The 1,153,433-nt window shown below is 28.2% G+C and overlaps 31 protein-coding genes, 8 long non-coding RNA genes and 11 pseudogenes across 53 annotated transcripts in view; 25 read left to right on the plus strand and 25 right to left on the minus strand.

Moving 5' to 3' along the window:
* LOC107162213 (chitinase-like protein 4) overlaps nucleotides 1-12,607 on the minus strand; it is a 15,061-nt gene extending 2,454 nt beyond the window's left edge. Inside the window, exons 1-3 of the mRNA XM_015509011.2 lie at nucleotides 11,866-12,607; nucleotides 2,227-2,419; nucleotides 993-1,128 (exon numbers count right to left, since the gene is read on the minus strand). Coding sequence (XP_015364497.2) covers nucleotides 993-1,128; nucleotides 2,227-2,271 — 181 coding nt within the window. The 5' untranslated portion in view covers nucleotides 2,272-2,419; nucleotides 11,866-12,607. The remainder of the gene's footprint in view (nucleotides 1-992; nucleotides 1,129-2,226; nucleotides 2,420-11,865) is intronic.
* An 11,384-nt stretch (nucleotides 12,608-23,991) lies between these two features.
* On the minus strand, nucleotides 23,992-46,073 carry LOC107162215 (CCR4-NOT transcription complex subunit 1-like). Its single transcript, XM_015509013.2, has 43 exons — nucleotides 45,931-46,073; nucleotides 45,398-45,849; nucleotides 42,931-43,146; nucleotides 42,692-42,866; nucleotides 42,526-42,630; nucleotides 42,014-42,174; nucleotides 41,646-41,942; nucleotides 41,401-41,586; nucleotides 41,208-41,335; nucleotides 39,151-39,391; nucleotides 38,839-38,949; nucleotides 38,595-38,753; nucleotides 38,380-38,495; nucleotides 37,763-38,028; nucleotides 37,477-37,692; nucleotides 37,236-37,414; nucleotides 37,039-37,163; nucleotides 36,776-36,968; nucleotides 35,484-35,696; nucleotides 35,270-35,413; nucleotides 35,006-35,185; nucleotides 34,674-34,901; nucleotides 32,442-32,576; nucleotides 32,215-32,371; nucleotides 31,375-31,631; nucleotides 30,482-30,622; nucleotides 30,261-30,416; nucleotides 30,051-30,191; nucleotides 29,751-29,966; nucleotides 29,479-29,676; nucleotides 28,676-28,827; nucleotides 28,339-28,614; nucleotides 28,145-28,250; nucleotides 27,615-27,743; nucleotides 27,314-27,550; nucleotides 27,088-27,234; nucleotides 26,899-27,033; nucleotides 26,553-26,786; nucleotides 26,332-26,487; nucleotides 26,008-26,260; nucleotides 25,577-25,709; nucleotides 25,167-25,301; nucleotides 23,992-25,074 (listed from the first exon to the last, which is right to left on the minus strand). Exons 2-43 carry the CDS (start codon nucleotides 45,497-45,499, stop codon nucleotides 24,990-24,992), a joined length of 7,320 nt encoding a protein of 2,439 aa, XP_015364499.2. The 5' UTR covers nucleotides 45,500-45,849; nucleotides 45,931-46,073; the 3' UTR covers nucleotides 23,992-24,989.
* Nucleotides 46,074-46,201: 128 nt separating this feature from the next.
* On the plus strand, nucleotides 46,202-47,613 carry LOC107162216 (TOX high mobility group box family member 4-A-like). The gene is made up of 4 exons (XM_015509014.2): nucleotides 46,202-46,456; nucleotides 46,520-46,749; nucleotides 47,114-47,249; nucleotides 47,312-47,613. The coding sequence occupies exons 2-4, from the start codon at nucleotides 46,665-46,667 to the stop codon at nucleotides 47,430-47,432; spliced, it is 342 nt and encodes a 113-aa protein (XP_015364500.1). The 5' UTR covers nucleotides 46,202-46,456; nucleotides 46,520-46,664; the 3' UTR covers nucleotides 47,433-47,613.
* A 926-nt stretch (nucleotides 47,614-48,539) lies between these two features.
* On the minus strand, nucleotides 48,540-54,709 carry LOC107162203 (uncharacterized). 3 transcript variants are annotated; one of them, XM_015508991.2, is made up of 4 exons: nucleotides 54,159-54,709; nucleotides 53,429-53,531; nucleotides 51,418-52,668; nucleotides 48,540-50,214 (listed from the first exon to the last, which is right to left on the minus strand). In XM_015508991.2, exons 3-4 carry the CDS (start codon nucleotides 52,522-52,524, stop codon nucleotides 49,438-49,440), a joined length of 1,884 nt encoding a protein of 627 aa, XP_015364477.1. In that variant the 5' UTR covers nucleotides 52,525-52,668; nucleotides 53,429-53,531; nucleotides 54,159-54,709; the 3' UTR covers nucleotides 48,540-49,437. The 3 variants fall into 3 exon arrangements, with proteins under 3 accessions (XP_015364477.1, XP_015364478.1, XP_015364479.1); XM_015508992.2 differs by lacking the exon at nucleotides 53,429-53,531; XM_015508993.2 differs by lacking the exons at nucleotides 53,429-53,531; nucleotides 54,159-54,709 and adding an exon at nucleotides 53,282-53,394.
* Nucleotides 54,710-56,166: 1,457 nt separating this feature from the next.
* On the minus strand, nucleotides 56,167-57,494 carry LOC149060903 (uncharacterized; annotated as a pseudogene).
* An 830-nt stretch (nucleotides 57,495-58,324) lies between these two features.
* Nucleotides 58,325-66,547, minus strand: LOC107162222 (E3 ubiquitin-protein ligase COP1-like). 2 transcript variants are annotated; one of them, XM_015509028.2, is made up of 11 exons: nucleotides 65,837-66,547; nucleotides 65,144-65,259; nucleotides 60,675-60,838; nucleotides 60,443-60,611; nucleotides 60,243-60,345; nucleotides 59,679-59,859; nucleotides 59,464-59,610; nucleotides 59,128-59,319; nucleotides 58,879-59,028; nucleotides 58,653-58,729; nucleotides 58,325-58,571 (listed from the first exon to the last, which is right to left on the minus strand). In XM_015509028.2, the coding sequence occupies exons 1-11, from the start codon at nucleotides 65,945-65,947 to the stop codon at nucleotides 58,419-58,421; spliced, it is 1,563 nt and encodes a 520-aa protein (XP_015364514.1). In that variant the 5' UTR covers nucleotides 65,948-66,547; the 3' UTR covers nucleotides 58,325-58,418. The 2 variants fall into 2 exon arrangements, with proteins under 2 accessions (XP_015364514.1, XP_015364513.1); XM_015509027.2 differs by lacking the exons at nucleotides 58,325-58,571; nucleotides 58,653-58,729; nucleotides 58,879-59,028; ... (5 more) ...; nucleotides 60,675-60,838; nucleotides 65,837-66,547 and adding an exon at nucleotides 60,934-63,283.
* Nucleotides 66,548-86,088: 19,541 nt separating this feature from the next.
* Nucleotides 86,089-514,872, minus strand: LOC107162210 (uncharacterized). Its single transcript, XM_089217794.1, has 7 exons — nucleotides 514,712-514,872; nucleotides 434,680-434,714; nucleotides 238,747-238,807; nucleotides 123,499-123,551; nucleotides 121,517-121,610; nucleotides 94,453-95,021; nucleotides 86,089-87,125 (listed from the first exon to the last, which is right to left on the minus strand). Exons 1-7 carry the CDS (start codon nucleotides 514,818-514,820, stop codon nucleotides 87,093-87,095), a joined length of 954 nt encoding a protein of 317 aa, XP_089073920.1. The 5' UTR covers nucleotides 514,821-514,872; the 3' UTR covers nucleotides 86,089-87,092.
* On the plus strand, nucleotides 99,201-101,039 carry LOC149060904 (uncharacterized). The gene is made up of 2 exons (XR_016189542.1): nucleotides 99,201-99,899; nucleotides 100,752-101,039. It is a non-coding gene; the product is annotated as an uncharacterized LOC149060904 (long non-coding RNA).
* Nucleotides 130,826-131,572, minus strand: LOC149060905 (uncharacterized). The gene is made up of 2 exons (XR_016189872.1): nucleotides 131,469-131,572; nucleotides 130,826-131,133 (listed from the first exon to the last, which is right to left on the minus strand). It is a non-coding gene; the product is annotated as an uncharacterized LOC149060905 (long non-coding RNA).
* LOC149060906 (uncharacterized) lies at nucleotides 134,914-136,044 on the plus strand (annotated as a pseudogene).
* LOC149060907 (uncharacterized) lies at nucleotides 316,166-340,067 on the plus strand. Its single transcript, XR_016189905.1, has 5 exons — nucleotides 316,166-316,330; nucleotides 331,160-331,311; nucleotides 331,370-331,779; nucleotides 338,061-338,271; nucleotides 338,354-340,067. It is a non-coding gene; the product is annotated as an uncharacterized LOC149060907 (long non-coding RNA).
* On the plus strand, nucleotides 395,295-414,816 carry LOC107168442 (uncharacterized). The gene is made up of 4 exons (XM_089217056.1): nucleotides 395,295-395,513; nucleotides 404,447-404,550; nucleotides 405,656-406,124; nucleotides 414,422-414,816. The coding sequence occupies exons 1-4, from the start codon at nucleotides 395,472-395,474 to the stop codon at nucleotides 414,620-414,622; spliced, it is 816 nt and encodes a 271-aa protein (XP_089073182.1). The 5' UTR covers nucleotides 395,295-395,471; the 3' UTR covers nucleotides 414,623-414,816.
* LOC149060908 (uncharacterized) lies at nucleotides 497,569-504,496 on the plus strand. Its single transcript, XR_016191905.1, has 3 exons — nucleotides 497,569-497,650; nucleotides 498,446-498,464; nucleotides 504,481-504,496. It is a non-coding gene; the product is annotated as an uncharacterized LOC149060908 (long non-coding RNA).
* Nucleotides 514,873-528,135: 13,263 nt separating the features above from the next.
* Nucleotides 528,136-536,897, plus strand: LOC107168445 (NAD(P)H oxidoreductase RTN4IP1, mitochondrial-like). The gene is made up of 10 exons (XM_015517856.2): nucleotides 528,136-528,347; nucleotides 528,453-528,583; nucleotides 528,653-528,899; nucleotides 530,128-530,273; nucleotides 530,347-530,505; nucleotides 531,526-531,827; nucleotides 533,731-533,919; nucleotides 533,994-534,159; nucleotides 534,234-534,424; nucleotides 534,497-536,897. The coding sequence occupies exons 2-10, from the start codon at nucleotides 528,536-528,538 to the stop codon at nucleotides 534,546-534,548; spliced, it is 1,500 nt and encodes a 499-aa protein (XP_015373342.1). The 5' UTR covers nucleotides 528,136-528,347; nucleotides 528,453-528,535; the 3' UTR covers nucleotides 534,549-536,897.
* A 6,661-nt stretch (nucleotides 536,898-543,558) lies between these two features.
* Nucleotides 543,559-573,981, plus strand: LOC107168443 (anoctamin-7-like). Of its 2 annotated transcripts, none has more exons than XM_015517852.2 (13): nucleotides 543,559-543,972; nucleotides 547,663-547,854; nucleotides 548,149-548,301; nucleotides 549,630-549,866; nucleotides 556,473-556,690; nucleotides 556,803-556,987; nucleotides 561,506-562,278; nucleotides 562,660-562,880; nucleotides 562,956-563,134; nucleotides 564,893-565,161; nucleotides 565,396-565,507; nucleotides 565,585-565,745; nucleotides 573,527-573,981. In XM_015517852.2, the coding sequence occupies exons 1-13, from the start codon at nucleotides 543,625-543,627 to the stop codon at nucleotides 573,881-573,883; spliced, it is 3,405 nt and encodes a 1,134-aa protein (XP_015373338.2). In that variant the 5' UTR covers nucleotides 543,559-543,624; the 3' UTR covers nucleotides 573,884-573,981. The 2 variants fall into 2 exon arrangements, with proteins under 2 accessions (XP_015373338.2, XP_089073761.1); XM_089217635.1 differs by lacking the exon at nucleotides 573,527-573,981 and adding an exon at nucleotides 566,635-567,090.
* On the plus strand, nucleotides 554,618-555,927 carry LOC149060909 (uncharacterized; annotated as a pseudogene).
* On the minus strand, nucleotides 567,217-567,866 carry LOC149060910 (uncharacterized; annotated as a pseudogene).
* An 11,431-nt stretch (nucleotides 573,982-585,412) lies between the features above and the next one.
* Nucleotides 585,413-593,971, minus strand: LOC107168444 (uncharacterized). Of its 2 annotated transcripts, none has more exons than XM_015517853.2 (13): nucleotides 593,822-593,971; nucleotides 591,346-591,475; nucleotides 590,966-591,072; nucleotides 590,499-590,766; nucleotides 590,255-590,420; nucleotides 589,798-589,869; nucleotides 589,532-589,695; nucleotides 589,367-589,474; nucleotides 587,305-587,757; nucleotides 587,128-587,243; nucleotides 586,852-586,992; nucleotides 586,277-586,484; nucleotides 585,413-585,725 (listed from the first exon to the last, which is right to left on the minus strand). In XM_015517853.2, exons 1-13 carry the CDS (start codon nucleotides 593,857-593,859, stop codon nucleotides 585,588-585,590), a joined length of 2,109 nt encoding a protein of 702 aa, XP_015373339.1. In that variant the 5' UTR covers nucleotides 593,860-593,971; the 3' UTR covers nucleotides 585,413-585,587. The 2 variants fall into 2 exon arrangements, with proteins under 2 accessions (XP_015373339.1, XP_015373341.1); XM_015517855.2 differs by lacking the exon at nucleotides 593,822-593,971 and adding an exon at nucleotides 593,025-593,390.
* A 750-nt stretch (nucleotides 593,972-594,721) lies between these two features.
* On the minus strand, nucleotides 594,722-597,478 carry LOC149060911 (uncharacterized). The gene is made up of 3 exons (XM_089219982.1): nucleotides 596,685-597,478; nucleotides 595,975-596,219; nucleotides 594,722-595,911 (listed from the first exon to the last, which is right to left on the minus strand). The coding sequence occupies exons 1-3, from the start codon at nucleotides 597,476-597,478 to the stop codon at nucleotides 594,839-594,841; spliced, it is 2,112 nt and encodes a 703-aa protein (XP_089076108.1). The 3' UTR covers nucleotides 594,722-594,838.
* Nucleotides 597,479-597,820: 342 nt separating this feature from the next.
* Nucleotides 597,821-601,165, plus strand: LOC149060912 (uncharacterized). Its single transcript, XM_089220181.1, has 7 exons — nucleotides 597,821-598,061; nucleotides 598,739-598,933; nucleotides 599,062-599,232; nucleotides 599,358-599,456; nucleotides 599,620-599,834; nucleotides 599,903-600,065; nucleotides 600,572-601,165. The coding sequence occupies exons 1-7, from the start codon at nucleotides 597,821-597,823 to the stop codon at nucleotides 600,664-600,666; spliced, it is 1,179 nt and encodes a 392-aa protein (XP_089076307.1). The 3' UTR covers nucleotides 600,667-601,165.
* A 1,186-nt stretch (nucleotides 601,166-602,351) lies between these two features.
* Nucleotides 602,352-605,696, minus strand: LOC149060913 (uncharacterized). The gene is made up of 7 exons (XM_089220126.1): nucleotides 605,456-605,696; nucleotides 604,584-604,778; nucleotides 604,285-604,455; nucleotides 604,061-604,159; nucleotides 603,683-603,897; nucleotides 603,452-603,614; nucleotides 602,352-602,945 (listed from the first exon to the last, which is right to left on the minus strand). The coding sequence occupies exons 1-7, from the start codon at nucleotides 605,694-605,696 to the stop codon at nucleotides 602,851-602,853; spliced, it is 1,179 nt and encodes a 392-aa protein (XP_089076252.1). The 3' UTR covers nucleotides 602,352-602,850.
* A 342-nt stretch (nucleotides 605,697-606,038) lies between these two features.
* On the plus strand, nucleotides 606,039-608,795 carry LOC149060914 (uncharacterized). The gene is made up of 3 exons (XM_089220049.1): nucleotides 606,039-606,832; nucleotides 607,298-607,542; nucleotides 607,606-608,795. Exons 1-3 carry the CDS (start codon nucleotides 606,039-606,041, stop codon nucleotides 608,676-608,678), a joined length of 2,112 nt encoding a protein of 703 aa, XP_089076175.1. The 3' UTR covers nucleotides 608,679-608,795.
* Nucleotides 608,796-615,146: 6,351 nt separating this feature from the next.
* On the minus strand, nucleotides 615,147-626,435 carry LOC107168446 (ribosomal RNA processing protein 1 homolog). Its single transcript, XM_015517857.2, has 7 exons — nucleotides 626,093-626,435; nucleotides 624,567-624,655; nucleotides 621,947-622,255; nucleotides 621,697-621,879; nucleotides 616,390-617,814; nucleotides 616,180-616,321; nucleotides 615,147-615,671 (listed from the first exon to the last, which is right to left on the minus strand). The coding sequence occupies exons 1-6, from the start codon at nucleotides 626,244-626,246 to the stop codon at nucleotides 616,211-616,213; spliced, it is 2,271 nt and encodes a 756-aa protein (XP_015373343.2). The 5' UTR covers nucleotides 626,247-626,435; the 3' UTR covers nucleotides 615,147-615,671; nucleotides 616,180-616,210.
* On the minus strand, nucleotides 622,829-624,253 carry LOC149060915 (uncharacterized). 3 transcript variants are annotated; one of them, XR_016189512.1, is made up of 3 exons: nucleotides 623,697-624,253; nucleotides 623,455-623,594; nucleotides 622,829-623,197 (listed from the first exon to the last, which is right to left on the minus strand). It is a non-coding gene; the product is annotated as an uncharacterized LOC149060915 (long non-coding RNA). The 3 variants fall into 3 exon arrangements; XR_016189511.1 differs by having other exon boundaries at nucleotides 622,829-623,237; XR_016189510.1 differs by having other exon boundaries at nucleotides 622,829-623,275.
* A 6,133-nt stretch (nucleotides 626,436-632,568) lies between the features above and the next one.
* Nucleotides 632,569-633,904, minus strand: LOC149060916 (uncharacterized). The gene is made up of 5 exons (XM_089216619.1): nucleotides 633,749-633,904; nucleotides 633,381-633,530; nucleotides 633,066-633,316; nucleotides 632,821-632,980; nucleotides 632,569-632,728 (listed from the first exon to the last, which is right to left on the minus strand). Exons 2-5 carry the CDS (start codon nucleotides 633,520-633,522, stop codon nucleotides 632,601-632,603), a joined length of 681 nt encoding a protein of 226 aa, XP_089072745.1. The 5' UTR covers nucleotides 633,523-633,530; nucleotides 633,749-633,904; the 3' UTR covers nucleotides 632,569-632,600.
* A 159-nt stretch (nucleotides 633,905-634,063) lies between these two features.
* LOC149060917 (uncharacterized) lies at nucleotides 634,064-634,991 on the minus strand. The gene is made up of 4 exons (XR_016190253.1): nucleotides 634,747-634,991; nucleotides 634,370-634,589; nucleotides 634,247-634,303; nucleotides 634,064-634,167 (listed from the first exon to the last, which is right to left on the minus strand). It is a non-coding gene; the product is annotated as an uncharacterized LOC149060917 (long non-coding RNA).
* A 189-nt stretch (nucleotides 634,992-635,180) lies between these two features.
* On the minus strand, nucleotides 635,181-637,302 carry LOC149060918 (uncharacterized). The gene is made up of 2 exons (XM_089230775.1): nucleotides 637,069-637,302; nucleotides 635,181-636,995 (listed from the first exon to the last, which is right to left on the minus strand). Exons 1-2 carry the CDS (start codon nucleotides 637,300-637,302, stop codon nucleotides 635,181-635,183), a joined length of 2,049 nt encoding a protein of 682 aa, XP_089086901.1.
* A 3,336-nt stretch (nucleotides 637,303-640,638) lies between these two features.
* On the plus strand, nucleotides 640,639-644,433 carry LOC149060919 (uncharacterized; annotated as a pseudogene). The gene is made up of 9 exons (XR_016192466.1): nucleotides 640,639-640,645; nucleotides 642,264-642,435; nucleotides 642,517-642,726; nucleotides 642,818-643,196; nucleotides 643,265-643,474; nucleotides 643,634-643,714; nucleotides 643,799-644,080; nucleotides 644,182-644,225; nucleotides 644,293-644,433. The product of XR_016192466.1 is annotated as an uncharacterized LOC149060919 (transcript).
* On the plus strand, nucleotides 644,306-645,328 carry LOC149060920 (uncharacterized). The gene is made up of 4 exons (XM_089217887.1): nucleotides 644,306-644,455; nucleotides 644,519-644,695; nucleotides 644,874-645,047; nucleotides 645,228-645,328. The coding sequence occupies exons 2-4, from the start codon at nucleotides 644,587-644,589 to the stop codon at nucleotides 645,311-645,313; spliced, it is 369 nt and encodes a 122-aa protein (XP_089074013.1). The 5' UTR covers nucleotides 644,306-644,455; nucleotides 644,519-644,586; the 3' UTR covers nucleotides 645,314-645,328.
* Nucleotides 644,977-646,372, minus strand: LOC149060921 (uncharacterized). The gene is made up of 3 exons (XR_016189902.1): nucleotides 646,036-646,372; nucleotides 645,215-645,455; nucleotides 644,977-645,103 (listed from the first exon to the last, which is right to left on the minus strand). It is a non-coding gene; the product is annotated as an uncharacterized LOC149060921 (long non-coding RNA).
* A 619-nt stretch (nucleotides 646,373-646,991) lies between these two features.
* On the plus strand, nucleotides 646,992-674,540 carry LOC107161305 (ATP-dependent DNA helicase Q5-like). 2 transcript variants are annotated; one of them, XM_089215866.1, is made up of 12 exons: nucleotides 646,992-647,147; nucleotides 647,225-647,405; nucleotides 669,055-669,182; nucleotides 669,286-669,410; nucleotides 669,495-669,659; nucleotides 669,726-669,905; nucleotides 669,988-670,176; nucleotides 670,232-670,343; nucleotides 670,414-670,786; nucleotides 671,054-671,173; nucleotides 671,250-671,442; nucleotides 673,913-674,540. In XM_089215866.1, exons 3-12 carry the CDS (start codon nucleotides 669,074-669,076, stop codon nucleotides 674,015-674,017), a joined length of 1,671 nt encoding a protein of 556 aa, XP_089071992.1. In that variant the 5' UTR covers nucleotides 646,992-647,147; nucleotides 647,225-647,405; nucleotides 669,055-669,073; the 3' UTR covers nucleotides 674,018-674,540. The 2 variants fall into 2 exon arrangements, with proteins under 2 accessions (XP_089071992.1, XP_089071993.1); XM_089215867.1 differs by lacking the exons at nucleotides 646,992-647,147; nucleotides 647,225-647,405 and adding an exon at nucleotides 668,725-668,801.
* Nucleotides 658,705-662,684, minus strand: LOC149060922 (uncharacterized; annotated as a pseudogene).
* Nucleotides 674,541-677,012: 2,472 nt separating the features above from the next.
* LOC149060923 (uncharacterized) lies at nucleotides 677,013-679,120 on the plus strand (annotated as a pseudogene).
* Nucleotides 679,121-690,759: 11,639 nt separating this feature from the next.
* LOC107161309 (uncharacterized) lies at nucleotides 690,760-711,966 on the plus strand. Of its 2 annotated transcripts, none has more exons than XM_015507666.2 (13): nucleotides 690,760-691,188; nucleotides 700,607-700,736; nucleotides 701,208-701,326; nucleotides 705,080-705,218; nucleotides 705,858-706,309; nucleotides 707,080-707,218; nucleotides 707,284-707,444; nucleotides 709,082-709,220; nucleotides 709,376-710,097; nucleotides 710,273-710,420; nucleotides 710,555-710,709; nucleotides 710,777-710,963; nucleotides 711,082-711,966. In XM_015507666.2, the coding sequence occupies exons 1-13, from the start codon at nucleotides 691,098-691,100 to the stop codon at nucleotides 711,578-711,580; spliced, it is 3,081 nt and encodes a 1,026-aa protein (XP_015363152.1). In that variant the 5' UTR covers nucleotides 690,760-691,097; the 3' UTR covers nucleotides 711,581-711,966. The 2 variants fall into 2 exon arrangements, with proteins under 2 accessions (XP_015363152.1, XP_089073779.1); XM_089217653.1 differs by lacking the exon at nucleotides 690,760-691,188 and adding an exon at nucleotides 700,086-700,163.
* A 9,666-nt stretch (nucleotides 711,967-721,632) lies between these two features.
* On the minus strand, nucleotides 721,633-766,779 carry LOC107161311 (uncharacterized). The gene is made up of 7 exons (XM_015507671.2): nucleotides 766,072-766,779; nucleotides 735,662-735,823; nucleotides 731,214-733,931; nucleotides 728,182-728,371; nucleotides 726,354-726,619; nucleotides 723,124-723,278; nucleotides 721,633-721,962 (listed from the first exon to the last, which is right to left on the minus strand). The coding sequence occupies exons 2-7, from the start codon at nucleotides 735,807-735,809 to the stop codon at nucleotides 721,798-721,800; spliced, it is 3,642 nt and encodes a 1,213-aa protein (XP_015363157.2). The 5' UTR covers nucleotides 735,810-735,823; nucleotides 766,072-766,779; the 3' UTR covers nucleotides 721,633-721,797.
* Nucleotides 766,780-780,682: 13,903 nt separating this feature from the next.
* On the plus strand, nucleotides 780,683-798,544 carry Clbn (Nuclear export mediator factor NEMF homolog Clbn). Its single transcript, XM_089216218.1, has 17 exons — nucleotides 780,683-780,967; nucleotides 781,648-781,819; nucleotides 782,493-782,695; nucleotides 782,786-782,934; nucleotides 783,044-783,204; nucleotides 787,843-788,046; nucleotides 788,689-788,978; nucleotides 789,063-789,152; nucleotides 789,220-789,416; nucleotides 790,673-790,853; nucleotides 792,500-792,697; nucleotides 792,758-792,867; nucleotides 792,972-793,164; nucleotides 794,092-794,213; nucleotides 795,468-795,595; nucleotides 797,762-798,105; nucleotides 798,165-798,544. The coding sequence occupies exons 1-17, from the start codon at nucleotides 780,912-780,914 to the stop codon at nucleotides 798,364-798,366; spliced, it is 3,000 nt and encodes a 999-aa protein (XP_089072344.1). The 5' UTR covers nucleotides 780,683-780,911; the 3' UTR covers nucleotides 798,367-798,544.
* A 4,799-nt stretch (nucleotides 798,545-803,343) lies between these two features.
* LOC107161302 (uncharacterized) lies at nucleotides 803,344-804,009 on the minus strand. Its single transcript, XM_015507659.2, has one exon. It carries the CDS (start codon nucleotides 804,007-804,009, stop codon nucleotides 803,344-803,346), a length of 666 nt encoding a protein of 221 aa, XP_015363145.2.
* A 1,520-nt stretch (nucleotides 804,010-805,529) lies between these two features.
* On the plus strand, nucleotides 805,530-806,788 carry LOC149060924 (SCAN domain-containing protein 3-like; annotated as a pseudogene).
* Nucleotides 806,789-809,725: 2,937 nt separating this feature from the next.
* Nucleotides 809,726-814,461, minus strand: LOC107161310 (actin-like protein 6A). Of its 5 annotated transcripts, XR_016189878.1 has the most exons (7): nucleotides 813,613-813,919; nucleotides 811,983-812,374; nucleotides 811,653-811,904; nucleotides 810,836-811,012; nucleotides 810,547-810,773; nucleotides 810,286-810,399; nucleotides 809,729-810,134 (listed from the first exon to the last, which is right to left on the minus strand). XR_016189878.1 is itself a non-coding variant. In XM_015507669.2 (6 exons), exons 1-5 carry the CDS (start codon nucleotides 813,836-813,838, stop codon nucleotides 810,552-810,554), a joined length of 1,269 nt encoding a protein of 422 aa, XP_015363155.1. In that variant the 5' UTR covers nucleotides 813,839-813,919; the 3' UTR covers nucleotides 809,726-810,399; nucleotides 810,547-810,551. The 5 variants fall into 5 exon arrangements, 4 of the variants coding, with proteins under 4 accessions (XP_015363155.1, XP_089073944.1, XP_089073945.1 ...); XM_015507669.2 differs by having other exon boundaries at nucleotides 809,726-810,399; XM_089217818.1 differs by lacking the exon at nucleotides 810,286-810,399 and having other exon boundaries at nucleotides 809,732-810,134.
* Nucleotides 814,462-816,765: 2,304 nt separating this feature from the next.
* Nucleotides 816,766-818,021, minus strand: LOC107161301 (protein lifeguard 1-like). Its single transcript, XM_015507658.2, has 2 exons — nucleotides 817,680-818,021; nucleotides 816,766-817,605 (listed from the first exon to the last, which is right to left on the minus strand). The coding sequence occupies exons 1-2, from the start codon at nucleotides 817,745-817,747 to the stop codon at nucleotides 816,975-816,977; spliced, it is 699 nt and encodes a 232-aa protein (XP_015363144.2). The 5' UTR covers nucleotides 817,748-818,021; the 3' UTR covers nucleotides 816,766-816,974.
* A 16,747-nt stretch (nucleotides 818,022-834,768) lies between these two features.
* Nucleotides 834,769-845,444, minus strand: LOC149060925 (uncharacterized). Its single transcript, XM_089216305.1, has 3 exons — nucleotides 844,537-845,444; nucleotides 836,190-836,351; nucleotides 834,769-835,192 (listed from the first exon to the last, which is right to left on the minus strand). The coding sequence occupies exons 1-3, from the start codon at nucleotides 845,341-845,343 to the stop codon at nucleotides 835,037-835,039; spliced, it is 1,125 nt and encodes a 374-aa protein (XP_089072431.1). The 5' UTR covers nucleotides 845,344-845,444; the 3' UTR covers nucleotides 834,769-835,036.
* On the plus strand, nucleotides 838,565-839,034 carry LOC149060926 (uncharacterized). Its single transcript, XM_089216304.1, has 2 exons — nucleotides 838,565-838,772; nucleotides 838,910-839,034. The coding sequence occupies exons 1-2, from the start codon at nucleotides 838,565-838,567 to the stop codon at nucleotides 839,032-839,034; spliced, it is 333 nt and encodes a 110-aa protein (XP_089072430.1).
* Nucleotides 840,658-841,940, plus strand: LOC149060927 (E3 SUMO-protein ligase ZBED1-like). The gene is made up of 3 exons (XM_089216303.1): nucleotides 840,658-840,949; nucleotides 841,032-841,286; nucleotides 841,579-841,940. Exons 1-3 carry the CDS (start codon nucleotides 840,658-840,660, stop codon nucleotides 841,938-841,940), a joined length of 909 nt encoding a protein of 302 aa, XP_089072429.1.
* Nucleotides 845,445-858,909: 13,465 nt separating the features above from the next.
* LOC107161299 (protein ROP-like) lies at nucleotides 858,910-869,735 on the plus strand. Its single transcript, XM_089230777.1, has 7 exons — nucleotides 858,910-858,937; nucleotides 864,871-865,023; nucleotides 866,468-866,655; nucleotides 868,553-868,923; nucleotides 869,005-869,100; nucleotides 869,167-869,465; nucleotides 869,728-869,735. The coding sequence occupies exons 1-7, from the start codon at nucleotides 858,910-858,912 to the stop codon at nucleotides 869,733-869,735; spliced, it is 1,143 nt and encodes a 380-aa protein (XP_089086903.1).
* Nucleotides 869,736-869,737: 2 nt separating this feature from the next.
* Nucleotides 869,738-870,815, plus strand: LOC149060928 (uncharacterized). Its single transcript, XR_016189387.1, has 3 exons — nucleotides 869,738-869,918; nucleotides 870,511-870,662; nucleotides 870,735-870,815. It is a non-coding gene; the product is annotated as an uncharacterized LOC149060928 (long non-coding RNA).
* Nucleotides 870,816-874,494: 3,679 nt separating this feature from the next.
* LOC149060929 (uncharacterized) lies at nucleotides 874,495-875,371 on the plus strand (annotated as a pseudogene).
* A 32,923-nt stretch (nucleotides 875,372-908,294) lies between these two features.
* Nucleotides 908,295-908,723, plus strand: LOC149060930 (uncharacterized; annotated as a pseudogene).
* Nucleotides 908,724-916,212: 7,489 nt separating this feature from the next.
* On the plus strand, nucleotides 916,213-916,716 carry LOC149060931 (uncharacterized). Its single transcript, XM_089230778.1, has one exon. It carries the CDS (start codon nucleotides 916,213-916,215, stop codon nucleotides 916,714-916,716), a length of 504 nt encoding a protein of 167 aa, XP_089086904.1.
* A 4,969-nt stretch (nucleotides 916,717-921,685) lies between these two features.
* Nucleotides 921,686-1,034,186, minus strand: LOC107161306 (uncharacterized). The gene is made up of 5 exons (XM_015507663.2): nucleotides 1,033,161-1,034,186; nucleotides 1,014,863-1,015,050; nucleotides 949,040-949,232; nucleotides 945,070-945,433; nucleotides 921,686-922,393 (listed from the first exon to the last, which is right to left on the minus strand). Exons 1-5 carry the CDS (start codon nucleotides 1,033,627-1,033,629, stop codon nucleotides 922,375-922,377), a joined length of 1,233 nt encoding a protein of 410 aa, XP_015363149.1. The 5' UTR covers nucleotides 1,033,630-1,034,186; the 3' UTR covers nucleotides 921,686-922,374.
* A 96,908-nt stretch (nucleotides 1,034,187-1,131,094) lies between these two features.
* On the minus strand, nucleotides 1,131,095-1,139,521 carry LOC149060932 (uncharacterized; annotated as a pseudogene).
* Nucleotides 1,139,522-1,153,433: the final 13,912 nt, after the last annotated feature.

Here is a 1,153,433-nt window from a genome sequence, read left to right on the forward strand (position 1 = left end):
ATTTTATATAGAAATTCTGCTTATTCTGGTAAATAAATATTAAATAAAATAAAATAACTTCCTATAAATAAAGACGTAGATTATAAAATATTATTATAAATATTAATTTTAAGTACCTAAAAGAAGAAAAATGTCTGTTAAGAACTCAAAGTATTAAATAACTTCTAAAATTCCCAGTTTTATCTCTAATTTTATTTTATTTTTTAATATCAATAGAACTTATTGGTGTTAATTTTGTTTTATAACTGTACATTTGAAAATTAAATGTATCCAACATAGGGTTGGGTTTTAGTTATTTTGATTTTGCTATCTTCTTAAATATGTAATTGAAAGAATAAGCTGATTCCAAGGCAAAAAAAAAAAATGTAGAATCACTATAATTAACAATTTTTTGACATAGAACTCTTGATTCCAAGTTCACATATTAATACTACATATAATTCTAAGGACTTTGGCTAGTATTAACTAATATTATTAAATAGCATTCCAATATATAGGTATATGACTTTTAAATAGTAAAATACATTTTATTTTTAAACAATTATAAACTTGATGAACGGATTGATAAAAATATTGTATAAAATGAACGAATGAACCAATATCTCATATAGGTAACCAATAATCAATATTAATTCAAATGTTAACTATAAAACGATGAATTGTCTTTGTGTTGTTTAGACTAATTATTGTTGTATACCTAAAACAATAGTCCGGAAAATAACATATTGTCATCAAAGGTGGCGAACACAAATTAATGGTACCAAATTAGATTCGTATTATAAACGGGTTTTAAGCGACATAATTTATTATTACAACTATTTTTATTTGTATTTTTTTTTTCAGTATATCATCTAACATCTAAAATGTATACCACATAACATATATTAAAATCGTCTAATCTTAATCAAACATTCTAGCCCGATCTGTGACCATGATATAATATTAATATGGTTGGTTAAATTGTTAACTGTTTAGGTATAGTTTCTACTTACGTTGCTGGGTTGGGACGACCTGAGAAGAATTTTGTTTTATTGAATTCAACGGAAATGGTGCGGCCATGGTCTCCGATTTGGCCACTTCTGGACGGCTGGCGAGGGCGGCACATATGCAAACGGCAATCACGAATACCTTGTAATAGAAAAAAAATTTTAATTTGTTATAACAATAATAATGATTATATAATAATATAGTGTTTTTCAAACAAATTTGAATTACTAATCGACAAAAATATTAAATAAAACAAATGCGCGTCGATTAGATGGTAGGAAATTATTTTTTTTCTCATTTCTATTTCGATTGTCCAGATTGTTGAGTAACGTGGTACTATATTGTACCAACGACTATTCCTTCAGACATTATACTGAACAATAATTATTTTTTAATTGAAAACAATCAAGCATATTTAATGATGATTTTTTCTCAGACAAAACAATATTTTTGATTTGATGTTTCTGGTTGAATGTGGTTATTCAAATGTTGATATAATTTAATTAAAAATTAAACCTTACCTAATACCTAACCTTCCAAACTAATGAATAAAGAAATTATGGATTCCTAATTCATTAAACTCCATTTTTGAATAATTTAATATGACAACAACCAACTGTTTAAAATCTAAAATACAGTTCCCACAGTTCTTATGGAATTTCATAACCATGGATTATGCCATAGAGCTCCGTAATATTTAGATGATTAACGATTTTTATAAAGAGGTCATAACCTCGTGGTTTATAAAAATCCCCCAATCTTGATAAATTCATTATTTTATCATCGTCCGTTTATACGTAACATTGTTTTAACATGCATGTCGATTCATTGCCCTCGTAGTGTGGGCTGATGTATTACCAATGATACGTAAAAAGTGCCTATTGAACATCCTGGTGTGCGCATTTAAGTCTTATAAAATACCTGTTATAGTTAACTCGTTTATGTATTCGTATGGGTAGGAAAAAATATCTAAATATATACCTTATGTTAAATTAAAAAAATTGTGTCATTATATTTTCCTACTGTACAATGTGTAAATTATGCTCATTCGCACGTGGTCTTCGTTATTACCAAAAACCTTGGAGTTATTGATAGTATAAAAGTATTTTTAAAGAAAAAAAATAGATAAATTTTAATTTTTAAATAATTTTTAATTGAAATGACTTGTGACTTATACACTTAATAAGTATAATAATAATGATAAATCTAGTTTATACTGTTTATTGGATAGGTACTCACTGTCATGGCGGTTCTTGATGACGATCGACCGGCGTAATTCTTCATGTGGTGTTCAACTGGTGACCGAGTCGTCGAGTCGTGGCAGAGGTATGACACCGTATGAATTGTCGATTGTCATCTTGGCCACGGTATTCTGTGGCTTGGGAGGGGGATGGTAGCATACGTGTCATAGTGAATGGCAAACAAGCCAATCCTGCCAACATGATATAACTTTTTCGTAATACGGTTAAACAAGGGTCATGGTCAGGGGGGTGTAACTCCCATACGACGGAACTGGTACACTCTGATGACAGTCTGTGAGATAAACTCTGGGAGCGCTAGTGATGGCGTTCAGTCAAGCGCATTGCCAACATACCAAAAAACCTAAGACTCCCAGACGTAGGTATTACTGATAATAGTAAACATAACCTCAAATTAAAATATTCTAGAGGCTTTTGAATTTTTTTAACGGTGACAAATTTATCACTTTGCGTTCGTCGTTTGTGCTGTGTGCTAAAAATATCAGGTCTGGTTGTTCTTTGAACTTATTGAAATATCGCGTGTATTGTTTGTATTCTGTGCATTGATTTATTATTTGTTTGTATAAATTAATAATAAATATTTGTTTTAATTAAAATGCCTTCTACTGTGTGTGATGTTATAAATTGTAACTCCACGTACACTGATAAAGTAACACGACGGCATCGTTTAATTTTAATTTAACGTTTGGGTTACAGAGGTCTGGAAACAATAAGTTATTGAACAAGACTGTTGATGATGTTTATAAATCTTATGTCATGTGTGACAAAAATTTTGAACCATGTTATAAAAGTTTGGGATTACATAGGCTGAATAAAAATGCTATGCCAATATTAAATTTACCAGGTAAAGACACTTTTTTTTTATTTTTTATTTTATATATATTATTATATCATTTAATAACTTAAAATATACTTGTTTTTTTTCATAGAAATTATATATGTTGTTAGTGGGTCACATAATATATTGTAAACAACATCTATTCTGTATGAAATCAACTACTTGTAAATTAACCAATCTTTGATTTCAATTTTAATTGGTTGATTTGTATTAGTTAATTTAGAAAATTTGATATCCAAATATAAGATCTTCGTACGCTGATGTCAATAATTGGTTTGTTTTTGATCTCAAATATAAATATTGTATGATGTAGTTTTTCGTTTGCTAAGTTAAATTGTAGTCTCAGAAATACGTATTATGTACTAGCAACCTAAATTGTGATGTTTATGATGAGTATCTGTTTTTTGTTAAATAAAGAAGCATGTCTAAAAAAATTGCTTGAAACTGTAGTTATTGTATGTGTTTATTAATGTATTAATGGATGTTTGATTTATAAATTGCTTGTTCATTTCACTTTACTTATTAATATTACGTTTCAACTTTCAGGTATGATTGAGATGTTCAACGTCGACAATGAGAGTGACTCAGCAAATGCAGTATGTACAGAGGCGCAAATCTAGGGGTGCAGGGGGGCAACTGCCCCCTTAATTTGGTAGGTAGGTGGTCAATTGATTGATACTCGATGGTCAATTTTCAGACATTACAATACAATAAGCATACATCAATACACTTATATTATATTAAATTTTTATTTGATACATTTTAATATTATTATTTACTTATTACTTGAATACTTTTGTTTTGCCCCCCATAATTTGAATAGTTTGCGCCTCTAGTATGTATGATGAATGTATCTACAGTTTCTTCTGTCATGGACATCATCAGTGTAAAAGAAAGTAACTATAACCTTTTTTTGTATATTTGTTAAGAATTGAAATTGAGTTTATATAACTGCAATCAAGTATAACATAATGTCTTGATTATTTATTTGGGGAGACAAATTATTTTTTTCTTTCAAAAACTTGTTCTATTCATACAAAGTAATAGTAGGTATAGTGAAATTGAACATAATATAATTTCAAATTTTAAATCTTGTTAATATTCTACTGAAAGTAATAATATGATATTTTGTGATAAAAAGTCATTTGTTTCCCAATTAATGTTACAATTCCTACTTTCTTAAATGTTAATACTGGTAGAAGCAGACAGTTAATTATATATTCTAATAAAACATTATTAATTATTAACTTTTTATCATTTTCAAGGTGTGGACCAAAATGAAAGTACTCCTTTGCTGCCAAGGATATTGTTTAACATGAAAAAAACCGTTAAAGCTTATTAAAAGACATTAACATTCAATGAAGAGCACAGTTGACACTTCGCAAAGCTCTTTTATACAATTCTGTGAGAGTGTACAAACGTCAAAATTTAATACTAAAGAAACAATATTCAGATGATAAACAGAGAATTAAAATTGCCGATACATACATAAACTCAAATGCAAACTCTTTAAATGGACTAAATCCGTTTACACAGAATTTTATTGAATCCCAAATGCGGATACAACCCCAGAAGATAAAGCACTTGTGTGCATGGTTCGAGGTATCAGAAAAAAATTTAAACAGTCAGTCGCATTTTACCTCACTACCAGCAACACGAATGGTCCAAAGTTTGCCAACATTATCAAAGAAGTGATAGAAGCTTTACAATCAACTGGTATTACCGTCATATTTACTGTATGTGACTAAGCACCTACTAATGTGGCTGCGTAAATAGATTACGTCAAGAAACAAACACTAAATATACGAAGAAAGAAAAAGAAAACCGTCTTTTTGGTTTTGAAATAAATGATAAGGAAATCATTCCTCTATTTGATGTTCCAAATCTTTTGAAAGGTCTTAGAAACAACCTTATAACAAAAGATCTAAATTTTGTTTACGACAACAGCCAAAAAACAGGCTTCTTGGAAGCACATAACTCAGTTTTATGAGTTTGATAAAGATCAGAGCACAGAAGGAGATCGTTTAGTACCCAAACTTACTGATACTCATGTATATGAAGAAAAAATTAAGAAAATGAAAGTGTCACATGCTGCGCAGGTATTTAGTCAACGAGTCGGTGCAATAATGAAGAGGATTGCTGTTGTGCAAACCGAGTGAGTTAATAACAAAATATTACAAAATCTTAACAGACCTTTTTTTTGTTAATTTTATTGTACATCTAAATTGCTTTTATTTTTTACAGGTATTGATCGTGAAGCTACAGACACTGGTCAGTTGTGCTTATTTGTTGACAACCTGTTTGGTAGTGCAAATGGAAATGTCATAAAACCAACACCTGGCAAGGATCTTCGTAGCGCAGTCACATTGACCTCTCCTCACTGGTATTTTGGATAAAAGCTTTAGACGTTCTACGAAGTATGAAATATGAAGCAACAAAAAAATTCCATCAATTGCCAACTGGATAACTACCATTCAAGGACTTCAGCTAATTTGTAAGCGACATCTAAAGGCAGGTTTCAAATACATTCTTCTAAAAATTTCAATCAAGACCCCATAGAAATTTTTTTTGGATCAATTAGAAGTCACGGATTAAGAAACATCAACCCAACAGCTGCAAATTTTATTTCTTCATTTAAATCTCTAGTGATCAATAATTTTACTCTACTCATTCTGTTGGTGCAAATTGTGAAGTCGATGATAGTGATGGCATTTTGGACAACTTGAAAGCTTTTTTATTCAATGAAATCCCCTTAAATGAAGAAAATGAAGATAAAGAAAATTTCTCTGCTCAAAATGATGCTTTGACTACATTCTCTACATTAGAACAAACTGGAAGTTTAATTAACTCTGGCAGTAGAGCATACGTCAGCGGCTGGATTATAAAAAAAATTTAAAAAAATTGTACAGTTAGCATTTCAAAATTCTCAACATCGAAAATCCTAAAGGAGAATTTCATTATTCAAGCTCGCCAATACATAGATTGTAATTTATTATATCCTGACCAAGATACCATAGATTTATATAGTTTCATTATACAGCTTTTTAATTAAAATTTTCATAAATTTGTATTTAAAAATAATGGTTTTAATGAGTTTCTCTCATTAATTTCAAAATGTGCTCCTATTGAAAATTTTAAATGTTCAAATCATGATTTAAGTAATATGTTCCTTATAACTGCTTGTAAACTTTTAACCTACAGTTATATTAATAACATCAATAGAATTTTAAGCAAAGGAGAAAAATCAAATACATTGGATCCAATTAAACAATCTGCTAGTTTGTATAGTATAGTTGTATAGATCAAAGTATTATTCTAATCAAAGCGTCTTTCGATGTGCCCCTGAAAAATGTAAATCTGTCATTTTCACTCGATGTAGATATTTAAACAATTTTAGCACATGTATTAATAATTAAGTCATCCCCTTTGTACCTTGCATTACCTATTTAGGCATCACTCTCGACCCCAAATTGCCCTGGGTACCACATATTTTATCACTCACGGCTTTTGTTTTTCGGTGGTCCAACTTCCTTGGATCTGTAACAAGTAGTTGGTGGGGTTCTCACCCTTCAAATCTATTATCTATATATATGTTTATTATAAGCTCCAAACTCGATTATGGATGCTTTCTTTTTGGGCCAGCTTCTATTTTTAATTGGAAAAAAAAATTAATGAACTCCAAACCTCATGCCATAGAACTAAGCTACATATTTTGTGAGTGTCATAGGCATAAATTTAATCCAATAAAGTTAATTATTAATTAAAATATTAATAAAATTAATAACTAAAATGAAATACAATTGTGTCACTATCTTTCCCCCAAAAAATTTACTAAAGGTTGTTTTTTGTAACGTTGTTAATTGTTATTGGTTTTAATTTAAGGCTGTGAATTATTCATAACTATTTATTATTGCTTTCGCATTATTCATTTCGCGTTTTTGCAATATTCATAAAAAATTATTGTGATTCATTAGGTTAAAACAATTGACACTATTTAAATTCCCAAAAGAAAACCAATTATCGGCTTCTATACTTGAGAAGTAAAGAGATTGTGTTCTATCAGAGAAAATGATACAAATTCCAATTGGGAAACCAACAATTCACTACAGTCTTCAGGGTGATGTAAAGAAATGTTTGAATTTAGATACGACGCTTCAATCAAATATGAGGATGATTCCCATGGTTTTTATTGACAGTATGACTACAATTTGTAAGTTTTTCCTGGCAGTGAAATGGCCTCTTAAAGCACCCGGTTTTTGCTGTTCTGGAGGAAAAAACGAAATCGCTTATCCATAAGAAGTATTGAAAATACTTAGTTTAATTAACAATAACACACATAAACACTTTAAAGTTTTTCTTGACAATATACGGAAGTATAATTCAGCCTTTTAAATTACGTCTTATGGTGTAACTGAAATAAGACACGAAAATGTCATGCCTACATTTAAAATTCAATGTCAGGTATATCGTGCAGTTGGTTCACTATTACTAAGCATGAAGGAAGAATTTTTAAAATATATTGAAACATTACTACCGAATTCAGCTGACTTCAAAGTGATTATTAGAGCCGATCGAAAACCATCAAATGAACACAGAAGCTATTTCAATGATATACAGTCAGATGAAATGGAAATACTAATTGTTGGCCAATAATTTACTGAAAAAGACATTATACTTCGGTCTAAATATTGTACTCTTCAGAAAAAATATTTATATTTGACTTTTCCTTAACCTGACATTTTATTTTACAATAGGTACATAAAAGATAAAAGAATTAAAATTGTTGATCTATAAATAAACAGGTTTATGATAAAAATAAATGGGTATAATGTGTATGTAAGGACAATAATTATTGTCAATAAACATTACACTGCTAATTTTTTAATCCTTCATAAAAATATCTAAAATTATAATTGAAGGCGTGGGTGCAACAACCAGATATCTCCATCTAATAAAAATGTTCTAAACCAAAGTTCGACATCTCCGGTTTCTTTATGGAAACGAGGCTCAATTTTGGAGAGGGAATGAAGGGTAAGCGTTGGCGCATAAGACAGATGATCGGTGAGTTAAGATAGTAGTTTGAGGAAGAGAAAGGTATATGAAATGGAACAGATGATCGTGTACGGCGGGAGCGGATATTAAATGAGACATGGGATAGTGATTCAGGACTGTCAATTTTAGATGAAAGAAGATTGAAGAGAAATGTCAAGTTAGCTGAATGACGACGATCGGCGAGGCTTTCTAAGGAAAAGAAGCGTTGGATTGGCGTGTAATCGTGAGGTGGACAGACTATCTTTAGTTTGTAAGTAGCTTGGCGGAGGAATTTTCTTTGAACCCTTTCCATCATGCTACGTGTGGAAGCGGTGGACGGGTCCCAGAGGACGGAACCATACTCAAGGATGAGACGGACTAGGGAGCAGAAAAGAGTTTTTAGAGGGGAGAGCAAGTGGAAGTCTGAAGAGACACGGTTTATGAAACCTAGCAGTTTAAGAGCTTTACAACATATTATCTGAATATGCATATTAGGGCACAGGTTCCGTGTGAGAGTAAATCCTAAATGCTTTACATAATTATTACAGGTTGTTAAGGCGGTATTGTTTATGGAGTAAATATGCTCGATTACAGCATTAATACGACAAAAAGTTATTACTGAACATTTAGCTATATTAAGAGCTAGCCCCAAAGATTCACCCCACGCAACTAATCGCTGAAGGTCGTTTTTAAGAAGGCGACAGTCAGAGATGGATTTTATACGGAAAAAGATTTTCATATCATCAGCAAAGATAAGAAGTTTGGCATGCTGGAGGACGGAGTCAGCTGAGCTTACGGATAGGGCAAACAGAAGTGGAGAAAGAACAGCACCTTGTGAAACACCTGAGGAGGGGGTAAAGTGGTCCGAAGAGGTGGAATCAACAGTTACCTATTGGATCCTATTTGTAATGTATGAGAGAAACCAGGAAAGTAGTGGTTCGCCGATTCCTATAGAGTCTAGAGTCGACATAAGATGATTATGAATTATGATCAACACAATCGAAAGCCTTGGAGAAATCTGTGTAGATTACATCTACTTGGCAGTTATTGCGAAAAGAATCATATATATATGAATGTAGACTAAGGTTACAAGTAATAGTTGATCTACCAGGACGGAAGCCATGCTGCTCATCAATTAGGATATGATTCAAGGGAGAACGAATCGAATTAAGAACAAGCATTTCAAATATTTTGGATAAATGAGGGAGGATAGTTATGGGACGATAGTTCGAAACATCAGTTGAATCACCAGACTTAAGTATGGGTCTAATAGAGCCAAGTTTAAGTGCAGACGGAAAAATACCCAAGTCGATAGAACGCCTAAACAATAACCATAACGGTTCTGCAAGAACAGATCGAAGTCTGTATAAGAAATCACCCTGGATACCATCAGGACCAACAGACTTAATATTGCGATGGGAACATAAGCATTTGTAGACGTCACTGATCGAAAAATAGGCATTAGACGGGAGCGGAAAGAGGCAGATAGGATGTAATGTTTGGGATGGAGTCGGTGAAGGCTGGGTGAACACGGAGGAAAAATATGCAGCAAAAAGGTTAGCAGTATCGGAAAGAGATGTACTTTGTTTACCATGTAGTGAAACACATGAAGGTATAGGTTGAGAAGAGCGGTTTTTTCTAATAAAACTCCAAAAGTATTGTGGTTTGTGTAATAGGGAGGACTCGGTACGTGAGACAAAATTGTAGTAGCATTGTTTGGAGATGAATTTAAATTTAGCGCGAAGAAGTGAAAAATACTTGTAATCTGATAATAGCTGGGATGACTTAAATTTGGCGTGAGCGCGAGACTTAGCAAACACTAGTTCTTTGAACTCCTTAGTGTACCAAGACGGGAAAGTAGAGGGGCGAAAAGAGATTTTAGGAACAAAAGTTAAAATTGAATAATGGAGGGCATCAAGGAAGACAGACATGAAATCATCAGGGGAGTATGACAGAAATGTACTTTTCCATTTGAAATGGTTAAAGAAATTAGTGATCTGCATATAATCAGCCTTACTAAAGTTAAAAAAGGATTTGAGGGAAACAGATTGAGGAGCATAAATGGGGAGATTTATAGAGAGTGAGAGAGGTGGATGGTACGTGTCGGCAGGCACGGCATGCAGGGTCAAGAGCATGTTTAACAGTTATGGAGTTAAGGTAAGAGAATATGAGATCGAGAAGAGAGTGGTAAGAATTTAATATGTAGTTATGTTGGAAGAATCCGCGAATGGCGAGTTTTTCAGAAATGGCAGTATATTCAGAGATTGTTTGCGATAGGAAACATACGCCATGCGCATCATTTGACTATGAAATAAATGGAAGATTATAATCACCAGTGAGGATAAAACTATGGTTTAGGTAGTTTTGAATAATAAAATCAATTGTATTTAGATGAGTAGTATAAAGCTCAATGGGCGACGAAGGTGGTATATAAAAACTGCAAATTATAATATTTAAGGAGTTATAAGAGAAGCGGACAAATAGTTGCTCAACATTGTTATAAGGTATAATAAGGGGGAAGAATCTATGTCTTCACTAACAGCTACTAACACACCACCACCGCGGTTACAGGAGCTGGTTTGTGGAGACCTGTCGCATCTATAAATATTGTAATTATCGAGACCAAGCTCAGAAGAGTAAAAACTATTAGAGAGCCAAGTTTCCGTAAGAGCAATAAAGAAATAGTTAAAACATGAAGTATTACAATTAAAATTTACAAGTTTAGTACGAAGGCCGTGACAATTCTGGTAGAATCCATTGATGTTGCATGTAAAGGGGGTGTTGGCGTTGTTTATTGTTGAGGACGATGTTGAACTCGGATGTCGTTTTTGAACGGGAAATTATGCACGGAGAACCGTTTTTGAACGTGATGGTTAGGTTATTTTCACCTGCAGCAACTCGACGATCTAACTCAAGGTGACAGGTACGAAGTTGTTGACGTTCAAGAAAAATTTTGTCAGACGTTAGAACAGCAGAAGCAGCTTCACAGGAGCCAAAAATAACTTTTAGAGGCCGAGTTGAAGTTGAGATTGGTTTACCAAGTCGGAACGATTTGAAATCAGTGTTTGAATCGGTAGAGAGTTTAGAAAATATATCGCGTGCCGAGACCTTATCGGCGTTGATTTTAGTAGGGAGATCACTCGACGTGGATTCAGGTAGACCATACATAATGACATTGAGTTTGCATCGATCCCGCTCGGTAAATTCTTGTAAGACATCTGAAATTTGGGTGGATGGGACGGTTGATAGATTTGAAGTCTTTGACTCTGGAGGTAGAACAAGGATTTAAGGAGGTCAACTTTAGTACGGAGCTCAGAAATTTCGAGCGAGAGCGAATCAAATCGCGAAGTGAGATTATTGATATTCGTTTTAAGGTCTGAACCTAAGGATTTATGGCCAGCCAACAATTTATCTTGAGATGATTGGATATGTTCAATAGCTTTTAAGATGTCATTGTTCGAAGTGCATTTCTTAGAAGTAGTGGAAGTTGTAGAACCCGAACGGGTAGTAGGTGGTGAAGGCCTAGACATAGTTTGAAGTGGACAAGTAGAAGTAGAAAAAGAACGAAGTTTATGTTGAGGGACAACTGGCGTGCACTACGACACGCTGTATAAGAGAAGTTTCTGCGCACACAGTGTATACGATGAGAGTGAACGGGTCGTATCTCGAATCGGCAAAAGTAATTACCGGGCGGCGCGATAATGCAGTCCGTGTGTTCGTCGAGCAGATAATAATATAAATAAAACTTACGTATTTACGGCGGCCAAGTATAAGTATGGGGAAACCACAGTAATTGTCCTTGTGAGGAGAGTTTTGGGCGAACTGACACAAAAATGACACCAATCAAAGGACGCACTTATAACAAAACAGTTAAAACAAAGTACGCAAAAAACTGGCTACTATAAACAGAAATATGTGATGAAAGAAGCACAGTTTTAATGCAAAGTTATGAATGTAAATATGTTATAAAAATTAAAACTGTTTTTAACCGCAAAAAGTGTTTTACATTTTTTGCGATAGTTTGACATACGACATATGGTGCAAAATATATTATTTAGCCGATGACGTCTTAAGAGGACATCGCACCTGCATGTGTTGTCTCCGTCTTATACACGTACGACATAGGAAATGTTCGTTCGCTAGTTTCAATAAGGTATTGTCAATTTTAATATTAGAGTGAATCCACCTATTATCAAACTTTTAGGTACCTAGCAACATTATCTGTGTTCTCTCGTGGGTTTTTTACAATATTTTAATTTTTAAGTGAGTTATGGGTATGTAAATTATGAATATTTTAAAATGTTCATACTCACTTAAAAATTAAAATATCGTAAAAAACCAACGAGAGAACACAGATAATGTTGCTACCTAAAAGTTTGATACTAGGTGGATTCACTCTAATATCAAAACTGATAATACCCTATTGAAATTAGCAAACGATAATTTGCTCGGTCGTACGTGTGTAAGACGGAGACAACACATGCGGGTTAGACGTCCTCTTAAATGGAATGAACGTAAAACGATAATAATTATTTTATAAAAGTTTGATAGATATCTCATTACACGTTATTATAATATCAGTTTAAAAATATTAAAAATCATCAACATCGACAAGATTTATTTTATAGTTAAAAATATTTCAAGGGTCAAGGATCAACATAAGTAGTTCAATGGTTCAATCCTTCAAGGCTTCAATCTATAATCAAATAATCTAAATAATATATTATATGATACATAAATAATACATTTTTTTATATATATTGTTATTGAAAGTTCAAATTTGGAAGAATTTACTTATAAAGCTTAGAACAACGATTTCAGTTATTTTGTGTTGTAATAAAAAAAAAAATTATTCGATAAAGTATATTTTATACAAAATAGGTTCAACATACTCAAATGCAATGTTTTTTACCAAAATATATTTAGCAATTTAACCTAATGTAATACTTTAATGTTGAATAGATAATAATATTAATAATAAAGTGAATCACTCTAATCAAATTAATATTATAAAATACGCATACTTTCAACTTTGTATAGTATTATAGGAATTGTATTTCGTAGATATTCAATGACTAGGTATATATAATTTAATTAATTTTTAATTTGAGATAATAACTTATGACTTATGAGGAACTTTGAATTAAAATATCAAGCTTTATGACAGTTGACTGGCAAATCACAAGCGAATATTTTACAATCATAAATCGAAAAAACCAATAGAAAATAAAACAAGTGTAGGTATACCTAATACCACAGAATTTTCTAAAATATTTTGAAATAATATCATGTTTAGTTAAATCATGCCGGTTATTTTAAATATTTGATAAAAATTCTAAGTAGGTAGGTACTTATAACAACTATCTACAGTTATTCATTTTTGAATCATAACAAAATAAATTGTGATGACAAATGGTAGATATTACTGTTTTCCCAATTATTTTGGTAAGTTCTGAGAATTTTACATTTGACTAGGTATCTATAACGACTATAAGTATTTAATATACCAACTTGTACTAATTTTCTACCATAATAATTGAGAATAGCACAGAATTCCAAATATATAATAATATATAGTTATATTAATTATTATATTACCACATATATACGTCATATAATACAGTTTTGGTAGAATTATGATATTATTAATAGGTATATAAATGTATATTGATGGCTATCTACGTTTTTTGTTATTTAATTGTTTATTTAATTCATATTATTATTCAATATAATAAGATAATATTTAATCGACTAAAATTATACCAATAACGAAGGTCAACACCATTTGGGCGACAGATATAACTATACCTATAACTACCGGGTATAATTTTTTAGGCGTTGAAATACTCTGTATTCTCTACTTACGTCATACAAAACGTATTGACGCACTAAAAACCACTATACCTACCTATAAATAATCGTTTTTAAGTTGTTGAACCGACTCCTATACTATTACGCCAACTGCCAACAGCTGTAAATTTACATCATAAACGTCAAAAGCGATTGGAACTTGTTTTTAATCTTTTTATGCATATTAGGTGTATGTATACAATATACATATATATATATACCTATTGTTGTATTGTCGTGGAATTGTAGGGTACTTGAATGTTGAATGCACTATTTTTGAATTTCATTAGGGATCATAATAATATAGGTAGATAACTATTTACAATATTCTACAGATTTCAATGGGAGATTACTATCTCACCCAAAACATCAGTTTCTCAAGGCTTGAAACTGAAATTTTTTCCAAATTCCGATTTCGGTTTCGAATAACGGTATTTATTTTTTGAAGTTTCGATTTCGGTTTTAGTTTTGGATATCGGTATTGATATTTTTCGTTTTCGTGCTCAGTTTCGATTTCGATATCGATTTTTAACGGTTTTAATCGGTATTCATTACCGGTTTCAAGCCTTGCATTTTATACCTCTCAACAATAACATTAGCAGAAATCCTAGTTTGACATTAAAAAGTCCATTAGTTCCACTAATTCACTATTAATAAGTTAACCTAAGTAAATAAATAAAATATGTTTAATTTTCAACAGTACAAAGTGACCTAGGAGTAGTAGGTATTTAGAGTAACATCCGATTAATTGTTTTTTTCTCATCATTAGTCAAGAAATTACACCAAAATGGCATAATAATATACCAAATGCTAAATATATTTTGTAGTTCCAAATTTTTAAGTTGAATTATATATATATATATATACTATATAAGTGTATGTGTGTGTGTGTGTGTGTGTATAGAAATAGAACAAAATATCTAATTTTTAAAAATTCAAATTTAATACATTACACTGAAATACTCAATGACGATAGTAACTCGACGCAGGTTACAGCTGATTTTTTCTTTTAGAGCATATCATGATTATGTATTTTCAAAAGAAAATATATTAATATAGGTAAAATAAGTAAAAATACATATAATGTATACTCCATAATATACCAACCCAATTACGAGGATTTGAATGTTATATAAAAGGCTTTGGCCAAGATTTCGGATTTTCCACTGGAGCCTTAATTTTTATTTTTCACATTTCTGTATTTACCATTAATTCTAATGCAGATAGTAAGTAAGAACTTACTCGGGTACTCAAGTAAAGTTTTACTAATTAGTACATATTTCTTATCTTGGATCAGTGAATAATACAATGGTGAGCGGATAGGACTTACCTATTAAAAAAATTGTTCGAGTATGTTATTTTATTACCTACTCTATTTAATTTCATTCCACTACCTCTCTACCATTCGACCATCTAATCTCTTATTACGAATTATTGTCATTATTAGACATTAGTGATTTTTGCAACTGTTCCACAATGATGATGGACGATGGTATATTATGAAATACAAAAAATAAATAGCGTCAGCAAAAAATTGTACATGTATAATATTATACACTGAGTATATTATTTATAATTTACGATAATCTATGCTATTATTAATACCTATGATTAATAAAGGCTTATTCCTTATGTTTCCAGATGGCCGTTATTAATAATCTTATAGCCTTGGATCACCATTCAAACAAACCGAGGAATGGTCGATTGAATCTTCCAGTCATCATTCCATTAAAAATTATTATTATTTTATAGTAGTTACTTTACATCTACATTCTACTTGTTGCTTAAATTCAAGTCCTAAATAGGTACGCAATTTCATTAATAATAAAAAAATTCTACCTATATAATATGTATAATATATATACACTATATTTATGCGTAATATAGCGTCAACAATTATGTGATACAATTATATGTTGCTACGACACATTTACCTAATGCAATTTAAATACCCGTAGGTATCTTTCATACTTAAGAGGACGTCACACCCGCATGTGTTGTCTCCGTCGTACAAGTGCGTAGAATAGCAAATTTTACGCTCAGCAGATCACGTTTATCTCCGTTAATTTAAAATTTAGAGTGAATTGACCTATTATAAAAATTAAAGGCAAGATTATTACCGAGGGCATCTCATAGGGTTTTTATTATATTTTAATTTTAAACCGAGTTATGAGTATTTTTAGATATAAAATCAATTTACGATTTTAAAATAGTCATAACTCAGTTTAAAATTAAAATATAATAAAAAGCCTATGAGATGCCCTCGGTAATAATCTTGCCTTTAATTTTTATAATAGGTCAATTCACTCTAAATTTTAAATTAACGGAGATAAACGTGATCTGCTGAGCGTAAAATTTGCTATGCTATACGCACTTGTACGACGGAGCAACACATGCGGGTGTGGCGTCCTCTTAAACATAATTAACGGTCAAATATTTTAACGATGAGTTATAATCAGAGCTAGGATTTGTATGCAACAGCATGTTTTTTTTGCTACTTCTGATTATTGATTTTGTCAGTAATGTCCACGAATCACCTCATGATGAGATAAATGGTGGTGTTTTTATTTTACATGTTTTTTGGATAAAATGCATATTAATGCATATTATATTGAATAAAATGAATATTATTGTATATTTCGATTATAAGAATGCGAAAAATGCATGTTTCATAGTATATTTCGTAATTTATAATTATAATTTAATATCAATATTTCATATTTAATTCTAGCTCTGATGATTAAAGTATAAAACTTGGTTTTTTTGTCAAACACAAATTTTATTTTTACAAATACAATCCTATGGTGTACCACAGGTAGTATACTAGTATGCGATTAAAGATTGAATAGTTTGACGGAGAAAGATAAACACAATTAATAAAAGTATGTCGGTCAACATAAAATCTAAGATAGAAATTAAAATGCATATTTTTTGCATATTTTGCCAAATAATAATGCATATTTTACAATTTTTTATTGCATACAAATCCTAGCCCTGGTTATAATAAATATAATAATAGGTCATAATCAATGTATAATATGTATTGTCAATAATCATTCAAAGCAGCTCTCAGATTATATTGAAGACATTATTATGTACCTACATAATTTTTTTTTGACAGACTAAAACATTTGTTTTTTTATTTATTTTTTCTGTTAATGTATACGTTTTATTGAAAACAAGATACTTTGAACTCAAAGAATGATTTCCGGCTTTGAATTGGATCAAGTATTATTGGTACTTATAGCCTGTGACAATAATTGTTACATCATAATACCTACTTATATTATATTAACATAATATGTACAAATTGTACAATGGATACCTATATATTATATATAGGTACTATATTATATTTATATTACATACATAACATTAATATTATGCTGAGTATATATTAAGCCCCTCCTATTTTGTCACACATACAGTCAAATTCGTTTATTACGATGCTGTAGGTATATAACGATATTCCGAGTAAAACGATTCCAAGCAATGTATTTGGTTGGTTTTATATTATATACCTACATTATACAAGTTACTTTTTATAATCCGGATATAACGAAGTTTGGTTATAACGATCAGATTTTCTAGAACCTTTAAAGATCATTATAAGCGAATTCGACTGTATTTTATTGTAATAAGGCTACTAGGCTACGGCCAAATATGAATATGCAAGAGAACGGCTGTTTCCGTGATTACTATTATCACGCGCACATGAACTCCGAGAAAGTCCCACATTTTTGTAAACCTTCTCGTAAGTAACAATAAACTCTCATGTGTTATAATTATTATTTAGTTCAATCTGTATTTATTTGTAATATTAAAATCCTGAATACCCTTCATGCTCCCGAGCAACGGTTAAAATATATTCAAAAGAAACTAACTTCTTCCCTGAAAAATGAAAATCATATATTTAACTGTTCATCCCTGACTACTTTACAAGCCTATAGGAAGTCACAAGAAAATGTTTTATGTATTTTTAAAAATAAACAGGAAAAACATATGAAAAACCGAACATTTACGCAGTGCTGCAAGTTTTTGACAAATCAAAATAGTTTTTCACAAAACGAATAACCGTAGATTCCTGAAATTGACATCAAATATATATACCATATATTATATGTATGTACATTAGCATATTTAGTGTTTTTAATATTTTTAATTTGTACAGGTAAATTATTTACATATTTATTAAAATATGAAATTGTCAAATCTATAATATATTTACTAACATTTAATTAGATGATTTATAACATAATTAAATATATTAAAAATATGTTTAAGTCACAATTTATTTTAATAAGCGTTTAAACTTTAAACTCTTACAACATTCACCAAAATTTCACGAATATGTAAATTATCTTGTACTTCAAATTCATAAGAATTTTAATTTTTACGTTCAAGGCTTAAAAGATCACACAAGATTCCTTTTTCACAAAAATGGTTTTTTAAAAATAATTGTATTAATATAGCTTTCCCATAACTTCACTCTAGAAGTCTTAAAGTACCTATATGCGTAATTTTATTTTGTTTCAAATGTTAATTGTATAGAAAAAATTACAAGGAGCAGTGGCGTAACTATAGCAGCAAATGTTTGGGGTAGCGAACACTTTTATATGCTTCACCCTCTCATAATGGGTGAGTACCTACCACTTATTCGCATAACTTGCTCCTAAATTATTTTAAAATAATAATTATACTTACAGTTTTATAACATGAAAATTCACAAATAACACATTTTTTCCTGATAACGATTTAAAGATAAATAAATAGTAAATACACACTGGCGTGGATTTTTTTTATTAAATTATATAAATAATTTTGGGGTAGCAAAATGATAATCTTGCGATCCCATAAAAATGTTTGAGGTCACGACCGTTATCCCTCGCTACCCTATAGTTACGCCACTGAGTTAAGGAGCAATAATTGTAATAACCGATAGTTAGTTTTATTTCAGAAGTTTCTGTACAATAATGGGTTGGCTCAGAAACACATTTTGAAATTCCGTACCCCATGCAAGAAAAAATAGCGCTCCCTTCCAAGCTAAATTTCTTTTGCAATAGAAGTATTTGTAAAAAAAAAAAAAAAAAACATGATAGTGAAACCAATGCATTTGTCGCTATACTCATAATCTGAAAGATATACATATTACTATCAATACTATCTTAGGTTGTAGTACCTATAGGTGGTACATAAAAAATACATATTTTAATGAATCACATAATTTATTGTAGTAGGTTTATTTATCATTATTAAAAAAATAAAACACGATGTAATAGGTCAAGTAACAAAATTTAAAAAAAAGGCACTCATCTGTAGTTCTTGATCTCAAATAAGATTTTATATTGTAATCCGACCGAGATATCATTAAAATTTTAATTAAATAACGCATTTAACTATGTCAGAAATAAATCTAGTTTACTATTTATACTTGCATGATGGTTTGTAAAAAGTATTACTCAAATTTAGGATTAATTTATTAGGCATAACACTCATAATTGATCGGGTGGTGTACAGTGTACTATACAATTTTTATGTAGAATATGCCCAAAAGTCTTTAAAATATGCAAACATTTTTTCAAATGTGGGGCCTATGATCTTTATTTGTATCTTGGTTTGCTATAAAATAGAGGCCCAGAATAAAACATGCAAATCCTATAATCCTATTTCTATATGACATCACATAGGTATATTAGCAGCACCATTCTCGTACAGTCGGTTAAAACCAGGTGGTGACTTGAGGGTAGTAGATCCTTCTCGTGACCTCTTTTCAATGTTTCATGTAATATGATAATCATAAATTATGTTTTTAATAATTAAATAAAGCATGTTAAAAAATCCTTGTGACAATATCATTTGACCACCACTATTCTTGCATCATTGTTTTCAATTAGGTATGAATATTTTGTTCCGACAAGTTGTTATAATTTAAAATAACAATAATTACCAGAGGTGTAAATAGGTAATAACTAATAAGTAATGATAAATAAATAAATAAAGATATAATGCTTACGTTTATACGGTAGTGACAGGCAGGGGTTAAAGTGGGGGAGGGGGGCGCAGGAGGACTCAGTTCCCTTACCTCTGATGGCGGTTAAAAAGCGTCCCCTTTAACAAATTAGGATTTTATACATTAGACATTATACCTAAAATTATAAATGGAACGCTTAAAACTTTATGGAGACATTAGTCCCCTCTGGAATTTTTCCCCACTTTAACCTCTACTGACAGGAACAACACTTCACAAAAGACGGCCTTCTCCTCGAAATCGTTCACATTCTTTACTACGGTCCCAGAGAGTCGGAGTCTTGTGTGTTACTCGCATGGCTATAAGTAGTGCATCGCTTTGACAATTATGCTGATCTATGTCTTTATAAATGACGAGTCACTGCTTATTTGTGCTAGGTAGTTGTGATGTCCCCATTCACGGTTGTTTATTAAATATCGTACATTTATAGATGTAATAATAGGTATTACAACAAAGTAACTAATTTAAACTTTAAATAATGAAAAAATCATGCCCACTATACCTAAAGTAATCAAATAATAAAAAATATTCAAGCTAATAGTCAATTATTATGAAAGTCAATTTATAAATAACAGTTTCATTTTTTTCCTTAAATAAATACTTTAAATTAAAAAAACTAAAAAGCGGGTAAGTTGTGGATGTCGCTCTGCTGTATAGTAGCTAGGTTACAAGTGGGTTACTGTAATGGATGGAATTAAATTTGAATCCAATGATATTATTATATCATTGTATACGAAAAACGATTCTGAACGAAGACAGTTTATCTGTCTAGGATATATTATAAATTATTAAAAATTTTCAAATCTTAGATTTTAAAAGAAAATTTTTTATGAATTTCTAGTTTAAAATAATTTGTGAATTTTCGTGATTTTTACTTATGTTGTCAAAATTCAAACTTTGAACGCTTGTAAAAAAAAATTGTGCCAATATATTTCTTTTATTTTTCACCTGCTATTGTAAAAATATGTTAGGAGCCTTATATTAAATTTTCAAATCTTAGATATAAAAAGAAATTTTTTTATGAATTTCTAGCATAAAATAATTTACGAATTTTCATGATTTTTACGTATGTTGTCAAAATTCAAAATTTGAAAGCTCGTAAATAAAAATGGTGACTATATTTTTATTTTATTTTTCACCTGCTATTGTAAAAATGTGTTAGAAGCCTTAAAATGAGTTTTATATAAAAAAAATTTTTTGTAAATACATATTATTATTTTGATACGTACTATGTATAATTTAGATTTGACTGATTTGGAACTATGTGTGTAGTACGAAAATTTGAATACTTTAGGGACTGGTGGCATATACGCATATATAGTCCTATAAGTTAATACTTATTTTTATTTATTACTGCTATAACCAAAAGAACCGGTAAGAATCATGTAAAGAAAATGCCAATCTCAATAACTGGTAAAATTTTCATGTGTCTACGACATATACTTTTTGAATAATAACAAATATTTAAAATCGTTTCAGGATAAATCGTTATCGTTACGCTATTTCGTAAAAATTTAAAATTCAAACGCACTTAAAATTTTTCCTATAATGATGCTTCGAGTTTTCTCTATAGCTACTTGAAGGAAAACTTATGGAGAACTTAGTGTTGTATTTTTAATCCTTAGTTATAAACGCAAAAAATTTTATGATTTTTCAACTTCAAAATTACTTGCAAATTTTCGCGTTTTCGACAGATTTCGTAAAATTTTGAACTATAGAAGCTTATTAAAAAAAATTGTGACTTACGATTTTTAATTTTTTTTAGCTACAATAAGAAAAACTCATAAGGAACCTTGTATTAAATTTTCAAGTTTTTGGTCGTCCAACATTTTTTTACCGACACTTCAAAAAAAAATTCTCAAAAAAAGTGTAAATTTCAGTGGTCTATAAATAACTCAAAAAAGTCAAAAATTTTTGAAAATTAAACTGTATATAGAGAACACTAACATAAACATTTAGTGAAAATTTCAAGTATTTAAAGTGATTATTTTTTGAATTACAACCATATAAAAAAATCGATTTGGTCGAAAACTGATTTTGCGTAAAAATTCCCGTTTTTCTGTCATATTTTTTTTTGTTTTTCTCGATTTTTTTGAAAACTGTTGGAAAATGTTTACTTTTGACCTCTATAATGCACCAAGGATCTTCAATTTTACATCGGAAACCACCCCCAAAGTTTGAAATCGAAGCATTATTTCGACTAGTTATGCTGTACACAGACACAAAAAAAAAAAACAAAAAAAACACACATCATTGTAAAATCAATACATTCATCACTTCGTTCAGAATCTAAAAGGATAAGTAGATTCACTATGTCTGTAAAGTAGCTTACAAGTGAGTTACTGTAACGGATGGTATTAAATTTGAATTCAATGATAAAATATCTTTGTATACGAAAAACGATTCTGAGCGAAGACGGTTTGTCAATCTAGGATATTTAATAGCTTAAAGCTTATATTTTATATTTTTATATTGCTATTTTTTCAAAAAAAAAATTTGGTACTTATAAAATAAATTCCAAATTAATCAAATCACATTCATTATACACATGGCTCACTCAGTCATTTGTAGTAGGTATATACAATTTAAAGTACCCACGAATATTATTTTTAAATTACAACAAATAACTAAAAATAACGGAAAATTTCAAATATCTATAAAAACTTGAAAATAGTTGAAATATTTTGAAAATATTATCAAGTATAGGAATTGATAAAATAAATATTTGGTGTAAATTTAAAGTTTCTACAGTTATTCGTTTTTGAATAACAACAAAATAAGAATATCGGTACAAAAGAAATATCTGATGTTATAATTTAAATGTTCATAACAATTTTATTTGGCTTTCCGGTAAAATTTTTATTTGATAAAAGTAGACAAACTCATGAAGAATCTTGTATTGAATTTTCAAACCTTTGATCAAGCCTAAGAAAGATAAATTTTTATGAATTTCTAACTCAAAATAAATTGCAACTTTTCGTGATTTTTATGTATTTCGTCAAAATTCGAACTTTAAATGCTTATTAAAAAAATTGTGTCTATGTCTTTTTAATATTTTAAAACTGTCGTTGACACTCGTTTTAACAATAAATTAGGAGCCTTGTATTGAATATTGAAGCTTTTTTACCAAACAAATAAAATTTTACTGTCATTTATAATAAAAAAAAACTAAACAGATCGAAAATTTCATGTATCTATAAATAATTTAAAAAGATTTGAAAATGTTATAAAAATAAAAAATATAAAAAATGACAGTATAAACATTCAGTGAAAATTTCATGTATCTATAATAATTTGTTTTAGAGTTACAACCAATATCAAAATTCGATTTTATCAAAAATTGATTTTGCATAAAAATTCCCATTTTTCCTTAATTATTTGTTTTTCTCGGTGTTTTTGAAAACTACCGGGAAGGTCAACATTTTAGCTCCCCAATGCATCAATTAGATTCATTTTCCAATCAGAAAAGCTACTGAAGTTGAAAAACTAAGCATTATTTTGACAATTTATCGTGTACACACAAAAAAAAAACACACACACATAAGACATAACATTGTGAAATTAATACATTCATCGCTCCACTTAGAAAAAAAAAATTAAAACAAACATAATTTTAATTGCAATTAAAAAATTAATACAAATGCCGAACTTTGGGCTAGAAAATAGGCAAATAAAATCTTTTATGGATTTGAATGCACATTAGTATAATTTTGTCAGGCTTTTTAGTCTATATTACAAAATAAATGTGCTGTTACCAACTGGAAATCATTTTAAAGCTTAAAAAATATCATATTATTAGGTATCAAAGTTGGCTGAATTGTTCTAGAGCTCATAAGAATACCACCAAACAAGAGCAGACCAACCAGAAGCGGTGACTTGGTCAATGATACCGTATTACATTGTAATATCGTAGAATAAATGTAGTGATGATTTACACAAAATCAAACTGTTGAATTACTATGTGTTTTGAACAATTATAAAATGTGGTTTTAACAATATGGTTGTAATAAATATATTTTATTATTATTTATTTTTTATTCACATCAATCAATCAATCATAATATTAAGAGTGTAGGACACAGAGTAAAATTGTTCTACTAATAAATTTAAATCAATCATAATTTTACATGACTAATGAATATAGTATATCTTACTTTAATTAACATGTCACAATAATGAATAAAGATAAAAAAAAAAGGAAAAAACAATCTAATAAATGACATTTAGGTATAAAATTATTTCATTTAATACTAGTAATAATAAAAAAAGTAAATTTATATGGTAATTCTATTTTATCAACACAAATTATTAAATTTATTAAAGTGATTTAAAAACAAATATTACCCACAATTTAACTAGTGAATATAAATATTTTTAGGTTGGGTATATCAAATTAATACTTGTTGTAGAAGAGAAGTATTTCAAACCAATTAAACAAAAACTTAAGATCATATAAAACTAAACAAAAACAATTTTGTATCAAATATTAATCATTTTCATTATTAAAATTATAATTATTTTAAAACCAGTTAAATATGAATCTATGTATGAATTTGAATAAAATAGTATATACGTTTAGAAATTCTATAAATATTATTTAACATTAAAATGTTGACTAATATTTATCTGAAGAAAATTATACTAGAAATGGGTTTAATATTTGTTTTTATTACAACTTACAATAATTTTAATAAATGTATGAAAATTATTATTGTAATAATCAGTTGTCAATGATTATATTTTAATTAAATTAAAAATAGTCTATGATTGGTACTTTCTTAATATAAACCTTAAAAGTAGGGAAATTGAATTTAGTGACAATTATCATGCAGTATTAAGTATAATCAATAATTAAATCAAATTAATTTATGAACCTTACAATAAAATAAAATTATTTTTCTTTAAACACTGATAATCTCAATTTAGTTCAGAGTTATCTTTTAAAACTAACATTAAACTTATCCTAAATATTCCACATTATAGATTTGATTTATGTTCATATGTTTGGTAAGTGTTCATCATCCATTGCAATAGTAGGTTGTTTGGGAACCATACATGATCGAGCCACAGATTCAAAAAGTCTACAAAATTAAGTAGGTATTATGATAAAAGTTAAACATTAATAAATTAAGATAAACAATTGTGATATTCAATATTTTTTGTAATAACTTACTTCTCAATTTCAGGTGCACAGTGCACAAATTCATGAGTCCAAAACTTGTAGGCTGGATTTTTAATCAACTCGATGAATGTTATTAATAAACCCCATGGATGTGGTCGGTTTACAATTAATCTCTCCAAAAGTACTCTAAAAATCGGTATTAAAATATTTAACGACACATAAGCATAAGTGATAGTTAACAATTGTACATATAATTCATAAATTAATTGTTGGTAAAGTATAAATAGAAGATATGTAGTAAACAAACTAAAACTAAAAAATGTTTTGAGAATATTATATTTTTCAATATTTTGAATAACATACACAAAATCGTGATAAAATGGTTATTAAAACAAATAAAATATCTAAATATAATAAAATAATGTGTCACAAAAAAAACTATAGAACTATATAATACTAACCTTGTTATTTGTTCTTGAATAACTTCACTATTGGCTTCAGCAAATAGGTATAAAAGAGTACAACTGAAGTAGTGGGTATGGCTATTTGGGTAACGCAATTGATTAGCAATCGCATTCAAAAACAAGTAACGACCTAAATTAAAAACATTTAGAACAGTAATTATTTGAATAACACTTAAAGTCCAGATTTAGAGTAGATGACAATTTTAACATTTAAAAATCAGAAAATATTCTTTATATTTAAATTTATGTCAAATAGAATAATTATGTTTCTAAAATAAGAAATCAATATAAGTACATGAGTTTTAAGTAACAAGATGTTATTTAAGTGATTTTTTTAAAGTTCAAACAATAAGTAATTCTCATATAATGATTTTAATCAACCACTAGGCTATAAACTATTAATAGATATGTCAACAAAGTAGATTTACCTTCTGTATCAAGATCAACAGATAAGTTTTGAAATATATCCATATGAGCGGAATGAGTAATTGTTGAAGTATTTGGTACTAAGCCTTTGCTGCGTATTTGTTGTATTGCTTGAGTTCCGACATACAAAACAATAGCATTTAGAAGAGAAAGATTATAGCGCATACCCGGTTCACAGCAACTTTGTTGCATAGTAGTCCGGATTTCCGATAAAAATGTTACAGGTGATCGAGTTTTCAAATACAAGTCCAAATCCTATATATAAATTAAACAATTAAAATTAAAATTGATTATTTGCTCCTTTTTAATCACATTAATTCAATCACTTTTTTAAAGCTAATAGGCTGAATAAAACTCTGAAAGTCTGGACTAATTTTTGGTGCCACAGATATTTCTTGAAGAACATCAACTTTTAAATTTGGTGTAAATGGGTCTGGAAGACGCATGTTCCGTGGAAAAGCTGATAATATTAAGTTTCTCATCTACAAAAATAATTAATGTCACCATAATATAAAATTATTAACATCTATAATGTATTATAACTTACTTGAATGCAATTAGGGGGTATTACATCACAAAACCCATAATGATATTCGCACAAGAATTCTGGAAAGTCATGCAACAAAATGAGAAGCACTCTCAAAGTTCCTTTGTACAACAGATGAACAGGTTTGGCAAGTTCAGCGTTACGTAAAAATGGTGCTAGATATTTGAAAAGGTCAACCAATAGTTGAGCGTAGAAATTCCAGCCTTGAAGATCGTTGGTTTGCTCGTAAGAACGCTAGTAATAGTTTAATATAAATCTTAAATATATATGCAGTAATACACAAAAATAAAACAGTTGTTCATTTATCATTCTTATTTTTTTATTTTAAAATGTATTTAATATTTACTTTTTGTTGAGAATTTAATCCTAAAAGACGACCAATAAATATACGATGTGAAATGAGCTCCAGCCATGCATATGTGAAACCTGGTACTTTTCTCGGTCGTAGAAGATGAAAAGTATGGCAAAAAACAGCAAGAATCTAATAATAAACATAATTATTAACTTGTTTTGCTTAGAAATCTTTAAGACTTACTGGGTAGTTGATTGATTCAAGTACTGGATCAGGAGCATTCAAATCTAGAAATAGAGTAATCAAAATTCTATGGTATGGTAATTGATGAAAATCAGTTGCTTGAACATCATGATCTTGGAGTAAGACACCAACAACAATTCCTAAAACCTGTAAATTGGTTTAAGTAGTAAATTAAAATAATGAAGCAATTTTAAAAATAAATAGAAAATAGAAACAATTTTCATACCTTATTCAAAAGGTTAGTTTTTGTAGTAACAGCGTTCGCATCACCTGAATGTTTTATTAATAGTACTATAAGCTTAACGTAAGCATCAATAGTATGGAAAAGTTTAGCTCTTATAGTAGAAGGAGATTGTGTTTGATCAGGTATCTGTCTATAACATAGCTCTACCATCATTTGGGTACTGAGGCGGAAAAAGCGAGTTATTATGTCATCAGATTTTAAAATTCCTTGAACATTCATCTACGAACATCATACAATTAAATTAATAACAAAAATTAAATAATTTATTTTAAAATTAACAAACTTGTTGAATATAACTGCTAAATGTTTTGCTAGGATCTCTATTAGGAGCTGCATTGTAAATTGTCAACCATTCTTTAAGTAGAAATTCAGTTTTTTCTAATAAACCCGGTGGATCATCATAGTCTCTACCCTAAAATGTATATTCATAATGTTAGTTCACCAAAGTAACTATAAATAATTAGAAACTGCAGCAATAGGTTAAAAAACAAAAAAAAACAAAAACAAAAAAATTGCTTGGAAAATATCAAATTTTAAAATTTGATTGGTTAAAACTATTATTGGTGTTAGTTAAAAATCAAATTAGATTAATACTAAAAAAAGCCTAGAGAAAAAAGTTGAAATGCTTGAAAAGATATTGTCTTAAAGAGAAAATTTATTTGAAAAAGTGTTAATAATAAATTAGTAAACTTAAAACTAAATTTAGGTAATTTTTAATAAATACATTCATCATTTTGTATTTTTATAAGTTATCTATAATATTATTGCTGATTAATTATTTTAATGTACTTTTATTTGTCATTAATAACTCACTTGTAACAAGCTATGCGATGTATTAGTAGATGTACTGCCTACCAATTGGTTTACAAGACTGTTATCAGTTTGTGATGGTCTAATCATTTCTAAAAGAACTGTTAACCTAAAACATAAATTAAAAAATAAAAACAGTCAAAACATATAACTAAAATTAGAAATTAAATATGAAATAACAAAATATGAATGTATACCCATCTGGAATAGGGCGTCCAGTAAGCACTATAGTATTTAAAGCTTCAATTGTAGCTTGAAAATGGCTTTCATTAATTGGTGAATTAGATCTATTATCTATTAAATAGTGTTGTAAAAATTGCTTTACATATACTATTGATACATAATTGGTTCCATTCTCCATTGACATAGCTAAATGCATATCATATATGCCAATATTCAACATTCCAGCTCGAATAAATACATCAATTGCTTCAATATTGAAACGTATTTCTTCCCTTGACTCTACAACAGCTCTAAAAAAAACATTGACCAATTATTATACATTCATAACTTGAAGGACTTAAATTATAATACTTGGTTAGCATTTTATTAGTCCATTGCATATTGTAAGCGCGTGGATCTTGGAAAGCTCTAATTATATTAAGATGCACATCACGGAATCTAATACTCATATCCAAATCTTGATTAGCGGGTGGACAAAGTCCTTCGAGGAAACTTTCAACAACCTAATGAAAAATATTAAGTACTATTAATATCAAAAATAGATAACTACATATTATTAGGTTATATAACTAAAAATATAAAATATAAAAAGTGCAAATTTTTATTTAGGCTAGGTTTTCAAAATTTTTTCAGTCATTTACAATGTTAGTAAAACTGGTAGTTTAGTAATTATAAAGTAATATTTATGCAATTTGAGGTAGTAATTAACCAGTTATATTCAACTGTATACATTTTTATAAAATAAAACAGATTAGTGAACGAATATCAATAAAACAAATTTTATTTAAAATCTAAAATAAATAAAATTACCTATAATTACAATATAATAATCAACTATATTAACCAATCAATCATTTTTTTACAACGTCAAATAATGTATTTATTATTAAATATTGATGGGTTAAAATAATAAAATCTTGTTAAAACTGTAATAATTCTAATTGTTCTCCATCTCTAGAGAATGATATTTTAAAGAAATCATCAATTTTTTTTATTTATTTTGGTAGAAACAAAATTTATTAACAGCTGTATAAAAAATAATTATGACTGTACAAAAAGTTCAATTTTTTTATTAACTTAGTTATAAAAGTTTATATTAAAGAAAAAACTCTATGTACGATATATCTGTACAATGTATAATATTTATACTTTACTTTGTGAATAATATTTGTTGCATTAACAATATCACGTGACCTTCTTAAAGAGATCATGGCCTCTAATACACTATGAAGATTAGCTGGTTGTGTTGTATTGGTCATGAGTCTTTGATTGTTCATATACAACTGTAGAAGTACTTCAATTTCATTAATAATTTTTTCATAAACAACAGTCATTTCATCAAGCTGAATTGTCTAATTAAAATAAAATAACAATTGTTGAAACTAAACAATCAAATTAAAATTGTATGTTTTGATAAAAAAGTTACAGTTTTTGGCATAAATAATGATACAGATTCTCGATCAAGTGGTAAGAATCCAGGAATGTTCCTAGCGAAATCTTCATATATTCCAATCATTTGAGGTAATGGCAATCCTATTTTATTACGAAGAGAATCTGGTAAATACTCGGCTTGGCCACTCATTACCATTGGATCACAATAACGGCGACCTTCCATTCTAGAAACGTTACGTCTTTCAAATTCCTAGATAAAAATATGAAAAAAAAAAAATTATAATTGTTATTTAAAACGTCATCATAATTTGAAATATATATAATCCACACTAACTATTTTCAAGTATTTATCAATTTCAATTACTGCCTTTTCCGTGGCAGTTTTCTGTACAAAAGCACAAGCTAACTCTAAATTATCATTAGCGCACATCGTACAAGCCTGATCAATCATTTCTTTTTGATTTGGGGTTGGTGTCTAAATTAAAGCAGAAAAAAAAAATTAAAGATTTCAAAAATTGTTTTACTCATCAACTGTTATGTATACCATTAAGACACTTAGAAAATGTTGTTTCAAATTCGATGTAAGTAATTGCACAATTTGTTCTCTACAGGTTATCATTGCTAAGCCAGAAGTTAAATTTCGAACCATACAATGGGCTGCTTTTCGTAAATGAGATTCATCAGGGTCCATACCAAAATCCTAAAAATTAATTTTTAATAAGTCGATTATAATATAATAAATAAATAATCAATAAGTCTATATACTTTTTTGACAATATTTTCTGTTGTAGTGGCTGCAACTTTTACAGATCTATCAACAACAGGGTTTAGCCAATCTTGAATTGAACGTTCAATTACAGCTTGCACATAATTCTTCAGTGCTGGATGACTAACAAATAATGGAATCTAAACAATACAATTTTTATACAGAATGTTTCATAACTTTTAATTAGTTCATGGTTAAGGTTAGCTAACAAATATATTAAATTTATTAATTAACCAAATGTTTAATAAGTCTACATCATGAAACTGAAAACACATTTATTTCAATAATAATTGTTTAAAAATGATTTTGTTATACAACAGTCATTAATCGTCAAAGTGAAGATATTTAAAGATAAATATAATTTTTAAAGAATTAAGCACAATTCAAGGTATAGTTATTATATTATGATATAACTCAGTGTTTCTTAAACTTTGCATGAAGCCTGGGGTTCCATAAAATTTGAAAGCTTTTTTTTATAAATTTTCGACAAAATTACTTTGAAAAATTTAACTTAAGATTAGTAGAAGGTAGAGGGAAAAAAACGTTTGTTTATTAAATAGTATGCGTTACAGTCTATACTTTTATGTCTACTGTTTGTCTGTTATTTTAAATATTTTTTAAATTAAACACAGTATACACTATACACATTATAATAACTTTTGTAGCAAATAATCCTAACATAAAATATAGCGTTAAAACTATTGACACAAATAAGGGGATTAAATTATTAAACTGTAATAACTTATTGTTGAAAGCTAAATAAAAAAAGTTACTAAGTTACAAATAAAAGTAAGGGTTTACCATAAAATTAAATGTAAAAAAGGGTTCTAATAATAAAAAAGTTCAAGAAACTCTGACATTTACATGACGTAATTTTAAAGGTAATACTAACTTGAGAATTTATGACAATCATAGACATTATTTGTGCTGAATTGGCAGCATTGAATGTCACATAGTTATATTTAGGTTCAAAAGAAGGTAAAGTTGGAGACATTTCTGTTAAACCACTAATACCAATACAACCATTTGATGATAAAGTTGTAACACCACCTGCTGACACAACATGACCAACTAGTTCATCATTAAACCGGGTATTAGAATTCATTGATGAAATTGTTGAAATAATATTATGTTGTTGAGAAGAAATTGCTGAAAAAAAAAATCAATAGAATAAAATATGATTATTTTTAAACAACTAAAAAATGATATAACTTCTAGATAATTATCAGTTTTATAAAGCAATTAGTTGTTTGATGTTATTATTCAGAAAATATAATAATACCCAAATATAATTTAATTACAACAGATTGATTTTCGGATATAATTAAATTAAGATTCTTATATTCTTAATGGTTGAAAAGGTGAAAACAAACATTGCATTTTAGAGTATCATTCTTTTATAACACTAATATTCAAATTCTGAAGATTAAAAATTATGTGCTTAAAGATAATTCAAAATATCTTATTTAAATAATACGAGTATTGCACAAATTAGAAAGTTAAGATATAATTACAATCAAACTTAAAAGTAGCGAAATTGCTATTTTTTGGAATTATGTTGACATCTTAATCATAAAGTAAATTATGAATATCTTATTTGACATAAGTCATTTATAAGTCTACAAATAATTAAACTTAGCTATAATTATTTATTAGGTTTTAATTGAAACATAAATATTATTCATATTAAAACACTAATAGTTTTAAATTAATTTGCATAAACTTAAATTACTTTGATAAATAGGTGTATGCTGATGAGAAGTTGAAACTACTTTAGGCAGATCTATAACACATGTAATTTGTGGTTTTGAAATTTCTTCATCAGAAAGCTGTTGTACTAACTTTTTGGCTATTTCAGGATTTTTAAGTACATATCCTGGTTTTAAGTCCTAGAATATTTATTAATTATTACACATATACAAACATGCATTTAATATTATGCTAAGTTTATGACATTACTTGAATATCAATGTTTAATGCTTTACATAAAACTTCAACTTCAAATTTTAATGTTAATTTTAATTCAGGTTCTTGATGAAGTTCAGCTAAACAGTTCATTACAGACATTGTCCATGGATTTCTTGGTTTAAATACCTAAATAACAAACAATTATGTTAATTATAAAATTAGATAAAATACTTAATAATACTTCATAAACTATACAGTGTGTCATAAAAGGGTGGCAGGAACATTAAAATATAATCTATATAATAACAATGAATCTTGATCTTGGAGCCAAAGGCATACATTCCTTTCTAACACATAACGTTAATATAATTTTTTCTGTCGCTTTTATAAACGGCTGATTTAATTTAATTTTCCGTTTTGTGAGCAGCAACAGCGGTTTAATAATTTGTTTATTTATTCTCATTTTGAAAATATAAAACATGAAATTCAACATTTATATAGATCAGATTTGGGAGCATTATTAATAAATCGTGTCAAATCTGCGAATATGCTGATTATATTTTAATAATAACAAGAAGTGAAAGATGAGAGAAGCCAATTCTAATATCGAAAGCAAGAAATGTTTTATGGAATTAAAAATTTGCATAGGTAGAACTAAATATATGTAACTATCAGCAGTGGAAACAACGGCGAAGAATACAAAACATTATAATTAGGGCTCGGATTTAAATGCCCTAAAAATATAAAAAAATGCCCTTTCAAAAAATGCATTTATGACCTAAAAACTCTAAAAAATGCCCTAAAAATATCAAAAAATGACGTTTCAAAAAATGCATTATTTATTAAATAAATTCAAATTAATTTTCGTTTATACAAATATAAAATGCGAATTAAAAATATACGTAAAATAATATGTAACATGTAAAATACACCTGCAGTAAGTACCTTCGACGTAATACGCAACACGACTGAAAGCGTCCGACAATCGGCCACGCGCACCACCGATATAATATTATCGCTCGATAAGAAAATAATCCGATAAAAGTTTAGTTGTGTGCAATAATATCGGCTAATTGGATGGTATGACATAAAGGTTGTAAAAACCGGAAAACCTGATGTTAAATTAGTTCAAATAGTTCAAAATGAAAATAATTTTTATTACGTAGTACTATATTACTATGTAGTACTTATATTTTAATGAGGTCAATTTTTTTAGTCATAATACGACAAATAGTTAAAAAAATGTACTAAAAAATTAAAAAATGTATTAAAAACGTCAATAAATGCCCTAAAAATGATGAAATCCGCTAAAAATGCAAAAAAAAGTAAAAAAATTATTGTGGTTAGATTGCGAAGTACTTGAAACATATTTGTAGCTTGGAAAGCATCGCGTAAGATATCCCCCAAAAAAGATGCAAATGCATTGAAATCCGAGCCCTAATTATAATTATTGATAATAACTTTGAAGCCGATAAGAGATTTGTGTATCTTAATTCTGCTCTCAACAGCAGTATTAACTAATAACACCCGAAGAAATAAACAGAAGAATATTATGGATAACAGTAGTAGAAACTTTGCCAATAACTCACTCTTTAGATCAAAGCTGTTATCAAAAACCACAAAGATGAAGTTATATAAAAAATTTTTAAGGCCAGGCTACGTAACTGAAACTTGGACAACGAATAGCAACAAATTAAAAATATTTGAAAGAAAAGTGGTATGAAAATTATATGTGTTTGAAGTTGGAGGATAAGAAATAACAATGAATTAGAACAAAACATAATATAGTAAAATTCATCAAAGCAGGAAGAATAATGTTAGGTTAGGTTTGGTTAGGCTATGCACAAAGAATGGACAAGGAAAGAATATTTAAGCAAATAATGCATGCAGAATGTAAGGAAAAAAATGGCAAGGACCACCAAGAAGTAGATGGTTGTACGATACAAAGAAGAATGTGCAACAGCTGGTTATACAGAATTGGAGACATACAACTTAAGATCAGAACAGGTGGAGAATTGTTTTAGAAGCTAAGGGTTATCATGGCCTGTAGTGTTCAAGAGTAGTAATAGTTGCATATACATCAGATTTTATATAGATTCTATATCTATGGTTTAAATATCAAAATATATGATCATAATATAATTTATACTATTTAGTATATTTGATATAATATAATAGAATAGAATCAAAATTTGAAGCATACAAAACACTTTTTTTAATGTAGGCTAAAAAAATATTGAGAAAAATGTCAATATAATAAATAAGTGTAAATTTAATACATACTTTACTTTTAGCACATGACTCAAGGACTTTAGCAATAAATGGAACTGTAAAAAGTAATTCCTGATGCCCTTTATTGTAAGCTTCCACCAGTAACATTTTTAGATTAATATCATCAAGTATAATTGGTTTATTTTTGGCCAATGTAATCATACCAAGCCAGTGACCTAAATTTTTTAATAAAGATCTGTCTGAAAAGTTGTCCATTCCTTTGTCACTTTTTAATAATATCTAAAAGATAAGAAAAAAATATTGAATTACAAATTATTAGTAATATATAATTAAATTATACAAAATGTTAATTACATATTATCAAATAAGCCATATATACTAACTCTAATATTTCTAAAAGTTTCCATATTTATCAAAGTGTTTAATTTTTCATTATTTAAGCAGTCCAAAAAATTGGAGTATAGTGAATGGAAGTTAAATTCAATGCTGACTCGCTTCATAACTAAATACTGAGATAGCCATTGTAAATAATCATTGTTGATAATTTCTCTTATTTCATCGCACTGTAATATGTACAAAAATGTTATTTTTTAACGTAGGAATTATACTATATACTTTTAAAATACATGTAAAAGCTTAAATTTTACCTTAGTTTGAAGATTGATTTGGCTTAAATTGTTAAAAATGAAAGCTATTTTATCTTGAAGATTTTCTGGTGGTACAATTAATTTATCATCTTTTTCTGTTGCAACCAGTAAGGTATCAATATTTGTAGTGTTAGCAATTGAAGGCTGCAAATATAATTGAAAATAAAATAAACTGTAGAGTGACATTGTGTAATTATTTATTAAATATACTTACTCTAGACGTTAATAGGGCATTTGTGGTTATAAGTTTAGACGAAGTAGATGCCATAGAAGTAGTAGTCGTTGTAGTAGTAGTAATGCTTTGAGCTTTAAATATATTGTGTAAGCTGGGTATAAACGGCGGAATTGTATTGCTATTAATTCCAACCAAATCAGGGATTCGAGAAGTGGCTGGTGGCTCTTGTGAATTTTTTCCATATTCCACAAACTACAATAATAAAATAATATAAATGTTTAATTTTCTAAATGTAATATATGGTAATATAGTTTAATTTTTTTTATACAACTAAAATCGATATTGTGGTATGTTGTATTAGCTACTGACTATAGTTAAATCATTTATTATACATATATAATTTTTTTATAAAATTGTAATAGTGAAATATGATACTCAGCTCAGTTTCATAAAACTATTGAATGAGTTGATGATACTCAAATCGGTTGTGGTAAGAACAAAGATAATTTTTATCCATTATCAAGCTCTGAATAATTTGCCAACTAACAACATTTCTCTTTACACATACACAATAATAATTTAAACTTTAAACTTTAAAGTATTATAAATAACATATCGAACAATTTTTTTTTTTATGTAAATAAATATAAACTAGTTAAGTAACTTCTTTGCGAGCGTACTGAATTCCCAGTTTTTAAATGTACTTTAAACAATAAAATTATGCTTCAAATACAAATTTAAAAGAAATTAGGTAATCTAGTAAGTATGTAATAATGTAAAGAAACTTAATATATATTTAGTATTTAAATTTGTAAATAAATGGCAAGACATATATACAATTTGTAAAAATATTATACCTTATTCTTTTGTAAATAATAATGAAAAACCCAGTTACATTATTCATGTTATCAGCTTAAGTATTTAAATTTTTGATAAGACTAGTTAAAATTAAATTTTGAACATAAAATATTGCAAAACTACATAATTTTAATTAAATTATAGTAATAATATTAATATTAGGTACAGTTAATAATATCTATCTCCTTCTTAACTTGATTAACATGTGTCATTTAATAATATTATTAATCAACCTTTACATATTGTTTAGTGTAATTGATTTTTTTTTTTTTATCACTGATAATAACATTTTAAATTGTTTATTTGTTTATTATTTTTATTAAATAGAAAATATTAAATAAATAAATAATAATTATTAAATAAAATATGTTTTTATAGACATTGATTAAAAATATTGTATCATTAATAATATGACACACTTAAATATATTAAAATATATGATATTGCATTATTGAAATAATATAGTAACAAACCTCAATAAGATGTTGGGGAAATTGATGAAAGTGAGGAATAGCAGTTATATGGGAACAATATTGATGAAAATCTTTTAAGCGGTTTTTAAAACGATCCAACGCAGTTATCCCAAAGTTATACATTTTTGTATTCGGGCTCTTCTTAAGTGCATCCAAAATAAAACGAAGGGCAAGTCCCAAAGCTTTATAATTTCTTAAAAATGAAATAAAAAACATTTAGTTAATTTATTGATATAAATAGAAAAAAATATATAATCACTTACGAAACAAGACTGTGCTCAATAATGCCGCCGAATAAATGTGCTGTTGTTATAAGCTCTTTTTCAGGATATGCTGGGAAAAATCTGTACTCCTCAAATAAATTTCGAAGCATGCAACAAAATACTTCCTAAAATGTTAAAATCTTTAATTTTATACATAAAATTAAATTTATACAGAAATAAAATGGAAGAATAATAACCCTTTCACGTTTCACGGGTGATTCTTGGAATCTTTTTAGTGTTTCAAGTACTTCATCTATAGATAAAGAGTTGTGTGGTGCTAAGTTGTAAATACGCTGAAAATAACTATTTGCTTCATCCTCGATATCTTTAGGAACAGAAACTGGCATATTACCATCCATAAATAAGCTGTTATCGACTAAAAATAAAATGTAAAGGTAAAAAGTAATATTTTAATACAATTAAGCTGATATTAAATACTTGTATGGTTGGACTTTCCAATCACTGATGGTAAAACTTGTTGTGGTGGTAAACGACCTAACATATTGGATGAACCAGATAATTGACTTGATATATTTGGACCTGGAGCATTTATAGATGAAGGTGTCATAATGGAAAAACCTCCTAGTCCAGAAACATTACCAACAAGACTTCGAGAAGGTGACCCAGGAGTTTGAACTAGTTGTCCCAGAGATCCTGAATGTGTGTATTAAAATATTTTAAAATAGTGAAATATTTTTATTTTATAAAAATAATATATAATAACCTGGTAATGTGAATGTAGAAGTATTTTGAGCAGCAGGATTTAATCCCAGGCTGGCTAAACTAGTAGCAAGTCCAGTAATCTGATCAACCATAACTTGAAGAGCTGGCCCTTCTATTTGTCCAATTGGTCTTTGATGAGTAGGACGAAAAATAGGAGTGAGTGGAGCAGCTGTGTTAACACGAATAGTAGGTGCTTTTGGCATATACATACTGGTATAATTTGAAACCATTTGTATAATTGTTTCTGTAAGTTCTTGAGAAACTGTTCTGTAATTAAAACAAAAAAAAGTTTAAGTAGATAGTTAAAATACAATACAACATTGAAAGTCTAAAAAAAAAATTAAATATCGTATACATATAAAATACAGTTTATATTTTTTAATTAACTTATTAACAACATAATAGGTACATTTATAAATAACAAAAATAAATATGTGTATGATAAACTTAAGTACTTAAAAAATATAATACAAATTAATATCATTGAGTATCTTCCTAATTCTTTTTCAACCCTCCAGTTCCTTTAATATACATAATACATATAAAATGTTAACTTATATCTAGATTACATCCAAGACTAAAAAACTAAGGAACTAAGGAAATTGTAATTTAACTTACCCAGAAATGTTACGTAAACAGTTTAAAATTATAAGAAGAGTTTCTGGCGACAAGGGAGTATATTTTGATGCATTTTCTTCTTTAGCTGATGATCCACATAATTGAGGATATCGTTTCTAATAATGAAATAATTGATATAAAATAATGTGGTTTTAAATAATAAATGATGATTACTTAATATTTCCAAAAATTAAACTATTATATGAAAAACATACCTGTATAAACTTTACACAGGCTGATACAAATCCTTCACCTTGTTCATGAATTTTATCAGTCAGCCATTTATCTAATTTCAAATACTCTCGTCGAGATGCCAAACAGGCTAGATCTATAATAAATGGATATTGCTGAACACTCAACAATAACGACAATGCCTGAAATTATATATATAAAAAAAAAAATTAGTAAATAATTAATGTTAATAAATTATTATAAACTATAAATAATTGTTGTTTTCACTTTTAAATCTTGAGCGATATCTAATATTCGAGATAGTTTAACACTATCATAATCACTTCGCATATACCAGTCACTCATCGCCTGCGCTAAAGTATGTTTAAGTCCAACATTCTAAAAAAAAAAAAAACATAATATATTACTAATTAATAAGTAAAAAAGTATTTATGTCTTCTAATATTATGTTAAGAAATTGTCTACAGGAACTTTGAGGTCTAAAAAAAGTTATCCACTTGATTTTAAAATGAGATATAAAAATAAATCTGTGTATCTCCAATTATTAAATTAATAATTCAGTATTATTATGACAAATACCTGATGGTTCCATGCGTGATGTAAAATTATAGCAGAATTACTGTGGTTTCCTAAAAATATTGGCATCAGACTACTGATTATTTCATGTCTAACAATATTTAATGGGCCATTGGACTCTATCAAGGCAAGTGCTAAGATATCAGGACATTTTTGAGCAGGAAACTTCAAACATTCTTGTACTTCATAATAAAGACCTCGTTCAGCCAAATACAGCAATAAATCAACAAGATCAATTGATCGCCTAAACATTAAAAAAATAAAAATAAAATAGAAAAACAATAAGATAGGTACGTTAAACATTATTTCATATTAAACTAAATTGAATAATTATACTATCAAATCATTACTAAGTCATTTCATCATCAAACAAAATCTATATACTATAGGTATTATTTTAAATATACGAAAGGCAAAACAAATTCTACAGCAAGGCACTGAGGTAGATAAAGTAGTTTTGCACTACCTTAACCTAATGCTAAGTTGGTTTGTGAGGGGGGAAATATACGTACTGTGCGCTACCTATTGATGATAAACTAAGATATATTATCTTAGTTCGTGATATTGATGATGACTTTAGGTATACTCTTTTTAGAATGAGAACGCACTCGAACGGCGAACTAATTCTAGTCCTAGTTTCGCAATTCGCTTGGTGGAGAAACAGATCATTACCGTTGACACATTACGCAATGCCGTATGCGCGAGTGCAGTGCATTCTTATTCTGAAAAGAGTATAGACTAGCCCTCCTCATACTTTCACCATGTTAAGATAGGTAGCACATTTAAGTTACTCTAATACGATACAATATAAACTTAATATACATTTACATTAAACGGACTGTATCACTGCACAACGTTCGTATGCGACTATCAATATATATGGTATATGATGAAATGGTCACGGTATAGGTGAATATGGTACCACTGTCACCCCCACCTATTAAACGGTGTCCGAGATTATATTGTTATTTTTGAGGCAGATATTTCAAATTTAACGTAAATACGCTGCAGTTTACACTTATTCAAGATTACCTATATAATAAGTGAGCTGGTATAAGGGAAAAGTATAATTTAAATAGGTAAGTCAGAAATTTCGTAATACGCATGTCCGTGACGTAAGCATTTTGCTAAATGGATGGATGGTGGAGTGGGGTGGATTAGGTGGCAGCGGCGGCAATTGCAGTTGTGGCAGCGGTGGACCAATAAGAAACGGCGAAATGCTTTCTACACTTTATAAATGGTGGAAGGGGATGAATGTGGGATTTATTTTAAAACCGGTTTATTGCTGACATACCTATTTAATTTATTATGTGATTACAAAAGTAATGGTTAATAAAATTATAACCTCAAATAAGTATAATATGCATCGCTTATGAGTAAAATTTGAACTAAAACTACCTTAGAAGTTAGTAATCAAACCACTGACAAGGGCGAGTCGGATCTTATTTTATAAGACGGCGGGACGGTCTATGTAGAATGTGTACACTATAAATATCCCAAGTATTCAGTTCAATGCATATAAATCACAGATTTTATACATTATATAGTTTAGTTAATATAGAAGTCTGCGATAGAAATAAACAAGGTTAGGTTAGGGTTTTGGGTTAAATAAATTACAGTGAACCTACCATATTACAGTCTAATGGGCAACAAAATAAATTTGGTTAAATAGAATATATTTGATGTTAATTTGGTTTGGTCACAAAAATATTACCAGAATGAAAATAAAAATTTTTAAGTCTGAATTAAAATTTAAGCTGAATCGATCTCTAAAGGTCAATCCATACTAAATTTTAAACTAACAGAGCTAAACGTGATCTGATGAGCATAAAAATTGCTATATTAAGCACTTGTAAGACGGAGACAATATATTCGGGTGCAACATTCTCTTAACAGAACATTTGTTAGTATGAAGCTCATTTCATCTTATATAGAAATTTCACTGTATTTTAGTTAAAACTTAGCGCACAGGTGAAAAAACATAAATCACAATTTTAACTAAGTGACATTAATCACATGTATTCAAGCGTGTAGTAATTAATATATTTTAAATTATGTACCAAGTATTGATATCCTTGTTATCTGCTTCTGGAATAGTTTTTAATGACTCTATAGATACTGATCTATAAGGATAGTCGGCAAAACAAAACACATCAGAACATCTTAGTATATGTTGAATTAGAGACATCTAAAAAAAAAGTATGATTCATTTATACATTTATAAAAATTAATTTTATCAGAAGTCAAAGTAACCTGTGCATCAGAATTTTTCCAGCGTCGATAAATCATATTTATAGGAAAGTTTTCTATAAGGTATCCTGGAGAATTCAAACCAAGTCTTAAAGCCAAAAACAGAAGGACTAAACCTTGTCTATCCTTGACAAAAAACTGTTCATGATCAAGTTCTTTTATTAAGTCCATCCAAGATAACGATGGGTTCTAAAATTAAATATTGAACAGTGTTAAAATAATTCATATAATAATATAACAAACATTACCAATTCTTTGATTGTATTAACAAACACTTCAATATTCCATGTAATGGAATTAGAAGATATTTTGTCTGTGTCATGGTCAGAGTCGTCTTCTGTCCAATATGGTAAAGGTAATTGAGAATCTAGCCCTGTATGTGTACGTATCATCATTGATATAACTTTAGCAACAGACTCAGGACCAAAAGTTATTGATGGAACACACCCATTAGTTACAGATAACAAGTTTCGTCGACATTCCTCCAATGATGAACAAACAGAATACCCCATTTCCATTATTAAATTGGGCAATGATGGATTTTCCTATTTAAATAACATATATACATAATTATGAAAATCCTAAGTAACTATGATACAAAAAAAAATGTTGTTACCATTATTTTAGGCATAGTAGATGTATCTGAATTAATTTTATCCATTGGGTGGTCTGGCTTATCAGAATATATTAATGGTGCTAATAATACTGGAGCAACCTCAAGTGGAAAATCACGACGTAGATTAAGTAATAAAACTTTTTTTACTTCTTTACTTATTCCTGATACAAGAAAAGTATAATTAAGAGTTAATTTTATTTTATTATAAACAAATAATTAACCATTCATTTTAATTAAAAAAAAAAATCATAATAAAGCAATATTATTTATAAAATAATTTGATTGATCAACCAACTTGATTATATTATAAATATAAATTCGTAACTTTAATTTGCTGTTTTTTTTCTTACTAATTTAAAATTAAATTTAGTATAATAAGATAATAAAACAATACAATTAGTACTTGATTCTGTACTTCTGTCAAAATTTAAATGTTGAATAATAGTATAAAATTTTTATTTTATATAGGTACATTTGAATACATTGAATTTAAACCAATTTTATTTACACACCAAATAATTGATCGTCAACATTAAACACGTGACTCAAAATCAGATGTAGAACTTCAGGACTAGAGTCGTGCAATCCACCTTCAACGACTTGATTGGAATTAATATCTAAATTAAAAAAAAAATGTATGTTATAATTTATTTACATTAATTAACTGTAATGGTGTACCTGAATTGATATAGTTTTTAATAAGAAGTGGTAACTTCTGTTTAACAAATTGTAAAGCGTAAGTAGAGTAATTTGTCGATTCTAAACAAACAAGCCCAAATACGACTTCTTGAACAGGACTTAGGTGCAATATTCTGCTAAGCTGTGTAAATTGTTGTATTGATGGTTTTTGTGCCTATTAATTAAATAATATTAATAACATTATCAAAATATTAATTAAATAATAGTATATTAAATACCTTATGAGAAAAAAGTGGATTGTCAAGGGCAAAACACAATATTGAAGTTAGTGAAGGCTTATTCAAGAGAGTTGTACACTGGTGTGCAAGTAATTGAGCTTGATAATAATCCTTATGAGAAGTATTTCTTGGTCCTTCAGTGTCTTTTAAATCAATGTGAGAAAACAGGCAACGTAATAGATGTCGGTCAGCTTCAAATCCTTGTAATTGAATAACCTTTAGAGAAAATAAAGCAATTAAAATACTTATTTCAACAAATAATATAAAACTATAAAATACAAAAAAACAAGATAAAAATCACTTTTAGTATCTAATATCACTTTATTCCAATTATTAAAATATACTTTAGTCTATAATTTGGATCGTTAAAGATTAGGCACAATTTAATTGGATTTTAATTATTGCACATTTGAAATAGAATTTTTATTACTATATAAATATACTTTACAAAATCTTGATTAGGTTAAAATATAAAATAATTTAATATCATACTTAATATGAATTTAGCAGACCTAATAATAATTTAAATATTGTTTTTTATTGCCACACATTAAACTTATTTCTTAGAAGTCATAAAAAAAAACTCTAATAAAAGTAAATAATCATACATTTTTTTAAACTTCATAACTAACATGGCACTATGGCAGTGCCAACAATTCTTATCAAGCTTTTAAAAATGTTTTTAGTTACTAGGTACGTTTTTATATTATATTATTAAAAAGGATCTACAAAGATACTTGTATTTTTACAGGCGAACAAAATAAGCCAACTAACAATAGAAGAGTATACTTGGATTTCAATGTGATTTACCAAACATATTCATACTAACTGAATAATTAAATAACTATGCTATGTAACTTCAACCTAAAATATTTTTCAACTTTAAAAGGACAAAAGAAACATAAAATAATAAATTTTAATACTAATTCTTTTAAATATTTTTAGAGCATAATTATAAAAGTACATAACATGTATATTTAGTTGTTGAAACTATTATTTTTGTGAATTATAGGTATTTTTTTCTTGTTTAATTAAAATATACATATAATCACAGTATAATTCACACTAAAGTATCGGCAAATATATATATAATTATATTTTATGTTCAAACATGTAATCAGCATAAATTTAATTGATAGATAACACACAATTAATTATTTAATTATCTATGTTCAAGTTGTATAGTATCTAATATTATTATTTATGCTGCTAGTGTTAATCAAAAGAATATATAAAATATTTGTTAATAACAAGAATACAATATAAAATATAGTCAAGGTACAAAGGAATTACTCTTTTGCTGTTTTGAAATTAAACATTGTAAATTAAAATGCAAAGAAAATGCAAAAAAAGTTTAAATAGGTAACTACAATAGAGTGTATAACATTTATAATTCAAATAACATCAAAACTTAAAATGTTCCTGTTCCTTGATGTGTTCATAAGTTACATTTAAGGTATATCACTTTAAAATGCATAATATGTCACACTCACATTCAATACTATTCTCCTTGAGATTTGATATATATATATTTTTTTAAATACCCTTTAAAAAGTATTTTCTGAAACTAAACCTTCAATTTTTATGCGATATGAAATGTTAAAATATAAAATAGGTACAATACATTTTCAAACCACTAAAAAATCATTAAAAAAATATCATTAAGAGGACGCCACACTCGCATGTGTTGTCCCCGTCTAACAAGTATGTAACATAGCAAATTTAACACTTAGCAGTTCTAATTTAGCTCTGTTAGTTTAAAATTTAGAGTGAATTGACCTCTTACAAAAATTAAAGGTAACATTAATAACAAGGTTATCACAGAATTTTTTTATTATCTTTTAATTTTAAAGCGATTTGTAAGTATTTTAAGATATATAAACAATTTACAATTTTAAAACACTCATAACTCGTTTTAAAATTAAAATATAATAAAAATCTTCAGTGATAACCTAGAAAATAATGTTAGGAACCTTTAATTTTCTTAAAAGGTCAGTTCATTCTAAATTTAAATTAACCGAGCTTCATTGGAACTGCTTGACGTAAAATTTGGTATGTTATGCACAAGGTTATGCACTTGTAAGACAGAGTCAAGCATACGGGTGTGGCGTCTTCTTAATGTTGCATCTGCCGACGTCGAGAATTAGTATAAAAAAATAAGACTGAAAATGCTACTAAAAACCTAACAGACAAAAATACGATATTTTTTAAAACCATTAAAATGGTATCACAAATGTAGCAGATGCCGACGGAGAGAAATAGAGTAGTTATGGAAAAAATGGCGAACTAAAATGCCAGCGAAAACCCAACCCACGAAGTGGAAGTGCATATGGAACGGAATACCTAAAAGTACTGCGGGAGGTATGGACACGACTAACGAAAATTTTATCGACAAAAAATGGCGTATCAGGTTGGAACCCCCCTGGCCCTTAAACCGTTGACACGCGGTAGCATACGTTATACTCACGTCGAATATCTCTTGTACGCTCGGCTTGTAGTTCTTCTTCGACAGATTACTGACGAGATAACTGATTTGAGCCAACGTATATGACAGTGAATCCAGGTTCATAGTTCCATGAATACCGACTAGAAAGCTTATATTTCTAAGCTTTCTTCGTCGACGGAACGGTTGTTCGTAGTGTAGACCACTGGCTGGTGCACGGGAGAGCCTCGTAAATGCGCTACGGGATTGTCGGGGAGGTGCGACGGCGGAGAATGACGACCAAAATTACCAATCGGCCGGCGGTTATTACATTTCGATACAGCGACAGCGACTGACGGTCTGACAACTGCGCGGCGTTAATGGAGGAGCTGAGCGCATTGCGCCTGCCCGAGCAATATTGTAATAATGCGATAATATTTTAGAAAAATAATTCACAAAACGTTTCAATACTAGGCATCGCACATCATGCTCAGACACTACAACAGAATACAACAATATTATTATAATTTATTATATAATAATATTATATCGTTATCAGTGTAATTCTTTACACACACCAGAGACCAGACGCAGACGGTTACAAATGTTACAATATTGTTGTAGTCAAAGCGGTGTTTCGTGTTTGGCGGGGATAATCTCTGGCTGGTATGATGATGGGTGGGTATGAGGTGGATCGGTAGAGAACTCCGCGTTCTTCTTATCTGGTGAAGACCCCGTCGACGACCGCAGCAGTTCATGACAAGCACATTTCCAACTTGTTTAGTTGTTTACTTGTCCTACCGGCGGTGGCGATAATAATATATTTTGTTTGTATGATATTTTAGTGTTTACTCCATATGAAAAAAAAAACTCTATAAAAAAAAAATAAAAAAAATAGTTTGTTGTATATGTCTTGTTTACGACTATGCTCCGTGATAAGTGATAACGACTAACGTCCCTCAAACTTCGTAGCATTATTGATTTATTGAGGCCCGCAAGAATTTAATTATCTACCGTACATCAAGTATTAATGTTTAATTATTATGGAAATAAAATGCCAATGGTGTCATTATTCATTACTGCCTTTATAGCTTATTCACAAATGTAAGTACTGAGTACAACATAATATCAAATTTACTATATTGTTAACATAATATTATTTTCCAGGTTTCTATAGCCTTTGCTCAATAGTCTATTGATAATATTTCCAAATTATATCATTGAAGTTGTAATTTTTCTATTTATCCTCAAGCCCCGGACACTGAATCATTTATACTACGGTTTTTTTGTGATTATTATCAAAAGACGTGTCATGTCTACCACAGAGAATTCAGAGGTCAACACAAATGATGTCCCAGTGACTACTAGTACAAGTAACACGACAGTAACAACCGTAGGTAAGAGTGCCAGTTATAATTACTACTACATCAGTGTAATAGTTGTTTATGTATTATATGAATTTAAAATATTTTATTCTTAATTATCTATTTACTAAATATCTAAATGATAAATTAAATTTTAAATTCTAACCCCTATATTATTTTTTAGTGTTTTAATTATTTTAATTTCAAGAATTGAAATTTGAATTATTTACAACATTTTCTAAATTGAAAAAAATATGATAGTAATAAATATAAACTGTATAACTATAATTATATAACATATCCATAAGTTATGCAATATATATTTTGCAAAAAAAAAATATTCATTATCATTCATAAAAAATCGTATCATTTCATTCTCTTATTGTATATATATTAGGAGTCATCAGTACTACTACTCCTGATCTTAAATCACAAGATGTGTGCATAGCAGAAGGATGTAATAATGCAGCTGTTCAACATCCAGAATGGGACAATGAATATTGCAGTGTTAGTTGTACATATAAGCATTGCAAGTATGTATATATAATTTTATAACACTAATAATAATTTAAATTAACAGTAACATATTTTATAGAGCCACATTTTTAGATTGGCTTGCGAATAATAGATACGCCAAATTAAAAGCAAAGCAGGCGGATCCGGATCAAGTTAACTCAGCTGCAACACCTAATGAAGAACAATCGACAACTACATAAAATGAAGCCGTGTGTTTTCATTAATATGTCTTTTTGTAAATAAAACAATTATTTATACTACTTCACATTATTATTGATTAAAATTCTTTTATTGTGAACATTATTTGTTTTATAAAGTTAATATGCATATTTTTCCTACATTAATTTAAAAATAAAATATTTATATAAGTCTCAGTTTCAATTTTTTTTGTTTATTATTATATTTGTATCGATAATTACTGATTATAGTTAGGCAATTGACAAAATAAAAATTATCTTAATACTTAGGAAATAAGCTTTAATTTATATTTTTTTAAAACCTTACAAAAGGTGTTTATTCAGTATTTAAGTCTTTACATAAATTATAGGAATTTCCTAAGTTTTTCTGTACATTACACAATAACAGCCATTTTCTTAAAAAAGATTTCGGTTTCTAATACAATTTTAATAATGTTTATCATTTAGCTATAATTTAAAATATAAAATGTGTTGATATGGAATTTTTTAAATGTATTATTAACAGACAAAGGTTATAGTGATATAACTAATATGTAAGTAGTTAAAAATGTTATTTTCATCAATAAATGCACACATTAAATACTACTATAATATTTTCAAAATACTCTAAATAGAATTAGCAATAACTAACAAAATATAATGCATATTTAGAAAAATAAACTTATATTTTTTAAACATCTACTTAATAGACTTTTCTCTGCTATCATTGTATTATCTAAAAGGCTATAATTATTGGATAATTAAGATTATAGATCAAACAAAACGATTTAAATGTATTTCATACATGAAAAGTAATATTATTTGTACCAAATAGTAAATAAAATGTAGAAAAGAGAAACTTGTAAATTCTAGTGGCTGTTACGTAACTACAAAAATATTTTCAACAAGCGACAAATGAAAGTATTGCTAGAAAATAAATTTAATCATTTTTATCATTTAGTTTAATTAAAATGGAAATTAATTTTTATTACACCGAACAAATTATGGATCTTTAAATAATAAGTATTGAATGACATTTTTGATATAATATAAAAAAGACATGTAACATAGTGTTGTTTTAATATTTTTATAATTTAAATAATAAAATAGATAGTAAATAAATAATAAGAATTGTTGGGTGTACTATATGTTATAGTTTTTATTGTCAGATCAGATTTATCAATACTTAAATATACAATAATGATGCAATAATCATATCTCATTTTTTGTTATAAGGTTATATAATAGTATTTAAAAATAAACTATTTTTTTTAAATTATAATTTATGGAATTTACATTATTGAAAAAAAATTGTTTAAAACGGTTAATGTCAATTTTAAAACATTATAATGATATATTTATGAAATTTAATATTTTTTTGTACAATTCTTAAATGAATACAATAATATCAATGCTAAAAAGGAAACTATACAAGCAAGTATTTGTCATTGTCATAAAAACATAAGATATAATTATTTAAGAATGTATCAACCTATTATCAAAGTTTAAAGAAAGAACCTTATTTGTGTTTGTACATTAGAATTTAAGATATTTTAATTTTCAGAAAAGTAATAAAAAATATACATATAAGGCTTAATATAAAAAGGATAAGAACTCACTAAATATCATACATAGATATTGTTCATACCTTTAAATTAAATAATTATTAAATTTTATACTTAGCAACTCGAAATTGGTTCGGCTAAACACCAATTGCCACATTGTATATTTGTTGGATGGAGACAACCAAGAGAGTGAGGCTTATAGGCTTAAATTAAAATTATTTTCTATATACATTTTGATAACTTTATGGGAAACGACATGAGATTATGGTGTAAAAAAATTATCAACTAACTAATTAAGATTCTGTAAAAACACACTTTTGGATATTTCTGTACATATTTAAAAATAGCTTTATTTAGCTACAACCTCCTTAAAAACAAAACATCAAGGGTGTGCCTCCGAAGACAACTTAAGTAGATGCGGAGTCCTTTTAAGACATTTAAATTAACTATTTTTCTGGCTCACTTCAGAGATTATCTGAATAGTTTTCTCGATCAATTGCATTATTGATATCTGGATTATTATTGGATTCATCATTGAAATTTCCTTTAAATTCATCAATAATTTTTTGGAACGAAGCTTGATCAAATCCAATAGATTTAACACAATTGGGAATAGTTTTATTTAAAGTTGAGGTAGATTGGATTTTTGATTTATCAATATTGATGTTTTTAGTTGCACCAAACATATTAACAGTCTTTGATACATCAAATTGTTTTTCATTTTTTAGAAGAATATTTTTTGTTTTATTCTTTTGTTTAGATAAACTATCAGTGCTTAAAAATGGTTTTGTATTCATATATGAATTTGATTTAGAGTTTGAAGATATAGATACCATATGAGAACATTTCAAGAGATCGTTAAATTGTACATCAGTGTTCAAAGATTTTGTAGAGTACATTTTTCTATCATGAATGTCAGCTGTATTAGTTTTAATATTTTCAGATTTTATTGTAACTGTATCTATATTATTAATATGCTTTGATTCAGCACTTATAGATGTTTTTTCTTCAGTGAATAGATTCTTCCCTAAAGCACTTATTTTACTCGTTGATTGCTCTTCAACAAAGAATTCTTGAGTATCATATTTGTTTTTAACAGTAGAAGTTGATAATTCACGTTTTACAAACTGATTAATTAGTAATTTATAGTGTTCATATTCCTTAAGTAACCTTTTTCGCCTACTAAATACATCATTTTCATAATTTTTGATCAATTCCATCATATCAACTTTCAGGCCTATCTGAAACAAACCAGAAACTTAAAAATTAGTGATACATAATTTTTTATTCAAGCAATTAGTTAAGTTTATATAATTATTCATAAAAATCAATAATTAGAAAGAATGCATTCACGTAAAATAAGCGACTATCTATTATTTTGTTATTGACAATAAGTCATATTATGCTAGAGACTAAATACTATATTTTTAAAATTGATCAGTAACACATTACTTATAACAAATATTTTATAATTCATAAGCTTTAATGTTTTGGATATGATGTCGATATAATATTACGCTTTTTTAAAAATAAATAATAATATTATTTACAAATAATTTACTCTTATTTCAATTTGATGAACTTGTAATAATTCATTTTGAAAACCATAAACTATAATTTGAACTAGTTCACATATAATGTTTGGAACTTGAACTAAATTTTGTTGATTTTTAAATAGATCCTTTCTGTCACTAATAAAATTATTTATTTAATTTAAATAACAAGTAATGAATATTAAAATATGTAATAAAAATATAAATTTATAATAGTAGTTATTTTGAAAATAACAAAATTATTAATTATACTTTTAATATAAACTGCCATAATCAAAAAATAACAAATTTACTAGAAAAATCACTAAAAGGGAATAATATAATATTAAAATTGCAATAAATTAATTGTAATGCTATTACTGATTAAATATTGATTATGTTATCAATAAGGCATCAAAAATCTATAACTTAAGAGGACATTTCACCCGCATGTGTTTCCGCATGTTGTCTCCGTCTTACAAGTGTGTAACATTGCAAAAACTGTTTTGTGCGGGAAAGGACCGATAAAGATACAGTTATAACTAAGAAACTAAATTTACACTACATAAAAAGGAGAATTTTGACTGTGCAATATCGTTTTTATTTTTTTGATATCACTTATACAAAAAAAATTCTTATTGTTTTATAATACATTAATTTTGTGTTTTTTAAGCATGAATAACATTTTTTGTAGTTCTGATATCGAAAAAATAAAAACAATATTGCACAAACAAAATTCTCCTCTTTATGTGGTGAAAATTTCGTTTCTTAGTTATAACTGTATCTTTCTCGGTTCTTTCCTGCGTGAAACAGTTTTTGCAATGTTACGCACTTGTAAGACAGTGACAACACATGCGGGTGAAACGTCCTCTTAATAGATTAAGTCTGATTAAACAATGTAATTCAATTCACCTCTTGAAGTCTATTCTGAATTGGATCAATACTGATCATAGTTGAGCTTTTGGATTGAATATCAAAATTGTTTTTCATAATATCAGCTAATCTTTTTATATCATCAATAGATTGGTCATTTAAAACAAATAAAGTGTCTTTTGAAGTAAAATCGAATTCGGTATGAGAGTGCTCTGCTACTTGATTGACTATAATTTTATTTCGGTCCATATGTTGATTATCATTATAATTTAATCCAGAATCTTCAGATAATGATCCGCATTTTTCAGTGATTTGTTGCCCTTTTTTCATTTTAGGAATTGACATTAACTCCATACATTTATTTAATACCGTTAAGTCAGAAGGTGTTTTTGAAATTTGTTCAGCAAAGAGTTGCATTTTTTTAAGATGTAATCGAAGTTCAATATTGTACATTATATCAGGGTTACTAATTATTCTGTTACCTATAAAACATTCAGAATTCTTATAAACTCTATCATTATCTTCAAATTTAATATTATCTAACACATATTGTAAAAGATCACATTCTAATGTATCGTTAATAAGATTACTATTTTCTAATGACAATGTTTCAAAATCCTCAATATCTTCTTTTGTTTCAGGCAAACAAGAAAAATGAGAAATATTAGGGCTAGATAAGCTAGTTGAATAAAGTGAACAATAAAAATTATCCGTATAAAGTGAATCAGAAAAACCATTTGAAATTATATTGTTTTCGTCATAGCTTAAATCAAAATCCTCAGTATGTTTAAAATCAAATTCAAAATGGTGTTCAGCTTCAAATCTATGATCAAAAACATTGTTTGATTCTGGTATAATTTCAATTTCACTAGTATTTTCATATGATGGATCACTTTTTAATAGTTGTGATTGCATTACATCTCCAGTGCTTACATATTCATTATTTGCATTGCTATTATGTACATTAATTTCCCATGGTTCATCTTTAGTATCATACCATTTTTCTGTTAATTCGTTTAAGCAAACAGGTGACTCTTGTTTTTCTTCTTTACATTTATTATCTTTTATATACTGATGTTTCATTTCAACATCAACTTGATCATCTAATGCATTTTCGTAAGCTTCCACTATAGAATTTTGTTCCATTTTAGTAAAATATTATTCTTATGATTCTAAAGTGTAGTATTAAATTTGAACTGATCCTTTTACAAATTGATTATCCATGATTATAAAATATGACCACTCAACAATTTTCATTCTATGTGGAATTCCATTTCACAAAGTATCATCCTAAAAAACACAAATATAATAACAATTTAGAAGTTATAATAATAAAAATAAAATTCCTTTTTCAAATATTAAAATCAAGAAAATAAAAATTTATATTTTATAACACATTTATACAAGGCCAGCTCAATTAAAAATAGTGCAATAGGCAAAATCAAATTTTCTGCTTCTAAAATAATAATATTATTACTGTTTAGAAATCGCCGTCCCCCAACTCAAGTGTTGCCCTAGAAATGAGCCTATGTCGCTAACCCTTTGGGCCAGGCTGCATACATACATAATTGTTAAATTTATTAACTCTAGAATAATTGACCCCTGTACCACAAGTTATTTATGTCACATTAACTATTAAGCCAAAATATGGTGCATTTAAAATCAGCAAATCTTGACTTTTTGACCAAAACAGTAAAAATTTTAAACTTCAAATGGCTTTAACTTGCAAATAAATGATTTGTCTACATGAAAAATTACATTATAAGTGGAAAAAAAATTTTAAATTTAGAGTGCTCAATAAATTAGAAATAAAGTGTAAATTTAATTTTTTTTTAATTTTGGAAATCATTGATTCTTTAAATAATAAATTTCAAAAAAATATTAGGATTCAGTGGTCACTAACCTTGTTCTTAACTTTAAAGGAGAGTATTCAGAAGTAGACTTCCAAAAATACAATAGAATTTTCAGATTACTGATAAGAACTAAAATAATTTAGGTATTTCATACATTAAATTTGACCTTAAGTTTTAATATGTATATAAATCAGTACTTGGAAAATTCTCTCAAAAAGGAATGAGTTTTTGTTCATGTTCATCTTATTAAAAACGAATTGCATCGGGTCTAAAGAATGAAATTAGTTCCTTTCCTCATTCCTAAAAAAAAAAAAAAACACTTAATTCCTCAATTCTTTAAAAATTATATTAAAATGTAGGTATTGTGTAGTAATAAATTATTAAATAAGACAAAGGTTATTGTTTTATTTTTAAAATGTTTGATTTGTTTATTGCATACAAGTTAAGAGCGATAAAATTGTCGTGAATGACTCAACATTTTATTAACATTGTCAATATAAATTGTTATCTTATATAGCTTATAATATTGACTAAATTTCTAAAAAAAATAACCAAAACTTTGGCCATAATATTTATTTAAATTGGCTAAGGTGTTAAAGAACAAATGAATAAAAGAGGCACAAATTTAAAATATGTATGTTCCATCACATGGAAAAATAACTATTCCTGTTAAGTTCTAGGAAATTTATTGTAATCATTGAAATAAGTTTTGAGTTCCTCTAAAGAGATGATGAAACTCTAATGTAATTAACATTAATTAATCTTGATTAATTTTGACACCCGAGAACATTTTAAGAGTTTTAATACCATAAAATATTTAAATTAATTCATTCATTATAGCTACATTAATAATTTATACTTCAATACAACTTTATTGTATTTCTTTAAATAATAGATAAATAGATATATATGGAATAGCTATATTACCTTCATAATTTTCAAATTACATTTTAGGTCTTAAATTCTTAATGGTGTTCTGTAACTTGAGTCAATGAAATCAGCATATTAATTGTATAATATCGCCTTTAGGTTTATTGCAACTGGCAGATATTAATACACTTGTAATTCAAATCAAACAGAAAATTGAAAAATAATATAAAATTGGTCAACTGCCAGTCGTCATGTTGTATTTATCAAAGACAACAATCAGCACATCAACTATTAATTTTATTACTTAAAGACAACATTTGTTCTTTTTAATAATTGATACTGAAGCATAAACAAGATAATATTTAAATATTTAATTTATAGGTAATCACTAATCATGTACGATGTACCAACTCCTCAATCGAGATTCGAGAGTTGAGACATCTAAACATTCTAAATGATCTACACTGCAGCAGTTATAATTATTGTTTTCGGCACCAAACCGCAAAATGTAAGCAATTAAAAAACCGACGTAGCCATGTAGGTATCATTCGTATAAGCAATAAGCATTCGTATAAGCAATAAGCATTCGTATAATCGTATTCGTAATTGTTTATCATCTCTCCCTATCACTAGAAGATAAACACCATATTTACGTCGACTACCAGTAGACCACGGCTGAGATAGTCGATAGATAATATATAAATTAATATATTTATATTATATTATTTATCTTAGTGTCCTAGACTTATGGCTTATACCCTTAGATCAAATATGATCTTAGTAATTTAGTATGATTTTTGTCGTGGATAATACGGTTGTGGACCCTTCCAATCTATGATTAAGAAATTTAAGAGCCTTTATTTTACAGTATTTATTAATGCGAGCATTAAAGATATTATTGAAAGCAGATTATTTAAATAATGCTGTGTAGCGACTAGTGGTATAGTCGGTATAGATACGCGTTAGAACCTTAAAAACAAATGTAGTTACTTCCCAAGTGATTATAATATTGATGATTTTTTTTTTTTTTAACGTTAGACGTTAGTAACTAATTTTATGCTCAACGTGTTGAATCCAAATTTACTTATCTTACTTAGGTACTTTTTATTTTATTGTAAATAAGCCACGCTTAACCTACAATTAAGTTTACGTAACATAAAAAATTAAAAAGTAAATAAGATAGGTAGGTAAATTCTGATTTCACTAACACGCCGAGCATAAAAATACTAACAATTTTAAATAAAAAAAAAAACAATAATTGTAAATTTTTAGTATTTTAAATTCAATAATCGAATGATTATAACTAGGGAACAGATTTAGATGGTCTAAAAAACAAAAACAAAAAATAATTTAATGCACTCGTTACATAATTTTTTTGAAAAATACACTAAAAAATGCTGTTAAAATTGTTATGAATATTGAAAAAATTTGTTTAATTATATAAATTCTTATGATTCATAACTAACAAATTAAGTTTGAGCGATATGAATTCATACGGGAATTTAAGATCAATTTAAATACTCTGCACAAATGGATGTGTTATAATGGCACATTGATCAAAAATTATTGTAATAAATATATATAATTAAATAATCTTTACTACAGATTACAAAAGTGACATTTTTGTGTAATAAGTAAATAAAAATATCATAATTTAAATTCATAGGTACAAGGCATTAATACCTATTTAGTTTTTTGTAGGTACCTACAAAGTACAAAGTCATAATTTGTAATCATATTATATCATAATAAATAATGTATTAATAATATTCTATTCTTTGATAATATTGATATTTTAACATTATTGTCAGTGGCAGGGTGAGGTAAAATTTATATGTGAGTGAAGTAGCCTTAAAGAGGCCCTTTTTTAGTAGACATTATTTAAGTAACAATAGTTATTTAATAAATATTAAGATTTAGAATTTTTTAAAACAATAAACTCTAATTATTAACCTTTTTTTTGCAAATGTAGTTTTAATATAATTTTATTTACACATAATTATAAAACTAAATACATATTTTATTAAATTAATAATACTATAAGAAGTTTCAATTTTTTTTTTATCTACAAGAAATGAACTGTTCGGCTTTTTGCTTTACTAAATGTTTTCAGTATATCTTCATTTAATTCATCACAATTTTCGTTTCTATGGACAAAACTGCTAATGCTGAGAGTCTGTTCTGTGTCATCCTATTTTGTAAGTAATTTTTAATTATTTTAAGCTTCGAAAAGCTTCTCTCTGCTGAAGCTGTACTGACAGGAATAGTGAGCATAATTCTAGGTATTATATAAATATTTGGATATATTTCTTGTAAATTATTTTCTATTATGTATTTGATGAGTTGTTTTGCATCCTTAATAAAGTCTGGTAGACTTGAAATTATTAGTTGTAATTCGTCGTATATAAATCAAATGATTGAATGTTGCTCTTTTCACCCTCTTGAAGAACTGTACCTAAATCACAACAATGCTTATAGAGGTCTTCTTTGGTGATGGATCTTAAAATATCCATGTTTAAAATCAAAGTTTATTTAAGTTTTAGTTTATTCATTCAATGATTTAAATCTCCATTTAATGTCATCTAATATGATGAATGTTTATGATTTTTTATTAAGAATAAAATAATTTCATAGATACAATAATTTTTCTATAGATACTTCTCCCATATTTCTCTATGGTTAATTACAAAGTCCTTTAGTACGCAAGGCCGTGGGAATGGCCTACATCGCCCACGTTTAGCGCCACCACTGATTATTGTAGGCATGCAACACACATTATTTACATAATTTTATGCCTAATAGTTCATAATATACAATTTGAAAAATAGGTATTTTCGATATTACAATATGAAAAGAAATTTAAAACCTAAAATGAAACACCAATTTTTCTTTTTATAATTTGTTAATTTGCCTTAAGGAAGGGCCCTGACACTGATATGACTAAATTATAAATTTTGAATGCATAATAGATGAAACTGACTACTGAGTAAATATTATTCATTAAATTAAATTAATTTATATTTTTTTCAAACTTGTGTATATTGTATAACTATTAAATTGATGAAATAGACATAATTTCGTGACAAATATTGCAATTTATTTGAACATTTAATTGTCTGAATAGAAATATACTAACTAAAAATTGCAACAAATTGCTCAAACTTAATAAATTGTAAGTTACGGTCAATATTTGTTATCAATAGTAATTAATAATTAACTCATATGAGTTAATATTGGAACCAAAGTTGTTTAAAATGTTAAATACTCTGAATAAATGGACATAGTAATGGCCAATTGATCAACAATTATTGAAATTAATATGATTAATTACCTAATTTTATATTGCCTATGATAAATATGGTAAGTGTAAAATATCATTAGTTGTATACCCATATTTGTTTTCAAGAAAATATGAAATAAATATTTTTTAAATATTTTAAGTGAATATACTCGTTTATGTGGATGTATAATTCTGGCAGTTACTATTCATGTTATATTAGGTGGGGGCTATAGCCATACAAACATTCTAGCCCTATTTGCACCACTGGATATTAAATATTTATAAGTATAACTATATCATATTATATGTAAGTTTATGTAGTTAGTGTTGGCAGTTCTAGTTAACTTTTGCCTCCTATGCCAGTAGACCACTAATAAGAGGTTGCATTTATCAGGGCATCTTGAACTTTTTTAATTTCAGAAATTATAAATATTAATTTTTAAATCTTTACACAACGTAATAGTTGGATTTCAGAACATTTTTAAGTTAAAGGATTTATATCATAAGAGTGCAGTCCAACTACAACAAACATTTTAACATTTTTTTTAAATCTAGTGTCTAATATTAAATTTATCTTGACATACTTAATGGAAAAATATTCTTATGTTCAATTGCTAATTGCTAGAATGATAACATATATTTTTTGAAAAATTGTTAAAGTTAATTGCATTCAGCTTATTGTAAATAAAATCAGCAATTTAATTTAATTTTTAAATGAATACAATTCTAAATAAAATAAAATTTAAATTACCTAATACAGAATATTAGGTATATTAATTGCGCTATAACAGTGATATCTTTTTGATAATCTATGAAATTTCCCAATTTTTAAGTATTGGTTGAAATTGATAGAATAATTGACTCATAATCAACGAACCAAAGCCAGGTTAGTTGTTTAGTATAAATTATGTTACATTTATATAAGTAATAAACAATTATATAATACATTTATTAATTAGTTTTATTGGAAATAATTAAAAATTACTAATACTACAATGATGTTTATAGCAATAACTTCAAAAAGAGTGTATGTAAGGTTAGGTTTTTTCAGATAAATTTGAAATTAATTGTACTAATGCTCTAGTTGGTTTGCCAGACATGCCTCTGGATATGTACAAACTATCTTCTCCATTGGATTTCATTACACCAGCAATATCCATGTGAATCCAATCGCCTGGTGGAGCAAATTCCTAAAATATATTCATATTATACATATAAATAATGTTTGTATTTTATGTATATTAGGTTTTTTTTAACATTCTATGATATACCTTTAAGAATGCTGCAGCTGTACAGGCTCCACCACCTTTCCCTTTCCCAATGTTGTCCAAATCAAAACCAGAATAACCTGAAGAAACATAAATAAAATAAGCACATAATCAATCAAAGGCTAATTAGTTTCTGATAATGAATTAAATGTTTTGATACAATCAACTAACAGTTATATCATGTCTATTAGAGAACCTTTTTTCATTTGTTTTATTTGTATGGAAGTACCTTTTATTAATGAAGAATAATAGTTCCACAAGGGAAATCGCCACATTCTGTCACCAGTGTAGTAGCCAGCTGACTCTAAGGCAGTCCACGATATGTTGGATGAACTGAATACTCCAGTAGCAGCTTCCCCAATGGCTACGACCATCGCTCCTATTTGACACCATAGGTATATTCACATATTTTATAAATACATAACATGATATAATAATTTTATACTACATGTAATTTAAAACAAATATATTTATTTACCTGTCAGAGTAGCAAGATCTATAGTGATTTTTGGCTTAAATGTGGCAGCATAACAGAGAGCATCTGCAAGTATTAGTCTACCTTCAGCATCTGTGTTGTCTACTTGTATAGATTTACCATTCATGGCAAAAATAACATCTCCTGGCTTTAGCGCGCTATTGCTGGGCATATTTTCACACAATGGAGTCAGACCTAAAAATTTAAACGCATAGTATTTTGAACTCTTTCACAACATCCAAAACCGATATAATATATTACATCCATAAACTATGTAAAATTAATTCAGTTTTTATAAATTAATAGTTCTTACTTCCAAATTTTGTGTTTTTTACTTACCAATCACATTAATTGGTAGTTTTAGTTGGGCGATTGCAAAGATAGCAGATACTACATTTGCAGCACCCATCATATCAGCTCGCATTTCACCCATAGCTGCTGATGGTTTGATTGAAATTCCTCCACTGTCAAATGTCACTCCCTTGCCTGTCAAACATAAGACAAATGTTTGATATTATTTGTTTTTTACTAATTCAGTATTTATAATAGCATACCAACTAAAACTACAGGTTTGTCGTTTTTGGGACCACCTAAATAATTGATTTCCAAAAATGATAAAGGTTGTATACTGCCTTTGGAAACATTTAACAAGCCTCCCATTTTTTTTTCTTCAGCCCAACATTTGTCCCGTACTATTACATTAACACCAAGTTTTCCAAGTACGTCTTGCACTTCCTAAGAAAAATTATGGCAAACTTTTTACAAATTAAATAACTATCAAATAAATAAAATGAAGCTTTACAAATAAATACTAAAATATCACAAAGGAAAAATGATTTAGGGACAATATTTATGCGCACATTTGTTTTACACTTGTTTTTTCTTATGACAGTCATAAGATAACTCATAATATGACTTATAAGTTATAATTGTATAAAACTAATATATCATAGAAAGCATTTATTATTTTTTGCAGTAACTACAGTTTTTTGAATAATTGTTTGAACAGTATAGAACAATAATTATAGAACCATTAATAAGTTATAAGACAAATACACAAACATTGTTACTCTTAGAAGATTAAAGATTTAAGTAAAATAATAAAATGTATACATTACGTTAGAGAACATAGTTGGAGTCATATGATTAGAAGCAGATTCAGTAAGTTTCCTTGACCAATTTTGAGCATTTGATTTAATTATTCCCCGACACCACTCATCACTACACAGTTATATAAAATGAAAATCCTGATATAATTTTTTAACTAAAATTTAATAACTTGAAAATATTTATTTTTTTATACCATAAATATACAAACCTTGATGTATCTTCAAATAATGATATTTTTGGAATTTCATCTTTTTTGTTCTTATACTCTTGAAATTTCCAAGTTCCAAGTGTAGAACCTTCGGCAGCACTTTCTGAATCACCCATAGCAGACACAAATATATCTTGGATACCACAATCTACTAGACTGCGACAACCATCTAAAATATAATTTTTACTGTACACAAAAGATTAAAACTAACAAATAAATGTCTTCGCATTACTAGCTGTTGCGATGCGAATATTTTCTTTTTTAGCATCAATGCCATCCCCATTTTCTTTATCGTCTAATTCTTCTTTACCAATTCCAACCACGGCAATTGTTCCATACTTAAGATTAGTATTAAAAAATAATCGAGATTTTCCTTTTTTGATAAACCCCTTTCCTCTAAAAAAAAATATTATATTACTATATTACTATATTACTATATTACTTAACTTTATTATTTCAAATGTAGAAGAAATAAGAAAATAATCAACAAATTTTTAAAAATTACTATAATCATATATAAATATATTTTTAGTAAATTTGCATTCACATTCAACTGTTCATCTACATAAAATATTTTCAACACAATTATAATCAACTAATAGTAATAATAATAATAAAAATAAAAATGCATCTATCATAAATACTATGTAGGAAAATGGACACTTGGCTTATGGAAGCACACAAATTCAGATACTTATTATAGGTATTTCTAAATTTATCAATACAGCATAATAATATACAAACATACACTTAATCAGTGGTTTACATATAATTAAACACAAAATATCACACTATTTCAAAATATATTGCATACAAATGAGATAAATAGATGATCTTACATAAAAATAAATAATAACATAATCTTATTTAAAAATATACAGTTTAATGGTGATATTGAAACAAATAATAGAATTATTTAAGTTCAAGCACTTTAATGATTCCTTGACTATTAGCAGCCATGAGTATATTGGATGTTTGACGCCAGCAAACGGCTGAAACAAATTCATTAACATCATCATCTCTCCGTCTTTCTTTATCTTCTTCAGATGTACTCAAAATTGCATTATTTGCTTCAAATTTAAATGTAAACAATTTTCTTTGTAGTCCCTTGTAATAGATATAAAGAGAATTATTTTCAGATCCACAAGCTATGTAATCACCATCGGTGGCCAAGCCAACAAAGTTTTTTTCATTAACATGACCAATAAAAGAACGAACACAACCTTCGTGGGCTTCATTAACATTCCATAGTTTTAACTGACTATCAGTAGACGCAGAGACCATTTCCTTGCCATTTAAAAATTTGACATATGACACGGCTTTTTTGTGACCTTTAAATATAGCTAAAGCACGTTTAGCATGCCGTAGATCATAATAATGAACACAATGATCAGCAGAGCCAAACGCAAGGTATGAAGCACCAATTGGATTGAACTTAACACAACATACATTGGCTTTTGCTTCAAGACATGCAACAGACCGTTCTTGATTAAGTGTCCAAAGTTTAACACGGGCATCATCTGATCCAGAAGCCATTAGACCTGCATCGGCCTTGTTGAAATCAACACTCCAACATCGTTTTTCATGTTCACGGAATATCCTGGTGCGTTGACCTGTACCTGCGTCCCACACACATACAGCTCCTTCATAATCACTACTGGCAACAGTATTTTTTCTGTAAGAGTTCCAACTGACACAAGATATCTTTGAAGCAGATATCATTTCTACACAAGGATAATGAATGTCAACACTGTCACGTAACACACAATCATATTCAAAAACTTTAATGCGTTTTGTTACACCAGCTATAGCAAAATATTCATCATCTTTATCAAATTCAATACTTGATACTATAGTTGAATTATTGAATATATCAGTGCCATAATTCAGTGTAGCTATGGGTTTGAGGGCATTAAACTTGGAAAATTTCACTAAATTTTCTCGAAACTCATCTAATCCTTTTTCATTATCTTTTTCTTTAACATTTCCATCTTCTTCTGTTGAGTGTTTGTTACCAAATACTAATTCTTTTGCTCTCAATGAAAAATAACAATCAACAAAATCATCAAAATGTGAACACATACGTCTGCGTTGAATATTACCTGGGATGCAATTATTAACGCTGCTTATTGGAGTAGTGTTCTCAAATTTTTCATTGATATTATTATGTTCTATATCAGTAGCAACAGGTTTCTTGGCTTCCCATTCTTTTAAAATTTTTTTTACATAAGCTACATCTTTTTTCACTAACTCTACTTGCCTTCCAATCCGACGCATTTGTGATTCTTTATCACATAATAATCTTTCAAGGAATTCATAAAGTAAACGATTTTGAGCCAAAGCTGACTCAGCTTCAAGTTTACGCTTACGTCGAGTTAAAAGTTCCAACATTGCATCAACATCAGATAATGTTAATTTCTTAGATTCAGCATTGACAAATCCTCGTAATCCAGCAATTAAACCTAGTTTACTAGAGTTTTCTAATTTACGTGCAGGATTTATAAGTTTATACTTAGTTACCAATTTATCAAGTGCTAGATTTGGAAATATATCACAGATGCCTCCTGATAACACATTACCACATTTTGGGCACGAAGAATTTATTTCTAGACTCCTAGAAACACAACTATAGCAAAATGAATGCCCACACTTAGTGATATGTGCTTCATGGATAATATCATAGCATACAGGACAAGAATAATCGGATGAAGAGTTTGATAATGAAATGTCAGTGGAATCCAAATGTTGACGTTTGATAGCACGTGATCCGGAGTTCTCTTCCTCCGTCATTTCAGACATGGTTTTTTATTTTTATTTTAATACATTTTAGTATGTCGCAAACTGAAACAATAAGAAATAATATGTTTTATTATATATAAGTATATCACACAGGCATAAATTCAAAATGTTATATAAGATTTACAAGTAAACCACTTTAATTAATAAAATAATATTTAACATTAACAATAAAAGTAACAAGTTTTTAATACTAATTAAATGAAAAATATAAAAGAAAATAAGAAAGAAAAATACCTACCAAAGTTTTATTTAATACGAATCTGTAAATATGACTTCAAAAAAAAAAAAAATAAATAAATAAAAAAAAAAAATAGCAGATAAATAGTGAAAAGTAATTAGTAAGTAAAGTATTTATAAAATAGTAAAAGCTAATCCGGGAGGTTAGGCTATCCTTAATATGACACATTAATAATTACATAATCATCTCTTATCATTTCAGTTTACGAAAAGCAAACATAAATCAAATTGTTAAATAAACATATACATTTACATCAGTTAAAATAATAATTTAAGTTTGTATGGAGGTATCTAAATTATTTATGTAACACAACACTTACACAAATATGGAAAGACAAAAAATTTAAAGGTATACTAAATTGCTCTGTATTCACTATTAAGTCAAGTAAAAACTTTTTTAACCCAAATAAATAATAAGGTTTATTTATATTTAACAGTTGTATAAATCTATACAAGCATATTTCATTATTCTCAAATACTATTAATACTAATAAAATAGTTTTTTGATATAAAATATTAAGAAGTATTTATTATAATTATGATTTATAAATATTTTTTTAATTAGGCTAAATTCTCAAGGTTATTCAACAAAATATAAGCTATATTTTTGTGGTTATTACTGATGATCACCAGTAGGTGCTGTTGTATTTATATTAAAAATATTTTATTAATTCAAAAATACATATAATTAAAAAAAATTATAAATCAGCCGAAATGTATCTAATTGTATTTTATATATTTCTATTTTATCTATATTTATATGGTTTCTATATATTTGTACGATTGTTAAAATCAAAGTCAATCAGCTTACTTTGTCAGGAACATTATAATTTTTAGCTATGCCACTAAATAGCTATTGAAAATACAAAAAATGTACTAGGTACACTGAGTTGACTTAAGAAGACACTATATACATATTATGTATTTTTTCTGTCTTACACATGCATTACACTAAATACATTTATGCGGTCTGAGTAGGACTCGTTCAACTTAGATTCTGGAGTAAAAATATCTATTACAAAATAGAATTGTGATAATATTTTTAAGAAGGCAAGTTCATCATTTCATTTAGAAATAGCGAAAATTTTAATATTTTTAAATTACCTCCAACTTTTCAAAATTTAAATATTAAAAAAAAAAAAGTACACTATCTTGCCCTTAGAAATACTATCACAATTCAATTTTGTTATAGGTTACTCTAGAATCAAGATTAAGAGTCCTACTAAGACTGCGTAAACACGTTTAGACTATCATAATATGTGTGTAAGACTGAGAAAACACATATGGATATAACATCCTCCTAAAGCTTATAATTTATAAGTAGGTATGATGAATTTGTTAATTTAAAGGATAAGTTTGGTATAATGGTAATTTGTGTTTAATATAAGTAGATGGTATCTACATATAATTATTTTACAGTGTTAACTAAAAACGATGATAAGAATTTACTCGAGAATTTAGAAGTGTAATATAGCGTGATGAAATAATGTTAACATAGGTCATAATTTAAAGATATTAAAAAATAATAGTAACACAAATAGCATGAAATAATATAAATATGTAATAAGATAAAACACAGAAAAATATATATTAAATATTAATTTACTTTCCCCAACATTAAATTTATTCAAATAACTTTTATATGAAACCTATATAAGTACTTACATTTTTAATGCTTTCAAAATGGCGCCACCACTTTCTTGATTTATCTGGTCAGCTGCTGGTGTAAGTTTCACGTTATTTCCTGAATCGTCAATGTATACACCAACGACAAGTCCTCTCTGCAAAATTAAATAGTTAAAGTTTTTGAATATTTGTCGAATTTCAGAAAGAAAACATTTTGTCTTTCATAATTGCATGCATGAGTTAGTAGGTATAATACATAAATATTTAGGGTTTAGGGATCTATCTATATACTTATGGTTTTTTTTTAGTATGTTGAATCGTAGAAGATTTAAATTAAAGTTAAACGGGTTTGAATGATTTGAAAATATAATATCATTGAAATGTTTTAATATATTGTTGGTAAAATTGTAAGACAAAAACCGGATATCAGGCAATTTAAAATGTCATAAGTAAAAATAATCAGTGGCATACCAAAAAACCTGGTGTATCTAGGGTAAAAAGAAACAGAACCATAGAATCCCTCTTTAACACATTAAATTATTATAAAAATATTCATTATTAAATAGTGATTCTAGAAGCCAATAATGTTTATAAGGATTGCAGGAAGACGATGACGTACAACGTACAAAAAAAAACTATTTTCAACCCCAACGGCAATGATATAAGTATAAACAAAAAAACGCTAATGAACTACGTAACGGTTGAATCCTAACACTCAACTGTCGACCTCACCTTGGCGCTATTGGCGTTGTCACTGTAATCTCTAAGTTTGAAGACCGCCGGTGATCGACGGTTGACGAAGGCGGTGTAGCGTGAGAGCGAAGAGGATGCACGTAAGTACATGGTTGTTAATACGATGCCGGAATACTCGAACGGCGCATTCGGAAGGGCCGGATGCTGCTGGAACAAAGTCAGATGAGAGCTGGAACTGATATGCAACGGCGAATGAGACAGGCACACAGGTCAGATCTGAGTGAGCGGTGAGCTTGTAAGCGGGTGTGATGAGGAACGGTGAAACGAGGAATAACGTGACCGGCGACCGCGACGAAATTAATAATAAAAACCTATCGGCAACCGACAGAACGACGATAACCGCCACGGATGAAGATAGATACTATCTCTGTCTCTTTCCACTCGGCTCTTGCACAGGGAGATGTCCGTAGATGCGGATCGATCGATTGGGAAACTGTGATCCGTCTATCGGTACCTCTGTGGTCGGGCCGTCAGCGTGCCTATCTGCAACGATACTGTGTTGAATGTTCGTGGATGTTATGGTCATGAATTTATGTTAATGTTAATATATTATTTTTGTGTATTCCGTAGTCGGTAAAGCATAAAACGGAGAATGAGAATAAAGGTAAAAGACAGCCCGTGGTTCAGCCTGAGAACTGAGCTGATTGGTTAGACAGATCGAGGGAGTGAGTGAGAACAGAGAGAGACGAGAGAGTGAAAAAAATCGACGATCGTGATAACCGATAACCATAGCTGATTAGCCAACCATATTTAAGGTATCTATCATCTTTGCTATCACGGACTAAGATATATAGGTATATTATGTTAGTCCGAGGTCTCTATGGTGATAACTATGATAATAATGATTATACAACAACAACAACAGCAGCTACGACGATAGTGATGATAACAATTTATCGGCGGTGATGCTGTAAAGCGTCTGATCTACAGACTACAGTCTTTACTGTTTAGGGCTCGGGCACACAGAACGCGGTCTGTCTTTACGTCTTTTGGTCTTTGGTGTGTACTGACCTCAGACTTACTGACTACAATTACTGAGGTCGTGGCCCACCGAAGTGCGACCTTCGATGACGTGCTGAACCAAGGCACTTAATGGGTATATCAAATTATTAATAGACAATAGTATACAGTGACTTAAGACTTTCATCGATAATGTCGTAGGCACAAAAAGTCGACAACTTTAACGTCGCCTCAGCTCCGTCCCTAGAGCATTGCGACGCGTGTTTGGGAGGGTACGATGATCGGGCCGCAACCAGACGACGAAAACTCAACACCTAAATAATACTATACCTATTGGCTACTATTTACGATTGCCTAAGGCCACGCGTACATTGGAGAGCGTTGAGCGTCAACGGCGCGCCGCGTCACAAATCAAACATGTTCGAATTTTGACGCTCGACGCACAGCGCTCTCCAATGTACGCGTGGCCTTAGGCAATAGATTCAAAGACATATTATAATTTATAATAGGCAATGAAAAGAAAGAAAAAGGCGCAACCACGTAACAGTTCACACCGTGTAGCAATGTAATTGTTTTATATGAATACGTCCCTTTTTCATAATAATGTAATTTATTTATCATATATCTAAATACATTATAAATAGTTGAATACAAATATACACATAATAAAATTAATTTTACAATTTTACATTTAATGTAATGAACAAGAATATTGTTTTTAGGCCCGCTCAAATAAGTGGCGTCTAATTACAATATTTGTTCGAATTAAGCGTGGCCTAGGTAGGCGCGCTTGGGGGGACTTGTTTTATTTACGGGTTGTCCTGAAAAGGACAGTTTTGGTTTCTCCGAGTTTGGCTCGTCTTATGATTCGCTCGATGTACCCGCCTGGTGTAGAACTCTGGCGATTTTCCGGGTCGCCGGATTATTATCTCTATACCACGAATCTATGTGTGGCGCATCGAAGTTCAGGTCTACACCATTCTCCGACGTCGGACATAACGAGAGGTTACCACTTGATTAGCTCCGTGAACAGAGATAAATAATTGGCAGTCCGCAACACCCAGGAGTCGTCGTGTGGTATGAACGATTTGTGGCAAAAGCTCGGTGTGAGTTTTGCACGGGTTCGTACCGGTCGTCGATTACAGCTCTTGTTGCCGGAGCTCCGTTGTCGTCGTCTGACCGTGCGATCAAGCTTGTGGCGATTCTCGATATGAGTTGCGCACGGGATCGTATCGGTCGTCTATAAGCTGGTCGCGCCGCGCCGGCGTCCGTCGTCGTTGTTTGACATTGTGACGATGCGTGGCGTGAATTGCGCACGGGATCACGTCTGACGTCGGTCAATGGTCGCGACTCTTGAACGTCAGGAAAGTCGTCGTCTTTCGTCCGTACGATCAAAATGCGGCTATGCTCATTAAGTCATTAAGAGTCGCGCACGGGATCGTATCGGTCGTTCTTCGCTGGTAGTCACTCTTGGTGTTTCTTCTGATCTTCAATCTTCGATGTTTGTTGGTATAAGGTTGAAGAAGAAATGTTCATTAACTGTTGTCACTGCCGAATCTTACCAGTATAATTACTAGTATCCGTACCGACTAGTAAACACCTCGATTATTCGGTAGATCGTTGTGTTTTGTCTTGTGACGAATTTGGTCATATCTCCGATGTTTTTTGATATACAATCATGAGGAAAGTATTGTTGCCTTTGTCTAGACTCCCCTATCCGTTGATGTATGTATGATGGCTATATGATGTAAGGCAAGACTTGGATTTAACCCTTAAGTTCAATATGTGGAGTTTTGCGCTCATTCTGCGTTATGATTGGTTGTCGTAGCTATGTGTTAATTGTTGGCTCTGTTAAGAGCCTTTTTCCAAAATATTAATAAGTGTAGTTGTACCGTTTCAACCGCAACAATATCGTCATTTTTAAGGGGTCTAGGCATAGGTAATTTGCATGGCGACTATTGTTTACTGTTTGTACAGTTGGTTGATGTACAAAACAAATTAAAGTTATCATTTATCACAATCATAGCTAACCGACGGTTGAGTTTATTAAGATAACATCATACTAATTTTAAAATGTCAACTTTTAGCATCTACTGAATTTGTCAATACTTGGTTTTTGGTTAGGTAGTGGTTAAAACAGCGTTTCCCAACCTTTTTCCCTCGCGGCACACTAATTCCAACCCATATTTAGCCGCGGCACACTTGTCACTGAATTATTTATGTATACACATCTTTTTATACTAGACTTTCATCATATTAATTATTAATACCAAAGTAGTTGTATATCAGTATAATATTTCTATCAAACATTTTAAAATGGTAGGACAGAAAAAAATATTATTACAATTATCCTAGATATTTAATTTATTGAAATGGAAAAACAAGATACATTACAATTTTTATAAAAAACCTAATCTTAGTGAGAAATTTGGGACTGTTTTCTCTTCATTATTAGGTTCCTTCGTGGTCGAATGGTTGATAAGCACACCCTCATGTCGTCTCCCAAGTTCTTCAGTTGTGATCGATTTTTAGTTTTGATGGCATTCATTGAAGAGTATGCTGCTTCACAAATATAGGATAGTATCGAATTCATAGCTTTTCTTGAAATCTTGGGATACTCATGCAATAGATTTATCCAAAAAGATGAGACGTCTACATTTATTTTGATTTTTTTTAACTTAGACTCTCTCGCAATATCTTCAACTAATTTAGAGTACTGTAGCTTAAGACCACGGTCATTTTTAATATAATTCAATTCACTTCTTCATCAGTGGTAAACAATGCAGTCTCGTATGCTGAGTCAATGAAAGGATTTCTCACCCAGTCCATCGATGAGACATCCAAAGACGGAAAATACTTTTTTATATTTTCATAAAGCAAATGTAGACTTTTTAAAATTAAGTTTGTAAGATCTGAATTAACGTGACAGTTCTTGACAAGATCGAACATAACCCAATTTGTCTGTATTTCAATTTTTGAAATCCATAGTAACAATATCTGTTGAAAAGAACTGATCTTATCTGTAGATGTTAAAATGTTCTCTTTCTTTCCTTGCATGCTCTTGTTTAAGTAATTCAGTTTTTCAAATATATCTGCTAGAAAGGCTACTTTGCACACCAGGAATCATCACTAAGAAAATCAGCATATTTTGATTCTTCACAAGTAAAAAACAATAATAACTCTTCTCTAAGTTCATAAAATCTTCGTAGGATACGTCCACGAGATAGCCATCTTACTTCAGTGTGAAACAAAAGCTGGGTGTACTCACTATTTATAGCAATCTTTATTTTAAAAGTTAACTTTTAATGAAGTTTACCATTTTGACAATAGTTTGCAATACTTAATTGAGCTCAGGCATCAAAGATTTAGCAACGAGAGCTTCTCTGTCAGTGAGTGAAAATAATATCCAGGTTTTCTTTCTTAAATAATGCGAAAAAACCTGTTAAATGACCAATCATTAAAGGGCACCCATCTGTACAAACACTCAAACTAAACTTCCATGATATATTGGCAGTGGTATAATAATTGTTAACCAAATTAAAAATGTCTTGTCCTCTTGTAGTTTCAGGAAGGTCTTTACAAAATAAAAATTGTGCTATCAACTCATTATCATTACCTGAGGTTTTCCGGTTACATCTGAAGACTCATCTAATTGAAGGGCAAACAATTCAGCTGCTTTAAGTTTTTCATTCACGTGGAATCCAACATCTTAAACATGTCTTCAATACGCCTTTGGACAGTGTTATTAGATAGCGGAATTTTTCTAACTTCTTTTTCAAAATCTTCACCAAACAAAATTTTAACGATTTTACAGCATGCTGGTAAAATGATTGACTCGGCTGTTGTGTGAGATTTCATTTTTTTTGGTATCAGTTCCGCGACAGCATAGCTAGCTTCCTGTGCCTTACCTGATACAGTTGAGTGTTTTATAAACTTTGAAGCCTTTTTTTTTTTTTTTTTACATGTAAATCGACGCATGGGGTGGTACCAACCTTCCGGTTATTTCACCCCCATGTGCCATCGTTTATTTATCAAATAATTACATCGGCAAAAACATTGGCCACGTACAAGGACAGTCCCATTGCTTGTGGTCTTACAGTAATGTTACAACTGGTGAGAGGCTCTATCCTCTCTAATTCCGCCTTCGGCGCACAATATAAGTCTTAGTTAGTAGCTTAATTTCCTTACTGGCCTTGCCTTCTTCTTTCTTCTGTTTCCTTTTTCTTCATAATTTCCTGGATCAGGGTAGACACCGTATTCCAATTTTCTCTTGAAATGAGCATCGTAGGGATCAGGTTTCTAGGATTCAGTTCGATTCCCATCGTGATTTCTGCGTGCCTCCTTCTGGTGTGCTATGCGGCACAGTAGAATACTGTGTGTGCTGCGTCGTCTACAGGGTCCCCGCAGAACCAGCACTCTGAGCTATCCAGCTTTCTGAACCTCTTTAGGTCCGCGGCAAAACATCCATGGCCGCTCAGGACTTGGGTCAGGTGGAAGTTGGTCTCTCCGTGTCGGCGACTTATCCAGGGGCTGATTTCCGGGATGAGGACATGCGTCCATCTGCCTTTCTCGCTGGTGTCCCATCTCCTCTGCCAGGTTTCCAGGAGATTTTCGGCTGGTAGCGCGAGGTCCGGGTTTCTTCTCCGGTCATACATCATTTTCCTCTCTCTGGCGAGAAGATCCAGGGGAGCAATCCCAGTGATGACCCCGATTGCGTCTCTTGAGGTCGTGCAGTAAGCTGACGCTACCCTCAGGCAGATGCGCCTCTGCACCTTGTGTAGAGCTTCCCACCCTGCCGCACTCATGTCGTCCGCCCATACCGGCGAGCCATATAATAATATTGAGTGGGCCACATTACTCAGCAGTTTTCGTTTGGTTGGCCTTGCTGCACTTATGTTCGGCATTATGCGTGAGAGCCTTTGAACTAATCTGCCAGCTTTTGCTGCAACCGTCTTGGCGTGCTCCGTAAACCTCCATCCGCTATCGATAAGCACGCCCAGGTATTTGATGCACTTAGTGGAGGTTACCACGTGCTCATTTATCCTGATGCTGATGTCGTTGTTTGATCTGGTTTTCGTGATTACCATTGCCTCGCATTTTTGCTCGGCTAACGCTAGACCTGTTTTCGCCAGCCAGTCGTTCACTATCTGCGCTGACGTGGAGAGGAGTCGTTCAAGTTCTATGGAGTCCCTTGCTCCGGCGACTATGGCGACGTCGTCGGCGAAGGCCAGGTATTCGACTCCGGGTGGCAGGCGCGTTTGCAGGAGACCGTCGTATAATATGTTCCACAGTGTCGGTTCAATCACTGACCCTTGTGGCACTCCACACGTGACATCAATGCTCAGGCCCGGTGTTTCTTGGTCGATGCTCAAGGTGCGATCGTCAAGGTAGCTGTCTATGATGTGCCTTAGGTATACCGGTACGTCCTTCTCGTGCAGGGCTTTCGAAATCGCTGACCATGGGGCGGAATTAAAGGCGTCACTGATATCTAGTGTGAGTATGCCTATCTTTTTGTTCGGCGTGATCGTTTCTTGCAAGGTGTTCAGGGCATCAATAGTGGAGCGCCCCTTCCTAAAACCAAATTGTCGGTCATGCAGGCCATCGCTATTGTCCAGAAAGCTCCTTAATCTGTTATCCAAAACCTTTTCCAAGAGCTTGCCGAGGTAGTCTAGGAGGCATAGTGGTCTATAGGATGACGGCTGGTCTAGCGGCTTGTAGCCTTTTCGGATGAGGACTAATCTGGCGTTCTTCCAGGTCTTGGGGAAGACTCCACTCGCTAGGCAGGTGTTATAGACCTTGGTGAGCGCGCCTGGGTTCAGTGCCACTATGGTCTTGACGACTTCGTTCGTGATCCCATCTGGCCCAGGGGCGATTTTTGTTTTAAGTCCTCTGGCAGCAGTCTTCAGTTCGGACTCTTGAATTGTCCAGTCAAGGCGGTTCGCCGGGTCCAGGGGCCAATCGATTTTTTCTCTTTTGGGGTGTTGTGGGAAGAGCCCGTCTACTATGTGCCGTAGCCTGCCCGGAGTGTTCAGTTCCGGTATTGGGGGTGGCCTGATCAGTTTGTCCGTCACCAGCTTGTACGGGAGTCCCCACGTATCATTCTGTACAAGGTCACACAGTTTCCTCCACGCCGACTCCTTCGCTCTTTTTATCGCTTGCGCTAGGTCTCTTTTTGCCGTCTTACATCTTGATTCTTCGTCTGTGCTTGCTGCGGAGCCGTGTCTCTTCCTTTTCCTCTAGAATACTCTCCGTAGATGGTTTGCTGTCTGTCGTAGTGTGCTTATTTCTGCACTCCACCAGTGCACCGACTTTCTGGCCTTTTGTCCGCTTCGAGGGGTCGTGCAGCATGCTTTGATAGAGTCCGTCAGGGTGAGTGCGCTTTGATTTGCATCTAGGCCGCTGAGCGTTGTTATCAGTCGGTCGGATGCGAGGAGTGTTTCTAGTTTTTTGTAGTCCATTTTCAACCCTCTCTGTGTTTGGGTGCTTGGGGGTCCAAGAACGATCTCGAACAGTATGTAGTAGTGGTCACATAGGGATTCCTTGTCAAGGACTTCCCACCTTGTCATTTTGCTAGCCGTTTTGGGAATCGCTAGGGTCAGGTCGATGATGGATCCTTTGTTATGCATGCTAGATTTACCCTTGTTGCATATGACTATTCCCGTGGCGTTGATCATGTCCACGAGGGCTTCGCCTCTCTTGTCATTTTTCGGACATCCCCAGTCAACATGTTTGGCGTTAAAGTCGCCCGCAAGGAGGACCTCGCCTGGCTCGCTCCTTATCATGTTTCCGAGTCTGCTTATGAAGTCTGTAAATTCCTGGTACGTGGAGTTGGGTGACCAGTAGCACGAGAACAGTCTCAGCCCATGGACGGACACCCACCTGAAGCCTGACTCTCCTGTACCCTCGTTGTTCAATCTCGTTTTGTTTGCGTTTACTATGGCTGCCTTTCCTGTTGTGTCGGCGTGCCAGTTTGGTCCTTCTTCCCTGTGAAGCCTTTGAAACTTTGAAGCCTGTCTGTTTTGATCTGAGGCTAACCTTTTGAAAAAATCTAGAGGCTTTTCAGATGCAAAACCATGTTTTGTAAGCAGGTACCTTTTCAGCTTATTTGGTACCATACTTTCATTAGATAATTTTTCACTACACATGAGGCATTGAGGTATAAGCATTTCTCTACCACTCGACGTGAAACCAAATGATAAATAGCTTTCGTGATATTGTCGAATAATATTTTAATGATCGTACGTTAGCATTTTTACTCGCACTCACCTCAACATTAGGAGGATTGAAACTCGGACTAGGTAAATATGTTTACCTACCGCAACAATTAGGATTTGTATGCCCTATGGTAAAAGATAATAATTTTTCAAATCAATTCAGTTAGGGCTGTAAACTTAAGTGGCGCCCTAAATGTATTTTATAATGCCCATTTGGTAGGGTTCGCGCAGATCGTCCCACTAAAGGTGTTCGCCTTAGATGTATAGGTGATAGATGTACCTAAAAGCTTCAATAAGGTATTTTCATAATATCATGTTATAAGTAATTGGACCATTACTGTAATACTGTAATTTATTAAACTATTTGAATTTGAATTTAGCAATATATAAAACCATTAAATCTAATTATAATAAAACATAATATTATAATTTATAATGAAAATTATGTCATCACATTTTGATAGCTGCAAAAAGGGGCGAAATGTAGGCAATATTTTATACGGACACAAAAATATTTTCCTGCGAAGGGCGAAACTGCCTTACCTCTATGAAATCGAGTCAAGCAGCCGGAACATGCAGTTGGTTATGGGTGATGATAACACGGAAAAGGGGAGGGTACGTCGAGGATTAATAAACGCAGTCCAAAAGATGACAAATATTCTATATGGAGTATACTCAAAGATTGACGTAGAATTCATATTTAATAAAATATTAGAGCTAAATCACAGCGGAAAACAGAGCATAACCTTTATTCCGGAAAGGACAAGGATCACGCAAGCAGAACCAGATCGTCAGACAAAGAACCTCCTACAACACCAGACAATTTCGAGGAAAACCTTCAATATCTAAAAAACCAGAAGAAAGGAATCATACAGACAATCAACAAGCTGGAATTCATGATGAAGCTGTTAGAAGAGGCATTTCTTTTTGATGTTCTACTTAATCAGTATTCATACGAAACTCTAAACCTAATGTCTATAGTTAATTCAGCAATAAATGGTAGAATTCACACAAGATTGTTCTCATCGGAGCAGTTTCTCTTAGAGCTGAGGGAAATAAAAATGGACTTACCAGGGGGGACAACTTTCCTATTAGAAATAAAAGCAGAATCGCTCACTCAACTTATCCAAATCTAAGACATCGAAATTTTTCATAAGGAACATTATTTAGTATTTTCATTAGGTATACCCTTAATATCCGTAAGAGATACACCATGTACCAACCTAAATCTATATACCTATATCCTATATATTCGTAGGGCTGTTATCCTGTGGAACAATGTTCTGAAGATAGAATTAAACACAAACATGGTATATGGAATGAACGTGTCCCAATTCATTTTATCCTTGTCCACGAAATGCCACAGATATTCCCTTAAAGTCCTATGACTTCTTTCTAGCGCTCCATTATCTTGCGGATGATAGGGGGATGTATTGCATTTTTTTATTTTCAAAAGTTTGCACGTCTCAGCTAAGACCTTACTTAAAAACTCTTTGCCTTGATCACTAACTAACATGCTTGGTATTCCATGGAGACATACACAAGAAGTCACAAAGTGGTACGCCACAGTGTTGGCTTCATGATTTTCCATCGGACTGGCCATGGAGAATTTCGTGAGATCACACTGCATTGTTAAGATGTAGGCATTATGGCTATCTGTCCTGGGTAAGGGTCCAACCACATCGATAAATACCTTCTCAAAAGGTTCTGTGGCCGTGGCACTTATAACCATTGGTTGCTTGACATTCTTGTCGCATGTCTTGTGTATCTCACATTATGAGCACTTTGAAACGTATTCCTTGACGTCATTTGCTAACCTCTCCCAGTTAAATTGTGCTTGAATACGCTTTAAGGTTTGGTTTATACCACGGTGTCCTCCTAGTAAACTGGAATGATGTTTTGCAATAATTTCTTGTTTTTCCGCGTGTTTCAACTCTGATAGAGAATAGATATGAATTTTGATAGCGGTTTCCTAAAATACAAACCGGATCATTGTTCGTACTGCCGACCAATCCAGTTGGTCTAATCCGCTACCGATACGAGGCATAGCTAGCTTGTCAATATTGAGCTAAGTACACACAAGTTTGAGGTTCTGTAATCTTCCAACGATGTTTTTTGCCAGTATTTTGGCTTCGTTACCATATACAGGATGTATCTATTTTCTTGTCGTATGTACAACACTTCATGCATTTTGGGATGTTGAATTTTTAGAATATCCACTTTGCCAATTTTTCTACGAAACATTTTCACGTCCAATTGGTGAGACTGTAGTGTGATGGTGCATCGAATAATCTCTGGTTTCCTCTTTTACCATATTGTTGACTATAGATTTGCATTTTATTAGTTCCAAATAGGAATTAAAACTCACTCGGGTGGCTGGAGTATATGTTCTGTTCAGCATAACTCGTCCCATCCAGCTGGATGCACCTGCATTTGTGTTTGCGACACCTGGTTTGTAGATCACTTTATACTGATACTCTGATAATTTAATTCTCCATCGCATGAGCCTGGAACCAGGGTCCTTAACATTAAATAGCCATGTGAGTGGCTGATCATCTGTGTAAATCTTGAACTTTCTGCCCAGTAGATACGGCCTAAAATGTTTGACTGACCACACGATTCCACAGCAGTTCCTTTTCCGTGGTACTGTAATTTTGTTCCGCATTCTTTAGCATACACAATGGGGATATCTTGTCTTATTTCCGGTCCTTGTGAACACACGCTCCCAATTGCATACCCACTTGCATAGGTCGTCAGAATAAATGGTTCTCCGAAGTTAGGATACTGAAGTATCCACAGTCCATTCGAAAGGTTGTCCCTTCTTTAATAGAGTTGTTAACGGCTTGGCTATTTTGCTATATTTTTCTATGAACCTTCTATAATACCCAGAGAGTTTTAGAAACTGTTTTATTGCAGTTGGGTTTCTTAGTACTGGATGTTCTCTTACACAGCTGATTTTCGCTGGATCTGGTTTTGCACCGATATCCGTTATCAGATGGCCAAGGTAAACTACCTCACGCCTGAAGAACTGACATTTACTTGGTTGCAGTTGGAGGTTATATTTCCGAAGACGTAGAAATACTTCATCCAACCTGCTCTCATGCTCTGTAAGGTCCGCAGCATAGATGATTAGGTCATCTAGGTATACGAACGCCATGATGCCGTTTAGCCCTGTTAATGTAGTGTTCATTAAACGTTGGAGCGTACTAGGTGCTCCGCTTAATCCAAAGGGCATTCTGATGAATTTGAAGTGACCTTTGTTGGTTGAGAATCCCGTCTTCTCCCGGTGCTGTGGTCGAATCAAAACTTGATGGTACCCGTTGGCGAGGTCCAACGTAGTGTAGTATCTGGAGCGTCCTAACTGATATAAGATCTCGTCAATTCGAGGAATTGGAAAGGCGTCCCCGACGGTTAGTTGGTTGAGACGACGGAAGTCCACGCAAAACGGAAATTACATGATGACACGACTGCGTTGACCATCTACACGGATGCTCAAATCAGGTTGCCCTCCACACAGCTGCAGAGCAACTTCAACCTTTCTTTTATTAAATTTAGATTTATTTTTTAATGTATAGAACAAAAATGATTGGCATAGTATATTTTTGTTGGTATTATTGTACTAAATATTTGGAGATACATACTAAATGAGTACCTATCTAATAAGTAACTATTATACCAAAAATATCTGTTTTGAAACAAAAGTTATAGTTTGCTAATTTGCTTATAAATGTTATGATTATATCATATATTCTATTATACGATTCACTATGCATATTATGGTAGTTTTTTAATCATAAATCTAAAGAAATGTTTCAACTAGGCTAAATATCACTGCGAGAATCAAAATTAAAAATCGGCGTTTAAACGACGTCTACCGCAAGATCTTATACCAGACCAAAGCGAAAACGAAGATTAACCATAATTTACCACCACAAATATTATAACTTTAAAATGTATACATTTATCACAATATTTTAAACTAATTATTAGTTTAAAATATTGTGATAAATTATGGTTGATATTCGTCTTCGCTTTAGTCTGGTATAAGATCTTGCGGTAGACGTGGTTTTAAATAATAATTATAAATTAAATAATTAAAATAATAATTAGTAATGAAATCTTGTCATTTTTAATTTGTAAACTGACATGTAATAATATGTGATATGCTGAGAAATTTTAATTTTAATAAATAAAAAAAAATATCATTATTTTTTAATTGAAAAACTTTTTAAAACTGCCATGCTACGTTACTTTCGTGATCGTGAGTTTTGATATTTCCATTTGTCGTGGGTTCGACACCGTCTCATTGTATAGCTGCACTATGATTCTAATATGTGCTAATAAATAGCATCACTTAACACGTGCATACATTACACAGTTGGTGTTAAATAATAATATATTAATATGATTATCGTTTGCCCTTACTTTCTACAGACTTTAGGACGCTACACCCGCATATGTTTTATCTGTCTTACAAATGTAAAACATTGGAAAAACTGTTTTGCGCGGGAAAGAACCTCTCAAGCTCTAACCAATAGCTAAGTTTCCAAATTTTCACACTCTAGAGATTTAATGTGCAACGTTGTTTTTATGTTTGTGATACCAGAACTAAAAAAAAGTAATTCGATTTTGAAATACTGAAAAACAAATTAATTCTTAAACAATAAGAACTTTATTCATACTTGTGATATCAAAAAATTAAAAACAATGTTGCGCAGTAAATACTCTTTATAGTGTGAAAATTTGGTTGCTTAGCTTGGGTTACAGCTTAAGTGGTTCTTTCCCGCGCAAAACAGTTTTCCCAATGTTTTACATTTGTAAGACGGAAACGTCACATGTGAGTGTAGTGTCTTCTTAATTGTATTATTATAGCTTGGCCGAGTGTTTGAAAACTGTCATTTGTCATAACAAAACATTTCTATGTAATATATTATACTTCACTCGCTTATCTTCATTTAGGGTCTAGATGATTAAATGAAATGTCCTATGCAAAATAATACAATCTCGCGCGCGCGTACACACACACATCCATATTATGTATATTGCTGTATTTAATTGGTTATTAGCCAATTACCCTACGGCGTATATCAAATACAAGTTTTCGTGAAACTTCTGTCGTAACGCAGAATACGTAAAATACTATAGTATGAAAAGCACTTTATATCTATGTTGATTATAATATATCATACTATATATATATATGTATGTTTGTGTAACATTAAACACCTATGACCCGCATAATTCGCACATCGTCTAGGTCGTGGTATGAAGTTTGAGTATTGTTTTTGCGATATCAAGTCAAAATTAGTAAACGCAGACTTTATGGGGGCGTAAGAGATATCGCTTTATTATTATTATTATTAATGTAATAGTTATTAATAACAACTTCTAAAATCATAGTAATTACGGACGCCCAACCATCCATTAAAGCGGTATTTTTTTTTATACTAATACAGTAATACATACAATAATATATAAATTATACTTACATTTACATAACAATATAACATATGCCTTATGTATGATGTATATGCAGTAGTTGTGGGAATGTAATGGTAAATCATTATAGTATCTATTTGTCATAGGCATGCTCAAATTTGTTCGGAGAAACGTTGAACTATCAACTAGTATTATAAGCCCAAAAATAGAGCTTGGTATGATTAAAAAAAATGCAATAAATTAAATTCCATTTTAGATTCTGAACGAAGTGATGAATGTATTGATTTTACAATGATGTGTGTGTGTGTGTTTTTTTTTTTGTGACTGTGTACAGCATAACTAGTCGAAATAATGCTTCGATTTCAAACTTTGGGGGTGGTTTCCGATGTAAAAGTGAATATCCTTGGTGCATTATAGGGGTAAAAAGTTAACATTTTAATAGTATATTTAAACATAATTTAACTTGATACCTATGCATTGTAATAATCTGATTTAGTGATGCATCACTCCGATACAACGCTTTTGAAGATTTCATTGTCCTCATTTTAGATTTCGTAGTTTATATAGTCGAATGAAAGGGCAAGGTTTTCGCATCCCGACTAAAATATTATATTTATGGTAACATTTTCCAAAAACCGTTCACAAATGCTTGTTAAGTTAAACATTCTCTGACTTCAGTTTATGATGGATATTTTTCGAATAGTTTTTGAAACATGTGATGGGTTGTACTTGCAGAATCTAATATAGTTAGACCATCTGATGTTTTATTAAGTTGTGTATACTCTGAAATAATTGGATCTAAAATATATGCTCTTTTCTTATACGTTTGTGAAATTATGCTCTAATTGCATTAATAATCAATTTAATAAGTATATCTGTATCATTGATATTAAGCAATTCAGTATATATGTCACTATCAACATATGAACTACATATTATTTGGAATATGCTATCAAAGGCGCATGTATTTGTTATCAACTTCAATACTTTTAAGATCTGAAATACTTCCATATTTCAGAAGTCCAATTACTTTACTTTTAGTAGGGCTGGTGACGTTAGACTGTTAGAGTATAATATAGTAGGGTCCTTGTCCAGGTACGTGCCTTTTCTCTTTTTCTCACCAATTTGATACTCCAATCCTTTTCAATTCTCAAGTGAAGTAGGATCATCATACGATTTGTATATTGAGTTTTTTTTTTTTTAGTGAATAGTTTAAAAATATTGGTTTTTTTTTCATTTTGCACGGTTTAATTTTTAACTTCAAATTCAAAGATTGGTTGATATTTGTTTTTTCATCCAAAATGTTAGTTATTGACGATCTCATGTTGCTGTTGGTTTCTTCATCATTTGATGCCTTTTTTTGTATAGTTGTATCCACTAAAATCTTCATAGAGACAAGGTTCGAAAATCAAATAGTGCACTTATATTAAAAAATGTTTTTCGAATTCACATCAGTTTGATTTTCCAAAATACATAGAACGTATTTAAAGTACAACCTGTATTACAATTATATCTTTAGTGTTAGGCTGTAAGTCCAATTTTTGAGTCACAAATAATTTTTTTATTTCCTAAAATTACGCAAACTTAAAAAAAATTAAAAATTTTCTAATTCACAAGTGTATGGGTTTTTCTGACAAACCAAATAGTTTACGATTAAAGACAATAGAGATAACAATGATTAGGTGGACAGTTGTTATCAGATTCACATGACAAAGAATTTTTTTTACAAAGGAAAGTAGATGGGATTACATTTCAGCCCTCAACTTTCAAAGTTGGACAACTTTGGAAGGGGTTGAGCACAAACGACGGGATTAAAAGCACAAACCAGCACAAACGAAGCACACACGAATGGAGTTAATTTTGTTCCGAAATTCCGAAATGGGGGTGCTAAGCATGTTCCCACCCCCTCGGCTTTTTGTAAGTTGAATAACTTTGGAAGGAGTTGAGCACAAACGACGGGATTAAAAGTAAAATCCAGCACAAACGAAAAACAAACGAATGGAGTTAATTTTTTTTCGAAATTCCAAAGTGGGTAGGCCGGGGACATGGAGCTGCAAGATCATATGTTGAAGCGGGCTCTAATAATAATCCTACATTAGATATCGTCACAACAGTGTTATCTCAATTTATTACCAATTTAAATTCCGTAATTAGTCCACAAATATCCCTGTTTACTGATGTATTGCAAAAACGTTTCACTACATAGTTCTAACATCTATTTTTGTTTGTCACATTACTCAATGGTTATCTTCATTTAGCTTATTATATCAAATATTATATCAATTTAACAGGAATAAATTATACTTTTAAAAGGAATAGCCCATAATTTTCAACTCCAACTTTAAATAAATTAAAATGTATAATTATTAATATAATTATTATTTTTATTATTTTTATTATTATTTATTTATTTATTATAATTTTAAATTTAATAACCTGTGAGAAACTTTAAATGTACAAAACTCGGAAATATACCTAATATTATAATAAAATAACTAAAAAACTAAAAATGTTCGTTTGACGATCAATTATCCTGGCGACCAATTGTATTCACGACCAATTCGCCCGTGATCATTTTACCGGCGACCAATTCAGCGGATACCCAATTTAATTTTTTTCACTGCCCTAATTGGCTTCTTTATGTATGACTATGGCACTATGCAAATGTCGATTATTATTCTTACCTATTTTATTCTATGTTTAAATACTGCCATATACATTAATTATGTAATTTTAATATTGTAATTGTCTAACTATGATAGTTTTTACTAAAAGTTCTAAATAAAAAATAAAAAAATGTAGGAAACCCGTTGTTTGTTGAGTGTTGAGTGTACATCGTCATCTTTACTGTAATAGACGCGTTGAATTTGTAATCAATGATAAATCATTGCATACGGAAAACCGTTCTAAGCGGAGAGTGTCAGAGACTGTCTTTTAGACTATAATATTATTTATTGAATACCTATGTCCTATATATTTAAACAATAAATTTATTTATAAGTTGAAAAGTTGAATTATGCTTTGCTGAAACATTAGGTACACTATAATATCTTAAATTTATTTTATTATTAATTATTATCTTATCTTATAAAAAAAACTCGTATGGTGCTATTGTCCGGGTGACTAACCTAACCTACACCGGAGGCCTGATTGGCAGAATTTCTAATGGGGTACCCATAGGTTTCTGCCATACCCCGGATCTTATCTTATTATAATATTATATGATTGTTATTTGCTTTATGTGTCGATGTATCACAGAATGGCGTGCATTTAGGTCCATAGCAGTATTTGTAGGAAAAACTTCAAATTAATTTAATTTTTTTGGAAATATCATTGTGATTAGTGAAATATTACTATGTGATAAATAAATAAAAATAAAAGTTTCAAGTCACCATGAATGGCATTTGTCGAATTACAAAAATATTTCTAAAATTGTTATTTTTGTTTAAAATTAATTAATATATTAAGTTCAAAATAAAATAATATAAAAAAAATGTGTATTTTTGAATGGGTATGCTTCAGCAGAAATTACCTATTTGTTAGGAATATTTTACTAAAATTTTAAGCTTTATTGACTATTAAAATTGAAAATGTATTACATACAATTCTTATGAAATTCATCAAAGTACTTAATTATATTATAAATAATTTATTTTGAATTTAAGCATAAAATATTATTTTATCAGAAACAAAAAAAAATGAATAAAAATAATTACCTACTTTGTCGTAGGTAAGTAGTAAAATTGCGTTTGTAATAAGTATAAAGGAATAAAACTTTTACATTTACATTTATGTTGGTTATTGGCACTCATTAAATTTTGTTTTTAATATAATTTTTTTCTTATTTTTTTTAATATTTTATTAGCTGACCCCACGCACTTCATTGGTCGTTAAAATTCCAATTATATAAGATTAAACTTTGTTGAATTCGTAATTTGATATTTGGTGTAACGGTGTTTAAAACTTGAAAATATTTTATTATTTCTATTATAATTTGTAACCAATAATTTATTTACTAATACTGTAAAAAACTTAGTTTAATTTATACTTAACTCCCCCCCTCCGCCATTTTATAACTCTGGAAACACCACTAGATGACACTGACCATCTTGTCTGGTGTTGGCTTTGACAAAAGGAGTGCCCTTAAGATCCAATTGTGAGTATGTGAGGACTATATTATTAGTTAGGTATTAATTGTGCATCCCGCATATGCGAGGTGTGAGGTGTGTACGACCATTTCTAATTCTATTTTTTACCAAGTTTGTCGTTTTTACTTAATCCAACCTACAGTGGATCGGTTACAATGTATCCGGTAGTTTTTGATATTGATTTTTCACGGGAAAAATGATGAATTAATACAAAATTTGACGACTTATTTGTGTATCTCGGTTTTGCTGTAACTCGGTTCAGATTTTCTAGCTCTTGGTTGGATTCCGAACGAGGTTGTAGCTACCCTCTAAAGTTTTCAGATAACTTTAAGCATATTCTTATAATTTTCGTCAAAATCAGTTGAGTGCTTTTGGAGTCAATGTGCAACAAACATATTATGGAAGAAATATTTAACAACTAGGTAAACTCATATTAATTGTTTTATGGTAATTAAACAAATTATCATGTTGATCGAATAAACAATTAAAGGCCATAAACATGAAAATTTGATACCCTTACCTCATCAACCAAAGTAATCAATCGCAACTAATTTCTACTATAACAATTTAAAATTATAACTTTTAACCAACGTCAACTATTTATAAATAAAAAATTTAAATTTACATCATGAATCTCAAAATCCTTGTTATACACCTCTTTAAAATGCAAATTTCAGAAAAGCCTTTCTTATGATCAAAATGATTAGAGAAACCACTATTAAAAATTTAAAGTTTATACCTTTTGTATTTTTGAGATATAGTGATAGTTGAGTGAGTATAAGTGGTATTTTACTGATATATTTTATAGCGCCAGGATGTAATATGCCAGAAATCTCCAAAAGAATGTGAACAACCATCTTTAAAGTTTCATGGCGATAGGATGAATAGTGTAGAAATGCATAAAAGAAAAACAATCTATAAATTTACTTATGTATATAATATATATATATATATAAATTGTATTTTACTATGCAGCCATTGCCTTTAATGAATGAAGCAAGATTTCATATTTCCAGTTCATATAACAAGGATTTGTCACCTGTTAAAAATGTCAAATTTGTGTGATTTATTATTTGTGCAATACTTTATTTGATATTTGGTGTACTGATGTACAAAACTTAAAAAATATCATCGATAATCTCGAATGTTTTCTTAGTGTACATTTACATGGTGGTAAGAAGGTTCAATTACATTATATTATAACCATGACCATATTATTATTTAGTTTATTCTTTGTATGTCTAGATGGAGCCACTCTCTATTTTCCCCATCCAGATTTCTTACTTTTCAAATTATTTTCCTCACATTTTCTTTCATATAAACTCTGCCCTGACATTACGAACACAACGAATTAAAATTTAGCTAAATCGATAAAATTAATTGAGCTTATCTGTTACAAAGAAAGTAGTTTCACGTTTATATAGTTGAAAAACCGTTTTCGTCCTGTTGGCTAATTCCCCTCTCCCTGCTACACTACACACAAAACCATTGCCATTAATTCTCCGAATTCATTTGTCGGAACTAGTCAATTTTTAATAAATTATAATAGAAGTGGAGAACTTTGCGATAGACAAGCCAATTGTGGTATGACTGGTATGCGTATTATCAATTATCCCTATTTATTTAGTTATGAGTTACATATTATATTTTTATCATTTATAAAACGAATGAATATAATATTATTTGATATTTTATGTTTAGGCCATCGGTTATATATTTAATAATTAGATGACTAATTGTAATTTGGGAAAGTTGTGGACTAATATATAAAAATAATTATTTTGTTGAATTTTGTTCTCGATTAAATCATTAAAGTATATATTAAGTAGGTAATATACACACATTTATTTAAAGCTGTAAGACCTTAGCAGAGGATTAAACTTACCAACTAATCGAACATAATATATTAGGTATACGACACACACATGACCTACCTTCCTGTCATGTGGCTTACCGTGATTTACCGTATTGCTGGAAAACAAAAAACCACCCATATTGGACTGATCATATAATTGCAGGTTAACTATGTCTGGAACTAGTAAAGAAGTAATATTTTGTAATAAAAACATTTGAATAGTCTTAAAATCATTCATGGTAATATTGTGAAAATATTCTGCCCACGTGAAAGATGATTTTCTAAATATTAAGCGTAGTGTTATCAAATTATTAGAAACACCATGTTGTTAGAACGCACATATTATAACATTTTGACTATTTAAAAAAAATAATGACAAGCATAGATAAAAATATAGAATGTACCTATATCTTGAATAAATAATTGAAACCTTCAAAACATTGAATCTAGCTGAACGATGCGTGGAGCTTTAAAATAATTTTATAATACAAATAAATAAATAATAATCATAGGGTACTTAAGGAGTAATAATGTTATACAATTATAAATTCATACAATATATCATTATATTTTTATTTTTATAACTTAAATTGGTTGTTAGCAACAAATAGACCCGTTTCATAATTAAGTATAAAACATAGATGAAACCTAATGGTATAACTATAACCTATACAATTGATTAAATAGTGTATATATTATATAATTTACCAGATGTGGATTCATTGAATTAAATAAAATATTTTCACAGCACCTATGAAATATTTAGGTGGTGTCATCTAACTCATTTATTATGATATACTCTGCATTAGTTGAACAAACTGAGACGGAAATCTGTTTAGTCGACTACAATGTTACACGAGAATGGGTTAACAAATGAAACAAGATGAGAATCATTTTTTTTTTCATTCATTTATTTATACACATATACAGCATAAATAAATAATATAATAATAATATTAATAATAATAATAATAATATATGATAAACGGATTCGAAAAATGGAACAAAATGAAATTCGACATTTGAATCTATATCGTACACGCGTAAACGTATTATCTAATATATTATTATATCAGACATCATAATATTATCTAATGCTTAAGTAGGTAATTACGGAATATAGAAATTAATTTCAGCGTATAATAATATAATATATTAGTATATAATATTAAGTATTGTTATACTTAACTGTAGTTCAATAATTATAAATAAAATGTTATTATTATTATTAATAATATTTCACACAGGAAAATGTATTGTTCGTATGTGTATAATACAGCACACGATAATTACAACTTATGATATTTAATTTTATTATAATATATTAATTAAAAATTAATACGTGACAGTGTTAATTTTGGTCGTATCATCGAAAAATTAAAACGTATTAAAATATGAACGAGAGAAATATATTTAACCAGACGAGTTTATAACATAATGTTGTAGGTATTATAATAATATTTTATTATTTGATTGAAACAACAAAATCTTCTTTTGTGTGACTGTGTGAGTGTGTGTGTGTGTGTGTGTTTGTGTGTATTACTATGCGGAAAATAATATTATTTCGGGCGATCGTTAGCTGCCGTTTGCAATTCGTCATCCACTGTCTTTTGATGGATCTATTTTTCGGTTCTTGGTTTTTTCTGCCTCGCCTGTAATCACACAACGAAACGTTTTAATCAGACAAGTCAATTCCATATTATAGGTTTTTAAACATTATGGATGTCATTACTAATAAAATATAAATAATAACATAATGGAAAGGTTCAACGTGTGATGTGTATTTCATTTATAGTTACGACATAAAAATTCACGCGCATGATGGAAATGAACACATTGTTGGACCAGTGGTGGATTTAACGATCGTTTAGTCAGCTATCGACAAATTCCGCCAATGGTTCCGCTTCTAATATTATGACATAGGTATACTGGGGCCTATCAAACTTATATGGTTAATTTTTTTTTTAATTTTAGCACAAAAAAAAATGAATACATTTTATATTGCAAACTGTAAGTATGTCAGTAATACATTTTGTATGAGGCCTCTCTAGAGGATTTGTTGATTTTATATCCTAACCATTAAATCCACCACTAGATTGAATAGTTATCATGTTTAAAAGTTCCGTAACCATCATGATATCATATTTGTAACTTGTAATCAGTTATACATATTACTATACATTTTGGAATAACTTTAAAATGTAGCTGGTTACAGTGTTTACTGTATAACTTTTAATAAAGTATATTATATAATTAGCTATAGCAAAAAATACATTTAATTGTAAATCAGTTAATTAGTTAATTATTTTACGATGTCAACAAACCTTAGGTAGTAATTTTAAAATATTTAAATACATTTTATGGTATAATAAGCACTGATAAGTAAATATTTATACTAAAAGTTAGGTATAATGTAAAGGGTTTTTAATATTGTTGCATAATAGTTTCTGTGTGTGTAAGTGTGTTATCCATATTTCGAGTCAGCATAATAACTATTAAGTCTGTGCTATGTTTCGATACTTATATATGTACTTTATTTATGTACCTAATATAATCTAATCAAATATTCTAGATATCACATTTTGTAATAATGTTTTGTAACTATTATTTTAATATGTTCCATTATTAATACTTTGATATTTTAACTTATAATTTACATGATAGGTTTTTTTCAAGAATCACTAAAATAAATATATTACACCCGGGCCATTCTTTTCTTGAAGAAATAAATATAAAAAATTAAAAAATTTGTAATATCAGATGTAACACTTATTTGCTGTAATTGTAACTTGTATAACTCATTACGTACACATTTTCAATGTATCTATTTTGCAACTAAATTCATAAGAATTTTAGTGTACCTAACTAGTTACCAGTTTCAACTAATCGAGCAACTTGCTCATCTCTGACAACATAACATGGTTGGCGTCCGTATTAAGTGTAAGCATAGGCAGAAGAACTTGATGAAGTCAATAGGAACACAGACACTAGAGCAGTGTGTATACTGTATAGAATTTGCAGGCATTGTACATGTACTTACCAGTAAAAATCAGAAACTAAAAAGAATAAATAAACAAGGCGTAGCCTAGAGGAAACATCCTTGTAACTTCCTTACATCCTTATATTGACTCTAAGACATAAAATACCGTATAATATTAGGACTAAGTAGGTGATTGCGGAGTGCGATTATACTTTGTATGCTACGTACTTAATGCATAATATACATATTTCATTTTATATACGTACATAAATACATTATTACATATATAAATAAACGGATGTATATATGTGTGTTTGTGCACTTGTATTTCACGTATATGCAGTAGAAATGTGCCTACAGGCTACAGTTATTGGTTTTTGAAATAAGTCGGTCATCTGGCCGATTTTTTTGAACGGCTGTGCCATCTCATTAGATGACTGAACAAATAAATACTTTAATCACGCGAAAACAAACAAGCAGACACACACACACGCTAAATAAACACATACCTACATATATGTTTAAATATACAGGGTGTGTGAAATATTATTTGCATACTTTAAAGTTATTACAAAACATAATTGAAAAAAATATTCATATATTTTTAACTAGTATTTATTTTCAATATTTTTAAAAAGCTTTGCTTTAATTTTTGAGTGACAACATACATAATGATATTTGATTTCATATTCTAAAAGAGAATATTTTATTTTTATACTATGTATTAAAATTATAATAAAATAACAGTATAAAAATAACATTTCGAATGAGTAGGTAATAGATAATAGTACATATTAAACTCGCATAATATATGACTAACCCCTGTGACGTACTACTCTAGTAGACATGTAGACTGTGTTTACCTATGTCTAAGTCTATGTGTATCTATAAATATAAGGTGTTACTTATTAACCTAGAAATTGTACCTAATAAAAACAATTGTTGGAAAAATATTCTGCTGAGGAATATGTAATTTGAAGTGTGCATCGTCAGCTCAACTAAACAAATGAGTTTAAAAAAGATAACAATAAAAACAGTAAAAATATTATTTTTTAAGTGTAACTATGAAAAAAATTTTATTGGAAATGTTAATGATTTTCGAAATAACCATTAAAAAAAAAAAAAATGACTTTCTTGTAGTGAGTATTTGTGCTAATGCGGATTAAGGGGATTTCAGGGAAGGGTGGCGTGGTGGTGAGTAGAGGATATAATATTTTGTTAACGTTGAGCTGCAACTTTTTATGGAATTATTAAGATGCTCCTTGGTGAAAGGTCGTTCTGTTAGTTTTTTTGTTGTTGTTTTTAATCATTTCTTAATCGCATCAAAAGTTTTAAGCTCATTAATGACAAAATCGCTAAGAAGGCCGTGATATACCACTGGCCGAAGAATTGTTCATTATCCCTTTTCTCAGGATTTCTTGTAAACAAGGGGTTAAAGTTGTTGTTAACAATTTTACTTTTTGTGGATCGGACGGAGCTGAGCAAGTGGAATAGTTTGACGTAGACAAAGTGCGTTCATACTTTGCGTTCGCTAACTGGAATGAAACTTATTTTGAACAAAAATATAATTCAAAACACAAACAAATACTTTTGACAGACGCCTTTTAAGTATACAGCGAGAAATATCCTTCTGGCTTTAAAGATTTCACAGACAGAATTTAATTCCATTGTATAACGCTATATTAATATGATATTGTAGGTCTGTACTGTCTGTCTACTGTAGGCCTAGGTATTTTACTGTAGTTCTGAAATTATCAAATAGTAGTTTTAAACTTCCAAAATTATAGGTATACAAATGTATGATTGGTATTCTGAAAAGAATGTAGATATATTCTCAATATATAATAAAGATTATATTTTTTATTATTAATAATATTAATAATAATATATTATATTATATCAAAAATATATTGGTATCAGAATATTAGATAAATATCAGTTTGGATCGAAAATGTATGATTAATAAAATTATTTTTTCACGTTGGGCATGCAAATAATTTCCAATACTGAAATAATTTTTTAGGTTCTACAATTTTTGAATTTATAGGAAGACCACTAAAATTCTCGATGAATAGATACATCAAAAAATAATTAATGTTAACAATTGAAGTGGTTGCTACATTTTTACATTATAATGCACATACTCGTACGTAACATATAAATGGATAATGTAACTGTAGTACAGATTTTTAGTGTACTCTAAACGAGGGAACTTAAATACTTGCATAAAAATTTTTTTTTTAAATAATGTTAATTTATAAGTAGGTATTTTCAGTAGCACGATATCACAGTTAAAATTGAACGACTCTACGCTAACATATCGATGTCTTAAACACTGTATTCACTATAGTACCACCTAGCTAAATTACGTTTATATACCTACTTTTGTTTCTTTTCTAGGCCAATGATCTATATTGTTGAGGCCTTTATTTATAATAAAAAAAAAAAAAAAAATATCGATGTTTTTCAATAATAAAATTGTGGACTGCACATTCTTCGTATTAAATAGTAAATACATTGCTTACTTTTAAATACGACAATAATTATTACACGTCTTACCTTTATTCGAATGGTTCTGTTCAAACATTTATTTTTGAATACTAGTATATCTACTATATAGGTATAGGCACTAACCTACTAAAAGTGTGCGTATGTAGAGTCACATGAACGGTGATTTTAAAATAAATTATGTAGAATAATTTATGACGTGTCCTGCAGCAGTATAATAATAACAATAATATATATGTATCCGTGTACCTAAATAAATAATTTAAAATCCATCTATCGTCGGAGAATACGCATAACAATGTACCGTCATACATTATTTAACGTTGCGAAACTCGAACGAATTCGATAAAACGTGTTGAAAATGTCCGATTTCAAATTAATCGAAAGTGTGTCAAAATCGGACAACTTTCCGTCATGTTATTACTTAATAGCTAAATATTTTATTATTTTAATAATATAATACTAATAGCTAAGCAGCATTTCCCGCCTAGTCACTACAACTGGCGGACGGTGGTCCGAATCTGGACTGCGGAGGGTAGAAACACTAGAAACCTTGACCGTCAACATAATATCCTTCAATTATCATATTAAGTCTTCATATTAATACCATAAAAATATAGAGATTCAGCAAAGATTTTTTCTTCGAGCCTCATTTAATTATTATTTTGATGTTCCGGACTTCAATAGAAATTACTTGCCGACCCTTGGCCTAATCCTAATGCTAAAAAATTACACAGAAAAGTGGTATGCATATTTTTATTCTCGTCCACCAGAATATTTATAATTAACTTATATCAGCTACCTAATGAATATTTAATCGGAACTCGTCGGAACTCAGAAAAGCAGCTTAAATAATCTAATAGGTTTCAGCCTTAGCATATACTTCACAAAATTAAAAAATCTATCTACCTAGTACTTACAAACTGATGATTTTACCGTCATAGACTGTGTCAGTATTTTTTTGAAAACGTTATAATATCGTGGTAATAATGTTTAAAATCAAAGAGTGTTTATTTTATGATATTTACTTTTTTTCACAAATTTAATTTATTTTTACAATATCAAGACTTTATTATAATGTTTTTCAAAAATTATTTTGTTAAGGATATATTGTTTTAAGTTTTTACGATTAATTTTCATACACTTAAAATATTTATATAAATAACTTATTTCCAATTATATGTTTTAAAATTAACAGTAGATAGTTATTTTATTGTTGAATGGCCATATTATGCTGTTTATTTAAAAAGTTGAGCGTACGATTAATATTTTTGTCTCATATTATGAAAAAAATAGTTTAAGTATTCGTCGTAGCCATAAATATAAATACATTTTTTTTCGAAGAGAGCGCAATAATGTAGAATACCATTAAGGTAATAAATATAATTTGAGATATGTAGTGCTTTAAATTGTTTACGACATTTATAAAAAGTAAAACCATTTTTTATTTGGAATCAATAACTTCACAATATCGATACTATGATACACTGATAATCTTTCACAAGACTGGTTGAAACTGGTCACAACATTTTTACATGAACATTTGTAATTTAGCACTATTTGAGCTATTTATAGATTATTAAAATTTAGAATTTTTTTTAGTTTTATCTCTAGAAACGTAAATAAAAAATTTCTGTTGGATTAAAAAGTTTTGAAATTGAACTCAAGTTTCTCTGTAGGTTATTATAATATAGCAGATGTATGATTTTTTACAAGCATTTAAAGTTAAAATTATAAAGAAATTCATCAAAATTTTCATTTTTTTTGCTTATTGACAATTTATGACATGCTCAATTTTATAGCTAAAGTTTTAAAAATTAAAAAGAGGTTTCACATAAGTAGGTTAGTAGGTAGGTATATCGTAACCAAAAAATCTATAAAATATGTTAGCACATGTTTTTTTGTTAGAGACATTTGAGTTAAAACTATAAAATTAGTTGCTTTGTTATAGAAAAATACTTTTACCCACACTGTTTTACGTGGCAAGGAGGGATTGACTAAAAATGATAAGAAATAATATTCACTATTACAACAACTAAATTCTTTAATATAATAAATACAATGTTTTTGGCAAAAATTAAATTAACCTATCGTATATTTACTAGATTAATATTAGATAGGTAGTAGTAAAATAAATTACTTTAAGATAAATATAACATGGAAAACATGTAATGAAATTGTACACTAATTATTGATATTGATAGACTATCTCCTCACCGAATTCTTATGTGATTGAATTCAAATTTAACATAATATCCACGACAGTGATTCACTCTACACTAATTGAACAGAATCCACTTGTCGACTTATTTTTAAACTGTTTTAAAACATATAATGAAGAAAATAGTGATCTTGAAAATCGAAAAAACTTAATCGCATAAAAAATAATTTTGGAAAAAAAAATTGAATCATATTTCCACCGAGACATTAAGGATTGTATGACATTAAAGGATTTTTGGGCCTCACTGGAATTCCAGTGTATATTTAGATAATAAAGATATGGATAGGCCACGACCGTCGACCATGTTCAATATATTTGAGGCCACGTTCTCGGAGGTGAAGGCAATTAAGACTCTTTTATCATACTTTTTATATTGATAGGTAGTTGAAACTCCACCGGTATGTTTTTCATAGCAGCATCAAGTCAATTTCTTCAATTTTTATTTTTTTTTTCAATAAAGTAATAAATATATTTTAATAATAAATTCCAAATTAAAATAACAAATTGTATAACAAATAAATATAAATGGAATTTTTAAGGTCATTTTTGGTTAACTTTTAGAGCATATTTGTATGGTTTTGAATACATTTAAATCCGGGCCCTAATTATAATATATCTATTGTATTTAAATACAATAATTAAAAAAAAATATATATATAAAAATCAAATTGAACTAATAGAAAAATATATAATTATTAACATTACGTATGTAATACGTACCTACATAATTTATGTACAGATTTATTATTTATATATAGTATATTAAGATACTTATATCTTTTATTATACAATATTAAAATAAATAATATAATAATAATTGAATATCTAATAGAGCTTTTGTAAGGAGATGTATATTTGGATTTTTATATGGAATTTGCGTGCTTTCAGTTCAAAAATACGTATCGGTGGAATTTATATGTTATAAATCCAACCCTAAAATCGACTACCTGTAAATCGGTGGAGTTTACAATTGCCCTCTAAAACAAATGTATATAAATATATATAATTATTATAAATAATTTATGATAAGACAGTCTTTCTCTCTTTTTTATTAATATAGCCATAGTCTATTCATTCTTTAACATCTATGATTTGGCCTCAATTGTACCCCTTAATTACCACTGATAAGATAGTTATGTGATATCGAAATCTTTATTATCTATGAATGTATACAACTATTTTAAATAATACTATAGGTATTACAGTTTATAGAATGTTTTGATCATGTACTAATCTACAGATCTTCAATCTAAGATAAAATGTTGCTCACCGAGTCGTAGATGACGACGCGTGGCGGACGATCGCTCTCGATGACGGCCACGTACGTTCCGTTGACACGACCATCGTTCGGTCTGCCGTCCAACCGCTTGAACTCATACCGGGACATGTGGCCAGACACCGTTCTAAGCAATGGCGGCCGCGAAGGCTGCAGTGGTGGCTCGGCGGTTGGTGCTTCGATCTCTTCGATTTCGTCGTCGGTTTGGTCATTGTAATCGTAATCGTTGCTGTCGTCGTCACCGTCGTAGTCCTCGCCCCCGGCGCCTATTCCCCGGGCCTTTGCCGCCGCTTTGATGTCTTGGACCCTTTTCAAGATCCAATCGGATGATGGCCACAACGTCTTCGTTGTGGTCGGCGGTGGGGGTGGTTGGTGTTTTGGACCACGTTCGTTGCCCAAGTCCGCCACTGTCGTTGTGATCTTCGCCGGTGCCGGTGATGGAGTGGTGATTTGCGGCATCGGTATCGACGTGGACGCGGTACTGACGGCGGCAGCTCCGACGTGGTTACCTCCGTCGGCCCTCACCGCAGTCACCGTGCCCGTCTCTTCCCGTCCTAACATACCTGTGGAATTGTACAATTAGGCATATTGTTTTAATTGTTGCATATGAATTGATTCCAAAAAATACTTTTTAGAACAAATTTAGTGTCAATTTTTGTATTTTAGATAAATTTAAAAATTAAAAATATAATGCTAAAAACTGTCTAACGAGACACAACTTTAATTCTGCACATATTTTATCCACACGACATCCAGTCATCGATATAGGTTCTACGCAATGGCAGGGTGTCGCGTGTGAATCATTGTATATTAATCTATGGTGGAGATGATGTACAGAAGATTATGTGACATGTTCTCTCAAGGACCAGAGTACTAGACCGAGTCCACGTGTTAACAGAGTCCCGCAAAAGTTTGAAAAAAAATAACAATTTCCTTCCCATTTTTACGAGCTCGGTTTGTAAGAAAATTTCTATAAGTATATCGTTTTAAAAATGTTTTTGTTTTTTGGTGGTTTGCAAATATTTGATAAATATAATATATATTATTGAGTTATATATACTAGTTTTTTATATGTATTATGTTGAAAACAATTAATTATTTTAATGCCTTATATCGGCAAAAAGTAGCGATAAATTGTTTAAGATTCAACCCTGAACATTTGTTTTGTTTCTAATAGGTAGCTGCATTTTACAACCAATTTTTTTTACTTTAGTAATTTAATTCGGTTAGGATGTTAGATAACTTAGTATTTAAAAGTGTTGGTATTCTTATATAGGAATTAACAATGTAACAATAACAATATAATTCAATATGCCTATAGGTACGGACTACGGACTCAATTAAAATATTTTCCGTTTTTCAATTTTGGACTCAATATTTCACATTTTTTGATTTTTTATCACCTAATAATAATATAATAATAATATTTGATTTCAAAATGATTGCGTGCACGTATATGCATTATATGACGGCAGAATTGATTGCATGTTAACATGAACATTGTTTTTGTATAATTTATTTTATTTTTTCATTTATACTTGGGTAATTGGGTATAACATATTGATACATTATTAGGGGGTAATAAATGGCACGGCACAGACGTGTGTGTGTGTGTGTTTTTAAGACTTCTCGGTTGCTTTGAAGATGTTATTACCTCTATTTTTAACTACAAAATGATTTACGAATTTTCGTGATTTTGACAAAATTTGATTATTACGTATATGATTTAATAATTTTATTAAGGTAGCGAAATTGGCAACACCCGAAATATCAGCAAGAAGTATTCATGAAATCACCTACCCAATGGAAATCAGGGAACTAGTAAAGAAAAAAACGAAAAGCAAGGAAAAAATGGCATCGTACGAGAGATCCATTCGACAAAACTATCTGGAACAGCACTTGCAGACTTTTACATGATAAAATAAAAGAAGTCAAAACGAAACGTTTAAATCTTACTTGAGTAATCTTTCCACAACTAAAGACATTGATTATTCGTTGTGGAAGGCTACAAAACAAATGAAAAAGCCCAGAGCCTATGTACCACCAATCCGCAAAGAAGACGGATCATGGGCATGCTGTGACCAAGACAAAGCTGAAACGTATGCACGTCATCTGGAACGGGCATTCCAGCCGAACAATATAGCTTCTGAACTCGATTTAGAACAGTGCCGACCATTGGACGAAATACGTGAAACGATTAAGTTATTCACTCCATTCGAAATTGCAAACGAAATCGATACGAATATCAATCTAAAAAAAGAACCTGGGTACGACCAAATAAACCCTAATGCTGAAAGAATTGCCCAAAAAGGCTATGATTAATTTAACACACATATAAAATACCATCCTGAGTACAGAATACGTTCCTAAACAACGGAAACGAGCACAATCATGCTACTTAAACCAGGGAAACCCCCCAGAACACGTAACTTCATAAAGACGGATATCGCTTCTTCCGAGCTTATCAAAATTATTTGAAAAACTGCTTTTAAAGCGATTAAAATCAATAATAGAAACAAGACGGCTTATTCCTGAACACCAGTTCGGATTTCGGAATAAACACTCAACTATTGAACAGGTTCATCGTGTCACAAATGTCATAAACAAAACATTAGAGGAAAAAAAATATTGTTGTGGAGTATTCCTTGATGTTGCGCAAGCTTTCAATAAAGTTTGGCACACAGGATACATATTAAGCTACGTGAACAGCTGCCACACACTTGGTGCGCACTCATTGAATCCTATCTGACTGAACGTCGGTTCAGAGTATTACACGGTGAAGCATTAACTGACTGGAAGAACATATCAGCTGGAGTACCACAAGGTAGTGTCCTCAGACCTCTTTTGTATTTACTTTACACAGCTGACATTCCAACTACCAACTACTCAATGACAGTTATGTTTACCGATGATACAGAAATACTGACAAATTATGAAGACCAGCAGACTGCGACTGATCAACTTCAACGAACACGTCTTAACAATGTCATCGATTGGACTAAGCGTTGGAAAATCAAAATTAACAGTGACAAATCGGTACACGTAAATTATACTTTGCGTAAAAGTGTATACTACCCAGTATGGTTGGACCAACAGATTATCCCACAGAACGATTCTGCAAAATACCTAGGAATGCACCTTGACTCACGATTAAATTGGAAATATTGTTATGTTCATCAGAAAAAACTACAAATTAAACTGAAATTGAGGAAACTTTATTGGCTGATCAGTATAGACTCCGAATTAGATCTCACATGCAAACGTCTTTTGTATGTAGCGATAATTAAACCAATGTGGATCTATGGAATACAGCTGTGGAGCTGTGTCAGTAAGTCCAATATTGAGGTTATCCAACGTTGCCAAAACATTGCTCTCCGTACTATTGTCGCAGCATACTGGTACGATAGAAATGACATTATTCACCGAGATTTAGATATATAATTCTTATTGCATATTCAAACAAATTTAAAATGATGTTTTTTTGTTATTTTATGTTAAGTCCTTTAAGAAAACATGTCATTCATAACTTATATAATTTAGTTTAAATGTCAAAATGCGCAAGAAAAACTTAAAAATATAAAATTAAAAATTAAAACAATGTGTCGACAATAAATGTCGTAACTCAAAGTTGTCAAATATTTCCGTTGGGAAATATATATAATGATAACAAGTAAACTTAGTATATATCGTTAGATTTTAGCTGCGAAGGTTCGACTTTAAAACTCGCGTGTCATAATATAATTTATATCTGTCAACAGTACTATAAAATCGCGTTGATGGGTCTTAAGACACTAAATAATATTAGAATATTAGAATTTCATAAAAAATAATGTTAATGTTTAATAAAATCTGTTTTTTGTATTTTTTAACTGCATCATAGCTTTTAAAAATGATTGATCCTTTCAAATTACCTATAAAATTGTCCTTAATTTAATTTTTATCTTATTTTTTTTAGAATTATATTTAGTTATAACCAAATATATATTTTTATATTATTAACATCTAAGTTATAACGTTAAATCGTAAGAGTAAAATGTATCTAGTCACAGATTTCTTAATTAGGATTATCTAATTATTTACTCTTTAAGCTATGACGATGTTTAAGGTGAAAGACTGACTAGACAAAGAGCACTAAGATTCATATATTTCGATGAATTTTAAATGTTATATCACCTATATATTTTGACTATTATAATAGTATTCAAAATATAAAATCATTTTTTTCATAGTAAAAATAATATTATATTAATATTAAATAGTTTATAACGGACATGAAATAATATTTATCGTAATAATATTATTATGAGCGCAATATAATATTTTCCATTGATGAGACAAAAAATAACAAATCAATTATAACAAACATGGCTTAAATGTTACTTTTAATCTCTACGTCCGATTATAATTATTTTTACTGTAGATAAAATTTTATTGTGCCATCACTATATCAGTGGTTTGTGCTAACTGCTAATTATTAGCTTACACACATATATACGCGCATACACACACACGCATACACATACATACACTCACCAGTGCGTTGTCATTACAATGTAATCTGTATACAATATTATGTATGTTAGTATAACATTACCGTCATCGCTGTCTCCGGCGGGATAATGTTGTCTTTCCAATAATTATTATTGTTTAAAGATCGAGGACCAATATAATAATAATAATAATATTAATAATAATATAACACTATCAATTCATCGAAATAATACACTCGCGCATGTTGTTGACTAACGAATATCATATAACAGCGGTTCTCAAACTATTTTCAATTTGTTTCTCGGAGCCTTTGCTATAAAAAAAACCCCACAGAGCCCCGAATCCTAAATATCACAAACGCTAGTTTTGAACCAGGACTGGTTTGATTTTTAATTTGTTTTCTTTGTGTAATGCATACGTATTAAAAATATATGATTTAATTAGTATAGCTTAGAAACATGATTATTATGTGAAGTGTGTAGGAGTACCACAATTTGGCAAGCACCGTAAATTAAAACATTATAAGTATTGGGAACAACTTAGTTATATAAGACGAACAGTAGAGGATCATTAGCGTTGGTATACATATGAACCAAAAGTGATGAAACTTTCGTTGTACCTATCCATCGCGTATACGTCTCAATCGCATCATCGGAGCTTTAGCAGAAGGTAGTTCGTTCAATTTCGGTTAGCAACGATTCCAACTGGACTATAATATTATACAATTTACCGGACTCATTCAATATTGTCAATATATTCTAACTCGCGTTCACCATGCCGTGCAGTCTTCGAACAATCATTGTTCGTGTGAATTTCAAGTACAACAATCAGATCTGCGCCACCGTGTACGTAACAATATTCGTGTACAGGTTTTCGTTGTGAACACATGAGTCCGTACAAAACACATCAGACGTATAATTTAATCATACCACACCTACCTCTCACACCTGGTAAGAACTTCAAAATTTTTTAGAATTTAAAAATCAAATAGTAATTACTATAGCTATGGCAATTTTACGCAATAAAATATATTATTTATGCATATGTACAATATTTATACATTTTAGAACAATGTAAAATAATATAATGTGTTAGGTATATATTTATCGTATTGACGGTATTATATCTATTGTCATATTTATGCTGTGAGATTTACATAATATGTTTAGTTGATTCGTAAATAATTTTTTTGTTATACATTTGGATAACATAGTTGATTACAGTTTTATAGGAAAAAAGTTATTTTATCGTACCTACAAGATATTTATTATTTTAATTGTTTTAATTTTATTAATTTTTAATAATTTTTTTACTTGCATAATTATAATAATTAATACGGTGATTAAATCAACTTAAATTTGAACAATTCAATATTCATACACGTTTTAATTCACCATTTTTTTCTTTTTTTGTACATTATAATGAAATGTGTCAATTGTAAGTATTATATATATTATAAATTAATGAAATTTAGACTTGCGTTGCTATAATTATTTTTTAATAAAAGCTAAATTAAAAAAAAAAAATTTAGACTTAATTAACATTGCATTTAAATTCTATAAACCCGTTGGTGGTTGCCTAAATTTTTATTTGAATAATTGATAAACTCTATAATAATATACGGATCGTATTAAAATAATTGCAGAAACGTTTTTACTCTGTAAACATGACTAAAACAGTTAAACATATTATATCTCGTTCGATATTATATTTATGTGATTATGTCTGCATTTAAAAGTTAAAAAAAAATTCTATACTATGTAATTGGTTGAAAATTAAGTATAAATTATTTTATTTAATAGGACAGCCAAATACAAATTATCGTCGTATTATAATAGCATCATAAAAAAAAAAAAAAAAAAATAGTCGCCGAAAACAAGATGGCGTTTAAGTCGTTATACGAACAAACGGGACGGCGGGCGATGAACGCAATCGGCGGCATAAAGAAACCGCACGAGAGAATAATCTTAATCATGTAAAACATATTGATTATTGTAGTGTATGCTATAATATTATAATATATGACGAAATAATAATACTTTATATTACACAAAATGTTAATGAGTTAATAATAACAATTAATAATAAATTATGTGTATGCTTGTTTTTTTTCTCTCCCACCACCCTCGAAAATCTGCGACAAAGAAACAGAGAGACGTTTACAGATGATAATACTACGACGCGATGACGATGCGAAATTAATGACGCTTGTCGAATCCGGATTTCTTTTGATTCACTCAAATTTATAAAATGTATACCCATTATGTTGTTTTTTTTTCATTTTTTCACCATCAGTGATGAGTGAACTAAAATTTAACCCCGCACCCGATCTGATCAAAAATTAAAAGTTTTAATATAGCTGATTGGGAACAAAATGTCAAATATTTCTTTAAATTTAATATCTTTGATTTTATGTTTACTTTTTAACTAGAGAAATAATCTTGAAGCGTACTAATTTTCAACTATAATATCTCATAAACCATAATTATAAGAAAACGGTAGTAAGTGATGATGTCTTAGTTACAATAACCGGTAAACATTTGTAGATATGTTTAATTTATAATCATATTTTTCATGTTATCAATTGAAAAATAAAGTTTTATAATATTTTTTTTCAGAACTTAAATTGATATTTACTGCAATAAAAATATATTGTATAAATTATATGATGTGATGACTTAATCATGTAAAAAAATTAGACACCTTATAACAATACTTTAAATTGATTTAATTGTTTTGTTTTACAATAGTAATTAAAATTGTTTTGAAGCTTTTCATAAAATTAATAATATCTTAACTGGAATGTCAATAAATATTTCGGTATTAACACTGTATTATTTAAAAAAATTAGATAAATTTTTATTTGAACAAAATTATATGGAAAATATTTTTATTTTTTATAATTATTATTATTCTTATTATTACATTTTTTTTTTTTTTTTGGTGACTCCAGTCAGACTTAACAAGACTTAAGTTGGAACTATGTTGGAATATCGTTTGATGATAGACATGGTTGTTGTGGTTTTTCGTATTGGAAAAAAATTTATTTGCATACTTGAAACTGCTTTATTCTTTATATTAATACTATTCTTTTGTAATTAAATTAATCATAAAATATAAAACAAAATATATTTGGTGTACCTATAACTTTATATATTTTTCATAAATCAATAACATGATATTTCTGGTAGAATATTAGTGTTAACTGATAGATGGTAAGAAAAAATACACCACACACTCATTAATTATACTAACGTTATCATGAACATATTAAATCACATTTTGTTAAATCTTAAGCTCCATTTCAAATTTTTAGTTTAATTGTGAAGTTTTTTTTGTACGTATTGTAACATCTAATAATTTATTGTCTATACTTCTCTGTATCATCATATTGTCACGTATTTCGAAATTAAAAAGTCAAGAAAAACAAGCAGCTTGAAGTACGTGGCTCAAGTCTAAGTTTAGGTCGGAAATGCAACAACTCTGAGTGGCTTAACACATACAGCACGGAAGCGTGTCGAAACTCTTTACAGTTCAATAACGCACGTAAAGAGACGTCACTGGCGGTTGCAGCCTACTGGCCTAACGCGTTTGCCTAACTAACATGTTTAAAAAAACTTATAATGTACCTATGACATATTAATGCCTGATATGCACATAAATATGACGAAAAAAATTGAAAATTGTTCACTGTGAAAAATGTTCAAGTTTCTATAATTGTTGGAATACAAATTGCAACTTGCGAAATATAACATTATACAAATAAGTAATACAAAACAAAAAGAGCGTAATTACAAAATTCTTGTTTATGCTTAAATAAACGTAATGTTTGCTTAACATTATATTATTATAATAGGGTTATTCATATATAACTAATACAATCGTCAACCAATGCACCGTTAAATAACATAAATAGTAAATAAAATTTAAAAGAACCTCGATAAACGTTATAATATAACGTTGTTCACTAAAAATTAATGTAGGTTATTATTATTATCATGCTTTTGAGTGATTCTCGTTGTCATTTTTACCATAGGTAGGAATATTTTTAAATTTTTCTGGTAAACTATTGTGCTTATATTTATTAGAAACAACGTTCATGTTGTACCACATGTGTCCAATTGCTAATTTATTATAATGTAATGTGTGGGTTTAGGGTGTTGTTTGTAGGTTTACAAACTTATTTCACTCTTTTCAGTTACTCTATTTTCATTTTGCTATTTCGAACGGATGTCATTAATATTCATCTATTTTGTTATGTATACATTTATTCAGTGGCGTCATTTCAGGTTTTGAAAGGGGGGGGGGGCAAAAATTCTGACCGGCCCATAGGCCATAATTTAAACAAAAAACCACTGGCTAACAATTACATTTTTATCTCAGTACAAACAGTCTTCTTACATCTTACACAATTATATACATACTAGTTAGTTATCTGTGATAACTGTGGTTACTTTAGGCATAAATAACACATTTTTTTTGAAAGATAACAATGACTAATTAATACATAGGTATATAAAATATAATATGTAGAGGGATACCCTATATTACCTATTAGTATTTAGCATTGAGTAATTAATATATGCTCAATGCTATTAGCTACTATATGATGACATATTCTAAGGGGAATTTTACCCCAATTTATGTCTTATATTTGCACCAAATATGAGTTAATGGTATTAACAAAAAATAAAATAAAACATATAATACTTTATTGTATATTTATCATTAATAAAAGTTTTTTAAAAGTTGCTTAAATGCTAGGCAGTGACAGGATATCTTCTTGTTTTCATAGATCCAAACATATCAACAGCTTGATTTAAATTTATCAGTGAAGCTGTTCTTTCTCCACAGCTATCACTAATAAATCACTCAGCCGTTCATCACCCTTGTCAATCTTAAATGCGTTTTAACAAGCTTAAGCGAAGAAAAGAAACATTCATTTGAGGCAGTTGAAACGGGTAAAGTTAAGAGGATAGTTATGATTTTTAAAGTTTCTGGAAAAGCATTAGGAATTTTGTTTAAAATTTTGGAAATAGAAAAAATATCGTTGTTACTTTGGTTTGTATTAGAATTTTGTATATGAGCTTTGAGCTTTAGCAGATTGAAATTCAGATTCAAGCATGAGGCTATTAATGTTATAATGTTGATAGTGTTTAAGGAAAGTTTTTAAAAAAGAAATGTTTTGTGAACAATTATGAGCAACTTGTTCCAGTTTTATTTTCTTCCTCTCCCTAGCCTTGGCTGCACCACCAAGAGATTTCTTCATTTTCAGTTAAAATCTTATTAGGTAGTGAAAATTAATGTGGAAATGTATAAATTATAAAATTGAAAGGAACGTCAAGCGTGAAGCGTGAATGGCTAGTCGAACAGTGAACCAATAAACAATAAACAAGGAAGGTTCTTATTATTCTGTTAAATACCAACTTTGATAGTTTGATAACATAAGGCCCATGTAATAATTATTTTCATTTCTATTTTTAAACTTGTAACAATGAGTTATCAACAAGTCAGGACCGGCCGAACACAAGGTTAGGTCCCTCCACAGCTATTGATCATAATAAAATACATACGATAACATTATTATCTATACTCTATAGCCGTGGGTCCCGCCTCCCGCATTTTAAATTAATCAGAAATTTGGATTTTTATGTTTAATTATATTATATACTTATTACTTATTACTTATTAGTTATTCCGTTATTCAATAACGACGATAACATTTTAATTTATTATTTCACAATAATATTAATAAGTAAATATTTTATACGAGTAGCGGCCTACAGGGAAGGCGGGAAACCCGGTATCCCACTCGTCCAGTCCACCACTCCACATACAGAATACAGATGTCAGATACCTTATAATTATTTACGTGTTAGTAGGAGCCACGAATCATGGTTATATTCTATTTAGCAATGACATGAATGTTATGAATCATTTTTGCGGGCTTGTGGCCCAAAACTAGCACCATATACCCGGCCCGGGCCGGCCAAGTCGACCGGCCCGATAGTAGCCCGCTAATGACAAGGGGGTGGGGGCAAATGCCCACCTTGCCCCCCCCCCAAATGACGCCACTGAATTTATTATTAAAACAATAATATTGTATAACACAGTGGCGCTGAACTCAGATTTTTTTCGTGAAGTGAAATCTAGAATTGTTTACCAACCCACCCACCCACTTTTTCCAGCCATCTTTTACGATGTAAAAATAATTTCAATTGTATATAGAACTCAGATATAACTTTGTCAATCCATTAACCACTACTCCCTACAGAACTCATCTATACCCACCCACCCATTTTAAGTAATATGAGTTCGGTGCCACTGGTACATAACATATATATCATGGATGAAATATTTAGAGGACGTGAAAAACGCAATTATAACAATACAATAAAAATACATATATACTTATTATTTACTACACCAATGCTGATGGCAGTCAAAATATGAAATCAAACGACGAAATTCTACAGCAAAAACCGCCATTTAAAAATTTATAAGATTTAATAGATTTTTATTTGAAGTTTATATAATATGTAGACAAACTAAATCGATTTTATGTTTGTTATGCTATGTGTATAATATAATGTTATGTAAATCATACTTGATTATAAATCTTGTTATATTATGTAGAATACTTGAATATGGAAATCAAATCTTTGTAGGATCCTATAAATCCTAACCAAATAATATACCGCAAAAATGAAGATATTTAATACGACTTATGATGTGAAATTTTTTTCTCGATTTGTATAAGTAACAAAAGATACTCAACTTTTTCAACACATCTTCACTGGTGCACGAGAATGCATTATTCTAAATTATTAAAATGTATACACGTTAGTAATAATTATTGCACAAATGAATGATAAGAAATATTACGTGATAGTCAAAAATGGATTGTTTTTCAATAAAAAATGCAATTTTTATCGAATAACATAATATTAGTAATACAAATTACTATTGATATTAATGTTTAGTAATCTATTTTAAGTTTAATCATTTTTTGCAAGACTAAAACTTATATACAATATGAAAATAAAAATATAAATATTGTGAAAATTATAGGTATTAGATAAAAAATAAGGAAATATACATTTTTCTTAAGTCACTTTGAACAAGATTGCCTTAAATTAGATTTATGATGGTAGAAAATGATTTTTTCCTTACTTTGTAAAGTACTAAGTATATAAAAATTAAATGTTCCAACTAAAAAAAAATTTTAATTTTATAGTCACTACATTAATAGATACTCCAAAGTTCAAACGGTTGTATATTATATTATGAGATTATTGAGAGTGAATTTTTTCATACTTTTATTACTTCGTTTATATTTTGGTTACTTATTGTGTTTTGCTCACTACTATTACATCATACATTCATATATGTTTACGTTTATTATTTAATCCTTATAATTTTTCTAGCAGTTATAAATGTAAATTACTAGAATATGAATATTTAATATATATTGATAGCTATTAAATACCATATAAAGTTGTAAGTAGTTATTACTATTGCAGCCTAATAAACAGCGCCATATTCATAAACGTTTATTAAATTTATGTCAACACATCTGTAGACGACAAATAGAAAACTATTTGATATAGTTCTGAACTGGTTATTGTGTATATTTCTGAATTTTTTTATTTATTAAATCACTTATCATAAATTAGAAAATCTATGAATATGTACGTTTTATTATTGCTATGTATATCTTTATATATAAACCTACCTATGCGGCTATGACGTATTTTTCATTTCTGTTTTGAGTATCGATGTTGTAATTTTGAAACTAAATACATGATTTTTTTGTATCTAGGTATTACATGTATAAGCCAATAATGGATGAAAAACACATAATAGGTGTGAGTACACATCTCAAAAGTAATCTCTTAGCCCGCTTAGGAAATTAATAATCAAATCAAAAACTACAATCTTTAATCTTCTTTCCATGGTTATTTTTAAACTGGACACTTGCATTAGTGAAGGATATAGTACTATTAAATAATAACACTTATAAAACATGACTAGTAGATTGAATTAAAAAAATTACATTGATTGTCATACCAAAAAATTTTCCAAGATTTATTTAAATGAATTCGTATTTAGATTGTTTCACATTTTAATATATACCATTGCAGATGCATCGGATTTATTTCGTTAATTTCTAATGTTAATTTGAATGTTTTTATTGCTAAAATTTTACATACAAATAGTTGTAACACAAACAGTGGCGGATTTAAGGGGGGGCCGGAAGGCATCGGCCCCCCCCCCCCCATTGACATAAGTTAGGTTTTATTATTTTTTATTATTAATTTTTATAATTTTATCTTTTATATTGTTTCGCTCAAACACATTATATTATAATTTAAGAAATATTATCATTAAATATTTATATTATCATTATAATATAAGACATTTTCCCAAACATATTACTATTACTTTTATTGTGCCCCTTATTAAGGCGATATAATATTGTGTTACACAAACATGTAGTTACCAAGTAACTATTGAAGTAATTACATTTTATTAAATTCTTTATATAAATAAACTTATATCAAAACATTGTAAATGACGCTATTTTTAATTAAAATATTTTTCAATTTCAAGTCAAGTCAGTGGTACCTTTTATGTATAGTACTTGATAGCAGACTGAGTGTGCATGGTCGGTATAGCACTAACTAGTTCATCAAAATAGTAATAATCGAACAAACATAACGATTTAATTTAAAACTCTTTTCATATTTAGATCGATTTAAAAAAAAATCCAATTTACACGAGTGTTCAGTGAACAATGTCCACAAACGTAAAAATAAATAAATGTTAAATAGAATTCAATCGTTTATTTAAAACGAAGACCGTTGCAATAAAGAGTTTAAACAATATAATATATATGTATATAACGATTTTGTTTCAATAAACGTTATTGAATTTTGTACATTATATTGACGGCAAAGTTAAACCAACTAACATTTATATTGCACGCTCTCACATTGGATACAAATATTATGAAATTAATGTACGAACGAAACTAAACCACCTACCTATACAGAGTGTAACAAAAAGACCTGACCAAAAAAAAAAATTATACTAATTAAACGTATGAAAAAAATTGTTAATATTATATGATAAGTAAATAATTTAAGAAATATACTATGTCAGCGAATTCTCAAAAATCATATTTAAATAAAAGTTATTACGTTCCAAATTGATTTAACCAAAATAATATTAAATTTAAAAAAAATACTAAAAAATTAACTATTTGACTTAGATAAATCTTTTAACCATAAAAATTGTTCTTATAATTAGATTCACAAATAATAGGCTATTTTGAATTTATCCGAAATTTTTTTAATTAGAAAATTATTTTTACTTTCAGTGCTAAAAAATAAAAATAAATTATCATTCATGTAAGCCTTTAATTCTTAAAAAGTTATTCTTTGTTAATGTATTAAATTAATTTCAAATTAATAATAATTTTAAAAATATTTTTATAAATCTTTGTTCAAGTTTCTTTAATAGAACTCTTTAACAAACGGGTATAATATTAGATTTATAAATAATTATTATAATTGCCGCCAAAATTACTCCAGAAAAATTTATTTCATATAGTCATAATTTATAAAATGCTTGAATTTTATTGGTACATTAAATACCTTTATAATTATTTTTAATTATATTTATTATTAAATATTTTTAATAAACAATGCATCTATTCGAAAAACCTAACAATACAATATAATACCTAACAAATAATATTTGAAATAGCTTTTATAGGTGCATTTATTATATATTATTTTATATTATTATTATAATTTATTATATATTACTTATATTATTACTCTGTGGTGTAGTTACAGTACACAATAATGTTGTTTTCACGTATTACTATCATGTTTCTTGAGTTATAAATTATCATTATGTTTTTCTATATTATCACTATTTAAGCAATATCATAATCAAAATAACAGTTAAATATATGTGTTTGGGTTTTAACAAATTTTTTATAGACTTAAATTAAAAAAAAAAAAAGTACTATTATAATATTAACTTTCATAATGCACCAGGCAAATAAAAATAACCAAACAATATAAAATTATAGTAGAGATATATACCTAGATCAATTCAAGCGATAAGTTTATAAGTTTTTCAGATATAATTATACGATGCATTAAATATAGGTTTAAAATCATCATAATAACATACAACTAACACCTTACAATATGAAAACGGATTATGAGTTATACAAATAATGTGATGGATGTATAGTTTATTATTTCAACAACAAAACGCAACGTTATTAAATTCATATACCATATAAAAATGTTCTTTCATGATATTGAAAAATATTACTTATTTAATAGAATGTGTAGATATATTTTATAAGTTTTCAACTGTGTAATATCTAAATATAGTGTATCATTTTTTGAATTTCTGTTAATGTATTTAAATGAAAATAATATATCCTAGTATCGTTTAAGGTCTCGCGAATGTCGTGAACTTTAAAACACTCGTTCGTACATCAATAAAAAAATTACCTCTACACGGTCAGATACTCAATATCACATAATAATATAATATTATACAGCTATGTGTACATCCAATGTTCGGTATCGGCCAGATAAATGGTTTCAGTCTGTTTATAAAGTGTGTATATATATATATTATATATATAAAAAAATATAGAAAGCACAAAAAGCCAACGATTTAGATAAGTCAAATGCTCTGAATGTTGTACACCATAGTGAGCATACAAACACGTTTCGCTCCGCAGGCTAATGCTATTTTAAATACGAATACCAGCATATTTGGTATTTGGTATTGTTACGACATATAGGAATATACTTCATACGTTATACTTTGAGAAAAATTATTTTCATTCATCTCTACACCCACTTTGTTGGCCCTCTCAAGTAAATCGAAAATACACCACTTCCGTTTTTTGTTTTTTTTTTTATTGGACTCTACACTTTAAACAAAGAGAATACAAATCGAAGTATTACAGAAGATTGGCCCAGTAATTAATCGTTTATCTTGAACCTATAACTTCCAATGAGAAGTTGGTACTAATCAATATAATATTATGACACGATGAATTTAAAACAGTTCATTGCGTGCATTTCGTAAATGTGAAATTTGGGTGATGAAATTATTTTATTAAAAAAATATTGAATAAGCAATAAATTATATAAGTAGTATATGTAATATTAATTGTATAATAATATTTCGTTCGGGAAAAAATTATCAAACATAAAATAAGGCGTTATATTGGTGAATCTCGGTTTTAGTGTATCTATACCTTAGTTCACGGACTAATCAGCATCATTGTACTTCGCTTTGTTACTAATTCTAACGATACGAATTAGATATAGCTTTGGTATATTTTCAAACCTGGTACAAATTAATCTCTAAACTTTTCTGATATCTCTAAAAGCAATCTTTGAAACTTTAATCAAAATCGTTCTAGTAGATTCTAAGTCCAGAAGATGCATTTGTTGTGCATTGAATAACAAACAATAGATTTCCTAAATATTATTTCATTTTATTTAAGAAAAATTTCATAGTAACAACACATGACAGTTTTGCTAGTTTTTATCAATTATTATTTTTATGTCGGTGACGATCAATGGCAACCTCGAATAAATAAACGAAAAAATAACTAATAATTGTAATTTCTGTGAGCAAATAACATTAACCAATAACTCACTTTTCATTATACAAATTAATAAAAATGATTTTTATACCATTTATATCCTACACTGCAGCGATAAGAAATAATAAAATGTATAATAACTATAATAGTAAATAATGATAATACCCATTACATTTCTTATAATAATATAATATTATTGATATTGATATCTATATAAAAAAGTTATATTAACGTAGTAGTATATTTTTATCGCTAAAATTTCTACACGAGAACCTATTATATGGACAACATCGTATTTACATTAAAGTATGTGCCGAAACGTACCTAATAAATCAGTCGAATTGTCAACTACTTTTTAATTGTAAATATGTCAAAATTTATATTTTAGTTTTAATTTCAAATGAAAAATAAAAAAATTATAGCAAATAGCCTTAGCATATGCATTCTGTAAATCTCTTAAATAATTATAAAAATTATCATCAACGTCAAAATGTACTATTCTTTTCGTAATACTCAATGTAAAATTAATTAATTTTACAGCAATGTCAAAAAATATATCATAAAATGAACCGGATATAGTTTGACACAATAGGATATATGACAATGACAGTATTCAAATTAAACATAATATCCATTACAGTGACCACCCATTTTATAGCAGAGTGGTACCTAACTCTTTGCATACCTTTAAAAAAAATAATGGGATTTTCTTTTTGTTGAAAATATTAATATATTTATTGTTTCTTGAAAACTTTGAACTTCAATTATTTATAAAATATAATATGAAAAATCCGATTTTTGCTTAATCTACCTGTAATTTTTTTTTTTTAAAGTTTCAAATATGTGGATTCTTACAAATCTGGTCATTTTTACTAAATATTAAATCACAAAAAAACAGCGTACGCAATTCGACTCATAGATGATGAATTTTCACACGAAATTCGGAAACACCGAATATATATAATCATAATATTTACAGCGACCATCCGATACGGCCAAAATATAATGCATGTCGTTAAATTCGTCGTGGCTGAGTACGACTATAATAATGTTATATGACGTGTCGAGTGGTATTTTTCCATCCATTCTCTGACCGTGCCACCCAACCACCGTTGTGATCGTCTAACCCACACGGGTACATTAAAGCCTACACTCAGTTTACCACTCTCCGAAGTGATAAACGTGGCTGTCCTTTTTTTTTTTTTATTGGTCCACCCCTTGGCATAATAGCAGCGGGGGGAGGGAATTGGTAAGCTCTGGAAAACTCTACCACTAGAAGTTTATTCATATATAATATATATGTATATGACCACCCCGATACTTTACTGCACACATATGCCGCAATATACTATAATTGCTCGGCTGCCTACCCATTTTGTAGACGGTGGTTTTACGAGCTCGACTTCACACGCGCGTGGTGGTCACAAAAACGGCTCCAAACACGATAACGACCGCATTAAAAGTCGTTTCGGCAGCTCAGCGCGATGAAGAGTCCGGATGAAATCGCCGAACCGTGTTTTACCGCCTTTTAAGATTTTTTTCCTACGTGACTTTTTACCGCAATATATATATATAATATATATGTTATATTATTTACTCGGATGACATAATAAAGAAACGTGACATCTAAAGGCCTGTAAGATTACTGTAACACTGCGCACAGAAAAGCGATCTCATAATAATATTATTATATGACAGAAGCACACCGACACGCGACAGCTCAGCAGGACACATCAGACACCCATCGCTGTGGTTATTAATAATTGTGTAGTGTTTACTAGTTGGTGGGCTTTGTTTTGGTGACCATTCAGGTGAACTGCCGAGGCTACAAAATTTTTGAGAATATTCAAAATTACTATAACCGACAGTCTTTCCAGTAAATGAAAATCATTTCGATAACATTAACAGCAGTATATACTATATATAGCTAGAGATAGTAATAATAATTTGAATTCAATAAGTAATAACCTGCATTTGCAATTTTAACATTATACCTATATAATTTATATCTGGACCCAAACTTGATTCAAACTTACTTCTAATTTATCTTAAGCTCAGTTAGCACAAAAAGAAAAAAAATTAATACGTCTATTGCAATAGATAATCAACCAAATTACTTGGACGTCATAACAATGCTCTAATTTTCCAATAACTGACGTCATTTTGTAATGATCTTAAATCATACTCGGATTACTCTCATGATAGTAATAAGACAAATTCATAGAGGGAAGTGGAAACTAAACTAATTAATGCTTCCTTTTTGTTTACAATATTACTATGGAATGAAGACGAATTACAACAGCTAAAGTAGTAATGACATTTTTTACCTCATCAATAAATATCGACAAACTAGATCACTCATATTATTTCTACCAAAAATAACTAATATCAACTTCGAATTCCGATTTTTACAATAAAAATAAAATACTCACTTTTTACATTGAAATGCAAAATACAAAAATCTTACTTACATAATACTACCTAAAAATACCAAACTAAAAATAAATCTTTTATATATAACAATCTCATTAGGATATTTTCTTCCAGACCAATAAATAACCAAACAAAAACAACAGACATAAATTACAAACGTTTATTCAAACTCTTGGTAATCTCTTTATAATAGGTGTGGTAACTATAATTTAATACCTATACCAAGAATACTAAATTGGATATGCATTTAATAAGATGCATTATAATAGTTAACACAAGGGTCAGATTATTATTTCATAGTTCGATTCTAAAAATCAAGTTTTCTTTAATATATCTGCCCATCTTATACCAAATACATTTAATATTTGCACTCCGACATAGTACAGCTTTGCAGCCCGTTTAGTATAAAAATATAATTTACATAATACCTATATCTTGTACTGAATAAGAGGAACCAGTAACCAACAAGCATGATCTGTCTTTTCACGATTTAAACGTGAATAGGGCCGATTAAAAGTAAAAGTGCTATGATTTTATTTATACTCCCAGGTGAACCAACTTGGTCGGTCTACTCGTCTAAACAGATACACCAACATACTAGATTTTTATTATATTATTAATACTAACATTAAAACATCAGTAACATCTATTATATATAATATAGTAACCTGTATAGAGTATAGACTAAGTCAAAGTAATTAATAAAGATTATGTAAAAACTTAAATCAACTATTAAGTGACCAGTTCTTCGGTCTTCCATACTATTAATTTAAGCATTTCCTTGGTGAATGACATCACTGTGTAGTGTGTACAATGTGTAAAATCACATCAAGCAAAAACTAAAACAATAAAACTCTCATCATCATGTACTTCATATTATTTTAAAATTAAACATAACAATCAACTATAAAATACTTAGACCAGAGCACAGGGAGGATCTTATATTGTTATTCTGTATAACTAATTTAGAGGTAGTTATAGCATTGGCGCTCCAGTGATTTCGAGTAAAATCAGTATGCTAACTATTATCGACAAGTTTGTTATTTTATGGGTGTACTACGATTCATTAAACTATAATTTGTAATGTAAAATTATCTTATCATTTTGATACGACTTATGTAATTATTACATGATAAATAATCCAAAAATAAAATATTATGAGCCATAAACGAAGGTGGGGAGGGGGTTTCTTTTGAGTGTCATAGTTTGCTTGGCGATGACTTCAAATTCTTTTTGAATCATTAACGCTAGAGCATTTTTCGGTTAATTTCAAAATACCACGTGTGTTTTTATTGGTTTTTGGTATCAACTTCACGACGTATAACAACTAACAATTTAACTAACAATTTATTATCAAAATGAAACAACAGTTGTAATAGGTGCCTAAAGTATTATCCCCAAAACGTATTGGAGAAGGGAGACATATTATATAGTTGTATGCCTCTAATTGACATCATGACTCAGGAGAATACATATTTTGGTATACCTACATAATTATATGTATCTTTTTCGTAATTTTATGATTTTACTGAACCTGAAATCTTTAAACCTGTCGACGGTATCAACGCGGATCGTGTTTATAATATTATATGAAAATAAATGGTTTTGTGCATTTTTTTTTTTGGTGTACAGTGAATTTTATTCGTTAGCTTGTTTCTTTTATCTGTTCACCGAAGACCATAACATTTTTTCCATTACCATAGTATTTTCGTATAGATATTGAAGAAATCTCCTTTTAAGGCTTCGAGATTTAGTCACAAAATGCTCATAGTCCGATAAATTACGAAAATTCCCCGTCTGAATACTATTCAAAAACTATTATAATACTTATTTGCATGCATAAAAAATTAATATTTTCTTAAAATAAAAATATCTTTAAATATTTCGTTTTTTTCACAATTTGTAGGCTGATTTTAGTTAAACATTTTATAATTATAAAGATTCGAATATATATCTCATTATTGGAATGGCAATGTAATGAAAATATTTTATTGACTGTTTCAATTAGTTTATTGTATGTACATATATATTTTAAAATAAATCGTACTTTTAATGATGTAATTTATTATACCTATACAAGTAAAGCGTATAATGTGTAATTAGGCATAAATAACGGGTTCTTTACCATTTATTTTCTTGATGATCCAGACGTTAAATACTTAATTCTATTTAATTATAAAGTTATAATAATTTTATATTCTGTTAATAATAATTTTGCATTCTTATACCGTTGTATCTAGAGAATATCGTTTTCGAAAATCCTAACAATTTTTGTCAGACAAAAATATCAGAAATACAAGATCATTTTCTTATGAATGTCGCAAAACACTTATTTATCATAATAATGTACTTACCTTTGTACTCGTACAAAAGCATTCTATGTTATTGTGTATCATAAATTATTATTATTTGGTACTATTGTTATTAATTTACTAACTAGAGTAATAAACGTGAATTTTAAATATTCTGAGTTCCAATGTATATTACCTTAAATATTTAATGAAATATAAGATTTTTAAAATATAAGCGATTGTTATTATCTCGGAAATACTTTTAATCCGAATTTCGGAGATGCAATTATTCAGTTAATTACGTAATAAAATATATACATATATACATATATACTCGTATATATATATATATTAATAGGTACTAAACCTTAGAAAAAGAATTTAAATCAAATTAATTGTGCATTTGTATAGTGTATTATTTTTATTATTGACGTTTCGAAAGCAGTACATTTGTTGTGCTTTTAAGAATAAGTCGAGGGGAGGGGAGAAGAAGTGGAGTCACTTGTCATTGAATAGGTAAATATAGTTTGTGTATTAAATTTGATAAATCATAGCATACGAAAAATAATGTTTTGGGAATATGGTAGGCTGAATTAATTTTATCCGTCAAAAATTCAACATAGTGAATCATAAGCATTTATTTTATTGGTTAAGTATCAACTACATAGGTTATTAGCTTTAATAATAGTATTATATTTTTATATTTTTTATATTATTATATATTATTGTATAATTCAATCTTTTAAACATAAAATTATGTTTTGATAGTTTGAAAATGAACCAATTGCTTTGTACAGGTTGCCAGGGATGTCAAATTCTTTACTAGCTTCATTGAAGTTTGGGCAGTGGACAATAATGTGTTTGATGGAGTAGTTTTCATAAGGATTTATTATATTGTAAATTGGTATATTATTATTTATTGATAGTTATAATCATAATAAATTGTAATTTATATTATATTTTATAATAATACTACGCACAGGTACCTATACATTTATAACACACATTATTGATATTAACTTTTGAGTTATCTGAAAAGTAAAAAGTCCCAACGATTTTTTTTGATTTTAAACAAAATAACTGACATTTTAGATTCTGAGCGGAGCGATGAATGTATTGATTTTATCATGATGTGAGTTTTTTTTTTTTGTGTCTGTCATCACGTTTTGGGGCAGTACCTCGTTCGATCAGATCAGAAAGTGAATCTAGTTGGTACTTTGGGGGGTCAAAAGTAAAAAATTCTTAATACTTTTCTAAATAATTGAGAAAAACAAACTAAAAATTAAGGGAAAAACGGGAAATTTTACGCACACTCATTTTTCGACAAAATCGATTTTGGAACAAATGACCATAGATACACGAAATTTTCACAGAATGTTTATAGAAGTATATTCTATCCACGATGCAATTTTCAAAAATTTTCGGCTTAAGTTGAACTATTTATAGGCATTTGAAATTATAATGTTTTAAAATACGAATAAAATATAATGCATTTACTGGTAAATGGTTTGGGCTTATACACTATCACTTATCAACAAGTGATAAAATTGGTTAAGTTAATAGCGAAGTGGATACATTTTTCATTAAAACTATTCAATGTTCTTCTTTTTTTTGCGGGGCGGATGGGGTTTAGTGGGTGAAAAATATGATAATTTTTTTATTAGGTATATCTAAAACAATATGAGTATTTTAATGACAATTTACTAATTACACAAACGCTTACAGACAAATAATATTTAAGTTCGAGTATAATACTTTTAATAAAACTTGTGCTGTAATATTGGATGAATTAGATTATCAGAGTTAAAAGTTATGGTCTTAGTGGAGTTAAAACGATATATTTGTCCCTCTATAAAATGTCAGGGGAAATTGTCTTCCCCCTTGCCACGCTCTTAATTACGCCTGTCGTGTTTAAGTCTAATAGTATAATTAAAAATAAAACGTATGATTTAAAATAACGTAACATTGCATAGTGGTAAACCACGCTAATTTACCAAACTAAAAAAAATTGTGTACAAATATAAATGTAATAAATGTTATGTAAATTTAATCTAATTTTTACTTAAATAATATATTGCCATTTAATAAACAGGCAGTTGATGCTTTCAAAGTTAATAACAATAAAAAAAACTTATGAGGAGTTTCGTATTAAATTTTTAAATCTTAGATATAAAAATAATTTTTTTATGAATTTCTAAGTCAAAATAATTTTCAAAAATTCTAATATAATATATTATATTAAGTAAAAATGTCATGCATCTACAGTAATTTTTTTTACAGTAACATTAAAAATCGAAATCTATTTTATTGTAAACCAATTTCACGAAAAAATCCTGTTTTCCCGCTACTTTTTAACACTATTGAGAATTTAAAATGTAGACTACCCGAATGCACCATTTAGATCCACTTTTCTGCCAGAAAAGATGCTGAAGTTGAAACATTATTTCAACTCTCGGAACTCAACGTGTACACAGACACAAAAGTAAAAAAAAAAAAAGAACACACACATCATTGTAAAATCAATATATTCATTGATCCGCTCAGGATCTAAAATATTTATTATTTAAACTCGATAGACCAACCTTTATAAATAATCTGTAACGACATTACATTAACTTACTATAAAGTAGTATTATACCACACTATACTACTGTATTATGTGGTATTATACAGTAGTAATATGGGATTAGCGATGAATACATCATATACGTGATGATACTTTGAAAATAATTTTTAATAGATACGTAAGTAATACATCATAATATTATGTCTACTTAATTTTCGAGTTTTTTTTCAAATATTTTGAATATATACGACGTATAGTTAATAAAATAAATTTCGATTATCCACTGAATCTACAACAAAAGTCTACAGATAATACTGTTGTATGTATTGTATAAAATTGTTTTAAACTCTAAACAATGGATTCAAACGTTATTAAAATAATGACGACATAGTCATTTACGACGGTGAGCAACTTAATGAATGTCTTGAACTAAATCATTGGTTTAGAACATGCAGATTTAACTATTTGTTTGTCAAGTGTTTATTAGGAAGTTATTCTCTTGTTTAACTTTGTCTTATAATTAATATGGAACAAATAAGAAGCGATTCGTTTTATACAATGCTCTAAGCACTTAAAGGCCAAAATAAATATTAACAAGATATCATCATTAAATATATAATTTCTATATTAAGTTTTGATATATTTTAATTTTTGAATGCACTCATGATGTACTTATATAAAAATCTGATAAGTTACTAGGATCAAAATCTTATTATCAAACTGCCACCAACACAATACACATAAGACGTTAAAGTTTACCCAGAAGTTTATTTTTATCAATAATACAATTGAAAATGTATGTATTATATATTAGTTATAATGTGATTAATTAATGATAAAAGAAATTTGTATTTATAATTCATCACCCATGACCTATATTATTATAATACATTAATACCATATTATATTCCTAATTGTACCAACTTATAATATTATGTATTTTTATAATCACATAATATTGTTAATTGTTATGCATGAAGTGGTATCAATTTAAAATGCTAACAAAAACGTTGAAAAACTTTTATAGCATAGAAATCGATGGTTATTTTAAATGTCTAAGCCATCTTTGGCTCCAGGAAATGCAGTTTTTTATATACTTTTTTCGATCATTGATGAATTTAAAACAGTACGAAATGAGTTAAGAAAAATATTATAAATATAGTTTTACTGTTTTCACAAGTTAAAATAGTTGGTATTTTTTCCAGTGTAGTAATATAATACTTCTATATTTAATTATACGTTCTAGTAAATTCCTCTCTGCAAAAAACATATAATATTATAGCAAATGTTTGTTCAGTAATCAGAATTTTGTAAATTAAGTTGTTTTTGCAATATCTATCCTAATATATTATAAAAGTTATCATCATATAAGTAGGTACTGTACCAAAGAATCCTATTAAATAATATATTTTTTTATTCAATATAACGAAAAACCGTCATTTGCATGCTCGAAAGTTGTAATACTTGTATAGCCGTATGTCAAACACAGCCTTTTCATTGTTCAAAATATAAGATTATACAATACGTTTTTATACGACTAATGGTATATTATATTGATTAGTTTGTAGTTTGTATACTTAATATATTTTTGCTTAAATAGGTAATATTTTTACTAACTAATAATAAAATATGACATGAATATTGTGCTGTTAAAATATAAAAATTTGAACTAATAATATTTGCATATTATATACCTAGCTTAGAAATTTATAATTCGATATATTCATATCTATTTCTTGAACAAAATACGGCTACGCAAGCCTATATTATCGTAATATTCAAGCTTAATAGTTGGTATTTTGAAATGAGTGATGTGATAGTGCGTTTAAGACAAGTGGGCTTCTAATTTATACAATAGTTATAATATCCGGCCGATGTCATCCAACTTTTGACTTTCCTATATTTAATTACTAATACTTAGATATAATTAATTTATAATTTTCAAGAGGTCGTAGCCTTTACTCAGGTAACTCTCACTATAATATTTTAATATTTACATATAACTATATCAAGTGACAAGTACCTACTTAATATTTTTTTATTAGTTTCGTAATTTAATTATTATATATATTTATTTTATTCTAAACAGAAGCTGATGTATAGTTGTGTAGATATTATTTTGTCTCTAATATATTATTATATTCTATTGGATTTAATCTTTAAATTATATCAATTAATTTTCAAAGGCATATTATAATTAATAATTCGGGAAATAATTTAATTTAGTAAAAAGTATAAAATCATGAAAATACATAAAATTATATTTAATATTACATTAGATCAAGTAAATTTCATGATTCTTCTACCGAATTCCAAGCCACACGAATATTTTGTAGAATTTTATTTCCAAAAAGTAAAAAAGTACCCGAGAAAAAAAATATACTGCTGGAAAACATATAATTTTCGTTTCAAATCTAGAAACCTGGGACGTAACACTTTTTTTTAACGATCTTATTTATGAAATATTATAAAACCGTTGAACAAGTCACGTGTTGTGTATTGAATACTTTCCACTGCAATCCTCCTAAGTGCTTTTATGTGAATAGACGTTAAGATGGACGAAGCTGCTGATGAAATAAGGGGGAAATCTGTGTTTTTCATTTTGAGATTATTCAAAAGCCAGTACATTATAATGAAGGGTTAGGGTTGTTCTCATTTTTATCCGTGGAATATACGTTAATTGATGTGGTATAAAATAAAAAACAAAACCCATTTGTTGAATTTTAGTCATCGTTTTAAAATATGCATTCATATTATGTTTGAACTGCGCTGGATTGAATTAAAGTCAGTCATAACTCATATACAGTATTCTCTTTTATATACAATCACTATTTGTCTTTAATAATTAATCATCATTTTCGTAAAATAGTAAAATATGCTGTATATTTTTATTTATATTAATAGATGACGATAAACAAATAGATTTATTTAACATTAAACGGCATCATACATATAAACAAGGTTTCAACAACGAATTTCTATAGATCAACCATAAATAGTTTAGTTTTTTTTTTTAAACCTTTCGAATTAACAATGTTTTTAATTACCATCTTCCAGAATAAAATAGGAATCAAACAATTTTCCTGGCACGATTCCTGTCAGAACTTATTAGGTAACTATAATTAAATAAAATATATAGAAATTTAATAAATGCTTAAGTTAATTTATTCATTTTCAATAATTAATTGATTTCCATCGAAGAAAAATATGCAATCTAAACATATAGGTTTTAAACTATTGTTCATAAATAAAATCCTTATATAATATTATCCAAAGTATCTAATATATTTTTATTTTCTTACAGATTTGAACTGAACATGTTACGGAAATGTATTATAATATCTTCTGTAATATAACCCTATTACATTTTGTTCATTCATTTAAATAAATATTTAATAACATAATTTAACTGACTTGAGTTTCAAAACTAACTAGGTAAATTACCATAATATTTTATAATATAAACATACAAAAAAATCAAAAGCTGTTAATAAACAATCGAGTGATAAATTATTAGCACATATGTATTATTTTTGTTATCCAAATAACTTTTTATACGATAACCATGCAATAGAATAGATATTTATATTACATAAAATATAGATAATTGATTATATTTACTTAAAACACGACGAATTTTATTCCATTCCGCTGGATTGTCTGCCACGCGAACCAAAAATTCCAAAAGATCATCATCCACCATGGGTGCGGGTAACTGTGAACAAAATAAAATAACAAATTTGTTACAGGAAAATTTACCACCGTAAACAATTTTTAAACCTATGATTAAGTATTTTATAAAAAGGTTGATAATTTTCATATAAATAATTCATCTTATTTAAGTAGACTAAAATGTACCTATAATAATAATAAAAATATAATAAAATATAATTCTACAAGGAACTTAAAGATTATTTTTTTATATTTATTGATCGAATGGCGGGGTTTTATTTAAGTAATCATACGAATAGAATTTTTGTACAATAAATTGAAATATGAAATCTTATAAATACCGTTGTCATATCCACTGATTCAATTTCTATTGATATACTAATTTTTTTTACGGAATTTAAAGTAGTTATATATAATGCTTATTGTACAGTAAAGTGGACTATAATATTTGTATTTTTAATAATTTTTGTGCTGTATATTAATTTTCAAATCTGATTATCTGACTTATAATAAGAAATGATTTTCTCAATTTTTGGTGAAACAATAATATGATTTTGGTTTTAATTCTGATTTTAAATTACATTTATTGTTTTAAATATGTAATTATAAAATTGAAAAGGGTTATGCCTACATTTGAACTTGATAATCACATATGTGTACATAAAAAATACAATGAAAATGTAATGTTTTTTATCTGGTCAAACGAAAATATGTGCTATAACAAATATATTATTGAAAGAATAAAATCTATCGATCATATATTTAATACAATCTTAATAGTAAAATTGAAGCAATGAATATGAAAATTTATGCATTATTTTCATGTTATGTGATATTTTATGATTAATAATTATAATTTGCCATATTTATATGTTATCACACGCATCTCAGTGAATTTTAATCAAACATTAAAATATTAAATCAATTTTATCAGTTTATCAGATTAGTATCAATAAAATGTATGTGGTTTTATAGAAATTATTATATATAATAATAATTATGTTTATGCATGTTTATAGCAAGTTTAGTTGACAATATTTATTATGTGTAATACTGTAATCCCAGTGAGATGAATTCCGATTAAAAATGTTTAAAAGGAAAACGAGAGTAGTAAAAAAAACATAAATTATAATTTTTATAATAGTAAAAATAAAATAAAAATAAATAACCGCTTAAAATAAACAGTTGTTTTAAATCACGTATCATAAATATGTCAACCAGGTAAAATAGTCCCAAGAGCCCAAAAAATATGAAGAGGGTATTATTTATATATCCTCCCTATTATCTCGACTGAAGAGTTATCGTGCTGGTTTGGCTATATTATTTGCACAGATGTCTAAATAAATAGTTTCTCAGTACTTAAAAAAAAAATCAGTTTTAGCTAAAAGTTTACCAACGGTATATTACACTATTTTTTGGTTGTGAAAAGAAAAATGTTGTTTTTTACAACCATATATATAACATAGCATTATACGTTTGTCCATAAAGTTATATGAAACCGAAACAATCTTGACAAACAAAATTGTTTAATATTTTTTCCATATTTTAATATTATTTTATTTTTATAGTAATATTGAAGCTACCATGAAACAAAGAGGCAGAGAAATATTCGTACGAGTAATACCCATTTTTCTCCACCAGACTACAATTCAATTAATAATTTTTAATCATCATCTATGTAATATTGTATAGGACAATGCACATAATAGTTCTCTGTTATATTCGTATTGTTTCTTAACAAAACGTAATGGTATTAAAATGATGAATATGCCTATAATTTTTTTTTCAACATTTTAAAAATAATATTGTCTTGTTAGAGCCTTAACTTATATGTTCAGCAACAATTATTGTTGGATATTTAAAATATAAAATATTAACGTATTATACCCTACTTAGGATATAATATTATAAAATGTTATGCTTTTACTCACTTTTTTATAAGACTTTGTGGATTGCTGTTGTTCGGACTTCAATTCATTGGAATCTGAAATAAAAACAGTCACGGCTTCAGTATATAAATATCATTTAGGTACTGAAATAATTTACACTTTACTTATTAATACAAAACTATTATAATTTAATAATATTACTATAATATCTCAGATATTATCGCATCTGAAGCAATTAAAATATTCACTGTAAATGCGAAAATGTCACACGAATACCTTGAAACGTGAACTATATACAATAAGACTTAAAAGTGTACAAAACATTTGTTAATGAAATTTTCAAAATTATCAACCATTCATAATGTTTACACTAAAAGATTTTCATTAAAATTAAACAGTCGCCGTCAGCCATATTCAAGAATTTACATACTATTAAAATACATTTAAAGTTGTCAGTTCTCGGAGAACCAAAACACGTTTAATGGCAATATTATGTTATATATTTTGATTGAGTGAAAATTGAAAATCTCATTTTCTGCCCGGGGAAATATATGGTTAATCAAATTAGTTTTGTGGGCGCAATGGTCAACTGGTTGGTTGGTCACTATATTCATTTACATGAAAAAACTTTTCAGTCAAACTTAATTGACAATAAACGATATAATATGACACTTTGATACGTTTTATCAGTGGTTTTAAATTGTGGTCTGCATACTGCTAATGGTACGCAAAATACCGTATAGTCATATAGTATATTATGGTCTACAAACAACAATTGATATTTTTACTAATACTTGGAATATATCTATTATTGTTTTATTTTTTTTTTAAATAGGAACTAAATATGCTGTGAAATGTACCTAAATTATTATTAGTACAGGTATATTATTAATTAATAAATATACACCTATGTATTGCAATTTTGAATTTGTAATTCAATTTGTATTCATTATTTTTACATGCTCAATCTATAATGCACATGAATGGTACGCAAAAATATAAGTTTGAAAATCTCTGCGTTATATTATGTATTATTGCCATGTTATTATTATTCTCCGCAGAACTGATTTCAGTTAATAATAATTAATCACGACGCGTTTTTATTCGAATTTGTGATGCATCGAATAATGCGTTTGTCGGACAGTGCACCTACCGTATATGTCACATTTTAATATGTACTAATGTATTATACCACTATATTATGTAGGTTAAATAAATTTCAATTAGCGAGGATAGACAAATATTATACGAATGAAGTGGTAAACTAATTCAGTGGTGGCACGCATGAATTTGTAGGCGCAGAGCTCAAAACTTAGTGGAGTGTTTGAGTAGGCGTAGGTGGTTAAAAAGTTGAAAATCCATAGTAAAATGTTTGTTATTAATAATTCATGGACAATGTGCATATTATTCAATATCAGTATATTTTTACTTATTTCGAGTCTGGTTGAGTGTCAAAAAAAAAAAAAAATTGCTGTGCCTCAAAAGATTTTAGTTTACACCTCCACTAGTTCTGGTCGATATGGCATTTGATATTATTTCTATTGGGAAACTACTAAAACTACTTGATATTCTTGCGAATGACTTTATATCATGGAAATATACGAACACGAATGACAAATATAATTTGTATCATAATATTATTGTATGTTATCATCAAACTATTTTTTCAGCAAAGATTTTTTTCACATTTAATTTTAATTTTCTACTTTTAATACTATTTAATAACCAATATTGATTAGTTAAAGACATTTTGATAGATAGTTCAAAAAATCAAAAATAATGACAAATTTAAATTATTTTATTTTATTTGTAATTTATCTTGCTTCTTGTTTAATATCATTTCTATTTCCTTTAATCTCTAAAAACTTTATCCAATATATCCATTCTTAGTTTTATTGATTTACATACCGGTTATCGGAAAGTTGAACATAAAAAATGTTTTTTATGTGTATCATTATAGATGATTTTATCCAATTAACTGTCAAGACTAGTAACATAAATAATTTTAAATTTATGTTTTGATCGGACGTCTCTAAAAATGTTGGCGAATTCAACACCTTTGTGCATTACACTCCCTCTTAGGATGGCCTTGTAACCGTTAAAACTTTGCGTGGGTTTTCAAATACATCAATGAGCCATATATCGACTGGCAAAGAACGAAAATGACTAAGCTACCCTATTCCAAACATACAAACTCTATTACGGTTCTATCAGAAAGACTTGCTACTGCGGTTTATATGGTTTTTGGTGTGTCTTTCTTTTCTTTTGTTTTACATAGATGGATGAATTTTAAGTGACAACATAATATCATTGTTTAAACTACTCTCTGGACGATTCAAGTCGGTAATATCTAATAGATGGTACGCTTTATTTAAAGAGTTTTTTTAGTTTTTCTTAACACTACAAAGTTGCAGTTACAGTTTTAAGACTCAACTCATCGTTGACGCAAACATAATAATAATAATGTCAGTTAGAAATTTAGTTTATCACTATCGTCTGCAGTGTTAAATCCAAATGACAACGATTTAAGTGCTTATAAAAATAGTCATGGAATTTATATTTTCAAACAATACAGTGAAGATCAACGAGAATATCATGAACGCGATAATAAAGTAGCTATAAAGTTATCGTTTTCCCTGTAGTGTATGTAATATATCAGTTGGATTTTTTTTATTTCAAGTCTTGATAACAAGCTTTAATATAATGTAAAAATATTGCTAATTTATCATCGTAATATTATACCCGACGACGTTCATCTCGTTCACATTAAATCGCCTAGAAAAATAAGAGAATCCATCGCCTATATTATATTAGATAGTAATATATGACTTGCATTTGGCCTACAATCGATTGTATAATATTATTGTATATTGACGACCGCGAATTTTACTTCAGTGTTTTAAAATATTCTTATATATAGTTATATACAACGTATTATAGGTACGGACGTCAATCCATATTATGTATACACGTCGATACATGAATATTCAGTGCTTAATATAATTGATTACATATAATAATAATAATTTTATTTGAGTGTATTACGATTGCGTGTCTTATCATACGAATAGCGTGTATATGGACAATATTTTAAAATGCCATAAACTGACATAGAATAATACACACAACATTATACGAATTTCCGTATACTGTATTATTATTATTCTATGCATATTCGACTCTATCGTTTATATTGTTTTCCGTTACCGACGTATTATGTGATATAAAATATATATGAGCGAGTCGCATGCGTATTGCGTTTGGACGGTGGCGGTGGGGCATGTATATATCTACACACACGCAGAAAGGGTTTTTATTCAATGTCTTTTTTGAATCTACGATGAGCCTGCAGTAAGGAATATTATACTCTCAGAGCTATAAATCTATCGCATATTCGCAGATACCGATGCCGTATTATATATCAATAGGACATTCACCCTCAATATTCCAGAGTTATTTAGTGACTTTCTGAGTACACATACATCCTCGCTACTATACAATTTTTATTTTCTCCTCAACCAGAATTTCCGTCTCTCGCTTCTATCAAAATACTATATATACCTGTATATATTATATAGTGCATTAAGTTGTGTGTACACTCAGAATCGTAAAAATAATATTACGACTCACTTCTATATATATAGCGTACAAGCTTATCCTGACATTGGGTAGCTCATTTGAAAGTAAACAAAATCTTTTTTTTTTTCAAAATATGTTACAATATTTTTGATAATTTACATTTTTTAAGAGTAGGCACTAGGTATGAAGTCATTAAAAACAAAAATATATTTTTTTCATCCAAACGTCTTAAATTTCATTTTACACTAAATTCATTAATGTTCACAACTATAGTGAAGTATTTTTTAGTGCATTTATTATTTAAGTGTACACTCATATATGGTATAATACTACGAAATGATGGTAGGTATATTTATTGATTACTTCGATCATCGTAACCTCAAAATACGAAAACTGCTCTTCAAAGTTCCATTATTCTAGCCTGATAAGTGTTCAAATTAAGATAGTACTGTAAATAAATCAATGTGAAAGATTTCCAATTAAAAAATTAACTGAAGAATGAAATTTTTTTAACAATTAAATGTATACAGAAATTATGTAAATTATTCATTCTATTGTTACTTTTATTTGGTTATACATAATTACAGAGTTTAAAAATTTTAAATATCATAAAAAGTATGAATATGATATTCAATTAATCCTTTATTAAAACTTACGAACCTAATATTTTATGACCAATGTATTCTTAACAGATTGGACTGGATAACGGGAAAAGTGAAAAGCGATTTTTCAATAATTTTTTATTGTATTTTAAAATGAAATATTGACAGGCATTTTGCGTATTGATATCATCTTAAATCTTAATGATTGCGATATGATGTTATATTTTCTTCGGTAAAGGTACATTATTATACCAAAATGTGCGTAGGCTCGTATACACTCGAAAATATTGGAGACGTATTTCAAATCTCATTATTTACATATTAAGTCGATATTTTCCGTTGAGATTCTTTTACAACCAAGTATCAAAATGTCAAAATGACTTACACTTATACATGTTATATAATATACAATGTTTCAGTGAGTATTATTCGGCTTTTTTCGTTCTCGACAATTTAACGTTTGTATTTTTATGAACCGATGTTTACCGTTAGTTGTACTTGTGTGAAAAAAATAAAATAAAAAATAGTGCTGGTTATGTATGTACTTCCATAAGCATTGACTTATATTCACACCTCGTATGCGCATTGTACGCCTTTGCATCGCCCGCAATACGTGTTCCATATATAATACAATATATAAATAATAATCATTCAAATAACCACTTTAAAAAGCTGTATTCATGTACACATAAACGTACATAGTTCTACACATAAAACAGAAATTTGACTTAACGATAAACCATTTATCAGCCTTTGTTGTAGCTGTTGTTTTCAAAATGTATTCATATTTTATAGTGTAACTTCAGACGATTCTTTTTGATCATGCCATCGATTCATTACATTGACATGGAGACAATATTAATTCGATTAACTGCGATACATAGCTGTGCACATGCGGTAGACGATACGTTTAACGGTAAACACTTTTCAGAAGAAAAGTATTAACGTATTGGAAAATATTGTTATTACAATATTATGTAACACTGACTGCATCCCTGACGAACTGCAAAGTCAAACTCATATCGGTTTATTCGTAAAATGTTTTAATTTAAATGAGGTGATGTGACAATTTATTAGTATAATATCGAATTCTATCAAATAGAAACACAACATTTAACAATTTAAGCCAGAAAATGTAGAACTATATGTTATCATAATTATTATTAATATTTGACATATATTATAATCACCTTTATATACATCTTTACGCATAATATTATTATTCTACAACATTAATTAACTGTCTAAATAACATAACACAAATTAACGAGATTTAAGAATACATATTTGAAATTGTGTTATGTTCAACTTATTTTTTGACGTTACCATTTTTGTTTTGAAATCGGTTATATTATGGTGTTTTATGTTTAAATGTTTAAACACAAGATTTAATTTTAACATAGCTATTTTTCGATTATAGTAAAACGAAATCGATGGTTTATTATTTAAATAAGACGTCATGGATTAGCTGCTTGCTTAAGATTTATATCAGTAAGGCACTAACATAATGTCTGACAATATTTCCAACGAGTAGCCAATCAGTTATAACTTTCAACTTATGAGTATTAAATGTGTGATGAGCGGACTTGTTTAACACCCAGCAAAATGTATTTATATATTTGATATTATGATAAACTCGTATATTAAGTGTATATTGTACAGTGTACATGATTAGTACAACTTGATTTATTTTATAAGTTTTATAGCTAACGAATAACAACATTGCTCTTCAATATTAAATATTTAATTTTTCTCGATCTCCAGTAAACTTTCGTTAAAGCGTTTTTCAATAATTAATCCAAACAAAGTATCTATTTATATTTTTGTCGAAAATGTTTGTCTAATGTGTTCATAATACCATGGTATGATCCAAAAGTTTTTTTTTATTTGTTTGTTGATAATTTGTTCAAACACAAAATATAATTATTTTTTGACTTTAATATTAGAATGTGTTAACTATTTATCGCTGAAGTAAAATTTTAAAATTTGTGTTTTGTACATAAAATCATTATGTTTTCAATCACAGTTGGAAATAACTTCAACTAAAATTAACGTTGTAATTTTTAAAAGTAAACATTAGATGCATCTAAATCAATATTCAATACATAGTATTCATGAATACTATGTATTGAATAGATACCTAAAGTCCTAAAACCATTTTATAAAACACTTATATTTTAGAAAATATAAAATAGTTATCATTTTATATTTTATATTCTTAGTGGAATGATAAACAATGATGTGCGTATTTTTTTATTTTTTTGAGCAGGAACATGACAAGAAAAAAAATGATTCAATTTTAAATTTAATTTATTGTTTTTGATAGGAAATTGCATCTAGTTAGTACTTTTAAAAAGTAAAAGTTGAAAATACGCAGTACTGTTTAAAATAATATGGAAAACAATACACAATTAATAAAAAGCAGGAACTCAATAAACTAAATAGTAGGTATTTTTTTGAAATAACTTAAAAAATATTAACCGTAGATAATTTAAATACTCGATATAGTATGCTTATATAATCATTTTTTACATATGGTGTGATTTAAAAATAATTGTGTTTTTTTATAGATATATGATATTTGAAATAATATTACATTTTTTCATATAACATCGATAAAATTTTTGACTGAAACGAAAAGTTTGAAAGTGTATCCAATATTCATTTTAAATTATTATAATAGGAATTTAAAAATAATAATGATTTTCTCATAGAATTTTATGTATATCTAGATATAATATTCATAAAAATCACGAAACTCGCAAATTATTGTGCAGTCAAAAACTATAATTAAATGTTTAATTGTTATTAAAATTTTCAAAAATGATTTCTAATAAATAGTTGTTATTTATCAAAAAATCAAACCAATTTATGAACATGCATTTTGTTTGATATTTTGAGTTCAAATTCAGACGAAGTGAAATTGGTATTTAAACAAAAAACAACAATTTTACTTAGGTATTTTGATGTACCTATTTGAAAAATTAATGGGTACTTGATAACTTTTAAAATGTATTATTATATTTTTTACATAATTTAATTTACAAACTAAATGTTTTCGGTAAAATTGAAATCAAATTGTATTATTAATAGTAAAATGATTTACCTTAATAATAATATAATATCATAAATTATACTGATTAATATAAACTGACAGACAGTCTTCGATTAGAATTGTTGTCATACTTGTATACAATGGACTAATGGCACTATTCTTTTCAGTTATATTAATCTCTTCTTTACTTTCATTGTCATGTTCTTTTTTTTTTATTGTCAACTTCGCCCATACTTAGATCTTCAATATTTTTATTTCCACTATTTTCTTCACTGTCATCAGTATCATTATCATTAATAACATTTTCTTGACTATTTTGTTGACAAAATTTCAGTAAACTACCTTTTTGTTTAACTAAATCTTTCTCCCGTGCTAGTCTTTTCTTTAAATATTGTGAACCTGATAATCGTTTACGCTTTTTTATGTCATCGGCCATAATATCTGAATAAATAATTAATTAATTAATATTATTTTATTTTTTAATTATTTAACATAAATTCCATACAACAACGGACAAGAAAAACTAATTATATAACAGTATTACATAGTTAATTAACCACTAGTTAACAAAAAGTCTATTATTTGGTCTTTTTGCATTTTTAAAATAATTACAAATACAATAAATATCAGATAGAAGATGTTATGATATTATGATTGAACTGTCGGGCGGCAGTTTCACTATAACGGTGACCGTATACTATTGAATCATTTACGCGCTATAGGTACCAATAATGATTAACAGTAAATTAAAAATATATTATATTTATATTACTTACCTATTGTGTAATGAAGTCTTGATAGATGTATATGTCTTGATTTATAAAAAAATTATATTGTTGAGCTCAATAGAGAATGTACCTACACTACACTATACAGTGAGAGTGAATGACACACAACAGTCACCAATTGCAAAAACGTTAATAGAATTATTATCGATTAAATTGTAATGGCACAACATGCTTTGAGACGTTATCGCAATTCAGGGAAAAATTATCTATATTATTTTTATTGAATATTGTTTTGGAGTTTTATCGATCTACACAATATGTTTGTATATTGTACTTTGAAATTTGTTAAAATCTAAAATAAACGTGAAAAATAAGATATTAAATTTTTTCTTATAATATGCCGCCTCTATATAGTTATAAATTTTGCCGCCGTAGGCTTGTGCCTACATCGCCTACGCCTATAACCGGCCCTGACAATGGTCAATGATTTTACATTATTAAATTAAAATTTAGCACATTACAATTAACCTGCTTAACCTGCTGCTCATACTTGTTCACCCTTTTTAGATTTCTAGTATCATAGTATGAGTAGTATGACAGTTTGGACAGATTATAAATGACTACTTAAAAACTATGTAGAAAGTCTTATAATTTATTTAAGCTAATTTCTGTTTTATAAACTACTAAATAGACAATCATCAATGCAAACTGAACAAAAATAAATCAGAATGGTGTGTGTTTTAAGTTTTTTTTGTGCCTATCTCTCAAAAAAAGTAAAGGCTCATTACACTATTTACACAAAACTAGTTACCTACTGTAATTGTTTTTGTAGTTAAATGATGGTTTGAGATCATGGCTCATGAGAATGATATTAAACTAAAATGATTTGAAATTTTTTTCTTTCATCTATTTTCGCTTTACCTGTTGTTCCAGCTTGTTAAAAAGAAAATATTAATTAATATATCATATTTTAATTATTTTGATGTCATACACAAAAACATTATTTTTTGTGTTTGATACTTTTATACGTATATTGTACGTATATATCACACGTGCAATAAAATTCCTAAAACGCTTAAATTAAATTTAAGTTAAATTGCCTATATTATACCATGAACCTATAGTTCACACATATCATTGTATGTTAGTATTGACTCAAAAGTTAATAACAATGATTATCATTGAATGATATATGATATAAATACATACTACTAACAGTATTATCCGGTTTCACATAGGTTAAAATTAATCTATCTATCTATTGTTTTCCATTTTGATTTAGATAGTTGAAATATTATACTACGTTCATAATATGATGGCGTTAAAACGGCTTAAAATTAGATAGGTTTTAAATTCTTAAACTACATAGTGAGAATGTTTTAACACCGTCATATAAACGTAGTATATATGTTACAGTTAAAGTGTTGAATCAGTTATTTTATGAAATAACTAGGTAATTTAAAAAATACTTAAAACGTGTAAGTAATGTATATAATTTATACTTAACTAGTTATTTTATACATCAGCGGTTCTCAAACTTTTTTGTTCACGGAGACCTTATATTTCTAAAAAAAATTACGGAGCCCCAAAAATCAGAAATGTCTATATGAGACAACAAAAATTCATAAAAAATGATGTCAATTGTAAATGATTTGCTTTTTATTTTATTTTCTGTAAAATACGAATATATACAAATTATTTAATTAATATTAATAATTTAAATTCAATTAATACAGATATTCTCGGGGAGCCACGGAGCTCCTAGACTACTCTCGGATCACAGTTTGCGAACCGCTGTTATATATTACCTGGCATCACATAGTTAATGTTAATGTGTCAAATTGTATTCAAAATATCATGTACAATATCGTTATTTTACTGTACATCATACTAATGATAACGTTATATTAGTGGGGCAACTGCGTAGTCTCTAGGAACTGATTAGGGTTTTTGAAGTATACTTGTATTGAAAACTGTGATAAAAAGCGGTGTCTTTGCAGAAGAAAAAAAAATACTATGCAACTCTAAATGTTACAATTGCATGTACAAATAACTAATTAGTAATTAATTTAATTTAAAATAAATTAAATCTTATAATATATTTTAAATTTTAATGTATCTTATATATTTTAACGTATATCTAACTAAAATTGTATAGAATAACTTGATTTTCTATGAAAAAACTAATTAGAGTGTAATTTTCATGTATGATTTCATACTTTAACTAATATTAGTAGGTAATTTCATACTCAAATTTACTGATGATATAATAAAATATTTAATGTTATCGGAAAAAAATTAATTAAATTTACCGTTTTACTAAAATAGTAAAATAAACGACTATCGTATCATATAAATTGATTATCATAAAATATACACGTTTAGATACCTCTTAAACGGATAAATATCAATAGATCGAAAAATTTTGATTGAAAAAAATTGCTCGCAAACGGCAATTGATCGAAGAACAATTGTTTGCAAAATATAAATTGTTTTCCCAATAACGAGATTACCCGAATAAGTAATATAATCATCATAGACCTTTTAATAATAAATAGACCGGCCCACATCATGTTTCCACCGAGACACATCGATAATAATTTTATGAGGCTAGGTAAATCGAGTCTGAGATAAGTTTGGTACATTTTGAAAGCGGTAAATTGAGTCCCGGAAAAAATAAGGCTGTAGATAATTTAATTTGAGTCCCAGGGAAAAACGATTTATATGCATTTAAAATTTAAAAATGTGCAATATAACATTTTTATTTGTGAATTGTGGACATTCATTGACTGCATGTATATGATTTTGAAAATAGCAACATGCATTTTAATTGCATTTTTATTAATTATATAATAATTTTTATGCAATAAAAATGCATGTTGCTATATTCAAAATCATATACATGCAGTCAATGAATGTCTACAAATCACAAATAAAGATTTTATAGTGCATATTTTTAAATTTTAAATGCATATAAATCGTTTTTCCCTGTGACTCAAATTAATTACTACCTTATTTTTTCTGGGACTCTATTTACCTACTACCTATTTTTCCCCAAGACTCAATTTACCGAGTTAGGGTCATTTGGGACTCAATTTACCAACCCCGAATCGGTAGGTTATATAGTACGTATCGTACGTATCGTATTATATCGTACGTTAACTTGGTGCACTTTGTACTTAGATATAAAAATAATATTGGATTCAACCGCTATAGTAATTTTATGACGTACGTCGACGTGGTGCATAGTAAATTCGAGACAATTATCGTTTCAATATTATAGTGTACCTACTTTAAATAATTTTGACACGTTTTATGTTTCGCCATCATAAGTTTGGTGTATGTAAACAGTGAAAAAAATAAAAGAATGTTAGAATATAAAGGGTTTTTACATACACAAGGAAAAATGTATAATGAAAAAGTGTATAGGAAATGCCCCGCAAATTAAAAACTGAAATGCAAAGGTCGAGTTCATGTCGTTAACGAAAATATCATGAAGTTCATCAAACATAATAATCATGTACCGAATGCAGCGAAAATTGAGGTTAAGAAGGTTGTATCGCATTTAAAGGAGATTTCTTCCCAAACTACACTTAGTTCTCATGCTGTTATTAGAGAAATGTCATCGCAGGTATTATGCAATTTTACAACAATATTAATAGTATATCAGGTATACCTAATATAAATATAAAATAATAATTTTTAAATTAATTAAACATTTTTTTTTTTTATAATTAGTTACCAAGTGCTCTAGTTGCAAATATACCAAGTATACAAACGTTAAAAATAACAATTCAACGTCTTCGTCAAAGAGAAGAAGCTTCTTCACCTAATCCAAATAATTTTTATTTTACTATTCCTGAGCAGTATCGAAATACAAGTGACCGTGAGTTATTTTTACATTATGACAGTGGCACAAATCTGCCACGTATTTTGATTTATACAACCCAAAAAAATTTGGGTGATAAAACGTTTTCGGAGCTCCACCGATTTTTACACAATTATATACAATTCATGGTATATGGTATTAAAATGTGGTTTCCAGTGTTTATGTATTGCTATCTGATAAAAAAGAAGATACCTATTGTGAAATGTTTGATGCTTTAAAGTCATTAAAAGCAAATTTAAATCCCAAAACTATAATGATTGATTATGAAAAAGTTACTATTAATACAATTAAAACAGAATTTCCTAGTACTAGAGTAAATGGGTATTTTTGTCATTTGTCCCAGTGTATGTGACGTCATGTTCAGGAATTTGGCTTGCAAAAAAAAATACAGCAAAGACCCTGAATTTGCATTGCAATTAAGAATGTTACCAGCTTTAGTATTTGTACCTAAGGATGATGTAATAAGTTCATTATAGTGTTTTAATTGAAAGTGATTATTATACAGAAAATGAAGAAATATTAGAACAATTTTTAGACTATTTCAAAAATACCTGTTTAGGCAAATTAGATAGACGAAGAATACGAAAACAACCAAAAATTGAAAATGAAATGTGGGACTATTATTTAAGAATAGAATAAGATATAGAAACAACAAATAATTCCGTTAAAAGTTGGCATAACTGTTTTACGTCAAACTTAAGTGGAAAACATTCATCAATATGGTGTTTTATATAGCATAAATCGACTCAAAACTGAGAAATATATATCTGCCATAGAACTTCAGAAAAAAAAAACCAAGATAGAGCTAAGAGAATAAAAAAAAATTTGTACCGATTATGATGATCTATTAATTTTAGATTATCTACGTAGAATAGTCTATAATTTTTAACTGGAAATTTAATTTTCAATTTTACGTATTTTTTATCAATTTTAATTGACTTTATTTTTTAAATGTACATATTACAATGTTACATTTTTTAATAACATAACCTTTTTTATTTATAGTAATTAATTATTTATAAAAAATAAGATATCAATAATATAATATAATAATATAATTTTTAGTTTTGCGAGCTATTATTTCTCTTCAATCAATTGTTGTCTATGAGCAATTGTATTTCGATCAAAAGTTTCCGAGCAATTGCCTTGCCATCAATTGTTTTCGATAAATTGACGTGATACCCTATTATACATTTTGACAGACCGTCTCTGCTCAGAATCGTATCGACTTGCTTAAATTACATTTGAATATCGATGGATTTTATGATATAATTTTGTATAAAATAATTTCTTGTTATAGATAGTCACTTTTGGCTTGGAAATTACCTTTAAACTGTGTATATTGTATTCGTGTTGAATAACATTATAAGTATTTCTTATTTGGAACAAGCGAACGTGGTTGAGGTAGGTATCAAGGGTAATACCGTGTCAAATACCGTCGGAAAAAAAGATCATAGGTAGGTACTGATAATGGAATAGAATAGAATTGGATTAGTGGTTTGCTGCAGTTCAAAGAGAAAGCTCCCTGCTGTAATGCTGTATGATCCCAACCTAAACTACATACAAGATCTTCTAAAGTCGGCTTTTTCTCTACAATTTTCATACTGCCGGTTGCCAACGCAGCGCATTACTTTTCACTGGCTATATATATATATATATATATACTAATGGAACACCATTAAAACAACCGGGTGAAGTATGGTATGAAATATGTGCTCCGGGCTCGGGATTATGACCCGCGTGAACAAAAGAAAACCGTTAAAAATATCTCCGAAAAACCAACTATATACAAAACATACCTACCTATTAATCGTATACCTATTGATAACGATAAACCTAGTCCGTATAATATCTGTACAAAAAAAAATTCTGTTTTCTGAATATTCCGTTTTATATGTGCCTATATAAATACATTCGGTGCGCATACAAAATAAAAATCAATCGGACACGACACGTCTCCAAATATAATGCTATAATTTACTATCAAAGTCTAGAACTAAATGTTCACGTTTTGTAGGTATACCATGTGCTTATATGTTATTATTTTTATATATTATTGATTTATTTCGGGTTTGGTGGTTAGGTTAGGTTCAAAAATTGTACTTTTAACTTTGATATGTAGAAATAAAGGATGATGAGTTCTTTAGTATGTTAGTAGTATTTTGTTATTATATTATTTATTATGTTTGATTGTTTTAGTTTTAGTTTCGTTTTTTTTATTTTGTGTGTGTACACCAGCCCCTTTTATAAAATACCACAAATTTACTAGTTTCAGTTGACTTAAATCGAGATTCTATAATGTTACGTTTACGTTTTACTTTTAAACATTTAAATATCAATCACCATAATGTAACTGTTTTGAGATTGGTGTCTGAACGAAATTGTAGAGTCTAAAAATACGGTCTAATAAAAAACAGTCAAAATCACTTTTCTGAAACTGATTATGTGCAGTTAGTTTCATCAGACTTCAATAATTTTAAAGTGTATTCATTTTTATTCATCATTCAAATATAGGGTGTTATCTTCTTGAAATATAGAACAGCAGTAGATATTATATATTTTTTATAAACCATTATGAATACAAATTATAGGTGTAGTTTTCTTTTGATTTCAACATGTAAATAAAGACATTTAATATTGATAGATTATAGTAAAACATCAAAACAACGAATATCTAAAATTAGCAATTAGCAAATATTACTTATTTATGCATATATTGTTCTTGATGGGAATTGGAATGTTATTATAATATTTGTTCAAATTGGTGAAAGTAGAAAAATTTAAATAATACTTTCTATATTTTATGACTTGAATTAGAGTACCTAAGTTGAATACTGAATAAGTTAAAATCAAAATTTTAGTTCTGAATTATTTTCTTCATACTATTTTTAAAAGTGGTTTAATTTTTCATTCAGAATGAATTGAGGATAAAAAACAACAAATTTTGCTGTTAATTTTATCAGAATTCAGTTATTCTGTATTCCTACAGTTACTATTATTGTAATGCTTTTATACTCATACCGATTTATCATTATTTTAAGATACATGTTTGCGCCAAGCAAGTAGTGCATGTGTGTGTTTGTATCATTTGTGGCAACGTTGCGACCTACTGCTGCCAGTGCAGTGCGGTTTGTCTTATTAGATTGTTGTTTGCGTCCAGCCGTGTAGTTTTCGTTATCTCGTATCAGTGTGTGTATTATGATTAACCGTTTTTGTGTTATTTCTGGTTCAAATCATTATTGTTTCGTACTTCATACCTTTATATTTTTCGCAGTGACATATTGTTCATATTTTTTCTTCTTTCTTTTCTTTTGCCGTCTCTCGAGCTGTACGGTGTTCCAGCCAGAGGCGTGAGACGTTCGTATCGCTATTCGCTATCCAAGCGCAAATATTTTGGTGACCTGCCATTTTTTGTTCAACATTCAGCCTTTATACGTTTTCATTGTCATTCATCTGTATTGTGTCGTGAGTCTCTTCTGTAAGTATCGTTCATATTCACTACATTTTGCAGTTCTAATATTATTTCCCCATTCAGGGTGGTCAGAGGCATACTTACAGAAGCACGTGTTCCTCGTTTTGTTTTGTGAATGTCATACAGTGAGTTATTCGTCTGAGCTGTCGGCCCCCGTTAGTCGTACGTTCTCGGGATTGCCACACACTTTAATATTATATTGCATTTTTTTTATTGTACAAGCGTGTGCATCCCGGGACGGTAGCGTTTAGTTCGAAGCCGCTAACGGACGGCAGCTCACAGGTAAACGGCTGACGAGCCGCATTATTATTACTGGTACCATTATATTTACTTATATCTATTATAGTGAACCGGCTTCGACCAATTTTGTATATTTTGTATTGGGCTAGCCTGGGCCTATTTTATATTATTGCCAGCCATTCAAGGCAAATTTATTATTATTATTGTATTTACTATCAGCCAATTTTATCATTTGTATTTATTGTATTGAGCCAACAGGCTCACGACTTTTCTTATTATATTATCTATTGCATTGTTGAGTCAACAGGGCTATTTATATTATACAGTTGTATGGCCAGACAACCAAGGCATTATAATTATTATATATTCATTGTCCGCTGATTTGGGCCAATTTTATTATTCGTATTTATTGTATTGAGCCAACAGGCTCACAACATATTATATTATTATATATATTATTGTTAAAATAAACCAATTTACCATATTACATTGTGGGCTATCTATCTATTTATTAACTTATTTACTTTTATGGTCGTGAAGGCACCCTTAACTACACATTTATTTATTTTTTGTTTGTGGTTAAGAGCTGAGTGCGACAATACAAACTATTACTAATACGGTATTATATTGAATATTTTACGTTACATATAGGTATATTTGTTTGGCTATTCAATTTTATTTTGATTTCGATAAGTAAATACAGACGGTTATAACTTACCTATTGATTTGCCTACTGAATTATATATAATACCTTGGGTTAATGTAAGGGTTGTTATTATATTTGTTTAATTGGTTCTAACCGTCTAAATATAATAATACTGTTCTACTGACTCGAGTTATAATAAATCATTTTAATAGACAGCGATATTATTGTATATTTTTATATCACTATAACACAATTAAATCATATAGCCATGAATCAGTTTCAGTTTTATTTTTCGAAGATCATAGTATTACACACACAACGCAATACAAATGATAACATTTTTAAGTCTTATTAAAAATACTCTCAAAAATTTTAATATAGGTATTGACCGTTGTAGGTAAACAAATATTCAATGTACCTATCTTGCAGATAGTTCACCATATAAAACATATAGCTTTAGCTATACACATGATTAACACTTATTCCGTTCTCGCATTGTTATACCATGTGGCACGAATACAAAGTTAAAATTCAAAACATGTACCAAAACGATTTCAATCGTACGTCGTTATAAACACGCATTTTCAAGGAGACCGATTTTCGTTTCTTGTCACTTGTAAAATTTATGACAATGATAAAAAAAAATGTGCATATACATATGTATATATAATGTATATAGATATATACACAAATGGCATATTTTTTAACCTCACCAAAATGCCGTATCTTGATTTAAAAAATAAAAACAACACAGTTGCACTATTCGCTTACGTAAGCCAAAGTGCAGTGTACTGTTAGGTGTTGGATGGTACAAGCTGGGAATTCCCGATAAATTATATTTATATAAACGATTATGGAATGTGACACATTCGAGACGCGAGCAAGGAGAACAAAAATCACCTACGTTAAAAAATAACTAAATATATTCTAAATGATTGTATATATTATTATGTCTCGTCACGTAAATAATTTCTATTCTATAACTGAATTAAAACAATTGGTTGATTGAGTCCGTAGGAATCATCCCATCTCTAAAGCAAGATTTTGCGATCTTCAGTACACACGTCAAAATTTGTGACACGCGCAAGTTAATTATTTACCCAAATCAATTTATTATATCTATGTTATAAATATTTTTTTGCATTTTCGAAACTCATATTATTTAGTTTTAATAGTACAATCACAAGAATGTCAATATATAATTTTTATTTGTATAACACATAATAAAAATATATTAGTAAATTCGTAGGTAATACCTATTATAATAACCACTTCAATCTGAAATTCAAAAAAAAAAAATACCAATGGTAACAATATGGTGTATTTGGCATGAAACTTTATTTTTGTGTTTGAAACAGAAAACAAAATGATGTTATCGTTATAATTTCAATGAAGCACGAAAAATAGATTCTGATTTTTTTAATTTTAAGTTCTAAACAGAGGAATGAATGTATAATTGTATTCTACAATGGAGTGTGTTTTTTCTTCTTATTATTTTTTTTGTATGCTATTAATTTTTAGAGTGGTAAAGTAGACAAAGTTTAAAATATTAATAATATCAATTTTTATGGTGGTTTACGTAGAAAACTCGACCTAGCTAGTATTTTTATTTTATTTATTATTATTATTATTATTATTTTTTTTTGTGGGAGGAGGAGAAGTTTTAATTCAAAAAAGACTACACCTTAGTATTCCTTTTAGTTACTCAAAAATATTTAAAATACATCTTAAGCACGAATTTCTGTGTTATATGCGTTTAAAGTTCAGAGTTTTAAAAAAATTCACGAAAAATTTATAATTATTGTGTAGTTGAAATTATATGAAATATTCATTTTGTATAGCTAATGATTGAAAATTTAAAACAAGATTTCTCATATGTAGTTCATACTGTAACCAAAAAGTTGAAAAAACAATATTTGATGTTAAAATTTAGACGGAATTTTAGATATTTAAACAAAAAATAATTATTTTAGTTATTTTGTTGTATTATTCAAAAATGTTATTCGTCGGAACTTGTAACTTATGTGGAACATATACCATTATATTTCATATATACAATAACATGATGATTAATATTTTTTGACAATTAATTCAATCTTTCATAATAGGTATAATATTATAGTATAGATTTATAAATGTATCGTAAAGCATGTTAAGAAAGCTCATTCCTTCAATGAGCTAATTTCCCGGGTTTCTAAACACAATGAACTAAAATTCTATATTTTACAATTTAAAAATAATTATTTGGTAGCATTTATATTTTGGTGCAAATATTTTTAAATTGGCTAGAATGAATTAACTTTGAATAGGAGTGCGGTTTTATAATTTTTATATAATTAATCATAACAATTGTACTGGTAACTGACGGATGGACGAGCACAACAAGGATATAAAAGGTGTCCTAACTTATGTTTAGAAATTTAATCTAGTATTCTTTGTCATTCACTCTGAATTGTGGGCGTCATGCGTTTGGGCGAATTTTTAAAAATTGCAAATATGTTTGGGCAATTTTGCATAATGCATTTGGGCGAGTGATTTCAAAACATTGTAATGCGTTTGGGCGACCATTTTTTGCTATTTATTTTGAATACCCTGGGATGCTGTATTTTATCTGCAATCCATTTTACCTCTTATTTTGACAGACTTAGGACTGTCACGGGTATGATTAAAAATGGATTGTTTATTTATGTGTGCGTGCGTGTAATTAAAAATTGAAATGATTTAGGTTTTTTAAAAATGAAGTTAAAATATATTTGTTTTTTGTTTTATCTTATAATCATTACAATTTTATCTTTTATATTGTGTCGCACCGTCCGCACTGCACGTCAATCACTTGTTTAATAATATTGAATCCTCAGTACTACGTCGAACCACGACCTTAGCTCACTAATTATGTCTAATCTAAAGATAAATGATAAACAAAATACGAAAAATGATAATCCCGATTACAAAATTCAGGAATAAAAAAAATATATTGTCCCACACAAACACATTATAAGAAACTCGGTTAACTCGCCAAAACACATTATTTTTATTATACAGGTAAAAAGGTAATTCGCCCAAACGCAAACCGCCCTGAATTGTTTTTCGTATGCAATGATTTATAATTTAGTTCAAATTTAACACATAAATTACAGTGAGTAATTCAATGACGAAGTATACCTGACACTTATTGAACACAGCTGTAGAGTGGTTACCTATTTTTCCTTTTTTTTTAAATATTTATTTTCTTATTTTTAATGAGAAAAATAACTAATTATTGGGATTTCTACATGACGTGTTTTAGTGCTCTACATCGTTACATTTGTTTCAACCAGTACATATTATAGAAGTAATTTAATTAAAATAATAATATGTTTTTTCGGCTTATAGCTTTTGATAATAGTGATTTAAACAGTCTGTTATAACCCAGAAAACAGACATTATTTATGCAAGACTAATTGAATCTCATAATTAATTTATAACTTATTCTTTGGTTGGACATAATTTGTTTGTTATTTTAATAAGATTCTTCGACCAAAAATATTATGTTTATAATGTTTTAAAAATATTGTCTTAAGGTCTGAAACATTTATAGTCTAGAAATAGTCACCAAAAAAATATTCGTGTGAAATATAAAATGTGGTATCTTAATTAAAAAAAAAAAAAACGTAATAAGTCTGAAACATTAACTTTTTTAGTACTAGATATTCCACAAAATGTTGGTTAACTACACGCTCATTTAAATTAATAATGCATACAACTATTTAATAAAATTATATAGTAATAGACTATAGTTGTAGAATTTAGAATATTGACAAAATATAAACTTTTTAATAAATATAAAACAATTTTTTTTTCAAAAATGTACTTTTGTAATAAATAAAACTCCAGACCAGGAGTCAATATAGAAAACATTTTGTGGGCGTATACAATTGATATTTATATTTTATTTGTCTTAGATTCTATGGTCGTGGGCGCTTTGTTCTATTTCTAATTGATTAGTTACTATTCAATTTTATTATATAATTCTCTAGTCGTTTAATCATCTAGTTTTTGGTTAAATAAATATTTTTTTTTTAGAAACTGTGGTCAATTAATTTCCTTAATTTAAAAAAAAAAAATCATTAAGAGGACGCCACACCCGCATGTGCTGTCTTTCAAGTGCGTAATATGGCAAATTTTATGCTCAGCAGTTCCAATTTAGCTCCGTTAGTTTACAACTTTGACCTCTTATAAGAATTAAAGGTAACATTATTATCTAGGTTTTCACAGAGGATTTTTATTATATTTCAATTTTGAAGCAACTTATGAGTATTTTTAAAACTGTGAATTGCTTGTATATCTTAAAATACTCATAACTCGCTTCAAAATTGAAATATAATAAAAAGCCTCTGTGAGAACCTAGATAATAATGTGACCTTTAATTCTTATAAGAGGTTAATTTACTCTAAGTTTTAAACTAACGGAGCTAAATTGGAACTGCTGAGCATAAAATTTGCCATGTTACGCACTTGAAAGACGAAGACAACACATGCGGGTGTGGCGTCCTCTTAACCTTGCCGTATGGAAATATGAAACTCGTCCAAAATCATACTCAACAATTAATTACTTGTATAAAAAAAAACATATTACAACTTAAATATAGGTAATATAATGTATCCTAGACTGACAAATCATCTCCGTTCAGAATCGTTTTTCGTATAAAATGATACCTGTCATTGCATTCAAATTTAACACATCCAAGTGACCTACTCTTCATCTATACTATACAGCAGAGCTATACCCACTTTGCCAATATCCTCAATAAATAAGATTCAAGACATATAACAATTGAAAATAAAATTAATGATAAGTACACATAAAATCAACTATTTTCACATACTATAATAATATATTATTTTCAATAAATGTTTACTTTATTTAAACGCTCAATCTTAAAAATATAACATGAATATATAATTATTATATATCACCAAAATGTTGAAAAAGACATTCTAAAATATCATCATTGATATCAAAATTAACATATCTATAAAAAGTAACAAATTATTATGAATTGTTTTAAATTTAAACAATTCGTAGTTAATATTATTATTTTATTATAACCCTCAGCATGACAGCATAGAGGCCATGAGGAGAAACATTTTTTTTTTACAGAAATTACAAATATGATATAATAATTAAAGAGTTATATAGCAACAAATATATAAAGGTAATATTATAAGCTTAAACTTTAGATAGCATTATTTTGATTGTTAAATTAGTTTGTCCAATCCTGCTTCCCGAAGAAAAACAAATATGGTTTATGTTGTAAAATTAGGTCCTAGTATGTCGAATATGTCGTTGGATAGTTGATTGCGGTTAATTGCTTCGAGATATGTATCACTTTCAGTTTTATTGTGAGTTTGCTCCACAAATCAGAGAGAGGGAGATTCTTCTCGGATCATTAGTTGACTATGTGTTGTTCTGGTGTTTTTCTGGTTTTTAGTTTTGCTCACGTATTTTTTCAAGCTTGTATTGGTATAAGTTTCATTATTCTTATGGTATCTTGTAAAGAGGTGAGTGGAGAGATGTATAAGAAAGTTGAAGAGGCTATGTTCTTAGCTTGAATTTCGGCTTTTTTGATGTCTCTAACCTAACCTGTCTTTAATTGATGAATGACTAGGTACCTATATTAATTTTACCACGTTTCCATAGGAATGATAGGTGGAGATAACGAGTTGGATTTTATTTGCAATGCCATCAAGGTTAAGTGTATTTGCTATGATAGAAATTGTTCTGAAAGAATCACTTAAAATAATAAAATTGTGTTTATATTTTTCAAGTACTTGATACTATTTAATATAATAGATATAAAATATTATGTACTATTATTTTATAAAAAAATATTATTTATAAAATCAAATACTTTAATGTTGAATTAAATTCCTACAAATAAGTAAGTATAATGAATAAGTGAGCAAAATACATAATTTACTATTTGTGGTTATAATATAATATAATTTAGAATTTTAATTTATATTTATATGTATTATTAATTATATCTCTTGACACATTTTTTTTTTAATAATACTAATTACATTATAGGTATTATTTAGAAAGATTCCCATTTTTCTATCGAGTTTAAATATAATATCATATTCAAAATGCCAAACATATTATAAACATTTTCTAAATGTGATTATCCTTTAAATTCTTTCCTTGCCACTGTTTCACCAAATTTAATTTGCTGACAATGTTTACGCCTATAAGAATAATTGTTTAAGAAAATACCCAAATATTTCTATTACATAGTTTCTCCAAGTCTACAAAACGTATAAAGTAATCTGAAAGTTTTGGACTGGGTAAACGAGACGCAGTCAAATAATCATGCTCTGCACAAAAATAAGTAATATTCTTATTACAATACATTCTGATAACTATTTAAAAACTATATTTAATTATTTATGAATATCAGTTGATGGTCAGAATAATAATTTGTATTTTTTTAACATCTAAAATAGAATATTATGTTTAATTCATTGATATAATTATAATAATCGCACAGCTTCAATTTGAAAGTAATCATTTCATAATATGATTTAACTGCACTTTGATCATATTTGCCAAAGTTCTGTGTAATCGGATATTATACAGGCAACATTAAATATTAATATTATACAGCAATAATTAGTCGGTGGAAGTTAAATGAGTTATGAGTATATTGATTGAATTAGTGTTGAAAGTATCATTTGATTATATATCGTTATAATTTGTAAGTATAATAATACAGGATGATTCACCAATGTTGCTTATTCCTATTTTTCCTCTATCGATGAATTAATCCAAATTTTGAGTTTTATAGTTTTTTAGTAGAAAAATTAGGTACTAATATATTTGCGTCCACTTAATTTTTTTCAAAATCTAACCATACTTCTTACATAATTAAGCAGTGCCTTGAACTCCTGTCTCAGTGCCAAATCAACCTTTTTTACTGTAAATAATTGTGAAGTGGATAATTTATTTTAAAACTTGTTGGATCTATCTATATAAAAATTCAAATAATTAGTTTCTGAATTATTTAAATGAGTACCTATACCAGGATATATTACTGTATTATTCCTTGACAATAGTATTATAAAATTATTAAGTTGAACGATGTAACATCATTATATAGTTTAGTACTCAGAAATTTTTATCAAGTATCAATTTATGATGGATTAATATTGAGTATTATAATGTTTAAATCACCGAAACTAACATATATTACTTACCAATTATCATAAGTACATGAAGTTAAACAACTCAGAAACTACTCGTTCAAATTTAGTGATTTGGATACGTTTTATATTCACAGAGCAGGACAAATGCAGCCTTTGACGATGAATAATATTAAACTCTTATGAATAAAGTTTACATGTTTCCTACACTATAGTTTGTTCTATAACCATTCTATCATTCATTAACCATGGAGCCGCAAAGTACTCTGTCGGGATCTCTTTAGAGTTTACACGAATTTAATAACTGCTTTCCAAATAAGTTGAATAGTTTATCTAGTAATTTAACAATATGATTAATTAAAACTATTTTGTTAATCGAAAATGCTGTTATTAAGTTCAATGTTTATAAATAGATACATTTATGTTTGATATAATATAGCTCAACGACAAAATTTGTCCATATTTTATGGACATTTTAGCATAGAAAATATACGTATTATAATCAAACAGTCACAAAAATTAACGAGCACTATCCTAACCAAACCTACCGATTATGAATGAATAAGGTACTTATAACAGAAATATAGTTAAGTTTGAATCAAGATTTAGTTTGAGTAACCAAGACCTAAAATATTAATTAAAAATAAATTGAACGACAAAGATAAATATTTTATTTTACATATTGTTTTTGGCATCTATCATGGAATCTGAACAATAATCCAAATTAATATAATAAATAAAGTGAAAATATGTGATTAGGAGACACTTTATTTGAGAAAAAACTTAAAATATAATTTTATTATTTGCTGTATTACTACCTATAAGTGATTATAAGTACTAACATTTTTCAGGACTATTTGTGTAACTGCAGTATGAATAGTAAAATTCTTCGAATTAAAAATTAAACAAGTACCTATATCTGTATACGTCTGCTCGGTGTCAGAATAATACTTCCAAAGCTCAGTATTTATTGTTCATTATTTACTATATGGATTATTAGTAACTATATAATTTTATGCGTAGCATCGTCGTTATTGAAATATCACGTGCAAATTGAGTATTTATATTTATTATAATAGGAACTTATACTTCATTAACCCACACATACACATATACGTGTACAATTACAACAATATTATATTACCATCTCGTTTTGTTCCATATTGATTTAAAAATTATAATATAATACGTGCGAAAACCCTTGCAAATATGCATTTCCAATGTGTGTACACAGTTATGCACCAGTTGAATTTTGTGATTTATTTCATTACACAACTGCATTGACAATTATAAAAAAAATATATATATATATGCGTAGATAGTTATTTTAATTTTTTCCGGATGATGACTGTGAGCCAAGTAGCGATCGAGTGATTAAAAATCGTTACTTGGCTGATCGAGTGAATAAAAATGCCCAATACTGTATAGAATAATGCCTACACGCAAATAGTCAATTTTAAGTGTGTTTCAATTTTGTGTAGGTATTCGTTTACATACTTATAATATCATGTAGACATTTAGGTACGTATACTCAAGGCAGGCCATTAACGAGTTAGTAATTTAAAAGCTTAGTTAATTTTAACTGATTAGTTTGAAAACTCTATCAACTTTTTAACTTTTTATAATATATTAACATCAAGAAGAACCTACGAGAGCTTGATAGTATTTTTACCTTTAAGTTTGATTGAAAGTCGATTCACTCAAATTTTAAAACTAAAAACTCAAAATTTAGTCTATTGAACGCACATACATAAATGTAATTTGTTTCGCATGGGCCAGAGAAAAAAAACAAATAGTAGTATGACATCTTCATAAATATTATACATTGTACGACTCACTAATTGTATTAAATTATTATTCTAGTAGTTATCAATTGTTTTAATAATCCAAAAAAAGTAACTTTTTTTTTACTTGAAGGAATCTACAATATACACATTTTCTTAGTATAATAAGTAGGTTTGATAGGTGACAAGTAAAAATAATATGAGTAATGAGATTAGGGAAGATACCCAGTGGTAACATTCTATAAGTGACAGGAATAACAATGAAAAGAGAGAGGGTGAAAAAAATGACAATAATAAATAAATAGATAATTAATTTGAGGATTGGAGGTGTTACCTGATAGTGACCTCCAGCACTTATTTAGCTCGTTTACTAAAGTAGATCTCTACACCATTTTGAGTCTATGGTGCGGGTTACCAGGAAGAGTTTTAGTTGATAATTTCGAGATTAGTGGATTTGTATGTTGTTGAAATTTGTTGTGGAGTCTGGTGTAATATGGTTTGGATATTTGGTTGAGATTTTGGATTTTGAGATCTATGTGGAGATTATTGTTGGTTAAATACCAGGGTGCAGATGTAATTAGTCGAAGGCATATTGACTGGAAGGTTTGGATTGTACGGGTGTTTGAGGGTTTACCAGCACCCCATAATTGAACGCCATAGGTCCATAGTGGCCCGAGTAATGATTTATAAATTAGCAGTTTGTTGTTATATTCATTTTGGATTTCAGTAAGGGTCTAATGAGTTGGAGTCGGGTATTTAGGGCTTTTCGTTTGGCTTTTAGGTGAGGATTCCAGATATGTTTACTGTCAATGATGAGTCCAAGATATTTGACTTCTGAGTAGGATGGGATTGGGATGTTATTCAACTTGACTATGGGGCAAAATCCTTTTTAGATTCTGAGCGGAGCGATGAATGTATTGAATTTACCATGATGTGTGTTTTTTTTTTTTTTTTTTTTTTTTTTTTGTGTCTGTCATCACGTTTTGGGGCAGTAAAAATGCTTCGATTTTTGACTTCAGTACCTCGTTCGATCAGAAAGTGAATCTAGTTGGTACTTTGGGGGGTCAAAAGTAAAAAATTCTTAATACTTTTCTAAATAATTGAGAAAAACAAACTAAAAATTAAGGGAAAAACGGGAAATTTTACGCACACTCATTTTTCGACAAAATCGATTTTGGTTTTTGATGTAACTTTAAAACAAATGACCATAGATACATGAAATTTTCACCTAATGTTTATATAACTATATAAGTATATTCTATCCACCATGCAATTTTCAAAAAATTTCTACTTAAGTTGAACTATTCATAGACATTTCAAATTTTCGATCATTATTAGTTTTTTTTAAATTAATATCGATAAAAATTTATTTGTTGGGTAGAAAAGCTTGAAAATTTAATACAAGGCTCTTAACATATTGTTACAATAGCAGTTGAAAAATAAAAGAAATACATAGTCACAATTTTTTTTTATAAGCATTCAAAGTTTGAATTTTGACAAAATACGTAAAAATCACGAAAATTCACAAATTATTTTAAGCTAGAAATTCATAAAAAATTTTCTTTTTAAATCTAAGATTTAAAAATTTAATACAAGATTCCTTACAAGTTTTTCAATCTTTACCACAAATAAAAATTCCACCTGAAATTCAAATTAAATTTTTATGAGCATTTGAAATTGAAATTTTTACAACATTGGATTTTCACTTTTAGCGATTTCCTTATTTTGGTGTAACTCTAAAACAAATTACCACAGATACTTGAAATTTTGACTGAATGTTTATATAGGCGTGTTATATATTTGATAAAATTTTCAAAATATTTAGATTTGTTTTGAGCTGTTAATAGACATTTTAATTTTTCAACTTTATTAGTTTTTTTTTCTATAAATATCGATAAAAATTTATTTGTTCGGTAGAAAAGCTTGAAAATTTATTACAAGGCTTCTAACACATTGTAACAATAGAAGTTAAAAAATATTAAAAATTCGTAGGCACAATTTTTTTTTATAAGCATTTAAAGTTCAAATTTTGACTAAATACGTAAAAATTACGGCAATGTTCAAATTATCATAGATAGAAATTCATAAAAGTTTTTCTTTTTAATTCTAAGATTTGAAAATTTAATACAAGGCTTCTAACATATTTCTACAATAGAAGTTGAAAAATAAAAGAAATACATAGTCACAATTTTTTTTTATAAGCATTCAAAGTTTGAATTTTTACAACATATTATGTAAAAATCACGAAAATTCGTAAATTATTTTATGCTAGAAATTCATAAAAAATTTTCCTTTTATATCTAAGATTTAAAAATTTAATACAAGGCTCATTATATATTTTTACAATAGCAATTGAAAAATAAAAGAAATATATAGTCACAATTTTTTTTTTATAAGCATTTAAAGTTCAAATTTTGACTAAATACATAAAAATTACGGCAATATTCAAATTATCTTAGATAGAAATTCATAAAAGTCTTCCTTTTTAATTCTAAGATTTGAAAATTTAATACAAGGCTTCTAACATATTTTTACAAAAGAAGTTGAAAAATAAAAGAAATACATAGTCACAATTTTTTTTTATAAGCATTCAAAGTTTGAATTTTTACAACATATTATGTAAAAATCACGAAAATTCGTAAATTATTTTATGCTAGAAATTCATAAAAAATTTTCCTTTTATATCTAAGATTTAAAAATTTAATACAAGGCTCATTATATATTTTTACAATAGCAATTGAAAAATAAAAGAAATATATAGTCACAATTTTTTTTATAAGCATTTAATGTTCAAATTTTGACTAAATACATAAAAATTACGGCAATATTCAAATTATCTTAGATAGAAATTCATAAAAGTCTTCCTTTTTAATTCTAAGATTTGAAAATTTAATACAAGGCTTCTAACATATTTTTACAAAAGAAGTTGAAAAATAAAAGAAATACATAGTCACAATTTTTTTTTATAAGCATTCAAAGTTTGAATTTTGACAAAATACGTAAAAATCACGAAAATTCACAAATTATTTTAAGCTAGAAATTCATAAAAAATTTTCTTTTTAAATCTAAGATTTAAAAATTTAATACAAGATTCCTTACAAGTTTTTCAATCTTTACCACAAATAAAAATTCCACCTGAAATTCAAATTAAATTTTTATGAGCATTTGAAATTGAAATTTTTACAACATTGGATTTTCACTTTTAGCGATTTCCTTATTTTGGTGTAACTCTAAAACAAATTACCACAGATACTTGAAATTTTGACTGAATGTTTATATAGGCGTGTTATATATTTGATAAAATTTTCAAAATATTTAGATTTGTTTTGAGCTGTTAATAGACATTTTAATTTTTCAACTTTATTAGTTTTTTTTTCTATAAATATCGATAAAAATTTATTTGTTCGGTAGAAAAGCTTGAAAATTTATTACAAGGCTTCTAACACATTGTAACAATAGAAGTTAAAAAATATTAAAAATTCGTAGGCACAATTTTTTTTTATAAGCATTTAAAGTTCAAATTTTGACTAAATACGTAAAAATTACGGCAATGTTCAAATTATCATAGATAGAAATTCATAAAAGTTTTTCTTTTTAATTCTAAGATTTGAAAATTTAATACAAGGCTTCTAACATATTTCTACAATAGAAGTTGAAAAATAAAAGAAATACATAGTCACAATTTTTTTTTATAAGCATTCAAAGTTTGAATTTTTACAACATATTATGTAAAAATCACGAAAATTCGTAAATTATTTTATGCTAGAAATTCATAAAAAATTTTCCTTTTATATCTAAGATTTAAAAATTTAATACAAGGCTCATTATATATTTTTACAATAGCAATTGAAAAATAAAAGAAATATATAGTCACAATTTTTTTTTTATAAGCATTTAAAGTTCAAATTTTGACTAAATACATAAAAATTACGGCAATATTCAAATTATCTTAGATAGAAATTCATAAAAGTCTTCCTTTTTAATTCTAAGATTTGAAAATTTAATACAAGGCTTCTAACATATTTTTACAAAAGAAGTTGAAAAATAAAAGAAATACATAGTCACAATTTTTTTTTATAAGCATTCAAAGTTTGAATTTTTACAACATATTATGTAAAAATCACGAAAATTCGTAAATTATTTTATGCTAGAAATTCATAAAAAATTTTCCTTTTATATCTAAGATTTAAAAATTTAATACAAGGCTCATTATATATTTTTACAATAGCAATTGAAAAATAAAAGAAATATATAGTCACAATTTTTTTTATAAGCATTTAATGTTCAAATTTTGACTAAATACATAAAAATTACGGCAATATTCAAATTATCTTAGATAGAAATTCATAAAAGTCTTCCTTTTTAATTCTAAGATTTGAAAATTTAATACAAGGCTTCTAACATATTTTTACAAAAGAAGTTGAAAAATAAAAGAAATACATAGTCACAATTTTTTTTTATAAGCATTCAAAGTTTGAATTTTGACAAAATACGTAAAAATCACGAAAATTCACAAATTATTTTAAGCTAGAAATTCATAAAAAATTTTCTTTTTAAATCTAAGATTTAAAAATTTAATACAAGATTCCTTACAAGTTTTTCAATCTTTACCACAAATAAAAATTCCACCTGAAATTCAAATTAAATTTTTATGAGCATTTGAAATTGAAATTTTTACAACATTGGATTTTCACTTTTAGCGATTTCCTTATTTTGGTGTAACTCTAAAACAAATTACCACAGATACTTGAAATTTTGACTGAATGTTTATATAGGCGTGTTATATATTTGATAAAATTTTCAAAATATTTAGATTTGTTTTGAGCTGTTAATAGACATTTTAATTTTTCAACTTTATTAGTTTTTTTTTCTATAAATATCGATAAAAATTTATTTGTTCGGTAGAAAAGCTTGAAAATTTATTACAAGGCTTCTAACACATTGTAACAATAGAAGTTAAAAAATATTAAAAATTCGTAGGCACAATTTTTTTTTATAAGCATTTAAAGTTCAAATTTTGACTAAATACGTAAAAATTACGGCAATGTTCAAATTATCATAGATAGAAATTCATAAAAGTTTTTCTTTTTAATTCTAAGATTTGAAAATTTAATACAAGGCTTCTAACATATTTCTACAATAGAAGTTGAAAAATAAAAGAAATACATAGTCACAATTTTTTTTTATAAGCATTCAAAGTTTGAATTTTTACAACATATTATGTAAAAATCACGAAAATTCGTAAATTATTTTATGCTAGAAATTCATAAAAAATTTTCCTTTTATATCTAAGATTTAAAAATTTAATACAAGGCTCATTATATATTTTTACAATAGCAATTGAAAAATAAAAGAAATATATAGTCACAATTTTTTTTTTATAAGCATTTAAAGTTCAAATTTTGACTAAATACATAAAAATTACGGCAATATTCAAATTATCTTAGATAGAAATTCATAAAAGTCTTCCTTTTTAATTCTAAGATTTGAAAATTTAATACAAGGCTTCTAACATATTTTTACAAAAGAAGTTGAAAAATAAAAGAAATACATAGTCACAATTTTTTTTTATAAGCATTCAAAGTTTGAATTTTTACAACATATTATGTAAAAATCACGAAAATTCGTAAATTATTTTATGCTAGAAATTCATAAAAAATTTTCCTTTTATATCTAAGATTTAAAAATTTAATACAAGGCTCATTATATATTTTTACAATAGCAATTGAAAAATAAAAGAAATATATAGTCACAATTTTTTTTATAAGCATTTAATGTTCAAATTTTGACTAAATACATAAAAATTACGGCAATATTCAAATTATCTTAGATAGAAATTCATAAAAGTCTTCCTTTTTAATTCTAAGATTTGAAAATTTAATACAAGGCTTCTAACATATTTTTACAAAAGAAGTTGAAAAATAAAAGAAATACATAGTCACAATTTTTTTTTATAAGCATTCAAAGTTTGAATTTTGACAAAATACGTAAAAATCACGAAAATTCACAAATTATTTTAAGCTAGAAATTCATAAAAAATTTTCTTTTTAAATCTAAGATTTAAAAATTTAATACAAGATTCCTTACAAGTTTTTCAATCTTTACCACAAATAAAAATTCCACCTGAAATTCAAATTAAATTTTTATGAGCATTTGAAATTGAAATTTTTACAACATTGGATTTTCACTTTTAGCGATTTCCTTATTTTGGTGTAACTCTAAAACAAATTACCACAGATACTTGAAATTTTGACTGAATGTTTATATAGGCGTGTTATATATTTGATAAAATTTTCAAAATATTTAGATTTGTTTTGAGCTGTTAATAGACATTTTAATTTTTCAACTTTATTAGTTTTTTTTTCTATAAATATCGATAAAAATTTATTTGTTCGGTAGAAAAGCTTGAAAATTTATTACAAGGCTTCTAACACATTGTAACAATAGAAGTTAAAAAATATTAAAAATTCGTAGGCACAATTTTTTTTTATAAGCATTTAAAGTTCAAATTTTGACTAAATACGTAAAAATTACGGCAATGTTCAAATTATCATAGATAGAAATTCATAAAAGTTTTTCTTTTTAATTCTAAGATTTGAAAATTTAATACAAGGCTTCTAACATATTTCTACAATAGAAGTTGAAAAATAAAAGAAATACATAGTCACAATTTTTTTTTATAAGCATTCAAAGTTTGAATTTTTACAACATATTATGTAAAAATCACGAAAATTCGTAAATTATTTTATGCTAGAAATTCATAAAAAATTTTCCTTTTATATCTAAGATTTAAAAATTTAATACAAGGCTCATTATATATTTTTACAATAGCAATTGAAAAATAAAAGAAATATATAGTCACAATTTTTTTTTTATAAGCATTTAAAGTTCAAATTTTGACTAAATACATAAAAATTACGGCAATATTCAAATTATCTTAGATAGAAATTCATAAAAGTCTTCCTTTTTAATTCTAAGATTTGAAAATTTAATACAAGGCTTCTAACATATTTTTACAAAAGAAGTTGAAAAATAAAAGAAATACATAGTCACAATTTTTTTTTATAAGCATTCAAAGTTTGAATTTTTACAACATATTATGTAAAAATCACGAAAATTCGTAAATTATTTTATGCTAGAAATTCATAAAAAATTTTCCTTTTATATCTAAGATTTAAAAATTTAATACAAGGCTCATTATATATTTTTACAATAGCAATTGAAAAATAAAAGAAATATATAGTCACAATTTTTTTTATAAGCATTTAATGTTCAAATTTTGACTAAATACATAAAAATTACGGCAATATTCAAATTATCTTAGATAGAAATTCATAAAAGTCTTCCTTTTTAATTCTAAGATTTGAAAATTTAATACAAGGCTTCTAACATATTTTTACAAAAGAAGTTGAAAAATAAAAGAAATACATAGTCACAATTTTTTTTTATAAGCATTCAAAGTTTGAATTTTGACAAAATACGTAAAAATCACGAAAATTCACAAATTATTTTAAGCTAGAAATTCATAAAAAATTTTCTTTTTAAATCTAAGATTTAAAAATTTAATACAAGATTCCTTACAAGTTTTTCAATCTTTACCACAAATAAAAATTCCACCTGAAATTCAAATTAAATTTTTATGAGCATTTGAAATTGAAATTTTTACAACATTGGATTTTCACTTTTAGCGATTTCCTTATTTTGGTGTAACTCTAAAACAAATTACCACAGATACTTGAAATTTTGACTGAATGTTTATATAGGCGTGTTATATATTTGATAAAATTTTCAAAATATTTAGATTTGTTTTGAGCTGTTAATAGACATTTTAATTTTTCAACTTTATTAGTTTTTTTTTCTATAAATATCGATAAAAATTTATTTGTTCGGTAGAAAAGCTTGAAAATTTATTACAAGGCTTCTAACACATTGTAACAATAGAAGTTAAAAAATATTAAAAATTCGTAGGCACAATTTTTTTTTATAAGCATTTAAAGTTCAAATTTTGACTAAATACGTAAAAATTACGGCAATGTTCAAATTATCATAGATAGAAATTCATAAAAGTTTTTCTTTTTAATTCTAAGATTTGAAAATTTAATACAAGGCTTCTAACATATTTCTACAATAGAAGTTGAAAAATAAAAGAAATACATAGTCACAATTTTTTTTTATAAGCATTCAAAGTTTGAATTTTTACAACATATTATGTAAAAATCACGAAAATTCGTAAATTATTTTATGCTAGAAATTCATAAAAAATTTTCCTTTTATATCTAAGATTTAAAAATTTAATACAAGGCTCATTATATATTTTTACAATAGCAATTGAAAAATAAAAGAAATATATAGTCACAATTTTTTTTATAAGCATTTAATGTTCAAATTTTGACTAAATACATAAAAATTACGGCAATATTCAAATTATCTTAGATAGAAATTCATAAAAGTCTTCCTTTTTAATTCTAAGATTTGAAAATTTAATACAAGGCTTCTAACATATTTTTACAAAAGAAGTTGAAAAATAAAAGAAATACATAGTCACAATTTTTTTTTATAAGCATTCAAAGTTTGAATTTTTACAACATATTATGTAAAAATCACGAAAATTCGTAAATTATTTTATGCTAGAAATTCATAAAAAATTTTCCTTTTATATCTAAGATTTAAAAATTTAATACAAGGCTCATTATATATTTTTACAATAGCAATTGAAAAATAAAAGAAATATATAGTCACAATTTTTTTTATAAGCATTTAATGTTCAAATTTTGACTAAATACATAAAAATTACGGCAATATTCAAATTATCTTAGATAGAAATTCATAAAAGTCTTCCTTTTTAATTCTAAGATTTGAAAATTTAATACAAGGCTTCTAACATATTTTTACAAAAGAAGTTGAAAAATAAAAGAAATACATAGTCACAATTTTTTTTTATAAGCATTCAAAGTTTGAATTTTTACAACATATTATGTAAAAATCACGAAAATTCGTAAATTATTTTATGCTAGAAATTCATAAAAAATTTTCCTTTTATATCTAAGATTTAAAAATTTAATACAAGGCTCATTATATATTTTTACAATAGCAATTGAAAAATAAAAGAAATATATAGTCACAATTTTTTTTATAAGCATTTAATGTTCAAATTTTGACTAAATACATAAAAATTACGGCAATATTCAAATTATCTTAGATAGAAATTCATAAAAGTCTTCCTTTTTAATTCTAAGATTTGAAAATTTAATACAAGGCTTCTAACATATTTTTACAAAAGAAGTTGAAAAATAAAAGAAATACATAGTCACAATTTTTTTTTATAAGCATTCAAAGTTTGAATTTTTCCAACATATTATCTAAAAATCTCGAAAGTTCGTAAATTATTTTATGCTAGAAATTCATAAAAAATTTTCCTTTTATATCTAAGATTTAAAAATTTAATACAAGGCTCATTATATATTTTTACAATAGCAATTGAAAAATAAAAGAAATATGTAGTCACAATTTTTTTTTATAAGCATTTAAAGTTCAAATTTTGACTAAATACGTAAAAATCACGAAAATTCGCAAATTATTTCAAACTAGAAATTCATAAAAATTTTTCTTTTTAAAACTAAGATTTGAAAATTTTTAATAATCTATAATATATCCTAGACAGATAAACCGTCTTCGCTCAGAATCGTTTTTCGTATACAATGATATAATATCATTGGATTCAAATTTAATTCCATCCATTACAGTAACCCACTTGTAACCAACTGTACAGCAGAGCGACATACACGACTTACCCGCTTTTTTAGTGTGAATGTAATGAAGGAGGACTTGGATTCATTGATTTTGATTTTCCGTCTTTTTGTCCAGAGGTCGATTATATTGAGGTGCCTTTGTACATATTAGAAACAATTTTTGGGTTTTCATTGGAGGCCACGATTGCCGTATCATCCACGCAGGAACCGAGTTCAGTGAAGGAAGTTTTAGAGATGTCGTGCGTAGAGATATTGTAGAAAAAAGGAGCAATATCGCTGCCTTGGGGAACTCCAGCTAATATGTTAAAGTAGTTTGAGTGGAAAAAAAGTAACTTAACTTATTGATGAAAGTTAAATTTATGTAGAGGAGTAGTATTGTTCACACTGAGCCTCTTTTGCTGTCGGATTTAACAGGAGAAAAAAAGTTAAATTAATGTTGTTTTTTCGCTTAATTGACGCATTTTGTGTTCATGCTCATATTAATAATATTCATACATTTCAGCAATTATACATAATATTACCCACAAAAATCATAATTTAATTCGTTGAGTGATCACTGATCACTATACTTAGATCATCTTATGTTTCACAATTAACAAATTTAATTTCATTGACATAGTAATAAGTGTATAATAAAGCAAATGCAATTTGGGTTATCACTAATCGTCGTACCAATAATAAAACATCGAAAACAAAAACCTAAATTGCCACAAAGTGGTGCACCACCGCAGTTTCGATTAAGTACTATGATTAGCACAATGGTTCTAAAGACATTTTGTCAATGAACAAAAACGAAGACCTTTTAGAGGGTGAAAAATAATGAGATAAAAAATAATACTACACGAAGATACATTGTCTGAAAATAACTGTAAAATATAATTAAAAAGTAAATAATGACGAGAATTAAGCAGAGCTTAAAATTCTGCTTGCACAAAATCACATCGGACGGTGTGATTAAAACGAAATTAACATTAAAAATATGCTAAACTGTGGCGCTTTATGCTAAATACCGACATGATGAATTGTTGCAATGGTTTTAAAATTACACATAAATCAAGGATGTGACATTAAGAAAATGACTCGATAGTTACAATTTAGGACTGATAAAATAAATATGGACTAGAAAAAAAATCGAGTAATTCGATCATTGAATTTGTTTCTTTTCTCTAATCTATTGCATTAATTATAATTTAACTGTTAATTAAATTTTTGATGATTATAGTGGTTTTACACTATTGCTCAATATTTTGCATGATTCAAAATTTTTTAAGAACAAAAAAAAAAGACTGAATATATATGCTCTTATAACATAGCAGAGTCATCTCACTTTTCTTGTCTAATAGACAATTAAAATATTATGCAATGATAATAATCATCATTAATCACACTTGAAAATCACGACAATTTGAACCAAATTTGGTTGTGAGTAAATAATTTAAAACTAAAGTACAACAATATTATTAATATATTGCTATGTATATAATATTATTATTTACTAGGAAAGTTATAAAGAAGTTGATCAATTTCAAAATAAAATATTTATATTATATAAATTGCTGTTATAAAATTTTTCATAGACTATATTTGAAAAATTTTTTTAGTAATTGATTAATAACTATAAAATTCAAAAAAAAAAAAATTCATAAAAGTACAAATACATTTCCATGCATCAAAATAATTATAATTAAAATAAGATCTGCTTTAGAAAAAAATAAATACTATCCCTAAAATATAAAACGTTTTGTTCAATAGACATAAACATGAACCTATATGGCTGTAATACCTAGTCACATTGATCTAAAAAATTTTAAGGTATTAAAAATAAATTATCGAGGTAAGTAAATATAGGTAATATTTTAAGGGTTTAATAGTTTTACGTTATTCAAAATTCCAAAAAAAATGTGTATTTTTGGAACAATAAATTAATTTTACCTGATAATTACACGTCATATATTGCAATAGGTATATATTTACAAGTCATTAATATTGTTACTAAAAATATCGAGTATTAAATTGAGTCCTATATTAAATGGTTTTTTAGATTTTGAGTGGAGCAAGGAATGTATTGATTTTACCATGATATGTGTGTGTTTTTTTGTCTGTCATCACGTTTTGGGGCTGTAAAAAGTGCTTCAATTTTCTACTTCAGTACTTTGTTCAATCATAAAGTGAATATAGTTGGAATTGGGGGGAGGGGTAAAAATTTAAAAATTCCCAATATTTTTCTAAATTTTCTTAACAATTGAGACAAATAAACTAAAATTTAAGGAAAAAACGAGAATTTTTAAGCGCAATCAATTTTCGACAAATAGATTTTGGTTTTTGATGTAACTTTAAAAAAAATTACCATAAATACATGAATTTTTTATCAAATGTTGATATAAATATATTCTATCCACCATGCAATTTTCAAAAAAATTCGACTTAGTTGAATTTTTTATAGGCATATTAAATTTTCGATCATTATTAGTTTTTTTTAAATTATTAATATCGATGAAAATGTATTTGTAGGGTAGAAAAGTTTGAAAATTTAATACAAAGGTCCTAAAATATTGTTATAATAACAGCTTAAAAATAAAATAAATTCATATTCACAATTTTTTTTTATAAACATTCAAAGTTTGAATTTCGACAATTTTGTATTTACGTATTTACGTAAAAATCACAAAAATTTGCAAATAATTTTAAGCTAGAAAATCATAAATTTTCTTTTTAAATCTAAGATATGAAAATTTAATACGATATTCCTAACAAGTTCGTTAATTTTTATCACAAAAAAAAAAAAAAAATGTCCACCAGAAATTCAAATTAAATTTTTATGAGCGTTTGAAATTTAAATTTTTACAACATTGGATTTTTACTGGATTTCACATTTAGTTATTTTCTTATTTTAGTGTAACTCTAAAACAAATTACCGCAGATACTTGAAATTTTCACTGAATGCTATGTTTGTATAGGTATTTTCTATATTTGATAAAACTTTGAAAATATTTTGATTTATTTTGAGATGTTTGGAAGCTGACATTTTAATTTTTCAACTTTTTTAGTTTTTTTTTTCTTTAAATATCGATAAAAATTTATTTGTTGGGTTGAAAAGCTTGAAAATTTAATTCAAGACACCTAATATATTGTTACAATAGCAGTTGAAAAATATAAAAATACATAGACATGATAATTTTTATAAGCATTTAAAGTTCAGATTTTGACTAAATACGTAAAAATTACGACAATGTTCAAATTATCTTATATAGAAATTCATAAAAGTTTTCTTTTTAAATCTAAGATTTGAAAATTTAATACAAGGCTCCTAACAAATTTGTCAATCTTTATCACAAATAAAAAGTTCACCGGAAATTCAAATTAAATTTGTATGAGCATTTGAAATTTAAATTTTTACAACATTGGATTTTTACTGGATTTCACATTTAGTAATTTTCTTATTTTGGTGTAACTCTAAAAGTCTAAAACAAATGACCACAGATACTTGAAATTTTCACTGAATGTTTATATAGGCATTTTCTATATTTGATAACATTTTCAAAATATTTAGATTTGTTTTGAGCTGTTTACTGACATTTTAATTTTTCAACTTTTTTAGTAATTTTTTTTCTATAAATATTGATAAAAATTTATTTGTTTGGTAGAAAAGCTTGAAAATGTAATACAAGGTTTCTAACACATTTAACAATAGCAGTTGAAAAATAAAATAAATTCATAGTCACAATTTTTTTTTTACAAGGATTCAAAGTTTGAATTTTGACAACATACGTAAAAATCATGAGAATTCATAAATTATTTTATGCTAGAAATTCATAAAAAATGTTCCTTTTAGATCTAAGATTTGAAAATTTCTAATAATCTATAATATACCCTATACAGATAAACAGTCTACGTTCAGAATCGTTCTTCGTATACAATGATATAATATCATTGGATTCAAATTTAATTCCATCCATTACAGTAACCCGCTTGTAACCTACTGTACAGCAGAGTAACATCCACGACTTACCCGCTTTTTTTTCTATTGAACATATAAACATCAGCTACTGAGCCAAAATAGTTATTAATTTATAATAGTTAATATATTATGTATAGTGTTATTAAATATTACCATTTACATTAAACATTAAATTACAAATTAGGTCAAGAGAATTTGGTAGTATCTACCTCGACTACATCTGTTCAATCGAAATTTAGTCTTACAATACTAGTTTAATAGGACTTTTTCATTTTGCTGAACTGATACTTTTCAATGGAATTTATGATCTCAAAAAGGACCTTAAAATTAAGATAATTTTTAAAAATCTCATGAAAAAATTGCTGTAAATTTGTTTTTATTTTGGAACATCACATTTTAAATTCCAAAAATAAAATAGTTCTTAAAGGGCATAATCTAGAAGCTTCAATAATTTTTTGAAATTTAAATTAAACTTATTTAAAAAGTATGTTTAATTTACTAGAGTATTAACTAGATTTATAGTTATGCAAAAATTAATATATTAATTTTTTTGCAATTTATTGACATGTTCATGCATGTGCTAGAGTTGCATCCGACAGTGGTAATGTGACAACGATTCTCGGAAATACATACTAATGTTCACTTACTACTCACAAATATACATGTCATAATGGATCACAAATAAATAATACTCATTAAAACATGATATGCTCCAACCCACTTAATAATACTTTGGCAGACTCTTTTCAAGCAAATATTTTAAAAATACTTTCCATTTTTACCCAAGAATATAATACCACTTTTTGATCACATTTTTGTAATACACACTTTAAAAAAACATTTATTTTATTATTGCCATAAGAACATTTGGGAAACTAAAGGTGTTATTAATATCTACAATGGTTCACCATACGCATTATATTCCATTATTATTTTGTTTAGGTACTCATATAGATAATTCGGTCAAGACTTATGAATTCGCGTTTACTAAAATTATTGAAAATTTTAACATTTTATTTAATTTTTCGTTTTATTCAGAAAAGGTTACTGTTGATTTTTAACTAGGAATTCATAAACCTGTAGAAAATGTCTGACTTAATACAAAAATAATTCGATACCGATTTCGTTTAACCCAGTAATAGTGAAAAAATGTTGAAAAGATCGGATAACTTTTTTCTATAGAGACGAATCTTCAGAAATTGATAAGTGGATGTATACTGTAGTATACATTTGGTTTGATATTTATATCCAGATGAAGTAGCAAATCGTTTTGTTGAAGATCTACTATCTGACTGTCCAGTAAATTATTAACAAATTACTAAGACTATTTAAACTGATATATTTATCTCAGAAAATTGCTTATTCTCACCGAGTATTTGAGTAGGTACCACAAATTATTTATCTTTTACTATTAACACATATTCTTAATAAATTCATTTTTCAAATTCAAACGGGTATTTTTTAACGAATTTATTGTAATAGTAATACTTAGTAGTAAAGTATAGTAGTAGTATGTAAATAATGACATATTATATTATTATAAAAAATATTTTAATGTACATTTAACATTTAACACATTAATCATTAATGCACAAAATACATAATGCATTTTTGAAGAGTTACCTTGTGCAGGTACTGACTAATGCTAAATGGGTTCACAAAACTAATTTACAATTATAATTATTAAAGTATGTGGTTCAAAAAGCGTGTATTACAAAAATGTGGTTAAAAGTGATTTAATATTCTTGGGCAAAAATCAAAAGGTAATTTTTGAGCATTCGGGATCATTTCCAATACTTTCACCGATAGTACTTTTAAACTATTGACGTTTTCATTTAAACACTCCTTCGAAGAACTTCAATGTTTTTATTATTAACTTGTTTGTTAATCATCATACTGATATAAATATACCTACTTAAAACACGGGTGAGTAGAGGATCTACCAATTTTAGAGGGTTATCCAACTTCTATTTATGAATCTAGAATGCCCTTTAAATTATACCGATTATACTTAGTATCTAACTATATAAATGTGAAATAAAAATATTTGTACGGACTGAACTCTGGAACTACGTATTAGATCTTCTTGATTTTTTTTTTAAACAAAAAAGTACATTATGGAGCAGATTTTTAGCATAAATTTAGTCCAATAAAGTTGCGGGGGTAAAAGGATGACCATACTAAAAGTACAATAGTGTAGCCATATTTCCACCAAAAAAAAACTATGAATTAATTATTTTTGTATATTTCAAGGTTGTTACTAGTTTCAAATCTTAGTTAGATTATTTATTATTTAAAAATATTTATTATTGTTTTTGCGTTATTCATTTCGCGATTACAAGTTTTCATAAATTTGTAAATCCACAGTAATTTGTCACGAGAAGTTTTAAACATGAATAACCAGGTATTAAACAATGAATTAAACACAAATTTTGAATCATATAGAATTGGTATTTTTAACGGGCAACGAAATGCACGAGGATCAGCTAGTAGTATTATAATAAAATGTCAAAAATATTGGTACCTACGTGTCTGAAACGAATTTCCGAGTGTTAATTTGTTTAACGTTTTTCATAAACCTTCAGTAGTACGTTAAACCTATATGTATATAAATATTATATTATAATACATATTACTCAGTTTTTCACATTCACTCGGACACTCCACCGTCGATTTTTAATATTTATAGTAAAATATTATGTACAGTTGTATTTTTCCCAAGGGGTGGCTATAATATGTCCAAACTTTATTCCATATTGTATATTGTACGGTTTTTGATAAATAGAAAATAAACATCCCTATTCCTATACAATATACATACATGCACTTGCTTATACCTACATCAAGAATTCTTCGAAACAAGACGGTATGAACAGTGTTAAGTGTGCGTGACGTATAATGTGCGATTTACTTGGGAGGTTATTGAAACATATTTATTGTTTCACTGCGATATCCGATAGACATTATTTAGTTGAAAGAAACTAAAACTTACTTTAAATACTATATTACTTCAGTTCATCGGAGAATATTCGGAAATGATTTTAAAACGCTTCTTATAAGATTCATCGGTTAAAGTAAAAATAACATCTAAAATTAATTTGGTCACGTGGTCAACTACTTCAATTAATTAGACATATTTAACTAAATTTTAAAAAAGGTTTTGTTGTGAATTTAAATTTAATGTAAATTAAGTGTCAGTTTTATATACCTCATCTAATTAAATACAAATAAGGAACTAAGTAATATAAAGTTTAATAATTATTTTCAAGAGAGCAAAAGCTAAACTTCAGACGATACATAAAACGCAATAGTTGGTAACTATTTACTGAGTAGGTATATTATGTACCTCCAATATGGAAAATCAACTTTCTAGTGTGTCTGAAAGAGAGCACTTTTAGTTATTCCCTTGCTGATTGGTCATTTGCAAAGTACACACCGTATGTATTTAACCATAATATTGGTTTACACTTGTTCACTAATTCACTATAATATAGTGTTTTTGAGCACAATAAACAAACAAATTGTTTTATCTGAAATAAGCACTTACAGTAGTTACTAACAGTAAACAGTTTCAACTATTCATTGAAATGAAAAAACTAAGTATTAATATTAATAAAAATATTTAATAAAGTATTTAAATTTGGGCAATTTACTATATTATAATATTAACTATCTTCAATAAAATAAACCTCATTTAATTTTCGTCCAAGGTATCTATTATGGTTTTTGGCAGTAATTTGTGAGATTGCTATAATTTATTCTCACTTACAATCACAAACTTTCGAGGTCATTATAATAATTTTACATGCACCTTAAGTTAAACATTGTCAATATACCATGTCAGGTAAATCAAGTTTAATGAGTTTTACAATTTCAATTAGATGCTTTGAAGAGTAAAAAAGTAGCTATCTAAGGATTAAGAAATCCCCTTTTTCACGAGGCAAAATCAACAAGCTAGGATAAAACACAGGAGTTTTCAAATTACTTAAAACTTCTTTTGAAATTTTTGCATAAAACTCCTATCAATGTTGATAAAAGTTAAGCTTCTTTTATTCATTTAATAGAGAACATTTTAGTAGAAAAATGTCAGTATTTTTTTTTAATTTTCCTTTAGTAACTGAACATAATACACGCTTCTTGTGATTAGTTTATTTTATTATAATGTAGGTAGGTATTTAAATATCTTATATAGTATAATGGGTATTATAAATTATGTGATAGGTCAAACATCTACAATTTAAATAAATAAGTACCTATAGGATATAGATATACTACGGGTACCTATTATGTACCGAATACTAAGTGAATTGTGCACATATTATAGTATTTGTTATTGTAATTTTTTTAAATTGGTTGCATAAAAAAGGTAAATCAATAAAATATCATTTATTTTATTTTATTACACAAATATTGTATTTATTTATATCATTTGTTATTCATTGCATGTAAGAATACTTAAAATAAAAAAATTATCTACAAGTATCTACTAAAAATATACAATTTATTTTATATTATTTAACTACTATTTAAAATTATGTTCATAAACAACTGTGACACTATTTGATGTATTAAAAAAGAAACGATGAAAAATATTATACAATTTGAAAATGTAGTAAAGTCGTTTAAATATTATAAACGTTTTACATATCTATACTTGTATTTAAGTATTTATTTATACTATTTTAATATTTTAGAATTGTGCATTTCCAATTTCAATTAGGCATACCAAATCATATTAACTGTCAAAATACAATATTTTGAAAAAAATAATTTAATATTTTATGATAATATACCTTATTTTTAGAAAATATATTGATAGATATGACAAATGTTAATTTAACAATATTTTTCATCAAAACAGTAAACAATTTTATTAAAATACAAATTTGTACGTATTTATTTATCGATAAACCAGTTAATTAGCAATTTAATTATTTACCTATAAGTTAGCAGTATTAGAAATTAAAACATAAGCCGCAAGTGCTGATAAAAAATCCTAAAATGTTGTTTCATTTGCACGATTGTATAAAAGAAAGGGTTTTAAATACTAAACTTGAACTATAAATTATTGCTATATAGTAATTTGAGTCAACAATTAACATGATTTTCACAAAATCACTGTGATAAAATTATAAAATTATCAATTAAAAAGTAGTTATTCGATTTCGCAATAATAATTAGTTAGTTTATATACTAATAATTAGTTAACAGCAGTAAGAACAAGTTCCCTTCTCCGCCATTATACCATTGCGGTAAGTGGAATTTATGTTTTTTTTGCCAAAAACATAAATTTCATGAACAATCTTATTTTAACCCACATTTTCGTTTTTCCAAGGCAAAAGGAAAATGGCAGGAAATGGCAAAAGTAGTAATAATAATAATACTGGGTATAATAACATTATAAAAACACCACGCACCGCTAACGCGACGCCACTTAAAAATAATAAAAAATAATATAATAATATTTAGCGTGTGACCTTTCATATGCTGCTATTTTTCACCGACGAAAACAATCCTACCAAGCCTCCAAGTCTGCAACTCTCCAATTTATTACTTATTCGAAAACAAGGTATACGTCCGTTCGCGCTTATTTATCGTTATAATTATAATCCATTATGGATGATAGTATTGCGGTAGTCCCGTATACAAAGGGACCAGTCGAGGTGAAAATGCGAAAGCACGTTATTACAAAATATGTGCAACTGAATAAAATGTATTATTTTACCGATACTACCTACAGTTATACATATTGTTATGCGAGGTGAGATGCCACGGTGACTATTGGTTATGAAATATTATATTTCTACCACTGCAGATATTAAATTATTTTCCACACGGCTGTGTGTATTTAGAAATGAGTGCATTGTGATGAGCATAAATATAACGTGATCTATCGCTTTGTAATATCAAATAATATAGCGATATAGATACACCACCGACCACCAACGTGTAAAACGAAATCTGTTAACGATCGTGTTTTTCTGATGGAATTCAAAAATACAATTATACACTTTTGTATAAACATTTTATATAAAAATAAAATAATAATAATCATAATATTATTAGCGCCGTCTGCGTCTGCTGCAGGGCCGTATCTAGGAAAAAAAGTCAAATATATTGAAAATTACACGGGATGTGTTTTACATAGGTATTTAATTTTTTTGCGTGAATTAAAATGTTTAAAAATTATAAACATCTTTTTCAAGTCATCTAAAATATTTAAAAATCACAAATACAATGTAAAGTGTATATTATATTATAAAAAGAAGTTTGAATAATAAATGTATTATATTATATAGTTATTCGATATTTCGATAATATTATTAGTATCTAAAAGAAATTTAACATCTAAGATATACATAATATCGTATACCTATGTTTTATCTGATACTTATTTGTGTTTTAAGAAGTAATATAAAGGCAATCCATAAGACATGTACATTTGGGCTATGTCTATGCGTGAGTAGTTAGTTAAAATTAGTGTGTACTTCCGGGAATCAATAAATCGAAAATAAACTTCTTTAAAAGCTTAGATATTTTGTCAAAAACTGTATACATATATTAAAAATTAAAATCGGACACTCCGATTACCGAAGTATGTATAATTTACCACCGCTTATTAATCTAAAACCTATAAAAAATACGTATTTTTCGACGTCAATGAACCGAATCTGGATAAATGTATCGTGTAGCAATACCTCGAAATGAATTTAATTTCTATTTCAGTTTGAACAATTTTATTTGACCATCAAACGAATAAACTACCTCTATATTATGCGATACTAAATGAAGACACGAGAATCTACCTTTCCTTTTTGTCGAGGGAGTATTCGTGTATTTTCGAGTGCTCTTTTAGAATAATATTAATGTATGTTGACCCTAAAAAAACAAATCCCTGGCACCGTGACGGAAAATCGCGATGTTTACAATTCCGACTCGGAAAATTGCAAACCCCAGTTTGTACGCATGATGTTTATGCATAATAGAATAATAGATACCTATATTTTTGAAGCGAAATATAAGTCTTTGAAAATAACGCATTCTCTATGAATTTCAGAAGTTCAAAGAACAATAGAATTAGAAGAAGTTTAGGTACGCAATGTAGGTACGTGATGGTCAAACGTTATGCGAAAACCGTCGATTATTGTAGGTATGATATAAAAAATACATGTGGAGATGACTTAATGAACCTGTATCACGGATATTAACCATTAACAAAATGTTATATACATTAGGATAGGTTAGGCCCCCTCCCCCCCCCCGGATCGAGTTTAATAGTACAATATTATACTCTGACCATCCGCCAGTTGACGAAACGACCAGTGCAGTGATGTTATACGTAAACCGTAGGCCGAAACGTGACTCAATGTTTAAATTGAATACCATGAGATATAGAAGCTGACGTACAGTTTCCACCTAGAAATTGTTGTTCACATGCAATGATTAATCATTGAATTCAAAATTTAACGCATCATAATAAATACGGTAGAGGTACAGTTAGTAGAGTGATTTCCTATGTTCTGTTCCTCTAAAACCACTACAGAATGACATTTGTCTGTTTTATACATTTAATATTCAGGGTTTAGTATCGTGCATGACGTCCTTTTAATGTTTACCAACTAAAATTGCGTGATTTTGTAAGCTTTATTCACATAATTCTATGTGTAAAAGTAGGTACGCATGCAGAGGGGAACCTACGTTTTGATGTAGTGTTTCATAAAATGGATTCCACTAATCTTTCTTAAAATTATAAAAATATATCTATATCATAATATTATTTTGTTATTACTCGTGTAATTTTTGATAAATTTTCAATTGGGAAAGTTGTTTGAATTTTAATCTTTTTGAGATTTTTATCACACAAAAAAAAAAAAAAATGCAAACGAATTTTATAATAATATTAATCATATACCAAATATAAAAATATGTACCTATCGTAGTCGGACATAACTGCAAAAATGTTTAGACGTCAAACTAAGTGAAATGGTCTACACTAGTTGTAGTGATTTTATTCACTGATTTCTGTGTCACTCCGTTCGTTCGCGTATATATCATGCAAAGTTTCTCACGTGTATATTCATTCGTGCATTATAACACTAGGTACGGCAGACAATATTATTGTTCGAAATTTGGCTTTTTTTTCAAAACCGTTTGCTATTTACACACACGTGAACAGAATAATACAGACGTAAAGTATTAAAGGAAAATCAAAAACTTCCGTCGGTTTCTCGATTACGCCGCAACCCATCACCGAAAACGAGAAAACTCGCAATCCTCAGGGACCGTTTAGACGATAACGCGATCGCTTTTCTTTGAACGGCCACGAGATGCGTTTTTAATCGTTCGCTCGGGACCCGCGCCGAACTGTCTTGAATCTATAGTGGTCGTTCGTTGATTGGTGTTACTATATATTATTATTATTTATTTATTAATATTTAATACGCAAACGCATAACGACAAAGGTACGAGCCAGACTGAATCGGCGATTCATGATTTCTTAACAACTTCGTACGGTGGTGGTGGCGTCTGAATATGTAAAAATGGATATGGTGGTTTTTATTTTACCTTAATAATTGTCTTACAGTATTGTCTTAAAGTGCAGCGTGTCAGTACAAACGATGTACAATAAATTTTGTTTATTAATATTTTAATTTGGAATTGCGGCTATCGCTGCATAACAATATTATATTATATTATTTTACGGACATTATATTTTAGTCCATGTATCATTATTATAATCGAAGTCCCCGGTGGCCGAATCCACGTATTATTAAAATATGATAATAACGGACAATTGCCTGTGGTGTTATTGTTATAGGTATGTTTTATTATTTGTTAACGTGTCGTTATTATTATCATGTCACACTTTCCACAATTTAAGGGACTATGAATGCGTATATATTTCACTCTGATAATATTATGTCCATTAAACTTCAAATTTGTATTCGTACGGAGAAATTGCGGTCGGTTATGTGTGTACATAATATGATTCATGGTGTGTCGATACTTTAGACTCCTAACACGGTTCGCTCTTTCGGGATCGGCCCGTCGATTGGTTTTCAAATATCGAAACTTTACAGGGGATGCTGGTTTTGGCGAGAGCTTTCTCTGGACCCTCCCCTCGCCATCACACGATGTTTTATTTTTTTATTTTTGACGGCTGTGGGAATATCGCTATTATTATGGTGCAACTGCAGTACCTATCTAATCGAAAAATAGTCCCTCGGGAAATTATTGAAGTATTCCATACACCCGTGTAGATATTGGCTTGGGAATTTCCTCGAGTAATCCTATAAAACGGTGTGCATTTTATACGAATGATGAAGTCCGTCGTCCGATTTATACCCAACCTTGGGTTAAATAGCGATATTTATAATACCTATTAGTGGTTAAACTCTCGCACAAATGACTATATATATATAATTCATTCAATCGGAAACTCATTCTAGTCGTTACCTATATTAAACTGGGTGCAACAACGGTATACGATTAGTTCATTTTAGTTATTGCTACGAACATTGAAAGCAGTATTCTTTTGTTTTACATTAACACATAATTAATTATTCGTTAACTTATCTACATATTATTTTTATTGTTACTAAGCTTTCATTTAATATTTAGTCGACCAATATTAAATATGTTTGGTAATATGGATGTAAAGTAATGATTGTCATGTTGTAAAAAGACGCATAAGAGTGTATATTAAATCATTCGTGTTACAATTCTCACTAAATTAATAGTTAAAGAAAATTGGCGGATAATGGGTATTATTTATTTTTCATTGCTACCCCTAAAAAAATTTAGTTGAACCTCACTGTAGCAGAAATATATTAATGTAATTTATCAGTTAAAATTATGAAATTCATTAAATTTTTTTTATTATATCGGTTTATATTTTGTTTTGATAAATTTAGTATGGTAAACTATTTTTGAAGCCCTAAAATAATTGAAATTTTCGTTATCGCTATAATAGAAACCGCGTGTAGAGAATTGTAAAATGATACGGCACGTTATATCTATATACAGCTGAATGGTAATACATTTGCATTATACTTTTAATGTAAATTGGTATTTTTTTTTAATTATTCGTCATTCGTTGAAAACATATTTTATGAAAGCTCTTACTCAAAGCGACGACTGCGAGCAGTGTAATAACATTGCACCAACGCGTTGTACCGCTTTAACCATATACCTTATATTAAACTACCATCGCGATAAAAACAACTATGGCTTAACTATTATGTTGTATATTATATAAGGTACCTATTTGCTAAACCACGAGAAAACCTATTAAAAACGAACAATTCATTTTAAGTATGTCGACCGGTATAACGATGAGTAAAAACAGTTGTTGTTTACTGCACCACCAAATAAACACGCGAACACATTAGACATAGGTACATACGCAGTTTTGTGGCGTTCGTCCTATATTATTACACCACATATTTCCACAAAAGATGAAAATACTTGAATAAAACGTGCGAATTTTTGAAATCTATGTACAACACGAGGACATTAATCAAAACATCAATAAGTGTCTGGATGCCGTGTAGATGACGTGTATTGATGTTTTCCCAGAAAAGTATAACGCGTAATAATATTTAAATAATCGAATGAAAATCGTCGGTTACGTATAGGTATTTTTTACTTTGATATTCGTTATGGTTCAGTGGACCTATTGCAGGATTCATAAAATCTTGTCGTGCTCTGAAAGTTTTTTATAATGCATTTATCTACATATTTATTATATAGTTGTTAAACATATACATATATCAGAATAAAACAGAACATAAGCACCAGGTGTAGGTATCTACAGTTTTACATTTTATTATTGTTTTTATTATTATTACTACAATATTTTTATCGGTTAAAATAAAAAATATGTAACTAGAGTGTCAAATCCATCAACTTGCAAAAAAAAACTTTCGTGGTTTCCTACGGAAATGACGTTATTATTTGTTGCGTAAAAATTACACAGTTTTTCTTTTAATTTGGTACATATACTTATGTGATAAATATTTTATTTCATTTTTAAATTATATATATAATATGTATCACATCATATTTATCAAGCTTTGTAAATAAATATAGTAAATATATTCTATTCGAATTAGATACACTCGTGAAAAAAAAGATTGGATAAAAATTATGTATAAATATTTGTTATTTAAATCGGCACTATTTAACAGCTCATAAAATTAGTTTATATTTTATTAATAATGTTAACTACAATGTTCGTATTTTTTCTTTTTTAACGACTGTGGGTGTCTTAACATCAAATATTTGAATTTCAAGTCGTAAATATATTAATATAAAATCAAATTATGCAAATCATAAGTAAGTAAACAGTTTAAAATATTAAAGAACTATTTGTTTTCATGAAATTATCGACCATTTATTTAGCTCTAGACGGAGTTTTATAACATCCATTTACACTAATGGGCCACAATGTTTAAATATATGATGAATGAAACAATGTCCAACGTTAATTATTATAAATATATATACTGTATATTTAGTGGCATATTAATTTGATGTACAACAAGCGTATAATAACACGTAGGTAGGTAATATAAAATAAAACGCCATAACGTTTCGACCGGGCATCGATATCATAATATTACCTTTATTACTATACATGTATATTACCTATTTAATATTTATATTGTAATTATACAGTATATTATAGCTACGAGTATCCGTGAATCAATATTAGTTTTAATATCGTATAAATTCGTAATAATTAATGACAGAAAATACATTTTTCACTACGTGAAGACAGCATAGAACCGTGTTTATAACTATTACTGTTGTGAATCGAGGTTTCAATGTCATCCGTTGATATTATATTACATCGCGTTGGAAAATCATAATAAAAAGTGTCGTTGATCAAAAACGATCGCTCATGTTCTACTGTCGTAAAGTAGGCATGTAATGCCTAATGTATAATAATGGATACGAAATAAGCGTTTTTGGCCTGTTTTTTCAATAATATTGCAATATCCTATAAAAGAACGAGGAGAACTTACTTAGAAGATTATTATTCACATATAAAATGACGTGCTTAATTAGTAATGATTTCAGAGTTATTGTCTGGAGTGGGGAGGAGTAGACAATCATTTATAGTATAATATAATATACTTATCATATACGTTTTTAAATTCACCATATTAGTAACAAATCCTTCATTTATTGTTAATTATCATTTTAAGACGGTGTAATAAATATATAATTATTGTTTATTCTTCAGTTATTAAAAATAAATAAATAAATAAGTTATGTATGTATACCACCATAGTTTTAAATTACTCTTGTTTTTATAGATATTTATATTTTAATTATAAAAATTCAAGTACAATAAATACAAAATTGGAGTTTTATTTATTTTTTCCCTTACCTTTTTTAATGTATTTAACTACTTATATTATTAAATTATTGGTAAATATTTACTCTCACTATAATATTGAGTTAAATATGTGTGTGGGGTGGGCCTAGATAATTTTTCTCTCCCCTTCTCACCATCCGTCTCTGTCTTTAAATTACATTATTTATCTATTAGTATAGTATTATTGTTGTTCAGACAAAGAACTTTTGAAAACAGTCAGAAACGGTCGGTTTGTGGGCAAGGTGAAGAACTTATCATATATACATATACCAATAAGTGAGTCACGGCTGGCCGGTGAAACGGTACTGGTGGTGGAGTGGGGTTGGATAAAAATGCGGGAAGAGATGTAAGCGGTAAAAAGAATGAAACGGGGTCCGGGAAGAGATCGAAAAAAGGGCTTTTGGGAATTAAGAAGCTCTGCTGGTCTTTTGAAACATTAAAGTTTTAATGGACTCACCCGCCGCCATCGCTGTTTGTATATATATATATATATATATATATATATATACAATATTGTTCCGTACGCGCATCGGGACCTACACTCATTCCACTACTTTTCCATGTCTTTTATTACATAATATATATAGGTTCCTTGAGTGTTGTCCAATATGATAGTGTCTGTGTAAGGTGTTATATTACGGCCAAGTGTATATATATATATATAAACCTACTTACATAAATATTATAGAGTTACATAACATAGGTATAGGGGTGTGCAGTATCTTAGATGCTACATTGGTATGTTTTTTTTTTAAATTTGTTTAAATCTAACGTATGTACTTATACAGATACTTTTATTAGGAATTTCTATCATCTCTGTAAAGATACAAATACATATAATATATGTATAAATATTATATTCATATATATATAATGTATTAGCTAAACGCAAGTATACTCTATTCTGATTTATCCAGAAATTCAGATGTCTGTGTAGTAATGTGTTTAAAGCTCGAATAAATAAATGGAGAGCGTGATATTGGAGTGATGATCGAACGACTTCTTGTCTGGTGGTCCTAACCTAACCTAACCTTGGTGGTCTGTACAGCCGATGTTAGACACACGTTGAGGCCAAATACTACTGAGTTTGGTAAGCCTCAATAGAAACATAATCCGATATTTCTATATGTATATGTAAATTGTACACTGTATAGTGTATATGTAGGTACTTTCATCAGTAGCTCACAGAGAAATAATTAAAATTAGTAGTTTAACAAAGACATTAATTACTCAACGATCTAGATAATCTCATTTGTTTATGAAAATAGAGCTAATAAAACATTATTATAATTATTTTGTTTATAATAATATCACTTTACTCAACAGTATATTTGAGTTTAACATTTTGTTAGTTTATTACTATTTGTTTAGACGCATATGATACAGATTCAAATTGATTGTCGTTTTCGTGTGCTGTATTGCTAATTGAAACAGTATATTAACTTGGTAATTTAAGGACAAATCGTACCTAATCAATATTATGCTTGAAATAAGATGCTTAAATTCGCGAATCAGCAATTTTGTATAATTCAGTATATTAATTATTTTAAATTCGATAAATAATATTTTGATAGTGTTATAAATTATAATGTATTACCTTTTACCTATATATAATATATATCATAATTAGGGCTAGGATTTATATGCATTTGCATATTTTTTTCCTTAAGTCCAAATTGATTGGTTGTCAGATTTGTCTGCGATTTGGCTTATTCTCGTTTAAATAAGACCAATTTTTTTTTGCATATTTTGGACATAATGCATATAATTGCTATTCATAGATTTTTTTAGAATTTGATATTTTTTAACTAACATTTTTTAATTTTTATAAGTTATTGTTAATTTTAAATTACTTCACGAAACCGAAAGTTTTTGGTTTATCCGTTGAATTTTCGTAAATATATAGCATAAATACTACCTATTTTATCTTAGGTCGGAGAATATCCGTTCGTTACCTTATCGTTGGTCAAACGACTGGTAGAATTACTTCCACATATTTATATAGTGAGACAGCACAGAATAATTGTATTAGTACGTCGTGTGTTGCGTAAATTTGTGCGGACATTTATACTGAATAATTTGAATGGTTTTAATAACAATTAACAGTGTCCAGTATGCTGAAAGTTCAAAGTGAAAGTGCTAAGTTACGTCTAATTAAACTAATATTTAATGTAATAATATGAGCTAATAATAAATTATGAATTTTATTATAATAGATAATAATAAAAATTTATTTTTGCATATTTTTTCCTATTTTTTGCATATTTTGGTAAATAAAATGCATATTTTGCAATTTTTTTATTGTATATAAAATATAAATCCTAGCCCTAATTCATAATAATTGTAGGTATGCAACATGAGGCTTTATTTTATATAATAATAATTTTCATTTATTCATTTTAATTACTAATTGTCATGTATATTTATGTAATATATGATATGTCTAGTTAAATATTCAATTTACTTATATTTATATAATATAACAGTAAATAATAGAACCTTCATCTTATTATTGTAATCGAGAATAATAATAATACTAATAAATTGTGCATAATTTAATTTTATTGTATTATTTTTGGTAATGTAGAAAGTAAAGTGGTTAAGCTCCCAAGGATTCATCTACATATATTTATATAATGAATTGTTCCAAATGTAATATTTTACTACCATATTGTGAACACGCTATACATTTTTGTCTCACTTTAACGAAATTTATCGATTTTAATTTAATTTGTTAAATTTGAAGTGTGTGTGATCGTTTATTTTTTAACAGTCACTGCACAAAATATTTGGGTTTCCTTGCAAGATATAGTATATAAACAGAATTTAGAGTAGACAGGCGGTTTTGAAAAGGGGGAAAATATATGGACGATAAATTACACTCGACGTAGACTTCAGCGGAAACATTATAGACTAATGTCTAACGGTTACGATTAGATTGAATGCAGCAAAAATCCGGCTTTAAAAGCATATACATACTCGTTCCTTTTCCGAAAACAATTACGGAAATAAAACAAATATATATATATATTCAAAAACATCCCCAACTCTAGCAATAAAACCGTCGTTGGATATTATACTCATTTGTGGAAGTGTTCACATAATATATTATATTATGGTATATAAAAACAAAATATATATTTTTGTTGTAATACATTACACGTCATATAGAAAGTGTTTTAATTGTTTTGAAATTTATCCTCTTTGGATGAAATATTTAAATATATGCTAGTTGAATTTCATTGTATCATTTGTTGGCTTATGACCGCAGGTTGTCCTACTAGGTAGGTACTCAAAAACCATGCCAACTTGTGTATTGAGGTACTGTACGATTGTATTTAAAACGTAGACCCATCGAGGATTAAAAAGAGTATTAAGACTATTATGCAGTAAAGTTAAAGTTACATGACAATGTGTTATGAATTAGAAGATATATACTTACATTTTATTACCACCGTTTTTTGCAATTAAAAAAATATAGGTTTTTCATTGGTATGATTTTTCAAAATATCTTAAGAAAAATACCTTTGATCATAATAAATTTATTTTAATAATATTTTATATATAAAAAAGATTTTATATTGATTTAAATCGAATTTGTTCAAAAATTATATTCAAATCAAAATCAAAAAAAATTACGCAAAACGTGCAATCACCATCTCTTCATTTATTTGAATGTATTGATTATTTAAAGAAGATTTATGTCTTTATAAAACTTTTCACTCAAACGTTACACAGGCCATGAACAATGAGTACGATTGTAGATCAAACGTTTGTTGTTTATATTTCCATAAAATGTATATTAGACAAAACGTTTCATGAAAAGCCTTAGAAAAGTCTGATATTGTAAATCCTATACATGGACAATGGAAATTAATATTATATATCTTGAATATTGATGTTAGGTATACAGGGTGTAACAGAAAGATATGACAGATTTACATGTAAATCTTACACAAATCTGTCATATCTTTCTGTTACACCCTGTATATTAGTATACTAAATACTATATATAAGTATCTTTTGGATACAATCAGTTTACTTAATAGAGTGTTCTTAAAATTTACGCATGCAATATTAACAATTACAATTTATTGAGCTCTGGGTTATACAACGTGCTGCTGGTGTCAATAAGACACTTATTTGATCAGTGCACGTCTGAAATGTATACATGAGATTATGTACATGTTTGATGTTTATTACATTTCTGAATTTTGTTGGAGTACAAATGGAAACGTGTGTCGATACGAGGACAGTATTAACATTTAGATACTTATTCCACATTGAAAATATTAAATGTACCTACCAAGTTTTACGCGTCTTCCTCCCCGCCTGTATATTTTATTATATTATATTATATTAAATCATTACTATTATTATAGTGATATAGACGTTATAGTATTCGCTTACGACGTTTTTTTTTACAAACGAGCGATAGCAAAAGTCTTTACGCATAAGTACCTATAATATACTCGTAAATATAATAATTTTATAACGTAAAAAAACCAAATTTTTTATAGTATCTGTGCGTAAGAGATAAACGTATTATGTGCGTCGTAAAATTTATGTAGATATTATTTAAAACTACTAGAAAGAAAAATAAAACACCGGAACGTCATATTCGTTTATAGGACTCGATATCCCATGATTATCCCGTCAGTAACTAATCTGTATGTAATAGGCTGTCTGGCTGTATAGTTTTCTAGACATGTTTTAAGTACTTTTACCTCTATTTTTATACATACTTTTAGAAAAATATGACTTCCCTTATACTTATGACATTCTCATGTTTTCAAAAACAAGCAAAATAAATAACCTAAGACTTAGTTAGTAATTCCGCATAGGCAAACTTCATGGTGGATACCTACAGAAAATTAATCCAACAATATGTAAATTATCCATCCTGTCACCTTTATCAACCCATTTAATCATTAATCAGCTTTCAGTTTCCAATGGTTTATTTAAATAAAAACAACTGTATATTAGTTAGTTTGGGGCTCAACTGTACATCAGTTGAGCCCCAAATTTACAGTTTTACTGTATATTTCCAAAATTAAGAAAACATTATAGTTAATCTAAAAGTAAATTAGCCGTCACGTGGCTATATTATATTCTAATAAGGATTTTGTAATAGAAATATTTCACTTGCAGTTTTTAAATATTAATATAGTTTCTAATATTTATTATTTCATAGTAATAATTTACATGAAGTATAAATTAAAAATAATAGGTGCATATCTTAATATAGATGATTAGTGTTTATTAGAAATTAGTAATTACTATTTAGTGATAATACCTACCTATATTTCAAACATTTATGATAAATGATTTTGATATGATAGCTGTAGTTCAAGAATTACCAAGTGTTAATAACTGTATGCACTCTTGTACATAACTCATAAATTATCAATTACAGCCTACATGGCATCTATACGTCACGCTTTTAGGTAACAAATTATGACGTTATGTATGTTGATGATTTCTATAAATACCTACTCGAAGAGTTGAATATTGAGTATGCACTATTTACAAATGTGCCCTTTGTTTGTAACTAACTATAATATGGAAATATCATTTACAATAAACAATAACTTCTAATATTACTGCATAGTATATTATATGTATATTAGAAATCATTTAAAAATATTATTAAGTAACAAATATTAAGTTACAATACTGTAATACATCAATCATATATGTCATATAATTAATATTCTTCAAACCTTTTTTTTACTCTCTAAATATAATCTTAGATATTATTAAAACAATATTTTTTAATATTTGATTTATTTTTATTTTTACCTAAATAACATGACAATTCTTAACCAATTATTATGTTTAAAAACTGTGCGAGACTTCCTCAAGAGTTTTTGATACCGCAGTAGTGTAATCATTTTAAAGCTTAGCCATGGGATGTAAATAATTTAATGCACCAACAATATTGGTTAGGTCAGGTTTTTTACATAATATATGATTTGTGGATGTTGAAAACGGTTCGATGAGTATTCACAGGCATGACCAAATACAGTGTTCATGGAAGTGGTAGGATTGAAGAGTGTATCCGTGCGGGGTAGTTGACATAGATCGACGTCCCAAGGTTAATACGATGATGATGTATATTGACACCAAACATAGATTGTTCGGGACTTTGCAGCAAGATTCATGAAATCGGAATCGGAACAAAAATCTCTGATCCAATACACTCCAGATTCCGTCCATTTTTTACTTGCCGTCTTGCAAATAACTCAGACGTAGATAGCCAGACGCTGTGAATGTTATACGCAGTATAGTGACAAAATATATGTAGTTACTGACGTATTTCCTCTCTTAATAATTATTATTGTCATTATTATGATTGCAATTATTATAACTTCCATTAGATGTATAATAATCTATCACATATTATATCGTATTATTATTCTGAGTAACGTAGTCACCTAAAGTCTAAATGATCTCCACTCATCCACGTCCACGCAGTCCTAATCTGCAGGCAGTCGCTGCAATTATTATAAGGCAGCGTACCACGAAATGAACGGACCGGAAATATTAATACAGACAGAAATTATCAGCATTCAAAACTATTTGTCATGTTAATATTATTCTCGTTGTGCACTCGACACACGCGTGTGAAATATCATCAAATTTGACGTATCTCGACATAACTATTTTACCAATATAGATGATTTATTATTAATAATAAAGTTTAAATCACATCTCCTTCCGATTACGATCCATTGCCACACGTATAGGGATATTAAGACTTTACTGACGCAACAATCGCAGGTTCTTTATAGAATAGGTACCTAATAATATATATTTTACATGTCTGTACATTTTACATACTTACATAAAACATACCTATAGTTATTAATGTTGTATCAAAATGTCATTTGAATCGCCATTTCTATTGTACCAATATTTGTTGTTAAAAGGTAGGTATAATACACGAAAATTAATTCTTCAAAGACCAATAAGGTATGTGCCATCGAACAATATTAAACGTATAGGTAATGTCCATTCTGGTGACGTTACAACAGAAATTTATTACTTTTACGTAGCTGGCTTTTCTTCAGGGCTTATAATAAAAATATATGATAATATATTATTATATTGTATAGATATTTTTTTTACAACATTCCATTATCAATATCAGAATATTATACTTTTTTTTCCTATATAATGCATCATTAATCATTACTATTGATATTTAACATATCCTTGGAAAGAATATTTGTTGAAACATTATTATCATAAATTAAATAATAATTGATGTTTGTTTTCATATTCATTTCAATTTGCCATAAATTACTCGGTTTTTTTTCATCACAAACATAGTATTACCTCTACTCATTTAGAAATAACGTCATTGAAAACAATCAGTAATAGAATTCATGGTAAATGCTATAAAACAAGTGGGAAACTAAGGTGAAATAATTTTATGAAAATGTATTTAAGATACTGTCTGTCCCTGTACCTATTGTTATGTATGTGTGTAATATTTATGTGAGTAGGTTTATATATATAATATATGGGTATTTAAAGATTACATAATTAACTTAATTTGTATTTGATAATTTTTCATTTATTAACAAGGCTTGAAATGAAAATTAAATTTTTAGATTTTGATTTCAATTTAGCATATTGATAGAGATTTTTTTCTGATTTCAATTTAAAATAACATATCATAGATTTCATAACATTATGATTTTTGTGTTGTTGCACAATGAAAATTGATTTGTTTTCTCAATTATTAGGTTTCAAGCGTAGTTTTCGTATTTAAAATATCACTTAGGTATTTATTTTTATGTTTTTTACAATATTAATATTTTAATTTACGATCGCTTTAGCAGAATTTTCATCCCATACACCTCATTATACGCAGATAACAAATGTGAAACAGCACCCACTAAACCTACTGAAATAACACCTAAGATAACGGAATGTTTAAGTTACAAGTTATAATACTTAGAACCTATCCAATAACAATTTTATGGACTTTTAGTTGACGATTAATATAGTAACTTTTTTTTTTATTAATGTGATTTTTTAATGTGTGTTTATTAATTTTTGTACATAAATAATTTTCAAAACGTTTATTATTTTGATATTAATTTTTGATTTTTTAATTTTAATTTTGATTTTTATTAACAAAAAACTTTAATTTTAATATAATTTGATTTTATAGAAGATTTTTAATCCATGTTTATTATGTTTACTGTCTAGACCCTTGGGTTTTGTTAAGGTATTTGAAGTTTCCAAACTAATAATTTCCTTTAGATTAAGTCTTTTGTAATAAATATTTTGCGAAATATCAATTTCAGAGCTTTTCATTGGATTTATAACTATGCTATAAATATATTTAAAATTGTTTAAAATATAAAAAATATGTATATATTTATAGATAAGAACTTTGAATAAAATTTTACTACACACCAACAATAACTATTACAATTAAACAGTGATTAGTAAAAATTTAAACAAAATAAAATTTCATAACTGTAAAATGTTAATAATTGTTATCATCCTTTGTAATATTAGATTATGTAATAAAACTAATATAATATCGACAATATTATTCGAAATGATTTGGGCAATTGGTATAGAAAATGGTTTATAAGTGATTACCTGATATTACACCTCCGCCCTTAGTCCAAAGTATCATTGAAAAAGTTTTATTTAAGTTTCAAAAATATAAAAGTACCTGCAAGAAAGATATAATGTAATCGAAAATTCATTTAGTCCTCGATAACGTCACACGCAGGTTAATTGCTGGAATTACCTATATTTTATAAATGATAATTTGACCTTTCTACATGATGTATGAAATCGTAACTTAAGTTTTTATATTATGATTAATTTAAAATATAAATAATGACTATAAAACCATTTATAAAACTGTTTTGTTAATATTATTATTATTATAATTATTATTTATTTATGAACTATATATCATCAGACTCATTTAAATGAATAAAAATTAATACGATAAAATTCACAGTAAGTTACTGAGGTTATAGACTGTTTCTGGCCGGTTAAGATAAAGTTGATAACTTTGAATTTTGATTGTTCATTAAATTTATTTAAATATAACTTTTAACTAGCATTATTTTCGTTATATACATAAATTTACATTTTATATAGCCAGCATCATATTTTGTAGAAGTCATGATATAAAAAAAAAAAATTGAATTAATTAATTAATGAAGGTCCCAATAAGTACTAGCATCGTAAGTCATAAGTCATAATATTGATTAATACAAGAAAATTAAAAATTTAAGCTTGTCAGCTGGTTTTGTTAAACGTTCGAGGTGCAATTTATTATGAATAATAGTGAAAATAATAAGCTAAAATTGGTAATTATAATTTTAATTGTACATTATTAATATCTTCTAATGATATACAAAATGTAAGTTTTCTAATTATAATAAAATTTCCGTTTTAAAGTTGATGTTTGCATATTAAAATACGCATACTCATCTTATTATGAAATATATTTTATTACACACATATTCATCTCATTTGTATTTCAAGATTTTTATTTCATACATAAAAAAAAAAAATATTATTTTATGCTTATAAATATTGTTTATTTTTTGTATTATGAATATAGAATTGGTATTCTATAAATAATTTACAAATAATTATTTTACTTCGTTTTCACTTATGTGCAAAATTTAAATTGAAAAATGTTGTAAACAAATATGCTTGATTATATCCTTTATTTGATTATTAATTATGAAGTATAAAAATAATTTAACGAATTAATTAGTTACCGAGTGCAATACAAATGTTTTATTACTAAAATTGTTTGACAAGATTATGAACAAAAAAGTTTGTTTCCCGTTAAAAACGATAAAATTTATATAAGTATATAAAAAACGAAGAGATCTGTAGTCGAAAAAATGAATAATTTGAATTCATTATTCAATTAAAAAAATTTTTTTACCTAAATCTGTAGTGTTTGGAAAACAGTTAATAATTTTATTTTAATCTGCAATAAATATTAAATATTGACAAAACACACACACACACAAAATACTATAATTTATTTAAAACTTTTACGATTCGTAAAAATAACTTACTAAAATTTAAAAATGTGAAATTAAAATATAATGTATACCTATATTGTCCTATAAAATATAATGGTTCAACTAGGTACCAAGGAATATGATGTTAATCTATCTATTCTTGTCGACGGAAAAAATATTTGACGCATAATGTGTATAATAATAGTATATTAAATGTCAAATATAATTTCAAAATAATATTTAAAATGGGACAATTGTCAACAAAGTTGATCAACTATCTTACCATCAAACATCAATTAGATATTTTGAAATTTAAATCAACACCAATGTGAACAGTATTTTATTAATATTTTTGTAACAATAAAATAACAATTCACTAGGAAAAGAATGATTACTGTCATCATCAGTTATTTAAACTTTGTTTTTTGTTTCAACATTTTTTTATTAGGTTGTAATATATTACAAACCTGAAGAACACGCTTTATACTAGTAATAATAATAGATAGATCTAGTATAGTTTATCTGTACTATTCATTCTATTATCTATACCAGCCTTGGATAAAATTCAGGTTTATTAAACATAGGGGGATGCTGATTCCCACACCCGGAGTTGTGGGAGGAAGAAGGAGGAGTGGCCAACAGAGGGAGGTCGAGAGGAAGTCGTGCCTGAGGAAGCCAAGGGACCAGGGGCCAGGGACGAGGCGGTCGCAGGAGTCGACGGCTGAGCGGCGGGAGCGCCTGCCCACGGCGACGCCGGTTCCTGATCTGACGCCATGATGGAGCTAAGGTACGTGCAGACGAACCTTAACCACTGTCGGGCAGTGCAGGATCTGCTGGGGGAGTTTGCGAGAATGGAGGACATTGTAGGTGCATATATATATGTATATGTATATATGTATACATGTATATATGTATACATGTATATATGTATATGTGCAAGTATATTATCAAACATTTTAAAGTAATAAGTACCAATTTTAATTATGAGTTGGTAACTAAAACGAAGATACGTAACATGGTTGTAATAAACGTATTTAACGTTTATTATAACGATATGAAGGAGTATTTTTTGGACTCAACTAATATACAAGACCAACATTTCTATAACAAGATTCTTACTTCTAGGCTAACTTAATTAAAACAAATAATAATGCTCCTTCAATGTATACCCTAAAGCAGCATGGTACGACACAAAGAATTTTTTCCAGATGGAAACGGAATCGTAAAAATCGGAACGGCTGAAACAACTCTGACCCATTGAACTTTGGTTAGGTGTAGTAAACGACAACCGTCTTCCGAATCATTGACTTGTGGAAATCAAGCGTATTGTGCAACAAGTAGTACTGTAACTAGCATTTGTATTGTCTTGTTATCTGGTATAACATAATATTATGTAATAAATTTCTGAAGTTTGTTTCTTCTCAAATAACTATTTTTTTTTTTAAATTATTTTAATTGATCATAATTACATCGGTTACTGGGTCATTAGTTATTAGCGTACATTCAAATCACATATAGTTTACAGTAAGGTGTATGCTTAAATTTAGTTTGTATAATGTAATTTACTTTAAGACGTTGATAATATTTCTAATAACTGTTTGTTCAAAAATCATTGCAATATTATTACTATAAATTATAACATATATTTTAATCGTACTTTATAAATAATGTATATAACATAAATTCATGGTAAAGTATTTTAATATGTGTACAGCGCCGACTAAAAAGTTTTCACTTACGTATGGGATAATTCTATAATTAAATAATTTGTTTAACACTTAGTTGTTTTTCATATGATAATATGGTTACTAAACTTTTCTGTTTATGATAGATAGATTTATTGTATTACTTTTTAAGCTTTGAACACATAACTTTTTAGAGTATAGTTTGCTCAATATAATAAAACAAATTTCATTAAATTATTTAAAATTATAAAATTATACCCAGCAATGAACTTCTAGTTCATAATCTATTAATTTTTTCTGAAGGATCAGTTGCGTAATACGAATAACCCAATTTACACTTCGCAGTCGTAACCACTAACTGCTGGTAGGTAATCTGGTAACCCGGGACTGTAACGTTGACCCTTTATAATTTGTGGCAGTGCGACAGGCCAATAAGAAATTATTTTTTTATAAGAATAGATGTAATAGATAATAATAATACAATTTAGGTATAAAATAATAGATCTATTATACTTATTTATAGGTTAATAGTTCCTTCCTCATTTTTCTAATCGTAGGCAGAATCGCAGAACTATGGTAGTTCTCAGTATGGAAAATGATATTTTTCATAGTATTACAATGTTTTATTGTGTATTATTAAGTCGTAACTATATCAATGACTGTGCCTACATTTTTTTTATAAAAATGCTTGGTATTATTTGGTTCGGCCTATTTCCTTTCCGCCGATTATGTACTGAATACCGGTCCATATACTAACTAGGTGTCCATCCAGACGAAGCAAACGTTTAAAATAATTTATCAAAATTATTACTTTTAACAATACAATTGACTTTGCTTTGGGGGATGGATATGCCGTTACTATACCAGGCTTGCGCCTCTACTAAAGGGTGGAAGATTGAATATGATTAGGTTTATTGGTTAGTCCATGTAAATGGGTAGGGTTTGGGTTGTTTTTTGGTAGTAGAAGGAGTGTGAATTTTGCCTAGAAGTCGAATGCGCTCATGATCTGAGAAGGAGCTTTTTTAGAACATTGATTTGGACTGGTACTGTATAGAGGTTAGGATCGATTTGAAGTTTGTAGGTTTAAGAAGAATCGAGTTTTTGACGATAGTATACCCATTATTGTACGTATACCGATATTTTTGACGGATTCAATACGCCTCCAATGTGAAGGACCGATAAAAGGTGCCCAAGAGCGGAATAAATACAATAAAATAAATCAATACAATTGATACGGTACAAAAACACATATAACAAAACGGCTGTTCTCACAGCCAACATTTGACTGGCTGGAAAACCAACTGTTCGCGGACCCAATAAAATTTCCAAATACAACCAAAAATCACACAGTTGGCATTAGGTGGCCACGAGGACGACGTGACGATCGCTCGTAAAGAAAGTGGAACTATCTATCTTAAAAAAAAAAATTGAAATATTTGAAATAACTATTACAAAAAATACCCACAAATCTTCCCACAATAGAACATATGCAAATGTAACATCAAACCAAGAACCACCAAAATCTGAAAGCAATCAGCCAGACACAGGTACCTTACTATCTAAATTATCAGTGACTTCCAAGCTCTTATAAATCCATTCCTCTCTCTTCTTACAACAGTTCTTGCCAAGATTGCAGCACAAAATGACAAATAATACTCCAACTTCAAAATCTTTACTAGTTTTCTTTTGAAATGCCAATGGTATTCATAATCATATAGCCGATCTTTCACTTACACTACATGATAAACGCATTGGCATAGCACTCATATCCGAAGCACAACTTACTAACCGAACAAAAATACATATTCCTGATTACACAATATTCAGATCGAACCACCCGGATGGCACCGAATTCTCTTTCACAACGTCTCTCAACTAAGGGACTAACTAAGGGAACCCCACATACAATCCTTCACTATACAAATTACATAAGATCATTCTACTATCTATATCTCTGCAGTATACTGCCCCCCTAACCAAATAATCCCACCAATATTATTTGAGCAATTCTTCAACATCCTCGGAAACCAATTTATTGTAGGAGGTGACCTTAATGCATACATACTCAATGGGGATGTCATTCAAATTCAGTCAGAGGTAATTCTCTAAGACAGGTTTGCATCTTCAAAAACTACTCAATCAAAACCCCACATATTGGCCAACTTCACCACGAAAACGACCAAATATCCTTGATATATTTGTCTCTAAAATATCGAACAGATTTAACACTAACATAGACAATCTATCAAATCCCCACTCAGACCACTCACCGGTACTTCTAACCCTCGATACCGCTCCATTAAAAAGACAAATAAATACACCACTAATCAATGGAATAATAAACTGGGAAAAATTCCAATCGACACTAGCTAACGATATTAACTTAAACGTTAGCTTAAAATCCTCAAATGAACTTGAGGAATTAATTCAACATCTAACATCATCAATACAAAACGCAGCATGGTCCTTGTGTAAACCAAAAAATCATAATAACAATCAAAAGAATTTCTTACTGCCAGCCTATTTAAGATCTCTTATTGTTCAAAAACGTCGAGCTAGAACAACTTGTCAGAGAACAAAGTATACCTCCGATCAAATTAACTATAATAACTCAAGTACTCTACTTAAAAGGCAAATGGCCAAGCAACGCTCTGAACGCTACTAAACAAACCAGTCTCCTCTATGAAAAAAAAATATATAAAATACAATATATTATATGTTCCCATCATATTATTTATAAATAATAAAAAATTTCATGAAACTTGTATAACATTTGCAGTTGTTTTATAAAATTGTAATTTTCATTTATCATAGCCCATAGGTACACAATAATAAATTAATTTAAATCTTATTATTGAATAAGTGATGATTTAAAAGTTTCAAATAGATGATTCAAAATTTCAAATTTGACGAAGATTTTCAAGAAAAATATCGTCTGAGTTAAATTATTGATAAATTTTTAAACCTAGGTATTCTGGTTCCAGTTCCAAGTCAATTTTTAATCTTCATAATTTCAGAGAAAGACGTTTCGAATTTCTGGATCTAATTGGAATTTTTAATGATGCATTTACATTACTAATGAAGAACAATATTGAAAACAGTTTATACAAATTAAAACAAAGCGCAACATCCAAATGATTAACTTAAAAACGTCTAAAGCGAATACTGAATTTCTATTTGACAAACAGTTTTTTACTACAAGAATCTTCAACTCAACGACTTAATTTATTTTTTCATATTTATTATAGTTTAAAACTACATTTTTGAAAACATTAAATAACTAAATGGAAAATCTCACAATCCTATATTAATTTTCACCGTTAGATGGTTCCTATGTCAGTGTTGATTTATAAGTTAATACAAATAATATAATATAATAATACTGTTATAACCAAACACACCAACCTTAATATAAAACTTATAATGTATAAATCCCTCATCAAACCCATTTGGACCTATGGTCTCCAACTCTGGGGAAATGCAAAAAAATCAAATACAAATCGTATTCAGGCTTTTCAAAATATTGCACTAAGAAAATTAACGAACCCCCTCTTATGATTCTGATCATACCCTTCACTAGGACTTGAAAATTAAATCTGTAAAAGAAGAAGCAGTCACTTACTATAAAAGATTCCATAATCGGCTTGCATCTCATCCCAATCCTTTAATCAAAGCTCTATCAGCAAATACTATTCCGGGAAATCCTCCAAGGCGTTTAAAACGCAACTGGTGTAGAGATATGTTAACTTAATATTTTATATATATAAAAAAAAACAAATTAATAAATTCAAATACATATACATAAATTAATGTATAATCTCAATATTTAAGTGTCATCACTGGGTGGCTGCTTTTATCAAGCCTTTTCATGTATTATATTATTACCTCAGCTAATACTTTTTTGTACCCATGAGGTACAGATTGTGTATATAATAATAAAGAATAAAAAAAAAAACTTAATTATGTATTCATTTATTATTGAATACAAATTAACACAATTAATTACAGTAACTACCTACTCAATGATAAGGTAAATTCAATACCTATCATACTGGAGAGCGAATTCTCCAGTTGTTATAATAAAGTTTCTAATACACATAAAAAAATTCCGTTTGCTTCCAATACCCACGCGCGTGATACTAATGATTTGATATTTTTTTATATTGCTGATTTTACATTGAACTTGTGTCTTGATGGTAAAGTCGTGCGGATCATGTAAGTGATAATTTTAGATAATAATATATATAAATTGAATGGAAGCCGTTCACTGTGATAAACTGTTAATTTAATATTGTAATTATTTAAATGAAAATAATTCTTATTATATTATAAATTAATTACTAAAAATAAAATGGAACCTGTGGAACAATATATAAAAGTATACAAACGTGCATTTTTATACATAAATATTCTTAGTACAGTTGAGTTAGATCAGTGATTTAAATGAATAAACAGTATATTGCCACAAAACCTACTGGTAAAAAAGAGAATAAAAACGACATTCTATATCAGCTTTTGATACTTTTCTTTCTTACGCACGCGCATTTGTTTGTACCTACTGTTGATATTCCATCCAAAACAACCTTTGGTGGGGAAAACCCCTTTTTTCATACATCTCCATACTGACTCAATTTTTTATTCTGTTGGGTGTTTCTTTCTATACATTTTTTTTTTAAATATTACATAATATCGTACAACTACAATGGCGATGAAGATCTAAAATATTACATTTATAGCAGACTATATTGTGTTTTAATGCATTTCCGCTTACTGCAATAGGTAAAAACTAGATAATAATATCTATTACATAAATTGTACATAAATTCAAGTATCGGTTATATCCCCGTTGACCGTAGGTAACTTTTTAAAAATTATGTTTTACAAATAAAATTTTGTCCAACTATTATGTACAGTGAGAGACACATCACAATAATTATTTAATTCATACTTAATGTGTTAACCTTTAAATACTCAAATTACAAATAAAGTGATTAAAATAATATGTGTTTTCGCATATATATATATATATATAAATCCTATACAAATATTCAATGTTGAATTCAATTTCAATAATTGTATTGCTTGTTGGATTATTTATTTCCAAAAATTGAGTTAACAGAGAGTTATATTTAGGGATGTGGTGGGATATTGACGTGTCGTCTCGCATTATATTTAGTGTATGCATAATATATTTTAATTTAACATAAAAATTAGCACCTATCTATATAATCATATTTTTCACAACTATACTGTAACGCACAAAATCATGTTATGTTTTAATTATTCGTCAGAAAAGAAAATTATGTGACCTATAATTTGTACTCAATGCTAATTACGTGAATCGATCGCCTTTTGATTATAATGTCATGCGTTTCCAGTATTTTTAATTATTGGTTGAACAAGATTTTTTTTATATTATTAAGTTTAATATAATTGGAAGTATCGAGTCTCAAGTCTAAATTCTGTTTTTTATCAGTACTATAATAAGAGTGCTTTCTTATAATAATTATTGTTGGCCAAATAAAAAAATTAAAATACAACTATGTTACAGGTACGATTATAACTGTTGAATGTGCGAGATGTAATAGGCTTTTACTATTCGCACACATAGAATTTTAGTAACAGCTAATGTTTGTCCACAATATATGAGTATTGTCTACACATGTACAATACAAGAGCACTGTGAAACATGAAGTTAAAATATAAAAATAAAAAAGTAATAACTAAGTATTTTTTTAAAACTTCGTTTCAATTCCCTTTAAATGCATCAGACCGGTATCTATAGACGATCTTTATTGAATAATTTATCTGTACCTGATAAATGATCGTTTATCACAGTTTCATGAATGTTCGGTTTCAATGTACAATAAATCACTGAACCAAAATGTACATTGTGACAGCACATAAAACCATTGAATTTCCTACGTCGAAAGCGAAATTTCAAAATAGACAACGAAATTAATTCAATTGTCGCCTACCATATCCGTCGTATCCACCTAGTCGTAGTGTATCAACTGTGTATCAGATATGTCATATATTATATTGATAATAGTATGTAGTATATAGTTTTATAATCGGCCGTAATTACTACATTGAAAAATAATGAAAACTGTCCACGGTACTTATACTGTATCGGTCATCACCGATGTGTACGACCAATAATCATTATAATTGGCATTAACACTATATATGTTGGATTGTTATATATAAATAAATAATACACGAATATGGATGTAACCAAACGTACAATACGGTCGGGTAGAAATCGTAAAACCTATAAAACATTACTTTTAACGTCGTGCGAGTCAACAAGATAAGTGTGTTTTATGGTAGTCGCGAACATACACTACACACTCACACAAAACACGTATATTATATATGTGTGATTGTGTATAACTGTTGCTCGCGTGCCTCGGGCAGCCACTCGGATATGTACTTATATATATGTATATAAGCTCTGTATACTACCAATAGTATCAAAAACAGTAATTTCTCGTAATTCAGCTACCACTGAAAAAGAGGTTGTAAATCAAGTCCTGTGCTCTATATCTAAACGTTAACTGTGTAATGTGTATAAATATATGTATTATATATTTTAGTTTCCGCTTTAACTAAAGAGATAATAATAGTAATAATAATAATAACAATAATAATAGCAATAATATTATTTAAACACCCTGGAATATTAATTGCATTAAATCATATTATGGGATTCTTAACGCTGTTCTATTAAAGGCAGCACAATAAAAATAATATTATAATAGCAACTGTCATTTTTTTTTTTTTTTTTTAACTTAAAAACAACAAGAGCAAAGGTTATTAGTTTTTGTTTAATACCCAATGAGTGATTTCAAGAACTAAATTTATACAATTAATATGGTGTTAATTATGTGTGATTTCCACTAATATTAATATTATAGTTATCGTTAGCAGGTTTAAATTGTATTATATGGGTCAATTTTGTTTAGGAAAGCTAACATATTGTCGATGTTTTCGACGCCTGGTCCAATGCTTCATTCATGTTGGTTGGAATGTTGAATTTTCTGAGTTCGTCGGAATATTGATAGCACTTTGTTATTTCATGTTTTACTGTTAGGGTAACCCCACAGGCTGTGCATATGTCCTCTTTAGTCATAAGGGATTTGTGATTAAACCTTGTTTGGCCTATTCGGAGCAACTGTTATTGTAGTTATAAGTAGTGATATTTATAAAAATATATGTGTAAATAAAATAATAAAATAATAATGTAATGATTAAAGGATAACAAGTAAAATAAAGCATAATTTAAGGACAAAAAGTACAGTATTGCAAGATTTCGAATAAGTCTTTCTTAAAGAAATAAAAAAAAAAATCCAAAACTACATAGGTTTGGAAATTTATTTTAAAAACATTTCAAGTTAAAATGTTTAGTTTAATTTTAATCTATATGACTATACCACATTACCACCTTCATACAATTAATCGTTATTGACTTATAAGTTTATAACAACTAGTTATATTCCTTGAAATAGTTTTATAATAATATAATACAAAATGCATATGATTTATTTTTGACTAATTATTTCAACTTACATAATTACAAATCGAAAACAAAATTAGTAACAATACACTGTAGCATACCACATACTGAGTATAATATATTAAAATAGAACTTAGAAAATATATAGACTGCAAAATTTTTTCACAAAGAATCAGTTTTCAAATAAAATATTTTATCATTGAATTCAAATTTAGCATAATATTCCAAATATGTAGTCATATACTTAATGAAGAGTTAAATTTGAAACCTATAGAATATTAATTTGCATGTTTTTTTTTTCATAAAATTCTGAAGCTATTATTAACCATTCATGTTTCAAACTGTATATTTTATTTTAATGATGTTGAAAGAAATAGGATATTTTTTAAATACTGCTGAGTATTAAATTATAGTTAAATAATAAAATATGAGTGTGCTTTACAGATTGATTTTATAGGTACTTATGAAACTTTAATTTTATTTCAGATAATGATTTTTATTCCAGTCACATTTTATAGGATATTCATCTCAAAAACTAGTTCTATATTATAATTAATGTAGCTTTAGTGATTTCTACAGCAGTGTCAGCGCCAAAGGCGGGCCCGGGTGGGCCATGGTCCGCCTAGAAACTCCTGGCCCATCCGTTGGCCAGTCTAAAAATTTTGATTAAATGTAATAGTTGAAATTATAATTTTTAAATATTGTTATGTAAAAAGAACATATACCTGTAATTTCGTGGTTTGGTTTTCCTAAATCACACACAGCTATATATGGATATAATATAGATTTTTCACGTTTTATATTTGGTGTGGTTGTTCGCGGAAACAGCTTGGACGGGATTACGACAATATTATTGTATAAATCTAATTTTAGATAATTCTGAGATATGTCTGTTAGAAGGATATAGTAAATATGAAGTTGCATCTAAAATTAACTATGGTATTATTTCCATATCGTATTATATAATTTTATATTTTACATATGTTTAAATAACTGTAATTATTCTTTACTATTTTATTTTTGTTTTAACTTTCAGTAATTTTTCTAAATTCAATTTCAGATTGTTAAAAGTTACCTCTCTACTTAATCAAGCTTCGACTTAAAAGTTAAAGAAGTAGATAATTGTATTTATATATTATATAAACGCAATAAATATACATAAAAACAACTATTTTATAAATATTCTAAAACTGTTTCTCAAAATATTTCCAACCTAAACATATAACTTAAGTTATTAATATTCATGAATATAAAAATATTTAATATAACCTAAATTAAAAAAAAAATAATACAAAATTGTAGACAGTTAATTTGTGATAGCTGAATTATATTTTCTATAAAATATTATAATCCTCGGAATGATGGAACAGAAACATAGTTTTTTATGTACCAACACATATCTATGTAATACGCAATGGAAACCTAGATCTGTCACGAATCACGTTCAAATAATGTTAGTTTTTAAATTTTTAATAAAGAAAATGATACTTGTTTATTTTATGATGATGATTTTTTTCAATTAGAAGACGGATTTTACATCCATCAAGTGGTCTGACGTGGCCCTATCTATAAATCAAAAATAGAAAAAGTTTCTGTCTAAACTCTAAAGCATTACGCCACATTATATACAATACTACAATACATTAAGAATTTTTGGTATAGTAGAGACTTATTGATTTTTATTTCGGTGATTTTTTCGAACAGCAAATAATGGACAATGTACACAATTTTCATTTTCTTGTCGAATATAGAAAAAAAATAAATACATTTTTAGTATGCACTTAGTAGACTATTGGTACTAAATAGTTATGAATGCTATTATGTACAAAAGGGTTCTTCCATGACTATAAATTTATAAACCAATAGTCACTAAATTTGAAAGAAAAAATCAATTATATGAAATGCAGCATACACATATCATACTTTTGTCCGATAATATGTTAATAAATATATCGATATAATTCACGATATGGATATATTATGTACATATATTATATTCATATTCACTAAATTGTTTGGTTTTCCAATCTTTGATTCACATTTTCCACTATTTCCGATAAACATCTATAGAAAACATTTTTGCCTAAAAGATACTGACTACCGTTTATGACTTAGATACAAATTACTTGTATAATATAATATAAAATGTTTAAAATTCTTAAATTATTATGATTTTAAAAACAATTTTATACATAATACTTAATAATAACGGTATATATTATGATAATATATTGTTATAAATTATGATTTATTCATGTTATACAGATATCTTCTCTTCAACCAACAATTTAAATTCAAAACATTCAAAATATTGTTGATAGCCAGAACACATTTTTTTAAATAATAATACTTCTATTTTTTTTACAAACCACATGTATAAACTATCTTCTTCTGGGAAAAAAATGAACAATAAAAAAATAAAAACCTTTTGCGACTCGATTATAGTGCATCGAGAATCGAAATACCTATACTCATTTCACAGGAAATCCAGCATGGAAGTTTTTTTTAACTCACTTTTTGAGCAAATTTGATCTACATGGAGAATCCACCTGTGTTGAATGAAATATGGTTATCACTATATTTTTAAGCTACAGGCCAGTGGAAGTTCTATAAAATATGCAAAAAAAAATCATTTTAATGTTTGTGAGCAAACTAAATCTATGTGTAAATCATTTTAAAACAACTTTTAAAGATTTAAAAATAAAACTCAAGGAATATCATTCTCATAGTGGCACAGTCTGAAAGAATATTTTCGCAAAATTTGATGTAAATTATTTAAGTAGTTTATTAGTCTAAAAGATTTTAAACATTTATTTCAATTTAATATTAATAATAAATTTATTTTTATATTAAGCATTGAAAAGTTATAATTTAACAAAATTATAACTTTTCATAAAATCTTCATAAATATTGAATATTTTTAAACCTGCAGTAAATCGCTTACAAGTTACAATATTGTCAATCTAATCGTAGAGTTCAACCTTCGTGTGGTGAAAACTGTTATTTTAATTTTATAAAGCAGAAATGTTATTAATTCCTGAGGTTTTTATTACATATTTTAATAGGTTATTACTTATTGTAATATCTCATCTTATAGTCTTCTACAGTAACTTTTTTTTTTAGTGATGCGTGTGGCAGTTAAAATAATTATTTTGTGAGGAGAGCTGATTAACTTTCACCAGCTTGACAACTATGATATCTGTGCACCTATAGTTTCAACGATATTTACGTAGGTTATATACAATTTAAATAATTAAAACGTCTATTACTGTTCAATACTGCAATCAGCTGTTGCCTGTCGCATGTCAAGTGAATTATTGATAATGTAAACTTAAATAGGTATAATTCGACCGAATTTCTGTTTAATGAAAGAAAACGCGTTTGTTTGATTCACAATGTATATATTGAAAATCTAGGAAATCAAAAATTATTTGGATTCATAAATAAAAATAAAAATTATCAGTTGGTAGGTATTCATAAATGACGAATTTATTAATGACATATTTTATTATAGTTTAAAAAAAATATTTGTGTCTGGTATAGCATTTTTAAAACTTTGCAAATTACTGCATACTCGTATTTGTTTATATATTTTGATAAAATTAAAAAAAAAGATTGCATAATGAATTGGATATTTAAAAAAATAATATTTCATAAAGTAAAAATTTGAGAAAAAAATTGATTTTTAGGCATTAATACTTGAATAAATTGAAATAAATAATGAAAATATTCTTATTAAGTAGATAATTAATTATAAAATTATAAGCTAATAATACTAGTTTTCAAATATGAATTGTGAAATTGTTTTCCATAGTACTAAATTTTTTTTCATGTATATTAGTTAATTGTCCTTCACGATTTTGACTGCACATTAGTCATTAGGGATAGGTATGTTTTATTTTTGATTTTCACTCATGTTTTAAATAAAAAGTCAGTTAATAAATTAAATTTTCAAATTGTATGAGTTCAATATAAAATTGATGATTAACAATAATTCGTTAAAGCTATAATAGTATGTTACAATGGATTGATTACGGTAAAAAAAAAGCAAACACTATTTTGAAAAATAAACTTTCTGACATTTTTACTCATTGTCATGGGCTGGGTTTTTAAAATATCAAAACCAGAAAACTACGAATACATGCTGGGCAAATAAACGGATCTTCGCCCGATAACGCTCCCTACTGTGTATAGAAAGTTTGACGATCGACTTCCTTTTAATTTTTAAAATTTTTCTTAAAGGAAAATCACTAATCCCCCTCCAAGAAATCAGAGCGCACGCCAATGAGAATATTCTCTATTTCAGTTAGAAAAATGTGTCACTAAAATCGTCGTGACTAACTTATTTATATTATGATTGCATGTTATAAGTTAGATATATAATATTATTAATATGCTATAACAGTACAATACACCACAGATGCATTATGGTACCTATCCATATGTATTAAGTAAATTAATTTTGGTAACTTAAATATAACTAAAACTTACTAGATGAATAGCACTAGGTTTGAAATTAAAAACAAAAAGTGTAATCTTTATTAATTGTTATCACATATAATGCACTATATTTTATGTAACAAATCATTCTCAGATTCTAACTGAGTAAACTTATTTAAACTATATTATCATTAATCTTATCATTTATTTTTTGCATAATAGTTATGTCAAAGGCAAATGGCCGTACATTTTGAAATCCTGTGTAATGACAATGTGATCATGTCAATTATATTGATTATAATCTATCTGACTAATGGCATTTTAATTTGATGAACAATAATTAGTACGATTTCGAATTACCAAAAAAAAATTACACTAAAAACAGACAAAAAATAAAAATAAAACGATTAAATTTAGTGAGATTTAAAACGCGTTAAACTCGTTAATGTTTCCGTTCTTATAGCGATTACTAAACTCTTTGTATTAATAACTACCAAAGAGGAAACGCGCTTTTAATTCAAACGTATTGTAGATTACTAATAATGATAATATTTTGTCGTGGGCGTATAGCGTTATTGTTGTAAACGAGGACTAATTGATTTTTGTAAACTAGCAAATCAACGAGATAATCATTACTAACTATATAAAACGTCGGTCATTAAGTGATTAAAATGAATTAGACCTAACCTAACCGTGGTTTTATTAATTTTAAATCCGTCTACTTATATCCGATCCACTTGAATAATACATCCTAAATCTTATTCCGTTTAGAGATCATTCACCCGTTAGTAATCCCCGTATAAACGAAATTAAACCTTTATAATTGTCTCTGCAGACGAAGAGGATGCATCATCGCAGTATTTTTCAATTGTGGCACGTTAAATGCCGTCCATTTCATTTCAAGCACATATCACGCCGTGAGCATCGATTTAGTGTATTGATAATCACTAATCAGAATTTCGTGCGTTCCTATACCTACGTCAGAGCAATTTATTTTAATTCTTTGAGGAACACATACAACAATATTATGATAATGTAAAAATTGTATACGTGCATGTATATATACCTATACTATATAGGTACTGTTTGAAATGAATATATGTATTTTCAAGTCCAGCTTTGTCACGAACGGTTCTATTGTTTTTACCGTGCGTGACTAATAGCTACTACCTATATGTAATTATATGCGTAGATATAATATAAAATATACATATTATGATATACCCAATAATCATATATTTTTATTATGTTATAGTCAAACTATATCAGTATAAAATACACTGTATAGCATTTATGCGAGGCGATTCTTGTGTCACAAGACAATAATAATATTTTAGAAGCTTATAGTTATTATTTTATTACATTTTAAAATCAATAACATTAATAGTGTTAATCGTCTAGACTCTAGAGGATTGTGATAAAATAGTAATCAATCCTTATGGTCTTAAACATTAATAATAATAAAAAATAAGACGACAAATTATAGGTATCTCACTGCAGTACAGTATTATTGTCAATTGGTTCACACTTGGATGTGTTAAACTTGAATTCAATGATTCATCATTTTATATGAAAAAGCGTAAATAATCTATTCATAGTATTTATCATTACATGTTTTTTGATATTTCATTTAAAATCTGTAACTTAATTTATTATTATTATAATGGTATCTAGTTTGATTTTTTCCAAGAATGTTGCATTTATTATATCAATTAATATTTAATCATTCGAATAATATATAATATGCTTCCATGATGTTATTATATTATATATTATTGTTATTCAAGTTTAATTAATATACCATCGGTTCCTATTAGAAAATATTCTATAATGTAAAAATCGAAGAATTATTTTAGTTTGCCCGAAAGGTGATGATAGATAAAAAAAATACAAATTAATGAAAAATTAACACATTCATCGTTCAGAATCTAAAACCGAGACCTCACTTTTTAGCTAGTGCATAGCAAGTGTACTTCGTCATTGGGTTTATTCTGTAGTGAGGTAAACTTTAAATGTGAATTTATAATAGTGCCTTTACGAAAAATGAAATCAACGTCTGTTTCTAAAAATAGTTTGTTTTCGATTATATATTTATTAAAATTTTATGTGAACTCTGTAAGTAGAATTCATTTTTTCCAAAAATATCAGCATACTGTTGAATTACATTTATCAACTTACGATTTAATAATAGCTTTAAATTTATCTAAATATTTGGAAACATTGTATTGTATATTTTACAAAAATTTAATTCATATAATCGCAAAAACAGTTAAATTTCTACGATAAATATTTTTTAAATACCATAAAATAACTAAAAGCCAGGAGAAAAATCATTATTTTTCATTTTCATCAGAATTTGTACTTTTCAACTCTTATAAACGAAAAAAATATGACATTTTATTTCTGATGTTTTAAATTTAAACTAGAAAAAACTTTTGTAATAGATTTTAAAGTTTTTTGACTGACAACCAAAAATTACATGAAATTACATAGAAAAAAATTTAACAGTCAAAAGACAATATTTTAAAAACTTCCTTACACGTGTTTATAAAATGCTAATATAAAAATGTGGTCACGTCTCCTAGTCTCTATATTTATTCCTTTCTGATATGTATAACAAATAAAAAAAAAATTATAGAATTATACCGAATATTGGTATATTATTTAAATATTCCTATTTTCTCATGGATTTTCCCAATTAAAAAAATAATTTAAATAAATTGGCCGATATCCAAAAAGAGGCTAAAAAAGTAACGAATAATGTGCACAAAAAAATATGAACTATTATACACAATATTATAACTGGTTGATAACTGTTTAGTTTTGCAATTAACAACCAACTCAAGGATTAATAATTGTTGAGACTGTTGAGAGGAAAGATTAATTCATTTTTAACACCACATAATTGTCATTGAAAAATATTAACCTGGAAAAAATTGGACAGCATAATTTACTTTTTGATCGACCCTCATTATTTTTTCATGATCTAAAATAGTAAAAAAAAATTAATTTTAAAGACTAGTTGAAATTGGCATTAAAAAAAAAAAAATACTCCTTAAAATACAGAAACATGTATCATGGCAGAAACTTAAAAAAAAACCATGCGCACAAAGGCTTAAGACGAGAGGTCAGGTTACTCTTTTAGTTTAAAATGGTTACAAATTAAAATTACACTACAACTGTGTATCTAGATACACGATACTTTGAAATTTTTTAAATTATTACGAGTTACAGTAACTGTAGCTATTTCATTTTTTATGTTACACTAGTTACATAATATTATTGCTCTTGTTAATTTCTAAACTGAAAAAAGGAACAATGCAAAATATTATTTGTATTTTGAGCCCATTTAAGTATCCACTTCCCAATTAAAGTCCCAATACAAATTGTAACTGGACACATTTTAAAGGCGTTTGAAAATCAAGTAACCAATTACAGATTACCTATTACATGGTACTTAGTAGGTAACCTATACGCTTTGCCATATTGTGTATCCAATTACTGCAACCAACTTTAGATACACCTTGTATATAATGTACTGTTTGTTGTCAATATGTATCTGATTGCGTTTCACGCGTAATAAGGCCAGGTGGTGTTACACTATATTAAGTTCAGTCATGGTGGAAATAACAACTCGTGAATAATAATATAATCAATGTGCAATATGTGTGTACCTACACGTCGTCAGGGTGTTACACGATATTATTACATTAATGCGCATTATAATGATATCGCTGATCGCGTGTCTGCCGACCATCGTCACCCATACCAAGTATCTGTACTTATATACCTATATTAGATAATATAATTATATACACCTATCGACTGTAATTTTTTGATTAAATTATTTATGTGAGAAGTGTCACGTAAAATACGTGAATTACACCCAAACTGTCGCAAACTCGCTTTTATTGCGCGAGTAACAGCCTACCCGCTGCCTAAGTTATGCTTTTGTTTAATGGTGGGATATTATAGTGTTTTATATAATAATTACATTGTCATGGGAGTAAATGCCCACAAAATCTCTTAGAGTGATCTGTACTTCTTGCAATATACCTAGGCATTTGATTAGCTTTAACAATCAATAAAATAATAAATTTGTAATTTTTTTTTTTCATGATTATAAATCGTAATATTACAAAATCAAATTTTTAAGTATTAACGACAAAATATGTTTGCTAGTTTCTACAGCTTTTAAATTAAAATTACGTTCGATGATACACCAACAACATTGTAAAATTTCAGCTCATTTAAGCATAAAAAAATACTTATATAGTACTAAATTTTTTTTTTTAAAAGAGAGCACTCTGACGATTTAAAAAAAATGTATTTACGATAAGACATTGCTAGTCTATAAGGCAATCTGCATCTGTGAATAGTTAGTGATATTAATTGTTGGCTATTTTAACATGATAATATAGTATATATAGTAACAATAATAATAGTAAAAATAGTAATAATTAAGGTTAGTTAGACATATTATATACAATAATAATAGTGTAGATGAATAATATAATACAATTACATTAAAGTTTATAGTAATTTACTTAATACCTAGTTATTAAGAATAAGATCATATGGAAGGCCACGTTTTAGACTTCTTTGTGATGGTGAACGGATGTGTGGATTGAAGTGAGATGAGCCTGTTGATTTGTGGAGTGAACTATGAAAATTTGTAGCAAAGGCACTTATATGATCTCAAATTTTAGTAATCCGGAGGTCTTTGTGCATTCGTTATTATTCTTAATATTTTGTTTTGGAAAATTTAGATTTTTCTTAAGTGTGTAGCTGAATAGTTACCACAGATAGGACAAGCGTAGTTAATTAGTGAGCATAATAATTGCTTTTAAATTAATATTCAATATTTTTTATGTATAGCTAATTTTTGTTTAGAATAGGATATAACATTGAAAGATGCTGGTATGCTTGTTGTAGTTTAGTTGCTATATGATGCCTCCAGGTTAGCCTCTTGTCTAATATGACACCAAGGTACTTGACAGAAGGCTTTCAAGGTATGGAATCGTTGTGAAATCTTAGAGGTAGTGGAGTGGAATAGTGACTAAAGTGACGTAAGCTCTAATGATCAAAATAATAGAATTAACGTAAGAAAATGTGTAAAAATAATTTTTATTTGTATATGAAACACATAGCAATGACGGTATTATAGGTATAATATTTTGCCGATCGGTGATCACATACATCCACGAAGTAGTATAATATTGAATATAGTATGTGTGTTACAAGTGACCGATACGCACGTGTGTTACAGTCAGACATGCCAAGGAGGCACAAAAAAAATATTGGTAATAACATCGTGACTATGAACAATATACCTATTCCAAAGAAAAACTCCATTAAAATATTAGGCATACTGTTCGATTCTAGAAACATGTGGATACCTCATTTCAAGACTTTTAAAAAAGACTCTCTCATAAGAATGAATATTCTTAAATATCTGACATACAAATCATGGGGAAGTCACTCTTCTAGTCTATAACAAATATATAAAGCACTCATTCTATCTAAACTCAAATATGATTCTTTCCTATTTATAGATGCTAAGACATCAGTACCTAAAATGATCGATACTGTGCACAACACAAGACTAAGGTTTGTCACCGGAGCCTTTCGGTCCAGCCTTATTATCAGCGTGCTTAATCAGCCGACGTAGCCCCAATCAACATCAGGAAAATTCATAGCTCCCAAAATAGCTCAAGGTGTCGAAACAGACTACAGACGCCCTAAAGACACCCCATTCCCCCATATGAATGTTATAGAAAACGAAATTATACAGACGCCTCCTTGGCTATTAAAAAACTACATAAACAGTGAATTAAGTAAATTTTCGTAGACAGACACCTTATCCATAACTAACAATCAACAACTTAATTCAATCATCTCCGATTTCCACAATTATACAAAAATATTCACTGACAGCTCTAAAATTGAAAATGGTGCCGGAGCATCGGAAGTATTTCAAGATCACGTTACCATGCTGAGACTACCTAATTTCAGCTAGTTCCATACACACAAGTGAGTCAGTGGCAATTTCCTTTGCCTTCAATCTCATAAAAACAAAACGTATACACAAATCAATAATCCTAAGTTACTCACTAAGTACATTGAGGAATATAATCAACTTAACGACCTTACAAAATCTGGCTATTCAATCACCTTGATTTTGATCCTTAGCCACAACAAAGTCTCGGAAAATGAAAGAGCTGACGAAAAAATTCGTCAAGCAATTACCTCTTCTGATGCTATTAGACTAAATAGTTTCACCCTCCACTACGCTAAATGTAAAAATAATGTCAAACAATATATGGCTAAGGGCATCGAAACAAGCAAGCATCTCAAAACTAAACAAAATCAAAAATACCATCCACATGTGGTTCTCTCCACCGTACTTCTCAAGAAAGATGGAAACCACGATAAATAGAATCCGTATAGGACATAAGTTACTAAGTAACACACCAGTACTTGATAAAGCAAGAATACCCACCCACACATGGATGAAGCGCATGGAAATTTAGAATATGGTCGTAGAAAAATTTAGTAATTTAGTGATTTAAATTGAAACCTTAACTCGTTGTAATTCTTGTTATTTAAAATCAATGGTTAAAAGGTTAAAATCACTCAAAAATCTGGTATTGATAATACATCTTGTAACTTGAAAAAATGCAAGTTGTCCATATATAATTGCAGATTCGCACAATAGAATTGTGATTTTTCCCTTTCTCGTAATAGTTGCTCCATCACAACTGTAAGTAGTTCCTCATATATAATATATTTATAAACAACCGTAATCCTCGTTTTATTTTAATGTACTCAATAATTATAACAATATTAAAGTAGTAAAATACCACCCTCGGTGGTTCATGGGTTCAAAGGTTCAAACCGAGACTAAAACGATTGTATTGTGGTATCACGCAAACCGTGATGTGAGAGCGTATGACGTTAAAATTTTTAGATTACTATACCTACGTCATATTAATAAAGGCCATATAGGAACGTATAAATATTCATGTACATTATATAGACGCTCATAGTGCGATTTAATTTTCTGGTTCGGATATTATTCTATTATAGTGCGACTGTTTTCGTCGTCGTTGTGTTATTATAATATTAATATTTAATAATGCCCACGTTGTCAATCATATAATAATAATAACAATGATAATAATAATGACGATGATCGTCATAATCATTAATAATAGGTGTTACACATGAATTTGTTTTCGTCATATCCCTCTGTGAAATATACTTTAGAAACGCGTTGTAATCTGGTTAAACGCGTATGTGTACAGCTATCATAATATGCGTTATAACTTATAATAACATTAAAGTTCATGCGTCGTCCTAAATTGGCTTATACGAATATGACGGGAGATCCACCGTACCTATATAGAAAGAACGATGGAAAAAAATGTTTAGCCTCCGAGGGAGCGATGGCTGCACAGCTTACCATAAAGCATTGTCGTGAACCACGCTTTCAGCGACCGTGAAATATTCAACAGACGAAATTTATGTATCTTACGGACTTTGATTTACTCCCTCGCTCGGAGAGCTTATACTGGGATTATGTGCTGTGGTGCACAAACGTTTTAATCATATACGCGTAGGCCGAAAATGGCTGTTAATGGTAAAAAGTGAGCAAAAATTTATCAACAAAATGTAATACCACGGGGTTTGTTTAAATCATTATTATAGACGCTTTTATATACATTTAATATTATTATAATACGCGCATTGTGCACTGTATTTTTAGCGTTTATGTGCGTATTATCCCCGACTTTGTATTCGCTTCGTCAAATACTGTTGCGGGTTTTGATTAAAACAAACAATATTTATGAGGCTAAAATGAAATATCGTATGTATTACCTTATGTCACCGAAATTAAGAAGTTAAGGCGTGATTCCAATATATATCTATAAATATAGAAAAATATCAAAATATTGGTAAGTCTAGGTGCGTCATATCTAGTGTCGTTATATTTTTAAAGTTAAATTTGACTTTATGGGATGATAATTCCGTTTTATCTGGGTTTTAATTTCGTTTAGAATTCATTAGTAATTACTATTTCACAATATTTTAACGTTCCTTTTTACGAGCAAAACCGTTAAAATTGTTTTAATCGGACAAAAACGAGTAAACGTATATTTACAAAGCTATAATATTGTGCGTATTATAATTCCAAAGCTGCAGTGTTTTACAACGGATAAAAATCCAATTGAAGAAATAATTAATAACCTATAATTATTCCATACGCCTATCATATAATAATATAGACAAATGCAGTACCTACATATTATTATTATTATTATGTTTAACTTAATCACATTGCTCGACGACATTTAGGTGCCTCATTAATTCAAAACACTAAAACATCGTTACAACGAAAATTGTATGTTCGTATTCATCGCGAGAGAATATTATATATTTATATATAACTTTATAATATTATTATATATTATCTTTATGTGTATAGTATATTCTATATATGATGACTAATATCGTTAGATAAATAATATGCATTATTTTCAAAATATTATGTTTGTGTGTAAGCCATTTATTATACCCTTGGGGTTGTTCTCGTTATTGGTATAAACACGTATATGAACGCACTGACGCTGACATTTGTTTCTTGTAATTCGATTACCTACCTACCTGTATAAAACTATGCACTTAAGTCGTCTCTTTAAGACTCTAAAAACAATTACAAAGACTAGTGTGCGAATAAGAGAAAGGGAGATAAAGAAGAAAGATAGAATTAAACGTACTTCCCCATAATAATATGAGTATATTAAAATAATAATTGAAATATATAATATTAATGGATAAAATCACAAAAAATGCTTTAATCGCAATTAAAATAGTATCTAATGGTAATGTTCATTGCTACTACTACTATTATTATTATTATTGTTTAATTGAAATTTACCGATATTTAGATTACGCTCGTGTTATTAATACTAATCGCTCATGAGCTGCATAAAAATGTATATTATATTTATACATACACACGTTTTTGGAATTATTGGATTTCTGTTTCAACACTCAAGGCAATCCTCAATATAAAACCATTAAATATATTATAATATGACGATGAAAACGTTTGAAATGTTTGTTATGTGAATTTTAATAGTATACAAAGACTGCAAATTGTAATTGGTTAGTTCAATGAATTCTAACGGCCCACCATTCATTATTCTCGTAATATATTATAAGCATGATACTGGTGTAGTAAAGCTCTGAATCACACCATGAAAATTGATTGGAAAATACGTTATATTTCCCAAGAGTGGCTTGTCGACTTCTAGTTAATTTTATTGTTGTTAGCCGGTGAGGCGTACGACGTATATTAGAGAGTAAACGCAAAGTCAATAGAAAAAAATTTAAATATTTTTACTAATCAGTAAATAGAACCATGGCAGATAAAACCCCCTAATGTCTTACTCCTCTGTAATTTATATTAAACGATTGTTTTCATCTTACAATATTTCTATGTTACGTTTTACCTATTCGTTGTGATTCTACTAAGGATGGTTTCAAAAGAGCGTCTAAGAGTTCTTAATACTCACGTTGATCTACAAAATAATAAATTATCAAAAAAATTAAAAAATTATAGTGATTCATAAGATCATAAAGTAAATAATTTCTAATGGATTATACCACGAGGCACGATAATTAAGATAAAATTAAGATACTCAGATTAGATTATTTTTCTACGGTACATTTTTTGTTTAGCTGAGGAATAAATTAATGGCATTAGCTTTAGTATTAGAGGGAATTTATGTGTTATTACTTATTAAAGTACCTAATGTAACTTTTAACTGTTAAACAACAATCTTTGTGTTTTTTTAAATACTAAAATTTTTTTTTGAAATCTTTAATGATAAGATTTTAAATTGTAATATTTTACATAAAAATGTAAGTACCCAAAAATTAACTTAAAATTGAAATTCCTCAAAAATACCGACATATTAACATGAACAATATTTTTATCTTTACGTTTATAATAGATCAATGCACTCTTAGATTTAAGTTAATGATAGCTGGCAGGTTCGTTCTGCTGAACGAAAATGTGCTATGTTATGCACGATTCAGATAGAGATAACATAATAATATAGGCTATTAAATATTAATGAACTGGTATCCAATAATAAAAATATAAATGATTAACAGATTACCGTAATAAATTAGTGTATTGCAAAAGATGTGGTTATACAGTTAATTGAGTTTTTAGTGGTGTTGAAAACATTTTTTTTTTATAAATTTGAAAAATTAAATCTCATTAGAATTAATGTATTACTGATTTGTGTTTCATAGACCAAGTATCCATAGCCCCACCCCTTCATATACTTACACTCATGGGACATATACTGTATGAATTAAATTATATTCATATGTAGACATTATGTTATACGACCTATACTTATTTATATCGTACATGTATAATACTCACCTAATTTAACTATTAAGCGTTACCTACAACTGCTGTATTGATTACTTACGGTGCAACTATGTTATATTGTAGTAAAGTTACAGCATTTTAGTAGCATAAGTCATCGACGACTTATTATGATATATGTATACATCCTGTATATTATATACTTATACTGTACTGAAATCGGAAATCGGGTAACCAATTTTATTGGGAATGGTATAACGTTTAAAAATACAATAAAACAATTTCTCTAGTTTCGCTCCCAAAATCCAACTCCAACTCATCCCAGGATTTCCACCAAACGCATTTTAGCATACCTATGTTATTACCGTAGCGTTTTGTGCAGCACTTAGGCTACCTATATGTATGTATTATAAATCGTATTACGACTATTATTACTATCATTACGTCTCTCATTCCGCGCATTTGTAAAGTGCATATTGCATATATATATTATATATATATATAGGCAGTCATAAAGCGCTATCTATGTACACATAATATTACATACCTATACCTATATGTTGTTATTTTATTATTATTATTACTATTATATGGAGCACGCGTACCAGAGCCTCATCGCTGCACCCGTAAAACGGTCGAGTACGAGTAGGTATACCATAATAGCTATGACACGTCCCGTGAAAACTCGTGCACGGCTTTCTAAAATATGTATAATATTCGAGTTGTATACAATATGTGCGTACACATAATATAATACTATGAATATAGCAAGCTCGTATTATGTAGTACAATTCCAAAACCGTCAGTCAGCCGTATGCTCGGGGCTACACAACGTGTTATCATTGTAATTATTGTCGTGTCGTAATAATACTCCCGTATTTATATTTTATAATACGACGTATTTTTATTTTTGTTCTTTTTATCTCCTATAATATTTTACACCGTTGGCTACATTGTTTGTTTTGTTTCTATTTTTCACATAATATTTGAAAACATTTACATGTATAAGTGCGTAAACAATATTTGAATGTTCTTGTGGCTTGAATAAACAATATCGGTAGATTTAACGTTTCTATACTATTATAAACCTACCTACTATGAATAGAACCCGACCCTTATATGCTCGTCTGTCCGAGATCCTTCCGTCCGCCTTTATAGTTTGTCACTGTGCTTTGAATATGATTTATGGTATTTTATTTTTGAAATCTCTAATAATTAATGCGATCATCAGAAAGCTAGATAAATTAATAGTAGAATCTAAGAAAACAAATAAAATTACAGATAATCGTATTTTTATAATATTCTGTTAAATTGTATTTAAATAAAACTACGATAATCATTGGAAGAAAATTTATTTAAATGTTGAATTTTATAATCATCAGAAATAAGCTATTTTAAAATTCTACAGTTTATATAATAAAATGAATTAACTGATTTTATATAATATTGTGATATTTGTGTTATTTGTGTAACTTAAGTTATTGTGTTTTTAGATTATACCTAGTCTATATGCTATATTTGTTCAGCCATATTTCAGCAGCATAATAAAATGTACGTATATATTAAAATTTATGTATGTAATGTATAAACTATTGGCATAAGTATAATATAATTTAATTGATATGTTTTTCTGTTTTATATAAAGGTGTATTTTCTGATCTTGTGCTATCTATGTAACTATACGATGGCTAGTATTTTGGCGGCTCGAGTCCAGAGTAATGCAATTCTTGTTTTTTTTTTTTTTATTATTAAGTTTAGTTTGGTTTTTAGTTGTCTCAATGGGATGTTATTTTTTTTTTTTTTCATAAATTTGTTTTGTTTTTCAAGTCATCGTAATACATTATTTTGTTTTGAAATGAAATGTTTGACAAGGCAGTCTTTATTAAAACGTATATAGATGATATATTTTACGGTCTACAAATTTTAATTATGTGTTCGCGTCATCCATACATTAACTCAAACCTGTCTATCTCAGGACTTATTGGTAAACTATAAATAATACCATTATTATATTATACGGGTAAAGTCGCCTTCCTATTTCGCTTGAAAATCTACAAAAGCTGACGACCTGACGTATATAATATTATTACCAGAACGGAATAAACATATAAGTGATGTACGTATTATTATATTCCCTTATTCCGAAATATTTAAAATAAGTGTATGCCACATGTGGTTATCGATTAAATATAATTATTATATACAGTCATTTATGACGAGCCGAGTATGTTAGTAATTTCAGTGGATTTAATATTTCAATTTAACATTACGTAGTTTGTGATTATCGATGTATAAATAAATAAATAAACTAACGATAATCACAAATGAATGTTAAATTTAAATATTAAATCCACTGAAATTACTAACATACTCGGCTCTTCGTGAATGGCTGTGTAGGTATTGTAAATATTGTACTTAAAAATATCGTATTTTTTTTATAAAAGATCTTATAGTAAATTATTGAAAATTGTTTTACATAAAGTTAAAAATTTACCATTGAATTACCAATCTTTAATTCATAAACAAGATAATTGATTTATACGTCCATTATGTGGATGTAGTAAGTATTAATATAAAACATATGGTGTAATTGTTCATGAAACAATTCAAAATTAATTTTATAGGTACCTACCCAGCTAAATATGTTCATCGTTGTGTTTCGAACTTATTCACATTTAGTAAAATAAATAATTTCAAAAGTTAAAATCAACACATTCGATTTGACCAGTTTATTATTATAACAGTTTTTATGAAAACAAAACTGCATTTGTTTTAAAAACACAAATCAATAATTTCAACTCTTATCTTAATTGTGTCTATACATTTTATGTAAAACCCTATTAAAATAAAAAATAATAATTATAATGAACACCCATGATAAAAGAATAAAATAAAGTATTTTAATCAATTACATAATAGCTATATAGGTTTTTAATATACACATTATAAATTCAAAAGTCCCCCTCACATGGTTAAACATTTTAGAACTTTAAAGTCTTTATTGACTAATAAATAATGTTATAAATAATAATATAATGTTGTATCAAAAATATGATTGATAAATAGTATTATACAGTTGTTTATAGCATGGTATGTATTATATGGAGTCCAAAAGTTTTATTACTTCACTTAAAAGATAAAACTTGAAGTTTTTTTTCAAAAGTTAAGTTTAAGTACCTTTCATATTTTGATGGATTAAAATCTGGTTCATTATAATCGCATTATATTTGCTTATGATTAAAATATTAGGCACAATTTTTCGGTCAGAAGATTATATCGTTGGATATTAGCCATTTCCCTTATCATCATCGCTGATCTGACGAGTATTGTATAAAAGATATATTATACCATTAATATAATATATATATAATATATAATATGCATATTAAATATTTATATAATATATTGTTAATTTATTATATATAATTAATCATTTATATAAAAAAATAAATAGATTCAACTTTAAATTAAATAATGTTTTAATGCAGTTTTTCCAGGTCTAATGTATTTTAAATTTTTAAAGTTTTACCAGTTAAGTTTGATAAGTTAATTTACAAAATCTAACTTCAAAGCTTTTTAATGACATTGTTCAAATCGTTAAACCAATTTAAAAATAAACCCTCTTTTTGAAGAGAAATTATAACCATTTTATTTTTAATACTGTTTAGTGGCGAATTTACGATTTTTTTTATCAGTAGGTTAAGGGGGTCTAATTATAAGGAATATTTTTATGAGCCCTTTTTAAGCGATAGTGATAAAATAAATTGATAATTACTACTATTATAAATTCGCAACACTGATTATACACCCAAGAAGAATATATGTACGTACCAAAAATAGATTGAAAATATTGTGGAAAATAATTAATAACAAATTCTAAACTTATTTGAAGTCATAATATTATAACATCATACTACTTACAATATATTTTTTAATTTTTTTTTATTTCTGTAAGTACTATATAATATCATGCCTCTAAAGATACAACTTATTCTTAAAAAAAATTCACAACATTTTAGTATTTATTTATTTACCAGGTATCTATTATATAGTAATATTTGACATCGTGGTGACTGGTAAAAGAAACCCTCTACCTCACCTTACATATGGAATGGTATCTCACGCTGACAATGATCATAATAAATAATAACGTGACAATGTTCATTGTAATAAATAAATTTACTATTGATTATTTAATCAATATTCTAAGTTAATTATCGAAAACAAATGGCTGTTTTGGAGGTTCAATTGATATAACCAATGCGCTGTTATCATTGTTTAATGTTTCCATATAATTTAATGTTATATCACATGATTGACCATCGGCATGTATTGTTTTACACTGACTAATGTTGATACTAATGACCGATATTATAATATAGCCTATTAAAAATCTGTTGATTTTGAGCTATTTTGTACAACAAAATGGATAAATCATTATAATTATTTATCAATTTTGTTAATAAGGTGATGAAACGCATTGTAAGTTTTACTTACTGGAATCGTTTGCTAAAATTCAAAGACCTACTTTAACTTTTTTTTCTAATGTCCACATTTGGTTACTTTTGAATTTTATATATATTATTCATAAATTATTATAAAATATCATTTTTTATTGGTAGTTACCATCGAAATAAAATCAATATAAATGCTGTCATCGTATTCTGTTTCGAATAAATAGTTATAATTAAAATTGTATGTTAATTTTTTTTTATTTTTTATTCGGTTCTCATAGATAAGGTGATATTTATATGTTAAAATACATGTATCAACTTATAGAAATATAATTTATTTATTATTATTATTAGTAAACACTTTTTGTAGCAGTAGAACTGCACAAAATGTATCATTCTTATACAGTTCAAACACAAATGCATAATGATAATTTTACTATTTTAATTTCACGTATATTATGGTATATTACTCCTATAATTTAGTTGATTTGAATTTATTTAATTTTTCTTTATTTTATATGACAAATGTCGATCAGATTTAAAGATATATAGGCGAGTACATATTTTTAATAATATTAACTAACATAATTTGAAACTTATCACCATAATTTTACGAAGTGTGTGTATTATTTTTAGTAATGATGAACCTTAAACTCAAAACTTTATATTAGATACAATATCTATACAAATATTATTTTAAAATACAAACATAAATAACACATTCTGAAATGAAATAATACAATTTATTGGTGTTAAGACGTGAATCTATGAATATTTATTAACACCTATTTGAGGTTATAGAAAAGATTCAATTTTCCTGCCACTATTTTTAATTTCCTATTACTTGCAAGTGAAATATATATATATATATATATATATATATATATATATATATATATATATATATATATATATATATAATATGTTACATAGAATGTCCGGAATTGTACATTTCACAGTACACATTGTGATATGAAATAAAATACGTGAATCTATAATATGATGTATAATTTCATCTCGTATAGACGTATGAGTTGTTTTTCTCACATTATGTGGAATCCAGACCCATATACAGAGGGGGATTGTGGGGTTCAAACCTCGCCCCTCCTCGAAATTTTTAAAGTAGTAATATATTTATAATATTTTATCTCAATCTTGTCGGAAGATGGACTTAAAATATTTTTAATCCCCCTCAAAAATTGATCCTGGATACGTGCTTGGTGGAATCTAACATATTAGTAAAGGTATAATGCAATAAAAATGGTAAGGTTTATCTAAACGACTTTACGATAAGTACTGACGTTGAGTCGTTCAGAAACATAATTTAAACAAATTTTAATACGGACTAGTGCGTTGTAATCGGAACTGCTGCAATATTTCAATTTATATTAGTGTGTTATAGTATTATACAATCGGACAAAATGAGTGAAGTTGAAAATAATATTAATTTAAAAAAAAATTTTTGACGAAAAAATTAAAAATATTAACTTAAGTGTAAATTCAATGGCCATAGTTAATGAAGAAAATTACAAAAAAAATAATAATAAATGAGGTACTTGAAGCTAAAAATAGGAAAAATAAGACTTTATTAGACTACAGACGTTTGAATCGCTACAATATTATAAAAGTATGTGGAGTTAATAAATTGATTTTTCCATTACCATAGATCAGAAAATAATGATTATTAATAAAAAATGATTTACATAATGAGGAAATATATGATGTTCTTGAAAAGTCACATAAAGAAACAGGGCATGGTGGACTTCATAAAATGACTTATCATTTAAAAAATGGTTACGTTAATACATTAATACGTTAATCATTGTTTCGTATATCACATTCTATTGTTCAATTATATTTAAACAATTGTGTAACATGTTTAAAAAAAAGAGGAGTAGTTGTTAAATCTATGGTATTTAATTAAGTCAATGCACGTGGACATGTCGATTTAATCGATATGCAGTCATGCCATGATGGTGGGTACAAATTTATATTAAATTACCAGGACCATTTACCAAAATTTATAACGTTGCATGCTCTTAAAACGAAAACTGCAGCTGAAGTAACATATCATTTAATTGATATATTTTGTACTTTTGGAGCACCTTCAATTCTTCAGCCAGACAGCGGTCGTGAATTCGTCAATGGTATAATTGATGAATTAAAAAATATGTGACCACAACTTAAGATTGTACATGGGAAACCTCGCCACTCTCAAAGTCAAGGAATTGTTGAAAGGGGAAACAGAGATGTGCAAGATATTTTAAGGACGTGGATGTCGGACAATAAATCCAATAAATGGAGTGAAGGTCTTCGATTTTGCCAGTTTCAAAAAAATAGTAGCAATCATTTTGGTAAAACAATCACCATTTGAGGTATTATTCGGCAGAAAAGCACAACTTGGCCTCTCTTCTAGTGCCCTACCTGAGAATATACTAAAAACATTAAATTCTGAGAATGATTTAGAGCAAGCAATTTCTTCATTAGAGCTAATTAATTATGAATTAACCGAAACAGATGTAAGTGAAGATAATATTTTAGAGCAGGTATCAACTGCAAGTGAAGATAATATTTTAGAACAGAACTGAACTGCAAGTAAATCGGTATTAGAATAAATTACAATTGTGCAAGGTAAAATATATAAAAAATAAAAAACTAGCTATAAGTTCATTACATCACCAAGCAAAACGAATGAAAACTGATAGTATCTTGAAGTATCTAGTCGTTTCAATCGGTACAAATATAATGTTACCTGTACCAGATGTAGATAGAAGTAAAGGAGATTCGAGAAATATCATACGTAATACATTATATTATATTTATAAAAATGTATAATATACCTGAAACCGAAACCGTTAAAACTTAAAACGGTTTCTGTCCCTGATAATCATATTAGTGAGTAATGTTCTTTTATTTTATTAGGTATTATAATGGAAGTAACGACGGACGACTTGTATAAAATCGGTACTAAAAATGGCATTACTGCACAACTATTTAATTGTAACCAATTTTCATCTTTTAATGGGGTAAATATGCTCGTATTAAATATAAATTATATACCAACTGATATAATTTCTCTAAGAGCGGCAAATACAAAAGAATCAATGTTTGAAGGGCAAGGTTTTTCAAAATGTTTTTTTACACGTAAATTCTATAATAAAAAATATTGTATTATAATTGATTTTAGTAATACCTATTTAGTTTTATAATAATATTTTTTTAATACGATTTGTAATTTTTATATGTTTTTAAATTTTGTGATTTGTTCGATGATTGTAGTATACTAATACGTAAAGTCCCTGTGAATCTATTTTTATATGATATACTAATATGTAATATTAGTTAAGAAAAAAATTTTAAAAGATACCACTTATTAAATTGTAATTTATATAAATTTATATTAAAATATCCAGTATTTCTATTTATTTGTTAATAATAATTAAGACTTAAAAATTAGCAGTAATCTTGTGATTTGAACAATGATGGTACATTTTGCAATTTGCACAGTGATTATTGTACACATCGCGAATTGTATAATGAAACTTGTACAATCTAGTTACTTTGTACAGCAACATTGTACAATTCGCAATGTGTACAAAAATCCTTGTACAAATTGCGAAATGTACAATTCCGGACATTGTATGTAACATATATGAATTATATTAAATGATGTACAGCTGTCAATAATTATTGGAAATCGATTTTATGCACAGAATGAAGCTAAATTGAATGTATGACACAATGAATTTAATTTGATTTTTAATTTTTCTTTTAATTTAGTACAAAATTACCATATGTATATATATATCTTAATATAGTTTGATACAATTTAACATATTTTGTATTACCATTATAAACATTTTTTTTCAAATCATATTTAAACTTTTTCTATCTATGAATTGCTAAAACATTACTTTGTTATTTTTGTTATACTTAAAGGTTGTTTGATAATATTAGAACAATATATTTAATTTATCATTGCATATTTAAAAAAAATTAAAACTAATACACACATAAGCGTTTTGACGTGAAATAGACACATTTGTGTGTATAGCTAAAAAAAAATTATTTAGAACCTCCGATTAAACAGTGTCTAATGTCCATAATTCTTTTTGTATTTTTGGAACTTAAAAAACATTACATGTGTTACAAAATAAAATTTTACAATTAAAGTTATACTATAAATTTTTCATGATTGATGTTAAACTAACACAATTCTTGTTTAAAATAGGTAAAACTTAAATGCTAAAAAAAATTTATTTCAATTTTTCATACCACTTAAACTTTAAATATTATGACATATTAACGTACTTCATCTACAATGCCGTATGATTAAATTATTTCTCTATGAAAATGTATCAAAATAATATGATAAAAAACGTCTTCATATATTATGATGCCAACTAAAATTATAATATTATTTCTCTACTCACTCACTGCTTAAACTTGAAGCCTTTCGTTGCAATGGATTACCTTACCTTATGGAAATGAGTTGTTTAACATTCACTATATATTTCACGCTTAATGTAATACTTTAACAACAATTAAGAAATATGATGACCACATTGCTGAAATGTTTTATTTTTTACTATTTGTAGTGATAATGCTTCCGATGAAGACTGTAAACAAGCAGTCGTAGTGAGATACCCACAACAGTCTATACATATATATAGAAGTATGTTTCACTTGCACGTAAATATATTACTATAAAATAGTCGTTTCGTTTCGTACGATAAAACCATGCACCGGCCTCTTTCGTCGCACTGTCGATCTTAGGGGTAATCTGGGAGAAAGAGTGGGTAGAGATGGAACTAACTAGTGTTTTCCCGATGCATGCAAATGTGCTGTACACGCACGCATACATTACTTCTCCCGGTGTATACTTTCGAACACTCTGCTCGTCACCTCTCACCCTATCTCGCCCATCATCCCTTTTCTCTCTTCTCTCCACTGTCTTTCACAATCTCTCTCTCTCTCTATGTATGTATATATTACACGCGTGTGTGTGCGGTCCTGCCGCCGCATTAACCGCTCCCCCGATTCGTATTCTGCTCGTATTACGGATTAATTTATTATTATGTCGGGTCTCGTTCGGAGTTTACCGTATATTACTACCGCCACTGCGTTCACTACACCGCAAAGAGATATTTGCTAACACTGTAACACGAGTGTTGTTCGCCCGTTGATCCAACCATTTTTCCGTTTCTGATTTTATGCACCACCACAGACCGCGACTGACACGTTTGGCCAGTCACCCGCGTGTTGTGTCCAATTAATGTATTATGAAAGATCGCTTCCGATCGTACCACTTTGCATTTTGCAGACTGTTAGTCAGTGCTATGATATTGTGAATACCACATAGTTCATTCGATGGGGTTGGAGGGGCTGAAAAGGAAGGGGGTAATCGGACGGCGGTATCAGTCGGTCAAGTGCGTGCCTTTAGACCATACGTATTTTTTTTCTTGTATTTTTTAGTCTACAAATAAATATCGAAATCAGTTTTTTTTTTCATCGTAACTTTTGTAGTAACTATTCCTAGAGAAAACATCAATCTCTTTTTCACATGACTTACATTTTCTCACTGAAGCCGACGTAAATGTTAAAACGCTATACAAATGTTTGAGCTCGTTATTATTGTTGTTCGACAACAACGTTAATCGCTAAAGCGATGAAGGATTTCGACGATTTTAATTATTCATACCATTCCGTATTAAAAACAATAACAACGGTTAAAATACTTGAATTATAAAAGAATTCCGATTAAATTAACGTGGAAAACAGCAACAAGAAGCATAAAAGCTGCTGTAAATTGAAAATTTATAAGTTTGTTTTAACTTTTTTTCAACAATAGCACGTTCAACAAAAGACGTGGATATTATTATTAACTTGATGAGACAAGACCACGGGAACAAAACGTAGCAACAACAGAAACAGATTCAACAGGGATAGGGATATAATAAAATAATTATTTAAAAAAAAAAAAAAGCCTTATATGTGAAATTACAACTACAATCAAACACATTTTTACCGAATGCAGAGACACAAAAGAGGCAAGACAAAAATTCAACGTACCGGAACACCTTCATGGCGCGCACTGGGCCCTGACGAAGAATCTATCCAAAATATAATTTTATTTTTGAAAGATATTGATTTGTACAATTTAATTTAAATATCATTATTTGTAAAAACAAGCCAATGGTCGCGTTACCGAGGCTTTTTCCTTAATAATAATAAAAAAAAATTCAATAGTTTCAGATAGTTTAAATAGATACATTTTCACATATATTTACTAGTGGTTTTAAGTACTCTAAATTTCGACGGTTTTCAGTCTTATAAGCAGAAAGTTGGTACACACAAAATTGCAAAATAGTTGCTCATAATTTTAAATATAATTATTTAATTTTATGTTGGTACATAGGTATTGTTTAAGTTTAAATTATTATTTTTTAAATAAATATTGAGGCACATGTAATAATATCTTTATTGATGTTATTAATTATGACAAAAAAGCAATTTGCATATTCCTAAATAAAACAACATTTTTATTGTACGATTATATAAAGGAGAAGAAAAATCTAATAAACTTATCTCATATTAACAATAATTATAATGATTAAACATATTAGCTGGTGATACGATAAAACTAATTGAATTGTGTTTGTTAACTTGTCATTTATTATTTTTAAATATTAAATTTTATTCAGTATTTACAAAAATAATAAATTTATTAATGTTTGATGAATAAAATTACAACAACGTACAAACAATTTAAACTTAATAGCTTATATGTACGTAATATTTTTCAAAGTAGATATGATTTTGAATTTGGTTTGTAAACTAGAAAAAATGATGTTAATTGTTTTTTTTTCGAAAAAAAAATATTATTTTATACTTATTTATACAAAAGTATCTATTATTTGTGTTTCGTAAATTCGAAGCTCTATATTAAAATATATGATGTGCAATTGGAAACGTTTGTATTTTCCCATTTTACCACTGGATCCCATCAGCATTTCGGCAACGCATAACAATTTATAATTAAAATTAATGACTTTGGTTCTTATTTAACGTAAATGAATAAAATTACTGACGATATTGCTAGTGTATGATGAAATTTATTCCCTAATGATATAAATTCTTCTAAGTGTATGAATAAGTGAATACCGCTATAACCATTATTGATACTCAGATCACGGTTGTGCCATGTGAGGGTACTACAGAAACGGTTTAAAATTGTCTGAAATTCTGCATCGTCATTTATGAAGAATAATGGTAAACACAGAATTTCACCATGGAATTCCACATTTCATTATCTAGGAGTTTTTTGGGACAGAGTTGTTACTGAAGTTATTTTTCACAATTTATCCCACGGGTTCTGACGGTTTAAAATAATACAATATCCTTATTTTCACTATATATAAGGAAATCACACATGTACGCACAGATTATATATATATATATATATAAGTACATTTACATGGAATTAATATTAACGACTATCGTACGATGTTCCGTCGTATGTAAAGATATAATCTGTACTAGAAAAAAAAACCTAAAAGAACCAAACTATACATGGGTATATACATACCTTTCTGATTTTGTAGTCTATATAATATAGACACATGTACATTTTATCCTTATATGTATGTATAATATTGCACATAATATGTTAGTCATAAAATAATATTTATTGGATCCACTGGCAATATAATATATTAGTGCCATAACGTAAACATGATAACCCTTAAAAGCACAGTATCCTTCCAAAGGGATATCACATTCATAATATTATACTTGTATGAGTGTGGATGGGTGTGTATGTGGATAGGTGTGTGAGAGAGAAAATGAGAGATAAACGGGCACGTGGATAGGCGCATGCAGTACGATTAAAGTGCATCGAATGTGCGATCAGCAATGTTAATAAATTTTTCCCGTAGCAAAGCTTGTGAACTATATTATGTAGACATTCGCAGATTATAATATAACTGTAATCGCACGTGTATAATATAAACGTATATGGACGTCATATAGACGTTTTGGTTGTGGATGTTGACAGTGGGCAAGTGAGTTAAGCTCTTAGATTACTCAATAAATATGTATTAGCATGCGTGTGCATGGGCACGTGCATTCATGGGCATTTATGTGGGTGGGAAGGACAAATATCATTCTACGGTTTGTTTTTAAATTTCATCAGATTCATGTTTTGACGTTTTACATCACCCCTAACAATAGCGATGCTTTATTATCGTTAATAAGCCACATCACAATACAATTATCCTAAATTTTTTAATATTTGTTGATCTTCGTTTTGCTTCGACTTACAATCATAATTATTAAATGAAAACAATGTATACCTATGTTATATCGATAGCAATAACATACCTATATAATTTTATATACCTAGTTAAATTTATATTTCCTATGATTTACAATGTTATATATACGATATACCTGTAGTAGGCCAAAAAAATTTCACAGTGATAGGTATCTAATGACATAAATTGAAAATTCATGTTGCATATCATGTCATTTTTAATATATAAATGATGGTGAAAGTATATTGTTGTTCATATATTTTAACGAAACCATAGAACCAAATTACAACTTCCTAAAATTGTATACGGTGAATCATTGAATTAGAATATTTTTTAATGTAAACAAATTAATCTCATATTAAAAAAAGCGGATAAGTATATGTCGTTCTGCTGTAAAGTAGTTTACAAATGGGTTACTGTAATGGATGGTATTAAATTTGAATTCAATGATATAATAACAATGTATACGAAAAACGATTCTGAGTGGAGACAGTTTTTCAGTCTAGGTTATTTTATAGTTTTATACTATATTAATTATATTTCTATTATTTCAAAAAATAAAAAATAAATAGAATAAAAAACGTAGCTATCTATAAAATAAATTCCAAATAAATTAATTATGCACATGACTCACTTAGTAATTCATAGTATTTTATAATTTGTGTTTTCAGTAGACAATTTTTATTTAATAAAAGTAGAAAAACTCATGAAGAAATTTGAATTGAAGTTTCAAATGCTAGATTTAAAAAGATAAATTTTTATGAATATCTAACAAAAAATAAATAGCAAATTTTCGTGATTTTCACGTGTTTTATCAAAATTGGAACTTTAAATGCTTGTTAAAAAAATTGGGTCCATATAATTCTAATTTTTTTAACACTTACTGTCATTTTAACAGTATATTAAATTTTGAAGCTTTTTTACCAAAGTTAAACAATTTTACTGTAATTTATAAAATAAAGGACTAAAAATATCGAAAATTTCAAATGTTTTAAAATAACTTAAAAAGATTTATAATATTTTTTCAATCATAGAAAATTCCAGTAAACAAATTCAGTGAAAATTGTATGTACCTATCTATGGTGATTTGTTAGTTACAAATATATCAAAATTCAATTTTCTCAAAAATCGATTTGTTGTAAAAATACTAGTTTTTCCTTTATTTGTTTTCTGTTTTCTCGGTGATTTTGAAAAGTACTGGAAATTTCAAAATTTTACCTTCTCAATGCACCAACTAGATTCACATTCTAACCAGGAAAGCTACTGAAGTTGAAAATTGAAGCATTATTTCAAAAAAATAAAAAAAACACACACATAATTTTAAATTCAATACATTCATCGCTCCGTTCAGAATCTAAAACAAAATAACTAGTTTAACAATAATTTTAAATTAATATAAATTGATAACCATTGTGGTCGATAGTCAGATAGTAATAATAATAAATGCAAAGATGTGTGATACGAATTAATATATTAGTATAAATGATAAACAAATAAAATTATATTAAAATATATAACATATTATCTAGTAAAAACTTATATTGTATTTATATAATATAGAGCAAACTTTTTGATGGTAAACATTCCGCATGATTTAAAAATTACCTTTCCAAAACATTTAAGATAATACCATCACGATTATTTTATATTTCCCATTTCATCTGATCGATACAGAAATAGAAAAAAATTTAGAAAATCGAAATTTTTTTTAATAATAAGTGTTGAATGTTAAAAAATGTCCTGTACCTATATTTACATACATGTGTGAATACAATCTAAACAGTAAGAAACTCTCTGAAACCACAAACATTTGCACAACAATTAATGTAATATATTAAATGAGGTGCTACAATGTGTTATGTAATTTATTTCAGTCAGTTGAAAGTTAACTTAACCACGAATATTATATGGGTCCATTGATTGGACCTTTTGAATAGTAATGACGGATTCGTCGACACTCCTATGAACTTAATAGACATTTATACTGAACTTTGCTCTAAGAAAATATTACACAATAGTCAATAATAATCTTTTATGTAACTGTTTTGTTCATAAACTATGCCGTTTTATAAATAACCTATAAACCATAACACATAAAGCAAACCATTGTTTTTTGTAACCAATCTATTGTGCATGTGACAGCGTTTACCTAAAAAAATATGAATTTGGTAATAAAATAAATTTTTAAATAGTTATTATGTAATACTTGCTTTACCGATTGTATTACGAAAATATTAAACCACTTATTAAATCTAAGGCAAATGAGAACTATCTTCCTTAAATTTATTTATATTGTATTTTTTTCTATATATCATAATAGGTCTATATCATAACATAAGTAATTGATGAGGTATCAAAAATTCGTCTAAAATAAATTTACGTTAACTAATTTACATATTATAGAATTTGTTATGTGTAAAACTATCAATAAAACTACATGAATTGTTTATATAACTTGAAATATCAAGTACGTATTCGATATTTAGTTATTAGGTTTGATAATATTTCAAATTGTGTTTTATACAAAATAAACTGACAAAATATATTATAACTTAGTGTGAAAGATAAGAAATATACAGCATAGTTTTTTTTATACGTTTAATTTTTCCTTACATTTAAATTCGGATGACAATGATCAACAATGGATTAAATGAACTTATATTTATTTATAGCTAAATAATTGGTCATATTTGATTCAATTGTTAAAACGTAAAAAAACTTCAAAACTCAATTACACAATCGGAGTTATATATTATTTTACCCTTAAACGTTTAATAGAACAATTGTTTTCGTGACACATGGATAACTGAATGAGTAAATAACAGATAAACAGAAGGAAAAAGTTTGACAAAAAATGCAGATTTTGCAATTTTTTAAATAAAACAATAAACATAAAAATAAATGTTTAAAATCAAGTAAAATCCAAAATTGTGAACACAACATTTTTTCAGAACTAAAATGTTTGATATTTTTATAATCACTGGGTTATTGTTAAAAACAGTTAAAATAGAGTTTTAGAATATTTCACAAAATACAATCGTATAAGTTGTAAGAACACGTAGGTAAATATTAATATTTTTAATCTCACCGTTCACTAATAGTCGAAAAACGTAGAGCAAGAGCGCGTTATCAATCCACACGACTACCCTCGTATAAAAGTGTATAATATAATAAATTAGCAAATTCATTAAAAAAATATTTGACTAAAAATAAATCCGACATGTGCAAACATAAACTGACCACACACTCCTATTTAGATGGAAGCCTATGGCGTGAAACCAAAAAATTACTTCAATACAAATGCCCCTCTGCGCACAGTACTAATAACATATATATATAACACTATTCTCAGACTGTCTTATTTTTCGATGTTATGGAAATTCTCTAAAATAGTTCTTTTTCCTAATCCTGACAAACCACTTGATATTCCAACCTCATTCAGACCAATAAGTCTCTTGCCATTTCTCTCAAAAATCTTAGAAAGATTTATTTTAAAACGCTTAATACCGCATATTATCACTAACAATATGCTTCCAAATACTCAGTTCGGGTTCCGAAACTCCCATAGCACAATACATCAAGTGCATCGAGTTGTTGATGTTATTTCTACATCCCTGGAAAATAAGCTATATTGCTCCTGTGTTTTTCTAGATGTAGTACAAGCGTTTGACCGAATGTGGCATAAAGGTTTGCAATTTAAACTTAAAAAATGTCTTCCCTCTTCATTATACTTATTAAATACATATTATTTGACTGATAGACACTTTCAAGTCCAATACAAATCATCGATTTCAGAAATCGCACCAATTAAAGCGGGTGTACTTTCCCCTTTTCTCTTCAACGTCTACGTAGCTGACCTACCCACCACGCAACAAACTATTGTAGCCGATTATACCGACGACAAAGTAGTTTTAACCATCAATAAGAATCCTCTAACTGCCTCATCGAACTTACAAGTACATCTAAATCACTTATCCGAGAGTTTTCAAAAATGGCGATTCAAAATCAATCAAAATAAATCCATACACACAACGTTAACACTCAAACAAGGGATATGTCCAAACGCAACCCTTAACAACGTACAAATTCCCACTTCCAATACTGTAAAATATCTAGGATCGATCCTTGATAAAAGACTGACATGGAATAAACACCTACAAACCAAACGATTAACTTTAAATAATCGCATGCGCATTCCCAGACCTCTCTTAATTAGAAATAAGTACTCCACCCTTAACACCAAACTATTAATCTATAAAGCTCTACTTAAACCAATCTGGACGTATGGACTCCAACTGTGGGGTGCTGCAAAAAAAAAAAAATCCAACACTAATCGAATCCAAACATTCCAAAATATATCAATCCGACGACTATCTAATGCCCCGCTTTATATCTCTAACCAAACTCTTCATAACAATCTTCATATGAGAACAATTGAAGAGGTAGCACACATTTTTTACACACGTTTTCACAAACGACTTCAAACCCATTCAAACCCTCTCATACAGTGGCGTATTTTGGGTGATTTCTCGGCGGGGATGTCAACATTTATTGAACCTCAAAAACAAAATTTTTACTATTATTTACTAATGTAAAAAGACATTGAATTAATTTTTTAACAAATTAATATGTTAGGAATTGACAAGAAGTTTTACATTTGATAAAAATAGTATACTATAAAATAAGTGACAACACTAATGTCCATATTAGGACTTTTATTTAAATGTCGGGGGGTGTCAAGACATGGAGGACACCCCCCCAAAATACGCCACTGCTCTCATAAAAGATCTTTTCATCCTTACACTCCCAGGAAATCATAACCGCAGATTAAAAAGGAAATGGTGTCGTATATTATAAATTATTAAAAAATTTCAAATCTTAGATTTAAAAAGAAACATTTTTTATGAATTTATAGGATAAAATAATTTATGAATTTTCGTGATATTTACGTATGTTGTCAAAATTAAAATGTGAATGCTTGTAAAAAAAATTGTGGCTATATATTTTTAATATTTTTCAACTGCTGTTGTTACAATGTGTTAAGAGCCTTGTATTTAATTTTCAAATGTTGGATTTAAAAAGAAAAACTTTTATGAATTTCTATCTAAGATAATTTGAACATTGCCGTAATTTTTATGTATTTAGTCAGAATCTGAACTTTAAATGCTTATAAAAAAGAATTTGTGAATATGTATTCTTATAATATTTTAATCACTATAAGAATAACTTATGATGAACTTTGTATTAAATTTTCGAGTATTTTGATTGGTCCAAAAAAATGTTGTCGACACTTCAAAAAAAAATTTCAGAAAAATTGAAAAATGCATTTGTTTAAAAATATCTCAAAAAAGTCAAAATATTTTGAAAATTAAATCATGTAAAGAAAATACCAATCTTAATAACTGGTAAAACTTTCATGTATCTATGACTTATATTTTTTGAATAATAATAAATATTTAAAATCATTTGAGGATTAATCGTTATCGTTACGCTATTTCGTAAAAATTAAAAATTTAAACGCACTTAAAATTTTTCTATAATGATGCTTTGAGTTTTATCTATAGCTACTTGAAGGAAAACTTAGTGTTGTATTTTTAATTCTTAGTCATAAAACCAAAAAAATTTTTATGATTTTCAACTTCAAAATTACTTGCTAATTTTCACGTTTTTCACGTTATAAGGAACCTTGTATTAAATTTTCAAATTTTTTTGGTCATCCAACATTTTTTTACCGAACTCCAAAAGAAATTCTCAAAAAAATCGAAAATTTCAGTGGTCTATAAATAACTCAAAAAAGTCAACATTTTTTGAAAATTAAACTGTATATAGATAACACTAACATAAACATTTGGTGAAAATTTCAAGTATTTATAGTGATTAGTTTTTGAATTCTAACCATATAAAAAAATCGATTTGGTCGAAAACTGGTTTTGCGTAAAAATTCCCGTTTTCTGTTATTTTTTTTTTGTTTTTCTCGATTTTTTTGAAAACTGTTTACTTTTGACTTCTATAATGCACCAAGGATATTCACTTTTACATCGGAAACCACCCCCAAAGTTTAACATTGAAGCATTATTTCGACTAGATATGCTGTACACAGACACACAAAAAAAAAACACACATCATTGTAAAATCAATACATTCATTACTTTGTTCAGAATCTAAAAATTAATTAATCAATAACCAAGAGTCACTAATGTGTGGCTGTTTAATCACACCTTTCATGTCTTATTTTTTTTCTGTTTTATTTTGTTTTGTTTATTATGCCCTCATCAAATAAGCTTACTGTGCTAATGATGTACAGATTGTTTATATCTAATAAAATTAAAATTAAAAAATTAAAATCTCACCGTTTTTACATTTAGAAAAAAACTGGAATAAAGTCTATTTATAGAACCTATTCTGAAAAGAGGTTAATAATTGAAAATTTTAGGCAACTACTATCAATAAAATCATAAAAGAAAATGTACGTACTCGCATAAATGTTTTTAAAATAATAACAATATGTAATAACATACACCATTTATATAGTTTAAAATTACTGAAATTGGAATATTTAGCTTATAGACGTAAATCCAATAATATGATTAGTAATAATTTTAAAGCTGAAAGGATTATACACGAGTAGGTACTATGGAAATTAAAAATAATCTAAAATAACATAGAGTCAAATTTAATGGCGCTGTTAATGATTTTTTTAATCTTCGAAGAGTAGTGTGATTTTAATTTTTCATTATAATTTTTTTAAAATTAATTATTGAATTTTATCAAAATTTTGAATTGTAAATTTTACACAAGTTGACAACACCGGCGTTTCGAAACAAATCACAAATTATTACTATAACATAAGTAAAACACGATTAAACATGTTATGTAAAATATTTTAGGTAAATATTGGCACTTTTTAAGTAATAATTACTTAATATCATATTCTAAGTTAATGGCACAATAATACAATATACTTAATACTTAATAATGATTAATTGATAACTATAATATCTTTAAGAAGAAAATATGAAACACGGCGCAATGCATAGGCAAAATAGGTACATAACTTTGTATATAAGTGTTTTTAAGTATACCAAATTTCTAAATAAGTATATCCATAATACATATAATCAATATGTCAAAGTTATTAGTCTATTTTAAGAACAATTATCAATTGTAGTCAAACACCAGAAAACTCAAAACGGGTAATCCTATGAGTATTATTGTTCACATAGACCCTCCTATACTATTAGTTAAATAAGAAAATAAGGATCTAATGAAGAAATCTAAAATTCATGAATATTGGCGTATTTAATATTTCCTGATAGCAACTCTATTAGAAACATTGATTGCTGGATAACCAATAAAACAAATTCTAGTTAATACATTTTTATATCATTTTATCTGTTGTATTTTGGCTATATACAGAGTGTCCAGCGACGATTTACTCATTTGCGATATCTTACAAAATAATGAATATATCAAGATTCTGTTTTTTTATTAGACTCACAGAGATAAGAACTAAATTTATTTCATTTTTAAACTTATTTAAATGTTTTGGTAAAATAATTTAAAAAAAAATTGTATTTAATTATTTCCATAAATATAATTATCTCATTTTAAGCTGAAGAGATTGAATATCCGTTATTATAAATGAATAACTAGTTCTTTTAACTGGTTTTAAAAAGTATCATACAAATATTATTAAAAAATATTTAATAAGTAAATCACTCTTAACGTTTATTTTGATGTGATTTTACTAGTTTAATTGCCATGAGATTTATAAAAACTGTAAATTTTATACGTATCTACAATATAACTTATTTTTATTAATTTTTGTATATTATATTATATATATATATATATATATATATATATATATATATATATATATATATATATATATATATATATATTTAATGTTTTTCAAGACATTTATTTACATTTATTACTGAATATATACAAGTAAGTGTTATTATAAGACAAATAATTTCGTGTTAAGGTCACAAATTCTTTATTTTTTTTTTTTTTTTTTATGGGACTCTTATCATTTCTATATTTCCAGAAAAGTCCGGCAGAAGAATAAACAATCGAAAGATCAATGAAATGGCTAGATTTCTTTTGTTTTCTTTTAGATGTGCACGTTTTCGAAAATTGAAAAGTCCAATCGTATAAAACACGCTCTGAGTGTAAATCGTTATTGACTTGGATAACACGCTGCAATGCTCTGCTAAACCCTGATAAGTAGTATTTGCAATTTCTAAAAGTCTAACTGTTGTTATGCTGCTTTTTTCCCATAAATGAACTATAATTGTGTTATATTATATTATATTATATTAATTGTGTACACAATAATGTAATTTTGTATGTAATATGTATATATATATATATATACATACATACAACATACATATAGAAATTGTATTCGAGATGATTTAATAGCAATAGTCTTTCTAGGTGCCTACGTTGATCCCGTCTAGTTCATAACGTGACGTTTGTCTAGTAAAATATAATTTTTTAAAGTACTGTATAAGTCAAGATATAGACAGTCACTTTAAAAAGTATAAAAAATATGTTATGTCTATTAGAAAAAAAACTATATTTTAAGTACTAATTCAGATGTATACTTACCAAATTTTTGAAACATAAATCATAAAAAAAATAGTGTATATCGATTAATGAAGTCAACGAATGAATTAAGTTATTGCCTATCGGGAATAGAATAATAAATAATCATAAAAAAAATATAAAGGATAAATACTTATATTTTAACAAAATGTATGAATAATTTCAATATTGAATTAACCATAGAATATTAACGCGCATAAAGTATGCAACAAACACTTTAATAGATGCAGATATCATTAAACCGTTATAAAATAATATTATCATTGATATTCTAAATTAGAAAATTCCAATTTATTTATTGCTATTATATTTGTCTCCCTCCCAAAAAAAATTGAATAAGGAGATATGGTTGGAAAATTGTATTTTCTATGTTAAATTATAATTTATACATTATTATAATTGTTTTAATATTTTTGTCTTTTATGTTAAATCTGTTTCTTAATATTATTTGTATCATTCCAATGAGATAAAAAAAAAAAATAACAATAAAACAACTGACTCGCCTTCATCATCGTTGTTATTAATAAATCTCTCCTGTAAATATATCGCAATATCGCTTGAATTTTGGTTTAGACTCGTTGTATTAATATAACTTCTACAATATTTTATAATACACATAATATATAATATACTATAATATAATATTGTATACCCATGTGCAAATAATAAATAACCCAACACTACGTTGTTTATCTGAGCCCATAAACAAAACTAACACTCATCGTGTTTAGTATGATGTATATTATTATTATTATTATTATAATAGGTAATAATAATATATATTCTTTATAACACATACAGTTAATTAATACAGTCGGGTGATTTAGAAACCTATGATACTACATGTAGCTGACAGACGGTGGATTTGACATTTCATGCGAAGAGTTTCACGCAATGTATGGTCGAATGAGGACAAGTGTGAAAACCATTACACCACAGCTTCTATCACTGCTATGTCAGTATGATAATATATTATTACAGTATAAAAATTGTGATAGACCTATTTTACAATATGTAACTAATTCAGTGTATATCAATTTAACGAATTTGTTCAGAACTCGCTGAGTTCAGTTAATTTAGAAAAAATGCAAGTAGAATCAAGACAAATTTAACTTATATACCTAATATATAATTTTTTATAATTTTGTAAAACTAAAAATCAATGGATAAAACATCAGTTGAGTGCAATTCTCTTCATCAAAGATGCAATTTCACTTTCTTATCGGTAAGCAAAATATAGTTCACGTACACAAATAGATGAACAGTATAATACCACCATAATTCAAACTACTAATCGAAGAGTAACCCACTATATGTATATTATACAATATGATTCACTAAGAATTCGCATCCCTTTTATCTTTGAGAATGCAGTTTTAAAATTATTTTTAAGAATTCTTAAGTAGACTTAAAGAAAATATATATTTTCAAATTCTAGAGGTTTTTAATACTACTTAAGCAGTGTTCTTTAGAGATAAAACTTATGGTTTTCAGTTTTCAAATGAGGATCCACCTAGTCAACTGTTATTCAGTTATTGGTTTTTCTGTAAAATTTAACTAATTAAAATTACAAAACCAAAATTAGTACGAGTAGTTTTTAAGTTATTTAACTTTGTGTTCTAAGGATAAAAGGCCTAAGGTTATAAGATATCTATATCGAAAGTATGGTGATTTATGATGTGAAAATGTTAGTCACCATTAATCATTTAATAATTTTTAAAAATAGCATAAGTATAATAAATATTACTCATAATATTACGTATGTTTTTATATTTTTTAAAACCATTTTTAATGACTATTATCCTTAGTACAAATATTTTAATAATTAAGAAACTACTCATTCGAATTTTGAATCAATTACTTACATACAAAATTCAAAACAATATTGCCAACTAAATAGTTTACGTTAATTAAAGGGGGGGGGGGATGAGTTCTCATTTGAAAAACAAATGTTTTCATTAACAATCCTTATTAGTCCTTATGAAGTACAAAAAAAAATCAAGAATATTTGTTATTAAAAGAAAAAATGGTGGCGAGTATTTTTGGTGAATTATCTTATATATGAAATTGCTATTAATAAGTTGAAGTGCTTAATATATTTTTGGAAATAACTACACAAACACTTTACAAGTTAATGACTGTTAATTATTAGTTGAATGTTCATTTTTTTTTTTTTTGTACGTTCTTAAATATTAACTAAAAAACTCTCTCATATAATTTACAAAACACCTAATTTAACATTCAATATTTAGATAATTAATACCTTAAATATAATAAAGTCGTTATTAATACCAGATTTCAATACCCAATTTAATTTTTGAAAATCTGAATTCATTATTTCGAGTGCGAAACTCTATTTTATAAGAACATTAATATTATGTCGATATTTATGTATACAATTAATTTAAATTTAATAATAATATATATAAACTATTGATTATATATCATTATTATACGTAGGGTAGGTACAACATTTTCGTATAATTAGATTAAATGTCAGTAATCTAATTATTCTTTTACCATTACTAAATTATATGTATATGTCATTCATTAAATATTAAATTCAACATCATCCTATAATTAATTAGGAGATAGATTTAAATTGTGAAAATTATTTGTTATAAATGAAACATTGGACATTTTCATAATAAATTGATACTACGTATTTTGTGTTAACAAAAATTATCAATAATTACTATATACGATTATGATCTATGAAATATAAAATTATAAATAAAAAGTACGACAAAATTTGTTTTCAAACTAAAATAACTAAAAATACTATTCATATCAATAACATACCAGTTTATGCTTTAAATATATCTAGAAATGGACGAAGATAAATTCAGATATTTATAAAAATTCAAACGCACTATAAATAATATATTTTAGAAAAAATTACACTATTTTCATAAATTCATAGTCTAATGGTTATTCATAATATGTTATGTATATGAATAACGTAGTATCATGATGCATATATATATATATATATAAATAATCGTCCGAAATATTATTGGAATCCAACTTAACTTTATATTAAAAATCAGTGTATTCGATTATTTCTTGAATAAAATGAGGCCATGTCCGTGGAACTCTGACTTCTACTACATAATTTTTTAATTATATTTTAAAATATCATAGACATGAATTATGGGTAAGTACTTATAAAAGCAACTTTTATAAGCAAAATCATTTTTAATGTTCTAAAATAATGATCTACAACAATAGAATTTTGTTTAATATTGTAGAAATTTAGTTTTCCAACGATATTACTCTCGATTAAAGATAATGCGTACAACATAAACTATATGATATTATGTTCTTAAGTAGGTACCTTATGGAATGCTTGTAATGTTCAATAAAAACTACTAATATTACAAAACACCAATCATTTTTCTCTATTCCTAACATCTCATCACCTTTTGTCATATGTAATATTAGTCTAGATACTTTGAATATTTTAGTTCATTATTTATTGTCATTATATAACCTTGTATGGAACCACTAAAAATTGATGTATTAACTTAACCAATGTCTTACGACGCGTCTAATTATCAAATAAAATATTTTTAACGATTTATCATGAAATATTCCTGAAATTCTGAATATTATGCTATTAATTGGCCAAATAAAAAATTAATCAATGCACTTCCGATAAATTTGAATACATATCCACTTCATAATATCTATTCTGACCCGAAATTTTGATAACATTTTTCGACTAACATACTGTGATTCCGTATTAATTGCTTAAATATTTGGGTATCCCTTTGATTGAAATCAAGTTTTTGATTAGTATTTTTTCATATTAGTATTTCCTATTGATAAGCTCATCACTTTTCGTCTTTAACAGTATTTGTATGGAGTTTATACTAAACTTTTGTTTTATTTTTATTCGTAGGAAACAATAAAACTGCACAAAAATAAATATAAAACGAAAATATCAGTAATATTATTTTATGTTTTTCCGTAAGCTTTCGATCATTTTTTGGACTACACACTTGTATATATTTAGAGCTATAATATTTGAAAACCATGTAAATATTTTATAAAGAAAAATGAAAGGTGTTTTTTTTTAATTTTGATACTAAAATTCTAAACTCCGTTATTTTTCACCCATGTTTTCGTTATTTAATACTATTCAATTAACTTACTAAATGTTTTTTTCAATAATGATTTAATTATTCAATTTATTATTTTCCATTCACAAATTTATAATTCACATTGTAATTTATTGTTTTGTGTTATTTTGTACTGAGCATGAAAGTTTACATATAATCATTATTTTTTACCTGAAATTCTTACAAATTCTATTAGAATTACAAAGCAAAACTATTTCGTAGTATTTACAATACACGTACTAAATTTTTGTTTTAAACATTGCTCGAGTATAGAATTGTGAACTAGGCATATAATAATTCTTCGTGTACTGTGTATTTATGAGTGACAATATCTACATTGTCCAACCATTTTGGATATTCAAGTAATTTCTTATTTCCCACATTCCCTGTAACACAATGTTATATGTAAACAGAATTTAATTAAAATTCTGAAGAACCTAATATTACGTTGTAAGAAAAGTTCAAGTTTTCATGTTTTTGAATAATATATTCATATTAACGTTACAAACAGATATAAATCACTGTCAAACTTTTGGTCTAGTTTATGACTTTTGTTGTTATATAATAATATAGTTTATATTAAATTTATGAAATAAATGATTCGTATATGGTTATACACAATTATATATTACTATTTGCATATTATATTATGAGCATGTGTGTGAATAATATTTATATGAAATATTTTTTACAAATGTTTTTTTTTCTATTTAAATAAGACTCTGTACCTGAGAACAGCTAGACAGTTGGCAAACAATTACTTCCTTTTATTATAATAATAATATATATATATTATATTATTATGATACTATAATAATCAGTATATAATAAGTATAAGACGAGCTAAAAATTAATCTATTGAATTATGAAATACAAAAAGACAATGTAATATTATGTACCTATGTATAATGTATAATTATGTAATACACTACTGGCGTACCCACAAACACCTCATGGACAAAACAGACCCAGAACCATGCATCACCTGCGGATCCAATATCTCCATCAAACATCTACTTTTAGAATGCCGCCAATTTACCGAAGAAAGAACTAAACACAACATTCCAAGTAGCATCGCCGTATGTCTCAACAATGAACCTCAAAATATCAACAGTACACTAAGTTTTATAAGAGACACCAATTTATACAAAACCATTTAACGTTTATTCTTTGTATTTTGCTTCTTTCGCTTCTAATTCATATTGTTTTGTTACATTTTATATATTTACAATTATTTACCTATAATGTATTAATTAATGTGTAATCATCATTCGCGGCCAATGACCTATGTTGTCGAGGCCTTGTTCTTTATAATAATAAAAAAAAATTATGTAATGTTGCATCTTTTATTAATTTAAAAAAGTTCAGTAAATGTATTACTATAATATTTTTTACTCAATAAATGTATTTTCCATTTCGTGGCATAAAACTTTTGTACCTATGTTTTATTATAATATAATTAATAAAGTAATAAATATGAAAAGCTACAGTTATTAAAGCAAATTATTATATTTTCCAAAGTAAACAGATGTTTTTACATTTGTAAATATATTCAGATATACTTAAATGTGTAGATTTTACATTAAATTATAAACATAATCCATGAAAACTGCTCATACAACAATAACCGTCTATAATTTAGACAAGTACTGAAGAAAAATAAATATGATTTTTGATGAAACTTTTATAGTATAATCAGCTGGCCTGTTTCAGACACTTAGATCTCTGTCGACGAAATGGCAATAAAATTTCGATTATTTTATAATCTTCTCAGTAGCACACACCCGATTTAGTATATTATATATATTAATCATAGTATAAGTACAGAGAAGAGAATTATTTTACAGAAATATATTTTTACAAAGGAAAAAAGGGGGTAAGTGGATGTCGCTCTGCTGTACATTAGGGGGTGAGGTGGACCTCTGACTAGGGTAGGTTAAATTTGAATGCAATGATAGGTATCATTGTATACGAAAAAAGATTCTGAACGGAGATGATTTGTCAGTCTAGGATAATATATTATATTTAAATATTGTCATATATTCTATTTTGAAACAAATATTTTATTTTTCAATCAGGACGCATATTGGATAAGGCATGGTTAATCAATTTTTCCAAAAATATTGCATGTAGATATCATAATTCATAATACATTATACTATCATAAATATACATATACCTGGTTTGAGGGTAAATCGTTATCGTTAAGCTATTTCGTACAAATTTAAAATTCAAACGCACTTAAAATTTTTCCTATAATGATGCTTCGAGTTTTATCTATAGCTACTTGAAGGAAAACTTAGTGTCGTATTTTTAATCCTTAGTTATAAACACAAACATTTTTATGATTTTTCAACTTCAAAATAATTTGCAAATATTCATGGTTTTGACGAATTTTTTTCAATATTTGAACTTCAAATGCTAATAAAAAAAAATTATGCATATGTATTCTTATAATTTTTTAATCACTATAAGAATAACTTATGAGGAACTTTGTATTACATTTTCAAGTATATTGATATGGCCAAAAAAATTTTATTGACACTTCAAGAAAAATGTTTAGAAAAATTTAAAATTTCAGTTGTCTATAAATATCTCAAAAAAAACCTAAACTTGTATTAAATTTTCAAGTTTTTTTGGTCATCCAACATTTTTTTACCGAACTTCAAAAAAAAAAAATCGAAAATTTCAGTGGTCTATAAATAGCTCAAAAAAGTCAAAAAATTTTGAAAATTAAACTGTATATAGATAACACTAACATAAACATTTGGTGAAAATTTCAAGTATTTACAGTGATTAGTTTTTGAATAAATTACAAGCATATAAAAAAATCGATTTTTTTGAAAACTGTTGGAAAATGTCAACTTTTGATCTCTATATACACCTAGGATATTCACTTTTACATCGGAAACCACCCCCAAAGTTTCAAATTGAAGCATTATTTCGACTAGTTATGTTGTACACAGACACAAAAAAAAAAAAAACACACACACATCATTGTAAAATCAATACATTCATCACTTCGTTCAGAATCTAAAAATATTTTATTTGTTTATGGTTGTTTTTATTTGGAGGGAAGACTGTTTCCCTGAAAATATCTTCCAAGTTGCTAACTGTAATTTCATGTTAAATACTAATATTCATACATACATCAAATAATAGATGTCTACATTATAGATGATTGTGTTCCAGATTAGGGAACGTTTAATATCTAAGTTTATAAAATTTTATCACACAGATATTATAATACAAAATATTATCTAAAAGTTGTGCAATGCGCTCACAAAAATAAGTCATTACCGAACGCAATATAATATTTATTATACTATTATCATTGTGTTATGTATAACAATGAATTACTGTAGCCTGTAGAATCTGTAGATATTTCAGAAAATAATGAAAGAGAATAGAGGTAAAATATGATACAATAATATATTTGATATTGAATTATAGTATTCTTTGCATGATTTGTGCTGTACCGTATTTAAAAAATACTTAGTGGAATAGTGCCAAAAAAAAAAAGATTAAGATAACTCGACAAACTATGTTATAATATTATTGCATAAACGCAAAATAAATTAAGCTGAGTATGGTGTTTATTTTTTTTTCACAAGGCTTTATAGTAAACAGCATATTTCCAAAAACATCAGCACCGTTTGAAAACGATATCATGTTTTGTTCATGGTGAAGGTATGGTACCCTTTCTGAAACCATCTATAACGACAGTTAATTCGCTTAACCCACTTGAATGGCAGCATGGCACGTTTGTCTTATCAGCCGTTTTCGACTTGATTGCTCTGATGTTGCTTGTACCGCGTCCAAATCACCGTTTCATATTGCCAACAGCTTAATGGCATGTTAAAATGAAGGGAGCTCGCCTTTTCCACCCCAACCAGACGCATTACAAAACAAAATGTCCTTCTACTTAACACCACCTGAGTTCTCATGTTTCATCTCTCTCTTTCAGATTAACACGTAGGTAAGTTATTTGATTACCTAAATTTCAATAGGCTGTTTAACAAAGTGATGATATCAGTGCATGAAAATTATTTATAAAATATCAGATATGTAAAAATGAGAAGACGTAAATCAATGCAACACGTATCCAGGTGATTTTTAATGGGTTATTGTGTATCATACAGTTTCTCGACCAGAGGTTGATTATTTGTCTACTGAAATTAATGACCGTAATAAAGTTTTTAAGGGAAATATCTGGCATGTCAGGTATGGTATAGGTGTACTAATTATTAAAACGTTATCACCGTTTTTGTTACGTACCGGGTTCCACTATATAATATCAATTCCTTCCATGAAATAACGATTTATTACAATCTATTTCTTATTATTAAATCTATAATGTATTCAAAAATAATGTGTAGGCCACAATATTTATATTGTCTGTATCTATTACTACGTAATATGTAACTTACCCTCTTTCACATGATTTACGTTGGTTCGATTTTCGTGTGACATGTCAGTCTGCAATTCGTTCTGAAAAATAATAATAATAATATTTTAGTCATTTTAAAATTTTAAATACAAAATTTAAAATTTAAATCATTATTAATATGAATATTAGATCCTTAGTGAAACGATGGAATATAAATAACATTAATATATGAAAAATGAATAGCCAACCTCAAAGGTTTCTAAGAAACCCGTAATACCACGGAATAGTCAACAACGATTTTTACAAGATGAGTTTTATAGTAGGTACCTATGATAAAAATAAAAATAAATTGAACCCAATAAAAATAATAATATGAAAAACGTTGTTGGTAATTATTAGTTTTTAACAATAGCTTATTTTTGTATGATGTGTTTGTAACTTTTAATATTATAAAAACATATCCCATAATTACTTGATTAAAATAATATATATCAACAAGTATAAAGTTAATGAAATATGCCTTAAAAGAAAAAAAACCCTCAAAATAATATGGATTTATGAGCAAAAATAAATACAAATTAATTTTATCTTAACGTATTTGTTTATTTCTTTGCTACTTTTTTGATTGGTAAAACAAATATTCAAAGGTGTACTTATACTTACAACTACAGTAGAAATAAATCATAAAATATTATTTTTAAGTATACATTTTTAGAGTTTGAATAATTATTGTCAGATAGAATGTATATTCTATAGGTACTTAAATATCATTCAAACATATAACAGGTTTTCCTTTCCGGAACAGATTTCCAACAGTATATTCATATGTATGTGTTATTGTTGATCTTTCGATGAATATGTTGTATTAAAGAAAATAGTTTGAGTTATCGACGGTTCAAAGTGATAACACAGTTGGATTTAGAGTTATATTTTGGAATCCCATCAACTCAGCCAGATTTTATCGAAACTTTTCGTCTCACTGGGATTGAACGATAAATTATTTTTGTAACATTTTTATTTTATTTTTTTTATTTACACACAAACACAGAAATAAAATATTGGTTACCCTTTGGCAGACATTTAGGAAAAAAAATAAAATGAAAAAGTAGTCATAGACAAATTTCCAATCGATTTACTTTGAAGTTTTTCTTGAGACATCTTTTTCAGTAGAGAAAATATGTTAACAAATGGTTATGATATCAGTAAATTCCATAGAGGTTTATTGTCATATTATAAGTGTCTATCTCTATATGCTTTAATAGCTGAAATTAAATGTCCACACTATTTTGTCCACATATAAAAAATCTTTTGTTGTATGAAATTAAATTATGCTGTTATTAAAACAATCAACAATAACGTTATTAAAGGAATTAATAATATTTAATCAACGTATGTCATTAATTGAGTTATGAACTTTTTTTTTAATGAAGTTTAATAGGATAAAAAATAATAATTTGTGACTTGCAATAATTAGGTACGATATCTTATAAAATTATAACTCATTAACCAAATTCATAGAGTTTAGTTGACTAAGTAGTTTCCTATAAAACTCAATAGTCAAAACGCAGAATTAATATTATTTCATCCTCTCTTTAAAAATATGATAATATAAATAAATAATTAATTATTTACAGAACTAATTTGTTTTAAATCAAATATTGAGAATCTAGCCAATTTCATTTTAAACACTATTTTTGTTAATGAGATTGTATTATATACGCTACCTAAATGCATTATCATATTATGTATTAATAAAATAAAATACATTTTACATAAACTATAAATTACGCAATAATTATATCTGAAAATGTTCTAAAACTGAACAGTGAGAAAATAAATCTATACTTTATACTAAAATTATTGTTCAAATATTTGTCTAAATACAAAATATATATTTTTAAATAATAATACAATAACATTTTTACTAAATGTCACGTAAGTCGCTCAACTTAAAAAAAAAAGCTCATCATAACTAAAAATACCTGCTTAGTTATGTTATGTGAAATAAGTTAAATTATTTTTTTTTTTTATTGAAATTTGTTGGTTTACAATTTATTTCAACATTTACAGCAGTACGTTTAGTTTTAAATATAGTACACAACAGCTGAACTTAAAGTTTTCTACAATTTCTTTACACAAAAATAATTTGATTTTAATGATGACATGTCTTATGTAGTATATCAAACACATTCAACACATTTAAACATAATATACCTACGTAATATAGTGATTCTTGTAGTGCGGCAATTAAATAATAAACATCATTAACTGAATACTGTTATTCATAAGATATTCAGACAATAATGCTCATAAACGTTTATTAATTTATTTCGTAATTGAGTTGTAAGTAGATAAAACGATATAGATAGGTAGGTATATGTACGTCTAAAATGTTACAAGAATATAATAATATAATATGCAATTCTTGATGACAGACTAAATAATCAGTGACATGTCTTCGATACCATGGGTATAAAAGCTTAAATAATTATTAATCCACAAATAGTAAACGCAATATTTTAATTCGAAACAAACGATCAATATCTTAACCATATCCTATTTATCACAGCAATTATTGAGAGTCCATGGTCATTGGTCACGCCGCGCGCCGTGTCTTCTAATGTGTTAGTGACTCATTGTACAAATAATATCTGCGAATCTTGGAAGTTCATAATATCTTATCTTCGTATTTAAATATCGACCATTACATTGTACAGGACTACTATAGACTTTTTTTTACTAATTTTCACTACTGCAGCATCGGTTGCGTATTATATTTGTAAACTCATTGAAATTGTACAACAGTTGGGCGTAAATGCATTACAATTTAAAATATCCAAGTTTAATTTAAAAACATGGTTTTATACAATATATTTAAATGTTGTATAAGAACGATAGTAGGTACACTAATAATATTCTTGAATGTTACGCTCAAATTATTTGGATATCTACCCTTTGAATAAAATTCAATATTAGGTAAGTAATTAAAATATTTTATAAAAATATAATAAATTTAAATATTAAAATAGTAGAAAAACAAAATAAATAACGATACATTTGTAAGTTAGAAATTTAGAACATTTTAAACTAATACAAATATGAATTTGTTCATTTAAAAATAAAAATAAAAATGAAAAACAATATTGTTTTATGAAGAATGGGAAGAAATAGGTATTTTAAAAATATTTTAAATTTCAAATGATTAAATATTTAAAAATAGAAAGAAAAAAAAATTTTTTTCCGTAAAAATTATTTTTTAACAGTTAGGTAGGTACTTATGTAAAGTAATGCATACTATTATTATAATGAATTGGGTATATAATAAAAATGTATTTTAGTCCATTTTGAATTAAAAAGATTATAAACATACTTACATGGAACCATTTACTTACAATTCGATAGTAATTCAATTTAAACATTAGTTCACTATTTAAGTCCTGAATTTATATAATTCTTATAATATACCTATTATTATGCACAATTTATGGATATTACAGATGAACAGACTATGTTATTTAGTGGTTAGTACATCAAAATAATAATATGTACATTTATTTTTTTGCATTGTACCTAACATTTAAATTAAATTATTTAACATGAGTAGAGTAAATTTAATAATTTCGCAGTGTAATTATTGTTTTCAATACAACCGAACAAATTATTTGACGATAAAATTGAAATGTTTAACATTCCATAATAACGTAGTGTCTGGTCACAATAAATTACACATTGGTTTCAAATAATACATGGTGCTATTTTTCAAGCATTTGATGTAATTTTGTAAAATCACGAAAACACGCAAATTATGTTGAGGTTAAAAATTATAATATATAGATAGGCACTAATAAATCGTTTTATTATTATCTTATTCTATTGAATTCTATTATTCTATTATTTATTAGTTTAAATAATTTATGTCTAAAGCTTACTAAGATACAAGGTTTCTCATGAAAAGTTTTTACTTATGCCCAAATCTTTAAAAAATATGAATGTATTATTTTTTAAAGACCTACATTTTGATGAAATTGGATATTTAATTATATAATAATATTTTTCACTATTTTATTTGAATTAAAACATATTAAATAATTATAATAAATAAATATATATATTTATTATATTTAATTGTATTATAACATAAATAAATTAATGTTCAAATTAATATCATTAATTTTCATATCATATTACAAATGGTAAAATAAATTACTTTAATGGCATTATAAATACATAATAAGTATATTAAGTAATATTTTACTACGACGAAAGTCCAATCTTTGCTCAAAACAGATTTTAATATAAAACGATTTATCATTGAATTCAAATTTTAATATTTATCACACTATAGTGACCTACTCAATGTCCTCGACATTCAATTGACTGATACAAATGTACAAAATAGGAGCAACCTACTGACGCAATTTTTTTAATTTATATTGAATGTATTAAATAAATAAATAAATTAGCATATATATTTATTCATAATTATTTAAATCTACTCAATATCTCACATCAGGTACTCAGAAAAATATTATTGGTAAGTACCTACTATTCGTAAATATTATAAACTGGATTATTAAAAATAATAATATATTTTTGATTTTTAAAAGATTTATTCTGTTTTAGTTTTTTAAAATAGATATAACCACATATTAATTTGATTTTTACATTTTAACATTATTTAGGTGACAGAAGTAATAGAATGCAAGTTATTACGTAGGGAACTAAGAATTGAGTTATAGTGGATCTTTCATAAGTAATATGGCCTTTTTGATAAATAATTTATCAAATCTTATACTTAACAGACTAGTAAACTTGGCACTATCTTATATGTTGTTATTTCATGTAACTCAATTTATCTTACTTCTCAATTCTATTAACAATAGAAACCAGAAGTAAAATATGTAGTGCACATAAATAAATCTATATATGTACTTATATGAAACTTAAGATTCATTAGGAAAGTCACTTACGTTTATCAGTTGGACCATCAAACGAAAAATTAAAAATATTTTAGACAAATTGTCATTTTTATAAGAATTTCATTTATTGTTTCACAAAATATACTGCTGTATGAAGTAAACCAAGAATGACCTAGATTATAGAGATCACCCAAACAATGAATAGTTCAAGATTATTATTAATATTTATCACCAAATAATTTAAGTCACATATGGAAAAATGACACATATGCATAGGTAACACTTATAATTATAATTCTTAAAAATTCAGAAATACCAATCTATGGATAAAATCAGTAGATAATAAGTACATAAAACATAATATGTATATAGGTAAAACTACAAAATATGCAGGTTAGTACACATCTAAGACCAAAACTGAAAATGAAAAAAAAAATAACTGTAACTAACTTTAATTTTTGAAGGAATGAACAAAGTTAAGCTGCACAAAAATTAAATTATAAATAGGGTCTTCGTTGACTTCACACACAATCCAATCGGCGCTCATAAATCTTTTTGTTCGTAAATCCATTGGAATTATTAAATTTAGTGAAGTCGTTTTGAATTTAATGTATTCAGCCTAGTGTCATAATAAATCTTTATATCCTTGAAACACTGATATGAGATTTTTCCATGAAATGATTAAATTTTAAGCTTTCCGATAGTTTATAGGAATTTAATGATACTTTGTGTCTCAAAGTATTGAGAGTAATTAATTATCTAAAAGAATTAAGAATATTTAAAAATTATAGTTCATTTGCATTATTTCCAGTGTTATTATTTTTATGTAAAACAACATAATATTATACTGTTATATAATTTTTATTTAGTTGTACCTACTAATTGGTTGTCATTAATTAATTTATTTTATTTTATTGTTTCTTAACATATAATTACACTAGCGTGGATACATGATTGGTGTCTTGTTGAAAATTATTATTATTTGTATATGGAACTTCAGGCAGTGTGAAGTTGATTTTTTTTATTAAATAAAACATGGTATTAAATGCGTTTTAATAGACTTTATTTGGTTAACCAAGGGATGTTGTGATACCTACTATCGATATGAGTACAGTATCGATATTTTCTTTCGATACCAGTACTTTTTGGTATCGATACTTTAATTGGATCAAACCTAATAATTCTAATGGACATTCATAGATCAGACTTAGTTAGTAATCGGAATACTTTTTTTAAGTATGCAATACGGTTTTTAGAATACTTTTTACGAGTATTAAACATATTAAATTTATTATACATCAGAATTTCCATATAATTAGTAATAGACTAATGGGTTCCTGTATGCCTAATATATATAAACATATACTCCTTCCCTTCCGAAAATAGATCCTAGTTAAGCCACTGAATTTTATTCTAATTTATTCAATTAAGACAGTCACTTAGGTATGTACTATCGAGATTATTATAATGAACACTTATAAACACAGCTGTATTGAAAAAAAAAAATTAGGTATTAAAATTAAATGTGACTGAAATGTGCGTTTGATAATAATCAAAGGTACCCTTTTTTATTTATTTGGTATCGATATTTACTCATATCGATAGTTTCTTTCGATTTGATACTAAGTAAAAGCATTGATAGTTTTTTTCGAGAGAAGTTCACACATCCCTAGATATACCATTTACAATTTTTAACGAATAATGATAGCCATGTATTGAAATAGCCCGCTTGGAAAAGTGACGTCTATGGTTGCCCTAAAAAATTTCCATGATCCTGGTATCGTCACTCGTCGGAACTCTGTCTTTGGTTCTCACCTTAATTTTCCCGGTGGAAAATGGATGAACGCGTCGCTAGGAATTCTGCGTCACTGGGCGGTAATAATCTAGGATCTCGTGCCAGCTAATTCTTGTCGGTGTTAATGGTCTGCAACGTTATTTAGCTGCTTGTAATTGGTCGGATCGGCGGATGTATCTCATGACGGCTGTATAATATGCTTGTCAAAAGTATCAATGGTCTCGTTCCAAGATGACCAAGATCATCCTGAAAAGGATGTTTTGGGCGGCTACGGCGGTTATTTGGCACGTTGGTGCGGGTTTCTGAGAGTATCCATAGCTAGTATCATCTCGGCCGACGAGGCACTTGATCACTCGTCGGGTTGCTTTTGCGGGTGGCAGCGATCGTCGGCTTTTGCTTGTCTGAATTCTTAGTTGTTCCTGGGTTTTTTAGGTGACTTGAAAACTGATATTGAGGTTGTGGAGGTCAGTGATAGAATGAATCTGGTTAGCGAGTGTACTTGTATTTATACGCACTGCCCGATCCTTGAGTGTTTTGCATTGGCCCAGACAGTTTTGTTTTAACGAGTGATCGCCACGCGATCTACACGGTCACCTGATGCAATACGTGTATTTTTTGGCTGACTTAGGTCGATCTATTGTGACCCTGAATATCACCCCATTTATGTGGCTACCCGGTGACATCCGTGTTACTTAAGCTTTCCTAATGATCGGTTTTCCAGCAAGTTAAATGTTAGTTATGAGAATAGCCGTTTTAGTAGCGTATGTTTTTGTACTGTATCAATAACAGTATTAATATTATTAGATGCTATACCAATTCGCTATGATGTTTTCATATTACAAACGTACAACGCTGAAAAGTTTTGTACAGCCGAACGAATCAACTTTTTGCTTTTAGCTTCAATAGTGGATTGACATGACCCCATTGCATGTTAGTTTTTTAAATATTTTAGCTTTTGAGCGTGTTATGAACAATTGTAATGGTTATGTTTTAAAAATTAAATACATTGAATACTATTACACGTACTAGACATTTATGTCTGTATGTATTTATTTATCATGTATAAAATTAATCCATAAAAGCTTATAAATCCCAAAAGTAAATAGAATAATTGAAAAATTATTTTTTAAACTAAAATTTGATTATTATAGTTAGGGATACCACATAAATATTAATGGGTTTGGAAATAAATGCGGATTATAGACTAAAATTATATAAAACAGGTAGAAATTGTTTAAGTGATTTGGCTGGCAGACTGATTTATTTGATATTTTTCCGCTTTAAATTTTCATTTTTCATTTGAAATAAACTAAATCATACCAGTAGAATAATATGGTGGAGGGGAAGACTGAAAGTAGAAAACTAGTTTCTAGTTAAGATGTATAGAAAATATATAAATTACTTCATGTTATAAAATATGCACTTTATTTTTCATTAAAAAAATCCTTATTAATTATCCATATAAATTAGTTAATGTTTTTTATTTATTAAAATATCTGAATACGCAACTATTTTAATTTTGTTCATATTTTTAAACCTATTTGTAAAATGTCTATAGATTATTCAAGACATTATTGAATTGCTTTAATTTAGATTGTTTTTTTTTTTTTATTTCATAGTCGAAAAATATTCCTCTGACTTTCATTGTTGAGTATGATATATGAAATAATAAAAAAAAAAATTAGTTACTTTTTACTTAATCAAGAACCAGTAAGGTTAGGATTTAAACGTAATCATTGAATAATCGGTAATTTATCTTCAAATTAAAAAAATAAATGTTATATCTAAGGTTTTGACACTTTACAGATGTCATCTAAAAGTAATTAGGTATCTAATTTCAAGTTCATCGAACAATTTCCAATGAAAATGTAAAGAAATATTTTTTATTAAAAAAAAGATCGTTTTTTAAGCATCTAAGCACCGTTCCACATAATATTATACTCTAAATGTGCTGTACTCGGGATAATCATAGCCAAACCATGGATTTTTGTTTATTTTTATTCTAGACTATATTACATAATTGCTCTTCAGTATTTTGGTTGTTATTCGTCTGTTATCACTTTTATTGCTTTTCACATAACAATAAAACTAACAACAATACAGACAAACGCCACTCTGTGGTTATTTCATGAGGCATGTGTTGGCCGCTAACAAAAACACCATCAATATACCACTTCAATAAAATTACATTAGATTTGAGTCAAAAGTTAGGTCTGAACATTATGCTTACACAAGACATTACGTATTTTTGGGATTTTCAGAAACTTGCGATAAAATTATTTATGTACGTCGATGAAATGTTAAAACATGAAAACGCGCTGTATTTTTTTTATCATTTAAAATAATTTAACATTAAATTCAAATTAAATACTTGACTACTTAAGGCACACTTTTATCTACAACAGCAGAGAAATTTCTCTAATTTCCGTAATTTTATATTTGCGAAAAACATTAACTCAATAGTATCTATCAATTCATTTAATAGTGTAACACTATTGTGTTTTTTTGAACGTTTATAACAATGTGTAATAGAATCATACCAAAATCGATGTTTACAATCATTTGTTAGCACCGTATTTTGACAATGTTATTTTTTTTCATTACTTGAATTCAATGGATAACGAAATATTGTATTGAATGATCATGAACAAGTAATGAGATTTTAATGTTATTTAATTTATTTATATAGAAGACAAAATGAGAAGTTCTATGGGTTCCTTTGTAAAATTGGAATAACCAAAATGTACGTTAGAAATTACAATATTCAGGTTCCCTATAATTATCTGTTTTTTTTAAAAAAAGTTCGCATTATCATTTATACATAAGTTTAGTAAATTTACATGATTTTATTCGGCTTATAACAATACGTCAATATTAAAACCTTATCCTCACCATATTTGATGAACCTAAGCTTCTTTCTGACACTCTGGTTGTCAGTTAATAGTTTTTGAAGCATCATACTATAAGTAGTAAAGCGTGTACCGAGTATTTTAAAAATTATAAGAAGTACAAGCCACAGAACTTTACGTTAGTACATTCGTACTTATTTGGTATCGATAGTTTCATTCCAAATAACTGAAATTCCACAGTGTTTATTTATGTTTACAAATATGGCATGATATTATCACTATCTTATTACCTTCTAATAATAATGCTCGTTTATTTTATAGCAGTAAGGACTACTGAAATATGCGTTATATTATACCTTTAAATAAAAATGATTTATTTTTATACATTTTTATGAAAAACACAAAAATATTCAAATTTAATAAAAAAAAAAACAGCTAAAAGTCTGAAATGTTTAGAATATTCATATATATGCAAAATATTTAGTGTACTTTGCTATTTTTCCCTGTACTTATAATATTTAGCCACTTATATCAAATGATATACTCTTATTAATCTTTGGATGATTAATATTTAAATTTTTAAATGAAAGTTATAGTAATAAATAAATAAATAAAAAAGCACTTACTCAAACGAATTCATTGATTACAAATAGGTACAAAGTATTTTTTTTTTACATGATATTTTATCAAAAAACTGTATTTGTTGAATATTATCCTGAAATATATTATAATATTATGAGTATAGGATTATGCTGAATTGCTGAATAGAACTTTGATAGAAAATGGCAATAATATAATTTTTGGTTTTTATAAAATACTTCATAGCAAATATACATATTTTCTCGTTTAACAGGGATAATTTTTTTTTTATTATTTATTATTTTGAGTATAATGAAATAAATATGATATATTATATATTATAAGTGCACTTTGTTTCTGTTCCTTTCATTAAACGTTTCAAAAGACATATTTTCTTAGAACTGGCAATCATTATATTATTATTACTTGTAACTATTAAATTGTTGACAATCTTTTATAGCATCATATATATTTGTAAATTTAATATCTGTATTATTTTTCGTTAAGTATAATAGGTACCTACCTAATTTGTTTTTTTATATGTTAATTTATGCGTCTCGGTCGAACAGCTTGGGTTAACAATTTTCGCATTGTTATTTTCCCAACTCGTAACGCACAAAAACTTTTTAAACGCGTTAAATTAACAATTCTATCTGCTTATACACTGCATTGTACGATCACCAATGAAGTATATTTTAGTATCATTTCCAAAATGTCAATCATAATATTATACGTAAACACCAACTGTTGAAATATTTAACGAATTTCTACATGTTACATTATAATAATGTGCTTATTATGATATAATATATAGTAAACACGTCATGTGACTCGTGGCTTAACTATTTTACTAATATAATAATTAGTATTATTCCATTTTCTAATTTTTATATTTCTTTGTATTATACAAAGAGCCTAGAGTAGCTCTCCAATCTCTTATAGCTGGTTATTCACACATTGAATGTGAGAAAATGTGAAACTATCGCTTATGAGACAAATCATTTGAAATTGGTCTGTGAATAACCATATATACTTTCAAAAAGTTTATTATAAATTATAACGCTCACAAAATTGGTTATTAGACTCAAATTTCTTAAAAAAATAATGATAGAAAATTTAAACATTTTGAAATAAAATACCAGCTATAAGTTCTCTATGTTATCGTAGTATCCATCTCTTTGAATTATTTATAAACAATTTAAAATTTTGTTTTTACGTATAAATGTTGATAAGATAATGTAATATGTCATGCTAAAATTTTGAATATTTAATTCCAAGGGCACATATTATGTTTTCATTAATAGAATTTTGAACTAAAAAAAAGTTGAATGTGAATCTAAAATAATTGTTGGGATATTTATAATTTATACAAGTTAGAAGTTATACAACATCAAATCCCAAATATTTTAAAATTATTTTGTAATCCAAAATATTATATAAAATCTTCAATTTTCGTAGTTATACTTGATAGTTTCATACAAGATCAATTATAGTTTATAAATAGTTTCAAAATCAAAAAGATAACATTTGAAAATTGAATATGTAAACGAAGAATAATGGTTTTAGTTATTTTGTTGTAGGTAATTCAAAACTATTTATGGTACTTAGCTTAAAACTTTGACGTATATTATAGCATTTTACTACATACATTAGCATTTTCAAAATATTTGCACGGTTTGCACGGTTTGCACGGTTTGCACGATTTTAAACTATTGTCTACTTATGCCGAAAACTTGTTCTCATCGTTGAATGATATGTCAATATTTAGGTACTAAAAAGTTAATAGCAATATTTCTAATATAAGTTATATAAGTAAGACTATAAATCATAAAAATGAATTATTTAATTAACGCGATTTAACCAAAAATATATAATTTAACCTACCGTATTACTAAAAATAATACCTAGTTAATATAGTAAAATGTATTACTATATTATGAATAATAAAATCCAAAAAATATTAAAGGTACTAAAAACAGTAGTTTTTAACTTCACCGAGAATCACCAAATAGGTAAAAAAACATACGATTAATTATTGATGGCAGAATTTTGTAAAATATTTCATTAAAATTTAAATCATATAATTAAATATTATATTAAACCTTAATCTATAATTTTAAATTATATGTTATGAGATTAAAAAATGGTATCAGACAAAATCATGATCAAACAAATGGTACTTTTTACAAAAGAAATATTAGTTTTAGCTAATCGCTTAAAGGCATTAAAAAAAAAAAAAATAATAAACATACAATAGTGGTTTTTTTCTTTTATAAAATAAACTTATGTGTTTCTGTGAAACACTTGGTGTGGTTATTGAATCTAATAAATATCATACTGCCTAAAATAGTTTAATCTCCCTGCATTTTAGTGATGTCAACAATACTCAACAATGAGATAAAATTTAATATACATATATAACTTACAACTTACAATATTATACAAGAGATGGAGTTCCCTGTTTTTACCCCATAAAGATTTTGTAAAATTGTTATTTAAGATCAACTTTGTTATATCGCTACTTTGAAGTGAAGAGTTAATAACTAGATTTTTAAGATTAGTGACACCAATTATAAACAACAATTTATTTTTATAATTATTATCATTATATTATGCATGCATGTTTTGTACGATTTATTTAAAACATGATTATAATTACAAACAATTGGTATTTGAATTATTTTTAATAATTTTTAATTGATAATATAAAATTGTTATAAAAAATATACACTATATACAGTTTATATTATGTTTAGTGACTTATACCTAAAATTATAATTATTATAACACGTAATGTATATAATGTGAATACATTTTATTACAGCAATATCTTATCTTCGTTGTGTCATTATTGACTATATTTCTATATAGTATATCTACTTCTAAACTGTATTCAACTATTTCTTCAATATTCAAGAAAAAAAACTGTACAGAATAGTATACTGTACCTTTTTCGGATTTTAAAGGCTTAAGCATATCTATAATACCAATCGTAATTTCATAATAATTTTTTAGATTTATAGATATTATATGAACGATATTTTGAATTCTATTTATATTACCAATTTTATCTTATATCATTTTGTCTCATATTTCGTATTATCCGATATCATATGTGTAAAAATACATTACCTATGTAGTTACCTATATTCACGTAAAATTATGTCATCGTGAATTAAATGATATCCAAGGTACTAATATAAAACCATAATATTATATAGTAATATCCATAATTAATGATTAGCCTCAAATATTGAAACGATGTTTATAAATTCTGAAAAATACCAATCAACTGTAATACATTTTTTTTCTTAAACCCTCAGTTTAAAATGCTCCTTACCAGGGGTCTTTAGAATTTACAAGATATAGGTCTTAAATATTTTCCAAGTAAAAATTACTAAGCTAAAGATAAATTTCTGTGCAACTTAAAAATGTTCACTCATTCATTTTCAAAATAACTGGTGAAATAGATTATTATCCATCTTTGATAAAACCAGGAACAGCCTTTTATTTGGTAAATACATAATACTATAATTCCAAGAAGCATCATGATCAGTACATAAAACAAAAACATTTGTGTGTGGGTTTGTGAGCTAGAGAGAGAAAGGGGAATGTAATAACTAATAATTTCACTAGTTTTTGGATAAGTGGAAGAAAAATAAAAAAATTACAGGAAAAAAAGAATATTTAAGTTGAAATTTTGTCACGATTTGAAGTGAGTAACTAAAATTAAAGTAAGTGACGAATCAAAGTTTCATAAATTTCTAAAAGCAGCTATTTAGCTAATACGTAGAGACTGCAGTATTTGATGTATTATTGTACCCGCGATAATATAATAATACGTACTATTTATTAATATAATTATAAAAACGGATAAGTCATAATTCAGTGCCTGAGAGAAGATTAACGTCTGATAGAATATTATAGTCAAGACGAATAAAATTTGTAGGATTTAGGTCGCATCTCGTACTGTTTCACGGCAGAGCATAGGAAATGAATAATGATTTTATATAATATAGAAAACGTACATTTATTTAATTTATATTCAGTTGTAGTTAAAATTAAATATTACATACCACCTAATCTATTAAACTAAAATGTAAATAAGTTTGTTTAAAACGATTTTCATATATATATATATATATATATGTATATTAATTAGTTATTAAGCCAATTATTATTATGTTTTTATTTTATTAATTATAGTTGCTGGTATTAGCTTGGCTTGTGCTAGTATACAGATATATTATATTGTTGAATACCCGGCTTCTCCCGTGTTTTAAATCGTTAAATTGATCAGCTGTTTGAGTGTTGGTATTACCTACATTATGTTTTATAAAATCCCACCAAGGAGTAACGTTTTCCATTTTTAACCCCATATTACATTTTTTAATCTCTTTAGAATCTAAAGTTTAGATGTTGAATTTAGGAAAATGTGTTACGGAGTACATGTTACTGGCAAAGTATACAATTTTAGAATTGTATACAACACACGGACATTGTCTGGACAGTATAAAAAATTCCAATCGTGATGTATAGAGGGCAATATAGACAACAGATGATATAATTTAATGAATATGATAAATCTTAAAGAATAGTTAAAATGAAGCCAATTCATTATCTAAAGATTTTTATCTATAGCTGGTTCGTTTGTTTTTATCTGCATTTTTACAATGGGTCCATCTTGCAATGCCACAATCGGCCTTTCACATATTCTCGAAAATTAACTATTTAGTAACCACGAACAGTTTGTATAGTGCAGGTTAATTGATTCAGTTGCATAACTACGTATTCGAATATAGGAAAGTTTAATTATGATTTAAATAATTTATTAATAGCGGCATGACTACACATTAATACACAAATACTGGTGAAAACCCGTTTGCGTGTGATATTTGTGGCATGAACTTCTCTACAAGTAGCAATTTAACAGCACACAAAAAGACGGAAAAGCTCACTGATAAGATTGATTGAATGATGTTTCACATTAAAATGGGGTAAGCCATTTTAACAAATTTGTATGGTAGTACTGTTAACATAATTCATCTAATGAATAAATAAATACTACATTTCGTTAAATTTTCAATGATTTAAAAAAAAAAAAAAAAAAACAAAGCGGTTTTCAATTTCAAATATTAACATTCTATATTTTGAACCTCAAAAATATTGTCGATTAAAAAACATTTGAAAGCCTATAACACCAAAGACTGAATCTAATATAAATGAGTTAATTTATTATAGTTTCAAGAATTACCATTTTAGAATTACATTCAGTGTTCTTCTGATTTTTTAAAATCAGTTGTCTTTTTAAGTCAATTTTTACATGTTTTATTTCTGTAATCATTTGTAATACATTTTTAATGGCTGGTAATACTAGTTTAAATAATGTAGGTTCACAACTCAAAATGATACTAACCACTTAGAGATGATTCTAAAACAAATAATAATTAGAATGTAATAAAAATAGTAATAAATAACAATAATTATACATGATTATATTATTATGACTAATTATCTTTGATATTTTGTAATTTGTTTAAAAATAATTCATTAGTAACCTTGTATTAAATTTTCAAATTATTTGACAATCCAAAACGCTTTATAAAAAAAAAAAACTCCCATCATGGTAAATCCGTTACCTATATTATATAGATTATATTTTTGCGATTAATGATGGCTATGGGTAATAAACAATACGTGTTAAATGCACTTAATACGTACTCGCTAGCCAATCAACGCCATTAACAGTAGTAAATCATAATGCTATAAACATTTATGGCAATTTGATTGTGGTCGTTTTAACGTACGTCTGTAGTAGTTAGGTATGGGCGGTTTGCGTTTGGGTGAATTGCCTTTTTACCTGTATAATAAAAGTAATGTGTTTGGGCGAGTTAACCGAGTTTCTTATAATGTGTTTGGGCGAGACAATATATTTTTTTTATTCCTGAATTTCGTGAATTATCGGGATTATTGTTTTTCGTATTTTGTTTATCATTTATCTTTAGATTGCACATAATTAGTGAGCGAAAGTCGTGGTTCAACGTAGTACTAAGGATTCAATATTATTAAACAAGTGATTGACGTGCAGTGCGGACGGTGCAGTGACACAATATTAAAGATAAAATTGTAATGATTATAAGATAAAACAAAAAACAAATATATTTTTTCAATTTTAATTATATTTTAACTTCATTTATAAAAAATCTAAACCATTTCAATTTTAATTTTACGCGCACACACATAAATAAACAATCATTTTTTTATCATACCCGTGGAATTCATGGACAGTCCCAAGTCTGTCAAAATAAGAGGTAAAATGGATTGATAAAATACAGCATCCCAGGGTATTCAAAATAAATAATAAAAAATGGTCGCCCAAACGCATTATGCTAAATTGCCCAAACACATTGCAATTTTTAAGGATTCGCCCAAACGCGTGACGCCCGTTAGGTATATTGTTAGGTGTACCATGACGTCCAAGCACAGTCGGACTGGTGAGTAATAGTTTAGAATATAGGTACTACTCACTATTTGCTCACCGGTTATTTTATAAGTGTTACACTATTGAGTTAAGCCATATGGTCATTCATTTTTAAAATATCTTAATATTACTCTTGTATGTCGGCACGGTAAACAACCACGGTTGTTTCGATGGTAACCGGGCCTCACGAAGATAATATTCGTGATTTGGTTGCTGAATTTGCGTGACATTGCAAGATATATCAAACAAATATCTTAGATACTCTACATCACCTTTGAAGATAGATGTCATAAATTTCCACTGAACAAATTTGGAAAAAAATGTGTCGCTAGTTTTTGGCAGCCGTAAAGATTATATTATTATGATAATATTTTCCTGATTGTTTTTATTTATCCGAAGAATTTAATGAAAAAAATAAAATATCATACATTTTTTTTACCATCATTACAGTAGGTTAAACTTTAATCATAAACAAAAAACCTAGTTAAGATTATTTCTTAGCATGCTGATGAACATTACAGTTATCGTACTCAGCTCAAATTATTTTACTTTTAATACAATGTTTTTAAATATTAATTAAATAATATGAATTTTTAGATAAATACCTATTAATAACCAATTTTGGAATTTAAAAAATTTATTTTTACTCTTAAATATTGATAATAAATGTAAGAGAACATTATATAGTTTTTAATTTGTTTTAGATATCCGACATTTCTTCTCATCGGAGCAACATTCGTGTAATTAATAACATTATTATAAGGATTGTTTAACAATCGTTGTTAGTATATTGGTAGTAATTATGAATATCTGCATGTTGAATACACAACAGAATATCAAAAGCAATATATGATAATGTGTGAAGCTTTTTACAAGGATAGCGTGCTGTTATGCATTGACTGTCCTCAGAACAGTAATACCTATGTATTTCTCTCACTCTTATGATATAACTCAAGGTATTCCTCCTTAATATTTTTGACACGACCACACCTCACAGCCCTCGTGCCAAATTTCCCGTCTTTTTCTATATGTCTTTGATTATACCTTTAATATATGTACACATGGTGGCAGCAAATACCTATATGTATAGTATATCCACCATAAAAGAATCTATCTGTCCTCTTCCTCCATGACTCATAGATATTAGTATTTTATCATCAAGACAGACTATATCATGGCATTTTTTTATTACTTCACTGTGACAAAAATGAATGGACGAACGGATGGATGTCACGTGATCTAATGTGTTCTCATTGTATTGCGCAAAGATGTATCAACTTCAAATTATTAAAATAGTAGCACGGCGTCTTAGATATGCAATTTTGATACACTACTGTCGTGGGTTATTTGTTCTATCATTCGATAGAATGAACATTTTGTTAATGAAGTTCATTATTATTATTAAAAAAAAGTAAAAATATTACAATCGTTTTGAATGGAATGTTTAATTTATTGTTGATGAGATATTTGAGTATACCTACCACTATCGCAAATGCGTTTTTTTGTATATCATAGTTTTTAAATAAAATTTGTAAAGCTCTAACAATTTGTACGATACATACGTAATAGAAATTCTTCACTCACCCATTTTCTCACATTTCATCATCATACCACCTGTTAGAATATACCATATAGCGAATTATAAAATGTCGTTTTTATAAAATAATATAATATATTTATGTGTGATGAGGCAACCTGATTAGAGCAGCCGTACAGCGGCGACGGCGATGTGATCGTCAAGTATTACCCGCACTCGAACTATAATGGCGTATGGTAATTGTCGTGCGATATTAGTGGACTGTAAGGCGGAAAGGTGATATAAAAATAGAAAAGGAAAATATTTAAACATATGACAGTATTAGTTACGATTTATTGTAACGGTCGGTAAAAAATAATTCTAATAGTCTATGCACTTAAACCTAGTGTTAGTAAATACCTATATGTGCACGTTCACAATACGAACGGCAAAATAAATATGTAGGAATAAAATAGCAATACAAACAAATAATAATTCAAACTTAGCGAATAAATAAATACGGTAAGGTAGGTAAACAACAAAATATATAGTACGTGTGTACGACCTGATAGCGGCGAGACTGATAGCGGCGGGACTGATAGCGGCGAGTGTTGACAACCAATTGGTGCTACAGTTGTCCCGGTACGATAATGAGCAGCCTGATGAAGGTGGTTGACTGGGCGGCGACGACACACCACAACATCGACTTGGACCAAAAATGTTACAGCCGACGGACGGCCAGACTCAACACGTGAGGAACGCGGTGGATCGCACTGCGCACACAGCGGGCGGGCGGGCGATAACGGCGGAATACTGCGGTTTTGGCACGGGCGGCCAGAACACGCGATTTGTGTGTGCAACGAGTGGCATGACACGGAGCAACAAAACAGTACAGAGCCACAGACGGCTGGATCGCTCGGAAAGCCAAGATGGCGTTATTGACGACGACGGCGCGCCGGTTCGCAATAGTCACATAAACTCCGGCCTACGGAATGAAAGACGGCTCAGGAACAGCGACTCGCGACTCGTGACTATTATAATACGACTTAAAGGCCCGGCCGCGGGCCAGCGTGCGGCGGGGTAACGACCGTCGGCGGCACGCCAATACTGGTTCCCTCGACGGAGATATCGGAACGGTCGCGTGGTGAGTGTGGTATCGAAGATAATGTAGGGTGAAGTCCAAGACCGGCATCTCGTACCGAACAAACTGTATAAAATATACGTGATTCAAAAACTGAAAAAGGAGTTGGTATTGCAATTGTACACCCCGATACAACTATCAGATATAGATTACCAAATGAATGTTCTATCTTTTCTGCTGAGACAATAGCCGTCCTCAAAACCATAGAATACATACAAAAACAAAACAAAATGCTAACAAATAATCTGATACTCACTGATTCATTGAGCACACTACGAAGCTTAGAAAATACTACAAACCCATCTGACATTGCTAAGAACATACAAGAAAAAACCAACGAACTAAAGCTTAGGGGAACAAATATCACTTTCATTTGGGTACCAGGACACACAAATATTAGGGGGAACGAGACGGCAGACCAAGCAGCAAAGGAAGCGGCACAACCTAACAACCAGAATATACAGTTCCTGGACATAGTAACATATGACGACATCAAAACCCAAATTAAAAACAATACACTAATAAAATGGCAAACGCACTGGTCAAAACAACGGACCAAACTCAATGAAATAAAAAACACAATCCTAAGTTGGAAAAATCAATATCTCAGCAGAAGAGAAAAAATTATTATAAATCGTTTCCGAATAGGCCACACAAGGATGACACATAAACACCTCTTGGCCAAAGAAGAACCCCCTCAATGTGCAGCCTGCAGGGTTACACTGACTGTGAAACATATAATAACAGAGTGTTATCAATATTTAGAAGTTATGGAGAAATACAGCATTCCACCCAACTTGTATGGAGCTCTGGGACCGAGCAACGAGATCACATCGAACATGATAGCCTTTCTCAAAGGATCGGATTTATACAACAAAATTTAAACGTATTGATAAAAAAAAAAAAAAAAAAAAAAATTGTAACATTAACTTAAATAGTAACTTATGTAGTTAGCATCATATAAACATTGTAATACCCTTAACATTGTATCTTAACAAAAACTAATAACCTTTGTTGTTGATGTTTTTTTAGTTCAGTAAAAAAAAAAAAAATATACGTGATAAAATGTATTGCGAAAAATTCGGTCGATGTAGGTAAATGTTGGGTACAGTTATACCACGAGAATTCAGAAATTTCTTTCAGACTTGTTGAAATTATATTATGCAAATGCTTTTCAATAACACTTGATGGTGGTAAAAATACTCCGGTAATGTATTTCAATCGTATCGCGGAAAATTCAATGTGCATTTCATAGGACATGGATGCCTATTAAAATACTTAAAAGGAATATATTTGACAATATCGTTTGCGTTATTACTATATTAGATTGTACACTAAGCAGTTACCAACATTTATATCATAACATTTATATTTATATTTTCCACATAAAGGTACTTATTGCATTTCACCATTTGCATTCAAATCGGTAAATTTGTTCCCATCTTAACGAACACGTATTTTTAATATAATAAATTATAAGTTTAAGTAATCTTGCCATTTTTTGTATACATTTTGGGTTTACATGATTTTAAAACACAAATCTTGTTCTGGTCTGTTTATTCAAAATCTTTTTTGTTTAGTCTTGGGAAAAGTGATGAATATGGACAAGTCCATATGTATCACATATGGTCGGCTGGAAGCAAATCATTCAACTGGAATATATTTGAAGGTGAAATTAAGGCCTAATTTTGGTATTATGGAAAAAATGTATTTTTTGTTAACTAAATAATCAGAAGCCACAAGAATGGCTGTTGTTAAATACATAATAAAATATTTTCTGTTACATTAAAATTATCGGAGACGAATATTCGCAATCACAATTATCAAATTTGTTTCATGGATACAATATGCAGCCGAATAGTATGAACATCGAATAGTAGTGAAATCTGAAATATTATACTTTCTGTAGTTTATTGATTTGTAGTGAAATTGATTAATTGGTAACATTGAGTTACCTCAACTAGTTTTTGATGTGAGATAGAAGATAGAAGATCAATGAAATTTCCTGGAATGTGTTTAAATGTATTATTTGATACATATCATAATTTTTCGATAGCTACTAAAAAGTTTAGCTACTAAGATTTTGTTGAACAATAATTGATCTAAACCTATCTCTAAATCTATTTTATATTAGTAATTGGATGAATTTTGCAATAATATTGTTGTTCACGAAAATCAACTGATACTTTACGATGAATAAAATAAATATTTTGAACTGAAATACATTGAATGATTCATAGTGTTATTTTCGGTAGAAAGCTAGAAAAAAAATACGAGACGAGTGGAACATTTTTTATCAACTTATTTAAACGAGTTTAAGATGTGTGACCTGCAACATATAAACCATCATACTTAAAATAAGATATCATATAATTTATACTTGATTGTTAAACAATATTAAATCAAGCCGAATATTGTGTATGAAACACTTTTTATTTTACATTATTTTAGTCTTTTATTCAATGAAAATATTTGATTGACTTCTATTAAGAAATATAAATATCTAAAATGTCCATTATAATAATATACATGGCGATATTTTTTTTTTTTTTTTGAATGGCCTATCCCTTTGAATACTTAAGGTAAATTTCAACTTGATTTTATGAATAATTAAAGAATTATTCAACCAATTTTTTACAGTATTTTAAAATTTGTACGTTACACATAGATATGTATTATACATACCAAAACACTATACATACATATTATTATTTTATAACACATTAAAGTTTAAATACCTATGATAAAGAAAAATACAAGTAGATACCATAAACGGGGTACAGAGTAGGTGTACATGTAACTATATTAATATTAAATATTATTTAATTATCAAGCAGTTTTATTAAGTGAACCTTCCATGTGCAAGTGTTGTATTCGTGTTATAAACGTGTTATAAACGTAAAATATATTCATTTAGAAAATTTACGTATTTCAGAACACATTTCAGTCTGCATTTAATATTCTTTTGAAATTGAATTAACCTATTATATAAAACTAGATTTATTTAATAAATCTAAGATTTGAAAATTCAATTCAAGATTCCTTATAAGTTTGTCTTCCTTTATATAAAAAAAAAAAAATGTCCACCAGAAAGTCAAATATTTTGATAAGTAATAATAATCGATAGGTAATATATCCTAGACAGATAAACTGTCTCCGCTCAGAATCGTTTTTCGTATACAATAATATGATATCATTGGATTCAAATTTAATTCCACCAATTACAGTAACCCACTTGTGACCTACTGTACAGCAGAGCGATATCCACTTTCACGTTTTTTTAAATTATAACCTCCAAATACACCCATATTAGATCCACTCAGAATCTAAAATAAGAACAGTAACGAAAAAATTGGGTAAGTGTATTAATTGAATCACCCTGTAACCATTATTTGTGTATTATAGTAACATATAAGACATATAATATTGTCATTACACCTGCATTATGCAAAAGATTTAATATATTAAAGAACACTTTTAAATACAAAAAATTCTATAAGTAAACGATTACTTTAAATATATGTGGTATAGAATACCTAGGATTATAATAGTACCTATACTAACTTATACTTATGGAATAAGTAGCTAACGTTTTGAATATAACATCAAACTGTGAGAGACAAAATTGTGTATACTTTTTTATTTTTTGTTTGATATTCATACATAATATATTTGACAAAATATACTCAGATTTTTCAAACGTACATAATGTAAATTACATCGTCATATATGGCAAAAACGTGTAACCGGATTCATGTATAAAGCTCGAATGAAAAATAAAAAAACAGAAAATGTCAAAAAAATGCTCTTATTAATAATGGCCAAACTAAAAAAAAATTATGTATATATATACATATATAATAACATTACTGAAATGAAAAGTTATAATTTCATAAATTTATAATTAATTATGTCTTGATATAGTTCAACTGGACATTTTTTTTTCGAACTCAGCGTTATGCATAAAAATTTAGTTACAAGAATCTGAGTAACGTTAGTCCCTGAAAATGTAATATATAATATAACTAATAGTGTGGATTAATTATGTATTTGTATTGGATTATAACCTACGAAGGAATTTGAATTATTAAAAATATCAAGTAATATCGGTCAATCAAATATGTTTATGAAATTAACTCGACAACCGATACTACCGAAAACTTTTTTTTGTCGATTAAAAAAAATTATTCACTTTCCTAGACGAATTAACCACCAGCAGTAAATATTAATGACGATACCAATAAACTATGTATGGGTTGGATGTGACATTTTACACGGAATAGTGTACAGCGCAACGATATAAAGAAATATAAAAATGAATACATGGTCTACAATTGAATAAACTTTTCTAACTAAGTATAAACCAGATAAACGAGATATCAATAACTACGGTTATTTCTATGTAAAAGGTAGTTTTTAAATAATTTAATAATAAAAACATATTACAATTATTTGGAGTATAAGTATAGTAGGTGTAACGATGTAATTTAATTATATTTATGAAGTTTTTATCCCCGTTCTTTGTATAATATTATATAAGATGTTATATAGTACATAGATATATAATAGTGACGTTATTATACAAATCATCACAACAACAGTAGGGAATTCGACGACTCCTTATAAAAATTATTTAAAATAAAGTATTGAAAATGTAGTGATATATATTAAACACCTTTTTTCAAACTGGATAAAAGAAATACAAAATCCCATAACCTATATACTCATATTTTCTAGAAACCTGTCAATAACTTTACAAAAAGTTGTAAACTGATTCCGAATACATGCTTACCATGCATATTATACTATTAAATTTTAGTAACAATTAATAGTTACCTGTCTAATATAATATAACTTTCACAAAAAAATTGTATTAGCCTGATTTTTAATTAAGTTAATTTTTCAACACCATACAAAATTTGTAATATAACATTTTGATTATTATCATAAATTAATTCAATTTATAAAACACAATTTCGATACTTTTATTTTCATATATTGTGCTATTATTTCATTCAGTGGTGACGGATTTATTCAACATTGATTTTTTTTATTGTGATGTAAGTTAGCTGTAAAATAATAAATTGCACTGATTAAATTTTACAAATTAAATATATTTCTGATAAATTATGTGATTGATATATTTATAAATTTATAAAATAATCTTTACAAAATATTTTGAAAATTTTTTTTTTTAATTAAAAATTATATTACCGAATCATGTTTGTAAAATTATGTAAGAACTTGAATATTGTCTGAATTCATGGACTTAGTTATTTGGAGTATGAAAAAAAAATACGCGATTGAGGCACTTCTCCGACAAATTAATTTTTTTATGAGAAAACCAATAATAATCTTGTATTTTTTTTCCAATGATATTATTTTTATGATGTTTTATATTGATAACTTTGAACAATTTTTATTTTAGTTAGCTAGTTTTTAAACTTTTGTTAAGACTAGTGATTTGACCACCATACATTTTCAACACTATGATTCTGTTTAGTATTTTTATTTCATAGGATTGATCCAAATACTATCAGTATACTTTCTGTATACATATACATAAAAATATTTTAATCTACTATAATATGGGGTTTCCCAATATTTGGCTATAATATAAAGAATTGAAATGCCAGTGTCATAAAATCAACCGAACAATTTTGTTTTAGATTTGGTTCTATTCAGTTTTAAAATATTATATTAATCTAAAACACTAATGAGATAAAATTTAATTACATTTTTTAAAGGGAAAGTAAATGTTTTCGATACTATCCACTCAATATTTTGATTTAAAAGTTACACATATTCAGCCAGTATTTTGGACAATATTTAAGCCTCCCATACATATTCTACATAATACATAATAGACTATGACAAAAAAAAAACTATTGTAGTTAACATGATAAGATCCTTAGGTATATAATATACATTTTTTTATAATTAGGCATAATTTAATCGATTAGAAAAAGGAAAGTTCTCAATAATTTACATATAAACATATGTTTTTCCTTTAAGCCTCTGTTATGATAATTGTTGATGGACATTATAAATATATAAATCAATACTATTCCTGAATAATATTATTATGTACTCTAATACATATAATTACAAGCTATGAAGTTAATAATTGGTAAAAAAAAAATGATTTTATTTTAACCTTAATCTGATTAATATCAAATATGATAAGCTCAAAATATTTTAATGTATTCAAATTTAAGAATTTTATTACAATTTTAATCTCATAAAAATTGGAAAAAATCAAAGTAATTTTAATAAGGTATATAATGAACTAAGATTTTATAAAACGTGCTGATGAATTTTAATAATTATTTTTAAAGAAACTACTATAAAACAAACATAATTTAATACCATTAGTCCGATTTATATAGCGCCGATAACTTTTAAAATAAAAACAAATTTTATAGCAAATTTACATTCAATTTATCAATTTCACTCAACTAACAGTGAAAAGTATTTTAATTACTAAGGTATTATATACAATCAATTTTAAATACCAGACACTGCAGTGAATGATATCCACGAGAGAGATTGAATATTATTAAAATGGCGATTAAGTTATATATAATATAAATAATTATATTAATTATAGTTATACATAATTAAATTATCCAGTGGATATCCTATTTTCTAACTCTCAATATATCGGCGATGACAAAAGTGTTAACCTTGTTTAGATATAAGTATAATTTATAATGTAATAATAATGATAAGTTAAATTTTCTTCGTCATTTGATATTGAGTTTAATGTTCAAAAAAAAATGAACACATTTTTAATTTATTAATTTATTACTACCTATTCCTCTTACATTTTTACCTGAATTATGGTCTAGTGACACTGCAGTATTTTTGTCAAAGTGTCCGAATGGTTTTACTGTTATAGTTTTTATGTTAGTGTATAAACAATCGTTATAGATCAACTGAGCTATAATACTCGATTTTACTACATTCACCGTATAGTACAATATAATCGATTTAAAACATCTGCTTAGATGGTAACGTAAAAACCGTGGTAGTAAACCCGCTGGAACTATACGGTGAAAGTACCACACTGTAACAGGCCCTTTAGAATACGGTTTAATACATTAATTGAATAAACATAATTTTCAATTTTCACTTTTCTCGTTTACACACAACGCTTTTAGTTAAAGCATATAATAACTACTATAATATAATTAATAAGCCTGATAGACTATATCATTTATTTATTGGTATCTTGTAAATAATAGTCGACAGTTTAAATTTAAATATTAATCTAACTAACAGGATGTAGTTAAGTCAATAATTTCTGTATATATGTAATATATATTGATATCAATGTAAGAATTTCCTTCAGGATTTTATTATATAACCATAAAGTGTATTGACAATTAAACAATGCTAGGTATATTAATTATTGATATCAGACATATTAAGCACATGCAACTGTTACGTATCAAAAAAAACTCTAAGGTCACATAATTATATTACAGATAAACTAGAGTCGTATGCAAATGATTTTACGTAGAAATGTTTACATTTATTTTTTATTATGTTTCTATTAATTTTAGATTCAGAGCGGAGCGATGAATGTATTGACTTTACCATGATTTTGTGTTTTTATTTTTTATTTTTTTGTGTCTCATTACGTTTTGGGGCATTAAAAATGCTTCGATTTTCGACTTCAGTATTTATTGATCTAATTAATTGTTAATTTTATGTAAATAAATAAATAGAACTCAAAATATTAAGACTTTTTCAGTATTGTTTATGTAAAAAAAAAAAATTTGATGTAGTATTTACATGTAAGTGGCGACAAAACTCAAGTTTGTCTAGGTGAGTTTAAGCGCTTGAGCCGGGCCTGTAATTGAACTATTTATAGGCATATGAAATTTTCGATCTTTCTCAGTTTTTAAAAAAAAATTAATATTGATAAAAATTAATTTGTTGGATAAAAAAGCTCGAAAATTTGATACAAAGCTGTTAAATTAGCTGTTTAAAAATAAAAAAATTTAACGAAAAACGTAAAATCATGAAAATTCGCAAATTATTTTAAGTTAGAAATTCATAAAATTTTTTTTTTTTAAATCTAAGGTCTGAAAATTTAATACAAAATTCCATATAATTTTATCAATCTTTATCACCAAAAATATGTCCACCATAAATTTAAATTTAATTTTTATGAACGTTTGAAATTTAAATTATTACAACATTGGATTTTCACTAGATTTCTCATTTAGCGATTTTCTTATTTTGGTGTAGGTAACTCTAAAACAAATAATTACAGATACTTTAAATATTCACTGAATGTTTAAATAGGCATTTTCTATATTTTATAAAATTTTCAAAAAACTTCGATTTGTTGTGAGCTGTTTACTGAAATTTTAATTTTTTACCTTTTTATTTAATTTTTTTTTATATGTACCTATCGTAATTTTTTGATCTTCAGACATTTTTGAATTATGTATTATACGATCATGACACACATGATGATTTTATTATTTGCATTTCTGTATAAGTAATTTTAAGAACATCACACACTAAACCTTAATTATTAGTAAAAAAAAACTTTACATTTTTAATCCATTTCACTGACTTTTTATACAATAGGCATTAAAGCCGTTCCCTATTATCCTTTATGGTCATTATTTAGGCATTATATTATGAGCTTTGCAATTTTTCATCCACACAGAAGATCAATCACCCAGGTGTTCATTGCTAGGGATTTAGGGATAAAACTTACGTCATGAATTGTGGATCTGCTTCGATTTTAATCCATATACCTAATTAAACTTTTTGAACTGCTGTAATTGAAGAATTCCCAGTTATACATTAACGGTATATTAATCAATAAGTGGTACTAATTTAGACCTGATCGATTCTTTCTCCTGAACCTAATTATTTTTAGTATTTTTTTTTCTTGGGGTTATAGAAAATCACTCTCAATATAGTTGATTTTTACTAATTTTATCATAACATTTGATAATTCCAACCACATTAGATATAAACATATAACAACACAAATTTTCACTCTAAGCCTGTGTATGAGCTTATCTTATCTTGGTTTAAATATTACTTATCTGATAAAATATAGTGGCTGAATGTGCTTGGATTTTGAACTGTAACTTTTAGTATATTGTTTGCTGTTCTATAAAGAAGGTTCTTATATCCTCTTGCACATCACGTTATTTGTAAATAATAAAAAAAAAGCTGTAATTAATTTTAAATTGTCAATGAATTTATTACGAATAGAACCATTTTATTAAACGCATAATGTGTCTGAAAGTCAACTTATAAAATTTTTCAGTAAATAAAATATATTGGTCAAGTACCAAGTTGAGAATTAAGTAGAATATTGATATCCTTTAATATTGGATAAGTAGTTTTTGAATAGTTTGGAAGAAGTCGTAATGAGACTTGTAGGTCTATATGAAGAAGGAGAATCAAGATATTTTTGTGGTTTTACTATGAGTATTATGGTAGAGTATTTCCACAGTATGGCAAAATATGATAAATGAAGTATAGTATCGTAAATTTACTTAGGATAATTATGGTTCTTCTTGGAAGGCATTTGACTACCTCCGCTGTAATTAGGTCAAAGCCGGAAGATTTTTAGCTAAGTTTTTTTACGTTGAATTCTACTTAGGTAGTGTAAAAAACTCAAGGTGGATGTTACAATATTAGAAGAAGAGATTTTAGATGGTTTTCAACTTGCTTGATTTAGCTCAGAAAAATAATATTATTGCACGGCTGATAAGTGTTAGATGCGTGGTTGGCAAATATGTCTGCTGGGATTTATTCAGATACCTCCCAACTTCCATCAGCGTTGTGTTATGTAGGAGAAGGATTGTGGAATTAAATTTATTAGATATAGTTGTGAATGGATGACAGTTTAATATACGAAACATTATATTTATTATGTACTTTCATAGTCAAGGAATTAATTTAAATGGGCTCCGTTACATGCATGTTGGAGGCTAGCTTAATTGAACTACACGAACTTAACACATATTTTTATTAATTAAGTTTATGTAAACACCTATAATAATGTAAAAAATCCATTAGAATATTTATCAATATTTCATTTACCTACCGTTATAGCGGCTAACCGGAGTATTTTTCTAATGGTTGTGCTAGGTATACCCAATATAACCCGATCCAGGGTCTCCAGGACGTCGGACATTGGTTTTTGAAACTAAATTATGTACCCAGGTATTCTGACTTTATTGCATTAAGTATAGGCGCATATTATAATATTATTATTATGTACACATCTGGCCGATTGAACACAATTTTACATAATCAGCGGGGTGAACCGAGAAAACGCCATTTCTCTCGCTGGGAATATTCACATTGGGTTTACACGCAGTACCGAGTATTATGTATTATCATTCAGTGTAGGTGCTGGGGGTGTGACCTTTTAATCTACAAAAGGTATACAGTTTTGGGATGCGATTTTATCGTATATGCGTATTACGATGGTTTAATTCCGTAATGGTCTCATTTTGCAGTGGTATGCCCATATATGCACCTATGCATATAATATACATAGTTTTTATTTAAATATATCTATACTGACTGTCTATTATGCAGGGTCCATTATAATAATATTATCACGGAGGCATTCAAATTATTTTCCTTAAACTGGTGCAACTAAAATACATTAATGTCGATTGACAGCTGTTGTTAATAATATTTTGAACTCAAATAATTTCCTGTATAATTTGTTTCGGCGATTGTAAACTGCGCCCAAAATACAGGTAAACACAAAATCACACATGTAAACTGCGCCCGAGTTTTTATCAAGAGTGCGCCACGGTAAAATAATTAATTCGTTACAGCCATATATAATATGAATAATTAAAAATAAAATATAATTTTAAAAAGCAAAATAAATACAAATATTACAAATAATAACGTCATATTGTTATAAGATATTAGGAATTTAAAAAAATATAATTTTAAAAATTAAAATAATTCTAAATATTACAAACAATAACATATGGTGGATACATATTCATCAATTGGAATTTGACTACTATTTAGTTTAATGTATATTTCTATTTGAATTTCTTTTAATTTTTCTATGTTCGGCCATCGTGACTTTACTGATTAAAATGAATACGATAGGTACTAACAGAACTTATGCCGGAAGTAGTGATAACCATCAATTATCGTATTACTGCAATGTAGATATTCAATAACGTGTTGCTATTTCTTGACGAAAATAAAATGTCTGTGATATACTTGAAAAAGTACATAGAAAAACATAGAAGCTTTAATAAGTCGGGCGCAGTTTACACTATACCTTTTTAACATAGATAAAATTGCGCGCGCAGTTTACACTATACCTTTTCAACATAGATAAAAATTCGGGCGCAGTTTACAAAAAAAAGGTAATTTGGGTGCAGTTTACGTATGCCCATTTGTTTTCTCGTTTAATTAGATTACAATATAATGGACAAAGATAGTATCTACGTGTTTGTCATTGCTCATGATTAGAAGGTGTGATAGATAGTTTTGTGCTTAAGTCCGTTTTGCATACAATGAAAAAAAAATTCTTATCTCATACGTTATTAAAATTGTTTTATTTTTAGAAGTTTTCTAAGAACTGTACAGTGAATCATTGATGTCTTCGTATTAAATAATCATCAAACTAATAATTTATATTAGTGGGTTATAATTTTTGATTTAAATATTTTAAATTAACGTAAACGTAATATGGTTCTAAAATTTGTTAAACTGTAAATCGAGTTTTGCGCATGGGATTTTTAAGCCCGCAAAAGTATAACACGTGTAACATGCGTGCATCTTATACATTGGCATTCATAGCAATACACGATACGAATATCTAATTTATTTTCATCCGTTATTTTGTCGTTCCATTATTTTATAAAGTTTGTTATTTGACCATTATATAGTAAGTATAGTATGTATTATAAAATGACGGCTATTAGTTAGAAATTTCATAACGAACTCGACGTGATTATTGTATAAAACATCAAGTTATTATTTGGAAGTGTTATTTAATTTATTTAATCAGATAATTTCAACAAACTTTAATAGTTTAAGTTAATGTAATTTAAAAGTTTTCCTATTATTTATTCCTCTATTATCAGTTTATATAAATCATATTATATAAATATTATGAATATGTATATAATCCATCAGTCTATAGTTTGAAAAATGTTTTTGTTTGTTTATGTCATTTATTATTCATAAAAAAAAAAAAAAATGAAGTTTTTTCCATTAATAACAATTCCATCAATACCTAACTTAACTTTAAGCTCGATATTTTTCTTTTGTTAAACAGAATCAGTGAAAAGTTAGTAAAAGTTGTCCCAAGCAAGTGTTTATGTCAGAAATTTTTCATTTTTTACATCTCGCAAAATTAAAATAAAATACTCCTTTTTTATAACTGTAATTATTATTGTCATTGAAGAGCGATTTTCGAAATAATTGCGATTATTTTTGTAATTATATTTTAATAAAATATTATATATTTAACATCGTTAATTTTAGCCATAGGCAAAAACCTTGTATTTATATATATATGTATATATAATATACAATACTTAAATATAGTAAGTCCCATAGACGTAATCTTTTTTTTTTGGTGGGGGAAGAGGAGGAATCTCCCCCCTCAGATATTTTACTGAGGAAGATAAATAGTGTCTTTATACCCCCCCCCCCCCGTCATAAGCTTAAATTAAATTAATTAAAAATATATATATATTATCGCATAATGTATCTTATATTAATCATGGTTAAATACATTTTATTTAAAGCTTATTTAGCCATAATATTAATATTATTTTTCAGTATAATTAAAGACAAATCACAAATCAGTATGACCACTTATGGTCACTATGACCATTGAAAGGGATAGAGAAGTTGTTTTTGATCAAGTAATAGATGAATTTGACACGAAGATGCATCAATTCGTGGTCAACGACTTGTGCTAAAATAAAATATTAATATTAAAACATAAAATGTTTACTATTACAAATTTAATAAATTTTAATAAGACGGTAATCTGTTTTGTATACTTTTTTTTTTTTGTAAATACGTACGTATAAGTTTTTGACCTGTATTTATATACTTTTTGTTTTTATATTTAAATATTGTCTATTAATAACTAATAAATATAATACATGTGATTTTTTTTTGAGAGGGATAAGCCACTTTTTTCATACCTACCTTATACATTTTTAGTTTTACCACTGACTGTCAATGTCCCCTCTCCAAGATTTTACCCCAGATTACGCCTATGGTAAAGCCCTACGATACGTTACTTTGTATTGTACAATTCAACGATGTGCATCTACTGTGTTTATATATTTATATCAATATTCCTATAGGGAGGACTTTTAAATTTTGAATAATATACAAATTATACGTTATATGTGAATATAATTACTAAAACTTGTGGGGGGGATTTGTGTAATGAGGCTACATGATATTATGTAGTTCTGCCCAAGTCCAATTTCTTTTTTCATAGATTTAAGCTTTTCTCTTCATTTAAATAAGCGAGAGACGCTAGAAGTCACACCCTTCTGGTGGATTTAAACTTTTTAACGATAGATTCGGATTTTGTTTTATCGTATTGTTAGTGAAGAACCTAATGGTTAATTTCCACATGGAACGGTTATCTTCGACGACTATTGAGACAGTAACAATATTATATTATTATTATAAAACTTGTTTAGCTATAGAACACACCAATTATACGCATTCCCCGCGTTACCAAGCTATCGAAACCGCTTTCTATATGATATACTATTACGTAGGGCGCAGAAGAACCGATTTTTGTCGCATTCTCTTGCCAAACTATGTATATGTTACGGGCAAAGTAAAAAGTCGGGCATTGTGCACAATGACCGATTTTCGAGGGCAAAGTTGGAATAAGTTAACGTTGCACGGGTATTGTATACAGTGCCCAATTAGATTTGGGCACAGTAGATTAAATATTGAATATTATATAAAAAATTAAAAACAAAGATATTAAAAATAAATAAAGTTGCACAGCTTTACTATTTATTATTAAATTGCAATTATTATTTATTTGCTTTATTTATTACCACATACACCACTATTATGACACTTTGAGTTGCAAAGACGACCAGATCTTTTACATTTACACCGGTTGGTCTTACACGATGCATTGCAAGTACATCTATCGTACCCTTGGCCACCCAAATTAGAAGATTTTCTTGCCACTTCTCTTAATGAAATTTGTATACGTCATCAGCCTGGATAAACACCTGTTTACATATTGTGAATTGGTTCCGACTGTAGAGTTGATGTAGTCTGCCCTCGTTTGTTCCAATTTACGAATAACATATATAATTATAGTTTTGTAGTGATATTATTACGTATAAATGCAATTTGATATAAAAGTGTGCAGCGCACTGTATAATTCACTTAGCCCACTTGAATCTTGGCAGGGTACACTTTGCTCGGGCAATCTAGTACAATGTCCGGTCAATGTATAACAAATTTGAGTATTAAAATGATCATTCTTACATTGGCCAAAATGTTCGGGCATTGTATAACAATACCCAGATTTCCTACTTTGCCCGTAATATATACATGTCTACATTGTCATTGACTTGTTAAACATATTATACTTCCAAATTTATTTTAAGTGAAATTAATTATTTATACAATTCATTATTTACTTGGAAAATGAATAATTAAAGTCGATGGCGATCAAGAACGATTAAAGCATTCGCCTTTTTTTATCTGATGTTGTGTCTTAAACTGAAGTCAGTATACGCCAATAAGCATACGCGATGACTATTATAATGTTACGATAATATTATGATTCATAAATTATAATGTATTAAATATCAAACGTTCAAAATAATTTTAGGAATGACGTAGTACAAAATATATAATTTGATGTAAACATGAATTTTAAAATTTTTATGACTTATGATACACAATACACAATACTGTACATTGGCAGTATTGGCACTAAAATGTTATGCCATAAAGCAATTATTTCTGGGATAAATATTTCGTTTTTAACTGTTGTATTTATTGTTTTTTTTAGTATTATAAATTAGGACCTCACACTAAACTCTCCTAACCATAAAAATCTTGAGTATCTGAACATTGAATCGTACACCCTTCTTTGATTGGTTGATAATCATGGTAAATTAAATCAAAACAAAATGAAACCAAGCAATGGAAAATAATATTGTTCTGAATTTGCCAATCGAAAAACCCTGAAATTAGATGTCAGGAAAATCTTTATTATTTTAATTTTTTTTTTCTCGTACACGTATAATGAAAACGTCTTTTACAATACCAAATAATTACAACGCAATGCAATAAAAAGTCACTAAGAGCAAATTGAATTACGATAACGTTAATGTAATAATATTTAACCGGGCTCATATTATGTATTCTGGCCTTTGTTTCACTACGAAAGATTTCATATGAGAACAAAAATGATCACGTTATCAAGTCGGAGTGTGAACTTTGTACCTAGTTAATATACTGTAGAAGCATGCTTGTATATATCAGTAGATTGGAGTAATAAATATAACTTTATTTACTTGCAGTCAGCATACCATGACTATATATAGACTTAAGTATATAGTTCAATACTAACTGCTGGGGTGTGCTAACCGTAACGATATTTAAGTTCTGAAATAAGCGATTCTGTTGGTTCAAGGCCATACAGCAACCGCCAACCCATGATCTCCAAGCTCGATCTGTATAGGTACCTTTATATTATTATGTTATGATTCAAAATTTATTAAGCCATACAATACCTACAGTTTCGGTATTCCAGTAACGTATGAAACCGGAAATGGTCTTCGTTTGACCAGCCACGCGCGTTTTAAATTTTAAATTATATTAGTTCAAAACTTTTTATGAGGTGGTAGTTCACTGATTTGTGAAATCATAGTCCTGTCTATTTACTATTTATATATACATGTATTATTATTTGAATTTTTTTGTATTCACTGACAATGTTCACACTCTTTTATTTTTTCATGATTCATTAATATAATAACTATTACATTGTAACTTGTAAGACTAATAATTTTGTTGATAACTATTATTAATCTGTAACGAATTTCTAACAAGAAGTTTTAGATAGTAAATAAATAATACTAGTCGTCATTAATGATTCTATATAATTTAGCATGTTATACATTTTAGTCTAGTTAGATTATAGTAAGTAATCATAATTGTATTATACTTTGACAAATTTGCAAATTATAAAATTATCATAAACTACCTACTCGTTCGAACTGTTATTATTAACACCTTCTCTTCATCAGCATTTTCGTAAAAATAATTTTCTAATTATAATTTACATTTTAAAGAGGCATATTTAAATTTGTAAAAAAAATGTTTTTATCTCAACAGGACGCGTCTGAAATGGTGATGAAAATAAAAAATAGTGGAGAACATGGTCTGTATATCACACTGAATGTAAAAAAAAAATAATGTGATGTACACGTAAATATTAATACATTATTATAATCCCGTATTGGTATAGACAAATCTGTTGTATTACAAACGGCACATTTTGCTTACATAAACAAAATATTTGTTTTTAGGGATGAAACTTTTTTTTTTTTTTCCTATTAATTGTTTATGGCATCAACTACATGGTTATTAGCCGGCGTTACATATTAAATTTACATTAATTACTTACATACTTGTTTAATTTCTACTTATTACCTATATTTAAAGATTTACATTTTAATCTAGGTTGGGATGTAACTTATACATACGTGAATTATAATTAAGTGGTTAATACTATTGTTGTAAGAAATTATTTAATTCTTGAAGGAATATAAAAAACAAAAAAGCTATAATTATATTTGTTCCATTATTATCATAATTTTTAGAATGACTACAGCGTGATATATCTAGATAAGCCAAACATCTACAATCTGCCAGCGTTGATTTAAATGTGTAAACTGTGATGTATGTGCTTCAAACTATTTTATTATCAACTCTGTAAATTCGTATATTATATATTATAGTGCATACAACCATTATACAGAATGCTTTCACATTCTTGAGCGTTTTCAATTAAACTTTACAACTATTTGTAATTTATTAGATGAAAAGGTTTTTTTACAAAAAAAAAAAAAAATGTGTTCTCAATGATCTGTACATAATTACCTACTATTTTAAAACAATGGGTTTGTATAATTAATTAAATTTTAACTGTGTCATTCATCTCCTTCTGGTGCAACTCGATAATACAACAAATATAACGATAGATATATGTAAATTTCACCGAATGTTTATATATTATAAGTAGTATCTATACATCAAAAAATTCAAACTAATCTGTATATTTATTTAACTATTTACAGATGTAATACAATTTTATTTTTATTAGTTTTTTTTAAAAATTATTTCAGATAACAAAATGTAACAAAGTCAAAAAAACTTGATGCTTTAATAAAAGGTTTCTCATAAATATTTAGCAGAAATAAGAAAAATAAGTTAGACGTAAACCAAAAATATTTTTTATAAGCGTTTAGATTTTTGATAAAATTCAACAAAATCATGACCATAAATTTTCTTACATATTTAAAAAAAAAACAAAAAAAGCGGGCAAGTGGATGTCACTCTGCTGTACATTAGGTGGTGGGGTAGACCTCTGACTAGGGTAGGTGAGATTTGAATGCAATGATAGGTATCATTGTACACGAAAAACGATTCTGAAAGGAGATGATTTGTCAGTCTAGGATATATTATAGATAATTAAAAATTTCAGTTGTCTATTAATATCTCAAAAAAAGTCAAAATATTTTTAAAATTAAATCATGAAAAGAAAATACCAATCAAAATAACTGATAAAATTTTCAAGTATCTACGACTTATACTTTTTCGTAAAAATTTGAACTATAAACGCTTATAAAAAAAATTGTGCCTATGTATTCTTATAATTTTTTAATCACTATAATTATAATTTGCGAATTTTCGTGATTTTTACGTATGTTGTCAAAATTTAAATTTAAATTCTTGTAAAAAAAAATTGTGATTATGTATTTCTTTTATTTTTCAACTGCTATTGTAAAAATATATTACGAGCATTGTATTAAATTTTCAAATCTTAGATTTAAAAAGAAAAACTTTTATGAATTTCTATCTAAGGTAATTTGAAATTTGCCGTAATTCTTACGTATGAAGTCAATATTTGAACTTCAAATGCTAATAAAAAAAAATTTTGCTATTGTATTTTTACAATTATTTGATTACTATAAGAATAAATTATGAGGAACTTTGTATTAAATTTTCAAGTATTTTGATAGGGCCAAAAAAAATTTCTCGACACTTCAAAAAAAAATGTCTGAAAAATTTAAAATTTAAGTTGTCTATAAATATCTCAAAAAAATTCAAAATATTTTGAAAATTAAATCATGTAAAGAAAATTCCAATCTCAATAACTGGTAAAATTTTCATGTGTCTACGACATATACTTTTTGAATAATAACAAATATTTAAAATCGTTTCTGGATAAATCGTTATCGTAACGCTATTTCGTAAAAATTTAAAATTCAAACGCACCTCAAATTATTCCTATAATGACGCTTCGAGATTTCTCTATAGCTACTTGAAGAAAAACTTATGGAAAACTTAGTGTTGTATTCTTAATCCTTAGTTATAAACACAAAAAATGTTATGATTTTTCAGCTTCAAAATTACTTGCAAATTTTCGCATTTTCGACATATTTCGTAAAAATTTGAACTATAAACGCTTATAAAAAAAAATTGTGACTAACGATTTTTTAATTTTTTTTAGCTACAATAAGAACAACTTATAAGGAACCTTGTATTAAATTTTCTAATTTTTTTGGTCGTCCAACATTTTTTTACCGACAATTAAAAAAAAAATTCTCAAAAAATTTTAAATTTCAGTGGTCTATAAATAACTTCAAAAAAAGTCAAAAATTTTTGAAAATTAAACTGTATATAGATAACACTAACATAAACATTTGGTGAAAATTTCAAGTATTTGCAGTGATTAGTTTTTGAATTACATTGCAACCATATAAAAATATATATTTGGTTGAAAACTGGTTTTGCGTAAAAATTCCCGTTTTTCTGTCATTTTTTTTGTTTTTCTCGATTTTTTGGAAAACTGTTGGAAAATGTTTACTTTTGACCTCTATAATGTACCAAAGATATTCACTTTTACGTCGGAAACCACCCCCAAAGTTTGAAATTGAAGCATTATTTCGACTAGTAATGCTGTACACAGACACAAAATCAAACATAAAAGAAAAAAAAACACATCATTGTAAAATCAATACATTCATCACTTCGTTCAGAATCTAAAATGTGGAAAGTCAATTAAATTTTTTATGAGCGTCTTAAGTTATGCATTGGATGAATAACCGTAAATTAACAAAATGTCATGGAATGATTTTCTTCATCAGATGTTTATTTTAATATTTTCCATACGTAGTAAATTACAAATTATTCTAGCACGTTTTGAGTTATTTATATCTTTTTGAAATTTTCAACTTTAAAAAAAAAAAATTTTAATTCAGTTTTTTTTTCGTGTCAAAACGCTTGACAATTTTATTCCACAACTTAGTAATAACAGCGGCTGAAATATATATATTTATTTTTTATTAATATTAAATGATCAAATTTCGATGTTTAAAATCTAGGCAATTTTTTATTTTATTTTTTAGTTACAAAATTAAAAATAATATTAAATCTTTAAAGCAGTTTTTATTTTTTTGAATTAAACAAGGATTCAAGTCATGTGTACTTGAAACTTTTAGAGTTTATTTTTATTATATTTAAACACACAATGACATTTTTATATACAATTTTTTCAACAAGAATAAAATTAACCTACTCTTTTACCTACTAATGCTTCATGAACCATAACATTAATAATAATAAAATAACTTAGATCATAATAACATAATCAAAAGATATAATTATAATATTGTACACAATTTATTTGTAATACAATATTTTTATATCATTGAATTCAAATTTAAAACATCTAGTACAGTGATTCCCAAACTTTTTTTCCATCGTGATATATTATTATTAATAGTTATAATAACTCACAGCATACTTGGCATTTTGAATAAGTATTATCTAAGTATAAATTTAATCATTTTATAATGTTTTTTCAATAAAAAAAGTTCAAGTTATCACGGCACACCCTTTAGGAAACACTGCTCTAGATATTATTATTATTCTTTAATTTTACATATTACTGTATCTTCTCCATGATTAATGATATGTCAGATCGTAGTTAAAACTTATTAGGTATGTTTACAATATGTTTACAATATGTTTTTAATGTCTTATGCAGCCTTTAAACAATCAAACATGTTTCACTCTGTTCTTATTAATATGATTAATTATTTAATAATTCATGAGCAATATCATGTATAATGTATTAATAGGGTTTTTTTTCTTTTATTTTTTATTCTTTTAGTTACGTCCAATTATTTAAGCTAGCTGTACTTCATTTTATTTCACGAAAAGCACGTGCACGTGTTCTTGTCGCAACAAGTACTTTCAGACTATGCTTCATGATTCTGATTTTACTCGTAACGTCCCGAATTATGAGTGTTCGATAATATAAAATTGATATCGTTATTTTAACCACATACAGGTATTGTGCGGCGCAAAAGATCCAGAGCTGATTTTAGATGTTTCGAAGAAATATCGTCAAATTAGTAATCGTCTCGATTACGCACACATACATTATATCCCAGTGCACAACTCAGTTAGTATTATACATACCTAATATTAACAAGTAATATTATTTTCCGATAAAGTTTATAGACATTTCGTATCGCGTTTTCGGTGCCGTCTAGTTAAACAGTTTCATGTTCGTATGTGGTTTTTATCGTACCTATTTTACTTCAGCTTCATTCTATAATATTATTGATTAACTTTTTTTTATTTTAAATTAGCCACAACAACATAGATTATTAGCTTAAAATAAGGAGAAAAACAAAATACTTGTCTTATATTCTAGTACATAATTTTTAAAAAGTTATATAAATTAGTTAATTTTAAGTATTTTATTATTTTTTAAATGTTGTCTTGATCTGGGTCAAGTGCTTCATGGAGGTTTCTGAAAATTTGGAGACGGGAACGGATTTCGGTGTAGATTTGGCAGTAGCAGTTGATGTGTTTGACCGTAAGAATCCATCCACATATAATATTAGGTATATATTACCATATTAGGTATATATTACCATATTAGGTATATATTACCATATTATAAATATACCTATGTGGCTATGCACATAATATTATTATTCGTTACGAACTCGGTCAATTCAATTTATTCTAATTCATTTATTTTTGATTTTTTTAATTTTTATATATTAAAAGTTGTTGTTTAGTTTAAATTCCCAATCACAGAGATCGCCAATGAAAGAAGTAATATATACTATATGTATTATACAGGTGTATATATACAAAATAATAATGCTTAGGTATATCTAATAAATTACTCGAGCAGTCGTTTTTTTCTACAACACAATGATCTAGCATGCAGTAACGTACGGTTAGGTTAGGTTAAAATGTCATCTTTCGTATGTGGTTAAGTTTGATCGGAAGTTTCGCAAATTGTTTTTCTTTTTGTCGATTAGTTTGACTTGACAACAGAACAAACTTTTCCCGTATCTGTAGAACGTCAAAATAAGATGTATAGGTACACATGTACACAGTAGTACTTGCTTCTATTGTGTTTTTTTTTTTTTTACACCATAATAATTATTTAATATTCACCCAAAATATTAATGTTTTCTCAGCATTAAGACACAAATATCATAGGTTTTTTTTATATCTTTAGCTTATACTTTAGAAATTTACAGAATTATGTCGTATGTACATAGAACAATATCATATTGTATAACAATATAACATTATAAATTAAATATAATATAATACAGTCATAACATCTTTTTTTTTATAAATTTACAAATGTGTGTAATTATTTAATATTTTAACGATCAATTTCAATTTTTTTTTTCAATTTAATAAAATTTAAAATTATAATAGATCATGATAAATAAAATAAATATAATTTTATACCAGCCATAATAAAATTTATATTTGAATTAATGTTTAATTTGATAATTTGATAATTTAATTAATATTATAACTATTTAAATCATGCAGAAATATTCATACGTTACACACAGTATCTGTAAGTACCAACTTACTTATTTTAATTTATTTTATCCGTACCATCAATAATTTATCAATAATAATTAACTTAGACAAAAATTTTAATTTATTGGTTATAATCATTGGTCATCCTCTGTCAGTTTTGTGTTTATGGCGTATTTATACCCATACGATATACAGGTATAAATATGTACCTATACATAATATATTATTACACTGACACTGTTAATTAAAAATCGTTTATTTTCTTAGATTAGTTATAGTTCCCATTTATTTAACAATCTGTTTCACTCTTATTGAGTATTGTATACCAACCACCGCAGTCATATTATATCACTAGATTTTTCATTTCGTTCATATATAATTCAAATGGATTAATATATTAAAAATACTGTCATAAAAATAACCATTAATGTTAATCAATTTTAAATCACTGTAATATTAGTTAAAATATTATTCAAAAAATAAGTATCTACGTATTGTTTAAAATAGATATATAATATAAAAAAATCTAACATAGTCAACCTTTTTTCATACTTGTATAGCAGTGAATCATAGGAAATATTTTAGACGATTTTACTTGAGGTTAACCGAAACAAATGATGACCTATCTCCGGTGCAGCTAAATCTGAACGGCTCCGTATGATATTTTTGCAACAAGGAAGTAGTAAAAACCATTTGTGGCCATCTGACATCACATCAAAGAACACAAACAATTATCTTTTGATGGTATCCGTTTAACCATATAACGTATTTTTTCTCTAATAAACAGTGTATCATAGATTTAGTTATTTATGATAGTATTGCTGATTCCATATCTTATAATGTTCAGTCATTTAAATCGTAATTTTCTTCAAACTTTATTTTGTTGATTTTCTTATGAATGTTACATGTTATGTAGATATAGTAGTTAGTAGATATAACCATTGTTGCTTCGTGGCAATAGGTATATTTCACATAATTAAATAAATAAGTATGTTCACATTGGCGGATATCCATCGAAAAATTTGGGGGGGGGGCTACGATTTTTCTTATGAACCAAAGCCGTGGGGTTAAGTTAGGTTAGAATAGTGGAAGTAATGCGAAAGCAGTTCCTGCTACGGTCTTCGATACCACGAAAAAAAAAAGGTTAGGTTAGGTTAGGTCTCAACATTTTTAACTGAAATGTACAATATATATTTAAAAAAATGTTTCTTAATATTTTTTACTGAACTGTACAATATTTTTATAATATGGCAACCATTTTATAGGGGGTCTTGCGGCTATAAGGGGGCTAGGCCCCCCAAGCCCCCCAAAGCCCCCCGGCTATCCGCCAATGCTTGTTCACAACTTTTGATACGAAAACCACTCTTGCGTTATCAATCGCATAGTCCTTCACTTCTGTTATGTTCTAATTACGTTACTGACCATTGAAACGTAAATAACTACGAGCAATTTATTGTTTTATGTGAAGAATAGTGGGGATGTACGCTAACTGAAAGAAAATTATTTATTTTTTTTTGTATTTTTATTTTCAGTCGTAATTTTTCAACTAAATAAATAATAGGTTCGTAAAATGGGTACCATTTGATGTAGAAGAAACGTAAAAAAACATCTACAGGGTAGTGAAGAAGATCTGATAAATAAAGTTTCAGATAAATGGTCAATAGACCAATATGTAGTTCTATAAGCATATGACTGTGGATCGGCTTAAAAAGAAAGATGTCAAAATCAAATGTTGCGAAAAATATTATATATTTTTTTAAACTGTTTATGTATTGGATTTTAAAAGTTATTTAATAAGACATAAGCCGACTTTTCTTTTTAATTTAGATAATTTATGTATGTCTAACTAAATAATAATAGATAATCGTTTAATATATTTAGACAGTTTTTACTTATATTACAATGTAAATTAAATCATTATTTATTATAATAACATAATTTATGACACCTTTAATAGTCATGTAGCTGTAGTTAATCTCTAAGATAGTTTGTTGAAATTCATTCAAAAAAAGTTAGTATCAACTTGAGTGGTCCATAATTTCTATAAACTTAGAGGTTTGAATTCCTTCTTTTACATTTAATTTCTACACTAAGTTAGTGTTTCAGTAAATTACATATGTATGAATACGATTGGTTTATTTTAAAAAGCAAGTATCTCAAGGTTTTTATAGATATATTTTGTAGTTTTTAATAAAGTATAATTGGGAATTTCGAATGTATAGTAATTTAGGTAATGTCATTTTAGAACCTTTATACATTTTAAAATTATATGGGTGTCTAGTAGACACTGTCTATTGTTGGTATAACATATTTGCATAATGCATTATAATTTATTTTATGCTCTTTAATCCTCACTGATATTTTAATACAATCTTGGGAGTTTTTTTTACATAAAACTATTCATTTTAATTTTTCTAAATTTTCTAGAGAATAATTTTTTAAACAATCAATATTTAATTTAATTTAAATTATAATTATATTAAATTTAGATAGAAGGTGTAAAGAAAAACGTAGGTACAATATAACGAAAATAAAATTTTATCTTTTATATTTTAATTTAATATATGAGTGTACAATGTACATGTTGAGAATAAAGATGATTAAATTGGATTTTAAAACCTCAGTTTATGTTAGGTTAGGTAAAACCAGAAGCGTCCACAGCGGGTGGTCAATTTGGGATTCTAACCAACCCCAAATTGACTTTCTTAATTTTTAAACTTATTTTTTTTATAAAAAAAAAAAAATGTATTTTATAAAATTAAAACCACCCGCTAAACTAATTCTTGGCACGTCCCTGGGTAAACCCTTAATGGTTCTAAAACTTCTAATATCTTTAAACAGTTGTTGATTTATATAATATTCATGAAACCAGGGATTAAAATGAAATTTAATTGTTTTCAAAAAATTCGATAATTGTTCTATTATTCAGATTTATGGATACCCACATATTAATTTAATTGTGTACAATCGTATACAGCATGGTTATTTAATATTTTTCGAGTTAAATTCTTGCATTTTCCACTCCCTAAAGAGATTAAATATAGCTTTCCTTACTAAAGACAAGATTTTAATGTAAAATAGTATATTTCTGATAGTTCTCTTAATTTATTGATTACCTATAAGATTATCGATCTACCATTTCCTAGTTATGCATTTAAACATTAAACCGTCTGATTTATAATATTAATCAGCATGCTTATGTGGTGACGCTAGAGGTTTGGTTAATTATCTAAAGCTTAAACTATTAAAGTAATAAGATCATCAGTAGAAAAAAGTAATCCGGCTTAATTATAATGAGTCAATTGTTGTTTAAATTGTAGAATACAACTATGTTTAAAAAATATAATATGTCGGAACATAATTTCAAAATAACATAAAATGTAAGGCGTTATCCATTGTGAATAAAAAGTCAAAATAGTCTAATATTATCTTATTATACTTGTACTTAATTTATTTATTTTTTACATACATTTACCAATGCTTGTTATTTAATATAACATGTACTTATTGTACTTATGTATTACACTTATGTTAATACTATTTTTGTCACGACATTCTGCTAATTAAAAATAAACACTTTGTTCGTTCATTAAATCATTTATGATAGTATTATATTTGCTCTTGTCTTAGGATTTTTTTTTACCAAATACTAATTTAAATACTTATTCTGATATTAATTATTTTAGCAGAATAAAAATGATAGTCTCTACATTTTTTAAGTTAATTATGTATAAAAGATTTTGGCTGACGATTATTTTCTATGTACCAGCCTCATTTTATATAATAACAGGCGTATGAATATTAGTTAAAATAGGGTAAATAATTCTACCATCAACCAAAAATGTATGATTTCTTACTTATCCTTGCAATGCAATTATAATCATAGTATGTATAAATTGTAAAACTGAAGACAGTTAGTATTATAATTTATAAGTTATGATAATTATTTTTTTCATAAATAATTCAGTTATAATTTATTACTATGTTTAATCGTACATGTAGCTATATATTGTATTGTTTAAAAAAAATAATTGATTTTTGGACATAATTAAAGCATATGTTCCAAAATACAGATTAATATTAAGATTAATTAACAGCAATTCAATCAAGTTAATATCAATAGTGCAAAATATAACTTTAAATCCCGTAAAATATTTAAAATTAATTTACATTAAAATAAACTACATAATTCTTATTGTTATTAATAACTACCTCTTATACTCTTATACGTGAAAATTAAAATGTTTTAAGATTGACAAAAAATACATCATTATTATTTTTTAACCATTATTATCATACTTGCTAAAAATTGAATAATCTATATTGCTATATAGCAATGTTTTCTGATCTTTGGATTGAGATATTGTTTATTTGTAATAAATTTATAATAATGTAATTTTACTTGATTTAAACTAACTTTGTAAACACATTCTGAATGAAAATTGAAAGATTATAACTCATTATCCCATCACTATCGTAAAGGCAAGCGTATAAAATATGAATTTCTAGTAGCGACCTAATGAGCAAGTCTGAGTATGTTATTATAATCTTTCAACCTTCATATAGATTCAAAACAATTCTTAGTTGATGATGTTCGATACGATATGAAGTTGGATTAGGTTACCTAAGGTGTATGTGCATGCGTTGTTTTTAATAATTTAAGTATTTAATTAAATTGTCTTATAGTAGCTAATTATTTTTACTAATAAATTAAGCCATATTATATTTCCCGTTCAGAACTAAATTAATTAATTTTTAATAATGTAATTTTCACGACTTAGTAATTAATTATTTTGGTTAAAATTGTATAAATTATTTGTATAAACGAGTATAATCTACGATTTGAAACTTAAAAATAAAAATATACAAAAAACATAAACGTATACATTGTACGTAAGTACTTTTAAATTGTCATTAAATTCTTTCCGATAATACTCCCTTCTCCATATAATGTTGAAACCAAAACCAATCGTTAACCTAATGAAATTAAATTTTTTTTCACGTGTTAATCGCACCTACTTAACACCTCGGCTCGTGTATTTATCCTGAACGTTCGTTCAGAAACGAATGTATAAGAACACACATTGTATATACTATCTATAATATAATATGAATGTTATAATGTTATATTATGCATATGTTTTAGAGTCTGTGTTTTGTTTTATAAACTATAGCATATTAAAGTTAATATACATTTTCGCAGATTCAAATGCCAACAACGGCAACATAATGTACTTAACTATCATAGTCATCGTTCATTAGCTTATTATTATCGTTTATATAAAAATAAATTATTGTTGTTGCCTTTATTATTTATTGTCATTTTTATTACATGGTTAGTCAAAACGTATTATTCCAAAAAAAAAATACTGGTGTCTATCAAATCCTATTTTATGAATAATGATTAAACTTATAATATTACCTAAACCAATCATAACTACCATAAAATATCATTATAAAACACATAGTTTACGCGTACACCTAACTAACTAAATTATATTGAGTATCGTATAATATATTATTATTACGACCGAATATTGTCAATATAATATTTCAGTAGGGAAATATTTTGACTTAACAATACGGTCGAATCTCAAACGGCTCCCGTATATCGTTTGCTTATTTCCAAGCGGCTTCCGTCGAAAAATATGTACAAACAGCTATAATTATAAGCTCTACAATAATTATTGAACATATGCACGGCTGTCTTCCAAAACAGCCTACATATAATAACTGACTATATAAAAAAATGTGCCTAACAAAGTTACAGATAATTTTTTTTTAAACATTTTTTTGCAATTTTTTGCATATTTTTGTATTCTTGTAACGTTTAAAATTTAAAATTTAAAATTTAATATTATATTATAATCTTATTTCATATAATTTTAATATCTGACTTAAGTGTATACTAAGTCATTTTTAACCACACTTAGGAGCCGTTTAGGAATTTACCTGTTCGTTAGACCTTTTTCGACGTTAGCCGTTTGGAAATTTACCTTTTTGTAAAACGAGAGCCGTTCAGAGAAACGTAAGCTGAATCGACTACCACCAACAATACATGGGGGTCAAAATTATCATAAATTTATTCCGTTTATTCATCAGCTGCTATGAGCAGCTGTATAATTTTAAATTTTTAAACAAATATTAACACCAAATACCAATAGTTTTTTTTTTTTTATTATTATTAATTAAAGGCTTCAAATACAAAGGTTTATTAGCCTACAATGGTTTACATGTTTAATTTATAAATATAATGAAGATTTGACCAATAGTTTATACATTTCTTTTAATATAGTTTGCCTGGAATTATTAAAATCATAATAGATACACAATACACATATAGATACTATAGCTATATAATTATAAATACTTGAAGAATAATAAGAAAAAAAACATAAAGCAACAATAAAATATAGCGTAATGCAAATAAGACAGAGGAACTACTTGCACCGTTCCGCGTTAAACCAGAAAATGAAATATAATAATAATATTCAGAAATGGAAATATGAAGGAAAAGGCTTAACATTTAATAGCCAATAACAAAAAGGCTTTTTATTGTTAAATTTGTAATAAATATATTATTAGTAATATAAGTCAATACAATTTGAAAATAAAAACTATAAATTCTATAATTATTTATTACTTATTTTTTTATAACAATTTATATTCCTATATATTTTTATATCTCTATATAAATCACTGTATTACCATAAAATGTATAACTAATATACGGAGTCTTAGAATTAAAATAATTTAACAGATACATAGTAAACATACATGGCTGCAATATCATTCTGATATTACTAAAACGACAAAATATATTCGTTTTTTGTAGTGAAATTCTCCCTAAGCTTGGGTGAAATTAACATAATTTAGATATTAAACACACACTCTAACTTATACTAATGAGTGACGGAGATCAATAAATATTATATTATACGAAGACAATATATTATATCAAGAAAGTTCTAAAAACTCTTCTTTGCTATTTTCAGATCGAATAAATTGTTATTAGTGCTAGAAGAAAATTACCGAGTTTACCGAATCAATTTAAAATTAGTAATAACATTGAAGCCTGCTCACCAGCATGTTAAAATTAAATATTTCATTATAGCAGTTACTTATAGTCAACTGTTAGATCCTTCGATGAGAATATAAAATTTAACTTTGAATATGAAAGTTAATGGAACAATCAAAATCTGAAGTTTCTCGTTAGCAGGCGTCGTAAACTTCTCCAAACACTAATACTCCTCAGCGTTTAATAAACGACACTGATGAATTGTAGGTATATTATTATATATAAGCGGTCACGAGATTTTGGTTCAAGTTTGTAATAATGTACGGACATAGCCGCAAGTTCAGATTAGTAACATATCAAATGCAGCGTATTCAACCAAAATGTTTATATAGAATGTTCGGTATTATGTGGTACGTATAATAACTGTACTGTAATATACCTAAAATATTGCCATTACATGTATAGCCCGTGCGCATTATATGTGTCCGCGCTCCGTTATTTAATGAAAACTGCACGGCAAATTGTATGGCTACATAATAAAGTACCTGTTCCGGGACCTTTATTGAATTTAAAACATGTCACCCGGAACGCAGGATATTTCTTTTTTTTTTTACGTAGCGCAAAAGAATCTGAAAACATGAAACCAAATTTTATTTTTTTTCCTTTCGATTATGGTAATACAATTTAATAATCGTGGAATATAATATATTTTATATATGCACAGTCGAACGGAATGATTAATAAATACAATTTTATAAATGACTGTGTTGTAATATACACACCAAATTGCAGAGTTCCTTGCACGGTCGCTTTATGTTTGAAACTCAATATAGGTATCGTTTGAGAAATCCAATACAGTTGCCGAAATAGAGGAACCGCAGGTTGTATATACAGTATATTATGTAGCATGTGGTATACGTTTATTATAGATCGTATGTAAGTAAAGAGGTTTTAAACGCAGGCTATCACATTTCGATGATTGTAATATTGTTTGGTACCAATGGTTAGGTACCTATCAAATATGTGGTTACAATGTCGATATAATATTTCGGGTGTGCGGTTTTGTGTGTTATTAATTATTGTTATACGTTCAAACGAATAACACCATCTAAATCAAAAATATTGCATATCGGAAACCAATATTAACAGTTAATAAATCAATTGGATAATATAATATTGTTTTGTGTATAGGTACATTTTAAAGTATAAATTATATGATCACTTGGCTTCTTTAAATTGTATAATGAATGATCATATAATTAAAATTGTGAGCAGAAACGTTTAAATAACATAATACTAATACAGTGTAGCTGGTATGTATCTTGTAACCATATTCCAGAGGACAGGACAGTAAAATAAACATTCATATGCGTATATTATAGTATAATTAGTATTTTAAGTATACAAAATTTCTGAAATTTATTTTAGTTAATTGAATCATAAAATAGACAAATATAAGTAGTTAAAATATTGAAGTGAGCTTAAGATTTTTCATCTATCTTCAGCCCAACAAATAATAATTTTAACAGTCGAAAGGTTGTAAGAATCATAGTTTATAGTTTTAACTATTTACATATTCACGTATTAAAACACTAAATACTCACAACAGTGACGTCATATGCGTATTAAATATTGAAATACTTAACTAAAACTATAATGGAATAAACTACCATTACCTTGTAATATTCTTCAATTTCTATGACATAAGTGCATATATAGATGTACACATAATATCAAAGACGTGTGTTTAATTATACATATTATGTTCTGTATTATTACAAGAATTCCATAATTTATAACTATTTTAGATTTACAGAGAAGGATATCAAACATTTTTTTACAACTTATACATTATATATAACTGTTTAACGATACCTACTTCATAAATCACTTTTATATATTAAGTATTACCTATAATGTTCTATTCAATAACATTTTTTTACACATTATTATTAAAATTAAAATTTTAAAACGCTAATAACTTATGAAGCCAAAGTTATGTTATTGCTCTATATAAAAAAAAGTATATTTAAAAATATGTAAGCCTATTAAATAGAAATAAATTTGAATGGTGCAATTGAACATAATAGGTATACAGTGCAACTTCCATTTATCGAAGTCACATTGGAAACAAAAAAAATTGCAGAATAGAGGAATTCGTTAAATAAAATTACATATTTGTAACAATTAATGCCATTATTCTCAAAATATTTTTTTTTAACAGAACGTTACGTTTAATAGGAATTTGTGGTGTGGAAGTTTTACTGTATTAGATATTATATTGATTTAAAGCCTGTGACATCCAGCACGGAAGCATACGTAGATACCACAAATGTTACGTCTATAATAGGACCTCAAGTAATTATAACTTGTTTAAATCCTCTAAAATGGAAGTATTGTTAGAACTTATTTTGAACTATTGTCTAAAAATAAAAATGAGTAAAACCCAGGCACTGAAGCACCTGTCACGACGCGTTATAAATGGTATTCCGGAAGTCTTTAGTTATTGCCAAAAACTTATGGTCATTGATGACACTTTTTATTGTAGTGAATTGAATTTATTATTGATTGTTTGCATCATTAATTGTTGTGAAAATATCAAAAATTGAGTTGATACTTATTTTTTATTACTTATGTATTCCTTTATATGCGATATTTTTTTTTTCATTGAATATTTTAATACGTAGAATTATGACTTATTCAAAAATTCATAATCTTATATTTTATAATATTAATCAGGGTTACTCAAATTTCTTCTCAAAATGATGTAGTTAATCTAAGTACATTTTTCATAACGAAATATTTCTTTTTGAAAATATTTCCTGTAATAGTCTCTTAAATTTTTAAGCTTTCATAAACATGTTTTGATTGATTTAAGTTATCTTCCTTTATTAAATCTTCTAATATACAATAAATGGTATTCCCACAAGTGAAAACTTAACACAAAATTAAAAAAAAAAATATTTAAAAATATTAAAAAAAATTTCAACTTATGGCAATATCTTGAACTTAATAGAAAAAAGAAACCATTATCAACAGACTCTGAATTAGACACTCACCTAACGTATAACGCACAGCTACTTGACAAATCATGAAGAACCTCAATTATGTGACATAATATTATGCAGTGTTCTATTAACGGTCAACTACATCATCACCAAATATCGAAAATTACTACATTTCCGAACCATCTCACGTCTCTGAACAAATCTACTAAGCTCTAGAACCGAACCCACAATATGCACAGAATATCATTAAATTTCTTGAAAAATCTAAATAGTACAACTTAATTAGAAAAAAAATTTAATTGCACGGATGTACATAATATACTAATGACCAAGTTATAGATTTCTCTTTAGATCAATAAAAAAATCTCTTCATTCATCTATTTCTGATTTTCTTTTGAAGTATAATATTGTTGTCTGGGATCCTATTACTGTTACTGATACGTGTTGAATATTAGATTTGAACTAGTTAAGAACATATGAGATGATTGCCAAGTAATCAATAACACTCACCAGTATCAAAGACATTATACAAATGTTTCGAATTTTCGATGTTATAATAGGTACCTACTACATTTTCGAAAGCAAAAAAAAAACAATATTTGTGTCACTGTTGAAAAAGTCTCGCATGATTTTTTGCCAATTTAAGAATTAACAATAGAAAGTAGTCAAGCGAAAAAGATCCAATAATAATTGGTTTTGGACAAAAATAACAATGGCAGTCATCTATAATCACACGGTGCGCATAGTACACTTTTGAGTGACGCAGTTGGAGTTTTCTGTCGAAAATTTAGCAGAGTGGCGTAATATAATAAACACAGGACCATGCAAGAATTTTACATTTTCTAACTTAAAATTACTACGACTATTTTAATATACACATGTAATATATACACACTGGGAGTTATGTAAATTACATCTGACCCAGGGTTCCCCCTCCAACAACTGACCGTGCGACATGGGTAGCCAAATGAGTAGGATTTTTTAGTAATTTATTGAACGCCGTATTGTGTTTGGGGTGGACAAGAGATTGTTCATTAATAACTTCAATATATATATATAATATATATTATATACCAAACTAATTTGATTACCATAATTTGCAGTGGTTTAATAAAAACGGCTCACAAGTTGATAAAAAAAAAAATTCAACGGTCCGCAAGTCGACGTGGAAAAGTAATCGAATTTTATACGGATTGTTTCGTTGTCACCATAAAATATTATCTCAATTTCCCGCATTGATGCAATTACGTACATGCTATTTTAGTTTAGTTTTAGTTCATAGTCTGTAGCCACGCGTTATTAAACATCAATATAACTTGTACGCATTCACTGTTTTAGCGTAGCTATCCGATATCGGAGTCCAAAGTTTATTTTTATTGCTCGCGCCGTAAAATAAACTATTTATTCGTTCACGTATTAAAAAATAATAATAAACGAAAAAGCGTTCATACAAACAAACAAATAAATAAAACATAATAATTCAAATCGTTTTCAAAGAATCAATCTGAGTTCCTTGCAGTATTTATATGCATTTACGTTTTCGAAATAGGTACTTATGTATACATTATAAACTGTTTTTACGCTCTTCTGCTGAAATGGAAATATCAAAAACAAAATCATCCTTGAGAGAAAACTGAAATACGAACTACGAACTAAATTATAATCGGTATAATATAGGTCAGATTTCTCGACGAATAAGAAGTGTTGCGTCTTTTTTCCCGTCTACTCGCACGTATCCCTTTATCCATGATTTACCAATCAAAGTAATGATTGGTAATCTTCCATAGATAATGGCTTAGAGACTTGTTAAACCAATAAAAAAAATTCAATATAAATATAGAAAGCGTCACTAGTGGTTTCTTCCGCCATCCATGCACAAATCAGTTCCAATAGTTTATATTTATTCGGTAAATTGCATTAAATAATTATTGTTATTCTTAGTACTCTTATTTTGTAGCCAAAGATACAGCTTATTGTGGGTATAAAATAAAGGAAAAAATATTTTCCTCCTGTTGAAACTTTGATATCACATATTAATCATATTATTATTTAAAATATAGAGTTTTATATTAATATCAATTCCGTTCGTGTAATGTCTGTCACAGATTTTATTCGTGTATAATCATTATACTATCAAAATATTAAGCAACCTTGAACCTAATAAATAATAATTATATAGATTTTTTTATTTAGTGTTATACTTAAGCCTAGCAATTAACTGTTTTTATAGATTCTCATTAGGTAAGTTACTGTGGGTAAAGGTACAGTTTGTTTTTGGACATGTGTATGCATGTGTGGCAAGGATTTGTTACTGAAAACTTACAGATGATCACCTACCCAAGAACTAGTGGCACCGGTCAGTGCTTAATATCAGATCGGATTTAGCGATTGATTTCAACAACCTCCATGCCACGAATTTGACTATTATTGTGAGTATTAGCAACGGATAGTACGTAGAAGTAGACGAGATTTGATAGCCAATGAATTGTTTAGACAAGCATTATAAGTAGGCTAATATAACGACTATTTTCGCTTTCTATAAATTGTTCTGGTCAAAACAACCCTATATAGTTTTCATTCGCATTCTCGGTTTCCTTCCACACATTTCGATATTATTTTGAATATTTAATGTTCCAACCCTCTAGTGAAATATAATTTTTGTCCTCGTGGTTGGTTCATGATTGACGACTCAACCGTCCGCTGTTATATAATATTCATTTTAAAATCCGATCGAGGCATTTTACGAACTTCAGTCTGTATACTCTTTTTGCAATTGATAATTATATTTTGCCGACTGCCCATCTTAAGATTTCTCCTACACAATGGTTAGGTAATATTATAATGATCTGGCCAATATAATATATACTCTGAATGGGAAATTACGTAGACTAAGACGCATTATGGTTTGACAATTTTTGTAAAATCCATACTAGTTTCGACTATACATAATAGATCGACTATGAACTATATTATTATAGTTGCTAGATAATGTATAGAGCTAAAAAAAAAGGCCGAAACTATGATAATTTTAATAATATTAAATATTTGCAGTATAACATAAATATTACACACGTTTTTATTTGTTTAGTACATAGGTACCTATTGAAATAAAAAATAATGAAACACATGAATAATAGTATTACGTATTTTCTTCCTATTTAGGTATCCTATTGGTGGATATTCCTATCAGAAAGTTAGGAATTTCCCAGTGGGCCCCTTCCGTATTTTGGCAATGGGGCCCTTTTTTATTTGTTGTCGCAATGACTCCTTAAAGTCCATTTTTCATGTAGGAGCCCTTTTTAAAATGTTTGTGTTGATCAAAAATGATCTATAAACTCATGAGTCATGACGTTATATTTATATAATCATCATATTATTGTAACCAACTATTACTGTACGTACTATACTGTCCAGTCAATATGACGAATAATATATATAATAATTGAACAAAGTTCCCTTTGATTAAAGTCACATTTTCTACTCAAAAACGTTACAGAAATATGATTAAATAACCATTTTCATAAGAGATGATGGGGAAGATTCTCAGTCATATAGTTTTTGTAGCTAAGACACTTTTAAACGAATTTCAGTGACTTCAGAGTGAGAAATGATACCAATGGTATAATTGCCATGTTTTTCATATGGATATCGGAATGAATAAATATAAAAGAATATAATAAAATCTAATATGCAAATTAGTTAGTGGGAGCTGGTAGCTCTGTACACTTGCTGGGCATGTGGCCAGAAAAATAATACTAATTACTCGCAGTTATCCCGCTTATAATAATATGTGAACGAACAAATAATGTAATACGTATGCAAAGATTAACACTGAAACATGTTCATAATAAAGTGATCATATAGATGTGGTTCTGAAAGAAATTTAATAAATACCTATTAAATTTTCTATTTTTATAATTTCATAAACCAGTATAGTTGTTTTTAGTTGATACATTATGACGACAGGGGACAATGACAAAAGAACCACAGTCTACTATTATCACTTTCATAACTTCTAATTACCAAGTAATTAAAAACATTATGTTATTATTAATTAAAATGATGTTAATTATTATGATTATGATTTATTATGAAAATCTGTCCTAGGATTGTGTTAAGACTTACGTAATATAACTATGTAATACATTACCGTTTTAAAGCGAAACCACGGGTCAGGTGAATTGCAGCAGTTATCGTATTGGGTTGGATTTATCTATAGGATCGCGTAACCATATTATTTGCTCCCGTGAGACTTAACTTTATCCATAAAATTTAAATATATAATAGTTACCCATTAAAACTGAAAGACAGAATACGGAAATTTGAGTATCCTGGTGGAAAGAAACTCGAGTGAAAATCAAGACCTTGAAATATATTATACAGTGTTGACTTTTGCTATAGCCAAAGATTCCAAAAAATATAACTTTTGCTAGCAAAAAAGACGTTTTTTTTTATTACTAATCGAATAAAATATTCAAAAAACAAATTTGGATGAAAACGATTCCCCTTGACTACAATCAAAATATAAAACTCATCATTAAATTAACTTCGTATGTTATTTTATTAACAAGAGTAATAGACTCAAAGGCTGTCACCTAATTTTTTTTTTTGGTAGGGGGGAGGGGTTATTGGTAAGTTTCTGTCATGCTCATGTGGCAAAAAGGGATGATGGTGGTCTTTTTCTCTATAAAGTTACTTGCCCAAATAAAAATACCACACGTGAAATCCATCACCTGTTATTTTATTTACCTTACAAAACAATGCTAAATCTTTAGATCAGAAGTCCCAAGGTTGAAATGTTTTAAAAAGAAAAAAAAAACTATAAAATAATGATTCATAATTTTATTGGGTTGTAACTGTTAAAAAACGTATACATTATAAGTGTACAACTGTTGCAAGATCAAAACAAAATATATTTGAATAAATATGAGTTGGAATATAATGCGAAATGGTGTAATTTTTTAATGTCGTAAACAAATAATATGAATGTTCTTAGAATGCATAAATGCATTTATATCTGAAAATAGTGCTCCAACGAATTATCCTTATGTGTACCTATTATGTTTTCCTATTCCTGCGATACAGCTGTTCTTTCCATCGTACAATAAAAGGGTGTTGGTTTTCTTAGTTCAAAAAATTTATTTAGTCAAAGTCCCTGATAATCGTTGTATTGACTGGTATTATTTAATATTATTTTCTTTTCTAATACATTTTTAAAGATATGTGATAATATAGGTACTATTATGAATCATTTAATACGTTTCTATTATGGCGTTAAAACGCTCGCACTATGTAGTTTAAGAATTTAAAACCATTTTAAAGCCATCGTATAAACGTAGCAACCGTGTATTACAATAGGTTTACCTTATAACACATCCTTATATAATTGAATAGTTATTATTTTCATAATAATGTTTTATCCAAAATGATATTATAGGCATTTAATTCTAGAATATTCTTTAAAATATATAATATTATTACATTATAATCTATAAAAAGCATAATTCCGTGATATATTAACTTGTCCATTTTTTTTTTATTAATATTAAAAATCAAAAATCTCTGATAACACAGAAAATTATTTTATTTTTACAAGTGCTAAAAGGATGAACCAATTTTCTACGATATTATAAATAATAATAGAAATACCGGAAAGGTGTATGGGGGGGAGGCCGGTACCCCTCTGTAGACGCCTATGTACAGGTCATGAATTATTACACTTTTTAATATATTTTTCATTTATTTCTATAACAACCTGTCGCACTGGATATAATACTATCATCATCTTATCGATAATTCACCAACAAAATATGGCGGACTTGACAAATTAATAGGTGAAGAGGTGGATGGTATATTATATAATATCTACAATATTATATTATTTTATAGTGGCTTATTCCTAACCTAAATACGTATAATGAAACAAAACAACAGACAGTTTGGACTCGCAATAGTGTTATAAATACACTTTTTTTTTTTTAAACAACAAAATTAATTGTATTTATAGATCGTATATTATTTCAGGTTACAAGCGTTATATAATTTCCAGAAAGTGGTAGTGTTCATCTATAGATCGGACGACACTCGATGGATTATAGGTGAATAATAATGTTGGTATATCCTGAACGTAATTATATTTTATTTTCGCATACACTCGACCGGAAGTATCTGAAATTGTGTCGTGTCTCAATGGTGAGTGTGGGATTAGGGGTGACATATGAGTGGGTGATTGACAAGACGTATCTGCGATGTGTATAATATTGATAATAATAAGTAATAATAATATAATACGCTGTTTGCCAAGTATAGTGAACGTTAAGATAAATAAAACGAATGACGTAATCACTGTGTTTGTTATGGATTTATATTTTTATTTCGTTGTCGGTGTGAAACCTGGCTTGAATTCGTATGTCGCACGCACGGTCGATTTATATATTACTATGGTTCGCGTGCTGGCAAAGGAAAGGTAGAATAATATAATAATGGTAAAAATGGAAATACGCTGAATCGGTCGGAAACACAAGACGCGCACACGTCAAACGCCACAACCCGGGTTTTTCGGTATGAAAACGAAATTTAATGACTCGTTCTCCGAAACAATTTCCGACGTAATATTTTTGTTATTTGTATTCTCCCACATCGTGAAAAATACAATACTTACATATTATTATATAGGTAGGTGCATTTTTTTTTTACTGCTCATCTTAGACATTGTAAGTGGACGATAGTATAGTGGTAATACCTATGCAATGGTGCAAGTGAAGTGGGTAAGTTCTCACAACCTATATCCTATGTTCCATCATCATTTTGAATTTTGTTATACATTTTTATCATCGTTTTGTTCCTCTTTGTGCACACGGGCATGGTAAAGTATGTTTGAATGTGAAAAAAGTTGAAAAAAAAAAACGAAATTAGAAAATTACAAATTGTATCCAAAACGAATAAACAAGGAGAAGATTTTAATGATTCAAATAATAATCAAAAAGTCAAGTTATATAAACAAAACTTATAGATCCGGCTAAATTCCTAATCAATTTCACACAAAAAAAAAAAAAAAAAACCCGAAAGAAAATAATCAAAACTCGTATACAATAAAACATACTCACTAACAGTGGTGGCCAAACTTCTTTTACCACGGACCATAAAACAATTTTACTTTAAATTCATCAGAATTTTAGGTATAGGTATACATATAATGACATATTCAACGACGTTTTTATTGTACTCACTAATTTTAATGGCTTTATTTAATACTTAACTTCTTAATTTCTACAAATGAAAAAATTATATCGGTTATACACTTCCAAAAATTATTTTTAAATTAATTAATTTAACATATTAATTTAATCTATACTAGTTTTATACTAAATTATAATAACAAATGAAAAATAAATATAAATTATACAAAATAGCGTTTTATATTTTTACGGCGTGTAGTATAGTTTCGCGGCGGACCAGATTTGGCCCACGGGCCGTAGTTTGGCCACCACTACTCTATGGTTTGAAGGTTTGAACTATTGACCAAATGCATTAGACTTCACAAAATGCAATATATTCCTAAAATCAGTGTTAGCATCATTCAGCTTCAAGCTTTGTTGAATATTTTTAAATTGTAATAATTTACGTAGATATACTAATAAATTGCTTAAAAATGTTATATAGTAAAATGTACGCAGACAATTGTTTTACTTTCAACTTTTAAGTTTCATAATAGTTCAAATTTACTTAAATATTGATGTTGAACGTTTCAATAAGACGTATAATATAATACAACACATGAGGGTACTCACTTCATGAATACTTTAGGTTTGTGAGATTGTTTGGCTGTGAGTTAAAACTTATCCCTCTGCGGTGGTTGTTTAGGTGTGATGGTTTTGAGCTGAATTTTCATGTGTTCACTTATTTTTAAATATTTCAAACAATAAAAATAATGTCCCTTAATTAACGCTCATTATTTATATTTATTGTAGAAACCATTTACGATCTTTTGGATCATTTATTATGATTATTAAAAAAACAAATTAAAATTTCAATCAGAGGATGGAGAAGTTGAGAGCATATGTCCTTCATTATTTGGATCCCAGATACTCCTAAATGGTGCTCATAATATAATATATATATTATAAATTAGTGTGTGAACCACCAATATGCACACATTTATGATGTTTTATAATGTAGAATAATAATATATTATGATAATATTATCGTGAATCGAGGAATGGTGGTGGAGAAGGATCAATGGGTTGGTCGAATAAATTACGCGTATGATATTATCATGTGCGCTTACGGCTAATATATATATATAACAATATTATTATTATACCTATAACGACGTATGACATATATACATATTATTATGATATACTATTGCGCGAACGTTATTTCGTCTGTCTACGCCCACCAAACGCGTATAATTTACCACCCCTTGTCACCGAAAAATCGGACTCCGATCATAATCACGTTAAAATAACAATAATAATAATAATATAATATATTATTATTATTATTATTATCAACATCACATTCGCTGCAAGTATAATATATTATCGTAATAAAAATAATAATAAAATATTACCGTGTGATGCGCGTATACGTATGCCAGTCCCACGGGGTGTATTGTTTTACCGTTTTACCGACATGAAATCCCTCCGCGCGAATAAAAAACGAAATAAAATAATATTATTGTGTGACTGTGTGTGCTTTATCCACCCCCACGACGACGCGATAGTGAGATTATTATTATTCGCCAATGATATATTTTCCATTTTCTATTTCCATTTCCAGTGGATCGGCTACTATATATTATTATTAACATTATTATATAAACGATTACCTATATTGTGCGATTTTCACATATAACCATAACCATAACAATAATAATAAAATAAGTTAAGTCGATTATGGATTGTCATCGCCGCACGACATAAGTATAAGATGAGCGCATCAATTCTCAGTCATCATTTTCAACTCAGTTCGAAATATAAATACTCAATATTGGTAGGTATTTAGTTTATTATTGTTTTATTGATTTTTTTTTTTAGGTTAAATTAATTTATACAATTTGGTTTTGTTTAAGAATTTCAAAAATTGTGTTGAGGTATTTGTGTCAGATCCGAGTACTGAAAATAGGCCAATAAGATGTTGGGTATGTCGAGGTTGCCTAGGTCGTCCATGCATTCTATAATTATGTGATTGATTTATAGTTCAGTTTCATAAAGTTGAGATTATTTTTGTCAACATAAAAATGTATATCGCGGTATGGACTCGGACGGTCCAGAGTTAATAAAAATATTATTATTTTAACGTACATCGTCCTTCTCGTACAGCAGTATTCGTCATAGTAATAGGTAATATTATATAATAATAACTGTAATAAAAAAACGTTCTGATGAGCACATTTTATTATAAAACTCGAATTAGATAAATTAGTGTGATTTTATACCTCACCAATCATCGGGAATGCAAACAAAAATAAAATATAACATGAGGTACCTATACGATAATATTTTATAACATTATAACCGATATACGAGTTTTATTATTATATTTATTTTATAAGAAAATTATATGGTCAATTGATATATCGCGAAATAAGTACCTACCTAATATATATATATTTTTTTTTATCGAGTTTGCTATCTATATAATATTTTACCAATAATTTCTCCGGATCTTTTTATGCCATGTCCTCTCGGGCTGTTCATTAATAATAATAATAATAATATTCAATATTACGCAGCCATGGTTGTTTGTCTAAACAAGGCTGCTGTCATCTAGTACACCCACCAGCTTTTCCGGCTAAATGAGCGTACTTAACGAGCCCACATAAAACAACATAAAATATTAATTCATTGAGCCCGCCGGAAGTCCTCCGTGATTACGAGGGTCCTATTTTTGAAAGATATATTTTTTTCGGTATATTATTATCATTTATTTACGCCCCGCAGTAATTATACAATAATTTCCGGGTATAGTATGACGTAGAGCGTACAGAAAGTATATATTTATACAATGCAGTATACATATTGCGTGTATAATAGATAGCGTTTAAAATTAAATCGGGGTGACATCATCATCATCATCATCATCATCGTCGTCGTAGTAGTCATCGTTCGTCGACAACAACCACCTATATATAGGTACACCATAAACTTTCAAGAAAATAATTTATTTAACGCACGGAGACGCCGCCGCTAGCTACAACAAACTGTCAGCAGTATAATATTGCGTTTATATTATATTATTAATATTTAAAGTTTCACGGTACTCCTAAAACGAATATTATTGCAATTTAATCAGGCGTACACAAGGCCATATTTATGGTGAAAGGGTCAACAATAGTGGTTGTGGAAATTTTTTGGGAGGGTGGAACATGGGGTTGGGGTTAAAAATCGTGTCTTCCCTTTGTGTTCGATCTTCGTAAAATTTATTACACATTAATTAATATTATTAATAATATATTATAACTTCCGCAGTGAAAATACGTTTGAAGTTTAATGATATATTATTAAATAATGGTGAATTGAGAAACGACGAAAGAAAAGTTGGAAAAGTTTATTGCAATGAACATAATATATTACAATTATATACTATGATATTGGAATTTTATGTAATTATTAAGCGGTACGGTTCAATTTAATATGGAATGAAGCATGTATATCTATTGTGTCAGTTCAATATTTGTAGGATTTTCTTATATACCTACATTTTACAATATAGTATCAAATTTGAAAGTTTCATTATCAATTGAATTTACCAGTAAGTAAATTGTTTTCATTTTAAAGAAAGCCCAAAACCAAATCATAGTTATAATGATTTTAAAGTTATAGTGTCAATCGGTGTTTGGTATTATTATATATAAAATATCTATTTATATATAGGTACTGATGAATATCACACATAAAATTATATTTCATATGCATGACCACAGTGAGTCAATATTTTTATATCATCATAAATGCCATAGATTCAAGGAAAAAATAAAATTTGAATGCCAATTTTTTAAAAATATAATATAAAAAAAAATAATCAGAGAAAAATATTAAAGTCATTCTAATTTCTAACTTTAAATATTAAAATAGAGTGGTTATAAATAAGCAAAATTCTACCATACAATTATGCGTATCACCAAGGCTTGTGTGAATTTGGCACATGTAATCAGCGATGAGCACCAGTAAACACCATAATGGTGCTAAACTAATGTTGCATATTAATTTAATTTGATTTGCCGGTGGTGAACATTTTAACTCATCGTCAAAAACTGTTCATTTATAATCAAAAAATGATCATTTTTATGCAAAAATTTAAAAAAAAAACTACCCTTATATTAAACGGGACACCTATATTGAGTATAAATATAATTTGAAAATTGCATCATTTTTCTCTCTGTATAATTATATTATACTAAATCTTTGGTACTATCTAAACACATACCTAATTATAATTATAAATTTAATGGGTATAACACGATCGCGAACGTTTTACCTTTTTTATAACACAATAAATTGCGAACGAATGTTGCCTATCGATGGATTTGATTTTTAGCCGAAAACCGAAGATTGCAAACGTTTTTTAGGCTACGTTGACAATTTTATATTTCAAAATATATATATATATATTATAATTTATATGTATATAAATAATACAATGTGACGTTATAACTACGTTACAAACTAAAATAAAATTATACAAAATAATAGGTAATTTTTAAAACGGCGATTGATTAAAAAAAATTCGATATAAATTAATACTAATAATAGGTACTGTTCAATAATATTTAAAAGTAACAAGCAAATAAATATACAAATAAATTTAAAAAAATTTAAATCGTTTTTCTGTATTTTTTTGTTTTATTAAAATTTTTTCCTTGGTAGGAATTTTCAGTTTTTTGTAAATATAATATAAGATTCTTATGGATTTTATAATCATTTAAATTTCTTAATGTTGATTTAATTCTAGATTTATCTTTTTTGGTCAGGATTATGTACTTTGTTTTTAATAGAATTTATTATTGGCAAAGTTTGTGCCTGTGTTTGTTTTAAAACTGAAAAAATTGCGTGTATTGGAGGGCGGGGGTTATAAAACTGACTTAAAATAATATATAATATAAAATCTATTTTATAATATAAATATAATTTACTAACAATGAATCTGGCAACGCTGAAAAAAGAAAAAAAACGGAAAAAGGCAGGTAAAAACGATTGCAATCGTGATACGGGAAAAAGTCCGTTCGCAATCGTATATCACCCAAATTTAATATTATAATTTATGACGTCTTTGGATAAAAGTACATTTTTTTATTGTTCTTTATTATTTTTATCATTAGACGTTTCGTCAATTTTTCCCTTTTTTCATCGCAGATACTTTCTATAACAAATGTGTTTATCTTAGGAAAACGTAAGCTGTTTATGTAATTTTTTCGTGGTATAGGTAATGCCGATGCATAAAATTACATGAATGTCACTACCATATCATATTATCTAGAATTATATAAACGATGAAACGTCGATAAAAACGTAGTTACGTTATACTATCTGTAATGAATGGAAGAAACTTTACGGTTTGAAAATTATAATAATTTGTCGGATACAGTTGAATTGTGTACATAATATGAATAATTTTAATTTATATTATTGTCTACACTACAAAACTTATTTACATGCATCGATCGAGCTATATTTGATGGCGTCTTGATAATATTAGTATTTAAACTTGCTCTTCGAGTTTATATTTATTCTATAAATTATAATATTCTTTGGAATAATAATGAGTGGTAAAAATATTTCAACGATACATAGTTGGTATTGAAAACAATTGTTATTGTTATATATATCATACAGTTTGCGTATATTTTCATTCGAATTTTAAGAGTGTTTTTTACATTTTATCGGTTTAATTGGAAATGTAGGTAGTCACTATTTTTATAAGATATTAAAAAATAATCTATTCGTTCAATAATGATTCAATCAAGTTTTAAAAATGTAGTTTGTCTATAGAGGAATTATTTGCATTTCATGATTTAACCCAATAAACTAAAACGACAAATGTAAAAATAAACCCAGTGAGGTGTTGAATACATTTAATGATGAGTTAATAATAACATTAATAACATATTATGATCAAATTGATTAAACCAGTTCTTACCATTGAATCAAGAGAGTATGAAAATAAATATAAAACTGAAATATTATTAAATTTCATCTATTTTAAACCGTTTAAATTATTCGGGTTTCATTATATTTATGTATTATGTGAATACATGGACGGCGGACAGTGTTCGTTTAAACGTGACGTAATACGGTAAAGCACACAATCATTTATTTTTCCCATAAAATTTGGGGTGCAAACAAATTTGAGGGTTATCATTATGTTCTTACTAAGGGTGCTAAAAAAAAAATATAACTTAAACATAAAATAAAACCACAATCGTGTGTGCGTGTAATTAATCTCTCTTTGTTCCACCACCCGTCCTGCATGTATCGCTATACGTTGTGAAGGTAGACCTTTTTTATCCTTAAATTTATCATTTTTTCATTACAAAATACTATTATCGTATCTTTTTGTTTCCAACAACAATATTATTAAGGATATAATGAGTAACGTTAAGATTTTTCAAAAATAAAAAATCGATTGTTTAGTAGATATTTGTTTGCGTAACAATTTCAATTATCCTTTAATTTGTTTTTTTTTTTATCTTGGTCGTTTGAAAAGAACTTAATTTTTTTTTTACTTTTAATATTCAAATTAATAGATGCGAATTTATACGGTAAACAACTCCCCAAGATCAAAGATTTACTCAATTTTTGCGGTCCCAATTAAAAGGGACACAAAAAAACCAAACATTATTGTAAAATCAATGACTATTTACATCGCTCAGTATCTAAAATACATAACATTATTTTGCATGCAGTAATTATTTTAATTGATCGTATTCGCGTACACCGTGAGCACGAACTAGAAATGAAACACATATTTACATTAGTTGCGGGCCATACAATATAATAACGGTGTTAACACAGTGCCGTTGTAAGGCTGGTAAGGTGTCTTGGTCGTCTTCGATCCAACAACTCTCTCGTCCACACAGGGGTAGGCCAGTCAGCTGGGGACGATCGCGACACCGATAACGACAATAATGTCGTTACCTATACGTAGGCATACTATTTACACCAACGCAAAGACTGTTAAACCCTCTGCGGACGTTATCCAGCACCGAAATCTGCACACGGGGGAAAACCTGGAGGTATATACGCACATGGCCACTGGCTAGTGAGGTCAGTGAATAATATTCTGCTGAAGTGCAATATCATTCCTGCAAATTCAATCCTCCATTTTCACCCAACCAGTAAATAATAACGATAGGCTTATAATTAAGACCACCAGCCGTTTATTTCACCCGTTGATCATCGCGTGGTAATAGTAGGTGCCTAAACTTGCAGACCGTAATCGAGTGAAAATACTTTGAAAATGTTATCCTTCATGTAAAATGGTTCAACGATAATCATTTAGTATTGTGAACTACCTTTTTTGTTTATTTATTTCTGAATTTTACAAATTAAATCAATTTTGTTAAAAACTTGTTTTGTGTGATAATTCTGGTTCTCGTATCACTTCACTCTGTTTTATGAAAAACTAAGTATATGAAAAAATCGATTTTTTATTTACTAGGTTACTAACCTAACCTAACGAAATCGTAGATACTTAAAGTTTTCACCTGATTTTTTTCATGTAAAGGCCCCTTCTTACGATTATCTGGTAGGTCAAAAATATTAAATATTCATCCAATTGTATATTATGTATTGTGTACGTTACTTATTGCATGTTTTGTAAACGTTTCTTACATATGTATTATAGTGGTACACTTAGGGTATGAAATACTAGAAATTATTCTACGATTACATCATTGTGGCATTTTATTATGACTTACGATGTTTTGTCGATATTTTTCATAATAGGTAATAGCTAGAACACACTGCAGCCAAGCGAGCTTGTAATACATTTTTGTACTTTAGTTTTTAGATTTATTTAACTTTTTTCTACTACTGAGTCCACAAAATATCACAATACAGTTTGTATTATATTATGCTTAGGTTAGGTCCATGGCAAAACTAAAATACATTAGATTGTTTTATATTATATATACTTAATAGGTCACCCATTTAATATAATAATATATTACAAATGTTTTTATTTTATTCTTAGATTCAAATATTTATAATAAAATAGAGTCAAATTAATTTATCTAAGCGACACTGTAAGTGTTAAGTCTTAACATGATTAATATTTTTAACAAATCTTCAAATTTCGATGAAATAAATCACAGTCACATACGTGCAATGATGATTTTTGTATGGGCAGGAGGCCTACACATTTTTCTACTTTCCTTGTACACAAGTAATTGCTTACCAACCATTTTTAATCGTAATTTTTGATCATTTCTTATCACAACATAATCAGCATAGAATATATGCTATATATAGTAATAATGTTATAGTCGTATTGATAACTAAACATGTATCAATTTTAAATTTAATCACTTTTTACTCATTTGCCAAAAACTTTTTTTTGGAAAAAGTGTTTAATTTATTGAGAACAAGTACAAATAAAATATAATTTAAGTTATTAAATAATAATTTAATTGGAGTGCACGTACGTAATAATCACAACGGAAACATCGAATGAACCAAACTGTCCAAACGAGCTTTTATAATTCAGACCGTCAACAGTCATATAGATTTATATTGTTGTCGATCGAAGGCAACGGCTAACGTTTTACCGAAGTCATTAGTACCTACATGGGTATAGAGTGCACTAGTGTACCAAGATCTCGTTTATAACAATAAACCAACAAAAAAACGCAAAGTCAAAAAAACTCTCAAGATAAATGCTATAAAATGTGTGATATAAAGTAGAATCCAAATTAAGTTTACTTGGCTGGAAACAAATTTATTTATTTTAATGTGGTCTATGCATTATTAATTACATCTATTTTATCTATGCTGAATGATATTACTTTAGTACTTGGCTATACATTTTAAGAATGAATCTTTCAGCAAAGTAAACTAAATTTGGATTAATATTAAAGTTAAAATAATTTATACAATAAATAAATGTAAATTACCAATTTTTATTAAATATGGATTAATTATTCATTATATTTGTACGTTTTACAGATTAGACCATTTACTTAGATTCTACCTTGTATAATACATTTTATAGCATTTATCTTTGAGTTTTTTTTCACTTAATGTCTTTTTATATGGAGTTAACGGAGTGTTTTTTTTTTTTTTTTTTTTTTTTTTGGGGGAGGGGGGTTATCATATTTTTTTACAAATTATCATGTTTATTATACTGTATTCGTCTGGGGTAATTGTTTACCTCATGCGCTCTACGACGGATTAAATTAGTTTTTTTTACATGGAGTTGACTCAGTGTTTTTGTTGATATACAAATACTATTATTAGTTTTTATAAACTATATTTAAAGACTAAATAATTTTAAATTAATAATGCATATTAAAATAAAAATAATAATTCGATGACGATGGTCGGATAATACGGCCGTCGTCTATATGTTCTTGATAAGACTACCTATGTGAACTATAGATTAGTGTGTTTTACGTGTTAAGTGGTGGAGAAAGCGTATTGGGAGAATTACCGTCCCGTACGCGACCATTGCAAGAATCCCTGTCACTCGGCCCATCACCATGACTCGAACATACTGGCATACGGCGGAAAAAGTAATATAAAATGCAGTGGCGGATTTGAGGGGGGGGGGCGACGTGGCGATTACACCTCCCTAGGGATTTTTTTTTTACTTGAATTATAGCACCGTATGATTAAATGAAAATGAAATTCATAAGTCATAACTATAACTTTAAACTTAAAAATAAATGATACCAAAATTTTAACATACATTAAATGGGAATGTTTAGGTTTCTGTTATTATATACTGTCGTATCCGTATTGCCTTCTTTTTTTACTTAGCTCGAGATCACTATCATGCCACTGAATAAAATTTTTAACAAAATAATTGAATTGTGATTACCTCAAACCTTATCATAAGCCCTACTACAATTATTGGTGATATTTAAATATCTAAACATAATAATAAATTTTGAAAAAAAACATTTGTCATTGTCTTATGTATTATTATACCTATAATAATATTATTTGTGACAATACAATATGCTTTAATAATGTATAATCTAATATAAAATAATGTTTCTTTATTTTTTAGGCGATGGACTTCAGCTTTAACCCTCCATCTCTCGACTACTGGGTTTGCCACTGTATTTAGGTTATGTCACTACACATATAGTATATTATACAGTATTGTATAGTATTGTACCCATAAAGGAATAAAATAATATTAAATTACGTTAGAGAAAATTTATACTCAATTATAGTATGTGTTCATCGTGTACTTCGAGTTGTGAGACTTTTGTGACACGTTTCGTGCGTGATAAAAAAAAAATGTTTAAATCTGAAGAAAACTCAACCTTTACCTGTAAATAAATATAATTAAAGCGTTTTACTCTGCCATCACGACTCATATCGCGTGTGTCGAAAACGATTCGCTTATTGGATCTTTTCCGTTAATTTACTACCACTATTTTTTTATTTTTATTTTTTGGTTTTTCCGTTAATTCTAAAACTGTATCTCATGTTGTTGCCTTATCTCATCGCTTTGAAAAAACGCACGGAGGGATAGCGCATTTGGAGGTTAGTCGATGACTGGATTTGCGTAGGTAACCATGAATTTGCTTACTCTAGCTAGCGAATGCGATACAAAGAATAATGCAGTGAGTTTTTTACAAACTCGTAGCATTTTGCATAATCCGAGATTATGTAAAAAAAAAAAAAATTAAATGGTTTTGTAACTCACTAAGAAACAAGATTGTTGGAATTGTTCAAAACATGAGTGTCGACAATACACGCCATTGCGTGCGGATAATTTTCTGGCTGGTTTCCGTCTCGACTACAAAACAATAGTGATGTTTATTTATTGTTGGAGTAAGGAATATACTCCAATCAAGTTTTATGAGGACGAACTAAACATGAACCACAATGCAACAGTGGATTGGAACATAATGTACATGCGTGAAGTCTGTGAATATACTTTTACAAAACAATAGTGCTAAAATAGTTGGTGTTACCTAATACAACTGTTGAGATGGATTAAAGCTGTTTCAGTAAACGTAAATATAACAGAAGAAGGTTGTTACCAAATCAATAGGTTTAAGGTGGTATTTGTAAGGAAACCAAAGAAACTTTTCTAGTTCCTGTTCACGACACATCTGCACGAACATTGTTGCCAATTATTATTGAAGATGTTGCTGCAAGCACGACAATAATTACTGATGAGTGGTACTTTTACCATAGGCTTGATCTAACTTTTCAACACATATCCATAAATCATTCCATTAGTTTTGTAGATCCTAATACTTTGACTCACACTAATCTTTTGAGGGTTCTTGGGGTAAAATAAAAAAAACAGTGGGGTATCTACTGACCAATGATGAACATCTACTTGGTCGAGAAAATGTGGCGTAAGCGTTACGGTCCCAATTATTATTTATCTGAAACAATACTACAACATATGGCACACTTAATGCCCCCAGATAAAAATAATATTATAATAATACATAATAATCTAGAACAAAAAAATGTGAAAGTGAATTAACGGAAGAGGTCTCGCTTATTTTTTGTTATCAGATTGGCATGTTTGGTTTTTCATTTTACTCACCAATAAGTTTTGGATTAGAAAAAGAACTTACAGCTTAAAAGTTCCCATTAATCCCATTAATTTCTTTTATCGATTATAATCGATGTGATGAAACAAATATATTTTTTGTTAAGAAATACTGACCTCAAGTTCGGATAATCTTTTATTAGCTGTTATTCCATCGAAAATTAAAAAAAAAAAAAACTCAATCGTAAATATCATATAGTTGTATTTAAGCCGTTAAATATATTTATTAGTTTTACACTTCAAACAACTTCATACCAATAAAATCGTATAATATGAATATAATATTATTGTTATGTTTTAAGTTGCTGTACAGAAATTCGTTACTGACGTACTGCAAAATAATGCATTATGGGGGGGGGGAGAGGTATGTCTACCTTATAGGTAGAGAATAGGCAGAACACAACATCGTATTTTATGATATTATATAATATTGTTTTGATGTGTGCACTCGGTTATCGGCGATGGGTGACCTGCATTTGAGAACTACGAACACGATGATAATATGATAGCAACACTGTTTCATTGTGTTTCTGGCTCTTCGGTTGATGGTTGTCCGACCGCCACTGTTATATGTGAGCACTCCGCCCACGCGATATGGCTATGGTTTATCTCTGTTTTCACATGATTAGATTAGTAGACACTATTACTTGTAGAATTCGTAGTATATTTATATAGTGTGGCAGTGGTGATTGTAGTAATGGTAGTGACTCCACACTGTGCACACACTGATCACGTTTATACGTGTGTGTGTGTTTGTAAAAGCATAATACATTATGCCACCACCTGTGCTGTGCGGAATAAGCCTAACAAACATACGTCTCGTGTGCACCGGCTACCGGGTTTACATAATATGTCACCACTGATATGCTGCAGGGGTGGTTCTGAATGCATGTGGTCACGTGGTAATAATGACGGTGTTTAGACCATCTGTATAATATTATAACTGTATACCTAGCAACAACGAAAACAATTATATAATATGTCCACGTGATCATAGTTTATAGCTTATTTATTTTATCAGACAGTTTTTGTTCTTTCAACCACTGTGGTGGCAGTGGTATATTAATGTAATATGTATGCAATTTGCGTTTGTGTGTATAGTGTTACTGTACGGTTTGTTTTTACCTAATCAACAATTTAGAGATACAACTGTGCGATAGAATTGTTTTCTCAAGGTTTATATAATCAGGCCGTTTAGAATATAAAACATATTTACTATCCCCTTATTTTTATAGTTTAAATTCAAGTAAAATCTATCTAATAATTCTTATTTACAATACGCATTATTAAGCACACAATAGATGATAAGTATTGGTTTAATTATGGAAACAACTAATACGATATAACTAAATAACTAATAACTATTATTAATATTTAACATAGCTTTAGCTATATTTTTTTTTAGAAACGAGTTGACTAAAATACTTGACTATTGTAAGTTTATAGGTTTACTTAATTATTACATTCCAAAATTTCATTGAGTGTATGAAATATATATTAATATATTTTGATAGTTTCAAGTTGCAAAGTATTTCTTAATTACAACAAAATTACTAGGTAAGTTACAAATTACAATATTTATTCTTAGTTAAATAATTTAATTTCATCCAAATTTGATATTAAATGTTGAAAAAAAAAAAAAAAAAACTATATGTTTGCAAATCTAAATCATAAAATAAAACTGGCTGCCTATGAGAAACCTTGTTTGAAATATTCAATTCTTAACTATACAAATTAAAAAAAATATTCATTTTTAAATACAAAAGTTATCAAATTTTCGTAATTTGGTTGAATTTTGTTGAAATTTGAACTTTTATGTTTATAAAAAAAACTTGTATCTATGATATCACTAAACAACGTATTAGAGAATCTTTTATGAAATTTTCAAAGTTATTACTCAGCTAATTTTTTTTATTAACATAATATAACAATAAATAAAAAATTGAAAATGTCTATAAAAAGAGTTAAAATATTTTGAAAATGTTATCTTGTTAAATTGATAAAATAAAAATGTTCAAAAATTAGTTTCATGTAAAGATTCCAGTTTTTCTTAGTTTTTAAATCATCTAAATTAGGAACTGTATTATTTTGAAATCGAAATTCAAAGAATTTTTACCACCCAAAAAGGTAACGTCAGACATAATAAAAAATACACTTCATCGTAAAATCAATAGAAGTCCTGCTCAGAATCTAAAATATTAAAATAATTTTTAAAATATTATTGACAGTTTAAAATAAAGTATAAATTATTTAATTCATATAATACTAATTTTAATGCGGATAAAATCTTGATGGGTACCACTACACTCTACAGTAAACAACGAAATTCATCGTTTCCGATTATCAAATGATTTGCATATTATAGTAGATCAGTCGCAGTCACCTTGAATTTTAATACGAGGATCGACCCACTGAAAATATTCCTGGGTGTCCCGTTATTCCGATGACCATCAACCATCGAAATTTTAACTAAATATATAATATCATTAAAATCGTTTTGACTGTGTTAGCATAAAACGGTTATCTGGTATTGGTTAAGGGTTGATAGTAGATTTAAAACAAATTATATATCTGTGCAATTTTCTAATAATATTTTGCTTTTTGATGGAATCAATGTACTATAGTCTATAATACTATACTGTATTGTGACGCAAAGGCATGCAGTTATCATCGAAATTCAATAGGAATAATTATTATTTATTGATTTTATTACCTATCCACTCTCTATACGATACAAACAAACCTAACGATAAACGTCAAAGCATTTCAACCGATTGGTTTCAACTCATACACAGACGGAAAATGTTACTGACATTATTTTGGACGTGGTTTTTAATCGCATTTATGTTCGTTTGATTCGCAAATCTAATGGAGTCCGCTAGATGCTAGACGAATGATACACTCAAGGTTTCTATCGACAGCGACAGAGCGTTTGGCAACTGATGTTGTTACACCAGTAATGGAAAGAGATGATAATCGAATGTTGACTATTTATCGATGTACCGTCGCCGGAAATTATTCTACATTAAGACGTATTCGTTAATAACTTTTAACATAAATATTACGCACAATGTGCTTGCTGGTTAGTTTAAACAACAACAAAGTTGAGTTAGTTTGTATCGAAATTAACGATAACATCGCACGTATTATTGTGTCATATATATTATGACGTTTGTTGCATTATCATGTTGTCGGTGTTTTGTACTGCTTCACGAATTCACCATAAATGTTTTAACTTAAATCGTTTTCACATATGCGATAGACGCAGGAGATTATGATCACTGTTATTTACTTGTTATTGTTTTAGTGAGTCAGATTTGATTTTCGTTGATACACGACTATTAATTATTATAAAAACTATTACTATTAGAATATCATAATATCGTGGCTAGTATAAGCCAGACGAACTGTGAGAAAATTATATATAATATTATCTTCAAAGATTAATAAATTATTTACATTATAAAAATGTGTTATGCATTTGACAGAAATATTATAACATATTATTTTACACGTCCTATATTATATGTAAACCACACTAGAAGCTTTGTGCACAAATGAACTCGGAAATCATTGATAATTTTATCATTCTAATATTACCTAAAACGTAATTTACAAAAGATCCAAGTATTGTATTTAAGGAAAAACTCCTATGCTACCTAACACTTCCGTCTACTGTTAACTGACAAATGCTAAAACTAATATCAGTAGTAAATATTAAATATATATCTATATAGTGATGCCACCATGCGATACGATGACAATATAATGCAATTCAAATAAAATGTTATTATGTATATTATGCAGTGATATTGTATTCAAAATAAAACACTTGTTGTTTTAATACGTAATTCATACTTTCTTTTCGTAATTATTTTTACGTTATGTTTACGAAAAACAGCCAGTGACTATGTTAACCACACAATAAACGTTTTAAAAAGAAGTATATTTGATAAGTTTATACATACGTACCTATAATCTAAAGTAATGGATTTAAATTATCCAGTAGTTGTGTTTTAAATAAAGAACAATCTATGAACAGTGTTAAAAACAATGAATGACATATTATAAATAATTCTATGTTTTATTAAAATGTAAAAATAAGTTATTTGCTAGAAATAATGACTTTATTGTATTATTATTTATAGTATAATACTAGATTTACCAAGGTGCCGTAATGGCAGTTAACACCATTCAAATATCTCAGACAAATGCTTAAGTTTATGAGCTGTTTTATAGTAACTAAATTCAGAGGTTTATAATTAAATTCACTTAAAAACTTCACTCAAAAATGACCTAACGTTATACATTCTTCGCTATACACAATTCATGGAATTCTATATTATTTTAAAGAGCTAGCTTTAAAAAAATGATTAATGTATGAGTATAAATTCTAAATCAAGCTTTTAAATGACAAATACGTTTAGAAGACATAGTGTTGGGAAAATTGTATTATTCGATTGCTTTTTAAGCCAGAAATTATTGGCATCGTAACTTTATAATAAAAACAATGACATGATATATTTTAATCCATAAATAAGTAAAAATATAGCATTTAATTTTGTGCTGAAATTGACATAGCTCTTGTTCCATTTCTGCTATAGTGTCTACCTATAGTTTCTATGCTTAGAAATATAATAAAATATATTTCTATTTTAATTGTTTATTATTTATTATTCAACTATGAAACCAAGTAAATAATGAGAACTGATAAAATATTTAAAAGAACAGTTAAAGCTAATAACAGTCATTAGTTCGTTCAATACCAAAATAAAATAAAAACCCAAAATACTGTACTCCTAACGATGCAATTCCTAAAATTCTCTCATCAAAATATTATATTATGTAAAGTGATATATTGTGTGTGATGATATGAAATCGTATTCGATAAACTGCAAATGCTATACATTTTTAATTAAACCATATTATGCATATACTAAATAATAAATTACGAATAGAATAATTATCACATTTTTTAGTAATTTATTTCTGTGAAATTCGATAGAATAATATTTCTTACTCCTTTATCCACAATATATATTTTGTAATTTCTATGTAATATAATATATAATATGTATGTATACATTATATTTACGTTATGGATATAATACGTATATAATTATTATAATAAAATAATGTAATTATCTTTTTGGCTAAAATACCAAAGAGTAAGTCTTTAGGGCGTTGTATACATATCTCTCTTTGATATTATATTCTTTGTTAAAGGTACGGTAAATTGAGATCTTAGGTAAAATTTAATCATCCGCAGTAAACCTTTATACTTTACCACTATAGCAATATCTTAAATTAGATCTTTGATTATGTATTTTATTTTTACACGGTGCAAATCTTTTTTTACGAGCTTTTAGACATTTCATACCATCGTTGTGTAGGTAGGTAATGGTTCAATGGTTTTATACCGACTGTACTTTTTTCTCAAAAGGATTATGCAGAATTCTGGATTAAACATTTTGTTGACCGGTAAGATGATAATAATATTATACGAATACCACAGACATTGAATATTGTTTTCATAGGGATAATGAAACTTCCACGTTTAACGTTTCCGTTTAACTGTTATGTTAGGTCGTAACAATTTCTGTTTTATTCTCCTTAGAAATACAAGTAAAATACTCTCAACATAATCCCAGGTGAAAAGTCACGTGATGAATCGTAAATTACGAATTTAGATTATTCCATTTTCGGTAGTTAAATTATTGTTGAATCATAGTTAAATAAAATACAAACATAGGTTAGTAGGATTAATCTTTCAACAAAATACGTTTCCATTTTCCACAACACCCATAAATTTACAGATATGGCATATTATAAAGATGTTACGTTGAAAGGAATACTTATTAGTTAATTTTTTGAGTTGTTGGTTTAAATATTGATGTAAATATAGACTGATGTAACGCAATATTTTATAATTTAAAACAAACTTATGTCGAAAAATAAAGTATATTTCAATATGAAATAAAATTTAAGTAATAAAACATCAGATAGAATGAATTGAATTTAAATAAAAACAGATATATCTAATAATATTTATAATTGTAAAATTAACATATTATACATGTAATATTCATTTTCTAAGATCGTAAACGGTTGATATACGTATTCATATTTAAATATTTAAAAATGAAAGAAGGTATAAATGTATAATGCATACAATATTAAAAAGTTTAAATAAAAAAAAATTACGTTTTGGTTGTTTTGGTTTTAAAATTGTATGAACTGAATTACGTATACAATTCTTATAAATATAAATTATAAACTGAATACAAAATGGAAACCAAAATGGAAACTTTTTGTTAATTTTCGAGAAAAAAAAACTGATAGATTCACTCAAGTTTCTGGCTATTGATGATATAAATTCGTTGTGAATACCTGGTATTTTTAATATCAAAAACTCTAACATAAATAATATACCAGATATCAGTTACCATATTATTACAAGTAGAAATAACAATCAATGATTTATAATAAGGAACAACACATCGCTAGAGTTCCGTTCCGAGACTGACGCCTAATACTGGAACTATTTCAGCGTTTGATCTATTCCGTTTTTATACTGTCGCCGAGAAGACTGTTAGTTTTTATCTCAGGATATAATTATTGAATTCGTCATGAAATAAAAAAAATTAAATAAAAAAAAACCATGATCAAGGATTTATTAAATTTATCCATCTAACCAATTTGGCATCTATTTTATAATCTGTTTCTAATTTTATGTTATTATAAGAATGTAACCAATTACGAAATTTTTGACAATATTTCTATTAGGTTATTTTTTTTTCTGTTAACAATATGTCAACAGACAGAGATCAATTAGGTATCACAAAACAATAAATTGGTTCTTATTTTTACAGCATATTCAGCAAGTACAGAACTTTTTTCTATCTCCAAAAATATACTGAAAAGTGCAAAGAAATAATATTGTGACTTGTGAGCACTAGTGCCCAATTGGTATCGCGTTATGTTATAATTAGACTTTTGTCCTAGTATATTGAAACACTGTATCAATTAAAAAGTTTCGAGTTTTATATTTTGAATAGGATTCAATTACTTAGAGGAATTATTATTTTAGTAATATATATTTTTATTATTCCCTCTTTAAAAGTTTTGCTCAAGACAATGCGTATCAACCCACATTCATTCAATGACTAGATGAGTAACTTATTCAATTGTATTATATTTTCTTCTGTTGAGTATATTATTTTGTTTGTACGACGATTAGTTCAACACTGTTAATGCGTTCATACAGTATACACGTTCCTATATTATGTTTTTAATATGTCTTCATTGTTTTCCACGACGGATATAACTTAAACACAATAATGTTTTATGGTTATGCTGTATTTGCTCTTATCTCGAATACTCAATTAGTCAAGAATACTGCATTTCTACATACCGTTGGTAAGGACTTTCATATTTGAATTTATTGTTACAAATTGTTACCTCCATAAAAAGGCTAAAAGAATTCTTTTGAAAAGATAAATCTAAACAATGTGCATACACTCGTATTTTAAAATTAAATAGATTAGCCTATGCCATCTGCAGTTACTGAATTAATTCATTATTCAAACTTTACTTAAGTTCGATTACATCAATTAATATGTTTAATATGTGTATTGTATACACATTTTAACATTGATAAGATACATAATATTTATTTATCTTTTAATTTAATGTAACATACGTGTGCTGTGTATGGAAAACATATTACTTAACTTAGTTTGAAAAAAGTATATACATTTTTTTAATAAGTACATGGCTCACATATTAATTGAATGTTTTCATGCTGATTACTTTTATTATAATAATCTCAACTCAAATAACACCCCGGAAAATCTGCTTAGGCCAAATTATTCAATTGAGGGTGAAATTTTAGAATTTATAATCAGACTTAAAAACCATATTCTCAAATCTCTGATATTTTTGTGCTACTCAAGGAGAGACTGTGGCTATACAAGCTTTTAATTTTCAAATAAGAACCCCAGTCTTTTACTGAAAATTAATTAGTGAATGATTTTTTTGAAAATGTTTATGTATCCCAATAAAAATTCTAGTGAGTAGTTTCTGAATTATTACAATGTTTATTGTAAGGATAGTAATCATTTTAAATAATTAAAAAAAAAGAAAAAAAAACTACCTATATAATATAATGTTAGATGTAGAATTTATTAAACTTGAATCATTTAAAAAAAATATTTATTTTGATAAATTATTAATAATTTCTAACTTTTTAAAATGTTTTAAGCTTCCTATCTACTTAAACCATTACCATAGAATTTTTCCCTTAAAACACAAAGGTACATAACTCAATAACTACTAGCTTTAATTTTCGGATAAACCAAAATTATCAAAAAATAATATCTTCTGAAAAAATTAAAAATGGGACAATTTGGAAAATGGAAGTTTTCATTGTCATATGATCATCCTTAAGTGGTATAAACAATTTCATGGATACGAAAATATGGTCTACAAGTGTGTTTAAAATTTCTAAAACTCAGAGTTTTAAAACTTGAATAATTTAAGAATAAAAATAAGATGGTTATGCTAAAAAATGATCCTGTATATACATAAAAGATAACATGCTAACAGTCAAAAGACAAAGCAATAAAACAAGTTACCGGTAGGAGGGGTATATCCTCAAACCTCAAACCTCCAACTGGTATCGCCATTCTCTGCAATATCATGTTGAGTTGTCCAAATATATATATATATATATATATTTATTATAGATATACATACAGATACCTAACCAATAAAATGTCAACACCTACTCAATTTGTTTGCATTAATCATATTTAGTGATTGGATTTATATGTAACAAAAATATAGAAATATGTACATATATATGGAAGTGTGATTTATAAAATATGTGCTAAAAACATCCAAATATACGGAAAAAATGTAATTAAAAAAAAAAATACTATTATAATTATTAAATTAACAAAATGATTTGTTGCATTGAATTATTGCAATTTATTTTAAATTATTGAGTCTTAAATTTCAACTATTAGGTCTCAAAATATTTTTAAAGCAGCTAAATGCTTGTTCTACATCAACCGATGTAATTGGAGCATATTTGAAGCGTATAATATCAGACGGTGATAATATTGGCGATATATTCGACCTATTGGTCTGTTTACGAGTTTTAATTTTTGTAGGTACGTACGATTACGATCACAGCCAAACACTAACTATAAAAATCTATTACTACCGCCTGTCATCGATTTTCAATCGTATACACCTAAATGAATACTATAAATGGCTGTTTTTTTTCACTGAAATATGGCTTAAAAATGTATGAATGATAAAATAATAAAATACGATTAAAAATATTAACAAATTAGTGAAATATGTAAAAATATGTAAAATAAAAGAAGTATCATTTTAATGGGAATGATTTAAATCATAAACATTTCTTATCGAGTCTTAAATATTTTGGTTTAACAATATACATATAAATCCGTTCCCTAAATTTACATTATAACAAAGATTGGTATCATTTTATTTTCTATTACTTAGTAATAATTATGTACCTGTATATGTACCTACAATTATATTATATTATACAGTCATGGTGCGGTCGCTTTGGCATGTCTCAATAATGTATACATTTAACAAGTGATAATAACTGAAATTCAATTTAAATGAAAAAAAAAAGTTATATTAGCATTCGAAAACAATATTATTTAGTTACCTATCCTCTATAACACATTTGCAATACAACTATATTTTAACGTATTTTAAGTTATTAACGAGCTGCTTCCTCATATTTAACTAAATTAAGTGAGAAAAATTGACCAATTCAATAACCTTCTATTATTATACAAGTATGATGATGCTTTATATTATGAAATTCAATTCCAAAATAGAATAGTTTAATCATATTAATTCTAAATCTAAACTATGAGATACTGCATTTGTAAATACAGCTATGTCGATAGTTTGATATTAGTTAGCTAACCTAACCAAAACTAATATTCTAACACTATAGTTTTAGTAGCAACTAATTATATTTTCAATTAACATGGTAATTTGATCATGAAACGATTTTTCTTCTATAAAAAATAAATTATGAAAAGAATCTTTTAGAGAATTTATTTTGGTCCTTTATGGCAAAAAAAATAAAAAATATCAATAAATTTACATTTCCTTTATTGTTAATATAATAAGATAATAATAGATACATTTTATTTAAAAAATCGTACAAATCTCAGACTATTTTAACGATATTATAAAAAGTTAGAGTTATTAGAGAATATTAAGTCATGATTGAAGGACGCTATATTTTTTATAGTTAACTTATAAGTGGTAGGTAGTATGTTCAATCATGCAATATAAGTTTGAGTAAGAATTATATTACTTCATTAAATTAATGGATGAACTGTTGTTATTTGTTTTAAAATCACTTCAAATGCTGCTAATCGTTATCGAAGGTATACATTTTCAAAATTAATTGTACATGATTGCACTCACATACCATTTTATTTGTTATGAATTAACATATATGATGATTAATTTTTAATTACCACGATGGGTTTCAATCTCAGCAAACCATCATTACTAAAGCTTATGAATATGAAAGTTTTCCTTTTCAGCTTGTACGTACCTAAAAACAAAAAAACAATATAATATATTAATTAATTATTTAAAAAATCTAAAATAAATTGAATAAAATCACTAAAACAATGAAAAATGTAAATATTATTATTCTTTTTTTTTATTCATTATATGTAATAGGTAGTTGAATTTAATGGTTTTTCGTGATTTTAGATTTTTTTACAATGGTAACTAACTACATATTTATTAAATGTACTATACATACAGTTTATATATGAATATAAAGGTAGAGAAAACAAAGTGTGTTATAATAATATAATATAGCTGGTGATAAAAAAAGTATAATATTATTTTTAATTAACCGCATTTCAAATTATTTGTTTCAAAGAAATTTGTTTAGCATTTTAACATTAATTTACTTGAAATATGTTTCAATTATGTTTTCATTCCATCGTTCTATAAAAGTTGTAATAAATATACGTTTTAATTTCCAAGTATATTTGATTAACACCCGGAGGAACACCAGTTTTGTGTACTTATATTGTAATATTATTTGCTCGCTGCACTATAATAGATACTCCACCACATTTCATCATAATTAAAATGTTACAAAATATAAATTTCTTAATTTGGGATATTAACCAAAAATAATTTAAAAATTAGATTGAACAATAACAATATAAAAAATAAGAAATTAATACAAAAAAGATATGCAAACAAAAATCAACCCAACTCTTAGGAACCAGCTAATTACACATCTATGTCACATTTTGGAATCCAAAACCAAGTAGACAAGCATGTATTTTCTGCGATGAATGTATTTATAGACCTTGACAGTAATAAAATTTAATAATTTGGTCGTGTCCCGAAATATTTTAACAAGACATCGATTTTGGACCACTGCACCATCAGTGTTTCAACCGAATAAAACTTAATCGACTACTGACATTGGGTTGCCACAGAGAACTACGTTGATCGAATACCGAAGCTGATGAATGTCTTACTATTTATCAACTAGCCACGAATTTTTAGGTTGGATTTCGATCTCCGAGTTATACTCTACAGAAATACTGAATTAACGTTCACATTACTACTATTCAAACGGTCAAAAGAAGTTATTCTCTGGTCATCGTTGTACTGTCGCCCAATGGCGCATCCAGGGGGGTCCCCGGGGATGGACCACTCCCCTCTCCTTGAACCTTGTCGTATCTTTCTAAAATAACAAAATTGAATAATTGATTCGATTCAGTTACAAATGACAACCATGTACCTATGGAACCGTTATTTGACTGATAGTAATATGCAATATAATAGTGTAATTCAAATACTTAATGAATGTAATCCCGATGTATTCCCAAATATATATAAGCTATTGCAAATACTTATCACGCTTCCAATTACTTCATGCGAGGTGGAGAGATCATTTTCCACACTTAAAAGAATCAAAAGTTATTTTAAATTCCATATCAGAAAGAAGACTCAATGGGTTAGCTGCTCTCAATATACACTACGAAGTCAGTGTAACACCCGAGGAAGTAATACATAATTTAAGCTGTACAAAGCGTCGCTTAGATTTTATTTTATAAACTCTAAACATTGTACATACTTTTTTTTATATTTAATTATCATTCAATTTTACATTATAATTACAATATTATCATTAAACAAATAGTAAATAAATAATTAAATTTGCTTTTTAATTTAAAATAATTACATTTTTGGACCCCCCGCTTAAAAAAATTATGGTTGCGCCGCTGCTGTCACCTTGTCTCTATTTTTACGCATGTATTTTCTGACGAAATAACAAAAATAGCATCGTGTAAAAATGTTCAAGGAAAAGTTAAATCATGAAATCATGACATGCGTTCCTTGAAAACACGAAAGAATCATAATAAATTTGATTGTTCTCATTAATTTAATATAATAGCAGGAATATATATAACAATATGATATTATATAGAACAACATCCAAAAATGTGAGCTGATTAATGAGTTCAATCCGATACCATCGTCAACGCAATCTGAAGTCAAAATTACAACCAGTTTATTTGATAAACTTTAAGTTTCATTAAATCATCTTTGAATTATAAACGCAAACCGAAATTTACCCGTTTGATTCAACATTATGATTAAGAAACACGTATGCTAGCACATATTTATTTAGCTGTAGCTGAATAAAAATATGTAGGAAATTATTGAGTCAACAACTTGAAGTTTCTGCTGCAGTAATAAAAAAAAAATTGTTCAAAGCAGTGAGATAAAAAATCAAACAAATAATGCTCATATTTTTATAATATTAAAGGTTTATTATATAATAATTAGTTTGATATTATTGAATTACATCCGTATTTCCGTTTTATAACCATAGTTATCAAAATAAACATATCATTTTAAGCATGTCTATTTCGAAAACAATATTGGATACTTGTGTATTTTAAATGATTGATCAAACTCTTGTTTCTATACAATACAATTATTATACGTAACGCTAAGACCATGATGGAGTCGGTTTACATAGTATCGTGTTTAAATTGTTGAGAATATATTAATATTAAAATTCATAAAAAAATGACATTAAATATATTTTTTAATAAAAAAAATAAAAAAATAAACCATATAATAATATATAAGTGATAATTTGTGTAATTCAATGTTTTAACGTTTTATTGTCAAAACTGTGAAATAAATGCATTCATAAACAAATCAATATAGGTACAGCCGAATCACGGTAACTCGATCCTTGATAACTCGAAAAACTTTAATTTTTTTTTATTCCCCAAGAACTTAATTTAGATAAATACAAGTTAGATATTTCGAAGGATACGCATCACAACGCAAATTTGTATCCTCTTTCAACTTCGAGTTATTGTGACTCGAATGTATTATGATCTATAATTGGTGTGTATAAAACAATAGCATTATTTTTTATAATTTTTGGCATAAAAAAAATCAAATTACCTTTTGTTTTCATTTTACAACAATGTAAGTACAAAACGTTACAATTTTCATCAAGTTTGAGTAAAAATGATATTCCATTTACTCTCGTAACATAATTTTAACCCAAAATCAAAATATTATTTATTTATAAAGTTGGTTCTATTAAGAACACGTCATACCATAAAGACCACAATACAGAAAATGCTAACACGTTTTCCCTTAACGGTTTCTTAGTAAAAATTCTAATATAAAGTATAATTTAAATTTTAAATGAATATTAAACAATATTGTTAGACAACCTCATATCGTCTATTTTATAATATGGTTCATAATAAAGAAAGTAAATTGTAGTTTTTACCTTAAAGCATCAAGAAACAATTTATTTATTCAAATACGGATGTTTGAATATCAGCCCCAAACTATTAATATATTTCTATTTTATGTTACGTATTTATACTATCAAACCACTCTGAAAACATTAACTGTATAATTTTCCATATTATTATCTATATTAAACGAATTTTGTGTTGCAGTATTTTAGAATTTATATACAATTTGCGTTTGAGCTTTGGATTCAAAAAATTCAAAACTATCAAAAACCCGAACAAATGTTGGTTTAAACAAAAAACGGAAAATACAAACCTGTAGTAGTGCAGTGTCATATAATGTGTTCATTGTTGTAGTTATTTTACTGGTTAGTTAAATGTGTACTATTTAACTATTTGTGTATTTTAGAAGTTATTTTTATTTTTGTTCACGTCGATTAGAAAATATTCAGATTATTAAACAATTGTCTACATTATTTCTAAGATACTATAAAATATAACATTATAAAACTGTTTAAAAAAAAAAAAAAAAGGTAAACTATATTGATGGAAATGCATTTCACATGACGTATATATAGAAAAAAACAATATAATATGTACATCGCGTATACTTTCACAATATATGAAGTTTTTGTTATGTATGCGAGGAAATAATGACCAAAAATGATTTTTCTTGAAAATACAATAAAATTCAGACTTTGTTTTAAAAAATAGCCAAAGTTCATATTTGGATTACATCGTTATTATATCAGTTTCTATGTACTTACAACGAATACAATTTAATTTCATAATTTACTATAAAAAGTGGCCATAAAAAAAATAAACACCAACCAACGTTATTATATAGCTTATCATCAAGTTTCCATCATTTCCCAATCTCTTAAATTCCAATTGGTATTTTTTCATAAACGTATAATTTTACAAATGGATATTACAAAAATGCGATACAATACAAATAACTCCACCAACCATTGAAAATTAATCACGATAAAAGTAGAATGGAATTTTGGACCAAGAATGAGATTTAAAATAAATATATATGATGATATCAAACAAACAATAATACTTATGGAAGGTAATGATAAAATACGATATAAAAGACTATATTATTATTATAATCTGAGAATACATTCTTTATCAAGCAATACTAAGTTCTAAATTATTGTGATTTAATATAATCTGTGTATATTAGTAGTTGTGAACTGTCTGTCTGCCTGTCTATTAAAATATGATTCGTCCCAGCTGGTATGAAATAAAATTGACTCATTAAACTTTTTTTCCAACTAAAATACTATATGGATGTGGTCCATAGTTTATTGTTTGCTTTCTTTCGATTTTTTGTACTTACCGTATATTCTAATGCATAATTTATTTTTATTATCTTATAATAGTGGTAATTTGTTTAATTATATTTTTGAACCAAAATATGATTGGAATCACTAAAAGTAAGCATTAATTAAATGATATGTTATTATTTAATATATATCATAAAACTTGTTAAATACGATTTACCTATACAATATATATACTCGCGTGTTTATTCACACAATACAATTTACAATGTATTAGCATTTACAGTTATTGATTTTTTTTTTTTTAATATATATAATTTTAATGTTTTTTCTTTTTCTTTAGTATGTGGAAATTTCATATAATTTTCTATTTTGAAAATACTAAATGTAAATCAAAGTATAATATTGTATGATTCAGCTAAATATTAAGTATAAATGTGGATATAAAATATTAAGAATTGAATAAGCTAAGAGAAAAATGGTTGAGATAGAGGCGTACAATTTTACATGAATTTCAGTAGATAAATCCTAATCGGTAAATACGTTTTTGGGAATATTTCGTTTCTTGTTGTGGCTTATAAAGAATGGAATTATTACTTTCAAAAAGTTACGATTTTACAACGTTTAAAATAATTAAGGAAATAAATTGAGAGGAACCCGGTGGTGATAAAATCCCAATTTAGATAAAACTTTTTTTAGCTACTATTTTACACCTTTAGATTTAAGTTTTTTTAAATTTTCACGTACGTTGTTCTTTAAATAATTTAATGTCTTTTGATTGGTCTAAAATAATTCAAAATTTTAGTTTTCTTAACATTTACCATGTCCAACTTCATAAAACTGATATTATCAGTTTATATATTAATTTTAAAACTTCTAAACAAACATAATTTTTTTTAAATAATAACATTCTTCTACTAATGTATGTTACTTTAATTTTGATTTCATCTACTCCTATGTATATAAATATTTTTGATTAAAATGGTAGTCAAAAACTTATTGGAAAAATAAGTATCTAGCAGCTTGAAATTTTAAGTGCAATTAAATGTTGCCATTCTATAATTATTATACTGTAATTAAATCAAAAAGTAAATAGATTAACGCAAATGTAGGTATATATTGGTATTTTATACAGCGAATTAGTATTCAGTTGATAAATTTTATTTTTTTAGTTAATTAAATTTATTTCACTATATTCGTTTGGACGTAAGTTTCTACATCTTATATTAGATCAATTTAATAAAGAATAAAAGTTTTAAATATATTCACAACTTTCTAACAGTCTATGTTTTAAAGTAATATCTGAAAATGCATCAAAAAAGAATTATTAAAAATATAAGAATAGAAAATTGCCAGATGATTTATTTATTTATTTTATTGTGTTTGAATAATAAAACTTAAATTTAATTTGTAATAAGAGTATTAAGGTTTTTGTGTTATACAATGATTGGTCGTCGATTTTAATTTCCATTGATAAAGAATTGTTAACCTAGAATCAAATACCTACTTATAACGAAATCAGAATATTAAAAATATAAGTTTGAATTCCGTATAATTCAGTAAGTATAGACTACAAAGTTCTTAATAATTCCCCTTCAGATTAAAATGTATTTTTTTTAAATTTAACATGTTTCTTCGGCTGCGTACGAGTTGATTTACAGGTACTCGTTTACCTGTACTAATATCGTTGAGTTTATCGGTGTAGGTGAGTTGATTCCCGAAACCTATTTGATGTATTAGCTGATTCCCGGGTCATTATTAGATATGTACGAGTTGATTACCGGGTCATTAAGAGGGACGTACAAGTTGATTCCTTATTGTTGTATATTAATTATCAATAGATTGCACAAGTAAACAGTTTATAACAGAAAAGAGTTCGACCGTCACACACAACTCTCTCTTGTCCACCGATACCAGATTCTATTAGACTTGAAGAGTTTATGGACTATGTATTTGATAATTATATTTTCCTAGAAGCAAGTTTTCCACCAAGTATATGGGCTCAATTTTCATCTACTTTAAAATTTAAATAGAACTACTAACAGCTGCGAGAGTTTTCATTCTAAACTCAACAGTTGTTTTTATAGTGGGCACCCAAATATTTACGTATTTATAGATGAGCTGTTAGATGTACAATCAGAAACATACATAAAATGCAGGAGTAATGGAACTAAGAAATCTAAAAAACACCAAGAAAAACAAATTTTTTTAAGAGAAGTGATGTCAAGATATACTGGTAATCTCATTACCAGATACCAATTTATAAAAACAGTGAGTTACAAATTTTTACCAAATTACTAAATTTTTTTATATTTTTTTTATCTATAATTACTAAATGTTTTTAATAATAATTTTTTTAATAAATAATAAATATAATACAATTAATAAATAAAAATTGAATGATTTTAAAAATATGAAAAAACTAAATTTTTATTTAAAAATATTTTACTAAATATTAAATAAAACACATAATGATCCGGGAATCAACTAAACAGTATTGGTGCAGGTAAACAGGTACCCGGGAATCAACTCGTATGCAGCCGAGTTGATTCCAGGGTCATCAATAGATATGTACGAATTAATTCTGGGTAATTAAATATTTTTTCAATATATGGTTAAATATTCAGCTTATTAGCCTAACCCAATAAACACCACGAGGAGGTTGGCTGACGAGTTTCTCAAAAATGGTGTTGTCTTAATTTTTTAATAAAAAATTTGTAATTTGATAAAAGCATATAACGTATTGTTTTTAAAAATTGGTAATGAAATTACTAGTATGCTCTGACAACATTTCTCTCGAAAAAGTGACGATCGAAATCATCACGGTCGTGCAGTCTATTGATAAACAACAATAGAAAATCAACTCGTAAATACCTAATAATAATCTGAAAAAACTAATACATACTACATACTACATACTACATACATAGTCTAAGTCTGAGACTCTCGGGAATCAACTCACTTACTGCGGTTTTTTCTAAAATATGATTTTACAGTAAAATTAAACTTTTTAAACATTTAAAAAAATAAAATGTTGAATGCTGGTAACAGTTACCATAGGAATTATTGTCATCATTGGGTGATTTCTTCCATCACAATAATGTTCCTGTCAATTATTGTACTCTTAGCATAATATATTTTTATTATATAATGATAAATATTGTATATTACTTGTAAAAATAAAAAAAACTGGTAACATAAATCAAAAATAATAAAATTTAAATACATAACGATAATAATTAATTCTTTAGTAATTACTGACTAAACGTATAATATTGCATATTATATCATAGGTATCATTAAAAAAAATAATGTGCCAATTAACCTATTTTTAGTATTTCATGATTTAACGATCTGTTATTGAGTAACTTAAAAAGGTAGGAACTCTAATACTGTTAATTTTTATAAAATAATACAAAGTATTATGATTTTAAATAATATATAATTTTGTTTCTTACAAACTTCTGTTCAATTTGGTAAGTTATTAAAAATGGTTTTAAGTTTTTTTTTGCAAACTATTTTACCTTTACCTATAAAAAATTTATGATAATATTGAACTTCGTGATTATCCATCGAAAATCCGAATAAAGTTAAGATAAATATATAGAAGATTACATAGAATAAAATATATATAATATTAAAAAACATAATTTATAAAATATAAAGTTCGACGTTACTTGCTAAATTTTTATGAAACCCTAGAGTCAATTTTGTTTGCATTAGTTTATCTGATGTTGAACCAAACATTCGGAAGTACAATTTAAAATTGCCTTTTTAGTATTGTTAATTAAATAAATATTTGAAGTTCGATATTGATAAGTTCAAAAATTAAAAGCTTAATTAATTTCAAATATTGTAACGTTTAAACAATAAGTTAAAATTTTGCAATTATTGTTTAATATTTTGTGCTTACATTTGTATACATTTTATTAATTTACCACCTATTCATTTTGTAAACTACAATTTGTAAGCGTTAAGCGATATATTTATAAATGTATTTACATTCTAATTTAATTTTAAATCGTAATCCCTTATTATAATAGAAATAGAGTTTTTATATTGTTGCAATAGTCAATAACAGTAAACTGTGTATATTTATAGACTTGTTACAGTCAACTCAAAACTAATATGAAATAGTTTAAAAAAAAAAAAAAATAAACCTTTCAAAAGGTAAATTATAAAAATAAGACATATCAGTTATATGTATGTATGCCTACTATACAAGTTAAAGTAAATTTTAAAATAAATATTGTATTGAAAAAATATAGGTAGTAAAATAATGTTAAATCGTGAGAATAATATTTTAAATATGGCTCAAGTCACCTCATGTTATATGAATTTAATTACATTTTTAGACTTATATTATTTGTATCTTAAGGTGCAAAAAATAATTTTTTTGGTAGCTTTGTGTGCGCCTCTGGAGAAATTTTACAAATGAGTAATGAGCCCCTTCAATCTGTCATAAACCATCTGAAATTAATATCAGCATACACCTGTATTATATTATGTTATTAAAAAAAAAATTATCATTTACTATGTAATTATTGATTAGTCTCTTACTAAATTGTATAGCTATTAAGTATATTGTAAGTATATATATTTTATATATCGTTCGAACCACAAGATAAATATAAAAATTATTGTGTTAAAATTGTATTATAGACAACTTTATAAGACCTCAAACACAAAAATTTATTTTCATAAGATTTTGGTGTTTATTAAACTCAGCATATTTTTTTAGTATGTATATTGCACAATAGATACCTATTGATTTTTATTATATTTTTTTGTTATTCATTGTTTTTACTATGTGTGAATATGACGTAGGTAACACAATAGTAGGTTAAATAATCCTTGTTTATCAATGGTCTTGAACTCTTGAGGTACCAATTTAATTGTTAATCAAATAATATCACTAAATTAATTTGATATTAATTTTTGTACAATAAGTTATAAGATTTTCAAATTGTGTAATTGTATAACACGATATTAGATAGGTAATTAATAAATTTCATTCTTAAATTGTGCTATAAAATTTTAATAGGTATCTATTATTCTATTATATTTTTTACTATTGTCATACAACATTCATATCATTCACAATATCACCAAAACAATATTATTTAAGATAATTTATAGGACTTATTAATAGTGAAGATTGCGCATTATTATCACATAAATTATTGTTCTGTGCCTAAATATAGGTATTTATTTTTAAGTTTCTGCATTATATTATAATACAGACTTTCAAGGTATACCTTCATCATTAGTGATAATAAGATGTAATTATTAATTTTTAAATAATTATCTGTGAAATAAAATTTTGATTAAAATAAATTATATATTTCCAGTTTACCATTTATTATTCTTGGGTAATTCGGTATGTCCAATTAGTCAATAAATGAATAAATGATAAGGGTTCAAAGTACAATAGTAATCTTTAATTAATTGTTATTTATTTTATTACCTTGGGTTCAACGATATCAAATTTATAACTAACTTCTGGTCTTTACAATTATTGAAAAAATTTTGAAAACCACAAATACTTTGAGAAGATGTATCTCACAAACGAATTAACGAAAAATAAAAATGTTGACGCGTAAATTCACAATAAAATTGGGATTATTAATTCTTGGTATTTTTGTTATATGTTGTTATTTGAGAATCTTAAGTTCATAGTGGTTTTACCAATAAATATAAGGGTGAGAAAAATTTAAATATTATACGGTCTTAGAAAAACATAAAAATAGAAATTAAAAAAAAAAAAAAAAAAAAAAAGTTAATATACTTTCCGAGATAATTAGTGTACCCACTTAAATGAATTACCATGCGTGTATGTCATTTGACATTTTTAACTTCAATCATCTTATTGTATATATATGGTTGATAGTCTGAAAATCATCTTAATTAAATCCTATTTAAATTATAGTCTTTAAACAAGTTTAACTAGAGGCTAATCATAATTCTTTTTCAATAAGTTCCATAATATTATGTTATTACACACGTCTTGATAGGTTTGTGGAAAAGAGTTAATTTTTTTTTTTTTGGTACCAACAATAATGTTAAAATTCCAAAAATCTGTATGAAGTATTTTTGATATACTAACGTACACGATGTAGGTATTTTTAGAATATCAATGTTGTCCATATTAAGGTTGAAAAATTAATCAAAACTTTATAATGGCCTTTTTGAACTTATTTTTATCTAAGTTTTTATTGTCATTGTCACGGGCTACTGGACTTTGGTATTAGGCAACCATACGCATAATGCCATTTCGCATTTAAAGTGGCTATTACAATAATACACTCATAATATATCGTTCGCATTAACACTTTATAAGCATTTATTTAAATGGAGAAAAGTAGTGACTTGAGTCGTAAGATGCTAATGGTGATTTGTATTTTGAGGGAGGGGTAAGAATTTTTATAGAGCAGAGACCGATAAAAGTAGACTCATCTGTGTTTATCACCGTTATATTATTTGGCTAGTGTATATAATACGTATTTAGGCGTACTATAGTTTCATTCACATTTTTTTTTTTTTTTTTTAAATTAAATCTGTTTGGAAGATATCATGAGGGATTTCACGTCATAAATATTATTTAATTAGGTTTTATTTCATACTAACTAATACAAGTATTTGTTTTCAATTTGATTGTGATAAACTAGTAACTACATTATACCAAAAAGAATTACTTCGTTTTACAATAATTTGAGAGCGAGATTTCGAATAGGTGCTTGCACTGTAAAAAATTAAATTAGCTAAAATAATTTGAGCACGTAGGTACGTAACATTTCAGAAAAACATTTCTAATTATAATATGCATAGCATGATCGTAATAAGATAATACATTACCTACACACGTTTATGGTATCCATTAAACCATACGCACAATTAAAAACTTTTTAGAAATTAACGATGAGATATTCACGTGCTTAAATAACACTGAATATTATACAAGCAGGTATATCTCTCAATCACCAGAAAAAAATATAAAATGTATTATTTATAATAAATTATAATAAAATTATACGTATAATTAGTTTTATACATATGTTAAATAACACATTTTGTATAAAATAGTGATGAGATTTTGATCCAGGATTTCTATTTTGCAGAGTAACGAGAGATATTCGTGTAAACTTGACGTACACTTTATGCCCATGGAATGAAATTGCAAGCTGAGTGGAAAGAAGACATTCGAATTCGGAACCCTACCAAATGCACTCAACTGCATCATGTGAAATACGCGCCTGACATTAGAATAATGGTTGGTTGAAAACTGTCTTAACTGTTTCACTTGTATTAATTACACTATATTTTCGCAGTTGAAACAACCACAGTTTCGAATGATTATGATAAAAAAAAATAGAATACAATGTCAATTTTAATGTTGCAATGCTTAGAACGAATGTAATATTTTTATAATAAAAATTCAGTGAAAAATTTAATTGGATTTTATGAATAAAACGGGGAAATAGTTAATTTCACCACTTCATAATTTTTTTCTTCATCAAAATGCAAGAAAAAATTGTATTTCTATAATATATATGTTAGAAGGATGGAAAAAATATATATAATATTTATACATGGTGCTCATTGTTCAGTGAACCGTATAAAAGATGAATTATGCGTCTAAGTTAAACCACTTGGCCAATATACGGTGGTTCCCGGTCAAGACTTTTTAGTAAAACGAGTTCATTCCTATTACCGATACAAAAATTGTTTCACCTCATAAGTAAGTGTAATAAAACGTGTTAAATAATATTAAAAACAGTAAAAAACAACGCACGTCTACGAATTTTACAAGCTATAGATAATGATTGATGCATAAGAGATTGTTGACCTTCGATACTTATTATTGATATTATTGTTCTTCGATGACGCGTTGATCTCAATGGCATCAAAACATAATTTATTGTTTATAAAATAGACTTTTATTTTCAAATATATTTCTACTTAGCATGCATAACAACTGTTGTATTTAATTTAATGTAATTTGATACTTTATAGTTGTCTTTAATCACTTAAGTCTCTAATTTTTATGTAATTTAAACATTTTTTGATTGCGTTCGCCATTTTTATATTTATAATTAAAATATTAATTACTAACGATTAGCTAATGTTATCGATAACACGATATCTTGATGCTTAAATTCTTTAACAACAACTAATAATAAGTTTGATTTCATGCTATAACCATAGAATATTATCAACATATTATAGACATATGAAAAACGTAAAAATCCAAAATACAATAATCTTACATTTTTGTGGACTTAGTATTAGGTAACTAGAATCATTAAAATATCCAAAAATGTGCAATCTTAAAAATTTGTATACATATAGAGAGATCTTTAGCATCAAGCATGCTCATCATCATTCATTCAAATTAGGATCCTCAAAATTTTTAACAACGCTTTAGAATTATTATTTTAATACTTTGATTTCCATATCAATTAGTCAATGACGCTGAAAACTTTTTTCAAATGAAAGCAATTATTTTTACTATAAATTGATAACAACATAAGTTTTTTTAAACTACAATGTGCTATTTATATCCTAATTAGCATTTCAATAATTAGTTATAAGATATTAAGATTGTTGATAGAAAATATGTTTTTTTTTAACGGTGATTTTAAAATTAAAGTAATCTAAAACATTAATTTGTATAATATATGAATTCAAATTAATGAATTTTAGAATTAATAAATAAGGGTGAACATGGTTAGCGAATTGCCTTGTATATACTATGTAAATAAGGCATAAGTATAGAAAATGTTTTATAAATATATAATATGTATAATATATCCTTATCATCACTGAAGTAATTTCATCTAGCCAATCCTCGTGAGAAATTTGAAATATTCGTGGAACAGATAATTTTCATATGTTCAGATGGAGCTCCAAAGTTTCATAAAAAATATTATTTCTATCAAAAACAAAGTAATAAATTTACTAAAACAATATAAAAACACGTTTAGATACACACAAAAACACATATACTATTATAACACATTTATCATATGTAATAACTAATAAATTAAGGAGGTTTACGTTTTTTTACGTGCCTTTTTTACGTGCAACACGTGAAATGTATTAACACGATCCGAAACAATATATTTCGAAAATATTAACACTTCACATCATCGTAGTGTTGTTTAAAGGTGAAAAGCATAAAAATATCAGGTTATGTTTAATGGTTTTTTGTTTACAGAATTTGGTTCAATGTTTAATTTTTATAAATTTAAGAATGTTGACATGGAAATGTGCGAATGTGAATAATTTCTAATTATAAGAAATAGTATTATAATAGTATTTTATTTATTCGCGAGCCGCATGTTCAATTTGCATTTTGAATAATGTAACATAAAAAAGAAAAAAAAAAATTAAAATAATCATTTATACATATTACATACAGGATAATTCATTAACATGTCCGGATTTGAGTGTGTAAAAACAAGTTTTTATTTAAAAGATAATAATATCTAGGTTATAATGCATGGATTTTGGCTTTTAACGAAGATGCGTTACAATGACATCACGTGTAATTTCTGTATTTCTTACAGCCAAATACTATCGCCAACAATTCTCGCTCTGTTACATAATATCTACGTTCCGCTTCGTTGAGTGTTCTGCTGGTAAATCCGATAGTACAGTGCTGTCCTTTCTTGCTAATTTGATACGGTTCCGCTCCTACGTGCGTACTCGATGCATTGGTAGCAAGTAAAAATGACTGCGCAAAATCTGGATATTTAACTAATTATATAGATTGCTGTTCTTTTTCCCACTTTCATGTATAATTCTTCTTTGTAAGTTGGCTAAGTTGTTCGGTTAATTGTGACAGATCCCTGATATACTTCCTGTAAAATTTGATGAATCCTAAAAATACTCAAATTTGCTTCTAGTTCCGTGGTGCTTGAATTCTTGTATCGTTCTGACTTTTTCTGGGCCAATACTAATACCTTTTTCCGATATTACGTGCGCTAGAAACGTAATCTGTTCTCTTAAAAATTGCGATTTGTGTTTGTTTATTCTTACATTATGTTTTGAAAATTTATCAAATATCACTCGTAAATGTTTGATGTGTTCATCAAAACTTGTTGACGTAGTATGTATTTCATGCACGTACTTAGTAGTGAATTCTGATCCTAAGACTTTGTCCAGGATCTTCTGGAACTCGGCTACCAAATGTATAAGACCAAATGGTAGTACCTTAAACTGGTAGTTGCGTCCCCTATGTATAAAAAAGCCGTTACTTCTCTACTTTCCTTATTTAGTGGACACTGTCAGTATCCGGCCATTAAGTCAATAGTACTGAGGTATTTCGTTCCTTGAAATTTGAGTAGTATTTCTTGGATACTCATGGAGCACTCCCTGTCTGGTATGATCCTTTTATTGATTTGCCTGGCGTCCAGGCATAATCTTATATCACCGTTTTTATTTTCAATTTCGATTATTGGTGATGACTAAGGTGAATCCGATTTTTCAATGATTCCCAAGTCCAGCGTTCGTTGTATCTCCTTGTCCATTTTGCTCAGTTTAGAAATTGGTATAAGATATGATCTCTGGGATATAGGTTCACCGGGGTTTACTCTAATTTGACATCCGTATTGCCATATCAGATCTGGATTGCCCGAGAAAAGATCTTGATAATCGTATAATAGTTGGTTGAAACTTTCACGTTATTGTTTATCTATAGCTATGCTTATTACTAAGTTTTCTATTACTACTTCTTCTTCTTTTTGCTATTTTACTCTCTAAGAGTTTTAGCCGTCACTACAATATCCTGCCACTTTTCTCTGCCTTGAGCAATTACACGCCAGTCTTCTATGCCCATTTCCTTCAGGTCTTCCACTACTTCCTTTTCCTGGTACGTCTCCTTGATCGTTTTCCCTTAGGTTTCCACTCAAAAGCAACCCGTAAAGGGTCGTTTTCTTCTCTTCTTAGGATATGACCTAGCCATTGGATCCTAAGACCTTTGATGAAGTTAGTAACTGGAGCCATATTCATAATTTCCTGCAGTTCTTTATTGAATCTTCTTCTTTAAAAATTCTTCTTAATCTTTCTATTACTACTATGTTTTTGAGAAATGCTCACTGTAGTTAGTTTCGGGTTGCACCTGCCTTGTGCTTAGACACTGACTCCAAATTTTCATTTGTACGTCACTTGACCAATATTCATCTTTAAATATGTTTTTAAAATCTTCATAATTATTATTAATCTGAAATATAATAAAAATAATGAGAGGCAGAAAACGGAAGACAACATTATCAGATGGAGGGTATGACGGCGCGACGACGCAGTGATTATTTCGGCCGGTGCATGATGGTCAATATGACAAATGTGTCCCTGTTCTAACCTAAATGTGAAAACATGGGATAACACTTGCAAGAGAATAGTACAGTCAATAAGAGCGGACGTAACTACGCATAAAAATACGAGCGGTCTGACGATATGCGGGTGAACTGTTTGCGCGGCTCCGGGCAAATAATCGGCACACAGCTGATTAGCCGACTTTATATCTTACTAAGAAGTCTAAAGAAATCGTCAATTGCTAACCAGATATCAGCTGTAAGCTCGATTTCTCGGTAATTAGTGGTAACTTCCTCGGGTCGCTCCCCTTTTATATGGACAATCACGTAGCATACCGTTCGTAGTTGTCCGTTTTGACAATGTTGGTTTTTGTGACTTTTGTTATGCTCTGTTCGATATTCGATACAGCTGTTAGTATATATATTAAATCATAATTAATATGTGATCATTAAAGAATTAATTTAAATAAATACGGTAAAAAATGTCCGCCGACCGTGGTCAATGTGTCACCGTCACATAGCGCACTCTGTTGTCGCATTATTGGAGTACGCGCATGTGTAGATCGGGATCCTACCACTATGTCACAGGTCCTGAGCGTATGACTGGTAACGACATGGTACGTGCTATTCCATGTTCGTTACATATTGTACATTTATTAATTTGGTATCATAAAAATGATATTATAATTTTAATTTACAAACATTATTCCTATGTTTATATATTTTAATTATTGAACTTCACTTTAATAAATAAACATTTACATAGGGTCTAGCTTTTCTGCTTGCATAAAATGTACCTGTGTATCAATAAATTGGTCTGAATGCTATACATTTACATAAATAAATCATAATATATCTATGTATAAATTCAATATTAATTTGATTTTGTTATAAATAATTAAGTATATACATTTTAAGTTTAATCAAATATAATTATTTGATGATACTTTTTTTTTTTTTTTTAAATTCAATAAGTTAACTTTAATTATATTCTCCGAATAGTTTAAAACTGTATTTTAAAAACACAGTAAGACAAAAATAATTATTTCCAAATTTAAATGTAGGTATTTCAAATCTAAGAGTTTGTAAAATATCTCAACTGTGATTGATTTAATTCGAGAACTTAGGACAAAAGTCCTTTTAAGACTAAGGCGAAAATATATTATTAAATTTTTAGTGTTGATCAATTAACTATGAACTTCGAGTAGTTTAGTAGGTTGAGGAGTTTTTAAAAATGATAAAATTTCATATAATTTTGAATAAACCATTATGTCTTAAACACTATGATTCATCAAATTATCATCCCACTCACCACGCATTTATTTAAATTATGATTTTTGTAAATTTAAATTACACTTGGTGAAACTATTTTTAAAATGTTAAATTTTTTCATAATAATTCTATGGAGGCAAACACTTTTTCTTGATGCACGGAATTTAAATTTATGAACAGGGAGTTTCTGAGTTTTAACTTTTTGTACTAAGAATAGTCGTTATTGATTAATTTATGTAACAATTATTAAACATAACATTAGTATATTATCTTTCCTACCTACTTATAAGTACTTGCACAAAATTTACAAACTCTAAAATTTTAAAAACCTTTATTAACCAGGATAATGTTCATAGCTTTTGAAATTGCACATACATATCTAATATTACCTATTTTAAAAAAAAAAATGGTCTAAATCTAAATTATTATTAAAAATTCCAAAAATTCTAACTAAATTACTAATTAAAGGAAATCTAAGAATAAGCATGGTTGGATAATCACCCTTTAATATTGATTTAAAATCAAATTTGATAACAATATAATAGTTTAAGATGCGTTCTCAATATTGTAAAAATAACAAATAAAGGCGATAAAAAACACTTATTATTATAAGTATTTATAATTTAATTATATAATATATTAAAACTAAATATGATATTTGAAATTTAACTATCCATTAAAACTGTTCGGTATCATAAATTATTTCTTTTAAATTCTTATGAATTGATACATTTTCAATTTTATCTCATCATTGGCCCAAAACATTTAAAATGTAAGGTATATGATTTATCTGGTTATTGGCAGTTTGTACAAGTTTTCATCTCGGTTCTTGTATACGTTTGTGTCAAAATTGGGAACGCTTTTGATATTTATTACGAGGAAAATCGTTTCAGTTTCATAAAGTTCCCAACGCTGTAGTCAAAGTTTTTAGACGTTGAGTAAATTGGTTTTTGTTTTTACAAGACACAAGCTGTGGTATTTTGTATTTAAAACAATAAAAAAACAAACAGTATTAAAAAAATCTATGTATTACAAGTTATACAACCTATGAAATTAAGTACGTACTATCATGTTGATTTATTTACTTATCTATCTTTTTTTTCCACTGGATATAATCACAATAATATGTATTGTCGATCAGAATTCGAGTTTAGGAGTGTCGGTTAGCCGGTGTCGTACGTCGGCCCGTGGAAAACTTAATATATATGAATTTGTCACTTGGGTGATGGAAGACTTTTGTGATTATTGATCAGCTTCTTTTTTGGTTCACAAAATTATAATTTATAGAAGTATACAATATCATTGCATAACGTCCACCGCCAACCAATGAAAAATGGTGGAAGACTCTAACTACCATTATACCAGTATTTCATCAATCACAACTACTTATTTAGTTTATTTTATCAAACAATTGAATGTGTGTTATCCACAGATACGTACGTGAACCAGAACAAAAACTTAATCAGAAGAGAATGTGATGGCCAACTAGACGTTTCAAATAATTGTATGATGTCATAGCGGTTTGGATGACGATATAGTGTAGCAAGCTTAGGGATAGTTAATTCTCCGGTTCGCATGATAATCGCCATACATGATCACAATATAACTTACCACATAATGCTCGTAGTAGGTAGTAGGTGCACGTATGTATCTAACTGTATTATTGCACATATTAATTATTTAATACTGGAAAATTAATAAATATTATACAATTTGTATTACAAGAAATAGTAAGCAGATATTAGATGACATTAGTACTAGTCACTCTGTTATCTTCAACATCACAAGACAATAAGGAGTACTCGTATTAACACGTTGCAGTGAAAGATTACGATCGTCACAAGACCAGATAACGTCGACACATGAATCTAATTGCAGTTCATCATTCATATTTTTCATATATAATGCTATAATAAACATTTCAAATCATGGTAAATATCAATACGTGCTGTATTTTATGCAATATAATTGCTATATGCAATTTTGTTTGAATTATAAATTTAATTCAATTGATATTTGTCACTTCGTATATTAACTTTTCAATCATTAATAAAATAAAAAGTCTTACAAAAGATTGAATCTCAAAGTTGATAACTACTGCAACTTGTCTCCCCAGTCTTTGGGGTATCACATTCTATAATGAGGTGAGTACAAATAATATATTTTTTGTGTTTATTCACCCAAATAACTTATATGATCAGTATTCAACAGACCATAATTATACACATCACACAAAACACATACCTACGAATATTGATTAAATTATAATATATTCAACTAAAACAGAAATGTCACCAACCGGCATCCTTGTGATTGTGTATGGTATTGTTTCTGTAGATTATTATTTTTGATTTTATAAAGTCGATTAAACCATCATCGTTTTTATATACAATAAAACACAGCATAGGTAGTTTATTTATAAATTATGTTTTTTTTTCTTTTTTACACTATTATTTAATCAATACTTATTCATATTATTAATTTAATCACCCGACAAGTGATATTCGTTTGAATTTTCAGTCAGCTTTCAATATTATTTATACTTCACAGCTAAATGTTTATCGCATGACTCATATTGATGATGATCCTATATACCGAAGAAGGGGTAAAAAGTGTATAAAAATGTTTATAAAAAATAAAATTTTAACTATATACTAAGCACAAATTTTAAGTGCTTGATGATATATCCAATGAAATATTAAAATATGTGAATGTACAAAAAAAGTGTTATTTTTTTAGGAAGAGAACAAACGAATTATGTAAAAAGAAATACAAAAAGAAATATTTATGAAAAAATTGTATACATTCTGATTAATAATATCAAAATAATATTAAAATACAAATTTTAATTTTAATTTTAATTTTCAAACTAGATAAAGAATTTTTTGTTGTGAAGGCCAAGAAGTGCACCTACGCGCATGTGTACTAGAATTGCCTATACAGGGTGCCGTCACATACTTTTTATAATAATTTTATTCACTCGATATTTTATTTTTAGAATTAAGTTTTTATTGGGGACAATTGTAATGATATACACATTATGTATATCATCATATTTTATTAGACTATGTTTAGTTTATACATTAGATTTAAGACAATAAAATAAATTATATATTATAGCATACTAACAACCAGTGTTATTCATAAAAATTATCAACATGTTAATAATAATTAATTCTTTCAATAGTTTATTATTAAATCTTTATCATATTATAATAATAATTTCCACACACATGAGAGAGTATTGACGTGGTCTATGGTTCAATTGGATCAAAGGCGGCATCTCATATCATAGTCTATATAAGTCCACACGACACCCAAAAACTCACTCAGTCGCTCACTCAAACCTTATTCATTCATTGTATTTTTGTCTCATACTTAATTTATGTCATTAAAGTTAAAATAAATCAGTTGCAATATATTTCTTTGAACGTTATAATATTTGTTTCAATATATTTTTCCTGATCAATATCCAATATACATTAAGGAAAGTCTTACAAAGGTAATTCTGATTCACAATTTCTACAAAAGGTAAGCGACAAGTTTATTCGACACTCCTCATGCATCTCCTTTTTATTTAAATTTGAACTAAAGAAAAACTCTCCTACTCACCCTCAATTAAATATCATAATAAATGATAATATTAAAGTAATGAGTTAAAGATAAATCATATTAATTAATATAAAGAGAAGACAACATTTAACTGTTCTATCATAAAGATACATTAATAATTTGAAATATAATTGTATCACCACACATTGCTTAGTTAAATTTATTATTTATCTCATATACACGTTCAACCTTATTTTTAACTCATTACACGATAAAAAGTTTAAAACTCATTTTAGGTTCGAATCCTTAAAGAGTAATAAAAAAATCATGTTATCTATCAATATATTTCAGAAATTTGATGATCTGGTTGGTATGAAACATGCAATTTGTACAGTGAAACACGTATAATGCGAAAATGGGTAGAATCGAAAATTGTTTTTAGTATTTCAAACGGCTGCATGTTTCATTTAACTAAGGCCGTACGAAAATAAAACTCCTGTATGACATATGGTTGTGATTTCCGATTATATGATGTTCAATATGGCGTTTATAATAGATGCGGATTCACTAATATAACCTACTCCATTCATCCTCGTTGGCGTGGTCAAGGGCCATTAATTGTATGTCTAAAAATATTTGGTTTCACCGAAAAACTTTTTTTGGAAAATTATATAGGTAATTGCCCTGGATTGGATAACCGTTTGGTGTTATATTATCATTATTTAAATTAAGGTGCACATAAAGAAAAATCCTGCATGCCACATGATTGAGATTTACGGCGATAAATTGTTCAATATGACATTTATATTAGGTGCGGTTTCGCTATAGTATTACATACTTTATTCGTTCACTTTGGTGTGATCCAAAAATATAAAATACCAACAAAGCGAACGAGATATATTGAAAGTGAAATATTTGTTTTCTCCGTAGCCAACTTTTCGCATCTAAACGGAGTCAAAGAATCAGTGATTATATTTGATAGAATCGTCTCAAACAATGATACAAGAATAAAACAGTTTGTTAAGTTAACGCGTTGGTTATGGTACGTGTGCCAGGTGTAACCATGCTATAGTGCACGATATTGCGATAAACACAATAACACATATATTTTGGAATGGTTAGTTTGCGAACTGAGCACTGATCAATCGCTCTTGTTGTTTTATAATAATATACGAAATCCGCCACTTGTTAACCTATATTATAGTAAAATCGTTTAGTGTGAAAACGGTTGGAATCGAATATGTTTTTCCATTTCAAACAGCTGCAGGTTTCCATTTAAAATTAGACACGCATGAAAACATGTATGCAATTTTAAAGTTTATTGATACATCTTTATTATATTATTCATTCATATTATAATTATACGTATACATACTTGCATAATATTATAACCGTTATATTTATGGATTTTTATGTATATGATACTTACCATTATAAGTAAATAAACGTATTGTTTTAACTGAAATTCTTTCAATATTGTTTATGTTGTAGATTACTTTCCATTTTTTTTCTAATCACTTTTTTTTTCACATAGAGAATATTGATTGTACAAGTTCATCTTAAATATTTTTACAGCAAATAAAACGTTTTATTTTATAATAAACATTTTTAAACGTTGTTTTAGTTCTTATTTCATTTTTTTTATCGGTTAAATAATACATTTTGTTTTCATTTTTAAAACTGTATTTTTTTGGCGCAATTTTAAGCGCATTTATTGATACCATAATAATATTAGAACATAAATTCAAATTACAAATTTCTTACTATCTTCTTTTTCATTTATTGTTAAAAGAAACAATTTAAAATCGTTATCAAGAGACAAGAATAGTGGATCATTATTTGTTTGCTGAACAAGTTAAATTAAAGCTGTATTTTATGAAATATATTTTACCACATCTGATTTTATTAGGTTCACAGATTTATTCAATCAACGAAATTTATTTATTGAACTAATTTTTATTTTAAATTGTATTAATTTATCTATTTAATTTGCCTCAATTAATTTTCTTTATTCATTTTAAGTTGGAAATTTAATATTATCGAGTAACATACTGACAAGTACAACAAAATCAACATTATACAAAATTATCAAGACCATATGATTCACTTGGAACTGCTTATAATATCATTCCTTTCAGAATACATAATATATTATATTGTATATTTATAACAAAAGCTTCTTATTCTGTAAACGACCTTTCTACTTGTTTATTTATTTTTACCATATAGATTCTCTCTATTTTAGCGTCGAGAAGTTTTGATCGTGTAAAAAAGTATACAAATCACATCATGTCACTTTTAATATTGATTCAACATTGCAGTCGAAAATATAGACATACCAATTTACTACTTCTACCATTAGCATCATCTAGGTGGTGGATTTAGTGAATTGCACAACGTGTTAGTATAATGTACGTTGGTATAGGTAAAAAAATTTTTTAGAGTATGAATTTTATGGTATCAGTTACAAAAAAATCCCAAACGACGTTGTTTTAAACGTTGCGCTGTTATCAAAACTACCGATTCAACGTTTACTAATATGTGTTTAAAAATGTTGGCAATTATTTTTTTTTTTGTCGTAAAATTTCTATCTGTCGATCTAGAGTAGATTATTAATTCATGCACATTTTGTGTAATATTTTATGTGTTGTTATTATTATTTAACGATTTATTGGTGTGTAATTTAAATCATAATATTTCCCCAACTTTTTTAATACGATTTAAAACGATTTAATACTTATTGTAGTACAGAATAAATTTGTTTTAGTTAACTTATCATTTGGTCTGTAAATGTATGATGATTATAGCATTGCAGAATCATGTTTGTTTATGCATCACATAATAGTTGAATAATATATTTATAACTTTTATCACTATTTATTCATTTCTTTCTAACGTGATTATTGCCTCGTTTTTGCTCAATGCATTATATAAATATCTTAAAATTATGAACGCAAATAAATTATGTATTGGTAAAATGTATTTATTTTTTTTTCAAGAATTTCATCTTATAATCAGTTTATAGAAAAAAAAGTTTAAAGCGATACTAATAGTTCTACAGAATTAATGATTGTTTATCATCAATAATACTACCCTATATACTGCAGAGTGTATTATATAATCTACTTCATCTAACAAAAGGTAGCATAATCAATACACTATTAGCTTTGAAAAGTCTACTACAATTTTGTTAGTTAATTATGCCTCTGTGATGAAATATTTCCAAGCACATTTTTACATTGACGGATTAAAATTGGGTATAATTTAACTGCTTGAATTACTAAAAATAAATAATTCGATAATTGTGCTTGTGCATCAGATTTTTATTTAATTTTTAAAAAATATTGTGCATATTAAATATATTTTAATTACATTTGATGCCGTTACCTTAAAACTAACACATCTATAACTACAAATAAAAATTAAAAACCTCTGCAAAACAAAGAGCGCGATACAGTCGTGATGGAATAGGGTGCATAAAAGAACTACGAAACCGATCTATTTGATGAATAGTAAATATTAAAACCGATTTTGGTGCAGCACTATAAGATTAATATATACAATTTCAGCTCTCAGAGAAATTTCTCAATTCGCATCATACTCTGTTCTTTGTATCACTTGAGCCGGGACATATTTTGTTTCGAAATCGTTTCCTTGATCACAATCACAATAATGTAGACGGTGTATTTTCGAAACCTATTCTACGCCTTGCATGTGGTTTATTGTATTTTCACACTAAATATGACATTGTGGTGTCTTGATTTTCATCAACAAAAGAATTCCCGTTTTGGTACTCACTTGTCTTAATCGTATATTGCTGATGATGTTTATGTATATCGAATAAAATAAAATATAATAATTAAAGCTCAAAAGTTACTGGTATAAAATATAAAATTAGGTAATTATTCACAATAAAAAATCACATATGACTTGCAAATAATTTTTGTATTTAATTCCAAAATAAATGAATTAATAAATGCTGGGCAGGTTATAATATATTGTTACTGTATACTAAAATGTATTTTATTAAATTAATTAATATCTAATTAAAAATGAAGATATAATGTATGGTTACTAGTTGGCAATATTAATATCGTTGGACTAAACATACATTATCGTTACCTAATTAGTATTAATAAAAATGTATAACATTAGGTATTTATGACGCAAATATACATATGATAAGCAAAAAATATATACTTTTGCAAAAAACATCAGAAATAATATGCAATTATTTTTTAAAAATATGCAAATAGTGCATTGTACATCTTCAACTTTTAATCTCATTGTATATTATAATAATGGATTTCCAGCTTGCAGGCTTGATATAAATCGTAAACATAATATGGAAAAATATGCAACTCTAACAACTTCCGATTCCTGCTAGTAATTTTTATATATTTATGGTTTATGATAGATCATTAATATTAATAGAAGATAGTAAGACAGGCCCGTATACAGGGGGAGGATTTAGGGGTTCAACCTCCCCCCCCCCCCCGAAAATTTATCCTAGATATGTGCTTGTAGTAAGATACAGCGAACGTAACGCGTATATGACAACATACATAATACGCATAATATTATAATATAATAAATTAAAATTCGAGTGTTTTTATCTTTATCATTGTAATTTTTCGGCAGTACGTGTGACGTTAAAAAATTGTCATCCAGACCCGACGCACTGTCCATGGATCACCTTTTCCCCGACACCATTCTATCAACGAACCTCAACTAATACCTTTATAGCACAACACAGTGACAACACACACCTGTGTGACACCCAACAAATATTCGTTTATGAGCTTACGTTTCACATGATGTATAGGGGTGAAGAGGAAAAACTTTTATAATAATATCATACATATCGTCTTCACAGAAAACGTAGGACAATGTACGTAATTGCTGTCAGTCAGCAGTCTTGTACATAATATATTTTATATATCATAATAATTTTAACAATATTTACATGTACATGAATGGACTGCACGTCACAACAAAGAAGAAAGTACAACAGTGTTGTTGTTATTGTTATTTATTATTGTTGCAACCGTCTTCTCCTCAACATCCGCCACCGCCATCGATTCCCCCAGCGCCCATCAATCATCTTTCGTGCTTTGAAAACTTGACGCCCACCCCAACTACAGCTGCCAAAGACTTAGCAGCAGTATACTGCGAGTATATATATATCCTTATAAATTGTGTTCGTATCACATTCGCACACTGGTCGGTCAGCATAATAATATTATATAGGTACATTTTATAGTAATAATAATCATTATTATTATACCTCTGTACCCCATCAGAATAATCAAAGATACCCATTTGGTCGTGAAAGTCTTGGAAGACAGAACTATTTGTTATTCAATTATGTATTTATTTTTTAACGTTTTTCCCGGTAGACAATGAATTGTATTTAATAAGTGAAATTTATGTAATTTACTGTCTGTGGGTTTGAAAATAAATTATATAATTTTGGTTTATTTCTTGTAACTCTGAATAAAAACAAAGCGAAAGCGTTGAATTATTGATTAATTGTAAATTCTTGAATTTTATATCTCAGATATTGTTTGTTTTTAAATAATGTAATACTTTAGTATTTTATACTTCTGCTTGAAACTTTAGTAAACCCTTTCTACTGCTAAAAGATGAGCGTTTTGTATTTGTAATATACCTCATAACTGTTTGATCAACATTTTTTTAGTCAATATTGATAAGATAAAACTGAAAAACAAAAAAAATAATCCTTAACCACACAATTTATGTACAATAGTAAACACTGATAATTTTTTTTTTTATTCAAGAGTTAACTATTTATTGCAATTAGTTGATTCTCAGGAGACTCCCAAGCCTAAATAAATATCAATATATACTACGTATCGTACTTCCGATTCAGATCTGGCGTACTAAGTTCTCATGTGTTCACTGATGCAGACACCTGGTCGCTACTAATATATAATACAACATAAATTATTAAAGTAGACTTTTGTGGGTATGTGGATGCGCTCGCATACGCATGTCTACGTTAATATCATCCACTGAGTACGTAATTAAACCGCTAAATCCAACAACTGCCTTCACGGTCCATCACACTGATACCCAGAGTAATTCTGGTCCCTTTTTCCACAACGTAAACGTTACTTATTTAGTAAACGCTTTATTTTAACACCTCCGTAGGAATACGTCCTGTTGGTATTTTTAATTTTTAATTTTTACCAACATTAGGTAAATTACAATGATTTAATGTTGATGGAATAAATATTCTGAAACGGAAAAGAAATAAAATGAAAAAAAGCCAGCAGGCTTATCGTGGCTGGTGATGGGTAATTACTAACGCAGATTATAATACAACCTCTTTCGGATACCGCAGGGAGACGTTATGAAAATTCACGCACAATGAACACAAGAGAATTGGCTCCACTGCTCCACAAGTTGATAATAACTTGAATATTTTTTAACAAAGACACCTTGCAGAGACTTAATTTACTCCAAATGGTTTTTGTCAATACGCTTATAATCAAGAATTTTACATTTAAAAAAAAAAAATTATAATCTGACTATAAAATGTAAAAATTATTTTCGTTTATAAAGTTAATGAATAATTACTCGATGATTTAAAATCATACTAATTACCTATAAAATTAACTTAATAAAATATTTCAAGTTTCAAAAGATTTATTTTTTTTAAATTACAACTAATTCACAAAAATAACTAAATCGATGTTTATTAAACTAAATTAGCTTCATGTTGTATAATAATTTGTTCTATTTTTGCAAGTTTCTAGTAAATTTTTCTTATTATTTGTCATGAAACATCTAAAATGTGCCTCAAACTCCCTTTGGAAACAAATATAATTTATGAATAAAACTTACTAACTTTAAAACACAAAATATTTTAAATGTACGATCATATTATGTTGTATGTAATAAAATAAAATATGTACTTTTATAGATAGCTATGATTGATAAAATGTAAGTGCATAATATATTCAACTGATACAAAAATCAACTATTATCATTTCTATATTTGTTAGATATAGGTATATTATATATAAATATAGATATATTTTACATAAAAATAATAAGAACTTCTCTTAGAACTAATGCTATAAATTTGTTTTTATTAAATTTTACACTATACAAAATATAAAATAGTTATACCACTAAAGAACAGTTTATTTAATAATAACTTTAACGAGGATTTATTCTCAATAAACTGTTAATAATTTTTGACAGTTTTGTATGATAACGTCGGATGTGAACAGATCTCATAAAAGTATAACGATTCTAAAAAATTTTAAGATTATACTAAATTGAAAATTTGCGTTAGTAGAGTGTGTCTGAATCCGTACCAAAAGCTTATTCATGTTTTTCATCAATAAAGCTCAATATTAAACAGTTTTAAAATATTGCAAAAACTCGGAAAATTTTACTCGAGAGACTACAGATTTATTTATAGTGTAGGAAACAGTGAAAACGTGTGGTCCGGCTGCAGTTAAACCCTAAGCGAAAATATACTCGAGCTTTTGCACTAATGTTCGCCGGCTGTTGAAAGATTTTAATTTTAAAAAAAAATAAAAATAAAAATAAATACCATTACCAGTTGTGGGCTGTTCTACACCGTGTTTTATAAAACCACGAGCACGGTTAAGAACAATAGAGGGAGTAATTTTGAAAAAAAAAACTGTTGCCAAACAAATACTAGCTATTATATTACATATAGTGTATACAGTATAGGTTACACCACCATTAAAATAATCATATTATATTTTACATTTAAACAGACTAAGCTTTAAAAGTACCAAATACAACTACATCAAATGTAAAAATTTAAAAGTAAATTCTCTTATAATCTGTTTTAAAATTTGTTTCAAAGAATAAAAATCAATAAAGAATAATACTTAACAGAAATCAGTGAATGATATACATAATATATATGGTGTAGTGTCCCGCGAGGATTTACCCATTGCGATATCTACCAAAATAATGGAGATACCAAAATTTTGATTTTGTGATAAGACTCACAGGGATAAGAACTAAAATTATTTAATTTTATATTTAATTTTATTGATTTGGTAAAATAGTTAAAAATATATTTTTTTATTTAATTATTTCCAAAATAATTTACTATAGTTATTTTGTAGTGTTTATTTTTCTGAAAATAATGACGTTTCAAAATTTTATTTTCACTAATTTCCTGATTTTTAATTTTTTTGTAATTTCAAGAAAAATCGCAAATTATTAACACTGGAGTATTATCAAACAAGTCACCCACCACGCCGTACACTTGCTCGTACAGCCGGCTGACGGCCGAACACTTTCAGTGTGCCTAGTTATAATTATATTTTATTTCTTCAAAACTAGAAAAAATATTAAAAGTTCGGAAATCAATGTAAATAAAATTTTGAAACGTCAATACTTTTAGAAAAATAAATCTATACAATGACGATCTTTAAATTTTTGGAAATAATCTAATAAAAAATATAATTAAAAAAAAAACATTAAAATAAATTAAAAAATGAAATAATAAATTGTAGATATTATTCCCGTGAGTCTTATTACAAAATTAGAAGTTTGATATCTTCATTATTTCGTGAGATATTACAATGTGCAAAGTCTCAAGGGGACACTGTATATATATATATTATAACGCATTACTCGCCTACTGACAATTATACAACTAACGAGAAAACCGTGAAAAAATAAATGTAACCACACACTTTAACGGTGGCGGTAAAATCTTTTTATCTCAATGCAGTTGGAGTTTTTTCACGGTGGCAAAAAAATGTGTCAGGATGCATATTTGCCACTAACTCTGCTGTGTAAGTGTAAGGACCTTAAAGTTTGCGAGTTAGTAAGATTTTGGACATTGAAAAGAGCATATTATTCTCATCACTCATCTTAAACACTTTTGCAAAACCCTAACGTGTGGTATGAATGTATGATGCGAATGATTAAGATACATCAATTTCCCAAATATTAGTGATATTAGTTAGTTTTTATACACATTTATTATAAAACATCTTTCCCATCATTCGATCTGCAATGGAAAACCATTATACTTATTGTCATTATTATTATTATTATTATTATTACTGCGAACGGACACGCATTTCAAACGATCCTCATTGGTTGGTATACTATAATACATTATTAGTACAGAATGGCAATCACACAGACGTAAATCGATCTCTGTAGAACGCGGAGCAAAGACAGCTGGACAACAAAACAACTGCGAACGATCATCGGTGATGGGAGTGGTGGTGAATTAGCAAATGCGGTGGATCGGAAACGGTAAACAATATATAGAGGGTGTTGGCAGCGAAGGGCCTATAAATGGCCGTCAAAAACCCGAGGGGAAGAAGAAGAATGGCTTAGCATCTCTGCAACACCGAAATTGTACACGGAATTATATGAATGATCATCGCAGCCGCCACTGACGGATTCCGTACATCTCTCTCTCTTTCTCTCTCACACACACACACGACACGTATTGTGATTATTTAGCGTGTTTTGGTGTATAGGTGTATATTATAATAAACGAGCTGGAACGTATAAGGTTTAACTAAAAATCAATAAAGTACAAACGATACGGCGTATATGAACTGAACACGAACGATTTACCAAAAATGTTTTTCGGGCAAACGAGGAATGTGCGGATTAGGTGCAATATCGAATCACGATGATGATACTCAGATATGTGTCTATTATGTATACCTAACCGAACACGTATTATTATTATCATTATATGAAATCATCATAATGTAGTTACAACAAGCATGTTTGCTTTGAATAAAATAATGTATTTTTCGTAGATTTCGACCGCGTATTGTACATAATATCATGTATGCTGTATACATTGTTGAACGCATGGTAATAATATTATGATAACATTAACCGTTATCAATATTGATATTACATAATATTGATATGTTATAATAATTATTAGTGATGGGAATAATCGAATGATTTCGATAATCGAGAGATTAGTAATCGAGATATTATAATAATCGAGTAATTCACTCGATTATTTTAATCGAGAGAATGGTCACTATTAGTCGCTAGTCGCCGAGATATAATAATCGAGAACATGACGTAATCAATAGATAAGAATCACTCAAATAATATTACAAATTTACGGTCGATAATACTGCAGCTTAACTCAAGATCTATAAAAATAAAATACTTTATACTTTATAGTACTACTGTCTACTTCATAAGACATGAATCTAGAGCTTTACTACCTATAAGTATTAGATACTAGATAGCCGTGCTCGATTGTCAATAGACAATATTACAATAATCATTAATCAATAAAGCCAATAAAAATATGAAAATAAACATTAAAAATTAAAATACGTACTATTTTTGAATTTTTAAATATAATAAAATCTTTATAATGAAACAAAATAAAATAATATTATAAGAAAAACAACTGACAATTTATTTTGTTTGTACATATTATGTTTAAAAATACTAATAATATTAAACAATTTTTAAATATTTAACGTTTAACCAAATATAATTATATGTAACATAATTATTAATTGTAATACTATATTTAAAAAAACTGTATTTATATGATGAATAATAATAATTTATAAATTATAAAAAAAATGCTTCAAGGTAAAACAATAAAAAATAGTAAATACCATTTAATATTAAATAAAGTGAATAAAAATCTGACAATGCTTAGTCTTTACCGTCAAGCATATAAAATTCAAATAATGATAATCAAAATTCAACGTAAGTAGATATTACTATTTATAAAAGATTTAAATTACTATTTAAAAAAATAATATAGTTTAAATTTTTTGGTGACAGCCTATTTCGACGATCATTTGTTAGCAATCAAACTATAAACTAGTTATTATACAAATAGTAATTACTAATAACTACTAATTTTTCATTCGATTACTTTTGACCGAGCAATTCGATTATTTTTCTATTTCTAATAATCGAGTAATTGAATAAATCGATTATTTTTCAAATAATCGAGTAATCGATTATTTTCTAATAATCGAGTACTCGATTATTTTCTCTCGATTGTTCCCATCACTAATAATTATGATTCAATGCTCCAATATTCAAACATGGGTTTTTTTTTTCAGGAAAGGAAAACCGACAGTAAGCAATATTTAAGCTCCCAACTCCCAAGAGTCTACAAGAGTACTATCCACCTTCTGTTTTTAAACTTTAAAAACATAATATAATAATAATATTAAAATATTTAACGTTCGGCGATACGAAAGAGAAGCACAAACATTAAAATTCAACGACGTGTAAAACATCTCCAGTTTGTGAATTCGGTTTGTGTATCGATTCCGCCTTGAACGGGCGTGTGTCTCTGTCCAGACAAAACCAATTATCTGTCGGCCACGGGTTCTGGTGGAAAAGAAAATTGTATACATGTAATTGGACAATTTTTTCTTCACTTTTTTCGTCCTCTTGCACACGGCACAGAAGCGGTAAATCGGCCTTAATGCGATCCTCGCCGGATATCCGACTAATAGTGCGTACTAATAGACCGTAATAGGTACGCGTAAATAATTAATTTGTCATCATCTTTGACCCTTTGCTCTCGTTTCCGCTAAAGTGTGCCAATGGAAACACTCTTCGGTCGTTATAACTGTATAATGCGTTGTTGCGGACAGTAATTTTACCACCATCCGTACCAGACACAATAATAATTATTTGAATGTATTTATTTATAACGATGACATAGGCGACTTTCCATGCATGCTCACATCTATGTTTATCTATTCTAACAACGAGATTTTCAACTATTTAAAATATAGGTTTTGTTACACGAATTAAATAGAAGGTGAAACCAGAGTCAAAAATAACTCGGGTGAATCGTAACAGGATACAAACTTCATTTTTCAAATTAAGTTTCTATACTCCAATAATTATAAGTTAGGAAAATGATACTTTTTTAAACATATATTAACTATAATTTTATAGTTTGTGAATATTAGACGCTATAGGTATTGATCCTCTCAACATTAGACGTAATCTTATAGATATAATGTTTGTTTATGATATTTTAAATAATAATGTAAACTGCCCAGCTATTTTAAGTTTAATTGGATTTAGAATACCTAATAGATATACGCGAAATTCTGATTTGTTCCATATACCTAATTTTAAAACAAATAGTGGAAAAAATTCTTTTTTCTCAAGAGCTATTTTTAATGCCAATAGAATCTCCACAGTCTTGGATTTTTTTTTATTGTCTCGTCAAGTATTTAAATCTAAAACTTTGTTATTTTTAAAACATAGCGCCTAATTATTATTTCTTTGTTTTGTATTATATACTTAATGTTATCTTTGTATTTCTTATCGTATTGTAAAATTGTATTTTGTATTATCACATGTCTATCAGTTTTCATATTGTGTCAATTCTTATATTGTATTGTTTTTCTTTCTTTGTTAAAGGGCTTTGGCCCGTTGATTTTTATATAAGTAAATAAATATTGTCCAATTTTAATAAATCCTAGATTAAATATTTAATTACCTAGTTTTATATGTTTTTAAAACTATTTTTAAAGAATATTATACCCTAAACATACAATATACTGAATCATGATTTAGATACATCGACATTTTCAAAAAAAAATCATTTGCTTAAAAATATTAAATTCAGAGTTTAAAAAAAAAATTATAAAACGTTTGTTTTCATTTCAAAAACATATGTTTATATTGTCACAATTCCCTGCGCAAATGGTATACAAAATATAAATATTTGAAAATATTGTGTTTAAGTACCTATACTTGAGGCAACATTTGAATAATTTAATGACAAATTATGGAAATGAGAATATGGTTTGTTGATCACCTTGTATTTATTACAATACTTAATATAATACTTAATATATAGATACATGTATTTGGTATGCGTGTTTTGTGTCTGTATGTTTCATGTACGATCGACAATTGCAATAAAGAATTTTCAATATATTAGTATCGGAAAATTAGAACAGTAAGGAACATAAAGAATAAAAATTAATAAACTCGGTGTGATTAATGCATTGGTCCGATTAACTCCAAAACTGGGGTGTATTGTTTTAAATATCAAATAACTGCATTCTACAGTGTACATTTATCATATAGCTGAGAATATTTCAAAGGAGTTCATGAATTTAAGATGTTCTGTTACTATCGTTTTCGAATTATATCGGTTTATTAGGAAAAATCATCGTGTAATTTTTGACTTGTTCTCTCTCTTCAGTCTTCAATCCTTGATTGATTTTCTGCAGTTCTCCATGCGTCCCTATCGGTGCACAATTCCTTTAGTTCCTTATAACTATTCTCCACCATGTAAATTATGATTTGCTTCATGTACTCCATCCTTGTCTTCATATTCCTATATGGCTTTTAACGTCACCTTCTATGACGCTTTTCGATAGACTCTCATGGCATAGTAGATGTCCTATCATTTTACCTCTTCTAACTAATATGGTATGTTATAGTACTTACTTTTTTTTTATCCTATTTAGTACTGTTTCATTCGTTATTCTATCAATCCATTTAATTCTTAACATTTTACAATAACACCACGTTTCGAAGGCCTCTAGTTTCCTTTTATCTATTGCACTAATTGTCCATGTTTCACAGCCATATAAGGCAATACTCCATACATATATTGTTAAGAATCTTTTTCTTACCTCTAAGGCCATACTATTGGTGGTTAATAGGTGTTTTTATTCTGGAAAGCAATCTTCCTTTGTGCTATTCTATTTAGAATTTCATTTTAAAATCGGCCATCTTCCTTTAATTTACTTCCTAAGTAATTTAAAGTGATGCACTTGTTCTATGCGTGCGTTATCTATATGTATATTAAGTTGAATAGGGTTTGATTTGCTGCACACCATAAACTTTGTCTTTTTTTATTTAATCGCATTCCATATTTGTCCTATCATATTTTATTGACATTAGTTAAAATCTTTTGCAGGTCATTCTCTGTTTCTGCGTAAAAAGCACTATGATCAGCAAATCTCAGTGCGTTAATTATTTCTCCATCTATTCTTACTTCTTGCTTTATTTATATTCTTAATTCTTTTATTAATTCTTCAATATATAGATTAAACAACATCGGCGATGGGCTACAGCTCTGTCGTACACCCTTTTTAATTTTTGCTATTTTTTCTTTCCCATATATGCGTACTAATAAAGTTTGGCTTTTGTATAAATCATAAATGCATCTTCTGTCATAATACTTAATTTAAATTTTTTGTAGAATATCGAATAATATACACCACTTTACATTATCAAACGACTTCTCCAAATCGATAAAGGCTATAAATGTATCTTTGTTATTTCTGATTTGTTTTTTAATTAGTACTCTTAGCGAAAAGATTGCCTCCCTGGTTCCTATGTTTTTTATAAATCCAAATTGATCTTTATCCAGATTTTCTTCTACCTTTTTATCTATTTTGTTATTGATGATTTTAGAGTCATGTGTGATGAGTTTAATGCCCTTTACTCATCACATTTTTTTGTTTCTTTCTTTTTTGGAATCAGTACCACAATACCCTTCTCGAAATCACTAATAGATTTCCCCTTTAAATATATTTCATTACATATTTTGTGCAATTCTTTTCTAATAATTACGTCTACGTATTTAAGTGACTTGGCTGGAATAACGTCAACACCATACGCTTTATTGCTTTTCAGGAAATCAATCACATGATAAAATTCTGCATGTATGATATAATCTCATTTATCCTCCTCATCTATATTATTCTCTTTCCCAAATATCATAGTTAATTTATCCTCATATAATTTTTCAAGATATTCTTTCCATCTTTTATTTTTGATCAGCTTCTAGTATTAATCCGCCGTTTTCGCTTATTAGAGTTCCTGAATTGTATTTCCTTTCATGGAAAAGCTTTTAAATTTCTAAAACGCTAGGTCACTTCTTCCTCTTTTTAAATATTCTTCTGCTTCCTTATGCTGCTCATCTAGCTACTCTTCTTTAGCTTTTTTTATCTTCCTTTGCACGTCATTTTGTGTTCGTTTGTACTGTTGTTGTTTTTGAGAGTTAATTTGATTTTTATACCTTCTTCTTTCATTTATTAACTCAACTATTTCATCTATCATCCAAGGCTTTCTAGCACCTTTATTTTGGGTTCCTATTACTTCCTCTGCCTGGCTCTTTAGAATTTTCTTAATACTGTTCCATTTATTTCCTCCAAATTACAGTTATCAATTTGTATGTTGCTAAATGCTTTCTTACATTACTCTTTAAATTTTATTCTTTTTCATCTTCCTTAAACATTTCTAAATTCCATTTTTTTGTAATTCCACCTTTCTTAATTTTTTTGTACTTAAATTGTGTTTCCATAATAACTAAGTTGTGATCGATACCAGGATAAGTTTTGCATTAATTAATTTGATTTTTAAAGCGTTATTTAGTCATAATATAATCGATTTGATATCTCGCTGTATCATCCAGCCTCATCCAGTTATATATTTTTCTTTAATGGTGTTGGAAAAAAGTGTTTGCAATTATTAATTCGTGTTGTGTACAATATTGTATTAATCGTTCCCTTCTCTCATTTCTGTTTTCCAAGCCATAACTACCCGCTATGTTACTTTATTTTCCTTCACCTACTGCTGCATTCCAGTCATCCAATATTATAACATTCTCTCCTGCCTTAGTCATTATTTCATCTATTTTATCATAAGTTTCTTCAACTTCTTCATCATTAAGTGATGATGTTGGCATGTGTATTTGGATAATTATTGTATTAATTTTAACCACGATGATCCTATCTGTTCATTGTTAGTAGCTAATCACATTTTCCACACACTGTTTATTCATGTTGATGCCAATACCAGTATGTCTATTGTTTGAACCTGTATGAATGAATCTATACTCATAACTCAAAAAATCACCAGGATCTGGCCATTTTTCTTCACTTATCCCCATAATGTCAATATTTAATCTTCTCATTTATAGTTTTAAATTTTCAAATTTTCAAATTTTCCACTTCTTCTCAAGGATCTAACATTCCATGTGCCTATTCTTTTATAGTTTTGTTTTGCTATACTCAAGGCAGTAGCCACTCGGACATCCAAACGGGAGACTAGCTTACGTCCGGAATCTTTGACAATGAGTTGACAATCCATAACTGCAGATACTAGGGATAATAAGTCCCGTTTCCTCCCACCTCACAGTTTTGTAACCGTTAGATGGCTGCCATATTCACTTACAAATGTTTGGCATGTAGCTGTACCGATCTCCTTAATCTCCAACAACATCCAATACTGAGGAAGCTTCCACAGACCCTTTTGGTCGCCTCTTACGCCAAGCAGCGGTCGGTCGGGGAATAGAATAGGCTATTTGACTTGTTGCAAATATAATATATAGGCGGGATTTTATCGCTGTATATTTTGTTTAAATATTTTAGACTAATACCAATAGAGCGATACCACTAAATTGATACAAAAAATTGCTTTTAAAGTGCCTTCTACATGCGCTGAATTTCCATCTAGGGAAGCTATGAAACAATGAAACACTTTTAAGTAAAACATTCAGTTTGGACATTGGAGAATTTTAAACTATTCTTTCTATCAATTTAACTCAAATTACAGAAATTACAGAAATAAAAATTAAAAAATACTATTAAGTTGTACGCAGGCTTGCAAAATACTTAATAAGACATACATCATACGAAATATTTTATTCATTATACACTATTGGAATTATTTTCACTATGTTCCAATCTAGAATACTGTTTAAACTTAAATAATGCCAATATCATGATATTATATTGCTAGTTCCGCTAATGATAATATGCACCATTCTTGCGAACCTCTTCTGATCACAAACCGTGTAACATATTATGTCATAATACTATTAAGCTGAAGTTGGGTATATTACAATATAGCTTCCCATCCCTAATCGCCACTGGAATTCAAAACACTTGAAACTCACTTCCAACTATACTGTTTTGATGATAGTACTACCTATAGCAATAATATAGATATTTATGGATCGCTGTGCTCTGGTATGTCACCGACGACAATTCGACGTTTATCGTATCCATCCGAAACTATTTTGATTATTTATAATCATAAACTAATTTAATAAAATGAAAATCAGGGGATCGCAATAACTAAACACCTGCATTATTTGTAACGTATTAGATGAAAAAATCACCATCACATCAAGCGTACAAAATTAAAAGTTTGGTCATAACGTTTTAAATTAAATATCAAAGAAATTCTACGTTAGGTGATTCTAATTATTATTACAGAGTTAAAATATATTTTTAATATAACCCAATTTTTATTGGGACTGGGGAAAAATCATTATAAAAAATACAAATTATTTTTGTTGTCCTTTATACAAACATATTAAGCTGTTTTATTAATATTATTCAAACATATTTAAGAATCTTGTATATTTGAAATACCTAATTAAATAATATAATTTTAAAGTAAACATCTTTAGTTTGTTTATCTCTATTTTTAATGCTATAACATTTTATACAACTTTCTATCATTTAATAAATGATTAATAATATTTTTCGAACAGGGAATGTCATTTTAAATCTCTTAATCAGTTAATTAATGTTATATCAAATTGAATTTACTAACATCGTTTTAGTAATACAAAAAAGACATACAATGAAAGAACTAAGTTTAAGATGTATGGTATATTAATATTTACGTTATTTTAGTGGTGTTTGTAACTTTTAGAACGGCAAGTGCACTGTGTGTCTATGTAAGATATTAGGTTTTGAGATTTTGTTTGGGAATTTGTTTAAAAAATTACATTTGTTTTATTGTTGTAGTATTTTAGAAAATATCAAATTTAAGGATATTTATATACAACAGATTTAAAAGTATGAATAACATGATTAACATTTTTTTGTATAACAGCTAGTTACTTATTCTGTTTATTTTTATATACAGATTGTATATATTACAATAAATGTAAAAAAATAAATATACATATATAATCTTATTTACGTCTAAAAAGTAGTAAATACATATTATTGATTATTGATTATAATTTATAATATAGTATGTAGGTATATAACTTTTTCAATTGTTACGTTGACATTATTCAATAATAATAATAATAATGCTATTTCACAGAACTCTGGGTTGGTAATATTAAGCCACCCCGACTTCAGCTATCGACCGTGATATACCTAATTGTGTTAATTTCGTCAAAAAAATTATTAAATTATTGTACTAAATATTTGTTTGTATACCTAATGCATTAATGAGAAAAATTTCATTTTGATCTGTATTGTATTATAAATAATAGGTAATTACATTTTTTAGATAGTAACTTGTAGATACAGAAAACAAGTGGATATACATCAATATAATATACTAAATAAAGTTTGATATTCCCATTTAATATTTTTAACTTATTTTTGCTATTAATATTTCTATCTTATTTTTCAGATGGTTGATTTTTAATATAATTTTTAAAATTAAAGGCTAAAAAGGTATAGTTATTTTGAAATTTTTAAAATTGTTTTTGCAATTTTCCCACGCAACTAGAAATCACCATGCTTATATTATACAATACATTACCTAATTGTCACTTTCAAAATTAAAATAAACTATGTTATCAATTAATTTATACTTCCTAGAAGTTCTCCTAATGGACATAATTTGACGTGACTTGTAGGCCATTAGTCAATTTCCTCTTATAGGTAAGCCAGAAATGACCTAAAACTTTACAAGTGGTATAAATATAGCAATGTATACCTATATAATTCCATCATACCAATATAATACCCATACATAATATTATAATATCAATGTTCTCAGTCTAGACAGTTGATCTTTAATATTGTGTATTATTTATCAATATGCACAAACGTCTCATTGTTTAAGCGAAATCTATACACGTTACTAATTAGACAAATTGTTACTGATTGGCTAAAAGTTATGTTTATAATTTTGTCCATTAGCTGGTCCCAATATATACGTCGAAATCACTATCAATAGAATATGAATTCATAGATTGCTATTGCAGTGTAAAAATAAAATATTGTATTCAAAATTGAGATCAAATACAATTGATTCAATATTGTTGATGTTCTTAAGTCGAGACTCGTTCAAAGTTTTTACAAAAGAATACTATAATACATGTAGTGTAAGTAATTTAAGCTGTAATTGGTAATAGAAAGTCCTTTTTTTATTATTTCATCAATAATAATAGAATCACTGTATGTTCACGTACACTTTATGAAACAAAACACTCGTGAAATATTTCGTGTGCCTGAGTTTTATTTTTGAGAAATATAAAATGACTGCATCATTGAAATGTTATAAAAATATTATGGCGTTGAAAACAACATAAATAGTCGCCAGTCACGCATACATGTCATCATGATATGTGATTTTTGCAAGTATTTTAAATTCGTACAGAAAAAATTTCATTTTCTGGGCCAAATTATTGTAGACATATATAATTTACATATACACATATATAAATAATAAATATACTATAGATTATATTATTATACATATATCATTTATAATATTGGTTGGACTTTGCATGCACGTAATTCAAATGTTAATTGGTTTTTCACACAAATTAAATGTATCACGTGGATTTTCCACTTATTTCGAACACGATTCATCCAATGTTCTGTTACGGTCGTTAAAGAAATCCCGGCCCATTGGTTTTTTCAAATTTATTATCGGCTTTAAGTACAAAACGGACTATTTCTGAGTCCAAAAAGGTCCTTTGGTAATAAATCTTTTTATCCAATTCAAATCATTTTAAATTTAGCACACGAAAAGTATTAATAGTGTAATATACAGTACCGCAACCTATAAAATGCGTAGGATTAAAAATCTGTTTACATACGTAACAATCAATAGATAGGCGGATTACGTAGGTTATAGGTACATAAATCATTATACATGTTATTAAACATTTTCATTTGATTAGTGATTATATTGTTTATTGTGGTTTACGATAAATTATTTGAATAAAAATGATAATATTATATTTTAATAAAAAAAAAAAATTAACTTGTTCGGTGGGGTTATTCTAACCACAACTATCTAATAGTACACTCATAATCGTGTCAGTTGTGGATTATTAAAAACATTAACTATCATTTCTTCTTTTTTTCTATTTACTTCATATCGTAATCAGTGCATCATAAATCATAATATTAACAATCTGCCTATGTGCATAGTAAATAATAATACATTTGAAATAAAATATATGAACCTATTTTCTAATGTAAAGTATATTTATGCAGTTATCGGTGATCCATAAATGTGTATCTATCGACTTTCACAATTATATCACAATCATAACCATTGTAAAATAAATTTATCTCAACACATGGATTATTAAATATTAAAGTTATAACTATAATGTAACGTGTCCGTATAGTAAATAATTATTGTATTATGTTATCAGTGTACGTTTGAATTTCATTGTGTTATATACCAGATGATGTATGACACTGAGTGCAATGTAACTATGTAAGTATGAAATAATAAAAATAATCCACAGGAAAAAACTATAATATTACTGTTTTGTTTTGAAAATATGTTTTATTATAATGAGATACGAAATAGAATAATATTGACTTGAATAGCGGTTTTCAAACGTTGTGTAGGTATTGTTAAATAATAATAATCATATTTTTGTAGTTCTATCGAATAATTCAAGCAACTTTAGACTCAAATTTATAATCAGAATATACTTGAAATTAACAACTATAGTAATGTATCTTAATTTATTATCATCGACATTGGTTAAATATTAATGCAGCAGAAAAAATTCGAAAAAAACGTATTCAACGCTTATTACAGTCGATTACAATAATTTAAATAATAAAATCTCAATTAAAAAACATAATGAGCAAAAAATGTGGTCGACTTGATTTTGATATCATAACCATTTATTATACAACCTTGTAAAATAATTGAATCACCGAATAAACACGAATTAATTTTTTTAAATGTTATTCTTTTTGACTGGTTTAAACTAAATAATATTGAGCTTCAGATATTTTATAAACGGGTATATAAATCATCAATTTTTATAATATTGTCAAAAAAATCATTTACCTTAAAATTTAAAATTTATTATCATAGGAATATAAAAAAAAATCCAACATCATTTCTTTAGATCCAACTTTAGATTTTGAGCGGATAAGTGCTTTTTTTTGTGTACTTACATGATACACACAATGGCTAAATTTTAAATTTCAGTATCTTTTTCAGGTGGGAAAGTTAATCTGTTTGGTTTCTAGGGGGGACAATTTAGAACTCCTAGTAGTTTACAAAAAGATCAGGGAAAAAAACAAAAAAACAATTAAGGAAAAACGAAAATTTTTACGCAATATTGGTTTTCGACAAAATTGATTTTGGTTTTTGGTGTAATTCTACAAACATGACTGCGGTAGTTACATGCAATTTTCACTGAATGTTTAATTAGCATTTAATATAAACTATACAATATTTGAAATATTTTATTGATGTTGAGATATTTATAGGTATATGGAATTTTCGATTATTATTTGTCTTTAAAAAAAAATGTATGTAGAAAAAAATATTCAATCGTTGAAACTTGAAAACATGAACATTTAATACAAGCAGGTTAGGCATAACACGGAGAAGGATCAGATGAAGTAGTAACGCCTGCAGGTTAAGCTCACGCCAGTAGTGGATTTTCCCTAGAGGAATGTTTTCCCAAGTTGTTCTAATATCCTATGTTTATTTATAATATGGTTGTAATACTAATATTTATTAGACATGTTTATGATAGCAATATAATTGCAAAAGATGTTTTCACATAAATGTAATAAATATTACTGATATTTAATATAAATATTTATTTTTTTAATCTTTGTACTCCTTTAAACGACCCCAAGATCCGGTTTTATAGTTCACTCGCACCACGTTAAGAACAATATTAAATAGTCTCCACCATTAACTAACAAATGCATTTAGTCTTAGCGTCAAAATATCTTATTATTTATGCGTGCCTATATAATAGATATATGTATATTGTATAATAATATGCACCCTATAACACTCAATCAATATACTACATATATTAACTATATACACACAATTCAGAGGGGTGACACGTCAGTGACTGCTTTACTTCCGGTCACAGCATTTTGAATCACGCCACAGTCATACGCGTTATTATATTATCATATAGTTATCGCATATTAAATGTGAATGTTCGTAAAATTATATGATTTTGATGAGTAAAAAAAGAGATTTAATTTGTAAACAATCTTACCACGTCGGTCATCATAATATTATTATACTAGGTGTTAGTGTGCCATCGCTGACCGGACATCGCGTGCAAGATTTCCACTCGCTACTAGCGGTTAGTGTTTTAGGGAACGAAATAAGTAGAAAAAAGAAGAGATAAAGAGAGAAAGCAAGAAAAAAATATGAAACGGTTCAATTTTGAAATACAAATGTTAAGAAAGAGAGAGAGAGAGAAAATGAGAGAGAACCGGTCGAGAATGAAGAGAGTAAACCTAGGTGTGTGTGGGTGTGCGAGCACGTGAAAAAGTTTTCTTTTTCTATTGCTTCACTCCTGCCGTTGCCCGTCATTTCAAACCCAATATATATTTATATACGTGTGTATGTGTGTGTGTGTGTGTGTATGCACGCGTATACGCGTATACGGGTAGACGGTATATACGCGTATATCCGGGGCACTTGACAATAGCCAATCACGGCACTCGGATGCGCCCTGCCAGCTCGTCCCGGCGTGGCGGCTGCCGCGTTATATTGCATCTTAAAGTTGTCTGAACACTCGTGTTTCTTCTAAATGGCTTTGTAATTTAATACCGGACGCCCGCGCAGACACTTGACGGTGTCGGTGGCAATGGTAGTGGCGTAGCGCCCGGGTGGGATATATACGGCTTTATTGCTTTGGGTATTTCTATTCGCCCACCACTGCCCACCCACCACCCCACGTGGCCTTTCAGTAATACGCATCCGTCGATCCCGGAGGACCTCATCGGCAGACTAAAAAAAAAAACAAGAAAAAAAATTTTATTGCGTGATCCCTCACCCCTCGAACCCGGGTCATCAAATACCCAAGCCTAACCCCGCGTCTCACGTGCCAGTATAATACGGCAAATATAGTAATACTGCTTTGCTATACTACTATACGGAGTCTTGCGTGTTGCGTATGTTGTATAATAATAATAATAATACTAATACTAATAATAATAATAATGATAATAATAGTTTAAGTGCATTGCAGATGCCTTTCCTATACATCCTAACGATTAAGGACGACCGCTATAGTTGGCACGCGGTATTTTCCTAAGTTCTTGTGACAAGTGGTGTACTTGTTTTATATAGTGTATAGATAACAAAAATAATTACGATAAAAACGTTATAATTACATACTTTATAAAAGAGTTGAATCTAAAAACGACCACTGTTCCAATCGTACAATATTATTGTTCGGTAAGCGTAACGAATGTTAACATTTAAAAATTACACAATAAAAATATCCTCGTCATAATATTATAAAAGCCCAGTACCTAATTACAATGTAAAACATTCTTAAACAAAAAAATTGTTGACCAATGTTTTTGGAATACTGTCAAACTGTCAGCTCAGTTAAATTAACATTGTACGAAAATGTCATGTTTTCAGAATATTACAACTATATATTATTATATATTTTATCGAGTTGAATATAACAGAAGCATTATGAGTAATGAAATCGTAATCCAAACTTCAAACCCGTATAAAGTATAAAAAAAAGAATACTGTTTGAATTGTGATTTTTTTAGTTTTTTTTTTTTTTTGAACAACAACTTGTGAGTTATAAGTTATGACTATGAATGGTAAACCAACATCTATGTGTTATATGTGCAATTTTTAAAAATAAAAATAAAAACATCAATTATAATATAGGAATGTTATTATTGTAGTGTATTATGTATTTATTATTTATATATCTACAATTTATAAGCAAACATTTTCGGAGACAACTACTGCGTTTTCCGTCGAAAAAATAACCATAACCATGTTTACACGGACTGCCATCACTGATGACGGTATTAAAACAATAAATTATGTTGAATATCGTCTAAAACCCGAACGTCCAACGTTGGCCTCGGAATAACGTATTTACATAAAAAAACTATTTTATATCACGATAATGGTGCATTTAAAATACGACTCGTACGCGTATTATTTGACTTTACGTCAGTCCCGTCGTGGAATTTTCCAATTACGTTTCTACTGCTAGACATCTCGACGACATTCGAGAAACGATAATATTATTATTGTTCTATAAATCGAACGACCCCCCCCCCTCCCAGACATAACTACACAAATTCCCGTCGACGACGACGGAATGCTGCACGACCATCCGTTAAAATAATCTCTCGATTTTGTTTTTTTAATTTTTTTTCGAACGCTTCTGGCCTTTTTGTCGTATTTTTCTCGATCACTTTACTTCATTCTTACAACATAGCTGCAGTATAGCACTATGGGCGCTACTTGACGATTTTGAAGCACTTTACCGCTAAAAAAAAAATGTTTTTCTAGTGTTCTGCAGGTCATTTACGATTTTATATACGTGTTCACAATTTGTCGATTTATATTTTATTCTTCAACCGTTATACAATGATGTACCTGTACAACCTACACCCGCCTTTAGAACATATTGAAAAAATACGTTCTCAGTCTTTCATTCAGATGCAAATTATAATTGCTGTATAGGCGTGATATATTAATATTAAGAATACTTGAGAACGCATATAAAATATACATAAGAAAAATATCCAAACGGAACTGTAATTTTAGGAATTATATAGTTTAAAGAATTAGATAATAAAGTAATGTAATTTACTCATACTTATACGAGTATACACCTTATGAGCTTATAATATAAAATAACAAAATAATAATGTTCGGTACGTTAGAGCCAACAAATGCCTACAAGAGCAATTTAAATAGTGTATACGATGATTTTTCGGGACAATGTGATTATTTAATTAAAACTATGTTATCAAATGATTGAACGACTGTTGAAAAATTAACTTAATAGCTTATGTAAATAAACATAAGAAAAAAATTAAATATAATATAATGTATTGCGATTATCCGTCCATCGTCGGTATTAGGTCTAATAAATTCTGTAAATGGATAAACTATAATCGGGGAAAACAGCGTTTGAATTTTGAACCATATTTCCCAGAGCTTAGAAAACTTTGAACTTTTTCTAGTCAACCAATGTAAGTGCGGGTCCCGTATGGCCGTCGTTCATGATAAGCGTGCAATTCAAGTACTATTGCTTTCAAATGATTTAACGATACTCACTAGTCGGATTATCAATGGACATCGTTTTCTATGTGTAGGTATAGATAAATAGGTATGATGCTATAATATTATCATGTCCTATAAAAAGAAAAGCATTATTGTTTTTTTATCGAATGCTAATTCTCACAGACATACCATGCTTAAGTTAATCCTTAACTTGATACGATTTGTAATTATTTAATGTTTACATAACATAATATATTACCGTTTACGATATTTCTCGTGAGAAAACTTTCAAAGGAGAAAAAAATGCATGTCATTGCGTGTTATTTACCTCGTACCGAACCTAAGTTATTTCCACACAGACAACTTATTTTCTCCGATTCCAAGCCTACAAAAAGGTACTGGGGATATGTGGAATAAAATAATTGAATATTTGAAGATCCGTTTACATATTTACCATCGCAAAATATTTATGCATAAATATAATACTACTGTAATAGTGTTTCTTTAGGAATAAATTTCAAACATTAAATTTGTATTTAATATTATGATTTTTTATAATTTTATCATTAAACTTTAAATTTTTTTTTTTTTACTGTGTGAATTAAAAAATACAGAATCCGAAAACACATCGCGATTGTTTTTTTATAATACTTACAAGTGTTCTACTTACTGAGACAATTGTGAAAATTATTGGAATCGTTAAAAACTAGTAATTTGATAAAATTCTTGTATGAAATGTTACTTGCACCCGTATCGATTTTAAGTTGAACGAACAAAGCAACAACTGGTTGATTTTTTTTTTATTAATGTATTACGTTGTCATCTATCTACTTGCGCTATACGATAAAAAAATAATGAGTGGATTTATAACAACAGTTTAAAATATACATAGTGTTTTATCTTTTAATAATTAATATATAGATTATACTTTATGCTTATATTAACCATATAAGTTAGAATTTAGAACATCGCAAAGTAGAGAAGATAGGACTACGAAATAAGCAGTGTTAAAAAAATTATGGAAAAGAATTGAAATTATAGGTTTGGCAAAATATTGGAAACATTTCTTTTTTATTTCATAAATTAGTTAATACATCAGTTCCAGGGAAATTGTTAAGTTTTTATTTTTAATAAATTATAATAATATCATATTAATATTATAATAATTTAAGTGCGTTTATAATTTATACATATTATATAAACAACTTAAGTTTATAGCCTTTATTTTGGTGTCAATAATAGTAACCTATTTGTGCACTGAACTGGTAGATAACAAAACAAAAAAAAGTTTATGTTAAAACAATTTAAGCAAATCAAATTTTAACTAACTACAGAATCGAGAAATTGTATACAAATAGCTATTTGTTTTATACTTAGGACATTGTGAATAATTTAATTTTAAGTTTTCTAAACTTATAGAATTCATTATACGAATAGCATTTAATTGTTTAGCTAATTATTTGATAATGTTAATAATTAACTAAGTGTCTGTATTGCTATATTAGTAATTACTGAATATATTAATGTTGATGATAAATTTAAATAAAATTGTATAATATATGTATATACAGAGTGTCTCGTGAGGATTGCGACTAACCCATTGCGATATCTCCCGAAATAATGGTGATATAGAAACTCTGGTTTTGTAATAAAACTCACAGGGATAAGAACTACAATTGTTTCATATTTTAATTTATTTTAATGTTTTGGTAAAAAAGTTAAAAAATATATTTTTATATTTAACTATTTCCAACAAAATTAAATATAGGCATTTTGTAGAGTTTATTTTTTTGAAAATATTGACGTTTCAAAATTTTATTTTCATTAATTTCCTGGTTTATATTTTTTTTAGTTTCGAATGAAATTGCGAATTATTTAACAACATAATGTTAACAAACATGTGACACGTCGCACCACGCGCATTCCCATACGGCCAGCCGATTACTCTCATATTTATAAAATCATATTTTATTTCATAAAAACTAGAAAAAATATCAAAAATCAGAAAATTAATGATAATAAAAATTTTAAATGTCAATATTTTCAGAAAAATAACTACTACAAAATTGCTATCTTTAATTTTTTTGGAAATAATTAAATAAAAATTTATATTTTTGTATTTTTAATATAATATAATATATATATATATATATATATAATGTTTTACAAAAACATTAAAATAAATTTTAAAATAAAATAATTGTAGTTCTTATCCCTGTGAATCTTATTATAAAACCAGAATTTTGATATCTCCATTATTTCGTGAGATATCGCAATTGGTAAATCCTTGCGGGACACTCAGTTTATATTTTTTTAAACACTTTCAAATCTTTCCTATACATTTATTTTTGAAGATAATAAAAAAATGCACACAACTTAATGATACCAAAAGTTATAAAAAATTAAGTAATTGTGACAAAATCTTATAACAAGTACATTTAAAATTTTGAACGATTGATATTAATCGGTAGTCAACTAAACTCATCAGTAAACTCATTATTCATTATTTATTACATTCGAATTATTTTTTATTTATATATTTATAGTTTGATTAGAAATAAAAATCTTGGTTATGCAATAAAAAAATGCAATAAAAATCTTTAATACATCCATCTCAGCTAAATTAAATTACCATATATGAAATTAATTTTTAAGTTCTTATATAGTGATTTGTATGGGTAATTAAAATGACGTCAATCAAAATAAATAATTAAGTTGTCCTACTATGGCAGTTATTATGTTTGACACCATCATATTGTAAATCTTTGGTATTTGAGTACCTAGATATTAAAATAAAAGTAACGTAAAAAGTTGTAATGTTAAAGTATATTAAAATTTTGAAACAACTATAAATGTTGTTTCTAAATTAAAGTTAATTTTTTATGACGATATAATATTTAAGCTGTATAACTAAATTACCAATTTTATTTTTTCTGGTAAATGATATATTTTTAAACATAAATGTGAATAAATCCAACCATATTATAGTGCAAAAACAATCTCGCCGATGTACGTGATTTCGGGGCAAGCTTTTGAGTTGGGAACAAATTGGCTAAGGATAAATATAAACATTTTCATTCAATTCATATGAAAGACTGAGCTAACGTTATCTTAATAAAACCCAGCACAGATATTTTTATGTATAAATATATAAATATAACACCAAACCTAATAAGGATTTAAGTAGTATGGTATATATATCATTTACCGAATTTATGGTGCCAACATTGCATTAACTATAACCAAAAAATGATTTACATTTATTTTCTGTTATACAATAATTAATATAAATTCTAACTAGTGCCTATTTTAGTGTTTTATTCAGAAAAAAATACAGTATGATAACAACTTCTATGGTACATCCTTATTATTAGGTATTTGGATCATTACATTTCATTTTTCTACGAATATATTAAACACAAATAATCCTATGCAATTATTATTTACCATTAACACGTTATTATGTATATTATTACAAAGGAACTAGGATACCGTCTATAATATAGTATTATACTAGGATAATAGATAAGTCAGGTTGCTCGTTATTATATAATTATTACCTCGTGATAACGATATTATATAGTGTACCTATAAATTCAAAATGTTCATTAATTGGAACCGAATGAGCCGATCATACTGGCTGTTTAAATATTGTTTTAAAAATATAGAACAGAAGAACAAATTAAGTTAGTGTAAATGATGATTATAAGACGCCTTTAGGTTTTATAAAATGTATTGCCTATGATATAAAATTATAAATGTAATTATTTTTTTTTTAATTTTCAATTATTAAACCAAATATTTTTAGTCAATTATATTATTATAATATAAAACTTGAGTAATAAATTGTAATTTATTAAGTAGTACATTTTTCATTTTTAAATAATATTTTAAAATAAATTATAATATAATATACCCTGCTAGCCTGATATCCTGTTGGCCTAACGTCCGTTGACCTTATATTCTGTCGGGTACTTTTTGTCAATTCAATGTCGATTGATGCTGTCATGCTGATGATAATTGTATAATTTTTAGTTATGTATTTAATACAATCAATTAGAGTTATGAGGATACGAATAAATTTGACTTATGTATTTTTCAGATTTTCAAGATTGAGTTAAAACGACTCGGCTGTATAATATGTTATAAAACTGTAGTTTATAACTTACTGTTGAAGTATAATTTTTGTAGATTACTCATCATGGTTTTTCTAATTGGAATTTTCCAAATTTAATATCTAAAAACAACCCAGACTAATAGCCAGTAAGTAAATATGTAACAGAAATATAATATAATCAGGTGTGATGGAATATAGTGTGCGTTTTGTATAAAAACAATATAAATACAATCCATATTAAAGAACTAAGTCTGTCTAAGAATATAAAAATTTAACACGAACTAGAAGTTTAAAATAGTATTAAAAATAATTTTCATTTTAGGAATTTAAATACCCTTTTAAAACATTTTGAGAAGTATTATGTGGTAAATATAAACTTGAAAAATGATTTGAGTTTCGGAATTGAATCATGATGACAGTAGAGATACCGTTCGTTGACGGAACTTTGATAAAATAATAAGAATATATTTTATGAGAACACCTAGTATAATATTATAATAAGGCTATCATCATATTTTTTTAAGTTTTTTATTTGTTTTTGTTTTTTACTCCATTCTTGTTATTTTAATGTTAATAATTAAAAATTTTTATATCATTTTCACTTTCTACCGTCATTCTTATTTAACGGAATTGTCTAAAAAGTTAAACCATTGTTTTCTTTTGTTTATGATAAATTCTTTATTTTTTTTTTTTTTTTTTTTTTTTTTGACTCTGGTAAATTAACCTGAAGTGGACAATACCGTATCGTTGTTATTATCAACTGACGTGATGTTCTATGCTATGTGGTATCATTATAGGACTTTCGTACCGCCAAAGGGACCAGTGAAAATTAGTCCGGTTAGCCCCATCGCCGCTGGGAGTCAGTTAACGAGCGTTGCACGATTAGAATTTTAACGTTTTACTTGCGTGACTAGCGTATAAATGATTATTTTGATGACGAGTTCTGAGGTCGATGTGTGTAGTAAAAACTTGAGACGATTTATTTTAAAAATGTTATGACTTTTTCAAACAACCCGATGAGCAAAATTAAAACAAAGAAATGGAGCAGCTGAATGAGTAATTTTATATCGAAAAATCGCATGAATTATTTTTTGTTTAATACCAGTAAATATGTTCGATACAATGAAATAATCATGAATCATTGTGCTACACTTTATTTTTCAAAAAGTTCTAAAGAAAATACTTAAGCTAAACCATCTGGAAATTTTTGCTAAAAAGTAGTAATCACAAATTCTAAGAGTTATAGGTTATATGTAAGACTACCTATATTAACATAATATTTATGAAGGTAATATTATACTCATGTACTTTATATGTGTCTTGCTCTTTAGACCAATCAAGTAACCGACCTTAAATAAGCTCAAAGTTCAATTATTTGAGGTCATAGAGGTCTGCTGAAATGTTACAAAGTTGATAAAGTCCAAAAAGTTTCAACAATTATATGCCTATAACTTAGTAATTATTCAGTAAAATCCTCAGTAACTTTTAATGGCCATGATGAAGTAAAATATTTGACATACCACTAATTTAATAAAAATTCTATTTATATTTTTGTAGAAAATATGCAAGTAAATTCTTGATTTTTAAAAAACAAGGGATTTTATTTTTAACGTATATTTAATATAAATGATATTATTGGACAGACCCAACTAATGTTTAAAAAAATGTATGCAATAAATAATTAATAATAACATCTATAAAGAAGAAACGATTAAAATAAGACGTTTGTACATTTTGAACAGTACCTGATATTAATTTTAAAATCATAAAATATTTACTAAAATAAGGCCTGTCACTGATACATAATTTACAAGCCAAATTACCATTCTTTTTTTTCAATTTCCAGTCAGTATTTTTATAATGCAATACATATTTTTATATTTTATAAAATTGTATTAAATAATAAGCAATACAATTAAAATTATTAATTATTCTGTTATTTTAAGTTTCCATAAAACAATCCCGTCTTTTGCGTGATTTTGTATAAGTATAATAGCTTGAAATAGTAATCAATTAGTTATTAATGATTTAATTTAGTATATTATTTAATATTTAATATTAAAGTAAGAATAATAACAGAGTGTTATCAATATTTAGAAGTTATGGAGAAATACAACATTCCACCCAACTTGTATGGAGCTCTGGGACCGAGCAACGAGACCACATCGAACATGATAGCCTTTCTCAAAGGATCGGATTTATACAACAAAATTTAAACGTATTGATTAAAAAAAAAAAAAATTGTAACATTAACTTAAATAGTAACCATATGTAGTTAGCATCATATAAACATTGTAATACCCTTAACATTGTATCTTAACAAAAACTAATAACCTTTGTTGTTGATGTTTTTTTAGTTCAATAAAAAAATAAATAAATAAAGTAAGAATATAAATAATTAAAACTTTTTTAATAAATAGTTTATTTTAATTATTGATTATAATTTGAAAAATATGAAATTATTCAAATATTATTTATATCAAACGATCTCTAAAATTGTATAGGCATGATGAAGAGTAATAATGTACTGAATTCCGGACATATTAAAAAAAAAATTGATAGTACAAAACACAAAAAAGATAAAATATAAGTAGGTAAATAATTTCAAAAATATTAATATTTATGATACTCAAAATGTTTAATAAATTGAATAAAATATAACAATTTCGATTCCGTGATAAAGCATGTATTTATTTGAGTATGCTGTGATCATTAAATACTAATCTGGATGAGTTCCAAACATTATTAGCTGTAGTAAAATTAACGATACTCGCTGAATTTTCACCACACCTAGTTTGAGGCTTCGTAATGGGTTATTTGTTCAGTCAATAAGGTGATATTATTGCTTTACGGTAATTATTGTTGATAGTTGGATACAGATTTCGTATTCAATAAATTCACAAAACTAAGAATATGCAAATATCCACTTTTATATTCTATAAAAACACATATAGGTAATCACTAGAAACACAGATTTTATAGGCTCGATTTCGAGTACATTAGTACTTTCCATTACTTTTAACCCAAATGATTTTACTTACACATAATTACAATTAAATGACATTGTAATAATAGTTACAATGAGAGCGGATAATTAGAATAGAAACACAAATAATATATATGATATAAAATCCCGAAGAGAGTAGTTCTGCATAGTTCATTTTTATAGACCGTACTAGACTGAAACATTTTAATAAATACAATGATCATCGAACCATACTGTTTTATTTGCAATAAAATAGAAAAGTCCGAGATCGAATAATATTCAAACAATATTAATTATAATACTTATTGGTAAATATCCAATTATTTTTTAACTTAACTATAAATAATTGAAGTGATGAGTTGTAAATATAATTATGAATAATAATTAATTTTTTTATGATGATTGGCGGTTGCTATTAATCGTCATGTTATAATAATGATGTGGATGTTTTAATAGAATTAAAGAACAAAAAAATTAAACAAGTATTAACTATCCATATTTTAGAAAGTTGTAAGGAACGTATTAGTTTTATAATGATGATTTATTTGAGTTACAAGTCTTTTTCATACTATCATTTTTTCAGTTGACTGAGATTTAAAGACTGATGTAAAAAATTCAACCACCACAAAGACCTGATTTCAAATCTTTTGATTGCTGACAATGTACTTTCATTAAAGAGATAATTTTGTCAACTGAATATTGTTTCCTAACGCAACGAGACATTATAGGTGATTTATGAAAAATTTTAACAAGCTTAGTACCTAATAAGGTTACCTAGTTTAGATTAAGTTAGAATCGTTATTAAAACACGTTGATACTTATCATTTCACAATGCAAACGATTACCTTTGAATTAAACGAAGAACTAAGTAATATAGGTTTCCTACAATAAAAGTTCTCGGCTCTATTTAGTGTGTGTGATATTTCTTTGATTTCAATGGCATCCATAATATTATGTTTTAATTTTGTTCCATTAAACTTGGATCAGTACCTATTTTCAATTTCTTTGGAAATATTTATGGTTTAATATTTGTACCTATATATTTAAAATTAAATTCTCCACTTATTAGAATATATAGGTAGTAGGTACCTATATATCATTTGTAGTTTCTACTAATATATATATATACAGACGTGGCGTTAAAATAATAGTAATTGTATAGTTGTTGGTGGTGATGCGTGGTCGTACGCAACAGTTACCAGCCGAAATTGCTAGTTTCTGTATGGGTGACCACCCGGGATTTTTAGTACCATATCGTCCATTACCACACATAGACAAACACGTATTATAATCCTACAACCCTAAAAATCTACAAAATAAAATACACAAAAATAACCTCTATCGTACACCTCTGCACACTCAATGGCTTATGTAGCCGCGGGTCCCCCTAATAAAAAAAAAATAATGTATAAGTATGGTATAAATTTACATTTTCCATAAATTTAAAACAATAATATTATTAATAATAATCGTGCAATATATTCTTTTTGTTATAATTAAATTTCATAGAAACAGAAAATGTTTTTAAAAAAAATGCACAATGTTTTTATTGTAAGCTCCGAATCGTATGCTGAGACTTGGCATTAATTTGTACAAGCCAATAATAATACAGATTAACAAAAGGAAGTCTTACAAATACTAACTATGTATTACATTATATTGCTGCTTCTTTATTTATATATATTTTCACAACAATAGAACATAATTTTAACGATTGTTGTTATTATTAAAATCATAATTTAATATTTGTTTGAGATGTTTTGTATTATCCGAGTGTTTTCTAATAAAAAATTTAAATAACAACTGTATGAAACAAAAAAAAAAAAATTAACCTATGCTAACGTATAATATTTGTGAATATTGAACGTTTATCATAAAAACCTTTCATTGTACAAAAACAATTATTCATCTCACGAGCATTAGTATAATAATATACTACCTACCTTCTTGATAATAGTCGAGGATTTAGTTCGCATAGTATTGTTGCGTTCATTTACAACCGATCCGCTATACTCGGGCTCAAATTAAATACGAAAGTAATATAGATAACGGTATAATATATTTATGTAGCATAGTGTACACTCACAAATCGATTCTACCAAAAACGATTAACAGTGAACCCACAACCATATTATTTAAGATTCTAAACGAAGCTATGGACTTATCGGGTTTTTAATGGTTTGTGTTTTTTTTTTTCTAGAATAAGTAAAAATGTTTTAGTATTCAACTTTGAATGAGATTTTTGGTCCACAATTATATACAATTGAAACGTTGAGAGTAAAAAAAAAAAAAAATCCTTGTATACTTAACAAAATAATTAGGGAAAAAATAGTGCGATTTCTACAGAAAACCAGTTGGGTATTGAAAAAGTTGGTTTTATTATTTTTATTATAATATTCAAAAAAAATAAATTCAAATTATTGAAATGTTCACAAAATATTTACACACAACCATTTTTTTAACATGATGTAATTACAATGAACTCTTATTTTCTAATGTATGTATCTAATGAAATGTTTATTAAGCATGATTGAATTCAAAGTTTTTATATGTTTCTTATACCGAACAAAACAATAAACATTTATAGAAATATTTTTTTTATTATCTATGTATATAAAAATGGAGACAAAAATGTATAACAATTCATCAATTGAAAACGGCTGAACCGATTTCGCTCACTCTTTTTTTGTTTGGGTTGTAATTGCCAGGAGAAGGTTCTTACGGATGAAAAAATTGAGAAAGTTATCGGGTTAGAGAAATATGATGAGGGTGTGATGAAATTAAAGTGGCGCCATTTGCCCAGTAAAAAATAAAAATAAATAATATTAATATTTTTTGGTAGTCAAAGGCAACCATTTAAACAAACAAGTGCTCTCGAGAGCAGCTGGACTTATTTTTAGGATGGACATTTTTATTTATTTATAAATGGTAGTAGTATGTATATTTTGTATGTTCACAGTCAGCTTTTACGCGGTAAAAAAATTGTTCAAGTCGAAATGTTCCGCTCCGAGAACACCGATTTACCGCGTAACACAATACGGTGATTACACGAAATTGTCCGTCTATTTGCGTTTGCACAAAAATATTCACCGCATCAATTATTTTTTTATTAGATTTTCTGGTTTTTTAATTTTTCAATCAAATATCGCTAAATTTTATAAAAATAATATTTCAAGTAAAAAACACAAATTATTTAATAAACTTTTTTTATAAAAATTAAAAAAAACTGAAAATCTAATAAAAAAATAGTTGATGCACTAAATATTTTTGTGGAAGGGGCAAATAGACGGACAATTTTGTGTAATCACCGTATTGTGTTACGCGGTAAATCGGTGTTCTCGGAGTGGAACATTTCCACTTGAAAAATTTTTTTTTTACCACGTAAAAGCTGGCTGTGAACATACAAATACATACTACTAATGGTTGCTTTAGTGACGGTTATTATATGCGGTTATTAATTGTTCTGTGTTATTAGTGATGGTTATATATATTTATCTGTTAGTCCTATATACGAGTACATTCTTAAACAGCTGGACCGATGGCGACAACATTTGGTACAGAATTTTATTAGACATATGGGTAGAAGATATGCTAAGTTAGAAAGTGTATAGTTATGCCTAAATATCATTGGATTGAATATTTCAATTGTCAACATTATATTGAAAAAACGAAGAAAATTACATAATGATATACGAAATTGAATATCGTTGTAAGATTATAATATCTATCATTATGTATAAAAATATACTACTAACATCATCACATGAAATGAATTTAATACACAATATGACCATAAAAGAGATAGGATTTTTAAAGGGCTACGAAGTGCACGGGTTCAGCTAGTTTTAAATAAAAATTGTATATATTCGTCAAAAAAAAGTTAAAATGTAAATTATTTTATAGTTGAAAATGCATAAAATATTCAATCCTAATTATACTATAAGGGCTTATGTGCTTGAACTTTAACACAATGTCCTTCGTAAATTGTTCTTACAATCTGAAAATCTCACTTTTTTAAACAGACATTTCGAGATTTTTATTAAATGTTTTATTAAAACTTATTTTATATTAAAATATTGTTCACTATAACACGATCCAATTTTCACCCTTCTAACGCTACGTCGTTATATTGACTTAAATGAAAATAATTTACCTAATATTATGATTTTTGATTTCGGTAAAAATATTGTAACCTGCTATTACACCTATTACTGATAGAAAAATAAATTACTGATACCTAGCAACATATTATATTTAATGATATAATATCGATCGAAATATTTACTGATAGATTGTATATATGCTCGGATTCGTTTTTCGAATATATATTATGATTTATGATTTATCGCATTGAGTTCAATCTGAACACATCCGTCACAATGATCTACTCAATTATTACGAGAGGTATCCTCAAAACTAGTATACAGCAAACCAAATTCCCATTTTCTGTTAATATCATCTATATTATTGAACTATTTACGCTCCAAAAGTTTCAGAATTATCGTTTTACTTTCTGCAGTTTTCCCTTCAAACGATAGTCGGAGAAGCTGCACATTGCTACGTGTAATGTGGGATCCCTGCAGTGACTAATCCCCACAGGTCGTTGCTATTAATGCTTACGATTAGGATTATGCAGCTTATGTTGAGTGCCCATTTTATTTTAAAAGTTAATGGATTTCCATACTGAAAATGTTTTCATATTCAGATTATCGAATTCAATAAAACAATAAATAATTACACGTATTTAGAATATGCACCAAGTACCCGCACGTACTTCTCTATACGCGCGCCGAAAACTGTACGAAGGCGGGTTTATTTTGTCCAAATGTATTACTTTTTTTCATCAGAATCACAATAAACCTACCGTATATGCAGATGTCGGCTAAAATCGCTACAGGTTTATGGCTTCCTTCCCGCGTACACTTGCGCCGTACTCGCGGCAACAAGCAAATGTGTACTCACACCATATTATGCACACCGAATGGATTATCCTGTCCGTCCTTTTTATCGGTATACCGTGTGACGAAGGCGGCGCATTTACATTTACGTACCTATGTATATACACCGTAATATATAATTCCCTTTATGTGAGGTTCGTTTTTCTGCTCTTCGAATAATATATACATATGTTTTCGAATTACAGGATCGCGTCTCTAGAAGCCAGGTTTGGACGACGGTACGACGACAACTACGACGACAACTACGACGAAGACAACGACGACGATAGCGTTGTCCGCTGGTCCCACATTGAAGGGAGCGATTAATAATGCCGAAAATAATAAATTACGTTTTCCATTGGAAAACTGAGGTAGGTACTCTGGCGAGGAAAAAAAATACAAAAAATAAAGAAAAAAGGGACTAAAAGGGTCGACGTTTTTGGTACCGTGCAAAAAAAAAACATTCGTGAATTTGTAAACGTATTGTTCTTTTTGCTGTGAAAGAATTCAGGATAAAGAAGACTACGTGAGATACAATAATGGTTTATGGTGATGGTGGTAAACTAACACTCACACGAATAGTTTTTTTAATAATAGTTAAAACAATTAGTGGTATATGCACCATATAATGCTGATTATTTTGATCATGGGTTTTACAACACTACAGAAAGTCAATTATGAGCAGACGACGAAGTGCATCGTGATGCAGTCACATATTATTATATATTTCTAAAAACTATATTGGACAGAAGAACACAATATTATACTATTATTAACTTTGGCTTTGAAATAAATTTATAATTTCTCGTGTTATTAAGATTTATCATCTATAAAAAAAAAAAATTAGAATTTGTCCAACAGATGATATAATTTATGTTGTTGGACATAGTTATCCGTCATTAGTCAGATAGTCTGATGGCTATATGTAACTAAAACTATTGATGACTTGTAATTTTTTGGTTTCTATCAAAATATGAAACCATGCATTGCATCAAAATTGAGATCATTGTATGACTCAAAATTATAGATATGAAAACCAGATATTATGTATACCTACGTCGAGGTGTCAAATATTCCTATAGTATCAAAATCAGTACAATGACTGAAACATGCTAGAACTTATCTCACGCGATTTACAATACAAATGAACCAAAACCTACCTTCTGAATGTAAGCGATTCTAATTAATATTTTGACAAAATCGTCTGTTCAATGAACAATACGATTGTTATGCTGAGGGTGACCTCATTAAAAACCGTTACCGTTTAATAAAGATGTCGTTTTTATTGTAATTTATAGTAATAATGATAACATTAATAATATTATAATCAAAACGTGCGCAAATCTTCGGGGCTCGATGATAATAAGTTATAGTAAGTCATTCGTTTCACAATTACTTTTCGTTTGGTCAGAAGACTCGTGCGAATAATAGGTCTACACAAAAAAAGATGACGATACGTACATTCTTACGACGAAAGAAAGATGAGCATTAACTACCACCCGTAGGCACGAAAATATGTACTCATTATACAGAGTGATTGTGTTTTATTGTGATCCAGGCAATTTCTTAAACAGAAAACTACAAAAGTTTTATACGTAACTATGATTATTGATTACTACCGCAAAACAAAATTCATAAAATTGCTGAATAATGTAAATTCGAATTATCATTTTACATACGTACTCGTATTAAATTATATAACTATTTACAATGGTATGTGTTTTTTCTGTATGTCATTAATATTTTAAGGAGTAGTAAGAATACTTTAATTTTCAACATCAAATTTTTATGATAAGAAGGCGAATCTAGTTAATGCTTTCAGAAAATAAAAATTTGAAATTACCAATAGTTTTTTTAAACATCATCAAAATGATGAACTAACAAAACATTATTTTAAAACATATCGATTTTATTTTTGTAAGTAATTGACAACAAAATAACATATTAAGAAATTTGTTATTTTCATAAATTATTTATATAAGCATTTTCCATGTATGGTAACATATTAGAAATATTTTAGACCTTTTTTTATGTATTCATAACCGTTTCAAAATTTTGTAATTTTTTTTTAAATTAAGTGTCAATAAATATTTTACACTCATTACACTCAGTAAAAAAGCTTGGAATTTTAATTAAAGAGTCCTCATTATTTGTTTTTATAGTAGTTAACAATTAATATTAAATATACGCTAGCTCATTATTGTTATTTTTTTGAATTATTCATATTTATACAAATAGGCTAGATTGACACAATGTCTACGCACAGAATAAATTTTTGTTTTCAATAGTTTATCATTGAATTCAAACATAACACAATATCCATCACAATGACATGCTCGATAATTACTGTATAGCAGAGAGGTTAGGTTAGGTTAGGTTAGTTTTTATGTATTTCTGTTTTTGCTGTTTATATTATTATTTATTTTAGGTGTACAAACAAATTACATATTTTAAATCGGTATGTTGTCTATTTTTTAAATATCTATTAAACGATTCAATATGTTTACGTTAGTGTATGTAGTTATCATAAGAATGTAAAAAAATGAAATGGTCTTCAATGAGACAATATTTTTGGTCTACTGTGAGACACATATCTCATTGCGTTAAAATGTTAGTTACGTCGTTAAAAAATTATATTTGAATTAATTTAATTATTTATTAAAGTGAAATGGGACGATCCTTCAAAAGAAAAACTAATAAAGGCAGTTTTACAAAGGAGGCCATGCAGGATTCAGTAAATTTAGTCATTAATGAAAAAGAATCCTTGAGAGATGCTACAGATGCATGAGAATTAAAGTTTCAGACATTACATAGGTAAACTCCATTGCGACTGTTATGTGTATCTACGAGTATGTTGTTAAAGTAAGACTGAGTAATATTACCTATATGTTCCTTATTGTTAATTTTTTTCCAAGTGCATATATTTATAATTTGAATTTAGTCATAGTCAAAGTAAGACTGATATGTTTCTTAAAATAATAATAATTTTTTTTTTCAAAAGTTGTTTAGGTACCTACAATGTTTATATTTATATTTATATAAAATTACTTATATAAGTTCAAGCAATTGTTATTTGTTTAAGTTAAAAATATTATAATTTAAATTTATGATCATAGTCAAAGTAAGACAGAATAATTAATAATAACCCTATGTTTCTTTTTGTTAGTTATTTTTCAAGTGCATATATTTATAATTTGAATTAAGTTGAGGTCAAAGTAAGACTGAATGTTGATATAAATTAAAATATGAATAATCTATAGATATTTTTTTGCTTTTTAATTATTTATATACATTGTTAATATGGTATATACTGCTTGTATATAATGTATAGTATACCTTTACCTATGTACTTTATTTGCATCTTATAATGCTTGGGAGGTAAAAATTTAAGAAAGTTAAATTCATTTTTTCATGTTTATTTTTTTTATTTTATATCAAAAATAACATACGTCTCATTGTGGACCATAGGTTGCCTCACTGTGAACCATGGGTGATCTACAATGAGACACATTCTACTTTTTTTTAAACGAATTTTTTTGAGTGGTTTAAATAGTTTTTAATAGTTATTTAATACGCTATAATGAGCCTTAGTACTTACTGATTCGTTTAGTACAGTTAGAAGTCATCTACCACTCTCCTATTTTTAACGAGATACAATAATACAATGTTTGTCTCAACGTGGACCACTCTCCCCTATGATTAATAACTCAAAATATGTATTTATTTTTAAATTGTTATTTTAATTGTACGTATTATTTAGGCATAAATTAGGTACATATTATACCCGACACTGGTTAGATTTTTAGTTTTTAATTATTATTATATACGTAATAAATTTATTCATAACATAAATTATAACTTTTAACTATGAGACAAACAACGTAATGAAAACTTTGCATTAAAAAATCATGTTAAATCGTCCTCTACTGGTAATTATGTAGGTATATATAGTATTTATGAAATTTAACGTACACTTATCATGATACACTTATTTATATTATTAGTTATTTTTATATTCACTTGATAAAATAAAACATTCTTTTAACCTAAATTGTATGTACATACAACGCTTATTTTACGACGTTAACAGCATAAAGAAATTGAGACTTCGGGAAATTCTGAAAATGTCTGTGCATAAATATAGACAAATTATCAACATAATTTACCATTGTATAACATAGTTATTTACTCGTGTATATTATATATACAAGCATTTAAAGATTATATACTATAAGCAGTTGGAGTAGCGCTGTATAATTATATGGGAAATTATTAAGATCTCCAGCTAACAATCTTGCTTAAAATTGAACCAATATTATTTAAAATTATAGTCATATAGAACATGAATAATATCGATTCGATAATCATATCAGAGTAATATAAATGGAAAATCAGGGTCATTTGTAATAATTATGATCAAAAATAGACATGCGTCTTATACAACAGTAAACTCACGATCCTTTTTCTTTTGTTTTCCAAATTGGTAGGTATGCGTATAACGGAACTTGTTATTTTAGAAATATCAAATTGAGAAAAAAAAGAACCTAATAATTGACCCATAAGAAACGATAGTATACCTATATGATATGTGTATGGGTTCCACTTGTGGAAAAAATATATGGCCCTGTAGTATTAACCACACAATCTCTACGCCGTCGCCGCCGGATACAGGAATTCGCCGAATTGTGAGTATTTGCTAGATGCCATTATTTTTCGACTATTGGTCGCGAGTGGCTATTACGACCATAATATAATATATTATAGTTAATCTGTAATCCACGTAAAACGTTTATCGTTCAGATCGGCACGATATACTTAGGTTCTGTGCGAACGGGACATGCGGAAAGGGACAATAACAATTGGTTCGCTTCAATGACTGACGCAGAAGCCGTTGGAGTGAAATCACACAACGTCCGTGCGTAACTGTATCAATGATTAAAAACTAAAACTTTAGCATAGACACGTCAGTGGTTCAGATAATATAATAATATGAAATAGATAATATACGCGTAGACAGAAATTGTTTTGCAAGACTGATGGTTACCTTATAAAACTGTGGTGCTCCAAGCTGAAGCAAATTATATATTTAGGTAGGTACCAAATATAACAATTATAATATCTATGTTTCAGTTGTTAGAACGTCTGAATAAAATGTTAAAAATCTAAAATATAATAATATTACAATGTTTTTGATTTTATTTTACTTTATTTTTAATCATTTTTTCTAAAATTATTATTATTATAGAAGTCCGTGACACCAAAAACGGTCGTTGAACGAACGTTGAGTTTTAGTAATTATAAAAAAAAGTTTTTTTTTATTAACTGTTATTATTTCGATCAATAGTGCATTTTCGATATTTTATAATAACAATTAAACATAATGTTGATAATTTAAGTTAAAACATTTTTTTTAAGGTATAAAGGTTAGAGAACCTAAGTTGAACTCGTTGTTAACAAATACATTAGTCATTTGGTTTTCTGATATTCATCAATACCTATATTTTTTCTACAGTTAATATGTAATTCAACTTTCACTCATCATTGCCCTGATAATATAGGTAGTGATGACAATAGCTAAAGATAACTATCCATAAATCCAGTGTTTCCTTATAATTTCAATGACTTTAAGAAAAACATATAATTATTTTTTTAGTTCTGTTGTATAACATTATGTCCAATTCAATTTCTTGTGTAAAATATTTATTTAAACTCCAGAGTGAATCTCTTATATAGCTCCAATAATGACGCAGTAATGGCATACGGATTGATTTGAATATTGCTCCGGAATCTATTAAAAATTTACTTTTTATGATTGATAAATCCGTATTGGCTGTTCAGATGATATGTATTGGCACCTAACTATGATATCATAATCAAGATGATTATTTACCAACATATTTGATTATGTACGATAGTGTGTTGACTGTTGAGTGAAAAAATAAATATGTAAAATAATTTTTATGACTCGACTCACTAGTCACAATGCGCAGGAACAAACGTTAGTTCATTGCAAAATAAACAACTTCACAATGACAAGAGATTACTATATTTATCAATTTGGATAACGAATCAATTTAAAAATTTCGATGGCATAATAAATAAAACCGATAAAGCTCTCTTCATTTCAAAATTGATTATAAAACTTGCAATTCAAAATTAAAACAACGCCTACTACAAGATAACTTTTTAGTAAACAACAAAACAACCAGCCAACTTAATATAAAAGATATTTAACGTTTATCAATCATAAAATAATTGAAACCAGTGATTCCTAAATTTTTAGTTGTGCATACCATCAATAAAGCAAAAAAAATAAATAGTGAACGCCATTTACCTAACATATAGGTATACAATATAAACACACACAAATAAGACGATAGTAGAAAAATAATAGACGTGTATAAAATCAAATAAAAATCTACATTAATTTCAATTAAAATTTTCACTCTTGGGATAGACCATCGATCAGTGTTCTTGACACAGTACCACATTGTTCGCGGCCCATGGGTTGGAAACTGCTGCTATAGATAACACGTAAACGTATATTCGGAAAAATTCTATTAGTTCTAAGATATTAAATACTATAATTTAATCATATTTATGTATATAAATCATTAGTATGATAATTTATAAGTATATTAGTGTATACTTTTATATGAAGTAAACATAAAGCTTATTGTTACAAGAATGTTAAGAAAAGTCCTATATTATACAATTTAAGACTTATTATAAAATATGACGATTTACTCTTCCCGTTTGACTGATATATATTATTATATACACAATCTATTAATATTATTTTACAATAAGCGTATATGATAATATCACGTATAAAGCAGTTGTGACTTGTGAAACCAGTCTACATGTAAATGACATGCAACATGTCGTATGGTTTGAAATGTCAGGCAGCCGTAAATAAAACAGAACAGAAGAAGAATTTAGCAGATATGAAAATGCCAAGGTAGACGTGAGGAGTGACAAGGGAGGATAGAATAATTAATCAATTAATTATGGGTATACAAAACAAAGAGAAATATAGATTGAGAAATTTCATTCATGTTATGAGAGATGACTTGAATGCAATGGAAAATGTTATGAAAAATTAAAGTATAAAAAACGAGAGGCAAAATAATTAAAGAAGAATCGAAGAGAAAAATAGTTAACTGAATATAGCATGAAATAAAAATGTATATTGTGAGTAAATAAAAGGAAAAGACATAGACCATAGACCTATGGAGGTGTAGGACAACTACATCATATATGTATAATGACGAGCAAAAGGCGAAGAAATAATAAGCAGTGGAGATAAATGATGCGTAAGTTAATTTTTTTTATATTTTAAACAACACGTCAACACAACATAATATAAAATATTTCAATATTAGTCTATGTTATTTATTAATAATTATTATGATCAATACCTATTTAATTTTTAAAAATAATAATAATATATTCATTGACAATAATTATAGTAATATTATGTGTATTACATGATATATTCTTTTCTTATTTATGACATTAAATAATTATCTTTTTTTTTTTTTCCGTTAGTATCAAGAACTGGAGGAGGAACCATGGTGCCAATACTTCTCCTCCGGCCCCCATCGTTTATTGATAAAAATAACCAATTACACATTTAGTAGCTGTGACGGGCCAGTCTCCCGTTCGCTAGCTATTACAACATTAAATAATTATCTATTCGTAGTCATGTCAATTTTCAATTTGGTTTTATTTTTAAATTGAAAATAAATCGTATTTATTAAAGTCTATAATAATGTTTACTGCCAAAGATATGGTGGCATGATTGTTGTTTTGTGATCATAGAATTCAAATTGTAGGTTGTGTGTGAATGACAGATCTGTAATTATACTTAAAGAGAAGAGTACTACCTTCAAGAAATGTTTGTAAACAAAATATTCAACTACAGCAATACTATAAATAGGAATATTTAGATTTCAAAACATTATCATGGTTTAATAATAATAAAAGTAATATGACTTATGAGTAATTAAAAATGTATTATAACTCATTCTTTCATTTTGGCCAAGTTTGTTCATGACAAGAAATCAATTTAATCCTAATCCATAAATAATTTAACCATGGGATATTTAATTGGAAAATGTGAACTAAATTTTTTATCGTTACGATTATTGAACAAATACGTATTTATAATTAATTTTATTTCTACCAAGGCGTTATATAATTATTTATAGCCATTTGGCCTACAAACTTTGATACGTAATTCAACGAAAACATCTGTGGACCTAAATCATTTTTACCACAGTAAACAATGGTTTTATTTTTATTTTGGGTTGACATTACTATTATTATCATATTTGACCATTTGTTTGTTTACGGGTGTTGCTGGGTATCCTGTACACCTGCATTTTCATTTTTTTATTTTAAAAAGTATAGATAATTGTAACACTGGTATAATTAAAATCTCATCGAACATTTTTTTTTTCATTTTTCATCAATAGTATAATTACAATTAACATCGAAGTGGTTTTTATTATTTTGCTAAAAAGTATAGGTACCTACTTGTCTGGGCATCTGTGTTTTTCCTTACACTGTTTTATTCTAAAATTAAAAATAATAATTTTTAAAAACTTTTTTTAGCATTTCAAAGCAACACCTGTCTGGCCACGCCATTGTAAATGATTCCTCAATTGATACAGAAGAGTTGCCTATTACCCAACCACTAACCTTAATTCTACCTATATAGGTAATAGATATATTGACCCAAAAATAAATTGGCGATTCACGATTCCGCGTATACCTTTTTATTCACACTATTCTGCACAAAACTCATATGCAATTTTGCCGATTATACTACAAAAATTATATTTAACATAAAAATTAAATTAATTTTGAAACATTTTTCTAATATATAATAATTATTTGCATAAATGCCGGGCTCTTCGAAAGTCCTGGCCTCAGCACCATGGTTCTTTCTGGACCCCCTCCTCCTATATGGGGCATGGCTAAATAGTCAACAGCGTACTGCAATTGTATTTTATCTGATCTCATTTGTTAATACCTAGTATATTTTAACGTAATAAATTAAGTTAATGTTATCAAATAAATTTGTTGTAATTTTGATTTTTGTTTGCCTCCTCCACTTCATAATTTATCGGAAATCCAAGCTCCTAATTTAAATTTTAAAAATGCCATTAAAGGCTGCAAAATTAAGATTTTAAGTTCAAATTGATTAGCATCCAAATCAACACTATAATATTCATAATTTTGATGAATATTTTCCATGCCAAAAATTAGTTTTTATCAACTATAAAACCCCTTAACGATTAAATGTTCATGTTTAAAAAGCATGTAATTGATTGCATGTAATAAGTGAACTTATTTATCAGAAACACGTCTCACTATAAATGGTAATTTTATTTTTACATTTGTATGAACTATTTTTTAACCCAACGTAAACCGTTATGTTTTTAGAATAATTAGGGCTTTATTATAATAAGCTTAGCTATAAAAGCATGCGTTCCGTAAGTCAGAAAGATAATGAACCAAAGCTAATGATATTAAATTGTTAGTCATCAATTTCCGACGTCATAATTTTTTAGGACTGTACTTCTAAGCCTCTGAAGAAACGTTCACCATTTATTATAATATTATACAAACCTCCTCAATCTACATTCAATACAACCGTTTTTTTCTCATGCTTATACAATATAAAACTAATAGTGTTTCCTGTGTAATATTTTCAAGTTCAAATATTACAAAATTCTGGATGAAAATCATATTATATATTATATATATATATGTATGTGCATGGGAACGATTTTAAATGAACTTTATTCTTTCAAACTGTATGAGCAAGGAGATTGGCAGCCTTGCAGATGAATTTCAAAGGTAAACAGTACCTATATAAACCTAGGTAAATAAATTGTAAATCCCCAACTTCATACCACGGTACTACAAACATAAAAAAACCTCCTGAGCAAACTCACCAAAGCTAGTCAGAAACGATTTCATATAGGAGCAAGTCGAATATAATATATATATATATATATATATGTATTTATATGTTTATGTATATATCTCCCAGCTGTCTTATATAGTGGGATATAGTTCACAGGATTAAAAATAAGACTTTAGGATTTACGACAGAGTGTTTTTGTTCTTCACCATCCATCGTTGGGCGTCTTCCAAATTGGCATTTTTTTCCCCCACACTTTTTGTTTAATCCGGATTTTCTCGGACATTTTTTCTTTCGAAAAAAAATAACTCAAAGTACGCAAAATATCTTGGTGTTTTTATTTTTATTTTTCAATAAGAATTTGTTTCCAATCAACTCAACGTACAAATATTTCGAAATACGCGTATATAATAAATATAATTTGGTATCTGTGTTCAATTTTTTCTAAAGCATATAACTCGTAGTATTAGGTATATATCACTTCTTAATTTTAACAGCACTATTGTGTAACAAATGAACAATCAAACTCAATCAGACAGTGTTGATATAAATCGAAATGTCATCAGACTGAACGAATTATAAACAATATTATGCAGACTGTAATAACTGCATAAGTGAAAATAGTAATATTAATTATAATTCTCAATTCTGTGAATTTAGGTGCAGTTTAAAATTAAATTAAAGTATTTATAAAATTCTAATATGTATATGTATTAAAGTGTGCAGTGCGTATACAAGTGTTAACTATCAAGAATAATAATCATATATACAATATTACTTTTGATTTGCAGAATTTAACAAAGGAATGTACTATAATATTATAATAAATTGTGCGTATATAACATTAAATTATCGTTTGATAATTAATTATTTATTGAGTTAATTATAATATATTAATCATGATGCATATCATATTTAATATTTATATGCTATTAATTATAATATATAATTAACAAATTTCAAAATCAGTAATATTCACAACATTCATTTGATTAAAAATAATTATTAATTAGGTACATTAAATTAAGTTTTACTAACAAGATAGGTACTACTAAATGTTTCAATAAATGGCTTGGCATATTAAATTTAAATTGATCACGGATTTGCCCACAAGACGATTAATCATTAGGAAAATGTCATTGACCTAATAACTGGAGCTTAAACTCAGTGATAGAATTGCTTTAGAGACATGTCAAAAACAAATAGGTATGACATTAAATTTCGCGGTGATCTATTGACATATTATTACAAATATTCAACTCCAGGAAGAGTGGTGATGCTCAATAATATTATCATTTACGAAAAATGTCAGAATCATTTTTCAGAGATATATGAAATACGTCATAATCTACACACTATGGTAAATTAAAAAAAAAAAAGCGGGTATGTCGTGGATGTCGCTTTGCTGTAGGTACAGTAGATTACAAGTGAGTTACTGTAATAGGTAGAATTAAATTTGAATCCAATGATATTATGTCATTGTATACGAAAAACGATTCTGAGCAGAGACGGTTTATCTGTCTAGGATATATTATAGATTATTAAAAAATTTCAAATCTTAGAATTAAAAAGAAATTTTTTTATGAATTTCTAGCTTAAAATAATTTGCGAATTTTTGTGATTTTTACGTATTTTGTCAAAATTCAAACTTTGAATGCTTATAAAAAAAAAAACATTGTGACTACGAATTTCTTTTATTTTTCAACTGTTTTTGTAACAATATGTTAGGGACCTTGTATGACATTTTCAAGCTTTTCTACCCAACAAATAAATTTTTGTCGATATTAATTTAAAAAAAACTAATAATGATCGAAAATTGCATATGCCTATGAATAGTTCAACTTAAGTTGAAAATTTTTGAAAATTGCATGGTGGATAGAATATAGTCAAATAAACATTCGGTGAAAATTGCATTTATCTATGGTCATTTGTTTTAAAGTTACATCAAAAACCAATATCGATTTTGTCGAAAACTGATTGTGTTTAAAATTTCCCATTTTTCCCTTAACTTTTGGTTTGTTTATCCCGATTATTTAGAAAAATATTGAAAATTTTTTGCTTTTGACCCTCTTAAGTACCAACTAGATTCACTTTCTGATCGAACGAGATACTGAAGTCAAAAATCAAATCACTTTTACTGCCCCAATACGTGATGACAGACTCAAAAAAAATCAATAAAAAAAATCAAAAAAAAATCACACATCATGCTAAAATCAATATATTCCTCGCTCCACTCAGAATCTAAAATGGCAAAGTAGATATACAGCATTTTAAAGGCAAGATAATTTGCATTTACTGATAGCAAAGCCAACATTTATTTAGGTAGATGCTTATTGTACGAGTAGGTAATCGATAGTAATAGACGAAATTGGGTTTTAGAAAATGTACATTGCCACAAAGACACAAATATTATGTCTCGTGTATTTTATTTGTGTTCTTACTAAACTTTTTATTTTGGATGAATCTTATTCACCGATCATCGCTCCGATGAAAGTAGAATGGATAGCAATACGTTTGGACGAATTATTTTAAGGCACATCACTCGATAGCATAAATCCATACTATGTTCGGTTTTAACAATTTCTTACGTATTACCTTATTGAGTGAACATAATTCTGAGCCTATAAGTGTAATTTAGAATTCAGAAGATACCACTTGAAGGATGTCTAAATAATTTTCTAAAAACATGTTTATATTGTTGTCAGTATTTTTCATATAGAATTATTGTTTTTACTTTTGAGTTGAGATAATATGTGATATTTTTTACTTTTTTTTATTTGATTAATATTTTACTGCACAACGTTTTTTTTTTATATATATAGAATTCAATATGTGACATTTATTTTCAAATTTATAATTTTAACAAAATGTGTATTATATATTAATATCTCATACAAGTATGCGTCAAGCCGGGTTATGGTTTTATCTGGTAAATAGAATCGATTCGCAATGCACAATCGTAATAATAATTTGAAGCGCAATCCGTTTATGACTTTTGAAGTAAAAAAAGATAAAGAGAATAATGCTGTTGTATCGGAAGAGCTATTCCTATTGGTGACGCTACATATATATGCTATATGGATTATTAATAATTAAGTGTAATTAATGTTTTTTCTCATATCACATTTTTTTTTTCAAACACAAATATACATCATTGAGTAGGTAAAGAAAAAATAATTTATCAAATATGCGTAAAAAGTTGAATAGAATTATTACTAGAATTTGGGGAAAAGTTGGATTAAATCTAATATGTCAAAATATGAATAAAAAACTTTTAAAATTATATTAATATTGTTTCAATATTTGAAGCTTGATCCGACAAGTTAATTACTTCAAGATAAAAAATTTTTTTTTTTCCTAATACATTAAATTAATGTTTCTGTAAATTTACCGCCCTATTAATTTTGACTTTGTTTTCGATATAACCTGGTAGGTTAAACGGTTTGTAACTTCAATTCTTGTTCTCTATTGTGATCGTATTTCAAGATAATATACAACGGTTTATATTATGCTGAAGTTGAGTGGTTAATAAATTATGTGCAATTAATCAGACCTCTTGGCTATCTATATTGATAAAAGTCATTGAGTGTGTGTATGTAAGCAGTCCACAGTTAAATATATCACACCTCGGAAATTTGGTACATCAGTAATCATTAATATAAATATTTTTAATGTACCTTCTAGTCATCCCTCAAAAATGTATATTCTATTATCCGGATAACGTTGATAGGTCAAAGTTTTGGATCAAAGACGTCAATTAAACAATACTATTCATTTTATGTTCAAATTAACTAATAATTTATAGCAATAAACAATTTATATACATATAGCTGATCAAGCAAAATTTTGCCCAAGATAAATTGAATAATACTCTGTCACAAACTTCATCAAATGTAAACTTTACATATTTTTACCATAGTATTCGAGTGGTTTCGCACAAATTTCTAAAATTCTATAGAATTGAAACCATCATATTTTGACGAAAAAATATTATCAGTAATATGTATATTAATCGTATACCTGAGGAGGTGTACCCGCAAAACCATTTTTTAAATTTTGTATTTGAAATACACACACGGGTATTTTGTAAATAAACAAAAAAAATAATATTTTTTCGTCAAAATATGATGGTTTCAATTCTATAGAATTTTAGAAATTTGTGCGAAACCACTCGAATACTATGGTAAAAATATGTAAAGTTTACATTTGATGAAGTTTGTGACAGAGTATTATTCAATTTATCTTGGGCAAAATTTTGCTTGATCAGCTATATGTATATAAATTGTTTATTGCTATAAATTATTAGTTAATTTGAACATAAAATGAATAGTATTGTTTAATTGACGTCTTTGATCCAAAACTTTGACCTATCAACGTTATCCGGATAATAGAATATACATTTTTGAGGGATGACTAGAAGGTACATTAAAAATATTTAATATTATGCACGTTATTATTGTATAGCAGCATGTGGACGAACATTGCTAGAGGACAATAAAATCACACTTTACAAAACCGTGATTTTAGTATTGTTTGGAGGTCTTTGATCTAAAAGATTTAAAGTGGATAAAAGTCTGAATAATTAAAAAAAAAAGTTTTTAACGTTTTTTTGAAATTACTTATATATAGTATAAACATTAATAGTATAAAAGTAAAATGTATATTATTATTTTTAGTATAATATAATCTTCTATGTATATAAAGGAATTTATTCTCCAAAGGGATCACCGTAAAGCCCAAACCAAAGGGCAGATCTGCTTGAAATTTTCAGCATGGATTAATATTATAATTTTACCATGATTTAAGAAAGGATTTTTGGAAATTCAATCCCTAAAGGTAAAATTGAGTGGTTGTAAGTATACAACAGTGGTGTCATCTATCAAGCAATATCTAATTTTATTAATATTATATTCATTTATTAATATTATTAAATTATTATTATTATTATTATTTATTTATTTATTAGAGATTGTCATTGGCAATATAATATGAGCATAAAATATTATAAAAACGGGTAATTCAGCTTTAGTGTATTATAATTTAAAACTGTTATTATAAACTTTTATTACTGTCCGTTATACATAATATATAATATCTATACAAACTATTCCACCTTTTTCTCCTGATTAACCATGTCCATAACTAATCAACAACAGAGGAAGCTATGTGTGAGCAATATTACTCCTCTGTCAGTATATTTTGTTAATGTATACAAATTAGACAAAAATAGAATATACATAATACATCGAATGATTACAATTAACCCTACCTAATATTGCATGAAATATTTTCTCTTCACCCTTTGAAAATTATGTTTCCAGAATTTTATATTTTGATTATTTTTGATTATTAACTATGACATCAATTTATCGAGCTAAGCTAATTTCTATTGTACATCGAACTTAGTCATTTATTGTTCGTTTATTTTTATAGAAGAGTAATTAATCATTAATCATTATTAAGAGGTTACAACAGCTACATTACATATTTACATATTGTGTATTTTTAATGGTGAATTTAAAAGTTAGCATTTATGATTTATAAACAATCAAAATTGTTATGAAACAATAATTTAAAGTGTTATGATACCTATGTCTTAATATCATGAGAATACAGAAGCAATACGATACGATTACCTGTAAAATTAATTCTTTCCTTTTGCTTATTTTAATTTTTAGAATCATTAACAAAATTGGTATCGAACTAATTTCTATAAGTTGTTGAAAAGTATTGTCATTTGGTAGTTTCGATTTATACTTTTACAAATACAGCTCATGATATATAACATTACTACATATATCAAAATAAAATCATCTAATATTCTATCGAGTATATAGCTTCAAATTGGGTTAAACACGTTTTTAACCAGTTCGTGTGATAATAATATGTATATGATACTAGCTGATCCCCGTGCACTTCGATCCTCGTTAAAAATACCGACTCTAGATGATTTAAAATGTTTGTTTAATTTGTCGTTTATACCTAGCTAAACAAGGTTTACCGCATCTTAATCTCCATGAAAAATGTTAAACACAGTCATTTAAAATACAGGACTAAAATTATATTCGATCATAACATTTTATTGCATTTATAACTTTGTAAAGGTGATACAATTTTTAAAATTGGTACCTAATAACAAATTGATAAATTCTTATTAATCCATACTTAATTGTAAAGGTAACAAATAGCAACCATATAATGAACAAAAACATATTTAATATTATTATAATTATATTTTTTTTATTTTTTTTTAAGGTTTCGACAACAAGGGCTATTAACCTGTGGAACTGTCGGGGAGGGAACTGTTGGTTTTGGTACTCGTGTATGTCTTGGCAGAATTTCGAATGAGCGGGGGTGGGGGCATCTCTTTCCAGACAGCACGAACTGCCCGGAAAGCGATATCACCTATGACTGGGATTCAAACCGGCAACAGTGCGCGTCGCAACCGATACCTTAATCCGCCCGGCCATTACACCCCTATTATATTTATTATTTCTATAAAAAATCTCAAATTTGCAATAAAAAATTTAAGGGCCACTTATTAAGACGAAATATAACCTATAGATTCATGGGATTGTGTAGCTTTCTGATGGGAAAAAAAATTCAAAAATCAGTTTAATAGTTCCAGAGATTAAATCGATCAAAAGAACAATTTTATTCTTTATATTATATAATCCTTTTACCCCTATAGGGGTTGAATTTTTAAAAATCTTTTTTTAATGGGTTTTACATTATAAATTAACTTTTTGACTACATTTCATACTCATAGCTTTAGCTGTTCCGGATAGGCGATGATGCATCACCCAGGACAAGTAATTTTATATTATATATATTTATAAGTATAGATAATATGTACCTACGCCTATCGTGTATATATTATACGACTAATATCATATTATAATTCATACATCTAACTTCATGGATGTTAGTATAATATCCATTTTAAGCCAATTAGTAATTAATAATTATACGTATATTGTCTATTTGTCTGAATGACTAGATGATTTCTACTTTGTGTTTAATTGATAAGTGATAGCATAATACACTGCTGACATAAGGTATAATGTAGGTATTATAATATCTACACACGAACGTTTAAAATAATGACATTTTGAAAGCTCAGTTACCTACTACATAATGATTAATTTTATATTGTTCCATAAATTTAATTGTCTGCAATTACAGAACACGTGTTCATTAACGTAATGTATAGTATTATACCTACATACATATGTGTATTGATGTATAAATATATGACACAATGCCAGACCCTTTGTTATTGTTAAATATAGTACAATATAAGTGATATACACGTGTGAATGTATGATATAATATACATCACAATAATAACAATAATAATATGTAACATAATCTGTACATAATTAGGGGCTTATATAATAATAGTTAGATGTCAATTTTTAAAATAAAATATCATAAATTAATACACATTAAGATGTTTTCGTGCAGATATATTGTAAATTACGATATTTTTGTACCTCGTTTACTGGATATAACGGTGTCAAACAGTGGCCTTTGATATACCTACGATTACCAAAGAATTATCTATGGTCTTTCACATTTGAGGTTTGCAATTAAGGTATTACGGTCATACGTATACATATATATATATATATATATACACGTATACATTATATAAACGTGAATGTAATAATATATCTGTATATGGGCAAAGGGTTAAAATATGTGTTGCGGCTCTGCAAGTAAAAAAAAAACTAACTATATTTAACAGCAATTATTGTAATTGCAACGATTGTCACATGCATATGTTGTTCGTAAACCAACAGTAAATTTATTCGTGTTAACGTTTATATATACATTTTTTTTTTCAATATCACTTTACGAAATTTGGCGACCAACACAACAACATCAGTTGAACACACTCGAAAATAATGACTGCGTTTTTCGAGGCAGCCTGGAAATTGTTGACGGCATTTAAACAGTATATTTATGCTGCAACTGCACAAGTCATTCAAACTTTCTACACACTTTTCAACTGAGTTTTGAACAAACAGTGCGCTTATCAACGGAAAATGGCTAAATTCAACCTTTGTCGACGACTTTTCACCATCCAGGTAAAATACCTTTGTTTATTAAACGGCCGGAAACGGTTTACTTCCTATAAGAATAACTTATGCATTCACAATCATAATGTTTTAGCGGAATTGTTTTATAAAAAAAAGATTTAAATGTTTTTGTTATGATTAATATAATAGATTAATACTTTTTTTTTTACTCACGATATACTCTGTTTGGAAATCAATATTAAATTTAAATCACTCTTTTGTATACCTATATAAAAAAAAAAAAAGATATTAAAAATATAATATTTAAACATAAAAACCAATAGGTATTATGAACTATTTGATTAAGAGTCGTAATATTCACAAACAGTATTAGTATACAATTTCCAAGTTAAAAGGTTATCTAATTATTTTATATTTAAAGTTATTTACTAATAATTAAATAAAATTAGTAAGCCTAAAGCAACATTGATTTAAATTATATAATTTAAAAATTAAAAAAAAAATCTACAGACTTTCAAAACTAACTTTTATTATATATTTTTACAAAAGAACTACCTACCTAAGTTGAAGGTCTGATTTGGAGTTATTGGTGTCGAGTGTATCTCGTTATTTAGTAAGACACTGTTATATGCATGAGAGTTATATTTTGAATTTAATCAAGAATCATTGCATAAGAAAAACGATCTTTTTGAATATAAAATTCTAATTGAGAATTAAAAATTGATATACTAGCATTTAACTAAATATTTTATTGTAAGTTCTCAAATCTGATATTCAGTTACTTGTAGTAATAAACTAATTCAAAAATAATATTATATCATAATATTATCTGCATGCTCAAAAATTTCAACGACTGTTAAAAAAAAACAAATTTCTTCGAGGCAAATGCTTATGTACTTAATATGATGGCCAACATAAATCTTATTTTCACGTGGTTTGGAAAAAAAACGCTTATCTACAATTCAATGTGTACTTAACTGCACGACTCACATTATACGTGCCTCTAAAGTATATGGAATATAGAGTAAAATATACGATCTCTGCGGTTGACGATCGACGATTATTGACGTATTCTACGATGTGTGCAATGACGTTTACAAACTTCCAGTGGCAGAAATTCCAAACTCTAAATATCATACAGTGCAGTTTGCACTTTTTTTTATTTCTTTTAAACTATTTTAGATAATAATATTTTATAAGTAAAACATATTATAATTGATGAGAAATTAGAAAAATTATAATTGTATTTAGCTGTAGTCCTTCTTAAAGGGTAACAGACTTCGTAACTATTTTCCATTAAACTCAAATAAAATTTTTCGGTATTAATCATATAATGTATAATAATTATAATATTATACTTATTCCTTTTTTGAAAATTTAATTTAATTATTTGAATTACCTAGGTATTATATAGCTTGACAATTATTTATTAATCATGGCTTTGTAAACTATATACAAATTTAAACGTTGAAAAATGCTCAATTCATTTTATTTATGTACAAATATTATTAGGGAAGTTAATTAGTTTTTAACGATAAATGCGATAATATAAAAAATAAAAAATATAGTGTTTTAATAATATGGTGCAAACATTTTAGGTTTTGAAAAATGGCCCTTGAGTCACTTTCAGTTGGCCATCCCCAGTTTAAAAAAAGAGAGATACAGGAACAGGATAAACTACCAGGAAGGGTGTATTTAAATTTTAAAACAATAATAAATCATTGCGTTTGAAAAACAAGTATAAATGAAGCTCGGTTTCCACAAAAGTGGTCGAGATTTTAAAATGACTGGTTGAGTTGCAACCGATTTGTTTATTTCATTGTCAAATGCATATTTTCCAAAACTAAATTTTATTATTTTATATTATTATCGATATTGGGACATTTTACAAGTCCGATTTGTTTATGGACGGACGGTTTCATGCACAGAAAAACAACGCGAAACTGTGGCGCGGTGAATTTGATGTTTTCTAGAAAGCCAGTGGATATCGTATTATATTAGCGTATATATATAGTGTGATATAGCGTGGTTTCGTCGGGCCCGGGTCAAACGATTACGTCGACGGTGTGATTTATTATCGCGAGTGAGTTAATAGTACTCACGCGGATAACTTTCCGGAGAATAGTGTGTAATGGTTTACGGTTAATCACGGCTAGATTTCTGTGTGGCGCGGCTGTTGAATTTAAATCTTTTCCTAAATTACATCTGCGACGGCCCTCCGGAAAAACCAACCATTAAAATTGCGAATCTACGCACTTTTGCACACCGTATATAACATATAAGTCCGTTATCTGTATGTTTGCATATTTGTTTCGTATAAGGCGCAGCATTATATGTAATCATAATATAATACCATTATATGCATCGTGTATTTATCTCATTGTTATCGCAAATAGGTGCCTATTATAGGTACCTACTCATATTATATTAATATATACCTACACGAGGCACGACGATGTGAATTTTTTCCACCACCGACAAATCGACTTTATATGCAACCGTTGTCATGTATAATATAGTGATGGTGATGTGACTTACGTGCATTACTCTTTGACTTGCGATATATATATATATATATATTATATATTGGTACGCTTAGAATTATTCGACCGATCGTTTGGAAATTTAACCATCTGATGAATATATATATACTCGACACTCGTATACTATATTATATAAAGTGTAAGACGGTTATAAGAAAAATTGTTGATTTTGAGAATTTATGTGAAAATAAGAAAGAGATGACTGTTATAAAAAAAGTCTTACAGCGGCATACGATGAAAAGCCAAAAATTACCATAATCAGTGTATTTTTTTCCTCGGTGGAACGAAGTGTGCACGCTTATTTCCTGTTTTCTTTTTCATTGGCCTAAAAATGAAATGGGTCGTGCGTAATCTTTCAGTTTTGAAAAACCGTATAAAATAATCAGTTAAGAAATCATTCCCGGACTTCGCTAAAAAATATAGCGTATAGATTGAACAACGTGCTGGGAATCGTTCATAATCTATAGGAAAACACACATTTCTCATTTCCTTAATATCGATGTTAAACAACGCGTTGTTATACGAGCAAAAATTGAACAGCCAGGGAGATTGTTGTGTTTTTGACGTTGAAACTGTGATTGTTATTCCTCGGTAAGACTAAATAACATTTTATGTAGGTACCTATAATTGTTAGATATAGGAGACTTCCAAATGTCAAAATGTCATAAATGAAAACAATATTAGATAATATTGTATAATATAAAAGCGGTGGCTTTGTTTGGAGGGAGCGATGAAAGGGAGATAAAGGTGGATTTTTCAACCGTTTAATTTTTATAAAAATACTGGGCCAAGCGCTGAGGTCTTTGTTGTTTGGCTGCATCTCCCCAAAAAAGAAAATTAAAGTTTTAATAAAAATATAATTTGCACAATTTAATATTTTTCATATTTTATATATAAAAATAATAATCCTTTAGTCTTCAGTTACTTTGACTGATTTTGTATCATAAGTATATATATTTCATATTAATTGTGTGCAAAGATTTTCGATCAATACCAATGAAAAATGTCAAATAATAACAGTCACTACGCTGTTTCAATGGTAGAAGCTGAAAAGATTACATGCTGTCTTAAAATCAATAATCCGGTAAAAATAAATATTTATTATTTGTAAAAAATCCGGTCGAAATATTAGACTCGTCAGGAAATAAACCTAAAATTATGGCAATGTAAACCTAACCATCACGACCGTTGTAAAATAACCATTAATAAGAGGACGTCTCACCCGCATATGTTGTCTCCGTCTTACACGCGTAAGACATATCAAATTGTACGCTCAGCAGAACACGTGTAGCGTGCAGCTCCGTTAGTTTAAAAATTGGAGTGCATTTACCTCTTATAAAATCTAAAGGTAAAATTGTTATCTAGACAACCTCAAAGGCTTTTTATTATATTTTTATTTTAAAGTGAGTTATGAGCATTTTAACAATGTAAATTGTTCGTACATCTTGAAATAGTCATAACTTGCTTTAAAATTAAAATATAACTAAACGCTTATGAGGTTGTCTAGATAATAATCTTACCTATAGATTTTATAAGAGGTAAATTCACTATAATTTTTAAACTAACGGAGCTACACGTGTTCTGCTGAGCGTACAATTTGCTATATCGTACGCGTGTATAAGACGGTGAAAACATATGCGGGTGCGACGTCCTCTTGATACATTTAATTCATAAGTATTCACTTTAATATATTTTGATTTGCCGTATTTCAATTACGACCGGCATTAGGTTGTTACTTGCTGCGTCGTATCTACTTAAATTACAATTTTATGGTTTTTTCTAGGAATATACGAATAATGCGTGCACAACGATATTGAGTTTATACTAAAATAATATCTCATGTTACCATTTGGATATCTCAGTGAAGTACTCGTACTATTGAGTAATATCTTTTATTTTCTCCATTTATCATGAATTAATATTTAGGTCATATTAAAATTAATTCCTCTCTAAGATATTTATAACTTGTAATTTGTCCGACTTCCGTAAATTTATAAAATGTTTTGATCTTTTTATCGTGAAACGAAAAACATACAATACAATAATTTAATATACGCCATACATTTTATCTGATTGTTGGGTATTCAAAGAACCGTTTTATGACTCTCAAAGTCGATTACAGTAAACTGAAATCAGTATTTATATCTTAAAAATGTTTTAGAGGCATAATATAATATTGTAATGTTATAGTGTGCTGGAATTTAATGCCTGATAACAGTTTTATGACGGAAAAAATCTTAATATTTCATTGATGATTTATTTTATTATTTTAGCATTAACTTCATGAATATAATAATAATCTCGGCGCGAACTGTTTTATAAGTTGACAATGATCTCATTCGAAAATTTATTGTGATCCCGCTGACAAAATGATATTATTATACTGAATCTAATATTTATGGTTGTATTTGTTTAGATTTTATGACCAAATAAAATTATAATATTATATCAATATGACCGTTCAATATATCATGCTTTATTTGTAACAATAAATTCACATAACACGATAACGTTTTTGTAATATCGAGTACCTTAATCTTACCATATAAACTGTAAATATGTTTTTGTCAAGTAATATGTATTGTGTATTGGACATAAACTGTATTTATTTTTTTATTATTATTATTTGAGAGGGCATGAAACATGAATAACAAAAACTTTACTCCAAGAAATTTTGATCTACTATATAGCATATTTTTAGTCTACGATTCAAATGACTAGAAAACTGTTATGAATGTGTTAAAGTTGAATTTAATAACAAATAATTGCAACGTTTTGCAGCCTGTCTTTCTAAGAATATTTCATAGTTTACTAATATCACCCTTGGTCATTTATTTTTATTTTTTTTTATTTTTTTATTGTTTATACCAGAAGTTGAATTCGGTATAAAATATTTACTACACTAAAATATCATGATATATATTATTAATATTCTAAATGTTTTGAAAATATAATAGTGTATTAAAATTTATAGTTGTCACAGTTATTTATAGACACCCAAAATTGGTACAATTAGTTTCCCTACCAAAAACCATAATCAATATTGAAAATCGAAATTATTACTGCTCCTTCAGGTGAAATTGTAATTTATTCAGTACACATAACGTATAATATTATTGTTCAATTTCTTAAAAAATGTATAGTGTATGGAATTGTGCAAAAATGTCTTAACAATTTACCTGATTTTCAGAAAATTATAATTTTTAATTAATAGTATGTCTATTCGTATGCCTTGGATGGTTGAAATTAATAGAATGTGATCGAATATTTATTTTGAATAACTACCTAAATAACTATCGATTATTTAAGTATTAAAATATTCTATATTTGTTGTACACAAAAATTAATTACAATAATTACATTAATTACAATTTTAAGTGTGTTTTTTATTTATTTGGCATTTTGATTCCCAAATCCTAATAATAAAAATGTAATTTCGTTTTTGAAAATTGTTTTAAGACCTTTACTTTACGTGTTTGTCGTGAAATATTGGAAGGAGTGTATGCTTAGACTTTGGTTTATAGTTTAAATTTGTGACCAATAAAAAACTTGTTATGGATTCTGTTTGGTGCGTCTTAACAATATTTTTTTTTTTTTTTAAAGTGAACACGTTTCTGTAGCGCTCTCAAAGTTTCATATTCTATTTTTTTTTCTACCGATTGGAAATTGGGCACATATGGTGGGTACTTTTGAAAACATTTTTTTTTTAGAATTTCTCAATAGATTTTTTTAATTTTCCCTTAAAACTATTGAAAAACAACCAAAATAAAAGTGTGTCGAATTTACGACGAAAATTAGAACAAAACCTTTACGTATAAAAAATGTTAGTTCTATTGTGCTACTGTATAGGACTTATGTTAATTAAATAGGTTGTATTTTACTATTTATTTTTGTATAACAGAAGAAAAAATAATGTGTAGTGAAAAATTAGTGAGTGTTTACTGATCGCGTTTTTAAATTTTCAAAAAGTTTATCTACATATGGATTTATTTCATATTTTTTACATAATATACATTACAATCTTCATACTAATCGTTTCATAATATTATTTTGGTGTTAAATTGATATATTTGATGATGTGATATAAACACGTAGAATCCTGTTGCCTACATTTTTTTTAAAATTATAACATAAGACTCCCAATGACATATAATATAAATATATATCAATATACATAGAAATTACTGTGTTCTCGATTGATCTTTAATACAAAAAATACTCTCCACAAAAAGTAGGGAATTGTTAAGATATTATTCTTGAATAGTTAAAGTAAACTTTACGTGCCGTATAACATTTAAACAAACGTATATTATACCTCGTATAAATTTTCATATACAGCGACATTTCTGAAGGTACCGCAAAGTCCGCACTATTGCACGATAAAATAACTATAATTGAGGTGAAAGCGCAATAATGTGCGATGGTTTTACGAATAACGTCTAATGTGAATTTATTAGAAGGTTATCTGATATATTTTTCCAGCAGATCGTAATTACGAGTTTAATGGCTTGTGTTTTAGAGACTTTGTGGACTTGCAGTGTAATATTTCTGTTGAAAAAACAGTGAAATTTACTTCATTAGCTTCAAACTCGCCGATTTTTGTGTTACAATAAATTTGTGACGTTATATCTCAACGTTAATTTTATTTTTTTTTGATTAGTTATCACAATCGATGGATGAAATTAATGATTGTTTGAAACACTAGTTTTTACCCATATTGTGATGAACTTATGACCGAATGTAAACGGTGTACTGATATTTTAATATAATATCTAGTTTATAGCATGACGAAATATATAGGTATCATGGCAGTTCTTCGATTCACATCCCTCGCTTTTCACTTTCTTAGTAGAAGTTTTACATTTTTTATTTGCTTTTTACCATAAACGTACGTATACAACATCGAAAAAAATCAGAAGAGAATAACATAGATTGCAAAATATGAAGGAAATACGTGAAATAAAAAGTAAAACGATTACAACTGTGTTATCAACTATGTATTTTATCATTGTTTATAGCTACATATTTTAGTAAGCTAATTGTAACTCTTCATAAACTCTATGTGGTCAACATTTAAAAAAATAAATTCATAATTGTATTCGTTAATGCTAACTCCGCATAATATGGGCATTACATACAGCTGATTTAGCATCATGTACTGCAAATCGTAATTTTACTGAATACATAAGTGTAAGACCTGATGCAGTAGTTAATGTTATTTGTTAGTAAGTTCTATACGTCAAGTGGATGCCGATAAAATTTTAACTCAAAGTGTATAAATATCCGATTATTTTATCTGAGTGCAACTTTGTTTTATAGTTTGTGGTTGAGAATAATAGTATACTTTAACACAGAATAATGAAACTTTCTGGAAAAAACCATCCATGGCAAAACAATTATTCTACATTATTGGCACATTAGTCATTTGGGGAGTTGAAACACGTACCTTCCGGAAGGGATGGTGTGAAACTGATTTTGGTTTCATGTCACGACTTATATTATGTCAGAAATTGTACTAAATTTTAATTTTTACATCTGTCTGCTTTATGTTATATACTTTCGATTACCTACCTAACTGAATTTCGATTAAACATAACAATAATGAAATTTTCAAAAACGGTTAAACAATTGAAGTGGAAATGGCTTTGGTACACGTACGCGTTCATAAAATATCTTGCGTCTGAACCTATTTTTCTCATTTAATATTAGTTATTATATTTAATACAAGATAATATTATTTCTTTAACTTACTGTGGTGAACATAAAAATAACTTTTACAAACTATAATAATACAATTTAAATAAAATGTGGTATTTTAATTAATAAAATTATAAGACTGAGAGTTTTTGGTATATCATAATTCATAATAATGGTGTAATTAATATTTTCAAATATAATCGGGATTGAAATCAAAATTTTTTTACAGGGAAGTCGATGTTAATTATAATGTTTTTTTTATACATATGCTTCTATTATCCCCTTTAGGTAATCAATACATATTTTATCTGAGTTATTCTTGTAAAAATGTCAACTTTGACAGAACTCAAATTAGAATTTGACTTTTTTTATATAACAGGGACAACATAGAAATGTATATATGTTTTTTTCCAAAGTACAGATTGATCTATATTCCATTTATTTTTATCGTTGTGATTTTTTAATAAAAATTATTTCGTTACAATTATACGAAATATAAATAAATGTATATTGAATAGAAATTATGATATATTATATCAAAAATATGTACCTATAATAATATTTAGAACAAAAATTATATTGTAAACTTTTTTATCTGTGTCGTGTAGAAATATTATAATGGATAGAATATATTTTTTTATGAGTAAAATTGGTAGGTATATACATTTCTGAAAATTAATTATACTATTTGTTGTTTTGGATTTATCAGTAAAAGTTTAGTCAATATTTATCACGTTACAGTTAATTTACATGACGGTGGTCAGTATACTTCTAGTTGATGTCAAAGGTGGAGTTTTTAATGGAATTATGGAAAAATGCAAGACAGTGGGTAGAAGCTTAGCCAGGTAACGTTAATATATTTTCATCTATAAAACCTATTTAGACTTTAGAGATATACCAATGTGATTAATTTATTATTGACACTATGAGTCATCAACTATAATATTATAAGAAAAAACACGTTAGTCATACAATACGACGTTTCGTTTAGTATCATTATCGTTAGTATCAATAACTATAGACACATAATTTATATTGACATCATATCGTGATTTCAAATACCAAACAATATCACTATATCGAAAGTAAATTTATTGGCGATTTTTATTAATCTTAATTAAGGGTTGAATTTTTCAAAACTTTAAAAAATCATTTTAAGTAGCCAAAAATTTGCACATATATATATATATATATATATTTAATTATATACCTATAAAAAAATAATTCACGGTTAAGTTTTTCACTAAAACTCTTGCTATTTGGTAACCTACAAAATAATAATATACTTCCATCAATCGTAAATACATCTTCAACAAATATTATCTTACTATATTCAGTTTCATAAAAAAAAAAAACCTTACCAACTGATTAAAATGTATCGATCAACTAAAATATTTGTATTCGCTATCAGCATAAGCAGATTATTTTCCTTTTTCTGAAGTTATAAAACTATAATTATGGTAATTGTTATAAAACTACAACTTTTGCGATAGATATTTTTTAGTCCTCAATTTATTACTGTTTTTATAATTTTTTTCAATAATATTATATAGTCAAAATATATTTGACATAGAAATCTGTTAAATTTTGAAGACATTATACAAGAATTTTATAAAAATGGTAAAATATAAAAAAATAAATGAATTTTATGGGAAAAAATCAAAATCAAATTAACTTCATTGATATCAAAACGTATTGATTTATAAGAATTATTTTTCTAGCACACTTCCTAAAAAAGTAGCATTAAAAATACTTCCAAGTATATTTATAAATTTATTACATTTTACTTATTTACATGGATATTGGGAAATTTGTCCTATATCAGTATCGTTCTGCATAGGCAAAATATAATATAAATATATTGTATTTTATACACGCGTGAACATAGTTATTATAAATATGTGTACCTTAACCCTATACCGCATTCTAACCGTTGTCTGTTCCGTACAGGATACCTTCGAAGATGGTGGACGGTGGTCATTACGTGACGACAAAGATGGCCAATGCCGTGGGCAACACTGTCAGGCCGTTGGGACCTATGAAGGAAATCGTAGACGCAACCGGCAATACCGTGTCCAAAGTTATGGGGTCCACTAGCCGCCTGCTGGGAAAGAAAGTGAAATCGCCGAAAGAAGTCATTTTTCTGTACAGCCATCCACTAAAGCAACTGGGCACGTCAAAAGTGTACCAAGAAATGGTGCGGACGGTCATAGGATATGCACTCATCAACGTGGTACTGCACAAGGATGAAATGAAGGAATCGGATGACACGTCAGTGATCCTGGATAACATGCCCGTGCTCCAATCTGTAGTGGACGAACTCGAGAGTATAGGGGCCTCAGACGATGACATTGACGATATCATCAATGTGTTGGGCCGCAATGGCAAACAGGATCTGCCCGTCCAGATCAAATCACAGGTATTTAATGCCTAAGCGCCCAACCTAAACCTAACCTAGTGTTTCTTACACTTTTGATCACAACGTTCATCACTCCTGATGAACGACTTTTAGAAATCATGGACTAACTACTAATTTTTTTTCGAATCACTTTTTTTTTACAAAATATCTCATGTCATATAATATATATGTTAAGGTGTATGACCGCATGGCAGTAAATGTTGACAGTCACCGGCGTATGTCGACATTCACTAATCATTTTGGTGAATGTTATATCAATTATTTTAAATATCTCACAATACGGACATTTACCAATATTTGTTGACATGCGCAATAGTTATTTAGTGAATTTTGACATGTGTGACAACGACAACATATATAATAAAATAGATAGCTAATAAATTCATAAATAAATATAGTTGAACAAATTAATTTTTTTATATTTAAGTTTAGGTAGCATATGCTTTATTAAGTTTTATTTATTACAACATGGTAAACTATCGTGGCATTTACTGTTACAAAGTATTCCCCCATTCTTACAATTACATTTTTTTTTTACAATTGCATCGTATATAACCTTGGCCACCACTTTTGGAAGCAGCTGTCGATACCTGTACAAAGACATTGTCTTATCGAATAAAACGTCGTTTAACGATATCAATTTTTCTGTGCACACTGCAAATTGATTTCGAGTGTACAGCTGACTGATAATCCCATATTTTGTTCCTAATTTGTAGAAGTCATTATCAACGTCCATTACAACAGCCAAGATATTTTGATAATCCATACGTCCTCGATCGATATCTGAAACACACACTCGAACAGTATCACCCACATGACAGCGGAAATTTTAGGTTCGACGATCCCAGCATTACACTTGATTGTGTTTGAAGTCCATTTAGTGCCAAAGCTCTATTCTTAATTGTATTCTCCTTCCTTTCATTTATGTCTTTTAAATACAAAATATTGGTTTGAATTATTTTTGTAATAGGTATTATTATTTTAAATTACATACTTAATAATTCATTTTGGTTTTTGTCATCACTTTTATCGCTGAGTTTATCTTCATCATTATTTGCTTGATTGTCAAGATTATCGTCGCTTTTACCGTTAGGCTCTTCCTTTACTTCATTTTCATCACTTCCTTTATTTTCTGGGTCAGTTTGAGGGGCTGTCAAAAAAAATTCTTATTTAGTCACTATATATCGATCACACTTTATGCATATAAGGTATCACTGCATATTAATATATTTAATTTAATTTTATAATTTATACTTACTTATATACTGAAGTATTTGTTCTAACTCCTCTTCTGTTGCTAGTTTTTCTATTTGTTCTCGTGGAAGAGAAGATGTTAAAAAACCTCTTTGTGCTTTAACGCCAAACATAGCTTCGTATGGCGTTTGCTTAATACCTTGATGATACGTCGTATTTTTCGTAAATCGGACAAATGGTAATAATGCTTCTGACAATTTTGTAGTGTCATTATCTTCCATTATAGCTCTCAGTATATTTTGGAAATCTTGGTTTGCCCTTTTGATGGATCCTTGTGTTTGGCGTCTCCAATGCATATTGTGGCTGGGCGATAACATCTTAATTTTACAAAATAATACAAAAATACCTTTTACATACATTGTGCTTCAAGTGTGGTCAACATTTACCAAACACTGACTGTAAATGTCAACAATCACCGGTGTATGAACGCATTAAGACAATTTCGTCAAAATTCACTACAGTTTTTGGTATATTATGTCAATCTACACCAGTGACTGTCAACATTCGCCTACTGCGGTCATACACTTTAACATATATAATAATTAATATTTTAAAACCTACTCATTTTATATTTAAAAATCACATAAAAGTATAGGTACATAAGAATGTACATATTCAGAATTAATTTTGTTACACATAATTTTTCACAACTACATACAAATTAATCTTTAGACAGAACACCGTATCTTAAGAATCACTAAATCTTAATCTAACCTCCATCATGATATTATGCTGCTCCGATTGAATTATGGTATGTTTAGTAATTTTGAACCATTTGTGATCAGTAATCACTAATGACTTATCAAAAACATATACACGCCATCAATGTCCATTTCAATAGCCATTCATTTCGTTTAAGAAAACTACCGAGTTATCTTAAAAATAAACAACGTGACTTGGCGCGTGAACGCTTGGCATAGAATTGAATTTTTTCACAAATTTTTGGCATTGTTAAAAATTTAAGTTTTGCAAGTCGGGGGAGATTTCAAAGGATTTTTTGAAAACATTATAATAACGTCGTAATTGAAAAAAAAACTATTGTAGGTTCAAACACAATTTAAACAATAAATTAAAAAATTGAATTCTTATTAAAAAATAAAAATACAACTGAAAATGTATACTTAAGTAAATTAACTATAACAATAGCCACTTGCATAGTTTTTTTTCTCCATAAAACCTAGAAAAGAAAAATACTATTTATTCCTGTGAAGATGGATACAGCATGGTTCTCTTTGGTTTTAATAAACTTAAATATCCATAATCAGGCCATTTCTTTTACTTCGGTCATCCATCGTTGTGAAATAAATGTTTTTTTTTACACAAATTCAAGTTTAATAAAACACAAATTTATATTATTTTGTTTTGTTTTTACATCCGAAATTGCATAAATTCAAACAAATGTTTGCATTAAGATTTGATTTTAGTCAATAACACGAAAAATTATTTAAATTTTCAATTCATATATTATTGTTACTGGATTTTTTTTTTACTATTTGTCCTAAAAATTTATATTATTTTAATCAAAAATCCTTCTATTATGTATTTGAAGTGTCATAGCTATGAAGACTAAAAATTATTTAGATTCTAAACCATTCTACAAGGCATTATATCTGATTTGATATTATAAATTATAATTGCAACGTAAGCTATCATAACAGACAGTAGTACAGAAATCATTTTAACGGGGTTTTTTTTTATTTAAAAAGAAAATATATTTACTATACATCTTATACAAATATAAGTATAACCGTTAACATAATTATAATTTATCAATTTACAATTAACTATGCTGTCGATTTTTGAGTTTATGTGAGCAAAATCTATTTAACCTTCCAAGAATTCTACATAATAAATCCTAGGTGAGAATAACCATTCTGCAGTAACAAATTGACGTTAATATGTAAAGCCTCAATGTTTGTTCTATGTGTAACCAAATTTTTATTAACTTTTAAAACTATAAAATAATAAAAAATTAGATCGATGCAACTGCATCAGCATTTTGCATTGGAAAAAAATATTAATAAACTTTAGAACCTCAAATATACAATATCATCAATCTCGGCCAAAGGACGACTTATATTTTATAAATATTCCACGGTCTTATAATAAATAATTTTAACTCATGAATACTAACTGCGCATTAAAGTCACAGAAATATAAGTTATTAATTTGTCCATGCATTATTTTATTTTTTTCCATAACAAAGTATAAGTAATGTGAGGTTTATTAACGAATTTAATTTCAATTAAATTCAAAAAGTTGAGTGCATTTGTCATTAGCAAATGACAAGCAGAAAACAAATCAAATTATTGGAACGTTTATGAAACGATCAATGGGGCATGTGATATCATACTTATTTGCTTGCCCTTAAGTATATTATTTACTCCACGCTTATTAAAGGTACCACTTCACATGCTCACATATTTGAAACTCATAATATTTAACGTTATTTAAAAATGTACTGCGCATACGAAAAAAATATTATATTAGTTAAATAACTTACTATTAATTTGTTTGAAAAACTATTATCCCTACCGTGTTATTATTTTTGTCGTTTAACAAAACATTGGTATTAGACAATTTTTAATTCGATTACTCTATACTTATAATAAAGTTGTTTAATATAAAACTTTTTTTGAAGAGATTAGATTTCAGATCATTTATTGAAATTCTCATACATGACATAGTTAGGCTCTAGAAAAAAAACATATTCGTTTACTAGTCAACTTTAATTTCTTTAATGAATTGAAATGTTTATAAGAAATGCATAATAATAACGATTTTTTATTATTAAGTTAGTTTTGAGTAAAAAATTCTAAGAGAAAATTAAATCGAAAACATTTCGAGGAGTTCATTAATTGTGCAAGAGTACATACAGATTTATTTTACATGATATTAAATGAATTTCGATCAAATAATGGATGGAGATGAAAATGAAAAATAAAATAAAATCGTTAATTTTGACTCAAGATATTGTATGTGTGGGTAAATAATAGGTAAATAAAATCAAATATTAGATAGGTTCATTAGTTTTCCTGTTAAGAGGAAATTAGTTAATTGCCGTAATTAACGAAGTCGAACAATGAAATAAACACATATAGTAAGTACCTATTTTCGTATAACTATCTTTTCGGATAGTAGATACACTCAAAAAGAATTACAATTAATAATTTAAAATATTACAATATCATTTCATTATTTTTAAAACAAAAATTCAGATAAAGATTCCTAACAAAACATCAAAAACATTAGTATCGTACCTGCAAAACTAGCTACAGGCACTGCCCTAACACCACAGTCTTTTGTTCTTAAATATACAATTTTTTGCAAGGTGCTGCCTCAGCTCATTATTGGCCTATTATTAAGCAATTGGTACTGTATTTATTTTTTTATAATTTAATTTAATTGTTGAGTGAACTAAACTAGTTGGCGCATACAACACTATTATAAGGCGCTCGCTTATCGTGCCTAGTGCATTACCTACCGAAAAACTGGAAACGCTTTTTAAGGTTTTTTTTTTCTACATATCACCTATTTCAATAGCATTAAGATAATATTGAAGACGTAGGCAAAAAAATTGACCATCGAATTCTATGAATTGTATTTTTAACTATACAAAATAATCTTATGTGAATAAAATAATGTTCCAAATCAGTTATAATCGCCGAACAGATGAGTGACGTTATAATTATTATTTTTTTAAATCTGTACACTTGCACAATATATTATACTATAAAATCACAGTTGAGTTGAATCACAATTTGACAGATCAGAATAGTATATTTAGTTTAGGTTCACGTAAAGACACATTGTACGTAACACTATTTTCGCAATTGCTATGAGTAAGTTTATAGTATTATAATTTATAATATCAATATGACATGCTAAAAATAACAACGTACCTATTCTACATTTCAGCAACGTAAATAATTGTTTTTGAACGATGTTTCTTTAATAATTTAACATCTGGTATTAAATACACGCCTATTGTATTATTATATCCAAGCCGATAATAGTTGAATAGTTTATATATATATATACAATAGTAATAACATTATCATTTTTTCAGACGTGTCTGTTTAACAACTAACATAAAAAAATATCAAATACCATTTAAAAACAAAAACGTGTCAAAGGTAATATAAAGTTAAGTTTTCACGCTCGTCAAATAGTGCAATAATAATTGTATGATTCTTTTTTGTAAACTGAAAAAAAATAATGTGCGAGTTACATCAAATCTCAAGTAATCTATTGATATAACCTCTAATGAAAATGATCCAGTCGAGTCAAACATTGGATAGACGTAGTTTAAAAATATAGTTGCCAAATCTTAAAGTTATTATACCTTATTAATTGTATTGTGTGTGGGCGTGTGGCTTCTAGTTTGATATTATATGTAACGTGTGGGCGTGCAGCTTCTAGTTTTCTATTATTACTGTTTTCAATCTACCAATGGCGACCATTTATGTAAAAAAAATCCTATTGAAAAAGGGCATTTTGTTTTTTTATAAATTTTCTAATTCCGGGAAACTTTTCTAACTTTTCTCTCCCTGCCATAAACAGATATTCTCGAGTGATGTGCTTACCAATGAACAGTTTTTCATTATAATTGTATACCTGCCCTGTGTAAATAATTTTAAAAACGTGATCTAAACGCATATTTAAGTGATATAGGTAATAGTAAAAACATTATTAATGTGACTCAAACATTTTTTTCACATGCCTTGGATTTTTTATCCCTGCTCTATATCAAATACACAATGTTGGGAGTATTACATATTATTTAACCAATTTGTAAACTTAGTTAAACTAGTCTTACACAATAATTATTGATAACTCTTTCTGTTGTAAATATTTTGTAGGTACTTGAAATGTGTTATAAATAATATATTAAAATGTCAAAATCTTGAATGTTTGCCTTACCCACATAATATCAAAAGGACAGCGCTTTCTGTACTCTGACAGATCAAAAGCTAAATTTGTATAATACAATATTTTATTATTGAATATATTTATTATTTTTGTATAAAAATAACATAAAGTATAAAGCGCCTAAACACACGCTCTTATTCATAATCGTCTGAATATACGTAGAAAGTTCTAAAATATTCGCTTAGTAAATGGGTCCAAAATTTTAAACCAAATTTATTTTTTTGAAAAGTTTAAAATATCAGTGGTAGTCATCCTTTTTTATTAGATGAAATTACGGAGTACAAATAAGTTCTGACACAGTGATATTATTAAGGAACACACTACTACAGTTTTATTTCATTAACCCGGAATACTATTACGTTGGAAAATTGTAACAAAATTTCTGACAATGTCACTTTTTGTTTAAAAACAAAAAAATGTGTAATAATTATGTTGCTATTGTTGGTTATGTCATAAATGTATATTATGCATATAAAATGATAGTACTACTAAATAAAATAGTAATTTTGTTAGTGTTTTGGTAAACATAAAAACAGTGAAAAGATATAAAAGCTGAAATAAATTAGATGTAGGTATATAGTACCTATATATGTACCTATATAATAATTATGATACATTAGAATAGGTGATGATAATATAATATAATATTTGATTGCATATGCAATTTGTTTTATGACTCGCCTTATGTGTATGGGATCATCAATTACTCCACTAGGCCTATATGTCCTAATTAAATCATAAATAAACTGAACGCTTGTTTCTGAGTAATGAATGATGTATATTATTATAGTCTTCCGTCGTTAATCATCCCCGGTGTATGTGAATATAAGACGCACACTTGGGTATTATAGGATTCTACGTCTATAACACTCGGGCTTAATGTATGACAATAATCTGTTGCTCAATATACGTTGACATTACGATTCGATGCATATGCGAGATTTAATACAGAATTAATTAAGAATTTTCAATTCGGGCAAAATTACACCTAAAGCATTTTACAGGATTAACTGAATTGTATGCTTACAAATATGTACATATACGTAATACGTATAATAATAACGTTATTATGGTTTGTTGATAAAAATACGTGAGTGTCTCATATCGTAAAATACTTAACGTTAAAACCCCTAAGCGCAATTACGTCGTCACTGATATACTGACGAGAACTTGGGTGATTTGTGATCCTGTAAAATAATCCCATGGATTAATTATCGAAAGACACTGTTTAGGACAAGAAAAAAAACTAAGGACGTTACTTATAGTATTATCATTGATACACTTACCCGAAAATATAATTTTGTCCCTTAGAATACGAAAATCGTGTTTTGTTTTGTCGATATAACAACATTTATTTTTAAAATCATATCGAAAATATTGCAATTTATATATCTATAAATCCCGATAATGCTATTCTATTCGAAGACCAACTATTTAATAATAAATATTGGTGTCGGTATCATACCCATGAGACTAATATTTTTAACAATTTGTGTTTAAATTATTTGCGCTATGTTGGTTTCGCGATGGTATCGAGGTGTAATTTTTATGTATATTTATATTTTATAAATCATATATTTTTGGTTGGGTTTACTATTTTTTGTGATATAAAAGTGGTAAATACCCATTGATAGATTTTATATTATTTTACTTTTAAGCACTATATTATGTTTTATAACAGACAATTATGAAAACTTCTATAAATTGCGTGAAATTGTACATTATATATTTAAAGTATCATGAATATCAAGTTCATCTATAGTAATAGATATTCTTGATACTCCTCAATTATTAATAAAATGATTAAAATATTTAACATTTAATTTTGTAAATATTTTTGCAGGATGGTCATTTTTTTAAGAGAATAGGTACTTATTGAGACATCGAGTGTTTTGAGAAATTAATAATATAAAAGTGATTTTTCTTAGTGACTTGCTTAACTCTAATTTAAAAAAATTTTGTGAGATCACCCTAAATAATTTCAATATAGAATCATAAAATATTTATTTGCGGAATCACAAAAAAACTTAATAAATATTGTGATAAATTATGAATGTAATTAAGTTATTACATAATATTATTTATTATAATAAATAGTTTTTTTTCTACAGGTCCTGGGGATTCTAAAAGATACAAATGGGAATTTTAAAAATGATGGGCCCATGGAAGAATTACGTTGGATCGCAAATCACCCTAATGGTTTCTATAAAATGGACGACAAAGAAAGGACTGATTACAAATTGAAGACGCTAAAAAAGTACAATACTTGTACTATTATACGTCCACCATCTTTTGACAAAATAAATACATAAGTTAACCACGTTAAGGTTATACTTGCACACGTTGCATCAAACTTTCTAATCCTAATCGATACAAAATTAATTAATTATAATTAATTTAATCAATTATTTCTTAATGAAATAAATGTGTATTTTGATGAGTTTTATGAAGTTTTTAACATTATGATAACATAATAAAATGCTTAATAATATAAGACACTAAAAAATTACTGTTTTTTTATTTTATTATTTTAATCGAATATACTGCGATAATATAAATACAGAATATTTAAATGTAGCTAATTTTTATGAAAATTTGACTGTTTAGTTGTTGCATTTGAGTTTCATTTTAGCTCATGTGCAGAATTTTACGGCGACTCTCAACAACTCTCACGTCATTCTTCGGTAACCTGATTAAAGACATTTGACATTATTTTACTCTTCTATATGAAAACATTTGTATTCTAAAAAATCTTAATGTCATGGTATATTGAATATTATGTTAGTATCAACCTAATATTAATATATTTTTTTAAAAATTATTAAGTGCAATATTATATATTATTTTAACACGGTGATATGGGTATGCAATTTAGATACAGCACTATAGCGTGGTTGTGGATTAATTTTCAAAATAATGAATAGGTCTAACTATCTTCTTATAATATGTTACGATATATAATATATATATATTTAAAATTTTAAAAAAAATACGAATAGTTGATAACCAAAACGTTAGTTACATAAATAAAGGAATTCAATTTCATCAAAAACTAGTTTTACATAAAAATTTCAATTTTTTCTCGATTTTGTTTTTTTTTTTTTTTTTTTTGATTTTTCTCCGTTATTTCGGGGAAGTAATAAGTTTTTTATTTTTAACTAAATAATACTTCAAAAAAATTATTATTTGATCATGATGAAATTCAAATTGAATTTTTATTAGCATTTGAATTTCAAATATTGATAATAATTCGTCAAAACCATACATATTTGCAAATTATTTTGTAGTTTAAAATTCATAATATTGTTTGTATTTATATCTAAGGTTATAAAATTCAACACTAAGTTTTCCATAAGTTTTGCTTCAAATAGCTATAGAGAAAATTTGAAGCGTCATTATAGGAAAAATGTTTTGAGCATTTGAGTTTTAAATTTATATGAAATTGCGTAATGATAACGTTTTATCTTCTAACCAGGTATATGTAAGAGTATATCTATGATAATATAAGGTATTATGAATTATGATAACTACATACAATGTTTTTGGAAAAATTGATTAACCACGCCTTATGCAAAATGCGTCTTAAGAGGACGCTACACCTGCATATGTTGTCTCCGTCTTACAAGTACGTAACATACCAAATTTTATGCTCAGCAGATCACGTTTAGCTCCGTTAGTAAAATTTAGAGTAAATTGACCTCTTACAAAAATTAAAGGTAACATTATTATCGAGGGCATGACGTAGGCTTTTTATTATATTTTAATTTTAAAGTGAGTTATGTGTATTTTTAAATTGTAAATTGTTTGTATATCTTAAATTACACATAACTCCCTTTAAAATTAAAATATAATAAAAAACCTAGTCATGCCTTCGATAATAATGTTACCTTTAATTTTTGTTAGAGGTCAATTTACTCTAAATTTTAAACTGACGGACCTAAAGGTGATCTGCTGAGCATAAAATTTGCTATGTTACGTACTTGTAAGACAGAGACAACGTATGCGGGTGTAGCGTCCTCTTAATTGAAAAAAAAAAATATTTGTTTCAAAATAGAATATATGACAATATTTAGATATAATATATCCTAGACTGACAAATCGTCTCAACACAGAATCGTTTTTCGTATACAATGATACCTATCATTGCATTCAAATCTGACCTACCCTAGTCAGAGGTCCACCCCACCACCTAATGTACAGCAGATCGATACCCACGTTCCCGCTTTTTTTTTGTTATTGTTATTAAAAATATATTTCAACACGTTAGGTACTATTACAAGTAAAGTAAATTACATCCCATTAAATTAAATACATATACAATTGATATAATACTGTTTCTCTTAAAGTTAGAATCGTGATTCTTGAACAACTTTCGATTATGCTCTATTTAAATGGGTTCTAGGACAAAAGTTTATGGAATCAAATATATTCAACGTTGTAATACACAACATATTTGTACATCAGTTTTGTTTAAATTTTGAAGTTCTGTAATACTGTTTAATGTATATATTGCACAAGACATAATATTATTATAATTTTTTAATTGTTGACAAAGATAACGTTAAGTTTTATCTTATGCAATAATCATCGCTTTGAAAGTTTAGAATAATTCTAGCATCTGGATTTTAACTGCGTTATTATAATTGAACAAAAAATCTTTAAGGCTCGTTAAAAGTGAATATATAAATAGCCGTTTAGCTTATATTGGATAATTGTATTTTTGATAGTGGTAAACCATACGAAATGTTACAATTTAATTTTCTAATTATGAATTGCGTGTTTAAATTGATTTATACACGTTTATGGTTTAAATGATTGTTATTGCCAACAAAAAGGTCATATTTTTATGCTTTTTTTTATCTATACATATATAAAAACCATTAATGTCATATAATTGATTTTTCAACTTAATCTAAAGATATATATATATATATATTCAAATAAAATGCAAGATCCTTTAAACTATAATACAATATATATAGAGAATAATAGTGTTTTTTTTTTTTATATTACGGTAACATCTAGTTTAGAGTAAACTGTACGATAGAAATAAAATAATTGGTCCTACAAGTTGAAGCGTAAAGACCAAACGGTATAGTAAAAAAAAATACCGAATATCATGTAATGGTAACGGGTCATCGGTCACACAGAATCAAGATGGTTCATAATGTGCATATTGTATACATAAATACTGCACCGAGTTCAAATTAATATAATATGTGCTCAATATTATTTATATCATTTAGAATGATTTTTCTATGTGACGTTCTTCACCTTGTTCATTTCCTGTTTTGCTTTGTTTTTTTATTGTATTGTATTCATATCTCAACTTTAGAATTGTATGGTATTTTTTTATGTTATATATTATTGCGTACGCTGATATTTTCTGCATTTTTTTCAGATGTTTAAATATTAAAATAGTAAAACAGGTAAAACGAAACCTAACTGTATTTAACCGTATGTAACGTGTGCAGTCACATAATAAAAGAAGTCCATTTCGCCAACACCCTCACTTTAGGATTTTGAGTTTAAACCTTTACCAATCGTTTGAACAGTGTTTGCACCTCAATTAAAATTGTTTGTACCTCAACGGTTTTCAAACTATTCATATGGGCGAGACACTTTTTGACCAAAAACTTACCCTTCCCTTCTCGGCCGATTCACTTTTTGACCAAAAAAATATTATTAAATAATAATTATAAGTCTTTATGTAGAAAAAATAATTTTTGTTAGTTATTTTTAAATATAGCAGTAGGTTACAAATAAATAATGGTAATAATTACATATTATAAGTCTTTATGTTATACATATCATAAAAAAATATTAAAAAATATATAAGTTATATAAAATACTAAAAGGTATAAATGAATACCTAATAATTTAATAAAATAATATTTAATGTCAATAAAAGAGTATGATAATAATTACGATTCCTGTCATAATTCATTTTTTTACTCACTTTTGTTAGCACTGTTTAGGTTAGGTTGCTGGTTCACTACTTTTTAATGTAGTTATTTGAAATAAACTTAACAAAATCATACCTACAAATATTTACTTTTAGGTAATTATAAAGCATAGCTATACATTGTAGGTACCTGTCGAATTGTCCGTTTTAATAATCTATGATATATTTTTCATTTTACGATTTACTCTTTCGAATTGATCGACCTTGAGTAATATTTGGCAAGTGAACACTTCTAAGTTTTATATAAATTTCTGTTTGTTCCTCATTAATTAAAACCGCAACCAAATAAAAGATGGGTGGAGATTCTTTATAAAAACTTCGATTAAAATTCGCGTAGAAGGATTCACCGTTATTTTTCGTGCGTTGTAAACTAGAGCTTGCTGAATCAGCAATGCTGATGCCCATATTTCTGGAGGATAGTCAAAATTATTTACTGTTAAATATTTTTCAACGAGATAGTCTGCATATTTGATATTTTATCATCTTTAAGACAGTCAGCCATAAAGTTTATAAGAAAAAATTCCAAAATATTATTTGGTTCTAGAAAAAGTAATACAAAATTGTGGCGCAACCATTTTCCAATTACCGAAGATCGGTCTTGATATTCAGTAACCAGTCCTACTTTTTATATTCGGTGATACTAAGCTTGAGTTAAATGAAACCTACACCCAATAATTTTAGTTTATGGCCAAATTTCATAGACTGCTTTAATTATAGCTTTTTAAAAATCTGTCATTACAAACTGTGGCAATAATAATACACCTAAAGAATTGCATTTCTGTAATATCAAACCAAATGTATGAATATAAGTTTGGAAGTAAACAAAAAAATCAATGGAATATAATTTCCGATTTTAAGTCCATGGGTAGTAAACATTCGAGTAAAAAAACGAGCCAAATATTTAAATGTCCCGTCCATGTATAATATCTCGATTTTTTTAAGAATAAAATGTTTGATGTATATGAAGATATTACAATATTTTTCTCCTGGACAACCACAAGTAAAAAAGGCTCACCATGTTTAGTTTTTAAGTCCATTTTTTCAATGATAAATGAACTTCTTCTAAATTTGTAGGACACGCTGGTAATATTTTTCGCCGAGCTTTGTATACATTCTTCCTTATTCGTTTTATGTTTGTTGTATTAAACTGTAAAGACTCATAATTGTCATAAGCTTATTTTAAAATAATTTTTTTGGCTTAACTGATGGTTCATCGGTTGCTTTCTGTTTACAAGCTGAACAATTTGCCTCGATATTGTATTCCAATCATAATGGTTGTGTGATACATTTTCACCATGATTTTGTACGACAATTTGATTTTCTGTGTACACTTTAGCATGACAATCTCTTTTAATATATCGCTAACGCGTTGAGTTATTTTTTTTGTTCGCTGATCTGATACTAAATTTATAATTATCTATAACCAATAACATTTGAAACAGTAATTACTATAAAGTACTATAGTCGTTCACCATGAATATGAATCCATCTGTTTTATATGTATAATTAGTCTTTTTATTTCTAGTCAAATAATTTTATGTATTACAATATTCGGGGATGGGAAACATTTTTCCCGTTTAATATTTATATAATATGAAAGGAGTTTGTTATTTTTTACAAAATAAGGGACGGAACAGATAATTGGAGTAGGCCCGCTCAAATAAGTGGCGTCCGATCACAATTTCTGTTCGGGTCCAGCGAGGCCTAGGCAGGCGCGCTTGGGGGGACTTAGTCTATCAAGGCTATCTTGAAAAGAACAATTTATTTTGTAACTTGATACGTCTTCGAGATGTTTGCCCGACTGGTTAATCCTCGCATCCGGTTGGTCGTTATTGTATGTATCTTGTAAGATCCTCGTTGCTGGCCGTTCCGCCGGGCCAAATCGCTATGCCACACAAATCTTTCGATGGCGCATCAAAGCTCCGGTCTAAGCCATTCTCCGACTTCGGATATAATGAGAGGTTACCACCTAGTTAATTCCGTGGACAAAGATATATAGGCATCCGGCGATGTTCCGGAATTATCGTTTGATACGGCGCTCTACTATGAGAGTCGCACACGGAATCGTACCGCCGTGTCGGTCGTCGTTCACCGGTCGAAGCACTTGAATGTCGTGGATCGAAGTCGGCGTCGTCGTTGGACCGTTACGATCGACTTGTGGCGATGCTCTAGGAGAGTTGCACACGGGATCGTATCGGTCGTCGTTCGCTGGTCGAATCTCTTGAGGACTCTTCGGGTCTTCAATCTTCGTTGTAGTCTGGTTGAAGTTTGAAGGAGAAATGAGATTGTGTTTCTATGCCGAATCTTACTAGTATAAGTACTACCATCCGTACCGACTAGTAAACACATCCACTATCCGGATGCATGTTGTGTTTTCTCTCGTGATGGATTTGCTGATATCTCCGAAGTTTTTTGGGTCACAACCATGGGGAAGGTATGGTTGTCTTCGTCTTGACTTCCCCTAACCGTTGATGTACATTTGATGTTTATGTGAAGTACGGAAGTGCTTGTAATTACTTTCTAAGCCCAAAATGTGGCGTTTTATTCTCGTTCTGTCCTGTGATTGGTTGTACTCGTCCTACGCTATGATTGGCTGTCGTAAATAATAGTTGTTGGCTCTGTTAAAAGCCTTTTTCGTAATGAATGTATTTATGTTCCGTTACACATTTTACCAAGATTACTTTCAATAAATTTAGCCATTTGTAAAAAAATAATAGTTTTGATTTATGAAAACGATGAAGACAACGTAATGATAGTATGATACCCGCATAGACACTGTACTACTGTTGTAGTTATATGACGTTATAGACTGCACGAGCATCGATTTTAGAAAAAAAGAAGTTACTGATTATTGATATTTTATCTCGGCTATAAAATATAGTGGTTCGTTACAAAACCTTTAAAATCGGTTAGAGTCTAAGTACATTCAACATATACAGCAACTTTTATAATATTATGGTAGTTACCAATTGCATCACATCACAATCAAACTCGGCGACCACCATTTACGACAAAACATTATGTTATATAAGTTATTATTAAAGGTTTTAATAATTTTCGATTTGTATAACATAAATAGGTATTGTATATTATATTAAACTTTTTTGTTGGTTGAAAAATGAATCAGTTGAAAAGGGAAAGGTACGTTTTTGGTCGAAAGGGAAATTGACCTTTTTCAAAATTTGGTCGAAAAATGAATCGGCCGAAAAGGGAATGGTACGTTTTTGTTTGATAACAGCCATGTCCATTCATATTCTAAGCTCTGGATTCTGTGAAAATGGTAGCACCCTCACCTTCAGATTTTGCGTCTAAATTCATACCAATCGTTTATAAAAAATTCAACTTAAATTCAACACCGCTAACGGCTCAATCATTTAATATTGATGGCGAGAGTCGTCAATTCAGGGAAAAAAAAACAACAAACAAGAAACAATAATGCCAAACATCGAAAACATATTTTATTTACTGACACTGCAGCACACACCGAACTTGGCGGGCGGTGACGATCAACTAACTAGTAATAGCAGTAATGTCTAATACAAAACATCGTTTTCCGCTATCGCAGCGGTCGGCCTGGATCGACGGGTCGATACATGCCGACATAAAATTAGACATAATAAAAATATAACGATTCATCAGAATAATAATAAATTAAATTCACTACAATATAACATTAGATATACCTGCACGTATATTAAATTTGTGTGTGTGTGCTACACCTTAAAGGCTACTTCGGTCACCTTGGAACTCTATTACATGGCATACATGCATACACCTAATAATGATACCTATAGTATGATAAACACACATTACACATAGTACGATGGCGATAAAGTGCATCGCTACTTCGTTGGTCAATAATCGCGCGTGGTATAATAATAATAATAATAACAATATCATCGTGTACATTACGATATGGACTGCAATGACCGAGTCATCGGCTACAAATGCAGTCGTCCCGTCGCACCCGCACTCACGAGTCACGGTAATGTATACACATGATGCGCCTAACGCGTAGAAAACCTATCCGTGTATTCAGTATTGCATATATATATATAAATGCATACAATAACAGCGTCCAAAACTGAAGCGCGTATCACAATTTTATAATATTATACAGTAGTGGTATGCTGTATGCATTGTATTATTATTATGAGTATGATATAGACAAGTAATAATGCACAGCCATGCACATTTGATATTGAAACGTGTTCCCCGGCCGGATCGCATCAAAGTAAACCGTTCGGCCGTATCAAACGTCCGAGAGATTCCGTACCTATATATAGGTACACTGTACCGAGTTTATAGTAACATTGAATTTGCTCGCCGCCACCAGTACTAGCACGGTAGAAATATAAAAGGTTTTTATTTTAATATATCATTAGAACAATACAAAATAACTACAATAAAATAAATATACATTATATGTTTTTCATATTTGGCCGCTATCGGTTAACGCCATTGTAAATTTAAGTATATAAAACATAATATCGGGTGTGAAGTCGTAGTTTTCAGTAATCCTATCTATATATGTTATATATTTTATACCAAAGTTTGATTTATTTTTAATTTACTATTTTATTCAAAAATGTGTCCAAAATTACCAAAAGTCATAATGAATAAAAAAAAAAAAACAATGCAATAACAGGATGATTCAACAAACATGCTTATGCTTATCCGCATGTTTTCCATAATAATTAATTTCGCTAATTTAGCTCTAGTCTATATTATTGACTCTCTAAGTCTGCCATTATGTGCTTGATAAATTGTAATATTATCATATTATAATTGTTTTTAATTTTACAATATTCAGTAACACGCCATTGTAATTTAACTATTACTGAGACATATAATTATAAATTAAATGTATCTTATTAACATCGTTGTATATGTATGGGGATTTGCAGGGAAGGTAAAAAGGTACGTGAAGTTGGCACTATAAAATACTCAAAATTTTTCGAAAACATTCCAATAATTCCTATTCAGACTTGTTGGACGTTGTTCGACATCTGTTGGAATTTGTTGAAAAAGTTTAGAAAAGTTACGAGACTTTGAAGTTTGTAGTGCCAAGTACATGACCAACACTATACAAAGTGATCAAAACTTTTCGAAAACATTCCAACAACTCCTACACGGACTTGTTGGACGTTGTTGGATATTTGTTAGAATTTGTCGGACAATATTAAAAGCCCTACAATATAAACAAAATATAGTGTTGGAATTTGGCATCACATACAAGGATAACACTTATAAATAAAAAAAATCATATCAAATTAATTTTGGTGCTCGCACTCCCAGTGACTTTTATAAATCGTCCAACAAACCTATTTTAGTCTATTGAAAAAAGAAAAACTTCTCAAACTACCATATATACTAACCATATACCTACTATATACCTATCATAATATTATGTTTTTATACAGCAATTTATATTTCTGATAATGAGTATGTATGTATTTAAAATGCCTATAAAAAAATTTGCTCAGATGTACTGATTTCCGATATTTTTTATTGTCAGTTGAGAAAACTGAAGACGAACCTTGTTGTTTTCAATCCTGTGAACCAATAAAGAGTTTCAAAAACAAAAATTATTTTTTTATTCACTCGATTCACACACTCGCCTAACCTGACATATTTTATGAAATATAGGAATTTGAAAGTTTCAATTTTTTTTTTTATGAAGGTACCAATTGATAAACAATTTTCCCCTCAGTCAAAGTTATTGAAAGTTTATTACAAAGATTACACATAAAATACAGTTTTTTTTTATAAAAGTTTTAATTTCAAATATTGACAAAATATGTAAAAATTACGAATATTCGGGAAACTATTTTTAGGCTAAAAATTAAATTTTTTTCACAGGATTGAAAACAACAAGTTCGTCTTCAGTTTTCTCAACTTTCAATAAAAAATATCGGAAATAAGTACATCTGAGCAAATTTTTTTATAGGCATTTTAAATACATACATACCCATTAAATATCAGAAATATAAATTGTTTATATAAAAATATAATATTATGATAAAACCCTAGGCTGTCACCCATCAGAATCGTTTTTTGTATGGACGAAGTCCGTTCGACTCCTATACCATACGCCAGAGCTAGGTCCAGTTTTTACGTACCAACGGTTCACAGGAAAAAGAATAAATCATTGGGAGTTTGAACATCAAAATTAATTTTTATGCTTTTTTACATTTACAGGTGTTTTAGTGATATAGTTAAATGGTCAATAGTAGGTATATGGTTAGTATATATGGTAGTTTGAGAAGTTTTTCTTTTTTCAATAGACTAAAATAGGTTTGTTGGATGATTTATAAAAGTCACTGGGAGTGCGAGCACCAAAATTAATTTGATATGATTTTTTTTATTTATAAGTGTTATACTCGTATGTGATGCCAAGTTCCAACACTATATTTTGTTTATATTGTAGGGCTTTTAATATTGTCCGACACATTCCAACAAATGTCCAACAACGTCCAACAAGTCCGTGTAGGAGTTGTTGGAATGTTTTCGAAAAGTTTTGATCACTTTGTATAGTGTTGGTCGTGTACTTGGCACTACAAACTTCAAAGTCTCGTAACTTTTCTAAACTTTTCCAACAAATTCTTTCAAAGTTTTGCCTTTTTCAACAATGTTTTGAGTGCTTTGTAGTGCTAACTTCACGTACCTAAGGTAAAACCCTTTTTATGATTATAAAATACTGCTCGTATTATTATGGCTAAATACTTATGGATATTAGATGTAGTTATAAGTTTTGGATTTAAAGAAGGAGAAACTCCGCAGTAAAATAGAATTCTGTGCATTGTATATTAACGAATACTTTAATTTACAAAAGCATATTTGAAAATAAAGGAAAATACGCATGGAGCGAAAACTATTTTGAAAATACCATGAACCGTCCATGAAAAATCTAAAAATAAAAACTGAATTCTATTTAAATACAGTCCGATAAATTGCACTCAAAATATTTTTAGCCATTGATTTTTAAATTCCAGTTAATTGTATTATTAATTTTTTTTTTTACATTGTGAGGAGAGAAATGAACGCCTGAGTTTTAAATTTCTATGGCGATGCATATTCACCCGTAAAATAACAATTTTTCGTCATTTTAGTTTTGTGTTGTGATTAAAAATTATTCATTGTAAAAATTTAAAACTTCCACTGCTACTTAAATAAATGATTTCTATACCTACTCAATAAATGCACCTAACTATTCTGACTTGATTCAAGCTATTTATAGAAATTAAAATGTTTTAGGTTTTCTTTTTAAATCGTGATAAATTCATTGACTTTACAGATTTTACAATGTTGTGTTTTTCTTTATTTGAGTATCTGTCTGTGTACATGATAAGTTGTTGAAATAATGATTTTATTTTCCACTTCAAGAGCTTTTCCGGTTGAAAAGTGAATCTAGTTGGTACATTGAGGAGGCCAAATTTTGAAATTCACAAAAAATTTCAAAAGCACCCTCAAAAACCAACAAAAAAAATTAAGGAAAATCAGTTTTTTAGAAAATCGATTTTACATATTGTTGTAACTCCTAAACAAATTACCGTAGACACAATTTTTTTTTTTAAATAAATACAATATAATTTATATATAGGTAGTATAGCATATTCTAAACTGACAAACCATCTCCACTCAGAATCGTTTTTCGTATACAATTATATTTTATCATTGAATTAAAATGTAATACCATCCATTACAGAAACCCACTTGTAACCTAATGTACAGCAAAATGACATACACTTATACTTATCCATTTTTTTTTTATGTGTGAGGCCAAAGACACTACAGAAGAAAATTGCTTCCATTTCAATTTTATACGTATTTTCTTCCAGAGAAAAATTAACTTAAATTAGTTTGCTTTTAGTAGGGTGTGGGGATCAAAAGTAAAAAAAAAATTGAGATTATTTAAAACAATTGGATAATATTGAAAAAATTATGAACATTTGTTAAAATTTAAATATTTTTACCTATCTTTGGATCATCTTTATTCATAATCATTTTTAATCGTATATAATTATTTATTGTAATTTTGATTTTATGAATTATTTCTAACTGAATTAACTGTAATTATAATATGTCGAAGCATAAAATATTTTTTTAATAAAAATACAGTACGATTAGCAAGTTGAATGTGCAATCTGGGTGAGTTGCCCTTGATGGCTTTCAGGTTACCGAGGGGTAAGGCTCCAGGTCAAGACTACGTCCCTAACGAAGTGGTCGCTGAGCTGGCTAGAGCGAGACCAGTCATATTTTTAAGTGTATTTAACAAGTGCCTTGAGACTGACGTTTTTCCGGATAGGTGGAAGGTGCGAGGCTGGTGCTTTTGTACAAAGACAATGTGAAACCACTGACCGAGTTTTCTAGTCATCAGATACTCTCGCTGCTAGATGGAGTGAGCAAGCTCTTCGAGCATCTCTTACTTTGCAGGATTAATCCTCACATAGATGCCACTAACGGCCTCAGTGACTATCAGTTTGGCTTTCGCCGAAGAAGATCGACCAGTGACGCTCTGAAGTGCGTTATTGCTCTAGCGTAGAAGGCAGCCAGTGGCCCGTATCGAAAAAGACAGTTGTACACAGTAGTCGCCTTGGACGTGAAGAATGCATTCAACTCGGCACCCTTGTTACTTATTGATGCAGCACTTCGTCGATGTGGGTTTCTGGCATACCTAATTAGAATTTTGCGGTCTTATATGAGTGGCCGAACTCTATAAGAAGACGGCTTAGAGTGGGCAACGAATTCCAGTGAAGTCCTCAATGAGGTATCTCAGGGTACAGTTAGATAATAAGCTGAATTTTGGTGCTCATATCGGGTTGCTGTCAGCGGCGGCCAAGCGTACAGTGGCTGCTCTTGGAAGGTTGATGACCAACGTCTAGGGGCCTTCAGCTTGTAGGAGGCGTCTGTTTATGTCGGTAGCGCACAGCAAACTGCTGTACGCATTCCCAGTTTGGGCACTGATGGTGGCGAAGACTGCCCGGAATAGATCGTCCCTCAGCCAGACCTAAAGAGGGGCTGCTATTCAGGTTGCGAGGTGCTATAAGACCGTGTCCGATATGGTTGCATTAGCCCTGGCTAGAATACCCCCTGCCCACCTTTTGGCCGAAGAACGGTTTAGAATCGAGGAGCGCAAGTGTGAAGTTATGACGGTGGCAGTAATCAAGAGGCAGGAGCGGGAGGTTACTTTGCGTAAGTGGCAGGAGCTGTGGAACCACACATAAAAGGCAGCGTGGACGCCAAAGTTGATCCCGGACATCTGGAGGTGGGTGAACCAGACAAGGATAGTCAATGTATCATTCCATATGGCTCAAGTCGGGACATGGATGCTTCCAGCTGTACCTATGGAGAAGGGGGAGGGCGCCTGATCCTCACTGCTTCCACTGCGAGGAGTTGGAAGACTCAGTGGAGCACACGTTGTTCCATTTTCTATACTGGGAGGAAGGTAGACATGAGATGGAGCGTGCATTGGTCGGCATCTGCGGCCCGAGGATGTCCCTGATATCATTCTGGGGCCGGAGCAGGAGCTCCTCCCTAATGATATAACAAGGAGACGGTGGATTATGGCGTCGGAAAAGAAGCAGAGGCTTGCATTTGACAAGATGGTGGAGACGATACTTGGGCAGAAAGAGGCTGCAGAGCGCGTCAGGCAGACGAGAGGTGGACAGTATAAGAAATGTTGTTTTCTATGGACCGAAGGTTAGCTGTTTTTTGTGTTTTTTTTTTTGTTTTGTTTTTGGGTGGTTAGAGGCCCTACATTTTTGTATAGATTGATTGTCTTATTTGGAGAATAAACGATACAGGGACGGGTGGCAGTATTGTGCTGAACAGTTTCCCACCCGTGCCTGTTTTTTGAACAGGAAAAAAAAAGGTACTTATATTATAATTAATTATATTTTTTAAAACATCGTGTTGTATTTATTTATAATATGACGAGCTTAAATTATTAACGATATTATTATTTAATTTTTAATTAAATTTGTTCGCGTTAATTAAATGAAAGAATATAGATTACAAACAGTTGTGTCATTGCCATAGTTTTAATATAATATTATATTATATACTTTCATTATGCCGATTAAAACAATAGATTTACTAGATTTCAGGACCTTTATATTTTTATATTTTTAACAAATACAAACACTTATTGGTAATTTCCTTATGTAGGTAGATACCTACTTAATTAAAAACATACATTATTAAATAAAAGCACACGAACTAAAAAAGCAATTTAATACTTAAAACATATACAAATAATAATACCAGAAATACTTGAATTTGTACTGAAATACTTCATTACAATAAAACTTAACGATTACATCAATCGAATGAGATTTAAATTTAAAATGTTTTAAGTTAACATTATTATATAGAGAAAATACAAATTTTAGTAATATCAAATTTATTGATGTCTTTAATAGAATAATGACAAAAAAATGCTTAGGTAATATTCATGTAATATATTTTATTTGACTTGACCAATTATTACCTTAGTGTAATGCTATTACTTATTGAATGGACATTATTTTTTATCAGTCAGCATTTATATAATTATTATATTTAACAAATTATGTTCCGAAATAAAAAAGAATAAACAAGCAGTTTAAAATCGTTTATTTCTAAAATAATATTTTCTGATTCGTTGATTTATCTTATCATCGTCTATGTTCGTACTGAGTTATAAAATATAATTTTAGGAAGAATTTCAAAACAAACCACATTATAATATAAATATAATAATAGAGTATTGACGTATTCAAAAATAAGCAAATTATGATAAGTCGTAAAACGATGGACCGATAGACTTTTAAAATGTATTAGTCATGTAATATTATGCTTAACACAATGAGTAAAATAGAGTCGTAAGATACTTTATTTTTTCTGTTGTTTTTAACTTAAGCAGTGTTTTTTTTTTATTAATATATGATAACGGGGATAACGGTTTACTCCAAGAAGATTTTAGCAGAAGAAAATAGTCCATTGTATTGTTGACACAATATTTAAAAACCATAATAATCAACGCATTTGAAAAGAAACGATTCTAAACGGATTTTGTTTAAAAAACACGGCTGCTGATATTTTTTGATAAATGTTATATATTTAGTGAATTTTATTCAAATAATTTACTAGTCTTCAGTCCATAATATACTTGATGCATTTGATTAATGATAACAGAAAAAAAATTAAAACTAAACCATTTAGTCATCAGGTGAATTGAAGCAATAAATTATTCATCGGGATCCAAAAATAATATTAATTATAAAACAGAAGCACACATAATTCGTCCAGGTTTCATAATGACGTTAAAATAAAGTTAATGAGTTAATTTAACCGGAACACATAGTAATTTAATAATTATTATTGCTGGCCGAATCGAAGCGGCTGTCACATCCGTCAATTTTTTATCTTAGTTTGTTTCGCGGAACGCCGACGTCGCACATGCCAATCGTTATTTAATTAATGAACAAAAACGATTTTTTTTTTCAATTTTAAAGTTCTTTTAAAAAAAACCCCTTCTGGCTGGAGGAATAAAAAAAATGTGCGATTAATTAACGGTATTTTGCATTAATAATCCAGTGCTGTGGGTGCAGACAGTGCTGCAAAACAGCTGTCAGTTTGCTCCCTCTGCACGCGCGAAATACCACCCCAACACATTCAGTTATTCGTTGAACCAAACGTCATCATCCCCTATTGTACAGTGCAATGCCACTGCATTTTTCATCCCAGCTGGTCTACACGACGATGACGATAATTAATATTCACCTAATAGGTACTCTGGAATGATAATTAAACGAATATTTTTCGGCGGGCGACACGGCATGAACGCGTTCGCCGTTATCGCGGTGCTCAACGCAAATACAATACTTAGTGAAAGGAATGGAGATAATTCGAAATACATTTTTTGAAAAAAACATGCCCCGGTATGGTTTTCCACACGCGGTTATAAACACGGTGGATGGTATAATACGTGACAGGAAGGAAAGGAAAATAACAACAATTAATTTGACCTCAGTCGCCGTGCTGAATCGTCGGAGAAGCGGTGCAGCGGTGATCACTTTGTAGGTATAATATTATCACGCCTGCAATACGCTAGGCAAATATTATTGCTAATTATTTATTTATTTTATTATCGCTGAGTTCAGTTGTATGCTTTTAATGTAGATAGTTTTAATTTAGGTTTAAAGTAACTTTTCTTTCAAGGACTTTAATTAATTTTTTTCATTTTATGATGTTAAACAGATAAAATAGTAGATAAAAAAAATTTTAAAAATGACGAACTCGTATATTAATTGGTTAAAATTTTTAAAATTTATTTTTCTAATTGAATATTTACAATCCATATCAAACCAAAGTATGCAAATTTGATGATGGTAAAAACACAAAAACAAATATTTAATGGGATTTTAACCAATTAAAGAATTAGGTCAATTTTTAATTGTATAGTATATTTATCAAAATACCACGATAACGATATTTATTTAAACGGGCGCAGCACGTTTCGCCCAAAATTTACCTTTCCCGTTTCGCCCAGATACCCGGTTCGACCAAAGCCATTTTAGTCGTCTTCAAATTAAGTTGGCAATGGTTTTTAAATAATATAATACATATATCATTATATAACTTTTGTTATTGACATCATATTTAATTATACATTATTACAGTTGTAATACAAAAACACTATTATATTATTTTTTACTACAACTACGAGTCTAATATAGCAGTTCTGGATGTACTAATTGGTTGCTAATAACTGAGATAACTTGTAATAAACACCTTTATAACGTCGATAATTTGAGCGGAAAGTCCTAGCTATGATAAAATTGTTATCGACGAAAACTTGTCGTGCTTTATAATCAATTATTAGTATCGTTGGCAGTTTTACAAAAGTAGGTATCTTAATCACAACAGTATTTTTGTTCATATACATGTTTTTATGAACAAATTGTAAAAAATGCTCTAAAAACTTAGAAAAAGCACGTCAAAAAACGTGTTTAAGGTTAATTTTATCAAAAATGCTATACAAAATTATTTTAAAATAATCAGTACTTTTTTAAAAATGGCTAATAATAATAATAAAAGTTATATAATGATACAGGTATGTATTATATTGTTTAAAAACCATTGCCAACTTAATTTGAAAACGACTAAAATGGCTTTGGTCGAAACGGGTACCTATCTGGGCGAAACGGGAAAGGTTGATTTTGGGCGAAACGGGTGCCGCTCATTTAAACGTCATTGAGTCATCTGGAAGTGTTATTATTCAAAAATTTGAAATTAATTTATTTAAGTAAGATTGTAATTCTCTATGAAAATAATATATAAGTTGTATTTATTTATAAACTTAATATTATTCCTATGTTTGCACAATGTGATAAATCATATTATATAACATTTCAGATTTTTTTTTATAAACAATAATTTTTATAAAATAAAACACTTTGAGTCTATAGATTTTATATTACATAAAAAATTAACTTGACACTAAATGTATTTGAGATTTTTGAAACGTATTAAGGGGAAAAATTACACACATTAAATTCAAGTTGGTAAAAAAAGTTACTTTTCTTAGGAAACTTAAAAACTGTTTAATTTTCCATAACTATTAAAGGAAATTAAAGGAATAGTTGGATATCTACAAAAGTTATTGTTAATTCATTTATTTTTAAGGAGGCTAATCACTCCCCAATTGTGCCTATGAATTTTAGTTTATTTTACACGTCTATATTATTTCAGAAAGCGTATAGTTCGACGACTTCCTTTTTCTAGAAGTTAAATGAAATATGAGCTAAAGACGTTCATGTTCTGTGAACAAAACCATAAAATAAATACTAACTTTCTAAGCCATAATTTATTTTTGATTCTATTGATAGTTACGCATTTTTATATTATCGTTTTTTCAATCTTAAATTGTATTATATACTGGAAAAAATCTTTATTTTGCGCAAAAAAAAACTTGTTGAAACAACACAACATTTTATTGCTAAATATAAATAAATATTTGATTTGTAATATCGCAAAAGAGACATTTTTTTATTGTAACTCATTTTTGAAAAGCTTTGCCATTTTTATTTTTTTTTTTTTTCGATATATTATAATGTCAAATTGTATTTGTGGTTGAGCAAAAATGTAGTGTAATAGTAATTTCTCAGATACGTCATGATTTTTAAAACTTGTGCGATGAAAACTTCATACATATTAAAATATACTGAATTTTCCCAGGTGTTATAAAAATTATTATTTTGTATAATTTTGTGTAATTATATACGTGATTATGATCAATTAAAGTATTAATACATACTTAAAAATTGTTTTGAAATTGTATTTAAATTAAGTGTTGAATACTCATTTTCCATAATATTTAGTTAGAAATTTCAAACTCTCTTAAAATCGAGTATGTGGCGTCCTCGTTAGATTCATCTGCATTTGGAAATCGGTGAGTAGCTACCTATCATTTTATTAGTACTTCCAGATTGTACCATAACATAAAGATAAATAAATCCAAAGAGGATCAAAACAAATTTATACTTTTATACACGTTTTCTTGAAAAAGAGCTTATATTCAACCGTAGAGTCTTACAAAAATCTTTGTAGAAATGTCTATTGCAGCTCGCTTTTTGCAGCGATATAAAGTACCACCGACAGAAACGAATGTATACCATTAGTTAAATTTCAAACGTGAATAATAATAATACAATGTGAAACGTATTGGAAGTATAAGAAACGAGGAAGTAGTAAAAGATTATCCTCCACTCTACTATACATATGTGTACATTGTGTACAATTATAAATAATTGTTCATATCACGTGAGTAAGTAGAAAATGAGAATAATAATAATAATAATAAAGTACATTTTATAGACGTTTAGTTATTAAAATGCTGAATTAGTATGATATTTTATTTTTAATTGCGATAACCGCAAGCTTAGGGTTGTTATATTACATACTACAACAATATAAGGAATGGAATAGATGTTTTTTTTGCGGATGCACAGTATATAGTATAAAAGTATAATAAAATTATAATAATGATTACGCATACTGAAAAACATCTTATTTTGTTGTTTTTCAAATTAAAATATATCGGTAATCACAATAAAAAATGATGAGTTGCAAGGTAACGCAAAATGCACTCATAAGATCTTTTGAGCCGATTGAAGCCTAGTAAAATGCCCTGGAACGTCTATGGAATAAAAAATAACCTATTTTAGTGTTATAAGTTTTTGCAGTGAACGCATCCGTTTTTTAACTACTTCCAATCAACGAATGAAAGCATACTATATTTTTCACGTTTTCCAGAGCCAAAAAACTGGGACAACGATACATTAGAAAAATCATGTCGCATGTTTATGGAATATAAAAAAAATTATATCTTTTAAGTGGTACAAAAACCATTGTTGTACACCAAAAGCAATGGATGACGTATCGCAGGCTTATTTACAACTGAATAAAATAGTTACCTAAGTAATAATATGATCTTGATAACCATATTTTTTTGACATTTTTAATTAAATAATAGACTATATTCCTAGTTAGTAAGTAATCTACCAATGTGTATTGCACGTGTTATAAGATAGATTCCTGAAAAAAACCTACTCCCACTACATTTTAATATTCAGCTGTATATCTAGTAGAACTTAGAAAAAAAACATTATAGTATAATAATAACGTGCATAATATTATGCATTTGACTTATTTAATCAATGTCTTGTTTATTATATTCAGTTAATTTTTAGGAGTGTTCAACCCATCGAATTTCTCCGCCAAGGATTTAATTGTGTATTATATATTTTCTTATATAATAATTTTATTTCTTCCACTTCAAATTTATCTAATATACACCCAAAATTCCATCTTACATCCCAAAGTGTAGGCCAGTGTAACCATATAAATAAAATAAAAATACAGGAAACTTAAAAAAACAAAAATCAATGTGATTTTTAATAATTGTTTTTAAAATAATAATATACATTAGGTAGGTATAACCCATAACCAAACTTAATTCACGACATCACTGCTGCCTATATTGATTCATATTTTTTTTTATACCCAACAAACCTTGAAATATTTATATCTATTTAATACATTTTTAATATTTAAATTAAATCAAGATTACTATATTTTTAGTATGTGTAGAACAGTTATCAAGTTGTCAAAAAAATATAACCTGAAGGTGTGTGAAAAAAATAAATTTTTTATTGAATATTGCCACTAAATAATTATTCAGCTCTGATTAGTGAATAAACTGAATATACGACTGTAGTTTATGAACTAGTTAATTTTCTATTTAATAATAAAATAATATACAAATCATATCAACAAATATTTCTATCTTTAATACCATTTATTATTGAGCTTTTCATATTTTTACTTAAATGTACCTCAAAAGAAAAAAACACATACCTGATATAGCTTCTTGGTATTGTCTGGATGGCCCTCTGAAAACAAAAATTAAAAATTAAAAATGTATATCATAAATATTTGAACTATTCAAAAAAAACCTCAAATAACATTTACATAATAATATGCAGTTTTAAGTTTTTTAATAAACGTATAAAATTAAGTAACCGCTGATTGTTAATACAAATGTATTAAAACTGACTTAATCAAAACAGATTTTTCACACCATTTTAAAATTTAAAGCTTGTAACTTAAATGCTTTTTGAACAAATTAAAGCATATAATTGTTATTGTTTAAAATTAAATTAAAAATATATACTTATTCAACAAAAGCCAAATTTTAAACCTATAAATTATTTTACAAGAGCATGAAATTTATTCTATACACACAGAAACAAATTAATAGGTAACAAGTTTCTAATAAAAATATTTAATGAATCATACTTTCAATTTGAGAAATGTTTTAAATTTATCGTCATATTGTATGTGTCAATACTGACGGACCAGATGGCATCTGGGAAAATAAACGTTGCATTTGAAAGTAAATATATCGTTTTACTTATCACTATGTCGTATTGAAATGATTTCAATTAAATGATTTTCATTATTACTGACATTTTTCTTTTATTGTGGTTGAGGCATCGACAGCAAGGGTCATTAGCCTATGGAACTGTGAGAGAGGGAACTGTTGTTTGGAACACGTGGGTATTTGGCAGAATGTTGAATGGACGCCCTTAGGTTTCTGCCATGCCCCGATGCCTGGTTGGGGGGGAGGGGGGCGGCCTCTCTTTCCAGACAGCGTGAATTGCCCGGGAAGTGATTCTACCCATGACCGAGATTCGAACCGGCGACGGTGCGCATCACAAACTCAAATTATTATTCAAATTGAAATTTTGTAAAAAAAAAAACATTTTAATGTGCTGAATTTCAGGTCAAATAACACGAATGCACGACTATAGATAGTTTATGTAGTCGCTGCCATTATACACGCTTCATCATTCAAGAATATAAATATTACTGTTTATTTAATGCTAATTTTCTTCACGACGAGTTTAATGTTGAACAACAAAATCCCAAACGTTCAACCGAGCCATTTAAGAAAAATCGTGTCCATGACAGAATATTCCACTGTGAAAAATATCAAATTCGATCTTTTACGGATAACAGGATTGTGAGTTTGATATGCTAGCGTAATGTAGGTTTCTATATTTAGATATAGTAAATTATAAATACATCATACCTTCCGATACTTCATAATAATATAGTCTAAAACAGAACTTTATTCATATATATATATATACAAAAAAAGAAATATATTTTTAAATACTCAGTTGGCTATTCAGAATGTTTATGTATTGGTGCGCCTCATTATGTAAAATATGAGCTTAATGTATTTGAAGCAAATTGCATTCACTTAAGTCCTCTAATCGTATCGAGTATCCTCGTGAAGATAATAATTTAACTCGATCAAGTTAAGTACCTATTGAATATTCTATGACGTATTTTTCTTCCACCGAGAGATATTCTTCTTATTCTATTGAAAACGGTCCGAAGACAACAACCGATCGTTTTTCCTCTACTCTTTACATATTGAATTATTAAAATGCCATTAAGTCGATATCCTTCACTGCGAACAGTATATTATATAATAAAAGTACACAATAACATCTGCTGTGTCCAACGACAGTCCGCAGTGCTTATTATTGCTGCAGTAACCGTTAAAATAAATTCAACTAATATCAACCGTAACAAATAATAGTATTAAATATACAGTGTCCCCAAAAATTCTCGTATCACCCTAAGCACCTCTACAATACCACGTCCATTATTATACTATTTAATAAAATATGATTCAATCATTTTTCGACAGTTATACTAATACGACAATTCCAATTCAATAAACTGTGATCTTAAATAGGGCTTTAAAAAAAAAAAAATAGTAGATATTTAGATGTTTTATTGATTAGTCGTCGAGTTAATAATGCTAGTACGGGACATTTGAGACATGCTGTATCGTGTATATCATACATATATATAACTGCTTACTGCTGTAACATACTACACCCCCTCCACAGCCAACCACTGCCATGGCTGCAGTATAATGTGCACGGCTGTGAGGTCGTTGCTATTTTTTTATGTCCGTTTGCATTTATCACGTACACACAACCGCACGACACCGTGGCGAGGACGCGTACATAAACAAGCGCACATTTACGATAACGTCGTTATCATTATTATCGCGTATATATATATATAGCTTCAATAGTACCTATATAATATGTACTTGCCCTGCGCACAGACCACGCGGCACCCATTCGACTCGTTTCGGACTGTCATTACGAACTGCAAATAATGTATGTTATTATTCCAATGTCCATCCGTGGTTAAAACGGAGGCGATGAGAAGAGAGGAGAATGCGATGCGAGTCAATGATGAAGAGCGAGGGAGGCGAAGCACTGATGTTTCGCTTTTGATCCCCGAAGAGCAGTAAATTCGTCTTGTGGTCACCAAGGTCTGTCATCCAACTACCGGATTTTATTTGTAATTCTAAACCGAAGCTCAGTTCCGTATACATATAATATAATATATACGTATATATTATACATTACATATATATACCAAGTTGCGTATTTTATTGACTTCTTTTGTCACATCAACCCGGGAGGAGGGCACACACGACAACCCACGATTACCCGCCGACCATCAGTGACACTTCCGACACCAACGCCAACGTCGTTAAAAGTGTATTCACTTGTGCAGTAAAAAAATATAAAACTATTACATTGAAAGACCATCGAAAGAGAGAAAAAAAGTACAACAGTCAAATGCATCGAACAGGCGTAATGCAACTCGGTGATGTTTTCTTTATAACATTATACTATTATTCTAGAGTGAATAAATTCAGAACGTATAAAAAAAAAAGTAGATAATATAACAGAATAGATACTTTTAAATTTTTTATCGTGGTTCAAAAATAACTGAATTTTATTTAAATACCACTATTTATTCGACGTGGCAGTCTTATAATTTCATAAATTAATACAGTTTCAATTTTCAATGATTAATTACATACAATTAACAACCATACACCATAAATATAATATATAACTGCAAATTTAAAATGTATATAAATAATAATAATAATATACAATATATAGTAATAGATATATTGCGATTGCGTAAAATGGTATATTATATTATGGCTAAACGTGTTCTTTAATAAACTAACTGTTTATATTTGCAAAGTCTGTTGTGTTGTAATTTTTTACGTTTATGATTGTTTATATCGTTTATTTATGGTTTTATGAAATAGCTTGTTAAATATACATCATGAAGTTTCAAACTTGCTATAAATTAAGTTTAAAAAAAAAAAACCACGCGCATCGTAAAAACGTAATTAGTTTGCATTTTATGAGGTCGTTACGTATTAAATGAAAAACGTAAACGAGACAACTTTACGACGGAAAGGTAGATCAACATTGTAAAATGACGATACCCCGTGTTTGTTCATTTGTCCGATTTCATAAGGGTCTGTTTGCACCAATGTTTTAGTAGTATTATTCTACCAACACTGATTAAAAAGAAAAGCTGACAATCGGATAAAAAGCTGTCTTCACCGTCTACAAGGTTTGCACAGAATCTACATTTATTTAATATTTAGTCATACCTAGTTAGTTCTTAATATAAATTGTAATTATATGTAAACATCCACATCCCACCAATTGTTCAAAACTTGAAATAACATTAAATATTATGATTGTAAATCAATCATTATAGGTAGGTAGTATAATTATACGTACCATATACTTTATGCTTTATAAAAACATTTTACAACAGTAATTACTAATTTATTGTCACTTAAGTTTTCTTTTCAGTTATTACATACACCTATAGTAAGTATGTATGTATTGTATAGACAATAGACATTAATGTAAGATGTGACAAAATTTCTCAGCCATTGTCAATTTTTATCAATTTAGTTGGTATTTATTTTAAATATATTGAGTGGTTGGAAATTGTGCAACACATTATCTACTTAGCTATTGTTTAGATACCAAACGTAACCTATTAATAAGAATTGTATGTGGCTCATGAGCAAAATTTAATGTTTGCATAAAAATCACGGACTCAGATAGTATAGATTGGAAACTGCGAATTGAACGTTGTTTTGTTTTTAGATACTTTGTGAAATTAACAAACCTAACAGTTATTAACTTAAATAAACTTTTTGTATAAAATAAAAAAAACCTATACTCAAATTATTGAAGCCCGTGAAAAATGTATAATATGTATTTGTTGGCCTTTTAAATCAAAAATGTTGCCAATCACTGGTTTAGAATATGAGATTTAAAAATATAAGCCAGTGGTTGAGTCACACATAAAATACATATTTAGTAAAAGATACGAGAAATTTAAATAAAAATACATATATTATTTCGCTCAAAATCTAAAAATGATTTCAAAACAATTATAAACCACATTATAGTGTATATTATTAATGTTTTCCTATGTGTCCAACGAAATAAATTCAGTGACGGCTATAATATATTTTTAGAGATTTAACAATGCCATTTATGACTGTGCTATAAAATTCTATAACAATTATAAAATGTACTTTAATATTGCGCGTCGTTTATCAAAAATAAAATGGTATTAATTTAATGTTCTTTTAATAAAGTTATGTATCCAGTTAAATTGCGTATGTATTGTAGTTGATACGTTCTAATACTAACGATATTGGCTATAGAAATGTTATTGTTCTAAAGTATAATATACTTACAACGCAATTGTCTTTAAATAATGACATTTTTTTTCTTCAGAGTTTAAAATTGCGTAAATGTGAATAGTATACCAGCAGTATCGTAGACGATTGGAAATATTTATTCTCTAAACTGGTGTAATGCTGAATAACACAAAACGGATTTACGTAGACAAAATATAAATCTGGGGAAAAAACTATCCGTTTGTTGAATTATCATCACGAAGTGGAATTGTGGATGCACTTTTTCGGCCGTAAGTTCACATTCATGATAATTAAAACGCAGCTCATGACCAACTATCGCGAGTTTTTTTTCAATCAATGAACGGACATATTTAAATGTAATTTATAATATTATTATGTTTATGACTTCTAAATGGACACGCGTTGTTCACGTATAACTAAACAGTAGTGCAAATTCGTTAGAATATTTTTAATTAAGACATTTCTACAAATAAATAAAATTAGGTGGTTGATAACTAATTTAACTTTCTTATTAAGACGACGATTTAATTTAAAACACATTGTTATGGTATGTTAGAAATATGGTAAGACGTTGCGTTTAATAATTCATGTGGCGCCACAAAATTATATGTATTCAAAAAAATTGTATACTTAAATAGTTGAATAACCATAATTTTTACCATATTTACCTATACACACCATCATAATATGTACGTAGAATTGTTATGTATAGGTACAATTTAACGCATCAAGACCCATATCACTACATATGGTAGTCAACCGTCCAGTTGTTTTATAACAAAAACCTTAAACGATGGCTTCGGGATAACACAGCGCCACTGATTTACTAATGATAACTAATCGATATATTGAATTTGTAATGTTATCATAATACAACTTTTCTTTAAAACAACTTACCTAATTAGTTGGTCAATTTTGTTTTTAGCAAATATAATATAAGTGGACCACTTCTACAGTGACATCCTTTTTAGGATATAAAGGTGTGAATTTATATCGCATGGGAGATGTTTATATTTTACAGATTTATTAATGAAATTGATTGATACCTTGAGACATTCTTAATGACAAAAGTGATATTTTTTTTTAAATTTTAATATTCTTCTTAACTAGATATTATTATTAAACATTATTAGTTCTATAATATGAATTGTCTATTTTCATTTAAATTTACCTTGCCATCATCATTTTAATTTAATTAAAGTATTTAATTTATTTAATTAATTTAAATAACTACTATGCGATTTACTCGATCTTAAAAATTTGTGTCAAAGAAAAAACAATTATTGATTAGAATTGTGTAGTCTTTCATAATAGTTTTTTTTTTTTTTCTTAATCGGAGGGAACCTATTTTATGAGCAGCTCTGGTTATGGATGCCTATTAGTAAACTATTTTGCATTCAATGCAAACCATCTGAAATAATACGCCTTAGTGAATATTTTGTTTTTCTCTCAAATTATTTTCAACGTTATTATTTTTAACATTAACAATAATATAATAATATGTAATTTTATTATCGTTATTTATTAGTAAGTTATGAGTGTTATGACGTCATGATTATAATTATAGTCATACTCTTATAATGCCTTAGAAACATTAAAAAGATATAGTAGGTACCATCAATCTTGATAAAGTGCAGTTTCAAATAAATAGGTACCTACTTTATCTAGTTGAAAATACGAGTATACCATTCATTATTAACATTTATTATTGAGATAAATTATAACTATCGTTTATCTACAAATTGCTCTTATTAAATATGTAAATCTTTTTAAAAAAGAAATATAGTTTACACCAAAAAATATAGTAACATTTTCATCAGTTCGATGTTTTTTTATGTTAGTACCTTCAGTTGTTTTATATTATAGTTTCAAATTATAGACAAATGATTAATCACACAAAATCATTTAATTATTTTTAAATGTAATAGTAATTTTTTATACAACAACATTTCAAATGAATACCTATAATGAATAACATTTTTAATGTTTCAAAAATTTACCAAAATTATTCATAATTCTCATTTGTGTTATGCATTCAATATTAATATTAGTTCTAATAACGAATTTGAAAATGTTCACACTCTCTTAAATGCTTTAAACACCAGTATATGCACCAACTTATTACATTTTTAATGTATTTTTTATGGAAGAAAAATACAAACACCTGTGACATTAAAATAGAGTTAAGGTACTAAAACATACAGGAAACACTTTGATAAAGTTCCCTGTTATTTTGTTTTATATATAAAAAAAAAGTCCAAAGTAATGAAAAGAATCTATGAAAGACATATTTAGATTAGTTTTTAACCACCATAATTTGCATTTAAAAACTTTTAAACATTTAACATTAAACATGTATGAATATAGATACATATACATCCATAAACATTTTGTGTACATAATAATTATGTTTATAAACGAACAAAATTTTCCATTCAAACTCTATTACCTACTTCATCACAGTTAAACTTCGTAGGATACTTTGCATAAGAATACAGCTATTCAAATTTTATCATTCTACAAACTGCTGCTTAATGTTAATACATTTAAAAATTCAAATATATAATGCGTGACGAACTTCAGTTTTAGTCTTATTTAAAATACTACCAAATTATTCTACAGGTGTTTGCATCATAACTCTATTTTTGTATCCTAAATTACTTAATCATTAGTCATTACAAAGATTCACAATAGTATTGTTCAATGAATTACTCTTGAACATTAAATAAAATAATTACTGTTTCTTAATTGTACAAATATAATTATTATTATCTTGGTTTGTATTGTGTAGGTACACAATACAAACACTAAGATAGTAAAGTTATTTCCTACAGTATAAATATATAAAGTACCTATATATGAAAATAATACATTTCTCAGGGCTATATATTACATTATATAATTACACTATTGGCTGTTACTCATATTATTGTACATCAATTTACACCTGATAATTTTATCATATGCATCAAACATATAGTACATTGTAACTTAAAAATTGTTTAATTAGGATTGATTTAAAAATACTGAATTGTATGATAAATAGTAGCAACCAAATTATATATAGGTATCTGTAAATATATGTTATAATGCACCTAGTATATATTATTATAGTAGAATATCGGACCAGCATTAAATAATAATATGCGCATACGACCTTTAGTTATAACCAACTTGTTGTCTCATAACGACTATAATAAATTTGTTGAATTCAAATGATAATCCAATATTATCCTCTTCCATTTATTTATAAATTTCAGTAATTTCGATCGTACGCAAGTGTTCACCATAATTTTAAGGCAATAATAGAATTAGAATAAAAAACATAACTACTAGATCTTCGTGGAGATATTATCAAAATGTTGTAAAGCAAATTTTCACGATTTTATGGTACATTTTTTTAACAGTTTAATGTTAAGATTTTGAGTAATTATTGTTTTTAAAGCCAGAGACTATTATTTAGAATATTCATTAAAATTTGAAAATATGTATAAATTAATAAATAACGTTAAGGATTTACTTACATTTAATTTAGTTACTCATCAGATACATACAAAACATTTATTATCTTGTAGAAATTATAAAACATAAATTTAATAGATTAAATTAAGTAATGGATACCACCCCCCCCCCCTTATAATAGTAGTATGGTAATAAATACCTACCATGGAATTTGAGAGTAAAAGTTTCAGTAATTTACTATAAGATAAGTAATATATTTATGATAAGAATAGTAAATTATATTTCATTTTATTTTTGAAGACTCTAAATATTAAATGATTAATTTAGATTAAAGTTTGATTAATAAATTAACATTTTAATTTTTTCTGAACTTACGAAAATTTCACTTTTAGTGTGAATCCTTGGATAAAAAATAAAATATAATAATAATTTATACTAAAATACTAAATAATATAAATATATATATATTTTATATTTATTTATGCATTATTTATGTAAATATCCAAAAATAATAATAAATCAACAAATTATTATAATATGAAACTTGTACATTTGTACATACAATTTAAATAATTTAATCATAAACCATTATTTATGATTCTACAGATTATTGAGAAATCTCTTAGCATATAATTGTCTAAAAGAAAAAAAAATATGTGTACTTGAGTATTAATTGTAAGGATATAATATAAAAAGATGAATACGGTACTAGTAAAAATAGAGGTATAGAATTCGAAAAAAATTAAATTGAATCCCTCATTAAAATTTTGGATTTAGGGGTAAAAACTCAAAACACCCCTAATTTCACCACTGAATTGTTACTCGCAAATGCAAACAAAAAAAAACTAAATGTTATTTTAATAAATTGTGTTATTTGATAAAATAATTTTTAAATTTTGGTTTGATACTTATTTCATATCGTATGATAAAATGTAAATTTTAATAATTTTAATTAATATTTAAGTTATGTAAAAAAACTTTTTGAGCCTACTTGTATTTCCCAAACATATAAATTTAACCTATTATTGTTAAACTTATACCGTACATATACCGATTACCAATACTAATCGTATCATTATTATTATTATTATTACTATTATTTTATGTGCAATTATTGAAATAATCCAATTAATAATGTCAAGTTTAATTTTATTATCAATAGCACATTATGCATTATAAAGCTCTATTCTATATCCACGAGATTTCATACACCTACTTAATTTAGGCCAATTGTTTATTATGTTCCTATATCACCATAAAAGCTGATGTATTCCATTATTACAAGCTGAAATACGAGCATAGTTATAACAGAGTAATTAATTATTAACAGTGAGAATCTATTATTACAAAATTAATCAATAAAGTAGTAGGTAGTACAGACAGTACACCCTGGCATTAAAACTCATTATAGAATCCTGTAATACACACCGATGTTGTTGTCGTAGGTATTGTAAATCAATTTCTATTGAAAGGTCATTGATTATCAAAAGTGAGCTTTTACTAGTTAAAAAGTTAAAGTTAAGTTAATTAGTTATTTTTTTTTAAACTTTTTAATCTAACATTTCGAAATATTTCGTTTATACGTAAATATTAGTTTAAAATAAAAATAATCAAATAATAATATAATAACACAAACATTTCTGTTCTTTTTCTTGATAAAATAATTTTGTATATTGATATATTGAATTAGATTAGATGATAGATTCAGTCACTCTTTATGTAATTTAAATCCTAATATAAAATAAATAGATACATTTTTTTTAAACTGAGTTAAGTTAATAGATTTTTTCCAATATAACTTTTAATTAATAGAGTTAAATGTATGATTTGTTAATTGTTAACTTTTGAGTTATCGATCGTGTATCCTGACAACTTAACATAACTTGAGTTCATTATTTTCATTAACTTGCTCACCTATGATGATTATAGGATATACTAATGTCTACAATTATTGTTATATAGATGGGAGGGGTTTTCATTCATGTTCATCCACCAATTAAATCCATAATCATAATATATTGTTTTCAAGAAACTGTCATAATTAGATTCTTCACAGCTACCCAACGTTTTTTAATGTTAAACACCTCTGATGGTCACATCTCAAATGTAATTTCTTTATCCCACCTCCATAGAGTCCATTATTATAATTCTTGTTTAATATGAATTCAATATCGATCATCCATATTCAAATCAATAATGTTATATAGAATGAAGTTTCGTTCTAACCCGAGCCTATAATTTGATTGATATATTAAGTAATAATTCACAATCAAACATTAAATATTGAATAATTATTATTCCATACTCATTTTTAAAATATTAATTTTTAGACAGTAGTAAGTCTTCAAAAATAACCATTATTGTGTATAATATAAAAATTGGGATGGTACCTAATATTTTAATACTTTTTTAAACATGAATAATGTCATTTTTATAATAACTGAACTTGTCTAAGGTGAGATACATATTAATTTCGTTCAATATATAAGGGACCAGCTGCGGGTTTTATCATATCTAAAATTAAACCAATACATATTTTTTTCTTACGTAAATCAAAAAAGTTCACAAAGATTTGCAGTGGCCACACGAATAATTTAAAACGAAAATGTTGAACTTCTAAAATTTATCTCATCCATAATATTTTAAAATCAATTTATTTTCATATTAGCTCTTTTGAAAGTGATCGTACAATGATTTCCACGCTTACGAGAGCTATGTAAGCACAAACATTATTCAATTAAGTATTACATTTGATATAGTATGTATGGGTATTGCATGCTATATAAATTTAGAGAAACAGGCTTAATATAAAATACAATACATAGCTTATCTAAACATTATATTATATTTATTGATAGCATATCATAATGAACACTTGGCACAGCGTTTTAATATAATATATTATTTTATACTTACAATAATAATATACAAGTATATGCGTATATAAAATAAATTATGATGATTAAGTACAACTTAAGAAGCCCCTATTTATTAGCTTATTGTGAATAGTTTAAATTAAATGTTTTGTAATTTATATGTGTTTAAGAACAAGCATAAAGATGTCGGTGAAAAAAAATGCACATTTAGGAACACTTTTAAATCAATTTTTTTATTTATTTCGTTGGATACATTGTTGATAGTGTTTTTTCTGTAATAAATAATTACTTTAAATTTAAATTTACTGAAATATATATCTCTACTATCTTAAATGATTAAATGATTTCATTATTAACCTTTTTATTTTATATTTTAAATGTTAACTTATATTAAATTTTTTTAAACATTTGTTGGAATATAATATACACTCTGCGTAATATATTATACAAATACCTAAAGATATAAGTAGAGAAGTCACCCAGCCAGCACAACACTGAGATACAATCAACTACATGATAGACTGTAATATTAAATATTATTAGTTTTTATTTCTTACTGTTTGATTTAATTGAGTCAAGTCACGACTCCAGACTTTTAATGTTAATATAACAAAAGTATTTCAATTAATATTTTTAAATAATCAATTTATTGTGTTTGTTACTACTTTGGTAACGTATTTGAATATTTAGTATAAAAACTATATTAAAAATAAGTTCTGAAATCTATTTTAAATTTATTCATTATTTGTATATATTATATTATATACTTTTTTTTTGGGAGAGGGAGGGGTATGGAAAGTATTACATCGTACCTAGAACTAATTTATTCCTTAAAAGAAAAAAAAACAATAATAATTTAACATGAAAAATCCTAAAACTCAACACTTAATTTGACAGACAAAATTTTATTAAGGTGCACTGTTATTTTTATCAGATGTATTTTTTGCTAATAAGAGTTAAAATGTTTACTCTCAAAATAATTTTCTCGTATAATACTGTTAAAAATACAACGTTGATATTACAAATTCAAGTAACATTTTTTTTATATATTATATATTTATATATACATATCGTATATACATTTTTATACATAATTATATAACTCTTTTGTTCCAAACACAGATTAAAGACGAAAGTAGAACATTGAAGACAAGTATAGAAAACTCTTGAAACGATAACGATTAATACGAATACGTCATGTCTTCTCACACATTTGAAACGATTATTGATGAATGTTGAACGCACGGAACCAGAGCATATTATTATAATATATTGTCACGACCGTTATTGTTACACACTGTATTTGCATTTTGTGATCAGTGTAATCCTCGTGAAAAATAAGAAATTGTATTATTAAGCTATGGCAAAATTTCGTTGTTGACAAAATTCCGTACCAATTCTGGTCGATGAATAGATTATATTTTATTTGAAAGTTTTTGAAATGCTTTTAAAAACACATTACAGATATTGCGAAAGTGCTCGGCATGCATGCATGGAGGCTCGGTATATTAATATGATAATAGTAATAATTATTATTAACTCTTTCTGGGAGTCCTTAAAACTTATATTGTTAAACGAGTTTGACTTGTTTTGAATTATTATCCTCTGGTTTGTTGTATAAATAATATTAATCATATCCCCGAATGTATGGCAAATATAACACTCATGTGTAACAGTTTACACCACAAATTCACAACGAGCTTCCACTTTCCATTTTTCAACTCGACGTAAATTCATTTTTATTTTTATTTTTTTACATAGTTAGGTATAGGTACCTATTCAAGATTTATAAGTGCCTCGGGTTTTTATTGCATTACACTTCCCTCTGCATCATGAGTTCAGTACCACGGTTTATGATATTATATATGGCGTACCAATTAACAATCTAGATTCACATGGAATACCAGTCGGTGTAAAGAATTGAAAAATAAAAAGCCATAGAAATTATAAGTTATTTTCTTATGCTTTATACGTATACGAAGAACGTATCTATTATTTATTATATTCCTGTTCAAATACGCTCCAACAAATGAGTAATTTAATTAGATTTTATGTATAATTAGGTTTATATTAGATATTTATATTACATATGATTATTGTAAACGATGAAATATCATTTTTTTTTTTTTTTTTGGTGCACTCAATTTTTATCGGTCAGATTTTATACTGCAACGATGGGTGCTTATTACTTTGGTTTAGAAAAAAGTAAAAAATATCGGTAAAAAAAACTGTTGCTAAAAATCATATGATAAATAAGTCTTACGTAGTTCTTTTACTCATACTATGTGTAATCTTTTGCTGCTCGTGACTTAAAATATTAAATATAACAAATTTCATGTATATTTTATTCATTTAATGTCTTCTAATTTTTAGATTTAATCTGACATATTTAAAAAATAATATTAACATTTTGCTTATGAATATATTTTCAATTTAAATTACTGTAAGTTTTATACACGTATGATTTAGTTGAACGATATAATTTGAAATCCATATCAATGTATAATTTGTATTTTTAGGACTTTTTATTTGTAAGAATATTATAATAAACATATTTTTATATCTATTTAAAGATTTAAAAGATTAAATTTAATTCTACTTTTTAAATATAAAACACGTCAATTATTATAACTAGATAATAGATATTATGTTGTATGTACCGATCTAAATTTCAAATGGTTACATAATATAATATACCATAGATAGGAATAATTTGAAATAAGTATTAGTTACGAACATCGTAATGATGTATTTTTTTTTAAATTAGTCTGACTTACCAGTAGGAAAACATCAAATAAAACAACAAATGATAATCACCATACACGCTTACTTTGAATTATTATAACAACCTCACCTATCAATAGAATAATTTGATATATCAATCAGAAATTCAACGTCATTGGTTACCTACAAAGTTTACCGTCGTTTCCTGACTATTTCTTAGTCTTGTTCTACATTTATTGATATTAATATATACATATATACTCGTAATGAATATTTGTTTATTCAAATAAACAACCAATGTACATATTTAATAAAAAACTCGTCATTATTATAAGCGATTTCATCAAAATTGTACCTACGTTTTCAAACGTAACAGAGAAATTCATCAATCATTTTCTGTGTATTGATATTTCAATATTCGATCTTCTGTTGATCATGTAAATTGAGCTTGAATAATTCGATTAATTGCATTTTTTGTTAATTAAATTTTCATAACGGTTCTGTAACTTTAAATGTAACGTGTTAAAGTATAGTAACTAATAGTATTGATATACTTGTTACATAATTATACGTTACATAACATTCTGATAATAATTTATGTTATTCTTCAAATGTTGCGTGTTAGTAAACTATGATTTGTAATTGCATCAAAAATTAAATTTAGTTTCAGGCTTTATTATACCTTCTTTGCAGTTCACAAATTATAAACTAGAATAACTTATACATTTAGAAGTAAAGTTTCTTTAAAGTTATTTTTTTATGATGGTCTAATAATTATTAGGAATTTTACATCATAATGATTTGAAATGCGTATACCATGCACGAGGATTCAAAATAGTTCGATACATAATAGTTATCCAGAGTCAAATTGATTTAATTTTAGTTAAATTTTAATATGCTTTTTCAGCGTATAACTGCGGATAATATAATATGGATTATTATAATGATGAATTTAAATTCTCATTCATGTATTTTCGTTATGAACTTGATATAATTTATTTAGTAATTAATATTGCAAGAAAAATTTGTTTTTATTTACCAATTGTAAGCAATTTAGTTTTTGATTGATAAAAGTAAACGAATTTTAAAATGTAACCTACCAATTATATTAGTTTTTGACGTCTTAATTTGGTTAGTCAATGTCCTAATTGCAAAGCCAATATTAAATTGAAATTCACTTCACCGTTGTTCCATAAAATATGCCATCTAATTTTCTAGACTATTCGTAAACGAACTGTGTAGACATTGAAAATCCTCACAATCAAGACTTAGGTTAACCTATTGTTTAATATTGTAGTCTGTAACGCATACGAGAATAATATCAAAAACAAATAAATACTACAATTGAAATAAATACGTCAAAACTATTTTTACGGCGATTTAAACACGTAACGTCTCTATATGAAATATGTAAAAAAAAAAATGGGGAGGAGGTTACCGGCACCACAATGGTTATTCAAACATCTTAAACATTGTCGTGTTTGGTGACGTGAAAATAAAATAGTTACTAAAATATTAAGTATTATTTTTATCACTATAATAATAACAACTTGTATTTTATTTATTTTTCATATATGCTTACTTAAAAATGAAATATATTTCAGTTTAGAACGTTTTTTTTATTATATAGGTATTTAAAAATTGTAATAGATCAAGACTTCATTAAAAAAAAGATAAAAGGACTTACACTAACCGGAAGGGTTTAATTATAATATCATAATCTATTATTTAGATTTATGGTTGGTCTCACACCACATTTCAGTTTTAAACTTTATAATTTTATTACAGGATTTTATGTCAAAAGTTTCTGCCTCATTCACCACAAGTAGGTACCTCGTTTTATTAAAATGCACAAAATGTCGAATTTTATAATAATTACGAACTGTCGAGTGGTTATGGAAAAATTTTAATCTCTATTTTCAAGAATATCCACATGCAGGCTATTCTGTTAAGTTATTACTGAAGTTTTATATTGTACTCGGGGGACCCATTCGAGCAGTTCTCTTAAATCTCAAGATTTTCAATTAACACACACATGGAAAGTAATACTTGATGAGGCATATACATTTATGCGAATTACTGTTTAATTAAAATTCCATATCAAAATTCAGAGTGTTACGCTCGGGAAAACTTCACAGAAGTTAAACGAAAGATACAACAACGAGTAAATACATAATTGAAATATCAAAACTTGATGCTATAATTACTGACGCGCGATGTCAATAAAGCTTAATCTAAGAACATATATTTAATTTGCAATTTGAAGTGAATATATTATTTAATATTGTTTTTATGCCATATAGATACATATGTACATGAACAGAGTTAGTTGTGTTTATTGAGTTCAATTATATAAATACAGATATTTACAAAATAAATTATGTCATAAACGCCACGGTATGCACATATAACTGTGCATGGTTAAAATCTATTTAAGTACAGAACATCTTTAACTAATATTCACTATGGCTATCTACCAAAATAGCTAGTATTCTCGGGTATAGTGGCGAATAGTACATTTACTTTCGACCACTACAGATATATTTACCGACCACTTTATTTGAAATGTGCTTGTATTTGGAATTTTAACAGATTCATTTTCAATAACAATTGAACAACCACGATATTGACAGATTGTGAACCTCAGACACAAACAAAGGTGGTCATTAACTAGTTATAAAGTTAAAGATAAGTTAGTTCATTTGCTAATCAAGTTATAATCTTAAATAGTTTAATATAAATTAGCTATTCTAGTTGATTTAAAAATGATTTATCAAGTTTTTTTCCAGAAATATTTTGTTTATACCTAAGTATTAATATAAAATAAAAATAATCCAATACTATAATAACAAAAACATTTATGATTTTTTTCTTGATAAGATAATTTTGGGTAATGATATATTTTATTAGATTAAATAGACACTGTCACTCTTTATGTGATTTACATACTAATTTAAAAAAAAAATAGATAAACTTTTTTTAAACTGAGTCAATTTGATATTTTTTTCCATATTAACTTTTAACTTATCGATCATGTTTTCTATTAAATTAACTTAACATAACTATTTTCATTATATTGACCACATTTGCAAAATATCTTCTATAACATTCATGATGATTAAAACACAATATTTTCATATATTTTAGTTATTCATTGTTTTCCTAGGATACATCGAAAGCCCACGTATTACTAACATAAAATACAATATGATGGATGAAAGATAAAAACATAATATACATGTATTATCGATGAATTTCAGCGGATTCAACCATGCATTAGACGAAGACTTTTTTTTTAAATTCATAAATATACAAATTAATCAAGAACGATTCAATTTTGGAACAATAGTGTTATAGCATTTAAATTTGACATATAACACTTATTATTTATTACATTTCACTTTTCTTAATTAATTCAAATAAAATACAAAATATTCTATATAGACTGCAATGACTCATATAAAGCATTTTTATAAAGTAAATAAGTAGCATCTATTTAAAAGTAAACAAATTATTTTAAATTCTTGATTTTAATAAAAAAAACCCATAGAAAATATTCAATACATAAATCATTTTTAATGATATAAGAAAAAGTCATTCACTAGATGGCTTTTATGTTATCACTTTCTTATTACTATACATTCTACGGAAGAATATATTAAATTTTAACGTTTGAGGCTTTATGGCGTCAAAATTATTCTATCAAAAAAAATTAATACTCATAATAACAATTAGAAAAAACCCTTTTCTCAAAAATATTGAGTACAGTATTAATAAAAAAAAATCAATAATTCATCAATGATGCATAATAATATTAAATAACATTTTGATTGAAACCTTGCAAGTAATTAATTGGTATGGAATCGTTTGATAAAATATGCATTAAGTTTATTAGATTAAGTGGGTAATTCAATTGTTAAGTGATTGAAATAATATCAAAGTCATGCTAAATTTGTAATTTTGTAGTTTTATAGATACTTATTTCTACTATTATATATTTTCAAGAACAACTATACCGATTTTGTTTGTTATAGACCCTCTTAAGCTATCCGTGAATTAGTTTAATGCAAACGTTCGCATGTTAACCTACGATGGATTTAACCCAGATAATGCTGTTGAAGTACCCTTAACAGTTAGTGGTATAAATTACATCATGTCGAGTAGAGAAATTGGCACCTATAGAAAACTTTCCATATAAGACTTTTGCGATATCTGACATTATTTATTTCAAGTTAGAAACGTTCGTACTAAATTACAAGAAAGTATAAATATTTTTACCTAATTATCAAATGTTTACATTTTTGTATGCAACAGATCATTCATCTAGCGTAAAAAACATAAATTAACCAGATTTCGTTTGTAAGGTGAAAAAGCGATTGAAAATAGCTCCAACTAGCAACGACAACATAAGTAGTTTGATGTCATTGTTATTTCGAGGTCTGAAAAGAAGTTGTAGCTGAAACGAGTTAAGCTATTGCTTTGAGTGTTTTACACGACAACTTCATGGACTATGGTTCTTTTGTAAGTCTGTCTAATAACGTTCAACAATACAATTCTTTATAGACCGTGACAAGTGTTTAAAGCACATTATCAAAACGGTTGTGTGTCGGGATATGAATAGCAAGAAACAATTTTCGAGTATGTTATATCAATTATAAAGGTACAGCCAGTTTTTTCGTTGTTCTCATCAACATTTATATATTCCATTTGTATTTATTGTACAGACAAATAACAAAGTATATTATTTGGTTTTGACTGTAAGCGTTCTTATTTTGCGTTACTAAAAACGAACTATTTTTAAATTTGATTCAACAAATATATAATTTAATAGATTCTATTAAATGTTATTTTACCAGAACAAATTAACTAAAGATTGTAGGTACATCTTTGTTCCGAATTTGTAATCAGTAGCTGTAATCACCAATATTTTTGTAGGTATACAACTTATGCGAAATAATAAATTTAAACATTTTCATTCGTTTGAAAATAAGTTTACGCCTACTGTAATACGTAACTACTAACACTTTTTTTCGTTAGAACTATAACAGCTGTAGAGTTTATAGAAGCACTTAAAGGTATATGGACCCATTAAGTAATAATAGTGCCGACGGTTATATAAAGCATTTAGGTGGATCTTTGGCTAAAATTAGGTTACAGGAGAACAATCCTTTCGGCTCGTCAGGTACTAAATTGTTTCGTAACATCGTGGCGGAAACGATACAACTCGCAACTCCAGAAACTTATGATGCCAAATATTACAAGGCAATTGAAACATTTATGTCTATATTATTATTATCATTGATGTACTTGACGTAAGTCTATCACAAATCGACAACGCAAATCAAAATTAATAAATTATGTAAAAATATACTAGGTCAATATTATTTTTGTTTTTGATGAGTACAATGTTTTATTAAACATTGTTTTTTTTTTTTTTTTTTTTTAATACGTTTTATGCTCACTATAATATATTAAATTTATACTAAAAATTCTGAATAAATAATATAATATTTTATTTTTGATTATGCATGACAGTAATGCATTTATAATATGTAGTTACTTCATTTAGTAGGTATAGGATCTTCTCATCGTTAAATATATAATATAGAAACTATTTAAGTTACTGTACACATTAAACTACTATTGAATAGGAATAAAGTTAAACTCAATTAATTTTTAATTTTTAATCATACTTTTATGTGCATCGCTGTATGAAGGCTGTACTTTTTTCATATGACTTAGCCCCATGCAGCATTTTTTTTTTCTTTTAATTTAAATAGTTTTACAAGAGCTATGACCTTAGATATCATAATAAATTCTGAGTAGGTAATGAGAAAAAATATATGAAATAACCGTAAAGTATTAAAAAAAAAAACGCTCGTTAAAATATTTAGCTAAAAGGGTCATCTCTCAATTGAATTCTTTAAGTTTTTATAAATGTGAAAATATGTGAATCCAATATTTTATCATGGACTGCCTTACTTACCAGCACACATCTACAAAGTATAAAACAGTCAACCAATAATTTCATGATTAAATTTTTTTTTTACAAAAAATAAGCAATGTTTATAATTAATTATACTTGACACAATAAGAATATTAAATAAAAGTTGACAGGTCATGAGATTTTGATGAAAGAAGCCACCAATTGATGACACTTTCTGTTAGCTTGATAAAAAATGTAATTTATTTAATTAATTTAATTTAAGAGAGTACGATACCAGACATCACTTACGCTTCAGACGTCTCGAAGGATTCCCAGGTATTATGGAAGTGGCCAAGTTTTTTATAAATTGATTTGGGCGGTTATTTAAGTGGCGATGGAATCTTTTATAACATGATTACAATAAGTTTTTAAAACCATGCATTTATAATGAATACGAGAGAGAAATAATATTGAAACATAACGTAATTTATGATATTCCACAGTCCTGCGAAAATTATTTAAATTAATAATTAAGTTTAATAACCTACCAAAAATAGGATTAATGTATTTAATTAATGTATTTAATACTTCAATTTTAAATTGGAATCAAAACAATTAAAATACATTTTCATATTTCATAGATAATCTGGTCATTCATTAAATTATACACACCTAATAGTTTTATACAATTAAGATGCATGTGAATTAATTTATTTTGGTAAAATACAGTACACAGTGTTATTTTACAAGCTGGCCATTCCCATTTTTTTTTCTTAAATAATGGATTTATTTAATTTCTGATTTTTGAAATTTTTAAATATATACTCAAAAACAATTTTCAAATTCTTAATAATTATTTTATCACTTAAAGAGTTTTCTGTGATAATAGACTTATGTTTTTAAATTTAGAGCACCCTTCTCTTTTGTTACGAATTATTTAGTAGGTGATTTTTTGAAATGTTGATTTATCTACATTAAAATTGTAATGAGTAATTTCTGATTTTTTAAAATATTTATACTAAAAATAATAAACCTTAAAAATGGTATTACAAAAAAGAAACTATGCGTAATGATAATAACAGAACTTAGAAGTAGTAATTATTTTAATTGGGCCACTTATACAAATTATTTATGATTTAAACTAATTTATATAGTATTACTAACATTTGCAAATCATCTAAGCCCTCATATTACCTAAACCTTTCACCATAGGCATAAGTTAATTTATAAATAGTTAGTTAGTACTTAGTACATAAAGTTATAGAACTAAAAAACTGAACGTTAAAATTTGAATTTAGATATTTTGAAATTCGAAAAAATTTGAAAAAATTTATTCTAAACACATCGACATTTTTTTTCCACTAAACCATAATAAAACAAACTAAAAATAATTACTGTACTTGCATTTAAAGGCAATTTCACCTTGAAATTTTAAAATAAGGTAAATATTTTGTGTTAGCTGAGAATTGGTATACAAAAAAATATTAAATCTCCCTTTAAAAAGGAACAGTTAATGTTATGTTTGTGTCAGACCCAAATTGATGCGCAATGGGTATACGAGTATATAACTTCACCGTGATGTGTGATATGGTAAAATCGGTGTCCTCTGAGTGAAACATTTCCACTTTAAACATTGTATGATTACTGTGGAAAAAACGAACTGGCTCAGATCATACAAATGTATACTATTTACCTATATGCAATTAATATTTTTTTAAATTCATTTAGCCGAATATTAAAAAAAGCGGGTAAGTGGGTACCGCTCTGCTATACATTAGGGGGTGGGGTATATCAGTATCAAACCTCTGACTAGGGTAGGTCAAATTTGAATGCAATGATAAGTATCATTGTATACGATAAACGATTCTAAACGGAGCTGATTTGTCAGTATAGGATATGTTATATTTAAATATTGTCATATATTCTATTTTGAAACAAATATTTTATTTTTCAATTATCACGCATTTTGTATAAGGCATGGTCAATCAATTTTTCCAAAAACATTGCATGTAGTTATCATAATTCAAAATACCTTATATTATCATAGATATACACATAGGAGCCCTCAAGGGGGGGGGCATTTGCTCTTTTAAAATATTTTTTTTAAATTGAATGTTTTAAAATAAATTACTATATACAAATTCAAAGTATAAAATAAGTTGTAATATAATAAAATATAATATATTGTATACGAGTATAATAAAAAAGGTTATTATTTTAAAACACCTAGTAAAATTATAATATTTATCCTCAAATCCTAACATTTCCCCCCCCCCCTAGAAAAATGTCTGCTGGCGCCTATAGATATACATATAGGTACCTGGTTTGAGGATAAATCGTTATCGTTACGCGATTTCATAAAAATTTAAAACTCAAACGCTCAAAACATTTTTCCTATAATGACCTTTTAAATTTTCTGTATAGCTATTTGAAGCAAAACTTATGGAAAACTTAGTGTTGAATTTTTATTAAAAAATTTTATGATTTTTAACTTCAAAATTACTTGCAAATTTTCGCGTTTTCGACAGATTTCGTAAAAATTTGAACTATAAACGATTATGAAAAAAAATTGTGACTATTATATACAATAAGAACAACTCATAAGGAACCTTATATTAAATTTTCAAGTTTTTTTGGTCGTTCAACTTTTTTTTACCGACACATTCTCATTAAAATCGAAAATTTCAGTGGTCTATAACTGTAACTGTAACTCAAAAAAGTCAAAAAATTTTGAAAATTAAACTGTATATAGATTACACTAACATAAACATTTGGTGAAAATTTCAAGTATTTAGAGTGATTAGTTTTTGAATTACAATCATATAAAAAATCGATTTGGTCGAAAACTGGTTTTGCAAAAAAATCCCGTTTTTCTGTCACTTATTTTTTTTTTCCTCGATTTTTTTGAAAACTGTTGGAAAATATTTACTTTAGACCTGTATAGTGCAACAAGAATATTCATTTTTCCATCGGAAACTACCCCCAAAGTTTGAAATTGAAGCATTATTTTGACTAGTTATGCTGTACATAGACACAAAAAAAAAACTTATCACTCCGTTCAGAATCTAAAATGAACAATTTTATTGTATATGTTGTACCTTCAATTAAGCCCTGTGCATGGTTATATATGTGTAAATCTATACGTGTATAAAATAAAATTCATCTAATATATTTTTAACGCAATACACAAAACCATAATTTGATATTAATTGAGATTTGTAGCTAGTACTAGACACAAACCAAATTAGACAAATCGTTATCATTTTTTGACATAAAGAATTTCGTTTATTATTTTAATAAATTATTCACACTCAGATGCCAAAATCTATTACTAACCAAAATATGAAATTTATAGTTGAGTTATTCGTGTTTCAATAAAACCTAAAAGTCAATAATTTACTGTACAGATGATATCACTTGAATATTATACCCCACTAAAGCCAGATAAATAAAAGTTGACTATTGATTATTATAATATTTTTTTAAGAAAATGATTAAAGTTTTTGAATAAAAAAATGTTTCTGTTTTTATTAGCATCGAAATATTATAATCAACATAGTACAGATTATCGTATATATTGAACTAAAACTATTTATTTTGTTTTGACTTGCATGAATCTCTAGAAAGCTTTTGTATAATAAATCATTATTATATTTTACGGGAAACTTAATTCCACCATTTCCGTCGGTAACTACTCTCCTGTCATTCATCTGTTGTGTTTTCTCGTTTCGTCGTCGGGTTATAACAGCTGAACGCGTCAAAGCACATCGGAGAAGTAACCACTGACCTGAATGACAGGCCACAATGGTATGTGTGACTGCTAAGAGAAGCACGTGCAATATACCACTCACGTGCGCGGTATCAAACGCGTCGTTTTTAGGTTGACGATGCTAGTGGTGTAGTGAAAAGGTGAAGAAGAGGAATAGATAAGTACCTCTTCATATTATTCTGTCTATCTCATTTACTCGCCAAACAAAGAGGACAAACCGTATTGATATATCAATATGAATTTTCCAATATCAATATCGTATACAAAGTATTTAATGTTTACGGTTACCATCAAGTATAGTTGGGTATAGAAACAGAAGAGACGTGATGAGCACCTCGTCATATTACACTATATATATATATATTTATATATCATTTACGCGCTAAACAGAAGATATATGTGCATTTTCCAATATCATTACCGTATATTATGTGTTTAACTTATACGGTTGCCGTCAGAAACTCAGAAACTTTACCGTGAAACGTAAGCACTACTCCTACCTCCTCGCAATGCATTTACCCGAGATCTAATGCTACAGACATACACGCAATACGTTCTCTCCTAAAGTCCTAACGTAAACTTGGTTTTTCTATCATTATATTTGTTTACTCTATTTTCTGCCTCTATTTGAATACAACTTATGACTCCCAACTAGATATTAATAATAATAGTAACACTATAATTAATTCATCATCATGTTTAAACAGCTTAACATACGTTTACAAATATTAAAATATATAATAAAAAAATTGCAGGCATAATCAACCGATTTGATTTTGTAAAATGAATGTCGTATAAATTTTTACCAACACACATGTGATTTTTCAAAAAATATTATTTTATTTGTATTTATATAATATTATTTATATAGTATAATTATTTTAACATTTTTAATATTTTTTCACTTACACCTATATAGCTATATTTATATTAAATTATATGTATTTTATACTTGTTTTTTAACATTTTTAATATTTTTACCAACACAAAGTGATTTTGTGAAGTTGATTTTTTATAAAATTCTAATAACTTATATTTTAATGGAAAAGAAACAAAACAAAAAAAACTGTAAGGTTCAAGAACCAATGTTGTAGCTAAAATAATTCAGGACCGAACTAGTGTAGTACCTATAAAAATCCGGGACGTAACTAGTGTAGTATCTAAAATAATTCAGGACCCAACTAGTGTAGCAATTTTAAATTTGAGACCCAACTCGGATGCAGCCAAAATGAACAATCCCTATCTCGGACTGACTGACGGTTTTACGATAGTTTTAATTCCTTATTTATTATAACACCCAATAAAATATAACACATACAGATGACCTTTTCCTGGTTGTCACGAACAAGTGTTTCACGCAAGCATGACATTATATATGCCACACACGCGATCACAGGCCCACACGCATATGCAACAACCCATTCACACCCCGCTTCGTTGCATACTCCGTCGGTGGCCATTTCTGTTAATTTTTTAATCACTCTCGGCGTGGGATCGTATAATGATAACATTCGTCGAGTGCTAAGTGGCACGTGATAATGTAGCCCAACTAAATTAAAAACGACAGATGGTACACGTTGGCCCCCACCCCATCCCTCGATCTGACCTGACGACCCCGTGGAAACTTGAAGTGGGCGAAGGCCGTCGCATAATCAATTTCACACTGATGAGGAGTTACAGTCTTTAGCGTGTAAAAACCACCCTTGGGGGTTTCGGGGTGACAAGATTGATCTGGTGTCGGAACTCGCTAAAGACAGGCAGGCGGCTCTGCTGACAAATACACGTAGAACTTGTCGAGACGGTTGTGGAGACGTTTTTACGTGCCCGCCTGCTAGTCGTCTCCCGGCGAGCTGAACACAATGGTTCGAGATTTCTCAACCCCTCCACTTCCTGCAACCGCCTTCACATTATTCGCTTCCACACACATGCTGGAAATCGCGAATGGCAAATCCGTCTCGGTCGGCGTACGTCCGGGGGTCTTGTGGTTCGCGTGAATTATTTTTTTTTTATATGGAGGACAAAAAAACATGACATGGTATTATTATATTTGGTCCAACTTCACAAACTCAAAACCGAATACTCGCTCGACACAATGGATATTTTACTGCACACATTTATATAATGACGTGCATTGTATGTTATGATATTATGTCATATTGATTTGCCACAACTTTGTATAATAATAGGACGACCATACTTCTACAGTTCTACCAGCTGTGAATATTATGTAGGTACGTTGTACACTTTTGAAGGGCGCAGACAGATAAAAAATGTATTCTTTACAAAATTTTATGAATAAATTCAAACACGTCTCACTGTTCACTTCGTATTTCATGAGTATGGGTAGTTTTTATTATTAAATTATTATTATTTAACTATCATAAAATATGACTTTCTTTGAGTACTAAAGTAGTTTAGCGACTGAAAAAATTATAATACATATCAAATACTAATGACGTTGTTTATTACATTTTGAAAATGTAATAAACTTCATTTAGTAAGTAAAGTTACAATGAAATACTACACATTTACATTTATTCGATAAGATTATGTTTATTTTTATTGATATTATTTTTGAAAAGAATTATACAAATAAACAGTACTACAATACTGCGATACTATACTCTTTAACATTCATAGCATAAATATAATAATAACAAAAATAAATAATAAGTAATAAATAATTAGGTATTACAATTATTTGTATTATATTATAAATGTTATTCTAATTAAATATAATAATAATCATAGTTCCTACAACAGAAAAGCTTCATTCTATAAATCATTGTTTTTCTTCTTATTTTGATGAACATACTTCACTAAAAAATTTGGTTATTGTTCGATTTTATGAATAGGTTTAAAAAAAATTATGATAATATAATATAAATTTTAAATTTCAATATTATTGAAGTATTTTATAGGAAAATGTATGCATTTTTCATTCGTTTTCCTAACTAAATATATATTCCTATTAAGTATTATTATCAAATAAGCACATTAGAAGTTACAGCTAATTCTCAGATTATAGTTCTTAATTGGTTGTAATTTAGTATCTACCGATTAATATCGATTATAATTGATGTTAAACAATAAACGATTAAAAGTAGCTTAAGTATCGATTATAACCGATTATAATTAATTATCTGATAATAGTCTATTATAATAATTTATGTTTAAATAAAAACCGATTATAGTTTTAGTAACGATTACACTAGATTATAATTTATTAACTGATAATAATCTTTAATGATTTATGTATAAAAAATATCCAATTATAATCGATGATAAATAATAATAATTTTTACATATCGATTAAATGGAAACTAAAATTTAATCGCGCAGCCTTACCCATGGGTACACTCGCGACGTTGGTTGATAAATGATTACTGCAATATTATGGTCAGTTAGATGAATAATGTTAAACAAAAATTATTAATCATAAATATTTAATTTTTTTAATATGAGATCGTTAAAATTCGTTTATTCAATTTTTATTAAAATATAAATCAAGGGCTTAACCAAACGAATTATAATAAACATAAAAAATGATAACCCGGCGTTATGTATAGGCAATATAGCTACACAGCTGTCACGCAAATTAAATTAGAGTATCGTCGTACATTTTATTTGGCTTACACTATAGTACAAACCCGAAAATAAAATACCGATACTATTATTTTGTCACAAGCTTTCTATATTGATACTCAAGGGATTTCTGTATCATATTATTAAAATGAAAACAATTTGATTAAAGTCAGAACTCATTACACTGACAAAAAAGGTCTGCCGATGGGAACGCAGTTATGATTTAAAAGCTAAAATAATATTATTTTTCCCCGTATACTTACAGCTAACAAAGAGATTATAAAATAAAAATAATATTTTTTTAAGAGGATTATTTTGTTTGGCCAGTTAGTGCGGTTACATTGAAAAATAATACCACCTTTTATACGTAATGGTAAAATATTATATTATTATATATCACACAATACCAAGCTATTGCATTTTTTATGATTTTTGTTTTTGTGTCCCATATTTCTATTATAGAAGAACTAAATACATGCATAATTAACTAATAACATAAAATATATTGTTAATTTATTATTAAATTGGTAAACCCACTTCCACTAAATTCTAGTCATTTCCCGTAATATAAATTTGCATTTCGCTTGCCTTGTTATGTACTACATGAGTTGCCGTATCGGCCGATTCAGAAATTTTTTAATTTCATTGAGTAATTTTTTTCTAACAATAAGTTATTATTTCTTGCAAGCTAAAACCATTAACTATGGTATACAATTGTGTTTATGTACAATAAATATGGTAACTTTAGAGTAAGAAACAGTATACAATATAAATATATATATAATAAACACCTTTTACAGTCAAAACTATTATTGGTCATATTCAAAATTATATTTTCGAGAATAACATAAAAATACCTATAGTAGGTGTCAGTTCAAACTGATCCATATGACTTGATTAGTTGAGAAATGTTTATTTCGAACGAGTTTAGTACCTGAGTAAAAAAAAAAAAACGAATAGCACATGAAAATCGTTGAACAAGTATTAATGCACAAAGAAACTATACTATATATGAACACAAAAAAAATATAAGAAAAATAAATTTAGGGAACTCATACTTTATTGTTATAACTTATAAGACTAACCATTATTATACGGAATGTTTGATATAGGACATAGTATTTTAATGCAACATGATATTATTTTTTTTGTTCAAACACATAGATCCTTCTTTTGTTGTATTTTTACATTTATTTGCAATATGAATTATAATAATCAAAGTTTGTGACTAAAATAACGTACATTTTTATCATGAAATACAACTAAATGTTACCTTATCTTTTTATCATAAATAATTGTAAAATTGTTTTGTTTTTGCGTTTAAAATGCTCTTAACTTATAATGTTTCATATTATTTAGTACACCCTTACTCAACTCAGACATTTATATACTACGTTTATATTCATAACACAAAAGTATTAACTTACTTTAATGCCGTACGTTTGACTATATCGGTACCACATTAAATGCCAACAAAATAAAATAAAACCAGAGGCAGAAGTAATGCAAAAAACTTTGTGTTCGAAAAAAAAGACTAAACCTGTTAATTATGTACTATATAAATTTAAACCATTATCAATTCAAAATTAGTTCATTTTAATTTATAGTAGTGTGTTATAACACGTTGACTCACAAAATATATGGTTAATGTCCCACAGACATTTACTAATTTAAAATGTAATGTATAATAATGAAATTTAAATATTTCACGGACTTTAAATTATTAAATACTAAGGTATGGGACATACTGTTAAATAATTATATTATTATTTACTATGTGTATATAAATATTAGTTTTAGGTGAACTTTTTCAAATTTTTCAATGTATCAAAGCTGGAATAAAACAATTAATAAAATATGATACCTACAACTATTTTATTAAAATCTCGGTATTTATATTTAGTTGTATTATAATTTATTATGATGAATAAAGTTACTATATTGGACGTTGAACAAACACGTTTTGACTTAACATTTATTTTAACGGCTGAATTAGGTATCCATAAAATATGACTTATGAAGCTATGATTTAAATTTTTGTTTAACGACAACACTATAAATGTAGCTTCTTCACGTCATAATCAATATAGTAGAACGATGTCTATAGAAAACTGAAAACAATTATCTGTTTTTTTTTTTTTTGGAAATGTAGGTTTAACAATTATTAAATACTCGCTCATCTTAATATCATAATTGTATAATCGCCAATGTATTTATTATGATGATAAAACTATAAAACCATATAATAATGATATAACGAACAATGTCAGTAATTCAATAACAATTATTAATAGATGATAATTTCATGTTCTTTGTCATATGTCCACGATTATTTGACCAACTGAAATATCAATAAACAGTGTTACAGCAAGTGTTCAAAATATTCAAATATTTAAATACGAAAATCAGAACCATGACGGCCCACTATTCATCATCAGTTTATTCTTTGACAAACGTTTAACGAACGACTTAAGTTCAATCGGTTAAATACTAATTTTTATATTAGATTGATACTATTTTCCAGTCATAAGTCGAAAGTACACTAACCAGAAATCAAAATAAAAAACTCATCAAATAAAGATTCAAAATACACAATGATAAATTTTATGAGTTATGCTCATGTAAAATAGATGGACTGTCAAAATAATTATAGTAAAAGTTTAAAAGCCCGCGCTATGGCTATAGTTTGGTGAGGGTAGTACAATCAAATTGGCGTGATTTGATTTGATTCCACCGATACTATATTTCTAAATTGAAGGTAATTTTAAATTTTAGAAATCATTCAGGGTAACAGTCAAATCGGATATACAGATTTGAATGTTTATCAAAATGTTTCATTTAATTTAATGCAAACCCTTCCGTATTATTTGCATTATACATTAACCATATGCAAATTAATTCACTACACTTGACATAATGTTTCTATTAAACGTAAATGGCACTAAATAAGTAATGATTGAAATCGAAATCGGTGAGAGAGTAAATGGCGTTTTTTTCTTATAGATTTGATCGTAATGTTTTTTTTTTCAATATAAAAAAGTGTTATTTAATAATACATATTTTAGACACAATAGTCCTTTAACCTGGTATATAAATTTAATATATAACCACTGATATTTCTTCACTTGCCAAGATATTTAATGATTATCTTGTACATTTTTATATTTCCATCAATATTCTTGCTTTAGAGCTATTCTCATATATAAGCAAATAAAATATTTAAAACACCAATGCCAGGTTGCCATGGATGATCCCTAAAAAATTAACGAATCAGTAATAAGTTTGAGGTCCTTTTAAACATAATTAAAAGTGGTCAGTGCAGTGATTGGTCCATTAAATTTTATTGAACCATTCAATTAACACATTTTTCTGAATCCAATATAATTCATTTTTACTACTCGTATATTATAAAAACATGTTATTTCATTATATGGACGTAATTGTATTCATTAACCAAAATTATGCGTCAAAAAGTGAATAATAAAATCGTATTACTAGTAATAATTACAATAATTGGTAATTCTTCAAACATCTCAATGTAATATTATTATGACTAGATAATTAGCACAGAGATTGAAAAATAAGGAAAACCCAAGGGCACTAACTGTAAATGATTTCATTCTTCGATCGTGAAAACTTAATTAGACTGATTTTATTATATACAATTTTAATGCTATTTCATATCAAAATATACGCACATATGCTTTGTGTAACGCGACCTCTTTGGCAGTTTGCTCATTTCTCTCATGATTGTACACAAATATGTAAATTCCCGAAACACCCACTAAAAATTCAAACTCGGAGTCTGATTACTTACGGCGAAAATCGACAAGACAATTATTAAGTCCGTATCACATGAAAACAGTTATTACGAGTGTTGCGATTCACGTAAAACACATAAGTCAAATACGTCATGATTTATTTAAAAAAAAACAAATTATTTAGGTTTTACTTTGAGATTTTGCTTTGCTGTTCACTGTCAGAAATATCTTGGACACGACATAATTTGATTTCTAAAATAGTGAAATGGGTACCTACAGTAATTTTTACCCATAGTATATAATATTATTAGTGACCTTGATTTCACCGATATCTATTTTTAACACTGTTCTACATATTTTATCATTATAATTTGTAAAAGCCAAACGTTTATAGCTATTAAAGTCAGTATGGTATTATCGACATCAATTTTATTTTATTTATGTACCTAGGTACCAATATTATGAGTTTCGTAAAGTGTCTATTAGTTATTTGTGCAATACCATAAATATATAAAAAATAAAACAAAATGATTTATGATATTAGCATTAATATTGTCTTGTGCTCTATTTACGTATACAATTTACCTAAGAGAAATATTTTAAAATAACCTAATTGGTATATGTATACCTATACTGTATTTTGAGATCTCTGCCACCATGCTATTTGTCTCATGGAGTTTGGTTAAAACCTGCTTATCGATACACTGCAGCGATCGTAATAACAAAATATGATCGATTTCAATAATGTCTAACGCCGTATGAATTGGAATTAGTTTTTCACAGCCAGCCTCCCGGGTATAACGGAAATCATTACTATATCGACGTCCTGGCATAACCTGCTATGGCGAAGTTCGTTTGCCATGTGATCGCACTCGACGAAGGTGCATTTTGGTAAATCGAAACGTGGCTCTTTAAAAAAAAATTTTTTCTTTTGGTTTTTGAGTGCTCAAAATTCCCACTTGATTTTATTTTTTTCTAATTATTACGTAAATATTCCGTTTTGAGTCATATTGCGACGATATTATAAATTATACTATTTTCAGACGATATCACCACGGGCTTTTGAACATAGCCAGAAGTCGTTGCAAGTATACCCCCTGACTAACCACCAGTAAAGTTATTGCGGAATTATTCGTATGTCACAATACACGGGTATGGTATGTAGTAGCACTTTAGGGTACAATGTTTTTTTTTCGATTGTATAAAATATCGTAATTTATAATAATATCTCCGTGCCAAACAAATACGATTCTATGCAGCCATTCTCTTGTCCAAATTATTATCGAGTGTCGTTTAAGAAAAGCTTCATTATAAGCAGACCTAATTCCTAACCAAATACCAAGTTTTTACTTAGTAATTAACCTTAGTTACCTTAGTAGTAACTATAGCTGAAACTATAAAATGAATTCCCATTCAAAAATGCCTACATTCACCTTCATCATGTACAACAAACTACACAACATTTTATGAAATAACAGATTTTACTCTTTTTTTTAGTCTCTTATTTATCAATTTTTTCTTGGTTTATACCTAGGTAAATTTTTCTATAGATTTTTCCATTGAAAAAATATTTTTCTGTAGCTTAAATAATTAATTATTGTTCATGTGGTGTCACCGAGCACCATACATACCATATTGTCTAGACTTTATCGCATATTATAGTTATATACTCCTGACACATATACTCTCCTCCTTCTCTTCTAGTCCTTACAGGTCACACCACTTATGTGATGTGACAATTCAATTATTTATCTAATATGTCTAAACACGTGACTTCGTGAGGCTTTGGATATTGTAAAGCACGAAAACGTATGAACAACAATTGTTGAAGGTCCTATTTTATTTTATTTCTAATTATCTGTGTGTGTTTCTCTCTTTGTCTTTTGTCTATTTGTTTCTCTTTCACTATCTCTGTTTCGACAGCTCTCAATCCGTATATTATACTATATACGATTTCTAGTTATAAAAATGTTTAGTTATGAATTTTGTAGAAACAATGAGAAATATTTGGTAAATATTAAACTAAGTATGCTCTATAAATGTTTTAAAATAACAGTTTTGGCTTTATTATTTATATTTATATTTAAAACACTCGATACAATTAATATAACATTATTAAAATATAAACTTCGTAACTAATATGTGTTGTAGACATAAAGGTTGATTTTTCCAATCACGTAGTTCACGATGCAATCCAGCGCATTGTCTACACAGACATGATTACGCACATGCATGATTTCATTAAAATGTAATTATTTTATTATGATAAAAAAATGCTCAAAGCAACATTTTTTTTCAATACTAATTTTGAAGTAAATTAAAAACTTTATACTCATATTAATAATTGTTTAGATAACTATACCTTCCTATCCTGACGCGGTCGCAGTATCTGCTTTTGAAGTCATAAGATACGATAGTATGTAGAAAATAAATAGTTTACTGACCGGAGAAAAATATAACGGATGTGGAGAGGAGTAATATTAGGTACACAGAGGCAAAATGTTTTAATGCAATTTTTTTTTAATATTAACAACTATCATTAATCTCCTAAAACTGTCAGAAAGTAAAATACGAATGAACCGGATAAAAAGTTAACTATTGAAACCGATGGCCGATAATAACGTCCAAGATTTTAAACAAATTTAGCAGTTTTATTTTTTTTTAAACGCGTATTTTTCACGCTTTATAAATAAATTTTCGTACTCTTCGTAAAGTGCACCAGCAAGCGTATTTTAGTGTATAACATACTACTTGCAGTTGTGAATTCTAAAGTGATTTGAAGTGAGATTTTTCAAATTATTGTCTTTAAAATTGTACAATACAATTACAGAGTGTATTATTATGTAATATTATTAATCCACCAATATTTATAATTTGGTTAATAACACTAACAGCTTCATTATTATATGATAGTATGTTAAAACATAAGGTTTTGTCTACTTTATTTATCTCAAAGTGGCATCTTGTATTTGTTCAATACAAAAATATTTTTTTACTGAAAACAACATACCTAACCAATTTATATTCGAATGATTGAAGTTTGAAATTATAAGACATTAGAAATGTGACAATGTTATTATTTGGTTAGAATTCAAAAATATTAACTGTAAAAACTGTAAAAACTTGAAACACTTCATTTTTACTTTAAATTTAAATGTCTATGATATTTTTAGTTATGTTTCAATAGTCATTGATAAAAATTGCATTCTTAACCAAAAAACTTAAAATATATAGCCACTTTTGATTAATAAGTGTTATTATAAGTAGTAAGAATAATACTTAAAATAGTAAATTGTCAAGAAAACTATTTGTAATTGATAAATTGCTTTATGATAGTACAGTCGAATTATATTAATAGGTAAAACTACATCGTACAACTTATTTAGTATTTCATTAAAACAAAAAAAATCAGATTAGCTAAAACTCTCTAGATTCCAATATCTATAATCATTATTAGCACGAAATTGACACATAGGTATAATTGCTATCCGACATCGACAATAAGTATGACTTCTTTAATTAGATATTAGATAATATAGTAAATAAAACTATAGCTTGTAAATTAATAATAATTAAAAAGTAAATAGTAACAAATATCTATGCAGTAGGTACAATTAATTATATTATTGTTTTACATGCACTGTAGAGTTGACAAAAAAACCAGTATTTTTTTTTTTATTATTTATAATATGTGCGTTGTGCAATTGATGTATTATAATAAAAGTATGAATATTTATGTTCATTTTAAAATGTCATCCTTTTTCCATAAACATTTTTCTATTTGTCAGTTTATAATTTTATTTACCATCATTTTGAAGGAGAATAATAATTTATGATTGCGCTTATTATTATTATTTATTTTTTTAACGCTTTTCTACCTTTTTATTTATGTTTTTCTTTTCATATAAATAAAAATTCGAAATCCCCATGCACTTCACGTAGGATATCTCCCCCTTTTTATTCCATACATTTTCATTGGTCATTTTTTCTTCGAAAATGCAATATTGAAGGTAACTTTTGACAATAATTTGCTTTTAAGTCGAACATTCATCGTTCTTGTTTACGGAAATATTAGTCGAATCGTTGAATAATAAAGCAAATAAACAAAACTGAAAAGCTTATTTTCAACAAATTTAAAATCGGTTCGTTTTCTATGTTCATATTTTGACATAATATGATTTTTAAACATACCTAAGCAAGTATAAGAATTGCATTTATTAAATAATAATAATAATTTGTAAATTAATTAAAAATATTTGGTACTGGTAGTTTATGATTATACAATAATCCAATGATAGTAAGTAATTATTTTAAGTTCCTGTATTTTTCGTACATGCGGACAATTATGAATTATTATTATTTACTCCAATGTGTCTAATAATCATTAATTATAAAAATAACTTATATTTATTTTTATTTATATAACTAAAAATATTTCATTAAATATTTTTATTTATACATTAATTAATTACCACTGCTGTATTTTTTTTATATAATTCACAGAGATTAATTACTCAGTTATATTTTATACGTAGAGTAAGTAACTAGTTCAATGTTAAAAAATATTGTTTTCACTTTTTCAGTAAACATAGAAATCTATTTAAGTTAAACATTTTTCTGTCAGTGTAAACTAAAAGAGATTATTTCATGCATGAGTATTATGGTATAACCAATCTAACTTATAAATAAATATCTGTATTCGTCTTAATATCTATGCAACTGCAAATTTATAACACAATTTTATATTTTATTTATTAGTTGGTATAATATTTTGAATTCATGTAAATTTAAAACATAAATAAGGAACATGGGCGATGAGTCTATTTATATATATTTAGAACAAAAAACTTAATGCATTTTAATTAATACCCGTAAACAAAACATTAAAATATAAACACAATTTGGTTATTACTACTTTAAAATAGTAGAACTGTTGGCTTTTTTTTTATTGCATTATTAATATCCATTTGCCTAAAAGATTTTTATGCAAGTCAATCTCGAAAAAAGCAAAGCATATTATTATCTATAATAGTGAAAAAAAAAATAATATTTAGTTAGTCACCATGAAATTGTAAATCTTATAAGGCTTATTATTAACTTTTAAATGAAACATAAATTAATATTCTATAATACAATTATTGTAAGTTAATAGTCTTTTTATTAGAAAATTTAAATTTTAAAACAAAATGAGTTACAAACAAGTGTTGTTGTTTAATTATTTAAATGAATTTTTAGTTCATGACGTATAAATAGTACAATCGTCAATCGTATACGTAAATAAATTGTTTTATATTTTCTTTTACTGTAAAAATAGGTTAATTAACGTTAGTCTCTAACAGATTTTAATTTTTATAATTTCAAAATATATTGATATGTATGCATCAAGATTATACAAGCTATATAACGAAAAAATAAAAGAAAACATTAAATATAACATTATAATAATATATTCTCGTTAAGTGCCATTAAGTGCCGTTAATGGGTGGCTGTTTTTTCAAGACATTCACGCCATAAGTCTGTATGAATCTCATGATATTAAAAAATAATATAGGTTTCTATATCTACCTACTTTATTTTTTAGATACCAACTCGAGAATCATGATTTGTTGTGATTCATTGCCTTCTAATAGAATGTTAAACTTATCAGCACGAATAAGCATTTTTAAATTGATCCTACAAACTAATTTATTTCCATTTCAACAACGAATCTAAAGATAACTGTATAGCAGTTAATTCGGGATATTAAACATTATCATATTATATGTGATGGAGATTTATGGACGCTTTGATCCAATTAATGCACGGTTCAGTTTCTGTGGTATTTGAATTGATACGCGTCACCTCAGTTTAAACACCCAATTTAAATTGGTTCAGTGGCTGTCCAGCAACAGTCTAACAATTTACCTCTGTAAAAAATATTCAAATCCGAGAACTTTTGCGAGATGATTATATTTTTGTATTATAATATACGAGTAGGTACTAATACATTTATAATGAATTCATTTTAAACTCTTCTCTTATTAAAATTGTATAATCGACGGACATTGCTGCGAATTTATTTTAATAATTTGTATATTATTTAAGATCATATGCAATTTTTACATGAGTTATTATTTATTAAAGTAGGCTTAACCGTAAACATAAAATCCAACAAATATTTTATAAAAGTTTGAAAGTTTAAACTATCATTTCATAATGAAAAATTGTACATTTTTTTTTAACATAGTCTCTTTGATTACCATTTTAAATGGTTAAAATATGCAATTTCATAAACATTTTAACACAAATAAATATTTAAGTATCAAAATATATTCACCGCATTTGTAAGGAAAAGTACCTCCTTATATATGATGTAACGCAGTAAGACTTTCACTTAAAAAAAATTTTATATTTCTTTGGCTGACAATAATATCAAAGAAGAAAAACAACTTAATGCTGTCTGCATTAATAACAAAATCGATGTCATTTAATTCTTAAATGAAACGTCAGTTATCCAATATATTTTTTGTGATATTTGTTTTCAGCTTTGTTTGTCCAAAAATATTTAAAAATTTAATATATTTCAACTAAAAACAAGCATTAAGCCTAATTAAAGTATATGCATGAAAAAAAAAAAGTTATATTGATAACATAACATTTTTTTTTATAACATTGTAATATTCATGATAACGTATCATAATAATATGTACTTGTTTTACTTAATTAATTTAAAGAGATACAACTTCTAGGAAGGAAGTTACACGCTCTTAGAATGATGAAATCCTGATATGAAAATATTAAAGCACATAATATATATGTAGGTATATAACACAATATAATCCCTTTAAATGACACCAAAAACCATAATTATAGTGAAATATGCCTACGCTGAAGCCAGAGACGAGAATTTAATTTTTAACACCTCCGTATTTTGTTTTGTTAGGTACGAATGCAAGTTTCAATATATTTTTGAGATTTTTATAACGTAAAATATTTAATTCGAAAAATACTTTTTAAAAAGAAGGACTATCAACCTTTTCTTAAAAAACAATATTGAAAGTTTATTGAAGGTTAATTTTTAATTTTTCCATAAAAATTCTAAATACTCGTCAAAAAAAAATGACAGGCGTTTTATTAAATAATTTATCGTTTTTGAATTAACCATAGTTAATACGACGTACTTAAATGCAATGAGTAATAGTACTATTGTCGCATAAAAAACGAATACAATAATGCACCATTTACCCCCTATAATATAGGGTAATATAGGCCCTATATTATAGGGCCTATATCGAGGTTCCTGTACTTCCTATAGTAGCTTACGTGAAACAAGCACCTTAGATGGATTAATTTCTGTCTGATTTTTACATAATAATGCCTTATCAGTGATCAATGAAATTTTAATTGATAACGAAATATTTTTAATAGTTCAAGACAATAAAAGAAAGCAAATAATATTATCTACCAGGTGAATAACAAAAACAAAATTAGATTTCAAAATCAAACTTGAACGTATTATAAGACGTATCTAGAATAGGTTGTTATTTTATTCTTATTTAAATTTAATAATTAGGTACGAATTAAAATCTGAAAACTGTAAGTTAAAACATATTGATCTAGCTTACTGCATTGAACACAACGATAATGGATAAACGTGATTATTTTAATAGTTTCAGAAACATGTGACACTTCAAAGTGAATCACTAAAATCTTGGTGAATTCATTAATATCTTTCCATTGATGGTTGCTATGATGTATGATAAAGTATTATTATCACATTATATAGTTCTGTACTTAACATTGTACATTAATGGTTTATCAAATATAACAAATTCAATAATATTATGTTCATATAATATCATAAATATTGTAAGTATAGCTAGCAAACATTGACGATATTTGAACCAGTAAGAAGAAAAACATAGTTTTGAGCATTATTATATTTGTTTTTGTTATTGTTGTTTTTTTTTTTTTTATTAATATTTAAATAATTGTTTCAAGAACTCAAGAAATAAGTAAATTATATTTCAATTGGTATCTTTAATATTGGATATTTTTAAAAAATGTTGTTTATAATGACAGCAGTATTATTATTTCATAAAATCAAGTATTTTTACATTCCAACTAATACTCGATGATATTAAATTTATATAATATTTAAAAATGAAAATTGTTTGCATTCATGTTTCAAATTTTTTTTCTTCGATATAAATGCGTAACCATAGTACAATTAAATATAGTCAAGCTAATTGTACACAAATAATATATTATATGGAGTCAAGATGGCAAAGTGCTCATAAGATTAACGCTAAGTTACACCTGAGGGTTGCGGTAACTTTGAAGATGCCATACTATACGAGTAAACCTCATACCTAAATTACTTGTCACTTTATCGATCATTCTGCATCAACGCCAAACGAATTATCTTATATAAAATTTATATTACTATGGCGATTCCGTGAATTGTGATCGTTACCATAAATAGTCGTTTTTATATATAATATACAAACTCAAAATAATATGTATGTAGATATAATGTTTTGATCGTTTGAAGGAATGGAAAAATTATACTATATATTATATATTATTAATTTTTATAGTTACGGGTTATGGTTACTATGGTTATAGTCTTATGGGATATATAATTTACAAGATATAAGCAAACTAAAATTAAAGAGGGAGATGTAATATTGTATAACGTATTTCAGAAAAATATTTACGTACTTACCTCTAATCATAATTATTCTAAATAGCATTATTTTTTTTTAAGTTTTCAATCTTCAAAAACATAAATTAACAACACATTTTTTACTCTAAAACTTCTTTTTTTCTCAAACCAACACAAATAAAATTAAGTATCTATATAATATATTATCTGAAATAAATAAAAAAAATCGTGTGGAGGACTTGAGGTAACAAAAAATAAAATTTAATTGATTATATAAAATCAAAGGTGGGCAAGTTAATGAAAATAATTAACTCAAGTTAAGTTAAGTTAAGAGGACACAAGATCGATAAGTTAAAAGTTAACAGTTAACACATTATAAATTTAACTCGATAAGTTAAAAGTTAATATGGAAAAAAAATTAACTTAACTCAGTTTAAAAAAAGTTAATCTATTTTTTTTTAATTATTAAGTAAATCACATAAAGAGTTAATGTGTCTTTCTAGTTTCTAATTTATAAATTATAAATCAATTTGATTATCACAAAGTACGATTAGGAACAACGAACAACGTAAGGGACTGGTCGATGCATGCGCACTATAATTCATAATATTGTATTATTGTCTACAGACTACAAGTATAGACCAGCATAATATTATCAATTATAAATAAATATACACTATTTACTTTAAACGATAATTTAGTTTTCAAGTTATTTTTAGAACTTTGTTTCCGATTTTCAGAATCTGGTGGTCAGCTGTATTTTTCTTATCGATAATAAATTTAAAATTATTGTTATTACTTATTTGTACTGCAAATAAAATATATTATACTCAAAATTATGTTATCAAGAAAAAGTATAGAAATGTTTGTGTTATTATATTATTGGATTATCTTTATTTTATACTGATGAAGTAATATTTACGTATAAACGAAAAATTTCAAAATGATTTTAACTTATTGGTTTTATTTTAAAATCAACTGATAAAAGCTAAGTTATTTCAACTGTAAATTAAACTAGTTAAGTTCATAAGTTAATTAGAAAACAAACTAACTAGTTAAGTTAAAAAGTTAAAAAAAAATTAACTTTTTAACTTAACTTTAACTTTTTAACTAGTTAATGCCCACCTTTGTATAAAATTACTAAAATCTTAAAATTATCACGGTATTTTAACATTTATGTCGTAATTTTAGGAATATTAACAAACTATTTTTTTTTTTAGAGTTTCATTATTAAGTAGATTTATTATTAAACAGTTATTAATTAACTAGTTATTTTAATAACACGATATTAATATAAGTATCAGAGTATTTTGAATATCAATAAAACAATTGAAACAAAATGTAATACCTAATTATGCTCAGTTTCTAAGGATGATTACGTATCAAGGTTGTTTTTGAAAACGAAGTATAGTTTTCTCAATTAAAAAACCAAAATGTTTGGAATTTTTACACTCGCCCCCATGGCATTGAGTACGTGACAGCCAGACGTTTACTTATTTTCACCCTAAGGACCATATAATTATACGCCTTTATATCAAAACGAGTTAATGCAAACGAACACCATGACATAATATACACTTCAGTATATGCGTTGTAACATTCCCGTGTTTATGATTTATATAAGCTGTGAGATATATATTAAACTACATGATATCTTATATTATGTTGAACGTATGTAATATAATATTAATATATCATAAACAAAATAAAGATAACATTATGAATGTATATTTCATAACAATAAATAATATTATAGACTATAGTTATGTCGGTGGTCGATCAATGTGTAAAATTAACTTGTTTTAAAAATTAAATACCAACAACTTAAATATGACTTTCATAGTTCTGCGTCATGTAAAGCATTTATTAAAATTGTTTATTATACCTACTTGATAATATTATTTAAAAAAAATCGATTTCAAAAATAATCAAACTTTATTACTTTGGGTATGTAATAACAAATACAAATTATATGAATAAATATTAGGTATAGATTTTAAAAAATCTATTAAAGCCGATGGACCAAAATAGGTGTATTTAAATAATATTATGATCATACTTATGCATACTTACACTATAATCAATTTTAATCATGTTCAATACATAAAAATATTTAAAAAATATAAATGTTCATGTAATATTACATACAATAACTATCTATATTATTAATGCACCTAATTTGTACATGATGAAACTTAGGTCGACGGTAACAATACATTTTCGTCATAAAATATAAAAGGATACGTTTTTTAGGTCTTATATATATTCTATTCTGCTGACGTTCGGTAATAAGTTGACAACTTATAAGGAATATTAACAGTAAGTTAACAAAAGATAGTACAATGAAATGTGAACAAAAAACGATTGAAATAACATAGTACCTACAAATACCTACACGGCGGTAAAACGTATACGCAAATGGCGTCTTTTTCACCCTTTTCATCGTATACAACCTCGAAGCTATTGTTTATTTATTAAATGAGGCATTTGTGTAAGCTAAACAACAGCAGTGATATTAAATATGAAGAATTATTTGAAAACTTAAAATCTTTCCCAATTATTTGACCCTTTGCTCAAGATACTTACCTCAATGTTTTTAGTTTATTATTCATTCAAATTATTCACGTTGAAATTTTTTTTTTTTTAAATAAAAATGAATAGTCATATTTTTATATAGATTTAACGTGTTTAATTAATATATTCAGTATTTAGTTAGGTAAGGTTAAATACGTAACATTTCACGAACTATGACCATATTATTTAGGTACTTGCATTATTTATTGGACCTAAAAATTAAGAAACAAAGTTTGCCACATATTTTTCACAATTAATTTTGCAAAATTTCGTATTTACATCCCAAAGGAATTTGTCCTTAGCCATTTTTCATTGAGTGAGTGTTAAGAACTTAAGACAATATTAAAATAAATATACATATTCATTGGTGACAACATAAACTATAGAACTGTTTAAAATTAATCATGAATCACATAATATGGATTTGCATGGTAGAAAAATTCCATTTTACTATCTTATACCTAAGGTTCATTACTAAAATTAAGCAAAATAAAAGTAATTTGAGAGAGTAAACTTTTATTTTACAATTCTTTAAATTACAGCGTTGGTATTAAACATATTTCTGTTTTCATTGTGGCATGTTTGTTTGTCTATCTGTCTGAACAAGGTTCAATTATTGTGCCCAGTATTTAACCTAATATTTAAAAAATAAATATATTCTTGAATATACTAATACTCTGTAGTCTGTAATATAGTTACTAACGGTGTTTTTCAATTGCGCCGATTTTTCTAGACTAACTGAAATTTATACATCTTTTGCGCCAACAAATGTATCACAAATTAATTTGGTATACATAATATATATCTGTTCTGCCAGGAAGATATTATAAAATATCATATTATTATACTATTATTAGATTATAATATAATTATCAAACATATAAAATAAAGTGTAATTTAAAAAATATAAAAATATCATAAAAATTAAAATACATATTAATAAACGATGATAAATTACATATGAATAAATTGTCAAAAAGTATTAAAATTTTAAAATTTTAAATCGTCCGTGTGTAATATAAACGCAGACGAGTACGTTCAAATCGCCTAGTGTGTAATCAGCTTATTTTTCAACTTCAGTATTGCCGGCGCAATTAATGTATAATCTTTTTTGGACCTAAATATCGTCCAGCGCAGTTGATGTATGACCTTTTTGAATCCCATAATTTTTTTTTCCTTACCTGAGATTACTGGCGCAATTGACATATACCCGTTTCTAATCTGCTTGACTATCGAAAAAGGTTAAATACCGATGTACAGTGAATGATTCATATTTATAACATTTAATATGTTTGATATAATTTATATTTATTTCGTGAGGGTGTCAACATGTTAATAACTTATCAAAAATTACAATTATTTAAATGATTAACAAATCAAAATATTTTTTATCTGAACATTTCTCATTCGATTTTAAAAATAGTTTAATTTCAAATACGCATGTACAAATTACAGTATAACATGTAACAATTAAATAATAATATATTTTTGATCATAATAAAATAATATCTATATCATATATATCTACTATAATATTTCCAATGAAAAATATTGAATTATAGTTTAAATGTTTTTTTTTCCTGTGTAAAGCACAATAATAATATATTAAAGTTTTTATTTTTATTTTAATTAATCGTATTTTGTGATAATAATCAGCTGCCCTATTCCCAGTCACGGAAAATTCTCAACGCTGTGATTGGTACCTACTCGTGTTAGTCGGCGTTACTCGACATTTGGGAAGTCCAAGTGGGTCTCCACTCGACTCAGCATTTCGAGTACCATGCGTCATTTCTTCAGCCCATTATTTTTAAAGTTCGTCAACCATTTCAAGACCAAAATTACAGTTGGTATTTAAAAATAATACACATATCATGTGTAACATACTATTTGATATAGGTATCATGTTAATTTGTTTCGTTTTCCTCGTTCAATAAACTCACCATCCATTAAACGTGAAAAAAATTACACCAGGTGTTGATTTTTATGGTATTACCGAAGATTATGTTAATAAATACGATCCATAAACAATTACATTACGCGTTAAAAACATATAATCGGGTAATAATCAAACTCCAATAGAAATGTATAGTTTGAAAATACGTAGTCGCAGATGTTGTAAACCTAAATGCTAGTGTAAAGTAGATACTTAAAAAATATCATAGTTAGCTCATTAATCACTTCTCACAAATCCAAACATTTTAATAGTTCATTTTTGTAATATTAATCTTCTCATTACAAATTAATATTTAATATTATTTTAAAACAATTCTTTGACTGTAAACTATAGTCTATAATACAACATTTTGTTAAATGCCATACGTAGTTAAAATCAATTTAGTATTTTCAGAAATATTAAACAATAAGAAACGAATAAAATAACTAAGATTATTCAATAAACGCTTTATATATAAGCTATAGTTAATAGTTCCAAGAAAAAGTCAAGGGAATAAATCTGATTATTCCCCCATTTATAAATTTATAACGCCCTTTGTTCCAATAATTATATTGAACCTTGAATCCGCTTAAAGTATAAACAACTTTCGTATATAATTCATATTATGTTAAGATGACACTAACATTAATTTTATTATTATTATATTTCGTTCGACATGTAATATACACTTTGAACAAGTTGAACAATGCATTTAAAATAACACAACATGTCACAATTAAGAAAACATCGAATGACTTTGAACATTAAATGAGTTTAATAATAAATTAAATTTTCTTATGAATGTATAATACAATATACAGTATTTAAATGAATGAGAATCACTTAAAAAATAATAATAATAAACAATATTCAAGAAAAATAATTGTGTAAATGTGTATTCAAATTTGCAAAAGTCCTAAATAAGCAAAAAATGTTCATAAAGAATAATACCCAAAATAACATAATTAAATAACCAAACATTTGTATACGAGAAAGTTAAACGTATGAACTTAACTTATTATACAGTAAATGTGTACAAAGTCTAAGCTTGAATAAGATAAACATTTACGTAGGAAATCTAATTACATAAATATATCGTCCAACAGACGTAAACTGCATACGTAATACCTACAAAAAATACATTGATTTTTCAAACATTTTTAATTTAATAATACTGTCAATTATTTGATTAAATAGGCAGGTTATAGTAGTATAGTACTTACATATTAACCCAATATATTTGAAATCTATTCTATAAGCATATATAATTCAGCATTAATATTATTATACGTAGTATATACAATATAACATTATTTATATATGAATCGATTTAATTACATGGTATCTATTATACCATTAAATTATAGTTAAGTATTATAATATATTAACGTATTAAAGTTAAGTAAATACTAGCTCAATTATATTATTTTAAGTTTAATATATTATATTCTGTTGAAGTGAAGTTGGTTATATGTTATTAGCGAAAATTATTGGTTATTTTTTTAATATGTTGAAAAACGTTTTCTGGAATAGCAAAAGTTCTAAAAAATAAAAATAAATATTTGTACCACATGTATTCAATTGAAGATTGGGTTTATTATATATTTTTCACACGTAGGGTAATTCTCAGTTTTTTTGATTCGTTATTTGGTTGAGTGCTTGTAATATTAAATGTGAAATTGTAAAAAATAAAAATATAAGTATGAACAATTATTATAATCAAATAGCTGAAATTCTTTCAATAAGTAATGTAAAATGCAATGTATTAAATTATGAGAATATAATATGTCAACTTCTAATAAAAAAAATTTAATTTAAAAACCAAAATAAATAAATAAAACAAAATGTACCTATTATTTTCATAAAAATAAAAATGAATTTTACTGTTAATAACAAATATTATTATGTTTTTATTATATAATATATTATATTTCTTTAAAACGTCAACTATGTTTATCATTAATGATCTTTATGATAATCTTGATCGGTTAATACATAATAGGGCATTACATTCTAGAATTAATATATCACCATGTGAAGCATTATTTGGCTGAAATGTCAAAGTTTGGCTTAGCATTAAAAATTTATCAAAATAAGTGATCGATATTTTTAAAAATGAAGGACAATTTCTAGAAATATTTGAAAAACCTCAGAATGATAAATACCTATATATAATGATATATTCAATTTTCCAACTTTGATGATAGAAATTATGTCTTCTGAATTTTACCACATATTTCCAGGTATAAGTACTAAGTAAAGTATAAAGTATGATAAAGGTTCCTTCTAAAAAACTATACACTGAACTTTGTGAACAAAAACTCGTTAAAAAGTAATTTTTTAACACATTATTGAGTATTATTATTAATATAAAATAGATACCTACTATATAAGAATGTTTTCAAAAAACTTTTATATTATAATTTGTATTAAAAAAAAAAAAAAAAAAAACATTTCTTTCTTATAAAACTATATCATTTATTATATGGGTACTATAGAGATTGTATACAGTTAAATTTTTAATAAAAATATATATGTTTATCATGAAACGTTAAACAAAACTTTTTATATTCATTGAAAAATGGACTTGAACAAAATTAAACAAAATATGATTTTAATTTACAGCCAAAAAAAATAATCCGAAAACCAAATGTAAATCACCATATATGTTTTTATGAATTACATTGTTTTCTTTGTTTAATTGTTGAATAAAACTACGGCTGCTGCGGATAGACTGTATAGTACTGTAAATGTACCTATATGTAATCGATAATCTATCGACTATCGTAGTATAGTCATTATCTTAATTACGTTGCATTATATCGATATATATATATATATATATATAATTATATTATTAGATATAAAAGTCCAATACTTCATATAGGTAACAACATGATATAGCAACGATAAAAATATTTGTACAAAAGTACATTTTTATAAAAAAAAACCTTAAACATAAAATGTTGCAATTTTGTGCAACATAAAACTTTCTTTAAATTAATCTACATGTCTTGATTTAGATTTGTAGCTTGTTTCTATAAAATTTAGAACACGCCATTAAAAGATGCGATTGCAAGGGAATCCGGTCTTTATACTCATACATTTAATATTAACACTAACTAATAATAGAAAAACTCTTCGATCACACTTATATAACTTGCATTGTACTCGGAAATTACCTACGTGATGGTCAGATAAGATACGATAAACTTTTTCCGTTATATAATAACAACGCTTTCGAACGTGTGATCGACGGGTTTTTGTAACTGCGCAAGTCCACTGTAATATATTGGGACAATATTGAATCAGTTTTTATAATTATTGCAGTTAGGTAAGTGTTGTTGCTTATCGAGTGTTGTGCTTTGTGGCCTGTGCTGTTAAATCTAAAGTCTAAAGTTTAAATATTGAAAGTCGATACAGAGTGCCGTGTTTTTAATGAACAGTGTAATAATGACTATTTCTTCATCGAACAAAATAATTTTGTTTTATCCGTTTTTTATAAGGAAAAGGTAGCTGTTTTGAAAGAATATAATATTCGTAGACATTTTGAAACCAAGCACATAACGAGCTATCAAGTAAACTACGATCAAACAAGTTTGAAATCTTAAGACAAAATTTACTAGCTCAATAGTCAATTTTTATAAAACAGTCACGTCAAAATGAATCTCTTATAAAAAGCAAGTTTACAAGTAGCTCGTACTTTGGCGATAACTGGAAAACCTTTTATTGATGGTGAAATTGTAAGGGAGTGCATTTTGAAGACAGTTGAAGAGATTTGTCCCGATAAAATCAATTTATTCACCGATGTTAGCTTGTCGGCGAATACAATTGCGCGACGTACCACAGATCTTGGAAATTATATTTTTCGACAGTTAAAAGATACTGCTAAAAGTTTAAATATTTTTCAATTGCTTTGGATGAATCTACCGACACTTCAGACTCAGAGCGCAGGTGCTTTTATTCGTTCACGGAATCAATGAATCTTTTGAAATAACCGAAGAATTGGCCGCCATCCCCTTTATGAAAGATACATATACTGGTAATGAAATTTTTCTGAAGATAAAAGAATCTATTTTTACTTTGGGTCTTGTTTTAAAATGTTAAAAGGCGTAACTCGCAACGCGTGTGGAACACATAAAGGTTTGGTTGCAAATGTTTGTAAAGCTGTATTGGAGACTAGTAAAGCAGAACCAATTGCTGTTCACTAGATTATACACCAGCAAGCTTTGTGTGGAAAAAATTCCCCAATATCTGAAGTTATGAATATTGTTGTGCAAAATGTAAATAATATTCGAAAAAGCGCCCTGAGTCACTATCAGTTTAAAAACTTCTTGCTGAAATTGAAAGTGAGTACCCAGATATACATTATCATTGTGAAGTTCGTTGGCTCAGCCGAGGTTAAGTCTTGAAAAGAATTTTTTATCTCCGTTCAGAAATCGACATATTTATGACAGAAAAAAACCGCGTTATAACAGAGTTAGCTGATTTTTCATAGCTATGGAAGTTAGTTTTTCTCATCGATATAACTCAGCTCTTGAATGAGTTAAATTTAAAGCTGCAAGGAGCAAACTCATTAATTTCAGATGCATATTCCTACATCAAAGCTTTCAAATTAAAATTAACTCTATTCACAAATCAATTAAAAGAAAAAAAATCTTGCCCATTTTTCAACATGCTACAAATTCAAACTTGAAAATGATGAAGAGTTTCCTACCAATTTTTCTGTTGAAGTTCTCCCTTATTTGAAAGAGCAGTTCCAGGCCCGGTTTAGATATTTCGAAAATGCAGAATACCGTATTCGAATTTTTGAAAATCCATTTTCCATAAATATAAAAACTTTACCAACAGAGCTTCAGTTTGAAGTAATCGATCTCATATCAAATAACAGTTTCAAAGGCTATTTCAAGGAAACTACTCTCCAACAATTTTACGCCATGTTGCCAGAGAAATCATTTCCAAACCTCGAAAGTCCTACACGTGATATGATGTCAATATTTAGCTCCACATACTTATGTGAGCAGACGTTTTCAAAAATGAAATACGTTAAATCCAAGTACAGAACTAACTTAAGTGACAAACATTTACAAGCGACGCTAATAATTGGAACCACAAAGTTTTATACCAACTATCAAGACATTTTAAAAAACAAGCAGTTCCAAACGTCTCACTAAGTAACTTACTCGTATCATAATAAAACAAATTTTGAATTGTAAAATACAAAAATAAAATAAAAAAATTATATAAATAAACATTTTTCGATCTTAGGTATCTAATCCTCAATTTCATAACCTTACTATTTCTCTAAAAATATTGGCCCGCGATGCCAAAGTGTATCTCAAATTTGGCCTACCGTAAAAAAGGTAGGTTGCAAGCCCCTGGATTATACCATAAGCAAGACACTCGTTGATCCCTTTATACTCCGCACTAATCTTAAATTTAACCAGTATTGCATAGTAAATAATAACCTAACATTTAAAAATGTAAATCTTACGAAACAATGTGTGTTGTATGAAAATTTTTTTTTATGTGTCGATAATAATTTTTTGGCCATATAAAAATACTTGAAAATTTAATACAAAGTTCTTCATAATTTATCCTTATTGTGATTAAAAAATTATAAGAATACATAGGCACAATTTTTTTTATAAGCGTTTATAGTTCAAAATTTTAAGAAATCAGTCGAAAATGCGAAAATTTGCAAGTAATTTTGAAGTTGAAAAATCATAAAAATTTTTGCGTTTATAACTAAGGATTAAAAATACAACACTAAGTTTTCCATAAATTTTCCTTCAAGTAGCTATAGAGAAAACTCGAAGCATCATTATAGGAAAAATTTTAAGTTCGTTTGAATTTAAAATTTTTACGAATTAGCGTAACGATAACGATTTATCCTGAAACAATTTTAAATATTTAGATTGGCATTTTCTTTACATTATTTAATTTTCAAAATATTTTGACTTTTTTTGAGATATTTATAGACGACTGAAATTTTCAATTTGTCTGAAAACATTTTATTGAAGTGTCGATAAAATTTTTTTGGCCCTATCAAAATACTTGAAAATTTAATAAAAAGTTCCTTATAAGTTATTCTTATAGTGAACAAAAAATTATAAGAATACATAGGCACAATTTTTTTTAATTAGCATTTGAAGTTTAAATATTGATAAAAATTCGTCAAAACCATGAATTTTTTTTTTTGTCATTACGTTTTGGGGCAGTAAAAATGCTTCGACTTTTAACTTCAGTACCTTGTTAAATTATAAAGTGAATCTAGTTGATAGTTTGGGGGATCAAATGTAAAAAATTCTTAATATTTTTCTAAATAATCGGGATAAACAAACTAAAAATTAACGGAAAAACAGGAAATTTTACGTACAATCAGTTTTCGACAAAATCGATTTTGATTTTTGATGTAACATTAAAACGAATTACCATTGATACATGAAATTTTCATTGAATATTTATATAAGTACCTATATTCTATCCACCATGAAATTTTTAAAAATTTTGACTTAAGTTTAACTATTCATATGTATATGCAATTTTAAATCATTATTAGTTTTTTTTTAAATTAAAATCGATAAAAATTTATTTTTTAGGTAGAAAATCTTTAAAATTTAATACAAGGCTCTTAGCATATTATTACAATATCAGTTGAAAAATAAAATAAATTCATAGTTACAATTTTTTTTTATAAGCATTCAAAGTTTGAATTTAGACAAAATACGTAAAAATCACAAAAATTCACAAATTATATTAAGCTAGAAATTCATATAAAATTTGCTTTTTTAAACTAAGGTTTAAAAATTTAATATAAGATTCCTTACAAGTTTTTCAATCTTTATCACAAAAAAAATGTCCACCGGAAATCCAAATTAAATTTTTATAAGCATTTGAATTTCAAATATTGACAAAAATTCGTCAAAACCATGAATATTTGCGAATTTTTTTGTAGTTCAAAATTCATAATATTGTTTGTATTTTTATCTAAGGTTATAAAATTAAACAATAAGTTTTCCATAATTTTTGCTTCAAATAGCTATAGAGAAAATTTGAAGCGTCACTATGAGAAAAATGTTTTGAGCGTTTGAGTTTTAAATTTTTATGAAATCGCGTAACGTTAACGATTCCATTATGGATATATTACCCATATGGATAAACGTCGAAATTCTTGGTTTTTATGCAATATATATAATTTGGACGATTGCGGGAAATGGCGAAGAACGACTCGAAAATGTTTTGCAATGTCAGAGTAACGATGAAAAATGTCCATTAAATTCGTTTAGGTTTGTCATAAACTCATAATATACTACCTACGTAATATAATACATTCATATAGTACATACAACGAGTCGATATTACGGCGAGATGGACCCCAGTTGAAACATCTTAAACGGTAGTCGTACAACCAAACAACCAAACGGCTATAATGGGATGAAAAATATATGATAATCATCAATGGAACAACGAAGGGGCTGGGAATCCCGTTGCCTGGGTCTATTTGATCCTGGTGAGGAAGAGAGTGTGGCTCGGTGGAGAAGAAAATAAAAGACTCGTATGTATGTGTGTGTGTGTGTGTGTGTGTGTGTGTGTGTATTTATATCAGTGACGAACCTCGGAGAAGGGGTCGGTGTTTATAGTTATTTCTTCGTGCGGGAATGAATGTAATCACAAACGCATTAAAACCTTTGGGTCTCATTAGACGCAGGAAACGGAGGGAACGGTTTTAGACAGGGCCGGTGGTGGCGAACGGAAATCCGGCCGGAATCACGTGATTTATGGTTTTTGCCGTTCGTCCGTCGCCACAGCCGTCGCGTTTCACAATGCTCGAGTTTTTATTTTCCGTCGACAACCAACCGGCGATAGACACCTCTACGGCCGGACCGAGCACACTCGATTACTAATTATTTAAAAGCCGCCTGCCTCACATGAATATTTCGATGTCAGTTGGCTGTTGATGCAGATGGGTGAATGTGACCAAAGTGAAATGATATAATATTACTTTTTTATAGACTTTGTTTGGGATTCACCGAAAGTCCACTCAACGCATACCTACAACCACCACCCATAATTATTAGGAAGATGACGATCGTCTTTCCTATATTACATAATATTATTATACCTACTTAGCGAGTTATGAATAAACATTAAAATAAATAACCATCCCTTACTTAAACTTCAGCAGAGTACGCTTCCGGATAGTATGCAACTTGGATCCGGAAACCATCCGGTCGACCAAAAAATTCTTTCAGATTTCCAAATGACGCATTTAATTACGTACATTTGTGTATATTAATGTATTATACATATATAAACGTTGATAGATATATGAAAAAAAAATTTAAAAAGAACCATAGATATTTATTCTGTATAATATCCTTCGATATTATGTAAACCGGAGATATGAAACGAATTTTGGTTTTTTTTTTCTTCGAATATTATTTGTGAGAAATGAGTAGTATAACTAAACATATTTTTCCTATCACAATTAAATATGTTACTGCAATCGATATTTTATTTTAAATCTGATACTGCGTGCGTTTACTTTAGTGTATGTCATAAGGTTAGACACTGTCCTCAAGATGTCAAAATTTTAAAAAGTCTTTCTCTTAAATATTACACCATGACGTGATATAAAAAATGGCTCTGAGAAAAAATGGTCGGCGAGAATACAAAATAAAACGATTTATGTAGACTGAAGTAATATTATACACTCAAGTTTGAAAAATACATATTTTACGGACTTGCATAAAAATTGTAAATGTTCAGATGCGTACCTTATTTTTTTAGTCTAATATTATGTAATAAATCATCTGGAAAACTAAATTGGTTTATGATAAGCGCTCTTAAATTCCTTCCTTTTTTTTTTAAATTCATTCTTATGTTCAAAGACTATCTATTAAAATAAAACTAACAGCTGTCCTTTTTTCAGGAAGATCTCTACTAGAAACAGTTTAATGAAGGTCGTAGAAATAATTTTGATGTGCTTAAATACTCTGGTAAAGAGGAACGGAAGTTAAAATAAATATTTATATTTTATCCATAAATAATTTGGTGATTTCCTATTTTTAAGTTTATAAAACATCATGATTTACTATCATGTTTTAAAGTATTCAATGTTCATATAATATGTTTGGATTTAATTTGACATAAGACTATTATGGTACCTATACATATTCCAACATAAATTATTCTTTGAATAAAATAATATATTGATTTTGTTTTGTTAATTTTGAAGTACACGTACTTGGAATTTTAAGTTGAAACATAATAGCTTGAAGTTAGTAATAAGTAGTATTTCTCAGAAATCGAACAACATTTATTTTTTGAGATTGTAAGATTGTGTTTGAAATACAACGTACTAATGATTCTTATAAAATTCCATAGGTACAAAAAAAACTCATCTTCTTAACTTGAAAATTTTTAATTTTAATTATTTTTAAATTTTTTTATTTTTTATCGTGTAATTTAATGAATATATTATAATATATTATTATACTTGTCCATAGATAATATTCAATTATTTTGTTTTACTATCTGTATTTTATCAATATGATAAACAAATCATTAAGCTCAGAAAATATACATATATTATAGTTAACTGTTAAATATATATTATCTAAAAAAATTTAAATTCAAATATTCCTAACCTAACAATTCAAACAAGGATTCAAAGTCATAGATGCACAAAATATCTCGTAGTTCTTATAAACATCCACAGTCTTGCCAATCTGTATTTTAATTTAGTTTTAAAGTTTCACAACTGTATAGTAAAGTTATATTATATTATCATAACTTATTAGGTATATTGATATAAATATGCCTATTATCAATAAATAAATAAAAAACATTAAACTAATATTGAACTAGTTTTATGGATAAACGGCCTGATCAGGCAACCAGGAAAATAAAGATTTTATCAGGAATTAATGTGTCATTGTAGGATTAACATGGTGGAAATAAAAATATTATTTACTACTTGGAAATTATAAGTAGGAATTATTATACAGTATACATGTATAATACATAAGCTGATGCGTATTAACTCGTTGACCGCCACGGTTTTTTTTGTCTTGTAACTCATAACCGCCATGAGATTTTATTTGAGATCTCAAAACAATTACTAGTACTTCATAATAAGAGATTTTATAATAACCTAATAAAGAAATATTTTTAAGCCTCGGATGTTAATATACGATTTAATCTTCATTATTCATGAGTTATTGTTTATCATTTTATCAGTAAGTTATCGTTGCTCTATCACAAGAATGTATATGCAGTTTTATAAGTGATGCATTTTAAGAATATTTTTACACAGTGTACATTTTTGAAATATTTTAGAGTCAAAAAAACACACGGAAACGGTATATTAAATCATTTAACTTGTTTTAAGCATAATATAAAAAATTAAATAATCTAATTGTTGATTAAAAACTATTCTTTGTGATTTTTTTCATAAGTTCAATTTTCTGAGACAATATTTATCGCAAACTTATTTCATAGAGTTCAACTCTGGTAATATAATATGTAGATATATGTCAACATACATAAATATTATATAAACATATGTAAATATGTTTTTCAAGAGGCAGGAACTTTTCGTAATAAGAATTTCTCTAACCTTAACATCAATTTTACTTAAAAAATTTTTCTTTCACTCAAAATATTATCCAAAAAATAAACAAATTTCATCAAACATGGTTTTCTTAATTGAATTTACAGTTAATTTTTAATAGTAAAAATTGAAATCTTTATATTATACTAAGCCTCTATGCTAAAACACTTATATACAATTATGTCCTATAAAATATTAAATGTTTAAAATTTACCACATGTGATTTAATGCATAAAACTTTCCTGGTGGATCACTATTGAGTATAAAAGCATTTATCATTTGAAACGTTTAAAAATATTTGCATTAATAAGAGTATTCTGAGTGAAATCAATTTACATGAAACCGAACCCTTCAATGTAAATTGACTTTATGAACAAAAATATTATGATTTCTAATATTTAAGTGCTCTATATTAATAAAATACACCTCTTTGCTTGAATTGCCATACGTGTGCTGGAAAGGTAGTGCCATCTTTTCACTCCATATACTTTCTTCCCCGTAAATTAAATATGAATATTATGGAAGTCATAAACATTATTAAATTTTATTTAATAAAAATATCCGTAAAAATAAATAGATAAAATGCACTCTGTATAGTCGGTCGTTATCTAAATTACCGCTACTGATCATAAATATTTAGTCTCGATTGACTTTATGACAAATTTACAATTGAATTAAATAATGTTTGACTTTGATTCGTGAAAAAAATTTACCATATTATATTATGATTTCCAACCAACTTTCAGAATATTGACTAATAAATCATCGAAGTACCCATGTGGTCAGCTTTAAAATCAAAAATATTCTCCGATAAAAAAACTCAAAATAACAAAAAAAGGTGAGAAAGTGGAAATCGCTCTGCTGTACAGTGGGTTATAAGTGAGTTGCTGTAATAGTGTAATGGATAGAATTAAATTTGAATCCAATGATATTATATCATTGTATATGAAAAAAGATTCTCAGCGGAGATGGTTTATCTGTCTAGAATAAATTATATATTATTATTACTCATTATTAATAATTATTAAAATATTTGACTTTCCAGTGGAAATTTTTTTTTTTTGACAAAGGTATACAAACTTATAAGGAATCTTGAATTAAATTTTCAAATCTTAGATTTAAAAATAAAAATTTTTACGAATTTCTATCTAAAATAATTTGAACATTACCGTCATTTCACATCCAAAGTTTGAATGCTTATAAAAAAAAATCGTGCATATGTATTTTTAATATTTTTCAACTGCTATTGTAAAAATATGTTGGAAGTCTTGTATTAAGTTTTCAAATCTTAGATTTAAAAATAAAAAATTGTATGTATTTCTATCTAAGATAATTTTAACATTGTCGTAATTTTTACGTGTTTGGTCAAAATTCAAACTTTTAATATTTATAAAAAAATGTTGTGACTATGTATTTCTTTCGAGCCTTGCATTAAATTTTCAAGATTTTCTACCTAACAAATACATTTTTATCGATATTAATTTTTAAAAAAATAATAATGATCGAAAATTGCATATGTCTATAAATAGTTCACATAAGTCAATTTTTTTTTAAAATTGCATGGTGGATAGAATATACTGATATGAACATGCATCTATGGTCATTTTTTTTTTAAGTTACATCAAAAACCAAAATCGATTTTGTCGAAAATTGATTGTGCGTAAAAATTCCCGTTTTTTCCTTAATTTTTAGTTTATTTATCCCGATTATTTAGAAAAATGTGAAGAATTTTTTACTTTTGAGCCCCCCCTCCCTCCCAAGTACCAATTAAACTCACTTTCTGATCGAACGAGGTACTGAAGTCGAAAATCGAAGCACTTTTACTGCCCCAAAACATGATGACAGACACAAAAAATAAAGCTCAAAAATGGCTAACATTTTCCGAACTTTAAACCGTAAGAAACAAAATCCGAAATACAAAAAAAAATCTCTTGTCATTTTTCATTTGAAGTAATATATCTGGTAGAAAACGTCGCCCGTAATTATTTAATATTACAATATCATGAAATCGTACGTTTTTCTTCTTTAACCGCTTTCATTTCAAGTACCATTTTTGAAAATCGAAAAATGACCTCTCTAAAGTACCAGCTCAAAAACATTACCTTTTTAAAAAAATGCTACACTTGATACTTTTGAGTAAGTTTAGAGGGAGAAAAAGAGTTTACAGAATAAAAAAATAAAAGAAAAATAAATAAACATTATTGTAAAACCAATACATTCCTCGCTCCACTTAGAATCTAAAATATACAAGTACAATATAATCATAATGTACTTAAAAATTTCATTATTTCATCAATAACTTTGTATTGAATCTATTGTTTACTATCTAATCTATAATTCTTGTAATAACACCATGTGTGCTAAAACATTTTATAATTATAATTTTGAAAAAAAAAACCATAATTTGTAATTTTTACATAGGTAGGTAATTAACTTAAAATCAGATCAATAAAAACCAATATTCAAACTTTTATTATTGAAGGACTCATGTCCTTACTCGATTTATCACTCATCCCTAATAATTACACTCCAAAGGCACTAAAGTTTTGATGTTAAAATGTTATGCTTGTCATATGAATGAAATATACCGTTTCGCTTAATCATTGATTAAATTTACTTATATCAATTTATAAATTAACGTGTATAACACCATATATCTGCATCTTTACATAGGCATTATATTTTACATTTACTTTATATTTATATATCTTAAGAACAGAATTAATGCTAAGAATTAGGAAAATAAAACATTTTGGAATTATGGTTTCCTTATTCCTGTAATGGCTTGTGATTTTGGAAATTGATAGTTAAAAACTTTTGTTTCCCTACTATGAAAGCCTTTTGTCTGGCCGTACCTATGGGAATACTGTGTAAGTAGTCTAAACTAGTAGTCTACTGTGTAAAGTAGTACTACTGTATATTTATATAAATAGCGGTAAATTTAGCGGTTGATTAGCCAAATCAAGTGCAACGGAATTCAGGGTTGGACACAGCTCAGAGTAGTAACTGAAATTAATTAGTCATATTATGTCGGAGCCAAAGAAGAAAGATGATGCCACTTATCGGATATACTAGTATTTTTTGTAATATTTGGTTTTAAAATATCAATGTGGCTAATGATTTAGACATGTGAAATCAAAATGCTGTGGGTTACAATTTTACCTGGCGGAAATTGGGAAAATTATTATTTATTAGGTTTATATAAGTAATGTTGTAAAGAATATAGAAAAACCTACTTATTTCACCACGTAACACATTTTATCAAATTAAATTAGGTACTTGATGCAATAGTGGTATCGTCCATGGGTGTTCACATTTAATGTTTTTAGCCATGCTATGTACGTACATTGACGGTCAATTAATACATTGAAAACTGAAAATTATACTATACTGTATTCCATATTCATGCAAAACAACTAATTAATGATGTATAAGTATGATAGTTACAATTATATTATCAATTTTCTAATTTAAGCAATGAAACATTATCAATTTAGTAGGTAATATACAAAGCAAAATATAACACATAATGTCTTTTATACGAATTTGTTTTTATATTTCACTGATATGCCTACAACTGTGATAAATTTAAATTCGAAATGTAAAAATGCGGAAATTAAATTATTAATATAATATAAAAAATTAATTAATCTAACTAAACTTCAATAAAAAAAATATATATACCTGTAAACTTAATCTATGTTAAAACTTTATTATTAAATTATTTTATATTGTCCCAATTTACAAGCATGACTTTATTTTTTATTTGATTAAAAGTAGGTAGTTGTAGTTGATAAAAAAAATAACATCATATTTTATATATTAACGTTTCACAAAATGTATACTAGAATTATATTATGATTGGGAAATTGTTCATGAATAAAGATGTATTTTATATAAGGTTCTAAGATTGTAAACAGCTAATATACTAATTGATATGATACTAGAATGACAGTTTATGTAATATAAATTATAATATGGTATTTCATATAAAATAAAATTGAAAGATAATTACAAAGATAAGACCTAAATAATATACGAGTATTATTTTAAAAAAAATATTGAATTAATATTTACCATATTCCTTTATGACCTATCAGTCTTTTATCGTATAGCATTTCTATTTTAGTTACTTATTAATTATTCTAAAGACTATATGCTTTATTTTTTCTCCCCTTTTTGATGCTTTTAAAATTCTAGATAGGACGTATTTAATATTTCCTTACTTCCTTATATTATATTCTGTACTGCCACCGAACTATTAAAACTCGTAATACTTTTTCACTTAAGTACTACGTACGATGGAACAACATAGGATGACAGTGTACGCGTTAGTGCTAATGTTCACGATGGATAGCTTAGAGGGAAACTGATTAACACTTACTGATGTTTGCTTGCAACTGTGTGGTCATGAAAAACACAATTTTAAGAGATTTTATTTCTATTTTTTCATATAATCTACGAGAGTCCAAATGATACAAAAAATAACAGTACGTCAAGCAATAACAAGAATTTTTTATTTTCAAATATACAATTTCACAGGAAATGCAGTTTATGTTTTAAATCAGGCAATATATTTTAAACTTAAATACTGAGGGTTGTTTCTAATGGAAAATTTTATATAGTTGGTACTTAGCAGGGCTGAAGATTAAGAATACATAATATAATAAAAATAAACGTACTAATATCTATGTTGTCTGGTTGTCACCGTATACAATATTTAATTATTGCTATAGGTATAGATTATCTAATAAAGTACAATTTTGACTCGAACAAACATGATAAGTCGATAATAAAATTTTATATTTTACGTCAATGCGTGGTAGATTGTACTTACCACCTATAAAACTTTTATATAAAAATTGTTTAGATAATTTTGTAGATCGTTAATTTAAATTGTTTTTTAAAAAAATGTACTGAAATAAGCAATTTTGTTTTTAAAATCCCAAAATATAAGTAAAAATAGTATTATTTGATTCAGTAGAATATGAATAAAATTTGTATCCAGATTAGCATTAAATTGGACAAATAGAAAAAAATATGCACTTTCATTAATATCCGAGCCCTAATAATAGTATATTATATCCGATAATTTTGGCTATTTAAATTAGTTCAACATTCTTTTTAATATTACTAATAGTTATAAATATTATATTATAATTTAAAAATATATTTGTAATTAGAGGCTGGATCACTAATTTAGATCAGAAACTTTTTTGTAAGCAACAACTCATCACTGAATTCAAATTTATCACATCCGTTTAGAGTGACCTACTAAATAGTAAATTAAACTCAAAATCTAAAGCAGAACTATACTTTCGATATTATTATTGAATTAAAATATGAACTTTATAATATTATGATATAATTTTTACAATATAACAAAAAGAACAGAAAATATAATTAACTGAATTTAATAGTACCGTTTTTAATTTTATTGATTTTATTAATACAAACATTCCTAAAATAATGAAATAGTTGCTTAGGTATTGAAACGACAATATATTATATAATTTAAAAAAAAAAATTAATATTATTTGCAAATTACATATTAGCAATTTATTATTTTATAAAATTCACAAAAAGAGAAATAGTTTACTGAAGGGTTTATGTATCGTATTACAGACTACAATGATGTATAAATAAAAATGTTACATGATAGTATGATACATAATATTAACATTTGGGGGGTGTAGTGGTCGGGTGGATTTAGACTCAGTTGCGACTCACACCGTCGTTAGTTCGAATCCTGATCAAGGTTGGCATCGCTTTCGGGGCAGTTCACGAAATCTGGAGAGAGGCCACTGCCCTCAACACCCCCTCCCCAACACACGGACATGGCAAAAACCTAATGGTCTCCTCTAAAAATTCTGCCAAAAGCACACAGACGTGTACCAAAAACCTACCCAACTTAAAACCCTCCATACACCCAATGGCCTATATTGCCGCGGGTTAACTAAAAAAAAAATATTAACATTATAGTATATTATGCTTTTCAGATTTAAAGAGAAGCGAATAATATAATATTGGTTTTACATTGATGTATGCACGATTATCATTTAGATTCTTGTAACTAATGCAGTAACTAATATGTTTTAATTTTCAACTATGAGGATATTTTCTGATATAAAATTACATCTAGTTTGACTGGGTATGATATCAAACTAAACATATAATTTGATTTTGAGAAGTTAAAACAAAAAACTCTATCCACTTTTCAAAACAATCAGCAAAACATAATAATACGAGTAGTATAAATCATAAAATGAGAAATATTTATGCAGATTTAATAGATTTTTAATTAATATATTTTTGTTTTGATTCTAATAATAACTTTAAAGTATTAGAATATAATAAATTTATAGTATGTGAATACCTACTATTATAACTAATACATATTTTAGTAGTATGTTTATTATTTATAATTTATGGTAACATAAATTTTCGGAAATATTTTAATTTTTAAAGAACTATTAAATTAATCTATTAATTTCCAACTATTTAGATTTTAAAAATACAATTTATTTTTGCTATTACTCATATACAAAACTCGAACGCTACTTTTCAAAAATAATGTTGAGAATGATAGTTACCCTACAAAATCAATAAAAGACTTGAATCGTTCTTCTAATGCAATGTTGTTTTCTTAACCGGAATAAAAGAATCTCTACTAATGATATCCGTTGATATTTTATATAAGTTACCAAATTTGTTCAATATAATATAATTGTATGTGTGTACATGGACGCTCACATCAATAAACTACTTTGAAAAGAGACTCAAGAAAAGATATGAAGCAAATAAAACTTAAAAGTAAACTCAGTTATTTAATATTTTCTGTAGTTATTAATTATTATAATTTTATTACCTATTATTATAATATTAATTATATATATTTATTTCTGATAAATTATATATTAATGTATTCAATGTGTACATATTTGTTTGTTTAGGCTCTTCCATTATAATGGTTTTCTTTCTCTTGTTTGATAATATCATATCTGCTATTTATTTAAATTTCAAATGCAGAACAGCCCCAAACATTCGCGTACTGTAGTAGCTGCATTTATGTGTAATGTATATCATGACAATGCAGCAAGGTCTAGGTATACGTAATTTTTCCCGTGAGAGTTATATACAAATTATGACTTGTAACATCATCTAATGATCACTATCTAAATCACACTTTAGATTGTAGTATAATAAATAAAAAGGGAGGAGGAGGCTAATAAGATAGGCTGGAAACTGGGCGAGGTTTGAAAATGGGTGACCAATTACTTTATGGAGGTCGTACTTATTTCATCATTACTCTACTACTTAATATTTTTATTATTATACCTACCGTGTTATAAACTCGGCCCTAACATAATATGAAAATATATATATAGTTTGGTGTCTCTGATTTATGTGAGTCGATGCACATTATTAACAGAAAACAACTTAGATACAATATTCTAACATAATTATTTATTTCACAATTAAACTGAGTATTAGCTGTACTCGCAATATTAGGAATTTCATGTTTGGAATTAATTGAAATACCATTTATATATTTCTTAGATATTGAGTGTTTTCTTTCGATAAGTGTTATTTCAAATTATTATTGCCTTTGACTGTATTGTGTATGGTGTATTGTTTCTGTAGTTTTATTAGATTTATATCATGGAGGTATTATTTGCGTGTGTAATTGAATATTTAAGTTCCGTTAGAAGGAATAGAAATCAGCCCGGGAGTGACCCGCCTATTTCATTGCTGAATTGCTCCAGAAATTAAACTGCAAGTATGTCTTGATAATTCACACCTCGTAAGTATATGAATTACCGATACGACGCATTATGTTTAATATTTTATTTTATTTGTACTAAATATGTATTAAGTGCGCAAGTACTTGAATATTTAAGCTCCGTTAGAAGGAATAGAAATCATAGATTTCAGCCCGGGAGTGACCCGCCTGTTTCATTGCTCCAGGACTTAAATCGCATAAACTGCAAGTATGTCTTGATAATTCGCACCTCGAAAGCATATGAATTACTGCACTTACACATGTTGTTAGCGACATTATATAAATAGAGATTTTAAGATGTAGGAATTCATTAGCACAGAGAAATATTAGAAAGGTGTAAATGAAAATAACAGTATATTTTGGATTTAAAGAGTAAAATTAAAATACCAAAGTGAGCTCACACCTGGTGTTTACACAAACGCAATGGTTAGAACTGTTTAAACATCAAAAAAAAGGTTTTAATCGCGGCTCAAAATTATGACAGTGCGTTTGGATGTGGTCGATAGTGATGATGTATGTTGAGTAACGTGGAACGTACACTAGTTATTTTTGTGCCGTGTTTATATAGACAGGTGATTGTTTTATCCCCATTTTTATTGTGGTTGCGTAACGTTTGTCTTTGTTGTCCGTAGTTCGTGGTTCTATTATGTGTGAGTTTGTGTCTTAATTCGCATGTTGTCCTTTATTTTGGGAGTATTCGCATGAAAGGGATATCTAGTTAGGTTAGGCATTTATGCATATTATTGTTGATGGTCTATTACATGATCGTAAATTGGTCATTAATAACCTTTTTATGTGAATGAACACACTGCATCATGATAATGCATGAGTTCATGTTGTGTCGTCGATCTTGCACGTTGTCATTAGTTTGCAGGGATTTTGCACAAATGGGTGTTTTATTGGTCCATTGTGTTGAGAGCTAACACGTTATTATTATTATACTTTGTGTGGTATTTACTATCATGTTACTTGTATGGATGTAGCATGGTGCACATGTGTACTGATGAGCATTATGTTATAGATGTTGTCTTTGGTTTTTTTGGTTTTTTTGGCATCTTTGCATAACGTGTGTTTTCGTTGAGACATGTGTTTGTATGTTGTTGACATTGTTTTATTGTAATTTATGTGGTGTCTGGTGCTTCGCGTGCATGGTGAATGTATTTTTGGTGTGAGTTATGTGTAGTTTGTGTTTAGTGAAGTTTTCTTATGTTATGATTCAGTAACCTTTTCTTGCGCTTACCTAATAATCTATGCATGTAATTGTTGTCCATTACAGAATTGTGCCAATATTTGTAATTATTGAGGAATGTTGGTTGCTTAATATTATTTTATATTGAGTAATAAGTTTTAATCGTGTTTGTGTTCAGACCAGTACAAGCATACCTGGTAAGTTCATTTTACATGTTTATTTAAATAAACTTGGTATTAGTCATATATATTACAAGATTAAGAAAAACGTTTATAAATTATCAATATTATTCACCAACCGCTAAAATAATATAATCGTTGTGATATAAAATATACATTTTTAATTTAATCTTTAAAACCCAAAATTATAATCTAATATTCGTAAGTATTTCATAGCTCCATTTATATCAAAAATTTGGGGATATCATGCGGAATAAAGATCACGTCTGAATTATATATGTTTATATTTTATAAATAAATTAAACATTAAACAATAGTTTGCTATATTAGTTTAATTTGTATTATAAGACAAATATTTAATAGATGTAGTGGTGTAGACGTGTAGTAATATGTTTAAAATAGGTATATATATGCCTACATGGTTATTTATTTTGGCATGGGTAAAATAACTGAAATGCATAGAAAGTATAAAATAAAATGTAATTTCTTAATAAAATCATTGAAATTTAACCATAAGAACATAACTCTACATTTTATTAATAAAAAAGTTTAAGCACTTCTTTCAAAATTCTTAAGATTATTAATTAAAAAGTTTTTCATTTTCATTTGTTTGTTTTCTTGAACTGTTATTTCATTCCCAGACAAATATATAAAATTATGTAGGTATTGTATTTTTTATTAATATCAAAAAAAAACATAAGGTGTAATTTAAATATGATAATTTCATTAATAAGGCATATCAAACAATTCATGTTATACATCTATTGTTTAAAATTATAAGAAAAAACTGAACTGAACGTCATACTTTAAGTTTTTCATGTATTATTACATTTATACATTTTGTATACATTTGTGTTATTTGTACTTATGTAATAATAAAATATGCAATGTTGAAAGACTTTATCCAATTAAAAGAAAAATGTAAAATTAAAAGGATTTTAAATACTACTGATATTCATTAGTTCCCAAATGCATGGTTCATATATCAAACAGTAACGTAAATTAAAGACATCCATTAAGTTACAATCTCATAATTGCAAGTTAAAACAAAGACTAGATCCTGACATTGAGATTGTTTTCACAACACTTGTTGTTCATTACAACGTTACATTCATTAAAACGAACACTAAATTGACAAAATTATACACTTTAACCAAACCTTGTACATATTTAAGTTGGGTAATAACATCATAATGTTTAGTATGATATTCGTATTTTATTTTATTTTCCATATACAAGTACTTTTATCTGTCTCCACTGAAAACTGTCACTAGTAAAGAAAAGTTTATAATAATTTGGAATATAGTATTTTCAAAGAAAAATTTACTGTAGTTGTAGTTTGGTGTAATTGTAACTATGATTGTGTTTCATAACTGTATTAACTATGATAATCAGAGCCATGTGTTTTCAGTGAATATTATCATACAAATACTACAAAATCTAAGTATAATCATTTTAGTTCGTACAGCGAATTCTGTTTGGCCGCATTCATATTTAAAACACAGTGCATACTGCAGATGTTACAAAAACCATAAAAAAAAATTAGATCACAGCAGTGTTCTAATCACTTGCAGACGTTAGTTAATACAAAACAAGTAGTTTCGAACATTCAAATTGAAAAATATTGCACATAAACTAAATTTAATTTAATCTCAGAAAAAAATAAATATATTTTTAGTGCGTATATCATAACATATAAGTATTTAAATTTATTTCAATCTACTGCATAGAAAACAACAAGTGAAACAAAAAAATAGTTATTCAATTCAAAACGATAAATCACAAAAAAAATGTCAACACAAACGAACTGCTTACACAATAAACTGGCCAGTGCGTGCTTAATATGTTTTCTGGTTTTACTTTGGTCGGGTTTACTTAACACTTTTTTTTTCTAGAAACACAATTTAATTATTTGCCAAAAGTTTTCTCGGCTTATTTTTTATATTTCCAACAGATCCAAAAAGTTATTAGTTTTACAATTTCTCTAACTTTTGAAACAATAATTATGGACAGAATTTTTCATTCTAAAAGGTATTCCAATATAAATAATTTAAAAAAGAATGTAGGTATTCTTCTTATTGAGCTGTTTTGTAAAACCGTTTGAAAAAAATTAGAAATTTATTACTTACGTATTCAACCAAAATTAAAATTGTTATATATAAATAAACATTTTTGTGAAGATTATAAAATGTTTCTCTTATTATTGAAACAAGTTATAAGAAAAATAATAATTGGTGAACTTGTTTAATTGGTTATTTCTGATTCAATAAGATTATTATTTATTACCTTTATTTCTGCTCACATGTTATTTATACATGAACAATTTATATTCTCTACCAATTTTAGTTACCTTAAGTTTTAGATCGATAAAGTCAATACTTCAACAAAATCTTTTAATACTATACATACCTACTGAATGGATATGTTTCGATTTTCAAATTCGGTAGTTTTCCCGATGGGAAAGTTAATCTAGTTTATGGATTGGGGAGGTCAAAATTCTCAGTAGTTTTCAAAAGCGCTGGGAAAAGCAATATATATATATATATTAAGGAAAAACGGGAATTTTGACGTAAAATAATTTTTTTTACAAAATCTTTTGAATTGGAAAATTTTGGATTTTAGTGTCACTCTAAAACAAATTACCATAGGTACATGAAATTTCCACTGAATATTTATGTTAGCATTTTCCATACACCATAAAGTTTTCAAAATATTTTGATTTATTTTAAATTGATTACGGACTCTTTCAGTTTTCAAGTTTTTAGTTTTTTTTCTATTTAATATGTCAATCAAATTTTATTAATATGGTAAAAAAGCTCAACAATTTAATACAAGGCTTCTAATTTATTGTTAAAATGATAATTGAAAAATATTAAGAATACATAGGCCCGATTTTTTTTATGAATGCTTAAGGTTAAAATTTATTAAATTGAAAATTAACAAATTATTTAGTTAAAATATCCTAGAGTCTAGGACCTAGACAGACAAACCGTCTCCGGTTTGAATTTTTTTTCGTAAACAATAACATTAGTCATTGAATTCAAATTTAATACCATCCATTACAGTTACCCACTTGGCCACTTGTAACCTTACTGTACAGCAGAGTGACATCCACTTAACCACCTTATTTATTTATATGTTTTCAATCATATGGACATAAGAAATTTTGATCTATATTTTGTAGTAATTAGTAGGTTACTTACTTAAAGTGAAGTAAAAAGGTATCTGCAGTATTATTTATATTTTACAACTATCCCGTTCATGCTTTACACTCATATCGTACTATACGTCTATGGGCTTAGGTAAGAGGCTATATTGCAAGTACTTGTGTATAGATGAAAACTTGAGGAGAAGAGAGTAATACCTCTTAAAAATAATAAATCTATATTTTTTCTCATATCCACTCCAAATATATATTGGGTAAAAAAATCACTAAAACATTGTACTCAATGACGCATGTATTATAATATATCGACTAGAACAATTATGTTCCAAAACCGTTTCTTAAATTTGGCTATTCACAATAATAAAAGGTATTCATTTTAAATTTATTAAAACATTATGAAACTGTATAATTTGAAACTCATTAAATGACGTACAATAATATTTAAAATTTAATTGTATAAAGAACATATTAAGCAACTTAAAAATATATAAACTCAGATAACTTAATTAGAGGGATGTGAAGAATGTTTTCACATGGGCTTATAAAGAAAATATTAGATTAAATTAAACAAAAAACAAAAAATTATCTTAGGTGCACCATTGTGACCTAAAATAATTAGTCTATGTGGCATCTATCTGTATGAAAACATTTTTTGAGTTCCTATAATTTGCATTTATTATATCATGTACTTTTTTTATGCAAACGATGGTCATTAATATAATGGGGTTTAAACCCTTAAATATTCATCACTATAAGATATGTCATGTAGGTACCTATTTACTGCAATCATGTTTCTACTTCTAGTCGGAAAATCCGATTTTGTTTTTATTTTTATATCTTCCATATACGACTTAAACGTTTGCGTGACAAATGCATTTCATGACGTAAAAACGTGATTTATTTTCAAAAATAACTTTGAACTTTTTTCATTTCCGCTTCTGTTTCATAAAAAAGAGGTGATGGCTGTGAAGAACAGTTCCGCAAACTTGTGGAATCGTGTAGATTTTAATAACCATTGATATTCACGATTCTGTGAATTTAATATATACTTACCTATATATATAAATAAATTCCACATAATTTTAAATGCAACGTTGTCATTCCGAATTAAAATCTACACGATTCTGCATATTCGCGGAACTGTTCTTCACAGCCATCACCTCTTTTTTATGAAATGGAAGCGGAAATGAAAAAAATTCAATGTTTTTACGTATTAACCGTATTAGGCATATTTCAAACGACTCTGGTCGAAAAGAGTTATACGAACAGGTAAATTTTCAAAATGCTGACGTCAATATCTAAGGTCGATATACCGGTAATCGTCTTACAGTACTTTTAAATTCAAGATGAAGTTTTAAAACGGAATACCGAAAATATATAGTAGATATTGGTAATATCGAAACATTGATAATAATTTTTGTACCAAAATTAATCAAATATTTTCCTAGGTACTCATGTAATCGGCGAGCGTCATAATCGCTAGAGCAATATTGACAACAATAAGTGTCTTCAATAGATACATAAAAGTCTACATGATAGTCGATAACAATTTTTCTTGTATAATTTAACCTAATATACGATATGGCACACAAGGTTTTTCTATTTTTATTACGCTAAGATTTAATATCATTTCAATAAAATGTAATTCACAAAATATGATTTTTTTTATAATTTACTTATTATGTACACAAACACATTTATAACCACAACATTTTTGAGTCTTAAGTTTGTATGAAATGGGAAAAAATTTGTATGGTAAAAAAATAGAGCCATTTGAGAATTTACCTGTTTGTAAAAACTTTATCAACGGGAGCCATTTGGGAATTAACCTTTTTGAAAGACGGGAACGTTTGAGAAAAACGGGAGTCTAAAGGGGCTACAACCGGCTGATAGTATAAATGTTCAAAAAAGAACAAAATAATAAGATATTAACGAATATACTTACTATAGGTACAGTATATTATTATAATTTATAATATTATGTGACAAACATTTTAGTCGCACAATAATATTTATATAACATGTAATTTAAAATAACCTTCCATTTTTTTTGCTATGTAAAGTATATATTATTGTAAATTTGTAAGCATAATTTAAGATACGTGTGTATTTTTATTGAATTTACACAAATTTACATTTCAACACTGCTATGCCCTGACCTGTTAAGTATGATTAGCAACCGCCAGGAACAGAAACTTTCGAACATTTGAATGAAAATTCCTCTGCGGTTAAATGAAATAGAACAATTCAATGGCTAAATTTGAATACAATGCGTATTTTAAAATTTAATTTCAAACAAATAATATTTTTTTGTCAGGAAATATAAATGTATTATATTTAAGGAAATGATCAAATATCACACTTCAAGAGTAAACATAATATATTATCCCCTTTAAAATTTAACTTTGAATTAGATTAAAAATTAGTAAGTCTAGATTATTTTTATGCAAATGGATTATTAATTTAGGTACAACAAATAAAAATATTTGCAATATAATAATATAACCTTAAAATTATTTGGCCTTTATCTCTGTATTATAAAATTTAATAATACTATAAAAAAATGTCTTTGTTTATTTTATCCATTAAAATTAAAATTCTGAATACCACATTAAAACTTAAAGTTATACAAACAAGCTCTTAGATAGGTATGTATTTATAAAATAATATAATATTTTATTCATATATAAATTCGTATTTATGGATATCACACTCACTTATTTTCCGTTATATTGTAACGAAATAAAAATTGTAAGAAGTTTAAAAATACTATTCATATCACATATTAATTAATAAGATAAATGGGTAGTAAATATGATTTTAATTATTTGTTTTTTCATTGACAAATGTATAGTATCTTTTTTACAGTGTACACCAAATTCAGGTATTAATATATATTTTTACATAACAACCGAAGGGACTTTATAAGAGATAATTGTTTGCAGAATATTTATTATATTCACACTATCATTTAATTCTAACTTTATTCATTATATTGAGACTTTTTACATACTATTGAAAATTATGTTATTTTTCAAAATCATTGTGGTAAAATATTATATTTTCACTAATATAATACAATTTAATGGTATTAGATAAAATGATTCTGGAAAATACTAGGAGATCACGAATGACAATGACATAAGTGACATTGAAAAATGATTGCATACCAAAATTCAATTTGCAATCGCAATAATAATGGGAAGAACGTATAAAACGACTATAACTCCGATTTGTGTGGTAGTATGTCCCAGAGGACAACCCTTAAGGGAAAGGTGGGAAGTATCATAGTGGGTGGAACTGCAGAGGGAATAACATTTCAACAAAACGCGAATCGGTCAAAAACAGGAAGTGAACTTCCGGTTTTGAAGGCGTCCGGAGTCCGTTGTTGGACTATGAAATAATAAATCTTCTAAGGGTAAAACAAACTCATCCTCGAGTCAGGAAGTACGCGGTGTCGCGTTGAAATGATATGAGTATAGGACATAAAATGTATAATGCAATAACCACACGACTTTTTTAATTTTAAATTCTGAGCAACGCGATGAATATATAGGTCTTACGATGATATATGTTTTTTTTGTCTATCGTTACATTTTGGAACAGTAGTCAGTAAAAACCGTTTAGTCTTATACTTTTAGGGTGATTCCTGGCATAAAATTGGATGTAAATAGTTGGTACGTTTTATTTTTGTTTGTGTGTTTGAAGCGGTGGAATGCTGGTTGATCAATATTAACTACGTTTTTAGCAGAAATAATTTTTAAAAGATGTCTAGAGATACCTATTTATTGGCATGAAATTTTCATTTTCATTTGCATAATTATTTTTAATTAAAGCTGATACCTAAAACATTTTTCAAGTAAAAATGTTAGAAAATGTAATGCAAGGTTCCTCAAAGCATGTTCTTTAGAAGTTCAATGAAAAATTTTTTTCATAGATTATGGATGTTCAAATGTTTTCTAATTTGGATAGTAATTATACTATGATGATTTTAGTTATTTTCCAATTATTTATAAAATATTCCTTTTCCTTAAAACTTACATAATATTGTATGATCATTTTTTCATATTTCACAACTTTTCGTTTAAATATTTAGTCTAGTTTAAGACAACCATTCTACGCTACATTGCTATTGACAATAATCAATGTTATAGATAATAAAATAATATAGAACAAATATTTTTGGAAAAAATAGATTACCGCACTAAATACTACTATTAGAGAAATACATTCATTGTGGTTATTTATAAATATATATATATATATTTTATTGTGTAAAAATATTTTTTTTTAATTCAAGTTCAAGCTCCACGAAAGAACCATTGCTTTTTATATTATATAGCATGAATCTAAACATCTAGTATTTTCTTAGAAATAGTCAATAGAGGCTAATAATTATAATATATTTTCTACTAATCATGAAAATAAACATTTTTGTATCTTATTATTTCAAAGACATAGAATAACAGTAGATTAAAATTTGTTTTCACCACACATTTAGCAACATTCATGTTCTATCAAATAATTACTATTAACTGCAGAAATATGAAGACCGTTAACAATTCATTTCAAAAAAAGTCAAATTATATGATACACACATCATAACGTAAAATTTAAACAGCTAAATACCATATCCTATTGATATTATAATTATTATTTTCTGTGTTTTATTGCACTATACTTAAACAACAATTAAAGGTAAATAAATTCTATGAAAATCGTGTTAACGATTATATAACCTAGATTTTAAATTGAAAAACTAGGTATTAAGCATGGTTTTTTTAATGTAAAATCGTCAGAGTCAAAATTTGTATTTTTGAATATAATGTTTATAATTATACTAATATATAATTAACATAATTAATAATTAATATAATTAATAAATTTTATCAATCACGTAACACCATACATGTATAATGTAATAAACAATTTTTTTTTTAAAAGCCAAACATTTTTAATAAATATTGAATAACAAATTAACAATTATAAAAATTAAAAACCATATATTAACACTATTCAAGTACCCTGTTTTTAATATTTTATATTATAGGTATTTACTATTTCTATTATTTCCGATTTCTTTTAATTTTTTTTTTTTACAGCAAAAAAAAAGAATCTTGAATTTATATTTATACATGATATATTAATTAAAACTTAAAACCAACTTAATTCTAAAGCTTTTTAAAACTTTTATTAATTTTTCAGACAACCACTGTTTTGAATAACATAGATAAATAATAAAAAAAATTCAAACATTAATCTATTATATTTTTAAATTTAAATTATACTAATTTCTTACTAAACTATTATAAGCTTGAAAAAAATGTATAATATTATAATACAGTGGTTCAGTTGCACACTGATGTGTCTTAAAAATTATCTTATTATGTATGTCACAAACTTTAGATCGTTTTTTAAAAATAGTTATATTTAGTGAAAATCTAAGCAATACCTACCTAAGTAACAATAATTTTGTTTATCCAATTTGAGAAAATATCATATATGGTTTAGAACATGTGCCGCGTTGTTAAAATATTTAAGTTAGATTTATGACATATTTTTAACGAATTTTCTAATAACATAAGTACATATTAATGTATTGAATGTATGAAGAAGAAATAAAAATATTAAATGTTTGAAAATACATACAACATAACTATAAAATGCGTATACCGTACTCACTCCGCACAATGAACCGAAATCATAAAAATGACAAAATCGTAATTTTTTTATATAAAACATACATACATAGTTGAAAATTGGAATATACTGTTGACCTATAAAATAAATGTAAGTTGAAACAAAGAATTTAAAAAAAAAAAATCAATTTATTTTTTAAAAATCTTTTGTGACAGTTACCTACTTGTGTTTTTATTTTAGCTGAATTTTATAAATTCGTTTTGTTAAAATATAATGTTAATAGACTTTATTTTATAATGAAGATTTTTTTAAATGTGTAAAGGTCTTAAGAAATTGTTGTTTTATGTTTGAACAACTTGGACTTTTTCCAAATGTAGACACATTTACTACATTACAAATGTAATTGTTTTTGTTTTCCTTGTTTAACTATGATATATTATTTACATGAAAACACAACAAAATGTTTATACGAACAATAACACATATGATAAAAAAATTATCTGCTTCAAATTTGAAAGCTAAAATGGACAACTTTTTCTTGTACAATGGTTAGATAAGTAAATTTGATATTTGATTCTATTTATTGAGACCATAAGTCACAATCGTCAGATATTTATGTTACAAATTTTAATAAAATATTAAAGATACATTTTTTATAAATATTTATCAATTTTAAATACTTAATAGGACGCTAACGCATATTTGTTGTCTCCGTCTTACAAAAAGTGCATAACATAGAAAATTTACACTCAGCAGATCACGTTTAGCTCCGTTAATTTAAAAATTAGAATGAATCGACCTATTATGAAACTTGATGTTAGGGACATTATCTGTGTTTGTATGTGGGTTTTATACGATAGTTAAATTTTAGAGCAAATTATGCGTATATAAAAAGAGTAAATTAAAAATGCTCATAACTAAGTAATCGCAAAAAACCCAGAAATACAGAAAATGTTCTAACCATCAAGTTTCATAATAGATCAATTTTCTCTCATTTTTAAGCTAACGGAATTAATCGTAAATTTACTATGTATATTACGCACTTGTAAGACGGAGGCAACAAATATGTGCATGGCGTCCTCTTAACTTCAATTAATTATAGTTCGACACTATAATCTGAATTAAACATAACAAAATAATAAAAACAAGCATCTACTAAAGCTATTCAAATTTAAACTATGGATAAACAGCTTGACTAATAAGATTTAGATTTCAATGAGAAGTGTTTCTCTTGGATGCTGAATTTTGATGGTAAAAATTAGGTCATGTTTCGATTTAGAACCATATCAATTTTCTACAAAACCGTCTACTCAAACAATTAAAACAAAAAACAATTTGATTTTTAAAAAAGGTGTTTGACGCAGAACATTAAAAACATCGCACTAATTTAAAGTATTTAAAAGTATGATGTTCCGTTTAGTATGATACATATACCTACGTAAAAGTTCCAGTAATCAGAATTTAAATGAATTAGAGTAAGATCCCTGGTGGAACAACTTAAATATTTAGTTAATTTCGAACATATATGAACACGATATAATTAGGAAATTGAAAACCGTTAAAAATTGTTATTTGACTACGATGATCCGTTAGTTTATATTATAAACATGTGCTCTTAATGTCAATAATAATTATTTACATTTTAAGAACCAGTCTCTTAAATTTTACTACTTATTTATATAAGATATAGGTATATGATATTAATAATAGTAGGTATGTACCTACACTTATTTTTTTTAAATTTAACGACGTTCTCGTATTTATTGATAGGTAATAAATTTTTATAATAAGTATTGCTTATATTAAAATGTAATAGCTTGTATACAAATGTTTGTTTATTATGTCCCTTTAATGAAGAAAGTGATGGTTAATTATTTATTTTCTAAAATACATATTATATACCACACAACACGAAGAAGATTTACTTTTTTTACCAGAAAGAATTTTTAGTACCTACTCGCACACAACAAAAAAAATAAGTAAATAAAACGTCAATATATTTTATGTTTAGATCAACAAAGTTTCCAATTAAGATTTAATACACATACTATATCAATATATTTATGATATGGAATACTTAGTTTCATAGTTACACAAATTAAAACATTAAAATATGTAAAAATAAAACAACTTAAAATAATTGTGTTTTATCTGTGTAATTTTGGATTCCATGCAACAAACAATTTGAATTCTAATGAAACATTTTATATTAACTAACATTACTACTAATAAGAAATTTGCTATATTTTAAAATTGTTAGTTATATTATATGATTTCACAGTACACAATATTATTTCTTAGAATAAGCAAAAGGTTCACTGTTTATTTTATTTTTGTTTATTAACTTATAAAAAAATATATCATAGCTAGTGATTAAAGTAGGATGCCAATACGTCCCGTTTAAGACGGGGTTATTCCTTTTTTGATCATCGTGTCCCATTGTCCCGACAAACATTAAACGGGATGCTTTTGATCCCATTTTTTTTAAATGGTCCCGTTTTAACCCGTTATCTCGATTTCATTATATTATATGTGTAAAAAAAAATTGATCGAATAAATAAATACAAAACAATAACAATATAATATAGAACTATTTTTTAAAATTTGAAGTTTGAAAGTTATTAAATATAATAGTTTTCGTGGAACGATAATGTTGATTGTGATGAATTGTAATTTAGAAAATTATGAATAATTCAACATCAATCCAAAATGAGTAAGAATACTTTGTTAATACTTTGTAAATAAATATAATTATTTATATATACATACATATATATATATATATATATATATTAATACTTTATAACAAAACAAATTTTTCTCAGCTCACAACAAAAACTAATTCAAACAATACGTGTTTTATTAAAATATTAAAGTTATTCAACATTATTTAAATTGTAAAATATAAAATATATTAAAAAATTATCTGGTTTTTTTTAAAGTATAATCCACCTACCTAGAACTATTTGTCCCGTTTTAGATTCTGAACGAAGTGATGAATGTATTGATTGTACAATGATGTGTGTTTTTTTTTTGTTTTTTTTTTTTTTTGTGTCTGTGTACAGCATAACTAGTCGAAATAATGCTTCGATTTCAAACTTTGGGGGTGGTTTCCGATGTAAAAGTGAAGATCCTTGGTGCATTATACAGGTCAAAAGTAACAAAAGTAAACATTTTCCAATAGTTTTCAAAAAATCAAGAAAAACAAAAAAAAATTACATAAAAACGGGAATTTTTACGCAAAATCAGTTTTCATAAAAAAATTTTTTTTTAGATCTAAGATTTGAAAATTAAATACAAGGCTCCTAACACTTTGTGACAATAGCAGTTGAAAAATATTAAAAATACATAGGCACAATTTTTTTGTATAAGTATTTAAAGTTCAAATTTTGACTAAATACATAAAAATCACGAATATTCGCAAATTATTTTAAGCTAGAAATCCATAAAAAATTTTCTTTTTAAATCTAAGATTTGAAAATTTTTAATAATCTATAATATATCCTAGACAAATAAATCGTCTCCGTTCAGAATCGTTTTTCGTATACAATGATACCTATCGTTGCATTCAAATTTAACCTACCCTAGTCAGAGGTCCACCCCACCCCCTAATGTACAGCAGAGCGACATACACTTACCTACCCGCTTTTTTTTAAATATATATATTTAAAAATGGTCACCCTAGTTTTAAATATAAAATATTTCATTTGAAACATTTCACCATGCAATGAAATATTTCACTAAAACGTCAAACATTGATATTTTTGCTAATACAAATATTAATGATGGTTATTTAGAATTAACCTAACCAAAGAAAACCATCACTAATGAGTATAGTTAGGGCCCGTATTACAATAGTTGAACTCAGGTTAAACCTCCGAATTCGGCCGGAAAAATCAGTGGTTCAAGCGTAACCGAGGTTTAAACTATGATTGTAAAACAGGCCCTAAGTGATTATTTTCCCTAATGTTATAAAACTGTGAAGGTAAATTATGACAATTATATAAAAAATAATATTTCATGAAATTTTTAATAATTTTAAATTTCATGAAATTTTAAAATACTAATTATAGCTATATTAATTCATATTATTACAATATTAATTATATTTTGAGTCTATCGTGCACAGTAACCTATTTGTGAAAATGTATAGCTGAATGTCAATTATGTAGGTAGGCTAATACAATACGATGTATTATGTTTGATTATATTCAATACAAACAATACAAATTTTAGTTAGGTAATAATAAAATGTATTGGAATAAAATAACCTTATGCTTGTATAAATTGTATAACATGCCTTTAGTGTTTATGTAAACTTCAGATAAAAAATAAAATAAAATATATTCACGAATCACGAGTAGCATCAGAATTTTGTTGCTTATTAATTACCGTGTATTATTAATGATAATAACTTTTTAAAAATATGAGCCAAAATTGTTTAAACTAAGAGATTATTTCAAGTGTTTTATATACTATTTTAGTTTTATACACGGGTCAAATATTTTACAACTTATTCTTAAAGTCGAAATATACACCTTCCAGGACTGCGCGATTATTTTTTTCTTCAATAATCGATTATTTTTAAAATTGTGGGGTATAATCGAATAATCGAATATCCTCAAAGTATAGTACGATTATTAATTGTACGACGAATAGTCGAATAATCGAATACTCGAATAATCGATTAATCGAATAATCTTACTTATACTACACAATATATTATAGTGTTCTAATAATAATAATAATATACTAATTTTAGTAATCAAATAAATAGTCTAGTTTAAACGATTTATTCATAAAAACATAAAATAAACTAATACAACAAATATGAACTGCCGTTTACCTTAAGGGTCAGTCTTAATCTTGAAGTTATATTAAAATAAAATAATATTTAAATTTAAAACACTGGTTTAGCTATATAGTCCTTATTCATAGTTAATTTAAAAATAGATAACCCTCGGCAGCAAGGCCATTAGGAAGATATATATTATTATAATTATATATTGTTATATTTAACTGAAATGCCTATTAATTTTTTTGTTTTGAAATGTTATGTTGGTTATTCGATTATATTCGAATATTAATCGAATAATCGGTTAATCGGTTATTCGATTATTTATTCTTCGTTAAAAATAATCGATTAATCGAATAATCGATTACTAATACCTACATTATAAAATAATGTTAATAATATGAAATGTAATATTTAGTATATTTTAAATATTAAGACCAACGAATGTTTAAAGCATGTAAAAAATATTTTACAATGAATGTTTGTTTCACATAATCTCATTTTTAGCTTATTAAAAAAAAAAGTTATAAACGTTGAGGTCTAGAAAACAAGCACTAATTTCCAATAGTTTCTAACTACAATACGTACAATTTATAAGATAAACAAATAAGACTTAGTGTAGTTTATTCAATTTCTATCCTTTTTGCACCATTTTAAATATGTAAATTGCAATACATCATTAATTTTAACTATATTATCGTTTAGATTGTATTTAAAAAAAAAACAGCACTTTATATTTTTTCTTATCATTATAGTTGTATGTTTTGTAATATGAATAAATGAGATTCCAATTTGAATCCGTATTTTATCTACATATGGATATGGAGCTATGTAGATATGTGTCGTCATTTTACAATAAATTATTCAGCTGATTGAAGCTGCAGTAAGATATTATAAGAAATAAATTATTTAAAATTTGCAAAAATATTGGTTATATTTGTTTTTTAAAAATTAAAAATTCTCAGTGGAATATGGTATACTTTTAAAAGAGATAACTGATAAATACAGAGTATACTGTTGCGCAGTAGCGTTACGAAGGACTATATTTGAGGCACGTGCCTCAGTTTGAGGGGTGGTGGGTGTTCTCAAAGATCATCTGATGTGTTACAAAAAGCATTTTTATTTAAATGAATGAATATATGTTATCTTAAAAAAAAATTAAATGTTTTTTTGTGATGGGTGGGATGGGTGGTGGCCGGTGGGTCTAACGATATAACTGTGCCTCATAACTTAATGAAGTTCGCCATGCCACTGCATTGTTGCGCACTCATATTATAGTTACATTGGTTCTCTCACATCATAATAAGTTTTCTTTTGATAGTTCCAATACCAACTCGAAACTATTGATATTGTCTGACAAAATGGAGTATTCAAACTACTAATAAGATTCAATATTCAATTATTAAATTTGCCTACCTAAAAGTTTAAAATCTCTTAAATTTTATTTAAAAATTCCAAAAATCTCAAAATATTTTAATTTGTATGTAAATAATGTTAATTTAAAATAATATGGAATTTCATTTATTGATGGACACAATAATCAAATTGAATAATTGCTTTAATTCATTATTTATTTCGGTAACTGAGTTTTACTCGAGGTTTTACTTTCCAAATAACTCATGTTAAGTTTAAATAATTATAAAAATATAAACTTTAAGTGAGTAAAATTTATAATAACTAATAAGCTAATATTTTTTTATTTAAAATCATTGCTTTTCAAAAAATTACAAATTATATTTTAGAAAACTTTATTAAGAGGACGTGATACTCGCAAGTATTGTCTCCGTCTTGCGAGTACATAACATAAAAAATTCTACACTTAGCAGTTCATGTATAACTCCGCCATTTTGAAAATTAGAATAAATTTACTCTCATAAAATTTAAAGATTAGAGTATTATTTAGACGACCTCATGATGGGTTTTTTACTGTATTTTAATTTTAAAAGGAATTATAAGTATTTTAAGATATAAAAAAAAATTAGAATTAAGGTCAATTCACTCCAATTTTTAAAGTAACGTAGTTTAACGTGATCAGCTGCAGAGCGTAGAGTTTACTATGTTACGCACTTTTAAGACGGAGACAACACATACCTACTGGTATCACGTCTTCGTAACTATCGTTTTAATATTTAATATTGTAATAGTCAAGATATGCACTGAATACATAGTATAAGTACTGATCAATTGAATTATATAGTAACATTGATTACTTAAAAGACGATATATTTTCAAAACTGTTTATTTTGAATTGGATATTAAATTAAAAATTTATACGAAATTATAACTTCAATAAATAGATAAAAAAAAAACTAAAATGATAAAAACAAAATATTTTTTTAGTGTGTGCATATATTATTATGATTTATTGTAATTGAAATTTGAGTAAGCGAATTATATTAAAAATAAAACAATTGATTACCAATCAAAGTATATATAAATAAATATTACAACATGTTGAGAGTAAAAATTTGATGTACATAACATAATATTGTGTATATAGAAGCAGATTCACGTCTTTTAGACGTTCGGTGTATTTAAGTAGACTCGTGAACCATATTCCACTTAAAACCCGAGATTTTGGACTAAGTGATTGGTCTCAAGAATAAAATTTTAAAAAAACTGTATGCACAGTAATCATTTTTGTATAAAAAATCGGTATCGTACCTGTAGCGACGATGACCAGATAAACGACGACGACCCACAGCTTGGACCACATGGCACCGCACGTAATGCTCGTGACTGTATAAGCACCTGACTGCAACTGACGACGCATTCGCGGTTATTGTGTACCGATTGGCGGCGCAAACGATACTACCGGCAGAGCACGCGTGCTGTTAGGCCCGACGATGCCGTCGCTGTCGACGCCACTGCCGCGGCCGCCGACTAGTAATATTATATAATAATATTATAATGCGTACAACAATAATATCTGCCGAGCGCCTTTGTCCGGAAATGGAATTATTTTCCAGATTCATCCATTCATTGTTTAACGCCTTTTTAATCAAATTCGCTCACACGTGTGACTTTGAATATTTATTATTTTCTTGACATTTTTTTTAGTCCACAGACAAAATACATTTTACGTATGTACCAATATATTATATATATATTTGTTCATATATAATATTATAGTTGAATAGTCATGTTGATAGAAAAAATAACTAACATGCATCATCGACATTGACACGATCAACAACTCTCTACAGTGGCGTTCGGGTCGATTGAATCTATACACATAAATAGATATTTTACCCGTAAAAAGTATCATCGAATTAGCTTCTAAAACTAACAAGTATACTTGGCTCCCAAATAAATTTATTATTTATTAGAATATTAAAATAATAATTGAATTGTATAGTATATCGTGATACTTAAAACTTAAAATTTTAAATATACCTAATAATATTAAATGTTCACTTCAGGTTGATATTAAAAATGCATTTCTATATTACATACATTTTTACAATTTAATCTTGACACTAACATGTTGATGTCATAGTTACTAGATTAATAATATTATAAATTGAATATAGTAAAAGTGATTAGGTAGGTGCTGGTACCAAACCATATAATTTTTAACTAGATGTTCTATTAATTGTAATATTTATTATATCTGGAGTCGGGTGGCACTTCTGAGTACCTGCCCATAAACGCTACATTTTGTCATTAATTCTTGTACCAAATTTAATTTTTATACTTATTATATTGAATACATTGTAAATAAAATGTTTAATAAAAAAAATTAAAATATTTTGTCTTGAATTTTATTCAATTGCGATCTTATTAGTTATTAGTTATTATATTAGAGTTTCTTACAATAATACATTTTACTGTTTTAGTATAAATTTGAAAATTATGAAATATTTAAAACCAATATTTATACACTTTTAAAACCAATTCTGTTTGGCACAGTGCTGTTTTTAGAACCAATTATTGTGAAATCAAATCAAAGCTGCTAATTTAATGATTAAATGGGTTAATTTATCTAATATTAAGAATCATCTCAATTGTTTTCTTGACATAAAATACTAAAAACAAAAATTCTTTAGAATAATAATAATTATTTAAAAGAATTAAATAAAAAGAATTAGACAAACAGCATGCGAGTACACGGTATACAATATACACAGATTGTTTCTATTTATTATAAAGACATTTATAAATTGCTTGAATTCATAATATTATTATACATATCCGAACTAATTTCTTTGAAATTCACCATGGGGTTATAGTTATTACTTGTTACCCACAATTTTGACAGTCAACCTGATTGTCCTAGTATCTAAACAGGAAAAATTCTGATTTTTTTTAATTTTTTGAACTATTGATCTCTAAAAGTCTAAAGTAGTACAAACTACTAAAATTATAGTTTAAATGAATAGAATAGGAATGATGTTTAGGCTATTTTAGATTTGATGTGTTCAACATAATTGTTGTTATAATATGTTATATAAAATTAAGTATAAAACAAAAATATAATATTAACTATCAAGACAAGATTTGAAATTAGTTTTTTTTTTTAATATTATTAATAATTTGAAAAATGTCCTGAGTATAAAGAAAACGAAAATACAATTAATAGCGGAATGTTTCAAAATTTTACGATTAATAAATAACATTTTTTAAATAACAATGAATATTTAAGACTCAAATAGTTGAGGAAAACTCAATATTTTATTAATTTTTAGATTCAGTATCTAATTATGTAAACATTTGATTTACAAACGCTCATAAATGTGAACATGACGTATCTTCCATATTATTTAATTCCACCAATTGTTGGGTGATTGTTGTTAATAAAGTCTGTGTGATTATATGTTACAAAAAAAACATCGATGTTCATAAAAAATTTATAAATTGTGTACAGGTATAATATGATACGGAGCGTTGAATTCCAAACGGACATTTCTCCACCCCTCCCCCCCCCCAATTTGGAAATTGTACATCAAAATATTACTGAGGGTTTATAAGTCGTTTGTAAAGATTGGAAATGAAAATATTTTCGTTTGTAAAGAAAACCTCAAAAAGTTATACCTATTTCAGGTTGGGGGGCTGGAGAAATGGCTAAAATGCCCCAATTTGAAAAATTACAACTTTATGCACCTCAATCGTTTGTAAGTCGTTTGTAAAGATTTGTAAAAACAAAATTTTTGTTTGTAAAGAAAACCTCAAAAAGTTATACCTATTTCAGGTTGTGGGGGGGGGGGGGCTGGAGAAATGGCTAAAATGGATAACCCAAACTTTTTTCGTCCCAATTGTTTGTAAATCGTTTGTAAAGTTGTGCGAACGCAAAATTTTCGTTAGTTCTTCTTCAAAAAATATCAATACAATTTTATATGATGCGCCAATAAGTTTACAACTTTAATACAAGGCTCCTGAACCTACATGAAGTTGGCCCTCCACATTCTGCAATTTATCTCAAACAAATTGTAAACAATTGTAAATTAATTGTAAATAATTGTAAATAATTGTAAATTCAGTCCCCGAATTTGTAAATCATCTGGGGCCTTGGGAAATAAAAAACAAGTTAGGGGGGGGGGGACAAATTCACGCAGCCACCCGACAGAGGTAGTCCGATCGAGTTCGAACAAATTGTATTAATTATGCTAATGTTGATTTAAGAATTTAAAAAATATTTATTTTTTTAATCGTTTCAATTATTTGTTATGCATTTTTAAAAGAAAAATTACAAATTTCTAAAAAAATTCTATCCCAAAAAGAGTCAAAATATTATGAAGATATTTCCATTCATTTTAAACGCTAGGTTAGGTTAGGTTAGGTAATTATATTTGGTGAAAATTTCAAAAGTCTGCGGTTATTAGTTTTTTAGTTACACCAAAAAAATAAAATCGTTTTTTCAAAAATTTGTTTTTTTCAAAAATTACCACTATTTTCAATTTTTTTGGGTTTTTCTTGACGCTTTATAAAACACTTGGAATTTTCAATTTCAACCTCTCAAAACTACCAACAAGGTTCACTTTTCATTCAGAAAAGCTACTGAGCTACTAGCTTTTTTTATTAAAATTTGATTTATAAAAAAATCTGTACCTATGTATTATAAAATATAAGTTAATCTAAAAAATATTTATTGTATAAAAAAGTCTAGTTGAATAAAAAATCTATATTTAACAAAAAATCTGTTTGATAAAAAAATTAAATACATTAAATATATATTTGACAAAAAAATAAATTTTTTACTAAATATAGATTAAATGTATTTAGTTTTTTTATCAAATAGATTTTTTAATAAATGAACAATTACATAGATGGATCAGATTACATCTGAGGCGACGATTATTGTATAATGCTTAAAAAAACCATTTCTCTTTGCAAATATTTATTGATATATCCTCTGTATTATCAAAAAAAAAAAATAAAATATATTTACCTTGTTAACAATAAAAATCTTATGGTACCTTTCTATAGTTAATAATATTATAATAAAACATTAGAGTATTGTAAAACAACATTAAGTTTTTCTTTATATAAATGTTTTTTTCTAATAGGCACTCTCAAATAAATTAATGCACGTTCTTAAAAACATCTTTTTTTTTTTTAATTGTATAATTAAACTGTGTATAAGATAAAATCACAAGAAATTTTAGTCATAGAATTAACAGTTATGGAATTTGTAGCCAAATCGTCATACACTTCCCACGAACTTATTCTCTTACAATAAGCTCTATTATGACCCACACTTGACACACTTAATTCACCATCATTAACAAATGAAGTAATGCCTCTCAGTTGATAGCTTAAAAATATTCCAAATAAGTAATAAATAAATAATAATAATAATCACTATTCACAATAATAATATAATACTACTAATTAATAATTACTAGTAATTACTACAATGATTGATTATTTTCGAAATTTTGATAAATATTGCCAAAATACGAAATTTAAATGCTTATAAAAAAAAATCGTGCCTATGTATTTTTAAAATTTTTCAACTGATATTGTAACAATAAATTAGAAACATTGTATTAAATTTTGAATTTTCAGACTTTTTGGCCCACCAAATAAAATTTTATTGGCAATTATAAAAAAAAATTGAAAACTGAAAATTTCGGTAAACAGCTCAAAACAAATCAAAATAATTTAAAAACAGTATGGTGTGAAGAAAATGCTTAAATAAACATTCAATAAAAATTTCATGGATCTACTGTTATTTATTTTAGAGTTAGACCAAAAATAAAAATCGATTTTGTCGAAAGTCATAGTTGCGTAAAAATTCCCGTTTTCTCTTAATTTTTCATATGTTATACACGGTACTTTTGAAAACTACTTGAAAATGTTTACTTTGACCCCCAAAGTTCATCGCTCCAAAAAAAAGTTGTGCCTTTGTATTATGTATGTATTATTAATTGTAAATGGGCATAATTTTGTTTGGTTTTCTTTACAAACGAAAGTTTTGCTTTTAAAAAACTTTACAAACGATTGACGATTGGGACGAAAAAAGTTTGGGTTATCCAAATGGGACGGGATTCACCCATTTCTCCAGCCCCCCGCCCTTAAATGAGCATAACTTTTTTTGGTATTCTTTACAAACGATAGTTTTGCTTTTAAAAAACTTTACAAATTACTTACAAACGATTGGGACGAAAAAAGTTTGAGTTATCCAAATGGGACGGGATTCACCCATTTCTCCAGCCCCCCGCCCTTAAATGAGCATAACTTTTTTTGGTTTTCTTTACAAACGATAGTTTTGCTTTTAAAAAACTTTACAAATTACTTACAAACGATTGGGACGAAAAAAGTTTGGGTTATCCAAATGGGACGGCATTCACCCATTTCTCCATCCCCTCCAACCTGAAATAGGTATAACTTTTTGAGGTTTTCTTTACAAACGAAAATATTGTTTTTACAAATCTTTACAAACGACTTACAAACCCTAAGTAATATGTTGATGTACAATTTCCAAATTGGGGGGGGGGGGGGGGGGGCTGTGGAAATGTCCGTGAATTCCAACGTTCCGCGTCGTGAAAAAATAACAAATTGTGAGTGTTGGTAATCACATTAATCTATTGCTACATCGAATAATAATTTATACAATGTTGGGGCAAGTAAAGCGTCGATCTGCACCACCCAGACTTGATAAATGAGGTGGCACAGTCGGTGGTGCTTGTGGCTAGTCGGGCACAGGCCGGACTCAATTTACAATGTCGGGTATGTTAAATTTTGACAAGATGGTGGGGAACCGTCCGTCACCGGTACAAGCTTATATAAGCGGTACTCCGGTGGCGAAGCAGGTTCGGAAAAAATCAACTTAATTAAGTATCTTATAAGATGATGGTGGCTCTGAAAAGAGCCGTTTTATGTGTTGCTCGACTGAGTCGGTCGCGACAATGGTTGCCACGCGGAATCTATCTGATGGGTTCGGGCCTGGTTGATGGTGTCCGCGTTGTCCTCCGGGATAGAGCTGAGGTGTGTTCCGGCGTATTCGACAATCGATTAACCCTGAACGGTGAGAGAATAAGCGTAACGCCGGGTGCTCGGCTGGTAGGCAATCCGTACGCTCACTGTTGATGCTCGGCGATAGTATTGTTGACAGGGTAGGTCGTTCGGTGTTTCTCCGCGGCTCCGGTAGACAACAATCGCGTTTCGTCCGTGCGGCGTGAGTCGCTGAATGGGTCGTAGTTTTGGTGTCCGGCAACGGGTTCACTGGGTGATCGGCAGTCGGCAGATAACAGCTTGTGCGTTGCACGTCGTGGCTGATGATCGTCGTTAACTTGAGTTTCCAAATGATTCCAGTTCTTCGTAATTGATTGTTCAGTTGTTGAAAAGTTGAAGTTTGAAATTGGAATAAATGTCCTCGGTTGTTGTACCGGTATTTATACACGTTAGATAATCGGATTTCCGTAGCTTTTATTGGATTCAGGCTATATGGAATGATGAGTCGACATAACCTCATTGTTATGGTCACCTGATCTCAACGGTGCTGTTTTCATTTAGCGAACTTGTTCGTCTGTTCGAGTATAAACGTCGTTGTGTGTATAACGATTTTGTTATAGCGGTTACTTAAATGGTAGTCTGTGGTTAGTTGGTGATCTTGAAAAGGACCGTTTCTTTCGTCTAATAATGTTCCGTAACAAATAGGCGCTATTTCAGCGTTTGGCCTCAAGAGCGTATTATACTGACACGCCATGATCTTTCCGTGATTTACGTAAAATAATTAATAAGTAGGTAATAAACTAATAACGTTATCTTTTAACCGTTGTGTCTTGTGTGCATTATTATTGTATGCACGTCGAGATAACGTCTATATTTAAGGTAGTCATTATCCGTGGCCATTATTCGTTTATAATTATTTGTTTCTAATATTTCAATTTTAATACCTTCACTTTGCAGTGTACCAATGTATTACAAATATCATGATTACAACATAAACAAGAGAATTCTGAGCACCACATTTGTTATAATAGTATCAAAATAAATATTTAAGTCCAGTGTTGGTTGAATTTGTATTTATTTATTATTATATTTTCTACCAGGAATTTGTTGATCAATGATTAAATTTTAAACGTGGAATAGGAATTTTAGATAGATACCTACTGTTTTTTTTTTATTAAAAATATTGTTTGTAAGATTTTGAAACTTTTACTACTTTAGACTACTTTCGTATTATTGTACGTATATTATCTTCTTCCTCTCTTCTTTATAACACAATTTAGGTACATCGATAGGTAAATTCTCAATATATTCAATATTGAAATTTTCAATAGATTAACAATATTATTTACCTCTAACTTATTAATTGTTATTAAAATATCTGACATATAACATATTACAGTGACAGCAAAATGATTGTTTTAAATTTGATAAAAACTTACAGAATTCAAAACTTCTAATATTTTTACTTCTAGTCGATTCGATTTTCATTTTTAAAATCCAATCTCTAACCTATAATCTTAATAAATGGTCTGATTTTTAAAATATGTTCAATATAAATTAATCCGAATTTAATAGAAATAAATTATTTATATTTGTAATTTGTTACATGAATTATTTTCACTGAAATAAATCCAAATATAGTTTACTTGGCTAGAAGATTCAGCCTAAAATGTTTTAAAATTAATCACAATATGTAGTATGTAATGAAATACTAAATAATGCAGATCCTATGTAAATATATTTGTTTCCTACTTAGATTTTCTTCATAAAAATAGTAATTTTGTACCTAATGTATAGTAATTTTCTATTTTAACCTCTTATTGATGCAGGTATCCAACTTATAACCAAAACCCATCGTCAAAGCTTAACACCAAAAAAACATGTCATTACTTAGTTCTTAAATTTAAGTTTTGATATTTTATTTATAGATACTATGTAATATAAATTTAATGACATAATGTACAACGAAATTGTATTAGTTTGATAATTCTATCAATGCTAGCTGTTATATTTATTGTAATTTTATTGTTCGATGATATTTAAAAAACAAATTAACAAAAATCATCTCCTCTTCAAATTAGGTATTAGGTATTTTGTGTGAAAAAATTTTATGCTACTTTAGTTGTTAAATTTTTAATTTTGAGTAGAAATTACACTACCTAGATAACTTATAATCTAACCAATCAAATTCACCCATCCAATTACGTAGCATAAAACCACTAGAAATTTGATAGGAAACTTGACAAATAAAACTTTATAAAATCCTGCTCCTGCCGAGTTTGTCCTTACGGTGATCAAGTGAACAAAAAATATGTTATTAATTAACTTATTATTTTATCTTTAGAGAAGCAAAATAATTTACATATTTTATATTTTTTTTCATATTATATATGGGCTTTAGACTATTTTTGTTGTTATTTTTAGCCGATTATATTGAATCTTACTAAGAATTTTTATGTTTGACCCTCAATAACATAATATTTAAAATAACAAATATTATGTCCTTAAAGAAAATATGATGATATATTTTATAAATTTTCTTATATAAGTTACAAATATATACTTACCTAATAATATGTAAGTAAACAAATATCTTCTTATATTATTTAAATAACTGTTATTTTTTATTTAAAAGAGAATACCAATGAACCGCTGATATTGTTTGATGATAATATAATAAATATTTTGATTACTTCATGGTATCGACCGAAAAAAAAGTACGTATTATGACGATCGTTAAAAAATATCGTGTCCTTTTTTTATATAATTTTCATATCCTTACGAATAATATTTATGAAATAAAAAATATGTGAAAATACAAAAGCCATTCTGTATTACATGTTTTACTAAAAAACAAACAAGAATTGTATAAAATATATATATATATATATATATATATATATATAATATAATAATTTAACAGTCATAAATTGCGAGCAAACAAGTCGACCCTCAGGCTGTTTAGTTGGGTTTAGTTAGGTTAAGTAAGGTTTAGTTAGGTTTAGTGAGGTTTAATATAACCTATGGCCAACAGCATTGACTAGTATTGTTCTTTAGATTTAAATTAATCCGATAACAGCAGTGCCATCCACTACCCAAAATAATTTTGAACTGTAACACGTACCATTGATTTTAGAATATACATATATAACAAAATCAGTGCACGTACAAGGAGAACTCGCCTTCGAATCTGCTCAATTTTGTAATTAGGTAGCGCTACAATATGCGATTTAGAATGGCCTGGATGTTAGCAAAGCTTTTCTGGTCACTTTTTAAGAAAACTCATAGAGGTGCTAGCCTCCACCAACCCATTATACCACCAAAATATTTGGACTAGTTGCGTCACTAAATATAATAGATGGTCGGAACAACATTTTTGAATTACCGCTTAAGTTGAATCTAACAATATTTATAAAATGTTTAATATACACTTAACACCATCAACATTATAGTCAAATGCTCAAAAAATTACATACAGAATACCTATAAGTATCTGATATATGGAAGGAATTTTATTTTTGAAAAACATTTTCAGAAATATTCCCAAAAATACTTATACATTTTTAGTGTATTCAAATCCGTACCCTAGTTAAATGTATTTAAAGTTTAGTTAAGAAAAGTAGATCAATATGTTGTTCCACTCTGTTCAACTCTGCTAATGAGTTCTTAATATATGTTATGAAACAATCGTCAAAATAATAGTATTTTATCCAGTGGATTTTTTTTTACCAGCTCTGGAGACTCTATTTCAGTCTACTATTTAGTTGTACAGCAGCACTAGTCCACTCTGGAAGACACAAAATATTATACTAGATACATATTACATAGTTAATTACACTGTGTAATATACACAGTACGTGCTTTAGATCCTTTTCAAGAGTGGATTCATTTAAAATATGCATCGCTCAAAATTATAAAATAACACTATTAATTTAGTAGGTAATCAAAAGTGAGTCCACAGTGACTAACGCTTTTTGAGGTGACTTTAGATAGACAAAACTACATATTTGTATTGCATAAATTACCTATTATGTGTTTTTAATTTTTTTCGTCTCTGTCATTATACGTTTTAAGCTGTAAAAAAACTTCAACCTTCAAATTCGAAATTGATTTTTGGTGGCATATTGGATCTAGTTAACATAAGTAATCCCAGATTCAAGAAGTTTTCTAAATAATATGGTTAAACTAAAAATAATGGAAATACCTATAAAATATATTAAAATATATTAAGCAAAACAAATTTTTGGCAAATTCAATTTCTCTTTTTTTATAGGTATTTAAATTTAACAAAAAATAACCATAATAATGCTTGCAATTTAAACCAAGTATTTATACTAGGTTTTTTTATCATAAAATAATTTATATAATTATAGAAAATTTTATTTATTTATTGAAATGTCCATACACAATTTTTCAAAGTCAAAAAGAGCTGGATAATTTAATTCAAAATGTCTCATGAGCTTTTCAACAGCATTTAAAAAATATCAATAAAACTATCTAGTCACGTATTATTGCGGTAGGTAGGTAAGGTAGGTATTTCAAAAGATATTTTAGCATGTTGGTGTGTAAAATATTACATTTTAAAAATGTCAACAACTCACTAGAATTTAACATTTTTAAACGTTATTTTTAACGACCTAATACTCCTAATATTCATAAATGTAAATAGAAATATTCAACTATATGTATATTAATAAGTGCTTATCTGTAGCATATATCTAACATACGTAGTTATATATAGTGAATAGGTAACCTACCTTACATCAGATTTATAAGGGTCTTTACTGCAAGTATTATATTTTCACGAGTATTATAAAACGATGATATAGCCCATTTAGTTAAGTAGGTAATTTACTATCGTTATAAGAGGTATAAATAGTGTTGTACTTTATACTAAGTTATACCATTAGTAGATGCTAATCTTTGAAAACATGAGGCCTAGGATATATCCAATTATCGCTTAACATCAATATGTAATGCTGTTATAACACTACAATATATTATATGCATTGCTTTTTATTTGTTTAATGTAATATGATTATGATTATTTTACTTGTTTATTTAATTTTTTTTTTCACACATAATATTATTCATATAAACAAACTGGCAATTGAGTAATGCTTTGTGTACATCAGATTTCTAGAATTCTAGATAAGTCGCTGTAATTGATGTGTTAATTTTAAATTAAATTATTAAATTATGTATAAAATCATCGTATACCTACGAAAAACGATTCTTATAGCGAAGACGGTCTATCAGCGTATAATAGGTATTCGTAATACCTAATATATTAGAATGATATTGTAGCCATGAAGACTATACGTATTTTATTCGTGGATAGTGGACTGTATATTTCGATTTAATAATTATAATTTATTATTATTAAATACATTTGATTGTTTTTATTTTATTATATTTTATGATTAATAACACTTAATTAATATCGGTTCGTAGCGACATTACGATCCCCGGACGGTGAACGACAACTTTCGACCGTCGCAGACGATGATTAACTGTTAATACAAAATTACAAATTTACAAATATAAATTATTACAATCGCTACGATCGACGATATCTTATCTTAACACACTGATATGGACAAGTGGTCATTATTTTGAATCAGCGGAGTATTAAATATTATACATAGAGAATTAGAGACGCTACAGATAATAATATACTAGGTATAGTACTATAGTAGATTAAATTAATTTATACACCAAATACTTAAATTTTAAAACATCAATGGTGTGTTACTAATATAATAATATGAATATTTTAAAAGTTTCAATTATCCAAGAAAAATGTTTTTAAATTGCAACGAAATATCTAAAATCGTTATCTTCTTTTCGATATTTAATTTAAAATAAATTTAAATTTAAAATGTCTATAAAACACTATATTTTAACATTTTTGATTACGGTTTGAACTACAAATAGGACCTCGTTAAAAATGTTCAATCTTTAACTATAAAAATTGAAAAATTTATAAATTCTTAAGTAAAATATGATTTGCGAATTTTTAATTTAATAAAATTTGTCAATATTTGAAGTTTAAATGCTTAAAAAAATACTTGCATATTATGTATTTTTAATATTTTTAAGCCAATAATATTGTAATAATGTGCGAGTTGCCTTGAATTAAATGTTCAAGCTTTTGTTCATACAATGGCAATCTTTTCCTAAAACAAAAATACGATAACATAAAATCCATATAGAAATACAGCCAATACTTTAAGAAAGGATTAAAACTTTACCGAAAAGAATCAGTTTTGGAACCGTAATCATTTAAATATTGAAAACCAGAACTTCATCAGAACCATTATTTAAATTAGTTTAAAATCGGAAATTCAACGAAACCGATACTTTGACTTCGGTTTAAAGGTTAATTTTAGATTAATTTCAGTTTTTTGTTTGAAATGTGGTCATCTATTAAGTGACAGTGATTATGATTACACTTTTTACTTACCATTTATTTCTAAACAATAGCTAGAATATTTAGTTAAAAATTCGTATTGACCCTCCATAATTTACGTCTATTAACAGTACTAATATTCTAACGGAACCAAATTGTTCTTACAAAGTATAAAACCAAAACAGGAAACGAAATTTTCATTTTAAAGACCCGGAATTAAACCGAAACCTTAATTTGTTCTTATTTGAAAAACTGGAATGGAACCGACACTAAAATGTTGATTTTTCAAGTAACCGAACCGGGACCGGAGTCGTGAAAATCATTAAGGTTGCAGTCCCTCAAATCGCTGCTTTAAAGCCAAATATTTCGAGACGCGTTCATTCAAGTGTAAACGGAAAAATGATTTTAAAAAAAAAATGGTTCCTACTGAACACAAATATATGTTCCGTTTTTAACAGACATGACTTTAACAAAAAAAAAACACTTAATAGACTTAAAGAAATAGCGTCTAAAAACATTAAAAAACTTTTAAGAGCTCATTCTATTGTAAGAAGTTTTTCATTACTCCTTTCAATGTATTTTACGATAAGTTCAAGGTACAGGTACAGGTTAGGTCAAAAATGAGTAACATTTGCGCCACAAATAGATTGACAAACATAAAGTTTCATAATAGGTCAATTCACTCTAGTTTTTAAACGAATGGAGCTAAACGTGATCTGCTGAGCGTAAATTTGCTGTAATGTACCTACTTGACGGAGACAACAAATGGATGTGTAGCGTCCTCTTAATAATTAATAATATAGTCAACTATTGACATTCAGAATATAGACGTTTTTGTTTAAACAAATTTTACTTCTTTATATAAAATTATGACTTCTTACTTTTAAGTTATACACTACGGTCTACGATATACTACGTTTACGTACAACTCGTAGGTAGAAATTAATGTATGGCATATATTATACCTACCTATCGAGTATCAGCTGTGAGCAGTAGCTTGAAAAAATTTGTTTATATCTTTATGATATAATATTATATTATATATATAAATGCAATTTTATGGTTAAAAAATTGAATGATAAAATCCATTAATATAATATGATAATATTATTAATTGAAAAGTCCGCAAACATTGTTATTATTGTAGAATTAAATTTCAAAAAAAGGCTAATTTGATTGAGTAATGAGTATCTTAATTTTTTTACGCTGATAACACTTATCATATTGTAGTTTTCTATTCGGTAACGATAACTATAGTTAAGATTTTAGGTGTGTTATTTCATATTTGTTATCATTCCGATTAAAGTTAAAACGCTCGTGAATTGTTAAATATTCTCAAACATGTTGTACATAATATGAACTCTCTATTTTAAGTTTCAAAAATTGCAGACATAGCAACATAGATAATCTTCTATATGAACCCAATAGTTTAGTCATGATATGGTCATATAACAGCCAAAATATTTGTTTTTACTTTTGGGAATCTACAAGGTGAGTAACATAATATTTAATTTTTTTACTTCTTGGGTGTATCAAAATGTTGATGTTCTAATTAAACATTTTTTTCTAAATCATTTAATATGTTTTTCATGGAAGTTTGTTGAATTTTTTCAAACATAAACATCTAAGTTTATGATATTATTGTCAGCCAAAAGATAACACTAAATCAAAATTATCTAATGGGGAAAACTATAACCGACTTATGCAATGGATTTGAAACTCTTAAGGTCACATATTTTATTTATTTATAAATATATATTGAAATGTATTGGCTAATATTACTATAATGTGTTCAGGTTTTGATGACAACAGCACTAGAAAATGGAACAATTGCATTTGATCGCTGGTCTGATCAAATGCACCAATTGGTACTGGAAACATGGAATTCAAGATCAATACAAAATATACATGAAGGTATACACTTAGGGTGGGAACAAGTCATAGAAGCATGGTTACAAACTAAATGTTCACTTCAGCGATATGACTTGAATGTTCTTGTTGATGCTCTACAATCAAAAATAATCTACTTAACTGGCAATAGTTGTAAGTTAATTTTATATTGTCTCTATACCTATTAATATATAATTGTATTATTGACTTAAACGTACCGGATTTTTAAATTTTAAATAATAATCACCCTAAACTTCATTTAAAACAATATTTCTAATAACCAATTTTAAATTGATTATTAGGTATACAATAGATGAATAACTTATTAAGCCAACATTAATATATTATATTAACAATGTATAATTTTATACAATACTATCCTTTTTTGTACTATAATATAGTTCAGTCGAGTCTCGATAACTCGATTTGTTTTTGTCCCTAAGAAATGCCTATACCCTCAATGCAATATTTGTCACTATAAGTCAAGTGTAAAAATAGTTGAGCTTAAATAATTCAAAGTCATATCTTAAATTTTATGATTAGAATCAAACATTTGTTTTAAAAAAAGAGAACATTTTTAATACTATAATATAATATTCTCAAACCAACAAAAAAATATTATATTGAATATATTATCTGTCTTTAATCATACAGGCGTTTTAATTTAATTGTGTATTGTTAACATTTTTTATTTTTATTCTTCTTGTAAACAATCTCTACATTATATTAAATAATTGTTGAAACTAATTGTAATCACAAAGTTTTAGTAGATTTAGTTAAACCACTATTAATTAATACATATTATGAAAGAAATGAGTTTTAAATTGTAATCTTCTAATTGAAATTGTAGTTAATAAATTTACATATAATAATATCTAACTCAAATTACTAATTAGTTTGTATTAAAAAAAAAATCTGGTAACATAATCAATTCAAAACAAATAAAAATGAAAATAAATTGTATTTTTTTTCTTAAGCATTTTGTGTTTATTAATACTGCATAATATTTATATATATTTATAATTACATTAAATTAAACTAATTAAATACCTAAAGCTTATTAATTCTCTTGACAGTATGTAATGTACTGTTATAGTATAATTATTAATTCAACCATGGTGAAACTGAAAAACACATGCCTTCTTATATTAATTGATGACCTAATATTAGTGAATGAGTATATTTAATCTGAGTTATCTTAACGAATGATGACGGTATTTACATAATATTAATTATTTATTTAATTTGTGTAGTAAAATAGTAAAATGCCATAGCCGAGAATGGATTGTAACGATAAAAAATATTGATATATTTTTAAATTATGATGTAGACAATATACTTATCATACTTGTATTGATACATACAATTTTTACTTTTTTAGTCAATCGAAGTCATGTATATATTGGTTTTGCTGGTTTATTCGTTGGCAGTGGAGTTGGTTTTCTAATTGGTATAAGTATAAAGCCATCTGCCATCACAGTAACGCATATGAAAGCTGCATCAGCAACCAGTTACAATGGAACTGAAGTAATTTCTAACTTCATTCATTTTTATGTTTTAAATGTTTTAAATCATGTTCCATACCTATATTTATTATTAGAGCATAACATTATTAGAAGATGTTGTGACACCAAAAATCACTGAATCTAATCAAGTTATGATAATGGTCAGAGCCGCTGCAATAGATCCAATGGATGTCTTAGTCGCATCTGGTTATGGATCATTTATTAGAAAATTTTTAATTAAGCATACATTACATGTAAGTATGATCTATGGTAGATATATATCATGTTTTTAACTGTTCTTATATGATTGAAGAATATCATACCAATGTTTTATATATCTATATCTTATAAAGTGTACCAAAAGCAAGCTTAGGAAAATCTGTAGAATTGGAAGTGATTTTAATGTTAAAATACCTAATATTATAACTAAGACCTGGATTTATATGCAAATGCATAGTCTTCTACAATTCACCTAGAATAATTTTGATTATAAATTTTGATGTTTCATGATGTGTAGAATTTTTTCGCATATTTTTTAATATTTGAATGGTAGTGTATATTAATTCGATATTTCTTGATAGTTGCATAAATTATGCATATCCCACAATCCTAATACTCATTATAATTCTATCTTTGTTCATTAAAATAGTCATATTTACGTCTGTACAAATGTCTACTGTTGATCATTAACGTTCGTAAATAACCCATGATAATGTAAATCGATAAGTAATCAACAAATAACGAAACGTATTAGATTTTCTAGTGGTAAATTTATAATTACTTAACTTCATTAGATAACAGTATATGTACATATACTATACATTTCACTAAAAAAGTTAATTTCCCATTTTTTTTGCAGATTTATGATATGAATCTGATTTTTATTGCATATAAATTCGGATTTTATTTACAAACACAAATAATATTTTAAACCACTTTTTTTCTTAAACTATTTCAAAAAACATTAATCCCTGTTTGAATTTATTAAAAAATAATGTATATCTTATGAAAACCAAGGAATTTCATATTGTGCTACAAATTTAACACAACGAGGAGGCTGGAGTACTACTAAACATTTTCAAACAAATTGTAAAATTATTATGATAGATGTTTTAGATTTAAAATCACTTTGCGATATTCTTCTAGTTAGAATAGATCTTTATAGATATTTCCTTTTTCCTTTTGTAAGTGTTAGAGAGAAACATAACAAATCTTAGTGTGTGACTTATAATCCACAATGTTAAGAATTCATCAATTTTTATTTTTGTGTATAGAAATCAATGCACCGAGAATTTCCAATTGTATTGGGGAGAGATTGCTCAGGAGTTGTTATTGACTTAGGATCAGAAGTACGACGTGACATTAACATTAATGATGAAGTTTGGGTATCATTGCCACCGTGGTCCCCTTGTGGCACATTATGTGAAACGATAGTTGTACCCGACACATATGTTGGACATAAGCCTCGTACATTAACCCACGAACAAGCAGCTACGCTTCCATTCTCAGGGTCGTTGGCATGGTTAGCTGTATTTCAAACAGCTAATTTGAATCCATTGACTGCTTTAGACAAAAAGTAATATTCTACTTTTTAAATGATAATGAATATTTATTATATGAACACTAATACAACTATTCATAAATGCATAATATATTATTACTTGTATAGTATACTATATTGTTATTCTCTGATAGTGGAACCGTGTAGTCTTAACATATTTTATGTTTAATAAATAATTAAAAAATAAAATAAGACCCAAATTAATTTATGATAACTTATATATATAGAAACATATCATTTGGTAATAACTTTATTCTTTTTTTTAATATTTCTATCTATCTGTAGGCCTGTTCTTGTCAACCCATTTTTATGAAGGGTGATGGGAAGGAGGTTAATTTTAAAATATGCATGACAATTTGCATTCAAAATCGATTAATTTAGTAATTCTATAAAATTCTATGAACTACTAAACCTTTTTAAGAGACCATAAGTTCATTATTAATTTATTAAATGTTAAGTCATTATTTTTACACCGCAAAAATATATTATAAATACTTGTTTAATTGGAGTTATGTATAGAAAAAACTTATTGAATAAAACTTACTTTAATTTTTGTGATAAACAGTTTAATATAATTTTCTGTTTAATTCAATAGGTACTATTATGTACCTACCACAAGATCAAATCATTCTATCTTTTAATTTTTCATTTGACTTTATATCAATGTTTTTCATCAAATAAATAATTTAAGAGAATGTCAGTGCACTATTTGTTTCCTCTCTCTGACCCAAGCGTAACATTGCAAATTTATGTTTAGCAGAACCAACTCTGTATTATTACTTTAATATTGAAGTGAATTCAGCAATTTAAGTATCAACAAACTTTAAGGTAAGAACATTACCTATGTTCTAACTATTTTATGATATTTAAATTTGTATGTGAGTTATGATTTTAGAAATTATTACAACTTGAAAATACTTATAAATTTAATAAAATTTAAAATATTGTATAAAAGCCAACAATGGGATTAGTGTTTTAGCAGCTGTGTTTTATGCATTGGCATAGTTTTGTTCTGATACATTGGTGTTGTGTGATCGACTTGGCGGGAGAAGCATCTGACCATTCTCAAAAAAACTAGTCTCCAACTCTGTACTGATCTCTTTCAAATTCTAAATTAAAATTCTAAATATACTACAATAATAGTATAAGAATAATCAAGACTTAAATAAAATTATTATTCATTTTATTTAAAAATATTGTATAATAGGTATAATAGGTATAACTATATAACAATACAATAATTACACAAGTAACATTGTAAAACTTCTCTTTGGAGAGCAACATTTTACTGATAAATTATCTACTCTATTTTTTTTCTTTTCTTAGTCCTAATATTAACCCGTAACTGGTCGCGTGGGGTAAATAATCTCCCAGTTTATTTATAAATATGTGTTTTTCCTTAATCATTTGTAATATGGTTTCGTAATTCTGATTAACTAATCAAAATCACATAATTTGATAATAAAATTTACTTCTTTTGTAAATTATTTTAGTTTGTTCGGTGTATGCGTGAGTTGAGAACAATTAATTCATTTGAACGATATTTACCCCGCGAGACCGAAAATTAATTTCTTATTTTACAATTTTTTCTATTTTATTTTCTCTTGTAACTATAGATCAATACACAATTTAAATTATATAATTATTTATGTATATTAATTATAAGTATTGTTAGTTACAAGGTACCAACTAGAAGTAATATTTCAAGATATCTAGTGTTAAGTACTTGAAAAGTAAAGTGTCTTGAAAAATAACATAAATGTGAAGTAGTCATTTTTATTCTACTGTAAAAGATACTGAAATATAAATTAATATAATTCTAAAGTGCATGCTTGTTCTAAGCGTTCAATTTACAACTCAATGCTTATCCATACAAATTGTTTTAAAAAAATGTTCTAATATAAATAATTATTTTCAGAATAATTATATACTGTGGAGATACAGGAACAGGTTCGATAATTGTCCAATTATGTTGTTATTTAAAGGCAGATGTTACGGTTGCTTGTCCAAGTCGAGTATGTCATTTTATGAAATACCTTGGTGCTACCTGTACTTATGAAACTGAAACTGTTAGTATTGATCAATTACTTAGTACTGCACCCAATGGGTAAGTTGAATTAAATTGTATTCTCCTTTAAATGTTCATCATAAATTAAAATTTAAAACTTTACATACTTTTAGATATGATTATGTGTTCAATACAGCTGGTGAACTTAAAAATAGTCTTTGCAAACAGTTGTGTAATGTTTGTGGTATAGTAGTCCCTATTGGACCACACCACTTACCATCAGATTCATTTGGTCTTGTTCGTGGATTTTTTTATATTCAATGGTTAAGGTTGGCTTTTGTGAGTGTACCTTTTTGATATAACATTTAAAAACTTATTTATTGCAATTTTGTATAATGAATTATTCATTTCAGTTGTTTAAAGGTAACAAATGTTGGGATCATTATGAATTTAACTCTACAATATTAAATGAACTTGCCAGCATGGCAAATGATTATGTTCTCCGACCAGTGTTAGACAAAACTTTTATGGAACACGAATTGGAACGTGCATTTAAACATTTACAAAGCAGACAGACTATTGGTAAAGTAGTAATGAAATTTAGGTAAGTCAAAAACTTTTTGAGCTTATAAAATACAATAAATTACAACCATTGAACCATTTAAATTGTTTTCAGTAATTTAAATTGCCCCACATTGATGCCCAGATCTTCAGGAATTTTATTTTAGTACATCAGTTTTATTATACCTCAGTTTTTTTTCAAATTATATGTTTAATTTTTGAAAATTGAATATTTACTGTTGTAAATGTTATAAAAAGAAAAACAATTATTGTATTTTTTAATACATAACGTATATGATTAACTATAATATTTTTGAATTAAAATCAATAATATTATTATTATTATTATTATTTATTATTTTAAATATTATTGATATAATGTAATCTGTCTCATATAAAAATAAATTCAGGAGCAGTGCTAAAGTTCTTTAAAGTGATACTTGATTATGTCAAAAAATAGCCTCAGCATGTGTTTTGCTAAGGTTACATTGCTAAGTGGTTTTACGAAAAAATGACTATAGTTGAAAAATAAATATGATGCCAAAATAAACTGATCAGTTCACGACTGTTGTGGCCACCCAAGGTTACTCTTAAATGAAAAAGGTTAAATATTTAAATAATTCTAGTTATCATTTATGATAAAAAAGAGTTGAGTGTTTACTTCCTAACTTCTTAAGTAAAATATTTCAAGAATACAGAATCAAAAAAATTAACTTATGTTATTAATTATTATTATTGTATTTCTAAATATTCAAACTGTTATCAAATAAACAACATGTCATGTAAAATATGTGTTTTATAATAGTTTAAGCAAAGCCTTGCAGTTAATGAAAAAAATATATTGACCTATGTATAACTTAAATAATGATACGACTATGAAAGTAAAAGATAAACAGATTATATCCACTACATTTATTTCACATAAAACTGAATTATTCTAAATCAAAAGATATTACTACAATTTATAGTAACCTACAAGGAAACAGGTTTTTAAAGAAATACTTCTTCAAATTTTTTTTCATTTAGATTTAATAATGTATATAAATATGTCAGTATTGTATTTTAAAATGCTAGTAGCTGTATAATGATTACCTATATCAGGATTTGAAATAAAAGGCTCAGTTTAGACTTTTTAAGAACAATGTTTTTGTTCATACTTTATAAACCTTCATACTTTTACCTATACAATTTGTGTAAACAGTCAAATATTCAACTAAAATATACTATTCTTTTTGTGTCGATACAGAGTTGCCTCAACACTTCTAATGGTGATTTATGTGGATAGTTGTTACCTGTGTATTATTATTTTATTAATTTACTTTAACCAAACTACATACAATTTCTACTTAGTATTAAATTTTTTCTCTAAATTTGGTAATGAGAGGCATTAGAAAAAAACAATTTTGGTTTAGTGTTAATTGTATGCAAAAAAACAAAAATAGTATTTCACAATTTACCTTAATTTCTAATGATGTAATCATAAGTACAATTAATCGTCATAATTTTTACTTTAAAACATTTACCTCTTATGTGATACAAGCATGAATGTGTTGAAGCCACTAACTACCACCACAATTGACATTACTTAAAAGATACTTTCTTTTTTAACATTTCTATGTATTAGTTAATTTAGAAAAATGTGTAGGTATTAAGGTAATGCTGTATAATCTCTATCAATTAGTACCAACAAATGTCAAAAATACCTAGTACAATTGATTATGTCAATCCTTACTTAGTAACATTTTTATAGAACAATATAGGTAGGTGTTTGATATTTTGCTTAAGAAACTATAATATGTGTAACACAATTTTATTGTGCGTTTTCTGTATGTTTTTTTTTTATGGATAACTATAGTAAAATATATTCTGTGTAAAAATATAAGCTTTATAATTTGTATTTACAATTATAAAATTGTTATTATTTCATACCATTTTGAAAATATGTATTTATTTTAATTTAATTGATTTAAAACTGTGAATTAATTTTATCATAATATATAAATTTATATTGTCATAAATAATAGTATGATTGTTTTTATAAGTTATATTTTTTACTAAAGTCTAAAATAATTTTAAATGTATTTAACACTGATGACTGGTTAAACACTTTCCTTTATGTGAGCGATACAAATAATCAAACTATAATATTATTTCGAATAAAGCTGATAAAATAAATTAGTTATGACATACTGGTTAATATATTGAAACCTATGAATATATATAAATGAGCACCAAAACCAGTAGGTAACTAAAATAAATCACTGTTACATTGTTTTATGGTCATTATAAGAAAAATTTATTATAATTAGAATCTATGTTAATAATCATTAAAATTTTTAGCTTTTACTATAAATTGTTTTAAATTCTGATTGGAGCTATGAGATTGGTATTATAAATTATAATATTTGTAGTGTTTTTGTGTGTGTTATTTTTTTTTAGTATAGGTTACCTAATATGTTGTATTATTGTTGTAATTCAATAACCAATAAACATATAGAATTGACATTTTCAATAAATGGTTATATTGTTCTATGACTAAATCCTAAAATAAATACCCTAAACATATTTAAGGTATGTTATAATTTTCAAAACATTTTAGCTCTTTTTGAGTTTGGTATTTATATAGTAATTTTAACTTTTCAAAGTGTTTTCCGGCTTTTTGTAGAGGTATGATAACATTTTTATTTTTGAGTAAAATAGATATTATAAATGGCCCCTTTACACAGAATTGTTTTGAATAAATACAAGACAGCCATATTTTGATATGTTGCATTAAAATATTTTTAATTATAAATACATCGTATTTCATATTAGAACTGAAATAATATTATAATATAATATCAAATTATAAAATGCAATACCTTCACAACTATATATATTATTGTTTTTGCACTCAACGATACAATATGGTACCTATATAATTCTAAATAATTCTTTTGTTTTATAATTTAAATCTTTTTTATTGTATATCATTATCTTTTTTAGTATTATGTATGTATATAATTAAATTATTAATTATTAATGTTATATAAATGTCAAGGGCCTGTCCCATTAATATGATAAATAAATAGAAAAAAATAATAATTAGCTTTTATTTAGCTCAAGAATGCCATAAATCGAAATAGGCAGTCTTGAAATTTGACTTTAGTGATTACATTCCTAATTGAATAATTTAAAATACGTTCCTACAGATACTACCATAAGTAAATATTATTGCCCTCTTGCTTTGAAAATTAACTAAAACTTATATAATTCAATACTGGCACATCTTTTTAGTAGCTAAATGAAAAATTATATTAACCATGGCTTAAATATACAAAGTTATTGCACATAACTTTCACTACCATAATGCTATTACAGATTAGATTATTAATATATCCATAGGTATATTGTAAACCTATATTGCTACATATATTGCCTAAAAATTAAAATCTTTGTCTTCCAAAATGTTTTTGGCAGAAACTGTAGGTACGAATACCCATTTCGTTTTAATCATTAATTTCGTTCGTTTTTTTGGTGGGTTAGTCCGTTAGCGTTCCATAAAAGAATTGAGATCGGGTGATGGATAATATTTTGTCTATTTACCATTGTTAGAATGGATGAGTTTTTCTATTAAAGAAGTGAGCAAGGAGATTAAAGGATTGATAGTTGCTTGAAAACTATTAAGAAAGGACGCCATTTGGTGGTCTAGGTTGTCGGTGTTCGAGGTATCAGTAGGGGGGTACGTTAGAGTGGTCGTTTTTGGTTGCATTGGCATAAGTTTTTTTTTGGAAACGAGTTCATATTGGAGGAGGTGTTTACATTAGTAGGTGTTAAATTAGTGTCCGTATGGGTGCGATTAACTTGAGCTGACTATGACTTCTTAGAATAGTGTGAGGCTTGGATTTTTTTGTAGGCTGGGCAACCTCTGTAGTTTGCCGGGTGATCCTCGCTACAAAGCGCGCATTTGGCTGGTAAACTTGCAGGTTTTAAGCAGACATCCGAGGTATGAGGATCTCCACAGCGAACACATTTTGGGGCATGATTACAGTAGGATTTAGTGTGGCCGAAACCTTGGCATCGGAATTCGGAGACATTGCATTGGTCGATTATTAGCTCGGGGTTGTTCAATTTTTATTTTTGAATAGAATAAGTGATCGGTATTAAATACATCTCTATTATTGATATTGGGCACTAAGTCAATGAAAAATAACGGCAGAGGTTTTTTGGTGAAACGCTGTAACACATTTGTTATGTTTCGTGGCGTGTGCCCGAGAGCTGTAAGTTCGTTTTTGATTTCAGAAATTGGAGTTGTGTGATGTAGGTTCCTGATAACAACTTAGAAAGGCTCTGTCTTCTTTGAGTTGGAACGTATGAAAATCAGCTTTGTTGGATTGTAGAAATTTAATCACAGTGCGATAAGAATCGGCAGAGCTAGTGGACAGTTTGACACCATTAATGGAACATTTGCACAAAAAAGGTTCCCCTTTTGTTATTTCTTTGATGCTATCACAAAATACCTTGTAGTCCTTAACAGTGCAAATAAATATAGGTGGTGGAGGTTTGATTTGGGCGGAGAGAGGTTCATTGAGGTCTGAATCTTGTTCCATTTTTTCGGTTTCGTCAACCGGGTCGGAGAAAATTTCGAAACGATTTTGAGACACAAACTTTTTTGTGTTTGTTACTGGGTTTGAGTCTGGGGATGTTGAAAGCGGATTTGCACGTTTTTTACTAGTCGGAGTGGTCCAGCCATCCTCAAGCTCTGAATGGGCAGATTGGTTTGGTGATTTATTTGGCACGCTCTGTATACGTGATTTAGAAATAATTAAAGGAGATACGACGGTTTTAGATTTATATGATGCCATAGTGCTCGCAGGTAATTAGGATTTAGTGCTTATCGCGCGTTGATAAGACGTACGCCACACGGCAATCGGCCCGGTAACCGACCGTGGCACGGCAGCCGTACAGAAGATAACAATTAGTTGAGTAATTATTTTTTTAACGTTATCGAAGTCAAGGGAGATGCTGGTACAGTCGCCGAAGTGGTGCCCGGTTCTTCCGACCCAGCTTCCTTTTTTCGAGATGTACGTCTTAGATATCGTCTTACCGAGAAAATCGGTGTAGACTACAGTAAAAAAAAAAAAAATTGAACGGAGTAGTAGCGAACGATGTTTTATGGACAACGGTCGACATGGGACTGATGACAACTGGGAAAAATTTAGCCAAACTATAGACGACCTCATCTTACTAAGCATCCCTCTAAAAACACCTGCAGGCTTGGATAATGCAGTTCAATCATTTACAAAGGTCCTTCAAAACGCAGCACGAAATTCTTCCCAAATGCTCTCTAATGCCCCTAAAGTCACTAAAGAATTACCTCTTCACATAACACAAATAATTTCAGAAAAACACAGAGCCCGTTGTAGATGGCAAGGAATGCACTTGCCTAGTGACAAAAAAATATATAATACTCTCAATTGCTCCCTAAAAAACGTACTTCGAAACTACAACTCTGAAAAATATCTACAGTATCTAAAATCTCTCTCCAGCTCAGATAACTCATTGTGGATATCAACAAAAAATATTTTAAAAGAAAAAACAAAACACCTCCTCTAAGTTATCCCGATAGATCCTTAGCTTCATCAAACTTAGACAAAGCAAATCTTTTCGCAACTGATCTTGAAAGTAGATTTACGCCTTATACAGACATTTTAAATTTAGAACACTCCCTTCATGTCGAAACCACATTAATCAACACCCTACTAATGTGTCTTCCAACAAAACATACTTCCTCTTCTGAAGTTAAAAACATTATTAGTAAATTGCGAAATAATAAATCACCTGGCCATGACCTGATAACCAATACCATTACGAAGAAACTGCCGAAAAAAGCAATCCTACTACTTACGTATATATATAATGGCATACTGCGCCTATCATACATCCTTTCCTCATGGAAGCACTCAATCATCATTCTTATTCATAAACCGGGCAAGCCGCCCGATATCTCGTCTTCCTACAGACCCATCAGTCTTCTCCCAACGTTCTCTAAAATCCTGGAAAAAATTATCCTAAAAATAATTTATCCAATTATAAATGAAAAAAATATTATTCCTAACGCTCAGTTCGGTTTTAGAAGCACCATCAAATCCACAGAATAGCTGACAACATTGCCTCTTCCCTTGAGCAAAAAAACTTTTGTTCAGGGGTATTCCTCGACGTTGCGCAGGCGTTTGATCGTGTCTGGCACGAAGGCCTTCTTTATAAACTTCTATTTCTACCCACTCCATTATAACTCACCTTAAAATCTTTCCTCACAAACCGCTCCTTCGTAGTACGATGTGAGGAAGAGTATTCTAATACTCATCCTATAAATGCAGGCGTCCCTCAAGGCAGCATTCTCGCACCTACATGAAAATATATATACAGCTGATCTACCTCAATCAAATAACACCAACTTAGCTACTTTTGCAGACGATACTGTAATAACCTCATCCAGTCCTAACTTAGACTCTGCCATAAATAACCTCCAAGCCCACCTAACTAACTTACAAAACTGGTTCAACTTATGGAGAATAAAAATAAATGAAAGCAAATCCACTCATATTACCTTTACCCTCAGCCCAAAAAATATTCCCCTCGTTTATCTCAATAACAAAATAATCCCTATGGGCATATCAGTCAAATACCTAGGTCTCTAGATAAAAGACTGACCTGGGCAACGCATATAAAACTAAAACCCTTAAATCTCCGTCTGCACAAGCTAAGACAACTACTCCGCTCTAAAATCTCACTTGAAAACAAAATGTTAATTTATAAACAATTGATACGCCCGGCAATGACGTATGGCATCCAATTATGGGGCTCTACAAAAATCTCAAACCTGAAAATATTCCAAGCTTTCCAATCCATAAACCTTCGTCTCCTCACAAACGCCCCATGGTATGTAAGTAACAGATACCTACATCATGATCTCAACGTTCCAACGATATCTGCACTAGCTTTGCATAACTATAATAACTTTCACAAAAACGTCCTAAATCATCCTAATCCCCTAGTCGCCAAGCACATGCTTCCAAGATCTAAAACACTACCTGACAACCCTCCCCGTCGTCTCAAACGAAAATGGCCGCGTGATTTTCTAACCAATTAACCGAAATTATATATTATAAATACATTTATTTTATACAATTAAATTAAATTTAGATTAAGTTCATATTGGAAGTAGTGTCAATGGGTCCTCCCTTCCCTCAAGCCGTCCAGTCTGGTAAAAATTGTTATCCAAATTACTTATTGTATTTATGTTATACAGATTGTATATTTTTTATTTTTTCTGCTTTAATAAAAAAAAAAAAAATGTATTATATATTATTGAGTATTTTAATATTCTTGAAGTCGATTAGAAATAACTTATTATAGAATATGTCCCTCCTTTTTCTTTATAATACTTAGGTGAGGCTGAGCCTCACTTGCCTCCCTTGACGAGCCGCCACTGCGTTTTAGACGGAAAGTCCTAAAGGACTGAAGGGGAAACTAACATCCAATTTATTTACTCACGGCCATTGTTGTAGACTACCGAGTACTTATTGTAGCAATATAAATTTCAAAGAAACAGATAAGCGGAGGCTGGTCATCAGATTCAGTTACCGAGCTTACGTTGAAATCCGAAGAATAACAGGAAGGTGGTCAAAATTTATGTGGACAGGTCATGTTTAGGAGATAAAAGGAGGAATGAGGAAGACAATGATTATAAGAAAATACTACTCTGATTTAATTTCTAGCTTAAGTTCAAAAATTATACCGTATAAACACATTGTAGGTACTGACTTTTAAAACGAGACCATTCTTTTAAAACATCCATAGAAGTATAGGTTTTTGTAGTTTTGAAGCAGAACTTAATTACTGTTTACCATCTAGTTTTAAATAATATACTGAAAGAATATGTTGAATTAGAGACTTCATAATAGCCATCTCTACATTGTCATGTTAATCAAATTACTTCAAATTACTTCTGGAGTGTACCGTTTTACCTTCCTATATAGTAGTATATAACTTTACCTACAAAATATGTTCACACAACAACACTTTTAATAGATATATGTAAAAATATTATGCTGTGAATAATGATAAATAGATTTGATGTTTATTATTATGCTTTTATTCTATTATTATTAAACCTGGTAGAATAATTAGTAAGTGTCAAGTAGTGTATATAGATAGTCATAGCCCATAGGTGTATATTTAGGTGTCTGATAACTCTGCCAATGCTAAGATTTGCGAATTTAAATTTATATAATTCTAATTCATAATTTTTTTCTTCTAGAGAAAAATTGATTTCAAATGTTTATACAAAGAACTTTCATAAAAAAGTCAGTTTTGGCTAGACCTTTAAATCTTTGCCTATAATAACTACCTACATTTTATATTGTACCTATAAAAATAAAGGTCACAGGAAAACCATACCTATTTCTATCTCTTTTTCATGCCAATTCAAAAGGGTTATTTTTCCTAACATTGACATTTTAATAGCGTTTTTTCTTTTCATTTATTTTATTTATTAGTTGTTACTTATAATACCTATTGCGTGACATAAAACCATGCCCTGTGTGCATAACATATACTCATGTCCACTTATTCTGGTTCATTTATACTGTATGATGGAAAAGATACATAGGTATCATATTTATACATGTATAGGTGATGGTATTGTACCTACAATGAATTATGTTGCACGTTTCCAAGAATATTTTATATATTTATACATACGATCTAGCTCCTACCTACCTATTTTATAAATTAATGAATTAAACACCGACGGCCTGCAGTCGACAGTCAACTGATGTATAGTTATATTTTATAAAGAAGGTGCGCTGTAGGACACTCATCATTCTGTTTAGCTGCATATAGTGATATTATTTATTGAATTATTTATCGGCGATATTATGATTACGCACGAGACTTTATATTGTGGCGTGATGGTATAAATATAATGATGGGTGTGCGCGTGTATGGCACGGTGGGTGAGGGGTTGACAAAGGGTTGTGTGGGTAGTGATCTAGATATATAATACACCGTGGTCATGCTACCTACATAATATAGGAAAACGATGTGACCGTGTAGTGGTCGTTTTTTCAAACACGATTTTCGCCCGTCGGTCGCTTCGCAGTTCCTCCAACAGTGACAGTGTGTAATCTACGCTCGAATGCCGTGCAACATAAATATATTACCATCAATATTGTGAAATTTTCCCATTTTTGTCAAAAAATGCCATCGGACGACGATGATAGCAGCTCTCGGAAAGTACAGAATCATCATCAACACAGATCGCCGTCGTCTACTCTGTCACAGACGACTCAGGAGGCGGCTATGTCATTTGAAGTACAGTTGAGACACGCGGCGTTAAGTCTTGGAGCACGTGTTATTGGACAACGTCCGGCGAGCGACGGGGAACGCGATCTATCTCCGCCAACGGCCGAAATCGGCACACCAACTGAAAACGAAAACCATATCGATATCGCTGCCGAAGTCGATTTGGCAATATCACAATCACCACCATCACCACCACCTCTACCACCAGTACCGCCGTCACCATATCTTTCTCAACGAATCGAGGTAATAATCACCATTTATTGCACGTAGGCACTAATTGTCACCTCCACCAAAAAATTTCCATTGGAAATGCTGTGGAAGGGCTGTTAGTACTTTCAAAAGTATTTCAGGCCAAAATAAAAATAAAAAATAATTATAAGAAAATTGTTGTAGCTATATATAATACAACAAAACAATTTTGGGGTGAAGGAGACGGACAATAATTTGAACTTAGGACTCTGATAAAATAAAATTTAATGGTTGCATACATATGGGCCAAAATATCGTACATCGTTTGCGCATCAACTTATCTACCGATATAAGGATATAAAATATATTTAAAAAGTTGTAGGTATGGATATATATATATATATATATGGATACGTGATACGTCACATATTAAAAGAACGGCCGTACCTATATCACTTGCGCATCGTCTGTTTACCTGTCCAAAAATATCGCACATCGTTTACGCAATGTCTATTTACCTAGGTACTCCTAATTATCGTACATCAAATGCGCATAAATATTTTGAACAATAAAGGGTATAAAAAATGGTATTATATGTTGTATAACAATTAATATTATATATAGAGAATTAATAATTTAAGATTTTTAAACTTAAAAATAAAAATAATAAACACACATCAATATTTTTAGTTTAAATTTCGACAATATTCAACAAAAATCGAAAATTTAACTCTATAACATTACATTTATACTTGGTATCACATCATTATATCTATGCAATATTTGAAAATTTAATTAAATGCAATATTATGTGAATATTATTAAGAGATTTTTAGATCAAATTTAGAAAACAACTTGCGCTTTGAGTGTACACCTTTTTCATTTATATTGTTAAATAATAATGATGTGCAAATTATGTAGAACCTTTTAAACGGTCAATGCGCACGATGTATAACCCAAACATCGAACGATGTGCAATAGTCTGACAAAAAAGGTCAAAATTAAAAATAGTGATGCGCAAACGACAACCAGCGAAAAGAACTTCCTATAATATACCAAATTCTGATCAAACTTGAAAATCCAATAATTTATTGTTATAATTCACCCGATAATATAATTAGCAGGTATATAAATTATAATAATATACATAAAAAATATATATACACAATTAAAATGTATTGGCATATATAGGTATTTAATTACATTTTAAATTTAGATAGCCATAATTAATATATTTAAAATTTAATTCTATGAACGTCAAAATTTGAACTGAAAGTTGCCCAAAGGCACTCCTCATTTCTTCCAATTCTATTGTTAAACGCAAAGATAAACATTAAACAGATAGGTATTCCAAAATCTGAACAAAATGTAAACTGAACAATAATGATGTACAAGTGAAGTACGACCATAAAAAAGCACCTTAGTTTACAATATGTTAAAATATCTACAAGTTAGAACAACTTCGGAGAGAAATTATATCAGATTTTCAAACCTTGAGTATTTAAATTGAAAATATTTAGAAGATTTTAATACAAACTAATCTGTCTTTCGGAGCCAGAACATTTTTTTTTTATAATGCATTTTAAGTAGCTAGCCACCCCATTAATAATCGTTGGTACCTGTAAGATTTTCGACTAAGAATCATGTTAAGAATTATGTTATAGAAGGAACATTATAGACTGAAATGCACACTTCATAACTACAAAATTATTTTTACATTCGTAATTTTTATTTTAAAAAAGCACAATACAAGTTTGCGATTGTGAGTTCTGCACACAAAACTCACAATTTATAAATATAACAAACAATTTTTTGATGACATACATGAGTAATAGTTATTGCACAAGGTTACAGCACATTTGCACCTCGAGGGAAATGGACAGATGAGACCGATAGATAAAGCACTATCTGCCAATTTGTAGCCCATATGAACCCATTTCACATACAATGTTGCCGTTGTGATGCATAAAATGAATTACTTATGTATTTATAAATACTTAGATTAAGTAGATTAGTAGATTATAATACACTAATAATAATTATCTAAGACCTATATCATAGTTTAAATTTTATAATTTTTTGTTTAAAAAAATTAGTGCCAATATTTTATTGTTGGACAACACTGTAATTCACACTAAGTTTTATGTACTGTAGTCAAAACTCATCTCACATAAAATTGTATAAAAATATAAACATTTTAAATTTAAAAAACTTATATTATAATAAATATTTCATTATAAATCAATCTCTCTAAATATATAAAAATGGAAGGTAGCACTTTTCGTCGTTCGTGGTATATAGATTTTCTAATACTATTAATATCAGTAAATATGGATGTACTACAATATGAAGATTATGTATTATTTTATTTGACTGTAAATTTAAATCCTCGTGGGCTTTTCTTTTGTACTTACCTCTAACTTTTAGCAAGTTTAAATCTTCAATAGTATTTGGTTCATGATTATGTTTGTCTTTAATATCGATTAGTGTTGATCAAGAATAAATATTTTTTATAATATTTACGTACCTTCTACAATTTTTTATAACGCAACGCCTACTTATATTACTCGAAACCAAATTTCTACTGATGTGGAATATTTAAAGTTACAAAAAATTAAACATTCACGATTTTTAGTAGTATTTGTTATTTTAAATTTCATGTTTATACTTGCGCAACTTAAGTATAATTTACTAGTTCAGTTGCGCATTCACAAAGAGAAGTGAGAGTCGTCATGAAGTGCAATTGAAATAAAAGAAACCTATATTCGATAATATCTATAAGAGTGTAACGTTATTTGTATACAATAGTTACATTATAACTTAATAATTTATAAGTTGAAAATAAAATCACAAGAATACAATGCAATGATAATAAGTATCATTGCATTGTATTCCAAAATAAAGTTTGACAACGTTGCACAGTTTTAATGCAATTGTATTAATATTTCTGGAGCATATTATGGGTAATAAAAAGGTGCGATGGGTGCAAATGGGTTGCATCGTTGCGAAAAAGAGTGGCTGAATACAATTGCATCACATATATATATATATATATAGGACATAGGTACCTACCTACTTATACATATATCAATAATTTTACTTCGATCCAATTTAACATTCCATAAAATATAGGTAATGTTCTTAGTATGTATACATCAATATCACTCCTGACTCAATTGGTCTGCTGAAGTTGCAGAATAATATAAAACTATAAAAGCCTTAGATATGTAAAATGCCAATAGGTAGATAATATGATGTACTGTATTTAAGTATAGATACGTATATATCCTGCAATCTGTAATCACAATATAACTTGTTATTTTGGTGTATAATACCTAAAGTTTTTAACTAGAACTCAGAATAGTAGAGTTATAATTTTAATAGATTATTATACAGTATTATACGAGGTATAACATTTTAAAACATATGAAGTTTATTACAAACTCTCTACTACAGTGTTTTGTTTTTTTCTAAAAATTGTTGTTAAACAAGTGATATTATATAGAAGATGTGTAGAAAAGTTCACCAATTATCCATTTCAATAAATATTTTGATACCTACTATAAATAATATTCATTCCCCCACGTGACTGAAGTTATACAATTATTTTTCACCTACGTTAAAAGTGCTCACAGTCGATACACTTGCAAACATACTAATTATTAATTTATAATAATAATATTATAACTTATTAGATACTTGGTTAATAATATATTATACTGTTTGAATATTTTATACAACAAGCATCGGAAATCTTCAACCAAAATTCTCGATGAACATAGGAAACTTAACACTGTTGATTTTGTGTTAGCCTATAAAAGGCAACGAATAGTTAAGGAGGATGACAGTAAACTGAACGACGAGACTGAAAGACGAAAGTTTTATCACGAATTACGAGCACATGGGATTTTGGTAAACATCGATGATGATCCAACGGTCAGTATTTATTAAAATTACGATTATTGTTATTTTATATAATATACTAAATTCAAATTGCCGAATAATACGCGCGACATAGTATCTCCTTACTCAACTACCTAACCTACACATTTTAACACGTTTGATAGTATTGGTATCTATCGTGACTTTAACCAATTGTTTTATTTTATTGTTCTATATTACATTTTAATTAAGCTTATGTCAGGCATCATCAGACATAAACTTAAGCTAAAAACCATTTTTTAAATATTCAAACTATTTATATCATTACTTATTTTTATTATACTTAAGTGTTCACTAGATGCAGGCCGAACATGCTTTGCTTTGCTACAGCTAGAGCAGCGTCTCTTGGGATGCAGTTGCCGGTGTCATGCAACCAATAGTGACAGTAAAAGCGAAGATAAACAAACACTTTACAATTCGAAAGATGTTAATTACCAACAGGTATATTATCTTTAAATTCTTTAAGTATAATGACATATGTTTATTTGTTAAAATCTACGATTAGTCTTATGACGATATCTTATTCAAATAAGTACGAAATAATATTATACTGCTAAAATACTTCAGTATTTATGTCCTAAATGACAATATAAATAGGAAAAATTGACCTAAAAATCCATAAATGACATATTAAGTGAACATATAATAATATTAGAAAGGAAAATCATTGAAAAAATATGCTATCATAAGTTTTTAATATATTTTCCAGATACCTATTTGGCTATTTATGCTAAAAATTCATAATTTTATCATATACGATTACAGAATAACTATAAAATAAAATATTATACTGACATCAATCAAATGGTATTTACCATTTACCATCAAAGACATCAGATATACAATGGTCAATATAGTCATCAATTAAACTAAGGGGTCTTGATAATTATGTTTTGTTATTGTTTTCATTAAAAAAAATTTTTTTATAAACCCATACCTATTTAAATGAAATAAAAAAAATATTTTCAAATAAATAATAATATAATATAGTTTAAAACAATTATTTAAATTATTGTTATCATACATACACGTTAATAACAGTAATATTGTACAATAAAAACTAAGAATGGAACTATTTTTTTTCAACAATTTTACAATTGTATGAATTCCATTAATCAATTCGTTATTTTTATTTGTATGGTTGCAATAGAAAAGTGTTATTGATACTGTAAGGTGATTCACCAACTACCAAGGAAAAAAAATCATTATTTAATTATTTAAAAAAAAGGTTGTTTCTCATTTGAAAAATAAGTTTGTATCGCCAAAAGATAATCCTTAAATAGTATATAAATCTATGTATTTGAAAATATTATTCATAATTATAGGTACTATAAAAATTACAAAAATCCTATTATTATTCAATTCATTACACCTACCTAATAATGAAAAAATTGAAGCAAAACTGCTTGTGAATCACTCGTAATTCGAATATTTCTAAAACAAAAAATTATAACCACACAACTATTATAACACACTGTTTTTAAAATATAACAACAATAAACGGCTATTTACGGAGCTATTTTAATATACTTATTTTAAAACATTTGATTTACTAGAACAATATATTTTGTAATAATAGGTTCAGACAATGTAGAAGTATACATAATTTATGACTACTGCAAAGGCTTGCGTGACTTCTGTAATTAGTTATTGAAAATAAATATAGAAAAAAATTATACCTATTTATATAATAAGTATAGGTAACTAATGTTCACTATTATTTAATAGTCTTGATGAAATCGAATTGGACTCGACCATTTTTGTTTCAGTATCCAAATGGAAATGGTAATCACGAAAAATTTAATAAAAAATTAACATCCGCCCAACGGGCTCAGATCGTGTGGCATATCTTACTCCGAATCGGTTCTGGTAATAAACAAGGCGCTAATGTTATGAGTCTTGAACAATTGCTGGAGACCGAAATAATTTCTGCCGCCTATCCAATACACGACGGTAGTATTAAACTTCAAGAGGGAGAAGACGTAAACAACATCAATGATAGACAGGTGAGTCGACACTATTATAATACATTCATAGACAAGATTTCAAATAAAAAATACCTAATTTAATTAGGCTAATATTATACTTATTACTTATTATTATGTATAATCCTTTGACAAATATGCATGTAATATAATTTTCCCATTTTTAAAACAGGTTAGATGTATAAATCTATTTTGTTTCTAATTTTTTTCTCAAAAAACCTGCGGTGTACCTACATCTGATGTAAATTATTTATTTTATTTGTTAGTACCTACATACCGGACCGTATATTATAATACCAATATAATGAAATACAATAGTATAGTAATATTATATTGTATGATTTATTTATAATAAATAATAATAAATGTAATATAATATTGTTTTTTACAGTTTATTTTTTAATATAATTACATCACAATAACAACGAAATATACCTATGTGTGAAACAAATCTAAATTATTCACTTTAAAATAATAATGTCGATCTATTCTAAGTTTTATGGATAGTAATGTAGACTATAATTTACTATGACGAGTATGACGTAGAAAAATATAATATTAAATTGATTGATACATATAAATAGTATAACATACAACCAGTAGGCATAATAATAACTTTCTCTTTCACCCTTCATACAATATTCCAGTCTTTACTAACTTAGCTGAAATAACACAAAATCTAATACACACATTAACATTTTTTTTCTTATAAGAAATGATTAGAGTATGAAATATTCGGAAGACAATATTACTAATTTAGAATATTTTTTTATCAGAAAAATACTTTTTAGTACCTACATTAAGTCAATCAAATAAATAAATAATGCTGTTTTATACATAAAATATTAGTTATATTGTGCTGCACGTCTAATAAATTCGAATTTTACTAAATGTATTCATTTATAACCAAAATAAAAAAGTGAAAATAGAATAAACCCATCGCATACATTTGTATATCTTTTATATTGTATTTTTCAAGCGCATATTATGTACTGGTATTGCGCAGGTAACATGATTTAAAATTCTAAATGTACCTAATAATGAGCATCTATCTAAGCGTATTATATAGGTTATAGGTGTATACATACTTATATTTTATTATATTATATTTTTTTTATACTTATAGCCTTATAAGTTATATGCCTTATATGTAGATATTATAATATAAATTAGACCTATATCCTTCTGTTATAAATCCCAAATGACTTTTTTTTCTAAAAAACACCCTAAAAAGGTTTTAAAAAACTCTTTTATGCCTTTTCCATTATTAATTATTCTTTACAATAAACACATAGGTATGTTAAGTATCAAAAATAACTCTGAAATATAAATCAGAAATACAATTTATGGTCTTATAACATTAAATATAATTTACTAATTAATTAGTTAATTAGGCATACATTTTCAAATATTTATTTAAATAGAATACATTCTTTAATAGTTAATATATTACAGTACTTATATCAACCTATAATTAAATGCTTGTTTCTGAATAATTAATTAAAACATATCGACCACTTTATTAGACTTTCAAGGCCCTCTTAAAGGAGTATAAAACAAAACAAATATTTTTTTCATTACAAAGAAATCAAATAGTGCATGAAAAATAAAAATTTAGAGTAGTCTCAAACATTTTATCTGACCATGGCTTCCGCGTATATTCATCAGTTTTGTTTTACGTGTGACGTCACTGGTGCATCGCTCGTCAACCATCACTGTTATAATACACATATTTCATACGGCAAACGGCACTATCGGTATACAATAATCAATTTCAAATAATTTTAATCTAAAAAACACTTAAGCAAATAATAATATGTTTATTGTTATTACACGTATTTACACCTAAAATATTATATTATATTATATCGAGATTTTTATGCTGTTTTATATTTATCAAATTATATATACACCAAAATAAAAAATGACTCTTTAATTAATAATAAAAATACATTTTACAAATTTTATTTTTTTAAATACTTTTATATGATGTAATATATCAAAAATTCTAAATATTTTTATAAATAATCGTGATAAACAAACTAAAAATTAAGGGAAAAACGGGAAATTTTACACACAAACATTTTTCGACAAAATCGATTTTGGTTTTTGATGTAACTTTAAAACGAATGACCATAGATACATGAAATTTTCACCGAATGTTTATATAAGTATATTCTATCCACTAAGAAATTTCAAAAATTTTCGACTTATGTTGAACTATTCATAGGAATTTGAAATTTTCGATATTATGAGTATTTTTTAAATTAATATCGATAAAAATTTATTTGTTAAGCAGAAAAGCTTGAAAATTTTCTTTTTAAATCTAAGATTTGAAAATTTAATACAAGATTCCTTAAAAGTTTTTCAATCTTTATCACAAATAAAAAGTGCACCGGAAATTCAAATAAAATTTTTATGAGCATTTAAAATTTAAATTTTAACAACATTGGATTTTCACTTTTAGCGATTTCATTATTTTGGTTGAACTCTAAAACAAATGACCGCAGATACTTGAAGTATTGACAGAATGTTGATATAGAAATATCCTATTATTGGAAAAAATTTCAAGATATTTAAATTTGTTTTGAGCTGTTTACTGACATTTTAATCTTTCAACTTTTTTAGTTTTTTTTTTTCTATAAATATCGATAAAAATGAATCTGTTGGGTAGAAAAGCTTGAAAATTTAATACAAGGCTTCTAACACATTGTAACAATATCAGTTAAAAAATATTAAAAATAGATAGGCACGATTTTTTTTTATAAGCATTTAAAGTTAAAATTTTGACTAAATACGTAAAAATTTCGACAACGTTCAAATTATCTTAGATAGAAATTCATAAAAGTTTTTCTTTTTAATTCTAAGATTTGAAAATTTAATATAAGGCTCCTAACATATTTTTACAATAGCAGATGAAAAATAAAATAAATACATAGTCACAATTTTTTTTTATAAGTAATCAAAGTTTCAAAAAGTCTTATGAAAGCGGTTTTAAAATGGAAACCCCAGGGGAAAAGACCACTTGGCAGGCCGAAACAAAGGTGAATTGACGAAGTGGAGAAGAATTTAGCAGAGATTGGAATACGAGATGGAGAAACAGTAGCACAGGATAGAGACAGATGGAAGCAAGTTTGTGTTGCGGTAATGGGCCTTAATGGCCTTTAATAACCGAGATGAAAAAAAGTAATAAAAGTTTGAATTTTGACAATATACGTAAAAATCACGAAAATTCGTAAATTATTTTATGCTAGAAATTCATAAAAAAATGTTTTTTAAATCTAAGATTTGAAATTTTTTAATAATCTATAATATATCCTAGACAGATAATCCTTCTCCGCTCAGAATCGTTTTTCGTATACAATGATATAATAACATTTGATTCAAATTTAATTCCATCCATTGCAGTAACCCACTTGTAACCTACTGTACAGCAGAGCGACATTCACGACTTACCCACTTTTTTTAACTCTGTTAATAGTTGTTCACAAGCTTGTCTTTCCAGGTCACCTTTTATTTGGCCCTTTTGAACCAATTTAAAATCCACAATTTTGCCAGAGTGAATTTCCATAACAGAGTAATTACAAATCCAGGTGAGTCGAATTGGCCATCTCTCGCCAGACAAATAGGTAACTGAGAAGACATAATACTATCAATAGTTGCATTTTTATGTTCTTGCAAGTGATGACAGGGTAACAGGGTAGGTACACGTATTTATTGATAATTTTGACACCGGACGGGTAAACATTGAAAGTTTTATAGCTATACAAATTACAAAATGCTTTTAACTGATTAAATAAAATTCAAGATAATGCAAGAGCACCACCTATTAAAATGTTTCTTTCCGGTCTTTTGTTTTCTTTCGGCTGAGAATACCATTGTAGTTTATGGCGGTTTTCACACAGTGTAGAAACTGAAAGTAGCGCACCTTGAACAAAATGTTGTTTTGATATAACTTTGCCGCTACATTGGCGACAGTGTGTAAAAAGTTCTAATAGACAGTTCCAAAACACAATGAAGCAAGAATCGTAGTCTAAATTATTTTTTTACAGATCATGAAAATCTATTATTTTTACTACTTGAACTACAGTTAATATCAGCTTCACTATCTAAAGAACAAGATTCATCAATGGATTCTTACGAAAAATCGAATGATAAATCATCATTTACTTCTATAAACTGTGTATAAATATCTTTTCCAATTTCACACTGTACACTCTTATCATTTAGATTAATTGATTTCTCTGAAATATCTGTATCAAGACTAATGTCACTAAAATTAATACCATCGTAGTTTTCTATTATACTTAACTTAAATAATTATGTATAGTAATAAAGTTTATTTATATCACATTAATTTATTCACTCTATTGTGAACATTTATTTATCAGAGCAGGAAAATGAATTGTGACAACGACTGTTACATTTTAGTCTACCTTTAAAATAAACACATCATTGGTTTGACAAGCACTTTTACACGAACAACTAACAAATCCCTGACCTCCAAATACAATTTGGACAGTTTCACGCAAGGTTAATTCTTCATGATCATCATTATGATTATGACTTTTATCAAAACCAATAAATATCATCTACACATTTCAGATAGTCTGGTAATTGCAGTATTATAGTTGTATAGAATAATTTAGATATTATTTTAATATTTATTGCATTATTTGACACGGACACGACTGCACGAGATTAATATGAATATAATGAAACTTGACGTTTCCGTTAAGTTGTTCGTGTAAAAGTGCTTGTCAAACCATAAGATGTGTTAGTTTTAAAGGTAGTCTAAAAATGTAATAGTCGTTGTCACAATTCATTTTCCTTCGAATAAATAAAATATGTTCACAATACGCCAATACGGTTAATAAATTAATATGATATAAATAAACTTTATTACTATATATAATTATTTAAGTTAAATTTATAAGGGTAGAATAAGTTGTTAAATGTTATATTTCAGTACACAAAGTGAGCGAACACTTTATGGAAAAAATTACACGATTTTAAAATTGAGTGACAATTGAGTGAAATATTTTTGAATTTCACAAAGTGTAAAAAACGTGTTTCCATTTCACGAAATGGTCTTCTTTTCGTGAAAAGATCGATTTCACGAAGTGGTTACGATATATTATATAACAATTATACTGTTATATAGTGTTATACATAATATCATTATAATAGTGTAATATATTATGAATATTATTATCAAACCAATTATTGAAATCAACAATGAATAATTTTATGAATAAAAGTAAACAACGATCTAAAAATATATTTTATGAAATTGACGTTACGAAAATAAATCCAAATAATAATATTATAATATAATCCCACAGTCGATAAGCGATATTTCCAGTCGTTTGCGTGTCATTAGTAACGCTTGCTTCAGTGAATATTTGTGACCACCGTGTATTATATTGTTATATCATTTTATATTTAAAAGTGAACGGGAAATATGAGTTTACAGCCTCATTGATATTGATAAAACACAACGTTAGAAACAATTTCGGTTAATTCATTAGTGGCGATTAGTTGCGACGAAAGATCGAAAAAAGAAACCAAACATTGGTGTTCATGCAAGAAATGTACAACTATGAAATCTGATAAAGAATGTGTTTGTTGTTTCGAATTTGACAACTTGACTAAATTACATGGTAAAAAAAATTGTATAACTAACATTCCATCTTTTCGTAAAGTTGTTATGGACGAGGACATTTTCAACATCACCAGGCATCAAATGATTATTAAAGCTCATAAGTGTAACAAGAAAAAAATGCTTTCAAGTTCATGTCCCCGAATAAAACATGGAGATTTATATGCTATAAACAATTTATTCACTGAATAAACTCACGGTCTGCATTAGGCAAAGGTGAATAATAATTAAAAAATATTTTATTTCCATTACATCGGTAGTTTTGATATATTTACGCACAAGTTAATTGTAATAATTCTACAGGTAATCAAATATTTATTCCAACATGTGTACTGTGTAGTGATAGTGATTCGAAAAAAATATCTAGAAAATAATGGAAATTACATCGGCTTCAAAGAAAACAACAAACTCCCAGATTAACATCATATAAAATATTAATATTAGTATTGTAATACGTTAAATTTTTCTACAACATATTGTATTATTAATTGTTATAAAGATTATAGAAATAATGTGAACATAATTACAAAATATTACGATTATCAAAAAATAAAGTCTGTATAGTAAATAGTAATATTTTAATATTTTAATAGTTGTTCTTACCTAGTAGCTATTATCTAAGTATGAAACCAGTATGAAGTAGTACGTTCGTGTGTAATATTCTATAATGCAATTACCATGTACAAAAAGTAAAAATATTAAATAATATTATAATACCTACTCGTATTTGCGTCGCAACGTGGTGTAGAGTGTGGACTGTGATGATCAGCGACGGCGGCGCACCAGTGACGTCACACGTAAAACAAAACTGATAAATTTGAGACTACAAAACATTTTTATTTTTCATGCACTATTTGATTTCATTAAAATTAAAATTAATTATTTTTATTCTTTTCATAGTGTTCGTAACTTTTACAGGCGTTGTAAATTGTTAAATAGATTAATTGATTCATAAACTGCTACAGGTTCTCTATGAAAAATGGGCTAGACCCGGTTTAATCATACCCCAAAAATGGAAATCTGATGAAAACATTAATGCTTTGATCCGAAAGTATTACGGAATTCCGGTAGCTGTTTATTTCTGCTGGCTTCGATACTATACGATATGGTTAGTTGGTCCTGCCATAGCTGGACTAGTGTGGTTCCTGTACGGATTGATAACGACTCGTAGCGATGTGCCAACGTAAGATATATATGTTCTAAATACAAAATTACAAAATCAATCAGATTTGCGTACCTAGGTACCAATATATTTTTGACGCAATGCAATAATGTTATTGTGTCAATTTGATTAGCCACGACATTTGTGATCCAAAATCACAAGTAGCCGATTGGATCTTGTGCCCAACTAGAAGGTGCAATTCAAGTTTCTGTGGCTTCACGCGGGTATTGGACACTTGTGGACTATACAGATGGACATCAGCTGCGACTTTCGATAGACCGGGTGCGGTCGTGTTTGCGGTTTTCATGTCATTTTGGGGTGAGCAGTGCGCTAATAGACTTTCATAGTTTTTGTATGAAAGATTATATTATATTAAAATCTTTTACTTTTAAAATTGTTCTTTTAAGATATTTTTAAATAGGTAACACCTACAAAAAATAAAGTAAAAATAGCCAGTCTTTCTGTTAAACTATAGGTAGATACTAGGTCAACTTTTGATTTTTAAAAGACAATATTTACTCATTTTTAATTACAGGAAATCGAAAGGTTTTTAAAAAAAAAAAGAATTTGAGCGCTTATACTTTTTGTTTAATGTATTATGGAAAATAAAAAGCTATAAATGTATAGTCTTTCAAAAGTTAGATATCATATAAGCGTAAAATATGGCCTTAACGTTTAAATGTAAACACGTAATTAAAAAATAAATATGACCTTTTTTTAAACTAGACACCTTGAAAAATATTAAAAGTGCAAAAAAAAAAATCTTTTTGACCTTCAAATAAGAATATAAAGTTGGGTTAAAATACAAAATACAAAACACAAGTTAATATTGGTGGCAATGGTATTTTACAGAATCAGTGTTAAGTGCTAATAATATCTATTATTATAAATTTGCATAAAAAATTAAAGTGTATTAGATTTATAAAATTAAATACATTGATAGAATTCATAAATTAGTAACGAATAAGGTCTACACATTTCCATAGAACAAATTAAAACTATTTACCGCAGACAACCAGCTTTGCAAGTCGAAACAATTATTTAGAAATTAATTTATCGTTTATCCGTGAAGAAAACGTTTTAAAAGACTCATGCTATTCCAAACATAGTTTTTATTTTAGCACTGACCTACACATCTGAATCTCCAATGTCTTAGTGTCCCACTGAGATCTGACAAATGAAATAACTTTTGTTCTAATTAATATTTAAAAAATATTTCTTTATTATTTCTTTTAAATATTATTTATAGACAATATTGCGCTACATTTTTAGTATACGTTTTTATTATTTATTTTTTAATTCTAAAAATAAAAAACTTAAAAACTGATAACATTTTTTTTCTAAGTATTCAATATAACCAATTTGTAAAACTGATTTTCAGAAAAATGTAGATGGTAAAAACACGTCTTATTTAAGTTAAATGGCTGATTTTTTACAATTTTTTTAAATATCAATATTCTCGTTAAATAAATTACGATCTAGTTTATGTTAGAAACATTATAATTTCAAAAAATATAATTTTTTTTTTTAAATATATGCACATTTTTAAATATCATATGCACCTAGGTAAATTTATATTTTTTGAAATTATAATGATTCTAACATAAACTAGTTCGTAATTTACTTAACGAGAATATTGATATTTAAAAAATTTTTAAAAAATCATCCATTTGAGTTAAATAATTTTTTTTACCATATAAATTTTTCTCGAAATAAGATTTAGAAATTGGCTATATTAAATGTTTTAATAGAATTTTTTTTATGAATTTTTAAGTTTTTTTTTCAGTATCAAAAAATAAAAAATGTATACCAAAAATCTAGTGCAAATGTCTATGAATTGTATTAAAAAAAAATTTTTTTTTTAATATTGATTAGAAGAAAAGTTATTTCATTTGTCAGGATGTCAGATCTCCGTGGGACACTCTGTATATAAAAGTTAATTAAATATTGTACATTCGTACCCACTACATAGGTTGAACTCATGGGTTCTCACATAAACATGTTCGAGAGGGGTATCATCTTTTTGAAGAATAAATTTAAAAATTTAAAAAAAAAAAATTTAAAAATAGGCATCTTGACCACTTTGTGGGAGATAAAAATCTAAACTCTAGAGCATAAACTCAGTAATTGAAAATGGTTATAAATTTCTAACAATAAAATATACCTATTATACTCATTAAAAAAAATATATCTATGCGTTAAGAGTAGGTAAGTACTCGTACATTTATTTTCTCTATTTTACTAACATATTACATGGTAAATAAAAATTGTACGTTCAGATTAATCAGTTTTACTTTGTTTTAGATTCTAAAAGAAGGCGATGATTTGAGTTTTCAATGATATTTGTTCATTTTATTTTTATTTTTTGCGTTTGTTTGTACGATAAGTATTTTAAATCATACATCCATTATTAATTTCAACCTATCACTTCTGGTAAAAAATAAATCTAGTTAGTGCATTCGGGATGTAAAAATAGAAAATTCCCAGAATAGTTGTTTTTATTGAAAAGAATTTGAGAGTAAATTTAGAGTAACTATTACCCTTTTTAAGTGTTTAAGTTCAAATTTTTTTTGGATATTCACCGGTAAATTTCGAATAGTTTTAAAAATAATCGGATGAATAAAAAAAAAACACATTAAACATATTTATTAATTGATAATCGAATCTTACTAGCCAATATTAAAATAATAGGTGGTCACCATTTTACTGTACAAAAGTTAGTAACGAGTATGTTATTGTAATAAATGTAATGTATTTGAATCAATGACAAATCATTTCATACGAAAAAGGATTTTGTGCAGAGTCATTGTGCCATCTTACAGATTACCTACTTTGTATAAATAATTTTAGAAAAATCATAATAATCATTTTGACGTTTGAACTTGGTGAAAGTAACACGTCATGCACAAATCACATTGTCTTACAATAGTTATATTAGTCCCTCAGCTTCAACGTGGTTAGAGGAAATACTTTAACTACGAACAAGTCTAATATCTCTGGTATCTTATTCGAGTAAGTTGGCCAATGAATTGATTTTCTGGTGGAAATTACTCCAGCATTGATGTATTACCTGATTTTAATAGAGAACCTTCTGAGTGATAAGTCTTGTTTTCGCTGTACTAGTCCGTTGGCGTTCCATGCTATGATTCTCAGTGTGTAACTCATTACTTTTTCTTTTGGTTTTTGTTGAAAACTGAAATTGATTACTTTCTAATCTATATATTCTATATATTATGATCTTTTCTAGCGAATGTGTTATATTAGTTAAAGCAGATAATATATCTATTAACGTGGATTCATTTTCATTGGACTGCTGTTGATGTTTGGACTTTGGGGCATTATGTTATTGTTGGAAGAGCTAATCATCTGAGCATAAAATATGGCCTCAATTTTCACTGATTATTGTCAAATGCGTTGTACAACAGAAACCTTTTTGTGGTGTGCATTTTTTTCTGCTTTTTTGTAAGCAGAGCAACGCTTTCAACAATTCGAAAAATTCTACATAATATGTGAGAGGGAACGTACATATTATTCGTTCGACAGGCAAAACACGAAGTTAAAATTATATATTATTATTCAAAAAAAAAAAAAGTAAAACTTCTAAACTTTAAGAATAAAAAATATAAATTAAGTTGTAAAAAAAATTTTTTAACTACTTCAAACCAAGAAAAAAATCATTTTTCAAAAACTTTAATATTATTTAAATAACGAGTGTTCAGTTATAAATGATGCGCCCGGTATATATTTTGCAACTATACAAAACATTTTTTACTGGCTACATCCTAATTATAAGTCAAAAAATAATGTTCTAATTGCATAGTATCTCTTAAAGAGATCTGTCCGAATTGCATGCCACGTCTTAAAGGGGTTTGTCAGAATTTCATTCCACGTCTTGAAGGGTTAAGCATCAGTGTACCCATAAGTTTATTTATTATGCACTTATGTGCATAATTTAAATTTTTGATTTTTCTAATTTAAACTATTGACTTATCTAATTTATTTCAAAATAATGAAATAAATAGAATTAAATAAGTAGAAAAGTTGGCTTACATTTACTTTAGGTACCCATTTTTTAATTTATTATGTTGTAATGCAATTATTGACTGTATTAACTATAGTTTTATAAAATGCTATTATTATTATTATTATTATTATATATTTTCCATTTTTACACTTGATTTTATTACTATAAACTATTGAACTATTACCTTTATAATATTGTATAATGTCAAAATAAACTCCACCGAACTATAAAGTATAATTATTTATCTGAAATGCCATGTAAAAATGTAAAATACATTCACTTGGTTATCCTTAATTACAAGTATTTAATTTAATGTTTAATATTCACAGTTTCACCTTCACCAATTTGGTAAAATGTTTACTCGAATATAAAAATATTTTAATCTAGAAATTAATCAGTTTCTATTCATCTGTTTTTTTTTTTAAATAAGAAAAGTCAAAAATAAAGTTTAGGTGTAGATATAAGTGCATGATAAATAAATTTGGGGGTAAATGGCATACATTCAGACAGACTACCCTCTCTACGAGGTGACATGCAATTTGGACATTCCAATTTATATTTATTTTTTTGGCATGTAATTAGAATGCACCGTTGTTTATTAAATGTATTCAACAGGCAATAATGCAATACATTTGTGATTGTGTTGAATTGTATCATAGATAAAATTTTGTATATGCAGTTGTTGCCTGTTGGAAGACAAATGCCTATTCTTTTTGTTTTTAAAACCTTTTGGGCTTGAGCCCTATGCATTTTTAACTGTAATTACGTCTAGGTCGTTGTTATATCATATTTCATTTATTTATATCTTACAGCCACGGCGTTTCAAGAACTGTGGACTACGTACACTTGGCAGATGGACGAACAACACAATAGCGAAATATCGCGAACGTCGTTCGAATGTTGTGTCGGCTGTTCCAGTTCGGGTGACGATAAAGTACCACTAAAGCGGCCACCTTGGCCGCCAACTCCAGGACCACGTCATCGCCGCCGTGCGCCTCCATCCGTCACAGTCCACAAGTCCATCCTCCACCCAACGATGATTTCGCCACCGAACGCCAACCACGGATCACCAATGCTATCGGTGGACGTGATTTACCGGTGGTGGATGTCCAAACTATCGGACGCATTAAGGGTAATAGCGTTTTTTGTGACACTGGCCACCGTGGCCTTGGTGCCCATACTGATTGTGGTTTACCGCGGCCGAGTCATTGGGTGGCTCATGTCAGCCATTTTCCATCAGGACGGCGGTGACGGACGGGCACCACCGAAGTCGACGGTGACCAGCCATAACGATGACGACACTGCCAGCCACCACAGACAGCACAGCTTTTTCCTGTTGAACTATACCAACAGTGGTGAACTGAGCAGTTGGAAGGCGGCCGTGGCCGCCGCATGCGCAACATTCGTCCAACTCACGGCTATCGTGGCCCTCCATCGTGGTTACAGTGGCGTGGCTGAATGGCTCACCAAGTACTCATATCATTCGGCGTACAACCCACGGTACCAGAGCCTTTACACCGTGTACATGTCTTGCTTCGATTCCGCCAATTATTATTCCAGCTTGGTTTACATTGCTTTTTTCAAGGTGCGAGGTGAAACATTAAATAACATGGGTACAATGGGTAGATAAAAAAAACTATTCTTTATATTAAACTTTTAAATACTTATTATGTATTTTAAGCGTTGCGCACTTTTCACCCACAACGTAACCATCTACACTTTATAGCATTGCCATTGATTAAATGCATTTATAAATGCAGTTTACTTAACCTAGTAATTAACGGTTTTTTTTTCAATACAATCTGTAATAAGCCTAACCAAATGTAATATAAATATTTCACTTCATGATTTAGGTGAAACTCGATTACCCAAGCTTTACAAATATAATAATATTATGACTACTTACCCTTAAATATTACATATTACAAAAGTAAAATAGTCAATATGATTTGTGGTGTTTGCTTAGGGTCGCTTCGTGACTGGACAGAGGCAACACGTGGATAGTTCATCCAGATTCACAAAGTTTTGGCCCATTTCTATGTTTCGGAGAATAATACATCATATTAGAGAAGATGTTTGCGATCCCGCAGCTGCTGGAACGGGGTGCGTGCCAGAACTCTGTACCCAATTGGCCATTATAATGGTGGGAAAACAACTGATAGACAACGTGATTGAGTTGATGACGCCGTTAGTCATATGAACTTATTTGTAAAAATTAATAAATGTCAATAACTATATAGTTATTGAATTAATGACTCTTAGGCTGGCATTGAATGTATGGCGTCGATGGCGAGCTAAAGAGAGCCGCCGTCAAAATAAATTGAATGGAAAACTGCCGGACACTATTGTAGAAACACTCAAACACCCGAAACAATGGCAGCTCGACTATCAGCTAGAAGATACTGGATCGTTGGGCCTTTACCAGGAATATTCAGAGATGGGTACAAACCATAGAGTAAAAAGAATTATACAAAAACACCCACATAATATTTTAAAACATTGAAGAAGGCAGCGAGACTTAGGAACCTACCAAATTAGTTACCGGCTTAGTGCAGTTACTGTTGTAATGTCGACTATTGTCTTTGAAGATTTAACTTCCTTTGTGTATTATGTCTTTGACGGTGGACGGATAAATGTTGAGGTATCAATGCAAATGTTTCAAAGAAATTGACAAATAATAAGACATTTGTTTATCTAGGTATCTAACCTTGAAATTAGGAATCATTGTTCAATATATTATTATATATTTTGTGAAGTACCCAGAGTTAACTATATAACTATATTAACCTATATTCATGTTAACACTGTAATTATTTATTTGATCTTGTCTTGATAAAAGCGAGTTCTTAACTATCTCCTGCCAAAATACCCTTATTGGCCTTATAGATGGAAGGCTCATATTTATTTATTTAATTTATTTATGATAAACGGGTAATAACCCTTTTGTGTGAACAGTATCAGGTTTACATTTTTAAGTATTTTACAGTAAGAACAAAAATAAAAGTAAGACAAAAAATAATGAAAATACAGTTCAAAATAATAATAATTAGACAGTGATAAATGTATAATAGTAATACAATACAGCAATAATTTATAATAACATAATATCGATATTAATTTACAATTAAATTTAAAGCTAAATATACATTTCTATTAAAAACAAGACGTGACATGAAGAAAAAAATTTACATGCTCAGTAATAAGATTTGCTAGTTTTAATGCTCTAGGGAAGAGAGAAGTGGAGCTATAATTATTTTTGTAAAATGGTACATGAAATAGGGTTGAATTTCTTAAACGATGATTTGTTATTTTAAACTCTATCATAGAGAGCAATTCTGGGGAAAAAATATGACCATTCAACAAATCATAAATAAACATAATATCTGCAACTTTTCTTCTTACCTTTAAAGATATAAAGCCTAATTCAGTTATTCGCATATTACACAAGTTATTTGGAATAAATGGAACCTTTATTTTGTAACTCAATAATTTCAAGAATTTATGTTGAACATTTTCAATAAGACCAATAAAAGTGATGTAATTAGGAGACCAGGCTGTCGAACCAAATTCAAGGTGTGATCTAACAAGCGCAAAAAATAAAGTTTTCAATGCCTTAATATTTTTAAAGTTGATTGTATTTCGGTTGATAAAACCAAGCATTTTAAAGGCTTTTTTTTAGCTATTATAGCATTTATATTATGAGAAGTGAAAGAGAAATTGCAGTCAATACTCAATAATAATCCCAAAGTCTCTGATTGAGGTAACTCTTGTGACGGAACAATTGTCAATTTTGTATTCGAAACTAATGGGATAATCTGCGCGTGAAAAGTGATAACATTACATTTAATGATATTTAATGATAATTTATTTTGACGACTCCAAGTTACAAATTAATTATCATGCAATTTAGTTAAACTACGTGCATACCTAACTAAATTAACCACTTTAGGTGAGTAAATATGATAGATAACATAAGTTAATACTATTTTTATTTTTATTGGACAAAGTTTATTTCTTGTGGATTTAACAAATCCAACTGAGTTGTCACATTTCGGCTCGTAAGTTATGGTCAAGAATATCTAAAAGCATCGTTTACCTTTTTTCATTAGCCACACACTATTACCTATGCACTTGGATTATGGATGATGCACTATTAAAATGCATTGATTCCTATATTTATGTATGCATTTTTGTTATAGTAATTCAGTACGGATTTGTGGTTATGTTCACAACGGCATTTCCACTGGCCCCGTTGTGTGCTCTGTTAAACAATGTATTAGAGCAACGACTAGATGCGTTCAAAATGGTAGTTGCTCAGCGACGTCCAGTTCCCTCCTACTACTGTACTAATAAAAAATATACGAATTACGTCATTCGAGGACACATAAAATGTTGTGATAACTGTAACAAGTTATGCACGTGGATACGAGTGTTGAAAATTATGTCATTAATCTCAGTTTTATACAACGTAAGTAGGTAGTAATACACTAGGTAGGTAATATATTACACTATTATTTTTGTAACACATTAGTTGGTTCAGCTAGAAAATATCATCTGAAACATAATTTAACCTACAAAAAGTTTTTGAAAAAATAATAATGTCTATTCATATTAAATGTAGGCATTTTTAAATAGGTAGCCCAACTTAGAGTCAACTTAATTAATTCCCTTTTGATTGATCATCCGTATTTATCTGAATTAGGCATTTATGGTTGCATTTACCAGTGACCTGTTACCCCGATATGTGTATTCTCAAATCTCGACTGGAACATCGTCTTCATTGGAAGGCTATGTCGCTTGGTCTTTATCCTCAAGTACGTCAGACGTCACGTTATTATTAAATTTTGATAGAGTGTTATTTATAACATAATATATTTATCTTAATGTCTAGAGAGAAATGTAACTGAATACTATTATGGAAAATTAGAAAACATAAATGGACCTGAAACATGTCGGTACAGGGGATACGGTGCTGATGCTGATTCAGAGCACAATGACTACAGAAAATGGCAAGTGTTAGCTGCTCGATTAGCATTTGTCGTGATCTTTGAGGTACGCATATTAACTTAAAACTTTAGTACACCAGGTATAAACGTACCTTTTTTAATTCATGTTATTTTTTCACTTACCTATAGTAAATATTCGTAAATATAACCTTGTGTAATATTGCCATTTATTTGTTTGACATGATATTTACATTTGAATTCAGATTATATGTATAATGAATAATTTAGGTAGAAACTACATAATATTAATAATATATAATTATCATAAAAGTGAGTAGTGACAAGTCATATGATGTCTTAGTACTAACCTTAGATATGTAATAACCTATGTGAGTATTACATAGGTACATTACATACATTGCAGTATGAATGTAAAATATAACAATAATCAATAAATAAATAGGTATAGGTAAATAAAATTTAAAAAAAAATGATAAGTGGGTAGGATATTCGATTATAGAAATAAAAACTTTCAATTTAAAAAAAATTTTATTTTATTTTTATTCATAACTTTATAAAATGTAAGCTTTAATTTTGAGAATTATCTTTAATTTGTATTTCATTAGGTGTACTGCAGTATTAAGGTATTTTTATTGAATTGACAAAAACAATCTACAGAGTATGTAGTATTCATTATATTCAAAATATATTGTATTACCTATATTTTATATTTTATACTCGTATTATATAATTATAATACTTAATTTCCGCCTATTTTAAAAATACACCTTTATTATAATACGAATAATGGTGATGATAATGATAATGATAATAATAAGCTATTATCATAAATAATTTATAAATATTAGCTTTATAATCTAATTTAGAAAAAAATATTACAAATAACTATAGCATAGGTTCGTATTATACATGTACGCGTTCGTTGTAACCTATACGTGAAGCTGGCTATTAATAATAATATGTTGTATGTATAGGTATATTTGCATTGGATTTTCATTTTAACAGTTTATGGACTATTATAACAGTCTATCGCTCAAGCATATCGTCGTCAAAATATCCATATCATGTATACAAACAGAAAACACATAATGTTGCGTCGTCCAATCATATAAATATCACTAATAATTTATTACATTAAGGATTGGAAAATACTTCATATGCCACTGCCACTGCCAGAGCTCATTGAGTTATACAATTTTATTTCATTGCAGAATAAACAACTACAGATAATAGTCAAACAAAAAAAAATTAAAAGTTCAAGCATTCTTCAAACTATCACAAATTTAGTAAATAATGTAATAAATTGACGATAAATTGTGTGTGTGGACTATGAAGACATTCCGGTTTTTTTTGTTTCTAAAACCTTTTGCCCCCTCCCCCAACCGTCAGACGGAGTGTACTTGTACCGGGGCTGTCGCATCACGAGTGTAGGTCAGCTTGCTCTACCTCTCGCTAAAGCTTGAGGTAGTCTCGCGTTCCTAGCTACCCTTAATCGTGGTGGGGTGACATCACCGTGGTGTAAAACTGGTTATCATACGCCGTCTCCGACAACTTCTCTAACGACAGGCCTGGAGCCGCCAGCAAGGCGTTCTCGGCGGCGTCGCGCGAGTCCACGTTTTGTCTGGGCTGCTCCTGGCTGGCGGATGGTGCCAGCTCCTCGAGTTCGTCCACCTCCATCGCTGTTTGGCTAGCCGGTGCTGCTGGCTTGCCGATTGCTCCCTGGCCCTCTTCTTCTCCCTCAGCTGTTGGGACTTTTTGCGGTTCCTCGCCTGCTGTGCCTCCGTCTTTACCTTCGCCGGTGGGTGAGGAGTCACCCCGGACACCTTGAGCACCGGTGTCGGCGCAATTGGTGTCACAAAGCTCAGTCAACTCGTCGTACTAGCGGCCGTTTGGTTTTGCGGCCGTCTTGAAGGCAAGTAGCGGGGACTTGGCCTTGGTGACTGTGGTGGTGGTGGGGTTGGTTGTAGACGTCAAATGGTCGGCTCCGGTTGTTGCTGCAGCGTCCGCTGGATGCTCGCCACCCTGTCCTCCCACCCGCGGTGGTAGATCGCCGCCCGCACCGGGTTTTGCAGCAGTCGTGCAGTGGACATCCGCGCCACCTGTGCTGCAGTCTGTGCGCAGCGTCGGCGTCCCCGGTCACCAATCCCATTCGCCTGATGAGGTCAGCTACCGGTTGCCACTGTCCAGCGTATTGTTGCCCGCTCATTACGTCTGAAACAATCATTAGTACAAACATTGCTTATTTTTAGTGGTGATTTGGTGGCGCGCGTTTTAGGCAAGACACGTGTATTTTCTGCGGCGGTTGCTGGTCGGTAAGGAAAACTCCTTTTCCTACCTGCTTTGTCAGCCTTACTGGACCCCACCACTTCGGTGCGAATCCAGCATGAAAATCTTTATGTGCTTTAGATAGGTGGTGCGCTTTGTAGTATACTACGTCGCGTTTGCCGAACTTTACCGTTTTGTTGGTGTTCGCGCTCGGTTGTAACACTACCGATTTGCCTAAAACTCGTTTTTCCCGCTCTACCCTCTCTTCCTTCGATTTTTTTATGTGAACTGGCGTTGATTTTGACAGTGCTCAATCTCCGGGTCTCTTGCGTTTCCTGTCTAAGACTAGGACCGCGGGTGGGTAGCATATCTGTTCGTTACACTTGTTCCGTATCGAAAATAGAATTGCGGGTAGTTTTGTGTCCCAAGATTTATGTTTGCCGTTGACAAATTGTGCGCGCAAACCTTTTTTTAAATCTTGATTTCGGCGTTCGACTCTCGACTGGGTTGGCTTTCGGATGATATATCGGAGTTGTCCAACCCTGTGCTCTCCAACGTTCTAAAGCATTTAGCATTTCGTTTGACACAAACTGGGGGCCGTAATCGCTGATACACACGCGGGGGTGACCGAAACGGGAAAAGAACTCGCGTTCTAATGTTTCGATTATTGTTTTAGAGGTCACTGTTCCTAAGGGATAAGCCTCGGTCCACCTACTTGAACTGTCGGTTGCTACCAGTATGTACGATTTTCCCTTACCGAAACGTGGGTATGGGCCCATAAGATCGACACTGATAACTTCCCATGGTTGGCGGGGGATTCTTGGTTGCTTTGGGTCGTTGGGTCGTGAGTAACCTGACGTCGTTTTTTTCGGTGCAAACCATTTGCGCCCATCAAGCGCGGATTCAGGGGGGGGGGGCTATGGGTGCTCGAGCACCCCCTGTCATCTAGCCACCAACAAAATAAATTTATATTATAAATTATATAATTTGTTATTTTTCAAAATAAAAATAATAATAATATCGGTGCTTTTCGTTATCGCCGTCACATACGACAATAATAACTATTGTTAATTGTTTTCGAAGTATACCTACTCGTATGTAACGACAAGCGTCGACGGCGGAAAGCACCGATAACAATTATTATGAAAAAAATGTTAGCACTAATAAATCAAATAGAAAACGATAATATTTAAATAAATAGTAAGGTTTAACAATTTTTTTTTGAGCACCCTCTGTTAAATTTTTCTGTTTCCGCGCCTGGCGCCCATCACACCTTTTTACACCGAATCTTTCCATAAACATATATATGCCCAATTTTATTCACCTCATCCACCAATTACTAATGTTATCGAAAATTTAAAACTAATTCAAGTGGAAACTTATTTGAAAATAAAATAAGTTAATAAAGGCACAGTGAAACCTAAACGAAACGAGGAAAAAGAACGTATAGAATTTGCATGTACAACTTGGACGGAATATCAAATAAAAAATAAAGCCAGAGTACAATATTTAAAAAAATTGCTTATAAATTTAGAGGGATTGACTTAATTATCATAAAAATATATTTATGTACTTTTTTTTATTATAATATATGACATGTGAAAAATCAACATTATTAATTTTTATTTAAATTTTTTCAACATTTTTTCAATATAAATATTGACTTATTATATTATTATATTAACTTATCATGAAATATTATTATTCATTTTTATTTAATTTTTTTAAACATTTTTTTAATATGAATATTAACTTATTATTATATTAACTTAAGGTTTAACTTATGATGAAATATTTTTTATATACTTTTTTTTTATTATATATGACATGTGAGAAAAATCAACAGTATTAATTTGTATAATAATGGCATGTACTGATGTACTCAACTATATATTATATTTTCCGAAATTTTTTTTTTTTAATTTTAAATATTTCTATTATTTATATAATTTTATGTGAGATGAATTATTACTAGAGTAAATCAAACTTAGTGAATTAATTAAGTGTCGTTTAACTTAGAATTCCTAAATTTAATGTTAGTTATTGTTATATTGACTAATTTTTTTAAACCCAAAATGTTGAAAAAATTACAAAATTTAAATTAGATTATTAAAAACAAATATATAATAATAATTGAAGTACTAATAATTTTCTAAGTAATATAGTTTAAATTTTAAAATTATTAAAAATGTTAGTGAATAGGTATGGCAATAACTGCACAATTAGTAGATTATAATGTAATCTACTAGGTAATCTAATTAATTTAAGTATTTATCAAGATAAATAATATAATCTATAATAATATGAATCACAACGTCAACGTTGCATACGAAATGGGCGCATATGGGCTATAAATCGGCAGGTAGTACCTTATCTTTCGGGCGCATCTGTCCATATCCCTAGGGGCGCAAATGTACTACTCTGGGGCGCTAATAGGCTGTAGCCGTTTTTTTTCCTTTTCAATAGTACCGTTGTCGAACCACCCGGTACGTCTCTTTCCAACCTGGGTGGTTGGATAAGATGTGATCGTGACACCTCCAAATTATGTGTTGTACTTTGGTTTTCGGTATCACGACGGATGTGTGGGAGCCTACGTTTACGCGTAAGAGGCCGTCGGAGAAAACGTAAATGTCGATTCCCGAATTTGCGCACCTAGTGTTCCGAGTTGGGCCGTCCCCAGCTGTGACCGGTGATTAAGCCGCGAATTGCAGCGTTTTTCGACTGCCATTTTTCGAGAGTTGTCGCGATGAGGGGCGTGTCTCACTATTGTGGTTATCGACTATTGCGAAGATACGGTCGGACTCGAGGTCAATGTAGATTGTCGACGTTGTTGGAGCCCCTACCAATTTTTCCTCAAGTCGCTCTTCGTCAACGGGAGAGCCCGGTGCCGGGTCGCGGGACAACAAATCAACAAACCTTCCCGGGACGTGTACCGTACTGAAATCTAAAGTAGCTAGTTGTAGTGACCAACGTGTCAATTTTGAATTTTTTTCTCTAGCCCTGTATAACCATGTTAGTGCCGAGTTGGCGGTTAGGAGTTCGAAACGTCAGGTTTCTAGGTATGGACGGAATTTGTCTGTACCCCCCCCCCCCAGATTATCGCTAAGCACTCGCGTTCGACCACGGCATACCTTGTTTGCGTTTCGCTGAACTTTTTGCTTGCGTAGGACACTATGCGTCTTTCCTCCGGTCTATCACCCCTTTAGAAAAGTACCGCACCGGCTACTATTTGGCTTGCATCGGTTTGCAGACAAAACGGTTTGCTATAATCGGGTGGTGATAATTTTGGCGATGTGACTAGCGCATTTTTTATTGATTTGAACACGCGTTGTTCTACATCTGTCCATTTCCACTTTACCCCGTGTTTCGGTAAGTTAGTAAGTTAGTGAGAGGTTTTATGGTATCCACGTAATTGTCTACGAACTGGTTGTACCTGTTTCACACGCGGTCAGTGGACGGGTGTCGTTAGGTGAGGTGACGGACAAAACGCCTATTTTTCCCTTGTGTACTACTGATAGTTGGTGATGTTGTGTAAGTGTGTTTGGTGGTGGGGGGGGGGGGTGATGAGTCGATAGGGGGGACTAGCCCCCGTCGACTCCTCGGCCGTTTCCCGACATGGACGGCTAGTTAGGACACTCGCTATGCAATTGAAGTTCCCCACAGTACGTGTGTGTATGTCGACCAACGCGTTAGCGTCGCAATGGTCGGACGAAAAGTTGATTGTAGCCGGCGACCGGTACTCCGACTTCCCGTCCCACCAAGCCTTTTCGGCGTAGAAGGAGAGTTGACGGTGTCGCGTCATAGTCACCCGTGAGGTGGTTGGTAAAGTCGTAAACCGGTCGCAGTGGTGCCTGTACTTTGTACTGGCAGCCGTTGCGTACCGTGTCAAAGCCCTATGCATTTGATCCTAATATTCTATTTACATATATTTATATGTATAGTGGTGGATGTGAAGTTAACACTACAGACAATAAATTGAATAACTTTTAACAAATTAAAACATATGTCCAACAATGTCAAATAAGCCCGTGAAGAGTTTGTTAGAATGGTTTTAATAATTTGTAGTTCTAACCTTATAGTGCCAGCTTCAATTTTGTCACGACATCACGTTAGGTACCTATCTATAGTGAGAGCTGAAGTTGGAGTATTAGATTGCTAACAAAATATAAAAAAAACACATAACATAGGTACCAAATATAGGTTTAATGAATGAAATGTGAAACGCTAGCTGAAAATTATTAAGTAGCTACTTACTTAATATACAGAGTGCCATTAAAAACGGATGGATTTTAAAAAACAATTCTTTAATAAATAATGCAAATTAAAAAAAAATTGATTTTTTTAAATATATTTTTTTTATAATTTTTTTTTTAAATTATTTATTTAGTTTCATTGTTATCATAACAGTATTTTTACAAAATTTTTGATTTCTTACCAAATATTGATATTTGAATCAGTTAATTTTTATGAGGTATATATTGAAGGTTAAAGAAGAATAAAAAATATTCTATTTTTATAAAAAATGCTAAAAAATATATATTAAATAAAAAAATGTATATTTGATAAAAAAATGTATTTAATATACAATCCATATTTTATAAAAAAAAATGAATTGAATAAATAATCAATATTTGATAAGAAATCAAAAAATTGTTGTAAAAAACACTGTAATCATAAAAAATGAAGCTGATTAAAAATAAAAATAAATATATATTTAGTAGAAAATTTAAAAAATATTTTACAAAATTGATTTTTATAAATATATTTTTTTTATTTAATATATATTTTTTAGCATTTTTTATAAAAATAGAATATTTTCTATTCATCTTTAGCCTTCTATATACCTTATAAAAAATTAACTGATTAAAAAATCAATATTTGAAAAATTTTGTAAAAAACACTGTTATGACGTGTTGGTAGGTTTTTTAAACGGTTTCAATAAAAATGTAATGCTAGGTATGAAGTTGGTAGTACAAAATATATGGTGGTTCAGTTAAAAAGTGGGGGCCAACAAATTCCAACAAGTATCCAACAATGTCGAACAAGTCCATTTGAAAATTGTTGGTTTCTGAAAAGTTCTGCTATTATTGTAAATTTTTTATTAAATATAGATTTTATATTCCACTTGTGGTTTTTATTAAGTTTGATTTTTTATAATTTGAATTACAATACTGGAGATTTGGCACGGATGTGACGATCTTTCGAATTTCGACGATAGTCGTGCAAATTCATGCTAAATGCGTGCTAAATGATGAATTCTATAAAAATATAAAAATTTCCTTTTTTTGGTCGGGCGGTGTTCGCGAAATGTTTCACCAGCACCGCCCGTTGATTTTTACGATCAAAATTTTTTAATGGGCGGTGCTGGTGCAACGTACGTTGCTGTGAGTATAGATGTATGGTGTTTCCTATCAAATTTATTTTCACATGCCTTATTGAACGTAGTTACACGAATGACGAATGCAGGACTTGTCCATCTCAAAAATTGAGTTCTATATAACTTGCCAATTGCTATTATGTACCATACTAACATACTGTACCTACTTATCATACATTTATATTATAATGTATCAACTACATCATACGCGTGTGTTTCGACAGCATTGTGTAATAGCATCCATTGCGGCCCTGGTGTATTTCATCCGGAAAAGGTTTTCCCGATACAAATCCCACGCTAACCCGAACGCCGACAGTCCTTCCGACAAAAGATCAGTTGCCGGTATGTCGGTTGACACTGACTCGGGTGGCTCATCTGCTATATTTTATGCAGCGGATGGCTCTTTGGCCGCTGCTCACGATGCGATAGTGGAAGGACAGCCTAAGGCGTTCAACAACAATCCGATGGTTGTGCCGCCAACCTTGCTAGTAATTGACATGGAAAACGACGATCAAGAAAAATCGACGAATCATGAATACTCGCCTCCATCTAGAATACACAGGCCTGAAGAGAGATTATAAGATTCACTATGATTTGCCACGACTTGATCCGCGTACTTGTTATGATATTATATTATTAAATAGATAATGTTACGGTAAATTAAACTGTGAAGACTTAATTGTTTACGATTATTACTTAATATATCTTATAGTCAAAAAGAAATAAGTGTTTGATCCGGCTCATCACAAAAGCCATATACTTATCACCGTTTAACGGTACCACCAAGGTCGGGCAAGTATTAATGAAAATAATTAACTGTGACAAGTTAAGTTAATTAAATTAAATTGCATTCAGTTAAAGTTAAAATTTAACAAAAAATATATTTAACTCGACAAGCTTAATTTGACATTTGAATGAACTATGAAGTTAAGAAAAAGTTAATTTTGTCAAATTACAATAGTTATACATAATATTATAATAATTTTAAGTCATAAAATTCCCATGTATTTTTATTTACTCAAACATTTACCAAGACGTTTAACACAGCAAACATCATATTATTATGATAAATTATTAGAAAATAAATTACCAAAATTGAAAAATAGTCAATTAATCATGGCTTGTACACATGGCGAACGTTAACCTGCGTTCAACGCACGTTAAATTTAAGGTACCTAGGTAGATAATGTTATGGGCTAATATATTTTATTAATGTAATATGTATTATATTCTTATAAAAAAAATTCGAACTATTCAGTAGATAATCAGTATAATTAGTATTTAGTAGTTACACATGGTGATATCCGATTGAGCACAGTCGTTATCGGCTGACCTTTTGGGAGGGCCGTGTTTGCGCCTAAATACCGTATATGCGCCTATATGCAAAAACCTCGATTGCGCTTAATAAAATTAAAATACGTTAAATACTTATTTGCGCCTAGTTAGGTTACAAATAAATAAATTTGGCAACATTGCAGTAAAACTTAAATTTCTCGTCCCACTTTTTTCAGACTTCGAACTGACAGAATAAAATTTATTGAATTATTCTGGTGTGGTTAAAAATTTGTCTTTACTGTTCTGTTGTGTAGTTATTATTTTTTATTGTACCTAATGTACCTTTATATTTTTAATAAATTTAATTTAAAATTTTTCTTCACTGTTCTGTTGCGTCGTTGTTATTTCTTATGTAGGCACCTATTATATTTTTAATAAAATGAAATTTAAATTTTTCGCGTTACTTTGACTTTGTTACTTATATTTTTTATGAAGTTAATTGTTGATGTTGATGTATCTCTTAATTCGTTGATAACCTGGTGTTTTTTTATAACTGCTTTATTTTTTATTTGTTTTATTGTTGTATTAGCAAGATTTATTTTTAAATATGTATCTGTTTGAAATTCTATTAGACCTTCCACAAATTTTATGATTGATGGATGAGCGTTAAAAAAATATGAATTAAAATGTTTATGAAATGATTCACATGCGTTTGTTGTCTGTGTTAGATTATTACAACCTTTTGCCCATAATTCAGGGGGAAATAGACTATCTTCGCTTACGAAATTTTCAACTAAATAATCAGCAAATGATTGTATTTTTTTTTCTGCTGGAATTTCAGACATTATAGTTCCAAAAAGCAATCTGATACTTCTTGTGGATGTAAAAATGAAAGACCGAAACAATATTGTAACCATTTTCCTTCTGGACTATTAGATTTATAAATATTAGTTAATCCAAGACTTTGAATTTTTCTGTACCAACATTGTCCCAAGTGAAATCTGCAGGTGGAAAGTTTTATATCCGGCCAAATATTAGATGCAGAGTTTAAAATGCTTTTTTCAAAGTCAGAATATATTTCAACAGGACAAAACTCAAAGTTTAAATTTGAACATAAACGCTTAATATTTTCGAATACATATTCATAGACGTCACAACATTTTGATGGTAACAAACAAAACACTAGAGGTATGTAATGGTTATTATAAAATCCATGAATTGTGAAAAGTTGACAAAAAAATTTTGTGCAATAAGTAAATGTACCATCGACGTATATAGTATTAACCAAACTTAAAAACTGCAAATTTGTGGTACACGTAAAAATTACAATATTTTTTTCTATGTCATTTACTGCAATCATTGATTCTCCTTTAGATGATAACATATTATTTGATACTAAAAATTCTTGAACTTCAACAATATTTTTTGGAATATTTGTTTGTGTGTTTCTACACGGGTACATTCTGTCACGAATTAATTTAACGTCACCGTAATCTAACGTGTCAAAATTATTCTTTGTAATTTCAGAACGTATAATTTTAATTGGACGATCAGTCATGTCTTTGGCTCTTTTTTTACACGCACTTCGAATAATTTGACGATTTAATTTTTTTTCATCAGTATTATGGTTATGATTTAAATTGCTACTTACAGTTACATTTCCATTTTTAATTAGTCTTGCTAAACACGATTTCATTGTACAACGCCAAGTTACATTACCAGATATACTTTCATAAACTTTTCTGAATTTAAAACTGTCGATTATAAGTATATCTTTAAAATTGTTACTCGCACCTTTTGCTAATATAATTTTATTTTCTGTCATTTTTGAAACAAAAATACACCAAACTGAAATGTTTAATTAAGTGAAGTACAGCGACGACTAACTATCTTGCGGTCAAGATTTTAGAAATACCACCGTAAAATGCCGTATATCGACTATGTAGGTAATAAAAATTATCTATAGCAAAGATAAAAAGTTAGATATGATTAAAGATTAGTATCCTATGAAGGTATATCGACTCACGACTGATATAGAAATTAAATTTCCCAATATTTCACAGTGGTTCAAAAATGAAAATAGTTGGGAAAACGTTGTTGCCAAATTTATTGATTTGTAACGTAATAGGCGCAAACAAGTATTTTAACGTGTTTTAAGCGCAATCGAGGTTTTTGCGTATAGGCGCAAATATGGCATTTAGGCGCAAACACAGTCCACCCGACCTTTTTGACGACTCGATTGACCACGATACAAAATTTAGGGCATGTACCGTTTCCGCCAAAATTTGAAATGACCGATTCCGCCATCGCCCGTTTCCGCCAATTTAAAAAAAGGTTTGATTCCCGTTTCCGCCAATTTACCTGCTATGGTAAAATTATTGTAATATATTCCATATTTTTGGTAAAAATATGTTTTAATTAATTTGAGTTGACTGAAACTACGTTCATATGATACAGTACAAGGCAATGTTAGATACAAACGAACGATCTCCGATAAAATTATTATAATATATTCCGTCTTCATTGGAGTATTATTCCTATTATTTTAAGGTGTATTTAAGTTTTAACTAGAAATGATTGTAGGTACATGGTTAGGTTAATATGATAATTGATAACATTAAATATTGAAAAATATATAAATAACTAATAAATCAAATAATAAATACATAATATTTTGTCATAGCTTTGATAAATATAATAATAAAGTAAAAATCACTTATTCATAATTAATATACACAATATTTTGTCATAGTTTTAATAAATATAATAATAATAAAAAGTGATATTTTCATAAATACATATAATATTTTGATATTTTGTATTTTAAGAAATACAGTAATTGAAATAATTAAAAAGTCATAATATTTTGTTAATTTATTTAATATAATTAAATGCAACACTCTTTACATACGAATAACGCGATATTAGTTTATTTTTAAAATCAGTTATAGCCTTATTAGTCCTATCACATTTTAACAAAGTGGATTTATGTATTATTATTATATTTATTAAAACTGTGACAAAATGTTGTGTATATTAATTATGAATAAGTGAATAGCAGGTAAATTGGCGGAAACGGGAATCGAACCTGTTTTTAAATTGGCGGAAACGGGCGATGGCGGAATCGGCCATTTCAAATTTTGGCGGAAACGGGTAATTCCCAAAATTTAAGGCTGAGGGTGAGTTGCGGCCCGACCTTTCGTTTCCGGTGTTGGAGACCGGTGAATTCCGGCCCGATAATATTTTAGGTTTAGGTTAGTTGCGGCCCGAGTAATTGTAACATTCATTACATATGTACCTTACTTGTATAATATATATTATATTATATATCTATTACCTATGTACCGTATAAACTAATAACGATAAACGAAATGTTCAATACGTATGGGAAGTTATATTTGTGTATAGGTATAATATGATAAAGATAATATAGATGGTTTTATCTTATTATCTGCCATATATGACTTACATTATGAATGCTTTGATTTTTTTTTGGACATTATTATCATAATATATATTACACCAATTACGAGTATACTTTTATTTTGTATTTTTTAACATAATGTCATAATATTAATATATTATATTATATTATATAATTTTATGAATACTTTTATTTTATTTTAGACCAATATTAATATAAGAACGACAATTTATACTAGAAAATACCTACATAATATTGTGATGTTTATATACTATTACTATATATAGACATATAGTATATAATATATATATATGTAATATATACTTTATTGTATGGCCGCAATTCGTACGTACCTTTCATAAATCCGGGCCGCAACTCGTACGTTATTTAGGGTTTGGGCCGCAACTCACCAACACTGAAATTTAAATATTGTGTACAACATTATCAAGTTTTCACTAGTACCTAGGTACGTATGTTGTATAAATTACTAATATAAGTAAAGCGCGGATTTGTATGCATAAGCATATTTATTCTGGTTGATCGTATGATATGCAAAGTAAGAACAACATGTTTCATGACATAAAAATTTAAAAATATCGAAATAAATTATTAGGTATAATTGTAGGAATAAACGGTTTATCCAAATATTTCAATTTTTTTAATATTTCAGTGTAAGTATTCATGCATATTTAAGATTTTTTAAGCGTATATTTGGTTGGTTCTTATTGCATTTAAATCTTCGCTCTACTAATAGATAACTAACATATTATAATATGGTATATGACTATTGTCGAATAAAATTTTGGTATCGATCGATGGGTATCCACGGAAGTTGAAAATAACTGTGATAGATAAAAACCAGAATTTTATCTACAACGATTGCACTAAATTGTGATTAACTGTCATTGTATATACCTCTGCTGTTATAAGACGGTCACGATCAGTCTGTTTTGTTGTCTCATGTGTGTATTTTGCAAATGATGGAAAATAATAAAATAAAAATTATTTTATCCTTTTTCTCTCTCTTTTTAGCTTCTACAGGCCATTAATGCCCTACGCTGCATCTACTAAGCTTCGCTCCATAGTCCATCGGTCTCTGTTGTCTGCATCTTCATTTATTGTGGTTTCATCTATTTACATTAAATCTTTCTTTAACCGATCTATCAAACATTGACGTGGTCTTCCTCTGGGGTGTGTTTTATTTGGTTTAGATACCACAACTTGTCTCATTAGACTGTGCTTATCAAGGTGATATGTGGCCGGCCCATTCCAGTCTCTTTGAGAAAAGATATTTTTGGATATTTGGTCCATTATAGATTCTTTCAATGTTTGCATTAGTTCTCCTTTCGATAAAAATTATTTTATCCGCAAGAGATAAATCATTTATATAAATTTATTTAATTTTTTATATACCTATGTCTCGTATATTCATATATTTTTATGTATATTTATATATTCCAAATTCCGATATTCGGTATATTTTAGGGGAACAAATTTTAATTTTAATATAATATTGTAAAAACAGAGAAAAAATATTGAAATAATAATATACTAAATTAACTGATCCAGCAAACGCTGTCTCAATATATTGAATATATTACTAATAATATATATTATTAAAAACTAAAAAAAAAATGTTATTTATAAAAATGTACCAATTTTCAAATGAATTTTATTTTTGAATAATAATATTCAAAATGGCAACGTCGCGCTTATTTTCGTGCTCAATCGTAATATGGAATAATATATAATTAAAAATTAAAAAAAAAATTTTTTTTATAAAAATATACCAATGTTCAAATGTATTGATTTTACCATGATAAGTTTTTTTTTTTTTGTGTGTCTGTCATCACGTTTTGGGGCAGTAAAAGTGCTTCGATTTTTGAATTCAGTACCTCCTGTTCGATCAGAAAGTGAATCTAGTTGGTACTTTGGGGGGTCAAAAGTGAAAAATTCTTAATACTTTTCTAAATAATCGAGTAAAACAAACAAAAAATTAAGGGAAAAACTGGAAATTTTACGCACACTCATTTTTCGACAAAATCGATATTTGTTTTTGATGTAACTTTAAAACAAATACCTTTTCCATTATTAATTATTCTTTACAATAAACACATATGTTAAGTATCAAAAATAACTCTGAAATATAAATCAGAAATACAATTTATGGTCTTATAACATTAAATATAATTTACTAATTAATTAGTTAATTAGGCATACATTTTCAAATATTTATTTAAATAGAATACATTCTTTAATAGTTAATATATTACAGTACTTATATCAACCTATAATTAAATGCTTGTTTCTGAATAATTAATTAAAACATATCGACCACTTTATTAGACTTTCAAGGCCCTCTTAAAGGAGTATAAAACAAAACAAATATTTTTTTCATTACAAAGAAATCAAATAGTGCATGAAAAATAAAAATTTAGAGTAGTCTCAAACATTTTATCTGACCATGGCTTCCGCGTATATTCATCAGTTTTGTTTTACGTGTGACGTCACTGGTGCATCGCTCGTCAACCATCACTGTTATAATACACATATTTCATACGGCAAACGGCACTATCGGTATACAATAATCAATTTCAAATAATTTTAATCTAAAAAACACTTAAGCAAATAATAATATGTTTATTGTTATTACACGTATTTACACCTAAAATATTATATTATATTATATCGAGATTTTTATGCTGTTTTATATTTATCAAATTATATATACACCAAAATAAAAAATGACTCTTTAATTAATAATAAAAATACATTTTACAAATTTTATTTTTTTAAATACTTTTATATGATGTAATATATCAAAAATTCTAAATATTTTTATAAATAATCGTGATAAACAAACTAAAAATTAAGGGAAAAACGGGAAATTTTACACACAAACATTTTTCGACAAAATCGATTTTGGTTTTTGATGTAACTTTAAAACGAACGACCATAGATACATGAAATTTTCACCGAATGTTTATATAAGTATATTCTATCCACTAAGAAATTTCAAAAATTTTCGACTTATGTTGAACTATTCATAGGAATTTGAAATTTTCGATATTATGAGTATTTTTTAAATTAATATCGATAAAAATTTATTTGTTAAGCAGAAAAGCTTGAAAATTTTCTTTTTAAATCTAAGATTTGAAAATTTAATACAAGATTCCTTAAAAGTTTTTCAATCTTTATCACAAATAAAAAGTGCACCGGAAATTCAAATAAAATTTTTATGAGCATTTAAAATTTAAATTTTTACAACATTGGATTTTCACTTTTAGCGATTTCATTATTTTGGTTGAACTCTAAAACAAATGACCGCAGATACTTGAAGTATTGACTGAATGTTGATATAGAAATATCCTATTATTGGAAAAAATTTCAAGATATTTAAATTTGTTTTGAGCTGTTTACTGACATTTTAATCTTTCAACTTTTTTAGTTTTTTTTTTTCTATAAATATCGATAAAAATGAATCTGTTGGGTAGAAAAGCTTGAAAATTTAATACAAGGCTTCTAACACATTGTAACAATATCAGTTAAAAAATATTAAAAATAGATAGGCACGATTTTTTTTTATAAGCATTTAAACTTAAAATTTTGACTAAATACGTAAAAATTTCGGCAATATTCAAATTATCTTAGATAGAAATTCATAAAAGTTTTTCTTTTTAATTCTAAGATTTGAAAATTTAATACAAGGCTCCTAATATATTTTTACAATAGCAATTGAAAAATAAAATAAATACATAGTCACAATTTTTTTTTATAAGCATTCAAATTTTGAATTTTGACAACCTATGTAAAAATCACGAAAATTCGCAAATTATTTTAAGCTAGAAATTCATAAAAAATTTCTTTTTAAATCTAAGATTTGAAATTTTTTAATAATCTATAATATATCCTAGACAGATAATTCGTCTTCGCTTAGAATCGTTTTTCGTATACAATGATATAATATCATTGGATTTAAATTTAATTCCATCCATTACAGTAACCCACTTGTAATCTACTGTACAGAAGAGCGACATCCACGACTTACCCGCCTTTTTTAATAATAATATTCTACGGCGCAAATTAATTAAATAAACCTAACGCAAATTCTCAATCGTGTTATTTTTGGGGTTTTTTTTTAGGTACCTATTGTTTGATCGAAATCATCTAACCAATCTAAGGATTGTAAAAAAAAAAAATTGTTTGATCGTAATCGTGCTCAATCGTGCTCCAGCCGTTACACAGACACTTATATTATGTAAGACCAGGTGGTGCGGACCTATACCCTTTCGATATTGGTTCTAATTATGTTCTAAATTATTTTCTTGTATTAAATAAAACGATTCAGTAGCGTTGTCAGGGGGGTGGCTGAGGGGGCTATAGCCCTCCCCATTGACTGTGTTTATTTTAGCCATTATAGCCATATATTTTAATTTACTATAAACAATATTGAAACATTGTCTTTTTTCTAGTAAACATATATTATAAATAATACTTATCAGAACACTTAAATCTATAATCTTTATTATATCCTTTCTTATATTATCATGATTAAGAGGACGTTATACCCGTTATAAAATTAAAATATAGTAAAAAGCTAATGAGGTCATCTAAATAGTACCTACTCTGACCTTAACATTTTATAAGAGGTCAATTAATTCAAATTTTTAAACTAGCGGAGCTAAACGTGATCTACTGAGCGTAAAATTTGCCAAGTTACCTACGCACTTACCTAAGACGGAGGCAATAAAGGTGGGTGTCACATCCTCTTAATTGTGAATTAATCACTCAGCTGCGGTTAATAAATGCGAGTATGTAGTATTCACAATGTGAATAACATTAAAGTGACAAACACACTAATATGGTATACTCTATACATAGGTAAGTAAGTATACAAAATCGGTAATTGTAATCCTGTGCACATATGCGTAATAAATAATAAAACGTGTATCACTGTATTTTACTCACTTGGGTACTCTTAATGTGAATTCTTTATCCACGAACATTATTTTACGTCCGCGAGGCTCGAATAGATTGTGATTTTGGTTTATGGCAAGAGTTGCTTCGTAGTTTGTGTGCTACCTATAGTACGCCAGTATGGTTGTATGGTAGCCAAAAATGTATGGTACTTCGATAATACGAGTTCAGGAGCTTACCTTTTTCAGTTATACTAATAACTACCATCACGCCCCAAGAAGCGTGCAATTAAAATATTGAAGTCAGAATAAATAGAAAAAAAATGTTTAGACAACTACATGATTTGATGCTTAATTTATTACAAACATTATTTTAGATACAAAAAGTGTAATTAAAAATATCGTATTTTTTTGCGAGACAACCTGTCCCATACAAAATTCCAGGCTACGCCACTGTAACGATTAAATGATAAATGTTAATTCAGTAGATTAGTAGGTACATTTTATTTTCTGCAGGCTGATGGTGTAGTATTCTAATCTCTAGTAGGTGTGGATTATTTTTGAGTTTGTTAAAAATTTACAAATTTTAGGTAAGTTAAGTATTATAAATTTATAAATACTATTTCTATATAGCAGCATATAGTCAACTAGACAATGCAATTTTTCATTTTTTTTTTACTTCTGTTGTAATTTATTTGTTTATTAACTTCACCATGAAAAAAATGATAGATGTTTGCTAAATTCTTAGCTCTTGACGACATAGGTAAGTGATATAAATATATTCATATAAGTAACATCACATTTCTATTTTATTCACTATTATTTCATTATATTATTATTTTTAACAGTTGTGTAGGTAATTGTACCTAACTTTTTTATTTTTTGTATAAATGTATATAATACAGTGAAACCTCTAAAATATACATGGCATTGTAATTTGTCCATTTATGTAAAGCAGTTCTTGATTTTGGTACCAGTTTTTAGTGTCCACGTCGGACGTCCACTATTGAGGTTATAACTCCTATTATGTGCATACATATTTGACGGGGAATTTAAAAGTGTCCACTATTGAGAGATTTCCATTAATAGAGGTTTCATATACCTATACCTTAAGCTGATATTATTTAATTGCACACACACCTACCTAGTTCTAAATAATTAAAAATTGTTTTTGAGCAATTGTAATTTAGTATGGAGTTCTTTCTATAGACTAGGTATCTACTTATAATAAGTTAGAATACCAATGTTTAATATAGGTAAAAATATAAAAATATCTATATACCAGATGGCAAATACCTATATACCTATGTAAGAATTATATTTACCATTATTATATAACACTATATAAATCAAATATATGATAAGTAGTATTAACTTAATGTTTTATAATAATAACACAATATATTATATTTAATATATAAATACATAAATGTTACCATTAATATGATATATTTTTGTGAAGTTTATGAACCACTACCTAATTCTACATGGAGGCAAGTAGACAACTAGCTTGACAGTTTTAGATGGCAACTCACCATATATCACCAATATAAACCAACTAAAAATACAAGCTACATGATCATCGGATGTGATTAATCTAGGTATATCAGGCACGGATCCAGTCTATATAACAGGTAGGGTGGATTATAAATATCTAAATATATTTACTATTTACCTATTGGTAGATACGAGTATATATATATATTATAAATATGCAATAATTATATAAAGTTTATAGGCATGAATAATACTAGTAACTATAGTAAGTCTATATAATAGTCTTCAAGACAATTGGCCGGTGTAATAGGTATCCTTTGGTTTTATCGTTTTAAAATCATTATGACTTATGAGTCAGTTTATTTATAGCATCTAAAAACATATAAAATAAGAAACGGAATTTTTTTTATTTATTCATAATAATTTAAGTCTGATAGCTAAAATGCAAACTAGCTTATAGTTGTATTCCACATGTAGCAAGTCTAATTAGAATGTATGACTAATAGTCAAAGCATAAAAAAATCCACTTATTTAATGAAATATAAATTCTAATTTGGAAGTAATATAGTAAAGTTGTAATATAATATCTGTGAAATTTAGATTTAAAATAAAACTGTGTAAAAAAACTGTAGAAAAAAATAACTACGATCATTTTAAACAAATCATTGTAAGAAAAACAAAAACTTGTTAACTGCCACATACCGCCAGCGACCCAAATGTTGTCTTTTAATGTAAAACCACTTGGGTTGGCAGCGACCTAAACTATGTTATTTAAATGATACCACTTGAGTTGCCTGTTGCAAAATTTGAAATCAACAAACAACTAAACCTTCACGGTTTAAAGACATTAATATTAAGTAAAAAAGGAAAATTTGATTTTTTTAAATAAAAAACTCATTTTGTGTAGCCTTACAATTTACACATACTAAGCAATTAAATTGAGTTACTGGCGGCCATTTGGCAGTCAAAAAGCTAATAAAAACAAATAATGTACAATGTTTAACTTTTTCATCTCCGTGAAATAGAAATATTATAATATTATAATATTATAATCAATTATATTTCTTTATTTTAAACAATTCTTAATATAATAAATATAATAATAGTTAACTTTAAAACTTATTACTCTAGACTGATAATCAAAAAATAAAAAATAAATACTATTTTTTAACTTTAAAATTGATTTTTGATTGACTTCCAACTTGATGGAAACTTTCGAATATCACACTCGTATAAACGGTTTCCTTTAAAGAGAGCTTTAATGTCAATTACATAAGAACATTCTTCAATTTCACCGTATGTTAAATAATTCTGAAACACACATACAACAAATGTATAAACATTATAAATACCTAAAGGCTGAAATAAAAATTATCTAATTATCAAATTCAATCATTTATCATTGCTTTCAAGATTCAAACAGTTGATCAACAACCAAAACAATCTCATAAGAAAAATGTCTAGTAATATTTTTGCAATGGTTATAATTTTTATCAACATAATAATTTTTTCATTTCATAAATACGCTATATTAATATTTCCATTCAGTTCATGTGTAAATAATATATCAACATTTAATTCAAAATACATAAATCATTTTCAGATAAAATTTGAGAAAACTTTTTAACACCCACCCTCCCTCACCAAAAAATAAATCTGGAAATTCTACTGCATGTAATATCATTGAATATATTATAATGTAATGTTATATTATTTTAAGATATATATATGTATAAAACTCAATGGTACTAATTAGTAATTTTTTTAATTAAAATTAAAGAAATCACTTAGTTACAAATCAAACTAAAACAAATCATTAAAAATTTTAACTAATTTTAGTTTTATAATAATAATAAACATACCTTCATAACATTCATTTCAAATGAATTTTTCTGTTTCGTTACAAACTGTTTCAGATATCTCAAGGTTCTGTTTGAAAACCATCTTTTATGTACAGTTTTTAATATCATTGGCATTAAATCAGATAAATTCTTATTTTTATATTTTGCTCGAGTGTTAGTACTCTCTTTCAAATTCTTATAAATATAATCTATTTTTAATACCAGAAGCCTATAAAAAGATTGTTAGTTATATTTATATCAAGTTTCAAATTGCATGCTTATGTTACAGTTACTTCAACATTTTCTACCTTTGTCTCTCATATAAATGAAACATTACTACATCACAATAATTTATCAGTTTCATAGTATTTATGAAAATACATTAATGAATTTGTATGTATAATAATTATACATACAAATTTTGTTTTGATTTATAATTTCTATCAAGACAAAATTCCTTGTTTTCTTATAATTTACCAACAATATTTTTAAATAATATGGAAATAATATTTTACACAACAGAATGAACAAGAGAGACAAATAGAGTGAATACTGATGTACAGTCTTCTGAGCTAAAAAAATAAAGGATTTAATACTTTTCTTCTGAAGGTCCTATAGGATAACTTTTATATTCATGATGGTAAGTTCTTGTCGGTAACAATTGAGGATAGATAAACACAGGTTTATCGTAATATAGCATATACCCTTTCACATATAATGGTAGTACAACATAGTCACTGAAAATAATAATAACAGGCTTGATAATTTTAAAATTAAAATCCCTCCCATAATTCTCATATATTGAGTTGTTAACAATGAATATAAAATAATTATGGCTATAATCGTTCCAACCTACTACATTAATTCATTACCTGTTAATATCATTCTCACTAGTTTTAAATTCAGTCCAATCTTGTATAAAGTTTAATGAGAAATTTATGTTAATTGGTGCATACTTTTTATCTTTACAGACATTTTTTAATAGTTCCTAAAATTAATAAGCATTTACATTAGTCTTAATGAAATAAAAAATGAATGAAATAACTTACCAACATAATTTTATATTTTCTACAATTATTTTGGAACTTTTTTGACAGTGTGCATAACAAGTAATTTTGAGTTATTAATTGAACATGTTGTGTGAGTTGTTGTTTGAATAAAATAATTTGTTTTTGTGTCATTATATTTACTTGACTTTTTATATTTACATCTTGAGAAACATCTTTATTACTATTATTATACTGTTCAATGCCTAACTGAAAATTCTCTTTAAATGTCGGTAAAGGAAGTATAGAGCTAGACTTTTCAAGATGCTCATTAATCTTAAGTAGACTTTTATTAAATTCTGAAACACTAAATTTCTTATCTTTATGAGTGTTATATCTGGCCACTTCTATTGGTTCTACATAATTATTTGTAGAGCCATTGGTACTCGATTTTCCATTAGAACAACTCAAAATGAACACTGGATTAGATATACAATTTGTACGTTTAACTAAATTCTGTAAATAAAAATAATACAAAATTATAACAATATAACTTAAATATGATAAAATATTTAATTGTATAATTGAAAAAAAAAACATATACTGTGTGTCCCAAAAACAGGGGCCACTTTACCACTCATTACCATGTAAATTTTTTTCGATTCTGTTTGCAGGACATTTAACTAGATTAATGGATTGTAAGTTTCTATGACTTACAATGTTTTTAACTCATGTATCTTGCGCATGCGCAATAAAACTTGTATTTTTTTTAAATGGCAACCCGCAATTTGAATACCATATAGAGTTCATCAATTTTTTCAAGCCATTTTGATGTATCAACTTGTGTTCTAAACCCAAAATTGACTAAGCTAGAGCTAAGTAGAATTTAAAACAATTAAAAATTCAATTTAATTAATTTTTTTTCTTCAAACTTTTTTTTTTCTAAACACCATGAAACAAATAATCGAAATTATTATTATTAAACTAATTAAATATTTACTATTTATGAATTATTATCTTATTTTATTATTACACATTATAAAATAACACAGTTTAAACATGTGTTTCAAGAAACAAAATTTTTATTATTTTTTTATTATTACTATACATTTTTATTACAATATAATTTACAGAAATTACAAACATAAACTATTCAATAAACTGTTCCAAAGTCCCTCCATCGTGTAAAGTGCATGCTTCAAATCGACGTAAACATTCACTATAGTAATTGCTGCCAGTATTTGGTGTTTGTTTAGGAGGTAACATGCGCGTGTATAATTTTATTCTTTAAATCTTGGATGTTGATTGGAGGATCAGTATACACAACATTTTTCAAGTGCTCCCACAAAAATTCTAACGGTGTTAGATCTGGTGACCTTGGGGGCCACTCTACTGGTCTATGTGTTGCAATAAATTTTCGCAAAAATCTTACTCATAAAAATGCTTGGACAATTCGGACATTATGAGCAGGTGTCCTGTCTTGCTGATAATAAATTTTCCTACGTATATTTAAAGGTAAATCATCAAGGAATTGATTGCAAGTCATTACGCAAAAAATCTAAGTATCTTCTTCCCGTTAAAGTTCCGTCATAGAAATGGGCCCCAAGTCACCAATCAAACCAACCCATACATTTGTACCCCAACATATTAGGAAGTTTGTAGGAACAGCCCAGTGAAGATTTTCATTCGACCAATAACGATTATTTTGCTACAATTTAATAATAATAATAATAATTTTGATTGTTTGTTTCATGGTGTTTAGAAGAAAAAATAAGTATGTACAGTTAGAAAAAAAAATTAATTAAATTGAATTTTTAAATGTTTTAAATTCTACTTAGCTCTAGCTTAGTCAATTTTGGGTTTAGGACACAAGTTGATACATCAAAATGGCTTGAAAAAAATCGATGAACCCAAATATGATATTTAAAATACGAGTTGCCATTTAAAAAACTGTAAGTTTTATTGCGCATGCGCAAGATACATGGGTTAAAAACATTGTAAATCATAGACATTTACGGTCCATTAATCTAGTTCAATGTCCTGCAAACAGAATTGAAAAATATTTACATGGTAATAAGTGGTATATTGGACCCTGCTTTTTGCGACACATGGTATACATAATTACTTTGTTATTTAAAGAAGAATTAGCAATTGATTTTCCATCACAATAGTTATTTTGAACACAAGTGTAAGCAGGAATGATTTGAGTTTCATTTTTAGGTTTAACGGTATTCTATAAATAAAATAAATTATTAGAAATAATATATATTGAATAATATAAAATAAATACTTTATCATTTTCAGTTTTTTTTATATCAGTATTAGTTTCAAATGTTTCTACACCATTGAATTCAAGGAAGCTTTCAGTAAATTCATTCAATTCATTCATTAAATCATTATACTCTTTACGAGTGACCTTAACAGATTTATCAATACGAAATTCTTCTTTATCGACTACATGAATCACAATTTATTCAACCATTAATTATTAATTTTATTAAAATAAAATAATGGTATAACACAATAATACTATGCTCTTTTTTCCTTAATAATTACCATTAGTAAAATCATCATCACCAAGAACATTATACTCAGGGTCATCTTCACCATCATCATTTTGAACAGATTCTAAAATAAAACAATTATACATGAACACATAAATAAGTATAATTTATAAATAATTAATATGATGTGTGAGTTTAAATAAATATATATTATATACTATTTTATTAAATAAAAATATATTATATACTTTTTTATTTAAAAAAAAACTAAATAAAAAATTATAGAAATGGATAAGTGGATTATAAATATTTACATTCTAAACAATTAATAACAATCCTAACTTAACCTATTTTTTCATACTTGTATTAAGTTATATGTATTTTGTTAAAACTATAAATAAAGTACATGCCTACTGTAAATACTTAATATGTGTTTATATAAGTGAATTTTGATTCCAAAAGCAAATATCTGTAATAACCATAAGTTATAATTAATAAATTAAATATACCTAAAGGCTTGGTGAATTCACTGAGAAACTCCATCCATTCATCGTTTTCACAAGCTGAATCATACATATCCTCAGTAATATCAGGTGGTATAAAAGCTTGTTCAATAATTTCTAATGGAGTATCATTTAAAGGAAACTTTGACCTTGTACGCATTCCAATTGTTTCCTAAACAAACAAACAAATTCTGAACATCTGAACACTGCTAGATTGGTGCATACAACATACATATTTATTATTTTGTACCTTTAAATTATCAACAACAGTTTTATTATCACTAATATCTGGATCATTTTCTGTATCAAATGATTTATTAACTTCTTTTGATTTAAATTCATCATCGTCATATTCATCTTCTTCTTCCTCAAACATTTTGTCATCTGGATGATACTCTTCATCTTCAGAATCATCAGGAAATTCTTTTTCAATTAATGATGAACACTCTGATAAAATTGATTGTTGCTGATTTATAGACAATTGAGGAGCAAAAGTTGGGTAAGTATTTAACATTTCTCTGAAATATTCAAATGAAATGTATAATATTAATTGTTATACCTAGTTATTTAATATGGTTTGTATACGTCTTTAAAAAACGTATAAATATTAAAAAACATTTATAAGAAAAGTAAAAAATATACAAAGTGTATGTACTAATAATAATCACCATCAAACTTATTAGAGATCCTTAAATAAAATTAATAAAATTTAGGTACCTTATTTTTGCTCTTGTAAATTTTGGTTCATATAAACAATTTGCATCTATATTGTCATCCAAAGTTTGTCGCAACATTGTAGCTACATCAACATTTGTAATTACATTCTGGAAATAAAAATATAGTACATATTTGTTAATACAGGCCATTTTTAAAACAAATTTTTATTCAGAATAAGGATAAAATAATTGTGTAGGTAGTAAATAGTTAGAAAATTAAAGTTTTATAGATCTACATATATTCAATATACTTAGTTTAATAGCCAAAAAGTGATAAGCTTTTTTACTAATACTGGATAAGCATTTTTTAGTTTTATTTAAATTTTATATGGAAAAAATATCATCATACAAATAATTGTATAATTAAAAACAAATAAGTACCTTGATAAGATTTTTGACGTTTGTTTTAGTTAACTTTCTCTTCTTTGCCTTATCGTTTAGTATTTTATCTATATCAAAGTTTGACTCCATTTGACTAGCAACTATTAATGCATCTAATTCCTTTTCAGCGCTGTAAATCACATAAACAGTAAATTCTATATTAGATTTAAAATATATTTATTTGACATAGCTATTTAAGTGTTTATACTTTATACCTAAGTAACATAAGTAGTGATAAGCGGTAACAAATAAATTGTGGTATCAAACAATAAAATACATAAATGAATAATGTAATTTTTTTGAAAATTATTCGAATTATCTGTATTATGTTACATAACATTATAGTATACATTCATTATTCATGAATCATATTTATCAAAATGAATATGGTGAGTCCACCTCAATATTTATAAAAACATGTAAAAAGAAGAATCTTTAATTAAGACATTGTGACACAATAACTATAGCATAATTATTGACAGTATTGATCATATAGTTATCAATATCTAATAACATCTATTAAACTAGGACAGTAATATTCATTCTAAACATAGATACTAAAATATATATTAATGAATACACTAAATTTGTATAGTATATTGAACAAATATGCATTAAAAACCATAAAAATTACCCAATAATGCGAAACATTCAAAATTTTAGCTTTGAAGCACTCATTACATGAAACAAATAATGTACTTGGAAAGCATTGTCTACAATCAACTTATAAAAGATGCACTTTGCATTGAAATCCTAGCCCTACTTATTACTAATGAGTTATTAGTTGACTTGAGAGCATACTGGTAACAATTAATAGATAATGTATATTGTACCGTGGTGCGTTACTGCGTTATCACTTGGACAATTTGTGCTCCGCAAATTATTTAATCATATTTTATAGACACTTTTTAACATAAAAAGCAACAAAAACTTTTTTATTATTATATATATATATATATTTATATATATATTTATATATATATTTATATATATATTTATATTACAATCAATGTGCATAATAATCAATTATATGTTACTATTATGAAACTAATAACTTTAAATACATTTTTTGGGTGGTTCGCGTGCTCCTGTGCACCATATCACGAGCCGCCACTGATAATATACAAACATGTATCACACTATGTTATCTATACATAATTTTTGAAAATGAGATCATGGTAGTGTGGGTGTACTGAAAGGTTCAACAAACTCACTATATTATAACCTAAGATTCATCAGTATTGAATGTGTATTCTACTGTATTAGTTGTTTAAATAGATTCAGTAGTTATTTAATCAGAATAAAAATGTTTTAACTACCTGCTTGCATCAACAAAATGTCACTTATTTGGGTATTACCTAATTGGTATTATTTATATAATAATTAATCATTAATACTTTGAAGTCATATTTCAATTTGTTTAGATATTTCTGAGGATATTTCTCTACACGTATGGAAATCTATTACAGAAATAATGGAACCTAAATGTGGAATCCATTCAGATTAGTTATAAAATATGATTAAAGCGTAAATTTTTGAATCTGTACGTTATATTGTTATTACTTATTCTGTTTGTTTTGATTACTATTTCTGGACAATAAATGAAAAAACTTTGTATGTAACTATAAAATAAAGATTTGGTTTAAAGTTTAAATGTAACAATAATTGTAAATACGTACGTCTGTTCAATGTCGTCATATGGTTGATTGGCCATTTCAAAAAAACAAAATAACAACTTATGTTAATTTGTAGAATAAATCTAAAGGTAAATAGATAATATCACACAAAATGATTTCAAACACTGTGTAAATGTGTAAGTAGAACTCGCATCAAAAACCCGTTCTGAACAATTATTACGATAAAAACAAAATAATCGAGAGGGGTCTTAAAGTCAATATAATAAAATTATTTGACCGGATCTCTGTAAACACTAAACATAATAATAATATATTAATCAAGATTCGAGACTATAATTATCAGAAATTAATATTAAAATATAAATCGTTGATCCACTAACAACTTGCGGTGTACTAACTACTAGTGATTAAGGAACAACATATAGTACTATCAACTCGAAGTGATAAGCATTTGTCTGAATAATGATAATGGATCGAGATCGAGAAGCGATAAAAGTCCCGAAACAAAAAGTGCTACGCCACTGTTGTTATTAAAATATTACTATGTTTAATATTTCGATTATTAATTATTATATATTATTATTATTATATTCGAGTACGTTATTGTAAAAAAAAAAAATATTTCGATTAACATAGACTCCAAACTGTTCCGAATAACAACTAATCCGATACATTATTACTCCATAATTCTATAGCAAAATATACAAGTATTTAAATGTTATAATACAACAAATCATATTAATAATATTAATATATTCATGTACATAATATTATCGGGATATTATAATATAATATCAATAATAAATAATAATATTATCATAATCATTATTACTGTATACCTTGGGTATGTAAAAGCCAATAGGATTTTCGGTGTCATAGATAATAAAGACCACTTTAAGCACTACTTCGGCTTACACAACACCTTTGCACCATTTTAAATTTCAACTTTTAAATATTTTATGATTCGTATAGTTAAAACTACTAATATTTAATATAAGGAAGAATTTTACATTTCTAACATAAAATATGTATATTAATACTATTTTATACAAATTTAAATAATTATAATGCATAATATAATATTATCATTCATCATACATAGAACATAATAATATGTATAATATGTATAATATAATATATTATATAATAATATGTTGAAAATTTAAAATATTTAATCATTAATTATTCTAGCTGTTTTGTTTTTGACAATGTGATAAGAGAACCTTAATGCCTCTCCTTAAACTTCCCCTCCAGGAACTTCCCAGTGTGCACTATAGTGGATTATACATTTATAAACTCTAAATCAACGGTGGATTCTTAGTTTATTTTAAGTTTGGTTTATTTGACATTGATTCAGCGTTGTTTAAATTGTATAATTTTAGTTTACAATTAAACGGGAAATAAGTTTTGACTAAGCGGTTATTCAACGTTGAATATTTTATAATAATATTTGTTTAAAACCTAGTGTTCAAATTGTGAACTATAATATTTTTAATATCCTTATCAGGATTTCTATATCACCGATCATCTAAAAAAAAAAATATTAGCCTGTATGGAGTTGAATTTTTCATCTTGATTCCAAAAAATGTAATATTTAATTTTTTTAGCAATAACAGTTTGTAAGTTTTAAGTAAAATAAACTATATGCTATTTATGGCACAATACGTGAAAACAATTCAAAAGATTTGTGGCATTTGTGAATTGTTTTCATATAGGTAGTATAATAAATACGACAATGATTTCATCAAAAAACTATTATGATTTCAAGTTTATTTTTCAATATTTTTGGAAAAAGATAATATTGCTGTAATAATAAAGGTAGGTACAATTTTATTTACAATCTATAAAACTTATTTTTATGAATGTAGTATTTTAAAAACTATATAACTTTCATTGTTTGAAGAAACGTTTGGCACGATACATGCTTTATGTATATTAGACATATTATCTAATATATAATGTTCTATTGCTCCTAAATAGTTACATAAGTACACACCAACGTTAATTGATGAAACATTAATACCATCAGAGCTTCCAAAAAATTCATTTATGCATTGAAATCGTCTTCCTATAAAACTTGTTTTGAACTTGTTATTACTTTGAACTAAAATATTTTCTACAACAAAAATAAAGTAATTATTTATGTCATTATCCATTACAATTATGCAGTCGTCTCGATGAGTATATAAATGTTGTTGTTCTAATTTTCTTATTTGAATAGTAAAATGTTCAAATTTCATTTGCCTATATTGTTCACAGTTTGCAAGCTCACTGAATAGTGGTCCATTATTATGAATTTCTTTAAAAATTGGAAAATTGTTACTAGTTGGAAAATATTTTTCTTCCCTTGCTAACCTATCTTCAATAATTCTGTTGTACAATTCAGTTATTGCATATCTTCCAGATTTTAAGTACCTTTTTAATCGGCCTAAGAAATTTTCATACCAGAACGCATTAAATTGATTTATGTCTCCATACCTTAATACATCATTGGGAAGGTGAAGTAATGAATGCACATTGTATGAAATTAAAAATGTCCCATATACAATTCCAAAAGTGTCAACAAAATATCTTATTAATGTCTCTGCAAATTTATTCTCATCCTTATTTGTAGCTCTAGGTGATGAAAGTATACGCATTGCACAGTAAAATGCAATAAAGTTCTTGTAGATAGGATCCGGTACAATGTCTTTAAATATTAATGCCCCAGTATATAACATTATTTGCCTTAATTCAGTTGCCTTAAAATCATGATATTTGTTTAGTGACAACGGTATGCGAGCAAAATCTGTGCTCAAAAATGGTGCAATTGTTTCCATCCTTTTATTTATTTCCTTAATTTTTATTGAAGGAAGTCTTACACATCCAAATGATCCAGTTTGCTTGATCGACCCATTTACTAAAAGTCTAATTATCTTTTTCATAATACCTACAGTAAATAATAATATAATAATATAATATAATAAATATAATAATAATTGACATTATTTACCTAAACAGCATAAATGTAGGTAATCTAATGGAAAATTTGAAACCAAACCTAAAGATGGTATTAATAGTAAAGGTGTATCCCCTGTATGATGTTCTGGCTGCAATTTCTCACGAAATGATTTGTCGTCTCTTAAATTTGCATTGCCATCAGGAAAACACATACGATTCTCTGTATAATATCCTTCTTCTGTACATTTTTCACAAGCAAAATAAGCCATGTGTCCTTTGATACACTTCAAAAATGACCTATAAATTTAAAAAATGTACTTATAGGTAACGGTTTAAAATTATAAAGGAAGTAAATGTAACAGATACCCAAGTGTCAGTGGCATGCCGAGAAATGTGGTGACCCTGGGGTCTTTAAGAGACAGAAGCCCTCTTTAATACAGAAATTAATAATTATATTATAATAAATATATCTAATTGCCCATTTGAAAAACCGATGACTTTTATAGTTAGATAACCTATACAAGATAATAAACACTGCCGCTGTACATATTATTTTTGAAATATAAATAAAATTATTTTCAAAAAAATGTTTATTATTTTGTTTGATCTAATGAGAAAGATTCTGTGCCCCAACTTGAACATACTTTGGAGGCCCAGTAGCCCTAGCTTAAATACGCCACTGCTAAGTGTACACTTAATCCAGATAGTTTTTTAAGTTTGTGATGTGTAGGTAAGAGTATAATAATTAGTCATAATTCATACCTGGCAGGTGCATCAGCTATAAATCCCATAAGTTTGACATTATATATTTGATTATTTAACTCAAATCCATTATCTAAAATATGATTAATGTCTTCAATTAGTCGTTCCAAGTATTCCGTGACATTTCCTGGCTTTTTGTCCCCACAATAAACTCCAATCACAAATGGAAGGATTTGTTCAGTATCCAATTTTAGACCTCCCATAATTGGCCAAAATTCATGACCTAATATTGGTATTCCGTCTATTGCTATCCAAACAGGTAATACATTTAATTGTTGCAAGTGTGGATACTGTTGCAATAAGTGTGTTAAACCTTCTTTTAGTCCCAAATGAAAATATTGACCGTTTTCCATTTGAATTATAGATGCACTACCAGATTTAGGACAGTTTAATAGAGTTCTAGAATCTAATGGTAGATTCTTTAACTCATTGAAATCTTCAACATTGTGTAATAAGTGCAGTAATTCAGTTACTTTATTCCGTGGTATATTTCCATCAATAATTAAACGAGCTAATTTTTCTTTAAAAGTATATGTATTTAATACTGAAATGGGTGGTAAACATTGTACTACATTCTTATTAGGGTCTACGATATCATTTGGTTCAATTTGCAGTTGAGCAGACGATGTTATTTTATTGGTTTCCAATTCTATATGCTCTTCTAATGGTGATTGTGAATGATTCTGAGGTACTATACTTGAATGTTGGGTTATGGTTATTTTTTGATTTTGTAGTCGTCGTAACTGACTTGATCGCTCTAATAGGCGAGTTGGTATGTACGGTTTTTTTGGCATTTTTTCCTGTAGTTCGATACTTCTCTAAATTTGTATATTATATTATATTATAGTGCTTCTAAATTCTAATAGGAAATTGGCGTCAAATAGACCAAATAGTACCACACACTCATAGATAATATGATTGTAGATAACAAAACGGTTATCTTGTTATCTGTTTCATGTTTTCAGTTTACTTGGTTACTTGGTTACTCAGTTACTCTATGGTTAGATTTAACCTAACCTAGAATTGTTTATAATTTATTTATTTCCACGTTTCACTAATCATCAGTAAAATACTAAAATTCAATACCAAATTTAATTTGTTTTCTGGAATTTTCTGTCATTTTATAAGTTACAAGGATGAGTATTCTGACCAACTACAGTTTGGAATTAGCCACTTTTCAGTATGTTCTTGTTGATTTTCCTGAAGACAAGAATGCATTAGCTTTAGTATGCACAAGTTGGATATTTTATTGCGAAGATTCATCTGTTTACAAATGTAAATGGCCAGGAAGCATAAATGCCAACAAGTTTGCTAAAAAACGTGTTAAACCATCATCAAACTGGGACATATTTTCATGTAATATAAAACGGTTTTTTCGTAAGTATATACTTGTTATATGTATTTGTATAATATAATATTACACATATTAGGTGTAACTGTCTGTCTGTTTAGCAACTGACGATTGGGTTTTGTTTTTATTTTTGACCTAACATCAATAGTACTTAATAATTATATAGGTTTATTTTATTTATCTTATGGCTACTAATTATTACACTCCTTTAACACACATCAATTCAAAAAAATCAATATATGTTAATACAAATAAAAGTATAACAAGTCATAAAAAATCATGAAATCAACAAATATAGGTAATGTATAATAAGTAAAAGTGTACATGCATGTAACGTGGGGCTAAAGTGCACTTTACCACCCTATGAACATTTTTTGATAGGTTAGGCCGACCCACAAATTCTGATTACTCCATTGTTCTTAAATAGGGAACATAAGCAAATTTCAAAAAAAAAAAAATGGGGTGGTAAAGTGCATTTGTTCCTAACGTAGTAACATGATAACATTTTCTAAACATTTCAAGCAAAGTGAGGATTAGAAGGTACTTAAAATTTTTGTAACAATTAAAAATTTTCATATTTATTTCCTGAAAATTAAACAATGAACAAACATACAAAACCATAAAATCTCATCCCCGGTTACTATAAGCTAAGATTTTAATGAAATATATTAATGGTATATATTATTAAATGAAATACCTTTAGGTACATATGAAGCCGGCAATGATAATTTAAAATCCTATACTTCTGATGAATCATTTGTGGATCCAAATAAACGAAAACTGTTCCCCAATAAACGTTTTTGTTCAAGTTCAGACGATCAATTGTTAGTTGGATTAGAAAAGAAAACTAAACACCTTGAAGTTTTTACTTTACCACCTATGCCTTTATATCAATCTAGTAAGTTTTGTGTGTGTTAATTAGGTAATGTTATTAATTAATGTATGTAAATAAAGTTTTGAATTAATGTTCCAAATCCTTAGGTAGGTAAGTTGATTATTTAATTATTTTATTTAAAATTTATACAGCTCAGAAAGTTGAAGTCCCTATTGAATCAACACCACCACACAGTGAGATCGTGATAAATGACTTTAATATTTCACCTCCAATGTTCAATTATCACAACAGTAATGATTCTTTGACCACATTTGTAGAAGATATAAATTATCAGAACAAATCCTCAGAACAATCAGTAATAGGTATTTTTTTATTTTTATTAAATTTTATAGGAATAATTCCCAATTATTGGGAACTGTATACATGTTTAACACTTTTGAATTTTATAAGTTTGTAATTGAATTGTAATAATTTTTATTATTTGCAGCTACATTGAAAGATTCACCTGAAGTTCCTTTAATTAATAGCCAAGTAAATTCGCAACCGACTTTTGGAATTGATCAAGTCACTAACCTACTTAATGATGGTAGGTACATATATTATGTTTGATGTTTAATCACTGCTAAGCTAGTATACTTCAATTCATATATATTTTTATCTAATAAGTAGAAATACGACAATGTTTAAATCAACATTTGAATTAATATAGTCACCATATTGCAGGTTTATTAACTATTATTACAAATTAGTTTCAGATCAGTACAAATTAATCCAAAACACATTAAATGAAATTAAAGTAGACATTGTTGACATACAAAATCAAATCCAACATCAAGGTTTACTTTTGAGATTAAACCATGGAAATGTAGATGACGACTCACTTAAACTACCATTCGAAACAGTTTTAGAATTGGATGAGTTTGAGTTGAATCTCAAAGTAGACGATCTTCATGAAAGTAGAATGGTAAATATTTAATTTAACGAAATAGGTAAATAGTAAAATTCTATAAACAATTAATATTTTCTCCGCAGAAAAATTGTCTACTAAAAGTTGGACACGTTAAACAACCTTCAAAAACTGTTTACAATTTATTAAAAAAAGTGATGACAAATAAAGTAGCTGAAACTTTTAATATTACTGGAAAAGGGAATAAGAAAGCATTTGGAAAATATAAAATATCCCAAATAATACAAAGTGAGTTGATATATTTTATTTATTATATATTTGTATCTATATTAGAAAATAAATATATGTATACTCAATAATGTTTAATAAATTATATAATAATAATTATATCATTTAACGGCCAATGAAAGTAAGCGAACCATGACCTATAGTTGGGAATGGTGGGATGCGCTAACCGTACCTAAGCTCGTATTTTGCTGATTTGCCAATATTTTTTGTCATGCTTAATACTCTAACTTAAATAAATGCAACTGTCAATATTAAAAAAAAAATAATTTTACATAATATTTATAATATATGATAATAAAGAATTTACATCTTTGTAATCTTTATTTTTATTGTTTGTCATCATTATAACCACCCGGCCTCTTCAATTATTTCTAGTTGATATGCTATACCACTTTAGTGGTAAATTAGCCCATACTGAAAAAAATGTCCACTAATATTAGTTATTAGGTTAAAGTTAAGATCGGGTATTTTACCGTATAATAATTATTTACTTTTTCATTTTTCAGATGTAGTTTATTCCTTACAAGGTACAACAGAAGTGGATTATTTGAATTTTTTGGGTCTATGGCTGCGTCAATCCAATAACCGTGGGGCTAACTAATCATTTAATTTATATTATTACTTAACCTAAGACTGGTTATTTATTTTTTTTATATATATATATTATGTTATTAATATTAACTTTATGTGATGAAAACTATATAATATTTGATTATTTACACCTAAGACTGGTTAGTTGTTATTTTTATTTTTTTTTTATATATTACCATGTTATTAATATTAACTTAATGTGATGAAAACTATCTAATATTTACACCTAAGACTGGTTAATTGTTATTTTTATTTTGTTTTATATAATATTACCATGTTATTAATATTAACTTAATGTGATGAAAACTATCTAATATTTACACCTAAGACTGGTTAATTGTTATTTTTATTTTGTTTTATATAATATTACCATGTTATTAATATTAACTTAATGTGATGAAAACTATCTAATATTTACACCTAAGACTGGTTAATTGTTATTTTTATTTGTTTTATATATTATCATGTTATTAATAAATAATTAATAAAAGGTACTATAGGTATTTTCATTATTTTTTCAACTTTATTTAGCAAAATTTAAAAACTTATCAAAACTCAAGATTTGACACAATATTATAAAAATGAAACGGCTTGCTAAAAAACCATCACTAATATAAATAGTTGACATGACATCAATAATAAATTATGAAATTCATTGAACGTTGATTAAACATATTTTAGACATGGTTAATATACAGATATTCAATGTTGATTAAACGTATTTTATACATGGTTATTATATAGATATTAAATGTAGATCATCTGTATATTAGACATGGTTATTAAACAGATATTCAATGTTGATTAAACATATTTTATACATGATTATTATATAGATATTAAATGTTGATCAACTGTATATTAGACATGGTTATTAAACAGATATTTAAAGTTTAATCAACGTTTAGAAATCCATGTTTAATAAATGTATATTATGCTTACAAGTAAACCACTTCTAAATACGATATCCACGGTTTATCGTGGAGATCTCCACATTTAATAAACGCTTAATAAACTGATTTTTGCACACTGGGTTGGCCTCAAATATATTTTACATAGCCTATCCATATTTTTATTATCCATGCCATCTATGGTATTCATTATAAACTTACTGTCTATACTCTATAGGCTATAGCTATAAGTATTTACTAATGTAAGCATAGAGTAATACCCAGTGTGCAAAAATCAGTTTATTAAGCGTTTATTAAATGTGGAGATCTCCACGATAAACCGTGGATATCGTATTTAGAAGTGGTTTACTTGTAAGCATAATATACATTTATTAAACATGGATTTCTAAACGTTGATTAAACTTTAAATATCTGTTTAATAACCATGTCTAATATACAGTTGATCAACATTTAATATCTATATAATAATCATGTATAAAATATGTTTAATCAACATTGAATATCTGTTTAATAACCATGTCTAATATACAGATGATCTACATTTAATATCTATATAATAACCATGTATAAAATACGTTTAATCAACATTGAATATCTGTATATTAACCATGTCTAAAATATGTTTAATCAACGTTCAATGAATTTCATAATTTATTATTGATGTCATGTCAACTATTTATATTAGTGATGGTTTTTTAGCAAGCCGTTTCATTTTTATAATATTGTGTCAAATCTTGAGTTTTGATAAGTTTTTAAATTTTGCTAAATAAAGTTGAAAAAATAATGAAAATACCTATAGTACCTTTTATTAATTATTTATTAATAACATGATAATATATAAAACAAATAAAAATAACAATTAACCAGTCTTAGGTGTAAATATTAGATAGTTTTCATCACATTAAGTTAATATTAATAACATGGTAATATTATATAAAACAAAATAAAAATAACAATTAACCAGTCTTAGGTGTAAATATTAGATAGTTTTCATCACATTAAGTTAATATTAATAACATGGTAATATTATATAAAACAAAATAAAAATAACAATTAACCAGTCTTAGGTGTAAATATTAGATAGTTTTCATCACATTAAGTTAATATTAATAACATGGTAATATATAAAAAAAAAATAAAAATAACAACTAACCAGTCTTAGGTGTAAATAATCAAATATTATATAGTTTTCATCACATAAAGTTAATATTAATAACATAATATATATATATAAAAAAAATAAATAACCAGTCTTAGGTTAAGTAATAATATAAATTAAATGATTAGTTAGCCCCACGGTTATTGGATTGACGCAGCCATAGACCCAAAAAATTCAAATAATCCACTTCTGTTGTACCTTGTAAGGAATAAACTACATCTGAAAAATGAAAAAGTAAATAATTATTATACGGTAAAATACCCGATCTTAACTTTAACCTAATAACTAATATTAGTGGACATTTTTTTCAGTATGGGCTAATTTACCACTAAAGTGGTATAGCATATCAACTAGAAATAATTGAAGAGGCCGGGTGGTTATAATGATGACAAACAATAAAAATAAAGATTACAAAGATGTAAATTCTTTATTATCATATATTATAAATATTATGTAAAATTATTTTTTTTTTAATATTGACAGTTGCATTTATTTAAGTTAGAGTATTAAGCATGACAAAAAATATTGGCAAATCAGCAAAATACGAGCTTAGGTACGGTTAGCGCATCCCACCATTCCCAACTATAGGTCATGGTTCGCTTACTTTCATTGGCCGTTAAATGATATAATTATTATTATATAATTTATTAAACATTATTGAGTATACATATATTTATTTTCTAATATAGATACAAATATATAATAAATAAAATATATCAACTCACTTTGTATTATTTGGGATATTTTATATTTTCCAAATGCTTTCTTATTCCCTTTTCCAGTAATATTAAAAGTTTCAGCTACTTTATTTGTCATCACTTTTTTTAATAAATTGTAAACAGTTTTTGAAGGTTGTTTAACGTGTCCAACTTTTAGTAGACAATTTTTCTGCGGAGAAAATATTAATTGTTTATAGAATTTTACTATTTACCTATTTCGTTAAATTAAATATTTACCATTCTACTTTCATGAAGATCGTCTACTTTGAGATTCAACTCAAACTCATCCAATTCTAAAACTGTTTCGAATGGTAGTTTAAGTGAGTCGTCATCTACATTTCCATGGTTTAATCTCAAAAGTAAACCTTGATGTTGGATTTGATTTTGTATGTCAACAATGTCTACTTTAATTTCATTTAATGTGTTTTGGATTAATTTGTACTGATCTGAAACTAATTTGTAATAATAGTTAATAAACCTGCAATATGGTGACTATATTAATTCAAATGTTGATTTAAACATTGTCGTATTTCTACTTATTAGATAAAAATATATATGAATTGAAGTATACTAGCTTAGCAGTGATTAAACATCAAACATAATATATGTACCTACCATCATTAAGTAGGTTAGTGACTTGATCAATTCCAAAAGTCGGTTGCGAATTTACTTGGCTATTAATTAAAGGAACTTCAGGTGAATCTTTCAATGTAGCTGCAAATAATAAAAATTATTACAATTCAATTACAAACTTATAAAATTCAAAAGTGTTAAACATGTATACAGTTCCCAATAATTGGGAATTATTCCTATAAAATTTAATAAAAATAAAAAAATACCTATTACTGATTGTTCTGAGGATTTGTTCTGATAATTTATATCTTCTACAAATGTGGTCAAAGAATCATTACTGTTGTGATAATTGAACATTGGAGGTGAAATATTAAAGTCATTTATCACGATCTCACTGTGTGGTGGTGTTGATTCAATAGGGACTTCAACTTTCTGAGCTGTATAAATTTTAAATAAAATAATTAAATAATCAACTTACCTACCTAAGGATTTGGAACATTAATTCAAAACTTTATTTACATACATTAATTAATAACATTACCTAATTAACACACACAAAACTTACTAGATTGATATAAAGGCATAGGTGGTAAAGTAAAAACTTCAAGGTGTTTAGTTTTCTTTTCTAATCCAACTAACAATTGATCGTCTGAACTTGAACAAAAACGTTTATTGGGGAACAGTTTTCGTTTATTTGGATCCACAAATGATTCATCAGAAGTATAGGATTTTAAATTATCATTGCCGGCTTCATATGTACCTAAAGGTATTTCATTTAATAATATATACCATTAATATATTTCATTAAAATCTTAGCTTATAGTAACCGGGGATGAGATTTTATGGTTTTGTATGTTTGTTCATTGTTTAATTTTCAGGAAATAAATATGAAAATTTTTAATTGTTACAAAAATTTTAAGTACCTTCTAATCCTCACTTTGCTTGAAATGTTTAGAAAATGTTATCATGTTACTACGTTAGGAACAAATGCACTTTACCACCCCATTTTTTTTTTTTTGAAATTTGCTTATGTTCCCTATTTAAGAACAATGGAGTAATCAGAATTTGTGGGTCGGCCTAACCTATCAAAAAATGTTCATAGGGTGGTAAAGTGCACTTTAGCCCCACGTTACATGCATGTACACTTTTACTTATTATACATTACCTATATTTGTTGATTTCATGATTTTTTATGACTTGTTATACTTTTATTTGTATTAACATATATTGATTTTTTTGAATTGATGTGTGTTAAAGGAGTGTAATAATTAGTAGCCATAAGATAAATAAAATAAACCTATATAATTATTAAGTACTATTGATGTTAGGTCAAAAATAAAAACAAAACCCAATCGTCAGTTGCTAAACAGACAGACAGTTACACCTAATATGTGTAATATTATATTATACAAATACATATAACAAGTATATACTTACGAAAAAACCGTTTTATATTACATGAAAATATGTCCCAGTTTGATGATGGTTTAACACGTTTTTTAGCAAACTTGTTGGCATTTATGCTTCCTGGCCATTTACATTTGTAAACAGATGAATCTTCGCAATAAAATATCCAACTTGTGCATACTAAAGCTAATGCATTCTTGTCTTCAGGAAAATCAACAAGAACATACTGAAAAGTGGCTAATTCCAAACTGTAGTTGGTCAGAATACTCATCCTTGTAACTTATAAAATGACAGAAAATTCCAGAAAACAAATTAAATTTGGTATTGAATTTTAGTATTTTACTGATGATTAGTGAAACGTGGAAATAAATAAATTATAAACAATTCTAGGTTAGGTTAAATCTAACCATAGAGTAACTGAGTAACCAAGTAACCAAGTAAACTGAAAACATGAAACAGATAACAAGATAACCGTTTTGTTATCTACAATCATATTATCTATGAGTGTGTGGTACTATTTGGTCTATTTGACGCCAATTTCCTATTAGAATTTAGAAGCACTATAATATAATATAATATACAAATTTAGAGAAGTATCGAACTACAGGAAAAAATGCCAAAAAAACCGTACATACCAACTCGCCTATTAGAGCGATCAAGTCAGTTACGACGACTACAAAATCAAAAAATAACCATAACCCAACATTCAAGTATAGTACCTCAGAATCATTCACAATCACCATTAGAAGAGCATATAGAATTGGAAACCAATAAAATAACATCGTCTGCTCAACTGCAAATTGAACCAAATGATATCGTAGACCCTAATAAGAATGTAGTACAATGTTTACCACCCATTTCAGTATTAAATACATATACTTTTAAAGAAAAATTAGCTCGTTTAATTATTGATGGAAATATACCACGGAATAAAGTAACTGAATTACTGCACTTATTACACAATGTTGAAGATTTCAATGAGTTAAAGAATCTACCATTAGATTCTAGAACTCTATTAAACTGTCCTAAATCTGGTAGTGCATCTATAATTCAAATGGAAAACGGTCAATATTTTCATTTGGGACTAAAAGAAGGTTTAACACACTTATTGCAACAGTATCCACACTTGCAACAATTAAATGTATTACCTGTTTGGATAGCAATAGACGGAATACCAATATTAGGTCATGAATTTTGGCCAATTATGGGAGGTCTAAAATTGGATACTGAACAAATCCTTCCATTTGTGATTGGAGTTTATTGTGGGGACAAAAAGCCAGGAAATGTCACGGAATACTTGGAACGACTAATTGAAGACATTAATCATATTTTAGATAATGGATTTGAGTTAAATAATCAAATATATAATGTCAAACTTATGGGATTTATAGCTGATGCACCTGCCAGGTATGAATTATGACTAATTATTATACTCTTACCTACACATCACAAACTTAAAAAACTATCTGGATTAAGTGTACACTTAGCAGTGGCGTATTTAAGCTAGGGCTACTGGGCCTCCAAAGTATGTTCAAGTTGGGGCACAGAATCTTTCTCATTAGATCAAACAAAATAATAAACATTTTTTTGAAAATAATTTTATTTATATTTCAAAAATAATATGTACAGCGGCAGTGTTTATTATCTTGTATAGGTTATCTAACTATAAAAGTCATCGGTTTTTCAAATGGGCAATTAGATATATTTATTATAATATAATTATTAATTTCTGTATTAAAGAGGGCTTCTGTCTCTTAAAGACCCCAGGGTCACCACATTTCTCGGCATGCCACTGACACTTGGGTATCTGTTACATTTACTTCCTTTATAATTTTAAACCGTTACCTATAAGTACATTTTTTAAATTTATAGGTCATTTTTGAAGTGTATCAAAGGACACATGGCTTATTTTGCTTGTGAAAAATGTACAGAAGAAGGATATTATACAGAGAATCGTATGTGTTTTCCTGATGGCAATGCAAATTTAAGAGACGACAAATCATTTCGTGAGAAATTGCAGCCAGAACATCATACAGGGGATACACCTTTACTATTAATACCATCTTTAGGTTTGGTTTCAAATTTTCCATTAGATTACCTACATTTATGCTGTTTAGGTAAATAATGTCAATTATTATTATATTTATTATATTATATTATTATATTATTATTTACTGTAGGTATTATGAAAAAGATAATTAGACTTTTAGTAAATGGGTCGATCAAGCAAACTGGATCATTTGGATGTGTAAGACTTCCTTCAATAAAAATTAAGGAAATAAATAAAAGGATGGAAACAATTGCACCATTTTTGAGCACAGATTTTGCTCGCATACCGTTGTCACTAAACAAATATCATGATTTTAAGGCAACTGAATTAAGGCAAATAATGTTATATACTGGGGCATTAATATTTAAAGACATTGTACCGGATCCTATCTACAAGAACTTTATTGCATTTTACTGTGCAATGCGTATACTTTCATCACCTAGAGCTACAAATAAGGATGAGAATAAATTTGCAGAGACATTAATAAGATATTTTGTTGACACTTTTGGAATTGTATATGGGACATTTTTAATTTCATACAATGTGCATTCATTACTTCACCTTCCCAATGATGTATTAAGGTATGGAGACATAAATCAATTTAATGCGTTCTGGTATGAAAATTTCTTAGGCCGATTAAAAAGGTACTTAAAATCTGGAAGATATGCAATAACTGAATTGTACAACAGAATTATTGAAGATAGGTTAGCAAGGGAAGAAAAATATTTTCCAACTAGTAACAATTTTCCAATTTTTAAAGAAATTCATAATAATGGACCACTATTCAGTGAGCTTGCAAACTGTGAACAATATAGGCAAATGAAATTTGAACATTTTACTATTCAAATAAGAAAATTAGAACAACAACATTTATATACTCATCGAGACGACTGCATAATTGTAATGGATAATGACATAAATAATTACTTTATTTTTGTTGTAGAAAATATTTTAGTTCAAAGTAATAACAAGTTCAAAACAAGTTTTATAGGAAGACGATTTCAATGCATAAATGAATTTTTTGGAAGCTCTGATGGTATTAATGTTTCATCAATTAACGTTGGTGTGTACTTATGTAACTATTTAGGAGCAATAGAACATTATATATTAGATAATATGTCTAATATACATAAAGCATGTATCGTGCCAAACGTTTCTTCAAACAATGAAAGTTATATAGTTTTTAAAATACTACATTCATAAAAATAAGTTTTATAGATTGTAAATAAAATTGTACCTACCTTTATTATTACAGCAATATTATCTTTTTCCAAAAATATTGAAAAATAAACTTGAAATCATAATAGTTTTTTGATGAAATCATTGTCGTATTTATTATACTACCTATATGAAAACAATTCACAAATGCCACAAATCTTTTGAATTGTTTTCACGTATTGTGCCATAAATAGCATATAGTTTATTTTACTTAAAACTTACAAACTGTTATTGCTAAAAAAATTAAATATTACATTTTTTGGAATCAAGATGAAAAATTCAACTCCATACAGGCTAATATTTTTTTTTTTAGATGATCGGTGATATAGAAATCCTGATAAGGATATTAAAAATATTATAGTTCACAATTTGAACACTAGGTTTTAAACAAATATTATTATAAAATATTCAACGTTGAATAACCGCTTAGTCAAAACTTATTTCCCGTTTAATTGTAAACTAAAATTATACAATTTAAACAACGCTGAATCAATGTCAAATAAACCAAACTTAAAATAAACTAAGAATCCACCGTTGATTTAGAGTTTATAAATGTATAATCCACTATAGTGCACACTGGGTACTTACTCTATGAATATAAGTAGCTGATAGAATTAATAATCGAAAAGATAGTTTAAATTTAATGCTATCGGCCATCGGGTACTTCGATAGTTTTTACTCGATAACACGATTTATGAAATGATTGTGCTAAGCTGCTATTTTACTAAATACGAAAAAACTTACTTTTCTTACTTCAAGTAAGTTAATTATCTCGTAAATTATTAGGTATTGAATAGACAAATAGAGTTTAATGTAACATTGAGTAATGACGAAGTGTGGCATATACATAGTAAATATAAAATAGGTGCTGATTTGATTAGTGTCTAAAGACACTTTTTACAAATATCCACATTCGTTAAAATATTAAAAATACAATTTTTTACTAAGGTTTAAAGTTGAAGTTTTTAAAAAATTCTTAATTCTTAATAACAAATCGTTTATAATTCTGTTACATGGTATGGTATCTTTTTTAACTTTTTAAGCTGGTGTGGTGTATTCGTGAAAAAGTAGTACAAAATAAGGTAAAATTATGGGCATAGACGTAGCGTGATTTTTTTTAGGAGAGGGGGGCCGGCTATAGTCTTTTTCTGGTATCAACGATGATGCCGCAACCTCTTGCGAACTACTTCGCATAAAGGCTATTATGATTTAGGTATAGAGATACAGAACATACATTCTACAAATATAGATAGCTATAGAAAAATATAAAGGAATAAAATACCAAAAGGATTGAAGAAGGACTTGATTAAGTAAAATATAAAAAAATAATACACTATACATCATATTATTATCAAATAGGTACATATTTTGTATTTGAATTAAATATATAAAAAAAACACTTTAAATAGGAAATGATTACTATAATATAAGGTTTAAACGCCTGCTTTTTTAGGCAAATATATTAAAACCTCTTCAGATTTAATATTATCAGCTAAGTCCCTTTCAATATGTAGAAACGATAGAGTTTGAAATCTATCATTAGTCACAGAATTTTGTAGCCATGTTTTTATTTGCCATATTACTGAAAGTGATCTTTCACATATGGACGTATCACGTATAAAACAGTAAGCTTTTACACAAGGGGCTAAACAAATTTCTGCGTGTGGGAGGGGCTATAGCCCCCTTATCCCCCACCATTATACGCCTATGATTATGGGATTTTAATGTTAATAATATTAAACACTTTTTTTTTCTTGTTTAACTGACAGCAAATGAGGCTCTATTTTAACAATGCTACTCCTCTGCTGCCTTCAATATTTACAAATTAATTTAAATAAACTCAATAATATAATATTCTAACATACAAACAAATAATATTAGACACTTAGTTATTCCAAGAATAAATTTGTATAATGAAAGGTCTGGTTTACCTAATTAGGTAATATATTTTACTTACCTGATACTTAACTGGTATACCTAGCAAGGATTATTATTTATTATTATACAATATATTAAGTTTTCAAAATAATTAATTATACCTATTGGGATTAGATATACATCTTTCTTTATTATTATATTATTGAAATGTCCAATATTAGTTCTCAACTTAGAGTAAAATATTTGATATCAACGACAAAATATATGTTGTTTACAATTTTTTTTTTTTTTAACTGCCTTGGAATAAATCATTACAAAGGTAATACGTCATTTTTTAACATTGTGCTATTCATTTATATGAATAACAAGGAAATGTAATATTATAAAATGAGTAAAATTTTAAAATTAGATACATTATAGGTATGAGTATTTTTTTAAACTTACCAGGTTTGCCTTCTATGACGAAACATATTGTTTTTAAATATTAATAATACTTTTTATCTTTTAAAAGTAAGTACCTACAAACAATTTTATTGTAATCATATAAAATTTTAAATGGACCCATTTTACTAGACTTTTAAAAGGGTCAACCAGAATGTATGTACCAAAAAATAATTAATAACACAATAAATAGATACATATAATATAAAAATAAGAATAATTCTATGCAAGAACCTATCACTAATGTCTAATTCAGGTTTATTCTAGTCTATTTCGTACATTTTTTACTAGTTATAGTTTACTTTAAATTCCAAGCTCAGACCAATCATTTAAATCATTATGGTTTATGCAAATTTGAAACCAAATCATGAATGTAGCCATAAAGGCTCCATATTTTTCAAAAAATATAGTTGCTGTTACAAGTAGGCAATAGCTTAAGCAAAATCAATTATTTGAAAGAATATTATCTAGACGTTGAAATAATTATACAAAGCTGTGATTACTTATTAGCTATATTGTATAAACTCTAAAGTACCTAGTAGCAAACTTTTTGTCGTTTAAAATTCTACTTTTTCTATTTTGTCAAATACGAAATTTGTCATTTCTTAAAAAAACAAAACCACGAAATGTATTAAAAATAAAAAAAAAGCATTATAATATAATTAAAATATATCAATGATATACATAAAAAAATTCAAACGATAGTTGATAAAAAAAAAAAAAATAAGCAATAGTACAATTTTTTTGCATGTTATAAGAACAATATAATATAGGTATAATATAAATGTTAATAATCTTACACTTCTAAAATTAAATAGGTAGAGGATAGTATAGGTAGTGATGTATTAATTAACCTCCTAATACAAAACATTCGAAAAAAAATCGTTGTATAAATAATTTAGTTGTACTGTTGTAGAAAAATAAAAAAATTAATACACATAAATTCACACTAAATATTAAACGTATTAAACGATTCTTTTTTTTTTTTTGAGATAAGTACTTATCCACATACGAGTATACGACCGTAGACATGACGTATACGAGACATATTCATTAATACTAATCACTAAGTAGCATGATAAATTAAATTTATGTGTAAGAGTTTGAAGTTTTGATTGAAACGGACGGCGCCATGCTTGCCCATCAAGACGCTTATTAATTGTGGGCTTCTACAATTAAAACTAATGTGATTTTTTTTCATTTCAATCAGATCTTCTAAAAGAATGTAAAATACCATAGTTATGCCGTATACTCATATTATACATCATTAATGTATAAATAATTGATAACAAAATTATATAGTTTATTAATAATTGTTGACAAAATAGATGTATTTATTTCGAAGTGAGTTTTTTCAAATTTGTTTTTAAAAATGTTTATATCTAATTTAGTGAATTGGGGAAAATCGATTAGAAAATTTAAAATACTTTTGTTAATGTCTTCGAAATTACTTGTAGGATTATTCACAATTAACTCTGAATCCGAAGATTCTACATCACATTTCCCGTTCCCGTATGTAATGCGCATATAATCTTGGAGACGACTAAAATCTGATGTAGAAAGATCGATGAGATACCAATAATCGAAAGATTGTATAGTGTGAATATTTTGTGTTACAGTACTCATCAGATTTCCGAGAGGTTTTTGAAACCCGTGTATTGTTCCGGATTTTAACCGTACAACCAACAGCGTTTGAATATTGCAGACAATATTATCGATGTCAATATTCATCGTCTGTTTTGGATTGTAAATACGATTCGAAAGCCGCTTCAATGATTGATATTTTTTCCAAAGTATTGAATATTTTGTTCTTACGTGATTTAGTTCTTGGTCCATTTCGCTCAATAACGATGATGTGTTCTTCATCAAACGATCAGTTGTAACTAATTTGTTTTTTAAAAATTCAATACTTACTAATTCTGATGTTTTTTGGGGTACCACGAGTGCCGACGTAGATGGTTTTTGATATCCATTTGCATTGAACTCCTGACTTGATAATACATCTGACGATACATATGATACATTTAAAGTATTTGTGGGTTCCTCAACCGATTCGATCTTGATAAATGGAATTGATTCAAGTGGAAGTGTTTCGACTAGGTCAATTTCTAAGATATTACGATTAGCGCTTTCTCCAAAAACTATACAAAATACTTTAATATAAAATTCACCGCTGATCAAGGCTATCATTTTCAGAAAAAGTATCGGGTGATAGTATGTACCGTTCCAAATCGTTTGGTACCCATCAATATTTTGTATTGGAGATTTTCCTAAACGTTCAGTCATGTAGTTGGAAATACTTTTGAATGATGTAAGTTTTTCAAAATCGATTATTTTGTTTTCGAAATTGCTTTTACTAAATTCCGTGACGTTAATCCAAATATTTTCACTTACAACTAAATTGAGTCCGGAATGTTCTATACGCCATAGCCCTAATTGAGTGTTGTGTTCCAACGTAATGAAAGACTGTTCGCAAAGTCTTAATAATCGATTAAATTGTAACTTACGATCGCAGGAAGCGTTAAAATATTTGATGATAAATGCAACAGAGTTGATGTAAAGATCCTCGGAATATATTATACACGCATATAAAAACACGATTGGATGATAATATGTACCTATTGCGTTTGGGTATGGTCCGTTATAAAATGTTTCTTGAATTTTTTCCCCATACGTTTTGGCAAATACTTTGGCGAAAAATTGAATCTTCTGTCCATGGTTTTCAGTGTTGAATGCTATCATATTTGCGGTATTAAAATATCCAGTACACTCGTGTATCGTTACTTCAAAGTTGTTAACAGCGATACGCACGAAATTTGAACAGGCATTCGAAGTTGAAAACATGACGGACACGAATCGATAAACGCTTCTTAAAAAATATTATTCCTATGGAATTTAAAATAAATCGTAATAATTTATATAGTAGATCACACCGAGTAACAATAAATCGGATGGACACATATACGCGGGTATAAATTGGACGTGATACTGCTGAATATTTTGTTGCTTACACAAATATCCTGTAAAAATTGTATGCTTCAAGAAAGTGGGGTAAAAGTATTAAGGGTCGTTAAAATGTCATTAGTGGTCCATCAAACACTAACCTTACCATGTTAGCATAATAGCATGTGGCTATTAAAATATTATTTGTTTTCGTGTTTTTTGTATTCACTTATGGTTTAAAATCGTCTACTTCGTTATATGCTAACGAAGCATGGCTGTTTACTTCATGTATATATAGTAAAATAACTAACATTAACATTTTATTATTAATTGATTATAATATATATTTAGAACTCCAACAATCTTTCCAAGCAAAATTTTAAAAAATCAACGTTTTAACTTTTAAAGGTACCTACATAATCAGGCACGCATTTAGAGAGAAAAGTATACTCTGTTGTCCGGGGCGGCATATTTATATATTGATATATATTCTTATTGAGTATTTTAATTGTATTAAAAACTAAATAAATTTATATTATATATTTTAATTATTAATATACCTACCTAAACCTAACTCTCTGTTAAAATCAAATATTACAGCTCAAAAATATATACCTAATGCTCTCATCAATAATTCGAAAAATAACATTAAATATTAATATTTTCAAAAAAATATTTAAAGTCAACTATGAATAAATAAAGGTTTAAAATTATTTACAGTTATATCAGAAATTACAAGTGCTTGGGTAAAACAACTTTTGAAGAAATGATCACTTTATTTTCAATTCTCTAATATAGGAGAAAGTTATAAAATATAAATTTACATTATTATTATAAAATTAAAAACAGTAAAAATAATACATTTTTGTATAGTTTACATTATTTTTATTTTTAAAATAATATATAGAAATAGAGGATATACTATTATACTATGACTACTTGATTATTTTAATATGATATTGAAAATTTACAATAGGAAAAAAAATTATTAAACCCTTGTAAAGAAATCTTTGTTAATATATTTTTTTTATTTTATACTTTTTCTATCGTGCGTAGTAAGCATTTAAACGAATTTTAGACCAAGGTAAATTCACAGAAGATACCTATTTGTATTTCATGGAGACACGAACAATCCGTGGCTTGCAAGACAGTGCAGAATCAGCTACTATTATAAGCTATAGGCTATAGCTAGTTTATTATAAAAGCTGTATTAAATAACGTACATTTCCCCAGCCCCACCCAAATCAAATTTTAAAATAGGATAAAGTAATTTGGAAATGTAGCAAAATCTTACACACTTTATTATAAACTGCCACAAGAAAATGACATCTTATTTATTATAATTTATAAGTACATTAAAACTAAATTTTATTTATTTAATAATAAAAATCATTTTTTTTGATAATAATTTATAATTGATTTGTTAATATTGTTATTACTGTTATTAGTCATTAATCTAGAATACGGATTTTGAAATTGAAAAAAAAAACTAAAAAAGTAAAAAAAAAGCAATATTCAAAATCCGTACTTATTGTCATTACTTATACATTATTATTAATACATATTAAATATTATGTATTATGATTTATACATTACACTATTTAAAATTATTTTAATCTTTACTGCCTATCATAGAGAAATATACTTCCTATTGAAACTGTAAGATAAGTGTATCAGCTTTAACTCTTAGTTAGTGATTAATTTTCCAGAATACATCTAAAAAAAGTAGTTATAATTAAAAACAATTGATTTTCTTTTCTGTCGGAAATTTAATCAATGTCAACGCACTATTTACTTTCTCTCTCTGATTCAAGCTCAACATACACAAAACATATTTACGCAGAATCATTTTTTTTTGTTTTTAAGTAATCTTAAAGCAAAATCACACATTAAAAAATATAGAGAATAATATTTTTGAGGGAATGACGTATCAATGTTATATTTTATTGTTATTTGACTTTATATTAGAGTTTCGACTTTCAATATCAATAAAAATATGTTGTAAGATGAGATAATTTTTAAGAGACAATATAAGACAAATTGATGTCATTCCCTAACAAATATTATTCTCAATTTTTTTTGTAATAGGTAATTTTATTCAAGATTACTTAGAAAAATAGAAAAAATTATTCTTCGTAAATACGTTTTGTCGATGTAGAGTGTGGGCCAGAGAGAGAAAGTAAATAGTTTGCGCTGACGTTCTCTTTAACATTTAATGTCTTACAGAAAATCGGATTCTAATAAAACGAACATCTTTATTTTCCACAACACTGGTTTTCAACTATTTTCTTAGCAGCATCAGTTTTAATTGACAGCCTAGGACTTCTTCTAAGAGATCCAAAACCATCCTCAAAAGCCTCACTTTGCTTCAATAAACAAAAACAATTATCAAATTAAATTCAAAGTAATAAAATACAAAACTATTTTAACTTACCACTTTTTTAAGTGCCATGTTTAAAATGTCTCCAGGTTGTAACATGGTTATTTCTTCTCCTGCAATTGTCTTCGTACGTTTTTGCGAAACTTTTGAAGCTGAAGTTTCTTCCACTTTTCTTTTAGGTGAACCTTCATCTTGTGCATCGGATTTTTTATTGGAAATTATAATTGTTCTATGTCGCAATACTCTTTGTTCATCAATTTGACTTTTAGGGCTTTCAGCACTTTCAGGGCTCTTGAAACTCTTATCTGGTACAGATGTTAATGAAATATAATTTTCCACTTCATCAGGTTTGTTGCTTTTTTCAACTTTCTTAGATTCAGAATCATTATTATCAAATACCAACCAATTATTGTTACGACCCATATTTACAATATCAGGCGAACAAATCTTATCAGAAAAAGAACTTTTATTAACCATTTGAGACGTAGATGCTTCATCATTTGGGGATACCGACCAACTATTGTTACGAACCATATTCACAATATTAGGCGAACAAATCTTATCAGATGAAGAACTTTTATTAATTATTTGAGACGTAGACGCTCCATCACTTGGGGATACCAACCAATTATTATTATGACCTGCATTACGCATATCAATTTTAATAAAAACAGGATTTTGATTTTTCATATTTTTTTTGTTAGATCCATTATTGATTTTGAACATTAAAACTGGACTTTTATTTTTGCGTTTTACAGATGAAGCAATAGTTAAAAATTTAAAATTTGGGGTTGAAACCTTTTTCTTTGGTGTTTTCTTTGGAGTCTCTAAAACTTCAACCTTAAATCCAGCAGGCACCAGAATAGGTGATTCATCGTCATTAATCCACTTAGCATTAGAGTCATCGTTTTTCATTTCCTCTGATACTGTCCATGATCTATTTAAATTTAAATTATCTCTTAATGTATTGACATTATCAAACTTGCTAACTTTCCACAAGAATGTTCCAATTTTTCCACGTTCTAATATTATTTCATCCATATTATTAAGTTTTTTAAGACGTTTATAAACATTAATTTTACGGCCATTTTTTTTAATCTTAGAATCAACAGTTTCAACATTTTTAACTTTTTCTTTTACCATTTTAGATAAATCTTTTTTCTTTTTTTGCTTTAATACTTGATTGTTTAGTTTCCAGTCTTCTGGCTTATAGGGTAGTGTACCATCTCCCAAACCATTGTAACATTTCATTAATTTAGTTATTAACAACAAACACTTTTTAATATATTCAATTTCAGTTACATATTTATTCAAAACCTTTGCTATGTCTTTAGGATTGAATTTGATTTGAGGAATTTCATCATTTACATTTCCAGCACCAGGATCTAATTGTTCGTCATTTATTCCATTCAAATTGTCATCTGATATGCCACCTTTAACCAATTTTATGTCATCATATGATTCGCCTGGTTTATTCATCTAACATAAAAATTAAAAATAATTAAATTATGAAACTATAATAATATAGACAGTAGACATCCATAGATAATATACTATAGGTTGATTTAAATTAACGATTTGACTAACTGTTTTATATTTTAATTAAAAAATTAAAAATGAGTAAACCAAACTATATATCTAGGATAATTTTTAAATTATTGGAACAGAATGTACCTTTTATTTATGTAAATATTATATGTAAAACTACAATCATTTTGAAATATTATAAATTAATAAATACAAGTACATAATTAGTTCAGTGTTGGGTAAGGTACTTTTTAATTAAACGAATTAGAAATAAATGTAATAGCTAATAAAGTTACTTTACTCATTACTCAAATAAAATTGTGATGAAATTACTTGACTTTCCAGATAGAAAAGGAACTAAATTATTTTCTCGTTACAAACATTAAAAAAAAAAAATTTAGCAATTATAATCCTGTAAAGCAATAATATAACTTACATTATCTATAGTAAAACTATATAGTTTGAAAATTTACAGTTAGTATAATACATAAGTCATAACAATATCAGTTAATTATAACTATTAAATAATAGTACTAATTAATAGTAAATGATTATTATATAGGGTAAGTATAACACACTCACAAAATAAACTAACCTATTAAATAAATAAATAAATAAATAAATAAAAACATTTTTACTATGTCATTATTAATTAGAATACAATATTGTTATTCATTTGTTTTTTAAATTAACTTGACACAATAAAGTATCTTCAAGCTTATATTACTCATACCGTATGAGTTATACGCGATCTTTATTTAAAAGAAATTTTTTCCATTTTCCGATTCATTTAAAATTGAAAAATATTTATCGTGATTCGGTCTAATATAAAACTTATTATTAACTTAATTAAATTATAATTTAGCCCTTTCTTCTAAATACCAAATGACTATAATAATTTATAACGCTGCATTTCTGCAATGAAAATATTTTGATTTATCATTTTACATTAAATACTTAGTACTAACTAAAAGAATAATGTTATATTCTAAAGTGAATTGTAAATACATTGATGATTAATATGCATTTTAAAATTGAACATTGTACAACCCTAAATTACTAAATTCTAGTAGAATTATGACTATTTCTTCATTGAACAAAACAATGTTGCTTTATGCGTTATTTGCAAGGAAAATGTTGCTGTTATGAAAGAATGTAATATTGGTAGACATCATAAAAGTAAGCACATATCTACATATAACGAGTTATCTGGTTAACTACGATCAGACAAGTTTGAAATATTAAAACAGAATTTACTAACTCAACAGTGCAACATACAACAAATTGAAACTTGAAATGATGAAGAATTCCCTACCAATTTTGCTGTTGGAGTTCTCGCCTACTTAAATGAGCAGTTCCAGACGTGGTTTAGAGATTTTGAAAGTGCAGAAGACCGTATTCAAATTTTTGAAAATCCTTTTGCCATAAAAATAGAAACTTTACCGACAGAGCTCCAGCTTGAAGTTATAGAACTCATATCAAACAATTTTAAGGAATCCAGTCTCCAATAATTTTACGCCATGTTGCCTGAGGAATCATTTCCAAATCTCAAAAAACATGCATGTGAAATGATGTCAATATTTAGGCCCAGTGTTGGGTAGTAACGTAACTAAATTAATGCGTTACTTTGCTTGTAAAGCGTAACATAATTTCATTAGAATTATTTCCAAGTAACGAAAATGTAATGGAAATTACTTTTGATAAGTAATTTCTATTGAATAATGCGTTACAGTTTCGAATTATTAAGTACCTACCTTTTGCGAATTTAAAAAAAAAAATATGTCTATAATGCGGGTATTATTATGTTTACCAATGTAGTATAGTAATATACTATATTATATATTTATTAAGAGGACGCCACACCCGAATGTATTGTCTTCGTCTTTCAAGAGCGTAACATGGCAAATTTTATGCTCAGCAGTTCCAATTTAGCTCCGTTAGTTGACCTCTTATAAGAATTAAAGGTAACATTATTATCTAGGTTTTCACAGAGGGTTTTTATTATTTTTCAATTTTGAAGCAACTTATGAGTATTTTTAAAACTGTGAATTACTTGTATATCTTAAAATACTCATAACTCGCTTTAAAATTGAAATATAATAAAAAGCCTCTGTGAAAACCTAGATAATAATGTTATCTTTAATTCTTATAAGAGGTCAATTTACTCTAAGTTGTAAACTAACGGAGCTAAATTGGAACTGCTGAGCATAAAATTTGTCATGTTACGCACTTAAAAGACGAAGACAACACATGCGGGTGTGGCGTCCTCTTAAAGCTCCTTATACAGCTGATCTCACAATTTTGAATTCAATGACATTAGTAAAGAATATTTTTATTAAATACAACACAGCTTTACTATCCAGTGCTACTGTAGAGCGATTATTTTGTGTTTCAGGGGACATTTGTACTAAAAAAAGGTTGCGTATGAGTGACAACTTTGAAGATACAATATTGTGTAAAGTTAATTTAAAACATAAATAAATATAAAATAATAATATTGTATTATATTGATTTTTTTTTCAAATTATATCTATTTACTATAGGTAATGTATTTCAAGTAACATTATTGCCAGGCACAATGATAATATTGTTAAAATATATTTAAAAATATTTATTTTTTTTTTGTAACGAAAAAGTTATGAGTTACTTTTCATCAATTTGAAAAGTAAAGTAATTTCATTACAATTTTATTAGAGTAACGAATAAAGTAACTTTATTACATTTCTCTCTAAGTAACGAGTAAAGTAACTTATTACTTTTTAAAAGTAATTTACCCAACACTGTAATTTAGCTCAACATACTTATGTGAGCAGACGTTTTCAAAAATGAAATACGTCAAATCTAAGAACAGAACTAACTTAAGTGACAAATATTTACAAGTTACGCTGTTAATTGGAACCAAGAAGTTTGGTGCAAACTATTAAGACATTTTAAAATCAAGCAGTTCCAAACGTCTCACTAAGTAACTTACTCATATCATAATAAAACAAATTTTGAATTATAAAATAAAAAAAAATATATAAATAAACATACATTTTTTTAAATAAATCTAATAAATTCTTATTTATTTCTCAATTTCATAATCTATCTATTCCTCCAAAAATTTTGGGATTTTGGACTGCAATGCCAAAGCGTATATCAAATTTGGCCCGTCATAAAAAAAGGTGGGAGATCCCTAGTATAGAGTAAAGAAATTACTTATCAAAAGTAATTTATATCACATTTTCGTTTTTTGAAAATAATTGTATTGAAATTACATAAAAAGTAACTTTGTTACAGTAAAGTGTTACTACCCAACACTGTTAATTATGTATATATTATATATAATTAGCATTATTATTTAAAACAATAATTTGTTTTATAATATCTATGTCAGCAGTTTCAAAACTGTGCATCGCGGTCTACACCCCATAATAAATAATTCATAATGTAAAGAATTTTTTTTCAAAAATTTGTTATTGATAAGTATTTTTTGTCCTGTTTTTCATGGTATTCACAGCAAGACTATATTTGGTCCAAAAAAAGGCACCGTGGAAAAAAAATTCTGGGAACCCCAAATATATGTATTTAATAAACTATTTTTAGCTATTTTAAGTAGTGATAAATATTGATGTTATAAAAGTATGATAAAATGTATTATTATAATTTAATCAAAAACAATTTTTTTTTTTAATTTTACTGATTTATACATTTTATTTTTAAATCATTATAGATTAATAAGATATTTTAATTGTTTTGTTCAGCTTTGTAAATATATTAATTTTTATAAATGTCAGTATGGGTTATATCACTAATAAAAAATGTAGTAAAATAAAAATAGTTAATGATACTCACTTCATGCTGAGCTTGAAACTTAGTTTCTACCATTTTTAAATCAGGAAATTGAGATAGAAGATGTTTTGGTACATTTTGGTTAACTTCTTTGATTAACATAAAATCATTGACCTCAGAAATGAAATGTAGGAATGAATTTAAAATAATGACCAATGCATCAAAAGGCACTTTTCTTCTACATACCTAAAAAAAATATATGTATAGCAAAATTTTAATAATTAAGTACATAAAAAACCAAACAAATACATACTCTAGCAAGTTCTTCTAAAAAAATTTCTTGTAAACGAGTTCTTAGACTAAGCGTGAATGACTTGAGGGTTCTATACAGAGCTTCATTAAATAAATTAATATATTCCAAGTTCCAATCACAATTGACTAAGGTAAATAGTAATTGTCTCATACAACGCCTCACCAACATCATAAATTTATCAATACGATGCTCACTTATTGACATCCAATCATTTTTGATGGTAAGAAAAAATGCATCCATAAAAAATATTTTACCCTGATAAGAAGTACAACTATGGATAAGTTTACTTATTTTTTCAAAAGCATTTTCCTGAAAAATGTATTTCAAAACTGTATTGAAGTATGATACATACATAGTATTATAAAATTTATAAGTATGTATAATAAACATGTCTGTACCGCAGAAGTCAACTAACGCAAGTCACAAAAAGTAGATTTTTCAGGAGAGGCAAAACAAAGTTTTTAACATGGATTTTTGGTAAAATTGTTTTTCTGTGTCTTTATTTTTGAACATATTTCATCAAAATTTTTTTATAAATACTAATACAATATATTTACTTTTATTGAAATATATTTATAACATTATATATAACATTTTATAATACTTTTTTTAAATTCAATTGTTAACATTATAAACTAAAATCACTTTTCCTCTGATTAAAATATAATTATTTCATAACAATATAATATAATTAAATAACATAAGAACAGAACACAACTAAATCAAAATTAAAATTTATTTTATAATACTTCAATATAAATAGGAAACTTTTTTTTATAAAATAACATTTAACTTTTATTGAAATATTTTAAAACATTTTAAAATACTTTTTTTTTTTAATTCAATTGTTAACTATATAAACTAAAATCACTTTTGCTCTGATTAAAATATAATTATTTCATAACAATATAATAATAATACATAATATAATTAAATAACATAAGAACACAACTAAAACAAAATTAAAATTTATATTATAATACTTTAACATAAATAGGAAACTTTTTTTTATAAAATAACATAGTAATGATTAATGACTATTTAGTTCTTATTATTATAATAACTGACTAGTTTTATTCTGGATAATCAGCAATTTTATCATCATATTTCATGTTTGTATAAAAGTCATGAAATATTCTTGGCACCCATTTAAGAGCTGTTTGTAAATCTTTGTATTTTAATTTACTTATAGGCTTAGGCTCACTTGTTACTTGTGGTAAATGTTCTGGCCAAACTGAACTTCTAGTTGTTCTGTTTAATGACACAGTTTTAAATTCTTTTTCAGCGAAGTCTGTTTTAAACATTAATATTTTTGTATCTCTCATCTTCCTAAAACAATAAAAAATTACTATTACTATTACTAATTTCATATCATAACAATATTTATTATTTATTCTGATATAATAAATATTATTATGATATGAAATTAGTATTAGTAATATTAATTTTTTTATTGTTTTAGGTAGATGAAAGACAAAGATTCTTTATTACTAAACATGGTTTCTTACTGTTATACTGTATACTGGTAAATTAGTAAATTACTGAGAGTAAGAACATCATCACCATTATTGATATTATTTGTTGTATGTACCATGCTAACAGTAGTTGGTATTGAGCAGTCATACATAATATGTGTGTCTTTAAATACCTATAATTAATATTACAATAATTCATATAATATTATAAAAATAATTAATAAGAGCCTTTTTTGATAATAAACACTATTCATGAAATTAATATTTATACTTACATCATGAACACCTTTTTCATTTGTAGCTAGTTTAAAAATGCATTGCATTCTTAAACGTAAAATATACAATATTATACTATAAAATAGCTAATAAAATATAATTTATAACAAATTTATGCTTAATCATCTAACAAAATAAACGATAATGACGTTTATAATCAATAATTTATATTAAAAAATATAAATATGATAAAAATATTACATTTGGCGGGTTGATTACTGATTGATAAATGGACTTACGATAAGAAAAACATGTGATGTTAGCAGTGTGCCATTCTTATCAGTGCTAGAGGTAAAGTATCGTAAAGGGACTTACGTTTGTATACTCCAACACTATTATTTCGTCCTACTATTTTGACCCAGAAGTAAACTATCATGCTGGACTTACGTTTCAATGCTTCTATCATAGTTTAGGACTTAAGTTAGTATACTTCTAGGTAACTTTGCATTTATTGTACATAGGACTTACGTTTTAATACCTTTAAAAATATCATAAATCGCACATTCTGATTATATAACTAACTCAAAATGTCAAAAAATGGACTTGCGTTAGTTGACTTCTGCGGTACAGATGTATAGGTGATAAAATATTTGCATCACTAATTTAAAAAGTGTCCACTATTTTGACGATGCTATACAAATACACTAGATATAAGCATCTTAAAATATTTTTCTATAAATATAAAACGTTTTTCTACAAAATAGGTAATAGAATTTTAAATTTAAATTACTAATTAATGAAGCTTAAAAATAAAAAAATCATGAATAATTCCTAAATATTCTGAAATCTTAAGTATTTAATATGGCATTTTATGTCAAATTGATAGATGTATACATATGTTTAATTAAGAAAAACAAAATATTATTTACTTGAGGTGGTACTTGTAGTGATTTATCAGACATCCACATATAGTAAAACAATCTTTTCCATATAATCAAATAATCATTCGATTGAAATGCTAAAAAAAAACATAAGTAATAATTAATAGGTATTGAATATCAACTGTAAAATCAACAATACACAGCTTCAACTCTGGCTATTGATCTAAAATTAGGATAGTAGAATGCAGTGGCATAGCCAAGAAATTTTTATGGGTGGTTCAACAAGTCAATATTTAAAAAAATGTTAAAATGTTAAAGCAAAACTGTATTTCATATAAAAGTTAATTTGTCATCTTAGATTCATGGGGGAGGGATTTTGGACCCCCCCCCTCCACTGGATACACCACTGGTAGGCAGGCCCTAGTGAGTACTTACTCTTGGTGACGTGGCAAAGAAGTAAACCGAGAGGCTAAGTTTAAGTTACTTAATAGGCGGTGACCGGTAAATGGGTAATGCCTAATAGGTGATAATTTAATAATATAAGTAGGGTTTGGAAGTTATAAGAGCTAAACCTGTAAAATTATAAAGTATGCATGAAAAAAATTGAAATACACAAACAATTTTTTATGAATATTCATACCATTAATCTAAGTTCATTATTCAAAAACATATAATATTGTTATTAATTAATTAATTATTATTTATTAATATACAAAAAATATTAAGTTATTGAAAACTAAAATATGGCACGTAGCTGGTTTGTATTTGACATTTAAGTGAATTGTAAAATAGTTTAATAATAGAAGGTAAAAAATAACAATAAATAACTATGGTTTAAGAAAGAAAAAAAATCAATCTTTTTCGAAAATAATAAATTTGCATAATATGTGTATGAAAATTAAGAAATAAGCACTGTTTCTTTAAAATTGATGAAATATGCAAAATATGCATTTTTAACTATACTTTTTTTAACTCGACATAATACAAATCGAATTTAGTTTTCAATCTGCTATAAATTGAGATAATGAAACTACTAAAACTTTCAAGCCCTAATTATGGCTTACATGATGTATTGGAGTTATAAAAATAAAAAATAAATATTAAACTAATCAAAAACATACTGTTCTTACGCCTTTAATGTAAAATACTAAGACCTGATATTTTATATCTGACTTGTTTAATGTAGGTGTTTAGGATAATCGTTATACATTTTTGAATTAAGAATAGTTATAGCAAGAACTAGTCCCATGACTATCTATTTTTTTTTTATAGAAATTACTTAGTATTTAATAGTTTTCAAAAGGTAATATAAACATTTATTTTTTAAAGTTTATTGGTGTTTAAACCAGAATTTCATTCAGTATTTATCATCTCGTTTTAAAATTGATTAACACTTTAATGATAATATACACTACCAATTCTTTTGCGACACTTAAATATTTATCAAAAATGTCGATATTCAATAAACATTTCATTAGTAGGTCAAATTACTTAATACCATTAGAGGTATGAAATATCTTATAGGTATATAATAAATATTGAAATAAAATGATTAAAATGTAAATGTAACGAACCATCAATAGTGTCTCCAGAATGTTTCATAAACAGTTCTTTAATTCTTTTGACACCAAAACTTCTAATTTTAGGATTATTTGATGCCAATAATTTCGTGAATTCAATCGCTTTTGCCACAAAATCCTCTTTGTCTTCTGATGTTTCAGAAGCCATTTCTCGTTCAAAAAGATTTGTTTGAATTACTAAAAAACAAAAAGGGGATCACTGAATGAAGTCTACAATAGTTTTTAACACTTATAAGTCAATAGTTCAAATTATAAAATAGTAAAAACTTAAAAGTTACAACACGTGTGTTACATGCTTGCATGAATAAAATATGAATTATGAAGTCTAGAAACGTAATAGTCGTAATACGTATTCCGTGGATACTGGATCTAACCTTAAAAGTAAAGACGGGTTTACAACGTCACAACTAATCATGTAGTGCAGTGTTTCTCAAACTGGGGGTCGCATACTTATTATTTAGAATTGCGTATGATTTACATATTTAAAACACAAAAAATATATTAAAATTAATACTGTACTGGCATACAAGTATATAAAAAAATACATGTAGGGGGCTCGTTAAAAAATTGCAATTCAAAAAGAGGGTAATCACAGTAAAAAAGTTGAGAAACCCTGGTGTAGTGTACCGGCGATTACCACAAATCACAATATCCTGGAATAATATTAAGGCTGTGATAATATGGTTACAGGTTGTTAAACAACCCAACATTTTATAATATAAAGTTTTTTAAATTATTACCGGTCACGTCGAGTATAGCGACTTTATGGAGCAGACGCTGATAGTGTGGCCATACCACGATTTAAGATAGTACTATAGATAGATACTATCTTAAATCGTGGGCCATACTGATAAGGTATACTGATAGCCGCCATTAGTTTCCTAAATTTCTTAGTGGGCCATAAGATACTCATTAAACATTAAACGATTAAACTCATTAAAGGAGTAGTCTACACTACTACAGTAGTTAGTAACTATACATTTGAATAAAAGTCATCTTAATACTGTTTTTATTATTCTATTTTGTTTAGATGACAATGGTCATAAAAACATTAGAATTTGAAATGAGAACTTGTATCATTGTCCTAAATTAAATCAGGACAAAAGAGTAAAATATGTTAAATGAAAAATCAATAATTCAGAATAAATGATAAATTAATGCATTTATAACTAGATTGATACTTGAAATCATTTATGTAATTAATAATGCTCCTGTGTAAAAATATTTTTTTCTTAATATAATATCAAACAATACCGTTAAGTATCTCTCAATTATTTTTTATAATAGTCAAATTATTATTTAAATAATAAATTCAATTATTTTTAGATTTAACATTTAAGATAGATACAAAGTGTTTAAAATTATTTAATTTACCTCATTAAGTAGAGCTTGTGGCGAGGTAAATGAGTTGTTAGAATACAAACCTATATTATAATTTTAAATTAAAAAATTATTAGGATAATTTTGTAAACTCCCAATCAATACTTGAATTAGATCCAACAAAATTTAAACAATTTTTACATAATTTAGACTTTTTTTTAATACTATGTATTATATAGCCACAAATAATATAAAATATTGTCCATATATATTGTCAATATTTGTCCATTTATCTTTTTTTATTTTGGCCATCCAAAGCTTATTCCTAATAGGGTCTCTAGATAAATGTTTCATTAAATACCCTTTTTTGTCGGAGTTTTAACACCCGATGGCTACACAACAAGGGATGATGATGTAAAACAGTAAAAATAATTTTTAAAGAAATACACTGCAAACTGCCATGAACAGTGAAAAACATTTGTTCTTTTATGTAAATATTTTAAGGTTAACCAAATAATAAGCAACAAAACAACAATTAGGAGTAAACATGGTAAATCCGAAATTAATATTTATCTATATATTAACTTAAAACTAAAACTAAAAATAATTTTATTTTATACCCGCTACTTATAAATACTACTTTAAATATTTTAAGTGTTGTTATCATAGGAAACTAATGGCGGCGAAATCTCTAAACCAATCAAAAACATTCTCGTACATGGCCACACTATCTCTATAAAGTCACTATACCACGGTCCACGGACTAAGATATACAGGACTGGTGACGACAAGGTTGGAGGGTGTGGGGGTTGACTACGAAATGTAGTTCAACAGGTGGTGTTCGGGGAGATATTTTCTTTTAGCATTACTAGGGCCGACTTAGTGGATACTTTTGGAACTATATGACATTATCACCATGATCTGATTTCATAAGTATCCACTAAGACGGTGCTAGTAATGCTAAAAGAAAAATATCCCCCCCGAACTCCGCCTGTTGTAATACATTTCGTAACCACAATATTCTTCTGGTGTCCAGTCCTGTATAATATCTTAGTCCGTGTAGTCCTTTATCTATGGTGTAGTCACTTGATTTCAAACTTGATTGAACATTTTACTACATACAGCCATTACTACTATTATTATTTTTATTAATTAAGGCATTTCTAGCATTAAAGCACTACTGCCTACTGGGAGTGCTTTATGACCTATGACGGTCGATAAATATTAATAAACACTATTGTGCATCAACGCCAAAGCCATAAAACCATAGAAAATTTAAAATACCTTTGATTTAAGGAGTAAAATTCAAAATGTTATATTGTATTAATGATGATTTACATGTTCTAAATTTTTTGGATGCATGAATTTAAATACAATTATTAATATTATTAAATATTGTCATTTTAATATTTCTTTCTACAAAAAAATATATGAGCTACTTTCACTAAATTATCATCATACGTACCTAACGCATTCACAGTATTACAATAGTCACGTGGCTTAGCCTTCTTTGAGCCATCTCAAGTCCTTCTTAAGATATGTGCCTGCATAATTTTAACACTACACATTTTAAAATATAGCCAATCTTTATTATAATAACCTATATCTATAATTTAGAAGCTAACACATTTGCCATAAACATAATCCAAAACTCAAAGAATCTATTAGAATAATTTTTACCTTAATCGGTCAAGTGGTTCAAAAGTTCTAAATTAATAACACAATAACTCAACTATGTATATATAACGGAACCACGATAACTCAAATCTCCATTAGTCGAATTTACAAAAACTCAAATTTATTTTTCACCCCCAACAGATCTGAGTTATCAAGATTCCATTGAGACATTAAATATGTATTTTATTTTATGTAAGGTCGATATTATTTAAATTTACAGTTTTTGAAAGGGAAAACTAGTTGATGAATTTGGCATTTTATTTCATTGATTATTATTTAAGTTATAAGTAACAATAACTGTAATTATTGAAGAAAAATGCATGAAATAACACATATTATTAGAAGTTATGTTTGTAATAATACATTTAAATTTAAAAACTTCATTCATATATTTACATTACTAATTTTTCAAACATATTTTGTAGTTATCGAAGAAGTAAATGAACAAACAAATTTGATAAAGTTTGATTATTCATTACACAGTAAAATATTAATCAAATACATATTAGGTATGTGTTATGTTAAACAAAAATATTTGCTTGCAAATTAAAAAATGAGAATATAGCTTAAAAAAAGAAAACACATAAAAAATTAAAAAATTAAATATGGTTATAAGTTATCTCCATAGTAAAGAGACATCGTCTTCACTTGTTCAGCCTTCGTAATATTGTTTTCATAATATTAGTGAATATTTTTTTCCCATTTTTCCAAGATTCTTTTATTTTTTTTGATTTAATGTTTGAAATTTATAAAGTTCATTAAAATTTTTAATTTTATATAAATTTCAGATTTCAACACTAATATTTTATCCATAAAGTTATAAACAGCTTATCCCCCGATAAATGAACAACAGTATTTAAAATATATGTAATCAAACTCGTTTGAGGATAAATCGTTATCGTTACGCTATTTCGTAAAAATTTAAAATTCAAACGCACTTAAATTTTTTTCTTTAATGATGCTTCGAGTTTTCTCTATAGCTACTTGAAAGAAAACTTATGGAAAACTTAGTGTTGTATTTTTAATCCTTAGTTATAAACGCAAAAATTTTTATGAATTTTGAACTACAAAATAATTTGCAAATATTATCACGGGTTTGACGAATTATTGTCAATATTTTAACTTCAAATACTAATAAAAAAAACTTGTGCCTATGTATTCTTATAATTTTTTAATCACTATGAAAATAACTTATGAGGAATTTTAAAGTATTTTAATAGGGCCAAAAAAATTGTATGGACACTTCAAAAACAATTTTCAGAAAAATTGAACATTTCAGTTATTGTCTATAAATATCTCAAAAAAAGTCAAAATATTTTGAAAATTAAAATATCATGTAAAGAAAATGCCAATCTAAATAACTGGTAAAATTTTCAAGTATCTACGACTTATACTTTTTGAATAATAACAAATGTTTAAACTCGTTTGAGGATAAATCTTTATCGTTACACTATTTCGTATAAATTTAAAATTCAAACGCACTTAAAATTTTTCCTATAATTATGCTTCAAGTTTTCTCTATAGCTACTTGAAAGAAAACTTATGGAAAACTTAGTGTCGTATTTTTAATCCTTAGTTATAAACAATATAAACACAAACAATTTTATGATTTTTCAACTTCAAAATTACTTACAGATTTTCGAGTTTTCGACAGATTTCGTAAAAATTTGAACTATAAACGCTTATAAAAAAAAATTGTGACTAAATATTTTTAATTTTTTTTAGCTACAATAAAAACAACTCATAAGGAACCTTGTATTAAATTTTCAAGTTTTTTTTCTCATCTAAAATTTTTTTACCGACACTTCAATAAAAATTGAAAATTTCAGTGGTCTATAAATAACTCAAAAAAAGTCAAACATTTTTGAAAATTAAACTGTATATATATATATATATATATATATATATATATATATATCACTAACATAAACATTTTGTGAAAATTTCAAGTATTTATAGTGATTAGTTTTTGAATTACAACCATATAAAAAAATCGATTTGGTCGAAATTTGAGTAAAAATTCCCGTTTTTCTGTCATTTTTTTTTTTGTTTTTCTCGATTTTTTTGAAAACTGTAGGAAAATGTTAACTTTTGACCTGTATAATGCACCAAGGATATTCATTATTCACTTTTACATCGGAAAACTACTCTCAAAGTTTGAAATTGAAGCATTATTTCGACTAGTTATGTACAAAGACACAAAAATAAAACACACACACATCAATGTAAAATCAATACATTCATCGCTTCGGTCAGAATCTAAAATTAGATCTATGGTAAATTCCACCCGGAAAAATATACGCGTACAAAAATGAATTTGTAATTTCCGTCCGGTAAATAAATATTTTTTAATTACCTAAGCGTTTCGTGACTGTACGACGCGTTGACGCGACCGCGTACAATTCGCTATCTGTCTAGGATATATTATAGATTATTAAAAATTTTCAAATCAAAAATTTAAAAAGAAAATTTTTTATGAATTTCTAGTTTGAAATAATTTGCGCATTTTCGTGATTTTCGTGATTTTTACATGGTGTCAAAATTAAAACTTTGAATGCTTGTAAAAAAAAAAATTTTGACCATGAATTTATTTTATTTTTCTACTGCTATTGTTACAATGTGTTAGAAGCATTGTATTAAATTTTCAAGCTTTTCTACCGAATAAATAATTTTTTATCGATATTTTTCAGAAAACAATGAATATTTATAAAACATCGTTTAATGATCAACATATATTTTAAAAATAATTAGAAAATATTTTTTGGCCGAAAAAAATAGTCTTCAAAATATTTTTGTTTCGTTTTCAAAATATCTTTTGAAATATTTTTAAAATATTTGCATAATTAAATTTTTAAAATATATTGTTAACGATATTTTCAAAATATATGATAATATTTTGTATTCATTTTAAAGATGACTTCTAAAAATGCAATTATTAATTTCACCTTTATTATGGTGCATAATATTATATTTAAAAAAAAAGGATTTGGGCTGTTTTTGAAACCTTGAAGGCGTCAGGGGCAGATTTAGGGGGGGACAAACCGGGGCACTTGCCCCAAAGTTTTGGATGGGGAGCGCCAAATTGTGGGCATAACTAAGGGAGAGGGCTCTATAATTTTATACTTTGTCCCGGGTAAAAAATATACAAGATCCGGCACTGGAAGGCGTCAATGTAAAACCATAACAGGAGTTAATTTTTTGCTGTAATTTACATAACAATAACAATTTTGAATACAAATAAGTTAGGAATAATAATTAACAGTTAGAACTATAATAAAAACTTTAAATTTTAGTATAGCAAGTAATTAGCAATTTTACTTTTATAATTTATATACTATAGTACCTATATAGTTTATATCAGCTTAGCTGATGACAATATCCTCTTATTAAATAAACCAAAACTTAAATATATAATATAATAAAATATTATTAATAATAATAATATAATAATAACATATAATAGTAATATAATAGTAATAATATATATACATGAACAATAATAATATTAAAAAGGGTTTTTTTGTTTTTGTTTCTTTTCTTCTCGGAACTTAGCATTTGCCATGAAAAACTTCATGGGTTTTAATACCTCTTGGTCCATGCAGTTTCGATGTTTTTGTACACTTCTTATAGTTTCTAAAATATTAAGTACATTTTATTTTATTAAAGTAGGCAGTTTATATAACCTAATATTATAAACAGTATTTAGTATACTAAAAATATCTTACCATATATGATGGAACAGGAATGTAGAGTAGCAAACACCATTTTATGCTTCTGTCCTGCATAAGAAAACTTTGATAGCAAATTATTGTGAAACATCTTTGACATTATTTGGCGTGTCATATCTGAGACACTATCACGTGATAGTCTACTTAAGTAATGTACCTGCAAAATAAATTATTAAATTTATGTAATAAATATTGAAGATATAATATATTGATAGGTTTATTTTTAACTGAATTATAATTACTATTTTTTGTCGAAAATCATTGTCCACTATTTTTTCTTCAAAAATGTTTAGTTCTTCAAGATTTATTAAAGGAAATTTGTAAATACTTTCATCAACAGGACAATAATTATTTTTTGTAGATGAACTATTTTGGTTTTTTTGCAGGTCACCTAAAACATTATGTAGCCGGTCAATTTTAGTTGTAATATTTTTTACATCATATTTAATATTTGTCACAGAACGAGTCAAGCTTTTTAAAATATTAAGCATTTCTGAAAAAAAGAAAATGCTTTTATTACAAATTTAATAGATATGGTTTATTCAATATATTATTACCAGCTTGGACTTTTGAGCTATTTGAAATTGATACAGATGATGACGGTGTACTAAAATGAGTTGGTGTATTGTCCAAATGTTTATCTTCAACATTAAACTTTTCTAGGCAATCACTTTTTAAATCAACATTTATATTATCCATGCCATCTGCTATTAAAATAATATATATATATATATATATATATATATATATTAAAAAATATATATATTAAAATTGTAACTATAACACTAAGCAAATACCTACAATACGTATTGATGTTATAGTTAATCAATTTAAATTAAATCATGTATACTGATTATTTAGATAGTAAATATTAATAAATAATAAAATCTACCTAGTTATCATAATAATAAAAATAATATTTTACTGTAATGGATTGAATTATTATCAATATTAATGTTGTCATGATAAATGTCTGTATTGATTTGTGTAGATTTGGAAGGAATTAAAGTTGACCCAAAATCCAACTTTCTTTTTATAATTTTATTGGAATTTGGTATGTCAATATCGTCCACATCCCATTTTCCAGATGGTGAGATTAAGATAGCACTTGTAGATACTAAAGGCTTATTTTTTGAAATTAATGAACCTATTAAAATAAAATATATACATAATAAGAAATAGGTATATTTTAAAAATTTAAATAGCTACGTTATCTTTATTATTAGTTTATACAATATTTACTTCTAAGAGGTAAATAAGATTCAGTAGATGATCTTTTGTTATCTTCAGATATATTTATACTGGTTTTGTTTTGGAAATATTTTAATGGAGACTTTTTTTTGCCTGTTAACAAAATATTAGAATGATTGTATATTTTAAAACATAATTATATTAAATTAACAAAATCTAATTTATTGCTTACTTTTAATGTTTGAAATTAACATAGTATCAGAATCTGAACCAGTATCTTCATCAATATCTGAAATGATTATTAATATAGTATCATTAAAAAAAAAAAATGCAGCCATTTTATTTACTATGTTACCTGTTTCAATAAACTTGGGTGGGCTTAGAATTTTATCTTGAATTGTTTTAAAATGTTTTTTAGGTTTTTTTTTTTAAAGAAAAAGAATCACCATCGTTTATATAATCATCATCAATTTTTTTACATCGAATATTCCTTGTTTCTTTATCTTCTTCAATTGAAGATAAGTCTGATGTAAAAGTTGCTACTTCAGCTTTAGCTTTGGCTTTTTTTAAACTTGCTAAAAGTTTTTTTAATAAAACAAAAAATATTTTTTTATTACGATTTTTGGTAATACTTATTATAGTAGATATTAAAATAACTAACAATAATATGAATAGTTTATTAGTAATAATTGTATAGGTAATAATTGTTATTAATGAAATATGTGTACTTACAAATAGATTTAGCTAAGATACGAATTTGAAACCCGGTGTATTCAAGAGTATTAGGTTGTTTTTTTTTCTCAATTTGCCTGATTGGATCTAAATGCCTTTTAGGCCAAGCACGTGTTTTTCCATCACTTGACAACCAGTGTGATGGAACAGCTTCTACTGAGTTTTCTTTTATGAATTAAACAATGTGATAGGTCATATTTACAATATGTCTCACACTAACCACAATATATAATATACTTATAATATACAGGTATGATTCTGTAAAAAAAAACTTACATTATAATAGATATTTAATGTTTGGATGAAGTATTAGTATATATATACAGTTACCAAATAAAATAATATGAATAAAATACAGTATTGTTTAATTAATATATAAGTTATATTATGTACAAGTATAATACAAATCATTTATTATTGATTATTATCAATTGTTATTCAGATGAATGTAAAATTGGGATAACAATTTTTTGACTGTTTTTGTCTAAGATCATAACTTTTTTTTTTAAATTCTTAAGAGGAACCCAACTTAACTCGGTAGATAAGTTGTCAACAATATAAATATCAAAAATAATAGAACTTAATGGTTTTTCATAAAATGGTAGTTTAGTTAGAAAAACTTTTCCTACTAGAACTACTTCATTATTAATCTTAGTATGAGCTATGTTTAATATTTCCATTATATCATTATCTTTAGTTAATATAAAACGATCAGCTATACTTCTTGTTTTTAAAATTGTATTTTGTAAATGGACAACTTTATATTGTGGTTCTGTTAAGTTATTCAATAAAGGTCCTTGGGTATGCTCATTTTTAAAAACAATTTTTATACTTTTATCTTTATGAGTATTAACATTTTTTTGTTCATAATATCTTTTGATAATTTGTTGGAGAGGTTTATCATGTTGTCTTATCATTTTTTTAAGAGACTTCATGTAGTTTTCGAATGGAAAAGCACTTATGTTGTCGAGGGAGCCAAAGTTAAGATAATCATCAGAAATATGAAGAAGGCTATGCACATTGTGAGAAATGAAATGTCTTCCATATAATGTTTCAAATTGTTGAACAAAATATTTAAGTAAACCTCTAGCATAATCAATATATTTCTCTTGCATATTGTCATTCAACAGTATTGTCATAGCTATATTTAGGGCCATAAAGTGCTTATAACATTCATTACTTATATTATCTTTAAAAACAATTTGTCCTGTATACAGCAGTATTTGACGTAGTTCAGTGGCTTTAAATCTTGGTAATTCATTTAAAGCTCTAGGCTTACGAGAAAAATCACAAGGTATATTTAGCTTTAATGATAAAAAATGATCTGATATTTTTTTTTGTATTAAATTTGGTATCCGAACATTTAATGGTCCTTTATGAATCCATAATTGAATCAACTTTTTCATAATACCAAGGCAAACGAGATGCATATAATCTAATGCAAATATGTTAACGATATCTATACCAGGTAAATCTGATAATATGGATAGTGTAGATCCTACATGATGTTCTTCGTATCTTTTTGTTACATAGTCATTATGAGTACGCTTGATTTCACTACTGGCTGAATATGGGAAACATGATCGGTTTTTCAAATATTCTCCTTCTTTTAAACATCGAGAACAAGAGTCATAACCAGAATGCCCTTTAATTTTTAGCACAAATGCTTTAGCAGGTGCGTCTAAAGAAAATCCATCTATGATTACTTTTAAAATTACTCCATTTACATTAATACCATTTTCCAATAATTCTTTTGCTTCTATAACAAATTGTTCTAAGTATAAATTAGAATTTGTAAGCTTTTCATTGCCCCAGTAAATTCCAATTGGGAAAACAGAGTTTTTAAATGGCCGTATATAGGCTAAAATTGGCCATAGCTGACTAGAACTGCTCTTAGAGATTGGCAAGCCATCAATTCCGATTACTATTTTTATCACCTCAATATTATTAGTTGAATAAAATTTAAAATGATCTTGAATGGATGAACTTAAACCAAAATGATAGTATAAACCAGGACTTATTATTGATAAAGCATGTGTCACATTAGTTTTTTTAGTTTTTAATATAGTACGAGAATCTTTAGGGAGTTTTGATAATGTTGGAACTTTTTTCAAAATTATCAATAATCCATCAAATGCATTATGAGGTATATTAAATTGTGTTGCCCAAATAACTAAATCATTTTGAAACTCATCACATATACTAATTGGTTCATGAGTAGGTAGATCATATTCATTGCTCTCAGAAAACTAAAAAATAATTTGTAAGAAAATTAAAAACGAAGAATTATTAATATAATTAACAATGTAGTAGAACTATTACTTTTGAAAATATAAATTCAGAATTGAAACAATTATCATCAGTCAAGTAATTTGCAGAAGTCAACTCTGGACTATAAAAATATTCTTTTTTGGGTTTATTACTACAAATATTATCAGATACTTCTTTTAATTTACACTGGTTATACTTTTGCAAATTAAAATCATTAACCTCAATGTTGAATACAGAGTCTAATTCTTCTCTAACTCTCCTCCTCTTTGTTCTTTCACTCGTCATTGTAATAATTTCAATATTATTATCAATTTTCTAGAAAAATCAGAATAAATAAACAACTATGTACCTAATAACCTAATATATAAATATATTTTAATCATATTAAATACCTATATGTAGTATTTATTATATACATTTTTAATTTGATGGTATTAAAAATATATCTAAATAGGTAGATAATAGGCTAAATAAGTACCAAATACTAATTCTATATTATAATATAATACCTACCTATATAGGTAATGAATATATATATGTGGATTATATATTAAAATAAAACATCATCTATAGTAAATAGTAAAAGCTATTGTTATTAATGTTATTTACCAATTTATATTTTTATACCAAGACTAATACAGATAGGTACCTTCAAAATGGTTGAATTTCATATTCAAATATATTATTTTAAGATTGTATAAAATAGCAAATATTTATAGTAGGTATAATTATTAAAAAAAAAAAAAAAATTATAAAAGTATCAGAAAATAATGTATCAAAAATATTTTGTTGAATAATATAATATCATTATAGGTACAGGTAATTCTTTTACCAAACAACACTCATTAGGTACTTCAGAAAGTATTGCATTTTTTCAAAATATTTCTATTATACATAGTTTTCATAATTTTCAGTTGATATAGAACAACCTTTTTCTAAAAAAAAAAATATATATTTTATATTTTTGGAGTTCATCATTGCATGAAAATCATTTTTTGAATAAGTAGTTTTTGAGTTGTAGGCATTTAAAGTTTCAATAAGCGGTGTGGTGGTACGGGATACCCTGCAAAATGTTAGTCCACTACAACCCTGCTATAATATTTACTATTTTAATTGTGTAAAAAATTTAGAAAATAATCTATTATATATTCGTTAATATATTTATCCTATGTACCTAGTAGATTTAAAACTAATTGGTCGTTATAATTTTATTGTGTAAAATATTATACCTATACCTACCTAATGTAACACTATACAATATAATATGTAATAACACGTGTAAATAGTATTTTTATTTTTATTTTATCACAATTATGAATTATTTACAAAAAATAAAATTTTATTTAGTTACAGTAGATCAAAGCAGACTAGTTAAAACAGACCTGACGTTTGGTAATTACTAATTATTACTTAGTAAAACATCAGGAGGTTCTCATGCACACGCCTATATTGAATGATAATAATAATAGCAAAAATACTAAACTAAAAAAGAACGTTTACATACCTTTTATAGTGCAGTTGCGTATTCCGATTCGCAATTAACTCAACTGATTTGCAACTTAGGCAGCTGCAGATAACTGTAGTAATTTTATCAATAATAGGCAAATACGACCAAAGTACTTTTTGTTGTAAGATTTAAAAAATTTTTATTCTTTGGAATGCTTTTTCTATATGCACTCGAGCTCTGGCTATTTCTGCATTTTCAATACCATCTTTGTACTTGGCAGTTTTTTTTTTACCAAAAAATGGTGGTATAAATAACTTTACACCACTTTCAGTACATTCCTGTTCAATTAAGAAACCTTTATCGACCATGATAGCATCTCCTTCTGTGCATTTGTCCAAAATTCCACTGTCGACAAAAATAAATTTATCACTCGCTCTTCCGCCATACACTGAGGAGCTTAAAAAAGTAATCAAACCATCTGGAGAAATTCCAACCATCATTTTAATAATTGTATTATTGCCTTTATAGTGTAAATAAGTTCTTATCATACATCTGATATTTGATTTCGGATGATAAAAATGCGCTGTGACAAGTTTTGAAATTTCGCACCCTGAATTTATGTGTTGAAATAGGGGTTGCTACTATTGCTACGATAATCTACTGTCACGATATAATAATGTTCCGATCATATTACTCCGAATGTAAAATGTTACGAATACAATTAATCCGATATTATACTATTACGGTAAAAGGAATAAGGCTATATTAATCACTGCCTATTTTTATATTAAACTGTAGTTTGTCAGTCAATGGTATATTAATTACCTATAACCTATAGGTTATATATATATCTATATTTTATCATAGTAATCAGTGAGAGTGAGACAGTTAAAGATGTTTTAATAAATAAATACTAATACTAATACTTATTTACTAAATAAATAGATTTATGTTGCCAATACTCAATAGTAATATCATATTGATTATAAATTTAATATTAGTATTAATAAATAATAATAAATGGAAATATAATATAGTAATAATTATATTATTAGTTATAATATTGCTATATAGTATAGCATGATGGTTATATGGTGTATGGTATAATTTTTTTTTTCAAAAACTATGCGTTTATTATAATATTAGGTACTACAATGTTTGATTATGATCAGGGTTCAGCACTGAAAGAATTTATACATATATATCATGGATGTAGTAAAACATAGTATAGTGATATAAATATTAAATATACGTTTTATAGTATGGAGAATTCAAATATAAAACTTTATTTTACTTGTATTTTATATTTTCAATTGTTTTGTTGTATTGATGACTGACGCATGTTCAACGATTTTTAACAATTTATAGAATACCTAGATAATATAATTGTTCAAAATGTATTACCTAATTAAAATATTGAACGATTAATTACAAAACTTTGTTTTAAGCAAAATTTGTGCTAATTTGAAATAAAATATCGATAAAAAAAATAATTGTGCTAATTAATTTCTTACATCTTTTGGAATGAATGACGAAACTTATGCCTATTAAAATATTAAATTTTCAAATCTTAGCTTTTATAAGATTTTATGATATTTTTTTTTCAGATAATATGTTGCTCACGTAATTATATTCAGATAATTAAAATTAAGAAATTAATTTATATATAATAGGACATAATAGTACATAACGTCTTATTATAGTAGTAAATCATATTAAAAATCTACGAAATCTAAAACTACGAATTTAATTGAATTTTAGATCGTTTTAGGAGAAAACTTTAATGTAACGACGTCACATCGATATGGATAATTCAAGATACCTACCTAGTAATCATAATCTATACAGATTAATAATCCATTATTTTCAGATTATCGAGAAGACATTTTGAGTGACAATCGTATAGAAATATTATTGGGGCTTAGCCCTTAGATTATTAGTAGATTAAGGGGGAGAAATAAATTTGTTAATATTTAGAGTCACCTAAAACCATCTATACTCCGTCATTTCAGAGTCATTCGTCTTAGTTGAAGTTTGATTTGTTCAGTCTATGCAAACGTATATATTAACGTATATTAACTTATATTACTTGTGTTTAGTAATTTTAATTTTCTTTCAATATTTGTTTAATTTTTTTTTTTTTTTTTTTAAATCATTTTCCATAAATTTCCAGTATGACAGGTAAGAGACAGATGTAGGCAATAGCCAAAAATATGTGACCGTAACTGATATAACTATAAATTAATTTCTAAAAAGTGTAATGTAAATTATTTTTTTTAAGGGCCGGTTGCTACACCAGCATTTGTTTTCTCTGTCTATGTCCCAAATAATATATATAGGTAGGGACAAAGATACTCCGTATTTCCACGATTATGACTCTAGTTCAGTTTAGGGTAAAATCACCTAATGCCTATTACATATTTTATAAAGAAGAGTATTTCCCGTGCATTGACCCGATAGATTTTTAATATTTACATTTTTTATTACTATATAAGCATGTTTGAATTTAAAATAATTTCGATTATTTTTAACCATTAATAATTTATTCAAAATTTTAAGTATTAAAAATATATCCGGTCAATGCATAGGAAATACTCTTCTTTATAAAATATATAATACGTGCTTTTGTCTTAAACTGAACCAATGAGTCGTAATCATGGAAATACGGAGTATCTTTATATTCTATATATCTATATATTATGTGGGAGATAGACAGAGAAACCAAATACTGGTGTAGCGACACCTTAAAAGATGTAGTACCCGTTGTGTTGTATCCATCTTACACACATGGGACATGGCAAATGTTCGTTCACCAGTTTCACAAATTATAAAATTCAAAATTAACAGCACAATATTGAAACTGGTGAACGAAAATTTGCTATGTCGCACGTGTGTAAAACGGAGACAACATATGGGTCTACGTCCTATTAAGATAAATATTTTTTTTTTTATTTGAAATACGTTGTTGTCCATAAAAATATAATTCCCCGATTTCATATACATCACTCATTCATTTTTTAATAATTACAATAATAAAAAAAATTGAGCTTTTATTGAGTTACATTCAGCACCTGATTTACCAATTCATAAGCCCAGTATAATTTACAATTTTGGGCCCAAAATTGTCCATTTCTATTTTTTTCAATGCCAAAATAAAATTTAAGCATAATAAATTTTTAAATTAATTGTAAATATAATTAGTTACTTGTAAATGAGTAATTGGATCATGGATCATAGAATACAATTTTATAGTCAAAAATATGATTATTTAGTATACAAGAACGCTTAACACTTTAACTGTGTCTAATTAATGTTTACAATATACAATTTACGGTATACAATATACATATTAAAAAGTAAACGGTTTTTTTTTTTTAAATAAAAATTAGTATCAGCTTTAAGGCCGTCGTTAAAAACCATTATACTTTATAAACCCACTGTATAAAAAGATATAAAATTTATTGTAATACTAAATACCTGAACTTGGTGGACCTCTCTTTATGAGTGGTCCCAGTGCTATTTGTCCTTGCTTAAATATGGCACTGGTTACATTATGTAGCTTACAATTTGATAAATTTTATTAAATTCACATCTAATTACAATATTTTTTGCGAACTTGGTAATTAATAATAACTACTAAATACAAATCCAAAATAAATTTTATAAATATTAGTTGGTATTTTAATGAAAAATAAACAAAACTCAATATAATATTATAAATAAAATACATTTTTATGAGTAAATAAACATTATTGGGTTAGTTTTTTTTACATTAATTAAATTGTAAAATTCAACTTAGATGAACGTAATGAAAGATCGAGGTCGAGGTCACCAATCGGTAGTAACGAAGACACCGCATTTTATAAGGAATGGGCTTCATCTAGAAGAATTCCAGGGATCAGAGGAACCATGGCATATGCTGAGGCACGAGGATATACGTATGTTCAAAACCGTGTATCAACAAATCGACGGTAAGTACTAAAAGAATATGATATATCTGCAATAAAATAAATAATTAGAACTATTAATAAAAATAAAATAAAATTATATAGACAGCTTCGATGCTCACGTTATGAACAAGGGTGTAGATCAACAGCTTCAATGTCGTTACAGCCAGATAATGCACCAATTGTGGTGTATCATCAACACAATCATCACCAAGGGCATGATATTGAAATTGGCGCATTCTTGGAAACGCTGAGGCAACGGGGTTCAGCAGAGGGAACATCGGCTAGAACAATCTTCGAAGAGCAAGCTAGAATGTAGACTTATATTTTATAATATTTATGTTTAAAAATTTAATTTATAACTGTGAATACATACTAAATACTAGCTATTTTTTTCTGTTTTTAGATTTCCGAATGCAGCTATGGAGGTACAAACTGAACAAGCACTAAGAGTTATACGCTATGTCCGTCGTCACTCCAGTCCGCCTATTCCTGAGAACCTGAGAGCCATGGGAGACACAATACAATCGATGACATGGCGAAATCAGTTATTGTATTGTATCGATGACGAAGCTCCATTTTTTAATGGCAATTTGGAATACATAGAAAACGGAGAGATTACTTTTGGAGGATTGTTATTTGTAAACTTACAATTTTTACAGTGGTTCAAACCATATATTTATGGATCAAAAGTGCTAGCTGTTGATGGGACTTTTGGAGTCATACCAAGAACTCCTGGGGATGTTCAACAGTTAGTAACAATTCATGTAGTCTTGGATAATATCGTAAGTGATCTGTTGACTGTTAATATTACATTTGTTTATAATATTTTTAAATACTATTGTATTTTTAGTCAGTTCCTGTGGTATATGCTCTCCTAAATCGCCGAACAGAGAGTGTATACATCAGGCTTTGGCAGTTCATAAAAATTGATTTTCCTCAGGGTATATTTCACTGGGAAAATATAACCATTATAGCCGACTTTGAAACAGCCATGCGCAACGCTGTTTAAAGGGTAATTCCTGAATGTCAGATGGTCGGTTGCTGGTTTCATTATAGTCAGGTACTAATTTGACATCTGTTATAATGTATTCAATCCTGAATAAAAAAATAATGTAATATCCTTATCCTTTTATTTTAACTGCATGTAACATATTCAAACACTTAATAATGTGATCTTTAGACTGTCAGACTTTATTTTAACATAAATTATTGTCCATAGAGCATTGCACGATTCATTCAGACACACAATATGTCCAGATTAACTATGAGCAATCATGATGTTGCTACAATTGTGAGAATGGTAATATTATATCACAAATAGGTTTCACCGACATATAAATTGATATTATAATGATAATTTGCTTTTACATGTTTTTAATAATAGATCATAGCTCTACCACATTTGCCAGCCCAGCAAGTCCCAGAATTTCCTGAAGAATTTTATATTCTGGGAGGATTTTTGGCAATAACAAACCTTGCTACACGAATGGGCATATTAGACCTTGTGGCTGAATTTTTGAACTATGTTTGTAACTATTGGATAAACATCATCCGTCCAGAAGGATTTACAGTTTATGGATTAAATATACGAACAAATAATTACGTAGCTTCCATAGCATGTTAGGGTCAACTATTGGTCGCCACCCGCCTGTATGGACTTTCTACGGTAAAATCTTAATTAAATAACAGATATTAAACATGTAAACATTATAACAATTAAAATGATTCTGTACCAATTATTTGTAGATTGATTGCGTTCTGTTGAAGCCAGAGTGAGAAGGGAAACTTGGCAGATCATTAGCGGTCAAAAAGTAAGATAATTTATTTTGCTTGTTACAACTTGATAATACTTTTATGATGTGTAATATGTAAATCTAGGTTCGAAGATCTATTGTTACATCCAGAGATGTCAACAATCGGATTTTGGCTGATGCTTTGAACAGCTTGCGTAGTGGCAGATATGACTTACTGGCCTACCTAAGGCGAGTAGCTTACTCAGCGAGAGGCTATTTGGATTGAGAAATAGGCCCATTACCTAATGGTAATACGATAAATTATATTCATGTTTTCAAACTAAATTACATAATGATTGGTTTACCTACAGAAATCATAAGAGATCTGGATGTTCAAGATTTAAGGCTGAACATTCAACCTCGACTACCAGCTCCGCCAATGCATGTCCGTGGTGTTAGAAGACCCAGAGGTCGTGGGCGTCAAATGCTAGAGAGGCCAGGTCCGGCAGGTCTTATTCCACGTGTTGCTGACAATCTCAATGCATTTGGTAATAATTATTCATTTAAATATAAAAGTTGATTTTGTCCTTGGAGTGTATATTCTGTTTAAAAAAGACAAGTTGTTGTTTAGCACTTGATCGATAAATTACATTCTTTATAAATATAATATAATATTATTTTATACACAATAAATAATATACTATAATATTTACTATTTTATCCAAGAAATGGTCGAAGAAGTTGTTCTTCAACAAGCTGTAGAAGAAACCGCCAGGGTTGTTGAAACGCCAGTGCGTCTTCGTGGTGTTAGAAGGGCCAGAGGTCGTGGACGTCAAATGCTTGAGAGGCCAGGTCCGGCAGGTCTTATTCCACGTGTTGCTGACAATCTCAATGCATTTGGTAATAATTATTAATTTAAATATAAAAATTGATTTTGTCCTTGGAGGGTGTATATTCTGTTTAAAAAAGACATGTTGTTGTTTAGCACTTGATCGATAAATTACATTCTTTATAAATATAATATAATATTATTTTATATACAATAAATAATATACTATAATATTTACTATTTTATTCAAGAAATACTTGACGGAATGGTTAAGGAAGCTGTTGAAGAAACTGTCGGGGTTGTTGAACCAGAAATTGGAGGTATAAATAACTTTTAAAAGTCAAAATGTCACAATTCATCAAATATTAAAATTAATATAAAATTGTTTATATTAACTAGATCAATCGGCTGAAGTGGAAATCATATTACTTGGACTTCATGGTTTTCTTCACAATGGTCAGTAAATAATGTTACATTATCTGTAATACAAAAAACACACTTAATCAATGTATATATAATAAAGTTAAAATATAGAAATAAAAAAATAAAAAAATAAACAAATGATAAAACAAAACAACTAATGTCTCTACGTTAATTTATTCATAATAATTAATTGATTATAATAATTTATGTTTAAGTAAATAATCTAGGTTTAGAATTCGAGAAAAATTAGGTACACAAATTAAATCTAAGTTATGAGTATTTTTACAGGTAATTGGAAAAGCAATTAAAAATATTTTAATATTTCTAGGCAGGTGACGAAAAGCCATTTATAACATCAAAATCAAACAAAATATAAATATAAAAAATATAAATAGCAATTCATGACTGATTCAAGCTTATCAATTATTTAATAAAATGTATTATAATGTCAATTAAGATATTATACCTAGCTGTCACAGTGAATTATATTTTTTAAATACCCAAGTTTTACACTATGTTAAATGTTAATAATATAATTTATTATAAAATTTAAAATTTAATTTATCCGTCTAAATTTATAGCTAAAAAGTCTATTTAGTAATAGCTATAAGTCTCCTAAATATTAAACTTACTTACTCTGTCTATAATATAAAAATATTTTTGGTCAAATATTAACATCTTCTTTGAAGTCGAGGTTGGTGATATAAATCATAAAATACCATATGGAAAGTCAAGTTAATAAATAAAAATTATTTTTACATTACAAATAAAATTACAGCATTTGGATTCTAGTGGATTTCTAACTTCTCACTGTTTCTGTTAGAAACAAAATGTTATGCTAGTCGTTAAATTTTGACCTGGTCATAATTTATGAGTTATAAACACTTGCCAATTATTGGCTAATGATAGGTAATTGTAAATTGTTTAACAACATAATCACAATTAACAATACTTCAACCCGTTTAATCATTTATGTAATAATGTATATAATATTATAATGTATATACTATCATTATTTTTAAAATAATATATGACTGCATTTAACCAATACCTTTTTAAAAGATAAATGATAATATAGCCCATACACTCTACAAATCTCTACAGAACCGTGGTTATAGTACAAAATATATCGGAGTTATATCATAGAATATCGTTGTTATTGATAATCGGAGCAACGATTGTCGTAGCAGTTGCATAGGTGTCAATCTTCATTTATTAATCGGAGTAGTATAATATCGGAGTAACAGATTTTCGTAGTATTAGTGTAACCCCATTGAATGGGTACTATCAATAATCATAATAATAACGTAGGGTAACCAAGTTTTACAATACGATTACCGTTATGTGTTCTTTTGGGATAACGTGGTCTAACGTCTTATTCATTATGTATTATCTATTATAAAGCAATAACTGAATAACCTTAAAAAATATATTGTTAACATTAGTTCCAAGATTTTACACAATGAACATATTCTTATGTATAACATCTTGAATAAACATGTTTATTATTTTTATTATTAATTTCTTAATCGTGATTTGTGGTTAGGTACACAGTTTAATAACATTTGACTATAAGTATTAATATATTTATAATAAGTATCTACTTTTTGCAGAAAAAAAATATAAAAGATTTAAATATTTAATCATGTTTGGATCATTTTTTAGAGATTATGGTTTTATTATCGGGATGGTAATTATATTTATTTTGTGGTTAGTTTATTTCGAAAGAATTTATTCCTGGTTTCCTGGTACGTCAATTTTTAATTAGAGTGAAATTTAAGATATAAATATTAAATACGTATTACTTATTTTTGTGTTGTTTTAGAAATGTATTAAAATGTATTCTTCACACAATTTCAAGCAGTCGAAAGTAACTGTTTTATATCACCTATTGGCTGATCAAGTATTATGTTTCATCAGTGTCTTAATACTTATTTCAACATTACAATTGGTTATTGGATTCATTTCGCCATAATATGTTAGATTGTTGTACAATTACAGAGAAGGTATGTATAATATATAGATGCATCAAGAAATGTCAAGTTCATTATAATATTTTCATTTTTCTTATACAGAATAAACACATAATTTACAAACAATTTAGATGACGATAATTAAAAAAGGGACTTAATATTTTTGATAAATTAAATTACTTATTTTAGTGCTAACTTGTGATAACTTAACATTGGTTTTTAGGCCATAATCAAAGTGATCTAATACTACTAGTATTTAAAATTTTACAGAAACAGGTTTTGTATTTCTTTTGCTGTCTATAATTTATCACTTGGAATATTATAAGCTGCTAGACAATTAAAAATTTGTCATATTAAAGCAAATAGTATGTTGATCAAAATATTAAGCTTTGGCCAGTTTGTTATTCATACATTTTGTTAATAGTCAAGAGTCGCATATTACTAGGATTAGGATGTTTATGACTTTTGCATATTTTTTCTTTTAGTCGTGCACATTGCAAACCAAGTTATAAATTTGTTTTGTGTGATATAGAATCAAATACATTCAATTTTATTTAGCATATTTTTGCATATTTAGAGATTTTTATGAATAAATGCATATTTGGCCAAAAAATAACTTAAATACAATATAAACCTCAATAAAAACCCATAGGTAGGCACATTCTGTTTCACATTTAACGAAAATGAGAAAATATGAAACCCGTAGTATATAATTAACTTATCTTTATTACTTACTTAATTAAATATTAATTTGCTGCAAGTACCTATGTTTTTAATTTCAAAATATCATATTTTTATATATTTGTATTTAAGTTTAAAGTTATAAAAAAAGTTGTAAATTAATTTAAAATACATTTTGGATTAGAAATAAAATGTTAAAATGACATGTTTAATTTTTTTAAGGGCGCATATTTTGATATTTATTGTGTACACTCGCATGCATTTTATAGTGTTTTTAAGGTCATAAGCATCCTAACCCTACCTATTAGTACTAATGGTTTTATAATATTTTACTTATTATTTATTCGTTAGGTTATTATTAATTTATAATAATATAAATTATATTATTAAATATGACAAATTCACTTGTTTATGGTATCATTTATTTTGTTGAAATGCTATACCAATATCAGTTATCAATTTTGTTGTTTTTATTCAAATATTTAATTGAACTAAAGAGATATTGTATAAATGCAATAAAATAAATGGGCTTAAGATAACATTAAGTCTACAGTTGAATTTAAGTCACATATAGACATATTATTATATTGGCATATTATAATACATAGGTCCTATAATATTAAGACATATTTTTTGATAATTATTTTTCTATTGGTACCTACTGAATGTATTTTTTTTTAAATTTATGATTAAATTTGAAAAGTATTATTGAATTATTATTACTTATTAGTATTATTATTTTGTTTCATTAAGTTTACTATAATTTTACAAGAATTTAGAATACTTTATAATTAAGGCTTGGTACTTAATGCGCTTAAACTGTGCTAAATATGCATGCCCTTCTTTGATTAAAATCTACAAATATGCACATTTTTTTTACTAAATTCAAATTTTATACAGGGTGATTCTTTTATCAAACAACACTCATTATTTTAAAAAGTATTGACTTTTTTCAAAATAATTTTTTAATAAAAACGTTGGTTTTTTAACAACTTGAAACTATGTAAAAAATATTTTGAAAAATTCAATACTTTTTTTAAATAATTAGTGTTGTTTGATAAAAAAAAGTCACCCTGTATAGTAATTTAATCATATTTTAATAGAATTGATAGCATGCTATTTCTATTGAGTATGATTATAAAAACATATAGTTATAAATTTGTGATGTTGGAAAATATTTGTTATAAATGAAATAGCCCCCAAAAAACATACAAATGCAATAACTTTTGAGCCATATTTATAATGTATATAAAATATAATATATTAATTATTTTATAATATAAATAAAAATAACCTAAGCCTAACCAAATTAAAATAGATATAAATATAAAAATATTTTGTTACGAAATGCATTATTTTAACTATGAAAACACTATTTTAATTTTAGATTTGTCAGTAAATTATTTGGAAGCCTCTTTTACTCCAAAACAAAAGAAATATCCCGACCATCTTCTTTGGTCGAGTCTATTCCAAAATCAAGTTGGCAGGTAGATGGTCGCGTTCCTAAAACTCCGTCTAACTCTTTTTCAATCATAACCGAGATAGTAACAGTTTTTGAAGAACCAATTTTTTCTAAATCCAACCTCACAATTTCATAAATCTGGAAGTCAGGAAAATAAATTTATAAAAATATATATATTATTCTATTTTAAATTTCATTAGAAAATCAGTTTTGTTGTTTACATCTGCGTTCCTAAATTGTTTCCCATTAAGCAGTTTCATAATATTGCTTTCTTTTACAGAAGCTACTAATGTGGCTATTCCTGCAGAACTCCAACGGCATATTTTTATTTAAGAATTCATATTTCATATTAAGTTCTTTATTAGGTACTTAAAACGAAATATTACGTAATGCGTAAAGAGAATAATAGGTATATAATTCATTTATTTATAAAAATAAAATCTGAATAATGTGTATTCAGTTAGGTACCTACCTATCCATAATTATTACTTATACCAAAATAAAAGTGATTGTTTCATTTAAATGTGCAAAAATACGGTCGATTTTATTTATCAAACTGATTTAATTTGGTTAAGCTACATTTAAAGAGTTCATGTTATTAAGAACGCTTTAAAGCGTTTACATGATGCATGATCAAACAGCCCTTAATCGTGCATGTAAATGTAGTAGGTATATGTTTCATTAGATAGTATCCCTAAATCCCTATCTCATATTATATACAGTGTGTTTCCTTTTAAAGGTAACACTAAATAATTCTGTCCAGTGACATTGGATTAATATGCGGATTTCGGGAGGGGATAGGGAATACATAAATACACGTTTCTTGATGATTTTTACATTTTTAGATCTATCCGTGTGCTCATGCGCAATACAACTTGCATTTTTATAAATGGCAACAGGTGTTTTGAATACCAAATTCGGATAGACCGAATTTTTTTAAGTCGATTTGGTCCTTTTTACCATAGCTCTAAAATCAAAATTGACTAAATGGCAACCAGTCAAAGTTTTGATTAATATTATTGAATTTTTCACCAATCATACTAGAATTTTATGAATTATTATGAAATTGTATTTATTATTTTTGTATCCGTAGGTTTGCAGATATTATTAAATCATTTAAATCGAAACTTTGACTGGTTGCCATTTTGTCAATTTTGATTTTAGAGCTATGGTAAAAAGGACCAAATCGACTTTAAAAAAATCGGTCTATCCGAATTTGGTATTCAAAACACCTGTTGCCATTTAAAAAAATGCAAGTTGTATTGCATGCGCACACGGATAGATCTAAAAATGTAAAAATCATCAAGAAATGTGTATTTATGTATTCCCTATCCCCTCCCGAAATCCGTATATTAATCCGATGTCACTGGACAGAATTATTTAGTGTTACCTTTAAAAGGAAACATACTGTATAAATTAAAGGTTTGCATTTCATGTCTAGATAAATTCACTTTAATCTGTGAATTTAATTACACTTTAACTCACCGTTTGTGAATTTTGTTATTAGATCATGCTTTTATTATTACATTTTAAATTTTTTTAGTATCTTCTGATGGTTTTCTAATTTCTACATAGTGGTGATTGGCTATAAATTATTTATTATGAACAGTATATCCACAGAAAACTAATAATTTAGAATGCAATAATTATAACAAAAATTATAACTCCAATAATTTTGCTACTAAACCTATAACTATAGTTATATCATCATTGTACGGTAATAATTTTAATGAAATAAATATTTTTAGAATAGGTAGTAGGTATAAATATTTTTAGTTTTTTACAGAAATTATTAACATATCTTTTTTAAAAATTTTATAAAAATTTAACGATTATAACAAATATATATATATATTATTTATATTTATTTTATTTAAATTTTTTAAGAACACGTGAAGTAAATAATAATTTCTGATTTACTAATTAATTACATCTGGATTAAATTCATAGGTTTTTAAGTTTAAGTTCTTAGTGTTCTTACTAGTGAATAAAATACAAGTGATTCTTAATTCGAGAGCTCTAATACATTTATATACATAAATTTATTTGTTACAGCCATTAGATATGCCAACAATTATAGCAGAAATAGTATATTTAGGTTACTTAAATCTCCTTAAAGCTTGAAAAAACTATAATAATGGTAATTAATTAATTTATTATAACATAAAAGTACTATCTATAATAATTATCATAGACGTCCCCAGAAGGGAGCAAGACAGGGCACTTGTCCCCCTCTTGAATTTTAAATTTGTTTTCCAAAGTATTATCTTTAATGTGCCAATTTAGTAAACATAAATTACTTTTAAAATGTAAGCATAAAATGTATAAAACATTATTCATTTATTTTTTAAATAAATTTAACCCTCCCTTGAACAATATCTGTAGACATCCATGATTATTATGTACATAAGTTTAATAATTTATTATTATACTATTGTATTGCTGTTTATTGACTCGTTTAGACGGATAGCTGAAAATGATAGAAACAAAAGGAATACAAAATATGAGCAGAAATTGAAAGAAAACTCAAGTATTATACTAAACAACTAAATGTAACTAAATTTATATTTTATTTATGAAGTTAGGTAAACATATTTCATAATTTTAGATTATACTATAAATTAAATTTAAAATCAATTGTTTTTTAGAATTTAATATATTAAGTAATAAATATTATAATTAAATACATACTAGGTAATGTACAGGGTTGGATCTTTGATGTTTTTATACTGGACATATATAAATTCTATAATTTTAATTTTAATTAATATCTAATGGTTTTAATTATAAATAGGAATAAATAAGACACTTAAGCTATAAATCTTGTTTTATCAGTTTAAATGCAAATAATGATTAGGTGCAATAATTAATAGCTGGCAGTATTATTCTTATTAACTAATTTTTTCCTTTGTAATATGATACTCGTAGTTACATACAAAAATTGTCAATAAAAAACTAACAAAGGGGCACGTGCCCATGTGTCCCTCCTCTGAATTGACCACTGGTAATACACTAAACTTTGCTTATAAGACATGCATTAAAACTATCACAGATTAAATCTTGAAACTGTCAACAGATTGATTGTTATGGGCGAAGTCAGAAAAAAACCAACAAAAATTGTAATAAATTACCTATTAACTTAATTTTGCTACTTTCATATATTAAATAATATTACATATTATAGTGCCTACATGCTACATACATACACAATAATAATTGCAATAAATTTGAAATGTGATAACATTTGTCATAGATACATGATATACTTATGGAATGGCAGTTGTCTTTAAACTTTTTGATTCACGGCTCTCTGTTTTGTAAAACAATTTTCATAAACTTAGTCAACTTTGCTGGTCACACAAAAAAAAGAAATGCTTCAGCAGCTAGTTTTGAGTACCTAAGTTCACGTGCCCAAGTGTGCTTAAAACATTTCTAAAGAAGTTTCATAATAAACATTAATTTAAGTTTGGGATAAAAATTAAGCTCAAATAATTGATTTTATATATTAGTAAACATTTTAACTGTCATTGTATCTGCTGTAAATGGGTATTCAATCCAATCATATCTTATTTAAATTCATAATTTATTATTTATAATTTTAGAAATCCATTTGTATTAGTGTATTACTTATGTAACCCAAATTTGGGTTGCAACTCACCAGTTTAAAATCACTGATATAATATTTAGCATGATTAGAAATCAATAATAACCGACAGAAAAATTTATTTTCTACGATTTATCTTACAAAATTTGAGTCTTATAACAGAATTATTTTAATGTACAGTAGAGCCTCGATAGTCCGGACCCCCGATAATCCGGTGAACGCGGTAATCCGGACGGCTAAATTCCATTTTGTTCGTAAATTAATTTTACGAGAATTCCCGCAACACAATTAATCTATAAAATATTGTTATCGACAAATACAATTTCGTCATTTTTATTACCTACTGTTCCTAGTAAAGACTAATACATGTACCTATGTGGGTACATAATAATAGTGAAATTAAAAATAAAATCTTACTAATTATTTGAATATAGGTAATTTTGAAAAACCGCCGGTAATCCGGAAAAATCGATAATCCGGACGATGCTCGGTCTGAATTCGTCCGGACTATCGAGGCTCTACTGTATTTGTGTACATCAGAATCGTTCCAGGTTTTGAATCTAATAAACGACTAAACCTTATATCTGTGAGTCTGATAAGCAGCGATTACTGTATACCTATTCATTTAAACTCAATTTTTAATTAAAAATTATAGTTATATTTTTTTACAATAGGTGTTATGTTATAAGAGTAAAAAAAGTCATAAAATCCGAGAAGATGAACTATCTGCATCTGAAATTAAGCCCAAGTCCATTGAGGTGATTGAAATATGGCTTATAATCTAAGCTTACATTAATTTGTTTTTTGAAAATTTGTAAATATTTAACTACACTGATAACTTTTCATATTGGTATAATTTAAAATTTTTGTAATCTAAATGATGATTAGTTTTATTTAATTTTGTTATGTATCTATTATAATTTGTAAGCTAACTGAACTGCAAAATATTTTATTTTTAAGCTGCATTTAGTTTGTTTTATAAAAACTAAAAGGTAACATATTAGTTTATAATTCGATTAGTTCATACATTTAAATGCATATTGTATTATTTTTGTTTATATTTTATATTTCAACTACCGTAATTTGCATTGTCACTTGTTTTCCTTACAATTATTGTATCTAGAACTTTTATAATGTTGTATTAAGCATTTAATACTAGTATAAGTTAAGACTTAAAAGGATATAGTAATAAGAAATGTTAATACATACAAATTAGATTAAGAGAACAATTATAAGTAATAGATTGCAAACCAAAACAATGTATATTCCAGTGGCGCCGAACCCTATATTAAGGTTGGGCCATGGCCCGACATATTTTGAAAATTTAAGATAGGGCCGCTCCATATTGACCATTTTCCTCTCCACGGTATGCCATTTTTTCCGATATTAAGATGTTGGGCCTCTTGAAATATTTTTCGCCCTACTAGATTTTTAGGACTTCGGCGCCACTGGTATATTCCACAAACATATGAATACATGCAACTAGGATAATACAACAATCATGAAATAAAATAACAATTTAATATAGTTTAATCATAAGCAAAATGTAACTACTAACTAGGCTAAAACATAAATCGATGATGATAGTATTCTATTGTATAACTAATATATAAACTATGTATTAAGACAGAAAAGAGGTCAGTTGGAGGTAACTCGGTTACCACTTATATAGCTACTAGTGTCAAAGTCAGAGTGTGGTGACCACTGGACGTCAGTGTCTAAATAAAGTGCTCTTTAAATTCATATTATTTGTTTATTTGTTAAATTTTTGTGTACTTCTGTAATCGGCATATACGACAATATTGTAATATAATCATTATATACAATAATTAATAATCATATTATTACATTATTATATTATATATAATTATTAATAACAATAACAACTTTAGAATTCCCTGTTGATTGTAATCAATAAAGAAGTAAATACTTCATGGTGTGTGTTGTCATCGATTAAATAATAAATATAATAGATTAAAGCAATGTTTCCCAATCTATGGGTCGCGAAATATTTTTGATGGGTCGTAATGTTTGTAAACTAATAAGAAAACAATCTTAATTATAATAAGAAAATAATATTAGATGTAAGTCAATTAAAAAATTGTTACGTTATATTTTAGTATTTTACTAAATATCACTCAACCTACATATAATAATAACACAAAGTACTTCTACTGCCTTTCTAGTGGATCAGGATGTCCAAAAATTAAATTGTTAGGAAAATGAGTTTATCTCCATCAAATCAGTATTTTTACACACTTTTTATTTCTTATTAGTCGTGGGCATTCTTATTTTTGAAAGTGTTTTTTTGTACTTTGTTCATTATTTTTAGTTTTTTTTTCATGTGCTTGTACACTGTAGATTTTTTCTCGTAGAGTTAATCTAGCTAGAGCTCTCTACATTTAGTCTAGAAGTGTGCACAAGATCTAGAGTACTCTAGCGGTTGCCTCTCTAGGGTCTAGGTAGACTAAATAGGCTAAACAAAAATCTACAATGTACACGGAGATTCTACACAATAGCTAGATCAGTCTATATCTATTTGTTCACTTGAAAAGACCAAATATAGCAAGTGGAGATATTTAAATTAATTATCAACAGTGTTTTCGATTATTGTTTTTTTGTTTTGTATAAATAATATATATTTTGTTTTGAATTATTTGTACAATGGCCGCAGTTGTATGGGACAAGCAAAAAACCAATCAACTAATTAAGCTTCTTGAATCGTCTCCTGCACTGTAGAATTGTACACTGCAGGAATATATAGACAGGCAGGTAAAGGCAAAATTCCTTTGTTATCTTTTTTTGATATACAATTTCTTACCTACAACCTCTTCGTTTTTATTTCCTGTTTTTCATTAATCAAACTACATACTATAATTACAGCTACAACGCGTTTGAGATCCGTCATTTTTCGTACGAAAAAATATTGTTATCAACTATTCAACTAGCCCAAATGCTCTCTCAATGACAACTATCTTGTCTATAAAATCTGACTAATGTACTCGGGCCGTAGACTTATCTAGGTTGATTTGATCTATGCGCTCTCATAGACTGCTCTATTTAGAGCACATTATTTCGGTATAGTGTAAATACACTTCTAGTGCACTCTAGCTAGACCGATCTAACTACCTGTATTTCTCTCTACAGTGTACAGGCATCTTAGAATATAGGTACCAATTGCTTTTTTATCTATTATTATTTAGTATAAAAAGAATAAAAAACTTTACAGTATGAAGTATTTCCATAAATATACTTTTTATTATAATACACATTTATGAGAATTTAAATTTAATATAATGAAATAATAATATAAATGTTAACTATCAATTAAATTTAAACCTAATACCTAGTTTGTGTATGCAATGCGCCTATTGAAATATCATACTAATAAATAAAATAGGTATATTAATAAAAATTAAATTTTGTTTGTTCATTTAGTAAATTACAATATTTAAATTAAAAAATAAATATATTATATAAAAAAAAACAGTTTTGAATAAATATATAGATAACTATTTCAGTCTTTTCAATGGACTTATATCACATAAAACAATTTTATAGTTAAACAATAACCATTAATTTTTAAAAGATAAAGTTGTTATACTATACATTTGTTTTAGGCATGATAATTAAATACTAGGTAATAGGTATTTAATACTATTTATGCAGTATGTCCATTGAAAAATTATTTTACCTATGAAATAAGCAGTATATCATTGACCATTGTAGGTACATACTGCTTTATTCTCTAGAAATGTCTACATACAACAACTTTTTTTGTACCTATCCTGGGGCGTACTCAAGGGGAGATTAGTGGGGTTTGAACCTCCCCCATGACCTCACTAATCCTATGTAGTCTTGTGCATTCGTGCTTAGGGGAGAGGTGGCCACAGTGAGACACAGGACAAAGCGATCCATTAAATATAAGTCGACTAATTGAACCATCAGATGGAGAATCCAGAAGATTCATAAAATCATAATAAACATAATGGTTAACTATTATATAGATACTAGTATCTATATCCGTGCTATTAGCACAGAATATATGAAATATTTCATATATTCTGTGCTATTACTCTATTAGTAAGTTCAGGTCAAAAATGATACTATCATCTTATCATAATATTATTATTTTTTATTATCAAAACGTGAAAATGTGAACTTTGTTTTTTTCAATTTTGGTATCGAATTTTATTCAAAGTTACGTATTTTAAGGTATGTATAAATTAAATTTTTCTTGTGCACAATTTAGTTATATGTACAATTGTTTATCATAAATATTCATACGAGAATAATAAAAAATCTGCAAAATAATAGATCGGTATACAGTGAGACAAATAAATACTGTTGTCTCGCTGTACCCAACATCAGTTAAGTCTAAAACAAGACTGTTGAAATAAATTGTGATCATAATAAATTGATATTAGGTTATGATTTTTATTTAATTTTTAAAACTATTGAAATAAACAAAGTGAAAACCTACATTTTTTTAATTGTACAAAAACACAATTAATTATTTTTAAATTTGTTAAAAAAATTTCTATAGGTTGAAATTTCGTTAAATTTTAGAATGTATTAAGTAATATGTTTTTTAATGCTCAATAATATTTAGAATAAAACCATAACGCTGTTGAAGGATTATCACTTAAAACAAAAACAATATTTAAAAAATAATTTTTAGTGTCTCACTGTGACCACCTCTCCCCTATATATAAAATAATCAAAAATAAACAATATATGTTTAAATTGTATGTCAACCAGTGTTGTGCTTAGATAAAAGTTAAATATCTAGATATAGATAAGATATCTAAACTTAAATTTATCTAGCTATAGATAGATACTGTAGAAATTGAATTTATCTAGATATAGATAGATAAAATAATTTTTATCTAGTTACCTTGGTATACAATTACTTAGTATTATCTCAATATTTAAATTTATAATATTATTTGAAAATTAAAATGACTGTATTTTTATTACAATATTCCAAACAAGTAAAAAAATATATATATATATTCTCAATAATGCAAAAAAAAGTATCTTGTTACACGCATCTGTATTTAATTTTAATACTCTTTATTTTCACTCCCATTAAACTTAATATAAATAATAAATATAAAACAATACATGTGATTATGTGAAGTGATATCTACCTAATTAATAGATAGGTGAAATGTTTTAATATATCCATATTTTCTACGAAGTTGAAGTAAATTCAAATTCACTATAATTATTAATTATTGAATGTAATAAATAATAATACATATTTATAAATTTTAAAAATTAATACACCACCTTGTGCTCATACTCATACTCAGTTCTAGTTATAATATAATATTATACCAACTTTAGTTTAAGATAAGTTTTTTAAAACTTGAAATTAGTTTTTATTGGGATTTTCCTGTCTTGTGTACAAATATAAAAATATCGTTAAACAACATAGGTGTTTATAACATTATAATTTATTTATATAAATATAAAAACAGTATACAAACATATTAATATATTATATTAAAAAAAATTTATGAATTATTTTATAGTAAGATTAAAATAACATATTAACAAAGTATAAAAATGCTTTCTTTTGCGAATATACATAAACATATTAAAAATAATAATAAATTTATTGTTTAGATCGGCAACACAATAATTTATTAAATGTTATATCACCAAGACGATTTCTCCTTGAAGTCAAAACTTGAACAGCACCACTAAATAATCTTTCTACAGGTGCTGATGATGGAAGGGTTTGTTGTACTTCAAAAATATTTTTTTAACTATAGGATAATTATTTAACATTTGTAGTTCTTTTTTTTTTGAATTTAAATATTTTAATACTTGTACATTTATTTCTTCATCTGAAGAATAATTATTTGAACTTTGATCACATACATTACTATAAAACTCTTTATCACTCATATTATCACTGTCATCTGCAGAGTCAGAATTTGTAGTAACTAAAGAAGACATCAAATTGCATTCATCGTTAAATACTTTTTTACAAAGATCTTTATACCGAACAGGTACCCAATCCATTTTGAATTTTGGATGACTGATTGATGCTATTATAAAACTTTTACTTTTTGGTTCACTTAAGTTATATAAAAAACTAAATCGTTTTTCGAGACTAGACACAATTGCGAGGCTTAACGGTTTACAATATGTTAACTGGTTTGACTGTATTAACAATTTTCTTAAAACTAAAAGCGTGGGGGCAACATAACCTAAGAAGCTGTTCTTTTCACCCTGTAATTTATCCAAGGAAAAAGCTAATGGTTTCATTACGTTGCAATATTCTTCAATGAATGCCCACTCACTAACTTTTAATTTAGGCAAATGTAATTTTTCAAATAATATACATACATTAGTTTTATGATTAGAAATTTTTTGTGTTGCTTCATACAATGAATTCCATCTAGTTACCACAGGAACTGGGAACTTACACTTGCAAATGTCATATATTGTGTCTGATGCTGCTGTACTTCTACTAGCTAAATTCCAGAAGTGTGTTAATTTATTAAAAGTTGACTTAGAAATTTTGTTGTAATCATTATTAGAAATTTTAGATATATCGCTGGCTGCAATCAAGTTTAAAGTATGTGCACAACATAGCATATGCTGAGGTAAAAAAAAACTACCATTGTTGACTAGGTTTGATTCCAAATTTAACAAATTATTCAAATTAACTCTTTCTGAATCCAAGTCTGAGCAGTCAGATTCACTATCAAAATTTGAACTCTCTGAACTATTTTCATCAAAATTTCCCACATCACTTGTACTTGCTTCTTCATGAGGTGGAAGAGAAGAGAATACTCTGAATGCCTTACCAAAGTTAGAAGCATTATCTGTGACAATATGTGTTACTTTTGATAGATCAATTTTGTAAGTTTTTGTAATTTCTATCATAACCTCAGTAATATTTTGATAGTTGTGGCTTCCTTTTATGCGTATACAACCAATGACATATGATTGGCAAAAATATGTTTCTTCGTCTATGACGTGACAAGTCATTCCTACAAATAAACTATAATAAATTATAAAATAATCAATATTAATAATGTGCATAAGAAATAGTATATACCCATGTAACTTCAATTATTGGCACTCCATATATCAGCTGTTGCACAAATATAGTCATGTTTTGCAACTAAATTGGTTAGCATTGAAACGTATAGTTCATATTTTAAATCCAATTGTTTTGATAACTGTTTTCTACTTGGAACAATATCATCATTTGATCCAGTAAGTCCTACAATTAATCTTTTGAAATTTTTTTTTTCACAAGTTCTTAATGGGCGCATTTCATTTACAATATATTCAAACACTAAATCCTTCACCTAAAAATGAAATAACAACAATTAACACACTAAAAAAGTATTATCTAACACTTAAATGGTTTACATTTTGGAGGTATTTTGTAAAAAGAGCATAATCTTCATAATGATATGTTTTATGGAATAAAACTATAAAAAAAAATCTATTTTTCAAGTACAGTGTAAAATTCAGGAAGTATATTAGTTAATAATATAAGTACTTTGAGCATAACTTTAGATAAAAATTAAATAATACAAAAAAATTGTTTTTCTTATTAAAATAAAGGTAATTTTAAATGTATATAATAAATAATATTCCAATAAATGAATAAGTGAATATGAATGATAATAGGAATTATATTATTTGTTAAATTACTAAAAATAAAGGCTATTTGTTCATATATTATGAGTTAGGTTAGGAGGAATATAATTTATTATCAATAATTATTCATTTTAACTTGAGTTATTAGTTGGTTACATATATAAAATGATTACTTATTAAATATTTTATAATTATTCCAGTACCTAATATATTATAAAACTTATACCAAAAAACAATTGATAGTCAGGGATACTAAAAATTTTACAAATATTGTAGTAGTTCTATAAAATAAATCTAATGTCTAAAGCACAGTATAAAATAAAAACTATAATTATTAGAAAATGTCTCATAGTGGTGTGTGTATTGTATTATTTTAAATTTTAAAGAATTCTATTTGTAAACATAATTTAATTAGTTAATTTTTTTGTTTCTATTCATCATTCAACTAGTACAATAAAAACTATATCAAAATAATAAATAAAATATGTATAATATTCTTTAAAGTAATTAAAAAGACTAGTATATTGATTTAATAATTATGATATGACATAGAAAAAAATGTATTAAAATGCATCTTTAAAAACTGAGGTATTAGGTAACTAATTAAGTAATTAAGTAAGGTTAATAAAATATTATCACAGATTAGATAAAATTAAAATTTGTTTTTTGTAATCTGTATTCTGTGATATAGGTAGTGCCTGCCTGAGTATTAAACTACCAAGGCTGGGCAAGTTAACGTTTCTTTTTAACTCGTTAAGTTACAAATTACTCCTATTTGTTTTTGTCAACTTGTTAAGTTAAACATTAACTTTGAAAGAAAAGTAACTTAACTTAGTTTTAAGTTAAAATTTTCTAATTTGCAAAATAAAAAATTCCCGACATAACAATGTTTATTAGATAGATAGTTTTTCTTTACGCTCGTGAAAATTCCTGGAGAAATTTAAAATGATACATCAAATTATTAACTATCAAAAAACCTACTTTTCTAAAACCCTTATTAAAAAATTTGTATTATTCTTTGGACAAAAATTAACTTAATTTAGATGTTTTCGAATAAAATTAACTTAATGTTAACATGTTAATCTTAAAATAAAATAACTTATTAAGTTAAAAGTTAATTTGAAAAAAAGGAACGAGTTAATTAACTTAACGTTTTAACTTTTAATTCGTTAATGCCTAGCCTAGTGAACTACAGTAAAAATAACCACAAATTCCTATTGGTTTGATACTGTTGATTATTTTAGGACAAATAAATTAGAAAAAATCTGAATTAATAATTACCATGTCTTTATTAATTTTTTTTGGACGAACATCAACAAGTTTGGTTTGAATAAAATTTGAATTTTTCTTACTTCTGGCTATTTCAACTTTTGGAATTAATAATGGATGTTGAAGTTATAAACAAGTTATTTTAAGAACATTAATTCATAATTTTATGTAGGTAATTGTTATAATTATAGGTGGGAACTAGGTACCTAAATCATAAACATAAAATATTATGATACACTTTGACATTTTGTTAATTGTTCTTAATATTTAGATATACCTTGACTCCTTGTAAATTGTGATATTTTATTATTTATTATTGTTACCAATAAAAAATTAACCACAATGTTTGGATTTAAAAGAAATTGTTTAAAAAACTTACTTTAATATGACTTAACAAATTGCCACTCGACTTAGTTGACGCACTTATGTTTTTATGACAGTTAACACAAGATGCTATTATTTTATCACCATTGATCGACACCAATTTGTAAAATTCAACAAATAAATATTGAAATTTTGAATGATGCGGTACATTTTCGGTCGACGATGTTGGTGAAACGTCTGTACCAGTTATCGGATCATCAACGTTTTCATCCGTTTGTAGACGAATTCTTTTAGTGTTGGGTAATGATTGAATCAAGAAACGATCCATTACAAAATATAAAATATTTCTCCAATAAAATTAAGTCATAGACAAAACTATAAAAACTATAGGAAACAGGAACACTGAACAAGTTGAGGACGAGTGTGCGCTGCGTACAATACGAGAAGGATATCTCACACCAGTTAATTATTTTGTTGTACAATATAGCATACCCATACAAATTCGTATAATCGGGGTCTGGTAATAATTATTATTTATAGTACATGATTAGTGACAATAGCATAATTTATAAATAATTTTGTGGTAATCGATAGGGAACGATAAATTTTTGTAGGTATACAGCGTATTATTAGACATTATACTATTGATATTTTCTTATTAACAATTATTTCTGTATTTTAGTATTTATAAACCATCCGCGATCGTCGATCGGTAACCACCGCGCAGCAGCTGCCTAGTCCCTTGATCGACATTCGTATTTCGTAATGTGGGCTTGAGATTTCCCGTATTGACCGTATTATAAAATTATAAATAATTTCCATCTCCCATGTGTATAGGTATTAGGTATACGTAATAAATCGTAATTTTTCATAATTAATAAATGCTATGTAAAACTATTTTAGAACCAAATATAGTATTACAAATGAAATTTCTTATTTACCTAGTTGTTTATATTATATTGAAAATTTGAAAATGATAATATTGTAGAATAGTTATTACTTATTAGTTATTAGTAATTAGGACTTAGTGAATTATCTAGATAATTTATCTAGATGGCTCTAAATTTTATCTAGATGAAATTTAGATGTCAATTTTATTTTTTATCTAGATAAGATAAAGATATTAAGTGTTTATCTAGATAACCTATCTAGATAAATTTAGTTATGGCACAACACTGATGTCAACATGCATATACAACGATTACATGCATTATCTGTTAAGAACTGTAAGATTAGATAGGTAAGTAAGAATATTTTTTAAAAGAAGGTGACAAAGTCCCAGTGATAAAAAACAAAATGTTCAACCCCCCCCCCCCCCCATTGAAAACTCCCGAGTACCTATCTAAACATAATTTGTTTTCATTGCTTTAATAATTTACTCATTAATAGGACACGGAAGTTAACTACACTAAGAATGTAATGAAAAATGCATTATGATAAAAACCCTAAAATTACAATAAAACATTTTTTTTATCAATAATATTAAAAACAATATTAATAAATTATTTTATGAAATAGATTAAGTAATATACTAATATTATAAAACAATTTTATTAGATAGGTTTAAAATAGGTAGATTATAAAAAAAAATAAAAAATCAAATTCTTATCATTGGAAATCCAGTAATTTGTTGGTTCTTCTATTTTTTACAAGAATCTACAAATAATTTTACCAAATTTTACAACTTTTTATTCAAAATTTTCTTGTTTTGTTTCTAAAAAAAAGGTATTTACTAAAAATAAATTATCACACTGTACTATAAACGACTTTTTTAGTGTTTCTTCTGAGTTTAAAAGATAAACTTGTCCCGGTTTACCCACTTCCTATCAGTGGCGTATCTAGAAACTTGACATGGGGAGGGTCCAGACAATTTTCATACTACAGATCCGTGGGGGAGAAGCCCCCCACACCCCCCAATTACGATTTATTTAATTAATTTACCAAATTTTTATTTTTTTGTATAAGAATTCAATAAATTTATTACAATATGAATTAATAACATAAATTCATTTTGTTGTTAATCATTTATTTTTAATAGTATAAAAAAACCTTTATAATATAAAAGCTAATTTTCTGGGACTTAGAGCCATTTCGTTTATTATTTCCTCTACATTTATATGTACCTATGTCACGATGAATGGACATCATAGCCAGTCCATTTAGCCTCATCTACATAATAATAAAATTAAAAATTAAGTACAAATAAGTTATATTGTTATATAGTAGATATCAAATATTTTTCAAAATAATTAAAAGTTTAATTTGTTCATTATTGTAGATCTTAGATAAGTTTTCAACCTTAAAAAGGTTGAAAAAGATCTTTCGGGCGTTGCTGTCGACACCGGTAATGTGCATAATATTTTGATTAAAAAATTAATATTGGTAAAGTCAATCAAGAGGCAACTCAAAAGTGCTTCTAACCCACTTTTGATGTTAACCCCTTGACCGGCTATTTTTAATTTCCATATACCTAGGCATTATCATGTTCTACTGGTGGTAAGTAAAATTTAACTAAATTATCAAACGCTATTTTTTCAGCATCAGAAAATGTGGTCGTTAATAAACATTCAAACTCTATATTAATATACAAAACATAATATTTATTACCGATTTTTATACTAACCTAGATAAATCAATATACTTATTACCTTCAAAAACGGATTTATGATTTAAAAATCGAGTTGTAAGTTGGTTGATAAAATTGTCAATAAATGGCATAAACACTGTCACTCTATAATATAATCTTCTACAGAAGATACTTGAGGATTCGCTCTATTTGTTTGTTTTATTGCTGTGCGTTTTTTAATTACCTACTTCTGTGTCAATAACATTTGATAAATTCTATTAAGATATTAAAAGTTAATTATATATTATTAATACTCAACAATGAATTACTTCAAAACTCAAATCATATACTTTTAGTTTCTCAAATAAAATGTGAAATTCTTTTTCTGCATCCTGTCTCATTTCCAGGGCCGTATTAAGGGACAATGTATGGGGGAGCAAACATAAATATGACGCCCCTAATTCAGTATACGCCTTTTTTACAAGTAAATAACCAAAAAAAAATTTTCTCGCTACGCTCGAACAAACATTAATACTTACAAAAAACTTTATGCTTACCTAATAATTAGTCATCTACTCTTCCTATTGTCTTATACTATATATTTAAACACATGAACCAGATACAATTTATACATATTAATACATTATTACATATACTACATGTCTACATATCATTATTAATTTCAAACTCATGTCTCTTGGTATCTGGTATATTCTATACCTAGCTATGCATTATTGTAATGATAAACGACCAAGGAAATAGGTATACTATGTTAAAAATTTTAAATATTATATAACAATAACATTACTTATCCTAAAAATTTACAAAGTTCAAAACTTTTGTGATTTCTTGTATAAATATATACTATAGATACAAATGATAGGAAATTAAAATACACAAATAAATACATCATGTCTTTAAATTATTATTATTATTATTGTTTGCTTTATTTAAAGTTTTTCTTGCGAATTTTTACAGATAAAAATGTTTGAATAATATCAGACCATTCTATATTTCTAAGAATATCATTTTCAATACATAATAGCGTCAAGGAAGAAGTTTTGTCTTGTGAAAGTGTTGATCGTAGGTAATTTTTAATTCTTTTAAGGACAGAAAATGATCGCTCACCACTTGCATTAGAACATGGCATACATGCATATATTCTTAAGACAATTAAAACATTTGGAAAAGTTAATGCCAAAGGGGAGTTGGATAGTTTTTGGAATAAACCGTTTATTGTTAAATCTTCTTTTGAAAATGAAATAGCAATTTTTTTAAATTGGACTATTTCTTCAATAAATGATGTATCTATATCTTGGTTGTATATATTTACAATATGCAATGCCTTTTTGCGTAGTGTCAAAGAATCTAAATTAGTTAAACTACTTAAGAATCCAAAATTTGAATGGACATTTATATATGCTTTTTTCCTTTCACATAAATTTGAAGATAAAGTGTCAATTATAACATAAAAAGTATCATTCTTCATTTTATCATCTCCACGATGTATAGTATCTACAGAATTTGAATCATCAAAATGTCTTTTCTTCTTTATAACCCTTGATTTTTAGTACAGATTTGCAGTATTGCAGTAGTAGGTACAATGGTACATGACAATATCGAATGCGGGTAGCTCCGTGTCCCGGCGGTTATAACATATCTATATATATATATATATATATATATATATAGTGAATAGTGATTAAAATAAAAATTGTACGATTAATACGTCAAATACTAGGTATTACGAAAACAAGGTCTAAAAACAGCGTTCTCTCCCAATTAATAAGTACCTAATATTAGATTCCATTACGATATTATATAAATATTCCGACAATTGACATCGTAAATTCTTAAACTAAAATAATTAATATTTATTCTACTAAATATTTTTTTTTTATTATATTACAAACAACATTATCGACTTTTTTTTGCCGCCCTTAAATATTTGGACGCCCCTGCCGCCTGGAGCATCTGCTCCTTTTGCCCCCCCCCCCTTGATGCGCCCCTGCTCATTTCTTTTAAAGTATTAACTAATAATTCAATGGTACTTGAAGTATTTTTTAAATCTATCCGTTCTTTCTGTAGTTGTTTACACACAAGCATTCCAAAGGCAAAAAATATGTAAAATATACTAGTAACTACTCTATAATTATTACTCTATAGTTGTTCCCCCAAGTAGCCCAGTAAGTTAACAGCCAAAGATAATAATATACTCTTATCGATTTCCAACTGACTGACGACTGACGAGACATCGTGTATCAACATTGTATCTATTATATGTATATATCTGTGACCATGCATAACAATAATTTATGATATCATTTTTTTCCCCGATTACATAAAAAAATGATATTTTATATGGTTACAACTTTAGGTACAACATATATATGTCCAGGGTGGCGGCCCGAGAAGACTACGATGAAAGAACAAATATTTTATAATTGTATATAAATTGCTGTGAGGGGGTCCAACCCCGCTTATCCCTATCCATAGATGTATAACTTTGTAAAGTCATAACAGGATAGGGGTATTCGCATATACACCAGCTTGCTGAGGAAGGGGTATCTCTAAACTGTTATGACTAATTCGATGTGTAAATATTTATCTTTATAAATAAACGATGCTGCATGGGGGCTAAGCAATGTGAAAACAGTTCGGCCTCCATGTAGTGATTTAATATGGAAAAAAAAAAAGATACAACATATATTTGCACTTAGCACAGAATATAATAATATATTAGACGTTTAGATACGTATTTATGGAGCCAAGAGGGAAGGGTCCGGACCCTATGGACCCCCCCCCCCCCCTGTAAATACGCCAATGCTTCCTATATGCACCTTTAATGACGTTGGCGATGTACATACCTTGAACGTCGGTTGATTTATCCACTAAACCCCATATTTTGAGTCCAGAAATATATTAGAACTGATTTTGCTCATAATTTTTACACAAATATCATTCACGTAATTTTTACGCAAAATGCTTTCATCGGGTATTTTTTTATTGGTATATTTTTCTTTTAACAAACAGAAATCCTTATGAGGGGCTTTTTTTTGTGAATTGGGCCACATTTTAACTACCTGTTTCATATAAAATATTTATTTACATTTTACTACCCAGATTGGGCCACAAATTAAATCTATATTTTTAAAATGTACCCGGAGATTAGGCCATAAAAGTATAGCACACAAATATACTATTAATATGAATAAAATTATAACGTTTATATTAACTATAATTATTTTTACTTAATAAATAAAAATACAATATGTCAAATAATTAATATTTTTTTTACATATTTCCATACAGATTTAACTAATTTAATATACAACAAGGTCCATAAAGTTAGTCAAAAAATAAATGTAGTAATAAAAAGTGGCCTAATTACCGGGCCACCTGTAACAAATATAAAATTTTAGTGGCCCAATTATCGTCTACCTTTGGAGAAAAAGGCGAATTGTGGCCCTATTCCCGGGTGCCTAATAATATAAGGATTATGGGTGAAATCATGACAAAACATGGTCGTTAATGATATTGTATTTGGTCAAGGTTGAAATATTGTAAGACAAATATTATGTCGAATGAAAAATATAATATGTGAACAATATTATTCATGGTACTTGTGATGGCATCACTGGTAACGCAATTTTCCGTCACTCCACTACTCAACTCCGCCGGTCATACACGCTCCCCGCTTCGTCAATGGTATACACTGTATGGTTTACGTATGCTACTACTATATATATATAAAAAAAATATTAACTTATCACCACTATCATTACCAAAGTTACACCTTAGTACCCTTACACCATGACCTGCCATTGTTATGCCTTACATGAGCGCTTCGATCAATAGTTAAAAGTTAAACAGAGCTGAGGGTTCAGGGTTAGTAATTTAGTATTAGTAAGGTTAGTTGTCAGTCTTTCATATTGATATTGAATATCGATTGCTGAACTGTTGTAGGAGATTTGCTTATTTTGATTTTTTGAATACCTTTCCTTTACACAAATACTCAGTTACATTGTAATGATATAAAATATTGGACGGTCTAACAACGATTGTACAATATAGATCATTGTCTATATAGACAATGATGTATATTATTATAATTTATTACTAAAAAATTGTTACCCACTAGGCGTTGGAACATTATTGACATGAACAATATGGACATCGAATCACTGTTAAAATACTTGCGTAATTATTTTCATCATTCAGAATTTAAGAACGAAATGCAGAAGGATGCTATCTTAAAAATATTGAAAAGTAAGTACAGTAGTAAAATGTATTTTGTGATTGGTCTACACAATTTAGGTACCTATTTCATTTATGGTTTTTTAAAATGGTGTGTATTAATTGGTGTTTGAAGGAAATATTGATGTTATCGTGTCGTTTCCGAGTGGTTATGGCAGGACAATATGCTATCAATTGCCCTCTTTAATATATTTGAAGAAAATGACTGTAGTGATTATTCCTCTCGTTGCACGAATAATGGTAAAAGTTGATTTCATGACAACAATCTATTGTATTAAATATGTTAGTATATAAGTAGGTAATGAGTACCTATTGTTTTTGTAGGACCAAGTTAATACCTTGAGGAATTTGGGAATTCACACTGAAGTTATTTCTACATTAACATCTGACAGTGAAAAAATGCGTATTTATGGTGATTTACAATCTGAATTTAGAAAAAGCCACTTTCTTTATGTGACTACTGATCAAGCTTCAACTCCGGCCTTCAAAGTCAGTCAATATAACACTATATTAAATAAATAATAATAATAATAATTAATTGTATTTTATTTTCAGCAATTATTGTCTCACTTAGTACAAACTAACAATCTATCATATATTGTCGTCGATGAAACTCACTCTGAAAACCAATGGATTTATGGTCAAAAGAATTATGAGTATCAAACACTGGGCATGTTAAGAAAAAAATATAAGGATATACCATGGGTTGTGGCAACAGCAACAGCTGGCGTTGATGTAGATGTTGAAATATTAAATATTTTTAATGTAACCTGTTCATTTTATTTTTAAATAACATATTATAATATGTTATAACTAGGTAATTGATTTTTTGAGGAGGGTTTTATACATTAAAGATGATCCTAAGACTTCTATAAGATTTTCGATTCCGAGCTATAGACCGAATCTATTTTATGATGTAGTACAAGATGATATTAATGGAGTTTCAGTTACTCATTTAAAGATCTTCATTGAAAATTATTCAACTGTAGAAAATGCAAATCCTGGAGTAAGCATTTTATTTTTACAATTCACATTTGCTAATACTAACATGTTCATTTTAGCCAGACTCAGAAAAACCTTCTGGATTAATATTTTGTAAGACGCGAGAGGTTACTGAAAAATTAGCCAAAGATCTAAAACAAAATGGTATTTCAATTGCTGCTTATCATGCTGGTAAATACCTTTACATTTAATATGTTTCATTTAATTCAAATATTCTACAAACTATTTTTATTTTAAACAGGACTAGAGGAAGTTGATCGTAATGCTGTTAAAGACTCGTTTATGAAAGGACATTATCAATTTCTTACTGTAACTAGCGTTTCTGGAATGGAAATTAATAGAGCAAATATAAAATTAGTAGTACATTGGGGTTTGCCGTCTAGTATTTCTGCATATTATTATGAATCAGGTCAAGCTGGAAAGGACGGTAACCCAGCACGATGTCGAATTTACTTAACAAGGCGAGCAACATCATACTATAATTCAAAAAATGAATCTATGTTGGCTGCTGCAGTCAATTCAGTTGATTCAATTGAACAAGCTCAAAATGCAGCAAAAAGTTTTCTTGTGTTTCTTCATTCTCGATATATGAAAGATTTTTGTGAAGGTTTAAAGTATGATATTATTTAATATTATATTTATAATATCATGGGCGGATAGGCCTACCGGGCTACCGGGCATTTCCTGATGGACCCACCTTTGTATTTCGGTAATGGGGCTCTTTAATATCATGTATTATTAAATTTTTTTTCATGTGGGGGCCCCTTTATAAAATTTTCTGGTAGGCTAAAAATGGCCTATCCGCCCATGTATAATATTGGTATACTTATAAATTGTACATAATGTTACTATTTATTTAATATTTGTGTATTAAAATATAGGTGTAGACACAGATTTCTTTCTGAATATTTTGGAGATGACAAAATGGAGTGCATTGATAATTGTGACATATGTTCCATAAAATCTAATGGCTTTTATGGAGAACGCAGTGCTATTAGATTGTATATTACATCATAATATTTTGGTTATAATACTGTATAGAAATAACTGACTTAATTTATCAAATTTTTTATTTAGAGACATGTTACAAATGGGCATGAATACTTACATAAAAAATATTTGTTCAAAATATAATGAATTGCAAAAAAATAACATGCTTACAACTACAGATGCACTAAATATAATGAAGGTCTGCGATGAATTTCTGAAAGCTAATAATCCCAACAATCCTAGAGCTATACTTACAACTTTCAATGATTATGAAGAAACGGTAAGATTTAACCATGTATCGTTTAATTGAATATAGATGCATTTATTAAGTAATGTTTTTTGATAACTAAAATTTTCTAAAACTTAAAATCTAGTTTAATTAAATTATAATTAAAAATCATTTAGGTTATATAAAAAAATACAATCAATTTTATATCTTGTGTATAATACATTTTTACACTGATATTTATATTTTTAGAATATTACATAACACAGTGAAACCTATATATAATTTAGTCTTTGAACCACCAAAAGTGTTATAGACACATATAGGTATAATTTAATATCTATATTTTTTCCGAGATATTATCTGGTAAATTGAGTTTTACTGTGTATAATATTAATTGATTTTAAATATTAAAATTAGGTATCAATTTAGTATAATTATTATACATTTTCTAGATTTTATATTCAATTCTTAATACATTTTTAATGTTACACAGATTTATTTTTAAATTTTTATGCTTTATTCGTCTACAAAAAAGTTAGATTAAAATATTAATCGTCATTTAAGTTATAAATTTTTAGTCTTTTTTTTTTATAAAAAATTGTATTTATTTTGTTAATAAAGTTGAAAATTTAAGACCAAATTCCAGATAAATTGTTACAACAGCAATTGAAAAATATTAAAATTACATAATATGCTTGATTTTTATTTCATCAAAGGAATTTAAATTTCAAATTTTGATAAAATTTACAAATTATTTAGTACTTAAAATTGTATAAAACATTAAAATTGTATAGCTTAGGATTAAAAATGTAAAAAAAGGTAGTAAATGATTCATTTTTTTTTGATTAAAAAATTAAATTAAACACAGTTTTTCATATATTTTTTTAAAGTTCATATTTGATTATCATATTTCATATTTGATTAATTATTAATCAATTAACCAAAAATAACAATTTTAGTTAAATTGTAATTTTAAAATAATATTTGTGGGTTTGTTCTTGAAACATTTAAAGTACTTAATTGTTTACAAATATGATAATATGCAAATAATATTAATTTAATCTACTAGCTACAGTAGTAGTAATAACAATATTATCATAATATAAAATATCAAAAGTTGACAAACCGCCTTTGCTCAGAATTGTTTTATATCAACAATGATATAATATCTATAAATTCAGATTAAACACCATACATTACAGTGATCCACTTGTTACCTACTGTATAGTAGATCGTAACTTTCTTACATACTTTGTTTTTCATGTACATATAAATCTAACATTGATTCTAAATATTATTCAATTTGTTTATAGCTGTTTTCATTTATTTTGAATATTGTCTTGATTTTTTTTATTAATATACCGTATTGATCATTATTCATTAATATGAGACTGTTATATAATAGGGATTATACATTTTATATAGATACCTACTTTTCATAAATATATGATCATATTATATTAAAACTAAATGTAAATAATTCATTTTATACTTGGTATTTAAAAATTTTTAGATCATTTTTGTCACAATTTCCTAGACTTTGCCATATTCATTTCATTGTATTACAATATCTTCACAATTTTCCTATATTAATTGAAATCCTAAATTTTGCAATTCTTTTTTTTGGTAATGAACTTGGCTTATACAATTATATGTTTTTACAAAGTGATAGATTTCTCTAACTAGCAATTGTACTTTTAGAGGAGGTGTGCTCATTGCAGAACGGAATCACAATGTTCTTAACCTGCCTGACTCTTGCTGAATACAGAAAAATTGATTCTTCATATTATGTTATCTTGAATAAATATTAAAGCCCCTTCGCATAATCTTGTTTTCTATATACCTTCCAAATTCCTAAAGTCAACATAAATTATTTATTAAATGAGCTTATATTTATTACATAAGACATATAATGTTACTCGTTAATGAGTACCTCTCATTTGGCGATGATTTGTTTTAATGTTATATTGTTATAATATTGTTCATTTTGTTATTGGAATATATATATTATTTATTTAGAATATTCTACTATTAAATTCGTTGTTATTGTATTGTTACTTTGATGTTAAAATAGTAACCCGTATATTAGTAATAAATAAATAAATACTCTCTTGAATTCGGTAAGAATTAATTTACGAGTATATAAATTCTTTTTGATGGCTATTCATCACAAATCTGTATAGCAGTGGTTTTATCTTTTTTTTTTGTTATTATTAATTGATTTCTTTTGTTTTTATTTTACAATTATTAAAAATCTAATAAAAATTAATTTTAGTTCTATGTTGTGGTGTTGATGACCTATGAAACTAACCAATATTGCTTCAATGTTTCATTCTATATTTATTTTATTCAATATTTTCTTAACTGATAATTTGAAAAAATTCATTTTTACTATTGGTAAATTGATAATTTCAATAGTTTTATCAAATTACTGTTATCTCAATTCATTAGTTTTTGTTTTTTTATAATCGTACTTCTGTTTCATTCACAAAAATTCTGTTATTTTTAATATTTGTTATAGATGAAAGTGAGCAATACAGATGTTGAACCTCTACCTTCATCTTCAATGATTGAGATTGATGACAAAAAAGATGAAGACAAAAAGATGAAAATGCCAGCTCCATAATACATATTACCTACACATCTTTCATAAATTATTCAAAATTTTAATTTATTTTTTCTTTAAAATAGGTAGTTTAATATTTTTCAAATTTCTTAGTTTCTAAGTATAAATTATAAGTTAATTTTAAGTGGATTTTATAATTTAACTAATTACCTGCATTAATATTAATAAAATCACTTCAGAATTAATTATTCTGAGCTCATATGGATTATAAACTCAAATTATAAACATTTTTATACATAATTTATTTAGCTGTTAAATTGACTTTATAATTTTAGATAATATGTTAGAACCCAATGATATTTATTGTAATTTAGAATTTAAATAAATTAAGATAGCTTTGTTAATGAATTATTTCTTAAGAGGACGTCTAACCCGCATATTGTGTTGTCTCCGTCTTACACATGTATGACCTAGAAAATTATTGTTTGCTAGTTTCAATAGGGTATTGTCAGTTTTGATATTAGAGTGAATCCACCTATTATCAAACTTTTAGGTAGCAACATTATCTGTGTTCTCTCGTTGGTTTTTTACAATATTTTAATATTTAAGTGAGTTATGAACATTTATAATATTCATAATTTACATACCCTCACTTAAAAATTAAAATATTGTAAAAAACTAACGAGAGAACACAGATAATGTTGCTATCTAAAAGTTTGATAATAGGTGGATTCACTCTAATATCAAATCTAACAATACCCTATTAAAACTAGCAAACGAACATTTCCTATGTCGTACGTGTGTAAGACGGAGACAACACATGCGGGTGCGACATCCTCTTAATCTGTTTTTCTTAAGGTAATTACAACTCTTTTAGATTAGTAAAACGTATATATAATTTATTTTTCACTACAAAGTAGAAAATAAAAAGGATTCCTATGAATTACAAAAAATATGTACATTTAAATAGTGTGTTAAAAAATTATTTTTTAAATTCTATACGCCTATCTAATGGTTTTAGTATTTTAAAAGTTTCAATCACTTCATATATATTAATATTGTAGGCAAATTCCTATTCAATATTTATTGCTAAAAATGCTTCAAAACAGTTTTAAAGCATTGTGCTTTAAAGTTTTGTTTTGATGAAACTCAACATTGAAAAATGTCTTATCATACATTATTGATTTTTGTTGAATTCATTTACCGTAGAGCATTAAACATAAATAATTTAGGTTCACGAAGTATGAAATAAAAATATTAAATAACTCAGACTAATATATAAGACAAAACATGATATGTAACATGGATGATTAGTAATTTTATTTTTAAAACTAATAAACTATTCATAATGATACCCACCAATTGTTTTTACAAGTTAAAGTTTTACATAAAATCTAAGAACATTTTACTTATAAATAACCAATCAAAGGCCATTGAGTCTCATTCACTTATTAAATATATCTTCAATTATAACTATGAACAAGATTGAACAGAAACAAACATAAAACACAAGTATTTATCTTTTAAACACTAACAATTATTACTGTATTTTTTTGTTATTCTAACAATATTTGGTTGTTTTGACATAATTTGTTTTAGTTTCAGATCATGTATATCACTTGTACTAGAATTTTCTCTATAATGAAAAAGCTCAAAAATGTATTCATTTAGAACATAACTTAAATATTTTAATACATTTTTCTGGTTTCTAATTATCTAATATTAAGGCATTTTGACATACTTTTATCTGATATTAGATTTTCAGGATCACTTATGCTAGGATTTGCTCTATTACCATGCTTATAAAAGTATTCATTTAAAACTTAAATATAATTAAATTATTGAAATTTTTAATATTTTTCTTTCATTTGATAAAAACCAAAACCCATAATCATCTAATAAGCAATTAAAAATGTTTTAACGTTAAGTAATTATAAAATACATTTAGTAAATATATTTACTTTCATTTTGTTTTTATACATTTGAAAAAAATTAAAATAGATGTTTTTTGCTTTTCTGAAGACATATTACATACAGTTTTGGTGTAAAATTTTACATAATTTAAGACACACAAAAAAAAAAAAAAAATATTGCCAAAACTTAATAACCTTTGAATCTTAGAGAACATATTATGTACCAAAATTATGAAATGATTAAAATATAATCTGTGGTACTGATAATACTTTACCAATATAACTTAATATGATTCATTCTGTGCCAGCCTGGATAGTAACTCAAACTAAGAGAGTAGGTACCATAATATTACTATTTTAATATTAAAATAATGTTTTATAAATTAATTGGATATTTTATGTGAAATATTCAATTATTCATTTTTTAATTATAATTCATCGAAAATTGGAACTATTTATAGTATTAATAGCTAAAAATAATTTAATATTAATAATTTAATAAATTATTCATAATTTTTATATTGGAACTTCTACTTGAATGCTCCACAAAAGAAAATTTAAAATTAAAAATGTAATTTTTTTTAACAACAATCAATAAAAAATTCCAATGACACAAATATCTAAGCGGAAATCTTTGTTAACAGATTTGCCGAAAAATTATCCAAATTATATAAACCCACTCAAATAAGCTTAATATTATTTAAAATAAAAATAAAGTGGACTGAAGAGGATATTTCTTCTGTAATATCATTAAGGTCTGTTTTACAAAAAGCATATTGATATTTGTTGAAAAGAGAATTTCCATTGCTTGGTATGAAAAGATATTTGTAATTAACTTCATCTAAGTGTACCATTGTAGGCCTTTAGATTTTACAATCATGGGCCGTTAATTTTCCAATGAATCATAGATTATTGTATGGTGTTTAAGAACTTTTGAGAATTAAAGGTTAATAATTTAAAACATATTTTTAATTAAGCATATTGTATGAAATAAATGAAAACAAATTGTTTATTTTTGGAAGGTCAAACTGTGGACCATAATGAAAAAATAACAATTTTATCTTTTGATTAAACATAAATTTCTCATTTTTGACACACAGAATAAGCAAATAATTGGGCTACATAAAACTGTCCAAACAGCAATGACAAGAGGTTAGTACTTTAGTAGTTATATGCACATGATATCTAATATTTTTGTTTATTTTTTACATTAAAGGCTTATACCTCAATGGAAAAACCCCATTTTTATGATTTTTACATTCTAATGACTTAAACACTAAAACATATTATTTTATGTAACATCTGAATTACATGTGGTAGGATTTAAGTTTAAGACCGTAGGAACTGTTAGTGATATGAGACCACCAGACATTGGTTTGTGGAAAGAACTAGGTATTTAACGGGTCAACATTTACAGAAAAATAAACTCTACAAACTGGCTATCTTTAATTTTTTTGGAAATAATTAAATATAAAAATATATTTTTTAACTTTTTTACCAAAACATTAAAATAAATAATAATATAAAACAATTGTAGTTCTTGTCACTGTACATATTAGGTTATTAATGATTGATCAACTTAATCAAGGCAAACAACAATAATATAAATATAAAATTAATATAATATTACCAGAATCCTTTTTAAATTAAATTATTAAACAATTATTATTATGATGTTCTTTGATATTGAATTCCAATCAAATTTATGAAATTAATTTAGTCACTAGAACTTAATTTGTAATATAAATCATTATTATAATTATTATATTATTATATGGCAAATAATATGATTTTTTTTTCAATTTTTATTTAATAGGGTCATAAGATCACAATTGCAGAGGCATCTACAATTTCAAATATGTATTCAGGTAAGTTTTTAAAAAATTAAATGGAAATGTCAAATAGAAACTAAAAGATATGCAATAAGATGTCAGAATTCTATTGCAAATAATTACTTTGAGTTTGTTCTAAACACAAATCAAAATTTAAATAAGTATGACAATTTATAAATGTAGTAAAGTGTTTTTAGATTTATTTTTGAGTTTCATTACATTTTTATAATAAATGATTTTTCAGAATATTAATTGATAATATATTTTAAATGCTTTGTAATAGTCATAATGTAATATTTTACTAAGGTAAAATATTTGATATTGAAATTTTCCAAAATATTTTATACACATCTATGTTTCATATAGGTACCTATTATCTATTGAAGTATTTTATAAAAATAGCAAACTCAGTTACTAAAAATTAAACTATCATACTAATACTGTAGTAGTTGTCATTAATATATTTTTTTAAATTTAATTTAAGATTTCATGCAAATCAATTAATTTTTGTTTAAAAAATATTTTCATATCTATTAAATTAAATATTTATTTTTATCGCTAGTTAAAACATAGTAAATCAAGAAAAATACAAGCTTTCTAGTTAATTTATTATATTTCAATTCTATAAACTACAAAATATTTATAATTAAAGTTTAACTTGATTTATAATATAATTTAATGTATCATAATATAACTTAAATTATTATAGTTTCCTTTTAATTGGAAATATTTTAATTATGTTATAATGATATTGTAAAACTAAGTGTTTGTTATTGATTACCTTTTTAAAAACACATTTTTTTTTTTTTTGTCACTGAGTTTAAATTTTTATAGACTAGTATGAATTAATTATGTTTAATTTTATAGTGATTTCAAGTTTAAATATGGTGGACAAATTTGATGCATTATTAAACAGATTAAATCCATACAGAGCGAAAAGACATTGTATTAGATCCTGGCGTGGTTTCATCCAAAGAGTGTTCAACAGCTAAAAAGACACACTCTAATATAGATCAATTAAATAGCCCATTATTGTCAGTTTCTGTAAATCCATTGCATTTAGTTCAAGAAGAAATATTAGAAATTCTATCAACATCGACTCCATCTAGAGGAATATTATCAACTGTAGTTTGTCCTATGATACAAATACAAATATAGTAAATAATATACTCAGAAGTACTACATTTATACATGGGCCACATTTACTTACAATAACTGAGCATTTAAAATACATCATGAAAATATGGTATAACGAAAAAAACCAGACACCTACAATATATGTTATGAAAACCACATGCCAAACACACGTAACACAATCATTTAGATTGAAATGAGTAGAAAAGATTTCAGAGAAAAAACAGCAAAATGTAAATGGAATTAATTTATATAATAATACAATCTCAATAACAATACAATGAACATCATACAGGTAATAAATTTAACAGAAAACAATTTTTGAATTATTTTCTCTTAGTAATATTATACAGTAACAGTAATATTATTATGTTGTTATGTAATAACTATGGTAATCACCTAAAATATTTAAATTGTTTTAAAAATACCAAAAATCAAAAATGCCTGATTTCCAATTATACAATTAGATTAGAATACAAAAGTGTTATGTAAAATAAATTTAATTCTTATGAGAGCTATTATTATTTTATTTTGAACTATAGCTTACATATTTTACTGGATCATGAAAAATTTCTTTTGTTTGAATAATAGAAGTTTTTTATTGAATCATGCGTGATTTTAAACAAGTAGATATAGTATCTGTTCATAAATTAATAATTAACGATTTAAAAACTATTTACAATAACATACTTTTAATTTTTAAAATTACTTTAAAAGCACACAATTATTTTGTGTGTACTTTTGTACTTAATAAAGTAGAAGTTATGTTGGTGTAAGCTATTTCCATTATTGAAATAAAACATGACAATAAACAAGTGGTGAGCTACTGTAGCTTTACAAACTAAGTGAAAAATAAATTAAGATTTTAAGGTTTATTTTTTTATTAATTTAAGAAGTTTAACTTAAATATATGTTTGATCTATTCATATATAATTAAATTATGCATTTAATATTAATAAAATTAAATGAAAAGCCCCTTTTTTCAAAAATTAAATACCTATAACCAAGGCTGGGCATCAGTGAGTTAATAAGTTCAAAGTTATATTAATTTAAACTTATTAATTTAACTTGTCAGTTTAATATTTAATTAACTTAACTCACTAGTTTGATGTTTTAATCAACTCGACTTAAAATTTCCTCGTATACCTATATATGATAACTTAAAATAAATTTATAATTTTTATGTTATTTTTAACTTTAATTATGAATTTGATTGTCATTATAATTAACATAATATATTAATATATTTTACATTTTTGCAGTTTTTACATTCCCTGCTCATGGCACTATCTCAGTAATTATTTTCACCAATTAGTACCTGCCAGCTGCCATGATTGGTTTGCCCAGGTGTTTCCTTTTTTTTAGAACTACTACTCTTATGATTTTGAAAGCAATTTAAATGAATCCCATATAAATAATGAAATTAATAAGATAAACAAATTTTGATAATGATTGGCAACTTCCCTGAGAGCTGAGACGCTCTATAGGTTCAAAACCTGAGGGTTAGTCAATTGGATACATGTAAAATATTATTTAGTTTGAATAAAAATTTTTTATTTAGATGTGAACTAGCACTTAGTACATATTCCCATGACAACTAGTACCTCTTCAATTTATAAAGAAATTATTGTGAAACATTGAAAATGTATTTATATATTATCGGTGCTTGTTGATTTGTATAAACATAAAAATTTAATAACATTGCTAGATCACGAGCAAAATACAAGGTATAAACAAAATATTTATATACTTTTACCAAACCTTAGCAAAGTTTTTGGTCAACATAGCGTGTTATATACGGTATTGAAACTATGTTGTTCACTAAATATTAATATAAACGATTTTAAAAATGTATTATTATTTAAAAATTATGTAAAACATTTAGATTTAACTAGTTTATAATTTAATAATTAAATAATTATTATTTTTGTTTTTTAGTATTTTATAATATCGTCATAATGTTTTACGCTTATTTGAATTTGTTTGTTTTATTTTTAAGGTAATTACTGTTCAACATTTCCATCCATTTGTCTTTAATTAAATAATAAGAACTGTGCCCCCAGCACAAGCTTTGCTTATAGGGGGTACCTACTGGAATATTTAAATCATATATTTTTTGTAATCATTGTATACATAATTATTCTATTGTTTCAATAAAATTAATAATAACAATAATAACATTAAATATAAATATTAAAGCTAAATTGATGGTATTTGTTAGTTGAAAAAAAATAGTTAATCTAACTGATTTAAAAAAATTGCGTTAACTTGTCCACTGTCCAGTCTTGCAATCATTAATAGGTACATAGGTATCTAATATATTATGTAAATTAATATGCAAAAAAATGTAAACTAAACTTATTGATTGTTAGAAATGTGTTAATAAATAATTAATAAGTTATAAACTTTGGTTTTTTTACTTAATTTAAATAATATTAATGTTTACATTAACATTTTATATGCTGTGTATAATTATAGTAGTTTAATGAATACAAAGTGATATTAATTATTATTATTAATTTTATCTATCATTATTTCAATCATAATTTAAATGTTTTCATGGATTTTAGGTAACCCTGGACTTCACACAAGTTACCTCTATGAGGTCTAAATTTCTTCTACCTAATTTTTACCATTAAAAAATAAATATATACACTATAATATTTTATTAAACGTTGTTGTAATTAAAATTAGTGTTTTAACTGTTTTATTTTTATTTCATATTCTATTGAATATGAATCATTCATCATGTAAAATAATATTACACAACTCATGAAAAATTACCTTTAGTACATAACAAAATTATTAATAAAAAACATATGATTCCCACTTTATCGTTAACAAAGCTACCAAACTGATAGCTGTTGAATCTTTTGTTTTAGTTATTCATAGTTTTTCTCAAATCTTACATCTAAAAAGTTTTAGTTAAGATTTATTTGAATTAATTGTTAAATTCTTTCCTCTTATGATTTTGTGTAGAATTTTATTTTTATTTTGTCATATTGGTATAATTTACTTGTTATGTAACTATTAATATAGATTGCAATATTATTTTAAAGAAAAAAAAAATCAATTAGGTGTTTAAATCTATTTAAATATTATATAATGATGATATATAATTTAATAATAGTAATGGTATCACATCTTTTAATGATTTGTGTGTTTATTGTATAAAACCAAACCATACTTCTATATTTGTGAATTTAAATGTTTATTTCTGTAAATAATACTTGTGCATGTAAAAATAATATTGGTTTGTAAATGAGAAGTTTATGTGGTATATAGGAAAACTAATTTAGTAAATTATACTAAATAAATAAATTGTTTTTGTAGTTGATTAATTTACCTTATTATTATTTTTATTTTGTACATGAATTATATTTATTTATAACATATGTTCTTCACAATTAATTAAAACTATGTAAACTCAAAAATATGAGTTTTACAGCAGTGGCGCCAAAGTAAAAAAAAAATATGTAGGACAAACATTTAGTGTTTAACCCCCCCCCCCCCATATCAGGAACAAAAAATAAATTGCCTGACCTACATAAATACAATATGAATAGTATGATATTTTTATCAAAATTTTTTTCACTCCCCTCCCCCGCTCACCACATTTTTATCCTGCGTTTCACCTACCCACTCACCACCCATTCATTTTTTTAGTTAATGCTACTAAAATAAATAGATTTACATTTTTAAAACCTAATTTACATTAAAAAATCATGTAAATTCACTTATTTTGTAATTAATTATTAAAGTTATAACTGACTAACTTTTGATTGAAAAGAATAAACTAAAAACCTTTTCTTGTTTATAACTTTCAAGTGGATTATTGACCATAATATAGAATCTACAATATAATACACATAAGAAAAAAATTGTTTACATTATATAAGATTATATTATTTATGTTCAACTTCAATCTAATAAATTAAACTTTTAGTCAAAACTGTACATTTAGCAGCAAATATTTTAATGATATTCTCAAAATCTGGTTCAATATCGTTTTCACAACTTATTCTTATTAAGTCTTCTAGTCTATCTTGAACTGAGTTCATATTTGAAGTTTGATCAATGTTTCTGTATTCTACTATTCTGTAATACTATAAAATAATATATTCTCCAGGACAATAATATAATATTTGCATGAAACTTGGTGGTGGCCGAGTCTCCGTCACCACCAATTTCATATGTAGGACAGTTGTCCTACATTAACATAGGGTTTGGCGCCACTGTAACTTGTTATAATACATTTTAAATTGTATTACTTTGCTGTAACAACTACATACTTTAATAATTTTCAATAGAATTGCGTAATATGTGTACAAAATATAATTACTTATAATTTTTAGTCCCCTTAAAAGTACCTTAAAACATTTTTGTTTGTTACTTGTGTTTTTTTAATTACTAAGTTGTTTATATTTTTATATAAATTATCTATTGAGAGTATTGGCCTGTTTGTTCAATAAGTTTTGAAGTTGTATGTTAGCTAATTAATTTATAATTTATGGTTTTATGTAATACAGCTTTTATTGATGTAAAGTAAACAATAATGTTCATTGATCTTGATTTTAAATAGAGTGCAAAGTTTTTCACCAACCAACCAACCATTGTCATTGTACATCCCTATTTTTTCTTATTGACAAAATTAAGGCAAAACAAGAACTTTTAGGCGAAACTAGTTTTTGACAAAATTGTTTTCTTTTTTTGTTGTAATTCTGAAATGAATAACTTTAGAGACTTGAAAATTTCACAAGATATTTACATTAGCATTAAATGTAAATTAAATAATTTTCAAAACATTCTAGCTCTTTTTTTTCTATCTACATTTTTTTGTAATTTTTAACTTTTTACAGTTTCTTTCGATTTATATCTGATAATTTTTTTATTTTTGGGTCAAAAGATTTGACAATTTGTTACAAGATTTTCCAAAAGTTGTGATTTTGATTATTTTAAAATTTTAAAAATTAGGTTTTGAATAATTGTGTTATTGAAGAAACAAAGTGATCATGTTTAGGTGAATTATTATTCTATATACTAAATTTAACTATTGATCATGTCTGTGTTGGACAATTTGGCCAAGTTCTAGGCATCAAATTTCTATCTGTCATTGAGTGTTTGTATACAATATTATATTGTCAATATACACAATATATTATACATTGCTTATTTCTTGTGAAGTACATTTAATTTAGGTACTTAAGTTGGTCAAATTAACATACCTATAAAGCTATATATGTGATCTAAAATTAATGTGAACTTATACCTAGTTCTAATATTTATAGATATTACTTTCTTATATTTGTGAAACATATTGTGTTATAATTGATAATAATTCACCTCTGTTAAATTTAATTTGTTATAATTTTGTTTACCTACTTAGTTTATTATTTGGATGTGACAAAATTATTGAAATATAAACTATAAAGAACTGTACTAAAATTTAATTATTATTAATATACATGATATATGTATATTTTATCAACATATAATTGTACCTTTATAGTTAATATTTGCAATAAATACAGTTGTATATTCCATACTCTTTAGTTGATTGTTTATGATACTAACTATTGTTGTAACAATTTTAATATGTAATACGATTGTTAATTATAAAATAATATAAAAAATAATTCAATTAAATTTTATTGATTTTAATTTATTCAACTTCCATCCTACATTTGCCTGTATTGTAAAAAAAAAAAAGGTGGGTAAGTTGTGGATGTCGCTCTGTTGTACAGTAGGTTACAAGTGGGTTACTTTAATGGATGGAATTAAATTTGAATCCAATGATATTATATCATTGTATACGAAAAACGATTCTGAGCGAAGACGGTTAATCTGTCTAGAATATATTAAAGATTATTAAAAATTTTCAAATCTTAGATTTAAAAAAAATTTTTTTATGCATTTATAATTTAAAATAATTTGCGCATTTTCGTGATTTTTACACATGTTGTCAAAGTTCAAACTTTGAATGCTTGTAAAAAAAATTGTGCTAATATATTATTTTTATTTTTCACCTGCTATTGTAAAAATATGTTAGGAGCCATGTATTAAATTTTTAAATCTTAGATATTAAAAGAAAATTTTTTATGAATTTCTAGCATAAAATAATTTATGAATTTTCGTGATTTTTATGTATGTTGTCAAAATTCAAACTTTGAATCCTTGTAAAAAAAAAAATTGTGACTATGAATTAATTTTATTTTTTAACTGCTATTGTTAAAATGTGTTAGTAGCCTTGTATTAAATTTTCAAGCTTTTCTACAAACAAATACATTTTTATCGATATTTATAGATCAAAAAACTAAAAAAGTTGAAAAATTAAAATATCAGTAAACAGCTCAAAACAAATCTAAATATTTTGAGAATTTTGTCAAATATAGAAAATGCTTATATAAACATTCAGTGAAAATTTAAAGTTTCTGCGGTCATTTGTTTTAGACTTACTTTTTAGAGTTACACCAAAATAAGGAAATTACTAAATGTGAAATCCAGCGAAAATCCAATGTTGTAAAAATTTAAATTTCAAATGCTCATAAAAATTTAATTTGAATTTCCGGTGGACTTTTTATTTGTGATAAAAATTGACAAACTTGTAAGGAACCTTGTATTAAATTTTCAAATCTTAGAATTAAAAAGAAAAACTTTTATGAATTTCTATCTAAGATAATTTGAACATTGCCGTAATTTTTACGTATTAAGTCAGAATTTGAACTTTAAATGCTTATAAAAAAAAATTGTGACTATATATTTCTTTTATTTTTCAATTTCTATTGTAAAAATATATTATGAGCCTTGTATTAAATTTTCAAATCTTAGAATTAAAAATAAAAACTTTTATGAATTTCTATCTAAGATAATTTGAACATTGCCGTAATTTTTACGTATTTAGTCAAAATTTGAACTTTAAATGCTTATAAAAAAAATCAAGCCTACGTATTTTTTATATTTTTTAACTGCTATTTTTACAATGTGTTAGAAGCCTTGTATTACATTTTCAAGCTTTTCTACCGAACAAATACATTTTTATCGATATTTATAGATCAAAAAACTAAAAAAGTTGAAAAATTAAAATGTCAGTAAACAGCTCAAAACAAATCTAAATATTTTATCAAATATAGAAGATGCCTATATAAATATTCAGTGAAAATTTCAGTATCTGCGATCATTTGTTTTAGAGTTACTCCAAAATAAGGAAATTGCTAAAAGTGAAAATCCAATGTTGTAAAAATTTAAATTTCAAATGCTCATAAAAATTTAATTTGAATCTCCGGTGGACTTTTTATTTGTGATAAAGATTGAAAAACTTGTAAGGAATCTTGTATTAAATTTTTAAATCTTAGATTTAAAAAGAAAATTTTTTATGAATTTCTAGCTTAAAATAATTTGTGAATTTTCGTGATTTTTAAGTATTTTGACAAAATTCAAACTTTGAATGCTTATAAAAAAGAATTTGAATTTATTTTATTTTTCAACTGCAATTGTAACAATATGTTAAGAGTCTGTATTATTTTTTTAAGCTTTTCTGCCTAACAAACACATTGTTATCAATATTAATTTTAAAAAAAACTAATAATGATCGAAAATTTCAAAAGCCTATGAATAGTTCAAGTCGAAAATTTTTGAAAATTGCATGGTGGATAGAATATACTTATATAAACATTCGGTGAAAATTTCATGTATCTATGGTAATTTGTTTTAAAATTACATCAAAAACCAAAATCGACTTTGGTTAGTCAATCGACGACCAAAAAAACTTGAAAATTTAATACAAGGTTCCTTATGAGTTGTTCTTATTGGAGCTAAAAAAAATTAAAAATCGTAAGTCACAATTTTTTTTTATTATCATTTGAAGTTCAAATATTGACAAAAATTCGACAACCAAAAATATTTTTTTTTGTTTCTGTCATCACGTTTGTGGGCAGTAAAAGTGCTTCAACTTTTGACTTCAGTACCTCGTTCGATCAGAAAGTGAATCTAGTTGGGACTTTGGGTGGTCAAAAGTAAAAAATTCTTAATATTTTTCTAAATAATCAGGATAAACAAACTAAAAATTAAGGGAATAATAAGAAATTTTACGTACAATCAGTTTTCGACAAAATCGATTTTGATTTTTGATGTAACTTTAAAACAAATGACCATTGATACATAACATTTTTACCGAATGTTTATATAAGTATATTCTATCCACTATGAAATTTTTAAACATTTTTGACTTACGTTAAACCATTCATAGCCCATAGGTATATGCAATGTTCGATCATTATTAGTATTTTTAAAATTAAAATCGATAAAAATTTATTTTTTGGGTAGAAAATCTTGAAAATTTAATACAAGGCTCTTAACATATTGTTACAATAGCAGTTGAAAAATAAAAGAAATATATAGCCACATTTTTTTTACATGCATTCAAATTTTAGTTTTGACAACATACGTAAAAATCACGAAAATTCACAAAAATTATTTTAAGCTAGAAATTCATAAAAAATTTCCTTTTTAAATCTAAGATTTGAAAATTTAATACAAGATTCCTTACAAGTTTTTCAATCTTTATCACAAATAAAAATTCCACCGGAAATTCAAATTAAATTTTTATGAGCATTTGAAATTTAAATTTTTACAACATTGGATTTTCACTTTTAGCGATTTCTTTATTTTGGTGTAACTCTAAAACAAATGACCGCAGATACTTGCGATTTTCACTGAATGTTTATATAGGCATTTTATATATTTGATAAAATTTTCAAAATATTTAGATTTGTTTTGAGCTGTTTACTGACATTTTAATTTTTCAACTTTTTTAGTTTTTTTTTTCTATGAATATCGATAAAAATGTATTTGTTCGGTAGAAAAGCTTGAAAATTTAATACAAGGCTTCTAACACATTTTAACAATAGCAGTTGAAAAATTAAATTAATTCATAGTCACATTTTTTTTTGTTACAAGGATTCAAAGTTTGAATTTTGATAACATACGTAAAAATCACAAAAATTCATAAATTATTTTATGCTAGAAATTCATAAAAAATTTTCTTTTTAAATCCAAGATTTTAAAATTTTTAATAATTTATAATATATCCTAGACAGATAAACCGTCTTCGCTCAGAATCGTTTTTCGTATACAATGGTATAATATCATTGGATTCAAATTTAATTCCATCCATTTACAGTAACCCACTTGTAACCTACTGTACAGCAATGCGACATCCACGACTTCCCCCCTTTTTTTTTAATCTGCAACCAATGGCAATCGTTTATGAATAAAAAAATTTAAATGATTTTGTAAAATCCTTGGTTTAATAGATCTTCGCATATGATAATATTAAACATCTAATGCAGTGAATGAGACCGGCTCGTTATTGACGTGGTCGACTTTTAAGTTCTAATACGCCTTTAAAACAAAAATAATGATTTCTTAGATAAAAGAAGAATAAATTTTGTTTTTGACCTATTCATGGTTTATTTCCTTTATAAGCCTTTCTTTTAATTTTCATATATATTTTCTGTACAAAATGATTTCAATATGTTTCACATCTGCCAGTCATCACGCCACGGTTTACTTTTTTCTTTAGTAACATTTTCGTAAAAAATCATCATAAAATATAATTTAAATAACTCAAATATTATTGATAATTTTGTACAATGATTTTTTTTTAAATAGTTTTTGTAGATAATAATAATTTGTAATTACAACTAAAATAAAATATAATATGAATTTTTTAAAACTTTTGCCATGGATTTACTTTTAACATGTAGGTAGGTACTGTTTATTTAATTTTTTGGGCTTGGTCGATTGGCCGATCTGAGTGAAACGGCTTCCGCCCATTGACACTATTAAATAAAATAATGTTATATTTATACCAAGTGTTTCCGGCTAGGTGATTAAAAATCAGGAAAAGTTCTTTTACAAATTAATAGATACAAATTTAACAATTTTAAATTGCTCATAACTCATGAGTAGCTTATACTATAACTAAAAATCCAATAATTATATAAACAGTGTTTTTAATAGATAATTTTGACAAAATTAGTTATTTATCGGAGAATACTGATTTTAGTTATTATATGTAATTTAAAAATAATATTATAATTTATAGTACAATACTGACAGGCTGTTTTCGCTTAAAATCATTTTCCGTAGGTATACAATGACTTAATAACATTGAACTCAAATTTAACAATTTCTTTATTGCAATAGACTCAAAATCAAATCACTAACTGCAGGCCATATGTTTATACATCAAAGCCTCAAAGGCTCGCAGGAAGAACTCCTTTTTTAATCCTTTTTTTTTAGTATTTTTTTATATCTTAATATTTTATCCAAAATGAAAAAAAAAATAAAGAAAACATTTATTTTTACTAATGTCTATAATAATATAACTGTATTTAATGATAGTTTTTAAAAATACTATGTAAGAACATAATGATTTTTTGTTAAACAATTATTTATTGCCGCTGCATACAGTGATTCACAGTTTCACACTTACGGTAGTACAGTACAACAGAGTAGCACCCATCACTTGTCCACTTTTTTTCTCTAAATATTTGAAATAATTTTATCACTGTCATAGTTAAGAGATTTATAATAATATATTATAAATATATAGATTTCACTTTTCTGGAGACCTTCACCTTCTACGGAGTCCTCGTACCTATATAGACGACAGATACCTATTTCGTCCTTCTATACTTGCATTTTTTTTTTTTTTTTACCAGAACTAAAACGTTGCAAAACGTTCAATGTACCATTAAATATTCATTAAATAGCTAGGCGTCGTGCGCATTAACATAGGTTCGCCGTGCATTGATATCGGATTTAAATATTGTAATATCTAACCAGGTACCTAAAGCGTATGTATGTTTTCGTATTCATGTACTATCTATAATTTTAGATGATGACTTAAAACGTGTAGTAAATGTTAATTCAACATGTAAAAACTGAAAACTTAAGTTTAGAATATTGTAACTAGTTATATTTTAGTATTTAATATTTTAATGTTTACCTACTAAAGTAAAAGTATACATTTATATGGGTATATAAAAAATTGTATCAAAAAATAGTGTATACGGTCTCGGTTTTATTGGTATATATTTTTTTATATACTATATTATTAGTATATATAGTAAATTAGATTGGTACAATCATCAATAATAGTGTGTTTTGCATACATTTTTCTCAAAACTTTCTGAATTAAAGAAACCATACCTACCTATGTTCCCTACTCAAATACAATCGAATCAAATCTGCAATACTATATTAATGGAAATTACGGAATTATGAATAAATGCAACATATATTATGATACTTTCCATGAAAATTGAAAAGTGACGATGAAAATCATAAACCATCGAGTACAATGTTATAATAACATATTTGACACACGTATACCTAATTACGGGTCGTTATCCTAGGTTATTGAAATACATTATAACTTAGATGGCTAGGTAATGGTTAGATTTTGTTCAGGATAACTATTGACGCGTCCGTAAGTATACCTGTCTACAACACGTTTAGACTATAGAAATGTACGAGGTTTTGCCGCCAATCTGTCTGTCCTCGGAGGCGGCGGCGACAGCATGCGTTCGAACGATTTTTTATCGATTTTTTTTATTGCTACTGCTTGAGAACGTGAACGTGTGTGCGAGCTCGATTTCATGCCCAGAGCAACAACATTTTGTGATATGCCGAATTATAAATGGTCGGGTGGTTTCTCGGTGGCGGTACAGGCATATTGTACACTAGCGTGGTAGTGGTACAAACGTATTATAATGTATACCATGGTGTAGTGGTTGAGTGGTAGTGGTAGATTGTTATTACTTTTATACAGATGTTAATTATTATGGGAATTTGGCCAATTCACAGCATTTTATATCCTGACCGCTCCAAACTAAATTATACTGTCGTATAGTGTAGATCGTGTTTGGCCGATAAGCTTGCAGCACACGTTTTTAGCCCGTCAATACGACAAGACGTGGCGATAAATTTTACTTTTAAAATATATCCACGCGTGCCTAAGATTCCAAACGAGTAGTCTCGAGAGCTGTACGATGTGTGTGCGATTACGGTGATCGCAGCTCGAGAATGCATCGGAGCATTATGTAGAAAAAATAAATATATACATAAAAGTTTCGAGTTCTTTAATCGTTTCTGTCATCGAGATTACCTTTACCTATATTTTTCAAACATCGTGATAGTATACTGCGGCTTTTACGTCCACTTCCGGTTGGTTTTCCTATATTGTCGATCCTCGAGATGCGTACGTTCAGCGCTTATGTCGTGTCGTTGTTCCACGTGTTCACCGTCACCGACGCTGGCTCTTTTCTCAACCTGCAGGGTATCAACGGTCTGTATTATTATTATTTTTTTACTATTAATGCAAAATGTTACTATTTATATCCTAATGTTATGACTTTTATAATGTATTTGCAGTAAATTTGATGGAAAATGCCATATAAATGATAATTGAATAGTGCATAGATTGTTTCAGCTGAAGTAAATTATAAAGAAAATTATTTAAACAAAATATAAAATTTCTAAAATAATAATTAAATCTACAAAAGATATTATTATTTATTTAGATCTCATTAATGTCACTAATTTATTTAATTTAATCATGTTTTATACCGATGCTGTACGTATGGGAAAAAAACTATTTTTAACAGTGAATTATTGTTCTAACCTTTTTATGTGGTTTACAATATAATACATGATATCTATTATTTTATATTATATAATGTGTGTTACTGGCAAAGTGAATAATCTAGGAATTTTCGTGTATTTTTCTTATAGACCAGTAGTTATTAAATATTTTAACCACTGTCATAATACAATACAATAAAGATATTAATAAAAGGTGATTAAAGTATAATGAAGTAAAACTTATGTGGTGTTGAAAATTAACTTGTATGATGAGTATCAGTACATACTAAATAATACCCAACTTAAATGGTGATCAATTGGCATATCTCGAAAGCAACAATTAACTAACTCTGTGAATTACAGAAATTATAGGAACACGTAGGTATAGGTAAATTTAAATATATATATAATATATTATGAGTATATCATATTATTATTATTGAAAAATATTAAGAAATTTAAATGAACAAATTATATAGATGTGATATACCAACTGTTATATTGTATGCCGATAAGCTAACCAAAAAATAAATAAATAAAGTTATTTCAGACTATATAGTTATAGAATTCATTAATATTTTACTTTTCTCCAGAAGTATATAATACCTATTCAAAATGTTCTACAGCTTATAAAATTCCGATTTAATGCACTAATGATAAATGGATGTTCACAAATAGGTTATCACTTGCTGTAATGAAGTATATAGATAGGTTTGGTATACTAGGTAGGTATATATAATACACAATGATAATATTCTAAATTCTTAGACTGAAAAAGATTATTAAAGAACGAAATTTGATTTTTGTGAAAATCTATTTATTTATGAAATATACCTACTCATATAAAATTGAAATTTTAATGTTTTTGATGACTTTATGCCAAATGTATTACTTTACATAATATTATTCTTGACTGCTTTTACATATAATCATGTATTTAAATTCAACGACATGTAGGTACTAATTTTAACTTCTAATTTTTCTACACCAAGTAAAACTAATAAATTAGTTTAAATAATTATATATTTTATATTATATATATATATTTTATTTCACTCAAAAGTTTTTAATTTTTGATTCTAAAAATATTAAGAGCATTAAATTAAAATATATTACCTTTAACCGCAATCCACACAACTGACATAACTAACCTAATAATACGTATTAAATACAAGTCTATTATTAATTGTTTTTATATTTCTCAAGTCTCGAATTTATTGTATTGTTTCTTAACTCCTAATAAATTTCACACACAGTTCAGTTTCAATGTAGGTAATGCTTTAGGTGTATGTAGCAATGGTAGCATATATATTAAGTACCTACCTATTAGAAAACATTATGCGTTATTGTATCTTGGCACATCAAATTCTTATGATTTTGACATTTATTGCTAATTCATTAAATCGTATCAATGTCGATGAGCATAAAATATCAAGAAATAATGTAAATTGGTTGAATTTTTTTCTCGAACAGCGTATAATTGTATACATTAAAGTACGTTGGTTGTACGTAGTGAAAATATAAAATTTATAAATACAGTAAATTTTGACTAATTTTAAGTTTTATGTTTGAAAACAATAATTATAATAGGTATTGCGTATCATTAAAAATAAGGTTTTCGACCAGCTTAATAGCCCAAGTATCATAATATTCATAATATGTGTAGGTACACTTAAGGTTAAAAAAAAATTGAACTGATTGAGCCATAACATAACGATTAAAAATGTATTTATAATCGTTGCGTGCCATTGGATATGATAGGTATGTACTTAATTCTGTTTTACAGCCTGAAGGTCGAATTTTGGCAATCGATTTAATCACGTCGTTTATGTGCTATGAAAAACTCCAAAACTCATTGCTCCGAAACACAAACTGTGTGTCTGTATCGGTATGACATTATTTCCATGAGTAATTGTAAAACAATAATTTCTCAACACCCATGTAGGAATCTCAATAATAAAATACAGTAATTTTCAACTCATAATATAAATTAATATTATATAACTTCAATATAAACATAAGGGTGATGAGCATTGACTGTCAACAAATATATAGGTATTTAGACAATTTTAAAGTATATAATTCTTAGGTATTTATATTTATTTTTGTTGATTCTAAATATTAGGTGTATAGAAATCAGTAAAAATATGTAAGTAATAGATGTAGCCGTGAAAATTAGTTTTGGCTTATTGGCTTACAAAACTATTTAATCGCATAACAATGTTGAAAAAAAAATTGATGACAAGTTCTTTTACCTAAAATATTATATGAACACTTGAATTTTATAATTAGTTACCTGATACTTACCAACTTAAATTATTCATACTTTTTATTCCAATATTTTCCATAAATGGATCTCTAATGCCTCATAATTGAATTATTGATCAACTACAACTAGCTATTTATAATATATATAAGCTATAACATTATATATTTTATAATTAATTATAAATATCGAAAATATTTTATTACTGGCTATCGGTAATTATTACGGTTAATTTGAAACATTCACAATACATTAGGTATACTTTCCTTCCTTGATTGTTGGTTAAATTATAGGTATCCAGAATCGATGGTACAACGATTTTGAGAATCGATCTACATGACCGGCGCCCATGAGACAAAAAAAAAATTTTTTGCTCTTTCACAAAGCGATGACCTCCATTTATTCCACCGGAAGTATGTGAATTAAAATTTCTGAAAGTCTTCTGTAAAATATATTTACTCCTTTAGTCCCTATTTTTCGTTTTATTGCATACCTACATGATACATTTAAAAAGGAAACAGTATTGAGCAAGTATAGGTAAAATATTTTGTGAAAATAATGATATTTGGGTACCTATAGACTTATAAAGTACCTAATCGGTAACAGTAAATATAATGTTACACATTATTTAGTATACATCATATATTTCAAATTTAATTGAATATGTTTTTCAATCGTGTTAAAGATTGTATAGTTTATTTCCTTATAAGTAGGTATATTCAGAAAGTTAGAAATACAAATATGACCTAAGTTGTAGGTATTTATAATAAATAAATAAGCACAGGTTAGTGATAAAATATAATATTTGTTTATTATACTAGGCATTGTCTCATATTGCTCGTCCTATGTTTAAACGTATCCGTAAGTTAGCAACTTAGTTAGTTAACTATTATACGTAGGATTTAATAATAAATGCGTGTACACAACGTGCTCATCTAATAGATTTTTGCGTTCAAGTGTTTTAAATCTTAATCAAAAACTGTTTGAATATATACGATAAAAATGATTTACACAGTTTTAATAATTAAATGAATGGCTTAAGGGCAATCTACAATTTGTAACCACAAAATCATAGAATTGATACCTTACCGATTTAATACACGAGTACCTATCATATATTGATTGTGAAAATAAAAAAAAATCTGGATTACAAACAATAGTAGCTATTATGTTGCAGTATATGTGATTTCACGGTTATTCATTGTCGTTGATCATAATAATCAAAATAATATTATGTTTAGTTATTCTTTTCGAAAATCATAATTTTTGTATAAAATGATCAGTTTTATCCGTTTTTATAATATTCATTATATATTATGTAATGTATATTGTATAAGACATAAATAAAATGTTTCAAGTTTTTATATTCTAGTGAAACGTGCATTTATGATTGATAATATTATATATGCAAAAAAATATATTTAACCTTGATATACTATTACGTATACCTACTGCATTGTTCAGCAGCTATATAGAAACAATAATGATTATATGCAGCGTCTGTTGTGTTTTTCCGTTTTTTTCACGATCATAATTATCGAAGGAAATCACATGTCGTCGAATTAGATAGGTATATAAGTGCGGTCATACGGAGTCTGTGTGTCTCATCTTTGATAGATTATGATTTTGTTATCTTAATAACTTATGTATATTTAAGAAAGCCACGATTTTAATAATAATCTCATAATGTACCTACACTTGAATTCAACACAATCAGTGGCGGCTCGTGTGCTCTGAAAGTGGGAGGGCGATATAAAATTGCTTATTTATGGAAAGTATCGAACACAAATAATATTAATACTAATAATTTATTTTATTCTGTTTAATAGTTAATACATATAAATTATTAATTATTATATATATTTTAAATTGTCAACACTTTTTTATAGATTGAATTGATTAGAGTTACGACCGCACAAAGTAAATAATAAATACGCAAGTTTGGAATCCGTGAATAACGGCCCGGCGGCAGTATAATTATTGTGTTCCCCATTCTTAGTTTTTGTATTCCAACCATAGTAATGACGAGCGACTTTAACATTGCCCAAGTCGCATGTGCCGCTCGCCAGTCCCGGCAAATTGTTATTGGTTATCGATTCTCAGTAGCTACAGAGTCAAATGATTTATTTTTAAACTCCCATTATCTGATAATGTTTTCATAATAATATGTAGGTATTAGTGTAAATGAAGGAAACACAATTTTTATTTTTGACAATATTATACTAAAATATAAATGAGAAATTTAATATTTAACTTGTAAATTGGTAATAAATTATAATTCTAGAAGGGGGCGATCGCCCCATCGCCCTTATTTACGAGCCGCCACTGAACACAATAGAATTAGGTAAAACAGCGTTTTGAATCGCATCTTAAAAATAACCGTGCAGCTGTAGGTATATAATCGTAATTTGTCGTCAAAAATCTCGATCTCTTCGAAACGTTACGACTTGTTAGTATTCCGCATAGTTAACATAAAAAATGAGATATAGTATTTTACTATTAATTTGTTACCTATGCATGGTTATTTGATAGGTATTCTGACGAAAACGCCGGCCATTTTGGAAACATTTTCTCGCACAGGCGGAAGTCCTATGGTACTTCTTATTTCTGCCTATCTATATAATATATGTGTACCTAATACCTATAGGTATATGTAACCATATCGCAATCGAAAATCTCTAAGAAAAAAAAAATTAGGCACAGTGGCCTTGTCGGTATGACAAATTAAATTGTTTAATTGTGAGTGAAAATCGCCATCGTTCCCGGATACATTCCATTGGATGGAGTCCGTGTGGTATTGACTATTGACACGCTGATGATTGATATAATACTTTTATATAGTTGTTATACGTCAACCACGTGTGATGTGTGGAGATTTTAACGTACCGCGTAATCGGAGCGCTAAACATTGCACAACGCGGTCATATACTATAATTATATAGTTCCTCGTGAGGCTCCTTAATGCGCATATAGTTAATTGCTATCAGTCTAGGTATTATATTTTATTTTATTAAGCATACCATCCCATACGAATCGCACGTAGGTATACCAAAGTAGAAAGCTATTTTTTAATTATAATGACATAATACAATCAAAAAATAGAAATGAACGGTTGTGAACAAAATAATGGCAGCAATGTTGTTGACATACGGAGGTAACATGAATTGCAATTTATACTAGTTACGAAATATTATAATATTTGTTATGATAATTATATTTTATATTATATTTAAATATACTTACGTTATTTTCCAATTATAAAAAAAACTTTTAATTTCCAATTTTATAAAATTATTAATACAATGCTATGTAGAGTTTATACTGTTAAAGTGTTAAAAATATAGGTACCATACTAGGTATTCAATACTATTTTATTATAAATGCTACCATATATTAAAGATATTATTATTATATTGTATATTTGTATCTCCGAAGATCGAGTAGTATAATATAATTTAATATAATCTGATGGTCAGTCATGTACGTATTTTTTTTTTCTAGGATATACACCCAGCTGTAGTCAGCACATAGGCGTATATAGGGGGGATTTGGGGCCTTATTAGCTCTCCTAAAAATTTATTTTACCTCATCTAATTTAAATTTAGTTTATGGTGAGGTATATTTTAACCTATAATATGTGTTAATTTATAAATCTACTTCCTTCCAGATTATTAACTATACAGTATGCCCCAAAAGTCCCGTATCACCCTTAATATCTCCATTTAAAATCAATATATTTAAACGCAGTTTTTTTTACAGAACTAAGTATGAAAATTCTGATTGAATGGCATAATTTTTTTTTTAAATTCAAAAATTTTTTTATGCATTTAAGAATTTTAAATTTTTAAGATAGCCATTTTGTTGAACATATTTTTTAAAACAGTTCAATTGTTTTTTTTTTTTATAAATGTTTGAAATGACCTTCATTATTTGCGACACAGAGTTGGAGTTTTTGGACACAAGCGTTTTTAACATTTTCTAATGCCTCAGGTAAGATATTTTGAATATTTTGTTCAATTTTATGACGGAGATCAGTCAATGAACACGACGGATAGACAAGATTTTTCAAATAACCCCATAAAAAAAAATCTATTGGTGTTAAATCGGGAGATCTAGGTGGCCAAAGCACTAGACCCCTTGTTCCCATCCATCTTCCCTGGAAGTGCTCGTCCAACCAACCTTAAACAATATTTGAATTATGTGCTAGTGCACCGTCTTGCATAAAAATTGGTTCTATTCTGTTTGTATTAATTAATTGAGAAATTATTGGCCACACGCTTTCTTCTAGTAAATCTCGATACTTTTCTTCGTTTAAATTACCTCCTATAAAAAAGGGTCCAATGATCTGCTTATTCCAAATTCCACTCCAAACATTTAATTTTTAAATATTTTGGGCATGAAAATCTATAGATTCATGTGGGTTTTCGTCAGACCAGTGATATGTCCAGTGTCTACTTGTTTGTCCATTTCTAATAAAAGTAGATTCATCAGTAAAAATTAATTTATCTATAAATAGTGGGTCCTGACTAATTCTATGTAACGCCCATTCACAAAATTGTAAACGTCTTTCTTCATCACCCGCATGAAAGTGTTGAACAAATTTTGTTTTATATGCTTTTATTTTATTTTTTTGGGAATTCTATGAACGGATGATTTGCTCACCACGCACCTATGACGTACGGATAATTTTGGAGCTGCAACTACACTTCCAAGAATGTTGATGGTGTTATCTACATTTGTAACATTTTGAGATCTACCTGACCTATTTCGTTCATTGACATTACCTAAGAGTTAAAATTAAGTTATTAAAAAAATTATGAAATCAATAAAATAACTAAATAATAGGTACACAGCTTAACACCCACTATCTAATACCTATCTATGTGATATTAATTAGCTTATTGTAGGAAAAAATTAATTTCTTAGAAAATATGTACAGTGGACACCACGTCACTTATAAGACTTATGGATATACGATTCAGTCGCTTATTAGACTAAATCGTCAGGAATGGTCCGGACGTATCCAAATACCAAAATTTGCGATTTTATTATAATTTGAGAACAATGAAATTTTACCTGTTTCCAAAAATCGAGGCATTAATCTATTTATAACATTGTACGATGGTTTTTTACGATCAGGATACTCAATTCCAAGCAGCTTGTCTATAGCTTTCGTTGTTTCGGAAGTAACATTTCACAATATCGATGTACATAATATTATGTACTGAGAATGTATGAGTCATTATAAATATTGAATAAAATAACAAATAAGTAAGAAATAAGAAGTTATAGTTAAAGACACAGTACGTACTGTACGTATGACACTAATAGCAATAATAGCTATAAAGAAAGAACACAAGATAATAATTTTAATTATAATTTACAAAATTGCGATATGCGTTTGTAGGTATTATTATTATAAATCGCATTAATTATAACTGTAAGATTAAGTCCAATATCGTAACTTTAGGTTCACTTCATGATAATTAAAATACTTAAAAATAGGTAACCAGTTTCACTATTCAGCAAACGATATAACACGGCTATTTTTATTTCTATTCAAATCAAAACTTTAATTAGAAATGTAAAAGCATTGTCGTGTGCTGAAATAGATATTTTATTATTGAAATGTGAAACAAATAACAATTGATTTTTTTTACTACAATTATTCAAAAACCTAACATGCTCTAACTTGGACAATTTTAATTTTTTTTTTTTTTGAACTGTTTTAAAAAATATGTTCAACAAAACGGCTATCTTAAAAATTTAAAATTCTTAAATGCATAAAAAATTTTTTTGAAAATTTTTGAATTTAAAAAAAAAAGGAATGCCATTCAATCAGAATTTTCATACTTAGTACTGTAAAAAAAACCGCGTTTAAATATATTGATTTTACATGGAGATATTAAGGGTGATACGGGACTTTTGGGACATACTGTATTTCCGTTTATGAATTTAATGGAGTTGAACTTACTTTTTATCACATAATTCCGTTCTGTTTGAAAAGTAGGGGGTAAAAACACTATCTCTAAATAGTACATACTATACCTGCTAAAATTATAACTGTTATTATTATAAGACAATTGACAATATAAATAATATATTATTTGTTTTAGATTAGTGTATAATAAGTATTTATTTATAAGTATCATAAAATTAACTGATATAGATATATAGGCAAGGAACACAACATTCTGTATTTTATCATCAAATCTGTCATGCGTATTTTTGAACTACAATAAATTTAAAGTGGAAACTTGAGAGTTATCATAGTTTATTAGCCATAAGTCAATAATATCAATAGTATATTCATAACCGTGATTATAATATTGATATTTATATGATGGTTAATATCTAATTATTAATAAATTAATGATGATTTTCCACAAAACGACCAAACTGATTAGTTAAAGGTAAAGATTAAAAAAAAAATTTTTTTAGGTAGGTAGTTAATATTTTATTTTACTTTTTTCGTTGATTAATTTTAAATGCATTCGTGGGTATTTATAGTAATTGCAGGGTATACACTATACACTAAATCAGTAAACTGGTGCTAGATTATATGCCATATATCTGCGTACGCCCTCCAAACACTATTACTGATGGTATAAACATTAAACATACAGTAAAAATGTAGAATAAGTAGTAATACCTATACACCCAACTATAAAATGTTAACTTTCAACAAATATAATATTTTTATAATATTTATATAATTAAGCTTGTAGCTGAGAAAAAACTAACTAGTATCTCGTTATAAACTTGGACATAAAAAATACAACAATATGATACATTTTATATTAGCATTTATATAAAAAATAATTTTGTAATAATTATATTACTTTTTTTTCAACAGATTGTTTCGAAAGGGTTGCAATTGGAAAACGTTTGAATAGTTCAGATGTGACAAAAACAATATCTACCACAAATATAAAACAATGCAGTAACGAATGTGAACGAATGTTGTGCAACACATACAGTTATGGGTGAGTTTAAATGGTTAGTTTAAAATAATATCGTATTTTTTTTTTTTTTTTTTTACCTGAAGAGTTGTCGATATTCCTGTGTGTATGACTAAATAATAGGTTAAATCAAAAAATGTATTAAATAAATTAATACTCTCTTCTAAACTTTAAATATGGGTGTAAGCAAAAATATTAATATAAATAATAAATAATAATTTATTAATACAACAAAATTATTGAGGTATAAGCCAGTTCACACCTCTTCGTGGTGTATCCTGAGTGACTCTAAATTAACATAAAAAATATTAATTTATTTTCTTGGGATACAATCGAGACATATAATGGTTAATATCCCAAATTAACCATTATACTTGTAAAGTTACTAACCTTACTACTGTAAAGTTGGTAAATTCTTAAAAAGTTGTATAGTTATATGACATAAATTTGAGAGCGTAGGTAACTAATGTGTTGGTTTTTGTTTTCATTTTCCAGATTAAACGGAAACGGAAATGGTACTTGTTTACTAGGTTTAGATCTACCAAAATCGGGACCGTACGATGATCCAGAGTACGATCTTTTCATGAAAATATTGCAATGTAGAGATAGAACAAGTGAGTAACATAATAGTATGTATCTATAGTATCTATTTGCATAAATCAAGTGATAAAAAAAAAAATTGTTTATTATTCACCTAACTTAATTAAGTTGACAATTGATATTCGGTCGTTAAATAATCTTAAAATAATGTACAAACTTATTTGAATCGATTGAGCGATCCTAAAAAAAATAATTAAACACTTACCCTATGTTCCTAGCTCCTATAGGTAACGTTGTTTTGTTGATATTTGAAGTTTAAATAACATAATTCATGTTGTGATGATATAACTAAGTATCAACATAAGTAGGTGGGCAAAATAATATATAAAATAATACTCAACTTTAATTTTATAATATATAATAAATCCTGTGGTGACTACTGATTAGTCTGCAAATTATTTGGTCTCCATTAATTCAAAAACATTTACCCGGTAAAATTCTAATGAATTTTCATAGACGAGTATCTATAACTAATAAAATACATTTAAAATTAGGTGCATGAAATATATTTTTGTCTCGTATCTATAAATATTTTTTATTCAAATAGTTATTGGAAAATATTTTCATTAAAATATTCATATAGTCATTTTAAATAAATTAAAAATAAGTTTTAGGTATGATAAAAACACATTGCTATACCCTATACTTAGGGTGAGTGAACAGTTGTATAAAACTAACCTAATCTCTGTCTAACAATAAATTTCTTCAGGGTTCATCGTTTAAACAAAAATTATGATTAATGATAATTATTCGATTCCTCGACATCAACCCAACACAAACTCCTAGTAATTAGTATCAAGTATTAAAAAACTATTTTGTTTTTATCGATTTTTTTATGGTCTATATAATCAAATATTACTATAATAAGTGTCCAGAGCCGTATTTAGGGGGGAGCTACAGGGTACTGTTGCCCCAGGCGGCTGAGTAGGAGAGGGGGGCTAATTTGTATTTTGTATAATGATTAATGAGGCGTATTTTTTTGTTACCCCTTGGTGTCAAATTCCTAAATACGGCCATGTAAGTGTCTACAGTTAATGTACCTACATAATATTTTATAATGTATTCTACTAAGTGCATATTATATCAGTTATATATCTAATAGATTCTGTAACAAAATAATAATAAAAACTTTGTGATGATTTCAATATTACACAAGAATAATTAACAAATATATTTGATTTTAAAAGTTATTATTATTATTGATAATCGATTTATTAAGTATCTACATCGAAATGTTTGGTACGGTATCCGGGTATCAAGACATAGGTATCTGGTAATAACAATATTATGATAGGTACTTAGTGATTACTAATCACATTGTAGTATTCAATATTTCGAATACTATAATAATTTTTCGCTCGTGATTTGGAAATATAAAAATAATTATATTGTAACACGGAACAACTATATAGGTATGTAATTTATAAAAACAAAAATAATTCGATATATTTTCACTAACATGCGTATTTACAATTAACTGACTGTATATTACAAACCATATTATTGTATGAATATTTTTCGACACTAGAACAATAATATGGTTCTGCTGATTACAGGCTGCTGTAATGGATGTTAAATTATATACAATGTATCGTGTGTAATAGCGAATTAAATGTTTTGCGTAAGTGACAAGCGTGGACGTTTTATTAGCCACAGCCTGCTAGTTATCGTGTGTGAAATGTGAACACAGCATCACTAGATGATCGTTAAAGTGGGTAGTGCCAATATAATAATGTATAATTAATATTTTTTAAAAATAGCATTACGTGTTCGAAATTATTTTGCAGTGCACATTTATTGAATTTTGACTAAATATTGTTGTTCCTTATAAGTTATTGTGTTTAATGTTAATTTTTAAGTAGTATTGTACATTAAAATTTAAATATGTTAATAATATTGAAAATATCATAATCTTTAAGGTCACCTACTATATATATATTATATATATGACCTAATCTTAGGTAAACAGTAATATATTATCTTATCTTAAATGTTTATACAAACCAAAATACTCATGCAATTTACGACTTATGAATATTATGACTTGGAAAAAAAATTAATAACATTTTTTATTGAATTAAGTTAATTTTATTTTATATCTTAACTTTAATTTTAATTAATTTTATTCAATTATTTTCATTAACTTGCCCACCTTTGCATAAAATATTCCGGGACCTAACTCATGTGCTCCAAAAAATATACCGGGACCCAACTCGTGCTGTTTTTGAAATCTGGGACCCAACTCGAGTTTGTCCCATAATAGAAATAATAGCTCACCAATTGCTAATTAGTAATTATGTACTATCCTCATAGCTATTAATGTTTGTTTGGGGACCAACATTAGTTAGTTTTATAGTGATATTATTTTAATTTTCCTACTTTTAAATTTAAATTTACTTTTTATTATTTTTCTGTTATCAATATTTACCACAGAAAATGCTCCGACAATTATGACTATAGTCAAAATATTTTATAAAAGTATTAATATATTTTAAATTATTTCTCCCTATAATTTTTTATAGTAAAATTATTTTGATAAGAAATAATGCATAACAAAAACTTATAATTTAAAAATTTAATTAGTTCACATAAATTAACGTATATAACAGATGGTAACTTTACACACTTTAAACTTAAAAATTCTATACAATACTTTTATTGATGCGTTCTTTGAACTCCAAGTTATTCGTGATAATAGGTATAATATTATATATTTCTTGTTTTATGAATAGAAATGATCCCGCTCATAAACATAAGTATTTTGAGAGTTAAGAGTAATTAAAATGTTTTTTTCTGGATTGCATGCGTATTTAGCTCGTATTCGAAATCAATACTTCATATTTTTCAGAATTTGTCATTTATTTTAAACTATTAGCTATAGAAACAAACATTTAATTGAAATAGATATTTAGGTAGGTAATAACTAAATACCTACTTTATTAGGCTATATACCTACATTTTATTTATTTATTTATACCATTCATTCGTTAAAACATTTAAACTAATTTATCGTATCTTTACTGTACATGTAGAGACGATCATTAAAAATTAAGCCTTGAAATATTATTTAAAATTGTTTAGAACATTGAAAGAATACAAACAGCAATGTTCGCTTAAAAGTGGACTATTCTGCAGTGAAAATAATGATATAAAAATAAAACAGTTAGATATATTTGTATAATGTTGATACCTACATAATATAATAAATTGTTATTTTAATTTAAATAAATAAAATTTATTGTTAGTGTATTTAAATTTTATGCGTCAGGTTAAAAATATAAGTCTTATTTGAATAGTATTAATATTTTTTGCTAACAATTGGTGTTTTTCTTCATTTCATATAAATGTTTAAGATACATCAATTATACGTTATGAAATTATTATCGTATTCCTATAACTATGCACTTTGAGAACTTGACCTAAAAGTCAGTGAATTGCAGATTTTCAAACAATTAGTACTCAGGGAGTTTTAGTGATCCAAACATCACAGATAGATTAAACTCTGGAAAAAAAGTTAATAATTATAGCTAAAGTTAATAAATATACAATAAACATAGGTTAGGCAAAAAACACAAGTTAAGAGTTGTCTATATCAGTAAAATATAAAAATCTATAAAATAAAGTTTTTTTGGTAACATATTGCATTTTTGGCGTTCTTTGAAAATATTGATATTAACAATAACTATTATTACATGGTCCAGTTAAATCTCTATTGAATGCTTGCACCGACAACATAATATAATATTAGGTATATTATTTTTGAATAGCATGTTTCATCAAGCTCGTGGGAGGCCGTCGTCTTACCGATAAATATATCCAAAGAACTCTGCCCGCTGATTCAAAAGGAGATTGTGAAATATACTGCGAATATGAAAAAGAATTTCGCTGCGAAGGATTTAACTTCAGGTTTGTATTATTATTATTATTTAATATTTATTTTAAAAATAACTATTTAATTGCTGGTTGCAATTTTTTTAAAACCTTGTTTGTTAATTTTGAATTAATAATTAATATAGTACATGAATATTATACTAGTATGTCTTAGTTCACCATATATTAAGTTGAACAGTATAATATCAATAATAAAAAAATGTATCATAAGATTTTTTTAATATGTAGTTTAATTTAATCCTTTATTTCGGTCAATAAATTATTATTAAGGCATTTTTATTATTTTTTGGTATTAATGAAAACTAAATAGTAACACAGAAAAATAAATACATTTTTAGTAGGTTTAAAGGATATACAGTAACTGTAGTCTGTAGTAGATAAGAATAAATAAAGTAATAATACTTATAAATAGCATGATACAAAAAAGAAAAAAATGCGATAGAAGCAAATGGTTATTGAAAAATTGACAAATGGCTCAAGGTCAAACTTTTACTCTTGCTTAATATACTCATTGTATGATGTCATTAAACTTGAATCTTGAAAAACATATTTCACCAAAAAGTATGTGTGGCTAAATAATGTATGAAATATAATATTATGTTATGGCCATTATCTGTATCGTTTTATCGCGTGTTTTCTTTTATTTTGCTGTAGATACGACATGAAGTTGGACTCTTATAGCAGCTGCCAACTATCGTCTGTATCTTCTGAGAAACTAGACCTATCCTTGGACTTCCAATCGGACGTGGAATACGATTATTTTGAAAAAAATGTAAATGCTTCACCAAGCTGTCGGTACGCGGAGCTGGCCGGACCATATGGGCAAAGGCGAAAATGGGGTGGGTCCGGAGACGAACAGGACCTATGGCAAGACCTCAGTCCACAGTGGCAACAGGGAAACGAAGTGGCATATGGTGATGTTGACAGAGTTTTCTATGATCAGTTGAAACCAGGTGTGCAAGACCTTTTCAGTGGTGGAGGTGGAGGTGGCGTGTCTCTAGTCAGACCGACTAATCTGTATAACAATGACGTCAGGTTATTGTACAATAACTTACAACCGACGTTGACGGCAACGGCGGTGAACCGACTCCCGGCATCGATCAACGGTTAGTATGTCATACAAAAGTAACATACCCACCCGCTCCCGTAGTATACGATACTTATTGCAACACGGCGCGGCGTTTTGGATAGGTGACTTGAGTTCAAGTCACTGATTTGTGTCCCTTTTCCTATACTACATAAACATTGGTAACCGATTGGCAACTCTATAATTTAGACTATTTATTGTTTACGATAAATGTAATTTTGTGGTAGGTGGAAGGTAACAATTATGCATTTAATTATTTAATTGGATCATTGAAGTATCGTATATTATGGTATATTTTGTGTGCAATAATACGAGTAGTATAACATCGTTTTCCGCTGTCAGAATTTCGGATAGAATAAACCCAGAGTTAATCCAGTTTGTGGTATTAAGGGACTCGAAAAGGACAGGAGTTTTTCCAGTATTGAATGTAAGATCTAAAATAGATAAACAGTAGTTTACAGTACCATTATAGACTCTTAAGTTCAAATAATATTTAATACAATATGAACTGTAAAAAATAATACGAAGTTGCTACAATATTATCATCCTTAGTACCTGAATTTTAGTTGTTACCGATTCATTTTAAAATGTTTATCACATAGATCACCCCTACAGCCCCCCCTCTGGATCCGCGCCTGACTAATCGTGGAAAACATTCAAAAATTCTTGTGACAAATGTTTTTTTTTAGTTTATGTCATGATCCATATTTTCTACAATGTTGTATATTATTTTGAATGTTTTGAATATTATCATAACGTATATTGATGGATATAAATTGTTTTTCATAGAGTGCTTCATCAAAGCCAGAACGGGACACCATTTGCAGCAAGAAAACATCATAAAATCAACAAACGCTCCGTCTCTTTATGGCTGTGAGACCATGTGTGCTAATGAACAAACATTCACTTGCAATATATTTAGTTACAGGTGAGGTACAAAACGAGCCAACAAAGGTGTTTAAATAATAAGGTTGATCGTTTTTTCCCCAACAGATATAGTTTTACGTCCTCTATGGACAATTGTCATTTGGGTGATAAAATGCTCAGACAATTAGACATTTTCCAAGATTTAGTCCCGGACAGAGATTGCGACGTGTTTGCACGAAACGAACTTAGCCAGCCTGGATGTCAACCTGCGAAAAATTGGGACACTGGTGAGAATAAGTAACAAATTTCGTTAATCTGTATAGCAAGAACGTAAAAACAATAAATGTTAAAAGCAGTCTCATAATTTTTCTAATTTGAACGTTAAATTTTTTTAATTGAAAAAGAAGTCAATGCAAAATATAATTAAATCACGCTTTTTTGCAATTGTTAATGGTACACAATTTATAGATTTTGTCATTTTCAAACAAAATATTGTTTTTTTTTCATATTAAGAGACAAGAGTGAGTAGTAATTAATGATAAAAACTATCCATAATTAGTCAAAAAATTAAACACAACAATAAACGTGAGTGCATTTTATAGTTGAGGTCATTAATCCGTTTTTTAAGAAGACACTAAAAATGTTCATATTTTGTATTATGATTCATAATTAATTGTGTACAATATAATTTTTTAACTGTATGGATTATTTTATTTTCTGGTTGTCGCATTAGAGGGAAGACGGTGAAATTGCATTAATTGTATCTTTGTGGAGGGATGCCATGGAAAAAGTGAAAAAAGTGATTTTCAAGTTAGATACGAGTAGTATAGTTTAAAAGGCATAAATTAGTTCATACTCTAAAGAATTACAATTTAGTTTTCTTTTAAAAACGAAAATGATAGATTTATCAGTGTTACTTTAAATAATTTTTTTAATATTTGAATACAATTACTATATACATATATAAAAAATCATTTCAAAAACATAAAAATACATTTAAATTACTAAGAATAAAGAAAGAAAATATTTTATTCAATGTTTGACGGAGTTCTCGGTTAGTATTAAAACATCTAGGTACTCAATAAGTATAATATTTTAAATTTTACTGACTTCAATTAATGTGTATCTTTCAAAAACTTCGACTCAATTTTCTCTAAAATGTTTTATTAAGATTCAATTTTTATGTAGCTACAATGTTACATATAATAATATCATATGTGTGTAAAACTTAAAACCGTATGTAACATACTAATTTAATGCTTGTAATATTATTGGAATTATTTATGTGATTTATTCATGAAAAACTCCATATTTGTCTTTTAAAAATGTAATATGTACCTTAAAACAATAAGAGTTATTTGTAATCTAAGATAACCCATAGGCCAACACACGAGTTTTTCTCAGTGAGGCCTAGTTATCTTTCGATATTAATTTAAATAAAAAATAAAAAAAAATAATATAAAATAAAATATATTATAAAATTGAAAACTGGGCAGATTTTGTTTGTACCATGTGGTACAATTCTAAATGTGGTTCTGAGTTTAATTATATCTACTAAACAGTAGATAAAACGATTCAATACAAATTGATTTGATGAATTCTTTACAAATGTTATACTTCTTTGTAAACTATTAAAAATAATCACAAAAATATCAAATAGGTTTTAGCAGTTTTAGATGATTGGTTTATATTTTTAAAGTATTATGTCATCGCGATTAGCCCCAAAATAGAAATAAAATCCACCAATTAGTCATAAATATAGATTATTTTAGCGTTCAACTATAAAAGCTAATAAAAGCTAATATTAAGGTATGATGGTTATCGAGAAATTTTTTGTATATGATTCTGGTCTTGTGACATACAAGTTAAACTATCATTAGTAAAATTATAAACTAGGTAATTATTATTTGCATATGGATTTCAGATTGTTTTGAACGAATCCGGAGTGGTTTGACGTTGGAAGGGTCCATTGTCAAATTTTCTGTGCAGACAGAGAATTTGCATGAATGCGAGCTCATCTGCCTTCATGTAAAACACTTCACTTGTCGAGTATTTAGCTTTCGGTAAGTATACGCTATGACGTGACAGCACTTTAATATAATAACGTACTCAGTCCATCACATACATGTTAATATATTCAATAGTGTATATTGTATAACCATGTTACCAATTTATATGATTTATCATATAATTCATATAGTCCATGCTTGTTTCACAGCCGTGGACCACCCGTCATTGGTAAATGGTCAGACAACTGCTACCTGACTGATTACCCAGTACTCGATATGGATCCGGTTAAACACTTCGTTCAAGATTCTGGTTGTGATGTCTACAACCGTGGTAGCTATGGTCGTGGATGTGAACTGGATAAGGTTCTACCACAATCTGGGTGGCCATTGGTCCCGGGACAGGACCTGACGCCAACCGTGCTCACCACATACCGACCTCAGTACGGCGTGCCCCCTCCCCTGACGCCGTCCTTGTATGGACCAAAGTATGGTCCACCATCATCGCCACCACTACAATTCTTTCCTATAGTACCGTCCGAGTCACCATCGCCAACACCATCGCCATCGCCACCACCACCACTACCATCACCATCACCACCTCCACAACCACCTCAGTACTACCCAGTCGGTCCACACTCATCACCATCACCGCCACCGCAGTACTTCCCTCCACCGTCAACACTATCACCACCATCTGGATATTACCCTGTCACGCCGACTGTCTTTAACATACCAACTAGACCTACTGGTACATATGTGCCATCCATGCCACCAACCACATTCTTCCAGATACCTGGAGAATACACCCCTGTGTCTGTGAGGCCCACAAACAGGTTGCCTGGAGTTCCGGGAGGTGTGTACAATGATTTGTTCAATCCATATGGACAGAACCCAACCCAAGTACCGACAGTCTATGGGATGGCAAAAAAACGTAAGATAGACGTGTTATTAAGCGAATGCATTTATTATACCAATAAATCAACGCAAAAAAAAAATAAGCAAAAGTTTTATAAATTCTAATTCTAGTCCTCTAAATAATAAGTTATAATATAATTATTATATTCTATTGTTTTTTTACTCACGTTTTCATATTTCTTTGTTTTTAGTGTGTTACATAAATTTCGGAGGTACTGCTAGACTGTTGCCGTCAGCCATAAAAAAATCTATGACCGTCGAGTCGGAATACCAATGCAAGATGGAGTGCAATAAGGCCAGGGAAAACCAATACTTCCGGTGTTCTACACTCAGCTACTTGTAGGTACAGATTGTTTTAGTCATAACACCATACCGCATTGGTGAAAAAATTATAACATTATAATGGTGCAATTGTGCAATGTGCATATGCATTTATCACATAACATTTGGTATTTCATCTTATTCTGTTATAGTGGAGGTTATTGTGAGTTGAGTGACATCGAAATGAGAGACTTAAAACCTAACCAACATTTCAGTCTAGACCAACAGTTCTTATTGTACACTTGGGATTTTAGCGAAGTACATTGTTTTAGCTCGCCCGTAGCCAAATACTCTCCAACTAATGGTTGTGAGTAAAAAACATCTTTACGTATCTTTGAGTTTATAATTACAATTTGGTTGTATTTCATAAATAGTTTCGGGTGGATTAGAGTGGACATGGATGAGATTTACTGTCAACGGACAGCCATGCAGACTTGGTTCGTACTGTACCGAAAATGTCAACATGGGCATATGGTCTTGTCCTGTTGATCAAGGTGATTGGGATTATTGTTGTCGACCTGACCATAAATGTGGTTATTCCGAAGGGGTCAGTTATCCATGGTAAGTCATCTAATGGAGAACACAATATTTAAGAAATTTTATAAAAATAAACACAGTAATACTTATGTAATTTAGTCATATGGTGGATTTTAACATAATTTTTCTCCCACGTACATAGGTGTCACGTGGGAAAATCCACAGATCAGTGGCGACCGTGTAGCGATAAGTATTTCCCATCAACGGACGGACCACCGCAAACTTGGCCGATGACGTACATCCATCACACGGGCCCACCAGTTGTTCACAACCCTTCCAGCCCTCTACCTCCCCATGGTGACAATAACAACAGCAACAACCACAACGGAAACAACAATGGCACGCAGACTGAAGTAAAACACGAACAGTCGTTGGTCGATCAATTTTTGTCAATATTCACGTCCTCATCAACGGACGTCAGCAGCAATGCAGTTTCTTCACCTGAACCTGTCGCTGAGGCATCCACCGCTTCGTCAAAGACCACCAAATTCGATCTTGATTTGTTGCCCGGTTTCCAAGTGGTGGACGTCACCGACAAGCCCCAATCAACTAGCAAACTGTACTCGTATCACAAGAACAACTACAACAGCAATCGTATCAGGAACAGATTTGTAAGGAAAAGACCAGTCGTCTACATTTAATGCCTAAGAGACGATGATGAATGTATAGTGACCATCTGTGGTCATTGTGTCTCACGAATTTTATATAATTTATATCTAGTAATAACGCGTTAAATGTAATAATTTCTGAGAAGCAAATTAGCCATATGGGTAGTCTCCACATGCAATGGACCTGCTTCACGATATCGGATGATGGTAATCATCGCGAGCCGTACTATTTCATTTTTAACCTAACCTCATTTTTGTGAACCCTCCGTTTTATAACATTCTTTTAGGCGTGTTGGTATAATAACATGATCAGAAGCTTATGAATTCTAGTGTTTGAAATATGAATCCCAAAATAACAATCATAGCAATTAATAAACGAATAGATTTTTTAATTAAAAATAAATTACATGTTATTTCAATGATGATATTGGTGTTGTTATTTTGAATTTTACTATGTATTTTAGTTTAATCCATAATTCATTATTTTTTTATTTTTAAATCTCAACCTATGATTTTATATCTTCATCTGAAGAATATTATTTTTAAATAATCTAATATGTTAATAGCATTGTAGATTGTGATTCCTTCTGTCCTTAAAACTTTATATATGTATATTGTATATATACATATATGTATGTTGTTTAAGTATGAAACTTGTTATTTTATGATTAAACCTACTGCTTTAGTCAAAGTATTAATACTCAAATTAAATTAATCCTAAAATATCCATAAATTATAAAGAATATTAAGAAGTTATTGTACACAATCCGCATTCGAGAATAGTTAAAAATATTGATTGCATTCTAGAATAATAATATATTTTATATTTGAAATATTTTTCTCAAACATTTAAAATCAAAACGGAAATCTGGATAGAAAATAAAAATAACTTGACGTTTTATGTATGAATATTAAATAAATGAAAATATAAACAGTAAACAAAATAATATATGTAGGTATTTTAAATATATACAATATAATTAAACAATCACAGGTAATTTATAAAACATCTAAATTAGGTAAATGATGAAATAAAATTTAGTTTATTGCAAAAAATTATTTAGTGCTTAAAATACTTATGTATTAAGTAACGCACTTTCATACTTGAACGCTAACATATAAATCTTAAACTATAATTTTATTAGCCACCTTTATGGTTTTCGTTTATACACACTATAATAACGAAAGTATTCTAACACTTTTTCCTAGCCTTGGTTATTTTTTTAGTTCAAAATGATGAATTAAAAATATTTAAAGTATTCAGTTTTGAAAAATGAGAATCGAACAGCAAGTATATAGTTGTTAACAGTTTAATCTGACCAATGTAAAACTTATATGAGTATAAATTATCAAAATACTTTAGTTCAGAAAAAACTCTGTTTAACAAAACTATAACTTCTCCGTATAGTATTATTACAGTTTTTAGAACTTTTTTTATTACGAGTCATATTTGCTTCGCTTAAACATTTTTTTAAAGCTGTCTTTTCAATTTGCTTATTTTCAATTTTTTTTTTGCGATCCATAGCTTTTTTTATGTTTTTCGTTTTGTAAAACTGTGGACATCGCACTTGATCCTTACTTTATGTCTCAAAACTAGAGTTAAAGCTTATGACAAAAATGTAATTAAAATAATACACAAAATATTGTGAATAAAAACCAACTATGTCCAAGTAAAATGTGTTTTTAACATTTGATAGGTACATATTGAAGAACTCACTACACAGGTTAGGTTAGGTTAGGATAGATTAACTGCTGCTATAATTTTTCCTAAATTGCCATATTGGATCTTAACATATAAATGTTAATATGGGTACACATTAGTAAATCTTACATTCTGTACCCTTTCTATTCTATACGCTAATAATCATCAGGTGTATTCGTGTATAGATGTTCAGTTCAAATTTTGCTATTTAACACCACTTCAGTATTTTCATATTTATTTCGACAATACGGTTTTGATAATATACACACCGCGCTGATTGACGTTAGGCAAACCATAGCTTGATATCAAATTTGATTTCCAGACTTAAAAAAATATCTTCCTCTAATTACCTACATTAGTTGACCCAATACAAATTAAAAAATTTATTTATTTAAAATAATTATAATTGAGTAAAGGGTTAGTATATCATATAATTTTAAGATAAGTATTTGTGTGAATAGATCTCTAAAAAAAAGTTAAACATGTTTTAAATTTAAAATTTCTTTGTAGTTTCACTTTGCTTGTTACAACCTGCAGACTTTGTTTATGGTAATTTACCTATTTATATAGCTTACAAACATCTCAAGGCAACCAGAAAAATGTTACGTATTGACCAAAGTTAGAATTATGTTTTTAGTACTTTAAATATTTATATAGTATTAAATATATATACGCACACGTTAAACAATACAATAAGGACAATTAAATTAAGATATTTAGCTTAGTATAAAAATAAATTTAAAAAGATATTTCACGCAAAAGACAAACTAATTAGTTTTAAAGTTATTTAATTTTTAATATTGTTTGTCATTTAACCATTAGTTTACAAAGAACACATTAACGATCAGCAACTTTTGACTGTTCCAAAATAGTGATACTATTTTTAAATGTCTATATTCGATTAACCTACCTATGCACTACATAGGTTTATTATGTATAATATCTGTCATAGACAAAAAAAAATATATTATATTATAATCTATGATTTATCTTATGTTTTGTGTTCATTGATTTAATTTAAATAAAAAATACTTATATTATCAATTAACTGACAAGAAATCATATTAATATGAAGTAAATTATATGCTAATTTACTGTAATATTAGAATAATAACGATCAATATGACTTTTATATATTTTACGTGACATCAAAAAATAAAAATAAATATCGTATTTTATCACATTGACAAACAGTGAGGATTACCAATAATAATAGTAACCTATTATACCATTTGTATACCATACAACTTACCTACCTAGTAATTAAATAATTTAAAATAACGTATTTTATCAAGAATAATGTTTCAGAATTATTGTACCTATACGATTAAGATTCTTGTATTTGAATACTGAAATATAAAGCATAAAGCATAGTTAGTAATTAATTTGTAACTTACACTACCTACAATGGTGAATCGCAATACTCATAAATGCATATTAAAATGTTTCTCAACTCAAATAATTAAGTGTAAATATATTAATAGAGTTTAAAATATATACATTTATACATTTTTTTAATCGAAAATGTTCAAGTTTTTGTAAAATAAATTTATTTGCTGTTGGACATATATTTTAGCAATGCATTATAGGTATTGATTCTTTTAAATACATTTCATGCAAATACATCTCTGCTATCAGTATAAGTAAGTATGTTATAAAACTATGAATAAGACATACATTAACGATGTTATAAGATGAAACAAAATCATCTTATTTTAGGTACCTACAATTTACTACAATGTATTGGCATAAGTATAAAAAAAAGTAAAAAAATAACACGATTAATTATTATAATTAAGGTTATATGATAAAATTTATATCATTTTCTTTTAATCCATCTTAAGCAGTCAGACTAAATTTTTACAATGAAAAACTTCTATCTCTTACTATTCACTGTTAGCGATTCAAACAAAAACTAGAACTGAATATGCTATAAACAATAGGTAAGCATACAAGTATGCTAAATAAATTATTAAGTTAATTCAGTATAGTTTCAAAAACCATGAACCATTATGTTATTATATTTATTTATATTATTATTATATTATTATTATAACCATTAATGGCTTAATCACTTGCATAATATATTACTCGTACTCAGTGCCGGATTTAGGTAAGAATATTCAGGGAACACGCTATTTTTAATCCAAATCTTCATTTTGTATAAAACATTACGAATATATTAAATCAAGTGTAATTTATTACATAACGTATTATAATATTATGTTATACGGCTCTATATGCTTTGTGGATTTTATTTTGCCTTCGATAACTTTTTCCGGGAAGTGATCTGGGAACGCAAGCGGCCGTTCCAAACCGTCCGTGATGCTCGCGGTGGTGCATTTTTAGCGGTCTTTCGGCCACCACGAATGCCTCTGGCTAACTGCTGGTCACTACGAATACCACGGGCGGACTTCTTACTGGTGTGGCTGCCGCGAGTAACGTTTCCACCACGGCGACTGACAAGTGGCGCCTTCCTGGCCCTACGACCTTCACGGATCGTCTTTTGGCCACCACGACTGCTACCGGCCATCAATTCGGTACCGATCTCATCTTCATCGATATGCACAGAGAATTCACTGTCATCACTTCTGGTATGACGGCTTAGGCTGCTTCGGCTGCTACTACGACGATTTCTGCTACGACGGCTTCGGCTTCGACGGCTTCGGCTTCGACGACTCCGGTTACGACGGCTTCGGTTACGTTGACTTCGGCTACGGCGTCTTCGGCTACGACCATGTCGGCTACGGCTACGGCTGCGTCGGCTTTGACGGCCATGTCTTAAACTGCGACGGCTGCGCTTATCCATGTTCTCGGATTCAACGTCACTCACAGACGTGGACAGATTGTCATCCGCTCCCGAACCGAGCCTAATTGCGGTAACTGTGGGGGCAGGCGCACTCACACACGGTTCTTCCAACACAACGATCAGCTCCTGTTCTGGTTGCGGTTGCATTTGCAGTTGTGGTTGTGGTTCCGGTTCCGGTTCCACTTCGACCGGTGCGTTGTCTACCACGATCTCAGGAACCACCGTTTCTGGTACATCAAAGTCCAGCGACAATGAGATCGTCGCAAATTCAGTAGTCGAATCTTCCACATTGACATCATTGGTTCTTTCACCGTCCATGTCGAGAAAAAAAATGGTAAAGACGATAAATGTAATACAAAAAAAACCTTCAATGAGTAAAAAGCAAGTGATGTTATAGTTCGTTTGTAACAATGTTAATGACATCAGACTTGGTCAGGTTACCAAGGCGATAACGGAGGCCCGTGTGTATAATTTTTATTGAGGCCAAATGCATGAGAATAATCTAATAATATATTCTCTTTCTTTTATACGTTGATTAAATATAAAATTGTATAAAAAGGAAAGCAGTTTCACCTTTTTCCGCCAGAAATTAAATTGCTAATGCAAATTTTAAAGATGGCTGATAAACATAACATTCTTTATCTCGTTTCTGTTACCGTTTTATCGATTTTTAATAAGGTTTAAGTTCCAACAAAAAATGTTCGCATTTTTATTACATTTGTTTCGTTTCTAACTAATTTTTATCATCTTTTGTAATGTTTTCGCGAAGATCGTAGCGTTTAAGAGCCGTATGTGTATGGTTAGCGTTCATATTTTTTTCGGTAGTAGTAGAAATCATATTAATCAATCACAAAAACTATCGCCAATTAGGCAGAGAACGTCGTCACAGTGGTGAATAATACAGGTGGCAAATTATACGTTTAACCAAATGTATATTATCACAAATCCACTGGATCAGGACCATTTCTTTTTGTGACTGCTACTTTTGCACTAAAGAAGCCCTCAGTCTTTTCAATACACGAGGATGCTGGATGAAGTCACATACAATTTTCACGAAACAAACATAGCTGAGCCAGCTTCGCACTGGATGATGGGTTTACTTGACGAAGTCGGCGGCATTGAACACTTCATAGCAATTACGTTATCTCTTTATTCGTCACAATACTTGCGAGCCTTCAAACGTATTGGTGTTGTAATACAAGACGAAGGAAGTAAACCTTTTGGAGGACTGCAATCAGCATCTACCTTGCAAGAGCCACGTGGCTGAACGTTGAACGACATCGAGGATCTATTTCATGCGCATGAAAAGTCGCTCGGCTTCTAGATTTTTCCCTCCTCTCTTGTGTATTGGAATCGGAATAGGAAAACATAAACGACGAATAGCGAACGGTGTATGATTTCCCGATGATAGTTTTTGACAGCAATCGTAAGCAAAAACTTTTAACTTATATAGGTACCTGAAAAACAACGGATGTCTCATAATATGGTCACTTTACAACAAAGCTGTTCGATGTTCTGCGTGGCATTCACTAGGATTGCTACGTCTCTCGTGAACGGCAGCATAACCGTGCATTCGACTTCTGGACTGCCATTTGCCATTTGGTATGCTAACCGACAACTTTACATCGACCATCACCATCGCAAGGTACTCAAACATAGTTTTAAACTTAACATTTTTTTTTTAAATACGAAAATGCAAAGCATATTATGTAACAGCATATGCCACTACGAGTATGTTATTACTCAGCGTGGTATCGACTTACACTTTTGTTGACTTTCTAGTAACTCAAACATGGATATTAGATTCACGTTTTTTGATTACCATAAATGCACAAGACTGAGCCGTATCCGAGTGATCGAATGACAACGCCTAACGTATCACGTATCTTACACTATCTTTCAAAGTTTTTTGCAAAATTCTATAATATTCACTTTTTGTCATTCATTTTTGTGTTTACAAAGACTGTGCCTACTATAAATAAACCTGTGCTTACCTAGTAAGCTAGGTAGTAGTAGCACGCAAATTACATATTATTGTTTAGGATCTGGTAGACACTACTAAGTTAGTTAAGTGGTAAAAACAGCCGCTCGCCGTCATGTCCGCAAAATTCCTGCGTATTGCCTACCTAATATCTGTTGTCTACCTAAGTGTAAGTAATCGATTTTTAGTTGAGGTGATTGAATTGCTAGATACTGAAACACGGTTTTAAGCGTAACATTTATTAGTTATTACATACAAAAAGATGAAAAAGCACCGTGCACATGCGATCAGCCGTATCAATCTCGTTCAATTACCAATTTTTATTGGTTATGTGAGTTTCGAGACACAAAAACTCGATTTTTAAAAATATTCCCGACATCGAAATAAGACTGCTAAAGCATTGAGCCTTAAAAAGAATCCTTATAACGAATTGCCATCCTTATCACCTCCTCAATTTTTTGAGTTTTAACCAATATCAACGTGACTAACCAGCACAACTTTTGTAATTTTAACGACATTGTTTTCGAAATCATTACTCACTTTAAATGAATTACACCACCAGCTAATTTTTACATAAAATTGGTTTAATTTAACTTAATACGTTTTGTAATAATATATTATACATAAAGGCGCATATTATGATGTAAAATTTTTTCGATGTATATTTTAAATAATACATTATTGGGAATGATTTTTTGATTTAGATTTAATGTATTTACTTTACATACAGATACACAAGTATATTGCTAGTTGGACATAAGCTTTTATATATTTTAACAAATTAGGATTTTAAAATAAATACCATAAAATGGACGAATAACAGTTTTGAAGCAAAATAATCTATCTAGAACGCCATTTGATAAAAATTGTATTATTGAAATATATTTAAATTACCGATATATTTTAAAAACATACATCACACACTTAAAGTTTTATAAAACAAACAGAAAATTTAATAAGGCAAGAGTGGTGTACCTTAAGATGACCATATTTAAAAATAATAAAACAGTACTAAAATTATCTAAATAATATATTATGTGCCTTGTGTTCTAAGGGGAGTGACAGGATAGATATATCGATTTATAATAAGTTAAAAGTTAATCAGTTTTTTTTTGTTTGTGTGCAAGTTAACTAATCGAAATGATCAGTTAATTTTAAATTTTATTATTTTTTCTAGAGGAAAAGTGAATGTATATAGTTGATGTGTTTGAGAGGTAAAAATTCAAAATACCTGAGGTTTTCAAAAACATAAATAAAAATAAAAACGAATTATGGGAAAAATGGGAAAAATGGGGAAAATGGGAATTAAACTTATCTCCCATAAATTAATATTTCTCTTATTTGTTTGTAGTTCAAAAGAGAATAGTCGTAGTTACTTGAAATTTTCATCAAATGTGTATTGTGCGATTTTTTAAACATGATAAAATTTTAAAAATATTTTGATTTGTTTTGAGCTATACCTATATAGAGACATTCAACATTTTTAGTTTTTTTTTTTATAAATGTCAATAAAAATGTTTTTGTTGTGTCAAAAAGCTTATAAATTTAATACAAGATTTGTCATATGTTTTTCTAATAGCAGTTGAAAAATATCAAAATGTACTACCTATACCTATATATATATTTTATAAGCATTTAAATTTACAATTTTGACTACATTCATCAAAATCATGAAAATTGCAAATTATTTTGTAGGTAATTAAAAATGTATATATACGTAGTGATATGTCACAAATTACTATTAGGCAGTAGCTAGATTTATAAAAATATCACAGTTTTTGGATATTATTAATACCTAACTATTCCAATTCAAGCACTACATTATAAAAACGGTATACCTGTTATAATATTATTAAACACCATGCAATTCAATGTTTGTTTAAATGTTTAATTAAAAAAGTTCATATGTTATGTATTAAAACATTCGTTAAACGACATAATAAATTAATATAATATATTATAATGTATGTGCGTATATATATACATATAATAACATTATCTCTAGTATATATAGTATGCAACACATATTAAAAGTAATGAATAGTTATGTTGTATCTAAATGATAAAATAGTACAAAAATAAAAATGAAAATAAGAATGAAAATAGTAATGTACATAAATCCTATAAATATAAAAATATAGTAGAAAGAAAAAATACAAACAATATACATACATCGTATAACGTTACAAAAATAATAATAAAATGTACACTTGCATAAAAAAATATATATATATATAAACCTATATAAAATTTATAAATAAATAAATAATAATTTACAGTGATAAATTATGGCGAAAATTGTATTCTGATTAGGTACTATAATAATGTTTTATTTGAATAGGTATAATGTACCTACATATAAGCGCTTTCGATACGATTATTACATCATGCACTAGTGAAAAATCATCTAAAATAATCGAATCGATTAAAATAATAGTACATCGGAGGGATAAAATAGAGACGTTTATCAGCTGTTATGATATTACAATCTCGTATATTTATGATACAAACAAAATATTATTATTAGCAATGTGCCAATGTGTTGGTATTTTCCATTTTCAATCTATCTCCTCACACCCTTACACAATTTGTTTTCTCTGGCTGGTGCTTTTCTGTTTTTGGGCAACGAAATTTTTCACAAAAGTTCCTCTATCTATAATACACTTGCCTCACACTTCATTTCATTGTGTCGTATGCCATATGTGGTCACAGAAGGAGTCTCTACACACCCATATACATTATACATACATACATACATACATACATACATACATACATATAAATTATAAACTCGGCGTTGAGTTGTGACATGGAACTTAATTACTCGATACCCACTAGATTTAACGAAAATATTTTTTTAATGTAACGAAGTAATATTTTAGTAACAATTAGAAACGAGAAATTTAATTAATTGTTGTAATAGGACCAATTTAAAAAAATAATTTTTGAGTATTGTATCGTATTGATGTTGATATTCCATTTGAAAATACAGAGAATAAATATTACGTTTCGAATATTATGAGTACGAGTATATTACCTATATAAGAAAATATAGAAAATCTAAAGAAAATGATAATATTTTTAAAATATTATAAATCATTATTATTTCTAAGTGCTGTCTATAAACCTGGTATTCCAGTTAATGTATTGCTCTGTTGTTCTCTGTTTTTTTTTTCATTATTATTTATAAGCAATTTATATTTTGAATATATATTAAAAATAAAAATAAATAATTGTTACCTATAATTAATATTAAAAATATTTTAGTTTTAGGTTTAAATGTTTTATACTTCTATTTATGTTAAATTAAGAAAAAGATTTAGACGAGTTGGTAAAATTGTGCAAATCGATTTGTAACAAACTCATTTCCACCGATAAAGTGTCTAGTGTAATAATAATTTATTTAGGTAAATGTAGGTTATAAGTAATTTTTTTCTGGTATACAGAGTAACTTTATCCAGTTGATCCTTATCTACTTTTAGAAAGTAACTTGCGCTCAACTTTGAATGTATAATGAGTACACGCACATGGGCAATATGAATCTTACATTAATATTATTATCATTGGCCATAACACGATGCAGTCTGCTGACATATGAGGAAGGGTCTGGGGACTTTATTTTATTTTACAAAATGTTATATTTTTTCGTTTTACGGTATGACCATAAAATCATAACAACAAAAACAACAACAACAACAACAACAATAACAACAAACAACTATAACAATAATAGCGATGACAATTCTGTGGCGATATGTTTATTGTACGCCCGTGATGGTCTGCAGCCACGGTTTGTAGTACGTAGTCCTCATATAGACGCCCGGCAGATATGGCGCGGCACATTTGATGCCATGAGACACCGTGCCGATGAGGGTCCAGCGGCCATTGTCCTTCTCGATCATCAGAGGTCCACCACTGTCACCCTGTAACGAGAACATTCGTGAAAAAAAACATACACATTAGTTCCAAGATCAATCTGACTGCGAAAGGTTATTTTAATTATTACGGTGTGCATAATTTGGCTATGGGACTTAGACGTTAATTCTCGTAAAAATAATTCAGTGGTTGTAAAGTGTTAACTAAATTAATTGTAAAATTATTCAAATACCTATTGAATTTTACTTTCAAGTACCTAATTAAATTGTATTATTTAAAATATATATGCCTTGGGGTGGGAATTATTTTATTACCACTTTCTTCTCCCCCCCAACTTATCTTTAATCACTTTTTACAACATCAGACCTTCACTCTGACCGCCACCGTACTTGGCATGAAATCACTTACAGTTCTTTTATACAATAGTCTAAACAACTATTTAGTATATTATATATATTTTGGATAAATAAAATCATTGACTTACATGTATATTAATAAAATATGCTATTAAATGTTATAGAATTTTTGATAAAAATAAAATTAAAATAATCAATAACATTTCTACCGTCAACTAACTGTTAAAATGTACCGAAAGGAGCATTAGCAACTTCGCTTACCTCTCTCAAATGCACCATTGATTATGTTGTGCAACAATTTCGTTATTTCAAACTTCATTTGAATGTAATTAATTGTGTAATGACTTTTCATTAAAAACATTGTAATGAAAAAAATGTAATTCCATAACATCAATTAATTTTAATACATTGATAGTATTTGTATACAGATTTCAGATTAACATTTCAAACAAATATAATGTTACTTAAATAGAAAAATTACTTGTTTAAAAATAATAATATAAAATAATATTATAATCAATCAATCAATCTAATAAGCATTATTATTAAATTTTAAATTGAAATATTTTTACGATTGAAAGGTATTTAAGTAATGTGTAAAAATTTATTTTCAAAGTGCACACCTTGCAACCATTATTTATTTTAATAACATTTTTAAAGTGACTTTTTGCTTATTTTTTGTGGGTAAAAGTAAAACACATACAATTACATTTTCTATACAATTTGAACGAAACTATGAAATTTCCATTTTCGATGTAAAATAAAGAACATTTCAAGTGTAGGAATTCAATTTTTTCAGAATTTTATATTCGAAGTCTACTACAGTATTATGATAATTCAGACTGAACGTACCTCGCAAGAATCCCTCTGTCCGTTGGCATAACCGGCGCACAAGAAGCTGCTAAGTATGGACTTTGTGTGTCCTGCTGTCTCAAACATGTCCTGGCACACTTGGTTTTCAATTATAGGAACTTGCACTTCTTGCAGGATGCTTGGAACTCCACCTCCTGTTTGAAAATAAACATGAAATGTATAACAATGTGATAATACTGCAGGGATCATTAATATATTCACAGCCTCAAACAGATCTCAACTCACTGGATTTTCTAGCTAAATAACTATAATATTGTATGTTATATTATTACACTTGTCTTATAACTCATAGTCATAAACTCATAACCCATCACTGACGAAGTTATGACTAAAATTCATTTCCTATGTTGTTAAATATTTTAACTTTCTAAATGATATTGAAATGAGTAATTTGGACTTATGCATAGTACGATGGATGTGGAACTATTTATGAGAACAAACAAATTTGATAGTTGTTTGACAAAGGGAAACATGTTAAGCCTAAAAAAAATTTTCCCCGTGGGCTACGGCCCTTTATACAGTTTTACTAGTAGCATAAACTTTGAAGTGAAAAATTAAAATTGGCCCCTGGTAAAAACGAAGTCGAACCATTTTTGAAAGTTTTCTAATAATATCTAAAAATTTACTAACAGACTTGTTGGATGGTTAAATCGAAGACTTGTAATTTTTAAGTTTGCTTTAAGTTTATTATTATTATGGGTACACTGGTATAATTTACGTATTAACAATAGTCGTAGCAACACAAGTCAATTACTTAGTCCAGTAAGTATAGTAGTAACTTTCTTTAGTAATTTACGTTAAAAAATAATGATTAATAAATTAAATTTATACTTAGAGTATAGAAGAAGTATAAAATAATAGTATAAGTCTACGAGTAGCATATTTAAATTTAAAAAAATCCACAGCCATACAGCAAGTGTGTATGTTAACATTGTTAACACAGTCAGGTATTGAGGTACCTATAGGTCAAGTCTGAAAAATCTGCATAATCTGCAAGGGCTAATTATACAAGCTGGATTCTAAACTTAAGACCTGATTATTATACTGCCTTCCCATTTTTTCTATCTTATATCAATATAAATGCAAATACAAATATTTTGAATTATAAGTTAGGAATTAGCCAGCAAAAACTATTGAAGTATTATACGATGTTCACCTAATTTTAAATCGACGAAAACCGCTTTTTACGATTTCATATTTTACTGACGAGTGATTTACGAAGGATTGTTGAATAAGCTTCTTTATATTATGCAAATGTAAGGTTATTGGTCGTGGTGAATACTATGGTTTACGCAGTGAGGTATCGATTAACGAGAGCGTATATTATTGAAATAAATCTAAAATTGGTTTCTCAATCGAATCGAATATTTTCCACCGAGTACATTATATACCTAATACCTATAGCTAAGTCCTATATACCTGTAAATAATTAACGATTCGTTCTTGGACGTCAAAATCAATTGATTTTTAACAGAAAAGTCAGTATTTTTTTTTATAAAAGTTGAAAAGCACAATCATATGAGTTTAGATAAAACTGTTGCGTGAGGGAGATCTCAATAGCTGGTAGCTCCGCTACATTTGATTATGCCTGTTGTCTACTACATAGTTGCTAATTTAGATTGAAAATTATTTCAGTACTCTACTATAATAGAACATATCCTGAACTATATCCAACACTATAAAAAGTCAATAAAAATGTTGAATATGTCTATATGTTTACATATGAGTTTTAAAAATATGAATTAGACTAATATCGTATTATAGAAATTAAATTTCCAATTTGTTATGAATTTTAAAAAAATAAACACAAAACTGCGCAATATTAACTTTTATAGTTCCACGTAATTTTAAATTTGAATCTTTTTGTACGAATATATTTCTGCAGTCATTATTTTAGATTCAGAGCGGAGCAATTTTTTGGTATTGATTTTACCATGATGTGTGTTTTTTTTGTGTGTCTGTCATCACGTTTTGGGGCAGTAAAAGTGCTTTGATTTTTGACTTCTGCAGTACCTCGTTCGATCAGAAAGTGAATCTAGTTGGTACTTTGGGGGATCAAAAGTGGGTCTAAATAATCGGGATAAACAAACTAAAAATTAAGGGAAAAACGGGAAACTTTACACATAATCAGTTTTCAACAAAAAATTTTGATGTAACTTTAAACAAATCACCATAGATACATGACATTTTCACCGAATGTTTATATAAGTATATACTATCCACCATGCAATTTTCAATAATTTTTGACTATTGAGTATATTCGACTATATGAACTATTCATAGGTATTTGCAATTTTAGATCATTATTAGTTTTTTTTAAAATTAATATCGATAAAAATGTATTTGTTGGGTAGAAAAGCTTAGTAACTAATTCAAGGCTCTTATCATATTGTTACAATAGCAGTTGAAAAATAAAATAAATTCATAGTCACAATTTTTTTTACAAGCATTCAAAGTTTGAATTTTGACAAAATACGTAAAAATCACGAAAATTCACTAATTATTTTAAGCTGGAAATTCATAAAATTTTTCTTTTTAAATCTAAGATTTGAAAAATTTTAATAATCTATAATACGAGTATATCCTAAACAGATAAACCGTCTCCACTCAGAATCGTTTTTCGTATACAATGATATAATATCATTGGTTTCAAATTTAATTTCATCCATTACAGTAACCCACTTGTAACCTACTATACAGCAGAGCGACATCCACGACTTACCCGCTTTTTATTTATTATGATATTAAAATAATAGATGTGGATAGATTTAATATTCTAATGTTGTACAATGAATTATAACTTCAACAGGAAAAAACCGCGAGATTGATAAAACGGAACCCTCACGATTTATTCCATACATTTTACATGCCATGCATCACTGGAAATGATCTTTTATAATTTTTGAAAAATATTTGTGGTCACAATATTTTAAAATAAATACTTATGGTAAATTATAATAATATTGCCTAGTAGTAGGTTATACCTTTTTTGTGGTGCTTTATGGCTAATCACGATGAATACAATTTTATTGAGTTATTGAAATATATAAATTTACAAAGATAGAAATTTAAAGTACCTACGAGTATATTGAGTGCTTTCCTATATTAAGTGGTGGGGAAAAAGGCAAAATTATTTTTGAGTAAATAGTGAAAGATCTCTTTTTTTCGGCGATAGTGACGGGTGACGTCCCGTCAAAACGATCGCTCACCGTATTTCAACCGTCCCCATCCTGTGACCACTGCCATACGTCCCGTGAAGTCATCCTCGTCGTCCGGCATACAAATGGGCACTATGTGCTGGTCGTAGCTGACCGGTGACTCGAGCTCTAGAAGGGCTATGTCGTTTTCGAAAGTTGCTGCGTCGTACTGCCGATGGACAATGACACGTTTCACATTCTTGCTGATGCTCCGCTTGGACTCGACCTCGCCGCTGATGTCATACTCACCGAAAACGGCCACTAGGTTCGCCAAAAATCTACGGACAACCGGAAACGACGATAACTCATTATTACGATGACGAAGCATCCGCTTTAGTGCACGCGTTTGCAACAATATAATAAGTAATAACTATTATCTTTGCTGTGGTACGATTATTATATTATTACAACTACATTATTTCATGTTGGAATGTCGGCCACGACCACAAAAGATTTATAAGCTACCTATAATAGATTATAGAAATTCTGAATATGGATATAAAATTATATTGAAGTTGGATTCTTAAAATTGGGTTGCAATGAGAAAAAAAAGAAATTAAAGTTTGGTATCACTATTAGGCAATTAAAAAATATTAATAAACTAGAAAAGTAATTGTTTAAACGATGTTTTTCTCATGTTTGAAATTTCGGAGTTAAATGTATTATTTTTGTTCACTATTCATGCCTATCAGTATCAGGAAACAATCATGGTAGATACGGAAGTGTTGTAATAAGAGTAAAACATATAGCGTCCACCTATCGGCCATAATTCTTACGTTGGGTTCGATCGATTTCAATTTAAGTACAATACCCATCTTTATGATAAGATAATTGGCGCGCCGTGCGCGACCTCTTTCCGCGAAGAGCCTCTCGGCGCTGACCTAGTTTGTGTTAACTTTCAAAGCGAACGAGTGTATCTCAACACGCGACGGAAAAAAAAAAAAATTACGTTAACTAATAAAAGTATGTTAGAACGTAAATTGCACGACGTTAAACTTTAAACAATTATAATAATAATAATGATGATGATGTTGAAAATGACGATGGCAATGATGATATGGTAATAATGATTATAATAATAATTATCATTATTAAAATTATACTATGAGTAATTTAATAATCAATTGTATCCATAATGTTACATAGCAGTAGCAAATAAAATAAACAATGCAAATATAAAATCGTCAAATAATAGCAATCCAGACTAAAGTTGGCCAAAACTAAGGTTTTGAATTCGATGAAATAAGTATCTAACTAAAAATGTTGAAAACTGCGTTGTAAATAATCTCAATTGGATGTTAATTTTTTGAAACAGGATATGGAGTCAGTCAAGCAAAGTTTACCCTTCTCCTTCCAATCTACCATGCCATGAATATATGCAACGATAATTTAAATACCTACATTTTTGTCAAAATGTCGATTTTGCATAATAACAGACTAATTAAGTAGTTCAGTTAGGTTATATATTCTAGAAAAGTTACTAAGTAAATCAAATTAATATTTTCTGTTAGAATTTATACTAAATGAAATATTTACGGAAAAATAAAATATAAAAACAATAAAACGAAATTTTAATCCTTTTTATAAAAAATATCTATATTATAACAATGTACCTATAAGGTATCCGAATTCCAAAAATATCTGTTTCAATTTTTTTGCAATAATTAAATTATATAATAAAGTTCTGGTTCTAAACTTGTTTAGAAGGGTCAAGCTCTAGTCGTAAAAGTTTTAGCTATCAACTGGTTCCAACACTTGTCTAAGGTTTCTTGTAAGTTGTGACAATATAACATATTATATTATAATTCAACATAATATCATTATATCTCATCATATTTACCCAGGTTGACAGTGAGCGGCGGTTATGACGTGTCGCTGAGTGATCAACACGCCACCGCATTTGTTTTTGGTGAAAAGCCCCAGCCATGTAGCTTCTCTTACCAACACTTGCCATGGCCATTCGCCGAATGTCGAACCCGTTCCGCCGACGATCCGACCACCTTTCCTTACTAAAGGCCGCACTCCACACGCTAAAAGTGTGCACACAAGAAATAAAACATCACAGATTAATGTGGAAATAGGACGTAATATAATAAGTTATAATATTATTTCATATTTGGTAACATCGTTATAACATGTTATGCGAAAGAAAACCCGTTGTTGTGTATTGCCAAAACGATTATAATATTATATTATCTATCCGGTTTATGTGTACCTAATGTTGTACTCTCTGGACCGTTACATATCGTCACAGAATCGACATCATAGAAATCGTTTTCGCCCTACACACGCATAGTGTTATTTTATTTCCTATGCGAAAATTTGAAGGTGCCAATATCTTATACCATCAGTTACACTGACACACTGACTATACCTAAAATAGTCTCATGAAAGCTTTCTTCAAAAATTACACAATTATTAAAACCAAATTAGTATAAAATACAATGTAAAAATAATAGATTAATCATAAAAATGTAAAATATTAATCTATCCAGTTAATAATTAGAATTATAGATCACTATCATTGGTAAATCAATTAAAAGTGTTCACTCGGGTTGTTATATAACAATATAGGTACCTACATATTCTAATAAATAATGTTATAAATTTCGTGTGACGTACACTGTGTAAATTATTTGTGTAGTTATGCATTGTATAGGTAGTAGGTAGATACAAATAATATAATAATTAATAATTAATTATATTATTCAAGGTTGGTTAATATTATCTTATAAAATCTCATAGAATCTATATATTTCTTGCGAGTATACCTACCTACTTACGTCATTTCCAAGCGAAAACCTATATAGCATGGTAGATCTGATCTATTCAGTGATGATTTCTAAAACCAGTTTAATAATTATATACGCCAGACCATCGAAAAACATTACCTAGGTACTCAAAAACCAATACATGATAACTAGGGCTCGGAAGTTGTAGGAATTGCATATTGTTCTGTATGATCTCAATTTATATTAATAGGAGACCTATTTAGCTATAAATTTTAAATATACAATTGCGAGTTAAAAAATTGAAAATTGAAAATGCATATTTTGCCAATTTTAGCTAAAAAGTGCATATTTCATTAATTTTATACACATATTATGCATATTTCATATTTTTCTAAAAATAATTGATTTTTTTCTTTCTCAACCTGTTTATTTCAACTAATATTGAATATAAAACTCAAAATGACCAACGAAGGTATTTATTGTCATCGCAATAGTCAATTACGGAGTTAATAACAGTGATGTACTGATGTGATACGCATTTAGTCTATCACGCTAGTATGCCGAAATACTTATTTGTCTATCTTATCGTCGATAAGTTATCGTAAATATAATGATGGTTTCTTCGTTTATCGTTACTGTTGATTGTACACGATTGATGTTTGACAGTGACAGTTTCGTTATAGACGTTACTATTGTTAGTAGGTGAAGTGCGTATATTATTGTAATTCAGAATAATATTTTTGCATATTTAACATTTTTAATGCATATTTTGCAATTTTTTCGTGCATATTTTACCTTTTTTAGCTCCTACTTCCTAAAATTTCCGAGCCCTAATGATTACCATCGGTGTATGATATGTAAGAACGTTATTGTTAACACGTCAACGTATTAATTACACGCTAAAATATTGCAATAAATATCACCGTTAAGTTACCCATATGACTATTTGTAACAACTCTACAGTTGTGTGTACCGTATATATGGTATGAAAGATTGCTATTAAAATAAGTATTATAGCCGGAATTACTGGGTCGAGATGGCTTGCCGAAAAATAATGTCTCGTGTAACACATAAATGGTCTAGGGTATAATATTACCTATGTATTTATGTGATCTTATAATGTACATAATTCTTGTTTTCGAGGGGATGGAGACATATTATTTAAAAAAAAAAACAATCTTCTTATCGTTTATTGTACACGTTCGACTACTCTATTTTTTGTGACAGTGTAGGTACATGACTATAATCTAATTATATCTGTGCAATAGTGGATACGATCTCGTAAAAAACTACATCCGAAGGAACGGATACGTATTATGTGTCAAACAGATCAATTTTTCAACCAAAACCGGTACGCTTATTAAAATCTATAAATATAATTTATTACTAAATTATATAGCATAATCGAAAACCGGAATAACTCACAATTGTAGTGAAAAAAAATATTATTATTTCTACCTAACTAATCATATTATAATATGATATCATTTTTCTTAAAATTTTACTATTTCGCTTCACTAGTCACTACTCGAGTAGTACAATCGTACAATAAACTTTGATACAAGTATAATCTTCGGTGTATGCTTAGCCAACAGATATAAAACTTGATTTTTAGTCTCCATTTAGCATAATATATCATATAACTATAAAATTATACTCATAACATATCACATGAAAATGCTTATTTTATGACCTGAAAGTAATATGAAAATACAAGGTAGCCAGCAAAATATTATTTTTTTGTTTGGTAGGGGGGGAAGGTTAACTAGGATATTTGAATATATGAAACTTTATTTGTTATTTTTAAAGGGGAGGAATCTGAAACCTCCCTTGCAACTGCTTTGTGAAAATACATTAAATTATGCTTAATCAATTACTACATAAACAAATCATTATTACTATATGTTTAAAAATCAAAATATATCGTAAGTAAATAAAAGAAAGACAAAATGTAGATCGAAAATATGATTAAGAATTTTCTCTCTTAAGTAATTTATTGTGACTACTGAAAGTGTATTGAAATTTATCACTTAAAATATTTTCGCACCAACATAAATAGCTTAAATGGTATACCTGGCTGTCTTAAAAACTCTCACCCCTTCCCGTCCTTAACCAATCAAACTGTGTATTATAAACGTACTTTTCCTGTAGTCTGGTTCAGCTGTGGTGTGATGGTCGTGTTCAACGTTGAGCGTGTCCAACACGACGGTCGTGGAAGGCGTCTGCTTGACGGGCAGCTTGGTTGGACGCTTGTTGTCCGTTGCGTATGTTGTGGGCTGGAATAACTGAACTGGGGTAAGCAATGTCGGATACTTTGTAGGCCGAGATACAGTGGTCAGCTCCAAGTATGGTGCAGAATCCAGCAGTGAACTGATCGGAGTCGGCCGGTACGTTGTGGTGGAAGTCCACTTGACGGGCTGCGACGATGGTTTTGTGGGCTTCACAGCCGCCGGTTTTGATGGCTTCTTCGTAGGCGTAACGGCCGACGTCGCAGCGGTCGCGGGCTTCTTGTTCGGCCAGCCTGCCGGGTCGTCATTACTGATGGTCACGTTGGACGACGACGTGTCACCAGACAGCAAGACCTTTTCCAGGTCCTCGAAATTTCCCTGTAACGATTGGACAACCTTCTCGACGAACAGGTGGACCTTGTCATCCAGGTTATCATCGACCGTTAACTGAGGGTTTGGTTCAGCGTCAGCATCGTAATCGCCGGCTGAGTCGACGATGGTCACCTCCGGTTTCTCCTGTTGCGTGGCTGCAGTCAGGTTAACGTTGGGGTCACGGACCGGCGGGAAAGCAAATGTATCAGTGGAGTTGAACGGAACGGCGCTCACGTCATCGTCGGCAGTGGATCCATGCACCGCGGTAACCGGATACGAAGAGGACGACGTGTGGTGCTGCAAATGGTGGTGCAGTTGCTGCTGAATGTGGTGCTGCTGTAGGTGCTGCACGTCGGAGGCAGTGATGAACACTTGTGTTGCCGGCGTCACCACGGGCGTCGGATAATCATCATCGATGGTGGATGATGGTTTATATCCACCACTTGAAGACAGCACGGCCACCGTGCCACCATCGTTCACCGCGGGTTTAGCCGTTGAATGCGAGCTCGAGCCGCCGTTACCCGTACCTGTCGGCTGGTACTTGTGGTATTGATGGTTCACAGACGTTATAACCGTGGTGAATACGTTGTTGTTAGTGCCAGTGTCATGGTGCAATGCACTGCTAATCGTCGGTGGTGGCCCGGTAGTTGTGGTGGTAGTCGTCGACGAAGGCCGGTGCCCATAATTAGTGGACACCAGTGGCTTGGCTGAACTGTGTACGGCGCTAGTGGTCGGTTGATAATTGGCGTTGTAATATTTATCTGCCATCGTTGTTGAACTGACAGGCACGAAAGCTGCGTCTTGCTGGTGCTGGTGTTGAGGATGATGATAGGTGGCTGTGGTTGTGTACGCAGCGCTCACCGATGGTTTGCCCGTCACGATGATGCTCTGTGACGGTTTGACATGCGACGATGGTGGTGGACGGTACGAGGCAGCCGTGTACACCGTAGAAGCAGGTGTAGTATACTTGTTAGGATTTTTTGAATCGTTAGCTGGGCTCAGGACTATGACGGTAGGCGCAACGGGCTCCAAAGGCTTGGCCGTAGTTGTGGTGGATAGAACGTGGAAGTGCGGTCCCGGTAAGTGGTGACTGGATGTGGTGGTGGTGGTGGACGGCATCGATCCGTAATAGCTGGTCGGTCGGTCGTAATGCTGCTGCGTGGGCGTCGATGAATGGATGGTGGATGAAGGCCTGGTAACTGGGAACGTGGACGCACCGTAACCTGGTGATTTGGAATCGCCGTCGATCGAGCCCCAAGTGTATAGAGCGGGAGGCGGCGTGGGCGGTGGGTTACTCGACTGGTGTACAAGGTACGACGGCGAAGCGTCCATTGGGTCCACTTGATGCCTGTCTGGCGAGGGTGGCGTGTAGTTTAATATGGACAGTATGTGGTGTATAGAGTTGTTTTCCTTGGCATTGGGGTCATTAACCGTCAGCGTGGGTATCAGAACCATATTATCGTAGAAGTCGTCGGTGGACGTCGGGTGTTGTTGTTTGTGATGGTTGGGTTGCGTTCCACCATAACCCTGTTTGGACGTGGTCGCCTGTACAGTGGTCGCGGATGGCGTCGTTTTCCTAATGTTTGGTACCGAATCTGTCGATTTTGACACTGGCGACGACGACGACGACGACAAATACGACGGTAACTGCGACGTCTGCAGCTTAACAGTGGCCGCGTCGCCGTAATCCACTTTAGACGTGATCTTGTTTCCAGCAAAAGACGCTGGTCGGTGCGGGTGATGATTGAACTGGTGGTAACCTCCGTCCGTAGTGTACTGCTGCACGACGTCCGTCATGTCGACTGCCGGCGGTAACCGGTCGCGATGAGCCTGCACTAGGGCCGTGAAGTTACCGAACAGGTCATCCGGTCTATAAGTGTTTTGTACCGCTGACCCATTATGGTGCATCAGTATGGTGTCAGCCACCGGTTGTTGGAACGATATCGGCAGCAGATCGTTGTAGTGTGGGCCAGGTGTCGAGGTCGTAGCGGCCGTGGCCGTCGACGCGCTCTGGTCGATTGCGGCGGGAACTTTTACGCCAGCCGGCAATCGACAACAAGCGCCGAATAGGAACACGTCCACGCACGACCCGACCACCGAGCCGCCTAGTTGCGTGCATTCATAGTTGAACATGCACACGCCTGTTCCAGTTCCAGTTCCGGTGGGGGTGGTGATAGATACATCGTTCTTGTGCGGATGTGTGTCGTCTTTGCATGCTCGGGGTACGATTCGGTAGCCGCCAAACTTTCTACTGCTAGCTGAAAAAAGATAAATCATTGCGGACGTTACCAAACGATACCTCAATACAACGTTATAATATAAATACTACTAAAAAAGATACTACAAAATACTCGCATGGGGCAGATCACAAACGTTTATGCATAATACCTACTCAAAAAGATGGAATTCATATATCAAACCTTTGTTATAGCAGTCTGTAGAGAGAATCGCATATAGATAGCAATTTATTTGTAAAAACGCCTAACCCATAAACAAAAAGTAAGTGTACCATATTATTTATAAATCCTTCAAAAATGAATTAATATATTATCCAAAAATATTTTAAGGTGAAACTCAAGCAGTCAAGCACCTCGAATTTGATGTGAGTTCTACATATATTGTGGGTATATATGTGTATACAATATAGTTATTATACCAATAAATTGCGTATAGATTTTTGAGACCTGACGACAACTATTTATTAATTTTAATAATAATAAATGATATTATGATAAAATATACTCATACCAATTTTTACACATGTGTATAGGTATGACAGCAACATAAAGTAATAATAGTGTCACTAATGTGGCAATCATTTTTTCTGTCGTGGAAATAATATTATAATATCATGCTTAACGTTATTGTACTTTAATATCACCGGCTCTAGAGCATAATTATTCTACATTAAGAATACGTCAAACCTGCAAGTGTATTGTCTTCGTCATATAAACATAAAACATAGCAAATGTTTGTTCAGTAGAACTATTGTTTGTCGTTAATCGTTACCCTAAATATTAGAATAAATCGACTCATGATCAATAAAATTAACGTAAGGTAAGAACATTGTATTCTGTGCATCTCATTGGTTTTATATGTTTTTATTTTTAAGTTAGTTATGAGTAATTCTTATCAACAATTAAATTATCGAAAACATATGCTGGTGTGTCGTCTTTTTAAAACCATCATTATTTTTTATTTGTAAATGTTTCTAATACATTTTTATTAATATTAATAACAAAATTATATATTTAATTTTTTTTTTAAATTTTATTTGAAAATGAACACTAGATGATTTAACATAGCCTACTCCCCCCACACTAGCGTATTATACCTCCGAGTCAAGTATGAATATACTTCAATAGATGACGAATGTGTGCTAAATCGACTATCGTTATATAGTGTATTCGTATAGGTATATTATTCTAAGCTGCATAATATATATTTACTCATCGTTTTACAGTGACAACTGTAGATAGTATATAATTATAAGAATGTTAGTATACCATAATACCATATTATGATGGTATGAGTAAAAGATTTTTAATTTCTGTTTATTTTCACACAAGAATGATAGCCTCTCTATTTGTATTTGTACTTAGATATTGAGTTCAAATTTGTGAAAGCTAAAAAACCACGTAAATGTACCTACATATAACACATAAATATAAAATACATGCCTATATTTTTAACATGACTATCATAATTTGAAATGAAAATAGATTAGATTGACCTGAAAACTGTCTCTTTGCATAATCAATTATCATTAGTTATATGGCATTGAAATATATTTCATATAGCCCATCCATTATCCAATAGCTGATAATCGATACTTGATACTATAAATTACTATTGTGTGTAAGGTATTGGAGCGAAAAATATATATAGATCATAGAGAGCGTTAAAAAATTAATTAAAATCGGCGAAAAAATGTTCAAGCGCTGCGCACTTCATCAACTACGCAGTAGGCATATATTGAAATGTGTACTTTGGTAAAAAGCTGGTGACTGTAACGAAGAAGACGATGACGGTTCTTTGTTGTAGACAACGTTAAATGTCAAAGTGTTGGGTGGCATCATGATGGTCAGCCAACAGTACGACAGCAGCCGAATAGCGGTCAAACGATCCTGGGACATGTTGAGGTATCATTCTGTAACAAATTTTCCAATCATTTACAGTAATATTCGAGTGTTAAAATATCATAAAAATATTAAGGTAATTATACATTAACAACTTAAATATTTTATACGTGAAGCCGTTTTAAGTACGAATAATCATTAGATATTCAGATCCTACATCGCCAATTTACAGCTTTTTCATATCTGTCTATCCACTGACCCATTTTTAATCATTTTTAATTTTTTAAATTTCCAATAAGTCTTTAGACTTCATAATTTAAAAATCAACTTCTAATTGCAAAGATAACTTTTAAAAACAATTCCCTGTATTATTGCCGAGTGCTTATATATTAATTTTATAAAAATAAAATCAATAATCAATAATAAATATAAAGTAGGTACCTATAGCCTGGAATTCAACTATAATAATATATTTTGTGAAGTCTATTAAAAATTCGCGATCCCATAATTTGAGATCGAAGCGTACAGTATAACTCGCAGAGATTATAAAATATATCATTAAAGATAATAATACCATGATATTCGAAGTCTAAGCATTCCTAGTCGAAGACGGTTTAATTTATTTTTAACGTGTCGTGTCTGTATTTAGGTCCACCGTAGACCGCAGTACTTCTGAATCATTGAAAGTGTGTTGGTCGGGTGTGTTCAATGTCAACAAACACATATATACATATAATAACACGTGTACACATAGATCACCTCAATATTGTTCAAATCTAGCTTAATATGTTGATTTGCAGCGGTTTTCGTAGAATGTTGTCGCGCTGGTTCGCATTGTTCGCAAAATATTACCAACAGAAATGTAGACGCTTGCATATTATGTATTTGCGAGTTATTGTCATTAATGCCAGGGTATTTATTATATCTACCAATTTTATTGCAGACGCGTAATGTTTTAACAACCCTATAACTATTGTCACGGCCATGTAGCGTAAAATCGAAAAAACGAAATCAAACTGTGTGACTAATCGCAATAATAAGAGTACCTCCAAAACGCTCGTCCCAAACGACATTGTGTATTGTACACGTCGATCGTTTACAATTATATCCATTATCCGGGATCCGATGGATTAGCACGTCAATCAGATTGTACCTATATTACTTATAAAATATAACACAAAATGCGCTAATAACAAACGCGATGTACGATGTTCGCAAAAAAAGATTGTCGCCTACGTAAGTGACAGTTAGGTACGTGAGGCCGAAACCATCTGATTCTACAGTTAATTTTTTTTTTTTTATGTACACGAACACTGTACAGATGGAAATCGATATGTAAGAATGATAAAATTTACCGGAGATAAATAATTTGAAATAAGCTGGAAAACTATCTATGTAGTTCAGACGTTATTTATTATAATATTATGTTGTCATTAAGCCCGAAAACAGAGTTTAAAAAAACGTGAATACTTTTTAAAGTTATTGGTTATCACGCCATGAGGTAATGATGGCTGCAACGATCGTTATATTACTTATTAGTTATTAAAGAACGATACTTGTTAAAAATATTTTCGAAATATGTTTCATATTATGAGGTATGTATTTAAATACTTCAATATACTTTCTAACTAATTAAACACAAAACTAATTTAATATTTTTAAATCTAACTTGTCTATGAGAGCTGTTGAGGACCAACATTTTCCAAGATAAGATTTGTGTGTGTACATTGCTACATAATGTTTTTTGTTCTTCTATTAATTGAATATAAAGCTAACAAATTTAGCAAGAATCGGATTTTATCGATTGGTCACTCTGGTTTTTTTTTGTATTAAATAAAATCACATAATAACTACTAGTTGGTTTATATCATTAAAATGTGTGTCGTTTAATGTGGATTGGTGTGTGTTTGACGTACTTGTACTCATGACAAACAAGATTATAAGTAATATTAATATTATTTATAAGTAGTATTATTTTCATGCTCGTACTGACATTATTAAATTGTGTTAATTATTTTATTGTGTTTTGATTTTGAACATGGATAGATTTATTTTGGTAGGTTGTTGTATTATCATTAATTAATATTTTAATGAACAGTTGTTTGTTATTGAAAATATTATACTATTCAATATCGTGTTATTTTTTATTTTATATACTAGGTAACATAATTTAATTAAAGTGTACCTTTGTTAGTTTTAAAATTATATTTTTTCCTAAAAAGTTGATTCAGTTGTATTATCATTAATTAATATTTTAATGAACAGTTATTTGTTATTAAAAACATATTATTTTGGTAATTTGTGTTTTTCTGTATGTATAAAAATTAAATCAAGAATAATAACTTAAAATAATTAAATTTAAGATTCCAAGGTGAAAGAATTTAATTGTTGTTAAAAATTCAGAGTAATAATAACAAAGTGCCTAAAGTAGAGTAGTAATACCAACTTACCTACCTATTTTAAAATGTGGGAATTTCATATCTTCATGGTACAAACAAAATTTTTTATGTACGATAATTTGTTGAAAAATATGATAATTTTGAAGTCAGTATGCGATAATAATATCATTATCAAAACCTGGCAACACTGATAATAAGTGTTAAAAACGTAAATACTTTACAACTGTTCTAACAATGTGTGCATATAATATGTAAACAAAACAATTAATAATGACTATTGTCACATTGTAAAATTGAACAATGCTTTCAAACTGAGCTACAACCGTTTTATAATAGTAAATCGGGAAGCGATCATCGTTAATCTATTAAATGAGATGCGATTCATGTAATATGATTATATAAACACCTGCCTTCTGCGAATTAGTCGATTATTACTCATTAGTAGGTACCTATATACCTTGGTACCTAATATAACAAACATAATCAGCATGTGGTTTAGAACGTGATTTTGCATCCCACAGGCTATATAATTTTACTATTACAAAAAGTGGTATTGTTATAGGTTTAAGACATCCACAAATACTGTAAATTTTAATATTAATTTAATTCGTTTGACCTCTTCAAATTCGTAACATAACTCCGAAAACATAATATAGGATAGTCATGTCGTATGTATTATCGTCTATCAGTACTTCTCTGCGATAAATTTATTCACAGCTAAAATAATACACGATGTTAGTTAAACATCAAAATATACCTATTAATTGAATTTTTAAACTAGGACACTATCAATAACACGATGTGCAAATATTATTGAATTTATAATTACGTCTAAGATATAATTTACTAAAAAAAAGTTTTTTTAAACAAATGAAGTCTTCTGAAAAAAACTGTTGATCTAGATAATACAATAAGAATTCAAAGTAGACGTTTTTTAGAAATTGCAATTTATAGAATAAAGTTTTAATTTTGTATACAATTATATATTATATTTACCAAAAGCTATTAAAGGACGTACCACTAGCATTTGTTGTCTCCATCTTACAAGTGCGTATAACATAACAAATTTACGCCCAACAGATCAAGTGTAGATTCATTAATTTAAAAATTAGAGTGAATCTATCTCCTATGAAACTTGATTGTAAAAACATTATCTGTGTTTTTTTACAATAATTTAGTTTTTAATTGATTTATATGAACATTTTAACTGTATGATATATTACATAAGAAAAATTTACTAAAAAATGTAACTATTGTAAAAAATATGGTTAGCTTATTATGGTATGCTTAGCTAAAAAATGCCAGTGTAACGTCCCCTTAAAAATAATAATTAGTAGATAGGTCAAAGATCAACTAAAAAATCAGCTAATATTAAAATCATCTTGAGTTAATGAACAGTTATATAAATGAGTAGTTGTAATAAAATTGTATGTTAACATTGTCAACTGTTAAGAACATTAAAAAATAAACACCAAATATATAATGTATATAATCAATACACAAAAGTGTTACATAACATTTTTTTAACATTTCTACCACTCAGAAATGTATTCAATGATATTATAACAATAAAAAAATATAATTGTAAAACCATTACATTTAAAATTGTAATAAATCTTTAAAACTAAAGAAGTTATACATCACAAACAATTCATACAAATAACAATAATATTGCTTGAATTTAAAAAGAATTTCCCCGACCTATAAATTGTTGAAAATTCTTAGAAATTGTAAGATAATTATGAACATTTAAGTCCTAATTTAAGTGTTCTCAAAATTCCCGTTACTTTTCAAAACATCAAGAAATACAAAAAATGGGAGATTTTACAAAAAAAAACAGTTTTTTAACAAAATTGATTTTTTATGTGATAATTGAAAAAATAATAACCGTATACTGTAGAGACATAAAATTGTCATAAATATTTATATTTACTCTTTCTAGACACAATATTATTTTTTAAATATTTTAGTTATTAATATCTTTTCACTGATATTTGAAATTTTTTTTTATTTTCTATGAATATTAATAATAAATTTATGTTGTGTATCAACAACACAATTACTTAAATTGTATCATGAATTTAATATTTTTTAAGTATTGATGCCACGAACTTATTTAAATCAACTTATAATTTAAAAGCGATAGTAAATTATAAAATCTAATATTATATTTAAGATACATTTAATGTTTTTAACGAAAATTTGTTCAACATGCCATACTACTAACATAAATATAAATTATGATAATATATATAAAAATATTAACTATAAAATATATTTAAAATTAGAGGATGACACTCATCCGTCTCTACTCAGAATCATTGTTCGTATGCAATGAATTATCATTGAAATAACATTTAACATGTCATCTATTACGGTGACCTACTGAATAAAGAGCCACATATGTTCGAAACCTATAATACAGTGGAGTAACTATTACACTGGTTGTTTTTTATTGATAATTTCAAAAACTGTATTACTGCAGCATTATTTAATAGTAATAATTGTCTTTCACAATACAATTAATAAACACATAAAAGTTCATATGCTGATATTTATTCAATATCAAACTAGGATTTAAAAAAATTATTTATAGCTATAAAAAAATTACATCAAAATTGAGTTTAATTTTATTCTTAATGTTTTAAAAACCAAACAAATGTTAGTTAAAAGTAATTTATCTGTTTACAATTTATAATAATCATCAATTTAAATAATTCAATTTTCTATATCATAAAATTTAGTTTAATATAATAGGTACAACATAGAATGAAAGTTAAGTTATTTAAAAAAAGACATGTTAATCGGAAAAATTATTATCATAATATTTATTTTTACTTGTTGCAATCCTATGAGGGATGCATTATTTTTAAATCTGTAGCTTTTTTTTTTGAAGTAGATACGAATGTACCGGTTTTCTATAGTGCCATAAATTGGCCACACTTAAAAATCTCTCTTTAACACCATAGACAGGATTGGGGATTGGGGAAACATTTTTCAACAAAAATCTAAAAATATTTAGGTTACTATTCAAACATTACTTTTAACATAATGAAAGCCAATAAAACTAGTTTAATACAATTTTGCATACTTAACTAATGGCCTATAGAACTAAAGTTTATTTTATACTTTTTAAACTTTTAAATATTGCTAGTCATTTTCATTTTCATAATATGCTCAATTTTACTTTGAAAGTCAACATCTGATCACAGAATACAGCTGCAATTCGATGTAGGCCCCGGTGTAAATAATATAAAATTATTAAAAACAATTAAAATCATGTTTTAATATAAATAAAATATTTAAATCGTGAATATTATACAAAGTAAAACAAAAAGAAGTTAAAATAAAAAAGAAGTTCTGATAAAGGGTGAAGACCTGAAATTTTTAAATTTTAACCAATGTTCGATATACTTCAAAGTTGATGAGACCTGCCGGTATAACTTTAGTGGGTAAACTTCGTTGGAGGTAGCACTTGATATAATATGTTAACATACATTATTTAGGCATGTCGGTAATATAAGTTACGTTAAGCAATTTATTTTTTGTTCTTAAATTAATAAGATTATATTATCATTATTATTATTATTATTATCATATGAATAAATTACTTCCAGACTAGACAATAATTAGTCATGATCCTAATATTTTTTACGTTCAATGTGTCCCGTGCACATTGTGCTTTTTTGAGGGGGGGGGGGGGCGCTTAATCTCACATATGTTAGATATTTGGATGATCTACGTATGTACACGCGTTATTATTTCCGATTTGGTGGACACGAAATTTCATTAAAATCAGCGTAGCCAATGAATCGCCAACGACGGTATAACTGTAATTCTCGAATGCTGACTCATGTGCAGATCGGTGTAATTTTTTTGCGAAACATTCCTGCGGATGCAGTTGTGTAACGCAATATATAAATTATACGTGTTAATATATTTATAGCAATATCATATTATGTGCTTGTGTGCAGATTATACTATACGCACATGTAACATATTCGTCGTTTTATATTTTAATAATAAATATAGGAAATAATTTTAGTATTCATGTAATATTCTGATAAAATGTATAAAATCGAAAAATTGAATATTACCGCTTAACAACTAGGTACTTATCACTCAGAATTCTAGAGCTAGCACAACATTTTTGTATAGGTATATATCCAGTCAACAAATATTTATAAAATTTAAGCCGTCAATTAAGTAAAGAATGAATCTATTACAGCCAAGTCACCAATGTTTTATTAAAAAAATATAAAAGTTACAGATGCAATTTGTATACAGGTATATTCTATACAACTGCTCCATTATTTTGTTTTATATATACATATATATCGGTAAAATATATTCGTACCAAATATTGATTTTTAAGCCAAAACATATATATTTAATTTGATAGTGATGCAAAATTCTTTTCTAAAATTATTGATGTGTAAAATAAATCGATAATATTTTTTTGTGTATAAGCATTTCAAGTTTAAACGCCATGCAAATGTTGATCGATAGTAGAGATTTATATGATTATACATTGTTATACAACATTACAGGTTTACAAATTTCTGAAGATTTACAAAATCGAAATTCTGTTTTACCGTTACAACCATCGTAATTAATATTTTCACATCAATTCGTGTACAATTTTAATATTGTTAAATACTATCGTCATAATTATAATTTTCACAATATATATTGTTATATTATATTACTATGGGTATTGTTACCGAATGAAGGTGGACTTTAACAGTGACATATAATATATAAATTGCCTTTTTTTACACAAGCATGCAGAAACCATTGATGCTTTTCAATTTCTTTCAATTCGTTTGAATATTTCCGTTTTCCAAACATAGAAGACGTCACACTTAAAATCCGTTATAATCGCAAATACGTACGCCCGACATGTGTGCGAAAGATATAACCGAGTTATGACGGCAAATATAATAGTTTGTAAAGACGATTAACTCTCCATGACAATATTGAGAACGTTAACTGTGTGTGTGCGATTTAGATTCCCTATGAGAACGTGTTTACAGAATGATATCTATGGTTGCCAGTTGGTACAAATGGACCTGTGCTTTGGTTTAATCCCATCCAGATGGAAAAATCGATAAAAGTGCCATTAAAACATCAAAAAAGCTAACACATAATATCGTACGGAAACGGATATGCGTTACGGTGTCTGTATCGTGTATAAATACGCAAATCTATAAGAAATATTTTGATGTAAACCAATAGCTAGATCGTTATTAAAAGGACGCGATATCCGCATGTGTTGTCTCCGTCTTACAACTGCGTAACAAAGCAATTTTTATTTTTATGCACAGCTCTGTTGATTTAAAATGTAGAATGGATTGACCTGTGAATGTAAAGATGGTATTATTATCTAGGGTTTCACTTAAGCTTATCATTATATTTTAATTTTAAAGCGAGTTAAGAGTATTTTAAGATATACAAACAATTACAATTTTTAAATACTCATAACTCGCTTTAAAATAAAAATATAATAAAAAGTCTAGGTATACGAAGCCCTACATTATTATGTTACCTTTACATTTTATTAATTTTATTAAAGGTTAATTTACTCTAAATTGTAAACTAACAGAGATACTCATGTTCTACTGAGCGTAAAATTTTATATGTTACGCACTTGACATCACACGCGGGTATCACGTTCTCTTAATAATATTTTACGTAAAAAAAAAATGTTTATGATATGATACAATAATATTATAGTTGTCACTATAAGATATTTTTTCTTCTGAGTTTCACGACGCACCATAATTATTATTAATCTTCCATACCACCAACTACACCGTCCAAACGCAAATTTCCATAATTCATATTAGACCACTGCCAAATCGGCCATAGTATAATAATACACTTCATACTTAAATAAAAACGCCTCCCAGAGATTGTAAATTAAAATAACAATATCTTTAAGTCGGAATTAACCCGCGTATTCTAAGAAATAAGAATGAAATAAAATTTACATTTATGTATGTTTTGTATGCTATGTGGCATTGTTTATAACAGCATGGATAATTTTACATCAACAACTAACATTTTAATCCTCGTATGCCACTTTAGAACTGTCAAAACACGTGTTAGTGTAACATTACAGAGTCATAGAAAGTGCAATAGATTTACATAATGTTCAATTTTGTGATTTTACATTATTTCACATTCGCCGATATAATATATTAATATGTAGTATGTACCATGACGGTTTGAAAAAAAAAATCGCCATTATTATTATACCGCTTTTCACATAGGAAAATGTTAGTTCAACGGTAACCTAGTCGTACGGGATTAATTCGCTTAAACGTGATGCATACGAATAGCCTACCAAATCTACTTGGATAACCTACCTATACTCAGGTAGGAAGATTTTTTTACTCAAATTATTGCTTTCCATAATAATATGATATCCATATTATACATTAATGTAATTCGGTACATTTTAACGTATTGTCCATGCGTCGATTTTCACAATACCAACGTAAGTATGAATGAAAACTAAAATATAGGTAATTTTTTATTTATGTACTAATACATGTATCTATATACTTATTTAGGCTTATTAAAGTATTTTTGTCTACTTGACTAATGACTATTAAACATTTATGCAGTTGTTGCAAATAAATTAGAATAAAATTTTGAAAAATTTATTTTATATATATGACTTATCGTAAACAATTCGAGAAGACTTAAAAAAAAAAATTAAAGGCTAGAGGATAATGCACAGAGGATAACGAATCGTGGTGCAAACATTGCGATTACGTATAATAAGTTTTCGATGCAAATCAATATCCGATTTAAAGGTTTGAACAGACGTTTAATTTCAATCGTCATCGCGCTTACCTAAATTTACATACTATTATGTATGTATATGTATTATCTATAGCCTATACTTGATAAATACGTATATATATATTTTATATATATGAACATAATATACATATCATATTGGTAGCTAGTTATTATAAGTATTAATATATAACGTGCATATAGGTATAATGTGTAACCCGCCAACAATAGGGCTCAACTATACATGAAAAAAAATACAACATCGTAACTCGAGCCACATTATCGAATCTGTATCAATCAGCCGTAATTTTCCAGCGATAATATTTATCATAATTAATTATGAATATCGCACGAGATGAACAAGTAGATCGATCCTTGGCCATTACGTTTTAATTTTAAAAATGGTTCAAGTACATGGTGCTAATGCTTTCTTTGAAAAGTATTTAAAATGCGTATTTGAACACTTGATAAAAAAAAAAGCACTTGAGTAAAAATATAAAATGTACCTACTTAAAATTATTAAAAAAAAAAAATTATAAATACCTTACATTTTATTTGGAAAATCATTTAAAATACAACGTTCAACCTAATTTTTTTCATTTAATTTGAATACTTTTCTCAACTTATAGTCCATTTTATTCAATATTTATTATTATCGTTATTGCAGTTATCGAACTGTTATCGACACTATGGAGTCGTTACGTCGAGAATCACTGTAGCGAGACCGACGCAGCGTACAATATTATATAGGTACATTCGTTATACTATTATACCTTACGATAGATGTATATATAATACGCCGAAGTATCTATTCTATAGGTACTACACAGACGCAGACATTATGTTATTACTTATTCCGATGACGATCGTGATGTTTGGCATACTGACATATTAAAGAGACGACATTATAATAATATAATGGATTCCAATGAAACTCGTACGGGCCGGCACGTACCTAGGTACCTACAAAATATCTGAAGAGATACGAAAAGATTCAGATGATAATGATTATTACTGTATAGAATGATACCACAACTGGTTCTACGAATCGTACCATATATAATCTAGAGTGTTCGTCTTTGGTAAAAAATATATTATCATTTCTTATTTTTGGTATCTATACGATTTAAAAAAATATATAATTTAATTGGAGGTCCTTAATAGTATTGAAATGAAGATAAACATATTTTTTTTTACCAGCTGAGCTCGAAATAAATTGTCACTTTTTAGTTTTTAATATAATTAGTGACAATAACTGATTTATAGGATTTGTGTAATTATTTTAGAAAGCTAGTAGAGCATTTTACTTAGTAAACGGATGGGTGTGTACAGATGACACATCTTTTACTTATTTAAGTACTATAGGACGTATGTACACATTGTACACTGATAATGTGATACTCATTCTCTAGTATTTATTATTAAATATCGAATATCAGGGATTGCCAAAAATAAATAGGTACCCCAAAGTATACGAGTATGATGCGAAATAGGATATATAGAACTATCATAATTACCTATATCATTAAATTAATAAATTATATAGATCAAACTGTAGTAAGGAGTTAGTAATATCCCCCCCCCCCACCACGACGAACGTATTTATTTAATACATTTACCAAATATATATATTATATTAGTGTAGTAATAATATAACAGTAGGTACGCATTTAGTTTTCGTTTTAAATATTAGGCTAATTATTCAAGATCATCAAATTCTCGATAAACAAAATCATTCCACAACTACTTGTTCGAGCTTCAGATGTGGGTAGTACTATAGGTACTATCATCTTTAATAGCATATTTTGCATGATACATCGTTTTTCAATTTTTTGAATAGCTGGATATCAAATGACAAATTGTAATAATATTTTTAATCATAATGAATATCGGCATTATGTGCATTTTCACCTTTTTTTCTTTCCTGTTAGAACCGACACTAGAAGAGGATCTGTTTGCAAAATACTACTCCTCTACTGCCATTGTTTATTGATGAAGTGCAATTTCACCTAGAAGCTTTTGACTTTTAAGAGTTGATATCTTAGGATCATTGAAATTTGAAGTAGGTATACTTTCGTAAACCAAAATCGGTCGTTTTAATTTATCCATATTGACGCTTGAGAACATAATATCATGAAAGTAACAATTTGACAAATTAAAGCACTCTATGTAATAATACGTATTATCTTATCGCAGCTCACACAGTGATCCGTTTTAGATGGTGTTCAAGACATGTTCACTGTTCACTGGACAACTATAGTTATGCTCGCGAAAAAAAAAAATACGTAACACTCGTCGATGTCATCAGCAGACGACGATACGAATATTCCGATCGGTTTCGGACACACTAATATGTATTTCGTACAGTAATAGGCAATAGCAATGCGATCCTGATGACGACCGGCCGCAATCGCAATGAAGTTCGTCGCGTTATGATCACGCCGTGCAAACAATTATATTATAATATTATATAACATATTATTATTATCTGTATACCTATTGTATTATTACACGGAAGCGGAAGCAGCTGGTTACGACGGAACGCCCGAGCGTAAATCGGAAATTTAATAGACTCGTCAGTCGTTACAAGGCACTCGCGTATTTTCCCAGACCTAACTTTATGATAAGCGATGTCGTCTCATCTTTACTCCGTGTGCAGTCGAGTGGCGCGTGCAGTATTTATTTGTAATATATTTTAATATCTAGTACATACGCTGCAGGTAGTTGTTCTCAGCACGTCGGTTCCCCCTCCCGGGGTGAGGAAGGGGGGTCATCTATAGAAGTAGGCATATTATAATAATATGACATAATATAAATAATAATAAAAATACGCTAACGTACATCCTCGTATACTCTCGTCCCGATGGAGTCGTTTAATTGTTATTATTTTTTTCCCTGGCCTTACCTAAATAATATACGCACAACATTCATTATGCACATTTATCTAATTCACGAATATAATACCATAGATACTGTAAATTAATTTCGTGACTTTCAATTACAGAAGTACCTACTACCTACCTACTTACTTTCTACTCGATTAGAATTTAGAATCCACACGGTGGTTTCCCTTGTTGACCTCAACACGCGATATTATTGTGGAGTTTCACTTTGTTGGTAATTATTATTCATTGGACCGTTTAGCCTACATGCACAATGCAAATGAACGTTCATCCAGGTCAGTACAGTTCCGGCAGTGAATGTGTTTTAGGCGGTCGATGGTGACGACTACAACGGCTACGACGACTACGATTATTCTCCACCTCCACCGAACTGCTCGTCGTCTTCTTCCCCTCCAGATCATCATGTCTCGACGCGTTTCAAAGGAATTTAAATCATTTACGTCAGTCATTATTATATTTTATTACAATATAATACACATCAACATACGCGTATAATATAGGTGTGATGGCCTTAGACTTTTTTATATAGTTAACTATATTACAATTAGGTATTCGACGTATAACATATGAATATTTGACAGCAGATATCGGATTCGTAAAGATCGTTTTTACCTTCGAGATAATATTATGATTTCATAAAGATGAGCATAAAAACTATAATATATAATATAAGTGCATATAGAACAGCGTATCCATACCATGGTATGTCATATACTGATATAGGCAAATAATAATCAATTCATACAGGTTCTGTCCGTTATAGATATAATTATATACGATACAATATTGTGTTTGTCTACAAACGAGTTTTTTTATTCAAAAATGTTCTACCGTAATATCTATATAGGGGGCGATTGTAAACTCTCCCGATAGTAAACTCTCCAGGGTCTAGTAAAACTCATAAAATAAATTTAATTTACATTTAAGTTGCGTTTAAAAATAGTCAATGGCAGTCAATCATATATAATAACAATAATAATAATTATAACAGTATAAATAATTAATGTCTTTAGCTGCTATGAGCTATAATATTATAGTCAAAATACAATAAAAAATACAATTTCAAAAAATCTAATATACATATAAGTTTCTTTTAAAAATGGTCAATAATAATAATAATAATCATGACATAAATTACAAATACAAAATATACGTAAAAATGTTAAAATTATTGTATTTCATAATAAGAACATACAGATTTTAAAAAAGTTAGGAAATCTATTTATTTTTATTTTTTTAATGTTTTAACATTTAAAAATTTAAAACAACTCGGGAGAGTTTACATACTTCCTACAGGTAACTATAAAGTTAACCCGGGAGAGCTTACACATTTACTTTAGGTAAACATATTTTGACCCGGAAGAGTTTACACATTTACTTCAGGTAAACATAATATTAACCCGGGAGAGTTTACCATCGGGACAGTTAACAATTTTTAAAAATCGGGAGAGTTTACAACCGCCCCTATATAGGTACAATTCAATATTCACAGATGTCATTATTTTCCAATTAAAAAAAAAAATAATAATAAGGTGCATAAGTATTTTGAAAACTTTTTTAAGACGGTAAAGTGAGCTCATTTCATACACGTATTTACAACGCAAATTGTTTGCGATGCATATTTGTATATATTATATATATTATATGTGCCTGCATTTTTTTTTTTTTTTTTTAGTTATATTTTGAAGTTTAAATAGGTATTTTTAAAATGTCAACCATCAATGTTCTGTAAATATGACAGCTATAGGTATATAGGTTTCTCGATATTGTACCGTACAATATCGAGAAACCGGAAGCCTCGAAATTCTGGTTCAAGGGCTTCGGGACCAACGACCTAGACGTGTTTCGGCCTACGGTCTGTTCCGCGGCGGTGGATGAACCGCTGCCGTACCGTATGCAAACACGTATTATTATTATTATTTTATTTTTTATTTTTAACAACACCAAAACAATTATTATTATTAATTCGATTTCACATTTAACACGCTCGTAGTCTATAAAGCTATAATAGTAATAATTAATAATAATTTTGGTACCTACATTGTATGTGTATGCACGTGTTCAATACCCGCGAATGGATGATATACCTACCCTACGGAAATAATATTATCATGTGCTTTCAATCGTTTTAGTTTCCTTAAATTTAGATCAGCTTTTACTCGCCACCGATGAACCTATATATTATTATAATATAGGTCCATCAACAGTGTAGTTTTTTTTTGTTGGTTTTGATTGTATTTATTTATACGTCACACATTTCCGAGATTTACGAAATTTTTGACATCAACATTCAACGACACTACTATTACCGACACGTGACAACGATTTGTATTCAATTATATCGAATGTTGTACGAACATGTTTACCAAAATGTCTGTAATTTGAAACAGCTGGCGTTTTGAACAAAAATGTATTCAATTATTATTATAGGTAAAGACCCAAAAAACTTTAATTATCATAGTCTAAATGCATAGTAAATATAATTTCTCAATTGCGGATGTTCTACTATTTGGGAAAAAATAATTGGCCATTTTTAACAATAGAAGGTAATATAAATTGTTTCCAAACCAATTCACGGTCTTACTATTATGAAATAAAACAAATAATTGGATTTAATACGATACTTGCAATGTTTACATTGCAATAGTGAACATAGATATTTTAATTTTTAATTTAATAAATCATTATTTATTAGAAATTTAATTTTTAAACAAATTTCTAAGTACTGCAGTAATTACCTACTACATTTCCTTTAATACCTGCGCAGTAAATCGTAGTGTTCGTGTTCAATGTGAAGCGTTCCTAAACGTACCTATTTTAAATAATTGTATACATATTTGTATTTATAAATAATTTCTAAAAATAGGTATTTATAGACCTATAGAAAAAAGGACTTCATTCCGGTAAAGCACGATTGAGCATAAAACGATTGAGCATATACCTTTTTAGCAACACGATTGAGCATAGAATATTTTATGCGATGTTGCCACATTCATGTTGCCAAAATTTTGTAATTTATTATTTTGACGTATTATTATTAAACACGATTATTATGATATCAGATGCGAGCAATGAGCCGAGTCCAACTTTATCGACAATATTATCGATTAATAAATTAGGTCCGGAGCAATAAATTTCTACGGCGTTTTAAACATTTATAGTATTGGGGAAAATATAAGATAATTAAGATACGATTCCAAAATTATTATAGAAATAATATCAGTGTTATTATTATTATAATTATTTGAATAAATATTTTTAAATTTAAATTATTTATTTTTTTACTTTTTTTAAATTGAAAATGGCAACGTTGCAGAGTTTTTTATGCTCAATCGTGTAAGTTTTCTTTTGTATTTTAATTTCCTTTGGTACGCCGACAATTTTGCTCAATCGTGTCGCAAAAAAGGTGTTTTATGCTCAATCGTGTTTCAGCCCTTCATTCGTACTACATTATTAAAATTACTTTTATTTACCTACTTGTACTTCATCCAAGTTTTTATTAATTTATGTTAGATTCCCACGGTAAAAATATATCACACATTTTTCACTCTCTCGTAAGTTTTTACCACAGAATATTGTATTGTCTTATGCTTTTACGCAAGCATGGAATATTTACGATTTTTTTTAAATATCATACAACAACATTAATGTAGTGAGAAAATATATTTTTTTATATTCAGATGTTTAATAACATATTTTGAATTCAAAATTTGTTTCAACTATTGTTTAACGATGTACGTTTAATTTGTGTATGGTAAAATATTAAACATATATATAAATAAAAAAACAATTCCAATATTTTCACTAGGTTCTAAAAATGCATAAACAACTAGGTAAGTAGTTAATATATATGTGAACAGAAATTATTATAGTAGTTAGTACCTATACCGGCTCTAGGTACCTATTATATTTACCAAATAACATTTAGCCGGAGTGCCTATACTGAAATTCAATATATTATGATCATTTATTTCACACTTAAATAATATAATAATTATTAAAGTTTATTGTATTTGGTTATAAAGAGTACTTTATTATACGTTTGTGTAGTTACGCATTAAGTATCAAATATTATTAAACAATAAAGCAGCATGTGATCATGTTTGATGTGATCCATACTGTGCAAGGACGTTTTTCAATTAGTTCACAAAGTAAAGCATGAAACAAAAGTGCACATCGTTAAAATATTGTTTGTTTTTAAAGATTTTTAACTTAGATATAAAAAAAAATAAGTTTTTAAGTGCCAGTTATACTATTCAAATTAAAAACAAATAAACGTTTTTGTTAAAATTGTAAATCGAAGCCCATCTAGTTGAATTGCGAATTTTAGATAAAATTAAACCAACCTACATTTATTATCATCTACACAAAGAAAAATAAGATTACCAATATTCTAAAAAAGGAATGATCATCGGTAAATAAATTAAATCTCTTTTAAGTAAATTAGTAAATTGAAATTGTGTCGTGGTTTTTAATTATTATTCTTTTTCTTTTCCACTTATTATTTTACAATAGTGAATACACGTGGAGTAAAAAAAAAATGTCACGGAATACCAATCAGTGTCAAAAATTACTGGTCAGTAAGTATATCACAAAATGGTTGTTAGTCAATATAAAACAAAGATACGCCTATTATAAGTATGTAGTAAATTGAATAATATGATTGACTAACAATTTTGATAATTTATCAAAAAGTATAACACATTGACCTCAAAACGTAACAATCGTTAAGTCATTAAAGTTGCATAAGCTTAATAGCTTATGTCTTATAGGTATTACCATAATACATTAGAATTCAAAAAATGTGTTTATAATTTGTTTATTTATTGACCATTACCTATGTGTAAAATTATCATATGACAAATACGAATTTAATAACCTTTTAGTATTTTTATACTGTTAACTATTATTTGAAAACATCATTAAATGATTTATAGTAATAGTTATTGTAAGTTTTTTGTTTTTAGATAAAAAATTCAAATAATATATACAAAACTTCTAAAATTGATTACAATCTTATGATACTTAAGAAACAACAATTAGTTTACAATATAACTAAATAATTAAATATTAAATTTGAATAATTTTTGCAAGTTTCTCAATTTTTCTAATTTAAACATTTTATTACGTTTTATTGGAATTTCAATCCTGAAGGCTATCGATCAGTTGGTGTTTGAATACTTGATATGAAATTCAAATTCGGCAGTACCTATATAGTAACCTAAGTTTAAAAAATATATACTAATCGATATCCCCAGCTGGATGCAATACGAGAGTTAGCAGGGGTTACATTTTTGGTCGATTGGTATGAAATCACATTTAAATCAAAAAATGAATAAACGCTCTTAAAGTCAAAAACTAAAAATATTATCTGTAGGTCGAATCACCAAGATATGTTTGTATAACTAAGCCTCATTTAAGTGTCTATTTATATTTTACCTACTCTATTCTTCTTCACTGGAATTTTAAACTTATTTTATTCGGTTAGCTAAAGTTATATTAAAACCTATAATCATATCTATATTGTAAATTTTTAAACGCATAATTTTAACACAATGTTTTATATGAATTATTTTAAATATATAATTATTATTCTTTAAAAAAATATTGATTTGATATGATTTGATTAAACGCACAATTTAGTTCAATGGCACTTTGAGAAATTTTAGTCTTCTGCAATTTGTATAGTGTATAGCAAAGATGAGTGGATGACACATATGCCAATGTGAATAATAGAAATACGTATTTCTTTTTGTACTGTACTGATTTCATTTCAAACCATTCTATATTTCATTGTACACAGAAAAGGGAAAATCTTTCTCATATGTGACAAATTTGATTAGATACTTTCAAATTCGGGGCTATTGATGACATCACATAAAAATTAGGAACTCTAAAACTACGTTGAAATATATTAATATTAATTTTAATTTTTTATTATTTTTATAATATACATTATACACGATTATGTATAATTTCAGTTTTATCCGTGGTTTATTAATATTAATTATTAAGCCTAACATGATCCATTTTCAGTACTACTGAGTCTTAATAACCATTTTAACAATTTGATTAATGATTATACAAAAAAATTATCTTATCTTTTTTTAACAAAAAAATATTGGACAAAAATTGCGTCCTATATTGTGGATCCTTTAAACAAGAAAAATATCTACATGAAAAAAAACAATTTAATTTATTTAATGAAATAAAGTTCATAAAAACATTAATAATATAGATAGGTATATTTTATCAAAGCAATTTTTTTTTTAAATTAAAATAAGTGTGTCATTGAGGGGTTATAATCCTACATAATATTATTTTACCCTTTCCCACCAGTATCCCTTAAATAATTAAACTCAAATTATAATAATATAATACCTACAAACTATTTGTTTTGTTGTATAAAGAAGTCGTGAATCACGATTCATGACGACCATATGGCATAATATACATCGACTATTTTCTACGACAAACTATAAGTAAAGAAAATTCATATGACTTAATCTATGGTCATTCCAAGACTAGAGTACTAACATAATATTGTATAATATCATTAAATTAATTAGGGAAAGATTTAATTTTAATTTTATGAGCACTTATTATCTTAAGGTAGATGTGTGTAAAAGTACTTTTTCGTTGGATCGTATCACAAAGAGATAGGTAGATGCAAATTCATCGATTGAAAAAATTTCTGGTTGAGTACTTTTGAAAAAAAAAACTGTATACAAATATTTCAGTTCAAATATCAGAATCTGATCATACCACAGTGTCACTTGAGTTTTAAATGTATCAAGAACGATTTTCTGTAATTTTGTATGAATCCGTATATTTAAAAAAAAAAAAAACACTTAATATGTTGTTTAAATACTATAATGAGTAATGAAAAATGATTAATCGCAAAGCTACATTATCAAATTGTTATATATAAAAAAAAATAATATTATTATTGTAATATTAAATTAAATTAGCTAGGTGTGCAAAAAGTATAATATATTACACATAGATATATATATTTGTATATTTTATGTATACTAAAATGATAATCTTAAACATGGGTGGATATTTGATTAAATTATTTAAAGTAAAATGGCCTGCACTCCGATGATAGCTATATTTACATGCTCAAACGATGAATATACAATTTCGTGGACACTTAATTACTAGAAGCCACTACGCCAATCCCATGCCAATGAGTTTTAGTTGATGAGTAATAGTAAGATATCGATATGGCATTAATATATTATCTACGCTTATTTTCAAATACATTTATTTGATGCATCCCATCAAGTTTTTTACTACATATAAGTATAATCCACGATATAAAGTAATAATAACCTTAAAAATCAACTGATCTATAAACAATACATTAATCGCATTATTTAAGGCAGACAGAATGCAACCACTCTGCTATACCACCATACCAAAGAATGCGTAAAATTCATTTTACTTTTATTTTCACTCAAAACCACCTTAAAATTTCAAATTGAATGTTAATTGAAATTTTTTTCCAGGCACCGAAGATTGCTAATTTTAACGATATCGCTTAAATTTTAAATTGACATCAAGGTACATAGTGTTTTTAATTCGATAAGTTTATCAAATTCAAAATTTATATTCAAAAGTATAAGAAGAACTGGTTTGACGTTAAAAAAAAAATAATAACTGTGCAAAATAAAGTAAGATTGTCATTATACTGACTAGGTACCTATACCTATACATAAATTATATATCACTTATTATAAATTTAGGTAACCTTCTATAGCTAACTGTAATCATTTTTGCAGTGAATATAGCAACGTAATGATAATTTGATGCCTTATGAGTTATGATATTAATTTGATATTATTATAGCTTTGTGAGTAAAATGATGTTAGTCGAATATGAGTGGTTTTATTATTATTTTTTTTTCATGACTATATAACCTCTAGGTGAGTACTCGAACACACATATTTCCCATATTGTGTATGATTATCATCAAGTTAACGCCATATTAACTGAAGAGAAAATAGAAAGGTAACATCACAATCATAAAATCATAAATGTTTCCGGCCATCGAAGAACGCGTAACCTACTTCTAAACGTACAATGATACATTATACATAAATAAAAAATAAAAATAATCAATATTCCATTATGTTTTCAATCTTGAAAACACACAGAAATACGAATAATAGGGAAATTAGTAATTTTATTTTGATTAATCGAACGGGTTTTCGAGAATTAACCGTAACCGATTGACAACGAGTAAACACATTTCGAGGCGTATATGTGCATTATGTATAAGTATCTATATAAAATACTATGTATACAACGATGAACATTATAATAATGTTCACATGGAATGAAAACCGTGAAAGTAAAACATAATATAATAGGTATAATATCAAATGCATATACTATTCATAGTTCATATTTTATTTTTTCTTCTCGAAAATTCGAACGTATTGGTCGACACCGACAAATGCGCACATGTCTGTGGTTAATCTAATATATATATATGCGTATAATAAATTTAATAATATTCCATGTATATATTATTGTTGTTATGTAGGTATCATAGATATGGTGTTTTCAAATGAGCGAAAGTGAAACAGATCAAGAATAAAAAAAAATAAAATAAAAAGAAATAACGATCATTTGTATAAACCGCATTAAAACATTGTGATTTTAACTAGATAGTTCGTAATAATGTTTTTATCTTTTTGACGGTTTCGTTTTCAATAGATATGAAATTATTCACATTGTACATAGGTATTATATTATTATACCGACTTGACTGATGATAACATGGTGTATGCATTTTTTCGTTATTGTTATTATAAACCCAACTCGGTATTTTTTTTTCGCTTTTTTTCCCGAGTGCTGCCAGCAGACAGCGACACAATAATATAATATGTGACTAAGTAAATTATATCAACGACGACGACGAGATAATAATAATAATAATTAGACACAACGGTTTTGATGGAATTGGAAAGACAATAACGATCAATTTATCACGGTGCGTTACTCGCTTTTACTTTACCCGCGTACGATTTCCAACATTCACAATAATTAAAAAAAAAAAAAAATTCCGACATTATATTATATTATTAATAGAGATTTCCGTTAAATGTGTGACGTGTATTTGTATGTGTGTATTCACGCGTTTACGTAGATTTGCGTCGTACGATTTCATGAAATAAAAATAAAGTATACTATTTTTTATAGATATAGGTTTTATAGATACTTGCATGTACGCATCAATAGACAGCTGACCAATTTCTATTTAAGAAAAAATATACTAATTTGAAAAAATAAAGAATTCAAGTACTTTAACTCATTAAAAAAAAAAAAAATGTGTATATACATTTGCTTTAATATTAACTATAAACAAACTTACTGTAGTAAATATCTGGTATGTACAAGAGAGTGGCATCCTATATTAGCGTTTCAATAGAATAATTATCAATTAGCTATAGTTTTATAAATTATAACCATCGAAAAATTACTGTACTTAAAATCGAATTTCATAGTTTTGAATATTATCTAATCTTAGACTAAGACTTGGATTTGAGTTTTTATACCACTATTTTTTTAATACATTTTGAGCTTTCACAATGATTACTATACATTTTTTATTTACAAATACTGACACATCTTTATTTTTATAGTTTATATTTTGATATTGCTTATTTTAGAATGAATTTTGCTTTGTATTATTTATTCGTTCAAAGCTCTCATTAATATCGAACAATAAAAATACAATTTTTGCACAGTAATAATATTATTTATACAAAGGTATTATAATTTAAAATAATAACTAATAAGCGTTTTCTCTTTATTCAATAAAGTAATTATTTATTATATCTTATGTAGTTATGTCTACATGATTTATACACAAGTTCTTATTCAAACATATCATTCTTAAGTAGTTAAGCTAATTAGCAATTGCTTTCAAATACAAGATCGATTATCATATTTCATATTTTGTTGCATTTTTAATATGATTAAATTGAACTAAAAAGAACAATCATATTTGTAAAATAATAACTACTATAAAACGATCAATACGTGAATTCATATATTACTACAATGCAATTTAATATTCGTTATATGAATATAATATGATTAAGATCTATCACAATGGATTCGTGCAAATAAAAGTAGACATCATAATATTCGATGACTATGTACAAAATATAGCACATACGCAGGTAATACAATTTTGAAACAAATCAATTGTTAACCCTACTTCGTAAAGTAGATGAGGACCAATCACAAATTTAATTTTTTAATTTTTCAATAATTTTAATTATTGTCATGCCTATCGTTCACACCGTCGGGAGGAACACATTGTTCACACTGTTCGCTGTTGTACCTATGTAAACAAAGCATTTAAATTGTTCACTATTTACTCTTTGCAAATCAAACATTGACAAGTCGGTAAAGACTAAAAGACTTATAACTATTAATTATTATGATATTTGCTGGAAGTCGGTTAAGATATACAATAGGTGTACGAATCTGAACATTTTCGTTCGTTAAATTTTAATAGTAGGTATGTCTACCTGCCATTTACTACTAAGCGTAGGCTATCTCTAGTATTACACTTTATTTAACCAACAATTGGTACCTACTACCTACGTCCTACAACAATAATTGAAAAATATTGTGACCATAATATTTTGCTTGGAAGAAACAAAAATACACTTAAGCTCCGACATATTGTTAATTAATATAACTGATACGCTTTACAATTAACAAAATAATGTAATTGTTTTCAAATACCTAATGTGCGTGAACGAAATATTGTTTATGTGATCTGCATTTGTTTACTCTGCCTCCAGTGTGGCGGTGTGTACAATGTTTATCACTATTATTAATATAGTTTTGGTTGATTTGTTTACGGCTTTAATTTCTCTTTTATACCCAGAACGTTCAGTATTGCAACCTGCAGTAGTGCAGTTCTATTTGTTTTCCCCAGATTTTATAAAAAATAATGTACTGTACCTATTAGATGAACCGACAATGTATAATATTATTATAAGTATATCCATTTTCACTCGTGTTATAATATCATTAATCGCACTGCATCCATTATTGTTATGCACCACAACACTTGAAAAGTATTATATTATAGATATATACACAAAACATGCTCTACACACTGACACACTGCTACAATGCCATCACATACAGATACAGTCAATCATTTTTATACCGGTTTGTCCGGCATATTATGTATCTCGTGCTCACAGTAATTAATCATAATAATAGCTAATGCTAGTTTTACTCCGTTAGAATATCAAAATATATCTACTAACAGAAACCCACATGCACGTTTATAAAATCATAATTGCAGCTTGAGTGTTTTTTTTCGACGAATTGTCGAAAGTCCAGTCAACTCGACTGTCACCCGTTTATCTGTATATGATAGCAATATAATAATATATAAGCAACTAAGCAAGTAACATACTAACATAATATTCGAAAAAAAATTCCAAATCGTTCTATACACAAACATGATTATTACGAATCGGTATTTTTTCTCGTTGAGATAATATAGGTACTAGTATATTATCTACCTACAATATTACAATGTATATAAAATATTTTACCTAATTTCAAATAACTCGATCACTGTGACAACCATGGACAATCATGCCTCTTATAAATAGGTGTTTATGCGTTATGTACATTATATATAGTCATTAAGGTATCTTATTAGTACCTAGTACCTACCTATATTTAATACCTATTGTGTATCTCAGAAGTTCTCAAAGTGTGGGGCACGACCCTCCAGGGGGGCGCAAGACAAAAAACAAGCCCACCCATCACATTAAAATTGGCCTATTAATTAAAATATTTTATAAAAAATACATTTTATTTTAAAATAAATTTGTAATATTAATATTAATATCAATATTTGTTGTTTGTTTTTAACATTTTTTTACTCTAAAAATGACTATTAAAATTATTTTTATAAGGGGGGGGGGTGCTCAGGTCTGGGGTTAACTAAAAGGGGGGCCTGGCCTGAAAAGTTTGAGAACCTCTGGTGTACCTGTTTTAAATACTCATATACCTATCGGACTACAGTCCTATCATAATATTTACAACAAAGAATATTTAACTATGCTAGTCGCTGGTCGTGCCCATATGGTTTGTGCGGAGAATTGAACGCAGGTATATAATGTTTCAGTAATAAGTGATGCGTGCACTCATAATAAACATAATAATACTATCGCGCGGCACGCGCCACACCAAGAAATAATGCCACAAAAAAAAAAAAAAATGATTATGTCACATCCATAATATTATGATGTTAAGCTTCGTAAATCCGTGAAGTTCTTCGACCCCTCAACACACCTACCGTTGAGCATTATATATTATTATGATATTCGAGTAGGACGAGTAGGTAGATACTATACATTGAAACCTTGGAAGTTTATTTAAAAAATGAAGTTCACAAACTCGTTTATTTAACCTGAATTATCTGTTAAAAGTAGGATAGAAATACAACGATAAAGAATTAGAGTTAAAATTCGAGCACATTTAATTTTTATAAATTATAATTGCCTTTAAAAATCGCTAAATTTAATTTCTTATTTTTTATTATTTATCAGCCATTATTTTAACTATTCTTTTTGCAATCAACTAATTTTTAATTCTATATTTTAAATTAATTTTAACTTTGAATCAAATCAAACTTTCAATATTAAATTCATGTTTATAAAAACTATAGCAATATAATTTATTCATTCATACATTTTTTTTTTTTTGAATGAGAATGAATTACCTTTGAATTTATTACCTACATTGAAACTTTCAGTTCTGTTCAAGGTCACCAATGAGAACACAATATACAATGATATTGTGAGTTTTAGTTTCGATCGAGTCGTTTTTTCAATACGAGGAACTCGTAATTAGGACGTTCCTGCAGGTAGTATCATATTCTATAACAAACAAAACCGCCGTTAGCGATTCTATTTTCCCAGCAAAGACGTCGACCTACACCGATAGATAGAATAGAATGACAGAAATCCGCGTGAGTAATATGTTTGGGACCCGACTTTCCGACCTATCCGCTTATCATATATATGCATATATATATATAATTTTTGGCTTCAGACAAAATTTTAACGAGATCCAGTGGACAGTGGTTGATAATCGTGTCATCACTCGTTTGGACCGGATGGGTGACTACCTTCTTGGTGAGAATGCAAGTATATAAACCAATGTTTCTCAACCCGAGGGTCACCAACTTATTATTTAGGGTCGTTATCGAATGATTTCAATCAATGCGAAAATTAAAAGCTCAAATAATAAAAAAATATTATTATATTACATACCTATTACTATTATACCTATTATTATTTGATATGCTTCTAAATTTTTTTAACATGACTCAGAAAAATATATTGACAAAAAATAAAATTAATGAAATGTGTATTATTATCGAAGAACACTTAGGTAGATTAAGAGAAAAAATGTCCAAATATTTCGACCCCACAAAAGGCATTCGAAGAAATTGTAATTGGGTAATAAATCCATTCGTACAATCTGATAAAAATATACTATCAATAACAAATGAAGAAAAGTTGATTGAATTGAATGCAGATGTGGGCTTACACGAGATTTTCAGAAACAAAAAAAAATATAGGTAGGTCAATTTTGGATAAAGGTTCAAAATGAATAATATCCTAGTTTAGCTGAAGAAGCATTAAAATTACTTATTCAATTTTCTACTACATATTTGTGTGAAAAATTTATTTTCCAAATTAACAAAAATAAAATTATAAACCGTCTGGAAATTTCATCGGCTATGAGAATTAGCTTGACGAAGTCAATTAAACCAAGAATTGACGAAATAATATCACATAAACAGCAACAACCAAGCCATTAAAAACTTTAATTTAAAAATATATTTATAAAATAAAATGAAATATTTAGTGTACGTTTTTTAAATTTTAAATAAAAAATATAATATGATATGTATCTTTTATATTTCTTGTGTACAATACTTGTAGTATTAATTATTATTAATAATCTCAGCAAGTGTGTATAAAATATTTATGTAGGGTTCGCCACAGTAAAAAGGTTGAGAAACACTGATATAAATTACGGTAAATGACAAGATAATGACTGTATATCTACAGAATATTATTGGCTCAATTAGAGAACTTAGTCCACCAGAGTCCAGAACATAGATTAAGCTCCCCCCACAAAAAATTCTTTGCAGTTCTAAAAACTTGCTAGGGATTGTTATTTAATTACTTGGATTAATATTATGTCAAAATTACTGCAACTCTTAGTATTTTGACTTATGTTTCGTCTAATATGTCGTATTACAATATATTATGTATACGAGCATTGGTTAATAAATTTCCAAACAATGCACGGAACGGAAGATGAAGACTAAGTCAACCAGTCGCCATCGTCATTATCATTGTCGTTTATCGTAATATACTAATATGTCCATCACATATGATAATAATGCCGCGAGAACGACTCGTACACAGTACACACACAAACGAACACACACGCATGCACATAAACAGGTAACGTGCGGATGTCGACCGCAAAGTCACGCGAACAAATTTTCTGATATATAGGACACAGTGTAGGTATATATAATAATATAATGATTTTAATGATAATAATCATGACATGTCGTTTGAATGTTTCTATTTTTTTTTTTATAGGTATATACTCACACACGCTTATGATCATGTATGTTTAATAATATGTATGTATCTACTGTTAAGGTGGTATCTAAGTCACTCGGTTAATATAAGGAAGGTACCCATACATACATAATTATATATACATCGTGCTTCCCGCTGGATACATTATACATATTTATGAGCATCAATCGTTGGATCGTCGGATCCGGCGTTATCTGATTTGAGATAAATATAAAATAATAGACGTGGGTGAGAACACGTTATTCGCACCTTTCGCGCAGACTCTTCCTGAATAAATAATATAAGTATATATATAATTATAACATGGCAGCTATACTATATGTCTAACGGCATACCGAATATATCAGTCTTTGATCCTTTCACGCAGCTATCGAATATGGATCCTAAACTCTCAACTTTCTTCCTGTCCATCCACCTACCCACCCATACATCAGACGTAGGATTATATATGATAACAATTCGGAGCTTTATATTATTATTGTTGTTAAAAACTGAAAGCAAATTACCGAATAATGGATAGGTTAAAAAGAGTTATTTTTTATATTTTTTATCAAAATGAATAATTAACCTTAGTATACATCGCAATAAAATAATGATTTGAAAAAATGTTGCAATAATTTATTGAAATTTTTTAGGATCTATCTCATATTACCCAAATATTAATAATAATATAATACTAGTCTACAATTAATTACCTATATTATATCATGGATATATCATGGATTACCAAATTCAAACTACGTTATTTTTTAACAATGATGTCATCAAATAAGTACCTAACACGATATGGTTATTATAGTATATACTGTTGTTTTTTAATTTAAGGCAGGTATGGGTTGTATAGGTATAACCTACCTATATAAAACATATATTATATGGAATTCCGTATGTGGGACTATTAAAAGAAGAAATATAAAATTGGTCTCGTCCGAATTCCTTACAAATAATAATAAATATTTACTGTCTTTTAAAACATAAATATTTGTAAAATATTTATTGTAAGATTCATATGAAATTCTTGATTTTTTTTACAATTACAGTTATTACTTGAAAAGTTATAAATGAAAGGTCCTGCGATAAAAATATGTTCTGAATAAATAATGACATCAATAGAAATATTAAAAAGGATATAACACAAACGTTTATCGAAGAATATAAGAACAATTTAGCCATATCTATTGTGTTAAACAATTTGAAGAAAACATTTCAACCATTATAAATTTATGGATATTTCATAGGTAATTCTTTATTTTTTATTTTTTCGATTATCTATAATTTAAATTCATTAATATCTTATGTATAGACTATAGTGGAGTTAATTTAAAGTGTAATATATTATATAAATTTACGAATTCACTAATCGTGATATTGCAAAATATATTAAAATATTTACTCTAAAATTGTTGTTTCGTTTGAAATATATGATTTATTGTATTAAGAAAATTACTGCATTAAAAATTTTTTTTAACAATGCTAATTTGAAATTCATTATTTTTTTAATGCATCTATTATTATCAAACATATTTATCCAATTTTCACCGCGATATAAGTACAAATATGATTTCACTGAAAATATGAATAGACGAAAAATGTAAGTAGGTACAGTTATTATTATTTTGACGTGTCAATAGCTATACCTACGTAAATTGTTATTATACAGCTATTCTATATAGCTTTCAATTTATTTCTTCAACCACCATCAACGGTTTTATGTTTGAAATAATGTACTAAAATTTTTATATTTTAAAAGTTGTATTATTTTTATTTTTATTACTACGAGTATCTATTACCTCAGTTGTTCTTATTATTCTTTTTTGAAACAGATTGAATAAAAAAATTAAAAAAATTAAAAATATTTTAAAAGTAATTTAAAAGAATAAAAATATTTTTATAAAATTCATATCTACGGTCTACTTATAAGGTATTTTATGTTAATATCTTATTAGTTATATGAATTCCATATAACTGTCAAAATCCCTCATTAAACAAAAAAAAACTCTATTTTTTAGTTTAAAAGTGATGGCTGTTTAGATGATATAGAATACTTTATATTATTATTTACTATAATATACACCTTCACTTAGGTGGTAATTTTAATCACTTAGTTCAGGAATTACTTTTATTATGGATGTATTCAACACCAAATTAAATATTTATTAAATTTATATTCAAAATAATTAAATTGAAAACTAAATTATTTAAGGTAAATATTCAATTTTATGCGGTTATCACCTACTTATAACATTTTCAATCATGATATAATTGAAATATAATTAAAAAAATATAATAATAAAAAGAAATTCTAGGTACTTATAGTAAGCATAAATTAAATTATTTTAGATATATATTTTTTTAAGTAAAGACCCGATATTATATCACATATTAATAGGTATATTAGTAATCTTATAATTTGAAAATTATTAATTGTAACTGCAATTGAAAAAGAACATTTCCACAAAAAATAACAATTTAAGGCAATATTAATAATATATAATGGTAGCCACCTACCAACATAGAGTTTTAATTTCATATTCCAAAGTAGAATATTTTTCTAAGTATTTTGATTCATAAAAATCGAATTTAGGACGAGTAGTTTATGAGTTATATTATGTATTTATAAAGTTTAGACAAGCGGAGTAGTGGACAAATATTTTGTGGGGTAACCCCGTACCACTCCTCTATGTAAATCTAAACTTTAAATACTTATAACTCAAAAACTACTAGCCCTAAATTCGATTTTTATGAATCAAAATACTTAGAAAAATATTCAGCTTTGGAATATGAAATGAAAACTCTATGTTGTCATTCAAAAAAGTAAAAAACTTAAAAAATTATAAGGATAAAAAATATTTAAAAATATAATCTTTAATAAAAACGTTGGTTTTTTAACAAATTGAAACCATGTAAAAAAATATTTTGAAAAAAGTAAATACTTTTCGAGATAATTAGTGTACCCACTTAAAAGAATCACCCTGTATACTATTATGAACTGTAATAAGTTCATTTTATTTTAAATCGTTTTTAGAAGTTAACAAATTATTGAATAACCTATCAAACTAAAATGACATTTACTCGCAATTGGTAATATATTATTTTACTATTATACTAACCGCATATCATACATATTCCATAATAAATTTGATTTTGAAAATTATCAATACGTTTGATTTTCTTATTAAATTTTTAATAAACAGGAATTGGCGAGTTTGTCCACCAACTAGATACAAAAAAGTATAAGGTACATTATTAAGCAGCTATCATTATGCAGTGCGATCCAAATTGTATCGATAAAAAAGTTTATAAATATTGCATTATAGCCTATAGGTACACGTTTTATTATCATTTAATATGACGCTACAATCTTGTACTATTGCGACAACATATAGGCGGAAGAAAAATATTTAAAAATACAAATTCCATTTATATCATGTAAAAAAAAATTAAATAAATAAAAATAATAAGTAGGTATAATGAATGTTTTGTTTTAAATGTTTTTTTTCTTATTTTGGTTTCTTACCAGTCACCGTGCTCCAATTTGTATACGATGGGAAGGAATCGACTGCACGAGGATCCGCGATCTATTTGCAGTGCGCCGGGTGATCTCTTACGTGGTTTTGTTCATGTTTTTCCGTTGTTCACAGACGATTTTCTTTTGTGTCCGAGCGACGATGCGAGGCGGTTTACTCCAACTGTCACCACTGTATAGTTCTAGGATAACTGATCGATCGGCGTGGATCTATCAACGATGGAAGAGGCGGGTTGGCTGGTAGAGAAAAACTTTGGGAAACAAAAATATAAAAAAATATATATTCAAAATGAATCGATTGGCGACGAAAGTACAGAGTCGACCGAAACTCAAAACTCGAAAGGTCAGCGGACGACTCGCGCTCTCGGTGTATTATAGTCGTAATAATGACGTGTTATTATAATATCGTATCAGCTATAATATTATTTACGCGTCCGTAGCGGAACGGTGCGGAGCGCGGATCGTACAGCGGCCGGCCGGCTAGTGACGAGAGAATATAAATCCCGTCGACGGGCGACAACGATTTTTCCGGGGGGAGGGGCCGACCACCGTGATATTATATTATTAGGTATTGAGGCACTAGGACGGGCACGCGTATAACATGTATATAGTGTTATTATTTTTATATTATTATATATGCGTTGAACTCTCCGAAATGGGAAACCTTGAACTGAACCGCGCCGCCGAGTGTAACCGGTCTGCGCGCGCGATTGCCCTACTGACTCAGTCCGACGAAATCCGAACGGAATGCACGATGCGGCTGCGGTCCGTCGCGCCGCTGTGGGGAGGGGAAACGGGCCGGCAGTGGGGGTACGGGTCGGCGCGCGGAAGAATTTTTTTCGCTCGATCGGTCGGACGGAAGATCACTGTGGCGGCGTTTTCTCCCGCTCGGGCACGCGTAAAATAATAATATTATTATTATTATTATTTATATACTCATTGATACTTAGGTACCTATAGAGATATCGATACTCTCCCGCATACAGGGTGATTCAGAAAGTGTGTTTTAAAAAGGTTTTCATTTTTTCCCACCGATGTTTACTACACAAAAATTATATATAGACTGGGTGTGTTATATATCACAATATAGAGAGACTGACATTATAATTTGCAAATTTATCTACGTGCATGTACCTGCATGGCTACACATATCAAATATATGCAAGATCACGAAATGTTTGAGTTTGGATTTGGAGGGTCAGTCATGCGTATTATATAGTGTAACAGTATATAATTTAGAGTTGATTAATTATTTCTGGTATGAGTTTTTAATAAATATACACGATACAAACTAGATATTTATAATCCATATTCCTAATATAGAATTATTAAGCTTTTATCGGAAAACAACATAATTTTTGGAGCTGTATCTATTATTCATTCTTGACATATAACAACTTAAAACTATGATTATGTTAAATTATATTTTATTTGTATACTAGTTTAACTATGAATATTGCATTTAGACTACATAATAAAGTTTCTTGTCTTAAAATTATAATTTCGTAATTTATACTTAAAACTCTGTAACTCGATAAATATGCTCTAAAAATTAATGAAATGACCTAAAAAAAATCAAAGTTTCACTTTCGGAGTATTTGTTACATCTTACATGAATCGAATTATTTGTATACTTGGAATTGCATTGTTCTAGAAATCTAGAACATTCAAAAAAATTTACGTTACATTGAAATCCGAATTACTCCGAAAACTGCTTATAGTAAAAAAATATATAAGTCGTCATTTTTATACATCTATATTTTAATATACCATACGGTGGAGTGGTTGCATTTCCTGACTTTTTTATTAGTTAGGGCCGATATTGGTGCTGGTTATTCGCTATTCCATCATTATTCCACCACGATTCGATAAATAGTATGTATATAATGTATAAAAATGCTTCTTTATGAAGCATTTTTAATTCATTTGGCCGTTGATTATAATGAATACATTTTATAAATTTCTATAGATAATCAAGATTTTGCTTCAGTGAAATATCGGTTAGGTATAAGGGTTTATAACAAACGTTATTTTTGGTCTCTCACAATGTATATACCTAGTGTGTATTACCTTATAAAATATAACATGCCTAAATGGACTATTATAGTGGATATACTAAATGTTAGCGAAGGTCTGTGATCGAAATGACGGACAAATGAAATGATTATCAATCTATATTCTTAGGTTACCTGCATGATACCATGTTTTGATATCAGCTTCTTATAATTTAGTATTTCAATCACAAAACTCTCAGTTGATGTCCTATCCATTCTTTTACCAGTTTCTACTGTTTAATAATAATGTGGACATTATGTCTAGGTCGTTCACTAAATGTATCGTACTGTATTTCGCGACTAGATATTAATACTGCTGGAGTAGTTTTCAATTAATATTATAATCCTGTATACAGTATGTGTTTATGTATAATATACTTATACCTACTCTTAAATTTTCGTTTATAAAAATATGATACGTGGAACCAGCTATAAAACAACTTTTATTATTAATATGTTTAGGTTTATAATTCACATATAATTATATGATAAACCTATGTTGGTATATGAGAAAATAATAAATCTAAATACGTCGGAGCGCATACAAAAAAATATCATCATAAGTATTATTTTCTAGCGGTCAAAATAAATTGGTTTAAAATTGTATATCAACATCCATCGGCATATATATATATGTATATAATTTTTGTATGGGTAGGGGGTTTCAGAAAAAAATTGAAGCCTAGGTAATAGTAGGTACTTGCACATCAATATAATAATAAATAACAAAATATAGGTAATATTATAACATTTATATAATTTCATAATTGAAGTATACTAACTTCATATTATTATTCATAGTTGGGGAAACACTATTTTTAATATATAATTTAATATTTATTATATGGAAAAGAAAGATTCTAATTTTCGATTGTACTTCGCGAGGAAAAAATTAGTTATGACTATAGTAAAATATATTATATTGGCCTATTGCACTATTCAACAGTATTTTAGCCTTTCTAGTAAGTATACGCATATACCTTCCAAAAATATGAAATTGACACCCCCTGAATTAGACCATTATAGTAAAAATAATCAATTTTCCTTTTTTTAAGTACTTCGTCAATTGCTCCTTTAGCATTAATAGGAATATGATTTATTATTTCTATTTATTATTATTACAATCATGATTGTTATGAGAATTTTTTCAGTGAGTTGCGGTGATTGGACCTTATTGTATAGTACTCGTATAATTGTGTCTAATTCCTTTTCTGGTTAGATTTCTTGGATAGCTGATTTATTATTACATTAGATTCTAATGTTCTAATGATTAGAATATCATACCGTTTTTAGTTAAGGTGATCTTTGAATTCGTTTGCTCTGTATAATATAAACACTCGGGACAAGCACACTTGCTCACTCATTAAAACATATACAAACTCCATAACGGGAACTACCTGTTTGATTGCAGATACGTATAGGTATCATATTTAACGACTGCTTTAATGTGTTGACATTCGGCAAACATCTACTATTAGTATGGAGAAACACTACAAACTAAATAAATACACTTTATAGTATAGCATTAATGAAATGGATATTGAGGTAGGAGATAACGGGCGTTTGAAATTTATTTTTTAGATTCATATTTTTTATGTAAAACTTAATATATTGCAAGTTGTGATAGTGATTATAAAGTGTACCGACACTCATCTTGAAATTATAAAATTCCCCATTTAAAATAATTTAAAATAAATTGTTATGCGATACGCATCGTTAATAATATTATTATATTAATTATTGTTTAGTTATTTATAAATTTACAAAACTTCGATCTGATTAAAAGTAACTCGCAACTCATTATTTATTATGTTTCTATCAATAAAGATCAGTTAGATTAAAAATTAAGTTAATGAAGATTGAATTTTAAAAAGTTAAATTTAACTTTATTTTTACTTTTTAACTTGCTCAGGGTTTCTAATAAATACCTATTATATTCATTTCATCATTTCATCACTTAGTTCATAACTTAAATTTAATTTTGAATAGAAATTATTTATCTGACAACTTTTCTCTTGACAACGTTTTAATTGTATTGTAAAATATTTTAATATTTATTATTAATTTAAACATACCTTATACCAGCTACCCACGCAATTATAAGAAATACTTATTATTTTTTTTTTTTAATGTGTGTAAAATTTATTTTCATCCAATACTTACGGGAATAAGTAATGAAGAAAATAAATTATTATTTAAGCAAAATATTTTAGTTCTTACGTCTTCGGTCTTCTCCAATTGTGTTTCTATAATTTATATAATAGGTATTTTACCACTTCCGGCTAATTATTATTATTATTGTCATCTTGATGAACGTGTTTTTCTTGTTTTCTAGAATCACACTTGCAGAAGCAGTATTTAATACATTTAGTCTTTGAAACGTCTTATTTAGTGCCAAAAATCAGTAATAAAAACAATTATAATATTTACATTACATGTAAGCTAATAACCTATGTAGTTGATGCTTAACCAATAAAAAAAAAAAAAAAAATATTTACATTATGCAATATTAACAAATATAGGTAGATAGTAGGTAACCAATTTTCTATTCAGTTAGTATCTAGTGTACCTACCTACCTCATCATTGAACAAGTCACTGTAATGGATAGGTTAAATTGTGCTTATTATATATTATATTATATATTTATACAGTTGCGTATCCACGGGGGGGGGGGGGGGGGTTGCATGGGGGTTATGCTTCCCTTTTTGGCTGTATTTATTATTTTCTTTTAAAGATTTATATTCATTCGTACTCATAAACGTATACTAAAATATGTTCTATACCAATGGATATTGGTGCTTATATTATGTGTAATCACTATTTAGCACTAATTTTATACAATAGTTATATTTTATATTTTTATATCCTTAAGATTTTTTTTGCGCAAACATTTGTTTTTATTATTAAATGATAACTTAATGACTGAGTAAAAATATAAACAAATAATTTGCATTTAAAACATAAAATAGTTGGTTGATTTGCTTTTTTTCTTTTTTGAAGCAGGTAGTGGTAAGTGTATGAAAAAAGTTTAGGTAGTGTGTGCCCCTAAAAATCCTAAAAAAAGATATTCTGGATACACCACTGATATTATAATATATTGTGATGGCATTATATTTTTAAAATAAAAATTGTATCATACATTAAACAAAATAAACTAGGTACCTATACAAAGTAGAAAGTTTAAAATAAAAAATAAAAAGACAGCAAAAAAAAAACCAAAATATTTTTAAATTATTTCATTTTTGTTTAATGTCAATATAAATATTCAGTGAAAAGAATTTCAATTCAACAAAAACTGGATTTTCTTAAAAATTTCTGTTTTAATTAATTTGTATTGCTTTTCTCGGTTATTTTGAAATTTACTTGAGTAAGTCGTTTACCCTAAAATATCATAAAGATTCAATATTCTACAAAAAATCACCCTCAAAGTTAAAAATTGAAGCATTTTTACTGATCCAAAATGTGACATATTATGTGACAATAGACAGAAAAATTTGTTTAAAAAAAATTGTGGTATTATAGACTTTATATAAGAGTTAAACTTCTAATGATATAATTTTAGGCTCTTTGTTTTTGTTATGTATGATATAAATTATTGTTTTTAAAATAGTTAAAAACATCTTTTTTAATAATGCATTATATTTTAATGCCCAGAAAGTGACAAGATGGGAAACAGGGCGACACAAAATCTCTCGTGTCAGATCACGTCACGATAATAATAAATTTAATAAACGTATATAATTAAAATTAGAGAATATTTTTTCCAATTAAAAAATACCTCATTATGTGTTGGGAACAAAAAAACCAAAAATATTATTTTTATAGTTCAACCGGCATTTCGAACAGTAAGTTGAAGAAATAAATAACATAAATATAAAATACCTATTGCTACTTTATAACAGTGAGTTGAACATAATTTTATGTCTGAAACTATTGAAATTCTGCTCCAATAATAAAAAAAAAAACGCGATAATATTATAATTTATAATTTTGTAAGATTTGAAGAGTATGAAAAAAGTATCTAAACGGAATTTAAACATCAGATTAACATCGTATAAATACCTTTATTTAAATCAAACATTTAACTCGTGACACATATATATTCGCAAGTATTGACGATCAGTATCACTTGGTAATGAATACAATAATTTATTAATAGTGGATAACATACACATTTTTTTACGTTAATATCCACCGACGATTAAATATACAAATGTATGATATAAATATAATATATTTTGTATGATTTATAAGTTAGGTTTTTCTTTTAATATTGTACTTACGCCAATATAATCAGGGAGGTACTTAAATGACAGATTATGACTTTATTTAAACGAGGAAACATATTCTTGTAGTGTTATAGCAATTGAACATTCTACAATAATAATATCACTTTTATTTAATATTTATTTCTTACATAAAATGCTGATTTATTAAATTAGTTAGGTTAGGTTATTTTGGGCTATTTTGAATTAGTACCTACCATCCATTTTACTATCCGGGTCAGAACCACGGTCGTGGCACAATCCATTGATTATACAAGAATACAACATATGTAACTAAAAAGATTATTTACTTGATTGTACAAGTGTGTTTGGCAGTAAATGAGTAATATTCGTTGGGAACTGTTTAATTTCTATCATATACCGATATATTTTACTAAAATAATTTTAGCTAGGTAACCGAAATAATGGCAAAAATACTTAAAACAATATTATAATATTATATACCTATAGCTGTCATATTTACAGAACATTGATGGTTGACATTTTAAAAATACCTATTTAAACTTCAAAATATAACTAAAAAAATATTTTTTAAATGCAGGCACATATATATATATATATATTTATATAGATACAGAATCGATTTTTTCGTGTTGCGTAATATTCAAAAATAAATAACTATTTTAATGTTATCTAACATATGTTATCTAATTTATACTAACATTTTCAAGACATATAATTTTCGAAAATAGATTTTTTAAGCTATTTAAAGATATTAGAAATTTGTTTTCAATGATGATAGCAAAATTGTTGTATTTATTAAGTGGTTCTAACATAATTTTAAAAATATTGAAAACACATAAGTATACCTACACTTTTTTTCATATAATGACGTTTTAAAAAAAATTTTCCACGAAAACTTAAGTTTTTCTTTAGTTATTTAAGGTTTTTTATTATAATTTAAATTATATACACTTGATTGTTGAAACCATTCTCGATGCTGTTTTTCTTCACGATTGTTTATCGTACCTATAACACGATAATATAATTTATTATTTAATAAAAGTTTTACACAATACCTATATTTGTCTTTTTAGATAATGTCGAAGTAGGTACAATTGAAACCTAATATACAATAGATAATGGAGTGCCTTTCCTGATGTTAATTTATACTGTATTTCATAATTACTAATAAGTGTTAGAACTAAAAATCAGCATTAACTAGGTAGGTATATTTGTCAATTAATACCTAAATTAAAAGTTATCTTATTTCATAACTTACAACATGGTGTTTATTGTAACCTTTTTAATTTTTAAATTGTAAATATTGTATATTTTTTATAACTTTTACCTTATATTCCACTTGGTAATACATAATATCTGTATATTGCCATTTAAGTAATGAAAAATAAATAGATGATATATTTTACGAAAACTAATTTAATATTGTAGGTAATAGCCAATAAGTGATTATTAAAAGTTTTAAAAATTGTAGGTACAAAGCTACAAGGCTGGGCAAGTTAATGATTTTTTTTTAACTCAGTTAAGTTAAGTTAAATTAAAATCTAAATCAAGTTAATAGTTAAAAGTTAATTCAAAATGTTCTATCAATTGAATTAAGTTAAGAGTTAACCTAAATTTAATATTAACTTTTTAACTCAAGTTAAGTTTAAAAAAGTTTCTTGTTTTCTTACAGGTACAATTAAAATAATCGGTACCTAAAATTGTTCATGTTATTAGACCAAAGAACTTTTACTATTTTATGTGTGCAAAAGCTAACAGTACACATTTTGTTAGCATACTTATAAGTTATAACCTTATAAAATGTGTACCTACCAGCAATTTGTATTCCTACAATAGTTCACAAAATTAAATTAAATTAACTTAACTTGTTTAAATATAAAATTAACTCAAGTTAATTCAAAGTTAATAATTCAAAAGCTCCTAAAGTTATTAATTAAGTTAATAAACATAAAAAATAACTTATTAAGTTAAAAAGTTAAATTAACTTAACTTTAACTTATAAACGCGTTAATGCCCAGCCTTGGGTCATACTATAAAAAATATACGTATATATAATTATATTTTTAAAGTGATTGAAAATACACTTATTAGGAACTTATTTCACACATATAGTGTGAAATGTGTGTCTATGGCTAATAGCTTTTATCCTTTTACACGTCTAGTCGGGACTTGACACTTGCGGTGATACTCGGCTGCCTCTTGAACACGTTTCGGCTCAACCGGTCACCGGACGACGGCGACGTCGGCTTACCTACTGTATCAACGATCCTCGGTCTATCGAATTTGGTTAGCACGTATCTCGATGTTGTGTAACATGTTTTTGTGCTTAACCGTATTAACGTAGTTATATTATGCAAGCCAGTCGCTTTGCCGTCATCGACTCGATCGGATACCATCACGAAGATGGATTCGGTCACGGATTTTCTACTATGTATATACGTGGTGAATTGGGGCAATTCAACAATATTGTAAATTAATTATGCTAAAAACAAATTGAATGATGTTGTATGTATGTTCTTCATAGTTGGTTCTTTGCTTGAAATAAACTGTTTATGCTTCATTGAGTGAGATTTTTCAATTATAAATTCTAGACTAATTATTTTTTTCTCATTAAATTCACAACTATCACAAAAAAAAACGTACCCCTTAATATGTTTTATACTAATGAAATTTATTTGAGTTGGAACGTATGTAATTTATATATAGATACAAATGGTACAATAGCAATGATCACAAAACTTATTTAAATATTAAACTGGCAATTGACTAATTTACATTATTTTGAAAAGTATAACTATTACTTTATCCATCAGAAAAAAAGATACAAAAATTGAAATAATCTTTTATTATCAGACTCGATATTTAAAATATTCTCGCTGTTTTTATTTTTTTGTTATTATTTGATTATTAAATATTTTAATATTATTATTATTTTTTGTGCACAATCAAAGAATACTTTAATCTTTCTTATAATTGGCGGGAAATTGATTGAATTGATTACCTAATAATTATAATAACTACATAATATCTATATTTTATTATGAATACTTCTTACAAGTAGTCTAATTTACAATTATCTAACCATGAATATGTATTATTTTATACTATAATTTTTCTCCGTCGACTTTTGCGATACATCTTTATTCTATATCGTAGTTTATTTTTCGTAGTTTTATAACTTGTCTGTACTCAAAATATTTTTAAATAAAATAACTAGAAAAAATTACCTTTTTTTGGTGTATAATGCAAGTCAGATTAAATATTTAATACCTACAGACCAAATTTAAAATTTTAGTTATTTTATTGGTATTATTCACACAAACATTTAATTTAGAATCCTAAAATTAAGATATAAAAATCTACTCATATTATTTATCATCAGTTTAAATTTATATTGTGTATAGTTATTGTTTTAAGTTTAATAACTCATAAAATTAGAATTATACATTTTTTTGTATCTCAGTGTAAAGAGTCACATAATATTATATTTATATAAAACTGTATCGCATATAATTAAACAGATTTGCAAAATTCTTTTGAAGTTTTCGCAGGAATTAAAAAAAAATATCAACAGAGACTACTTTACAGTTTACACAAGGTTTAACTAGGCTATGCTGGGCCACCCTTGGCTGGGATATTTTTTATTGTATAAAAAGCCTTGAAGATAGAACTGCTTTCACCTCCAAGACCTTTATAAATTATTTATTCAAAAACATTACATTTTGAATGTGTCAATACGAATTGGATATTATAATCATGATTGTTTCCAAGTAGAGTTGATTGAATATACTGTAGGTATATAAGTATATTTGAACTAAAGAGTAGGAAAAATAAAATAAGTAGAGCTGGTCGGTATAAATGGTATAATATAATAAGGTTATAGACTATAGTTAGGTACCTATGTAGTCTATACCATTTATCCCTTCCACTAAGGTATTTCTAAATACTATGACAGACTACCTCCAACCTTCTAACTTCAACCAATTAAGCCCGATTCTTTAAACCTCTTAGGATATACTAAAAAAAATTGTACTTGAACTCCACCCCCCCTCCCCGACAGGGGTCCAAGGCAGTTTCCATGAGGAAGCACAGCTTACCCTAGAACAGCCTAGGTTTTAACCTGGCTTAACCTAAAGTAAGCTCTAGGATATAGCCATGCCTCTCCGAATAGCCTCTTCTATATGAGCATTTATCATGTTTGGTATTTCATTGTTCACATTTACTCTAAACGAATTTAGAGCTAGTCACTTAAGTTTCGAGGAAAAATCATCAGTATAAAAATTAATCAAATTATTATGCTTAGAATGTAACAGTGTACAAATGATAAAAACATATTACATATTATGTTATTCACATTTTTAAAAATATAAGGAATTCACGAATGTAAAAAAAACATAACAAATTTAAAAATTAATAAAGGACACAATATTTAATAATAGGTAAGTACATTATTGATGAATGTGATTGTACGAGAGGCCCATTAAATTTTATTTAATATTAATAATTTATGATGATAAAATAATATATTGATAATATAGTTTAATAACCAAGTTACTTGTAAATTCTTAACAAAAAAATGAATAATTATATCCATACGCATGATTAGGCATATACAAGACGGTACGACGATTGATCACTAGTTGAATATAACGACGTGACGGTATAATGTACCTATCTTACTACTTATTTGATATTCACACTGTCCAGTATCAACTAATGTACGTTAAGTGGTCGATACTGAGTTATTAATGTTTTTAAAATAATTATAAATAGAGGTATTAACAAGGTTAGATTCCACATTGTTGATTTTATCATATGTACCATTATGGTGCTATCAAAGAAGTAGGTAAAGTTTTAATAATAAATTACATAACATTGATTGCAAGGCTCATACAAAAATATTAATAAATTAGTAATTAAATTGTTTTTGTTAAAAATTGTACCTATATGTGGCTATGTTAAAATAAATAAAATAAAAAATATATACTACAATAATTATAGTCGTTATATTAACCTTCTATTAATCAATTTAGTTTAGGAAATCTTCAACACTTATTTCAAGTTTTTGCATTTGATATTATTGATATTATATTCTCTGATGCATGGTGATTTGCGCAATTTGGCCACAACCAATTAACTAGCAGGTTCAGCTGCAAGGGCGTCCATCTTTGAAAATACAGGGAGGGGACACTAAATATTTGCAATAATATTGACCATTCTGTTAACCTGTTAACTGCTATATGTAAGTTTACGTAGAACAATATTTTATGACTGTATAATATATATACAATAGTATTTATTAATTTATCATAACTATATAATTATTTATTAAATAAATTAGACTTGGTAGTTCAATTTTTAATAAAATATAAAATATACAACATAAATAGTTCACTTTATTATTTAATTCTATAAGTGTCAATAACTTAACTTAATACAATAAATTACTATACTAGAATAAATACTTAAAAAATAGTATCGATGAACATTAAAACAAAAACTGTAAATTCCTTTTGTTTTTTGAAAATTCGTCCACTACACCTTGAATTAAATTTAAATCATCAATTTTCTGTTTATGTATACTAAGTATACATAGACCAGATAGTCGCTGCTCCGTCATAGACTCATAGTAGACCTTAAACACGTTTTTACACGACGAAGCGTACTTATTTTTCTTATACCACAGACCAAGATCCGTGTCTATATAAATAATAATAATATATATAATAGTATAATAATTATATACATGTATCATCGACACGGAAAAGCCAGGGGAGGGACATGTCCCCCCTTGCCCTCCCCAATGGACGCCCTTGGGTTCAGGTATTTATTTGTTAGATAGCAACAGTTTTCGAACTAAGACTCATGCAATATTGTGATGATTTTGGTAACTAAATTGACAATTTTGAGACAACATTTTAGTTTTGAATAAGTGATCATAATCTAAAGTTATTAACTTAATTACGGTTATAGGTTAAGCGAATTCAATTTTGAACAAAGTCAACGAATAAAATTCAATTATTTTTGAATACACTTGAACTTAAATGCGATTTTATGCCATTGAGTTGTTTCAATGTTATTTTATTATTATTTTTTAATGACGCGTTATGGAATAAACAAATATACTATGTAGTATGTACAGTATCAAAAATGATACTGAGGAAACTAAAAAAAAATCAAAGATTCCAAATGTTGGTACAATCACAGGTACCTACCATTGGTACCTAATGCCTATAATAGTTTCCAACTAATTTTTCCGTTACTAATAATATTTTCGTTGAATTGTAGTTTTCTGCTATTTATAATTCTTAAAATAATAACAAACGTCAGATGATTGGATGATAAGTTATACAAACAATTATCTACAGGTATTCCTCGATGAATCCAGAATAATAAAAAAAAAATGTGATATTTTATCTTGATAAATAATGTTAAATCGTGAAACGTTGTATATTTTGGGTAGCGGGGCCATTATTATTATGAGTAGATAGGTATCAGTCGTGGGTGCGTCTAATGTAATTTGTCTGCTATGTGTTTGTGTCTATATATAATAATGTCACCACAAATGCGGTGAAATGTAGGTATAACAGTATTACTAGGACACATAATGTTTAGAACTACTTTTTAATTATTATAATAACACCACGCCAGCCGAATCGAAGTCATTATTAAACAATCTAGTATTCTACTGTACCTACCAGTGGTCGAAAGCCGTTTTTAAATTTCATTATAATAATTCAAATTACAATATAATGTGTAAGTAGGTGTATATATAGTAAGTATATTTTTTTATGTACCTACTAGGTAGGTATACTGTTCTTGGTTTGTAATTCAAAAAATATGATTATAATATATAAGTTTGTGGCCAAGTGGCCATATACGTTATTAATATATTATATACATATTATTAGTTTTCACTGTAAATACATCTATACTTATTACCTACTTATTGTATATTTAAAATTTGAAAATGTATTGACTGTATGTATAGACGTATTGCATTATATTACTATGTATGTGTCAGTTGAAAATTGAGAGAGTTAGTGGTCAGCTGTCGTATTTTTTTCACCCGACAATGCGTGTATGATCATTACTACTTTCTTGGCTTAAATAAATTGGTTGAATAATTTGGTGTCCAAATATCTTCCTCGTCACATAACCCAAATCATATAATTATACGTTCTTAGTGAGAATTTCATTTCACGAGAACGTATTTTGCCATTATCTGGCGATCTATGAAAACAAATATATATATATATATATTTTTTTTAAATTAGACGTACACAAATCTAGAAGAAAGGAGAATAATAATATGTGTATAAATAAAGAAAGTTGTTTAACTATGTAAGTAGCTATTTTTTTCAAATATTAAGGTCCTTAAAAAATAAGCGTTTTACAGTTGAAAGTTAAAAGTTAAATATTATAATATCATTATTAAAATAATTAGCACAGTAAAATCTACTCCAGGATTCAAAAAACATGTTATACAGTCTTATAGACACACTATTAGAGCTGCAGCAGTATTTTTATATCGTAGTACCTACTATCCATATTTATGCTTCAAAATAATAATTAAAATCATCAACTTATAGTTTACCTACTTTATACATACAACATAATTACATAACTATTATATTATAGGTACTAATACGCTATTAAAGTATCTAGGTATTGGGGAGGTTGAAGTCTTCTCTTTTAATAATATTTGAACATAGGTACCCCTTTAATTATATTCTAGTCAATAAGGTAGGTAGGTAGGTATATATTTAATTAGGTATCTGCAGTTACATACAATTCTTATAATTGTTGCACCACTGTACATTTTTTTTTCAAATTTAACCATTGGATGTATCCAATAATTATCATTTCAAAATGTATTTTATGATTATATTTTAATGGTTTATTTTCCTTATCCTTGCAAGTTGCATAACCAGATTTGCAATATACTATAAAACACTTAACCATTTTACACAAAAACAATTGAAAACATTCAAATAAATAAACAATTTATTATTATACTTTGATTTTGTTATGGTGAAAAATGTATTACAATATAAAATATAATTTATATTTCATTGTAGACAAAATATAATACGTACCTACCTATAATATTAATATAAATAAACATTTTAGATAGGGCCAAAAGACTGTTACGCGATCTAGCGGTGAGAACCTTCTTAAAACATATATCTCGGGACACGATTTTGATAGTCGTGCGTATACCTCTATAATCTACCGTGATGATAACGAACACGACATCGAAAAAATGAGATAGAATAATATTCTTATTTCTTATCTATCTCGGTGCGTACTTACAAGAAAACTTCAATATTATCACGAATGATGCTTCCGTTTATCGCGATGTAATAACAATATTTCATGTGTTTCTGAGCTCTGTAGTGCACTATTGCAGATATATAGGTAGTACGCAGTTTATGCGTTGGATTTCTTAGTAAAACTAGAGCTTTGGTGACTTGCAAATTTATTTTTATTCTTTTTTAATGGTTGAACGAAAACTACACAAAAATGAAAACGCGATTCTCGACGTTGGACATAATGTGTGTCGTCAAAGAAATTCAAAAGTAAGTGTTTGGATGTTTCACAATAACTTGTTTTACAAAAGTTTGATCTTTACGTGTTTGTAACTTTAATATTTTTTACTACTTATTCACTATATTTTATTACGAAAACTAATATATTTAAATATTATGTGCTTAAAATTTATATATGCTTGAGTTTAGGTACTGTATTGAGATTATTCTTTATTCTTTAGTAGTAAGACTATTTTGTCTTCTGAACCTTATAATGTTATAACTTATAAGTGTATAAGCGTAAGTCCTGTAAGTAGTGTCCACTGTATTTATGTTAGAATTCATGTTAGACCCATGGCATAATATATGCCAGGCATAAAATCATAATAAATGCTAGTTTTCGATTAATTTGTAGATCACTATAATTTATTTATTTATTATTATTATTTATAAAATTAATATAAATGGAAAACGCCAAAATGGCTTATAAATTATATATAACAGTAGGTAATTCCTTAATATAATTGCAAAATAAATATTTATAAATTAGAAATAGTAGGTATTTATAATGTATACGAGGTTGTATTTTTCTAAAAGACTGGTTCTGTTAATATAATGTCACAATTTTATTAAACTAGTTGATTGTAAGTTGTTATTATTAGTATTCAATTATACTTTAATTATTAATACATTTTGTCCATGAATGGATTTTTAATTTTTTTTTTTTTCAGATACAAAGGTATGAGATTACAAAGAGTTTATGACATTGATCATAAAACATATTTATTTAAATTTCAACTTAATAACGAAAAGTGTGTGTTGTTATTGGAATCTGGTGTTCGATTACATGTTACTAATTATGAATGGACTAAAAATGAAGCACCTAGTAGTTTTAGTATGAAGGTATAATATTTTAACTATATTAACAGCTTATATAAGTATTTTTTAAATTTCTTGCTGCTTACAATTTAATAAACAATAAAAATATTAAAAAATTTTTTTTTTAAATGACTAAATAAATAAATTACATTCTCAAAACGTAATGTTTTTGGCCTAAGCATTATAAGCACTTTATTATTCATATTGTAATAAACAATTGTGTTATTCTAAATCATTTAAAAATCGTAATATTGATTGTTATTAATCCCTAGTAACATACTATTATATCTAGATCATTTAAATAGTATTGCATTTTATGTAAATGTTGACTTATCTTATGATGAAAACTCATTAAACTATGTGCTCAGTGGCGGTTTGAGCTTATTTTCCCTCGAAACACGTTTAATATTTTTACACCACCCGTCCTAAAATATAGTTATTAATTATTACTTATTAATGTACATTATCTGCTGAGTACACATACACAACTATAATATTTAAATTACAAACTTGCAAAAATAGTCCAGTCTACCTTTTCCAATCATAAGACCCACCCACCCATTAATATTTTGTGAATTACATGATTCAAATATACCCTTTCGATCCACCACTGTGGATGTGCTTATATATTTTGATTGGTTTAAGAGGTTTTCTAGAACCTTTATTTAAAAAATGATAAATTATTTGTTATAATTAGCTAAGAAAACACTTATCAAACAAACGGTTGGAAAAATTATCACAAATGGGATTTGATCGAATTATTGATCTGCAGTTTGGTGTTGGAGAAGCAGCATACCATGTTATACTAGAATTATATGATAAAGGCAATATTATTTTAGCAGATAAAGATTATATTATGATTAATATTTTACGTCCACACACTGAGGATGAAAAACAGAAGTAAAATATTTATTCGATTTCTCTAATTTTTGGAATGTATTTTGTTGTATATTTTTTATTTACTTGGCATATTTATGTTTAAAATTTTAGATTTTTCGTTAAGGAGGTGTACCCAAATAGCAGACCGAAAAATCGACTTAATCCACCTACGGAAGACTATTTAATTCAAATTCTGAAAACAGCTAAACCTTCAACAAACTTAAAGAAATTTATTTTTTCAAATTTTCCAAATTGTTTAGGTTAGGAATCTGTGGATGATTATTGTCATAATCTCATAATCATTATTATTAGTAGCAATATTAATAGTTTTTATTAAAATATCTGTTATAACTAATTTATATTTTATAGATTATGGAAATTGTTTATTAGAACATATGTTAATAAGTGGCGGTTTTCCAATAAATACAAGAATTGGTATAGAATTCAATATTGATACAGATATTCAAAAGCTCATGAATTGCTTTGATATTGCTGAAAAGTTCTTAGACAATATTACTACATTAAAAGAAGTAAGATATAATTTTAACTTTTTTCAAAATGTTTTTTAGTATATACTTTCCTATTGAAATGCTCAATAAAACCATTTTAGAGCTATAGTAGCACACTAGCACCTTCTACTTTTAACACCATTTGCTTTTATTAACTGAATAGTTATTTTAAATGAAAAACCTCTCATAAATAATTGTAATATTTGTTTTATTTATGAATGAAAGCACAGATTTAAATTAAATGTACTTTCTACATAGTGATGAATAATGGTTGGATTTATATTTGTTAAAATTCTTTGAAATATGTTTTATGTCGTTTAAAATATTCAAATATATCATCTTGATATTCTTTTTAAAAGTAATAGGTAAATGATGTTTGGTGTCTTAAAAATCCAAATTTTTTTTAATATTTCTTAGTGTTAAATTTATTAGTTGAATTTAATAGTTACAATATTTAAGTTTTGAATGTAGTAAAGACTAAAAAAACTTGTTTTCAAATTTCTTTTCTGTTTCTCATCATATGGGGCAATAAAAATGCTTCAATTTTGAACTTGAAGGATGAAAAAAAATAAGAATTTCTTCACAAAATAAAAAAAAATATTTATCAAAATTAATTTTGTTTTGAGATGAAACTGAAAAACACATGAAATTAGTCGCTTAAATTTTCACCAAATATTTATATTAGAATTTTCAATACAAGACAACAATTTAAAAATATTCTGATTGATTTTTAAGCTATTTTTAGACTTTTATATTGTTCAGTATTTTTTAGTTTATTTTCTACTCATTAAATAACTATTATTTTAAGATGCAGGGAAAAGATAAAAAATTAATATTGATAGGTTATTGAATATTGATAAAGATTACAAATTTTCATACTTAAGCTTACATACCTATGCTTTTTTTGATTAATACGGATCCACGTGTATAATATACTCAAAAATGTTGTCCCGATTTATACAGTCCTGAGCGATATTTTCCTAATTTATACCGTTCCTGAAGAATACTCTTCAGCATTATTATTTTACTGATTTATATTTTCCTTTGTTAATTCTGTTTAGAAAAATGTCATTCCGAGAATCTATCATTTTTTTATTGTACCATTCTTTTGAAAAATCCTTCTCTACAAGAAATCTAGTCTTAATAATTATTTTCCTGAAAAATATGGTTTCATATAAATATTTTCCTCATTTATATGTGCTCCCAGAAATACTGTACTTGTACAGCAAAGTGGTTACCTACTTTTGAATTATATGTCATATTATAATACATATGTTATATCTGGTTTTTACTGTAAAAAACTCCTAAATAAGCATTATGTATTGTTTTATATTTATATATTATGTTCTGGTGTAATTTTCATTTGTCACCTTGTCAAAATATTACAAAGAACTTGGAAAACTTTAAAATAACTCTCTTGTAAAATTTATTCGTTGACATTTTTAATTAATACCAATTAATAGAGATAATTTTAAAATTCTGATTTACATGAATAGGCAATAGCATATTCACCTATATACCAATTTACTTATAAAATAAAATTACCAATATTTTTATGAATTGTGTTATATTTATAATTAACCTCTAAAGTATTAAATATTTCTCACCCTAAATAATGTGATTTTTATGCAAAATAAATTTATTTATTTGAATTCTATGTTTCATGAATCATACTTACTCCTATTTAAATGCATAAACCATAAACAAATTTATAAAATTATAAACATCTAATCTCTAACAATAATTATTTAATATAATATTATACAAATTAAAGAGATATTGCTACGAATGAACATTTGTGTAAGATACAAGAATCTATATAAAAGACTGTATTCAAATAATTTTTTGTTATAAATTGTAATAATTACTAATCAATATTTTATTTTTGAAAAAGAATGAAAATAAATAAACAAAATTTTTTAAGTTTGTTTTCTAAAGTTATATCCAACAAAATTAATAGATTATAATTTTATTTGTATACAGGGACATGTAGATCGTGAAATTGTGTATGTTTAAAATGTTTAAATGATTAACAATACTATTTTGGAAGTTGGAACAGTAAATTTTAGAATTTAGCATATTATTTTACTAGCTAAAAATCATTAAATTGATTCTGAATTCCAAAGTTTCAATATTAAATTTAATGCCTAACAATTTTAATGTTATTTAAGATTGTTAATTCTTTTTCATTAACAAAGGGGATGTAAAATAATTATCAGACGTAACAGCTAAAACACTTGAATTTGCACAAAGCATAAGATTATATTAAAAGTTATATTTTAAAGCTCTGTGAGTATGTTATCTGTAGAAAAACATTATCTAAATTTTTAACTTAGGATATAAAGTTATTTCATAATTTATATCTATTGTGATTTATAATTATATTTATTGTAAATTTAATTTGAAAACATTTATCATAATACTAAAGTTAAGACCATTTGACTTGGTTTTGTAGTGGTGTAAGTGGCCGAAAAAGGGGCTGGCTACTGGGGTATGAATGTTTGTACAATTACTTATGAATTACAGTTTATTTCACTTAGAGACTTACATAAATGTAATTATATTATGAACCAACAGGTATGCAAATGAGAGTGATTGACTTTATGTGAGGGAAAAGACAGCTAGCTGGTTAGCAAAGTGGTCGACTGATTGACGCCCTGGGTAGTGGCTAAAAAGACATAGCAACCGTTATGGAACACACTAATGATATTGTCCGCTATACATTTTTACATATCATATTATTTATTTATCTATTGACACTTATTAATTAACATGCCGGGTACATTTTTAGAGCTTAACAACTGTTTAAAATCAGGGGTGCCATTTGATGGGGAGGAGGGGGGTGCAGAGTAAACTTTAACTCCTCATTTTTTTCTGTGTCTTATTGGCCTGGACTACAATTTTCAATGTGCCAACAAGGTTCAATCGTTAGTTATAAGAATTCTTTCATCGGCATCAATTTAAAGATTTTTTTCCTCACTCAAATGAGAGAATTCTTATCTTAGATCTTCAGACTTCAATGGGTGACGAACAATAAGCGATTTAATGATCATAGTGGTAGAAAAAGAGGATGTTAAGAGGACGCTACACCCGCATGTGTTGTCTCTGTCTTACACGCGTACTACATAGCAAATTTTCGTTCACTAGATTCAATAGTGTGCTGTTAGTTTTGATATTAGAGTGAATTGACCCATTATCAAACTTTTAGATAAGAACATTATCTGTGCTCTCATGTTGGTTTTTTACGATATTTTAATTTTTAATTGAGTTATGTGAATTTTCAAATATCCAGACTTAACATGCTCATAACTCAATTAAAAATTAAAATATCGTAAAAACCAACATGAGAACACAGATAATTTTCTTACCTAAAAGTTTGATAATGGGTCAGTTCACTCTAATATCAAAACTAACAGCACACTATTGAATCTAGCGAATGAAAATTTGCTATTTAGTACGTGTGTAAGACAGAGACAACACATGCGGGTGTAGCGTCCTTTTAACAAAATAAATTTAGATGAAACAGTAAATAGATTTTATAAACTAAAAATTAGAAGGTATATAAGCTAGAATAGTATTATTAATTTTTAAAAATTAACGTATACCGTATGGACTATTGTATTATTATTTATTATAATATGTTAATAAATAGGTGTAATATATTTATTTTATTTGGAATAAATTGCATTGGTTAAATGTAGGTTCCCTATACTAAATATTGTTAGATCTATATCAAAAGACAAACATATTATTAAAGAATAATTTGAATCTATTTAATCAATCAAGAGTGTAACCCCATGCTAGTTACTTACACACAAACAATATCTGTATTTATTATTTTGAGGAAAACGTGGCCTGACGAAAAAAGTTGGCCTGCTTAATTGTTGACACCCCTATTAAAAAAACTGAAATGGCCCCTCTGTTTCAAATAATACAAGTTAATAATATATCATAATTTTAAGATATAAATTATATATCATGATACTATGAATTATTGTTATTTACTTTTTGATTCATAATGCAATTTATTGCAATCTTCTTTTTATGAAATTAGCATAATATGATGTTTCAATGATCTGCAAAAAATACAGATTTACAATAATAATTTTGTTTTTTTAAATAACAAGTTTGTTTTAAATTTAATTATATGACTCGAGAAAAAAAAACAATAATAAAATATGTTAGTACACTTCAATGTATGTAATGTAACTACAGCAGGGTCTCAATAATCCGAACAAGATTAAAGAAAGGGGTCGTTCAGATTAGCGATTTGTTCGGATTACCTATAACTTAAAGAAACACATCAATTTTATTGTAATTTAAAATATGAAGTTTTATTTTTATTTGTATTAATTGTGTAAAAACATGTAATTTCCAAAGACAGTGAATATATAAAAATATTAATATAATTATGAACTTTACTATTTAAAATATTGATTTACTTTTTTTTTGTACCATGGTCCCCATTATGGATTAATGTGCCTTGTCTCGCATAATTGAAAAATTTGATTACAGGAAAATATTATTTATAAATACATAGTACATATTATGGCGATAAGATAATTCTTAAGCCCATTGGGATTAGCATGTCTTTGGATTATCGAGACCCTACTGTATGAAATTTTATTTTATTAATAGCTGTAACAAATTATGTTTTAGGGTTTTATAATTCAAAAAATTGATCAACAGTTGTTACCCAATGGTATTATGAAAGAATTGTGTACCAATCAAGAGTATCATCCTTTTTTGTTTGCTCAGCATCAGAATTTACCTTCAAAAATTTATGAAAGTTTTAATGAAGCTGTAGATGAATTTTATTCTAATTTAGAGAGCCAAAAATTTGATGTTAAGTGTATGCAACAAGTTAGTATATTAATATATATACATATATTATACAACAAGTAATTCATTATTATTTCTCATTAAGAGGAAACCACATCCATATGTGTTGTGTCCATCTTACAAACATATAACACTAATCTGGGTATATACACTGTGTTGTACAAAAAAAAGTTATTCAAATTTGAAATAGTACATTTTTAAACAATAAGGACTTTTTTCATATTCATGATATTGAAAAAATTAAAAATGATGTTGCTCAGTAAATGTTCTCATCTTTATAGGATGAACATTTTGTTTCTTAGTTATGAATAGTCTTCTTGAAACTTCTCTGCACAAAGCAGTTTTTAGTAATGTTATACGTTTGTAAGGTGGGGACAACATTTGCAGGCGTGGCAGTTTTATAAATAAGATACAAACATTTTAAATTTCAAATTTAAAGTAAAATTTATAGTTAGAATAGTAAGATGTATTTACAAAAATGTATGTTTTAACTAATATCTTTTTCAAATACATCTCATTTTAAGAGATTATTCAATATCATTTTTTTCTATTCTATTTTAGTTTTTATAAAACTGTTTTACATCAAACCAATATGCAAATTTTTCCTTCACATTTAAAAATAATATTACAATTAATTAACAATTAAAATAATTTTTTTCAAAGGAAAAAGGAGCAGTCAAAAAGCTACAAAATATTGTTAAAGATCATGAAGAACGACTTAAAAAACTTCAAGATTCCCAAGATGAGCACAGATTAAAAGCTGAATTAATTACTAATAATTTGGATCTTGTTGACAACACTATACAGTTTGTTAGGCAAGCAGTAGCTAAACAACTGCATTGGGATGAAATTTGGGATATGATAAGACAATTAAATTTTGAAGATGATGGATGTACATATGCTATAGTTAAGAATTTGAAATTGAGTGTGAATCACATTACACTTCAACTGTTGTAAGTTTTTCTAAAATAATTTACATAAATTATTAGTATTATTTTATTATGATAATTGTTGATATTGTTATTATTATTATTAAGTGATCCTTATAACGAAGAAAACCAAAATGAAGAAAACAGTCAATTAATTGATATAGATTTAAGTCAGTCAGCTTTTGGAAATGCTCAAAGGTAAAAAGAGAATAACTTTTTTATTTAATATTAAATATGAATTCATATTTATTGTTTTATTTTATAGATACTATGGATCTAAAAAACAATCAGCTATCAAAGAGAAAAAAACCATTGACTCCTCAAATACAGTTTTAAAAATGGCTGAAAAAAAAACTAAACAAACTTTGAAAGATATGCAAGTTGTAGCTTCTATAAATAAAGTTCGCAAAACATATTGGTTCGAAAAGTTTTATTGGTTTATATCTTCTGAAAATTATTTGGGTAACATTTTTTTTCAAGCTTAGCTAGGCCATCCCTACACTAGCAATTTGGTTGTTCAATAAAATTGCCTATAATTCAAAAGCATATACTACTTAATAGTGTTTCCCAGCAATATCGTGGATATTCTTTTATTATTTTGGACATCATTGTCCAAAAATTAAATTTGCAATATCGGGTTATCAATCAGGAATTCGAAAATATAGTGAACGGATGATTTAAAATAAGTTACAATAGCCATTAAAAGAAATTAAATAATAATACAAGTGCTTATAAGTAAGAACTTAAAAAATGAATTGAAATTTAAATAATTTAATCTATTTTAAGAATAATTTTAAAAAATAATACATATTCATGATTTCAATTTCATTATAATATATATTAACTAAGATATATAATACATACCCACATTTACTATGTACCTAATTTTTATTTTATTTTTTTATGGTGTTTTGCAAATTAATGTAAATATTGATAACTAAAAACTATATCGCTGGCCAAAACTAATAGTTTACCTAAAAATATTAAGTAGAATATTTGTTTTTTTTTCACACCATAATAATATCAATCATTACCGTTTGATAATAAATGTTGTTTAAATAGTACCAAGTATAGGAAGTCATCACTTTTTTTTCTTAATTTACTTCTTTTAGTTTTGGACACATTCAATTTATAAAATTACTTATAGACTCCAGATTTCAATTTTTATTCATGAAGTATCATAGTTTTATTGACCAATCTCTATATTTCTTCACAACTGCCGACATAAACTTTCTACCCGTGTCAATTACACAGGTATAGGTTTCCGCGGCACAGCGTCAGATGGTACTAAACTGATAATTAGTTGGTTGTTTCCTCTCATTCAATTCATCGAATAATGTAGTTTCATTTAACTTATTTTTTTAATATAACTAACATTTACCTTGCTATGTATAAATATAATTAATAAATATATTTTCTAGATTTAATAATAATAACAAATTTACAAAAAAAAATAATTTTTCCTATCTGTTAAAAAAAACAGCCTGATCTAAATCAAATTTTATACATTATTAATTTTAATTTTAAAATAAAATACATGTTTTGAGGTATAATTTAGTGTTTTGTTTACATTTTCTTCGATATTTACCTGTTAACTTAACCTAATCTAATGATTTGTGAATTTATCTTTTTAATGATGATTTACTATTTCACTAAAAAAATATTTTTTACTATTGTTTTATTTACAATACTTATTTAGCAATATTTTTTATTTTTAGTTATTGCTGGGCGTGACGCTCATCAAAATGAAGTTATTGTTAAACGGTATATGAAGCCATCAGATATTTATGTGCATGCTGGATTTAGTGGCGCAACCACTGTTATAATTAAAAATCCAACAAATCAACCTGTCCCTCCTGCTACACTCAATGAAGCAGCTGTTATGGCAATTTCATACAGGTAGATAAATATTTTTTCAAAATGACTAAAATCTACAATTTTATAAATATTGTGACATAAAATTAGTATATTAAATTATTTTTGTTGGCTAAGCAGAGAAGCCACTAATAGTTATCTAATAAGGTGATTTTATAATTGTTACTTGTTAGTTAGCCGTTACCATTATATATAACATATTTTTTTGTTTTTTAAATGCAAGAAATAATTCATGTTTTCTTATATTACTAATTGAATAATAAATACCAAAAATAAAAATAATCATGAAAACTTTATGAGGTATATCAAATGCTCAAAATAAAAGTAAAATGTTAAATAAAGAAAGCTGCTCTTTATTGAAAAATCTAGAAAGTATATAAATATAAACATATTTGTTTTTTATCAGGTATATAATCTATCACTAAGTTAAATGTTTACCTTGCTTCATCCACCATTACACATCAGATAAGCGCAGTAAATGGTCACAGTCATGTCAAATATTATGAGGGCTTATCGTCTATTACTGGCATCGTGTGTTTAGTAAAGAGTATCTCATATTATTATTTATTATGCAGTAGGTACCTAAATATAAATTTAGTATAATATACCATCACAATCATGACGTAATAGCAATAATAAGACAATATAATAATAATTCCTAATAATTTAGGATCAAAATTATACATTTATTTCTACAATATCAGTGATAATTTTTATTTTATAATTAACATGACCGTCTCATAATATACAATATTATTTAAGTATATATATAAAAAAAAGTACACATTTATAATATAGCATTTTAAATTTGTAGATTTTGGGGGGCTAAGCGGGGGGCCGTAATTCGCTTCTATGTTACCAAAAATCTTAGCCATAGTTTATATATTAAGTGTTTAAGGAGCATTAAAGATCCATCACTACACATACAATCATGCCACTCTTCTGTTGATTATAGAATATTACCTAAATCCAACCCCTTAAAAATGGTCTGCTTTCAATAGCCTTAACTGTGGTGTCCAGACATTTAACTTTTTCTATAAGTGACTTTATGTCAATTCAATTTTCTCAGTTATCATCAATTATTTGTATTTCACTAAAGTTTTATTTTAAATTATAATATGTTTATTTCAGGAACTTAATTTAAATATAATTTTATAAATTGTTGTCAAAATGTTGTTTATTACATTAATATTGCTTGTTTCCAAAGACACAGACAAGAGAGGGGGGGGAGTTATTGGTCTTAGTTCTGCTAAAAGTCACTTTAAGAGTGTGCCAAATAAATAAATAATTGGTTTCCAAAAGTACTTTAATAAAAGGTGATAAACTATTTCTAAATACCATTTTTATTTTTAAATTGTTAACATTAATATATAGGTAATATTTTATTTTGGGTTTGTATGATTCTATATTAAATACTTATACAAGTTATTATTGTAATATCAACAATCCTAATTAAGAAAACTTTCTATAAATAATAGTAAATTAATAAATATCTTAATATCAACAATTGTAACTATGTATTTGTAGTTAATAGATAGATAGACCCAACGGGATTATAAAGTGTTCTAAACTTATGAATAGAAACTTAAAATAGTGTATTCAAATTAAAAAATCAATGCATTTTCAATTTAGTTTGTATTGAAATTAAATCAATTTAATTTTAATTTCAGTGTTTCGTGGACAATGAAAATTAATTTACAAAATGCATTTTGGGTGAAACCTGAACAAGTGTCTAAAACTGCACCTACTGGAGAATATTTGACTACTGGTAGCTTTATGATACGTGGTAAAAAAAACTATTTACCAGCAACTCATCTTATATTAGGTTTAAGCTTTCTGTTTAAACTAGAAGATAGTTCAATATTTAGGTAAATTTAAACAAAATATTTATAAGACAAAAATAAAATTACAATTAAAATTGTGTTTAGACATGCAAATGAACGTAAAGTTAAGGGTATTGAATATGAAGGCTTAGAAAACATTGAACAAAGTAATGATGAATTTGAAAATATACCAAGTGAAAATGATAGCGATGAAGGTAACCTATTAAAACATTTATAGTAATAAAATATATTATTTAATTATTTATCATATTATGATTTGATTAAATTTTTAAAAATATCTAATTTCATTGTTATTTAGATCTGGAGAAAAATATTGAATTGCCAAACAAAGAAACTCTTTATACAGTCAATGATGATGGTGAAGGACTAAAAATTGAAACAAATAATAAGCATTCAAAAGATGAAGAAGAAGAAGAAGAAGAAGAAGATGTTGATGAAGAAAAAGTACAAGAAGAAGAAAAATTAGAAATTAATAATGAAACATTAAAAAAGTAATGATATAATTATTTAAAACTTAACAATAAACCCTAATTCTAACACATTGTCAGTACACTATTTCTATCCCTGGCCCATGCGTAATATACCAAATTTGTGTCCAAAAAATCAATCTTGTGTTTTTAGACTTATAACTAGAGTAAATATACTTAATATTAAATTGAATATGAAGAGCATAATCTTTTATGATGAGTTCTATATAATTTTTATAAGTACATAGAGTATTCAATTTTTAAAACAGTTTTTTCAACATACTTACACATTTCCGTATTGAGCATGGATCAAAACAAAAAATAAATTTTGCGTAAATATATCCCTTGAAGCATATCTATAGACTACAGATACTTAGTGTTAGTCACTTGTATTATTAATTTGAACCTAATAACACCTGGTAGATTTGAAATATCGAAATTTATGGCTATTGAAAGAATTTATATTTGAAAAAATCAAATAAATAAAAATATTATTTTTCTTATTATAGTAATAATAACAATATATTAATAATAAAATTGATACAAGACAAGTAAATATTTTTAACATATTTTTTGTTCAAGGAATGTTATCATAATTGTTTGTTGTAAAATTACAAATTTGTATTAATTATTTATTTTGCATCATGTTGTTTGCAATCATGGCATACGATCTGTACCTACTTGCTCACCATTTTCAAAGTTTAAAGCTTTTAAAAGTATAAAAAGTTTACAAAAAAACTTAAATGATTTTCATTATATGCAACTTATCCTAACCATTCAGTTATTTTAGATTATTATTTTCTTAGTCCTAAATGTATAATTTATCTTCAGACTTAATATTTTCTTTTATCTACCATACTTTTCATGTTATACATATGGCTTGCTTATCTATTTATCATATTTTAAAAATGTTTAAACTTATTTATTAAATTCATGGTTTTTATTTATTAGTGTTACAGATGTAATAAGTATTCCAAATTGTAAAGATACATGTAAATTTGTCAAACAATCTGATGCTGTATCTTCAGATAGTGATGATGGTGATATCGAACTGGATGATGTCAATGATTCAAGTAAGACTTACTGAAAAATATTTTTAAAAAACTATCTACTTCATCAATTATAGTGATCATCAACTTGTTTATCATCCGCCAATTAAGATAAAGTATGAATTTCAGTTTTGTCTTGTGAAGTTCGATATTATTTTATTATCTGCTATAGCTCACATTTGATTTACCAGAGAAAAATATTATAATTATTTTAAATAAACTTATACAGGGTATACCGCGAGGATTTACCCATTGTGATATCTCACGCAATAATGGAGATATTAAAATTTTGGTTTTATATTAAGATTCAGAGGGATAAATACTACAATTATTTCAGTTTTTAATTTATTTTAATGTTTTTATAAAAAATATAAAAAAAATTTTTTTATTTAATTATTTCCAAAAATATTAAAGAAAGCCATTTTGTAGGGTTTATTTTCCTGAAAATATTGACGTTTTAAAATTTTATTTTCATTAATTTCCTGATTTTCAATATTTTTTCTAGTTTTGAAGAAATAAAATATGATTATAATTTATAACTATTAGGAACATGTAAGGTATTCGGCCGGCCGTATGGGAATGAGCGCGGCGCGGCGGTTCACATGTTTGATAACATTACGGTGTTAAATAATTCGCAATTTTTCTCGAAACTAAAAAAAATATTGAAAATCAGGAAATTAATGAAAATAAAATTTTGAAACTTCAATATCTTCATAAAAATAAACTCTATACATAAACTCTATGGCTATCTTTAATTTTTTTGGAAATAATTAAATAAAAAAATATATTTTTTAACTTTTTCACCAAAACATTAACATCAATTAAAATATGATATAATTATTGTAGTTCTTATCCCTGTGAGTCTTATTACAAGACTAGAATTTTGATATCACCATTATTTCGGGAGATATTGCAATGGGTAAATCCTCACAGGACACCCTGTATAATATGTAAAATATATAATATACTTGTAGGTATATTTTATATTTAAAAAAATTGCCCATCTTATACAATATTATTTTTTATTGTAATATACATTTATACATACTTGCATTAGTTTTATTTTTAATAACAACATTTAATTTCATATTCATTGTATATTTTTAATAAATTATGAGTTCTTTTCTCAGTTTTAATTAATGTGGATAACTGGTATTCTATTATTAATTCTGTTGGTTTAAACAATTTTCATTATTATAATTCTGTATAATTATAAACTTAATAAAATATCATTTTCCGTTAATTTATTTTAAAAATTTATCATTAATTAATTTTCAGATAAAAAAAATGAATCTAGTAAACCTCAAATCCTGAAACGAGGCCAACGTGGAAAATTAAAAAGAATCAAAGAAAAGTATAAAGATCAAGATGAAGATGAAAGAGAAATGAGAATTAAATTACTACATGTAATAAATATTATAAAATATGAGTATAATAAATATACCCACCTAAGTTATGAATAAATGTCAATCCAAGGTTGAAGGATTTAGGTTAACTAATAGAGAAGTGCTGTATAACTGTTTTTAAAGTCATATACTTATTTATTTTTGTTTATTAACCTCCAACTGCATTTAAAAAGATCTTAACCTTGACCATAAATTTAGAAAACATAAACAATTCTTGTTTTACAATGAGTTCAAGTAAAACAAATTAGTTAGGCTAAACAATTTTTGACTTAAACACTATATACCATAATTTATATTTATTGTTATTAGTAATTTTTGAATTAAAAAATCTTATTGGTGTAAATTGATATGCCGGGAAATTAAAGCATAACAATAACTAAATCATTCAGTATATGGCTCATATGGTCTAGTGCAGGGTTTCCCAACCGGTGTGCCGCGATGCCCATATTGGTGTGCCGCGAAATTTCACGACTATTAATAAACGTTTATGTAAAATTTCGGTAATTGGTTAAAATAGTTTTAACGATTCTCTTATCGGGGATATTGTTCACTATTTCTTATTAAATAATTTAAAATATTAGTCAGTTAGTCATTTGTTATCTGCTGTGATTAGTGTGATTGTAATGTATCTTGTTTTTACATTTCAATGAATTAAATATTTAGGATAATTATAATAATATTTCTTCCTATCTTACCATTTTAAACTGAATGTTAGTAATATTATACTGATATACAACTAATTCGGTATTAATATTTAATATGATGAAAGTCTGGTTTAAAAAAAATATGTATACATATTATATAAGTCAGTAACAAGTGTGCCGCGGTTAAATATGGGTTGGGATTAGGGTGCCGCGAGGGAAAAAGGTTGGGAAACGCTGGTCTAGTGAAAGCACTCAACCTAGCATGGTAGTAAAGAATAATAATATTGTTTTAACACCTCACCACTAGCGATATATCCCAATGTTACTATATTAGTAGTACCCTGATTCTCAAACAAACTTAAGTGAAGCACTTTTGTGTTATAACTTATAAAACATTTTAAAAAATTGTGCCTTTATTTTTAGTAATTTAAATTTTTAAAAGAATGACCTTAGTGGAATGTTATATTGAATTTTCAAGTTATAATTTTATTAACATATTTTATGTTTTAAATATAAAAAAATTTAAGATTTACATAAAAAGTTTAAAATTAATTTTTCCTGTTGTTGACCCCAATGTTAATTTTACATGCGCCCATCAGTACTACGAGATTTTTCCAGTGGACCCAGTCGGCAGATTGTATATTTTACTTAAGAGGACGTTATACCCACATGTGTTGTCTCCGTCTTATAAATATTCAACATACCTAAAACTATTTTAGGTGAGATAGAACCACTCAGGCTGTAGTAATAACTAAGAAACAACATTTTCACACTGTAAAAAGGAAAACATTTGTTTTGCAAAATAATTTTTATTTTTTCGATATCGTGAGTACAAAAAAAATGTATGTTAAAAAATCCATTATTTCAAACTTGAATAACTTTTTTAGTATTTGTGATATCAAACACATAAAAACGATTTTGCACAGTAAATGTTCTCCTTTTTATAGTAAATTTTGTTTCTTAGTTATCACTACATCCTGAGTGGGTTCTATCCCTCGTAAAATTGTTTTTGGTATGTTGTACACTTATAAATATCTAAGAATAATACTTATAAAAATACCAAAATGATTAAATGAATAATGATATATTACTATTTTACATGTAATACCCAATGTTATCAAATTTTGAAATTATTCTTTTATTCAAATTTATATGGCTTTAAATTCATTTTTTTTAAATTCCATTTTAATGGATTATTAAAACAATTTTGTGTTTTTGCATTGTCCAACATAAAAATAACTGATTTATATTTTACTACTTTAATTGCATTTGACAATTAATATATTTCACATGAAATTTAAACTAGTCACTAGTCATATTTTAAATTATAAATAAAACAACTAATTAAGCCAAATTGTAGATAATATTATGTACATGCATGATTTTAGTTCAATTGAATATTGTTATCGGTTAGCCTTCAAATTGTATATTCTGCTAACTTCAAAATTACACATCTAACTAGCTATAGTATTATTATTAATAACCTATAACATAATAACATTTGACATTTATTTTATTCTAGTCATCAATGAACGAAGACAAAAAACTGAAACGAGCAAAAAAGAAAGACAAAAAGAATAAAAAGTCTACTGAGAAGAATAAGGCTACTGGAAATAAACAAATATTCATTAAACCTTTGCCTATGCTTCTTGAAGCTCCAAATGATACAATTCAATTTGAAGTCCAAAAGGAACCAATAAAAAAATCTGAGGATAATGAAAACTCAGAAGATGATGAAACAGATAAACCAACAGATCTGACTGAAACCCAAATGTTAGATTCATTAACTGGTATACCATACCCTGAAGATGAATTACTTTTTGCTGTTCCAGTAGTAGCACCATATACTGCTCTCACAAATTATAAGTAATTAATTTTAAAATAACTGTTTTGAAATTAAACTAAAGCTGTATTATTTTATTTAGATACAAGTTAAAATTAACACCTGGAAACACAAAAAGAGGTAAAGCATCAAAGACGTGTTTGAATTTATTTTTAAAAGACAAAACATCAACAACCAGAGAAAAAAACTTGATGAAGAGTGTCAATGTACAGGATATTGCTAGAAACATACCGAATGGTGTTAAACTGTCTGCTCCATCACTCAGTAAAGTGCTCAATAAATAGGCAAATAACTAGCATTGTGTATATTTAATTATTTCAAAGTCAAAACTAAAACTATTACCTCTATATTAGTATACCAACTATTATATCCGACTTATATCTGAAGTTAATACATTAATATTAGGGTTTGTTGTTAACTTTGAAATATTTTATTGCATAATAAATCATACTTATTTCTATACACTATCATGTTAATTATATATTTATATCAGTTTTCAGTTATAATAAACTCAATTTTAAGTAAATTACAAAATTTGTATTTTAATTTGGTTAATAATAAAAATATAAATATAAAACAGATCAATTCTTCACATTTCAGTTGACTAGATATTTACCCATTTATAATAATTATTAGTATAAAACAACTTAATGAAAACAAATTATATATTAACAATCAAAAAAACAAAGAATGATAAAACTTAGAATGAACCTAATAACTTAATAAAATAGAAAAACATCTTTTCTTGGTAACATGTATTATTGTATTTTAAGACAGTTATAACCATAGTTATCTACTAACATAAATGACCTTAAGTATAACAACCCATAATAAAAAAATAATTCATTCTCAAATATAAATAAGACTGTTTACTGAAATATTATCACACTAAGTGATTACTTTGGTTTTAAATATAAAACATAAACTTGGTTGGCTAAAAAATATGTAGTACAAATGTGTGAACTCTTTTTTTTTTAGCTTACACAACTTTACATAATAAACTACATATTTTTTGTTTGTTTTATTGTATGTGCCATGGCCACTTTGTGAAATCTATTCATGAAATAGAAAGTCTTTTCATACTTCATAAGATACCAAAATATTTAGCAACTTAGAAGATGTGTATTTATATAAAAATATATTTAATTAAGGGGATCGGTGTGGCGGACAGTTATTTTAGCCAAAACATCCAATTTTTATTCCATCATACTGATCGAAGTAGTAATGCGATAATACTGTTTTAAACTGATATGAATTTGTTATTATGTCTTTTAGAGATCGGTCCGTTTATTTTCCCCAATTTCACCCCCCTAACAACTAAAAATTTGGTTTGAATATTTTAAAATTTCGGCATTTTCAAACGTTGATTATTCGGAATATAAATCAGAAATCATAAAATGTGAACTGACCGATCTCAAGTAAACATCATAACGAATTCAAATCAGTTATAAAAAGTATTATCGCATTACTACATCGATCAATATGATGGAATAAAAATACATAGTTTTAGTAAAAAAAAAAACACACGTTCTGGATCGTTCATGTTACAGTACGGCAGTGACTTGAACCGCGCGTGTTGCGTGCCGAAGAATTCCTCCGCCACTACCGTTCCTTCACCTATATCGCATGCCGCGGTCTGCGATAGATGTATTATAAATCGTAATTATATACTATTCTAGGTATTACGACGGTACAATTTATAATAAGATATTTAATATCTTGCGTATATTGATAATTTGGTATGAATGAAATATAATATAATAATATAACATGAAAATATGAAATATTGTTCATTTGAGCTTCGCCTCAGGTCGTCACTACACTTGGACTTGGTGTATCAGTATATGTATTTTTTCGCTAGTGTAAAATAGTAAGATTATTACGCACTTTTTTATTTAATTACATTTTAGATTCTGAACGAAGTGATGAATGTATTGATTTTACAATGATGTGTGTTTTTTTATTTTTGTTTTTTTTTTGTGTGTCTGTGTACAGCATAACTAGTCGAAATAATGCTTCAATTTCAAAATTTGGGGATGGTTTCTGATGTAAAAGTGAATATCCTTGGTGCATTATAGAGGTCAAAAGTAAACATTTTTGAATAGTTTTCAAAAAAATCGAGAAAAATGAAAAAAAGTGACAGAAAAACAGAAAAAATTTTACACAAAACCAGTTTTCGACCAAACCGATTTTTTTGTATGATTGTAATAATTCAAAAACTAATCACTGTAAATACTTGAAATTTTCACCAAATGTTTATATAATCGTTATCTATATACTGTTTAATTTTAAAAAATTTTTGAATTTTTTTGAGTTATTTATAGACCACTGAAATTTTCGATTTTTATGAGAATTTTTTTTTGAAGTGTCGGTAAAAAAATTTTGTATGACCAAAAAAACTTGAAAATTTAATACTAGGTTCTTTATGAGTTGTTCGTATTTTACATTTTTAAATTATTAAAAATTAAATTGTGAAGGTTTTTGCAGTAAAGCTAAGAAGACGTGTGTAGTATGGACGTCGAACGATAATAATATAGAATGACGTAGGAGACAGCGTATGCGCGTATTTACGTAATTATTATTACCGTGTATTACTATACAGCGTTATAGTTATTTGTCAATTAGCAGATAAGATGTACCTGGTGTAGGGCAAAGACCCGTACACATACTAATAATCATTTACTACGCACACAGTCACAAATAACTCGTGCACGCACTTTAAATATTGCCTATACCTAACTCCTTAAATATATACCACCACCGATCCCCTTAAATATAAGTAATATTTATAAATATTTAAGTCATATTAAATAATATACAATATATATAAATATATATCACTGGCAATGTGAATAATTTAGATAGTTTGCAAAATCTCTAGGTTAGGTTAGGTTATTGCCGACCCTTCTGAGGCAATATAAATAAAATGTATAATTTTCAAGATTATTTTACATATAACATAGGTATTTTATAAAATACCTTGACATAATGTAAAATGCCAATATTTTTTCGGCAAAGTAAAAACCAATTTATATTATATATTAATATTACCTATATTAAGATTCTTATAATTATTACAACTGATAAAACATGCTGAAGAAAAATGTCATTTTAAAGTGCACAAAACATTATTTTTAATGCAAATCCAATTTTTATTTTGACACTTGATCAATGGTCTTACAAAAAACTTACTTTTGCAAGTGTTTATACTGTTTATAGTAAGACTTGTATCAGAACTAGCACTATCTTCGATGTAATGTATTTGAGCTTTCGCTATAAGCAAAATATAATTTAATTTTTTTCTACTACTATTATCATTGATTTTAGAATCAATACTATTATTACAACTTTTAATATTGTATACCTATATACAAATAATATGTGGACCATACCTACACATTATATTATTAATTTTCATTATATATTTGGACTAGATTCAATTAAAAAATTAATTGGACTTTTTTATGCAGCACAAAAACAAACACATTTTTACCACACCAACTATGTTTAAGTTGTCAGTCCTAAGTCTGAATAAAGAGGGAGGGAAGTTTGTATTCGGTATAATTTTTTTTCGTGTGGGAACTTACGTACGCCTGTAATTTTTTCATGTGGGAACTTACATATGCATACCCTTGTGTGATTTTTACCTGTTATATCTCGTGTGGGCACTTACATTCGCCCATCCGAACGACCCCTTTCCCCAATCTCGTTCCGATTATCGAGACCCTACTTTACGCTTATATAATACGGGTGTAAAATACTTAAACACTAAATGTATTACTAAATATACATTCATACCAAACACTAATAACTATATTAATGATGTATATAACATTTTATGAAGTATAACTTTTTTGGAAGTTTGCCGTATAACGTCCAACGATGTGATATGTATTATTTATGCGCTATATAGGTACCTACTATATACGAGTACACGACATATACTGTACTGTTCCTATAAATATTAAGTTAGGTTAACGTAGGTCGTAGGTGTTTCATTTGTGTTAATTTAAAAATAAATTACATCGTAATTAGAGTGAATTTCAGTAGGTATATTGTAACATTCGTTACACCTTATATATATATATATATATATATATGTAATGTATATTATACCCACACTTAATACACACTATGATTTACCACTACATAATATACGCACTCAACACTTTTCTACCCGTGCACATAATTATTTATTATAAAAACGACACACAGCAGTTAGTTCGACAGTCACCATCAGCAGGAGCGAACTCACCAAATACACTTATTAACAGCCATCTACATTAGTAAAGTATTATTTTTAATATAATAATATTAATATGGATCTATAAACCAAACGTGTCTTATTATTGATGAAATACCTCATACACAGTGCTCTAACCCCCAGCTACGTTAAACTTATCCATAAGGAATAGAAAAACTTCCCTGGATAACTAATATCGTAACAAGGTCCCCCGACCATCATATTGCAATACCATTTGGGTGAATAAAACATGTGAGAACTAATGTTTTTTTTTTCTCATAATAAGTGTAAAATATAACATTGTGGCGTAATAGTTGTGCACTGCACGCAACCCATCTGAATACTATGTATATTATTATAACAAGCTCATATGCCGAAAAACACTAATACTATTATTTCTAATTTATTAAAATAGTTAAACACAGAAATAATATATTTTATCTAAATTTATAATAAAACTAGTTTCCTAAAACTGTGCATTCGTTATCGTTTGAATAGAGATACACTTGGTGTTTAATGTACTGAACCTCTGCAACGATTATTAGTTATTGTTATCACTGTCCAGCTTTTAATACTGCCATGCTTGATATGCTGTGGTTGAATTGGGGGAGGACGCGGGGGGACTGAGCTACTATTTTTTCTTCAAATTATAGCGTAGCTAATTATTATATTCATCAAGGAATAGGGTTACTATTAAATTGATTTGCTTGATTGTTAAACTTAATTTAGAGTCCACCTTTATTTATTTTTCCAATTCAACCACTGTTGATATGTAGATTATTATGTATTAAGATGTTAAGTTAAATATTGTAAGAATAACTTGTATGAATTATCTTTATGTAATCAAATTAAGAACAAATTATGGATAAATAGCGTGTTAAATAATATATTCATTATAAAATATAAAAAATACAATATATTATCAATACAAACATTATTTGTTAATATGATTTATCCTGTGTGTGCGTCGATGTATTATCAATTGACCATTTCTGCTGAACGTCAAGGTTAGGTTAGGTTAGGCTTTCGTCAAACTGGAGCTTGTAGAAAACGATTTGTCACACAATTCGCACGCGCACGGTTTTTCACCCCAGTGTGCGCGTCGATGTACCGTCAAATGGCCACTCTGGTTGAACGATTTGTCACACACCTCGCACGCGTACGGTTTTCCACCACTGCAGTGTGTGCGTCGATGTACTGTCAAATTGCCACTTATGCTGAACGATTTGTCACACATATCACACCCGTATGGTTTTTCACCAGTGTGGGTGCGTCGATGTATTTTCAATTGGTTACTTTGGGTGAATGATTTGTCACACACCTCGCACGCGTACAGTTTTTCACCAGTGTGAATGCGGCGATGTGCTGTCAAATTGCCACTTATGCTGAACGATTTGTCACACATATCACATCCGTATGGTTTTTCACCAGTGTGTGTGCGTCGATGTATTATCAATTGGCTATTTCTGCAGAATGATTTGTCACACACCTCGCACGCGTATGGTTTTTCACCACTGTGTGTGCGTCGATGTACTGTCAAATTGCCACTTATGCTGAACGATTTGTCACACATATCACACCCGTATGGTTTTGCACCAGTGTGTGTGCGTCGATGTATTGTCAATTGGCTACTTTGGTTGAATGATTTTTCACAGATAGCGCATGGGTAATTTTTCTTCTTCATTTTTTTCGTCGGAGTTATGGCAGGTTTTTTCTATTTGTAAACAATTTATTTAATATTTATTTGTTTTTTTTTTTAACTATTTGGTAACTATATACTTCTCTGCTTATAATCGATTAGACTTTATTGACTTCACCAGATTTTCAAGCCAGTATTTGATGCAGTATTTTTTTAACATTAAATAGAGCATAATATTATGCTTTTACGTATTATTAGTAAAATATTAATTTATATTCAATTTTATAATAATAACTGATACTCGTGGATTTCATTGTCCGTTAAAAATACCGCAACTATATATATGATTCAAAATTTGTGTTTCGTTTAATGCCTAATTGTTGTATGTGGCATGTGCCAATTAATAATAATAGACATTACTTCTTTTAACTAAATGTTTAAATTGCCTAATATTAGGCCAACAAAGTAAATGAGCTGAGGCAGCACTTTGTTAAATAATATTTAAGGATGTAAGTACCACAGTAGAGGGACAGTGGGGGTTTCGAGTGAGAGACGATATATGTTTGAAAGCGATTGATAGAGACCCGTATTTTTGTGTTTAATAAAGTTATTCAAAATAGTACTAATTGTTCATCTATTATTTTGTGTGCCATCGAGAGATAGGTATACTACATAATGTAGCTAGTGATGTTCAAAATTTCGTGTGACAAATTCTCGTGGATTTACCCTATCTTAACTCAATTAAAGATTTTTAACACAATCGTTTAAAATATAGACATCATCGTTATTCGTTATAGAAAGAAGTAAAAACCACGATCTCATTCTGGACTCGACAATCCGTTGGGCTTGGGAAACAAATGACCCGCAACAAATAATGTAGTAAACAAAGAAAAAAAAAGTATCTATAGGCCTGCATTCCATGGTTTCGACAACAGTATAGCATCGCTGTGTCCATTGGCAACTCACATTGTCAGCAGCTCGCTACCTAACCTAACCTAACCTGCGATATTTCTTTAAATCATGAAATGAAAGTAATTATAATTTAATAAATTATATTCTAATAATTAATTTGAAATAGTTTTTGGCCATCAGGTAAACAAATACATAAAAATAATTATTTTGTTGGATTTTTTTCATTGATTAAAGTTTTCTTCTTATCTAAACAAATTAAACTTAATAAATATATAATAAAATATTAATATTAAGTAATAAATATATATACTCGTATATATGTTACCGGCAATATGGATAATCCGGTATTTTTCAAAATGCCTAGGCATTATATAAAATGCCAAAAATCAGTCGGAAGTATACATAATACGAGCTTTACCTACCTAGGTATTATGTATAATGCCAAACAGAGAGTAGGAAATATGATAAAAATAAAAATAATTGGGTATCACTTATTACCAACGACTTTACTTATCGTTTATTGTAAACGCGCGTGCTGTATGTGCACGATTTGATGCAATAAAGATAAGAATCTTACCCTACCATTATAAAGTACTTATAATTTTATTTTATTATCGTCATTGTCGTGTCTCGTCACACTGTGTTGTATTACTATGGATACGATTAACATGAAGTTAATTTTTTATAAGGATCTCCATAAAAATCGTAAAAATTTGGCTAATAACACAAGTTTTTTAACTGATGAAAAATATAATGAGTTAATAGAGGTTATTTTGGAACTTAAAGCTGGACGTCAGTAAAAGCAGCCTAAAGATTTCCGTTTAATAAAAAGGTAAGAAATTAATATTTAAAAAAAAAAATACTTAAATTAATTTTATAAAATACAACCAGCTATTTTTTTTAAATTATTTATTTCTGTTGTCGTAGGTATGATGTGCTGGTTGTACAAGGGAAAACAAAACTTATATTTCCTGTAAAAGATGACAATGTGTCAATGTCGTGCTGTATTATGTGCCAAACAGTGAGCTATTTGATGTATTGCAAACCACACACGTATCAATAGGACATGGTGGGTGTGATCGAATGATCGAGGAACTTGGTAATAAATACAAAAATATAACACGTAATGACATAGAGATATTTTTGCATTTTTGTGAACCATGTCAACAAAAACAAAAAGGCTCTAAAAAAGGAGTGGTAGTTAAGCCAATAATATCTTCTGACTTTAATTCCCGATACCAAGTTGATTTGATAGATTTCTCACTTAATCTTGAAAGGGCTCTACGCCCTTACCTATTATCTGATAATGTGAGCCAAAACATACATAAAAGAAAATTATGATATAAAATAATGGAGCACCTACACCAATTTGCACCGGGGCGTCACACAAGTATGTAGTTACGGCTCTGCACAGAACAACTGCGAAATATAGAAAATGAAGTATCAGGCACAGAACAACTATTAGCTACAAGTATACGAACAACTGTCAAATTAAATAACGAAAACGCCAATATTATGCGAACTAGAGCCAAGGAAAATCTTGAAAATTAAGCGAAAAAAATGATGGCATGGTCGGATATGAAGCTATTGCCGGTGGCAGATCATTCAACTGTACGTGTTCCAGTTCCTGAAGTAGATAAAGGACGTTTAGATGCATGAAGTATACTGGCAATTGTTTTAGAGGTAATAAATAAGCTTAAAAATTATTATTATAATTTATAAATATTATTATATTAATAAATAAGTCATATTATGTTTTTTTTAGGTAACAAGTGATGGTTCTTATAGATTAGGAACTCGCGATAGAGTTCTGAAACAGTTATACACCAGAAATCAGTTTACAGTATGTAAGAAAAAGCTACTAATAATTCACGAGGTTCCAGCTATTTTTAAAACGGTTTCGAATCATTAAAATATTAAAAGATAATCAAATCAAATAATTAAATTAAAATGCTGTTTGCTTATCTTAGATAATAAATTCAATAAGTTACAAATGTAATAATATAATGATGTTAGATATTTTGTAATCTTGTGAAATTGTCACGTTATTAAATATCGTTTTATACATTTTATAAACTTGTATCTTTGATAATTAATTATATATAAAAATATGATGATAATCAAAAATCTATATAGAACAAGAATTATAGAAAATTTAATTTACTATAAATAATGTCCTACACATATTTATATATGAACGAGTTGAAACGAGATATAAATAAAACATTTAAAAAATACGTGGTTATTTGAATAAAATCGTGCTTGCGAATTTTAAGGACTCAGGGGCACGGGTTAAACTTAACCTATCGACATGAAATTTTGTAAATATAATTTTTATATATATTGGAACCAAATTAGGGTGTAAGACTGAAAAAAATGTTATAAAAAAAATCACCTATTTGACGAAGGGCCACCCTAATATTCCCGCATATAAGTTGTCTCTGTCTTACAAATGTAATACATTGTCAAAACTGTTTTGCGCGGGAAAGAATCACTCAAGCTGTAATCCAAGCTAAGCAACCAAATTTTCACACTATAAAGAGGAGAATATTTATAATGCAACGTTGTTTTCATTTGTTTGATATAAGAACTAAAAAAAGTTATTCAAATTTAAAAATCTTAAAAATAATGAATTCTTAAACAATAAGAACTTTTTTCGTATTTGTGATATCGAAAAGTTAAAAACAACGTTGCACAGTAAATATTCTCCTTTTTATAGCGTGAAAATTTGGTTGCTTGGCTTGGATTACAGCTTGAGTGGTTCTATCCCGCGCAGAAAAGTTTTCGCAATGTTTTACATTTGTAAGACGGGTGTAGCGTACTCTTAAATAAAATTGTGTCTGTCTAGTGTCTAATTTGGTGAAAAAATTAAACAATGACCTAACGAAAAAAACATAGTTTAATAAAAAAAAACAAAATAATAAAATAAATCATTTACCTATTAAAAGTGTTTTGGTTAGGTTGTTTTTAAAAATGCCAGCAATTAGACGTGCAAAAAATTAAATAGCAGAACCAGATTAGCTACAAAGTAGCTATATACGGCAGATATACAAGAAATAAATTAACTGACAAATAAAATAAAATACTATACAATTTTTTTTATTAATCTTGGATTATAACTACTTTTTAATTTACTAATTACTAGATAATTTTTGTATTAGGTATGTATATTTATCACGATGTATTATAATATAAGATGTGTTAGATGATGTTAAATTTAGATCTTAAGAGGATGCTACCAGGGGCGTAATTAAGGGGGGATGAGGGGGATATATCCCCCCCAGAGCCTATATAATGTGTATATTTATAATATATTAATTTGAAGCTTGTGGAATTATAATATGTTTTATCGTATCGTGCTGACATCACGACGAAATATATTAAAATAATTAATATCAAGAAATCTATAAATTATTATATAATTTAAAAGTAAATTTTAATTCTCATATAAGTATTCAAAATTTACATTTTGAAGAAATTATTATAATATTGTATAGGTACTAAATTGTGTAGAATTTTAAAGCACATTTATTAATACATTTTGTGTACATATATATTAGTTTAAGAATTTTTGATGAAATATTGTACTTGAAAATCTAAGTATTTTATGTGGAAAAAAATGTTTATCCCCTAATTCCTAATTACGCCACTGGATGCTACACTCACAATGTGTTGTCTTCGTCTTATATAACATACCAAATGTTACGTTAAAAATAAACCACTTTACTGTTATTATTCATAAATAGAGATAGATAATAATCTAGAATCTAGACTATCAGCAAATTTTACGATATGAATAGTCCATTTTTAAAATTTGAGTGAATTGACCCTCGATTAAATTTGAAAATAATATTATTCTCTAGTCTAGATATCGTAAAATTTGCTGTGTTGTACGTTTATTATCAATTGCTTTACTTATTAATAGTATTCACAATAGGAAAGTTTAACTTGATAAAATGGTTTAGTTAATAAGTTTTTATATGTTAAAAACATTGCTTGTAGATTTCTGAAAGACCAAACAAAACCATTTTATTTGAATTTTGTGATATTTTATTTTTAATTGTACATAATGGCACATTCTGATAGAAATAAATTAAGCTTAATCACTATAACATAATTATTACTTAAACCTATTTATATAAAAAAAAATTGGAAGCAATTTTTAAGCACAATTTTGGATATTATTTACTGCAATAATGTATTTTCAAAGCATTTAGTGAAATAACTTCCAGCCTTACTAATAACCAAATGTTGGCATTAACTAGTTAAAAGATTTAATTTTTTTCTAACTTAATGATAAAAAGTAACAACTTTACTTTTTAATTTAACTTAAAAATTATAGTGAAAATACTGAAAGTTAAGATTATGTTTAAGACTTTAAACAAATTATCTTTAACTAAAGTAATTAAGTGTTAAGACTAATAAGCTAATTTTTTGTGTTGAATCATTATGGTTTCAAAAAAAAAAAATAAACAATTAACAAATAAACATTCCTTGATTAAATAATTTAGTTAAAAAAAACATACAATTGCTTAAACTACTAAAGCTTGTGTAAAATAAAGAGGAGTACAATAGTTTATAGGGTACATTTGTAAGTTACAAATGTTAAGTAATTATTTAAAAAAAATTTACAGTTGCTCAATAACATTAATTATTAATATTTTTAGCCCAGGCAATTACCACCTGAGAATTAGAATAAGATGAATTAATTTCTTTAATTAATCAATAATATACTCTATTTAATTGAATCTATCTTATTTAAGTTTTCATTGTATTATAAATTTAAATTTTTTGTTTTTATATACTAGTTATGCATGTAACATAAAATAATCAAATCTAGTAAAAATTAAAATCAAAAAAATTAGAAAATATTAAATGTGAAAAATAACTAATCACTGAAAGTTTAAAAATGTACTGTGTTTAGTTAATTAAATACTACATTTATATGATGGCGTTAAAACAGTTTTAAAAATGTAAGCCGTTTTAATAGTTAAAATGCTCGTACTATGTAGTATAAGAATTTAAAACTAATTTAATTTCAACCTGTTTAAACGCCATCATATAAACGTAGTAATTTTTGATTATATACAAAATATTACAAAATATAAAAATAAAATATATATAAAAATTTTTTTTCAAATGTTAGGTTAAATGTAAAATGTAGGTTAATATACACGTATGTATTTGTCATAGATATCTATATTAACTAGATGAGCAACTCTGGGCATTAGTTAAAACCAAGTTCTGTTAACCGTTTTCTGGAAAATAATATAACATATCCTATATGTATTTATGGTAAATATTAATTGATGTTGTATTATATTTTATTATTTCAAGACATATTTTTTAGTGCCTGAGGAAATTAAATATAATTAAAATACATTCATACTATTATAAATTTATAAATACCATGTTAATTGAAAGAAAAACATTTTAAATCCCAATAATTTGTAGTTTTGTGTATAATATAATGATCTACTCATGTACATAGTTATGTGGTCATCCTAGATACTCCAATATCTCCTTAAAATATTTTTATTTTAGATTAGATTTCAACAAAATCATTTTCAACTACAATGATTTGGAATTCAATAATTATTTGAAGAAAAATAATTTTTTTTGTGTGTGTTCCTTTAAAGAATATAAAAAAATAACACAATTAATACATACATTTTTTAAATAAAACGATAATTATGATTTATTTCATCTGTGCCATTTTCATGATAATCGCTACTTCTGAACCACAAATGATTAAATTTAGCAGTAGTGGCTAATAATGAACCACCAATCCATGCACCAAATCGTCTGTTAGATGAATTAATAGGAGCAGTTAATTTCACTCTTGATGTATTTCTTAAATTAGAAGCAATTTCTGTATGTAATCTCCGCGGAAATCCCTTTAAATAGGTATGAGTGCAATATGAACAATTTTTTTTTTGTATAAATATTAATCACTTACTTTTATCAAAGAATTTCCACCAGTAACTATAATGTTGGCATATAGTTCATCTGTTATTGTATCACTACACATTGCTGCACAAAGGTGGACAACTTCACTCAGGGCTGTTAAGTTACCTCCTTCATTACTAGGATTGAAAAAGAATTCTGGTATTTTGAACCTTTCACTACCAAATTCCTAAAATGTGTAAAATCTATTACATTATTATTATTATAAAATATTACATGGTATACCTAAATATACACGATTATTATTTTTACTATGAATTAAATCTTAAAGTGTAATAATTTAATAATAATATTGTCAATAATAGTTTAATATTTATAATATTTCATTTTTTTCGATTTTATTTTATTATTTCAAGATACAATAATCAGATATTACATACAACTTGTAAAAACATCTACAAATTATTTATTTATAGTTTACTAGCCTACCTATACTTGCATGAGATAGATGATCTACTTATTATAACCATTAAGTATGTAGTTAAACCAATTTTAAGTCTTAACATTTTATGTTGTTACATTGTAGTCACTTATCAAATGGACTACTCTTTTCTATGATATACTTGAAAAAAAGATAATATTTCTTAATAATGTATAACTTTAAAAGTTTAATTCATTATTAACTTCAATTATCATTTAATATATATAATTAATATGATTTCTTAATAATATATTCAGAAAATATGTCAACCTTTTGATTTGTGACATTTTAAGATGTGTAAACAAAAATATTCAATTTCAAGTTATTTTGTAATTTACTCTTTATGCATAGACATTTAAAATTGTTTATTATTGATATAAATAATTACTTGATTGTAGCCATTAGGAAACTCATAATGACAAGTCGGAAGATTTGATAATAGAGAATCATTATATTGAAATTCAGTTACTTCTAACACAGTATGCTTAAAATCTTCAAGAACTGATTTGCACATGTAGTTATGCCAAGAATTTGTTACTTTGGGGAGTGTATTTTTTCTTGACCATATCGGAGTTTCATTTGCTTTTACCCTTTGCTTGTTAGCAATAAGATAATGTGGAATCACATCAATATTATTTTCCTATAAAAAATTCTCAAATAAAAATAATATTACATAAATAAGTAGGTAGGTAGGTACAAGGGCTATGATTTTACTTACATAAAAATGTTTCTCACATTTTTTAAGAATGAAATCTCCTCCCATGGGAGAACTGACAATAGCACCAGTTATTACATATCCTTCATATACTGGGATGGCAGTGGTATGTGTAGCACCACTATCAACAACAATTCCAGTTTCGATACCACAAGAAAAAGCAGCTGCTGCAGCGTTTTTACAAATCATCATTGCTGGCACATTGTATTTTTCAAACAACAACTCCATTAGTTTTTCTCTATTTTTGTTGGTATTTAATGGCGATTCAGTAAATACAACAGGATGAAGCTTTGGATCAGTGAACAAACACTTTGAGTAAGCATAATTCATAAGGTTTTCAAACGCATCCCAATCTTGGATTAAGCCTTTGTCCATAATATTTATAAGTTCCATGCCTAAAAAATAAATATTAATTGAAATATATGAGAAATTCTGGAAGGAAAGTTCAAAATATAAATAATTCAATTCACAAAATTAAAATGTTTAAAAATATGTATCTAAAATACAAAGGTACCTATCCATATATTAATTTTTCTTTAATATTATAATAGTAGGTATAGGCTATAGCAGTGGTTCTCAACGGGGGCAATATCGCCCCCCAGTGGGCGGTAAAGTGTCACCGAGGGGCAATGAACTAGTTTTGGGTGGTAGGGGGGCGGTGAACTAATTTTGGGTGGTAGAGGGGCGGCAAACGGTTCACACAAAAACGTTGTAGATGGTGTCGGTGTGACCTAAAAATAATTCATACTTGATAATCCATATAATAACTATCAGTCACTACTCAATCTATGCAATACACAATAACTTATCTACAAATTTATTATCTTAATTATTTTAGCGATTGTGCGTTGACATTATACTTTATTATAGGTACCTATATTAACCAACCTTTTAGTACACCGTTTGCTTTGACCCGCGCATAAAAATGTATTTATATTTATATTTTTTTAAATAATTAATTTAATTTTTATTTATTTATTTATCAATATTTATTTTTTTTAATTAATTACCATAATACTAGAACTATAAATAAAAAATATATCAAATATAAAAAATAAATAAAAACATGAGTTATTAGATAATTTCAATTTTTTCTTTTAAATTTTCCAAATACCCTTAACCTAACACTTATTATAGAATTCTCACATTGTAGGGGCCGTTAAAAAAATTTTTGACACTCAAGGGGGCGGTAACTTAAAAAAGGTTGAGAAACACTGGGCTATAGGTAGGTAATCACTGGTATCATCAAAATTATTTTGTATTGATCACATAAAAATAATAGTTAAATCTTGTGAAATTAATGCTATGTAATTTTGGAATTAGTATTTTGACTTTTTGTAATAAATTGACTATACATTTGTCCTGGATATATTGTTTACTCGTACATTTTTATATGGAACAATTATATTTGTTTATTCTAAGTGCAAAAAAAAAACAACCAAATATAGTAGTAGTATTTATAAGAAAATTAAATGTAAATACCTATATTTTAATAATTTTTCTAAAATTGAAATTTTTTAATCGAATAATTTATTTTTAAAGACTTTTTGCCCAACTAGAAAAATGGGCTAAGACTCTTCGTCCGAATGTTTTCAAATCGAACTTTTCATCAGGGATTTGCTTTAAAACTAACCTTCACGCGGAACGCACAAAGAGTTGATATTCACATAATACGTTGAGCACTGCTTGATACGATCCGTATGTCCGACCGACTCTGTGCCATCCAACATGCCACCGACCACGGATGGTATATCCGAGTTTGGCGAACTGTTGTTACAGAACCCAAAACGTATTGAATGAGATCCAGCATCGAACGCCAGTGGGATATGTGTTTCATTATGAAGACCGTTGGCACTCATAATTTGAATTTTAAATAATAAAAAAAATATATCAAGGAACAATGACTAACCAACATGTGAACCATTAGAGTCTCCTAACGATACTAATTACTAACCAGTAACCACGGTCGACGGTCGTACGCTGGAATGCCGGACGGTCCACAGTTATCAATTCAACAATAACACTGTGGTACAAACCCACAGATAAAAAACAGGTGTTTTGGAACTGTTGCTCGATCATGGATTATTGATAATAAATTAGAGTGAGTAAGCACTAAGCGAGCTGCTCAGACCCAGGCGTCGCTTTTCATATATAACATAAAATCGCGACGAATATATTATGCTCTCGAATGCGTAGATTGCGCGTCTCCTTCACTCTCATTCAGATTTCAGAGACTCGTCACAAATAAATTTATAATATTTTATGTCACAATAAAATTCTTAGCACCGGCAAGATGGGAAACGCTCCACCTGTAGTAGGTAGAATACAATTACGAGACAGCTGATATCATTAAATTATAAAAAAAAAAACTGTAATTGAAATTTATTTCCGTGATAAAGAAATATTATAAATATTATTATAATGAGATCCGTCGAATGTAGAGTTGTACTAGGTATAATTAGATAGTTGACTATTTTCATAGTCCATACTTATCACTCCTCTCATAATACATGACATCTAATTCACCGTGTCCGTGTTCAGACTGTGTATATTCTGACATACTTACCTCCTGGCTATTAGACTAAATAGTATATACGTAGTACCTACTACCTAGTACCTACCTTCGTGTTATCAAAATCCCATTGATCACCGAAAAATATTTTTGTTGACCTTGAGCTGGAAGCTCGGCATGATGTTGGCAGCAAATGACCTGTATGATGTTGTAACCGTATCGAAATGCTTTATGTATTGCCCATATAATTTAAAAAAATTTAAATTATCAATATCACAGAAAAAGTGATAACAGTCGAACATGCAACATGCTACAGATTTTAAATTACAATCATTGAACGATTGAACTATATTATAATAACTGGAACGCTCACCGCCCATATGACTAGTGTAAATAAAACCGAGCGAGTGTGTTAGAAAGAGATAGCGAATACTTTGGGTATTTCTATCTCTGTCTTTATTGATAATACGGCGTACCGTATTTATTTTAAATGTTTACCGGCATTGTCCGGCATAAATATTGGGAATATTGCGATTGATGTCTGTCAATTTCAGCTTTTTGTTCTTTCTGCTTGATTTTACGTGTTTGTTAATACAATAAAAATATAACAGTATAATATTAAAACATTAAAACAATATTCCTTTGGTATATTATATATTATATATTATATTATACCATCAAAATGATAAAACAAAAATAAATTGTAAATTTAAAAAAAAAATTTTCCTGGCAACCGTGATATTAAAATTAAAAAAAATACAAATTATTTCTCATAATTTACGAAATATTCCAAAATATGCTAAATGTCTTGAGTTAAATATTCTATAACCGATGAAATATTCTCAAATATGCAAAAAAAAAACTTTTTTCTATGCATTCAGAATTGAAGGAATCGTACACATTTTTTACCCTCATCATAATACTGCATAGACCCAGTAACGATATGTAAAAACATATAAATCCGGTCTTTAATTATAACTTATAAAGTATACAATTTAGGTACATTAAGCAGTTAACAATAATATTATACACGTAAATCAAATAGTCAATAGTTATTAGAGAATAGAGATTATTGATTTAAATTTTGTTATTATTATCTTTTTTTTGTATATTATAAAATCAATGGCTATATTAAGTCAATTTTCATAGTTGAATAGCTATAGCAATGGTATTATAATTCTTGTTAATAATTTAATCACAAAATCATAATAACATAAATTGTTTTTGACATTTTTTTACATTTTATATAATGTAATTAATTATTACATTTAAATTTTTTTTATAAAAACTAATAAATATTGAATGGATAAGTAAATATATAGTTAGGTATTTCATATTTTAGAAAATTGTATTTCATTCTGTTTCTGTAAGTAGGTATACTACATTTTTTAAATAAATAAATAAGCATGATAAAATAATTTTATTCATTATCTTTATAATATAAGATCATTTCTTAAAACATTAATTAATATAATAAGATCATTAATCTGTTTTGTTTTGAAATGAATTATTCCAAACTAGTAAACGATAAATTCGTCCAAAATTCAGATGAGGATTATCACGTGATTAGTGTGTTTTAATCATTGAAAAATCTAAACTTCTTAATTTACCTGGTAAAATAGTAGGTAGGTTAAGTATATAATATACACTAACTATATAAACATATTCAAAATTCCTTTCTTCAGTTACTTAAGAAATGTATTAATTAACCTTAATATATAATGTACCAATAGATAATTTACTGTTTACATTGAAAAATGTGTTGTTTCTAATACTAAGAAATCTAAATCTTCCTAAATAAATCCAAAATTTACATGTATAATATTAAGTAGTTTCCATATATAAACTTATCAAAAACAGATACCTATTGGCTTTAAAACAATATAAATCATACTTTTTAAATTTGAACAATTAGGTAAAAGAATTAATGATGCAAAATATTAAAAACAATATATACTTTAACTTGAATTTTTCTAGATCATGTAATACAAAAACATACATAACAAATAATTTTTTACAACCATTGTATATTACCAATGATCTTTTATTTTACATGCAAAATATTCATTAAATTAAATTCAATAATCTAAGTTATAAACATTCCAAGTATAATGGAGAAAATTTAAATTAGTTAAAAATATGTAATGATTACATAATAGAGTATAACAATATGAAACAAAAATAATTATAACTTGTTTACATTTTTCAATACTTAAATAGTAGTAAAAAGTTTACATTATTACAAAATATATATTATGTTTAGGAATGCTCGTTAATCAAATACAATATTATTCTTAAACTATTTTTTCTACAAAATGAATTATTTTTATTAAAATACATAATTACTTCACACAAGATATTAAATAACATATTATTAAACATGTGTATTTAAATATTTTTTCTATATCATTTGTTTACTATTATTAGTAGTTAATAAAGTGTAAATATCCAATATAATCAAAACTAGGTATAATTTAAAATGTTCAATCGTTGTCATGTACCATCGTTACTAACATATGCATTAGAGTGTTTACTATGTCTACATGAATGGTTAATGCTGCAAGTATATAGTCGTCAGGAGAGATTGAAAATTCATGGTTACCGCTAACCAAAATTTGGATTTCATAAATAAGATATAAAGAATACATTATTGCCCCTACACATGCAGTTATGAGTGTCATTATTCTTCCAGGAAAATATAAGTTAACGATGGATGCAGGTATTAAAACTATTATACATATCATTAATAAGCTACCCATAACTATAAAATCTATTTTAACTTGTAAAGCAAACATTGTGAGACCAAAACATATAAATGTAGCCAAACTGAGAGTCAAAAGTACATGATTGGGACAGTAATGAGATATAGACGTCGCTAGTAAAAACGATAAAGCTAGAGTCACCAAAAACAAGAAAATAAAGTTATTAGGGCTCTTGCGTCGTAAATTTTCATTGCATGCGAGCACTATTAAAATACCTAAGGTAATAATACTTGCAATGGTACTGAGACCAGGATTTGATTGTACATAAAGTTTAGTGGAATCATGGAATGTTGCCACACTCACAAATGCTAATGCAAATAGTAGTAGGCATATACAATTTTTTAACACATTGCTGAAAAAATAAAATAAAATATATAAATATAACTGCCTATCATAAGTTATTGTTAACAAATAATTTATATTTACCATAAAAATTGTCTCCGAATATTTATATCATCGAAGCCAATTTCACCATCACTATTTGGGGAGAACATAATTATTAACGTTTCGGTGTAATATAACCTTTCAAAGTTTCTATCAATTAATCTACTTGAATCTAATCTTTTATAGATCTAACACAACAGACATTTAGTTGCAACTTAAATTCACGGAATAATACTGATAACTACAAGGTATTACCTAACCTAGTGATCTATCTAAGATCAAAAGGACATGGACCTCCAATAATATGAGTACAGTAAAATATGCGAATACCCAAGAGATATTGTGTACACCATAATGGTCTTAGAAAATAAGACCGCCAGTTGTTGCCGGTCGGACCGTGATAAAACAACTGGTGTGTTTTTATCATAAGTTGTCGAACAACTTCCCCCGCCTGTCTGGTAGCATGCTTCCGCTTAACAAAACGAGAATTATAATGCTACGATAACAGTGCATGGTTGAATGTGAATTTTTATGATTTATTATTCCATGCATTTTTCAAATTTTATTTTTGTGTTTTTTATTCTATATACCGTGGTGTATTTAAGTAAGAGCCATAAAATTCGTCGTTGACTAATAAGCAATAAATATAGGCACTTAAGTCTATAGGTAAGCATTCATTAGGTCAACGTATTTAAAGCCAGTACTTTATAACTAAATGTAGTGAGCCTTAATATCTTAATAAGAAAATGGCCTACCTTTTTTATTTGCTGACTGGAATTATATTGATAATAAACGCCTTAAAGCATTAATTTATTCATTTTTTATGTTTATTAATGTTCGTTCAATAATTACCAATTATTTTCACACGACAAATTTAATTTTAATAATATTAATCACGGCGGTAACTTATTTATTGTTATTTAGTATTTTCATGGTTTTATCTCAGTTTTATAATATTATTCACGTTTTGTGTTACAGTTATGTATTAAAAACTAAGATATGCCTATCAAGTTAGTAGTTAACTAGGTTTACACCGGGGGGGGGGGGGGAGGATATAAAAGATTTAATAATTAATAGACATATTTACATACAGTGTACACATATATTGAAATCATTATAAAGATGTTGTATTGTTTACAATATTAGGTGTCTGAGGGGTGGGAGATATAAACCATATATCACCAACATATTATATCCGTTAGTTATGGTACGGCCAGCGAAAAGAGAGCCGCGATTGTCACGCACCTACTGCTGTTTTTTTGTCAAGGTCAAGAGTCCTCCAATTACTTTCCTGCGTAAAATATTTATAAACAATGATTAACAAAAATGTAGTTACTGAGAGTTGGAATGTGGCTTGCAGCTGCACTAAAAAAGAATATGTATTCTTAAAACCTACCGAAATTTAAAATACCGGACGTGTGACGGCGCCGTCAGATGTTGTTTGACTGCTTACAAAAACGTAGAGCCCCTGAATACAAAAATCGGGTGATGGATCGATGGATGCGTAACAATCACGGCTTACTTTTTTCTGCCCGTACTATAGTATAACTACCCATCTTAGGGTAAAATCTCAATAAAAATAAGTAACCATGTGGCGTATCATAATATTATACAATAAATATCTTAGTGAATACCTACTGTTAACACTGTTAACAGTATACTGTAAAAAAAATGTGTATTATATTTTTATACATTTACTAGTTTATTATATTATAATATAGGTATAACTTTCTACGATTTTCAAATTTTAAATAACAAAACGGGCATCTTTTGGACGATTAATTTGTTATCACATCAGTTGGAATGTATTAAAAATTGACGACGACTTAAATAATAATTGGTGTTACAAAATCAAATGATTTTTCGTTTCCTACTAAAAAATAATCTTCAATCAAGTGACTTCTGGACTGATTCAAGATCATTTCTTAAAAAATATGCGCCAAATATAAGAGTAACATATTTAAGTCTAATTCAAATTGCAACAATCAAAGAAGCAGTATATGGAGGACAAAAGTGGATGGAACAAAGAAAACACAGGTATAAAGTACTACAAAAAAACAAATAAACCCGGCACACCAAGTGAAATTTTAACTTTCCAAGGAATTAAAGATGACATTTTATTTGTGACTGTTCCAATGTTCCAATCATCAAAAAAAGACAGCAAAAATTGTAGGAAAAATAGTAATTTGGCCACTGACTAAAAAAATATAAGAATGAAAAGAAAAATATTAAAATGGAAAATAAAGTTTTATTCAATAATGATGTTGCAGACGAAATAATTATTTATGATTTTCCAAACATTTTCTTTTTATAATTTATCGAAATTCTCAAAATAGAGTTGTGATACCGTTTACAGCAGATTTAATTGAAAAAAATTAATAAATTAAAATATATTTTTGTGTACATCAGTACAGCACATCATAATTATAAAAATATTAGATATTGGCAATTATTTAAAACTGGTAGGTAAAATATGCATTATCCATTACAGTAACCCACTTGTAACCTACTGTACAGCAGAGCGACATACACGACTTACCCGCTTTTTTAATAATTATTTTAAGTTTTTGGATGAAGCCAAAAACTTAAAATAATAAGCAAATTTGGATGAAACTACAGATTAAATATTCAAGAATAACAATTTTAGCTATATTATTGTAATTTAAAAATATAATTCGTGGGTACTTAAAATTTCTAGAATATAATCTTTTTTTTATTAACCTTATAAAATTTTGGCTAAAATAACTTAACATTATAATATTAATAATTAATGTCTTCAATGAATTATATTAATATTTAATTACAAATTTTATATACCTACTATAAGTGACTGAATGAGTCAGGTACATAATGAATCTGATTTGATTAATTTGGAATTTATTGTATAGGTATCTTTTTTTATTTTTTTGAAATAATAATAATATAATTAATATAGTATAAAATATCATAGACTGACAAACCGTTTCCACTCAGAATCGTTTTTCGTAAACAATGATATAGGTATATCATTAAATTTAAATATAATGGCATCCATTACAGTAACCCATTTGTAACCTACTGTACAACAGAGTGACATCCACTTATACTTACCTGCTTTTTGTGTGTGTGTCCAAAGACACAACAGTAGAAAAAATTCTTCAATTTCAACTTTGATAGGTATTTTTTGCAGTGAAATATTGAATCTAGTTTGATTTTATTGGGGTGTGGGGTTCAAAAGTAGAAAATGTTTGAGGTTAATTAAAGTAATTGGAAATTATTAAAAAAATTATGAACATTTGTTAAAATTAAAAGTTTTTTATCTATCGTTAGATCATTTTCGTTCAGAATCTTTTTTAATCGAATACAATTATATATGTGTAGGCATAAAATATTTTTTTAATAAAAATTGTTTTAACATAACGGTCATAAAATAATTAAGTTATACTTAGTAATTTAAGTGAATAAAAGTAAGATTTATCATTAATAATTATTGTACAATTTAAATGAAATATATAGAATCAGATTTTTTACAGATCTATGTATAATTAAATTCTCTATAATTCTTACAGTAAGTGATTTTTAAAATCTATCGGTTTAAGTTGTATTCTTAGAATGACCAAATTAGGCATCTATGAGTTTTTTGATGAGCAAAAATATAATTACGTTTGACAAATGCTGCGACTGTAGCTGAGCATTTTTACCTTGTAGGAAAACTTATCATAAAAAAAAAATAACATTGTAGCTCATACTTTCATATTATATTGTGTATATAATCCATAAGGTAGAATATTGAATATATAGTAAACGATCATATATATTATAAATATTTGACAGGGAGAGCAGTATCTAAGTGGTTTCTACAACATAGGGTGAAATCAGATTTAATGCACAACAATATTTATTGTTTGATGACCGGTTTACTTAGGTAGTTACCATAATGTGAGAGGAGTGTTTGGGTCGCATTTCTGTCAAAAAATAATTATACAAAGTATTTTAGATACATATAGGCATTTAAATAATAATGAGGAATGTAGATACATACCCGTATTGTTCAGAAACGTCTATCCCGAGTACGCCCAACGGGGTTCCAATAAAGACCGAGGACCAACCCACTATATATATATATACAATACAAACATTATAACAAGTTTTTTTTTTAGAATTCTAACAGTTTCTTGTTTCTTCTATAATCCTTTGTTATAATGTATGTATTACATTTTAAAATGAGAAAAATATAATATAAATGTTTAAATATTAAAATGTTCAATGTCTGCAGGCCGTTTAGATGAGTTTGTTTATTCAAAAATATGCGGAGCTCGAAATCGTAAACATCTTTTCGATCTTCATAATTTTATTTTTTAAGGATCATCTACTTACTATATTACTACTATATTTTTACTACATACCTACTATTAATATTTTATATTATAATGATCGCGAAATTATCGACATTGGTGTGGCTTGGGATAGGTTGGTCGTATGTAGTAGGTAATACAGTAAGATGTAGGTTGTAGCTTATTTATTTCTAGGTCACTGTACGATTGAACATTTTAAGTGTGTAACGTGGACTCTTTGTACGTTCGGATTAAAATTAAGATTACAAACGTGGACACTTTGACTTTGTACTAAGTACTATATTCAAATTAGGTGCATAAGGTATATTTATAATCTAAATCTAGAGTGACTAATATTGTACTATAAAGATTATTAAGTATAGATACCATTTGGTATATCTAATTATAATTTATTAATACATTAAAGAATCAATTAATGTTTGGTAGTTATCAGCAAACTTTTAAATAAATTAAAAAAACTGATTATTTTGCCTTATTCATATGCTATTTATAACATATTTAAACTGCTTTTTAAGTTTTAAATATTTAATGAATTAAATAACGTTTAAATCTTATAAAACATCATAACATTATACGTATAAGTGAATTTGTGTAAAAATATTTACATAATATTCTATAATTAAGTACTTAATTTATATTTTATGTTTATAATAGTACAAAGCGTTCCCATCAATTTAGTCATGCAAAATTTAAGTCAACAATTAACTACATGAAAAATTTCTTAGATACCTAACAATCCGTAATACTTATTTACAAATTAATAGATAAAACTAGACAAAATACGAAAATATACTATACGAGTACATCATCTCTTTGGCCTTCGTGCCATCGTGGTGTCGTATGTAGCCTATTTCAGAAACTTGAAATCAATAAAATTTTAGTATAACGAATTTTGAGTTTTAATGACAACTCAACTCAATAAGGAAATACAGAGAAAATTAAAATGATGTAATTATGTATCAAGTATGATTTATGAGTCATAACTTATGAGTTTATAAATTATAACTTTTGACTAAGAATCGCAATGACTATAATTTATTTGACTTATAAATTACTACTACGTACAAATTTAAAATGAGAATCATTGTGATGGTATTTATTTCAATTATTGTATTGTAAGTTAAAAACAGACTATACGAGTCACTGGTGACTACGATATATGACTGTTTCATCGGGTATCAAAACAATAAACAATTCCTGGGAAAAAAATAATGTTTAATTTAAATCAAATTAATAATTTCCCATACTAACTACAACTTAACTGTTTTAAAATATTAGTTAACTTTCACACTCTTGAACTTATTATACATATTATAATTTTATACGATCAATCTATCATGTGATTTGGGTGGTTATTATTCAAGGTTAGATTACTTATATTGTTATTACTATTACTATATAGTATATTATAGTGTTATATTTAAATTCAAATATAAAAATATGTTGAATGCATAAAATTTCAACTACTTGAAAGTAAAACGAGTGAGACTAATAACAAATAAATTAACAATAGTTATGATAACAATGATACCTACCTTAGGTTAAACTTACAATAAATCGTTGTATGATGCATAAATACAATATTATGTAAATATGTTTATTTTTCAATCACTATTCATTTCACTCACCATAAGAAATATCAAGTGTGGTATGTCGATAATAACGAAAATATAGTAAAATTTATAAAGTCAGGCAGGATAAGATGGTTAGGTCATAAGAATGGACGAAGAAAGAATTCCTAAACGCATAATGTTGGCAAGAATGGAAGGAACAAGAAGACAAGGACGACCAAGGAATAGATGGATATACGAAGTAAAGAAGGACTTACAACAGATGGGTATACGGAACTGGAAAAGTATCGCTAAAGATCGAGACGAGTGGAGACGAATTGTTTTGAAAGCCAAGGGTTATTGTGGCCTGTAGCGCTTACGAGTAGTAGTAGTAGTAGGTATGTCTCTGATAAGCTTAAAGCATTTTAAATTGAATTGCCTAAATGAATAATAAAAATAACAAAGATACATATTTGGCTATGTAGGTATTTTTATTTAAAAACATTTCATCGTCATATACAGGGTGATTCTTTTATCAAACAACACTCATTATTTCAAAAACTATTGAATTTTTTCAAATTTTTTTTTTTTTCAAAATTTTGGAACCATCTTGTTCTAGAACTATATATTTTTTAAATATTTCCACCCTTATATTTATCAGGTTAACCATTATCAACTTTTGATTTTCAAATGACAACCTATACTTAAAATTTGATAAACTAAAAAGACTATTTTTTCAGTGAATTTTCACGTTTAAATTTTCATTTTTCGTCAATTCGTTTACAAGATATAGCCTCCCAAAGTTGGGTGGTTTTGGGTGGTGTTTGTGTGTTATAGGTGTATGTTAGGTGGTATTTACACACAAACACCATATAAGTGTTGTTTGATAAAAGAATCACCCTGTATAACGGTAATTTATGCAAATTCAAAAACTGATAATGCATTTTATCTAGAACATATAATCTACTTCACCTAAATATGATTAAAAGATTATTAATTTGTCGTACTTATATACGGAATATTACAAACATGAAATATTGTCTTTGAAATTATTCTTCATCGTGATGGAACATAAAATGTGTTCTTTACATATACCTACGTTTGAGTCATTTTCTTTGTAATTTAAAATATTTCATTTCCATAATTATTTAGAATAATTACATAAAACGTATTTATATTTCATATCAATTCACTATATGGGGAAATTTTAATTCAATACGAAATTTTAAATTTTAATTCAAATACTAATGATGGTTATTTATCAGTCATAAATCGCATAGTTTATGGATTCTAAGTTAAATTATTGATATCAATGCAATGAATACTGCGGTTGACATATTAATACCATATTAGGTCTTGTTTACGACTATTTATTGCAAAACTTGTTTCCCCTAGAAATGGTTTATCGTAGATGGAATGATAGTACTATTATTATGATTAAATACGAGTATATTAATATTTATTACACTTTTATTGACGGTTAATACTTTAATTTCATTATCTTAATTAAAAACGTTATAAATTTTAACTTATGACAAGAAAAATATACATGGTTTGTTATATAATATATATTAAAAATATAATATAATATGTTTATGTTTTATTTGTTAATATAAAAATTTTGCATGTCATTTCAAATGTATTATATTAAGATTTAAATAAATCATCAAAGTATGAAGATATTTTTGAAAATTGGACATAAAATTTAACTTTAAAAAAATATATATTCAAATATCAAAATATTTCATGCATTTGAAATATTTAAAAATTTTAAATTTCATGGAATTTTCAAACACCATGTAATGGTTGTTAAACATGCATTAGGTGAATAATTTTGGAATTTAGGTAATAGCATGTGATAGAAATTTACATTAACTTAAAAACCCATTACATATATGACATTCGTTAATCGTTGTTGATGACTCGTCAAAAACTCTGAACCAACGAATATCTAAATATTGTATTAGTCACAAAAATGCTATATAGATATGCATTTAGGTATATAATATATAAATATATAATAGGTACCTAGGTATACTATTAATATGTATATATGGGAGTTTTAAATAAAAATCATGTGTCAGAGAAATGGAATACCTACTATTATTTTATTTAAAAAAAAATAAAACTTCATGGTATTGGGAAAACGTATATTCGACGGAAACCGTCGTTTAGATAATAATAAGATAATGAAGGTTAGGTAGGATAGCCAGCAGGATAACAATTTACCAAGCCTGCCAGTGTTATAAAATATATAACGATACGATCGCGACATAGTACCTACTAAAGATCTAATCTTTCGATGGGTACAAAATTAATGGAAAACCTTTTTTTTCAATAAGCATTAAATTATTGTCAGACCCCCATTCACATTGATCAGATTATAAGTTTGGAAATACACATTAGTTACTTATATAATGCCGAGAACCGGTCCTTGTTAGTTGTTTTCCCCTCCTTATATTATAAAAAACAATACAACATACGTCATACCACCAACCTATCTGTGTATTTTTTCTATAGACGCGTCCCAAGAATATTATTCTATAGTATTTCAAATAAAAATAATATGGGAGACAAAATATCACAGTACAATATGACGAAAAATACGACGTTTTAATAATAATTCACAAAAATTAACTAATACAATAACAGACGGATAAAATAATAATAATATTATTACATCAGTTTGGTCGATACCTCCAACGTCTACACACGTACGTAATGAGTTTCGCTCCGTTATCGCAAATGTTGTCGCAACCGCCTACGGTCTTAAGAGAACGCTACACCCGCATGTATTGTCTCCGTCTTACATTGAAAAAACTGTTTCGCGCGGGAAAGAACCGAGAAGGCTACAGTAATAACTAAGAAACAAAATTTTCACCACATAATAAGGAGAACATTTACTGTGCAACGTTGTTTTTAATTGTTCGATATCACAAATAGAAAAAAAGTTCTTATTGTTAGGTCATTATTTTTGCGTTTTTCAAAATCGAATAACTTTTTTTCAGTTCTAATATCAAAAAAATAAAAACAACGTTGCACAGTCGAAGTTCCTTTTTATCTGTGGGTGAGAATTTCGTTTCTTAGTTATGACTGTAGCCTTCTCGGTTCTTTCCCGCGCGAAACAGTTTTTACAATGTTACGTACTTGTAAGACGGAGACAACACATGCGGGTGTAGCGTCCTCTTAATAATCAGTCTTGTAAAAGATACTTTTAAAAAGTATTCAAGTACAGATACAGATACTTTTTTTCAAAAGTATTTAAAATACGTATTTGAATACTAGAAAAAAAAGTATACCCTTTGACGAGTATGGACGTATATATACGTTTTGTTGAAACGCTCCTCAGGGAGTATGGACGTATATTTACGTTTTACACAAAAACCTTATCTAATCTATATGTTATGTCCGTATTAAATTAACGATAATTTATGAATCGTGTGCTACTATCTACTGGCTATACATTTAACTAAATTATTATTTTGCTATTGGTTTTTATAATTATTTTATAAGGGTTTATAAATTGAGTGTTCAATCTATGTGTTTTTGGTGTTGCCTATCTGACATAAATAATGGAAAATTACGTTGCTCGATAACAATATCAAGCGTGTTTATGCAAAATGAAAATTATTATTTGTGTTTACACAATGTTTACACATAAAGTTCTATGTTTAGATTTTTATTTTATTATTAATTTTAATTTTAGTTTCACAACATGTTATATTTTAATCAAGAATGATGTTAAAAACTTAATAATATTATTATGTATTTTTTATGTTTGATTTATTTTTATTTTATGCAATGAGTTATAAATTGTTACCTACTCTATCAACGAATAACAATTATCATTTATCTCGTTAGTTGTCATTTTATATTGAATTGTTTTTGTTTATTAAAATTTAACCTCGTTTTTTTTTCTCTTCAGAAAATAAAGAAATAAACATTTAAATACAATATTATTTTTTTTTTTTGCGTAAATATATTTACATGTAGGTACACAGTACACACGTTTTTACTAAAAAGGTAAACTGAAATCTAATGTTAAAAAATGATAGGACGTATATTTACGTCTTTACTAAAATACCAGTATCGTATTTAAGACGTAAATATACGTTTTTACTTTAAATAATTTATTTAATTTGGTAATTCCTAATTCATTCCCTGGGTGTAAACTAATAAATCCCAATTCACTAGTACAAATACAAATACTTTTAAAAAGTATTTACAGATACTTTCAAATACTTTTTTTTTTTTTTAATATGTTTTATCTTTTTTCCTTGGCCTAATGACTTTATAGATAAATTGAATTATTATTTATTAATCAACTAAATTATTTTTTTTTATTTTAGAACTCTAATTTTACTTAAATTAATTAGAATAAGAATAATTAAGTTAGAATAATTAAAAAGTAAGACGAAAAAAGTATTTAAAAATAGTATTTGATTTTAAATACAGATACCTTCAAAAAGTATTCAAATACTATACCCAAGTACTTTTTTCAAATGTATTTAGAATACGTATTTGTGTACTTAAAAAGTATTTGAATACTTTTACTCAAATACTTTTACTCAAGTACTTTACAAGTCTGTTAATAATTAAGTATTTCGTCTGAGATCCACGTAGTCCACGTCTCCTGACAAATATGCCATTCAAGCGAAATTTATCTGCTTCGTCAATATCACCGAACGCCACTGACAATAAGTCAAAAAAACAATTTTTTGTTTCACCAAATCGGTTCTCCGTTTTCGCTACAGATGATTCCACTGATAGTGCACTCGAAATGCACGTTTCAAACAGCTCAAACAATCCTGAAAAACCAACTATCATCAAACATGTTGTGGAGCCGGAGCCTACCCCTCTGTATATTAAAAATATTAATAATTTCTCAGCATTTATAAACGAATTATCAAGGATTACCAATCCAAACGCAACGCCTATCTAACGCTTACGTGTTACGTGTAAGTCAACTTCTCGTTATCTGATTGTCCGTCCTAGCGATCGTATCAGTTATAATACAATCATTGAGCACTTAATGGGTGTGTATATAGATTGCGCCGAAATTTCCTTTTTACCTGTAAAAAATCTATCGATTGCGTCATGTATCAACTCCGTCGAACTTTTTTATATATTGATTCCGTCGACTATCGATTACGCCGAACTTTTTTACATTATACAATTATAACAACATGTAAAAGGCTATGTTTACATTTATGTTAATGTTATTTTATGATAAAAAATATATTTTATTTCATTAGTAGGTACACACTATAACTATTACTGTAATTTGTTGTTAACTCGTAACAAAATAAGTTGAAGTAGAATAATACATGAACAATGAGCATATAAATTGAACTTTAAACTGTTCAACTGTACTTAACATAATATTATAGGTACACAGCTATATTTATTCCAGCGGAAATTGCGTATTATTGCAACGGACAACGGTTTTTATATCTTTATCAATATAATCTATAGAAGGTTTACAAAAAAGATATATTTTATTACATGTAGGTATACAGGTTACCGGTATTTTGCCCTAATCAAAATTCCCGAATGGATTTTATCCCGAATGGTATTTTTCCCGAAAGTCCGAAAATCCAAAACCTTTTTTCCCGAATCAAAATCCCCGAATGGTATTATACCCGAAAATTCGAAAACCCGAAACCTTTTTTCCCGAATATAAATTATAATACGTATAAAATATAATGATGAATTAGTAAAATTAATAATAACATAAAAATCCTGTAATGTACCTAATGTTTAATATTTTAAAATCGATAAATTATAATACGTATAAAATATAAAAATGAATTGGTAAAACTAATAATAATATAGGTAATAAATCCTGAAGTATAATAAAATATTTTGAAATAATTAAATTATAATACGTATAAAATATAAAAATTAATTGGTAAAATTAATAATAATATAATAAATCCTGTAGTGTAATAAACTATTTTGAAATATTTAAATTATTCCTTCAGAAAATGTAATTCTTGGTATGTATCATTGGCGTGCGCATGGATGGTGCAGGGTATGCATATTGCACGTGCGGCTTTATAGCCTGGTGTTTGTTACAGAAACAAATTGTTTATTCAATTATGTAACTAATTATACATTTTTCATACTTTTGGATTTTGGAATAAATCAATAATGAAAAAGTATAAATGCCATTTGAAATTTTTTCTCACCAATTATCGTGCATCTGCATTTATATAGTAACCACGGTTGTATCACAGATTATATAACTGCGGACCGTGCTAATTTCATAGAGCATGTTGTTCTGTAAGTTTAGATCAGATGACAATTATTTCACAAGTTTGTATAAAAAAGTTTTAGAAGTCTGTAATGAACACAATATAGAAATTCCAAGTGTAAAAAAAAGCGGGTAAGTTTTGGATGTCGCTCTGCTGTACAGTAGGTTACATGTGGGTTACTGTAATGGATGGAATTAAATTTGAATCCAATGATATTATATCATTGTATACGAAAAACGATTCTGAGCGAAGACGGTTTATCTTTCTAGGATATATTATAGATTATTAAAAATCTTCAAACCTTAGATTTAAAAAGAAAATTTTTTATGAATTTCTAGTTTGAAATAATTTGCGAATTTTCGTTATTTTCGTTATTTTTAAATATGTTGTCAAAATTCAAACTTTGAATGCTTGTAAAAAAAAATTGTGACTATGAATTTATTTTATTTTTCAACTGCTATACTTAAAATGTGTTAGAAGCCTTGTATTAAATTTTCAAGCTTTTCTACCGAACAAATAAATTTTTGTCGATATTTATAGAAAAAAAAACTAAAAAAGTTCAAAAATTAAAATGTCAGTAAATAGCTCAAAACAAATCTAAATATAGTTTGAAAGTTTTATCAAATATAGAAAATGCCTATATAAACATTAAGTGAAAATTTCATGTATCCGTGGTCATTTGTTTTAGACTTTTAGAGTTAAACCAAAATAAGAAAATCGCTAAATAATGTGAAATCCAGTGAAAATCCAATGTTGTAAAAATTTAAATATCAAATGCTCATAAAAATTTAATTTGAATTTCCGGTGGACTTTTTATTTCTGATAAAGATTGACAAACATGTTAGGAATCTTGTATTAAATTTTCAAATCTTAGATTTAAAAAGAAAATTTTTTATGAATTTCTAGTTCGAAATAATTTGCGAATTTTCGTGATTTTCGTGATTTTTAAATATATGTTGTCAAAATTCAAACTTTGAATGCTTGTAAAAAAAAATTGTGACTACGCATTTCTTTTATTTTTCAATTGCTATTGTAAAAATATGATAGGAGCTATGTATTAAATTTTCAAATCTTAGATATAAAAGAAAAATTTTTTATGAATTTCTAGCTTAAAATAATTTGTGAATTTTCGTGATTTTTACATAATATGGTGTCAAACCTCAAACTTTGAATGCTTAGAAAAAAAATTGTGACTATGTATTCCTTTTATTTTGAAACTTCTATTGTAAAAATATGTTAGGAGCCTTGTATTAAATTTCCAAATCATAGAATTAAAAAGAAAAACTTTTATGAATTTCTATCTAAGATAATTTGAACATAGCCGTAATTTTTACGTATTATTAAGTCAATATTTGAACTTCAAATGCTAATAACAAAAAAATTGTGCCTATGTATTCTTATAATTTTTTAATCACTATAAGAATAACTTATGAGAAACTTTGTATTAAAATTTCAAGTATTTTGATATGGCCAAAAAAAATTAATCGACACTTCAAAAAAAAATTTTCTGAAAAATTTAAAATTTCAGTTGTCTATAAATATCTCAAAAAAGTCAAAATATTTTGAAAATTAAATCATGTAAAGAAAATGTCAATCTTAATAACTGGTAAAATTTTCAAGTATCTACTATTTATACTTTTTGAATAATAACAATAATATTTAAAATCATTTGAGGATAAATCGTTATCGTTACGCTATTTCGTAAAAATTTAAAATTCAAACGCACTTAAAATTTTTCCTATAATGATTCTTCGAGTTTTCTCTATAGCTACTTGAAAGAAAACTTATGAAAAACTTAGTGTTGTATTTTTAATCCTTAGTTATAAACACAAAAAATTTTATGATTTTTTAACTTCAAAATTACTTGCAAATTTTCGCATTTTCGACAGATTTCGTAAAAATTTGAACTGTAAACGCTTATTAAAAAAAATTGTGACTTACGATTTTTAATTTTTTTTAGCTACAATAAGAACAACTCATAAAGAACCGTGTATTAAATTTTTAAGTTTTTTTGGTTATCCAACATTTTTTTACCGACACTTTATAAAACTAAAAAAACTAAAAATAACTAAAAAAAAAGTCGAAATTTTTGAAAATTAAACTGTATATAGATATCACTAACATAACCATTTGGTGAAAATTTCAAGTATTTACAGTGATTAGTTTTTGAATTACAACCATATGAAAAAATCGATTTGGTCGAAAACTGGTTTTGCGTAAAATTTCCCGTTTTTCTGTCATTTTTTTTGTTTTTGTTTTTTTCGATTTTTTTGAAAACTGTTAGAAAATGTTTACTTTTGACCTGTATAATGCACCAAGAATATTCATTTTTACATCGGATACCACCCCCAAAGTTTGAAATCGAAGCATTATTTCTACTAGTTATGCTGTACACAGACACACAAAAAAAACACACATCATTGTAAAATCAATACATTCATCACTTCGTTCAGAATCTAAAAAACGAAAAATATCAAAAAAAAAATAACGACAGCAATACACAGTACATCAGCACTGACAAAAAAGTGAAATGAAACACTTTGTTTATTTTGTAGTTTTGGATGATTTGTTGAATGGAATTCAAGAACGTTTCAGTCTGGAAACATTGACTCTTATCAACGCAGTTGTTCAACTTATACATTTTGAACTGAGTAAATCAGATATAACAATACTCAAACTACATTTGATATGAGCGCCTTAGATATTGAAGGAGAGATCGCTCTCTAACCTTTGAAATCGCTACTAGATTTTAACCAGGGGTCTTCTACTATGGTAATTCATAATTGGCTAACCATGTTAAATAAATATGACTTATCTAAAAGTGTCTCAAACATTTTTAAAACTTTATCACTTTTTGTTACAATTCCGGTTACTAGTTGTAGCTGTGAAAGAGCGTTTTCAAAATTAAGCTTAGACAAGAATAAATTGAGGAATCAGATGTTACAAGAACGTCTTGAGTGTTTATTAATGATAATTGTGGAACAAGAAATGGCTACAAATTTAGATTATGAAGAAATCATCGAAGAATTTAAAACCTTAACTCCTGCCATACGTCATCTTGAACTTTAGTTCTTATTATATTGTATTATCTATGGCCTATATTATAACTATTATAACTATAAATAATTGATTAATAAATGATAGTGGTTATTTTATTCTTTTTTTATGATGAATAATGATGATTATAATCTTGTATATGTTTTAAGGTTCTTAATGCCAATATGTTTATTTACTTTAAAAAAAATGAATATATTGTTTTTGTTGACAGATAAATATTTATTATTATTATTAAGTTAAAATTTGGACAAAATTAGATATTAAATGTGATGTTTTTGGAAACAAATTATTGATCCTACTGTATTACACATTGTTTGTGCTCACTGCTGTCAAACAATTCAACTTCTATGTAATTTATCCAGAAACCTTTTACGATCAAACGACACAAAAATTAATACATTGATGCCAGAGACCTGTTTACCTTGGTATGACACAACAGCATTAAAGAAATTAAAGTTTGAGTAGGTACTGAATGTTATTAAAATTTACAAGTTTGACGTTAGTTAATTTGTTCATATCTCAATTAACTATATTATAGGTAATGATAATAATGATGACAATTAATTCATATTATGAATTCTGATATTTCATTATTAAATATTTTAATAAGTATCAATCCCTGTTAAAGGGGGTGTTAGAGAGAGATAGCTCCAGTCCCACTAAGAATATTTAATAACAGTGAGCTGATACATAGATAATGTGTAAAATAATCTAATCTATCTTGTTAAAAACAATATATACATAACTAATGATTTTTGTATTTTTTTTTTAAATTCAATTGTTGAGTGCCAACTATAGTTAGGATCTTAAAAACATATTTTTTGTCATATCATTTTTTTTTCAATTATTTATACAATTATTAATTTATATTTGAAAAAAATTTTGGAATCAAAAATTGATTTACCATAGAATGAATAACTATGAACAGTTTACATTTCAACTTTCAAGTAGAGCAAGATTTATTACATTTTTGAAGGTGCCAATTTCTCCAACTACAACCAATCACAAGTAAGGAATATTACTTTCAGCTCTACCAGAAATTATTCTGTTGTGCAAAAGTCTACGAGAACCATTGTACTAATGTTTGTCTTATTATGCAACATTCTAAAATTGATTGTTGTATAAACTAGAGGTATTCAAACTTTTTCATCTTGCGGCTCATTTGGGTGTTCACAATATTTTTACAGCTCCCAAATTATTATGAACACACGGTACAATATGGTAACTAACACAGTACATATTAAGTAAATATTATTTAGCTTATTAATAAAAATATTTGAGTAATATAATTTAATGTTTCTATTTGAAATAAATTAAATTACTAGTTCTAGATAGTTGGTATTTAAAGAAGGTGACCTAAGAATCATTTATAAATATTTATGGATGTCAGGGTAGGGAAAAAATTTAAATAAAACACATATAAATTAAGTCATGTACCTATTTAATATTTTAGATGTATATTATACTAGCTGAATAACTTTGACTTTGCCAGTGTGCCTTTATTTGTGTTGAGACTTTTAGTTTTTATACAAGTAGATATTATTTTTAGATCAACAAACTTCTTTTATAATGTTATACCTAAATAATACTTGTCCCTGTTTATGAATTATAATACACATACTTTTATTATATTTTATTCTGATTGGAATTAATTTTTGTAAATAAATAAATAAATAATTATTATACAATATTTTAAGACTTATTGCTTACAAATTATAATATATTCAAACCGTTTCACATAATATACAAATTCTATTGTATAATATATAATATATAGATATAGATCTTACCACTTCTTTATTCTGCCCATGTTTATTAAACACAACCTATCTATATAAATTTAATTAAATAATTAAACTAGGGTTTACAATAAAATAATAATAATATAATAAGCTATAAAAAGAAAATTTATCATGTAAAATATTTTACAAATTAAACAAGTAGAATTAAACAATAAATCGAAAAACATATGAATTCATTCTTGGGAGTATAGTGTAGTATATATTTTGAGGAAACAGATTGGTTTATTCTAACATTTTTAAAGTTGAAATATTTCAGGATAATATCAATAATAATATAATTTTCAATTAACTTTTACAAATATATATAGTTTAAAGAATTTTATCTTGCAAATGCAAAATTTTAAGAGCTGACTCTGATTTTGGTTTGAGCATTTGCGTTTTATTTATCAAGCATAGATATTATTTTGGAAGATCTTTATTTTGCGTAGAAACATATCCTTCAGAACTGATAAAGGCATATATTTTTTCTCTGTTCTTCATTCCAATACGTTTTGGAGTATCTCCTCCTCTAAGACGTTTCCCAACCGCAACAAAAACTGTATCAGTTGTTTCTTTCTAGAACCAAACAATTTTGAAAAATTAAGAACTTTATCAAATAATGATAAGGTACAATAAATATCTTTCAAAAGCAAAGTTCAATAATTTTACTAATCTCACTGAAATGATCTACACTTTCACAATCAGGTATACAGAATATAGACACAAATAAAATGAGATATTTTTGAAAACTTGATTTTTTTCTTTGTGGTTAGGTAAGTGGTTATTTTTTGTATTTTACACTTTGAGTGTTATTTTCAAACGTACAACCTAAAAAATTTGTAATAAGAAATTTCAATTTTGTGTTTTTGGTATGATAACCATTAAACATATTATCAAGCATTATCTGTTTTTTTCAATACTAACTTTAATTTTAAATCGAATTATGAACATTCATGAATTGTGATATTTCATGAACTTATATCTTGAAATATATCAGAAAAATTAAACAAATAAATATTTTATCTATATTTTAAGTAGATACATAATAATATTATTATAATAATAGGGTTATTAATTTATATTATTTTAAATATGTATTATATTATAAATAATTATTGAATGATTTTCAGTTAGACATTAAATATTTAAATATAAATATTTTGATATGGATTTTAAAATTCTATGTGTATTGAGTAGGTAGTTAATAAAAATTTTAAAAAAATCAGAGAGTGAATGCTCCTTAAATATCAATAGTGAAACATTTTATAGAACATACCAATATCTGCAACAACGGGAAAATTAAAATTAATTTTATGTAATTGAAAATAACTTTCATTGATAATTTAACAATTAATATTAATATTAATAAAGATTATAAAATATCAACAGTTGAAATTGGTCAACCTAAAAGAAAAATATGTAAGCATGTACCTACAATCTACATAGTCACATTTTTAACATACAAAGATATATGGATTTAATAGGTACATACAATACAACTGAGTTATCAAACTGTATAACAATTGCGTTAAAATGATACTATAAGCAATCTTAGCTATTAGAGTACACTTACTGTTAAACGAAAATAGGCATTGAATAATGTTTGTAAACGAGATTCCCGACGTATTGTCATGCTGAACCTTTTACTAAGATTGGGAGTATGCATTATCACTGTTATCATTCGATTATTTCCACAATTGAAATTTACATTGTTTAGAATGTCTTCACTTAGACACTGAGAAAAAACACAATCATTAAAAATAATTTAAAAAAAAATATATTTAAATTTATAAACATATTTATTTATGCAAACAAAAAAATAATTATTAAATCAGCATTTAAATATCTTATATGGGCTTTTATTTGAGAGCTTAAATATCAATGTACAATTGATATGGTTAAATAATGTAATAATTTACATAATCCAACAAATAAATGCTGATTTATAGAATTTTTTTATCATATCCAATTAATAAAAACTGCATGATTTGATTCTATTGATAGAAAATACAAATTTGAAATTAGGTCAGTACTGAATTATATTATATTTAGAAATATATTATATGTTTATCTCACACGGATTCTTTATAAAATTTGATGTAATCTACTGTTTCTAATATTGTACCTATTTTCTTTTGGAGAGTTGCTTAAAAAATAAAATTTATTGTAAATAATTCTTCCTAAGGTATCTTAGAAATTATATATGAATATATAAACTCTTAAAACTAATTCATAACAATAAATAATAAAGTAATTAACTGTTGAATGTACCAACTTGAGGACAGTTTTAAAATTATATTAAAACTTGTAAATAACATTAAAATTAATTAATTAAATTTAATCACATTTTTTTTTTTTTTTGTTAACATTTTGTATATTCATTTCTGTTACAATTAAGTCATAAAAGTTATTTCTTCTTTACTATTTTTATTTTTCCACTTGCCTCATGTAATACTGAATATTGTCAACACGGGGGCATTGATATTTTTCTTATGAAATACATAGTTTTTAACAAATAATAGTCTATTTTCTTAGATTAATAAATATATTTTGTAACTGTTAAATATGTAATTCTAAAAATAATTCTTGTTTAATTATAATAATTGACAACAACTTTATAAAATAAAAAATTATACCTATGGTGCCTCATGTTGGACTAAAAATGTAAAACTTAATTTACAGAAATGTATCCAGGGTTATCATAGTTTATATCAGGGTGAACCAACTTTCTATAGTCAATAGGTGGGTCAATTTACAAAATTGCTATAAACACCGTGGATTGAGGGGCGTCAAAATATAACAAAAAAATGGAAATATTTTTTTTTAATTTTATTTAATATTATTTTAAATATTAAATATTTTTATTTAATATTATTTTAAATATTAAATATTTTTATTTTATTTTATTTAACAAAATGTTATAACACTACAGATTAACATTAATTTAATATAGTTGATTATTATTATAATTATTATTAGTTGGCTATATGACCGACCACGGCGCCGTCTTCCATCGTCTTACTGTAGTATTTTAATATAACTCAACTACACATTATTAAGTCTTCTAAGAAGAGCTAAAAAACTCCCTTAAGAAGAAGTTATACTCACAGGTGTTGTCTCCGTCTTATAAGCGCGTAGCATAATGTTAAGTCCAGCAGATCATGTTTAGCTCCGTTAACTTATAAATTAGAGTAAATTGACCTCTTATAAAATGTAAAGGTAAAAGTATTGTTTGGACGACCTCGTAGGATTTTTACTATATTTTAATTTTGAAGAGAGTAATAAGTAATGAAAAATTGAAAAATTTTTGTATATCTTAAAATACTTATAAATTATAACGTTATAACTAGTGATGGGCACAACCGAGTGAAAACTATCGAACTACTCGATAGTTTTAACTATCTAATTATTCGATTGTTTTATAAAACTATCGAAATATCTAAAACTATCGAACAATCGAAAACTATCGAAATATCTAAAACTATCGAACAATCGAAAACTATCGAACTATCGAACTTAAAAAAAATTTTTTTTTCCATCTATTGAATGGTCTACGAAACTCCGTAATCTTGGCTCTAACATCATATCGGAGCGGTAAACAATTCCATGTTTTTCGGAGGTTCAGACTTCAGATCATAGGTAAACAAGACCCCGTCAGCTGATCGAGTTTCGCTTCTATATTGTTCTGTGCATAGACCAGCTATTAATAGGTTAGGTTAAAACTAAAAGGTTAATACTTTAATAGGTCTATGGTTCTGTGAGATTGAACACACAAAGTTAGCACTTAATTGCCACTTGTCAATTATTATTCAATATTTTCCGATTTTCGTCATTCGAGAATTCGAGATTCGAATGATTCGATTACTGTAATACTGTGATTTGAAGGTTGATCTTGATTTGTATTTTTATATTTTGTATTATTTTGTCTTTAAAAATTATAAAATTATGATGCCAAAGTCCAATAGTTCGATAGTTTGGGATTATTTTCTAAGGGATCCTAACACCCCTAACGTGGCCATTTGCAAGCATTGCAAAAAACCATATAAACGTTGTAATGGAACTACAAATCTCATGGACCATTTGAAGAGAAAGCATTTTACTCTGTTGACACGTAGTAATGTACAACAACAAAATGAAGATGATGCAAATCGCCCAGGTAAGTGATACCTATTTGGATTTTAAAATTTCCAAAAAACAATATATTCAAATGGAATTATTAATTAATAATTTACTTCAAAATCTCGTGAGTTAACTAAAACAATATTGTAATTTTGATTTCAATGTTTTTAATAGGAACATCAGGAGAACAATCCCAATCTTCAAGTGTTTTGTCTCATACTAATCCAGTAATGGCCGTAACCGATAATAATGTTGAAACTGGCAAGAGACAAAAACAATTAGTGTTGTCTAATAGGTAAGATTATGAATAATGATATTAATTTCTATACAGAAATTTCAGAACATGCCGAATATAGTAAAATTTTATGTAAATTGCAGTGTTAATTTGTATATTTAATTTTATACTGTGAAGACTAACCATATGTCAGTATATTTTATATAAATTTAATTAAATTATATATGCTATCATGTATTTATATTTATAATTAATATGCTTGTACATATTCTATATTACACTATGTTTTATATTTATATGCTTATACAGTAGTCAGTATCCAGTAGTACAAATAATGGCAATTGGATATTATGTATTTACTATTATTAATTATTGTAAATTATCATATTTCATTTTTTAGTTTACAGGTTTAATTATCCAACTGGTTTGGAATGCAATTATTTGTTTTAGAGAAAACTGTCTTTTGTCTGCTATAATATAAGTACCATAGTCCATAATATTATATGAACCAAAAATCCAAGAGGCTTATCAGCAGCATAAGTACTAACTATTTAAAAATAAAAGGAAGTGACTTTATTAATACTTATCTTAGTACCTACATCAAAAACCCTTTTCAGTGGTTTAACTCGATGTATATTTGTTATTACTTATTAGCATTATTGCAAATTATCATATTTCATTTTTATACTTTATAGTAGATTTTTCACACAATTTTTAAATTTAAATTAATAATGATATTAAGTATTTAATTTAGCTTTTTTAAGATTTATGTCTTGTACCTATTTTGTTATTTTTTTTTTTAAGATTTGGTACACCTTCAGAAAACCAAATTAGGGCATTCCACGAAGCAATTGTGAGAATGATAGCCGAGGATCTACAGCCACTTTCCATAGTTGAAAACTCAGGATTTCGTAATATGGTGCAGCTCTTGGACTCTAGGTGATAATTAAATAATTAATTAAAACTTTTAATATGCCAATATTTTTTTAAAAAATCTGAAATCAACACTAACAACAATTTACTATTAATTATATTTGTATTACTATAAGTATACTATACTTATATATATATACCTTGACTAAATTCATTTTGGATTAATGATCTTGATTTTTTTAATTGTCACCCAAACATAACTAAATTAACTTTTTTTAGGTATGAAATCCCTAGTAGAAGAACGCTTGGAAGAACAATAATTCCAAGACTATTGTCAACAGTTCAGAATAAAGTCAAAACTTTGTTGAATCAAGCAAAAAATGTGGCCATAACTACTGATATATGGACCTCCATGAACACAGATTCGTACATTACTATGACTGTTCATTTCCTTTATCAAACTCAGTTAAAAGCCTTAGTGTTGTGCACCAAAAAATTGGAATCCAGCCATACCGGTGTGAATTTGTGTGAAATAATGACTGATGAACTAAAAAAATGGAATATATTGGAAAAAGTTGTTGCCATAGTAACTGATGGTGGATCTAATATAAAAGCTGCAGTCAGGCTTATGGATTTATCACATTTGCCATGTATTGCTCACAAACTAAACTTAGTTGTTCAAAATGCACTCAAGTTATCAGACGATGAAGAGATTAATGTCAACGATAATACAGATGAAAGTGATCTGAAGAACATTTTTAAGAAATGTAGAAACATGGTTAGTTTTTTTAAACGTAGTGAGGTCGGGAACAGAATGTTGGTAGAAAAACAGAAGCAGCTTGGATATGAAACAGTGTTGAAATTAAAACAAGATATTCGTACTAGGTGGAATAGCACGTTTTTGATGTTAGAAAGACTTATCAAACTGAAAGAACCATTAACAATAGTAATGATTACAATAAGAGAAGCGCCTAGTAATCTTAGCCCTGAAGAATGGAGTATCATCGAAGATATGGTCCCGTTATTAAGACCGTTCGATAAGCTGACTACTGAGATCTCTGCTGAAAACTATCCAACTATTTCAACAGTTATACCGTTGATAAGAGGTAATTAACTTGTTGATTATGTATACAGTTTAATTTTAGTATTTTCTATTAAATTCTATAAAATGTTTTTAATTATTTATAGGTTTGCAAAGTTCATTAATTTCTAAAGATCCGAAAACACGACTGGGAATGTTCATAAAAAATAGATTAGTAGAAAACACTAATAAACGTTTTGATAGCATAGAGAAGCAATCCGTTACACCACATTTTTCTAGGGCTACATTGCTGGACCCAAGGTGCAAAAAGGTTGCATTTGGGTCAGAACAAAATGCTAATGAAGCAGAAAGACAACTGGTAAACGAAACAGCTGCTTTAATTAGTAATGCTTCAAACACAGGTAAATAATATATAATTGTAACTAAATCTATAAAAATATATAGTTAAATAGAATTGGTTAACAAACTTAAATTAGTATGATAATATAACTTAATATTAGCTAAAAAAAAATAAATCACTTAATAACTACACATCAAATGTGTTATCATTATTTCATCATACCTAATCATTTTCTACAAAAACATTATCAATTTAAAATGTAATTTGATTAAACATGTTTGTAGAAAAACTGTTGAGAAATCTAACACTCATATTAAATAGATAACAATTAATTAGATTTTACTTAATTTCAGAACAACCTACGTATGAAGAAAATCTAAATACAGATAGCGATAACGTGTGGAATTTTCTCAATTCCAGAGTGACCAATGTCCAGTCGCAGACAACAACCACTAGTAGTGCTATATCCTTGATGAGACAGTACTTGAATATGCCTCATCAAGATTTGAAATGCAATGTTCCTGTATTTTGGGACAACCACAAGACCGTCTTAGCTCAACTCAGTGAAATAGCATTAAAATATTGTATAATTCCAGCCACATCAGTACCAGCTGAAAGAATATTTTCGAAAGCTGGACAGATATTAAGCGCTCGACGCAATAGATTATTGCCTGAAAATGTTGATATATTAATTTTTTTAAATAAAAATTTGTAAGTTTTTTTTTAATTGTTTGCACACAAGGTAAGTGACAAGGTATAAAAAGGTATAAAAAGGTATTTTATTATTTTATTATTAAAAAAAAGTATAAAGTTTATAATTTATGTTTCATAATTAAAAACCTTAGAAGTTATAGATCAAAAATATGTGTTTTTTATTTTTCAGGTGATATTCAACTGGTTTGAACATCCAACATATTATTAAACCTCTGGAAGGTCATATAAGGGTATTAGGGTATGTTTTTATTTAAAAGTGTCGAACAAGGTTCAAGACTTATTTAACTTGTAAATTTGCAATTTTAAACTAATATACATATTTATAGCTGTGGTGAGTATGAAATACAAGGTGGACAATGACAGTCTGCTTGCGGTCCACCCTACATACAAATTTTTTACTGGTAGTGGTATCAAATCATTAAACCTAGTACTGCTTATATATATTCTATTTCAATTATTGAAAGTTGTAACTTAAGAATCCCTTGAATCTTTAATTATACACCATTAAAAAAGTGAAATATTAAAAAAATTAAAATAAATATTATTTTGATTGTTTTTTTTTTAACTCTGAATAGTAAAATATATCCAATTGATTTGGATAAAATGTTATATGTACTTTTATAGTGTTTTAGTTATATTTCAACAGTCCATCTAGAACAAATCATACTCAGTGTATAGGTACAATCACTACAATCCTCGGTATTTACTATTTACTATTTCCCAAATAAGAGTTACCTACCAAACAACCAATACCCATATCCTATCATTTATTGTGATTTTTTTCTCATAATACAATTCCCAAATTTTTCATAGTTGTTAATACTTGATACTAAGTAACACTTGGAGAAATGATCAATGGATGAAATCAGAAAAAAAAAATTGTTGGATTCATAACTGAAGATGGTACTATTTATGTCAAATTTTAATTTTTAAAACAATATAATATTGTGAAAATATGAAAAATAAAAAATGAAATGGCAAGATATATGTTTGAATGTATGATCTTAATGGTCGATTACAGACAAGAAGAAGAAGAAGAAGAATATAATATTAATATTTGAAATACACCATATTATAAGTAGATGACATTTTAGAAACTAGGATATAAAATGACACTGGTCGGTTTGTTTTTACTTTTTACTCAAATGGTTATTCAGAAGTTATTTGAAATTGATTAATTTTTTATTTATATTTTCCATTACCTATCTAGTTATTTATTAGTTACCTATATCAAATTATAAGGAACATTGAATGTTAATGGTTACAGTTCACCAAAGGTACACTATTAAAATATAAATAAAAACGAATTAAGTACTATTTCAATGAAAAAAATAATATAGCATTACATTATTGTGGTGGGAGACTAGGAGGAGGTTCAACCTGCAACTAATATTCACTATTAAATCTTATAAATTAAAAACTTAAAGTAAAAAAATTACCAAAATTAATAATTTAAATGGATTTTGACATTTTGTATGTAAAAGGTAAAACATCCCCGTTACAATATTTAGAGAAAGGTAATGTACTAATGTGTTCGGTTTCAAAACGTCTAGACAGTTTGGCATCTGACCAAATTACTTAGTAGTTAGCATGACAACATTTATTTTGTGATAGTTAGTAGTTACTAGTTAGTACTTTCATAAAAATATTAAAAATGTAAAAAGTGATAATTAACAAGAAAATTTGGTAGATAGTATCGAAAAATCATTCGATTGTTTTTTAAACTATCGATAGTCAAAACTAGTTGGTACTAGACATGTACAACTACCGAAAGTTAACTATCGAGTATATGTACCCGATAGTTTTAAAAAAAATCGATGGATAATAATATCTATTCAATCGTAAAATCACTCGATTGTTTAAAAAACTATCGAGGGACAATCGATTGTACAAACTAGTCGGTAGTGCCCATCACTAGTTATAACTCACTTAAAAATTAAAATATAGCAATAAGCCCATTAATTAATTAAATGATAAGAGACTGTTTGGAGTTAAAATGATAAGGTATTATCATTTCACTACGAAATAAACGGTAGGTAATATAATCAATAATAATGTACTGTTTGTGATTTGTGAATGACTTGACGGTCCCTATGTTGCATAATTTATTGACAACAACAATATACAACTGTTATCGCTCTGTTTGGAAACCTAGATATTGATTTTCTAAACACTTGACTAGTTTGTATTTGTAGTCTAAAGCACTTGGCAGTTTATCAACATTCATGGACAAGAAAATCCCACCCCTTATTAGCCCTTACAATAACCTTTGTTTATAATACACCTAACAATATAATAAACATTAAGATTTTGTCTCGGCTCTTCTTACACTGTCTGTAGCTCATTACTCAAGACTTCGTTTACCTATAGAACCTGTTATTTCAAAGCTATTAGTATAAATTCAACTAAGATGTTTAAATTTAGACATTGATAATTATAATTTATTGATGGACCAAGCAAGTATATACAACTCTGAAATGTAAAACAGGTTAGGTTAGGTTAGATTAGGAAAATTTGAATAATAATTTTCAGATTAAAATATTTATAATGGAATATAATAAAAATATTCCATAAAATTACTATACTATTATACATACTAAACATCTAGGTGCGCCGAACATTTTTCGCAATCCTCTGTATGTGTTGTTTTGTGAGTAAATTTCCTCGAAAATTCCCGGTTCAATCTCCGTTCTAGAAACTAATGGCAAATTACGTGGCATTACCTGGGATGGTTGAGCATTCAGACTATTGCGTGGTAGTTCACATATCGGTTGCAATCGGTCTGCATTCATCAGTAGCTCGTGACATTCATTGAATGGTCGGTGATGTCTCAACGGTAGTTGTTGGCGTTCTATCGCTAGTAGCTGTTGGCGTATTCTTACCGGTACCCGTTGTCTAACATCATTGAACGTCCAGTCTTGGTTTCTAATGGTTAAGTGGAAATGTGGAGTTTTGTATCGGATTAGACCGGGATTCGTGGCGTTTCTTCTTCTTGAGTTTAATGGTGGATGATGTGGCCTTGCCTGAGGTGGTTGATCGTCCAAACCATTCCGTTGGCGTTCATTTATCGATAACCGTGAATTGAGATAATTTAGCAACAACTGTCGGTGTTGCTGCATCGCATTCGCGATTTGATTTGGCTGAGCTTGTTGGATCGAACAAGGATTCATGACAGTGTCGCTCCCGGGTTTCTGCTCGTTGACATCTTCAATCTGCGGTAACTGCTCATCGACGTTTCCATGTCGTGGCTGGTCAGCCATCACCTGATAGTTTCCCGTAGAATTTGTCTGACTGTGGCTAGATATCATCGGACTACTTTTGACTTGATTCGTGATTTTCGAAGTACCTGCGTCATGGCTAAAAGTTGTTGAGTCTTTCGAATCCGGACTTTCGGATGATTCCATATTAAAAAATCGACCAAAGAGAGTTTTTATTTTATTTTCTTAAATAAAAGCTTGATGCTCTGACTACGTTATAATAATATAATTATATAAGACATAGCCGACTGTTACTACGCGTCACTTGATATGAAATAATAACAACAATAAGTAATTATTGATAACAGACGTACCGCACAGCTGCACTGCTACAGCAACTAGTGGTGTACTGAGTCTGAAGAGATCTAAGTTTACGTTGATAAAGCATTGTCGCGGTAGGCAATAACTACTCCAGGATGCATATTACCAAACCGCGGTCACAGTATCGCACATGCGTGTAACTACGGACTAAGATATACAGGACTGGACACGAAATGGTTGGAGGGTGTGGGGAGGTTAACCATGAAATGTTATAGAACGGTGTGCAGGGGGTATTTTCCTTTTAGCATTACTAGCGCTGTCTTAGTGGATACTTATGGAACTATCACGTTATAACAAATATCTAGTTCCATAATTATCCACTACAATGGCACTAGTAATGCTAAGAGGAAACACCCCCTGTACACTGCATGAACAATTACGTTTCGTAACTATAATGTTCATATATCTCATACCATAATATTATCTCATCGTGTCTCTCTCATCCATTCCTGCATATCTTAGTCCGTACGTGTAACTCACGCTCATTAGACGGTTACGATAAATTATCGTTTTATATGTATATATCGTTGGATAGTAAAATAATAATTAGTGAACAGCAAATAAATGTATTGGAATAATATAAGTAAATCTGTAATAGTAACAATTATGATCGTAATCAAGTATGTTGAAACTGAATCTACTGCCACACCCAGTAATACGCAAGATGGGGTGCTGTGAGGCAGGCTGTTATTGATTTTCGAGCTCACGGCTACCTCATTCCCTCATAAAATTATATTGGACACCACCTACGTCGCAATACTCCCACAACAACAAAGCTCCCCGGGCAGATCAATAATGGTATAACGTTCAACCTTATTTCGCGTCGACGCCGTCGCTAAGGAAACGGTGGGCTTTGTCAGCGCCTAGTCTTGTTCGAATTAATACTTTTGTAATATTGTATAGCTATGTCATACACGTTGAACATATTTAGGGGACCCACGCGGATACTTATAACTTATAATATAATATATAATTTCTGATATTAGTATAGATTTAGACTGTAAAGAATTTTATTAAAATAACTAAATAGAAAATCCAACAAAGTAATTAATGGGTATTGTTAAAAATACCATATTATTAAGATAAGCTGAGCTCATAATTATATTTGACTGGAAATAACAGAATAAAAACTAGACTGAAAGTAATAAAGATCTAAATTCTAGATAACCATAAAAGACAATCATGTAAAGACAGATTAAAGGAAGATCGGTTAGAATATTTTTTTTAAATATTTTGAATGAATTGGATTGTTGCTGAGATGGAGATCCCTTGTGCGTGAATGCGTCCAGTGGCGTACCTGTGAAACATTTTTTTTTTTTGGGGGGGGGGGCATTAATTAATTGCACAATTTTTTATGGTTATAAATTACTTATATATCATTACTCCTAATCCCAATTTAGTCGAATATTGCAATTTTATACATAGATAATATACTATCATTACTTTATAATACATTGATAAGTGATATCAAAAACGATTAAAACCAGTGAAAATTAAAAATATTTATCATTTACATTATTTAAGCTGGACAATGAATTTGTGTCAGAATAAAACATGAGAATATTAATACAGCAAATTGCAAAATATGATTTTGTTGTGTGGTTGTAAACAATGCTTGGAGTGGGGTGTTAAGGGGTTTGGGGGCGTAGCTTTCACGGCTTAGTAACGTTTAACAAGTAATGGGGATGTTTTTTTCTTTAAAAAGTTAGAGATCAGAGTCTAACAGAGACCTCCTACTTTAATTTTGCCAAGTCGAGCACTGGTTGCAAGTTAAAAATTTGTTATTGAACTTTAAATTTTTTGAATTTCGTTATCTGGTTGTTCAAAATCTGATACGGATAATTTTTCGAGTAGATTAATATGGGTAAAATACATTAAATATTGAACTACTGCGTCGTTTACGATTTCTATAACTGTTCTATTTAACAATATTAAATTGGTTATTTATTTTATATTAAGTTGTATATTTTTAAAAGTCGCATTCGTAGTAAAACATATTGATTTAAAATTTTTTGGAAGAATATTGTCTTATAATCAACCAAATATGCTATCAAACATAACATTTGTAATTTGTAATGACTAATGAGTATATAAAAATTTAAATGGCCAACATTAAAAAATAAACGTAAACAAGAATACACTACGATAAACAAATACTGACTTGTTTTATTTTATCAAAAAATATAGAAAATATTATTAGTTGTTTTTAATTAATGTTTTACACTTAAATATTTTGCAACATCTTTTCTAGGCATCTACAGTGCCTGATTTAGCGGGTGAGCGGGAGGTGCATTGCACAGAGGCCTCAACTCAAGCCAAGATTGTAATCCTTAATTTTCTAACTTTGTAAATTAATTAATAGATAAGATTATAAAATTTATCAAATTATTTGAAAATGTTACCGACAAGTGACATCAACTTATTTTGGACTTTTGGAAGATTTAAATTTTAGATAATACATTAAAACTATTTATCATTGTTATTGTTTGTTTTACATACACATAAATTATATATAGCATACAATGTAATATTTTCGTATACTCGTATTCGAATTTTTGGGTAACTCAAACTTTTTTTTCCAGTTCTTTCAACTTCGAGGTGAGTGGCACTCGCGCTAGTACGGATCCTTGCTGGATAATCCAAAAATAACCGTGTTTATATTTATGTATTGTTTAATATAAACAGATTATGATTTAGATTTTACAGGCATATCTTGGTGCAGTGTTACTGGTTTCGGCTTACGGTTATGTAATTTTGTAATTTTGATATGTCATGTAAATAATTTTAAAAATCATGCTTGAGAAAAACTAATGGTTAATAATTTGCTAATTATGTTATTTTCTAATTTTCTAAATCTGGAATACAAATATATATAACAAATAAATATTTATAAATAGATATTTAAATTCAAAAATTTACGAATACATTTTAATTTCACCACTATTAGGTCGTGTGGTTTCACCAATACTAGTACATAACAAGATTTAAAAACACTGGTGTGCAGATTTTCAATACGATGGTTTTATCCCTAAGACCCCTATTTCCGTAAAAATATCTCAGTTTATCTCCTATGTAGATCGCAAAAATAATAAATGCATGGCCCCTGTACAGTGTCTATAATATAGTAGACGGACAGTTCACATACGAAAACACCCTGTACACCATATTCCTCTAGTACACCGGCGCAACACTGCCACCACGATCGTTGATTGATTTATACACCTGTAACCCCATTTATGTATTGCGATAGGCATGTATGTATTTTAAATTTTAAGGGTAAGAATATAAAATCAATACACAAGTACCTACTGTGCGTAGTGTGTATGCGCGCTATACCTACGTGTTGAATAATTCCACCTTCGTCAAAAAGGTTAATGATGGTCTAAATATTTTTCTATGGATTAAAGGGCATTTATTTTCGGGCATTCAATTGTAAATTGATTATCTTTAGAAATATTTAAACTATGGAGTATACATTTAGAACAACAATGCTACAAAAAATACCAATGTGACAGACAAATTTGAACATTAATTTCCTACTTTTAAACTGTAAAATATGGAATATTGGAATTCAATTTTATAAAGTTACAACTTTAAATATATTACTGTTGCTATAATTTTAGATTCTGAACGGAGCTATGAACATATTGGTTTCACAATGATGTGTGCTGGTATTTTTTTGTGACTGCGATCATTGCCTTATAGAGGAGCACAAATTTTCAGTTTAGTTTTTAGTAGAAAATTATATTTAAATGGTATTTAGGTAGTTAGGGACTATTTTAGAGGTTCACAAATAAAAAAAAATCAATTAAGTACTTAACTCTACACATATTTAATTGTTTGTCACCTATTAAAATTTCATAACATTTGCCATTTCAGGGCACCTACCCCATTAGAACCCCCTTTAGAGCGATAATGGATGTATTTATGTTAATTTTGAATTCAACAATAAATAATATAATGGTAAATCGATACTATGAGAAACGATTTGCTGAATATAGATTTCGCTGATATAGTTATATGTATGACAATATGAGGTGTAATGTATGTATGTTTATCTACTATTAAATAGTAATATATTTTATATTATTTATATGCTAGGCCAAACAAATATAATGAATTGATTATTATGATTTCTAATTAGTGCTCGATTTTTTTTCTTAAAACTTATGCTTTCTTAGCTGAAAACGTGTTTATTGAAACGAAAAATTTAAGTCTCTACGATTAACATTTTTTTTAAAGACATCAAAATAGGTAACCAACGTTTTTACTTTTTAATTTTTAGGAAGTATCATTATTTTATATTTGTATGTTTATAAAATAAATATAGGTAATAAAATATTATTTTTAATACACAATGGTGCGATCCATTTAACATATTATGTTATTCATTATTTCATAACACACAAATGTTTTTAAAAATATTGTTGAAATTGTTTTTAGTCATTAGGAACAAAACAAAAATGTTTAAGGAAACTGTTTTAGACCTAAGTTTTAGATTTTGAGCGTAAATTTGCTACTTATGAATGTATTGATTTTACAGGGATGGGTTTTTTGTCTGTTATCGGTATTTGGAATAAAAATAATGTTCTCATTCTCAACATCAGTATCTCATAGAAAAATGAATCTAGTTAATTTGTAAAATTTCATCAATAAAATGGTATTAGTTGTGTCAAAAAGCATTGAAATTTAACACGGAGTTCCTTATAAATTGTTATAATTGCAATTGATAAATATGAAAATAGATTCTTAGGCAGGATTTATAGTTTAAATTCAAACTTTTAAAACGTTACAAGACCTATGAACGCCACCTAGTTATTCTTATTTTATCTCTCAATATTTCGCGGATAAGATCTGGGTACATAAAACTAAATTTAAAACTGTCTCCACGTTGTCATTTTAAAAAACTCACAAGTTTATCGGACGATTGGTTCCACAAATCATAAGCATCAAAAACCTCTTTTTCACATTTAAATATACAAATGTATCGTTTCTAAAATGGGGTTTTCATTTTCTACTTACTGAAAAATTAATTTTTTTTTACATAGGTACTTCGACTTTTTAAAAACGATGAATCGAAATGGGTGGAAAACATTCGACATATGTTAAGGTTCATACAAATTAAAATTTATTTTAGATTAATTCGCTCAAGCAGTCTGAATCGAAAACATAATCCTGCAGTAAAATCCACCTAGGCTGAGTCACATAATAATAACCAGTATTTTTTGTCAGCATCTTAAGACTTTGGGGGAAAGTTTGCTGGAAACCAATAAGAAACATACCATGAAAACAAAAATTATATAAAAATCAAAGTAATTTATACTAACACTCTTGTAAAAATTATAAGCATCTGAAAACAATAAACATTTAATTTTTGAGTTACCTAATAACAATTAACAAATACGTAATTATTATGATTTTTCTACTTACCACCCAAAAGAAAACGAATTCTTAAGTCAGGGACTTTTAAACTATAGGATTACTGAAATTTTAAAGTCAGGTAACGTAAATAGTTATAATATTTTATAATAAATGTAATACATTTACATTAAACAAACAGTCATAAAAAATGTGAAAATTGAGTGCTTGAAAGGTTAGGTTAGGACCATTCGGTGTTACAGAGAACAATGTTTCCCCTGTAGCGATGTCGGAAGGCAAATATACATGCACGCCTGGTTTGTGGTGAATAGGCTACCATTTCAATGCACAATGACAACGTAGAGTAATATACCTAAAAGGCTTAAAGTACACAATTACAATAAGGAAAAAATGATAAAGGTTACAGGTGGTCTGATCTGGAGCAATAGCCACAAATTATAAATACATTAAATTGAGACACACTTAAGAGGACGTGATACCTGCTGTGTTGTCACGTCTTACAAGTGCGTAACATAGCAATTTTTACGCTCAACAGAACACGTGTAGCTCTGTTAGTTAATCATTAATAGTGAATTGACCTTAAGGTAATATACTTTAAAGGTAAGATTATTATCTATATAACCTCATATCATATATTAATTTTGAAACGAGTTATGAGTATTTTAAAATTGTAAATAGTATGCACTTATAAGACTCCAGATGGTGAAAACACATGTGGGTATAACGTCTTCTTAAAATTAACTTAATTACGGAATGTGGAAACAACAGCTAACTTCAGTGGCGGACTGGACGACTTGGATACCGGGAAATTTCCCGGTGGGCCGCTGCTGGTATAAAATATATATTTATTAATATTATAATGGTGAAATAATAAATTTAAATATTATCTAATAAGTAATAAGTATGTAATATAAAATATTATTAAACATAAAAACCTAGATTTCTGATTAGGTATTTTAAAACGCGGGACTGGCTTGTGTTCGGCCAGACCAGGCTGACAGTAGGTTACAACAATAGTAGGTCATTGTAATGAATGGTATTAAATTTGAATTCAATGTTGTAATATTATTGTGTACGAAAAACGAGATTTAGAGACGGTATGTCTATAATATTACTATAGGTAGGCAATAGGCATATTTTATAATATTATTGTGATTAAAGTAATTAATTTTAGTATTAGGCATTTTTCCCCAAAAAATACATTTGAAAATGTCATTGTGTGTATAAAATACAATGATATGTCAATATATTCTTAAAAGTTTCTTATATCCACGAATAATATTTATTTTTAAATTACCTACAACAACATAACCAAAATCGATATTATTGGGTTTAATATGTAATTTTGTCCAAATTTTTGTTTAATCATAATAAATTTATTTATTGCTAGTAGTTGATAAATGTGAACAAAGTGTATGATTAACATATGAATTTGCTAGCTGAGGTAATACCTCTTATCGTAGAGCAAGAATACTAATCTAGATGTAATTAAAAATTTTATTTTTATTTAAAATAAAGAAATAAAAATTCACAATTTGAATTAAAAATGTCTATAAGAAATAACTGTGTTTCTTTATTTTTTAGATTTGTTGGCCATAATAAGAACAATTTATGAGAATCTATATTTTTAATTTTTAATCCTAAGTTATAAAAACTGAACATTTCATAATTTTTTAATTACAATGATTGATAATTTTCAAGATTTTGATACATTTTGACAAAGTTCAAACTTTAAATGATTATAAAAAAATGTGTGGCTATGCATTTTTAATATTTTTCAACCGCTATAGTAACAATATATGAGGAGCCTTTCATTACCTTTTCACGCACTTTGGAACAACAAATACAATTTTATTGATATTTATAGAAAAAAAATTAAAAAACATGAAATTTTAAATTGCCGTCAACAGTTCAAAACAAGTCAAAATATTTTGAAAATGTTTTGGTGTATAAAAAATGCTAATATAAACATTCAGTCAAAATTGCATCTATCTATGGTCATTTTTTTTAGAGTTACATCAAAAAATAAAAATAATTTTTCTTTTGTTTTTCACGGCACTTTTGAAAACTACTGGGAAAACTACCAATTAGATTCACTACTTTCCTATTAGAAAAGATAATGTTGAAAAAAATCTAAGCATTTTTACTGTTTTAAAAGGTGATGACAGACACAAAAAAATAATTTAAAAAACACACATCATTGTAACAACAATACGAGTACATAAAATAGTTATTAGGTATTATATAGATCGGTATACCATCCACATGACGTATAAAAAATATATTATGTACCTATTTAAAAGGCCGTTATTATATCGAGGGCCTCTACAATTATGATTTTCCCGGGCTGTGTTTTTCTCCCAGTCCGCCTCTGGCTAACTTGGCCGATGAGTGATGCACATGGACGACTATGGCGGGATCTTACACAACTCACTACGAGTTTTGTCGGACTTTCTTAGGAACATGCATAGCAGGGATCGAAACCGGTTAAAACCGGTTAGAACCGCGGTTTTTTCATTATTGAACACCGGAACCGGAACCGACACCAAAAGCTTTAAATCACCGGTTAAAAAACCATAAAACTGAAACCCGAAGCCTTTAAAAAACCGTTTATAAAACCCAAACCGAAACCATAAAATTGAAAAACCGTTCTTGATCAGTTCTTGAAAAACCGATTAAAATTTAAAATCAATATCGGTTTCTTCAAATTTTATAAAGTTAATTATATTATTTATAATTCTAGTTAAAACGAGTATTTTCATTCGAAGAAAATAATATAATGTTGGAATTTATTAATAAAAATCCCGATGCTCTTAGGTAATCACTAATCAGTATTACGAAATATTAATATCTATTGGTAATACAATATTTTTCTATTTATATTTTATATTATTCCTATACTTATTGTATTGGTTCTAAATTAAAATGTAATATAACTACTATTATTTTGTCCGCCCCTATGCGGTTATACATGTTTGTAATCACTAATCAGTAATCTGTATTGTTGTTATATTATATTAATTGTAATGTTATTATTTATTGCCTATTGAGTATTGGTAATAAAAACGACACATGTTATTAAAAAATAGAAATATGTAAATTTCTAACAATCTCTTGGATTAAAAATGTGTGTTAAACGTGTATTTATACCTTTTTAAATAACAGAATTGTCAATACTCCAATAACCTTTTTTAGCAACTATCCATTTAAATTTAAATTTAATATTTTGTTCAAATATCATAAGCATAACATGAGATGAGATTTAACATGACATATCATGAGATTTATTATAGGTACTGTAGGTAGTCTGTAATATAATGCAATATTATTGCGAATTACAATTAAATATTAATATAATGTAATCAAATTATGATCTCTATAATATGTTGTATGCAAAAGCAGGTAGGTACCTACTACCTACGTTGTTGAGAACACGAAATTAGTTCTGTTGATCATAACTTGGCATATTGTATGTACATTCTACATAAAGTGTACAAATCGGATACCTATATTTTAATTTTTAGGGCTTTAGGCTCAGCCCTTAATAGTTAATAGATATATAATAAAAATTGGGTCAACGGTTTTTAGATGTAGGAAAATATAATAAAAATTTAAAACACCGTTCCAAAAACCAAAACCAAACATTTTCAAAAACCGTTCTTGAAACCGATAAATTTTTTTAAAAACCTTTTTTGAAACCGAAACCAAAACCAAAAAGTTTGAAAAACCGATCTTACATTAATTGATGATGATATTATATTTGTGAACGGTTTTTAAAACGACCTTGATTTCGGATTATTGTAAAATAATACCTAAATAAATAATACTAATTATTATGGCTAATATGTTTTATTTTGTACATAGTAAATTATAATCTATATGTATTTAATTACTAATTTTTGATTTAAGTATTTCTGTTTCCATTATTTGTAGGTATTTATCGTTAACATTATATGCAAAATATTTAAATAAACATAGATCATTACAAGTAATCTTCATTTATCCTGAAATTTATGATACTCATTATATTACTTAGCCAATTATTTGTTGAAAACATTAATTGTATGTGAATATTCATTTTATTATGGTGAAAAATATATTAGTTACATAGGCGCAACTAGATCTCTAAAACGAGGGGTGCTAAATCTGTGAATACATCACAGAGCGGGCGTAACCGTTTTCCGCCAAATTGACCCTAGCCCGTTATCACCATGGTCGTTTTCCGCCAAAGGTTATATTTCCGATTTTCACCAAAAAAAAAAAAAAAATTATTATTGAGAACCCCTGAACTGAATCCATCAGCCAGTAATGATTACGATGTACTCAGTACATCTACTGAGTTTGTCAAAAAAATCTCTTTTTCGTATAGTAAATAATTTGTATAATAATGTATTTTTGGAAAACAAACATGTGATATTTAATGTGTACTTTTATATAATTTTAATTTTTATAATAATGAGTGATGTTTATCATCATAAAAATGTATAGGTACTTAAACTGTTTAGTGTTTTTACGTAAAATGCTTTAAATTTGTATAATAATGTATTATTTGGACAACAGACATGTGATAATTATAAAAATTATCGTTTTCGTATGGTTAATATTGAATGTGTACTTTTATATAATTTTAATTTTTATAATAATGAGTGATGTTTATAATCATAACATTCATAACAATTCGTATATAGTATAGTAGTAGACTATGCTTTAGAAAATACGCTGGGTATACCTAAATAGTCGAATAATAATACTTTATAATAGTCGTAAGATAAGAATTAGATAATATAGTTTATGATCAATATCTGTGTGAGGTGAGCTGGCGCATGTATGATACAAGGTGAGGAGCTTACATGGTATCTGGATTCAGTTCAGGGGTTCTCAATAATAATTTATTAATTTTTTTGGCGGAAATCGGAAATACAACCTTTGGCGGAAAACGGCCATGGTGATAACGGGCTAGGGTCCTTTTGGCGGAAAACGGAAACCCCCCACAGAGCCGTGGGGGGCAAAGCCCACCCGCACCCCCTACACATCGACCGACATTAATCGATACATCAAGACTTTAAAACATTTATTATGACTTTTTATTAAAATAATAAAATAAACAACATTTTTAATATTCTTTTTTTACTACAGTATCAGAAACATATTGAAACATTTTAATTTCATAATCCTGTTATATAAATTAAATAAAAATAATCTATACATTTTAAATCAGCATAATTTTTCTGGGTTTCATGATGCAATATTTATTCAAAATAGTTTAGGTGTTTATCTAATTGAATAAATCTTTTTCAATATTCGACAAACATAAATAACGAATTATATTATACGACCAAACAGTTATACATTTTTTCAGGAAATTTCCCATCATTTAAAAACATAAAATTCATAGTATTAGGTATATAATAATAATTATATATAAAAAAACAAAGGGCGCTAAATTTTAACTTGGGGGATGCTAAAGACCTTTTTGCACCACCCTAGTTGCGCCACTGAATAGTTATAAATGTATAATGTGCATGGGTCGATTCATATTAGTGATTTTGTTTTGACGTATGGTGGTTTAGATTTATTTAGCGGTTTTAAATTTGATAATTTATTTTAAAAAGTTTTAAAAATCCACTGTAAAATGTTTATAATCGCATAATTGATTAAGTAGATACCTTAACTAATATAATTCCTCCCAATTTCTCTATCCTTGAAGATTAATTTTCCTATGATGATATTGAAAATAATTCAATAACTGAAACATTATACGAGACGATTATTTTAAAGCAATTAATCGCGGTCTCAAAAAAAGTTAAAAATTCATATTTGGTGTTTTAAAATAATAATTTAGCCAAAGGCAATAAAATAATATATTTTTTAAGTAGTAATATTAACTAGAGATAACTAAATTCAAATTTTTAACTCTTTTATTAATTTAGTCTCTTCAGATATAATAAAAATATTTTCTGTTGATAAAATTATACCCAAAATTCAACTTCTAATTATTTGAAATGTATATTAAAATACAAATTTTTTCAGTGCCTATTGAAAAAAGCAGGTAAGTGAATGTCACTCTGCTGTACATTAGGTGGTGGGGTGGACCTCTGACTAGGGTAGGTTAGGTTCGACAATCGACATGATGAAAACGGCAGACACAATAAAAGTATCTGATTTCAGTAAATTGTCGTTAAGAAGAGGAAGCCACACCCGCATGTGTTGTATCCGTCGTAAAATATCTCAAAAAAAAATTCAAAATATTTTGAAAATTAAATCATGTAAAGAAAATGCCAATCTAAATAACTGGTGAAATTTTCAAGTATCTACGACTTATACTTTTTGAATAATAACAAATGTTTAAAATCGTTTGAGGATAAAACGTTATCGTTACGCTATTTAGTAAAAATTTAAAATTCAAACGCACTTAAAATTTTTCCTATAGTGATGCTTTGAGTTTTCTCTATAGCTACTTGAAGGAAAACTTATGGAAAACTTAGTGTTGTATTTTTAATTCTTAGTTATAAACACAAAAATTTTATGATTTTTCAACTTCAAAATTACTTGCAAATTTTCGCGTTATCGACAGATTTCGTAAAATTTTGAAATGTAAACGCTTATTAAAAAAAATTGTGACTTAGGATTTTTAATTTTTTTTAGCTACAATAAGAACAACTCATAAGGAACCGTGTATTAAATTTTTAAGTTTTTTTGGTTCCAACATTTTTTTAAATACATAGTCACAATTTTTTTTTATAAGCATTAAAAAAATAAAATAAAAAATTTTCTTTTTAAATCTAAGATTTGAAAATTTAATACAAGATTCCTTACAAATTTATCAATATTTATCACAAAAATATGTCCACCGAAAATTCAAATTAAATTTTTATTAGCATTTGAATTTCAAATATTGACAACAATTCGTCAAAACCATAAATATTTGCAAATTAGTTTTAAGTTGAAAAATCATAAACATTTTTGCGTTTATAACTACAACACTAAGTTTTCCATAAGTTTTGCTTCAAATAGCTATAGAGAAAATTTGAAGTGTCAGTATAGGAAAAATGTTTTGAGCCTTTGAGTTTTAAGTTTTTATGAAATCGATATGTATATCTATGATAATATAAGGTATTATGAATTATGATAACTACATGCAATGTTTTTGGAAAAATTGATTAACCATGCCTTATGCAAAATGCGTCTTAATTGAAAAATAAAATATTTGTTTCAAAATAGAATATATGACAATATTTAAATATAATATATCCTAGACTGACAGATCATCTCCGTTCAAAATCGTTTTTCGTATACAATGATACCTATCATTGCATTCAAATTTTTGTATTTTTGTATTTATATTTTAAAATTAAATATCCAGTTTCTCAAGTACTTGATTTTATAAGTTTTTAATTGTGCACTAAAATAAAAACTTATATGAAGCTCATATTGGTTTTAAAAAAATTATTGTATGATTTTAATGCGGCATTTTCCTAATAGCTTACGGCGGCTGAAGAGGTAAATCCGGCACATTTGTATATGTAATACATTGATAAGATAGAAGTGCATAAAGTGTTCGTTTAAAGCAGTAAAGTTAAATGTGAAGTCCGAAATTTTACAAATAATAGGGCTTGTAGGTCACCTATTATTTTAAGCCTAATTAGTTCGAAAGTCATATTTTTAATTCATTGCGTTTAATTGATAGTTTAATTCCTGATTCTCGCCACGGCCATTATAACGAAACAAAATAAAAGTTGTGATAATAGTGACGACGACGTTGTAAGTTCAAAATTTTCAAACGCCATTCGCTGGCAGCACTGAATGAATCGATTTTTTGTCTGTCCAAACACTCAAGGCACCCTATGTCCCCGGACCATCTGGCTCCGTTCATCATTGGACCATCGTCATTTGGAGCCACAACACTACAACACTGTTAAATCCTGAACGATCTCAATTTTACCATAATCAGCGTTTTTTACAAATTCAAATCAGTTTTGATATCTGTTATTGTTATTACAACGTCACGCAAAAATGGGACTAAAGGAGATTGCCAAAAATCGTAAGTGAATTCATAATTGCTTTTCCCTCCCTTAAAATCACATTATCATAATTAAAACTAATTTGTTGTTACTGATTTTTATAATTTTTTTCTATGGTCTATCCCACAACCTATCTACAAAATCAACTGGTAGCATCAATGTATGCCGTAGTAAGGTTATAACAATAAAAAAACGATTTTCAAATGTTACTTTATATCTTTGCCCTAACAACCATATAAGATGATAGTAATATTATGTAGTAGTAATATTGGCAAGTTATTCACTTCAAATAAAATTATGAATACTTTGACAGCATCATAATTAAAGACATAAATAAAAATATAACTTGAACAATTAATAGTGTTTAAAATTAAAACTATTCTAACTTTTTCAACGTCACTATACGTAATGTATATAAGAAAGTTTGCCAAATTATCTTTAAACGGCCTTACGGTCTATTGTATAGTTAGAAAATTGTAGGTTAAGTCCCCCCCCCCCCAAAAAAAAAAAAACAAACATGCATTTTTTTTTCAGTTGTATTAGTTGTAGTCAGAGTTATGAGACTCACATATTAATTTAATATTTGTTACAAATATATCAAGATATTATAGCAAATGCCATTCAACACAGTTGCGTGAAATCCAAAACTTCAGCCAGAAGATTTAACTGGAGCGTTCTAGTACTCGACGAGGTTGGATTGCGGATTATGTCATCTTGCTGTAATATGTTTGATTTGTGTAATAATGGAATTACTCGTGAGTGTTAATTCATTATTTGTATGTCATACTAAGTAATTATAATTTCATATGTGAGTGTGTTATATCTCTTTATGTTGTTAATAAGATACCAAATGCTGATATATTAGCATTATTAGCCAGAACTTTGGATATTCTATAACATATTTGTAATTCCTACATTATCATGTTAATATTAACAGTGTATATTATTGATTAATTTAATAACAAGAGGTTCCATAAAGTAAGTATCAATATTTCACTGTTCTACTGGTTAGACTGATTGAAAAGGATGGAACAAATTCTAGTTTCTTTTAGTACCTATATAAATATTGTTTAAATTAAAAATATATTATTTCATAGAGCTAAAATAAGTACTACTAAAATAGTGATATATATACATATATATTTAGGTAGTATTAATATGAAATTGATATTTTAATAACAGATGATAATTTATTATTTATTACTAATTGCGTAATTGTAATGCATGATGTTATTGAGGTATAATGAAGTAAATTGGATGTATTATCGTTGCTCAACAATTATTCTTTTAGATTTCTAAAGATATACCTAAAATATATGTTATAATTACCAATTTTAATCATTACCACTAACTTTATTATACTCATTAATCAGTCATAGCCATAGTATTATTACAGATTAGACAACTCGGCTATGTTACGATGTTAAATTATAGTTAGGTACTTATTTATGATTAATATTTTCACTAACACCTTCAGCGCCACCTATCAATATGACATAATACTGTGTTTTTCGTAACTATAAAGTGCATACAATTTCATAGTTGTTTATGTCACGTCAAAATATATTATTTTAAATCTTACTATTGACTAAATATAACAGAAAGATTTGACCAAAAAAATTGACGCTAGCTAATAGTGTGACAACAATTATTGTGAACATTATATGGATTATCTTAGAATAATTCAAGAAATTCTCAAAAATAATATTTTGAAAACTTGTTACATTTTAAATTAACTTCCTCCAAATAAAATGATATTGAAAAAAAGTTTAAAAAATTAACTACTTGGCTTAGATGAATGTTTTTACTATAAAAATTGTTTTTTAAATTAGATTTGCAAGTGGCTATTTTGAAATTTTCCTTAGTTCTGAGAAATTAAAATTAAACAAATTATTTTAGAAGTATAGCGCAAGTGTTTATGAATTATTATATTATATCAAAACATTTTTTTTTCAAATATTGATGATAATTTATAACAACAATGATTGTATTAGTCAGTTCTTCCTGGTATGTCCTATATAATAAATAAATGCCAAATACCACTATCACTCTCTTACCGATCACTTCATCTCACAATTCTACAAAAGTATGAACTTGAAATGGTGGTTCCTTTAATTATCAAGATGAGCAAAAAGAAAGGATTTTTGAAAAATAACATTGAAAATAAATTCTCAAATAATTAATAATGATTTTGAAATTCATAATGGAATGTGAAATTTTTTTTTTATATATAATTGCCATTGATTACAGATTAAAATTGTAAACTGTTAAATGGAAATGGGTATTTATTATTTTTAATTTATGGTTGCCATTGGTTATTCGAGCAGATGAGATAAAAGCATGCATCAAATTTTCACTTTTATGACGTTGAATAGACAAATTATATAATAAAACAGTTATTAATCTTATGTACAACTCAAGTTTGTATCGAGTTTCAATCAAGTTGAGCTTTATTCACTCCTGGTTGTAAAGTTGAAATTCCATTAGAATCACAAAATTCACAGACGGGAGGTTCCTCTTTTGACATTAGAAATCCATGAGTTAGTCTTATGTGTTTGATTTTTTGGTGATTTACAGAGGTTTCATAATTTGTTTGAGATTATGGTTTTTTAAAACAAATTAATATGGGTGCTTATTTATAAAATGATTCTTCTATATATTATGTTTGTTTGTTGTCCATGGACTCAAAAACCACTCCACCAATATTAACGAACATTTTAGAGATTGTTCTTAGAGCTTTTAGGAAAGTTAAAAGATAAATTTTAACCAAAGTTCAGAAAAATACCAAGAGTATTTCTATATATACTTTGAACTTAGATGCAAAAAAACCAAGATATACCAATGATAACACCATATTTTGTGTTAAGCTGCCACTTTACTCTGGATTCTAAGGAAGTTTTTAGCCGACTTCTTATAAATAAGCAGTTAGCCTTAACGTGGAATTAGTTGTAAATTGTCATTATTAATAGTAACCTATGTGTTTAGGTTAGGTTAACAACATAATATCACGCACATATCAGATAACAATTTTATCCTTCAGAAATACGAAACAAAACACATTTAAATATTCACATAGAAAATAACAGGGCTAATGGCTTTGTTTCTGTGCCACATGTAGTTGAGTTTTCTGATAAATTATTGTTCCAAAATTACAGTTTTTTTGATAGAGAAAAGTCGTTTAGAGGACGCCACACCCGCATGTGATGTCTCCATCTTACAAACGTATAACATAGCAAAATCTGTTTAGCGCGGGACAACTTTACTCCCTTTGTATTTATAGAAGAATTACCAAAATTCCACAACGCATAGGTAAGAACTTTATCTGTGTCATAGCGTCGTTATTTTGTTGATAACGTAAATATAATTAAAGTTATAAGCTTAAGAAAATACATTTACTTTTTATTTTTTCATTAAATTACTTAAAATTATTGGTTTGTGCTATCAAAAAAATAACGACGCTATGACACAGATAAAGTTCTTACCTATGCGTTGTGAAATTTTGAAAATTCCATTATAAATATTGAGGGAGAAAAGTTGTCCCGCGCTAAACAGATTTTGCCAAGTCATACGTTTGGAAGACGGAGACAACACATATGGGTGTGGCGTCCTCTTACAGACAGTATATTATATGGGTGGATACTGGATATCATACATGAACATTCTGACGTGAATCAATAGACCAACTAGGAGAAATATACAACATCCTACAGTTAATTTAAAATTATGCAACTACCAATATTACACAATAGCCGGTTACAGGTTTCACAAAAACAAATAATAACATTGAAGGTTGGCAGAGAGCACTTTCAACGTTGTAAACTGTGTCTCATCTAATTATATAGTTACTTATTGAGGTCTCAAAAAAAGTATGACATAAATATAAAATAAAAATTAATCAATTTAGACAAAAGCCTTCAATAAAAAGAAAAATATTACCTACGATGTTTCTAGACATACTATAGAAATATAATGTCTACAAAATTAGTGTTATGGCCAAGGCCAGATTTTATAATATTTGTTAATTGAAATAGGATACTGATAAAAATAGAAGAGTGAGCCATACATTAACCTTATGCATCATGGACTTTAAATATGAAATTTTATAATTCTTTTTGTTTGCATATTTTCCATTTAATTGGTTGCTATTTCATACATTTTGTATTTTCATGAATCTAGTTTATATTATGTGATATGAAAAATCAAAAAGTTTGTCATTTATTTTAATAATATTTTTATTTTTATTTTTGAATCCAAAGGAAAAATATAAATATTACATTTTTGTACATAATAAAATCTTTTTAGGATAGTTTAACTAATTGACCTATCGAATACTTAACTATTATGACTACTTATCAGTATTTTTACGATTTATATTTCATAAAGAATATTCTGTCGTACATTGGTGCCGATTTTTATCTTCAAATTGTGAACTGAACAAATTTACATTATTGATATTTTTCATGTGTATTATAGCGCTTATTTCAAAATAATCTTTTCCATCTGTTTCTACCTTCTACAGTCTCTCTCCATTATATACCAGCATCTATTCTTCGTACATCTTTAATAACACTGTCTTCCCAAGGTCTACCCAAAGGTCGTTTCCCTGCTGGATTGTTTTCGATGAAAGTTCTTGTAATTGAGTCTTGCTTCCTTCGTGCATAACCTGCCCATTTCAATCTCTTAACTTAAATTTCTTTCGTTATGTTAGAACGTTGGAAAAGTTCACAAAGTTGTTGATTATGTCATTTCTTCTATTCCCTGGATTGATCTTACATAGTCCAAAAATCTTTCTCAGATCTTTCCTCTCAAACGCTTCTAATCTAATTTGTTCTGCTTTCATGAGAAGCCAAATCTCTGAGTCATCAAGAACAACAGGGTGTATCAATTTTTATATACATCTGGATTTTAATATTCTTTGAAACAACTTTAGCTCTTAATAGTTTCCTTTATTTATGTATTTATTCCCTTTGTTCAGTCTATTAGAAATTTCTGCTTTTATGGTCATTTATTGGTTAATATTATAATAAGTATAAATATAAATAAATCATGTAGATCTTAAATAATGAAAGTGGGAAACTATTTTTAAGTTATGATTTAACTTCCTCTGAACTATAAAAACTATAGTTATAAATATCATCTGCATACGCCAGAAAGCCAGCAGTACCTAGTCTGCGCTAACGAGAATCCTGAAGTGATTTATAGCTTCTGTAATAACCTTCTCGAGAACAAAATTAAAGAGCAAAAAGTTCATCTCTTTGTCTTAGTCCCATTGTTGTTGTTACCTTGATCGATTCTGAGGCTCTTTTTGCTATTTTCTCTTTATTCTCTGTATATTCTGATAAACTGTCGTTTAAGTGCCCATTATTTAGGTTTTCCGGTACCTATTTAGTGGCTTTCCTATTATATTAATATGTCCCCGTATCTTTAAAAATGTCCACTATTTGGAGGTATGCATTAAGGGAGATTTCACTGTATTCTAATAATTCTCTCATTGTTCTAAGTCTATGAAGAATAATGGTAGCTTTACACTATTTATAATATGCCTACTTTTTTCTTTTATTTTATTATATATTAACTTGGTTCCATTCGATAAAATGTATAAATCATATACAAGTTGTAAAATTATAATCGATTTTCTTTTATTTCTGAAAATTGTTATACTTTGTTATTTGCATGTTTTTGAATAAATTGCATTTCTACGATTGTCGTAAACATAGTTTCCTAAGTTGTGCACGTTATGTGAAGTTATACACTAATTCTTTATTAGTTTTGCCTTTTTCTCATCACTTTTATCTTCACCAAAGGACATTTGGTTATTGTTGAAATAATTATAGTTACCTGAGTATCGGAAACTTTGATTTATAATTTCTTTCTAGTTAAGTGTGAAATTAGGAAGGATTATTATGAGTTAATTTGTGTATTAAGTATTTATTTATTTATTTATTTTTTATAGTTGTAGAAGATTTGCTCAAAGTTCGCGAACCAGTAAATCTGGATGCCATTTATTTTTTGACACCAACTCAAAGTTCAGTCGCTGCACTTCTAAGCGATTTTCCTTTGAAAGGAAATACAAGGTATAAATCAGCTCACATTAACTTCACTCATGGTAAACATTTTGAAATTTTTCTATACTTATATTGTTCATATTTTCAATTTCAACTGATATAATTACAACACATTTTTATTTAAAAAAATAATTATTGAAGAGTTAGAATAATTAAAATTTCGTTTTCCGAGTAGATGTTCATTATAATATATAGGGTATACTTACTAAAATTCTCCTAAAAAAATCACATTTTCTTGAGAGGGATAAATAAAACTATTTAACTAAAAGTATATCTATAAAAACTTTCAAAAATATTGACATAAACTATATTATTAGACTGGTTATGTCAAGTAGAGAATAAATATTTTTTATTTCAAATCATTCATATTATTGAAAGTAATTAATTAACTATACTATACAGATCGAACAGTGTTGTATTTATGTCAAGTATAATATACCTATTGCTTATAATATCTAATCATAAATAGAAATTATAAATTATAAATTCTATTTAACTTATTAATACCTACTTATAAGTATCTTGTTAATATCGTGTAGATCAAGCATGTCAAATACGCACCCTCAGCTCAATTTTTTATGGTCCACGGCTACCAATATTAATGAACATGAACAAAAACATAAAATATTAATGTCATGTTACTACTGTCTTAGATTCTTAAAGAATGGTTTATTTGGTAGAAATGTATTTTACTGTACTATCTTCTGATAAACTAATCGAATAAGAATTTTTTTTGAATTTTTATGTCTGGCCCGCACAGTAAGCTTTTCAATATTTTTGGCCCATATGATAATTTGAGTTTGACATGCCTGATGTAGATGATTTAAAAATTAGAATTTAGTTTCTACCTACCTAGTTACGATTGGTAATGTTTTTATATCAATTAGTTATGCCCTAAATCGTATATTTATAAAAAATATATTTTTGTTACCTATATAATAGTATGTAGTTGGTAGTTAATTTATTACTTTATTTCATTTGTTTCAAGAACTTTCATGCTTATATCTTATAAAAAAGTGGAGTACCTAGGAGGACTAAGGTAGCTTTAGCTCCCTCCCCCCATCGATTGTGTTATTGTATAAATATTATATTATAAAAGGCAAAGTACAAACTATAATAACAACCAATAGATAACCCTAGGGAATAAGGGACTATGACGAAGAAGCAAATATGCTGCTAAACTTAATGGCACCCAAGTTAACCTGTAGCATTTATTACATATTGTTTTAGACACTCTTAAAACCTTTGCTTATCCAAGACGTGTAATTTTTCCTCAATCAAATATAATATAATATAATATCATGAGTATTGTGTCAACTATTACTGCTTTTTTTGTGCTTTAGCTAAGAGAGCTGATAAATTGAAATCTGTTATTTTAGCTGATAACAATAGTTCAAAATATAAAAAATTAAGAACACTGTGTGAAACTCGTTGAGTTAAGCGGTCATGTACTGATTACATTTAAACAACTGTATATTTATGTAGTGCATTCTCTTGAAGATTTTTCACATGACCCTAATCCTGAAAGCTCATGCAAAATTCCATTATATTTAAATTCAGTGACCAACAGTAAATTTCTCATTGCACTTGAAGTTGCAGTAACATATTTGGCCTACTCTTTACAACTCAGTATTTCTCTAAAGAGCAAACAACAACATCTTTCTAAGGATCTAGTATATTAACCAACGTCATGGGTTTCTAGTGAACTAAAAGGACTTCGAAAAAACGCAAATGAACACTTCAAACAAATTTTTAAGGATGTTTTAGATGCAGCAAATTTAGCAAATATTGAAATATACATGCCTTGGATATGTGGTAGGCAAACACACAGACTAAATATAAACATACTTCAAAATATCAGTATTACTTCCTTTACTTCATTTAATTAATTAAGAATTCGATGTACTATTTAATTAACAGCTAAGTGATATAATGCCTTTGCAGGAACTCATTCAATCAAATTTTAGTATGGACGATGACGAAAATATTTTGAAGGCGGATTCTATATATGTTCAAGTTTTTCCGAATGACAATAAATAATGATAATTCTATTCTTAGAGCAGAGTTGTGTACTTAGAAATGTTGATGGAGAAATAAGGAACTTGAGAGGGTGAGACACCCATATTTGTTGTCTCAGTCTTACAAACGCGTAACATAGCAAATTTACGCACTCAGCAGTTCAGGTTTTACTTCAATAACTTAAAAATCAGAGTGAATAGACCTATTATGAAACTTGACTATAAGAACATTATCTGTGTTTTGTTGGAAGAATTTTTACGATAATTTAGTTGTTAAGTGAGTTATGCGTGTATAATAAATTGTAAAATAAAATGCTCATAACTCACTTAAAAACTGAATTATCGTAAAAATACTTCCAATAAAACACAGATAATGTTCTTACAATCAAGTTTCATAATAGGTCTATTCACTCTAATTTTTAATCTAATAGAGTAAAACGTGAACTGCTGAGTGGGTAAATTTGTTACCTATGTTTCGCGTTTGTAAGACTGAGTCAACAAATACGGGTGTTGCACCTTTTTAAATTATATTAAGCTACCCCCATTGCACAGTTGTCATACCAAATATTCAAATACTTTTGCAGTTATTACAATTTTTTGTAACATTACCAGTTACCTTACCATCTTTAACATCCTTACCCACATCTGAACGTATGTACGTTTTCAACACTGAAATGGTATATTAAAATATATAGATACATACAATCAACTATGTCGGGAGAACGACTTAATTTATTTGGCAAATATCAACAAAAAACAACAACTGAGTGAGGTCGAAGTAATAAAATCATTTCAAAATTATAAAACAGGATAAAATGATAAAATACCAAAATTAAATTTGTTTAAAAATAATAACAAAATTTATAATTTATGTAATTTATCATATCACATTTGTATTATAAAACGGTCACTATGACCTATAGATATCAGTAATAGATATGTATGTGTTTTACAAATTATTTAATGATAAATTACAATTTACAATTACCTGCTGTAAGACTTTATATTGAAATAGTTTGTTAAGATATCAAATTCTGATTAGCCCCTTCCTCCATTGAAAAATCCTGGATACACCACTAATTATAAAAGTATATACACTCTAGATTAAACTCAAATTATAGTTGTAGTGCTATGTAGTTATGTTAAAACATCATTATAGTGAATTATTATTAATGTAATAGTTTTATAGGTACTAAGTTAGGTAAAGACATTTTCAGTGATTTAAAATTTAATGTTGAAAGTCATTCTGTGAGAGGGAAGGAGGGGTTTACACTTAATTTGAATTATTAATTATAATCTATTTTTGTTTTGCTTTGATTAACCTAGTATTAATATTTTGCTTCATTTTAACAAAGCATGTCCAGATAATATCTTTAATCTTCTCTCCAAATCACTTCCTAAGCAAAAGATTGTATCGTTCCGAGAGATTAACATTGCTTTCATACCATTTGAGAGGCAGGTGGGTGTTTTATTAATTCATGGTATCATTTAAACATTGATAATTATTAACCTGTTTAAGTAGCTTATATTTTTATCTGTTTATATTCCTTAGGTGTTTTCCTTGAACTGCCGCGAAACATTTCAATCGTGTTTTAATTTCTTACTTGACAGTGCTCAAATTCCTCAATTGGATTCTTTGGCATTCGAGATTGCCTCTGTTTGTTATGTGTTGGATGAATATCCATCTATTAATTATAATAAAAGAAGTAATAATAAAAGTACATTAGAATTAGCACAAATGGTACTGAAAGCACTGAAAATAATGAAAATTGATGCACCTTGCATGGGTGATAATAATGAAAAAATCCGTTCGCAGTTAATAATAATTGATAGGTCATTTGATTGGATCTCACTAATTTTGCACGAGCTCACTTTCCAAGCAATGGCTCATGATAATTTTCTAATAAAAAACAATGTTTTTATGTGAGTTTATAATTACCAATTTAATTTTATAATTTTTATAATGTTTACAATTTTATATCATATCATATTTTATTTGGAAAGGTTTACTGAAAACGATGCTCAAAAAGACGTAGTTTTTGACGATGAAGATGAGTTATGGACGGAGCTCAAACATCAACACATTTATAATGTGGCAGAGTAAGTTAAGAATCTACTCTCAAGCTTGATATCATAGTTTTATAACTCAGGTTTATTTTGTTTAAGTATTCTGAAAAATAAATTGAAGAATTATGTGGACTCTGGAATCGTATCAGCTAATGATGTTTCACGAAGTACATCAGCTGGTGGTGTATCTTATGTTATTAACAAACTTCCACAACAAAAAAAAACATTGAATAATATCACCAGATATATGGGTGCACTTGAAAAATGCATGGATTTCTATGGAAAGCATTTAGCGGACATTTGTATTTTCGAACAAGACCTAGTTATGGGTAAAGAAGCCACTGGTGATAAAATCACTTACGATGTTAAGAAGAGACTGACTTCTTTTTTAATGGACAGTAATGTATCTATACAGAACAAGATAAGGCTTATTATATTATATATTTTATTTATGAACGGAGTATCAGAAGATATTTTTAAAGAACTTGTTCAAAATGCTCAACTTTCACCAGCTAATATACAAACTATTATCAATTTGAATAAACTTGGCGTTACCACTATCATAGATGTAAATTATCTTTATGACTATATTATAAAATTAGTTATCTTAGTATTTTTTTCTTATTAAAATAATAATTAATAATCTAACTACTGTTTCAGGAAAATAATAAGAAACCGCCTAGTAAGACTAAACGTAAGGATCGCGTCGATGAAAATACATTCCAAGTTTCACGCTGGACGCCAAAGATCAAAGATATAATTGAACATTGTATAGAAAACAAATTGGATCCTGAAGAATTTCCTTATGCATTTGTGAGAGAGCATTCAACTAAAAATAATAAAGCGTCTAGGTATAACTACTGTATGTTAAATACTAAATTATAAATTACAAGAGGTTTGCTCATGAAATATTTACATAACAAATTTAATAATTATCATGCTTGCACACATTAAAGTATTTATAATATTATTTGTATAAAGAAAGTAGTAGTTAAATACGGCATAAACTTATTGATTTTTTACATGCGCACGTATCACAATTATTTTACGATAGATAGCTACGCATAGTTTTCAATAATTTGTGGGAATGCCAAGATCAAAATCTCTAATCATAATCTATAATAATGGTTATAATGGTTAAATATTATATTATAAATGTACAAATCCACAAGTCATTAATCACAGTTCACTTATTCGTCATGCAGTTTACTGTTATTTTTGTTAGATACATCTAAAGTAAATACTCCGGTAAATGCCGAATCGTACTTACCTACTTAGTGTTTATTTATTTTTAATATAATGAAATATTATTTTATCGACTTACAAATCTTCATTGTAAGTTATGATAATTTATTTTTATTTAAAATGGCATGTATTATATTATAATTATTTTAATTTGATAAATTATAAAATTACCTTTCGCATGAATAAACCTTGTATTAGTTCAAGGTATAATGCAACGTGGTACAAAGGAAAAGATTCAAAACAACACAATCCAAGAATCATACTTTTCATAAATGGTGGAGTTACCTATTCAGAAATTAGAAGTGTTTATGAGGTATCCAAAACCTTCAAAAACTGGGATATTGTAATAGGTAGGTCGTTGGTATAAGCATTTATTATGGCAAAAATTTGATCATGTAAATATATTTTTTGTTTTTATGTAGGTTCATCCCATATAATAACTCCAGAGGACTTCCTCCAAAACTTGTCTGATTTAGGTGAACATTAGGCGAAAAATTTAAATGTTTAAATACATAAACGTATGTTTTGTTAAAGTATTTCTGTATGTAGTTTTATTTTTACATTTATTTTATTAATTTATTATTATATGAACATTTATTTATTAATCACAAAAATAAAACTAAATTTAAAGTAGGTAAGTAATTACCTACCTTGTAATTTAATGAGTTTGCAGTATTGTGTGGTGTGTTGGTTGATAATTTTTTTTTATGTTCTATAAACTTAATTTCAATATTTGATTTATCATAAAAAAAGTTGGTCATTTTGTTGATTATAGTTACTTATTAATTTAAATTAATTATTTTTTGATTATTTGAATACCAACTTGCTTGCAAATTTATCATTTTTAGACATAATTGTAATTTGTGCTTATGCATGTATTCCAACTTCAAAGTTATTGTCTAAGTTTAAAGTTGCAAAAACTGCATTTGACCCATTAATTTTTAAATATTTTTTGGATAACTTCTTTGAGTTCTCTGTATTGTGGAACTGTGATTGTATTTTTCTCAATATCAATTATTATAAATTTTTAAGTGTTTAAATTTATAAGTAAAAATAATGGAAGATTAATTATGAAAAACTAAATAACTTTATACATTCTAAATGAACCCAATCATTAAATTCAAAAACAAATATAGATTAACATAATAATAACTTTACATTTCATAATATGATAAATGTTATAAAATTAGATTATAAAAATTTATACTTTCTAGTTTCTATAGACATAAAAAAAAACTTAACTTTAATTTATAACACATTAGATAAGAAAAAGTTCTTAAATCCTGTTTTAACTGGGCTATATCTTATAAATTTTATACAACACAATTACAATGAATAAATTAAAAAAAAAAAAATTTAAATTAGATACCTATAAGTATCTACCCACTGAATATATCAGAAAATTTGTCAAATACCCAAATGTATACACAGATCTTCTAATTTGTTTTTAAAACGTATCACATTTATTTAAATGTTAACATTTTAAATGATTTTATTAAATTTAAATACATTAAAAAAATAAAAAATAACATACTTTTATAAATATTATTAGGTATCTTATTTTAATCATAACTCATAAGTTGTTGTATACTATAATATATATCTTTATTAATATAATATAATAATTTATTACATAATTATTATATTCAAACCTGTGCTTTAACAAGTAAAAAGGTTATGTTAAGTTAATTTTAATTTTTTTAAATTTAATTTTCATTAACTTAATGGTTAGGTATTATTGATGTAAACTTAATAAATAACAAGTTACTTTCAATCAAATCCCAGTTAAGTAAATGTATTAATAATAAAAATATAAATATAATTAAATAAATATTGATGATACATGTTGCATAAACATTTACTTTCTAATTGTTAATATTTTAAGCCATATTATTGGCTATTTATTGGTTAAATTTGTAAGTTTCCATATAACTTTTAACTTAACTAAGTTGAAAAATGTACTTATCTATTATTAAGATAATAGATAACTATTAACTTTAAACTTATTTAAAATGATTTCTATATCTTAACTTAACCAAAAATTATCATTAACTTTCCCAGGATTGAATCTAGGTATATGTCTCGACATACCTACATTACCATGGTTTATGATTACCAATTCCATTATTAACCTTATAGAATAATAATTAATAATTTGACAATGGTATACATTTGTCATAGTCTTAAATAATAAATTATTGTTCTATAATAAATCAATCCTATTTGTATTATATTTCATAATGCATCCATTAAGTAGGTATTAATCACTATCTAAAGTCAATTAAAGTTATGTTAGCCGGATTGGCAATATAATAAATATCAAAAACTGTTAAGTATTTGAAATTCTTTTTAAGCTCATACACTACACACCTAATAAAAAATATAATATACAAAAACTTTGAAATAGCTCTTTGTGTGTAAACCGGTTGGGCAGATAAATATACCATTTGGGCAAGGGCACTTATTTTGAAGGTATTGAAAAATATTATAATAACTTATAAGTTTATAACCCAAATAAAAAAGAAACAGTAAAGTATAATAATATATGATGTACTATATAATAATGAATCACAAGTTACTTGTTCATCAGCGGTGGCTCCCCTAACTCTAGTAACTTTACTATATTATGTATGGTTTATAAATTTACGATATTTCTTGTCCATCAGTATTATTACTCGTTTTCATTATAAAACAAAGCTAAAATATGTATCGTTAGACATTAATTAAATTTTAAAATGTGTTAAAAACCAAAACCAATGTATTTATTAAAAAAAAACAATTGTTAATGAATATAACATCTACTAAGTGGAGAAAATCTTCATATTTTTTATTCATTGAATTTTAATTATACTTACCTATACGAATTAAATAATAATGGGACCCGAAGCAAATCTTTATGGTTTTAATTTTATGTATCTTAAATCTCAACTGAATTTATTTATTTTATCAAGTTTCAAAAACTGGTATTCCAAGTAAAGTTCAAAATTATATTGTTTATACTGCTAATGCAATTTTAATGAAACCTGTTTTGGTTTAATTTTGATAATAATTTATGATACATTTTATACCATATTTCTCTAGTAGTCCGATGGACACTAATTCCTATCAACAGCAGTGTAGTGTAATCTAGGTACACATGTTATAATTTATATTTTTTAATTTTTTAATATTTTATTCAACTATGGAATCACTTTGTTCGTTTTAAAATTTAAAATACATTTTTACATAATTATATAGGTATGTAATTTTACCAACACTGGACAAGTGGACAGTATACTATTAATATGTCATATTATATTATGGTATTCTGCTTAAGTATGTTAGAGTAAATATGTAAAATCAAGTTTGATTATTCCACTTTCTAATGTATTTATGAATACAATTGTGCATGTTAATATAATAGCATAGTTTATCGAATAGTTTATCATTGGTTATAATTTTAATAATACCCAATAGGGTTTGGATGTTAATAGTTTTTAAAATATATAATACCTATAATTGACTAAGACTTTATCGATTAAAATTTAAAGTATTTGGTGTATAGATCGTAAAAGTTGATAATATTAGTAGGTACACATCTTTAATATAGTATGGTTCGATTATTTATTAGGGTGTTTTTTTTTTTTTAATTTTCTTCCCACCAATATTATAATATTATTATTTTACTCTTCTGCCTGCCTCCTTTAAAACTCAAGTTAATATTTGAATACTATATACAGAATAATAGTTCAATTTTTAAATAATAATTTAAACACCTAAGGACCACCTTAGTTTTTTTAGTGACTATGTATAAACAAACATTATGATTGTTATAAGTTTTTTTTTAATCCAGGTAACCAAAAAAAGTAACAACAATTAATATGAATTGTTTAATATGGCTTATTTCATTTACCATAATATATATATATATATATATATATATATATATATATCAGTGTGTCCCATTTTAAATTTACCACTAAATATCTCAGCCCGATAATCTTAGATTGAAATACGGTTTGCTGCAATAGCTATGGTGAGTGTAATAAACATTGTCGGGAGGCTGCAATGGTTTATGCAAATCGATATCCCGAAAGATATCATCCACCACATAATTTTTTTTTTTAACATTAGGTACTTAATAATTTACGAACTTACGGGACTTTTTCGATAAGAGATGCACAGAGACAACCACTACGCAATATGGAACCAAATAATGATCAGGAAAATGGAGTAATTGCGTACATTCAATTAAATCCTCACTTATCTTTAAGACATGTTGCTAGAGAATTTTGCTTTTCAAAAACAAAAGTACACAAAATATTCAAAAAATACAAGTTACATCCTTATAGGGCTGATCTAGTTCAGCATTTACGCCAAGGTGATAACGAACGTAGATTAACATTTATTGCATGGATAACAACATGTACAAATAACGACCCATTATTTTTAAATTACATTTTCTGGACCGATGAATAAAAGTATACCAATAATGGTGTTTTCAATAAGCAGAATAACCGTTATTGGTCAAACGGAAATCCACATTGGGTAGTTGATACAAATTATCAAACAGTACCTATGGAGCACAAATGTGTAGGTAGTGCGGATTATTAGGAGGAAATTTAATAGGTCCACATTTTTATGACGGTACTCTTAATGGAAGACATTATTCAGATTTCTTAACTTTGCTACCGATGATGTTGGAAGATGTCCCTTTATTACTTCGTCAAAACTTATTTTTTCAACAGGATGGAGCACCCGCTCATAATGCCATTATTGTAAGACAACAATTAAATTAAATGTTTGGAAATCGATGGATGGGAACTCACGGGCCAGTGGAATGGCCCCCACGGTCACCTGATCTAACACCATTAGACTTTTTTTATGGGGCCATTTAAAGACTTTTGTTTATGCAGATCCACTAGCAAACTTACAGGATTTAAAAAATAAAATAACGGTAGCGTGCAGACAATTATTAACAAAAGAACAAATGTTGGCAGCAACCTATAGAGAAGTAAGTCGTCGACTAGAATTGTGTTTAGAAAATAACGGAGGAAATTTTGAACATTTTATTAGATAAAAAAAAAAACTTAAGTCAAAACAATGTAACGGAGTAATTTTTATTTAATTTCCTACTTCACATTCTTAATTAAAATCTATGAAAAAATCACTCGATTAAAGCGTGTAATGTTTTTGGTATAATCGAAAAAATTTAATTATTTTAAAATTTCAAAAAGCTGTAACTCATTCAATTTTAGATTTATAAGTATGGTAAATGGATCAAAATTACTTAGAATAAAATAATCTATCCATATCCGGTGACAAAAATAGGTGTTGAAATTAAAAAAAAAATTGTATTGCGCATGCTCAAACTACGCAAACTACTAGAGTTAAAAATTTGAAATTTGTCCTTAAATGTGTACTTCAGTACCCCTTAGCTATTGCAACGAACCGTATTTCAATTTAAGATTATTGGGCTGAGATATTTAGTGGTATATTTAAAACGGGACACACTGTATATAAAAAATATTAATTGGAACATAAAAATATTTTCGCAAACTATCATACCTAATAACCTATACATTCTTAAATCAATATATTTCATACTTTGCATGGATTTTGTTTGATTTATTTTAAATTTTGCATGGCATATTTTTTTACCTACTGCATATACCTACTAAATAATTATTAATTTGCTGACATGAATGTGTTCTCAAAATAATTGTCAATTGTCATTCATCAATAAAATAATACAAAATCATTGTTTTAAAATGTATTGTTTCAATACAATACATACTTTTTTATTATTATTAAATTTATTATTTTTTATTTTATATTACCAAGATGCAATTATAAATTATAATATATAATATTATTTACTTCACTAAGAGTGAATGTGTTAAAGTTATAAGTCCCAACTTTTTAAAATTGAAAAAAAAACATTTTTATTCATGAAAAACGTTTAACTTAAACGTTTATTTTGATTACCTATGTTATTGTGATAAAATAGGTATAAATTTTAGTTCTTTACATCACAATTGTCTTCCTTGAAATTTAAAACACATGTAGATAGCCCGATAACTTTTTTTAGTTTAATGCTTTTTTTGGTTCTTGAAATGTCTAACACTTCACTCCTCACTAATACTTATACTTATCTGTATAAGGTATAACTAATATATTATATTATTTAATTGATAGTTTATATAAGCTATATTTTATTTTATTGTATTCTATCTATACCAGCACCCCAGCAGAGCTGATTATCATTGATCGATAAATTATATTTTTAAAACAATAATTATAATTAACAAGTATCTTGCATTTTTTAGAATAAATTTATAAATAATAATTTAATGTAAATTTGTGAATCAGAGATTGGAGCCCGATACCTTGGTTGGAACCCATTTATTCATCATAATGCTTAGAACTGGGACTAAAACCGGAGTCCATTTCAAGTTACGTTAGGTTAGGTAAATTCCAACTATTTACAGGTAGTCGATTTTAGGGTTGGATTTGTAACATGTAAATTCTACCGATACATATTTTTTTACCTGCAAAAAAAATATAAATTCCACCGATACTTATTTTTGACCTGAAAACACGTAATCTTCACAGATGGTAAAATCCACAGATTTCAACTATTTTTAGTATAGCTACTCATCAACTTTCGTCTGACTTATCTAAACTTCATTTTAACGACCTTTTAAATACCTACCTAATATATAGTCATAAACTAACTACTCTCATACTAACCAGTGAACTCACTATTGATTAATATTATATCTTTTATTTTAGTATTGGGTAAAAAAAAAATATAAGTATCTAAATATAATATGTATAGCTAATAAATCTATACATAAATTATGTAGGTACATATTACCTAAGTAATGTGATTTATTATTAACAATTATATATTTTTCTATTTTTTCTATTTGATTATTATAAGATTTTTTTTAATAATTGTGTATAATACAATAAATATAGTACCCACATAAATGATGTAATCTTAGTTAATCAGATTGAATTTGGATACCCACTTTTATTTAAGGTAAAATAAACGTACCGGTAGAATTTACAATATTTTTTCAGTTAAAAAAAAAAGTACCGGTGGAATTTACCATGCGCCTGGGCAAACTGTGATTATAAAATATTAGTTTCGATTATCTAAAATAATTGACTCAATTATTTTGTTAAGAGTCACTAGTTTCATGAAATATAAAATGCAAAGCCACAGTAAGATATAATTTTTGGTGTGGTGTTAATTAGTGTTTTTTTGTTTAAAGTTTTAACTTTAATATTTTTTACAAACAAATAATTAGCTCTCATTCAAAGCCGTAAAAGTTCATTTGAATTACATACTATCATCATACCAATATATTAGTATTATGTCACACTTAGTTAACAGCCCCGATATTATATAAAATTGAACACAATTGATCGGCATCGACCCGAGCGGTAAAATACGATTGAGAACGTTATTTTTGGTAAACACGATTGAAAACGCTCGATATTTTTATTTTTTTCCAACGTTGCCAAATTTAATCGAACAATAATTTGAGCACGATAAAAAGCTATTGAACGATTAAGAACGTATACCTTTTTGACTGAACAATCAATACAGTTGATTTTTAATATTTATCGGACGTTTATCGAATTAACCATATGTTATTTGTAACTTTGATACCAGATACCTTACGACAGGGATGGGAAACTGCAGGCGGCCCGCGTACCTTTTTTATCTGGCCCGCGCTACATTTTCAAATTACTTCATATAAAACCTCATCATCAAGTATCACATCAAATAATAATTGTAAATATAAATAAATAAAGATAAAAAATAAATGTTAGTAAATTTGAAGGACCTTTTTTTTTTTTGCTTTTTCCTATGCACTGCGGCCCGCTAGATTTTAAAGTACTTAAAAGTGGTCCGCTACCTAGTTACTTTGAGTTGCCCATCTCTGCTATACGAGATAATGACTTGGTAGGCGTTTTAGTCGTCAGACAAACGTCAAAGAAGTATTCGTATTATAGACGGTTAAAAATAGCAACGATAGAACAGGGTAAAAAAAAAGAAATTCCAATAAAACAAAAGGAAAAATTAATTAATATTCATAATAAATATATATGTGGTATTTAGTAAATAAAAGATCTAATAATTTATTAAAATATCTAGAGTATGCTGGATTATGCTATCCCGCTTTAACTAATTTATAGGTAACTCATTTGTCATAACATATTTATTACATTTTTTTATACATATTTTTATAATATTCTACATGTTTTACTTTTTTTTTTTACACATTAAATACATATTCTTATAATTCTAAATTTTTTCATTTTTAAACATATTTATATTACATATGACTTTCTTCAAGAATATTTGTTAAATGATAAATAAATGATTTGGCAACGTTGCTCGTAAATTCGTTCTCAATCGTATTTTTTTGGGTCAGCGGTAAGTTCTTTGTTATTTTTAAGTGTTCTCAGTCGTTGGGCCAAAAAGGTATAATTTTCTCAATCGTTCGATAGCCGACCCGAACGGCGGTTATATATTTCTATACCTAGCTATAATAATTATTGTATCAAGATACATGTTTACTAAGTAATCGAGTAAATATAGTACCTACTTAAATACTTAATAAATAAATGCAAGATACATTGATACTAATAAATTACTTTATGTTATAATTATTAATCTCAAGTGTATAAATTTAATATATTAATATTTAAGCTATATATATTATACATTATACCATCTAAAAAATATAATCTTGTGTCTGGTGTGTTACATTAATACGATGTAAAATATACTTATTCAAATATTATACTATAATATTATTATACTCATTATTTGACATTGAATTATTTTTAATTTTTAATTTCTAAAAATGTAGGTACCCATGTTGTGATGATCTATGCGTAATCTGCAGTGTGCTCTTTGGGTGTGTAAATGAATAAATAAATTCCGATACTAATTAGGTACTAATAAAGTAATAAATAATAATAATAAACGGATCGATCATTACATTAATTTTTACCATGACAAGTGAGACCGTAACGCGCAACGAAATCTAGTGTCGATTAACAACTCGTATTGCGTCAAGTGTCTCTCAAATCAATACGGCGGATTAATTTTTAACAGAAAGAGTCGTGTTTCCGCGCTAGCAGATGGCGCTACAAGTACCATTCGTCGTTATGTCGAAGACGAGACAATATTGTTATGAGGAACATTGAAAAAACCGTTTCGAGCGGGAAAGAACCAATAAGTCTACATTTATAATATTAAGAAACCAAATTTTCACCGTGAAAAAAGGAGAGTTTTAACTGTGACACGGCGTTTTTATTTTTTCAATAATACCAATATATTAAAAGTTATTGAAGTTAGAAATACTTGAAAGTATCAGATTTTTTAAAGTATTAGATAGGTATAACTTTTATTAAAGATAAAAAGATATCAAACAAATAAAAACGTTACAACACGGAAAATATTATCTTCTATATTGTGTTGTGTTAGCCTTTGGTGTTTCTACCAACTAAGAGTACAGACTGAGTGGTTCTACCCCGCGCCAAACAGTTTTTGCAATGTTATGCGCTTATAAGACGGAGACATCACGTCCTCTTAAGAGTACATAACAGTGGTATTTGTTGTCTCCGTCTTACCAGTGCGTAATATAGCAAATTTACGCTCAGCAGAACATTTGTTTAGCTCTTTAGTTTAAAAACATTAAATACCTAACGTATGCCCTAAAGGCTAAAAACAATGAAAATTTATTGTGTTCTCAAATTAAGAAAAAAATACGCATGAATGTACGACAGAATATTTTTAATAAAATATATAAATACGAGTCTTACAACTGTAGGGAGTCATATGATTGTTTACTATTTGATAGATAAATTAGCTGGACTACTTTAAAATAGTTTTTAATATGAACAAAAATTGAATATTTATACATTATTTCTATGGATTACCTATACATATACAATATAATTTAAATAAATGACAAACTTTTTTATTTTTCATACAGCATAATATAAGCTAAATTCATGAAAATACAAAATGAAACGTTATTTTATGCTAATTAGCATAAAATAGCACTACAGATCAAAATATGTAAAAAATAGCATTACAAAATTTCATATTTGAAGTCCGTGATGCATAAAACATTTGTTTTATGCCCACTCTTCTACTTTTATCTGTATCCTATCACAATTAACAAATACTATTAAATCCGAGTCCTGATAAAAAAAAAATAGCATCGTACATGCACGTGAGACTTTATATTGACAAACTGTGGCGAGTAACGAATTACATTACAAGTATCGAAGTACCTAATGTTAAATTTCAGGAATATCATTTTTTTTAGTAATTCCAATAAGAGATTTCCAGAAATTTCTGAAATATATTTATTTAAAATAGAACCAAATTATTATAGGTATATTTTTGACACAGAAAATTAACAAATCAGTTCCTAAGTTCCTTATATATGTATAATATCGGCGTATAGCATACCGCTCTCTTTGCCAAAGCCATTATTAATGTAATAATATGTTAAAATATTATAAAATATACTATTTAATATTTTACGACTGAACCTATTAATAAAAAGTAAAAAATCATTTTGTATTTTAAATCCTTGTTTTACACTACTCAACAAAATGTTTGGCTTATTTTGCTCAAATTCTAGTATATATTTTTATAAACAAGCTGGTGTTACAAATGTCAAATTTCAATCGAGTTTGGTAGATTGAAAAAAATAAATTATCGTTGTCAGATAAATTCGTTCTATTTTTTTGTATTTTACTAACGTAATCAATTTCAAAGAAATCAAAAGTATTGAAGTTGTACCAATAGTGATATTTCAGGAGATTCGATTAGAACATTGCATGCATATTGATTTATATAGGTATATTATATTATATAAAAATACTCCTTGTTCCGTACGTAAATTTGATGTCAGATCTAAGATTTTTCGTTTTTTGATAGTTTATAATATGAATTAATAAATTTACAATTTAAATTTTACCTACACTTTATTACTTTCTGATAAGTGATCACCGTCTTCGCTTATGAGTTATATTCACATACGTCGATGCATTGGCGTGCCTGGGATTGTCTTTGTTTAAGGTGGGGGGGGGGGGGTTAGTTCTTTGTTATTTTAAATATAATTTAGGTTTTAGTTTTTATAAAAACAATAAGTTTAAAAATTATGAAAGTCAATTAGGATTTTGGGGGTGGTTAGAACTCCCAAAACCACCCTCTAGGCATCGATGATGGTTCACTTCACCAACACATCATGCGTCCTATTTTTCAGAAACGAATTTCCATTTACAGTTATAAGAATTCACACTGTTTATAGTGGTTGATTACAAACATTGATTAATAGTTTTTTAAGAATCTACAAGCTGTAGATATTATATTTTCAAAACTTGCTTTGATGACGATACATCGCAATATAACATTAAATAGGTGTAGATGAAATGTCAATATTTTTAAAATATATACCTAAAATTAATTTTACTTCATACATATAATAAAAATAATAATAAATATTTATAAAATAAAATTGTGCAATCTCTCATTTATTTTTCTTAAATCTTTGTTATGTTTATATCAAAATTTATTATAACCATCCGACTCCATACATTTTTTTTAATTTTAGCTATGTTTGCGCTTGTTCTTAAGTTGAGCTTAACTAGTGGTAAATTTGCCCAAAGTTAAAATAATTCCCATCTTCGTCACTGTTATCCTTACTCCTTAATACACTTGGCTAATCTGCTTCTGGGCGCAAAGTATTTTAACAGATTTTTTTAATACACATAGATTATTGTGAAAATATAGTCAATGTAGCCACTATAGCTAGTAAACACCATTATTATTACTTATTAGTTTAAGATTTACAACGTATAGCAAGTTGTTAGCAACTAACACACACACACCACAGGACGATACATACGATTAAGAAGGTTTGTATATGAAAATTAAAAACATAATAATTATATGGTGATGTCAATGATAGTACACGTTTCCGGTTTCAACATTAGTGCAGTTTGCCGTACAGAGGAGGTCGTGTGACGAACCAAAAAACACGCGTGCACAGGGAATATTATTCTCATACCTCGATAGTTATAATATGTTATGAAGACATACACAGTAGATTTTAAATGATTAAATTTAATGGTTGTATGTGGCGCGTTTGACGTCGATACTCGACAGACAACGGTATAGGTACTTAATCCGGCAATGTGCATTTGAGACAGCTGTATAGGTCATAATTAGGGTTCAGAAGTTATAGGAGCAAAAAAAGGCAAAATATGCAAGAAAAATTATAAAATATGCATGAAAAAATATGAAATATGCAAAAAAATGTATTTATTTACCTACTAAAAGTGTGTTACTTATTTATTAATATACACGTAAAAATTCTAAAGACTTATATTTAAAAAAAATTGTATTATTTAAAACTCTTATATAAGTTAAATATAAAAATAAAATAAAAATATGTCGCATTACCGGTTGGCGTTTGAGATTTTATTGAACTGAAAGAATAGTTAAATAAATATATGTTGAATAATACCTGTTAAGTTGTTTTTCGCTTTACTAGCGTTGTGTTATGTAACATTATTTAAAATGACTTGGTTAAGATCATTAACGACATTCACTATAAATATTCAAATATAAAGTATACTTTAGAACTCTAAGTACGCACGGATAACATTTTTAAATTACAACAATAAAACAAAAATTGTTATTCTTTATTATTTAATATGTATTTTCATCCAAATTTGAACTTAAAATAACTATAAAATAAAAACTCTCTTTGTATAATTTTTAGATTTTTTTTTTGCAGCAGAATTAACTACTTACGTGGAACCTTGTTTTAGATTTTCAATACTTAGCCAAATAATTTAAGCGTTTTATAAATTTTAATAACTAAAGATGGTTATAAAAAAAAAATGTGCCTATGTATTTTTAATATTTTCCAACTGCTATTTAATAAACTTATGGGGAACATTTATATTTTCAAAATTTTTTATCTAACGAATACAATTTAGTATAGGAATTAATCCTAGTGTAATAATTCAGTGAAAATTTTATATGTCGATATTTAGTTTTAGAGTTACACCAATAATCGATTTTCTCAAAAATTAATTTTGCATAAAAATTCCAGTTTTAGATTCTGAACGAAGTGATGAATGTATTGATTTTACAATGATGTGTGTTTTTTTTATTATTTTTTTTTTTTGTGTCTGTGTACAGCATAACTAGTCGAAATAATGCTTCGATTCCAAACTTTGGGGGTGGTTTCCGATGTAAAATTGAAGATCCTTGGTGCATTATAGAGGTCAAAAGTAAACATTTTCCAACAGTTTTCAAAAAAATTCAAGTTTTCAAAATACTTAAAAATGTAATACAAAGTTCCTCATTAGTTCTTCTTATAGTGATTAAAAAATATTATAAGAATACATAGGCACAATTTTTTTTTTATAAGCTTTTCTAGTTCAAATTTTTACGAAATCTATCGAAAACGCAAAAATTTGCAAGTAATTTTGAAATTGAAAAATCATAAAATTTTTTGTGTTTATAACTAAGGATTAAAAATACAACACTAGGTTTTCCATAAGTTTTCCTTCAAGTAGCTATAGAGAAAATTCGAAGCATCATTATAAGAAAAATTTTAATTGCGTTTGAATTTTAAATTTTTACGAAATAGCGTAACGATAACGATTTATCCTGAAACGATTTTAAATATTTGATATTATTCAAAAAGTATGAGTCGTAGATACTTGAAAATTTTATCAGTTATTTAGATTGGCATTTTCTTTACATGATTTAATTTTCAAAATATTTTGACTTTTTTTGAGATATTTATAGACGACTGAAATTTTCAATTTTTCTGAAAATTTTTTTTGAAGGGTTGATAAAATTTTTTTGGCCCTATTAAAATACTTGAAAATTTAATACAAATTTCCTCATTAGTTATTCTTATAGTAATTAAAAATTTATAAAAATACATAGGCACGATTTTTTTTTATTAGCATTTGAAGTTCAAATATTGACTTAATACGTAAAAATTACGGCAAAGAAATATATAGCCACATTTTTTTTTTACATGTGCATTCAAATTTTAATTTTGACATCATACGTAAAAATCACGAAAATCACGAAAATTCATAAATTATTTTTTCTAGAAATTCATAAAAAATTTTCCGTTTATACCTAAGATTTGAAAATGTAATACAAGATTCCTTACAAATTTGTCAATCTTTACCACAAAAAAAATGTCCACCGGAAATTCAAATTAAATTTTTATTAGCATTTGAATTTCAAATATTGACAAAAATTCGTCAAAACCATGAATATTTGCAAATTATTTTGTAGTTCAAAATTCATAATATTGTTTGTATTTATATCTAAGGTTATAAAATTGAACACCAAGTTTTTCATAAGTTTTGCTTCAAATAGCTATAGAGAAAATTTGAAGTGTCATTATAGGAAAAATGTTTTGAACGTTTGAGTTTTAAATTTTTATGAAATCGCGTAATGATAACGATTTATCCTCAAACCAGGTATATGTATATCTATGATAATATAAGGACTATAAGGTATTATGAATTATGATAACTACATGCAATGTTTTTGGAAAAATTGATTAACCATGCCTTATGCAAAATGCGTCTTAATTGAAAAATAAAATATTTGTAGTTTGCTGTACTGTACAGCAGAGTGACATCCACGACTTACCCGCTTTTTTTTTTTTTTACTTGAAAAATACTGAGAATTACCTTCCCAATGCACCAACTAGATTCACTTTCCAACCAGAAATACTTGTAGTTGAAAATCGAAGCATTATTTCGACAACTTATCGTTTGCACACACACACACACACAACATTGTAAAATCAATTCATTTATCGCTCCGCTCAGAATCTAAAATATTGTCAATAAATAAATATTAAAATAAATTATTATGCTAAAAATAAAAACGATATTGAAATTTAAATGTATCTTTGTTATATGCAGGTTATTTTTACTATTTTCAAATTATATTTATTAACAATAACAACTATAGTTACTATATAGTAACAATATATGTATTATACGGACTTTAAGTTTTCATTAACGCGGATGTATAATCACACAAATAAGAAATATAAGTCTGGAATGCAATAAATAATAATTACTGTATTAATGTATTATATATATATAATATATTACATATAAGATATATTATAACCTATAATTACCTATTTGACTACTATGACTATATAGTAGAGATGTATGTATAAGAAGTACCTATAATATAGCCATACTTCTAAAATAGTGTAAGGTAAATATTATTTATGTAATTATTGCCAGTATATATAGCTAACTTCTTAAACCGGAATCCAAATAATTATCATTTTTTGCGTTTATTGAAAAAACTGGATCTCTAATAAGTATCTTTAAATATTTAAATCGAAAAATCTATAAAAGTAAAAGTTCTGTTCTTAAGATGTTGATCTATTGATCTATACACACTGATATCCATAAAATAATTGATAGAAATATTTTTATTTAAATTTTTGTATATTAAAATTGGAAATAAAATATTAGCTCAATACTATTCATCGTTAGTTGTAATATTAGTATTTATTACCTACTGTTGTTCATAATTTATAAATACTAGTAAATTATATATTTGTTATCTATTTCTCACCACCTCATTTTATATTCATTCATTCACATTTACTTGTTGTAGCAACTATTGTATAGATTGTAATTTTTAGAAAATTAACTACATTAAAAAAAAAAAGATCTTTGCCTATAACATGAAATTGAAAACTTGTATAATGCCTTCGTGTGACTATTCTATACAAATTTCTCATCGACTATCATTTTTTTAAGATTATATTTAAATTTGACTAGATAAATTTCCAAAACGAATCATAATACAGACTTATTACACATATGGGAATTAAATGTCCCTTTTACTTTTCGATCAACTAGCGCCTCTCCTGTAAAATATATGCAGGCTAAACATCATCTTGTATAATGAGTAAAAATTCTAAAGACTTATATTTAAAAAAAATTGTATTATTTAAAACTCTTATATAAGTTAAATATAAAAATAAAATAAAAATATGTCGCATTACCGGTTGGCGTTTGAGATTTTATTGAACTGAAAGAATAGTTAAATAAATATATGTTGAATAATACCTGTTAAGTTGTTTTTCGCTTTACTAGCGTTGTGTTATGTAACATTATTTAAAATGACTTGGTTAAGATCATTAACGACATTCACTATAAATATTCAAATATAAAGTATACTTTAGAACTCTAAGTACGCACGGATAACATTTTTAAATTACAACAATAAAACAAAAATTGTTATTCTTTATTATTTAATATGTATTTTCATCCAAATTTGAACTTAAAATAACTATAAAATAAAAACTCTCTTTGTATAATTTTTAGATTTTTTTTTTGCAGCAGAATTAACTACTTACGTGGAACCTTGTTTTAGATTTTCAATACTTAGCCAAATAATTTAAGCGTTTTATAAATTTTAATAACTAAAGATGGTTATAAAAAAAAAATGTGCCTATGTATTTTTAATATTTTCCAACTGCTATTTAATAAACTTATGGGGAACATTTATATTTTCAAAATTTTTTATCTAACGAATACAATTTAGTATAGGAATTAATCCTAGTGTAATAATTCAGTGAAAATTTTATATGTCGATATTTAGTTTTAGAGTTACACCAATAATCGATTTTCTCAAAAATTAATTTTGCATAAAAATTCCAGTTTTAGATTCTGAACGAAGTGATGAATGTATTGATTTTACAATGATGTGTGTTTTTTTTATTATTTTTTTTTTTTTGTGTCTGTGTACAGCATAACTAGTCGAAATAATGCTTCGATTCCAAACTTTGGGGGTGGTTTCCGATGTAAAATTGAAGATCCTTGGTGCATTATAGAGGTCAAAAGTAAACATTTTCCAACAGTTTTCAAAAAAATTCAAGTTTTCAAAATACTTAAAAATGTAATACAAAGTTCCTCATTAGTTCTTCTTATAGTGATTAAAAAATATTATAAGAATACATAGGCACAATTTTTTTTTTATAAGCTTTTCTAGTTCAAATTTTTACGAAATCTATCGAAAACGCAAAAATTTGCAAGTAATTTTGAAATTGAAAAATCATAAAATTTTTTGTGTTTATAACTAAGGATTAAAAATACAACACTAGGTTTTCCATAAGTTTTCCTTCAAGTAGCTATAGAGAAAATTCGAAGCATCATTATAAGAAAAATTTTAATTGCGTTTGAATTTTAAATTTTTACGAAATAGCGTAACGATAACGATTTATCCTGAAACGATTTTAAATATTTGATATTATTCAAAAAGTATGAGTCGTAGATACTTGAAAATTTTATCAGTTATTTAGATTGGCATTTTCTTTACATGATTTAATTTTCAAAATATTTTGACTTTTTTTGAGATATTTATAGACGACTGAAATTTTCAATTTTTCTGAAAATTTTTTTTGAAGGGTTGATAAAATTTTTTTGGCCCTATTAAAATACTTGAAAATTTAATACAAATTTCCTCATTAGTTATTCTTATAGTAATTAAAAATTTATAAAAATACATAGGCACGATTTTTTTTTATTAGCATTTGAAGTTCAAATATTGACTTAATACGTAAAAATTACGGCAAAGAAATATATAGCCACATTTTTTTTTTACATGTGCATTCAAATTTTAATTTTGACATCATACGTAAAAATCACGAAAATCACGAAAATTCATAAATTATTTTTTCTAGAAATTCATAAAAAATTTTCCGTTTATACCTAAGATTTGAAAATGTAATACAAGATTCCTTACAAATTTGTCAATCTTTACCACAAAAAAAATGTCCACCGGAAATTCAAATTAAATTTTTATTAGCATTTGAATTTCAAATATTGACAAAAATTCGTCAAAACCATGAATATTTGCAAATTATTTTGTAGTTCAAAATTCATAATATTGTTTGTATTTATATCTAAGGTTATAAAATTGAACACCAAGTTTTTCATAAGTTTTGCTTCAAATAGCTATAGAGAAAATTTGAAGTGTCATTATAGGAAAAATGTTTTGAACGTTTGAGTTTTAAATTTTTATGAAATCGCGTAATGATAACGATTTATCCTCAAACCAGGTATATGTATATCTATGATAATATAAGGACTATAAGGTATTATGAATTATGATAACTACATGCAATGTTTTTGGAAAAATTGATTAACCATGCCTTATGCAAAATGCGTCTTAATTGAAAAATAAAATATTTGTAGTTTGCTGTACTGTACAGCAGAGTGACATCCACGACTTACCCGCTTTTTTTTTTTTTTACTTGAAAAATACTGAGAATTACCTTCCCAATGCACCAACTAGATTCACTTTCCAACCAGAAATACTTGTAGTTGAAAATCGAAGCATTATTTCGACAACTTATCGTTTGCACACACACACACACACAACATTGTAAAATCAATTCATTTATCGCTCCGCTCAGAATCTAAAATATTGTCAATAAATAAATATTAAAATAAATTATTATGCTAAAAATAAAAACGATATTGAAATTTAAATGTATCTTTGTTATATGCAGGTTATTTTTACTATTTTCAAATTATATTTATTAACAATAACAACTATAGTTACTATATAGTAACAATATATGTATTATACGGACTTTAAGTTTTCATTAACGCGGATGTATAATCACACAAATAAGAAATATAAGTCTGGAATGCAATAAATAATAATTACTGTATTAATGTATTATATATATATAATATATTACATATAAGATATATTATAACCTATAATTACCTATTTGACTACTATGACTATATAGTAGAGATGTATGTATAAGAAGTACCTATAATATAGCCATACTTCTAAAATAGTGTAAGGTAAATATTATTTATGTAATTATTGCCAGTATATATAGCTAACTTCTTAAACCGGAATCCAAATAATTATCATTTTTTGCGTTTATTGAAAAAACTGGATCTCTAATAAGTATCTTTAAATATTTAAATCGAAAAATCTATAAAAGTAAAAGTTCTGTTCTTAAGATGTTGATCTATTGATCTATACACACTGATATCCATAAAATAATTGATAGAAATATTTTTATTTAAATTTTTGTATATTAAAATTGGAAATAAAATATTAGCTCAATACTATTCATCGTTAGTTGTAATATTAGTATTTATTACCTACTGTTGTTCATAATTTATAAATACTAGTAAATTATATATTTGTTATCTATTTCTCACCACCTCATTTTATATTCATTCATTCACATTTACTTGTTGTAGCAACTATTGTATAGATTGTAATTTTTAGAAAATTAACTACATTAAAAAAAAAAAGATCTTTGCCTATAACATGAAATTGAAAACTTGTATAATGCCTTCGTGTGACTATTCTATACAAATTTCTCATCGACTATCATTTTTTTAAGATTATATTTAAATTTGACTAGATAAATTTCCAAAACGAATCATAATACAGACTTATTACACATATGGGAATTAAATGTCCCTTTTACTTTTCGATCAACTAGCGCCTCTCCTGTAAAATATATGCAGGCTAAACATCATCTTGTATAATGAGTAACGGAGAATACAATAAGCGGGGCATATGATACCTATTGCCCAAAACCTTTTAATGTATAAAATCAAATTATTAATTAAATTAAACTTTTTTGTGCGAATTTAATATTTATCTTTCAAAGACTTTATTCCATCGAACATGGGCATCACTAGAGTCCAAATTCTGGGGTAGCAAAGTTTATTTTTAGAAAGTAAAAAATAATTGTTTATAGGTTTAATCATTATTTTGTGTAATACAAATGCACATGTATAGTTAACATTTTAACTGAACTTATCAATATATTTATTAAAAACAAATATAGATTAAGAAAACAAATAACAATGATACCTATATTAATTATTAAATGCAGTACTAAAATATTTATTATTTTAAATTAAGTCGGCGTTTGTTGTCAGCACAAAATTCGTCGATAACTGCATTTTTATTATAGATAGTACTATCTTAAATTAGTGGTTCATACACATTTAAATAATTAACATCGAATATATTTTTAAAATCGAAGGCTTTTTGGGGGGCAGCGAAATGATACCCTTACCTACTATACCCCAAAAAAATGTCTGAGGTAGCAAAAATACCCCTCGGTACCGCTTAGTGACGCCTATGCCACCGAATTTTTAGTTAAGTAACTAGGTACACTAAAATAAAAGCCCATTTAAGTGGTTTTAAGAGAAAACACAATTTAAGATATTAAATAATAATATTTTATTACCTTATAGGTAATAGCTTAGGCATCCATTTTTATTTCAAAATAATGCATAACAAAAGGTACACTTGTTTAAAAAAGTTAAAAATAAATACATTATTAAACTGTATGTAACTTTTTAAATAAATAAATATTTTTGTTTTGATTATTTAAACTTGGTGAGAACCATTAGGTAGTTTCGACAATTACAATTTTTTTTTAAATAAATATTAAAAATATTCATCTCCTTCCATTTTATCCACTCTAATATTGTATTAAAAGCATGGTGTAATAGCCATCTGCGTCAAAATGTTTTATTAACTGTCTAATTAGTAATTAATGTATTATACAATTTCTTTTATAGAAATTAAGCAATATTGGGACTTTAGTACTTTTAGGTGCATTTACATTTCGAAATGTAAAATATTTTTTATTATTAAAATATGTTTAAATAATCACTGTTCTATACATTTTATCATAATTGTTTCTATTAAACTACTTAAAAACACCGGTACTTGTGTTTTAATTTTTTAAAGAAACGATTTTAGGTCTTATTATCCAAAGGATTTAATAACGAATAGTTTACGAAAATCTTTGAGGTTCGTTCACATAGGTTTAATTGTCGAAAAATATGTTATTAGGGACGATTGTTGTTAAGACCTATTATATAGATGATAGACCATAATCCATAATACAGGAGAAACGTAATATTATCAACAGAATGTATATTGTATAATGTATATACATTACTTAAAAGAGTAGTTTGACACCGATTATTTTTCTTTTTCTTTATTAATAAACTTATAATAATTTGTATGTGTTAAAACTTGGAAGAATCAATTTCTATAATTAATGCAATTACTTACTTGATTTTTTTTCAAACGAACATCGAATTGTTCGAATATAAAATATCTCGTACACATAAATTTAATTTAAACGTAAGAAACTACTTATAACTGTTAGTCACTATTAGTACATACAATAATCAAATATCAATTATCATTATAATTTTATAACGTAATACTATAATAGTAGATAATATATAGGTCCTGTGATAATGTGATAATATTACAATAATTTATAATGGTACGTATTGACGTGATGTATTATAATTAATATTTATCAACAGTTTGATTATATTTAGTTTTAAATTATATTGTTAAATTATCATAGTCTAATAATATTATATGATATAGAATAATAAAGAGGATTATAATTTTCTATTATTTAAAATGACCTTTTGTGTACTGTATAATTTATTTATCATTTTTTCATATCGTCTAAACCTAAAGGGTCATCTCCCATCATCGAAGGATCGATTCAAAGGTTAGCTGGATACAAAAACGTATCGTTATTATTTTTTTTTAATCAATCATTCGAAGTATATTGCAAACAACATAGCACAGAAATATTTATTATGTACAAATTTTACTAAATAAATTAGTAAAAAAAAACAAACATCCAAAGTAAATCGATTTTACCCGTTTAAGAGTATATATATATATATATATAATATATACCTATCTATTTATGATAAAAGTAAATTGTAACTATTATTAAATTCTAATAATGGTTTTTAAAAAATAAATTAAACTTTGCTTATGAGGTATTATCTTGTACCACCAATGGGCGACTTTCCCTGCTTGTCTGAACAATAATTTCTTTTTTAGCATTATATCACATTTGATTATCTTGTACATTTACTCTGTTTTTATTAACACTATAAACATATTTTGATTAGATATGTTTCCTATAATATAAAATATTTATACATAATTTTTATAATATAATCTATTATATGTACCTGTCTAAAGATCATAATACGTATTTTTAATGTTTTCAATTATGTATTTCAGATGTACGTAATTGTCATAACTTGTAGGTGTACCACACAAGAGAATAGTACGTATATTATTGTATTTTTTTTTTCAAAGGTAGTCATTTTTTATAACACCTCCACTCTTTTGGGAATTCTTTACTACGTAATATTATATTACTATAGAGTATAGGTATTAGTAACTAGTTTGAATATTGACTATCACAGATTAGAGTTATGGTTAGAACTCTAAAATATTTGAAAGTAGGTACTTATAATATAGGTACTCAATAATTTGAGATTTTATATTCAGAAAACTAAGAAACAACGTATTAAAGAAGTTAAAATAATCTTCTTATAAGAGGACACGCTATACCCGTTTGTGTTTTCTTCGTCTAACAAATGTAAAATATAAATAACAAGATTTGATCACAGACGGACGTGAAAGCGAACTTAAGAAAAGTGTTAAAAACTGTTTTGCACGCGAAAGGATAAGAACCAAGAAAAATACAGACATAAATGAAAAAAAAACGAAATTTCCATCACATAAAAAAAAGAATTTTGGCTGTGAAATATCGTTATTATTTTTTCGATGTCAAAACTACAAAAAAAGTTATCTGAGTTAGAAAAAACACAAAAATAATGGATTTTGAAACAATATAAACTTTTTCGAATAAGTGATTATCAAACAAATAAAAACAGTATTTTCTCAGCTATATTGTATACCAATTTGGAGTCTTAGTTATCACTACAGGCCGAGTAGTCTTCGATCCCGCGCAAAACAGTTTTTGGTATGCTATACATTCGTTAGACAACACATGTAGCGTCCTCTTAAATAAATTCAAAAATTGAAATAATGCTTTATGTTATTTATTCCACGTATGGTATAGTATATAGGTTGTGATGTATATGAATCAGATTTATAGCTGCTATAGATTCGAACACTTATAGACTAGACCATTAGAAAGATTAATAAACAGTAATGTCAGTAATATATATGCCTGCCTGGTAACTTCAATATGATCACTATGTCATGTAGTCCAAAGGTGGGCAAGTTAATGAAAATAATTAAATCAATCAAAGTTAAGAGGACACATGATCGACAAGTTATAAAAGTAAATTTATGTCGATAAGTTAAAAGTTAATATGAAAAAAATTATTAACTTTACTCAATTTGAAAAAAAATTGATCTATTTATTTTAAAATTAGTATAATATTATGTAAATCACATAAAGAGTGACTGTGTTAATCTAATCTAATAAAATATATCAATGTATCAAATTATTTTATCAAGAAAAAGAATATATTTATTTTATTTTATATTTATATTTATTATTTACGTACAAACGGGAAATTTCAAAATGTTTTCAACTTGATGGATTATTTTTAAATCAACTGAGAAAAGCTACGTTATTTCAACTGTCAATCATTAAACTAGTTAAGTCCATAAGTAGATAAGAAAATAAACTAACTATAGCTAATAATGTCCGCCTCTGTAGTAGTATATACAATCACTGATCGATCTCTGGTCGTAGAAATCATCGCGTGAGGATCGAAAACTGCTGCACGCACTATTTTATATAGGTATTATATAATACGACGTGTACCAACGATATATTTATATATAGCATAATATATCCTCAAAACTCAAGTGCCGCCCTCGTTCGCGTTGACGATCGCGTGCATAACCGTAGGACGTGTATATACGAGGTGTACAAAATAATGTACTCTGCACGAGATGGACTTTGTTCGCCATTATATTAGGTATATATTATAGTATTATTATAACAAAGGTACAAGGTACTTGTATATTTCAGTTTATTTTGCCGCCTTGAAAGAATCTGGCAAATTATTACGTGACGTGTACTGGATGATCTGTTTTAATACTATATAGGTATATACGACTACATTATTATAATTTTCCGAAAATATAAACAATGAAAAATGTTGTTAATCATTTTTAAATTATAGTTTGAAGTACTTGTGGCACAACAATTTTACAACAAATTTTAAAAGTATTTAGGTGCCTACTTTTTTTTAATCTCTCTGCATGACATCTCCTATTAGTTTTTCTGCAACAGCGACACTGCAGATGATGATTCGTATTCCTGCGGCCATAAAGTTATCATAGTTATATTGAGCGTAAATTATATAATGCATCCATTTATATTTTAACATGAGTCATAATTTGAGCTAAGTATCAAACCAAATTAAAGTAGTTTCTACTTTATTATTGAAAAAAGCAAGTAATTTCTTGTGAAAATTAATAAAAACATAGATTTTAAATTTAAAAAAATTGCATCATCAAAAAAAAATTTTGAAATATTCAGAAATAGTTATAACTATATAATGTATAATATTTAATAAAACTTGTATTAAATTTGAAGATTTTAATATTGACATATAAATATAGCAAATTTTATTAGCTGAAACCTAAAAAAAGTCAACAAGTTTTCAATATTTCATAAAATGTCCAAAAAAATGTTTACAGCCCATTTTTATATAAATACTTTTTGCATAAGTTACTGTTTAATCTATAACATGCACTTTTTAGTATTAAATCAAAGCCTCTGTTTTATCACCTGAATCTTACTGTAGATGTAGGTACCTACTTAGTATTTTTTTTTTATTCTCCAAATGATTGAACAGTAAAAATAAAAATATTAAAATAATGATAAGTTGTATGAATATGTAGAATTATTAGAATATTTTCTGGATATGATGAGTACTGTATTATTTTGTATTAATTATTTATATACAGTAGTATATATTATACTAGGTATAAATGGAAGTATAAGATTTCACACAGAATAGTGGGTACCTATATTTTTTATAATTATCTCAGTGCGTTAAAATACTTTGATTCAGTCCTTAACTTATGCATTTATACAAATGATAATTTCATAGTATTTTAATAAAGTATCAACCTTGAAAAAATAATTAGTTGTTTATAAAGACTTAAGTTAATAATATTATGATGGTGGAATTTTACTACCTGTCCTTTAAACTTTGATATTTTACACCTGCACTTATCTTAACTTTTTTTCTATAAATAAATAATAATTAACAATACCTATTCGATATTTTTACGCTAAGCTTTTAAGAAAAGTATTATTTATGACGTGATAAAAATACCTCAATGGTAAAAATAAAAAATACAAATAGTAAATTTTTAAATATTTCTGACAAGTGGTTTGGTAAACTTTTTTTCTAATAACTTTTAGCAATGAAGTGTAGCTAGTAGCCATCATGTGAATAGTATATTATACTATTTACCTAATGTACCTAGGTACCTACATTTATTATATATGTCTAAAAACCGGTGGGAAAATAAAAACACATTTGCACGCGAGGTTCGATTTGCGTGCAAAGTAGAGATAGTGATATAACCATATAACATTATTATATGTGTATTGTGTATATAATATAATATTATGGATAAGCGATCCGAAATTCTGGTCAACGTTTCCGGAATGAACTGCCGCGTCTAGCATTATATATTATACATAGAGTTTAGAAGCATATAAAGCTAATGTTCCGTCATTATATACCTGTATATCGCATCGTGTATATATATATATAAATATGTAATAATATATTAATAATATAATATACATAATACATACCAATTCGATATAGAGAAGAAAAATCCTATCCCGTTCACCGTGTACCTATTATGCTGCGATGTAAAAAATGGTTTCGATGGGATACGGTCGAGTGCGCATTTTACCTACTATTCCCGTATAATACACAACACACACACAAATGCACGTACGCACACGTACACAAACACGAACACACACACGCACGCAAGCACCATGAACGTGCAGCGATCAGATATATACATATATACATGCACGCATTATATTATGGTCCAAGTCAGGGACGGATAAACTCTTTAAATCACGGGACCTGAGATATAAATAAAATAAACACCATATTATACAGGGTGGTTGACCAAGCATACTCATTCCCATTTTTTTCTTTAATAATTATTATTATTGTTAAATTATAATTTAATGAATCTTATCAAATTCTAATTTTAGAATTTTCAAATACCTGCATACATACTCAAAAACCATATTTTTAAACTTATATGATTAGATATTTTTTTTACTCATTAAGAAGTGTTTTATGGTGCTACAATTTTATGAACACTCAAATAGGAACCTTCTTTTAACTATAAATTGTTTAATGGATCATTGTTTTGGAAACTTTGATGTACCTAACTTAATTCAAAATTCAAACGAGTGATATACTGTTAAAAATAAAGTATGCATTTTATTTTGTATCCATCATAATATAAGCAAGTTTATTGTTTATAAATTTAAACAAGAAAATAACGTATTATTTAGTCATGATTTTATATAGGAATGCCATTTTTTAACATTATTTATAAGGTGGTTAATTATGCTTAATTGCAGGTGTTCCATCACGATTCGTCCGATGAAGCTTTTCTTATTTTTATATATAATAAGTATTTTACTATTAAAATGTATACCGCGTTCAATCTGTTAGAAAAGCGAACACAAACTCATATTGTCTTTATATCCTTTTAAGACGATATTTGTCGGTACTATGTTTTGTTCAGTCTTATCTCGATTAACGTTAATTTAGTCTTATCTCGATTAACATTAGCGCACACAGTTTGCCCATCCCTGGCTTAACTCGTCGTCGGCACATTTGTTCCTTTTGGCAAACAATTTTTAAACATGTGGCGCGGTTGTTATTCAATTTGAAAACAATAAAATGGGAAAAAAATGACAATGCCACTCGCCCTACTGTCGCCGCCGACTCCTCGAGTGACAAGTGTAACCCTCTCGTCGCGCCATCGACGGATATACAATATACATATATTGCGACGCACATACAATATTAGAATATCGCTATTGTATTAAAAGCCTGTCGCCTGCTCCGTCGTGTAATTGTAATATGTTACGTGCTTGAGATTAAAACAAAACGCGAAAAGAGAGGAAATAATAATAATAATAATAAGCGTTTAATATAAAAGAGTATAATAGAGAACAAATACGACATTTTTGCCTAAATCGTTGTACGTTTTGTTCGCACGAAGAGTTGTTGTTTTGTGCGTGAACTGGAATCGGTGACTAAACCTGCAGGTATCACGTCAATAGTCAATATAGGTATACAACACAACAAACAGTAAAACGATATCAAACATTCAAACCTTTTCTGACTCGGAGTCTCACGAGTGCACAAACATGCACAATGGCCCGTATGATATTTTGTTTATTCGATAGATTGTTTTAAAATTTTATTGTTTCTATACAATATATACGATCGTTAGATATACAACACACGATATTTAGTTGGTGTTTTGGAACTACCTTGTACTGCATTAAAATAAAACATATTGAGCTAAAAGTGAAAAAAAATTGTCAATGTAGTTATATTCATTATACCCACTAACCGAGATCAGATTCCAAGGTTTTTAGCAGCGTCCCGCGTGGATAACTATACGCATTCAAACGATAGACCAGACATCACTAAACAACAATGGTGACATGTATTTATTTTATTAAAAAATGTAAGTACCTACCTACCAAGTTATGAAAATAAAACTTAAATATTTACTTTTATAAAGTTTGTTATATTTTTTTGATTGGATTACTTTGATGTAGGTCCAACACCGATATTTTAAATTATGGTAAATATTATACCTCGATAAAATATGCATTATAATGCAAATACAAATACATTTATAATTGGATGTATAAAAATTAAAATAATTATCAATAGGTAATGATGAGGCTAGCTATAACAGAAGTTTGAAATTTGAGTTAAATTCTGAAATATTTTAGAATAGTATCTGTAAACTATGGCTGCTATAATTTGTATATCTATATTATACCTTAATTAAATCTTAACCGTTATTCTAATCACGTCTTAATCGATATTCTAAACATTATGACTAGTGAAACTGTTTTTTTAGACTACCTACCAATGTATAGACTTTTATAAGTAGGTACCAGTTGAAACGTAGTGGTGGTGTACTGGTGTTACCTTTTTGTGGACCACTTACGCATGCAGTAGGTAGTGAGTTTTTCGGAAAATGCTGTATTATGTAATTACATTACTAGTAATTAAATTTAAAATTATAATAAATAAATGAACAATAATAATAATAATATAAAATAATAATTATCCATTTTTTATACTAATTACATAGGTTTTTACCAACACATCAGTTCGTGCGGGTAGTTTTGTTTATTTATTTATTATAATTTTAAATTTAATTAACTATGAGAAACTTTAAAAACATAAAACTCGGAAATATACTTAATATTATAATAAAATAACTAAAAAACTAAAAATGTTCGTTTGACGATCAATTATCCTGGCGACCAATTGTATTCGCGACCAATTTGACCGTGATCAATTCACCGGCGATCAATTGTTCGCGACCAATTCACCGGATACCTTATATAATATAGGTTAGTTGGCTAAGTCAAATTATATACATAAATAAGTTATACATGAAAAACGATAGTTGGAAATTTAAAATTTAAATTCATTAACTCATGTGTCATAATAATTAATTGAATCAAGTTCAAAGTTATTTGTTTCAAAAAGCATTAACTGTCCTAGATATTTTTTCTTTTTTCATTATAATTTAAAATTCGTGTAATTCTGTCAGTCTATCTTATTCTGTTGCCCATCTTATTTGGACACCATTATTTATCAACTTTTAATTTCTAAAACTTACAACTCAGTGGGCTGGACTCAAATGAGTACGTCCCTAGCCTAGGACCCTCTTATTACAAGTATGCCAATAATCTTTTGAAGAGCATCTAACAACGAGAAAAATAACACCGTGGAGCTCTAACTGAGCATAAACGAATAAAACATATTTAGACTCAAAATTTGGAGTAAGGGTGTTGGCATTTCCTCAGAATTCTTTGTACAAAACATGAATAACTCTTTAAGGAATGGAGCGTTAATGAAGTGTTAAAATCAATAACCCGCACTTAAAAAGCATAAAAGTACGCCTAATAGGATACACCCGACATTTAAAATAGTCTTTTTATGTCATCTGAAAAGATCTTAATGTCATCAATAAATTTACGTGTGGTCTAATATTTATCACCTCATTGGTTTTATGTCCTTATGGTCATCTACGGCCTTGATGTCCCGAGGTCTTATTGTCCACTTGCCAGTGTTTTCTACAAGGCACTTAGATATTCAATATTCTAAGGCAGTGATTTAAAACATTTTTAATTTCATCGGGCCATTTCGAAAATGTTGCATTCTAGTGGGACGCCAGTAACATAAATTTACTACTCAGTATTCCATCACTATGTGCTGTATCTATAGGTACCTAATTTTAGTTTAGTTTTGTTTCAACGAGTCATTTTTGAGATCAGACACTAATGCAGGTTGACACGTTTTGGCAGGCCATATTATCAGACGCGAGTTAAAAATCACTGTTCTAAAATCCAATGAAACTACACCTTGGGATGCGCACTGCAACGTCAACTTTTTGATTAAAAAAAAAAAAAATAATAGCTGTACATTTAGCTACGAACAGTACGAATATCCGCGTTCGATTTCCTATTTTCAGTGTGTATTCGTAAATATTATAATATATACTTTATACAGTGTAGGCTATTATAATAAGGCGTGATATGCGTTTTAGTGTTTATGTTATATTTACTATACATGTAAATTTAGTGTATACTTACGATCGAAAATCAAGATCATAAAGAGTTGTGAACGCATATCATTATTTTTATGATTTTAAAATGTTTAAAAAACGTACACATTACACAATAAAGCTACATAATCTGGCACTCTGTTAGCCTGTGCAGTATATATCGTTCTGATGATTATTCAGTCATCACGCTGATGTACCATATGTGTTTATATGTTTATTGGTAAACATTTTTTTGGTGATTTAATTCGTAAATGGGGGGTGACTTGGATAAATTTCAATCTCCCGAACTGAATTTTGTTCCCACTCCGCCTCTAATCGCAACACTCAGCTATGAATAATTATTACAGTCAAAATATAAACATATAGGTTTATAATTAATTAGTTTAATCATTTAACTATTTTAGTACTTACTTTTAGCCTAGTTAATTAAATTGGTTTCATTGTTTATTTCAATTATTGGTGACCGCGTCTTCGACATTTAATGATATGGATGCAAACATTTTTTAATGTTGTGATGTGATTGACTAATTTATTCTACGTCCTGCCTGCAGATATGATATACGCATTAAAAAAAAATATAGAGTCTTAACGCTACAAGTAGGTATTTACAATACGCAGCGTATTTAATGTTTTTACAGCTATAAAAAAACGTTTTAAATTAAACTGTGTTTTTAAACTTTTATCTTCTCTAAATATTCCAGCCAATCTTCAATCTATCCTTTCTTGTAATACTCAATCTGTTATTTTATCCATACTTAATTTATTCAATCATGATGGTTTCATAATTTAAATTAAAAAATATATATATATTTTTTCTAATTTTATAGATATATGTATTATATATTACATGCTTATTGTAATTGTTGAAACTAATGGTTCTCACCAAGTTTCTTAAAAAAAAAAAACTTTTATCATAAATTGAAATAAATGATTTATGAAATATATTTTGATTTTGTTTACAAACAAACTGCGTTCTCTTAATCAATTTGATCGAAATGTATGCAGTTATCAGTCACCACACCGTTGGTGACTCTTAATTTTTTGATTTTTTAATCAATTTATTTAAGTTATGGTATTGTATGGGGGATTCAATACGGACAATGGCAGAAATTTAACAACAATAGTATATCGCGGATACTTGACTAAAAATAAATTATGTAACTATAAGCTAATGTATAATATTTATTAAATGACATTCAAATGTGATAATGCTTACTGCGTCAAACCCTAAGACCCAAGTACACCTACGCCACCTACTAATTAAAAATATATGTGCTCCTTCTCCATCTTTTTGCGCATCATAATTCAAATCGTTTAACCGTTTAAATTCGTATTTCGTTTTCATCATAGAACGTTCTATGTTTTTGTGGTACCAGTGTTTAATGTGTATTAATGTGTTATCACTGAGAAACATGCATTATTCAATCAAAACTAATGAGTTATCACTGCGTATCTTTTATTTTTTTAGGCCAGCTTAGGGGGTTTTGAACCCTTAAATCTTCCTGGCTACGCGCGCTATTGCTAATTCTACATGTGTGTATACTACTTGCATTGTTTCTAGAAAACGTAACTGAAATGGAAATAGTAGTACAAATAACAAAATATCTACAGTCCGGACGAATTTTAATCAATTGTACACATTATATAATAGTTAACGGACATTTTTATTCTGGGTCAAATTAAACGTTTTGCCGTCTCTATTACGTATACCTTGTTTTTAGAGACGAGTTATTTTTTGATTGTTTTGGTTGAAAATATTATATCTCACACTTTGCATGATAACCTTGCCAAAATCCCGAGGAAAACGAGTGAAATCTGAATTGTCCGGAATTATGCGGTATTATCGAAAAAGCATGTGTACCTACACAATAATACAGTGGTTCTTAATCTCTGGTCCACGGTCCCTTGGGGGTCCGTGATACTCAAGTCGGGGGTCGCGACAACCTTAACAGCTAAAATAAGTCAATACGTGACATGAATGCATTATACAATATTTTAGGATTATTATTATTATTTTTCTTATAAGCATTTTTCATTGGGGGTCCGTGTCGATACATATCTGTAGTTTATATTATAATGATTATGTTTACATATTATGTTGCACTGTTATCGCGTGCGTTAAGTACCTATAGATACTTGATATTTTAACTACAGTAATATAATGACCGGATGCTTTTATTTGTCGAGAAAAGACGAGATTGCGCATAATGACCAATGCTGCAGCAAGATAATACCATAAATTATAATAAAAGAGACGTTGCAGGAATTAGAATATGATAAAGAATAATACGAAATCTTCATATCTAATGTCTATTATAGTCTATATAGCTGAATGATAAACTGTTTGGTTAGTTATAAAATGTTGTATTTAATGGTGTAAAACTATATAAAACGCCGATGTGATAGTTTTAATATATTTTAGTATGTCTACTATTGTATTATTACCACCATTAATCGGATCACATATTCTTGTTATAGACTTAATAAGCCACATAAAAGTTGAATTTATTGATCAATACCAATTTTGATTTCTAAAATTTAATACTTAAATTTTAAGGATTTATTTGAATCTCGAATCCCCACATTTTCCTTTTTGGATTTTAGCTAAAAATTAGAAAATTATTCAAGCCTGAAAAGCACAGGATTAATGGATTTGAAAACAACATAAAATTGGATTCGTATTTACCTTTTCGAACAAACGATATTATTATACACAGTCAAAGCCAATAAATAACAAGTTAATACTATTATATTAATCGCAATAATAATAATAATATAGTAATTTTCTACTTTCGTCGGACGATGACGGTATCATGAGATCGTGTAGGCGTCGGAAGATGATTTTGTTAGTCGTCTATATTATTATTATTATTATTTGGTCACGAAACGAGCGCAACACTATGCAGCTATATATATCTTGTGTCTTGTGTGTTACCTACACAACGTTCTTCTGATTATTATTATTTATTAATATTACGTATACACATGCACGTTGTACAAATGTATGTATACACGAATGCATTCTGCGAGCTGTTTTTAGATTAGGAAGTCCAATTGTGAACAATAAAAAAACATAATTGAGACTAAACGCCGCCGCCTACTCGTCGTGTTTTTCTCGGTGTTTGCTAAATATTTACGGGCGTCTGCGTGGTTTCGAGCAATTAAATCGGATCGTCTTTCGCGTAACTCGTCCGCGCGCTCAAATAATGTACAAGAATATTATATTATTATTGCTGCATAATACACGTAGGTGGATACGCTTATGTAAGTGATGTACCTATATATATATCTTATATAATATTAAGACGACGTGTTTCTGGTCAGTTTTAAAGCGCGGTAAAAAATGCGTGACTGTGACAGTGGTCAGTGGTGAGTGTTTGGTTTTGATATAATATTATCCGGCTCATGGATTTCGGGAAAGTGTTTTCATTAAAGATAAGGATAAAGATATGGTGGTGTAAAACCAGATTTGACTAAAAAAAAGATATATTGTCACGTGAAATCCTAGAACATAATTTAGGCGACAATCGAACGCAGCTGATCGATCTGCTTACATTATTCTGGAGGCTCACAATTACCTACCTATGTTGTAACTTATTGTTTTTTCTATACCTATCATTTTATTTCAATAAAAAAATCTTGAAGTGTCATCAGTTATTAAACAGATTTTAAGTTTATTTTATATACTCTATACATATAGTAATTACTAATTAGTAATCTAGCATTAACAAAATTAAAACTAATTTATTCATAATTATATAAAAAATGGTTTGATATGTTCAACTATTGTTATTATACGAATACGACAGAAAAAATTAATAACAGTAAATTTAACAGCCTTCAAATTCAACTGAAATAATTATCAACGAGCAACAGTAATTTGATATTATAGCTGTCGCTTCTATTATATATTCTATACTAAAATTTAATTTTATGTTTAGGTTTATTTATTTTGGCGTTGATTTTCAGGGCCAAAGTTTCTCCACGTAAGCCACTACTGCAAAGTCATGCAGCTGAGCTTTCAACTTGAACTTGACAATAAATCGAAAACTTTCATAACTCGATAAATATATCTTTATTCAACTGGCCATGTCCATATATCGTTGTATAAATAGTGTAGGTTCAAGACGACATTAATTCTATACTTATAACCTTTTAGTTTTAATTATATTCAGAAAGCTAGCGAAAAGCGACTATCCACTATTTGCCAACTTTATAATTCATCGAAAATACTGGTGCAGACAGTCAAATAAAGTTAATTTTTGGTTTGTTTTGAAATTATACGTTTAATGTTCGTATTAAACAAACAATCAAATACAAAACTGTTCCAAGATTTTCTAGTTTATTAGTTTGAAAGTGCAATTTTACTACAATAGTTTAAAATGTATAAGTAAATAATGATTATGTCATAAGATATTCATAAATTTAAAAATAATCTGAATAAACAAAAATTGTGCTTTTTTTGTTATTTCATTTAGTGTGATTAAGTGCATATTAAATATTAAATAGTTGTATATAGGGAAATAATTATTGATGAAAATTATATATATGGACAAAAATTGATGTAGGTAATGGATATAATTGTCAAGTTATTTTGTCTATAGCCGATGTTTTATTGTTTTTATAAACTTTAAAATATTTTATAAACATAAAATAGCTAAGAATCAACATCCCACTGTGCAAACAGCTACCTATGTAATATATTTACGTTTTATAAATATTTCAAATTTACTGAAGGACTGTATATAAATAGGTAATATAAAAGTAACATTATATGAAACTATGCCTCATAAAATATAATATTTTTAAAAAAAAAATGTTGATAAAAGAGTGAATTCTTAGGAATTAAAACAATTATAGATATTTTTATATTACATGACGACATGACGTATACAGTTGTTGAGTGCACACGATGTCCAGTTTTGATTGAAAAATTTAATTGATAATGAATATTTTATCAAAATGTAATAATAAATAAAAAGGCGATATTTTAGTGACTGATATGGTACACTATTTCATGGGCCAGTAAAGTTTTTTATTATTATTATTTATTATTTATATTGTTTAATTTTAATTCAATTTGTCAAAAACATTTTAGAAAAAAACAAAATCCAGTACTTACTTAATTCTTATATAATATTATAAATTACAATAAAATAAATAAAATAATTTGAACACATCCCAGGTTTAGAGGTCTAGACTGTTGAGAGGAATAATATATACTATAGTACCTAGGTATTTAATACCTGTACCTACATGGCTGTCGAAAATCGTTTTTATTCTTTCGACATTTTATTTGTTGGTTTTAATAAAGAAGTATTTGCAGATGACACGGAGAAAAAAAACGAAAAGAAATGTTTACACATATAAAAATAATATACCTAATATATACATAGGCGTTCATATTATTTAACTCTGCTTGAGGCTTGAATAAAAAAATTAATTAATTCAAATGAAACTATAGTGTGCATTCGATTCGGACAAAGTTGACGCGTTTCATATCTTTATAAAAATTAACATGGCTCTATACATGTGCATATATTATCGTGTTTTTATACCTGCACGATCATAATAATTTGTGTACCAATGATAAATAAATAATAAAACAAAAATCGTTGGAAGAGAATTTAGAAGAATTCGTACCTGCACTTTATAATATTATTATACACAACCAAAATAACCTGTGAAAATGGAAGTCGTAAAATTATTTAGGTACATGGAATCGAATTGGACTAATACATTAATACATAATATACAACACTTAACCAGCTAAATTTCAGTTAGGTTAGGTGATTAGTGACGACTATAGATCTTGAAGTTCAAGATTAATATGCTATATAAAAATGTACCCATGTATCAATGTATGTATATTGTGGGACCAACTAATAAATAAATATGTAATGCAGCAAGTTGTTTGCACTTAAGAAAACAATAAAATATTCGTTCTTAAAAACAAATTAATTTCACTTAATAGGTACTATATTTATATTCTTTAATTTGAATAATTGTACTAGATGTCGAAAATTATAGAAAGATTATTATTTGACACGTAGTATTATAAAATTAAAACGGTGTCATCGCACTGTTAATTAAAAAAAAAGCGGGTAAGTGGATGTCGCTCAGCTGTACATTAGGTTACAAGTGGGTTACTGTAGTAATGGATGGTTTTAAATATGAATTCAATGATATAATATCATTGTATATGAAAAACGATTCTGAGTTTGTCAGTCTAGGATATGTTATGCCATATTAATTATATTGTTATTATTTCCAAAAAAGTGTAGTTGCCTATAAAATTAATTTAAAATTAATCAAATCAGATTCATTATGTACCCGACTCATTCGGTCATTCATAGTATATACAATTTATTATAAAGTATACAGTGGAACCTCGATAACTCCAATCGGTTGGGGGCGAAAAAAAAATTCGAGTTATCGAAAATTAAGTCATTCACGACATTAACTATTGATATTATTACAATAAAAATATAAATTATACTCTAGAAATTTCAAGTACGCATGAATAATATTTTAAAATTACTTCACTACAATAAAACTTATTATTCTTGGTTATTTGATACGTAATTTCATCCAAATTTAAACTGAAAATAACTATTAAAAAAACAGTGTTTGTATAGTTTTTAGATTTTTTTTTTATCGCAGAATTAAATACTTCCGTGGGACCTTATAGGTATATATGTTACGACTAAAGTTCGAAACGTGCCCAAAGTGCACATTATCTAGAGTAGTTGGATAAAGTAAACACTCAAAAATTAAAGACACTGTTTCGTACATTAATTGGCTATTTTTAAACTCTATTTTATGCCATTGATGGATGAATGAAGTAACTGGTTAGACAAAATCAACAAAATCTGATATATCATCTTATATGTTTAACGGCACTAAATGTAAAATATGAAATAACTTGTTATATTGTTTTTATGTTGTGAAACCCGTACAAAGAGAAAAATGGCATTTTAACTTATTATAATAATAAATAATAGTAACAATAGATACACCATAACATCCATAATACTATCTCTCACTATACCCACTTATCTGGCAATTATTTATTTGTGATCGTTTGATGTTTATTTCCCAATATTAAATTTTACCTATTTTATATTAAATGCACTACCTAACCAATAGATTATTACGTCAGTTGAAATCTAATTGTGTTTGGAGTAAAAAGTGGTTTTTTGCGAAAACATGGACATATTTTGTATTTTTGGTGTCCCAATAATACTCTGATCAATCTGATAATGGACGAGAATTCGTAAATGAAATAATTAATAATTTAAAATGTATGTGGAATAATTTAAAAATTGTACACGGTAAGCCCGATACAGCCAATCACAAGGTAGTGTTGAAAGAGAAAACCAGGATATCCAAAATATTTTAACTACTTGGAAGCAAACAAATAATTCAAAATCTTGGTCCGAGGGCTTGTAAAATTAATGAACAACAGAGCGTTTCACGGTGGGATAAAAAGGTCACTATATCAAGCAAGGTTTGAGAATGATATCAAAATTGGATTGACAATGTCTATTCTTCCACCAGAAACTATAAACAATGTATCAGAAGAAGATTTAGAAAACGTATTGCAAAATATTGGGACAAAAGGTGAAGAAAGAAATTCTGTCGATGATAATCCGGGTAAATAGTAAAAATAATAAATAGCTTATAATAAAATATTTATATAAAACATTTTTTTTTTTTTTGTAACATGAAGAAATACATAAAATGTGTGTCTTGTGGAAGTAATTTTCAAACAGAATTAATCAAAGGTGCCAATAAACAATATACTTGTAATTTGTGGAAAAAGCAAAAATTTATTTTCAAAATTAATCTTGACCATAATTATGATTATTTTAATTATGTTATTATAACATTATTACTTATTGTTTTATAGTATTATACCCAAAAATACTATATTTCTTTGATGTGCCCAAAAAAAAAAAAAATTAAATATTAAATTCAAAATCACTTTATATTGTCCTAAATACATAAATATGTGTTAGATTATATACGTGCACTAATTGGCTCCATAACGTCACACGGCTATTTGTCAATTCTCATTATCTGATATTATATTTTTAATATTTGTATAACTTTTCAGAGCATGGTAAAATCCAAGAGCATAAAAGTGCTACAACATCAAGCTGAAAAAATGAAGTTTAGATCAATTAATGAGTTCCCATCTGCCAGCATCGGTGATCGATTCGAGTCATAATAACCATACCAGATGTAGATATAGGTAGAGGAGATCCGCGGAATATTCTATTTGCAGTAGTATCAAAAAAATATGAAGAATTCTATGAACTAGGTAACAAAAATGGAACAATATTAGAACAACATTATACTAGATCTCAGTTTGATATTTGTCCCGAGCCATTCATTGAAGTAAACGAGGTGTCGAGGTGTGAAATATAAAAAAATCTTTACGAGAAATGGCAAAAAATATGTCATTGTTAGGTGGTCAGGGCTATCAACGTTGTGCATGTAATCCAATTGCAAAACAAATAAATGCAAATGTAAAGTATCAGGCATTTTATGCAATTCTAAATGTCATCAAAGTTTACCTTGTTTAAATAAATAATAAAACAAATGTTATCTAATAAATAGAATTAATAAAATCTAATAACATATTATATTAAAATATATAATATTTCATATTTAATGAAAATAAATTCAATGTAGGTACTTTAATATTTAATTGTTAAAGTATATTAATTAATTATATTGAAATAAATATATATTATGAATGTTTTAATAATATTTTACATTAGCCATAACAAGAAGGCTTGTGTTACTGTAGCCAGCTAATGTACACATAATCCATTTCCTAAAAGTTTTTATTCACGGCTAAAGTCCAAAATTGGCTAATGTCTAGATTATACGGATAATGTGCATATTATCCAATTTCGAACTTTAGCCGTAACATATTTATATATATATTTACTACTTTAATTAGGTGTATTAAATTGTTTTTATTATAACAATCGATGTTTAGTATGTCAATATAACTTACTTATTGCAGTGTGAAGTTTATAATTTAAATTAATAATCGATGTGCATATTAAAAAATCAATCATGGAAAAATTATTTCACTATACCATTCAAACATATATACTTATAAGAGGTTAGGTTACACCCTCAAATATTTATTATAGGTGCTCATAACTTATTTAAAAATTAAAATATCGTAAAATACAGAACGAATTAACTTATTTGTTAAACTAACTTAAATTCTAACTAAAAGTCTAAAAACAGACATTATTAAAGAAATTATATAAGTCTCTTACCGCAGGGCGAATGTGATGTTATTTCAGCGGGTTTTTTCCTGTATTTGAGTTTTTTTTTCTTAAGAACTTCTCAACAACTACGCATGAACATTTGCAAAAAAAAAAAAAGCTAAGTAGTTCAAAGGTTGGGTGGGTGGGGAAACGGTGAGACATATATAGGTAAAAATGCCGTTGGCGGATTACTGGATCGGTATATTACAATATTAAAACATAATAATATGACAGCTAGCACACACGAAAGACTGTATACATGACGTAGAACGGAAAAAGAGATTAATATTATTAAAATAGTATGATATAGCGATCCTGTCGACTTGTCGCTTTCGAAGTTTCACGGCGTACATTATTATAATAATACAACCGCCTACACACGTCGCATAGGCGCCAGCCGTAGTATACGAATTATTATGATTCTGCGGTGCTATAGTTTCACGGCGACTGACACAAATTAACGATACTGTACAATATGAGGTACCCATATGAGTCACGTATACCCCCGGGGGTTGTGCCACCACACCCACTGAAGTCCATTTTGCAAGTAAAATAATATATAAAAATGAAAAATAATACCTTTATATATACCTACATTATACGTGTAGGTACAAACGCTGGAGATAAATCACCATATTCGAAAAGTGGTTCGATAGATTTATTCCAAGTACGGGTGGAGATGTAATGTAATATAAAATAAGTATATAAGTTTATTGCCTAGTTATAATTTATTAAGTGGTTGAACATAAGCAACCGATATTGATATTGTTTTCTGAAAAAAACATACTTATCGCTGAAATGATCTGAAGGACAATATTATTATATAATAACATATGACATGTTGGTTCACACGCTTAATTTAATAAAGTAAAAATACTGCAACGATGAATAAAGTGAAGAGACTATACAATCAAATCGTTCAAAGGTCTATTTGCTATCATAAAAAAGAATGTTCCTGGCTCTGAAAATTGAATCCAAATAAGAAAAACAGTAGGTATACAGTGGGTTTTCATTAAATTTGTTTTTTCGTGATAATAAATCTAAACCGCTTGAAAAAATGGTGTTCGGTATACTAATACCATGGAAGATTTTTCAAAAACGTTTTATTTTTATTCACCTAAGAGTTATGCTCATTGAAAAATCTCTTTTTACGCTACTTCATCCATCAACGTTAAGTTGATTCCAAAATACTGAAGTATTTTTATTCTTACAATCCAAAGTTCTAATAAATAGTTAGTTAGAAGATTGTTGCTTAGTTTTTGACTCCATGTCAATAAGAAAGCAATATATTTGGGAGCCTAACAAAGTAAAATATTCATTGTAATTTTGAATTTGGTGATACAAATCATTTTAATAAATATCTAGTTGTTTTTTTTTTTTTAAATAAAATATACAGCAGTATTTTATGCAAATTTTTGTACTCTGCAATAAAAATATTTTATAAGTAAAAATTAAAATTGAGAGCTTAACGTGATGTGATGGAGCTTCAACCAATATTCAATGCTTTAAAAATTAGGATGCAATTTTGATGTAAATAGCTTAAATTTCGAATTCACAGTAGTAAATTCTTTAGAAGTATTTGTAATATTTGATGCATATGCCATATGCTAAAATTAGCAATATCTACTTTAGCTGATAAAGGAAAAATGAAGTCTGAAAGTGATGGTGATATCAAATTGAAATGAATCACTTATTTAAATAACTTTCAAAATAGTGTTTGATTTAAATTTTCTAATAAATTGACATCTCAACATATTAATTTTAAAAATAGCATCATGAAAGTCAAGTATGGCTGTTTATATAACTATAAGCAGTAGTGTCGCTGATGTAATATAATACTTTAAAAAAAAGTAAGACACAGTCTCAAAACAATGAACCAATTGCTTATTTTATGAAACAGGTTGGTCGTTTATTTAATATCAGGTTTTTAATTAGATTTCAAAAAAACCTATTTGGTAACTGTGAAAACATTAATACAATTATTGAAGTTTAATTTGAAGAAACTTCTAACTATATTAAAATTTAAAAAATATAAGATTTACCAATTATTTTAAGTGATAGACAAATATTTACCTAAGGTTTTATTATTAATAGGGAAAATAAATTAAATGTAGCATACCAATTATACTTAAGAGAACGCTATACTCGCATATGTGTTGTCTCCGTCTAACAAATGTAAAACGTTACGAAAATTGTTTTGCGCAGTAAAGAACCACTCAAGCTGTAATCTAAGCGGAGCAACCAAATTTTCACACTATAAAGAGGAGAATATTTACAATGCAACGTTGTTTTTATTTATTCGATATCAGAACTAAAAAAAAGTTATTAAAGTTTGGAAATCTCAAAAATAATGAATTCTTAAACAATAAGAACATTTTTCGTATTTGCGATATCAAAAAAATAAAAACAACGTTTCATTGTAAATATTCTCCTCTTTATTGTGTGAAAATTTGGTTGTTTAGTTTGGATTACAGCATGAGTGGTTCTTTCCCGCACAAAACAGTTTTCGCAATGTTTAACATTTGTAAGAAGGAATCAACACATTAGCGTCCTCTTAATAAATCCAAAATCACATTAAAATTTTACAATACAATACTAATACAATTCTCAATATCACATAGAATTTTTTTTTGGTTCTATAAGAGCTAAATATGGCTCTATTTCAGTGTGATTTAAAAATACCGTAGGACAGTAACTTAATATTTATTAAAATTATTAATGCTGAAAATGAAAATTGTTCAACTTAAATTTGCCTGGAGGTAATATATTAAATTTACGTCCAGAAAAACGTTATCTTAGTAGTAAAACAAAAAATCCAGAAAATAATGGACTTAAGCAATTTCTGACCATCTTGATGATAGTAATTTAACTTATTCTGTTAAAATCATTTATATTTATATTTACTGCACTCAATAAATTTATCATTACATACAAAAAATGATTCTGAGCTAAAATGAACTGACTGTTAGCGGTCAGTTTGTATTACTTAAATTCAGTACGTCACATGCATGGTTATCTAGATTGAGTAGACCACGATAACATGGTTTAATAATAAGTTGACGTGGTATTTTTGTCAAAAAATTACTTATAATAATTGTTACCTGTTTTCCTAAACTCATATGGTTAAACATACTTTTACCTTTTAAAACTATTTTTATTATGTAACAAAAAGTATAACTAAATGTTACTTAGGACTCTCCGTCGGTTGTCAGTACCACTGTCCAACACTATTTCTAAATTTTTTTACGAAGGTGGAAACTAAAAGCAATCACCACTCCTCAGTGACACCTGCACTGACACCAATACCACAATTATTTTACATAGGTATTATCAACAGTTTTTGTTATATTAAAATTGTAGTTTCAGCAAAGATCTGTTACATAAATATGTACTCCCACATTTGATATTGCATAACACTATATACTTATTCAAACACAATACCCAACATGATTAAATTAAAATGTTCAAATTTCCTGGTTAATCGAGTTCGTTAGAACAATCAAACGTCAAACGTTGCGACAATTTACAAAAAAAACTCAATAGATTTATATACTTTCATCACGAGATATTTATATATATAAATTATGTATTATAATGATTAAATGTCCGTTTTATTAAATATCTGGTTTGCGTGAGGCACGGTCGACGGCTAGACAGCTAATTCTGTTATATCTGACTGAAAACTATGCTGCGAATCTGCGATGTATATTACAATATACCTATAATATATTATATGATATAGTGGATTGTACTTACTATTATGTATGGAAGTAATAATATTTTTATATTATTATATCCATATTATATATCATCATTATATGCATATATAGTATGTGCCCTAAGGGCACAATATTTCATGAAAAAATAAAAAAACTGTAATACACTCCTACGTTCAAGCAATGTGTTGTCCGGTTATTATTATTATATTTTTTTAAAATACTATAAAAAGCGTTATTACGAAAAACATTCTTATTTTCAATTATAAATGAACGAATTTAATTATATACGCACGGAAAACAGCATTCTTAAAGTACACTCGATCGTAGACTTGCAAACAAAGTTTTGTCAATTACTCATAAATACTAAAAATAAAAAAATAGCTCTATAAGAGAAGATGCTAGTTTCATGCAGTAGTGTCACTGGATACCAAGGTTACTATGTAAGTGCAAGAGAAAATTAAAATGTAAAACAAACAAAAGCACTTATCAATTAACGTGAGGGAAGTTCAATTCAAAATTCTACTACAGTTGATTATGTCTTAAAAAAAAAATAATTAATACTTAATTATTATATTTTATATAGTGCACTAATGGTATAATGTAAATAATGATTAATTTTAATAAGTTATGTACTTAATTGATCGACAGTCAATGGTGTTGTATATTTCTACAGAAATAAAATCCGATCAGTCTAAGCATAAAACATGTATAAAGGTTTAATTCAGAATTTCAGTATTTTTTTAAATTTAAAATTGATTTTTTGTTGGAACACAATTTTGTATTGTATCAAATGTGATTACATATACACGACGAACATAATATGTAAATGATACTGGAGAGAGCTATCAATTAATAGTAAGTTAATACTCATAAACCTGCAGCATATGACTAAATGCGTAATACTAATTGCCTAACAATTACTCCTTTTAAAAGATAAGTTTGGTAGGTATTTAGTGGATCGATAAATGATTTGGTTTTACGATCCACAATATGTATTTATTTTTTACTTATTTTTTTTTTTTTAGCTATTTTAACCTTTTGGTTAGTTTTATATTTGATTTTGTTTCTCTATTATTCAAAATGAATAATCGTAAAGATTTGATATTTTCTATAAATATTTTTACTAAAACATGATATGATTTTCAAAATGTTTTGACTTTTTTGTGGTATTTATAATCATTTTAAATACAAAGTTTTTCATATATTGACTAATAGAATCATAACCGATAAACCGTGCTTAATTTAGATCGTTTGGCAAACACCAATCAGCAGTGAATCAGCAATCAGACTTAGCAAACCGATAATTTTATAGTTCAGTCAACTGCCATGGGTATAACGAAAATAAACGCGGAGAAAATGATTGGATGTCAATATATTATTTTAGAAAAGTATGAACACCAATTTGTATTGATGTCTCGCGGTTGAATTATGTTGGATCCTATCGAGTCTTTTTTTTTAAATCAGGGGCTAGGATTCTAGGAATGATAATTATCCATTTTTAGGATTAGGAGCATTTCATATTTTTCAACTATCCAGTAGGTCAGGGTTCAGGAACCTTTTAATAGGAAAGAGCCATTTTTTTAAAAAAGTTACTAAACTATGATACCCAAAGAGCCGCACAGGTTGTTCGGTCCAGGAATCAAATAATCTTTTCGTTTTTACTCGTAGGTATATAAAATTCATATTTTACGGTTCTCGATAGGTATTATATTGATGCATTTTTCAAAGAGGTACAGATACAGATTACATGTTAAAAAACCTGAGGTTCTCGACCTCTGTAGTAGGTACTTGCATACGCAGAAAACTAACTCATGCTTTTTTTGAACAGTTAAACGGTCTAACCTATTTCTGCAGGTTCATGCCGTTTATTTAGTTGGCAATATTTTTTTAGTTATTTTGACTTCACAAATAAATACGATTTGATTCGATTTATTCAAGACTATAAGGTAGGTGCCTATACACATGTACCAGGACTCAGTAGGAACGGACATAATACTCGTGAAATCGTGACATGTTATGTTTTTTTCTTGAGCCTCATCACAATTGCATTGTAATCAGGTGTGATATAACAAATTATATTGTCAATGTTATTTTTATTGATTGTAGATACGAATTTATAATATAATATTGTACCTAATAAATAATCTGCAATTATGTACCTAATGGCGATATGAAAATATGCGAGAAAGTGACATAATAAGTAATAACCTATAGACGTACATATAAGTTATAACTGGTTGAAATATTATAAATAACTCATGTACGAGTTATACCTACCTACCTCGTATTGACGTATTGTTGTGGGTAAAAAAAAAAACGAATACCCGAGGAGACCGACCGTTGAGTAAATCCTTCGACGAGTTCTATGTCCATATACTATTGCATAATATTATTATCGTTGGTACCGATGGATGTGACAGCGACGCGTTAAACAGACCGACACAACTATTCGCGACCATTTGGGACTTGGGTATGCATTACCATAATAAATAATAAATAAAATATTGATACGTACTTAATCCATGTACGGATCAGTATATATTAGTATATATTATTATTACCTGATTAATAACAAATAAAAAAAACTCACAACTACTACGTAGGTATATCACTACATTATATAATTTATATTAGGTATAGTACCGGTTGTGTGAAAATGATAAGTGAATGAAAAAATATTTTAGGTGAAGCGCGAGCCCTGTGTAACACAGGTAACTTGTAAAATTCTTTTACATCAACAATTTTGAAAAATTAGGATATTTAAACGAAAAATGATAGTTTTAGTTATTTTGTCTGTAATTCAAAAAATATAAATCGTAATAGTACTTAAACATTTTCATTAGGTATTACGTATATTTTTACTGTCTACAATACTTTCACAATATTTTTTAGATTTATCTTAAACATTTAGATATATCACGAATTTATGTATATATTCATGCACTGCATTACACTATAATACGTCTTCAATGACTTGTCAATAGTTTGCTGTAATAACACAATAATGTAATATTTTGATAAAATATTAAAATAATTACTTAAACACGAACATCCTATCGGTCCTCCATGGGTAATGGAACTATACTTCAACATCGATCTCTCACAACATATCAAACGCGAAATCATGGACAATAGATTTAGAAATCTGACATATTCAATATTGGAAGACTACCAGGATCACACAAAATTTTATACCGATGGATCTAAAACTGAAACAGAAGTAGGGGCATCGGTATACTACAACAATGTAATAAAAATGATCAAACTCCCTGATTTCTGCTTCATTTTCACATCTGAAGCTCTTGCGATCTCACACGCACTTGAGATAGTTAAACAACAAAAGATAGACCAAGCACTAATACTAAGTGACTCTCTTAGCGCTCTAAACAGCATCTTAAATATAAAACAACCTAACACTATATCTAGAATAATCCAAAATCAGATCTCTCTACTAAATATTAATAATCAAATCATTACGCTGCTCTGGATCCCCAGCCACGTTGGAATACCAGGCAACGAGACGGCAGACATCTATGCCAAAAGAGCCATAACTTCTCCTGATGCCATCTCTGTCTAAACATGTTCTCTGAGTGACATCAAGGGCGTCATACAGGCCCTGACACTGGAAAAGTGGCAACATCGTTGGGCTTCTTCACAAACAAAACTAAATGAAATTAAACTCTCCATTAACCCTTGGCCAACTTACCTTACCAAAAGACGTCATGAAGTAGTAATCAATAGACTAAGAATTGGACATACATTGGCTTAAAAAAAAAAAAAAATTAAAATAATTGATTAATAAGAAATCATATAATGCAATGTTTATGTTAAAAATTAAGGCGTATATCAATTGCGCCGAAATTACCTTTTTACTTGTAAAAATCTATTTATTGCGCCGCGTATCGACTCCACCGACATTTTTTACATATTGGTTCCGACGGACGCTGAATATCAATCCGCTGAATATTTGTAAATTAAAAATTTGCATTCGTAACAAAATAAGTTCAAGTAGAATATATGAAATATATGAGCAATATAGATTCTCTTGTACAAAACTGGCTTTAAACCACCATTTTGTTTTTATCATACCTATATATTTTTCTTATATTATTATTTACGACAATTATTGATAATCGTTTATGTTATACATGAAATGAACTGTATTTTTTATTATTTTGAATAGTATATTATGTAAATCTATTTAAAAATATGAGATATTTGAGTTCTATTGTTTTATTATTTTAATAAATATTGTTCTTTTTTAGATGACAATGTTTGAATTGATTTTTATCATTTATAAATGATTATACAATATATTGTATAATAAACAGTTAGCGGAATCAATATAAATAATTATTTGACAGAATCGATAGCTGGTGGAATTGATATTAAAACGGCGGATAAAAAAAATAGTCCAACTACCCGTATGAGCAACAGAAAAGTAAATTACCAATTAAGTAAAACATAATAATAATTAAAGATAAAATATTTTTAAAAACAGAAGTTCACCATCTCCGTTTAAAATCGTTTTTCAAATATAATGAATAATGATTATTATTATTGAGTTTTGATTGAATTACGGTGACATACTCAATGACTATAAGTAGATACTTTTTATGCAGCTGAGAGACTTCCATATAGTTTTGTATTATTTTAATATTTTCATAGGTTAGTTAGGTGTATGTTATGAATCAAAGTTGTCTTATGAGCAAAATCTTGTTTTTCTTTTTCAAAGGCAATAAGTCACTGACAATTTTGACGATGAAAAAAGCAATATTAATTTCGCGTAACTAAATTAAAAATAATATCATATATTTTATGATTATATTTTCATTATGACGATGAAGCAGTAGAACTATAAGTACCTACCTTATATCTTATACATATACTCGTATAGTGTTCATCGAACAGCGCCGAATGATATCTGAAATGAATTGATCGACCACACGAAAAAAGTCTGCTCAACCGAATGTAATATAAATTTCCGTTATTAGTTCAGCAATGGTCCATGATTACCAAATAATATAGGTAGGCATTCAACTTTAAAAGTTTCAAGTTAAAATGGAGAAAAATATTAACTTGATTCTGTTACAAAAAATCAACAAATTTTTTTTTATTACTACCCAAGTCACTCAATAATGATTATGCACATTTCAACTTCTTTAAACCATTTTGTTTTCACTACCAATATCCCACTATTCCTTTTTAATGCACGAAATAGTGACTTATGAAGTTATATTATATATGTTTGTGTCTAATAAGTTATTAAATTAAAAAATAATATTATTTTTACTTTTAGTTAAGCCACGGTCTACCGAAGACAAAACAAATTTATTTAATTTAAACCAATAAAAACTGAAGAAAAATAAGTTATGAAAATAGTAAGCAATCATTCTAGCCAATAGTTGTTTATTTTATACAAAATTACTAACTATGTTCTGTTAAAAAATGAATTTTTTAGCTAGTTAATTTATGCTATTATCAATATTGTGTTGTTTTCGATACAACGGAGGGAGATGCAGTAAAAAAAAGTTCCAGGTAGATTCACAAACAAAAACATTGTGTTGTACATTAGTATATACATACCTGTCTACTATGCACGGGATTCAGTATATTGTTATTCACAATAATTCTATTATTGTATTATTATAATATTATGCGCATAGTGATTTGATGTTTTGGTCGAAATATCACATTGTGTCACGGATTCGTCATTGTTTCGTATTATGTATACGTCATAATGTACGATGACAATATGAGAACAAATAAAGTGAGAAAGAACTAGTGAGGAACACATATTATACACGTAACATGATAATATTATTATGTTGTTTACCGAAAACAATAACATGAATTTTCGGTGTGTACATGTAATATTATAATATGTGTATAGTGTAGTAATTACAGACGAGGATTTTGGTTTTAGTGCGGTGATGTTTATCGGGATTTTATTTATTGCGTGTTACACTTCCTGTTATCCGTATAATATATTTTACGGGTAGGCAATGTATATATATTTTTTACATTTAACGGTGACCGGCCAAAACCGCTGCAGTCCAATGCATAATGATGAATACCAGATAATGAATCGTCACCGAGTTAAACCTCAGCTATTGCGCATCCGGTGGACTGCCATACAAAGGTGGTCGAGGCGATGCTGTTTTCACGAATACAATTTATTATATTTACCTAGGTATAAGGGCGAGTAGGACTGATATTTAAGAAGTTTCCCTGAGTGCGTACCGAAATCAACCACTTTTTTTTTATTGATCTAAAGCCCGGTGACAAGGCCATTAGTTACACATGGCCTATGTTGGGTGTGGGGTGGTACGGTTGGGGTTATTTTTGTGTATTGGGTTTGTAGGTTTTATAAGTGGGTAGGGTTGTAACACGTGTTTGTGTATGTGTGGCAAGGATATGTCGCTAAAAATCCCGGGTGGTCACCCATCCGGAAGCTAGCCACTGCGGCCGGTACCTACACTCAGTGCGTTTCCGCAAATTGAGCGTACGACCACACCTCACCAAGCCACAATCAACCTCTTATTTAATGTTCCAAGTGCGTCCGGAATAAGAAGGTATCATCTATAAGTATGTCTCAAGAAAAAAGGTCTTACTTTGACGTAGCCCAAGTGCACCCTGTCATCTAATTCCCAGCCTTCTTTCTTCCGTTCCCCCAGGCTTAATATTTTCTTAGATTTTCCCCTCATTAAAGCTTTTAAACTTTTTTTTTGCAAAACTACTCTTAAATTGTTAAATACAAATAACAATAATAATACCTATATATACCTATTTATATATTTAGTGATAAGACAAACAAAAAAGATATGTTATTTTACTTATTTAATGAATAAAAAAATTGTAATAGAAAAATTAAGTTATTCGATATTTTTTTCGCGTACTTGGGTGAGAAACCACTGATGTAGTTACCTATAAGGTGAACCATGATAAGATGAAATTGCTTAAATTCCAAAATTATTTGCTAATTATATCTATTTAATTATTTTAGTTTCCTGGAGTTTCCGCTTAACGGCTTAGCAAGGCAGAATATTATGTCTCCAGCAAGTATATTATGTTACAATTATAAAGTACATTGTTGTACCACTTACCAACAGATCGGTCTAATACTGTCCATAATATTGTAAAAATCGGCTTGTAAGTAATATGTGTTTTCGATAAGTACTCACTACCCATTCTGATTATTTTAAAATCATATTTTGACTGGGTCGCATAAAGTATGCGCTTGCAATCTCGCCGATTTAGACCTATAGGTTCAGCACTGAGTGTGTGTAAATACTGAATAGGTGTTGTATAAAAACACTTCAAATATACTATATATACTCACATAGATGTAATTTCAATCTAAAATCTGAGGATGCTTAAGCTCTGAATTTTCTGAACATTTATAACCATGAGGCAATCGTAAAATAACATTTTTATTATACATGCTGTTTTTAGTTTTTTTTTTTTAATTTGTAATCAGAGGTTTTGATAAAAATTTGAGCTGCTAATACCTCTTACACTCCCTAATCGTGTGAATCTATCACACTTTATATTATACAGATATTTTATTGTATGATATATACGTGAGATGGATTTATAATAGGTCTTTAGTGTTCGACCAATCAACATAATAATATATAAGTGACGATATCGTAAAAATAACGCTTCACACTCAGTGGCGTATCTATGTATTTAAGCACAGGGATGTACTTAATTTTTCGGGCCCCTAATAAAGTTACAGTGGCTACTTGTTGATTAGGCCGATTAGGGGCTCATATGCCCCATTTATAAAACACAGCTAAAAGACCCTGGTGCAATGTACCTCCTGCACTCCCTATAAGTACGCCACTGTTCACACTAATTCACTAACATTTAACCTCTTATAGCGTCTGTATCGTAGGCATATTTCGCGGTAACGACAGCCTCCAATAAATGACACTTTTAATATTGTACACAATTTAATCTAATCTTCTAATCAGTTTTTTTTTTTTTAATTCAGTTTAATTCATTAAATCTAAGTCAGTCTCACATAATATGTAATATTTTTAACGAAAAAAAATTAAAAAAGGAAATATGAAACAAGCGTGAAAATGTTATAGAATTCTTCGTAACAATAGCAGTGATCATTGGTTGAAATAACTTCAATTTATTGTGATTCTGACGGAGCTGAATAGGTGGAAATGCTAATTTAAACATCATGGAATTCCGTGATTATACCTATTACCAACTAACATATTCATATGTTTATGTATAACACTGCAATATTACAGATGGCCATAATCAAACCAATTTACTGCAGCATTAAGCCCATAATAGACTAGAATATTGGTTTAGTAATTAGTGCCAAATAAAAATTGAACTTAATTTTGAATAAATAAAATTAATCTGTGGGTTATCTTGTGGCCTAATGCAGTCCCTACAATACAGACGCATAATTATACAATATATGAGATAAGGACAAGAAGCAGGATAGTTTGAGGATAACGGATGAGAGTTTACGATATAGGCTGTGATGGATACGATAAATAATAACACGTGCAACGAAATAATTGTTTAAAAATTCTATTACCTATGATTTTTTTCTAGTGTCTAAATATATGCTCAATATAACACTTTTTCCAATATATACAAGTTTAACTATATCATATTATATAATTTTATGGAAGGTTCCAAAGTACATCATTATACAATGTGTAATTACATTTTTTTTTTTTCACAATGTTGTTCATTATTATATTGTTTGCATATTACATATATTCGGAAAAATAATAATAGTAATAATAATAATAATAATAATAATACACAAATCCAATATATACAAAAGAATATATCGATAATATAATAATAATAATAATAATAATAATAATAAAATAATAATAATAATAATTATATATGCAGTAGAAATAAAACTGTAAATAAAATAATTTGTTGTTAAAAATAATTTTTGGGTTTTGCAGAGAAACACGCGACGGGTATCGTCTTGCGATAAGTTATATACATACAACATAATATTATAGTGTTTCGCACAAACCGGAAAGGAGAAAAAAACTTAAAAACACTGAATATATAATATAATATATCACCAGTTAAATTATATTTGAGTTTAATATATATACATATAAATATATATATATATATATATATATACATATATTATGTGTATATATATATATTTATTATATATAGGTAAACAACAGTAAAAATTCTACGATTGTCGACTTATTTCCATTTTTTGTTAGACGGCTGGCCATACCCTGAAACAAAAAAAAAACTTCCGTTGAGAACTTAGGGCATAAGCAATCCTTAAGACATTATAATACTTTAATATAATATATTATTGGCAGTCATTTTTATGTCGAAACAATTAAAAAATGAGAACATGGGGGTCGCCGCGTCCGCGCCTAGGTACATGTGTTTCCTCCCCCCACACTATTTTGTGATTCTCGCAAAGTGTTTCCGAGACTCGAGTGCCTTTGTCGTCCGTTTTGTACGCGTTTAGAAACAATAAAAACAAAAGGCGGAGGTTATAATCGAAAAAAAAGTAGGGGTCGTTTTCCGCGGCCCATAGCTCGATCATGCCGGACAGGTCCTCCAATTGGTCCCGTGTGCAGGATATATTACAATGCAATAAGTTATACCACGGTATATTGTCATACCGCATATACCATAAAGCAATGCCACTCTGACAGCTGATAGAATTTTGGGGCTGTGCGCGGACATGACATTTTCATCATGTAATACATAAGATTTCAAAATGTACCGAACTTTAAATTGTATTTTAGTTATTATAATTAATACGCTTGAATGTTTTGAACGAAATACACAAGAATAGAAACCTTTAAATTTTATATTATACCATGGATAATATAATAATTGTTCACTGGAACAACGATATGATCTACCCAGATAGAGTTGAGCCAGGCTGAACTTTTGGAAAACACAGACATTACCCATTTAAAAAGTTTAGAGAAAAATATTGCTAGTGATAAAATGTATTGTATTTTTTGTTGATGCGTTAACCGTCGAAGACCATATTTTAATAACCGCTATTGGTCTCTCTATCTCTTCGAATACCTACACATTATCCATGGGCCATCCATTTCTTTATTGTAAATCTACGATATTAACCACAGTTCAATGAAAACGTTTGTCAGACAATTTAAATCGATAATCCCTGTAAGCTATAACCACTCCGTTAACGCATAACCAAAAATATAATATATTATGATAGTCAAATAATAAATTTTATAACATTATTATATTGTGTTCACATTTTATTATTATAATTTTTTTTTTTTGATTTACAGTATAATATTCTTGTTTCTGCAATATTATATAGGTGCCGACTAAGTCGTAGCCCGCAGCAGGTATTTGCATATTATTATTGTTGCAGATCGCTTATATTATGCAAATTCGGAGAGCGCACGATCTCAAGCGGCAGCGGAGAAATCTACAGATATCACAAGAATTGTGCGAGGATCAAATAAGCGACCAACATAATATGATTAGGTACTATACAGATTATTACAGAAAGAGTTCGACTTTTGTCGTAGTAATTTTTCGTCTAGAACCGACAACGATAGGCGAATGGAACTCTCAACTCGGTTGTTTACTGTAGTTATATAATAATAATAGGGTCGCAAGAATAATGTCGGCTGTCGACATTTTAGAAACGTTTGTCAGAATAGAACCAGAAGATTGTCCTGGCAAAAAAGACCAGTTAAAATCGTTTTGAAACCGAAGGCTTGTATAATATTATACTTGGTCAGGTTAGATTAAAACTGTTCGGTTAACATCATCAATATATTCGATTTAAAAAAAGTGGATATTACATGCGAACATTCGGTTCCAGTTTCATTTCCACCCCCCCCCCTCCGGCACACATAAACTGTAAAATATTTACCACTCATATTATGTATACGTTGGTAGCTCGCGGTCAATAAAATACATCAGATATTTGTCCAAGTAGAGTCTGCTTAACCATAGGTACCTACCTATAACTTTTGATTTCACTTTTTTTCCACACACGTTAATTATATTGACGGATTAATCAAGTCGGACAACCACAAATCGGCAGGCTAGCGGCCTGAACTATACACTGAATAATATAAGCTGGAATAGGTAGTCTGACCTATTTTTCAATAGTTCGATAGTAGAATTTAAAAATATTTATTTAAAAAATATTACTCTATAATGATAAAATTACATACACAGCGCTCATAGAGATCGCAATAACGATATAATATAACTGGCACGCGATGTTAATCCGAAATATTAAAATATTATGTCGTTTTCTAAAGTGCAACGACCAAACGACATAATTTTGATCGCAACATAGGCGTATCATAAAAATTTTATAAACGAGTAATCGACGTCGGAGATGATCACTGTGACCATAACCATAGTACTATTATAAACGTAACAGCACACATTATAAGTTATAACTATCCTATTTAACCTAAATCTCTCTATATATATATAGCACAAACGGCTAATCGTTAATCGCTTTGGAATATAATATTATATCGTTGACCGTTAATCCACTATGGGCCTAGGGCTCAGTATAAATAAAAACCATTGGAAACCACTGGATGTCATTCTTTAATGAGGAAAATATAACATTCATAAATAATATATTTTTGTTGACGAGTAACCATGACACCGAAAACAAAAAAATCTTGTAGGTACCCAGCCCAAAAACATTCATCTACGCTAATGCAAAAGATTTTATTTTATTCATAATGACTATTGTTGTACATTTTATCCTTTTCGATTCTCGATTTTATTGTAAGTTGCGCAAATGTATTGAATATCGATTAGTATTTATCAAAATATGTTTTTACGACGTACGATATTCCATTCCAAGAACGTTTCGGTTCTCAATAATTATCAGGATTCCGCGCCAACTAAATTTAACCACAACCATATATTATATTATTCGTTACCGACAATAATATTGAACTATTGTACATGAAGATGGTTCGACCGAAAACTTTATTAGTCTATATTATTATATTTCTTTTTTTTTCTGGAAATCTGTTTTGAGAAATTCCAGAAATCACGCCTCCCATATACGTCATCTACTTCGGAGAATGTTTATCTATATGGCAGAGCTCGACTGAAAAATATGATAATATTATATTATACGGACGAGATCTCGGAATCGATGTTACTCATTATTTCTAGATTTCTAGATTACTCTATAACATCATGTATTTCTCGGAATCCGACGACGGATCGAAAATAAAACCGAACATAAGGTTTTCGTGTTTGCTATTCGTATCAAACGTTGTTAAAAGACCCGTTCAGTCGTTGGGCGATGATGAGTTTAATTTTCGTTATTTTAGTATACATTGTTGTGTTGTTGTTCATTCGATTTCCAAAAGATTTCCATTGATCAAAACGCGGAGGCCGACAAACGGTGCAACGTGATATTATTATGGTATAATAATTTACTAATCGCATTGACCTTTCGGGGCGATTTCCGTAGACCTTTTTTCCTCTTTATAAGTACTAAGTAGTAACGGCCGGGAACCGAACACGTTTCGAGATAAAATCCAACTAAGGATCATCCAATTTTTTTGACGGATCGTTTTAGAATTAGATTAGAATTCCTTCCATCATCACGATTCCGTTCTGTTCCGCTGTTGCAGGGAAAACGTAACCATGTTTATACGTGTTATACCTTATATGAATAATAATGAAATTACCTAACCTAATTAATGATTAAATATTATACGGCAGCTGCTGTAGTTGACCGCATTGTTGCTGATATCATGGAAATCTACTGCCGTTTTCCAGGCGTGCAATGTTTAATATTTATCTCGTCGACATTCACCTTCCATAGGTATATAATATAATTAGATCGCACGAAGTGTAAAAATTGCCTGCGTTTTGCAGGTATGGTGACCAACTCCAATCAAATTTGCATATTATATGCGTAGGATAAAGCAGCGATCGCCAACCTATAGTGTCCACCTCGTGGACCACGAAATCCATGATTCCAAAATTCTACGGACCACTATAATATATATAGTGCATAGTATAACGGATTCTGTTTTCTTGTTGTTTTTGCGTATAATATCCGAGGTAACAATATTAATAATAATAATAATAACAACAACATAATATCACGGCCACAAATATATAATATGTAACAATTTATTACATCACATATAGCTGCGGGTAAGTCGCGGAATCGGCGATGAGACCAACGGAACAACGTTGGGCGTGTGCCGGGCGGGGTGAAAAATTGATATACAGTAGAGTCCCGCTAATCCGGTCATCGCTAATCCGGACATCCGGATAATCCGGACAATTTATGTTTCGTATTTAGTACTCATGTAAAATATCACGGAGTTTTTCAAGTCTTAATACATAATATGTACATACATAATAAAAATAATAATGTTACCTAATGTAAAATTGTAAATCAATAAATTTTGAATTCGTATAAATACATGAGGTGTTTTTTGACAATATATTTATTGTGTTATTATTTATAGTGTTTATTAATGAGTAAGTTAAAAAAAAACGTCATTCCGTTTAATCCGGATTTTCGATAATCCGGAGAGAGTCCGGTCCCATCTAGTCCGGATTAGCGGGACTCTACTGTAATAATGTTTATACAATCATTTTAATGTGAGAAAGACGTAGGTACATGATATAAAATCAACGGAAAAACCGCGTTTTCAAACCTGCAGTGCGCGCACGTACCCGTGACGTTACGATGTACACTGCACGACATTTTATTATTATTATATTATTCCGTGATTGATAAAATAAAAAACGAAACGATCGCGCGATCGTGTGTGTGTGTGCGCATGTGTGTGTTGACATGCCGAGATTGCATGGTACGGTATAACTTTATAATGTATAATACATTACTATTATAATATTATATACGCAGTGGGCCGCGAGGCACACACAACGTTGTCCCATTGGTTTTATCGCCTACTCCGCGACTTACCCGCAGCTATGTTATGTGTGCGTATAATGCGTTCTGCAGACGTGTGTTATACATATTTACGACCACTAAAATCACGTACGTACATAAATGTATACACCACCTGTATATGTTGTACGATTATGTTATCAACCGCGTCGTAACCGATATGGAAATCAAACCGTTTTTAGACGAATTAAATATTCGTTATACATATTATATAAATGCATCGAATAAACGACAATAATATTATAATGAAATGTACGTATATACGTCGGTACGTAAATTTTTTGTCAGGAACCGTAAAAAACCACTAAATAATATATTATGCGGCTGCATTGCTGCAATAATAAAGGGATTGATTTTATCGGTTTTACGAGGCGCGATATACCTAGTAACATGATAATATTATTATATTATTGCACAAACGTTGAATAATATACCTACACAAACGCGTATATAAATATACAATGCGTGTTCCTATTCCCAATATTATACTCAAAGTGACGAATGTGTCTAAAGTTGTGAAGATCAGATGGAGTAAATCAGTCTCGGTAGCCGACTGTGGCGATGATATATATACCTACTTTGAAAAAAAAAATTCAATTTATTACGACGATAATTATTATTAATATTTATAAATTACACTACGACCTGTATAAATTACAGTAGATACGGAAATATACTATTGAAATTAATTTTACCGGTCACGTGGCAGAAGAAGTGTCTAATGATGACATCTGCGACAAATAATACCAATAAAATATTGGGAGACACTGCTACATAATATATTATAATATATATATTACGATTATCATGGTACAGCCGCCCAAAAGTTCTCGATCAAAATTGAATGCATAATACCTATATACAATACAATATTATAGGAGTTCAAAGCTTTTGAGAGCCCAACGTTTGAAATCGATACTCATTCCTTTCCTATCTACCTATAAGGTATACTCCACTCTGATCGACACTTGATGTGGACGCGTATATATATATATACATATTATTATTCTGCACCTAGCCTACGTATATTATATGGGTTAAATCACACCCGTGTGCGGCCACGTATAATGGAGATAATTGTCTGCATCTATCGTCTGTCGTAGGTATTATACGTATATATATATATATGTGTGTGTATAATGGACAGGTATACGCGGCGTGATGTATATTGTCTCTGTCCCATCGATTTTTTAGCTGGGAACGCTCTGCAGGCATATTATACAAAATCGGTTATACGGAACGATCGTTACGCTCACATTATATATACCTACGTGTAATGTATACATGTATAGGTTTAGATTATTGTTGTATTATTAATGTATTTACGAAACGAAAGAAAAAACCACCGTGTCCAATATACGACGGCGGCGGCTGCAGCGACATGACCACAATATACATTTTTCGGCGTTTAAGGGGCAAGATTCCACGTCACTGATTTTCGAAACGATGAAACACTGCACGACGACGAGATTAGGTATTTTTGACTTATAGATACGACTAGTTGCAGCTCGACGACATTATTTTAATTCCATAAATTATATATAATTCCAACGACGCGGTTACGAACAAAATATAGACAAACCGTTTTATCGCCATGGCCTATTTTACATCGGTACATGTATTTGCATTTTGCACACATTTTACGATATCATTTTAATGAAAATAAAATAAAATTTATAGGTATATTGTCAACCGATTCAATTTTGTTTCCGTTCTTACTAATTGCTACGACAACATAAAATGTAGTTATCCGTCCAAAAGTTCGGAATTAATATTATATTTTTACAATAAAGATATCAATCCGTCTTTGTTAGGCTATATTATATAGGATATCGATTTTGATCGACATATTATATATTACCATCATATACCATCACACTTTAATATCTATGAGTATACCTACATTGAATAATTTTCTCAATGCTAATATATTAAACGGTGTCGGTGGATAAATCAAAGTAAAGAGCACCATATTATTATATTATGCATAATTCCGAGAATGTGCATTGTGCATATATTTGTATTGTGCATTATATAATGATGCGGTCAATCGGTCTGTTTGTGTACAAAAATAACATTTTGATTCCTTTTACGGCGTTCTCGGAAAGATCAAAAATCATTAAAATATAAATCTCTTTTCTTAAATAAGTTAATCCCTTTTTAATCGCTGTAAATACAGTGCGGGTGACATTGAAACATATTTCGTCACGATCCAATCTAAATAAAGCGAAACACACGGGCGATTAAGTTTCACATGAAAAAACGGCATAAATCAGTAGATAAATACATCACGATGTATAAAATACAAAGACGTTAATAACTTTGTGGTGTCTGAGTTGTCGAAAAAAAAAATTTTTAAAATAATACGTGACTTTTTACGGACGGGACGCTGATCGGACGAATTAGATTTCTAAATAGGCATGTTCAGTGCACAGTGCACCGTTTCGTTGGAATTTTTGAGATGCATATATTATCAGCTTAGATCTAGTTCGACGATTAAAAAATAATATTATATTTTAGAAAAATAATATAAGATTATTACACACAAAACGGAAAGGTTAATAATTTACTCATTTAGAACCGAAAATGTCCTAGGTATGTGACATAATATTTTACAATAACTGATAGTTATAAAAAATAAACGATTTACCTCGAATGGAAAAATGATGCATTTAAGTAGTCAGTGCAGCGATTGTCTATCGATTTTTCGACTAAATCACATTTTTTACTTATGTATTTGTATACTATTTTTCGAACGAAATTAGATTTTTAATGAATTCTGTATAGACTTGAATCATTTAGAAACTTTTATCCGATTTACGGTCATAAGGTTCTAATAATACTATACAGAGGCAAAATAATGTTGTTGATTTTTTTTTACATCTCGTCGCCGATGACCATTAAAACTTTCATTTTTTGGCGGAGAGGGGGGAAAAGAGGGAATTACGTGTTAAGATACTTAAAAATTCAACTAATCGACATTCACACATACGGAAACGGTTCCGGAGCGTGTGAAGCGGTCCACTTGGACGACATAATAAACGTTGTATGATCCAAAAATGCATATATTACATTTGTATATTTTAATGACGGAAATTATTATTACACCGACGCGCGCGCACTTCGGTCGTCGAACGACTCTATATATTAACTGTATAAGACATTGCTATTACACATACCGCACAATATGGACCATAACATTATACAGATACGGTCGCGTATACTCGCGTGCGGCACGACGCAATTTAACCACAAATCGCCATTTACACGAACGACATTGTAAAACTATACACCGATTATATTACATAACAATAATATTAGCGTATAACATAAATAATAATAATAATATAGCCACGGGGTTTGTGTGACGAAAAACTGTGTGGGGATCGCGTCGTGGTGCAGAGAGAGTTATGCAATCACACCCGCACGTTCAAACGTTGTCACACGAAATTTTAAGCTTCCCGCGAACACGTTTATGGTTATAATAAAAAATAATAATAATATACGCGCTTATCGACGGTATACATCTGTAAGTTATATATTATAGAACCCGTCAGTGCCGAAGACAAGTTGTGGAAGGGAGCTACCCCACCCCCACCTTTCACATTGCCGCAAAAGTGTAATGTATACATAAATCTACATTCATCTTTTATATGTATATATAATTAAAAGTAGTAAAACAAAATACAATTTTTACATAATTTTTCGCGACGTATTATTTTATAACAATCTTTTGGACCAGTTTCTGGCGGTATGTAATATATTATGTACACGAAAAATAACGAACCATGTTTGCCGGCCATCGGTGCCAATGGTCTGTGTCGGTTATTTTCACATTGTTTGAGAAAAAAATATTTACATCCTACCAAATGAGTTATAAACCAAAGTCACAAACTATTAAGGAATAAGTAGGTGTATATACTTATATGGTTGCAGCATTACCAAAAGTAGAAAAATCAATTCACTGCCCACCCCCGCAAAAAAAAAAACAAACAAAAAATGTTCCGTCTAAGGCACTAGTTGTGCCAATGTATCAATGGATCGATGTGCAACGTCAATATATAATATTATTATTGTGAAGTATATAATATGTATTCGGTATATGCATATCATGACCGCGGCCATGTTTGGGATGAACCGTGTCGACAGAAAAACCGTCTAGTCATCTTCTGCTGCATAGCCACATAAATAATATCGATGATGATAATATATCATGTTGTAGGAGTGCGCAGTCGGCCAATGAATCGGTTTGAAAAAACATCCCGCCATCTATGGTTCTATAAACGCCCCGTGACTTGAGGAGAGGGGGAGGTAAAAATCTAATTTCGATATAGGTTTGCGAATAAATTTGAAAATATTGGCTATATATATTTTTGGTATCTGTGATATTATATAGGACCTATTGAATCAGAAAATATAATGATGCTTATGATAACTTATGATTATGTGTCTATAGTGTCTACCCGTTATGATATTATATTTTATTATTAAGTGAGAGTCTTGTCGAGTGTAGCGACGGAACGGACCGGAACAATGACGATAATAATATTAAACTGCAATAGATTACCACGATATTCACAATATGGCGACAAATATGCGGGAAGTCGACGGCGGACGGTTGCCGGAGGAGTCGTCGTTAGCCCCGCATTGTACTCGAATGCACTCGTGTAAGGACGGCGTGCGAGTGGGAAATGAAAGTTTAACGGGTGAGGGGGGAAGGGGCTCGGGCGAGTGAAAAGTGCGCGTGCTCTTCACGGTGGCTGCGGCGACGATTTCTGCTCACCCTCTCCCGTCAACCGCGCGTACACGCCGTCGTTATACGTTGTATTATTGTCGTCGCCAACGAGTCTCGCCCTTTTCGCGTACGGTATTCGGCACATGTCGCGTTTAACGAATCGTAAAATCGGCTTTTTTGCCACTACGAACAGTTCGTGTGTCGTGTGCGCCGATCACGACTGTATACAATACCGTACTATGTTACATGTGTCACGGCGCGCCGCGAAAAATTCTCGTTTGGTTTTAATTTCTATCCGTTTCCGCGCGTGCGCACGTGTAGCCCTTTCGTATAATAATATTATTAATATTATGACGTGTATGGGCGGCACACGCTTTCGTTATTATATCGTATTGTCATCACTCCGTAGAATATGTAATGTTTATAATATTTATACAATAATGGTAATTCGTTAGACGCGGGCGCCACCACCACCGGTCATCCATCAAGTGCAACATATATATATATATATATATAATGTTATTATTATGATGATTATGATTATTTTATTTTTATTATAATATTAAAACAATATTTGTAAACGTCGAATGACCGTTGTCATTAAATTATAACGCAAATGTATCAGTTTTTGATTTTACTCGTATATTATATTATTTATATTACTATATTACTATTAATATTACATCGGTGTGCGTATTGTCGGAGCCTTTTCTCGGGTGGTATATTCTGCAGGTTAATAAATCAACGTATAAAACAGTCGATTTGTGTAATAGGTATGTATATTTTTAAGACATGTGCAGATTATTCCTTTATCACAAGCTTGAAGCTATACAATGATAATAATATAGATATCTGTCAAATGTGGGAATTTTTCAATAATTTTTATTTATTGGGTTTGATAACTTATTTAAGCCCCGCCAAAAACCTGCAGATTGCACCATCTTTTCTTATAATAATGATCTATTGTATACCTATAATAATTGTATCTTCTGTATAATGTATGTGGTACCTATATATAATATAATATATTGTGACTTATATAAGTTTCTCAATTCTCAAATTAAACTATTTTCCATGAAAATTCTATAACTTATATAAGTTAAAAAATAATATTCACCGAGTAATTATTATACATTACACGTTAGCGCAGCTTTGAGACCAAACAGTAGGTACTGAGTAGAACGTGATGGTCAGAGGAGAATGGAACGTTTTCGGGATTTTTCTTACACTGTTATAGCAATTAGCAGCTATATACTGTATATAGTATATAATATATATATATATATATATACACGAATTAATCCTAATAATGTTATTACTTTAAGATTTTAAAAATCTGTTGGAACAATCAACAAACATCCAATATCATCGGATTTAGCCGTCGTATTGTATTATACTTATAACTATGACATTATAACGTGGACTAGTTTACCCTCGTGACGACTGCAATTGATGCGGTTTAAAGTAAAGTTAATTTTATAAGCACGTGTAAAACGTCTTCTCGCTAGAGTTTGTTTTTTTCCATAATCAAAATAGTACCTATACGGCTATACCTATATAGGTACGGCTATCGGGCTATACTCAACTTTAAGCGATAAAATAGACGGCGTTCTCTCTTCTCTGAAAGAATATAGAATATGTATATATAATTTATAAGTATTTCATGTGCGTGGACGAGTGCGTATATTATACAGTTGATAATTTACCTATAATGTTATTTTTCACACGTTTAAGTAGGTAATATAATAAGTCGACTTTGCACACATTACATATTATTATAATATATACTTCTACATATATACTTCTACATATATACTTCTACGTATATTATATAAATATGAAATAAAAAACGAAATCCGTTATGTTATATGTGCAAGTAATACATTATTATTATATTGTACGTCGTCGTCATCGAAGGAGGATGAAGAAATAATACGATTTTTTTCAGATTTTAAAGCGGATTTATGATGAGGACGGTCTCGTCATTGCTCCCGTTCTGGTCTTTGGGCGGCATCGCGTTCCGTGGACGTGATACAATTTTCTATCATCGCTGCGCCACACACACGTAGATATTAAATTATTATTTCTTGGTATATACATAAAATAATCCCTATATATATAAATATTTATATATATATATATATATATATATATATATATATATATATATACATTGAGCCGACTCGTTTGAATCACGTAGATACATATATATATATATATATTACACATTTATATAACATTATATGGTTCATCTCGCCCCTCTGCAACGGGTAGGCGTACTTACATATATATATATATTATTATATATTATATTCACGTGCATGGTACATATTATATTATATATAATAAATAATAATATACGGACGTGACGATGCATTTCCAGTGCACGTGCACAGAGGCCTGACCAGAGAACATGTCCGCCATATTTTATTATTTTTATTTTTAAATATTGGTTTTTTCACTCTTCGCTGTCATTATTGATATTTGTAATTTTTATTACGGTTTTTCGTCGATGACGCACGCGCTCGCATCCCGTAAATACATCATTATAATATTAGATATTATATAATTATTATGTTATTACTATTATTTTTATTGTAGGTATTATTATTTATAAATTATAATATTATTATATGGTTTTTATGAATATAGAGCATAGTATAGTCTCGTTTGCACGCCAATCGCATAGCCCTGTCGACGCGAGTTTTTCATCAAGTCATATGATAATTTTTTTTTATATATATTATACCTACGTACACAAATGCATATATTATTACATCTATCGACGTTATTATCTTACGTGTGTAAAATAGTTGTAACATTTAAACTGAAGGTATATATTTCCAAAATCGTTAACTGTTCAGAGTAGGTATACATATAGGTAGTAACTATAGTAGGTACCTATAGCTATATTATAATATTCATATATACCTAATAAATATTATATACCAATACTTTTTATAATATTATTGTAATTATTTGTAATTTATTCCTCCAGAGTGTTTGTGATGGTATAACACACATCTTATTATAGCGATGCGTATATATGGTGCAGCAGTGCATTCGTTATTTCGACATACCGAATCTAAATTGCAAACGCGCGTAGTGTAAATAGGTAAAATATTATCATCATTTATCATACATATACGATAGAAGAGCTATTATAACCATTAATTAATTATATTATTATTATTATTATTATTAGATACGCTGGGAAACTCGTTATTGTGATTGCCACGCAGCGTTGTGCGATCGTAGTTTTTCCCTGTACGAAATAATAATTTATACATACATAGGTAGATATATTTCGTAACGACTTGCAGTGTAATATTTTACGTGTATATTGTATATATTATATTCTCCAATGCCAAGCGATTGCAGGTTTTTCGTTGTCCTTGTGTGGAAAGCGTATTCGCGATTTATACATATATACGCAGCCATCACGCAGGTGGGCATTTTGTTGTCTTTACCTTTCGCCGCAGATGATGACGACACGTGCTCGGGCCGAAGACGCCGCCACCGCCCAGCACGTTTGCCCCCTGTATATTTCCCCCAAACACTCATTACACTTCGTTGGAGGGGGGGGAGGGTCGAACGCGATTGTATGTTGTTCGATTTCATATACGAACAAGAACGGGTAGGTAACAATCATCTAACCTAACCCACGGTATATACCTAAATAATATAATATGATATTATATAAATAGACGGAAAATTTAAATATATAATATACATTACACTGCAGTTCTTGTCTCACAATTGGTTTTCCAAATTTCCTTTTTACACATTTTCCATTTAACCTCGCAGCTTGAATGAAATTTCTCATCTTCGTTAACATCTCCCTAAACTCCTCATTTCAGATATACTTTTTACACTTATATTTGTATATTTGTGATTTACTTTGGACAATCCTATGTTTATGATTATTAGTCTCAACTCTCAACTATTTATCGCTATATTTTTTACATTGGTGAACGTTTCCGGTGTTTAATTTATGGCAGTAATTATTTGACTTAAATTTCCGAAGAAAACCCGATGGTAATATTACGCATCACATCATGTGATTGAAAAGTCGTATTTAAAGGTTTAAAATTTAAATCGAAACAATATAAACTTAATACGATGAAATTATACATAAGCAGAGTTAATGACGTGTAATTATGTAAATAAGAAAAAATAGTAATATTAACAATAAGGGTTTTTTTTTTAAATACTTATGCATTAATTATTTCTTATTTTAATTAAAAAAAAGATTTAGCATGTTTAATGAATTTTGGGTGCATATAGCGCATATAGTGCAGAATGCGCATGCAATTTTACATATTATTCACAGTGCATTAAATTCACAGCTCCGATTGAGGTAATAATATTATGTATTCATATATAATGTGCGCATAGGTATTTAAAAACAAAGCGGTGTAACGTTTATACTATATATACAGCATATACAAGTCGTTTAACCGCGTTCCGCGTGCATACGGTTTATACTATTATAGTAATACGCATATTATGGGCGATGTGTAAATTTTTATATTATATGCATATTATTAAACTGTAAATTTAGCAATAATTATAATAATAATATCACATACAGCTTGACCGTGGAAAAAAATACACGCTATAGCAACATACAATACAAGTACCTATATATACATATAAGTAATATGACGTTTAAACATGTAACAATATTAATTATTAATTTTATTATTATTATTATAATATTGTAATACGCGCTCACGGACACGCGGCGAGAATAACGGACGAGATGGTGACGGTGCAGTGAGCCGCATGTGCAAGACCCTGTGAAGAGACTTTTTTCATATTTTACTTAGATGTTTTTTAGCGCTGTGCGACGACGGACTTTTGTCGGTATAGAATTCTCCCTCCCCCCCGCCACCCTAAGCTGGTAGATTGATAGGTGTGTGGGTACCTCTCCCATATAACATAATACAACGTCCGGTCGCCGTCCGCCGCCGCCGTCGTCGTCGTCGTCGTCGCGGCTCCTATCGTCAGGGTCGAACAAGTGTCTCGACATTAGTCAATGTCTACGACGGTGGCGGCGGCGGCGTGACCAACTCACCGTGACCTTTGTGTGTGCGTGTGTAATTATTATTTTACGTTTTCTTGACGATACCATATTTTATTATATTATATTCATTATTATTATTATTATTATTATTATTATACACGCGGGTTACGAGCGGTAAACGAACGCGCTACTGACCCGAATATAATGTATTATACAAATATAAGTATAAATAATGCAGGTGTCTCCCGTCCGTTCCTCATGAAGACACGTTTTTCGCTGATAAAATTGTCGGAATGCAATTTGAATGTTGACGCTATTATATTATTTCGAAGTATTTTTTTCATTTTTTTATTACTCGAAACGAAAAATTATTATAATTTTTTAATTTTTAGTTTATAATTGCTAGATCCCAAAACACGAGGGCGCCTGAGAGGGGAGAGGGGGCAAAGTCAAATATCTCTGATAGCACAACACATACTATTTTATTGTTGTGTTTACAAGACGTGATAAACAATTAATATATGAACTAAAAAAGCGGGAGGGGGCATGGCCACCGGCACCCTATCATCCTGCGGGCGCTCATTTCTATACGTCAAGATATTAGAATATAATATATTATAGGTAAGTAAGTTAAATAAAATATATGGTGTTCCTGGACAGTTTGTGTGTGTGTAGGGGTAATGTGTATACAACACAACTGTACTTTACGACGAAAAAACATCGTCGTCTTCCGTGGGAAACCATGCAGAGCTCATGATAAATTGATTTCTCGCTGCTTTATAACGCCCAGCCATTGGCTGTTGAATGTTATTGTATACGATCGTTTTCCGACGGAAAACAAAGTAAAATAATAGAAATAAAAATCGTAAAATACATGATGTATATTATAAATATAAATTTATATATATTATGATATGTATATATTGTACGGTTTCTCCGAGGCCGGAAACGACCGCACGGCATACGGTTTTCGTTTTTTTGTTTCGTTGTCTATATATATGTATATACGTAACGATCGACGGTTGTTCGTACACGCAAACGATACTGTACCTAGGCATGTAGTCCGGAATTCGATCGTAGATGTATGTTATAAAATACGATTGTTGTTCCAAAAACTCACTATTTACGCACCGCGGTTGTTCAGATAGAAGTGAGGATGATAAAAAAATGCGATGTTCGGGAGTAAGTTCCTGCAAGTTTCCAACCTGCTGCGTGCAATGCAGGTGCCTACTGCACCTGACTCCGAGAGACGAGAAAAGAAAGTCGTGATTAAACAGCAGTTTCCCGAATCGGAGTAAAAATTAAATGCGTCGATATAATGATTTTTTTTTTTTTTTTTATATTAAGCTTCGGCGTCAAAGGCCATTGGCGTTGGTTTACAATATACATTATAATGATTTTATCTAATACATAGTTCTGTGTTGTTCGTGTGGTAATTCAATAATGAAAAACCTTATAATCTTGCGATTCGAGGATCGTCGCAGCATCTAACCTATATCATATGAATTTTAGTGAAAACCTGTATTATATCTTTCTATTGAAACGAGCCACGTCAATCGGAATATCGGTGATCATATAATTTATAAATATATTTACATTATTATTAAGGTATGTACACTAATTTCTGAACAATCTACTGTATTGCATAATATTATCTACAATATGTATATGCGCAGTTGTACGTTTGACCGACCGATTTCGAGAGATAGGTATGCGCGTATGCACCACCTATATAGGCACGTCGCCGCCGCTGCCGACTGATGTATACAAACCGTGTGTGTGTGAGTGTGTATATTATGTATATATAGAAAAATAACTATGCTGAAACAAAATGGATAAAAAAAAAGTGAAAAAAAGTCGTATTGTATTCAGTATACCGTCTCTTCTGTGTAGGTATAGTGCGCGGAGAAGGTCACTGTACCCATATTGCGAAAAAACTGTCAAACATCTGTCTACCAGCATTAAAAATGTATAAATGTTTTAAATACGAAAGAGTATAATATACACTATTGAAAGATATTGTATACATGGGTATTACGTATTACATATTATATATATAGATGCCGTACTGTATCGCGTCGTGTTTGGTATACCATAATGATGATGACAACAATAATAATAAACAATAAAATTGACGTTTGGAAATCGACGGCATTTCGTGCTTATATACTTGCGATACTATACTTTGCCGATGCGTTGCAATGAAAAATGGTGGCCATAAATTAATTATATTATTAATCGTTATTGTAAACGTTGAAGCCTATAATAATAATAAGTCTAGTTTTCCCAAAACGGGAAAGTGTTTTTTCGAAATTAATCAAGTTAGTTTGAAAAATAAAAAACCATCTAATAAATATTACAATATACATACGTGTATATTATATAGATGTAAATTACATAAAAAATAGAAAACAAACACGCTGCAGCAGATTTATATTTAACTCTTTACAATGTTTTTGATCTTCAACCAAAAACCTACTTGGAAATCTTTGAGTCTTTTGTGTCGTAATATGACGGGGGAAAACGAGAGCGCAGTGCATACTTTAAATCATAACATACATTTAAAAATGTAAATTCAAAAATATTCAATGTCGGTGGCCCCTAAATACTAGGTGTGATTATAGGTATGATATACACGTCTCGGCCTACAGCTACGAGATTGATATACGAATGGGTGAGCAAATTATCATCATACCCACCCAAACGAAACAGAAACATAACTTTAGCCACACAATAATAATAATGATCGTAAATATTTATCATTTTGTATATTATTATATATTATACAGGATGCACTGCAGTAGGAGGTACCTACTATAGAAGAATAATCTGACGATTTAACATTTCAGCTGGTATCTTGCATATATCATATAAGCACGTGTACGTTTATATGATCACTATCGGCTTATGAATTTTTTTATGTGAGGAAGGAAACTGATTTGATTCAAGGAACTTCCTAAAATATTATTTTTGGCCAGATCTGCGAAATTGTTCAAAACGCGCCTGCACGGACTACCACGCAAAATGTCTGATTATGATTTTGAGTTTCCATATCCTAGCTTTGTCAGAATAATATTACGTCATAATTCCATTTATCGCGTGTCTATGGCTTAAATCGAACGCGACACTATAATAACGGTATGTGCTGTGGCCTGAGGCCATGCAGACGCTCACTATGCGCTATATATATAAATATATACCTCACCCACACAGCAGTGGCCACTAGACGATGTGTCCAGGCGTGTATATATTTCAACGAGACGTCCACATTACTGCTCATTTGCATAGTTATTATTTTTGTGAAAAGCGTTGTATCAATATAATTTAAACGCACTATTATAATAGTTTTATATGCGCTTAATAATTATTGTCCCTCCTTTCGACTAAAACGCAATATTTGATCATTTTAGAAAGTGGAAAAATGCAATATTGTAGCTGCGAAAACGTTAGAAAAAAAAAACAAAGGTCGCGCACGGGATCCTTGAAAAACGTGCAATGCAGCGTACCTACCTACACGATATACCCTAAAACGAAAAACGTTCAACAATAACACGTGCATGGCTTATAATATTTTAATATAAACATATAAGTACTTTCACTTCGGTAGTCTTGACATAATCAGATTCGCGCCCAGGGCTACGGTTTTTGCATAAATTACGATTTTTTTTTAATCGCGCGGGCTTTCCTCTCACGAGATACGTATATTTCCACGAATGTTTTTTTTTGTGTCTATTATTATTATTATTGTTATTATATTCTTCTTGCCCGTGTAAAAAAAAATAAATATTGTTTACCAACTGTGGACTACAAATTTAGAATGTTTCGAACACTGACTTTATAATAGATAATACGACTTTGATTCGCTGAAAATATCTGTGCAGCAGTGTATATGTATTCTGCACGCCGTATTTCTACGGATCGATTTCTCTCCTAATTTTCCTCCAATTACCGTCGTTTTACCCGTTATTTTCTCCGGGGGAAAAACCAAGAACCTATTTTTCTTGTTTATCGGACCATTATATTATATATAGGTACTACGCGCGCGTACTTATTGCCAACGGCTGCAGGCAATAATAATAGTTTTATACATAGGTATAGGTATTTAACGCATAAAATGCGAGCAACAAGAAATCGAAGCACTATTCGCAGAACGTCAAAACGATGTATAATTATTATTAAAGGAAAAAAAAAACATTTGAAATAACACACACATACACACGGGTAAGCAGCCAGGTGACCGTGTATGATAATAATATATTATATTATATTATAATATAGGTATTCGTATATAATTTAAATGAAAAACAATAAGACGTGTACACGCACCCGTAGAATGTCATTTAAATATGTAATTTACTATATTATAATACACTCGACCATTAATACAATTCACAATATATAATAATATAATATAGTTAATATGTTACATTACATAGTACATTATACTACTTGCCACTTGGCGTTGTCGATCTGAGAATTAAAAAAAAAAAAAACGTTTTACATATTCCACATAGCTCAAACTGTTTATTTACATAGCACTGGTTGAAAGACCTAGGGTTTTTGACAATTTGTTATAAAAATAACCAAGACGCCCCGAGTTCAAAACTAAAACAACTAGAGTTATAAAAAATCAATACTATTTACACCATCACATACACAATCTTATAACGATTTAAGGTCAATAACGCAATAAAACATAATTAAATAATAAATAGTTATTCACAAGACAACATTTTCAATATCATAATTTACGTAATAACGTTACACAGAGAATCAAAATAGAAAACACATTATATCCGAAAAACCGATGTTTTGAGTTGTTTCAGTTACGAACTCGGGCGTCCATAATATGTATACGATTTAAAATAATATTGAACATTATAAACCTATAGATTTTAATATTTCCAACACTCTTCACTCATTATAATATATATTTAGCAGTGAACGATATGCTGCACCTTCTACGCGTGATACCTATTATATAAACAAATAATGTCTCAAAGACGGATAACTTATTGAGATATTATTATGACATCAATCGGTGATAATAATAACAAGAAAAAACCTAGTTAATATCACGAGAATTAAAAATTAAAAATTAAATTAAAATCGAGTTTTTAGATTTGAGGGGGCAAATTTTAAAATTAAGGGCATTAACCCCATCCACTACAACTCCATAATTGGACTTGTGTACGAATTATCTATGTATGATATCATATGGGTTCCACCTTGTCGAGGTTTTTCCGAAATAAGTAATACAAAAAAACTCCGTGTACAACACGACGTCGTAGACGGCGGGGGTAAAGTGTGGAGGTAAATACGTAGGTTTAGCCGGTAGGTATATACAACACTAAAGGTTAAAGTGGCTCTACCCATGCAGTTATTTAATTAATCGAATTAATCGGCGGCTGTGTTGGCGGACGGGCGGTGATCACCGCACTAAAAAGGCCCAGCCATCGCCGCAGTACAATACGAAACAGCTGTATATCACTTCGCGCACACTGTATAGCATATATATATATATATATATATATATACGTATACAATATGCGTCGCGTTACACATAATATGGGTGAGGTGTGTATAACAATATTATTATATTATATTAAATAAATTGCGGCGAAAAAGAAACCTTTTCGAGGACGGTCGTCATCAATCACTCGCTCGTCTGCGCGCGCACACACACACAATCGACACCCAACACTTGCCGTCCCTTTTTTTTATTTTATTTTCTAAAAATTTGTTTTAATCGAATTGTTTCTGCTTAGTTATAGAAACCACGGGACGTCTGCCGCCGGAGTGACGACCGGCAGCAGTAGCGACGCGACCGCGGTTATGGTATACTTATTGTATAGGCATGCATATAATGTATATCATGGTATTTTGTATACCACGAGAACTGAAGAGTTACCATGACGGATTTAATTATGAAACACATATATACGTGTATATACGCGTAACAGACTTGTGTATAGACGTGATGGGTCCCGCGAACGAGACGGCCGCGACGGAGAAGAAGCCAAAAGGTGAGACTGTATAATTATTATTATTATTATGTGCATCAACGTATACATAATATATGTATATAGAATATCGTACTCATATGCTTTTATATATATTTACTGTAGAGAGCTAAGATCGATAAATCGGATTCGTCGTAAATGCCAGTCGTGCCGGTATAACGTCATCGTTAGTCCAGATTATATTATTATTGATCTAAACATAGCCCGAAATCATATAATAATAATATTATGCACTAAACATTTTTAAGCATCCTATATAATATACAAATGCGTTAAAAAGTTAAAGTATGCAAAAGATATAAAAAAAAGCGGCGTAAAAAAAATTATTTACAAATAAATAACGCCAAGATAAAAGTGTAAAACACAGTAAAAATAAAGTGGCTATAAAATTATACATATACATAGGTACATGGAAATTTGTACATAGAAGTACTTTTCTAGGAACATTAAACTGCAGCTGAAGTTTTAATTTATACAATCGGAGAATGTGAATAGAAACGCGTGTCTGTTAATTTTCTTCAGAATTTGCCGACCAAAATATTTTAATAACAACTCAACGTTTTTTACCCCAGAAAAAAACCACAATCGATCATCAATCATCATACATAATACAATAAAATCATTTATCAAACAAAGGAGTTATCAGTGATGTTATCACTACATTTTCATTTAAATGTTACAAACTACTCGTATGATTTTGGCGTCCGACCGTCTATATACATAGAGTTGTCTTCTACGGATATAATTGTCTTTTTATTATTTTAATAGCAAACGTATACCATGAGAATGGTCAATGACATAGTTTCAACCATTATAGATATCTGATATTTTTCACGGCTCGAACGCATTTAATAAAAATACGGTTTACGATTTTAAGGTCCAAGAATATTCCGCCACACCGACCAATCGCTTGAACGATTGCTAATGACGAGTTCAATTTGGTGGAAAATCAATGTACCGTTTTATTGCTATATGCAGTTTTTCGTTATTTGAAGTGCATCATTGAAAAGGGTCGTCGTCGTCGTCTCAATAATTATGAATAGAAATTAAACAAAATATAGTGGTTGTAATACAATCTCACACTATAAATTCGATAAAATAATTATATTTATTTTAAAAATATACAGTTCACACGAAGAGACTACTAAGTTATAATGTGACGTATACGTGGGAAGTTTAAAGAAAAATGCAGTGCTAATAAACTAATACATCATTTATTAAATAATTTTATGATAATGATATACAATATAATGGGACATTATTGTTTTCGAACAATAAAAAAAATAATAATAATTGATTCAGTAAAATTATTTTTGCCTTATCACAATAAGAAACATATACAATTTATTGAAGATAATATTTTAATTATTGTTAATATGCTTTTATTTAATATAGTATTGTAACGAAAATTAGACATACTAGTATCCTACTATGTATTGTGCAGCACAAGAACCCAGTGGCGTATTTTGGGCTTTTGTTTATACAGTGGGGGGGGATGTCCTGACTCCTAACAATAATTGTCTCTATAAATATTTACATAGTTGCATTATAAATACATAATTCGTTAGTAATTAAAATATACCTTAATCGCTTATAAGTGGTAATGTTTTTGTAAAAAAATCATAAGACAGCTACCTAAATTTTTGACTATCATAAAATTATGACAGAAATAAAGTATAAACTATTAAGCTAAATATTATATTAAAACTAATTTAACAATTAAATTTACAATAATAATTTTATATTCGAAGAAAAATAATAAAGCAATAGCCAATAATACAGCTGGCCCGACATCACAAAACGACGAAAAAATATTCTAAGAATAACGTACCCATAGTGATTTACCGTTATTTAAAATTTTTCCACCTATAAAATCAATGCTAATTCCCTATTATCTGGTATAAGACGAAACATATTATATTATTCAATTCTCAAAGAAGTTTTAAAATATTTCGTCAACAATATTTTGCGATACTTGAGTAATAATGAATATAGAATAGAACTAGAAAAAAAAAAGTTGGGAGAAGTTTTAATCACCCAAGACACCCCCCATGAATACGCCACTGCAATAACCGACATTACAGACATAATAAAATAATGACATTAATCTATAGCCAACTTCGGTACGGACATAATATTATGTACATAATATATAAACGTAATATTATTGTATGATGGTTGGTACTCACGATAGTAGGCCCTGGTTCGGACCGTCGGCCTGGTACCAGCTGTACTGCGGCATGTACCCGGCGGTCGGATGATGCGAGTGGTGATGAGGATTGCCGGCCAACGCTTGCAGATTCGGCGGCTTCATGTCCCACGCGACGCCCGGCGGCGAACCGGAAACGCCGGACGACGAGTGGTGTACCGGCGGCACTGGCGACATGTCGCACGACACCGGCGTCGAGCTGGGCGTCGGGCTGTTGCCGACGTGCTGGCCCATGCCGCCAGGGCCACCGTGACCGCCACCGCCGCCACCGCCGCCTCCGCCACCGCCGCCGCCGATGTATCCTCCGGTCGGGCTCGGCTGACTGCCGGACGACGAACCGTTACCTGTGTGAGTTATAGAGAAAAAAAATAAATAAACTGTCAAGCGCGTGCTTCGAACACAATATGTTTATACGATGATAATAATAACAATAGTTATAGCGACGAGCTTCCTGCCAATATTACCGTTACAGCAGTATTACTATTATTATTACATAATGCATATTATATTATATAGCTCACGGTATGAGATGTTAAATTGCTAAACATTCAACGTGCCAAATAAAAAAAAAAAATCAGTTACTTAAACATCACACCATATAATAAATTTATGTTTTATTGATACTGTTGCCCACTTTATCATCAGAAAATACTTATCTGCGCAACAAACTATAATAAATTACAACTTTGAAAATTCTGAACGGTTGTATACCGATATTTTTTAACCCAATAGTGTATTCGTGATGATATATCGATAATATCCTATTCGCCAAATGTATATTATTAAACTTATATATTATATATGTACTATAACATTACCCATACATAAGTAATAGTCTGACGTAAACGTTATTCGCGTGTAACTGTCTTGTGTACACGAGACACGAACTGCATACATATTATTATTATTATTGTTATTATCGTATAACTTTTATAATGACGTGACTGTCAAGAGATGTGAAAAAATGGCGATTGAATGCGAGTGAGAATGATTTGTTTTGAACCGGAAGTAATCGATATAGGTTTTACATGCGTACATGATCGATCTCGGGAGTAATCGTATAAGATCGGGGTGATGGAATTGAGGCAAATATTATATAAGCTCGACATTTTAAATTACGTTACTACACTCGTTTTTATGTATGATAAAATCATGTTTTATGTTATTAATTATAATAAATCAATACCATCTAAGTAGATATTCTAATAATGTCCTTGTAAGTTATAATTACTAAAGGTAAACGCACAACTAATATACATATAGGTGTATTTATACGGAGATGCGAGCAGATCCATAGACCCCCACATCAATCTATACGACACCTTTATGATTAAAGTTTGCTAATTTTTAAGTATTATATAAATGCTGAGAGATGGAAGATATTTTGTTCAATTAGAAAAAAAAAGAAAATATAGCTGGATAGATTTATTAAAAGTCTTTTAAAATATGCTCCTATTTTCTAAATCCCTAAAAATTATTAATATTTTCGTTTTACCGGTCGTATCGTTATCGTCCACTCGCCATGCAGTCGTCGTTACACATGTACGGCAAGCACACAGCGTTATAATAATAATAATCATCATAATATGTAACATATTATATTATTATGTTATATTGTGTCGTGTGCGAGATTTTCGGGCGAGGTGGAAAAACGCACACGCGCGTAACGCAGGAAATACATACATATATATATATAAATAAACCTAACCTATACTACATATGAAACGGACTTGGAAGAAAAAAAAAGTACATATCATGTATAGTTACGAAGCGTTGTCGGGGAATCACACACACATATTATTATATATTATATTATGTAGGTAGAACGGTAGACGTCCACCGTGGTACACACACACAACACATTCAGTCGGTAGAACGACGTATAGTCAGTGAACCGAAACAGTTGCAATCTCCCACGGTCACTTGACAGACCCATCCTGTTACTGCTATTGTTTTCGTGTGTGTATATATATATATTATAGTACACAGTGTGTGTGTGTGTGTGTGTGTGTGTGAGCGCGCGCGCGCGTATACGTCAAGCGATATAATATAATACACAACGAAGTAATTCTTCGCCACTATTAGTGAATACTGAGCATCACAGCGTCGTATAATAGGCCTCACATGTATTATATTTTTTCTGATAAGAGTAAAATAATTATTTTTTTTATTTGTTGAGCATCAACTGCACAGGTTATTAGCTTTTTACAAAAATTTTACATTTTATTATACAAATCGATATATTGCAGATATAAGATTATAATATTATGGTAGTTGGGAAATGGACCAATGTTGCTTCGTACAGGCTGTCAGGGATGTCGAAGTGTTTCCTAGCTTCATTGAAATTTGGGAATTGGACGATGATATGTTTAATAATAGAGTAGTTTTCATTGCATGCTGGGCATAGGGGTGGATATGTCTTTGCCATAAGGTGTCCAAGTAAAATTATTATAATAACATTGTTGCGTGGTTTTTATTATTGTGGTTATTTTACGCGCGGTACGGATTTAAAAACCGAGAAAACATTCAAAACGGTTTATGTGTTATTATATAGCTAAGTATAGGAATATTACATTCAGTAAGAATACGTCACGAATCCGTTTTACAAGGAGTTTTATATAGGCAACTTAAGTGAAATGTTGAGGAAAATATATTGAAAATTCTAATCAAAGTACCGTAAGATACAACAGTGATCCTCCACGTCTACATCGTCGTTGGTTTTTTGCGTGATACAGAACCACGGTTAGGTGCGGAAAAGAACTGGGAAAGCTTCTGTAATTATATACACACGAAACCATACCTATAAAATTCGAAATAAAAAGAGGTGAACTTTCACCGTGCAGCAATATTGTTTTTATCGATATCCACACTAATACGAATAAACATTACATTTTAGTTACAAAAAAAATTAGAACAACGGATTTTATAACAATATATAGAACGAAATAACACAGATTCAAAGTCCTCTTTTTATTTATGATAAAATTACTGTTGCTTAACCCGGGATGAAACTGCACCAACACAATTTATAGAAATTAATACGTGATCGGGGCTGGTCGCGCGTGATCGTCCTATAGTCGTAGCCCGTCGGAAACGGTTCACGAGCTTAAATTTTCCCGCGTACAGGTGAATAAGTTTCCGGTGGACGCCTCCGTCGCTGCTTCTATCACGCCAAACCATCATTATTATTATGCGAATATATACGCAACAACGATTATAATATTATTTCCATAATATATTGTTCTGTATTACGTTAAATCAATTCTAGCTTCCTGTATAGTCGTATATAATATTAGTGCGTTCGCGTGTGTACACGAATTTATCTCAAATCCCCAACACTGCGCGTGCGATGGCAAAAACGAATTAGGAAAGTGTGAAAAACGTCTGCACTTGGCGACGGTGCCTCTTGCAATAGCCTCGTACAAATACAAAAAATGATATTATTTAACAGTGGTGCAGGATTTGAAAGCGACATTTTAAATTTGTACATTTTTTATAGTATTTGAGAATTATAATTTTTTTATTGGACTTAATTTTAATAATTATGTTGGATTACCTTCAATAGTATTAATACGATACATTATGGTCTAAGATTAAAACGATAACGTATATACTATATTCTACCAGAAAACTCCCCTGCCGCCACGTTACCCTGCTTTCGAAATCGGTTTCGCTATGTAACGTGGAGATTCGCAAAATAACGGAAGTTCTCTCGTTGAACAGAGTACAGTACCACCGTAACATATTAAATATCATCATTACACAAGTATTGTTCATTAGGAATTCTTTTTTTTTTTTTGATTGATTAAAATTTTCCTGACATTTTCATCTAAAATTATTGCTTTTCAATAAGTACCTAGTAATATAGGTAATATAATAGTAATTGTAATAGTATAATAGTAATAATAATAATAAAAAAAAACAATAGGGGTTATAACAACGATACTCACCGCCTAGAAGGCCACCAGACGGCGGAGGACTGTTCGGTATGCTAGGCGTGTTGGCCCCACCAGGGCCCCCCAACATGTGGCCAGGGCCGCCGCCGTTGTTGCTGCTGTTATTGGACGGGGTCGACACTTGTTGTTGCGCAGCTTTCATCATTTTTTTGTATTTACTTCTCCGGTTTTGAAACCATATTTTTACCTGGAACAAGCACAATAATTATCACGTTAGTATTATGTACACAAATAGTATATGAAACATAATTTTATAAAGACAATAATATATGATTTTACATTTATTTAGCGTGACGTAAAAATGGTGTCGGTAAAAAAACAAAAATCAATAGTAATGTATATTAGTGTAATATAAAATAGAATAAACACGATAAAAATAAAATCATAATTCATCGATTTTTTTATTTTTATACTGCACTAACACTTTATAAAACGGAAACTTTGTGAACTCTCATATTTTATTCTCGAGTCTAAATTCCACTACCACCCAACCCTCCTCCAAATATATGTAACAATGCCGTTTAAACCCTATTTTAATATTATGTATAAGTTCATTTAACTCGATGTTGGAATGCACGTATGTGTGAATATGTTAATATTTAACGATGCCAGTTTAAAGGCGATTAAGACGCATGATATATTATAGTTTTAATAAAATAAATTAAAATAAAACGCTCTATTGTATATAATTTGTATACGCCTTTTATGCGGACATAATGAAATAATGTCGTAATTGCTAATTGTATATTTTATGCAATATTATTAACTACCTATATTAATCCATAGTATTCAAAACATATAAACGGGACCTGTGTAATTCACGCTGTAAACGATAGCTATAATAAGAATAATAATCGTCTACACGTCAACGCATGTCCATAATATACTTAGGTACGAACTTACACATAATATATTTAATATTATAATGTGCAACAACTACGACACAGGTCTACCATCATTTATCTCGGATTTATTACACAGTGATTCATGTAATAATATTATAATATTATAATAATTATGAAAGATTAAAATAAACGCGAGCCCGTTCCGGAAATCATTTTTAGATCATATATATATATTTCACTACTGTTGCACTTTCGCGTTAGTCATGATATAATATACGCCTACCTACCTAATTCATTATCAACGGTAAAATTTAATGTAGCAAAAATATAATAATAGTGATAACAACAAAATAATAATAATAATAGAGCAATATACTACACCGCGGGACATTCGACGCGACGACTATTTAGTCATGCAAATTAATGCATACTTGTATATATATATATATATATATATATACATGATGCGTGTATTATATACCGCACATTATATTATTATAATGGATACGTACATACTCGAACTGTAGAACAGATGTGGTTAATTGGTGTGTTTTTTCTCCTGCTAACACGTAGTATCATAGCATATAGGTATGTATATGTAACCGAGCAATATCGCAGCGGTGTGGTCCGTCACATATGTATATGAATATATGATATATATTATAATATGTACGCGTTTATTATATTATTATACATCGCTGTCGTAGGTATATATACCTGCGCGTGTGGCTCTGCAGAGATCGCGGTGTGTATTGTATTTAAATTTACGAGGTGTTAAAATGGCAAACAAAAAACGGGACCCGATTAACGATTTCGTTACAGGTGTATTATAGGTATATACGCTTGCATATATTATATACCAATATAATAATATTGTTTTAATATATTTTATATATTATACTCGTGAAACGAGGCAGTTGAGCTCCCACCAGGAGATAAAAAAAAATTAAAAAGTAACTTGTAGTTCGAAATAGTGTATAGTCCCGCGAAAACCCTATAACCTTAACGAATATAACTAGCACAACCAGTACCTACAGTTCTGATTTCTGATGCATTTTATTATTTACAACAAATGAATACTTTTTTTTTTTTAATGTATTTTTAGGTGTTCGGTTTTATTATTTTTTCCATCCACTGATAAATTTCACGAGGGCACTATGTTTTATATTAAGTTCGATTCACATTAACGGTATGATCTCAGTACTACGATGGGTGAAATATATCTAAAATATATCTACATTAATATTATACATAGATATTATATTTTACCCATCGACAGACCATGACCGCACCGTAAACGTGAATTGGCCTTTAAGGTTGTACAGAAAAACAACGATATATTATAAATTATAATATATTGTTCGCGGTGTCTCATACCATATAAATGTGGTTGAGAGATATCATTCGTAGACAAATCAAAAACACATTTATATCGATTTATATATAGGTTCTGTGTTCGAAGCTATTTGTATTTGCTAAAAAAAAAAATGTATCTATAGTCTATATATGTCTGTGGCCCGCGACTGTTTCAAATTGTCGAATAATCAGTAATTTAAGCGGAATCTAAAACGCGTGGAATTAAACGGTCTCTCGAAAGCAGGGTGAGAGAGAGAGAGAGAGGGAGAGAGCGATTTGTAAACAACGGTTTACACGACGCATTATTATCGTTATATTGTATTATTTTATATTATCATGTCACGCGGCCGCCACCGCCGCCACCACAGCGACAAATCGCGCGGGAAACGTGTCAATATAATATATTATATAATAATAATATATACGACGCGCGTGTCTCTCTATACACAATATTATACCTACAACCAAAGGCGAATACACGAACAGGGCACGACATGTATAAAAATAATGCATTATAATTTATAATATATTATTACAACGACTTGTGGGCAGTGTGCCGCCGCCGTCGGTTCAGGTTTCGTGATTTATTCAACGGCTGTATTTATATATATATTATATTTATAAAAAAAAACTGACCAATGGCTGCGGCGGCATTGGTAATATATATCATTATTCGACGTAGAATTATAATATAATACTATACTTATATGGCATATAAGCAAACACGTGTCATAAAATATTATTACGGATACACACACGTACAATATATTGGTATCATACCAAATGCGATTTAGGCGAACTGCAGATAAGACTTAAGCCTCACCCACTATAAATTACAGACGAACATTTCGCGTCATCGCGGAGTAATAATTTTCCACACGATGTGCAGTCGATGACATTTTTTTTTATTGGTCAATATTATTTTATTGAAGTCTCCCGGAAAAAAAAATTCTACTGGTACAACACAACACACACACACACACATATATTATATATGGGTCAAAATTCGCAACGGAATCGGAGCGATATCCGCCGACGGTCTGCGACGGCGGCGGCAAGCGGATAAAGAAGGACTTTGGTATACACTTTGAAAAATAAATCCGACGGCGGCAGTGATAGTCGTTTCGCTTTTCTTTTGCCGGCTGCACATTCTACCGCGGCGCGTATAGACAAACGCGCGCACGTATTATCATTAATAATAACAAACCGCATTTCTGCACAACTGCCCGGTGTACCTACATATTATATACAGAGTGGTAACGGCGACGAATACGTTACCTAAGCAAAATATAATGTATATCGATGTCGATTCCGCGCGTGAACCAGCGACGATTCATAGTATGTAATGTATGATATTGTGTTGTATGGGTATAAATAACTACTGTTTTAATCGATTAGAAAATTAAAATCAAGAAACAAACCGAAAATATAAAATTACAAAATAATTGTCTAAACAGGAAGATGATTTTCTTGTGGACATCGACAATCTTCTATCGTCATTACTGCAGGGGCTGTACAGTGTTGTGTGTTGCAGGAGGGTTTAATATTAATAATATAATCTAATACATAGAGAAGATAATGTTATATATAAATTTATATATTTTTATTAAAGAAATGTGCCCCCCCTCTCCCACCACTGGTAGACACCACGGAATAGCTGCCTGCGGCAGGTTGCCGCCATCGTTTTCTTCTTCTTTATACCGGCGGACCGCGCAATGCCAAGAATTCTAGAACGCGCGCGATGCGTTTTCTGGAGTCCGGCTGAATCGGCCGACATCAGAGACGAGTAACTGTGTACACACACACACACACACGTAGATGCATTCGAGTATATTATATCGTAAGCGGTTTTGCCGCCGTACGACGGACGGATCTGAGTAAAAAACGGGAGAAAAAAAGCATCGCGCGAATTCTTCGTTTACTTATATATATATATATAGCGTGTTTGTGTGTGTGTGTGTGTGTGTACAAGCTCCGCGACCGAGACACACTACGCCAGACGATGGAGATACACACACACACACACATACTACACATTTATATAGCTGAATAATAATATGCGTATTTGTAGTACTATAAAATAATAATAAAAATAATATATATATACATAAAAGACGATTCTGGAGCTGCGTCATGATATTGCACGAGTTTTGTTTTTTTATCGTCGTATTATTTCTCAATAGATTTATCGGCTGCGCGTGTACCACAGAAACCAGTAAACCCCCTGTGTTTTATGTACGTGTATCTGCAGATATTAATTATTTTAAAATCAGTGAAAGAGAATGATATCTGTTTTAAGCCGCTCGACCATCACTGGCTCACTGCACCTCTGACCGTGGTGCCAAACTGTCGATACGTTTTCCTGCATATGACGTGCATCATGACGAAATTGTCAATAATATAAACGCACACGCGGCTACGATAGATGTGTGTTTCGTACAAGTGTATAATAATGTGATGTGGTAGGTATGTAACCAGCCACCGTAGGATATTCGATGTAAAGAGATATTCTAATACAGTTTGTTTTGTTTTGTTCCGTTCAAGCCTCGACCGCGCCAAAACGACCTCGTCCTGAACGAAAAACCGAGGATGGGCTCGGCCACAGTGCTGCAGAGAGTACACAACTATTTCATAATAATATATAATATGTAATATATATTCTAATCTCGATGTATATACAGCGTGTGATATGCATTGTGTTGCGGGAGTTCGAATAAAAGGCACAGATAAATATTATATGATTTTTTTCTCACCAAAATTTAGAAAAAATAATGTGTGTTTAATTATTAAATTTTAACATTCGCAATACTGTTGCAGTAGCTTGCACGCAAGCAAGTCACCATCGTATTCGTTTATAATATACTGCAGCGCGTATTCTTATATACGACTATATTAGGCAATTCGAAATTCATTTATTCAGTGGAAAACTCAAAATGTTGCCCATCACACATGCTACACTCCAAAAAGGTTAACACAGAAAAACGGGAAAACACGATGGACCCCTTCATTGTTTAGGTATATTATCATCATGCAGATAATTTTTTCACGCATTACCCAGCTGCAGTAAATCGGAAAAACGATTGAAAAAAAAAATCAAAAGCATCAAGCATACGGTCTTTCAGCCGCGCCGCATCGTCCACAATCGACGGCATGATATAATATCGTCGTCAGACGTTAAACGAGAGGCATGCCATGAATATATGTATATATATATTATACATGTAAATATAGTAATATACTTTTTATTGATAAATTACACGTGTTATTTCAATACGAATATTTATAGCTGACACATAAATCAGCCTCTAGTGCAGTTCGGCGGAGAGGACACGAATAAAATAATAATAACAATAATAATAATGTAATAGAGTGAACTTAATAATATACACACATCGCGCGCGCGGTATAATATATAATATATCGGCGCAATGATTCTAATCTGTCAGTAAGTACTAATCAATGTCAAATAATTTTTGATATACGACGAGTCGTCGCTGCCACCGCCCGATCGACCTTCCCACCCGAGCGAATACGTTAAACGTACAACGTGCAGTATATAATATAAACATATATATGGTGCGAGTATATAAGAAGACGAACAGCCGTCCTGGAAAAGTGGGAGAGGGAAAAATTATACGAACATATATGTATAAAATATGCGTCGTGCACGTACGTGTTATTATTATTATTATTATATATTTTATATCGACGGACACGAATCAACCCTCTCGTCCCGGTGACCGGTTCTCAATGTTTTTTTCCATATTTCTTTTTTTTTTATCAATATTATTATTTATACGTCTATTACTCGTGTCACTTTTTATTATTTTTTTTTTAAACTTTATTCCTCACTCGACCCTCTCTTTATTAATATTATATATATACCATATCAATCTCAAACGCCGTATACACTGCCTCCGGGCCATAATCGTATATATATATATACACTGCAGTCTGCACCATGATACACCCTATTCGCGAGCAGGCGGCCTAAAAGTCACCGGGCCGAAGCCGGAGCACCTTTTACAGCACGCAACACAATCGTGTAACGGATAAATCATATAATTTACGAGATCTATAAAATGGTGTACCCACACCACGCGGTGTTTATATTATATACCAGATACCTAGCTCGAGGCATCCGCGGTTCAATCGCATTATACCATTAACCGACACACGTCAGATGGTCGGGGTGTTACTGTCTTGTCTCTGCAGTTCAGTTATAGGTATATATACATAAAACTATGAGATGCCAAAAATTACACGTCACTTACGACAACTATCTAAAGCGTATGATATTGTGCGTAAGTATCGCACGTGCGTGTTCCTATATATACATATAATATTATAGTCGTCGTCACGATTTGTCAAAAATTTAAATATAAATAATGCATATAATTTATATATGTACCTTTATATATTACATATATTTATGATTTTATACTATTTTTTTTTTTTTTTTAATATTATAACATGCGCGGAAATCATCAGCATCATGGTTATATATTTTATTTGTCCGGAAATTTTTATGCGCACTAAGACAACTTAAAGTTCGTATCCAACTCAGAAACTACAAAACAAGAATAACAATACCGGAATAAAGGCAAAAGATGAAATTCACCCCGCGGATATAGTAGACTATAACCATTAATCATTATATAGATGTAAATATTGTAAATGGTGTACAAAAACAGGTTTGGAAAGAAATTATTTTCCGACGATATATGCTATAAAATATGTTCCCTTGGAATTCAAGCAAAATGCTTCAAAGGCTTCACTCATATTATAAATTATAATAGCGTAGATGGATACTTATAGGTTACACGCGATATAGTAATAATATTTATAATGTATATAGGATGGTACTACACTTAATAATATTTATTCGAATCGAAAAACAATGAAAATTGACAATCGAACCGCAACACACATTCAATATTATTATACAACCGGTGGTTTTGCCATATACTACCAATAATATATGAACATAATATATATGTAAATAGTGGTTGCATTTTAAACAAAAACATTTCATAAAGAGTTGTACCTATGTGTGCGAGTTTTATGAGTCTCGCGATACAATATATATACCAACTCACTCACACATTGACGAGGCGGAACTATGGTACGCCTACCATGGTCATCTGTAGTACAATGTTTTGTAATATATTTTATACATACTACATATGTATACACGAGAATGCGCGCTTGTGTGTGTGAGTACGAATAACAATAAAACTTCTATGTACGCGCTTGTTCCAGCAGTGAAATCACTTAACCAGAAACTTTTACTTCATTATGCGCATTTTTTTTTTCATCTTCCTACTCCTATATGTGTTTATATATAACTCGTGTGTCACGAACACAAAAATACACACACGTACGCGCGTGCGTATTATTCCGACATCATCAAACAAAACCGGACATTGCTATTGTGTCGAAGAAAACTATTCAGACGATGCAATTATAATGTGTGCAGTGTGTATGTTTGTGCACCAAAGTTGGAATAGGTAAAAAATTGGATAAACCGAACAAATATATTACATATATATATATTATATAATATATATTATATACCACCTAACCCATGCGTATATATATTTTTATTTTATTTTTTTATGTTTAAACGCGTATTTGTAACAGGATACACCTGTCGTGATGGATTACAAGGTGGAGGCCATCGGCTCATATATATATATATAAAGGTACGTTTATATATGTATATGTATATATTATATACACTTTAGCTTCCGGCTTTTATTATTACGGGACGACCCGGCCGATTCCGTGTCCTTATTAACATATATTATTCATTAATAAAAATAGTTAGTTTTATCTATCTATAAATATATATATGTGTGTGTGTGTGTGTGTATAAAAATATATAATATGAATATTTAAAAAAAAAAAAGGAAAAATGTCCACCCACTGCAGCCACGAGACCTGCGCCGCACCACGATGCTCGAGTACTTTTTTTTTGTTTCGATCGATAGACGGCACCTATATTTATTACACATATATATGCTGTATACGATCGTCGTTAGTGATAACGAAAACTCGTCGGAAAAAGTGCGTCTTTGAAGAATGAGAAATTTGGCCAGTTCGCGTGCATCAGTATCTTTTCTGCGAGACGAGAAAACTGTATAGGTGCCTATATAATATATACGCATATAGATAATATTATATAATACATTTTTTGATTATGATTTGGCGAGCTCAATTTAAAATATTATTCTTATTATTATGGTCTTGCCGAAAGCAATAAATTCAAGTATATCGTCCAACGAAAAATACAATAAACAAACGTAGAAATCGTTGTACAGTTTGCAACTGATCGTCGTCGGAAAGTTTGAAAACGGTTGATTTAGGTATATATAATAAAATATCCCGCGACATATCACAGCTATGCTATTATTTTTTAAAGAAACCCAACCGACTCAACAACCGCTATATATCACAGCCCCGAGCACGTTCGCAGGGAATTTCGAATTTTTGCAAAACTTTCAACCCAAGACAACAACAAAAATGAAAAAAAAAATTCAGACGAACACGATTCGTTTAGATCTAGGGCAGACGGGGACGCCTTGCAGAAGTCTATTATTATATGGGGAACGAAAAAACAACGACGTAGGTACGTTTAATATAATAAATTATCATTATTGTTATTCACCCGACGCGGGCCGTTGCGCATCGTACGTATAGGTACGTGTATATAATATACAACTCGAAATTATGTAGAAATAAAACATTTTCAAAAAAAAACCACATAAATTTACCGAGAAAAGTAGGTACCGCGTAAAAATGTTTCACCCTGTATATTACACTCGTAAAACGGCGGACGGATAGCTGTGGTGATGTGTGTGGGAACAATGGTAATCACGATAACGACACGCACGGGACCCTCCCTGTACTGCGCAAGAGGAAGTCGTTGTACACCGACGGAGAAGGTAGGTAGGTATACAATATTATATACCTAAGTAAAATATTATACGCATACATAATGTGTATAAATATACGCGAGCCGCGGTGGTTTGTTAAAAAAAAAAGACGAAAAAAAAAAAAAAACAAAACCGAACGAAAAACGAACGAGCGCGCCCATTGCAAGGTCGACCGTTTTCCGACGAATTCTTTACTTCTATATGCACAGTCGGGGGAAAAGAATAATAATATCATCGTACGAATTATATGTCATTGTAGCAGTAGTTATATTTATATAATATCATTGTTTCGTGTATCGTGATCGGAGCGTATCGCACGCGAATACGTCTTTCAGTGTGATTGTGTCGGTACCTATATAATATATTATCATTTATATGTTATGATTTACTATGAGTATATGCGCGTAAATGCGTAATGTAGTAAGCGTGATAAAGTCAGTGGCGTATTTTAGGACCGATTCGAGCTAATTTATTTTAATATTTACGTTGAAAAAGTAATTATAATCTTATTTTGTTAAGAGGACGTTATATGTGTTGTCTCTCCGTCATATAAGTGCGTAACACGGCAAATTTTACGCTCAGCAGATCACGTTTAGCTCCGTAAATTTAATAATCATAATGAATTGACCTCTTATAAAAATTAAAAGTAGCATTATCACCGAGATTCTCTGATAGGCTTTAAAATTAAAATATAATAAAAAGCTTCTTAAACATCTCGTACAGAATAACTATTCTGTTTTGGTCTGGTCATTTTGGTATATTGCAATTTCTTATAAGGTGCAAACTGTTGTGTAATCTCAACTTGATAACAAACAGTACCAAATAAATACCTGCAATCATCGTGGTCCACCCTTCCACCGATATAATATTAACTCTCAAATAAGCCACGATGTTATATTTATTATAATATTATATGTAGACGACGAGGCTACAGGAAAATTACGGTCGGTAGCAAAAAATAAAAATCGAAAACCGCATTGAACATAAACGAAACCGAAAGTTACAGTCTGTGTGACTACTTAACTATTTTTCCTTCAAAACCAATACGACCAGCTAACAGTGTATCTATATGCTTATCTATAGTTTAACATATCCCGATGTCACGGAATAGAGGTCTGCACGCAAATAGTACAAATAATAAAATATTTATTATGGACACGCAAACATCGCGGACGAAATTTACCTAACTTGCCAAATAAAAAAGTAATCGCGTATACACTATACACCGCGTATACATGAAGTGCAACGTGTGGCTCGATCAAAACAGACTCGACTTTTAAACCAGTCATATATTATTTTAATGATATCATACATTCATGCCCGGCCTTGAATAATAACACATTTTGTTTTACGCGTGCCTACCTACACACACTGCTGCAGTATATTATATATAGTAATAATATACACACGCTCGATGACGTATATAACATTATTATTCTTATAGGTAATAAACTAATAACATACCGATGTTTACATTATGCACTGAAACACGGAATTTATATAGTATATTATTTAATTATTATTATAACTCGGTGTTTCAGTTGTACGGATACTGCGATAGGTATGTAACACGAGTAATGGTTGCCGAGTCGATCATCGAAGCACGGCACGTCATGAAACTTTTATTCCCGAAAAAATACCAAAGTGATAAAAAAGCGTCTGATCGCCGGCTTCTTTTTCCGTCAATGTAGTTTTTGAATTTCAAAACACCGGTTGTTCTAGCTATACTATATAATATGTACACGAAAACATCTTTACACAACATATAATATGAATTATACGTATAATATATAAATATAAAATAGTAATGACCGTGTGTAATATTATTCTCTCTCATTCACGCACGCTGAAGCAGTATTTAGCAAGGCCGACTGACGGGTATATACCGCGAGGTGAAACGTTTATTTTTTTCAATACGTACCAACAAAAGTGTGTGTGTGTGTGTGTGTGTACGTCTAAACGATGGTTATTAAGCCAAGTTTCAAAACGAAATAATAAAAGTTATTTGTACACTCGACTCGAAATGTTACCATCGAAAATAAACGTGAGCGTGTGTATGATACGACGAGGCAGTGCAATATACCTACGATGCGTTTATTAAACTATTATTATTGGACTGTACTTAATGCAGTATTAGACGTGTAGGCATATACTAATAATGTAATATATAAATACAGAACATGAGTTACTCGGCGCACGATAACTAGACATTGCGCAAATTTGGTATGATAATACGTATTATTATGAATAACGAAAGAGTTTGGTTGATGAACATATTATTCTCTAACCAGATCGTCGCCGATAATACTAACCGTAAAATAAAACGCTCGTGATACAACCGATTAGCGTCTGCTAATACATTCATAAAATAATCATAAAGTTCTAACTAAATTTAAAATATAATACACAGTTAGAAAATATAGACAATATATGTAGGTATCATATGCACATGATATGTTAAAACACATATTACAATATATATATATATACGGTAATCGGGCAATGTGTTATGTACGTAGGTAGGTATATACGCGCCGATACGACTAATGTGTTAAGAGTGTTTACATTCATAATCGATAATATATTATAAAAAAATTAAATTAAAAAATACATATATAATGTATACATAAATATTGATAGACTTCACGGTGTCCCCGCGAGTTCGTGACCGATATTCCGACGACGAAAGTATATACGAACAGATGGGTAAATATATTTGCTTACTATTTATTATGTATACACTATACCCGGTATAACAAGTCAAGAATTTTTAATTATTGGATTCATTACGATCGGTTTTTTTTTTGATTTTCGATTAAACGATTTGAAATTTAAATCAAATAATTAGTGCGTCGACGGTTCTTTATTTTTTAATATTATACCCGCAACCGGTTAGGCATTACGGTATTATAAACATATATACATACATGCGTATATCACAGACGACTATTGCAGAATGAATCATAATCGTTCAAATATTTTGTCTGCAGTGTAAACATTAAACGACGTTGAGACGTGCAGCGATTTTTCTACGCATGGCACATAAATACATAATCTAATAATTTGGTACGATATAAACCAATTTTATTATGTACCTATATAGACTATAATATGTATAACCGTGTGGTCCAAAAATTAACATAATTCAAGTCGATGGCGGATAAAGGTAACGCGTTTATAATCATAAATCGTGAGGCGCTTCAACTGTTCAGTGAATTTTATAAATATTAGGTATAATATATATTATATATTTTCCAGTGATGTTCTACTATAAAGACACGCACGCTGCGCCACTTTATTATATTCGATGTCATTGCAATGAACAGTTGGCTTATAAACTGTAATACATTTTGAGTGGCAATTAAAGTCAATATGAAATCATAATGTATACAAACAAGTATTATTGAAAAAAAAAAGCACGATATAGGTAGGTACTTGTATAGGGATTTCATCAGTACATTATATAATATATACTGATTTATTTTCATAAAAAAATCCTGTGTTTCACAATTTTCGACTTCAAACATTATACACACATTATTATACATCTAATCGTAGACTCACTACGGATTTCTCAACAAATCGTTGTATAGATTGTATACGATAGTGAATAATAATCGTATAGTGTAAATAATTATCAAATATCGTATCTTCTGTGTTATCATATATAGGTAGTATATATTATACACACCATGGTACGTTTGCGCCGCCGGATTGAATATACTTATATACGGGTATACAATATGGGGAAAATGATTACTTTTTGTAAAAATGTAGTGTTATAACACATTAACACTACTATTCGATATGTGTATAATGTATAAAGTTCTTCGTAATAATTTAAAAATAAAACACGATACCAAAATTGTAGTAAAAATTAATGTAACCGCATTTAAATGATCAAAACTCTATGCCTAATATATAGCTACAGCGTATATTATAAAATATTACACACTACGGTAAAAAATATTTTTGTTGCAAGTGTGTCATTTCCGAGATTGCGCAAGTCGGACATGTGGGGATTAGCTCGGTTCAGACGTCGAAAACAACATTTGAAAAAAAAAACACACATAATAATAACCCATTTCGCGGAGTCGCGGTCGCGGTCGTACGCGAATAGGTCAGATACTGCGGATGTGCGCCAGCGTAAAACATAAATATTATTTTTCGTGGTTGCACGCGGCGTTATACCTTACAGGTATATATATATATATACACAGTATACCGTTGACTGTAACATCTGTTTTCACCGGGTAAAAAGTTTCGGAGGTTTTATTATTATCATTATTACCTATCGTTGTTATTAGTTATATATTGTATATATTATTATATACTCGTATACATATATATATATTTATACGTGTGTGTGTGTTTACGATAATGATATACACACGAAAATGCGCGTCGCTTTGTTCGGTCTGTGGGTTCTCGCGGAACAATAGGAATGCGCACGCCATCATCAGCCAGCCAGCTCTATATATATATATAATATGTACGCGCGTACCTATATTCGACATGATTTTTTTTTTCATCCGTTGTGAACGTCGTCGTGTTCGTATACAATATAATATATATATTACACAATAAGCAATATTATAATATTATCAATGTAAATAGGCACCCGACAGACGTTTAGCACGGCTTAAAACGCGAAAACTCTAGCTAGAAAATCCATATGCATGTTGTTATATTATCACAATATAATATATAGGTACGAGAATATACATATAACAATATTGTTATTATTATTATGACGTGTAAAACTGAGCGTATCATGTTAATAATAATATATTGTGTATTCCCACAGCCACAAGTTAATATTAGAGGTACCAAGCGCCGACGAGTGTATGACCGTGGACATTTTATATTTTGCCGTTTGTTGAATGGAACGATGAGCGCAATGATCACAATAAATTAAATTAAAAAAATTAATCATTTGTGTTGACAGGAGAGATACTTTGGGTCGTATAATCCTCGTATGTACGCTGCCCGGTGCCGAATATTTACCGTGTGTAATGTATGGACTATTGCGAGGACGGAGGAATTCCTATGGCAAAAATTTTGTTGCTCAGCGACGAGTGACGACGTAAGTATACACCACGTCCACGTGATCTATACGCATATAGAATTCGCCATCAAAAACCAAAATCCACAAGTGTTAAAATTAGCTCCAAAAAAGCAGCTTTTTTTTGTAAAGGTTTTTATCGTTGTCAATTTCACTAGCGACACGTCTTTTGATATACCTGTTAGAAGAGGACTCTATCCTCGCGTTGTCTCGACAATCATTGTCAACTCAAGTGCCTCCTCCTCTATACACTTTCCAAAACCAATTTACCTCAATTCGGATTTTTTAAATAAAACAATCACGAGAACCTCAGATGTTATTTAACTTCTAACATAGAGTTCTGATTGCCGACGAATTTTGTAATTCACAATATGCTAAAAGGTATATGATGATATTTAAATTCTTTCTTTATAAGTTATACATTTTGGTGTTTGATGTTATATTATACCCCTCTAATAATTTTCCTGCCACAACTCACAGAAATGTTAACCACCATTCATGGTGTTATAATAGCGATATTAGGTGTATTATTATATTATTGTGTCACATTGTCGACAATATTATTTTTTTAATGCCTCAATACATATAAATATATAATTAATATATTATAATATCATCGTCTAATATTATCGTCGCGGACCCCCGACTGATATTTTCCATAAGGTTGTCCGTTGTCGTGGCGCTGCACCGACTTATTTATACAATAAATATTATTTTGTAGGTTACATTATATATATATTATATAATGGTTGAATCGGATTACTCGGGGGTACCACCCGTGGACCGTAAATCCTAATAATCATCGCTAATTCGCAGCGTACGACACTATTACTACGTTTATACGTCGTTATTGTCATCGGGTCATCGTATTACGCCTCTCCCCCTCCGCCGATCAAGACGATTTGACCCTTCGACCGTCGTATTTTGATGTCCAATTAACGAGTCTACATTAAACGATCAGACGGGTGACGACCAAAACCACGATCGTCGACTACCAATACGTCTTTCGAGCGTATTTGAAAACGCGTCTGCATTATATACAAAAATATTATAATATCATAATTACATTTTCGGCGTAAAATTAAACACGACGTAATTTTTACCGTCCACGCAACATTTCAAACGATCGCAGAATATTTCGAAACGTCCGACGGATTCGATTTTTTTTCGGTCGTTCATCGTTCGATCAAAAAATCACTTTCGTTTCATATGCATATTAATATACTGGTATATATGTGTCATGTAAATGTGTACCTGAAGTAGTATCACGTCAATAACCCGAAACATAAAAATATATTTTATAACGGATAAATCGACTTGTAATAATGTGTAATAATATTGTATACCTACCCATTATACCCAGTAATAATATTATATACCCACACAATTTCGCGGTTAGCCGACAGCAGTAGTAGCATTATAAAAATCAATATTCTCACAACATCATCATGCGTTAAACATTCTAAGATCGTGTAACATATCACCTATATTATTAGTATTATTACTTTGGTCTCAAAGTTGACGTTTCCACAGAGTGTGCCAAACGGGTTATTAAGTTTCCAAATGACGCCCATGCGTGTAGCAATATGCGAAACGGTAGACATCTCCACGGAGTAAAAAATATCGAATAGCATAAATTGATTTACATTCATATTTTGTCAATTTGTTTGAATTTAAAAACAAAAAAAAATGCGACTAGAATATAATAAATTATTGGTACATTAGAGTATTATAGAAAATATATACATTTAATAATACGCAACATATTATACCTACGTATAGTATTACTAGGTAGTCGAACTTTCGTCACTGAATATAATATATAATGATAATATTCTATGATGTTGTGTAATACCACAATGGGCGTATATGATTATAAATAACATATATGCACCTATTATAATGGATACGCGATTTGATTTTTTAATATTTCAAACAGGAGTCGTCGTTATAATCGCGCGTATAATGACGATAATAATGATATATATTTATGTTCTCTAATCGACAGCAGCAAGTTGCAACTCCAAACGGACCCGTTTATCTCACACATCGCGGTTTGTTTGCGCCGCTGCACGCGTACATAACAATATTACTGCAGCCATTAACCATCAATCATCACATAATAATAATAATCATAACATATTATATACATATAAATGATAGATGTGGTAGGTACATGATATATGTAGGTAGGTACCTATGTTAACGTGATATTTCCGTTTTCGTATATAATATTCAATTACAGTCATACCTATAATAATTGGCGTATAAATAATTATACTTGTACGAGAAACTATTTTGAGCGATTGCCGATTTTGTGCATTGGTCTACATAATAATAATTATAATAATAGTATGTATAGACACATCTTTAAGAGGTAGAGGTAGCCTGTTATACAATCTCACAAAGGTCACTCTGAATACCAAACGACTAATAATGGTTAGGTCAGTGGAGCACCGAGTCTTATGACATAATATATACAACGTGTTGCGAATAAAACTTTTTAAACGCGACCGCCCACTGACCAAAATACGATTTCAAATCTATTTATTTATCGTTGTATAGGAACATATTATTATATTACACAAAAATATTTAAACTTATTAAACACAATATAATATGTAAGTCATCGCATTATTCATTATATTGCTATATAGGATATGCTGCGCCATACATCACGATACATGATGCAGTACCATAATATATATATATGAAAAGAAAAATAGCTGAAGACGATCATGATCCGCGTGTGCAATCGGAGGGTTTTATTCACTCATTAGGTTTTATATTATACGACGTTATTAGCCGGGGTGGCAGTTATACAGAGTATACGGCGCACACGACACTCGACAATAGGTATAGGAGGTAACGACATAATAATAATAATCCTTTTTTTTCTACAATGTGGATGTGTGTGTGTGTGTGTGTGTGTGTGTACCGGAGCAGGGGTCTTGTGGGTGTGTCTGACGCGGCGCACGAGGGTTATTAAAGGAGAGAGAAAACGGAGACGATTCTGAAATTCGATAACCGCGTTATTTCGCTAAAATACAAGTCCACGACTAAACTATACACTGCACACACACGCACACATTTATATATATATATATAGGTAACATAGTTAGGTACACTATACAAAATACCATTATCGCGCGCCCGGAGACATGCTATAGGGCAAACGACGTGCGCGCTGCTGTTCGTATACCTATATTATTATTATTACTATTTGTTATGTATATATATATATATATATTGTATATACGCGCATTCGGGTTTTCGACGAAACTCGACGGCAACATAAAAATATACAAGACACTCGTTTTTTTTCGGTCGGTTTTAATTATAACTATATCTATATTTTTTTTTTCATTTTGTGTGGTAAGGACTTTCCGGTCGAATATATATTTACTTACGTTTAAAGTTTGTTTGTAAGTATTCTATTCAATAGAATTTTTCATTTTATTTTATATTTTCATATGAATTCTATACATTTTCAATTAATAATAATATTCTACCTATTAAAATGTTATTTTTATTTATTCAGTTTTAATAGTATTTAAAGCATTAAGCAATTTACGATTTTTTTATAAAGCTTACGTGGGTCGCGAAAAATGCAGGCCTAAAAATGTGGGTCGCGAGTCCAAAAAGGTTGAAGACCACTGTTCTATTGTATACCTACATACTGTGCTCACAGCTCAACTCAAATAACAATACGATTACGGATGACCATCATAGTCGGGGAATCGGTTCCATTTAGTGAATATTGTAAGCATAAACCGATTATACGAGCAACGCCAAAGAGCATAATAGCGATTATTGTTGTACTTACAAGTTGTCTATAAATAAATGCGATCGAACGATATAATAAAATATTAAAATAACATTCAATAATAATAAGCGATGCAGAGCTGACGGAAAAAAATCTAAGACTCTGAGGAAAAAACCGTCAGCTTTATTATTATAACCACGTTACGTGTGCGTGTTTTTTTGTTTTCCGTATAGGAATGTTTTTTTTTCTTTTAAAAAATGAGTTGTGTGGCGACGGCGGCGAGAGAGAAACAACTCTGCATTTCAATACACCGCCGCACCGCCGTCGAAGAGGATGGAGGCGTTTCTTTAACGTACTATTACATCCTGCTGCAAATCTGTCGACCGACACAAAAGGTTCGGAACAGCGGTTCTCGTTCGTCCGGTGGGCGCACAATGGTAAAAAATAATAATAATCATAATGAAATAAAAAAAAAAATCATATTTTAGTCAAAGGACTTCCCGATTTCGATACACTCTCTGTTATGTATACATATACGCGTTTAACGAGCAACAAAGGCTAGCACAATTGCGTACGCGTGCGCCTTTTTTTCCTACAAGCGAAAAATATTATTTTTTTAGTCGCGTTTTTTAAGGCGGCAACGGTGGTAGTGGCACGGGCCACACGAGGTAAACAAAACGACGAGACGGGCGTGTAACGCACACACCTTTACATAATATACATATATATACATTTACGTAGCATAGTACAAAACACTATACGTCGAGTTTATGTTGTTTAGACGCGGTCGTAGGTATGTATACCGTTAAATGTCAAAATGCGTCTGGTCCGAATGAAATAAAAAAATCGAATTCGATATCAACGATATGTAAACCCGAACGTTTAATACAGGAAAAGGCCGCCCTCGTTCACTACTTTGCACTTATATACAATAATATGTATAACGGTCAATAACATTAATGTGGGATATGACATCATTGGTCGAGAAATTTAATAGTAATTTGTCTAAATTGGTAAATGTTAAAATCGTATATAGGTAGACATTTTATAATAATATACGTATATATCTCGTGTTGAATATCGGTCACTAATATCAAATGCGTATATATTGTATATACATGTGTGTGTGTGTGTATGTATATATTATGAAGGAATATATATGCGAGCGCGTGTGTCGTGACTAAAAGTTTAATAACGGCGCGGCGGCGGCGGCGCTGCATTGGATAATTAATTAATTACCGACCACCGTCGTTTAATGACCACGTCGAATTTTCAACCATTATACCTGTAAACACACACATAGGTTGGCGCGTACAGTTAAGTATAAATATATGGTATTATATAGTTGTTAATAAGACCGATGCCGATACCACGTTAGTAGAGTCCATAGATTTTGGTGTAAGCTCGCGATGTAAGTATATTATATAGTCATAAATCATAATGGTACGAGAAAAAATGTAATTAAAAACAGCGATTATAATATTTAATCGTATACGGTGCGCCTCGTCGTCGAGCCACGTGTTGCATTTTTAGGAGCTGACATGCCTCTTGCCCATATAATCATTTTGTATATTATGCACAATTATTTATTTCGTCCAAAAATATTGTTATAGGTGTAAATATTAATATTCATAAAAATATCTTCGTCATTAAATGTGAAAATATAGGTAACATTATAGCGGATTTCTATATTGTGTTATATTTATATTTATTATACAAACACCTACTTTGATCGCGATGTCTCACGGCGGACACGACACGTGCAATTAAAAATATTTTCTCGACGGCGCCGTGAATCAAAACCAAAAATAAAAAAAAAACAAGTTAACGAAATTTTTTATATTTCAGAATTCAGTACCTATAACATTTTAACATGGCGTAGTATTATATGACGGCACTATGGTCAGTTGTGTGGAGGGGCGTAGCGCGATGATTATTATTACAGATTTTTTCTCAGCTCTCGCAAGTGGTTAATAATGTTAATATATATATATTCTTATTCATAAATATAAAAGTATATACATCATAATATTTTATAAGCGTTCGCGATTTTTGTTCACAGATCACAACGTGACACACATAATATGATATTACAATGTTATGATAGGTATATCCGCGCATAATATGTTTCACGTTTGCTGTCGGCATCATATATACTTTATACAACTATTAAACGAAACTAGTTTGCCACAAAAATGCAACAAATTACACTTCTTGTATGACATGGACGCAGGTTCGAGTTATTTATTTACGCGCAACGTAAAATAGCACGGATGAGTGTCCGATGACGAATAAATAATCCACTCCGCAAATCCATTTAATCCAACACCGAGTTACATATGTATATTATAATGTATTATTAATGTGATCAGTGGCGAACGTGGGGAAAAAAATTCAGGGGAGGGGGGCTTTGAAAATTTTTAAGTATTCATAACTATCATACTATTCATGCTATATATATATATATATTTATGTATACTTAAAACTTAAACTATTTATTTTAGGTAGGTACTATTATAGTATGACATAATACGTCATATAGACGTAAATTAACTGTCAAAACTGTCAATTTACATTATAAAACAATATCTATACGTCTCGATACATTTGTCTTGTTATTTCGGAGGAGGTATTTACACCCAAACCTCCTCTGCGTTGAAGGTTTTGAAATAAAAGTGCTGATCTCAAGCTCATTGGTTATTTTATAATTTTAATCTCTTAGGTACCGAACACGGAGATACAATTCTGCTACAGGACTTTCGGGACATCTGTAGGTATGAGGCGTGTAATTATTATTATCACCTAATAAAATGTATTATAATAGACTCGTCAAATGATTGTAAATTCAACGACGGCGGTCGTAAACTGCGTAGTGCGTATTATACCTATTATAGGTAACACATTCGCATATCGTAAATAAGTTGTTTTTTAAACGCCTAAATATTGTCTACACACACACACACATACGATATTATTATGCTATATAATAACGAAACTAAAATTTCAATTAGTATAGGTAATCGAAACGGCGCACGTGCGGTCCCCCCACACCAGTACAATAATTATATTATAGTATAATACCTACCTAATATTATACTACCTACAACTCCATTCACACACACGCACACACCTGAGATTCGATCCGTGGTGCGGTGTGTTAATAATATTATTATATATTGAGATAAATACGCGTGTACAATAATATTGCGGTGTACGAATGCGCTGAAAACGTTTTATATTATTTGTCATTTTGTATGCTGCAGGTTGCGTACGACGGGCGGTCGTCTGAGCGCGGTAGACTTGTAAAATAAAATTGTCCGAACGATATACCAGCCCGTAATGATATTCGACCGACCCACACCCTCCCTCCATATCGGTATTGAAATTACTGTAAATTGGATTCGCGTGGTTGTACGAAATCTAACCCAACACAACAAGACCAAATAATGATGAGAGGAGGAGGAGGAGGAGGAGGAAAACATTGGCTACGTGTGCGTATATTAGGTATATACTTGGGTGGGCCGCTGTCCGGGCGGGTGTACGCCGGTGTCTTTGCAGTTCAGAAACCGACGCGGTCCCCAGCTTAGGTATCTATAACCAATAATAGTATACTAATAAATGGCGATTATAAATCATATTATACTGCAGCGGCGCGTTGGAAAACAAACGTCGATAGAATTGGCGTGTTGTTGAAAAAATTAAGCCATTATATCTACACACATTTGGTATATTTACTGCAGGTATCTAAAAACTATAATACAAAAAAAATAACAACAGTTTGTTTGACAACGTCGTCGTCATTGTCGTCGTCGTATATAAACTCATTTGCAGATTTTTGCCGTTTATTTTCTGTAACCATTAACCTATCATAGCCCGAGACGAGACCTTAAAATTCACATCTTCTATAGACACTGATTACTATAGCTGTGCGTATATAGATACGATAATGACATTGTATCATATAGGTATAATTTTACGAATTTATTTTCTTTTTAATATAATTTTGTAGGATATATACGCGCCAAATCATTGTTGCTCTTAAAGGTTCTATAATTCCTCGATAGCGATATGGGTTGCAGAGCGTAATAATAAATAAGTGGCCAATAACGGATGACAATAGAATGTAAAAAGTTGTACTCTTCCGCGAAAAAATCACTACGAGACAAATCGATGACTGAGAATGTCGAGTGATAAAAAAAAAAAGTTTATCTCAATCACACGAAAAATGATAAAATTGTGTGCGACTTATTTTTTCCATTTTATGATTTACCTATATCTATTGCTCCCGTACACTATAACAAAACATATTTTATCATAAGAATATATAACGGTACCATATTAAAACGATCGGAAATAACGACGGCGACGATAACGTAGGCCGCCGCGCTTTGGTGGTCCAAGCGTTAAGTGGGTGATTTTTGGTTAATTTATTTTATATAATATACATAATAATTGGTTTCTATGGTCACAGTCACGTTGTATGTATAGTAAGACTTGTCGTCGAAAGGATGTGTTGTATAAAAATTAAAAGGTAACACCTATATTATGTTGTGCAATATACTTTAATATTTTAAACGAACGAAGTGTTAATATTACCGCAATATAGGTACAAGCGTATACGAGTAATTATGGGTAGGTAAGGGCGATCGATTCGATAATGATGTGTGTCATCAACGAGGGCCATATTTGAATTTATTTATTTTTTAAAAGATAAATACATTAAAAACGTTTCTCTCTCTGCCGCTCCGAAAATGTTTCGCAATGTGACATAATTAATAATCAGAGCATATTACACAAACATATATATTTCACGAATGCACTGCAATACATATGACTTTACTATATAATAATCGTCGTAAGTTAATAATATTTATCTTTGTTGCAGGCGAACTGACATCCGCCGTCACCTTACAACACTCATATCAATGCGTCGTGTAATGTCCGATAAAAGGGTGGCGAGAATTTTTCGGACACGGTCCGTGATAATCGATCGTATGTGGACTAGCCACAGAGTATAATATATAATATAATACATCGATGTATAGCATACCTTCTCATATGTTATATTATAATAGGTGATGCGTATATAACACGAACACAATAATAGAAACATATATATATATTGTAATATCATGTATTGTAATAAGTTACTGCGACCGTTTGGCGACCCCTGGCAGGATAAATAAGCTTATTATATTACAATATATAAATTATAAACCGTATCACATATCTAATGTTACTATATTGTACGTACTTATCGATTCGCTGACATACGAACAAATCGTAACTGTTTATAGGTATATCACATATTATGTACATAATAACATGATATGCACACGCTGCGAGTTTTACAGGCGCTAATTAGAGTTGGTAATTTTTCCACACGCTCTTAACCTGTCATGGAACGCGAACAACACACACACACACGGTAATAATATTATACAGGCGGGCAGGTAGGTGACGGTGGCCCACATAATAATATGTGTAGCATAAATATATATATAATTAAAATATATAATCCAAATCTGTATTTAGAACGTCGCTAACCTAATGTATACAGTTATGATAATTATTATTACTATGCAATAGTCGCACTATATAGACGGGCAAACCGGGTGGAGGTAGATTGGTAGTCCGAGTCCTGACCTACGGGTTAATTCGTCGCTCCGCTGATGTTGCGCCGCAAAATAATATTATTACATCGTTTTTTTTATTGAAACCGCGCGCATCGACCGTCACCGTTTTCGCAGGTTAAATGTTGTATATTCTCTGGTGCAGTTTTTCGAATTAGTTTTTGGTTTAATACACATTTTAAACTCATCACCACGAAATCCATATATAAGATATGGCTGGTTGATTTATATATATATATATTATAAAATAAAATACTATATAAATGTATACACAAATAATGATCGATTTAAAACGATAATATATGATCGTTTTATACAAGATCTCATCAACTGCAGTTGCAATATACAGTTCAACAACAGTTAATAATATATCAAACCACCTACCAACGGAAATTCGATAAACGGCGTTGTTATATTTCCGTTTTCTTGTTATTTGATCCGGTGCAGTTATTATTACGTATAGCACGCTGCAGTCTTGTTACATTTTAATTGACGAGGGCCTGCGTCCGGAAGAGTTTTGGTCGCCTAAAAAACAGGTACTAATCGACATTGTTATGTTGTTATTATGTTAATATCGGTGAGATTGGTACCTATATAACCTGTCTATTAATTTAATATACTAAGCCTATATATATATATATATATATATAATGGCGTTTGATTGAAAACACGGACGATTTCATACGCTCGAATCGCCGGCCGAATTACCTTCAGACAGAATACAATACCGCTGATTAAAATATAATGCAATCTGCAGTATAGGTATACGCATTATAACTCAGTATAGTAATATTCTCCTTTCTCGCCATATTATACGTTTAAAAAAAAAACCGTCAACTGATGTGTTTAATGCTCGAAAGTGCTCGTGATTATAATGTTATTGAACTCAACATATTAAGTAGGTGGGACATCATCATATATCTAGTTTCCTACACAGAACGTTTCGAATTTTGGGGACAAAGTCAGTGGGAGATTCCTTTAGAACTTTAAGTACGTTTCCCACCGTCGTTATGATATATATCGTTACTCACGTAAGTATAAATTTCACCGAGACCAACGTCGTTGTGTTCAAGCACATATGTAATATATATATACATAGAGGGCAGAGGAAGTATTTAGGCACCCCCGAGGCTATGTAGGTCATTAGTAGGTCATTAGTATATGTATGTGTATGCATACGTGTACACACACACACTAGATATAGCCAAGGATTCTCAAGACACGTATATTTTTAAATGTTATATACATAGGAGGTATGCGCACGTACAGCGACTGCTCGACGACGTTGTAGTACTTATTTAATATTATTTTAATAATAATATGTAAGAGTATAATATCGTAGAGGGCGGTTCCAATTTAGCCGCATTTGTTTTTGGGTGAAATTCAATTTTTCTCTAAAACGTTTTCATTCCTGCCCCCTCACGATAATTATAAAAGCAATCATCTCACTCAGTCCAACTGCAATGAATAATAAAACGATATTCATCACCCACCTTCATCATATTATGCTGCAATATTGGGCACCAAATTTGATTTGTTTTCGGACAAAATCGAGATTGGAAACCTTCGATACAGATCTGAACGGATTTCGATCACTATTTGAACCACATTTTATTGCTGGAACTTTCGGAGCTCAATTATTTTACTACAGCCCGCGCGAAAGAAAAAAAAACGTGCAACTATATAATTGATACGTGCACGCCGATTATTCTGTCGAAAACATGTAGGTACGAACCTATACGAGAGAATGTGGACAGTGGGTTGGCACCAAAGTTTGTCGGAGATCAACAAAACGCTACGCACCACGCAACACCGTATACAACTACAACAATATAGCCATATAGGTAAGTACATTTTTGCGAACGCGATTTTTCAACCACGACGAAAACTCGATATTATGTTATATTGTATTATATACAGGTAGGTACGCGTAGTGTAAAGGTTCAAATTTTAAACGCATATAATATTGTAATAACGTTAAAACACAATAACAAACAAGTGTGCGACATGTAATAGGTACGGAAAATCGCGTATTTTACAATACTATTATATGTATCGATATATAGCTGATGGAGAGGGGGAAACGAACGCGCGTCTATGTATTTCCATAGTCTATTGGGCAAACGTTTTAATAGCCGTAACCAATAATGTGATACAATAATATTATACTGTACAGTATTGTACCGCTATTGGCGTAACATTGATAATTGACAAGTATGACTGAGTTTCTTTTTTTATAGGTAGGTAGTGAAACCATTTCGGTGTCCTTTTTTTTTTCATTTTCTGCGCGCAGGTAGGTACTTACATATATATATATAAATGTATATATATGTATAGAGAGAGAGCTCGGTATATATATCGATATAATATATAATACAGTACTTCACTCTTCTCCACTGTTCTATTATTATTATATTATACACGCGGCTTCGTTTCAAAGCACGTCGTCGATTATTACAATATACCATGGAAATTCACGTAGACGGAAAGATAAAAAAAAATATATATAACTATATATCCAAAGAGAACGAGAAGGGAAAAAAAATGTACGAAAATGTAAATACGCCATGATGGCTGTACATATTATTATTGTTGTTGTTGTTATTATACACCGCCGCCGCACAGCATAATACCAAATGCGTGACGGTCCGGTCCAATTCAACGTTCGTATATTATAATATATAGGTAGCTAGAAAAAAACTAGTGCGGGTAAAAATATTATCGGAACGAAAAAAAAAATATAAAAATATTTTCATGTTAGGTTTAACGGTCAGAGAGAGCCCCCTCCCTCACATACGCTGAAAAATCGCGAACGCACCAACACGCATGATATTGCTTTAGTGCGAAAAGCTTTAACAAGTCTTTCGAGTCTCGTCTAGATATTGTAATTATATGTAATTAATATTTGATAATGTCAATAAACGATGGCGGCGCCGCGGAAGCAATGCGAAAGCAGATCCCGCGGCGTCGTTGGTTAAAACGGAAAAAAAAAAAAAAAAAAAAAAGATATTGTAATTATACTAATGTGTTATTAATCATATCTATTGTCCGGGGGGAATTTTCCGGACGAACCATTATTCAAAAATGTTCTGAATAAACACAAACAAATTCAAATTAATTACGTGATTCTGCAGAAAAAAAAGATTCAGTAAAAAGTCGATTATATAGGGTACTGGAAAATGTGGAAATTATATACGTGTTGTAGTGTCGTATGGAGGTTGGTTGTATCAAATAATATATTTGTTTTTATTTCTTACTCAAATCGTATATATATTATATATTATAGTACGATACAGTTTTCTACCAAATGACGTCGTTGCATATAATATTATGTTACGATAATATACCATACCTACTCGTTCTGTTTACGAGACGTCGTGTTTGTCGTCGTCATATAGGTATATACATAAACATTATTTTGTACAGCCACTCGCGATCCAGGACGGACTGCTCATGGGAAATATAACGTGTACTGATTATTCGAACGAATTTCACGGTCTCTTCCATTGAGCAAGTCTTCTTATAACACACTATATAGGTACCAATGTATAATACATATCATCCAAGTATTATATTGTTATAACGCGTGTGGTGACGCGTACATTGTTCGTAACGTCCAGCGCGATACCTATATATTATAATAGTGCATCACTTACCTAATATGCAAGCGTAATGCGTACATATATTATAGACTATAGAGGGTAACTAAAATGACTGACAGATTGGTTAACTACTGTAGAATAATAACGATTCGTTCTTATGTATGTATATAATTGTTTTCCAAAATAAAGAATTTACGATAATAATATAAAACGTTTAGTTAAAATTGATAAGAATAAAAGTTATAACTGAGTTTAGTGAGTTACACATTATTATGTTGCAGGTTGTTCTTGTTACACACTGTATAAATCACAATATTATGTGTATGGTGTTTAAAATAATAAACACGCACATGATGGTTTTAATCGGCTCAGGTCTGTACGGCTTCTTATTAGCACATTCGTGTGTAAGAAAGCATATTATACATCTCTGTTAGATTATTGTGGTGTATACATACACAGCGCGACCTGCAGAAATCGAATTTTCTATATTGTACATGCCGTAGTATATACCTACCTATTTATAATAATATGTATAGTACGACTTGTATACTTGGTTACAACTGACATTCGATGGTACGCCACATCATGCACTTGGTGTGGTTTTTGCGTGAAAAGGTTCATCGTCATATTATATGATGGCAATGGCGTAACCAAGGGGGAGGCTAAAAGGGGGCTACAGTAGTCACCCATGAGTCGTATTTATATGTATACACTGTTCAATAATTTAAGACTATATAGGTAGTATAAGTTAGAAGTTCCATTATCATTTTTCATATTTACATCATTATTCTTTTTGACAACATTTTTTTTTTTTTCAATGAAAAGGTTTAACTCCTCCCTTCCCTATCAAAGATCGTTGTTACGCCACTTTACGATGGTTCAGTTTCTTAAGTTTAAAATTATAAATTAAGTTATAGATGCAGTGTCACATATACATAATAATTAATAATTATAATACAAAATAATATTTTACAGAAATATAGTAAATACACGTACAAGATTTTATAAATTGTTATAAACGTTTGAAACATTTTTTAGTTTTTATATTATCGCGAAACAAGGATAAAGTTTATTGTGATAGTTGGTCTGTTATATTATGTAGGTATAGTTACGAGATGAAAGAGAATCAAAAATATGCTAATTGTAGTCCTGAATGGACCTTTTTGCAATAATAATATAACACATATATACATACAGTCTATAATTTACACGACGGGGCGAAAATTAAATAATGGTATGTATACAGCTTGTATTTAATAAGTGAGTAAGAAGTCTCCACTAGAACTCGTAGAACTGTCTCATATATAATTATACATGCTCAATGACCAAAATACGCGACGGTGAAAGATCGATAAGGTTCGCTGGAGAAAGAAATACACATTATTACTGCAGATTTGCAATATTTAATACCTACTCTTGGGTAAAAAATTATTCGTGAAGTAAAATAAAAAATAATCGTGATAGTAGTTCGTCGACAATAACGCTAATATTGACGTTCGATGTATTATTATACTTATACCTACCTATCATTATAGTGTGGACTGTGAAGAACTCGGATATCGTCATCGAAAAAACTAATAACAGAAATACAATACGTAATGTGCAGTTGGTATAACTACAAACCCACTCGTTTGTGTTTACGATGAGTCGCATAATAATATGACAACTTACATTATAATTATTAATATTATATTATTATGCCCATAACCATTTGTCATAAATTATTACTACTGTTTACGCGTATAGACACGACACGCACTCAATATAGTCAAACGAAAATCGAAATCAATTATATATTTTATTTTTTATTCACTCGACGATCGTAAAACGTTTAATAAACGTCATCATAATATATATATATGATATATAATATATAAGATACGTGCATATTATATACCTATATATTTGTTTATGTATTATTATTACTGTTAATATTGTATAGATATGTGCCATGTGCGCGCGTGTGTGTAGAGGTACAAATCGATAAACACAACATACAAGTCAATTAACGGTGATAAATCGTTTTCTCGCGCCGCCGTAACCCGAGACTAGTCGTGTATTACGACGCGTGTGTGAGTGCGTGTCAGCGTGTGTTTGTGTTTACAACACGACGCGGTATTACACGATATATTATTGTGGTGTGCCCACGAACATTAAATTTATTATGTATTATTTCTCATTTATTAAAACAGTTAACGCCAATCGGCTACGAACAATATAACTGCAGCAAGCAATCTCAGCATCACTGATAATTAGTAGCGTAACGTATAAGTACGCGCACACTATATAGACATAAATTAAATTAAGTGTTCGTAAAATTAAATACGTTTATACATGTAACAATACCCATAAAAAAAATATAATTATTAAGCGAGACATCTGATAAAGTTTGATATTATAATCTAACGAGGAACAACTGACGACTCGATGAATTGAGTTTCATGACTGTTATAATCGGAGTGATATTATATTCATTGGGCAATAATCACTATTGCTTGTGGGCAACAAAAAAAAAACTTATTACGAAATTACCAACTCCTGTTTTACAAATCCTGCAGGTTAGATAGGCTAGTTAACCTTTAGGCGTATACATAATAATACCTACCTATTTGAGATCAATCACCGATCAAAACAGGGACAAAACAGTTGATTATTTGTTACACAATTGCCCGAAAAACATCTGATCTTTTAACAATATAATATTCAGATACAACAGTAATAGTATTACTACAGTCATTATCGCAACATAATATTATATAATATATTTTTTTTAAAGTAAAAAAAAAACCAAATAGGGGCCACGATCGGAAAATGTACAACCATATAATAATACGTTATCGTTTTGGGAAAAATGGCGGCGAAACTATGGGAATGCCGTGCATATATAATAAATACCTGCACAGGGACGGAACTATAAAAATCGCAATCGCAGGCCACGACACAAACGCGACAGGTCACCGAAACGGTAATCATAAATATTATTTTCATCGAAATTTCACTGTATTATAGGTATTAGGTATATCGCTATTGAATTATTGTGTCCGGATTATAAGCGCGTGTGTTGTCCATCCCGAAGTGCGTGACGATTTTTCAACTCGATACAATAAATTATTATTTTAATAATAATCATTCGTCCGTTTTATCTTGATTGTTGCTGGTCCATCGGACGACGCGTTATTTCGCATAATATTATTATGTATATTATTATTATATCGCGTAGCGTGTTCGTTATTCTCGCGGTACAACGTAGTTATATAAAGTAATTTTCGAGAAAAAAAAAGGGACGACACGTGACGGGAATGTGTCGCCACTCATCGTGGAGTTAAATCTCCGTTCCTGAATAACTACGTGCTCTATGTATGATGTATAGAAATAGTAGACGATTTCAACGTACTTTTCGTAAAAAAAGAAAAAAAAATGTAAAATGCGTTTTGTTTAGAAAACTGCAGCAGCTGTAAACGTCGAATAAATTGTCTTCTCGTACACGTTTTCCCGACGCGTGCAAAACGGTATGATAATTTTGAATATTTCAACTGTCACGCGTGTGCATCGCGAGCCAGTCGAAATAATAATAATAATATTATGACGTGTAATGGTATATTGCGAACAATTAGTTTTACGGTGTGCAGTCGCAGATGATAAATTGCGTCGAAATCATTATTATTATAATATCATGGTGATCATTTAAACGGCTCATGATGGGTTAACAAATGGTTTGTAAAAATTTTAATAAAAATTGGAAAATTATTTACCTGCAATATAAGTAGTACAAACCAAATTGTGGACAATACAAAGTTCTATACATATAGCAAAACCAATTTTATGTTTTTATAGCTAAAATATCAGAGAAAAATATTTAATATTTACACAAGTACATAAATATAGGTATAAGAACATAATAAATTATAATGCTCGTTTTTACGACGTTTAAATGTTTAAACGATTTACTTATATTATTATCTAAGACATTCAATGCTCATTACTTCCTTTGATCTCTATGTTTCATAGAACGTAAATTTTCTAAGACAAAAACGTTTATAATATATGGAGCGGCATATTATGCAAGTTATTAATATTTTAATGATTTTAGAATAAGATTTTTATCAATACATTTCTTTGATATTATACTTAAAGAAACATTAACGAAATTCACATTAATGAATGAATAAATCAAATAAAACCATATAATGATTCAAATTTATTATAATAAATTGTACTATTTCAAAGTTACATTTGATGTTTATACAATAATCGGTGGCGTATATTATTAATTTTGAATTAGCAGATCATCATCTCGTGGTAATCACCTGCATGCTGAACAACAAATGGTTTGACGCCGACAGTGAACGCGTTTTTGCTTTCACCGCCTTTGAAGGGGAAACGGAGAGCCGCGGACCATCCTGTATACACATGAGCTGACAGCTGTGGATATTATACTAAGTCTTTTCATGAGGTAGGTAAAACGAGGCGCGGATTTCGTCGATTGCATTTTCGGCTGATAATAATAACAATACGCTTTGCCACAGAGGGCGAAAACGGTTAAAACGAAAACGAAACGAGCCGACAAAACAATAATTTTGGTCGCGTCCGCCCACGAGTGAAAAGACGGCAAAACCCTCACTAAAAAAAAAAAAAAAAGAAAAGAAATTATATTAATATACCTCCACGCGGTATTAATTACCCATAAATATCGTGTGTCTGGCCGCCGTGCAGTATAAAACGGTACTGCTTCCACTATACACTATACTATATTATATTACTATTATATAGTTATTACTTATTATGTATATACGGTATACCTATATATATATATACACCATCTACTACTACTGTTGTCCGCTGTGAATGTTATCTTCGCTGTCTCCGTCGGTCTCGCGAGTGAACATCATAAAAACGATTTTAATTAAGCCACTTACGGCCGTAAAATCGACTTTGAACCTTTTTTTCTTTCTATTTCTACGATTTATATGATTACTTACATAAACGTGCGGTTATGCGACGCCATCGCCGTGTATCATCTTCGTGGTAATAATAGTGTCTATATTAATGTAAATAACCGTTGAGATAAGTTCCGGTCAGCCAAACTCTCGCAATCGTTTAGATCTTCGTGAAATGTGTGCGAGTGGAGATATCGGAAGATTTTTGAGGACATAGTGATCTGTAATATAGGCGTTTATTTGGCATCATCGTGCTTGCTATAGTAGGTACTTAAATTATTTAATTACACAGTGTGAATAAAGTCATCAAAATCAACCGCGAAATGAGACCATATAGGCGTGCGCACGGGGTATGCCACTGCATATTAGTCTGCGGCTTCACGTGATGAGGGGCCCATGTTTATCATACCAAAGCATTTTTAATCATGTCTTATATAGTATTAAAAAAAAATGTTTTTAGTTTTGAATTTTCTCACGACCGGCAAGATAATCCACACTATAGACATAGCAACTTTATAAATAATAAATTTTCTTTTAATTAATATAATTCAAATTTCAAACTACTTATTTCTACAATGTATTGCTTAATAGTGTACTGTTAAACTAAGTGTGGTTTTAGATTCTGAGAGAAGCAATAAAGCTATGTAGTTTATTTGAATAAACATAGATTGTATAGATTGAGTCCTTTCTATACATGGTAAATGAAAACGTTTAACGGTTCAGAATCGATTTTTTTTAATACATTATTTATTCTTTCTTTTAAATTCAATAAAATTATGTTGAGTTTCTTAAATGCAATATAGGTTAGATGATTTTTTTTTGAGAGAGAGCCCCTATTTATTTTATTGCACAACCTGCGAATAAAGTCTGCGCACGTCTATGAATGTGACTGAGATGAACAATTAGTAAAAAGTGGTCACACTATTTATTTTCCTATATTGTTTGTTGGTGGGCCAGCTATGAGACAAGTTACGAGTTGAAAGTCTTGGTGAGACGAGTCTTCTGTATAACATCACGATCTACGTAAACTATAAAAATCGATATCCGCGTTGAATTTTCGTCAAAATTGAGTACGTTTTTTTTTTTTGCACAATCGCGTCAGATGTTATTGTGATAAACACTATGTATAATATTGAAGGTAGGTATATACAGCGCGCGCAATCGTCCGCGTCGCTGCGCGTTTATAATATTATAATGATTTCGATAAAAACTGTAGACGGCCCCACGGTATATTACTGTTTTTTTTTCTCGATCCTTTTCGCCGCCGAGAGCGAGACGAAACTATACGTTTTACAGAATGAGATTCTCACCGACCGAGAGACATTAACAACGCCGACACTAGGTACCGAAATTCCCGTTTGATTTCGTCGATTTGCGTTTCGTTTCGGGTATCGGTCGTGTATATGCAAGCAGCAGAATATCGAAGCATATCGAGCCGATGACATGCGCAACCGGCTGTGCTTTTTTTTTTTATTACTTTTATCTCCATCACCACGCCGGAAATCGGACTCACTTGCAACGCTATTCCTGCACGCTCACTCCGATAGATTTTTATGTCTCCTCCGTCGCACCAAGATTTCTAGGAGAAACCGCAGCAGACACGCGTATTTGCTGCGGGACACGCCTTTTCGCGGTCCACAGAAATCTAACTCGTTACAGCGACATATTATACATTATACATTATCTTGGTATCCATTATGTGTAATGTATAAAAAAAAAAGCAGTGTAAACGATTTTCTCGAAAGAAAACGTCAAAGCGAAAACCACATTGTCGCCGGTCATCGATAATGATGACTATTGGACTGGCCGCGAGTTGGTCACGATCCTATACCTGCAGGCTTCCACCACTACCGTTTATTGTTAACGTTATTAACTTTAAGGTCCAAACTTTTTTGAATTGTATTACAAATTTTTTATTTTATTTTCCAAAGCAGAATATTTTTGGAGTAGTTCGTCACATAAAAATTAAATTTTCAATTATAGTACTCAATCAGTTAAAAATATTTTTAAAGTTTAGTCGAGCGAAATAGATCACTTAAATTTATTTTAGTAAAAATAAAAATAATTTATTAAATTATACTATTATAATACCATATAAGCTGTATAATGCATACAATTGAATTTTCGTAGGTATCGAAAAATTAATAGAATTTTGTGAAATCAAATTAACAAAAATGTATTAAAAAACAAGAAAAATAATTTTTGAATTGTCAATAAAAATCAGTAGTTACACAGTACCTACTATAATTTCATCATATAGGTATTCTTTTTTGGCCAAATTTATGTGGAATACTTTTCAACAGGGGGTCAATTTGAGAATACATGCGGCACCAGAATCTTTGTCTTTTGTATTACTACTCTGTATCATAACTCGCGGGTTTTACATAATTTGTTTCATAATTTATTATTGTGTTATAATTATTTTTCAGGGTGATAATAGCCAAATGTCTGTCAAAAAATTATTTCTTGTAAAAAAGAATAATTAACCGTCCCCCGTTTTAACACAATAATCAATTGGGAGGGGAGGGAGCGCTTTAAAAAAAAATTATATATATTATGTATACATATGAATACGGTTTATGTGATTATAATAACTTATAAAAACGCATAAGTGCGAGTTTGTATAGTGATATTATATATTATTATGTATATGGGTATTATATTATATACTTTGCACAACGACGGCCGGCGAAGTCATCGTCCGCAACGCCTGCACCGTGTGAAACGTTGACCGTCGTTGTCGTCGCAGAGTCCATCGCACTTGGTATTTACCGGGTTAGGTATTAGACGGGTATTGCATAACCTCACGAGAACGAATAGTATAGCCTATACCTATAACCTACCTATATAATATCCTGATGCAGAGATATACTACGCACGGCGGTGGCGTTCTAAACGCAGATATCTATATATAATTTGTAATGTACTTAAACAGCTCTGTTTAATGTTATATATTTTCTTTTATTTTGTAATATTTTTATTGCACACGTGGTATCATATACGATACATAAGAACCATCATGCCAAAAAACCGCTACATGACGACGGTTGGGGCGGTCATTAACTTATCAAGATATTTACATAGATAGGAATTTGTTTTTATACGTTTATCGTTCTGTGATCCGATTATATTAGGTATAACGAAAAATGTTCAATCTGTAAAGCTATATATATATATATATATATATATATATATATAATTATATGATTTGGTAAGTTTATGGTATACTATGGTTTTGTTTGCAGGTATTGGATTTAATATTGTACTTTGATGATTCCTCTCTCGTACAATTCTTAGTTGAATAATATTAGTTGTGACTCACTGGTACATAATCTGTTGAACGATCGCGTGATCTACTCAAAACGGTCATAAAAAACAAAAACAACAAAATAAAGGCGCGTCATCGATGTTATCGTCGGATTTGAGAATACGAATATTAATTACGATAATCGTATTATGTGCACACAGGAACTATATAGTGGAAGAATATCAAAATATTGTAGTACAAACAATCGCCGTCGCCTATGCATAAATAATATATTATCTATATGAATACGATACGTAGATACGTCTATTAGATAGACCATATACAATATTGACGATGTTCATTAATTATATTGGCTATTATCTATAGGTGTAACACTGTAGCAGAACATGCGACTTTTCTAAAAAAAAAAAAAAATGGCCATGAGTCGGCGATGAGACGGTTTCTAGTATAAAAACATAATATATCATATCATCATATTTAAAAATAATAGTAATATAATTTTATCGTTTGTGTGACGAAACCGAATGCGATCCGCCAAGAAAAAAGCTCAAACCATCGATTTCACGCAGTGCAGCGTATATAAGAGAGGGTCTAGTGGGCTGCAGTCCCCCCCCTTCAAAATTACAATCGTAATCGTTTAATAAATATATGGTAGCCTCTAGAGGTTAGGTCATTTATTAGTTGCTATATATATTATAACCCACTCCGAAAATTATTTCTAAATACGCCATTACATGGTTTCACGAGTAATCAGCGTTCGGCCCGTTTAGGTATATATTATATAATGTTTATTAATATTCAAATTGTCTTTCAGTAGCGAATCTTCGGTGCAGTCAACTGTACTATCCAAGACGAAAAACTGCAGATAATAATTATAACGTACTGCGTATAATATACAATAATCAATCTACATTATACGCATACCCCGTATACCAGCCTATTACCTATAACTTATAAGTGTTATCGAATTACACTACATTTGGTATAAACTCTACAAAACGAAATGTTCCAGAATTTCACGCGCGTCAGAATTTTATCGCATATCCTATACCATATGTATAATATATAGTTGCCCCAATAACGAGAGCGGAAAAGAAACAAACTCGTGGGCTTCCGATCTCTCCGCATTACCATACTAGTATATACGATATGTATATAATCGGACTAGTTTTTCGATATACGCATAGTCGTGTGTAATCATAATTCGTTCTCTTGTCGAGAATGATGTGTTTCACATATAAAACTCAAAAAATTATAATATTTTAGATCGCCAGGGGAAGGTATATATATATAGGTAGGTGTGGGAATATAATATTATAACGATATCAAAACTATAGTCAGTAGCCGGGAATTGAGCAGGAACTTGTGGCTTTTTTTCAGTTTTTTTTTCCGTACCTATATCTTTTCCTGTCTCTCGCGTATACGCGCACACACGTCTGTCTTTATAGACTCACACACACACACACACAAACACACACACACACACTCAACATAAATATATACCAACGCTTTCATGACTGAGCAATATTATAATGCACTCCAAGTACCTGCCGCCGCACAGTGTGTGCCTCTGGGCTGTCATTCTAAGCATCTAGTCACTGCATCATCACACTATAATATATACATATACGCACACGCACACACATACATATACACATGTATAATATTATATACCCGTAAATACTGAATTACATCAGACATCACGCACGCACACGGGAAACGCGCTATATGTGTATACACATACGTTATACCCAAGAGGCTGTGTGCGTGTGTATGTATATATATATATATGAGAAAACGGTCCCGCCGCCGTAATAACCCTCCGGAACTTCTTTGTGAGAGAGAGACTACACACGCACACACACACACACGAAACGTCATTGCCGGCAACACGCCTTGGCGCCTTCGTGTCCAAACCCTCGCCACTCGACACACCTCCTCAGACCTTTCGGAGTCATCAAACAACAGAAACACACCACTATATTATTACAATTACTATTACTATCATTATTATTATTATTTCGCTCGACTCGACAATATTATATTATATATAATATTATGATGAAAAAAATCCCCCGAGGAAAACTACGAGACGCGGAGATGTCTCCGCGAAAAGAAATAAAGTAGAAATCCGTCTGCGGTTTTTTTTTGTTGTTGTTGTTTGTTATAACCCGTCTCGGATCGGCAATTTTTTTCACCGCTTTTATATTATACATATTATATAGGTACGCGTAGGTTCCATCAGAGTGTATACACGCACATCACAGTGCATCATTGGTCGTATTCTGCAGTCGGGTGACCAGGACGGATAGACGTCATCGTGTATTATATTATATGATATAGTTACTTGTTCTACGACGAAAACGAAACTGCAGGGCAGAAACCATCGAGACAGTATATCGTATATGTATATATATATATATATATGAAACACGTCATCGTATTATCTCCAGCAAATTAAAAATAACAAAAGAATAAGAAATCGCCAGCAATTTAAATTTAACCGTGATCAATATTTATATAAATTATCACGAATAAGGCGATCGCGCATATGCAGGAAAATAAACAAAAATCGCAACATGTATAAACCACGACCGGTCGACACTTAGAGTTAGGTATTGTACTCTTCAAGTATGATATTGTATTAATATGTAATATCATCATTATTGTGAAATCGAACGGCGCCGGCCGTTGAACACGATCGTCGAGGGTTGATAATTTCGTGTTTTTCTTTTTTTTTACAACTGTTTTAAAAGTGCAGCCCGGTGTTGATGAGACTCTCCTTTGGAAATCTCCAAACCTTTAGATTAATCGCTCACACAGTCCGTAAAGCGTGTATAATGGTTGGAGGTGGCGGCGGCGGCAGCGGCTGTGGTGGAGGTGTATAGCAGCCGAGTTGTCTCTGTAATTTTCTAGTTTTGGGCGTCGTCGACCGTCGAGGACGACGCGGCGCACACCTTTTGTGCTTTGCGCGGAGACGATATAATAGTAATAAGCGGTAATGAGACGTTTTTCGGCGCCGTCTCGTACCCGATTGATATATACTGCTCCTCGCGTACCTGTATAACCATGTTATAGGTATATATTTTGTCGGTTGGAGACGTATAATAATAATAATAACGACTACAGCGACAACTATATAATAGTATGTATATACGTCATAATAATAACCATTAAACATCGAGCGAAGAGATGATTTCGGAAACGTCGTTTTACCGTGGAAAATACCTATCACGTTAGGTATTGCAATGACATTCCAGGAGACGTTACAGTAGGTACCTACTCAAATCTAAACAGCTGCCGACGACATATTTTACAATAATACACACGGCGATACAAATATTACAAAACCTTTCGTTTCCGGTGTTGGAGACCGGTGAATTCCGGCCCGATAATATTTTAGGTATAGGTTAGTTGCGGCCCGAGTAATTATAACATTCATTACATATGTACCTTACTTGTATAATATATATTATATTATATATCTATTACCTATGTACCGTATAAACGAATAACGATAAACGAAATGTTCAATACGTATGGGAAGTTATATTTTTGTATAGGTATAATATGATAAAGATAATATAGATGGTTTTATCTTATTATCTGCCATATATGACTTACATTATGATGAATGCTTTGATTTTTTTGGACATTATTATCATAATATATTACACCAATTATACTTTTATTTATATTTTAATATAATGTCATAATATTAATATATTATATTATATTCTATAGTTTTATGAATACTTTTATTTTCTTTACGACCAATATTAATATAAGAACGACAATTTATACTAGAAAATACCTACATAATATTGTGATGTTTATATACTATTACTATATATAGACATATAGTATATAATATATACATTATTGTATGGCCGCAATTCGTACGTACCTTTCATAAATCCGGGCCGCAACTCGTACGTTATTTAGGGTTTGGGCCGCAACTCACCAACACTGAGAACGTTACACTACATAAGCTATTGGTAGATGTCGTGTAGGTATGTATTATACCTATTTGGTATTACGCATTACGTTATGAGCGATACGATTTGAATTTTCAAATAAATATAATAAAATATATTGCAATACAATAATATAATACGACAATCTCTCGGAATATATAAACTCATTCTAATATTTCTATTTTATAATAATTGAATCTTTGATAATTTTGATTTTATTTACGTAATAAATTGATTTTTATATTTATTTTCAATTTACCTATGTGACAAAAGACATAAATAAAATAACGCAGCGTAATACTGTATCATTTTAGGATATTAAAAATATTGATGTTAACTGTAATCAGACAACCATCTACTTAAAAGCTTCATAATGCAAATTTGTCTAGTCGTACTCCAGTACTTTTTTTTTTGGGGGGGGGGGGGGGGGGTCCGGGGAGGGGGGTATAAGTTGTGGTGTTAAAGACTGTGGAGTTCTTAATTCTCTTGATAAAATTTTATTAAAACGTTTTGAGCTTATAATATATAAAGGAATATATTGCAGTTTGGACCAACGAACGACTGCAGATGGAAATAGCGCGAGAAATGATTAAGTGATATTTGTTTTGAAATGCGTCGCCCGTAACGTATATTACAATACGTTTTAATATCATGTGATATCTAAAATCATAATCGTCAAGAAATATTGTCGGATTTGCTGTGGTGGACATAAATAAGCGGAGTGGTACGTGCGTACGGGAGCGCATCATTCCTCCGCGAATCTCAGACGAGCGATTCGTGTTGTCGCGAGAAAACTTCATCGGCCAATAAAGTATAATTTAACAACGGCACTATCGCTAGATCAGTCCAAGTCACGCCGCGATATCCGCGTATCGAATTTATAATGATGGCACATAAACGATTGATCTATAGTCATTAAGGTATTGCTGTATAATTGTCAGCACGTCTATTTAAATGTTTTATACATCATGCTATATATCTATTACCTACCCATAGATATACAAAAAAATAAAAAATAAAAAATAATTAATAACGCGCTATAATATTATACTAATTGTTGAAAGTCTGTTATTTTATGTTTTGTTATTCAATCGGCGGATAACAGAACGATTTTTGTTTCGCCCACGAAACTGATTTGAGGGCGACATAACAAAAAAATTAGTACACACTGCAGCCGACGTGCGATGACAAAACGGAGACGACAATAATTCTATCTGCGGACCTGCGGGGGACATGGAATAAGCCTCGTCCACGGAGAAGCGATCGACGTTACTAACTATATAGAAAATACAGTATTATGGTGATGACACGCTTTTTTCCAATCATTGAATTTAATTGGTCGGCGGGTCCCACGGTCGTCTCCTTCGCCTCCGCCGGTGTCGGGAGTTTGCGGCCAGGCCCGATTTCGTACCGGAAATTTCGTGCGCATTTAATGCCCAGTCATCCGCGGGTTAAGACCCGTTCGTCTAAACAAACGGCTAACCATGTGGTATATAAAAGGAACCGTGGTCGTGGTCGAAACGAACGTGTGGAGGACGACGCTGCACGAAGACTGCAGTTGACAGATCTTTCGCGTCAAATAGGCGCCGCCACGCAGCTCGGGTTAGGTCGGGGGCGGTCGGGTTGGTCGTGCGAAGCTGCGACTGTATAGTCTCCCAAGACAACAACGCCGAATCATCATAGATATTGAAAATAATTGGACCTTAAATTGAGACATTTCGTCGTAAATGTAAAACGAGTAGATGTACGAGATGTAAGTAACTAATGTGTAATAATAATATAATGTAGAACTCCAACTATATTATGTTGTGCAGTTTTCAAGTTTTTCTTCTTACTTATTTATTTATTGTTATGTCTGCAATAAATTAATTGTCATTAATCGTTACTTTACGAATTAATTTTGATTAGCACTTACACATTTTTTGATTGATATGAATTTGTTGTATAGAACATAGAAATAACTAATAAGAATAAAATATGGTAAATTGATTGAAAATTTAAAAAAAAAAACTGAAAAAACGGTATAGGAAAAAAAGTCAATGTGTTTTGTAATTTCAAATACATATAGATAAGTAAATTTAGAATAAAGTTATAATTTTGAGAATGACAATAAATTCATGTCAAAAAGGAAAAAAAAGAACATACATTTTGTTTTTTATAATTGCATATTTTTAATTTGTATGTTTTTATTTAGCAGATATACCTAATCTTTAAGAGTCCTAATATAGGAATTTAAACAGTTAGGTACTTGTAAGATACTTTCTGTAAGAGAATTCAAACAGTTTAAAATCACAACAACGCCTGTAACTCGGCGTATTTCGAGTGGCAATTCGCGCGCGCTGTATAACATAAAATGTAATGTTCTGTATTATACAACAATATCACATTTTATTATTATTATGGTCGAATAATAATGAACGAGTAATAATAATTCACTTTGTTAATATTCATAAACGCTCGAGTCTGTTTTGTTCATTTGTTGCGCGTATAGTAGTGATGTTTGATTTTTTTCACCATCTACACACAAGTTTGCTGCAACCGCTCGGCGTGTGTGTAGGTACCTATATACACGTTTAAAATAAAAAATATATGTTGTTGTTTTACTAAATCAATGTTTCGCTACTGTACCCGCATACGCGCGGAATAATAAAACGGTTATAAATTATAATTAATACAGAACGAGAGAGGTATTGCGAGGATGTGAGCGAGAGAGGAAAACCGTCCATCTTGTACAATATACAATGTTTTATTAAGATAATTAATAGTTTGATACTGTGTATAATAATATTATAATATAAAAACGATAACGATCTATGTAGAGAAAAACGGTAAAAAAAAAAATAAATAACGCACAACGTCGTTCTATCGGGTGGCGGCGGATTTACATTCGTTTCGAGTCTGTTGTGTGGTGAACAGGAAGAGTGAGGAGGTGCCTGACGAGATGTATATTATTATTAATCTACCTAGGTACCTATGTGTGTACGAAACTTTTTCGTCGGCTGTCGTTTTTGTGTTAAATAATATAAAAATACAAATCGCAACACAAATATATAGGCAATAATAGCCAATAATATCGTTAAAATTATATCGAATAATCAATATAATATTATTATAATGTTAATGGTGCATGTACATTTCTAGCGTATTTATTGTGGAATGATGCAGATAACACGTGCTGGCGATGTTCAGAGTAATCGTTTCTGTTTGGATAGTCATAAATTAATGTTAAGCATAATGAAATTAAGATATTACGTTATCGTGTATACGAAAAAAGTGCAGGAACGTGGCCCGAAATAAAAATTTTTGTTTTGACAAAAAACAAATGCGGGACTATCCGTTCACAGAACAGCATATTATATCACTAACAAAGACGCGATATCTTGACAATAATAAAATTTGTATAACTATTATTCATTACAATATACGGCCACTGGTCAATGTCAGAGCTAAACTTGTTGTCGAGGGGCTGCGCGGCTGCCTGGCCGAGGTTTGTGAAATTTCTACAGCACATCTCGTATTATTATAATATTATAATCATTGAAAATAAAACTGCAAAAGACTAATATTGATTTATATTGCATGGTACCTATAATTATTAATTAGAATGAATAAAAATAAATAATAACTTGTATTCAATAGCTCTATTTCAGAGTTTTCGTAAAATTTTAACCAGTAAAAGCAGTCAATGGTTCTGAAAACTTGATTTTATCGATTACATACAAAGGAACTTGCGGCCACGAATTGAATATTCCGAGAACGTATTAAAAGGTTATTGCGTTGGGTTTTTCGTTAAATGAGCGGTTGTATCGTGGTTCTCGGAAAACGAACAATTATTATTTGGAAAATATTATTATCATATCAACGTATTCGCTAGACGGGTTTAGAGAAAGAAGGAAATTAGCAAAAAATAATGGTTTGGACACAAAAACAATTCCGGGTAATATAATCGTAATACCCATGAATAAATGAATATAATCATCAATATAATATTATATTAAATAAACTCAAATCGTAACGGTTACTCAAAAATTTAAGCAGCCTAAGGCCCGTTTCACGACGACTACGACCGGTTAGCAGTGTGGTAGTCGTCGTTAATTATAGTAAACAACACAACTTTTAATTTGATGGACTAACAAAACATTAAATATGCGCTAAAAATTATGAAATATATAATAAAATTAATTTACATTATTATTACATTTATGGTTTGAAACGTATTAAAAAATAACAAGCCGTGCCATATAATTAGATCTTGGACATTAAAATTAAATTTCATACTTAGTTTGATGGTGATAACTCAAGTCAAGTTTTTAACATAAAGTCTTACAGGATGTAGGGTCTATCATAAATCTTAAAACAGTATATCGATTATCTATGGAGAATAAATATCTACGAAAGTAAATCTTCTCACATTACTTTTGGTTCCACAAATTATAACTTCTTCGTTTTAAAATCATTCTGAAATCTGAATTATTAAACAAACTTGGCTTGTCGTTCAATGAACTTCATCCAGCTTTGCAGAGGGTCGGTCTACCACTTATTCCAATCCCTCAAATATATATAAATCTTTGATTGACAGAAAACTTCCATATTTAATCGCAAGTTCTATAACGACATCAATGTCCAAAAACACTATATCCAAAACAATCGCATCCCATAAAAATATCCTCAAATCTCATTCCTAATCAAATAAATCGTTCATGCAATATTCTTACTATATAATAAAAAAAAAAAATCTAATTTGAAATATTTGAAATGCAGGTACCTATATAACACAAGATTCACCAATCACCCTCATTTCACGGCACCGCGCATCCTTTACTATGTAATTGTATGATACTTATACTTATTTGATATTATAATATAAAATACTATGAATAGGTTAAAATAGATGAACATTTTTCCATTTAAATGAAAAAAATTATATTTTTGATAATGACGGCTAGATAGTTATATTTTAAGGTCGCTGCATTGTAACAACAACAATCGGCAGATACCAGAGAATAATAATCGACGGAGGTCCCGCGAGTATTATGCACTGGCGCGCGTTTACAATATTAATATAATATAATTTAAAATTTAATATTAATATTATTGCGTCGGCCGGAGGCCACCGGCGGCGACCGATCGTCGATTCCGATATGCATGGACGAAGAGGGTCGTATAGATAGAGGAAGATATACTACCTATGCATTTTAATATTATAGTACATGTACGTGATTAAAACCTCGCCGGAGGATTTCATTCTAGCGACAAGTCTAATTAATTACCATCCGATTGACTTTTGACGTTAACACGCGTGGGCCTAGTCGGATTCCGCGAGATTGGACGAGCACAACAATATAATAAAGTAGGTATCGGAAGTTTAGCATAATATTATATTCTTCATAGGTTTCATACTTTAACAAATTAATTTCTTTGACTTGAAACAAAACAAGTAGACTTTGCATGTTTATAGAAAAATCATATTTTTTAAAGGTAAAATTCAAATCAATCCATGAACGATTGGCGAGAGTAGGAGGTTCACCCCAATTACAGCAACACCATAACTTTTGTTACAAAAAAAATATTATGGTACATAATATACATATTGTATGCCGTATTGGCAATATGTCACAGTTTTAAACATTTGCAGAACGTAAACGATTTATTACGCATATTACCTTTTTTAAAAACACGAGTTCATAAAAACACAGTCATAATATTATTTATCTTTTGATATCTTTCATCGATAACGTTCGATGAGGGGATATTGTCAAAATATTATATTAACTGTTTTTTATATTACCATACAGTCCACCTACAGAAATATAATACTTGCTCTACGTATTTCAGAACCACGGACGATCGTGATCGTATCGTATATGCCAATGGTTATAGGTATATGCGCAGTGTCGGCCTGGTACTTAAAGGGCCTCGGATGCATTTCTTCAGAAGGGCTCCCAAACATATTATTAAATAAAAATGATAAAAAATGCTTATAAGTTGTGAAATATTATATTTTTAGTAATATCGGGGGCCCCTCGACACAAATACGGGCGGGGGCGGCCGGGGGGTAAGTCAAAAAACGTAATATAGCTACCACCTAAGTATATACTGCACGGTGACATGATAACAATAATAATATAATATGAACAACTGCACAATCTATAGTCGCTGGTTTGAAAATCGTCTTATCCCCATACCCCTGCACCACCCAGCCAGCCAATTAGCACGCGCTCGCACGTTGTTATATACATGTCCATATATTATATTATTGTAGGCAGTACACACACACAACTGTGCGTAATAACCAGGGCTAGGATTTGTATGCAATAAGAAAATTTAAAATATGCATTTTAATTTCTATCTTAGATTTTATATTGATGGCCGACATACTTTTATTAATTGTGTTTTTCCTTCTCCGTCAAACTATTCAATCTTTAATCGCATACCTAATATACCATAGCCCATAGGATTGTATTTATAAAAATAAAATTTGTGTTTGACAAAAAAACCAAGTTTTATACTTTAGTCAGCTAGAATTAAATACGAAATATTAGTATTAAATTATAAATATTAATTACGAAATATACTATAAAACATGCAATAAAACATGCAAAATATAAACACCACCACTTATCTCATCATCATGAGGTAATTCGTGGACATTACTGACAAAATCAATAATCAGAAGTCGCAAAAAAAACCTTCTGTTGCATACAAATCCTAGCCCTGGCAATAAGTAATAACTAATAAAAATAATATACATATTATACCGTGTGTATATACGTATATATATATATGACTATCTCGTTAACCAATTAACCAGTACATACATGTGCATACTTATATATTATACATATTACACGATTGAGACGTCGTCGCGGCGCAGACACATTCGCACAGTACAATATAAGCACAATAATAATATTTTGTTGCCTACTTATGATTCCGCGACGGTGTGCGAGTCGATTGCGGTCCGTCAACATCATTCGCGTAAATTTCTCTACTGCTACTTACATGACGTACGGAAAAATCATATAAAGCGCGCACGGTCGTCCAAAGAACGAACGCGACGAACGATTTGTAACGATTAGGTATTATTATCGCGTCGGACCATTTTATGCCATTTATACGAGTGACACACACATTTTCTATACGTCCGCAAGTGGATTACACATACACAGTCAAAGCAACGTCCTATATCTGCCATTATCGCTGCATTATAATATATATATAGCCATCAGTTCGAGCCGAGCCAAACTGAATCACACACAATATTTTTATTTATCATAAGTCTCAAGAGCGAACGACATCGAACACGTTTATTGAAAAAAAAAACAACATAAGATGACGATTGACGGTCCCGCACACAGGTCAGAGAATGTTAAAGTAAAAATTGGTTATCAATGCGTTTTACGTGCCAAAATCACACACTCCCCTCAAATTTTATCGGAAAAGTTGTACAGATACGATTTGGTCGTACTTATATGATGACTGTAATGTATGTCCACCGAAGTATACGTTGTTGTAATTACGACGACCGTCGACTACATTCGTTCATTTGTATGTGTACGGTTATAGGTCGGTAAGCTGCAATGCATGCGGTTAAGTAATCCGACGAGTTTATTATTATTTTATAATATAAATATGCAAAACAAAATATTATCAGCGACCGCAACAAGTGCCGGGAGGAAAAAAACGATTGATATATATTATATTTTTTTTTTATCCATTAGGTATTCCATATTTGTAGATACAACTTGCAGTGGTGTTTTTGTCGACGATAACACCGGTTTCGGTTAGTCAATATTTGCGTCCAGTAATAATCGTGTTGTTTGATCTAGCCGTCTGCGCATTGAACTCGTGTGAAATACTTCGTGAAAGTCGACAGGCATAATATATGATGGGATATCGCGCGTTGTTCATTTTTCATAGCAAAAAATCGAAAGTCTAAGCGACGACGACGGACGGCGAGATCACACCGCAGATCTCCAGTAGGTATCTAATAGATATCTATACTATTATTATGCTCTAGATCTTTATATGCGCCTGTCATCATTGTATATATGTGTAAACTTACGTCTTACGTATATATAGTTAATATAGTTAAAATATTGTTCAAAGCGAAACAGCAGATTCTGGTTTGCAGGTCGATTCTCGACTGACGAACGCGGTTTCATGTTATCTGATGCAGTTACTTTGGGTATATATAATAGGTTTGGATATAATATATAGTGACGTTAACACGGTTTTAAATTTGATAATTATATTTTTACTGATTGATAAAACAACTCAAACTATATTCTGTAAGAAAGTAATTATCAGTGGAGTCAAAAATGTTTCAGTTACCACACGTATATAAGGTATAACAGGACTATTTAATAAATCTTCATAGCAAACATTACTATATATGTGTCAAATAGTACTGTTACATACCTTGTATAGGCACCTAAATGTACCTATAGCAAGTAATCACAAGCTCATAATGTAATGTTCTAAAGTACATAAATTCTAAATATACATAACTAACTATGCGTGTATACTGTATATATAGTGTCGTATAACAATTATAATGTCTTATGCGCATAATAAATCAAAAATATTTAAAACACCTAAAAAAACTATGAACTTGTTATTTTTTGTATCCTTAGATTTGTGTGGATTATTTGCATTTAAAATTATAGACATTTTTTTTTTAATTGTATTATAAAATATGTTTATTGTGTTACGTAATACATACACGGTAAGGTAAATCCACATAGTAGGTATATACAACTATATAACTCAAGTCCAAACGTATATAAACATGTCACGAATTAATAGTCTACAAATCACAGTAGATTAAAATCTAAGATTTATATATTTATTTAGGGTTCAATGTTATACGCACTAAAAAAATCAGGAAACATATATTCATCAAAAATCTCTAAACGCGTGTGAAAATGTGCACTTAAAAACGTTTGTGTATTGATTTCCTTCATGCTATAATGCCATAGATCAAATTTTTATCTTAAAGTAGTTAATAATATTAAATGTAATAAAAATTGAAAATAATTGAAACACAACTGTCCGAGTAACTCAAGTTAATTAGTTATATCACAAATCACAGTTCACAATATATAATTTAACATTTTAACAAGATTATATAATAATATATGTGCGGGGGCACTTTTCACGGGGGATTTGAACGTGCTCACTCGAACACCGCAAATACATATGATTATCCGCCGGTTCGCGAAACACCGAATAGTTTTCAAATAACATTTATCATTCGAAGGCGATATTTTTATTATTTTTATTATCATCAGAACCGGGGCGTGAAAACGTCGTCGTCGTCGTCGTAGCCGTATGTGAGTGGGACCGGCTTGTCGAGGCTACCGCAATAGGCTGTAATAATAATATTATTATTACTACACACACGCTCGCATGTTCACGACGGGCCGTCTACAAATATTACAGTTACTATGTATATGTACATCTATTGTTGTGTTTGTTGTGTATCAAAGACGAAGCGTCTACCGCGCATTACAGCGCGGCTCCGGTTATGATATTATAATTTGTATAATGTCACTTTCGATTAAACAAGTCGAAATCAAATCGTCCTTAACTATATAATATTATATATATATATGAAATGCTGCAGCACGCGGTACCTATGGCTTTATTACCTAAAATGATAGCTTATAAACAGGAAAACTGTTTATAATCATATTATTATTATTATTTTAAAGACGGCGTGATTGAATGACAATCGTATATATGATATGCTATATAAAGGTCAGTAAACTGGTGGAGCAAACGACGTTGCACATCGAAAGCGAAATTCAAATAGTTATATTTAGTGTAAAATATATTATACTCTTCTGCACGAGATAGAAGGAGCTAACGAAGCAAATGCTGTTTACGCAATTGACGAAAACCGAAAACCATCACAATCGATATAACTTTAACAGCGATTGGAATATATATATATATATATATACATTTTTTTTTATTTAGATAAGCCACAACAACATAGATTATTGGTTATGATGAAAAAAGAGTTAACAAGTTTTTTGAATTTGTAGGAATATATTATATTATAATTTATAATCAGTCTTATCCTGTGTTTTTGTGAGCACCTATGTACATTATATCGTCGTTCATCACGCGCGTTCAAAAGTTTTCATCGTGCGACAATGACTATATTGAATATTGTATATATATCTTTTATACTGCAGGGAGGTCCGATGCGATTTCTATTAATTTTTAAACTCGATTATATACACATCGATATATTTCATATTATTTTATATATTATATTATATTGATTTACGACGGCCGACTCACAAAATATTATACATTTATATATTATATACGATATACTGTCTATATGAAGAGGGATTTTGCGGTGACGGACGGATAACGTTTGAACGTAAATTTGATATATACTACAGGGCGTGTTTGGGTGTACATCGTGAGCGCGTTGTAGGTATATATCGACTACAAAATAATAATAATAATTACGTTCTTATGTATATATATATATATATATCTATTTTGTGCGCCCTCCCTCGGTTGATAGGTTAGGTTAGGTATCTATAACCTATACCAGGGGTGACCAACATGAATACGTCCACGAGTCATATATACATAAATACAATGATATCAATCGCCAATATGTTTATACATACATTTTATAATTTTAATAATTTTATCGTATTTTATTGTTAATGAGTAAATATTGGGTTGTTTTTTCGTAATAAGACGCGAGCCGCAAGTTGGTCACCCCTGACCTATACTGCCCATTTATACTTAGGCACTAGACAGACACCTTTTTTATGAACATCATACTCCACAACGACGAGTACTAAACTGAACCGGTCGGCCCGTCGCGTCGGCCGGGATAACGACGGCAGCGCGCGAACGCTGGTCGTCCGCGGTGGCAAGTTTGGCTATTATATTATATTGTTACTATACGTTATTATTTTAATACTATTATGTTATACTCTTTGGGTTATTCACGGTTTTGACAGTGATTCCATTAAACATTTTGAATTATTACATTACAATGTACGAGTACCTATATGACGTGCCGACTCGGTGGTGGTGCGTACAACTACATCGCGCCGACACCACGGCCGAAGCCGTCACGATTGTTTTAGTGTATTCTCTGTTTTTTTAGCTACAGCACCGGCGGTCAAACGGTGTTTTATAACCAAATTAAAAAACACGTTTAAAATTGTTTTGTCGCGACCCTACGCATAATAATAATAATATGATAATATTACAATAATAACATGCGTACCGCCACGCCCCGGAGCAAATCTGCGAGACCCGAACACGCAACGATTTCCAATGAAAAGGTTTTTCGTACCAATGTATAGCTGCTGCAGTAATAGATGAATAACAATAATAATAATAATTAGTTATCAAGGTCAAGTTTTTACTTGCTCAACACATTAGTAAGACGCTCTTTACGCAAAATTTGACGGAAATATTTTCGCGCACGAAAAAACCGAAATTTTGCATCCAAACAACAGATAGTAGTGCAGAGTGCAGACGATTTTTTAATTATATGGCATGCATGGCATTATGTATTCGTTTTATTAATAATTTACAAAGTTGTAAGTATATATATTACATATGTGTAGTATGGGACATGATTGGTACACGATGGAAAAAAAACAAACGAGTAGACGATTGTCCTGAAAAGGTATAAACACCGTGCACGCGGAGTGTACATCGACGATTACGCTTAATCCTTTTTCGTCATTATTATCAACGAAAATATTATTGAGAAGGTTCATTCGAAATCGCGCATGGATGACAACATCGCCCGATATTACGAGAAGATAAATTTTTAAGACACGAGTGTTACAAATCATTATTCCGCGCCATTATATTTGCATACACGCCTGTTTAATGTGAAAACGTGAACGAGTTATGTTAATTACATTTGGATTTTAATTATTAAAACTGTGCCGTTTAACCGTCTCGCGCCGCCCGGCCTGCCTGAAGAGTTGAAAAAAAATAATAACACTAATAATATAATTACATTATATTATAATAATAAAAAGTACGCTGAATGTGGGCAATAGAATAGATCGTATATTATACCTATATTAAATACACCTCCACGATCGATTACGTTATTGTTCATTAGTTGATGCACCGCACACGTGACACGTCATGATTTCCGTACGCGAATAAAATATAATAAAATTATGATCTATAATGATTAAATTGCACACAACATTAATCTTCATTTGGATATAGTTAAAAAAAAAATAATGACAATTTAACAAATATTTTTATTTTATTTTGATTAATATGGTAATGTGATAAATGTATACAATTGGTATCAGTTTCTGGAGAAAAGCGTTTTAATATGGGCACATACATTTTCGATAAAAAAAAAAAACTATTGCACCAAAACATATTCGTAACAAATAGTTATATGTAATTAAATATTATTACTAATAAATCCAAGATAAACGGTTCAGTGCATAATATACTTAATTTATGGCTCAAAACTTGCGGCATTTGCATATTAGGAAGCTGCAACATGATATTCAAAATCTGATTCAATTCAAATTCACTCCTTCTTAAAATATTTATATAGCAACACATAAAAAAAAATTGTTCAATAATTTAGTATATTTTATCAAATTATTATCTTTATTCAAGTATTAAAAATATGTAATTAATTTAAAATTGTTCATCCATTTAACTATATACGAAATTAGCACTTTAAACTTGTATGGATTCTGATACGGTGACCCAATGTTCATTAAAATAGTAATTTAAATTAAATTTTTATTTATGCTTTAGGTAGGTCTTCAAGTAGGTACGTTAGAAAAAAAATAAGATAGAAATCAAAAAAAGAAGTAAAAATATTTTAACAACTATTTGCATGTTTATTATTTAGTTATTTTTACTGTGCAAACATGTTCAATTGGATTTTCATTCTTAGCGTGCATATAAAGAGCGCAGCAGATCATAATATTGTATATAATATCTTATAGGTATATATCGCGGATCGCTGGTGCATGACATATTATTCAAAAGGTGATGGTTTTCGGTGGGATTTCCATTAACAATAAATGATACTAATATGAGTATGCGGAGTGTGCAGAAGTATTATATACGAATAGAGAAAATTGTTTACCGCGACTAGGTAATAATGTATATATATATTTCGTTATAATATAACACCATATCCGCGGTCGTTACACGGGACCTATATACCATACTTTAGTATATATATATATATATTACGAAAACGGCGATGCATAATGGGCATATCGTTTAAAAACCAAGAAAAAAAAACCAAACGAAAAAACACAATATTTTAATGTCACAATTATACGAACGCGTACACACAATGTTATATTATTACTATAGATATTATAGTGTACGAAACATTGGTAATTAACGACGAGTTATAGCCGGCGCAACACTACAAACAAGCACATAAGTATTTTTACACACACGAGCGCGCGTTTACTTCCATTATACTATTATAATAGGTTATAGGCGCTCTTTCTTAAGGTCGACGTGCGCTTGCGGCAAATGTGCGCCGTAGGTGTCATAATATAATATAAGCTAGGTGATATAGGTACTTATATCGTTTTTGTCATGATATATATATTTCGCCATACTACACGACAGTAATTATTATTGTGATGTATGAATAACGATATATAGTCACATTGCGCTACAAAGAGCGTTCGGAGATCGATAAATGCGCTCAAAACGTTAATGTGTTATACATAATATTATTATAATATAGGTACCTACTTATTATAATATTATGGTCTAGTCCGTTTCCCATTATTTAACATCATGTGGTGGCTTAGGTTAGGTTGGGGGAAAATAAAAGTTCGAAAAGATCGAGTTACAGCGTTCTGTGAAGTACATGCGCGTAACGACTCGATCTGACCAAACCGAATGATACGAATAAGAAGTTCTTTTTGAAAAGCTTTGGAGCACCAATTGTCCGCCGTACACTATTATTTTTTACCCGTCTAACGAGTGTACCCAAAATTAGTGTTCTAAACGGCTAAACGTGGAAGTATATTATTATGTATAGAGGGACTATAGGTCCACTATATAATATAGTCTATATTACGACGGACGGCGATTCACCACAGCAAATATAAACATCACATGAACACGTATACCGAACAACCCGATGTTTTTAAAGCACATCACAGTAGGTAATATTTTCACACTAACGAAGATTTAATTAAAATTGTACATATAAGTATATTATTAGGTTAGTCATATAAATAACATATATATTATCACATTATTATGTTAATCATTATACTTTCCGTTTTCATCAATACGTCGTTTGTTGTTAAGCTATTTATTTTATAAGCTGATGCGGTTCTCGTGAAATGACGAGTACCTATATTTTAATGATTTTTTTCCCTCCTAAAATCGAGATCACGAACCGCATGTAATACCACGCCGTGTATGTGATGTGCATACGTCACATTTTGATTTGATGGATTCTAAAAACCGAATATAAGTCGTCGATTACACACACACACACACACACACACACACACACACACACACACACACACTTGTATGTAGTATAAGTACACGGCCTTGCTTGTGGATAACCTGTATCTATATGGGCAGGCGGTGCGTTGTATACACTCGTAATGATCGACGCTGGAACGCATGTTCGAAGGTGGAGGGGCGGGTACACACACACACACACATGTATATACGTTTACACACTCGCAAACACGTGCGCGCACGTACACACTGACGTGGTTTGAACATCGACGTTTTACTAATTATAAAAATCCTAATTAGGACATCCCACAACAACGTATATTATATTATAATATTATACTATCGGTCGGCAAAATGTGTGCTGTGTAACTATATGCATGCATATGATATATATATATATATATATATATATATATATAAGCACGCTCAATGAAATGGAATGGAATATTTATATAAACGCGCGTGGTCGAACGTGTATATTGTAATACATGCGTGTTATTGTCTTGTAACATTTTCACAGTTTCAGACGATCATACACACGCAGTTACATGACTATATATATAATATAATATGTTTTGCCATTTTGGAAGATGCGATATTATCTTTATAGGTATACATCATCGAATGATGTCGATCGCGGCAATCCAGCTCACATATATATATATATATATATATATACAGGACGGAACGCGTCCGTGAAAGTCGCGGTATATACACTTGGTTTGGTTTGGTTACGACACCATAGCACAGATATTACAATACACTGCAAGGGTATCTGATATTTTGAACATGAGCGGTACGCGCAGTAACCTAGGCGGTACTATTATTATTTTTTTTTTTTATATTTACCGAGAAGACGGTTCGGGCGAAGAAAAAAAAACGCACGGATACACGGCAAGGTTATAATATAATATGTATATACGGTCATTGCTGCAGCGCATAGGACTTGAGAGTATAATAATAATAATAATAATAATATTGTAAGCCGCAGCGCAATGGTACTGGAGGCGGTTCTCTCCCGCGCACTTGTTGAAGTAAAATATTATATGTTCGTGCGTTACGCCCCTTTTGGCCTAGAGTAAAAATTGTTTCAGTGACGCCTATAACACGCTGCAGAGACGTCGCCGTCTTCGTCTTCGTCGCCGCATAGTCGTCGTAGTCGTAGTCGTAGTCGTTGTAGTCGTCGTCGTCGTCGTCGTCGTAGTCGTCTCTCATCCTCCCGTATACCTATGTATATTGTTATTATTACATAGCATGACGTATAATACACACAGCCGCTGCGGCAAGGTTGCCAGATTTTTTGATTTTTTTTTCTCTTCTCCAAGCACGTTATGTGGTTTCCGACTAAATAATAATAATAATAAAAAAAAAGTTGTACGACGTACGCGCACGCACACGCTCTCGCACATACACACACGCACGCGGGCATTTCAATAACATTTGTACACGCCGTTTTTATCCAGTTTTTCACGTTTCGAACACATCGCGTTTTCAAGACTAGGTACAGCTGCCGCACATGTATATATGTACGCGAATGCACGTTCGTATATACCTATACAACCATCGCGAGCGGCTCATAGTCCGAGAAATCGTGTGTTTCTAAAAAAAAATTATTGGAAAAAAATTTGAACGATTTTTTTTTTGTTTTTATTTATTTATTTTTTTTACAATTTCAATACTATTGATCGGACCGAAAGCTTCGGAATGTTGTTTGAAAATATTTAACGACAAAACGCCCGCGTCCGTAGCGAATGGTCGGTTTTTTCTTTTGAGGAATTCGTCTCTGAAAACGCAAGCATTAGACAGGCGGCTGCAGGTAGTACTCGGTGTACACGATTTAACGTATTATTAGACGCGCGTTAAATGATATACATTGTGCATGTACTACCAGGGCTCCACTGTACATGCAACATACAACATTAAACCTAGGTACTATTATTATGCATATAGGTAATGATAAGTATAATTATAACACTATGCGCGGTATTGGCCGGAGACCGCATAATACTCGTATAATATTATGAAATATATAATTTTTATTCAATCGTATTTTTATTTTTTATTTTTTATTTTATGCATGCTGTGGTAAATACGAGTAGCTGCAATAAAGCTGAAATAAACGCGGATTTTTATTTTTTTTATTTAAAGTAATTTTTTCTTTGTTATCCGTTATCCGTTATACCTACATCACAGCAGGCTGTGTAGGGATACACAATATATAATATATAGGCACACACGGTGACGATGACGATGTTCAGCCTCTTAAGAAACGTGTTTCGCATAAATCGATAGTATAATAATACCTAATAAAAATCTGAATAATATTATAAATTATATAGATATACTCGCACTGCAGATATGACGCACAACATATATATATGTATATATCGTATACGAGTACGTGTAGGTACGTGTAGGTCGGTATAGGTACCTACGCGCCAACGCCATCACATGCATATATATATATATTTAAATATGTATATTATGTATAAACAGCGACTATTCCAACGTTGCAGCATCAGTTTGGGTGTATATATTATATACTTACAAATACATCACAAATATAGGAATATTATTAACGTTTGTGGGGCGTGTATTATAACATGTAGTCCGTTCAATTCTTTGTAAAAAAAAACATATATATACATGTATAGTCGGCGCAGTGTATGTACACCTAAATCAACGACCAAAAAAATCAAGTCGTTCCTATATATATATATATTTATACTATATATGTCCAGCGCTATACACGCAAAGCGATTTGGTCGTTTTCTAACTTAACTATATACAAATAATATAATACATTATATTAATAATAATAAGATAACATATGTCCGTATATTTTACATGGGTATATACCTACTGTGCCTATATATGGCTATATATACGTGATAATAATATGTATATAAAATATAAATTACAGCGATCGGTCGCATGATCGCGTGCGATAAATCTCCATTGCCACGAGAGATGATAAGACGGCGGAATATATGATATATATTATAACCGGTAAACCAATTCGGATCGAAAGCATTTATATATATATATGCACTCTGAAGCTTAGTAGTCATGCCGATAATAACAGATCACGTCAAACTATTGCCCTTCCCTCTCCCTGAACTCCACAGGAAAAAAATCTGGCCTATCCGGTGCCGTGCCCCCAGGGCCTTACGCAAACGCACGATAACATGTATAATAAATCTCAAATTTCCCCCTCCCCCAATTGAAATTCGCCACAACCTATATTATATAATCTTGTAATGCCGATATAATATGGTGCACATCGATGAGGTACCTATGGCTATATATCATATATTTTTGTTTTTCTTGTGCGAGGCGAGTGTATTATATACGTAGTGTAATATAATAGATGAATGATGTATAATTGAATATATAGGTACTTATCTATATATTTATATTAGGTATATCGTATTTTGTTGGCGCGTATTGGGGTTTAGTTCCTGTAATTATTATAGTGTGCAATAAACATTAATATTATATTTTATTATATTGTTTTGTTCGCACATCGCACGATTATTGATTGACGACCAGTTTAGACGATTGAAGTGATTTAATATATAATATGATAAATGAAACATTTACATTGTGACGCGGCGGGGGGGGTCGTCGTATTCTGTTGTAAAAAAACATTTCCATAATATATAACTTGATGACTAGAAAATGCGTAAAAAAAAAATAGCGATTTCCTGCAGCATTAAAGCCAGACAATTAAATTGAGAAACGAATAAAACAATTCGAAACCATTCTCCTCTGTTGCGATAAAAGTCACCAGTGTAAACATTGAACACGCCTGTATCTGCATGGATTGTCACATCCTCCGATTCATATAATATACATATTCAAAACTATATCGATATCGTAAGTTCAAACGTGCGTTTGAACAGGCGGGTTACACATACACGACGTGTAGGTTAAAACTTAAAAAGGCATATATAGGGGCAGGTACGTTAAAAGTTAAACGTACATTACATACAAACGAGTTAAACGCAATTTGTACAAACGTTAGGCCGACCGATGACCACGACCGCGTGGTGTACATGATAAATACATGTATATACATACATGTTAAACTGTTTTATATACCTGACCTATACCTATTGGCTATTACTATCACAGCTTACTGCACATACATTATATAATGTCTGTATGTGTGTGTATAATATGTGCGAGATAGGTTTAGAGTTAATGGCCACACACTGCGTACTATAGATATAATATGTACACTGTAGGATGGGATGACGGCACGCGATCTTTAAATGAACACTGCACACACACAGTGTACACGCACGCTATTATATTGTTATTATCGTCGTCGATATTATTCCGCGATAGTAGAATAACACCACGTATACGCATCGCATAAGGTGCACATCCGAAGCATAACATCTCGATCACTATCTAAAAATTATCACATCAATACTGAACGGATTCAGAGAAAAATCGTCTTTCTTGGTTATAGGTACATACGATATAATACTGAGGTGTAGATAGGTTTTTTGTTTTTATTTAGTGAGATTTTAACCAGAACATTATAATACCATCTCTACAATAATAATCATCCGAACACATACAATATTGATAGTATTATACACTTATACAGAAGGGTAATTAGGTTGTGAGGTACGTTTGAACATTGGTACTTTTTAGACGAACCTATTAATTTACTATCACGATAGCATACACTTAAGGTTAAATTATACCATGATATACGAGTAAGTACATAACAAAGATGAGTGTGATGAAATATATTATAGGTATATTTCATAGATATAGGTATAATCTATAGTCATTAATCGATAATATAACATAGGTGTCATATTATGTACCATATGTACACGCATCAGTTCATCTATTGCCACGAGTCAAGTAAAATCCTCAATTTCACATGAACGATTGAATGATTATAATAACGCTAATAACACATTATTAGCATTTATGCGGTATGCCGAAAACAGATTCGATTTCGTAAAATAAACAATAGCGAAAATTCGCAGGTAAACTAATAGTTAATGTTGTACTATAATCATCGTCGTTATTATGCAATAATAGTCGTTTGTAAAAATAAATTAACAAACAGCGTGTCTATTAAAAAAAAAAAAAAACATAATGAAAGTATAGGTACCAATTATCGTTATTATTTATAATAATATCTTCTACAGATGATCTTATGTGTGTATCGGTGTGTGCGCCGTGTGGAATATATTTCAGGTTTATTATGAAGAGCGTATAATAGTTAGGTATTTTAAAACGGACTTTTCAATCATCAGAAATCGTGTATGATAACGTAATAGTAATAATTATAATAGTAATATCCTCGTCCCTCAGAGTATACCTACTTATCAAAAAAAAAAAAATTTATTAATCTATCTCTATAACGCAATCAAGACATCTACCGTCGTACGTGTTACACATCATCACGTTATTAATATTAAATTAAAAATATCGTACGTCGTTGTATATATGTAAGAGCCGCAATATACATATAGATAATGTTAGATTATAGTATAATTAATAGGTATCGGTGTTAAAAGTTATATTGTATTTTTTATGACAATAGGTTCACGAGTATAATAATTATTAAATTAACGGTTTTAAATAATTGAGTGTTTAAATATTAATTACGCCACTATAATATATACTTTTAAACGTCAGACAAAACTTAAGTATAACATGACGCGTATATTATTATACCTGGGTACTTAAAAATAATTAAGCTATAACGATTTGGAAAAAATTACGTTTTGTAAATAGTCATAAACAAAAAAAAAAAATCTATTACCTATTATTTATTACCCAACAATTACCCGCCGTAATTAAAAATAATAATAATAAGACTGTTTATAGTTTTCAGTCCGTCAAAGGAAAACGGCAATTAGCACCCCCGTCACCACCACTAGCCGAACGGACACACACGACACAACAGCGTGCGTACATTAATAATATAAGTATAATAACCAAGCGCATATTTCGATTATATTAAACTATTCACGTCGCTATGTGTCGTAAAAAAAAAACCATAAAACAATAATAATAATATATAGGTACGAACGCACTCAATCGATTAATGTGTTTTCGTTACATATATTATAACATTATATAATATTATTCAATAAACGCGTATATAACGACGATGACTGGGCCACCGCCATTATATTATATGGTTTTTCGTGCAGTTGCGTTACAATTTGTATCGTCCGTTAGTGGCGTTACTATTTTTCTTTTATCGTACCCATCTGTACATGTACAAAAGGTTAGCTTTGTGTGCGTACTCGTATAAACACAATGTTATATTATTATCTTTACACACACGCGCACACACTTACATGTCCTATTGGCGTAAAATATTTTAGAAGTATAAATCGGTAAACACGAATAGTGATGGGGTTGCGAGTAAACTCCTTGATGTACGGTATGGGAGGTACCTATTATCAATACTATGTAAAAAAACTGTACTTTTTTATTTTCACCGATGACACGCGAACACGTTTGAGTTAACGGACTGGCCGCTGAAATTGGGCCCAGGCGACGTTGTTGTAATTACCGCAACAGTTTGCAGATGTCGTTGCATGCAATCTACCAAAATATTCTTAGAAGAGTTATATTATTTTACTTTGTTTATTTGTTTGATTTAATAAAGAGAGAATTGTTTGTACATGCATCGTTAGTAATTACAACATTGTAAACTTTTACTTTCATTTCATATTCGGATTGATTTATATAATATAAATTATATTATTTATCTTCAACAACCCCTCCCCCCCCACACACACACACAAAAAAAAATAAAAAATTCGTTAGTGTAATAAAAGTTTGCTTTTATGTGTCAATCGAGTTGGTCTTTGAATTGAAACAAAACGTACCTATTATTAATTCGATAGAAAGTTAGACGTACGTCTGAAATTAGTAGTGGCTTCATAACGAAAAATCAATATTATACATACAAAAAAATTCCACCCTTATGAATGTACTCTCACTTTTGTACGAGAGAATTGGTACATGACAATATATTGTATATCTTGAAAATACGCGACACGACGAAGACCGATTTAAATTTTATTTTGTACATAATAAAGTATAAATGTAATTGTATATCACGATTGATTCGAAACATGTCGAAGTACAAACATTTCATCATCATATACCTACTGTATTATATATATAGTGTGTACTCGTATAAGTAGTCACGTCGCCGTCGTCAAGGGAAACGTACGCGTTTATATATATATATATGTACAGATAGGTATATACCTACGCAGTAACATTGCTGCTTTTATATTATTATTTTCATTATTTTTTGGGCGAACAAATTCACACACACACACACACATACACTTCTATATATATATTATATACATGAATAGGCATACAGCGCACGCGCAATGCGCAGGCGAATCGGCGGGGTTAGCGAAAGGCGGGCGTGGCGCTTGTATACTTCTACATATATTGTACCATGGGGTTAAAAATCGAACTTTCTACCCTCACTAGCATCCTCCAGCCGGTGCGGTACGATTTCCGCGAGAGGTGGTTACGCCTCTCACGCAACGCCGCGTGTACGACTCTCTTACACACACATTCACTATATTATATTGTTATTATTACTATTATTTATAATAGTAATATCGACTTTTCCCTTATATACAAGCGTATATGCGGAACTTACATAATTTACACCTCTATCGACATTACGGCGGCACGCGAAAACCTCCTGTGTATAATATACTTTGTTTATAGTACTATATAATGTCATCGCATATAACGTGTATAACGCGTATAACGCGTATTATTGTTTATTGTTATTTATAACAATTGTTGTTATACCTAAATACAAAACCAGAGAAAAAAACTAAAATATCGATATTCGAAAAATAAAAACGTTCCGGTGAAGTCCTATACGTACCACCTGCAGTATACGTTAATGTTTATACTGCACCGACTATAGTCGGTACCAAACTTTTTATATCTAGTAAGTGTTTATACTACACAATATAAGCATACTGACATAGGTATATTTATAAGAATTTAAAATTCAAAAATGAATAAAACTCCAGCAGTATACCGTATACTTACTATATATTATGCGAGTAAGAATTATGCTACAGGCGAATAAAATATTACGATATTGTACATCAGCATTGGGTGGTTTACTTTTAATTTTAATTATTTGGGCGATGTGAGAATGTAAAATACCTAACATAGTACAGGTATCTAATACAATATCCTACAAGAGAGAAAGCTGAGCGCACCTCTATGTGAGTTTGTGGTGATGAATTGCTTTCCAAGTTTTTGGTGGCACGTGTAGGTATATACATACAAATAACGCCACAACTATATATATATATATATATATATATATATATATATATATATATAACACTATAATAGGTACGCGCACGGTGGACAGGTAGACCATCGTCATCGCCGTCATCCGTTCTCTTCTTTCCGGCTCAGATTCGCGTGAAAGAGAGATTTGATTTTTTTTCTTATATTATTTTTCGTCCGTCGATCGTTAACAACCGTTGTCGTACATTACACGGTTAAACGAGCGCGATGGACCCACCGGACTCGCGTTTGGCCGGAAGACGCTGCACGGGAACCTTTCGCGGCACAATGGGCGGAGGCATTTTTTTCGAATCCCCCTTGTCTTCATCTCCGATGTTTATCGGCACGATATCAAAGGAATAATTCGACACGTCTCTATTGTATCGGAACGGATCTGAAGGAAATTCAGATTTTTCCGTGCGTATATTGTATATATATATATTTGTACGATGTATACCGTTTCCAATCCCCATCGCTGTCGACAACAAACCATCATTTTTCTCAAACTTGCCTAAATATATATATACATCTTATCCAGACAGGTATATATATATATATGAATACACACACACACACGAGTAAACCGGGTTGGTATATATACATCTATAATATATATTTACGTTCTCATTTCTTGCGTCAGAGATATCGGCATGTCGAATTTGAATCCTTGAAATTTTCGTAGTCACGTAAGCACGACGGAGCGCTGCAATAGCATATACATGTATATACACACAAGAAAATATAATCGTGCCGTCGTCTAGAAATACGTTTTTTTATTTATTTATTTTTTGTCAGCGGTGGCACCGTAAACCACGACGAACCGCATCGCGCCGCGCCTACGCCTCCTTTGCTGCAGCCGCAGCCCATAACCATCATGTTTTGACGTGCCCCCGAAAAAAATACTCGCGTTCCGTATAACTACTATAATAATATAATGGAACCGAAAAATCGTTTTCTTTTTAACTGACGATTTTTTGGTTGAAAATTCCCCGGCATTCGAAGATTTTATTTTTCAAAATTATATAATATTATATACAATGTGTGCATCATTATTCCACAAGATCATCCCTTAACATATATATATATATATATATGGAAGGATAGATTAATATCATATGGTCATTTTCTAAGAGCGGGCAACACAATTTTCATTCTGAAACTCGAAGACAAAACCTACCCTCCCCAGAGTTATAACGCGCCAAGACTGGTAAATTAATTTTTAGATAAGTGATTAAAAAAAATCGACTAATGAGTAGCTTAAAAATTAAAAAAAAAATTCACTTTTAATTTAAATTTACACATTTATTATGTTTGTATACATTAAAACCGATTAAAAGAAATATACTGAGTTTTAACCTAACAAATTATCTCAATGCACCGCTAAAACTTGGCGACAGCATTGATTGGATTTATAATATTTACTATATAATAATTAATAATATTAATACTATATAATAATTAATAATATTAATACTATAGAGTTTTTAATAAATTAGACACATTTGTTTTTAATTTTCAATAATATCCATTAAAATATGTTTTATACCACTGCAGACCGTCTTAGACGAGACAATAAATCTTATTTTATAGTTTAACATACCTCACTTCTAACATAAAAAATTAAAAAAATAAAAAACATACCTCACACATTATAACACAAACCACCGGACGCATCGTGTGATATGTATGAAAAATATAAGCATGAAATAAAATAATAACAGCGCGTATACGGTTTATCTAGGTCTTACATAATAATGTATCGTTAACCCGGAACTACCCACACACGACTATGAATGCGACTGCCGAGTTAGTACTTTTCCCCTTTTATTCTTCTATAGCTGCAGTGTGTATCGAGATGGTTTAACGTGATAACTCCACGTACCGTTTTATCTTGTTTCAAAAGAGTTTTAAAATCTGTATAGGCAGAAATATCCGTAATGGGCGTGTTTTATTTCAATATCATATGTATACACTCAGAAGACACAGTTTTGTAATCTAATATTATAATCGGTTTATCCACCCAATTCTGCCGCTCCAAACATATTATTAATATTTTACACCCCGTCGTCCTCATGTTTTACGTATTTATAGTGTCTACCTTCATATAATGTCATATATCTTGCAGCCTGCTTGTTGACTTAAAACTAATAAAATGTGTATCATTTCGAAAACTCACCACAACGATGCAGTCGTTTAGATGTTTACGGTGTACTCATATTATTAATAATAATTATCACAGTAAAACTTAATATTAGGTACATAGATTTTTGAATTTATATAAACATATTAAACGTCATTCTCAATAATATCTATACATAAACTATTAAAATTGCTTATTTTGAGAAACTTGTGTTTTGATATTCAACATATCCACGTATACTAAAAGTAATTAATATTTTATATACATGCTATAGAATATATGTTATGATCTTGAAATAACATTTTTACAATTTATTAATTTATCTCGTATTGTTTAATCGTTATAATTGTAGTTAAAAAATTCTAGATGTAGTTCAGTTTAAGTATAGCCGTATAAATTAATATATAAAAGTATTGTACACTATATAGTTGAAAAAAAAATGTAAATTTATATTTTTAAAAACTAGGTTTATAATAACAGTAGGTAAAATTCAAAAATAAACTTTTTTTAAATATGACTTTTTTATAAATTGATTATATTAACTTATTAAATAATATTATATAATAGCTACTATAATACATCCTATAAATTGCTTAATATGTATATAAACTATTATTAGACTAGTGACTATAATGAATCATGAAATTATTCTTAATTTAAATACAAGGAGCATAGCTTTAATATGTTTTAAAATGTCTATATTGTAAAATTAATTAATACTATTGGTATAATTTAATATTAAAATATACCTATCCACATCCTACATCTAAGACTTATATTGTACATAAACTATAAAATTGTTACGTACATTCAAGTATTTGTAGAATTTAAATTTAAATTGCGTTATTATCATTATTTTTTAAAACACTAAAATTAAAAAAAAAAAAATGTATATATTATGATAACACAATACATATTTATGTAATTCTACTTGATTATAGTGTGCTCTATACATATATTAAAATGTGTATTAATATCATAGTACATGATTTATATTTCTAATTGTTAAGAATTTTTAGTAAGTACCTATAAATTAGGCGTATGAATATTAATATGTAATATTTACGACTAATTTATACAGGGTGATGGGAAGGGCAATGAAAACAATATTCTCCTCCGGCAAACCCTTAAGTACATTTAGAAATAAATGTGTTTGAACGGCAAACAATACGCGATACGGTTAATTAAAACCATATTGATTTTTAAAAATGTTAATCGATTACCTATATTGTTAAGTTAAAACATATATTTTGCTTAAAATATAGTAAATTATATTTTATACACCTACTGTTATTTGATTTGTGAAATAAAATATATCATATTATGAATAGTTTATATATATAGGTTCATTATTAATTTTAAATTAGGTAAACTATACGGCTATACTATGGTTCGAAATAATTTTAATAAAAATAAATGGGCTATGGGTAAATTTAAAGAAAAAGACTTACTTGAGTTTGCGTTAGACCTAAGGATGCAGCAAGTTCAGCTCGTTCAGGTAGTGCTAGGTATTGAGTCCTCTGGAAACGTCTATTGAGCTGTTGCAATTGTAAGCTTGAATAAATGGTTCTAGGCTTCCGCATTTTCTTTCCTTTCCCGTTTACTCTAAGACTGCCATCTTCTGCGATACCACATTTTTCTGAAACACCCAATGCAATTATAATTATTGATTTTCAAGCTACTCGTTATATTATGAGTAATTATTGTAAACCGTTGACAAATAAACAAAAATATAGAACATTATTTACATCTTGATATAACATATTATAATGATGACTACATCCTAAAAATTTACAATTTATTCGAATCCATCAAAATAGTATTATCACGTATAGTCTCGTAACAAAACGTATAGAGATTTTTTTTGTTAGTTTTTAACTTTTAACTTTCATGTATACAGTTTGATTTTATATTTTATTAAATGTTGTATAGACATTTTCTTTTTTTATTTTAAGTTTTCCTGACAATAATCATCTAAACTTAGGGATACAGAAGTAAGTTTTTGACATTTTGTAAATCAGATCATGATAGGCTATTATGGTCATATGGCACACATTGATAAATAAAATGTAATTATTTTCCCAATTTTTATTGATTTTACCCTTTTACTCTGTTTGGCCGCACCTTTTATATGCATGTATAGGTATACGACCACCATTGGTCGTCGCAGGAAAATGAAAAACAATTATTGTTGAGCTCACCTGCAGCAGGCTATACCTCATCCACACCGTTGTATTCACCCCCTAGCATGTACTACCCTAAGTCCTGTATTTTTGTTTGTCTTTATAAAAACTGAAAGCTCCCCTCCACATTATTTACAAATATATTAAATATATGTACGGGAAATTCTATTGACACGTCGTACACGCGTTGTCTTCGAGGTCCGCGTGTTATATTATGTATTTATGTTGACAACCATTCATATATTCACCCACTTTTCAAAAGTATTTTTTACCCTATTCAAATGCAAAAACAACGAAAATAAGGACATGAATATATGGACACGAAAATCCGTAAAAATTCCGCAGATAATATTTTTAAAGCGAAATCGTGTTGATAATTGAAGTTAATATCAGTTGACTTCTGCGATCGCATCTTTAAAAATTATCATGACGTTATAATGTCCCGAGGCAATAAAAAATAATACCTATATAATATCATAATGTGCGTATATAGCTACATATAATTTATCATCTTTATGTATATTATATTTATTTTATCATATAATATTAAAAAGTAAAATATAATATTGTATCCTAATCAGCCAACAATTATAGACGCTCTATAAGTGATAATAATAAATACATTTTCAGTTGTAAAAAAAAACTTGAGCTCAAATGTAATAAAAAAATATTTTATGGTTTGTACTCGTAATTGTGTGACAAAGGCTGTACCTATACTATTTTTATCGTATATATAATATAACGAAAATTTAAACGACTTGCCCGAAATGTCTATAAAAGTTAAATTATTACCGTCGCAATACCATGTTGACCTCAACAATCGCGGGAGCAGTGATATATCCATAAACTTTTCTAGGGTTTTTATCAACGCTGCTGCGTATATGCGTGTGCACACTCGAATATAGTTAAAAGACCATACCTACTATTGACTTATATGTGTATCACGAGTATGACCTGCGATTCGAGTATATCGGTGATCTTATATATGATTTGTCTCACATGTTTTTATGATCACATAATAAAATAAACACGTACATATGTAGGTATATTATTTATACAATATTATTTCAGGCGGACGACAATTATAATTATCGTGTTATCGAATAGGGAGAGAGAATTAAACAGAAGTCAAGGCTCGGTTAAATGTTGCATATTTATTACGATATCGTATAATACATGCGAATACAGAATAATGCACAAGATCAAATGTATCAGCTATATTGTGCTATCAAATCTCTATAGGCGGTCGTATAACACAAATCATAATATTATCTTCGTTTTATATAATATATGTAGGTATATTATACTAACATATATATTATTACAATTTTTTTCCTGTGCCTTATGTTTTACTAGTACCTATTTATTTTATAGGTAGGTACTTTAATCCTGATTGCTATCATAATATATAATATATATTCTGATCTTGGATATCGTATATTATACGATAAGCACCTATTGGCTATGATCAATAGCTTACAGTCTGTATCAGAAGGATTTTCCAATATTTTACATCGAAATTGCATTTATAAATAAGTCATTTTAATATTATATTCATATAAATTCCATTCGACATAATACCTAATAATTAATATATGACACCAATCAGGGGAAATATACATTATGATAGTATCTGTATTACTTATTGACTATTGTAATACCCATGACGTAAGTATAACTATTATAATATACAGGACGATGTTGTCTGCACCGCATATATCGTCGATCGATTGACATTGTTTTTGGTCGTGTTTTGAAGAACTTCTCAAATTATTTCTAACCTTCACCGAAAAATATTGTTTGCTTTCCCATACGACACACGTTAATAAAAAAATACTTATTCCCAGCTTAAACGTGTGTACTATATATAGGTACACTGCACATTCTGCTCATAAGATTTTAATTGCGCTACTGCAGTGCTTTGTTGCATTGATAATAATTTACTACGATTGAAGAGTATACACAAAAATCGAATAAACTGTGAGGGAAAATTGCATCATTATTAATGCTACCATCGTGCATTATTATCTGCAATTAAAAGAAAAAATCACGACAACGACGTTTTAACAATATTTAAATAACGCACATGTCATAATATAGTGCATTAAATATATTGCGTATAGGTGCATGGAGTCACCAATGGTGTGATGTGTGTGCAAGTGGACTTGACAATGTTGACGAATAGAAAAGCTTAAGTTAGCAGGTTTCAATAAAGTATGTTATAATAGATAGATATTATATTATTTTTCAATTATGCGCTTATACATTTTAACCAGGACTGCAGTAATAGTAGGTGTAATGCATGTAATAATAATATAGGTAGTATAAACTATAAGACATAAGTAGGTACCTATTATGGTAGGTGTATACTTAGAACAATACTTTAATGAATTATTTTACTGCAACACTCGACAAGTGATGGTTATAGACATCACTGAAAATTTAGTTCTAAGACAACCGCCAAATAATAAATGTGTAGGTATTATATATTGATTAATTATCATCATAATATGTTTACTATGTTATATTGATTAGTACCTAATAGTTGAGTTAATATTTTTCAACTTAGAATTTTCACTGTCGACTTGATATTCGCATCGTTTATTATTGCATCGCGGGATTCATTTTAATAGGCGCGGTAAATTGAAATTGTTAAACATATGTCGTTTGCAGGCAATATTAATAACTTTATAGGCCAATTATGCATAATAGGTACCTATATATTAATTATAATATATTAGACCTACCTAAACCTAATGAAAAATAAATTTTTTTTTTATTTCATGATAGTGTCGCGCAACTGGGACGTCTGCAAAGATGTCGTGGATTATACAGTGAAATTTCGTCTTTAGATTGATATTCAATTTAAAAAAACTTTACATGCTATATATTGAAAAAAAAGGGACGACAAAAATTATGGGTAAAACTGTGTTCTTTTAGAAAAGATAATTGCAATAATATTGTCATAGAAAGAACGAACTGCAAATTATATTATATTCTCGCGGACAACATAGGTAATGATTATATATACATATATACCTATATATACTCTTTTGGTATGAGCGTTTACTTTCAACCATATACTGTGAAAAATTAATCGTATACCACATATACATTTGTTTCGAAAATATTTAAATTTTTTTAAATCCTACAGAGCAGCAGCCCCCTAAATGACCAAGCATAATTATTGTCTTCCATCACTCTTTTTTCTGTCATTTAATTTTAATTTTAAAATAATGTAAATAGCTACGTACTATAATATGAACGTATACGCATAATAAATACATAATAACATTATATTATAACTAAAACATTTAACAGTTTAACTAATTGTCTGGTAATGCATCATGTCGTTTTAATTTTATTTAAATCATATCATCCGTTCGCGTTAATTGTCACCATTATGGCATGGTACATACTATTTTAAATTTACGATCTATTGCGGTATTAAAAAGTGTCATTATTATACGATGATAGTATTACATATTACCTATTTATTACCACACGGTGATCGTCTATAGGAAATTCACGTGATGAACGTATATACACGTATATACCTATATATATATATATACATTTGGGTGCGTATATTAAAAAACTTACATATTATAATAGATTGTACAAGACACTATATATATACGGAATTTAGTCCACGCTATAATACATCTATATGATATAGAGTATAGACTATATCCTATACCTATATATTTGTTTAAACATGTAGTTAGTTACAAAATACATAAGAGTGTTTGACTGTCTACACTTTCATAGAAAAAAGTTTAAATCGTGTATATATAGTATAGCGTGTACATTTTAAAAGTACAATGCACGTAAAATACGATTTAAAAAAATAAATACGAAAATCGTATTTTTTTTACGATTAGGAATTTGAAATATATATATTTTATAGGGTATTCATAAGTAGTGCATTATTTTCATAGTATTCTAATATAATATTCTGATATTATTTTATTTTTTTATATACCTATAAACATTATGGACATTTGCTTCATACAAAATTAGATATTATATGTAAACTATGAAATCGACTTTTTCATACGTCGACTCTAGAATTTATTTAATTTTGTCAATAATATAATTTGAATTGTAAAAAAGAACGCGTTCGTTGAAAAGATTTTAGTCATTTCCAGGTTACCCATCATGTATACACTATACCCAAAAATTCTGCAGATAAATATTTGTCAAAAAGTATAGTAAATTTTTGAATTATTATTGATAGTTAATTATTGCTGTAAAAGGTAACTCGTTAAACTAATTTACTGATACAACTTTTTACACGCACAATCAATAGATAATATATAGTATTATATAGTATATGTATAATGAGAAAATAACTTCTAAACTTCAAAGTGTTTGAACCACTGGAGATGGGTAATTTCGGCATATATCTGTAGCTCATATATATAGCTGTTATACATAATATATAGGTATATTGACGAATTTAAATATTTTAAAAAACTTAGTCTTCGCACAAGAGCGGAAATACTTCTCTAGTAGGTATACGTATATAGCTATGTACATATAAAAAGTTGCGACGAAGCGGTCATTTGTGTTTCAAAAATCAATATAGGCCTTGACGGCTATTGTGTGTATATGTGAACCCACAGGAAAGTCTGAATGAGTATCTTTTTGCCACACGAAAGCAAAACGTCCATATTATATATATTATATTCTGCCGGCGGCGGAACGACGTGCGAACGGACAAGATAGTCGGATTTTTTTTCATTTATTTATTATTTGTTTTTTTTTTTATATATATATAAAGCCACCACAACCGCCGTCGCCACCGTTGCGGTTTGACGAACAACGCGTCTTCGACTTCACGTCGTTGTCGTCGTCGGCTTATTCGTCTTCGTAGTCTTCAGAGTATAGGAGAGCCAATCGTCACGTACGTGGAGTGTGAAAAAAAGTACGCACACTTGCGCACATGCACAAGAATATAATAATAACGCGTGAAAATGTGACAAGGTCTAACACGAAACAACATTGTTCCGTATGTGCACACAATGACTATACACGAAATTCCATTAGTTTCCAAAGTTAAATTATTTTCTGTATACAATATTATATACGAGTGCGCGCGGATTTTATACACATATAATAATAATATTAAATTCGTTATAGGTACGTTTATAACATACAATATAGAAACATCCGATACATATTTTAATGAAAATCCAATAAAAAATGGTCGACTATAACACTGGATATGGCCTTGCTTTTCATTAATATAATATTGTTCTTATACATATAGGATGATTTTCACCGATATAGCTAGGTACCTTCAAAATACAAAAATATTGATATAGAATATTGATGTTTATATAATACTTAGAAAGCTGTGGAAAGAACGATATAGTTTAATTACTAAAGATATTTTCTTAAATTGAACGTTGTAATATATTAATATAATATGACACGCAAGACAGCATTATGATAATGTTGGTATAAAAAATTATGTAGGTACATTATTATTATTATTTACATAGTATTATACGATTATTACACCCATATTCCAACTTCACTTTTGGTATTTTTTATGTTGCTCATTTCTGCCTATTAAAATAAAGCATGGTGATTTTATCCTGAGTAGTTATTTATTAACTTGTTTCAGAGGTCGACCATTAATCGTTTCATGTTTATTATTATAAATAAATGTAATAGATACTATGCATGTAATAAATGCATTTATTCATTTACCTATATACTTTTATTTTTTTAATAAAACAATCATATTTTCCCATATTATAACATAATAGTATATAATACGAACTTCACACACTCCATTAGAAACACGCGTGCACACTCACACTCATATTGTGTACTGTGGTTGAATGGAGCCGGAGAACAATGGGTCCGTCATATGCGAGATCGGAAAGTCGAGGTATAGATATTTGAATGCAAAGAGAAAAACAATTATCAAACGAGAATATTACACATACGATGTATTATATAGATGTTTATGTGCATATGTATATAATATATATGGGTATAAGTGATATACTATACAAGTTTGTAACTATATACATAAATAAAAGAGTGGAGAGCTGCAGCAAGTGTTACATTATTTATAATATATATTATCTGTGTGTGTGTGTGTGTGTGTGACGTGTGTGTATCTACAGCAGCTGGGCCGAACCTGCAAAGTTTTCGGACGGAAAAAAAATCTCCAAAGTGTTTTATTTCCTTAATGGATGTTATGAATATAATAGAATTTTACGCTTTACAAAATATGTCCCTTCGTAATTTTTATCTTATATTCATATATATTATATTATTAATATGTTACCGTAAATGTCATAAATTCAGATATGATTGAAAATATCTAGTCAAATATAATGATAAGATGTCTATTATCTATCGAGAAAAGATATTTATAATTTTAACTTGATTAATCTAACAATAATGTAGTATCTAACCCTATAATATGTTAGTTATTTTAATTTTTTTATATTTCCGATTGTCGTGTACACAATGTAGTCAGTTATTTAGTATCAAAGTGTGATATTAATAGATTTTAGCAAGACAAAGAGTGTCAATTACAGTTGAATACGACACCTTTTTTTTCTTAAGAACTGAAAAATGAAATGTTAACCTAATAAATGTACAAGTCGTTTAGTAAAGGAACTTAACACATCAAAACAATTTACTATGTGATAATATATTATAATAAAATAATAAAATCATAGTTATAATTATACTATAAATTCTTCTTAGGTTAAAGCAAGAAAAAAAAAAGAAAAAAAAATTGTAAAAACAAAGATTTTGTTGAAACAATTAAAATTTAATAAATAATAAAAAAAACCAAACCATTTATATACATGGTCAATTATCTTTAAATTATAATTTATCAAGTATTATTTTTTGCTAAATTTACCTAATCAGTCATTACAGCCCCTTTAATTTTAGCATTGACTATATTATACCTAATGGTCTTAATATAATAATAATGACTGTGGTCGATCACAACAATCATTAATTATATTTAAATTAAACTAATCGTTTAAACTAAAACGTTCATTTAAACGATATTATCAATACTGAATATATAAAATAAAAAACTGAATGAGTTAAAACTAACTAGCCGTTTTAAATAATTCCTAAATATAATCAGTTTTGGTAACATGTAAAGGTACTATAATATGTTACAATATGTTCGCGTTCCATAGTATAATATGCTATAAATATAAGAACCATGCGTGTGATGTGTCCTTTGTCGTACATTATTAGTGTATATGAGTTATATTTGAAAAATAAAATTGATTATCAAACCATGCTCTTACAGTTATCACTATGATGCTTTTGCGTATAGACGTCATTATTATCATCGAGAATGAGATTTAAAAAAAAAAAAAAATAATTACCAATGTTTATAATTTGTAACATCATGACATTTTATTAACACGTAACATCATCTTATACTTAATAAAACAAAAAGATACGAAACGACTTTTTTATATATATATTAATGCAAATTATAAGTCTAGGGTTTATCAACAAATTACTCTGATAACCACGAAGCCAAATATTTTTACTGCAATTAAATAACAATAAAAATTAATAAATAAAAAAAGAAATTAATAGATTATACAAAATTTATAATATTATTGATCGCAATTCATATGCATACCTACATCATTAGCATCTTTGGCCATTAGCCATTTTATGTATAGGTATCTATAAAAAAGAGCAATCGCTTAGAATTATAAACATTCAATTTCGTTCGGATAAACATTACTAATAATTACTATTTGTACATAAATGTCAGTATGACACTTCGATGACTGAATTTTCAACTTAGTCAAGTACAATACTATTATTATATATTTTCCACACTAACAATTTCGTTCTGAAAATATGGATATGTATTATGAATGCAGTATTTGGAAAACATAAAACCAGAAACAGTAGATATAATATAATGCATGTATAGTATTATGTAAATATTATACAATACAGTAATAATATACTATATGTATAATGTATATATAATATATATAATATTATAGTGCGTGTCTTATTATATAGTCAGCATTTGAAGGCTATTTATTTAAATATGTATAAATTGAATTCAAATAACATTTTGGATGGTACCCTTCGGAATTCGGAAACACGCAAACTCATATTATTTTTATCATTATGATTTATTCAAACAACAATGTCACTGCAGCTTATATAGTAATTATATTATTGGCATATACATTCATGTTATTAACTTAATACGTAATACTATATTTTATTTTTTGTTTTTATCCAAACTGCATGGATAAAAAACAATATGGTTATAACTTATCAGTTATCAGATATTTACAATACCTGCAGTTTGCGTTAAATTTTATTATTTGTTATTATTTTTTTTATAGGTATAACTATGAATTCTAAAACACTATGCGTGAAAACTATTAAAAAAATTTGATCTGACGAGAATACTGCAACACACCCATATACCTACGTTTACATGGAAAGAAAAATGTAAAAAAAAAGCAAAATGTTTTTAGTTCGCGTATCTCTATACTAGTGCGTCAGTGCTATAGAATAGAATAAAAATTAACAATACATAATATTTTGATTCGGATGACGTTTACGCTTTTTCCATATTATCTTTTATACTCGAGTACATAATACATCCCTTCGTCGATTTTCCTCTGTAGAATCGAAAATAGTTTTCAGTATATTATATCAGATGTATACATTTTATGATAGGTAATATGAAAATTTGTACACGTCGTGATTAGAACAGCAATAACAATTCCAAAAAATAAGCGAGTGCCACCGAACGTTTCAATGGTTGAGGTACTTATAACCCGGTCGAATTAAAAGAATATAATACAGAATAAGCTGAGCGTTTCTACGAGATATAATGAGCGAAGCCTTTGGGGCACGTGTGCGGTATAATATCTTAATAAAAATATAAAATACTCATCGAGCATTCGAGAATTACATCATCATAATATTACACCTACCTATATAGGCTAAATAATACTATCCAATGATATACGTGTGAGTGTATTAAAAGTTAATCCACGGTTAGCCACTGTATTGGTAAAAATTTACGGAATCATTTTCGACTAGAAATACGACGTTGCTTATTAAGTAATTAAAGCTATTAGTATTGTCATTAGTATTGTTATACTCTCCCGAAAATAAGTAATGTATTATATGTAAAAACTAATAAAATAATTAATAGCGTCGGAGAACAATTATAAATTAGGTATAATATATGACAGCCCGTTTATGTGATTTTGTCTTCATCTAAATATTGTTATATATATTTTATTATTATGTAATAACGATATTTATGATGTAGATAATTTTCCTTACAATTATAAGGTTATTATATATAATTATACATATTAAAATGTGCGTCATTGTGTTAAATAATTACGATTTTCGATAATGTATTCAAACAAATTAAATAATCAACACCTAATATATATGTTTTGTTCAAAAATGAAGTTCGAAATCGATTTACCAAAGCTCTTAAATTAAATATAATAGATAATCGTTAAGTTAAATGATTATGTCATATAAATGTATAATATATTATAATATATACTATATTTTATTTATTCTTATGTTTTTGTTTTTTTTTTTTTATCCAAACTGCATGGATAAAAAACAATATGGTTATAACTCATCAGTTATCATGTGTAATATGAATTGACATTATTAAATTGACTATTTTCGAGAAACGGAATATACTTTATGGAAAAATAAATAAGTGGGTTTTATAAATTATTTAGTTGATGCAATGTCATTAAAAAGCTTCCCAAAATGGACAGAATAACGATATTGTACTAATTTTAAATTATAATTCATAATTTTAATCAAAGGAATCGACTAACGACGATATAATATTTCAAGCACAAATATATTGTTATTTTTTTTAGTATTTAATCCAAAAATAAAATGACAGAAAATATACTATTACTAAGTGCATAACAATAATATGTTGGTGCTGATTTTGACTCAAAAAAATTAGCCACATAACATTTGGAAAAACATATTTACTCAAAATTAATTAATTTTAGAGAAGAGAAAATTTGATATTATTCTTATGAATTGGTCGTATATTATGTTTTATACAGATTTTTTTTACTCATTTACAAATTATGAGTACCTCCAAATTTAAATATATACCTATAATCTATATGTATATTACTCACAGTTATAATAATGATAATAGTATTTAATTATACATAAAATATAATTATTTATAGAATATTCATTATAACTTAATGTTAATAACAGTTTTCTGAACAGCAAAATAGATTATAAAGTTATTTGAAAACAATTTTTTCTCTAGATTGAAAAAAATATACGCCTATTATTAAAGAACTGCAGCATGTCCAAAACTACCCCGTGTACCTATAAGATATAATGTTAATAAAAACTATATAGAAACGTTATTTTTAACTGTGATCGAATAACGCTTATTTCAATTAAATTATGGATGACGTATAAAGTAACAATAGACATACAGGAAATTACTATTTTTCCGGCTTACTTTTAATGGTTTTCGCGTTATAGCGAATCAATGTAATTGTGGTACCCAAAATGTAGTTGTACCTATATATATACGACGACGACGACGATAATAATAAAAATAATATAAATGCAATAATTGCTATTTATACAGATTTGTTCTAAATTAAAAAATTGTATTGCGACGTTCTTAAATTGCTGTTACTGAAAAAAGAATAATCTGTCAAATCAAAATGTTACATTTTATCTCAGATTATACCTATACGATTGCATTATGTATATTGTATATATAAGTAAATAGCTTTGAATTTATTCATCAATTTATTAGATGCATAACACTCAACGTGTCTTTATTATATTATTTTCAAGCGATTTTTGCCCATTATCTAAGTTTATTATAAATTTATAACAGTGAACATAAAGCCCGTATTATAGATACTATTATAATTATGATAAATAATATGTTATGAAAAAATCAACTTAATACAAAAAGTCACAGAAGTCAACGACAGAAAAATTTAAGTATGAAATAATGATGCATTTTTTCATGGGTTCATAGAACAACATAGTTAATAATAGATATTACTAAAATCTAAGTTTATATGTATGTTATATATATGGGACTAAAACCATTAATATTAAAATTTAATTATACTTTATATACATTCTGCAAGCTACATAATATTAATTTTATGTGGCTATGACATTTTAATAATAATTGTTAACCTTTAAATGGAAGCCTTATAAAGATAAGTTAATCTTTTTATTTACACTCGTTATTAATTCCCGTTGTTAAATCAACCGATAATTTGTTTAACATTAAAATTATGACGAATAATAATCTGTACAATGGACGTAGGGTTTTTTATTATCATAAAAGTTGAACTATTGGTCTATTGTAAAAATGACATGTACGATTTCGCTCTTTCATTGACTATAAGTAATGAATTCGAATTCTCCTACACGATTGCTAATTATTGTCAGTAATGTTATACGTAGAACAAGAAAATCAAATAATGAAACATCGCATATAATATTCATTTTGCAATACCTATAGATTTTTTTCATTTTTTGTCTGTAATCTACAAACCTATTTCTCTGTACGCAATGTGTAATATGAGTTTTAACTATCACAATAAATACAACGTACTTACACATATACATATATATTAGAATATATACAAATGATACATTTTTAATCGAAATACCTATTACATTATGTACAGGAGGTACCTATATCTATACTTACATTTGGAGTGAACGATAGTTTAATGTATTTCACGTGGTTTTCATATATATAAGGGCACCCTGAGCTTTATATATATTATAGGTACGTGCGGGGGTGTATTATTATATACAGAGGTAGCTAGCTGTCCACCAAACACCCCACTACAAAATGCAGACCTCGCACTGCCGACATGGTGTATTATTTTTATTTTTTTTTTTGCCAACAGTCACCAATAGCAACATTTTCGTAACCATGTACCTAAAAATATACAATACACACCTTCGAAAACTATATAGGTATAGGTAGTTAGATATTTTTGTGGAGTGTGCTGAACTCTGTAGCGCCCGTCTATATTCATTTGTGTTATAAATATATACAACCAATACTCGCACACAATTTATATGTATATATATTATATACACATATGTAAATGTTATAGCGGGCCACGGTCACACCGAAAATTTATAATCATTTTTCCCGTATGGGCACGGATATCAACGTACCTATATAGGTGGGTAGGTAGGTACTTGTATGTATTATGTATGGTTTATTGGTATATACTATTTATCAATGCGCACGTAGACGTTAATCGAACGGAATAGCCGTGCAAGTGACGCGCATCATAATATAATAGATACAATATACAATAATGGTATGTGAACGGTGTATTGTATATGTGCATTTATAAAGACTACGTGCATATTGTTTCGTCTTGCGATAAATATATATTATATTGTATGTACCATAATATGTAAAAAAATAAGTCTACATCATATGTTCACATGAGAGTATATCTAATAAACGCAAGAGTATTGTACTATTGTCCCTAAGTCATCGCAAAGATACGGAGCAGATTTTTATAAAAACCAGATTACTATACATATATTTATAATATATTATACCTCTTTATAGGTAGTCACTAATCATCACACTAAGTACTCATAGGCACATAGGTAAAGAAACAATATACCTCCAGACCTCCAGACCTCCTAATAATAGTATACCTATACTATAACGCAACAGTATTTTAATGAAAATTACAATATTTTATCGATTGATTAACTAATTTCGGTAATTTGTACAAAATACAAATGAAACATTTTTCAAGCAAGTTTCAGAATAAAAATATATTAGATACTCTAACTCAGCGTTAGAGTCTAACTCATTAGAAATTATACTTCTTTAGTCTTTTTTCAGAAATAATAGGGTATTTAGTCTTAACTCGGCTGAGCAAATTTTTAAGTTACTAGATTTAAACGCATATATTAGCAAAAAAGGAAAGTTACTAGAATTAAATTTGAGCTCTGCACAACCTTGAGTACCTATTCGCTATATTATGCTATACATCATATTATACGTCTGAACCTAATATTTAATATAGTATAACGTCTCAAAAAAATTTTTACATTTGTTTTAGATGATATTTTTTTAAGTGTTAAAAGTAATAGTGCAGAACCTGCTATATATACACGGTGAAAATATGTTATATTTTCTCATCATATAATATCAACTTTAATCACTATGACGACGTAATTGAACATGCGGTTTGATTTTATGTATAAAAACCGATGTATTATTAAAATCGGTGCTGCTGGCAATCTGTCATCGTGTCGTCTTGGTGGCGTACAATGAAAATATGAATTTTGGAAACCACAGCCACCGTGGTTTCGATTAATCGACCGTTACAATATAAATAATAATATAATACTGTGTGAATATATTTATTATATACGCCTATGGCTGTTCGTTAATATAAATTCAACATAAATTATTATGTTTCGCACCCACACATATACCTACTATATATCACACTTATTTACGATGAATATAAAACGATAATTAGCGTTGGCACCCTATATAGGTACATAGATAAGGTAGGTACAGATGATATTATCCTTGTATGGAATTTACCTAATTTATTGTATAATTTAATATAAATAATTATTTCTATGTTGAAAATGAAAATACTTTGTAGTCACACAAGTGCACAAATGTAGTATAGTGGTAATTATTATTTGTATCGAAAAACGTTTAATACATATATACATTTAACCGGACATTTAACCCATATAATTTATTTTGTTGTACCTAGGTACCTATAAAACTAAATACTAGATATTATACAATATTATGGTATAAATGTAAGATACCTATAGCTCTGAATCAAACTTATTTAGTTTAAGAGGACATAACATTTTAAAACTGAATAAAAAGCACAAAGTTAAATCTATATCAAAAAATTATCGATGAGATCTGCAATTTATTGTAATCATTTTGTTCGGTGGAATTCGGAGATTCATCGATAGTATACATATTGGGGATGATTGCAATGGGACAAAAAGTGAAAGGGGAACGATATAGGCGCTGCTGTGGTATATTCATTAAATATTATATATATAGTTAGAACCCTCACACCACAGTCTACAGTATATTATTACATATATATTACATTTACATACGCGTGTCGCTTAAATGTAATGTATTAAAAACGGTAATAAAAATTAGCTTGGGGTCGAGTTATATATACGATAGCACGGGCCACCTGCAGCGGGTCACCCCGAGTGGAGTGTGTATGTGATCCCATTATTTTCATCTCGCATTATAATAATAAAATATCGGTAAAATACAATTGAATGACATATCTTTCTTCCTTATCATCGTTACATTTTTGAGATCTTTTTATACTATATAAATGATTGATCGTGATCAAATTTATGAACTAGACAATGTTAACAAACATAAAACTATATAAACCCATTGGCTGAATATTATAATTTATTTTACCGTTTGATATCACGTGTATAGGATTTAAAGGAACCACAAATTTAAACATTTCTAAAATTTGTTATAGACTCAAAAAAGCCCATGCTTTTATTAAAGCTTTGCAACAGCGAACAATGCTATTTTACACAGTAATAAGGTACCAAACTGTTAAAAATCAAATCTTCAAAAATATGTGTTTATAAGTTTTTAGTGAATTGTCAACAAGGCATTATATAGGTATTAAAATTTTTAAAAAATTTTTATAAAACTTTTTTTCCTATAGAACGTTTATAATATGACGTAAATTTTCAAAACGAATTGTGGGGAAAAAACGCTCCAAAGCAATATATTATATTATAAAAGTATAATACCTTTATGTACTCGCGGGTTTATAGCAAAACTACATATTATTATATTAGTGTTTGTGTTTATTCGAAAAACACTTGTCATCTGTGGATACGATTATACTCGTGCCGCAATGTGTGTACGTGGGTTAAAACTTTTGTCTCTGTGGCGATATAATATATAAAAGTATAATACACCTAAAGTATAATACATACTATATATAGGTATAATAGTATTTGGTATACAGCATTGTAATAGCAATATAAAAAACGAAACGAAATAACAACGCGGAAATATGAAAATTATTTTGCCTATTGCATCTATATATAATAAATAGCTCTTGTAGATAATCGCAAAATTATGTAGAAATATGGAATAAGATATTGTGAAAATTCGAGTATCAAAAATTACAATAAACATATACATATTATAAGTATTTCATTAATACAGCAGAAAATATCATTATGCACAGAAGATACATCACGAAAACCTAGCAACTAATTTACACATCTAATCATATAAGTATAGTATATAGGTACACGTATTATTATATTTAGTTGAACTATATTAGGTATACCAATATTACTATACTAACTATATTGTACAGTTTCCGAAAGTCAGAAAAATATTATTGAAAATTGCCGAGATGATGCTGCGAAAAGAAAACGGTACACACCATCAAAAAACATGTTATACATTGTCACCACATATACTTACATCCAACATAATATAAATCATATTATAATTATAATATAGGAAAGTCCCTATTATGATGTAAAGGAAATTAAAATAATATATTGTTTTTATATTTTATGATCTCCTAGATTCGGTTTCTGAATTTTTAAAACCATTTTACTGGCATGTAATAGTAATATTACGAACATTTTTCATAAACATATAGAAATATTATAATAGCTATATATACTTCTATAAAGTAATAATAATACTATAAAGTAGTAATAATTAGTATTTAGGTATGCAACTATACGTATATCTTGTACCTATGTATATTATTATAGCATTTGTACACATTATTTAAACTTGAAGTTAACGAATAATTATAATTTATGAGTTCATTCAAGGTAATTAATTTTTATTTTGTTTAAAATCTTTTCAATGGACTTCTATAATGTAGGTACCTATGATTATCATAGTTCACTTTTCACTCCAAAAAAATGGTTATCGTTTATTGTCCCGAAGAAAGTCAATTACTTATTACAATGACTGAATATAAATAAGAACCGATTTCGTAAACATACCTAGTATTTTAATCTTATAAAAGTTACATTTAATACTGTTTTAGTAAGTCGAGATAAAATGCGCTACCGAGACTTATTGGTATGAGATAATATACTAAAAATATTTATAAATATACATTATACAATAGTATGCGAAATCGTGTCGATCGTGCAGTACCTATGCGTGTATACACACAGTACACATACACATAATATATATATATATATATATATATTATATCTAGATACTGTCTTAAAGGGGGAAATGTATATATTGTTCGCGGCCTGTGTGGTCTAATCTGTGTGTTTTATACGAACGACGAACTGAATAAATCGATTATCGCGCATTGTTTTCGGAGAGGCTTTATATGGTATAATATATGATAATATAATATGTACCTATACGTATCCCACGTGGCTGCGAAATATAATATTATTTCTGTATATATTGAAGCGCATTTCAAAATGTTTTATAAATATTTGATGTAGACATACGAAAGTTTTCAAACCGTATTTTTATTTGATAATATGATTATTTTAAAATGAAAAATCGGTATAGGTATAGGTATATTAAGCCATTCTACAACATATCTGCATAAATATTTAAACAGTAGATTGCAAAATGAATTTTGAATATAATTGAAATAAAAAAATATTGCTATGAAATACCTACTTATTTGAAAACATTCTTATTTTTTATGATGTGTACAATTTTGTAGAAATATTACATCGTTATCATTTTGCATGTGTTGCAGTGTTAATATTTATTGCAAAACTTATATATAATGTGTAACCCTTAATGTTTACCGAGATGTTAACGTACGAGAGAATGACTGAAAAAAAACCTATTGCAATCAATATGTACATTTAGTTGTAGGATACATCACAGAAAACCGAATGCGAAGTTGAATATAGTTTAGCGAAAATCACAACCACTTAACGAATGCCATATTTCAATAAAGTAAATATTATATAAATGAAGATATTTTAAAATTTCGAGTTATAAAGACAAACAGCTATACCTAATATATATCATGGTTGATCGGTAATAAGTCAAATTCTTGAAAAAATATCGAAAATAGGTAGGTAGTCACCTAACCTATTTCATGTAGAACCAAATAATATTTAAGACGAAAATGGCAAGTCGGAGATGAGCACAGTAGAAATCAACTAAAATTTATAATGGAAATATATTTTGGCTTGGATTATCAATAACTAAATGAATAATTTGAAAGTCGAAATCACCTCTTCCAAAAAATATCGATAACGATCATCAGCTGATTTTATATATTATTATATTATGTGCGCAGGGTACATGTGACATAGCATATATATGTACCTAGCTATTATTGGGCCATAAATTAAGGAGAGGGTGGAAAATCAAAATTAGTAGTGAAAACCCACCTCTACGGTTAAATCCTAATCACATATTACAATCAGCCTAAAGTAAAGCCGACTGTTCTATCATGGAAATGTTAACGCTTACCTTCTTTGGTTGGTGACGGACACTGCGGCGTGTACGATCCGATGTGATAGCTCGAGTACGAGTTCTGGTGCATTGTTGGGAACGGGTACGCTGACATGGCGCCCCTCGGGCTGCCGAAACCGCCGGCGCCGTCGTGGTGATGGGGCTGCAGCGAGGCTACGTTGCCGTGGTGCTGCGTAGGGCTGCTGTGGTGCTGGTTGACCGCGGCCGCGGCGGCTGCCGCAAAGTGTGGATGTGCGTGCGGGTGCGGGTGGTAGACGCCGCGCACGTTGTACGGGTTCTGCTGAAGCTCGATGAACGCCGACTTGGACGTGGGCACTGGCGTTATGCTGCCACCGCCTCCACCTCGCGAGTCTTGGCCACCGACGGATGCATTGTTGCCTCCCGGGCCGTTGGCGCCACCGGCACCGCCCGAACCCGGACCGCCTGTGCTTAGTGTCGTTGCGTCCATGGCGTCACCACCGGCCATTGACGATGGCGTGCCCGTGGACCTCTGTTGCTGTTGCTGGTTAGCGCCGCCACCGCCGCCCCCTCCGAACGGGCTCCCGATCTCCCCGTAATTCAGCGTGATGGCCGTCGGGTACAACGAACGGGTGGAGAAATCAATCTCGACCGGCGGCGGACGTGTCTTCGGAGAGGCCGCGCGCGCGTTCGCGGTGCAATGGGTAGGTACAAAAATATCGTTGTGTACCTATGCGAAAAGCGAGTGATGCGTTTTCCACTCGCGCGCGCGCCGTACACTCAATGGAAAAACCGAAACGAAACGAACGCACTGGCACACACACGACAACGACGCGTTCGAATAACAATGTACGTAACGTATGCTTTTAGTACGCCGGTCGGGCGGGTGTGATGTCAATTAAAAAACGACCGTGTTAAAAAAATGCAAATCAATGATAAATTTAAAAAAAAAAAATCGCGACGTGACGACGAACGACGACGCGACGGCGAGACGGACCACGGTAACGTGCGCACGGACGACGCGATACGTTCGACGGACGACCTCGCAATGAACCGGCCGAGAGATGTCGCACGACGCGCCGGGGTGCAACCAGTCGGACCGGTCCGGTAAAGGAGGCGGTTACGGCGCGCGCGAACCCCGCCGCGTCCCCCGCCCATTGGATGTCCGCCATCGTCGCCGCGCGCCGCCGGCAGTGGGGAGCGCTACGGAGGACCCGGCCCCGGACGCCGTCACCCCGCCACCGACGGTCATAGCAGCAACGGCGCGACACGAGCGCGCGCGCTGTCCCACTCACCGGCTGGCTCGGTTGACGCCGCTGCTCGCATTCACGCACGCACGATCACCGCGTTCCACGCCCCACCTTGCCGTCAGTTGACGCCGTAGCGACGTGGGTCTTGTGCGCTCGATTGTGGGTGCGTGCGCGTGGTGAGACTGGCGAACGCGCGCGCAGTGCTGCGGCGGCGGCGGCGGCGGTCGATTGTTTTCGTCCCATCACCCGCTCGCCGGGTCCAGGCCGACTTCGTCAGACCGACGCCCGCCGCGCACACCGCCGCACCATAACGGAAAAACCGATCCCCCGCCCTCGCGCAAGTTGCGGCCGGAGCCACAGCACCGCCGCCGCAGCGTCCACCCCCGCCTCGCCCAGAATCGGACGACGGCTCGACGCCTCTCGACCCTCTTCCGCCCACCCACTATCGTCGCCGCCGCCATTTGTCCGTGTACGAGTATATATGAATGCGTTCTCGCGTGTTTCGTAATACGCGTACGATGATAACAATATTTTTATGAAGCCAGTAGACTTTTCTGAACTGTTCAGAGATTCATGCGAAACGTATAAAGATATTACGGAATATTATAATATCATAATATTATGTCACTATACGGGTACCCATGCATCGGTCGGCAATCCGTGTATAAATCGATAAAATAACCTATATGTAGTTACAGTCGGTAACCGTAATATTATAGATACCTATACAACTTTGGTGAAGTTCCGCGACTTTCGTCGGTTTGTCTGCGCACCACGCGAGTCGCGGCCGTAATAATATGTTCATTTGCTTATTTCTTCGAAGGGCATTTTTACGTATTATAATATTGTTGCCGTCTACTCCTTTATAATATTATGTACTTATACCCAGTGCCGCAGAACGATAATTTTGTAGAAACGTTTTTACCTATTGTATAGATATAATTACTAATTACTAATTAGTATTTACCTATATGTATAATAGGGACAAGCACCAATATATGAATCGTATTTTATGTTATCTTTTTATCGATTGCTTATCAATATACTTTCCAAGCTACTAAATATATATACTTATACCTATGTTTCACGAGTGCATTATTAATATCTTTAATTTTTTGTGTTGTGCAGTTTCTGAAAATCAGAAATGAGTTTTTTTCAATTTGTATAGTAACCTCATAAACACAGTGTATCACAACTCATAAAATATTATCTATTATATATTATCCTATATTTATTTATTGTACCATATAGGTACTATAGCCTAAATAGGTACTACAGATTTTAAATTTTCTTTTTTAATAAAAAAAAGTATACCCAAGCTTTTTAAAAATTGTCGGTCATATATTGTGTTTTATATTAGTTAGTTGGTTCCCTTTTTTTTATTTAAGAAATATCATATATTATGCATAAAAACATGCATTATTCCTTAATTATTCAATAATTTCTTGTTCCAAAACAAGATATTGATATATAAAATTCAATTTTTGAATGACTATTATAATAGAGCTTTTGAGTTAATACACTTGCCATATTAAAATATAATTATAATTTGTAACATTGATTATAAATAAATTATATATTAGGTATAAATTTATAATCAATGCTTGTACGCTGCAGTGGTGTATGTTAGAGTATACGCGGGTATATATACCTATCTATATATTAGAGATTATTGCAGTATATACGTACGTATATACCTTCAAAATTAATCAAAGACAAAAGTGAAATAAAATATTTTAAGCCTTATATTTACAACCAATTTGGTTTTTTTTTGGTAGAAAATTATTATTTATTTAATGATAATCGCTTTTGTAGATATAAGTAATAAATACCTAAAAAAAAAAAAATTATATATAATTGATTCAAATGTTGATTTTCATAGACCTGCAGAATACTTCAAATAATATTCTACTTTTAGAGTATGACATAAAAAATGTTTCTTTATGGCTATAAAATGTTATTTAAAAAAAAAAACTTTTGATTATATGATATAAAAAATGAGATTAGTATTATTTAATTCCAAAAATGTTGTTTTGCAACGGCTTAAAATTATATTCCTACCATAAATATTTTTAATAAAGTTATATATAATAGTATGTTTTATTAAAAATGATCATTGAGTGTATGAAGTCAAGTACATTATAATTTAATTTATAATTAAAACGTGTCTTAAAAGACATCATCGCGAAATAAAAACCATATACTTGAGATATTATTTATACATTGAACTCAATCTACGATGTTTCGTGTTTTCGAAACACTATTCAGTAACGTTGGTGGGACATAAGTACAATATTCATGCAAAAATAATGGAATTTTATTTTTCATGGAAAAATATAAATAGGTATAATATATACATTAATTTATCCATCGATCCATATAGACTCATCATTTTTGGTATGAAGATTATAGATTATTATATAGATTTAGGTAAATTTATCAAATGCTATAATAATATGTCCCTAATAATGTTTTAAAATTATTGTAATTATAAGTACCCAATACCTAATATTTATATACATTTTTATTTTATTTGTTATTGAAAAATCTTTTATTCAGTGATTATTTATATAGTGATAGTTCAATAATTGTTATTATTTTAAATAGTACGAAATTATGACGGTAACAAAACAAATACAAATATTATATATTAGGTATAACGTAACCAACTTCTTCAGTACGAAAGCAATAATTTTTTTGATACAATCATAATTTATTGAGATTTCATCAAATTTCGTACCAACATAAGTATACCTATCGCACCATTGTTATAAAGGCATACCTCACATATTTTAGACTTTACCTATAAACATAATGTGTGATGCTACTACAGATGTAGTGTAATAGCTGGTACGCAGGAACTGCAATATACGTATTCATCAAAATCAAAATACATAATATACTATAATATATCGCTAATATAGGTATAAACAGGTAGAAGGTATATAATACTATATTATTATAATATATTTAATACATACTTCATATAGGTCATAGATGTATACAATAATTATTGCTCTCGAGTCTCAGTAAGAATTCAGTAAAGGCATAACAAAAATAAACATATAAAAATTATGGTGTATTTTGGAAAAGACACAATATACGCGAATATAATGAGTTCAGGATAAGGTTATGGAATAAATCACACGCGTTTAAATTATGTTTAAATTCCACGTGTTTCTTGTTTATATTACATGATATCATTTCTAATTATTGTTATTACCACACGAAGAAGAAAAAACCTTCAAATCTAAAATCTAGGACGGAAAATTCTCAAGGACAAGACAAATATACGTTTTCCTAAGTATTTTTTTTATAAAAGTAGGTACCTACCTGTTTATATAAGTGTGCCTTCCGATATATATATAGTATATACGTATTGTATATCTACATATATAATTTTTCATCGCAGAAAAAAAACGTAATATTTAATGAATAAAGCAATAGCAAACGTAATTGTGTGTGTTTCGTCTTGAAGATATATAGGTACACACAACTCATTTTCACGCACACAGCCATGTTGATAATTTAATATTATATAAATAGGTATAATATATTATATTATACACCATGTAGCTGTTGATGTTTCAATAGTTTTAAAATAATTTTAACTGTTAGAACTTCGTAAGTATATAATTCACAATTATTAGCGCTGTAGTGGTTTATCATGAATATGATTTACCTGAAGATTAAGTAAAATTATTTAGTTATTTTTTAATATTAGTTTATATAATTATATGTATAACTCCTATAACTGGTACAATTAAACATGAACCTTGTTTATATCTCTATAAACGTATTGGTTTTCAATTATAACTTTGGCTAATGGCTGTATTATAATATATCCTATATATTATAAAGTGTTATAAATGAAAAATTAAAATTGTGCATAAATATAGTTTTAGCTGTAAGCCATAAAGCAGAGAGTAGAGACATAATTTATTTTTATTTCTTAATCTGTTGGTTGTCTCAAACTTATTATAAAATACTTCATAAATGTATTGAAACACCTATTTTTTAAATTATAATGTATATATATATATATATAATTAAATAATTAATTATTGAACTAATAATATAGTTAGCATCCGATAAGACAAAACTTTATGATGTATAATATGTATAAATATATTAAAATTTTGATTACATATGTATATGTTTACAGTATAGATACGTAGGTATATATACAATATATATTATAATAATAATATGTAGGTATATATTATAAAAAATCAAGGAGGGTAACTATACAGTTGTGTACTGCACTGCAATGCTTTAAATTTAATATTGTCATTAGTAATTACTCATTATCATTTAAATTTTATACTATTATACATTTTATTACAATTTACAAAAACAAGTAAAAACTTATAATAATTCATGAATGAATGAATTACTCAATTACTCTCTATAGATACTATTATGTGTTATTTTAGTTTATAATATTTTTATAATAGTGTTCAATGTCCTATTCTGGAGGGGGGAGTGGTAACAGCCCTCCCCATATTATATTGCTTGTATAATTATAAATTTAAACAAAAATGTTCCAAGTTTCAACCGTTGTTGTAAACTATTAAGTAAAGACATAAATTAATATTTGTCTTAAATTCGCTTTATCAATTTGAATTTAGCGATAAATCATTGTTTACAAAAATTAATCGCAGATGGTGTCAGCCTAAGATTTGTATTGCTTTTGACTGAATTTTTATCAAAATTAAAAAAAAAAATAACTAGGTACAATTAATCAAAGAAATCGTAAAGACGGTCGTCAATTTTCGATTATCAAAATGGTACTCGAAATAAAAGCTGTTAAAGGAGAAAAAACGTACGATTACATGATTTTATAATATTAAATAATAAAATTACGGACGACGTTTTTTTTTTGTTTTTAATTTCTAACAGTATAATTAATATAGTATAACACTAGCTATAACATATCCTATAGACTGATAAACCATTTCCACTCAGAATCGTTTTTCGTATAAAATGATATTACATAATTGAATTTAAATTTAATACCATCCAATACAGTAACCCACTTGTAACCTACTGTACTTAAAGAGCTACATCCACTTACTTACCCGCTTTTTTAATAAGAAAAATTTTTATTTTTATTTTTTTGTATTTCTCGATATTTTCAAAAAGTACAATGAACTTTAATGTATACCTTTCAAATGCCTATAGTATCAACTATATGTATCTAATTATTTGCTTTCATAAATCTCTACCTACCGGAGTTGATGATCAGAGCATTCTTTATAATAAAAAATTGAGAAATTTAAGCTGTATCAAATATCTCATATAGTAACATCTGAAACTATTGGACTGTAATTAATTTTCATCCTTCTTCAAAATCCTGCATACGCCACTGTAAGTATTAGTACCTAAACAGCATATGACGGCTATATCCATACAGATATATGAATGAGAATGCTATTACGACGAGGGATGGAAATTCGTGAAGTTAGTTCGCACAAGTTCACTCGTTTAAAAATGTAGAAATTTAAAAATTGTAATATTTAAAAAGTAGTTATTCAAAAAATATGTTGTTTTGTAATGACTTCGACATCCCTGCCCCAAAATTTTTCCTTTAATGAAAATTCAGTAGGTATATTCAAGCGAATTCTACCCCACACAAAATGGAAATTCCAGAGAGGACACTCTTAAAGACAAAATATTTCTGTTATTTTTTAATCCTCTATTTATACTATAAATTCTTTATTTCCTTATTTCCTTACACAATAATATACAGAAATAATTATATTTTTGTCATTTTGAGTGTACGTGGTATTCATGTGTGTATTAGTCAATATCGGATGCGTCGGTATAATAATTATACTATAATTACAGACTAAAAATGTCTATTATTCTAAATATTAATATTACCCAAAACTGTTACAATGTTTATTATGTATAAGCAATAAACGTTATGACAATATTATTTTAATTTGTGTATATGATGTATACAGCCATATTATTTAGGTTTTAAAATGTATATATCGTATATATATATATAGGACATAGGTACTCTATATATATTATGTAGCAGCAGAGCTCTGAAAATCAATGAATCGCATATAAATTAAATGAATAAGTATCAAATTCATGCAGATGGAAGGATTTTTTTAAAAGCGATAGTCCATTGGATACTACATCGTCTATAGCTGTAGCTATATATACAATGTATATTGTATTATATTAAGTCGAATATTTTGGTAACACGAGAGACGAGACCATCCCACACCGCCTTACGCTAAACACCTTACTAACTAATTATTTTTATTAAAACGAATTTAATGGGCACACATAGAGGTATACCCAATATTATAACTTACACCAATAGATATAGGTATTAAGTTACAAACAAATAACAGGTTGAAGCAACATCATCGGTTAATTTTTTATAACAAAATTGTTTTAATTCCAAACATTTAGGTATATGCGTAAATCGTAAAAGGTCAAACGCTAGCTATACATCATAATATAAACATTAGCTTAAATAAATACATTTTAGATTCATTCACTTCGATTAATGTATTGATTTTACAATGATATGTGTCTGTGTACAGCATAACTAGTCGAAATAATGCTTCGATTTCAAACTATGGGGGTGCTTTCCGATGTAAAATTGAAGATCCTTGGTGCATTAAACAGGTCAAAAGTTAACATTTTCCAACAGTTTTCAAAAAAATCGAGAAAAACAAAAAAAAAATGACAGAAAAACGGGAATTTTTACGCAAAATCAGTTTTTGACCACATCGATTTTTTTATATGGTTGTAATTCAAAAACTAATCACTGTAAATACTTGAAATTTTCACCAAATTTTTAAATTGGTGATATCTATATACAGTTTAATTTTAAAAAATTTTTGACTTTTTTTGAGTTATTTATAGACCACTGAAATTTTCAATTTTTTGAAGTGTCGATAAAAAAATGTTGGACGACCAAAAAAACTTGAAAATTTAATACAAGGTTCCTTATGAGTTGTTCTTATTGTAGCTAAAAAAAATTAAAAATCGTAAGTCACAATTTTTTTTAATAAGCGTTTATAGTTCAAAATTTTACGAAATCTATCAAAAATGCGAAAATTTGCAAGTAATTTTGAAGTCGAAAAATCATAAAATTTTTTGTGTTTATAACTAAGGATTGAAAAAACAACACTAAGTTTTCCATAAGTTTTACTTCAAGTAGGTATAGAGAAAACTCGAAGCATAATTATAGGAAAAATTTTAAGTGCGTTTGATAAAAATTTTTTGGCCCTATCAAAATACTTGAAAATTTAATACAAAGTTCCTCATAAGTTATTCTTATAGTGATTAAAAAGTTATAAAAATACATAGGCACGATTTTTTTTTATTAGCATTTGAAGTTCAAATATTGACTTAATACGTAAAAATTACGGCAATTTTCAAATTATCTTAGATCGAAATTTATAAAAGTTTTTCTTTTTAATTCTAAGATTTGAGAATTTAATACAAGGCTCATAATATATTTTTACAATAGCAGTTGAAAAATAAAAGAAATTCATTGTTATAATTTTTTTTTATAAGCATTCAAATTTTGAATTTTGACAATATACGTAATAATCACAAAAATCCGCAAATTGTTTTAAGCTAGAAATTCATAAAAAATTTTCTTTTCAATCTTAGACTTGAAAATTTAATACAAGATTCCTTACAAATTTGTCAATCTTTATCACAAAAAAAATGTCCCCCGGAAATTCAAATTAAATTTTTATTAGCATTTGAATTTCAAATATTGACAAAAATTCGTCAAAACCATGAATATTTGCAAATTATTTTGTAGTTCAAAATTCATAATATTGTTTGTATTTATATCTAAGGTTATAAAATTTAACACCAAGTTTTCCATAAGTTTTGCTTTAAATAGCTATAGAGAAAATTTGAAGCGTCATTATAGGAAAAATGTTTTGAGCGTTTGAGTTTTCAATTTTTATGAAATCGCGTAATGATAACGATTTATCCTCAAACCAGGTATTCGTATATCTATATTATAATATAAGATATTATGAATTATGATAACTACATGATAACTACACTAATTGATTAACCATGCCATATGCAAAATGCGTCTTAATTGAAAAATAAAATATTTGTTTCAAAATAGAATATATGACAATATTTAAATATAATATATCCTAGACTGACAAATCATCTCCGTTCAGAATCGTTTTTCGTATACAATGATACCTATCATTGCATTCAAATTTAAACCCATCCATTACAGTAACCTACTGTACAGGAGAGCCACATCCACAACTTACCCGCTTTTTTTTAAAATGATTTTAATTTGTCTATTGGAAAAAATCATTGCACTGTATTGAAGTAGGTGATAAATTTGATAAAAACGATACTGATTGGAGACGGAGGTTTGTCTTTTTGGTAACCATGGTTACCAAATATGTAACCAATAACATGTATATTACAATTCTAACAAATGTTTGTATTTTGTATTCACAAAGATCTCGTTTTACCTACCAAAGAACATACTAGATCCAGTTTTCTACCTACCTCGAATTTGATGATTGGAGCTTTTTTTACATTATCAGAAAATGTGCTTTAGATATCAGAAAAATACTTGGGTAGGTACATGATATTATCATTGTAAAAATCAACACATTTATTTTTCGCCTCAGAATTTAAAATAATAGATAATGCACAAAGTAACTTTAGGTACAATTGATGTGTGAATTACAAATGTTCAACCACCTATACAATAGATATAAAATGTCAATATAATGGCTATAATATATTTATAGTACCATACCCAAAACGGCTAAAACAAATAAAAATAATAGACGTGCGTATATTCGACAGCAATTTAAATGTAGCATTAATTTTGCAATTCTTTATATATATATTTATATATATAGGTATATACATATGTGATTACTTACGTATGTGTGTATTTGTCTATATGTCTATATGTGTATAATGTATGTGTCATGTGTGTCATACCTACATTGCTACATTACGATTATTAAAAAAAAGGTCATTGTTGCTATGTGCACTTACCTTCGGTCAAATGTTACGTTGACAATATACAAACAATTTATATATATATATATATATCAAAAACAATAACAAATGTATACTGCTAGCACAAAATCCAATTTCACACGCCTGTGCGTTTGAATGTGAGAAAAAACTAGATAAATACCTATATATATATATATATATACATATTATAATAAATACTAAAAAGTGAATCCGTCGATTCAATTATGTTATAATAAAAATAAGTCGTCAACGTATTTGTATAGCTAAAAAATGTTTGGATATACAACTAAAAAGTGTTTTTTAGGTAAATACTTATATTACGAGTACAATTTCACTTAATCTTTTCAAGCGTCCTTTCGAAACACAGCCATAATATACATGCATAACAATTTAAAGTCGTAAATTATGTTTATATGTGTGAAATTCTTAGTTATATCAATGAATTTGGAAATAGTAAGATAATAATTAAAAAAATTAAACGTTCATAATGATAACATAGTGGAGAAAATTTGATTAACTTTGGTTGTTCGAACCTTTTAATTTTTTTTTTTTATAAGCTAATCGATTCGACCTGTACAGATTCTGTAATATATGTATAGGTACCTACTTATATGTTTTAAATAAACCAGTTTAGTCAAGGATTATATGACAGTTATTTTTTAAAATTATTGTCCCATCTGAAAAATCACCACGTTACATCCATAATACATATTATATACTTATTTATGTAATAATTAATAACTAATAAGTTTAATAACTCAATTATGTATACAATACACCAGACACGTCTGCATAAAATTCATGGATATTTGATGACAAAATAAGGTGACCTACCAATATGTCAAGCATGTTGCATGTGGCACAGAATTACAATCAAACGTATCTTTGAAGAATGCAAAATACATAAAAAAAGAAAAACTAAGAGAATAACTAAACATATAAGCCACGCCATTGGAACAAGTCTTAGTCCAAATCCAGAAGTAGCAGCATATATTTTTTCATAGCAACACGAATTCTCCTATTACAATAAGATTTTAAAACTAACAACTGTAATTATTCATTTGTAGGTATGTACTTTGTTTTATATATATTTATTTATATTTTTGTCAAGTATAGTATTAAATGTAATTCTAATGGCCTCAGATGTCGAAGCAGAAATTATCAATAAAAAAAATAAAATAAAATTGAATTCTGATTTTGCGTATGGACGACCGATGGTGTTTCAGAGTGTAAAATGGGTGGAATATTATAAACAGTCAAATTTAGTTGATAAACTATTTAATATAATATAATAAAATAAAATCATAATCATGATTTAATATGTTACTGCAATACCGATATCTACTTATATTCAAATGTACTTGTAACTATTAATAGATTAATGTATAAGAATATAGGTAGTATAATATATAGTATATAGGTGCGTGATTTTATTATGACTGTCCTTATATTGGTTTGGTTATATTTAAAATTATATTATGTAGTGCGTAGTGTTTCGACTCGTTAAAATAATTAACAATTAGGTATCACAGTTTTTTTTAAATAGAATTTGTAAGAATTATATTCTGTTGAATTCTAGCAAAAAATTGGTTTATAAATGTGTTACATTTACATTAAGTACAATATATCTAATTATATCTAATACGATATTATTAATATTATCTATAAAATATACACAATCTAACCACAAATATTTGGTGAGTTAGTCATAATACTATTGTTTATTATATTTATATATGAAATAATGAAATTCGTTTTAACTTTAACCGCAATAGCGTTATCGTATGATGCATATTGTGTTTACATAGTATTATTAACATAACATGATACAATTACAATACAATTTTGAATAATGCTCAAAAGTCAATAAAAAAATAGTTATCAAGCGTACAGATAATAACAGAAATGAGTAATAATATCAAACAGCTCCAGCGGTGTCGATGAAAGAGAATTGTTTTATATGTTCTACCAAAAGGACCTTAAACCCGTATTATTATTTATCTCCATAAGATATCTTTTTAAAATTAACGTTGAACAGTTCACGTCTAATCTCATCAGTTTTAAATTAAATATTCTAATCTAAATATTTTAATCTGATAATAAAAGTTTGAATTTACTGTGAACTCTATCACCAAATTTAAAATTATAATAAAATGGTCAGTGTTCTGTCATATTATACTTATCGCATTGTTTTGTGGTTCTTATCTTGAAGCGAGCTATATTATGAGCAGTTTTAATTTGTAATATTTTACACTATACTAAACAGAATAAAAATCTCAAAAAAATCTACGCCTGCGTCGGATTTAAGTTTTTGAAATCCAATTTTCAACTAAAAATATAGTCAAACTAATAAATAATGATAAAAAAAACCTGAATGTTGATATTATGAAAATAATATAATTTGTATAAACCCATATAGCATATCTATAACAATTTAAAATATAATATGAACTTAAAAAATTTAAATAATTTATATTCATCAATAACAGTCTAAATCTAAAAATATTAAAACCACGTAAATTGCGTTTCTGATTCTGATAAATATTTCGGTTAGTAATGTGAAATACATTTTGATGACTAAACACTGTAGTTTTTTTTATGGATAAACGTACAAAAAAATATATTTTTTAATGCATACAAATTGCAGCCTTATCAATTGTTTATATATATATAATATATTGTGGATTATAAAATGTTTCAAACAATATTATGACATTGTCTGAGGTCTGCTGCAGGCTGCATAGAAAAAAATGTAATAAATATTATATTATACGCATTGTTATCGCGAAATCAAACGCGTTCGGCGTTCCATACATTACCCATATTATATATTATAGATATTAATGATATTATGTAGGTACATAATCAGCTGCAGTCGACCCGTGCACGAGCGAAATCGAAAAGACTGAGATGCTGTGTAGAAAAAAAATAAAAATAAAAATGCCGTACAGGGAATAAAATGAATTCGTCGCATTGACCGTGAGTAATGAGATGTGCCAACTATCGTTTCCTTGGTAACAGAATATACGCGCGTGTTCGCTGCAAATACGCATTTCATTCCGCATTTTGTATCATATTATTATCATGTTATTGTTGCATTATTATTATTATTTACTAGTATAATCAAGTTGCCAACTACATTATGTGATTACTAATAACGAATGACTGTAATAGAGATGGATTAACATTTAACATTAAGTTCGATGCAAGTTTATGTGAGAAAACACCTAGGGGGACTAAAAGGGAATAAACGTATCTAATATGCCATATCGACACATATTGTATGTTTATATTGTACTTATACTATTGCATCGGATAATCTTTGTTTTCATTGATTATGATATAATATATATATATACATTGTTTATTGTAATACTTACAAAAATTAATTACGGTAAACATTAACGATTACCTACCATTGTAAATTATTAAAAAAGAGTTTTTATTACATATTATATTTTAATAGAATTCATTTTACTGTTTTTTTTTTATTTTAACAAAAATATGTTTATATAATTTGTGATTTATGTGTAATAAGTAAATTTGGTATCTAAAACTATCGCATCACTGCAGCACATTATCACCACTGCATTTGAATCGTTGAGTTAATCTATTATCTAACATTTTCACTGTGTACTACAAGTTTTTTTTTTTAATCATTGCAGTATGATAGTCCATTGGGTTTACTTCCATTTTTTTGCTGCGGCCATCCTATTACAAAATATTACAGAACCGTCACGATATGGGATGCCTATTATATATACACGTGAAGTTACGTTAATAATAATTATGTATTATAACTTATAACAGAATAATTAATCGTAACGTAAAGTTATTACTTATTATTATTATCGAGCAGTCGCGTAATTAAATATTTAAATCATGGATATACAATAATAATAATATAACAGTGTACGCAATTTATGTATAGGTGGTAGGTGAATAGCCAATAGATGTAGTATATGTTCGGCTTACAATTTTATATACTCTATAGGTACTATAGGTACTACCTACTTACGCCAGTTAAAATAATTTTGATTAAAAATAATAAACACATTCGATTGAAGTAATATATATTTAAGTGCGGTTGGGTATATCTGTATATAATATGTTGTGTATATTATCACCTATGGCTTTAATAATAACACACAGATTGAACCGGTACACCAGTACACGCTATACGTTGGTATATCAGTTGCTACCTATCTATTTATTATGAATTGCCGCCTTTTCTATTCATACGATTTACCCGAGTATAATATAGGTACCTATCAGGTATCATTTAATCTCGTAAACATGTTATTGTGCTGACGTCGATGGCCTATATCGACAAAACATGACGTAGGCACAGTGATGTGAAATCGAACCTATATGAGGTTATTGTAACTACACATATTAACTAACCTAATTGAAGGTTTATATTGAAGTGTAGTCCACCTATATATATTATAGTGGCGTAGCCAGGATTTTTTTCTGGGGTGGGGGGGGGGGGCGATCAATTTTTTACACAGCGTTGCATTAAATACCTACTAGCACGGCCGAAGCTATAGAAAACTAACAAAATAAAGATGACAATTTAAAATTAGTAAAATACAATTTAAGAATTTTTGAGTGAATATTATAGACCATTAAAATAATTTTTAAATTTTATTAACATTTCGGGGAGGGAGCTGCAGCCCCCTCAGCCCTCCCCCTGGCTACGCCACTGAATTATATAATATACAACAATATTTTATCATTGTATTTGATTAGTTGGTATACCTAACACGAATAAATATTATATATAAACATTTCATTTTTGCTTGCAGGAGGAGAGTGTAATAACACATTGATTAAAAATTTGTGTCAATATAATTAATCACACAAATATCAAATGATGCAATTTAATTCTTTTTAGCCTAAAAATATTTTAAGGCTTAATGAGTTAATTCTTGAATATTCTAACGGATTGTAAAATGTAAATGTTTACATTTTTACAATTATTTAATATTTCACAATTTGAGGTTCTTCCTTTTATTTTGATCAATAAAAATAGGTTTTTACCACGGTAGATTATAGATTATGATCTACTGTGGTTTTCAAGATTACTGGTCTTTAGACAAGTTTGTTGAAATTCTGAAATTTAAAACTTGATTAATTTAAAATTTTAAAACATTTACACCTATTACCTATATATTTGAGGAGGAAGACTTTGTTTTCAATTTGGAATTTAAATCTGGGGATTTTTTCAAATGCTTTTCAGGTGGTTTAAATTTTTCTACTCGTACCACACTATTGCAATTAACGTAGGTACATTATATTTTTTATTTTGAATATATTGTATGGAAGTTGTGCAACGATCAAATAGCCTAATAAAAAGTAGCCTCTGATATATTTTTGTATATTATCATTATAAAATAGTATATGATAAAGTTTCACTACATACAATCATACAAATATACAATTGTATTAAAAAATCCTACGGCCTTATATTATACGCCTTTAGTCTGAGAAGCTTAAAAGTATCCAAAAGTTAAAAATCCCACTATAGAAACTATAATTTGTCATTATTGCAGCATTATAACAATTTGGCAAAGGTGAGAAACTGGGAAAGTTAATGAAAATAATTAACTCAAGTTAAATTAACAGAACACATGATCTATAAGTTAAAATTAACAGTCAACGAATTAAACATTTTATTCGATAATTTAAAAACTTTAGACTTATATCAGTTAAAAAAAATATTATTCTATTTTTTTTAAATTAGTATGTGAATTGCATACTTTTAATACTTTTATCACATAACATTAAGAGTAATTGTTTCTATCTAATCCAATAAAATATATAAATATACAAAATTATTTTATCAAGAAAAGAACAGAAATTTTTGACGTTTGTGCTATTATATTATTTTTATATTAGTAATTCATATTTATGTACAAACGAAAAATTTCGGAATGTTAAATTTTTAAATCAACTGAGAAAAGCAAAGTTATTTTCAACTGTAAATTAATCTAGTTAAGTTAAAAGTTAAAAAAACTTTAACTTTTGAACTAGTTAATTTTAACCTATTCGGGGATAATTCAAAGTGTTTATTTTTTCGTTCAATCACGCTGTATACCTACGCTAGTACGCTACTGTATAATAAATAATAAGTATACAATTTTAAATAATATATTACATCATATTATATGCCATGCTTTTATAATAGCAGGGCTTTACCCTCTAATCATGCACTACAAGTCTACAAACGCATGACAAAAAAGCAACAGTCAATTTAATTTCAAAAATAATAGGATTAGATAAATGTATGTGTTTGATGTATATTATATAGACTACATTATATTAATATTATGTCTAGATAATGGTCGAGTTAGCTGATATCTATATAATTTTGTAATTTTCTAAGTGTGAGGATGGATGTATAAAAAATAGAAAATTGATCACATTTATAGTATAGGTACCTACCTAATAAATTTTCATTAAATTATATATAATACACTGCGCGCTGTTATTTCAAATAGGTCCTAAATATTATTATTATTTTCTTTAATCACATTGATTATTCAATCGAATGAATTAAACAATTGATAATTAGAAAATAATAATATATAATATTATATCCAAACAGTAAACATCATCAGCATGCATAAATACACAATCTATTATAAACTACTTTAATACTACAGCAGTGTAATTTTGTCCAATTCAATTATTCGGGTAAGTTAATAGGTATATGCACGCGCTGGTACTCAAATTATACATAATATAATATAATATTACATATTAGTAACATATAGTTTTGTGACGTGTGAAATATGTTTATCAGAAACATAATAATACATAATTCACGAATTCAATTTATTATCATTATTATGTGTGATGTATAATAATTATCATGATACAATAATATTAATAATGCCATGGTGTTATAGTGGTATTGAATTTTGGTTTTGGAAAATTATATGACTATGATGTGGATACAAGATATTTCACAAATATTATAATTTATTGTAAGAATATATTTTAATTTTTAAGTAGGTAACTTAGACCCTTGACAATTCTTACTGGCTCTTTTTGTTGTTCAATTTCAATGTTCACTCAGACATAGCACGAACGTTTGAAATTAAAATATTTTCTGTTTTATGGTTCAACTGAATTTTCCTAGTAAATAGCATAATGAATACATCATTAAAAAATTAAATTTTAAACGGAAAAGTGTCTATATAAATCATAAACGAACATGGAAATAAGATAGAATATCATAATATAAGTAAGATAAAATATCTTTCCAAAACACTACCTAAGTATTGGATATTTAATAGGAGGTATGACCCTTCCATATTATAAGGATTATTTTTGTTTTTAATCCCTAGCTAAATGTTTAAAAATAGTATCTTATAATAGTTTTTAAAAAAAGGCATCTAGCATGTATAACTGAACGACCGAGGTTGGTATTTTCGTATTTCGTTCGTTGTTTAATATAATATGTGATTATTGTGATTAGTGATTAAAAATATAAATATACAAATGTCGCCTTTTTTAATGTCACAACCATGATTGTGTTATAATCTATATTTTATCATTAACACGTGTGCGGTCGTGATGAGTGATAAAAATGTTTTATCTTAGTGCGCAATAAACGATATTCATACGATGTAAGAATAAATTTGTATTTATGTAATTTATTATCGCTATACTATAATTTATAGTATACGACCGAACCATGAATTCTATACTTATCCGTAAACGTTTGATGGAATTTTCTACAGATTAATAATGTTCTATACACGCACGAGGCAATAATATTTTCCATAACGAATCCTCCACACGTATAGGTATACATAATATGTTTATTACATTTTATATTTATATTATATCAGTAAAATGTAGCTTTACTCGTACGTATTATACTTAATATATATAGTGTTTTACGATAGACAGTACCTTATAATTACTATATGGAAACGGCCACGGTCCGCCGCAGTGTGTATACGAGAGTATAATATTATAATATTATGTAGGCAGCCAATGTACATGATAATAAAAAGTATTGAAGTATCATGTATAATATGCAGTGATCGAACATTTGTGTTAACGAAAAATGAAATAGAAATATCGTACCTAGGAGTTATATGTTTGTAAGTACCTACTTACTAATAGGTATTAAATATGCAGAGTGATTATAGAATGTTATGTATCCTCATACTTCGATTTAACAATGCACACAAAAACAAAACAATTGCATTTTTCTGTAATAATATTGTAAATTGTGTTACTTTTATTCTATTGCACTACTTATTAATTATCATACAATACTTATTACCTATGTAGTATGTATTAATTTATTTTATATATCTTTATTCTATACTATTATATTATTTAGTAAATAGCATTAAATTATGTGTAATTTGTATTTACCTACTGTTATATTTTTACTTAGGTTCCTGTTTTGTTAACTAATTGTAAATAAATACTGTGCAAATATATTTTTCATTTTTCAATAAAAGAAAACTGTTTACTATAAAATTAAGTTAGGTGGGTTACCCTGGCACCCCAGTGTTCGAATTTTTTATTATTTTTTTTTACCATCATTAATTGTACTATAATTTGTACCAATTTGTACCGTAAATTTCAGAAATTGTACCAAAGTATTTCCCCCGGAAAAATCGATTTTCCGCTGGGGTGCCAGGGTAACGTTACACCAGCACCCCCGTTGCTAAAAAATGGACTTTTAACAATTTTTTTTTTACCATTAATTGTACTATAATTTGTACCGATTTGTACCATAAGTTTCAGAATTTGTACCAAAGTATTTCCCCCGGAAAAATCGATTTTCCGCCGGAGCGCCAAACGTTACACCAGCACCCCCGTTGCTAATTTGACTAATAAAAATGTTTGCTTACTTATACAGCTGAATTTGCGCCTTTTATCTGTCGGGTTGAGTATTTAAATGCAGGGTACTATATCATGAGCAATATTTGTATTTTGTACCTAATTTTTCCTAGTACAATCCAGAAGACAGAATAAGTTTGTAAATTGTAACAATTTTTTTAAATATTAATTGTTCTATAATTTGTAATGATATGTACCACTAACTTAGGAATTTGTATAAAGTTCTGCTCTGATCGCTCTTAAATATATATAACTATAACAAAACCACAAAATGTATTATAGTATAATTATTAATTATCATTTTGAAGATAAATACTATGACGAACAAAATTTACCGATTTAGCACAACATTTTTTTTAAATTTATTCATTTTTTTCGTTTTTATACAAATTATACTCCCATATTATAATACTCTAACAGAATTATTAAAAACATTATTCTATACAGTTCACATATTATTATGTAATACCATGCGTAACACAATATTATATTAATACGTATTGGCGTATTTACAAATTCAAGCACTAAAAATAATTATAAGAATCGACGTTTATCTAAAATTAACTTTTGATATGTTTTTGATATGTTTATTATTAAATTAAATGTATATTATATTAAGCAAAGAAATGTTGTATTTTTATATTAATACGTTTATTTTATAATTTCATTTGCCTCTTGTCCTTCATGGAATATGTGTGCTAAACGTGGGTGCTAAACGTGGTAGAATTCCGGCTGTTAGGAACCTAGCCATCTTATAGACGATGAGCTGTTGAATAATAAAAATCAAATACGTGATGTTTTAAATTTTAATGAAGCAGAAGGCAAATGTAAGTAAAATATTATGTTTTAACTTTTTAAGTCATGGACCTGTAACGATTTGCAGATTACTGTCATTACTAACTCATGAAAATATGTGTATAATTGAACTTTCTTGTGGAATTACTTTTTACCAAGTAAAAGTAATAGTAAAAGTGGTAAGTAAGTTTTTACACTTTTTACAGACTTGATACAAATTCCTAAGTTGGTGATACAAATGGTAAAAAATATAGTACAATTAATGGTTTGTTCGTCATAGTATTTATCTTCAAAATGATAATTAATAATTATATTATAATACATTTTGTGGTTTTGTTATAGTTATATATATTTAAGAGCGATCAGAGCAGAACTTTATACAAATTCCTAAGTTAGTGGTACATATCATAACAAATTATAGTACAATTAATATTTAAAAAAATTGTTACAATTTACAAACTTATTCTGTCTTCTGGATTGTACTAGGAAAAATTAGGTACAAAATACAAATATTGCTCATGATATAGTACCCTGCATTTAAATACTCAACCCGACAGATAAAAGCCGCAAATTCAGCTGTATAAGTAAGCAAACATTTTTATTAGTCAAATTAGCAACGGGGGTGCTGGTGTAACGTTTGGCGCTCCGGCGGAAAATCGATTTTTCCGGGGGAAATACTTTGGTACAAATTCTGAAACTTATGGTACAAATCGGTACAAATTATAGTACAATTAATGGTAAAAAAAATAATAAAAAATTCAAACACTGGGGTGCCAGGGTAACCCACCTAATTAAGTTTAAATTTTTCAATTTGTACGAAAATATGGTTTAAGCCACTTCTAGATAGTTGCAGGTGTTTAATAATATACTCATAATTATGTTCATAAATAAATCATTATTGTGTATACAACATTTCATTTTTTAAATAATTAGTACCTATTAAATATATTATTGATTAACATAACATAAATATTATATTATATTATTTTAATTAATATATTTATTATTATGACAATATGATTCGTAATAACATTGAGTATATTATTATTTTGTATAATATATTGACTATATATTTTACTCAATGATAATAATAGCTACCTAATAAACATGGTTGTTGTTATTAAACTAATAGATACGTATTACAATATTGACTTGTAATTGCAACATTAAAATAATTTTTATTTTTTAACTTTAATGTTATTATTACTAAACATATCAAAGACACTACTAAGTTGCTTGGTAATGATGTCAGAATGTATTGCGGTAACATCATAATTAAACTGTTACTCTTACTAATCTTACTGGTACTGATTATATTTTGATTTGTATTGAGTAAAAACAAAATATTATATTCATAAGTTACCCATACAGATGGTTTGTAAGTAGAACTAATTACAGTTAGGTTCTGATTACCAAAGGAGATGTAAAAAAAACATTTTATAGTTAACAAAATTTGATTAATTATTGCATTTTATATATAAATATACTATATATATATATATGTATATAAATATACATGTTATATATACATATATACAGGTGTCCCACAGAGATCTGACAAATGAAATAACTTTTGTTCTAATCAATATTTTAAAAAAATTTCTTTTAAATATAATTCATAGACACTTGCGCTATATTTTTATTATACATTTTTTATTTTTTAATACTGAAAATAAAAAACTGAAAAATTGATGAAATTTTTTTTCGAAATATTCAATATAGCCAATTTCTAAATCTGATTTTTAGAAAAATGTATATGGTAAAAACACTTATTTAAGTCAAATGGCTGATTTTTTACAATTTTTTTAAATATCAATATTTTCGTTAAGTAATTACGATCGAGTTTATGTTACAAACATTTTAATTTCAAATAATATAAAGTTTTTTAAAAATATTTTATAAGAACATTTTTAAATAGGTGCATGTTAAAATCTAATTATTTTTTTTATTGTATTTATTTTAATAATATGTGATGTATAAACTATAAATTACTATAATTTACCTAACGAAAATATTGATATTTAAAATTTTTTTTAAAAATAAGCCATTTGACTTAAATAAGTGTTTTTACCATATCAATTTTTCTAAAAATCAGATTTAAAAATTGGATATATTGAATATTTCGAAAAAAAATTCATCAATTTTTAAGTTTTTTATTTTCAGTATTAAAAAATAAAAATGTATTCTAAAAATGTAGCGCAAGTGACTACGGATTATATTTAAAAGACATTTTTTAAAAATATTGATTAGAACAAAAGTTATTTCATTTGTCAGAATGTCAGATCTCTTTGGGACTACGAGTATATATGAGTATATAGTTCTCGGCCAATCCCAATAAATTGCACGAAATACGTCTTGCACCTGTTAATTACAGAATAATTTTTTATTCAAATCGCAGTCTACAATAGGTACATCGAAGAATCTCAAAATTGTCCGTCTGTTTGGGTTAATCTCTAAAAATCAAAAAGCTACACTATCCCATGGATAGAATATTTTTATTGTTCATATATATTTTTGTTTATCATAGAGGTGCTGTTGGTTATACAAATGAGAGATTTCCACCCCAAAATTAACAGTTAAAAATAAGATCTATGGTAAATTCCGATATATTTAATGATTTAATTTTTGCCCATGATACTGGTAATAGCTTTTTGACTGAATATGTATTTAAATTGTTGGTTTCGCAAGGGTACATTTTTGGTATTAAAACGATATCATTTCTTAATAGTTCATAGCTACACGGAGAGGTTATTTTTATTAATCCTGGGTGATTGTAATTTAATTTCCGGGAGATACAATTACAGCTATATCTTCTTCTGCGCTAGCATTGATGAGTACCGCAACAACTGTGAGGATTTAAAAAAAAACATACCTAACTTAACCAAAGACTGAATTAAACATGATTATAAAATAATTTTCTATCACTCTGTACGTTAAATGATCACCCATATACATTATACCTATAACCGAGTACTTCAGAAAATATTATTATAATATAATTAATAAGTATTATTTTTAGGTTTTATATATTTTTAATAACTTGTAGTACTTATAACTAAAACTTACATTAATGAAATACTTACTATATTAAATTGCTGTATTAGGTTTTAATTTATAAACACTATTGACTACAATTTAGTTTTTGGTTTGTTTAAAAAAAAACCAAAATGAAGGTTAGCTAGTGTTGTGAAAAATTAACCTTTTTTTTTTAAATATTAACTTGCCTAGTATTAGGTTTGATTAAGGTATATTATTTTTCCCCGTGTTTGATACTTCTGTTTCATAAAAAGGTTTTATTCTTTGCACATGTATGATATCTATGGTTTTTTTCCTTTTAAAATTAAATCTACTTTGTAATTTACGACAGATATTTTTTCAATAATAGTAAAAGGGCCTCTATATATTTTATTAGCTAATTTCTTTAATTTATCTTTTTCGTTGAAATTTAATTTTATTAAGATTTTTGTCCCGGTTTGAAATTAATATTTTTGTGACTAATGTCATATTGTTTTTTCTGAACAGCTTGTTCATTTTTGACAATTTTTGGAATAGTGCCTCTAATCTTTTGAAGTTGCTTTAGTGCTTTAGTTAAGTCAAACAACACGTCTTCTGTAGTTAATTTATTATCTATAGGTTGGCTTGCTTCTATACCGTGGAGTAAATAAAATGGGCTTACTTTTATATAATCTCGAACTTGGGCTAATATTATAAGGTAGTTAACCTATACGATGTATCGATAGACGATAATTGAGTTATATAGGTAAGATAGTCAAGTAGTCAGTAGTTAGAAATCACCATGGCACAAGTCCATAAAAAAAAAAAATAAAAAAATACATCGACGTTGATAAATGTATTTAAAAATTAGTCAGCGATTATGATAATTGTAATATTATGAGTTTTTTAAGAGAAATAGCACATAATTTAAGTATGATGACCTGAATATTTTTATTCATAATTTTTATAGCATTCTCTTAAATATACCTAATTATTATATACAGTTTTTATACAAAAATAATAATATAATTAATATAATTTTTATAGCATTCTCCTTATTTTAAATTATTTATATATTCATATTTTATAATGACCAACCTAATTTCTTAAAATAGCCTTACGGTCATACGCCGAAACGACCCTACGCCGAAACGGCCCTATGCCGAAATGGCCACACCGAAATGTCCTAGACCGCACATTTCATATGAGCAAGTATTGATTTAGGATTATTTAAACTAATTTTTCAAATTTATAGTTTAATGAGTCAACTTAAAGACCCTAGATCGTATCTTTCTATTACGATAAATACAGCAACAGATATCTATACTCTTAGAAAACCTTTTCTTATACAATATTGTGAAAATAAAAATCTAAAATCTACTGGAACTACTACCGAATTAAAAGCTAGACTAAGTAGATATTTAAGAAGAGTATAGCTCTTTGGAATACGTGGATGGTTCATTAGACATTTAAAAACGTAATATAATTCTTAATAATTCAATCACTAATAAAATTGATTTATAAAATTTACTGAAAGACGCTGAGCTATCCGATTCAAGTCCCGATCAAAAAGACAGCAATAAAAACCCACCAAAAACTTACCCAACATCATTAGCATTATACGAAAACTTAAACAATAGTTAATTTTCAAATATAGTTGGAAAAATCTTAGGAAATTCAAATACTTCTGGTAGTAACTCTCAAGATCAAAGCACCCAATTATATCAAAATACCTTAATACACTTTGAGGATTCTATTACTTCTCCCGAAAAATCAAAACACATACCTATATCAGAAAATAGTGCTCAACAAATAATCAAGCTAATCCTAATTTAAACACCAATTCTATTCTACCTCCACCAATTGCACCGAGCAAAAGGAGAATGGATGAAAAAACTCTTATGATTAAACCTGATAATTTCACCGGGACTGAGGACGTTAGAAAATTTTTTAAGCAATATAATAAGATTAGCGAAATTAATGAATGGAATGAAAACGACAAACTAAAATAATTTTCAATTTTTGTTAAAGGCACAGCCAGTTACTTTAGAGTAACTAATTGCTTTACTATTTACTAACAGTAATTAGTCATTCTGCAGAAATAGTCAATTGATAATACATCGACGCACCCACACTGGTGAAAACCCGTACGCGTGCGACGTATGTGACAAATCGTTCAACCAGAGTAGCCATTTGACAGTACATCGACGCGCACACTGGGGTGAAAAATCTTACGCGTGCGAATAGTGTGACAAATCGTTTTCTACAAGCTCCAGTTTGACGAAACATAAACGTACGTACATGGCAATCTGATCAATATGATATCTGAGATATATAATATCAATAAAAATATCTGAGATCCAAGGATTGTATTGAAATAGGATAAATCATATTAACAAATAATGTTTGTATTGATAATATATTGTATTTTTTATATTTTATAATGAATATATTATTTAACACGCTATTTATTCATAATTTGTTCTTAATTTGATTACATAAAGATAATTCATACAAGTTATTCTTACAATATTTAACTTAACATCTTAATACATAATAATCTACATATCAACAGTGGTTGAATTGGAAAAATAAATAAAGGTGGACTCTAAATTAAGTTTAACAATCAAGCAAATCAATTTAATAGTAACCCTATTCCTTGATGAATATAATAAAGAGCTACGCTATAATTTGAAGAAAAAATAGTAGCTCAGTCCCCCCGCGTCCTCCCCCAATTCAACCACAGCATATCAAGCATGGCAGTATTAAAAGCTGGACAGTGATAACAATAACTAATCATCGTTGCAGAGGTTCAGTACAAAACACCAAGTGTATCTCTATTCAAACGATAACGAATGCACAGTTTTAGGAAACTAGTTTTATTATAAATTTAGATAAAATATATTATTTCTGTGTTTAACTATTTTAATAAATTAGAAATAATAGTATTAGTGTTTTTCGGCATATAAGCTTGTTATAATAATATACATTCAAAATTTTGTCTTTTTTAAGAAAATATGAATTGTACGACTTAATTTAAAATTATCATATTTAAAATACCAAAAAATGTAATCAATAATGTAAAGTTTAAGACTAATGGCCGTTGTCGCCGATGTCCTTTTGATCAATAAAAAAAAAAAATAAAAAAAAAAAAATAATATACATTATACTCATTATAGTACTCAGATGGGTTGCGTGCAGTGCACAACTATTACGCCACAATGTTATATTTTACACTTATTATGAGAAAAAAAAACATTAGTTCTCACATGTTTTATTCACCCAAATGGTATTGCAATATGGTCGGGGGACCTTGTTACGATATTAGTTATCCAGAGAAGGTTTTCTATTCCTTATGGATAAGTTTTCCGTAGCTGGGGGTTAGAGCACTGTGTATGAGGTATTTCATCAATAATAAGACACGTTTGGTTTATAGATCCATATTAATATTATTATATTAAAAATAATACTTTACTAATGTAGATGGCTGTTAATAAGTGTATTTGGTGAGTTCGCTCCTGCTGATGGTGACTGTCGAACTAACTGCTGTGTGTCGTTTTTATAATAAGTAATTATGTGCACGGGTAGAAAAGTGTTGAGTGCGTATATTATGTTGTGGTAAATCATAGTGTGTGTTAAGTGTGGGTATAATATATATATATATATATATATATATAAGGTGTAACGAATGTTACAATATACCTACTGAAATTCACTCTAATTACGATGTAATTTATTTTTAAATTAACACAAATGAAACACCTACGACCTACGTTAACCTAACTTAACGTTTATAGGAACAGTACAGTATATGTCATGTCGTGTATATAGTAGGTATATAGCGCATAAATAATACATATGACATCGTTGGACGTTATATACGGCAAACTTCCAAAAAAGTTATACTTCATAAAATGTTATATACATCATTAATATAGTTATTAGTGTTTGGTATGAATGTATATTTAGTAATACATTTAGTGTTTAAGTATTTTACACCCGTATTATATATTAAGCGTAAAGTAGGGTCTCGATAATCCAAACGAGATTGGGGAAAGGGGTCGTTCGGATGGGCGAATGTAAGTGCCCACACGAGATATAACAGGTAAAAATCACACAAGGGTATGCATAAGTAAGTTCCCACATGAAAAAAATTACAGGCGTACGTAAGTTCCCACACGAAAAAAAATTATACCGAATACAAACTTCCCTCCCTCTTTATTCAGACTTAGGACTGACAACTTAAACGCAGTTGGTGTGGTTAAAATTTATTTGTTTTTGTGCTGCATAAAAAAGTCCAATTAATTTTTTAATTGAATCTAGTCCAAATATATAATGAAAATTAATAATATAATGTGTAGTTATGGTCCACATATTATTTGTATATAGGTATAAAATAATAAAAGTTGTAATAATAGCATTGATTCTAAAATCAATGATAATAGTAGTAGAAAAAAATTAAATTTTATTTTGCTTATTGCGAAAGCTCAAATATACTACATCGAAGATAGTGCTAGTTCTGATACAAGTCTTACTATAAACAGTATAAACACTTGCGAAAGTACAAATAATATCTGGACAATATACCTACAAATTATATTATTAATTGTTATTATATATTTGGACATTTGAACTAGATTAAAAAATTGATTGGAATTTACAAAAGACTTGACTTTTACAAAACAATCAAATTTTAACTACGTTTAAGTTGTCAGTCCTAAGTCTAAATAAATGTTTGTGTGGGAACTTACGTACAGGCCGTACAGCTGTAATTTTTTCCGTGTGGGACCTACATATGTACCCGCTTACCTACTATGTTTCGTGTGGGAACTTACTAAACCCCGTTCGGATTACCTACGGCTTAAAAAAAAACATCAATTTTATTGTAATTTAAAATATGAAATTTTATTTTTATTTGTATTAATTGTGTAAAAACTCGTAATTTCAAAAGGCAATGAATATATTAAAATATTACTATAATTATGAGTATAATTATGAACTTTACTGTTTAAAATATTGATTTTTTTTTTGCACATTGGTTCCCATCAAGAATTGGTATGCTTTGTCCCACATAATTGAAACATTTTTTTACCGGAAAATATTATTTATAAATACATACATATATGTACATATTGTACATATTATGGCGATAAGATAATTCTCAAGCCCGTTCGGATTACCGCGTCTTTCAGATTAGCCTGCAGTGTTCGGATTATTGAGACCCTACTGTACTTACTACTCATATAACTATCTAGTTGTATATATTTAATCAGGTTAGATACACCGTAAAGTATGTATGAAATATATATATTTAATTCTATATATAATAAGTACAGTTCAGTTATTAGAGAAATACCGTGGCATGATAAACCTCCCCTTTTTTCGTCCATGATATTAATTCCCCTGTAGCACATAATCTCTTCAATAAATACCAGTATTCCTCCTCAACCCCTATTTAATCGATTGTACATTTAGGTTGAATCGTGCTCAAATCTAAAATGTATGACGTAAAATAAAAAGTTAAATGTTGGTACTCCAAGCAGTTTTTTTTTTCAAATGCTTTGATACTTCCCATATTTTATTTTGATGGTGGTGTGTTGATATGTCCCTATGTGTGTTGAAATTCGGCTGATAAAAATTGATTGCATAATTATTAGGCTTTTAGTTAAGATAAAATCAAAGTTTTTGATATAGTTGAATATCATCGTGACGCGTGAACATCCCCACTTATTTTAAGCCACTTTTACTAGGTACGCTGAAGATATCTTCGATACATATAATTATACAACTCTAACGGAGTATGTATAGCTTACACTGCTTACAGTATAGATTATAATATTATATACTATTCAATCAGTGTTGGGCGTTATATTCGTTTCATTTCTGACGTCGGCCATCACTGAAAGCCTGAAACGTGTTTGTATATTATTTAATAATATAGGCAACGTAAGATAATAATAATTGTTTTAACGTGGACGATCGACGCTGTAGTTATAATATTTCTAAAATAGTCGTCATTTTAAAATTATAAGTACATCACTTACTAAAATTTTAAAAATCGAAACTCTTAAAAACGATATGTTGGACGCACAATCGTCCGTATACCAATATTATGCAGAACGTATTTATATAATATGTCTAATATTATATATAATAAATTATAGTAAAAAAAACTGATAAACATATTACTAGAGATCGTATTCGTAAACGCGTTTGCCAGTTATGACTTACGATTAGCGATTTCTTCAGTTATGTATCGATTATTATATTTCATCGCAAAAAAATAATATCTTGTACCAATATTGTTTATTTTAATATAATATAATTTAACCGATTCGATTAAAAATACGGCAATTATCAATTACGTATGCATTATCAATAGGGGTGCCCGGATATCCGATTTACATAGTATATTATTTTATGAGATGGGTTATACTTATGCCTAATATTTTGTACTCAGAATTCAGATAGTCAGATATATAACTATATTTTAATAAACATGTACGCGTGTTTGCAGGAATCGGATAAAGCATATGTTTACTTGTTATGAAAAGTGAAAATCCATTTTTGTTATTTTGCAACGAATTATATACAAGTAGATAGATACGTTTTTATATGTTTTGGTATTCGGTGACACCTTATGTTCCGTATAATATTAAAATGGATTTCTAAGTCAATTTTATTTATTTTTCGAGATGCAGACAATATTATATTATTTATCCGAAGGCAACAAACGGGACACAATTTTTTATTCATATCGGTGGCTACCCTTTGGACGTCTTCCCCTCTTGAGTTAAATGCGCGCTAGGTCTTTTAACGACCCTATAATTGTGTGAGTGTATATAGAGTATATATTATGTATATGATGTGCAATTAAGCGCGAATAAAGTCTCCTGCTGGCATGCTTTCCACTGTAGTTGTCGTTGTCGACTGATAATTATTTGTACCACGCGTAAAATTTAAAATTATTCTACGAATAATCACAACAACTATTGTCATCGTACAGCCATCGACGTATGTTCAAAAATATTAAAAGCATTAAAAAATCATTGTACTATTATTATTGTATGTATTATTTCTTGGGAAAACTCAAATAAACGCAAGTTCTGGTTCTAAATAGAATTTTAATTTTTAATTTTTAAACATATCATTGATGCATATTACGACTTATCACTATATAATATCAGAACTTTTTTTTGTTTTTACAAAACTGTTTATACCATAACAATTTTCCGTAAGATATTAAAAATGCAGTTCTTAGATTTAATAAATACATATTAATACATTATTATAGTCATTAGCCACATGGTATATTTATAAATAGTTTTAATAAGAGACCATCTGACAATCATGTATTATATGTAAAAGAAACAATATTTTACTATGATAGATAATCAAAAATTTAACCACTAATTATTTATGAAAGAAATAAAATATTTAAAGCAAAAAATAAACTGACAATAGTGACAACCTTTGTAAGTTGAAACTATGTAAAGGTTATTAGTTCGTACTGAATGCACAATATTCGATTTCAAACAAAATAAGGAATATATAACTCTGCAATTACGTAAAACTATACCTAAACAATAATTAACAGCTTATCGTTTAAATATATTATAATATTATATATTAATTATGATACTACATAATATACGAGTAATAATAATGCAACAAATAAAAAACAATTAAATGATATAATTAAAAAAATTTAATTAAATATTATCTATATTCGTTTCAACAATTATTTGTTAGGAATGTTTTGTTATAGTCGTTTTCACTTTTTAAAGTACCTATGTGTCGACCGTCGCAACGGCATCGGGTTTTCGAATTTCATATATAATTTCCTTTTTCGCTTTGCGGTACGTACCCAAGTCCGTATTTTTTTTTTCAGAAACGCCCATTTTCCGATCGGCATTCGTTACGCTGACATCCGGAATTGATGGATTTTTTTTTTAAAAATGAGACGAAAATGTAATAATCACTATAATAGTGATAATAATAATAACAACGATACACGAACGCCTATAAACGACCTACATACGACCAAGAAAAAAAAGGCGGGTAAGTCGTGGATGTCGCTCTGCTATACAGTAGGTTACAAGTGGGTTACTGTAATGGATGGAATTAAATTTGAATCCAATGATATTATATTATCATTGTATACGAAAAACGATTCTGAGCGAAGACGGTTTATCTGTCTAGGATATATTATAGATTATTAAAAATTTTCAAATCTTAGATTTAAAAAGAAAATTTTTTATGAATTTCTAGTTTGAAATAATTTGCGAATTTTCGTGATTTTTACATATGTTGTCAAAATTCAAACTTTGAATGCTTGTAAAAAAAAATTGTGACTACGCATTTCTTTTATTTTTCAATTGCTATTGTAAAAATATGATAGGAGCTATGTATTCAATTTTCAAATCTTAGATATAAAAGGAACATTTTTTTTGAATTTCTAGCATAAAATAATTTATGAATTTTCGTGATTTTTAGGTATGTTGTCAAAATTCAAACATTGAATCCTTGTAAAAAAAAATTGTGAACATGAATTTATTTTATTTTTCAACTGCTATTGTTACAATGTGTTAGAAGCCTTGTATTACATTTTCAAGCTTTTCTACCGAACAAATAATTTTTTATCGATATTTATAGAAAAAAAAAAATAAAAAAGTTGAAAAATTAAAATGTCAGTAAACAGCTCAAATCAAATCTAAATATTTTGAAAATTTTATCATATATATAAAATGCCTATATAAACATTCAGTAAAAATCTAAGTATCAGTGGTCATTTGTTTTAGAGTTACACCAAAATACTGATCACCCAAAACCTGACGAGACACAAAAAAAAAAAACACACAACATGGTAAAATCAATACATTCATCGCTTCGCTCAGAATCTAATAATGACAGTGTAATAATATCACGAAAATAAAAAATGCAAGCCCAAAATGTTTGTAAATAATATACATATTTTATATAATATATAGGTAGTTAATGTTAAGCAATGTGTTAATAAAGCATAATATATGGTAAAGTATAAAATATTTACATAGAGGAACTTGTTGAAAATTAATTATTATAGGTTTATCATAGTAGGTACGGAATAATTGTTGATTTTGAAATAATTTATAGATACATATTAAACACTTTAAAAAATAGCTAATCGCAAATTCCTAAATTTATATTTATGCGTTATTTCCCGGAATAATAAAAATTGCAGTTTTTTGAAGAGCTAAATTGAAAAAAAAATGTATTTGGCTTATAATTAGTGTTATATTATGTCTTAGTTATATAGGCAATTTGTAAGTATTACTTTTTGAAATCAAGAGACATATTATGTTTGATATTTGATAAATGTTTGTTTGAATTTTATGAGTATACTGTAAGTACAGTATACAGATACAAATTTTGTATTTATTTTATTTTTCAATCTTATAGTTTTCCAAAATTTTCCTCCTCCGGACCCACGGTAGTGTTGTAAAATTTACCGCGGACCACAACTTGGGAATCACTGCATTATATCCATCATATTTATATAAAACTTCAAACTGCATTGATGTACATAGATTTTAGTTAAAAAAATAATGATGTAATTCGAAGAATTTAAGCCACTGCAATACAACACTTTATACAAAGATTATTATAACTCACATTATTACATGTAATTTGTTATTATAGTGCACTTATAATTTTTATATGCATACCAGTTGTTAACCTATATACGTACCATATTCACAGTTATTTGTATTGGTTACTATAGTTTGAAAATAATACAATCATATCGTCAATTAACGACCCTAAATCGTGTATACATGCAGATATAATAGTGGTGACATTGCTATTAGAAAATAATGTTTTCATATAAATGCTACGGACTTTATTTTTTTGTTCTATGCATAAATATGTAAAGCCAGTATTGGTACCACACTACATGCAGAACTTGTCATATATTATTATACTTTTTTGACTATAGGACACGCAAGAACAAGTGACACGTGCCCTGACCAAACAGTTGACCAAAAAGCCAAAAAAAAATATGACTTTCTATTCTATTATTATATAGGTTATAATATAATATACGTATATTATTAAAGTATATATATATATTGTACAGGGTGAATCTCCAAGCCTGACGACTCCTATATTTTCCTTAAATTACGAATTAATTCAAATTCTGATTGTTGGAACATATTTTCAAATACCTACTTATTATTTTTAATTACATTATTATTATTACTATCATTATAATGTGGAATATGTAAATATAGCAGATTTCCGCGAGTCCTCTTCAAGGTTGCACTTTTTGGAAATAATATCATTCCATAATGTATCATATTCTTGTATTTAATTTATTTATATTTATGAAATTAAAATTAAATGGATTAATTATCACATTATTACTTAGGTTTGTATACTATTTAAGAAGTGTCCTATGATGGCAATACCAATTTTTTTTTTACGTTAAAATTCGAATAGTTAGTTTCGAGTTATTTAACTTTGTGTACTAAGTACATAATAGACCCATATGATGATAGGTTTGGTAGGTTTTCGGACTGTGATGATTTGAAAATTATAGTAATTTATTCTAATCTATAAACATTTTATAATTTGTACAATTTGTACGAGTATAATAAGTAGGTAGCTACCAGATTAAATATTACATCTATTCTTCTTTTTGTAAAATAATCCTTAAGGTTTGTTTGATTTATTATTCTAAGTATATGTTCATTGTGCATAAACATGTACATTTTAATATTTCAGAAATAACTCATTCGAATTTTTATTTAAATAGGTACATTAATACATTTTCAAGTACATCATCTGCTTAACAATTTATAATAAACAATTTTGGTTCTAATTTAAAAAAAAGTTTTACATCATCAAAGGAAAAATTTGGGTTGAACATATCCTTGGTGTATTACCCTGTATATCAAATAATATGATGTTATGCCGTGTGTCGGCCTGACTACCAAACGACAGATATTATTAATATATTTAATATTTATACACACACACACACATACACATACTCATGAATATAATATGTAAGGGCGTATAGTGTATATATAGTACTACATATATATGTGTGTGTGTGTGTGTGTGTGTGTGTGTGTGTGTGTGTGTGTGTGTGTGTGTCTATACGACTATACATATTATATATGCTATACCTATCAAGCTATCTATTTATGTATACTACGGACAGTCGTATTCGAAAGCGTGTGTATTTTTTTAACTAAAAAAATAACGTCGAATTAATGTTTGATATAATCGCTCAACACGCGAAGTACTCGGACACTGCAATATATTCTATATTCATTATTATTTGTACAAAAAACACGAAATACCAGTACATTATGTTTGTTCAACTATATCAAAATGTTGTTGTCATTAGATCTTTGTATATACCTACGAATTTCTATTCGACGATGGCGGACACTGTGTGACCTACGGATTTGATGTGTGCATCAATCTATTTTTTTAAATCCACCATAATAGACACTTTAACTTGGGCACAAAAAACTTGTGGATGACAGAACCAAATCATAGCCGATAGAGTTTTATTGTCGCACTAAATTTAAAAAAAAACATAATTTTTGTAAGAACTACAAATAATGTTTATGAATTTTTGTTATTTTTTGTTTTTATTTATTATGTTTATGATGTATCAAAATATAGGTAAGTCTTGGTATACGTTATACCATATTTTGTTAAAATGTTGAGTTTTTATCAATATTATATATAACATACTCGTAATATTAATGATTTGAGATTCAGTGAGAACATGCAAGTGTGTTTTATAATTAGTGACAATACATATAAAGATTAAAAAAAATTAAATATTAATATCTCAATTATCTTTATACTAACTTTATTTTATTCTTCAAAAAGATAATGAGTCCCATTTAACATTTTCGTGTGTTTAACATCTAGGGAATGTTATTGAAACTCATTGTAAAAAGAAAATTTTGATCTATGAATATAAAAATACTTTATAATTCGAAGCTTAATAATATTTTAAATTTCAAACATATAAATATATATATATATAATATGTATATAACTTACTTATGATTTATATAGAAATAAAATACATATGACTCGTCTAAACTTACTGGTGTTATAGCTCTAAACGTAGTTAGACCAATGTTTATTTGTCGGTCACAATACCTATCATATTTTGTAACAATAAATTTAATCATTGATTTCAATGTATAGTGTTATTTATAATAATAATTTAACTATTTCAGGCATTTCTCCCCATCCACTAAACCACAAAAATTAATCCTGGTCGCATCACTGCAGAGTGTGCCCGGCGGAAACAAAATAATATACTTTGAGCTCTGATAGACAGCATAATATACCGAGGGTACCTACCTGATATAGGTGGCATTTTATTATAAAATAGTAGTAAATAATATTATTTAGTAAAGTGACTTGGCTGTGTATGACGTAATAAATGACAGACGTCAATAACACTAAACTATTTAAATTGAGGTAAATGTAATAAATATGCGTACCCACAAACGGGCGCTATACAAAAATTGTACAACATGATGGTGTGCATTTATCTACTTATTTTATATTATATTATGTACAAGTAGAGTACGACTATAGACTTGTATAGACTTTAGGCAGACAGTATAAGTATGTAGCGAGTTCATCGTTTCGCGAGGCTAATTAATTGAATTAAAATGTAAGTAATACGCACATCGCGTGATAAACGTTTAGCTAAAGATTAGTCGGTCGTTCATAAAATATTATTTTCGCTATTAATTAAAACGTAAGTGCAACATATTATATTATGAAATTACAGAAATATATAGAGATTTCCATTTATATATAGCACCTAACTAGGGATAATTGTATTGATGAGTCAAGGTATTATTCAATTAAGTTGATTTTTTCCGGAACGGGAATAGTATCGTGTGGTTGAAAATCATCGGCTAGGCGATTGCCAAAATAAATTAGCTTGATATTCATCCGAGTTCACTCAATTGTTGTTGACTTAGTGAATAACGACAAAAATATTAAATACCATACGTTTTTGATATCATTTTGTTACTAAGACCTTGTATAGGCATTATATTACAAAGTTATACCACCATCAAATTATTATGGTACGAATGTACTGCAATTATAAAATAATATTACGTATTAACCAATATAATCCACGAGTTTTCCTCAGATTGGTTTTGGTAAAAAAACGTTGGAGACAACGTGAGAGTGGCTTTACCAGTTGACAATGTTCATAGTTAGATATATACCTTCCATAAAATTTTAACTGGTGCCCGTGTACTTTTTGGATATTGCTTACTGAAATACTATTTGATATATATTATACAGCATCCTACGACGTACTATATAGACGCTTTCTATATTTGGTCGGAACAAGGACTTCAAAAAGTCCATTGGTCTTGGCGCTTAAGCTACCAAGAATAAATAGGACTTACCTGCGTTTAGGTTAACTTTATTAGATGCATTCGAGCAATATTTTAATACTGATAATGCGTTTGAGCAAATGATTTTAAATTATTGTAAGTGTCTTATAATAATTCGTATACTTACAAAATATTTTTAATCATTGTATTATTGAGTTTGTTATTGTTTGATTCATATAAGTGAACAGACAATTTCGTTGTTAAAGTGTAGGTTTTAGTGTATTAAAATATATTATATTATTTATTTTATACTGTATTTTGTTATATTATGCATATAGTTGAAATATTATACGTATATACAATGCATTGTAGTTACATATTTAATACCTAATTCCACCACAGGCATAGCATACAGGATTTTGTTTTGCTGCTACACAGGCCATTGAGGCTAGGGTTAGATATCAAAATTTATATAAGCATATAAGCTATGTTTAAATAGTTCTAATATTTATACAAAATGTTTTAATGATCAAACAAATAAATAATAATAAACAAAAATATATTATTAAATTATACTCTCCAGTACACAATTTATGAAGTTCTATGCAAGCCTGGACAAGTTAATGATAATTTTTAACTGAGTTAAGTTAAGTTAATGGAAAACATTTAAAAAAGTTTAAAGTTAATAGTTAATCTAATTCTTTTTTTAACTCAGTTAAGTTAAAAGTTATATGAACATTTTCAATTAACTTACGTATTATCTTAAGTTAAGTTATTTTTTTTTTATATAATATCTATATAAATAATAAAAATCATATATATTATTGACCACAGGAAATAGCCAATAGCTTTTCTATACATAGGTATTGAATTAATAGAATTATGTAGTAGGTATGAAAAAAATACAAAATTGAAAATGCCGAAACAAATACAATCTTTTGATTTATTAACACACTAATACAGACAACTGACAAGTATTATACATTTTTTTTAAATTATTAAATAAAAATAACATGGTATTTAAGAATGTACTCTGAATACTTTTTCAGGAAACTAAAAGTCTAAAACTGTTTGAGAATATAGCCAACTATATACTTCATTATATTTATTATTTAATTATTTATAAATTTACTTAAATCGAATTTGATTATAAGTAACTCGTTATTTATTAAGTTTATATCAATTAAAATAAGTTAAGTTAAAAATTAAGTTTATGAAAATTAAATTTTAAAAAGTTAAGTTAAAAGTTAAAATTAACTTAACTTTTAACTTTTTAACGCGTTTATGCCCAGGTTTGGTTCTATGCACTCACATTTATATTTTTTTCAATGCTAAACAATAATAAATTATATAATATATATATATATATATATATATTAAATTTAATAGCTAAATAAATTATATTGCATAGTAGGTACGTGTACAACGTCATATATTATTAAATGAGTACGCCATCTTAAACATTTTATGTAATTTAGTTTAATGTTTTTGGAACGTATGTATCATGACGTCCAATGGGTTAAAAAAATGGCAATTATCATCGTAATACATAATATTGTAATTAACTGACGATATAAAAGGGTAAAAAACCTAAGTTAAACATAATTTTAATATTTATACAGTAAAATGTGCGCTAGAAAACAAAAATGGCTGACTCTAATATGAATATAGTATAAACGGGATTAAGGCGTGCGAGCACGGGTCGTATAAGTGGGTAGGTGGCCTTAATTATTATGCATTATTCATATTTTGGCGAAAAATGCATAAACAAGTAAGTATAAATATAATAATAATATTGTTTAATATCACACATACCTATATAATATTCTACTATATTATAAACAATATAAATTAGAAATGTTATCGCCAGTCGCTTCGTATAATATAAAAGCGTATATTTAATTTTTGTAATTTTACAGTGGTTGGTTAGGTATAGGTTGTACACTTCTATAAAATATATACTTAGACTATAATATACTTTGCACATACATAAAGTGTAGGTGTTTCAATAATGTACCTATGCCTACTGCGAAGTGAAATTATAGTTGTTGATTGATCTGCAGTGACCAAAAGGTATTTTTATGTAATCGCAAATTGCCCTTTCTAACAGCCAATTTAAATGTTTTTTATAATTGAGATTATTTTAATATTGTTTGCTATAGGTGCTTTCGCACTTACACGCGGGTTACTCAACTGTCAACACTCGACGACTCGGACGGGTCGGCCAGGTTTTAATCTTCCATCCACTATAACAACGTTCCAACGATGAGAATTATTATAAACCTTATCATTACTTATCACACTATACTATATACATTAAGGTAAATAAATTGCACAAAAATCTTTTGGAAATTGTTATGTTATATAATTAAGCTTTTATTTATTTATTTATTGAAATAAATCTACAATCTATACATATTTTTTGTACAATTGTACAATGAGTTTGATAAGTGACAAATAAAAGTAGTTAACATGAATCATGAGATTAGGAAATATACCCAGTGGTAACACCCTATAAAGTGACAGTATAAATAAGAATAAGCTATTGGAAAACAATTTCAATACATTTAAATCAGTAAATATTCTTCCGTATAGGTATATGAATTATGAGTATACCATAGAATAAATATAAATGTATAATATGCATGTACATACCTATGTATACACTATACATATACCTAAACGTGTACCTGTAGTCAGTGGTGAAATGAACCTAAAATAACTGAAGAGCAACATTAAATTGACATTCCAAACCTACCAAAAATGTATATTAACAATAATAATATATATAATATATTATATTATATATCTATATATAATATATATTAACTAACAATTACTATTACTATTTGCCCACTTTAATTATTATTTAGTAATTGTATTGGCTTTGATATTAAGCAACCACCCATCCACCTGAATATTAAAAAAATAATCGAGAAGCAACTGCTTCTCAAAGACCATGTTCGTTTCGCCATGACAGTATATTAAATATAGCTGGGCTATAATTTTATCATGATAACATTTGAATTTAATACCTAATAAAACTATAGGTGCCTATCCGTATATTGACCTATTAAAATAATTGTCCGTATAAAATAATAAATACGAAAAAAAAGGTTTAGGCGCCTATACCAATATTATAATGTTCTACCTTTTTTTCATTGTTATCTACTTCCTTAATTATATATAACATAATATTATAATATGTATATACATTATACACTTTTAATTTTGAAATAAATCGACCTCCGTTTAATTTATAATCAATTTTTCTTCGATCGAATTAGCTTTTCCCGTTTCTACATCATTATAATATTATATTGTACATGGCCGTGTATTATAATATTATATCCTACGCTGCTGAATAATAAAATTATGTCAAGTATATTATTATTCAGTCGCAGAAATCGAGCGACAGAAAATAGCTCACAACATTAAGTATTTGTGTATATACCATATTCCTCTATTTTTTAGACTATACTCATTCGTACCGGAATTCGGCGAAAATGTCGTCGGAAATAATGCTATACATGGATGATATAATATATTATATACCTACCAACCGAATTGATGTCATTTATTATATCTAATAACTCTGTGCATATTTTAACCGAAAACGATTTAGGTATTCAAACGAGTCTTTACATTTTTCTAATTACATTTTCAAGTTATAAATGGGCAGGTCTGTATGACTATAGGTAGTATTAATTACAATACTGTCGACGAACATATAATATATGTTTGTCCTATTATTATATATTAATACAGGATAAAATAGGTACAATAATAATATATATCGTGAGTAAGCTATGACTGATGAGTAACATCACTCAAATCTTAATGGGATCACTGGCTTTAAAGAATCAATAGTATATCAAAAAAATTTGATCCAGAATCGAGCAGGATTCGTAGTTCCGTCCCGAATTTTTCTTGTCTCTGATTTGTCATAATGCACGACTTGCGTCGACTAAGTGGCGTAAGAGGCGTACCATGTGTAGATTGACTCGCAAAAAGAGGAAGATTTGCGTGCAAGTAAACCCCGTGACCTGTTCCGGACACATTATGGTCATGTTTTGCTAAACATTAAACGATATTTTAACTTTTATATTGAATCATAGTTGTTGTAGATCATTGTTTCGAGAAACTATAAATATAAAATAGATATTCGTCTAATATTGCTTAGTCGTGGAAATAATTTATCGAAACCTTTCGATGACACGCAACTTTGGTGCGAGTATGAGAAAAAACGGACGTCGGCGACTACATAATATACGCCTATAATATGTATAAAACCATAATATTATATCATTGTAACTTCCTGGTTTGTACCGTTCGCATAGCACCTAACCTATGTATGTGTGCGCAATATTTGTGAATCTAAAATGGAATACAACCAATAATTATTTTCGTTGAATATACCTACAGGCTGCTGTTTATATAACATTTCCTAATCAAATTCAATAACATCTTAATATATTATAATATAGGTATATAATATTATTTACGTTCGGAATCGACATCGATGCAAGTAGACATATTATTGGAAACACGCACACGTGATATTGCTTCGGCTATAAGTACATAATATAACATATTAAAATGATGTATATTGCTAATATATAGTATACACTATATACAGATACAGTTGAATTTTGAAAATTCTTTTATCAACATCAAAGTTAGTAAATCTTACATATCGTACAAATACACATAATGTATGATACATTACATATAGGTACCATAAACGTCAACGTCATTATGTTTATATAAGTACCTAGTCTGAATGTCTATAGGAAAATCTAATACGTGTTGGTCTGTCAACTTTCATGACAATGTCAGCATTTTTTGTTCAAGAATTGAATACCTACTACATATTATATAGTCTCGATAGTTTTTGCTCACGATAATTGTTAAACGATGAATGTTTATTGTATTTTAAGACGCCTTGGTATATTCAAATAAGATATTTTTTTATATTTATTTAAAAAAAAAAAAAAAAAAAAAAAAAAAAAATGATAATTATATTTTGGATTGACATAATATAAATCTGGTATTTTATATAATAATTTATTACGGATTTATACAATTTGAAATAAAATAAATTTTTTTTTTATTCATTAAAATTTATAAACAACTACTTGATTACTTATTTGATATAGTGTGTTGGTATAATACATTTCATAGACGAATAATAATGAGTTCATCAAGCGATTAGCTATGTGCACATGAACATGGTCGTCGGAATGCGTACATAAATATTATAATTACAATTAATTTACTATTAAAAAACAATTTTATGTATAATAGTTATGATTTCCTCCAACAAACAAAATATATCAGTCAACAATACAACTTTGTACAGTTGGGTTACTTTATTAATTGATATGGAGACATCGTATATACAGATATGATATAGGGTTATGACTTATGGACCATTTTTTTTTTTATGATTAATTTATTATTTCTTAGATCCATAAATAAAAACACTCAAGTCACTCAGTTCTAGTTTTCTTATAACTAGTGGCTAATTAAACTGGTAATTACCATTGATAGTTACCAGAATTACTATTTCCGCCTTTAAACAATGTCGCCGGTTAATATTTTACTACAATTTCAATACCAGCAGTGGTTCTTAGTCGTGTTGAAAGAATAATGTTTTCTTTGAGGATATTTCTAAATAGGCCCAATTTGTTTTTTGTTGAAATTTTCTTTTGTTTCACTATTACATTAGATTTTAGTGAGAGAAACATAAGGATGTGATTTGACGTTAGCTCTATTAGTCCATCAACTTCCGTATAATTTGATGAAATGTCTTTCATTACATAAAAGCCAATAAGATCAGATAATTTATCTGGGTCAGTCAACCGGTATTATGTCGGTTTTCTAGTTGAAATGAATGATTGTTTTTTAATTGTATTTGCAGATTTGAACAATTCCTATTCTTTGGTGGTAATCAATTTTGATTCCCAAAAAGTGTGTTAGACATTATAATCTCCTCCAATAATGAATTTAGTACCAAGTGTTTGGACGAACTTAATAAACTTTTTTTCAGCTGCTTTATGTCTTGCTGGACAATGTATATTGCAGATATATTATAGTTAGGTCATTGTTTCCGTCATTAATATGGTTAGGTTAGGTTGCTATTTGCTTGTAAATGTTCTTTAGGATGCTTATCAAGTTCGTAATGTTTTTTTTTTTGTACTGTTGTAGTTCTCTTATAAGTAACGCTTTATTTTCGATTTGCAGTATGTCTTTCGGTAAAGCACGATTGAGCATAAAACGATTGAGCATAGACCTTTTTAGCAACACGATTGAGCATAGAATATTTTATGTGATGTTGCCATATTCACAATATTTTGAAATTTATTATTTTCACTTGTTATTACACCAATTATTATAATATCAGACGCGAACCGTGAGCCGAGCTCCTCGGTTTTATCGATCAATAACTTAGTTCCGGAGCAAAAGGACGTTTTAGACATTTAGCATCGGGGGGAAATATAAGATAATTAAGATGCAATTCCAAAATTATTAAAGAAATAATATTAGTGTTCGATCACCTATAGTCGCGTATAGTGCGTTTCGTATAAGTGCTTTTATAGTTTCTATTTTTTTTTAATATGGATATAAGTAATATAACAATTATTTTATCAGAAAGAGGCAAAGAATTGGCCTTAGTGAATTTATATAAATATAAATTAATTGGAGAGCGCAAAAAAGATAATCTTTTAAGATGAAGGTGTACGAATAATAAATGTTCAGCAATAATGTTCTCAGGTTTAGATAAACGTAAAGTGATTGAAACTGCTGGACAACATAAACACGATCAAAATTGTATTGAAAAAATAGAAACACTAGTTTTGAGGGAAAATTGCAAGAGAAAAGCTGAAGAATCAATTTTCACACAGCCACTTAAAATTATTCGCACCGAACTTATTTAACTAAATATTTTTATGCCTATAATACAGTTCAAAATTGAAAATGACAACGTTGCAGGGGTTTTTATGCTCAATCGTGTTGGTTTTCTTTTGTATTTCAGTTTCCTTTGATACGCCGACAATTTATGCTCAATCGTGTGGCGAAAAAGGTGTTTTATGCTCAATCATGTCGCAGCCATGTCTTTCACCACAATTTGCGCATTTTGCCTTTGATTTTTATGTTTATGAACATTTTGCGAAATGTGACTTTTCCTACATTTTACACATTTTGGTTTTTTTTAGAAATTTTTGAATTGTAGCACACCTTTTTTCCCTGAAAATTCCATTATTATTGTATTTGAATGTTCGAAAAATTACGTACAAGATGTGTTAGTTCGGATAATAGTTTCACAAAAGATATAATAATGTCACAAAGGTTATATAGTTTTAGTGTGAAAATGGTTGTACATTGTGCACTTCGGTCAGTTTGAGTGTGACTCACTTAAAATATATTTGTTCATAATAACTTACAGGCCGACAGGCCGTGACTCGCATTGTAAACACAAAAAAAAAAGTATAATATATATAATAACTTTGACAGTTCTATTTTGTGAACTCTGTGAGAGGGAAGAAACATATGTGTTGCTTATTCGGTGTGCGATACGCTACTAAATTAATATATATTATATATATAACGCATAATGACTGGGTAGGTAGTCATTTTTTTAATCGAGTAAATCATAAACCGTTAATAATTGAAAACTCGACTGGATTTTAATTTTATTAATATAGAAGTAAAGCTGCTTTTCTAAATATGTAATATAGGTACTAATACACGTATCTATGTATCATATTATAAGTATCTATCTAAAAATATCGTAGTATTTCAACACTATGTAATTTAATAATATTAAAGGTTTTTAAATTTTAATTCGTGTTTAATATCAAATTAAACTTTAAAAGCGTCGTGTGCAAAATTATACGTTTTATTGCGACAAGACATGATATTTACCTATTATATTTTGTATTTTAAACAGGCGAACGTGATCGTTTATAATTTTATCGAATTCGGAGCTGGTATTTTATATGTAACTCTTTGTATCTGCGAATGACTCTAAACGCAAATATTAGAGAATCATAATAATATTGTATATGGTATTAATTTTGAAAAGTACCTACATTATTGTTGTGATATATTATATCATAAATTATACTTTTTTTTCTACAAGTACCTATTATTTACTAATATATATTGGTAATGTATACATTATACATGGTTATCTGTAATGGTATATAGATAAAAAAGTAAACGTCCACAAGTTTAACATAAAAATTATGTTTATATTTAATTATATGGACATATTTATCAGAGTAAAATTAAATTTCTTTAAAAATATTTACATTAACGATGTTTGTATATTTATTTATTTTTGAATAAAAAGTGAAACAAGTGGTCACATACATAAGCAGTGAAACATCTGTCAACGGATACATCTAAATAGCGTTTTCGGGAAAAAACTTTAATTGTTCTGCAAACTGAACCCTTTGAATAATGGACATCTCCTGAACAGTGGACAAAATTGTAATGATTGAGAGTGTTTAGTATTTAAAGATTTCACTGTACATATATATATATTAAAACAAAATTGCAGTTCGATCTATCTTATTTATTCAGTAAGCGTATCTTGTATCGGAGATGGAAATATATAACATTTTTAACAACATAAGTATAAAATGAAAATGTTATATTGGTATATTATAAGTATATTTTATAAAATTATTTACACACAATTTTTAATGTGATCGCACTGTCATTTTCTTAACGTATAAAAGGTTTTTAATGTTATCTAGGTACATTATAGACGGTATATAATATATATATTATAATATGATATATGATATATTATATTATGTTTCTATTATATACATATAATATAATCTTACACTGAAACACGTGCATTTACATATTATTATAATATTATCATCATATTAATATATTATATTATTATGAATGTCACGGGTGCCTGAAGTGTTAGTATTACGTGAAATCCCCCCTTGTAACTTTTAAATGAAATTTATCGTGGTTTACGAAATTTTTTAATAAACAGTAACTCTAGCAATTCTGCCGTCTGACCAATTTTGTAATTAGCAAAAAATGAATTTTGTTTTTATGGTAAGTGCTTTTTGGTGTTTGATTTAATATTATATACTCCCACCACTCCCACCTACCTGGTAAAATTCCTTCAGGCTCCGACGATGAACGGGTTCTGTTGATTGTATAAAAACCTCGTCATTCAAAATTCTCAAAACTCTCTTAAATATGAGCGTATTATAGTATACATAATACAAACGTTTTTGTCGTTTGTTAATTTATATTAAGACGTCATATAACACAACATACTATGATTACACGTTGTTATGATATCGTATAATAGTGTGTATATTATATTGTAATATTTATTGTGTGACAGTGCGGTATAGGTAGGTGGCGTAGCTAGAGTGTGTTTTGATAATTCTAGAACACACTTAAGTGAAACTTTTTTGGCGAAAGACATTTTAGATATTTTTGTATCACACGGGCTTACCTGCAATTCTATACAGTATCGAATATACATAGAGAATTAAATTTCATTTCAAAATAATAACTTGTAAAAGAATTAAAGTGATAATATTAAATTTCTTTTTGGTGATAATTGATAGCGCGGCCATATTTCACGATCGATAATGTTTTTTATTTTTATTGAATCACTTAAGGGTAGGTTACCTAACCCCCCACTAGTTAGACACTGATATAAGCTAGCTCCATTGTCACTTTGGAATTTTGAAACAAAATTAACTCTTATTGTTTGTGCTGGTTTCAACTTTTAATCTGCAATCGTATGTGCTCAACCCCTTCTTAAGTTGTCCAATATTCAAAGGGGGGCATGGAACTATATAAACATATAATAAACCTAAATTTAGGAAATTATAATATATATTCAAACAATTTGTCAACATTGAATGAACAGTAGGTATATAAATTAAGAGCATACATATAGAAACAATTCGATCGAAGCAAAAATAAGTCAATGATGGACACTCCTAGACTAGGGATACAATATTTAAAGGGGAATGTACTTTAAAATTATATTAGAACGATGGTGATGATGATGGGACATTCCAAACAACAATTGATTTTTCAAAAATTATTAATAATTGAACAGCATACTCGTATTCGTTTTGATGTCACGAATGAACCATGAATAAATAGTATGTATAACTGCAATATATTTAATTCAAATTATCAAATTAATATTGTTGGCCATCAAAGTAACATTTTATTATTTAATAGCATTAAGTTGTGAAATTAAAAATTTAAATATCTAAAAATGTCGAGTGTACCTGCATGTATACTGAAAATTATTTACTTTTAACCTGATTAGGTTTACTTTCTATTATAGAATAAAATAATATATTGAAGTTGAAGATTGAACCATTTTACTGCTTGAAAATAGGAAGAACACAATATATCGTTGTACATTTAATAATAGTTAATTTATCGCTCCGCTCAAAGTTTTAAAAATTAAAATAATATACAAATAGGAACAATGGAACTCTGAATTCATATATTTTAAAGGATTTTGATGAGTTTAAAAAAACAGATGATATAAACAATAAAGTATTTTAAAAGTTTTTAAAAATAGGAAATTTTTTTCGTGGGAAAGCAATTGCACATTGAAGGGCATCAGAATATGTGCTGCGTCCGTCACGGTGCACTGCCCATGCGCCTGTACCTATATAGATACTATTATTTATATGCATGGTATAGGTACGTCCGTAAATGAAACGAACAAAAAATATTCCAATATTTTATAATCGTATAAAAACCTAGTACCTACTCGGACATCTGCATAACATTATGCTGCCCGTCCATGGTGGCTGCTGACTAATACCTTATACCCTATACACACACACACACATATATATATATATATACACATACGACGAGGTGGATATTACATAGGCGGTACTTATATATACATAATAATAATAATAATAATAATAATAATAATAATAATAATAATAATAGTAATATAATATATTATAATGTCTCAGGTAACATAAACGTGCATGTGTGTACGTGTACAATATGCGGCGGACTAGCTGCAGCATATGTATAATAATAACGACTCGCGTCCGATTGGTGGGGCCGCGGGAATGCTCGAGCACCTACACATGTGTACCTATTCATATATATATGTATACTATATATATAGGCGTGATAAATCATATATTATAGTATCGTATATTAATATATAAATATGATTACATACATATTGTTTTATATTGGAGACCATACCTATTATGTTTGAAAAAAAAAAGTTTTTTTTTGGTTTGTAGTGTTTGTACCAGACCCACCCTCCTCCTCTCAAACCATTACAACTCACCACTTATCATTTCTAGAGGCTACAGTTACTAAGGTAAATAAACAACGTAGATTTCAAAATATAATGTATTCAAATTCATTGTGGGTACAGAAAGAAAATAAAATTTCACTTAAAATCGAGGCTTTGCACCCAAATGATTTATTCGGGTTATGGTTTCGGGCGCTTCAAAGAAAAATAGAGGTTGTGGTTTCAGGTTTTCTTAATTTTAAAGAATATGGGTTTTGTTTAGCTAGTATATTTATTCGGGTTATGGGTTATTTAAAATCGAGTGATATAGCAATTTTGTTGTGCGTAAAGTGTTAAATTTGATTAAGCATATTATAAAATTATATACCTACTCAACTTTTCAGTACTAACAACGAAATATTAAATAATAATAATATAAATTATTGAATAAAATATTAAAATTTGATTTTGAATAAATACATTTATAAATTATTGATTATTCCTTATAATCAAAATGTTGTAACTACTTATATAACTTATTTGAGATATACGAAGATCGGTTGCAAATTGCAATAAACTTTAGGCTTGAATTAAAATATAAATTATAAATAGGTAAATTTAAAATAGTTTTATTTAACTATTAAAATGAAGTACAAACAACAATTTATGATAATGACACCTTAGATTTAGAATAAATATAATTATTTCTTATAATTAGAATATTTTGTAAGATTTGCGGGGTTAGCGACATACGAAAATCACTGGCAATAAACTTCAGCGCAAAAACTGAATTCTCCATGAAATATACATACAAATTTATAGGGCACTTGAAAATTTAATATTTTTTTATGCGGGTTATGGGTTAAAAACCAGAATTTAATTTTGGTTTTGGGTGTTTGGGGTTATATGTCATTAAAATCAATCGGGTAATATAGGTTTATGGTTTTCATAATTTTTTCGGGTTTTTTAAGGGTTTTGGCTATACGGGCTAAACGGGTGCAAGGCCTTGCTTAAAATTAATACTGCCGATAGTACGATAATTTGGATTCGGACCCAATAACTGAATTAGGTATAGGTATACACTTTTAATTTACATGGTTTGTGTTGAATTTTACTCAATGTTCTCGTTTATAGGTATTAATTTAATGTGTATACCTAATACAATCTATAAAACACTGTTAATGTTCTTAATTTTATTGAGATTAAAGTATTATTAATTAATTTTGTTCGATGTAATGTTGCAAGTATAATAACACAATTACTTTAATTTGTTTTTACATGTTAGTTTAGTTTATATAGAATTCTTATTTTTTTTTTTTTCAATAGATATAAGTTTATTATTTTTAGCATTAAAGAAAATCAACATCATATGATTTTTTGTGTGGCTCGAACTAATCAATATATTTAGTGTAATTTATGATCAGTTTTAGGAACATTTACACTAACCTCTACTGTCAAAATGTATTAACATAATATAGGTACCTATATTTATACGAGTATACAGTGAATATTACACATGGTATACAGCATACGTCATAGATATCGTTAGATTTGTACTATACAGTTAAGTAAAAAAACAAACTCTATAAAAAAGAAAAAGAAATGTGCTATCATTATAATACGTATCTACAACGATTTATAAATTTGTAGCTACAGAGACAAACAGACAATAATGAATGGTACGATATTTTACTTTCAGGAAAATATGACATAAATATAGGAATTCTATGTATTTATAGCTAGAGGTTAAATTGGGCTATTCAATTTTATTTTATCCATTTCTTAGATATACTTGCCCCATTTTCCATTTTTATAATAACTTATGTTTAATTATTCAATAGAGAAGTTTATAATTTACATTACCTATAGCAAAATTAATGCAGTCTTGCAAAGTTGGATATTTACCTAATTATTACCTGTAATTAAAATGCATGCGTTAAATCATAAAATGTGTTTCTTTGGGTGTGCAAATATATATTAATGTAGATATAACTCCACATGATGAAAATAGCAGATTCGTTATCATCGGTTTCGATACGTCTTTTTATAACAGTTCGCATGTAAACTTACTAGCAAAAGATCATACAGCAGTGTAGCCTGCAGATTGTGGCCTGATTTACCAGACTATATTCCGTTTTAACAGACTAATCCATTTCACCCATCACTTTTCCGATGACACAATATAGAAATTGACGGATAATCGATGGATTTCACCGCTATGCCTTAAGATGTTAAGATATATCGTTGATTAGGGATGGCAAATAGTGATCTAGATCAATCGTTATTCCGTCCAAGCAATGTTCCTCGGAGTTTGTGTTTTGCACATCATTATAATCTTCCAGGTAAAAAATTTGGTCGGACGTTTGAGCATCGCGCATGTCTTAACTCTTAACAATTTTGAGTAAATTTTAACAATTTTAACAGTAATGAGTGATAGTTTTAGTAAGAACTGTGATATGAACGAGAATGATACACTATTTCATTAATAAAATAAGACATTCCTACTTCCTAGCCTATGGCTATCTATATCTATGGATAATGAAAAACAATATTAGTTTATGGCTATTTAAAAAAGTTAGTTAAATATAAATAATTGTACAAATGTATACAGATGAATTAATTAAATAAATACATGATTATAAATAACTAAATGCAAAATTATATTACAACAATAAAACGTAGGTATACAGATTAAAGACTGGAGGTTGAATTCAACTAATGAGATCGTGAGGGCGACCGCGTTTTAGACGTCGTTGAAGTGTTGCGGATGAACATGAAGATTGTAATGAATTATAGACATTTATTGATAAGGTGCGTATGGTCTGCAATTTTAACAATTTGGAGGTCTTTATATGTATTATTATTATTATTATCATTACCATGGAGCATTTGTAATAATTCTTAACACTTTATTTAAAAAAATTTGGATTATTCTTTAAGTGTGTAGCCAAATGGTTTCCCAAGATTGGACATGCATAAGATACATTATTACAATAATATACTAGTACCTATAATGTTATGATCTGTGCCTATATATTTGTGATATCGTGTAAGCTGAATATATTTAGCTATACAACATGCAGAATTGCATTTTAAAATATAATTTAATTACTGTCGACCTCCAAATGTGTCGACTACATTATAGCTATGCGACAAAGTACTGCACGTGCAGGCTATCTGACTATATATATATATATATGTATAACACCCTGGGTCGGGACGGGTCGTTATAATATGTTATACGGTTGTTAGAAATATCGGTTTTTACGACCGAAAAAAAATGAATATTAAATAATAATAACAATAATAAAACTTGTACATAATATATCATAAACATATACGTATCTGCGAATGTTATGTATCCTTCGTTCGTCCAACGACGGCCGTGGAGGTACGTTTTGGTTATTGATAGTAATAATTTAGTGCAACGACGCGGTAAGATGATTTATGTACATAAAAATAATAACAATACGCGTATAGTACATATTGTAGGCAAATCGTATATTTGCGTCCGACCACTAATAAATACGATTCCGCCTCCGGTTATATAATAATATATAACAAACTTACAATATTATATATTACATCATAACTTGCGCCCCATATATAATATATATTGTATAATTATATTGTACTGATGACACCCTCGTGCGTTTAATAACATAATAAACAAATCCCAACGAAATTTATTCGATATGACCGTAAGAGACCCATTTATTATTTAAGCGGATATTATGTGGATTACTCCACTTGTTTGCCCACATTTAACGTATATTATACGTATACGTCAAATATACCGTTAATCGTATACGCGTTTAAGTATATAATATTATAGGTAAACTCCATAACTTATATATTATATATGTAGATAGCAAAACAGAGGATCGACTTGGACAGCGAAAGGGACAATTCTTCACATAATAGCCAAAATTAATACTAAATGTATGCCTATAAAATATGATGGGAATATTCCCCTTACCATCTGCCATACATTTTTTGAAGAATATAACAGCTTATTATTGTTTTCGAAGAATATTACTGGAAAATGTTTTGGAAAAAAAACCAACCTAGGTACTTAATAAAAAAACTTTAATGTTACAGTCAAGCATATATATATATATGGGTAGCTATATTATTATTAGTTGAGTGCACTGGTCTTGTTGTACCTACGAATATTGAACTTTAAAACTTCAGCTTTAGAAAGTATAGGTAATGATTTCAAAGTCCCATAATATACCTAAACGTAATTAGATATAATGTGCAAAAATTATATAAAATATGCTTTTTTATTCACTGATATATTTTATTGTTACGTGTGTTATTGAACTAAGACGCAATTTGACGATTGAGACATTTAATAAGTTGAATTCTTTTAAAAATTCAAAATTATTTAAACGATAAATAGCTATCGGTTTTTATTATTTTTATGTAAGTGCCTAATAAAAAATAATATTACTAAAGATTTGAAACTGTTAATTGCTACGTATATTATTGTTCACGATAGGTACGCACAATGACATTTTCAAAATATTTAGATTAGTTTAAGCTTTTAATAAAACGAACTTATTCACATTATATCTATTTTTCGATATGCCTTCGATTGGTTTGTAAATTAATAAAAGCTAGTTATATTAGGTATAGGTAACTAACTTCACTGTGTGTGTGTTTTTTTTAAATAGTTCGTTCTGGACGGACTGGACCTACCGTATCACTAATAGAAGAATAAACTAATAATATAAATGAGAATGTATAATACAAAATATCATTAAAATTATAGAATGGCAGTCCTCATTCAGAATATTACTTTTGTTTATTTTTTTTTTTTTTTTTTTTTTTATTAAACAACTATCCGCGGCGTCTATGGCCATTGGATGTAACAGTACATTATATATTAGTATATTTACATATTACATTAATATTTAAAAAGATATACAAAGTGATTTAGTATTTAAAACAAGACAAAGTAGTAATAATTAGGAGTTAAGTGAATAGTATTATTTACAATTTACAGTTTGTTTATAAGATTCGTTTGTCTGAGAAATAGTATGATCTTGTGTATATTGTTGGGGTCTGGGTTGAGTGCTTCAGCAAGGTGGTTGGATATTTGATATAGCCTTCTTTCTTCGTCGTATATTCTGCATTCGGTTAAGATATGTTTCACAGTAAGTAGTGTTCCGCAACATGTGCAAACTGGGGGGTCTTCCTTCTTCATTAAGTGGGAGTGTGTAAGGTGTGTGTGGCCAATTCTGAGACGGTTTATAGAGGTCTCGTGTTTTCTTGAGATGTTATCTGGAGAAGGATACGGTAAGGCGGATCTCTTGATTTCGTTCAGTTTGGTTGACATTTCATTCCATTCCTTTTGACGCTGAAGTAATGTATCATTTTCGATGACCCTCTTTATGTCGTTGAGAGAGAAAATGGGTAGGTTGATAGAATTTGGGGAAGTGTGAGCGAGTTTGGCGGCTGTGTCTGCAAGTTCGTTGCCGTCTATGTTACAGTGGCCAGGAATCCAAGAGTATGTGATGTTTTTGTCCTGTTGTTTTGCTATGTAGTGGGTGTTTTGAATTTTTCTAACGATATCAGAAGGGGAATACAGATTTTGGAGGCTGGTAAGAGCTGAGAGGGAGTCACTAAATATTGTAATATTGTTGTCGTTTATTTCAGATATGGTGAACTCGATAGCTTTAAGAATCGCCAGGGCTTCTGCTGTATAAATAGAGCATTTGTCTGAGAGTTTCCATTGTAATGTAGTTTCATCGCATATGATAGCCATCCCGACTCGTCCTTCGATGATGGAGGCATCTGTATATATATGAGTTTGTGGGTGGGCGCGTGAGCAGAAGTCTCTGAAAGCATTCTTGAAAATGTGGGGACAGGTTGAGTTTTTAGGGAATTGATGTAGGTCAATGTTAATATTCATGTTGAACTGCCATGGGGGGCATAGGGATTTTTCATATGGGATTATATTTTCGAGGTCGTATTTTATATAAGTGTGATTGAATGTATGTTTAGGGTGGTGAATTTGATTTTGGGGGGATCTTGATATTCTTGCTGCTAATTTGTGGGTTTGTTCTCTCCACCGTACTTCTAGGGATGGAATTCCAGCAATGTTTAAGATGCTTTTGATGGGGCTAGAACGGAAGGCTCCAATGGAGAGTCGGATTCCCGAGTTGTGGATAGTCTCCAGTATTTTAAGTTTGGTGTGTTTCGCTGATGAGAAGATTGGAGCGCCGTAATCAAGTTTCGATAGTATGAATGCTTTGTGTATTTTAAGGAGGGTTTGAGATTTGGCTCCCCATGAGGTATGAGCTAGAGTTTTTATGATGTTCAATCTTGGCGTGGTAATGTTCTTGAGATTAAGAATATGGGGGGTCCATGAAGCTTTATGATCAAAAATGATGCCCAGTATTTTAACATTGGGTTGGTTTTCTACGACTTGGTTTCCGATGTTAATGTGTATTTTCTTCTTATTTCTGTTATGGCTGAAAACTATAAGGTTGGTTTTTTCCGGGGAAAATCGGAAGCTGGAAGTTTTCGACCAGGATGTGAGTTTGTTCGTGGAATCTTGAAGTAACGATTGAATAGAATTAACGTTTGTACTGTGGCAAAGAATAGTGAAGTCGTCTGCGAATAATAGAGGTATGTTTGGGCGTGATATTCCTTCTGATATGTCGTTGATAGCGATCAGAAAAAGAGTTACGGAGATAGTGGACCCCTGTGGAACCCCACTTTCTTGGAGAAAGGTGTCTGAAAGCGTGTTGGAGGTTTTTACTTGAAAGGTGCGGTGGTTGAGGAAATTCGAGATGAAATCTAGCATGTATCCTTTGGCAATAATTTTATTGAGTTTATTTAATATTCTGGGTCTCCACGCCGTGTCATATGCTTTGACTATATCAAAGCTTATCATTCCCAGGTTTTGTTTGTTGTTTAAGGAAGAGTGAAGTTCATTTTTAATGGTTAGAAGGTTGTTCATTGTACTTCTATTACATCGGAATCCATTTTGTTCGGAGGTGAGAAAGTTGAGGTTTTCAATAAACCATATAAGTCGACGATTGACTATTTTTTCGAGTAACTTACATAAGGTGTTGAGTAGACAAATGGGGCGGTAGCTTTCTGCTAAGAATTTATTTTTGTTAGGCTTGAGTATGGGGATGACATAACCATGTTTCCAAGATTCAGGGAAGACGTTACTATCCCAAATTAAGTTATAGATGGTTAAGAGGTGATTTAAGGTGTTTTTTGGGAAGTTTTTGATGAAGGAGTAGGGAATCCCATCAGGGCCAGGGGATTTACTTTTACAGTTGTGGAGAGCGTCTTCAAGTTCCTCGATCTTCAGTGGAGAGTTTAGTAGGGATTGCTGGGGGTCGAGAGGATCTACTGTGTTGACTGGGTTGGCATAACATTGCGAGTAGTATAAGAAATCTTGGTCATAGTTAGCATTGCAAGAATTTTCATGGAATATACGTCCCAGAGAATTGGCTACGTCATAAGGTGATGTGGAGAGTTTAGAGTCAATAAGTAGATTTATGACGTTAGATCTATTGGTCCCTTTTATGGATTTAATTTTTTTCCAAACAATGGAAGAGTCCGTTTGGTTATGTATGCTGGACACGAAGTTTTTCCAACTTGAAGCCTTGCTGTTTTTAACGAGGAATCTGGTACGTGCTTTGCATCTTTTGAGGGCGATAAAGTCTTCTTGGGTCTTGGAAGTTTGAAATGTTTTTAGTGCTTTGTTTTTGATTTGGATGGATTTTTTGATGTCATCGTTCCACCATGGTACTCTGGGTCTATGTGTAGTCTTATTTAAAGATTCGCCTATGGAGATTTTAGCAGTGTCTTGAATAAGGGTGGTAAAGTTTGCTACATCAGTGGTGATGCTTGTTCTGGAAGGAGTAGGTAAAGAGGGAGTATTTACCTCCAAGGTAGATGAGAATAGATTCCAGTTGGCGTTTTTAATTTTCCACATAGGGGGGTAATTAAGGCGTGAATTATCAAGCGGAAGCGTGATCAATATTTCTATAGGGATATGATCGCTGCTATATATATCGGGGAGGGTGTTCCATTCTAGTTTGTGAGATAGGGACGCGTTTGTGATGGATAGATCTATGGCTGACGGATGTCCATTTGAAGGATTTATTCTGGTGGGTTGGCCATTATTTAGTATAATAAGACTGTCGTTTGAGAGTAGCTCTTCGATTATTCTACCTCTGTAGTCGGTTTTGTACGAACCCCAGGTTTCGCTGTGGCTGTTGAAGTCGCCCACAATTATAAACGTGTTGGGTAGTTGTTGGATGATATGCTCTATATCGTAGAGTGTAAAATCTTTTTGGTTGGGTATGTAAATGTTACACAAAGTTAAGGTCATGTGAGGAAGTGTGATTGAGAGTGCTATGGCTTCTAAGTCAGTGTGGAGTGTAATTTCTTCGGAGGGAAAATTGTGGTTGACCAGAATAGCGACTCCTCCGCTCGATCTATTGCATACATTTCTGTTTTTTTTGAAAATGTTGAAGTGGAGAAGTGCAGGATTGCTTTTGGTATTAAAATTAGTTTCTTGTAGACATATAATTGTGGGGGTATGGTCTTTGATTATTAGTTGGAGTTCTTCTAATTTGCTGTAGAACCCATTTATGTTCCATTGTATAATGTTAGCTGACATGTTAATTATTTTTAAAGATAAGATTTTGCTCTTGTTTTGATAGGTGGTGTCCAGTAAACTATGTGAGGAGTGGTGATAAGTATACTAAGAGTGAGCTGATTGGGGTTGTGAAGGAGGTTAATTGTCTTGAGGTGGAGGTAGCGCTTGAAATAAAAAGTTCGCCAGTCTGGTGAGTTGAGCTTTGGTGGTACGTTCAGTGATTTTAGGTCGTATTGCATCGATCAGGAGCATAAGCGAAGTAATATCCGAGTTTATGTCTTTACAGATATTGTGAATATTAAGATTTTTGTTGGTATAATTCTCCAGTACGTATTTGAATTGTTGAAGCGAAATGAGTGAATCATTGGAGAAGATGTCCTCTGCTGGTTTAAGCCCATAGGATATTTTGTCGGCTGTTTTAGATGAGGAATTGGAACGGGATCTATCTACTTTAGCTTTTTTTGAACTATTCCTGCTTCTGTCGGTGCTTAAGTTTACCTTAGGCGGAGAGTCAGGTATTGTTAGAGATGAATTATCGGACAACGGTCTTTTATGTGGTTCGCAAATTGCATTGAAATTTATCTCGGTTATTTCGGACTGGTTGTGGGAGGAGGATTGGTGGGTTTTGTTGGTTTGATGGTCTTCTGAGATTCCTTCCATTTTTTGAAGGGGCATGTGTGGAGTAATAGGATTTTTTTGGGGGGGTGGGGAGGATAAATTCATTTCTGGAGTGCTTGTGCTTGTATGAGGATATAAGCTAGATTCTTCCAAGGAAGGTTCTTCCACAGGTTCAGGTTGTATGGGTGAAGTTGCGGTTTGGGGATTGGCATTAATTTTCTTGCAATTATTGGAGGTGTGTCCAGTGGATTTGCATAAAAAGCAAGTGATTCTATCGTCAGTAAAGAATACTCTATATTCGGTTTGATTATGGAGTAATGGTAGAGATCCGGGGAGGTTTGGAGAGTCTTCGTGTTTGATAAAGATTTGGCGGCGGAAGCTTAATATGTGTTCATATCCCTCAATGTTGATACCTGCTTTGAGGTATGCAATTTCGGATACGGGGATAACATTGATATTTTTTAGCGCATCGAGTATGACGTGGTTGGGAATAGAGGGGCAGACATTAGAAATGACAATCCTCTTGGCTGGGTTTATGAGTCTGCGTATTTGTATTATCTGTTCATTTATTGTAATAGTTTGAGTGGCTTCTAAGAGTGAGTCGAGTATTTGCTTGCTTGAGAGAAAAATGCAAAAACGGTTATTCGATATGCGGGAAACAAAAACTATGTTCTTTGGCGAGATTATTTTACCTATGGCGACAATGTATTCTCTTTGAGGTATGCCGTCTATAGAATTAAACACGAGTGCTTGTTCTCTACTAGGAGAGTTTTCATTAGATGTCGCGGACGCATAATTACGATTTATGTTATGTGTTGTGATGTTGGTAGTTATTGCTTGTTTGTTGATATCGCTGGACGCGGTGGACGTTGATGGCAGAAATGCTGGTGCGGTCGAAATAGGAGTGTGAGGTGAGGTGGTGGAAGTAGGGGTTTTGGGTATCTTTGAACGACTAGGTAGAGTGGTTTGTGGAGTGTGTGCATTTGTAGATTTAGTTATTTGTGTTGCATTGGTTTTAATACTAGGTCTATTCGATATCGGTTTAATGACCGACGATAATGACGGTCTGCCCGTCTTATTAACGTTGCTCATTATGCGATAAGGAGGGACGTTACATAATATGATTATATTACCCGTATCTGTGTATCCAGCGGTGATGTGCTATCGGGAGCTTATAAATGCGCACTCGCGTAAAGAAAACACGTGCTACACGGTCGGCTGTTAGACACGTACTGTGTTTATTTTTATTGAATTCAAATTCAACACATTCGTTACCAGTGACCTACACAATAAACTCATCGTCTACTAAACAGTAGAGTGACTTCCCTAGTTTTTAAAAAAAAACACATTATTATTATATAGCACATTAGTGTGTTATATGTAGTATGCATAGGTACATTGTATTGTTATGTCAAATTATAGATATTATTTTAAAAAAGCGGTCACTATACCTATATATTTTAAAATCAAATAACTACAATGCATCATTGTGTGTCGAATATCTTAATCATCGAGATATATTCTGTAACTATAACTGTATAGGACGTCTACAACTATGTCTATTACTAATATAACTATGTTACAAAAATCGATAATATGGTCACAGCTAAATATGTATAGTTTTATGTCGTATATTCAAGCTAAACGTTACAACGTGTTGATAATTATATTATACACAGCGTAAATGCCAATAACGATAAAACCATTTTATATAATTGCTATTGTAATTATTTGACACATCAAACAAAAAATAATTCCTATCCATTCCCCTTCGAAAATATACGATTAGGATTTAAATACAAATTAAAAAACAAAATCATTGTCCTCTTTGCGCCTCCTTGTACATCTATCAACTCTAGAAAATGGTTAAAAGCTTCTTGTCATTAAACTTATTCCGGTAAGACACATAGGCGCCAAAACGAGATAACCAAAAAATAATTATTCGTGTCATACAAAAGCGCCAAAATCCTAGATACCTGACAAATTTACAATCGAGTTATTGAAGAGCGTTAGAGTTTTTGTGTCATAGGTAATTTATAACTAGAGCTTGTGTGATTGTATATTTTTTCTTTTTCAAATTTTTGTCAATATTCTTCACGAATCGTAATAGTTTGAAGCTATATGTTGCATGTCACTGCATATTTAATGGATTTAGCTATTTGTGTATATTTTGGCAACATTCAAAATGTATTGAAACAAAAATTTAAAACAAATAATATTCCATTGAGCAGAAAATAAAATGACACATATTGTTACCACTGATTAATAATCATTAATTTTAACTATATTAAATCATAAATTATAAATCCATATTTTTTTTATTATTTAGATAACTAAAATTATAATTATAAGTTGTTAATATTTTTTACATTATTTTAAGTCACTCATCTATAAACTGGTAAAAATAATTATCAAATGCAAAATTGTGAATTGTTTTACCACATTACCAATTATACAAATCGTTTTACGTCTTTGTAACATATATATTGGGTATAGTTTTATTATGCGACTTATTATGTCTTACCACCAATCTTAGCGTACATGATATGTAATGTTCACACATTTGGCGCTTATGTTATGTATATAGCCACTTATTTATTACCTATTCGTAGATACTATGTACGGGTAGTCATCGGTATTGTGCCCACTAGACTTTATTCTATTATAGTTATAGTTTTTAAACTGGCCAATATTTGAACCATAAAACATTTTTTTTTCTTTTAACGTATATAAAATTAGGTATGTATCTATATTATATAATGTAATATACATGTATATTGTATATATTATCTTATCGTCTATGCCTTTCGAAAAGCAATAACTATGTATAGATACACAATTATATATTACTGTATTTGGTGCAGGAAAAAAACCGATGACAATTCGCGTCGGTATCTATTGACAATCAATTTAAAGACATATTCCCAGAAAATCAAATTAACGATCACAGTGCATATCATATAGTTCGATTTTTTTAGCATTTTAAAATTTTTTTTTGTTGTTACAAGCGTGAAATCAGTAGTGCATATAATTTGTAATATTCCTTGAACGCCGAACTGCAGTGGTAAAAAATACGTTTATGATGTATATATATATATATATATATATACGTTTATTTACTCAATATTATAATAACTTTTTTCACTCGATAATATAATATATATATATATATATATATATATATATATATATATATATATTTTAGTTGACGTAAAGAAAGATATTTTTTGTTCTTGAGTCTTTGTACCGTGCACGTCCGAGTAGGTGACTGCGACCTCCTCCATTGACCAAAATGTAAAAAGATAATCGTTTCTAAGCGTATCAATACAAGGTTCTGATATATGAATAATTTATACCTGTATTATATATAAAGGAAATACGTATATGATGAGAGAACTTATAATATATATATATATATATATATATTGTATATTATATACGTTTAGTTTTATTTTGGTTAATGAATCGATGTGCGACAATGAAACGTATATAGTCTACGTAAACTGCATTCAAGTCCACAATATGCATTTTACTGTATAATATAGTATCCATCACAGTTTATTATTTTTTTTATAATATAAGGCGGGAAAACGAACATGTATGCTATAGTTATTTTGCACAAGCGATTACATTATATTTCCCACGATAAACTGATCGCTGCAAATTGGCTATGTTATGTAATAACACGATTTGAGGATAAAAATACACGTGCAAGCAGGATATATATACACAAATGTCGTGCTCTAGACGTATCTTACGGGACATACATTTATGCGAAAGTCTGTAATAAAATATCTCGCAGCAGGATGACGAAAACGGTTGAATAATTTATGATGGTTTATTAAATATATTATGATTAGTGTTGTTTTGCTTATTTTCAAGCTAAATAAATTGAACGTATGCTTTAATAATAAATATAGTTCATAATGTCCCCAAGTTGGAAAATTAAAATAACGCACTTAATATCTAATTAAACAATTAAATACTTTTGGTCAGAAATCTATAGAATTATTAATTACGTCTCAACTTATATGCTACGTCTATACTTATACTTATGCGGAATATGATTCAATTATTTATTATATTATACAAAAATTTTACTAAACTTCACGTACGGGGTACTCACTATATCCATTATTAAGAAATTTTTATTCCTGCAAAGTCTTGATCAGTCGGTATTGTGTATCAAAAATGGGTACAAAACTATAGTGTGCACCTATAGTTTAACCTAACCAATTGCTGGTTAAAGACTAACAAGTGCATATTTTTTTTTGTACCACATCATTTCACGACAAGGGAACAACATGAGTACATGCAACCAAGCTGTTATTGGACTCATAATAAATAAAGGTAATACCGTATGCAAATTACTAAATCAACAATTTAATGATATAATATGGTGTTCACAACAGCTTAAAAAACAATTAGTGAATAATGCAGCTAATAAAGTAATAAATCAGAAGAGCAATTTTACTGGAAGAGAAGGCCCTGTGGCACTTGACAAAGTATTTAGTATCTATATGCAACGGCGGTAGCACAAATTTAACAAATTTGTATGGTAGGTATACTAAGACTCAATATGCTAACTGCAGGCCGGTCTACCGTAAACAACTTAAGGTGCCAACGTGATATTATAAATATGTCTACGTTTACAATGTAATATATTATGTAGCTTCTTTTTTTATTATTATTTACGATTCTTATATGCATAATTATAATAGTTATATCAATAACGTCAGTATAAGAGGCGATTCGGTAAAATATTGGTTTTGCATCGTTTAAAAGCGCTTACAACACCGATGAAAAATAAACTGAAATTTCGAATTTGATTATACGTTTGAACTATTCAAACTGTTAAAGACGTTCCAGTTCAAATATAGAAATTTAGAATGTACAATAATATATGCTTCTACGACTTTCGTGGAATTAAAATACGCATTCGGGCCGAAATAATTAAATAATTATTACAGAAAGTCCGGAAAAAGAATTGAGTTCCTTGAGGCACAGCTTGAAACAGTTTCACTTTAAAGTCCAGTGATATGTTTTTTAGTCAAAAAAAGTTGGTAAAAATTTTTTTTGACACAATGTTTGGATCTATATGTTATATTATATCGAAAGTTTTGTAGCGTGATGGTTGGATGGGTTGGCCTTCTTACGTACAACAAAATTCGTCAGAAGAATCACATAATTCCGAAAATATTGACCTAATAGCTAATGCTGATGCAATACGGATCACTGGAATAAACATGAAAACAGGTACAGGTACGTATTTTAAATAAAAATGAATGATCTTTGTGTCTTCATAAGTTCGCCTGAATCTAGGCGACTACACTGGTCAACTTTATTAATGGCAAAACCTAAATAATGACGGCGCCCAAACGACTCACAGCTGCCGTGGATTGTTTTTTCTTTAAGTAAAAAAAAAAAATAGATAGTGACGTCTTTCAAAAGTTGGAAAAATCGATTTTAGCATAATTTCAAATAATTCTTGTGATGATGTATTGCCTGATAAATCAAAAAAAGTTCTGTATATGATAAAAGCGTATAGGTATGCCAGTTAGAAAAAAACAAAACAGACATTATAGTGATTGACATGAGGTAAAAAAAAAATAATAAGAACAAAATTATATAGATACATGAAGCATTTTTAAACGGCACAGATCATATTATTATAAAAAACTAAATTTACCGTTTTTTTTTAATTATTTATTTGAATCTGTAATTAATACGAATTTTAATTAATTTTATCTTATTCTACGGTCTGCAAATTAAAAGTGTCTGGCTATGAAATATGTAATATGTCCCTGGACATGTCGTTCAGCTAGTTTCAAATCGGGCTTTCTGACCTCAGACTTTTTGACCGCGAATAATCTTAAAATTGATAACTCATTATAGTTAAAAAGTATAATATGCGCTTGTAATCAGTTCGATTTTATTATGAGTTCATGACATATAAATGTCAATTGTATTTGTATTGTATATATCTATACAGTGATGATAAATTGTCGATTACAATGTGTGTATATAATAATATATAGTCAAATGTCAAACGAAAACTGCCGATTTACTGCATCACGATGAATTACATACCTACAACTTCACATATACGAGTATTGGTCATTACTCATTAGTCATCGTCGATCGTCTTATCGAATCGGTGACAGAATAAAATATACAATACCGTCTGCCAGTTTGAAAAACGCTATGCGCCTACACATTATATTTTTAATGTGTTTGTTGACGCGTGATAAGGCGAACGGACGCGTTTTTCTACAAATATAATATTATAATATATTAACAGCATAATAATAATAATATCATACTCATGTCTCAACAGCGAAAGATTGCATTGTGAATGCGCGTCCGATCTCGCATTAATAGCGTAATTATAATAATAATACCATATGTATATATTATATATTATATTGAAACCCAATAATTGTCGTCTAAATCGACGAACACATGAATTATAAATTTATAACTACGATAACATTATGATGTACGCATTAATAGAGTGGTCGTTCGTTTGGACATTATCTAAGTTAGCTCAAATCTGTACGAGCGGTACACGGCATATTTTAACAGTATGTGTGTGTGTGTGTGTGTGTGTCAATAGATTGTGTCCAGAAAGGCAGAAAACCATAATAACAATTATTAACATCATTATGTTGTGTATGACAGAAGATTATTATTTTTAACGTACTGTTACAAATATTAGTTGATATATCAACTGTATTATATAACTGTTATAACAGTGACTAAAAATATTTAACAGACATTTTGAACTCCTAATTTGAAAAAACACCAGAGAACACCGACGACGTTAGAATATATATTATATAGGCAGACTTGGATAAAATACTTTTTAAAAGTATTCCAAATATTTTTCAAATACTTCTTTCAGTAACAAAAATATTTTTTTTTCAATCAGTGTTTATAAATGAACATCATAATAACCTGTGGAAGGGGGGGGGGGGGTGATACAAAAAAAAAAATTAAATAACGCTATCCAACTAGAAATAGTAGAAAACAAAATAATATATAACTACAAAAAAATTTGTATAGAAATATATAATACAAGTACAAAACAATTTCTATGACGGAAAAAGAATGAAATTATTTTTTAAATGTGATTGGATGTTGAAAAACTAAAAAAAGTATTCTGAATGATTGTATAAAGTATTAAAAATACCGTAGTATTTAAACCGTAGTTTTTTAAAAAGTATTCGGAATACCCAAGTCTATGTATATAGGTTGATTCTATATAAACATTTTTGAAAACATTTAATTGCATAATTTGAACTCGTCAGAAATTTCGTGTGAAAAAAGCGGGTAAGTCGTGGATGTCGCTCTGCTGTACAGTAGGTTATATGTGGGTTACTGTAATGGATGGAATTAAATTTGAATCCAATGATATTATATCATTGTATACGAAAAACGATTCTGAGTGGAGACGGTTTGTCAGTCAAGGATATATAACAGATTATTAAAAATGTTCAAATCTTAGATTTAAAAAGAATTTTTTTTATAAATTTCTAGTTTAAAATAATTTGCGAATTTTCGTGATTTTTATGTATGTTGTCAAAATTCAAATTTTGAATGTTTGTAAAAAAATTGTGACTATATATTTCTTTTATTTTTAAACTGCTATTGTAAAAATATGTTAGGAGCCTTGTATTAAATTTTTAAATTTTAGATTTGTAATTTGAATACTGCCATAATTTTTACGTATTTAGTCAAAATTTGAACTTTAAATCCTTGATATTCGGTATTGTGGGTATACTATATCCAAATTATCAAAATATATTTTGCTTAAGAATATGAAATTAAAATTGCTTGTCGTACCTAAAAAAAAATAGATGCTTTAAAATAGTAAATTATAATTTAGAATTTTAACTATTTCGATGTAAATAATAACTCATGTATCCCAAATGGCATATGTCACCGAGAGTAAAATTTGTTGATAGTAATAATAAAAAATATTATCGGAGGATAGAGACTCAGAGATATAGTGAGTATAACACTCACTATGTTATAATTGTTAAATCAATTGCTCAGTATTATTATACTTATCTTATATGAAACATCGGATTTGTTTGTTCTGTCTTATTTAAATATAATTATTTTGCTGCTCAAATTATACCAACCTTTCAATTTTCTCTTAAATATTCTTGTACAACTTATCAATTTGTATATAAATGTAACAATCTTAAAAATATTTAATACATGTCATTTACAACGTACACGATTTAACATGATTGGTTTATACTATATAAATGCCACTTTGAGATTTTTCTCGAATTCTCCGATGACTTGCTATATCCGCAGTCTTGCAGTTCGATCATCGTTCAGCTTAAAACCGAATGGTAATTATTTTTTTTTCCTCAGAACATGATGGACTTGGTCGCTTTCATATTCATCGTCATGGCAGCATGATAAAATCGTGACAATAATGTTTTTTTAGACTTTAACTCAAACCTACGACTGTACAATAATAAATGGTCCTCATTTACTGTGACAACGGACATTATCAATTCGTCTAAAACGGCCATTGTATTTCTAATGTATATTATATAGTTATATCGCCGAAAACTGAGTTTTGAACGCACTTATTTAATATTACAGATTATTTGTATACAGTTTGATTTAAAACTGAAAGCGGGGTACACGGCATACATATTGTTATAAGATAAGGTTTAATCATTAATCGTAGTTCATTTCCTAACAACCGTTCATATAAGTCGAAAAGAAAATGTTTAAGCTTTACGTAAAACATCATCGAAATTGCTCGTTGATCATCGAATGCCCTAAAAATCTCACGACCTATCACAGCAGTCATTGATAGGCCCGCAACAATAATAATTTGTATCTAATAACTATATATATATCTAATACCTACCTATATGCATGCATCATCCAAGTTTGTATCGATTTTTGTACTGTATATACATATACATTACATCATTTTTTAAGTTTTCCCTTGCAATTTGTGTAGGTTTTTAAATTCAAAAAAAAAAAAAACGTTTTTATATACCTATAGTTTAGGTCAAACGTCTGTCTATGTTTATTTTATACTAATGCTCATACTCGTATTTCGATGATGTTACATAATAATCGTTGTTCTAAAAACGTTTTTTATTATTTTTTTGGTCTGCTCTGCCACCATACGGTAAAAAATAAAAATCATCGTAGGTAACGGTATTCGTTACATCGGTGTATATTTTCGAAAGGGCATTATAATGATTATTATTACAATATTTTGTCTGCTGCGGGAGGCGCCATACGAATGGGGTTTGGTGGAACCGGCCAGCCGTCGTGCACCCTCTATTTTTCTTGATGGACGATAATAATCGGGTGGACGAATATTTCAGTATCCATAGATAGGTATATTATATATAAAATATATATTATTTTCGGTGAAAAAAAATCGACAAGACGATCGCGTATAAAATATGTATAGGATTATACGATTCGTTATATGATGGTCGTGAAAAACTATTTAATACCATATAATAATTCTTGGACTCTAAATACCTCTTTATACCGGACATTTGGCAATACCAAACGATAAGCTAGTGATAAACACAAATCTGTTTATATTTTTGATGACGACAAACATACGTATAATCATCGTGTGAACAGTGACAGCTTAATGTTCAATTACTGTCTTCAACATATCTCATAATATTACACAATGTGGCTCATAATATAATCCTGTGCAGCCATACGCTGTCGCGTTCAACGTTGAAATTTAATAAGATCGACATAATAAAATGTTTTATGATACAGTAATATAAACTCTTTAGACGAGTCTCTGTTTAAATTAGGAAAAACTCAAATCGAGACGATACGCTACAGTCTCATGTGAAACTATAATTGATGATGAAAACGTGAATGGAAAGACAAAAAAACAAAAAAACCACAAACTTAATATAATATATGCGGAAACGGCTCTGAAACGTATTATATATATATCATAAACGGTTCTGCAGCCGAGTCCCACACGAGTCCAGTCCACGCTGAAAATTTAAAGTGCGGAAAACTATCAGTTATTAGCACTGCAAACCGAAGAAATTACATAATAATATAATTTAATAATGCTATACACGTCATAGTGTACTCTGCAGGCCTTTTTCTCTCTCGGTTCAAATTATATAGCAATAAATATATGAAAATTTTAATTTTCTATGCATCGTATTTCTGATCATATGTTTGATTCTGATGCGTGCGCGAACGCGTACGTAATATATTTTAAGGTTTCATAGCGGGGAGGCTAGCGATCGCTGAAAATATTATACGACGTATGTAGGTATAGAGTCTATACTATAGACACATCAAAGTCCCTCGAAAATCAACTACGCTGCGGAGTATATTATTATTATATTATACATCATCGCTGCCTGCGGGACCAACGTGCTAACACTAACCCCTCTGCGTCACAGTGGCGGATATAAAATATATATTATACGTATATATAGTGGATGGGTGCGCCCTTTCCGGCGACACGTGCACGAGCACCGCGGGCACGACACACAATGAATAGACACGATTATTATATTAATTGTACAAAGGAATTTGTCGCTGCCGCTCGTGTTTACCGGCCTGGAAAATCGCGTCGCAACTTTCGAAGTCGCGCGGCAGCTCGTCAACCGTGTATTTTCTACAATACATAATATACGCGAGTGCGCGCGCGCGCGTGTGTGTGGGTGGGAGGGGGAGTTGGGTGTGGGCACGTGTAAGCTGGTCGACGTCAAAGTTTACCCAGAAGATATGTATATATATATAAGTGTACCGAGTCAGGGGCGTGTTGTAGTTTTCGCGGTGCGGGGATGGGTAGGGGTTGTGGTGCGACTGGGGCAACCAACTCCCCTTCTGTACCTCACCTTTTTAGCCTATAATATACTTAAATCGTATATACGATTGTGAAATGAACCAAAATTTAAAATATAGTATAGGTATATGTATCAAACGTTTGGTTTTCACATATCGATGTTGACTGTAATGTTGCAGACGAACAGAAAAAAAAAAGGAAAAAGTGACTTGATTTTTGAATTGTCGACTCTTTCGTGTTCAATTTTCGTTATTTACCTACGAATATATTGTATAAATTTAGTATCCCTTTTATCAAATATATACGTTTAGAACTCCCAACTATGTTAGTGGTAACCTATGCCATGATTTACGGTTGGACCAATTATTTAAATACTTACTGTCACTATTTAATTTTTTCTGTAAAATATAGTATAGTATATTTGAACGTTGTGTATCAATATAAATCATATAATGTTTAAGTTGTTATTTGCCATTTGTGCAGATTTTTTAAATTCTACAAGTCAAAAAAAGAAAAAAAATTATTATTATAGTTTAGACCATCCCCTATGTATGATAATAATAATAATATTATTTCTGAAAACTTCTTTTTTTATTATTATTGTTCTTATAAACATCGACGAAAAAGGCCATTATTATAGTTACAGTTATTTATAAATATATATGTATATTTTTTTTTAGATTAGGAAAACTTTTTTCTTTTCTTTTTTTGTTGGATTATTCTGCCACCATATACGCACACAAAAATAAACTTCAATGTTTCTTTTAAAACTAGATCAAGTAAACTAATATAATTATTTGGATCTATTAACCTCATGCAAATATTATAAAACTAGAAAAATTTAAGTGTTTTTTTTTTTATCAGTACACTCATTTTCTCTTGAGGGCATCATGGACAAAATCTAATTTACTCATCAAAAGCCTGTATGCCTTACTCGGTATGGATATATAAGCATCGTACAATGTGCATTTTGGTAAAAGTTGAGAACATCAGAATGGAAAGAAAAAACTTAACTCGGTTATAGTAGTTATTTATATCTTATAACCATCACCTTGGTCACACGTAGTGATTGTTTAACTTTCATCATTTTTAAATAAATATATGTTTTAACCATTTAGTTTAATATTCATCCTTCATGAATGTGCATGCATAGTGTACACAAATTAACATATAATACCTATATTGATAGCGGTGTTATAATTTATTGCGGTTAGGAAATTACCTAAGTATTGTCCGATAAAATAAAATCAAGAAATGTTTTTTGGTTGACTTTTATTTATGATTATCATTGTACAATATACGAGCTGACTAAAATACAAGATGTCTAATTCATCATGTTTAATTTTAACCACAGTTGGGCCTCTACATCAATTTAATTATTAACATATTATTTTTAAAATTAAATACATATTCATATTTTATATAATATTGAATAATTTTACCTTACAAAAAACTAATTAATTTTCTATGCTATAGGTACTTTAGTAAAATTGTACATGATAAAGATTACAATAACGACCATAATTTATAGAATAAACATTGTTGAAGTAGCTACAGCGTATGTATATTACATTGCATGTATCATAATTTCCATTTAAAAATTTGTATTCATTGACGGTTTACAATGATGACATAATTTATATATAGCTCTCGTTATTTATTATAACCCAAATAGTGGTTTTAAACACAATTACCATCGAAATATTTAGTCGTATGCGTTATGCACTGTAAATTAAGTGTTGATTATATTATAAAGTGTACCTATAGTTAAGTGAAATTTTTCAAACTTATCACTCGTTTATTCAATTCACTTGGTTAAAAGTGTGCAGTAATAATAACACATTTATGTCTTTATTACTGATAAAAATGGAACGACTGACTTATAATACTTAACTACTGCAGTGTGTATTTACATATTGTAGTACTTACATCCGTACTATAAAAAATATATTTTTTTATTTTTTTTTTAACTGCATTTAAATAACGTTTATTCACCAATTCTAAATTATTGAACTGGAAAAAAAATAGAAGTGGCAGATGAAAAAATTTTTTAAAAAAAATGCGAACCGAAAGATTTAAATTTCTTATTGATTAAGATTTAATTTAAAGGATAATATGTCAAAATATTTGTTAAAAAGAAGATTTACTCCGTCTCTCTGCATCTCCCTCTAATCACAAAACTTTAAACATTTCAATAATGATCATTCAAATTATTGAAAACAATAGCATTATAACGTTAATTCTGGCTATTATTTTGTAATAAAAACCGACTGCAATTATTGAACTCCAAATATCGCGTATAAGTGTATAGTAGTAATTATTCTTATATAACACCATTAATTATAATATAGTTTATTAGGTATTACAACTGCCAACTGTAATTTTATACTCGTAACTAGTTTTTATTTAGTTATACCATTTATGTTAATAATTGCTGTTATAATTAATTACCTATTAGTATTGTATATATAGACTATATAAATTATAATATAATATATTTATTATATCATTGTAATAATGTGATATATTATTATTGTTATTTGTTTCCGCGGGAAATAAATATTGCATGTACCTACATATATTACGAGAATGACAATGCCGAGAAGTGAAAATAATAGTTTTATAATAATTTAATAATATAATAACATTATATTATCATCGTTTATTGAAATCCCTGTTAGCTCATGATGTAGTCGTCTGTCCAGTTGATTATGACGTGCGCTGTTCGACAAACATCATGACGCGTCGACATGATGATTGTACGTGCAGTTTAATGATGGTAATTAAGAACGAAAACAAATTGAATGAACTATTGTTGAAATTATTTGTGAATATTTTGAATTGTATGATATCGTAATCATATAATATTTTATGGTCATTCGAATTGTTTCTAACAAGTTATTTTAATTACATGATGCAGTTCGCACTGAACAACACTATAAATTGTATTCCTTAATATGCATTAACAAAAAACAGCTGGACTGATTTAACGTTTTTTAATTATTGTTGGTATGTTTTAAATGAGATTTTTATAAAAAGAAAAAATTGGAAAAATTAAGGAAAATCTTTAAATTTGTTTTAGTGAGATTTTTAGTAACTAAAACCAAAAGACACCGTGGAAAAAATGGTTCAACCACAATTGAAAAATTATGGTAGAAAATTTAATGTAATCCATCATAAAATAATCTTGGAATAATGGTGAAATAGTAATTAACTTATACAAAATATTCTATGTTCTACATAAGACGATTCTTAATACTGTAAAAAAAAATTCAAAAAAAATTACAACTTTATAAATACCTATGCACACATTACGTTTCAACATTTTTATTATATATGACTATCTATCTTCTTAAGATATAACTATGATTAATTTTGAATAAATTTAAAAAAAAAATGGATATGTGAATACATTCGTAAACAGAAACGTATTATATGGCTTCGCAATTACTGATGTATCCAGCAACGTGCAAATCACTTACATTTCACTGCATCCGGTAGTGCGTCGTTGTCTCTGAACTTGCGTATTTTCAATTTTTCAAAACATAGTCAAATATTGTCATTTCCTGTCGCTTTATGTCTAGCATTATTAAAATATGTAATTTTTAACCATAAATAACGATAGATTAATGAAAATTATTTTCTAAAATCATATACGACAATGATCCATCAGCTATAATTGGGAGCGTCGTTCGTGCTCGAAAGACCCCTAGTAACCATCATCACCACCGATGTCGGTAATATTCTATAGGTATAATTTTGTGTAATCAGAGAAGAACGCAAAAACATAGCAATAATATTATATATATATTATTAATGCGAGTAGGTGCACACACACACGGGAATTATAAAAGTAATAATATTATAGAGCTATATTATACGAATGCCGACTGCACTGAAAAGTGATGATGGGCTTTACTACGACGGTGTAACTGGAGAACAAAATATAAGTCACTGCGACTATTTTAATGATGTAAAGGGAGATCCGCGTGCGAATCGAGTTGTATTCGCGAGTGGGAATTGACCTATATAATATAATGCGTATATGCAACGCGGTGTAAACACGGTGCAGCGGATTTTCTCGCTGCACAAGCCCAGATACATAAGATAATTTTGGGCTCGGGGCCTAATAGTAATAACATATTCATTGTCCGTATATGATAAGAAACGTATATTACCCGCCAGGGGCAAACTATTGCTCTATAATATCCTGCTTTGCGAGCCCGGGACCCTAAATCCGGGCTCGTCGCTGCCATATATAATTATTATACTGCAGCTGCAGGTTGTACGCATCGGGCGGTGATTTTTCACGTAAAATGTGAAAATGTACATTGAAATTCATACCGATTTCTTTTTCTTTTTTTTTTATTGACCATGATTACTATACGATGTCCTTGGCAACGCATAAATAAAACAATTAAAAAAAAACATTATCGGTATATAATATTATTATACACGATGCAGACAGGATATAGTTGCAGCGGTGGCTGAACGTCGGGCGATCGTCTTGCTCCGCTTACCTCGTCGCCAGCTCAAAATTATAATGATCCTAGACATAATAAAATGTTGTAACTTATGGAAGTATGTATAAAATAATTAATTAAAAACTGTGATAATAATACATTGCGTTCGATAAATTATTCTTGCAGTGGTTAGCCTGCAAAACAAAACACAGATAAAAGATAGATATGTATAGATATCATGTTATTATGTTCTTTGCGCCATATTGTACCTTGTATTTTTTTTTAAATTTTTTTCACAAAATAAATAACTTAGCCATCGCCAAAAAAACAAAAATAAATAGACATGTACACCGTAGACTTAAAACATGTGGCCATAAAAAGTAGTAATCGTTGGAAATTTAGAGCGAAATCTGCATCTGCGTGATTATATGACAATTTTTCCTTCCAAACACGACAACAATTTTCGAGGACCATAGGTAGTGTTTGCATTAAAGTAAAAAAAAAAAAAAGTCATCGGTTTAACTCTGCAGATATTGTGACGTGCTCACCATAATACTCGATGTGATGTATATAGTGTTACTATACAAAATCATTCGTTCTCCGTCGATATGTTACTTTCGTGATTTTCGTGAACGTTGCGACTTTTACATAATATTATAATATACGGACGCAAACTGCCGTGCAACAAGTGGTATAGGTTATATTATTATATTAGCCTCGTAAAGGTACATGCTACATGTAATATTGCATAGGTACTGACGAATAATTAAAATGATAATAATAATAATCAATTTCACGGTTGTTGCTGAAGTACATAATATAATGCATGTAAGCATTGTAAGCTTATATTATTCACATGCGTTTTGTAATTAATTATTGTATTACGCAATACCTATATAGGTATACATGTCGAGAGCGGGGCGAGAAAACGGTTTTATTCCTGAGCGGCGCGGACGCGCGTGCAGAACGCGATGACGGTTATTAATATTTATCTCGAGAACGAGTCGGCTGTGTATAATATATATGTACATGTGTGTAGAATATTATAATATATTATATTATTATACACGCGCGTTATAGTGGTAAAACATTATATACGTCGATTTTTTTTTTTTTTTTTTTTATTCCGCGCTAATAATCGTTATTATCGAACGTTATTTGCAACTCGTTTATATACCGTCCCCTTTACCAACTCCACAAACGGTTCTCGCATTCTTTCAACGCGTATGTATAAAAACTAAAAAAAAAAAAAAAAAAAAAAAAAAATGCGCATGATAAATACCTATACGTGTAAGTAAGATTTCTTCTCTCTGCAGGCATCATATATACTATGCGGCGGCGTGTTTCGGTTCTATCGATTTCAGCTGAAGGTGAATGGGAGAGCATCGGCCGCGAGCCTCGTTAATTTTTTTCTTATCTTGTGCATAAATCAATAAATATATATATATTTAATACGGTTGTAGGAAATAAATGCCTCGAGGTGAAAAAAGTCACGAGAAAGCTTTTTCAGCTTTACGTATAATTTAAATTTAAATATTCTAAGGCAATACAAAGTTTATTAAGCATATACAGTTATATAAGTTCTGATAAATGATATAATATAGGGGCGTTCTTTAACATCTACTAAAAACCAATACATAAGTTATTCACTTTTGTACAGTACGAAAGTGCTTAGGATTATGTGAAAAATGACTATTAAACTTTTGGCGCATTAAGTAAGAACGAACTGTATTTAAATCTGTTGCTGCAGTCAATACAACGCCAGATGAATTACATCACATTATCATGTATATTTTTCCGTCATAGATAAATTATGCACTTATGTCTCTCAAATGTTTTGCCGATTGAAAATAAACAGAATATCCCGGGACGCGATTTCCGTAGATAAGTACGTTTTAAAAATTCCCGGTCCTCGATTTACGTAGTATGTTATTATGACTGCGGCTTTTTTTTTTTTTAAGACGCAATTTGCTCACTCCGCTAAGGCGCAAAAAATATTATTGGTTAGTTATAATGTGATAATGGCTTCATCGGTCATCACACGTGTTTAATATACATGCACATAAGGACTATAATGTATAGATGAGAAACCAATCTAAAAATCAATCGATACGACGACTCATACTGCACTACACTTCGATTGGAAAAATTATATATACTATATGTACCTATATATATGGACGACAATTCGTAATTGATAATATTGTTAAGTTTTAAGTTGTGAATGCCCCCAATTCAGTCGGTGCAATATTTGCAGTATTTTAATTTATTTTTTATACATTTTGAAATTTTCGATCGCAGATATTTTGTTTCAAATATGTTTTTGATTAGAGATATTTTTCCAAAAGTCATTTTAAACGCAAATATTACGAACGGTCACTCTATGACCACGTGGGGCATGCAATCTAACTACTCGCTCGATGTAAGTTTAGTAATATTTAATTGCTCTGATTATCAGCATGCGGTTCAATTAATAAAATGCGTATTTGTGTATTGTGTAGGACAAAGGATATTATAGCGTTAAAATAATAATGACTCGTAGGTATTCGAGTTTTGTGATGGATGAAGAAAACCTCAGTGTTAAAATATTATTGGTAGGTTAGTATTGAAAAAAATATAATAATTAATGTAATATTATAATTTATTAATTATCTGCATGCGAATGCGTGACGTCATGTGACAATTATCGTTATTACGATTATGAATATTTTTAGATAGGAATTGTTTTTTATTCGCAGAAATCTTCGCAGAGACGGCCACGAGCCCGAGGCAAGGCTCGTCGTTGTTGTTCCGAGAAAAATACACACAAATTGGAAACACACCTATTATCGATGAGTCCTGTCTATCAAAACAGCATTATATTATATTATTATAAACGTAACTATTGTATTGTGTTCTATGCGCACATAACAACCTTTTATTTGTGCATAGGCGCCTGAGTTGACTTACACTCACTTTGGTGTGGGTATATATCTAAAAATTCATCTCGTTGTTTTTAATCATAATTTGTTGTAGGTACATGCAAATATGTAAGTGTTTAGTGGAAATCATGCATGCTTTTGAGGATTCATTTAAATATTTGAGAACGGTTTTACATATTATACAGCAATTGAGCTAAAAAACATTATTTGGTTGTTGATATAAAAATGTTTCAAATTAATAAAAGTGATCATGCGCTATACATGCTAAAAGTTAACCAAATAATGTTTAAATAAATTATGTAGCTGTTGGAGACATCAAGTGTTAAACGTTACAGTCTTTTTCCTACATCTGAAAATAACCACAAAATGATTATATTATACTATTGAGCAATGATCATATTCAAAAGTATTTTAAAATAATATCTATCTAAAGAGTAAATATGATACATTAATTGTTTGAATTGATACTAACTTAGTGTGTTAGTCACTCTTTATTTATTTATTGCCTTATCTGTGGGATGTGATTTTTTTTAATTTACAAACATTACATTGTTACATTACATTCATATTTTCTTATATAGCTTATGTATAATGCTAACAGTGACTTAACGTTAATTACACGATTTTTAAAATGTAAAACGTACAAATACTATTCGCAAGTTTTATGTATAAATGTATAATGTTACGTCGTATATCTATAAAAGTATAGCACTCACTCTATATTTTCTACCATCATAATATAGGTTCAACCTATATGGGACAACGTGATATTAATAAAGTAACCCAACTGTGGAGTAATATATGGTTGGTTGATATATCTGTTGTATTTGTTATAGAAAAATCTTAACCACAGTCTACAATACATAAAATTCACTTTCTGATTGTAAATTATAGTACATACGTATTCCAACGTCCGTGTTCATGTATGCAGCTAACCGCAGGCCAAACTCGTTCATCATTATGTCGGTTATAAATTATAATAATACGTCATACGTCTATGCCATATATATATATATATATATATATATAATATATATAAATAATCCCGAAGATTTATTAATTCAAAATCAGAAATCATATTTATTATATTTTAAAACGTATGGATTCGTACGTACGTATATTGATAGACTATCAAATTATATAATATAATATGTAAATCAGAATTAACTTTATTTTATTTTTTTAATTAAACGTGACAAATTGCTTATTAGAATGCGGATCAATTATGCATCATAAACAGAAAAATATCAAAAGTAATAAAAAATAAAAAGGAATAAGAACTACAATTATTTAGAAGTAAAACGGGCAATGATTGTGTGGCAACCGGCAGGTAATAAGGAAGAGTGATCTAGATATAGTACAATATAGGTACTATTGTACTAAAATATTACCAGTTAGTTGAGCTATACGCCTAAATTGTAAGTACTTTTCTATATTCAATGTAATACTTTAGTAAATAAAAAAAAAAATACAATACACTATTATTTATGGGTACAATACATTTCCAGGGTATCAATTAAAAAATGTTCGAACGACAAAATAGTTTAAAGGTATAAATTCATGTATTTTTAGAAAATAATGTTCACTCTTGAGATGCATAATTATAGAATAACATCGACTTATTTCGACAACATTATTTATAAACAATTTACAGATGAACAGGCAGTATTTTCACGGGACATGATATCCACACCACGTAAAAAAGCTCTTTCAAAACCATCAACTTCACGATTAGACAACAATTAACACAATAACACTAGGAATCAATAATAATATGACATATACGTATAAAAATATCGACCTATTACACGAGATTTGAGATCATCATACTAAAAAAGTATTATAAAGATGCAAAATAATACATTTTAGGTGGCTGATCCATGAAGGAAGCATGTATTAACCGAGATACATACGATGTTTCAGTAACCAATCAACAACTAGATAGTACCTACACTACAGCCAAGTAGTATAATATTAATATATAATATTATTATTTTGATTGTACAACTAGCTTCATTTTCAATCTTTTAGCCTTAAACAACTGACATATAAGTACACTGAAGAAGTCGAAAAGCCAAGGACACCAGACATATATTTCCATAATGTCATAGGGATATGTTACACTGTTGCATACCCACCGACGTTCGCCGGAAGCTGCTAAGTCTCATCGCCAACGGTCGTAGACCTGTGATATCGTGCACACACGGTTAGGTAGGACATTGTGCATTGGCGCAGGCTGTTTATTTACCAACGCGAACGACGAAGAGATAAACGGAGCTTTTTGCTGGTCCTCCAAATAAGTGATGATCCACCCCGCGTGCCTCGTCTTCCAGATCGCCGGACTTTACCACCCCCAATCGTTTAAATGTTCTCGTAGAGAACGTCGGTCCCGTTCAATTAATGTCATCTATTAAACTCCAATTATTGTAAATACTACAGACTAGGCTTTTGGGAGATCACCCGCGCTGATCACCTATGCATAGAAATGTCTCATAAGCCGGCGTCGACCCCGATGTCCTTACTTTTGCAAATAAATAACAAAGTTTTTGAACAAAGAGCAACAACGTTATACCAGAAAATCGAAGCTTGTTATTAATTATCGAACGCGGTGATATTATAATAGTGCACCGTATCAGTATAAGTATTGTGTCGTTTTAAATCAATATGAGCAATTACAATATTTTGAGTATAGATTGGTTCTGCGTGGCTAATACATACAATATAAAACTATAAAACATAGAAATATATTAATGAATTTATGATACAAATAAAACCATTAAACAGTTTTATGACATTCAATAATAATAGTGCGGTAATGATAATTAAATAATTTGTCAATTACGTTTACAACTATAAAACCTCGACCGATTACAACGTTTATCTTATACTGGGTTCTTAATTTTAGTTATCGAAAGCGTATAGAGTAATGCTATATTATGTATAACCCAATATTTTACTAAAATATACTTTTTTTCGATTCTATATTGTATTTAGGTAGGTATTTAATTTTCAGATGTATGAAAAACCCGTGAAATACCCACTGACAGGCTAACTGGTTAACCGAACAATATGTCTTAAAGTCTAATTGAATTATCAAAAATTATTTATAATTGATAAATACAATCTCGTCCCTCAAACACAGTGGATAACCAGTATAATGAATTACCTTCAACCACACAATATTCAGATAACGCCTTCAATATACCCGTAATTAAAACTATCGATGCAAATAACCACAATAATTATAATATCAATGACAAGAACAACCATAATATACAGAGCGTACCAAGTATACAAACTCTCTAGGTATTTAAACAAACTGTCCATATTGAAACCGACGATTAAACTTTCGGCAAAAAAATATTTTACCAACACTATACACTCAAAGAGACTTTGCCATGACGCCAAACAATATCAAGCCATCGATTTTGACTCAATTGACTACATACCATAAATATACTATATCATAAAAATAGAAAATTAATACTTTCTTAGTTATGCTATACATAAAAATAGATTTTTTTTTTGAAGATAAAATCTGATATCCGCAAACTTCCGAATTCTATCAATTAGCCACTAGGTACTTATATACATGACTAATAGGTATTTTTTCGCTGGGTCAAAAAGCTTGAAAATATATTTTTAATAAGTTGCTATAATAATAGTTCAAAAATATGTATCATACACAGCCGTGTTTTTTTCATGAGCACTTCAAGTTCAAATTTTGACAAAATTCATTAAAATCTCAAAACTTTGCTAATCATTTGAGAGTTAAAGTGTGTAAAATGTTTAATTTTTGTAGAAATAGTTTTAAAATTTTAAGCAAGGTTTTTCATAAATAATTTATTATGTAATCAAAAATCTAAAAATTATATAAACATAGACTTTTTTAATACATGTTTGAAGTTCAAATTCGGACGAAATTAGATATTTGGTTGTTGGAGATTGAAGCGCTTTGTAATTTTTTTGCACCAAAACATAATAGCAGTGAAAGCGATAAAAAAAACACATTGTTAAACAATGAGCTCATATAGGGCTAACGATTAAAAAAAAATTAAATTAAACTTGAAACGATTCCGTTCATAAATTTAAAAAATAAAAAAACTCTATTTTAGATCCTCTTCAACAATATATGCTATTCGAGTAATTGGGGTTTTAGTCCAAGCTCTGTACTTGAATGCCAAATAATGAAAAATTTTAATTCGATAACTATGCAATGTAAAATTATAAAACTTAAATATGATTCACTGTACAAAATCAGATTTCAAGAAAAACTAGTTATAAAAGTATTTATTGGTGGGCATGACAAATATATGATGCGTAAACTAACCCTTAATAACAATAAAAAAAAATGAATAAATAATAATAAGGTTAATTAACAGACTTTGTATTTGTATTACACTATTACGCATATACATATTATATGATATTGGTAGCTACCTATATTATACCTTTACATATACTTTACTATTTCGTTTCGTGAGTTGCTGTCACTCGTTTATAATTATTTTTGTAATATAATAATATTATTTTTCTTCGTCAAACAAACAGGAATTCTCGAAAGTCGCATAATTTATACCTACTGTATCATTATGACTGCTACATTTTAATAAGTTCGATTCAATACATTATATTATATTTTATGTATACCTACTGTAGCACTGTCCAGTGCCTCAGTGACGGAACCAGAATTTTGGCACGCTAGGTAGCCACGCTAATATTTTTTTGGGAAGGAGCAACATTTTTATTTGATATGTTATATACATATGGCATGTATGTATTAATCAAATCATTATCTATATATAGGTAATGATTTGAGCGTGTAATAATAATTAATTCAAAAATAATAATAATAACTGCTTACTAATACTATGTAACATAATATGTACTTTTGTACTTTAAGAATAATTTACAAAAAAAAAAAAAACCACTAAAAAATTATATATTTTTATAGTGGTTTTTTTTACTATTATTAATTTACCCACCGCAACATATTTTATTGCCCATTGAGTGATTATTTTTTAGCGGCTTTTCAAAATGTGGAGTTGAGTATTGTCAGTTCGAACACGTATGACGAGGATTTGCCACTAGAATTCGGGTGGATAATACCAATCCGGCAACTAGTGACACCGGTCGGTGCTGGCACTCGATACAAGTTTTTTAATTAAAAACCAGACACCACATCACACCGAGCCACTTATATAATACCTAATATATCTACATATTATAATTAATTTTAAAAATATACTCAATATTTTCCTATTATTCTGTCATTCAGAAAACTTTTTTTACTATATGATGTACCTATAGTCAATGTTTAACGATTTTGCGTCAGAATTTTCTTTAGCGATTGTTAAGCTTAATTTAAGGTAGATATACTGTGGACTGTGGAGTACAGAATTTTTCAAGACTACGTATATCTTTATCTTATTTGCCTATACATGAAAAAAATTGATTCACATACTGCAGGAGAAACAGGTATTGTAATAATTACAATAGTACGTAGCGTTATTTTCTCTTGCATTCAGACACCGGCGAACACACGCCAATTGTCATTTATGAAAATTGAAGAGGTATGTCATCATTATTTTCAACTCGTTCAAAATACTATATTTTTGTATAAGTCATAACTCATGAGATAATTTAAAATGATCGATCATGATTTATTTTAAAATCATGAAAATTTAATGAATCTTAACTAAACGTTTATTTAAAAATTTAGTGTGGTCTATAATAGAAAGTGCACTTTGGCCCACTCAGTAAAAAATATTCGCAATCACGTTTGTGCGAAGAATCATAGGGAGATAACTATAAAACGACAAAACTATGAATTTAATATTTTTAAAATACATAACTTAGGTATTTTTATTTTTTAGCTTATTTTATTTAATTTGACTAATGAGTAATGAGTGTTATTTTTTTAAACTGATTTTATCTAAAAAATATTTTTATACCTATATACCATAATGTTACATAGATATTTTTGATAATATTCAATTGATTATATTTTTATTTTTATTTTTGTGGTAAAGATAATTTTTCAAAAATCGCATTGAATAAATAGATGTATTTTTGTTAAAAGACATTATTTTCTAGTGATATTTTCTTAGATTGTTATAGACGATGGTTATCTAACATTTTTAATACTATTTCTTTGTTTAGTACCTGCATATAATTGCCATTTATTATTAGTAAAAATTCTAATGGCAAAAAAAATAAAATAATAAACTGTAAAAAATATTATTAACCATACCTTTGTCTAAATAGATCATAGACAGTCCTAAGTCTGTTAAAATAGGAAGAAAAATGATATTGTGTAGTACTCATCAAAAAAAAAAAAAAAATCGCGGACCCAACTAGTGTGTAGTACATGCAAAAATAACGGACCCAAATAGTATAGCAATTTTTAATTCGGGACCCAACTCGGATGCAGCCATCTATATAGGTGATCGATAACATACGTATTCTCTATAGGTATAGTATAATATAAATACCAAAATAACTTTTTGTTTCCTTATATTGATTACTAATAACTGATATAAAATAATTCGAATTAATTGAGTAATAAACAGAAAGGAGAAAACTCATGAAAAATAATTTATCATTAAATTTGTTTTTTTTTTATTAGTTTGACTATTTGAACATAATTTTAATATGCCATATGTCATATTATGCGTTAACCATCAACAATATCCGATATCGATTGTACCGATTTGCTTAAAAATGTTTTTTTTTTTTTCATATACATTGCATTATCATATTTTATTAAACATAACATTACAGTTTGACAACGTATAATATATATTTTATAGGGGCACCGTCGTTTATTTACACGCGACCGTCAACGTTTTTCGGGAACTTTTTCGTTCAGAGGTTTTAACCCGCCACCGAAAAATAACGAAAACCGTAATTTCCCATAGACCTCGATCATTCCCTTATGTAAATATCGTCATGTTTGTTTATTCCGAGGAACCATTCATATACGCGTATATTTATAATATATAATGTGCCTGTCCTCTGATACGAAGCGCTTGCGATTGGCTCGAACATCGTACGTATATTATATGACGTGTCTGACAGAAGTTTTAATATTAAAATCTCATCGTACTATTATATACACTACGTCATGAGTAGGTATTATTGTAATTACGAGAAATTTGACGAACACTGCCGTGTCACTGTGTCAGTTTCGCAGTGTCGGATCGACACGAACGGAACGTTTCTTAAAATAAACGTTTTAAATATTAAATAATAATATGTATACAACTGTGTCTATTATACAATAACAGTATATCGCAGTTTGTAGATAATGTAATTGAATAATTTGGTTTCGTGTATAAATTATATAATCTTATAATATACAATATACAACATAATACAATTCAATAATATTGAAGTTTGTGGTAAGCTCAGTTGTTTACCCTCTCCCCCAAATTCACATGCCCAACTTTATGAATCCCATCTAATAGTTATAAATTCGGCCATTGCTCGAAATTCGAATCCTAATTGTATTTTTATATTTTGTGGCGATTTCAAGATTCCCAATATATTTTGGGCGTATGATAAATACGGTCCTTCTTAATATTTTTATAACTCTGGGTCCAAGAATACACTGAATTCTTGATTCGCTTGTCGTCATGAACTTCATCCGATTAAGGATATGTGACAAAATCACTTAACAATTTACTGAAACAGATTTTCCACAACGACAACAGACTGTAAATAATTCCCTAAATACCCGCGTACCACGTGACCCCTGTCATTCTGCTTCATTGTTATCATTACTAACAGTTAACAATGTTCCGATAATGAATCTATCCCAAAAGTTTTTTAATTTCCATTGCGCTTTATACCCACACAATTGGGTTGATAACACTCAATACCTTTTGACGACGTTAACTCGGTTAATCAAGCTTTCTGCGATACCCTGCACTTACGTGTACTCAGTGGCGTGGCGATGTGGGTAATCGAGAGACGGCCACCTCTCACTTTTTTTGGTGGGCGACACTGGGTGAATGGGAAATAATTTAAATTCATAATAACGAATTTAGGAAAATATAATATTTTAATATTGTCTAATATTGATATAAACGAAAGCTAGTATCCAGTAGGCAGTGGTTACTAACCATTAGTTGGTAATAATACCTACCTAATAAGTACAATTGTCTGTGAAAGCAATCACCCCCTCCCCCCACTCTATTTCCAATTGAGAGACAAAATTATGGTTGATTGGTGGGTGGGTATCGCAAAATATACTTGCCTCTGAAAATATTCGAGTTCGCCACGCCACTGCGTGTACTAAATTTGTACCTGAAATTAATGACCACTCCTCAAAATGACAATGGCGCTGAATAAAAGCTAAAATATGTATTTGAATAATGCACAATATTTGTTATTCTTCAAATGTATTTGTCTAGTATTGTTCAATGTAAAATGAAAATTCCAGCTTCGATCCGACCTAAAAAAAGTTCTACTCTTTTAGATAACAAAAAAAAAAAATCAAAATTCCGACATATCAACGAGGAGTGAGAGTTTTCCTGTGAGTTTTGCGTAAGATGGAGGCAATACATAGGTACGGTAAAGACTTCCTCTTGATATTTACTTATAAAGTATAACTTATATTATACTAATATTAGTATTGTGTCGTGTAGTTACTAACATGTCGTCTTGATAGAAATTTTCCTAAACAAGTACATTCAAATATATGTTTATAAAAATACATGGTATAATACCGTTCAACATTCGTGGGTTTTCAATTTGAATAAATTATTCCAACCTATGAGTATGTATCGAAATGTTAACATCATACTCAACCGTACCAGTGTACATATAAATGTAAGCCTTTAAACATATGTATATGTATATTAAACAGTATTGAGTATTATTATATTGTTTATACAAACAATTGTTTGTTTGCTACATACATTTTTTGTATTATAAATATATATATTATAATTTGTCGTGATGTTTGGTTTGGTGTATGCTGTATGTACACGATATATATATATAAAGATGCGCACACACGCACACATATAATAGTATACGAGTACACATATACGAGACCTCATTATGAATTTTTCAATTGTTTTTGTATTATAATATGTCATGCTGTCACGAAATATGCCTGTGCGTGTGAGCGTACATATGTGTGTGTGTGTGTGTGTGTGAATATATATGCGTGGATAAACATAAACCTTGGATGTTTCAGTTGAGTTGTGGTCCGTGCACGAAACAAAATGGCCAAGTATGTACGTTCTCTCTTCTCGTCCGGACACGTATTGCGTGTGTTTCGCTAGAAAAACTCTATGTGTACCTTTACACATACTCATACGCACACGTACACGTAGTCGTCCAAAGACTTGTGTTTATTTCGTGTTTATATAAATATATATTATGTTTCAACGGATGTACATTTTATAAATAATATTATATAATACATATATATATATATATATATATATATATATATATATATATATATATATATATATATATAAATAATATATGTTATTTAGGTATGGTGAGTGTATGTATATATATACACGCATACAATAATACGACAACAGATGTGGTCAAACGGTTTTTTATTATTATTGTAATATCTATTATATTTTACAAGCAGATTTTTTTTCCCTATTATCATTATTATTATTTAGAGGAGAAATATATATTATTATATTTCGTTCGAGAACGTTATAATACAATATATGTATAAAGTAATAATGTTTTATACCACAGCTATATTATCTGCACTCGAGTGCAACGAAAAGTACCTACAAGTTAAATGCATTTTGTCGGACGGTATATAATATCAATGGATATAATATGATGCCATACGCAATACGTGCACGTGTGTAGTGTGTAATAATATGTAAGTAGTAAAATATGTATATATTATTATAAAAATAAAATAAAAAACTATTATATCGTGTAATGTGTAAGCCAATCATTGTGATTGTACTAATTTAAATACGACTTAAACTAAACACAAGCTTTTACCAAGTGCAATATAATTGTTGCATGTGTACTGTGTACCACGAAAGTACGTTGGACCTTGGTAGGTATATTATATTTTATTTAAAATATAGGTATAACCTTGTTTGTTTATTTAAAATATGTATTACATTTACTATTACACAAAACGCACCATCAACCGTAAATAATTAAATCTAACCTGTACGATTTTATATAATTGAAAATATTTAAAAAAAAATACAAAACATAAATTACACTAAATTGAAAATAATTCTATTAGGCGTGCGAATGATCCGTATAGTTACTAATTTATTATCGTAGGACACCTGTTTCGTGTGTTACATAAATGCTCATTGAATATTAAAATTTAAAATCAATGAATTGTCTAAATCCGGAGTTGATCGTTTCCCGCGAATATAATTTTCGGCAAAATTAATTCCATCGAGTATTATTATCGATTATTAGTATGTTATCTCATGCAATAATAGACATATTATTTTCTACGGCTCTATCAGCTATCGACTAGACAATATAAATAATAAATTTTATAGCATTATTATTGAAACGATTTTTTTGTTCAATTTTAAACGTGGAATTTCAGAAGAAAAAAATCATTGTGTTGAAAAAATATTATTTGTATATACCTTAGAATAATATTATTGTCTATGAAATTCTTTTGTTAGGCATTATACGGACAGTTGTCGGCAGTCTTACGATAATCGTATATATAATAATATTAATATATATATACGTAATAGGTATACGAACAACAACTAGTTTAAACGTCTTTTATGGGACGCATCGATGAAAACAAAAAGCCGGACAGGATGTTCACAAAGACCGGGCAGCACTCGTTTCGCTTCGTTCACCTCAGCGCTGTACCCATTCATATACGTTTAGGTATAAATAAATATATATATATATATATTATACGCCTATGCGTGTGTGTGTGTGTGTGTGTCGTGATAATATGTATGTACGGAAATTACAAATATTACCAAGAGGACAACTGGCAACATATTATATATGTTATAATTCAGCGCAACTGGTACATTATTTTTCGATAATAATACTATACCATAGAAGCTGAGTGGAAACAACTACTGCGCATGTCAATCTAAGTATTTGTCTGTTAAATAATTCACTAAAACAATACTTATACACGGCTACACTTTATTCGTCCGTTCAATTATTGTATTAGTTAGGTAAATTGTATATAAATAATAAATATTTATAAATTGCTATGAGAGGGGTGTCATTCATTTGAGACCCAAAATTTACCTGAGTAAAGCATATATCATTTGGGCGAGAAATTCGGTGAAGCCCAAAAGCGCAAAACAAATTTGCGCTTTTGTACCTTAGTAGTGGTATAAAAGCGCAAAAATAAATTGTATTATCTGATAAAATATTGTACCCATTACACTATAGGTTTCATTTTAAAATTATTATAGTAGTATTATTTCAGTTTAATTTAATATTTAGTATTATCGAATTTTATCGTAACAAATTATGATGAAAAATATAAAATATTTCAAGATTGGATTACTTAAAAACATTAGGCTTCAAATTTCAAATTTAATATTAAGGTACTTAATCAATTATTTTTTTTATTGATCTTCAATAAAACATCTATTGGTTGTTGCTATTAAATTAAATACAATTTTTATAATTATTTATATTTAAATACAAATTTTATAATCACGAATAGCATATATAGTATATTAATAACTGTATGATTTTATAATTATATGTTTATAACTAAATGATTTTAATAAAATACACTTTTTTTAGAAAAATTAATTTGCGCTTTTGGGTTGCGTTTGGGCCATATTTTGTGCTTATGGGCTACAGCTGAGAAATTGACTGATCGTTTAGGCGAATTTATAAATTATGGAATAATAGGGAAGTAACATACCTACGTCTACAATAATTTTTATAATATTTACTACAGCTAAATATTATTATTATGTCGTTTCGGCTGATTGGCATTTACAAGCCAATTTACAAATATAGATAGTGAATGATAATTTGTTAGATTGTACTAAGATGTGTGGGTTTTCATTTTTTGCGCATGTCTAATCTAATCAGATACTGAAGTGTAACATTTATTAATTAAAATTTAGTTAATATGATAAATATTATATAAATATTTGATAATATAATAGATTTTTAACCATACCAGTTAGAGTTAACCGAGAGTCTTAAAAATGGAAAGGAAAACCTATTAGTCTATATAAATGTTTATAAATATATATTTATAGCTAGCCCAAACGATGTATTAGATAAATTAGGGGTCTTTGTAACTTTCGCCCAAATGATATGTATAAATTCGCCCAAACGATATGTTATTTTGGGTCATTCGCCCAAATGAAAGCCCCCCCCCCTCTTGCCTTATGAGAGTAATTCACGAAGGTCCAAGTCCAACCGTCTACGATGTAACTGTAAGTTATATTTAGTCGATTTTTGTGATTATCACACTAATTATTTTTACCATAAAACATATGTTGTTTTACATCGCTTTTTAATTTATTGGTTATCATAATCAGCAGTAGAATATTTTTAGGATTTATACAATTAGTTTTTTTTTGATAACGAAAATATTTTAAAGGTTAAATTTTAAATTGTATTCTACTACAATATATTATGCTTATATTGATTTCATAAAATGTATGTTAATAACCTAATTATTTATTTATTTTATTTTGAAACTGGTGCGAGGAATAATATTTCAAGAAAAATATGTACTTGCATAGTTGCATGCTGATATTTTTTTTTAAGAAATATGGCGCATCATGATTCATAATGAAACAAATTGTGCAAAATATATAAATTGTAAATTACTGCATATAGATGTAGTCTATAGGTATTATATTATTTTATACTGTTAGAATAAGTTAGTAAACGGAATCAACGTAGAAGTATAATATCGTATCTATGGTATTCATATTGCATAGTCAATTACTACGATTAGACGATGCCGTAAAAACGGTTTAAAAAATGTAAGCCGTTCTAAAAGTTAGGTTGTGATTGTGAGCGGTCGTAGCTTGTGATTCTTACCAATGTCTAATATTGTCTACCTAAAACCAAACAACTAGGTGTTTATACGGATAAAGACGATAAGTGTATAATTTTTGTCTTTATGTACCATTATTACACGGCATAATAATGTTAATGCAGGACCTCTTTGTTTGAAATAAATTTATTTAAATTAAGTATTGTGAACGACTGTCGGTTGAATATGCTAAATTAATATGGTTATAACTTGTAACTTATTACTTACACATATATTATGTTTAAATACATGATTTTTTTTTCTTCAAAAGACATTGAGCACTACACGCGTGAATGGCCAAGGGACCATCGGTGAACATTTTTTTTTTTTTTGTAAAACCAATAATATTTACATAATATATTAATAACGATCGCTCAGACGATTTATTTACCGTTGATTTACATAATATTCGAATTTATCCACAAAAAAAAGTTACGGCAATTGCAGTAAACTGTGTAACGGTATATTGTAATTATAATGTCTGTGTCGGTTCGTTCGATTTTATATATATGAGTTGGTATCCCATGATATTATGTCGTATGACGTGTAATATGTGTTTCAAAATACACATATTATAGGTAACTAGGTAAGTAATAAGTATGCAGATAATCGTTATGTCACCCATAAAAACAATAGGATCGAGGAGTTTTTGTTAGCGTGATTCGAACTTCAAAGACATTATTTTTTTTACACGCAGTACAACGCGATATAATCATATTATGTTGTTGTAAAATATTTATATTTTATACGAATATCGCTATAGCGTAGGTAGGTAGGTAGATAAATATGCAATATTGGCAAACTGCGGGCAGAGAAAGCAACCCTATATACATATACCTGCCACCAACACACATATAATATAATATTTCATCGTCCATAATAATAATGATATTGTAATCACGTGATTATAGTCGTGTATGTGTACGGGCATGTATATCTATATATAGATATATTACGTATATTATTAGCATGTGTTAAAAACGAGTCGTGTATTGGAATATACTATTACCGAGATTAACCCAAACCCGTGTGTATAATTTCAGTTTCTATTGCACAAGTCATAATATAATATATAACTATATACTATGTGCAGTGCAATAGTGTTACGACTTTAATAGCATTACTATATTCTTCTGCAACGTCGTGTAAAATACAGGCTGATTTTTTGAGCAAGCTCAACCCCCCCCCTCCCCCCATTTCCCCTTTAATAGTATATTTATTCAAATTTTGATTTTAATAATTTTTAAGTAGACCAAAAGACTATATTTCTTAGGCACTATTTAAGAGTGTCCTGTGACTATACCAACTTCTATTTTTTAAATGAGATTTAATTTAATTTTCGCTGAAACTTATTTAGTGAATATTTTTTTTTGAAAATGTTGGTATATCTAAATCAAAATTCTCATGAATATTTTCGGAGTTAATGAAATATTTATATTAAGCATATTAATATTAATCCTTAAAAATGTTTTTTTAAATAAATACTATAATATGTAATGTTAGATGCAGTATACTTGGATCGTTTTTACAAATTATTTATATTGATAAATCAATAGTAATAATTATTAACTTTTATATTGTTACAATGTTTGTAGTTGGATTTAAATAATAGAAAAATTTTATATTACCGATTATAATACTGTGTGGACATTTCTGCGACCGTTCCATAGGTAATTTTTTAAACGTTTCAGGGAATATTGTTGTTTTTATCGGTTTCGGTTAGGTTAGGTACTTTTAAACGGATCCATATACAGTACGAATATTACAATATAATTGCAGTAGAAACTCGATTAACCGTCACTTGATTTACCGCCATTCTGTGTTACACGTCAGCGATCACTGCCGAAAAAAAAAAGTTAATTAGGGAAATTAGGTAGACGATAAACTATAGTCGCTGTACTGTCTAAAAAAGCCAGAGCATCAAAAAAAGAAAAAAAGAATTATTTCATATAATATGTTTTAGTTTAATATTGTTTAGTTTGGTTTTGGTATGTAGGTATATAATATGTAAAAAGTATGAAAAACATTCGTAAAATATATATATAAACTTTTTTTTTTGTAAAATGTCTGTTAACCATCTATTTGATTAACACCGTCATATTATATTCCTGGCCCCGACTGTGACGGTTAATCGAGTTTCTACTGTATCGTACAAATGAATCCGTAAAAAGTGTGTAAAGTTGAAACATTTAAAAAGTACTAGGTAACCGAAATGTATATAATATAATATATGCGATTAAAATGTTTGACACAGTAGGTAGGTTTTAGGTTATTAGAGTATAATAATCATTGTATTATAACATTGTGGTCTGAGAATGTTCAACGATATAAAAAAATTTGATTGAAATGTAAAGTCTGTATAATAATAATGATAACACTGCATTTTGCGATGTTGCTATGTTAAAGTGAAGAATTTACCATCGTTTTTTTTTAATTTGTCTATTTAATGTGTTCTTCCTACCCACCTAACATTTTTAGATTGCAATAAGATCCAAAATCCAAAAATGGTTAAATTATTATTGCAACTCATCATCATAATGCAATCGTAACAATCGTACGAATTATCGCTGTTTGTTATAATGTGCGCTAAAACGTTCCATATAGTTTTGATTTAGTAACACACTTATTAAAATAATTTATTAAACATGATATAAATATTGTACGTCGTTGACAGTTGCAATTAGGACGTACTGTTAGTTGTGTTCTGCGTCTTCATAATTGTTAATAACGCGTATTTTATAAAACGGCAATTAAAATTTAATAATTAATGTTTTAATGTTATTATAATATTAAAAGAAGAACTATATTTTACATACAAGTCGCAATCTAAGAAATTCAAGAGGGAAAAACGATATCGTGCGTATATAATAATATCAATACCATAATAATTTATATGCATGAAATATAATATGTACAACTAATGACGTATGATTAGTTTCTCTCGTTCACTGATATAATTGTATAATATGTTTACTTCGAGAATAATAGTGACAGACTAAATTATTGTTCGAACACTGTTTGATTACTCGTATAATAATACTAATTATTTCGATGTAAGTGATTTCAACGTTTCGTTTTGAACTGTAATTGCACGTTACATAGAATTCGTACCTACGTAAGCCTCAACATTAAATTACTTAAATGATATTATATACCGATCTACTGAAAACCGTATTAATTATCGGCCGTTAAGAAAAGCCAAAATGTACGTTGTCTAACAAACATCTAAGTTCACTGGAGGCGTCTGTTTTTTGATTTTACAATTTTGTAGACCGTCGTAACGTATATCATTATACATCGAGCTAAAAATTAAAATACATTCATATTATATAATAAACTGTAATACATTAGTCAAACAGATTATTTAACTTCACTATTTATACTTCATTAAAGATTTATTATTTTTTAATTTATTGATTAAATAATCATTAAATTTTAGTAACAATAGACTTTAAATATGAATGAGACATGTAATTGTTTTTTTTTTTTAAATTCATGGTTATATCAGGAACTGTGTATTGACGCTTTTGAAGAATATTGTCGATTAAATTAAATCTTTATCATTATAAGTTCAACATAATAATTTGTCAAAAATGACAGGTTCCGTTCATGTAAACATAATATTTATTATTTGTACAATTCATTTTTACGCCTTGATAAACATATAAAAAATTATATGTTTTATGACTTGTAGAATATTGTATACTTATAGCATCATAAATTACGAGAATAATATAAATTAAAGTATATAACATTTTCCACAGCATGATGATATTAGCATTATGTAGTATTTTTAAACATACTTAGGTACTGCAAATTTATAGTCATCCATCGTTATACACACAAACACGATAGAATAATATAATTAAATTTTATAGGTACATCCAATTAGTGTGAACGTTTAAGTGTTAAACATGCTGTTGTTACATGTTTATTCTTATATTATTTTAAGAAATTATTCGCCCTATTAGTAATACACCTATGATAGGTTCCACTTGAATTAATTGTTGATAAAATTGGAATTTGTTGAAATTGTTCAAAATAAAAGATAAAAATTGGGCCTACCTAATTAATATATTGAATTACCTATGTACCTATTTTAAATTGCTTTAAGAACAACTCTATAGAAGGAATTTTATATTTAATGTTTAAATTTTGGTATTACACTTAATACTTTTTTACTTTATTAACCTTAAGAAATAATTGGCAAATTGTCATGATTTAGTAGAATTGTATGAACAATTTGACCTTCAATAATGCTTATAAAAATAATTGTGTTATTAATTTTGTTATTTAATTTACCGAAATTGTTATTTCACTATTTCAGTCTATAGATTTTTACGTAGGATGGTTAATACATGTGACATGTGTTCTGTTATCGTTTCTAAAGGATTTTCTGCGAATGAGAGTGTCATATTAGCCTTTTATTGATCATATATTTTTACAAAGCAAAAGTAGGTATACATGCTATTAGGATTTTCGCATTTGAATTCGACTATGTAACGTAATCATACAATCGTAATCAAAAATAGTGTGGCTATAATCAAATAGTTAGTTAATATTAATATTATAGAAGGTATTCAATAGATACATTATCGAACATTTATACCAAAAATACTACCAATTATATACTTAACTAAAATTTGACACTAAAACGAATTCTATGAGTACCTATATGATATAGGTCTACTGAATAACTTATACTAAATTATAGTATAATATAGGGTGTAACAATTATAATATGTTACATGATACCTAAATATATATATATATGTACTACACGTCTACACACTTAACATTATGTACGATGAACTGCTGACCAATACAATAATATTAACACACACTCATAACTGTAAGACCTATGGTCAATACACACCATGTATGAAGTAAGGTAGTTCACTGTGTACCTTAGACCTCAACACTCAACAAACATCGAACTCCGTACAACTACGATACAGTCAGATAGTTGGATAGAATATAATTTATATAGCTTGCGAGTATTATTATTTGTAAGTGTTTAATCTATAATAAAACTTAATGATAACTGAAACGGAATCCTAGTTATTTAAATATATTTAAGATCCTGTTATATATATATATATCTACCCCTGGCTACGGTAATTATATCTATAGAGTCCTACGACTCTCACTGGATATCTTATATTTAACTGGTCGTTCCCCCGACCACGTTACAAGGGTGTCTCACAATGATCTGACAACACAATGGTATGGAATAACTTTTGTTGTATTCACTATTTAAATTTTTCTTCTATTTAATTCATTGACACTTGCACTACATTTTTAATATACATTTTTATTTTTATATTTTAATACTGAAGATAAAAAACTTAAAACTTAATGGAAATTATTTTGGATAAATTCAAAATAGCCTATTAATGAATCTTATTATAAGAACAATTTGATGGTAAAAATATTTATTTAAATCAAGAAGTTAATTTTATAGAATTTTTAAAATTCAATATATTTTGGTTAAATTAATTTGGAATGTAATAACTTTTTTAAAAATATGATTTTTGAGAATTTGTTAGTATGAGTATATTTCATAAATTATTAACTTATTATATAATATTAACAATTTTTATCGTACGTTTAATTCTCATTTTTTTTTTTTGTCGGATCTTTCTATTATATACTATATATACACACGTATATAGCTTCTAGACTCTAGAATTGAATTTAACGAAAAATAATTTCAACATAATTTTTATTGCGTGTTTTACATATTATTTTATTGTTTATGCTGAAATCGTCATGAGTATCTTTTATTGGAATTACGTCTTGTATTAGGTACACGTAGGTACGAGTTGAAGAATATATTATTTGAAAAATTATTCGATTTTGCTATTGTATTATATATATATTTCTATTGTTATTGTTATAGGGGCGTCTTGGCACTTATATAGGTCATTGGCGTCAAATTCAATCGAAGATCTAATTTTTTGATTAAACTATAGGTTATTTATGTGAGTACACATATAAAAAATTATGTACACAACCGATGTTAAGTTTATATCTATATATATAAAAAAAAAAGATTTTTATCTAGGATTAAATGTAATATCATATTATAGTGTTAATTTTACACAATAATATTCTGTTCGTTTCAGAAGCTTATATTCGAAGGTTTCCCTTGTTTGTCGATGGTGTGAGCTACGTATTTCTATTATCTATACTAATCTATATATAATCTTCTTATACTTGCGATTCTCCAGCTTTTTTAATCGATTAATATTTATTTTTGTAATAAATTCAAATGTACATTGACTACAGTACGCTGAGTTGGTTAGTTTTTAAGATGAACCAATTACTGTATTCTACAGCATGTGATGTTTACCTGTTCATGACCATTGTGCGATGTATTTTTATTAAATAGCTATGGAATGGACATAATATTGTATATAGGTAAATAGTTATATGGTTTATGGGTGTCATAGTTGGCCTTATCAAAAATACTTTTAAAATTGGTTTTCTTTAAACACAGTCTACAGATGCAAATACAACTTTTCAGATTGTATTTCAAATACTTTTTTAATTATAAGTACTTATTCAATTGTAAAGAAATAGGTAAAAAGTTGGTATAATACCTAATTAGTAATAAGTAATAAATAATAATAAATAAATTTAAAATTGTTAGTTACAACACATTTATAGATATCATATACACTTTGAGATACCTAGTTAATTTTGTATAATGTTTAACCTACTGATAAATAAAAATAAATAAAACAATTTTATATTTTAATCTAAAAATACAATTAACAATAAAAAATAATTTGTTTGGAATTTGTAAATTAACATAAAAGTATTTGATATTTAAATACAGACGAATAAGTCCAAGGCAGTATTTAAAATATTGTTTTAACATATTTACTCAAATAGGTACTTTACAAGTCCGCCATTCTTCTATGCCACTACGTCTTACGTAACAGTCATAATAAGCTCGAATATGAAGAGATTATATATAGATAGGCGCATGATATTCTGGTCTCTTGGGAACAGTATTAGTACACAACAATCAATATTAAAAGGCGATTAAAGGAATCTATTCTTATTCTTAAAAATAAATAATATTCTGCAGCAGTAAATGAAAATGTGATATGCTATTTGTCACTTAAAAACTATAAAAATAAAAACTAGTAAAAAATAATTTTAAAAATTTGCTTTACCTGCTATGAGCGATGATTACCAAAGACGAAGAAAAAAAATTAAAATTTACACATATTAAATATATTATAGGTACACTTGCCATGAAATTGACCGTTTGGTAATATACGTCGCATTTTATATCATGCGTATAGATATAGCATATGAGTAATAAACGGCCATCAATTCTCAATAATAATTATGATTGATACCCCTTGTTATATCATATTACTGGTTAGGTTTTTACGCATGACCTGTTGGATGTTGTTTGCGGTTGTGTCCCGGTAATTTTCGGATTTATATTACATACGCGTGTGCATTTACTGCGGTATTGTATAATTATTGCGAACCACACAAAACACTAAAGCCGCCGTGAAACCTATAGGTATGTGTGGTATTAACCGTAAACGGATATATTATCATTACAGTGCTGCAGTAGTGTCCGGTGAATTTAAGAACTAAAAAAAAATTAAGTCTCCGACGAAAAAAAAGTACGAATAAAAAAAATACACATCATGTTTGTACTTATGTGTTATATTATATTATTATTATGGCTGGGATCTTAATGACCTGAAAAATCTCCAAAAATTACCTTTAAAAAAATGCAAAAACGACTTAAAAACACTCAAAAAATGCATTATAGGCTATAGCTTAAACATTGGAAAAAGTTTGAAAATGATTCTATGGTAGTGTTTTTTTTTTTTTTTTTTTTATGTATGTATGGTATAATAAAATTAATAATAATAGGTATATAACCCGCATCACTATTGTTAATTTTAACCTTATTTTGTAAGATATTTGCACATCGTTCGGTTTTTGCGTTATACATCGTTTGCTCATTGACCATTTTAAAGGTCCTACATCATTTTGCACCTCAAAATTATTCAATAATAGAAATGAAAAAAAAATGTGCACCCCAAGTGTAAATTGTTTTCTAGCTTTGGTTCTAACCACGATAATTTGAGCAGAAAGACCTGTAATAAAATTGTTATCGACGATAACTTGTCGTGCAATATAATTTATTATTCGTACTCCTGTCAGTTTTTTGAAAGTCTTATGTAATTGCAACAATTTTCATTTATTTTATGAACAAATTTCGAAAAATGTTCTGAGACTAAGAAAATTAACTAAAAATGATCAAATGTGTCCTAAAAATATATTTAAAGTTAATTTTTTCAAAATATGCGGAGAAAAGAAAATTACTTTAAAATAACAGTATCACCTATAAAACACATATTAAACTCATGGACCAATATTTTAAAACACCAGAAAAAAAGACGCCTTTGCATCAAAATCCCAGCCCTATTTATTATAATAAATATACTCGAGATGAGGTCGTCATCGTCGATCGTTCTTTATCCGCCGACGGCTCTCCCATAATATAATATTATGATCGCAATATACGATTATTAATTACGTCAAATTAACTGCGTATTTTATAGTATTATACGGATACGATAAATTTTTTTTTATATATATAATTTGTCACTCATCTGTATGATAATAAAATATATTGTAACGCGAGTTCCGTCGCCCAGAGCGATTTTAAAAGCCGTCAGCCGTATAAAATATATAATAAGTACTTGAACGTTATTATATAAAATAAATTATATTATATTGTTTATTATATACCTATATATTATATTTATGGTATATAATATTAAATAATATATGTATATACTGTATGTATTGTATAGACTATACACTATAGGTAGCTGCAGCCGATCGACACCAACGTGTTTACAATTGATTTTTATCAGTTACCGGCTATTGTAAACGCTCTGTAATTACCCCTCTCGTACACATATTAATAACTTATAGGTACCTACCCATAATATATAGATATTTATATAATATTATAACGTCGTAGTTTACGGATTCTTATTTTGGTATACATATACACATATATAATATTATTATATTATGATAATAATTTACGTATATAAATATAATAAATACAATATCGGTTACGCTAATTAAATTAATTTTATATACTATTAACAAGAGTATATATATATATATATATATATATATATATGTATGTATACTCTATATAGGTGCCTGTATATATATATTGTATAGATAGCAAGGTATGTATCGTGTAAACACCGCATGCGGCTACCGTATATGCCAGCGATTGGTAATTATTTTAGAACATTTAAAAAACCAAAACTAGTTAGGAATTAGGATGACCACCTATAATATAGGTATACTGTTTACTGGTGTAACGCGTATGTAATTCTACCTTAAATTTAAACTCAATTACTCTTATTGCAGTAAAAGCTAAATTAAATACTTATCTTAAATATGATTTCCGACCTGAAGCTATGTTCTAATATTGGCCCAGATGGTATAGGTATACCTACTATATTTCTTTAGACTTATCTTGGAACCAGTGTTATCTAATATATTATTTTATATACCTATCTCTCAATAGAGGTATTTTCCCATTTCTTTGGAATATGACATTCATTTCATCTATTTTTTATTTTTATGAATAATTTACAATCTGTATCACTATACAATAAGAATATATGCTAAGAGTACAATATTGACAGGAAAATTATTGTGAAAGAAGGATCCATAATGACACTTCCTATGGTTACTTGATTATTAAATTTAACTATTATTATTTAATTATATTGTTATTTATTTATATATATATTTTTTTTTTTTTAGGTATAACACATCACCACACAAATTGTGCTTTAGGCGTCTTGAGGGATTACCTGGAATTGTAGTGCCAAATTTTTGATAGTTGGATTCGAATAAGTGGGTGGTTGTGGAATCCCTTATAGAAACATTTAAATTTATCACTAACTGTTTTTAGTTTTAGGTTTGAATGTAGATAAAAATTTGAGACATAGGAAGGTGTACCTGTGATAGTTTCCTAAGAGCAATGTTTTGAAATGCTGAATTATATTAATATTTGATTTTTTCGCATTACCCCATAACTGTAGACCTTATGTTCACATTTTTTTGAGTAGGCTTTTGTACATATAAGCAATTTAATGCTACAGAAGGTGTGTTTGTTATTGCACAATATAGTTTTTAGCATGCGTAAGAGCGAGTATTTTTATTCTTATTTCATCTATTAAAAAAAAGGTGGTTCATCATTGATTTCGAATTATCGCCAAATCTCTAAACTATATCGATCTTTCCAAAATTATGTTCACATTAAATCTTATCCAAATGTACAACTTTTTGTTTTTCATTCTTGGCGAATAATCAATCATTTTGGTTTTACTTCGAAACGTTCTGCTTGCAATAGGTAGTTTGGCGACAGTTTAAAAGTGCGGACATAAAAAAATAAATCTTGGAAGGATATCGATGTACCCTGCAGCACTGTCCACTGCGGTTAGGAGCTGGTTGTTATCGGTATTACCAGAAGTGTGGCTAAGATCTTAAAATAGGGAGGATAGCACAACAAAAATATTTTTTTTTAGAACAGTCAGCCATTCACAATAATAATTTATTTTTATACTGTTTTCTGGTAAATAAAATATTTGACATACATCTACATTCTACAGATTGTCTTTATTTTTATGTAAAGCTTATTACTTCTGACGGTTAAAATCACTATTATCATAAATGGAATATTTTTAAACAAAATGTTGAAGTCACTAAATGTATTTATTTATTAAATTCGTTTGCTGTCTCTATTAAAACTTGCTGTCATTCAAATTCGTTATATTAAATGACAGTTAAATAAATAAAAGAATAATATATATATATATGCTTTTACGACAAATAGATAATTTTATATCAAACTTGTCCATGCCCTATATACCTAAATATTTACAATATAATGTTTTTCAATTAAACAGCTTTGTAAAAATTCAATATTTCGAACATACCTATGAAGAATATTCTAACAGTGATGTGAAACTGCAGGCGGCGCGCGGTCCGCAATTGGTCCTTTTCTGGTCCTCACTAAATTTTCAAATTACTTCATACAATTTCGACGTTTTTCTGTATTTATAAATTATTTTGTTCATAAATAGTAAATTCATACTATAACCCTATGGTAGTAAAAAAATTGAAAAGCCAGATGCTTCGCTTAGAATTATTTGAGTTGCGAGCAATATAAAATATTAACTTTGAGTTGCCCATCACTGGTATATTATTATAGTAGGTACATATACATGCAGCCTACAGATAACTTACGTTTAAATGTAAAATTGTTGGTTAAAATCTGAATGCTTAGAAAAAAAATAGTTTATGGCACCAATCATGCCTGTAGCTCTTGCATACCTTACCTTATCTTCAAAGGCTATATTATAAAAGTATTATACATCGCTGGGACTGGATTTTAACGCAAATACATATTTTTAATAAATTTCACTTGCAATGATTCTAATTAAAAATCTGTGTGATAAAAGTTATAATGTTGCACAATATGCAGATTTAAATGTTGAATCTGTTTTTATAGTATGTTAGTCTATGAAAATACATGGAAATCGCAAATTTTAGCAAAATAGTTGAATTTATCTGTATATAAGAATATAGTTAATTTTAACCTCCTAATAACATTCCTTAAAATAACTAATCTCTATAATAGAATTTAAATAATTATATATTACTGTTACCTATACCATTAACACCATATACCTGTATACTGTACTTCCTTTATTTAAATATTAATATTAAGATGATTGTAAATAACTTGTAAACATGTTTTTCCGGCTAATGACTTTATTGTTGAAGCCTTATCATTAATAAAAAAAAAAAAAAAAAAGAATATAGTAAAACAATATTAAGAATTTTTCAAAATACACGACCGCATTCACACTTAGTGACAAAGAATTTTTCAATTAAAAGTCCATTTTATAAATTTATACTAATTTATCAGTATCACTGATTATTTCAAAGTTAAAATAATTATTTAGGTTTCAAAAATAAATAAATAATATTGTACGGGATGATTTCCCACGCATGCTCACCCTAATTTTCCCTTTAATGATGAATTTATTAAAATTCTGATTTTTGTCATTTTTAAGTGTATTCAAAGACCATATTTCCAAATTCTCAATTTTTTGTATTACCATAAGAAATGTCCCTTGGTGATATAAACTTCTGTTTTTCAAATGAGAACCCCTTTTTTTAATATAACATATTCGGCTGAAGATTTTTTGAAAATTTTGAAGTACCTACCTATTTCAAAATTCAAATAAGTAATTTATTGGTTATTAAAATGTTTTTTTTTTTAAACATAATAGTCTTTAAAATTAATTATATACAACTATATAAGTAAAATATATATGTAAAATTGGATATAGTATTTATTAAATGGGGGCCAATTTTACAAATTCATTAAAATTTTTAGAAAAATTATACATTTACATATTTTAAATTTGAAAAACGATGTTCTCGTTTGAAAAATAGAAGTTTGTATTTCCGACGACACTTTTTAAGTTGTACAACAAATCTCAAAAATTTTAAATTATGATCTCAACTCTTATTTACATTTAAAAATTCCAAAATTCAAATTTTTAATAGTTGAATCATCAGAGAAAAATGGGTGAGCATGCTTATAAGAATCACCTTGTGTATTGAATTGATAGCTTTTTATATACTTTAATCTTTATAATAATATGTCAATTACATTTATTGTTCTTTAAAATACACAATACTTGTAAATACTGATAAAAATAGGTACTATACAAACACGGTCGTAAATAAACTGATGAGTGATTTTACATATGAAAATAAATATTAATTTGTAATTATTGTATTTTATTCAATTTAATTTTTACAGAAAATGTTAGAAATGTGGTTTTTAATTGCAAATTTCACATATGTCATGCTATTAGCTTTACAATTATTTCTCTATTAAGATAATAGTATATTTTATAATTTACCTACTACCTATATAAGTATGATAAGGTTGAACTTTTGGATTGACCGTGACGGGCGGAGTCTCGCATACATGACAATAATGATTCGACTGATTCGAGGTAACTGGCTACATGTATCTCTATCTACATGTATAACTAGTGTGGTGAGTCGAAAAAATATAAAAAGAATTAAAAGAGTAAAAATTAATGCATAGAAACGAAAGGGCTACCCAGAAACGTGGGTGCGACGCGTGTGTGGGCGGAGTTCGTGCGTGCGTACACTCGTGGCAACGGGCGCTAAAACGCCAGTCGACTAGTTTTTTTTTACAGGAGTTTTTTCTGTCGCATTTGGTTTGTTCCCCTCTATTACCATCGTCCATTCAAGCATACTTTATTTATTAGATATGATCATCATTGATCACCATCGTTATTGTAATGAATAGTGATGATGGATAATAAAATATTACAAAATGTATTTAATAATTTAACGGACGATGCCTTTTTTTTATATAATTATTAATGTAATCAAGTACATGCACAATCAAAAACATACAAAAGTTAAATAGATAGATTGAATAGATGATTTTCTGGTCATTTTTATTATAAACATTATAAATTATAATAATATATATATATACATATATTACATGGATATATTATGCAATTCTCAGTATTATAAACTAGTCTGACTTTCTCGTCCCTCATTTGTATAGATTATCGAAGGGGGACAAAAAATACTTACATATATTATTATGTGTACCTATATTTACTATTTACGTAGGTATACGAGTACAAATGGCGTAGGTATACATATAGGTAATGTGGTTAACGATCGTACATTGTATATGTACCTTCATAACGCTGCAAAGTGTTAAAAATGTGCACATTGTACGCCTACATTTTATATTTAAATATAACGTATTAAATTAGGTTCCATTATTATAGTATTTGGAAAAGAAATGTAATGATTTAATAATACCATTATTGTCATATGTAATTTGAACCTACCAACTTTATTTATATATATACAATTATATAATTAATATGGTTTTTAACCATCAGTCATTGAATCTTATTAAAGTACAACAAAATCGTCATATTATTCATATACTAGTTTCGGTTTTTGATTGGTCATAGTTTTAGACGATAAAACAGTTGTATAGACCAATCCAAAATAACGTATGTATAAATTATTTTTATCCTGAAAATGTACAATCTGTATTTCATAACACAATAAGCAAAAAAGATGATTGACATATTGACATAACACTATACATACACAGGTGATACAAGTTACACGTGAAGCACAAGATGAGAGAAATTATATATATATACATAAATGCAATGTATAAATCTAAATGGGTGAATGTAAATAATATAATCGCGTTAGCTACAGCAACTCCGCTTAATGCCTTAAAATTTAAAATTTAAATAGTTATCGTGTGTGGTGTGCATGTATATACCTAGTAATTATTTAAAACATTCATATTATAAATAATATTATGCATATAGGGTTATAATATAAGTGTTTTAAATCAAATGTTATTCAATTTCTACAAGGAAAAATATTTATACTACCTACATAATATTATTATGGATAGTAAAAAATAACATTGTGTCATTATCGTCTAAATAACTTTGTCACACTGGCAAACGTAAAGGCAGCACAGTAAACTATGTTATAGGTATATAGGCACTGGTACGATTAAGAAGTATAACAAGTACAAATAGTAAAATATATAATACATATATAACATAATATATATATAAACTACATGAGTTGCGCAGAATTATGCACTAATGCATTAATGCATGATATTATAATTTGTCACAGGAGGAAATCGTTTATATGAGCTAGCGGTGATGATTATGTATAGATACGCATCGAATCACACACACACACACACACACACACACACACACACACACACACACACACACACACACACACACGCACACGCACATGCACAGAGTATAATATAGACAGAATATGAAAACCATTGCATATCATACAATTATTGATTTTCTATGATTATTTTGTTACTTGTTCAATGTTCTTTTTATTTGATTTGTCAAGAGGGTTAGCACCCTCTTTAAACAAGACCACAATGTCCGTAGGTATACCCTCATTATACAAGTTACAGTACGTTTAGAACTTTTAATAATGTATAATTTATAATAACATTACAAAAAAAAAATCGTTAACCTCATCGGATCCATAAACACAATGCTGTAACACACGTTATACGTATAATATCAAATAGATCACGTTCTCGTTCATGGGTTAAATTTTATTAGATGTTAAAAATATTTTTATATTTAACCATAATTATTAAAAGGTATATAATATGTTGGTCTTAATTCAGAATGATCAATATTAGCAATATATACAATAGGTTAATTTTGGTGATTATTACCGTATACTTCAAGAGTTAGCACGGCTTCTGTCAACTCTTTCAATTATACATTTTCAAACTCATAAACCAAACGTAAAAATTACATTCGATGAAAATTTCTAGTATAAACGGCGATTCGTTTTTGAATCACAGTTAAAAAAGAATATCGATCGATGAGAATAATATTGTGAAATTATATGGCTGAAAATTCAATGACGAAAAAATTTTAATTTCAAATGCTCATTAAAAAATTAGTTTGACTTCCAACATACTTTTCTGTTAAAGGTAGGAAAACTTATGAGGAAGCATGAGGAATTTTTCAAACCTTTGAATTTTGAATTCAACATATTATTGAAAATTAACATGGTTTTAACAAATTTTTTCAGAATACTAACTCAAGATGAAAAAATAACATCTTTGTTAAATGAATACATTCATCTCTCCGCTCAGAACCTAAAATAAATTTATAAATTTATTGAACTAATATTTTTTATGATTATTATTATTAGTATCTCGTCTAATAACTCACAGCTAAAAATATTGATGTATATTATTATTTTTCTACTATATTTACTAAGTTTGTATTATTAGACTTTTTAGATTTCGAACGGAGCAGTGAAATATATGTATTGATTTTACAATGATGTGTGATTTATTTCTGTTTTTCTGCCTGTAAACATTTTTCTAGTAAAAATAATTCTTCAAATTTTAACTTCGGAATATTTTTTGAGAAGAAAATGTATTTATTTAGTACTTTTAAGAGGTCAAATTTGAATGTGCGCAGTAGGTTTTGAAGTGTTTGCAGGAAAATGGAATCTAACCTTTTTTTATTTTGTTTGAAAATTGGACAGTACAAAGGAAAACGGTTACTTATTTTGGAGGAAATTAAACCCATCCATTATAATATTCTTAGGGTACTTATTATTAAAAGTCATACTGTCATAGGTTAGGTATAATATGAATGTTAATTGATATTAAAGTAAACTATTAATATTTATTTTATAACAGGAAAAAAAATAGAGATAGGCAGGTTTTAATTTTAAATTTGGGTGTGCCCGTGTGTCGGTATAGTTTCGATATTTGTCCTCATTGGATAAAATAGTATTCGTGAAGCCACTGCAGAGTGTACGTATATAATCCTTCACCGGGATCCAAATTCGGAATAAACGCACGATGTTGTGCTTTATAGGTAGGTACCAATGATGATAATAACTGTTAATTATTGCACTGCGCAGCTGCACGCCAGGTAAAAATGCATGAAAACTGCAAAATGTGCCGACAAATTATTGCTGGCGGCGTCGTTTTAAATGTTTTATAAACATTTCACCAATCACGATTAAAAGTAATAACTGTTTAATTCGGTGTGTTCGCGTGGTGTCGACACAACACGTATACTACAATGTTATTATATTATGATGTGGTTGCATTAGTATACGTGTCGTATATATATATATATATATAGAGAGAGAGAGAGAGAGAGAAAGAGACATCACGAATAAAAACCGTACCGCATGTGTCCGCGTGTTGTGCGGGATATATTGTTCTAAATGTTGTGTTTCGCACGACTTACCACACGACATCTATCACGAAAGGCTCGACGCCAATCAAAATCGTAGCAGACTTACATCGAAAAATCGTGTGAAATATAATAGTTTTCCTCATATGATGGTTATGATTATGATGGATAGACAGAGAGTGCAAAACGAGCAGTGATGGAAAAAACGAATATTATGTGTGAATTCATATAATATGTAAGCGGTTTTATCAGAATTCCTATATGAATCTGCGCAGTGGTGTATTTTGAAAAGAGATCTTATTGTTAATTATTCCGTGATATCGGATGATGTTATAGAATTTATGAAATTAAAAGTGTATAACTGTTTTTTCTCAAAATTTGAATGTATATTAAGACTAGCTGTCCCGACACGGCGTTGCCCTCGTATTAGTTTGTTTTTTGGCATTTTCGTAGGCCGTGTATAGTGTTATTACTTATTAGTTATTATGTACCTATGAGAAAATAATTTTTTTTTTTTTTGTAGTTTATTAGTGGTTTTGGAGATCATAGCGTATAGTAAACTATTGAGAATGTCAAATTAATATTCATATAATGTCACTAATAATAATTAATAACCCTCGGGATTAAGGATAATATATATAATATAATATAGGTAATATATATATAACGTGCATCCACGCGATTGGCAAGTGCGCTTTCGGAGTCCTCACCGCCCATAAAGTAAATTTGTAAATGTATGTGGTTCGTTTGGCATTGGTAGCAATGAGCCCACTCTTTGATAAACTTGGCCATTGATTTTGAATGTTGAATTAAATTGTTGACCATTTACAGCATTATTTTTAACTGTTTCTGTTGCTCCGAACGATGTCATTTGGAAACATGAATTGAATGTTCGAATTGACTTCAGGAACAGGTTAGAATCTGAATTCGTACCGATAAGTAAACCGTTCAATGGTTCAGGAGGTGTTTCAATTTCCGGTAGTTGCACTTTTCCTGACGCGCAACACATACCGGCTGGCTCATTTTTGAACTTCAGCGCATTTCCTTGTCCATAGCACCAATCTCTACTTTCGAATGAGAGTAATATTCAATATCGAGCCCATATTCGAATCCTAGACGAAGGAATGAATTGGATGTAAATGCTCTATGTACTTGTTGGCGTTGTCGGTCATTTGTTCTGCGTGTGTCAACTACGAATTGACGCGCTACTAATCGTCTTATTTGATTTTGTTCAGCTTGTGCCTCACGCAATCGCACCATGTTCACACGTACATTTTCATTGTTCGGTTGGATTTGTACGTCTCTTCTTTGTGCTCTTCTATCTCGCATACTTGTACTTTTGGTCGTTCGACGGGCCAAATCAGACCCCTTGCGTCTTGCTGGCATTGTAACAAATATTGTAACATTGTAACAAACATTGTGACACGAGATTTTTATATATTAGATAGATACTCGGTATTGACCATTGATAGAAAAAAATTTACAATTTTGTAATATTGAAAATTTTTATTATAGAAGCTAAAATTTGAACAATGCACAAACTTTGTTATTTTCAGAGGTATTTTTCTAGCACTATTTAAAGTAAAAGTAAAACGAAAATTCAGATTTTAAACAAAGTTTAGATTGGTAGAGTGGAGTGGCACGGGGTTACCCCGCAAAATGTTTTTCCACTACTCCGCTTGTCTAAACTTTAAATACTTATAACTCATAAACTACTCGTCCTAAATTCAATTTTTACGTATCAAAATACTTAGAAAAATATTCTGCTTTGGAATATGAAATTAAGGTTCATTCAAAAAAGTAAAAAACTTAAAAAATTATAAGGATAAAAAATATTTAAAAACATAATTTTTTAATAAAAATGTTGTTTTTTTAACAACACGAAACTTTGTAAAAAATATTTTAAAAAACATCGATACTTTTTGAAATAATGAGTGGCTCATGATAAAAAAATCACCCTGTATAAAATACGCCATTGAGTAAAATAAAAAATTACTCAAAACAGTATTAGTATAGAACTATAGACCTAAGCTAGTTAAGTAATTAAATATTCTGATGCACAAATACTTTGACTGGGTATGAATATTGATAGTATATATTATATCAACATGCGCAATCTAAATGGCCATAATATATACTAATAATATAAATGCATAGTATATACGCTAATCAATCAGTATCTACGTAGATAATATAATTGTTTTATTATTATATGAATAAAATAACAATAATGAAACAAATTATACACCATCAAAGTAAAATGAAAAAAATTAAAAAATTAAAAAATAGCTAGGTAGTCAGCAAAAAATAATAATAATAAAAACCCATTGCGGTGCTGTCGAGAAAATGTTTACTGGATACACGCTTTGTGGTTGGGAAAAAAAATAGTGGGACGGCTGATGCAAAACTGGTTGAAATATAATTACTATTTACGAATAAAAAACGTATATTTTGTTCGACTCCGTCCGAGTAGCATAAAATTATAAGCTAAAAGAAGTTTTACAAAAACAAAGAAATCAATTTCTTTTTCACTCGACATCAGTGGCTTGACCGTGCGGCAATGTATAATATCCTTATATTATACATATATAGATATTATATACATAGACATATATCATCATATAATATTATATTGAATAAAAAATCATTATTATATTGCGAAATAATGACGCGAATTTTTACGACGTTTCGAATAACAATAACTAGCTTTTTCGTCGATTTTTAATCGTCATTATATAATATGATGACGTATAAGACTACGATACATACAAAATGATATAATATATTATCATATTGTTGTGTTTTAACGCTTTGCAGTTGTGGGAGTCATCGAAAAATCGTAAGTGATTATCAAAAGGCTTTTTTCAAAACTACAATAATTATATTCTTCAACCATCATCACCGAAATATTTGCATGATCGCAACTCAGTCGTTTTAAATTTTAACGGATAATATAACCGTTGTTGTATTTCCGACGACTCGGGTTCTATAGGTTTAGTGAAGCATCGGACCTATTAACTTTTTTTAGTCTCTTTGTTTTTTAAACAATCATAAATTCGTATGAAAGTTCTACCTAATCTAAATAGTTTATGTTTCCACTCATACTTAATAGTATTTCACAATTCAATGCAGTGAACTAAAATTGTACTCAAATAGCTAAGATATTAAGACCTAAAACTTCAGTGATCTATACCTACCTAATATTTTTATTATTATTATTTTTTACTGATCGTTATGTTATCTTGAGCTTAATCGCTTTTTTCTCAACGATAACGTGTACAAATAACATATATATACTTTTGTCTTGCACTTGGATAAATACTCCAAATTTTTATTTTACCACGTCATGCATCTTTGAAAAACTAAGTTGAACCATCGTGCAAGGGCCGCCTATTCCGCGATTTATTACAATATTCTATACCCATCGTGTTTTGTCACGTGCAATTAAACGAAGAAAACACGATGTTTACCCTAAAATATGTATAAATATTGTATAACATACTAGGTATATTATATATGTACAATAGTCATTCGCCTACACGTGATAAAAGAAAATAAAGTCATACATTTGAGTTGTTACGTATTCGAACAAGGTTATAGTAACATAATAATAGGTAGACACCAACGTTAATGTGTATATATAATATTATAAAACAATATAATATTTTGTCCTTGCTACTTCCTTTTGGTTACCACGTCTTTCTGTCCTTAAAAAAGACACACGACAATGTTATTGCAGTCGGTCGATTGTTACTCCAGAATATATGTTTATTTTTCTGTTGTTCAACATAACGAGAATTATTCATAGACACGCAGTTAAAAAAAAATAACAAAAATACTATACATAATTATGAACCTATACGGCTATATATCTAGACGTGTATGCGCGTTTTTTATTATTATTACAATTATTATTATTTTAACATTTTACACCACTGCGTATCCGAGTAAATTTTTTACCAATCTCTATATGAATTTTTATAATATTAATATGCGTATAGGTACCTAAGCTGCTATAATATTACCATGACTAGACGGCATATGTGTGTTGCACATCTATATGTATATACCTACATAGCTACATAATATATATATATATACATATTTATTTGTATTTATGTATATAGAAAGCGTTAATTTTTTACCATGAACGCGCTTTCGATGGTTATTTAATCGCTAATCGCCAATTCAGGTTTTATAACAAAAATCTGTCATGTACGATTGTATACATTACATATTATGTTTATGATATATTAGAATCGTAATTATAGTTTACTTTTAAAACAATTATTGTTCTCATGAGTTATGACTTCATTATAATGTGTCTAGATACCCTATATATAGTGTATGTACTATATATATATATATATATATAATATATGTAGGTTTTAGCACAAATTGATATTTTAATTATACTACTATATATTTATATATTTACATACACACACACACACACACTTTTAGTTTACATATATTATAATTATAAGTTAATTGTTAAAACCTGTTGGCGAAATTATAAACTAATATGCAATAAAAATGTCATATTAATAACAATTAAGTGTAACAAGCATCAAAATATTTAATATTTCGTTAATAATTACGAATAATATAATATAATTATTCAAATCAAATTTCGGACGTCATATTAATCATAACGTGATGTGTGATTTATAATCGTAGTAGCCGCTGCAGTATACGATAATATAAGTGCACATATATAAATAATAATACACCTATTATGCTGTTTATTTATGTTATATTACACTGTACACCTATTATTATAGATAAACAGTATTACATCAAACGAAAATAGTAAAATGCGGACTGTTGTACTATTAAAATATTATAATTTGTATCAATGTTATTATTGGAATCAGAACACTTTGACAGCGAAATTACCTGCCAGACGATAATATTGCAACCACGTTGAGTGGTGCTGCTCACGGCGTCTAAATCATTTAATTATTAGACAACTCATACCGTCAACACAACACTATTTTATTAATTGATCATGTAGGCAAATTAATAATAATAATACGGACCACACGGTGCAGACGAATAATACGATTAATGTTTTTTTCTTCGGGATTTCAAACACCTAATCGATTCGGTAACTCACAATAGATAATAATAATATTTTATACTCTTAACCGACCTATATTATACACATTTTTAAGACAGTAGATGAGGGCTATCTGACCCTCGATAAGTGCGCACCTATAATTACAATAATATGTAATAATATGCAATGATTATGATTAGGTATGTGTAATAGTGTGTGTGTACAATTTTGAAACAAAAATTAGAAATGATTACATTTTGTATTAGGTATAGATGTTATACAACAGTGATGATGTGTGAAGCATTTTACGCGTTTATTGTTCAACTACCCTATACTTTTGGGGTGCCTTGTTGCAGTTTAACTCAATGTATGGTTTTTTAAATAATATAAAACAACCAGTTATAAGGTATGTACACAATGAATTTTGTAAAGTGAGTGTAATTTATTTTACGAACCCATTTTCTAATAATATTAATTATTATACAATACTATTTATAATAGTAATAATTGTTTGTGTGCACTTCATTTGTGGGCATAAATTCGAGACGGATTATATGAAAATTATTACTATTATTTTTTTATACCCATATTATTATTATTATCATTATTTTTCAAATCTTTAATGTCGTTTATATAAAATTATTTAACATAATAATAATAATAACGATTTTGAACAGAACAACAACTGTATAATAATATAAAAATAATAATGATACGTGGCAGGAAAAAACTAATGTTCCTCTTCCTTTTTATTATTATTATTTTTTTCCATCTTTTATTATTATTATATTTTTTTTTTGTGGATTTTTTTTGTACGACCCAGATCTCGAAAGGAGCGGCGGCAACGCGGCGACGGCATTGGAGCCGTCCGTCATTGATGCCTGGGGCCACTCTGACAATGCTATTAACCTACCTGCCGGCAGTAGTTTCCTTACGCAACCGTCGCAACCGTATAGCAATAATAATTATTAGGGAGATAGTTACCATAATTATAGATCATAAAAACTCAATATCCGTTTGTATATATGTATGCACATATGTACACCTCATAGTACTTGGATCTAAAAGGCTATTCGTTGGTTTTGTGTGTGTGTGTGTGTGTGTGTGTGTGTGTGTGTGTGTGTGTGTGTGTGTGTGTGTGTGTGTGTGTGTGTGTGTGTGTGTGTGTGTGTGTGTGTGTGTGTGTGTGTGTGTGGGTGTGTGTGTGTGTGTGTGTGTGTGTGTGTGTGTGTGTGTGTGTGTGTGTGTGTGTGTGTGTGTGTGTGTGTGTGTGTGTGTGTGTGTGTGTGTGTGTGTGTGTGTGTGTGTGTGTGTGTGTGTATGCATGCAAGGCAAGCAGTATTCTAAAATAATATATTATAAACTGTGCCTATACACATATAATAAGATGCGTGTGTGTTAGTTGCATTTCACGCAGTATAATATGCAACAACAGACATCCAAGTTCAAAAGTGGAAACTTATGCATCGAAACGCAATCTATGTAATCAAACGAAGTTCTATGAAAACGCATTTACCTATGTATATATATATATACATATATATAGGTATATACATTATGCAGTATAATATGTACATGTGGTATATACAATACACATGTAGGTATACATTGTACATTGTACAAAGAGCATCATCATAAAAAGTAATTGATGTGTTACGAATCAAAAATCCATTTTACAGTTTTATCGTTTCACGATTTTGCAAAATGAAACGAGTTTCTATTTTACACCAACTGCATTATAGGTTATATATTACAATGATTAAGTCATAGGTACATAATTACAGATAAAGCAGCTAAATAATTACGATAGTTAAGTGCGACATAATATTGTTAATGTACATGTTTATGCATTTTCAGGAACTAAATTAAAAATAATATGAAAATATAAAATGATATAATATATATTTATACATGTATAAATGGTGTGGACTTTTATGTGGTAGAATATTAGGTCCTTACTTTTACGACGGTACTCTGACAGGTAGGATCAACCTAGAGTTTTTGTCGAACACACTACCGACATTTTTAGATGAATTCAACTTAGATATCCGCATGAATGTATTTTTCCAACAAGATGGGGCACTTGCCCATAATGCAATAATTGTTCGAGAATACCTTAACCAAACTTTTGCCTATAAATGGATGGGGACATATGGGTCCAGTACAATGGCCTCCTATAGATCACCTGATATAACACCATTTGACTATTTTTTATGGGGACATTTAAAAACAGTAGTTTATGCTAATCCATCAAATAATCTTGAAGATTTGAAAAACAAAATATTCATTGCGTGTAGTGAACTCACCGAAGATAAAATAATAACAGCTACACAAAGAGAACTACTGCAACAAAAGGAAGCATGCATTGAAAATAATGGCAATAACTTTAAACAGTTCATTGAATGAATTGTAATGATATTTTTTTAATAATAAATTTTGATAATAGTAATAACAATTACATCTTGTAGTTTTAATAAAATAATTATTATAATATCTAATGTGTAATTAAGATACAACGTTGAAAAATGCGATATTTACGAATTAACTAATTCAAAACTTTCGACCGTCATAAAAATGGCAATTTTGAGGATATCAATAAACTGTAAATATCAAAATTGTTCAGAAAAATAAAGCAATCTAAATCCGGTATCCAAAATAGTGGTTCCTATTTAAGAAATTTTTATTTTACTGCGCATGCACCGATAAAAATAATTGAAAATTAGAATTTATCATATATAGATGTATTTATAAGTGCTGTACGCGGTATAAAAACCCCGAATCAAATTCAAAGTCACGCGGTTGAAATATTTTCTGTTGCCTTTAAATTTGAACACACGGTATAGCTGCGTAAGATGGTTAGAACGCTTGGCGAATCACCTTGTATACAAAACAATTTCATTTCAAAATATATAAAATTAAAATAGTTCAACTTATATTGATAACAATATAAACAGGTAAAATCCTAAAATAAAAATTGAATCTCACTTATCATGCATGCTAAAAACATAGAACATGTGCTATGTGCATCAGTATGCTCAATAATATCAATAGGTGAAGTCGTTATAGAGGATTTAATAGTAATAGTAGTGTAGGCTGTAATAGTAGTGTACCTATACGGCTGTACATAGTGTTACCGCTTTGGTATCTTACTACATTGTACGTTATACATAAAATCACAAACTATACCTTGTTACTTTTTTTGGGGGCGAGGTGCTATGCAGACCATGGAATTAAGAAAGCCCAAAAATTATTATTATCCACCGTATATAGTATCCCTTTTGAAACTTACTTTGAATTACATAAGCGATAAGCATATTAAAGTATTTAATTTTTGAACCAATAATATTTCTTTTTATGTAAAATATGTATTTAGCATCATGCAGATCAGATTTAGGATTTAGAAAAGGTACTTTATGCAAAACTTTCGCGCTCTCTTATTTCTACCGGAACCCTGAGGAAATTTTATTCAGAGCCTAAAAAACTATACAAGGAACAAACATTACCAATTTAGCAAAAGATTTAAATTTCTATCACTTTTTTTGGATCAGATACTGCTCCTCAAATTAGATAAAAGTTTTACTTACTTGATAATTTATGTAATTATTTTACCTATAGGTATATTATATTATGTGGTGGTAATGATGTTTTGCACAGGTTTATTTTGGTTAAATTAATTCTTACTCGGTAGTCAATATCATATATTTACTATTTACTAATTATAATTCGTGACTATTGGTTGATAGTATTTATCTTTTATTTGAATAGATGTTTAAATCTGATGACTGTGTTTTTTTAATAAAAAATTAAGTTTGCAAATTTAAGAGAGAAAAGCGTTTGCTTACGTAGTAAGACAAAAACAGAAGTTACTTAATAATGAGAAGCACAACAAATATAAAAAATCAAGTGAATTAAAAAAATAATATTATAAAATACTACGTTACTATATTATCATAATCAATACAAAATTTTATTATGTAATAAAAATTAATAAAATTATATTCAAAAGTTTTCAAACATTTCAGTTTACTGCGCTTTATCTAGAATCGTAAAAAAACGATTTCGATCGATTGTATTGAACAGCAGGTTTTGTAGTTAAACATGAAATATTAACATGAGAGCAACGAATCGCGCGCGGACAGCAAAAATTATTATAAACACAAATAGACATCGTTGGAGATATAATAGAATATTGTGTTCAATAGTATTGTTGTCGTACGTACGGGCGCTCTTTGGACGCAACTGAGTACAATTCAATTCCACTCACGACGAATTCGATAACGACGGAAAGACAACCCCCTGAAAATAACATCTGCCGGACGAAATGTGGTAATTTAATTACATAGGCAAGTATGAACCCACATACTAAACACGTGTAAGTATGCCAGTGGCGTATTTAGAACTGTTCAAACGGGGTAGTGGCCAGTAGGTTTGAATTAATATATTTTAGTTTTATTATAAGGTTGTAGGTTCGATTGGATTAGTTCGGAGCATAATAAAGATATAAAGTATTTATGACTTATATTTATATTATTATATGACAGTGTATTATAATAAAGTTAATTGAACAGTTGTAGAAAACAGTGCATGTGGCTTCGCAATCTCTGCAGCTAAAGGGATGTGATGTGGAAGGGGTTGTCAAGTTCCGTGATCGTTATATTACACACCACCAAGATGGGTACGCTCTGCAATCTGGGAAAACACAGTATATGTTATATTTATAGGTATATAAATTACAATTTTTTTTCGTGACCGTTATCAATTTATTTTTTTAATTTTAATGTTTTTTATTGCATATTATATTATTATCTTGTAAAATATTTAAAAATATTTAAACAGTTTATCGTCAAAAACAACGAATAATACTTATTATTATAATCGTAGTATATTTTTTTTATATGGTACCACGATGAACATAATACTTTTCTGTTTGTAGTCTCGACAAGATTGCATTTTTGTTTCGTGCGTACGAATATTTTTTCAATGGTGATCTGTACACACACACACACACACTAAAAGTTTATTCGCATATTCGTTATGACTATATACCATCACGGTTCAGTGCTCGAGTACAAGAACTGTGATAATTCGTGTGGGTGTAGCGGTGACGATGCGGCTGACGTGGTGGCGATACGGCTGACGCCGACGCGGTGTTGATGGCTATAGGAGATCAAAAGGTCTCCTCGCAATTCGAAATGGTGTGAAGAAGAAGAAAAATGTATTATGATAATAATAACAACAAACGAGTTGTAAACGCGTGGAAATTCATGTTTATTATTATTATTATTTTGTCGTAGGTTTTTAATTTGTCGACAGCCGCGCGCGTATTATGCACGACGAACAATGCGATGTATTATAATTATTGTTCACTTGACGTGCGCGTTTATATAAAATACGGACGGTTTTCATGATAATTAACGTACGGTGGTCTAGTAAGTTAAGGACAAGGTGCACACCATCGTACACGGGGTGATCTATTTAATTGGCGAAATTAATTTCGTGAGGTATTTTTTTTTTTTTAAAAGAAAAAAAGAAAAGTTTTAGTATAATTTAAAATGTTTTATAAATTATAGAACTAAATATTTTTAATAAAATATATAAATTACTATTCTTCTTGAATCATAATATTCTTACAGTTAGTGTAAATGAATCACTCTGTATTTACGCTCATTTATATTTTAGTTAGTAAGCGCTCCCACCTTTTTTCTGGATCTAACCGAACCGAGAAGAGTGTGTATTCAAAACGTGATGATGACAGACACGAAAAAAAAACTTATTATGTATGAAATCATAGCTCCACTCGGAATCTAAAATACTGACATACATTATACTTAATATCAATTATATATTATATATTATACATATATATTATAGTTTCATGTTATTCGCAGGAATATACAGGTGATGTTACTGATTGGCCGTTGTGTGATTAGCTGCGTGTTATACTTATAAATCATGGTAATTTATTTTTTAACATTTTATACCATCTTTAAAATAATTTATTTTAAATACAACCCTTATCCCCCTCAAAAAAAAAAAGAAAGTAAATACGCCTTGAGTATCGTGGATTGAGATATCCTTCTATTTTAATTAGCTGTCGTTTAGCTTTTATTTCTGATTGACTTTATACCTACAGGTTTACTACATTGTATGTATACCTATATATTATGTAAGAGTCTTCTGGACTTGATTACCTTTATAATATATATCATAATAATATAATAAGTTATTATTTAATATATAACGTCACTTTATAACGTCACATATAATGTTTCTGATGTTCCGTAAAAACTATTAGAGTGAACGTTACATTATTTCATTACATATTTAGAATTAACTACTTATACCAGTTAATGCCCAATTCTACATGCAGTGCGGCAGTGACATCGAAACAATACCGAGTATAATATATTAATAATATAACTGTATATAGGAAAACATAGGATAACATTATATATTATGATACAATGTTCGTATATTTCTATAAAAACTTTTTTTAAATTTATTCTAGTCGACTATAAAATATATATATATATATATTATCGTATACATATTATTTCGTACACGTATAATATTATAGTACCTGCCCACACATATTACCTATATATATATATTACGTCGTTATGTCGGTATGCATATATATTTACAAATATTGACAAAAAGCGGAAAAGTTTTTTGTGTACACTGTGCACGTTATATTTTAATTATCAACTGTAGCCATTACCTTCGGGAGCACAACGAGAGAGGCAAAAAAACAAACCGAATTAATGAATTCCATTAACTTTTACATGTCTATATCAAAATTACCGAAATGAACATTATTACATTTAAAAATATAATAACCTGGCTAATAATGAATTTTAAAACGCTATAAGAGTATTAGGTATAGGTATACCCGTACATTTATTATATATATACCTACGTACGCCAAACAGCTTTATGTGCGTGTCGGTTAATTCACTGAAAAAATAGTCTACTGTATCAGATTTTAGAAATGAATACATGTATAATTTAAGGGAAAAAACAATTTACTAATATCATAAAAATGAAACACAACAACGCAATAATATTTAAACACCGTTGGTTTTGACATCAAAAAATAAAATAAGGTCGTCTAAATGCATTTAAAAAAATCGATAAAACGTACGAAGGTGGGGGATATCCTTTGCGTGGTAAAAAAGCCCGGCTACTTTTTCGGGGTTGTATATGTATGTATATTATTATATTTTATGAGTGAACCACTGTGGCGGCGAACATGTGTTGTCGTCATCGCATACCTATATAATATTAGTAAGTTATAAGTTTGAAGATATAACTAAAATATTAACGCATTTTCATGTTTCCAAACGATTTTCGAAACTATTTACCTACCAGATCCGTTTGATATCAAAATCTAATAAATCATTGCACCGTAAATAACATATAGGTACTATATATGTATATTATTTATAGGTGTCTAAATACTCGCGAGCAATAAGTGATTATTAACTATAGGTACAAAATTGAAATTATAATAATTATCATTACTAGTCGAGTAAAAATTTCAAATTATTAACAGGTACATGTAATACTATAAATAAAATAAAATATACATTTGTACAATATTATTCACAATGCAATGTGGAAAAAGTGATAAAGTTCAATGTTTTGCATTTTGTTTTTGAGCATCCTCATCAATGTGGACTTCTTCTCAGCAGACGTTTTTCGTGGTACCTGGATGCTTTCTAGAGGGAAGTCTAGGTCTCGTCGTTTGTATTCGTGCATAGGTATCTTTTTCGCCTACATTTATTAATTAATTCAATACGTTTTGTGAAAGGCCATCATGCAATAACATATCAATCTTATAACTCGTGCTGCCCGAGGTTGTTGATCTACATTTTTCCTATACATATATGTACCTATATATTATATTATGTATACATATACATTATATATAATACATAAATGTCTGCAGGTACTCGTAAATATGTATAATTAGTAACGCTGATAGGTACATAAATAAGGTGGACCCCTCCAGCTTTGGCTTACGCGCCTAAATATTATTAAATGTAGATACACAGAAATATCTTATAAATTATAATGAAATATTGAATATTGACCGTCTGCTCGATATTTAATACCTACTCTGTGATACCTATGTTTTTATGAAATTAACACATTGGCGTGTTTCATTTATAAATATCGACACGGTGTAATATATAGAATTGTTGAAATATATTTCATACTTAGCAATATAATATATAATACTTATATAATACACGAAATATTTATAAAAACATCATTTGCAGGTTTTGTAATTCTATATAGTCGTAGAGTTATTTTATGCAATAATAATTTTAGATATACTAAATAGGTTCAATGTTACACGTGAGATACATAATTAGGTACTGTGTATGTATATATTTACGTGTGTGTTTACGACATCGTACTTATGTATGTATGTATGTATGTATATATTGTATATACACTACACATATATTGAGTGTCATACCCAGAATTTGTTTTCGAGGGGTGGGGGGGATTAAACGTCCATACTTAATAGGAGAATAGGAAAAATTTAAAAACATATATGTATATACTGCATAATGTATTATGCATTTAGTACCTATATTAATGTAAATTTTCACAATTTTAAATCTAAGCTCACCCGTCAACATTATTTCTAAGGTATGAACCCATTAACTACGTATTACCAAAAACAAATATCTCACCTGATATTTTAGAGGAGGGCTTAAGTTCAAAATCACACCCCCTGGATACGGCACTGCATGTATTGATGTAAGTGTATATTGCAGTGATATTTATAAATTATACCTACCATATTTTTTTTTACCTCAAAATTCAAAGCTTGTTTTGTGTTATAGTTTTTATCACGTTGCCCATAATACGTAAACATTAAAGAATACCTATATAAGAAAATTCAAAATATTCATAAATACAAAAACATAGGAAGGTAGAACTGATACAAATAAAATAAACAAATACTTTTAATTATTTTATTTTTTATTTATTTTTTTTTAAACAAATATTATCATATAATAACTAATAAGTAATAAGCAAACAGTGTCACTGTTCAAAAACAAACCATGAAAAAAAAACTTATACATTTTAATACATTAAAAAATGAAATATTGATCAACATAACACCGAAAAGAATAATAATTGAAATAAAGTTTACTAAATAATAATTATATCTAAGACACAAATAATTCAATTGTATCAATTATAAAATATTTTTAAAAAAGAAAGTGACATAAATTTGACATTAATGTCTAATCAATCTAATATAATCTTACAAAATAAAAGAAATAAAAATTTAGCCACTATACTCACTACTCATCAGTCTCATTAGAGAACCTACAACAACGTTACATATTAATATAGTGTTATTAGTATGCGCAATTTGCACACTTGATTTTTACAACACTGATCATCATCATAGTCATCGTATATTACATATTGTACATATCCGTACAATATGCGATTCAACACGTGTCTCATCTCGCGTATACCTGCAAATACAAATGATAAACGCGTGTTTATCATCATTACTAATATTAAAACATGCAAACGATTAAATAATAATTTATATTATATAAAATAATATAAACGTCGCGACTGGAAATATTACACTATAATAATATTATAATAGGTAATAGTTGTTATGGCCGGTTACACGTTCCTGCAGAGCAGCAGCGCCAAAATATTATGTTGGTGTAGGTCATAATTATTATTAATAATGGCCGACGTGCGCGCGTAAACCTACAACAACTGTGTATTATTTAATGGGTATGCAGTATGCACCATAAAATATACCATAATGCACTATTATAATATTTAGCTGCAGCTGCAGATACATTGATACATATATTAAAACGTGCAATACATACAGGGTGGTTCACCGTTTTCCAAGTTCGCTCAACCCCATATTAAAATATTTTAGTAGATAGGTATTAAACATTTATTCATATAGGTATATAACTGTCAGCGTTTTTAAGTGTACTTATAAAGACCATATTTCTAAATATATTAATTCTTTATGTATATCATTTAAGGATGTGTGTCCTGTGGCGGTATTATACACATACATTCGTCAATCGAAAACCTGAACCCCCGTTAACTACCTAGTACCTACTACCTTATAATTGTTTTAATTACCCAGCTTCATGGTTTATAAATTTCAATATTTCAATTTTACAACGATATTTTTTGAAAATAAATCTAATAGAGATAATATTT

Source organism: Diuraphis noxia, unplaced genomic scaffold (assembly GCF_037042655.1).
Source record: "Diuraphis noxia isolate RWA-SAM2 unplaced genomic scaffold, SU_Dnox_SAM2 contig0001, whole genome shotgun sequence".
NCBI classification, from domain to species: Eukaryota; Metazoa; Arthropoda; class Insecta; order Hemiptera; family Aphididae; genus Diuraphis; species Diuraphis noxia.

Coding starts and splice junctions, on each gene's coding strand:
- LOC107162216 (XM_015509014.2), top strand. CDS start 46,665: ATGTCTACCACAGAGAATTCAGAGGTCAACACAAATGATGTCCCAGTG. Junction 46,750..47,113: donor CACGACAGTAACAACCGTAG/GTAAGAGTGCCA, acceptor TATATATATTAG/GAGTCATCAGTACTACTACT. Junction 47,250..47,311: donor TGTACATATAAGCATTGCAA/GTATGTATATAT, acceptor CATATTTTATAG/AGCCACATTTTTAGATTGGC.
- LOC107168445 (XM_015517856.2), top strand. CDS start 528,536: ATGGGGAAAACTATAACCGACTTATGCAATGGATTTGAAACTCTTAAG. Junction 528,584..528,652: donor ATGGATTTGAAACTCTTAAG/GTCACATATTTT, acceptor TAATGTGTTCAG/GTTTTGATGACAACAGCACT. Junction 534,160..534,233: donor AATGGTTAAGGTTGGCTTTT/GTGAGTGTACCT, acceptor TATTCATTTCAG/TTGTTTAAAGGTAACAAATG.
- LOC107168444 (XM_015517853.2), bottom strand. CDS start 593,859: ATGACACCGAAAATCCTATTGGCTTTTACATACCCAAG. Junction 591,073..591,345: donor ACGTCAAAAATCTTATCAAG/GTACTTATTTGT, acceptor TTTTATTTCCAG/AATGTAATTACAAATGTTGA. Junction 590,421..590,498: donor CTGTTGTTGATAATTTAAAG/GTACAAAATAAT, acceptor TTGTTTGTTTAG/GAAACAATTGGAATGCGTAC.
- LOC107161311 (XM_015507671.2), bottom strand. CDS start 735,809: ATGTCCCAGGATCGTTTGACCGCTATTCGGCTGCTGTCGTACTGTTGG. Junction 733,932..735,661: donor GTCACCAGCTTTTTACCAAA/GTACACATTTCA, acceptor ATCTTTTTTCAG/CTAGCAGTAGAAAGTTTGGC. Junction 728,372..731,213: donor TGAACCAGACTACAGGAAAA/GTACGTTTATAA, acceptor GCACACTTTTAG/CGTGTGGAGTGCGGCCTTTA.
- LOC149060931 (XM_089230778.1), top strand. CDS start 916,213: ATGGAACTATACTTCAACATCGATCTCTCACAACATATCAAACGCGAA.
- LOC107162215 (XM_015509013.2), bottom strand. CDS start 45,499: ATGAACCTGGATTCACTGTCATATACGTTGGCTCAAATCAGTTATCTC. Junction 25,710..26,007: donor TGTTGATCTTGATACAGAAG/GTAAATCTACTT, acceptor TTTTTAATTTAG/GTCGTTACTTGTTTTTGAAT. Junction 25,302..25,576: donor ATTCAAGAACAAATAACAAG/GTTAGTATTATA, acceptor ACCGATTTTTAG/AGTACTTTTGGAGAGATTAA.
- LOC149060911 (XM_089219982.1), bottom strand. CDS start 597,478: ATGCCAAAAAAACCGTACATACCAACTCGCCTATTAGAGCGATCAAGT. Junction 596,220..596,684: donor ATAGCTGATGCACCTGCCAG/GTATGAATTATG, acceptor TTAAATTTATAG/GTCATTTTTGAAGTGTATCA. Junction 595,912..595,974: donor CCTACATTTATGCTGTTTAG/GTAAATAATGTC, acceptor TATTTACTGTAG/GTATTATGAAAAAGATAATT.
- LOC107161309 (XM_015507666.2), top strand. CDS start 691,098: ATGCGTACGTTCAGCGCTTATGTCGTGTCGTTGTTCCACGTGTTCACC. Junction 705,219..705,857: donor TGCGAAGGATTTAACTTCAG/GTTTGTATTATT, acceptor ATTTTGCTGTAG/ATACGACATGAAGTTGGACT. Junction 709,221..709,375: donor TGTCGAGTATTTAGCTTTCG/GTAAGTATACGC, acceptor CTTGTTTCACAG/CCGTGGACCACCCGTCATTG.
- LOC107162203 (XM_015508992.2), bottom strand. CDS start 52,524: ATGGAACAAAATTCTATAGTGGAAGCTTACGAAAATGCATTAGATGAT. Junction 50,215..51,417: donor TTCAGAATAGACTTCAAGAG/GTGAATTGAATT, acceptor GGTTTGTTTCAG/ATAGGCCTGAAAGTTGATAT.
- LOC107168442 (XM_089217056.1), top strand. CDS start 395,472: ATGGCTAAATTCAACCTTTGTCGACGACTTTTCACCATCCAG. Junction 404,551..405,655: donor GTGGGTAGAAGCTTAGCCAG/GTAACGTTAATA, acceptor TGTTCCGTACAG/GATACCTTCGAAGATGGTGG. Junction 406,125..414,421: donor CCGTCCAGATCAAATCACAG/GTATTTAATGCC, acceptor TTTTTTCTACAG/GTCCTGGGGATTCTAAAAGA.
- LOC149060927 (XM_089216303.1), top strand. CDS start 840,658: ATGTTGGTAGAAAAACAGAAGCAGCTTGGATATGAAACAGTGTTGAAA. Junction 840,950..841,031: donor AGTTATACCGTTGATAAGAG/GTAATTAACTTG, acceptor AATTATTTATAG/GTTTGCAAAGTTCATTAATT. Junction 841,287..841,578: donor TAGTAATGCTTCAAACACAG/GTAAATAATATA, acceptor ACTTAATTTCAG/AACAACCTACGTATGAAGAA.
- LOC107162210 (XM_089217794.1), bottom strand. CDS start 514,820: ATGCGTCGTCAGTTGCAGTCAGGTGCTTATACAGTCACGAGCATTACG. Junction 123,552..238,746: donor CGTAAATCATGTGAAAGAGG/GTAAGTTACATA, acceptor TTTTTATTTCAG/ATTCCAATGAATTGAAGTCC. Junction 95,022..121,516: donor TAAAATTCGTCGTGTTTTAA/GTAAATATAATC, acceptor ACAATTCCACAG/GTATGTTAGGACGGGAAGAG.
- LOC107168443 (XM_015517852.2), top strand. CDS start 543,625: ATGCCATCGGACGACGATGATAGCAGCTCTCGGAAAGTACAGAATCAT. Junction 543,973..547,662: donor ATCTTTCTCAACGAATCGAG/GTAATAATCACC, acceptor TTATACAACAAG/CATCGGAAATCTTCAACCAA. Junction 549,867..556,472: donor ACAACATCAATGATAGACAG/GTGAGTCGACAC, acceptor AAACTGCTACAG/GTTCTCTATGAAAAATGGGC.
- Clbn (XM_089216218.1), top strand. CDS start 780,912: ATGAAAACGCGATTCTCGACGTTGGACATAATGTGTGTCGTCAAAGAA. Junction 783,205..787,842: donor ATATTACTACATTAAAAGAA/GTAAGATATAAT, acceptor ATTATGTTTTAG/GGTTTTATAATTCAAAAAAT. Junction 798,106..798,164: donor ACTGCTCTCACAAATTATAA/GTAATTAATTTT, acceptor TATTTTATTTAG/ATACAAGTTAAAATTAACAC.
- LOC107161305 (XM_089215866.1), top strand. CDS start 669,074: ATGAACAATATGGACATCGAATCACTGTTAAAATACTTGCGTAATTAT. Junction 669,906..669,987: donor CAGCAACAGCTGGCGTTGAT/GTAGATGTTGAA, acceptor TGTTATAACTAG/GTAATTGATTTTTTGAGGAG. Junction 671,443..673,912: donor TCAATGATTATGAAGAAACG/GTAAGATTTAAC, acceptor TATTTGTTATAG/ATGAAAGTGAGCAATACAGA.
- LOC149060926 (XM_089216304.1), top strand. CDS start 838,565: ATGCCAAAGTCCAATAGTTCGATAGTTTGGGATTATTTTCTAAGGGAT. Junction 838,773..838,909: donor AGATGATGCAAATCGCCCAG/GTAAGTGATACC, acceptor TGTTTTTAATAG/GAACATCAGGAGAACAATCC.
- LOC149060912 (XM_089220181.1), top strand. CDS start 597,821: ATGAGTATTCTGACCAACTACAGTTTGGAATTAGCCACTTTTCAGTAT. Junction 599,835..599,902: donor ATCTTCATGAAAGTAGAATG/GTAAATATTTAA, acceptor TTTTCTCCGCAG/AAAAATTGTCTACTAAAAGT. Junction 600,066..600,571: donor AATATCCCAAATAATACAAA/GTGAGTTGATAT, acceptor TTCATTTTTCAG/ATGTAGTTTATTCCTTACAA.
- LOC107161301 (XM_015507658.2), bottom strand. CDS start 817,747: ATGTTCTCCCCAAATAGTGATGGTGAAATTGGCTTCGATGATATAAAT. Junction 817,606..817,679: donor ATTCGGAGACAATTTTTATG/GTAAATATAAAT, acceptor TTATTTTTTCAG/CAATGTGTTAAAAAATTGTA.
- LOC107161299 (XM_089230777.1), top strand. CDS start 858,910: ATGGGACTAAAGGAGATTGCCAAAAATC. Junction 866,656..868,552: donor AACATCTTTCTAAGGATCTA/GTATATTAACCA, acceptor TATATTCCTTAG/GTGTTTTCCTTGAACTGCCG. Junction 869,101..869,166: donor CACATTTATAATGTGGCAGA/GTAAGTTAAGAA, acceptor ATTTTGTTTAAG/TATTCTGAAAAATAAATTGA.
- LOC149060918 (XM_089230775.1), bottom strand. CDS start 637,302: ATGACGAGTGAAAGAACAAAGAGGAGGAGAGTTAGAGAAGAATTAGAC. Junction 636,996..637,068: donor CTGAATTTATATTTTCAAAA/GTAATAGTTCTA, acceptor ATTATTTTTTAG/TTTTCTGAGAGCAATGAATA.
- LOC149060925 (XM_089216305.1), bottom strand. CDS start 845,343: ATGGAATCATCCGAAAGTCCGGATTCGAAAGACTCAACAACTTTTAGC. Junction 836,352..844,536: donor TCGGCGCACCTAGATGTTTA/GTATGTATAATA, acceptor GTTTTTTCTCAG/TGTCTAAGTGAAGACATTCT. Junction 835,193..836,189: donor ATGCCTATTTTCGTTTAACA/GTAAGTGTACTC, acceptor GTTTGGTTCTAG/AAAGAAACAACTGATACAGT.
- LOC149060920 (XM_089217887.1), top strand. CDS start 644,587: ATGCATGTCCGTGGTGTTAGAAGACCCAGAGGTCGTGGGCGTCAAATG. Junction 644,696..644,873: donor TGACAATCTCAATGCATTTG/GTAATAATTATT, acceptor ATTTTATCCAAG/AAATGGTCGAAGAAGTTGTT. Junction 645,048..645,227: donor TGACAATCTCAATGCATTTG/GTAATAATTATT, acceptor ATTTTATTCAAG/AAATACTTGACGGAATGGTT.
- LOC107162222 (XM_015509027.2), bottom strand. CDS start 63,241: ATGTCTGAAATGACGGAGGAAGAGAACTCCGGATCACGTGCTATCAAA.
- LOC107168446 (XM_015517857.2), bottom strand. CDS start 626,246: ATGGCTTCTGAAACATCAGAAGACAAAGAGGATTTTGTGGCAAAAGCG. Junction 621,880..621,946: donor TTTTAGAAGAACTTGCTAGA/GTATGTATTTGT, acceptor TATTTTTTTTAG/GTATGTAGAAGAAAAGTGCC. Junction 617,815..621,696: donor AGTTTCAAGCTCAGCATGAA/GTGAGTATCATT, acceptor TTTTTATGTTAG/ATGAATAAACCAGGCGAATC.
- LOC149060914 (XM_089220049.1), top strand. CDS start 606,039: ATGCCAAAAAAACCGTACATACCAACTCGCCTATTAGAGCGATCAAGT. Junction 606,833..607,297: donor ATAGCTGATGCACCTGCCAG/GTATGAATTATG, acceptor TTAAATTTATAG/GTCATTTTTGAAGTGTATCA. Junction 607,543..607,605: donor CCTACATTTATGCTGTTTAG/GTAAATAATGTC, acceptor TATTTACTGTAG/GTATTATGAAAAAGATAATT.
- LOC149060916 (XM_089216619.1), bottom strand. CDS start 633,522: ATGGATAATATAAATGTTGATTTAAAAAGTGATTGCCTAGAAAAGTTT. Junction 632,981..633,065: donor ATGATTTTCGACAAAAAATA/GTAATTATAATT, acceptor TTTATTTTGCAG/GTACATTACTTAAGTAGACT. Junction 632,729..632,820: donor TTCCTGTTCCATCATATATG/GTAAGATATTTT, acceptor TTAATATTTTAG/AAACTATAAGAAGTGTACAA.
- LOC107161302 (XM_015507659.2), bottom strand. CDS start 804,009: ATGAAGAAGAAAAATTACCCATGCGCTATCTGTGAAAAATCATTCAAC.
- LOC149060913 (XM_089220126.1), bottom strand. CDS start 605,696: ATGAGTATTCTGACCAACTACAGTTTGGAATTAGCCACTTTTCAGTAT. Junction 604,456..604,583: donor TATGCCTTTATATCAATCTA/GTAAGTTTTGTG, acceptor AAATTTATACAG/CTCAGAAAGTTGAAGTCCCT. Junction 603,898..604,060: donor CACTAACCTACTTAATGATG/GTAGGTACATAT, acceptor ATTACAAATTAG/TTTCAGATCAGTACAAATTA.
- LOC107161306 (XM_015507663.2), bottom strand. CDS start 1,033,629: ATGGCCGGTGGTGACGCCATGGACGCAACGACACTAAGCACAGGCGGT. Junction 949,233..1,014,862: donor TAGGTCTAACGCAAACTCAA/GTAAGTCTTTTT, acceptor TGCTTGTTCCAG/GTAAAAATATGGTTTCAAAA. Junction 945,434..949,039: donor GTCTGGTGGCCTTCTAGGCG/GTGAGTATCGTT, acceptor TAACTCACACAG/GTAACGGTTCGTCGTCCGGC.
- LOC107161310 (XM_015507669.2), bottom strand. CDS start 813,838: ATGAGTGCCAACGGTCTTCATAATGAAACACATATCCCACTGGCGTTC. Junction 811,013..811,652: donor TTCCTAATGGCTACAATCAA/GTAATTATTTAT, acceptor TACACATTTTAG/GAATTTGGTAGTGAAAGGTT. Junction 810,774..810,835: donor GTGGAAATTCTTTGATAAAA/GTAAGTGATTAA, acceptor ACCTATTTAAAG/GGATTTCCGCGGAGATTACA.